Below are 1,153,433 nucleotides of genomic sequence, written 5' to 3'. Positions count from 1 at the left end.
GTCCCTGGAGAGGATCTATTTTCTATCTGAAGCAATATATGTTCTTTGGCTACAAGAATTGCTTTAGAGAATCTGGCTTTCCACAACTTAGAGACCATCCAAAAGGCTGGGATATATCCCAAAACATAGTTCTAGGAAGTATTATCATATTCATCTACTTACCATTATCAGATTTATCTTTAACCTTATTTTAGCCAAGACAGTTGAAGTCTGGTACAGTGCCAAAACATCTTGGTAATCCACAACTCCAACATGTCTGCTTTGCCAGAGTATGTGTGGGACAAATGCTTGGGCCAGTCTTAATCAAAATCAATAATAACATTTTTAATGTCTTTCACTCTGTTTTCCCATAGGCAAGGTTTGGATATTGTGCACAAAGCACTGGCACCCGGCTGCTTGCAGCTGCCTGCTTGAACCTGATACACCATTTTCACATCAAAAACCATATTGCTTATTGCTATTCTCTGTCCTGAATTAAAACAAAAGAGAACATAACAAAACAAACAAACAAAAGAACCCCAAGTTCTTAAGGATATGTTTGCTCTTCAGGTTCAATGGGTTAGATTATAGATAGATCTATACAGCCTATACATATTGATGGGTGTTAATACTACAGTGGCTGAAATGCAGTCTCCAAAATTAACTGAAAGACAAAATCTATCTTCTTATCTTGATTTTCCAGTACACTGGACTAATTATTTCCAGTTCTTAGTGTTAGCTTCCAAGAAGTGATTTTATATCTGTTTCTACCAAAGTAGTGTATGCTCTTTCCTAAGAGGTGTTGAAGGAGGCATCAAGCAGTTTAAGTTGCAGTAGGCTAACCCAAACCACTCCATGAATAAGAGAAAAAGCCCACCATTTCTGCAGTGGAAGTTAAGCAATGCTGGATTATGAGGTTTGTTTTTCCAGAGAAAAAAAGGATTTTATTTGAAAGAGAGGCAAAATAGGCACACAGAAGTTTTCAGATCAGACAAATGCTGCACATGTTCGCAATTTTTTTTTTCCTCTCATCTGTCTGCAAGAGAAATATTTAAAATCAAGTTAATTTTCCCAGAGCCATACAGATGAATGATAAACAGGAGACCTCTTAGGACATGCAGAGTTAGAGAAGGCATTTTCATTTTGATAACATTAATTTTGTCCTAGAGGCTGATGGTAAGGTCCCTCCATCTGCCAAGATCTCTGAGATGTACTCTAAATTAATTTTGAGCAGATTTTCCATCTCACTGAAGATAAGCATTAAAGGAATGTCATTAAGATTGTAAAATCAATTATGCAAAAGGCAGAAAATGCCAAAATCTTAAACTGCATATCCAGAAGTGTCTGGAATAAGGAACAACCTTAATCTAGTCCATTGTGCATTCCTAAATTTCCACTAGCCTTGATAAGGACAATAATAGTTTTGTATCTTTAAGAAACCTGAACTGAGAGAACTGAGTTCAGTATCAGATACCAGGATTCATATATCAATATGTAAAAAGCAAAAGAGATTTTGCCTACCACAGATTGTAATGACAGGATTGCTAAAGAAGGTTAAAGGATGCATCTTTTCTTCTTTCCCCACAGTTTTTGCTACACAACATCTCAAAGTCCTTCCCTGTTTTCTTTCATTCACATATTTTTGCTTTAAATTAGGGAGTTACTATATTTAAGTTTATTTCTTTCCCATGCACTGGCAAAAAAATGAAGCCAGCTAAGAGAAAAAGAAATACTCTGTTCAGACTTTTCTTCTGGTTATTACATTAAATTTAAAACTTTGCCTATGCCTGCTGTCATATTGACTGGGAGAGTTCCAAGATTATTTAATTTAAAAATATCCTCTCTCTGCACTTAATATTTCTAATTCATCTCAGGATTATATATGTTTAAAAGGTTAATTTAAGTTTTCTTTGCTGACCAGAACAGGTTCTGTTAGGCTTTTTTATCTTTTTATCTTTTTTTAAAATCAAGCAAATTATTAGAATATGTAACAATATACAAACTACTTGAGTAATCTCCTGAGAAACTACAGCGCAGGTGTATACACAACTTTGGCATACACATGAAAGCCTTTGGTTAAGTGCTTATATGTTAAATTCTCATACCAGTTAATCTATTATCAGGCTTTCCTTGGGTTATTCTTGGCTTTTCTCTTACTGCTCAGTTAGGTAGGAGCTATCCAGTACCTTTCTTATTTGGTAAATGAATGTACAGATGTGAATCCAACTCCTCTGGAAAGCGTGTGCAGGTACTCCAGGATCCATGAAATATGAGTCTTCAATAAAGCTATGCTGAATGTAAACCTAAGTATTGACCCTCAATGATTTCCTTCAATGATTTTGCTCAGTTATGGTATTCAGTGTTAAGTCATAGTGTATTTTCTCCTTATTTTCACTTGGAAGATCAGGAATACCCAGTTAGCCAGAGACAGTAGTATATGAAATCAGGAAGATTTCTGTTCTCTTTCTATGGATGCCAGTAAAAGTATAGAGCAGCCAACCCTGCATCTGCATATCTCAGAAAAATACCTACATTTACTATGAAATAATCAGTCCTCAATGTTATTATCAAAAAGTTTGTATCCTTTTTAAAGGAAAAAATCATATGGAACCTCATACCTATAAAATGTACTTTGATAATTGTTGTCTTCCAGTCCCTGGTGTGGGTTTCTGTTTGTTTTGTTTTGTTTTTCAAAAATTTATTGTATTAACCATATTTGGACTCTGTTTGCACTTTAATCTACTGCCAGAGCAGGGTCAAGGCATCCTTGGTTATAGATATCTGCCTGGAGTTTCACACCATTAACTAAAGTCGGTCTAACACACTGATACCAGGCATATTTTGTAGAGGTTCTATGCAAGGCAGTGATGTTCTGTTAAAAAAAAATCACCCAGGTGATTGGGAGCTACAAAGGTAGGGTGAGGCTGGGATGGGGCTACAGAATCAGATACCCAGTGCATGGGAGAAAGCTGTGCTGGAGGGGCCTCAAGACTGAGCACGGACAGTGTTCTCCCTGCTCTTTACAGAGGAGGTGAGAGATTAGAGCTCTGTGACTTTTACATCATCTACTGCACTGGAATGAACTGGGTCCATCATATTTCACGCTTAATATTCTGTAAATCTGATCCATGAAGCTAAATGTGAACAATCAGCTACAGGTAAACTACAGAAATTTGTATCTTGGACAGCAAAGATAAACCAGACGTAGTTTAGTAAGAATTAACTGAGATATTTAATTGACAGTGATTTGAAAAATCTGTTTTCATTTGACGGTATCAATTACTCATTTATTCTCCCTGAGAAGATCAAAGAAAAGTATCCTAATCACAGTTTATGTGATTGCAACACTTAGACAAGGTCAGAACAGCAGGGATTCCATCTTGTGCAATTTGGCAATTAGAGCTGTTTTGGGGAGGTGAGAAACCTGACTTGACTTTGCATCAATCAGAGTAGCAATTCAGACCTCACATTGTTCAGCATTATCCTAAACAGAAGGCCCTGATTCAAGGCTCTTTTCTCTTGCTTTTAGCACCCTGCTCATACTGACACAGAATAAATCTAACTTTTGAAATCTCAGAATATTTTGAAAAATTGAATTCTTTTTAATATCTTTTTTAAAAAGCCCATATTTTAATCTTCTTTCAGATTACAATTTATAAAATATGGAGTGAATATCAGAAACCAAAATTTTAATGCTGATTCAATTAAAAATGTAGTATCCCATCGATCAACATCAATGTTTGCCACATTAGTAACTAATGATGTGGCAGTAGTGCAGCTCTAGCTAGAACATTGTGTTACATACTGGAAGTGATTAATCAGAAAGATGGACACACTGGAATGAGTCTGGTGAACAGCAACCAAAATCATTATGGAGAAAAAAGGAGTGGCAAGAAAAGCCTAAAATTTTAGACAGCAGTCATCAAAATATAGACATTTCAAAACTTCAGATAATTAGCCACATTTTTAGTATCACATAATTTTAATTGTGACCACACTAGTTCAGTGCAATTGCAGATGATAACATTTTGTACATATCTGGAATAAAAAAAAAAATAGCAATGGAGTGAAAGTATTTAGTGAAATGTTAATTTTCCCTGATGTAAATATGATTTGTCTTCCTTTGGCTTATTATCTTTTTACCTATCTGCCTGAATTCCTGACTTTCTCTCATTTCTTTACTCTCTGTACCTAAGCAGTACTACAGAAACTGAAACGTGAAATTAATTCCTTTCCATTGTAGTGTTGCTAATGCAGATTTCCTGAGAGCTGCCTGGTGAAGTATAATCTTTGTCATATGAATGTTAAGGCTGGAAGAAACTTCTAGTCCAATCCCCTATTTTAAGAGAGAGCTTGTCAAGAGCTCTTCTTAAAATTTTCTACCAATGGAGATCCCGCATCCTTCTCAGCCAACCTTTCAGCTCAGCAATAAGACATCCAAAATATTATATTTAATTTTAGGAACTCAATTTTTCAATTTACTCTCAGTATAGTTTAAGTTTAATTTATCTTAGTTTCTATTTATAAACACAGATAACACAGTATTGATACTTTTATTTTAAGACTTTTTTCCAAAATTGTATGGTCTAAAAAAAGAGGAAAAGCACTTAATATACTAGCTGGCTAGAGGAATAAGAAGTAGTAACTAATGGATTTAATTTTTATTCAGTATGTCCTTCCTACCCAATGACTTTCAACTTTTATGGCTTTTTGGCTTGTTCTAGTTTAAATATATACTCACTTTCATCATGCTTATGAATTCATAGAAATACAGGTAAGTCAATCTTTCTTTTAGCTGCAAGTCTATTTTAGCCTCTGCCTGATTTTCGTTGTGCTGCTGGGCACTTGAACAAACTCTTACAACTTGCTGCAGGATAGCATGTACTTTTTGCAGTTTTGTATGTGGTATTTATATTTTAGTACAAATGACTGGCTAAAGCTGGTTTTGATGAAAAGTTCTGCGATCCTGGTCTTGATTGTCAGTCTCTTAATAACGAAAAATAAGGACAAAATGAGATGTCACAAAAATTGTACAGGAAGAGAAGTGCAGCTCAAATTTGGGTACTAGAGAAACTTTTGAAAAAGGAAGTTATTGAAAAATGTCAGTGTTTAACATGTAGAATGGGAGAAAAGCTGTGTGTCCTCCAATTTTGGAGAGCAACAAAATTGCGAAATTCTCTGTAGCTTATTTAGATATTATACATTTAGCACAACTATGAACTAAGCATGACATGGTACAAAACTGAGCTTGCACAGAGCCTAAACAAAGACTGAGAACCTTGACCATGACTATTTGGATATGTAAATATCATAAGAGGTGGGCAAACGAGATCAGGAGTACAGTAGGACAGTTGAGACCATTATTCTGGGTACAAGAAATGATGGTTAAGTGAAAATTTGATTCTTAATTTGCTTTGAATAAATTAAAATTGATAATTAAAAACCTATAAAATTAAACTTTTGATGCTGATTGTAAGTTATTACTTCCTGGTGCACGTAAGAAGAAAAAAAAAGATTTTTATGTAAAAAAGCATAGAAAAATACTAACAAACATACTCTTCATTGTCAAAAATAAGTTTTTCAGGAAACTGAAAATTTTTCCACTGATGGAAAAATTGCATTGAATTTTTTTGTGAAATAATAGACTTAAAAAATAAATATTTCATCCTTCTGTAGAAGGTATAGGATGTAAATTTGCACTTTTTTTCAAGATTTTAAATCTGTTTGTGCTAGAAAAGGTAAGTGTGTGAGATGCAGAAAAATCTTAGAGCATTTTGAAAAAAAAAATTGCCCTCAGGATGGCCTGAAGGTTGTTGAACTGGAAGATAACAGATGTCAGCTGTGAGGAAGGCATAACGAGTACAGATGCCCTGATTTAAAACAGCAACAACCTGGTGGACTATCTCTGTCAGACCCTTGATATTTCTTTCCCTTTCATATCTCTAGAATGCTAATTTTGTGGCAATTCCATTGCTTCAGGGACAAAAAAAAAAAAGATTATATACCCTTTAATATATACTTTATATGTCTTGCATATGTGTATGTTTTTATGAGCTATCCCTCCCCAAATTTTTTTCTTCTGCGTGCTGTTACTCTGTATGTGCTTGTTTGTGTAGATAAATTGTCTTTTTGTTTTAGACAAAGTAAAAAACCAAAATGGTACAAGAGATAAATAATTTCTTCTTGGATTTACCATATATCCATATATGTACAATTGCATTACTTCTATAACAGCAGGATGATGGACTTTTCAATGAAATATTGTTGGAGGACCCATTCCAGTGAAAAATATAAATCCTCAGCATGTATCACAGATCCTGAAATTGATAAAAACCCCAAAGTTAGAGGCTGTTACAGTTAAATGGTGAATCAAAAGAGAAAGAAGAAGAGTAATAATCTGAACAAAAATATATCAAAGAAAACTCTGTAGATGTTGAAGTGCAAAGTTCCACCTAGGAATTTGTCTGAATCCAGATGTGCACATTATAGCACAAGTAGTGAAATTATCCATTTCTATTGTCAGAGACTAATTATTTCAATGAAAATGAAAATCAGGGGATAGAACATTTGCAGTAACACTAGAAAAGGTTTGAAACTCTTAGAATTATCATTTCCCACTGGATATCTCAGTGAATTGAAGGGAAGGAGAAGAATATTAAGTCTCTGACTTTAATTTTAACGAGAGGCAAATTGAACATCTAACTCTTATCAGTAAGGGATGTGACAGAGATGAGGTCCTCCAGAACTTCCTTTCCATGCAATTTGACAAAAGATCAAAATTGTTTTCCTTTATTATATTTTAACTCTATGAATTCTCAATGATAAATACAATAGTTGAATATTACTTTTAATTAAATATTTTTGCTGCTTATATTGACAACAGATACTATATCTACAAAACATGTGGTAAATTATTAGTCTCATGTATAAATAAGGCAGAAAATAAAGGATTATATTAAAATCATATGAAACCAGAGACAGTATATAAAAACATATATAAATGACATTTTGTTTACCACTATACATTATCCTAAATGGCTGCATTTAAAGCCAGTAGTTAAGCTAAAAAACCCCCTCATTCAGCTCTTTCTATTTGACCAACAGAATTTAATTTGTCTTCCATATAAGAGTCAAGTTTAAAAAGCATCAGCAAATCTAAATGTGATTTAATATTAGGAAGCAATTTAAGAGTTTTGTTGCAGAAAAATATATCTCAGAATCTGAAAAAAGTCAGAAAGGAAAAAAAGACAAATACAAATGTCACAAACTAACAGAGAAGACTATGCCTACATTCATAAATATTTCACATTTAGTTATAGGAATCAATTTAAACTATTTACATCTTAAATTTTTTATCAATGTGTGATGTCAATTAATCACATATGTACATTTTGCATTTTCAGTTACAATACTAACAAAATATTTTAACTGGAAAGTTTATAATGAAAAATTTCTGTGAAGAATTGCACCCCAGACCAGGGAAATCCCTATTATTCACAAATGTTCCTGGTACTCCCTATTTCATAATGACAGCTTACCTTGGCTGGAGATAAAGAGTAAAATGTCAGGAAAGCCTAAAGAACTTTCAATACTCATTCACTAAAGTTCCCTGTGTCTCATCATATTCTTTTAGGTAAGAATAACTGAATCTGGGAATCATATTCTCTGGAAACTATCTTTAAAGTATGCAGAGTTGCTTGAAATCAGGCCTTTGGACATATAGAATATAATTTTCTTACCCTACATTTTCACAGCTGGAAGAATTAGTATCCAAGTACTGAAAAATATTTTCACAGTTCTGTTTCCCGAGAAAGAAACAGGAAAGTTAAGCCTTGGCTGCCAGGAGAGGTTTCAGACTAAAAGAGCTCTAAACATTTCGTTATGGCGTTTTCTGTGTGTGGTCCCATCTGAAAAATTCTATAGTTGCTTCCTGATCTGTGATTCAGTGGAAGCAGAATTTTGTTTCTCTTCTAATATTCAGTGAGCAGAAGCTTCTGGCAAAGACACCTCATGTAGCACTCTGCTTCTTTCAAGGTGATGCTCGTGCACAGTTACCAGGTCAGTCCTCAAGGTGCCTAAGAGCTCCCCCATGATTAAACCTGCAGTTCATATTCCCTTGGCAAGCTCTATGAGGAGCCTGAAGTGGTTCCTAACTTAGAAACATCTCCCTCTTTGCTACAAACTCCTAATATATTTAATTCTGTCAATACAGAATTCCTGAAATTGAGTCAAAGCTCTTCATATAATTGCCAAATAGAAATGCTTTTACCATTCCCACCACTGATTTTTTTTTCTTATGATATGCTGTTACAACAGGGAAAATACTAGTTAAGTCTATGCAAAATATCAAGGCAAATATTAGATATAAAATACTGAGCAGTGACCTCCAGTTGACCAAACCAGATTTACAAGAGATTGAACTACATACCCACTTCCATGGCATACTAACATGAAAATCCTTTCTAGTTTACTCGATCCTTGATTTTTCTTTTGTATCTAACAACTATGGACAAATTTGTAATTTTGATGCTATACCAGGAAGAAGATTTTGGAGAGGATTTACAGCTACTTTAGCACCTGTGAGCTAATCCAGGTGAGAGAATTATTTGTTTGCATCCATTATATTTAAATCATGTGCATTTCCTTATTTACAATGTTACAAATTACTCTTTTCAGGATCTGATCCTGCCACTGAGTGTTTTCACTGGCAAAAGTTATAATTTCTAGAGACAAAGAAGCAGATAATGACTGAAACTTCTAGACATAGCCTAGTCCAAGCCCCTGCTCAAAACAGTTACCTAGGGCAGGTTCTTCAGATACATGTTCTGGCCAGTGTTTTGAATACCTTCAAAGACGGAAATTCCACAGCTCTAGATAGCCTCATTCCAGTGTTTGACAACTTTCATTAAAAAGGAAAAAAAGGACCTATCAGTTATGCTTAATTGGAATTTTGTGTGTTTAGGCTTGTGCTCATTTCCTTGTTTCTTGTCATTGGGGACCACAGAGAAAAGTCTTGCTATCTGGCTCCATCTTCTTTGCATCTCTCCCTTTAGGCATTTATAAACCTTGATTCCCTGAACCTTTTTTCCTCCAGGCTGAACAGTCTCAGATCTCTCAGACTTTCCTCATACACTCCAGATGCTGCCCTGCCTTAGTGCACATACTGCAATGCATCCCTGTCTGTTTCTCACTGGAGAACTCAGCACTGTACAAAGCACTCCAGATGTGTCTCACCAGTGCTGAGCACAGAAGAATAACCTCCCTTGACCTGCTGGCAGTGTTCTGGGTATATACCAGGACTGTTGGAGACAGAATGAAGAGTGGTCTGAAATCTCTCTACGTATTTGAAAAGTGAATGTTTTATTAAGGAGTTCTATCATCAGAGTCTTGGCCCTTAATGGTGACAGCATTGACCATATACACAGACAATGCTCTGCATCCAACTTAACCTTTACAATGAACAATTTCCTATTATTTTCCTCAGCCAAAATTTACTTCACTTAGCCTGACAGTACTAATATATTAACACATTAGTTGTGGCACTCAAAATACACTAGGCTAAGCATAAATTGCTAAAAGATGCACTCATAAATAAGACACTTTAAACTCTTGTACTCTCAGTTTTTTCAGCTCTTCAATAAAGTAACAAATTGATGTGTGATTAATGCAACATGATTAGCCATTAATAATTTTACTGTTCAAATGTCTTCCACCTTTAAAAAATGCTGTATGAATACAACTAGAAATTTAATACTGGGTCAAGGATCATGAAATAAATCAGGCTAATCCTGGTTATCTTGGGATCATCTCATCAATATGTGGTCTAGTGAATGTTTTGAAAGCAGAACTAGGAAAATGAGAACAGAAAGTTAGCTGATAAGCCTTTGACTTTGATTCACGTGTTCTGTGATCCTCTAGGACTTTACATAATCTCAAAGAAACAGCAATAATGTATATAGGGAGGGAATAGGGGAAGAAGGCATAGTGAGACTGAGACCACAAGAATTGCCAGATGCAAAGTAGCTCCATGGAGGAGGGATGTTAACAATCAAAATCACCTCTTTTGAGAAGAGAACTTTTCCTTCTGTCACCATGTCCTCCTTTTTTTTTTTTTTTTTTTTTTTTTTTTGGTGGGGGTGGGGGTAGTGTTCATCGCACAGGTGAATGTAGTTCGAAAGCCTGGAATTACACTTGGTCATTACTCAATCATAGAGAAAAGTTTTTATCTTGTGCCCTGGAAAGGGCTACACAGTGCTTGGATAATTCTTCACTGTGTCAGTAATCCCACTGACACAAAGAGGAAGTAAAGGTAAAGAGGTAAAGGTGAAGTGACTATCAATACAATGGGTATTGCTATTTGAAATGAAGCATTAGAGAGCTTGTGTTTTTTGCTCACTTGTGTCCTCGATGGGCACTCTGTAGTTCCTTAACTATTATTTGCAACTACATAGAATTTTTGTGACTGAAACAATTTTGTAATGTGACTTTTTTTTACAGTAAGATAACCTATTCAGTTGCATATCTTCAAGATCACCTGACATGAGGAGTGTAGACATAATTCTTTGGTTCTGATCTTTTATCCTTCATTATTAGTTCTTGCCCTTGAATTGTCAAAGTATTGTTATGAACATATATATACCCACGTTTCCCTCTGTTTCCATGATTTTACTTTCTGAGTTCATAAAATTAAAGAATAAGGTAGGCTGAAAGGGATGTCTGGTCCTTGAATTCAATATGCTGGTCAAAGAAGGATCAGCTTTGAATTCAGGTCCAAATTTGAAGCTAGATCAGGTTGCTCATGAGTATATTATATGTACATTTCTTTTACAGGCAGGCTATCTATATGGCTTTACTTTCTTGCAAAGGACTAATCCATGATTTTATTTATTTGGATCAAATAATTGCTGTGCCATTTCAGTGGTGCTGTACTTTGTCTTTTGGCTTTACCAACAAATTATTGTTTAAGGTGCCATTAATGGACACCATAGAGCTTGAACAACATTTCTTTCTGCTCATCAGACTGTCATGTACTGACTTCTTTTCAAGTTTTATCAGTCTTTCTTAGGATAAAGCTCTGTAGTGACTGTTCCTGAGCAGTAACCAACATAACAACATATACTACAAATGTGTCTGAAGGATTAATCAACAGGAGTGTGAGGCTGTCATCATCCCTGAAAATCCAACATAATCTGTGCAAAAGTCCAATTATTTTAGGTTAAGCTTGTGAGAGAAATAGAATGCTCTGAATAAAATTCTTATTTTGTTTTGAATATTATTACAAAGAAATTATAGGTGTGGGGTTTTGTTATGAGAGCTGTCTTTGCCTTTGCATGCAATACAGAAATAACATCATGCAATAGTACTATCAATTCTAAGAGAAAATAATTCCCATTGTTAAAAGATATCTGTCCTACCAGGAGGCTACATAGGTGGTAGAATTACTGTGTCTCGAGCAATATCTATATGTACAAAAATAACATTTCCAAATCCTGCAATGTCTAAAAGGAATTCAATCCTGTACAGAAATGTGGGAAGCATTGGGCAAAAATCAGTCTTGGATTAAGTTTTTTCCTGTGCTGCAGTCCTAAACACCACAAAAGTAAAATATTTCACTGTTAATGTCCTAAATATTAGTTTGGCTAAATTATATCCACCTTTTTTACTGACACTGTTTGTAATAGTGTCTGAATTTTCACACCTGAAAATAAATGAGAAGAGGATAGACTGAAAAAAATAGATTCTAATAAAAAGTATATTTGGGTTTATTTTAGGATCATTCAGTAAACAATTTTGAAAATAAAAAGTGATATTCCTAAAGTGTGTTTGAAAAAAAGGGTTGCAGACTAGTTCAAGTTTGGTTTTAAAGCTGCAAATCCAGGGAAGCTATTAACGGTTTATAGTTTTACTGAAAAGAATCTATGGGACACCTTTAGTAAAACAGTGTTTGATTGATTATAAATATGTATCAGTCAATGTGATTTATTTTTACTTTTATTCACTTGTTTAATTTTCTGGGGTTTGTTTCATTTGAGCTATCAAAAGACCCCAGTGGTGCCACAGTTCCCCTATTTATTAATTCACTGGATTAATCCATACTGCTTTTTACTGGTTGAGTAGAATAAATTCCTTTAAAATTAGAAAATTAAAGATTTGCACTGTTCTTCTGACAGGCCTGAATAAGCAAGTAGGAAAAATAGTATTATTATAGGTGTAGGAATATATACATTTAAGATTAAATAAATTCTCTGTATGACACAGCATTAATGTCTAGTTACATTTTAAAGATAATTAATGAATTAATTATAATTAAATAATTTCACAGGAATAAGTAATTATAATGAAGTCATTATAAAAAATAGAATGTTGTTTATTTTTCTATGGATAGCTGGTATTTTAAGGAGTAAATTCTTTAAATAATATTTCTTTGAGAATTATGTATTTGAATTACAGTCAGATCAAAAGTGCTTATTGTTAATAAATTTTATATTTTATATCAAGAAATGAAATTTTTCATTCACAAGCTATGCAGTTTCTCAAGGCTTGAATGCAATCACCAAAAACTATGTTGCTGTATTAATTTCCAGAGATATGTGTTATGTATTCCGTTTCTAGTAAATTGAGTTAAATGTTCCATAATAGCTGTTTGCTCATTCTAACAATAATATTTAATTCACCAAATTCATTTCTTTTATCCATCTCTGTGAGGAAAGTAAACTAAATAAAATAAGGATAACATAATTATTTTCTACTGAGTATGTACAGGTTCAATTTAATTCAGAGTTAGGAAGTCAGTTTCTTCCCTTTATAAAATTAATAAAGATATATTTATTTCTTATTTCTTATTTCCTGATTTAACATCAAACAATGCCAATCCCTGGATAGCAAGCATTTAGTAGAGGAAAATAAAGATGAATCATGGAAAACAAACTTGTCTGTTTAATGCATCATTCTATACTTACTGAAGGAAATTTTGAGTGTTCAGAAAGGGATCTTCTGACCCCTGCATGTATTCATGAAATTATTTCTGAATGTGAAGGTGACACATAAACATTGAGCCATGTAACACAAAAGAACTGAAAAAGAGCAGCAGTTCTCCTTTCTGGGAAAACAGTAGTTGCAGGCATCTTAATTTAATTTCTTGTCAATTTGTTTTCTATTAGCTATAGCATTTTCTTAAAATTATTTAATTAGTTTAAAAAATCTCCCTAACTGAAATGGAAACTAAAATGATGTATCTGTTTTTATTACGGTAATCTTGAATTTAATAACTATTCTGTATATGGACCATTTATATTAAGCTTTAAACTACAGTACTTGTTGAATCAGATTTTTGAGCAAATTCTCAGAATTATATAGCCTCAATGATTTTGTCAAGAAATAATTTTTCAATTAACATTCTACACTCAGATTTATTGCCTCTTATGGGTCAAATTTGGCTTCATTGATTTTTACTCAGAAGCAGCAAAACAAAATCTTTAGGTTTTGACCAAAACTGATAAATTTTAGTAGGTTGTATTCAAGATCTTAAGCATCAAAGTGACTCTAAGATATTTCAGTTTTAAAACTCTCTTTTTTTTTGCTTTTCTGTTAACTTTCAAGCTACCCAGTTTCCACATATCTGTGTGTTCTTGGACCTGGCCATATTTTGATGGGCCATATAACTCAGCAGTCTGAGCATGCCCACATCAAATTTGGGCTCTGAAACCATTTTTAATCCACAATTAGGACTCTAGGATTCAATCCCGTGGCTGTTGTCCAATCTTGCTTAATACACTTCACAAAATACAGGCTGATCAGAGGTTGTTTTTTTAAAAGTCTGGATCATGAAGGAAGTTATGTATTTCCTTCTCATTGAACAGCTGATATTTATACGGTTTATCCAGAAAAAAGCAAATATGATTTTTTTTCTCATCCAAACTTTGATTTGAGTTTTTCTTTCTACCAGAGAACAAACCCCAGTTATTGCCCGTAGAAGTGTCAGCAAATTCCCTGCCTCGGCAGTTTACCACTAATAGATACTTCATCTGCATCAACATTCTAACATAGTCTATTTTTAAAGTTAATTAGATATTTTCTTAAAGGCCACCAGGAGAAACAGTAATTGAGAAATATGATTCAGAGCAGCAACACATATTTTACTGCTAGAACATCAAGTTTAAACATTTGTAAAAATGTGTTAAGTCACAAATTTCTTGTCTAAGTTTCTGTGAAAACTGATGTGTATAGTTAGACTACAACAGAGTCATTAGGCACAGGACATCAAGAAGCCTAAATTTAATCTTTTGGGCATGGTATTCTTATTTTTAAAGATCTTTGATCAGATGCACACAGGTATTATGCAAATAAATGTTCTTTACAATTCTTTTGAGCACTGGGTGTTACTTCCAGAAATCTGTTTTTGCCCAAACAGACCAATAAATCAAGTTTCTGACAGTTATGTTAAAACAATGAATATTTTAAGAAAGCATGGCAGAAAACTAATTTCACACGATAAACAGTTAATTCTTAGCAAGGTAAAACTATGTACTTTTCCCATCAGAGAAAATATTGTTTAGCTTTCAGGCTATTTATTCTGTATCTAACCAGATTGCTAACACTGAGAACTTGCAGTGAAATGCTTACAAAAAGCCCCCACGATACAAAAAGCCCCCAGGATTAAGAATATTTCTCTGGATTGGCTTCTTTACTGTGTACACCACAGACAGACTTAAGTAACACTACTGATCTGCCAGAGCTCGGCAGATACTTTCCTATACAGCCACCTGTAGACTGTTTTATAGCCAATCTGCCTGTAGCCTGAGCTATTAGTAGTATTTTACAGTTCTCAACCTGTAGAATTTGCTGTAGGAAGAAAAGAAGCAATGGCAAAAGTAATTGGAAGAAAAAAGTACCCTTTACATAACAGATTTTTATAAATAAACAAGCAAAAAAAATTTCTATTAGAAATTCATATTCCATCACTGTTTTCTGCAGCTTGAATTTATTTATAGCTTTTTTTTCCTCCTTATTTTTCTTTCTGACAGTGGAATGGTGATGGTGTCACACAAGATTGACCTGATCTAGCAAGAAGGATGATAGCTGTTGTGAAAACTCCCATGAGTTTGGATCAAGCTTAGAAAACAGAATCATTGCTTTCCACTGGCAGTATCAACTGAGCCAAAGCAACCTCTGGATTGATTACAGGGGAATTCCAGATCGCCGAAGAACAAAGTGAGTCACGATGCCCTAGCTTATCAGTCCCCTGAAAACTAAATGGTGCTGCTCAAATCAGTCTTTATGTGCTATAAGATGTGTCCAGGCATGATGCCTTTATTCTCCTATAAGGATTTTAACAGTGCCATCCACCCTGCCCTCTGTTCTTCAGGTTCCTGATCAGAATTTATATTTCTGCACAGCCAAACCAAGTTTAGAGACATTTCTGCTATGATATCAGAATATGGAAACCACACAACCAAGGATTTGTTCTTCTTAATGTTTGCTAGAGCAGAAGAACACAACCAGACCCTTGCAGCTATTCCATGTTATAGCAATGATTCCTGGTTTCCTCAGTATAACATATGTGAAACAAATAGGATGATGCATAAGTTAGTCACTGTTGTATTTTAGCATACCCATGACTCCAAAATTTACAAGGGGCTCTAATTCCTAAATAATGTGAACTGAGCAGGGAAACCACTTTGTACAGGAAGTGTGAAATGACACCATACTTTTCCCTGCTACACTGTTGCATTTGGACACAGAGCTTGGGAATAAACAATGGGGTTTCTCAGAAATTATTCTTAACAAAATAAAACCTGTGATTTGGAAATTATTGAATTTTGCGTAATTTGTCTAAGAAGTTAATTAGTGTTAAAATTTGTCATGAATATTGGCTGTAGCTGCCTAGATCAATTTTCATCCTGATTAAATACAGGTATCACACATGGCTGAAGACATTTCAGTTCTTCTTGGTGATCCTCAGCCACAGAATACACAAAATGCCTGGTCTGTGGATAAAGCTAATTGTGAACTAGATAATCTTCTGAAATGTTATTTTTGCTTTAGAAATTAGCAAGTTCAGCAAAAACTTCCTGCGAACTGGCTGCAAACAGAATGCAAACTTCCTTTTGTTTGAGTGTTAGTGTAAAGGTTCTGTTTCACAAGCGAGTTGGCATTAAAAATTTGTTCCACAAAAAGTTTACTTCGTTTTGGAAAGGCACAATCCCTCCTAACTGAATACAGGAATAAATTTAGTATCCTATACCAAGACAGCTTTTAAAAAAAAATCTGGTGAACCAACATCAACAATTTAAAAACAGACTAATAGTTTTCCCTTTTTTTCCCTGAGATATAATTGGTGATTGTTGGTGAAAGTTTGGCAGGAACTGAGCTGTTCTGCATTCTGTTCTATATTTTTTATGATCAGAATCTATCTGATACTAAGAAAAATCAAATGCCTTCATAGCAAGTTTGCTTATTTATTGATTATGCCTTTTCCAAACAAGATTCTTTGCTGACCTTTCTATAGTTATCAACATTTAAGGGCTGTTTTTCACTTTTGCTTTTATTTATAGAAAAGTTATTTTGGGGATAACTAGCAAAGTAGCCTAAATTGTTTTCCTGTCTGGTTTCTAAATTTTTTATTTTTTTCTTGTTTTATTGTTGGCAAATAGCTTCCCAAAAAGTTGCTCACTTAACAAATGACCTCTCATACCCAAAAAATATTTGGCCTTTCTTATGATAGAAGTGACAGCAACAATATCTTGGTTCTTGAATTTTTCAGAATCCTCTGGCAAAACAATCTTTGTGATTATATTACCTAATTACATAGTGCTTTAAGATAAAACTATAAAATATTTATTTATCTAGTTGGTATCAGAAACCATGAGCTGTTGATTTTATTTTAATTTCAGACCTACCTGTGGTTTATTCCTGGTTTCTTCCAGTTGTCTGTCAGTTGAGTTAAAGTTACCAGGCACAATGTGCTGCTACTGCTGCATTTCAAAGGATGCCGGGACAATGACTCCAAAATGCATTTATTTGTAGTACATTTCCCTGGACATTCCAGGTATTTTGCCATAACCCACAACTGAAAAATAGTCGGAAATCACAAACTGTTACACCTCTCTTTGTGAAAAGATATTATCATTATACAGCAAATAAGAAAATCTAGAGAGTAACAGTTCTTGAAATGCATTGTGAGAATGTCTCAGAAAAGCCATTTGTAAGAAGCACATTAAGATGACATTGTTTTTATTTTAGCCCCTTGAGCCAGCACGGTATTTGAGATGGTTGTTTTTGAAAAGTAAGAGAAAACTGAGAGCAGAGGGTTCCTCACCACAGTTGCTTTGAGCTCAGCCAAACAGAAGGGTGGGTGGTTTGGATACGTGTGCATTAATGGGGATGAGAGAAGCAGGGGAGAGGAGAAGGGTGATCAATTGTGTCTTTACTAGCTGTTATTCTTTTCCATTGTCCTTTCAGAGTGCTCTTTATTCCACTAGGAAAGACACTTAGATTGGGAAGAGTTGTGTAATATTTTTTTTTAATCACACAGAGTGTTTACAAAAAGTAATTAATATAGTTAGTGGATATATTGCTTTTTTTAATCATCTCAGTGGAGTATTAAGAATCCCTCATGTACAGACGGTAAACAGAATTAGAAAAGGCCATAAGTATATAATGGGACAGCTAAGTTATCTCTTAGGATGAAACTTTAGCATGGATTTTCAGGTTTCCACTAAAATTACTCCTTTTGTTTTATGGGATTCATTCAGCCTCCATGTCAATATTATTTATATTGCTCCAATATATTCCCTTACCATAAATACTGATTTGATGGGCTTGAGTTCAAAATATTTCTCTGATTGCATTTTGAATTGTGCCATTTTGTTTCTATCAGGTTGACTTTCTGAACAAATAAATGAATAACAATAATGAATTCTATGTTAATGTAGCTAAGTATAGGTAAATTTGCTGTCTACAGAGAAATGGATATTTGGTAGCACTGTGAAATCCTCGGATATATACTGCCACCATTGTACTACATTTTATCCAGTTCACTCATTAGACAAATATATTTGTGATAAAAGCAAGATCTAGAGAGACTAGTCTAGAAAATTATTTCTATAAATCTTTTATTTTCTTCTTCTCTCTCATATAATTTCCTATATTCCCAATAAGCATCTTTCTGCTTCCTTCATCCTTGGCTCTGTAATTTGTTAACTACTAGCATAACAAGGAAATGCTTAATTTCAAACACAATATGCATTGATTTCTTTTTAATTACCTAACAAAATTTTCCTAATATGTTTAGGAAGCCTCTGTCACAGGGTCTAATATTTTTCTTCAGAATTTACATCTTGTCTAAAACCAGATTTTTTTCTTTCCTTAGAACATTTATTGTTCTAAGTACAAGCAGTTTAAAAGACTATCTTTGATTTCCATGGCAAGGTTCTAGTAATGTGGGGGCTATGGGTGTGATTGCTGTGAGAAGCTGCTGTGCCCGACAGGGCCGACACCAGCCAGCTCCAAGATGGACCCACTGCTGGACAAGGCTGAGCCAAGCACAGAGGGTGGTAATGCCTCAGGGAAATAAATTCAAGAACAAAAAAACCCCATTATTGTCCAGAAGCAATTGTGGCCAGAGAAGAGAGGAATGAGAATGTGAGAGGAAAGCCCTGCAGCCACCAAGGTCAGTGAGGAAGGAGGGCAGGAGGTGCTGCAGGTGCTGCAGCAGAGATTCCTCTGCAGCCCCTGGTGCAGCCCATGGTGAGGCAGCTGTGCCCCTGCAGCCCATGGGGGATCACAGGGATGCAGAGATGTACCTGCAGCCCATGGGGGATCACAGGGATGCAGAGATCCACCTGCAGCCCATGGGGGATCACAGGGATGCAGAGATCCACCTGCAGCCCACGGGGGAGCACAGGGATGCAGAGATCCACCTGCAGCCCATGGGGGATCACAGGGATGCAGAGATCCACCTGCAGCCCACGGGGGAGCACAGGGATGCAGAGATCCACCTGCAGCCCATGGGGGATCACAGGGATGCAGAGATCCACCTGCAGCCCATGGAGGAGCCCATGCTGGAGCAGGTGGATGCCTGGAGTAGGCTGACCCCATAGGAAGCTTTTGTTGGAGCAGACTCCTGGCAAGGATCTGCAGACCTGTGGAGAGAGGAATTCACACAGCAGCAGGTTCACTGGGGGCCCATGTTGCAGCAGTCTTTTTCCTGAGAGAATGCGCCTTGTGAAATGGATCCACACTGAAGCTTGAGAACTGTAACCCATGGGAAGGTCCCACCTTGGAGAAGTTCATGGACTATCTCCTATGGGAGGTATCTCGTGCTGGAGTGGAAGAAGGGATCCTCTCCTGAGGAGGAAGCAGTGGGAGAAACAATCTGACCATAACCCCCCCATTCCCTGTCTTTCTGTGCTGCTGAGGGGGAGGAGGTACAGTCTGAGAAGGAGGAAGAGGTGAGGGAAAGGTAGTTTTAAGATAGTGTTACTTATTATCCTGCTTTGATTTCGATTGGTGAAAAAAATTAATTAATTTCCCCCAGTTGTCTGGTTTTCCCCTGACAGGAACTGATAAGTGTTCCCTGTCCTTGTGTCAAATCACGAACCTTTAGTTATATTTTTTCTCCCCTGTCCAGTTGCAGAGGGGAGTAATAGAGTAGCTTTGGAGGGTAGCTGACATCCAGCCAGGATTAGTCCACCACTTAGAACCCTTGATCAGGTGAAACTATGTTAATATATGCCCAACCAACCTGTGGCTCTCAGAACACTGAGCAGGGCATCTTACCAATCCTCTGGGTAACCTGTTCCAGTATTTCACTACCCTCATCACAGAAAACATCTTACTTATATCTAGTCTGAATCTACATTTTATATCTTTTGTCCTATCACAATGGGCCGTGCTGAAAAATCTGTCCCCATCTTTCTTGCAGCTCCCTTTAGGTACTAGAAAGTTGATAGTCTTCTGGGACCCTCCTTCTCTCCAAAACCTTTCTACCTGTCCTCATTGGAGATGCTTCAGCCCTCAAATCATGTTCATGGCACTTGTCTGGGCCTGCTCCAACAGGTACATGTCTTACCTGTGCTGAGGATCCAGAGGAGGATGCAGCACTGCAGGTGGGGTCTCACCAGAGCTGAGGTGAGGAACAGAATCACCTCCCTCCACCTGCTGCCCATCCTGCTTTTGATGCAGCCCAAGATACAACTGGCTTTCTGGGCTTCAAGCCTATTGCTGAATCATGTCTTGTGTTTAATCCACCCACACCCCAGGTCCTCCTTGGCAGAGCTGCTCTCTATGTGTTCATTCCCCAACTCCTTTTGATATCAGGGTTCACTCTGACCCAGGTACACAACCTTACACTTGGCCTTGCTGAACCTCATGAGACTGCCATGGACCACTTGTCCAGGTCCCTCTGGATGGCTTCCCATCCCTCAGTCATGTCAACCACACCACTCAACTTGGAGTCTTATTTCTTACTCTTAATACAAGCTGTGTAATTGTTTAGTGCCGTTGTTTGCCATATGAGAAATACATTTCTCTCTGTACATGTCTGATAGGAACTCTATTTGATTTACTGTTCTTTTATTAGATACTTAGTTTTATTTGACTCCTCCCTATCCAATATAAATTGCTTTCAAAATTCCCTAAAGGTGACACAGTGGTATTGAAATGCTAGTGGTTTTTAAAACATTTATATGTTTTATGTATTACTTTTAAGCTCACCATTAGATATTATAAAATTATCTTGAGAAGAAACATAGAAATATTATTTACCACAGGAAAAAAGTGACACAAGATAAATGAGCAGAGGGTTTGCTTTTGCTCTGCAAGGCTTCTACTTTCTTTAGTCACAGTATTAGTTTAAGGGAATTTCATCAGCATCCTTTTTTTAAACCTTCACTGCTGAGGAAGAAAGAGTGAAATGCCCAACCCTATTGAGGATATGCGAAGACCTAAAATTTCTACTATCCCTTTAGAAGTCTTGTCTTACTAGATGATGAATATAATTGCTCCTGTATTTTGGATAACCTTGTTCACAAGAAACTTCCATAACTGAGAGAAATGACTACACAAATGTTTAATGATTTTTTTTTCCTTTAAAAGCAGATACTGCTAAACAATAGGTCCATAAACAACATTAGGCTTTGCTGTCTTAATGATGCTGAGATGTTTAAACAGGCTTGTATCATTGCACGACTTCCTGTTATTTTTATAGCACTGCTGCACAGGCATTCTTCCAACAACCATCAGAGACAAAAAAGAGAGAAGGACTTGTTCCAAATAGGTCCTTCAGAAGAAAAAGATAACATTACCCCATTATCTGGAACATCAGCAGGAAATAATTTAACTTTTCCTCAAATATTTTTCATATTCCTCATACAAGTTTACATGTCCTCTAAAATAAGAGCAGTCTTGAAGGGCAAGAAACACCTCTTTATGTTAAAGCACTCTGTAAATGTTATGACACTCTTTTCTACATCTGACGCTCTTTTCTACATCGCTTTACTGTATTTCAAAGCACTCAGTACACTTGTTCTTCTACTGTGAATAATGTCATTAGAGCTTTAGCACTGGGTTTCAAAGATAAATTTGGAATTTGGTTGCTTTGGTTCCTTTACTGAATTAATGAAAATGTTTTATTTCCTTTTCTTTTTCTAGTATGGACAGTAAGCCTTGGGTCTTTGCTGCAATAACATAGTGCTGACTCATTTTCAACTTGTATTTTCTGTAAACATTAATCAAAAGCTGATAGCTAACCATACAAGCAGCAACTCTGTGAAGTACAATATGATGAACTTTGCATCCATCCTGCCTGCATTGGCCTTGAGATGGACCTTGGTCATGCAGAATTCACAGAAGTATGAGAGGCTCCCACATCATGCTGTCCTCCCCCAAGCACTTCTCTCACCAGGCACAGTCTTGTCTTTAAAAACTGGATCCTGTCTCTGCTCAGCAGGCCTCAGTTGTGTGGTGCCTCCTCCTATCTCTTCTTCTCTTTTATGGAGTTTTCCATGACTTATCATAAGGAAAGAGAACTTGGTATACTGAAAGTAAGCACAGCAGAATAATTAAGGTCCACTATTGTGCTGCATCATGCAAAGTAATCCAAAGGTGTGACTGTCATTCTGGATTAATAAAAATTATAGTTTAATTTAGGCTATCTATTTGCTGACATTAAACCTAGGACAAAATGTGTGGCTTGTGTGTGCTGACAGATCATCAGTTTTATATAGCAGCAATTTAAAAATTACCTATGCCTTGGTACTATACATCCATGCTAAATTCAATGACAGAAGATACACATTTGGGTGACAGCAGAACTGCAGTTTTGAGATTCTGAAGTGCTCAAATTCTGAGTGTAATCTTCCCCAACCCTGTTGCTTTGGTTTTATAATCTGTCTTAGCATGCTAAACTAATAAAATACACTATGTGAAGATTATGCCTGCAAATAAGATGTGATTATAATTAATAATCCTCCCATTTTAAAGAGCATTTTAAGAACTTTGAACTGCCAGTGTTTAAATTACACCAGTTACACTCTGTAAAGCTCCATAAAATTTACAGCTTTATAAGAGCAGCTTGAAGGGTTGATAGTGCTGACAGCTCTTCATAGTTTGATAGACATTCTAAAAATGTTAAGCAAAAAAAAAATCAAAAATAAAATTAATCTAATCTAATAGGAACAGGACCTTCTGTTTCCTTAAATGTTTCAGGCAAATTTGTAGAAGTGAGAAAATAATAAAATCCTCTTCTCTTTTTCACTTTCTCATTATACAGACACAGCTTAGTTTAAATGAAGGTAGAGAAATTAATCTTAAATTAAGAAGATAATTATTTGTAAGTAACTCATTGAAAGAAAAGCATCTAGAAAAGGGCAGAAAGGAGAGGATTTATGTAAAAAAAATTGTCATGAGCAAAAATCACTGCTATGTATGATAGACAGAGGAAAGTGAAATAAGGTCTAAAGCACTGGCCCCCAACTTGCAAATGGATCTATCTATTTCTTCCCAAAGCTCTGGAAAAAAGAAGGCAAATAAAAGATTTTGTCAGCATTGTCAATTACAAAAGTTTTTACTTAGGTCAACCTATAAATTAGAAGTCCTGAACTTTTTTTTTTTTTTGGTCATTTGAGGGGATTTTTATTCTTTGGTTATGCTAAAAAAATGACCATATTATGAGATTTCTCATTTCTTCTTTTTTTTTTTTTTTTTTTTTCATTTTAATTTTTTTTTTTTTTTTTTTTGGTCATTTGTGGGGATTTTTATTCTTTGGTTGGCTTTTCAATTTTCAGAATGTTCTTGAATTATTTCACTCAGATATTACACTGCAATTTGAGCTGCTTAATGAAAGCTGGGATTCTTACGGAATCTTAAGGCTGAATAGGTTGCATATGAAACTATAAAATATTTTCATAAAAATTCAGAAGGATGCTAGAACTGCATCTTGTTAATCCTTTTTTGGTAACTTATAAGTGTTCAAAATCATTAAGACCTAATAAGAAATGGGGAAAATTGATATCATACTTTTTTAAATTTCATTATGAATAAAATTTGTTTATGTGTAATATATTCATCAAGAATTTATCATAAGGGACTTTGGTTACTACAAAATCCTGGATGAGTGAAATCTTCCCCTGTTCCTCACCAGAACAGTACTAGAAAAAATATTATCATATTCTGTAACATAAGCAATCTTTCTGAATGTCTCTATTGTTTCCTAATCTTCTTCTACTATTAAGTATTGATTCTTCTTATCCAATATTAAAGTTAATCCTTCATCATTTATCCTATATGATTTTTTTTTCTCTGATAAGTTTTAGTATAAAACAGAATCATGCTCTGGAATGCTCTTTTTCATTTTTGTCCAAGAGGTTGGTTTAGATGACAAGGTTCCCTCACTGTTCCACAAGTTGAAAATGAAAGGCATACATATGCCTCTAACACAGGGTTAAACTGAACACTTGAAAAGAGGTTGTATGAACTGATACAACGACTGTGTTGCAGAACTCAGCACTGCCATGACACGGGCTGAGCACACTGCTCTGTTTATACTGGAGAAAATGGATATTGCAGAAGGAAGTCATGGCAGGCCCTGGGCCAGCTCCTGCTGGTGAAATTGGAGATTTCAGTGTCTAGAAAAAGCAGCACATAAATTCTGCCAGATAGTATGGTTCTGGGCTGATATTTGTAGGTATGTTAAATGGATTCAAATTTCTGGATAAATATTTCATGCAGCACTGTCCCAGAAGGTTTTTCAAATCTAGAGATGTAGACAGGATCCACACAAATTCATTCCAGTAATCATGCTAAGCAAATCTTTTCTTCAAAGGAAAATATTTTTTAATCTAAATTTGGTGACAATCCAGCTTCTGTTCTTTAAAAAGAGAATCAAAATTAATTTGAATTAGAAACTGTACTATTTATATTTCAAATAAAAGAAATACTGACAAATTCCCAATAAATTGTAAAAGAAAATATATTGCATATATAAAATAAAGACACTAAAACTTATATCCTTATAAGCCTTAAGTACAAAACTGTATGATAATATGAGCCAAGGCTGAATATAGATGAAATCCTGGTGGCTTTGTTTCTGTAGTTTTCATCAACATTTAAGTACAGTCATGGTAAGACACACTAAATCAGTCAGGTAAAATCCTTCGGTAGTCAATGAAGAGAAGTGAATCACTTTTCAGTAGAGTTTACTCCATCAAAAGACACATGTATGAAATGAGTGGATGACTTTCCTCATGAGTGTTTTTCCTTTCTCATTGATTATAAAATGGCAAAACAGATGTTAACTTTTAACTGGTTATAGTCAGATAACAATCACCTCACAACAAATCCCAGAGACTTTTAATCTTTTAATCGTGTCTATCTGATAGGATGCATGGGTTTTGTTTTGGTTTTTTTTGTGGGTTTTTTTTTTGTTGTTTGTTTGTTTGTTTGGTTTTTTTTGTTTTTTTACTATTTACTATTTCACAGTCATGGAGAAAATCTGGAGGTTGGTTTGGGCAAATTTAATATTTACTTCCATTTTCCAGATATTATCCTGCTCTAACAAGGCATGAAAAGCACTAAGGTCCAAGCCACACCTATTGGTACACCTTCTCTTGACATTTCTGACAGAAGTTGTGAAGTGCTTCTATTTTACCTTTGTTAAATGGAGATATATGAAGGTAGCGCTGAAATTTTTGTTGGGTCACTGTGGTCTTTCACTCTTGTGGGTTGATGTCCCTCTAGTGAAGCAGAGAAGGATGGCACGAAGTGTGCAACATGCTCAAGCAGGAGCTGCTAATGCCACTGAACACTGCTCACAGCCAGGTACAGAAGGGCCAGAACACCACAATGGGTAAATCTTTCGTGGCTAACAAAGGTTTTTCAGAGGTTTGAAACTGATTATTTACCTCTTATTCCCCTCTCTGAAATATTCTTTAACAGTTATACAGAAGTGAACTTCTATCGCAGGATTTTACTCGCTGAGGTCATTTATCCTCTATACAGATAATTATATTTGAAAAAGGCTTGAGGGAAAATGGAGTAAAGAGAGAAGGAAATGGCAGATATTGGACACACTCTACAAATGCATATTAGATTTGTGTTATCTTGGGAATGCAGACTTTAAGAAATTATTCGTTTTTTCCACTAATGCTTTGGTGAATAAAAAAAAAATAGGAATATCTGAATGATCTTACAAGTTTAAATAAGTAAAAAATGTAATTGTATTTCAAAAAATACAATTGTTTATACCAAGCATTTTTGTGTTAGGAAGAATATACTGATAAAAATAGACACAGAAATAACAAAATTCAGCCTATCGATTCTAATTAGTAATTTCCTTGTTTTATTGGAAGTTTTTTCAAAGGCTACAGAGGATGTCAGTAAGTCATCTGATGTAATGAAACACAAGATCTTCTCATGACCTGCATGAGAAAAAAAAGCATATGCAGCTTTTCAGAAGTGGGTTTTATTGAGACGAGATTTCCTGTTCCAAACGGAGTCTGTTAACTTACACATTTCTGCTTTATAATTATAAGTGTGCTCTGAAGGAGCTAAATCAAAAGCAATACTGCAGAGGACCTCTGGAAGGCAGAGAGGAATCAGAATAGTTGGATGACTCAGAGACAGAATAGCAAATATATTGAGAAATTATGAGAATAATTTCTGTCCTTAAAGATGACACAGCAATGAGATTTCAAATGTCAGCCTTCAAGTATGAGCTGTAATCACTCTATTAATCATACATAATGAACTCAAGTATTTCAAGCAGAGATGTAGTCTTTTTGTAATATATTGCAGGAACTACAGAATGACAACTATGACTACATTGTTAGCAATATACTGAAAATGTTGGCAGGTTAACATACATTTCTTTAATAATCAGACATTGTGGACTGGCATTTACTACGTTTTATAGCTCTCTATGTTGATGAGGAATACCAGTTCAAGGAACACAGAGAATAAAAAATAAATAAGGAGTGAATTACTAAATGAAACTTATTCCATGAGTGGAATAAGTTATTCCATCTACGTGGAATACATAACAAAAACTGCCTTCTAGAAGTCTTTGCTTATTTCCTGTAAGAATGGAAACAAAGGAAATGTTTTATTTCTGTGTAGAGAAAAACCACAAAAATGCAATCAGCATTGCAATTCCAAGGCTGATAAAACTTCAGCATTTTTTCCCACTATATAGATTTACACATCTAATGTTTGGGGTTTTTTAATACCCAAAAATATTGTGAAAGTAGAAACAAAATTAAAGTTTTTAAATCTTTACACATGCTTTTAGCATTTATGGTAGCTTTACACTGACTTTCCTCTAAAAAGCATATATGGATTTGAAAAAAAAAAAAGGAAAGAAAATTGATACCTCTATGCACTGTAATACAAATACAAAATATGAAAAATTTTGATTTACTGTAGTAATCCAAGGGAAATCTCAAATCATGTCAACTATCGTATTCTAAATAGTAGCTAACACCATTGGCCATAATGCAGACAAATCATCAAGAGGAATATGAAATCTTTGAGAAAAAACACAACATACTCATTGAACAAAACCAGTTATAGCCATTTACATAGAAATAGTTAGGTGGACCAGTAACCAGAACAAGCCAGACTCAGACACGAGGAAGGGACACACTTGCCTAAACAAAGGCACTTATGAACTTTTGTAATGTAAATATATTCCATTTGAAGAAGTAGGGTCTGGTTCTATTGATTTACCTTAGATTGCTACTCTGTATTGAAATAAGTATTTTAATTAACAATTTTACTCCACAGATTATGACAATACCTTTGTTTGACTTACAGACATACATTCGTGCAAGTTGAATTCCGCAGCAAATGTATCAGTGTAAGAATACAATGTTCTGGTTAGTGTACTGAAGATTGACTAATTAGCTTGCTGCACATGGCATCCTTTAACTTTTAGTGAATAAGGATAAATGATTCTCATTTATCAAGATTTAGAAAAGTTGGAGATAGAGAGCAGCCACAAAGGCTTTTGTATCTTAAAAAAAAATCGTTTTAGCTTGAATTTCAAATTGAAGTTTACTTTGGTTTAAGAAATTATCAATTTTAATCTAAGACAGAAAAGCAGGAATTTCAACAATTTCAAAATTCATTTTGCAATAGAAAAATTAAATTAAAATGCTTTTAAACACAAAAACCATACAGGTTTGAGTTTATGTTAAAGGATTAATTGAAAAGAATTCTTAACAACCTTAGTTGTAAGTATATATATTTTTAACAAAAGCTTTAAAATTGCTTTTTCCTAATCTCAGTCTAATTTATCCTGAAGCAGTCCTTCCTTAAGAAGTCTATTTCTTAGGTTAAGGACAAAGAAAACAAGTAAATAAAAAAAATCTAAACAAAATTCAAAATAATGTAAAAGCTAGACTCTATTCCATTCTTTTTTCTTTGCTAGTTTTAGATTTTTTTAAAGGAATATTATATTCATTTGTACATTTTAGAATATCTCTGGTAATACTTCATAATACTTCTATAGAGTTCTGATAGTGTAGTCTGATAAATCTTGGAGGATCTTCTTGTGACAGGTCAAAGTAATGGGTAGGTAAGATATTCTTAGAGGGATTCATTTGAATAGGGAAGTGAGGTGAAAACCTGTAGAAGCCAGAGAAAAAGTGAATGCAGTTGTCAAGCAGAAAGATGATCATTAGGTGCTAATATTAGGTTTTGGGGATGGAGAACAAAATAAGACCTCCTAATTTCTTTCCTTACTTTAATGCATAGCTTAGAAAATATTCTTACCTACCACAGTTTTATTCAGAAATTGCTTCACAAAGATGTCGCTAAAGCTCAAATGGACAAAGGTAAGATATAGGAGAATAAGTACCATGATGTGACATAATTACTAATGATGAGGCTTGGAAATACACTGGAAAACATTTATTCACTAATTTATCTAATGGACTGTAATTTATATTTTTAATGAGGGAAATAATTTTTTGAACAATATAATACCTATCAATGTAATATGAAAAATTATTTTTAATTTTCCCATCTTAAGAAAATCTGGAAATGTTTTGAAACATCTAATTAATCTGCCCTATTATTTGATGTGAAATCTACAGTGTATCCTAGAGTCATTGCCCATGCTAAAAATTATCTTGATGGTTAGAATGTGTCAGGTTAAATTGTCAAGAACAAATCCTTCCTCTTGAAAATGTCCTGCTCAGGGATCTATCCAGGATTTTTTTTACAGCTATGCAGCAATTTCCAATCCATCAGAATTCACCAATTTTAGAAGAACAACCTAAAGAGAGCGATAAAGTGTTTTCTGTTTTCCTTTTAATCTTTCATTTAAGTGCTATGAATTTTAAGGCAAATGAAGAGAGAAATTAGTATACACAGAGCACTGTTAAAAAGTTCATCTTTATTACCAGATTTATTTTTATGTCTCTGAGATACTTTTGATGCTGATGTGACATCCCATTAGTACTTACATAGCACAACATCCTGGTTTTTGCTACTCCTATATTTTGCTACAATAACGTTCCCAGTACTTTGGGAATAATTCTGTTCAAAATAAAAACACTTAAGTGCCTGTATAGCTGTTTAGAGATTGTGTACACTGCAGATACAGCAGATTAACCCATCAACATGATTTTTACTTTCTTGCTAAAGTAACTTTAAAGAAACATTTTTCAAAATGGGATGAAATGGAATAAAAAATTGATGCTCTGCATCTGTCTATATATGTGAGTACATATTTATATTTTATTCAGTGATATTTAAAAAAATTTAAAAAATATTTTGATTTCAGCTTTGTTAATTTTATAATTTCATATCACCCCTGAGATCAAGACTTTATCATGATACAAGGTACAAAAACTCTTCAGGAAGAGCATTTCTTGTCTCAGTAGTTCCCAGCTGAGTTTAATGAAGAGAGATGGCCTCATCTTGAAGTCGTGATGAATCTATTAAGACTAAGATTGCTTATAATGGAAGTCCAGGATATACTTTGGAATGAGTATGGATCTTGACTATCAGATGAAATTTTTTGTTTCTGTGAGAACAAGTGCAGCACTTGAGGTCTGAGTTATGAAGTCAGAAAGAATATGAAACATTTGTTCTGTGAAAACAGAATAAAAAGATGAAATTCAGTTTAATTATCAAGAGTTTTAAAAAAATTATATAAATTTTGTTGGTTTTTTGTAACAGTTTTCTAATAATAATAATGTCACTTGATATATCACCCAATACTCTAGTTATAAAGAGATCCCATATTCCCTGTGTCTAAAGTTTGCCTAAACTACACATTGTAGGGGGGTTTCTAGTACCATGATAGACCCATAATAGATGAGCTTCTCTATTTTATGTCGTTCTACTCACCCAGTACTTTGAAAAGATTTCTGTGAACTATCTGAACAACTACTGCCAACAGGTAAGTAAACTCATTCACAACTGGAAGATAAATGAAAATATGTATATAATATGCTGTTTAATTTCCTGCAATGATCTTCTTGAATCACAGATTTCTCCTTCACACCGCATTGTCTCAGAGTTAAAATCATCTTGCATATTCCCATAATAGCTAGAGCACTCATTCAGAAAACAAATTGTAGAGCTGAACTCTACAACTTAGTTAACCAAAAGAAATTCACAGCTCATGACTCCTGTGAGCCAGGTTGAGGAAGGACATATAGAGCCTTAAATACAGCAGGTAATTTTCAATGGAGTCTGGTAAATATTGATTACTTTGGCTAACATATCATGAATATCAAGTTATATAGAAAATTCCAATTTAGGTACACGTTTTGTCAAGCGTATCAGGTAGAGGTTAATCTACGTTAGGTCACAGCAACCATACCCATCTAAAGGTAACATGAGTTACAGTGTATTATGTCTTTACCAGGAGGAGCATAGTAAACCCACTGGTTTCTGTGGACAGAGGAATCAAAGTAATTTCTCACTGTTGGAGAATAACAACCAAGAGGAAGGGAAATAAAATGGATGGTGAAAAAAATCTTTAGCGATAAAAAAGAACTATTAGAACAATGTGGAAAGAAGAAAAGTATTCAGAAGGGAAACATTAACTAAACCATATAAATGATGACAGAAAATGCTAGTCATCTCTCCTTTATTTAAAAGAAAAATGTTTCTCTGATTTTCCATCTGATATGGTAAGAGATACATTTTGTGTGCCTTAAGCAACCAAGATTTAAAAATACAGTCTAAGATGGTCTTGCAAAATCCTTGTTACACACTGAAGGGAAATAAGCCCTTTTACCTAGTTTTTTCTTTACCTTTGCTGGGTTTTAACCCTGGCCCACAGCTAACCACCATTCAGCTGTTCATTCACTTCCCCCTGGTGGGATCGGGGAAAGAATTGGGAAGGTAAAAGTGGGAAAACTTGTGGGTTGGGATAAAGTCAGTCTAATAAGAAAAGGAAAAGTCACACACACACACAAAGGAAAACATACAAAGGATTCAGCCCTTCCTGCAGGCAGGAACGTACTCAACCTACTCCATCACATGTAAAAGCGACTTAAAAAGAAACATAATTTCAACTGTAATCCACTTCCTCCTGCTTCCCACAGCTTTATGTGCTGATCATGATGCTACATGATATAGATTTCCCTTGGGCCAGTTGGGATCAGCTGTCCCAGCTTTGTCCCCTCCCAAATACTTCAGTACCCCCAGCATCCGTGCTGGTGGGATGGGATGAGAAGCAGAAAAAGTGCTGTTAAGCACTTCTCATCAGTACCAGAAACACCCCTGCATTATCAGCATTGTTTCCAGCAGAAATTCAAAATATAACCCCATACCACTCTCCCCCTGCCAAAACCAGCACTAAATTTCTGACTGAGAGTTAGGAAAATAGGATGAGGTGATGGCCTGAAGCTGAATTCAGAGGAGGTTTAGGCTGGATATTAGAAAAAGGGTTTTCACCTCAGGGGTGGTTGGGCATGGGAACAGGCTCCCCAGGGAAGTGGTCACAGCACCAAACCTCAGACAGTTCAAGAAGGGCTTGGACAATGCTCTCAGACCACATGGTGTGACTCCTGGGGATGGTTCTGTGCAGGGCCAGGAGCTGAGCTCAGTGGTCCTTGTGTGTCCCTTCCAACTCAGCAGATTCTGTATTTCTGTGACTTTCTGCAGCTGTCATCAACAATGGGAAGGAAAAAAAATATAAAGGTAGCAGACCTTTTCCTTCAAACAGCATAAGTTAAGTGAGATGACTGCTACACACTGCTAATCACTTTGGTCATATAATTGATTATTCATAATTTTCATAAAAGAAACTAGAATAACTTGGTTCTTTCTAATATCCATTTCAAAGTAAGCCTTTAAATTTGATTTCTCAACACATTTGTTAAATAACATCTGAAGTACATATATACTTGATTGTTTTCTTCCAAATGGAGAAATTTAGTAACATTTTTGTGGGTTAATCTGAAGCTTCATCTCTGGATATTTAACAAGTGACACAACTCAGTTGCATTTAAAGGACAAAAAAATAAAATATTACATTACCATCTAACCAATAGAGATTGAAGTTTGTATTTCTGTATAACATCAAAAAGCATCTGCTTCATATTTAAGTAATTGTTTTTATGCACTAAGAGTGTGTCTCAGCCTCACATGCAGATTTTGGCCCCATATGCATCCTTGATTAGTGCGTCCTTTGGCTGAAAGGTCGTGTTATGCTCTCACAGTTTTTACTGGAGAAGAAAGAGAAATGAAGAAAAAGAAGGAGGGGAGACACAAAATTTGTCATATTTTTTCTTGAGCTTCTTGGACTATGGCATATTTTCCTTTCTCTGGTTACATTTCATGCTTCCCTGCCAGTGTTTCCTATTATAGAAACACTGATTTAAATAAAAGCATTAAAGTTTTTCAATAGTATTTAAAATTCTGGGCCTTTTCTAAGGTAAACAGTCCCTTATTCTGGTTGGAAGTTGGAAGGCAGCAAACTAATAAAAAAAGACCTTAAAACCATCAGCCAAATGTGAATAAATTTCAGCTTAAATTGTCAAATGAATGAAAATCAAAAAACCTAATTCCATACATGAGTTGCTGGGAAACAAACATGCTAAATATGATAGAGTGGCAAAAAAAGTACTGCCTTCCGTTGTAGAAAATAGTTTAATGCCTGGATCTGTGTTCATCTTTTCCTACTTATAACTCAAGTCCTAAAATGCATGCTAGAGTACAAACTAATATTCATTCTAATATTAACATGCATAATGTTAGAATAAAGAAAGGCAAGACTGTAATGGCAGAGAAGGAATTTCTTAAAATTACTTTGATATTAGCAAAAAAGAAAGTAGTTTCCACTGGAAAATCATCAAATCATCAAAAAAAGATCACATTGTCATTATTTGATAATGACTTCAGTACTGAAGAAATAAGTAAATGGATTTTTTCACTCAGGTTTCAACCAGCTTAACTTTATCTTGTATAATCTCACTATCACACTTAATTAGCTATTACAGTTGCTTTTGGGAAACAAAGAAATATCAGGAGACCACCTGGGATTAGTTTTCTTCAAAGTCGTCTTGATGTTAGCATCACCTTTTACAACAATATTTTACAGAAGCATGAATAACAACTGTTCACTCTGTTACTAGCACATAGTGAATGGGTAGAAATAACGTGTTTTTTCTTCAGTAGAATAGGAAAGAGGCCATTTTCTAAATTCCCTTAAGCTTTGAATCAGTAAAATTAAACACAGAATCAAACTTAATGTATTAAAAATATGCAAAGGCACGTTTGCCTAAGTCATACTCAGCTGAGCATAAAAACAGTAGGACAAAAACCAATACTTAATAGGGCCCACTACACTTTTAGCTCTTATGTTCATTGGATGGGTTTACCAGTTACATCTTGATGCTTTCACTCACCTGACTTCCATGTTACTATGCAAACCATTTTACTCATGAAGTTTTTAAAGAACATTTTTTTTCCTCTTGTTGTTGATACTATTCATAGAAACATTAAGATTGTAAATTACCTCTAAGATCATCAAGACCAACAGTCAGCCCAGCACCACCACCATTAAACCACATTCACCATTAAACTACATCTTCAAATATCATATCCACACATTCTTGGAACACTTCTGGGGAGGATGACTTCATCAGTTCAACCTGTTCCAATGCTCTACATTCTTTTCTGTAAATTTCTTTTCTTCTAGAACCCAAACCAAGCCTCCCCTGGTGCAACTTAAAGCAAACTTCTCCCATCCTGTCACTTGTTATCTGTGACAAGAGGCTGACACCCACCTCACCACAACCAGCTGTCAGGTAGCTGTAGAAAGTGATAAGTTCCTCCTTGAGCCTCCATTTTGCTGGCTAAATAACCCCAGCTCTCTGAGCTGCTCCTCGTGTGACAGGCTACATTCCTTCTGCTCCCTCTTAGCTGTCAGATTTTCATTCTCTCTGCATTTTGTTTCCTTCATTGACTCCTATTTCCCCAAACTGTCTTTCAGGCTTAGTCCTTGACTAGTTTTTGCACAGGTCTTTTTTGTTGTCTATGTAATTTTATTGGTTAAGCTGAATTGAAGTTAATAGAAATTAATGATAGACAAGAACTCTTTAGCTCTTTTATGTAAATCAGCCATACATGGTGGATATTTGGCAAATGTGTAACAGAATTTATTCAAACTTCTATGAATTTTGTTACTCAGAAATATTTAAAATAAATTGAGTTCTTTATACATCTACCTTATTTTCATGGATTATAGTCTGCCAAATTTTTGTCTATGTCATATTGACTAATGTTTTACTGACTGTAATACCAAGGTTCTCCTTTTCAATGCTGATAAATTTGGTTGGTGTATTCTTCTCTTATCCTTTTAACTTTTTAGTTTTGAATTTTCCTCCTATGTGTTATTTTTTCAGTATGTCACAATGAAAATATTTCATTTCATATCTAAAGCACCAAATTTGGTGGCTAAATTTCATACCTTGGGCATAAAACCTCAACAAAGTATTTTCAGCTTCTAACATTTTTAACAGAAGTGTGGAACTTTTCACTGGATATAAAATTAGAAGCAGTCTTGGTATACTGTAAACACAATAATAATACTGTATATAGTATACATATTATACATATAATATACATATAATATACATGTAATATATATTACTGTAAATAATATATATATTTATTATATAGAGTATATTTATTATATACAGTAATAAATACTGTGAATAATACACTGTAAAGGCATTTGTCTTCTATATACTCTTTTAAGCATTTTCTAATGACTAGAAAATACTTAAAAGACCTAGACCTTCAGTTTATACACTACTTCTGAAAAATAATTTTTCCCAGTTTATAAATATGAACTTCCAATTCATTCATATATCTTGGTATTTATAGTCATTGAAACTTATTCTAGGTGGATTTTCCTGTATGTCAGTTCAGGCTTCACGAAACAATGCACTACAGCTCATTTTCCGAGGCTAGATATCAGTGAGAAATGGAGATGGCAATGCCACTGCTGCCCAAAGCTCTATGTCGTGTAAGTACTTACTCTGTAGTGAGATATATTGAGGTATTGCTATGTTCAAGGCTTTTATGTTCCTTCCTGTGGCATTTCAGGAAGATACAAAAATCTGAGTTTGTCAGTATCTTTTTAACTCAGTTATTTCATGACTGAGTGCCCTGTTATCTGTTTAAAGTGATCACTTCAGTTGTTAAAATCTGAAACACCTCTGCCCTACTGGATTCTAGCAAAGTTAAACATGATGCTGTAATCCTGTGCCCCACAGTTAAGCATTATTGCCATTGATAGTAACGAGCCAAAGGCTTTGTACTCAGTTTGCAAAACTTCAAGTGTGAGGCTTTACAGACTTGTCTGGCTGAAATTTTTTCCACTCCAGTGGACTTTTAAAAAATAATTTATATAAGTAGACACGATTTGGTGGGGGAAGCTAGAGAATTCACCATATATGTAGCAAGAATAGAGCAGGAAGGGATGACTCCATGGTAAAAGTAAGTGAATGAGCAAGGTCTTTCCACAAAAAGGATTGATACAAGGGACATTTATCAGTAGCCTGCATTATTTTGTGCTTTCTCCTCTTGGTAAGAAGATCAACCATATGCTCAGAAATTTGGTACAAATCCTGTGTGTTGCTGTATATTTTCCCATGACATTTGTCATTTAAAGAAACATAAATTCAAAAGACTCCACCCACTCATTCAAGCAAACAACAGAAATTTCAGTAAGGTCTGGGGATGTCTATGAGACCCCTAGCAGGTTATGCAAAGTAAATGCTTAGGACAGGTGATTGAACCAAGAGCTTTGCCTTGCAGAGACACACTCAACACTGCCCTTATGCAGAAATGCTATCACCCTTAAGAAACAGAGGCAAAATCATAGAATTGCAGAATATCTTGTCTTCCTTTTTTTTTTTCCCCCAATATGTCTTCTGTTAGCCCAGATTCTTTCCCATGCTTTAACTGTGTTTATTTTTGAATGAGTGGACAAACATAATGGTGAAAGAAAAATCTACTAAAGTTTAGGGAAAAATTCTCATAATTCAAATATTCATTGCTGCAGGTGAAGCCAAACATCATCCATGCATTGATGATTAGGTATAAATCAAAAACTTAAGGCAGAAAAAGCTCTTGTTAAAATAATGCACATGTAACTGAATGAAAATAATTTTTGATATGAAATATACTGTGATCCTACATTCACATATGGCTAGAAACAACTTGGGACAGGTAGATACTGGAAAATATCCAGGAAAAGCTACATAATAAAACTAAATTTCTTCAATCTGTCTCCAAACTAAAATTAATATAGACAGTTCAGAACGATGAAAAAAGCCATCTGCTAACTAGTGAACACACTGTCCACAGAGTCAGTATTGTACTAAGGCACAGTCAATTAACTTTTATTTTAAACTCTGGTTCCCAAAGATATAAAAGTTTTTCTTCTGAAATAAATCTCAAAATGTAGAACAAATTCACAATATAGAAGCAAATTATTATACAGCAAAAAAAGTTATGTCTCTTTTATTTAAAAATCTCCCAGTAAGACTTCTCATCTTCTAGATAGTCCATGAACAAATAAATCCATATTCTCATCACTTTTTATATTTTTTATTATTAATTTAGAAATTCCTATTCAAGATTCTGGCAAAACCTTCTTTCTGGCAAGGCCATTTTTAACAGTCAAAATGAATTTTTCAGGAGTATAGACTCATAAATGTGTCTTGTTACATTAAAAAATCTCAATTTGCTGCTCCCTACCCCTAATTCTATTCTCTACTTGATGGAAATCCAAAAGAGTGGGGCTTTTTTTCTAATATAAAACTCCACTTATATGAAAAAATCTCCTTATTTTAGTTTTATCCAGCTGTTCTTTAATACGAGAGACAGAAAGAAATGCATTATTACCAATTTTACATAAAATGGCTAACTAAAACTCAGGGACATTTTTGGTTTTTTGAACTAGTTCCTTTTGAGCCAGCAAATATTATTAAGTAAAGTGTTCATATACAAAGCATATAAACATGTTATTTTTCTCCCATCAACAAAAAAATAAAACTGAAGCAGAAAACAGACTTGCTTACATCCCAGAGGTTGCTTAATGAGGTTCATTATGAATTTCATGTATATGAACAAATTCTGTACCGATGCAACTGTTGGGCTTATATTCAAAGACTACTCTTTATTCTCAGTACATTAGTGATTACATTTCTATGGGTCCCTGTTTTGAGTAAAATAAGCACCTGTTTAGAGTGCTAGCCTCTCTTTTTTTCATACAACACAGCCCAGGCAAGGTACTTTAATCCCAATGAGATTGAAACACATCAGTGCCAGCTGTGCTGCACTCATTCAGAGCTTCAGCCAGGCCAGGAGTGTTTCCAACTGACATGAAGGGTGTGACAAGCTTTATGGACTGGGGCATTCTAAGAGAAAATAGTAGATATTGATACTATTAAGGGTCTTGCTTGTCCTGCTGTAACTCACTTAACCCACTCAGTGAAAATGTTATAAGGTGTTAACCTGTCTTGATAGTAGTTCTCTTCTACAGATTCTACCCTTCTCAGTGTCAAAATCTCCTGTAAAAATCAGAAGGAATTTGCTGGAAAATCTGAAAAACTTGACGTGCTTGTCACATTATCTGATAGAAGAATATGGAAAGCACACAAAGGTCCTGAAATTTTGGGAGTCAATCCTCAGCCTCAAAAATTTTGGCAAAATGGCTGGATACTCTCTGTATGTGTGCAAAGATTCATATCAATATTTCTTGCAAAGCTGAATAGAAATAGTAACTGCAATAATATATAATACTTATATGTCTTTGTCTGCAGTACATAAAGATGCTTACAACCTTCTTCTAGGTAGTAAACCCACATCTCTTGCCTAATTTTACAATAGCAGGAGCCTTATGTTACGTTTAAATATTATCTGAAGTTGGGCTTTTTAAAACTACTTTGAAATTGTGACAAGAATTTATGTCAGAATATGTTTCTCTGATGAGGTGAAATGTGAAACATTTCTAGCACATCACTGTTGTTGTGGTTTAATCCCAGATGGTAACTAAGCACCAGGCAGCTGCTCACTGGTCACTCTCCCTCAATGTGATTAGGGAAAAACTTGGAAGGCTAAAGGTGGAAAAACCTGTGAATTGAGATAAAGGCAGTTTAATAGGAAAACCAAAAGCACAAGCAAAGCATAACAAAATAAGGAATTAATCACAATTTCCCACAGGTAGGCAGGTGTTCAGTCACCTCCAGGAGAGCAGGGCCCCATCAGGAGTAATGGTGACAGAAGAAAAATGCCATAAGAAATATGCCATTATCCCAGCTGAGAAGGGGCAGAGCCCAGAGCCATGTGGGCATGGCCAGATTTGCTATTCTGTACCACACAAATCATCACAGCTGGGCGTGGCTTTGGGGGGAAGGAAGAGTGAACATACCATGGAAGTGGTGACTTTTTGTTGTTTTCTTCCTTTTTTCCAGGGAAGTTGCTGGGACCACCCCTGCAGACCACTCTGTCCTTTTCCCACTGCCGCCCATCCCTTCCCATCCCTTGGAAAGAACACATCTTCAAGTGGCAAACACAGCTGAGCCTAACAGTCCAAGAGCGGGTGTCACAACATGGACAAACCAACTTTTTAGGTCTTTGTCCATCATTGTTTTCATTGTCTGGGGCTCAGGGATGGGGAACAGAAGCTGTGGGAATGTTTGCCATTTTGTCTTTGTCTTGGTGGCCGTGAGGAGCTGAGTTGAGATGGTGAGCACCTTTCATGTGTAAAGCACCTTCTCTTTTGTATACCTTTGTTATTAATATTTTGCTGTTATTGTGCTTTTCTTATTCCGTTGCTGTTTGTTTTCAGCAAATTCTTGTCCCAGTCTCTGCCTTTGTCTCTCTCCCCTCAGAGGTGGGGCAAGGTGAAGGGAACTAGCTCATTTCGAGTTAAATTTCCAGCTGGTTTTTAAATCATCACAACCATCCATAATTCAGAATTTCACCCCCTTCCTCCTTTTACCCCCAGCTTCATAAGGTGAACATGATGCCAAATGTTATGTAACTTGGCTGACTTGGGGTCAGCTGTCCTGGCCGGGGACCCTCCCAGTTCCTTGTGCATCCCAAGCCTCCTCACTGGTGGGGTGGAGTGAGGAACAGAAAAGGCCTTGACTGTTCAAGTACTGCTCAGCAATCATGAATAGTCCTTGAATTATCAACACTGTTTGCAGCAAAAAATCCAAAACATAGCCTCATATATAGCTACTGTGAAGAAAATTCAATTTACCATGGCCGAAATCATCACAACTTCAAATCAAATTATTGATTTGGCATCAAAATTAATCAGAAGACTTTAAAAAAAAATTACCACTACTAAAGTTTTTGTGGAGCTCTTAAAACCACACAAAAATCAGTAAGCTTTGACTCTGATGATCTGTACACTCTCTAGGAATAATTCTGAAGAAAATGTGGGTATTTCATTTTGCTTTGTTTGTTTAGGTTTGGTTTGTTCGTGAGGAAAACAGGCAATAATTGCATAAGGTTTGATTGCAGATTGTTCTTCCTTGTTTTATTCTCAACTCATTTCCTGCTTTAATAAACTTCAAAACAGTTGATACCATATTTGAACCACATCTTTTAGTTTTCAAAGACTGAAGCAAAATGCTCCTTTTGCACATCATGTCAGTCATTGATAGGTAACCATTTAAAAAAAAAAATCCCTCTCACTTCATATCTGTCTACAACATTTACAAAATAATATTACTTCTCCATTTAAGAGGAGGCTATTTCACTTGTATCAAGATTACTTGTGGTGTAGCAAACAAAATAGAAATTAAGCAATCAAATCTGGAGACAAACAGGTAAGAAATAATCACAAATTTCTATTTTCACATTAAGTTAACTTACTGTGGATTTGGGTTGGTTTCTTTTTTTTTTCTCTTGTTTTTGCTGCTTGTTTTTTGTTAGTGGTTTGGCGTTTTTTGTTGTTTTGTGGGGGTTTTTTGGGGTTTTTTGGGTTGTTTTTCTTTGTTGTTGTTGTTTTTTTTTAATATATATTTTCAGTCCTAGGGAACAGACTTCTCAGACATCACACATAACAAAAAAAGAATCATCACATTCTATAAAAAAAAAAGATGCTTGACCCTTACAGTGCAAGTACAGGGTATTTAGGCAAACAGGTGTTTAGTGGGTTGGAAAATGCTTTCAGGCTTACTTTAGTGTTCCATAGGAGTTAAATCTTTTTTTTTGCAGTTTCCCTTTAGGTTTCACACCGGGCCTGCTAAATTGCAGAATGTATTGCTGAGTGTCACAGAGCAATGAAATAAATAAGAAAGGGGAAGAGTGGGAAAGGGAAAGGGAAAGGGAAAGGGAAAGGGAAAGGGAAAGGGAAAGGGACGCTCAACACAAATGTAAGATGAGGAGGTGTACCATACTCCTGACGTGTTTTATTCAACACCTGTTCACAGAACACATCAAATCAGTTTTTGAAAGAAAAGAAAATACTTACACAGAAGTAGAATCTTATAACGCAGCTTGCTTCAAAGGTGTTTCACAGCCTTAATTTAGAAATATTTTAGCGATCATACAATTTTCTGCCAATTTTTAAAATGTTGTACATTGCTTGTTGGAGAGAGGCTTTTTTAGGTAAAAGAAAATAATTTTCTGAAAAAAACCTTTGGAGTACTTGTGAAAGTGTTGAAAAGCCAGTGTTATCCCTGCTTATATTTGAGACTAGCTTCACAGTTTTTTCACCCTGATTTCATTGATTTATCTGAAAAAAAAAAAATAAAAAAGAGAGAATGGATTTTCTCAGAGACTTTTCTATTAAAAAGAGATTTTGTTATTGATTTCAAACACAGACTGGAATAAATTTTATACATTTATGTGAAAAAAATTAATAGACTTACAGAGACTTTCTTAAAGAGTCACTAGTACCTCTTTTGTGTGTTGGCTCCTCAGTATTGGATGTTTAGGCCTGCACCTTTTGGTGTTTTCTGAGATACCTCCAATAAATATTTATCAATTCTGAAGTACAATCTGATGAAGAAAAAATTTTTCTGGGATTTACGTATCTGATACCTGGCTGCTGTAATATTTTTCTGGTTAGTATCACTGGAGAAAATGCCTTTGTAGCTGTCCAGTTTTAAGATTTATTTGGATTAAAGTATATTTTGAAAATAGGCTGTCAACATATTTCAATTATTCATTTAAATTCTAATCCATATCTTCAGAAAATCCTACCTTTGAAAGATTAAATTTAAAGAATGTTTGCTAAAACCCAGGAAAATTTGTGAGACAGTCTTAATAAAAGTTAAGGCAAGAGGAAAGAGTACCAAAAAAAGCAAAGGAAAATTATGAGAAAAGAGCAGTAAATGACAGTGAATAAAACCGGGATTATCTTTTTATATTTCATTTAGAAACATATTTTTATTTGTATATGCATACATATGTTCATAGGTATATACATAAAAAATACGTTGAACACATATAGCTATCTCAAGAAAGAGTCTGTTTAAGAAGATGAAAGCAGAAGGCAGAAATGGATTTAAAACAAAAAAAGTCAAGGGGAGAAGAAAAAATTTTAAAAAAGTGAAAAGATAATGAAAATGTAGTAGCCATCAGAAGACAATGAAATACAGCCAAATGAGACTTTACTAGGTTCAGTAGGATGGGTAGAATTTGGAAGCACAGCTGAGTGTCAGGGGAAATAAGAATTAATGGAAATTTATGCTGTAAGATGCAAAAAGAATAAGCAAGTTTTTTATAATAAATCTCGTACTTCTTGGCAACATCTATACTTGGCTAAGGTATCAGAGAAATGGTACATACAAATAACTACAAAGATTTAGAAAGGCTAGCCAAGTACTGAGCAAAAATTGGTACTGAAACTCAACTAATATATAAATCTATATAATAAATAGAGGCCTTTTTTATTAAAATAGTGTATATGATGGTTTACAGCAACTTGTATCTCTTTGTTTTTGCAGTTGTGCACATTGTCAAACTGGTAAAATAGCTTCACCAATTGTTTTTTTTAAATAGAAATTATCCCCTTTTTCTTGAGATTTTCTGGCTTTGTAAAGAAAGCAAGTACCTTCTTCATATATATTTCCTAAAGCTCCTTCTAACCTAATAGTGGAAATTAGCATTCTTCATTTTCTCATCCCCTTCAAAAATAATACCAGGCTTCCTCAATATATTTTCAAAAACCCATTTTAAATGATTTGCAAATTGCAATAGAACACAGAAAAAAATTTCTCCTTGGATTTTTACATGTACTGATTGTAACCATATTTTATACTGTAAAGCATTTTTCCCTTTCTTTGGATGGAAAAGGAAAAGTTAATTTAATGCTTATTTCTAAATTACTCTGTGTCCTTCACTTTCTAAGTGGTTCCTTGAATTTTGTTCAAGCCACTGAGAAATCAAAATACAGCTCTAGCTAATCTTTGAAACTCACGTGGAATGGTTGGTAATGACATCTGGATTTATTCTTTTGACTAGTGGGCTATTTTCACAAATTACCTTCAAGTTTCTTCACAAAGAGACAAACATTTAGAGTCTTATCTCTTTGACAAGCAGAGTGGCTCACTGACAAGATGGTATAAACCCCCCTTAAATTAATCTCTGCCCTTTCTGAGGCTGCTTGGAAGTGCTTGTTTAGGGAAGGAAAGCCCACAACCATGTGCTGTGTGAAACAGCAATTTAATGAAAAAATTAGTTGTGTTGAAGGCAGATGAGAGAAGTACCATTTTGTTAAGTTTCTTAATAAATAAATACAGAGAGCCTGAATAAAATAAGAAAAGTTTAACTTATTCAAGTTCTATATCTGCAAGATATCTACAGGGAAGAAGAAAAGGAAAATGAGTTTTGGGGTTTTTAGGAAAGGGTTTTCATGTCTTTATATTTTTTACATTTTCCAATGTGGTTTGAATTAAATATAAGGAAATTGAGTATTGCAGAAATTGAATACATTACAGGCTTCTAATGATATACATTATACAATCATGTGGTCCATGTTAGGTTTTCCAAAAGTTTGGATTTACTAGTAAAATATATGTAGGACTTTTTTTTCTTCTTAAGTGGAGGATAAATAGAAGGATAAATGGAGGCTTTGATAATGGTGAAACCATGTATTTAATTTATTTTCAGCTTGAAGTTTTCTTTCAACATAAGTGACTAGGCTTCAAATTCACAAGAATCTAATTGCAGTAATTTGTGCTTCCCTCTGCTTATAGCTATCCACTTTCTCAAATACCTTGGTGAAACCCAAAAGTTTGGGAAAGTCTTGGATCATGATTATAGCTGGTTGTGTAGCTCCATAATGGATGAATCTTCATAGAAATTGAGCTACTACCCAGTAGACCCCTACCCCACTACCACAAATATGGTCCATTGCACACAAGGATCTATTTCAGAAATACAATCAGTCTTAATGTGCAAGCTGTACCATCCTGCATAAAGTAAAACTTCTTCAAATATTATAAAAGGTATCTATGGCAATTATGTTCCTTACTGATATACTGGAAATGAGGCTGGATTGAAGATAGAGCTTTTAATACAAAGAAAATTTTCTTCATTTTGACAGAGTTTCAGAAGAAAAAAGGAGAAAGGAAAGTAAGAAATTAAAAACTACTTCTCCTTCATTCTGTCCTTGTAATATACAGGAAGCCTAGCTCTAGGAATTTGCAATATATAATTCTGTGGTTCAGATTTGTGTGCAATGGACCATATGATCTAATTTTAAGTCTGAGTGAATTTAAGCTCATTCATAATTTTTTGTTTGATTTTCTGTCTGTCCACAGACCAAATGCAATTTGATACATTGTTACACAAAACATAATTCCAAATTATAATATATTATATACTCCATTTAACAGTTTGGTTAATAAATGCTCAGCCTTTCTTATAATGGTGTGTAGGTGCATTGTGGTTTTCATTTTAAAAATTCACAAATAAGAGTGAGAGAAGAGTCAACATTCTGAAAAACTTACTACAAAAACCTCAGTATACTATTTAATTGTCAAACTCTCCCCTAAAAAAAACATAAAAAGTAGTCTTGCTTTGATATTGTGAAATTAATATAATTTAGGAAAAAAAACCCCATACCCTAAAATGTATAATATAATGTTCCTATTAAAAAGTTACAAAAGTGTCAACACTGCATTTTTGGAGAAAGTTTTTTTGGGATCAGATGTCTGACAGATTGTGAAGTTGTAGATTGCCTATGAATTGTCATGTAGCTCATGCCTATCATCCATATACAAGGGTAAATTCCTCAAGATACCTCCAGAGCCTGTTAAAGAGAGAGGTTTTAAGACTGAGATTTTAAGATTTGAGTTCTTTTAAGATTACTCTAAAATTACTATACAGTCTATTTCAAAACTAGTTTAAAATATGGTCCCTTCTACTTATGGAAAAATGTTATTTAATACAAGGAGAGTTTTAACTAATTACATTTTTAAGAACTTGGCCCAAAATTTACTTCATTTTGCTCTTTCCCTTTCATGGTTAAAGCAAAATTATGATCACTTCAGACCAGGCTATGAAAATACTTATAATTTAGTTAATTCGGGAACTAAAATGGAGCAATATGCAACATATATCTGTAACAGAAGCTTCATTTTGTAGGTGGTTCATATCTTCCAGGTACCATCTAGAAAAAATGTTTTTGCATACAAACCTCAATCTGTTTTGTCATACTTCTCAAAATTTTAATCAAACTTTGAAAAAAAAAGGGGTAATTTTTGCTGGTTAAATTCTAAAAATTTTATGAACAAAGAAACTTTTACTGAGTATATCTATACTCCCAGCAGATAAGTCTTATTCTTCTTTGGACATCTGACTACTACACTAACAATACTCTGATTTTCCTCCAGACCCCCAAGCTCCCCAGGAAAAATTAGTGGCTGAAATGAGATCTAGAAGAATAGAACAAAATTTGTGTATAGTCAAAGCATACATTCAGGGTATATAGAGTACAACGACCACATTAAAATCTTCGCTCCTTTGTACTGTGAATTAACAATTTTCTTTCATGCCTTAGGCAATATACATGCTTATGTCACCGTTGTTCATTTCTATTGCGTTTTCTAGGATGTGTTACTTTGTAACTCCTTTAGCCATTTATGCTACAAATTCTGCCTCTTAGGTAGTTTACTGAAGATTTATCTGTTTGATATGTGTCTTTATTTTGTTGACAGTGACAGAACAAATTCTTCTCTACCCATTAATTATCAAGAGTAATGACACTGCAAAAAAAGGGGAACTAAATAAATTAAAAAAAATCTGTGTTTTACAGCTTTTCCACTCAGTATCAGCAGTTCACAGACATCACCAAAGTGAATGAAAGAATGAACCTCATCTTAGACTAAAACCTCATCTTAGACTAAAACATAAACAGCATAAAATTATCAAATAATAATAATAAGGTGGAAAACAATCCAGCTCAATACTAGTGCCAGAAATCCAACCTTTCATTTAGCCAAATATAGAATTATGTGTTGTTTTATAATATGACTTGATCATCAAAGTATTCCATGGCTGATCAACTGCAAACTCTACAGTGGAACACTTGAGTCAAATTGCAATAAATTGTGTCCTAAATGGATATAATTTTTTGTCATTCTTTATTTCTTTACCCTGTTTTTTTCTTCTTGCCTATCTGTTTGATCCGAATTCATGCTGATACTGAACATTCTGGACATCAACAACACAGAAGTTTAACTGAAGAAATCTATCTATCTATCATCAAATGGAAAACAATGTGTTTTTGTGGATTCATTGTACAGTAAGAGAGGGAGTAAAAAATATAAGTGGTCAGTGTACAGCATACACATACTTTAATAACAATTGTTATGCTTGTTGAATTTTTGGCTTAGGGTGTTTCTAAAGCACCAGTGTATAAGGATTTCCTCTGGATCTTTAAATTTATAATTATTCTGGTGCTCTTTCATTACATGATGTTAGGCTACAGTTAGTTATACAAGCTAAAGTAATTATACAAGTCAAAATATTTTTAAGACTTTTCCACCAAAATCTGCTCCTGAAGTTTTGGAGTCATTGCTGTTTTCAGCTGACGGCAACTTATTTTTTTTTGCGAAATTACGTTGGTATCCCTTTGACTCTGTATATACCTCACCTCCTTTGTATCCAGTCTCTGCCTCTTACCTCCAAATTACTGTAATTATTTAGATCTTATTCTTCTATTCCTAAACACATAGTGTTGACCATAGTTGGAATAAAAAAATGGGGCCAGGGGACATTTTTCTGATTTTTCAGTCTGGCAGTTCTTACATAAGCAGAAAAGAAAATTTAAATGAACTTTAGCCAACAATATTTGCATGAAACTAGTGCAAGATTGTCCATATTCACCTCCTCTTGAGTAAAGTCTAAAAATTGTTCTCCTGTATGTGAAATAAATTCCTTCAAGTTGATGCTCTTCCCTACCTGTGCTTCAGCTGTAGTTCAGCCATTCTTGTGAAAGGCAAAGGCCTGGCCTTTCAGCTAGCTTCAGGTCATGGGCACTGAGGAAATATATTTAACAGGAAACCAGAAAAAATAGAGACTTAAATAAACAAACTGATCTGCATATATCATTTATGGAGGTGACTTGCACAAGCACTTTTGGTCTACTTCTATCACAGAATCACAGAATTTGATTTTGTGTATCTCCAGAGAAGGAGACTCCACAACTCTCTCAGTGGTGCAGTTCTTCCTCATGCTCAGGTAAAACTTCCTGTGCTCCTGTCAACTCTGTATCAAGTCATACTATTTGGTAATGTAGTTATTTCTCACTGTGAAAGGTGATGAATATGGGAGAATCCCTCATACCAGAAAGATCCACCTGGCTTCAGGCCACTGAATATTAAGGGAATTACAACCTGTTTCACTGAGTTCTGCTGCTGGGAGGTGCACAGAATCAAACCCAGGTGAAGAGGTCATATCAGGCTCTGCTTAGTATCTCTTATCACTACAACCAGGAGAGCCAGCATTGCAATGGCATGCAACACCTTTTATTATCAATAATAATTTACATACATCTTGCTTTACAGGGCACATTGGGGAATGAAGCCCTGGAGATTTTCTAAAAAGAGTCTTCATCTTTTCATGAACTCAATTAGTCATCTATGTTGCATATGGTTCTTACTTTAACAAGACACATCTCATGGTGTAACTGACCAACATATTAAAAAGTGGCTTAAGTGCCTAAATTACGTGAATTAAAAATTCCAAGCTGGGTTTCTCTCATGCAAACCCTTCATGAAATAAGTTGAGGATGATATTTAGAATTGAAAGACTTTTTTATATTTTAGATTCAATAGCAAATTATATTTCTTATTTCAGTTTATAACTTTCTTCTTTTTTATTTAATTTTTTATTTTAATGAAATGTGTAATCTTTCCAAACATAAAAAGCCTTTCAGGCTGCAGGCATCACATGTGAGCTACTGTGTAAATACTATAAATGGATAAACAGATAGATGATTTTCTCTCTGGGAAAACATACGGTGAAATCTAAAATGCATATCCTTTCAATTCAGTTTGACATTTAAAATATGAACAGATTTTAAATTACTTGAAAATCATGCTCTGTGTGTGGCAATTGCATTTTTTTTTTAATTTGCTGTTTGATGCTTGTTTACAGGTCTACTCATTAGTAATTTTAGCTCCTAGTTAATACAGCATAGATGTTCTAAGTCCCTGAGAGTTAGATTTGTGATGTAGGGAGATGAGCTAACCAGGATTTACAGCTGCAAAGCCAAACACGTATTCATGTCTGTCCCCCAGCTTTAACTAACATACTTTTGCCTCTGGCACTAGAAGTTTTCTTTGTGAAGCCAAAATACTTTGGCAGTCAGAAAAGTTCTGAGTGATAACTGAAGAAAGCTTTGAGCATTTCTTAAATTAGCTTTTTAAGCTCATAGCCAAAACAGAACTCACTAACTTTTAAAACAAAACAAAGTGTGTTTGATGTCCTCATAGGGTGTTATTTTGTAATGTTACTATTCAACCATTTTCTTCCATGACTACCATTATGAAATAGTTTATTACCAAACACATTTGCAATCAAATGGATTTGGTTCTTGTTCACATTTCAATTCTCTTAATGGACCAGATTTCTCTTGTTTTAATTTGTGTTCATTTTTCTATACATTAGAAATACTTTTCACTTTCATATATTAGGAAAGCTAGAATTACTTACAGATTCACATCAGATTTAAAAATAAATTTTACTTACGTTAAAAAGTCAACATTATTGCATATAGATAATAAACTTTTGAGATGAACAAGTGCATTTTCTCTTCTTGGGACAGAACACATACCATTTAAACTCAAAACAGCTTGTCAAAGTAATATGAATTACTGAGTGAGATTTAAAGAAAAAAAAGGAATAAACTCGGGGTATGGTTTCAATTTCCACATAAAATTAATGGCAATCATGTGCTTGACTCTTGTATGTCATCAAAAAACTTCAAGTCATAGACTAAGTCTTCATGGAAACAGAGAAAAAACCTCCACCAACAAACCAGAGCAAAAACCCTAAACAAAACAATTGGGAAGAGGTTAATAAAATAAAAATTGTGAAACATTAATCTTGCCTTAATTAAATGCCTTTATGCCCACTTAGGTGCAAAGTTGCATTTGCTATCTCTGCCCAAATGTGTCTGCTTCTTTCAGAGATGGACCAGTGCTGAGGGTCTGAAATTCAGCTCACAGCCAGCTCTCCTACCCATACAAACCCTCACTGCTGCAAGTCTCTAATGACACTTTTGTTCAGTAGCTTTATTAACATAATAAGCAGTAATTAAGAGCACCTGTGTCTAAACAGATTTTAGCTTGGATTTGCTGCTTCTTGTCAGATTTTGTTAATTTATTTTAAGCTCACAGTTTAGCCTAATAAAAGCAATTACCTTTTCCTACAAAATGTTTTCATGACCTCTATCAGCTTTCTGTTCCACAGGTCAAAGGATCCAGTAGTTCAATTGCCCTTCATGGAATATATTTTTAAAACTACCAAGGACTCATATTGTACCACTTAAAAAAAAAAAAAAAGCTGTCTTTCTTTCGTCACATGTTTAAATTTTTTATCTATGCTTTAGAATTTATATACTGAGAAAACAGGCATGTATTGTCATTATAGTCTATGGTATGTCTATTTTTGTTGGGATAATTTCCAGCATAGCTACAGCAATCAATTTAGCTATGCTTATATAACTTCCCCACACAGACAGTCAATCACTGAGTAAATCCAGCTGCCTTCCAGATTAATTACTTTACTTCTAAATAATAAAAACACTTTTTTGAAATAATTTTGACAGTGGGGAGTCATATTAGGATAGTTTAAAGTGGTCTAATTATTCTGCCAGTTTTATGCCTGAAAACGTCTCTGTGCAGACAAGCCCTTCAGTTGATGCAAGCTCCTTTGCACAGACAGCCCCACAATGGAGCACAGTGCTTCTCCTTCCACTAGAGAGATCTCTTTCCTGTGTGATAGGTGTCTGTGGACAGCATCTGTAAGAAGAGCTACCAGAAAGAATAACTGCAGCATGATCATGAAACGTTGCGTTTTGATTTCATGGTACTTGTTTTTTACTCTCACAACAGTTTCCCTGACTGATTTTCTTTCCCTTCTTGCTGCCTTATTTTTTTATTTTCAGTTTAATTTTCCCAATCACTTTAATTAAGGTCTCCCCAGTCTTGCACGCTTGCAAACTCTTATTTATTTATTTATTTTAAATTGAGCTGACTAACTAGCCAGAAATGTCCCAAACCTCTAAGCTCTCATTAAAATCTTCTGTCAAAGCCTTTCACTTTATTTTTAGTGGGACTAGGCAAAAAAGTAGGGGGAGAACAATTTACTCTGTATAAATAGAATAAACCCGTTATTACATAGAAATAGAAATTATAAAATCAGCTGAAAGGTACCCACACAGTTATTTAGATCACAGAAATAAGGAAGTCCCATTATTCACCAGTTAAAACTATCAAATCCTTCTTGGTGTTTTCACTCCATCCTTCCATAATCTAGAGTTTACACAGATAACTAGTCTCAGTTTCTACATAATTTCATAGTATCCTTCATAACTGATTGAAGTATTTAATACAAAATCACTGCATTTATCATTGTACTTAGTATGTAGGGCTTTCATATGACTTCCTTATTATGGTAAAAACACTTGAGTAAGTATAAAATTTTAAGCACAATCTATTTTAGCAAAAAGTATTACTCCAATTCTAACCAATAAGAACATTGTTGGAGACTTTTTCTTAGCTCTTCTCTCACAACTTTAAATTTTCTTGAAGAATCCACAGCTTCTCCTTCCATATTCTCCACCTAAGTTCAAGAAAAAAGTACTTAAGAATTTTCGTGGAATCATAAAATCAGAATAGTTTGTCTTGGAAAGGTTCTTTAGAGGTTGTCTGGTCCAATCCCCACGCAATGTGATCGAACATCAAATAAATTGGGTTGCTCAGAGCCATACCCAACCTGACATTGAATGTTTCCAGGGAGGGGGCATCCACCCTCTTTGGGCAACACATTCCAATCCTTCACTGCCCACACTGGAAAAAGTGTCTTCCACCATTTAGTCTAAATCTACTCTCTTTTTGTTTAAGCCATTGCCCCTTGTTCTACCATAACAGACCCTCCTAAAAGCTGCAAAAAGGTATTCCCAGAGCTTTCTCTTCTTCAGGCTGAACAGGCTTCTTCTCTAGGCTTTCTCTTCTTTCAGCCTGTCCTCATAGGAGGGGTGTTCCATCCTTCTAAATAATTTTTGTGTCTCCTCTGAACCAGCTCCTACAGGTCCATGTCTTTCCTGTGCTGAGGACCTCAAAACAAGATGCAGTGCTCCAGGTGAGGCCTTACCAGAGACGGGTACAGGGGCAGAATGCCCTTCCTTGACCTGCTGGTTACACCTCTTTTCAGGCAGCCCAGGGTGGGGTTGGCTTTCCACCAATGAAAGTCTGGAGAAAACCTTAAATCTGGAGAAAAGGAGGCTGAAGGTGGGGCCTTATTCTTATCTACAACTACCTGAAAGGTGGATATGGTGATGTGGGTGTCAATCTCTTTTCTCAAGCGTGAAGTGACAAGATGTGAGGAAATGGCTTCAAGTTGCACCAGCAGAGGTTTGCATCAGATATTATGGAAACTTTTTTCATAGAAATGGTTGTCAAGCATTGGAAAAGAGTTCCCAGAGAGTGGAGGAGTCACCATCCCTGGAAGTGTTCAAAAATATATGTGAATGTGGCACTCTGACATGGTTTAGTGGGGAACATGGTCATGGTGCTGGGTTGCTGGTTGGACTTGTTCTTAGAGGTCTTTTCCAGACTTAAGAATTCCATGCTTCTATGATCCTGGGCTGTGCATAGAGAACACTACTCAGTCATGTCCAGCATTTCATCCACCACTATCCCCAAATCCTTCTCATCTGGGCTCTCAATCCCTCTGCTCCCTGTTACCCAGTGATTATTATGACCCAGGTGCAGGACCTTGTACTTGGACTTGTTGAACCTGATGGGCCTGTTTGGCTGACTTATCAATCTTGTCAAGTCTGTATGGATGTTATTTATTCCCTCAACTACATAAAAAAATTTTAAGCAAATGTTATTTGCATCATCACACAATATAATAAAAGACATGAAAAAAAGAGGGAACTGATCTTATCAACCTCAGAAACCTCTCCACAGCAAAACTCAAATTATCATTATGCTTATTTGTTTATCATTTTACAATGATTATTGTCAATCTCTGTGGCAGAGTTCTTACACAAGACAACTTGAATTAATTTTCTGTGGTTTCACAACACAGCACATCAAAGGTTTCAGTAAAATCAAAATATATTACATCTGCTGTCTTCTCTGAAACTACTAATCCTGTAATTTTATCAAAAGCAACAGACTGGAATAAAAAGATTTAAACATCCTAATTTAAAACTCCTCATTGCTTGCTTTCCAGTTATTTCTGTCTGCAAATACATATTTACAGTTGCTTATGAATATGTGGATCCATTATAATTTTGTGTGATAGCTCAAGGGTCATCACAGGTAATGAAATCTAAATGAAGAGTAATCATAGCTTACATGGTTTGGTGCAACTATTTTTTTTCAAAAGGGATATCTCATGCCACTGTATTTATCACTTATTTTAGGAGCATAAAGTTTAGCCTTTATTGATTAATTGATAAGGGAAGTATGGGAACACCTTATTACTGAAAACAATATGTTTGGACAATATTGAGTCCTAATGAAAGAAGAAGACATATCTGTAGACAAAGAAGATATACTAAGCAAAGTGTCCCACCTGGTTCTTTTTTAATATAAAAAATTGTACATTGGGGGAAATAGACATTTTTATAATAAAATAATGCACACTTTAAAAATAAAATTAATAATGTCAGTTTTTCATGAGACAATCTTAATCAATTGATCATTATTTATGAGCACTTTTCCTATACCTGGAAGTTTCATCTAAAACCCGACCCCTAAAATGTTGTGGACAAACTCATCAGGTGACTGACTTTTGCATCATGTGAAACAACTTAGTTCCCAGATTCTTTCCAGACAGATAAAAGGTAAAAGTGCAGGAAGTGATATTAGTGATTTTTTTTATTAGTGAAAAAATTATATTTTTTATTAGTGAAAAAAAAATTGTTTTTTCCCTGCTCAGAGGTCATGTATTTTCCTCTGGTTCTTGACTATTATATCACCAGTGCTAAGTGACAAACACTGGTATCATTCCAGCCCGTTGACATATTTCCTTCTTTTTTTTGTTTTCCAACCGCAAAATATGGCAATATCAGCATGACTGTAAAGGTGTTTAATTCATAACAAGAGAATGCCTAGAAATCAGTAGAAGTCAGTTTGGATGTCCAGATTCATGCCACTGAAATAGATATACAGAGAAGAGGTTAGAAAATGTTTGGTTAAGAAAGATAAAAAGACATTTGAGTGAAATACACTGAACTATGCAGGAACTCAAAGGCGAGAATCATGGGAAACATCAGAAAAAATTCCATGATGATATGAAGTCGTCTGGTGGTAATAAAGTAAAAGGAAATGTAGCTTCTGTAAAAGTGACAGAAGGTGCTCTCTCTCAAATCTAATGTCAGGAAATTACAGAGAAAACCAGCAACCTGCGGCGATCAGAATTTTATCAACAGCTCAGAGAAGAGAACACCAGCATGACAAGAATGACCTCTTCTTTCCTTTCATATAATGACATTTTTTGCTAAGATAGTGAAAAATTCTCTCACTGCAAGTGTATTTCAGTGATATAACAGAGATAACAGAGAGACTTTCCCTTAGATCTTCTTAAACTCCATCACCTCCATGTGGCAGTAATGAACTTTTGAAACATATGAACAAATACCAGCCACTTTAGAACAGACTGTGTGCATCTATGAAAAAATTGCTGACAAAGTGCTGAGCAGCCAACAGCCTGTTCACCTTCAGAGAATAAAATTCTTATGAAAGTACTCCTGTGTCAAAAAATGAAAAATATGAAAAATTTCTCAGTAGATGAAAAATCAATGACTATGGTGCCTGTGTAACAAAATGTATTATTCACAACATCCCAGCCTTTCTCTGATTACCGCCTAAGTAATCTGTTAGAGACAGATTTCATGAGGGAAATGCAGCATTATCTAACAAAGGCACTGGGATTACCTGAAAGCAATTCTGTATGTTGAAGAGGATGGAATTTCTAAGCAGAAGTTTTCTGAGACATTATAAGTCAAATGACAAAAAAATAGAAATGGGAGAGGTAAAGATCTTTGGAAATGTCTTCATGTACATGTGTGTTTGTTCTAAAGTAAATATAGGTTAGGTTTGTATGATTAGTCTTATGCAATATATTTGTAAATCTGTTAGAAACTACCAGCAAATTAAACAGGGCTCCTGCAAACACAAAAGGTGAAAATACTGGGATAAGAAACATTTTCAGTAGGAACACAGGCCAAAAAAATCCTGACGAGAAACATCTGAAGTCAAAAATTGTGATACAGTTCAGGGCCCATACAGGGATGGAATGTTAAACAAATAGATTTTCAAAATGGTATAGATAATGTTGTTAACAATGATAATTTCCATGCATTTATAAAATGGAATATTGCTGTCAATGTTCTAAATGTACTCTGCAACAAAAGCTTTGATTTTTTTAAAGATCTTCATATTGCTAATGCTTAGCAAGCATTTTTAGGTGTCGTAGATTTTCTGAGTGCATGCATATTTTCTAGCCAAAACAAAAAGTGTGACAGAGCTTTAGTGGCCCTTTGAGTGAGTTTTCTTGCACTCCATCTAAAAAAAGTCATACCTTAAACAAACCCCACCTCATTAAAAGATAAAAGAAGCTAGCAAAATGAAATATTTTATAATATTTTATCAATATGTTTTGATGTAGGAAATTAGGGGGATAAATGTCTGCAAGTATATAACAACCTATGAAGATTGATTATTTTGGCAATAATTTTTACGTCTTTAAATACCGTCTTAAATTCTTCAGTATTGATAATTTGTCTTTGCTTTAGAAAACTGGCTGCAGGATATTAACTGCCTGCAGGGTATTATTTTAACTGTTCTGTCTCTGGTCATGCCTTCTAGCTCATCCTACATGGAGGCCTATGAAATTATGCAGAAAATGCATTTCTACCTACAGAAGTTACATACAGGTTCACTAAGTGAATTGAAACTAAATTTCAGTATTTCAGAAAGGAAGAGACCAACATCTTGAGTCATAGATTAGTGTTGCCACTCTGTAAATTATATTTCATATGTAAGGAAAAACTGATGGAATTTGACTTCTGACTTTAGAATCAACTGGCAAAAGAACGAAGAAACTAATTTCCATACTTTTTTTTTTTTCATTTCCAGAACAAGCAATTTTGTAAGGTTTTTTTCCCTCTGTAGTGTAGAGTATTTTGAAGTGCTGTGCATAGGTAAAGCTGTCCTCTGGAAGAGTGACTAAGTAAGCAAACTGTGGTTGTTCAAGCCACCTATTAAGAACCTTGAAAAGTGCTTATAGCATTTGTTTGGCCTGAATCATAAATCTAAAACTATACCTAGTGTTTTGACTGACATGATGTGAACAACAAAGGTGAAAAAATATTAGATAAGGATATTACTCCACTAGTCAGGCAAAATTATCTAGATTGTTACTCATCAGTACACATGGTGCTTTTAGATATAGTGTATAAAAACCTCTGACAACCAATATTACTTCTGAGTAACTCTACACTGGGGGAAGAAGGAAACATAATATTATAGTTTAAGGTGTTAAATGTTTTCTTGAATTCAACTATATTTAAAAAGAAACAAAAATTGTTTATTTAAAATTCCCATGCCTTTGCAGAGGACAGAGGCTTGGCAAGTACAGTAAGAGACAAAAAAACCTTGCCGTTATTAAGCTAAGGATAATACATGAGCTATGACAATCTTTGGAAACAGATCTGTGCTGGAGACAAAAAATTCCTACAGTTATTGGTTTGAAGATGATATTGGTCTCTTTTGGAATACAGATGAGGAACTAAATTTAGATTAGGAAAAAAATGTATGTAGTCTTGCACTTTTGAATAATGAAATAACTAATACATTGTATGTGTCTCCATGGTGCCAAGAATATTATGCCAAGAACATATTAATTAGCATTAATTACTGTCACAATATCATTAGCATCAAGGCTCAGATATTCACAGCTTTTTCATAACAATTCTATACACTGCAAGTATCAATGTATGTAAACATGAATACAAGTAGTGTGTGCCATGCTTGAAAATAAATAGAGGGACTGTACAAAATGCTTTCATTTCAATTAGCTCTGTGAAGGTCAGTAACTTTTCTTTCTTACCTCAACAGAATAATGTTACTCTTCCAATTATATACAGAGCTTATCAGATCTCTCATTACTTGCAGGAATGGAATTTAGAGAGAAAAGCTGGTGCTAGTTTCATCTAGACCTCAGGGAGGTTAAATGAATCACCATGCATGTTTATCTAACTCTTTATGAAATACCTTATCCCTTACTGTAGAGGGATCTAATTCTTAGACTTGATTTTTGAGCTTTTGATAAGATAAAGTTAAATAAACTTAATCCTACTATAAGTATATTGCTATTTTAAATAATCTGAGTTTCTAATAATCAACATGTTCGTCATTGGGCATTTCTGTTTACTAAACTAAAACTCATTATCCAGTATTAGTTTCATTATCTAGAAATTTTACCTCCTACGACCTGCATGCAACGCAATAGTCTCACAAGCTTCACAAAGCCAAAACAAATCACAATTGCACTTTGCAATACACAGATAGTGTGAATTATAAAGATTATAATTTCTATAAAGTAGACAAAAAAAGCGAGTATCAGTAACAGACAATTTGATATCTTTAAATGCTGGAAGCACTATTTTGTAATGCTTTCAGAGAAGGTAGTATCTCATAATGTTTTCAAAGAAGACATATTTAGAATAATGTAAAATTATTTTACAAAGTAAATAGAAATTAACAATAGAGAACTCGGAGAACCTAGCAGAGCAGCACAATGTCAGCAAAATTCCTGAACTCTCCATCATCTCTTAATATCAATTATTTGCATGGTTTGAGTTTTTTCATATTGAAGTGTAAAGTCATATATAGATTCTGCTTGTTTAAGTACTTTCAGCTGCTTGTCTTGACTCTAATATCTACTGGTTTTTTTGGTCAGCTTACTTTAAAAAATGTTTGTACAAAGGACATCTAGAAAAAGAGAGAGTGCCCAAAGTTACTTTTCTGTCTAAAAGTTGCAGAATTTACTGTTAAATTAGTTCCTTTTCCCAAAGGGATAACATTTCCCACCAAATGTACCAGCTTAAGACTTAGGAAACTGTTGTAAACTATACACATCTGTAACCTCTCTCTTTACCATAAAGTTGCCTGTGAATAAAAGAATAAATCAGACATTCAGCATTTACAACAAAAGCATCATATTTTCCTTATAGGCTTATAAATTCACCTAAATACAACCTTAGGTGACCAACTGAATCAAATGTGCCATGGCAACAAATGTTATCCATCTAATCAATCTATCTATCTATCTATCTATCTATCTATCTATCTATCTATCTATCTATCTATTTTGCTAGGTTTCTTCTACTTTTTTTCCCCCTGTAAAATTAAGAATCAAATATATTTAGTGATGAAAAAATATATTAAGACATTGAGAAAGCTTAGAAAACATATTAAACTAAATTTTGGCAATGAAATTCGTATCTCTGATATGTACTTGCAGTGTCAAATTCTCTGTTATTGAGATATTTTCAAGTCAACAAAGACATATCAGCAGGAAATTTGGCACACTGTATGACCATGTTCTACAGTCAAACTGCCTTTGGGTGGACTGCAGGCTCTCTGTGATAGTAAACATACCAGGGGGTGTTTTCTGGTCCTGCAATCACCTACCATTGGCCAGGCATAATTGATACACTACACTTCAGACTCCAAACCAGACTTTTACCTGCGTGGATGATTTCCTAGGTCATGTTGATCCCCCAACCATGCCTAAGTTGTGGTTCACATTTGTGTCAATTAAATTTTTTTCCAAGAATTTAATAACATAGACAATGATTTCTAGGAATGTTCTGAGGTCCTAAACCCTACTGAGCTGTTTTATAGTCAGAGGTAGATCACTTAAGCTTAGCTATTTTCCCCCAAGCCTTTGCTGTGGCTATCTATATGTATTATAATTTTGGTTTACACCTATGTTTAATGAAAAATGAAACAAAAATAACCTCATATAATTTGCTACTTCTTTTGAGAATATTGTATGTTCTGTCATTGTGTTTAAGACCTAAGCAACAGGAATTCCATCAATTAATGATTGTGTTTTATGTTTTTTGCATTTTTCCTGTCCCGTTTATTTCTTTACATTGCAATAATAATAGATATCTGAATAACAACAAAAATGAGATTAAGATTTCTAGGAAAAAATAGGATTTTAACCCCAAGTAGCAGCTAATTCCCATGCAACCCCTTGTTCACATATCCCCCAAATGGGATGGGGATAGAATTGAAAGCGTAAAAGTGAAAGAAATGCATGGGTTGAGATAAAAACAATTTAATTGGCAAATCAAAAGCCACACATACAAGCAAAGCAAAACAGGGAATTCATTCCCCACTTCCCATGGGCAGGCAGGGGTTCAGCCATCCCTCCAGGAAAGCAGGGCTGCATCCTACATAACAGTGATTTGGGAATACAAATGCCATCAAAATGAACATCTCCACCTATCTCCCCCAGATTTGTGTGCTGAGCATGATGCCTTATGGTCTGAGATATCCCTTGGATAAGTTTGGATCAGCTATCCTGTCTGTGTTCCCTCCCAATATCTTGTGCATCTGTATGTAAACCCTGCTCAGCAATAATGAAAATATCTCAATATTATCAACACTGTGTTTAGCACAAATCCAAAACACAACCCGCATAAGAGCTACTGTGAGGAAAATTAATGCTAGCCCATCCCAAACCAGCACAGACCTTAGTCTTGTGAACTCACCTTAGAACAGTAATAGTCAGTAATAAGGCAGTTTCAGCTACGTTTTTTGTGCAGTATTTTAAATTTTTCCTCACCTTCTTCCCCATATCAAGTAAATTAGGACTGCAGCTTTATACAGTCTAGAGCATAACTCAGTTTTCATTTGTATGACTTCCTAAGTGACAGCCCTTTAAAAAATGATCTTGACAGCCAAGGAGTGAACAAAGTAACTGATGCATAATATTGTATGTCATTGATGGACAGGTTCTCTTGACAGGTTGCAAGTATTTGGGAATAGCCATCAGAAAAAAAAAAAAAAAAGAAGTAGTCAGTCTCTATTTTAAAGAACATTAAGCATTCCTTACAATAATGTTATAGGTTGTATATTTAAGCTCAAAGCTGACACTAAAAATAATGAGATTCTAGGTGCAGGCTCTCAAACTCCAAGAGATTTTAGAGACAAATAATTCTCAAAAAGATGTTCTCAGCAGCTGTGTAAGTAGTTGTACATTATTCATCAGAACACTTAATGTTCTTTTAGAACTTTGATTCAAAAAAATGTTTAAACTTCTATCATTTTATTCTCAGCAGTCAGAAAAGAAATTGTTATGGAGAGCCCTGAAGGCTTATAGAAGTCAATGGAAATCTCCTGCTGATTTCAGTGTCCTTTGTATCAACCCATAAGTGTTCTCCAGACCCCTTACAATTATTTTCAATGGTTCTGAATTAAGCAAAAGTACTACTGAGTTTTAGTCATCAAGAAATTGAAGCAACCAAATTGAGTACAAACTGCTTTAAATACTGTCTTGATGCTAATCCATGTGTCCAGATGGCAAACAATGAGAATTTTGTGCACCTCTGCTTAAAAAAAAAAAAAGTACAAAGAAGTGCGTAACTTCACAAAGGTCACTTCAGCCTGATATGGCAGGTTACATACCTCTGAACAATAACTCAAACTGAATCCTATTAGTTTTAATGACAGCACCACTGACATGTTCCTTTTCTGATGGGAACAGCTTCAGAGTGGCTGGCCCATTGATCCAGTGACTTGGACATACTTTTTAACTTCGGCCAGCATTCTCTGCTTTTTTGCAACATTTGAAAAATGTAACTGCATTTTTTAAACTAATTACATTCTTGTAGTTATCAGAAATGCAGCCTGGATTACATATGCCATTCTGAAAAGCCAAGTCCAAACGAGAGAAAGAAATCTCACCTTGGTGTTTCCCACACCCTTACTATAATATCTAAATAGCAGAAAACAATTTTGCTTTCATTGACTATCCAATAAAATCCTTAGACTCTTGAAGTAATTTTTTGTTTTATTTTTTAAAGATTATGAAGATTATGCTGTGATTCAGTGTGACCCTTTTACCATTTCTGACCTGTGTTAGCAGGTAAACCTTCCTTTGGTTCAGATGCCTGAGGTCTGAGGCAGCTGAAATTTCTCTTTGGAAAGAATTTTACCCATTCCCACAGAATATACTTTTCTATCTCAGCAGAAAAGCCCTGGGCAGCAGATGGAAAACTGAGAAAAATTAGAATAAACCATTTAAAACATTAATTTAGTTTAAATATGCCAAATTCAGCTATTAGCCAATTATGAAAATTAGCAAAAACAGAGTGCAGAATTTTGCCCCTTACTGTTCATATGTGGGTATTCTGTCTACCTTCACATACAGCTGTTTTGCAAGTAAGCTGGATTTTGTGCTGGGCTGCAGCTGCTTAAACAAACAGTCGGACTTGTTTTCCAGGAAAAAAAAAATTCTTCTCCAAAAATTAGAAAAAAACCCCAAAACAGTAGGATTTGGTTTTGGAGAAAAAAGTTGCTACTTCCAACAGCAGTTATCAAACCACTTTCTCTGCCATGTATTCACCAGCTCAGTCCTCTTAAATAAGAAGCAGTGAAGCAAGGATAAACCCCCACAAACTGTATTGATACACATTATAATTCTGATAAGCTGTTTTTAAAAAAAGTGAAATATCACACTGCATATTGTATAGACTGCACACTGTTTTAACCCTCATGGATGTTCAGATAAGTTTGTATCCAGGAAACACATTTGTTTGCCACAATTAAATTCAAATTAATAAATAATTTCAAATATTCATGTGTGCTAAATCTACCTCAAGTATATTTTAAAGCATTATTTGCTACAAGTCTTACATTTTCTCCCTCCCCTCTTTTTTGTGATAAATAGATAGTATTAATTTAAATGCACTGTAATTTTGTGTGAAGATATTTGTCTCTGTAATATATGATAAGATTTAGCCACTGAGGAAAATATCTTTGCCTCTGAAGAGCTTATTTCCCGCAATTAATTTTTTTTAGTTTTCTGATAATAAAAATTAAACAACTGATGGCGTCTAAAAGACCTCATAACAAATATTAATATTCTGATATTTGGTTGTATCTTTTAAAAACTCATGCAATGACTCTGTTTACCCTGTGTCAAGAAGGGCTCTATCTAGAGTAGCAGCCATTGAAAACTGAGGGGAAAATGGTTAATTATCTAATTAGATCCATATTTCATTTATTAGTAATTTTAGTTTGAGAAACCTCTTACCTATTGATGTACATACAAGTCAAAGCACATGCAGATGAGCAAGCATGGTCATACCAACCCTAAGATGAATCTGAAGATGATTTTAAGCCATGTTGTCCTGTTGTCAAGGCAAAACCAGTAGTCATCTACTCATACCAGCATAAATATATATATACACAAAAGATACACATACAAAAGATACCCAGAGCTTCAGAAAGTTCATTTCTTTGCTTTGATAGCAAGGAAGAAAGGTAAAAAAAAATCCACCATACCCCATCCACCCTCCCTAAGAGCAGAGATCCAGAAACTCTATATGAAATGTTTCTGCTCCAGGGAAAACAATCTGGCTTCATGATGCCTAGCTGGAAACTGTTGTAACAACTTCCTTTTCTTTGAGACAATTTCCATAATCCAGCTATCAGTTATTCAGAGAAAGAAACAGACATTATGCTAGCATTTAAAACACCACATGTTTACTAATCTGACAGAATTCTTTTAAATGAGTCCTTGCCTACATTTACATTTCCCTTTAGTGTCACACTACAATAACACTGGAAACCCTGTAATTGCAGAAAACCATTTCATTTCTGCTTCTTTTTCTTAAAAATAATAAAAATACGTCATTCATTGTAAGTTTTGCTATGATTAAATGCATTTCAGAAGCTGGATCTCTCAATATGATCCTGCAAGATTAAATCCTTTCCCTTTGAGTACCCAAATTTTCACATTAATTACATCATTGAAGTATAAGCCTTATTGTCATAGATCTTGGAAATCCCATTTGCTGATTTAGTTGAAAAGTCAGTAGTATCTCAAAATAGTTCAATGCATGTCATTGTTTCTCAAAAAAGATAATTTCTGGATATCTGTGTTAGTAGAGAATCAAAAGTAATGTCATTTGGGATAAAGCATAATAATGCATCTTTACTAAGTTTAATGAATACAAATATGTGTAGCAAACCCCACAGACCACTATAGATCAGCATAAGATTTGTTATAACTGAATGAATTTCTGTTGTTTAGTAGGACGTCTTACATGGATAGCAAAAGCAGAAGCACATTCAGATTTAGTCATGCTGTGATTAATAAAAAGCCTTTGCTTACATAAAATTTGCAAGAATTTTTAACCAATATAATTCACAGTGTCCTGAAGATTCCTTGACCAAAAAAACCCACATATTCCAGAGTTTTAAAATCTATCTCTCCTTGTTTTTTAATGTCCTGCCTCTTATGGCCATACCTGACTGTCCTGAGCAGTACACATACTAACAGTAAAATAATTTTTCCCACTCCAGAGAATTTCAGATTTAAGTTCATACACTGGACCAGTTTTAAAAAGTGCAAGAAACAACCTGGATTTTGAAATAAAATACAGATTTTTTGTTATGAGAATCTAGTCATCTGCTAGGCTTGATGAGACAAAGCTATACTCAAATTCCTAGCTGTTTGCAAGGGCAGTTATTAAGTGTTCCTTAGTGACTTGCTTCATACCACCAAGTTAGAACTGATTCTCTACAGTGAAAATCCACATCAAAACCAGACAGTTTTTCTTATTACTGTTAGTTTCAATTAGATGCTTCTTGCAAGGTCAACTCCTTCTTGTCTGGAAATCAAAAAAAGCTACAAACGATGTCAAAGCCATTTCTACTGCGTTGCACAAGCATGCAACAATTTACAGGATTTAAAGGCCTTTTAGTGAAGAGTAATTGTCAAATTATCAATTAAGCCAGGACTTTTCCTCTATGATAAACTCTATGAGATAAATCCTAAATTAAGCTTTAGAGTTGGATGCCCAATATGCTAGAACACATTTGGGCTCCAGTCACCTCATATTTAAGTGGGGAAATAAAAAGTGGATGTAAATATGAGGGAGATCTGGAAAATACTGAGCCAGAGACAGGCTGTAGAAAACAAGAGACCTAATCAAGGTGAGAATGTATCTCACCTAAGACCATGGAATAAAATTCTTCAAAGGATTTTCGCAGCATTGAGGCTCTCTGCTTTAAAGACAAGTGTCTTGGCTACAGCTCTACCTCATCACTCATGTTTGAAAAATGTCTTCTCCTTAGTGTGAAATTTATCAATCTGATCTTCTCTATTTCCTTCATAGAGGTTTTTGTTGTTGTTGTTTTTTGTTTTTGGTTTTTTTTGTTGGTTTTTTTTTTACAGTGAAAACAATTAAGGACATTCATCCTTATCTTTTTTGTGTTTATGACCAAATATGTACCTATTGTTTCAGTCACTTAAATTCATGAAAATAGCTAATTAAAATTTTCATTGTTCCTTTCACATGCAAAATTCCACCCTGTGGGGTTATTTTACTATCTTTCCTTCTATAATAAGAATGTATTATAGCTTGGGCCAAGTTACCCTCAGGTCTGAAGAATCAAAACAAATTATTTCACCATTTTATTCAAACTACAATATTGTGGAATTCTAAATATTCTTGAAAATTATGTATTAGCCTTCAAAAAGAACAATCAAATTATGATTTCACTGACGTGCTAGGTTTCATGCCCATTGTTATGCATAAAATTCTGTATAAAGAAGGTCCTGCTTAAAGAAGAAACTCTATTTTCTCCCGTGTAGTGGTTTTGCATGGGAGGCATTTAGGGAAGTGAAATTGATGTTTCTGCCCAGTTTCAATCTCAAACTGCCGCATCATCTCCATTTGATTTGTTGTGTTAATATTGCTGAGTTGGTATAGAATATGTTCTCAGGGTTTTGGCGCCGTAGCTGTGTAGCAATTCAAAATAATCTTTTCTGGATTTCATATAAGTGTTCGTGTAAATAAAAATGAACATAATTAACATTCCTTGTAATATTGAAATATTGCTAGAACTTCTCTTTTCTGGATTGGACAACTAATTATTGTTCTTATAGAAAATAAAACTAATAAAAAATACTCGAGTGATTTTAGATGTCTTGTTTAAAATATTAGAAACTTAGTGTTCCATAAAAGTATTATTTTTTTATTATTTTAAAATTTTAAAAGACAGCTAGCAAAGTATTTAGTCTGTATTTGAACAGCAAAGAACTCCTTGTTTTTCTGCAAGTTGAAGTGTTTGCTGAAAAACTTAACAGCTTAAAACTTAACATTCACCCCAGCATCCATTATCTGATTGCTGTGGAAGATTATATATGTTTTTCTTTTTGATTCAAAAGTCAGAGGGTGGTTGAATTATTGCAGGAAGTTTTCTGTATAGCATTTCAGAAACTCCATAGCAACTGCATTCAAGTCATGGCACCTGCACAACATGAAACTCTTCAGAGCTCTACTTTGGGTTCAAGGAAGGTATCTTATAAAGTCGTGATGACATGCAGAGATTGTCAAAGGAAAACGTGTCCATTATGAAGAAAAAAAAAAGTGTATATAGAAGTATCTTGCAAGCCTACCTACATGGAAATGCTAAAACCATTCTTTTTCTGGAAATAACAATGAGCAGTGGCAATTCCTTTCATTATTTTCCCTGAACTGCAAGCATTGAAAAATCTTATTCAGTAATATGTTATTAGAAAAGAGGTGACATGTACTCCTGTACCCAACAGCATTTCCAAGAGATTTTTTTTAACTTTGTGAAAACTTATAAGTCTGTTATTGTTTTCCTGTAAGAAACAACAAAAATCATTTTGCTGACACATTTCTGCAAAACTTTGACATTGTGGTTACATTTACTATAATTTTCCTGACCAGCACTGGCTGCAACCAACAATTATTACAAGTGTAGTAAGCATTACTATTTACAGAGTTTTACAGCAGCATATGTATTTCAGAGCAAGGTGGGAATAATTTTGCACAAATTACTTCAGCTTTTTACTTCTTCCCCAATTTAAAAAGGAGACTAAAATTTCCTTTGTTCATTAAAATTATTTTTCCTGTTTTTATATGTTGCTTTATCTGGAATGAGAAATTTTCCCACATTTTCATTAAATCAAAAAGAAAGCAATTATTTTTAATGCACTGAAAAAAATTCTCAATAAATTACATTCTTTTATAACTGTTCAAACTTCTCACGTGCAGTGTCATCATACTTTCATTAGTTCTTCAGTTTTTGGCTTTTAAGTGATGTCAAATATAAAAATTATACAGGAATAGTAACAAAAATGACACAGTTTACGTCACCATTTTTCTTAACAAAGAAGTCAACAAAGTAAAATAGCTATTATGAGACTGGAAAAAGGGCATAGCAATTTTTAAACATGCCACTCTTGTCACTGCTTTTAGATTTGTGTTATCCAGGGCCCCAGCCAGGAACAAATCCAGTGGCAGCATTCTGAACTCTAACTACATTAAATGGTCTTCTAAGTGACCTATGATGAGGGGTTATAGGGCCCTTCAAGTACATATGGCACGCCTAAAATGTAGGTAAACTGCAAATACAAACCAGATAAAAACAAAACCTCACCTTCTCCAGTCTGTGATCTGGATAGGTTGGCTGGGCAGGGAAACAGCAGTGCATGTACTCCCTTGGGCAGTAGCCATGCAAGTGACACCCCCAGAGGAGGCACTGAGCCACATATTTTTGGTCATGCTCTAACAAATGAAGACACTTCTTGAAAAAAAAAATTAATTTAAAGGCCAATGAGTATGACTATTACTAGTATTAATACAAAAAAAAATATTGATACAAATAATTTTGTTTCATGAGCTCTCTGTGATGCTGTGGCACCTTTTTCTTATCTTAAAAATGGAATGATTAATTTCTTTAGTAAGTGCAGGTTTCAGCTGAGCTTCACTGACAATGTACTAATTAATATAAACTGTGAGAACTTAAAAACATTATATAAAATGAGTGAACATGCTAATCTTTAGTGTGATTTCTATGATATCATCTCTTCTTGATCTTCTTACTACTCAGTTATTCTCAGTGCCCAATGCAGGTATTAGAAACACAAAGTTCATTGATTAGTTAGTCACTGCACTTTTAATAATAACCTGGGTTGAAAGTATCTACCATTTCAGACTTGGATCTTTACTTAATAGCTTATTTCTACTAATGTATGAAACAATCAGACCAACTATACATAATGAAACAAGTGATATTTTATTACCACTCATTTGGAGTAATGAACAGAACTCCACTCTGTGCATGAGAAGAATTTCCAAAACCTGTTTTTCAAAGAATTTTAACCTTTACAAACTGATGTTATGTCAAATTCTGTCACTCCTGAAATTTTCCTTTCTTGCTCTGACAGATCTTGCCTGCTGATCCAGAGCACTAATGAATTATAATCAGGAGATCAGAGAAAAGGAACTGCAGAAATGGTGCTTTCAAAGAAAAGGTGATGCGAGGAACTTTGAGGTTTCATTTAATTGCTCAGTTAGAGCTTTTACTAAACAATGTTCTAGGCTAAGTCATATACCACCAAGTGATTCTTTTAGAAAATGAGAAAGTTTGGCATTACAGTACAGTTTAACACAAAGAAATGGAAATATTTTCTTGGAGAAAGACCCAATAACTCTATTTCTTGTTTTGCTTGTTCCAGACACAGGAGTGTTCTGCTGAATTCCAGTAATTTCTCTTCTCTATTACCTCTCCTTCAGTACAACACAGGTACTTTTCAGTTCTGATGTTATAAAGTGCTGAAAGGCCCCTTAAAATAAATTTGTTGTTAGCATTAAGCCATAGATCTTTGCATCAAGGTTCACATACGAAAGATCATCAACCAGATAGCAGAACTATATAGTCTGTAATACAAAGAACAAGTCCTAGTTTTTTTCAAAGTTCGGACTGGAGATAAATAATAGAAACATTTGTTTTCACTGATTTTAGCAGGGGATCCATTCAATGTTTACTGTGGCAGTCCTCTTCATGTTGGTTTCTGGATTCCCAAACAGAAACCAATATGAAGACGACTGCCACAGTAAACATTAACATTGTCACATAAAAAAGTGTTATCTGGATATCTTCATCTGGTATGTACTTAATGCATAATCTGTGGATTAAAATTATTCTCACATTCTTATACATTTTCCAAAGGAAAATATTGTCAAGTACTGCCACAAGAGACATAAAGCTTTTTTAATGTTTTAAAACCCAAAATATAGTTTCCTTAATCATTAATTACTTTCTTCTAGATTCTTGATGGCTTAACTGTGTAGTTATCTGCATTTCTTAATTATGTTTTTAGAAATTGCTTTCTTTCACATCCACAAATGCCTCAGACTGAGCCAGGCTGAGCCTAATTCATAGCAAGTCTTCTTTTTAGGTATCTGAAATGTGCAGTTCCTTCACATCTCACATGGAAGACATCCATGTCAGATAAAGTAGTAATATTTCTCTCTGAGAAGGATGGAAAAAGGAGGGTCCAGGATGCTGGGGGCAAGGGGATGGGCTGTCAGTGGGATTATGCCAGCTGATGAGGAAATGTGCAAGGGAAGAGGATCAGGAAGAAACAAAGCAGGTATAAAAGGGGCTGGTGGCATGAAATATGTGGATTGTCCTTTTGCCTGCCTGACCAAACCCTGCAGCTGATCAATGCAATCTGTTCTATCAATGCAATAGTTCTCAGTAATTATTTTCTCAGCTGTGTCTGCAAAATCTCACTCTCCATCCAATATATGTGAGTGCCTGAGTCCTTTTGCTGGCAAGTACCACGCTGGAGTAGTCAGGGAATGGGAGACTTGTGGGATGAGCAAGAAAGTCTGTGACACTGCCAGTGCAATTGTAAAATTGTGTGTGTGCTCACACTAGTGAGCTTCTCTCTCTGCCAGCCCAAGAAGAGGGGACTTGGCTCCCTGTATTTGTGCTAAAAGTGAGTCCAGGGTGTAGGTGCTGCTGAAAGCAGTGCTGTGGCAGTCTGTGTGACCCACCGTGTCAGTGTCCCCTGGCAAGTGCCTCTGGGCCACCAGCTCAGCTTTGCTCATGGGCGACCCTGAAAAGGGCAGAACAGCAACTGAATCCTCCAGCCTGGGTCTTCAGACACCTGGGCAGGAGGGTCCTGAGCTGAAGCTGCCAGAGGAGATAACTCTAAAGTCACATAGCAGAAATTATTCTGTCTTTTTAGATTTTGTGGTGCCTGAAATGCCTATATTTTCCCAGGCAGAGGAAACCTAAGGCGAGGTAGGCTCCCCAGGCAATTCGATATCAAAATGTCACCCAGAGATTTATGCTAGCAGAATTTGTTTTCTTTGTATTCTGAAAATGGTGTTAATTTTCAGATTGATCCTCTTTTATGTAAATGAAATGTTTCTTAGAACCCAAGAGGCTGCATTTTCTTGGCTCTTTTCCTACACTGTGCCAATCTTTGAAAAATAACAACATTTTTACAAAGAAAGTTTACTTGAAACTATTTTTATTTGACTTGAAATTAATTCAGATAACCTATTATAGGGATTGAGTTGTATGTGATGGTGCATTTCTCATAATTTAAGATGCTGCATTTTACTAAATGAGGAAAAATAACTAAATTTTTGCTGTTTATCTAAGAGAGAAGAAAAGTCTTATGCAGGCTTTTCACTCCTTTTCGCCCTCTAAGCATTAAACGGTCTCTCATTGTCATTTATTTTATGTATTTTTCTAATTAAAATGATACTTGAATTTAAATAACATGAAATTCACGTTCATTCAAAAGTGAAAGCAGGCTTTTTATTGATATTATGCTTTCATTAAAATTAAGATTGTGACAATGATTAACACCCCCTTTTACATTTACATGTAATTTTGGGCATCTTTGGGAAGATGACACTACCCTGTGTGAAAAATTATTGTGATGAGTTTTTAGCTCAGTTCAGTGCAGATCAGCTTTGTGTTTCCTCATGATTTGCCACCTCTTTTATATAAAGAAAGGTAGTAGAAAAAATCACCATGGAAATAATAATCATGGGAAGCACACTTTTTGTAGTTACAATAGAGAGTTTCAAAGAGTTACAATTTTCAAGTATTAAACAGATGACAGACATGACTTTGGTAACAAACTTTATACAATCTTAAAGGTATACATCAATTGAAAATCTTAGAGATACAAAAGACTTAGAGAGTAAAAACTGATTTAAGTATTTAGGATGTGGTAGAAAATGAGCAAAACTTAAAAACAGGAGGTGAAGGCTGACAGATGAAAACCAAGAGTTCTTCAGAAGAATAACTTTTGTACCCTGAGGCTTAAAACAGGTTCTCAGCCCTGCAGGCTACACTGCTGCTGAAGGTTTCTCTAGATACATTGTGTTGGTAGGTAAAACCTGTGAACTTTTTGTCTAGAACATCAAGCCCCGCTGGCCTCTGTGTGTGTGTTTGTGTGGGAGACAGAGAAAAAGAGAGAGAAAGAAACAGTTTATATTACAGGTAAAAGCAAAAGGCAAAATGTACAATAACATTGAAGAGAAATTACTGCACATGGGGAAAAACTATAAAAGATTAATTGCAGAAGAATTTGAGCTTCTTGTGGTTTTTGCAGACTTCTACCAAGCTTCTTTAGCTCTGGAGCTGAATTTGCATTTTAGTTTCTGTTAGCCATCTGCCTTACTTTGTAAATTAATTTCAACTTTTAACTGCAAAGATTATTTCTTTTTCTTTAGAGAAATAAAATATTTTATTGATTGTAATCTAGATCTTTCTGAGGTTAGTTTTTATTTACTGAAAATCATTCTTAAAAATGAATGAATCTACACATTGGAAGAATATATGTTTAAATTCATAAGCTTTGTTTCTAGAGACATGAAAAAGACATCACACATAATTGCAAGATTAACTGGATCATTGCATTCAGCAATTAGAAGTTATATAGTATTTGAACTACTCTTAGCAGTAATTTCCATTAAATTTTATGATGAGTTTGTTAACATAAAATCAACACATGATAAATAGCAAATATACTCTGTGAGTTTTCAATGAAATTGATGAAGTGCTCTATGGTCTGTGTCAGTATTAGGATACCTGCAAAGAATATATTATGCATGTTGTAATGTTCAGACATTCATAGAGTATCATATTCATAATGAAAGCTGAATCAGAGGACACAAAATCTATATATATGTTGTATTTATTTAGCAAAATTATTGGGGGTTTGACTCTGTGGATTGAAGCTTTATTATTCAAATAGAGGAGTATTTCTTATCTCTCCCACAAACTTGTGTGAAAAATGTTTAGAGAATAATAAAGTCACAAAGTTGAGAACACCAGAAAAAGGAATTTAAATAATTACACTACTTCTAGAAATAGGGCATATGTTGCATTATTTGTACCAACCTTTTTATGAACACAGCTATCAACTTGAGACCACAGAGTGCTGAATGTTTTCAGCAAAATCAGTCAAGGGATTTGTTAGTCTTCCAGTTTTATGTCTTAAGTATAAGTGACAGTACACCAGAGGAGCAAGATGGATAAAATAAGTACATAATTATACCATGTAAAGTGTGTCAGTGTGTAAATGCTGTCACAAAAAAGGATCAAATTAAGAGTGTACGTGTTTTTCAGCGCAGAGAATGAAAGAGATGAAAGTAGGATAGGAAAAAAACCCAAACAGCTTTTTTCAGAGGTTGTAGAAGCAAGAAAATTGTATTAATTTCTGAAATGTGGAAGCTTGGGAAAATCAAAAAATAGATACAAATTACATCCTTATCTGAATTTATCTCCTAGTTTTACCTGTTTACTTTTCAAATTTTTTTGACAATAAACACCAAAATTCCATAAAAAAACAGTTGAAGTAACTTATAAAAAATCTATTCAGACAGTTTTTGAAAATTATTGAGATATCTTTAAAATAATTTCAATTTAGGAAAAAAAAATCACAAAAAATCATAGAAAATGTATCTTTTTATTTTTAAAATTTGTTGACATGATTAAGAGTTGCCATGAAAAATATGGGCTTCTAAAACAGAATCTTCTTCCCAAAAAATGATGGAAATTACCATGGTTTCATTAGATATAAAAATCAAATTAACTTTGCAGTTGTGAACATTTGAAGTAAGAAACTGTAAAGGAAATTGAACTTCAGGGGTGTCTTTTGTCTAGATTTCAGTTCACACTTTACTGATTGTTTCCTCAATTCAAAGACATCAATTTATGTAGAAAAGCCTCTTAAATCTTTATAAGAATGTGGCTATTGCAAGTATAGGAATAACACAAGCAGCTCCTATGGTGCTGCTCAGCAGCCTCATTGAAGATTTCATCAGTGTTTCAGAAGGTGTTTTTATAATTTGTGTACTCTTGATCAGTAAGAAGTCTGACTGGTTCCCAAAGCTGTCCTTAATAAACAACAGTGAAGTCTCTGAACTCTAACTCAGGCGTCTGACAACAATCAGTTCTTTTACACAAATCAAATGATGCACTTCTGTCATTCATCTTTTCAAACCATTTGCCCTCAAAGAACAAACATGACTTCACGAAAACAAACATTAAATTCTTAAATGTCTTGTGTCATCACTGTCTTCTTGCACCTTCTACATATCCACCCAAAATCATCTTAACTTCGGTGTCTGGAAAGCTCTGTGATGGTCCTGAAATATTGTTGTTTCAAAATGAATAACTTCATTAATCTTTTATTTGTCCAAAATAGAACTAGAGCAGTGTGAATGAATCTGAAAAGCCTGCTTATCTGTCCTTATAGTCACTTGAGTTGTATTATGAAAATTCAGGGATATAATAAGAATTTAGTTAGTTTATTACAATTTTCCTCAATCTTATTGGGATAACTGCTGGAAAAATTAGGGTAAAAGTGATTTATTTTTCTTTTTATGTAGTTCATACAATACTATTTTTTTTTCCATTTTTCTCACTTCTGAGGACTTCTCAGAACAAGCTTTGACCCTTTCACAGCTGTGTTGATAAAAATGGGCTTAGTAATTTGTGATTCTGCACAATGTCTTGCTTGAAGGGAAAAGAAGTAAATACTGAATCTTTAGAACTTACATGCTTTGAAGTTAAAGCAGTCAGTAAATCTTTGTGAAAGTAGTCAGGACTTTGGATTTTCACTATATCGAGAATTGCCTAGCCCACAAGCTAGACAGCTCCAAAGGCATTTGACTCTTAGAAATCTATTTCTAACTTTGCAAAGTTAAAGTTGAAGCCAGAGTTACTTCTAAGTCAATAATTTTCAGTTGTCTGTAAACCACCAATGACACTTAATTCTCTGTTTCACTCAGAACATACCACGTAATCTAACATTACACACTTCTCTCATTGAAGGTCCATGACACACCTTCATAAAATACAGTTGGAACTCCTGTAACACTTCTGAGCTTTCCTGTAGATCTTTAGAAAAGTCTCGGGGGTTGTAAGAAAAATATGTTCAGGCTTAAGCTTTTAACAGGGCAAATGTATGCGGAGTGCCCAGATTATACCGCAGGTGGTGGTTTTATGAAGCTGTTAGGGTTACTGGGGAGTTGCCATCTTGTATAAGCAGGAACGCAGTACACACTGTGAAAAATAAAAAAAGAAACAACTTTGAAATTACTGGAGGGAAAAAAGAGAAAAAGATTTTTGTGAATGCTTCAGAAATCCTCAAGCTCTGATGATCAGGGCACACACCCAAACAGCAGCTTCTTGACAAACTGTGATAAGCACGAAACCTCTATTTACTGTGTATTGAACCTATTCATTTGAGATACTCACCTGTCAGTGTACAATGTGCAAGAAGGCAGAACAGAAATGAGTTCCAACAAAGAAAATCTTATGTTTAATTTTCTGTCAGGGAGATTCTCTAGTCTATTTCTTTTCTTCCTTTAGCCTAGCAACAGCATCATGTACTGCTGGGGAATTCCAGAAAATTTTCTGTGATTAATGCAGAAACAAGAAAAAGAACAGAGAAGTATGCATTTCTCTCATTTGATAGGATTATAACAAAAACACTTGTTTGTTTTCAGTATCATATATTCAAGATGGCTTTAATGTTATCAGTTTAAGCTGGGCAAAGTCCTTGATAAACAACGGTACAAAAGGCCCATTTTGTACTTAGAGGCAAAAATGAAAAGTAGAAATGGATTACATAAATTCCTGAAGGAATAGATACAACCAAGGAAGCCTCATTGATTAAAAAAGGGATGCAATCTTCATGTATCATGACTAGCACATAACATATCTAGGTACCTATATATTTATTTATTTATTATTTATAAAGTGAAGTAAGAGAAGAGAAAAGTTGCAAGAGGCCTGAAAAAGAGATGCTGTAAGAAAGAAAAGGTGTTTGGAGATAGATATTTACCTTTATATTGAAAAAAAAATCATTAAAATACTTTTTCATGCCTTCAGCATCAGTGACCTGAGAAAAGCCAGCTAAAAATGAGAGGGAAATCAGCAAATTTGATACACATCTGCTGAACAGGTTTGATCTTCCCAGATAAGTTATATATCTAATATTTTTAACAGCAACACCTTTAAATGATCCTAAAAAAATCAGGATGACTCACCATCTCCTTGGTAACAGCTTGAGCAATTCCCAGCCTATTTGCCTAAAGTATAACTCCTAAATGACCTGAAGTATAGACCTAAATTAACAATTTATTCCTATTTGCAAACTTGATGGTCAAGGAAAGACATGTTTTTTTAATTATATATTTTTCTGTCTCATGTAATTTGATAACAGCTTAGCATTAAGGCTGTGTGGAAATTTCAATATCAAATCCAAAGGAGAGAGGAGAGGTGAATCTATCCTCTTCCAGTGAGTGTGCAATTTGGTTCGAAGTGTTGAAGAAAATAGTATCCTAAAAGAAACAGCACTTTGAAGCAGCAATCATCTTTCTATTAGTAGGAAAACAAAATCAAAGTCATATCCTTGTTTTGAACCCTCAGAAACTTATATTTGGCATAATTCAATATTTTCAAATACAATCTACCAGAGAATATTTAAACAATGAGTTTTAATTTTATATCTGGGTTTTCTTGACTACCCATTGTAAAATTGCAATATAATCCCAAATGTCATGACAATAAATTTCCACTGAAGAAATATAGTTATTTTTCAAATGAAAAATTGAAATAAAAAGAGGTCCACTCAAATAATATAACTTACACATAATGACAATAAAAACCAAGAAAAAATTCGCTATTCAGTTCTAATGTCTACTATTAAAATATCCAGCTGAGCTACTGAGTGTCATTTAACTGATTTTTAAAATATTAGATGAATTGTATAGTTTTTCCTGCAAACTACTATTTAAATGACAACTGAAATTGCATTTGGTCATTTTCCCAAATGTTATGAAGTTTTACATTTAACACCCTCTTCTGAAGTAATAAAGTTACTTTAAAAATTATTCTATTAAAAAGACCTTTTAAAACCACAAAGTTAATGTTAAATCTGTTTCCAGTACTGCAATATGACTTTTCATAGGAGTGCTACTTAATATAAGATGCTTTCACATTCTCAAAAAACTTGAAGCTGTTTTTATTTTTCTAAATTACGTGTTTGGTGGACCAGAGCGGAGTCCTAGTAATTAGGGCATTTATTTGTGGTGTGGGAGGCTGAAAACAAACACCTTGTTCCAGTTTGCAAACAATTATTTATGCAAAGTGAATCTGGAGTAATACTTTAGCAGGAATAGCAAATACGTTGGTAGTGACATGGACATTGAGGAATGGTAGAACAATAAACTCAATCATTTTCTTTTTCATCCCAAAATTGGGAAAAAAATTATTTACACAATTTTCAATTCCGTAAAAATCTTGAGATTTTTTTCACATGCTTTTTCTATATTAATCCAAATTCTACCTCTGAGCCTACTAAATACAGTAAAGTATGTTGTTATAAGAAGTTTTAGTTCCTATTATAACATATAATATTATCCTTTGAAAAAAACCCTATATAACAGTTCCCAGGATTCAGAAGGTACCATTTTCCACTACAGCCTCAACAGAAATGAGAAAATACATCTCCACAAATGTAGAACTGTCCTTCTAGACTGGAACTATGGTACTTTGAGGTTTCCCTATTTTTCAAAAATGTCACGTGGATAGCCTTTGAGGATTATGTGGAACTTATCTAGGATTTGCAAATTTTTGGCTCCTCTTTAGGCTGGTATTAATCTGCTGCAGGTCATTCAATAGCCACAACTTTTCAAATCCCAGAAGTGTTCATATCTCCTTTTCAGGAAGTGACAATTCTAACATTTCCTGGAAAAATCCTTTAACTTAAACTAGATACACACTGTGTACACAGCCACTTTTCTACATGTCAATCACAGTAACTGTGATTGTGTGTACAGTAACTGTGTACATCTTATACACAACTTGTACATCTTAGTGGGTAACTTATGTACAGCAAATCTTGTCACAGCTCTGCCAAAAGTCAGGAAATAACAATTTCATTCTGACCAAGGTTTATAAGCCAAAGTAACTACCATATGATTTGTGTCACTCCAACATTTAACAGCATTTTAACTCTATTAATTATGTTCTTAGAAAATTCTCCCTTTTAGTTGGCATCTTCTGATGACTGAAACTGTTTAAGCTCTAGAGTATTCCTGAGTCTTTTAAGAGTGTGGAAAATATTTAAATATTAATAAGAGGTGTGAAGTAGTTAATTTTTGGTCAAAAACTGCTGAACTATCTTTTTTTTAAATTGTGGAAAAAGCCAAAAATTCCTTTCAAGATTTTATTGAGACTGAACTTGAGGTAGGACTTCTTTCCGTCTGTTTATACCAGATGCTTATTCTCTGTACAAAGGAATACATTTTTTGTGAAAATTATTTTTTACAATGCTTATTGTTTTGCTTTATTTTTCTCACAGCATCCAGCTGTGCTATTCACATACAGAATATTTTTCTCAAAGCATTATGCAGGTATAGAGCAAAAATAAGTCTGTAGACTTGAGGTCTTAATTTTTCAAATTTATAATTTTTTTAATTGAAAAAATATTCAATAAAATTATAAAAAGGCATGCAAGGAAAATGGGGACAAAATTGGTTTATAGAATAGGCTGTGGTAAAGGAAAAGTTCACAGAAGACCCTGGAAGAGAAAAATTGAGTACTTTGATGGATAGCTATCCAAGCCATGACAGAGAACAAAAAATACTGGTTTGAAAATACATTTTTGCATGGGATGATTACAGTTTGTATTATAGGTGGCCAGTTAATTGAGACAAGGAAAAAATTACCCGTGGGTTAGCCCGTGGGTTAAATCAACCTTTCTTCTCGGATCCAAAATCTTTGGAGTAAAACTTGCTGCTTTATAGACTATCAGTGTGGAAATACTTATTAGAATATTATGTATACAATAATTTTGGTGGTGTCAGAAACTGAAAGGAACCTCTTTTAACACAACATTTCCTTAATAAGATGTAAATTCCTACCAGCTATTTTTATGTAGACTTCTATCAACAGTGCATAGAGTGAGGAATAGTTTTCCACAGAGTAAGCCAGAAAATATGAGTTAGGAGCCAATTTACTTCATTTATTTACACAGAGGACCTAAAATAGGATGCTATATTCATGATGGACATCAGAAAGAGTGAGATTTTGAAGGAGATGGCAGTTATGCTATGTGAAGAATAAGAAAACTCCTAAATCATTGACCTGGAAGCCATATTTCCTGACATTCTGTCTGGTACTATAAATTCAACTCTATCTGATTAAAAAGAAGAAAGGCCCAAACTTACCTCTGGTCAAAATATTTGCTTTGATGGTGATCTGAAAAGGAAATATAAAAAGGAACAAACTCACTTATTTAGGGGCTAAGTTATTTCATACTATCTATTTTAATACTTGGGCTATCATTCATTTATTTTTATTATAAACTTCATGATAATGTTTGAGATAATAAAATACCTGCAATGCACTTTAGAAATATTCATTATATTCAGACTGCTTGTGTACAAAGAAGTTTGCTAATGCAGTAGAAAAATAGTTAATACAGGGAAGAATTAACAGATTGCTGATTGAGTTTTGCATGCATTTGCAGAAGAAATGCAAACACGTGTTCCCTTAATAAAGCATTAAGATTCTGATTTAAATAATCACACAGTGGGCTTCTTTGAGCATCACAAGTTATTGTCATTAATTCATAAATACACATTTAAATTTTCCTAATCTATATTATAAATTATGTGTAGGATAATAGATGGTATAGGAAGATGTGTTCAGTCAAATAATTATAAAATGGAATTAATGAAGTTGAATACTATAGCTGCCATTCGAGCTATTTTTATCCGAATGTATATGTGAATAATTTTTAATTTCAGATCCAGGCAGTGGTACAATGAGTTACTAGCAGAATCAGGATGTGAAGTTATACAGCTTATCCTCTGGGAGGAATTTTCAAAGGATTTAAGGAAACACTACAGCATCTAACTACATAGAAGGTGTCTTTGGTGGAGGAATACAAGCTTAAGCATCCCTATACAATGTTGATTGGTTTCAAGAATGTAAGTACAGCAAAGTAGTTTCAGTCTAATGAGTAGCAGATGAAAGTATGAACAGCTAGAGCATCTAAACCAGCATAGGGTACCTTAAAGAGGTAAAGTATGCCATTCTGGCATCTTATTTATTGAACAAGGCAGAAAAAACATAAGAAATAAAATTTTTTTATTGTCTTTATACTGGAGAAACTAAGGAGTAATTAGTAATTAACTGTCCATTATGTATGAGGAAGTGCATGACAGAGGATGGAACTAAAGCTGGATTGATTGTGTTCCAGTTTAGTGCATTAACCAGAGTTATTTCTACAGCAACTCTTCAAAACAATATCCTTCCTGAAAGTCTCCCTCATTTTATAAAGAGAAATCATAATTTAGGCCAATAAATACTTTCTTCTACCATTGAGTACAATTGAGCAGATACATACCAAAGCCATTGAAAATAGATGTCACTATAAAGCAAAATACATAACAGATCTCAATTCCTAGTGCACTGTTCATCTTCAGAACTCCAACAGTTGCTGCTGCTAAAACATCAATTAATGCTTTTCCAACTCAATAATTGGTTAAAAATATCCTTTAAAAAATTGATTTCTGTTTGGGCAGTTTGAGAATCGACATCTTCCAGAGGGACACACAGCAGGGCATAAGCTACCCAAGGGGAAGTGCAAAGTCACGTTCCTGGGGCAGAACATCCCCATTCACCAGGGCATGCTACAGGTGAACCAGGACAAGCAGCTTTGCAGAAAATGTCTTGAGGTCTTGTTGGACACCAAGTTACCTGTGAACCAGCAATTTGCCCTTGTAGCAAAGATTAAAACTATCCCAGGATGCATTAGGAGGAGTGTTGTCAGCAGAAAAAAGGGGGTGATCCTTTCCCTTCATTCAGCATTGGTGAGATCTGGAGCACCATGCCCAGTTCTGGGCTCCTCAGAACAACAGAGATGAGGACATACTGAAAAGAGTCCAGCCATGAAGGTCCAAACAGACTGACAAAAATTATAAAGAGGTGCAGACATCTGTCATAGAAGCAAAGGCTGAGGACAATTAACCTGGAGAAATGAAGGCTCAAAGGGGTAACTCATCACAGTATAAAATTATCTGAAGGGAAAATGAAAAGAGAGTTAGGTTTTTTTTCAGTGGTGTCCAGAAGAAGGAAAAGAAGCAAGATGAACAAACGGAAACACAGGACATTCCATATGAACATCAGGAGACACTTTTTTCTGCAAAGGGTGGCTGATAACTGGTGCAAGTTGCCCTGGAGACTGTGGGATGTCCTTTGTTAGTGATATTTAGAAGCCATCTGGACACAGTCCTGGGCAGCCTGCTGTACACAGCCCTGTAAGAGCAGGCACGTTGGACCAGATGACATCTGGTGATGTCTGTTTCCACCTGAACCGATCTGTCATTATGTGTTTTAGGTAAACTTCTGGCTTTTACTGTGGCTACGGTGAAAAATGCAAAACACATGTCAAAGTCCTATATTTTGTTAACATGGCAAAACACAGTTTACAGTAATAAATAGGAATATGAACATTTATAATCAAATATACTCCTCAAAAACAGACTAGGCACATTCTCACTCTTTATTTGTGGTTCTTAAGGATGCTGGAACAAAACCTGTTATTTTATATTTTCCAAGATGCCATGGAATTAACATTTTATATAAACCCAAGGAAGAGATACAACAAGGTCATGCAGACGCTCCTACCAGGAAGTTTACTACTGCTGTAATCAGCACTCATCAAAAACAGTCTGGGGAAGAGTTTTGCTATGACAGAGCACTCTCCATTCTTCCAGGTTCAGGCCTCCCTTGTCTGGAAAGAGTTCTGTGCTCAGCTAGAATCATATTTACCTCAGAAACTTAGGTACTAATTTGGCTTCAGACTCCTGCATATATACAAACTGCACCCCCAATATTCTTAAAAATAAATTCATAACTATTTCTTAGTTTCTTCTACTCTTGTGCCAGATACCACATGACAGAAATTCATTGAGTGTTCCAAGGAACCATTTCTATCTTTCTAAATTTATGTAAGGTAGCCTGTAGTATCCTATTCCATGCAATGATTTTTTGGGAATTTTTAACCTTACCTGAGACTTCAGGTGGTTGTTTATTTGCCTATCAGGAAATATCTTTTTTCATGTAATCTGGAAGCAGATTTTATCACAATAACTACAGGAACAACATCTAAAATAGGCCCTGAACATCACTGTCAATCTGATATTCTCTTATATCTACTTTCCTCTGCATGTAGGGGTTTTTTGTGTGCAAAAAGGACAATGGAAGATGGTATGAATGTTAATATCTTTTGAATGTATACATGTGTGCAACTAACTGGAATATTGAAAATGGTTTTAATCAACCTGAAAAAAAAAAGGACATATGCCGAATTCTGTTAGTTCATAATACTACATGCACAATTGATACAGAGAAAAGAAAGGACAGCAGAAAACATTCATGGAACCAAGTTGAGGTCCTCTTTAAAAAAACCTTTTGAAAGCAAATTTAGCTTGGTGGAGGACACAAAAAGAACGGAGAAGGGTATAATGAAGAAATCATATCCTGCCTCTGATCAAGGTATATATACAGATTGAATGTAGCCCTGTATGGAAACCACATAACGTAAAGAAGCAAGACTGTCACAAGAGGAATAAATTGCTTTACTGCATGTCAGCTCATTTTTAAAGAGAATGCCTCAGAAAAATGAGTAAAGTTTAAACTTTTTTTTTCTCATCCCCACATTCATGGGCATATCTGTTAAGAGAAAAGGAACGCTTTAACTTATGAACTTATATTTCATTATATAATGAACCTTTTTTTTTCTCATCCCCACATTCATGGGCATATCTGTTAAGAGAAAAGGAACACTTTAATTATATTTCATTCTTCCCAATGCTTCAGATCATAGTTGCATATGAATAAACTGTTTTGTACTCCAGTATGGTCACCAGTTCCAAATAAGGAGTTTAATATACTGCAAAGGAAGAAACCTGTATTCAAATAAAGTTGGAACTCTATATACCTCTTTTAGAGGGTGCTTTTCAGGTTTCCAGTCACATAGAAAAGACATCTCTTTAGGTTAAGCAACTTTCTATTTTTCCACTAGTACTCTGTGGACTAACATAGAAGTAAATCTGGCATACAAGCAAATAGGAAAGAAAAGCAGGAAATTCTCTGATGTTATTATCCCTCCATGTAAAAATCCCACTATGAAAACCACAAATCACTTAAAATTCATTGCTCACTGAGTGCCTCAGAGAGATTTGATCCTGGCCTTATAAATCCCATTCTTACAGCTTTGTATGCCTAATTCCTAAGCTATCCATATAATGAATGTGAGAGGAAGGGATAGTGTCACACTGAAAAACAGCTTTTCTCTGTTAGACAAGAACAGTTTCCTCCTCCCTATACCACACAGGTGATTTTCTTAACATAACCCATAAGAAGTATTTATACTTTCTGATGAATGTCTGAACTACTGCATTGCTGAAACCTTGGCTTTGCTTGTCAATCGCTGTTTGTAGTTATAGGGCAGATACTTCATCATGGACATGCAATGGTAGCAGCTACCACATATTTTGTCATCATTGTCAATTACAGATAATAATTTACACAGAAATAAAATCACTAGTTATTACTGCCAAACATATGTGCCCGTTTCAAGGTCCCTTATCACAGTATAAAAGACAACGAAGCAGTGGAGTAGTAGCAGGATCACTATCCTTTGCATAAAATGTACATGAATTTTCAGCTGAGTTCTTTTAATATTCATGCATATTTTGACCCTGAACCATGAAATCATTAAAATGAAAATCTTAAAAGCACAAGTCAGCTTATCCTCACAATGAACATTTTTTTTTTTTTAATTTGAAGCAGCAGTAAGAGAAGACTAAGCTGTATGTCTCTCTGATCCCTGCTGTTTTATGATTTCTAGAGCTTTACTAATGCAGAAAAATTTCAGACAATTGCTCTAATTGTGTGACTAGTAACCACAGTGCAGTTCCTTTGGATAAAACCTCCTCATTGCATTCTAGTCAGTATTTAACAAAAGCAAAGATTACAACTAATGGCTGCATAGTCACACATCTCTTTGCTTTAAAGTGATCCTCCCTGAATACAAACAACCTCTAATTTTCACCTCTAGATAAAATTTAAAGTCTCTCTCTTAGACCTTTCAAAGTAAGGTATTTTGCCAGTTTACAAAACTAATCAGTATAATAATCCTCTGTATTTATGTAGCATTCTTAATCTCAGTGTGCCCAAGTGTTAAAGAATATTCCTCATATTTTATAAAACACTCGTAAAGGATGTGGTTTCTGGGTCAAATTTGCCTGTGCAGCTACACAGCTCCTAGGACTTCATCCATCTTCACAAGCTGTGCAGTCACAGAAGCTGTCTGTAATTGGAGAGGCTGTGTCTAACTCACAGAAACAGGACACTCCTAGGCAGCTTCAGAACTTGATAATAGAAGAAAAATAATAAGAAAAATAAGAAATAAAACAAAAAACCACAAAGCAGTGTATAGTTTTAATTTCCCCTGATTATTACAGATAACCCAAGTCTCTCTCTATTCCTGTTAAAAATTTGAGGGATAATTTTACAAAGCATTAGCAGAGTGAAGTGTTCAGTTCAGAAATTACTTGTGTAAGCTACTTTTCTCACCTTAATCTTACTGAAATGTGCTTAATACAAACAGCATAAGAAGATGAGATTTGTGTAAGAGGAAAACAGAATAAACAGGGAAACAGAAAACAGAAAAAAATATTAGGCCCTCCTTCTTATTTCTTGTCACCTGTTTTCAGCATCCTTCTAGTTGTCCTTTTTTTTTTTTTTTTGGCAGTATTGATTTAATTTCTTATTGGCTTATTCAACAAGTGAATCCTGAATCTGCAAGAATATCTGAACATTTATTTTCTCATGTATTAAATCAGATTTATACATGAATATTTACTAGACTGGGAGTTAATCTTAGATGAATGTAAGAAGAATGAAAAATTAAGGTTTTGGAAAATTGTAAGTTCCTCAAGTAAACATATGAGATGAAAATACTTACTTCTATTGGCAGGAAAAAACTCTCCCTGTCACATTTAGCAGTTTCAATTTTCCAGCTCAGACTGGTAAAGCAAATAAGCTGTGCATTCTCATTGTCCATCTTTGCACTTCTTTAGTTCTTATGGATTGTGTTAATGTCATGTGCATAGGATGGGTACAAACATAGGGAAAGTATAGGGAAAAGACCTTTGCTTGATGATGACTCTTGAAGAGGAATGGAAAGGAATCTTTTAATATAGTCTGTAATAGGTAACATATTACACATTACATATTTTTATATATAGAATATATCTTATTGATTCATAAAATAATAAAATCATTTAGGTTGAAAAATACTTGTATGATCAAGTCCAGCTGCAAATGTAGTTCTGCCAAGTCCACAATTAAACCACATCATGCCTTATAAAGATCTCCAGGGGCTGTGATTCTACCACTTCCCTGGGAATAGTTTTCCAATGCCTGACAATCCTTTCAAGGCAGAAATTTTTTCCTAATAGTCAATCTAATCCTCCCCACAGGCCATTTCCTCCTGTCCTGTCACTTGTTACTTGGGAGGAGATAGCAACCCCCCCCTGACTAAAACCTTCTTTCAGTTAGTTGTAGAGTGGAAAGGTCTCACCTCAGCTTCCTTTTCTCCAGGATGCACAACCCCAGCTCCCTCATCCACTCTCATCAGCCAGGCACTGGCCTTGGCCACCTGAGCAAACGCTGGCTCATGCTCAGCCAGAGGCTGACCATCATCCCCAGGTTCTTTTCTTCTGGGCAACTTTCCAGCCACTCTTCTCCAAGCCTATCAAGATATCTTGAGTTCTCAAATGTAAAATTTGCTTCAGCCCTATGGAAATTGGAAATACAGGATATACTTCATTCCATAAGAATCTTCCAGTCCTACAGAGCATATTCAATCACCGAGCAGTTGGAAAGCATTTCTTCTGGCAATGCAGACTAAAGACTCAAGCGGCAAGTGTCAAGTGCCAATGAACAAAAGTAAAAGCAGCAGTACAACAGCCCAGAGCAGTGATTCTGCTTCTGGATGAACTCCAAGTGCCTTGTTGTGTGGAGCATCAGAAATGTTTTTCAAAGCAGACTTCCCCTCATGTTGTGGAGAATGCTTTACATTTGCATTCCTTGAAATTAGGGCTATTAATTTCTCAAAAGTTTTAATATTTTCTGTACCCTCTCTGTCAATTATCATGGTTTTGTTCTTCCTCACACACCCACATGATCTTTCTCTGTGATCCTACAATGAATTCATCATGTTGACATTTTGACAGTTCACTTATTTTCAAGTAGTAGATTACTATGTCATAAACATAGTGTTTTGATTTTGCTGAAGAATAAAAAATAACATTAAAGTGGAAATAGAAAGAACATTTTTATTCAAAAGCAAATGTCAACAATGGTGACAGAGGGAAAATAAAACCTTTCTGGCACAGAAAATTACTCAAAGAACCACTACCTTTTATCTTCCTAACTTTTGATATATTTTCCCACAGATAGAGATGTACAAACATTAGTGAAACTCCTTTATCACCATGTTCCATTTTTCTTGCTATCTTGCTGATTTTACTCAAAAATCCCCAATTTTTTAAAAAGTGCTTATTTTATTAAAAAATTCTATCAAATTTTCTTATATTTTTGACCATTTAGTATAAACTCTAAGACCAAACAGTAAAAAACAATATTCCTCTACCTTCACATCATGACACAGTTTCTAAGTTGCTTCTGTGACTATGATGCTCTCCATAGGCCTTCATCATTGCAGCCGTAGAAAATGTGGTAATTTTCAAAGTAATTTTGTAGATAACAAAAAACCCCTAAATTCATATTTCTTTCATGAAATATCTATGAAGAGAATTGTTGATACAATTTTTAACCTTAAAAATATATGTTAGTTTACTTTTTAAAGAGAAAAAGACCTTCTATCCTTGAATTGTAGAATGGTTTGGGTTGGAAGGAACCTCAAAGATCATCTAGTTCCAACTCCCCTGCCATGGGCAAGGATACCACCACTAAATCAGGTTGCTCAGAGCCCCACCCATCTTGGCTGTGAACATTAGACAGATGGAGCAATGACAACCTTTTGTGGGCAACCTATTCCTGTGCCTCAGTAATGAAGTTCTTAGTAAAATTTAATCTAAATCTATCCTCTCTCAGTTTGGAGGCATTCCCCTCTGTCCCATCACTCCATGTCCTTGTCAAAAGTCCCTGTCCAGCCCTCCTGCAGGCCCCTTTTAAGCTCTGGAATGTGCTATAAGATGTCCCCAGAGCATCCCTTTCTCCAGGCTGAACAACCCAACTGGATGTGCTCCAGCCCTTTGAGCATCTTCATGTCTCTCCTCTGGACTCATTGGAAAAGATTGATGTCCTTCCTGAGTTAGGCTTCCCCTTTTCCAATCAGTGGGAACTTCAGTGAACTGCCATGATTTCTAAAAAATGATTGATTGTGGAACAACCCCTTTCTACACCAGTTCCCTCAGGACCCATGGATGCATCTCATTAGGTCCCATGGATTTGTGCACCTTCAGATTCCTTAGATGGCCTTGAACCTGATTGTCTTCTACAGCCAGAGTCCTTTTTTCTCCCCTTGATTGCCCTGCCTTCTGCGACTGGAGAAGTGTGGCTGGAGTATTTGGTGGTGAAGGAAAAGGCAGAAAAGTTGATGAGTATCTCAGCCTGATTGATGTCCCATCCATCCTTAAGAGTAATCCAAAAAGAAATTAATTTTATGGGCTACCATTACAGGTTGTTGTTTTCAATAGAAGTGAACAAATTTCCTTTTTTTCCCCCTCATTATGTTCATGTTTTGGGTTTTATTCAGATATTTTTGTAATAAAACTATTTAACAATAATATTATTAATAATTTCATTTAATATGATTAATTAAAATATTTTATGTCTATATTCATCAATATTTAATAATATTTAGTATTTTGTGTTTAAGATTTTTAGTGTTTTCTTCACTGTTTTGATTCTTAGGAAAGCCATTTCTTCTTATAGTTACTTAATGCAAGATATGTAATATCAATATTCATAGATGATTGTAATGGAACAGGAAATTCACTAGATGTCAGGTGCCAACCATATCCTGCACCTCAACTCGAGTCCTGTGTGCATTTTTGGGCACAGCAATATAAGGAGGTTATAAAGCTATTACAGGACTTTCCAAAGGAGGGCAACAAAGACAGTGAAAGGTCTAGAGGAGAATTGACTGAGGTTGCTTGGTCTGTTCACCCTAGAGAAGAGGAGACTAGGAACACCTCATGGCAGTCTAGAGGTTTCTCAGGAGGGCAAGCAGAGGGGCAGACACTGTTCCGTTCAGTGACAGGAGCCGAGAGGAAGGCCTGACGTTGTGTCAGGAGAGGATGAGTTGGATATTAGAAAAAAGTACTTCACCCAGAGGGTGGCTGGGCACTGGACCAGGCTCCCCAGGGAAGTAGCCGCAGCACCAGCCTGATAGAGCTCAAGACAGAGAGTTTGGACAATGTTGCCAGGTGCATGGTGTAACTCTTGAAGTTTCCTGTGCAGGACCAGGAGGTGGACTTGGATGTTCATCATGGGTCCCTTCCAACTCAAGATATTCTAGGAGTCTTGGACTTTCAATCAGTTTCCCAGAGAGGTGGTGTGTAGAACTCAGTTCAGTACGAGTTGCAGTTTTAAATAAATTCCTGTGAATATTTGGGATTTTCAATGACTTAAAAAAAAAAATTATTTATAAAGGTTTATTCCCAGACTTATACCAGTTGCTAAAATTATTGGTATAACATATATAAAATAAACCAATGCAAAATGTAAGGGCATTTTTTCCATTAGATATAAAAAGGAAGGTGTTTTCCCATTTCAAATCTCTCTTCTGTTTATTTTCAAAGGGTATCTTTCCTGTGTCTAACCAACACTTTTACTTCTGTGGTAGACTATTTATGCGAGAACTTCTTCTAAACCCATGTTTATGACAGAAAGAGTCATAAACTCAAATGTAGATATTCTTTTTATAAATGAGATTCTGACTGAAGTATAAATACTAAAAGACAGCTCTAGAGAATTTTCAGAGATCTGAATATCTGAGATACCTGGAAAATATTTATCCTCCCATATCTATAAATCCTCACCAGTTTTACAGTCTAACTATCCCATTCTGGGTATTTTAATCATAGCAAGTAAAAGGGAGCTCAGTTAGTTCTGTAAAGTGTATTTCATGTTAAATGACTAGGTTGATTTTATATTTGAGACATCTGACTTGTTCTATTTAAATCAAATTCTCAGTGTGGTTTGTTTGCAGGAGGTGAATCCTAAATTTGAAATGATATGACAATGCCTTGTTTTCTTTTTTTTCCCTCAACAAGTAATGTTTTTAGACTCATAATCTTTGGACTTAATATTTAATATAAATTCTTTTTTACTTTTACTAGATTGCAAGGTACTACCATCACGGTAACTGCAATGATTAGCTAATGTGAAAAGCTTGTTGTATTTTTCTGTTTTAATCTGTACTTCAAGAAAATCTCATTTATTCAGAGTACCAGTTTAACTTGCTAGAGTTTAGTGGACTCTTAATCTGTGTAAATCTGAGAAGACTGTTTTCTCTTGCCGTTCAAAATTATATTTTGGAGGATCTCAATGTATTTAAATATCAAATTCTTAAGGTCTTATGTATATTATATTTCAGCATTCAGATCAACAAAAGTTTTGTCCCCAGTTGAGAATGTAACAAAAAACATAAAAATGTACCAAAACCCCCTGTACGAAAATAACCCAGATCCTTATCAAGATGAGATGTATTTTCAACAACCCCATTGCCCAAAGCAATGACACACCTCCAAAGTTTTGTGAACTACCTCTGGAATAAAATTTTTAAAAAAAGACAATAAACCAAAAAAGAGAAACAGCAACAACAGATAGCCTACAACCTTGATCCGATAAACCTTAATTTAAAAGTGGTTTCAGGCTATAATCAGCAGCATGACTCTAGTGAATAATGCGTGTCATATTTGAAGGACATATGACTAGGAATATATAGTAGCTTTCTTATGATGGAGCAGCTTAACTTGATTATCTCCCTGGCAAGTGCCTTTACAAAAATACATATAGACTTCACAGTGAAATCAACACAGATGGAATACTATAATCAAGATATTTTTAATTTCATTGAACAATTTGAGTTTTGTTTTGACTTGTTCTTTTTTTTTTTTTTTGGCTTGAATCCAAGGATATGTCTACCTTTTAGCCCTTCAAAAACCAAACAAATAAACAAAACTAAACAAAATATCCTGCTCCTACCCACTAAAGTACTCCCTCTCAGGTCAGTTGCTGTCATATGATGAAGCACAGGTCAATATTATAATTCATTCTGAAAAGATTCTTTGGAATTAATTGAAACTTAAGTTAGCATACCTTATTTTTTATAGCTTCATACTCTACATTGAAAATATTCTACCTATTTAAAAACAGGACTTCGGGTGAAAATTTATAAATGTTGTGAGATTCTGCTGATAATTGTCAGTCACACAAGAAATGTAAAACAAGCTAGGAAAAAATGCTGAATGTTCCACTTATATATCTACACAAGAGGGTCTTGAGTGGCAAGAGACTTTGAAAAAAGATAAAAAATTTTTTAGAAACCTGACTCAAATCAACAGTTCAGTGAACGGCCTTGGAATAGGCTGTACAGTAGCCTTCACAGTGAGGTTTTAATCTCTGAATAGTAATCATTGCAGTGTCAATAATCCTGTAAAATAACCATTTCTTTCCCTTTCAAAATATTAAGGAGGAATACATTTTCCCAGAAATTTTCCCACAGTTATTAATAGGTTTAATAGTTAATGAATAACTATGGATTCTCCAAATATCATCAAAATAAAACTCATATGTCTACAAGTTTTGCAGCATTTCATATCAAAGCTTTTATGCAGAACAGATGTACCTATCATAGTTTGAGGCTTAAAAAAAGAGAGAAATACATTCTAGTCAAAGTCTGTCAATACAGAGTAGTTGCATTGTCAGCTTATAGGGAAGGTTAGGTTTACAATTATATGGAAAAAAAAAAAACTTGAAGTGTTTGTCTAACACCATTAAAATTGTCACCATCCTCACATTAGCTGCATTTTTGTATTCACTGTCTTCCAAGATATTATTAAATATTCCCTTTAATGTTTTTTCATTCTTCAGAAAAGGACTTTGTTGATTCAAGAATAGAAATCATTGAGAAACATGGGATAATGCAACCCCTTTTCTTTATTAAACCTGATGTGTATACAAGCTCTTTCTTTAATCATAGACAAGAAAATGAAGGAGCTGTTATTGGAGGGACATAAGACAAGGTATAGTGACAAGTGAAAGATTTATTCTCCATTTACCTCAAGAATAAAACTACTGTTGAACAAGGACAGCTAAGAATTTCATCCATACTGAGGAGTGAAATTCAAATTCAGGGAGAGTTTAATTCAGACATGTCACTGCTTGTCTTGAATACCATACTAGGATCAATGACTTTTCCCAGGCTGAAAAGATTTTCTTCAGAATTTTTTTTATTTTATAAGATGGTTTTGGTAGTTGTGTCACAGGCTGATTGCTCAGGTTTAGACACTGGCTGTACAACAAACTGTCTCTATACTGTCAGTATTTCTCAGGCTGTTAATCAGCAAAAATTCTCCACCTGTCATCAAGGCAATTTACATTTTTCCTCCAGTTTGGACATAATGAGCTAATTCTGGGGACGAAAATGAAGGCCTAATGATTCTGGATTGTGGCTGAGTTCTTCTGTTAAATGGAGAACAAAAGAAGCTTGACCCACATACCTTTGCAAGCCTAAGTTTTGCACCCCTTTGCAGCCTTAGCATCTCTTCCTAAACCCCAGCTACCAAATCGGGCTCTGATCTGAGGTGAAACAGTTTCTTTGTGTCTCAGTTCCCTCTGCTGTGGTACAGAACAGCAGCACTTCTGCAGTTTATAGGGCTGATGTTAGAATCCCACAGTATCAGAAATCTTTCTATGCTAAAATATTGTGTTAGAGAAAGCCATGCATAAAAATTCCCTCAGCAAGACTGAGAACCTTAGGAGTCATAGACACTGCTGTGAGAGTGGATATTGGAGACTGGAGTAATTTCCACTTCTTTGGTTATCCTCAGGAACAGGAATTATTTATGAAACTTGGCAAGGATCTTTCTTTGACTCAGCAAGTCTGCTTCTTGAGATAGAAAAAAAGGCAAAGCTGAAAAAGAGACAAAAAAGCAAAAATATTATTTTCAGCCTTCAAAATGTTTGGTTGGTTGTTTCTTTTCATTTTGTTCACTATAACTGTCATGTCTGCTCTGATGGTCAAAGACAAAAGAATGTGGAACAAGTTCAAACCAGAGCTATATAAGAGTTTACTAACCAATCAACAATGAAACAAAATGGAATAAAAATGCTTAGCAAAGGAGTATGCATATTGCAACCCCAGTCTTGAATACCTTACATTCTGTCATGAACAATACACTTTTGTTTTGAAACTCTTCTTACCATCATTACCCCAAATACTTCCCAATAACTAGAACTGAGGTTAAACCTGTTAATATTTAGCAACTTGATTTGAACTGTTGTCATTCATTTGAACGCTAGGAATTATACAATTAGCTAATGAAGTTTGTGTGAATTTCTAAGTATATCTATAGATATATAGAGATATAAAAATATATATATTTTTCAAACATCTCGTTTTCAAATAACTAATACAAATTCTAACATCAAATCTTGAATTACTAAAATGCTGCCTCTGAATAAAGAATATGTCTCAAATGTGTGTGAACTGCTCTCAGAAAATCAAGGAATATACCATGTTGAGATTTGTTTGCTCAAGTCTACTAAAAAGCTACATGTAATATTCACCTTAGTGTAAGTTTTGGGCACCTGTTCTTGGTTTCTCTGGTGCCCCAGGAAAGTAATAGATAAATCACCAGAGATACCAGAGAAAACATTAAAGATTTTGTTCTTGAAAAATGGGTCTTAAATAAGCAAAGTCACTGCTTGGTCCCACCCCCTAAAACATCTAAACCAAATTATTCCAAACCTTTCATTTTTAATTTAATTTATGAGGGAGTTTTTACAGCCAAAATTAGATCACCTGTACTGGAAGTAAAAGTTGAAGGCTAACATGTGTAAAACTTTCTTTATCATTAAAAATTATTTTAATATGAGATTATGACTTATTTTTGCTTGTGGTGTTTCTAGCATTTTTTGAATGAGCACATATCTATTGAATCAAATTGCAAACACATTGCATTTGGAAGAAAAAATGGTGTGACTAGAGAGATACTGTCAATCAGAAATCTTATATGCATGCAGTTGGAAGAGCTTATCCATAGACTTTAGTCTATCACCTTACTCTGGGATGACACCTGGATTGTTTATGAAGCATTTGTTACAGTGTTTCCAGAAAACCTCTAGTAACAGGAATTCTACAACTCACTTGTTTCAGTGTTGGTTGTTTGTTTTTTTTGTTTTGTTGTTGTGGGTTTTTTATCTATAACACTTGGTTTAAATTTCCCTTTCTGCTCTTTGATTCTTGTGCTCCTTTGAGTAAACACTGAGTAGAAGACACTCTTAAACAAACACTGTTTTCATTTGGAGTGCTAACATTCTTCATATATTCTCATATTCTCCTCTTCAGCCTAAACAACTTCATCATTTTGGTTTTGCAGAAATCTTATTTTCAGATTTTTTTTACCCCTCTTGTAAGTCTGCTTGGCATCATAACCCAATTATCTGTCTTTTTCTTAAGCTAAGGCAGAAAACCCATCGATACCAAAGGCATTGAATATATATTCACAGACTCTTGCATGCAACACTTGTTTTAATATGTCCCAGGGAATTTATTTTCTGTAATTACTTCAATTTTAAAGCATATTTAATCCCTCTACCTACTATAGTAAAGATATTTTTCTGATCAATATCATTGCACAAAAATTTAATCTGCTTTTCATATTTGTTAACAATGTTTTTCAACTAAATCTTCACTGAATTGAATAATTCTGGGAGACCACATCCTGTTATGTTTCGTAATTTAAGAGAAATCTGTTACTCATTTTTGAGTAAATTTTAGGAACTGACTTGATAGAATATGTCTTTGAAGGTTTTATTTTATTCAATAATATCAACTGATATTTTGGAAGCAGGGCTCAAAAATGTTGTTATATAACTTAGGTTAATTTTCAAAAATTATTCATAGAAACTTAGTAATTTTGGTTGAGTTTCTCAGCCAATGCTCAGCTTATGCTGTTGTAGCCATTCTTGTAAAAAGACTTTGTTTTACTACTAGTAAAGGTAATGAGTCTATAGAAGTCACTGTCATGATAGGAACTTCAGTCTCCTCGTGGGTTTCTCTACAAAGAGAAAATTAAGTGATCACACAATTTAACTAATATATATTATTTTCAATCTAACAAGGAGATTCACAACAAATTCCTCCCAGTGGTTTCTGTTAGCTTACATGGGCTAATTTTGCCTGGAGAAATCTCTTTACCCTGAGCCAGGGACATGAGCTCCTGTTCCCTTGTCCCCTGGAGCTGTCCCTGGAAAGCATTATGAGCCCTGTGGGCTTGGTGACTCCCAGCACTGTGAGTCCACAGGGGCAGGGCACTCACTGTGCCAAGAAAGAGTGTTGTGGGACTGCACAGGATAATGAAATGTTTAGGAAAGGAGCAAAAAGTGGGGCAAGGGAGGGATCAAGGTGGTTAGAAAAGCAGGAAAATAGAAGGATAAGGAGATAAAATGGGATGGTCTTTTGTAAGAAGGGGATTATGCTTGTGGAACCTGGCCTGTTCCTGGTCAATGAGGTCACTTCTCTCATCCAGACAAACTGTCTTTTTATCTACTTTCCTGAGTGAGGACTCCATTTGGCATGCATGTGCACATGTGGGAGTCTGAGGGCAGCAGCTGGAGTGGTCAGAGGGTCCTTGTGTCTGTGGTGCCAGAAGCAGAAAAAACAGGAACACTGCATACTGCAGTGTGTGTGCATGTAGGTGCCTGCAATTTCCTAGAGAACTTCAGAGTGGACTAGATAGCAAGTGGAATAAAAAGGATGGGAATCAGATATCAGGAGTGCCATAAGTTTACTGACATACAGGAGAGTTCAGGGGTGTTAAATCTGACTACCTGAGTGACACTTGGCCTGATCTAGCTACTGAGACTTGGGGATCTCAGGGAGGGCTCTGAGCAAGGCCAAACCACCTACTTGTGAGTTCCACCATGCAGAGTGCATGTTTGGGCACAATGCGAATGGGGAAATGTGGGGACCCTTGAGACAGCTGCTAAATAGACTGTCTAAGGTTTGTTACTGGAGGAAATTAAGGGGTCTTGTGTCTCTGCATCCATGTGACCAGGGCTTTGTGTTTATGTCTGGGTATCAACAACTGGAGTGGGGCTGTGTGAATATTTAGGGGTTTCATGTGTTGATGTGCTGGCCATGCACTATCCCAGGATCCAGAGGCAACTGCTGCTTACATATGTGTATAATTTCCACTGACGTTTTTCCTTGATCAGCCAGGAGGTGAACAAGATCAGGCTATTCCTGCCTGTTGTATTTGAGTAAGTAGGGTGGGGTTTGTATCTGTATTGATCTATATATATTGATCCATGCAAATCTATACATATGGAGGGAGAGAGAGAGAGAGTACAGCTATTTAAAATACAGGCCTCACTGCTGACTGGACATAAGATTATCAAGTTGCAAAAACCTTGCCTCTCTTGTGCAAAACTTGGCAGTTTCTGAAAGACTTGCCTTTGGAGAGTGAGGTAAACAGGTGTAAAAACCTGCATGGACGAAATAGAGCTGATTACTCTCCAGCACAAAATGCATGTCAAAGTTGCAAAAACCTTGCCTCTCTTGTGCAAAACTTGGCAGTTTCTGAAAGACTTGCCTTTGGAGAGTGAGGTAAGCAGGTGTAAAAACCTGCATGGATGAAATAGAGCTGATTATTCACCAGCACAAAATGCATGTCCTCGGTACAAAAAGCTATCCTCAGCTTGTTTCAGATTTATACCAAAGAGTATAAATAAAATTTAAAAAAAATTAAAAAGGGTTTATTTCAGATTTGTGGTCTTGGATGCATGGGATTCTGAGCTGGACATTTCCAGTGCAAAATGCATAAGTCTGAGCTGCACTGGATACTAAGTTTTGGGATATTTTGTCTTTTCTGCTGGGTAGTTGTCTACATGGACATTGAACAGACATTTTCTGGAATATCTCAGGTGTAACAGGTTCAATAAGTAGAAATGCAAAAAGCAGAAAGGGCTATGTAGAAAATTTCATACAAAGATGACCCTAAATACTCCACAGGACTAGACACCAAAAAGAAGGAAGGTTACAAAATTATCAAAATATGCAGGTCATGAAGATTAAACTACACACAAAAAATGAAGCATTTAACTCCACCAATATAAAACCAAAACTCAGTCCAGACTTGTTAAAAAGGTCATGAACCATTGAACTGGACTTTTTGACTTAAAGTAAGCTTTTGAAAACTAAGCTTTTGAAAACTCCATTTCTTCACAGAAGACTAGTGAAAGAGGATTGCATTAGCTTTTGATATACTTTACTTTCTATCAGCAGGGATTCGGTAGTGTCTGAGGAGTTTTGCTTTGAATTTTCTCGTTTCTTTACATGCTTCCAAATGAATTTTAAAAACCCATTTTTCCTTTTCATAAAGATTTATCATGTTCTCTGGTAAATCTTGGATAATTGATATCAAAAGGTTTAATCTTTTCTAAGAGTTTACCACAGATAAACCCTTGGCACCACAAGCTCCAGCATCTGGCTGGTTCTTTCTGAAACAGCACAATGACAAAGCCAGTGTAAGAAAAAATGGAAGCAGAAGTCCATATTCTGTAAAACGCCCTGACTCCCACTCTCCCTTGCCTTATTGAAAAAGAAGCTGGACTGATATGTACCTTAGAAGAAGCTTGGAAAACGGAGTGAATCTCAAGATATCCCCTTTGTTCAGAGTATTAAAACATATAGGCAAGTTTGTTTGTGTTCTAGCTTGGATGAAAGAATTCTGTGTATAACAGGCAATGTGTGCAAATTTTGGAAAGATGGAGACATCATAACAACAAGACTATATAGCAATTATCTTCAGCTCATACATTTCAACAAAAGCTACAGCTGGAGCCACTCTTTAAAGAGTTGGTAACAATGCAATACCAAAACTAGGAAAAGAGCAAATGGAAGTAGGCAGAGGCAGTTTCAGCTGCCTCTAATAATGGTGAAAAAAATTAAATGGAAAGTTCATTAATTATAGAATGCTACAAATAATGTAATACACTCACATTTCAAATACAAACTGGAAACTTAACTTATCTGGAAAAAAATGGCAAATATAACAATAATTTCAATTTGAGTTGTATTTTAGATATATGTCTGGAATTCATCTGTGATGAATCAGCTGTCATATAGTGGAAAGATTACTTGAAGTGAATCCAAGAAAACACCAATTCCCTCAGCCAAGCTGAGTGTCATCTGTTTTCCTAAGTGGGAAACCTGATAAAATTACTTCAGTATTGCTAGTAACAAATGATGTGAGTGAGCATATTTGTAGTCCTTAGTGACATTTTACAACTTGGGTTTAACCCACAATGGAGAAATTAAAATCCATTTAGTTATGGCCTTTTTTCACTTAAAACTTAGAGAACTCAGAAAGTTCCATTCAAACATATCCCAGATATGCATTATTATTTGAAAAGGTTCCAGATTTATGTATTAATGTCTTAATTTTGCTTTTTAAAATAATCAAATTAAATATAATTAATTTTTGGTGTTGCTATATTTGTTGCTAAAATAGATATATTTATACAGTAGTAAAAAATGGAGGGAAAAAAGTAATTACATGACGTGCAAGAAAAAAAAAAATATATATATAATTCTGTGTACCCAGGCAGCCAAATGATGACAAGCCAGTCACTACAACACTAAAAAGTGCCACCCCCGCAAATCAGTCCACACCTGCCCACCTGAACCAGTGCCCACCTTACACACATGTAATTCTTGGATTGCTGTGCTGGACACAAATACCAGAGGAGTCTTTACAAGATTTGTGCTGAGAAAGGATTCTTCAGGAAAGCTGCTGAGCTCTCAAACAAGTTAGATCTGCTCTGAGTAAAATAATCATATGTGCAACACCTCTAAACCTGTTTTAGATCCCCTAAGATCTATAAAACTAATTTTTTACTGCCATTTCGAATGTAGGCCAGGAAATGGAGAAAAGAAGTCTTCTCATACGGTATATAACATAGATCTTGATTAAAGGAAATCATGAGTGAATTGTGTTGGGTGTGATTAGACTGAGACAAGTCTGTAAATTTAAATATTTTTTTGTTATTTTCAATCTCAAAAAGTCACTACTTTCAGAAATTGGCTTCCAAATTCACTGTCTTTATGTCAGGACTGGAGTTAAAAATGGTGGAGTATAAAACAGTTTCATGAATTTGAACACTTATGATCTTTCTGGAAAATTTCATGCTGGTTCTTTATGGTTATTCTGGAATATTCTTTGGAATGGATTCGAGATTTTTAGTTAGTGATCTTCTGCATCATGTCAAAGGTTGTCAGTGGTGTTTCAACCGTTTGTCCATTCGCATACACAGTGGGTATGCACACAGCACAAGACAGGAAACACTAATTCCCATTTTTGCTTTAGAAAAAGTCCTGAAAATGTATTAAGTGACAACTCTTTTACCTCATTTCTCATTCAGGAGCACATGTTTTCTCACTTTCCTTCCTCTGTGTCCAGGTTTCCGATTCCACTCCTCAAGATTTCCTTCACATATCATGACTATCTATACTTAATATTACAGAAGTTTCAGATGCCAAATTAGTTAAGTTTAACTCATTTAATTGAAAATGCTGATATTTGGAACCTTTCATATTCTCCTGTATACATAGGAAGTGCAGAAACAATTTTTTGAGTCAGAAACCATCAATACTGTCTAATGTCAAGTTATTAGAGGACTAAGTTTGGCTTTGTTTATATTCTGTGTTTTAAATGGCAGCATAATTTCAGTATTTTAAACAATTTTTGGGGCATACCTTGCTTCTTCTCCTGCCTCCTGTAAGTACACGTCTGATCTTACTGAACTTTTCTTTCCTCTCCTCTTAGAAATTATTATTTTCTAGTTAATTTAACATTTTGTGAATGGAAAAAAAAAGGCAAGACTGTAAGGTTGTATGTTAAAAGTGCATCACAAAGTACAATGAGCCAATTTAAATGAAATTATGTAATTTGAACATATAATCAAAATTTTGATATACAATTTAAATTTAATTCTAGAATGAAACATTTTGTTGTTGACTATGAATGTGGAAAAAACATATAATATCTACATCTTTAATATTTACATTCAATTTTAAAAATTATTATACTGAAATTGAAATAAATTTCAAAAAATGTATTTTATCTGCTATCACTGTTTACTATTTATTTCCAAAAATTTAATAAACATAATATTATTATTTTTTTTTAGAGTTTTCTCTTTAAGATAAAACAAAACCATGCCAGAGATGATGCCTAAAAATAGCTTACTTATATAAGCAGTTTTAATAGCTACTTCAGATAATTTTATACAATTTTTTTGCCAACTTCCTATTTATTAATTGCTTGCAGAATTTTAAGAAGTAGAAAATAATCTGATGGACATGAGATGGCTGTGTTGACAATAATAATTTTATGAATACATCTTGGGAAGGAAACACTTCCTCATGTAATTTTATTATCAGAATGCTCAAAAACAAAGTGCATCTGAAGACAACAATTTCTCAGAAAAGACCAGTCATAAAATTGATTTGACAGGTTTGTTTTTGGCTTGTTGCCCTCAGTCTCTTTAACATCTTAAATCAGCCTCCAGTTTTTCCTCTGACTAAAACCTTCAGATTGTTCCTCTTTTTTTCTTCTTTTTTCTCCTTTTTTCCCCCTGTTGGAAACTGTTTCTATTTTTTTGAGCTGTAATTAAAATATAGGCAGGTACACTCTTCAGACATGAACCCTAATTAAGATTAAAAGGTTTGCAGTTAATGTAATCTCAGTTCCACCAGAAACCTAGAGCTCGATCTGGCAGAAAGCTTCAATACCAAAAATAGAATGCAGGTAGAATTGAGTTGTCTATATTTAAACTTGCTATCTTAAAAGCTTGGCAACCTGCACCTTAGCCTACTAAAGGTGAAGGAATGAGGTGCACTTCTGTTTAACACCACTGTGGGGGCTGAGCTGCTCCTCAGCATTTCAGTACTGTGACAGACACCACATGGATGACAGCCTATTTTAGCAATACGGTGATGGTGTTGTAATCCTCTTTTTAAATAATTGTCACAGGTCTAAAACAAGTTTTCAAATCTGACATTGAGGATCAGCATCCTTCTCAGTTTAAAAGATTCTATGAAAACCACTAGAGATTTTTTTTATTTTCTGGAAGACTGATCTACTTAACAAGTAAATTTTAAATATGTGAAGCACGCAATTCCTGAAAAAATTGCGCAGGAAAGAAAGCAAATGATGTAAAATTGATCAAGCCCTTTACATTGTCAAAAGTGTAAATCCTAGGATATTTACCTCTGGAGATTGTGATCCCTGATAAAATCCTGCTTGTGTATCTCATTAAAAGGATACACATCACAGAAGAAATTCCTAAGCATGCGCAGGAGCCCAGAATATTTTCCTTCTACATAAGTGCAGAAGACATTAAGCTGAAAAATCACATACTGTCTGGTCTAGAGAAGAAAATATGAATTATCTAAAAATATCTGGATTCTTTATTGTATGGGGGGAAACCTACAAGGAGGGGAATAAAGAGTTGTCTGTACTTCTGAACTTAGTCAATTACTTTGAACATAGTCACTGAAGACATTAGATTTGGGTTACAATGTTCATTTTAGACATCTCAATTGATAACTTGCCTTCAGTCTAACTCCATTTGGATTCTAATTCTAAACCATGTACCTACTTCTATGTTTACTATGAGCACTGTAAGACTTATTTTGTTATAGATTCTTATTTCTTACAGTAATTGCCTCGGCTTACAAAGACACAAAATGGTATTAGTCAACTAATTTAAGAATTTTTTAGTGAATGTCTATTGAAAATGAAATGTTTATTATATGTACTTTGATTTAAAGTGCATGTTTTGCACTTCTGTTTGTACTTGCCCTCATCCATCTTATTTTAGAGACATCTATATGTAGGTCGTAGATACAAATTTTCTTAGAAATTAGTTTTAAATAACCTGATATAAGATTTGTCTTGTAACAAATAATTTCTGAATGCATTACTGATCATTCTGAAGCACATATAACTTCAGTTATTTTAAGACTTCTATTTACCTTAAAATAATTCTGAGAAGCCAGAACTATTCTCTGTGATCTAGTATTGAGAACACATGTAGTTATTATACAACAGAAAAGCCCCTCCATTGAGCAGTAAAATTGGGTTGAAAGCTATACTTACTCTCTTGATAGAGGAAGAAAACTTTTTAAAAATATCACATTTACTATAAGGTTCATTTAAAGCTCTTCTTTCTGTGCATCTATGCACACGTCTCAGCACACAGAGGTGGGAGCTCTCTATGTGCTGGTTTCCTTTGTATTGTTAGAAATGCAGTGCACAGCTCTGCTAGGAGAAAATGTGTTTGCAATATCTATTTTATCTTTCAGTGAGTACTACACTCCTAGTTTCACTATTCCTCTTTGTTGAAATAGAATTATGGCAGTATCAATAAAAAGTGAGTAAATGGCCAAGTAAAAGCATAATAAATAATGCAGTATCCCTGCCATAACCATGATGATGAAATAAATGCAAAGCAGTGATTGAAGGACAGTAACAAGGAAAGCAGCACGCACAACCTGTGATATTTTAAATTTATATGAGACATATCATATTTTGAATATTTTTCATATTGCTCTACTTTCAATTAGTAAATACAGCTGTGAAAGAAAAAAACTTTTCTGTGAGAATTCTACTGTGCATTTGCAAAGTAGTAAATAGAGTGCATGTACTCATGCATGAGAGACAAAGCAGGAGGTGGGCGAGGATATGAACAGTTATCAGCTCTATTGTTTACCAAATGTAATATATGAGGTGAGAGAGAAAAATAGTTACCATATTTATTGTTGTCATTATTTTTTGGTTGGACTTTAAAATTTGCCTACATTAATTCCATTGATTTGAAATTCAACTCTGAGCAGTCAGCTGAGTTTATATTGTTCTATCATATCATGATTTTACATTTCATGGGAGGAAAGACTAATGTTTCTGTAATCAAAACCTGGTATGACACCTACTGAAATGACCACACAAGTAGGAAGTTTTGCTATGAAGGACCCTTTTTTCTCTGTAAACGGAGATAGTGCTCAAACAATGAACATAGACCAGCAAATAGAGTACTGACAGACATTACATTGTGCTTTAAGACAACTTTTGGGTTGGTTTTTGTGGAGGATTTTTGTGCTTTGTGGTTGTTTTGTTTCTCTTGTGCTAAAGCAGCAGGATGTTTTTAAACTACAATATTGAGAGTTCACTTTTAATACCTGTGTTTCTCTCTGTGCTGGTTGGAGAGATAAGTTGCTCGATTATTTCTTTCCTCTCTACTGATGTCCATTATGTTCTCCTGAGTCTGACATGTTTTGAAGTTTTCAGTCAGCAGTATTCAAGAGTTTACAGACAATATTTAAGAATATATTCAATATGATCACATGCTAACATATAGCTCTTAGTCTTTATTTGTTCAAGTGAAGTATGAAGGATAATCATTGAAAATATGCATTTTTGTGTTTTGCATACAAAACTTTACTTTTAATGTGAAAACTTTGAGACACAGGTAAGTAAAAACCAATTTGCTTGAAATATGCCCTCTAGCTACAGCAGTTTTCCATATCAGGTATAGTGCTATTTCATTGTCATTGAAATAAAAGTTCACTTTTCATTGCCTAGACAGCTGAAAAATCCATTGTAACCTCAAGTACCCAGAGTTACACAAGCTGACATTTACATTTGCCATATCTTGGTTAATAAATTTCAGATTTTGACTTTCCTGACATTTTCTCATACAAAGTTACTTTCCTTACCTAGAAGTTCAGCAGGTGTGCATTCAAGTCTGAGAAACTGTGATGCCAAGTTTGTGGGGTGAAGTGTAGAAAAGACAGAGTGAAAAACAGGACAGATAGAAAAACTTATGGAACATAATAAAATGAGATGTGGATTGTCAGGGAGTTTATCTTTGAAGAAACACAGTTATGATTTGGACTTATTTTAAAAAAATGACAAAAAATGCAGAAAAAACTTTTTTGCAACTTTTTTTTTACTAAAACTATAAATCTGCCGATGAGATTTAAAGCTCTTGTGTTGTTTGTATTGATGTAATGACGAGTAGCCTAAGTCAAATGATGTGCTTTACAGTTTAATAAAGTTCAAAGCCACTTCTGAAGTTATTGTTAGTGTAGGGTCTAACTTGGGTTGTCATATTGATTATGCCTTTACTATGAAATATACCCACAAGCAATTTTATGTGTTTTAGCTGATGATTCACTTTTTAAACATGTGTTTTGCTGCATAAATATTCACTTTACTGCTTTGAGCTCACTTGCTTCATTTTAGGTCTTGTTGAAAAGAAGCAGCATGCATTTCAAATTCTGAAAACCACCTCTTTTGAGGGTCTTAGAGCAATAAGAAACTGTGTGACCACATTTAGTTTACCAGCATTAATTTTAAGATGCATAAAACAGATGCAGACCAAATATTTCCAAATTCGTTTGAATTCCCATATTAAATAAGTACTTGCCAAACATTAAGTTCAAAATGTGTCTTTGCTTCTATATGCAATGGTTTTCTCAATTCCACTAACAATTTCAGAATTCCTTTGTATCTGAATGCTAAAAAGATATCATCTGATTCTGATCTGACTTGCACCTCCATGGTTCTTTAACTTAAATATTACTATGTTTATGTCTACAAGTAGTTATGAAAATAAAGCCAAGTCTGATATACTGGACTATATTTCTGATAACATTAGTTACTGTAAAATGAAAGATTTTATTTTTAGTGCATTCTTTTATCTCATTGAAAACATTTTCTCTCTAGGTACAATTCTGTAGGCATGCTAGTGCTAACAGTGACTTCTAAATCTCATGGTTTCAACATGAGCTTTCACTCATCATATTACAAAAAATATATGGTTTATATACTGTGCCACAAATTTAATTGCTCTTTAAATATCCTGTGGGTAACTTTGGAAATGTCTGGGCAATGTCTGCTTCTTCTGAAGACACTTTCTGCCTCTCATAACAGATTTCCTGCCATCATCATCACCAGTTACCTTCATCTACCTGAGCTTTTTTGACGTTTCTATTGTGGCCTGCAATCAATTTTCAAGGTCCTGTGGCTCTGTAATGGAATATTAACACCCTGAGAGGAGGCTTGCCAGCAGGAGGTGTGTCAGAGCAATTTGACAAACAGTGCTTTGAAGGACTATGACCTTGGAAGCCTCTAGCAGGACAATCTATGAATTTGGAGTAGCTGTCAGATTGAATTGCAAGAGGGTGTGTATTAACACATGGGACTACAATGAAGACTCATTCATAAACATCGACATCCTGCCAAAGAATGGATCACACAAAAGTTTAATGAATATCTATTCCCTTATTATGAACACATAATCTCCCCAAATTGTCTATCTGCATTCTTTGAACATCACAATTGTACCATAGTTTTCAAGCCCTTATTTTTCACATTTAAACATTTTCCTTCTAACATGCTGAATCCTTCCCCAACTGTGCACTGGCACTGGGCCCACTGATATTAACAGAAGTAGACCTGCCTTCAAAAGATAGTCATAATGATGGTCATGCTAGCATGCATTTTTTTTAGGACACAGCTAAGCCTCTGAAATTAAATTTTTAATTCCTTATTGTTATTTCTACATAAATTTTGCTAGCTTTTCAAAGACTTTCAGTGGCCATGAATCAAAGGAAAGACCTAGGAGAATGAAAATTGGGTCATATTTATCTATAAGCCTTAATAAGGATTTAAAGCTTTAACTGCAGACATCCAGCTTTGGAAATATTGGCCTATGGTTGCAGCACAAATATCCTCCAGTATTTTCTGAGAATGATCAGACAATTATACAGTAAAGAACATGTGCAGCACTGTTGACTGTGGCATAATTCAAGAGAGACAATAAAGCACTGAGTGCTCAACTTAAAAAATATTGCAAAATTACATGTAACCACTGAGCAGATTGTTTTTAGATTCTGTTGGAAAAAAAAAATCTCTGAGAAGTAGAACTACAGAACTAAAATGTAAATTATAATTACTCAGCCTAAGTATACATTTGTGGGGAATTATTTTCAGTAATTTTGCATTTATGAACACAGTTTAAAAGGCAGATCCACGCAGCAGCAAATTCTCACTTACAAAAGGAATCTTCCTTTTGCAAATAGAAATGTGCTGCTGTTAGACAGAAGTACTTACATGCTTCATGCTTGACACTACTGTTTATCTCCTTATTAAATGTACAGAAAATGTGAAAATGCTAATCCTACCAGCTTGCACTGCTCTTCAGTGCAGCATAGTGAGAACTTAAGCATATATTGTCTCCTAGAGCCATCTAACATATGTGATTGGCATAAAGAGATATCTCCTTTCCACTGTGTCCCAGTTCAGCACAACAGGACCTGGCAGCACATGCAAGTCCCACAGTTCTGAAGCACAGCCGGTACTCACAGGCTGCAGCAATGACCATCCTATAGCTGATCCAAGGCTGACTGAAGTGAAAAGGAACTATCTTATTGCTTTCAGGGGCTTTTGGATCATGCAATCCTTGATAGATATACCCTTCACTGCACTCTGACATAATCCTCATATCACACAAGGTAGTTAGACACAAAAGGTACTACGACATCAGCAGGCATAAGATTTATTTCAAGAAAGGTGTTGAATGATATTCTTTGCATGTCAAGGTTGATCCCCAGACAGAAGTGTATTATAATAATAATAGCCTTCTTATTATTTGTCATGCATCCAGTTTTAGCAGAAAAATACAATTCCTTCTGAAGTAGAATGTTGTTTACTCCACTAATAATATCAGTCATTTTTAAAAAAATGTTTTTCACTCAGAGTTCATTTCACACCATTTTTTAAATGCTGGTGTACAACCACATAGAGGCAGAGGCAGGCAGTGCCAGATCACTTGACCTTCATGATTCTCTACTGGCAAAGTAAAGTTGTTTTCCTTTACTGCATTTTTTTCATCAGTCTCTCTCATTCTTTAAATTCCTATGCAGAACATATACAATTAATGATTTATTTTTTTTTGTGAAATCATGGTTCTATTCACTGACATGAAGAATTTGCTGCTACCCTCGGCTTTTCAACACAATAATAAAGGGCTATGTAGACAGTTCTGGGCTAGCATTAAAAAAAAAATCACTCAATAACTTAAAAAAGCAGAACCAAGATGCTTTTCTCTACCCACTGCACCAATTTGCATTCTTATAAACAACAGAAGCTATTTTTATTAGAGTATAATTCAATAAATGGCACACAATGCAAGTTAGGGAAGAACAATTTTCTAAATATATATAAGGATGTATAAACAAAAAAACCCAACATTTAACTCTTTTACTTATAGTCCTTAAATAAACCATATCACATTGAAAGAGACAAGAACAAGTGAAACAAAATAAAAAATGTTTCGTCTTTCAGTGGCCTTGAGTCATGTGTTCTGCAACAGATTAATGCTTCACTGCACCTTTAGTCCTTATACTGAGTTTTTATTTAAAAATAAAGCCAGAGACAACCCAAATAAGAAGTGGAAACAGAATTATAGTCAGAGGAGCTATTGAAATAGAAGGAACAGAAGGTTGTGGGGGATAAAGGGCAGTGAGGCAACAGAGAGGAGTGTGGAGGAGGTTGCATATTTTCCATCACACTGACTGGATATTCAGGTAGTTGGCACCAATCACTATGAACTCTAGCCATGTTCTTCTGCCTAACAAAATTTAATCTGAAGATTATGAACATGGAAATAGAGTAACTGACTATTTTTTGAAATAGAGCCAGGAATTCCACTCCCTGATTGCAATCAGCATTTCAAGTTATATTATTACTATATTTATTTTTTAAAAAGGGAAAATAAAGAAAATATTTTTATTTATATATATATATAATGGACAGTTTCAGTAGAGTTTCTCTTAATACAAAACTTCTTCCAATGTCTAGTTTAAATGTACTTCTTGTAACAGCATTGCACTTTGCATTATCAACCTTTTCTCCCTCACTGTTTGTAATTTCTCATTTCAGTCACTTTGGTGTGGAGAACAACCTGATACTTCTACAATGAAATGACTGACTTGCTAGATGAGCAGACAGCAGCCAATATTCTCTACCTTGACTTTGGTAAAGCTTTCAACACTCTCTCCCATAAGGTCCTTGCCGGGGTCAGCTGTTACTTGTCTCTGCCCCAGCACAGGAAAAAGTGGCTCTGGGCAGGCCGCGCTCTTGAAGAAGGAGTCTGGACTCTTGCTTTTCGGTCTTCAGTTGAGTTTATTGTTTCTTATCTACAAAGTTTTTCTGTCTGTCCAGCCGAGGTCTGATCAGCAAGACAGCCAAGGGCACTCCCTCCTGCCCACGGGGCGGTTGTCTCTTTTATAGTGAAACATATCAGGTTGGCAATTTGCTCTATGAATTAAGATCGAATTTCCAGGTGTCTTTGGCTTCCTGCCAGGGTCTCCGAGCCCCTGCCAGGGCTTTGAGACATCCAGGGCATCCAGAGATGTCCTGGGTCCCGACAGGTCCTCAGAAAAGCTGATGAGGTGTGGGGTGGATAGGCAGTCAAGGAGGTGGATTGAAAATTGGCTGAACGGCTGAGCCCAGAGTGGGATGATCTACAGCACCAAATCTAATTGGAGGCATCACCAGCATAAACTGACAGTCAATACTGGGTGTGGTCCTCTTCATTATCTTCTATACTGACCTGAATGGTGGGGAAGAGTGTAATCTCAACAAGTTTGCTCATGATGCAAGACTGACACACCAGTGAGTCATGCTGCAATACAGAGGAACTTCAACAGGCTGGAGAAAAGGGTGGACAGCAACCTTATCAAGTTCAACAAGGGGAGATACAAATTTCTGCACCAGGGTTTGCTGGGGACACCCAGCTGGAAATCAGCTTTGCAGAAAAGGACCTCAGTGTCCTGGTGGACCATTCAGAGGACTACAGAAACCTCTGCAGTGTGTGATGATGCCTGTTCAATAGTTCAACATACCTGAGTTACTCTTTTCCTGTATTGTCATGCACACAGCTTGACATAACTTCATGACTCTAAAACTGCTATTTGACTTATTGAAAAGTTATTGAAATCTCACTCTGCTCTAATTGATATGAAATAGGCACACATTCTTCTTTGATCATGAGTCTATTTGTATGTCTACAGGGGACAGACTAACCTTATGACACACATTTACTATTAACAACCTTTGGGAAACAACACATATTATGACATTGTCTCAGTTTGAAGCCAAAAATATCTACCAAATGCAATCAGACTTCTTTTTTTCCCCCTCATTTCTTTATTTTCTTCAGTATATTTTTGCAATCAGTCACATGTTCCTTAAACAAATCAGGATGCAGACTTTCTATTGAAACACATCTCTTGTGATCCTGTCAAGGTCAGCCTTACTTGTTTGGTGCATCTCATTGGGGATGCTGGAGAAGTTCAAGTCCTAGGAAAGCAAATGCAAGAAAGTAAGCTACCTTCCAGTTATCTAAAACTTAATAAGTAATTTGTTGCAAAATGCCAAATGCTTACATGAAGAAACATTCACTTCTGTTATCTAGTACCATGCTGCATGTACAGTCTAATGCTTTAAGTAATTCACTGCAACAATTTCCAAGTCATATCCAAGGCTGTCTCATGGTAACTCTCACTGATAGCCTGTATAAAACAGTAAGGTCATGCAGGCACCCTGCTGTCATTTTACCATAACTTGTTTGTCACAGGACATATGTACAAAGCATCAGGATCATAAAACTCTTAGAGTGTGCTTATTTGTATGTCCCATGAGGACAAAAAAAGCTTATTTTCTGAACAGCAGAAGTATCTTATAAAAATCAGGACATATAAAGAATGAGAAAACATTTATTTTTAAATAATAACATTAGGTTACTAAGTGAAGCTTATACTGAAAAATCTGTTAAGAAAAATAAGATAATTCCTCTGTGTATATCAGTGTATTACCTGTCTAATTTTTAGAATTGCTGAAGCACATCCTATTGCAAATGCAATTGCAACAGAACACTTGTGATAGCAGCCATTATAAATTTCCTATTGTAATTTTTTTTTCAGAATTTGTAATGACACACATTTCCACAATAGTATTTATGAGAATTACAGCACTTTGGCTTTCCAAAATAATTGTATTTTATGCATATGAGCCTCAGTGTACTTCCATGTTAGATAAAAAGAACTAAAGGCACGTTTTCTCTCTTATTCCTGGTGTACACACAGATACTATTTACAGCAAGCTGAATATAGTCCCCATCACAGCTTGACAATTGCAGTATTTCTGGGTAGAAATTAACAATTAGAAATTAAAATTTTAAGTACAATTGAGAACATAAAGATATGATTTTGTATTTTGATGAACATAATGTCTTCCATCAAAATAAGTTATGAGTACATTGATGCCAATTTGTTATTAATCAGTATTTTTTTCTTCTGGTTAGATTAATTAAGCTAAATCCATTTTGTAGACAGCACATGGGAGTGACAGGTGAGTGAAATCAAGCTTTAGTTAACTTTAGCTCTGTTTCTGGCACTGACATTACCATTCCAAGTGAGAGGAGAGAGATTCATAGGAGTGAAGGAGTGAAATGTCCTAAATAACTGAGGTTTTTGTCATATAAAAATATTAGAGGAATGTTTTATTTTAGCCTCTTTTCAACAACTCATAATCTTATTATTCCAGAATATGATAAATACCTATGTCTAAAACCAAATAAAAAATACGAGTGGGTCATCTCATTTCTAGTAGTATCAAAGTTTCTCAGTTCTCTCAATTGCATAACTATAAAAAAAAGCTACTTCTATATTTTTCTACAGTTGCACACGAAAGCCTGAAACAAATTCCATTTTGAGTTCTGATTTTCTGCAAATTGATAGCCCAAATATTTGTGGGAAATAAAGGAAAAAAAAACAATAGAAACTTATTGGGGTTTTTTTTTTCCCTGAGAGCTAACATAAAATCATGGATTTTAAGTCATGGAGGACAGATAAAAGAAATAATCTAACTATTTCCTTTATTCCTTTGATGATGCCTTCTCCTCTAGATCAAGCTTGAGAACTTCAAAATGGACTTTTAACAAGACTAAGTGGAATATCTATACAAAATATACATAAAAGTAAAAAGGAATTTTTTGCTTTGTTTTTAGAAACATTACAGCTCAAAAAACACCAAATAACATCTACCAAATACTAATGTTAAACACAAACTTTTTCACTTTGTGACTTGACTTCAAAGAAGCCTTGCACAGATATATCAAAGAATCACAGAATAAGCTAAGTTGAAAGGGACCCACAAGGATCCTTGAGTCTGGCTCCTGGCCCTGCACAGCAGCATCCCCAAGAGTCATCTCATGGCCTCAGAGTATTGTCCAAACACATCTCGAGCTCTCAGTGGTCAGGCTGGAGCTGTGACTACTTCCCAGGGGAACCTGTCCCAGTGCCAAACCACTCTGTGGGTGAAGAACTTTTTTCTCACATCCAACCTAAACTTTCCCTGACATAAGTTCAAGCCACGTCCTTGGGTCCTGTCACTGCTGACCACAGAGGAGAGAACAGTGCCTGCCCCTTCTCCTCTCCTCACAAGGAAGTTGTAACTGCGATGAAGTCTCTCCTCAGTCTCCTCTTCTCCAGCCAGAATAGAATCAGTGACCTCAGCCTCATATGGTTCCCCCTCAAGCCCCTTCACCATCCTCATGGCCCTCCTTTGGACACTCTCTTATATGGTTTCCCCTCAAGCCCCTTCACCATTCTCATGGCCCTCCTTTGGACACTCTCTTCATTTCTTTCCTGTGTTATGATGAACTAAACTGCTCACAGTGTTCCATGTGAGGCCACACAGTTACACTGCATATGTTCTGAAGGAGTTATTAGGCTAAATAACACCACTAACCTTTATAATGATTACATCCATGCTATATATTGATAGTAGCATAGCAGCTGCTGTTGATGTCTGTTCAATAAAATTGGGGTTTTGTTTGCTCATCATTTTAACGTGAAGCATTTTTCTGGGCATAATCCTGTCAAGGAGAACAAGTGGTCATTCCTGCATAATTTTCTTTGAATGGGAATAAAGGGAAAAAAATACGGCTAAGTCCTCTAAGGAAGAAAAATGGGGTTACTGAGATATATGTCTGGAAGAACTACAAAACAGGTTCCTTGGCAAGAGGTAATAGCTCTTTTGAAGAACCCATCACAGCCCAGATATTCCCACAGAAGGTTTAACTTAGTTTATGATTTTTGATGACCACAAAGTTTTGCTTATGCTCCCTTTTTCAATATTGTCTACAATGCAAGAATATTTATTCGTGATGCATATTTGTATATGTATATACATACATCCTTACATATGTATCTATAAATGTACATAGAGACAGTTTCTTTCTGTTACTTTATATTGAATTTTTAACACAAAAATAAGATTGTAAAAATTCTGTTAATATGAATCATTCATACCAAAAAGTCTGTAGGCAAATTTGTATATATTTTTAATCTTTTTTGTTGCACTTAAACATTGTCTACCAATCAGTACAGGACTCTGGTATCTGTGGCATTCTGGTCCTCTAATAATCTGTTATACTCTCAGAGCAATAGACGCTCTCTCTTATTTATAACCTTTTCACTGCATAACCACAGTCCTATTTCCAAGCTGTGTTTTGACATCCAAGGTTTTCTGCTAGCAGATATAATGCTTTTCCAGCCCTCTGCTTCTCACTTTGATTTTAGATATTCTTTCTAACACCTAACACACAATACAGAAATTTTGGATCCAAACTTTTGTTAATGTCTTTCTCTGAATAAATAGTAATAGCAAATAAATGCAGTACAGATCATACAGGTAAGCCTAGATCTGAATGAGAGTTTCTGTTTAGAATTTCCAAAAGACTATTGTTCCAAGAGGCATTAAAGACTACTTTAGCCCCAAGATGATATAGAAAATTTAACATAATTTGATATAATCACCTTGGTGGATAAATCCTAGTATTTGTTTTTTGAGAGTGTCCCATGGAAGTAATTGAAAGAGTGAGAACAGACTAATTCTGAAACAGGTTAAGTTGATTAATGATCTTAGATTCTTCTTCCTGATGAAATCACTGTAATTAAGTGATGCTAACCATTGTCACCTTGAAATACAGTCAAATATTGAAACATTTTAGAGAGGAAAATCTTAATTCAACCAAAGCTGGTGAATAATATTCAAAAGATTTGGACTTCTTTTTTTGGATACCACATTAATTAATTATTTTTAATTATATGGACAGAAATATTCAGCAAACCTACTGATTGGATTGTTTATATATCTTTTAATTCTGTGAAAAATTAGATGATCAGCCTGATGCTGGTTGTCACTGACCTTTGATTTTAGGCCTTGTTATTACGTTTTTAGAGCATTTATTCAGTAGAATCTTCAGTATCTTTGTTACTGCTATATAAGGAGAGATTACTTTTACAAATGACTGTTTCAACATTATAAATAGCTCCACTATGTTACAGTTTTCCCATGAGTATCCCCACTATTGAGTAAATTGACCTTACACAGGACAGTAAGTCATTCATGACTGGGAACCTTAAACTACAGAATAAATTTGGAATCACTCAGTTCCCAGCTAGACACTCTGTATTTAGCTTCAGCATAACTATAAAAATGCTGTATAAAGCATCCAGCTGAGATCCTAATATAATTAGTCTCCTAGTCAAATCTGTATTTCATATATTCTGCTAAACTGCACTTCCATAAATGAATTCTCAGTGTGGGAAAAAAAATACTGGTAGAAAACATGCTTTGAAGTGTAACCTTTGCTATGCAGAATCAAGTGGTAATTGTAAAGGATTCTTCACAATTTTAGTAATGAAACTTAAGTGCACAGAAAGATCATGTTCTAGTAACAGTGTAGTTAACAAATGGCAAAAAAATTAACATCCTTTATTTCATCTGCATTTTAAGAGGACAATGAAAATTAGGAAAAGAGTTCACTTCCCAAATTCCTTCTGTCATTTGTCTGGTGAGATTTCTAGTATGAACAGTAGCTACAGAGCAGCTTTGTGATATATGCTTGGCTTGAAAGTCCTAGTCTTGACAAGGAATTAAGTTGCTAACATGTTTTGAATCATGTTTTCTATCCTGAGAAAGGATAACTGTGGTGATGGAAAAGTGTAATTGAGCAGTTCCTAGACCTCAGAACATCAAAAAAAAGAAACCTTGCTTAGTGTTACTTTCTGACTATTCAGATTTAGAATTGATGTTGCTAAATAGAAAGATGAAAAAATAAGCAAATATTTTCAATAATATCTTATGTATAGCAAGTTCTCGGGTCCTCCTTTTCCCCCAGTATAGCACAACTAAATGAGGCTACTGCATATAATCCTGCATAAATAATTCATCCTTTAGACCCTTCTAGATTAGGCCATCTTTTTTCCTATATACCAACCCTTTTCTTAATATAAAAAAGGTGTAGTCACTGCAACAAAATAATCATGGTCCTTCCCATACTTTGACTTCTCTAATCCCAGGTCTTTTTATGTCTGTGGTCATAGATGACTCCAGCTTCTCTTGCAAACCCCCAGAAATCTCTTTCTTTATGAAGCACCAGCTGCAGCACAGACTAGAAGTGAAAAACAAGAAAGTATTCAGAAATATACCAGCCCCTAAGGAGATCTGACAATGTTGGAGGGGTCTAGATTCCTAAGCTGATGATGCTTGTGTCTAGACCCAATGAGTTCTCCTCATCTCATTTGGGGAAAAATCTATTAAATAGAAGCTTCCCTAAACCTGGTTTGTGCAGCAGAGTTTCAGATGAATTCTAATCCTTGGGTACACCTTTTCTGAGCAGGTTTTAAACTGCTCAAAGAAGGTCCCATTTTCTCCTTCAGTTCACCAAACACTGACTTAGCAAACAACCTATTCAAACTTAAATTACCCATATTTCCAGAAGAGACAATTAGGAGAAGAAAGAAAGAAAGAAAGAAAAGAAAGAAAGAAAAGAAAGAAAAGAAAGAAAAGAAAGAAAAGAAAGAAAGAAAGAAAGAAAGAAAGAAAGAAAGAAAGAAAGAAAGAAAGAAAGAAAGAAAGAAAGAAAGAAAGAAAGAAAGAAAGAAAGAAAGAAAAGGTATAGCTACTGCCTCTTTGACTCTGGTATGATCTCAGCTGCCATACAATCCAAGGACATTAGGGACACAGCATGTGGTTGCCTCATGCTTTGGCTTAAGGACCCTTTGGCTTTCCTGAGCCTTTCCTGCAGGTGGGCCTTCCAGCCTGGTGGCCACAGGGGAGCTGGGTTAGGAGCTCCAGGGGCAGGTGTGGAGTGTTGCCTGCTTTGTGTCAGTGCTTGGTGGCCACTGTGGGGCTGGGTTCTAGGGTGGGGTGGGGTGGGATGGGGTGTGTGAAGCAGGGCCTTGCCTCTCCAGGACAAGACTTGACCTGTCCCTTCACCCAAACACACACCTGAAATATTTTGAGCCAGCAGTCCTTCCAGTCTCTCACACTGGCTTCAAAAAAAGGAAAAGAGAGCGAGGATTGCCTGTATGCTTCTCATCCCTGAAGCTTCGCATTGTAAAAATGACCAGAATTTTGACAATACCTGAAATCAACAGCATACTAATGGCTCCAGAGAGAGTATAATATGACCTGCATCAGATGAAGTACAAAGTTAGACTGTAGGAAGTAATTTAAATCAAAACAAAATACCTCAGTGTTCTCAGAGAGACTCTGCTGTTCTACCTGTTCTCTATCGATGTACTACTAAATTAAACTAAGTAGTACATCAATACACAGTTTTAATTAGGATGCTAGGGCCTGAGGAGATGTCTGAAATTTTTTTTGATGGGACAAGAAAGTGTCAAGTCTAGCAAAGAAAAAACAGAGCTGAAGGAAAAATCAGTGTCAAGAGAATAATAAAAAAGTTAACAAAATCACCAGAGCTTGAACAAAGAAATAGAAGATAGTACAGGTGAAGATCAATGTCTCATGGCAAACAGAAGGGAGAAAATGGACTGGAGATATTGACAACATTAAAATTTTGTGCCTCTAGTTATTTTCTAGGGTAGTTGTAATTTCATATAATAAAATTGCAAATATAGGTTTAAAAAGAGAAAGAAAACATTGTTAGCTGAAAGAAATTTTTCCTCCTAAGTCTGTGTGACAAATTTTCCTTAGGATATGGTATTTGAAACCATTAGATATTTTTGGACTGTAACTTTTCCCGCACTGGTGAAGATGAGTGGGGTAAAAGTTGACAGAAATAAAAAATATCTCAAAGTAGATAGTTAGCTAATTTTTCATCCCAAGCGAGTTACTAAATTATCATTAAGACTTCCAAACTACATTTACTGATGATAAGAGTGCTCAAGGTTTATTTGTGTGTCACCGGAAGAATGCTTTGGATATTAACATTGCTTGTTGTACTTTGGAATGATATTCCAAGAGTAATGAATATATTTAATTTTTATGAATAAATAGAAGAGGCAGTTTTAATACACTAAGCACTGTAAAGTGTGTGTATGTATAGATTTCAAAACAAAGATTATTTTCAACAAGAAAATATTGAACATTTTCTGAAATTTATTTTTAAATTAGCAGAAACTACTATAGAATAACAACACATTAAATCAAGAGCTACAAGGATAAAAATTTACAAATCATGCAGTTTCAAGGACTTAAAAAAAATTGTTTCAATCAGACTGATTACTACAATTAAGTAGAATTAGAAAAGATTTTCAGTTTTCAGTCTTATGAAATGAAAACTATGGGAGAAACCCTTTTCTGTTGTTTTCTTTTACAACAATTCTATAACAAAAAGATAATTTCTTTTTGTTCTTTTCTGAGACTGTTAAAATTCTGCTGACTTCTGCCCTATTACTCTTGACTTATAACACATGATCAAATTCAAAGGTATTTAATTCCTGGAACTATTATGCAATGAAGCCAGTAGTCATTGAATATCTTAATGAAGATGAAATTCCTAGGACTTTTACTTGAGGAAAACAATGATAGCAATAAGAAACAACAAAAAAGGAATTGAAATTTAAAATTAATTCAGTTTTATCAAGATATAAAGTCCTTTTTTTAGAGTTGCTTCATAAAGGCATTAATTTTAAGTTATGCTTCTGAAGTTTAAATCATGATTTCAGAATATTTCAGAGAAGATATGAAATTATTAGACATTTCAAATTCCTGAGCAAATATATGATAGAGATATAAGAATAGAAAGACATATTTGAAAATCCATAGAGAAAAAAGAAAGCAAAAAGAAAGTATTTTAATTGTGAATTGAATGGAGAAAATACATATTAAAACATCAAGGTTGTGTTTTGCGACAGACTGTCACAAAAGGCATGAAAGAATTCTAGAGAAAGATAAATAATTTTGCTGAATGATAATCTCAGAATTATAATTTTTCATTCCTTGTTGAACATTAAAGCAAGATACCTTTCAAGGACCATTTCACTTGGAATGTGGGAGTCTTTCCAAATATTGACAATTTCTTATATATAGTGTAAGAGTTCTGTAAAACTAATGTTTAAGTCTCGTATTTGAATTTGTGGTATGAAGATCTTGAGATTATGCTCTTTTGGTGCCTCTGGGTATTTTGTTGTTGGTGCTAGTGTTTATTTATTTGTTTTTTTAATCATTACTATTTTTCCCCCTACCAGGTTCACTGTACACTTAATAAAAGATGCAAGGAAACATTTAAAAGTATTAATCACCTGCCTAGTTCTATTTTTATAGAAGTATTTAGTAAAGTACCTTCAGCTTCTTAAGGAACACTGGTCAAAGATTTATCTATTCTTTTAAAAGAGTTCTTCTTGGTATCTACAGTTTCTTTGCCAACACAAGAAAAAAAAGAAAATACAGTAGGAACAAAAAAAAAATCAGAATTAGAATAATAAGTAGACTGAATTGGGTTTTTTTGAAAAAAATCATGCTGTTATTGTTTAATAAATCTACAGTAATTGGAAAGATTAACAGATTTGTTACACAATGAATCAAATTACATGAAGAATTCTATTTCATCAAGCCTGGGTGAGTTTTCTATGTAATTTTGAAAAGTTTGTGAAATCTTTTTGCCAATGTCTCTTAACAAATGACAAATACCAAAAAAATACCCAAAATAAAATTAACAAAAAAACCCCCTACCATTATTATAATGTCTGTTGAAAAAGAAGCAGTGCTAATATAATCCATTAGTGTCTTTGATAATCTCAGTTTCTATTGTCATGAAGAAAATACAAGTACAGTACACAGGATGTATCACAGAATCACATCACTAGGTTGGAACAGACCTTCAAGATCATTGCGTTCAACCCAGCCCTAATACCTCAACTAGACCATGGCACCAAGTGCCACATCCGGTCTCTCTTTAAACACATCCAGGGATGGTGACTCCACCACCTCCCCGGGCAGACAGTTCCAGTACTTTATCACTATTTCCATGAAAAACCTTCTCCTAATATCCAATCTAAACTTCCCCTGGCACAGCTTAAGACTGTGTCCACTGGTTTTGTCAGTTTCTGCCTGGAGAAAGAGACCAAACTCCACCTGACTACGGCCACCTTTCAGGAAGTTGTAGAGAGTGAGAAGGTCACCCCTGAGTCTCCTTTCCTCCAGGCTAAACAACCCCAGCTCCCAGTCTCCAAACCAACCACAGCAAATACTTTACCTTACTCCTTTTATTTTCAAAATTCCCTTCAACAATTAATTGCTCACATGGTTAAAGACTTGAATACCAGCTGCTTTTAGGTGTTGTCACTATTGCATCAGCTGCAGTTGGTTGTTGGTTAAACTAGAGATGGATCCAATGATCTTCTAACACTCGGTTTAACAAGGTCATAAGAGCCAAGAATATGTTTTAGCTTTGTTTGAGCACCATCAAACAGTTTTAATTTGTCATTAAAGATTCATCCAGTCCAGATCTACTGCTGCAGCTGGTCTGTGGTTCATAATTAATGAGATTTGTATGCAACAATTTATCAATGGGATAAGGGGATAAAGAAATGCTATCCATAGCAGGGAGGTGGTGGTTTTATTCTGGGGGATGGTTTAAAACCTTTCTCTGTCACCCTCTAAATGTTTCTTTAGTGTTTTGTTCACAAGTTGCATTTACTTTCTAAGTATATGTCTGTATAATTTTTTGTTAATTATTTTCTCTTTTTTTTTTTCTAAGTTAAAATATTTACCATGCAGACAAGACTATCCTGTATTGCTGTGAGACTTCTAGTCAGAATAAGATGGTCTAAGTGCTCAGGTTTGGAGGAGGAGAAATGCAGTATGAAAGGCTGTGAGACTTCTACTCAGAATAAGATGGTCTAAGTGCTCAGGTTTGGAGGAGAAATGCAGTATGAAAACTAGAATAGGGCAAAAAAAGCTCCCAAAAATGTAAAAATGTAAAGAAGAATGAATAATAGCTATAGGTACGGTTTTATTTCAAGCCATATATAATAAATATATTGGTTTAGTTGCAATCAGACTAAGGAAAAAATAGCATCAAGTCTTTGAAGTTTCTCCCATTGAGTAAGACCTAAAAACAATTAATTCTCCACTCCATGTCCCTAAACCTTAAATGAATTAATATACTGAAATAGCAAACAAAATATCAGAAACTTACTTTTTCCCTTACATTAATGTTTACAGGAATCTGTCTCAAATCTATTCAACAAAGGGAAGCCTAACACTGCTGTAATCAGATTTTATACACATCTGCCCATGTTTTCCTGCATGTTTTCTATATTTGATTCTTACTCCAGGTTTTGGATGGAGAAGCAGAAAATCCTTAGCTTAGTGAAAGAGATCTTTTTCCTTTACTTTGTGGTTTTCCTCTTCTGGCTTGCTTTACTGAGTGTTCTGTAAAGCTATGTTTTGGATCTTACTTTTAAATGGCAACAAGTCCCACCACCTTTAAAACATTTAATGATTTCTGCAGGAAAACTGTTTGACAGGCTGACCATCCAAGAGAGAATTAGTGGCAATTAACTTCAAATTCTTTTCCTGATAGCATGTTTTGCTTCTTAGAATAGGAAAAATCAATTATAAATTAGTTGGCTACAATAACAGAAGGTCTTAGCCTGAACTGATCAGGAGATTGGGAGATATCTTTGCCCAGTAACATCTTTCTTCGCACCAAATTACCCTTTCTTTTTTGTCATTTTTACTGCAATCCATTACATTTATATATATATATATATATATACACATATGTATATATATATTTTTTTTTTTTAGCCAGGAAAACTATACTATTTATAGTAGTGGCTATTCTATTGACGTGAATTGCCTGAATTTTGGTACCTTGCATATCTACATGCAAGGCCGGGAGTTTGGATAAGATGAATAAGATAATAGGGTTGTATTTACTCAAATGAGTCCTCAATTATCTAATGATTTCCTCTTTTGTGTCTCCTCTCCAGGTCCATCAGAAACACCAGCAGGTATTTAGACCAGATATAGAAAGAATCTTTTCATGTTTATCAGTGCTGAAAGTATGAATATGTGGAATTTTAACCAAGGAAACCCAGTAATTAAATTGAGTTTCCTAAGAAGAAATTTTGACAGATTTTTTGTTTTAAAAAGTGGACATATTTATGAACAGACAAAAAATAATTAATTAAGTGTGAAATTTACTTATAAAATTGAGCTATATTATCTGGAAAAGATGCTATTTCTGTGACAAACAAGGTCTACAATTGTGAATTCTGTTGCTGTGAACAATGAGCAATGACTGAACCCTAAGCTCAAGTTTCATTACGATAGAAAAACATAGTTAAATGGACCATTGCTCTTTTGCCTGTTTTTCCTTTCAGCAAATGTCAGAAACAAAGCAAATATTTTTTTTTAATTAAAAACATGATTCTTAAGCCAAAATTAATCAAGCATGGCATCGTTTGAAAGATCCAAGTAGTATTCATGCCTGAAGTTGAGGAGTGTGTCTCTGGATTTTAGACAAGCCTCAGCCATGAGTGATGGAGAGCTGAGGGAGAAGCTGCGATTCAAGCTGAGGGTGACCCCACTCAGTCTGTGCCATCACCAGGGATGCACTGTGCTGTGGGGGATGAACTCAGGGAGGCCGAGACTTCGGCTGGCAGCAGCTGGGATCCCTCCAGCAGCCAAGCTGGGGGCAAAAGGAGAAGGGCACTGCAGAGGAGCCTGGAGCGTTTGTTCAAGATGTCCATCCAGGGGACAGGAGCAGCTACTCATAGTGGTGATGGGGCAGTGAGAGGGTGGGGCTGGAAAGGGCCAGGAAGCATTGGAAGTATCCTCAGGATGCTGAGAAATTTGACTGTGTGCATCTGTCATCATCATATTGCAGAATCAATCTTATCAGACTTTCAGGTATAACTTTGAGAAAGATAGTGTTTATGTGGAAGGTCTCTTTTCCTCAAACCTACACAGTTTTTCATTGGAACACTATAAAACAATCCCTAAGAGATGTTTAAAGTCAGGGCACATTGACTATATTTTGTGTTCTCTATTCCCTTGCTAGCTAATTGATTTGTATTCAATTAAAGATAAACCAGGGGGAAAAAAAAAGGCCAAACAGAACCAGAGTATTTCAGTTTTCAATGAACTCTTTGAAAGTACTGTAACAAAAATCTCTGGTACTTAAAAACACGTGCTTGTTAAAAGAATTAATAAAGAGAATTACTTAGTGAGGTGGCTTAATTACTATTCCTCTGAAAACAGAGACCTTCTATCATTTGCTTTATTTTTTCATAAATATAAAAGGCTGGCTCCAGTTTGCTGCTCCATTGGCATTAAAAGACCAGTTTTCAGGCTTGACTGCATACGATGCCATAAGCAAATCACTAAATTAATGTTCAGAATGGTATTTAGGTGACTAAATAATGATCTATTTCCACAATTTTTATACATGACTTCTTAAAATTAGGAAGGGTAAATAAATCCCTAGTTAAGACAGTTATTCATGCAGAAGTGGATTGATCTTCAAAGCTGAAAAAAAAACCCTAGTGGATGTCTCTGGAAAGGTACAGATAGGCGTGCACCTTGCAGGATTTGACCTTCAGAAGATCAAGAATGTCGCTTGAATTCGGCTTATAATCTTACCTTCCCTCAGACATTTTTTGAAAACAGTAACACAAAAGATATAAATGATGCAATATGGAAGTAATATGAGGTCGCTGTAATGCAATTATTTAAATTATTTTCTAATGACATGGAAGGATATGGATTCAGATTCACTTGTGTGTAGGGTTCTTTTCACTCAAACCTATGGATCCAAATGTAGGTCCCTCATTTGGAATTAGTTGCTTAGCTTCCCATTATAGATAACAGTGGTCTAATCAGCATATTCACTAGAGTTTAGCCTTAAGTCCATTGTCCAGATGTAGAAGTTCAATTTAGAAAGAAGTGAATTATACTTTAGTTTCCACACTGATCAATTATTTGCCAAAAGTGAGGGACCTCAGGTGGTTTTAACATTGCAGTCACCAACATTTAACCAGATTAACCCAATCAAATTAAAATACTTATAATTTAATGAAGTTATTCCTCAGTGACAATGGAATGAGGAAAGAAATTATAGTTCTTTGTGAGTGTATAATGCAATACTAGATCTTTTCCCCATTATTTTATAACAGCTTCTTCCAAATTAGCTAAAATAAAGTCCTAAAAAAAATCAGCTTAGGAATTATACTTTTTCATTTTTTACTTAAGTGTGCCCTCAACAAGTGCTGAGTATATTTGATTTTAAGAGGAACATGAAAAAAAATCAATAATAATTTGTTCAGATGTTTTTCCGATTTTTAACAGCTTTGTGATGTGGTCAGCATATGAGACAGAGGTAATTTTCTATTAATCAATGCACAGTTGTTTGAATGTTTGACCTTGCCATAGCAGGAATTAAGTACTAGATTCAGCCTTGAAAATTGCATTTATTTTTCCTGTATCCAATTATATAATGGGAAAATGGTGTGATGTATGGCAGTGATGACTGATATCTCTGACAGCAAAGCTTGCAATCATTTTTGCCTTGGTGTTTGATTTGCAGAGACAAAAACAGGTGACCTCTGGAGAGCATTTATGATATGAGCATTTGTTGATAGGTTAAACAACATAATCTAGTGCAAATTACTGGTTTTCTATGGACCAGTCTTCATTCTGCCTGGGCTGTTCATGTTGTCACACTGATATATTGTGTATTTTTTTCCTTAAATTTTTAAATAAATGTCACTATTTCTTTTCATATCTCAAGACATTGGATATGGACATACTTCCCAACCCGAGTCTCCATGATAACCTCAGAGCTTCCTTCTCTGCTGGCTACAGTGGCAATATTCCAACAGGACAAATGCTGGTGATTAGGATTTTCTGCTTCAAGAAACATGTTTTATTCCCTGGATGTCAAAGAACTTTCTGAAGGCAAAATCTAGAAGAAAACCACTGTGAGGAGCCTTGTTAACAAATCTAGGTCTTTCCAGATCTGGAAAGGTGTTTATGATGTTGACAACTGCTGCTGGAAGGGTATGTTTTCTCACAATCAGGCTTGCAGCCTGTTTATGTCAATACATGGAATATTTAATTGTCAAAGCACTCCCAAGGTTACCAGCCCAGTGCTAAACCCTGAGAGAGAAAAACATATTGAACAATATTATCTGTCAACAGCAGAGGGTATCTTGAATGACCTGAAAATCTCAATGCAAGATAAACAATGAGTGCTCATATACTATTTTAATTTTAGATTATGACAAATAAAAGATGACACAAGAAAAAAGCTCCTTGGATTTGTGGGTGTAAATGTTGTACAATTTCCACCTCATTCTTTTGTTACAAGCTGTCTGTAGAAGGTATCTTATTTGCAGTCAGAGGATTAAATTGCATCAGGTCATTACAAAGACTTTGACATGGAAGAAATGAATACACTTTTGTCCACATCTGTGAGACAAGTCAGATGACTGGGCTTATACTTATCTGCAATGATCTTATCATTCCAGGATGATTTAAATTAGAGTTGCACATAAGAAGCAGGGTGTTTTTGCATTGCAGTACTTATGCCTCAATTTAGACATCAGCAGCAAGATGAAAAGTATCTGACTGCAAATAGGCCTTTTTCTCTTCCTGGGCTAAGAAAAGAGTTTTGAAGACTGGCTCAGCTCTAGATATCTACAATGTAGAGATTGATCATAAAAAAATTCCTAGCAGAGGGTAGACCAGGCCACAGATTCTCTGATATGATGCACCTACCACAAGTCTATTTCCCACAGATGTCCATGTGTGGCTATTTCACTAAATCATTTCATGACTATTTTGTTTGCTACTGCATATCTTGAATGCAATAATAATAAAAAAGTAAAGGCAAAAAGACATTTGAAGTAGAGATCCAGGTTTCATTGCAGCACTATTCATGTGATTAATCTGGGCAAATGATGCTCCATTTATGTTTATGCCATATAAACCAGATTTTCAGAATTAAGAAATACATTAAAAAGCAGTGCATGGGATGTTTTACCTCTTCTACTACTACACATGTTTCTTTCTGACTTTTGACCAAGAACTAACCTGTTAAATGTGTACATTTTTTAAAAAGCCGTATCTTACTTGTAGTTATGTACCATAAGTTACTATTTTTAATCACTTATTTTATTTTTCCATGCCTAAAAGCTGAGAACTGCCTAGCAATAATAACCTAGATGAATCTGGGTATGTGGAACTGAGACTCAGAGCCCACAAGAGATGGGCACAGTGACTGCTCTTTGTGTTGATAGAAGTTTACAAAGAATTAGAGTACCCTCTAGGCTTCAAAGCTATGCATTGAATTTTACTTAACTGAAGGCTGGCATGGGTTTGAAGGGAACATGGGAAATGTCTCTGTTCCATCTTTGTAAACCACAATGGTTACAGCAGATCTTCTTTGAAGTCAATGCTTTAGCTCTGTGGTTCAAGGTGGCCATCTGTGGCATTCTCTAGGCTCCCGTTGAAGAGATAGGCAGCAGACCTTTCTCCAGGGTTTTTAATAAAAAGAATTGTGATTATTTAGACTTCCAAAGAGTACTAAATGCACAAAGATTGTTCTTATCAGTTTAGCTCCTTTGGGGCCTGAAGTCAGTGTCACTGGTTCTGTAAATCCTGAGCAACTGGAGGTTGGATGATGCCCTGAGCTGCTTGGTTCAGCTAAGATGACAGATCCTCTGAGTAAGTATATTGCCAAACTTTGGACATTAACTTTTTTTCTGGTACAATTTGGTTATCTGGAGGCTGTTAGGCACCTAAGTATTTAGGTGGGGATTGCTGACCAACTTTTTGGACTTTCATGTGGAGAGAAAAATTTACGTTTTTTCCTTTTTTTTTTTTTATTTATCCTTGAGCTGTTCAGAAGACAAGAAAATTGGATTAGTATAACCATTCACTAAAGTGGCATACTGCAAAGAAAAAAGTATTGTTTATTGTTAAAAAAACTCTCTGTGAGTGAACTGAATTGCATTGTCTGCATATTGCAGACATCTGTTTCATATAATTTTCTTTGAATATGCAATAAGTATCACTATCAAATTAAAACACTTGATCCTTTTTTTCCTCATTAATATATAAATATATTCATGTGAGTAATATGTACCTTTGTGATTTTCAATTTGTGAAACCAGCTTATAAACACTGCATTGGAAACTTCTCAAACACAAAAGCAATTAAAAAATCAACAGGCAAACATATTTTTAAAATTTTTATCCCAAGGGAAATCAGACACCTTCTTGAATTTCAAAAACTTGACAGTGCTAGTGATGGTTAGATAGTTTCAAGATATCTGACACTATAAGCCAATTCAATTATTCTATTTCTTTTGGATTATGCATTAAGAATTGCTGTGTAAGTGTTATTGGAAGAAAAGCTCTTAGAATTAATAAGATTTAATTCACTGATTCATATCCACTGCTGTTTTGTACTGATCATTAACAGGATAACTTATCTTGGCTGAACTGCATGTCCCAAAAGAAAATTGCTTGATCCTGCAGTGCTTTTTAGGGTAAAGAAAAAAAAGTTTCATAGAACTGATTAAATTTTTCAAGAATAAGCAGTGTTACTTTTAAATTTATATACTTTCAGGAACACTTGATTGCTAATTATATATCCAGTAGCCCAAGATTTCCCAAGTAAGGCACACCATTTAATACAAAAAACAACTAGACTGAGATGTTGCAAGAGGATTTTCTCTTTGTTAATGTCAAAGAATACACTAAATTATATCATAGGCATTAAATATGTGCAAACAGATATTAACCAATTTCTCCCACAGCAGAGAGGCTTGGAGTTTCAAATAAATTCATGGGCAGAGAATCTCCCATAAAATGTTTGAGCTGGATATCATTTCATACACTATGTGAACAACTTGCCATTGAACAGTGATTGATTAATGCAGAAAAAAAGCAAGATGGCAACTTACAGAAATGTCTGTCTATCTATGTATTTTTACAGACATTTTAACACCAGCACAAATTTCTTCACAGAGTCTTAAAAATGTGCTGTTGCAGATTCTAGACTGATGATGAAAGCTTGAGAAAAGCCAAAAATAATTGCTGGTTTAGATAGCATTGTAATGCTCACTGGAGATTTTTGTTTTAAAGTTGAGAGCCTTTTAAAGAGCTACTCATCCATTTTTCTGCAATCACTACCAACTAGAATGCTACCAACATGAAAGATAATGTGTTTTTAAAATCAGTATGTCCTTGCTAAATATTTATGTATTGACAGGGTTTATTTTACTTTATGTGAATCATATTTGAGAAAGTTAAATGATTCATTTGATTGTTCTGCTCCACACACTAATGATTGGCTCAACACACTTTTTTTGACTCTACAGATTTCTGTAATGATTATATGAATTACATACTATATATTTCAATTTCAGAAATTATTAGTCCATGAATTTCTGTTAGAGACCCACAACAACAGGTCTTTTAATGTTGAAATATGAAAACTTCTAAGCTGTTTTGTGTCTAATGGATAGTAATTAATCTTGACAGGAAATTATTTTCCCTTTATATGGCAAACTTTGAGACTTTTAATATAGTCACATTTTTAAATGGAACAAAAATAAATCAAAAAAAGTCTCTTTCATAAACAAAAAAAGAAGAACAAAAATATATTTATATATGTAATTGTGGATAATGCACAACACTGATTAAAATGCATTTTGCTAATTTTGTTATCAATTTCAAAGTCAGTACATATTTAAAAAAATCAAAAGCCTCATTAATTTTATTTTCTTCTTTTTATTTTATTTGGATATTGATAGAATTATTTCTGTGAAAATTTTAGATTAAAAAGTGATATATTTTTATGTTTCATTTATAATGAAACAATTTTAGTCAAAGGGGATATTATAATACAAGTAAAGATATAGGTACATATAGAATTAGGGGAAAATGCTCGAGTTTTCCTACTGAATACCATGGATAATGGAAACTTGATTTCCTATTTTATCTCTGATATAGACTTTTTGTACAGAATTATGTGAGTTACATAATATGTTAGCATTTAATTTACAAGAAATGCAGTGAGGATTAATGAGCTGCTATTTGCTAGGACTAGGAGGCTGAAAGGCATTAAAGAGCAGGGCCACATTTGGGTCTGGATAAAATCTCAATATGTTCTAATTTGTCCATGGCAGCAACTGGCCTAAAGATGTCTTTTGGATTTTGTTTACAAAAAGTGTATTCTAACCTCAGCCTGGGAGACTGTAAAATAATCAGAGGTTTATGAAAAGTTGTTGAGAACCAGAGCTGAATTCTGCTCAGTTCTTCCCTGTGGATCATGTGAGCCTAAGTTAATTTCTTTCTCTGTCAAAGCATCACAATTTTTAATCTGTGTGTGGTTTTTTTTTTTAATTCAAGACCTGCTAAGTGTGCCTTCCTTCCTTCCTTCCTTCCTTCCTTCCTTCCTTCCTTCCTTCCTTCCTTCCTTCCTTCCCCTCTATCACCAGGCCATGCACTTTCTGTATTTTAATAATGAGCAAATGTTGAGGCTTATTCTGTGTATGAGCAATAAATGAACTATAAAAGGGCAGAGGACTTAGACAGCCATGTTTTCTCTTTGTAGTTCATTCACACCTAGACAAAAAAGTGCTTCAAAGATTTAGGTTTCATATAAGATGAAAACCCACCATATGTTGTATTTTCACAAGTCTTTAAATAAGGATCAACAAAACATTCAAAGTGTTTGGATTTCTACTGGTGTAAATGAGAACTTTCATCAGTTTTCTGTGATCAGGTCTTTGAATACCAAATGTTTTAATACATGGCACTTTGGTGGAATACTGACAAACTTGATCAATGGTGAACTCTCCTCTTATCAAACTAGATTCAGAACTGGGATTTCATCTGTTTTCATTTTAGACTGTATAATTTTTTTTTAAAGTTTGTTTTATGTCAGAAAGTTAAACCTTTATGCATGGCCTGATTTACACAAACTACACCCATTAAAAGCAAATCAAGTCCAATTTCTAACATGGACATCTTCTGCAGCAAGCTATTTGGATGGAATGTTGGAGCCAATTAGCACAATTTGCAATTCAAAGCAGTCAAAGGAAATTTTGGCAGTTGTTGAAGGATTATCATATTGATTGATTACTTTACTTTGTTTTAAGACTATATAACTGCATCAAATCAAACAATGAAGAAAAGAGATGCCAAAGATGGTAAGCTGGATTTAACATTTCAGGTATTTGTAAACATTTCAGCATTATTTCTTAATATACAATATGATTTTGAAACAAATGCAGGAGCAATAAAGAGGGGGGGTGGGGAAAGTGAAGTAGTGAGAAGCAGCATGCAAAGATAATATTAAATTATCTTTAATATTATAAGCCAGTGTAAAAGTTCTCCATCTCTAATGAAAAACAAGAGTCTAAACAAGAATTCTTGGAGTGGTTACATGAGGAGGTCTATTAGCTACAGAAGTATTATTCGGAACACTGAGGATCACTGATCTTCATTGTGTTAGGTATTTTACAGATAATTGAGAAAACACAGTTCCTCTCTTAAGAACCTGACAAGTCACCTTTTATATTCAGCTAAAATTCTGCACAATTTGCAATGACATTGAATACAACAGAAAACAAATTTAATTTTAAGCCTTGGGTTGATTATTCTATCCTACTCTAACAGAAATTAGTGGAATTTTTGCAAATCTATCCAGGGTAAAGTATAATGAAAAATGGTCATATAAAGAAAAAGCCACATCTGTTTCTCAGAAAAATAAGAGACAAATAAACACTGACTACAACAGAAATCCAAAATGCTGCACAGTACTACCCAAATTTAAGCAGTGCTAGACAAAGTCTATTGTGCTCTGGTTTTGCTGGGATTATGATTCATTCTAAAAGGAAGTATGGAAGTGTCCCAGAGGGAAAAAGTAAGCTTTGCAAAGCTGTACTGTTTCATGTACTGGTGTCCATAGTTTCCTCCTGGACACATAAATATAAGGAAAATGCATTTTTGGACTTCAGCTGGATAGAAACAAATACTTCTGTCTCTTGCCAATGCAGTATCTTTCCTGCTCTGAAAATTCTCATGCCCATGTAGCTCATCTGCTAGTCAGTCTCCTGCATCTCACACTTTGTGCTGAAAAGATAGAGAAAAATTTCAGGATTGTAATGGGCATGTAGGAGCTGGCAGAAGCACAGCAAAGAGAAAACAGGTTAATGTCGACAGGAGACCTTGGCATAACAGGGCATCTAAGAACAGTTTCTGTCTTCATACCTCTATCAATCTTCTAGCCATGGAAGAAACCTCTTGGATCACAACTGTAGTGAACAACACTTTCATCATCAAAGAACATGCTGGCAGTAAAAGCTATTCATATTATGATATATTCTTCCTTGTTGCATGCAAATTTTCCATGGCAGAAAGCATGCTGTGGAGACACACATTTCTCAATTTTCCAAAGACATCTACTTCTCTCTTCCTCTGAACTCTGTTCACTTGGCAAGCTTGCCTTTAAACTAAGGAGCAAAAGGGAAAAATACCTATAGAACCCATTACAACAGTAATTTCTAATTCGAATTTATTTCTTTTTGGAATTTTACTACCTTCTAACTGGGCAAAGGTGTGTAGATATTTTTCACTTGTTACATAAGATATAGAAGAAAATTAGAAACAGCATGAGCAAACACATTGAACTAAAACACCTAAAACATTGTCTTGAGCCCAGGAGTCATGTACAGAACTATTATGATCTAGAAATACATTTTTGATGTTGGCATATCAAAGGGCATATGACTGGATTTTAGTGATGTTTAAGAATTCTTTTGAGTATTTTAGTCCCTAAAAATTTAGCTGCTAATACTGCAGCAGGCTTTCCCAGGACAAATCTATACTCACACATATGTTCCACTATTTTACAGAATATTGGCTTAATCTAGGTAAAGGTCATTGTTCAAATCAAGAAAACAGGACAGAACAAGAAAAGGTTTTCTGTATCTTGGGCTAGGAAGCATATAATTTTTCTTTTTCACTAGCTTTTAGTCTTAAGACTTTGAATAAAATGAGTGCAAATTCGCATTTATAATATATATAGCTATAGTCTTTTTCCCCTGTCTGAGAGAAACTGTGCTTGATTTTCCATTTCCAGAGAACTAGCACTATGAATTTTTTCATGCCTACATAGAATTTTTGGTTCATGTAAGAGAACATCAAAAGAGCTGTTATGCTCTTCCCCTTTAAATCTCTTTGCAAGACACTTGTGATATAGCCACAAAGCAAATGTCCATTGCTATGGATTCAATAAAACTGAGCATAAAACTTATATTGTAGATCTAATTGTATGATCCTGTCTTAGCAATTCATTCCTTGTTTTCTAAAGACTAGAGAATTAGTTGTTTTCTACAAGGGATATTTTTCTTATGGTTTTAAGTAATGTTTTGCTGCAAGAAAAAAGCAGCAATTTTTCTAGTACAACAGGATGGTGCACAGTCAGACTTTTATTATTTTTCCATTCCCAATTATAACCATTATGTCAATGATAATAAGTTCTAATTTTAATCAAAAATCTCTATACATAAAGACAAAAATATATTTGAAACAATTAGGTTTTGTTTCATTAGTTCACACAGGCTTAGCTACAGAGCTCTCAGAAAGACTGGCAAATGAAATCCTGCCATAGCAAAGATGAGAAGGGAAAAAAAAAGACGTTATTCTTGGGGATGGATAGTTATTGCTCTTGCTCCTCCTGCTGCTATGAATTCTATTCCCCTCATCTGGACCTAGCTTTCCTTCCAAAATCTTTATGCTCTTCACTCTTACAGAACAGCAATTCCTTTGAGGTACCATGCCAAATTGGTTGGAGACTGAACAACTCTGTAGCCCTGGCTTGGAGGAGAATTACCAAAGACTGCTTTATACAGGGTGCTGCTGGGACCTATGGCTAATGTGAAAATACTCCAAACCACAGAGCATGAAAATTTATGTAAATTGCAAAGGCATCAACTTGGATAGATATGACTTGTACTCTATACTGTCTTAAGTTGTACCAGGTCAACTTCATACTATACATTAGTAGGTTTCAACTGTAATTAAATAATTAATATGTGCATAAATGTATACATAAATATACACATATGTACAAGTATCTATGTTTATATATATATATATCTAATTGCAAAGAACTGTGAAAAATGCTTTATGTCTACTGTTCCAAGTAAAGACCAGATTCAATATTTTTCTTTTTCATAACACCTGATATGGAGATTTTAGAATTATATCCCTCAAAAAATAATTTTTCCAAGATTTCCAGAAAGATGAAAGTTTCAGTGATGGTGTAATATGGAGGTTCTACACAAAACAGACATGCATGCATATAAATATACAGTGTCTTAGAAAGGTTGCTTTTACTAAATAATTATGAAAAACAGATATTTTTTTCCAAGTGTTTGGTCTTAAGGATAAAAAAATATATCAAACATTGATTTTAGCAAGACCATCTTATAGTAATTGTTCAGCAACAGATAGCATCAGACACATATTTCAACTTATGTCTATAGTAAAGAGTTATCAGCTACTTCATACATAAGTAAATTATTCATGTTTCCCTATTTATAGGAAGCCATTGTACCAAGGTGGATGACCTCAGTGAATACCTGTATCTCAGCATCAGTTTTGCACTGGACTTCTCCATCAATGTGCCCTTGAAGCCTCCATGTTTCAGCTCTGTTTTCCAAGTGAGAAGCTTTGGTCTTGCATTGACGCAACCTTAATGTAGAGGCAAAAATTGCAGAAAAGGGAATAATTTTCACAGTATATAAATAATAATTGAATTTTTTTGTAAAAACATATTGGAAAAAAAACTTTAATATAAAATTGTGTTGAATGCATTATTTTCTCTTGCTTTCTTCTTTTGGTAAGTAATAATAAAATTTATTCCAGCTGCAGCATCTGGATTATTGGCACGGTTAGTTGGGCAATTTTGCATTTTCCACAGGTTATTCATACATTTGCAACCATTCCCATTTCCATTTGAATTCATTGTGCCAGATATTTTTTTCAGCAATGAAAAAAAGGCTCTCTCTAAAACCTGTTGAGTTCAGTGGAAAGTGCACTTCTGACTTCTGTATTGGAATCAAGGCCCATATACCTTACAAATTGCTCTTGCAGGCACCAGGACAACCTTCTAATTGAGTATACACATCAACTGGTGAACAGACATCCATTTGCCAATGGAATATACCAGCTGCACCTCACTATAGAGAGCAAGCAAGTGAGACAGGACAGTTTTAGAAAGTCAGAATAGCTGTAGACAGTGTCTACATATGGTATCTATAATCCAAAGCTGGTACAGTAATTCCTTGTTCAGTGTGAGAATATAGAAGTGTGTAAATGTTTTATAAATTGAAGGATATGTTTTCAGTGGGTTTTACTGCATGAGTTTTTATTTTTTAGATTTGAAAGTTTGGGAAACACTGGCTATCAGTATGTATTCCATATTAACTACAGCTGGCTAGATTACAGAAATGCTATGTCATGGAAAAATAATAAAATAAACTCAAACCCAAATTTCAGGTGTCACAGAAAATTGTTTATTTGTTTCAGTGACATACACAAAAACAAGCAAGCAAATGACACTGCTTCCTCCATTCCTCTTCTTCTCAGTCAACAGTTCTATGTTTTAGCCATTTTTTTGGCATAGGACAGAGCAAGTTGGAAGTTCCTTCAAAAGGAATGCTTCCACCAGAGTTGTCCACATCTGCAGTGGGGAGGATTGCACAGCTGTGTGTTCTGGAGTGAGTCCCAAGAAGCGAAGAGTAAATTGGCCCTGCATCCCCATCTGGACAATGGGAGAGTGGTGGGAGCTCAGTGCTGCAGCCAGAGGACTTCCCTGCATCATGGCCAGTGGGCTGAGGAATCTGAGCTGCCAGTGGTAACCAGGGCAGCACTCTAACATCCACACCCACATGAATGCATTCAGTTTAGCACCCATCATTAGCGTGCTTCTCGAGTAATGAGTCTTGTCTCCCCTTTCTGACTTCAGACCTGGGAACTATTGTAGTGAAATTTTCGTCAAAAGGGATCTATTGCTACTTAAAGTTACAGTTGATATATCATTGCTACTTAATGGAAAAACATTATTTTAAAAAATTCCTTTCTATTTTCACATCAAAGTATTTAGCTCGTAGAGGAAGTGGTGGGTGTAGAGGGACAGCAAACTCAGCAAATGCTCAGAGGAAAATCAGAAAAATTAGCTGGAAGCCCAAGAAAAATCATGAGAAAGTAAGGGAGGTTTTTCAAAAGTAAGCAATAGGAAGTCAATGTGACGTCTGCTCCTAAATCTTTCACTCTGCTTGATACTGCTGTCTTAAGTCTTTCTTCTGATCAGCTTTCTGTCCTTTGAATGTTTCCACTATTGATGATGATTTAATTTCACTGGGAAATATTATTCTGTTGCTAGGAAGTAAATGTGGTAACCAGGATGCTATAAAACAACAAGTTTATAATGGTTTTCTTAAAGCATGATATTCACATAAGTTAATAGTGTCTTCTCACATGGGAAGTCTGTGAATATTAGGTAAAAGAACAGCCTGAGACATTTGTCTCCAGAAATGAAAAATTGTAGTACTTTCTTGCAAAGCAATTACAGAAGAAGAAACATCTGAGACATTGGCAGGCACATTAATGTGCTGGCTCATACAGTAGGTGGAGAATGAAGTGGTTGATATACAGGAGAAACATTTGGAAATCAAAGAATAAAACTATAGAAATAAGGATTCTAGTTAAGGCACTCTCTTAAAAGTCTCAAAAAGTGGTACTGATTTAATATCCCTGTACAATTAGAAAGTGCATGGCAGACACAAACAATGTTTTCACACTTCTCTTTCTTACCCTTTGTCTCGTAATTATATGAATCAATAATAAAATATCCTTGACTTTGAATGATAACTTTTTCCCAACCACTCTGCAGAAATATCATCACCTTCATAGTACAAGGCAAGAAAACCATCACATGCAATTTCTGAATCTAACTTCTGTGGGAAAATTGTAATTGTTTCTGCCTAGTATCTTGCACAGTCCTAGGGGAGTGCCAAGGCTATTTATGTTTTAAGCTTTATTAGAATAATATGCAGGATAGTTATTTTCCTGGAAAAATCTTAGGATAGGACTTTGTGGTTGTTTGCCGTTAAGTGGAATGCCTAAATAAAAATATAGTGGTTAGACAGATATAATGGAATATGTGATTTGCCATATAAGCATTTCTTCTTTTCTATCTCCTTTTCAATTACATTGTAGCTAAATTTCCACTTCTGTGTTTGCATTTTCAAATCTGCAATTAATTGAGGGCTCATTTTATTGCACATTTGAGTCTAATTACTTCTTTGGTGGGCCCAATCTGGTACTTAGACATCTAAGTACTTGAGAAAAACCGCCAGTTATTTGCAAGTATAATTACTTGCAATCAAGAAGACAAGTGGAAAGGTGACATTTTCTTTAGAAATTAGTCCTTCTACATTATCTATTTATTTATATAATACACACAAGAGACCAATTCACTTTTGGAAAACAAAGTGGAATTCTTGGGAAATCCTAAATCACTTTTTCTCTTTCTTCAATGATGCTGTAAGAAGTAGTCAAATGATAATATTCAGAGTAGGCAATCCTTCAAAATGTTTGTGCATTACAAAAATAATCACTATACACATGAGTATTGAAGATATTTAGGTAGCTGATTCTTTTTCTGAATGTTAGACAAATAAGAAATTCTCTTAGAGAAAATAATATGGAGGAAAATTCAACTAAGGGGTTTTCCAGAACTAGCTACAAGGAAATAAACCATTTTGATGGATATTTCTTTAACTATGCCATAAACATAATACATAATTACATGTATACTTAAGTGTTTTTTCAGAGTTCAGCAATTGCCTCTGAAATTATTTTGTCATATATTGAACTTTATCCATTTCTTATTGTATTATGGAGAAGCTTTCCTATTTTATATATAATGACTTCCATTTAATCCAATTATTGGTAATTTGATCTGCTGTCCAAAGATCTGGGGCTGGATCATGAGAAAATAAATAACTATTTTTAACAGTGTTTGCTTTAAGCAAATGCATCTAGAAAATTTAAGAATCCTCGCTGAATTTTAAATTCTTTTTAAGGAAAGATTAGTTTTGAAATTAAAAGAAAAAGAGAAAATAGTATGACAGATGCAAAAGAAATTATTATTTAAAATAATATATTATGCAGAACCTTATCCAGAAGATTGTCCTTTAGATAACAAGCCATTTATTTCAGTTGAAAGAACAAGAGAAGACAATGTGAATAAGAGAGAAGGCATCCTAGAGATACATTATTGTTGTACTACTTCTGCAGAAATTACAATCAATTTCTAAGTTAATCAAACTTAGACAAATATTGCCATATATTATTCTTTAGTTTAGCAGAGAAATATAATATCCTGGCATATGACTATGTCACACATACAGGGGAAAACAGCAAATGAAATTGTCTCATAAGTATTTCAGAGGAATTAACAGGGGTTAAAGATGTGTAAATCTATCTGAAAGTTTTCAGAGTGCAGCAAAATCTTAGAGGGAATTAGTCCCATTGTGTACATCTTGAATACGCAGGTGACAACTAAGAATTCTTCATTTCCACTAGAGAAAAAAAAAAAATAGAGTTACATTTTCATAGGTTCTGAATATCTGGAGAGATGGACATTTGCACCATTTATACTTTTATCTGTCTCTGGTGTTATGGGCACACAGTTCCCTGTGAAGCAATTGGAAACTACCCAGGAGCATTTCACAGAACGACCATCCACTGCTTTCCATGCCAATTACACTTCAAATTCATAATAATCTGATATTTTAGTCCATCTATCTGAAGACAAGAAAATTTCCTTGTTTAGCTGTCATTGCTGTCTTCCAAAGATGGAAAGATAGTATTATCAAACATAAATTTGAATCATTGTAACCTGAATACTACATTTTTATAATTTTTACTAGTTATTTGACCACCTAAGCTATGGAAAAAAGGTCAATATGTAACTCCCATTCCCAACCCATTCCTTACTGGAAAGCAATTTAGTAAGAAAACCCAATAAGTAAGACCATATCAAAGTTCTCGCCAATATTAGTCTGACAGTCTCTGTCTTTGGTTAGAAAAAAACCCTAAGACTTGCTATTAGATGGGACAAATTTGAACTATATAGGCTGAAAAAAATCTTTAAATTCTTAAATTGTTTATCCAGTATATCCCTATAAGGTACACTGAATAATCTCTGAGGAATGTTGAGGAGACATAATTTTTCTGGCAGAATATATTACTGACTGGGTCAACACAAGTCCTGGAATGTGATAAGTGATCACCCCACAGACATGAATATGATCAAACTGCAGCTGGGATCTTAGGGCCCAACAAGAAACATGGGGAAATCCTATTCTGAAACCTTAAGTTCAACAGAAAATGGTTTTAAATAACCTTCTTCCACTTCTTAAGATGCTTTCAATTTGGAGTTATATTATTTTTGTCTACTTTGCTTGAACTTAAACTGACCAAAACAGGTGTAAAGGTGAGCTTAAAATATTTTGAACCACTTCTCTATCAGAGAAAATAAAGAAAAATAGGAACTGGATTAGACCAAGCTAGTACCTAGATTTAGGTACTAGCATTGTCTGGTTTTGAAACCCTTAACACCTCCTAAAGAATTTTCACATCATAGTCAGGTTTTTTTTTCCTATGTGAACCTAAAGTTACAGCACGATACTGGAGGTTTTACACTATTTCCTTGATATGCTGCTCACAGGAGTAGAAATGTGTTCTTACTGCATGTGGTTACCAAGTAAGCATATCACAGAAGATAAAATTTAACATTAAGTAATCAAGAATCATCTCTAAATTTGTTGGAATAAATTATTTTGACAAAAATAGCAATTGTTCAGTCCGTCATATCTCTAAGATATATTTAATGGAAGCTGAAATTAGACTAGGAACATAAAAAAATAGTAACATAAATATGTGATTGCCACAGTTTTCTTGGGTATGAAAATGCTTTTCCCAAACCATTACTGGCCCAAGAGATGTTATCAGCTAGTGAGTGTTTGCTCCCTAGAGCTGTGGTAACTAGTGCTGTATGATTTTAAAGGAGCAGAGATATCCAAAACAGTCATTAAGCATTCCTTTTAAGTAAAAAATTGGATACTTGTTTTAAAATAGGTACTCTGGGAATACTTTTGCTTGGCTGAAAAATGGGACCAAATGAACTGACAGATATAAGAATAAATTCGTTTTGTGGCTGACTCACATAGTATTCAGGTTTCACTTAAAATTCATTTTGAGAGCACAAAACATTTCAATTTCATCTTCTCTGCCTCCAGACCACACATTATTGCATGATATGAGACATCAGATTCAGATTTACATATTTTTAAAGTATGGGTGGAAATGCTTTAGCACATGATAACATCGTTTTAAATTTAATCTGGATAGCAGCAGAAATGCTAAGATTAGGCACAGCTGTTGTATATTTGTTAGATTTCCTAGGTTTGAGTGCCTAGCAGACAAAAATACATACTTTCCAATTTCATTATTCTAGTACACTGATTTTTTGCTTCCTTCCTTCTTCCTTCTTTTCTTCTAAGATTGTTTGTTCCCTCTCTGCATCCTTGAACAGCTCATAATTTAAAATTTCCAAAATAAAGAAGAATGGCTGCTTATCTTTTACAGCTGCTGAAACTGATTTTCTTTTCCAGTCCAGCCCAGGCTTTCTCCTTCGGTGGCCTGACTGCTTTAGTATGAACTTCCTTGAATAATTAGCTAAAGATTGCATTCTTCACATGAATGAACTGGCACATTGGATGTAATTTGATCAGGTTCATTCAAAACAGCTATTAGAATGGTATTTCTTCAAAAAATGCATGCTACATTTCTGAGGTCAGTTCTGCAGCCCGCCTCTAAGCTTAATACATTTTGTTGTATCATCTCTCACTGTCACTAACTTCCTACATCTTTTTGGTAATACAGAATGTGGGAAAGAAGTCTTAAATGGCAGCCTCATAAGACACAGACTTATATGACACAGAGAGGAGGAAGAAAGGAATTCCATCAGTTCTTTTACCTCTAGGAACTCTGCAGCTGGTCCCTTCTCTTCTTCTCTTGACTAAGTATGTGGAAAACTATTATCAAATCCTGACACAGTAGAGACAGACAAAGACACCTGTTTCTCTTGCATGAATCTTCTTCATGCTGAATCTTTATTGCACACAGCTCATATTTGTATGGTTATCAGAAGGCACCATGTTTAATTCCAATTGGTCAGCAACTTATTATAACCCAGTTCATTAGCTGGTAATGGCTAGTGTACATGTTCATCAAAACTTTTCTCTTTAACGATGTTTACATATTTGTCTCCTGGATAAAGAACAATTTCTCACAGGTGAGAGTCTTTCTCCTCACCTGTGCAGTAAGTTCCCACAGGAATAGATTGATATGCAAGCTGAGTCTCACTGTTACAATTCTTTTCTCATGGGAACTTATCAGGTTAGCTGTTAGCTATACTTAGAGAAGTAACAAGGCCTGAACCATGATTTTACAAGGCCTTTATTTTGTAAGATTTTACCTATATGTGAAAATGTCCAACTTTCCTTCTGGTGTTGTGTTAAAAAGATATGTCACAATTAGACATCAGAGAGTAAAAGATTGATCTAAATGGAATGAAGTCAGTTTCAAATCTTACATAGTTTGCATAGTGATGTTGGGATGATCTGCTGTCTTTGCCTAGTGCATCTACTAAGTTTGGCATGAACAATTGTGGACTAGGCAATATATGTACCATATTTTTTTTTTTTTAAATATATGTCACACCAGTGCACACAACGCCTGGAAGGTATTTGTTACCTTAGAACCAAGGAAAATGACTGAGCAAGGCAGTTAAGACACGTCAGTGGTGGATATTTTACCGTTTTCTCCTAAAACAGACAGTCCCAAAATTCTCCAACCAGTGTAATCTATTCAATATGCACAGGTGTCTGTGGTTGTTTCTTCTCATGTGCAGAACTTTGCATTTCTCCTTGCTAAACTTTATGTGATTCATCTCTCTCTTTTTGTGAAACCTAAGGAGCAGGTTGCTGCTCTATATGGCAGCACAACAACCTGGTGTGCCAGCCAGGTCCCTCAGTTCTGTATTTTTGAAATTGCTGAGGTCTCATCCCATCTCCTCCTCCAGCTCTCAACAAAAAGTTGCAACAGTACTGGTCCCAGTATTGACCCCCAATATATAGGACAATAGTGACACACCAGTGACAGGACTGAAACTGAACCCTTCACTGCTCAGCATAACTCTTCAGGCCTGGCTGTTCGGTGATTTCAGTTCACTGTCTCCTTATCTTTGTTAGCTTCTCTATGTGAAGTTTATTAGAAGTCGTGAAGAAAGTTTTGCTAAATTGAGGTTAAATATCATGAATTGCTGTCCCCTATCAAACCATCACCTCACTGAGGCTGTTGAAATAAGATTTTTCTTTCATATATCCATACTGACTACTCTTGACACTTCATGTTTTTGGAATTAGATTCCAGGTAGATTTTCTCCATCACATTCCCAAGGACTAAGCTTAAACTATCTCCTCTTAGGATTCAGAACACCATTTCCTGGCAACGCTAGACAAGGAGTACCCTTAATTTCACATCCTTGAGCAGTTCTTTCTTGTTCACAAGTGTCAGATCCAGCAGAGCACCCTTCTTTGCTGGTTCTTCAGTTACCTGGAATAGAAAGTTGTATTCAACACATCATAAAAGTCTTTCAAATTACCTGGGTCCTGCTGTATGTCTGTCTAGCATAGATTAGGGTGTTTGAACTCCACCATAAGAAGCAAGGTCTGTGAACATGAGGCCATATCTACTTCCTGATCAGGAGGTCTGTATTGGATTCTGACTACAAAAGCCACAGGTCTTGGGCTGCCCACTAGTCTACACCCATAAGTTCTTGACCAATTCCTGGACAAATCATAGAGACAGATCTTCATGCAATCAAGTGGTTTCCCATAAAGGGCAGATCCCTCTTCTCACCCTCCCAAGTCGTTCCTTCTAGAGAGCCTGTATCCCTCCATTTGAGCACTAAGACGTGTGTGCCTTTCCACACATTCATGTAATCTCAATGTATTGCAGTGACAGAGCTGTGAAGAGGAGGAAGATTGAAGGGAAATGGTTGCTTTTATGACAAGGAAGAAAACCAGCCCAGCTTAAGGCAATCTTTTGCTTTACTTCTTTATGTGATCAAAATAAGATTTTAAAAATGGAAACAGCTAGTGTCTGTTTTGTATTAGTATGACAGATTTAAGATGTAGGGAGTGCAAGACTGGCTAAAAACTGACTAGCTGATTAAATTTGATAGCCTTGTAATAGAATTTTATAAGACTTTGCAGACGTGTATGGTATAGAAATGTGACTGCATGCTGAATAGGCTTTTAGTCCTCATCTTTTTTTTAGTAACAACACTGTCCAAACCAGGTTCTGAAGTATATTCCTTAACTAAAAGATTTGCTATATTTAATTTATGCAGAGAAACAAGCCCTTGGGAAATATCATTTTTTGAGTTATTTAAGCCAAATTAACTAATAAAATGTGCACTTTACAGATTGTACAGGTTATTGTACCTTATCTTTTAAAAATTACTTAGAAGAGATATAGCTGAACTGCTTCTTGCTTACTTCTTTTTATCAGCAGCACTGTCTTATTCCTGTATTACCAAAACTCAAACAAGTTAACTTTTACCAACTGAAGTTGATTTAAAGCATATTTTGGCTCCAGAGCTACAAGACCAAACTGAATCTAATCCAATGACTTCTGAAAGTGATACATGACATTTACAAAATTATTTTCTGTAGGTATAAGACAACCCTTTTAATCTTTTTTTCCTGTTTTAAATCTATTATTTCTCCTCCATTTAAAACAGATTTTGCTATAGAGGACTACTGTGCTAACAAGAACTTGGTATTCAATAACACTTTTTTTCTGTATCAACACAGTGTGTTAATATATCAATTAATTAATATTAGTGTGACAATTAGGAAATGAAAGAGATACTTTGTGACTTGGGAATATATTCAAATGTAAACAAAATACAAAATACTGTAAACCAGAAACTCTATTCCTGATCAATATATGTTGCTGTGTGTTTTGCAATATTAGAAAATTTATGTTGCAAATAGAGTAATAACAGCAAGAAAAAATTAAATACTTTCTATTTAGATATATATTTCAACAAGGAAAATATTTTTGAAAAAACTTGCAAATGAAATTAATCTATCAAAATTACTATTAGGAACACTGTATTCCACAAAGAACAGAACATTTCATATTGAAAGATTTAATAGACAGAACCCTGACTGTTCTGGACATTTTTGTTTACACACATTCGTACAAAACGTATAATATGAAGGTACACATGTGTCAATATTTTTCTTAATGGTATAGCTCATTAAAAACAGGATAAATTTTTTTTTATATATGTAACCAAACACTTTTTTTTCACTTGAGCATTTTGCAAATGCTCACTGTACTATATATTTAGCCAAATTTGAAGAAAATGGGAAAACCCCTTTAACAAAAATGACAGAATCAAGTGGGAGTAACCCAAATTTAGAGAATATCTCAGGAATAGAGGATGGATATGTATCATGAAGAACGAAAATGCTGTTCCACAGCAAATGTTGTTCTCATGTGTGAAGTAATTTGTAGCTCTACAGGAACACCTGGTTTCCATTGTCTGTTTTGAGAGTCATGGCATAGGAAAATGGGCTGTGGACTGAAAATAGAAGCCATTACTTATAAATAGCATATTGATAGAAGTTTCGGGATATTACTGTAGCTCTGAACTTCTTTACTTTTTGGTAAAAAACAGAAAGAAAGATATTATGGGAAGGGCTGAATAAACTCAGGTGACAGTGAAAGCAATTTCTATTGAGTTTTCTCTTCTCAATGTTTAGATACTTGTATTGCTAGTTCTTAGTAGTGTAGAGGAATATGAGTTTTGCAATGAGAATCCATTTTTAAAGATATCACGTTTCATGGTCCTCAGTACTGTCGTGTTCCATGCATATAGAAAAGTTTATCACAAAACTAAGAACAAAAATCTTCTAGATACTCAATCACTAATCCAGAAAGAGTCAAAGTCATAATTAAAGACACTGAATAATAGAGCTGCAATAAAAAAAATTGAATCCCCATCAAAATAAACGATCCTGCTTCCTCTTCTTGGCCATCTACAAATAATTAATAACTGAACTTCAACAGAATACAGGTAATTTATTGTAAAAATGTGTTTCTGCTCCTCCCTGGAATTTTGCAAATGTGGAACATTTAATGTGAAGCCTGAAAATTTTGTGATGATTATTTGTCTTTCATATATATATAAGTCATATTTGTCAGAACTTTTGAAAGACTTGCTGACATGGTGCACCAGCTACCAAATGCCCACCCAGCTGGTCTCTCACTCATCTTTCTCAAGAGGATAAGGGGAGAAATAAGAATTAAAAGATCACGGGTTTCATGAATTAGACAGGTAGATTAAGAGGAATTATTTTCCTTGGCAAAACAGACATTATTTAGGGGAGTTAGGTAATTAATTGTCAATTAAAATATACATATATAGTGAAAAATAGAGACAAACTAAAACAATAGCTTACCCCTGCCTCCACTTTTTTATTAGTCTCCACATCATATTTTCCACTCACAACCCATCTGTGTCCTTCCTGTAGGTCAAGCAGTACAGAGGGCTGGGGATGCAGCCGGTTCATAACTGTTCCTCTCTGCTGCTCCTTCTTCTTCACGCTTTTGCCTGTTGCAATGTGAGTCCTTCCCATGTCCTTCAGGATAAAGTTTCTCTGCAGCGGGCTCTTCACCAGATGCAGTTCCTGTTGTAGCAACCTGCTTCCACAGGGTCATCTCTGCTTTGGTGCCTGAACACCTCCTTCCCCTTCTTCCCTGACCTTGGTGTTTTCACTGCTCTAACACTTCATTTCCTCTCTTCTCTCTGGTGTTTTGGGCATTTCTTTAAAGTGTTATCATTAGAGGAACCACCAGCATGGCTGCTGGACTCAGCCATGTCCCTGTGTCTGGCATAGGGTAACTCCTGGCCTCTCAGAGAGAGCACTGCATCCTCCACACAGTCAAAACCTGGACATAAACATCCCATACACACAGCAAAAATGTTTGCTGAAAGGACTTTAATCTACAACTTTCCACTTGCACTAGAATGGCTTCAATAATATCTTGAATGCTGAACAATTGGCGGTAAGACTGAAGGTATCTGGGTGGTTTAGACAGGTTATTTGAGACACTGTGATGGCAGAACATCAATGCACAGGAGTGAACCAGAATCTCCTGGTGTTTACTGCCCCCAGCCTGTGATTTCTGAGCTGTTGGGGTAAGGCAACAAAGTCCCCAAGTGTAAATACTGTTCCATTTTGTGACCTTCTGTCATGCTTTATCTATATCACCTAATAAGCTGTGCAGGCACTGGCTACTACTTATTAGGAATAAAACAACAACTAAATTTTTCAGAACATCTGAAAACATCTGCCAATAACTTTCAAAAATGTTGCTCAACAGATACAACATATACTACAAAGGGTTGTTTGCATGGGAGAAGTTTTTTTAGCAGTGGCTTTTATGATTATTTGCTCTTTTTATATTTCCTCCCCTAGCAAACCTGTTTCCCTGAAACCTTAAGCTAAATTTCATGTGCTTCATAAAATAATTCACTACCCTAACCTGTACCCCATAATTGCTCCTCTCTTTTCTGTAGGAGGACTCAGCTTTTCCATGAAGGTCACAGCTAAATTTTAGTTGCTGAAACCTTCAGCCTATCACTGGTTCATTGCTACTGCTCTCTTGACCTTGCAGATAGAGTGGAGGCAATGTGTAATTCCTTATCAGACAGGAAAAAGAAGTGTAAAGAGAAAAATAGTACAAATATAAAAGAAATTAAAGGTAAATGTCACACTGTCACGCATGTTCCATTGCTTTCTGGTACATACAATTAATTTCTAAGCAATTTTCTTTTTCTTACTCTAGGTTTTCATAATGATCTGATTAGGAGAGACTGGGGAGTCCCTGAATGTCAGTGACTATAAGAGGAGAAAAAGATGAAAAAAAAATTAAAATTCACAATTACTATGCTAATATGTTCAGAGGAGGGCCGTTTGGTTTTTTTCAAGGAAACAAGCAAAGACACAACAGGTTCAGAAGAAATCAAAATCTTTTGTGCTTTGTGCTCCATCATTGACACGATCCGTCCTAAGTACAGACCTGGATTTTCAGAACAGGATCTTTCCCTTTCCCCGGTGGTCTTGGCTTTCATGACGATCGAGAGGCAAAAAATGAGGGAAGTTTCGGACAGACTCTCACAATCATCAATCTGAAAACTTCAGAACATGACTTGAAACCAGACTTCCAGTTTTCTGACCAATGTCAGATAAGATGAAGTACTTCAGAAATTAAACTTAGAGCAGAGCATAGTGTTTAACATGGCTTTATAGCATGTAACATACCCAATAATTGTTTTCACAATAAATGTCATAGATGTTCTCCCAAACAGCAGCACCATTAAATATACTCTTCTTCTTTCTGTCTTTCCATTAGTTTTCCATATTTTTTTCTTTTTTCTGCATTTTTTTCTTCCTTCCTTCTTTTAAAAGTTTTGGATGAAAATCCTAAAAAAATATATCTTGAGTTTATCACATCAATCAAGAAAAAATTCTACATAAACCCCAAGTAAACATGACCAAAAATAAAGAAAACATGGAATTAATATCTTATAAAACTAAACTTGGAACCTTCCAGTCAAGCTGGTTTATTTTGATTCATTTCTGATTGCTGGGCTACTTTTTCCTTGGGAACAGTACAATCCATCCCTAGCACGACATTACAACCCTCTATGAAATCTTTCTTAATCTCATTTCCGTCCTGCACTAAGCAGAGAAAACTCAAATGCCAGCACCAAACTTGGCAGCACACACCCAAAGAGAAAGTACACACTGAACCAGGAAGGATATTGCCAGCTGAGATTTCCACCAGCTGGAAAGCAGGGGAGCTGTCACAGCACAGTCAGTACTGGAGGTTTAAACAAGTTTGTTGATCATTAGAGCAATTTTACTGCTATATCTCACATAAATTATGAGCAAAACATTGCATGAAAATCTACAAGCCTGAAAATGTGTTGTGCATATATACATGAACTTATTATGTAAATACTACAAATATGTTAAAAGATAATAAAATAATATATGCAATGTATTATATATGGAATGTGTCACAGAGTAATATACTTTATAGAAATATTCACTATAAATTTGCTGCACATTTATGTTTATGATTTTTATGAATATTATGTATTCATATATTCAATTCTAGAGAAAATAGAAATGTCTTCTGAAAGATATGGACTCTATAAGAGTTCACCAGCAGTTGGCATGGGTTGGATTTGCAGCAGCTGTAGGTCAGTTCTATTCAACTGGTTCATTTTAGTTTCTTTAATTCATATATTCTTAGCTAAGGATTTAGCTTTTTCTGTATGTTGCTCTTCTTTTTTACAATGGACCCAACAGTAAAAGTAAATTCCTGCATTTTTTTTTCTATGTGCATTCAGGTCAGTGACTGTTACTTTGTTTATTAGATAGATTCTGCCTGTGAGTAAAAAGACCAGACTGTTTTTTGTATTTCCCATTAACTTCCTGGCCTCTGCTCTATTTCATGAGAAATTCTGTTTTTTAAATTCCCAAGCTCTAATAAAAACTAGGTAAGAACTTACTCTTATAGTTACCATGTATTTCATTTCCTCTCTTTTATTCTGACATAAAGAGATAATGTTGTGGAAATTGGGTCCACTATGCAGCACTTTATGTACACTAGGAATAAAAAAAATCCTTCGTTCCCTATATAAGCCCATAATGTAACTACATGCTAAATAGCAAATGTAATTCTGATTATTCCATTTCCCAAGGTCACCCAAGGACAGAGAGACAATGGAACTGCAAAAGGCAAAGAGGGTAAAGTAGAGAACTGGAAGCATGGGATAAGTAAAGATTAAGATTAAATGGAGTAGCCTGAAAATAAAACAGATGAGTAAAAAGGAGATGTGATGCTGGTTTGCTAGATCAAGAACATTGTAAATAATTTGAATAAGTAACAATCAGTATTTTGTCAAATGCAAGAATCAGTATACACAATGAAATTTATAGGAGGAGAAATAAAGTAAAAAGGTTTTTTTTTCACATTTCATATATTTCATGTCTTTATAGTGTCTTAAGTCTAAAAAATATGAATGAAATTAAGAGGGAACTAATTGAGAAGAGGCATCCAGATTACTGAGCATGGTCATTGCTTCTTGGAAGAGTTTATAGGATACAGTAGAGCAGATATCCCTTTATATTTTTCCTTTAATATTTGCTGGTGCTCTTGGAGAAAGAAACAAGGTTGAATCTTTTGCCTGACTTGCTAGTTCTAGCCTTTCACATTCTTATGCAGAGCCATCACACATAGTTTTCATTAATTATTAAAGTGTTGATCAATGATGATGTAATTAGATAGCCTGAATAGCTCTGTAAGACTTTTTTTTAAATGGGAAATTTAAGCAAAAGATCATACTGAACTTGTATAAGACTGAAATTATTTTTGTTTGTTTGTTTTATGAGCACGTGTTATTCTGTAGTGTTATACGTATGCAAAGGTTTAAAATACCAATGGTATTTAGGAAAATGAAAGGAAACAGGGAAAAACCCAAACAAATATATAATTTTTAATGGGATATTGTTGTCAAGCTTGCTTTTCTGGAACACACAGAGTACAAATAGCCACTAACTACTGGTGAATCACTGGGAGAGCTGGACTTTCTTGACAATAGATCTCTAATCAGAGGTTACTTTTTTTTTTTCTGGACTTTTCTGGATAGTGTTCTAGAGCTCTTGTGTCCAAGAGTCATAGGCTTTTTAAATGTATTTATCATTTCCCTGAGGCATGCAAACAAAAGGAGAAAAGTATTTTTTAAACAGTTTGTATTTCAGCAAAAGCCATACAGGCGGGTGGCAATGCAGGTAACAATATTTGTTTTCTTTAAAAGGTTTTAAAATTGGCCTGGATTCAGAACTCCAGTGTTTGTGGCAGCTCACTCTGTTTTACCTACTATGCATTTTTTCTGATAAATGGCAGAATCAAGATAATTGGTCTGGTAGACATTAGGTCTGATACTATAGCTCCCAAATCTTTATTTATGTTAGGCTGAGCACATGGAAATTCCAGGCAGTAACAGTCGTGTTATTTGTCACTTTCAGTTAAGAAAGGCAGAATGTCTAAGCTTTATGGGATTCTTCCTGCATTCTCAGCAGAAATCCTAAGATGGAGAGAGAATGGAGACAGGCCCTGGTCTAAAATAAATTCTTTATGCTTCCCACTAGGCCTATGTGTGCAAGCACATATCTATTTCCCTCTAATTAAAATGTAAATAGATTAACTAAAAGTACTGGTGATTAAAATTTGATGTTAATCTGTAGGAGTGGAAAAATGAAGCTTCACATGTCTAGTAGCAATTGTGGCTACCCAATCTATCCTGCCAACACTTCTTAAAAAAAAAAAAATGCCCAAGTCCTAATTTAAACACTGATCAAGGCCTAAAACCCATTCATGCATGTCTGTGAATCTATAAAATTTACTTCCCCTAATCCTACCAGATCTCTCACTTCTTGTTCTGAGTTCTAAGTGGTAGGTCAGGTTTTTTCCACTTCCATGGATGCCTGTTCCTTGGTTAAGTAATTTTTCCTCCATAGGTCAGCATGTTGAGCAAATAGAGCATCTCTGATCATGCAGAAGAGATATGCAGATCTGTCTTAGGGGAAATGACAAAGTCATTGGAGAAGTGTTTTGACCTTAAATCAGAGCTGCATAAGGGCTGACAGAGATGCATTTCTAAGGACTTCAAATTATAGATTCAGATTACTGCATGTGAAATTGCAGTGAAATGTTTGAAGCTGACCTACAGACAGGATGTCTGCTCAAGTAAAACTCAGACACCTTATGGAACAAAAGCTGCTATAAGGATTATACCTATGCACACTACATCATCCTGTTCTCAGAAGTCATCTTGCTACCATCATTAAGCCCATATTGAACAGTTTTAGAAACATCACTGTCACATGCTTGCAACATTTCAAGTGTCAGCTCATTCTTCTTTAGGTCTGAGTAAAATATGACAAGTAGGGTGGTATTTATTATCATCCTAACCCTTGTATGGTGTTCTGCGTATTTAGAGGAAGATCCTGACCTCAAGGAAGTACATTTAAGTTTTGCCATTGAATAAAATTGATACAAGGATGTGCTCAGTCTGTTGCAGAAGACAAGGAAAATGCTCTTCAGAGGGAAGGTGATACTTGAAAACACCAGTAACATTTTAAAAGGCATGAGGAGGTCAGCTGCCCTCACTCAGGCTAAGCCAAGGAAACAATGGGTGGCTTTATACTCTTGTCATATTTTGAAAGAAGAAATTTCAACTTGAAAAAGGAAGCAGTAGTTCAAAGCTAAAGCCAGATAATAAAATATTTTTTTCCTAACTGGAATTACTAACACAAGAATATTCATCACAGTTATTTGCTTTGAAAGAAATAAAAGATAAAAAGAGGTAGGAAGGAAAAGTGATTCTGAAATGGAGTTCTTCAGGATAACAGAACTGCTAAAAGGCAGATGAGAGGTTGTGAGACAGCAAGGTGTATTCAGCACTTTGACAATTATCTCCTTTTACCAGGAAAGGCAGTGAAATTCCTAGGTACTGATTTCATAAAACTGAATGCCAATATTTCGATTTTTGTTCTTAGAGTAACTTTCTGCTACCTCCACCAAACACTCTCTGTGTTTCTTCTATAATGTTTCTGTTAGCGTACTTTTGCTATTTTCTCTTTTATGCAATAGTTGCCAAATACTGAGAAGCAGAGAAGTTCATACTTAAGGTATGACTATTGCCACCATTACTATGTATGTAAAATTGTCAAAATGCATATATATCTAGGTAACTGAAAGAGCAATGCAACAGTCTCTTGACTGAGTTAGAAAACACTGGACTCTTGTGAAATTTGCATCTGCATTCTGATCTGCAAAGCCCTCTTATTCTACTCTGCCTATGTGTTGCAAACACATTGATCCTTATCCATTATAATTACTCCATCAGAGTGAGCATATCAGATTATTAAGTACAAACATCCCAAGACAAAACAAACATGCAGTCACAAAAAAGTAATTAAAATGTAGGCATTATTTCCTGATGAGTGATAGAAAGAGTTCAGATAATCAGTCCTCAAAGTACATTTTAATTAGATTCAATTTTACATGTTAAATTGTGTAAAATTTTGTAGGATAAAAGGTTAAGTATTTTTTTGTGAAACAAAAGGCTTGATATGACTAATTTACAGACAAAAAAGGTTAAAGTAACTGAATGTGATGTCGGAGAGGAAAAAAAATAGAAGAGGAAGAGAAGAGAAGAGAAGAGAAGAGAAGAGAAGAGAAGAGAAGAGAAGAGAAGAGAAGAGAAGAGAAGAGAAGAGAAGAGAAGAGGAGTAGGATGAGAGGCCATGTAGGATGAAATAGCAAGGAAAAGGTAATTTGGAAAAGAAGAAACTTACAGGGATGCTATCTTTTGATTTATTGTCATACACAATAGAAGAACATGTAGGGTTAACTAAGGTTATGTAGCATTTGAAACCACAATACATCACACTACACCATTGTAAGCATATTTCTCAAACATTAAAAGGCCACAAATCTAAAACACATTGTGTGTGTGAAACTGAAACTGCTTCACAGTTTGCAATACACTAAAAACTGCATAATTGCAAATGACATTTGGACCAGCTGTCAACCAAAAAAACTCCTTATATCAGTTGCAGCATATTGGATCATCTTTTATTGTCTGCAGCCAGGATGATAAAGGGTTATAAGCAACAGAATTTAGAATATCTTATATTTCTTGACCAATTTGATGCCAGACAATATCCTGAGGGAGGTGATTAGAAGTTAGTGGTTTATATAAAGAATATTTTTTCAGAATTTGGCAGTTGCAGCTAAATCTATGTATATAGGTAATATAGCCATATCAGGTGCTTTAACTTGCTCAAGCTTCTTGGAAGTAAGGAAGCATTTCATGCTCTTTTTATGAAACATAGCATAACAACATTGCCTATTTAGTCACCACAAGTTAAAAATTACACTCAGACAGAAAAGAAATAAATTTATGCACCAATACTGCCACACCCACTGCAATCTAGTCTCTAATCACAGAACCTTCATTACATAAAACTACTGACACTGCAACGAGCTTTGTAGAGTTGTAAATGAACAATGCTGCTATCATAGAACTTTTCACAGAAATCTCATCATAAGGTCCCTTTTTACAGAGCTTTATTTACAAAAGTTTACAGAACTTAAATTTACTGACCTGAATTCTGGAAGACCAAAAAATCAGCTCTTTATCTAAAAGGTGTATCAGATATATTTTAGAAGAGACCACTTTAAAATTCTACATGTAGGAATGCGGCTTACACAGGAATATTTAAATAAGTGCTTTTCTTCTACTAAATGCATTCTATCATCATCATCATCATCATCATATTTTAAGAACTATTTTCACTAGCATTCAGAATAAAAAATCTGTCTTCTATGTATTTGTTTTCTAATTTATTTCAGATGTTTCCGCTACACTTAGGACCTGAAGTAGGTCTTAATGTTTCTTTAACTACTTTTTTTAGTGTTTTCTGTTTTCTGTGCCTACCAATGCCTATTTGTTAACTTATTTAGTTTTGTATCTAGCTCTTAGATTATAAGCTCTGTGAATGAAACTTCTTTCTGTTCTTTCTTGTTACTCCTTTTTAACACAGATTGAGCTAGTAGTGCACATAACTTTAATAAAGGTTCTGTATCCCAGTACTAATCCCCATTCTTCTCCCAATCCACTTTTATAAAGAGAGCTGCTGTTATTATAGTCATGCTGCAATTATGTGTGTCATAATTTATTGGTTTATGCTTACAGCATATTTGAAAGAGTGAATAGTACTTGGAAACAGATATAAGGAGAAAAAGTAAAGAAGTTAACTCCTATGCGATTAATAGTTCTTTTTCTGTTACATATATATTCTCCAAATATGACATCTAGGTTGTCCTAAATTTTTGTTAGTAGTACTGCATGTTAGACAGAATAAATGCCTTATCTGTGTGCCTGATTTATCTTGAACATTTCTATACCAATAATTTTCTACAGGGCTGAAAGGCTTTTATTACTTCCAATAAAATCAATGAACAAGCAAAACATTTTGATCATTTTTCCTTTATTCATTCTCAGGCACTATGCATATATGAATTATAAAGAGACTTAGGGTTTATTTAAAACAATCTTTTTGTTTGATAAATAAACCCAAAATGTTGTTTCTCAGTGTGTGGATGATTAAATTGAGTATCTGAACTTTTGAGACAATTTGGATTTAGGATAAAGCACATGAAGTTCAAGCTGTCTGTCACTACAACAGGACTGACACTAACATCAAGGGTAAATAAATGCTCAGAAAATTTGGAAGTGGTGATAGGTTTGTGGTCTGTGTCTGAAAGGTTGTCATGGGAAGAAGCTATGTGTATCCCCTTCCATTCCTTTCCTTTCGAGCCAGTTCAGTGTTTAAGTAAGATCTTACTGAGAGAGATCTTCAGGATCTGATCTTCAGTAATAAGAAGAGAATAATAATGGTATTTTTTCATGTTACTTTGTCTATACCTTAAAATAAACCTCTAGCTGAGTTTGAACATAACTGAATTTTTAAGGTTTCAGTTTCTTTTCTGATACTGCAAGATTGATGGAAGTAATTTCTTAGATCTAATGCTAGTCACTACTGTGGGCTAGTGGCTGTTGTTCAGACAGGTGTGTGAGTAGTGGCTAAACTTCCTGAGAGCATCTTTGCCCAAACTGATCCATTTAAAGGTGAAGTTGACTTTTAGATAGTTTAGAGTAATCTAGGCACTACACTGAGACTTTAGAAATTAAGAGTGATTGACCTGGAAAAGATATATAGAAATGGCATGAGAATGTGCAAAATTTTAAGTTGTAAAATTTGTGAGACATAGAAGTCTTTGCACTTTTGCAGTTTCCAAAATCCCTTTATACACTGCTAGGAATCTCCTGAAGACATCAGGACCTTTGTCTTGGCCAGCCAGACCCATAGGATGCCGTGACAATTTAAATCCACGGCTGAATACATGCTCACTGGGGAGCAGCACAGGTAAAGGTAAGGATGGAACACCCATATGTCCCACAGGAGGTGTGTGTGAGTGGGATATGCTCAGGAAAGGGGATGTTTGTGGCTGTAGTCCACACAGTCTATGAGAGAATGTTCATGCAGTTCTATACGTGCATGTGCACGTGTGTGAGGCTACAGCATTTTGGAATTGCCTATAAGGAGTGTTTCTTAAGCTCCTAACATGGAGTTTTTTTAAGATCCTAGTATGGAGATTTTTATATTGCACTATTGATATCAACCCTAAATGAATCACTGTTTGATGTCTAATTGTGAATAATTAATAAAGCAATAAATAATTTTGATCTTGATTTGGTTTCAACACACATGAACAAGCAGTTTTTCCTTATGAAAATTTTCATTAAGCTGGTTACATCCATGCTTCAATAATTTAATTGACTCTTACAATCATTAACAAAATGTGTATATATACATATTTACATATAGCATATTTCATCAGATATATGGATGATCCTTTGTGGAAAGATCAAAAGCTGTACAACAGTTGCCTCTTTGCTTTATATCTGCTTTACAAAAGGAATAAACATCTTAAAAAAACCACCAAGAAAATAAAAAAGAGCCATGGTGACAGTGATTTGTGTCCTAGTTTAACTGTTAGGGCCAGTGTTACCCTAAGAGCTGCAGGAAATACATTTCCTTATTAAATTTTCAAACTCTAAGACAGGAGTGTGGTCTTTTTCTTGGATTGAAGGTCTCATTCATTTGGATTTTTTTAGCTTGTTTGTAGGACACTGCCTAATATTCTAAGGGAAATGTTCCACAATTTTAGTCATTCTTACATTATAAATAAACAACAATAAAAATATTAATTCTAAAACAAATATATAGAGGGATAAGGTTTCATTCCAGATTTGACAACTTTCAAGTCAAAAGGTTAATTGAAGTCCAAATCTAATCAACCTAGGCAGTATTGATTTTGATGACACAAGTGAAAATTCTGAGTAGATAACAGAATTAATTTCTCGATTTGCTGTAAATGTTGATAAAGTTCACTGAGATCTTAAAATATTCTGGAGATAGCTGTAAATAAGAAGATAAAGCACTTAGCACTTTCCCTCAGATCACCAAGAATTAGAGTAACCATATACTTGTTCTATAGGACCTCTCAGACTGTCTACTTTATATATATGTGCCAGGAGGGGTAAAATGTGTCCTATCCTTGTCACAGGAAATCATAGGGTCATAAAATACCCTGAATTAGAGGCACTTTAGTTGTCAGCTAAAGACAACTCCTGGCCCTGCACAAGATACCTAAAGATTCACTCCGTGTGCCTGAGAACCTTCTCCAAGTGCCTCTTGAACCGTCGGGTTGGTGATTTCACCATTTTCCAGGGAAGATGGTTCCATTGTCTAAGAATCCCCAGGGGGTAGAAACTTTACATAATATCAAACTTAAACCTCCCCCAACTCAGATTCAGGCCTTAGATCCGTCACTGTTCATCAGAGAGAAGAGAGCTGCACCTGCCCCTCTGCTTCACTTCGCGAGGAAGCTGCGGACTACACCGTCTCCCCTCAGTGTCCTCTTTCCTAGGCTGAACAGACCAAGTGACCAAACATACAACTTTTATGACTTCCCTTCTGGACTCTTCATCATCTTCACTGCCCTCCTTTGGATGGTCTCTAACAGCCTCATGTCTTTTTTTATATTGTGGTGACCAAAACTGTCCCCAGCACTTGACGTGAGGCCACCCCAGTGCAGAGCAGAGCAGAGCAGAACAATTCCCTCCCTTGCCCGACTGGTGATGCTGTCCCTGATGTCCCCAGAGAGTTGGCCCTCCTGGCTGCCAGAGCACTGCTGGCTCATGTCCAGCTTGCTATGGACCAGGACCCCCAGGTCCCTTTTTGTGGTTCTGTTCTCCAGCATCTCTTTTCCAACTCTGTGCAACAAAAAACCTCAGCCCCCTCTTTCTGCCCCCACAAAAACACAACAAACAATGAAAAAACCAAACAGACAAACAAACAAAAACCAACAACAACAAAAAAAACAAAACCAAAAAAACCCCAAAAAGCCCAAAAAAACCCCACCCAAACCAAACCAACCAACCAACCAACCAAACAAAAACAAAAAAAAACCACCCCACAACCAAACAAAAAATCCCCAAGAAAATTGAGCTTCAAACAAAAAGCGATAGTCTCAAAGGACCAGAAAATTTAACCAAAATATGGGATCTTCAAAATGTCATATTGACCAGTAACAAGCATGTGAGAAAAATATGAAGGAAAATGCAGAAGACAAAATCAAATCATAAACTATAGATAAGTGATCCTATCCAAACCAATGTGGAAAAAGAAATCTTTAAAGATCTTTGGCTTACACAGAAATTACCCATACAAAAATATGCTCCTATCAGATAAGTGTCTCAAAAAAAAAATTGTTCATACTACCAGAAAGATTTATTTAGTTTTCATTTCCAGTCAAATGAGTTAGGCTAATAAAATCTCTCCTCTGCTTGAAGCATCCTTTTTCACTGATCCATTAAAATGTTTTCATCTTTCTTACTTCTCAACTCTTTTGAAAACTTTATTGAACTAAATCAACTGAAGTCCAGAGATTCTGTGTTTCTAAAATAATTATCTTTTGGTCTTTAGTGTAATGCAGTAATAAAAAACTCTATTTTTCACTTTTGTGCAAAAATGTGGAACTATAAACACAATACTTAACTTCCGTAATTACAGAGTTTTGCTTCATAGTTTGGTTTCTTCTTTACTTGCCTCTGTTCTATTTGCCTAAATATTTTTATGTATAGCAAATACACAGTATGTTGGGACAGAGGAGAAATATAATCATTAGTCTCTCTCAAACTTCCTGAGGAATAAGAGTTTCACATGTACAATGCAGCTTCATATTTCTGTACCTTTTTAGATAAATCGATAAGGCTTCAACACTTAACATCAGATATTTTGCTATCCATAAAATATGAATATAGTTTTGAGAAAACATTTTTTTTTGCAGACAGCTTGTCATATGACACAGCATACTGTAAACTTAATGTTACCTTTCTTGATATAGCACTTCCACTATAAAGGTATGTGAGAAGCTGTTGTAATTATCAAACCTGCTACAGAACAGTAATAGTTTGTGTTTTTCCAGGGTAGTCTACTAACACTTTTATAAAGATACTTATGAAGACACGTCAGGAACATAAACCAGGTTTCAGACTGACAACAGTGAAAATAGTCACAGAACAGCCTGCCATATTAAGAATTTGATTAATATTAATGTTGATTGTGATTTAGAGATTCTCTGTCTTAGAGACAGGATCAACAAAAATATCATTTTCAATCTGCTTGTAACTCATGTTTCTTTGTAAATATTTTGGAGTTATTGCATATGCAATATGGAAAACTTCTAGAGAGCTTGGCCTTTACTGAAAGTTTTAGCAGCTTCTCGCTTCTTGCTTCCCTTAAGATATGAAATAACTGATGAATCATTTGCTGATTTACACTAATGGCACTTTGAGGGTGCTTTTTTAAAATAGTACAATTTAAAAAAGCCTTGTACCTTACACATCACATTTGTTTTATATTTACGCATACCATGTCATTACTTTTATGTTAATCACTAACTTTTTAGTGGAAAATATAGGAGGAAAAAGGGAAGGAAAAAGGAAGAAAGGCAACAAATAATTCTGTCAGATGTTGACACTGAATATGCTATTTTCATAGATAAATGTTATATGCACATATTGGCATGATATATGAATACTCAATGTTTTATTGAGTATATTGGAAAATTTATTCAGTGTGGTGGTAGGAAAGTTGAATAAAAATAGGGGTAGAATTTTCTTAGAAAGTGAAAATATCACTTGCTTAAAAATGAGAAAATAGTTCACCTGAGAAGAGAGTTTCCAGCACTGGAAGATTGAGGCTGAATAGGACAAAACTATTGAGCCCTTAGAATAATTGAGTTTCTGGGGAAATTTAGACTGTATAACTCACTGGCCAAAGAAAATATCTGGACTCATTCATAAGAAGAAGCAGCTATTAAACAGGTACATTTATGCCTAGAGTCAAGACAAACACAGAGCCTTAGTAATTTCTTGCACAGGTACAAAATATTCCTACCCCAGTAGTGAAAAGGCTACAAGGCACAGTGTAGATAATTTGTTATGATTTCTTAAGCACAGCTGTGAATTTCATATAAACCTTATCAATCTCTTATTCATATATAGTAACATGATTTATTAAACTCTTACTCATAAATTCAATATAAATTCCTTATATTTGCCACTTGCTTTCTTCAGTTCAAAGGACATTTTATTTTATTTAATTTTTAAATAAGGAACTTCAGGTCCACTGCAGTATTCCTTCACAACACACTTGTTTTCTGCATATTGGATGACATGCTGGGTAATTCTCCTGGGTCAGTAAATGAATTCTGAATACACAAGCATTTAATTCTAAATTTCCTAACAGTTACAGGGTAGAAAAAACTTTATGAGAAAAATGAACCCTAGCAAGAATGTGTGGGAGGACTGATACACAATAAAGAGACCAGAAGATCACAGCTAATAGAGAGAGGCAAGTACTGTATTAGCATTAAGTGATTAATTTCCAGAAAATTAAAATTACTAACATGACATTAGCAAAGAAAACATTGTTCTGTCATTTATATTGAGTCAAAATGAGTTTGATGCCTCATAGGCAGTTCTTATAAAGAAAACTTAGTGACCTATGCCAGATATGGTCTTATTAGGATAAGTAATTAGCATAAGTTCCTCTCTAATTGTTTTTAATTGAGAAAGTGTGGAAAATGTGGAAGATGGTATCTTTCTAAAAAGTTACCTGAATTAAAGTTTTTGATCTTCCATTTCTGGCAGAGTTGTAAAAAGATCAGCTGTAATATTAAGAGATTTTGTAGAATCACTTGATATTTAAGAAAGGTTATGGGATAAAGTTTTGATAATATTAATTCATTGGGAACCTGTGGTGTAATTCATTGAGATAATGAGGATGACAAGATAGGAAAGCCAAAGAGATTGCTAATTTTTTTTTCTAAGTAATGACCTACATTGTCCTTATAATAATTTTGTATCACTGCTCTGAAAACGAGACAAGTCAAATTTCTTAAAGTAAAGCAGAATCCATCTTTTAATCATAAAAATTACTCAACACAGTGTCATTTCTATTTCTTGCGGTGAATTTCATACTGCCTTCTGGTACTATGTTTGCAATTGATATGAAAATGTTCTATGAATGAAATAGTAATGCTTTTGAGGGAGAAGACACTACTTAATATTTACTGGTATTTCTTTTTGTACTTTTATTTAAGTGTGGCATAGCAGTTTTTCATTCCTCAGCTTCTCTCTGACTCATATTTTCAATATGACAGGAAGTGAAAATAAGATGAAAAAGCATGTGGGTCAAGCTTATCAATTAGTGTTGTGGGCAAAAGCGATTTAACTTAGGGAAAATGAATGCAATTTATTGCAAAGTGCAATAGTATGGTGAGAAACAAGAGCAAAAACTAAACCACCTTTCCCCCACTCCCCTCTTTTCCCAGACTTAACTTCATTCTTCTATTCTGAGTCCTACTCTGACTGGCACTGAGAAGATCTGAGGAATGAGCACTGCAGTTAGAGGCAATTGGAAGGCCCTGGCATCCTGCCTGTCCCACAATTCTTTTTTGTGCAGATGATGATGAGAAGCAGTGGTGTAGTTGCATTCTGTATTCCAACATGTCAGTGAAGCAGGCTTTTAGAGTTGAAAAGCAGGTTCAGGAAATATGTTCAAAGTTCCTATGTATTCATGTATCTGTGAAGATTTTAAAGGCTATATTAAACTTACCTGGAGAATCTGTGGCATCTTGTATGGAGTGTGAAAAGATTCACACGAGCAAGTTACAAAATGTTTTAGAATTATTTTACCTTTTTTTCTTTTCTTTCCCAATACACAACTACTAAGTATTCTAAATAAATTCTTAATATATTAAATGAAGACAATTGTGAGTATTGTCTTGATGCTGAATAACTGATAATGATTTTTTAACAGGAGCTATTATTCTTTGAAACCTGTGTTTCATCAAATACACCTGTGTGCATTTACAAGTTCACTGCATGTCGTGGTGTGATCCTCCCCAGCTAAACATTTTTAGAGGCACCATCAGAAGCATTAGCAATAGTATTGTCTTTATCTGCTGAGGAAACAAATTTGCATGATACATAAAATTTGTATGATTCATAAATACTGTGGTTCACACCAAATGATGACTCTATACTAAAACTAACAAAAGATTGTCAGTACCCTGTATAATCAAAGGAGAAGAAATATAATTTATCATACTTCAGTCTATCATTGTGAAATTCTGCCAAGAGATAATATTTTGTGAGCAGCTGCAAGAACATTCAATATATGTGATAGTGATTAAGAGAATAACTGTGTGACCTGAATTTTCTCTAATACCATTGCACACCTAGTGCTGATATGCATTTGAGAAAACCCAGGATCAGTGATTAATAATATGAGAAGGAATTTATTTTAATTTCCTGCTAAGTTGAGGCTCTATAATTTTAAGAAGTGATTCCAATAACAGTTCTGTAACTCTGGTAGAAAAATGCACAGACCTCAAATCTGGATTCAGTAAATGCATATTAAGAAAATTCCAGTATATCCCTAGCAAAATTGTTTCATTTGTTAACAGCACTGATGTGAAGACCCTAAATCTCATGCTATGAATTCTCATGAGCAATATGGTTTTGTTTTTTGGGTTTTTTCTATATTTCTTCCACCCTAACTTCACTTTCCAGCTATTTTTAATTTTATTTTTTTTTATCAGAACATTAAAGACAATTTTTTTTTGTCATCTGTGCTGTATTGACTCCAGCTGGCAACTAAGCCCTCATCCAGTCTCTTGCTCACTATTCCCCTGTGTTGAGATAAAGTTGAGATAAGGATAGTGTAATAAGTGTAGGGAAAGAAAAAATGAGAAAAAAACCCAGAAGTTATGCAAAGGCAATCATTCACCACCTTTCATGGGCAAATTGATGCCCAGTCAGTCCCCAGGCAACAGCTACTTTGGGAAAAACCCCATCAACCTAAACTTGACACAGTTTTGTTGTTCATCATTATGTTGTGGAATATCTCTCTGGTTCGTTTGGGTCAGCTGCCCTCTCTGTGTCCCCTCCCAGCATCTTGCACATTCCCAGCCTACTCATTGTGGGGGCAGAGCAAGAAGCAGGTCAGAAATCTAAAATACACAGCCCCATATGGGCTGCTATGAAAAAAGTAGCTCCATCTGAGCCAGATATAATGCACTCCTCTCAAAATATATCTTTGCTAAACAGATTGAACTGACCATGTATGAGACTAAGAAAAATGGCGAGTTGGGCTGCTGAAGAAGGGAAACTGTAGCTCATTCTCCTGCTTCCATCCAGGTGCAGTTTTACTGAGCAGCCCCACTGGATCAACTTTATAAACCAATCTTTGATGTTCTTTGTAACATCACTAGGAATAACAATACTTCAAGTTTTCTTGCAGGAGGCTGCACTCATTATACTACTGGGTATGGAGATGTCCCTGTATGACTCATTAATTTGGTTAGTTGCTAGAGAAATAAAAAACACCCCATACCCAAACTTCTGCTTTTTCTAGGCTGCTCTAACTTCCCACTGAAGTTGCTTTGTAACTTGCTTAAATATAACTTACGAATATAACATTTAATAAATTATGCTTATATTTGTACATGTTCTACCTGAAAAGTGGCTCTTTAAATGAGCTTATTGGTTTACATATGCATGCATTTCTATATGCATAAATATGCATACTTATATATTAAAACATATATGCATATATATGTGTATATATATATAAACATATATGCATATACATATATATTTAATTATTACAGGACCCGTGTTCAAAACTATATTTAGGCTTTCCACATCATGTAATTGAAAAATGTTTGCAAATTAAGAGCAGAAAAATCAAAACAAGAAAATGAAAAATATTTTAAAATCAATTTACTAATCAGATCATAAAAGTTAAAATATTTTGTCAGTATTTGTGAACAGAAGAATAGCCATTTACAAACTTTTCTATTAGTGTTCAATGTTTGCAATGCATTACTTAGTCTTTAATATCTTTTTCGACTGTTTTTGGATTTATTTCAGTTGTTTTCTGCCTAAGCTGTTCCATGGTTGATAGATGGTCCTCTGATGAGCAATTTGAGAGTCTGCCAAATAAAGGCTTGACTTAGCCAATGTTATCTTTCATAAAATTATTTAACATATCATGGCTTTAATAAGATTAAGAAATTCAATATAGCTGATTTACATTTCCATATCCAGGTTTTATTTTTTTGCGAATGCTGTTTGAGAAAGAAGGAACAGATGAGAGAGAAAATGGAGACCAGAGGAAGTGAAAGCCTTTTTAAAAATTAATATTAATAATCATACCTGCATGTCATTGTAGAAAATGGTTTTTACAAGTAAATTAACATTAGTTATGCCTTTAATTATGTGGAAAAATCAAACTCTGGTATGCAGAAAATGTACTTGAGGCTTTCTGGTATTAAAGAGATTTTAAAAAATACTAAGAAAGAAGAAAACTGAACAAATGATAATTTATGCTTTATAGTTTTTTTTTAAGAGCAATTAAAATCTAAAAAATATCAACTTAGTTGACATTGATGAGGAGTTCTGGTAAATTGAAATGGTTGATATCAACAATAAACCTTTTAGTGTTTTTGAAAAATTTTGGTCATTAATTTGGAGATTTCATCTAGATGTATATTACTGAATTTTTTTTGCATGAATAGTTTAAAATAGTGCCTTTCCTGAGTGAAAACAAGATCTTACACACAGTTCTGTAACAAAGGTAGACTGCACTTTTTGTGTAGTCATTACAAAAAGAAAGGCATTCATGTGGTTGACTAGCATTTAAATATGCCAGCACCTCAGAGAGTTCACAAAAGTCTCATGACTGAGAGATCACACAGAGGAACAGAACCAGGATCACCTTTAATCTCTGTCATACGCTTCTTTACAGCCCTGAATGAGTCGCTCAAGGTACCTGTGCACTAAGCAGTGCCAAGTCATAGCAAAGCTACCTTGAAAAGCAGAATTGACACAGCTCTCAGGGTCACGTTGGTAATTAGCTGTACTAAGTGTTGCACAGCAAGGCAATGTTAGCTACATCTCTGTACAGAAATACTTTTTTCATGGGATTGCATCCAGCAGTGAATTCATCGTGACTGAGGTCATTCTCTGTATGTGTGCTCCTGTGCCACGCTTAGAGACGCAGTCACACTACTCCATGGCTCTCTTGTCTTTGTTTCTCCCATACTACTCATTTCAGTTTAAATAGCATAATTTCTCACCAGCTAATTTACCACTGCCTTTTGAATAACCCATCGCTGACAGAGAACTGTGCTGCAAGATGTAGACAGAATTAGTCACGCTGTTCCTTAACTGTAACAGTGGGAACACACAGACCTTCTTGTTCTTCTTTCTTTCTCTCCTATCTACCCTAATTATAAATTGATTGAACTGTAATTTCTACAAATTAGTTTTTATTATACAGACATCTTTGGATCTAACCTGCAGTGTAGCTGGTGTATTGTGTGACAATGAGGACTAGAAAGGACATGAACAGAAAGGAATATATAATGCCCAATGTAGAAAAAAAAATGTCAGGAGTTTTCTAGATGAGAAATAGCACTGGCATAATTTTCCTTGAAAGATTTGGTGTTGGATATGTACCCAAATAAATAATTTCATATTTTATTTTTTTCCCCAGAAGGTTTTTATATTCTTTTCAAATTAATTAAATCACCTCAGAATTACAGGTATGACACCATAAATCTAGATTTTGTCTTAGAATAGGAAATAATATTTATTTTTCAGATTTACTCTGAGGATTATGAGTATGTCTGAAACCTCTGTGTAGAGAATGGGAACAATTTTAGCAAAGATTAGCTGAACAAAGCATCTTAGACTATTCTTTGGCTTTTCCTACACCATCATATAGACAGTACTTGCTTAAACTAGATGTCTGCATTTCAGGAGGATAAGACTGGATGAGATTAATTTCATCCTGTGGTAGTGTATGTCAGACTAAGAATTACTGAAAGCTAAAAGTTAAAGAAAAATTAATCCCTTATTAGTTAAACAGGATGATATAAATTTATTTCATACGCCATCTCTGGAAAACCCATTTCTGTATGGGCATTTTCTATTAATCTCTTTATCTCCTACTCATTCTGACTCACATGAATTTTCCTTTCAGTCAATTTTTACTGTAATAATTTTTCAAGTTTTCTTTTCTTTTTAAAGAGGGCTCTTCCACTAGATCATGGTGCACTCACTCCAGTTTTGAGTGTACCACTGGCTGATTTTCTCTCTTCATTCTCACTCCAGACAGTAAACACTGGAGGGTTCCTTAGACCACTTTTTACTCTCCACCTCACCTCCTCTTTCTTCTCTAGCTCCCCTCATTCTTTTTCTTCTATTTGATTTTTTCTTTCTTTTCTTTTTTCCTACACATATTCTAGCTTTGCTACAGAGAAAATCCATCACCCTAGTTCTTAAAGCTCAGGGATGAATTCAACTACTTACTTAAAATGTAAAAAATAGTTTAATTAATAGGTTGTCTAGATAGTTAAAAAATATAAATAAAAATCTTCAGAAGGTTTTTTTTTCCAATATTAATTTTCTAAGTCTATAATAAATGGGTCAGTTCTTTTCAGATGCATTTGTCTGTTAGTAAAAGTCACCTAGGTCCTTAACTTTAAATATAGATGCCTTGATTTTTGACAGCTTCTTCTCTCATGACTCCCTGTCAGGCTGACAGATGAGCAACTTAATGACCCTTAAAGGAGAGTCACCCAATACAAGAACTCATCATTTCTTTTGATGGTATCCATGTATGCTCAGCTCTTGTTTGGGTTTTCCTGGCTCTGAGAATCCCCATCCACCTGAAGCTAGTGCTCAGACACAGAATTTACCACTGCTACAATCCAACTAGCCCAACTTTTAGTTCTGTATCATCTGAATGATATTTCAAATTCCGTGAGTATATGGAAATTAATCTTAATAACAATTACTGATAGAAGCATCAACTTAGTAGTTCAGAACATCCATGCCAATTATCTTATTACTATATTATTGTATTACTTTATTGTATTATTGTTTCAATTACTGAAATTATATTACTGAGCAGAGCTGATATTGTTCAGAGGAATTGAAAATAATTTAGTTTAACATAGCACCAGTTATCATTAGCACCTTATTAGGAAGTTTTATTTCAGAATTAAAACACACAGCTTTATATATGTGTCTGAAGAAAATAAATTTTTAAGCACTCTTTTTGATATTGTGATATTGTTTTTAGAATACATAGGTTAGAATGTTGATGGAGGGTTTATTGGAGGATTTGTTATTCATTCTAAACAGTGTCTAATGTTTATGACTCCTACTAATTTCTGGTAAAATATAGAGGTTTTGAGGACTGGCTTGTGGATATGCTTGGTACCCACACTCTTTTAGTTAACAGTAAAAGCCGGTGCTTTATGTCAGCTCCTGTAAGCCCAGAGTGGATATTTGCCTCTGAATTTAGTATCATCACTTTTGCTGTTCTCCAATGCTTCAGCTTCCCAGTGGTTTTGGTCACTGGAACTGAAGAAGATAAGAGAGACTGGTGTGTCCTCATTGTTTTGTACCAGTCAAAGACTAATTCAGGCTGGAGTACAATAAAAGAATGGTTACTAGAATGGTCAGTTAAATAGGTAATGTTTTTGGAAGACCACTAACAGAAATAGATATATCTTGGTTAGGAAAAGAAGATCACAAGTGAATACAACTGAATTCCTCATGAGTTCTGTAGGATGATAAACACAAAGATTAAGAAATCTGAAGAGATAACTATGTATAAAATTATCAGGTCAAAATTTAAGATGGAAGATATCTTACCACCAAGGTGGCAGTCTAGGACAGCATTCTACCAGGAACAGAATGAATGGAATTACTGCAGGATCAAGTCTGGTCAGCAAAAGAGATGATAGGCAAATGTTGGCTGTCACAGTAGAGAAATGAGCTTGGCACAATCTTCCATCTCTTGAATTCATTTTCTTCAGTTATGCCAGTGAGATATTTTCAATTTCAGTAAATTTGTTTCTTAATCATGGCAGTAAAAGTAAATTAATCCATAGTATTCTCTCATGATTGTACAAGCTCAAGGAAAGATGCTGACACCAGCAGTCCTTCATCTTCCAGCTTGATTACCCCAATATCCTTCCTTCCAGGATTCCTTTCACAAAAGTTTTAGAAATAATATATTTTTATGTCTTTACCTGACCATACACATAGAATACCTGGACTAGAAAAATAATGTACTACTGTAATTGCTGAAGAGTGAACAGGAAGTGATAACACTTCCCCTCTCACTTATGGATTAAAAAAAAATTCTAGAATTAAGGCAAAATTATATCACAAACCAAATATTTTCATAATTTTGTAAGATATAATTTTTTTATTGTGTAAAAGATAACTGTATGGCCTAACTTTTTTTCTTCTAGAGATGTTGGACTTTTGGGCAGAAGTTAGTCTTTTAGTTGATCTAAAATTTAGGACAATAATAACTGCTCAAGCCAGTGTGCTCACCTAGGTAGGTGTTTATTTTTCTTTAGCCAATGACGTTTGTAACTAAAGAAGCTTTGTAAACACTACAGTATACATATGAATTGACAAGAACATCATATTTTGGAGACAGAAACCCACAAGTTTCTTTTCCCATATTAAACTGAAATTGCATACAAACAAACAAGAAGAAATACAGCAGAAAAAAAAAACCAACCAAAAACAACCACCACAACAACGACAAAAAAACAACAAAACAAAACCAAAACAACCAACCAAAATCAACCAACCAAACCCAACATTCCCCCAAAAAACCTGAAAAAGATCAAGAACGGAAGAAAAAAAGGGAAAGGAGGAGGAGATAGAAAACTCCAAAATGTTAAGACTTTAAAGTCTTCCTTACAATATAAGTTTTTCAGAACTTGAGGTAAATTAAAGTTTGCTCAAAATCCTTTCTTTAATTGCAATCACATTTTTATTTAGCCTACAAAGTGCAGATGCATGTGGCCTGTAACCTGCAGTGGTCTGCGGTGTGTGATCCTGATTTACCGCCTCCAGTGACATGCTGAGTAAACGGGTATGTATGGATAACATGGGAGCTTGTAGCCAGCACAACTGCCTTTGAGTCTGCTTCCTGAAACAGAACAGTGGTAAAAAAGGGAAAGGAGGGAGATCATTCAGTTTTTGTGTTACACTAATGTGGAATGTCAGAGAGGAATGGATTGCATCATAACTCAACAGGGAATTTAAAGCCTGGGGATATGACATGAAGCAGAATCTGCTGGCCTGGTCCAACATGTCATTTAACCAGCTTTATCTGAATTCCTGCTGAACCATAAACGCCAACCTTTCAAACAATGCAAATTAGATCAGACACATTTATTATAGGCATACTTATTCACAGATTAATAGATTGAATAAATATGCCATTTATTTTATTTAGCTAAATCTAGAATTAGTTCTCAGTCAATCAAAAATGTTAGATTAATAATTATTTTCTAAATTTTTATTTGCTTTTCCCTTAAGATACAAATTGTCTTGACAAGCTTCCCTAAAACTTCACAAGAAACCAGTACTTCCTCTTTGAAGTCATCTTATTATCTTCTCCACAGTCAGTGTTTGGCCTTCTTGCAAAATCACAGAATCATAGAGTCATTTAGGTTGTAAAAGACCCTTAAGAACATGATTCACTCCTGGCAGGATTTCTCTGGGAAGGATAATTCGTGACTTGTATTTAAGAACAGTAGTTCTCTGGCAATAAGCACAGATTGCTCAGTGCTTCTCTACTTCTAGATTCACTTCTTGAAATCTCTGAGGTTTCCAGGATATAATGTGCCATGTCTAGAGAGTCAAGTAGTGAGGTACTAATATGGTACTATACTGAAAAACAGGCTGTAGCACAAAACAAATTAAACAGCTGCAATTTTCAAGGAGATATTGATTTTCCTCTGAACAGTTGATTTGCCTCTATATTTTTTTTGTATGGCTTCCTTTAGATAGTACATGTGAGTTATAGTCACCGGTGGGTGAAATTTCAGAGCAGATTGTATTTTATCCAAATCGTAAATATATCTTTTTACTAATAGTTTTCAAAAGAGGATATCTGATAGAAATGTAAGATTTGCAGACCTCTTAACACATACATTGAAAGACAAAATGACAATATTTTCCTTTAAAAATAAAATTTTAAAACAAACATTGGGTTTTTAAATTATTTGAACATGTATCAATGATAATAAACATAAACCTTTAAATCCAGCAGAATTTAAGCAAACTTTTAGGGTACATTTCAGGCTTAGTAAAGTCTATGTCCTTCCTTTAGGGTTATTTTAGCCACTCGGAAATATTTCACAGGAACAATAAATTTTTTAATTAGAAAAACCAAAGTATAAACTGCTTCTCTTTACTATCCTCGCTGAGAAAGACCATGTTGGATATAGAATGTATTACAAGAACTATGTCCCAAAGTATATTCTGCCTTATGAATATGAATTGCACGTTACTGGGTTTTTATTCTTTATAACTATTATGACACATCTTAAGGAAGCTTGTAAAAAAGTGGTTTTTTCCTTGTTGACTACACAGGGCAAGAAAAACATGACTCAGCTGGGGCGTGGCTCACAATATCAAAAGTTAAGTGGCAATTACTGTGGATGAGGGATTCAAACAGAGATTCTTAGAAAGAATCTCAAAAGGAAGAGGCATGAAATAAATCAGAGTAGCTGATAAAGCATATGATAAAATTCTTGGTTCCACTGATCATAGGACACACAAACAGCAATAACCTCTAAACACCAAATTCAGATTCAATTAAAAAAAGACATTTGGAAAGTATTTATGTTTGACATACAAGCAACATTAACAAGCTGCAAAATCACAAGCAACATTAACTGTTTGATATTTTGCCATAATTATTTACTTCTCATTTTGAAACAGGTTTTTGCTCCAGTGCCATCAATATTCAAGCAAGTATAACATGTCCTTATTCCTAGTTCTAAGCTAATTTTGGTGTACAACTCCTACAGCAAAATTAAATTGAATTTTCTTTTTGATGAAGAAACTGTCCATCAAGAAAGGCTGTTTTATCTAAAACTTCCTCTTTTGAGAGAATATGTCAAATTTTGACAACATGATTTACAGGAAAAAGATTATATTATATATAGCTTATAGAGTATATGAACAAAATCAAAATATTTTACTCCAATATTATTAGACCTTTTTATTGCAATTTATTTTCCAATTCTGATGACTTATGCTACACTGTAACAAAAGAAAGGCATTCGAGATTTTAAAACAACATTAAAATATATAATCTTTTCTGAAATAGCTAAAGTTTTTTTGCTGTGCTGCTACTGAAAGCAAAAGACAAAGCACAAAATAGTTTTCTGCAATGAAATTAAATTAAAAACTTCATTCAGAACATAAATGTTTTCCTCTTTTCATCTTCTCTTTCCTTGATTTGAGATGACTTTCAGTTGCTCAGTTATGAACCTTCTTTTCATGTGAAGGCCCTAATCAGACAACCATGCAATCATAAATTCAAAGAATGATTTGTACTGGAGTGGACCCTGAAGATCATTTAGTTCCAAGCCCCCTGTTGTGGGCAGGGATATCTTCCACTAGACAAGGTTTCTCAGAACCCCATCCAACATCCACATCCTTGAACAATTCCATGCACATGGACTCCATCATTTCTCTGTGAATCCTATTTCAGTGCCTCACCACCCTCACAGTAGGAAATTTCTTCCTGATATCTAAGCTAAACCCATTCTCTGCCAGTTTAAAGCCATGCCTCCTGTCCTATCATGAAAATCTCTTGCAAAAAGTCCCTTCCCAGCTTTCCTGTAGACCCCTTTAGGTACTGGAAGGCTGTTACAAGGTCTCCCTGGAGCCTTCTGTTTTTCAGGCTGAAGAGACTCAGCCTGTCTTCATAGGAGAAGTGCTCCAGCCCCCTGATCATGTCCCTCCTCTAGACTCACTCCTACAGGCACATCACCTTCCTATACTGGAGTCCCCAGAGCTGGATGAAGTACATCAGATAGGGTCTCAGAAGAGGAGACTAGAGGGGCAGAACCCTTCCTGGACATGCTGGCCATGTTTCTTTACATTACCAGCCCAGTACACAGTTGGCTTTCTGGAGTGCAAGGGCACAATGCTGGGTCACATTGAGTTTCTCATCCACCAACAGCCCCAAGTCACTCTCTCCATATCTGCTCTCAATCCATTCCTCTCCCAGCCTGTATTTTTCCTTTGGGTTGCCTCAACCAGGTACAGGACCTTACACTTGACCATGTTGAACTTCATGTGGTTTGCACAGGCCCATCTCTCAAACCTGGAAGATAACACTGTAAGGCAACATTTGATTCCATCTTCTATATCTTGAACATAACTTACTCTTCTTTTGCTTTTCATACTTTGTTTATTCTCCACCTTCCCCGTCATTTTCATAGACGTGTTGCTTTTTCGCTATTTGGTAATCATCCTCTAGCCCTCTTGCTATAGAAATTGTTAGTTTAGACAGCTTAATCTAACCCTGATTATCCCACTTCAACTGGGACTTTTTAGTATTTTGTACGTTTCATAGACGTGTTGCTTTTTCGCTATTTGGTAATCATCCTCTAGCCCTCTTGCTATAGAAATTGTTAGTTTAGACAGGTTAATCTAACCCTGATTATCCCACTTCAACTGGGACTTCTTAGTATTTTGATTACTATATGGGCTAACTGGTCTTTGATACAAGCTATACTACTGGTTTTGCTACAGGAAACATCAAAGGTAAGGTAGCTTTCTGAAACATGGCAGTGTGGATCTAAGCTAGTGAGAGCCCATGTGGCTGAAACTAAGTGGTTATTTTAAAAACGTTTTTGCCTCATAGATGCTGGATGATGGAACCCAAGGACTTCAGTTTCAGGAATGCAGTCAATAGAACTCTATTTACTTAAAATCAACAGCAAACAAACACAAACCATTCTAAGCGTGGAAAAATTATAGAAAGTAATGATTATATTAATTTCCCTATTTTTTCCTTTTTTGAAGTGATTAAGTTCAGTGGAGAAATATATACACCTCATACATACAATATATGTGAACATTTTAGATATTCAAGACTCAAAGAATAATTCTATCTATCTTAGAGCTGGGAATATGCATGATAGAAAAAAATATCAACTCTCTTATCAAAATTCAACTTATTTGATGACAAAACTCTATGAATCACGGAGGGCTAACAAATAAGCAAGGGCAGTCACAGATTATGGTGACCTTTGTTCCTTAGGCTTTAAGAGCCAAAATTGCTACCACATTTGGGGATTCATTTTTAATAATGTCTCTTCCAATGAAGCAACTGTGCTCTCCAGGCTATCTCAGTGTGAAGCACGGATATGACAGGGCTGAGCTGCCTCTTGTAATTTATTCATGACAGTAAAGATATGTAAGGTGGAGATATGCAGAACTTGCAGAGATAGATAATGATCTGTCAGTCAGCTGCAGGTTGTGGAGGTAATGAGGATATCATTGTTCCCTTGAACGTATGCACTGTGCTCTACAAGGATGTGGCCAGAGATGGAAGGAATATGGATCTATTGTCAGTCCCTCTGCAGAATGCTGAGAACTGCATACTCCTTGAGAACTCCCTGCTGAAGGTACAGTCTGAAGGAGAATGTCTCAAGCAACCCTTGGATTTAATAAAATGCTGTCACAGGCCTTAGAGAATGTAATGCAAGATTTTTTTTTTTACCCATGCAGCAAGAAGCAACCTGACTACCAAATAAAGTAAGAAGAATGTAGTCAGCTTCCAGATGTCTCCGCTTCAACCAGACTTTCCCAACTGTGCCTGTGGTTTGTGTAGTCATTCCCCGGTGTTGGTACCTTATCTATGCATCATGTGACTTTACTTTGTACTTACACTTTGAATTTGAATGTAACTTTTTTCTTCCTGTACTGTGTTTCCTGAAAGAATATTTTCATACCTCTTCTTTGTGATAAATGGATTATAGAAACAAATATGCATATAACCAATTATATGCATATAACCATGAGTACTTCTTCTGCCTTGAAAAATTTTAATATATCTCCTGTTTCAGCAGCAGTTAAAAACTAAGCATCCATTATTTTGCATACTACAATAAGTCTTCAGTAAGCTTAAGTGAAAATCCTTATTTATACTAGATTAGTGAAGTTATCCTAAATATTTACAATGGTTGCAAATATAATTAAACTTAAACACCAATATACATATTATTGAATCCTTGGTAGTTTGCAAAATATGCTAACAGTTTCTATAAATATGCAAACTTAGGAATGCTTTGTTGCAGACTCTTGCTACTTTGCTCACAATATCACAGATTCACAGTTTCATATTTTTATATAAAACGTATGAAATAAAGTCGGGAGATTATAAGTCATAGTGCTATTTTTAGTCTTACTGGCCTCACAATTTCACAGAGAACACAATATGCCCAGTGATAGCTGCAGAATACACAAATGAATTATTAGACTTCTACCCTGGATTTTTCCTGATGTCTTTACTTAAGTAAGATTTAAATATTTTGGAAATTTCAGCCTCATATTTTGATGGATGTAAAATGAATTTGATCAAGACAATGTTATGTTGGTACTCTGCAGGAAATTGGTATATATGACATAATAAATATTGATGCATTTTTGCATGGTGCATTTGTTATAATTTTGAGGACCAAAATCTATCTTTAGTTCAGTAAAGACTAGTAGGTGGTATCTCAATCCCTTCAGCTGCAAGAAAAGTTACAGACTATCAGGATAAGTAGATTTAAGAAATATAAGTAATTTGGACAGGAAATATTTTCTGTATCTGTGTAGACTAAACTAAGGGGACGTCTGTGGGGCCTTTATACTCACTAATGTGACCCTCCGAAGTTCTGCAGTGGGCTTGAAATGTGTGGATACAAGCCAGGCTCAGTCTGGAAGAAATATAGCTTCATTCACACAGTCCTGCACCAAAATAATAAATCTTTTCTCTCCAGACTGCAGTGGTTATGCAGCTATATTGGCTCTCATCTTCACAAGCCTTGGAAACTACACTGTGCTCCATTGTATGGTCTAAATTCACTCTCAGCATCTGACTGCAGGGCGACTGTAGACACCTTCCTTTTCAGCACACTTCAAAGTGTCATAGCACAGAAGCTATGTCTACACCATGTATTGTGTCAGGGGCATTTACTGGAAATGATAAAATTAGACACCAATACTTTCTGGATTTCATTGTGTTTGTTTTCAGAAACCTGCATTTTAATGAACCGAACTTTTGTGACACACTAAAAGATATCATCTAAAAACTATAATTCTGTGCTAATGAAGCACTGGTATTTTTCACTCCCAGTTAATTTCTTCAGGGATTTTTGTTTGATTTGGCTTTTATTGAATTGAGACATTTTTCTTGTGAGATGTTAGCTGTTTACATAGTTAATGTTATCAGCTGCATTGAAGTTGAGATACAGCTATAACTAGATTCTGCATGCAAAATGACTCAATATTTTCCCCTAACCTCAACACATGGGTATAAAAGGCTATGTTACACTTATGGTAGAAATGAATCAGCAATGCACTCCTGCTGCAAAGAAAAATGGTTACATCAGACTCAGTATTGCCAGTAGGTTGAGGGAAGATCATCTCCCCTTCTTCTCAGCACTGGTGAGACCACACTAAAAGTACTTTATCCAGATCTGAGATCTTTGTCACAAGAGACATAAGTCCACTAGAGACAGCCCAGAAAAAGGCCAGAAGAATGGTCCAGACAATCACTAGTTGTATGAAGTTTAACAAGGTGCTGGATCCTGCATCTGGAGGGCCAACCCTCTCCTGGGGGCATCAGGCCCAGCATCGCCAGCTACACAAGGCAGGGGATGGTCCTGTTCTGCTCTGTACCGGGGTGGCCTCACCTTGAGGATTGTATGTAGTGTTGGGTACCACAGTGTGAGACATTAAGCTATTAGAAAGTGTCCAAAGGAGGGTAACAAAGATGGTCTTGAGGGTAAGTGATTGAGATCACTTGGTTTGCTCAGCTTGGAGATGATGAGACTGAGGGAAGACCTCATTGTGATGTACAGGTTCCTTGTGAGGGGAAGAGGAAGGGCAGCCACTGATCTCTTCTCTGTGGTGGCCAGTGACAGGACCTGAGGGAATGGCCTGAATCTGTATTTAGGGAGATTTAGGTTTGTTACTATAAAAAGGTTCTACACTCAGAGGGTGGTTGGGCACCAGAACAGACTCCTCAGGGAAGTGGTCACAGCACCAAGCCTGATGGTTTAAGAAGTATTTAGAAAATGCTCTCAGGCACATGGTGTGAATCTTGGTGTGGTTTTGTGAGCCACCAGGAGCTGGAATTAGATTATCCTTGTGAGTCCCTTCCAACTCAGGGTATTCTATGATCCTATGATTAAGGACTTGGAGCATCTTTCCAATGAGGAAAGGCTGAAAAAGTGGGCACTGTTGAGCATGGGGGAGTGAAGGCTCAGGGGGAAATCTTGTTAATTAATGTGTGCAAATACCTGAGGGATGATGCAAAGATGACAGTGCTTTTCAGTGGTGCCCAGTGACATTACAAGATCCAATAGACACTCTCATAGCCAAACTGCAACACAGGATGTTACCTCTGAACATGAAGAGACACTTCACTGTCAGGGTGACTGAACATCAGCAGAGGCTGCCAAGGGAGATTATGGAGTCTCCGTCTTTGGAGATATCCAAAAGTTGCCTGGGCTTGGTCCTGGTTAACTGGCTCTATGTAGCTGTCCTTGAGCAGATAACCCTTAGATGTTCTGTCCTATCCCAATCCCATCCTGTGATTATATAAATTCACTCTTTCTATTTCTATTACTTATTGATAGAATGCAAAGAGGAAATTATAGCAATTATATTTGCTGTGATCCATTACTGTTGTGGTGTGATATCAGGGCTTGCCTCAGTTCCCTGGGTTTCTCCCTGAAAATATCCTTCCCAGGTGGGCTGTCAATCACCTCTCCTCTTCCCCACCCTTGACCCCTGCTGGGCACTGTCTATCAAACCAGAAATTCCAAGACAGCATCGACTGATTGATCCACAGGTGCCGCTATTTGGTCAGCAGCCGAGGCCAGACAGACCAAGGCAGTCCCGTCTGTAATATTGGTCAAACACAATACATTACCTCTCCGAGACTTCATTTCTACATTGTGTGTTTAGATGGAGTGGATCTTGTACCAGGTGGCTCTTCTGGGCATGCACAACCCATGCAGGGAGCCAGTTGCTGGAACACTTTGGGTCTGCTTTGCTTGGGGGTGCTCCAGAGCTGCACAAATGAGTGACTTTTGAACAGGACATCAAACACTTCACCAGCACTCCCGAGTGTGTACCACAAGATACTCAGACAAATTCACATAAAAAACCCCACATTACACTAATTTGTTAATGTGGAGCACAAAGACTCTAGTCTGTATCCAAAAATAACAGCAAGAATTATGATAAATTATGAATATGTCTTAAGACAGATCTGTTTATTTTTTTCCATTTCCCTCCTCCTGAAAATCAAACCATATTTGTAATTTTTTCCAGTTTACTCTAATTTTATTTATTTTATTTTTTCACCCAGAAAGTCAACATATTTAAAATTATACTAGTGTATGAAGAGTGCTCTTTGCTGTAGACACCCTTTCTGGCCTACAATCTTGTCAGAAAAAGGAGTATGTCACAAGTTAGCACAGGCTTTAGACACTACAGTATACCACAACACTTTCTTTTCTGAGCTTAACCTGGCTGGATTTCCTGCCTTTGCTGCAGCTGGACCTTTCCAGCAAGGCCTAAGTCTTATTCCCTGTGTTGCTCATCTACCCATAACCAGTTCCTCTACTCCTTGTGTGAATCACATCTCAGCTTTGTATTTGAACATCTAGACTTTTCAGATTTCAAATTACTTTGGACCTAGTTGCTGCCTTTTCAGAGACAGTTTCTCAGGCCGACTCCAAATGGTAGCCTTCTACAACCCCTGTGTGGCTTCAAGAATTTGGGAAAAGAAGAAAAGTCCTACGTCCTGGGGGTCCCTAGAACCCATGAGGATATCCAGCTCGTGTGACAAGAAGGACAAGCAGTTCAGCTGCATCCAGGAAGCCAATTTTCTCTCACAAGCCTGGTGGTGCTTACTTATACATTCTGAATATTTTCTTCAGTGACATGTTAAGAAATTTGCCAATGGAAAAATTAATGACAAGAACACACTGAGATAACTGTGTTGTGACAAGGACTTGTGGTCCAGTCAGTGACATGGACAGAATGCTGACCTTCAAAAGCACTGTGAATCCAGAGTCCTGTGTCAATTTGCCAATGGAAAAATTAATGACAAGAACACACTGAGATAACTGTGTTGTGACAAGGACTTGTGGTCCAGTCAGTGACATGGACAGAATGTACAGCATCAGTCACTGCTGACCTTCAGAAGCACTGTGAATCCAGAGTCCTGTGTCCAATGATCTGGTAGGATACTTAGTTTTATCTTACTTATGAAATATATCAAATTTCAATGAAATCCAAATAAAAAATTCTTTATTACTACAGTAGAGAACTCAGTAAGATTTTCAGCTTAATAAAACCATTCTAGAGAGATGAAGTTCTGAAATCACAGATCTGAAAAATATGACATAATCTGTACAAGATTGTGCATTCCCTGCATATATGAGCACAGGCATCCTGAGCACATGCATCCACTTATCACAGGACTCACAAGGTAGAGAGGAAAGATGGAGCCCCTACCACTGGAAAAATACAGGGAAAAAACCCAAATCTTTGCAGAGGACATCTATACCTTCCATACCTTCCAGTCTCTGTCTCTACATTCTTCACCCACATCTGAAGGAAGAAGCCTGTTCTGGAAGGAAATTGAATTGCAGGAAAAATATGTTCCTTGAATTCTTGAAGAGGAACAGGTTTAATTTATACCGTACACAGAAAAAGCTACTTCATGCCTCCTTAAGGTACCTAATATTTTCAAATGGTAGGAGTTTTGGTAGTTAAAATATACTCCTGGCAAATCAATCCCACCTTGCAAAGTGTAAAATCCACCTCATTTTTAAGACTACATGAGCATGCAGCAAGAGGTGTGCCTTGATTTTTTAAAGCTATAATTTTAAATTCCACTTTCTTAGAAAAATAATGCAGTGCAAAAGCCACTGGGTGCCTGATCTCAAACAGTGTCAGCCTAAGGTTTGAGAAAGAATTGACTGATCTGTAAAAAAACTGCTTATTTTTCTCTTTCTAAATTCCTGTATTTCAGGAACCTTTTACCTAGACTTAGCATATTGAATCTGTGCATTCTTAACTTCAAAAAAAAAAATCCAAACTAATATATGGGATTTTGAGCATAAGACAACCTTCACAATGAAAGTTCTGGGTCCTCACTGTGGGAGATTGATATGCCAGAAGGAGTGACAGAGAGGTGGAGCTAAGAAAACTGGCCCTTACGTCACAGGCTGTGCTCCTGCTCACCACTGGTATCCAGGAGCTTTTGTTTTTTTGCTTTATGAATCCCTCTAAAGGACAGCAAGGCAGCTTCTTGGCAAACCCAGTTGTGTTCCCAGCCTGGGCCTTTTTCAGAGGTGAAGGATCTGGTTAGAAAGTTTAATGATTTTTATTTTGTGGGTGGTTTTTTTTGGTTTTTTTTTGTTTGTTTGTTTGTTTTGGTGGAGTAGAAAAACTTACCTCATTTACCTGCATAAAAGACACAGAATTAACTTTTATGGGAAAATAGAGAATAATTTCTAGAGAAAATTTCCAGGGAAAATGTACCTGAAAATTGATCAATCTGATGGCTTCTTATTTTGTCTCTAGTCAGTGTTGTACTCTCCATCACAAATATTGTAAAGGTTGTAGGTATACTTGCTCAGATTGGGAGCTTACTCTACAAGCACTATGTAAGTATGGGCAGGAACTGGTCATTGGATAAAATGAATATACTTTGAAAAACTATTTTTTATCAATTAGGTCACAAACATCAGAAAATTCTAATAGAGTGATATGTTTGAGGGGCACAGGTGGGTTTCAACTAACAAATATTGTTGGCATGGGACACATCACATCTGAGAACTCATTGGTGTTATTATATCATCTACTGATTGTGCTGCTACTTCAGAAAACAATGCATGATAGCTGGCTAAATTGTTTTTGAAATATCATCTTGGAGACAGTTTTCCTCTTTTAAGACCCCAAGTGGCAAAAGCAATTGAAGAGAATATAACACAATCAAATAGATGTAATATAAAAGCAAATAGGCAGGAGAACTGATAGTTTTCTCTCCAAAACAGCAGGAGATAGTAAAAGATTGCAGGAAAGGAAGAAAAAGAAGTGAAACAGAAGTGTAACAAAAAATCTTGGATCCAGCAACATAACTTTTAATTGCAAATCATAGAGCATGGGATAAAATCAAGGAGCAATTTTCCAGAAACCAACAGATGAAACTGTTTTTTCTTTCATAAATATTTTGTAATTTTGAAATCTTCTTTTAAATAAGTAAAACATTACAAAAAAGTTTAATGGAGTTATATTTTTGAAGTTTATAATTTGTTTAGGACCATAGTTTCTGCTGAAAATTACAGTGACACATGCTACCAAACTGGTAAAAAAAGTTAGAAGTTCAAGTGGTTTTAATACTCCAGCATATGGGACATTTCTTACATACTGTTAATTTCTCCTCATATCTTATTTTCCTTTCACTCTTTTAAATTCCTTTTTTCACTTCTGTCCTCTTTTGAAGGTTTTGTTTTTCCTTCATTGAATTTATTTGAATATATTTAGTGAAAAAGTAAGAATATTTCTTTAAGGGTTTTTTTTAAAATGTCTGTTATTCTTTCAGGATAAAAATTTTGATGTTCAATGCAGATTTGGACATTCTGTGTGTCAGTTTCTTATGAAACCATTGACTACTATGACTAGCAGGCAGTGAGTGGAGGCTACATCCTTTGGAAAGAGTACAGATTTTATATGTAACATGTGGCACATAATTAAAAAAATAAGCTAACTGAATAAAAACTACTACTCTAAAATAAGAATGAGTAGTAAATTTAACAGCCAGAATGGTACAACATTCTATCCAATTCTTATTTGTAAAATATCATCATAAAATTTTGAAATTTGATCATAAAAAGCAGTATTTTCTAAAAAAACTTTGTTTCATCCACACTCATTCTAGCTGTTGCATTAATGAACTGAAGTCATGCTCTGTTTTTTCTGAAATCAGTGGAAAATTGATTTTAATGGGTAACAGAAAACCCCTCAGAATTCAGATGCTCTTCCAGTACTTAACTGAAAACTTTAACTGGGTAAACATCTGTTACAGGTAATAAAAATTAAATCAGAAGAAAACTCACACATTACCCTAAATGAGTACAAAAAATAAAATCTTTTGTATTGTAGGTAACAGCTGCTCTTACTCATTTATCTCAGGGCAAAATAGAAGAATATACTTGCATTAGCAAGTGTTCTGTATTATACTGATCCTTTCCATTTGCAGAGGAAGTGATTATTTGGGAGTTAACTCGTTCTACTTTCACCCAGACTTCTATATCATAACAGAGATATCAGCTCATAAGCAATGAGCATTGCTCATTGTTACCTAATTACATTCCAGGTTTTATTTTTCTGACTGTTCAAAGCACATTCTGGGGGTTTTGAGATGGTGCAACCACAGAGCAATAGCATTCTCTGCTTGCAGTGACATAAGTGCAAAGGGTTTAAGGGTAGAATGTTTAAACATGAAAATCAGTCATTTTTTTATTGCTGCCCTGCAATGTCAATACTTAATGACAAGAAGTATGCACTTATTGTCAATTTTGCTAAAAGAAATCAAGACAGAAAAGATAGCAGGCTGTGAAGTTAAGAATGCTAGAGACAAACGGTTCAGCTTTGGAGAACAATGTGACAAACACAAGGTCTGTGGAAAAATGACTTAGCCAGACTCTTTGCCAGATCACAACTCCTGCCCAGAGAAGCTTGAAAGTTACATTGCTAACTAGGCAAGAAATTGTACTGACCTTTTCACTGTATTACAAGCATAGTGTTATAACGTGATTGCTATTGAAATTGATTTTGGTAGCAGCACAGAAGACTCATTTTTGCTGTTCATTGTGTGTTTGTTTTTTAACAGTTTAAACTCCTGGTGCTGCATAACAATATACCTTTCTGCAGACTGAATAAACCAGATTGATTAATCATGACCTTAAATTCATGTACAGAAAACAAAAACCAAATCCCTCCTGATAATATTACATAAGGTACATGCCTCACTTTAAAATTCATAACGTGATTCTTTAAATATGACCATGGAGCAATTATTTAAGAACCAAATAAAAAAAAGGATTATGCTCTTAAAATCTTTTCAAACAATTCTAAATATAATGTTAACTGCAAATTATGCAGAGGTAACTTATCAGATCAGTAACTATTGAAAGAAGGCAATCTCCCTGTCCTGATGATAGTTTGGATTACATTAAATGTAATTGCTGTATGTAGTTCTCCTGTAATAAGTAATGTGGTAGCCTGGTAACATATTACTATACTCTATTTGTTACTATTTGTTTATTATAAAGATAACGAAGAAGAACTTCTTTATATTGTGAGTGGTTTGTATTTCTAATATAGCGATAAAGTACAAATAGTGATGAAATTTAATTCATCATCTGAATACATCTATGTTTTCATATTTTGTGAGTAACATAATTAATAAAATTTATAGTGATGAAACAACTCCTCAAAGGTTTCACGTTTTAAAGCCTTCTCATGAGAAAATTCATATCTTCAAGTGAAAAAGACCTCCCAGTCTCATTCCTCTAGCCACTCCTACCCTGATGGATCCTCAAAAATAGAAAAACTATTTAGTCTTTTTATCTTAAGAGCACCTACAGAAGTCTGGGGATGAAAACAAAGAAAGCATTAACTGCTTTTTTCATTATTAAGAGATAAGGTGTAATATGGTGCTGAAAGTGTATTTCTGAGACTCTTACTATTCACCTTAAGTTGTGCAGTGTAACTATACCAGATTATGACATATTCATGGTGGAGTCATCTATTATCATATATTTAATTTGTGGTGTTACAGTGAGGAAGAAAAATAATTCAGATTACAAATTTGAATACTGAAGCATAACAGTAGCTCAAGATAAAACTTACATATGGATTTTCCATTAGCACAAGAGATAAATTCTTATGCTATGAGGCTGGTGGGTTGGTTCTAGCAGTATACTAAATTAATAGCAGTACATGATAGCTAATAAGTTTTACAGAGCATTAAACTGCCCTAGGTGTGGATAAGACATTCACATATCAGGAGATACCTGGAGTACTTCCACAAAGGGAAATGTATCTGTCTATGCAATCACTGCCATGTGGAAAAACATAAAATGGTATTAATAGGGAAGAAGAAAGCAAATATTTTGTGACCTTGAAAAATTATACAATAATACTAATTTTTATCAATGGTTTTCACTCAGATCTTACTTGTTACAGTCCCTATAATTTTTTGATTTGACAAGGGAAGTCATCATCTTCCCAAATTACAATAACAGAAAGGGCATATTAGGCATTAGTGACAGAATAATTTATGAATCAGGTAAGAGCTTATAAGCAAATACTGCCAACACTATTTAATTTGCAGTGATGGAAACCAAGAGCTGGTGACAGCTACTGTCTCAGCTGTAGGGTGAAATTCCCTACAGCCTTCTTTTAGGAAGCACCAGGGGAAAAAAATGCATGAAAATGGAAAATAACAAAGAGTTTGATCCTCCTCTCCACTGGGAAAAAAAATCCTCTCAGTAATTGCAAAAGAAATCATAAACATGCTCTTCAGATAGCTGTTTTTTTTATGTTTTAACATAGGTAAAAATAAAATTCAGAATCTCAATTTATAAATATAATTTTATTAAGCAAAAAATAAATGGGAGTAATGCTGACTATATTAAGTCAAATGGCTGCAGGAAACCTAAACTGTATGACATGTAATTTAAATGTTTTATAGGTAACAAACACTTGGCTTATGTAAGGAAGTTTAATAATAATAATTGACACAACTCTCTACAGATGAAGGAAGGATATTTCAAAGTTCTCCTGTTGACAAAACATACCCAGAGAGAGGGCTTTGCTTATTCTGAGCATGCAAAGTTGAATATAGTAACTGCAACTCAATTTTGATAGCAATAGAGAAAATAAGAGAAACTATTTATCTTTTCTTCAAGCCTTAGCATTTGCAGGTAAAAAACTACAACTATATGGATTTACCAAAATAATAACTTGATTTTGAGGCAACTATATGTTCCTTACAATTGCCCATTGCTGTTTACAAATCATGAGCCTACAATGCCATTTGCTATCAGAAAAAACATTCAATGTCTTTCTGGATACACAACTATATTAATAATAAAAAATAGTCTTTATGTTGGAAACTTGAGGAAACCCTACAACCAGGTTTTCTTTTTCTTAACCTAGACAAAGCACACCAGATCATGCTGAAAGAAGGAGTCTCAGCCTGTATGGAGAAGCAAGTAGACGATGCATTTTAGAAGGCCATTGTAAAATTTATCAAACTTACTGGCTTCCTCTTGTAGGTTTTATTGGTTCTTTTGTAGTCAATGGGATTTCTACCTGTGCACTAAAATAACAAAGGGAAATGTTTGTATTACTCTGTAAATGATTTGAGTTGATAGAAAGTGAAAAAATGTGAAGATGCAATTTAAAAAAAAGACATTTTAAGCAATTATTCAGACAATAAATTAACTTTATTGCTGCAAGATATTATATAGGCTGCAATTTAATTTTTTTTTAATTGCTTGGTTTTGATTATGGTTTTGGTTTTCCCAGGCCCTCTGCCATAATATCCAAAACACCGTACCATTAGATTTGAAAATATTCTTCTAAAAAATTTAATTATTTACATTCCTATCCTAATCCAATCATAATTAACCAAGAATTCATAGTGATTTATTCGGTACCTGAATAAGGTTGTACTTAAATATAAATCAAAGTGACAACATATGTGCTGACCTTCACCATAAGCAGGTTGACTGGACTTCATTTTGAAATACTCAAAGAGAAGTTCTGTCTTCACAAGACACGTAGAAGGGAATTTAATATTGTTCTCCATGTATCTTTAAAGAGCAGAATTTTAACCCTCTTTAATCATATAATTTTGGGAGGGGGTTTCAGGTTTTTTTGTTCTCTAACTGATTGCAATCCTGAGAATTTTCTTGTTATGTTAAGACTTTTTTACCTTTTTTAATTCTTTGACAAAAAGAACTTTTTTTTTTCTCCAAGGAAATGAGTAAAAATACCCAAATTATTCTGATTCATTTGTGATAGAATAAAAGACTCAAATTCTGACAATTAAGTTGCATGTAACAGAAGTACGTGTGGTTTAGATTCTGTAAGAATGTTTTGTATTTTTCAATACAAAACAGTATTCAGTTCTGATGTAATTTGTATGCATTTCCTGATTATCAGGCTTACTAGAAATTTCTCTATTTCAGTTGTTCTTATAATCTCACTATTGCTTTATTGAAAGGTATAATCGAGTATAAAGATGTAAAAACTCCACCACCAACAACCAGATCCCAAAATAACGCTGAAAAACTAATTCAATTTATGCATGACTTAATGGGATACTTCAGTCCTAATTCCATACCTCATGTTCATCAGTCCTCAGTAGATTAGAAATTTATGAGAAATTTTGTTAATTTCTAATCCATTAGATTGAATTTAGGAATACTTTTTTTTTTTAAATGGATGACTATAATTAGCATTTCCTCCCCATCCAAAAAAACTCCAAACAAAATCAGCAGAAAAATAAGTTTCTCAGATCTTATACTCCTCTATTAATCAAAACAAACCCACAAAATATGATCATTATAAGCTGCAATACAACGGAGGAAGTGACAAAAGTTAGGAATACTTTTTTTTTTTAAATGGATGACTATAATTAGCATTTCCTCCCCATCCAAAAAAACTCCAAACAAAATCAGCAGAAAAATAAGTTTCTCAGATCTTATACTCCTCTATTAATCAAAACAAACCCACAAAATGATCATTATAACCTGCAATACAATGGAGGAAGTGACAAAAATCTATCTGATCATGTTGAGAGTGTTAGCCAAATTTGGCTATCCAAGCTACACTTTAACCATGACCCTACAGTAGGGATTAATTAAGTGCTCTGGTTTGTTTCTAAATTCATGAAAGTCTTGGGTGTATATAAGTCAGCTTTCATCTCAAAAAAATTTAGCAGTAGATAACAAAAGATTAAGTTGTTTCAGTATTTTGCTCTTCAGCTGATTAGAATTCTGGCTGCCAGGAAAAAAAATTCAAAAACCAGAATTCTCAGCTCTAGAGGACTTTTTTGTTGCTGTTCTAATCTCCTCTACTTCTTGAGCCAAAACTAAATATTTTTTTTTTTTAATTTAAAATCACAATGTGAAAATATTAATGGTTTTAAAATTAAAGCATTAATGTTTTTCAAAAAGATATCTGTCAATTTCAAATAAAATGTTACCTTGTATAAATTCAGATAGCAACTTTTTGTTCTTTCTAGGAAAACAGTGGTAGCAGAAAAGTAGTTTCATTAAAAGCAGAGTAAGAACACTGTGGTTTCCTCTTGATTCATCAGCTCAACGGTTTGCATCCATATTTAGGTTGTGGAAAACTTTTGTTTTTCTCTTGTGTCTGAAGTGATTACAAGGAATTTGTGCCATTTATTTAAAAAGTGTGGTGCATCTGCATATCACTCTTTTGAGAAATTATTCTCTCAATCCTTCTTTATAAAGTGTTTAATTTAGTCTGATGTATTTAAATATTCATGTAGTGAGCAAAAGTAAATAAACTGAAGACTCTGGTTAGTTTAGGGCTTTTAGAGACTGAAATGTTATGGTCAATGGCTTAAATATTATTAGGAAGGAGTTTTGCCCATTATGGCAAAACTGCATAGAGAAGCTGAGACCACCAGAGCCCACCCCTACCTGAATATGCCTGACTGGAACTTTGGACTGTGAGCTCAGACACCTGAGGGAACTTGAGATAAGATAAAGTTGAAACTATTGTCCAGTTATCTCAGGTCTAGGGAGAAATGAAGAAAGCTGAGGGAGAAAAATGCTTTCACATGAAAGCCAAACCCTGTTCTGAAAACCATCTATGCCTGGGTTTGGAGTGGGGGAGGCCAAAGTCCACAGATTCATCTGCTGAAGCCTGGTTTGAACACACTCCTCCCCATCCAAGGACAAAGGAGGAAGGTTTTGGGTTATGTGATGTAACCTCTGGTCAGCGGCAGTGAAGACCCATGCTGCCTTACCCAAACTGCCTCAGCTGCAAAACCCCCCTCCGGGAAGGCCACATCCATGGGATATTCACGTGAGAGGAATGGCACTTATGGCGCTTAGGAAGTGCCATAAACCATCAAAGACTCCCAAGGTACTCCCCTGGACTAATTCCTGAGGTTTTGCAGCAGAGCACTGCACATGATGCAAAGTGATGCAGCAGATTCAGAGTCTGTGAGACTCAGTCTGCAAGAGACAGTGACAAACTTCCCCCACACCCCCAGGGAGGTACCTGGGCATTCCCCCCTGGCCCAGGAAGACCAGATGGAGATTATCAATGGGATGCCCTTGGGATCCACAATGTGGTAATATTTTCTACTTAATCTGTCACTCTCTTTCTCTCTCTCATTTCCTGGTACATTACATCCATACTATTGACTTTGGCATATGGTATCATTTGCACCTTAATTCAGGCAGAGGCACCTCTCTAAACATTTTAATTAATTGCTCTTAACATTTGCTCCAGAGGAAAACTCAAATTGAAACATTCTAAAACCAATGATGGAAACCTATGATTTCTATACCTAGGTTAACACAAACAGTGAAACAGATTTAAATTTAGTGAAATCGAATATTCAGTTCTTTCCTTTTTCAGTATCTTTTTTTCAAGAAAATAAACTATGTTAGATACATTAAGAAAGAAAAGCTGCCTCTGAATTTGGACTAGGACTTCTAACATAGGAAGACACAGAAGACAATTGGTTACCAGTTTCCTCTTTTCTTTGCTCTTTTTGAACCAGTGAAAGACATTATATAGCTTTCAGCAGTAGAAAAAAAGACAGAAATTTATTGAACAAGCTCTCTGTCTGAGATGTATTTCCAACAATTACTGATTTTGATAATTTCATTATAAGAAGATAATTTCATATTAGAGTGTTGTCTGTGAATCTCAGATCAGCATAAAATTTGCATTATCTAATGGTTTACAATAAACAAAAAGTAAACAGCTGTTGAAGTACACAAATGCTTATCCACAAGAACTTTTCCTTCATCAATATCAAGTCAAATACTTCCTAAATAAGATGTAGGATCATCTTAGTGGTTAATAAAAGGTGACTAAGAGAAAAAAAGGCAAAAGAAGAGATTTTGGCTGAAGGCACATTTGGATAGAAAGCAGTACTGGTAAAACCTTGGGAAGAATTAACATACTGGAAAATGAGGTATGCTAAGAGGAGTATTTTGTTCTGAAGCTCTGACACAGCATTATACATTTCTTGTTCCTGCTTTGCAAGTACCTCTGCTGTGCAAGAGAAATCACATTTCATGATATAGGTCTAAAATATATTCCTGGTATATATTCCCCAGTACATGCTCCAATTACTTACTGACATTTCTTAGCACAGAAATGTAACAGAAAAGTGGTGCAGTAATGCAACAGGAATTTTATTAAACTCATTCAAATATGCATCTTCACTCATTGATGTACATGAGATTAATAAGCCCAGGCAGAAATAATCAGGCTCAGTACAATGTTAAATATTAACATTAAAAATGCATTTTTGTTGACATCCATAATTTTAAAACTAATTATGTTATTTTAAATTTTTCCCCATCCTGGTCAGAAAGTCTTCATTAAGCTAGAATTCATTGTAAGTGCATTTAAAGTAATTCAAGGCAGAATTTGAAAGCCAAAGTAGACAACAAGTGCCTGAAACTTAGGACATTTGAAAATCCCCATCACTTTTTGTTTCTGATAGACTGGTAAAGATGAATAGAAGTAGTCTTATTTTTGCAGGCTCTGGTCCTCATAAAATGGAGAAAATAACACTAAAATGAGATTTATTTTACAAATAAGTTAAACCAGATAAATCAAGGAGATCAATTAAAGTTCCATCAACATTTGAATACAGATTTGTGATGTCAGATAAATTTGATAGTACCTGACTGACTTTCAAATTCCACAGGTTTTAGATTTTCCAGAATCCACTCACCCAACAAGACAAGTGTTTTCTTCCTCAAGGAATTACCTTAGGCAATACCTTGGGTGACCTGAGCCATGGGGAGACTTCTCAGCTGCAGGCTCACTGCTCCAAGGAGGAACTGACTCAACTGATCTTTCTGCAAGACTTCTTTTATAGCCCATTCAAACCTCATCTTTGGGCAAATATGGGCTGGACTCTGACATCTCCAGAGCTCCCTTCCATACTCAGTGTTCAATGTTAGACCAATCCTCTGTTCTCTAACTAAACACCCTCTTCTATATTATTAGTAGATAAAAGCAGATATTACCATTGACAGAACATTGATGGCAAAAGAATAGAATAGAGAAAGATATCCTGTCTCTCCTGGGGAAAAGAAAAAAACAAAAGGCAGTATTGTCTTTTGTAGCCTGAAAATTTCTGGCTCACTGGTGCGAGAGACTGGCTAGATTGATGTCTTGAGACATTTTAGGAGGCGTATGTGTGCAGAAAGGGGCAGGTCTGGCCTTGCCCTTGCAAGGCAGTGCCCTGCCCCACACCCCCCACCCCTGGAGCCTGTATCCCAACCTGACAGAACTGCAGGCATGGCACACTGCAGGCAGTGCTCCACTTGCCCCTAACCCAGCTCCTGAGTGGCCAAATGACCAGAAGTCCCACCTGGGAGAAGGGCCCAGGAAGGCCAAGGGATATTTAAGGCCAAACACAAGACCATCACTACCTGGACCCTACCTCTTCTTGGATTTGTTGCTGTTCCGAATCCTGTAAGACTTTGCTTTTCATTCCCTTAGAAAGATATGTATATTTTCTTACCTGAAGGAGAGGTTTTAGAAGACAATGTCCAGCTGATCACCCACCATTATTCCGACACCCTTTGAAAATCTTCACATTCTGAAATGTGTCATAGCATTTGTAGTTAGATAAGTGCCTTATATATGTCCACAGAAATTTATTTATTTATTTTTTTTAATTTACAAATCTATGTCTTGTACCATGTTGGTGTCATGTTTACTACTTATCAATCCCCAGACACTGGACCATATGAATATTTTACCAGTGGTTCTAACATTTATGTAAAAGTAACAGCTAGAATCAAATGGAATTCTGGAATCCATCTAGGAATAACATTCAGTAAGTGATAATTCCCTACATAAAAATATTTTTGAGAATTAAAAAAATCTATCATTATTTTTGTATTGTTTTAGGGTTTTTTATATACGAATATACATATTTAATTTGGACATAATCCCGTTGCTGTATCAGTGCTGAAATATAAAATCATCTGCATCCATTTAAATCTGGACCAACTAGTGTTTAGTCAAAGCAACATGAAGACTTTCTTGTCTCCTTTATGATATATGATAATTATTGAAATAAATGGAAATAAATCTGTAACTTGTTTTGTCTATCTTGATAATGAATAAGGAGAAGAGAAACAATTCTACGTCTATCCTTGCACCCTTTTTTGTGTAAGCATAATTTGGCTTTCACCCATGTTTATAATATAAGTTGCAGGACCTTGGCATCAGTTCTTTCTTCTCATAAATGCAGCTTGACTGCACCACAACCTTCAGAAAAAAAAAATTCAATTTCTTAATTAAACCAACCAACAAACAAATCTTTCTATTTTCCTTCCTGACCTTGTGGCCCATCCAACTCTCACTTCCCTCAATCAGGGAAGTATATAATACTCTCATATAACTATTTAGGAGACAGAAAGTAACAAAATTAGAGTTTAAGATCATTCTTCAGTGTTGGTTTTGAGCTTCATAGTGATTCACTGTCTCTTAAAAGGTCCATGAACTTCTATATGTTAATCAGTTTACGTGTAGAAGCTTATTAGCAGGCATATTTTGGGTTTCTGTACAAGATGCAGACAGTGGAGCAGATGCTACAGGCAACCCTTGAGATCTAAAAAGTAAAAAGGTAGATTAAACAAAAGCAGAAGACAACATATACGCAGAAGTTAAGTTGAAGTCATTTAATTGTCAGTACATTTTATCATGAGTCTGCATATGTTCTGAAATACATGCAATGACCTCAGTCCGGTGCAGAACTTAGCCATCTGCTTAACTTGTAGCATTCTTTAGAATTTAAAGGAAACAGAGAAGTGCTAAAGCTTAAACAGAGACTTTTGGATATCTATATGGTCTTATTGGACATATTTAAGAACAGAGGATAGACATACAAATTTTTTTCAGATTTCAGAAAATTATTTGAGTTACCAGCATTCAGTAGGAAAAAAGATATGCAGCAAAATTTTAATTCAGGTTCAAATTAAGATATCTGGAACTGGTGAGTAGTCTTCCAGTGAAGGTCTATAACTTGCCTGTTGTCAGTAGAATTCAGTCAAAAGAACCAGGAAAACAATTTTGCTCAACCTCTTGTCCATCTAGTGAAAAAAAGCTCCAAGTGCTCTTGACTTTGTTGCCTAAAACAAAGGGTTTTTGGAAATCTGGCTCTCTTACAAACTTGAACATATTCACACATAAATTTAAGGTTCTTCACCTCCAACTGAGTATCACTGTTAAATTCTTTTTAGATGAACCCTAGTCTAAATCTCTCATTATAAACATAGAACTCAGTAATATGCTCTGCCCCCAGCAGTTTAAGAATTTACAGTCTAAAATAATGAAGCTGAGCAAATTCAGCTCAATAAAAGGAATTATAAATTTGAACTATGAGAGAATTAGCTACCAGACAGGCTTATAGAGAGTTCTACTTGTGCATCAGACAGAATATTAAAAATTAGATGGTTATTTCACTAGTTGACATTATCACTTGAGAATGCTAATCCTAGCTTTTACTGCAGGTCACATTTGATATCCTTTTTGGTATTATAATGTATGATATTTGATTTATCACAGGAGTCACAGATACCCCTCAGCACTGGTTTTTAATACCCAATCAGAACCTAGTTTGCAAAGAGTGCTGGTTTTATTTAAAAAAAAAAACAACAAAACAACCATTAGACTTACACTTTAAACGTTAAAATGCAAATTTACTGCCTTATGAAGAACAACCCATGGAAACTATAAATGTCAATTTCAAATAATACACCTGCTGCTCACTTGCAGCATTTGTGAGAGCAGGATTTTAATTTTAAGCATAGATAAGAGTCATTAGTGCAGTTGTGAGACAAGACAATGTCATTAGATGCGCAATCAGTTGTGCACGTTTCTAACATGAAAGGAATTATCATATTAATAAATCTGGGCAACAAAAAACAACTATTTCCCTACATATTTTTGTTTATCGGGTAGTAGTCTGTATTTAATTTTTTTTTTAAATTTCTGGTTTTCCAGATGATTGATGCTCTGAAGAAGGAGAATTGAGAAAGGCTATCAGACTGGCTGTCACTTTTTTCACCTTTACTCTTCTGATTCTTTCCCTGATCCCACTGGGGAGAGTGGGTGAGTGGCTGTGTGGGACTTAGTTACTGGCTGTGGTTAAACCACAACAGTTGAATACAACACCTTCCCTAGACACTCAGAATTTATTCTTTATGAATGTAGTTGTACAGGCTTTGTTCATAGTTTAGAGAAGGAGTTAAATACCAGAAAAATTAGTTTGCTTTGTGTCTTCTTTTTCCACCTGAAAACTCTTAGAGGAAAATAATATCTAATACTGACTACTGTTTTTATATTTAATGAACATAGTACTTCCCCTTCTCAAGATGTCTTGAAAACCAAATGTATGGGAACTTCTGTAATTTGGATATGTTCAGTAATTTTTCTAAAACAAAGGGAAAAGCAATTAAAGAGACAGAAAATTTTAAGAAATATTAAATTGCAGTAAAAGCTACTCTGTGTTGCCCATGCTTTGCCTATGCATTACCATTAATCTTTCTGTAGTAAACATTTAAAATTTTATCTGTAATGGAAGAAAATAAACTTTAAAATTACTCCTAGTCAGGAATGGGAGTGATGTCAATTTCATTGGCAATGAATATTAGCACAATGAAGAGAGATTTTAAAATTTGCACATTGTTAGAATTTGTCTGTTTAGTTTAAAGTAATCATTGTTTGTCAAAGTACTAAACTTTGTCTTGGACTTAGTCTGAATTCTCAAATCTCTGGAACAAAAATTTTATAGTCACTTAATGAAATTCGTCCAAAAGTAAAATTTAGGCCAAATGTTGTGTTATTCTTTTCTCAAAATGTTTATTATTTTTTATCCATCTGAAATTATCATTTCTACTTCAGTGTTACCAATGATTTGAAGGCCATAAATTTGGGGGAGGGGAGTGTCAGAAAGGAGAAATCAATTTCTTATTAAAAATTCTATTTTAAGATGTAGCATTTCCAATCAAGTTATTAGGGAAAGAAAGCCAAGACTCTACTACTAGCATGCATAATATAGGAAGCAGAACAGATTTTCTTGACAGTTATCAAAAGCTTTGAATATAGCCAAATCTGTGACTACCATCGCAGTAATACCTGTGGAATTAACATGAATTCACTTTTGTCCTGGGGTGAGAAGGAAGTGAGTTTTTTGGGAGGTTGTGGTCAAACCTATCAGTGCTTGGATTTGGACATTGGCTCCTGGTTTGGTAACTGAAGGCATGGACCGCCTCTGAGAACACAGGGGGTTAAAATCAGAGAACTCCCAGGAGAACTCTCTCTTGGTTCTGCTCCGTGAAGGAGGTCAGAGCTCCTCTGCCCAGCTGGGGCTGGGTGGGGAGGGAAGCCATGGGGCCGGGTGAGGTAGGCTGGAGCCTCGGGCAGAGGAGGGGGGTGAAGACCTTGCCAGATGGAAGGGTGGAGGAGCCCTGAGAAGCATCGGGCCCCCTCCCTACCCGCTGGGAGAGAGAGAGGGAGCCAGTGGCTGTGCTGCCTTGGAATTTGATATCATGGACTGGCAGCACAGTCAGCCAGAAGGAGAAGTGGAGGATGCGGCACCGAGCCGGCCTCCGTGGGAGTTCTGGGCAGACAGAGGCGAAGATTTTAACCCCTTTCCAGAATAATAGGAACCTTACAAACACTGATCCTCCTGAATCTGAGTGAGGAGAGAGAGAGAGAAATGAAGCAGGAGGAAATGAGCAAGTGTGGTGAAAGCTGGTACAAGTGAGAAATTTCAGAAGAGGTGAGAAGAATTCTAGGTAGGAGGAGATGATGGAGTGGCCTTGGGCTGGACTCTTTCTTGTATGGCCATGGACAGACCCATGTTTTTTCTGTGCCACAGAGACTGCATTTAGGGGGAGGCAATGCCTTGGAGCCGAGAGAGTGCAGTGAAGCAGTGGTGAGAACAGAGACGGCTGAGGAGGGTGTGGGATGCCCTCTGTCTTCAGTGGAGAGGAAGATCTCTGTTCACGAGGCCCCTCAGCCCCAGGGGGTAAATTTGGGGTGGACTGGTGTCCCAAAGTTGAGAGACTGCTGCTTTTGGAACTGGGTGGAGCATCCTTAAAAGGGGAACCCTAAAAGCAGTCCTGGCCCATGTGCAGTGGTGAGAGCACTGGACATGGAGGGAAGAAGTCACGAGGGCCGATGTTCTCTGGGCACTGCCACGAGTGACATGGAAACACAAAGGTTTCAATTGTATTTCCGGGGGAAGCCTATGGTGCAAGGGGAGACTCCTCTCTCCCTGATGGACTTGAGAGTTGATTATTTGAGGGGTGATGATGGACTCAAAGCTGATTATCTTAGAGATGGTGACAGGGTAAAAATCTAAGGTGTTATTTTATATTGTGGAGGAAATAGGGGGAGGAGGAGGAATGTATTTTGAGGGTTTTCATTCTTAGTTCGATGTCTGTTCCTTTTTAGATATTGTAGTTAATAAAGTTTTTTTTTTCCTTTATTCCTAAGTTGGAGCCTGCTTTGCTGTGTTCCTGATCACATCTCACAGCAGCTGCTGGGGAGAGTATATTTTCATGGGGGTACTGGCACTGTGCCAGCATCAAACCATGATGACTTTCCACCACAGTATCAGTCAAAGCTACCAAAACAATTGCATTCTACACTGAGAAACTGATTTTTACAAAAATACATGAAATTTCAAGAAAATAAAATATATTTTTGTATATATGGTTGGCCTATTTCTCCTAATCTTTGTCATACAACTTTAGATGTTATATGTGTTTACCTATGTTTATTATGGCATTCCCTGCATTTTGGTGGATTGAGGGACAATTCCGTTCTGGTTCATTCATATATTTAGTACATTTTTGCTTATATTAAGGTACTTCTAAAATATACTTACAATGCAGTGAGACACCAGATGAAGAATGATATTATGGAACAGTATTTCTGCAGACAGATTGAAATAATGAAAATAAACAAATAAATTTTTTAAAAGCTTCAATATAACTGCTATTTCCTTTTTAAAACATATTTTCTGACACAGGGCACCTACTCTGAAGAACTACTTTTTGAACAGAAAATGGTGATATTTAGCCCTTCATGGTTCATATTCCCTGCTTGCTATTTCTTGTTAGCATCTAATTTTTTCCTATGTTCCCACTCTTTATTTCTGTCCATCTTTTATTTTTCTTTTTCCTTTATTTTCTTTTTAACTTCTATTGTCATATTTTATGCCTAGGTGATCGACTTCAACTAAGAAAATTTTGAAAGTTCGCTGCATGAAAAGACAAGCTAAGCCTCTATTACTTTTTCTTTTACTTCCACTTATCTGAGATGAGGAGGAGAAGCTGGAGACAAACTGTTCCATAATAAAATCATAAACATGTGATCCAAAGCAAATTAAAAGCAACTTATCCATTCCTTTATATAATAATTTTCTGTTGGGAAACAAGGTAATAAACCATTCTTGAGTTAAAATGTCAAGCTGTGGTACTATTTGTGTGTGATGACTGAGGCACAAAGTACAGTATGTTTGGGAAAAGTCCCAAACAATAAAATAGTAATGAACTTAAAAATTGATTTCAATATAGGTCCCTGAGGCCTGAAGTGATGACTTTCCTGACATGCTACTTTGCTACTCATCCAGTGTGGAAGGGGTTTTGAGATTTGATTTCACCCTGCCGTGAAGAGGTAACTAGAACATACACTTTGAATTTTTCAGAACACACAGTAAATTACTGGAGGAAACTGTCTGGTGCAATTTACTTAACATTTCAATCTGTTAATTTTCTCATACAATTAATTTCATATTCTACTTCTGAGACAGAATTACTATGTTCTAACTTGGAGCTGACCAGACAGTTCTGATCTAATAAATTTTGTGTGGCTTTTCTAACTAAAAGAACCCCACACATTAGAAATCACGATATAATGAGAAGGGGTCAGATTTTCTTGGGTTTTGTTTGCTTGTTTTTCCTTTATCACAATCATAAACACTGTGGTCAGAAAGTCTGCTTTTTCCTCTTCTTGCTACAATCTTTGTCAGTGAAATGAAACATCAGAGAATTTTAATACCCAGTATAATCTCTGAAAGACAGTAATATACTGTGTAACTCTGACCTTTTCAGTGTTGTGTAATTTGATTGGCAGGAAGCCATTCTATTTCTCTGGTACATTTTTGGCAATCTAAATCTCAAAAGAGAGGCTGTATGACCAACCAGTCAAAATGTAAAGCATGTCAGATGCAGTGAGTAAGGTTCAGTAATATAATTTACAGATTACATTAGAGACCAGAGAGAAATGAGATTCTTGTCACCAGTCAATTATTGGATGATAATAGTTTTGATAAACAGCCAAGAAGAATGAAAAATTTCTAAAAAAGGGGTCAAAAGCATTTTTTTCCTTTGGCTACTCATGAGAAGAATAGTGTTACTAGGATCAAGAAGAGTGGAGAAATGCCCATACAGACAAAATACGTATATAGTACAATATAATCCTTAATATTTTATAAATACTTTTCCAAAGATCTCTGACTGCCATTTTAATCCTTCTTTGTTCTGGCATAAAAGGAAAATAAGAAAAAAAAAAAAAGAAAGGAAAGAGAATAAAAGAAAAAAGCTGTGTGAAAATTAAATGCAAAAGAAAGAAGAGTTGCTATTCTCTTGCTAATGATTATTACAGGAAACAAAGCATGTAAAGTCTAAAATCTAATGACTTTATCTTCTCTGACAGCACATCAAAGCTGGTATCCAGAACTTAAAAGATTGAATGGAAGCAGATAGAAACAGATAGAAAATAAGATGTCTAAAATCTTGGCATCTAAGACTGAACTAGTCACTCCTGGGTCTCTTTCTAATCAAGGCAACATCAAGGTAACATTTGCTTCAGCTCACGCTTGGACAGGTCAGATGTATTTCCTTCTAAAGGTGCCTACTTCCATCCACTGTTTACAGAGTGAAGCCCACTGAGAGGAGCAAGAGCTCAGATACTTAACTTTCAGCAAGGTGAGTTGACCTTGTCTTGATGCTATGTGCACATCCAGCTTCTTTTCTCAACTGCACGGGTTAAAATGAAAGAGTTTGTGGATCTATATAAAGATAAAGGGATCATTTATCAATTACCATCATCAGAGAATCAGATTTGATTTGGGGAAAATTAATTTCATTCATTGTCAAGTAAAACAAATTTGGATATTGAGAAATAAAGACAAAAATCAAAATACCTTTGACTCCTTTTTCCAGTCTTGATGCAATTCTTTCGTTCTTGACTCATCCATCTCCCCTCACTCTGAGCAGTGCACTGGGGATGGGAAGTAGGAGATTGCAATGAGTCCATTAAAACATCCTGACTCTCCTTCCTCCTCAAACTTTTCCCCAGCTCCAACATGATTCTTTCCCATGGGATACTTTTAAGAGCTGCTCTGGCCTTAGTCCTCTCCACAGGGTGCAGTCCTCTAGGATAAATCCAATCCAGAGTGTGCTTTCTACCAGCAGTAGTTCCTGTTGGAAGAACGTGCTCCAGCTGGGGCTCTCCATGACATGCAGATTTTGTCAGAAGTAGCCACCTACTCTGGCATGGTTGTCTCCATTGCCTGCAGGGAGATACCTGCTCTGCTGTGGTCTCCCCCTCAAGTTGAAGGGGCATCTCTGCTCTGGTACCTAAAGCACCACAGCCTCTCCTTGTACTCTCAATCCTGGTGTCTGCAGGGCTCTTTCTCATCCTTTTTTCTCTCCTTCTCACACTGTTCCACACTGTTTTGCCCTATATTTATTCACTGATGTGTTCAGCTTTGTCCTGTGCTGGGTCTGCTGCAGAGACAGCTGGAATTGTCTGGAACCAGCTGCATCCAGCATGGTTAGCAATGGTCCCACCTCACAGGTGACACCCTTGGAGTAACCCACTGCCAAAATATTAGCATGGATACCCAATGCAAAACAGATTATATACACTACCTCAGACTCCAGTGCGAAACAACCCTGAGTTCTGGATACAGAATTTATATCTCCATCTGTGGTTTAAAGCATAAATTGTGGTTTGTCCTTTTACCTGCAGGGCAACTTCAGGCTGTGAACATACTATGATACATTATCAAATAAAAATATTGCTTTTCAAATTCCACCTTACAGCATATGTGATTTCAATGCTATTTATCAATACTAATTTTGCTTTTCAGCTGTGGAAGAGTAACATTAATCTTTTATGCAAATACTTGTAGTTACAGTAAAGACAAAGGTCCTTCCAGATTTCTTAGATACAAAAAGCTGGAAGGCAGATTTGCTTTGCTCATGAAGAAATGTTAGAGGACAGCAAATATCCCCTTTCTACTTCTTTTCCCATTTCAATTATGTTTGTACCATGTTTCACTGAAGAGGGATAGTTCCTGTGTACAGCTACAAGTCACTTGCTCCAAAGGGCAATGATGAGTGAGGAGCCCAAGGCTCTATCCTTCTGTCTGACAAGCACAGATGCTGTACTTCCCTGAGCAGTATTAACGAGCATAGCCCCAGTGCCTACACGTCAACGTTTTATAGTAGTGCAAACTGACATTGGTAATAGTGGAGGAAGCTGAAAGCTGCAGGTCCTCTTGCCTTTGTTAAATGAGCAATGACTTATCTCACTGGTATCAGTGAATCTGCTTGTCAGCCTGCTTAAATGGAGGAAGCATTTAGAGCAAGATACAGGTGGAGAGCGGCTGAAAAAAAATTGAAGTCACTGTCCCAAACCAGAGTTCAATTAAACACCTGAGAAATTCAGAATAAGTTCCCTGGAGCTGTATAAAATATGTGGAGGCTCTAGCACTTGTATTTTACCTGTGTAATGGTCTATGCTTGTATGTGAAAGGATGCCAAAGGCAACAGGGAGTTAGAAGAAATGAAAGATTGATGGAAGCCAGAACAACTGTGCTAATGCTTGTATTAACTGAAAAGTCTGGTTAGAAAACAGAAAATGTGCAAATTGATTTCTCTGGCTTGATAAGGCCATTTGACTTGCTCATGAAAATGAGCAGAACTGAACATGAAATAACTAAGTATCATTAGCAATTTTTCTTAAAATGGAAACATCTCAAAGTATTGGCTAAATGCCCAAGAGAAAAAAAAAAAAAATTGAACCCACCCAAAAAAACCTGACAAACCAAAACCCCAGAAGTTTTTTAGGTTATTAAAAGAAGAAATAATATGCTATATCATTCCTCAAAATGATTTTGAAAATATGTTATGAAAATAAACTGTGTACTTGTCTCTAAGTGCTGTTTAGTCCATTGATAAGAATTTCTTGCTGTTGCAGTCATGGTTACATATTCCCTATTCTCTCCTCCAGCCCCAAAATTTGTCTGCTATAAGCAATGAAAAAAAATCTTTCACACATATCTTCAAAGAAAATTTGCCTTGGTGATAGTCTAGTAGGGGAAGACTGTTTCTAAACAAAAATAGCTCAAAATCTAAAATATTATAATTAATCTGACTTCAAAATTAACATTTTAATGATACTGACATAATCTGATTTGCATAAATTTCTTTTAACATTTCAGTCAGCTAGAAAACACTACTTATTCTTTCCAATATACTAAATAAAAAGCACAAATATTTCTGAGACATTGAGATTTGGTAGAGAGTCTGAAAAAAGATTCCTGTTGAGTCATAACAACAGCATAAGAATCATAGTCCTCATACAAAAGAAATCTTCCTCACTTCTTTTATTTATAAAATATTGTTAAATTGTGCATAATGAGATGTGGATGAAAGACCACAGTTCTGTAATTGTGTTTCCTTTACTACATTCTGTGAGCAGAAAATGCTCAATGGCTTAAACATTTCTAAAATCATCAGAGGACTTTTGCCCACTGTAGCAAACTGCAAAGTGACCACTGAAGTCCACCCCTCTCAAACAGGCCCATTAACTGGAATTTGGACTGTGACAGGAACTTAAGATAAACGGGATACTATTGTCCCATCATCCTAGGTCTGGGGAGCAGAATGTATCCGGAGGTGATACTGGAAGAGACTGGAACACTGATGGTTCAAACATTCAGGGGACAAGCTGTTGATGTGCAAAATACCCACCTGAGGCCACAGCTGGTGTTGACTGAGGTGCAAGAGAAACCCTGTGAGACCTGAGGCCAGTACGGTCTCTTTGTCCTTACCCTTCAGATGGACCTTGACAGGTTGGAGAGATGGGCAGAGAAAGAACCTACTGAAATTCAACACAGGAAAATGCAGGATCTTGCACCTGGCGAGGAACAGCCCCAAGGACCAGCACAGGCTGGGGTCTGACCTGCCAGGAAGCAGCTCTGTGGAGAAGAGCCCGGGGATCCTGGTGGAAATCAAACTGTCCATGAGCCAGCAGCATGGCCTTGAAGGTAAGTGTTGTCCTGGGGTGTACTAGGAAGAACATTGGCAGTAGGACAAGGGAGGTGATCCTGCTCCTCTACTGAGCCATAGTGAGGAACATCTGGAGTGCTGTGTCCAGTTCTGGGCTCTTCAGGAAGAGAGACAAGAGGGAACTCTTGGAACACATCCAGTGGAGGGTGACAAAGATGATTAAGGGACTGGAGCATCTCTCTTAAAAGGAGAGGCTGAGGGAGTTGGACCTGTTCAGCCCTGAGAAAGGACAACTGAGAGCCTTCATCAATATCTATAAGTATCTGAAGGGAGACTGTCAAGAGGATGGATCCAGGCTCTTCTTGGTGGTGCCAAGCAATACTACAAGAGGGTACAGGCAGAAACTAATGCACAGGAAGTTCCACCTGAACATGAGAAATAACTTCTTCACTATGCACCCTCACACAGTCGCTGCACACTAGCAGAGATTACCCAGGGAGACTATAGAGCCTCCTTCTCTGGATATATTCAAAAGCCATCTGGATACAATCCTCAGTAGTGTCCTTTAAGACAAGTCTAAATCAGTGAGGCTGGACTAGATAACCTCCAGTGGTCCCTTCCAATCTTACCCATTCTGTGGCTGTGTGTTTCTGCAACTCAGAAAATCGGAGTGGGGCGGGGGGAGGGAAAAATCTCCTTTTTTACTTCCTTAATAAAGGACAAAGTTTTTGAGACTGAAGCATGGGAAATGTCATGTTATATGAGGCCATTACATAACACCTTGCATTCATTTTTTGTTACTTAGTTAAATATTTCAGACTATTTCATTTTTTTCTCTCCTATTCCAATTACACAGAATACTCTTATTAGATTATCAGTTAAATAAACTTGTTAACTTTTTCACCTACAGCTGGTATATTTACACTTATGTAAAAGTTAATTACATTTCTTTTGTGTTATCTATGTTTCAATTCTGAGAGCTAGGAAAAATATTTTATGTCAGTTTCTAGAGGGAAAAACCTGAAAGAACATACTGCTGTAGGATACAATACAAGAATCTGAAAACATCTTTTATAATGGAGGTGTGGTGGTATGAATCGAGTTATTGTACATCTTCATGTTAGAACATCCGCACTTTTCACTGACCCAAAGACCTTTCCATTAGCTGAATGCCCTCTACCCACCTAATCCATCTGAATTCATTTTTTGACCCTTGAAAAAACTTTGTTTGAAATATTAATACTATTCAGGCTCTAAGAAAGTATCACAAACAAAACCTTTTGGGAAAAGAAGAAAACATTATGAAACCGAGTCTATGGTCAAAAATAAAATGGCCTATTTTCTTCGATTTTCTACAGACAAAATTAAGTAGTGAATATATATATATTTTAAGAGAAAGGGCCATTAGCAAAATTATAAGGGTTTAAGAAGATATTTGTAGTACAGCTATAACCTTCTTCAAATGGTTCAAATGGGAAAGCATTTTGTAGGATGAAAATCCCTTAATATTTTCAAATTCTTAATACATATATCAACAGATGTGAATCAGCAGTTGATTTGAAAAAGAAAAGAAAAATACTTCTGGGATAGATTCATACAGTGGTCTGTTACATTGTTTTGGGAAATTTGTATAATGAACCTCATCTCACCTCTGAGTATTTTAAGTTTAACCTCATGGGTTCATTTAGGCATAAGAAAGTCCATAAAAGTTAGACTTTTGTATCTTATCAAGGGTATTAGAACATATAATATTAGTAAAGAAATTTAATGTCAATATAAAGGTTGGCCAACCAAGCTATCTCTAAATGAAAAAACCTGAAAAAAGTCAGAGAGATAAAACAAATTTACAAAACAGGCCAAACAGAGCATATTTTAAACAATTTACACCTGTGAGGGAGTACCTCTTCTTAAGACACTGTGCCAAATACAGAAAATATTTTAGGAAATCAGGCTTTTACCTGTAATCAAACAGCTCATCATGGCACAATGATGTTGGCTTTTGGGGACATGAGTCATCTTCTGACTTCTCAAGGAACTTTATTCTCTCTTTTTGTACTTTTTTTTAGTCAACAACATTTCTACTTAGGTATTTTGCAATACAAGTTACAACTCAACTTTATGGAGAAATCAGTTTAATTAAAAAATAATTAAGGTATAAATAAACAAGACTAAGCTTGAAAATTATGGATGCTCTCTGCGATTGTTATCTTCCACAAAAACTGTCTTAGACTTGGAGGTACTGTCAAATGAAATGAAAAAGTAATAATAATATGTAGCCAAATACTCTAGCATTTTACAACTGTGAGGCTAACATATCCAGTTTTAAAATATGTGGCTTGTTATATAGTTTTCCATGTGTTTTGATAAGATTAAAATACTTTTAATCGTATAACTGGATGTGAGACAAAAAAGAATACTTAAAAATAAAGAAATAGAAAGAAAGGGAGAGGGTTAAAAATGGGCCAAAAAGCAGGATGTAAAATATTAAGGGTGAGAAAATTAGAAAGAGCGATGATTAACACTTTTTGGGACTGATTTTCATTTTCCTTAAGTCAGTCATAAACATAAGAATGAATATAACAGGAATCACATCAGAACCTTAATCTGTAATTGACTGGTTCTGAATTCACTGGGATTTTTTACTTCTCTACAGGCACTAACAGACTGCCACTCTTGGGCTGCAGAAATGCTCTAACTCCTCATGTTTCAAAAAAAATCCTCTAAAACTATTTACTACCCTCTGAGGATTTGACCTATTGTTTAGAAATTCCATAGTTACAGAATTAAAGATGATGAAAAACAAACAGAAAAACCAGAACCACTCTGAGTTTCCGCTGTGTCAGTGAACTGTCTCTTTGAAAATCCCAGGCAGACTGAGACAAACAAGCTTAGAAAAAGATCCCAGTGGAGCACTCTCCCTAGCAACAATAGTCATGTAAAATGAGTCTCTGCATCCTCTTCTTCTTCATGTAGCTATCCCTGGCTCAGAAACACTCAAAAGCTACAGTCAGTGTAATTTTTGAGTCAGTTGGTATGTGTAGAGATATAAATGAGGAAAAAAGAATTATACAGTACTGTGTTTTCTGATAGACCATACTTTAAGAAAAGAGTTTGTGTTACTCTGCACATAGAAATTTTCTCTATTTTAAATATTGTCATCATAATTTATATTATGGTACATAATTTATATTTTGGTACAAGTATTAAAGGCTAGAAAATTTATGTATTTTGATATGCTTACCTGGGGATGGTTTTCAGATCAAGTTTCTGACCAAAAGTCCCATTCATTTTTCTTACAGCTTACTTTTTTCCCATTATAATAAGTTCTTATGGCATTTGTTTCTTTCATTTTTGCCAACTCTAAGAAATAAATAAATACACTATCTGCTGTACAAAATTGTTGTACATTATTCTGAAATTTTCAAATCATGCAGTCAATGCATGTATGGCAAGGAGAGGCGGTTGCATCCAAAGTGGATGAAAGTGATTAATGACAACAGCTGAAAGGAAAAATATCAGAGATGGAAATGGTATGAAAATGAATCAATCCTGGACTAAAAGCTCCAGAATGCAGTAACTTGGAATTCACTTCCAGTAAAGGCTATTTTTCTTATTCAATGTCTTGATCTATTATTATCCAAAATATGCAGGGATAAAGTCTACAAAATGACATTGCACTACATGAAAAAAGGAAAACTTTTTTTTTTTTAACCTACTATTAAGTAATTCAACTCACTCCCTTAATTTCTTATAATAAAAAAGGATAATTCCCTACTTGCATCTGTATGTAATTCATTATTTTATATAGAGCACATTTTTCCAAGTTTAAATCTTATTTTGTCGTCTATGCTTCTGATCTCTTGCAGCCTACCCTAGAGTATTTTCTATTTCTACTGGTGCTTTATCTTCTTGAGCAAGTTCAATCAATAATGTTCAGGAACACTATGGATTCATGTATTGGCCTAATTACATTTTCTGGTTTGTTTTCATTTCCAGTCCTCCATTCCTAATATTTCCTAGCTTTTTTTTTTGCCTTTTTTTTAACATATTGATAGTTTCTTTATCCCCTTTTTGACAGAGCCATGTCATTTCTGCTACATGCAGGAAAGCGTGTATAATGCACAGAATAGCTTCCCAGAGTAGCACCTTGTTCTCACACCCTAACACCAAGTCCTTGTAACATCTGCTGTACACACCTGGGTGCACTTGGCTGTGGATTATTTTAGTGTCCTGGGATCTGGCTGCAGAAATATCCTATGCCCAAAGCTGAGGAAAGTAGAATTATTCCATTTTAGAGAATGCAACCAGGAGCTACTTTCCTGAATGTTATCTGTATTTGTTCCTATCTAGAAAATGCTGTAATATTTATTTTTCTAAATGCTGCTCCTCAAAGTTCTTAAAGACCAGCCCAGACTCATTTCATTATGGGCTATTGCACTGAGTTATAGCATTTCAGGATCAGTGACCCACATATACATTTCATTACTTCATTAAATATTGTTCCTAATTCCCAGTTATATCTGTATTTTTCTTTTTTTCTGCTACTTGAATATTCTGGGGCTTTTATGAATTTTTATACAGCAAATTGCTCTCCTCCTCTTTTCTCCCATGGCCTGGATATATTCTAATAGCCCTCAGTAAGTTAAGGGAGTTTTTATCAAATGATAGCTGAAGAATACAGCAGTAGGTCTTTCCAGCTTCAGTTTGAACTAAAATGCTTTCAGAAAATTTACTTAATGCAGTTATATCCACAAACCACTGTTAAGGCTTGCCTCTTCTTTAGCGTTTTTTAGTAAGAATATAATTTGTTACAATTATCTGTTATAATCCTTCAAAGCCTAGTTTACTTTATGTCACTATTCACTTACAGGCTCTGTTCATACCCAGAGCCCTTTGTACCCAACAATACTTGTCAAGAGGCATGTGAAACACTGCCAAGCTGCTCCAATGACACTGATACTTTGCATGTAAAAATACACACAGTCAGCAGTTTAATCTGGTAAATCATCTAGAGTGTCCTCAATAGCTGGCAAAGATTAGTCATTCTTTTTCCTTACTTTGTTGGGAGGTCTTGTAAAAATTAATCTGAACATTTTCTCATGGCACTGAATTTATGTTTTTATTTATGCCAGTTGGGGTTGGGATATTGAAGTTGGCATATTGAAGAAGTTGTGTGAGGTTGTATTTATTTGGTTTGTTTTTAGAGATTTTTCAGTTTGTTCCTTTTACATGACAAAATCTTAATTTTGCATATTACCAAATGTGTATTAATACTTACTTTTTTGCTATACTTTTATCTATAATCCCTAATGAATATTTTCCTTATTTCCCCATTCTGAGGGTAGCTTCAAATTATATTCTGGTCATATCTATACATAGCATTGTTTTGTTGCCCAGCAACTATATCTCAAACTGCAATGTCCTTGTGTGTGTTTCTTAATGGATATTTTACATTTACAAGATTTGTCCTTACTATTAGAGTCAGTATGAGATATCACAAACACTTTATCCATCATTTGGCTCAAACTGATATTGCTGGTTTTCAGCATTGATTGGACTTGAGGTATAACCAAATTAGTCACCAATACAACAGCCCAGATACAGAAGTGATATTTGAGTGGTTTTCACAATATGTGTTGACTAAGAATCTCAGGATATGCTCTTTATAGGCTATAATCTCTTCTCCAACAGAGCTCTGAAGCTATTCAGCCAATACCTGGACTGCAGGTGACTAAGTGACAATGGACACAATGAGACTCAGGTCATTAAATACCTTCTTTGCCTCAGTCTTCATCACTGGGGGCTCTAAGGCCCCTGTGTTCAGTGAAAAGGTTCAAGGTTGAGGTCTATCAGCCCTGAATAAGAGCTGAGTCAGGGATTACTTGAGAGGATGGAACCTGTACAACTACGAAGAAATAAAGGCTGTATCCAGTGATGCTGGGAGATCTGGCTGCTCTCACCTTTAACAGGTCAGCTTTAACAGCTCTATCAAGATAGAGGGAGTATTCCCAAAAACAGGAGCAAGGTGCATATTGTATGCATCTTCCAAAAACTCCAAAAGAACAGCCTGGGGAATTACAGATCAGTCATAGTTTGCTCTCTGTGAAAATCATAGAGTAAGGCATATTGGAACTGCTTTTTCTCAGACTGTTTTATGTACTTTTACACTGGACAAGGAAGCTCAAGGTCTTTGTCTTTTCTCTGGTTTTCTTTCGTCTAAACCTGCACAGAATGCTGCAGTGGTAACAACTGTTTAAGTAACAATTTTCAACAGATCATAATAATAATTCTTTTTATAGAATTATATTTAATATTATAATAATAAAAACATGTACAATTTTGCTGTCTTTACAAAGCGAATTACTTTCTATGTGACCTCTTCACATAATCTTTAGAGACTTTATACTACTTCAGTTTTTGCCCACAATCACACCTTCATGTTTAGTTTCACAGCTGTATCTCTATGTTCCATTAGCAGGTGTTCCATTTCTTCCCACTACCTTCTAAAATTATTCTTTTCCTTTCTGTGGATCCTGGTAGTCCCAGTACTATCACTATTTCACTGTTTCTCATTATTCATGAGAGATTCCATGATACATCTACAAGACATAAGTTAGCTCCAAATATTCAGCTGTGCCTGAAGTAACAGAGCAGCTGTGGAAGAGCTATTTCAGATTATCACTTATCCCCAGCCTGGTTTCTCAACAAGATTATTGATTACCCAGTTGATGTAAAGCACTGCACTGACTCAGCTGTAGCATACATAGTTATGGGACTAGCACATATGCAACAAATTTAAATGTATCTGAATAGTTGCTATGCTACTTGGAACAAATATTACCTACATTTCTAAAACTAAATAAGTTTTATATAAAACCAAAACAAATAGAAAAAAAAATTAAAGAGAGTGTAAACCATGCAAATAACATCCAAACCACAGTAGATACTCTATATAGATAGTTTTAGAAAAGTAGAGTAAGAAATAAAATAATTATACACTTTCAATCATTGTAAAGAAATATTAGCATTTCACTTGCAACCAATAAAAGTAAATCTATTTGTCTTTCTTTAGAAATATGGTTGTAATTCTTTAAAATCATATTACTGAATAATGAATTAAGATCTATTAAAATATATTACTATACAGTGAGAGAAACAGTTAACAATATATACCATTCTGTTTACTGTTCTATACATTCATTCCCATGTTAGACCCATTTTACTGTTTTCCAGTAAATTCACAAATCTTGAATTGAAGCAATAAGCAGAATAAAATATAAAAAATATAGAAATTTCTGTATAGAGTAGCTCAAAATGTCTAGCTCACAGTATGGGGCATCTGCTTTTTGTTTCTTCATGACTACAACCACTTCCCCGCCCCCCTTTTATATTTTTACTTATATGCAAATATAAGTAAAGTGTAACAGAATAGCAAGAGAATTTCCAAAATTTACAGTAATTAATTAAAAGCAGGCAAGCCCTGCAGCATTTAGGCTGGGAGTCAAGATGATTCCATGTTCTAGTTTCAACCATGGCAGTGACTGACTTTGGACAACTTTCCTGACTTTTTCTCCTTTCTCCTTATTCAGCTCAGCTGCACAACTGAGTAAAAAGCAAGTCACAGTGACAGCCAGCTGCTGTGCCTAACCCATACTCTCTGGGGAAATAAATTGAAAAGGAATAGGGAGGGAAGAGAACACACAAAATCACCTACTATCTCAAACCACATAATGGCAGGTACCAAAAAAGTGTCTATATAATGTGCATGGTCTGAAAGTCCTTACTAAGCATCACCAAGATTCTTCTCATTGAATAAGTTTTTAATTCCATGAAAAAAATACTCTTGCTGATGTTTTATTGTGAGGTGACAAACCACTGTTTAATATCTGGCACTTGCATTCTACCTTCTCTAAACCCTGGTTTCTGCTTATGATAATAAGACACATTTTATTTAAGTCTGTAGCAGGGCAACATTAAACACTGCTAGTGATTGGGAACCCATGAGTAGTCAATGAAGTATGAGCAGTAAAATTTTGTAACAATGTAAAGCCTTCCTAAATTTCCACTGTCTCTAATAAGACGTGGTTTAAACACTGCAAGTGAGAGCAGTTTCGGTGCTCCATCAGTGAGCAAAGTCAGGATGGAGATATACTGGCACAGCAGTGTGGAAAGCAGAGTAGTGCTGATATCCCTTTTATAGCAGACACCATTTCAGTTTCGATAACATATTCAGCATCACATTGGCCTTATGAATAGTGGCAACTTGTGAGTTTGCCAAAGGGCTAATGTCACCTATTTTGTGTTTTGTGCTTCCTTTTGAGAAGGAAGTGCAGTCTGCTGTTCAAAACTGTGTATATATCTGTGATTTCAAGAAAATAAATAAGTTTAGAGTTAGATGCCTAAAATTTGGCATCTGAATTACTAGTTAATAAATGCCTACAGATTGTGATGTATTTCTCCAAGAGAAGGTAAAACTCTTAAATATGTTACACCAAGCCAGAAATCTTTTACGTGTGCTTGTGTTTTACTTGGTACAGTTTATTTCTCAGTTCATGATGAGTCTATTTAGAAGAGAGAACAACCATAAGGTTCCTGTGAATGAAGGGCAATAGGCAGTCTCTCTCATAGTGTGCCCTGCAAATGTTCACTGATTTCATGCTCCTCTTAGTCTTTTGCATAGTCTCCAGTGACAGGTCACAACCATAACGACATCTGTACTTCAGCTTGGTCCCTAGATCAAGCCTCATTATTTTTATTTTTTTCCCACTGCTGTACATGCTAGTAGTGCAATTCTGGGGTTGAGCCCAACCACAAAATGTTTGTTTACAAGGTAGTTTTTGGAGTAACCAGAGGTAAGTAACACACTTGCCCTTTATCTCAACCTGCATTGTAGCACTATACATAACTGTGAGCAGTGTATTGCAGAATTATTAGTCCTGCTTAAGACAGCAGAAGACAACATACTGCTGTGAGGCATCTTGCCAGAGACTGGTGATTTAAATGCTGTGATGTCAAACCATTTTAAAGTGCACACTTTAAGTGCCATTGTTATCTAACCTTTATTTATATCTTATAACTGGCAATCACCGAGGTACAGAACAGAACTCTGCATGATACAGATACAGCTGAAAATATAACACAGCCTAAGTATTGTCATTTCTGAATGAGCTATAAACCTGATTTATTAAACATACTCTATCAATGCTACACCAGGAATGGAGTGGTTACAGAACCTTTTACATTGTAAGAATGTATAATTATGTATCCTCCTTAAGAAGAAAGAGGATTTTTTTTTTATTACATACTTAGTATTTTTCAATATGCTGGGCTGTGTAAAACTGATAATGAGTTGAAAATTAAGACTGTCAGCAGTACATTTTACAAAAGAGTACATAAGCCAGTCAAATCCGGAAGCTATAATGAACTTTTTGTTTGGGTTCTTCTGGGAAGGAGAAGGGCTGAGCTGGGTGATTTGGGTTTGGGGTTTTATTCCCTTGTTTGGGACGAGGACCAAAAAGGACAAGCTTTTGGGGAAAGGACATTGACCACCTTATTACAGCTTTACAAAACAACTGTAGAATTTCTATGACAGAAATAAAAATTTGTTTTGTCATTATCTTGCGATATAAACTACTATAATAAATATAAATATTCATTAAACAATACTCTAAAGCCCTTCATCAGCTCAAATTCCCCTTAATTTTGCATTTGAGGACATAATGTGGCATACACCTCTCTGAAAAGGGCCCACACAAGCTTTATGTAGAACTAAAATCTATCATATGTGTTGTTTTGGAGGCTTATGTCCAATTTAGATTATGTGACTTTTTTTAATCTCACCCAGAAACCTGCAAATTTTTTCTCAGAAATTATACTTATTTCACTCACTAAAGTACTCATCACCTTTTCATAGGTTTTTAGTTTGTGTTGAGTTATGGCACAACGTTTGTCTTCTTTACTGTGATAGCAGTCTCCTTAGACATATCTCCCTAATTTAACATTAAATCACTTGGGACTATGTTAATGTAAAACAGGTACAAGAACACTAATTTTAATAGGATAATTATATGAATGAACAGTGAAAGATTTCACCTATTCATTAATTAGGAATAATAAAATGAAAATCAGTTTTACAGAGATAACTGCAGCAAGGTAAATGTTCTTAGTATTAAGCACAGATATCCAACTACATTTTAAGAAAAAAGATCTTAAGTTTTGGTTTTAGATCCGTCTCCAAATGCAAATTATGTTAACAATAATTTTCATGATTTTCAGGTTTTGTCTACTCAAATATTTATCAAATATTTTCTTTAATAATTGGCAACATGTTCTACTGAAGTAATAATCTGTATCACTTATTCACAGTTACTGGATATAGTCTCTATGCATATTTTATTTGCATTGAGCTGGACATCTTGAGAAATAAGATGCTATTCAATGACATTAAGAAGATGTTAGAATATGTCTAAAAACTGCTCAGGTAAATTGGCATTTGGCCATGGTTCAGCAGAAAACATTTTCAGAGAGATGATAAATAATAATAATGCAACTTGCATTTTACACTATTATTTTTCTCAAATACAGAGCATTATTCTGAGTGAGGATGAGAGAATAGTAAGCAAAGGGAACTAACTATCTGAGGTAAGGAAAAAGAAATCAGTCCCCTACAAAGGATAAGAGTATTAGGCCTGGATTTTTGATTCAACCTGTAAATGACTAATAGATACTGTGAAGGAGATAAGTAGAAGAAATATGGTAACATGAACAGGAAATCTGAACTGCTCTGAACAGGACAGATGAATAAACCAAAAGCTTTTGATAGAAGTTGCATGTCAAGATTTTCTGTTTCAAAGATATGGAAAGAATCATGCAGATTATTGTGTGAGGGGGACAATTAAATAAAAATGTACAAAGAACACCATGAAAACAATGAAAGATTTGAAAATTCAGTCAATGTGACAGAGTCACTGTGAAGAGAATTACATGGAAAAGACTGTCAACAAGAAAATATTTGCACCAAAAAGTCAGGCAAAGTAGGTAGCAAGATCTTAACTGATGTACCACCCTATAATTAGGATATTAATATTTCAGTAGGAAAAAAACAAAATTAAGTGCACAATTTATCAGTGTGAGCATCTGAAAGATAAAATGTTCACTCTTATCTACTTAATAATTCTAAATGCCCAAACTAGAAAGACCTCCAGCTTACATAACAGAAGTATGAGTGCATGTGGGATTTAATACATTATGTTCACTGGAATCATCATCTTCCATCTCATAATAACCGTTTTAATCTGGTCTTATTTAGTACTTCAGCTGTCATTTATGTTTTAATCATAGTGGGAGAGAGACTCATGTAGTAACCAGCAATAAATAAGTTTGTTAAAATACATAGATGAGTTTCTTTTATATCAGTGTGAATATTTGTAGAAATGACAAATAAAAAGTTACATTAGAAACAATGATATTAGAACAAAGAAATCATCAACAGAACAGGAAAAAAAAACATTTGGAGAGAAGTCTAATACTTTCATAATTAAATACTGAAATGCATAAAAGTGATAATTGAATGTTAGATACTAGTGAGGTTCATATTATTTTGGTGAAAATATTATCTACTACTGTGCAGCTGAGAATGATGTTAATATTTTGGTTTCTAGTCCACCATAACTTTGTTAATCTATGAATGGTTCTGCAACAAGATGTATAATGAAATAATACTGAACTGATGATTAGGTAAGCACATATGACAAAACATATGGTTGGCGTAATATTAGTGTATCACACCAAAATTATTACTCTGTGGAAATATTAGACTCATTGCATTCAATAACCAAAATAATTTATGATACAACATTCTGTTCTTCATTCCAACAGAAGTGATATTTAATTTTTTTTTATTTGATACATTCTTAAATTTACATTGTAAAAGTATAGAGAATTCATAGAATGGAAATAATTGACAAAAAAATGTTACCAGCTTTCAAATGGAGCCTGTAGAAATAAGACCTATGATGGTGTTTACCAACAACTTCAAACATTTATTCTGAGGCAATCACCACAACAGAGTTCATAGTTGTGCAGAGATCACAATTTTCACCTGGACTTGGCCTCCACTGCTCAAAACTCTGAGCACTTGATATGACTGTCTTTCTGAAGTCAAAAGGAATTTGGGAACCTGGTATATTTCCAGCTTTTATTTCGACGTACTTAAGACGAGTTCTTTTGAGACTTTGCTTCTGAGTCCCTTAACTATGCATTTACAACATACCATGATTTAGAGGAGTTACAAATATGAAATAAAGCTGCTTATGGCATCAGTGTAAGTTAGCCTGTGAGTGTAAAAGACATTGGGACTTATGGTCTTTGGATCCTTTTTCAATTCAGTAGTTTATTTATTTACTTCTATGCACTCTTATTTTTATAACCTTGGATTAATAAATACATGTGCATACTAGTATGTGTGAAGCTTATTTGAAGCTTTTTGAAGCTTATTATTAATGGGATTTGTAGACGAGCATCTCTGTTAGTTGCTGTTAAAGGACAGGTTGCCTAAATTATATATCTTCCAAGGAGAGGATCCACATATAAATCCTTCCTTTTATTCATGTGCAGATGTTAGTAGTGAAAGAGATTTTCTACAGATGCATCTCATCACTATTAATCTTCTCTGTTACAGTATAAAATTATAAATAGTTATATTTATTTTATACAGATAGGGTTGGGTTTTTTTTTTTTTTTGTGGAAACCAAGACATCCAAGACAAACCAAGGCTCAAGTTTCAAACCACTTATGTTGAAGAAGCTTATCTTAGGATAAGCTTGTGACAAAACCTACAGACTTTAGGCTACAGCTATGGAATAGCAGCAGGTTTTTGGGATACCTCCACTGCCCTTGTTTACCTATTTCCTGTAGGATGAACTAGGAGCTCCCTACTTTGTCTGCACAGAAGAGCCAACAAAGTGGCCTGAGACAAAGGACTCATCTGCAACAGCCTGAGATTCAGGCAGTCATGAAGATTCCCCCAGCAGCTTCTGCTGCAGGTGCACTGGCTGACAGGTACTATTTGTGTGGTTCATTAACCTCCTGGATGGAGAATGTGGCCAGGGACAGCCGTGGGCCATTCCTAATATGAAACTGATGGAAATTGTACATAAACAAGGTTGTTGTAAATAGCCAGAAACTGTGCTTGCAGATGCAAAATGTTCACATAAGACAATCCTCCTTGAATAAATGAAATAGTTAAGAGATGTTTTGCACAAAGCTTAATACAAATAATAAAAACTAATCGTGCATGTGCTGAGGGGGTTGTGTGGGTCCACAGCCCAGATGGACACAAGAACAGAGCAGATCAGCAATTTGAGGAACCCCGTTCAATCCAGCTGGATGTCATTGCAAGGACTTGTGCAACAAAGACTCCCATCACCCTCTGGAGTGTGACCAACCATCCTGTCACAGAAAGTCAATTCCCATTACAGTATTCAAAAGATCCCAATAAATTTGCTTTTGTTTGTTTTCTGGTTTGGGTTTTTTTTGTTTGTTTGTTTAACAGGCATTCTGACCATGAGTGCAACAACGTTCAATTCAAGTCTGTAAAGAGTATAAAAAGAAGAACACTGATGCAATACATATACAAACAGCATTGACACGGAAATTCTTGTACAACCTTTTCTTATGCTAACACGTTTTTTGCTTCACTTCCTACCTGTGCTCAAAGGAGTAACTAGTGTTAAAGTAAATGGCAAACAGTGGCCAGCAGATTAAAAAAAATGTGAACTAAGGATCCACTATTCTTAAAGTAGAATATTTAGCATCATCATTAGAAAAAAGAATTGCGCTTCTCTTTTTATTCCTTTTGTGACGAAAAAGTAATGACCATCTGTGCATCTGAATTAGCAGAGTTTTTGCAGTGAACTTTATACAAATAGCTAGTGCTATCACAGGTCTTTGTGATGATTCTTTTAGAAAGTTAATGCAGATGAAAAATTCGGCAGGTGTGAAGGTGAGGTAATTGTCAGTCTTCTCTAAGAGCTATTTCAAACTCAAAATCAGTAAAATAACAAGCAGTAGTCCAGGAAAATAATATATACATTTCTGGAATAAGTTATGATTGATATTCAGGATCTAGTCACACTTCAAGGTAAAGTTGAAAAATCATATCACAGTATTATGCAGGAATAATACCTATTAGACTATAAGAAACTGTATGATCAAATCACTACATCACATAATTACCCACTTGCAAATTCATTGCATCTATTTCTTATTCTGTTTTTCCTTTGTAAAGACATAATTGTATATAAAAATGAATGAAAAGTGGTATTTGAGGATCCATATTTTTAATTTAATATTATACAATCGATTTTATCCAGTAATCCCAGTAAAACCAATGATTTGAATGGATCCAATAATTTCATATCATGGACTTATCTATCATAAGTTGTATTTTTAGATATGCAGTCCAAGAGCCATAAAATTTCTCTTTTCTTGTAGGAAGTTTTTCACCTGAAGAACAATCCAAAATAAAGCTTAGACTATTTTACTCTTGTGAAATAACTGGAATTTTTTGTTCCTGATGCAGCATATCTTACAGCTGTCAAGACTGTTTTCCTAAAATTTATGTGTTGAATTTGAAAAGCACTTTCCATTTTGTGAGTGCAAATGTGTGCAAAGAGAACCCAAAGCTCTCTTGTGGATTTTGCCTTTATATCAAGAAGAGAAAGTGAAAGAATGAAATTTATTAAGACTCAGACTGAATTAGTGATTTAAAAATGAGGTGTGGGGAATGAGGGTGTTCTAGTTCAATATACTCATCATAAAATGAAAGTGAACACTTCGGGGATGAAGTACGCTTGAACATACAGAGAAGTGACAAATATAAACTTACAGTCACATTCAGAATTAAAGTAATAATTTTCACCTGAATTCTTCATCTTCTATTTTGCTTTCGAAGAACCTGTCAATGGTCCAATGTGCTAATGAAAGGAGTTCATGGTTCCACATATACACAATTTGTTATCCAGCTCGTGTTGGTACCTAAGTCGTCCTCTACATGATATCTTGGTATGCAACACCTTGGTGTATTTTTCTATTACTCCATCAACGCAGTATCTTTTAAATTTTGCTTTTTCTATATGTCTATCTCATCACTAAATTGATTTATTTTACTGGCTGGGTGTAAGCATTTGGTACAATGTGTGGATTTTATAATTTCTTTACCTTATTCTGTCATTTAGTCCAGTTATTCTCTACTTATATTTTTCTATTAGAGATTTCATGTAGGCTAGTATCAGTGTGTTCCTTTCTTTCAGAATCTTATTTCCTAGTCTACAGGGTCTTTACTTAGACTTCTATTTTCTAACATATACAGGCAAATCTTCCTTTGTAATTCAGACTTGCAGACCTGGATCATTTTGTTTGCCCCCTTTCAATCTCAACAATGTATTTCTTATACTGAGAAGAATAAAATTGGATGTGATATTAAAAAAAAAAATCAATTCAATTTTTAAACCATTATCTGGGGAGCAACATAAAGTGCATTATTAGTAGTGTATTTTTTCTTTGAAATCAGAATCTGTTGTGAGATGAATTTAGGTCTCCCTGGCTACAATAAAAGTAAATGAATATAATGGGCCCAAGTGCTACACAGTACAAGCCTTTTCAAGTTAAATTTTTTCTCACTGTCAAGTGAGGCTGATATGTTATCACAGGCATTAGTGCATCTAAATTTATAGTAAATGCAAACTCTAATGGGAGATAAGGTGCCAAAGCAAAAGAATCTATGCAAAACTGAAGTAATTAATTTTATGTATCTACTGTAGTCACCAGCTGGAGCCTTGTGCCATCGCTAATAGTAAGTTTTAAAGGTATCACACATATGTAAGGTATTTCACAGAACAAATTAAGTTAGGAAAGTCTAATTTTTCTGATTCTTCTATGGCTTCATTTATATAGATCCCTGGAGCTGAAATTTATGTTGTTTATTAGAGTAGTGAAGCAACATCCAGAAATTTAGAGAAAGCTGTAATGTAAAAGAGAATAAAAAAGGATGATGAAGGAAAAGACAATGAGAGTATCCTACTACTGTTCTTATTTAATTTTCATTTAATTTCCATATTCAAGATGAATATTTAATATTAATTTTCTTATTGTTTCACTAAAATAGCAGAATTTAAGTTGATGAATAATTCATCCAATGAGAAAAAATATATAAAGATTGGATCACTGCTCTACTTGCTGAAAAAATTGATGGCTGCATTCCAACATGATGATGTAATTCATTTGTATCTCAAACTGAAATCTTCAACATGACCCACAACTGGGTTTTTTTCATCTGAGACAACAGTACCATTAGATGGCACTCTGGGTAAAGTTGAAAAATTACTTTCTAAGGCTTTGCAACTCAAGTGTTTAATGAAAGCATAATAAAAGAGAAAATAGAAAAATTTTCATCAAATGAAAATATATTCATATTCATTTTACTTTCAACAGTCTATTATTACATTTATATAGAATTATTTAGATATTATATTTGAAATCAACACTTTTAACAGCTTTTTTTGCTTTTAAATGATAGGTAGTGAATGCTTCCTAAAAGGAAGATATACTAACTTGCTTTTTTTTTAATCTTCTTTTCAGCTTTCTTTGGGAGATGTTAAAGGCAAAGGAAAGAATGTCAATATCTAATTATGTAAGACAAGTATCTCACGACATGAACGTTTCACAGTATTATCACAGTGATTGAAAAGTAAGTTACCTCTCAGATATGTTACTACCTCATACATCTTTTATCTGAAAGTGAAAGCCTGAAATTTTTTATTAATATCAAGTTTGGCTTTCCCTTACTTTGTATGTATAAGTATTAGAGTACAATAAAAACATGCTTTTGAAGAATGTTCTAATATGCTTTTTTTTTTGACAGAAGTCTCCATGTGAAAAAGGAGCAAGTAAAAATTCTGAAACTCAAAACAGTCAATTATTTAAGGGAAAAATTCTCCTGTAACTTGTAGACTAGTCTATCTTTTCATCTGTGTCTACCTGTATAGACGTCCTACAGCCTGGTAGAAACAAGCTCAATAGAATATTCAAGTGATGATACACTAAATAAATATTTTAAATACTGTCCTTTAACTCCAAAATTGCCATTATTTATACTCAGCAACTATGAATCCAGTGGAATCCCATGCAGTTCCAAAAGTACACTGATGCAGAACTCTGTGAAGACCTTAATAATTAAATTATTGTCTGTATTGTTTCTTATGAAATGTTAGATTGCCACAGTTGGAAGGTTTAGAGGTTTAATTTTTCTTTCAAGCTGTTCTTAATAACCTGTTTTCACCCAATATTCAAAAAAAATGTTTCAACAGCTGTAGATTTAATCTCAAGACACTTCTATCCCAATAATGCATCACACATATTTCCAACAAGTGCTGTGAATTTTAAACTAGACTTCTTATAATGAACACTAGCTAATATGCTGCAGTCTGCTCTGTATTGTGGAGAAGAGCAAATGGTATCTAAAGAGCTGGAAATGTCCTTCAATATGATTTTGGGGAGCAAAACAACCTCAATAGTCTTTAGAGCTTTAGCCATGTGAAGATAAGTTACTAGAAAAATCACATTCTGGAGGCTCTCCAAATTTTTTGAGTCAAGTTGTCAATTTATGCCATGGGGACTTCTAGGTGCTGAGAAGTTTATTGGGAAATTTTGAAAAATTGATGATGGAAGAGGGACACTGTCTCCTTAACATAAGATAAGGAAAAATTTGGAATGCATTAGTATTAGTAACCACTAATATCAGGCATTTAGCATTCGTGTCCACTCACAATATGTAACAACACCATTTAGTAGTACAGGAAGATTGACAGACATTTCAAAATTGATCCCTGCATTTTACACCTTCTTTCTATCCCCAGTTTTTGTAAACATTAGTTCCCGCTCCTTCCCATCCACTAGTTCATTTCCACAAGAAGTCCCATTCTCCAGTAATGATGGTCTCACTTGATATTCAGACAGAGGTGTGAAGCTGCCTTCCTTTCTGTGCGCAGCCTTCACAGATTAAGTTCTACTCCGGTACCTCTACAGGGAAAATATCACAATTCTGACACCAATAGGGCACTGTAGGCTAGATCTAAGCCTTCAGTCATTCCCAGATGATCCAGCTGAGCTCTGATGGTGTTGTTATTCACTTTGTAAGTCTGTATTAAGAAAGTTGGGTAGTACAGAATTTAATCTAAAAAATGAAAAAATATTTCAAGAGGAAAACTTTTAAAATTGGAGATTTTTCATTCACCACACGGAATAGTTTTCAACAATTTGGTGAAAATCTAGTAAAATATAATTTCTCAGAAACTTATTCTTTCTTCTTCCTTTGCAATAGTCCCTTTGATATCTTTTCTGTAGATACCTTTTCTTCTTTCCTTGCCCTTGAGTATTCTCGACACTGAAACATTTGCTTACAGGTAGTATTTTTCCAGCTATATGTTTCTTTTTCACTTTTTATTCAACCAGTCTATTAAGCTAAACAAATTTAGTCAATTCAGTAGATAGTTCAGCAACTGGATCCCTAAAAATATTTTGATTTCAATTTCTATAAGAATTTTCAGTGTTCCCTATACAATGGAAACTAGTCTCCAAATACATACAGTTATTTTCTTGATGCTTTGATTCCATCAATTCATTAATGAACTATTAGCAGTGTAAATCTCTCTATGCTATTTGGATGCAAATGTAAACCTTGTGGAATACCAGTATTTTTGGAAGATATAATAAAAAACAACAGCACAACAGGTTTTTCTTGTTTGGTTAGTTGGTTTGTTTCCAAACCCTCTTTTTGTAGTGCAGGAGACATGTGAAAACAAAATGGTATAGAGAAAATGGAGCAGAGAGTTTTTTATCTGTGTGTTAGGACACAAAATATCATCCTCTGTCTATTTTGAGACAGAAAATATGCAGTTATTTTCCACTGCAGTTCACCTAGAGGGATAATCGCTCTGTCACTCTGCAGACTAAAGAGGAAAGACCCACCACATCTGGAGAGAAGCTGGAGCTAAGGCAGCCTCACCTGCTCCCTCTATAGCAACCGTGGTAACTAAAAAAAGCAAGGAGACAGCAGCAGGTGACTCTTCTGAGAAGGAGGGAGGCATCCAGCTGCTGGTCTGCTGCACTCTTCTCTAGTGGTGAGCTCCTTCCCAGGACCTGCTTCTAGCAGGGCTCTTACCAGGACCTGTACAGACCACTGCTGTTTCATGGAGGTCCAGTGACACAGAAACAGCACGAGCAAGATCAAGGATTACAGAGTCCTGTGAACAGTGGTATGGGACTCAGAAGCACAGGTAGTTTCTTCATCACTACTCCTGATCCAAGGGAAGGTGGTTGAAAGAGACAGTCATATTTGGAGAATAAACAGTGGTTACAGGACTGATGGTACAGCAGGGTTAAGTGCTTTTACCATGGGGCTTGCTTTGAGAAACCTGTTCTGCTGAGGGCAGATGGAGCCCAGCTGTCAGTGAAGAGGAAAAACATCTTTGGTCACAGACTTGACAAGCTGGTTAAGAGGGCTTTAAGCAATAATTGGTGGATAAAGGGAACTTCAATCCATCTCACTCTTGTCAGTTTTATACCAGCATCAGAACGAGATGCCCAGAGCCTAGAGCAGGGTTACAGATCAGAAGGAGAGCACACAAAGAGAAGCACAAAGGAATTCCAGCCATTCCAGACAATAAGGCAGCTTCTATGGGGGCCCAACTTAAACATGTCTATGCAAATACACGCAGCATGAAGAATAAACAGGAGGAGCTAGTGACATGCACACACCTCCAGGGCTCTATGACTCCCGCGACTGGAGTGTCAGAATGGAAGGATATAGGCTCTTGCTAGGAAGAGGTGTTGCTCAGCATTATAGAGACTGGCAGAAATGTTGGAACCAGATGATTTTTAATGTTTCTTCCAACCCAAATTATTGTATGATAACACAGAAAGCTAGAACTATGAGCCAAATGTCTGCCAAAGATTCTAGGAGAAAGTGGTCGTGAGGAAGGCAGCTACACCACACATTTACATGCAAATATAACAGAAAGTGACATTGACTTTCACAGAATGTTCTGGCTATATAGTTATCATTAAGGTATCAGACAAAAACTTCCATAACTATGAAATTCTCCTAAAGTCTTTTATCTGGTGCCTACCTCTTTTATCTATCTCATACAGCTGCAGATCCCTCTGTCAGTCAAATAATACTGTGGTGTCTTTATGTTCATATCTTTCCCCTATCCTTGTCCTTTCACTCAGAGTAGACCATCAAGGCTATGCAGGAAGGCCTGGAAGACATGCAATAAAAAGTCTTCTCGTAACCTTTGACATCTGCGTCATCTCCAGCAACTCACTGAGCAGCACAGCAAACTTATCAGGAATGCTTTTCTACAAAACCACAAAGCTCTAAACTCATATTCATACAAAGTCCAATTAGAAGCTTTTATTACTTTGTAAAAATAAAAATGCAGAGATATTAGCTAAGACTGAATTAAGTAGAGCTTAAAATGGCCAGGAGGAACCAGATGGCATCTTGTCTTTGTATTCAGAATGGAATTTGTCTACAATGCAGCAATGTAGTTTGTAGCATATACATTTCTAACTCCTGAGTGATGGTTAAAAAATAAAATTCTGTCTTCAATTCAAACTTTTTTTTTTTCCTCCCAGGCTGGTAGAGTTGTTAAAGGAAGTAATCAATTTGCTAAATAATACCGTCTGGTATCTTCAAAAAAAGGGACAACATTTCATTGTGTCTAATCATATGGAGTGAATGGCAAACTGACAAATTCTCTGGGGTTGTCACAAGTCTTTACACCTACACTGCACAGGAATTCAAACACTGTACCTTTTTTACAATGAATTGCTCAAGTAAATATATTTCATTTTCTTTCTCATAATCTTCAATGAAACTATAAGCCAATCATCATGTTTTGATGGACCTTTACTGTTTAACATTTATTTCTTAGGTAGGTGGCAAAATCATAATTATTATTACTTATTCTTATTCTTATTCCATAGCCATTGGTATTTTTATTTAGTATTTCTATAGTATATATGACTAGACTTCCTCAGAAGCAAGAACTTTATTTCAAAATGTTAAGGTTTGGAATTAATTTTCATTTTTCATCAAGAAGAAAAATAAAGCCCATATGAAAACAACAGCAACAAAACCACCATAAATTAAAAACAACCAAATAAAAAACCCTTTACAAAAAAAAAAAAACAAAAAACAAAAAAAAAAACAAAAAACAAAAAAAAAAACAAAAAACAAAAAAAAAAACAAACCACCAAAAACACACGACAGCCTGGACTACAACTAGTGTTGCTTACTGTGTGAGACAGGTTCTCATCTAATTCCTGCAATGCACGTCGTCCCTTTCTTTTTTCTACATTGCCACAGACAAGGAAAAAGTTGTTGAGATTATAATAGTGACATAAGTTTATAATTGGAAAATATACAAATACTGCTTTCTACTGCTGCTACCTCTTCTCAGAATAGTTTCAATATGTTGATTATCCAACCAGCCGGGAATATTGATGATGTTTGGTTAGTCAAAGATTTACATAAACCCTGTCTGAATGACCAGCAGGAATACCTGAGTGGATGGAGTAGCTTAGAGGTCTGAGCTGCATCCAAGCTGCTGAACAGCTGAACAGCCCATACACATCTTAGCCATTAGTGGGCCCAGAAATGACTAATAGACTGTATCCATGTTATGTAACACAGAGACTGTTCCTCTATCTAATATGTGAATTGATGGAAAGAGATGTCAAAGGACTGGACAAAAGGAAGAGAGGGAGAAGAAAACAAAAACCTTAGGATATGTTTATATTAGAATTTAGTTTGGCCCTTGACTAAGAGATCTATACACCAAAACAGATGATGTTGAAGAACAATATTCAACATATGCTTTTCAGAGCTGTTGTCTGGTTCTAAAACATGAATGCCAAGAATGCATTAGGTGTTCTCCTGGGATGCATTTTCTTGTTTACTTTCATCTACAAGAATCTACTTTGTGAGTTCCAAGCCTGCACTATGATGCAATCTGAAATCCAATTGCTAAGAACAATAAGTAGATTTATTTTTCACTCTTAATCTAAAACAATTATAGACACACCCCTAGGCATTAGGAATTACTTCTTCATTTCTCTGGGTTTTGTCCAGTGTTTGTAGGCTCTATGTAAACAGTAGACTGATTGTCCATCCAGTATTTAAGACATTAGTAGTGACTAATGGATATGTTTTAATTCAAGGTAAATCCATTAGGATTTAGCTTAGTAATTGATTTTTCATCCTATGATTAAGAACCCTGTAATGATAACACTATTTATTGCTTTAAAGATCCAGGTTGTGAAATAGTGAATGAAATGTTCCCTGAACATCATCATCATTTGTTTCCTCATGATGCATGAAGAAACGTGAAGGATATGTCCATGTCCTCTAAACTTGCTGTATATTTTTAAGTGTGGCCTTTTTCACCCAGATAGAGTAACTTTTGCTGACTAGGTCTAAAATTCACAAAATGTGGTCAGCTTGTTGATGTTATCTAAAATAATCTGAAGAGTGTTCAACCACAGATTTCTTGAAATAGTATAACAGTTCAGAACTAAGGAAGTGACTGTGGAGAGAATTGGCAACCAAGGTTATTTTATAGTTGGAGAAACATGAATTTACTTTATCTTATTGACAGAAAACAAATTTATGTCAATGTGTTTGAAGTTTTTACTGAATTGCCCCTGACATGAATTTTAGAGCCAATTCCTGTGGGACTGTAACTCCTTGTAATATTTTGCAGGAGTGACAGAAAGGTCCAAGAGAATCTTCAAGTTCTTAAGCACAGGATTCACTATCAACCTCAGAGGTTTAGAAGATGAACAGTGAATGCTTCTCAAGTGTTAGGAAAAAATTTTTTCTTTTAACATGAGAGTATGCAGCTTCAGAAATTTTAACCAAACAATATTGAAAGCTGTTTAAAGCTAGTTGACAAAAAGATTTTAAAATTAGCAATGTGATATTTTTCAATGTTCAAAAAATCTTTCTGATCTAATGAGATGAATATCACCACTAACAGAGAATATACTCCCACGAGCATTTTGCTGAACAAATAAAAAGGGGCCATTATTCAAATGTTAATAGAGCAGGAGTATGCATGAAGTAGTGACTTCTTTATGAACAAAATAAGATAGAAACAGATCATATTTAATGTATTTAATATTTAAGTGTATTCTTACTCTGTTAGTTACATTATGCCTTTTGAAATTAAAAGGTTGAGTTGTACAAAATTAACAAAGCCACCAAAGCACCACCTAAGATTTGAGCCTTAACAAATGCAATATATCAAGGTTTTGAATTAACTTCATGCTAGAAAATTATCTTTCCCCCCACAAAAAAAAACCAAACCAAACCAAACCGAAACAAAACAAACAAAAAAAACCCCAACAAACAAACAAACAAAAAAAAAACAACCAACCAACCAAACAAACAAACAAAAAAACCAACAAAAAACAACAACAAAATACCCACCAAAAACTCATTAAAAGAGAATACAAGTTGACCAAATTGCAATCTGATATTTTCTAAATTTATTCATTTTGGGTATTAAAATGATCTTGGATGTTTAATTGAGCAATATGTTTCCAAAATACAATGCTAAACCATTCTGATTAATCCATCCCATCCAATGCTTAAGAAAGTCTTCTCCTTGCAAAGACAGTGAAATAACCAAATGAGGAATTTGTCTCAGGAACTTTCTCAGGAAAGTGTAGAAGGCAATGGAAATAATCTAAAAGAATGTGGAAAAAATGAGTTAAGGAGAGGGTTGGATTTCTAGCCTGAAAACATTTATACACTCTATTCAATATTTCAGTTTAAGAAATACAGTTCTCTACCCAAGACACATATAAGCAAAATATGTCACAGACAATAGCTTACAGCTGTTTGCAGTGCAGAATAGTATATTCAAAAAAGAAAGATAACTCTTTTAATGTAACCACAGTGATTTGCTCTTCTACCACATCAGAATGGAAGCTGGATTTTTGCCAAGAGACACACATATAGCTAATAATATTTTCAGGAGTGAATCAGGCAGAATAGAGAATACAAAGGATCAGCAGGAAAAAAGGAAAACAGAGGATACTATGCTGAGGTTGCAGATGGATTTTAAGTGAAGATCTTTGATAGCCATATCTCATATTTACCCTTCTCCAAATCTTTCCAGGCAAATGTGAGCTCCTAAATTTCCCTCCAAGTTTCAGTCTCCAGCACCAGCTCTACACACTCATTAAGGATGTTAACTTAACAAGATTATTATAAGAAAAATTATGCATGTTAAGTTAAATATACCTGAAATAACTGTAAATAAATAAACTTGGTAAAAGGATTACTCTGGATGTATCAGTGCAATAAGTGTAAATTGAGATGAGTAGCACAACAAAATAGGAATTATTTTCGTAAAATTCCAGGTTGATTGATTTTTCTTTAACCCTAGGATGTCTATATTACTCTGCAGATTCCAAATGAGGATAACACTGAGGTACTGGACACAAAGACACAAAACTTCTTTTCTTGCAAAGATGTCCAAGATCACTCACAGACAAGATTTAATTCTTGATATACATCTGTTAGTATCTGGTAGTGCACTTTCAGTACTGGTTATACAAAATTAGTAATCTACACATATATTGTAGACAAGACATGTGTCTTCAGTTTCAGTTTTTAAAGGAAGTTAAAATTCCAGTGAAATAATAAGAAGTAATCATTTCTAGGTAGTCACACAGAGATAAGTGGTGCTAAAACTCACTTGAATAGTTTCATTTTCCTTAATAGTTTTCATGAACAGTACAATACTTATATACATAGTTATGACAGCTTCCTTCTTCACACATGGTGTTATAAATCAAATTTCATTCAATATTCAGAGTGACTTGAATAAACATTAAAAGGTATTCAAATATTGTTTTGACTTTTGCATATTAGATGATAGTTGGGAAATAAAAGATCCAGAGGATGGAGGTACACCAGATTCTGCACCTGGAATGAGGCAACCCTAGGAGTGCGTACAGCCTGGGGAATAAAAGTTTGGAAGGCAGTGACATGGAAAGGGACCTGGGGGTTCTTTTCAATAGCACATTTAAGATGAGCCAGGAGTGCTCTGGTAGCCAAGAAGGTCAACCTTTTCCTGGGGGACATCAGACACAGCATCACCAGCTGGGCAAGGGAGGGGATTGTCCTGCTCTGCTCTGCACTGGGGCAGCCTCACTTCGAGTGCTGGGGGCAGTTTTGGATGGCACAATAGAGAAGACATTAAGCTATGAGAGAGTGTCCAAAGGAGGGCAACAAGGATGGTGAAGGAGGGAAGCCCTATGAGAAACAGCTTACGTCACTTGGTCTGTTCAGCCTGGAGAAGAGGAGACTGAGGGAAAACCTCATTGCAGTGTTCACCATTCTCACAAGGAGGGCAGATACAGATCTCTTCACTCTTGTGACTAGTGACAGGACTTGAGGAAATGGCATGATGCTGAATCTGGGAAGGTTTAGGCTGGATATCAGGAAAATGTTTTTAACCCAGAGGGTGGCTGGGCACTGGAACAAGCTCCCCAGAGAAGTGGTCACAGCAACGAGACTGTCCGAGTTCAAGAAATGTTTGGACAACAGACTCTGGTACTTGATGAGATTCTTGGGGCATCCTGTGCAAGGCCAGGATTTGGACTTGATGATCCTGAAGGGTCCCTTCCAACTCAGCATATTCTATGATTCTATGGTTCTACATAGAATTCCAAAGCTCTTATTTTTAGATTTAACGAACCAAAGGTCATGAGTCAGCTATTTCAGATAATTTCGGAACTCCCCATATATTCATCAAGGAAAAACTTGTATGCACAGTAAGATCTTCATTACCAGAAACCTGTATTATCTCATTTATATTTGTTAGGTAGTAACATCTAAGACTGATATAAGATGTCTTCTATGTATTAGATAACTAAGTAAAGTAAAGTTTAATTAAAATTCCTTTTATCAATAAGTTTATTGTTTATATTGTTAATTACTTCAAGAGTAGTATTCAGCAAAGATTTTCATTTAGGATACAATTATTAATAATACTAGAAATCTCTATATTAAAAAAATTATTTTGTTTTAGCCAGGCTATTTATATTGCATTTTTTAATTTAATTTTTTAAATTTCTAATTGTATGCTAATTTTAATTGGGATAAAAATTAATTTGGTAGGAATGCTTGAGGATTTTTACAATGTCATTTTTGTTCAACATACATAGATTTAGTATGAACAAAATTACCTTGAACTTGAGTGAGAGTGGAGAAAGCAGAAATTTTGTTTTCGAAGGCTTATGTCTCTGTTGTTTATATTTTGTTATTTAATAGCAGTAGTCACTGTAAAGGTTGCTGTCATGAGCAAAGTGAATTTGATTCAGCTGCTGCTAATCTTGTACAAACACAAACCTGCTAATTGAAAAGCTAATTATGATGATGGAGTGATGAGAAGTGCATTGGGCAGGATGACATAAAACCCATGAAACATCTATTATAAACCAGCTGGTATCCTTTGAAGCTAGAAATATTATAGATTGCCTTCTTGTGTTAAAGCAGGGATATTAATGTTATTCCTTGCACAGCTAGCCATTTTTTAAAATCTGGAACTCTCAATAACCACAGACTTTAAGCAGTCAAGAGTGGTCTATAATAATATGTACATCAGTCCTATCTGTGTTGACTTTAATGGAAATGTTTAATAAACAGGAAAATGGGAGGCATATGAAGTGCTGATAAATATGAAAAATGAGAAGTCATCAAGCACAAACTCTATTTTTGCTTCAGTCATTGAATTTTTGGCAAGATACTGATTAGTATTTGAACACTATTGAAGAGGAAGGTCGGATGAACAAGGATTTGAATCCTTTTCTATTCAGATGTTTGACAGTTTTTATTAGCTTACAGTGGAACTTTGTGCCAAAGAATAACCTAGCTGTAAATTTTCTTATTTGGTGTTGTAATTATTGGACCAGCCTTTTCCCCACATATGCCACAAAACTGTCTAACTCCATAGGGCTGTAAATCAGAGAAGAGTAGAAATGGAGATCAGGTTCTTTTTTAAAAAAATATTTTACAATAAAAGAGGCTTAATAATTGAGATTTTATAAATAAACTGCTGTAAATATGTATTTCACTATAGTTCAAATGATAAAAATTTTACAATAAAAGAGGCTTAATAATTGAGATTTTATAAATAAACTGCTGTAAATATGTATTTCATTATAGTTCAAATGATAATCTTTTAACTCAAATATTAGAGTTTAAAAAAATAAAGAATTCAAAAAACAAAGCTGCAAGAAGTAGCCATGCCAGACATTAACTTTTAGATATAAAATATGAACAGGAAATTAACACTTCTTATCCCATCTCTGTTGAATTTTCACCTGAAAATTCTTTGTACTGTCTAATCAGGGGGAAAAAATAATCATCTTGTTAAATCTTTTAACGACATCAAATAAGTATTTCTTTCTGAAAGGTCAGTAAGGTTAGTTACACCTACTCTGCCACAAGAAGAAATATATGACTGTTGTGGGTATTCTCATAGAGCCACAAATATTCTTCATTTTCAATATATTCTAGCTTTTTTTTTTTTTTTGAAAAAAAATTCCTTATGATTTTGACATGAAAATATTTGCCAGAAATTATTGTAATGTCATACAAAAAATTGTGACTAATGAACATCTGGACAGAAATTATAAATGCAATATAAATGCAATTAAAACAATTGTGGAAAGATTTTAGACTGAATACCAAAGCACATCTCATTTTCCTATGCAGACATAGATCCTGCTTAAATCAGCATAACCTGGTTGTGATTAAGTAGCAATTAGTAGGAACAAACTTAATGGAAATAAAAATATGTAATAGAAAGCATAAACTAAACCAGAATCTAATCTGAAATTCAGTGTTTTCTTTAGCTTTATACCATTTTTCTAATGCTTTATAATAATGTCTTTATAATAATTTTTCTAATGACTTAATGGAAATAAAAATATGTAATAGAAAGCATAAACTAAACCAGAATCTAATCTGAAATTCAGTGTTTTCTTTAGCTTTATACCATTTTATACCATGCTTTATAATACTGTCTTTATAATAATTTTTCTAATACTTTGTAATAATGTCTAGTAGTCTATCAGAACTTTAAATTATGGAGTCAGAGAACATATATCTGAGTTCATTCCAAATTTCGTCAATTCTTTCATCTCTGTGATTTTGTATTTAAGGTTCAAAATCTGTATCTCCAAATCACTGTGTGAACAATCCTATACAATACTATCCATTAAATATATTTTATAAAAAATTTGTGTGAATATGCTCTCACTTCTATCCACAGATTTTTGTGAGGAGGAACTCAAATTCAGATTTAGAGCTTGAATTCTTCCAATCTTCTTGATGTAGCTTATACGTTATAATTTTCTTGATGTAGCTTAGCTCATTATCCTGGTTTGGAGGAGTTAGATCATCTAAGTCAGAATCACTGAGAATTGTCTCCCACACCCAGCTTCCATAAAGATGGAAGTTTTCCAAGCATGAAGAAAAACTCCAGGGCTGATAGTTAATTTCCTATATCTATTTTGCACACATACAGAAAATATTTTTAAGAGAACAGAGGTAACACTGATCAGAACTACAAGCTAACTTCAGGAGCTTAAACTAATTCCCAAGGAAATAGAAAGTTGGATGGACAGATTTTTCTGGGAATAGTTCACTTAGGGCTTTTCAAAGAACAAATCTCCTTAATTTATGTACCAAAAATTTTAACAATTTTAATTTACAGTTATCTGAACCCTCCCTCTCTCCAAGATTAAATTAGTATTTAAATTCTGTGTTTAGCCAATATTTTGTTTTCTGTGAATGTTTGACAAAGGTACAAAGTTAAGAAAATGCATTGTGGATGTACATTTGTAAAAGAAATCAAATATTCACTTACTGATGAGAGACTATGACTATCCCATTTTTTAAGAAAGATTCTTTTTAGCATGTCAAATTTCATGAAATCACATGGGGCATACTAATATATTTAAAGTTAGACCTCTTGAACAGACTTTTTTCAAGTATATGTTGCTCTGCCCTTGATGCAGAACAAGAATGCCAGAGTCTAATGAAATTTGATTGAACTTTCATTAGGATAATTGCACAAGGCTTTGAAATGCTACCCTTGATAGAACTACTGGATCTATTATCTTCAGCAATGTCTAGACTAGTAAATATTTGTTCAAAGTAATTCCAAATCAAAAAGCAGAAAAGCAAAACTGTAGTCTCATCCTCTGGGAAAAAAAAAAAAAAAGTTGAATGAAGCAGTCTCTAAAGAAAATTACTTTGAAAACATTCATTTGGTAAGAGACAGATCTGCTAAACTCTGCTCAGTGACACCATAAGTCAAGATAATTGGTGAGAAAATGGGATTTATACTTTATATTTAAAAATATTCCATTATTTCTACAGAAATCAATGAATTAGTGCTATGATAATAAAGTCAGTTGGGTCACCTTACCAGTCTCCTTGCTATGTAATAAATCTTTTAATAAACAAGCGAATTTCATCACAGGTTTGTGCTATCTAAGCAGGTAATAAGGACCACATTGCACAGACAAAAATGCACGCCAAACGGCAAGAGTATCTTTAGACAGAAAAAAAGGAAAAGAGATTTCTAACCAGTGGCATTTTGTAATAACCTTTCAAAATAAAAGGACCGAAAGAAAGTCTGACTACTTTTAATACACAGATTTACCTATCTGCATAAAGAAATACTGGATCAGCCAAAGTCCCCCTTGTTCTACAGTTTTTATAGGTTTTTTTCAATATATTCTTGAAAAGCAAAGTCAACATATTCCCAGCAGTTAATAAATAGAATTTTACTGTACTCTGTTAGAGGCTGTTAAAAAATAGAAGAAAACTATTCTTTAATAGTGGCATGTCTACAGACATTTTTTTTGACATTGCAAAGACATAAACTACAAGATGAAATAAAAGGTGACCCACAATACTACATTACTCAGAAGAATTGTCACATTTCTGGTGTCTTTGTGCAAAATCTCCAGACTTTTACAGTTATCTGAACCCTCCCTCTCTCCAAACTTAATTTAGTATTTAAATTCTGTGTTTAGCCAAGTGCTAATAACTAATACCAACATAATACAATACTGTAACTGTCAAGTAAAAGCTGGATGGTGGGTGCCACATGAAATGTCCTTTGGAGGTTTTCTTTTATAGAATGATTGTTTATTTCACGTATGTAACATTCTCCAACTCTGCTTATGCTTCATCGCAGGGACTGGAGAATTCCTGCAATCTATTACTTCAGCAAAGGAGGTCTTTCTGTCTTCTTCAACTCCAAAGTAGGTCAATAATTGAGTAAGGCAGCACTTACACTGGAGGTTTCAAGTTGCCCTGCCACTTCTGAGGATGCATTTACTGTAAGCAATTACAGTCATCACAGATTACAATTTTCACTTTGCTTTTCACAGGTAGGTACAATATTGGTGTTTTGAGAAGGTGGTTTCTGAATATTGAATGAGAAATATTCCCAAAACAGCTTTTCTTTCAACAAGCCAGCAGTAAGCTGAAAGAAATACATATCACTGTCAATACCTAAGGCTTTGTTTTTACAACTTGACAGGAGTATACAATCCTTACAACAATTTCTCCAATGAATGAAGAACAGAAAGCAACATATAATACAGCTTATGATATGAGTTTTGCTACTCTGAATGCATGTTTTTCTGTTTCTGTGACAATGACAACAATATTAATGACAAAGAAAAAGTGAAAATTCAATTACAACTAAGATTATGAAATACATCTTGCTTTTTCATCTCATTTCTATTTTCCAGAATGAGTACTTTCTAGCTGTCATTATATTTGCACATTCCTATATGATATTCCTATATGATTTTATAATCCATAAAAAGATATAGTAACATCATTTTATATTGGTATATTTGGTAAGAGTGACTGAATTTGGGGGAAAAAATACCAACAAGTTCTTTTACAAATAAAGTAGCACTTATACTGTGTAAGGAATGGGAGATAATCAGTATTCCAGGCAAAATCTTATTATGTAATTAGACCAAAGTAGAAATGGTCACTGTTTCACAAGAAAAATTTCCTGATGTATTTGTGGTGAGAAACTTTAGCAAGAATCAAATAAAATTATGCACACATTTCACTCTCCTTATGCTGAAGTTTAATTCCTTTATTTTTGTAGCCTTGAAAGCCCCCTGACACATCTTACCTCCCAGGAAAAAAACCCACACAATTCCAAGTTCAAGTGGAACCTATGGAATAGCCCTCTGCTGATCTCAAGGCCCCATCAGGGGTAATGCTCAGAGGAAACAGTCTTTTTGGAACATGTATATTATATTTTTGAATCTGCCTTGCACTTCATGTGGCACCTGAAAAAAGGCTGTGTGAATTAGTAGGGGTTTTTCTGAAGAATTCAAGCTGTGTTATAGAATAAAATGAGAATCTGGAGGACACAAGAGTAAAGGAACCTTTACAGATGGTCCTACGAAAATTATTTATTTTTAAAATTTTGTTTAAAATATTACAGAATTTTAGAACTTTTTTTTTCCCCCTAACCTCCTGGTAATTATTTCTCTCTGTATATTTTTCTCACTGACACTCTCTTTTGGTATAATAAAAGACCTGCAGTACATCAGTCTCTGTACACTTGGAGCAAATGCATATATGTTCAAATTCTCTTGGTTTCCTTAACAACGGCGAGCAGTCTGTACAAGAAGGGGATTTCTAGTCAATTGCTGCAACATGGTGTTCCACTGTAAGAAGGTCTGGAAAAGGTGATTTACCAAGTTTAATTCTTTTTTTGTCTTCATTTTCTTTTCTGTGATGTTGTCAATGTTCATGATGATTCAGTTTGCAAAGTGCACTTGAGAAAAATTCAGTTCCAGTTAGGTTTGTGTGTATCAACTAGACAATACTATCTCAACCCACAAAGACAAATGAGAGAATTCTGTTGCTGCCTTCTTTTGTCACTGCCAAGAGCTGCCAAGGTGAGATCCCACACCCTGTTTGAGATTCATTAACCATGTCACCTTTGCTAACTATGGTACCAGAAACTAATTAGCCTTTGGTTTGACTGTGACTTCATACTTCTAACATCTTAAACATGCATCTAGGCCAATTTGAACACATCTTTTAACTAAAAATGCAGAGTGAGCAGTTGCTGCAGTTGCTACCTACTTATGCTAACAGGTTATTGCCCTCAGACCTTCAACAAGTGGCATCCTGTTTCCCTTCTTTTCTTTCTTTTCTTTCCAAGTGGTTAATATCCACTCAGACAAATGCTCATCAGTTTGATGGACACAAGAATGTGAGAAGGATGGGAGGATTTTAATTTACTACTCTGTGTTTGCAGTAGACTTAAAGATAGCTCTTCTTCCAAATTCAAATTCACTTTTATATATATATATATATGTATGTATATATATAGATAACTGCTTTCCACTATTAACTTCTACTTGTGTACCCTCAAGCATATGTCATTTGTCCTACCAAAATTTCTGATTATTATTGGAAATATATGAATCACTCATTACTGACTGTGATTCACACTACTTGCAAGTATTTGTCCAGTTCAAACTATACCTCTTTCTTTTTATTAAATCTCTGCAAAAATAATAAGAAGGAATGTCTCAACAGAAATATTTCTGATTAACAAAAGGTAGCTACAGGACAGACAAATACTAGAGGTTAATTGGGTTATTATTGTTTCAGTGAGTGAAAAGGTCTCCTAGTTTTTTTCAGATTCAGTCTGGGTGGTAGGACCGTATTTATTGTACCGGAAGGTTCTTTTCTTGTGAATTCATTTTATACTTGATAGTAGAACAAGGCTAGACTTGCTAAGATTGACACGTGACGTCTTTGTTAAAAGACATTTTAAAACAGACAGTGTAATGAAAGTCTAATATCATAAAGAAGTCTACAGAGAAGAGCAAATTCACAGTACAAATGATGAATGCAAATAAAATGAGCAGAGACAAAAGTGTCATTAAGAAAATGCAATGAAAAAATTGAAGGATTTTCTTTGAAATTTCTCTTAAAGTATATTCATGTTTATCATCATATGTCTCAATGAACAGAAGAATTTCCTATCTCAGACTTCATTCCTATAGTAGAAAATTTTACTTTTCTATTACTAGAAAAGAAAAAACCCTAAAACTACTAATCACCTGTAGAGAAAGTAGTTTAATTTCTACAATTTCAGTGAGAGAAACATAAGTAGCTTAAATCTGTCTCAGACACCAAGTCAATAAAAGTCCAAATGAAATATGATGTTATCATGGATAGCTATCGGGTTGATTTATAAAATATACAACATTAACGATTGTCACACTATCCAAATAAATATTTTTAGGAGCAATCACCTTGCAGTATTAAAATTATCAGTCTCTAAAAAACCCTTGAAATACCAGTTAGTGTCTTTAAAATTTGCACTTAAATATAATGCATTGTGCAAAGTGTAAAAGCTAAAATTTCCCATTGGGTTCAACCTACAAGTAACACATTAAAGCTAAAATTCAGGGACTGTAAAATGACATCAATAAAATCCTAGGAAGGTTGCAAATTTTCAAATGTGTCATGTGCAACATTTTTAGCTATTACTGGTGTTTTTAAAGGTGAATGATTATATTAGTTGAATTTGCAATGGGAAATACTATTGGATCAAACATTACTAATTAGGAAGAAGTCAAGATGAATCAGCCTGAAAAGAAGCTTTAAGATCAGATGATATTAGTGTACAGCTGTGATTATTACGATAAAGGATGACAGATTCTGCTCTCTCATGCTATGCAAATCTAGAATCACTGCAATTTTGGTAATGCAGACCTTTGTTTTTTCATCAGAATGGCTGAAAGAAGGAAACAGACAAAAAATAACTGAAAGAAAGAAGTAAATATGCCTCAAAGTGGGAATGGACAATATTAGAAGATACAGTGAAACAGTAACTGAGCAAAGAAATAGAAAAAATGATTCTTCAGATTCAATATCCAGAAAATAAAATAGACTATAGGGACTAACAAAATGAAAAGGCACAATTTGATAATTAGGTGTTTTAAAATACTCACCAGAAGAAAATGATATAAGGTGGGAACACTTAAAATCTTTCAAATATTAAATAAAAATAATACAGATAATACATGATGCAAATTATACAAACTATTATACTGTTCAAATGGTGCTTCAAATGATGATGAAGTGCCTCAGACCACACCCTAAAAGTTCTGATCATTTCTTCTCAAAGGGATGTCACAGAATAGGGAAGCCATAAGAAAAACAGTGTGAAATACACTACTAACTCAAAATATTAAAAAAAAACTGAGAAAACATGTGGTATTCATCTGCCCTCTGGACAGAGAGAGATTTATCTTTCTCAGGATTCTTCTGAGAAAAGCTGTGAGAAAAGCAGAGAAAAGACTCATCAAAACAATTCTTATCTCATTTGCTGCTCTTGTGTTTGTGCCCTGTGTTTGTGTGGAATGTGTTCTGGAGATTGTTTACCCGAGGTGATTGCTTGATTGGATTCTGGTGATGTTGTTTTGGGTTCATTGACCAGTTGGATCCATGTATGTGTGTCGGGACTCTCAGGCAGAGAGTCACAGGTTTTCTAGTTAGTTAGTTAGTGATAGCTCTTGTTAGAGTAATATAGTGTAATACAGTTAAGAGTACAATATAGTATAATAAAGTAATTAATTAGCCTTCTGATATAATGGAGTTCTGTGCATCATTCTTCCCGCCCATCAGGCATCTTAGCACCAATAAAAACAGGCTTTGTTAACCTTAAGAAGGCAGCTAAGCTGGGATATTACTGCAGACAGCTATCTAATTCTGGCTGTACTGGGCACATTATAGAGTCATGGAATGGTTTGGGTACAGTGAACCTTTATATATCACCTGTCCAACTACCCCTGCTGCGTGCAGGTGCAACTTCCCTAGATTATGCTGCTCAATGCCTCATCCAAACTTACTTTGAACACTCCCAAAGATTAAGGGACATCCATAACTTCTCTGGGCAACATATTCCAGTGTCTCATCAGTCTTATCATAAAAGACTTTTTCTTTATATCCAACTAAAAGCCTCTTTTAGTTTAAATGCATTGCTCCTTGTCACTATAGGCCGTGGTAGATGTCTTGCTCCGTATTTCTTTAAGTCCCTTTCAACTACTGAAAGGCCACATTGAAGTCTCCCTGGTGCCTCCTCCTCTCCAGTCTCAGCAATCTCAACTTTCTGAGCCTTCTCTTACAGAACAGGTGTTTCTGTGATAAGTTTCATGGCCTCCTTCTCAGCCCGCTGTAATCAGTCCCTTCATGGATATATACTGTGAAAGGATAAACCCCAAAACAAAAGCAACCAAAACAGATATTCAATTAGGGAAAAATTTTCACTGCTAAGTTTGTCAAAGCCTGTAGCAGGTTGTCCAGTGGAACTGTGGAATCCCCTTCTTTGAAGATACTCAAAATTGACTGGCCAAGGCCATGTGCAGCCTCCTCTGATTTGGTCCTGATGTGGGCAGAGGTGTGGATTAGATGAATCTCAGAGATCCCATTAGACCTGTCTTTTTCTACATTAAAAAATAGAAGTGATAAAAGAGCTTTTCAAAGTAAGTGATCAGTATCTTCTACAACAGTATTTCCTCATTTAATGACCACCCAAAAGTCATAAGAAACTTGGTAGAGTTCAAAATTTTCAGTGCTAAACTCTGAAATCCTTAGTTGCTTGTCAAACTAAAAATAATTATTAAAAATCTTACTGCTTATGTGGGAAAATTGCTACATCAAATACTTCTCATGATGACTTGAAAATATCTATATTAATCTTCTCAATCTGAGTACTATTTTCTTTATGATATTCACGAAATTAGCCAAGTTCAAATTTCTTTCTGCAAGAATGTAATTTTCTAAAGTAAAAGAAAAGCTTTTCGTATCTAAAGTAAAAGTTTTTCACATCAGAGTAACTTAAGAATTACACTTTTGCTGGAACTTTACAAAAAGAAATTCCATTGTTAGCATCACTAGTTTGAGGATAATAGAAGTTTATAATAACATACTTAATATCAATAGTACTTGACAACTAAACAAAAACAGCTACTGAGAAAGAATATGTTCTGGTGGATAGGGCTTTATCCCTGGTTTTCACATTATCCTGATGTGTAAATTGTCTTGCTTAGGTTTTTCTCTATGCACTTGATTTTTCACCTTTTGTTCATCTTTTCTTAGACAACTATACACTGCTCTGAACAGTAGCACTTCATTCTTGCTTGTTTGTAATAGCGCTTTTGTGGTTGGAACATCTAAATAATGCTGTACAGAATATTAGCAAATAATAGTAATGTCTCAGTCTCAGATATTTTACAAGACTGACAGAGATTCAGGCCATCAGGTAGATATAGCACAATAGAATCGTGTCCTGCAATAAGAGCTGCTGATTTATGTCACTGAACTAAACTTCTGAACTTCTCACTTATTTATGGCACTATCACCTGAACTCTTCAGCCAGACAAAGCAACTTTTTAAAATTGTCTTTTGCAACAGTTGTTAGTTCTCAATTTGTTTTATATACAATACAGGTGCAGAACAAGACTATATGCCTTACTAACAAGATCTCTAAACAGTTTGATGTCTAAGTGAATAAGGCAGATATTTTTTTTTAAAAGAAGGCAAAAGCAAAATTAGTAAATGATGAAAATTGGAAAAAGAACAACAAAAAAAAAAGTCAGATCTAGAGGACACTGTATTCAGTGATCCAATATCCTATGCAAAATAGATTTTGGATCAGATTTTTAATCAGTAGAGAAGAAAATCTGTCTCTCCCGCACCCGATTTGTTAACAAGTCTGTTTCCTTGGGAAACTAAAATAAATTGATAGCACACAACAGCAGTGAAATAATACAGTTTTATTCATAAATTGAAAACACAAGGAAAAATGCATATTTCTTAGAGGATTAAATAATACATGAATTTATGAGCAAGCATTCCTCAGTAAGCACAAGACCAAGTTGCTGGGAGGAAAGTGTTAAAAGTGGAAGAACAGCCAGGTAGATTCACTTGAGTGTCCTTACATGTGGGATGCTGAGGTCTGGAAAATAATAATGTGGGAAACCTCATTATATTATGCCTATGTCTGTTTATCCTCGCTCTGTTTTGAGATGTAAAATCTCTGTGTAGAGATAACATAGGTGTTTACAGAGATTTGGAGGCACTCTCGTGGACATGCTTGAACTCCTTGTCTTGGGAGAGCAAAGCTCAGAGATCAAAGAAAGCACAGAGGAGATCACTTTATGGTAGGAAACACTGCATGCTCAGGCCCTTGCTAAATTGGTGCAAACAGCAGCCCTGCCTTGCTCTGCCTGAGCCTAATGCTGCCAGAGTTCCCACCTGTGTATCTCTGTCCAGGCATTGCTTCAGGATCCTCCAGCTAGCAAGGCAATGAAATAAATTTACTCTTTGCATTTCAGCCATGGTTTCATGTTCTGGCCATATGACTGTGCCAATGACTCACACACAAATCCTTTGCAATGTCCCTTCCCACATTCCCAGTTTCCTCTACCCACTACTGAAATAAGCTGTCAGTCAAAGACTTTCAGGTTTCAGTGGATCGGTCACCAGTTATTCTATATATAATATTTTTGCAATGTTCTATATCTGCCAGCCAATATGAGAAACAGCAATTGCTCTAGAAGTCTGCATCTAAGTGTTTTGAAAGACTTACATGTCAGCATCAGTCTCTTCCTTTTTAGCAGAACTGAATTTCATAAAGGGATTTCTACAGCTTACAAGTTCTTTTGAAACTTCTCTTTACTGCATGGCATTTCCCCCCCCCCCAGCCCCCAGTGTTTAGGGGAATTTATGTCATCACTTTGAAAAGCAGTAAGTATTGGCTTAAGATGTAACATCATTCTCACTGTTCGTTACCACACCCACAACCCTGCCTAACCGATTTTAAGATCACCCTTAATCCCTTGGTACAAAGCATGTTTTTGCAGCTTTAGGATACAGTTCTGGTATATTTTCTTTGATGGATAAGCTCATGTTTGAATTCCTGGACCTCTGTCCTCCCAACTTTCCTTTCTAGTTTCATTCTGTAGTTCCTTATTTCTTCAGGTAGCCTGATTAAATTTGTGAAGGGCTTCTGAAAACCTTGTTGGTCATATATTTTGGGAAAAGTTTTCATAGTGATTGTGTGATGTCACATCTAGATTATTGTAATCTTTATTACATTATTTTTTTTCATTTATAGCTAAAATTGCTTGGTAACTTTTTTAAGCACTACTTATATTGCAATTTTGCTCTGAAAGTATATCTGCAAAAAGATGTATTGGGAGTTGAAAAGAGGCAATTTGAACAGATAACTTATAATGTTCTGTAAAACTATTAAAGAACCAATTTTCACTAATAATACAGCCAACTAATTTACTTGATCACTCCAAAAGGACATCTGAATGGATATAAGTGGTTTCCTGAAAACTCTTGCCTTACAGGAGCTCTCCTGTTACTCTCAATGTGCTCTGAGAGGTGGCTCTTAGATTATGTAGCAAATTAAGAAGGCCACTAATTTATATCTCTGTAGAAACTCAGTCACATTCTTCTACCCCAGAGGCTTAGGCAGTTAGAAATTTTTATTTCCATCATTGTGATCTGGGTTAAGACTTTAGTTTTATTATTTTATTTTATTATTTTATCCTTATTATATAAGACAATTATGTGGTTTTCAGCGAGCACATGATAGATTGAGGTATGGAAACAGTTACAGCAAAGGTGGAAAGCAGATAGTGGGATGCTAACAGCTGATGGTGTGAAAGGAGCAGAGAAGATGACAAGACCTGCAGTAAGTGGTGGAAGGACTGAGATGTTAAGTGCCTGAGGTCTAAAGGACATTGAAGGCCTGAAAGAATGTGAGGGATTTTATAAAGTCAGATTGAGGTGTTTGCAGACCTGGAGTACAAGTGACTCCAAAAATTCTGAGACATGAAGGAGTAAGGTCTCACCATGATCCTTTGCCCTTCCCTTTCCCAAAAAAATAGGCACTTAAAATATTTACTTTTCAGTGAACTAAACTATATATTAAATTATAGTGGATTGTTTTATGCCACTACAAATTTATAAACACACCACATACTTGGTCTCTGCATGCTCAAGTGGAGCTTACTCTTTGCTCCTTCTGCAGGAAGGGTAACTCAGCCCTTCCTGCAGAAGGAGCAACCACAATTTTATGTACAGATGAAAATGAATACATACATTATCCTACAATTTTTATCTATGTAAGACATTAGTAATTTGTTTGCCACCTTGGTCAGTTTTGTTGTGGTATTGCACAAAGTACTCTTCCCATTTAGTATGTACCAGAATGATAGTAAAACATGTGTTCACTTATCCACCAGGTAATTGAAATATTCTGTATACTATGGTAGTCTCACTGACATAACCCCATCTTAATCTTCTTATCTTTTACACAGACACGTATTAAAGACTCAATATAAATTTCAATATAAATGCTTTAAATGCATGTAAAACACTTTCATCTGAATATGTGTACACATGCATACAGGTAATAGAACACTTAGAATAAATGCATGAATGCTGTAACCACTTTCCTTTTCCTGACAAAAATTTCCACATTTGAATTTAAAAAAGAGAAAGTTAAAAACTGAATTAACTTTGCTTCCTATAAGACTAAACATTTCAAACTTTTATGATTTTTAAAATATTTTTTCCTCTTTTTTATCTGTAGAATGAAAGAAGAGGTCACTCAGGCTGTCAAATTTTGCATAAATCTTGTTGTTCAGTACATATTATAACCAGAAGTATATTATTATTATTTTTAATCTCCATAGTTACACTTTGATACTGATTCCCAGAAACTGTCACAGACTTTAATCCTAAACCAAAAATCTCAAGAAACACAAAACACTAGTGGGACAGTCTAGAATACATATTTACAGCTCCAGTGTCATGGCAGTAGCAGAGCATACCTTAGGTAAGAAGACCAAAACACCTGGAAGAAATATGCTATGGACGAAGATAATAAATTTACCAAAAAAATAGCATATCTTAGGAGCCCAGGAAAAGATACACAAATTTTATATTCTTATTCCAAATTAGATCATGTAAGCAACAAACAATTAGTCATAGGAATTATTTCCCAACAGTTTATAATGCATGACAGGTTTGTCTACTTCATCTCTTCCCTGCAACTATGGAACAAAAAATGTATATGACCTTGAAAAATAATTTAATATATTTTCAACTCAGTTTTCTATTAGGAATTAATTAGGAATCAAAATACTTCAGAAAAATTTCTCATGTTCCCAAGACAGATTAAATGAAATCCCCAAGGCTTTTTATTTCTTTTTCCAGTGAAAACATCCTCCTGGGTGCTGCACATAATCAGTTCAAGTAGGGAAGAATTGACTCAGAAACTGAACTTTTGTGTTGATATAGAATTCTGAAATCTTATTCATAAACTTTATAGATATAACAGTATCTATAATTTTCTTTATTTATTCTAATTAGCTATTTTTAAAGGTAAGTTTGATTTTCTGTAAAAAACAGCAGGAAAATATTGGCTTGTTACATCTGTTAACTTATTGTGTATTTCACAGCATTTCTGACATGAGCAAAAAGACGATTCATCATTCAGTTAAAATAAATAGATATTTGTTCAACAAAGGATATTCAGTAATCTGGCTATCTAAATCCACTACCTATGTGGCTGAGTAAATTGAATAAACTGAGTATGAATATTAAACTTGGTTTCACGTGAGGTTAATTTTAGCAATACACAGTTGCACTCAGATCACAAAATCACCAAATAGTTAAGTCTGGAAGGGACCACAGTGGGTCATCTCATCTAAATTCCCTGCATGGGACTGCATCCAGACAGTTCCTGACTATCTCCAGTGAGGGAGCCTCCACGCCCTCTCTGGGCAATCTGTTCCAGTGCTCAGCCACCTGCACAATAAGGAATTTCTTCTTCTTCACGTTCAAGTGGAACTTCCTGTGCATCAGTTTTGGCCTCTTGTTTGGCTTGGTGCCACCCAGAAGAGCCTGGCTCCATCCTCTGCCACTCTCCCTTCAGACACTGATAGACATTGATGAGATCCTCTCTCACTCAGCTCTTCTCAACAGGCCCAGCTCCCTCAGCCTGTCCTTTTAAGAGAGATGCTCCAATCCCTTAATCATCTTTATCTCTCTCCACTGGATTCACTCCAGGAGCTCAGATACTGAAGATAATCAGTATCTATTTGCTTTATTTATTAATTTTAATCATTTCATCCAATAAATAAATAAAATTAACTAAATCAATAACATATTTATTTACTTTGTAGTGCCTTCACAAACTTGTAATCAACTGAATTTTGATTCAGATGTGAAGGATATGTATGTTAATTTGAGAAAACAATTATTGAAAATGTAAGGAAATAACCCCCCTTCTGATGTATTGGCAAGATATTTAAATAGCAGGATATTTAGATAGCAAGATTGACACACACATGAGTTTCTTTCCTTGTTACAATCCTATATCTTGCCTATTAGCGTAATATCTAATTCTAATGATTTTAGTAGGAGGTAGTGTAATTTTAAAGATGTCAGGAGGTGCTAATCTATTATTATGCACAATTAAAAACCTTAAGTTAAATCTGTAAGCATATTTTAAAAGGTAGTATTAGAAAATGTAATTTTTTAAAGTTCTTGGCATAGGAATTAAGTATGATGTGTTTTGGATTCTGACCAAAGAAATTTACAGACCAGCTTTTTTGGTGAACTTTCCATCCTCAGTCATTTTCAACCTACCAACAAAATGTTGGCAGTAGCTAGTTTCTGAAAAGTGACTTTTTTTAGCTTGCTCATCACTCTACACAAACAAGTTTGTGTAACTAACTTATTTTAGTGACAGACAATTACCATTTTAATTAGTAAGCCTCTGTAACACTTCAATAAAAAAAAAAAAGAAAAAACAGAACAATTTTGTATTTCACTTGCGTATGTATGTATCTCAAAGGGATAAGACTGATATAAAAGTCTATCACAGACACAACATTTGGGAAATAAAAGTAATTTTATTGTTAATCTTTTCTTCTTCTCTCTTTTCCACTATGTAATAAACACACAGAAAATAATAAGTTTTCTTCTACCTATTTGGTACACATGCAACTACCTACTAATGACAGCAGTAAGAGTTGCACTCTAGAGCATAAGATAGAAGTCTGATAATCAAGACTTTTATTCATAAATATAAAATATAACTCAGGTTGCACTTAGTCTACTTTGGTCTTATTTGCACTTGAGAACATTTAGGAAAAAAAGATCTAGAAATATATTGGAAAATGGGAAAAAAAAAAACAAAAACAAAACCAAAAAAGAATGTGCTAATTATTCACATATATTCACATGCTCTGCAATAAAAATAAATATCAAGCAGCATCTAAACATAGCCATAGTAATTTTTTCCCTCAACTACAACTCAAGAAATCTCCACCCATTTGCAGTCCCTGTTTCAAATACATAGACACAGCAAGAGTTTTTGCACAGCTCTCTGCAGTCTCTTTGAACCCATCTGCTGATGTCTGAGTAGCCAGAAGATATGGATCTACAGGAGTATCAGAAAGGTCCAGCTCCACGTGTGCTATATATTTACTTATGTTGTTAGATAAGCTGGAAATAACCTGGTTTTATTTTCTGAGAATGTCTTTTTTATTATTTATTAGCTCATGACAGAAACAATTAAAGGAGTCTGCTTTTTTATGAATAGTTGGTGACTGAAATATTTGGTGTACATGTTATTCTTTGCTTAAATGTACATAAGTCATAAGTAAATTATGAGGCTTCAATTAACAAAGACAAATATAGCTATCAAGAAAAGGAAGTAAGAGGAGAGGAGAGGAGAGGAGGAGAGGAGAGGAGAGGAGAGGAGAGGCTGCTGGCTGGTTAATGGTGAACTTCTTGTCCACCAGCATCCCCAAGCTATTCTCCACTATGTTGCTTTCCAGATGATTCAACATAATATGTATGACAGCATGGGGCTATTCTTCCCAATTTCATGAGGTTCTTGTTAGGTCACTGTTCCAGCCCCTCTAAGTCCCTCGGAATGGCAGCACAAGCCTAAATCCTAAATGCACAAGTTGCTCTTCTCAGTTTTGTCTTATCTGTAAACTTTTTGAGGATCTGCTTGGTCATGTCATCAGTGTCATTAATAGTGATGTTAAGCAGTACTGCAAGTATTCATCTCTGGTACACCTCACCAGTGTTCAGGTTCTAGATAGACTTTGTGCTGCTGATCACAACCCTGTTCATGTTTGTTTTTCTGTATGCTGTCACTGAAACCCTAAAGTTTACAGAAGATTGGTGGGTTAAAGACAGGAGAAAATAAGGAAAAAAAGAACATGAGGTTTTTTTTATTTTGAAATTTTAGCTCATTTACATATTGAGGCAGAAAAAATGTGTCTAAATTTAGCTGCTCAAATCAAAACAAATAATTTTGAATTTTTAAATAAATTTCTTTTTTAATATTAGTGTGTCAATTATATGATAGCTTCTATTAATGCCAAAATGTTAGAATTTCCACAGAAGTAAATACTTATTTTCCTTTGAAGATAGAAAATAGTGGTGTTGAAGCATGCTTGCTTCCCTTCTTACCAGTATCTATCTTATTATAAAGATTTATGAAGAGAAATAATTTAGGAACTGAGATAATCTTCCTCTATAAAGTTTATCTTTTTAAATAATAATACTGGCCTTACAGTGACACATGCAGTTCTTGTTAAAGCTTGGAACTGAAAACAAGCACTCTGCAGAATGAGATCTTTTTAAAGTAAACAACTGAAACCAGGAAGCTTCATTACATTTAAATCCTGTTTTCTCATTAGGACTACAACTCCTTGCCAGCTGGAAGTGACAAGTATTTAAGAAGGGAATTTGCTCTGCTACTACTTTAATTTTTATTTGTCAGTTTGCCAAGGCTTACCTCTTGGTCAGAGCATGGTGGTAATAATGCCAAGATTGTGGGTTTGATCCCTGTACAGGCCAGTCACTTAAGAGTTGGACTCGATGATCCTTGTGGGTTCCTTCCAACTCAGAATATTCTGTGATCAGCATCAGCATCTTATTGCAGCCACAGACCTGAGAATAGATAGGACTTGGCACTGATTACTGTAGTAAAGAATGCCTCTTGTCAAGACTTCTTGAAAGAATTTAGTGCCAGAACAATTTGCCAGAGAGAAATCCATGCCCTTTTCTTTGTTTAAATTTCCTATTATTTTCATCTTAAGAAAATAATGAAGAAAATAAACCTTTCCAAAATATGATGAGAGGCAAGATCAAACAAAACAATCAACTTGAGAAACCTATCCAGTTGATCTGAGGATAAGAATCTTATTTCATAAACAATTCTGAAATATGTGTTTTTGTCTCTGGAATAAAGCAGAGACATTTATCTTTTTTTCACCAGGGAAAAAGAGAAAAAAAAAAAAAAACAAGGACCAAAGAGCACACAGAAGCAGAGCACACAACATTTCTCTAATGAGAAAACAGGACCTTAAACTCATACAGCAAGAAGTCCAGTTGTTCCTGCAGTTACATTTTGATGTATGAATTAATCTGTCATAGAGATTGGAATTTGGATCTCTCACCTCTCAGAGAAGTGCTTTTTGTTGGCCTTTTCTGAGAAGGAATATTGAAGAATGGAAGCACTGCCACAAGCTACCTCTGTCTCTCCCTGCAGAAGGGGATTTAAGCTGCAATCTCTGCTAGGTTCAGTTTCCTAATATAATTGATATGTCTTCTTCAGCTATATAAAAAGAAATACTGGGTCTGCTTTAGTTTTAGCTGCTTTAACAGTTTCTTCTGCCAAGACACAGGATGCATGAAAACAGATAAAAATGTGTGGCAAACACACTGTCAGATGAGGTCACACCCTACTGCCAGAATCGCCATTTGGTTTGGGAACACTTAGACACAGGATAGTACACCAGGAACTCAGTACCCATCTCTAAGCCAGGCAGTTCAGAAGCATAAAAAACCTAAACCTATTTTTGTGAACTGTTTGTCTGGCACATAGATTAGCCAGCACTGAGAAGCTAGCTTTTCTCTCCATAGGAAATTTATTTGTCCCAGCTTTGCTGGCAGTTTTTTCCTATTCCCTTGGCACGAACCTGCTGTTCACAATTTTATTCAGATCTTAAGGAACATATTATATGGAACACATTATTGTTCTTGTTGGTTAACATGCTATGACAGATAGTATCTTTGGAGTCCTAGCAGCTATAGTGAATAACAGCCTGAAGTCTTACAATCTTTTAGGATACTGCTTATAGTTAAGAGATTGTCCTCTCACATTCTTTCCCCTTGCCACTTCCAAGGATTTGCTTGTACTATGATAGTGTTCATTGCTGATCCAGAAAAAATGTGCACTGCAGAAGTGTGAGCTAACCAACATGGTGTTGACATGAAATGGGTACATGTTTTTCACCCATTCGTATCACCTAATTAGTGATTAAAGGCTCATAATAATAATAATAATAATTTAAAACACTCTCCCTTAACAGGTAATACTTAAAAAAATTATTATCTTTTGTTAATCCTTCTATCATAGGTAAATCATATAAAATTTAAAGCAAAAAATACTTTTCATTCTTAAAACATTAGCAAAATTGTCACTGTCATTACCACTAATGAAAGTGATTATACTGGAGTAAGGCCAAAGATAAGCTACCCCAAAACACAAAACTTTTCAGTTTTCCTGCATGACTGTCTAGACATTTCAATTTTTAGTTGGAATGCCTTGTATATTACAGATCCATACATCTCAGAGATGAGTTCTGACAGCTTTGATGGAAATATAACATACATCTTATTCCAAACATCTAGTATGTCATACATCAAATCTCCCTAAACAGGCAGTCAGCCGAACTGCTGTACAATGTCCAGCTTTGTGAGTTCTAAACTTGAAGGCAGAAGTCATTGGAGGCAGAGGGTGATGAAGAGACAAAGAAGTTTACCTAAGTATGTACTAAGAAGAGAATGGATTGTCCAGCAAGCTCTGGAAATGCACTTTGTAAAGACTTCTAATCTTCACTCTGGTTAGGACAACCAGGTGTTGTTTTTTACAAAGTAGATGTACCAATTGGGAGGACACACTTGAGAATTTGAGAGTGAAGGGTTACTTGGATGATGGTGACAATAAAATGAGCACATTAATGGAATTTAATACAGATGGAATTGTATTGAAATAATAATTTTTAACAGTCCAGTTATATACTTCAATACACTTAATGCATTTATTTGGAAATTTTTATAATGGATCAGTCTAAAAAAACAAATCTGGAATAAATTTTGAAAGCATAATAAAAAAACATTCAAACAAAAGATGAGTTCAGCATACGACTCACTCACAAAGATTAAAAACATGATTGCAAATGTTTACTACAATCTTGAGAAAAAAATCAAATGAACGACAAAGATGCAACAGTAACCAGAAGCCAATTAGTTGCAGGAGGGAAAGCTAGAATTGGGCTCATGTGCCACTCAGTGGAGAAGGAAAGCTATTGATAGTTAATACCAAAAATACGAACTAATTTTTCGCTTTTTTTTAAATTTAAAAGCTAACTAAACTCAGCTATAACAATTATTTTCAGCCACAGAAGGAGAAAACAAAAAAAAAATACAATAACAGCAATTTATAGGGGTTAGTTAGATAAATTCATTGTATTCAAGTTGACTGGCCATTACATTGTAGGACATTTAGGCATCTGGCTGATGAAAGGCATGGCCAGACTAAAGGAGGTCCAAAGAAGGACCACAAAGATGCTTGAACATCTGGAGAACATGCTCATTTAGGAATTACTAAAAGTGTTAGGTCTTTTCTTTCTGAAGAAGGGAAGCCTCTGGACAGACCTATTTACAGCATTCCAGTTCTCAAAGAGCAGCTCCAAAGAGGAGGCTCCCTCTTCCCCAGGTGGCACATGGAGATGAATGAGGACAACAGGTGAAATTTGCCATGGGAGCGGTTTCATCCCTACATTAAAAACTTATTTTTTATAATAAAAAAATGATTTGGTGAAAGGGCACAGAGTCTCTGTCACTGGAAGTTTCCAAGATGTGATTGAACAGGGTGTTGGGTAATCTCACTGGAGCTTCCACTCGCATGAAAGGTTTGACCAGATAATATTTTGAGGTTTCTTCCAACATGGTCTGTTCTATGATGCTACAATTCTTTGATTCTATGGTCTTGTGATCTCAGCTTTCTAGTGATTTATATTATAAACTTTTGAAGGACAGGCGAATTTTCAGAGGACTTGGAAAAAAACCATAAATTCTGTTTTTTTAAAAAGACCATATGGGATATTTAACAGAGTCCTGGTATTAATTTAAATTTTGAAAGAAACACTAGGTAACATTTTAAATTAGAAACAAACAAACAATTAAACAACAACAAATAAATTCACCCCACCTTTAAATATTTCGAATGTGACAAGGAACTAATGAAAAGAAAATAGAGATTTATTAAGAACAAGGCTGAACAAATCCTAATTCTTTTCCATGAGAGAGTAACAACATTATTTGGGAGGAAGCATGCAGAAGGGAAGAAATAAATGAAACCAAGACCAAACACAATGTTGCACATAGCAGGTTATGTTATTCAATGGAAAGAAAAATGCAAGATACCACATGTAGAAAGGAAGACTCTGAACAAACACAAGATGGGGAAAAATTAGCTAAGTAGAATCCAAAGCTTAGAGCAGATCAAATCTGTAAACAAGATGACAAATGAAATAATGTTGTTGAAAAACTGTGCTGGGCTTAGTAAACAACAGTACAGTATGCAGGAACATAAAGCAATCTTTCTGCTGGCTAAGACACAAATAAAGTAATATAGAAAGATGGGGATTTACTAAGAAAATTGCACAAGAGATTGATATAAATGATCAAAACACACTGTCTGAAAACTGTTTTCTTAAAGAAGAACAAAGAAGCCTATGATGACTGCTCTGAAGCATGTAAAAGGCTTCTGTTCTAGAAATGGTTAATTTTTTTCATATTTATAGTGAAAAATACAAAAAAGTATAATTTAAGCTACAGAAAAAATACCTATAAATTAAACATTAGAGGAAAAAAAGCTTTCTATTGCTAATGCTGGTGAGACTTAGAAAGGAATTGCTTGAGAAGTTGTAGAGTGCTCATTATGGGAGATCTTTAAGAAATCATTAAACAAACATTAGTCAGAAACAGCAGAGACATATTTGATCCTTTTCTGTGTTGGAGGCAAAGACTTTTTTGATGTCTTGAGTGACACTGAAACTCAAGAAGTTTTCCTAATCTTTCTGTTTAAGTACACCTGTAAATGGTGCTGAAAATGGAAAAGAACTGCACATTAATGTAATACTCTGATAGCTTCAAAGGATGATGTTCTTTGCTATACTGCATGCACTTACTTTATTGCTAGCTTGATAGATCTTTATAGGGAAAGGAAAGGACTAACATAAAACTGTAGTGTAAGACTGAACTGGTAATTTGGGAGTGAGAAAGTTCCTTCTTGAATTTATTTGAGTATGTTGCATTTAGCTTTCACAGAGCTACTGGAAATTGTGGTCACATGTTATACAATACATAATATGTGTTATAATACGAATTTCCTGCTGCACTTCCTAAATATGTAAAGATAGAAAGAGTAAGGGAACTTTATTAGGTGACCTGGTGTTCAGGGATTGAATATAACTCCCAACTCCAGAGAAAATCCAGTTGCTTATGATTGTTCATCAGACCTAAAAGAACTCTTCATATCAGCAAAAGAGCTGGTCACTTTGGAAAGACTGATTCTTTTCTGAGAAAGGGGAAAAAAATAACGATTAGAGAGGACTTAGGTATGACACTGAGTCATTTGGGGAATATTCCCTCATCTGGATGCCTTAGTATTTCTTTTTGTTCTTAGTGGTACTCAATTTATTTCCTATTTTTTATTTTATTTTCCTTCCTCAGCTCCCCAGAATGATAAGGCTGAGCTTCACGTGTATGAAGGGTAGGAAAGAGTTCAAAATCTCCAGGAGTTTTGAAGTATTCCTCACATTAACTACTCCACATGTCAAAAGTTTCTTTAGTGCCATAAATTGGTTTACCTCGATGTGATTTTCCATTATGTAACAACATATATAGGCTTTTCTATTTTATTTTTAGATATACTTTCCTCCACTTGCGAACATTAATGGTTGTTCAGACATGTATAATATGTAAACAAATTATTTTGTGTATGGAATAAAATATTTTCTGAACAATAAAAGCTTCTGGATGAAGTTTCGGAAAAGATTAACTGCCAAGGTTCAGCCTTCTGTAATTTAAGCCAATGGGAAAAAAAATCTTATTTATTTCACTCAACACACCAAGGATGGCATCAAACTTGCAATGGAAAAAAAAATCGAAAAACCTACTTACCCCTAAGATCACACATCCTAATTGCAGGAATGAAGACAAAGTGACACACATTAACTCTAATATTAATCTCTAGAAGCATATCAGGGCAGTGACTCCACATTTTAATAAAATACTGATTAAAAATTCACATCACATCAAAACATAGAACAATTCAAGCAGTTTAAAGTTCTATGTTAAACTTCTCTCAAAGCTCTAACTAAATAGCTTCCCTGCTGCCAAAGTAATTATGTGGAAAAAAAGTACTTCTGAACATTGTTTTCACTACTGAGTACTTTGAAGTCTGAACTATTCTGAAACACTGTACTTTATTAGGTGAGTTGGATGGTTGGGATTTGTGTCTGTGTGTGTTTTAGTTGTGTGTTTTATCTTTTTGGTACTGCTTTCCAATGCCTTCTACAAGTACTTTTCCTTCCACTACCCGAGGTTCAAATTTTACCTTCATTTTCCTTTTCTATCTGAAATACTGTTATAAAAAGAAAAAAGAAAAACCAAACCAAACAAACAAAAAAACCCAACAAAACAAACAAACAAAAAAAAAAGCAACAAACGAAACAAAGAAATAAAAAAAACCCCAACAAAACAAACAAACAAACAATAAAAAGCAACAAACCAAACAAAGAAATGAAAAGAAAAAACCCACACCCAAAAAAGCAAACCCCCACACACATTGGTTCTTGAACAAATAATCTTTTTCTGTCTGTTTTCAGTAGAATCTCAGGAAAGCTGGAAGATCCTTGAATTTCTCTATGTGATGTCTGTTGAATTGTATTTTTCGAGTGTCATGGTTTAGGAGTGGTTTTCTCTAATTTAGTCTTCCACATGACATTCTCCTCCCTGCTCCAGTGGGAGAAGCTGAAGATGACTGGCTGGGATATGAGCAATTTACAGAAAAAGCAATGAGATAAGAAAATGAACAGTAATGGCAATAATAGTAGTAACAAAAGGTATAAGACAAAGAAATTACTTACACAGAAACACTCCTGAACATAAACATACTGGACTTTCCACCTTCTCCACTGGGAGGAAAAGCCCATTCGTCCTGCCCTTGGCACTGACCTGATGTCATATCAGAAACAGTTCCGGCCACATGCCCTCAGCCACAACCCCCTTCCCAAAATCAGGACATAGATGTATACCTTGTAGATGCCCTCAGCCACAACCCCCTTCCCAAAATCAGGACATAGAGGTATCCCTTGTCCTGCACTGAACTTGCATTTTATGAAAAATGAACTATAAAATTCTATTCAGTAAAATCTCATCTACCATAAAGATTTTAATAATTTGTTCTCAGTCTGTGTGTGATTAAATTGCTACTGTAGATCTGAAGATACTGTCACTGCTCTCTGCCTTCAGGTATTTACAAAGGATAATGTGAACAATTTGATAATAAAGTCAAGCACATAAAAAGTTTTCCACCCATTAAAAAATTATTATCCAGCCAAAATATATAATATCCAGAGTTGTCTTTATGAAGCTGGATTAAAATTGATGATCACAAACATGCATATTATTTCAAACACTTGTGTCATGTATCTGGATTTTCTTCTATGTCAGCTGGATAATACTGCTATAACATGTGAACACGTACTTTCTTCTTACATTTATAAACCGTAAATTTACAAAGAATTTCAAAGCTTTATTGAACAGCATGAAAATTCAGTCCAAAACTGAGCTCCCTGCTGCAACAAAAATATATTTCTCAAGTAAACATTTAAATATGCATATTCCTCTGCCATCATTTTATGAGACTCTTTTCTAGGAGATTCCAAATGCTTTCTCCTTTAATCCAAGGAAGTGTGTGATGCAAAATTCAATATTGTGCTAATCCTTACATATAGGTAATGCTGACTGAAAGATGTAGAATAAGGTTTATATTTATGGGATTTGCTGCACTAAACTAAATCTCTGGTGCTTCAAAAGAGAATGTTCTCATTAAATTATTTTTCCGAGTGTCAAAGGTTGGAAGAGGGTATTGGAATATACTGGTAATGATGGACATTTAATCAATAATTAATACTTTTGTTGATATTAAGAACATTCCCAGCATCAAGAAATCACAAACTAAATTTGTTTTAAGGAGTTAAGTCTTTCAACACTTTCTATACTCCTTAGAGAGATTCCCTCAGAGAAAAACTCAAAGCCTCTGTATCAGTTTTGTATTTTTAATAACTCTTTTAAATAACAGATTATTTCTATCTGTATTGTGTAGCAGCTCAACTCTCTTAGGCTTAAAACAGTTTCTGGGAACACCATGATGACAGCTCTAGAAGCAAATTACTAAATTTTGCAACTGCTGACATAATTTTGCATGTACTTTTTTTCCTGATTTTTTTTACAAGATTTAACATCAAAAGTAGTCAAATAATTTCTTTTCCTTTCTCATCTCCATTTTCAAAAAAGTGCTTAGGAGGCAAAACTGGTACTTCTGTAAAATAATCTCTTCTTTCAGATTTTTATTCCTTCCATGTCATGTGGCTTAAGCTTGGACCCTAAGAATACAGACTGCATTATACGAACAGTTTGCAATACATTAAAATATTGCTGAATAGAAATGGCAGTGGTAAAACTCTCTACCCAGTGTTACTAAATATGTGTTTTGAACATTAATTTACCAACTAGTTTGCATTATATTTTTTCTCCTTTTAGTGTACTTTTTACATTGACCTTTTAATTTTTATTCTGTGTGTTAAACTGTTGATTTCCCCACATTATCTTAAAACTTCTTTTTCTCACTTGTTCTTTTTGTACTAAAATTAATTGTTACTCTTCTTTACTAGTATCCTGAGAATTTATTAGCAAATTTACAGGCTCTAACCTGAAGCTCTGAAGCTCTCTCTTGACCTTCAGAGAAAGATTTCTCAGCAGTTCCTGAAAAATAAGATAGCAAAAATAATTTAAAATAAATAAAAACAGGATATGTGTGTATTTAGCATGGTTCAGCCAAGGTAATTATTAACTTTTAAAAAGCTTGATATAAAAATCTTATCTGATTTATCCAGATGATTGAGTCTTCCACTATGTGAGGTGTGCTAAGCAAGATACACATCTTCCATTCTAAATACTTTGACTATCAGCAGAATCACCAGCAGTTGCAAATCTGTTCTCAGATTGCATAAAACCACTATTGAATGAATGTTTAGCTGCCACGCAATGAGTATAGATGTAAATACTCTATGTTCATGAAGTAATTAATGAACACAGGGAAATGATGTATCTTTATATTTGAATTTGCTACACCAGGTAACAAGACAGATATATTACTACCAATTCCAACTCCAATTGCTTCTCTTGGCTTGATCTTGAAAAGACAGCAGTTGAAAACTTTTGATCACAATACTATTTAATAACTGTAGTGTGCAAATCCTTTTGTACCTGTTACTGGTTTTCAGAAGCTATTTAGAATCATGCAGTTTGTGATTGGAAATTTCTCCATTACCCAACTTAGCAACACAGTCAGAAACAAAACCAAAAAATCCTCTGAGAAATGTTGAGGTCAACTGTCGTGAGCAACAGTTCCAGTTCAGTAAATTCAAGCTGTTATCAAAAACACTTAAGATTGATCCCTGAGTAAATAAGGCATAAAAATAACATAGCCTCTTATTTGAGGTATGAGAAACTTTCATCTGGAATTTTAGTAGGAAATAATTATTTTGGGCAACAATATTTTAAAATTGGAAAGATAACTGTAAATTTTCACAAAATTCAACAACAGACTAAGGGAAGATCAGGACATCATGTAACAAAGCAAAGTATTAGTAATCTTGGTTTTAATAGTTTCACATTAATGGTCAGAAATGAATTTTTAAAAAGGTATGGTCACCTAAGTAAAATAATTATGAAAGGCAGAGAGGAAATTGCTATTTCTTATAATTTCTAATATGTTTTAAAAAGCATATGAATGAGATCACATTTATGTACCACTTTTCATTCAAAAGATTCCTGAGGCTTTTATCCAATATTTTCAAAGAATAGCTAAAAATTGAGATTTTTGACTGAGTGTAGGTTGAAAGCTCAAAACATCTAACTCATAGTAACAACAATTCTTGGATAAAGAAGAAATCAGCACCATATAAAATGTCATCATACAAGGACTAACAGTCCATTTGTACCATAAATCCATAATAAGATTTGAAGGGGAGCAGTTCCCTGACAATGTCTTTTACTGCAATCTACTGAAAAACCTGGGGGTTTTCTAAGCCATCCTATCAGTATCCAAGTTTTTCCTGTAATTATGGTGTCTGTTAGAATTACAGCATCATGGACATCACTCTTTGTGCACACCATGCATTTCATTCCCTGAGTGGTTGAGGAACTCCTCATCCTGTCTCTGAATAGATGAGACATCAAACTGATTTGGGACAAGGGTCTCACCTGGGACAACATAATTACCTGAACTCCCAGCTGCCCTTTCAGCAATGCATTTGACTATCTAGTGGGCATTGGACATACATTTGATGAATCCTTTAACATTCTGCATGAATAATTTATCAGTACAAGGAATTTATTGCTTCTGCGGACCCTTTCCAATGAAAATTTTCTTTGTTTCTTGTTTTGATATTTCTCTATTTTTCCAAACTTTGAATAAAAAATTACAAGACCTATAATATCTCACAAAGTTTAGAGGCTTCTTAAAATACCTGTAAATATCTCACAGTATCAACACCTGCTTATAATAATATTGATATTAATAAACAGAAACACTTGTATTCTAATAGTAATTAAATTATATTAATAAAGAGGAAATTCAACTGCAATTATATTTATAATAAATAGTAGCATAATATTTATAATAACTAATACTGAAATGTAATATTAATTCACATAAACATTGGGATCTAGAGAATGCATTTTATTTTGGACCCATGGTGTCTAAATTTACAGTCCATTCTCTAGTGTAGTATGACTAGAATTAATCACCATTTTAGGTGATACTTAAATTTGAAATATGAACTATGAAAAATGATCTCTTGCTATCATTCTAAAATTTACAGACACATGAGGATTAAGAATAATGTATTTCAATGGAATATACAAGATGCTATTTATATGCTCCTTTCAGGTAATAGCTATGCTTTTTTGATTAATCTGAGGAGTTTTATAAAATGTTTTTGGTAAAGTAAGTTTCAAGTTTTTTGCTTTTTTGTATGGATTTTTTTTTTATTCAGGTTCCTTATACTTTCTTGACTTCACATTCTCTAGGGAAGTAAATTTTCCTGTATGAAATTACTGAGTATAATAGCCATATAATATAAAAGAATATTAGAAGAGTATTTTCTGGTTATTCGGTGGAAACTGCCATAACTAATAACAGTGTAATTAGATTTGATATATGTAATTTTGCTGCGCTTCTAGCAAATTATATCCCCAGACTGATCAAGTGTTTTTGATTCTCTGATGAGACAACTGCCTCAATGGAAGAGGAAAGTACTGTAGATATTACTTATTCTCATGTCAGAAAGGCTTTCCATTTAGTATCTCAGTGTATCCTTGCAGTCAAATTGCAGAGCTGTGATTTTGATAGTAAAACGAAACTGTACATCTTACCCAGTGAGACTGTGACCAGCAGCAGGAAGAAGAGCTGATGTCCACCTATCACTGGCACTGCTCAGGGTGCTGGTGCTGTTAAACACCTTCAACAGTGACCAGGGTGATGGGACAGAAGGCACCTTTTAAAACTCATAGCTGATACCAAACTGGGAAACATTTGATATGCTGGAGGCTAAGGCTGTGATCTTAACAGGTTGGAAAAGTCTCTGGCAAACTATCAATGAATTCCTGCAAAGAAAAATGCTAAAATCTGGGAAAAAACTATCTCATGTGACAATACCTGCTGAGAAATAACTGGTGAGGAAGGACTTTTGCATAAAATAAGCCCCAGAGTCCTGGTATTGAACATGAGTAGGCAGTAAGCCCTTGTGGCAATGGGAGACTACAGTAAATATAAGTTTTTTCATAGATGTGCCATACAGGACAAATATATAATCAGAAATATTGTTCCTCAAATATGTGTTGTGCTCTGTGTATTTAATTATAGGTAAAGATACCTGGAAAATAGATTCTACCCACAGATATGGATATCCAGGTATGTGTTCTGTCCTGGAACAAATGCTGAGAAAGCTGTTCAATAATTCTATGCTTCCATATTATTCAAAAAGGCAAGACAAGGCAAGATTGTTTGGATTTACTGGTTTTTATGGAGTGGTACTCATTCAGCATTATCAAACTGTTTCCTTGATACTTAAGTTTAAAAATTCCTGAGTAAAATAGTGTTTCTTCATTGTGGATAGAACAATCTGAATTCTTTATGATTCCTATCCAGAAATGGAAGAGAAGTAATCAGAATTGTCTGTTATGATTATATATGGCAAAGCAAAATAATTTTTACTAGCCCTTCTTGGAAACAGCTGAACTATTTTATCTGAAACATCTCCAGGAATAGTTAGCCTAATAGTTAGAGGGAAGCATACTCCATGTAAAACATCAGATTAGAGACTGGCAAAGATACAAGCATACTCCATGTAAAACATCAGATTAGAGACTGGCAAAGCTACAAGCAGATGTATGAATGGTCTAGATTTTAAAACAGACTGTTAAAAATAATGGAATGGGAAAAAATATCTAACTGTTTTTGAGAAGAGCTTGATATATGTGCTGTTATTGAATTATGATACAATTTCTTGAAAAAAGCAAAGCCGTGATTTGGAAAAACATTAGGGTTTAGTCAACTATTGAGTCACATTTCACATCGTAGTTATAGAAAATATTTGAAATCAATAGACACATGTAATAGACACAATTAGCAGCTTCCTTTGCAAACAGTGTAAAATATCAATTTTCTTCTTTGGCTATATGGACCTTTCAGGGGGTACTTAGAAGAAATTTGAAGAAAACCCCAAGAAAATCAAGACACACACAAACACAAAAACCAAAACAAAACCAAATTATGTCTTATGATTTAGAAACTAGAAGGTTATCACAAGTAGGATTCTGGCCTTTCACTTGATTGTGGAAAAGCATTAACCAGCAGCTAAAATTTTGCATGTTTTATATTGTTTTATAGACTTTGAAAAGTGATCAGTCTATGGATCATATAAAAAACCACTAAACACTTCAAACATCACAGCAACTCTTAAATATTTTAATTATTTTATTAGAATACACTGGAAAGTAAAGGTTTTTAAAGTTCTATCCAGAATGGCAGTAAAACAAAGTTTCTTCTAAGTCCTTCTGCACCACATGACAAAGTATCTAAGGGATTAATTGAAAATACAAGCATTTTTTTCATTTTTTCATCTCTCCACCTTTAGTCTGGTCCCAAGGGAAATAAATACGAAATATATAATATAAATTCTGTCACATTTCTACCAATGAAACAAAAGTAGGATTTGAACATAAAAGCAAATTGTGTATATATTCAAACTATATTCTAAACCGAAAGTGATGAAAATCGTATTTTTTCTTTCTCCAGTGAAAAAAGAATTAATCCCTTTAGCTAAATGCTTAGGAATTACAAGTAAATAATGTTGTCTATTTTAATTATTTCCTTTGGTTTATTAACCTGAGACATAATTAAAGAGAGTAGCTGAAAAGTTGGCACCACTGATCTTGTAAGGAACACATTAGCAATATTACTTCCCTTTTGCAATCAGCACAATTGCCATTGTATGTTGTCACAGCACTTTTAATGTATTTCCTTCCATTTTCCAAAAATACTTAGGAAGAATTTATTTTTTGTTGTACAATAGCTTTTCCTTTTTGTCTTTGTCAACAGATGCTGCTCTTTAAAGACTAGGCTTGAGAATCCAATTAGAAGTTTTTCAGAGAGCTCCAACTAATTGAGAACAAGATGCTTTACCTGATAACACTGCAATTACTGACCTGTAACACTCCTGGCCAGCATATAAGCAACATCAACATACAAGTCACTAAACTAGTCTTAAGAATCCAGTGCTAATTATAATTTGCTACTCTATATATAAATAAATAACAAAAAAAATTAAAATATTTCCTTATCCTTTTCAGCTAATAATGTCACACATATAATCTTATTACAAACTATTCTTCTGAGTATCATTTGCTTAATAAGGTATTTGAAATGTGACACATTGTTATGTGCACTAGGACAACTTATTTACAATAATTAACATGCAATAAATTATTACACTAGCAAAAGCTGGGTGCAGTTTTTCAAGGAAGATGATGTTTGAGGCACACTAGTTTTCATCTCTTACTCCTTCTTTCTCCACAAAAAACAGTAAGACTGCCAAAAGTACATGTGTAACATCAGGTAGAATTGTTTCTCCTCAGGGACTTAAAAAAGTATCTAATATTTCTATACTGATATTTTCTATTATAATTCCTCTTGTACTTTTCTACTATTGGTCCTTGTAATATATCATTCTTGCAATTAGCATTCTCCAGTAGTTCTGTTTGAATTTCCTTCCTTCCTATTTAATAGTATTTAGTTTTATATAACCAGCTATTAAACCAAGTATTCCCTCGACATAGGAAAATGCATCTTTGCACATGGTGGTTTGAGCAGCATTTTGAAAAGTAAAATTAAATATGGCATTTGGAATTTGGTTTTTGTTTTAGAGAAAACTAATGAATCAAAGATGATATTCTGGGAAAGGATCTTAGGCAATGGTGAAACACAAGCTACTTCAAGGTCTGGTTTTCAAACTACTGAGCAGAAGCTAATGGTATCCTACTTGTTATTTTTGTGTATGCAATGCTATCCGTGTAGAAGTCAAAGCCCTGAAGAGCTCTTAGGGCTTAAAAAAGCCACAAAAGAAAATTTCAGCTTTGAATCAAGGACCCTTTTATCAACAAAGTAAAAATTCTTGACAAATATATTATGCATTGAAAGACTGATCACCTTCTTAGACTCAATTTTCATCAAAAATTAGATCTACTTCATTAAAAGAATGTTATATTAAAAAGGCAAACTCAAACCATGGCATATTTGATGCTACAGGGTAGTGACAACTTTCTATAGAACTTGAATATTTCAAATACAAGTAAAGAATCTTCAATGAGAGTTCAGAAAAATTGAATTGCAGATACTCACAAAAAAACATCAGCTGCCTTAATGTTTAATCAGAACAGGTAGAAGTATGTTTTGTATTCTGATCTACAGCATAAAATAAACAAAACAGACAAAACAATAACATTCATTAATTCTTGCACTGTGACCCTAATTTCTGATACAGTTGTAGAATGGTAGTTAAGAACACAACTAATCTTCAACCAATTTCACTTCTAAAATTTCACTTAATGTAAAGTCCTCTAGCTGTCTAGATAAATTTCCAAAAGGTTAATTATACTGTTTGTTAAAGTATACACTGTGTTTCTTAACAGAATTAGTTTCTTTTCCATTTCTACTCACCTATCCTATTGTTTTTGTACTTACTCAAAAATACATTAATATTCAGTTTATTTCAAACAAAACTTCATGTTTTGTTTGAATTATATGTATGTACTCATGACTATATTCATGGAATCATCTGAAATACAGGGTGGAGAACATCTGCTTGGTTGCAGCAGCCAAGATAGCACATTTTTAATTAAGAACTAGTCTACCAACCTGGAGTACAAAGAATCATATTTTCTTATCCTAACAATCACAAAGTTAGAATAGAAGAAGATTAAATTATTCATCCTTTTTTGTACTTCTGTTAAAATAGGATATGGTTATCATAACAAAACATTTTCTCCCTTGTCTCTTCATAAGGTTATCAAATTCTATGATATAACCACCAAATAAAAATACTATGTAACAGGTCAGTGGATTCCCATCAGTTCCTAAACTAAAATGGTGGGTCTGAACTGTGGAATTTTTTTTTTTTTTTTTTTTTAATTTAAAAAGATAAAAGCTGGTAATAATCCTTCATTTTAAGATTAATCTTATGGCTAAGCTTGAATTTCTCTTAATTGAAAAGTACTGATTGCTTAGAAACCACCTAGAAATTGCCCTTCTATGAAAAAACTAACTTCTCTAACACATACTGAGAAAACGTCGTCATAGGAGAGGTGCTCCCTCTGATCATCTCTGTGTCCCCCTACCAGACTCATCTTTCTCATCATCTTTTGTGCTCACATTTCTTGTGCTGAGGACTCCAGGATGCAGAACTGGAGATGGGGTCTCATGAGGGCAGAGGAGAGAGGCAGACTCATCTCTTGACCTGCTGACTTTTTGGCCACTCCACCCCTTGACCTGCTGGCCACTCCTCTCTTGATGCAGACCAGAATGTGGTTGGCTTTCTGAGCTGCGAGCTCACACTGTTGACTCATGTTCAGCACTTTATCCACAAGAACCTCCAGGTACTTCACAGAACTGCTCTCACTGACTTCTCCCAGTCTGTACTCATTTCTGGGCTTGCCCTGACCCAGGTGTAGCACATTTCACTGTTAATCTTTGTGAAGTTCTTACAGGACCATTTTTATGTTTGTCCTGGTCCCTCTGCATATCATCCCTTTCTTCTACTGTGTCAGCTGAACTGCTCAGCTTTGTGTCATTGGCAGACTTGGAGAGGGTGCACTCCATCTCGCTCTCTGTGCCATTGATGAAGATATTGAACAGTACCCATCCCAAGACAGAGCCCTGAGGGACGTCCCTCGTCACCAGCTTTGTTCCATCTGGACATGGAACCATGACCACAAATCTCTCGCTGTGTCCATATAGCCAGTTCCTTATCCACTGAATAGTCAAAATCCATAAAACATAGCATGCTGGTTCAGAGACATATCCTCTTAAGGAAAATAGACCTGGACATGTTCCTGTGTAACCTGCTCCAGGTAAATCTGCCCTGGCAGGGGCTTGGCTAGATGATTTCCAAAGATCTCTCTGATGATCCACGTTTGAGGGGAAGGAAGCATTTCCCTTCCAACCCTAAATATTCTGTGATTTTGTGAGCTTGATGACATTATACCTTTGCATGTTGATGTTTAGCTTTGAAATACAAAATATTTTTGAGTTTTTGTTACAATAGACAACTTTAAAAAATATGTGAACAATTTTCAAACAGTTCCTCTTGGCCAGTGCCACGCTTTGGATAGTTCCAAGCTTAAAACACTTATTATTGAGTAAATAACACCCAAAATCAGTGCTCAGATTGGTGAGATTTTGGCTCTATGTACCCCAACTCATTCATATGTTCAGGTATTTTCTGGAAAACAAAGCATAGAAAATAGTTATGGGAAAGCCTTGTCAAAACATCTGAACTGTACATCTGATTTGCAGAGTTTTAGCTTTCATGAAAAGGAACCAATGAGGCATTCTAAAAAACCTTACATACTTAGAACACACTTATAGCAGGAAGCCACAAACTAAATATAATCCAGGTAACAACTAGCTGGTCTGAGGGTAATGTGGAGCAGCGAGGCCACTGACAAGGCCAAACTAAAATGAAAGGTAGCAAAAAATTTCCAGTTTTGTTCCCCTCCACCTTAGGGGGACACATTCAAAGCCATGCTAAAAGCTAAGTCCAGTGTAGAATCACCATATAAAAAGCCAGGCAGATCTTGTAGTGCCTCCCAGTACCTAAAGAAGGGCTAGTAGACAGCTGGAGAGGGAATGTTTACAAGGGCATGTAGTGGTAAGACAATGGGTTGTGGTTTTAATCTGAAAAAGGGTAGGTTTAAATCAGGTGTCAGGAAGACTTTTTTCACTGTGAGGGTGGTGAGGCACTGGCACAGGTTGCTCACAGAAGTTATGGATGCCCCATCCCCGGAAAATGGAAAATGAGCATTCCCATTCAAGGCAACATTGGATGGGATACTGAGCAATTTGGTCTAGTGGAAGATGTTCCTGCCCATGGCAGGGAGGTTGGAACTAGAAGATCTTTAAGGTGATCCAGTCCAAGCCATTATTTGATTAGGTATTACTCTTAGGTACCTTGCCATCTCTAGTGGAAGATGTTCCTGCCCATGGCAGGGAGGTTGGAACTAGAAGATCTTTAAGGTGATCCAGTCCAAGCCATTATTTGATTCTATGCACTCTTAGGTACCTTGCCAGCCACAGCAAGTGTCTTATTGCCTTCAATTCATAGTACTGGTCACTGTTGGACCAGAAGCCTCAACTGATGTGAGATTGCTCTGCACAGTGAGTGTGACTGTGACACACACGTGCACTTTTTGTAGACCAGAAATCAAAACCCACTTACTATACCTATCACATTCAGAAACTAAATTTTGAGGAATTTTTTTTGCTGTGCTCCTGTTTTTGAGATTTGCTGACTTCTAAACTCCACTGGAAACAAAAGGTATTAGTTATTTGCACCATTCAGTCAACAAATCAAAACAAAGTTTCTGAAGTGAGATTCTACATGCACAAATTTTTGCACACGTGATAGTACAAGAGAAGGTACACAGCTTTCTTTTGTGAAACTGTCCCATTCTCTGCCCCGTGCAGACATGCAATAACAGTTATAAGTTAATATGCTACTTTAAACATATAATGATTACTTTAGGATTGTTATCTGCATAATTTCAAGAAATGCATGAGTTCAATTATAAGTTATTTTCTGTGTTGAATGTAGGGTAGTAGGAACACAGCAGGGCTCTTCAACAACATACAAAAAAAGATTTAAATTTAAATGCTTGAGACACAATCAAATGATAAAATGTTCTCATCCAGCAGCAATAAAAGAGAGAGATTACTTCTCATTTTAAAGGGCAACCTAATTGTTAGGGAAATAAAAACATTACTTTTCATTGGGATGGGATTGGCTAAATTATTAAATACTTGGTTAAGTTGGAAAAAATTGTGTTTACTCCCAAATTAAAACAATCAGTGTTCCTATAAATAGTTCTTACTTTGACACATAGCAATGTGACTCTTCTAAGGATGCTGTAGCACTTGAATGATTAATGTGCCTTTTGCATTTTAAAAATGTAGTTATGCTTTGTGTAAATTATAAATTCCCATTCAAGTGCAAGTATGCCAAGGAAATTTTTTATAGTTTAATCTTCAGTTTCAAATTATTTATTTTAAGTATACAGTTAACAGGGTTCAAATATCTCTTCAGACTTATACAAATATCTGTTCTGAACTAGCAAAGTTGCTTGTGTCCTAAACCAAAAAAATTTTTTCCAGTGTTATATATTTGCTACCATGATTCTCTTCACACATTATTCATTTGAATTTTAAAATTCTCATTACCTTCCAAATGATAAATCACATTGTGTTCTTGGCCTTTCAAACAGATCTGCATTGGCATATATTGTTTCTCTTCTTCTCTTTATTTAGATTTGATTAAAGACAGTTTTGCATGAATAAGTTTATAGAGAAAGTGAGTACTCTCATGTGTATTTATGACTTTGAGGTATTGATCCCTCATATTAAAACTGATGTAACAAAGTGCAGAATTATGGTTTACTATTTTCACACGTCAGTAGAAATCACACCCAAATCAAGCCAAGATTGAAGGTTTCTTAGACATATAAATACCTTAAGACCACAAGAAACAAGTAAAAAGAAAAACAAATCAAAACCATAATGTCCACAAAAAGCCCCAAAACCCCCTTGAACCAAATATTTATTTATTTAAAGGAACATGATTTCAGGGCAGTCAATGATTATTGCTTTGAAAGTTAATTTAGTCATTAAGTTACTTATTTTCCAACCTTTTTTTTAGCAATGTCTTGGTAACTTTCCTACTTTGCCAAATAAATGAGTACTTGAAGAAAGATTACATTTTATCACATAATTGCCTTAATACAACAGGCACATCTGCAAGTAACTTTCTACTTTGGGCATCTATCATATTAGCATAAATCGTCCTAAAATATTATCTTAGCACAGAGTTAATTTAAGCTGAATCAGTTCCTTCTGTGTTCAAGACATATGTACTCAGATGCTTCTAAGTGCTGTGTAACAGAAACAAGTTACAAAAGAAATTCTGCTCTTTTTGTCCTTTGTATTAGAAAAATGTTATCAAATTGGAGAGAATATTAATAGCAAATCAAAAACCACGTTCTGTTACATGCATTTTAAAGAAAAAAAAATTATACTACATAAATGTTTACTGTATAATACTGAAGAAAAGTACTTAAAACCATCAAAAAATATCTTACATCTCTGATGTAGTGTTTAGAAATTTTACTTGCAAGGTATGCTAGAGATGTTAATAGAAAAGTTTTATTTGAGGCTTTAGAGGGAAAAGACTGCAAATGACAAATTTAAATTGTATTTCTTAACAACTGAAAGAATATTAAACAAATTTCATGCATGACTGAGTACTCAATAAAAAATATTCATGTATGTGAAAGAATATGCACATATGCTTCACTGTATCAGCATTTACCACTCAAAGTAGGAGTTTTAATAACGTAGAATATAAAAGTATGAACCAGAAAGATATGCCATAAAAATAATTTGTTCAGCCCATTAGTCATCAAAACTGCTGCAGGGCAAGTGAAATCTCATAGCTAAAATATTATGAACAGAAAGTGGCATAAATTGGCTTAGCTGAATGATTGAATTCAGCAAATATTTACTGATGAACATGGGTCAGTAAAGGAAAGTCTTGTGAAGTCCAGGAAAATGTTTCAAAGATGTAATTTCTGTAACTGAGGTAAATAGAGCCATCTTAAATATTTTGTTATTTCCAACCACTAGTCAGAAAATGCTTGTACAAATTCTTTTAAATATGGCAAAAGAGTAGGCTTTAATACCATAAAATGTTGTCTATTGTTTTTAAGAAAAAGTTTTCTACAGAAATGTTTTCTGTTAGTAATTGAGGCACAGAGAAGGGAAAGAAACTTACAGGATTTTGCAGCAACACAAAGGAAAACAAGGATAATAATTGACATTTTCTCGATTCCAGACTAACATTTATACTATTAAAATGATAAACCTGTACTACAACTAGAGTACACACAACTGAAAAACTTTGCCCATTTGTAAAACATCTTCCTGTAAAAGGATTTCTTTAAACTAGAATGAATAAGCCTATGTGATATTCCATAGACTGAGGCATTTCCTTTGCCTCAGTCTTCACTCTCAAGTCTGATTGTCCCCAGGATATCCAGCCCTCAGAGCTAGAATTTATGGACCAGGAGCTTATACAGCCCCTATAATCCTGGAAATAGTTAGTGACCTGCTATGCCAATCAGACACCCATAAGTTATGGGTCCTCTTGGAAGCCCCCCCAGAGTAATGAGGGAGGTGCCAAAAGAACATGCCAAACCACTCTCAATCACCTACCATCGGTCTTGGTTAACTGGAGAAGTTCTAGATTACTGGAAAGTAGAAAATCTAACACCTATCTACAAGAAGGATTGGAAGGATGATCCGGAGAAATACAGGCCTATCAGCCTAACCTCAGCTCTGGGCAAGGTTATGGAAAAGATCATGGTAGTGTGATTGAACAGCACATGCAGAACAACCAAGGAATCAATCCCAGCCAACATGGATTTACTAAAATCGGGTCTTGCTTGACCAACCTGGTCTTCTGTGCCAAAGAGACCTGCTAAGGAGATGAGGGAAAGACTAAGGATGTGGCCCATAGAGACTGCAGTAAAGCATTTGACACCATCTCCCACAGCATCTTCCTAGAAAAACTGCTTTTTCACAACCTGGATGGGAAGACTCTTTGGTGGGTAAAAAACTGGTTGGCTGGCCAGGAACAGAGAGTTGTGGCTAATGGAACTGAATCCAGTTGGTGTCTGGTCACTTGATGTGTTCCCAAGGCTAGTTTTGAGGCCAGTATAACATCTTTATTGATGATCTGGATGTAGGGATTGGGACCACCCTCAGTAAATTTGCAGATGACACCAAGCTGAGTGGGAGTGTTGATCTGCTCCAGGTGAGGAAGGATCTACAGAGAGACCTGGAAAGACTTGATCAGTGGGCTGAGGACAGCTGCAGGACGTTCAGTAAGTTTCAATGTTGCACTTGGGTTACAACAACCCCATGAGGCACTCTGGGCTGGGGAGGAGTGGCTAGAGGGCTCTTTGGCAGAAAAGGGGCTGGGTGCTGTTTGACAGCTGGCTCAGTAAGAGCCGGCAGTGTGCCCCCTTGGCCAAGAAGCTCAATGGCATCTTGACCTCTATAAGGAATAGCGCAGCCAGCAGGGCCAGAGAAGTGATCACCCTCTGTACTCACAACCCGTGGGGACAAGCATGGAATGCTGTGTTCAGTTCTGGGGCCCTCAATTTAAAAGGGACATTAGGGTGCTGGAGTGTGTCCAGAGAAGGGTGACTCACAAACGGATTAGAAAACATGTCATATGAGGAAAGGCTGAGGGAGGAGGGTTTGATTAGTCGTAAGAAGAGGAGGCTCAGGGAGGATATTGTCACTCTCGACAAGTACCTGGAAGGAGCTTGTAGTGATGTGGGGGCCAGTTTCTTCTGCCATGTCTGTAGTGAAAGGACCAGAGGAAATGGTTTTAAGCTGACACAGGGAAGATTCAGATTAGATATGAAGAAAAAAAAAAAGAAGAAATATTATTGTTATGATTATCAGGCACTGGAATAGGTTGCCCAGGGAGGTGCTGGAGTCACTTCCCCTGGAGGTGTTAATGAGGTGTCTGGATCTGGTGCTTGATGATCTGGTTTAGTAGTTTAGGGTTTAAAGTGGTAGTGCTGGGTTGGCAGTTGGAGTGGATGATTTTAAAGGTCTCTTCAAACCTTGATGATTCTATGATTCTATATCTACAGACTAGTGTAAGTCTAACTACACTCAAGTGTAGTTTAGACATGCTTATGTTTTGTTTCCCAGACAAATAAACATTATTTCTTTTAAATTATTTTTTTCTTTGCTACATTTGATTTTGCCTCTTCTGCCTCCTTATTCCTCAATACCTTTGGTAAACTTATAAAGAATAATATTAAGGATAGGGTCCTGCAGTTGAATGTTTCTTGCTCTGCAGCTGATGGAAACCCATAAGCATTCTGTATTGAAGTGGGACATACCAATTAAGCTAAACAGAAGAAATTCAAGCATAAAGCATTGAGCTCTGCTATAAGAAAAACATCCTTTACCACACTGGGATGTCAGTAATTGTATGGATAGATTTCACTGTCATCTCTTATTTTTCCCACTTTCTCCTTCTTTTTCAGGTTGTAGTGATCCTTCTACACCAGTTTGGGGAGTTGGACTTTTTTGAAAGTTAATTTAATTATTAATTTAGTTATTTTCCATCTTTTTCTTAGTAATTTCATATTAATATTTCTATATCTCTGGCAAATAAATGAGCACCTGAAGACGGTCTCTTTTATCATATGATTTAATATAAGAGGTTAGGCACATGCTGCAAGTAACTTTCTACTTCAGCCATATCTCATATTGGCATACTCTTCACTGTGGCCTAGTGAAGAACAAAAAGGATAAGCAATGAGTAGAGCTGTGATTATAGATACGGTTCTTCTCTCTTATCTCAAAAAATATTCTTTGATAACTTTGTATTAATAGCCACAAGAAGTAGAAATACTGTGTTAGAGCCTTCAAACCCTGAAAACATTTTTTCTATTCTCCAGTGAAGAATTTTAACCTCAGAATAATGATTTTAATTTTTCTTTGTCCTAACATTTAATTGTTGCATTGGCTGTAACAGTCCAATAAGGTATTTCTTATATGTAGGTGGAATGAACAGTGGACAGAAGTTACAGGAAACAAAGCCCACAATAAAATGCAATTCCTTCCCAGTTCTATAGTAGTTGCAGAATATTCATAATTCTTGTATAGTTGCAAGTTATACCATTATTTTACCAAAATGTTTGTTGCTGGGTTTGTTATTTATGGTCTGAAACTTACTTTCAGCTGATGCTGTAAATACTTCTAACATTGTTTTTGGGCCATGATTCACCCCAAGACACAGAGATGTATTCACATGAACATTGGTGAGAAGAGCACCGATTTAATTTGACAGCAGACCCTATGGAAACCTCACAATCTGCACTTCCATGTAGACATAGCTGTGAAAGTTTCCTCTTTTTTTCATTTTATAAGTTTAAAACCTTCTATAAAATACAGAAGGTATAAAAATGTTTCTTTAGGAAGGGTTTTTAGAGAGCACATAAGAATGCCACTATGGCAAAGCACTGTGTCAAAGACTTTTATTTGCCCAGTTCAGACTGATCTGGAATGAGAAGGTCTGCCCTAGATAAGTCAGGAAAGATACTGAAATAGGAGTATACAGTTTACAATTCTGGACCAGGAAGAGTGTCTCCAGGCCACTTACAATTTTCAAATCCAACAGCTCATGGTTCAGTCAATATTTTTCCATTTTTCTGAGAATACTGTTTTCAGGAAGGTTTTCTCATTGCTCTACTGTGGAAAAAAAAAATCCATACATTTCAAAGCCTAAAAACTTGCTTTAGGATGACATTAATTTGCCAGTTAATTCTGGCACCACTAGACTGTAGCATCAAATACAAGACTTCAAAAATTATAAATCAAGTTTCCAGAACCTATTGAATGTTTGCATGTCATCACATATTATTTCCTGAGTTGTGATTTTTCTGTTTTCTGGTTATTTTGTATATTGCATCATGTTTTTGAATCATAATTACTAGAAATTGAAGGAAAGATTTTAATCTTTAAAGGGAGGTTTTTACAGAGATGACATTATAATTTGGAAACTCTGCCTTACAGATTCATAGGCATTTTGGTAAAATCCTAAGTCCCATTAAGCTGCAAAAAGGCATCTCCAGAACAGGAAATGACCAAAAGTAAATGGTTTACTCCTGTAAACTGTGGATCAAGTATTTGCCACAAAAGTTTTCCACACACTGTGTCCTATTTCAATTGACAGAAGTTGAAGTTCATGGCACAGTTATTCATGAGGCATGTTTAACTCTGATCATGTAAGGTTGTATTTGATTTTAGACTCTAAGAGAAGGCATTTATAAGAGGTCTTAAAACTCCTCACCCCTTTGGATGTGTCAGTAAATATAACACAGGACAGAAGTTAATTAGCACATATGTAACCTCATAATTTTCTTTGGTGAAGCTTAGTAAGATTGGCTGTAGAAGCATGAATCAAAGCAATGAATGTGAAACTAAGCAATGAAATTTTAAAAACTGTAAATATATGATGAAAAAGTCTGGTTATGAAAATTTAATCTTTCATTTTTGATTGACTATATCTTATTATGTTTTCATGGCAAAATTATGTTATGACTGGCATATAAACCAGTTTCAACACTGGTTGATGCGTTTTTAAGAGTCATCTGTATCATGTGATTGATTCACAAATTAATGTAAGGCTTATTTTTCAATGGCTAAGCAGGTAAGACCCCACTTTGTATTTCGAGTTATCATGAAATTTTCATTTCATTTTTAAGAATATAAAGATGCACTCTTTCATTAGATTGAATTGTAAAAAAAAGGGGAAATAAGAAATGTTGATAATCAGTTTCGCAGATAGTGACAGGCAATAGAGATTAGATAATTTGCCACAACTGATAATACACAACTACAATAATTCTATAAAGTGTTCTTCTTCCCAGCTGACAGCCATGTAAATTAATATAAAGACATGGAACATAATTATAGACATAAGCCAACTGAAAGAGAGACTGTGGTTTCATTCATGAGTCTTGTCACACACACACAATCAAAGCAAGGCCAGATGCAGTTAGAATAACCCACAGAGGCTATACAAGGACAATATCATTGATCCAAGCAAGTGGAAGCACTGGAAACTTGTCCCACTTGAAAGACCTCCTGACCATCCAGGTAAATAATTTCCTAGCATACAAAAATTGAATGTATCACAAGCATATTTGAACTATCACATCCTCCTGAGGATCAGCCAGGAAAATGGTTATTCTACAATACAGCTTCAGGTATGAGAAAGGGCAGAATCCTTAATACACACACATGCCACATGCAGCAGTAGCTCTCCTGTGTGGCAGTGGGGATTTGAAGATATTTGGTCTCTCCCTGCCTGCAGCAGTGGGGGTTTGAAGAATATGTTTAGTCTATGTCTAAAGTTGTTTATCTTCTGTCTCACTGTGGCAGTTACGAGAATTCCAGATATTTCCCTCTCTATCCTCAAAAATCCTGCCTCTGTAGAATGTCTGTCATTGTCTGTCACCCCCCTTTATCTAGAGAATTCCCTGTCCATTGTGATTTTTCCTTTCTGCCGTTGGTCTGTGGCTTTCCCGCTCTAGGCTATGTTTACAGTTGTCACTCCTATCCAGCTATTGAATCGCTGGACGCTGTCCTGCCAGGATTCCACTCCCCCTCCATAAACCCACTGTTTTTCTCCATTTCCCTGCTCTTTTGTCACTGTCCCACTTCAAGCCACACCGCTCCCGCAAGGTGCTGTGTCACCTGTGCTGCTCCCACATGGCCCTGCGTCTGTCACTGGAAAGAATAAAGGCAGCTCAGGAGAAAACAAGCAAAGAGCCTTCCTTCTTGCTTCGCTTCCATTCTTAGATGTTGGGTCCATGTTTATTGGCTGCTCCTGGCAGTCTGGAACCCAACCAGTGGCTGAACGACGATTCCTGCCTGCCCGCAGCTGAGTCGGAATTTGGCCACCCCGGCGCGCACGAAAGCGAAAGGCGTTCCGAGTGCATGGGTGACCGGCGCCACCACTCCTTTCATGATTGGGGCTCAATGTCACTCCTGCACTCATGGAGGAAGCAATAAACATTCATTGCCTCCTCATCCACGATGACAGATCTGAACCCAACACATTCCCAATTTGTCACTCATCTATACATTGGGCTCCCACGCCCAATATCCTTATTCTAGTTCTATTGAAAATAACTCATCTCTTTGCCCACATACCTCTACATACATTACCAAAGCTCCCATTTGTCTTTGCTCACTAACAACACATCATCTGTTATCATAATTTGCCTTACATGTATCGGTACATTCTTAGAGGGGCAAGCAACATGTAGGAGACAGAATCAGTGAACCCATGTGGGGAGAGTGGAGGAAAATTATGCCCAGAGCCTACTCCAGAAAGATCCATCCTACAGCAATTGTATGCATATTCTTAATTCTTAATATTATGGGATTAAATTTATTCATGTCTCAGAAATTCTCTTATAATCTCTTATGTAACTGTCATTACAACTACACAGATATGAGATTCACTCAGCCAAATTCATAGACTGGCTCACAAAAGCAATTTGAAAAATCTGGATTCCTGCAGTTGAAGCACCAGGGAGTATAAGTGAGATTAAACTTGTGGTGTGTCCATATGAGTGTGAGAATGAGCTATGACAGAGTTTGAAAGGTCATTTGCATTTCTCTATCCTCTTGTACAGAGCAGAAAAACATTCTTTCCTTGGCAAATGTTTTGTAATGCAAAACTCAAACTTGTCAAACACAAGCTCCTGTGGAGCCACCAGCAATCCCCTTGAAATATTGAGCCCGAAATAACTGTTTTTATTTCCAGAGCAAGAGTTTTTGTTATTTTCTTATCTTTTATTTCCATCCAGTGGACTATGCAGTGTTCCCACTAGAAGAGATAGTGGGAATGGAGATAAACACAATGAATACAGCTATAACGTTTAGAATAGGGAAGATATTGTTGTACATGTGAGTCCGAGGGTATTCCTCCATTAAAAATGGGGGGATCAGAAGAAGTGAAGAAAAGTGATTTAGTGTATTATGAATCATATTTAATAACAACAATTTAAAAAGAACAGCTTTTAGCCCTAAGTTTTAGTTAACTGAAAAAATAAAAATTATAAAATATTAATAATAGCCATGTTTCTACTGTTAGAGGAGAAATTTACCACATAACCATGTAATTTCACATAGAAACTGTCAAAGATACTACCAGTACAAAAAATGAAGAGCTCAGAAAGTCAAGACTGATAACACTTGCACATATTATATGCTACCATCTGTGGAAAAAAGTTCAGTCACTCCATTTCAAGGACTATGGTAGAAAGATGTTACCTGAATGTGTTGGCTTTTGTCAACATACCTATCCATCCTGTTCTTAAACTAAGAATTTGATTAACAAGAATAATGTAAACAAGCTATGAGCTGGCAAAGCTTGTGTGAAAAACCAGCTAGACCTACTGCTGTTACTGCTATATTCTTCAATTATCCACATTAACGCTGACTTCACATATTCCTAAACAGTCCTTGTCACCTCTATGTAATCCAGTGGTTATTTCCCATCCAACTCAAATCACAGCCAATGAGTTGTGTTTCTTTTCCTTTTATGTATCCTTGATCCTAACTTGGTGAATATATCACTGCAGAATTTTCAGCAAGGCTCTGATGGAATTCCAGTGACTACATTCTGATCAAGTGTCTTCAACTCATCCAAAGAGCTGTGGTAAACCAATCAGGTGAGTGGGGGGCTGCCACAACCTGCACCACACCAAGCCTGGGAGAATTCCTTACTGAAGGGCTCTTAAAGAACAACCTACCTTGGTGAAACCTGTACATATTTGCCAACCAGGAAAAAAAATGTAAGGAGAAAGAGATGGTGAGAAAAGGGGAAGATAAAGGAAGGAGAAAGAAACAAAGGGAAGGTGAGAAGGAGGGAGAAAAAGCAAGGAGAGATGGAAAGAGAGGGATGAAAAATAAAGGTATGGGGCTTTTACATAAAATTACAGAAAAGAGAGAGGAAATAGGCTCCAACATGATACAGGGAATTGTCTAATGTGTGGATTTGAGATGCATGATATAACACTTAGCAAGTTTTTTTGTCTAATTTGTGCTCAGGTTGTTACTTTAACTAACCAGTTAGCCATACTCAAAGGAATTGAGCTCTATCTACACAGGACTGACTTATAACCTGTGGAAACTTAAAAGCAAAAAGCATTTTCCAAAAGGAAAGAAAGAAGACAGAGGCACAGTCAGAATCTGGAGACACAATCTGAGAGATCTTAAGCCTCAAAGCAAGAGCAGAGTTAACCCAATAGACATCAGAGAAAAGAGATTTGAACTTTTCAGAATTGTGGTTTCTGGAGGAAATAATGTCTTTTTGATCAGTAGACTCTTATTGCAGGTTTTCCCACTCTCTCTTTAAAGCCACTAGCAAAGGAACTTTCTTATTTTAAGCAGGTGGATATAAGTGGTAACCATATTTATCTTATGTGGGTTTTTTTTAAATTTTATTTTAGAAGTTAATAGAGAGACAAAAAAGCTTGTATTCAAGGAGTTACTGTAAATGAAGTAAAAAAATCTTCTTAACAATTAACAATAAAGAGAATATTCTTTCACCTTCTTTTCCATATTTTCATTTTGTGATATGGTTCTTGATCAGGAGCTACAGCAAAAAAAAAAAAACCAGGTGTGCTTTTGAAGGAACTGCCATCAAGGTAAACTCCATAAGGATTGCTGCTCACAGCACATGTGAAGACTACTTGACAAGATTGCACTATAGCACCACAGAATCATGGTTTGGAAGGACCTTAAAGATCACCTAATACCAACCCCTCCTCCCATAAGCAGAGCTAACGTCATGAGGGTGGATCCCAACAAGAGCCCTTGTTTACACAAGTGCTGCAGGAATCTTCAAAATCTTTTTCTTGTATTTGTGGGTAAATGTCACAGAATCACTGAATCACTTATGTTGGAGAAGACCTTTAAGACCATTGGTCCAACTTTTGACCCAGCACTGCCACTAAACTATATCCATAAACACATCTACACAATTTTTAAATTCCTCCATGGATGAAGACTCCAAGACTTCCCTGGACAGCCTGTTATAATGCTTGACAACCCTTTCAAGAAGGATTTTTTTTTCCTAATATCCAATTTAAGCCTCCCCAAGCACAATCTGAGACCTTTTCCTCTCACCCTGTCACTAGTTACACAGGAGAAGAGGCTGACTCCCACCTGGCTACAGCCTCCTTTCAGGGAGCTGTAGAGAGTGATAAGATCTTCCCTGGGCTGCTGCCTTTTCTCCAGGCAAAACACCCTCAGCTGCTCCTCATCTTGTGCTCCAGACCCTTCATTGTCTCTGTTGCTTTTCTCTAGCCCAGCCCCTCCAGCCCGTTGTAGAGAGGGGCCCAAAACTGAGCACAAAATTCAAGTTGCAGCCTCAGCTGTGCTGAGTCCAGGGGAATGATCACTATCTTAGTCCTGCTGGACACTAATAACTATTGATGAACAAGTAATAACTCTTGGCTGTACTTATCACCCACCTATAAGCAAAGTTTAAACAAAATCTGTGATTCATTCAATCTTTCTCATATAAAAAAATGGATTAGGGGGTATATTAAACTTTCCAATAAGAGAAGGAAAGAGTGAGTTTTCAGAGGAGTATTCAGAAGAATATATTATATTAGTAAAATAAAGTTGAGTAGTTTCCCATTTGAGAGAAAATTATATACGAGTCCTCTCCCAAATGTGTAATTGGTGGGAACAAGAAAGAACTAATGGAATATTGCTATTTTCTCTTCTTTTTAACCCCTTTAATAAATTACTTTATTCTCTGTACTTGTCCTCATGACAGCTAGGCAAACAATTTTTTGCAAAATTAAGTTTCAAAACTAGTAAAATAATGACTAGATCACATCAATATGCAAACTTCCTGCAAAAACTTTTCACTGAAAGGTAAATGACAGAATGAAATTTTAAAAGCAAACCTGTTAGGCTAGCTGCAGTGCAGAATTTCTGGGTTTCTGACCTCTATTTAAATATAATTCCAACTTTTTTGCCACTCTGTGAACATATGTTATTGTTTATGCTGTTTGCAGACAGATGGACTGTGCATTTGGCTACAGAAGTGGATATGTAATAAAAGAAGCAGCTCCTGAAACTTGTACAGATTCATGATTTCTTTTCAGAACTTTTTCTTACAACACCATCCAGAGCTAATAATCATGTTGCTGGGCTGAATTATGTACAAAATGTGGACAGAATATATTCTATGAACTGATCTATCTATTAATTTACACTACAATAATGATTATATTTTAAATATATATTTTTGCAAGTCTATCCATATAAATATATGAGCTGAAGAGAGTTCATAATATGTATGATGTAGCTAACTTCCTATATTGTGAATATAATAGCTCACACATTCATGAAAATACTGATGAATCACTGGACATGAAATTCAAACTTTCAGAATCTAATCCAAAATTCTCTAATATTCTGCAATATTGATTTATATGGTTTTCAGCACAAAATAATGAAATAAAATAGTCTACCAGACTGATTAATATTAATCAACTAAAAGTATGAAAATTTGCTTTGGATAAAACAGTACAAACAGGGTATGAAGTTCTGTTTAAGTGTCTTGTGTTTCCTGACTAGGGATAACTACATCTCTAGCAATGCAGCCTCCAGATACAAGTGCTGACAAGGCAGGAATCCGTCACTGTGTCCAGCCAATTCAGTAAGCCAGAATCACTAATGGTGGATGAACACTTATGTTATGCTCTTCTTAAAGCCAAGATTTCCAAAGCTAACTCCCTAAGGTTTTACTTAGATATCTGTTTTCAGCTTCTGTTTAACTCCATTCACAGTAAGCAGTTAGGAACTTAATTTTATGTATATTGTTTTTAAAATTTGAGTCTCTCTTTTCAGTTCCTTTGTGTGGGTTAACAAAGGAAAAATGTATGCTTTCCTCATGAAGAAATTGACTTAATTTTATGTATATTGTTTTTAAAATTTGAGTCTCTCTTTTCAGTTAACAAAGGAAAATTGTATGCTTTCCTTATAAAGAAATTTAAAGTTTTGCTTCTTGCAAAAAATAAGAATATTTTGAAAATTAACAGTTGTGTTTTTCCTACACATTTCTAACATGAACTTAATCTTCACAGCTATGTAAAAATTACTGTGTTTTATCTAACTAAAAGTAAAAATGCACATAAAGAAAACAAAAATGCATACATATGAAATAGCTGTAAACACAAGATTAGCTAGGAAAACTGGGTGAACTGCAATTCTGTTTGCAGTGTTCTGAATCCAGAATGGACTTGACAAATTCCCTATTTTTGCCCGGAGGGTCCAGATTTCCATCCCCACTTTCAGGCTTGCCAAGCCTCATTCATCTGGCAGCTCTGCCATGCATCCTTCTGCCCAGCCAAGGTATCACGTCCTGCTGATAAAACAGCCATTGCAGCCATTGCTTGCCAAGGGCCTCGGTGGCACCTGCTCAGCCTGCAGCCATCTGACCTCCTTTGCCACCATCCCCCAATCCCCTCTGCAACCCCACGCAGGCGCAGAGTGGGTTTAAATCTTCTGATCCCACTGATGCAACCCTGTTCCCAGGCAGCAGGTTCTGCATCAGTTAGCCAGCCTCGCAGCAGCCCTGTCAAGCCCTTTTTTGTCTTGCCAGCCCTGTGTTTTGTCCACAGCTTCCAGTTCACCTGACCCAAAGAATGTGCCTGCTGAAATAGCACTGCATACACAAGTTGCTCAGCCCTGCTGTCAGGTTCACATCAGTGACAAGTCTCATTCTTTGAAATCAGCCATACAACAGCTTCAGTTCCTAGTGGGTTGTCATCAGCAATTTGTCAGTCTGTTATTTTCCATTTGGATTGTAATGCTTCCAAACACAGAGCTTTTGCATTTACCTGACTTTTGATTTCCAGATGTCTAACCATGATTTCTCTGTTCTTATTTTAATTGGGATTTTCAGATAATATCCAATCCAAGCTACTTCATATTTAATAGCAGCAGAATTTTTTCAAAGAGAATTACATTTAAACTGTTTTCCATCATTTCTCCATGATGATAGAGAATTAAGAAGAAAAGTTTATTCCCAGTAACAAACAAAAAAAAAAAACCAAAAAAAAACCCCAAAAAACAAAACACCAACAACAATTTTTCCTACCTGAAACTGCAAGTTTTCTATTCCTTGTGAAAGAGATTGATTAGAGACACCTGGGCAACAACCATCTGCCTGCAGCTGTGTCATATGACGCAGAAGGACATGTATTATCCTGACTGAAGGATGGGGAATCCCTCTTGATAAATCTGAGTTTGACTGATGGTACCTTCAAGAATTCTGTATACAATCTGATGCTGGTGTACTGATCACTGCTACAAGTAGCTCTTATTATTGACCAGAGGAAGCGCTAAAATCCTTGATTCATCAACAGCTTCATTTACAGGTTTTCATTTGGCTTTATAGTAAATGAAGAATGGGAGAGGGTTAGGGACTAGTTTAAACCACCTTAATATTTCACATGTAAATAACTGTTAAGTAACCAAAGACCCATTAGGTAGCTAATAGTGGACAATTATTTTTATTGAAAATGTTCTCGCTACTTTGCAGTTTTGTCAAGGCATTCAGTACAGGCAACACGTTAAATCACCCTGCATTTTCCCAACAAGCTATTTGAAATCTGTGGCAGCCAGATTTGATTGATGCAGTGTACCAGAGAGCATAAGTATTGCAGAAAATGCCATTTCAGAGTTCAAAGCAGTAGAAAAATTGCTGTTTAATAATTCAGCAGTGAAATGAAAATAATGTAAAGAAGATTAGCCATGGTCTTTTATTGGGTGGTATTAATAGTAACATTCTCATTTCTAGGCCTTTTTTTTCCACCTTATATTTTTTAGTCAAATACTATTAATGAAAGCTTTGTTCTTTTTGTTGTGAGTAAGGTCAGAGGGGGGACATCTTCTAAAAGAACAAACTACCTTTTATTCAGCAATAATACATGAATAAAATTTATTCTGTGTATTATACATTTCTTTTGTTTCTGTCATAATGATACGCAAAAAATTCAGCCAAAGTCTTTGTCCTTCTAGAAGCGATTGTTTTCATTGTGTGAACTCTTCAAAGGCCTTTGTAAACATTCAGTTGCACCCTGTTTTAATATAGCCTAGATCAGAAATGGAGCTCTAGGCTAACTGTTATATTTCAGTGTTTCTCCCATGTCATCTTCTTCCTTTAAGATGAGCTGCTCAAGATGAGCTGCTTGGCCAGCAAATGGTCCATTTCCATTCCTACCCAGTCACACTTCTCCCAGAAATCCTGAAAAGCAGGAAACCCTGAAAATTTGAAATATATTAAATTCATGCTCTACAGCCCCCCCCCTCTTTTTTTTTTTTTGACACCTAAAGTAATAGGTTCCTGGGTCAATAACACTTCACACATTTCCAGGAAGATCTAAAAATTATGTAAATGTATGTTCTTTAAAAAGCAAAACAAAGTATTATCTCTTCACAGTTATTTTTTCTGCAACTGCATCCAGCAAAATAAATATTCAAAGTCAATTGAGCTTGCTTATCAGGCAGTTGGACAATCTGGTGAATTCTCAATTCTAGGAATTAAATTTCCACAGTTGTTCTGCAAATTGTTCAGTTTCAAATGTTGATCGATCTGTTTGAATATCCTGGCTATTGGAAATCCAGTTTTGAGTGGAATTTATTTGCTAAATCCTCTTTATGGTTGAGAATACAAACACAGGGTAAAATATATTTGGGAGAATTGCCTCATCCTGTATGTTTCCCAGCATACTTTACCTGAGCCTTTGCCTATCGAAATATAAAAGAACAAGTCGCATAAGAGCAATAATTCATGTCAGAGTGTTTCTAAATTTCAACTGGTGAAAGCATCCAGTAAATTAATTCATAAATTATTTTACTTGACAACAGGTTTATTAATGGAACTGATATGGACTGGAATTCCAGCAACAACAACCAACAGCTATAACAGTGGAGATTTTTTGCTGCAGTATATACCCCCTACTATGCAAAAATATCTCCTAAGATATTATAAGATTAAGGCAGCCTAGAGATGTTGTTTAAAGAAAACTGCCAGCAGTCACTGCTCTATTTCCCAGCCTAGAACAACTTCTATTCTATTCTAATACTCTGATGCTGCTCAGAGATTGAAAGGCTACATCACTCACCCTAGATATCTTTTGGTCATTGTGATCTCTGATTAGAAGATCATCCAATTTCTAAAAATCTTCAAATTTATAAATGCATTTTCAGCATATTTCAATAAAGTTGTAAAAAGAAGAAAAAATACTCATCCCCAAACATAAACTAGCAACATCTGTCATCTACTCTCTAAAGTATTTGGAAGAATGCAGATTTTGAGCTTTTTTCCCCCTGAGTTTCTAGTCTTCTGTCTTTCCACATTCTGCACACTTTGTGGTGTAAGAAAAAATTAAGAATACAATTTTATATATGTTATTTACAAATGGAAGGGTATAATTGAGGAACACAATTCTGTTTTCTGTTTTATGAGGAAATAGAAAAATAAATATTCTTTCCAGTCAAAATTCAAACAATTTAACATATAAATTGCAAAGCTATTTTCTCTGATCTGCAGGCAGCCCTGTATACAGGTAAAGCAGTGCATGTGCAACAGTCTGAAAACATCAAGCAGCAGGGCACCTCACAGGTTAATCTGACATAAAGTGAAATGAAGCAGCACACAGCAAATACTTGTTCATAACACAGATGCTATACCATAGCCTGCAGTTGCCAACAAATAACTTCTATTTTGTTTTAAAGAAATCAGTAGAAAACATGCTGACCTTTTAAAACAGACAATATAATCACTTTCTGCTGGGAATATTCACACATTTAAATTTACCCAGATGTTTAGTTGCTGTCCTGAAACCATGCCAGCATGTCCAGCTTCTTTCATTATCAGGTACATTGGAAACACTGCACAGCAATTATTTAAGTTTTGGTACACTGCCACAGCAATTATTTAAGTTTTCAACGTATATGGAAAAACAGCTCAAGGAATTCTAAATAGGGCTTGTTAAAGAACATGTTTCTTAGTCATGTATGACAAAACACTGAGAAACAAGAGCGGGGATCAGAAATTACTAATTTAAAAGAATTACTGATTTAAATTAACAAGAAATACTCTCTACAGTATTATCCACCTGCTATGATCCAGTTATTAAAATTATTAGAGTGATGCCTCTGCCTGAATTAAGGTGTAGACAAGATCATATGCCTAAGTCAATAGTATGGATTTTATTTAACAGTAAATGGGAGGTAGAAAACAATAGGGAAAAAAAAACAGAAAAAGAGGTGAGGGGGTAGATGAAAGACAATGGCAAAGACTAAGTAGAATAAGTAGAAAATATCACCACTCCATGGATCCCAACAGCATCCTGTTGATCTTTTTCTGGTCATATTGGTGGTGAGGGTCCCACAAAACATGGAGTTCGATGGATTAACATGTCCAGGTCAGGGTGAATGCCCAGGTACCCCACCTGGCAGAAGGGAAATTTGACACTGTCTCTTGCAACAGACTGGATCTATTAAATCTCTGCATCACTTGCTGTGCTGTAGTGCAAGGCCTAAGGAATTAGTCAGGAGAGAACTTGGGGGGGTCTTTGATGGTTTATGGCACCTCCTCAGCTGCTTCTCACAGGAATGCCTGGTGTGTCCATCTTCCTGGGGTTTCGGGCAGGTTTATAGCTGAGCCAGTAAGAACTCCCAGTGTCTGCCCAGAAGTTATGCCACACACCCTAGAACTCTTCTCTTTGCCCTTTGCTGCAGGAAAGTGTGTGCAAACCTGGCCTCAGCAGATGAGTCTGTGGGCTGTGTCCTCCCCCACACTGAAGCCAGCTGGGGATGATTTTCAGGATAGTTGCTGGATTTGGCTTCCTAGTGGATACATTTTCTCCCTTCGCCTTGTTTACTTCTCCCTAGACCTGAGATAATTGGACAATCGTGTCACTTTTCAAGTCACTTTACCTTAAGTTCCCTTGGGCAGCTTGACTCACAGTCCAAAGTTCCGGTGAGGTGGGGCATTCAGGGAGGGGTGGTCTTTGGTGGTCACAGCCTTTTTATACAGTTTTGCCATAATGTTCCACACTGTTCTTCATGACAATATTTAGGTGATTAACCATAACATTTCAATGTCTTACACCACCAAACAAAATTTTTCAAGATTTTAACTAGGAGTAGGCCTTATAAGAAATTAATCAGAGAGCATAAAACAGTTGTGCCTAGAGCATAATTTTTTTCATTTAATTTTTTAAAGAACGACATATTGGATTTCTTAACACCAATTCTTGAAATCCCAAAACAATAATAAAGTTCATTTTTTAAGAATTCCATTAATCATTTTCCTTATGTAAACTTTATAAAACATTCCCATAATGTGAACTGTTTCCTATTCAATGAATTTCTGTTTAAATAAAAAGAAATTGCTACTTTGGGATTTCAGAAGAAATATCAAAAATATTTATCTAGACAAATAAAGGTAACTGTAATATTCAGAAAGCAGATACAAAGCTTTTGATTCTGATTTTTATTAAGACAATGCCTCAAGGTTTTGTAAACCTGTGCTTACTGAATGGACATTCTGCAGCTAAGACTAGGTAATGCCACTGCACTGTGAATCAGCATGTGAATTTCATCTGTGCTGTGGCATCCGTGGGTGCACATTCTTCAGAAAGATATTTAAAATGCCTCAGCTTTTACATCTGCAGAAAGAAGTGCTGATTTACTAAATTACTGATAGTAGAGAAATATTCAGTTAATGGAAAAGGCAATAGAATTACAAAATAACTTTGAAATTACAGTGTCATTTTTGTTGAAAGTGAGAGCACCTAAACAACCAGCCTGCTCAGGAAGGGTCAGCTATAATACATTGCCTCAGACCATGTTTAGACAGGCTTTGAATATATCCACAATGGAGTTTCCACAAACATTCTGGTCAACCTGTGCCAGTATTTTACCAATCTCACAGTAAAAAAAGAAAAGAAAAAAAAAAGAGTTTTCTAGGATTTAGACTGAATCTGCCAATTTTTTTAACTTTTGGCCATTGTGTCTCCTATCACTGTCTACTGCTTAGAGGAGCCTGCCTATCACATCTTCAGTTCTCCCATCAGTTTATACACCTGGGTGCTGACCATTCAGAGCCCCACCTCTTTCAACTGGCTCACTCCAGCACCTTCATAATTTCTGTGGTACTACACTTGGTGATCTCCATAGAAGTCCATCTCTATCTTGTGCTGGGAGGTCCAGAAATTGCACAGCACTCTAGATGTGCTTCATCAGGGCTGAGCAGAGAAGAAGGATGACTATCCTCAATTGCTGGCAGCAGCCCAGGAGGTTGTCAGCCTTCTTTTCCTTATGGGGCATTTCTCGCTCAAGATCACCTTGCTGTCCACCAGGACCCCAAGTCTCATCTCTACAAATCTGATTTACGGGCACTGTAATGTGTCTGTTGGTGCATAGGGACATTGCTTCACAGGTGCAATATTGTGGCAGTTTCCAGCCGGGCTCTGCCCGGTGGGCTGCCTTGGCCGGGATAGCTCAGTGGAGCTCACCGCAGCATCCGAATTCCCAAGCAGCTCCCAGCTGCAGACAACCTAAGCAAGCTTAAGTGATTTCAGCATTAAGTGATTATCAGCTCTTTGTGATTTCAGCTCTTTAGCTTGCTGGTGCCGCAACAGCAGACACAGGGAGAGAGAGGAGAAAAAGCTGTATAAAGTTCCGAAGAATTCTTTATTGGTCCGTGAAGGTTCTCAGTAACAGCTCTTCTGCCAAACCAGGCAGAATTAGGGGTTTATACACCTTACAGGGGTTTTGGAAATTGTCCAATAGTAAGGGTCAGGGGAAGGTGACCTATAGGCTTACAGAGAGATAAGCAGGGTCCAAAAGGCAGAAGAGATGGGATTCTAAGGCCCAGTCATGATGACTTGGCATTTCCTAACTCAGGCTTCTGGCCTCCAAGGAGGCCTTGCAGGCCGTGGGCCTGCTACAGTGCAAGACTTTCCTTTCCCTTTGTTGAATTTCATTAAATTCCTGTTGGTCCATTTCAAGCCTGTCTAGGCCTCTGTGAATGGCAGCACAACTCTCTGGTGTCACCAGTCAAACAACTTATCTCACTTTTTACATCTCTGGAACTTAAGGGAGACATCTCTGAGGCATTATCATTTACCTAACTTGGAAGATAGTCAAGTTTTCTAGACACTGAATCCAAGGCAATAATCCATGTTACAGTGGTTAAAATTGTATTGTTTCCACTGTATTCAGTGTCCCTGTCTGTGTGCAGAAACTCTGAGCTCTCCCTAATTTAAACCAACAGTATTGAGCCCACCATGAAGCAGACCTTCAGGTGTGTTCAACTACATTGTGGGGGCAAGACCAAGCCTGACAAAGAAGAGCTGACTTTGGTATTAGTCTGGGAATTACAGTCATCACCCAGAAAAAGGGGAGGTCTTGTCTCTTGACCTTTTCAACCCAAAGTGATTTATAGCAGCATTTCTCCTTCTTCAGACAGTCTCATTTTTTTTCCAAAAAAACCCTGACCAAATAAAAAAACTACAAATCAGGAAAGAAACTTGGGAACAGAACTTAGGTTTGTCCTTTCTTGTTTTTTTCTTTAAACAGATTTCAGCCTCTGCCTGGATATTTCTCTTCTGTTTCCATGATAAATGAACTCTCAGTGGTTACTTGATAACCTATTATTTAGGGAACCCTCTAGAAAAATGGTTTGATTCCTTTTAAAAGGAGACAGGCCTATAACTAGTCTTCATTAAATGACATTTGAGTACTACAGAAGTGATACCTCCTGGAAACCTTAAAATCCTGCTCAATATATGCACTTGCAGAGAACTACTTCAGCAGTATGTTCCAAGGGGATGAGCATATTCATCCTGAAAGTGGCATAAACTTTCAAAGAAGCCAGCCTTTAAGTTCCAAAATTGGATTCAACAGTATTGATATAGATAGCCCTGCACTTGGCCTTTCCTATTGATTAATGCTAGGTCAGCCTTTTCACAGTATATTCATCTTTTTGGATTGCACTTCGGAAGCGACAGATGCTTCTAAATGATTGTGTGGGGAGCACAGAGGTCTAACCCTGCCTTTCTTGGAGCATTACTCAATGAGAATGTTGAATTAGTCTCTGTGGATCTCACCTGAAGGTTGCATTTATCAGATGCTGTTCATTCCTGCTTTTGGATATAGTCCATTGCCAATATTTAACATCACTTTAAAAGAAGAATAAAAACATAATCATTATATATATGAGAAGCCAAGCAAATGAGAAATGATCACAATACTAAAGTATTTTTTTCCTGATTCAGAACAACCTTGTAATATTTACATTCTTCTGTTACTATCATCACTACTATTTTTATAACTGGAACTTTCACTGTGCAAATTTCTTGGGGTTTTTTTCATGATGGATTTATTTTAAGTTCACTATTTGGTCAAAGCAACCAAAATGGAAAGGCACACCAATAAACATTGAGGGAGATAATAGGAAGTTTATATGACAGAAGTAAAATCTATAAATCTGTGACCTGAGTATGTCTAAGTAGCCAGATTTTCTCTTCATAAACCTGCACACTCAGGATTAAGTCCTGCAGCAGTAACACCACAAGTATATTAAAAATTAAATTCAATATGAAGTGTTGCAAGAATGTTTTTGATCTCTGGTTTATCACCATGATAAGTCTGTATTTATATGTGTTCACGCTTCTTGAAGAGCTACATGGCATGTTGTTGCTTTGGAAAGCTACCAAGGACTGAGAAAGCTCTGGATAATATGGTTTGGTGAAGGAGCATCCTTGCAGAGTCCTGAAGTCAACCTCTGAAATAATGGAAGATCTTCTTGCCAACCCATAGAGCCTTAACAGAATGTGCTGCTACTAAGAAAGATTATTAAAGCAGAAATTATTTAGTTATGGTAAACCCACCTGGAATGATAAGGTAGGAGGCAGGAGACATTGTGTGTTAACCCTTTGTTAACTTACAGCAGGAAAGTCAATAATTTATAAGTGCAAGCTTTAGCCATAAATTGTATTTCAGTCAATGTTCTTTGTTATCACTCATTTCTGATGGTTTGCATTTTTTTTCCCCAAAACAGACCCTTGTTAGAGCCAGAAGGTGAGGATAACTTAATTTCTTAATAGCTCTCTTGGGGTGAAGCAACACTGAATGATCAATGTTTGTAAATATATATAGGGTTTATTTTAGAATTGGTTGTGAAGGGAAATAGATACATATCCATTTTGGGTTTTATTTTCTATAGTAATATTGAAATAGATTAATACAAGAGTAACACTTAGGAAAACACATAAGGAAAAGACAGAGAAAATATAAACATTGAAAGATATATACAGTCACCACCCCTAGGATCCAGTGGCAAGTCTTGGTTATAGCAATTTCAATTTTCATTGGCCAAAGTGACTCTTGATCCATCAGCAGTAGAAAAATTCAACAATTTCATGAATTTTATACACTCAGGTTCAGGTGGAAACACCCAGTACTTCCTGCCCTGAGGTGAGAAGTTTTACTCTGAATGATGTAATGCTGTGAGTCTCAGGATACTCTTAGGAGTCTTTGATGGTCTAAGTCCCCAGAGCTGCCTGGTAGATCAGTGCAGTTGAGTCTATTATGGCCCATTATGGTCTGTCAGCAGAGATGAATACTGTCAAGCTATCTGTGAATGTCCCTGTTCCAGCAGGAGAGTTATCACAGCTGAGTTCACCTGTGTAAGGAGAAAAAGACAATACCAGCCTCACAGGATTTGCCTCTTTCCTTATCTCAGTCAACACCAGCTGTACCTGAGGTGGGGCTGTGCCACCAATGTTTAAGCCATTAACTATTTTAGTGTCTCACAACCAAGATACATGGAATGATTTGCCAGAACTAGGTTTGCCTAGGTCAAGAATCTCACATCTTTACCTGTGCTCCTTCCACTGCAATACTCACATAAAAGCTATAAAATTTTAATAATAAACCAGCTGAGTTTGGCTTATTATTTTATTTATAAATTAGTTTTTAAAAGTTTTGCACATAACTTATCAGTATAACTAAATACTAGTACTACAGTCACCATCATCTGCTCTTTTTCCTTCTTGGGTTCAAAGGGCATATTTTTCAAATTAGATGTTAATTCCTAATGGAAGCTTTCCTTCATGTGCAAAGGACTACTCTCTGAAAAAGTGATTTTTTTCTTTATTAAATACATTTATTTGAGGTCACAGACTTGCCAGTGAAGTAAATAGCTAAATGACATTAATGTCCTAGTGCTTCATGAGTTCACAGTTTCTAGTTCTATATAATTTCCCTCTATTTCCCCAGGACTGGAGGCAAAAAAATAACTGATGTGGGATAAATTATAAGATAAAGAACCCAACTTTATAAAAAAATTAGCATTAAAAACAGCTTAGAGTTCTAAATTTCAGCAGAGGCAAACAAAGAACAAGAGAAATAACTCATTATAATGAAAATATTTTGCAGCTTTCACTGCATCATAATGTTCACTTCCAGCTACATGGCTTCAAGAAGTCTTCATCTTCAAAGGGTGCTGTATAAACATAAGCTCTATTTTTTAAATGCCAAAGCAAGTGTTTCAGAATCAAAGAGTAAAAAAGAGATTACGGACGTATTTTTTTGTGTAATGGTCATTCAGTGCTGATTCCAGAAAAATATTCTAGATGCATTTACAGATAGTATCCACGCTGCCTGTTAGCAAAGACCTTGCTATGGCTTTAAAATTTAAAATTTTCATAAATACATTTTGTACTATATTTATTTATGATGTGTCAATGCTAAAACTGTTCATATAGTAAAGATCATTTTCATAACAGGGATTGATAACTTACTTTGGTTAAAGTCTCACAAGTATGTCTATAAACCCTGACCTTACAGGAGCCTCACTTTCCATTCCTTCTATCCTTCACAGGATGACACCACTTAAGACAATTTCCTGATAACTTTGTGTGTATTCTCCTCAAAGAGGCCAACCACTCTTTTTCCAAAATCTTACTCACCTCTGTCTATTTTCAAGTTGTCCTTCCTGTGAGATGAAAGTATTGCTTACTTGCACAGTAAAACAATATATACATAATTTGCAGCACTTTCTACACTACATTTCCAGTAATTTAGTTCACCTATAAACTCTTTTACCAAACCTTCCTAGATTTTTATGACTGTATAAATATATTCATACCCTAGCATCTATATAAGGAAGCTCTGCAGACAGGGATAAATCTTAAATTCTGATTCTGTCTGCATCTTGATGTCCACCTCAGCAGGTCTTGAAGGCAGTTGCCTGAGTAAGAGATCCATATGTCAGACTTTTCCCTGAAAGTAGTTGTTCTTGTTCAAGTCTAACTCATAATGTAGGATGCATTAGATTCACTGCTGATATGAAAATCAATTGCTGCTTGAACCCACTGCTTATGTGCTGATCTGCATGCACAGAACAGCCATTTACTCATCACTTGCAGAAATCAATAGTTTGTTACCTGAAAACAATAATTTAAAAAGGACGTCAGACTGCTAGTACAAGGAGAAAGGTTCGCAAATCTGTTTCTGAAAATGGGGCAGTTTCTTTCGTCTTTACCTCCCTCTCACTCCTTCTCCAATCTATCAGGTTCAAACTCAGAGCAGGCAATTAGGTTGAACATAATTGGATCAGCATTTTCTATGCCTAACAGAAATCAAAGTAATTCTTTTCTACAGAAGTGTTTGAACCATGTGTTATTCTAACTGACCAACAGAAAACTTCAATGATAACAAAAGTTTACCACATGCTCTGATGTAATTGTATGATATAAACAGACACATGCTAAATAACAATGAAATGGGAGTAAAACCTGTTTTTCTTCTATTTTTAGGACATAAGGAAATAAATAAGTATCTTATATGCCACATAGGGGCAGCCATCTCTGACATGACCATATCCTGTTAAACATTTGAATTTTCATATTTAAAGGTGTCAGGCAGACACAGGGTATGGAGACATGCTGCAGAAAGGCTGAATTTTCACAAAGAATCTTGGAAACAATTAGGTCTTGATTCATTGAGGTAGAAATTAAGTAAAATGACAGAATAGTTTTTTTATGTTAAAATGCTTGGGTGGATTTTTCAGTACATGTTACAGAGAAAAGAAATGTCTTGAAACATGAATATAGTAAAGCTTTACATAACTTGTAATGTCCGTGACAGCTGGAAGCCAAATAATTTCTTCTATGTTACCCACTTCCTAGCACACACATTTATTTATACATACATACATGGACACATATATACATGTAGATGTGTTTGTGTTTTTCTACAGTCTAAACACAGATAACATCCTTTTAGAGAAGATCTGTTTTTCACCAAATAAAGTTACAGAAATGTATCAACAGAGTAGATTTTAGTCTTATGATCAAATTCTTTGATCCTTACCAAACTGGTGCCCAATTAATTTGGGAGCACAGATCCCTTTTGTTTAACCCAAAATTCATAGAACTTCACAAAGAAACCACTGTCAGAAAGCAGAGATATGACTCAACTATCAATAGGAAAAAAATGAGTGAAAAGGATAGCTGCCTGGGGAGAAAAAAGAACGATGTAGAAAAGTTTAAAAAAAGTCAAATGAACAGGAAGTTTGTAGATAAGTGTTTCAAAAGTTCATTGAAGAGAAAACTAACCTTCCAAAAATAATTGTAATAATTCTTGCAATAATATCAACTGAAAATTTCAGAAAGGACAAATTTCAACATTTGAATACTTTGATTCTCTGAGTTGGCATGTATCTATTAATGATTTGTCATCCCCCCCACCCTCACACCCCGTCAAAAAATCTTTTGAGATATTTCAAAAAATATGCAAAAGTCTAATAAGTCTAGATATTTATGCAAGTCTTTGTCATACTTTTGCATTTGCTAGGTGAGTTACAGGGTTAGACTTCCACATAACATGTTTTAAATTTATTGCTGTTACAGTAAGTTCAATGAAAACAGATAAAAGAAACCTCTCCTATCTCTCCAGCCTAAAGGATGGAATATTTTTACATGCTGCACTTAGTATTCCAAATTTGTGTATCTTCTGATACATGGACTGACCAAATGTTACAGTGAATGACAAAGTTATTTTCTTAACTTTCATCTACTATCACAGCGGAATAGAAATACATGCAAATAGATAAAGTAAAAGTAATTCTTGCAAACACAAAAATTGTCTTTCTCTTTAAAGAAAGAGTGCTGAAATCAATATATCTTTTGTTCCTGTACTTCTCCATAGGTAGCTCTGAGCATTCAGCTCATTATAATACATGACTTTGGTTCAGATAAAGGGCAGATTGTGGTGTGTGATGGGTAACAATGTGTGACATAAGAGCACAGCGAACAGAGGTCAACAATTTATCTGTGGAACACTTACATTTGCAAATCAAAATATCTCACGGACTACTTTTAGAAGTAGAAAAAAAAAGAATTTCAAATCAGGCTTCCTGCCATGAATTCTTATCCAAAAAGCTTATTTTTAAAGCTCTTCCTAGTAATATATGAGAAGGATTGATGCCCCGAGCTTGAGATGCAGTGCTCGTAAACATCAGCACCAATTCTATAAATTTGGTCCTGAAAATCTCCAGTCACCCTTAGTCTGAGAAAAGTGGGATTTTTGTGTGCTGGTAATATAATGTTAATGCTTTTCATTTGCTTGTGAAAAAAAATCAGTTTATTCACACATTTGTCTACTACTATTGTTTATTTTTTAATTTTAAAAAATTGATAAAGTTGCAGAATATATATTTGACAAGTTTTTAGAATTGTCTCAAGCCTACATACAGGGCAGAGGTTTTCTCTAAAATAAAAACCATAGAGTAAACTTTTTTTCACTGTTCTTTTGAAACATTTGGGAGAAGTATTATCTCTAGTAACAACTGTATTGATCAAAAATATAAAGAGGTTCTTAGATGTCCATTTCTAGTTTTTGGTCCTATTTGCCTTTATCAGCTTAGAAGGATTCAGTCTTTCAGCTTCAAAGTAGAAAGAAAAACTACAGTCAAAGACACTATCTGGAAAACCATTCAATTTCCTGCTAATGCAGATAAAAGAAGTACTTCTGAATTATATTGGAGTAAAAGATAAAGTCTTCAGTAGAACATTACTGCTAAGGGTCAAGTCATGGCAGTTGGAATGTGTGTGTAGATCAAGATAATTAGCATAATGAAAAGCATATAAATGCATATATGTGTATACATATATGTATATTTTTCTTATCTATTTCTAGCTTACTAAAATGACATTTAATAAATTTTAGTTATAGAATGATTTATTTTATTTGATAATGTATTTATCATAGATTCTTATAATATGATGTGTCCTGTCTAATGCATAAAACAAACGACTGACTAGCCAAAAAAATCCCCAGCAAAAAAAACCAAAACAAACAAACAAACAAAAAAAAACCACCAAAAAAACAAAAACAGGAGTATCAAGACAGTAATTAGGAAAGGGGTGAATGGCATAAACCCACCAACCATTAAGAAGAAAGACTACTTCAGTTCTGATTTTTCTCATCAGAGCCCGACACACATGACCACCTTGACTGAAGACTAAGAGGCACCAAGGATTGCAGTCAAAAATGCTCAATAAATGGCATCAGCTGTGGGATGCCTTGTTAATACATCTAAAGTAGTATAGGACTCCTAAAGCGTAACACTTTTTTTTCCTACTGGTAGTGATGATGTTCAATAGAAGTATGAACTATGAAACTATGAAAGTGTGTTGCTTAGGAATTAATTAAATTAAATTTAGGTATAAACTTGTCTGATTTGTCAGTCTTCTAAACATTCCCATCCAAATTACCTTTAATTTCTCAACTGGAATACTGATAAATATGTATGTATGAAAACATGCATTTACTTGCAATAATGGGGAGGTAAATATTAATACAGAGGACCTTGATTAGTGAAAAACAGATTGACTCAGTTTATAAAATAATTTTTTTCATTTTACAATTCTTCTGTGGTGGTTTATATTCTTCGAATAGGTTCCTAAACAGATGCATACTGAACTCTCTTCCTACATCCTATTAAAAATTATTAAATAATACAAGCCAAAATCAACTGAATTAACTTCTGTAATATTTATTTTCTGGATATAGAAAAATAAAAGTTATACATGAAGAAAAACCAAAGAAACAATCAGAAAACAGATTATTTTGTGCAGATTCCCATTCACTACAACTAACAAGCTCATAAACCTTCATCTCTTGCTTTCTCACATTCTCACATTCAGCACACACTGAATGCTTGCAAATCCTCTACAATTGTGTATAAATGATGGTTGATTCTGCCATAGTATCTACTCCACTGTGAGAAAATATAAATCCAGTCTGATTTCTGGCCCTTTTCACCTGAGTTAGATTTATGTGTTCTATTATAGATAGCTGTGATCCTTTCTTATACCTGTGTGATGGAAAACTAAAAAATTCCTGAATCTATGTCATTGCCTATCATTTTCTAGATTGATATAGTTACCAGATTAGTATAGAAATATTAATTCTATAAAATGGTGAGGCTGAAAACTAAATGACTATATGCAAAGTATGTTTTTTTTACAGATATTTTAGATTAACAGTCTATTGTACAGAAATTCAGAAAGATTTTTTTACAGTACATTAAAATGTTCTGTTATCACTTTATCCTGAGTTTCCATTTTCTGTTCTTCTGATAAATTTTTACTTCTTTCTTGATTAAAATGGTATTTCTAGTAGAAATGTTCTCATCCAAAACCAAAATCTGCAGCTTCACGTGGCCTTTGCAACCTTATTAAACATGCCTTCAGTAAAACTAAATCAAGCCCTGTTCAAATCTATTCTTTATCAGTTCATCCCTCTTGGTGAAAAAGAAAAAAAAAAAGGAAAAAAAGAAAAATCTGAACCAGTTCACTATTTAATTGAAGGATGATGTCAAAAGCTGATCAAATAATTATAACAGCTGACTAACTTAGAAAATATTACTACATATGTTGGGTGTGCATGGCAAGGTTTAGGTAGCTGGGGAACAAAAGGTGAGAAGCTGCTAGAAGCCTGCCCTGTGTCCTACAGAGCCAACACCAGTCAGCTCCAAGAAACACTGGCCTAGGCTGAGTACATTAGCCACAGTGGTGGTAGAACCTCTGGGATGTATTTAAGAAGGGCAAGGAAAGGGGAACAAACAAACAAACACCATAACAAAAACAAACTTGCACAAAAGCACTTACAGCCCCCTGAGGAGTGTGAATATGTGAGGGAAATAATTCTGCAGACACCAATACCAGTGAAGAAGGAAAGGGAGAAGGTGCTCCAGGTCTCAGAGCAGAAATTCCCCTGCAGCCCATCATGAAGACTATGGTCTTGGAGGTTAACAATGGAGCAGATACCCATAGAGGAGGCCACAATGGAACAGATGGATATGTCCAAAGGAGGCTGTGACTCTCGGAGGCTCCTGGCAAGTTCTGCAGACCTGTGGAGAGAAGAGCTCACTCTGCAGCAAGTTCCTGGCAGGACTTGTGACCCCGTGGGGGAACCACATTGGAGCAGCCTGTTCCTGAAGAACTACACTATGTAGAAGGAACCCATGCTGAATCAGCTTGTGAAGAACTGCAGCCTGTGTCAAGGACTCATGCTGGAGAAGTTTGTAGAAGACTCTCTCCTGTGGGAAGGACCCTTTGCTGGAGCAGGGGAATAGCGTGAGGAGTCCTCCTGCTGAGGAGGAAGAAGTGGCAGACACAAAATATGATGAACTGACTGCAACCCCAGTCCTTGACCTCGTCTGCTGCTGGGCCAGAAGGATGTAGGAAACTTGAAAGTAAAGCCAAAGAAGAAGGGAGAGGTCAGAGGAAGGTGTTTGGCAACAAATAAAATTAATTTCCCCAAGCAAAGTCTGTTTTGCCTGTGACAGTAATCTCTCCTTGCCCTTATCTGGACCCCCAAGCCTTTCATTATATCTTCTCTCTCCCATCTAGTTGAGGAGAGGAGTGATAGAGTGGCTTTGGTGGATACCTGGCATTCAGCCAGTGTCAATCCTCCACACCAAAATTTCCAATTGCAAGCACAGTAAACCAGTGAGGAACTGATGTCTCATATTTTAGCTTCTGTGTAATTTCCAGCATAGGGTTAAAATGTAAAGCTAACCATAACAAGGTATTTTGGATCTGGAAGGAGATAAAAACACTCTTTCCATTTTGCTGCACCACAATTTTATATACTTTTCTCCTCTATGTCTATTACACATGCTAAGACACATGCTAACTCCACATTTCCACATTTAAAGCCCAGAAGCATGTAAATGCATTAAGAAAATTGAATTGCCAGAGAGGCCATATTGAATGGAAGATGCCTGAAGTAGCCAGAAAAATTGCTGAGGACCAAGGATCATGTTACATTTTGCTGCTCTTCAGAGTTTGTGCTACAGAAATATATATTTTCTCATTTTGTTTACATCTTTTTGGAACCAGGTGCAGAAGACCTTATTTTACAACAGACAGATGGCAAAACTGGCACTGTTTCCTTTGCTGTGCCCTTTTATTCAGTATCTGAACACTCACCCAAGACCTGGTTTCAGGTGCCAGCAATGATGAAATGAAAGTCACATCCACTGTTCAAGCCTGACCTAACTTCAGTGGTGTAGATGACCCCAGACTGCTTAAGATAATCCATTTTCTGTAATATAATGAAATAGCTACAGGAAAGTTGGACATTGGAGATGCTCTTTTCTCAATGAGTAACTGGTGGAGTTACCATCCCTGGAGGTGTTTAAGGAAATTTAGTGCCATGAGTTGTGGCATAAATGCATTTATTGCATTTAGTTGACATGGAGGTATTTGGTCACAAGTTGGACAAGTTGGATAATTAGATTATCTTGAGGTTTTTTCCAACTTAATTGATTCTGTGATTCAGTGTCTTGACCCTCAAATGGGCCAGAATCACTAATAATCTTTATGTCAATTTTTAATCATGAGAGTGAAAAGAAATGTCAAAGGTCCTTTGAAATAAGAGAGAGCTTGTTTGTTAGTTACAAAGTTCAAGTAGACCCTGGGCAGTGATTGACAGGTATATTTTGTAAATTGTAAAACATATTAAAAAATATAGATATGTTAAACTTGAGGAAGTGTTGTGAATATGATTTGTTATATAATTTATTCTTCATTAAAATTAAATATGATACAGATTTAAGAAAATTTACTGGAGATTTTTTTATTTATTAAGTCTGACTGAACCAATTAAAGGACAGGCTAATGGGTGATGCTGTGAGTTTTTACTACAAGTCAGCTGAGCAGGAAGAAGTCAATGAGGCCTTTTACAGACATCTGGATGTAGCCTCATGACCAGAGGCCCTAATTCTCATGGGACACTTCAACCACCCTGGTATCTGCTGGAAAGACATCATAGTTTAACACACATGGTCCAGAAGGTCCCTGTAGAACACTGATGACAGCTTGACTCATGTGGCAAAAGAGATAACAGCTAATATGTTGTTGGACCTTGGGAAGTGTTGTGAATATGATTTGTTATATAATTTATTCTTCATTAAAATTAAATATGATACAGATTTAAGAAAATTTACTGGAGATTTTTTTATTTATTAAGTCTGACTGAACCAATTAAAGGACAGGCTAATGGGTGATGCTGTGAGTTTTTACTACAAGTCAGCTGAGCAGGAAGAAGTCAATGAGGCCTTTTACAGACATCTGGATGTAGCCTCATGACCAGAGGCCCTAATTCTCATGGGACACTTCAACCACCCTGGTATCTGCTGGAAAGACATCATAGTTTAACACACATGGTCCAGAAGGTCCCTGTAGAACACTGATGACAGCTTGACTCATGTGGCAAAAGAGCTAACAGGAAGAAATATGTTGTTGGACCTTCTACTAACAAAGAAGGACTCATTGGGAATGTGAAGGTTGGAGGGCAGCCTTGGCTGCAGTGACCATGAGATAGTAGAGTTTAGGATCCTACATAGAGGAAGCAGGGCTGTTAGGTAGGACTGCAACCCTGGATTTCAAGACAGGTAACTTTGTCCTCTTCTGGGACCTATTTGGAGGAATCCCATGGAATAGGTCTCGAGAAGGCAGGGGAGTCCAAAAAAGCTGTTTAATGCTCAAGCATCACTTCCTCCAAGCTCAAGATCAGTGCATCCTTATCAGTAAGAAATCAAGCAAAAAGGGAAGAAGACCTGCATGGATAAGCAAAGAGCTTCTGACAAAACTCAAATAGAAGATAATGTATGGAATATGGGAAAAGTGACAGGCAACTTGGAAGGAATATAGAAAAACTGTCAGAGATTGCAGGGATGCAATGAGAAAGATGGATAAGGTCCATCACTTTTATGAGGAAGAGCTGATGGATCTGGGACTGTTTACCCCGGAGAATAAATTATTTTGAAGGGATCTTATCAATGCCTACAAATATTTTAAGGGTGGATGTGTCAGGAGGATGGGGCTTTTTTTCAGTGATGCACAGCAACAGGACAAGAGTCATCAAGCCCAAACTGAACGCAGGAAGTTCTATCTGAATGTGATGGAAAACTTGTTTGTTTTGAAGGTGACTGAACACCAGAACAGACTGTCCAGAGAGGCTATAAAGTCTCCTTCTCTGGAGGTATTGAAACCTGGATGTCATCCTGTGCAACCTGCTCTTGTGGACCATGCTTTTGATGCCTTAGGTTTTAGCTCTCATGTTTTTCAGATTCTATACTGCTTTAGTATATAGTTCTGACTTCATATTAAGGGATGATAAACTCTCTTCCCAGAGTAGCTAGACAAAACAATTCCTTTTCTAGCTGGGGACCAAGGACAACTGATCCAAATTGCAGGCCCAAGACCATAAACCATGTGGACTGAAGAGAGAAAAATAAGAAGGATGTGACTTCACAACCTAAAGCTATAACTGGACAATTAACTCCAATATTCAGATGGTCCAGAACTTATAAAATGTGAGACCTTGTGATCAGTTGTCCATTTTTGTGACCATTTTGGCTTCATCTGGGGTGTAGCCCTGGCTTGGTTCTTGTGCTGCCCAAGGTGTTTCCATTGAGGCCTTTCAATAAATACCTACTTTATTCTTTAGCTCCATCTAGCCTCTGTTCTAGGTCAGCCTTGACAAGGCATCACTTTAACAGCAGGGTTAGACTAGATGATCTCCAAAGATTTGCCAAAGACCAAAGACCAGCCATTCTGTGATTTTGTAGTTCTGTGGCTAATGGAAAGGAAAGAAAATAAAATGTTTATGGTCCAGTAACTATTTACTTGGTGAGGAAGAAAAGCAGATAGTAGATCCATATTTTATGCTACCTAGGTTATTTATGACAAATGGAAATTTCTTTCTTTAAGTCTTTGGAGGAGTAAGATGGACATCTTTCCTGTAGTTTCAGTAGAAAGTTTCCAGCACTATATTTGTACTGTGCTTTTTTTCTAATAGATAAAGTGCATTGTATGCTTAGAAGAATTCCAGAGAATTTTGTTCTTGATATTAAAAATTAAATCCAGAGTAACTCCTCAAAAGCTGATAATACTTGGCATCTGTGACTTACCGGACAAGTGGAGCAAGCCACAGTTTTATGAACATAAACAGTTAGTGGAACTTGGTATCAATATCACTGGGAGAAAGTGCAGTACACATGTTTTCACAAAACTGTATGCGGTCTTAGCAAGAAAATGCCTGACTAACTTTAACCACATTTTTAAAAGCGTTATTAAATTGGGGGAAAAGTCAGAATAAAAGTTCAGAATTAAAACACCATGTAGGAACTTATGTACAGAAGAAAAGTGATTATTTATTAAAGACAGACTTGAATAAGCAGCGGAATTAATTCAGACTGTAATACAATAAACATGTAGAAAATAGAGGTCACAGTTATAACAACTAGATTTTTGCAGTGTAAATGTCTAAAACTTGCTTATGTTCATCAGCTGGGTAAAATACAGAGTTTAATAACCAAAGTTTTCTATTTTATATTTCTGGTGTGATTGGGGTTTTTTTTACCCTTCAGGTAAAAGTTTGGAAAGGCACAAAACTGGTATAGTCAAGACCTCTAAGTTGTTCCTAAAATCTCTTTCCTTGTTTCTCCCTCCTACCCCGTAATCCTGAAAACAATGTAATATAAACTATTCAAGTTGATCTCAGAGAACTGATTGGATTTTGTGATTTGGCCATGTTTTAAACTTGTTACAGTTTAAAAAAATGTGTGTGGTTTTGTTTTTGCATGTGTGAAATTCAAACAGCAGTAAGTGATACAGGATTTTATATTCCTTGAGTTTTCTAGCTTCATAATTGTGATTATTACACATTATCACTATGAGCTGAGTGAGCAATTGCAGCATATGGTCAGCCCTTGATTCAGATCTCCTCTAGCTAATGTTCATGTTTTACAATTTCTGAATCAGTAAAAGTAAATAAAAGAAAATTCAAAAACCACAAAACCATAAAGTATCTTCTACTTAATTATTTTCACATTCACTCTCTGAAACCTTTCTAGAAAGTGAACTTTTTCAATTATTCACTCCCAAATGTAACATAAAACCAATGAGTACATTAACATCAAGTGAGTATTTTTCTCAGACGCATGGTAGACTGGTTTGCAATTGCGAAGGCTTAGCAAGCTCACCTAGCAAATGTGTTCTGTTCTTCTTTGGACAGTTAGAACATCTTAAGCTGTCCAAAATCACACACCAATGGAGAGATTAGCAATGTTTTTGTCTGTTATTTTCAAATACTCATTAAATATATTAAAGTTTTTCAGTCTTATTCACTGTGGAAATGTTGTTTGCTTTCCTCTAGATTATACAAACAATGTTCTGCCATACTAACTGGAACAAAATAAGATATTTGCTGTGTGAGTAACCTTCTACTGTAAAATTACAAAGACTCCTGGTCTTACTCAAGCACCAAAGTGTTGATAGAAAATGCCTGATGCACATCTGTCATTCATTCTGAAGTAGATGGACTGACTGATAATCAATTTTTAACCAATATAACATTTTGAGAAGTCAGAGTTCAATAGGATTTGGAAATATATTAAAACAGTCAAAATCCAAAAGAATTTTGTGGCAAAACCCTGTTTTTAACAAGTTATATTACTGTAGTGTCTGAATTTTGTTGATCTTTATTTTCCTCTTCCAAAATAATATAAAGGATATGAATTATAAATTTAAGGACCAATGAAATAGGTGACATATCAATATTGTGGAGAAAGTATTTATCACAAGATACAGTTTTAAAAAAGACATGATCATTGGGGGTGGCCACTTAAAATTTATGGAAGATAATGTTTTTTCTTCTTCATTACCTTGAGGTAATTACCAAATGACAATGAATGTAGAAGGTTAATATAAACAATTAAACAATAGTGTACAAGCTGACTGCATAAATTGAGTCTTGAGAAATAAGACAGTTCTTTATGCAAGTTGACCTGAATTATAAATCACTAGATACTTGAATTTTTCGCTGCAGCTGGAATTCAGCTTGGGCATTTAAGGTAATTTTGAAACATAGTTATATTCCCACCATGCTGTACAGAATAATGAAATCTCTTTCCAATGTAATATGTTGCCCATTATGTCTATCTAGTGTCATAGTCAGAAGTAGAGGACTAACAGTTGCTTGCACAGCCAATGCTTTACTCACCAATTTTCTTGAGTACCAAAGGTCAGAAGATGACCAGAGCTACCAAAGGTCATGATGCTATGAGGGTGCTGAAGCACTGATAGCAGTTCCCCAGAAAATCTGTGGTAGTCCCGTCCTTGCAAGTCTTCAAAGGCCAAGCTGAAGGGAGCTTTGAGAATGTTGGTCTAATGACAGATGTCCTTGACCACGGCAGAAGGATTGAATTTAAAATCCCATGGCATGATCTTTAATATCCTTTCCAACACAAATCATGGGGCTTGTTCAGCCTGGAAAAGAAAAGGCTTAAGGATCACTGGTTGTGGCCTTCCAATATCTGAAGGGAGCTTACAAAAATGATAAGAAAGCTTTTTACAAGAGTATATAGGGATAGGACAAGGGGGAAATATCTTCAAACTGAAAAATAGTAGGTTTAGATTAGATCATACTTAGAAATTCTTTACTGTGAGGGTGGTGAGGCACTGGACAGGTTGCCAAGAGACATTGTGCATACTCCATCCCTGGAAGTATTTAAGGCCAGATTGGATGGAGACCTGAGCAACCTGGTCTAGTGAAAGGTGTCTCTGTCCACATCAAAGGGGTTGGAACTAGATGGTCTTTAAGATAATTTCCAACTCAAACCATTCTCTGATTCTCTGATTCACTGATTCTATGCTGTGTAACTATCTAGAATTCTGTGAAAAATAGTAGCAAAGGGAAAAATGTATTCTCCACCTATTGTTCTTTTAATTTACACTATTTTTAAAAGTTCAGTAGTTAATGACATGAAACAAATAATTCAGCAATGAATTACTTGAGTTATTTGAATCAAACTAGTTTTCTACAAAAGCATATTAATGCTTTAGTCTACTTTGTCTCTTCCAAATAAGGAGTCTTATGAGCCTTAATGCTACCTATGTTTGTTATGCTGCTCCTAAAGATGTTCCTCAGTCAAAGCATTCACCAGTTTATATCATGAAGTATTTACTAAACCATACCCTGTTTGAGCAGATCCATGAACTTACTGGTTCATGGGTAAGCATTGGCTTTCCTAAGTTCATAGCCATCTCCTGCTGTCTAAACCTAAACTAATTATATAGTATCACATTAACTGGACATTAATTCCTACCATTTAATAACACTTCAAAAGTTCTTAGGGAAAAAACAATAGCCCTTAGACACAGCAGCCCAAGAGACTTGTTGGTTGCCTCATCTCCACCACTCCTGGCTGGGTAAGTGGTGAGCTGAAGGTGTGTTTCCAGAAGGTCTGTGCACACAGAGCCCAAGCAGGTACCACAGACACACCTATACACATGGCCACACTGGTAATCAACAGACACACAGATGCACAAATGCCTCATACTTCTTCCCTCTCTGGCTGAGGGGGTAGAGGTCCCCTACTGAGAATACGTAGAGTTATGCCCAGTTTGGACTCCTCCCAACCCAGCTGCTGACACCCAGGCCTCTGTTGCTGGGAGTCAGTTCCTGACAGCACAGCCACATGGGCCCCTATGACACACTGTACCTCTACAATTCCTGCTGCTTGCAATCTCTTCCTTCAGTCTCCCCACTGGCTGGCACTGCAAGCACAGGGACCCTCTGGCCCATGTCCTGATTCCAGTTGTCACACTCATGCCCCCATCCACACACATGCACACAGAATAGAAAGTCCTTCAGCCAGGAAGGAGTTAGAAGGTAATTCAATTGGAAGATGGGACTAACTGTGCAGATCAGGTATGGCTCATGGTCAGAGAAGTGTATTTACCACCAAATTATGTATGTCTGGCTTTTTTTACCCCCTTATCCTCTCTTTTCCCATATTATCCCTCCCCAAATCATCCAAATATATCCCTTCACTTGCCTTTGGCCCCTCCCTAAACATTCCCATAATAACACTTCAAAAGTGCTCTTCCCCTGCATCCTCTAATGTGTCTGGCATTGTCTCATCACGATGTCTTTCACACCCAGTCACTGGGGCTGAGGCAGTCCTGGGACTGTCCTGGCAGCCACTCAAACAGGGTGTCCTTTTCTCTGAGTCCTCAGAGTCCACTGGAATCCAGAGTTTTCTCTGCCATAGTGCCCTTGTGGTACTATGAATTTATGACGATAAGCCTTATTATCTTATAGGTTTATGGTTCCTGGTTTGGGCCTGGTAATAGTCTACCAGGGTGTTACTTGGGTTTCCCTGCTCCTCTGTGAATTTATAGATGAGCTTTTTGCACACAGCCTACATAAACAAAGTACAAGATGCAAGTAAAATATTTTAAAAGACAAACCCCTGGAAAAATTAATTTTGAGTCCTCATTTATTGCTGTTGATCATCTTTGCTTTGTTATTCAACAACTACTTTAATGGAATAATCCCTGCAATGGAACAATCATCTTCTTACAAAGAAATAGAGATATATAGAAATACTTCATATAAAGTTAGAAATACCTTATTGTCTGTGTAGGAGCTAGATATCATTTATTGGATAGTTTGTGATATTTGGAATAATTTCATATCATTTTAGTCAAATATGATGATAATATAACTAGATAGTCATCAGGAATAGACAGACACCTCTAAGACCAAATCATTCTGCACTTAGTGGAAGTTTTATGGATGAATGTGTTTATAGAATTCTGTGTCTCTGTAAGGGCTGCTGCTGAGGGAACCTGAGCAGGCAATTTAGCCTCGTGTCCTGGTTTCATCTTGGACAGACTTAAGTTTCTTCCTGGTAGCTGATACAGTCCTGACCTTTGGATTTAGGGTGAAAACATTGTTGATAACACACTGATGTTTCAGTTGTTGCTGAGCAGTGCTTACACTGTCAAGGTCTTTCCAACCAGCAAGGAAGCTGGGAGAGCACAAGTATCTTGGAGAGGACACAGCCAGGGCAGCTGACCACAGCTGGACAAAGGGATATTCCCTGCCATGTGTTATCATGCTCAGTTTATAAACTCTGGAAAAAGTTCGGCAGGAAACAGTGCTCAGAAAGTGGCTGTGCATCAATCAGTGAGTGGTGAGCAGTTGCATTTGGACAGCACTTATTTTGTATATTCTAGTATTAGTATTAGTATTAGTATTAGTATTAGTATTAGTATTAGTATTAGTATTGTTGGTGTTATTGTTATTATTCTTATTATTATTATTTACATTCCACTTCTTTTTCTGTCCAATTCAAAGGTCTTTATCTCAACCCAGAAATCTGAGATTTTTTTCCCAATTCTCTCCCCCATCCTAGTATAGGAGGGAGGTAGGATGGGTATGGCTGTGTGGTGTTTAGATGCATGACAGATTACACACACACCTGGAAACCTACCTTTTGGAAACTGGAGTTCGGGGAGTTTGTATCACAAATGCTGTTCCTGCCTATGTATTACACGCGGAGATCTTTAAAGGTAACTCCATATCTTTCTGAGAATTCCTCTTCCAATGTGAGTGCTATCTCTGGCTCAGGTTGGGGTGTGGGGAGAGGCAAATGCTCACCACTTTGGGGTAACAACAACAGTAAATTTCACACCTAATGATATTTGGAGGTTGCAAAATAAAACACCATCCCTGCCTGAAATAACACAGAATATTATTCTAGTTTAATGAAATGTGTTTTCTTGGACAATGTTTGAGACTTAAAGCTTCCATTTTTCCAGTGATTTACAGAAAAAGCATAGTTCACAAAAATAATGTGCTACTTTTCAAAGCAAAACATGCAAATTTGGCCTCCTGAAGATTCGGGCTGGCTTCTCTTCTACTTATTTCTTATCAATGACATTTCAATTCATGTCCTGCATTAATATCCATAACAGTGTTACCCTTTTTGTGTAGACTGTGCTTTTAGAGAAGACCTCTGAGATGTTATTTCTCTCAATATGTAGGGGTAGTGATGCACATGATGAACAAAATGCAGCAGACTGCAATTAACTTTCTTTTCTACTTTATTGGCAAAGATGTGGTAACAGTAAGTAGTAACACTAAAACTTATTTTCATTACTACAGTTAGTAACTATGATTCTGAAAAAAACAGAGGGCCAATCCTTTGATATAAAAAGTGTCACTTTAGGAGATTTTTTTAGAAAAAAAATTAGAATGAGAGGTACACTTTTAATATGTAAACTCTTAGAAGTGGTTATTTAAGGAATAATTACACAAAGACAAAAATTTATGGCATATAGATTATTTTTTTCAACTAATCTTCTAGTAAGCTGGTGAATTTTAACTATTTGGTAAATATTCAAGGAGTTGGTCAATTCTAAAAAATCTACACTTGCTTAAACATTTAATTAATATCTTTATTTTTACAAAATATATGACAGCTTTATCTTTTAAGTAGAAATGTGAGTTCAAATTAAGTAACTAAATTTATGTAAAACCATCACCCCATAGACTTCAGTCATCAATAACTGATGTTGCCAGATATACTGGTTTTATCCCAGATCCATACCAGCTAGGTAGGATTAGGATGAGATTTATACGGTTGTCACAATGAAGACAACAAAAATAATGCAAAATAACAAAGAATGGTTTGGGATATTTTTTCCTTTCACACTAAACTCTGTCACCTCTATCTAAATGAGATGGGATTTTCACCTGACACAAACATTTGAGCTCAGGCCAAAAGGCTTTTAATTTCACTTATAGTTAGGATCTATTAATAGAGAATGAGTTTAGTAATATATCTTATATAAGATATCTTCATATATCTTTTCCTTAAAGGTTAAAAATAGTTCATTCTTATTCAGCACCAAAGGTATGCTTCTTCAACATAAATATGTCTGTGTACGAACTATCATATTTTAATTGGCTTTAAGTCATAGCAAGAACTATGTTGCAAAACTCTGTTCTCCATATAACAGGTTCAAATTGAATGACAGATTTAGGGAGTATAAAGCTGTTGATTTACCAATGCAATGAAAGGCAGTGTTCAACTCTTAAAAATGGGGAAACAAAGTTATTGAGGATGAATTATTATGTGGCTGAGACATGCAGAGACTCAGTGCAATAGCACTTTGAAGGAATTCCACTAATCCACTGTGGAAATCTACAGCATCACCTTCTCAACTTAGCAATTACCATGGCACCAATTTATGGTCAAGGGGGAAGAATAGGCACTCACTGAAAAATAAGTCTTATCCAAAAATGACCATATGAAACCTTATGTAAGGATTCTTCCTTTGACTATCAATGTAACCTAGTGACTTTCTCATCTCTTGATATCTACATTGCAAATATCTAAAATTGTGTGACAAATTTAAAATTTAGAGTGGGATTAATTTTTCTAACTAGAGGTAACAGGTGACATTTGAGACATTTAAATCTTCTTTGTGAGCTTGGGAGGCTACACAATAACCTACCACCCCTGAGGGTCTTGGTGTCAGGCTGCTTGAGGTCAAGCAGTGTACATTACATACCCAGAATTACAACATCTGTATGTCTCTTTGCAGATAATAAAACCTCATCCCTGTTATCTTTTCATCTTCAGTGATTTAAAATAGAACAAGTGGGATTAATTTCTCATACATTTTACAGGAGATATTACATATTTGCAATTAACATCAGAGAATCTGGAGATGCTAATATTGTAATAAAAAGAAATTATTTGTGAGACGTTATAAATAGTTTAATGCTTTCTCAAGTATGTTAGCACTAAATGGCAAAATTCCATGAGTAAGACTCAAGATAAAATAGTTTAACTTAATGGATATTCTCATACAAACAAGTATTGATGTGCTTACTTTAGGTGGTAGAAGCTGTTACGTTTTGTCTTTTTGCCAGAAGTGGTTTGAATGTATTCATAAAACAAGTCTAAACTATCTTTCAAGTCTGAAAACTCAGCCAGCTACCGACATATCATTACAGATAAAATCATGACATTACTGATATTGATACTGATACACTCATACTCAATTAAAACATTCTTTTTTCCTGTCTGCTTTCTGCTTGTGAGAGAGAGCTCTGGAATTTTTCTGAGGACAAACTATCCCAGACTTTGACACCTGACTTCTTATGTTCGTATATTACCTAAGAAAACGATGACTATTTAGTGTTGCAGATGAAATTGAGCCCTAAATGAAAGGCAAAATTCTTTAAGGCACAAACACACAGGTGTATGTATGATGATAGAATAAAATTCTGGTTTGTATTAGGGCAAATAAAAAAGGTTATTTATCTCACTGCAAAAGATATGTACATACAAATTAAAAACTTCAAATTTAAAACTAAACTTCCATTATTTCAGTATCTTGTTCTGCCTGCTATTTAGAATTAGGCTTGCATCCAAATACAATTGGGGTTTTAAACATGAGATGTGAATTAGCTCTGGAGGTTAGAGGTGTAGGGCTGGGGATGTTCTGGCTGCCCCCCAACCCACCTCTCTCTGCTGGGCATGGCAGGACCGTCCTGGCTGCCAGACCCAGCCCCGCTGCCCCAGGGGAGCCCATCCCTCCTTCCCTCCCCAGATGCTGAGGACACCTGAGCCCATGTGCCCTGACACACCTGTACCTTGACATCTGCCTTGACTAAAGGCAGTATTTCACAGTTCAAACACCTAAATGCATATCAGTAGAGTATAAAATGTTTATTATTATTATTAATTTACATTGATCCCATAAATGTCATGTAAGCTTTATGGAACAGATAAAAAGACATGGTCCATGAAATGAAAAGCTCACCATCTAATTTTAGAGACGAGAGAGCCAGAGTAAGCAAATAAGTCATACTGCTGAAGAGAGTGATCAGGAAAGATTTCCAGCTCCAAAAAAAGGTAAGCTGGTGTGGAGCAGCACATGTAGGCTAGAAAAATGACAATGTGAATTTCCTTAAGCTGAAAAGGTATACTGCCTAAGGCTCAACAGGAATAAAAAAATATATATTTTCATGTGTTGGCACTGAAATCAAGCAAATGATTCTTTGTATGTGAATATCATGCATAAAAATAGGATTAAGGGAATACTGATTGCATCATTCTGACTTCATAAAAGTGCAAATTAAATAATGAAATGCAGCAATTTTATTTTAACAGAAAACACACTGTGAGAATACATGGAGTTCATTTCAGACAAATCCATTGGAGGAAATATGAAAATCTGACACTACTGGGTCTTGCTAGGCACCTACATAATGCCAGATTTTTCATATCACACATTAAATAGTTTTTGGCAGCTCATACTAGGCAGTGTTATTAATGAAAAACTGTTTTAAAAATTGGCAGCGCTGGTGTGAAAGTGAACTAATCATAATGGTGTGCTGTGGGAATTATTTCAAGACTGACAGAATTATATTTGTTTCATTAACAGAGAGTAATTTTAAAAGGTAAAAATACACAAGAAACATTTCTTGAAATAAACAGATCCAGTAACCAATTAGATGTGACAACTTCCTGTAAATTTGTAGTTTTATAGATAGTCCATACTGAGCAACCTATAAAAACATGACACGGACCAAAGCAGTTGGATGATTTCCAGTTACTATTCCAATTTTCCAGACACTTTTCTTAAGGTAGACAGTCCCTTACCCTTTTTCATACTGTCTTTGATTTCTTTTGTCCATCATATAAGCATCGAGCTCAGTTCATACTTCAGGATAGAGATCAAAGCTCTAATTCTTTGGAAAAATCTATGGACTTGCTTATATTTATGTACTGAGGGTAGGATGTCTCTGCTTTATAGGTAGTACTCAGTGAATGAGGAGCAGATTTAATGTTTACAGCAATGGTGCAAAACAAAGCAAAAACACCACCAAGGAGTACTGAAAGCAGAGATGTTGAAGACAGGAGGGGCCATCCAATCAGTCAATTTTTCACTGCATATTGCCCGCTCTTGCTATTTCTTATAGGTTTTCCTATTTTAACAGATAACTGTAGTTTTTCTTTCAGATCTTTATCAGATCAGATAATTTTCCAGTAAAAGAAATCATTATCTTCTTGAAGATTTGCCACTATTAACTTTTGCATTTGTATCTCCATAAAGTCCTCATTATACTTATCAGAGTATTCCTGATTATTGTCCACAGTATCACCCAACTCATGGATCCTTTTAGCCATATCTCAGCTGTGAAGTTCAGATTTGCCTTAAGCCCCAGACTAGAGAGTAGTCTTTTTCAAACTTATGGCTGCTGTGGACATTGAAAGTAGTGTTTTCCATCTCTTTTTGTTATGGGAATGTGTTGCAGTGGAATATCTTCTGCAGTCTCTTCCTGGGGGAGAGACCTGAAGTTAACCGTCCATGTGTGCTCCAAATGAAACTTTCTGCGCTTGAAGTTGCTCAGTTCCTCCTGTTAACTACCACGTCCCTGTTACCACATTACTGCCAGCCTGCCCGCAGCTGCAAGGGGAAGCAGAGCAGCTCCTTCTGTTGCTGATGCTACAGGAAACAACCTTCATTCAACATCTGCTTGCTGCTCTGCCCAGTAAACTGCAGCCACACCCTTCCCAAGTCCTGCCACACTGAGCTGCATGGAAGGCTTTGCTCTGTGTTTGATGGGTTAAGATTATATATATTTCACACACATTTTCTTCTGTGACTGAAGAGTCTTTATTACATCTTTGACTATACCTCATGATTTTTATGTTCCTTATGATATTTTGTGCTGTCCAGATGACTTGAATCCAGCATAGTTCTCATAAACAGCATTGAAGACCTACAGTATAAATCATGACTCCTGGTGATTTCCAGGAGATACTAAGTCCTATAAAGGCTATAAAGGGATATTTTAGGGCATGTCCCTTTGGCCATTTAATTTTTACTGAAACACAGGTTTTAAGAAGAAGACTGTACAAACAGTATATGTTTGTAAGAGGAGTTTTGTCCTTCTCTAATATGATAATATTTCAAGCTAAAATGGTATGAACTCCCGAAGAGTAGGCAGGTATATAAAAAGAGGGGTTTTATATACTGTGAGCACGTTAGTGTTTTCTTTTAAAAAGACATGCATCAAATTCTCAAACATCATTTTACCATTATGTTCTGGGCCTCTGGATAGACAGTGGAATTGCTGACAAACAGATTAGTTCTAACTGTATTGGTATAATGACTAGGTGTCTCTATCTTTAAATATCTTTGTAGCTATTTCTTAGAAATTTCAGGTTTTCACATTTCTAGTAAAAACTGAGGTGGACATATTAAATACCTAAATATTTTCCATTAGAGAGGCTAATACTATTTATTCATGAACACTTTTGTTGATTTATGATGTGATGATATTTTGTTGATTCATCATATGATGCAACAGAACTTATATTCTTTGGATAGTTTCAGAAAAAAATTAGTAGCTAAAGAACTTTACAGCATACCTTGAAAATGTGCATAAGCTTAATTGTAGAAATGAAACATTATCTCAATTACAACCTCAAGAATGAAGGATGAGACATTAATATTATACACGATATTCAGTAATATATTTGGTAGACTTTCCTTACTTTTTCAAGAACCAATATTTTGACAGTGCCCTTGTATTTTAACTTCTGTGGAGACAGACTCTCAAATAACATCCTTCTAAACTTATAAACCATGCTAGGAAATGGAACCACTCTGCCTACTACCCACCAACATGTAGGATCTTAAAGGTTATGTGGTGCCACTGTTACATTCTGTCTTAGAGATTCTAATAAGGGGAGCTAAATTCTGATTAGTTTTGGCTTCTCTGTGGTCTCACAGAGATTGCAGAAATGCAATTTCAGGTGAAAAAATAGCATGGTGAGATGTATCAAGGTTCATATGTGAAACACAATTCTACATTATGTGTATAAAAGAAAGATGGGAAAAATAAATAAAAAGCTATCTGATCTGAAACTACCACTGCCCAAGAGTAGCTGAAGGTTTATTGACACCTCCCTACAGGAGAACATCCTAGAGAAGCTCACATGCAGAGGACACTATATCACTCATGCCCTCATTTTTTTTTCCCAGCATACCAATAGAATTGCCAATTTATTGAGAACCAGCTATGGTCTAGGAATCTAATAGCATAAGACATGATTGTAAATCAAGGAATTAACTCACTAGCTTAAAAGTTAACTCTGTCAAATCTCATTTCACATAACACAGAGTCATAGAATTGTTTAAGTTGGAAAAGACCATTGAGTCAAACCTTTGACCTTGTCAACTAGACCATGACACTAAGTGCTACATCCAGTCATTTTTTTAAAGATTTCTGGTGATGGTGACTCCTCCACCTCCCTGGGAAGCCTGTTCCAATGCTTAAAAACACTTTCCATGAAGAAATTCTTCCTAATATCCAATTTAAACCTCCCCCGGCACACCTTGAGGCCATTTCTTCTTGTCTTATCACTTGTTGTGTGGGAGAAGAGACCAACCCCCACCTTGCTACAGCCTCCAGCCAGAGAACTACAGAGACCAGTAAAGTGACCTCCTGAGCCTCCATTTCTCCAGACTAAACAAACTCATCTCACTCAGCTGCTGTTCGTAGGACTTACTGTTATGATATGTGGGCATGATGTTCATTGTAAGTTCTCATCAGGCTGAACAAAGACACCAGACCACGTGTCAGCAAACTCTTGTGCTTTTATTGTGCAGTCACTTTACCTCTGGCAACTAGCCCACTATGTAGCCTCAAAGGTGTTGGCAAACAGGCCCTTAAATTCTCAATATCCTCTGTTAAAAGTGAAGGCTAACAAGCCCTTAGATTTTGTATAGTACATTTCTATAAGTTCTCAACTCCCACAACACCACTTCTCAAAGGTGTTGGATGACAAACCGCAACAAACCACCAAAGGTGATGGCTAAAAAACCACAACACACCAATACTCAAAGGGGTTGGCTAACAAGCCACAACACACTTTTACAAGCTCTCCACTTCCAGAATAAAATTCAATACAGAGTATCAGGTAGAATACAACAGCTGTGTTTTGGACAGTCAAAGCAACAGAAGAGAGAAATAAAGATAGAAAAAGGAGAGCGAGAACAAAGAATATCACCAGTCTTAGATACCACATTCATCTTGCTGTGAGCATGGTCCAGAGCTGAGGTGAAAGAGAGGGAAAAGAGAATGAGGCGTCCTAATCCTCTTCCTTTTATAGTTAAACTGGTGCATACCTATTACGTAAACTAGATTTTTTGTGCTTTTTCTCACATATGCACAATCAGCCCTCCTCCAGCAAGTGAGTTGGGGTAGGGAGACATGATTGAGCACAAGTCTCAAAGTAGAACAGGAAGATGGTTCAAAACAGCACTGCTCCACTTTGATGGGATCCTCTCCTCTGATCACACTTTTGCTGCTGTAACAGATAGAATGTTTGAAACAAAACATGCTTAGGTCTGGTCCTTCCCTCTTACCTTCCAGACTGGTCACCACTTTCATTGCCCTCTCTGGATATACTCCAGCACGTCAATGTCTTTTTTGAAATCAGAGCCCCAAAAACAGACACAGTACTCAAGGTGTGGCCTCACCGGTGACAAGTATGGGGGGACAATCCCTGCCCTGGTCCTGCTGGCCACACTGATTCTGATACAGGACAGCATGCCTTGGCTTCCTTGGCCACCTGGGCCCACTGCTGGCTCATGTTCACTCACTGTCAACCAGCAGCCCAGGTCCTTCTCGGCTGAGAAGCTTTCCTGCTACTCTTCGCCCAGCCTGTAGCTCTTCATGGTGTTGTTGTGACCCAAGTGCAGGACCCAGGACTTTACCTTGTGGAACCTCATACTGTTGACCTCAGCCAACTGATCCCATACCCTAAAGGGAGACATAGATGCACTGTGTATCAAAACAGGCTGGCCCTTCCACACAGACTCATTCACTCTTCTCCACTACCATAAGCATTCCACATGTTAACTATTACCAGGGTTAAAAATATGTCTGTATATCTATTTTTCATTTTTCTAATTTTAACCTTGGGCTCTTTCACTTGATTAAACTTTTTGAATTATTTTAATGTTGCTTATGTTATGGTTATTTCTGACAGAAAAATAGGCTTGTCTTTGCACAGTAACCTGAGAGAAAGAACAACTTACCCCTTGGAATTTCACTTTGAATTGAAATAGGGTAAAAAAAATAGATTTCAGTTCAATTTTTGTCAAGAGAGAGTTTTTTAGAATTCTGAAATCATATTCAAAACATTTCTTTTGTCATAATATGTAACTAAAGTTGTAAGCCTACATTCAGTTCTATCATATTTCTTTTTCTCTTATTCTATACTCTAAATGTCATTCATCTAAATGGAAGCTTCAGAAGAAGCTTAATAAAAATTTTATCAAAATGTAATACCCATTTTAGAAAAGTGATGGACTACATCTGTCAAGGAAGAGCATTCATCAGAAAGTTTTAAAATGCAAGGCAGGTTTCTAATATCTTTCAAAAATATAAAACAAAGGTTTTGTAAAAGGAAATGTATGCACATGAACACTTTTCTTTTAAAAATATACTCAAATTGTGAATATTTGAAATAAATATAAAACATGATACATAATATGGTAGAAATTTTCCCTTTAAAAAACATCTTTTTCACTTCACTGCAATATTTTGCACCAAAGAGAAAACTCATATATTGCCAGAAAGACATACAATGGCAGAGAGTTTACATGAGAAAACAAATAGCAGTGAATATGACAAATAATGGAATAAAATCTCTTACTACACTTCTCCAATAATTCTGCCAACACCACACATGTATTTTAAAGTTAACTGGAAGTGGCACAAACAAGGTATGTTCAGTATTAAAATATTGCATAAACCTATAGATTTATCTCTATTCTTCCACATCTGTACCTGAAGTTATCATTGTCTGATTGACTAGACATTTAATGATGGTTTGTGGTAATATGTTGCTCTAATGCAGATCTAGCACAGCAAATTTGATGTGATACCTCCTTCCTAAACCTCATCACCAAACTGCCTGTGGGCATCCAATAATGGAAAGTAACTGTACAACAGGGCACACAAGCACAGTGTGAAAAATATTTAATTACTTCTGGTGTTCACCTTTATGAACTAGAAATGTAAAGTAGAGGGTGATTTATGCAACAGAAATAATCAACAGCAAAGGAATTGCTATGAGATTTCTCTTTCTTATGATTTCTTTTAATAAAGATGAGTATGTAATTCAGCTACATGTTAGACACATGGGATAAGAAAGAAAAATGATGCAATAAAAGCCAAGGAGAACAGGAAGAAGAAAGAAAATTTGCAATTTCAGAAGACTCTCTTCTGATGTGAAGATACTTTGTAAGGGATGGTGATCATGGACTATATTCACTGCATTTATAAAGTTGTAAAGTCATTGCTTTTGGTTAAAATGCAAATCTTATAAAAAATTATTGATAGTAATTATCTAAATAAAGGAGAAGAGATTTTTAAAAAACATAGATCCAAATAACACTCTGACTACTCTAATTTGGACCAGTGAAAAGATCATCCCCAAAATTTCATTTTGAATTTTAAGGACAAGAAAAAAAGAAAGGACAGGATTGGGCAAGAGAGAAGAAGGGATAAGAATGGGCAAAAGGGAAGAATATAAAAACACAGACTTGTGAGTCTGGCTCAGCTTTCAAGACCTGTTTAATTCTTAGTAGAATCTATCTCAGAATTTGGCTTATTTACAAAATATGAGTTTTGATTCAAGGAAAGGTAAATGCAAAAACTGCATGCAGAAATACTGAAAAACCATCAGTAATTCCAGTGCAAAGCAAGAATGGAAAATATTTTATTTTTCTGTTATATGTTTAAGGTTTCAATAGGAGTATCATATAAATGTATGAGCTACAGGCTGTTTTACCATTTTGAAATATAAGTCTGATTATAAATAGTAGAAAATCTCATAGCAGTAACTTGCAACATTCTTTAAAAATGGATGTAAAGGTATCAAGTGCCACTGCACCTTGCTAATAAGTCATTCATACTCTAAGGCTAAGTGCAGGTATAGAATTCAAGCTCTTTTCCTGAATATTAAACAGTTGTTAAACAGACTTTTACAGACAAAGGAAATTCACCATGTGTTTCTGAATTGCCAAGCATTATATTAATATTCAATTGGTGATCTGCTGTGTAGAAAGAATGACTTGCTACAGGCTTAAAATGCTAAATGCATGTCTCAATTTACTGTAACTGCATACTAAAAGGACTTTTCTGTTATACATTAGAAAAAGAAGTTCAACAGCTGTTGTAATGTAGGAAAAGTCAAAATGCAAGGTACTTGGTTTGAGTTTTAGAATAAATTAAGTCACAAGCACACTAAAAGAAGGGGGAAAATCCTTTGCCTACATCAATATATAGTACTTTTCTTCTTTCAATTATAGCTCTTCTAGGCTTTTGTATTAATAAGTACTTTAAAGGATATCTGTTAGAGTTGAGTGAACTGTTCAGGTTGAATTAAAGCTGATTCAAACATTTTGCCATGACTTTCACTTTGTGAGCCATACATGGTAGGTACATATTGAAATATGCTTGGCCACAGACTTCTTTGTGTTCTACCTAGGGAAAACAGAAGAAAACTAGAGTCTTCCTAGTATGCTGAGTCCATCCAGGTCAATTCAAATAAGATCATATGCTCTCAAAAGATGCTCAGGGCAACCGTAAGCAAAGTTATCCCCTGTGATGCCAAAAGAGCACAACCATGAACTGGCATACCCAAATTTCATGCAGGTCATGTGCAAATCATAAGCAGAGTCTGATTAAATAATCAACATTATCCTTGCAGGTTGTCAGCATTCAGTATCCTAGTAATGTCAGTGACTATGTTATTACCATCCATGCCAGTCTAATTGATTCAGAAATTTACAGCAAACTCATCAGTGCATTGCACAATTCTATTCAAATATTAAGGAAGACTTTTAAAAAAATTATTTTTTTTCCAAGAAAAAAAGAATGCAAAAGCCTAAACAAAACTACTATTTTATTTCTTTAGAGGTGGCTTGTCTCTTTCTTTGCAGTTCCATTTAAAAAGAAGCATATAGCTACCTTGCCTCAGGAAGCATCAAGAAAAGATATTATTCTCTCACAGAGGCATGATTTCCTCCCTATTCTTTCATTACTCCCAGAGGTTAGCAATTTGTTACTAGCTCTGAACAATGCCAAATGCTGTCTCAGCAACACTGAACAACACATGGGACTTGGAGGGAAAGAGAGAGGAAAAATCATGGTTCCAGGTTTCCTTTTGTCCAGTTTCCTTACAGACACAGAGATTGAGCAAGTGCTAACTCTGCCCTTGCTCAGCTCAGATTAGTTGTTGCAGAAAAGAAACTGGAAAGACAGTTTGAAATTTTATATCTCAGCATAAAAATAATAGTCTGATATTCAGAATTATGTTTGTAGATTCAGAATTAATCATTCTCAATACATGTGAGATAAAGCCTATAGCATAGAATCCTTCTATCCTAATTCATATTACTTCTATATTTAATGAAATTTCTCTACTATAGAAAACTTTTTATTTGTAGTCAATTGTTTGGGGAATATAAGCGATTCATTCCCTCCCCTCCCCTCTTTTTCTTTTATTTGAGGTTGGGGTGTTTTTGTGAATTTGGGGGGTTTTTTATCTGTTTTTTTCCAGTTTTTTGTTGGGTTTGGGTTGGTTTTTTGTTTTGTCATGGGGTTCTTTTGTTTGTTTTTTCTTTGGTAGATGTGTGGCTTCGTCACTTTTGGAGGTAACATTTCAAAGAAATATTAGCTATGGTATCAAACTATATTTTAAATTTTATGGTTAAATTTTACAATCATTTGTTTTTATAATGATAGACCTGAAGAGGGACCAAGAATTTCAATTAAAGTAATTGTAAGTACAGAAAACTTCTTATGAATAATATATTGAATTCCTTTGGGGGGGGGGGGGAGACATGTNNNNTCTGTGGGGGGGGGGGGGGGAATGTGTTAAATGGGTTTCTGTTTATAGTCTTGGCTAAATAATAAAAATGGGAGGAGTGACCAATTCTCCAGAGTGCCCTGCTGCCATGCAGGAGGATCTCAACAGCCAAGAGAGACGGGCTGAGAGGAACATTTTGAAGCTGAACAAAGGCAATGTCAGGGCTCTGCACAGGTGGCAGTAGCTCCATGCACCAGTACAGGCTAGTGAACATCTGGGAAAAAGAACCTCAGGGTCCTGTTGGACAACACACTGTCCATGAGCCAGCAGTGCCCTTGTAGCTAAGAAGGCAATGGTATCCTGATCTGCATTAGGAAGAGCATTCCAGAAGGCTGATCCTGCACCTCTTTTTAGTCCTGGTTTTCCATACAAGGATTGGCCGAAATCACTTGGCTTGTTCAGCCTGGAGAAGACACTGAGTGGAAAACTCGTTGCAGTTACAACTTCCTCATGAAGGGAAGAAGTGGGGTGTTGTAGTGTGATGTCATGACTTGCCTCAGTTTCCCCTGGTTTCTCCCTGAAATTTCCTTCCCTAGGTGGGTGTCAATCACCTCTCCTTTTCCCCACCTTTGACCCCTGCTGGGCACTGTCTATCTAACCAGAAATTCCAAGGAGAGTGTTGAGAGATTGGCAGGTTCAAAGGATGCTCTCCACCCCCTGGGGGGCCATTGGCCCGCCCAGATGTCCCTCTCACCTGAGACCATCTCCCCCTGTGCTGGTTGGTGGTCCCTGTGTTCCCTCCCCTGCCCCTCTCCCCAGGTAAAAGGACAAGCAGACCACGAGGTAGGGGTTCTGTTGGAGAGTTCTGTTGGGAGAGTTCAGTGGAGTTGTTGCAAGATTCAGAGGCCGTGCCACCAAAATAAAACTCTGGATTAAAAACTCTCCATCAGGACCCACTCCTTTCTTCACCTTGCCTTAAAGGTTTCTCCAGCTCAGGAAGGCCTGAGGAGTGACCCCCTCAACAGCAAGCTCCAGCGGCAAGCACTGGAGCTCGGGGCATGCCCGGACTCATCTCCACGTGCCCAGCTTGACCACAGGTACTGAATAGTGTCTCTGGGGAGAAAACTCCACAGGTGCCACTATTTGGTCAGCAGCCGAGGCCAGACAGACCAAGGCAGTCCCGTCTGTAATATTGGTACACACCAGTAGAGGGGCAGGCACTGATCTCTGTGGTGACCAGTAACTGGACCTGAGAGAGCATCCTGACGCTGAGTGAGGGGAGATTTAGATTAGATATTCTGAAAAGGGTTTTCACCCAGAAAGTGGTTTGGCTCTAGAACAGACTCCCCAGGGAAGTGGTCACAGCACCAAGCACCAATCCTGACAGAATTCAAGAAGCATTTGGACAATGCTCTCTGGCACATAGTGTACTTCTTGATGTGGTGCTGTGGAGGGCCAGAAAATGAACTTCAATGATCCTTGTGGGTCCCTTCAAACTCAGGATATTCTATAATTCTATAATAAAATGGAGTGAAGCACAAATCACATGGAAAGTCTGTGCAAGCAGCAACAGACGTGGCCTGTGCAAAGCAATAGATCTAGCTAATACCTTTCAAAGATCTGAGTAATGAGTGTAAACTGGAGTTTGAAAGTCAAAATTAACTTTTTTTCCATTATTCTACCAACAATAAATACACCAGTAAACATTTAGTTGATTCCTGTTTATATGACCAGAATTGAATACATTCAGTTACCTACAGATATATTGACAACCACAATACCGACACAGCAAGAAGGATGTTGATGTTGGTCACTAAACCAGTAGATATGAACCTGGACACACAAGAGATTCAGGGAAACTTTGCTATTTATGCTTTTCCAATCAGCCTAGTTAATCCACTTTTTTCTTGTTTAGGAACAGATCCAAATAGTTACCACAGTAAGTTTTAGAAAGTGTGACTTTTAAGTACAATCTTCTCTTTATAAAAAAAGTGTGTGAAATCATTGGACTGTTCTAAGAACATAAGAACAGGGCTGTGTTCTAGGCCTTGGAAATGTTCCAGTGGAATAACACTGTCAATTTTCAGTCCAGGTTTTAGTGACAAGTGATTAAACTATGACAAAATAGCCTTCTTCTCAAACAGCACTGCCTGGAAATATATTATTTTTTATGATTAATGCAGTGAAGTGTGAGCTGTAAGAGGCCCAATTCAGTTATGTGCATTAAGAAAACTATCATTACTGTAATATATTAAGAGGCTTAAGCTGTGACTGAAGAATGGCTGTGAGTTACAGAGGAAAGGAGCTCTGAGAAGTCTTTTATACAAACAGGACAACCAAATGCTTTTTCTGAAAGACGTTCCTTTGAACCATACTGAACATAGGTCTGTGCATCAGGGTATATTGCACAGAAGTTTCACAGAGGAGCAGCTGTGGCAGCAGACTTCCGAGGAATTCAGTTTCCTTTTTCTTCGCAGCTGTAATGTCAAAGAGTTGTCAGCTTAAAAACTTTTCAGGTGCTACAAAATAACATAATACAAGTAATGAAAGAACATTTAGAAGGGTTTTTTTTTGTCCGTTTGCTGTTGCTGTACTATCATTGATATAGGCAAACCTATCAGGTTTCAAAGAGAATTATTTTAAAATAAGGAATTACAAACATTAATATTTCTTAGAATTCTCTGATATGAATCAGAGTATTTAGTTCCCACTTCTATAGTTGTAGGGGAAAACACATAAATCATAATTTATACTGACAGCCAGACAACAGCCTTTGAACAGGTTAGTTTTATAAAACCCTCAAAACATTGCTGGACTTCACTGTACATAGATCTCAACACTTTTACTTCCTAAAGGCTTAATTTTCTCAAAAGTCTAGTTTTTCTATAAGCAATTTTAGAAAGGTATAAAAAAATGAAACAAAACTTAATTTTTTAATTTATTCTGTGCCCTCAATGGCTCCTGTCACTTTTGTTATGTTTAAACAACACTCTTTAAACAGCAGTATGGTGTCTGGGATGGAGATAACTTTTTTTACAGCAACCAGTATGGTGCAATATTTTGGATTTGTGACTAAAACAGTGCAGCTAACACATCTGTTTTGTCACTATTACTGAGCATTATAATGTCAAGGTTTTCTCTGTTTTTCATCCTGCCTCTGTACAAAGCGAATAGGCCAGGAGTGAGCAAGAAAGTGTGGGAAGGGATACAGGAGGGACATCTCATCCTAAGAGCCAAAGGGATATTCCAGGCCATGTGATGTCATGCTCAGAAATTTAAAAAAAAAAAAAAAAAAAAAAAGCAGGGATCATTCAGTGTAGCTGCATTTCAGAGGCTGATTGTACATCAGTCTGCTAATGGCAGATGGCAGACAGTTACTTCTTTCAACCATGTTTGTATTTTGGTTTTGTTGGTGGGTTTTTGGTTTTTTTGAGGGGCTAGGGGTGATTTGTCTCTCTTCCTTTTGTTTACCAAACTGTCTTTACCTCAATCCATGAGTTTTCTTAGTTTTAGTCTTCCTATTCACTCCTCAATCCAGGAGAGGGGGAAAATGAGTGGCTGCGTGGGTGCTTAGCTGCTGTTCAGAGTCAGCCTACTGTAACTCTTGAAGTGTTTGTCAAGGTTGCAAGCATGAGACTGGACTGCTGACCTGACCTTGGGCTGAAGTTAACTGGATGTGATAAAGTACCAAAAAAGGTACTTTTTCAGTAAGCAGGATGTGATAAAGTACAAAAAAAAATCACCAGACATGACAAATAGCAGTCTGAGAAGCAGCCAGGTGTTAAAGACAGTGCCACAAAGCAGAGATGCAGCTCAGGAGTGTTTAAAGACAGAAACAGGAAGGGCCTGAGCCTCACAGATTCTTTCAGGGAGTACTGAGTTCTGCTGGGATTGTGTTTGCCCGAGGCCAGCACTGCCAGGATAACCAACAGTAATGCTGCACACCACTGTCACCCATGTGGTAATAGCAAAAACCCTAAATTTAATATGCATAGAGTGGTGCTGGGATTGAAAGAGAAAAAATATATAAGGGCAGATTATTTATCTGAGGATGTATGGGTGGTAAAAAAAGGGTCAAGAACCAGAAAAAATGATAATTTATGTAAATCATGTCATGGTGCTGTACAGAGAGGCAGCCCTGTGTTTGATGACACATGCTGTGATGGACTAAACCCTTAGGAATGTAATGTGATCCCTGTAATGGAAGAAGACCAGTGGAGACCCACAAGGGTGATATGCCCATGTGTCGCTTTGATTTTTGAAGATTTTCTAAGCCTTCTGATGTTTGCATTCTTGTGCCAAACTTTCTCACACACTTTCTGTAAGCAACTTATTGTTTTTCATTCTTTTATGGAGGAGGAAAAACTTAATTTTCTAAGCCTTCTGATGTTTGCATTCTTGTACCAAACTTTCTCACACACTTTCTGTAAACAACTTATTGTTTTTCATTCTTTTATGGAGAAGGAAAAGCTTGATAGACTGTTGGTTTGTCCAGTGTCCTTGGAGAGGTGGCGCTTTCACCCTCCAATCCACTGTCACCTTTGGAAATCTATAAATGTTGGAGTCAGAAAATAAACTTCCCTTTTTCCTGCCTTGAGAGCAACAGTGTGTCTGTGTTGTGTTATCTCATGTCCTATAGTGACACCCGTGAAGCTTAGAGAGTAACTCAGAGAAGATAAAGTTATCACAAAACACAGAGGGAGGTTGTTTTAGTAAATAGGTATCAAGATGAGTGTTTCAGCTGGTGTAAATGTTTCTCCTTGAGTTCATTAAATGAGTGTGAAGTGTGATGCTCCCTCACCAATATTGTGTAGAAAACTCTGTATCTCTTGACTGCAAAATCAAGTCAGTCACCTCTGTTCTCATCAGAACAGATTTGTTGTTCTGCTCCAGGCTTTGCCGGTCAGATCAGGGTTGCTCACCAGGGACCTCCAAACAGCCCTACTCACAGGCTTTACTTTACAGTTGGGGTTTTTTACTTTACTTTATAGTTGGGTATTTTTGTCCTATTTCTTCCCAATGGATAAACAATTTACCTCCATTTAAGTTTTTTTTACATTTACTCCAGTTTTATTGATTTTATATACTTGGCTGAATTTTGGTCTTAGAAACCAAACCCTTGGTGAGTCAGGAGCATCTGTTCCACTATCTTTTTGACTTCTATTCAGCTCCTAATACTACCACAACTTCTGTAGCTTCTGCCTTTCCTGTCTTAGTAGCTTAGGCCCTGGTTAGACAGGGCAGCCACTTTTCCCCTTATGTTTTCTGCAGAGTCCAGAAAATTCTTATCTTGAAATCCTAAGATGGAGCTCTGTGGAATTCCACTTGTGACAGGTCACCAGTCTAATGTCACCCCATTCACTGTAATCCATTGTGCCCAGCCCACGAGCCAGCTACCCACCCATCACATGAAGCATTTTTGCTATTGTGTGCTGGACATTTGAATATAAAGTGGACCAGTGAACTTCTAAGTGTGTTTTGTGTGACACTGGGAGGCACTATCAGACAGCATTTTTCATAGTTCTAGTACATTCCAAAAGTCCTCCATGTCTAGCTCCTTACTCAGTGATTTTTGACTGGATGACCTATTAAAGATTAAATGCCTGTTATCACATTGAAATTGTGTCCCATTGCTGTGAAACAACAATTCAGAGTATAAGGCAGTAAAGAAAAAGTACTGAAGGCTTTATGTTGTACAAGTTAAAATAAATTCTGTCAATTTGTATTTATAACAGTTACTAATTAAAACTTCAGATCAAAATTCCATTGCTAAATAAATAAATATAAATAATAATGCTACCTTACTTTTTCTGAATAGTGTTCCCCTTCAAAAATGACAAAAACATCATCTGTCATTCACCGACATCCTGGTTGGAAGGTGAAAAATTATTTGTTTAGTTTCTTTCTCTGCTATTTGTTTTTTTGTTGTGTCTTTTTACAGTTTTTTTTGTTTGTTTTCTTTACATAAATTTGCAAGGTGGATGAAACAATTAACCAGATAGGACAGAGGGTAATTTCTCTAAATTAATCCTGAGAGACTGCAGAACCCTGTAAAATCACCTATAAACTGAAAAATCAGCTCTCATGAGTTATGAGTGAGTTTTGAAAAATCACTGGAAATTAGTCCTGAAATAATATTAGCATAAAAGGACAATTAAAAAAAAAAAGGCAAGAAGTAAACTGAAACTCCAGAGAGAAGAACATTAATTTTTTCTTTAGTGGAGGTTACTTATGTGGGATATGATCAACTTTTTTGTTGTGAATTGCAGTTGTAAGGAAAAGCTGAGCTATTGCTCAGACAGCAATAGCTGTCTTGCAGCTGTAGTGATGACAGAGGGTAATTATTTCTTCTTAAAGAAACAGCTACAGAGAAGAGTTAGTGTAAAGCATAAATAGCTTCTCTGCATAGCCACTGAAATTAAAAAGGTAGGTAAAAGAGAATGTTAGTTGAGCAAATGATAGATGAGTTTTTTGTTAAAGAGCTCATTAGCACAGATAAAATACATCAAGGATATTACTCAAGAAGGCATATTAATAAACAAATATTAAGCTAAAATCTTTTTCGGAGTTGGATGAAATTTCTCCTTCTCTGCATCACAAATTGGAATAAAAATGTAAAATTTCAATTTTTTTTTTTTTAAAGTGCTATTGTATATGACATTTTGTCCTGACAAAACACTTTTGTTTGGTAAGGTCAAAAAATCTTGTCTAGATATCTTGAAAAAGTTTTACTTCAGTAGTATAATTTAGCATATACTATACAGTAGTATAAATACCAATACAAATATTACTGAGTCACAGAGTCAACATTGTGTCACATTACACACATATAAGCAGTGTGTCACATTAAAAACATAGATAAAAGAAACTTGTCTTAAAAAAATGCAAATTGAAGTAATTGATTGAAAAAATAAAAGTGAAATAAAGCAGTTAACTGTACCATCTCAACAGGCAACCGTGTAAGAATTTTTTTTCCTTCAAAAAGTAAGATTTTTTTCCATCAAAGATGCCTTAAATTGGTATTCCAGAGGTACATTGAGACTAGCTGTGCTCTCAGTTCTGCTGACTGACACACATACATTTGACAAGGCATTGATTCTAGTAATTCCTTTTCACCCCAGAGACAGTCACAGACAGATATCCTTGTACTTGGGAATGATGTTCCAGTCTAGGAATTCACCAGAAGATGTTGGTCTGACAGTGAGACCTGAGGCACATACTCTGTGAAGAAAGGGAGAGACATTTACAAAACAATTTATTCCCACTGAGTTTCTAAAATACAGGCTTTAAAAATTTAGAATTCTTTGTTGTTTTAGAAGCTAGCATTAAGGAGGAGGTGGCAGAAGTTTTGGCTAAAAGCACTGCCTGACTTGGAACCCAGTTACAGATGTACTAAAAGATCCTCTGTACTTTCTGTCCAGTATCTCCTTTTATATTTTGAGCTGGACAGCTCAAAACTGGAACAGTGCTTCTGATGCAGTCTCACCAGGGCAGAATGTGACATTGTGGCCACACTCTTCCTAGCTCACTCCAACACTCAGCCACAGAACTTCTTGCTGCTGTTAACGTCTGCCTCACTGACTGAGTTTGTTCTACTGAATTGCTTTTCTCTGTAATCATAAATGTCAGCTAAATTACTCTTCCTGATCATGTTGTCAATATGGTTGAGTTTTAAAAGGCTGATAGTTTAAAAAAATGTTCTTTGATTGATTAACTTTCATTTGAAAGGCACTATGTCGCCATCTTATTTTAAAAGCTCCATACCTTCTCGGTGATTTCTCATGGGCAGCTCCTCACAGTACTAACTTCTTCCTCCTCCCAGCACCGCTAACAAACTCCATCTAACCCCTGGACCAGCCAACCCACTCTTTTACAATACCCATCCTAACTGGATCTAGCTGTGGCCTAGCAGGCCTGTTCCTAATTCTTGATAATTAACACAGCTGTAACTCCTTAGGGGTGAAATAGATTACCTTCATCACTATCTCTATTTTCCTGCATTCCATCCGTCCCCAGCAATAGATGATATACCAGACTTCCAGTACCTAAAGGAAGTCCACAAGAAAGATGGAGAGGGACTTTTGACAGTGGCATGTAGAGATTGGCCAACAGGGGATGGATTCAAATGGAAAAAAAGAGCAAGTTTAGATTCAATGTTAGGAAGAAATTCTTTGCTGTGAGAGCAGCAAGGCATTGGAAGATATTTCTCAGAGAGGTTGTGGAGTCTCCTTTCCTGGAGACATCAAAAGTCTCCTGGAAAAAATCCTGAGTCGTGCACTCCAGGGGGCCCTAAATGAGTAGGTTCAGTGGTTCTATGACCATGGTTTTCAAACAGCAAACAATTCGATCAGTTTGCAACTAAAAGTATTGTTACTGTCTATTTATACATGTATTTTGAGAAAACAGCTTACCATTCAATCACTTTGTAATCAACATATTGAATCCAATCCATTCTCCAATCATTCTGCAGAAAGATGGGCAATTCACATATATATGTTAGGACTTAATACATTTAGGACATTGATTATAAATTTTCAAATTTTATAGGGATTTATTTCTATTTTGGTCGGTGAATTTCACTTCTACTAGGAAGAATGATGAGGGTTAAGAAAATCTTGTGGGTAGTTTGTGTCCAGCTCAATATAGTGACACAGAGGATGCAAACTTCTAACTCTATTAATCACTTCAAAAGAACAAATCCATCCACAAAGAGCAAGTATCATGTCTATAATTAACTTTAAAACAAATTCACATACTTTTTCATTACCCTTTGGTCATGTAAGCTACATTGTTGCAGCCAGAATTGCTGCTAGTAAAGTCTGGGGTGAGGAGGAAAAAAAAGGCCTTTGCATGGTATTCCCAGATGTTTCATTCAGCCGCCCGGTGAGATGTTTGGGATCCAAGGCACACACACGGATGGTCCAGGTTTCTTTCTCCCCAGTTAAAACAAATTCACATACTTTTTCATTACCCTTTGGTCATGTAAGCTACATTGTTGCAGCCAGAATTGCTGCTAGTAAAGTCTGGGGTGAGGAAGAAAAAGAAGGCCTTTGCATGGTATTCCCAGATGTTTCATTCAGCCGCCCGGTGAGATGTTTGGATGGTCCAGGTTTCTTTCTCCCCAAGGGCAGGGGGTGACCCTGGTCAGGGGCAGTACAAAGATCAGGGCCAATCAGGGAATAGGGAAGGAGTGGATCAGGGACATAGAAATAGACTTAGAAAGAGGGGAAGGAGCCAGTGGGGTCTTAACAGTTTTTTGAGGGAAGCTTCTTGTGTCACCCCAGCCCAGGGGATGATCCCCAGGGTCCCCATACTACATCTCTTGTAAACTCAAGCAATTTTCTTAAAGATTATACGAACTACCAATTAATGCAAAAGACTTCTATTGATATAACATTCCAGACAGCAATTCAAGTAATTTCCCTTTACAAGCAGAAACAACAAGCTCTCTCTCTTTGTTGCATTTTCAGCTACAATTGCACTTGAAAAATACCCCTAACTAACCAATGTGAATGGCAGTAATATTTTGAGACAAATATTTGTGGATGGCAATGAAAGGGCAACAGCCTTCTGGTTTTTGTCAGTGTGATTCAGCCTGAAGGCCCAAGTGAAATGTTAGCTTTATTTGTATAGGAGCATAGGCAAAAAAGGTGTGTCATGACTATAACAAAATACACATTGAATCTCTTTTTGTATTGCTACATATATCCTGTGTATGGGTGGATTTGCCTTACATCACACATGATTTTCATTTAAACCTTTGAATTTTATCACTGCTGTCACATAAAAAAGTATTTGTTCCTAAGAAAATCACCTGGAAGTAAACTTCAGATTTGTGTATCTTATGTTCTTGGCTGCATTCTGTTCTATTGCATGTCTACAAGAGGAGAAAAAAGAGAATATAAATGCCACAACCCGAGTCTGAGGCCAGGCTCTTGAGAGCTTCCTTAGTTTAGACATAGTGAATGTGGTCAGAGAAGAAAGCAGCCATGTACATTCAACATCACTGGGCTGTTTTATATCTGGAAGAGCTAGATTAGGGAAAAACATGTTCAGTGTCTGCATTTTCAGGTGTGGGGCAACTGGGTCACAGAAGACTGACGTTACTTCGCCAAAATCCTGTACAGAAATGTAAACTCCTCAGGAACTGACCAAACACAAATTTTGGAGTAGAAATAGCATCAAGTAGATGTTTAATCATCCCATGACCCTGCAAAAATATAGAAAGAGAGAGATAAAAAGAGAATAAGTGAAGTAAAGAGGGGAAAAAAGGAAAAGGGAATAAATTAAATAATGAAAAATATCAGACTTGTAGTCCCTAAATTTTTTGTTTCACTGCACAGGATGTGAATTTTGTTTTTTAAGGCAGAAATATCTATGCACTATAAATTTAAGTAACTCATTTTATAGTGGGTTGTTTGTTATCTGACCTGATGCAGATGTTAACTGAGAGTAAAAGACTCAATGAATTTGCACAGCTCTGAGCAAAAATGAGTTTTCTTTTTGACCCAGAGCTTCAGAAGCAAACACATATCATCATTTTATTTCTTTAGCACTGAGAAAAAAATACTACATTGAACATTCCTATTGTACCCAATGTACTTAAAATAAATTGTACATTTCAGAAAAACTATTACTTAATGAAAGTGAGAGTATAATGATCATTCTTTAATTTAGAACATGTAGTACTAGAATTCTCTCTGTAAACTTTAAAAAAAATATTCTAGGACAGTCACACTGCAAAGAAATTAAATATATTTAAACTCAAGTAATTAAATTCCTGTGAACTACTTATAACAGGAGTATCCAGCAAATTTCCCCTCATGATGAATATTTGTACATGCAAATAGAACCAGTAAGATATGTCTAGAATATCTGGAATTATTAAGCAGAGGGAGTTTTTTCTGACTAACTATTTCTCTAGGGTTCAGTGTGAGCCTTATTTTCTTCATTAAAATTAAGTTCTAGTTAAACAACTTTAAATTAACTTTCTTAAACACCCCCCATTTTTTTCTGAATTCTGGAAAGCAAATACCATGTTTATGCTAAAATATAATCTTGATGTGTTATTCAAATTTTTCCCCCAAAATGTCTGTTATACTAGATGTTGTATCCTACATCATTTAGAAAATAATTTCTGTGATGTACTGTATGATTTCCTGACTCAGAGTTTGAAATTCCTGCAAGCTGCAAATATTATGTTTACAAAACAAATTAATAACATTCCCCAGAACTATAATGAGAATCTCTTAGTAGCATATTGTATTACAGTTAGCTGTTTGTAATGAATCTGAAAGAATAAAAATTGCATGTTTAAATGAAACTAATCTGACCTATAAATGAAGTAGAAATAATTTTGAAGTTTAAGTAGCCATAACCAGACATGACAAGTTATTTATTCATCAGTTATTTGAATAAATATTTAAAAAATGTAAAACATATCACCCATTAAAGAATTAACTCTCATTGTCCAAAAATTTTAGCTCGGTTTTTACTTTAAATTCTATTTTTAGAGTGCTAATGATTTTAGTCAAAAAAATCATATTTACAAATGCAAATGTATGAAAACCCATCATCTGTACCTGTTAATCATATTCCTCTTATTTGTCTCCATATGAGTAATTCATTAATTGTAACACACATTCCTGTGGCAGTTTTGATTCCAATGGATCCTCATCTTTGCAATTTTTTTTTAAAATTCTTAACCTACTTGATCTCAATAGCACCATTCAAATTTACTGTTGTCAAATCATACTAAATCACAGTAGGCAAAGTCATAAGCATATTATGTCATCAGCTAATGTGTTTAATTTAAAATAGCTTCAGTTTGCAATTTGTCAGTTGAAGGTTTACAGGAGTTCTTTGTGGAGAAGGATTTTGACATTGAGTTATGCTTTTACATTGTGTAGTAATGTAAAATGTTCAGAGCATTTCTCTCCATTTCAGACAACTGCCCATGATCTATCTATTGACAGTGATGTTCTAATACAGCTCATTCCTGCCAGACATTTTAATCCTATCTGCCTGAATTGAAAAAAAAAACATTTAGGAAAAAGTATTCATCTTTATTCTGGCTCATACTACAATTATTACAAGGGTGAGAACTTGCAACAATGTGCTGCAGCCTGAGCATTATGTATTAGTCATCAGCTTTGATCAATGTTTTGGAGCTTCACTGCTGATGGAAGGGATAAAAAGCAATTATATAGCATTACCACTGAGGTGCTATTCCAACTTAATCATGGTTTTCATTCTTTTTCTTCTCTTGCTCTAGAAACTAGTAAGTTTTATGATATTTAATATCCTTCTACATTTTCCTCAATCTCTCTTTTCTCCTTCAGTTATAACTATCAATAACAGTGCCTTAGTTACTTAATGCATTATGTGAAATACATGTATCAGTTATAGAAGATAGGTACATGCTTCAAAATGGTGAGGACATTTTTACTTCTTTGTAAGGACACCCATATCCTTCTCCTCAGGACTGCTCTCAATCCATTCTCTGTCCAGCCTGTATTTTTGTTTTGGATTGTCCCAGCTCAGCTGCAGGATCTTGCACTTGGTCTTGTTGAACATCATAAGATTTGCACAGACCCATCTCTCAAGCCAGTCCAGACCTCTCTGGATGGCATCCCTTCCCTCCAGAGTGTTGACCACACCCTACAGCTTGGGGTTGTTGCTGAGGGTGCACTGGATCCCACAGTCCATGCCACTAACAAAGATGTTAAACAATGCTGACCCAATACCAACCCTTGAAGAATGCCCTCAGAGCATGCTTAAGTGTTCTTTGTTCTGCAGTTTTAGGTTGTGGTTATCTTGTCCTTATTGTTTTGATTACTCTTTTGTATGACATGTATCTATCATGGAGGGTTTTTAGTTTTCAGTGTATTCTGCAATCTGACATGGTTCCAAACATCATTTTCCCTTTTAAATTATTTCTTTTTCCAGAAATGTTGACAATCACACCATAGACTCTTTGTTAAGCACTGTGAGATTTGGTACTGTAAAATCCCTCTTTCCCATCCCACTCCTGCCCAAGAGTGAGTGAATAATGAACACAGAATGAAGTTCTGTGATGAACTTCACCTTATCAAGAGGAGAAATTAAATTTATAAATGTACTACAACAGATACATTATTGCTAGGTATCTAAGGCTGACCATTACTGAAGACTCTCAACATTGCTAAAAAGACATTTCAATTAGGAATACCCCGTTATCCTGACCATATCAAAATCAATAGATTCATTTCAGACCAACTCTTCAGACAATATGACAAATCACTCCAACTGTGTGTCAAAAATGAGTGCATATTTCTGAGAGACTTTTTTTTCTGCTTAGAATTAGATGTAGGGGTTTTCCTTGTAACCTAGATCCTCTGGATGTTCTCTGCGCTATGTCCCTCAGAGGTGAGAGATGTCTCATGGGAAAGAATCATAAAGAGACTTTAGGAGAAATTACTATTTTCAATATCCAAGCAGTCTTTATAACTCAACTCTACCATCATATATTTTATGTCCCCTAAGATGTAAGAAAGGCCAATCTATTGTGAAAAGAAAAATCTCAAGCTCAAACATTAAATTAGAACCTATATTCTGTAGCTGCTTTGAAAAGATTAACATGATTTACACATACACATCTCTTGGGTTCCATGTTTTCTTTATGAAGAAATATAGGATTCACAAGCAAGACTCAGAGGAGTTGAAGATTTCTTCTTCAAAGCTTATGTACATTTATAGTAAATCCAAGAAAAGAAAACAAATTGAAAAAGGGATTTTCTAATGCATTACTTGACATAAATACTTTGGAAAAAATGTAAAGAGAATCCATCCCAAAAATGGGATATACTATCTTTAAAATTAATCCACTCAGAATTGAAACCCATTATTTGCATAATTTCATAAATATTTCCTGGATTTGACTGTAGTAAAAATGAGGAATTTCTCCTCTATTTAAAGGAGATTTAGTTACTGACAGGAGTCAAGTACAAAAATGCAAGAATGCAGAGATCATGGAAATGATGTAACAGAAAAATTTAAATGTTCAGAAAACTGGTTTGTGTCGAGAACTTAGAATTAATTTTTAAAGAGGAGGTTAAGCAAATGAGAAAAAGATCAGATGGAACATCCTTTAAAATGGTAAATTTTTACTGTTAACATTCTCCATATCAAAAACAAGTGAGAGTAATGAAATCACATATGAAAAAAACAGTTTGAAATAACAATATATACAGTATTAAGATTATTATATAATTATATATTTAAAAAAAAAATAGGGATAGATTTCAAACAAGAGTACAGTTTTTTTCTGAAATGGAATCAATATTACTGAAAATATCACAAGAAACCAGCAGGTATACATGTATGTTTAAAAAGTACAACTTCACTCTAAGGATTCAATGTAAGCAGTGAAATTCAGTAGAGGACCATTGGAAGGAGCTAAGAAGATGAATTAAATTTCCAAAGTTCATGTGTGTTAACAGACACTATAAAAAAGGTTTAATTAACATTGTTAAGGTTTTTCTAATATATAAAAAATCTCCTTATGAGAGTTAGGATTTTTAAAAAATTTTAGTTGAGATATCAAGCCTAATAAATTTGTGTGAACATAAGAATAGCTATTACATTCCTATTTCATTTATATTAAAATGTAGGTTTTATACAACTTTCTTTGTATCCCTAAGTGTTGAATAGTTTTAAACATTAATTTAAATTACATTTTATTATTGATACAACAAGCAATGACTTTCCATCAAAAGTGCATTGTTAATACATCTCAGTATTTCTAATCTTACTTTCTGATAGGTCCACATTTACTAACCATAGTGAGTGAAAATGTCATCAATTTAAACAATTTTGTTCAAATGAAGAATGGTAGCTAGTAACTGCTAGAAGAAAACTACTATTTTAAAACTTGGGGTTTATTTTGGGGTATAATAATGGATAATAATGGTAAATAGTATCTGCATTAAGGAAGTTTGAATAAACATAACTACTCTTTTAAAACAAATTGATTTGTTTTTTAAGTTTTGCATGTTATGAAGCACATTTTTAAACTGTAAAGATAGAAACCACAATTTTTATTTTATTCCTAAACTCACGTTCTTTTAATACTTATTCCATAATGTCTATCTAAGTGAAGAATAGGAGAGCAAGAACTTGGAAAAAAGGCAACTGGATGCCTCTGGAAGGAAAATGCCAAATTATAAAAAACCTCTCCAAGTTCAACCAGCTGCTGCTACTTCATTGGGAATGCTCTTGTTCTAGGAAAAAGGTGTTGCCAGCCATATCTGGAAAAGGCTGAAGGAATAGAGAAACAACATTTTGTAGTAATTATTTGTTGCTAACCAGTATGTCATAATTTTATAATTTCTACTCTTTGAAATTCAAATAATAAAAGAAATAAATCTGTCATCCATGTATGCCAATACCATACATCAATGAAAACCTCCATTTTGTTACAACACAGTTGGGAAAGTGTTGTCATACAAGACCAGCTACCTAGTCTCCTAAGAGTAATTTCCTGTCAGGGTATAGATGAGATATTGTGAGTGATAAATTGCCGTCAACCCCTTAAACCAAACTGCAATTCTTATTCTATGGATAAATACCCAACCTTTGAGTTTATTATCTGACACTGCATATAGGAACATCTCAGACAACACTGCCAACAAATTTTTAATTGAAAGCCTCCAGAGGAATGAAATAAATTTATACAGGGAAACAACATAGTGGAAATCTACTAATTTCTTATTTCAGATCTCTTTACTGTTGAGTCTTAAGGCTTCATATTCCATAGCTGTTGGTAGAATTCTATATATATTGGTAGTCTAGTCAAATCAGCTTAATGAAAAGATATGTCCTATTAAAGAAACAGTTTCCATATATTTGTCTAAAAAATCTTTTTAGACTCCAACGGCATCTACCAACTTCTGCAGCTCATACAGTGAATATTAATAAAACTGAATACTCATATGTTTTTGTACAGGATTTACTGTGCAGGGGAGTTTCATTTGGGTCTACAAGTCTTTAGACAAAAGTGTCATCTTTTAATAACTTGTATTTCCATTGTTTGAATGGTATTTAAAAAGGATGTAAAGGTCCTTGAACAAGTCTAGATAAAGGCAGCCAAGCTGGTGAAAGGGCTCGTAGGCATATCCTGTCAGGAGCAGCTGAGGACTTTGGGCTTGTCTGGTTTGAAGAAAAGGAAGCTGAAGGATGAGCTCATCATTTGCTACAGCTTTCTGAGGAGGTAAAATGGAGAGGGAGAGGCTGACCTCTTTTCCCTGATATCCAGAGACAGATGTGTGGGAATGGTTCAAAGCTGCATCAGAGAAGGTTCAGTCTTGATGTGAGAACATCTTTCTTGACTGAGATGATCATCAAATACTGGGAAGGGCATCACAGAGAGGTGATCAGTGCCTGTTAGTTCTTAAAAGCCATTTGTACAGTATCCATAATAACATGCCTTAACTTTTGGTCAGTACTGAAATGGGCAGGTAGAAGGACTAGCAAATCATTGTGGTCACTACCAACTGAAATGATTCTATTCTATATTTGAGATAAATGTGCAGTTTTCTTAGATTCAGAAAAAGTCTTAAATGAATACTCACATATAAACTCAAAGTTTCAAACCCAGAGTCATGCAAAAAATCTGTTATCAATTCTTTCATTCAGGTATTCATTAAGACTTCATAAACTTAAATGCTTGACAAAATGTTTCAAATTTTGGCCTTGGCTAAACTTCCCTGTTAGAAGAGTGGACACATTATTTTCCTAAATTTTAGCTGGAGATTTTGGGCTGCGTCACAAGGTTCTGACACAAGTGTTAGAACAGCCTCAGTTTGTAAGTTATGCATCTTCTGACACATGGTAGGATCCACAAAGTGAAAAATGTGGTTTTATGGCAGCTACGAGTTGCCATAAACTCTCCTCAGACAATCTAAATTTTCTTTATGCAGTCAAATTATACAGTTTGTTATACAGCCAAATATTCTGCAAACATTTTTCCCATGTTGCTCTCTGGAATATTAGGGATGAAGGTTCATTAGATTACAATGGCCTTCCCTCCTTGACATTTGATCACTGGGCTTCATCACAGTCACTGCATTAATGCTTCCTCTCAAAAGGACTGTTTGCATTTTGTGAGATGTTGAGAAATTCTTTGTAGTGATAATCCTTTGTTCTTGATGCAGCTGTTGCAATAGGAATTATCTAAAGTACATTAGCTGCCTGATAAAATTTTATACTATCCTGGAAGCAATTATGACAGTTTGATTTTCTTTTTTTTTTATTAAAGACAAAACTTGCAGATTTAGAAAAACTCTTGAGTGAATAGTCCTGTATAATCTTATTTTATTCACCTACTCTGAACTGATTTTAAACAAAGGGTAGTGTTTTGTTTATGATTTGTATAGTGCTTTCATTTGTTTTTCTTTTTCTACCTCCCTATGTTTCTGCAGAGTTACAACCTTGATTTACAGCTGGTTTGCCTTGATTAAGTCTTTTTAATATTCTAGAATGTGTGGTCCCAGAGCTCAGACATCTTTTTACAGTAGTGAAATTTGCCAGCTCAAATTCTCCTTTTTTATTGCATTCTGCTTTTAAACACTTGCTTCTGGGAAATGCTTGGATGCTTTTAAGCAAACTTCATCATATAAAAGACATTTGTAGTAAAAAGAGTGACTTGTCTCAGCAGGAAATGCAATTTTCAAAGACATCAACCATAGGAGATGTCCACATTCAACTATGTATTATGACAAAGAATTTGGTTTCTAGCAGCAGGAGTATCTCTGAGCTATAAGAAATCACAATGCTCTTTGAAACTGGAGAATACGCAATCTGTCTTATGCTGAAGATATATTTAAGAAGTGATTAGGCTTCTTTGTATAAACGGGTAGCTGAAACAATGGCTGCCATCACATAAAAGGTGAAGATGTGAAGGTCATCAAAAACTAAGTATATGGAATAAAAACCGGTTTCAGTAAAATGTAATAAAAATAATGGCTGTGAATGTGTCTGAAAGTGGGAGCAATGCTAATAGCAGTAAGAGAAGAAAATACGAAAAAATGCACAGTGTACTGGGGGGAAATACATTTGGGTTGTAATCCAGGAAGATTATTTTGGTTTCCCTTATGTTCATATTCAGAAGAACTGAATTTTGTAGCATTTTATGTACATAACAAAAACTCTGCCAAACATATTTCATCACTAATTTCTTCCTTTCTTCAAATAGGCTTTAGAGCCAACATTCTCAGTAATTAATTCAGTTGATTAGAGCATGATGCTAATAAAGCCAGGACTGTGGGTTCAATCCCTGTGAAGGCCATTCTCTTAAGAATTGGACTCAATATTCTTGTGATCCCTTCCATCTCAGAATATTCCTTAATTTTACTGAGTTCAGCTGAGTGAGGTGCTGTACTAGCTCACAGACTGCTGAACTGCTCCTATGGTTTAATTGTTAGGGCTTCCCACTTGCATGATTTATCCCACACCAAACCCCAACCTCCCAGACAGTGCCTGAGTGTGGCTCAGGAGAATAATGGGCCAAAGCATAGGCAGCATGAATGAAGATACCTGGTTTTTACCCTGGAAGAGAATACAATCATATGGAGATATAATTTGTTCTCTATCAAGAAAAAGAGCCCTTTACTTACTGCAAGAGACATAACCTATGAGTCTTCGTATGAGTCACCTGAAATTGTACATTATGTTAGGTGCAAGGTTGATGTTGCACAATGCCAACCAGTTATAGCTTTAACACTTTCTTTTCCAGAAATGTTAATACTGTACATTTAATGTATATAAACATTTTTTAAAATGTCAAATAATAATTGGCTAATTACATAATGACAGAATCATGGAATATGCAAGTTGGAAGAGACTCACAAGGATTATCGAGTCCAACTCTTAACCCTGCACAGGACCCTTCCCAAGAGTTATACCATGTGCTTGAGAGCGCTTTCCAAATGTTTCTTGAACTCTGTCAGGCTTCATGGTCACTGTGGCTGAGGCAGCTGCCAATCTCCACTCATTCATGAGATCTACTATGTTCACCAGCAGCAAATCAAGGAGGGCCTATTTCCAAGCTGGCTCCTTTAGGATCATAAATAAGTGCATAATGTAAACAATAAATGGCTTCTGCTTAATCGCACAGGTTCGTTGTCCAGGAATCCTGAATTTCCCACACTCATTGACATTTCTACATGCATGTTTGCCCTGTGTTTGCTGCACAGAATTAAACCTCAACCAGTTCTACTGATCACATGAAGAACAAATGTAAAGTGCAATCATATCCTCACCAGAAGTAGAGGAGGCCTAATCAAATCAGCCTCTTGTCCAACCATTTATCCTCATTATCAGTTCACTTTTGTGTACAACTCTCTAGGTATTATATCCTGCTAGTCTTTCTGGTTATGTAAATTTTAAGTCAGATCCATGAAGTTGATGCAATTGATGAAAACAGTTAGAAATGGCTAGAAGGCAAATAAGATAGTTGAGGTACTGATTTATCTTTCTCATTCTTCATTAGATTACTACACAGCATCTAATCACAAAGAAGGCATAGAGTTATTATGAAGTTCCATGCAAGGTTTAAAATACATCATGTGTAACAGTGTTTCTTTCTTTTTTTTCCTCTGACAATGAAGTACAGAGAAATGACACATTTCTGACCCTGCAGGAATCCAGGAGATCAGGGAAGCAACTGAAGACAACATATAACATTGGCAAGATGAACTTTTAAGACAGAAGCTCTGTTGAATTGGAAGACAGTACTGTTTCTTTTAAGCATATTCTTAATTTAAACAGATATCCTTTAAATAATTGACACTCAACCTTTGAATTTGTATAATACGAAATACATACAAGCAGGCGGTATTGTGTTGGAAATTAATAGAAAATGTCATGCAGTTCAGCATCTTACACAGTACAAGTTATGACAAACTGAAAATTCTTGCAGTCTGCCACACAAACCAGGCAATAAGGAGAGATTCAAAATAATTACAGTTATTTTATGTTAAATATGACATCACTTTGTCTCTCTTGTCTAACAGCTAAGGTTCTGAGCCTCTGAAACAAGTCCATAGAATGTAGATCCCTAGAAAAGAGAATTCTAAATTTACATTAATATGTTAGCCAGAGGCATTTGGAGTTCAGTCAGCATTATCATTCCTGACCAGCAAGAGTTGCAAGCACCTTGGCTACTTTTATTTTTACATGGGGCTTTTTATTTAATTAATAGAGTCACTAAACATGTATGTGTTTCAATTCTGCTGTTACGTTCTGTCAGAGTCTACAGAGAATTTGAAATTCCCAAGAGGGCATTGATATTGTCTGGACCTACTTAAAATATATTGAATTCAACAAAAAAAGCAAATTAGGTATTGTTTCTTTCATTAACATTACAGGCTGGAGACGTTCTACTGCCTATATACAGCATTTAAAACACTGCAAAAATGTTTGGAGACTGGTCTTCAAATGTCATTCATTTGTTAAAGTGTCTCCCTTCCTTAATATATAGTAAGAGCATAGTTTTCATTTACATGAATCTTCTAAATATATAAGCCTTCTAAACATATAAGCCGTCCTTCCTTCCTTCTAGGCAAGGAATATTGAAGATATAAGCAAAAGAAAGACTGGCTCCTTAGCTCAATGACTACTCCTCAATTCCTTTTGGAGTGGTTTAGTATATAATCGGTTTAGTTTCTGACACTTCATTGACTAAAATGGATGTTTAGTTTTGGATTCAGGACCAGAATGTAAATATACATTTCTAGAAAGCTGTCATAAATATTATTATATTCTTCTGGGTTGGAACTTCTTTGCTATTCTGTTACACTTATTACCTCTGACTATCACATCTTTAGGTATTAACTGTCCCAAGCAAAATCCAACAGAGTTTTTTTTGTCATTCTTTTCTTTGTCATCACCTCTTGGGAAAAGCATTTTTTGGTGGGGTGAGAATTTCAGATGAATAGTAAATTATAGGTAGCATTTCTGCTGAGTAACTGGTGCAGTGCCACTAATCAGATTTCTGGAACACTGAATCACCTTTCTCTGCACCTCTCTCCATCCTTCAGCTGCTTTAATTATCTAAACAGCAAACACTGTGAATCACTCAGTCATAGGCTCCATTATTTTAGGAATGCCCATACTAGTATTCTCTATGTAGCAATTGTATTGACAATAATAGATTTATTTCAGACACAATCAAATATGTAAAAAAGACTGTATGGATATAGATGAGCATAACATTTCAAGAAAATGCAGAGTACCAAAGATCAAGATAGTATCAAAATCAGAATTGATATTTGAAGACTAAACTGAACTTGTCACATAAAGCAGTGACAGGCATCTTTAAAAGACCTGTGTTTAGATGCTAAGAATTCTGATCAGTTAAAATTTGGAAGAAGTTTCTGGTACAGCAACTCCAACACGAAAGAAACAAGAGCTGGAAGAGTTTGCAAAGAAATAATTAAGAGATATAATGTGAAGGAAATACACTAGGTGGAGAAATGTAAACATATACACACACACACACACTAATGTGCTCCATTAATCCTTATGAAGTCTTAGTGTAACATCAAATAGAATGAATGTTGTATATGAAGTATGAAGGGATTTCCAGGTCCAGTTTTCAAATATGGATTTTTAAATATAACTTCTTAACTGTATATTTAGGCATCAACCACATATGTTGGTCATAAATTAGTACTGACTAGCTAAAATAGCTAGCATATATTTGGATACCCAAAAAAACCTCCAAACCAAACACCTCCTCCCCACTTCCCAAGGAATATTTGAAAATCAACAATAGAGAATTATAGGAATTAAATTTAATATAAAATTAAAACAAAGTACGATGTGGATTTTATTACATTATGCTTAAAATAAAATACAGCTACTAGGAGCTTACAGTAGAAGGTGTAAGTAAAAGCATTGACTATCTCACCCATCCTCATTCCTTCTAATTATCTTAAGGTCACTTAAAAAAGAAAACAAAGAAAAAAGATGAACATAAAGGAACACTATGAATTTTAGACATTAATAGGATGTCTTATGCAAAAAGTATTTGTAAAAATACCTTAAAATGCTAATGTAATAATAAGGTTTTACAAAAATAGAAATCTTAATGCAAAAATAAATATGATAGCTGATCTGGCTTAAAACCCAGCAGAAAAACTGACCTCACTCAACCTGCACCTCTTCCCCTGCCTCTTTCCAATAACAGGGGAAATACTAGAATAAATCTTAAGCTGGATTCACAATTTTACTAACAAACTGACAATAAACACAAAAATGTTAATAAAAGAGGGTACAAAAGAGAGAGAGCTCTACTCACAACAGGGTATTCACCACCTAACAAACAAAACCACTTCTGAGAGAGAGGGGGAGGAGAGAGGAAGAGCCTGGCATTGTTTTCTAGACAAAGGCAAAATGCCTGTCCCCACTCTGCCCATCACCTGGTGCCCAGGAGAACAAGGGCAGCATGGCAGACAGGCTCTTCCTGCTCACCTTCCTCTCCCCAGTCCACAAACATGGGAAACCAGGGGCAGAACAGAAGCTGGACAGCTGGATCGGATAAGGAGTATTGCAAACACAGTGTGATAGATGAGTAATGCAATGATTGACTCTCACAATTAACAGACAAATATCATGTATATAAGTTAAGAAAAGTTTTATAGATTTATAGCTATGTTGTACCCCCTCGCATGGTTATCAAGGGACAGGTGGAGTTGGGACATCTGGGAGGGTTGGTTCGTCACTAGTGACATCTGACCTCCAATCAGGATTTGAGGAAGAGATGTCCACTACTGGACAGCGAAGAAGGGGTTGATGGACAGAACTTTGGGAGGGGTTAAAGGGTTAAAAAGGGAAAACCTCCCTTGTGAGGGGGCTGAGCACATGGCGGGAAAAATCTATTGCCCCCAGTGCCATAACCTTTTTTTCTTTATTCAGTCATCTGTTGTATTTTTGATGAAGTTTAATAAACCTTCCTAAACTATGAAAAGTGAGTAGCTATTTCTCACAACGGGAAACCAGGGGCAGAACAGAAGCTGGGCTGCTGGTTCAGATAAGGAGTTTGGGCTGCTCGCTCTGTGTTGCCCAGCCGGGCTCAGGTCCCAGGCTGGGACTGGGGCTGCTCCAGCCTGTGGTGGGTGGCTCCATCCCAGCACTGAGCAGCCAGGCAGTCCTGATCCTCGAATGCCACAGATCTCCCGCAAAAAGAGCCCAACAAATAGATGGAGGCTCTTCCAGCCACCCCCCGGCTCTTCCTGCTGAAACCACGGCCCCACTGCAACCTGCCAGTGATATAGAATTAGACAGGGCTAGAAATGCCACCCTTCTTTCCCTCTGTAACCAAGACAACTGCAATAGCCCTACACCTTTTGATATTATCAGATGGTTTTGCTGTATTGGTTTTACTTTAATTTTTCTCAAAGTCATAGATAATGTGACAAGCCTCTATTTTGTTGTCTTTGAGGAACTTCACTTGGCTGAGAAAATTGTTTCTCCAATGCAAAGGTTTCATCTCTGCATCTCTGCAAAAGTTTTTGAATTTATCTAGTACATGATCAATAAGACAAGAATTAAAAGACACCACAATTTCTAAACGGAATCAATTGTGTACTATAGCATTAAAGATTAGTATCAATCTCATCTTAAAATGTTCCATATATATCAATTTGGAGTATATTTAATTTTATAAATGTTGCTCTAATTATGGATATTAATTCCAGTGAAGCAGAATTGTAAGCACCTAGAAAGCTGTGTCAGCAAGGGCATCATGTGTTTGAAAAAACAATACGTGACACATCTGGCTGAGTGACAATACCAATATCACTTAAAAGATCTTGAAACAGTAGAGCATTCACACCATCTCAGCCCCAAAAGCATTAAGAGCTTCACCTGGGGCCCCTCAGCCACCCTTGCATACAAATTTAGGACATCATTTCATCTCAGCTTTGGGGCTATCACTGCTCCCCAAACAATACTGCAGAAGCACCAGTCTGCAGCCCAGTCCTGGTCGCCTGGATATAACCCCCAGCACTATGATTTGCCTTCCCTTGATTTCTTCTCCTTCTGCTCCCAGGTGAGATCTTGGAAGGACTCTGAACCTGGTTCATTGCTTGTCCTACTGATGGACCCTGTCCCCTGTACTCAGCTCTGCCCCTGTGGGGGAAAAGGCCTTGCAGGATTTTTCCCCACCATCAGCAGGGAAATGTCCTACGCAGAGCCAGCCTTGGCTCCCAGATTCCCATCCCTTCAAGTGTAGCTGTCCCTCCCTTCTCTGTGGCAATCCACTCTTAAAAAATCTTTACCTTCATGTAGTCTGAATTCCTCTAGTTTTAGCTTTTTGGTAAACAGTTTTCATTGTGCTGTAGCCAGTTAAGCCATCTTCTTTTCTGTTACAGGCAACTACAGATCCAATGTTTGTTTTTACTACTTCCCTTAAGCAATAATGCTGAGGTAGATAAATAAAAATTGGTCAGTTTTGTTCCCCTTATGTGTCTGTTTCTATTGAAAAAGCATGCCATGCTACAGACTTTGTGGTACAACCTGAAACAAAATGTTAGGAATGTTACTAAGAATTGAATTTTTCTTATGGCTATAGATTAGTGAGCAGGATTGTTTCAGGACTTTCCCACAAAAACTTCTGAAAACTATTGTTTTCCAATGACACTGTTAGGATGAAAACCATTGTTGGTTCTGCTACTGCTATAGACAAAGGGACACACAAATGTTACACTTTGGAATCTGTACTAAGCTAGAAACTAAAGTATGGTGCTAGAGGGCACAGACTTGCTAGAAACAACACATTTTTGCATGAAACATAGCAACATTTAATCAATGATTGTGAAAGTCTCAGCTTTGTGCAGACATGATCAGCATTAAAAAACCCTTTGGAAACCATTTACCTTCTTATATTGTAAATATCATTTTCCATCTTTTTGCTAGGTTTCTGAAATCCTGGAATATTTAGATGACATCTTTAAATAAGTGAATTTCTAATCTTACTTAAGACCATTAATTAAGAGTGCCTTACAACTCTCTCTCTCTGATGCTGAGCCCTTTGTTACAACCCAAAATAAGTCATGTATGTTCAGCACAGAGATAAGGAACCTCTCATAATTGAGCCATGCAGATGTAAAAGTTGTGCTGTGCATTCATGAGTATTTTCTCTGCACTGCAACAATACAAGCATGTTCCTCATGCAAATGAGGCCCCGAGTCCATACGTGAGTCTTTTATTTAATCAATTTTTTTTTTTTTTTCCTGTAGAAAAGGTTCTATTTCCCTGAAAGGACTGTGGACTTCCAAATATGGGACTGTGGGAAGACAGCAGATGAAAGCATGGAGAGCCTTGGCAGTGCCCAGTAGGCATGATACTGCACCTGGCAAAAACAGCACTGAAGGTTTTACAGTAGGGATGAACACTGAGATGGACCAATTTGTCATACTACAAATCATCTTAGGTGACAAATTTAAGAGGAAAGGAAGAGTGTCTTAGGAAAACCATGCTGGAGACCTGTCAGCAGATCAGACAGCACAGAAATGGTGACAGAATTAAAAAAGAAAAAAAAAAGTGTTGAGAAATAGTAGTTTCACATTAAGTTAAATAAATTGAAAGGAGATAAAATCAGCAAGTTTCACTGTCATTATCTGTAACTGAGCTTTCTGCTATGTATAATCATTAACATCATGAAGGTCATAATGGAAAAAGGCAGGAGAAAGGGATCAGTGAACTGATAGCAAAAAATATTGTAATAGCGTGCTAACAAATGGTCATCAGCCTTCCTGATTCTTTATATTGCATTATTAACATAATTTAAAATAATTTGGGGAAATTATTTTACAAAATAATTTCTAAAAATTTGCTTAAATATGTCCAGTAAGGACAGAGCTCTTCTCTATTTGGTAAGAAGAGGAAATGCTCTTTTTGTTTTAACCAGAGACACTGGTCAGATTCATACCTCTGTAAAGTCAATAGAAACACTTGTTATTTGGCATTATTTCTACTAAATCATCTGGCTTCATTGTTTGAAGTTGTCAGGAGAGGCCTCCTTGGTTTATTTTCAAAACATAAGTTGTATTTTAACTGACAGTTGATGTTAGTTTACAAAAAGCTACTATTTTTTGCTCTGAAAAATTTCCTATAACCTGGTAAAAATAGAGCAAATTTATCCTTTTTTCCATTCCTAACACTCTCCTTTATGTTGCAATTGCCAGTCATTTTTATCCTTACATTATCTAATCCATGAACGTAATTAAGTTAAATTTACCATAGTTTTGGCTTGAAATTTCCTCTTCTTTACTTTAGAGAAGTGGAAAGATTTGCTTGTTCAACCCTTATATTTCTTCTCTCTTTCTCCCTGAAAGCTATTTTATTTATATAGAAGTTATTACCTTCTGCAAACTCTCACTTTTATCTGTAGAAATTAATGGATTTTACAAAAGCCACATCTAAAATTAGAACACTTGATTACAACTACCTTCTGCAGATCAGATGAAAAAACACCAACAGTGGTTGGTAACCATTAGTACTGTCCTGCTGATCAAATCTTTGTGTATTTTTGCCTGCATTCATATGGTATCCTTTTAAAATAATAAAATTTTAAAAAATAAAGTTTTAAAATTTTTGGATTTTCAATATGATTCCACTTTGTTAATTATTTCCATGGAGAAAGAAAATATTTTAAGTAATAGAAAGATAGTGATGAGCCTGTATTAAAAATGCATGTTAGACATCCATTCTCCAATAAGTTTCTTGTATTATTTCTTAAGAAATACTGCAAGAATTCTTGCTCTACTGTTGATATTGTGAATGTTATGCATTTCTTGTAAATAATGTAATGATAAGCAAGAACTAGTTAGATCTACTAGCATGGCTTTACTTATTTTTCTTTTATTATTGACATAGTTTGCCTGTAATGATAGAAAACAACCAAAATTACCAGTTTAAATAAATAGGGAAAATTATGTAAAGATTCAAAATTATTAAACTAATGCAAATTTTTTAAAATCCATGAATTTCAGACATTTCAAAGGAGAAAATAAATAAGTACAAAATGTTATTTAGCCAAAAATTTTCAAAGGATTGTCACACTAACAGTGTGGAAAGCTCCATTAAACACATACAAAAAATTTGATTTCAAATACAAAATGCAAAGTTATTTAAATAGGAGGAGTGTCCTCTTTTAGTGTACTGAGTAGTGAATAGACTCCAGCAGAAGAAATTAATTGCTTTATTTAAGAGAAACAATATGTTATCAGTTAATGACATTTTGTGAAGTTGCATCGTAACATACAGGTTTTATGCGGATGGGGCTTCACACATAGAAATGTTTAACCATGGAGAACATTTATGTTAGGTGAGATTGTGGTACAGATGCACAGTATGTATTTTAACATAATAAATAAATCCTTTATCTGGATGCTTATCCTGCTGTTCTACTTTCGAGTATAAGTTTTACTGAAGAATTTCTTTCCCCATTTTTTTTTAATAGTTTAAAAACAATATAAACAACACCTACTTCAATGAAAATTGATGCCAAGGTTTATGTTCCTGAAGATCAAGCTGACCCCTTGGTGGCCAGTGCTGTGAACCTTGATGTCACAGTTTGCATCTTGGGATTTGGCTTTGGTTTTAACAGACTTGACATTTCTGACATCCAGTGACATTCAGCACAACTTCACTGAATTATGACAGAAACTAAACTATAACTGAAACTAAGAGTACATGCCAATAATTTACTGCCTTTTTTACAAGTTTACCTTTACATGGATTTTGACAGTAAAACAGCACTTGTTGAATGTGGCCACTGATGCAAACACCATTGCTTTGGGTGTGCAGGACAAGGTTTTGTTAGTCAGGCTACAGGGCAGGCTTCTGTGAAGGCTGCTGGAAGTTTCCCCTTGGCTTGACAGGGTTGATACCAGCTCTGCTGGCCAAGACTGAGCCTATCAGTGACACCTCAGGAATAACGTATTTAAGAAGGGAAAGAAAAAGCTGTGGAACAACAGGAGTGAGAATATGCAAGAAAAACAACTCTACACACACTGAGGTTAGTGACGAAGGAGGGGAAGGAGGTGGTCCAAGTGCCAGAGCAGAGATTCATTCCCCTGCAGCTCCTGAAGGATCCCACGCTAGAAGAGGTAGGTGTGCCCAAAGGGTGCTGTGACCCTGCGGGAAGCCCACCCTGGGAAGGCTCCAGGCAGGGATCTGCAGAATCATGGAGAGAGAAGCCCACACTGGAGCAAGTTTGCTGGCAGGAATTGTGACCCCGTGAGGGACCCATGCTTGAGCAGCCTGTTCCTGAAGAACTGCACCCTGTGGAAGGGGATCATGCTGGACCATTTTGTGAAGAAGTGTATCCCATGAGAGTGACACCACACTGGAGCAGGGGAAGAGCATGAGGAGTCCTCCCCTTGAGGAGGAAGGAGCATCAGGGAAAATGACTGATGACTTCAGCCCCCTGTTAGAGCCCAGCCTGACTTCAGATGTTTTCGAGGATGGGGAGTTTCCCTGGGAAACCGGGTCCACTGTCTCACCACCCTCACCATGAACAATGCCTCCTTGTGTCCAGTTTAAATCTACCCTTTCTGTTTAAATCTATTGTCTTTTTCCTGTTATAGAGGTCTTGGTATGAAGTCTCTCTCTGTCTTGCTTATACTCTTCCTTTATATATTAAAGTCCTCTTTATTCAAGACAGCGACAACATAAACATAAATACAAATAATATTTTGCTGTTTAGTCTAATCCGCAGTCCAGTTGATAATGATTCCACATCACAGTTTTACAGAGATCTGGTTCCAGGCTTATGGTTTTGATTCTTATTGTCTTCCATTATCCTCCAATTCCATGTATAGTACAGAAGATTTATGTGTCAGAAATTAATAGGTAAATAATTACCATGAGAAAAAAAAATGAGATTAGCATAGGAAAGATAGTCTTTAAGTTTTAAATTAAGAATATGTTTAGAGTTCTCCACAATGAACAGAAGGTGGATAGCTGAAACTCAATTAAACAAAAGACAGATTTTAATTTTTTTTTTTCCAGGAGAAAAGATGAGCGAGGAAGGACAAAATAACCAGAACATAACAGAAAAATATCTTTAAGCTTAGCACAGAATGTTTTCATGCTTACACTTTGTTTTAAGCTGATAGAATTTATGGATGAGAAGCTTGATTCCCAAGGACATTGTTTATAGAAGTAGTCTACAAGTTGAGTTTCAAGAAGTCCATTTGCCTTATTTGTTCTTAACATTGAAAACTATATAAGTGCTCAAATATAACTGTTTAGACCTTATACACAGCACTTATAAATAAATAAGGAGCTTAGAAAAGGTATATCTTGCCCCTAAAATTACTTTCATCTTAATTTATCTGGAAGAAAAATGAACAGCCAAAATAGCAAAACCAAAAGAGGTAGTCTACGGTGAAAATTCAGGAAGAATTGCACCAGTAAAAGAGTGAATAAATTAATTATAGAAATAGTATCTCTGTCATTTCTCAGAATATAACGCTATTAGTATCTGCGTTGTCCATGTACCTCCACGATTCATTACAATTTTAAATTTCCTAGCTAAATATTATTGCACGTAAAATTTTTGCAGAGATTGAGTAGGCTGACAAGTGTTACATAGCAGTGATAAGCATTTTAGAGATGCGGGGTAAGCATTGTGTTCAGCAGTTGGGTATCAAAACTAGAGTCTACAGAAGAGAGCTAATCCATCTTCTTGCACTAAATCCCACTGTTACTTCATTCCTCTCGGTGCCATGATTAATGCCTCTCCTGTTTATCACACACATCCAAATAATGATACAGACCTATAAACAAGTTATATGAGGGAACCTAGAAATGTCCTCTGCTCCATATAAATGTCTGTCTGTTTAGCTAATACATAATGGAGGACAGTTTACTCCTGAAATGAAGCTGCTACTGAGAGCTTACAAGTAATAATGCAGAACTCTGATGTATATTTATTAAATATACATGAATAAGTATGTTGTATATTTGTACATTTACTGACTGAGCTCATATCCATAGCACATCCTTCTAATTTAACATGGATTTTCTTATGTGTTCTATGTTACTATGTAATACATGTATGACTGTACAGAAATAAGAACAAAGTAATTTGGATCTAAAAGAACATGAATTGACATTTGGTAAAAAATTCAATCTAATCTGAGTTGCACAAGTCCTGCAAAAAGGCGGGTACCATTTTTATGTCTTTTATTTACCCATAAAAGCCTCTCATTTATGGTTCACTACCTTTGTACTTACCATCTAGGTTAAATTAATAGATTTAAATGCCCTTTCTACAGAGTTTGTTCTCATTGTTCTCTATGTTTGTTTGGGTTTTTTTGATTTGTAGTGATTATCTTTTTGGTATTGGAGAAGACCTTGCTATCTCTTTCATCTCTAAGAAATGTGTTTGATTCATATCCAATTCAGCATCCAGGAAGATAGAATTACATATAATAGATATATTTAAATGATAACAAATAGTTTACATACTAGAAATAATCTTCATGACTATGGAAAAAAGGGCTCCACTAAAAGTATTTTGTAAAATACATGTCCATGGCCTCATACAATCTGCAAATGCTGTCAAATGTTTGTCTGTAATCTGACAAGTGGAGTAGTACATCATATATGTATATAGATATATACATATATAAGCATAGATATAGATATAAATATTGATATAAATATATTGTAGTTGTTAACTGTTGAACAAAGGAATAGTAATATGGGAGAGTGAGGGGAGGGAAAAAAAATCACTTAGATATTAATTAAGAGAACAGATAAAGAAGAGAGAAGAAAAGGTAATGACATGCATGCAGAAAATCAAAGAAAGACTTTGGTGGTGTTTCAGACCTTTTAAATCTAACCAACACTTGTGGTTCCAACACCTTCCATTACTATTTTTTAAAATGTATGAATCAACATACATATGCTCCTTTTAGCACCCTGTTGCAAATTAACAAGACTTCCATGACAAAATGTATCTATGAGCAAAGTGACACTATTGTAATTAAAAAAAAGGTTGAGTCTGGTCTCTCTTGGACAAAACTGTTAGATGTCATTTATTCTCAAAAGTATATTTACCATTTTATATAAGATATTAAACTTTCATAGCATCTGGTGATAATATTTTAACAGAACCAGACTGCATAATTTACATCAGTTAACTACTGAATTCCATAAATTCTTTTCACCTTTATTCTCATTATGCTTCCTTCTCTCATATTTCATCCTGAAATTGTTGACATGGGTTTTATGGTACTGGGGAGTGACATTCATCTTTATTTTCTTTCCTCCCATCCTTTTCTTTCTTACATTTATTTTTTTACCTTCTAAATTTACCTTCCACTTTTCTGTTCATGTTGTGTGTGTCATTTATCAATTGCCAAATAATAACAAATGAATTACTGTATAAGTATAGAGATTTGTGTCCCAGACTTGCTGTTGTACAGGTTTATGTTTCCAGTTCCATCACAAAATAATATTCATGAAGATTTATATTTCTTACATATTACAAAAGATGTCTGAATTGGCTTACTGGTGATGTCAAGCTTAGTTACTGATGTCCTCTCACATAGCTTCCTCTTCATAGACATTATACATGTCTAATGATGCCTGCACTGTCCTGAATACCATGCTTAATCTCAGTTTAAAGCATACTTGACCTCAACTTTGCCTTAATTATAATTATATTACATTACATTTTATTCATTTATACAGCACTTTTAGTATCAAACACTGAGAATGTGTTTCATTTTCAAAGGCTGTCCTTGAATCATCAAGCTTCATTACTTTTTGTCTTGCCAATGGCTAGTAATTGCTTGATTAGTGATACTTTGCAACTGAGCTGTGAATTTTTGTCTTCAATTATTAAATATGCTATCACAAACCCTCTTCTAGGACCACCAGTATAAATTACTTCAATAAATACATGGAAATGGATGAATACTCATGTATAAATATAAATATTTAAAGTTATACAGTGAAATTCTGTTAACAACAAGTGATTGCATATATGAATAGATTTATATTTTTGTTTTGGCTGAGATAGAGTTTGTTTCTTCTCAGAAGTTAGTAATTTTGGACTCAGTATGAGAATAAGGTTGATAACACATCAATCTTTTGGTTACTGCTAGGTTGTGCTAATCCTAAATCAAGGACTTTTTAATGACTCATGCTCTGCCAGTGGTGGTATACAAAAAATGCTGTGAAGGAGCATGGCTAGGATAGGGGCCTGAAACTGGCCCAAAGGATATTCTGTACCACAGAACATCATGTCCAGTATATGAACTGGGCAAGTTATCTGGAAGGGGGACTGATCAGGATTTAGGACAGGGTCTGGCACTGGTCAGTGGATGATGAGCAATTTTATTGTGCATCACTTGTTTTTCCTTGGTTTGTTCAAGTTTTTTCATAATTATTATTTAATATTATCATTATTATTATATTTTACTTAGTTTCAATCATTAAAATGTTCTTATCTCAACCTACAAGTTTTACTTTTGATCCCCCTTCCCATTCCACTGGAGATGGGGGAGGGTGTGAGCAAGCAGGTGCATGGTGCTTAGCTGCCAGCTGGCTTTCAACTACAACAATCCTTTTTGGTGCCCACTGTGGGGCACAATGAGTTGAGAAGACAGATCTGATCATACTGTGTTAAATGAAAGTTGTAATAAACATTCATTGTATTGGTTCGATAGTTTTTGGTCATAATGGTGATTCATTTGCTCTCACGGTTGTGTTTTAGCCCAGGGTTTTGTGCTGTAATAGCAGCAGTATCTTACTTGCAGTATGTGTTCCCTGTGGTAATGTTTATTGCCCTTGGGGCCTGGGCTAAAATTATCATTGAGGGGTATTTTGTAGTATTGGCTTATGATATGCTAGTGTTGCTGGTTGGTAAACCAGTCTGGTGAATGTAGTCAGTATTGCAAACAACTCAGTACTTTGGGACTCATCTGCTGAGTGATCTACTGGGAATGATTAATAATCATACTTGTGGCCTTTTCTCCTCAGAAAGAGAGCTGGATATCCTTTAACTCATAGCTTTATATATTTTGTAATACAGAAGAGAAATAAACACCATATATTTGTTTACTCCACAACAATTAAAATTTATTATTGTCCTGGATAACCCAAAATGTTTTTGCATTCCATAACTATCTGTGCCCAAAAATTGTTAATGTCTCTTAAAAGCCCAGAGGTGTGATTAGAATCAGAACTGTGTGGCAGTCAGGAGGTGCCAGTGCCCTTAAAAGGCTGGGGGATCTGAGCTGATTCACCGTTTTGCCTTGCAGCCTGTGCTGAAGGCAGAGGCACTGCTTTGGAGGGGGTTGCTTCCCATGGGTTTCTGGGCTTGCAAGTAGAGCAAGTTGGAAAAACTACATTTCACAATTAGAAACTGTTCTCAGAGTGAACTTTGCAAACTCTATCAGCAGTGAAGCATGAGCCAGGCCCAGGCAGCCATTTCAACCCTGTGTGAGCACCAACAGAGCAGTTCTTTCCCCCTGACACAAGAACAGAGCAGGGGACATCATCACCAACACTGAGGAGTCTGACAGACAGCAGGAGGAAGGACCAGGCAGCGTTACTGACCCATGCACACTGGCAAGCCTTCATCTGCTACTAGAACTTCTCCATAAGTTCCTACAATCAAGGAAGGGTTTGCCACCATCTTGTCCCTTTGTTTCCCAGAGCAGTTGCCCATGTGTGTCCGGGATTGAAGATGGGTCTAAGGCCTGACATATTTGGTCCGCGATTGTGCGTGTCAACAAGATAATGTAGAAGAAGAACTTATTGTTAGCTGGTAGGACTGACCTTCAGAAATGAAATGATGTATTGATCACCTGGTAGGATTTATCCTGTGAAAGGGAAACAATATACCAAAACAATATACGGAAACAATAAAACCATTGTGATCATGGGCCATTGTGACCTCATCTAATGGGTGGCCCCATGTAAGATGATGTTGAAACTGGCCACTCCTGAGGCAGAGATATAAGGTCTGGTCCCAGGGTGGAGGGCTGAGGATGACATGAAGCACATAATTTTCATCCTGGGGACACACTGAAGGTGCACTGCCCTCCTGTCCCTCCTGCTCAGGAGCCATGCTCTATCTCCTCCTCCTGCTTGGCAGCTTCTCTGACATCCAGGGGTCAGTATGTATTTATTGCTTTGCTATTCTCACTGTGTCATGAGGTTTTTGCACAGAGATCTTCCCTAACCCATAACACTGTGGCAGGCTCCATCTTGAGAATGGTCTGATGCCATTTTCCCTTTGTCTCTGCACACCCAGGCAGAAGTGGGACCATCTTGGAAGGGGGCGGTTCCCTGCCATTTTGGGTGACCCTTTTCAAGGAGTTCATAAGATTTAGCAGTTTTGTATCTAGTAATTACTCACTGTTATTTTATGCCTATTGCTGTTTCACTTTTTACTGAACTGTTTGGTTTTTTTTCACTTACATTTTCTCACAGTAATTGCTTATTGCTGGAAAGGGATTGGTTGAAACTAAAGGGAGGTAAAGCATTTTAGAGTGTCCACCTCTTTAAATTGTCCTAAACCAAGGCAATGGTAGAATAAATTCTTTCATACTTACGTAATTATTGCTTTATTGAATTACACATACAAAATAAAAAAGGTATGTAAAAATGGAACAAAACGTATACAAAAAATTAACTTATTGTAAGAGGCTAGACCATAATTTAACACATAAATGGAACTACCATAAAGAGACTAATAAAGACTACCTAAATAAACTAATAAAAATTACTTCTCTTTTGGAATTGTGCAGCCCAATATTATTATTTTTTAATTAATTTATGTAGTTTTTCTTTAGTTCTCTGTTGATAGAAAAGATCTTCTCTAATTACTTTTAACTAATTTTCATGAGTCCTCAAACAAAATCTCACTCAGCAACTCAATTTCCTTCACAAAGCATTTCTCTTTTCCTTTTCTGAAAGCAATTTTAAAAATAATAACAGAAGTTTCTTTCTTTAAACTGTCAGGGAAATGTTCATGGTAACTGAAATCCTATTTTGAATTAAATAATAGTGCTTCTTATCATAATTCCAACATGAAGATTACAGTAGGAATTATATATAGGTCAATGTTTTATCTTTGCAAATTTAAAGACAGAAAACAGAGAAACTAAAAAATTAGTCACAGTAAAACAAAATCAGTCACTAGCCAAAAAGATAATAAAAGTCAAAATTTGAATGGGTATTAAAATGCAGTAAAACATTGTTTTCAAAAAAGAAAAATTTGTGCAGGTTCTTCTATGCAATTTTATCCAATCTGTTCATATGGATAGTACAATGTGTATGTCATTATTTGCATAACTGGCAAATTTAGTGTTATTTAAATATTCTCAAATACAGTGATAATTTACAAAATAGGTAAGTCCCAGTACTGTACCAATAGATAAACACCTTTCTATGTTCAGATAAATTTAAATCCTATGTAAGTATTCCCTATCAACTTTCTCGTAAACACTGTTCATTCATTTCTGAATACAGTCTCTTCTGTACAGTTAGGTGTGAGACTTTCTGATATGTTTATTTGTACAATATAGCTCACCGATTGGCTACTCTTATAGGCAACAAGTAAGCTAATTTTGAAAGCAATTTGGATATCTTTGTGTTTGGACTAAATAATATTATGATCTTTTGTTGGATCCAACTAAAATCCTTGAAAGGTTGAGTTCAAAGGGTATGGTAATCACCATGACAGCTAATAATTTTTGGTCACCTTAAAACTTGTTTTAATTCCCACTGTTCTTGTTATTTTATGACTAAGACTACTTAAAAAACCCTCAAGAATAATATTGACAAAAACCTAGAACACTAGCTAAGAACATCAGTACCTACAGCTTCAATATTTAGATATATAAGAATACAATTAAACATCTCATTCCTCAGAGCTTCATAAGCACACCCAGTTCATCACCATTACCCATTTCTTATCTTCATATTTCCTCCATGGTACCTTTGTGCTACACCCACATGTGTGTGTGAACAAGTTTCACAAAATGAATGGAACAAGGAGCTGACTTGAAAAATAACTCAGCAAAATACAATTAGTCTCTACAGAATTTCTCCAGCTTTTTAGTTTGTGCAATTTATAGTTAGTTCCATGCTATAAAGCTCAAGAATTCTCAAAATACCATATAATAAAGGCATTAGAGAACTTTTATGTGTAACATGAGCCCATGTTTCCTCAGATGAATAAAGGATTTGAGTTTATATCCTCCATGTTTCATCTAAATATTCTTTTCTTCCCTAGAGTAGGTGATTGGTACAAATTCTTCTCAGAAACATTTTACTAAATATTTTTTCTCTATCTGTTTGCTTTGGGTTTTACTAAACCCCTGACTCTTTAAAGGAGTCTACCTCTGGAGGAAAGAGAATAGGCTAACCCCAAAACAATCTCTTTTCCTAATAAAACAACAATGAAGACAACAGCAATCACAATCTATTTATTTCTCCTGAAAGCAATGTTTCCTTTTTTGCTTGTTTTGTTTTGGTAATTGTGATACGTATATAATATGTAGTCACATCAGAGAAATTTTTTGTCATAGTCTGGCCACAAGAATTGCTCTCTGATAAATATAAATATGTGCTGTACTTTTTCCAGTAGCTATCTTTACTGTTTAATTATTCTGAGTATTTTAGGGAAAGTATTGATTGCCAAAAATCTATACCACTATTAAGAGACTGCAATGAAAACTGAAACTTCTTACACTGAAATGTTTATTCTACTGAAGTGGTGTCTGTATAAAGTAAACAAGTTTTCATCCCCGCATTATTTTAAATAGTTTTATCACCATTGTAAGATAAGCCAGTCCAATCAGATATAAATAAACTGTTTTACCTCTGAGTGAATTAAAACAGCAATTATGCAAAAAAGCAAACAGGAAAAAAGTCAGAAAGATCAGCCAGACCATTATTTTGTTCCTCAAGGACACAAATATGTCAAGGACACAATATGCCCCTGGGGGGTATATCAAGTTTACATGGTTCACATGTGGTAGAAAAATACCCTTTTTCTTACCAGTATTACACATGAGACTGATTTGAAGATAATATTCCCATGTTGGAGGTTGCTGGATTGGGTAGCCTGATGAAGCTGCTGTGCTCCCTGTTCCAGAGTCCAGCTGGCAAAAAGGCTCATCACACAATCCCCAGTAGGAACACACTCACACCACACTCACAGCCTGCTACATGAACAGCCTGTCACCGTACACACGTCCAGCATGCACACAGCTGGCTGCACAGACAACACAGAGGGAAAACAGTGCCTTACCAGCACCTATGCAAATGTACAGCATTCACACAAATATGAGCAGCACAGATGGCTTGATCCTTTTCCTCCACAGGAGCAGGGTTAGGATAGTCTGTTGGTAGGATGATAGAAACCCAGAGAAGTCGTTGACTGGGAAAAGGCAACATGCCTTTACTAATGCCAGTCTCACCTCATCACCTTCTACAGCAAAATAGAATATTCTGTCAACATGAGCAGAGCACTTGCTTACTTGGACTTGAGCAAATCATTCAACACCATTTTCCACAGCCTTTTCCTGGACAAACTGCCAAGGCACAGCTTGGATAGGTGGTCTGTGATTTGGGCATAGAATTGTCTGACAGGCTGCACTCAGTAGCTGGTTGGTGATCAAAGGTTTTCTCTCAGGCTGGCAGCCTGTCTCCAGTGAGGTCCCCCAGGGATCAATTCTGGCCCCCATAATGTTGAATATCTTCATAAATTATCTGGATGATGGGATTGAAAGCAGCCTCACCAAGTTTGCTGCTGACACGAGACTGGTGGTGAGGCAGACATGTGAGAAGGAAGAGACATCTTAGAGAGAGACTGAACAGGCTGGAGGAAAGAACTGTCTGAGGTTAACAAAGACACCTGCAAAATTCTGCTCCTGGGATGACAGAACCAAAATTATATATTTGTTTTATGTTATTTTTCATATTTGAAATTTGATCATGTTTATTCATGTTAATTAGTATATATCACATCATGCTAGATTACATTTTAATATATTTATAAATTATTCTGATTTTAATCTATTTTGAGCAGGACAAAATGCTATGTATTAAAACTATTTTAGACTTCTGATGAAAGTGTTAGATACAAATTGGAATATATATATCTATGACTCTTCTAAGCACTTTGAATGGTACCATATATGTTGACATGTGAAGTAAATACTGTATCGACTTTTTGCTGAAATCACTTACTGCACAGGATTAATAAGTCATTGCTTTATAAAACTACTTTCTGAGAAATAACAAAAGCTACTTAATATTAAGGTACTACAAAAACAGAATCTTCCAGGATAATCTTTCCAAGCCATCAAAAGCTTCATTTGTTACTAATAAAACAAATGACAAATAAAATGTTTCCCAGATCTATAAAGAACTTTTAGTGAAATTAAAACTGAAACAGAACTGAGTGCTTGATATCTTGATACACCTATTTTCCTCAATGCTTTAGCCCAGTGGATTGTTAGGAAATTAAAAGATTGGGAAATATATTTAAGATGTGGAAAAAATAACAAAGCATTCAATAACCAAAAGTATTTTTATATGATTAGCTATCCAATTTAAGTCTAGGCACAAGAAAGGGATGGGAACATCCAGAGACCAGCCACCCTAGTAAGCCTCAATTTTTTTGAATAGTGTTTCCTTAGAATATCTCTGCTCCCCAGCCATGCCAGGGTCAGTCTAGGTTGTCCTCCCCCTGGAAATGTGAAAATGTGTATCTGGGTGTGTGGACAGTAAAGGAGCCAGCACACACCCTGAGGGGAGTGCAGGGGAACCAAGGCAGCCAGGCTCACAGGGTCAGTATTGACTCAGCTTCCTACCCACTGCAGGAAAAGGTTATGTCCCCAGTGGCAGCTCCCCTTCTAATAGTCAAAGCCCAATGGTTTCATTAAATATGAAATTTTCAGATAATCTTTTAGGTGAGCTGAATACCATCTTTATGCTAGGCCACTGCAAAAAGCTTGGGACAAGCTTTATTAGGAAACTGAGCTTTATGCAGATGCATTCTTGAGACGTCAGCTGTCCTCTGCAGTTGGCTGTCCTGAGTTTCTGGATCAATATGGTATCATGCCGGTGATATTCATCAAAAGATTTAGAACCTCTGAGGAAAGAAATTACCACATTTTACAGTCTTAACAGCTATTGCATATGTATAATGTAATATATTACTATTCTGGATTAATATACAGTATTGCAGAAAACTAGACTACCCAGCAAAAAGTAATAACAACAGATGCAGAGAATGAATTTAGTCATGAACTGCAGAACATGGGAATTTAAATCCAGCTTCAGCTGAAAGATCTCAAAAAACCTTAAGGACCTATTAACTATGGATTTAATACTTATGCCTACATATTTTTTCTTTCTAAGCAGGAAATTTTTTTCTCTCTGTAAACCATAACTTGATACTCATGGAACACGGTGGCTTTACACAACATGTGAAATTTTAATGACAAAAACATGATTCACAAATTAGACATCTATGCAGATGCACATGATTTATGCATTGAATTATTTCTGTGTTACACAGAAAGGACAAGCAGGTCCTTTTGACCCAAATTTGACTTTGATTTTGCTGTTTTAGCCATGACCTAATTTAGAGCTGTCTCAAGCATGTTTATAAAATACTCAGCATTTAGACCATATGGTGTAGTTAGAGGCACATTTGAACCTTTCCTAGAATTAGACTTCAAACTCTTTGTAGTGTTAACATTAAAACCTAACTTTTTTCTTTAGTAAATACTATACAACATAGATGTAATCCTAAATGCACAGAAATCCACCATTAAATCTTCAAATTCTCTGAAAAACAGTTCATCTCTTTCTGATGTCTATAAATAGAAAACATTCATGAAAACACAAGACTGATGCATCTTAATTTATGTCTGAGTAACTACACAAATAACTAAATATCTGATTCTGCTTTTGACCTAGGAATTGCCTGCAAGTACTAAATCACACATTGTCTTTAACCAACAATTAGATGTATTTGCAAAAACTCCAGAAATTAATGCATTTAACTGTAAATAATCCCATTGATGCTAAAACTGTTATCAGCATAAGCAAATAGACAAATATAACCTGTAGGCGAAAACATTCCCACCTATTCTCACATCAGTTTATATATGCTAAGAAAGAAGACACACAGGCAGGCATCTCAAGAGACTATCCAATCTTCCCAGCTGCCTCTGGCAGGACATTCTGTTCTATTATGTATAGACTATATAGATTTAAATTTGTGAGATGCTTTTTACTCCACTGTTGAAGATCCAGTGAGAAGAATCCAACTCATTCCTAAGCAAGATTTTCAGAGCTTTGTTTTATTTACTGATTCCTGCAAACCCCCATCTTATTTGGCAGTGAACTCAAGACTACAACAGACACAATTTGCTTGCCAGACTTGCTGGAATTCCACCCTCAAGCTTTTTCATTCAAACATTTTCTTTTTTCTCAGCTTTCTTATTACTATCATAAGACAGAATGTTAAAAGACTTTAAAAGCTAAGTTTAATGACTCTACTACTTCTGTCTGCGAGGGCTATTATCCTATTGCAGAAGTAAATTAGTGTTTTGAGGTGGTTTGTTACTGGTAAACTTTTTTTTGGCTATTGTTCTGCTCTTTCTTATTTTCAGGTACTTGAGGTTTGTTAGATTATTTTTTCTGGTTGCTATTTAGAAATTGATATTAAAAGATGCACAGTTCCAGAGCTCCTCCTTCTCTGTATTTTCTTTACATGTGGCACAGCAATTACCTTTTTGATCTGTAAATTGTCAAAATAACTACTATTTGAGGTGTGATTTCACCAGTCAGACCTTTATCTACATAGACTAAAAACCACGACACATACAATATGAAAACGTAACTTGTATAAGTAGTCTCTAGTCTAATCTTGATTTATTTAAGGCCGAAATCTTTCTTTGCTTATTTTAGCTACATTTATTTCTAGGCTACAGCTGATATTTTAGTCAAGAGTTCTAAAAAAAATAACTTAGCATGTTGAACTTCTTATCTTCATCTGCCAACAGTTTCCTACTCCCTTACCAGTGGACGCAATATCAGTAAACCAAATTTTTCATTCTCTTCATGCTTTCTTGTTATTGCAGTCAGTTAACAGTGAAGTCAGTGATCTATTACTATGTTTTTGGGGGGGATTAATTAATTTTATGACATGTATATGTCTATTATGACTTCACTTTGCTGTATAGGTAATGTAATGAATCAGATACTCTTAGAATGCAATTCAGCATATACTAAACTGCAGCAGACAGTGAGTAGCAGTTGTCTTCCACTGCCAGGAAGAGTGCTTAGAATTACCATCTCCCATGCAAAAATATTTACTGTGTGTATCTGTAGTTATGTGAGATTTCTCACAACAAGCCTAATTCATGTGATCTTTTAGATTTACTGATCTGTGGGAATTCCTATAATGTTAATGTTCCTTTTGTCCTGAATTACCCAGAACATTTCCAAGATCTTCATTTAGAGTTTCACTGTAAGAATTTTTTCTTTAAGTTAGAATGCTGAGTTAGTTCCTCTTCTGCTGCCTTTCTTTTCTAGCAAACCATACCCCTCTTTTGGGCACAGGGTCACACTCCTGGCTCATGGACAGCCTGTTGTCCACCAGAATCCCCAGGCCTTTCACAAAACTGCTTTCCAGCAAGTCTTCCAGTCTCCTTATCACCATTACTCTTCCAAAATGACCACAAGTGGCATAGCTACAGTGTCTGCCAGCTTTCAGAAAACTCATGGATGCACCCTGCTAAGGCCCATGAACTCAGGGCCCAAAGTTCGAAAATATAAGAATATAAAATTATAAAAATAAACTAACCCAGTAATGACTTTAACTCAACTCTGTATTGACAAGAATAGTTAGAAAATGCTCTACATCGTCTTTGCGAGTTTTGTACTTTTAATTCTTCACTGATAAATGTTTCTAAACAAGTATCCCTTCCACATTTTATTTACCCTAGCATTTTCCCTCTGATATTTTCATTCATGATTAATGAATGGTTACTGAATATTTAGTGTCATAAAATAGTTGTTGGTGGTTAATTGTCATAGAAATGAGAAATACATTTATGCATGAGAAATAAATTGGGTTTATCCCCAGCCTCTGTGAAAAACTCAACATGGGGAAAAAAAACCCAAGCTTTATTTTGTTGCCTCTCAAGAAATCAATATTTTAGTGATTTCTTGGCATCTGCACAAAATCTTACTAGTTTTCTTCCTAAATCTGCTTATAAAAAAAGATTTTTAAAAATTTATTAGGCCATATTTGTGTTACTTATGACTTTGAAGAAAAACTTCTATGATACCTTATTTGGATAATGGATAAAAATATTAATTTCTTTTTTTCCACTGGAAAAAAACCCACAAACAAATAGAGTGCTAAAGAAAGATCTTGGTAAAAATTAGCATGAGGTATCAAGAAAGAAAGAGTTTTAAATTCCTCTCAGTAGCCCGTATAGTTGCTTTCATAAGCGTTCAAGCAGCAAGGATGCATGACTGAAGTTTTGGTTATAATGAATTCATTATCCATGGTACGTTAAGTACCACATTTCCCTTTATTCAAATTACACAGATAATTTTATATGTTCCATACCTAAACCCTATGAATTCTAAGTGGCATAGATAATGTTTGCACTGTCACAAATGAATATTAACTATAGATCTTGTCCTTTTTCAGTCAACCCAAATTTCCACAGATTTTCTACCCTTCACTAATGTGTTAGAATTAAATATTCTAAACTAAGACTAAAGTTACATGAAATATCTGAGGTGACATATCTGAAAAGTAACTGAATGTAGAGTTCAAAATTCTGTGAAAAAATAAAAAACTTTTTTGTTTGTTTGTTTGCTTGATCCTGAACCCTCTTTATAACATAACTTCAAAGAACATTTGCAGGCACAATTTTTCCTTTTGAAATGACCTGTTGCTTACAACTCCCAATGAAAATCATCATTGCATACATTACTTCATTGCTGTCAGATACATGAACATATGCCTTTCTCTCTTTGTGTATTGTATTTGGTTGACTGTGTTGGATTTCTATAGGGAGATAAATGCTCATGTCTTGTTTCTAAAAATCTTTTAACACACTTTGGGAAATCTGCTAGTAATGTAAACCTAACAGGGCTCATGAGACTACTGCTGAAAATTTTATTAAATTTCAGACTGAAATGGTCATTAGGCACACATTTATTATGTTTATATGACAAAATTATACAAGAACCTTTACACAAGGACTTTCACAAAAATGTTTCAACTTTGGCAGCAGATTAATTTTTCTGATGAGAAATGAGATTTCTCACTGTATTTTATAACACTTTTGTATTATTTCAACATCTCACTAGAAAGGTGTTGTGACTCAGTAGCTCAGGGTATTGATGCATTGCAAATGTCAATGCTTATTAAAATTTTTTTGATAAATTTACTCTTCTCTGATGTGTAGAGCAGGTATATATACATACAGAGACCAAAGAATAGAAAAAAATGTTTAAATTATGCCGCAATTTACATAGACATTGACATTTTATAATACTTACAATTTTTTATGCACCTTGGTAACTGAGAATGAAGGAAAGAATGATGGGCAGAGATTACCTGAAAAGACTTTCACATTTTTTGATTTTCCCTTGGAAAATGTGGTATATGTGGTAGTAATGCATTTCCAGGGGGAGAGCAAGAAAAACTGAACCAAAATAAAATGCAAGATAACATTTCTCTTCTTGAAAGAAAAAAAAAATCAAGATGCTGAGTAGAATTAATATAGACAGAGTAGAATTAATATAGACAGAGTCATAGCAATGGAAAACAATAAAAATGCTTCTGCAAAGGAATGATTTAAAGTTGGGGAAGCCTTTGAATTCATATTAAACTGCCAGTCTTGAGAAGAAGGTAGTTTAGTGTGTGGTTAATTTTTCAGTAGCCGGGAGGGGGTATGACCAGGACCCAGAGGTTATTCTGTACCACCGCATATCATTGCCAAGGGCAGGGGGAAGGGAGTCTCTTATGATGAAAAGGGATTCCTTCTGGTCGAGTGAGAGTGGTAGATGGAGAGGTGCGTTGGTGGCCCTGGTTTCAGGCCAGAGGGAACTGGTGGGTAATGCTGGTTTCAAGCTGGAGTGAGTGTTGGGGTATTGCCTATTATCAGGGCCTTTTACAGTGGGCAATAACATTTTTTTCCTTGTATTCTCAGCCATTAATATTGTTGCTGTTGCTGTTCAGTTTTCTCTCATTGCTGTTTCCAGGAAAATGTTCTTGTCTCAATTTGTGATCTTTCCTTTGTATGCCTCCAATTCTCCTCTTCAGCCCACTGCAGGGAGGAAGGCAGTGGGGGGGCCAAATCAGTACTGCATAGTTCAGGAAGTGTCTGTGGGCATATTAACCTGGGGAGTATCATTCCTAAACCACAACACCTTACCAGGCACAACACAACAAAACACAATCAACACAATCAACAAAACTGTGGAGCAAATACTAAGCTACACTTCCATTTAATGGCAATAGTTACCCAGGCTGCAGTGCAATAAGAGGCAGGAGTAAAAAATCTGCAGATGAGTTTCTCAAGCATACTGTAAATCACCTATCTACTTTCTGCTGGAGTCTTCTGTAGTCTTCTAGAGAGCTTACAGGCAGCTCTGCCTACAATGTCGTATAGATTCCATATTAGGGTACAATGCAATTTTACATCAGTAAAAAGTAATTTTCAAAAATAGCCTAAGAGCCTCTTGAACTTTGAAAAACCCTGGTTTTGGGGTGGGAGAAGTCCAAGCAATGTCAGATGTGACTTTTACAGTCTTTATATAATTTGGTCACATCCATTCTCATTCCAAATATCTTAATAATTTTTTCTGACAACAACAGAGCCCAGTATATATATAATTTATATAACAACATATATAGTATAATAGTACAATAATGTGTATGGGAATCTTGTGATATTGCTGTGATATTGATATCTATTTAGTTTATGACCACATACTGATATGAGCAATTTAATTGCTTTCTGGATGAAACACTGTGCATATATCTTGCTGAAATAAATTCTTGTTCCACTAAGATTTAGAAGTAGTAACATACAATGATTAAAAAAAAAAAAAGTTATATGTCGTATGTAGTTACAGTGTCATACATGCAATTACTGGATACTCTGTGAAAAAGGACTTTTTTGTTACTTGTTACTGTTAGTCTCATGCATCCCCAGAGATGAAATATGTTTCTGTTTCCTTGGTACAAAAACATGCCTGTTCTTCTTTCAGGACTAGAGGACAGCTTCCCAGGCAAAATGTCAAACATTCTTGGAATAACATATATTAAGAAATTTGCTACCTCAATCCTAAATGTCTGCTCCAAACAAGCACTGCTAGACTCCTCCTGAAGGTTCTACCCAGGAGCAAAGAGTACAGAAGTGTTTTTCTTTGCTATTTTTCAAACCTGTTAAAGTCAAAGACTGAAACAAACATTAGCATGCTAATGTAGCTGCTAGTTTGGCAGTTAATTTTCGGCACCATCTTGCTACTCTTATTTCATTATCCCAACTGACATTTTATTCACTTAGTCACAATTACACAGCAGGAAAAGTATAACTGTGCTAACATAACTTGGAATGGAAAGACATAGATCATCATACATTTTCACCTATTAACAATCAACAGTTGTTGGCTTTTTCCACAATGTTAAATGCAAAATCTTTAATTCCTAAATTGTATAACATGCTTAGTCTTTGCAACATTTGCATATTGAAATGGATGGAAAATAAGAATAATGCACCATGCTGGGAAATCTGAATATAAAGAATAAGGAAAAAAAAATGTTTAAACTTCTTTATTCTTTTAGTCCTTTCAGGATGTAGCTTTTGCATAAAATGTTTTGATGGTGACAATATATTTAATTATGTAGGTTTTAGTAGACATTTAGACATGTTGAGATTAGACAACAAAAATTCTCCATTAGAATGCAAAACCTCAATTCATCCCATGATTATAATTTTTTGTCATTTTTGGAGATATATTTCCATTTAGCCCTTTCTCAGCTTTTTCAAGGTTCCTTTCTGCATAGTCTCCAATATAATTTTCAACTTTTAATTTCTATTTTTTTCTGCAAATTGATATCCAGTTTTCATTCAAAATGGTCTAGAAGCAATAGAGTACTGTTTCTCTCCTATTGATCCAAAACTAGAACTAAAGCAAACATAATGCCAGAAAGAAGAATGTGAATTTACAAAAAATCTACAACCAAACCAAAAAAAAACAAACCCCCCACAAGTTGAGGAGGGATTTTTTCCCAAGTAGAATATTCAGTCAGTTCATCCCAGTTCATTCAGCTTGCTATTACTTAAACCTTCTGGCAATTTGAAACTATGCCATCCATTGCACATTTTCTGTGCAACCCTTTAGACGACCTACTCGCAATCCATAAAACCATAATGACTCTAAAGAATGTGGACTCTTTTCTCCTCCTTGCATTAGATATGTACTTCTCAGAACCAAAACTGTATTTTCAACACTTCAGTAAATGACCTGTTTGCTGGGCTCCCACAGCTTCTACTGATGTCAAGGTTAGTTACCCTTTACATTGTCTTATTACTTTCTCCAATACATTTACATGGCAAAGCTACATCTTTATGATCATTAATAACAGTTACAACTATGCAAGCTAACATAATTACAATAAAATTGTATGCTTCAGGGCATAAACTGATAATCTGTGGGAGTCAGGAAAGGACTTTTCTTCTCTCATTATGACATTAAACAAGGGACAAGTGCTTTATGGTGGCTTTTGCTGTTATTTGAAGCATCAAGTACAAGCAGCTGCTTATGGAATCAGAATGCCAGAATAGTTTAATAAGTTAGTAATCCAACATTACCTCTTTTATAGTCTGATAAAATCTCACCTATTTTGTCTCTTACTGTAACAAATAACATTGATATTAGAATGAATATAGAGGTCATCTTTATTCTGTCATTCCTATGCCAAAAAATTATTCCTCAGTGTTTCCACTGGCAAGGTTGATATTTTCATGGGATTTTTTTTTGTTGTTAGTTTTTGTTGTTAGATTTGGGGGTTTTTTAAATGTTTTTGTTTTTTGGGTTTTTGTTTTGTTTTGGTTTTTTTAATTAGTAAATTCTAAGTGAATAGATTGTTAGATTTGGGGTTTTTTTTAATGTTTTTGTTTTTTGGGTTTTTGTTTTGGTTTGGTTTTTTTTAATAAGTAAATTCTAAGTGAATAGTTATGGAAGAAAATCTTAAAATGAAAGGTGAAGAGTTGCTGGGAGGCAATGAAAATAAGAATGTTGACTAAGTGTGCATGATAAGTCTGTCAAATTGACTCCCAAAAATGTGCTTCAAAGCCATGTTTCCCTTTATTCGATTTCCCTTAGAATATAGGAAGAGAGGAAGCAAGAAATAAAAGAAGGCAAACCTTAAAAAAAATATTGATTATAGAAACCAGGAAAAAATGAGAGTGTAATACAATAAACACACCCTTGATAAATTTATCCAGTTTTTTGGAGGATCTGTTTCCAGTGACAATTGATGATTTTGGACAACTGGGAAAATAAAAAAACCAGGAAAAAATGAGAGTGTAATACAATAAACACACCCTTGATAAATTTATCCAGTTTTTTGGAGGATCTGTTTCCAGTGACGATGATTTTGGACAACTGGGAAAATAAAGTTAAAACTTTTAGCAATTATAAAATTATTTCTTTTTATTTCTTCTACATTATTATCCTAAATATTACTTCACAGCTTTGATCAAATAGTCAGTGAAATAAAAAAATTAAGTTCAAATCAGTAGAGTTTCTTCTTAGAACTATCATTCTTAACTTGATATCCAGACAGAATTTTTCAAATCATTAACTACATCTTCCTGGTATCCTCAGTAGTGTACTGTCCCTTGGGATAAATGCCTAGCTGTCTTTATTAATGGCAGAGGAATCAGAGGGAGATTAAAATCACTAAGCTACAGTTAGCCTTTGGGGATATTTCAGTAGATTATTAGTTTTGTTGTTGAAATCAGGTGAAGTAAATTCTAGAAAAATTTATTATTAGAAAATAGAGCACGTTATTATTGCATGTGGATCCATAATAAAACGTTGTAGTCTTGGAGGGGGAGATGATCAGGAAACTGTTACCTTGGTTCCCCAGCAGCTTTATCTAGTAGAGAAACTATCCAGTACCAGACCATTTACCTCTCTTCCATCCAGAAAATTGTTCTCATATCAGTTTGATGTTTAGTTCCCAAATGAGGAATATATTCAGTCAGCTTCTCTCAGGTCTCTTCAGAGTGCCATCATCATTCTCTGTCTTCAACATGTTATAATTTCAATTTCAGGTAATGCTTGAAAGAAGAGATAAAATGAGAGTTTGCTTAATTTCACTGACCTATCTAAGCACCCAGATCTCAAATTTCTGTGATACATTAGCTTTATTATTACTATCAAGGTTATCTCTAACAGCCCTTTCCAATCCACTTTTTTTTCCACGTCAGGCTGCCTGCATGAAAAAATTCAAGCTTGCAAAAGGTATTAGTGCTTTTAAAAATGAGAGGAATTCCTGGTTAAAAACCTGCACAAATGAAGCCCTCTTGATAGCCCTATTTTATGCTCCTCTCACATAAAGAGAAGACGAGGGTTTCTTTCTCTCTAAAGCTCTGTACATCTGTGTTTCCGCTAAATTATGCTGGCAAACAAAACCCTCTTGGTCATTTCTCCAGTGGACCCACCAATGGGAATAGCTGTTTTTAAAACTTGAGAACAGAGATATGATTAATTCACAATCTCGCACACTCAAATATCTGTACTTTATATAGTCAAATCAAGAAATTGTTATGTTGCGTCTGTAATTGGTCATACCCAATCCACAGAACCCAAATCTGAATTGTATATTTATAAAATCCTGTTTACTATTATTCTGTGAAAAGAAAATCTACTTTTTTTATATATAGGTTTCAGAAAAAATCACAACATGCTCCAATACTGAACAAAGGAGAAGGATTAAATTACCAAAACATTTAAATGCACTTCCAAATTCTGGCCAGGGTGAAGGCGTTTACTTTTAGCAAGGTCTCATACAGATATTTTTAGGCTGCAATCTTCATGAAGAGTGTGCATATCTATGCATAAAAAAATAATATTCAGATTAATTTGGGGGTGTAGAATTTTTACTGCATCTAAATCTGTTCACTTGATCTTAATTTGCTCAGCTTGAAGTTGAGGCAGGATCCTGATTCAGTTTTCACAGCTAAATTACAAACATAAATCTGAACTCTGAATTCAGGACCAGACTTCATGGCTTAGGCATATTATTGCTTTAAAAAACAGCAGAAATCATTATCAGAACACAGAACATAGAAACACATTATCTATCTGAGTCAGTTATTCCTTGAAGGAATATTTTATATTAAAAAATCCCTTCAGAATAATATCTGAGGGATTGGGTGGAAGAAAACATAAGGATTCTCTTTTGCATGTTGCTTAATTACCCCTGCTTCACGCCAGAAAAATTAACTATTCCCTTTAGGATGTGATCTGCAATGCGAGCTATGCTAATCGTGAAGGCTACTGGTGCTGATCTTTAAGGCATAACTACAAACTTTTTTCTGAATTCAGAAAAGCTGAAATTGAAATCATGTGCATCTTGGATCTCTAAAGGTTTAATGATGAGTTTATTTGGTTAGAAGGCATTGCTACCAACTTTATATTTTCACTTCCTTTTTTTTAAGTCTGTATACCTTGCAAGTCCACCTTGAGGAGACTGCACAGCTGCCTTATCTATAAATTCACAAAGATGCTTATAGATTTGTCATATATATTTTTACAACAGTAATTGGTGTCCTGATTGTTTTCGGTCCCAGTGAACACTAACAGCACCTTACATCCGGTACTCTGATAAGTTTAAAGGTTAAATACCTTGCCAAAAAGCTTCCATCATTGCAAAGAAAAATGAGAAAAGGAACAATGCTGCAAGTAGCTGAGCTATAGCTCAGGTACAAACTACTCTCAATCTTCCCTTGCATTAAAAAGAACTTTCTTTGCCAAAGACAAGAGCTGGAAAACAGTGATTGTTAGAGAAATTAAAATACATATTATGCATTGGTAGTTTGATAGGAATACTTCAAGAAGAGCTAAAAACTGACTCTAAGGTACTCAAATCTTTGCAATAAGAAATTGTATTTGCCAGGAGAGTTTGTGGAGTCTCCCTCACTGGAGATAATCAGGAACCATCCAGACACAATCCTGTGCAGTGTGATCTGGAATGAGCCTGCTTGTGCAGGGAAGTTGGACCACATGACCCACTGTACTCCCTTCCAACTTTACACATTCTGTGATTCTGTGATCTTAGCAGGAAGTTTCTAATGCACAGATGTAAAGGCTTTTGAAATTTAGTGAGGAAAAACAATAAATAAAGTAAAAAAGTTTTAAGATACTGGCAGAATCATGCATGTATAAATAAAAACTATTCAGAAGAAAAAATATCCCATCCATTTGAAGGAAAAAAAAGGTAAATGCAATTTCCAACATAAAATGGATGCAGTAAAATATACAGCAAAAATTTTATTGAAAAATATTTTAAATTCTGCACATTTTTTTAATTTGCATATTGCAATCTATTGATAGTTGAAGATATTATGCCAGGGAACTGGCCCACTGAGGTTCCACACATTACTACAGTATAAGCAGAACAACCAAGTAGTGAAATGGAGTCTTCTGGAATTCACATAACAGGCTGGGGAATTATTCAGGGACCCAGCTGCCAGTGGAATATTAATCAACAACATTTTTCCTTCATTTTTACCATTCTGTATCCTGTAAAATAAAAACAACAAGAAAAAAAAACAATTGCAGCTTTTAAAATCTGTTCCTTTCTACTTCATAGAAGTCTTGTGAGCACATAATAAGCATCAGACATGCATTTATTGCTATTCTCTATTTCTTCGCAGAAAGAAATAATAGAAAAATAATGCTTCTCTTGTTCAGTGTAGTATCCTCTAAAATGGAAATAAATTCCTCAATGTTACTTCATTACAAATAATTTTTATTCTCAAGCAGTAGATGGACTTCGTATCAGATCTCTTTTTAAATTTATATCTTATGAATACAAAATATAATTAACATAGGGATTAAAGGTCTTTTAGCATCTGTCATTTAAATGTAATATAGACTGTTGCATTAAAATGTAATATAATTTCAGTATTTTTGTCGTATGAAAGGAAACCATTCACGAAATGTTCAAATCTGCACATTTTTACTTGATTTTCTATGAGTGTGCATTGATGCATTTTTGTGTCTTTATTCAAATAGTTGTATATCTTCTACAGATAAGGCTGATTCTATATTAACTAAAGGCTGATTCTATATTAACTACAAGAAGTAAAGACCTTTTACTAAGGAAATCTGTCCTATGGAAAATTATCAAATCTCCACATTGTTTTTTTATTTTGTATTTTAAAGAAATAAAAAATACAATAAATTTTTTTACAAAAGGATTGATTTCTTTCTCCTACAAAAATCTACAGAATGAGCAAGAGGAAATTAACACCCTACTCTCTTCTACTATTGAAAGTATATTCTAAAATAAAATATTCTACCTCTAGCACTGTATCATCGCCTTTCTGTAAGTGGGTATATTTAATAGATGCATTTAATTAATTTGAAGTCAATGAAAGTATTCTTATTTTCTTTAGTCATTTTGTGCAAGGCCCAAACCATTCGTTTCTACCATTTCACTTTTTTGTACATTCAACACATCCAGTTTACCTTTAGAACATAATTGATTGCAACTAATATTAGCCTTTTAAAGTGTTAGGAACTTAGGATGCCTCTGTGGTCAGTTAAGACCCCTGTCCAGGATATACATTTCAAAAACGTTAGATGTGCTTGTCTCTTGCTACTAAATACCAATACAGCCTAGATAGGTATTTGTCACCAGATTTGTGGCAAGTAAAAAGTTATTAAATGGATCCCAATTTGTTGATTTTAGGGTCTTCTGCATATTTAGAATTTACATATTCAGATCTCCTAAACATACAGCCCAAATTTCATATCTCCTTAGTAATTGTACATTGATGAAACATAGCACTGAACCATTGAATGGATAATCTGCTGTACATGCTAAAAAAAGTATCTTATTATTCCTAAAGATGGTCTTTTGATTAACATGCTAGACAGAGACTCAAGCAATCCTTACATTCACAGACAGCTTCACTGAACAGGAAGAGCCTTTTGTTGGTCTTTAAAGCAGTATTATAAAAGAATTTCCTTTCCCTCTTTCCATTTCTTTTAACACAGAGCTCCTTACAAACTCAAATCCTTTGGCTTGTGGCATTTTTATTAGTGCCTATTAACTTAGAACCAATCCCACTTGGTAATATATTATCATGCATAGTTCTATTGGCATGTTCTTTGTTTTTTCAGATATAATTTCAAAATTATGTTAGAATATCTACATTTATTCTTTAAAATTAGGATAGAAGTCATATTTTATACAACATATATTGTGTTATTAAAGCACACAGCTAATGCTCCTCAATTCTGTAATGATAATTTTTTTTTTTTATTCCCGTCATGGTAAAGATTAACAACCCTTTTTCCTGGAATCAGAATAGCAAGTGCAAATGATGTATGAAATTAAAAAAAAATTCCAGTCCAATGTGCAGACAGAATATGGACAATGTCAGACATTCTGAAACATTCTTAGACATCCACAAGGGGGAAAAAAAGTGTGGAGAGGAAAAAAAAAAAAGAATGTAATAAGCCAGAACACTTAAAGAGACAACTAAAATCCATTGTAGTCACAGAAAAAGACTCTTGTTAACCTCTATAGACTTTGGATGTAGTGAATCTAGATGACTTCTTTGAAAGGGGTATCTTTTTTTTATCCCTTCTGTCAGACTTCTTTCTTTGAATCTTTAAAGTTTCTTGCAGTCATACAGCTCTATCACCAATCTTCTTTTAAACCCTGTATTTCAAGTCACCTTCATCTGGAATATATACACAAGAAATTTCATATAAAAATGACATAATCATAGAAAAGTCCAGGTTAGAAGGGAGCTCTGGGATCAGATGTTCACCTTTCTGTTGAAAGGAAGCATTAAATTAGAGTATTCATGGCTCTGTCAAAAGTGTCTTGAATATTTCCAGAAAAGAAATTGAACCACTCCTCTGGGCAATTTATTGCAATATTTTGTTATTCCCACAGACATGATTATGTTTCTTATATTCAAATGGGATTTCCCCCTGAATGAACTCTTGCATGTACTCTTGCCACCATATATTCTTGCAAAGGAAGTATCCCCATCTTTACAGTAATGATGTTCTAGGTGTTGGAAGGCAGCGATTAGACTCACACATGTCCCTCAGCAACCTCCTCTCATAAGGAATGAAGCCACTTTCTTCAACATTTTCATGCATCAAGTTCTTCAGTCCTTTAATCATCAGAGTGGTGGGACCCCACTCAGCCCTTTCCAATATTACAGTTTTTCCTCTTATTTGAGCTGGGGAAAGCCACAGCTAGACATATTTTTTCCAGGTGTTGCCTATGATGTTCCAAGTAGAGTGGACTAACCACACACCTTTATCTGCTGGATCTTCTCTCAGAGATGCAGCACAGTTTGCCTTCATTGCTGCCCTTCCACACTGCTAATTAATGTTTATTTTACTGTCCAGAGAGGCACTTCAGCAGAACTATACCTCAACCTGTATTTCCTTTGGGGGCTGTTCTCCTGTGTAGTACTTCCCACATAACATTTTTAAACCTCATAAAATTATTTCTACCCCAATCTCCCAGCCCATTGTAGTGTCTCCATGCAGTGGTTTGTCTTTGCAGTGTATCTACCTTTTCTCACTATCTGATGATGCCTGCAGTCTTTTTTAGGAGGCATGGAGTCCTGTAATCCAGATATTTTACAAGGATTTTGAATAGCACTGGGCCCAGTATTGATCCTTTTATGGGGAAAAAAAGCTTTTCTGAAAATGCTGGTTTTTGCACAGCACGAGGATCAAAGAAAGCAGAAACCATTGTATTTGGATGGAATAATGGCTGAACACAAAATCCAGAGGTATGAATGGGTTCATCTGGTTAATGCATCTACATTACCCATCTGGCGTGTCACAGAGAGGTGTTTGGTGGCAATTTGCTTGTATCCATGCTCACAGGCCTGCACCACACACCCAAGGGCACCACTGATCTGCTCAGAGCAGTTTCACTGCAGCAGAACCAGCGCTGAAACCACAGAGCAGGGAGTCACTTAAAGCACCTCACCTGCCCCATGGATGCAAGGTTCTCCAGCTGCTTTTCCAGATGTGCGTGGCTTGTGTTAGGACCAAGATCTTATGAAAAAATTGTTGCTAATAACTGCTTGATGGTCCTGGAACCACAGCAGACCATGTTAAATCAAGTGTTTGACCTTCCTTCCCTGCACTGCACCTGACAATATTGTATATGCATCCACAAAGGACTATTGGATTCACTGTAATTTGATTGGGCTGAAAACACCTAGGGTAATCCTGACTAAAAATCAGGAAATCTTTATTTCTTCCAGACTGTCTTAGATTCTTCTGCATAAAATACCTACTATTTGCTCAGGTAGATTAATTATAAACCATTCAGAACTAATGTAGGCCTGAAAATATAATATTGCTGTCCACACTGTCCAACTCTTCAGGGCCTCAGGAGTAAAATTTCCCAAATGATCTTGGCCTGCCTAGAGGTAAAACTTGCTTGTTTCACCACAATAAACTAGGTTAAACACTACCTAACTCAATCTAGCTCTAGCTGGTTTTTCTGCTATTATTACACCTCTTCTTATATTTTTTTCAATTCTGTAACAAATAGATCTTCACAGCAAGTAGGTGGTTTGTTTTTTTTTATAACCCTAGAATAAAAATGAAATGCAGAAAATGAAAAATGTAAGATGTTAGCAGAGGCTTTGAAAATGGGGACATTGCCTGAGCCTTCAAGAATATAACATCCAAAGAATTATCAAATCCTGGTCAAAAATGTAATACAGTCCTCGAATAATTTTCTTCAAGAAACAGCTAAAAGACTTCACCCTGTGTGAAGGTACCTCACTACACCCATTAAATTAGCTCAGATCTCATATTCTCAATTTCTTAGATTTGCTCTGTGGCAGAGTACTCTAGAGATCCCGAAAGCACTTAAGGCTTTGGATCTTGAATAGTTTGAATCATAGAGCATTTGTGCTGGAAAAGACCTCTGGTGGTCATTTAATCCAATGCCCCTGCAATAACAAGGAACATCTCCCACTAGATCAGATTGCTCAGAGCCCCACCTACCCTGATATTGAATGTTGCCAAAGATGGCCATCTGCCACCTCCCTTGGGAAACTCTTCTCCTGTTTTACTGTACTCATGATAAAAAAATTTCTTAATTCTATCTTATCTTAATCTACCTTCTTTCAGTTGAAAACCATTATCACCTGTCATATGACAACAGGCCCTACTAAAAACTCTGTCCCCATCTTTCTTACAACCCCTCTTTAAGTACTGAAAAGAAAAAATATGCTTCCCTTCCCTTCCCTATTTTTTCAAGGCTGATCAGCACCATCTGTCTCAACCTTTCCTCACAGGAGAGCTGATCAGAATCCTCTTCGTGGTCCTCCTCTGGACCCACTCCAACAGGTCCATTCTTTCCTGTACTGATGAGTCCAGAGCTGGATGCAGCATTCCAGGTGGGGTCTCAGCCCAGCAGAGTAGAAGGGGCAGAATCCCCTCTCTAGACCTGCTGCCCACACTGCCTTGGATGCAGCCCAGGGCACGTTTGGCTTTCTGGCCTGTGAGTGCTCATTGCCAGCTCAGGTCCAGCCTCACATCCAGCAGCACCCCGAAGTCCTTCTGGGCAGGGCTGCTCTCCATCTGTATTGGCACCTGGAGCTGCCCTGTCCCAGGTGCAGCACCTTGGACTTGCCTTGTTGACCCTCATGGTTCACGTGGATCCACTTCTCCAGCTTGTAAAAACAGAAAGATATCAAGTGAAATCCAGTTCCAAATTAAAACATTTATTCTTTTGCTCTCTAAGTGTAGATTGGTTTATATCACAAATGACATTCAATGTTATATTGTTATACTATATATATGATAGTCAATATTAATATTATATATTATAAAAGCTGAAGATGTTACTGGTTTTTTATTAGTTACTTCATAAACCATGTACACATCTTCCAGACAGGTATTTTATGAATACCTTCTAATTGAATGGTGCAGTAATAAGAAGCAATCAGGTGATGGGAATATTTTTTCCATAAGACTACAAGTTAGAAATTAGGAGTAAGATGCCTCTTGACAATAAACAGGGACTCAGATAAAGAACTGATTGTTTATTGCATAAAACATTGTTTCATTTCTCTCCAACTATATTTTGGATATTTAAACATTTACAATACAATTTTAACAACTTTTAGCACATTGTGAATTCAAAACTATGTTATATAAAATAAAGATGTGGATCTGCTCTATATCACTAAGCACTTTAGTCTGACTTCTTTTTCTGTCAGGTTGAATTGTAACAACTTTTATTTTGTTAAGCAAACTTACTTGACAAAGGTACACAATAAACTTAGAATTCTGGGATTTTTGTCTTAAAAGAAAAATTGCATCAAATTTTATTGATGCATATTATGGCTTGCAGTCCTCCAAATCAGAAATATATGAAAAATCATCCTTCTAATTCTTATTACAGTCAGAGCTTGTATCTCCAGACTTCTCCAGAGGGCACCATACCTTTCTATAATTTATACTGTAAAAGAACAACATTGAAAATTTAGAAAAGAGGACTAAATCAACAAATGATAAAAAATCATAATGCAAATTTTTAATGAAGAAGTCATAATTTTTAAAAAAAATATTATTAAAGTCAAGTTCCTAAGTTTATGTTTTAGGGCAATTAAATCACAGGAAATTTCTAAGAGTTTTATTTTCAGGAGCCTTTGTCACTTCAACAGGTGTAAAAAATATGAATTTATACAGATTCTAAGGGGTTTTTTAAGTTGGTGAACATGTTAAAAGATCAATGCATAAAATGAGTAAATTTTTTATTTTTCCCCCATACATCTGTTGTGCAGGGTCTTTCATTTTTCAAAGTTAGTAGGTTAATTTAAAAAATTCAGAATATTATTTTTAAATTTTATTTTATTTATTATTTATAGCTACTTTTCCTATATTGGTTATAGAAAAGGCTGTGACTTGACATGGATTTCTCCTGGCTGTATTTCAAGAGGCAAGGAACCTCCAAATCCTGCACATCACCTTCCCTTTGTAGTACCAGCTATGTTGGTAGGAATTTTGGGGAACTCCAGAAATGCCAGGTGAAGGATTTGATCTGCATAAAAATAATTTTGAGAGAAAGAAAAAAATGAGGAAAAAAGTGAAGAAAAAAAAAAAGTATTTTTTCCCCCTAATCCTTCCCCAGGGATGTTTGTATCAGTGGAAACAACTGGGGCAGGGCAACTGGCAGCCATGGATCTAGGAAAAGAATCCACATCAAACCATCTCCTGACTGTAAATGGTTCAGCCCTTTGTGGAAGCCAGTTGATTGCTTTTTCCCCTTGATATTTCAAACTTCCAACAGAGGACTCTATACTATAAGCATTGCTTGGGCTAAGTAATAGCTATTAGTTCAACCTTTCATAGTGAAATGTCATTCAGGTTGGTGCCAGTAAATGCCACATGGGTGTATTAAGGATTGTGGCACTGGCCAGTCTTCTGTTTGTTCAGAAACCATTCAGTCAGCTGACATTTCTGACATATAAATTACTCTGAATCTCAGGAGTTTGATTTTCATTTACTAAACACATTCAAGTAGATATATCCAAGGAAAACAAAATTAAAAGTTAATGTGAAAAAGTCAGTGAGTCATTCACTTTACTGACTCAGCAGCACTTGAGATAGTAAACATTAGTATTAAAAGGGAATAGCCTTAGTAGTCCTCTAGTAGAATAAGACATCTATCCATTTATTTCAAATAATGCATTACCTTATCATGCTCCACTCAAAGAAGGGGAATGCTTGAAAAGTACTCCTCCAGAATCACAAGAAGAAAAGAAGACAATGTAGGGTTTACTCTGAAAAAGTTTTGAAGAATGAGACTTATTAAGATATGGATGGTAGAATCTTAAAAAATTCAAAAGTTTTTAATAGAAAAATGCAACTATTCCAATTTTCCTAATGTTTTTGATATTTTTGCCTCCATGGATAGAGAACATATGAATTTAAACAGGTAACTAACTTTCATTGACCTAACACTGAGAGGAAGTACTGAATGCTTACCTCTTGCAAGTACTGGTGATTTAATAAGAGCTTGGTGGAAGATTTCAAAGCACTTTCCATAACCAATAGCTTAGCTTTACTCTGCTGCCTCATAGAATTGATTACCTGTTTCACTTTATATAATTTCATCCAATAAAGGACAGCAAGGAGAACACAATTTTTTCAATGAGTCTTTGTTCCTCTCACAAGCTGCAGGAAAAAGAAAAATCCTGGCCCCACCTTTAAGGGCTGGACCATTCAGATTTACCTCTGCTGGATATTGTTGACAATTTATGGTGAATGAGCCATCATTAGAGGTATATTCCTGTAGGTTTAATCTGAATTGTGTTTCCTAAAGCCCCGATCAGTTATTAATCAGATTAATGTAATCTTGAAAAATGAATTTGTATGCATCAGAGCCACAAGGAGAGGAGGGTGAGAAGGACAAAAAAAGCAATTTGGCAAGCAAAAAAGGGCAAAGAAGAAGGAAGATGAAGAACTGTAATCATCTGGGAAATAAACACTAGCAATAAAAGGAAAATGCTGTAGCAGAAAAATATTATTAGAAATTTGCTATCAAATAAATTGTTTTTATTAATTTATTTAGATTATTATTTACCCTAGAAATTAAAAATTAGTGGAAATATTCCAGAAGTATCTCAGTGACAATGATGTAGTGAAAATATATAAATCAGAAGAAAGCAAGGAAGGATGAAGGGGATGTAAAAATTACTTTAATGATAAACTTCAATTTAATAATAGACTTCAACTTGTTGGTGAAATAACTTATATGACTGGGTTATCTGTCATAGCAGATGACTCAAGAAGCAGAAGGGTTTTCATAGTTAAATGCTCTAATCTGATGAATACAGAAGAGAGAGGACATAAAAAAAAAACAAAGGTCTTATGACCAGTTTTGAAACTTGTTCAAAAGTTATTAGGCAAGCAATCTCATTGTACCAGTACAAAAATGAAAATTAAAAGGTTAAATGACAGAGAGCATTGTTCTTTCTTTTCCTAAAATGACAATTTAAAAAAAAAAAAAAAGGCTAAATTACAGTTCAAGTTGTAAATGAGGAGAATTTATGCCTTTGAATAGGTTGAAGTAGGGGTACCTGGAAATTAACAAAGTTCCAAAATATTAGAAGGATAAATTACACTGAATTTTATAAGCTTTTCCCTAAGATGTTGAAACTACTTGTTTTTCTGGCACATTTGGCATAAGATTTATCATTTTATTTTTCTACCATCACAGAACGCAAAATACTCTTGTGCCATTATTAAATAGCATGGATTTCTATATCACTTGCAAAGCCCATATTTGTGGGCCTGGATCAAATGTACTTGCCGTTTAAAGCCTGAGTTGATGAGTTTGGGGACAAGGATATAAGATACACATATGTGTTGGCAACCCCTGTTGCACATTTCCTTATAGTTCTTTTGTTTCATTTCAATTTATACCTGCTTAACTTTGAAAAATGAATGGATTTTAAAAATTTTTATAATTTGAGGACAGTAAGAAGAGTCTGCTTATGATGTAAGTTACATCTTTCTCAGAAGCAGGGCCAATAGAATAAATTAAACTGCTGCATTCAATTTATTAGTTCAATTTATTAGCTTTCTTTTTCTAAGCAACAGATGCAAGGGACAGTTGAGTTTATAAGGAATCACTTACAGTGTCTCTTTGTCCTGGAACACAACTATGAGGCTGATCTTCTAACTTGAGTTAGAAGATCTAACTTCCAGCTCCTCTTGAGAAATGCACTGTTGCAGAATACAGCGAGAGGTGAGCTAAACCAGAGACATGAAAAACAGATTTGAAGGAGGCAGAAAACACAAATCTTATTAGTTTACAGAGGCACTAGTTAATTAAAGAAGTTCTAGGATTCCTCTGAAACCTTGCATGTAAACTAGAACAAGCTGAATCTTCAGCAAAGGAATCCTCCAGGGCAGACAGAGGGGAGGGAGTTTGATGTTCTCTAGTCTCATAGTATGTATTGCCTGTGGTGTCTCATGAAGTCCTCTTAGCAGTGCTCCTACTTAATTCTTCACTCATATGATATCTCTATCAGTTCTTTTCATTAGTGGATGCAAAGCATAGTCATCTATAATTCACTTATTTCCCTTTTATCACCCACAGTCTCATTTCTCAGGGAGTTTGCTACAGTGCCAGAGGCAAATCACTCCAAATCCAGTGCAGATCCTTTCTACTTACACATTTAGGCCTTATCCTGGATGAACACTAGTAAAAGCAGTAAAACATTTGCAAAAGTAAACCCCATCATAATCAAAAGTAAGTTATGATTCAGTCCATTTTTAGCTCTTCAAAAATTACCTCATAGAAGAAATTAAAAGACACACAAATTCAAAAAACAAAGATCAATACAGGAGACCTTTCTCTCTCTAAAGCACCATAAGAGAAACTGAGAGCTGAAGGGAAATACATTCTTATCAGTGGTCACTGGGGAAATCAAGACAAGGCTTCAGAAAAGGAAACAATATTTTTTTTTACCAGCCATAAATAAACTTCCTTAGAAAAAGTTTAAACCAGAGAATCCAAGTGACTTTAAGAGATATTTTAGTTGGTTTATGGGTAGTAAAGGATGAAATAGAAAATTATGATTACCACATCACTGAAAAAGTGATGTGAGACTTGTGTCTCAAGTCTGTTGATACAGATACCCTTTCTGATCTTTAAAGAGTTCTCTGTTAGAATACACTGCAGTAAAATTATGGAATTGATAAAATTATCTGCTTTATCCAAATGACTCATCACTTCACATTTTTTATTTTTTAATATTTTTCCTTTGCTTTTTAAGATGGATGATCTATTAAAATTTATTGATATATTTATTTTTATTAATGTATATAAATTTAACATCAAAGACCGTGTGAATTGATTAAGAAACAGTGCCATTTTCAGTATGGATTTTCTTGGTGTTTAACACCAGAGATCATGCTGTGATGGGAATGGAAGATAGGAAGCTCCTGGTGAGCTATAATACAATGATTGATTGTACTTTTCTAAAGTGAACACAATTTACCTGCCATGCTAAGATTATTTACTTTGTTATTTACTTAGTATTTTTTATTCATCAAAACTGCTGGCAGTAATTGCTGTCAATATACAAACCTATTGCTTAAATCTTGACACCTAAAAACTGTATTTCTGATCACAATTTTATCATCAGTGTGAGTTTTTCTGTACTGAATTTACGCTTTTGTCTCTACATTAATTTCCTTTTTGAAGAATGAAGTTCATTTCTGTGTGAAGAGTTTCAGAGATTCATAAATGATTCTTCCTTAGATTTCTAATTGGAACAATTGAGTAAATGAATAAGATGGATATTGATTCAGTATTAATCTCCTTGATCATATGCAAAGAAAAAAACCTATACAGCAACATAGGGCCTCAAGTTTTTATTTTGCTTCTTGTGTATGTCAGAAGTAATTAGTTACACAGCCCTGCAGTGGGTTTTGCATCCTAAGACTATTCAATTATTGAGGAACATGCTAGTGTTGTGTTTTAGAAAGTTACTAAAGTCTTAAAAACAAAAATACATTCATTCAAGAAAAACCAGTGAGAAGGAACCATAATCTGGTAAATAAAGAGAAAATTTATTATCTAGAAAATTCCAGTGATCTTCCTTTCTATATTTTCTTATTCCCAAACAGACAATTCTTCATACTTTATTTAATAGAATCATGGACTCATTAAGATTGGAAAAGACCACTAAGATCATCAAGTCTGATCTTTGGCTGAACCCCAGCATGCCAAATATTCCTTTAGATGCAGCTAACCAACAGGGTATTTCATCTTCCACAATATTCCATGTACCATCACAGCAGTGCTCTGTAGTGGGCAGCATCATGATATTCTGTTTGCAGACAAAGAGATCATTGTGGTTTTTCCCAGGTGGCAGCTCAGTTCCCCTGATGGAATGAGGGAGAGAAACAGAAAAGTAAAAGTGAGAAAACGCATCATTTGAGACAGAGAGAGTTAATAGGGGAACCAGAAGGTGCACATGTAAGCAAAGCAATACAGGAAATTCATTCACCACTTCCAATGGACAAGGAGAATCTCAGGAAAGTAGGGCTCCATCATGCATAATGGTGACCTGAAAGACAAACACCAATCACTCCAAAGGCCACCCTCACTCCTTATTCCCCAGTTCTATGTGTTGAGCACAATCCCATATGGTCTGGAATATCACTTAGATCAGGAGAAACCTGTTATCCTGGCTGTGTCCCCTCCCAGCACCTCGCTGGTGGGGTGCCTGAGAAGCAGAAAAGGTCTTAGTTCTGTGTAAGCACTGCTCAGCAAAAATGGAAACAACACTGTGGTAACAACACTGTTTTCAACACCAATTCAAAACACAGCCCCATACCAGGTATAATGGAGAAAATTAACTCTATCCCAGAAAAGAGATAAAAAGATAAGTGTTTAATTGCATGACAGAAAAGACAGCTATGATAATTAAGACTCTGAAATTTGCTATTCCAAATTCATTTGGAATACATTTCCATTTGGTAAGGCTTTATAAATTGGAAGCCTAACTTTCATCTGGTTGTCTAAAATGAAAATGTTTTTTCAATTCTGTATTGTTCTAGAAAAAAATAAATTATACCAATGCTCAATTTTCTTATCAATCTATGCATAAAGACTAGTATTTTAATTTTAAAGGAAGACTATGTCTTCTTTTCCTTTTCTTCAATGATAATAATAGTCATCATCATCATCAATGTCATCATAGTATTTTGTTCTGTTACTGATTGTATAGTTTTACTGGCTGCTAAAGGAGTTCCCCTGTAAATATTCCCCAATATTTTATGCCCTGTGAAATACGTAAAAAATCTCTTCACTTAAAACTGAAAAATAAGAATTCAACCTGCATTAAGAAAAAAGGAAAGGAAAAAAATGCTGCTGTATAGAGTAAAGCAAAATGATAAAAATATAAACTGTTTAAATTACAAAACACCTATCAAAAAGAAGAAAAGACTTCAAACTAGTAGATGTGAGAATGTAGACATTTTAAAAGAATTTCACTTGGTGGAATTTTGCTATTATGAAAACAAATATAAGATAAAAAATGAGTTTTATTTGCTTTCCTTTAGCATTGAATTACCATTGAAAAGCAGATCTGAAAATGCAATCTGAAAACCAAGTTATATACTAAACATCAAATAACCTTAGTGCCATCATCAAAAACTATAAAATCCTTGCAGATTAAAAGAAAAGAAACAAAGGTGTCAAGAGACAAGAATGAGAGATAAGATAGTCTGGAGATTTTGATAACAGAATAAACACTGCAGAACATAGAATTCATTCACCATTCCAGGAGCAAGATTCAAAGAAATAAAGGAGTATTTCCAAAAAAAAAGAGGGAAGGTTTGTATGTTTTGCACTACAACACGGATTATGAAATACATCAACAATAGCAGTATATAGTTGTATCAACAAGACTGAGTCCAGTTGTCCAGTTCCTTTTCCTCTTTTTTGTTTTAATTGTAAAAATAATAATTATTCAAAATCCGAGTTTTGTATGCTTGGCTGTTATAGATAAGTCATAGCTAAACTCAGACATGCAGACAGAACACCTTAATCAGCATTCAGACTGTTGTATGTTTTGTATCCTCTTTGGAGATAAGCAAACATGGAATTTGAAAGCTGTCTATCTGGAATTCAGCATGAAATCTGCACAGAGAAAAAAAAAAACACTAAAAAAGAACACACAATAAGAAACAACTAACATCCCCCCCCAATAAATAATTTTGAAAATAAAATACCATAATTTATTCTGCTCCTAAAAAAGCTCCCTGGTTACATAATTTTTTTTATAGCATTGTCTTAACATGGTGTTTAAATTATTTTCTGATTTTGGTATGACTGATTTTGGTATGACGTTTCGGAGTCTTCAAAGCTGCCATATTTTAGTCCTACTCCTTACAATTCTCTGATTTTCTTCATGGAGTAATTGCTTCTTTCTTCATCCATAAGGAAATAGATTCTTGAAAAGCTTGGATTTACCCCTTACTTAAATGCCTAAACAGGACATGTAATTAATTAATTAGTAGTCATTTCAATTATACTAAATACTGCTCACTGCATTAATCATATTGCTCATATTAGTCCTGACAGATTAGACAATAGAACTGGGAGGTATAGAAATTTGAGCAGGTTTCAAATCTCTCACAGAATGAATTTAGATACCAAGTAGAGGTGAAATCAGAGCCCCCAAACACAAAGGAAAAAAAAAAAAACAACTCATTAAATGAGTCCAGATTTTGACTTTTGTGCTGCTATGAGAATTTTTCATCTGTGTTCTTTGTTTTCTCCATATTATTCATTCACCAGGTCTCAGATGAGGAGCTAAGTCAACTTTTGAAAGGATACTTTCAGGAATTTTGTAGTATTAGTAGAGACTTTTCCCAATTACTTTTGTGATTATGTTTCTGCTTACAAAGGCAAATATGACAAAGTCAGTTGGTAAGAATGCTTTAAAAAGGTGTCATTTATGACTTTCACAACCTTCACAATAATGCAACACAGACCAGCTTTAGAATAAGGCAGAGCAAAAACATAAAGTGGAATGGGGAGATTAGTTAAGTTCTCTAGATGTTTGAATTCAAAGTATATAAAACTACATCCCAAAAGCTAATGAATACTAATACTTTCTTCATTGGAAAGTAGTAAATTAGGACTGAAGCTTTCTCCTTTTTGTAGATTTTAGAAAGACATTGATAAATCTTCTTGAGATATTGAGCACCGATAAAACACAGAATATTCACTTAAAAGGTCTAATAATTGATCAATGCTTTCTTTTCCTTGTTTGAAAAAAATGAGTGTTGCTTTAAAAATCTTGTTCTGGGCATGAAAAATACACATTTTATTTGAGAATCCAAGAAATTAGTAAATTAAAATAATATTAACTGTCTAGTCAAAATATGGCAAATATAAAAATAAAATCGAGCATCATAGCAAGCTTTCAGAGTGTAAAGGTGTCTTCCAGCAGCTTGGCTCTGTCAGCTGGGGTATTCCTGGTTTTCTTTGTGGTCTTTTGTTCACTGATTCCTGATTATTTAGGCTTTCTATGCCCCTTATTAACCTTAAAACAGATTTTATCTTGAACAATACCTGGTGTGATTTGTGATTTCTGTTTGTGAACTCCCATTTTTAGCTCTGTAGCTCAGTAAATATATGGTTGACATTGTTAGTTGACAGGCTGTGCAATGATTTAGTTGGGACCTCCAGAGTGACAAAGTTTACTTTGTCTGAATTTGCTTCATCCTACCTGGAAATTTGTTTTTATTTGATTTTTCTGTAACAGCAACTCTTCCAATCAGTGGGGCTATACCAAATTTGGTTTCTTTTCACTTATAGTTGTATAGTGCAATTTTCATATACAAAGAAGTAGAAGCATGGGGGTGGCAAAGAGACAGAACACAGGCTCCAGACCTCAGGGCTATAAAGTCAAATAAACGCAGACATAAGAGTTGGTTTTGGGGTTTGTTCATAAAGAGAACAAAGGAAACCTAAACTATATATATATAAAATGCACCGTATGTATGAAATGGTTGCAGACCACAGGAGAGAGATCAAACTGCAAAGTGAGTTTAACAAAAGCATAAAAATAGCCCTAAGTAAATCCAGGAGAGAGAAGGAGGAAGAAACCATTATAATTAACACCATACTCCTCCTTATGAAAAGACTTGGGATGCTGATGACTTGCAATATGCCAATTATATTGAAGCCATTTACTTCAGGATACAGAGAAACAGTGAAAGATAGTCAAAACTCAGAAAAAATGGCTTAGGCACCAGCATGTGTGCATAATAACTTCAACTAAAAGATTTTTTTAATAATGGCATTACTCCTTATTTTATTACTCTGCAATAACTGAATCTTATAAGAAATAAAATAAAATAAAATAAAATAAAATAAAATAAAATAAAATAAAATAAAATAAAATAAAATCTTGAATAGACTGTTAAGATTTCAACTGTATGAAAAGCAAATTTTTGGGTACATATATTAAGTGCTTGCCCATAATAAGATACCCATAATAAGATTTCAGTACTAGGAAGTAGACTCTGGTATCATTCTGTGTCCACTCATCCATATTTTATTCAGAGACAATTTAATCTACACAGAATGACTACATCTTCTCACTATAGGTTAAAACAAAATTTTTCAGTTACCTGATCATCAAACAACTGCTAATATATCTAAAAGAAGACAAGTACAATCATCCTGAGTCCCCAAAACCTGTGGCCCCTCTACCTGTAATGGAAATAACCTTATTTAGAGAAGATGATTGGATGAAGTGAAAAAAAACACAGGAGACCTGGATTAGAAAAGTAATTGATAAGGAGAAATAGAAGAAAAGGAGTAAAAATTGTGAGGGATAGATGTGCCCTGGGGGTGAGATGGAGAAGCAGTGAAGAGCCTTGTCAGTGGCTCTGATACCGAAGGGGCCAGTGTTAGTGCACTGCACCCCAGCACCATGGCAAATACCACTGCAAATGTCAGGGAAGGAAAAGGCATCATTCTTCTTTCTGGATTTACTATCATCACATGGGGTGTCACCAAGTGCTATATTCATAATTGTCACCTTTGCCACTTTAGGAACACTTACCATTAATTTGCCTACTTAGTTGTTTTAGATAAAAGGTCTTGTTACTTGTTTTAGATAAAAGATCTACTTGTCAAAAGAAGAGCTAGTCCCAACTAAAATTAGATTGGTGTTGCAGTGTGCTTTTTGTTTTATTAGTAGGCTTATTGTTTGATTTGTAATTTGGTAGTTTTCTTTATGCTGCTTCCTTTTTGTTCCTGCCTTTTCCCAGATTTTTTGTCACTTTTCTTGTTGCTAGTTGCTAGTTTCTATTTCCCCAAAATTTATCAGTTTACTGAAACTGTTCTCCTCCCTTGGAATTTTTATTGGTTCATACATTTTGGTTCCTGCCTGGTTTTTTACTCCCAACTCTCCTGATTTGTTAAAGATTGTACCCTTCCCTGAGACCTGCCCCCACATATAAGTTTCTGTCTGCCCCCCTGTTCCTGGTCCCAGGATGAAGAGGGAAAGTTTTCACCATCAAATAAAGTTCCCCTGGGACCCATATGCTGCTCTGTGTTTTACTGAGCCAACAGCTGGTGGCTGGGATTCACGGGGCTCGAGGGGGGATCTTCCACACCCTCCCTCTTGTCATCAGCTAGTTGGGAGGGGAGCGGCAGTTTGGGACTTTAATTATTTTACCCCCAAGTGTGTAAGGTTTCTTAGACCAATGTTTGGGTTAAAGTGTATTCCTTCCTCTCTCCAGAAGAATTGGAATCTTGATTAATGAACTGAAATAACTAAATGGCAAGGTGACCAGTTATTCCATAGTTATATGAAGCATGCTGATTCTCCAAAGGCTGTAGAAAATGTGTAGATTTATTCTAATACATATATTTAAAGGATAAAATATAACTAAATAAATTCTAGTAATTTCTGCACTTTTTAAGTGTAGCTGAATATACAGAAGAGCTCATAGTTAACAGTGGGAGCTGAGCCCCACTGGAATTCTTTTCAATTCCACTGAAGAGACATATAGTTCTTGGTAGTGATAAATAATTTCATATCTACTCGGAAGAACTTCACAACCTTTTCTAAATTAATTTTAAAAATCAATATAAAAAGCTAGCTGTAGGTCCAAATACTGGAATTGATGTGTCACCAGAAAAGAAAATTAATGAAGACAAGATACCACTAAAAGGATTCAAGGAGTTACCAACAAACATTTGAGGTTCTGGCCTGACATCATCCAGACTTACATCAGCTTTTTATCAGCTCAGGTTCTGACCATGAACTTAAAAGCAACCCAGGGCCAGATGACGCCTACCTACCAGAAGAAAGTGGTTTCCTGGCTCCAACAGGACCTCCTAATGAGGCAGCCAGACTCCTTCCACAGCTTTCCCAAAAAGGCCTTCTGGAGAAGTTACTTTTCTCCACCAACATATTTCTCTACCTGCATTTCCAAAGGCTGTATCAACTAACAGAACCAGGCAACTGAAAACATGAGTCACAGCAAAATAGTCTTTTAGGAATATTTTGTCAAGTATTTTTTTGATCAAACAAGACCAGTGGAACAAACATAACAATTCTTTCACAGAGCAATCCTGTAGTGATAGCACCTTAAGTACTGAAAGTAACAGAATTGAGATATTAAGTCTTTCCTGCCCTTAAGAGAGCAGCCTTAAACCCATAGCTCTGCTTTCTGAGAAAGTGTCTGAATTTGCAAACTGCAGAGCCTGGGGCTGGGCAGTTAGCCTTCCTGATAGAAAGGGAATACTTTTAGTTACCAGGAAAGTCATACAGAGAATAAACAAAAAGAAGTCTGATGGCTTCCATATAAGGCCTTTTCTGAGATTTAAGATTTTCCTTTTTTCTGACCAACATTCTCAAGGGTAATCACGCATTTTCTCCAATTAACTTTAAACATGAAGTTCATACACAATCTTTGACATAGAGTTCAGGCTCTCATTCCCTGCCACCTCCACACCCACCTTACTGAGTGACACAGTAAGAAATTCATGTTAGGAATTATGAAATCAGATAGAATAACATGATCAAGGGCAAATTAAGAGTTTCCCATTACAGGATTTGCTCCCAAGTGACATTGTCCAGTGACACTGGATTTGTCTCAAATTCACAAATTTCACTGCTTACCACTTTTTAAAAAAATATTAATCATATTGGTTAAACTCTTATTTTTCTTGACTGTAATAATAATATATCTGATTACAAATAAAAATTATATAGACGTTATGTCTTTTATTTGGAATTTAGCTTTTGTGGGGGTAAGGGTTTTTTATGGTAATGTTGATTGTTTATTTGGACTTTTTTTGCGGCATTCGCTATAAATTTAAGAACTTATTTTGGCATATATAAGTACATTTATAAAATGCGTATTTTGTATAAAGAAACATTATATTAAAGGTTAGATAACATTTCTTCATTATAATTATCAGTTAAAGAAGCTGCAGTATGCAGATGTATTTCAATGGGTGATATGCTTAGATTCCAAAAGTCTTCTCACAATATAAGATTTTAAACAAACTTTTCCATACTATACCATGCACTCTATGAATGATATACAATATATTTTCATCATATATATGTTTGTTCACATAACTGGAATATGCACAATGCATTATATTATTTTTTAATTCTTTGAACTTTTGCGCTTAAAGCCATGAATTTAATTACCATCTATCTCAGATATGAAAATTAATTGAACATCCTAAACTTATAGCACAGTTTAATGGAGGCTTTTGAGTCTGATTTCACATTTTTGACGTGGCCTCTTGGTTACATCACGGTAATTTAGTTCTGTTCCTATTAGAACTGGCTATACTTCTAAATCAGCATTGTCCTATAAAGCTGTAATCAGTTTCTGTAACTGTGACTTCATTCACAACCCTGGTTTGCCTGGTTTGAATAAAGAAACTCTCAAATCAATGTAGAAAATAGCTGGCATAATTTCAAATACTTGCTTTGCCCCATTCAGTTGAACAGGATATACCTAAACCCCATAACCCAGGCACATGTTATATCCTGTGAGCTATGGGTTTCTCTCCATCATCTAGTGATCACATTCCATTGATCAGGAAAAAAGACTGAGGAAAGCAAGACAAACCAGTCAAACAAAATCCAAAGGGTCAAAGCAAACAAAAGGTATTTTGTGAATAAGATTCCTTTAATGTGGGAAGACTTGATTGAATGTTTTCAGTTATGAAAACATATGAAGTTATTCCAAGATTTTATTCAGCTTCACTGTTTCATGATCTTGAATTTTTTTTTTGTTCGAAATTAAATATTTGTATTGGTTACATTTTGCATAAAATCAGTCTGCTTCTCTGGAGAGCTCTTGTCATGGCAAACTTGTATTGTCTAATAGAGTACATTTTGTTATTATACCACTGTCTGCTTATAATACTGGTGTCTACTAACTCTAATGATGAATGCACGCTTGCAAGCTTCTCAGAATTGTGAGTTTGAAGGGTCCTGAAGGAACAGAGCTGAAAAAAACCCATCTTTACAGTTAGAAACATAAACAAAGAATCCCTACTACAACCCTTTAAGACAACATAAAGGAAAAGAAAAAATATGCAAACTAATAGCTAATCTAAATTATTGTTTTATATGCAGTATGACAGTTATTCTTGGAACCCTGTTGTAATAGTGTCCAGCATTTCAAGACAATCTTATTAGACTGCATGATGGAATTCTGTGTGCAAATAGACTAAACTCTGATAATCTAACATGAATTCCCCATTTCAATGAAGAAGCTTTCAACATGTGTAAGAAAATGAAAGATTTATTTTTGTAAAGGCCCTCACAGCAAAATTATTCTGATTCCAGCTATATTCAACCCTAAATCCACTTCTTAAATTCAATTCATGGATTGAATATTCTAGGATTATATCCTAAAAACCAGATTAAATACTCAATGACTTTTACTTACTTTAGTATCTTTTTGCAAACTAATGTCTTTATTGACCTATATTTAATGCTGAGCAGCTCTTCTCATGGTGGTCTGCTAAAACAGATTGTTTCCTCTTCTAATTAGAGTTTCATTTGCATGAAGAGTATCTTTGATTAGAAGCATTTACATCTTATTTTTTACCATGGCCTTCTGTGAAATTATAATCATTTTCATAGCAATAATTTCAGATATCACAAACAGAAAATTATTAATTCAAGTAGAGACAATAAGCAGATAAGATCCGTTTTTCATTCAAGGTTGTTTGACATACGGAAAATAAGAAAATGGGTTACATAAAACTGCACAGCATCAGCAGATACTGCAGTGAGAGCTCTGAAGACTGATGTTTATCTGCAGAGCAGGTGCCACTACTTTTAGCCTCTCACACAGACATACTGGTAGGTGTTTCAGCCTTGTTTTGGAAGAAGCACATCCAAGAGTGTATGAAGGTTGTTGACTTACTTTGTTCAACAAGGAAGGGTGACACAGAAGCCAGTTATTGTGTGAGAATAGCAGCTTCTTCTGAAAAACATTTGATGAATCACTGCATAGCCTGAAAAAAGTAGAGATAATGTATTTTATTTTTTATTTTCAAATTCTAATTTGCAGGAACAAATGTACAGACACACTCTGTAGCACCCTCTAGACAACGCTTTATTGATGAACAATGTAAACATTCTTTAATTTCCTTTTTAAAAAACTTGTTACTTCATGCAGCGTTATTAAGCAGTGTAAGTGTAAATAGGATCTTTATTTTCTAACAGGTCATCTGTTCAGCCTGAATTTGTAATCATCTGCCTGTGGTAATACAAATAATTTGTTTAGCGTATAGTTTTGAATTCTTAAACATTTTGCACTGTTGGAAAATATTTTTATTTTAGTGCCTTGTAGTATTCTTGAAATTTAAGGCCTTTCTGATCAAACCTTTTCATTAATTTTGTTTACCCTTGAGGTCATCTGGTAACAGAAAGTTTGTTTTCTTGAAGTTCACAGGAGTAGACAGTGGATTTAAAATATAAATGATTTTATGATATATCTTAAAGTATCAAATTGTGTCAAATGCATGGCATTATTACCACCTATGAGTCATATGATTTTCACAAAAACTGATCCTGTAACTAATTTAATACAGACCTACATTCGTTTGTACTTAAGACTTATAAAATGGTAGAATTGCTTAGGTTGGAAAAGACCTCTAAGACCAATGTGTCCAGCCATTTACATAGACAAGTACTTCAAGTCCACTTCTAAACCATGTCCTTAAATACCACATCTACACATCTTTAAACTTCCAGGGGTGGTGGCTCAATCATTTCTCTGAGCTGTCTCTTCCTATGTTTTGACAATCCTTTCAGATGGGAAACTTTTCCTAATATCTGAATTAATCCTCCCCTGGTGCAACTTGAGGCCATTTCTTCTTGACTTGTTGCTTATTATTTTGGAAAAGAGACTGATCCCCACCTGGCTACAACCTTCTTTCAGGGAGTTGTAGAGAAGATCTCTCCTGTGTCTTCTTTTCTCCCAGTTCCATCAGCAGCTCCTCATCAGGCTGCTCCAGACCTTTCACCAGCTTTGTTGCCTTTCTTTGGACACACTTCGGTCCCTCAATGTCTTTCATGTAGTGAGGGGCTCAAAACTGATTTGTGTTCCTATTTTAAAACGTACTTATTCCCATCAGAATTACAGATCATCACATCTCTTAAAAATGGCCCCCCTCATAGTGGGCCAATCTGTAAAAGCTTTTAAGTATGGAGTATTTCCTGTTCCTTCCTATGGAAACATAGGGGCACAGAATCAAAAGCTAATGATTTACAGCAGCTTTACAAGCCACTGTTCATGAGGTGAGTTACAATAGCCCTTATGTGCACACTTAGCTCACCCTATCTTCTGAGGTAAAATGCATTAGTTTAAAGTAATTTCATGGAGGTATAAATTTTACCTTATCTTTTGGCAAGGTTAAGATGACACATAGCCCATTGCAGTGATATAGCATCTGTCTGCTGACTTGTTGGAAGGCTGTAACTCAGTCTGGATTGATCCAGACAAAGCTCTTAGACTATCAGCTTGACTTCTGTAAAAGGTAATTTTTATTGATCTCAGTGATTGCATAACGATAAATCATCTCTTTAAAAAGAAATCCAGTTTTATTCAAAGAGTCAGAAAGAGGGAGCTTTAACATTTGTGAGAGACTGGACAAAATTATTACTGGCTCTAAATAACTGAACTGTGGGGTCGGGAGGGTCAGTGCAAGTTCTGTGGAAGTAGGACATGCCGTGCCCCACACCCCATCTCCCTGGAGCCTCTAGCCCAGCCCAGAATGGTTGTCAGCTGCTGGCACACCTGGCACATGGGAAACAATGCCCCCACCTACCCCTGCAGCCCCAGCAGAGCTCCAGAGTGGCCACAGGTCCAGACACCCCACTTGGGTGCTTGAGGCCAGAGCAGATAAAACTTCTTGCCCTGAGACACACATGGTTGTATCTCTACTGAACTTGGATTTTATGGCATCTGAAACCACAGCAGGATCCAAGACACTAGCTGTATCTTGCTTTTCCCTCTTTGTTTCTCTGTCTTTCTCTTCCTTCCTATTCCTAATTCCCTCTTCTCGAAATATGGGTTATTTAAGGTTGGATGAGTAGAGTTTGCTAAGCCTGTTCTCAGTAAAATACTTTATTTTGATTGAATGAGGGTTTTTTTAAGTTTTGCCAAATTTTTGATCTTCTGAAGTTTCCCAGTAAAGTTTGGTTTTTTAACCTCCTGAGAATGTTGTTGCATTTCTCCCACACAACCACCTCAGAGACCTCAAGACCCCTTTAAACAAAGTTGCCAAGTGCGAACTGGGGTTCCACACCATTTTCTACTTGATTTAATTGCATTTCCTTTTATTAAAAAAATATACCTTTTATTTCTAATTCACTACATTTTATAATTTCAAGCTATGATTCCTTTTATACCTGTCTCTAGCAGGTTAAAAAAAACAAAACAAAAAAACCCACAAAAACCCACATAAAACCAAAAACTCACCAGAGTTTTCTGTACATTGAGATATTGATACATTATTTTCAGTTTCTTTGAAACTGTGATACATGTAATTTCTACAATAGCACCAGCTTCAGTGAAGGAAATTGCTTTCAGAAATGTTTTCAAATTCATTCTTCAAACCTGCATTTGTGATACTCATCTTCATTCATCATTGTCCAGGGGGATAGAAAAAAAAAAAAACAAAAAAACCAAAAACCCACAAAAAACCAAAAATTTTCTTTACCTTGAAATATTTATACATTATTTTCAGTTTCTTTGAAACTGTGATACATGTAATTTCTACAATAGCACCAGCTTCAGTGAAGGAAATCGCTTTCAGAAATGTTTTCAAATTCATTCTTCAAACCTGCATTTGTGATACTCATCTTCATTCATCATTGTCCAGGGGGATAGGAGGCAAAATTTAGCACTATGTGGGGGTGACCAAATTGAGTATTCTACACCCATCTACGTTACCTTAATGGACTGTCTCTTTGGGGCAGCAGGCACAAGCAGAATTCTTCAATGGCCAGGTTGAGGAGAGGTGGCTGCTGCTGGAACCACGCCGTGGTGTTGGGAGAGCCCTGCCCACACTGACACCCCGCTGCTGCAGCGACATTTTATAATTTCAAACTATGATCCCTTTTATACCTGTTTCTAGCAGGTTAAAAAAAAAAAAAACAAAAAAACCAAAAACCCACAAAAAACCAAAAATTTTCTTTACCTTGAAATATTTATACATTATTTTCAGTTTCTTTGAAACTGTGATGCATGTAATTTCTACAATAGCACCAGCTTCAGTGAAGGAAATCGCTTTCAGAAATGTTTTCAAATTCATTCTTCAAACCTGCATTTGTGATACTCATCTTCATTCATCATTGTCCAGGGGGATAGGAGGCAAAATTTAGCACTATGTGGGGGTGACCAAATTGAGTATTCTACACCCATCTACGTTACCTTAATGGACTGTCTCTTTGGGGCAACAGGCACAAGCAGAATTCTTCAATGGCCAGGTTGAGGAGAGGTGGCTGCTGCTGGAACCACGCCGTGGTGTTGGGAGAGCCCTGCCCACACTGACCCCCTGCTGCTGCAGCGATACCTGCACCTCTTCACTGGCCACTGCTGCAGCAATACCTGCACCTCTTCACTGGCCACTGCTGCACTGGGCCTTAGACCAGCACCTGGGCAGAGTAAATTCCTTCAGGCAGGATAGCCTTCTTTGGCCTCCCAGCCACATGGAAATTTTGGTTTTGCCTGAGAGGTGGGGTAAAAATGTGCCACTGCTGCACTGGGCCTTAGACCAGCACCTGGGCAGAGTAAATCCCTTCAGGCAGGATAGCTTTCTTTGGTCTCCCAGCCACATGGAAATTTTTGTTTTGCCTGAGATGTGGGGTAAAAATGTGGGTGTTAAAGTGGTAGGTGCTGCTGCCTATCCATGGTTCCCAAGAAGCCTCTCCTGCTTGGCTGAGTTAACATTCAGGCAACGCAGTCAAACCTCTACTCAACACTCACAGCTGACTCAGCAATAGAGGCAAGAAAGGCTCTTTTGCAAGGTTTTATTCCAGCAGAGTAACACCATCGCTGAAGGGCAAACGCGGGGAAAGAGTGAACTGCGTGGAGCAGTCAGCTTAGAAAGGGGAAGGGGTGGGGGGCAGAGTTAAGGGCTGGGCAGAGGGGCCTGGACTCCAGAGGTAGGGGGGTGGCCACCAGGGATGCCAAAGCAGTGACAGAGAAGGAGAAACCAGAGAAAGTTGTGACACCAAGTCCATGGGAGAGACTGTTTTTCCCTTTGGGAGGGCTAGCTCTATGGTAAGTAGCTAATGCTTCCAGGGCTGAGGGCTTGGGCGTTCACCAAGGAGAGTTCATGGGATGCTACAGCGGGGGACCAGATGGCCTTCTGCCTTTTGTAGGTAAAATGTTTTTCTCTACATTGTTTGTCAGTTTTGCTTCAGTAAAACCGTGACTCAACATTTTTAACCTCTCACAGTTTTGTTTTCTTTGGTTTTCCCCCATGGGTTGATTTTGAGCAGTCTCAACTTCTCTCCAGTGAGTTTTTAAATCCAGTAAAATCATCAATACATATTTATGAGTTGTTACTTACTACTTATGATAAACATCAGTCTAAACACAGCTTCCCAGTTCAATAGCAAAGATAGACAACTATAAATATTTTTCCAATATATTTGTAAAATGAGAGATTTTGAACAAGTACAGGAACATGACCACACAATTTACTTTTTTCCTGTCTTCATTTTGTCCTGGTTTCCTACTTTTGGAATTAACAGGATCTTGTTATATTCTGCTTAAAAGCATATTATGAATGCAGTTACTGGTGAAACTATATGGAAATATATCTTCCATTACTTTTATCAGTTGCATCTGGTAAATCCAATATAAACTTTCAGATTCCATAAAAATAAAAATAACACAGATATTTATCAGTCTAGGCACAACCATTAATTATTCATTTTGCCAGCTTTTTCTTAAAATTTTCTAGTCTACTTTTATTTTTAGTCCAGGATCTTACAATCATCAGAATAATCAGATTTTTATTCCTAAACTAAGGAGTGAGAATATGGACTTGTAAGCAATATTACATTGTTCCTGAATTGAAGTACCATCAAATTCCTTAAACTTGAATATCTTAATTTCTTTGTAAGATTCCATAGACTAAAATAGGAGTTTCTACAGTAAATGGAGAATGGTAAGAATGCACATAGCACATAAAAATATGGTTCTAATGATAATCAAGCCATGTATGAGTTCACAGAACTGCTTGTCTGAAGACTGTAATCAAAGAACAACTGTTGTTCTCTCCTACAGTCAGCTTTTCCAGGCAGTAAAAGGTCTTGTTAATCCTCACTTAATATCCTGTGCTTATTATGACTGTGTCTCCTCTCAGGTTGATAGCAATGGGCTGAGAATGCATTAATGCCATGTTACTTTTTTTCCCATTGTACAGTGAATAATTACATACAGCTCAGTAAATGTTCATCTACTTAATTAAAGTGTACTCTGGCACATATTGAAGAAAGCATGATGTGAGACATAAAACCTATGTTCCCACAGCAAAAGAACAAGTGTACAACATGTAAATAACAAGTTTTTCTTGCTGTGATGAGATGCAATGAAATCTAGCATCAATGTCTTCAAGATAAAGAGTTAACTAAATATAATTATGTTTTTCTGTTGCTCTGGACAATGACCAGTAAGAAAAATCTGTAGCATCAGAGTGCCACTTTATCAACTTGAGAGCTTTCAGAGCTCTATTGAATATTTAAAATTTAGATTATTTTATAATTTAGATACTGGATGTAGCCATGATTTGTTTTATAATAAAGTAAATTATTTAAAAGAAAGACTAGAGTTTTCAAAACAAATTGATGCTTTGGAAAATTGCCTTGCCTTCCAGTGTCAAGAGACTTATATAAAGACAAGTGTCACTAGAGAAAGGCTCTTATAAACCACTAGGGTTTTAAAAATTTTAAGTTTTTCAGGCATCCCACTGAATAAAGCAAGCAAAAAATGTTAGCTCTTCCCTTTATAAAATCCTGTAATATTTTCAAGAACTGTGACAAAATACATAATTGTGTGATTATATAAAACACCCACACCCCTAAATATTGTCATCACTTATCTTTACGTTAAATACTAAGATAGCAGACCTCTAAAGATTGTACAGAGAGATTGATGACCTACAAGTAAGTCACTAACTATGTGATATTAAAGGGATGTATTTTTGCAGAAATTGGGAACTGTGGGTTGAAATGATTTCTGAATAATTAGAAAGTAGTGAACTGTCTATCCCTAATGCCATTCAAATAAATTGATTTCATTGACATTCATGATATACACCAGTTTCAGCAGAAAGCTGAGCACATACTTATGTGTTCTATTGAGTTGAACAAGATTACTCAGCACAACACAACACAAACGCTACTTAGCAGATAACAGAATTCACCATTTTGTAAAGCAGAGAACAACTATAATATTGGAGCATTAGTAGCTCTGTTAAATGAAAACAATTTACAGGTACTCTGAAGAACAGGTTATGAAAGTTGTCTAAGAGATTTTACTTTGGGTTTCTCCAAAACATAGATGCCTCAATAAAAATAAAAAAACATCATGAAGTATAAATAGAATCTTTAGTACAATATATCTTGCATAAATATAAAGTTTTATTCTTGGAAGAAATTATTCAGTAATAAATTAAAATGAAACATAAAAGATAATATTTTCCAAACCAAAAAAAAAGCCATCTCAAATATTTTATCATTTTCTCTGTATTTAGAGGTCCTGTAATTTTTTAGTATTTCAAAAATTTTTCAGTTGAGAGGCTGTAGTAAAGAAAAAAATTCTAATATTAATATCTATAGGAATATGGTATTTAGTTCTTTTGCATTTTTATATGCTATATTATTTCTAAAAATTAATAACCTTCCTTAAAAGTTTCAGTAATTCACATAGTCCTTATACACATATCAAGTTGATTAGTCAAACTACCCAAAGATGAAGCAATAACGATGAAAAAGGAATAATTCATCAATAGCATGTGGAGTATGAATTTGTTTATCTGAACTGTTCAGCAGAAAGACAAAAGAAAAGACATTCAGTGAAATTAGGTTATTTAAGCAAATAATCCTCAAACACAGATTACGGGAGTGGTTTGGTGTTTTTTTTCTCTGCACATGACAATTTATTCTCTTTTACTTAGCAAACATTTTATAATATAACTATTAACCTTGGTAAAAATAAAATTATAGGCATATTTAAAAGTCTTTATACAGAGACTGTATATTGATTCAATTGACAGAAGAGCCTGCTAGCAAACAGACACTGCAAAGGTAGCTGGTTCCATGCTTAAATTTTTAATATCCTTAGAGCTTCTGGACCTCTAATTACAGTACTGCTCCCTGGATTTCTGAAAAAGTTACTTATTTAAATGTTGTCTCTACAATTAGACTGTGTTGCATCAGACTTATTAGTTGTATGGATCATATCCTCATGAACTAGAAGATCTTATTTTAATTTAAAGGTTATTGGCTAAAAGTTTTTTTAAAGTTTTTTAAAAAATAATTATTTATGATACTCTTTTTTATGTAGGTTGGTCTACTGATTCCATAAACTACTCTCCAAAATCTGGCTGAGCAATATTTCAAGAAAAGAAAAAGGAAGAATATTTTCACGGAGTCTTTAAGAGTGCTGTTGAATTAAACATGTTCCAGCAGAAAATAACTAGATAATATTATGGTTGAAGACATCCTTATTCAGGGAATTTCACGGTACTCCAGAAATAAAAATTAATGTTCCTTTTGATTTTTTATGAAGTAGATGCCTTCTTTCACTAGAATGCATGTGTGCATATACTTGTGTACAATTTAGTGTACCTGATCTCAAACAACACTTGACCTACGCAAATTACAGAGGCAAGAAGAAAAGTAAGCAATCAGTTGAGTAGTTTTACATGTTGATTGTGTGCAAGGAAATCACATATATCTCAGTTTCATCTAAAGGTTCAAAATATTTCAGTGAAATTTGTATCATATTCAGTAACTTTTGAAAAAAACGCAATGGATTACGTGGCAAACTTCTTTAGTCTAACAAAACTTAATAAAAAGAAACAACCATTTGATAAAAAGTTATATTAGCAGCTCTATGGTTTCTGTCTGATAACATTTAAGAATGCATCCTATGTACTCCTTACAAACATTCTGTCATGCTTCAGCTAACAGTACTATGAGCCCAGAGGATATCTTCATTAGGTATACATCTAGAATTATTTCCAGATAGAATGTATTGATCCGTCAAAGATATACTCCCAGAAAATACACAGTTGGCTGGGCTGCCCATACTCAGTATGGTAATTAATATTTTCTTTCCTCTGACTTTGTCAATCTCTGTGTTTGTATTCTCCAGAGAAAGAAAAGTCAGTTGGCAGTTTGAGTGAGAAAAATAAATCAAGTGGATGTCAAAAAAATTCAAAAAGCATCCTCAAACTATTTTAAAGGATAATTTTATATTCCAGATTTTTGATGAGTGATTCATATTTTTAAGTTGAGTAACAAAAATCCATCTTTGCAACAGGAATTCTTTGAGCTGCTAGATGAAATTTCTCATTGAAGAAATACTTTGCACTTAAAGGACTTGGGAACTTAGATGTTACTTCTTCTTAAACACTTTCCAAAGATGAAAGCATAGGCTTTGTAGCACCTAGTTATGTAAAAAAAAAAATCACATGAGAAACGTATCAAATCAAAGCAAGTATGTTGTCTTCCAAACAAAAATATTCTACATCTCCTGCATTTGTAAAGTCACAGGGTGCTACTAAAGATACAGACTATGTTTTCCAAAAGAAATACAATATTTTAGGGTTTAAATAAAATCCTAAAATCTTTAAGCATTATTGACATAATAATGTTCTTAGCTCAGAACTGGCAGTTTACTAAACAGATTTGGACTTGCAATTAACTTATTTCATGTGTATAACATGGGAAATTCCATTCTAAAAGGAAAGGGAATGTCGAGATTGTTCTGTACTATGAAATGGTTTTGTTTCCGTTTTTTGCTTTTTTTTAGTTTATTTCTGTTTTCATTCTCCAATATAATTTTCCTTTGTCTTTTCTCTTGACCCTTTTAACTAACCCTGAACAGCTCCATAACATCCTTACTTCTTTGTTGAGCTCTAGAAAGTTAAACAAAATCTTTATCGGCCTACAGATTGGTTAAGTGATTAGTTTCCTACAGTTTAGCAACCATTTTCTTGATTTATCTTCTCAAATTGCAGTCAGTTTTTTAAAAAATAAAACCAGGGAGTTTTCCCGGTCTGTTTTAAGACAAAGAACATTTGTATGATTTTGATGAGGCCTTTAGGTACAATTGTAAGATGAACAACAAAATTCACAATAACAGATAAGATATTAAAGCATATGACCTTAAATAATATTTGTGTATTTTTCTCTGCTTTCAGTTTATGAACTTCATATCCTGTGTCAAGCAAAATTCACTCTGTATTCTGCAAGACAAAGATAATTAATTTATTTACATGAGAAAGTTGATGACAAAGTAAACTACTCAAGTCATAACAATAGGTGATGAGAAAGGAGCTATTGCTCTGCATTTTAGATGGCTTGCTATGGTATGGGGTACTGTGTGTATTTTTTATAAAAGGGATATGTCTTCCACTCTTGTGGCTAAAATGAAGCAGGTACAAATAAATAAAATAAATAAAATTCTTGGACCTAAGTAGTAATTTATGATGAACGATCAAATAGATCTTGCATAAATATCTTCTTTCAGGTTCTCCTACAGCTATGTACTTATGTATGTACACACAGAACCTTAATAGGTTGACCTACACACCTGCTTGTGGAAGTAGCCATTTCACCATTACAGACCATAAAGTTTTGTAGGCATATTTCAATGAATTTGTGTAATTAGCTGTTAGATCTCATTAAAGAGTCCACATTGTTTTTCTGAAGGTTTCAGAATGGAATTCTGCTTGCATTCTAGCAATAACACTGGTCTGTTTAGTAAGTGATGTTTTCAGGAAAGGAGTAAGGATGATTCTTCCCTCAGGGTATTAATGATGAAAGAGCTCTAAAATGCCTAGTTATTATAATCACTTCAGCATCAGCAGGTACAATCTATCCCACATAGGGAAAAAAAGAAGAACAAAAAGTATTAATTTGATTATGTGGCTCTCTGAGATTCTCTGGGCAACTTTTTCAACATTGTTTCCTCTCCTTAAAGAAATTCACACATTTCATTAGATCATTGCTGTAACTGCAACCCATTGAAAAAGCTCAACTATTGCTGAGCTAATGACAGACATTTTACCTTTAGCTCAGTAATATTTTACCTTTAACCCCTGAATTATTTCTTTATTTTGAAAGAGTTAGGTCTCAGAACAAATATGTCTGTATTCTATTGCACCATTCCTCAGTTTAACTTTATAGAGACAATTATACATTTCCAATGCCTAGTGAGTAGGAGCCCCTTTAGTATTTTAGATTTTGTTCCTTAAACTCTTTGAAAGCTCTCACTCTGCTGGCATTCATTACCTGATATAATATTATGTTTATTTTTAATTAAAAGTCAGTAGAACCACAAACTACTCTGCCTTCTGAAAACTAGTCAATTTCTCTGAATTCTCAGTTATTACTAAAGGAACATATCAACCAATTTCTGTTCAAGGAAAGAGCAAAGATGTATCATTAAATATATACTTAAAGATAACTCTGTTGAACTCATTTTGCTTTTTACCACAGTTATGCTCTTCTGAAACATATTTGTTTATGCTCAATTAGCAATTACCCACAGCTACTATTCTTATGAATATATCAAATGTAGATATCTTGATATCTACATTTGATGTCTTATCTTAAGATATCAAATGTAGATAACATTTAAGTTCTTTCTCAGATCTTCTGAATTTAGATTGAAGGAAACTATAGTACAAAAAATATGTTTCATTGTCTACTTCATAACCTGGATTTCATGGCATCCATAAGACAAAAAAAGAAAGCTGTATCTCTACCTTTTGCAGTGGGAGCAAGCTCTGCACTTCCTTCAGCTCCATTTCCCAGGTGCTCTTACTCATGCAAAAGAGCCTGTGCTTGGATGGGCTCCAGTCTTGCTGCACAATCAGGAGCTGCCGCTGTCCAGCTCTCTCTGCAGGCAGTGCAAGCACAGGGCAGGCACGACAGCATTTATCATGTACCACTGGCCAAGACGCCCAGAGGAGCAAGTTTTTGAAGGCAAAAGTAGGCTTGTCACCAGTATGTGTCATACATTCAAAAACACCCCAGAGAACCACACATCTCCTCAGTCTCACAGTGGTCAGTCCTGTCATCATTATTCAAGTTTCCACTTTTTAGGAAACAGGACTGATTGGTCTTGTCTTGCCACTGCATTTTGCTGCTCTGTGACTTGCCTTTGTCAGACTGCAAGGGATATTTTTTCCAAGCAAAACTGAAGAATGAATCAGCCTGCTCTTAGCTACATCACCTTTTGCTAATGCTAATAAGCATTGGCTCTGAAACAGATTTAGAAAAATAAGATAAAAGAAATAAAAGAAAATAAAGTTTCCCCTTGTAATCTTTTTGATCTGTGTCCTTGAAAATGTTTTTGGAGCTGAAAAAACCCAGACAATAATTCAGACAATAATAGTCTCTTCATCATTTGATTCATGGTGAGCTCAGGGAATAGGATGGGATGGAATAACATAGAACAGAATAGAATTAAGCTATATAATGCCTATGGTAATACATGACAGTCTGGGCCCTAGGTATGAGGGGTCCACCCAGGAGCAAAGGTATTTGCAGTGCAGATCCCACCCAGGAGACAAAATCAGAGACAGGCACACATACAGCATACTTCCAGCAGGGACTGAAACATCCCTGTATTGTCAACACTGGTTTTAGCACAAATCCAAAACACAGCCCCGCACAAGCTACCATGAAGAAAATTAACACTATCCCAGACAAAACCAGCAAAATAGGGAGTGATTGCTGGTTTGTAATATCCCTTTGAAAATACAACTTAATGTTATTTTCACATTGTACTGAAAGTGTTCAGAATACTTCTAACTAATTGCATTTCTGCTAGCATTAACAATATTTAAAGTAAGAACACTATATGAACACAAATTGTATTTGTACTTGAGTTTTTCCTTCATCAATTTTTCAGTGTTTTGTCAAGCCATAATAAATCATGCTGAAATTCTGTTTTCTGTGACAGTCTCTGAGGACAAATCTAGTGAGAAACATACCTATCATCAAGCCAGAGGCAGCAGGTGAAACACACTTTTGACCATTTTATTTGAGTTCTAGTTCTGTCTTTGTGTAGTTGTGGAAAGAAAAATGCACATTCACTGTTCCCTGTGGAGCTCAATATATAGAAAAAGATTCAGCAACACTTGTTCTTTTTTTTGGCACATACTGTCTTTGTACAGGATGGATGTGTTAGATGGGAGATTTGAAAAAAAAAATCACACTCCACACCAGAGTGAAACAAAACTTTTATAATTCAAAAATGTCTAGGGCTATAAGAAACTACGGTATGACACGAACTTTTTGGCATCCAGTATTCCAGATTTTAAGAAGTTGGGATACACACAGGTTCAGAAGTCAACATAGCATGAAATAAAGTGCCATGATCTGGAGAGCCTGTTCTAGTGCCCAACTGCCCTTTGGGTGACCAACTTTTTTCTAATATCCAACCTAAACCTCCCCTGACACAGCATCATGCCATTTCCTGAGGTACTATCACTGCTCATCAGAGAGAAGAGATAGATCCTTACTCCTTTTCTTCCACTGGTGAGGAAGCTGCAGAATCCTCTGAGGTCTTGGTCTCCTCCAGGTTAACAGACCAAGTGACCCCAGCCACTGCTCATATGTCTTCTCTTCAAGGCTCTTCACCATCTTTGCTGTTCTCCTTTGGATGCTCTCTAACAGGTTAATATCTTTCTTATATACCAAAAACTGCAGACAATATTTGAGATGAGGCTGCCCCAGTGCAGAGCAGAGCAGGACAATCCCCTCCCTTGCCCAGCTGGTGATGCTGTCCCTGATGCCCCCAGGACAGGGCTGGCCCTCCTGGCTGCCAGGGCACTGCTGGCTCATGGACAAGTTGCCACTGACCAGGACTCCCAGGTCCCTCTCCATGGTGCTGTTCCCCAGCTACTCATTCCCCAGTCTGTCTGCACATCCAGGGATGCCCCATCCCAGTGAAGAATCCAGTACTTGCCCTTAGACTTCACATTGGTGCTGTTCCCCAGCTACTCATTCCCCAGTCTGTCTGTACATCCAGGGATGCCCCATCCCAGGTGAAGAATCTGAAGGCTCTGGTACCTTAGAATTGACAGGGCTGGTGATTGCCCAGTCCTCTAATTTATTGAGGTCTCTTGCCTTTGAGGGAGTAAACAGCTTCTCCTAATTTTGTATCATCCACAAACTTACTTATAGCAGAGTACGATTTATTTTGTCCTTTAAAATGCTTAGCACAAAACACATTTTTCAATTATTTTTGTTTAAAAATATGGTTAAATATATTATGAAAAAGACCAGCTAGTTAGGATCTACCTTCTTTGACTCTACTGGGAGCATATTGATTTATGCTAGTTATCTATATCTTAACCAAATTAGAATGATACCATCTTAAATTAAGAATGTACATTTCTTTGTATGCTTTGAAACCTTGCACTAAGTAGCAATTATGAGCTGAATATGAAGCATCCAGGTTTTTATAATCTCAATATGTGAATACTGCAGGACTTACATATGCTCCTATGTCAAAAGAAAGCTTATGAGTATGAACTCATATTGAAGTCTGTCATTTATGAAAGAAAATTAAAAAATAGCACTTTCTATTAATTATTAAAGAATAACTTTGTATAAGATAGTAATAGAATCCTTTATATAAAAGCTACTAGTTGTGCAACACATAGTGTAGAAATACTGTGATATCAAATAATTGTTTCTGTGGCTTTTATTTCTTAGACATATGCTCAGGTAAATTATTCCATAGTAGCCACCTCCTATTAAATCTACACTTAGGGATTGGAACGATTGGATAATTTGATTTTTTATTACATATAAATGTTTTTATTATTTTGCTGTTTTAGGAAAGTTTCCCTAATGAGCATCAGTCTCACACTTGAGGAAAAAAGATGTGTAACTCTAAGGTTTACAATGATGACTTCAGGCTTTTAAAGCAGAATGCTTTTTTTTCAGTCCCTTGTGAAAGCCCTTTTCTTTTTTTCCCTCTTTTTCTTTAAACCATTTGAAGATAATTTAGTGTTGATGAAAAGATATATTGTGATAGTAATGGAAAGTGGGTTTCTTCTACGCTTAGAGCAAGTATACAAAGACACTAAAAATAAAGTCAAATTTAAGGCAATTAATTTACCCAATGAACTAATTTAATATATCAGCATTTAATGATTTAAATGATGCTCATTTAAAGTTTCTCCTTTCTTCTTACTTTTTTTTTTCCCAAGTATGGAAGTAAAATATCTGTTGACAATTAGACTCCACAGGTCCTAGCATTTATGCATCTAACAACATCTACTTCAAATCCACTGAGGGGTTTATGATCCCTTTCAATTTAACATTACCTTTCAATTTCCTGCTAAACCAACCATCAGAATTGCTAGATTCACACCAGTAGAACCTTCAGAAACATATTACTGATAATGTTTGCAACCAGTTCAAAATGAATTGAAAATGTATGTCTTTGGTTTTTCTCCCCTGCTAACCCGGAACAGCAAATTCTGCACTTTTATTGCTGTGGTCTTCCTGCTTTTAACTGAGCATCACAATCAGACACAAAAGGCTTTGCATGGATTTACTAAAGGGCTAAAAGCTTTTCCAGCTTCAAACTGGAAGGCAAGAAATCATTGTGGAAAGATACAACAGCATGAAATTATCATTCTTCAATCTACAAAGTGATACAGAGCCATTCCATGATTACTATCTGTTGACCTAAAGTTGAAACAGAGAATAGATATACCCTACACAGCATCCCTAATATAACCTCTTCAATGCTGTCTCCATAATGATAGCAAAGTTAATTAATTCCTTGCTCAAAGGCAAAAAGGGGTCAAATCAAGAGAGGCAATAATTAACAAACCAAAACCCTCCACCAGAATTAAATCTCACCTTCAGTCTTTTCTAGAAAAAAAACATATATTAGCAGAAGACTATGTACTCCTTGGAGAGGACTGTAACAACTTCTTCTGCTATTCAGATCCCTTATTTTCCTCAATTAATTTATTAAACTATTTTCTTACCTTGTTTCTTGGTGTTCTCTCATCCTCTATCCTGTGTATCAATGCTGCATTCCACAGGAGTGGCTGTGAATTGACAAGGATATGTGGGTAACAATGTTCACAGATAAATGTTCCAGCAACTGGAGACACCTGACTGTGTTTATCAGTCCCCAGAGAATTTAATCCTGAACATGAGGGTGTGTCTGTGTGTGTGATTTCTTAGCAAATGTTTGAGTCCTTTGTGTATGTGTGAGTGTGTGAGAGTCCTTGTGCTGACACGTAGGCTCTGGTACCCAGGCTCAGCCTCACTAGCTGCCAGACCTGCAGGCAGGAAAGCAGCAGCCATGGAAGTGGGATGGAGAGACCCCTGGGTTCCTAGGCTGCATTTGAGAGGGCTTCAGCAGCTGCAAAGAAGAAACTCCAGCCCTGGAATCCACAGATTTTAACAACTCATAACTTGCTAAACATTTTCACTTTTACTACCTTTAAATTAGATATGCTAGTTTTGATTTGATTTGCTTTGAACAGCTTTTACACAGATCCATTAAAAATACAAAACAACATTATTTTCATCTGTTTGACTAATATCTTTTTCACAGGAACACAGCATCTGATGTAGAAGATCAGAGGTCCATTTAATCTAATTTTCAAACACTTTGTGCAGTGAGATGCTATGAAAGCTGTCATGTTCAATGGTTCTGCTAACAAACCCCTCATTTTAGAAATTATTAAATTATGGATCTAGGATTCTCTGTAGACTGGTAAGAATAGAAAACTCAGCACTAAGCATGGGACAAGTAGAGTGTCCTTCTGAGTAAGCAAGTATCCACAAGCTGAACAGCTGCTGCTTCAATGAATGTTACCAGCAAAAAAAGAATTTCTGGGTCCTTAGTGACAGCTTGGAAAAGAGGTGACAGCAGCAATGAAGAGTCTGGGTGAGAAAGCAAGAGGGGGCACAAACTGAGACCTGAGGGATCCTGCAGTGCAAACAATATCTGCAAAAGATGAGTTGGCTGAAAGACAAAACACAGTGCTTCTCCAACGGCCAGTGCTCCAGTGTTCAACTTTTAGATCATTGCAATTGAACATGTGTCTATATATGTATGTGCACATATACAATATATATATGTGTATCTATTTTTTAGTTAATTAAGAGAATGCTATACAGGGTTTAGAAGACTGACAAATCAGGTCAGTTTTAAGCTTTAAACCTAAATGTTACTAAATTTATTTATTATCAACACATTTTATGCTAATATTTAGTTTTTCCATATTACCAATTGCCACAATGTACAAAACTGTCAGTAACATTAATATGCATCCCATTAATATGTATATCATTTATTATGAGTATGCAACACCAAGGATTTCAGGATGACACTACTGGCTATGGTTGTTATCAGTTCACAGTTGCTGAGATTAAGATGATTAAGACCCAGAGACTTTGATGGGAGAATTTATAACTAAAGGGCATTAATTTTATTTCTTCTTTATATTTTCACTATGTCTAATATTTCTAGGCTATTTGGTTCTCCCAAGGGGAAGCAGGCTCTCAACTGCTTCTAAAACTGTTTATATTGGGGGCTTTTTTTCTCATTTTGTAAGTCATGCTTCTTGAGTATTCCCCAAATCATCCTCATGTATGCAATACATCTCTATCCCTTTGATGATCACAGTCCTCACACACTTTGTGAAGCGGTTATGCACAGTTCTGCCATCACAGCACTAACCAATACATAATATTAATGCTTTATTTTAGCCTATTTTAGCACTCTTAAACTTGACTTCAAGGCAAATTAATACAGATTACAGCATTTACAGTTTCTCATTGACATAGGTCTCTGCTTTGGCTACAAGGTATCTGGCACCAAGATAAGTTATTTAAACCCTAAGCTCAAAGTCTTTGCTCCAGGCAAAACACACAAAGAGACCTGGGCATTCAATAATCAGATGCACAACAGCCAGTCCTCTGACTACAGAGTTTCCAGAATTAGCAATTATAGAATGATGAAAAAATGCATCAAGAGTTTCCACACCTGATTCGCATCCAAAGGGAAATTATTTTATTATGAGGATTATCAGCCTAGAATTCTCTCATGGACCTTGGTTCCTAAACAATTTCTTTAAAAAACACAGATGAGTCATTTATTCCAGTGGATGCCTAAAAGGAATTCTGCTTAGCAAAAATCTCAGGAGTAGGCAGCTTGCCAGGATTTCAGAGTCAGACTGGATGCTCAGCATAGGAGACAGACTGCCTAGAAAGCATGGACACTGATCAAAGGAGAAAAACATGCTTTGTCCCCTTGAGAAAGGCTTGTGAATAAGTATTAGATTATTAATTCACTTAAGAGAACAGAAACATGTGTCTAGTCCTAGTAAGTATCACATAAAAATCTTACTAAATAGTCATTACAGAAAGTAAAATTTAGTAAGTTTCAACTTTTTCACTTTATTCAGAAATATTTTCTCATCTCTTATATTTTTCCATTCTATATTCACTCTATTTCCCTGAATTCTATATGTAATGTTGTGGGCTCACATGAGTCAGTGGCATCTCCCACTTTGGTATCATCAGCAAACTTTCATCTAAGAGTGTATTCAACTCCTGCACCTGGATCATTGATAAAAATATTTAACAGAACTGGCCCTAGATTTGAAGCCTGAGGAACACTTGGTAGAGCCAGATGTAGCCCCATTCACTGCAACCTGTTCAGCCAGTTCTTCATTCAGGTCAACATTGAACTTGCTCATCCTACAGGTGGACAAGTGCTTGAGAAAGATGTTGTGAGAGACAATATAAAAAAGCCTCACTGAAATCCAGAAAAACTATGTCCACTGCTTTCCCTTAATCCACTGTGGGTGACCTTAATCAGAAAGATACTAAATAAGGTAGGACTTTCCCTTTGTAAACCCAAGTTTACTGTGTCTGATGATTACATTGTTCTTTAAATGACTTTAAATACCACCCAGTATAATCTTCTCCATAATATTTCCAGGACCTGAGGTTAGACTTACATGTCTGCAGTTCCCTGGGTCTTCCCTCACATGCTTTTGTAGACTGGAGTAACTCTGGACAGCTTTCAGTCAGCAGGGACCTCGCTGAACTTCCAAGACTTTTGGTAGATGATCAAGAGGGGTCCTTCTATAACATCCACTCCTTCAGTACTCTGGGTCAAATCCCATCAGGCTCCTGCACTTACAGACATTCAACTGATACAACTGCTCCCTTAAAACTCCAGTGTCCTCCAATGGAAAGTCACTGTTTCTGTAGCTGTGCTCCTCCAACTCAGAGGACCAAGTAGCCCAAGAGCTTACCAGTATTATTAAAGACTGAGGCAAAAAGCCCCCAACACTGAATGCCTCCACCTTTTCTTCATCCTTATTTGTCAGGTGACAATCAAGTATCAATCAAACATTCTCCTTAGACCTCTCTTGCTATAAGTATATTTCAGAATGTCTCTTTTGTTTCTGGATATAAGACCGGCCAGTCTCAACTGTAACTGAGCTTTGCCCTTTTTTCTCCCTGCATCTGTGAACTACATCTCTGTAATCTCCCTGTGAAGCCTAACCTTGTTTACAGGGATCATACAATTTCTTTTTCCTCTTGATCTCCAAGAGTTCTCTGTTCAGGCAAGTTAGTCTTCCATACCACCCGCTTGCTTTATGATACAATCTATTAGTGATACTGAAAAATTATGAAGTTCCTATGGTATATTTTGTAGTGTGCTATTTATTTTCCATCTGACTCTAGGCATACTCCAACATTTTAATGTGATGAAAGCAAATTAATTGAGTAATCTTTCAAATATTCAACATTCTTTCCAAAATATTTTCTTGAAAAAACACTGAAATATTTGCAGTTAAATTTAACTTTCTCTATTTAATGATTGTAGAGGTACTGAAGATTATTTTACAGTCACCTGAGTTAATTGTCAATTTTTCAATATATTCAGTATCTAAGGATCTCATTATTTTCTTTACTTGTAGCCCTTCAATGTTTCTAGTGCAAATCTATTTTCTCATTTAGTATAAAACATTTGTACACCATTAATTGGATCTCTAAAATACTCCTGCCAGAGGATATTGGGATTTCAGACAAAAAACTACTTGCTTATAAATGAAACAATTTTCTTAAAAATATGAATAGACTGAGATGCATATAGTAATACATTCAGCAAGACAATACACTACACTCTTATTTTATTTTGTTTCTATAGTAATGGCAAACACACATATAGACAGACAATATGCCTGAAATAAAAAATGTAACTGATTACTCTTTCAGAACTGTAGCTAACACTCTAGTGGGAAACTGGAAATCCTAAAGCAGTTAAAATACATCAGTATGGAAAATAAAAATTAGTGCCTATATATATTAATACTATACTTTATTGAAGTACTTTATTTTTAATAACTTTAATTTTTAAGAACTGAATTTGGAGGACTTAAAACAATAGTTCATTCATGAGAATGAGTAATATAACAGATTCTATATTTTTACGTAAAAAAAAGTAATTACAGAATAGTTATAGAATCAAAACTAGTGCACATATCATGTCAAATTTTGCTACTAATGAAACCACAAATAAATAGATAAGAAACAGCATATTCAAGTGAATCAAACTACATAAACAAAAATACTATACATGTATAGGACGGAAAAGCATAGTCCACCACCTGAAACACAGACTAGGGTACCAACCAGCAAACTGTCAACAGGTTCCCTCTTCTCTCTCTGTTTTTGCACATTTTTTCCTGCCCAAACTGGCTTGATCCCTTCATCTATCCACCTTTGGATTCCCCTCCTAAATGTTCCACAGTAAGTCTTCCACCACTCCTGCATGCTCTTCCCCGTATCCCATAATGAGTTTTTTCCTGCCCAAACTGGCTTGATCCCTTCATCTATCCACCTTTGGTTCCCCTCCTAAATGTTCCATTGTAAGTCTTCCACCACCCCTGCATGCGCTTTCCCTGTATCCCATAATGAGCCCTGTCCCCCAGGGCAGGGACTCCTCAGCCCTGTGTTGTCCCCAGGGACTTGTGGTGCTTTATCTCATTGGGGCCGATGCTCTCCCAGGACAGTCCTGAGGAGCTCAGGGCAAGGACTCGTGACTTCACGCTCCACTGTGAGGGGGAAGGTAAGCTTTTCATCACATCCCTTACGGCAGGTCAGCTCACATCTGCATTTCAAGCTGCACAAAAAATTACAGCATCACCACATCAACACTCATTACTTTTAGCTCATCATTCTCCAAGTGACGTGATGCCCATATAGAGAACAAAGCAAGAGACAGAGCTGGTTGTGAAATGCTATTTAAAATCAGCACCGATATACTCTTCACTGTAATACTGCACTCAGCTAAAAAGGGGAAGGGATTGAAACATTATAAATCATTTTAGAATGGAGTACAGAGAGAAATAGATAGCAAAAGGGTCTAGCTATGTTCATGCATACCAAGTATCTAGCTGAAACAAAATAGCTTGATACTAGTCCAATATTCTTTCCCACACACTATCTTTGACCCTCCCTCAGCTTCTGATCAATGTCTAACATTAAATAATATGAAAAAAAGCCTGAAATATTTTACTAGGCTGCCTTGAACACTGTGATAAATTAATAATGCAGTTGCAAATCGAAATTAAATCTTAGCTGTTTATCAGATATCCTTAAGTTCTGGTTTTGCCTGTCTTTTCTTCAAGATTAGTAATAACAACAACTTGCTACCAGAATTTCCTAAGCTATCTGTAACTTTAAAATCTCAACATATGGCATCTAAAAGCCATCAGCATATGTTAGTTGTGTGTCTAGAAATATGTCTCTAAACCAGGTTATCAACTGCCTGTTATGTCAACAGACATTATATTCTTAAGTGTTTATTAAAGAATATATGGCAGGTAGAATGCCCGCCTTCTTTCTAGCTACAAATTAATTATAAATGTTCTTTATGTAATTTTTAGTCTGAAATTAGAGTCAGGGTTGCCAATATTTTATGGGCTTAGGTTATGTGCAGCTCCATGCACAGAATTCTGGTTCAAGCCAAGGATAATCCTTCACGAAGAACAACAGAGAAATAGAGGCCTACTAGATTTGTTCCTCTTCTCTGGCATATGCCAGAATATTTATATCCATAACTTCTGCAAGTATTATCAAGAATAATGAATCATTTTATAACTATAGTGCTTATCTTCCCTGAAACTTCAAGAAACATACAAGGACATTGAAAACATTACAAAAGATAATACTGGGAAACAAAAAAAACCCCAAAACCAGTCAAGAAATAATTAAAGCAAAACCTGGGATGCAATTTTTTTTTTTTTTGTATAAACAATTCTTTTCACCCCACCAGCTAACAAATAGAAGTTTACAGAGAAAATCTATGCTCACCAATGGAATGCATTTCAGATTTGATCAATGAAGAATGATTGTACATACACTGCATTTCATTATTACTCAATTGCAGTAAATAACTGACATGTTTAATACACCTTAACTATATCTCAATCCAATGCAAAAAGTGGAATTCAGAAGGACAATTTAACATCCTCCCACCAGCTCACCAACTTTATTACCTATAAAATCCACTAAATATTTTTTTTTCTTCCTGTTTCAGCACCGAACCACCCTTCCCTGATTTCTTTTCCTTTACATACTCCAGGAGTACTATTATGTCAGAAGTATAATATTTGATGCAATTCTGGATAATTCCCTTTTGCTTATTACATTAGTGACAAAGCATAGCAATTTCCTAGCACGCTTTTTTCCCTGCAATATTTACCTTTTCTTCTCTTTTGTTTTACTGACACTGTGTGCAGTAATTTCCTATTGTGGAAAACAACGGTATACAGAACTCAAGGTGATATTCTGTCTTGAAGTATATACTAAATAATTTTATTTGGTGCAATGATCATATTAAATGTATTTTCTAAACTTTCACCATTCAAGTGTCTCTTGGAAAGCTTCCACTGCACAATGCTGTACTGTATCACATTCATGTGGGAGCTATTACGTTATTATACTCTCTTTTACTTTGTATCTCCACAACAGCAGTGCATTGGGCAGAATAACATTGGCATTTTTTGTCACAGACTGCAAGTCCTAAATTACTGGAGCTAAGGGATGATACAGCTAGTGTTCAAATGGGTATCTGAACAGAAACTACTCCATTAGTAAAGACAGGGGGATCAAGATATAAATTCTGCCAAAGCTAATGGCATTGCAGATACTATATAAAAAGTCATTCTGCCTGTGTAAAGAATTCAGACATTTCTGCTTTTTACATACCCTATAGGATTACATTACAGTAGTGACAGCTTTTGCTGAGAATGCCCATTGTCTAAATCTCAGACAAACACAACTATGCACCAATATCATCCTGACTGATCATGACCGGTAAAGTACAATACAAAAAATTTAGTCATTAAAATAATAAAAATCTTGTAGCAGTAGAACAAAACTAATTCATTGGATTCCACTTGAGAACTAAGTGTTTTATGGTACAACATCTAAATCAGGAAACATTACCTAAAAGAGAATTGCATTCTCTTGTCTGCAAACAGATTTCACATGTGGCCTCTAGCAGAACACAAGGAACATTTAATAGGGAGTTAAAATCACAGCTAATTCTGATACTGAAACATATGAATCCCGTCTCCCTGTGCACAGTATATCTGAAGGAAATACTCCTATTTTTTAAGTCAGAATTGTAGTGGTATTCTTGAATATTGCTGCTATTTAGTTTTCTTGAACAGGGATATTTTGTGTTAGAGGTAGCTTAGAACCTTGCTTGGGGAAAACTTAAATAGTCAAGAAGAGGTCAGTAATGCTGCACTTTCCCCTCCAGCTTTCTCCATCACTATATTTACTTTAAAGCATCTTTTCATTGTTTGGTTGTATTATGCTTAATCTTCACACTATGACTGCATCCTGTTGTGTGAATATGAAGCAGTAACAGCAGCATATCACACTATCCCAATACTTGTGGAATGATCTCCACACACTCTTTTCTATTAAAAATTCATTATCTGTTTCATGCAGTAAAATTATTGTAGTCTGAGTGAAGTGGGGGTGGCACAATGGTGTCCTCCTCTTTGTGACCTCCCCTGGAGGACTCCAAAACATGTTCAAAAGCTTAAGTGAGGAAATGGAAGTTTACAGCATATTTGTAACACTCTCCTAGTGTTTTCAGTAATGTTAGGTCTCACTGATAAATATGCAGTCTGTGTTCTGGGTCAGAGTTCGGACCAACAATCATACCAGCATTTATAACCACATGGACTAAGTTATGGGAATACAGAATATTCTGCATTCAGTCAGAATTTTCAAAAGAATTATATGATATGAGTGAATGAATTTTGTATCCTAAGTCAAATACTCATTCTTAAATATCGCTGCCTATATGCTTTGCACGTGCCTATATATTCTGTCTGTGCTTGCAAGCACTGTGCACCGTATTATCCACAGCATTATTTGCCACAGAAGACCCCACTGCATTTTTTAAAGCAGAGCAATCAGTCTAGCCACAATTGGAGTGAAGTTACCTGGAAGCAAAATGTAGGAGCTATATAGCAAAATACAGCTACCTCACACAAAAGTATATGACAGTGAATGAAGAATAACAAATGCAGCTGAAAATGTAGGAGGAATTCGTAATGTAATTATCAAACTTAAATTTGATCTGCCTTGGCAAAGTGAGCAGGGAACTGTGAACACCAATAGTAACACGTTATTCTGTAGAACTATTTTGGTGTATTTCTTGGAGATTCAGAGGCAAGAGTGCCTGCTTACAGATAGTGTAACTAAGGCATCACAGCCTGTCAGGTCTGGGATACAAGTTTTCCACTAGCAGTGCTGATATTCATGTGCCTGACAGGTCAGACAGTTAAGTATCTGCCCATTTCTGATTTCAGCACATTTTAAAATTCTTGGGAGTACTTAATCATAGTGATTGACTTAATGGTCCTTGCCAAGTCACTTTCATCCTTGACTGATACCCAAATGATCAATAAGCTTGACCATGCCAAAAGTGAGAATGGAGAGAAGAGAAAAAAAAAGGGTGAGAAAGAAAAAGAATGAGGAAGAAAACATAAAATACAAAGGGAGGAAGAAAACAGAGTAAAGAAGCACAAGGAAACAGAGAAAGAAGGGAAGAAGGGATGGAAAGAAAGAAGAAATTCAGGGGAGAAAGGAAAAAAAGGAGGGGAGAGAGGGAAGGAAGACAGGAAGGAAAACTAAGACAGATGAAGAAGAGGACACATTATGAGTATGAAACATACAGCATAATCTACAACTTGAACCCAGTATCATACAAAAAGTTATGGGATATTAGTATTGAACAACAAATCAATCACAAGAAAAATGCAACATCACAATGTTGGAGGGTGAGGGGCGAATTACAAAGAAATTCCAGTCCATCTCTAGCATTAATACTACCAAATGTGCCTAACATTTGCCTTAGTAGCTGAAATGCTATTTTTAAAATGCATCTAAATTGAAAACCTAAAGGCCATTGAAAATTAGCAGGAATTTCACTACAAAAAAAAAATAATCTTTGGTTCCTTTTTTAACTGTAAGTAATTATTTGTTCATGTTGAACATCTAACTGATGAACCAAAACTTCTCATGTTCAGAAGTAATACAAATAACTTGCAGTGTAAATCTTTCTGGATGTCAAACAGATGTGACTTCTAATGACATTAAAGTAAGACCCCTAAATAAGTTAGCTATTGAAGCACTGAGCAATGCAATGCATGAATTAGAAATAACAAGTCTGTATCTTCAGTATCTATTTCTTATCCTCCACAGCTGATAGAGTATTTACTCCAAGGGATTTTGAATTTCAGAACCAGAAAGTGTTCTTGGGGGAATAAAGGCAGAATTTTATCCTGAGGACACACTCCCCAAAATACGAATACTTGAGGTATGGCCATCTATGCTGTTCTGAAAGCACAGGTCTCCAGTTCTGCATTTCTCTTGAAAAAATGAATTATAGTTACATGCATAAATGCAAATACATATATATAGTAAAGAGAGAGATTCCATAATTAATAAATACAGTTGACAGATTTAGAACAGAGTGATTTTCACCTATCCCACTTTAGCTAAAACAAGAAACCACTTGTTTAAAAAATTTCAAAAATTTTAAATGAAATTTTGTCATAACACTGATCCTACCATGGCACTGCTCTTAACACCAACACAAGGCTCACATCACTTGTGTGATCACATTATTGTGTCACTGCAGAGGAAGCAAACAAGCCTACCAAGTTTCATTTACAGCAGTCACACTTCAGGACTTATGTGTCAGCAAGAGAAGGCTGTGGATGGTACACAGGGCTGTGAAATATATACCTTGGCTTCTCCCCAGTCAACAAACATGTATGGATCCAGTGGGACTGGTTAGTGTCAGCACTTGTAGCTGAAGTATTCTTTCCTCATGCATTAGAGCTATAGAGGCGAGTACAGCCAGCCATATGCAGAGCCACATTCACATGAATCACTGCTGGCCTCGCTGAAAGAGGGTTTGGCTTTAAGTACAGGTGGAAGAAAGGCACATATTGCTCACCCTGACACCCACATGGGAGCAGAATTACAGCCATGCAAACCTCCTCTTTTACACTGGGCTTTGGAAGTAAAGGGTGAATCATTATCTTTCCAGATTTCTTCAATACTATTACCTATGGTGTTGTGGTACTATTACATATATAATGTGTATATAGAAATATGTCATCATGCAAATTCATACATGTATTTACACCTATATAGAAAGCCTCAGTTCACATTCAAAGTTCTTAACCAGGCTAGATCTTTCCAAAAATGCACTCCATGCATGTAAGACACACCCCCACACAGTTAAACACAGGGAGATGCAAACCCCTCTGTGGACACACCTGCAAAGATCCAGGCTTTGTTACTGGCTGCCAGAATTTCCCAGCTCACACACCCATGTCTATCTCCATCGGCACTTCAGATTGTGCATTTACACAGCTTATGCATGTGTTAACATGTGCATGTGCACACATGCACATCAATGCAACAACTTATACGCACAAACCTGCATGAATTAACAGTTGTGCGAACAAACCCGTGTGCACACACATGCAAGACAAAAGCACGTCAGAGGCACACATGCTGACATGTAAGAGCACATTCACACAAATACATGTGCACAAACACACACATACACAGGCACCGGAAAGAATCCATGCACACTCACACAAACACAGAAGTGTGCACATTTCCACAAAACCCGTGTGCGCACACACCCGCACTGAGCCACACGAGCACTTGCACACACACGCACACGGGGGCACACGCACAAACACACATCACACGTGTGCACAAGCACACTCACACTCAACACGTACAAACACACACAGACACTCACACGTGCGGCGCAAACACTCACGGGCACACGCGCACCCAAACACACACTCCGCCCCAAGAGAAACCTCCCACGCACGCACTGCGGGGCCCGACACACGCGCAGAAATGCACCCCCGCCACCCCCGCACACCTGGGACACCACCCCCGCACCCACCCACGTGCGCGCCTCCGCACCGCAGGCGGTGCCTGCCCGCCCCCTCCACAAGCTTCCCGCAGCGGAAGAACCGCGCATCTTGCGCGGTGCTTGGGCGGGCGAGGAGAGCAGCCCCAAGCGCGGGTTCGAGTCGCCCAGGCCGCCCGGCCCCGGCCCCCGCCCGCCGCGGCAAGGGGCCCCTCAGCTGCGCGCACGGGGAGCGGGGCTGTGCCCGCCGCTCCCCCGCGCCCGGCCTGTAATTAATGCCCCCGCGCAGAGCAATCAGCCCGCGCATCCCCGGGGGCCGCGCACGCTGCCGCGGGGTGTGTGCCCGAAGGCGCGGGCGAGCCGCTGTGTGCGAGCCGCTGTGGCGGTGGCAGCCCCGAGCCCCGCACGTGCGTGGTTAATAACGAGGCTGTGATTGCTGCCGCGAGCGGCGGCGGGATGGGCGAGCCCCGCCGCGCCGCCCGCCCCAGGCTCCGCCGGGCGCGGGGGGATCCCGCCACTCCGTTATCTCCCGAGCCGTTCTCCCAGGCAGAACTGATCCTCTTGAGGGAACAAGGGGGTGGAGGGAGAGTCTCAATTGCAAATACTGTTCGGAGTTTATTGGAGAGAGCGTCTGAGCGTTGAGGTGCTCTCCCGTGGCTCCCGGTGGATGCTGCGAGGAGGCAGGATTGTGGTGGGTTTCGGCTGTGCAGGGAGTTGGGGTAGCGGGGGGGTGGGGGAGGAAAAGACACGATCGAGAGTAGCTGAGACTTTGTGCCCCCGTTGGAGAGATGGTTGAGTCCTCGTCAAGGTTGCTGTGGTATCCCAGAAACACCATTCACTCCGAGCTGTGACCGCGCACCATCAACAGCAACAACTCCGCTGCGCCTGGCCGAGGAATAGGAATTAGGAGCTCTCAAGAATAATATGAAAGGGATCTGCAGAGGGGAAATCCGTGCAAAGGAATCGAAATTAGCAGACTTTTGGGAAAGGGGATGTACTAAATGTGGCCGGCTGGACTTCATCCTGGTGAAGAAAATGGAGATTAAAAGTGGATTTACATTTTGGAACCTCATCTTTTTATTGATGGTTTCGTGTGTGAAAGGTAGGGTAGTATTTGAGTGGTATATTTTTAGGGGTCCATTTGCTTTTTGTCAGGGCGTTGCAAGCTCTCGCCTTGTATCAAGGTGTATTTCAAAATATATTTATCTCCTATTTTATATTTTTGCCCTTGGTACTTTGCAATGGAAATATATAGACGATCGCTAAGGCGGGGAGGAAAGAAGGAGTTGATTCAGAGCTCTCTTCGGAGATAGGAAATGTATTTGCTTGCCAGAGCTGGCGTTCAATGCAGTGACTGAGCCGGGGCTCAATAAATATTCTTGCAGTATGCTCAAACGGAGACGTGAGTTGGTTCATATAGCCTCTAACTAGTGTATATTCAAACAAATCCCACTGGTTCACTTTTTTAAGGTGACGATGATGTGAGTGCGGGGTGTGTGGGGGAATTACCTACAATTCTGGTTTTCGGTCGAGCAGCGGGATCTTTGCGGGAATGCCTGTATCGATGCACTTATTAGTTTAACCCGTTGCGTGGGGAAAGTTACGGAGGAGCCCAGCGTACGCGTAGCCGTCTCACAGCCCGAAATGCGCTTCACGCTCAGCTGTCTGTACGCATGCAGGGCTCCCAGGCTGCCGGGAAGGTGCGTTAGTAATTCAGCCTTGGTCTGTCGCTGGGTGCAAAGATCGACACCTTTTCTATTCCCTCCCTTGGTCCCTTTTCTCTGATGTGTGTGAGGGAGTTTGGGTGGTGGTTTTTGTCTCTATTTTTTTTTTTCCCGAGGCAGAGGGCTATTTTGGTTTCTTCTTGCTTCTGTGTTCATGAAAGGAGGGCAAAAAGGAAATGTCTAGTTAGCGGCATAAATATCTTCACTAAGTCTGTGCTTGCAGGCAGTTAAGGGAAATGCTACACACAGAGAAAAGAAGAAATATGTGGCTTGAATAATGTGCACCTGCAGAATTACACAGGCATCGCTAAACAGTGAAGTGCCGATCCCATCACGCGTGCCTTCAGTAAAAGGATCTATTCTGCTGCTCCCCACAGTCGGCTGCCTACCCGAAATAATCTCCCCTTGTTTGTGGCCAGTGATTAATATCCGATTAATCACCCTTTTATCCCCCTCCTCATCCTCATCCCTCCTCCCCGCCACACTCATACACTCCCAGAATATTTAGTAGACATTATCGATCCTCTCCGAGTTTTTAGACTTGGTTATCGCCTACAGAGGTTGCCTGCACGGGTGGGAAGGAGGTGTCTTGTGGGGGTGGCATTCAAAGGCGTGCCTTCCTGAGCTGGCGCTGGCTTGGATGAAACAGTTTATTGTAGAGCTTTGCAGCTGCTTTTCCCCCACATTTGCATCGCGTTGAAAAAGACAATTCGCGTTTCACGGGGAGGGTCTGGAGGGCTTTTACCTCATCCCGCGTTATCCTGACGCGGGGTATCCAAGGGGCTTGCCTGCGACGTTTATGCTCATTGTAATTAAAGGCAGCCTTTCTCTGTTTGCATCTATTGAAGGGAGCCGCTCCCGGCGCTCTGCCCCGCTCTGGAGACGGTTTGCTGTCAGCACCGACCCGGGCCTTTTTGGGCATTTCTTTTCCCTGGGTCAGCCTTCTGCCATTAGCGCGTTCTCGGTGCCGGGTGCCAGGGCTGGCCAGCGCCGGGCTGGATGCCGGCCCGGCGCGCCGTGCGCTGCGCGGGGCCCCGCGGGCGCGGAGCGGCGGCGAGCGGGGGCTCCGGGGCGGCTCCGAGGCGCTGCGTGGTGAGCGCGAGTCGCGGGGCGGCAGCATCCGACCGAGGGACGCAGCCGAGCGGCTTCCCCGGCACCTGTTGAGAGCCGCCGCTTGCCCTTGGGGGTGGGGTAAGGAAAAAACGCCGGGCACAGAGGGCAAAAGCTGCGATGAAGCACCAGAAACAGCCCAAGAAACAGGGAAAAAATGGGCTGTGCAAAACTGGCCGTTTCTCCTTCTTCCCGTTGTTAGGGCCTATTCTTCCCCGGTACCGACCCTGGCAGTTTCCATAGACTTCCTTTCGAATGGGGTGGTTCACCCAGAAACTGCCGACCCAAGAGGTGAGATTTTACATTCTGGATATGGATTCCTTTAGGCAGCCAAGCCTTACAGATCTGGCTTACACTCACTGCAGCACTGCATCTATTCTGGACATTTATATTCATTCTCTCTCCACTCTCCGTGAATGAAAGCATTTTACTTCTATATACATTCCCATTGTGTCAACAGCTCCTGCCCGAAGAAAGCAGAGGCAAAGGATGAGTGAATACCTGCCCATATAAAACATTCCAGATGTTGGGAGCAAGATGACTCCCCAGATCCTACATCTGCTCTACCATTGCTTTGCAAGGCCTTTTTACCACACCCCATCTCAGCAAGCTCTAGCCCATACCCTTCCTTGTTTAAACGCTTCTACTGAACAGTCCAGCGCCACATCATAACACCCAAACTGTTGCTATCATTCCTGTCATCCCAACCATTTCCACAGCTTTGCTTGATATCTGCCTGTCAGGCTTTTCCAATTTTTGTCATTGTCCGGTCATCGTTTCCTCAGTCTTGATCCACAGCTCTCCCATCATTACAGATGTCAAACTATCCCAGGATGCTTAAGGAACCATGTTCACATCTGGATAATCAGGCTTTCCTTGGATATATTAATATGGATGAAACAAATCCTTCACATTTATCTATAAATTCATGATTCTTTGGAACCTTCAACAATACTTGAATGGGGTTAGAAAAGGGAGAATAAAGCAGGAAAAGGTGGAAGAAAGTAAATTGTCAGAACTGATGAGGAAGGAGTGATAGGAAGAGCTAAGTAAAGAGGAATTGTTCCTTTCTTCAATTAAAATCTTGCTTATACAATATCCCATTTATGCCATGGAACCATGTCCAACAAAAGCTTGCTTCAATAAGCATGGCGTAAAACAGCAAAGAAATGTCACCTGTGAAAACTGAGTGTCATGAAAGGCATTAAAACAAACAAAAATATCCATGATCCAGCCTTTAAAAAAGGCCAAGCAGAGTGATTCCTAATAAGTTACAGGGAGTGATGAATCCGGTGCTCTTTCCTTTAGATGAAAGAGGCACCCAGGAAAGCTCCCTCCCTTCACACCATGGAAGAAATGACAAGCACCATTGAGGCAAGGGAGATAGAAACCAAGTTTAGAGGAGTAGGGAATGGAAAACTCGACTGTCCAAATCCCTTACAGAAACTGGGGAAGACTGCATAAAAAAGTGGGAAAAAAATTAGGCAGCATCAGTGAGCTTTGCCTCCTAGGATTTAGGAGAGAGAGGACTTGCACGCCTTTGGTTTGGCACCTCCTTCCAAGCAAAAAAAAAACAAAAAACAAACAAACAAAAAAAAAACAACAAAAACTTGCCATCGCTACTCGAGGCAAATCTGAGAGAAAATCAAGCAAAATTGCTAAATTCTGCAAGATTCCTCCATGTCTTCTATTTGGCTGTCTCTCCAAGAGAGAGAGCACCAAGGTCGACTTTTGTCTGCCTGGCTAAAATGAAGCTTTGCCGCTGCTGTTGTTCCTCTGTTCCCCTCTTGCAGTTGTGACAAGCGGAACAAGGGCAGCTTTTAAAATGAAAGGGAGATGAAGCACTGAGATTTTAAACGGCTCATTGACAAGAGAAGTGATGAGAAAATGAAAAGCATTTCCATTTCCAGTGATGGGTACCTGGCATGTGGGAGTATTTAGCAGGGACAAAGCGTGCCCTGCTTCTTTTAACCACCTCTGCAATCTCCCTTTTCCCTCATTCCAACCTCAATCCCGCTCCCTTCATGCTCTGCCCCTCCCCACCACTTTCTTCCCAGTCACTTGATTTATGGAGTTACTGACGATGGATATGGGATTACTGGCGGATGGCTTTCCCCAGTGGGGCACGGCTGGGCGCAGTGAGATGCTGGCTCTGTCCCCGAGGCGGGAATGGTCGGGAGAGTAGCAGCAGGTTCAGGTTTCCTCATATCCAGATGGTCGATGCCGGTGCTGCATCTTTGTGTGCATATGTGTGTGTGTGTTGTGTTAGCTCGTATGTACTCATGCAGGGAGGCAGGGGCACATTGATTGGAGCAGGGACAGTGTCGTCCTTCCTTTCCAACTCCTCCACACCCGCTCACCTTCTCTAGGGAGCGATTTGCAGTAAGCTCCCGCAGGTGACACGGGGCTGGCTGCGCTCAGCGGGCTGCGCACCGCGACTTGCCGTATTTTCAAGCTACGCAGTTCTTCAGGGTTGCAAGCAAAGTTACCCTTTCTCACCCCCGCCTTTCTCAGGACTAAAACACGGCATGTCTGTGTCCCCGCTTAGCGCTCGCCTCCTCCGCCTCCCCTCCTGCGGGGCAGCAGTGAAGAAGCACACAACCCCTCCCAGCAGCGCCAGCAGGGACTGTTTCTCCTTTTCCTGCCGGTGCTCGCAAAGGGCACAGGAGAGCCTCACCTTCGCTTTCCTGTTTTTCCTTGTGAGAGGCAGCAGTCTCGAGGCGGAGCTGGCTCCGAGCGGAGCCGGCTCGGGGGGCGCCGCCGGTGAGGTGCCCGCACCTCCGGGCTCTCCGTCTGACGGAACTCCGTCCTTTGGCTTTGCTCACTTGATCTCGGTCACTCCTGCACGTCTTCGGCTGACAAGTCTAAGGCAGCTCTAGGGTGTTCGGCTGATTGGTTTTTTCGGCTGACACGCAGAAATAGCCCCTCGGTGCCTAAGCACAACCCGCCCGTTCCTCTGCAAGAGCCTAAGCACTTCAGGCAGCCATCCGGGATGGAGAGGGATAGGCTGTACCTTCAACTCCATTATCAGCATCTCAATTTGCAAGCACCCCGTGCATGAGACCTAAAGAATTATCTGGATGTGCTTCAAAATTCCTCCTTTTCCAAGATTCCTGTGCAGAAACAAAGCAGAAACTCGTAGCCTACCGGTGTTTTTTGCTTGTTTTTTTTGTGTTTGGGGCGGGGCGGGGTGAGGGGGAAGGATGCTTTTGAGCAACAAGTCTAGCAGGATAATTGCCCATCTAGCTTAGTGCCCTTTATCTCCAGCCATCACAATTAGCAGCAGGCTAGTGAAAGACTGGAGAAACACAGCAAAGTGGAGTGACTAGCACGTCCAGGATTTCAGCAGCCAACAGCTTTGGATCTCCTAAGATATAGGCTGCTTTTGGAACATCACATTTGGAAAAGCATGGACTGGCCTGTGTTCCTCTCATTTGTCCGTTGTCTTTCATTCTGCTGCCTTTTCCCCTTGCTTTGCCCTGCCTTGCCTTGCCTTCCTTCCCTGTTCCATACCATGGCATTCATATAAATCCTGCATTCTTTTTGCTCTTCATCTGGCTGAAAGCACTGGCTTGTATGAACATTTGTGATAAAATTTGTTGTCATTGATGTGATGTGAAGGTCTACCCACAAAATCTGAGGTTTGAAACCATTGAATGCACACGAATCTAGTAACAAGAAAGAAAATCACATAGTTGTTCAGAGAAATTTGAAAAAGTTTTAAAATATCCCATGGGGATGGTTCAATTTGCCTGATTGTAACAACTTTTCAGAGAAAATGTTCTGAAGAATAAGACAGCCTTGTGTTGTAGCTTTTTAAAAAAAAATACTGTCTTAGGCATTGTCTGATTTTCAGAGGTATTGAGCATTTACAATTTCAGGTGGCTCTCATGTCTGGGGGACGTGTTAGCACCTCTGAAGCAAGGCCAAGTGAGTCCAGCATTATGATACTGAGACACAGAGAAGCAGTATACGTAAAAAAAAAATAAAATAGTTGTTGGTTTGGGGTTTTTTCCCACTTATAGGAAACTTCAGTCTTAATTCCACGGGGTTTTGATATCTCAGCTTCAACTGCTTGCTGATGCGTATCATTCAGCTTGTATTTCTGACCATAATTGTTAAGGTTGGAAGGACAGAACAAAGCCTTTGAGGGAATTAACTTACCAGTTACTACAAAGCAATTTCCAGGAAAGAGCAGTCAGAAGAGAACAGACAGTTTGGTCTAAGCTGTTGGTTATTTTGTTAAACCCCTGTATTTCTAAGACTGTTCTTACTATGTGAGGTATTTGAAGAAGCAGTTTTTAAGTCACAAATCAGAGACACATCTGATAAAAGCAATTATTGCAAGGCTAGAAACCTTACATCATAGTTTTGTTTATGTAATTTCCATGCTAGAGTTCATTGCAAAAATCCAGAACTTTTACAAGATTTAGACACGTGCCTTTTAATCAACTTTACAGAAGAATATTTTCTTGTCAGTGAAATGGTGCCATTTCTTTACAAAAAAAGGATAACATTTGTCTTTATCTAAAATTCAAGGGACAATATTTGGCAATTATCTTAGTCCTGAATAGAACAGAGTGTGACATGTAATGTCACACTGTTTTAACGCTCCTTTAAAAAAAACCCCAACAAACTACTAGTAGAAAATGTTGAAGGTCTCCTTCCCAATAACCAGCTTATCTTCTAGGAAGTAGAATGGAGAAGGATATTGGACTCTAAGGAGGATTATTTAAAATACACATATTCACATAGACACACCATTTACATTTGTACTTGTTTATATCCAGTTGTTTACCTTTCCTGGGCAGATTTACAATCATTGTTGCATTGCTTTGTTCTCAGAGAATGTGTAAGATTTAGTATGGCTTCATCATTTCAGCATTACAGATGCTGAGTACTGTCGTAAATGTCAAAGATGGAAATAGTGGGAATTCATCATGTCCTTCCCAGGGTCTGAAATCTTAGTTGGGTAAGTTTATAGATTTAGGAATAGTGTTACTCATAAAGGGTGAGCCCCAGGGTATTGATAAATGGTAGACAAGGGATTCCAGCAGGGCTGCTGCTCTTACAGAACTCTTGTTGAAAAACAAGATGGGATGCAGCCAGCACAGACATAGAGAGATGGACTGCCCATTTTCCCTTGGATTCTACAAAATGCTTCATAGCGTCAGGTGTCATATTTGCATTGTATCATAGAAATAAGGAGAGTAACTGTAACTTAACCACAGAAGCATTCCTGGGGTGATGAATTCTCATCCCCCAAGGCTGTAAATAGCACAGACTGTCTTTGCAATAGAACTGAAAGAATTTGGAGGCTTGAGGCAGAAATGACCGAGTTGATTACTTGGATTGTACTGCTATTGAATCACTATTTCTGACCTTGAATTCTATTCTGTTTCCCCTATTTACATATCTTATTAGCCTTATGCATGTAACTTGTTTGATTTAATTATCATGGAATATGTATACATATATGTTTACACATGCAAATATAATATGCATGTGTAGAAATTATATCCACATATTTGATTATGTTATGAAGAATTTCAACAGAGTGTATTGTTACCTTACAAAGCCACAGGTAACAACTCTAAACTTATGTGCTTCCTAAGTTATCTATTACTTCTTAATTTATTGTGTATTCCCAATCTCAGAAGGAAGTTGCATTATAATACATCATTGATTTCACTAACAAAAGAAGAGTGATAGTAGTGATAGCTAGGAGCACTTGTTAGGAGGAAAGGTTGATGTAAAGAAAAAACACTAGTTACTAAAACCAGTAATTAAAAACTTAAATTAAGAATTGACTGTCATATTTATTCCTAGTGATTTAAGGTTTGGTTTTTTTTACCAAATATTGTTTCTATAAACTGTTTTTAGTAGATTGAAAACCTCTAATCACCTTTCAAGTATACAAAAAAATGAGCATTTCTCTGCTATTTTCTGGTTTATTTTAATACTGGTATTGTCATTTGAAGAGACTGACATATCCCAGAGGTGGCTGTATTTCAGTGGCAGTTAAAATGAACCCTCTGCCATTATTATCTCCTTAGAGCTGTTTTCAAACCCAGCAAGCAGATACCTGCAAGTGTAGTCTGGAGTCCTTAGTGAAAATGAACCACATAAATGCAAAGTACACATATTCTCATTGAACATAGTGTTGAGATGGAACTACTTAAATTACAAAACCTTTCCTCCACTATTTAATCTGACCCAGAACGAAAACTTCACAGTCTACTATAGTTACATTTCTTGGTTGCTGTGCAGTTTTTCTGGGAACTGAAGCTTAGTCTAATTAAAAGTATTCTTTTAAAAGCCTATACTAAAAGTTGCATTTTTGCTTCTTTGTATGAGCTTTGATCCTAAGGTAAATAGAAGTTATAAAACAGGATGTAAAAAGAACGTCTAAACTGTCTTTTGAGCCCATTGAAGGCAAAAGCAGAATGCAGAATAAGATCTCTGAGAGTAGATTTTCCTGTTTCTTTTTGTACTGAGTTTTGAATTACAATTCTCTGTACATATATTTTGTTTGACTCATAAATATCAATTATAAAAGAAGTAATACATTTCACAATATATGCTAGATATTTGAATTAGAAGTGGTCTTTGGAAAACTCTTATTGCATTGTAAACCTAAGGATTACACAAGTAAATTGTTTATGATTAAGGGAAAATAAATTATATATTTGGATGCAGTAGGAAAATGCTCTTTCCACATTTCATTGGTGGTCACATCAGTTCTCAGGATGAGTCCACTGCATTCAGTGTAATGATAGTATTCTAATACAATGTCAGGTGTAGTTCTTAGAACCCCAGAATTGTCCTTTTTGTCAGGACATATAGTGAATTACAGCAATGTTTTAACCTAGTTTCAAGATTTCATATTGATTTTTTTTTTCGTTTTCCAGTAAAGCATTTTGGAATTTGCACAATGCTGCTAATGGCTGCAGAGGAACTAGGAGGACTTAGGAAAATAGATAGCAGTTTAAAATGCTTCAAATTTAATTACAAATGCAATTTGGTTTTGCTTGTATCAGGTTATCATATATTCCAGTGTGAAGTTACATTTGAAAATGCTGAATTAGCTAGTAAAACCAAAGCACAAAAATCTGAAAGTTTCCATGTTAGTTTTATTGCATTTTTTTTCTAACACCTGCTTTGCACTTGCCACTGCCTTAGTTTAAAGACATCTAACATGCCGAGTCAAAAATCAAAATAACTGAAATAAAGTGGAAAACAAAAGTACAAATCCTGACTTTTGGGAAGCCGACGTGGTGAAACAAAGATCGGGGAAAGAAAAGAGTAGGTCTTTGGCCACCTGACATAATCATGACCATTGCCTTTGTGGTAATAGATGCTTTTTTCTTGCATCTCCAGGGGCATGCAGGAGCACAGACACATCAGCTGGTAGCATCTGTAACTGTGCCCTCTGTCAGGAGGAATTCTGCCTAATCCATGACTGTGCTCTCATCTTCTGTGATTTCCCTTGAATGCGTCTGTGCTGACACTTCAGTTATATGACTCCTGCTGACTTCAGCAGTGCTTGTTGGATAGCATGGCAGAATTGGGTGGGTTGGCAAGGACCTCAAAGACCACTGAGTCCAACTGTTAACCCAGCAGTGCTGAGTGATGAGTTCTGTGCATGACATGGCAGTTTTAATGGCCACAAGAGAAGAAATACATATATTTAATAACTCATAATAAAAGGGCAATCTTTGCATCAATATAGTGCTCACAAGAGTTCTCACCTGATTAGAGAGTTTTTATTGGTATAATATACTGAAGTAAATTTGCATTTGCATTGTCAGCAGAGTAAAGTTGCACCAATCAACCATATAACACACAGTCTTTTTGAAAAGGTACTGACAAACTTCTGATTTTCAAATATTTATCTGATTTAGAAATGAGCAACAGAATCATGTTTAATATAGAACAAGTTCAATGGCACTGCCGACCCCTGCATGCCTACCTCCATAACTTTTCTAGGGATATGTTTCAAAATTCCTAAATCTTTCTAGTACTACAACTGCAGTCCATTGAAACGTGTATGAGTTTCTACACTATTTTCAGCTACTTTTAAATTAGACTACCCATAAAAAACCCCCACCATTCTCCTAAGCTGTAGCCATATATTTTTACTACACTCAAATCTAGCTCATCAACTAGCTCCTGTAATTTTTCTGAATTTATTCAGCCTCCTCTGCACTTCTGGGCTCCCTTCCCAAATTCTCTTCCCACTCCACAAGTACTGCTGGAGAAGTCCCAATAACATAAAGCCTGCAGAAAAATATAGAAAGTTCTCTTCAATTTCCATGTAATTTGTAAAGTCCTTTTTTGGCCCAAAGTAATAGTCGTGTAAGGGTAATATGCTAGGAAATGAAATATCCTCCCAGCCTTGGAGTCATAGATTAGACTTACTAACTTTTTCAGGAAGTTCTTTGGATTTTATATAATCTCCAAGAAAGCAAGACTGGAGGAGTGGTTTTTCAGTTATATTTCTTTTCATTCTTCAGTATATTGTGCCTGTTTACCTGATTATTGTTTGGTAACCAAAATAATACCTATTCACCCCAAAGAAGAAAACTTTAAAGCACATTATGAAATAAATTCCCAAATTTGATAGTGAGTTCTTCTTACACTCACTTGTGTATAAATGAACAGTATAGTATCAGATAGTTAAAATGGAAACACTTGATATATTTTGGAAATCCAAGAGACATCTTTTTGGTTTTCCAAGCTCTAACGTGTACAGTTAAACTGTCCATGTGACATGGTAAGAGAAATTTTACAGATCTATTACTACTGTTAATCCTTTACTAACATCATCGTTTTGGGATGAGCACAACTGACTTGTTGGGACTCTGGATTCTACATAATATTGTAGAATAATGAAATAATTAGATAGAAAAGGAAAAAAAATCACATGCAGTAAAACAGGGCTAAATTTGTAGGGATGCTGCTACACACTTGTTCCCATTGACTTTGTGTACCCCAATGAAGTCAGAAGAGTTTGCTGTGTATCTGACTTGTGAAAGGTACTGTTCCAAATTGCTCCCTTTGGGGCCTCCTGTATTTGTCCCCTCTTTGAAATCCATCGACAGCTGAGTTAGCACAAATCTAAGAGTCAGAGTGTGCCACAGATACCAGATTAGGAGAGAATCTGCTCATCAGAACCACTGTAATTATTAAGGAAACACGAATTACCTCTTGGAATTTACAATAAATCTGAGGTAACTATAGGGAAAATGGATAGTTTATTTTAGAATATTATATGCAATACAATTTAATCACTTCTGAAAACATAACTGCATTACAATGTTGAGGTGTTTTCTGAAGAAAATTTTCTTCATTCTTACAAGTTTTAATATTTTGCATTATTAAGCTAGTAGACAGTGTCCTGTAGGTAAACATCCTCTAGCCAAACTGATATGGATATATTTATTTGATCATCTGTTTCTCCTCATCTGCTTTCTCCATGCTTCATGTGTACAAAATTTATTTCCACTATCTCTTTTGTATCACACCTTTTTCGTGCTTTTAATTCAGATTGCTCTGGGCAAGGTTTCTATTCTTTGTTTGGCACACTTGGATGATTGTGCACTTTTTAGAAGGTGTATATTTGATTTTTCCTATTTTACCATCTGTTATCAGTATTAAAAATATGTCCATTATCTATTTGAATGTACGTATTTTACAATCTTAGTGTCTTTTTTTTTTTCTATGTGACAATACTATTTTTTTATTTCTTTTCTATTGATGGCTCAATTAATGTTCATAACGGTGTTTCTATTTCACCTTGCTTGGTGGCTCTAAGTCTTCCCATTCAAAGCTTCTTACTTCTTATGTGAGAAGTGTACTTTTGAAAAGAGTGATCATCCATTCAATTATAACCTTATTGAAATATTTACCAGTAGATTATTTTAGAGCTTGTCCCCACTGAACTGAAGATTTGTCATTGACTTTTAGCAGAACAGAGCAGATTGATGCTAAAAAGCAAAATACTAATTTCAGTACAGAGGAGTTTATTTAGGATGTGACAGCTGTACAAAACTGTTTGTGTGGGACTGAACTGGTGAAACTGAAAAGCTGTAACAGTTGAACTCCACTAGATTCTTTTTGCCAGTACTCTAAAATGGTATCAGAGCTAGGTGGGTAAGTTATTAACACTCTCAAAAACCTTACAGGCTTTGGTCCATTTCTGTTCAGTGTCTTATGAGAGTAATTAAGTGGATCAACAAAAATAATGTTTCAGACTACAAGATTAATATCAGGTTTTATTATAGTTTTCAAATCCTATTTTAATTCATCATTCATTTATAAAGATGGCAGGAGTAAGGCTACAATTCGAGATGACCAAAAATCTAAAATTATTTTTAAAGTTTAAAGTAAATAATATCAAAATTTTAGAAGACAATGAGTCAACAGTTTATTAACCAATCACTTTTTCTTTTTCTTTTTTTTTTTAAACTGATTTGGTCTAGAATTTGGCAGAAACACATGAGGAGCCCTGAGAGTTTAAAGTTTCTGGCTGATCTCTAAATCTAAAACAGCTGAGCAGATTTAAATATTTTGTGTAAACAAATTTGCATCCAGGCTGCTAATCTGCATGCCAGCTTTCAGCTTGACATTTTCTGAAATGATGGAAAAATGCTAAGCCCTTAATACTAAATGGAGTTCATAATGGAAGTGCTGACAGACCCTTAATTACCTGTATTGTGATTCTGCTGAAAGCTTCTTTATCTGTCTAATCTGTCACAATGCAGTTAAATATATAAATTCTTGAAAGGAGGAAAAAAGGAAATTTATGTTGGAAATACTAAACTGTAGCAATGCTATATTGTCTTCCAGACATACACTTATGGAGGCAGCAGTGACAAAAAAATTATTTGAAGAAAAATATAGCATTATCTGTACAAATGTAAAAGCAGCCAGAGATGCTTAAAAGTTTAACTTAACCTCCAATTTTCAATCTTTTTGAGGCACCTTTCTGGCAAAGTATGATTAAACAGATACAATCAACTATTTTTAATATGATGAGGTATTATCATAGAAGAAATTTCTTATTGACTCGACAAGGCAAAATACCAAAAACATATCCAAATTATCATTCCACTGCCCTAATACTGTGTACTTATGCTTAACTCTTCTTCACTGAGTGGAGGAGGAAGCAGAGGATAATATGTGAGAAAGGCCATTGTCTGGACTCTAATTTACAAATTCTGTAATGCAGAAACTCCACTGTCTGCCAACTTTAGAATAGAGTCTTTAAGATTCTCTGGAAGATATTTTTTTCAATTTTTTTTCAATTTTATTCCCACCATGAAAATTTTCCTCAGTTCATCCATGTTATAACTACCTGAAAAACTAGACAGTATTTGATCTGCAGAGATTGCTTAGGGTGGGTGACTCAGACATCCCATCCTTGCTCCAGCTCCACACAGTCTCTGCCCCAGCCAGGGCACACAGCTGTGCCTGTAGAACAGCTTTCACACATGACAGTGGTCCTTCAAGGAAACACAATATCCTCTAGCATTTTTGCCTTTGTGGTTTGCTGGGCAAATGAAATCTATTTCTCCAAGGTTCCCACAGCAATAAATGACAAAGCTCAAAGAAAATATCCTGAATGAAAATGAGAAACATACCGTTCTGATACTTCTTTCCAGACTGCCACTTTCTCCAAAAAGACATCTAGAATTTTAGTTTTTCCTTATGAAGAAATTACTTCAGTTCCAAGGTCAGCTATTTGCCCATCTTTGTATCTTCTTTAATATAATTCTGTTTTTCTTGACATAAGGAGATTAGAACTCCAGGCAGTGCTCAAGATAGGTGTGCATCACCTTTTTCTGTAAGGGATAGATTTCACTTTCTTTTTCTTACTCTTCCTGTTTGTTGAAATGCCATGGAACATGAAGTCAATAATTTCAAAGAAATTTCAGTGATATGACTGAGGTCAAAACTACAAATTCCTCGTCATACAGGTATAATTTAGTTATATTTTTCTATATGAATATTAATCTCTAAAACTTGCCTACTTCTGTGCTTGCACACCTATGGATTTTGTGAGGACATTCTGGAGTACCTTGACATTGGTATATCATTTGATTATCCAAAAGATCTCAATATCTCCAGTCCAGCAAATTTCACTACATACTCCTTACTCTGTTGATAGAAATGTGAAGAAAACTGATCCCATCTCTAATCTGAAAGCGGCAACTCCACTTCTGATTCACCATGTAAGCCAGTGATCATCACCTATTCTGTGTCTTATATTTTAACACCTTTAAGTTCATAAAAGGATCTTTCCATCTGTCCTGTGGTAAATTATTTTTAATAGTTTTTGGTGATGAGCCTTGTCAAGAGATTTTTGCATGTTCACAGTGACTAAACTTAAAAAGATTAGTTTTTCTGATTAATGGGCCTATATCCAGAATTCCCTTCTCCAGTGTGACAGCTTTAATCAAAGACCAAAAACCACAGGAGAAGAGCTACCCGTATATGTTGTCTTCTCTACTACCTAGAAGAACCATAAATATTTTCTGAATCAGGGCACTTTTCATAGTATTTTTGAGGTACCATGAGACTGTTTAGTATTTTAAAGCTGACTTAAAATATATATTACTGGAGTTGCAGGAAATAGTGCTGTTTCTGTTGGAAGCATTTTCTAGAATTTGAGCTAAATTACTATTCCTAGCAAAATGTTAGAGACACTGAGCTCTTGCAGTTGTCATGTTTCAGATGAGATGTTGCTGGCATGTCTGGTCCTGAAAGATTGCATGGTATTTTTCACAGAAGATTGTTATTAGCCTTCATCTGCTGGCTGAATTCCAATTTGGATAATTACAGTCTGCTATCTAAATTCTCTAAGCAGAGTGTGTTAAATAACCTTCTACACTTCCTTTTCTAATCTTCTGAGGGGCATTTCTGAGAATTATTAAATAATAGATCTATTTAATCTAAAAGGCAGCTGCTTCTAAATGCAAGGGGAAAGTAACTGTTTTAGAAGGTGTGTTGACTACTCAGTGCTCAGTGATAAATTACACAGTGGCACTGCTGTAGGAAATGCTCCTTAGCACTATACAAGAAAATAAGGAAAGTGCCTCCTTAACAAGATTGCTGTAATTTAATTAAGAGTTCATGGAAACATTTTAGATAAACAATACAATATGCTCTTCCAAGACGAGAAGTACTAGCCTGGGGAAATCTACATAGAAAGTTTTGGAAAAGTTACAAGTTATTGAAGGTTGAAATAAAGATTTCTTATTCAAGATGAAGGATTAACACACACAGCTGTACTACACAGGAGAATATAGAAAAGTGCAAAGCTGTGCAAAGCTTTGAACTTCCTCAGATATGAAAAAAATCAAAGGGAGAAAATGGGGCAGTTGGACCAGTCATGAAGTCAAGTCCCAGATTTGAAATAAATGGATGAAAATGAAACATTGCAGATATAGTCGAGTACAACATTTTGCTGATTACATACTAGTTCAGCTGTTTGTTTCAATGTGAGAAAGGAAGGGAAAGGAATTCAGTATTGATCACAATTGCTTGATATGTTTTCAAGTATGTCTAAGTATTGGACTAGTTTAGGGATAATTTGTTAAGCATCAGCTTGTTGGTCCATCAGAAGTGGTGTTTGCTTCTCCCTCTTGGCCTGTTGGTAAGCAGCAGCATTCTGGAAAGTAAGAAAGAGATAGGAAGCAAAGAGATGCCACAGAAATGTCTTGACTCTAAAGGTGTTCTCATATTCACCGTCTCCATCTTTCCTTGGGGCCTGTTGACACAGATGTGTTAAACTACAAGAAACCCTCTCCTGTACAATTTCTTACAAACTTACCTTCCACAGAATGCCTTCTATCAAGCCCAAATATTTTTACTCTCCATGAAGAAAAGACAATGGTGTCAACATTTTTGCTCATGATTGTTCTACCCTGCATTTTGAAAACTCTGTACAGGTTCATGGTAAAACTTTTTTAGGGGGTTTTATAGAGAACAATACAACCACATAATAATTCCATGACTTCTGGTACTGTTTGGCTTTATTTTAGTTCAAGAAAAAAAAAACCCATACCCACTCATGTGCTTAAACTATGTCTAAGCTCAGCCCAATCTCTTTTAAAAAGCACAATAACAAGATCATTTTATGTAATGCTGTGTGCAAATTGGGTATTCGCCGGGTTGATGCGTGTCTGGATGGAATGGAAGCAGAGCTTGTTTATAGCCCTTTGAGAAACCATTTAAGTCTGGTTCTAAGAAAACTGTGTTATTACAGTGCAGGTGGTTGAGTTGATTGCAATCCTGAAGATTAAGGATATCTCCATTTCTCCGATGTTACAGAAACACAGAGAACTTCTTGGCCTAATTGTCACTATGACTTACTGTTGACAAAAACCGCATTAGCTGCTGTTTTGGAGCCTCCTCAGTACAGAAATTTCATTAGCTTAGTTTCTTGTATGAATTCAAAATTAGTAAATATGAGTGTAATACAATATGCACAGTTCCAAACCAAGTACAGCATTCTTAAGGTAATGATCAAGAGAAAAATAGAATGAGCTTATTTCTCTGTTAAATAGCTCCATTATCTGTTTGTTAGTGAAACTCCAGGTACTTTGGTGTGCAATTTAACACTACATTGCCAGAAAGATTCAGTATATATATTGCAGTTTGAGATGCACTTTGAAGTCTCTGTTCTTTATAGTTGTGTAAGAAATTGGCTTCAAGGGAATTGCTACTATCCTTTGCTAGAGAAAAACTAAAAATAAAATCTTGAAGTTAGTGGGTCAAATATCATCTGCTTTAATTACTTTAAACAGATGGAAACCATGAATAATTATTCAAAAAAGCCTTTTTGTATGCTTTTTCAAGGGGCATTATTGCAAGATTTTTTTCAGTTACATAAATAGCAAAATGAAAAAGAGCAAGTAATATCACCTCATATCTGCACATTAAGAAACAGCAATAAATGCTTTGTTTTTTAAGTGCTCTGAGAAGTTGATTGGGTCCAAATCCAGCGCAGACAGCACAAAAAAATTCTGATGTTTGAGTTCAAACTTGATTGAAGGATTAATTTCCAATCTTCTAATTATTTCTTAATTTTTACCATTGGGTTTCACTAATGCATGCTGTTAAGAGGGCAACTGGGTATTAGTTTGTAGGAATTAGATTTTCAGTAGGAGAAGAAAACATACCTGTTTTCTGATAAACTTTCAGACAATGCTTGATTTCTACCAAAGGAAACGGTGCAACATTTTCAAAATTCACAGAGTAAGAGTTCTTTCATACATGAAAGATTTTTTCCTGATGATTACCCTACTTTCATAAGTGTATTACATTTCAATTTGCATTTATATGTGTATTATTTCTGATTTTGTGCTCACTAACATACCATGTTTTTGCATCTAAAATCAAACATTTTCCTGCTGACTAGTGGAGTAAATATTCTTATATAAAATGCTGAAACATATAAAAAATCAAAGCCATGGTCAAACAACTGTATCACCATGGCTATTTAGCCCCATGCATTGCTCAGTTTCCCACCCTTCTGAGCTTGCTGACTATTTGTATCAGCTTCTGAAAATTTGTCCATGTCCATTCTCGCAATTTGGGGTATACCACAGTATAAAATAACTTACACAGTTACAAGTGCTGAAAGAATTTACTTCTTACAGTCCATCAGCACATTTCAGCTAAGAGGCAGCAGGTTTTTGAATTGCTGTTACACAACTACAAAATAGACATACGAGAGTGTTTCCTCTTGCACTTGCTTATGGCTGTGGACTCAGTCCTCTGAACAATGCACCTTTCTTTTTTTTTTTAATATATTTCTGTCAATTCCTAAAAAAAGAGTTTGAATTTCAGAAAATGGAAGAAAAAAGGGAGAATTTCTCAAGTGCATCTCATTCCACATTTCAAAGACTAAAATAAAAAATTGAGAAAAGAAGTTATATATTTGCAAAAATAATAAGCAAAAGTAATTAATGCTTGTTTCTGCACTTAATAAGAATGCACTGTACATTGCTAGTTAACTGCAAATAAATTACAAATTATGGTTTTTTCCTTTGATGTATTATTTTTCCTTCCCAAGACAATTCAACACCTGTTTATCAAAACTGCTTAGACAACCTCACCAAAATTAATTTTTTGTTGCTACTTGCATTATAAACATTGTGGCAGGTTTTCAGTTGATTGGTTGGTTGGTTGTTCTGCTCTTATTTGAGAAGGGGTCTAGGGGTTCTTTTTTGTCTGATCATTACAAGATTTCACAAACTTTCCCTGTTGGGAGTGAGAACTAAGGAAAAAAAGAGCCAAACAATCCTTGTGAGAGCATTCAGGGCAACATGTTCTGGCCTGACTCCACAGATGCTCATCTACAGAGACAGTTAAAGGACAATTTAAATTTCAGTTTGTTGTACAATTTGTGGTCCTTTGCATTAAAAATTGCCACTTCCATGTAAGCATTACCTCAATAGGAAGCCATACAATTATTTTAGGTACCTTCTTATTGTTTTCTCTGCCCAGATGGGAGGTTTATCTGCCTGTGTCAGATAAACCTGCCAGTGAGGCAGCCTAGCTGCTCACCTATACAGAGCAAGCAGATCTGCAGGGAGCACTGGATGCTCCTCCACAGAGCACAAAGCAGCCACGCAGAGTTTTTGGCTTTCTGTTCTAACTAGGCCGTTACCCAATGTATTATAATAATTTCACACCACATTATACTGTGAGTCTTAAATGATTGAATGTCTCCTTTGAACATTCAAAGGTTCCCTACTCTACTAGCTCACTGTTATCGCTTCCTACATTGCCTTGTGGCAAATTAGTTGAATATACTGTAAGAAAAGGGAGATCATCAGTATCTTATTTGCATACAAACACCATATTATTTTCAAATTATCTTCTTTAAGGTTCTCATTTTCCTAGGATGTTTTCTTCTGCTTGTATGAAGTTTGCTCATTCTATATGCATTCTTCTATTAGTGTTTTGTTGCATAACATTTCCTTTCCACCTTTATTCTCTCCCTGGATATAAGTGCTAAATTACACAATGGTAAGAACATCAGCAGTACTTCTACAATTAAGCTTTACCAATTTATACCAAGCTAGTCAGAAAAGTTAAGACAAAAATGATACAAAATTAAAAAATAAAATCAATTCTTCACTTTCTCACTGCATAAGAAATGCTTGGATGGCTTGAATATTCCTATCATTATCACTTTGCCTAAAACTTACAGAAAATTTCTCAGGCTCATAATGCCTTAGGCAGCAATCTCTATGCTTTCCCCTCCCACAGAAAAGAAGAAAAGGCTTGCTCACCCTACAGTCTTCATGGGTGTCTTTGGGTCATGCCAGTAGTTGTATTGTTTTTGTGTTGTATGAAACACTTGTACTTTGAGGGACACATACTTTGAGGGATAAGGGAAGGGGAGGTGATTTTTCTGGGAGGAACCTGCTGAAAACAAGTTAATCTATGTACAGTTACCAGTGCTTTCACTGCTGACAATGTCTGAACTGCAGACATGCTGAGATGTAATGGGGAATCACAGCTTCAGGGAGCCATCTGTGGATCTCAATGCAAAATCATTCAACCCAGCTAAGTTAAAGCAGATACAGATCTATTTGAATTTTTTTTTCTACAGCTGGGAAAAGACTTTCTAAGGAAGATTACAGGAGAACTGATAGATTTAAACTCTACTTTATTTCTTTGTCTTGACCAAACTCCTTTATGCAATGATCTGGTTTTCATTCAGTACATAATAATAACATTGTACCTCTCATTGAGAAAATGTTAATGTGATTCCTAAGAGACATTTTCATTGCAGCTTTTAAAAAATAGGGAAATATGTAATTATACCATTCCTTAACTTTTAAATTCTGGAGTTCACTACCTGAAAAATATCTCAGGTATTATTAGTATTGCTAAAGGGAAGTGTCAGAACCTTACTGTGTTAGGACTGAGAAAAAGCTAAAATGATCTTTGAAGCAGAATTCTGTCCATTGCTTCCTATCTCCACATGACAGATTAGCAAGGACCTCAAGCATGTACAGAATGAAATTAAATACTTATTTAATGACATTGTTATTTGCCTCATATTCTACATATGGTAAGAACATTAAAGTGATAAAAAATATAATTAAATAAAAGATTCCATGACAAGTATTTTTAAAAGTGTCTCACAAAGATTGCCATATATACCACGCTGTTTCTGGATTTCATGTAGCTCCTTTCACTGTCAAGTACTGAACCAAACATCACTATACTTAGCATTGCAAAGTTCATAGGGCCTGTCGCTGACTTCACAGACTTTCAGGTCCATAGCAAAACAGACATCACTGATATGAATAGTGAAACATATGTAAATCCATCACTAATTGCTTAGAACTATAAAAAGACAGAGATATTTCCCTTTCATTGCTAAAAAGGAATTACAATGTATGATCATATAATCATGGTTTGAGGTTCAAAATAAACCACAAGCATTCTATGTTTGAAGTCATGGAAAGGAAAATAGATGTGTAGGGAGAAAGTGGCACCCAGGCAGATTATCTGCCCTGTGATTTGGTTATTTTTATTCCAAAATACAAGTTCCCTCTCTTAGTGATTAGGAACAGCATGTTTAAAAGCTGCAGTTCATGTGGTGTCAGCTAAATATTGTCACTGTTTTGAGATGTGAGTAAGGAAACATTATCTTTCACAGAATACTGGTTTTCTAATAATCTCTGGCAGTTAACTTTTTCTTCAAGGATTTTAATAATGTTGCTTAGATACATAAAAACACGATACTCATTTCCAGTAAGTGAATGTTGAAGTATGTTTTAAAATTTTCAAGCTGGTTATGAGCATTTTAATTGCTCTTGTTTTTCCAGTCTCTATCAGTACATTAACTGTCACATAAATGTGTACTATTAGTGGGATGTAACATGCTTGGTGGTGTAATTATGGCTGTGGTCCGATTTTCTTAGTGATCTTTCCTCATTGTGTTCTCTATGTCAAAGTGATTTATTAAAACTGAGATTATTTTTTAGATTTGCCCTCTTTCCTAATAAGAGTTGCCTTACCTTACCCATTTCTAATAGAATTGTTTTACTCACATGCCAAAAGCAGATTTCTCCATCTCAGGATAACAGCCTTACTTTCAAATACTGACAAAGGAACAGTGACACAAAGATGCTGTTGTGAGAAATCCTGGTCCAAAAGACCTCTAAGATAATATGAAGTGTTAGTAAAATACAAATGCAATATATATGACCAGTAAGAACTGGTAAGAAGAAAAAACTAATATGAAAAGTATTTCCAGAAAACTTTCTAAAGGTAGCTGATCCAGAACAGATTGGTTAGGCATAGTCTGTCATGTCACAAGAGTATTTATTACTTTTTAAGCTCTCTCATGCATTACATTTTTTATTATCTTCTATCATGCAATTTATTAACAGTTGTTATTTTATCAGTACAATAATTCCATACAAAATCTTCAGTCACTAGCAGTGCCATACACTAAATTCACACCTGTTTCAATGGACATTTGAAGTGTTCTTTTGATCTGATCAGTAGTTATAGAGAAAAGAGGATGGCTAACTCAGGACAAACAAACAAACAAATAAACAAACCAGCAGAGACAAAGATAGGCTTTGAAATTGAACGCATACATATATTGGCTTTTAATGTAAAATACCTTTGTTACTACAGAATATCTGATAGAAAAATAGTGCATCAAAACAAAAGGAGAAATGGAAAACGCCTAGAGCTGAAGTGTTAGTCTAATGTGTGAATGCAAGTAAATTGGTACAAAGTACTGGTGATTAGAACAGCGAGCATACCAGATCATTTAAGATCTTGATTGGAAGTTTGGTTTCCTTTTTGTTTTTCAGTCTCTGAGATTCTTTAATCTCTTCTCAAGTTCTGTTCACACCTTTTTTTCAATGCACTTAATCCTTTTTGTCGCAGTCTTTAAAGCACCTTTAATTCTGCAGTGTCATCTCTGGTACAGGCTGGGCACTACTGTCTGCAGTTTTCTAGATACTACTGCATCATTAATATTATCTAATGACATTTTTTAATGATCTGTCTTACATAATGATATACCATCCCACTCTAATATGTAGCAGTGCTATAATCTTTAATGCATGTTTCCTTCTACCAATGTCATAAGGGAATACTATTGCCTGTTACCTTGCTTGCAGATAGAAAATCTTTCTGCTAGTCAGTTATGGGCCAGATTTGTTCAGGGTATTTAGGTACCTAATGATCCAGGCAAGTTCCTAGCGGAACTGACAGAAGCCTAAATGTATAAGACCCATTATTTCAATAGGTGTTAGGTACTACATTTTTCAATGTCATGCTGTGCCCTCTCTGGAAAATACCTTTTAAAAATCTTAACAAATTTTAAAAATGTCCCGAGTGACTTCCCAAAGTTACAGAAGTCTTTTGTCAAGTAGAAGGCTGAAGCCATATCTCCTGATTCCAGGACACTTCTGTTAACAGTGATCCATGAAAAAACCTCTCCTTTTCTGTGAATAAACATAAAATACTAACCATGTTGTTACTAGGTATAAAGGAACAATGTCCAAGGGGGTTTTTATATTATTGTAAATTGCTATATTATTCTAATAAGATGTTAGGTTTTATGCCACTTTGCAGTACTGATCTGCCTTACATATTAAATAATCAGCCCAGTGCAATAATTCATAAAATAGAAGTGACACAAGTCTTTAATTACTAGGCATTGCTTTCTCTCACAAACATTAAAATTTGAGTGGGCATATAAACTGATATACAGTCAAAGCCATTGGAAAGGGACACATATACAATGAATGCATATGAGAATTATTAGTGTTGATTAAAATATACAAATAACTGTACTTCCACAATATATGTGCAGGATCTGGTAAATGAGACTGGTAAAAAAAAAAAGAATTAATGTAGAGTTTTTTAACATGCACTAGGAATTATTTATTTTTGAGATCTTTGCTGCAATTTCTGCAAACCTGATACACGTCTGGCAGCTGGTGAACTGAAAGCACTGCATTTTATGGTGATTAGCACCATATCACTGCTTCCTTGTGCTCCCTAGTCTGCATGTTCTTGTGCTGTCTAGTCTGTGTCCACTTGGACTATCCTGCATTCTGTTTAGTCTGCAGTCTTCTCAAACTGAAGTTGGTGTCTTTCCTGTCTCAGTGCAGTGTGTAGCATAACATGCACCTTATATAGGTCAATATTTTGCAAATATTTTCACAAAATAATGGCTGAAACTATGCATATAGATGATTCAGTGGGTCTAATTTTTGACTGCTTATCACTTTTGAAAGGAAGCGTTGTTATGAAATGCAACAAAATCATAATTTTGCATTTCCAATGACAATAGCAATTTATGTCCATTTTTCAAAGACATTCATGGCAAAAGGACATTCACAGAGATGAAAGATCAAACCTCATCTCTGTGGGATTCTTGGCCTGTAAATAAACTGGACTTCAAAAGTTTTTAATCTCTTCAGCATGTTCCAGTAGACTGATTAATGATTAATCAAAATGCATGTAACAATAACCTAATTATCTTCAAAGCTGGTTTGGTTTTTGTTGGGATTTATTAATTATATTAAAGTCCAAAATAGAAAATATTTCTCTTGACTGTCACAAACAACTTCATACTTCAACTGGAACTTTTTCTTATTAAATCAATTATCAATTTTCAATGAAGAAAAATTTGGTGGTTTCTTGAAGGTTTTTATTTTTAAGCATTAATTTAGAAAAATGAATTGTCACATTATATACTAGATATGCAGTAAAAAATATGCCTACCAGTCTGTAAATATTGTGATTTCTCAAGTATGCATTGTGAAGGTCTGCATTCTTTTCCATATTCCATTTAATAAAAGTGGAACACATTTTTGCCAAACATTAATGATAATTTTGACATATACACACTGAACTTCCATCCCTTGATTGCAGAACAATGCAACTAGCCACACAATATGCTGAAACATGCAGAAATCTCAGGAAAGAAAAAAAGGGCCAAACTTTCTCTACCTCCTTGGTATCCATTCTAATATGTATGTAAAGAGGCCAACAAAAGAGCCAGCATGGAATTCACTCATGTAATAAAATACATACTAAAGTATTTATTATTAATATGCTTCTCCACTACATTGCTATTGTTTAGTTATGTGTGTAAGATGCTAATTATTTTTTTAGCTCCATCCTTACATTGCTCTTATAAAAATTTTACAGTGAGAAAAGGGGTTGCAGTGTTGTAGAAAATCAGATGCAAAGTGATGAAGACATAGGTTCTGGTATTTATATTGTACTTTTATTTAGTCTCAAGTGTTTGTGAATATTCTATCTGTATATCTATTCTAAATGTTCTATTTTGATATGTATTTTCTATATCCATTACAAGTTCATATAGTAGAAACTTTAAATTAAAAACTTTAAATAGAAACTTTAAATCTTTTTTCCCCTGAAGTTTGGAGGGGTTTGTCCATGTTTGCTATAGTTGTATTGGCCAACAGCTATTATTAATACTCAAGGCAGCGAATTCTACTTATGATTTAATAGCCATCTTTTGGTTTGGTGTGCAACTCATGAGACCAGAAAGAAAATTTATTTAAGTGATTAATAGTGCTTGAATCAAGGACATTTTCTGGCTTGTATTCTTGATCTTCCTTTTCTGTCCAAATGTATATTTCTTTTTTTTTTCTTTCCCCCGTACTTTTTTTGCCAAATCACAATAGAGTGACTACAAATGAAGGACTGGAGAATGTCCAAAAATCATAGTCTGGTGTTTAGGAAAATATAGAAGATGAGTGAATCGCTTCATGAAGAATCAACAATTTCTGAACCAGGAAGAATACTCTAGTTATAAGCTTCATTGTAGTGTTTCTACTTTTTTTTTTCTCTTTTTGAGGTTTTTTGAGACTAGGAGGTTTCAAACTGAAACTACCACAACTAGAAAGAAGAACACAGCATTACATTAAATTGAAGTATTTTGAGTAAAGTTGTGACTGTCTTAACATTTTCTAAAAATCACAGAATCACAGAATCATCAGGGTGGTAAAAGACCTTCAAGATCATCTAGTTCATCTATCCAGTCCACCTATCTAACCCCTAAGCCATATACATAAGTGACATACCCAGACCCCTCTTGAACATTTCCAGACTCCACCCCACCTCCCTGGGAAACTTGTTCCAGTGCCTAACTACTAATTCAGTGTTTGTTTTTTTTTTATAATAACTAATCTGAACCTCCCCTGGTACAACCTAAGGTCCTTTCCTCTCCCTCTTTTACTTGAGACATGCCAGAAGAGAACAAATCCCTACTGCAGTACAACCTCTTTTCAGGTTGTTGTACCAAGCAATGAGGTGTCCCAGCCTCCTATTCTCCAGACAAAACTATTCCAGTTCCCTCAGCCACTCCTGCTAAGATGTTTTCTATACCCTTCACCATCTTTGTTACCCTTTTTTGGACACAAAAGATCAGTACAGACTAGAGACCTTGTCTATTAGATGTATTTTGAGAATGCCTACTAGATGTTCTGAAGACAGGAGAAAAAGAATGGCCTTAGTCCAGGTTAAGTATCAGAGAACTTCTCTCAGTATCTCAACTCCATCATACTAAACCCCAAACTTTTAAGTTTATTCTGTCCTTGTTGTTGTGGGTTCTTTTAATGGTGGCCAAGCAGACTTTGAATGCTTCACATTCAAAATGCTCAAATCTTCAGAGTTACTTCAACTCCAGTTCAAATTGTGTCAGTTGCTTTGAAGTAACTTATTTAATTCCCAATTTATCACAGAAATTCTTCATGCTTAATACTTTCTAAAAATCCTGTACCCAAAAAGCATATTTGGATAACATCAACACTTATCTAGTAGAGAGAACAAATAATAAACATTATTTGCTACATATTGTTATGTGTGGATTCATCACTATCTGTTTGGGAGATCGGTAGGTAGAAAAAAAGATTGGAAAATATTTTATTAAGGTTTTTTACTAAGTCAAAATAGCATGTAGTAGTGATACATCTTAATAATTATGAAAAGTAGTTGAATTTAAATACATTGGCTTAAATGTCTTACACTGGATTTTTTTTTATAACAAGGATTAAACAACTATTGCCAAATTATACATAGTTTGTTGAAGGATCTGCATTTACTTATGACTTTTGTCTGTTGCTGCATGGGTACTTAAAGAACTGTGTGTATTTTGTCTTCCTGTGGATGTTTATTCCTTCCTTCCCTCTGGTTTTGTAAATTCCCAAAATATGAATGCATCAGAAGTAATTCACTGGCCATGCATGAAATGGTTACGTGTGAAAACACAGTAACTGCTCTGTTTCTCATAGCTGAGTTCAAGCCAATGCAACTCTTTGTGCTATTAGGGATTAAACCTTCTCTATTTTGTGCTACAATGTCTGCAGAAAAACTTGGCATGCACACGGACCTTGTTTGTCATCTATATTGCTGGGAAAGGGAACTGCTTTCATTTACTGTACATGGCTGCTGAAACTAAACCAGCTGGACCTCGTTTTTGGTGTGAGTTTGTTGTTTGGGATTTTTTGTTGGTTTGGTTGTTTGATTGTCTGTTTTTAAGAGCAAATGTTCACAGCAATAAAACTGAAATGTTTCAGCATTCAAGAAATAGTAGATATGGTTACTCCTCTGTTGTCAGTGCATTTCAATAATGGAAAGCCAGTCTCTCATCTCATTACTCTGCTGCTCTTGGCAGACTTCTGATATTATTTATCCTGCATTTGATAATTCATCCTCATAAAGCTGACGTTTCCAAAAATCCCTGTTTGTGGGTCTAAAATGTATGAGATAAATTCAGCATGTGAATTCCGAATTACATAAATGTCATCATATGTAAGCAAACTTTTTACTAGCAACACATAGATTTTCTTGTGTAAAGATTCTAATGCATAGTTTATAATAAATGCTCAAAACTTTATGTACATTTTAGGAATTTGTTCCTGAAGCTTCACTTTTTTTGAAAAATTTGCAAGCACAGAAAATTCCCTAAAAGTATATCATAGAGACCAAATAACATTTGCAAAGGATTCTATGATTATGAGCCAAAATGTTAGGGAAAAGATGACATATCCATTATGCAGCATAATACCTTGCTGTATGTTCTTACTTTTATGTCTGATCCTGCACACAAAAGTTTAATTTAATTTACAGTGAAATAATCCTACTCACTCTTTCCTGTTCTCTTCCTGTTGATCTAAATGGCAAAATTCCCACAGGACTTGAAGAACCAGACAAATTTCTTAATGTGAAAAGTTAATTGTGTGGCTAGATTCAATTACACAGTTATCATAGAACAAACAGCACTTACTTGCTCCCTTCTTGCTCCCTTACTACTGTTGCCTTTCCTCCTTCCCTTCCAGAGGCCATCTAAAAAAAGCATGTTGTAAGCTAGAACAGAGCTGTTCTACTCCTGTCTGTGTGTGACTTGTGTTTAACTTAGGTAAAAGCTTAGATTGCCTCAAGCCTTTTTTTTTTTTTTCCCAACAATTCAATGGTCTTTTCATCTGGATTTTATAGATTTCACAGAGATCACCTGGCAGTCTGTGCATCTACTTTTACCAAGCACTTAAAAAGCAGTAAAATGCACATGCATTGCATGCATATGTATAGGATTGGTTTTCTCTTCAGAAATTAATCAACATAATAAACAAAAGTGCTGACAGAAAGAAAAAAGCATTGAGTAAGAATATTTTTCATGTACCCATCAATTATACAATTATAAATCTGAAGTGATGTTTTAATTATTGTGCCATAGAACATTTCAATGTTTCATGCAAGAGCATATTTCCCAGAGACTATTTCCCAGACTATTTTAGAGCAAAAGCAATTCCATCTGAAAAAAAAATCCAATTTCTTTTCTTATTTTTTTAGAAGATGATTTTCAAAGCTTGTTAGGTAAAGTGGAGATATAAAAAGCCACTTGAAAGTACAAACAAATGAAAAGGGAGGAGAAAAGCAAAGGAAAGCAAGGAAAATCAGAGTAAACAATTATTAACCCTTTACAGCAATACCTTGCTCCCATTTGGCACCAGGAAATGTCTTCAATGCTTTTATGTTATTATAAAGATGAGTTTCATTAAAATACATAAGAGTTCAGCACATACTTGAAATTAGGCAATAATTTATGTACTTCCTTGAATTACAGGCATTTTTTCTATTTTTTCCAGAAGTTTCTCAGTTATAATCATATGAATCATCTCTGTGCAACAAACAGCTTTTTCTTCTCATGCAGTATTAAAAAAAGCCTGTGGTGGGTTCACCCCTGGTTGGACACCAGACACCCATTAAAGCTGCTCTATCACTCCTCTCTCTGACTGAGCAGTGGGGAGAAAATATGAAAAAAGGCTCATGGGTTGAGATCAAGGCAGGGAGAGGTCACTCACCAGTTACCATCATAGGCAAAACAGATTTGACTTAGGGAGGTTGAGGGATGGGGCCTGTGGTCAATTTATCACTTATCTCTGCCAATCCTTCATGCTCAAGAGGAGGACTCCTCACATTCTTGCCCTTCTTCTTTGTGGAATTCCTTCCATGGGAGACAGACCTCAAAAACTCCTGTGATGTATGTCACTTCCATGGGATGCAGTTCTTCACAAACTGCTTCAGTGGGAGTCCTCTCCAGAGTCACAAGTTCAGCCAGGAATCCTTCTCCAGTCTGGGCTCCTCTCTCCATGAGACCACAGGTCCTGCCCAGAACCTGCCTGAGTACCGTCTTCCCACAGAGTCACAGCATCCTTCAGGCACATCCTCCTATTCCAGCACTGGGTCTTCCATGGGCTGCAGGTGGTTATTTTCTCCACAATAGCCCTCCATGGGCTGCAGGGAGCAGCCTGTTTCATAGAATCTAAGAATCATAGAATAGTTTAGGTTGGTAGGGACCTTATATATCTGATAGAATCTAAGAATCATAGAATAGTTTGGGTTGGAAGGGACCTTATATATCTAGTTCCAAACCCCCTCTTCTATGGACAAGGACACTTTCCACTAGACCAGGTTGCTCAGAACCCCATTCAGACTGGCCTTGAACACCACCAGGTATGGGGTATCCATAACTTCTCCAGTGTCTCATCACTCTTACAGTGAAGAGGTATATTCCAGTGTCTCATCAGTCTTACAATGAAGAAATATCTAATCTAAACCTACTCTCTTTCTGTTTAAAGCCATACCCTGTTATCCTATCACCACATGTCCTTACAAGAAGTCACTGTTCAGGCTTCTTGTGAGTCCCCTGTCAGTACTGGGAGACTGCTTTAACATGACCTACAGGCAATGGAATCCCAATTCTCTCAGCCCCTCTTCATGGAAGAGGCATTCCAGCCCTCTGATCATCTCAGTGGTCATCCTCTGGACTCTCTTTTTGTGCTGGGGACCCCAGAGCTGGATGCAGTACTCCAGGTGAAGTCTCAAAAGAGCAGAGAAGAGGAGGAGAATTACCTCTGTGGATTTGCTAGTCATGCTCCTTTTGATGCAGGATACAGCTGGCTTTCTGCATTGCAGGTGCACATTGCCAGCTCATGTTGAGCTTCTCATCCACCAACACCCCCACATTTGGCTTCTCCTCAGGGCTCTTCTTAATACATTCTTTTCCCAGCCTGTATTTGTGCCTGGCATTGTCTTGATCCAGGGGCAAGACCTTGCCTGTGGTCTTGCTGAACTTCATGAGGTTCACAAGAACCCACCTCTCAAACCTGTCCAGGTTCTGCTGGATGGCATCCCTTCCCTCCAGAATGTTGACCACACCACACAGCTTGGTGTTGTCAGCAAACTTGCTGAGAGTGTATGAGATCTCATGCCCATGTTACTGACTAAGATGCTGAAGAGCAGCAGTCCAAATACTGACCCCTAAGGCCTAACACTCCACTTGGACAGTGAACCATTGACAAAGCGCTTTGAGTGTGACCATCTTCCCAATTCTTTATACACTGAGTGGTCCACCCACCAAATCTCTACCTCTTCAGTTCAGAGACAAGGAAATTGTGCAGGACAGTGTCAAATACTTTGTTCAAATACAGGGAGATGATGGCACTTGTTCTTCCCTTACCTATCAACACTATAGTCCTGTCATAGAAAGCCATCAATTTTTTTAGCACAATTTGCCCGTAGTGGAGCCATGTGGGATGTTAGTGGTCACCAATCATCTACTTATTTTCCTTAGCATGACTTCCAGCAGGTTGTGCTCTGATCTTGTCAAGCACAGGGGTGAGATTGACTGGCCTGTAGTTTCCTGGGCCTTCCTTATTGCCTTTTTTGGAAATGGGAGTTTTGTTCCCATTTTTCCAGTTAGTGGGAATCTCACTTTTCCACTATGCTGTATAGTGGTTTAGCAATTCAATCTGCCCATTCCCAGAGGACCTTCAGATGTATCTCATCATGTCCCAAGGACTTGTGCACATTCAGGTTCCTTATGTGGTTTTGCACTTGATCTTATGCACTGGACATTTATTTGTTCTCCCAGTCACTTTCTTTGCCTTGGAAGGTGTGTCTGGAGCCCTTGACACTGAAGACTGATACAGAAAAGTTGTTGAGTATTGAGTACTTCAACCTTCTCTGTACACTGGCTAACCAGGTCAGCTCTGTCCTTTCATAGAGGGCCCACATTTTCCCCAATCTTTCTTTCACTGCTAACATACCTGTAGAACATTTTCTTGTAGTCCTTGACATTCCTGGCCAGATTTCTGTCAAGACTGTAGCTTTCCTAACCTGATCATTTGCTGCTCAGACAGCTTCTCTGTATTCCCCTCAGGCTACCTGTCCTTGCTTCCATTCTGTACCTTTTTGTATTTCAGTTTGTCCAGGAGTTCCTTGTTCATCCTTGCAAGCCTCTGACTACCTCTTTGTTGGAATGCATCACTCCTGAGCTTGGAGGAGGTGATCCTTGAATATTAACCAATTTCCTTGGGCCATCTTGTCTCTAGGGCTTTATTCCATAGTACTCTACTGTGCAGATCCTGAAGAAGACACGGTTTTCTTCCTGAAGTCCAGGGGTAAGCTTGCTGCATGTCCTCCTCACTGCCCTAAGGATCAGAAACTCTAGTTTCAGACCCCAGCTCTAGTTGAAACTCTACAAACTCATGGTCTGTACAGCTGAGGCTTCACATTCCTTCACAACCTGGAGCTTCACATTGCCAACCAGGCCCTCCTTTTTGGTGAGAACAAGGTCAAGCGTAGCACCTCTCGTTGCTGGTTCCTCTGTCCCTTGAAGAAAGTAGTTACCATCAATGCATTCCAGGAACTTCCTGAACTGCTCATGCCCTGCTGTGTTGTCCCTTCAACAGGTATCTGTGGTTAAAGTCCTCCATGACAACCAGGACTTGTAAATGTAGGGCTGCTCCCATTTATCTCTAGAGGGCCTCATATACTTGGTCTTCCTGGTTGCACGGCCTGTAGCAGACCCCACGACTATGTCACCTGTCCTTGCCCTTCCTTTAATTCTGATGATCCATAGGCTCGTGGTCTGCTCCTTAATCATTCTGAAGCAGACCTCCATGGCTCCAGCTGGTCTTTGACAAAGAGGGCAACACCCCATCCTTGATTCCTCTACCTCTCCTTCCTGAAGATCTTGTATCCTTTCATTTCAACACTCCATTCAGAGGGGGCCATCCATCCCACCAGGTCTGCATGTCATGCAAATAAGATCACATCCCTGTAAGCATGTGCACATCTCTAACTCCCTCTGTTTATTCCCCATGCTGCTCGTGCACTCTGTTTATTCCCCATGCTGCTCGTGTTTGCATAGAGGCATCTGATTTGGAGCCCCAGTGAAGCTGCCCTGCAATCTGGAGTGGCTGGAATTCCTTTGTGCTGCTCTTCAGGTGTTCTCCTACTGACCTGTAGTCCCTCTCCAGGGTCTGTGGAGTGGCTGGAATTCCTTTGTGCTGCTCTTCAGGTGTTCTCCTGCTGACATGCAGTCCCTCTCCAGGCTCTAGGCATCTCTTGCTGGCACTGGCATCTAACTGGTAGAAATGGGATGGACTGAGGTTCCCTTTCCCCTGGCACCTTCCATTGTTCCAAATTCCATCGTCTAACTGACTAAATAGAGCAAAATCTAACAATTCATTTCACAGAAAACAGCCCAAAAAGGGTGTCTAAAGAAGGCAGGCTACTTGCTTATGTAAACAAGCTAGTTTATATAGCCTACAGATTTAGGCATTTTTTCCTAAAAAATGAAGAATTTTTTTTCTTTGTGGACACAATATCAATATGTAGATATTGTGCTGCCTCAAAGCCCTTAGTATTGACCTAATCTTGTTCTCATTTAATATACTTCTAGTGACTGTAAAATAAGGGATTTTGTCAGGCCTGAGTGCTACTGCAAATCCTATCCATTATTTTTAGGTGTACTTGTGCACTTGGTGTTGTTTTATGAATACAAAATATCACATAAAAAAAACTTAATGGAAAGATTTGTGATTTATGAGTTGGACATTTCATTAATGCCAACAGAGAGTGACAAGAAACTGCATCTTTAGGCAAACACTTCTGTAAAGTGCCACCTATCCATTTCAGTTAAAATTGCCTATACTGAATGAGGATAAATAAGTTGATACGGTTTTGAGAGGCTGACATGAAAGATCCTTGGTGCTTGATTGTCACAAAATATAGACCTACTTTAATAATTGTTTTTATAATCAGTAACTTCTGCAGATACAATTTTTTAGTCTAATATAATGTGATTTAATTTAAATTTTATTTTTTAATTAAACACTTTATAGTGTAATTTAAATGAGCTAGTAATTTTCAAGTAAATGTATAGAAATTTTAAATCTCTTAATCACACACAGGCTACCATATTTCTTTTGTGAATCCTTATGCTGTAACCTCTGCATCTGCATAATGAATGAATGCATTAAAAATTATATAATGCAATCTGAATTGAAAAAGTCTTCAACTGCATAAAAATATAACTGCTGTACCTATTAGAGGTTGTCTGGGTTTATTTCTCTAATTTAAATTTCATTCCACTGTCCACTGGTCTGTCAGTCAGATTTACTTCTCTTCCTTCTCTCAGTGAAAATACTTGAACAACATGAATGACACCTATCTTGGTCTTTCATAAAAAAGAACATTTAAATTATTACAAAAATTTGGGCATGGAGGGGCTCTAGATCAAATTTCTTTAGCATTTTCAACATTTTGAGATAGTTCAAAATCATAAACACCAGAGACCCTGAAAGTCCTGAGAGTTCAAGTATTCCGGGAATACTGAGAATGACAACAAATGCAGGGAGGGGGTAAAGATGGTGAGCTGCCTGTACATCCTACATTTGCAATTTTCCTGAAAATTGTAAGCAGGATTCTTAATGAAAAGGAGCCTTTTAGAATTAATTCCATCTTAGTGCTCTTCTTGTGCTTTTTGGTAGTGAATACGTACTTTATTGCAGCTTTTATTTTTGTTCCCATTTGTGTCATACTTTGGATAATCTAATAAAACATTGAGAGTACCCACTGTACTAAATTGATTCGCACAGCCAATATTGCTATTGCTGACAGGACTCATATAAGGAAGGATGGGCCTGGGAGCTGGCCACTTCAGGTCATATAATGTGGGTAGGATTGAGAAAGTTAAATTGCTGCTTTGTGTAGAGAAACAGAAATATGTAACTTCCAGAAAAGTCACTCTCTTCTAAGCTGTAGAACTCAGCCTGGGAGCTGGCCACTTCGGGTCATATAATGTGGGTAGGATTGAGAAAGTTAATTTGCTGCTTTTGTGTAGAGAAACAGAAGTATGTCACTTCCAGAAAAGTCAGTCTCTTCTAAGCTGTAGAACTCACTTTTAAATTATTCCTGGTTTTGTTTAATTCTCTGCTTCTGTGCTGTTTTCTCTTTGTGCTTCTCCTGATCCCCTTTTTCCCAATAGGTAGTTAGAGTTCCTCTCACCTTTCTTAGACATTTTCCATACACAGCAGACTGATTTATTTCAGAATTCCAAAGGTGAAAATACTTAGCTTTGTCTTAAATCTATGTTGTAGAAGTGAGTCTTCCAATGACTACTGTGGAGCAACTGCAAGCAGAATTCCTTGTTTGTGTCTGTGCCAGGGCAACTGTCAAGGGAAGAAAGGGAAAGCTGCAGGAATAGGAGGAGAATTAAAATGAAGCTTTCAGATTTGCTCTAGATAAGAAATCCTTACCTAATAATATTTTTTCTGTTTTTTTTTATTTATTTATATATTTATTCTTATTTGGAAATTGAATAAATAAGAAGAGAATACACTCACACTGTCATTTGAGTAGAATAATATATAAATCATTCTGATTATCAGTATCAACTTGGAAGTCTAGATAAAAAGAGTGAAAAACTAGGACTTTTCAAAATAATAGGTACATTTTTATTAGATAAAAATCAAAATAAAAATTAAAAAAACTCCATGTGCAAAATCCATGAGAGTTATGGTGCAATAACAAGGAAAGCTGGGGTAAGAAAAGGGAAACCAAGAATAGTGGGTGCCCTGCATTAAATTAATGCTTTCCCCCAGTGGAAATGGGTATTAATCTTTCTGTCTTGCAAATATAAACGTTCTTCACATTTCACCAATCCACCAGCTCTGCTTTATGACCCAGATATTTGTCCTGTTAGTTTGTCGTGTACGTAATGGTGCTGCAAGCAGTACACGTATCACTTGCTAAGGTCAATGACATTGCTAATTTATTCTTTCTTTAGGAATCCATCAATGACCAGCTTAATTTAGTGCAGGTTGGTTTCTGCTACTGAAATATACTAATTTGCAGTATGGAATTGTTGCATTGTTTCCAGGACCCACCAAATCTACAATTAAAAATCCATAACAATTTATGTGGCATTGATTAAGCACTTTATTTTAGCTGTCCCATTAAAAAAGTTTGCCTATGTCTAATTTTATTTTTAAAATTTTCAATGATTTAACTAAGTAATATGTTAAACACTAAAATTAATTTATTAAAATGGATGGTAAATCATTACATCTATAAAATTTACTTGTATTTATAATAATCTTTAGTGATATTTACTTGACAATAAGGTTTCAAATATAAGCCAAAAATATCCACTCATGTCTAGTTTTAGCTGTCTCTTTGTTTACCTATTCACTGTGATTTATTTACATGAAACTTTCTAGTATTTTTAAGACATAAAAGGAAACAAAGGGTCCTTTCAATGTTGGAATGATTTCATATTCCTGCAGGTAGCCTTTATGCTTTTGACTGCCAATGTATATTTTATCAGCACTAAAGTGACTATGTTGCTGTTGCTGCAACTTATTTCACCTCTATTATGGAAATTTATTAATGCCATTAAGAGAACATTGTTCTGGATTCAGTTAATCTTCAGCCTGGAAAAAATGCTGCAGTTTTACACATAGTGGTATCCTTGACACAGCTGCAGAGCTGATATAGGTTAATGTAATTGTTTGTGTGCAAGACCCTTGGTATTGACCTGAGAGACATCAAATTCTGCCTTTAGTAACACTCGTATAAATCAGGAGTAGGTCCATTGATTTCAATTACTCAGTATTTACAGTGAAATGAAACTGAGAACATAATTTACCCTATACATCTAAATTTAACCTTGACACAAACTTGCACATTCCCTATTTATTTGAATGAAGCAGTCAGAGAATTCCAGAACTGTATTGTAAGTGAAAAACTATATCCCAAATAGGTAAAAGCTAGAAAAAGTAGATGAACAGCCATTAAAATTTAGTGAAATCACAATTTTATCTTTCCTTCTGCCCACAAAAATATCATCTGCTTTTAATTTCATAATTTCTTACCAGATGTGGCTGTATTTACTGTACAGTCTGGATTAGTCTTAATTTTGTCTTCATGAGGAACTATTCTCTTATGTACTTTTGCATCCAGTTTCTGCTACTTAACTCCATGAAAACAGAAGAGGTAACCCTTTAGTCTCTTAGGAGAGATGGAAAATTCATCTAAAGCAGAAAGCAATTATTCTTAACATGGAGTTTTAGTATTTATAGCAAGCTGTGGTTAATCTAAGCCTTAAATATATATATATATATATAAAAACTGAGATTAGGATATGTTAAAATGCAGCTTCAGGTTTATACATGATGTGTAGGAAACAAAACTAATGCTATCTTTCACTCTGTTTTTGGAGACTAAAAATAAGTATTTATCAGGTTTTTATACCTAATAAAGCTATAATTACTAGTCCTATATAATATTAAGGTTTTTCAAAAAAAAAAAAATCCACATTCTTCCTTATGCCTGCAAAGAACCATGCAGATAACAGTGATTTATAAATTATGATATTGTATATTCCTTGTGCCTCAACTTTGACTGTTTCAGCTGACTAAAACTGAAAGTTTATTTTAAAGTCTACAGTATTCTCCATAGAATTTATTTTTATATCTTTTGTTTTCAAAATGTGTTTTATTCTGTGTTCCATAAATAAAAATTCCTCTTAATATGGATATAATGATGTTTGCTAACATTACGTATATGTGGTTAATATTTTCTCATTTTCTGTAGCTGTATTTAAACTGTATTCCCTGTCCAGAATATAACAAAAGATGATAGCGTGAAGTACCTATCTGGGTCATCACAATTAAATTGTATAGAAATAGATAAAAGAAAACTTTAAAGAAAATTAGTTCCTTTCCTCTGCAGAGACTTGTTCCTCCAGGGTTTCCTAAGGATGGGCATCTTTAATCTTTAAAACCAGACACTGTGCTGTATCTGTTTCAGAATAAAAATATTTTTGTACAGTAAATACATTTTGCAAAACTGAGTATTGTAGCTGTCATATTCATCAGGAAAATCTCAGCACAGAAAACTATTTCTCCGACTTTGAGCCTACACTTGCATTCACACACATCCTTCTGATTGGCAGATACAAACTTGTGCTGCTCAAGCTGGGTCAGGTTTTGGAGTTTTTTAGCCTCTCCCTCGTGGACACAGGAATAAACCTCATCTAATTTATTTTTTCATAAAAACTAGTATATTTTTTTCTATAATAATCCTCTTTAAAGTAAAAAACTGGAACTGTAAGATTTTAAAGACAGAGACGTGACAGAAAATATGGACATGCATCTAGTAATAATATAAATAGTGCTTAAATAATTAATTTACAGCTCCCTCTGCATCAACAGATGCCTAACCCTCAATTCAGAGGTCAATAAATTTTATGTAGACATAAAAATCAAGTGATAGAAAACCCATATTTAATTCTTAGTTTAAGGCTGAATGACCTGTTCTTTTATTCAGACATCATGATGTCAAAAATCATTGAGGTCTTTCTCTGATTTTTATCTTGTACTGATAAGCATTTGTGCTGGTATTAACATTGCAGTCCCTTTTACATGGCCACAGAAGTGCTTCCTCTTTAAGAGCCAGGTATTTAATCTTGAAGAAATATATTCTGTATATCCTGATGTTGTGATTTTGACCTTATAACATCATATCAAATTAAGATTAATTAAATTTGTACATTTATATCTACTCAGCCCCTTGAAGTATAAAATAATCCCTTCTACCTGCCTCAGATTTTACCATCTCGTCCTGTGGTGAGCAAATTGAACGAAGTTCCTAGCATTTTACAAGGCTTCTTGAATAAAGAGGGGCTGAAAAATCAGAACAAAAATTTGGTATAGGACTTCAAAGGATGCTAGGTTGCTTTCTCATATGAATAATTCTGATAGTAGGATGTTGTTTTCAGGACTGAATGAAGATAACAGAAGTACTTAATTGCTCTTCTAGTTTACAAGTGATGTGTAGATAACAGCTAACCTGTACCACATACATATATGTACAACCTCATAATAATTTATTTTGTAAATTTTACTAGCTAAACTTGCGGCTGAAATATGACACTGTTTTATAATGCATTGTTTTCACCCTCTGTGAAATAATGCAATATCAGAAATCTAAAGCCATCAATCCCTCCCAATGCAAATTATCAAGAAAATTAATTCCAGATGTTCTCACTCCTCAAAACTAGCTGTTGGGAAATGAAAATGAGCATATTAGAACTGAGTAGATTTTTGGCTTGCCACCAAACTTGGAATGTAACAAAACCCTGAGAGGAAAACTGAGAAACAATACTGGGGGAATGAATGGTTACAGTGGAAAAGTTTTCAGAGTTTCACAGCAAGGTTATAAGCTAAGGAGCATTTTTCATTATTCATCCACAAGGCCAATGATGAGGGATAAGTAGCCTTCACACTACTGCTCAGCCTGAAGATAATGTTGCAAAGAATTTTCTCATGAGCATCTACTATATATATGAGGGAAAGGTCTATTGCACACAAAGTCTTGAAGCAATCTACAAAGTAAGCATTTAATTACTAGAGAGTTAAAATAGATGGATGTGAATGCAGAAGGAATACATGGTCCAAAAAGCTACACTGCAAGATACTTTTGCTTGTTTTTCATAACCATAGAATTTGTTTTTCATCTACAGCAGTGTGATAACCACTCAGAACATAATCTACTGCTTCAGTATTTCCCTCACTGATTGCAGTGCCCACCCTCATCAAGCACTTACTATCATCATATGGAAGAATGAACTGGTTTATAAACTATGGAAAATAGTGTGTCCCTAATGTATGTACTCAGGGCCTGTGGGATAAATATGTTCTGCTGCTTAAACTACAGTGTCCTAACAGCATATGTTGGGTAAAGGCAAGGACAATTAATCTTAACTAGAGAAAGAGTTTAAAAATTCTTATATACTTACTGCCACCAACTTTGATTTGAAATCATTTGAGTCTTTAAAAAGCAGTCAGGAAATACAAATACAATATTATGTTATCATTTATGAAGGAAGTAGAGGGGAAAATATCTATGTAATTCATGTATCCATGAGCCCTCTTGATGTTTTTAGCATTTCTTCCTTGACCTTGTCTCCTTTACATCTTTTTTTGTGTTTCGTCTTGATTAGTTTCAATGAAACAGATATTTTCAATGCAAAGCAATGCTCTCATCCAAAATAATTTGGACTGTTAGAGAAAATAAATCAGAAAAAAGATAGCAAAATAGGAGCAAATTAGCACTTTTAAATAGTTTCACTTTATCATGTGTATAATTAAAAGAAATCTTATCAATTTAGCAGTAGCAAACAACAGAATTGTTTATTGTGGTGGTTTGATCTGGCTGGGTGCCAGGTACCCACCAAAAACACTTTATCACTCCCTTTGCAGGGGAGGGGTGAAAAAATACAATGAAAGACTGGTGAGTTGAGATAAGGGTTGGAGAGGTCACTTACTGATTACCATCACAGGCAAAACAGACTTGAATTAGGGAAATTAGTTGAATTTATTACCAAATAAAATCAGAGCAGGATAATGAGAATTAAAGCAAATCTTAAAAACACCTTCCTTCCAACCATCCCTATTTCCCAGCTCTGCCTCCTCCCTCTCACAGACAGGGATGGGGGTTACATTCAGTTCATCTCAGATTGTTCCTCCTCAGGGAAAGTCCTAAAGTCCTTGCCCTGCTCCAGCCTGAAGTCCCTCCCACAGGAGACAGTTCATGAACTTGTCAAAAATGAGTCATTCCCATGGGATGCAGTACTTCATGAACTGCTGGGCTGCAGTCTTTCAGGCACAGGCTGCTTCAACATAGTCCCCCACAGGGTCATAATTCCTACCAGCAGTTCTGCTCCAGTGTGGGCTTTTTTCTTCACGATTCTCCAGATCCCTGCCAGGAACCTGCTCCAGCATGGGCTTCCCACAGGGTCACAGCCTTTTTTGGGTGTATCCACCTGCTCCAGTGTAGGTTCTTCCAGGGGCTGCAGGCGGATCTCTGCTGCCCTGTGCCCTCCAAGGGCTGAAGGGACACAGCAGTCTCACCACAGGCTGCAGGAGAATCTCAGCTCCGGTGCCTAAATCACCTCCTCCCCCTCCTTCCTCACTGACCCTGTTTCTCTCATATACATTCGCTCTTTATCTGCGATTAAATCTGTGCAATAGTTTTTTATTTTTCCCCTTCTTAAATACCCTGCTCCAGAGGCATCACTGCCATCTGTGATGGGCTCAGCCTTGGCCCATGATGGGCTGTTCTTGGAGCCAGCTGGTGTTGGCTCTGTCAGACACGGAGAGCTTCCAGCAGCTTCCCACTGAAATCAGCCCTGCAGCCCCCAGCCTCCACCAAAAACTTTCCATGCAAACCCAACACACCTATTAGGGAAAGGAATTATGGTCATCCATGAAATGAATGGAAAGTATTTGTTTGCTTATACAGGAAGCTATTACTATGATACATAATATGTTTTGTTCTACTTTCCTTAAGAACTATGTTTTGGTTTGCTTTTAATCTCCCAACCTACACAGGTGCTTTCTGTTGACACATTTTTGAAACTTGTTTTTCATAGTATTAAAATCAGTGAGTTCATATACATCATATCTTTAGTGAATGCCTGCCTTATGTTTAAATTAGGTGTCCTTCCCTCTAAAACTATTGGGAAATAAAGTCCTTGAGAAATATTAAGCATAAAGGAACATGTCTTAAGTTCATAAATTTCCACGGAATTTGACTGCAGAATATGCTAAGGAAGTTTTACTGCATGCTACCTTGTTTCATACTCTTCTCCAAGAATTTAATTTACTGACTAATATATCATGTATATAGGCCAGTCTAAGTTTTACTGTGCTTCTTTTTTAGGGATGGAATAGCAATGTGAGGAAAATTACAGATTTTAACAAATGTATGATTTTCAAAAGCAAAAAACATGTATGTAATATTACTCATGCCCCAGGCTATATTCGTGGTGGCAAAGAAAGATTGTATTATTTTCCAAAGATAAAAAAAGCTGAGATAAGAACATAAATTACCATTTCCTAAGAAAATACTTACTGTAAAACCATAAATTGTTTTAAAGGAATCCATGCAAGGTCCATTAAAGGAATTGACTTTGTTTCCTGATATACACCTGAGAGGATGAATACATTTATGGGAACTTTTTATGCAAAATATTTGCTTTTGAACCATGTGTTGTTATTAAATCACTATTAGCAGAGGATTCATAAACCTAGGAAGGGTAGTTAGTAACCATTTTTTCTTCGGTACTGAAGCTGGTGAGAGTCTAATATTACTGCTTTCAGTCTTTGTTAGGTTATTTCCTTCAGTTTTTCAGGAAAGATTGTGATGTACAAGCACCCTCATAAAAAAAAAACAACAACAACAACAACAAAAAAAAGCACACCAAAAAAACCCCCCAAAAACTCTGTGTTTTCTTATATTTATTTGTGAGAAATTGTCAATGTAAGTGAGCTGATGTGCTGATTTTTCTCCTGTGTTCTCTGGTACCTGCTAGAGCTAATGGATGCATGATTTCATTCAACAGCTCTCCATGTGTTGGAGATTGTCTACCTCTTCCTGGTCTAGTTCTGCATTTTCATGCCTATGGAAATACTACATACATAGTGTTATGTTCTTTATTCTATTCGCAGTGTTTTGTTTTCTTCCTACACTGTCCTCTTCACAATTTTGGTATGTTATATAGGAAGAAAGATAACAAGTAGCACTCTGGTAGCATTTACTCTGATTTCATCCAATTTGCTGAGGGTATAATCTATACAATCATCCAGATAATTAATGAAGACGCTAAAGAGAATTGGGCTCAGAATTGACCCTGGGGTGCATCACCAGTTACTGTACTCTAAGTACAGTGCATGCCACTGATCACCACCCTCTGGGTCCAGCCATCACTCTCTGCTCATCTTACCCATACTTCATCAACAGCTCTGTGAGAGATCACTCTGGGGAAAAGAAATATTTCAGCAGAATCTTACGATGGAAAGATTGTCCTGCAGAAAATGCAGTCACTATATCTTAATTATTTTCCTAATGCATGAAGCAGAAAATAAGGAATAATGACTGTTATCACCCATCACCGAAAAAAATGGAAAAACATTAGAAACCTTTTATCTCTACTGGAGGTCTGCTTAAGAACTATAATGGGAAGTTTCTACATTCCACTAATTTCCAGATACACAGAGTTTTTTTACTAGTTACTTTTTGAAAATTGTTGCTAACTGTAGTCAAGTTATCCAAATTCCACAGTCTTTCAGGAAAGCGTTAAAAAATACTATTCAATGTATCAAAATAATAAAAACCTCTAAATTAAATTTAATTTTTTAGAATCTAAACTTATAAATTGTTTAACAAAAATTAAAATCTAAATCTATTATCTAAATAATAATGTATTTTTTAAGAACCACAGTCTGAATGGCATTGTGTATTTTGAGGGAAAGGTCTTTGACATTGCTTGTTCTTTCTTTGTACATTTATATTTCCTTCTAATGTTTCTGGAATTTGGTAATGAGTAGATAATAATAAAGCAATTTTAAGGTTTAATAGAAAGATAGTAAACATCTTGTAGTAAATATTAGCATCTTAAACCAAGTTGTGTGAGAGTATCTTTTTGCACTCCAGCACAATCCAGAAGTAGAAGCATGCTCTGTATTTTTTGGACTCCCTCTGCTAGTTTTATACCAAGAAACTAAACACGACAGATGCAAAACAGAGAAAAGATACCCAAGTCTGTATGAATGCAGTTAAAAATACCCAGACATCTTTAATTTATGGAATCCCAAGCAGATGGTAAAATATGTTTACTGAGCTCTTCTCTCTTTTTCTCTAAAGAACCAGAAGCTTTAAATATCACATCATGTTTCAGAATTTGGCAGTGAGGACATGAATTTTCTCTAGTTTTTATCTTTGTGTGTGGTTTTTTTGTTTGTTTGTTTGTTTGGTTTTTTTTGTTTTTTTTAAGTCGTAATAAGACGTTTTTAAATTTGGAGCACTGTTAAGATTTTTGATACCTACAAATCTGACTCAAATTATTTCTTTGAAATCTGTATGTGAAAAATTTACTTTTAAAATTGATACTAAAGAAAAAATATTTTCTTACTATTTTCAGTGTCTGTACTACAATTTGATTTAGGAATTATAATTTAACACTCAGAATTAGGCTGCTTTGAAGGCCAAAGTTGCAATTAAATTATATAGTTTTTATTCTTGCATAAAAGGATTAGAATAAGATAATTTCATTATTTTTGCACATAAGGGCAATGTGGTGTTTGTCTGAAACACATCTTCCAGATAGACATTCACTCCTGCACTGAGACAACAAAAGACTTGAGTCCTGCAGTCACTTATTGGTGATCATCTTAGAACATTCCTTTCTTTTTATTTCCTTCAGTCCAGTTCAGTCAAGATGGTTTACTTTTCATTCATTTTATTTTTTTTTTGTTTCTTTTCTTGTGTAGATTCTTAATCATAATTCAGTTTCAGACATTAAATAACATTCATTTAAGTGATTAAAGGAAGAGTAGTAGGAGAGGATCTGAACTATTGTTGCCTCAAATCAGTAAGTGATATCAGAAGACACATATTGGATGCTTTTTGTGCATCCATGTGGTTCCATGTTTAGGTTGTTGTTTCAGAAATGTTTGCTAATATTCCTGTCTGAGGACTCTACAATAGTAGTGCTCTACTTACCTAGATAATTTTTAATAATTACATTGAACTTTTGTGTCCCCCACAGGTAGTCGTGTACTTGTTTTGAATTATTCTGAGAATTATTTGATAATCAGGAGTTATTATCAATTATTTGATATTTGGAGTTCCAAGTTATTAAACATTTTTTATTTCCACAATCTTCAAGATAATGGTGAATGCACTGCTGGACTTCCATATGAGGTTGTTGGTGTTTGCAAAGTGATTAGATGCAATATGTGTGAAAAGTTGGATGTACAACCTGTGTGAATCTATTTGAAAAGGTAAAGTTACAGTCTAGATCTTCTGAATACTTCTTCACAAAAGCGACTGTGAGAGCTTCCTCAGAGGCCTGTCTAAGCCAGAACAGGAGAGACCAAGCTGTGTGGCTGGGCAATGTTCAGGCAGAAAACAGCAGGCACCTTCTCAGGAGACCATTCTTCAGGATTATTTCTCTGAATAAATTCCTGAAGCTCAGTTTCCAGATGAAAGAAGGAAAATGGATTTTTGCATGCTACATTTTAATGAGATTTTTAATGGATTCTGAAGGAACAGGCATCCTGCATGTGAAGCAGAAGCAGAGTACTGCTGTCATTACCTGTGTTTCCAGGACTCAAAGTGAAACTCCTGTCCTTTGTAGCTCACATTTCAAAAATTTTGTGGGTATTACTGAATTTAGATTTTTTCTTCCATCTCTGAAGATAGATAATATCATGAGAACCAACAACAAGAGAAAGTATTCTCATGCAAATAACTCTGTATTCTGAGTGTTCTGAATGAGAGCTATAGTACCAATTCAGAGATGACTAAGTTGGAGTAAGGAATGTGTGCATGTGCATATATGTGTATATATCCCATTTTACATATTGAAAAGTATAAGAAACTATATGAAAGTTGAATTTGATCTACCTCAATCTGCAGGTTTTGCATTCAGCAAGTATAATCTCAATAAAGAGGAAGAGTATGTTTAAATATGTAGTACCGTAGAATTAAATTTGACAGCAGAGAAGGAAACTGTGATTTGGGGAATTAGGTTACAATAATATGTAGAAGTAGGAAAATGCACTTTTTTGATGCAGACACATACATTTCAATATATGCTTTAATATATATGTTGTTGTGATCTGTTTAAAAACTTTATTTTATTTTTCTTATACCTTCCTAAAATTTGAATTTCTTTGATTCCACAATTTTTAATAATAATTTATTTGTTAATCATTATATTGATTCTTTAGAAAGTATTCTGACTTTCTAATGCTCTACAGTAACACCAGATATGTATAAACATAGGGTTATAAATAATATTTACATTATTGACATATGTAATTTAATTTACTCCTTTGAACAATGCCCTCTGAAATGCTGACATTCTAAGCTTCTGAAATACGAATGTTGCTCTGTGAAAACTTCTACATGATGGTTTTGGAGAAAATGAAGGTGTGAAGAATGAACATTTAAAAGGAAATTTGGAAACAGTTTGCCTGAAAAATTAGGTTGTGAGTATGGTATTAATTGTCTACTTGAACGTTCCATTAAGCATAAGGGTGAGAATTCACATCTTTTATTTGCTTTAAGCACTTTTACTACCCTTTTGTGATTGCTAGTTATAAGCATTTGAATTGCACACACAATTAAATATTTTTATAATTAGCTGTTCTGAAAGTGCAGTCTTTATTCTCAAAAATGTCTAGAACCAAATGTCAAGAACTTGACTAAAAAGAAAGGTAGGGATATGAGAGCTGGAGTTATGAAAAGTATGTCTTTAGCTGTGTCCACTTGTAACAAAGACATCAAAACCTAACTTCCTCCATTTCATCTAATGAATTAGTAAGAGAAATGAGCTTTTTATTAAGGCACTGACCTTACTGAAAGAGATAAACAAATACTTTGCAGCCTTGCAGGTATCACTGGCTTGGCGATTTTAGGATAGGGAAATGTTTTCATTAAGCCAGCTGCATCTTAATCTATGTGGAGAAACCAAAACACTTACATGTGGTTACGAATTACTTCATAGCAAGGCTCTGTTTTGGTATAATCAGGGTAGGGAAGTGAGCTGGTCAAATGCCTTGTCTCTGGCTTGCCTATAACTTGCATACAGGTTTTGACTGGAACTGCTGGAATTCCTTTTAAGTTAAAATTATAATAATTTTCTTTATGAACAGTTTACCTGTACAGTCAGATAAGTTATGGATTCTCTTATTTGTTTTTTGGATGCATCAGTTTGTAAATATGACATATCTATTCTAAGCACATCACCTTTCTGCTCTGAGAGTATAGAAGGTGGTCTTGTAATAGCTATCAGAAACATTTTCTAAAGCATTTTTCCCCTTCTTTAACGTGGTTTCTTAATTCACAAGTCTCCAACAAGCCAAGAAAAGGGATCTAGTCAGCTACTTATCTTCCTTACTTAAAGGTACTTGGTTGTCATTGAAAATAGTCACATAAGGGGAAAGGTAGGAAGCATCTTCTGCAACCTGATTATCTGAGAGATAACAAAATTTCACTTAAACATTTTCTGATTTTCCCATGAAAGAAGCGCTATCAAAATGGGACAAAATATCAAAGCAGTGGAAGCAAAACAGTGAAATGATGAAAATAGAACTCAGCTATGTCTAAATATATATGTGTGGACAATGATTAAAACTTGAACACTTGTAAACCTGTAGTGCACTTCAAGATCAAGATGGTAGATATTCTAAATCTCATCTGTGTAGGACAAAGTTCTTCCCAAATGCTGACTTTGTCTTTAAAACTCTATTTCTGTATCAGTTCCTAAATAATACCACTAATTAAATGTATTCCTTTTGCTTCTCTAACGATTTTTAAGAAAAAAAAACCCTAATTTCAAATCTACCTTGTAATTAAGTGTGTTAAGCATTGTTATACAGTATTTACGCTATATTAGGGGAATTGCAATTTGTTGGTTCCTATTTTATTTCTTTAAATTGTGATTATATCACAGCCTGCAATAAAGAACCTTTTCTTGATGAGGAAAATTCTCTCTATATAAATATGTATTCATGTTTATGTGACAATATAACCATAGCCTTCAGTTCAGATGTAGTTTGGATAGCAAGGGATGCAACATCAAATAATCATTATTTTCTGTGACATTAATTTAAATTCAGCAACTATATAACAAACTCTGGGTTTAAATTATCTGAGAGACTTTTGAGCGGAAGATGGAAAAAGGAGGTGATCAGGACTTCTAGAAGTCAGTCCAAAGTAATTTCAAAGAGGAAAAACATGATGTGCAGCTCAGCACAGAATCTGGGCAATAATTACCAGGGTTAAATCACACCTGACTGATCTGATTTTCTTCTATGATAAAATGACTAGGTATGCAGACGGGGAGAGAGCAGTGGGTGCCATTTACACTGACTACAGCAAAACCTGTAATACTCTTAGCCACATTAAACATTGTGGTCTGGATGGGTGGAAAATCAGAGGGGTAAAAAGTGTTTGGATGGCTGGACTCTGAGAACAGTGGTTAGTGGGTTGGACAGTGCAGAGGCTGATAACAAGGGCAGGGTCTTGGGCCTGTCTTATTTCCCACCTTTATCTATGACTGGAAGAAAGTTGTGGAGTTTCTAGGTGACACCAAACAGGGAGGAAAATAAATGTAAAAATCAATATTTAGTAAAACTTCCTTTAAAATGCTGTAATTCAGACCAAAAACTAAATAACTTGGGATATATTAGAAAGAATAAAGTGAATTAATCTGGATGAGAGGTTACTTCATCAATCTATTATAAAATACAGCAAATTCAGAAAGATACAGAATCTACAGAAAGATAAGCATAGTACAGCTACAAGTCATAGGTCATTCTCTGTGTTATTTCATCTAATTAGAATGTAGGAGGTATCTTTTTCTAGAACTCAATTTCAAATGATCAAATTTTGGAAATGTAAATAGGACCAAAATAAAACTGTTCCAAATACGTAGGTAATGATCTGAATATATGCCTTAAATTTCCATTTTGGGAACACTCAGAATTTCACACTGAATTTTTAGATAAACTTCTAAAAATGGCTCCTTTTTCTCTACTCTTTTTTTTAATAATTCTTTTAATATTTAGCATGTGAAACCCATGTCTGTCTTTTACACCTTTAACAGCACAGCTGCTGTAAATGCAGACCTTGTTTTAAAAATCTTATAAACTTTTATGAACCAAACCTGCTTCTAATTGGTCTCACTCAGTGCATAGTCTTTCAGTGGAACATTTTAGTATGAAAGCTTTTTTAATGGAGGAGAAAACTAAAGCAAGGGATGATATCACAGCAGATATGACACAATTAGTGATTATAGAGACTGCTAGATTTCAGGCTTAATCTATTATACTGTTATAACTAAGGTAACACAAAGTTAAATAGTTTTTGGGTTTTTTTTCTTGAATGCCAATGTTATGCATCTTAATGTTATGCATCTTAAGTAAATTTTGGGTTTTTTGATAAGTTTTATGCATAATATGGGCATAAAATTATATTTCTCCACTCTGATTTGTGTTTCTTTTCTATAAAACATTCAGGTTTAACTTCACATGGAGTTAGTAACTTTGGTGCCAGTTCTTGATAAAATCAGATGGTACCATATAATTTCCCATAAAGAATTTGGTTTCCAAGTAGGTTATATTATCATTACAAATGCAGGTGAACTGAAGTAGCTTAGAGACTGCACTCATTACTATAAAGTTAAGCTGCTTGTAAAATTGTCTGTAAAGACACTGAGAGAAGAAGGAATCTGCTAGTAGACTTCCCCAGGCACAATGGAAAGAAAAAGAACTTTCAGTTCATAATTTGGCACTTTTTTTTTTTGTAGAAACAGTGTGCTTTATTTCTATTTTAATTAGAAATGTAAAAGTCAATGAAATGGAAATTGAGGTGCCAGAGAAACAAATGAAAGCTCCTATTTTTCTTTTCCTTGTTTTCCTATCTTATTCTTGCTTTTATGTTCTTATTTTCAGCTCAGCTTCTTTTTCTCCAAATGAGAATATTATTGGAAATGTAGATTTTACAAGATGTTCAGGAAAAAAAAAATCTCTCCAGTTTTTTTAATAAGTCATTAAAAATCCAGTAAGGATTCAAGTGAACAAAGTGCTATTTGGTTATTGGTATAAATTAGTGACAGAGATTGTTTTTAAGACTATGTTGCCAATGGTTAAAGTTTCTTTTCTGTCTTTCAGTTTTATAGACCTTTTTACACAAATTCCCTTGACTGAATAGTAAGCTGAAAATGCTGCTAAAACCCCCAAAGCTGACAGCTCTTCTCCCCATTTTGTGCATGAAGTACAGGACAGAGACATTGGAGCTCGCGGGATGCCACAGAGGTTGCATAGCAACGGATGCGAGAGGCAGCGCATCTCTGCTGACTGTCAGACTCCCAGGACAGCAGAGGAAGTATTTCAGGGATTGCAACCTCAGATCTTCTAGGCTCTTTAACCTTTTGTGTTTAAAAGAAAGAACTATTTTTAAACAGTACTGAATAGGCCTACATAGATTTTTAGGTTCCAGCAAGACAAGGAAAATTAAACAGGAATGTTAATACAACTTTTCAAAAAAGCTTTTTACTCTTCCTTGTACTTTCAGAGAATAAAGCTACAGATGGGACAAAAATGTTAAAGAAAAATAACAAACTGTACTGTTCATTTGCAAAATGGTACTACAATTAATTTTTTGTAGAAAACCAATAATTTTTGCATTTTTCTGCATCAGTGGATCTTTTTTTTTGTGTAGTGAGAGCTGTAAGAGATGCATGATATGCATAGAATAATGAAAAGGTTGGAAAGGATCGACACTTAAACACAACAATAAAATGGTTGCATTTGGGACAAATAACACTGATCACTAGGTGGGTAGCACATAGATTTCTTAATATTTCTAATATTTTAGTTTCAGGATTTTCATGTTTTACAAAGTAGAAGTGGGACTTTGCAAGTTACTTTCATTTCTTTAGAAAGAAAATGTGAATCCAAGTAACATTTCACACATCTATAACAGTCCCTTTAGAAGATGATAAAGCCCCTCAACAACACGAAGCAACAAAGCTTTGTGACAAATTACTCCCTGATATGAACAGAAAACAAGTATGGCTCCACAGAGAAATAATTAGGACAAACTGGCACACTATTTAGATTGGAAATCATCATAGGATAAGATTGCTTTTTCAAGCCTCTAAAGAATTTGAAGTGATAAATTAATTTGTCAATGAAATGTAGACACCTCCTGTGTTAAGCTGAGTGAAGATTTTCAGGATCAGAAGTCTGGATTTAGGTGCCTAAAATCCCCATACATTTCCTGTGATCCAGAGTCCTTAGTGATAAGTGACTTAAAACAAAAACTTTAAAGGGATTCAATTGTTTTTGTCAGTAGCAGATCCAAGGTCCCAGAGGCTGAGTTTTCAGCAGCACTAAGACTTAAAGTTCCAATGGAAGCTGGCAGTACAAGTGCTTTTGAACTTGTATGAAGTTCATGAAATGTTACAGACTGCTAAGTAGTGTGAAAAACGAGATGACTTTAAATACAAGCCTTGTAATTATTTTTGGATTTAAAGTCTATGTGATTCAATCTCTCTCCTATAATCTAACATGGATATTTTTTGCTGAAGCCATGTTTACAGTTTTGGTAGCTAATACTTGTAGAAGAGTTGCACTATCTGAGGCACAGGCACAAGCACTGTATTTCAGTAGTGAAATTGTCTCTGCCATTTCACATGCACGCTTTTACTAATCTTCTCATATTGTTTTACTATCAGATTTAAAAAAATAATAATTCTGTATTTTCATGCCTGGTCTTTGCTTAAGAAGAATGGCATGCAATTGAAGATGTGGCCAATTTGTTATAATCCCTGTCAGCCAAAGGCTGGCCCAAGTGGGAATGGTATCTCCATGGCTGAAAATGATAGGTTTTGAACTGAGCAGACACAAGTAGGGTCCTCATCTCCCAAGATGAGAAAATTAATTTCCATGCCTGTAAGCAAAAGTTGTGCCAAGTATTGCAAGCTCCCAAGGTGCAAGGACTCCAAGGCATCCTTACACAGATAAACAAAGCCTGGGATACATTACGTTAACTGCTAAATAGATGGAGTGCAACACAATAGTAACAATCCTGCCCACGTAATGATATTATATATTTTTAGAGAACTGTATTAGATAACATACATATTGCAAATTAATTAATGCAAATTAAGAGAAGTGTCATCCACAAATGATTTTGAAGGAAATATTGTGATTTCAGAACCTGCGTCCATTTTGGAAAGGAACACAATATTGGAACCTTCAGTTTTTCATAAAATATACTCAATAAACTAAACTAACATTGCTAAATAATTTGTCTTGTTTAAAAAAATGCAAAGTAAAGTTCATATTGACCTATGATATTGAATATAAAAATAGCTATACTATTTTAAATATAAAAATTTTTGGCAAAGCTGACCATTTGATTGTTGTTGTTTATTGCCAATATGACTTACGATATAAAAAAAACCCCAAAACAACAAAAAAAAAAACCCAAAAAAACAAAAAAAAAGCCCACACAAAGCTCCCCAAAACAAAACAAAAAACCAACCAAAACCCACCCACCTTGATTCACATTAAAAAAGAAGTTAAGAGTTCTTAATATTTTAATGTGAATCTTGAAGATTATTGAATTTTTAGTATTAAAGTTGTGCTCACAAAAATTTATCCATAAAAATTAAGTTACTTACATGCTTATGGACATGGATTTTTTGAGGTTTACAATAGTATCTTTCCTAGCATCAGATAATTTAGCAGCAGTGACCTTTAATATTTGGTAGTAGTGCTTTTTCCCAAGCAGTACTAGGGGAAATGAAACATGAAAAATACTTAGTTTGTGCTTTGTGGAGCTAACAATTTCAATATCTAAGCCCGAGGGACAGATTTAAATGTAAATGGGATGCAGAGTCACAAAAAAATTTTTTAAGACCCCAACATTGTATAAAAAGTAAGGGAATAAGAACTGAGGGTAAACCTTAAAGAAATCTCAGTGATTTATTTGTTACTAAGTTTTTTCAGTCATAGAAAATTTCTCCTATACTCAGTGCTCTCCTTTTCTAATCCTTGTTTCTACTCATAGCACTTACCTTATTCTTGCCTTTCTTAACTTGTTTTCATACTTTTGCTTCCTCTCCACTTCTGCAATTGCTGAGAATTTTATAAAAGCACATTCACACAAACAGAAGTATGTGGTTAACATTTAAAGTGTACATGTAGCATGAATTATAAAACTAACTACTCACTTTTTGTAGCACTTAATGACAAGAATAATTGTGAACATAATATAGTATTTTTCTTCCATCTCTCTCTAATATTTTAAGTAGAAAGGACTAAAATGCAGTTTTTGTTTTCCTTTTGATTTTTCTCTTAAATTTATGTTTTACATATATATAAGAAATATTACTTGTTCTTAGAAACACCTGAAGTATTTGCATTCTGCCCATGTAAAGTCAAACCTCCAATGATTGCAGTGGAAGTACTCAATATGATTAGGAAAGGGAGAGTTATGGGTCCATACTGAACCCTTTTTATTTAATCCCTGTTTATTATTTTCTAGCATTTGCTGTATATAAGTAAATAAGTATGACAGCTTAGTTTATGTTATTTCAACATATCTAAGCCTGCAAATTAAAGAACCTATAGTATCAGAGCAGTTTTGAAACCTCTATGTGCATTTCCAGATAAAGTTTGGTTTTCAGTTTTAAAATTATGCCAGAGAAAGTAATATGCAGCACAGGATAGCTGCACACAATTTTCATAAATGGGATGTTAGTAATTATTTGAATTAAGTTCATGGTACTCTGCCTTCAAGGAAAAACCAGAACACTGATGTGTTCACTATTATGAAGTGCTAAAAATAAAACATATTATAGGCTTCTAGTTGAAATTGCACAGGCATTTTTCCAAGAATCTTTCTGTAAAATTAAGGCAAGAATCCAGTACAAATAGGTAGTGATGCTTGCAAGTGTGCAGTAACAACATCCTTCTCTATTGTTTAGCAGCCTCCTACCTCTGAAGTGCTCTTTTCCTCTTGTCCCTTCCTACATGACATGAAAGTTTGTCATTTGCTCTTGCCTAGAACTCAAAAGTAGAATCTTCATATAGAAACTTCTGTCTGGAGATATTTTGACCTTGGATGTAATAATGCAGATTTTTGCTTGGCTGACTAATGCAGCTCTTTATTTTTACCAAAGCTATTTATTCCCAGTGCTAGGTTTGAGGTCCTTCAATAACATAATTTTTCTTAGTAGATGTAAAAGAGAAGGAATGAGATGAAGGCTCTTATTAGTAGAAGGCTACGAGGAACACATGTTCCAAAACAATTTGTATTACACAGTATGGGTTATTGAAGTTTTACAGCCATAATAATTTATTAAATTAAATTCTGATCAGGAAATTTACTGTGATAGGAATTGGACAGAAGGGGAGCTAGAAATAATTATGGTATTTTAGACCCTGTTAACTTTTTCACATGACTGATTCAGATTTTTTGGAATTTCCATAATTCTGTGACAGAAATCCATAGTATTCTAACTTCTGGAACACTGAAGGATTTGCTCATTATGAGTGGCAACATCATTTGGTTAATATATGACCTTATGAATGCTAGTAGTTACGGATGTCCGCTGGTGTGCTTGTGACAAACATTAGTGGTGCTGCTGCCCGGTGTAGGCGTGCAGAGGAAAGGTTCTCCCGTGCAGAACGGCGGCAGCCAGCGCGGTTCTGCATCTGCGCCGCGCCCCCGGAGCCGCCAGGTGGAGCGTGTCACTTCCCGGGCAGCGCGGCTCAGCGCGGCTCCTCCCGGCTCCTCCAGCTCCGCAGTTACACCTCGCCTTCTGAGCAGAAAATGCTTAAAAGCATTCAAATGAGAAGCGACTGTGATACAAAACTTCTTACATTTCCGAATATTATTTCTATAATATTATTATTAAGTGTGAATGCATCAAGTATACTCTCTGTAGCTTCCCAAAATTTAAGCTGGTGTTAGCTGGTGTTATGCAAACAATCTAGTCCCTTGCAAAAATCTGTCTTTCTATTGTACTGCATCTTTTCTGGAAAGGACCTTCCCCCCTGCCATCCCCCCCCTCCCCTCCCTGCCAATTTACATCGTATTCATTGTGCTCTAGTGCCTTTTATACTCTAGATTATTTGAGGATAGATCTTCCATGTGCCATCTAGCAGAAATTATGGTTTATCTAATTTCTAGAGACTAAAATAGGCTTCACTTTTAATATAGAGCTAGGGTAAAACAGTACAATGAGTAAAATTCAATCTTAATTTCTCTATTGGTGCCATGTATAATTTTAAAACTAATTTGTACATTAAAATATGAGTCACACTGAATCCCCCAGTAGCTAGTCTAAGAAACGCAGACATCAAGGATCCAGCAACCCACTGCCACCCCTACCTCTCCTCCCCACTGCAAAGCAAACTCTCAATGCAGAGGAGCTTATGGGACCTTTAACTTGTTGGTCATAAACTCATATAAAAACAAAATTGTGATGCTACTCTGTCTTGATATGTGTTTGAATTCTTATGAAGAAACACCAGTTATAATCATTGTATTAAAAAATAAATCCTTCAGAAATGCAAAGGCTACCTTCTACTATTAAATCGAAAGTAAGCTTAAAAAAAAATTCGTATAGATGTGGGGTATTTGGTTTTGTTTGAGGGGTGGTGTTTTATTTCATTTGGGAGGAAAATTTAGGTTTTTAAAAATTAGCACCATAGGCTTCCCCCCAACCCCCCTTCCCACCATTTGGATTAATAGTTTCTGGGCCTGTTAAAACTTATGGACTTATCAGGAAACATACAAGTGCTTAATGGCATTAACCCCATAACACTCCACAAAGAAAACAAACCCCTTCCAAATATATAAAGTCTGAATCTTTTTAGAGTAGGCAGTTTACAAAGACTTCATTCTTAAAGTTTATAATGACAAAAGGAAGCATATTAATATAGAACTTTCCTTATCTGACTAATATTAATTTTATCTGGAGGAATCCTTCTGTGAATAAATCTTGTATGCAAAGCTAAACACAAAGATTTTTGCAATATGATTTTTATCATGCCAGATTTTTTTTCTCTAATAAATAATTTTCTACTGGCATTTTTTTATAACTTACTGCATTCCCCATTCTCGTGATTTGAATTCATAAAACTAAACCTCAGATGCTTTATCTCAAGATTTTTTTTAAAATTAACAGTGATAACAAAACAATGTTAAAAAAATGTAAAGCTTAACATCATTCAACTCTCTGAAAAGATTTGCACAATCAGTTCTGAATTAAAATGCTGTATCTTCTCTTGAGTAAAAATTAATCAAAAGAGTAATAGTATAAGAAAAATATATGGTGAATAAAAATGATATCTATTTTTTTTTGTAGGAAAATGTGAGTTCATGTCTTTTTCATGGTTAATTGGTGGAATTATTACTTGGAACAAAATTATAGAAACAAAACAAATGTTGCTATTCTGCAGGAGTTAGTATATAGTTGGTTTTTTCACTCTCTTTTAAACCAGAAAAGGAGTTGTAAAAAGGCAATGCTGACAACAGATTCACAAATAAGTTCAAAGCTATTCGTACAGAAAAGGTCAAAACTCGCCCAGATTTCAAGATAAATATTTTTGAAAAAAAGCATATTAGAACTCTTCAAGTTTTTATTGAAAGTGATAAAGTTGTTAAACCATTTTCTTTTCTCCCATATGTTTATGAGAATTTGGATGAAACCAGAGACACAAGTTTTCCTGTTATTTCAGCCAGTACAAGAAGTTTTTCCCCAATTCTTTATTTCCTTTGATGTTTTAGAGGCCATTAGTGAGAACCTCTACTGTTTGGTTGGGAGGACTGTATGGAATAGTAAGGAAAAGAAAAGGCAGCTCTTTGGGTATAGAATGAAATAATCTAAAAAAAAACTATAGCAGAATATTTACTAAGAAAAGAAAATATGAAAGAAGTGGACATGCAGACCTTAAAATGACAATGGCAGCCACCAAAATGAGTCTGTAATCTGGTGCAATGGTGTGGTATCGCACACACATAGAGAAGAAATATAGGATTGGCACATATAAATTGGTATTTTATTCCATTGTCTTTCATTGAATTAGCAATATACAGTGATTCAGAGACTTTGATATTGTCATAATAGTTGTGTTTCATTTATTATTTGGACTGTATAATTTCATACTCATTATCATTGTGTAGATGCAAAAGGAAAGAATAATTCATAGAAAGGTTTATTCTAGAGTGTTTTGTGGTGGATATACATCTACTAGTCTGACTGCAGCTCCAGTTAGGTTTTGTAGGATGCTCTAGGTTTAGGAAAGGAAGAGATTTCTGAAGAAAGAGCTTTGGTACATTTTTTAATCCAAGAAAAACTAGAGAAATCTTATAAAACTTGAGAAAATTCAGTGGCTGTAATTTTGTAATCACATAATGTAGTGATAGGCAATAGTATCTGGACCATGACTGCTTGTATGCCTATGTAATGTAATTGTGGGAACTATTTTCTTTCCATTGGGATAGCTTATCTTGCATTTTTACTAAATTCATGTGCTAGCTCTTTTCTTGCATGAACAACTTCTACAGAACACTGGTTAAACATAACTTTACAATGTATAATTATCTTCTTTTAATATTCAAGAATGAGGCAAAATAATAATTTCAGAGCATCTTATCTGAACTGCCTGACCTATCATTTAAGCACTCCATCATTTCATATACCCCATTTCTATTTATCTCTTTTAAATTGCCTCCTTTCATTCATTCTCACAGTATCTCTGCGCATTTTTTTTTTCTTATAATTTCTGTATTATTTCTAAAGAGAAATGAACGTAGTTGATCAGTTATCAGCTGTCTTATATCAGTGTACCTTTTTGGGCTTCAACAGATTTATTCCAATATGTATCAGAAGAGAGTGTGATTTAGAACTTCAGAGAAAGAATTTTCAGGTGCATTAATTCAAAATAAAAACATTAAATGATTTTTGTGTGTTCATATACAAATTTTTAATTAAAAATATTTTAGATTACTGTTTCAGTGTAATTTAGATTTTATTCAGATAATTAAAATTATGTCCAGTTCAACCAGTTAGTTTTTACTCAGAAGTGTGTTAAATTGTATGAAGCTATGTTCCTTTTCATCTTCTTTCATTTTCTCAAATACATTTTTGTGGTCCTTACAAGCATCCTCCTGACTTTTTCCATCCTCCACCTCTCGAATGATTTAATCTCTGTAAAATTCTGATATCTCTTCCTTTGCCCTTTTCAAAAGTCACTATCCATTTAAAGAAAAAAGAGCTCCAGTACAACATTATTTCTCTCCTCTATTACACTCCACACAACTTACAGCCTGATGCAAGTAGGTATTTCATACACCAACTTTTGAAGGTATCTGTATTCATACAAATTTAGAACAATGAAATTTGATTTTTGCTTTTTTCATAGATGGTATAAGCTCCTAAGAAGGGACAGGCAAAGGAAGATAGGCTGTGGTGTAGTGCTGTATGTTGAGAAGAGTTTCAGTTTTCTAGAGTTTGATGCTGCTGATGATAGGTTTGAGTGCTTCTAGTTAAGAATCAGAAGACCAAAAAAGCAGATAACATGGTGGGAGGTTGTTACAGACCAACATCAGGATGAAGGGATGGTGTCACAATAAGACACAAAATGAATGACATTCACACGCTGAGATGTCCAAGGCAAAAAAGGTGCATTTTTTCTGGACTTTGATATTTATAGAATTTTAAAAGTGACCATGGATTGGAGGATGAAACTGCCACTTCTCCAGATACACTGGACAAACCAACAGTCTATCAATTTTTTCCTCCTCCAGAAAGGAATGAAAAACAATCATTAATTACATGAAAATTTCATTGCTCCATTACAAACATGTAAATATCAGAAGGATTAGAAGAAACTTAGAAGAACCGGGCGACAGGATTGGTTAAATATTCTACCAGCAGATGGGAAAACTATCATGATTAGTATCTCTAGTGGGGGCTTCCACTTTCCAGAAGTCTTCTGGAAATAAAATACAGCAGAAAGAAAGCAGCCTAGGAGATTCCTCATATCTGTGGAAGATAACTTCCTGTCACAGCTGGTGAGGGAGACAGCTAGGAAAGGAACCTCTTTGAGAATGAAGAATTTGTGGGAGGTGTGATGGTTACAGACCGATTTGGACATAGTGATCATGAAATTATAGTTTATGGTTCCCAGAGAAGTAAGGAGCAAGCCTGATAGAACTGCTACCTTGTACTTCAGGAAGGCAGACTGTGGCCTGTTGGGAGCCCAGTTGACAGAGTCCTTTGGGGTGTAGCCCTGAAGGGCAAAGGAGTCCAGGAACACTTGACATTCTTCAATAAGGAAATCCTAATTATGGGAGCAGGCTGTCTCCATTCACTAAAAGACAAGCTGGCAGGCAAGACCATTCTATATGAAAAAAGAGCTTTTTTTAGAACTTGGGAATCAAAGGAGAGTTTATGACCTTTGGAAGAAGGGACAGACAACTCAGGAAGACTACAAGGATGTTGTGAGTTTATGCAGGGAGAAAATCAGAATGGCCAAAGCCCAACTAAAACTTAACCCAGCTGCTGTTGTAAAAGACAATAAACATGTTTCTAAAAAAACACAGTAGCAAAAAAATAAGGGCTAAGGAGAATCTCCATCCTCTTTTGGATCTGGAGAAAAGCCTAGTGACAAAGGATAAGGAAAAGACCAAGGTAGCTAATGATTTCTTTGCCTTGGTCTTTAACAGTAGGACCAGCTCTTCTCTGGTTCTCAGACATTGGAGCTGGAAGACAAGGATGGAGAGCAGAATGAAACCCCTGTAATCCAAGAGGAAATGATCAGTGACATGCTACACCACAGGGAAATAGGAAATCTATCTACAAGAAGGGTCAAAAGGAGGATTCAGAAAAGTATAGGCCTGTCAGCCTGACCTCTGAGACAGGGAAGGCCCTGGAGCAGATCATGTTCAGTATCATGACACAACATGTCAAGGGATGAGACCTAGTCAGTGGGGGTTTATGAAAGGCAGCTCCTCCTTGACAAACCTGATCTCCTTCTGTGACAGGATCACCTGCTTTGTGAATGAAATAAAGGTTCTGCACATGTCTACCTGGGCTTAAGTAAAAAGCATTTGACAATAGTTTCCCAGATAATTCTCCTGGAGAAACTGCTTGTTCATGGCTTGGATGGGTGCACTCTAAACAACTGTCTCTATGTCTAGGCCCAGAGGGTGGTGGTGAAAGGAGTTAAATCTAGCTGACGGGCAGTTGTACATGGTGTTCCCCAGGGCTCGTACTGGGGCCAGTTCTGTTTAGTATCTTAATGATTTGGTCAAGTGGATCAAGTGATCTTTCAGTCAGTTTGATGATGACGCCAAGTTAGGTGGGAGTGATGATGATAAAGAGGGTCAGAAGGCTCTGCAAGGGATCTGTATAAGCTCGGTCAGGGTCAACCTCAATTGTATCACATTAATCATGGCCAAGTGTCATATCCTGCGCTTGGGTCACAACAAACCCATTCAGTGCTACAGGTTTGGGACAGACCATCTTGACAGCTGCCCAGCAGTAAAGAATCTGGTACTGAACATGATCCACCATGTACCCCTGTGGCCAAGAAGGCCAACAGCACCGTGGCTTGTATGAGAAATAGTGTAGCTAAGACAGTGATGTCTAGTACTAAGTACTAAGTCTGGTGGCCAAGAAGGCCAACAGCACCCTGGCTTGTATGAGAAATAGTGTGGCTGTTGGTACTAAGACAGTGATGGTGCTTGGCACTTGTGAGGCTGCACCTACAATGCTGTGTCCAATTTTTGTCCCCTCACTACAAGAATGATATTGAGGTGCTGGAGTGTGTCCAAAGAGGGGGAACAGAGCTAAGGGAGCTGAGAGTGTTTAGTCTGGAGAAAAGGAGGGTCAGGGGTGACCTCATGACTCTTTACAACTACCTGAAAGGAGGATGTAGTGAGCTGGGTGTCAGTCTCTTCTTCCAAGTAACAATTAATAGGACAATACAAAATGGCCTTGACTTGTGTCAGGGGAGGTTTAGATGGAATATAAGGGAAACATTTTTTCCCCAAAAAGGTTGTCAAGCATTGGAAGAGGCTGCTCAGAGAATTTGTGGAGTCAACATACCAGAAGAAATATAAAAAAGATGTGTAGATATGGTGGTAGATGTGATATTTAAGGGCATGGTTTAGTGGTTGACTTGGCAGTGCTGGTTTCAATTCAGTGATCTGACAGGTCTTTTCCAATCTAAATAGTTCTATGATTCTAGATGCCACCACAATGATCAAACATGTATTTCTAGTCACCTCCTTACTAGCATCCGTATCAATGTATTATCTTTCAGTGTCATGTGCCAATTAATTTATGGTCTTTCAAAGCATTTGTAAAGGATTTTATCCTAAGCTCTTTGGGCATTCAGATAAGTCATACCTGCTCTTTCTCGTCTGTGACACTACTTTGAAGACTGCCATCTTCAAACACAATTTTTTTTTCCTTTTTACTGTCTGGATTGTGCTCTTCTGAATGTCATGACTTTAATTATTGTTGTTTTCAGTTTTCCAAAATCAAGTGTGTGAACAGCCCTTTAAATACCAGTTTTTCTTAGCAGTCTTGTTGAAATTACAGTACTATCTAATTAATGGCATTTTAAATATATTTTGAAAGTAATTTGGAAAAAAAAAATAGCAGAGATTTTTATACCACTCTTACTGCAAAAGAAATAAACTGAATAACATATGTTTTTTCTTGTCTTTTCCTGAAGGCAGAGGAGTGGAGTGAAGGGCATGAAAGTTACCCATTGAGCATTTTTTGAGCAGTTTTCTTCCAAATCTAATGTAAATATTCTACTTGCTAATCATGTCTCTATAGCCAGACTGTGTAAGACTGCAACACTTGCAGTTCTGCTGTCATGTTCTAACTATATTTTAGCATCAATAATAAAACAAATACAATGTATTTTGTAGTGTAATAAAGGAGGAAAAATAATAGTGGCAGGAAATAAAAGTACATCTAATTTGGAAGTGCTTTGTGATTTTGCAGGTAGGAATTTTTTTCCTTTCCTTTCTCTTGGAGAATATTTTTGTCTAGCAAGTCATTTACAGCTGTTTGAAGGGCAGTGAACTTTATAAATATCATTGTGCATAGCTGTAGTATCTTTTCTTCTCTGTTTTTGTATTTTTCCTAAGGCAAGGCAGCAATGATTATCTTAGTTCAAAGTCAATGTTGCTATGTCATACTGTTATCAGTTAGGTCTGATCTTTATGAATTAATGATAATGACCTATGAACTCCTTTATCTTAACTTTTTATATAAATGTTTTGCCTTATAGAATCCCAAAGAACATTAAGTTAGAGAAAATTAAAGAGAAAAGTGACCAGGAATGTCATAATTCTTGAACCCAGTAACAGCTCAGTGTAAATCTTTAAGAATTCTTTCATCTCTCTTGAGCTCATTAGCTGTAATAATCTTCCTTATTCTGGGTCAGTCATTGAAGTGTAAAACTCTCAGGGATATGATTATATTTACCTGTTGTTAAGACAATTTTTTTTTTGACATCTAAGGACTGATGAGAAGAGTAACTGTAGCTAATGCTCCTGCATTTTTCCTTAGGCATTTTGGAAATCTTGTAACTCAGCCAGATGGAATATTCTAGTATGTTTCTCGACATTATCCCAATGTCATCTTCCCCTGTAGCAGGTAATGCAAGCCACAGAAAGGTTACTAGCTTAAGTAGGCAATAAATTCCCATAAAATGAAATTTAAAAGGCAGATTAAGAGATGTTTTCTCTCATATGTTTTTAAAGAATTGCTGTTGACTATCATTAATGTTTTATATCTCATTCCTAAAACTACTTATCTCTACTTTTTTTCCTTCCTTTCCACATTAGCATACAAATTAGAGAAGTAGTATTTTAAAAAAATTGTACAAAAATACAGCATACAATTTATTACATTGAAGACTTGTTTGAGAAAAGAATTCATGCAGAAGCTAGAAGAAAATACTGAAAAAAAATGGAACAGCTGATTGCAACAAATATATGATGAAACAATATAAAGTAGTAAATATAAAAACATAGTGTTACCAAGATGTTAAAGTATTGTCCATCATACACTGATACAAATATAGCAATCTTTAAAATTTTTCCTTATATGGGAATTTTAGTATTTGGTGTCCAAAATTAAATTAACTATAAAACATAAGGATGTATATAAGCTGTCAATAAGTAACACAATTTCATTTAAATTTTTTCTTGTATTTTTCATAGTATAGTAAGGTAACTAGAAGACAATATTTGTACTTAAATGGTCATTGAAGAAATGCATTTCATGACTGGCACAAACTGGGTGCCGTGGTATTTCAAAAATTGAGATGAATTTAGTACAGGGCTTAACACTTAGAAGGAAATCAGTTAAACAGGCTGGAATTACCAGCCAAAATAACAAAAAAAAGGGTTTTTTTCCAAAGCAGGGGTTATGTATAATATTAGAGCCATCAATATTTATGGATTTTAAATTTTAAAAAAATCTATATCTTGTCTCTTTATAAAACCAGAATCTTTAATTGATTGTGACTTGTAAGAAACAAGTTGTTTTGATTTATTCCTGTTCACATGAAAAAAAATCAATTTAGAATTTCATAGAGGCATGAACAATTTTAAATAGATTATTTCAATTATTCTTGCTGTTTATTAGTCTGTGTGGGGTCATTAACCCTACGAACATTTAGGATTACATATTTACACAAGGAAAATATTAAACACATCTGGAGGCAAAGTAGACTAGAATGTCTCACTTTGAGAGTTTGCATAATTGTTTTGCTGAAAAGGACCATCTAGGAAGGTATTATTCATAATTATTGAAAAATTGTTTTTGACAAGGCATTGCTAATAAGAATAAACACAGATTTTTCCGTGGTGTTGATAAAGTACAAAGAGAGTGAGTTAAATCTTCAGATTTTCTTCATACTAAATATAATTTTGCAATATACCTCAGTGTTGTTAAACTGCATGTTTTATTAGATGGAGCAAATGTTTTATAAGATGGATTAATTGGAGTTAATTGCTTTAAAATTCCCACTGGACTATAGGGAGGTTTGACTGCAAGTGGAGAATTTTTGTGAACTTTTTTTTGTGAACAGAAACACAAAGTATCAAAAGGATCTAGACAACATCCCACACTTTCTAAAATGAAATCTAAAAGTATATTGACTTTTTAATGTAAATAAAAATTCTTTTTCTTATCAGGAACAGCCTTATTCTCAGCGTTTCAGAATATTTGGTATACACATTTTCAGTATATAATCTTCTAATTCAAATTAAAGGTAATGTTTGATTTTTTTTGTTTTGTTTGGTGGCTAATATGTTAAGACCAGTGGCACTTAAAAAAAATTAAATCACAATTAAAATTGATTTTGTTTTCTCTTTTTGTTCTTATAACATCTGTCAAACAAAGACAGATGCAATGCATTCTAGCATTATTCTTTTAATAGCTAACAACTTGGAGTGGTAATTTGTTTTGTTTCTTAAGTACTGAAAAGTCCTCTCTGAAGTTTCTTATTGCATATTTGAACTTTCAGAGAGCTTTAATGAACTTCTAAGCTTTGAAAAAAGTTGCAGAATCTGTGCATAGGAGATACCTGTTCTTTAAATGGAGACCCTCTCAGCTTTCTGGTGAGTTCTGAGTTACTCCATTAATCAATGCAAATCAGTGTTTAACCTTGATATAGCAGCTCATATTACATATTCAAAAAGACTTTCCAGTATTAATGATCACAGTGTCTTAGTAGAACACAATTTTTTTATAGCCTAGCAATCAGGATTTTTGAATGCACTGAGTAGCAATTGTATTCCCATCCCTGCAGTGTCAATCATACGCAGTTTGCCACCATAATTCAACAAAGTCAGTACATCCTTTACACCCAAGAAGTAAATGCTGTTTTTTAGAAGTTTTTGGGTTCACTGTGCATTGGCTCCAGCATATTACAGTGTGTTAATACCCTAGTCACATCCCTCAAATTACAACAAAGTAATTAAGAGAAGCATAAAAATATAATTATATTTTGTTTGAAAATTCTGTAATTTCCGTGCAGACTGGGTAAATTATTCATACTGGATGTGGATTTCATTTTTGCTTTATTGTACTGATAGCATAATCACATAGTCCTAATTATAGAGATAGTAAATAAGAGAGAAAAGAATATACCACCCATTACTCCTAAAGAAATTTCTGCTGGCACACTAAGGACTAATTAAAATTCATTATTGCATCACATTTTGTTACAAAAGTCCGTGTGGGAAGGAAGGAGTCAGAGGGTTACTGTTAGGATATTTTTCAGTGAGCATTTTTCTTTCTCTTCAGTACTTGTTCAAATGCTTCAGATTGTTCCCATAAAGCTGTTGCTGTTGGTCGCTGGTGTCATGTGGGCTGGGGCATTCTCCAGTGTGGAGCATTCATTTGCAACGCCTGCAGAGCTAATACAATTTTCAGTTTCTCTCGAAGAGCTGGATAAGCTGTATTGCTGTCACGCACTGTTTTCTTCACTGCCATGTCTCCATCAATTCTACCTTGCACACAGAAAGATCTGATTTAGGATTTGAGACAGAGGCAGAGAGAAGTTGAGCAGCCTACTTACCTTCTGCATTTTTTGGATCTGGGGGAGAAATTTCCATAGAGTTGAAACAAACCAATTTGATGGTCCTGCCATTACCGAGGTGCGATGACTTCAGTTATTACTGTCGGAACATGCTGACAGTTCCATAGAGTTGAAACAAACCAATTTGATGGTCTGCCATTACCGAGGTGTGATGGCTTCAGTTATTACTGTCAGAACATGCTGACACATTTTGCCTTGCTGTGCTGGCCATGTTGCATTCTTCTGCTCATCCTACAGTGGTGGCAGCAACCATGGCAACTCCATGTTGTAATGTGCAAGTTGGAAATGGAGACCAGACATTGAGCATGCACTGCTCAGGTACCTGGCCCTCATCTCTTTCAGAAAAGGCAGAGAAAAAGAAAACACTGTGAATCTTACAGGTAAAAATTACAAGTAAATACTGAGATTTAGAAACAACTGTTCATTTTTTAATTAATTTACTTCTGTCCTTGCCTTGCTAGAGAAAAAAACCTAAAATAATAATATAATAATTTAAAAGGACTAAAGTATTGGTGTATCTTTGGCAGGATTCTCTCACTTGATCTTAGGCACCTGAGGAACAAGTGTCTGCATTGACCTAGATATTTAAGTTTTTGTTATAGCCAACAGAATGGAGTCAGTTTATTTGATTGCAGTCTGATATACAGAACTAATCATCACTGAATCTATTGTCCTGAACTTGACTGACAATAACAGGAGCCTTCCTGTTAGGACATTGCAAACACCCACATTTAATCAAATTGTGCTCTTTATATCTCATTTATAAGCAGATGAGAGAAGAATAAATGTCAGTACTGGAACATAAAGATGACTTAAGCCCCTGGACTGCATTCAGTAGCTAGAGGACTCTGGATATACTGGCAGAAAAGTTACTGACATGCAGTTAAGGCTGAAAAATAAATCTGCTTTTACAGAAACACAATTTGCAAATTTGGATTCAATCCTAAGCAACAAATTTAATGAAAACTAAGACACTCTAGAAGACATGAGCATGAAGCCGACTTGCAATTAACCTGTGTCAAATACTCTGTGGGACACATAAATTGGGAGAACACAGAGACTGAGGACTTGAAATTGAGTTTAGTATAGCCCAGTAATTACTGTGAACAGCTAGCTATTACATGGGATGTCACTCTTAGTTAGACCAGAAGTTCATGTTGGCACTAAGAAACCTGAATGAAAATGTATTTGGATATACATTCAAAGAGGTTTTGATTGAACAGATTTTTATTATATGGAAGGGAAAAAAAGAGATAAATAGTTAGACCCAAACATGCCAATGAATTCTGTTTCCAACTGCACCAACCATCTTTGAAGAGAGTGCCACATAAGGTGATCTCATCTCCTCTGAAACAGGTACTGTGAAACAATCAAAGCTTTTTTACTGTGGGGGCAGCCTTTTACCATGCCCCGCTTCTCTGGTATTTTTTTACCAAAAATCAATCCAAATTCCACTCCTACACCATACATGGGGTGAAATTGATAATTTCCTTATCACAAGGATCATTTTGGGCTATTAAAATAAATATTTAAAGTAATATAGTTATGTGTGTTTTCTATCTTTCTCTTTCTTTCTTTCTTTCTTTCTTTCTTTCTTTCTTTCTTTCTTTCTTTCTTTCTTTTCTTTCTTTCTTTCTTTCTTTCTATATTCACACACATGCATATATATAGAAATCAAGTATTTTAAAAATATTTCCCATTAAAAAGGCTGGCTCTGTATTCATATGTACTTTCTTATAAACAAACATTTGCCTTTGCTAAGAAGAAGCAGAGAATCAGTAACTAATAACAACATCTCTTTGGTTTAGGGAAAAAAAGCAGCATAAAAAAGAGGTGAGGGTCCTAATATTTATACTAAAAGGAACCAAAGCTTATTTTTTAATGCCAAAATAAAAATCAAAGTAGAAAAAAATAGTGCTCCCTCCTGAAAATTTTGTTAGGTAAGACACTGCTATTATCTGATATTTAATAAAAAGAATATGACCTGAGAAAGACACAAAGGTTTCTCTCCTCATTGGTTTCAATTGAACAAGCTTAGTACTCTGTTGAGATTCTTTACTACTGGGGATATTTCAATGCAGTACAATTTGTTTCAAAGTAATAGCTTTCCTGCTAAAGCTAGTTTGTCATGTCAGAGGGGATGATTATTCATGATAAGCCACTGGCAATATTACCAGCAATTTTTAAAAAATGTAGGGTACTGATTAATTTCAGAAATATTAGCTACTGAAAGCAGACATCAGTACTGCAGAATGGATGAGACACTTGGAGTAACAGTTGCCAAAAGGTGAAATAAGCTAAAACTTGGGAACACATCAATTACAGATATAAAGTCACACAATGTAATACAAAATTATGTGTTTTGCTTACTTGATCAGAAAAAAAAACACTGGACCCTGCTGAGTATTAATGATAGGGAGGGAGGAACTGAATGTCTGAGACTTGGGCTATTGTACAACAAATTTTCATTAGGTCTCAAAAAATAATTAGCTGCTTTTTTTTGTTTGTTTGTTTTGGGGTTTTTTTGGCTGATACAAGCTGAAACCCAAGAAAAAAGACTCAGTCTAGACATCTGCATATTTCCCATGCATAAATTGTTGGCATAGGAGTAGTTATGATGTAATAGTATGTAAGAGGTATTAGTGAATACACAATACCTAGCACATTAATAATGTCAGAATTCCAATCAGCAGACACGGCAGAAAGTAAGTAATATGCCAGACTCCTTTGTCCCATACAAATGAATATGAAGACATTTTGCTAACAATATTTCAGTGTTTGCAATAATAATTTTTAAAATAAAATGGGGTAACTGTCCTCTAAATCAATTTTACATTCCAAGTATGCTATCCAAGTCAGAACTACTTACCTAAATATTTTTTCTTCCTGTTTCTGTTACTTCTGTGCTGCAATGTTTGACTTTATTCCTTTGGGGTATATTTTTCCATTCTTAAAGATTTATATAAACTCCTTTCTTGTGACTTTTCACATAACCTTTTTGTCTAACTTTGTTCTGCACTCCCAGTTCAGGTGATCCAGCATTTTTGGCCAGAAGATGTTGTTGGCAGGAATATGGAAAAAAAAATGGAACTGAAAATATGATCTTCAGTTCTGAAGATCAAATGGTTTTTTCTCTGATGCTAAGCTGGTGTGGTTGGGTTTTTGTTTGTTTCTCTGTTTGCAATTTTCAATGGAATGCAGGAAGAGAGAATGCCAATGATGCTATTAAATATTTACGCCTCTTTCCCATTTCTGCAAATGGTCACAGTGTAGCTTCAAGTTTTTTCAAAGCAGGCAGAGAGATAATTATTCTTTTCTTGATGGTGATGATTCTTCATGGGGATGTTTATCTCACATGGTAGGCTGGAAACTTCAGCTGGGGTGGATGAATCAGTTCAGGTTGTCTCTCTGTACCTCAGAGTCATAGTAAGGGCAGCTGGCCAGAGGTAATTCTCATCAGCTGATGTTTAAAACCTGGCTGTTCCCATCAGCTCCTAACATTTTGGCATAATATGCTGATTTCCTCTTCAGCCACTCAGGGTATGAAGTTCACCTGTCTGCCTCTACAGTGAAGCTGTACTTGTTACTCTCTGGAAAGGACCAGAATAAATATATGGAGTATTAGCAACAGCTTCACTAGTCCTGTGATTATTGGGACCAAAATAAAATCTGAAACAACACTCAATTGTGCTGCCAGGCTCTATAGCATTTTAGCATTCTTATCTCTACTAAATAGTGTAAAAAAAATCAAGAAGCTATCAGTTCCAGAGAGATGGACACATTTGTACACCTTTTGTTGTAAACAGTTTTAATACCTTTTATTGAAAGTTTTTCGAGACTTTGAAGTGCTTTCCATGGCATGGAGAAACAAATCTCGGGGTTTTTTTTTAGAAAATTATTTTATTTGTTAAATACCGCATATTTTAAAGTAAAATCCTCTGGTGATGATGTTTTCTTTCTAAATTGAAATAATTATGTATATATATAAAGATAAATTAGACATTATATAATATAATTATATAAACAATATTGATAATACTAAAGTTATTGTTTTCAAGATATCAATGAATTAAGTACCATTAAAAAATCTTACAAGCTCAGATATTACATTAACTAACAACAGTCTTTATCTTTTGATCTTTTATTAGCCTAAAATGTCTCAACAGACTACTGAAATTTATATTCTGGCTTATGATAATATATATATATATATATATATATATATGACACATAAAAGTACATTGTAAAGAAGTTTATCCTTTGATCTCCTGCAAATTCAGAAATATATAGCGTGAATAAATTCAAAGTTAAAAATTGAGCATAACTGACAATATCTGAAAAATTACTTTTGGATTCAGATACCTGAAATTATTGAAAAAAAAATCATAGCAGTCTGTAGATTTTTAGATTAGAAGAATTTTTTTTAATATATTAAAATCATATTTCAATCAAAAATTACCTTTCTTAGAAGTTTTAAATGTAAAAGACAGAATTAATTTCTGTTTATAAAAGGTGTTTAAATTTTTCCAAGATGTTTAAATTGTGCTCCCTTTATTTTTAACAACTGACAGAAACTGTACAATAATGTCAAATTCTTCATGAGAAGTTCTCCTGATCTCCCTGCATTCAGTTGACCCTTATAGAGTCTTTGTCTCTTTGAAGTGGTTTTGGGATTTTCTCCACTATTATGTGATCTGGAAAATGAAAAGCAGAAAACCCCTGGAGTATATCAAAGACTGTAGCTGGCTTTTCCTGCTGCTGCTTCCTTTAATTCTCAACACAACTTTAATTTTGCTGTCCTCAGATAGTTTAGGTACATGGAGTGCATTTGGTACAATGGTCCAAATCCTGCAGTAATGGCATTGCAGAGTAGCTATTGACATCAAGATTTATACATGCCTCACTGTGAAAGCTGACGTTTCACTGAAGAAGGCAATGTTTTAGAAGCATTAAACACTAGTTATGCAATTATTTCTTAAATTTATAGCAGAATATCAAAGGTCTGAATTTCCATATGACCTAAAGTAGGAATACCTTTATTTTATTTTGTAAATATTGTATTTTTTTAAGGTCATCTCTGTGAGTGAATGCAGAGAACTAGGTTGTTTATGTCTAAAGTAATCTGTGCAGCCACAGAAGTCTCTCTTTCACTTTTTGGAAAAAGGAAACCGGATACAGGAAGACTCTCTGTGGTAGTGTTTAGTAAACACTGTTCAATTTCTATTGGCAGAAACTTTAAACATAGCCTTAATTTTGTCCTGATTTTCCAATCCCCGTGTCTTCAGAATATTTTCTAGTCTTGCTGAAGTCACTTCAAACCAGCATTGTATTTATTTCATAGTGCTTATTTCCTACCTGAATGCTTACTAAAAATGTTATCCTTATTCTGACTTTTTTACCCCTTCTCCCCACTGACTTTTTGAGTTTGAGTGAATCTATGGTGTTTTAGAAGGTTTTTAGGAAATGTTTCTTTCTTTCTCTAAAGCTATATATGAATTTCAGCAGATTGCTTAGATTTACAATAATCTTTTCCATCACTTACCGGAAACTGCTGCAAGATTTCCAACACCAGAGGAAACATACTGTGGTTCCCTTCCCTTCCCTTCCCTTCCCCTCTCATTTCTTCTCTTCACTAGATTATGTCTCTCTGTAAATCTCTTTGCAGTGGTCCATATCCCAGATCTGAGATTTTAATGAACCAGCTATATAATGACAGAGGTTTACTGTGTATGCCAATGGGCTTTAAATTTAGGGAATTTGACCCAGCATTATATTGTCTGTTTTCCTGTCACATTAGAATTAATTTCAAAACTAATTAATGCTATGGGACATTTGAGCTGTAAAAGTGTAGTACTAAATCTATCTTAATTTCTTCAGAAGTTACTCTTGTTTCAAATATTATTTTGTAGAGGGTGTTTCCCTATATTCCACTATTGCCAAGAGCAAAGACTCTTCAAACACCTTATTTACTGTTTCCCTTGATTAAGAATTTTTTTATTTACCAATTTTACATTTGTGAAATTGTTCATATTGTTAATTAATTATTCTGATAGGGAAAACACAATTTACTCTTTGTATTTTTGCAAATAAAATTTCTCCAAACCCTGTTATCTATTCATGTCCCAGAGACCCAAAGACCTGTACTTTAAAGTAAAGTAAATTATAAACTGCTTTAGAAGTAGTTTGACCTGATACTGCAGTTGTTGTATCTTGCTGTTGTCTTCATGAGGTTCTGATGAAAAGAACTGGCTACTGTTCTATCTAAAGAACTGTGTTTTCTAAAAGAACATAACACTTCAAAATATGTTGCCAGTACATAGTATTCTGTGAGTGGTCTTCCCTGTCATTCTGACTTGCTGGGAGATGATTGTAAGCTAACTTTACAAATATCACGATTTAACTATGAAATTAACAGTTTCACAGGTCACACATATGATTTAAAAAAACCCAGCAAATAAAGAGCATTAAAATCTTTGGACATGTGGCTAGCTTTGCAGAGAAAGAAATAGTGAAAAGGATATGTAAAATAAATATAATTCTTTCAACAACTTATCTTTTCAATGGAATCTCTGTTCCTGTCTTTTCCACAGAATAAATTTGCTATGTAATCAATCACAAAATTTGCATGAATTCATTTTCAGATATGCCTTTGATATAGTGTTCTCTTTAGGGCTGCTGGGAAGATTCCTGATACAATTTCTGATTGCATGATGTTTACTTTCCATTTTTCAAGGAAGAACTGCAGGAAGAGCAGGTAGATGACGAAACAGTGTAAGCTCAGAATACTAATGAAGACACTTCACAATTCTCCTAAAATAAGGAAGCCATAGATCAAAACATTTATTCACAGGAGTGAGAAGCAGGATGGCCAAACGCCACCGAGATGAGAAATTCCATTATTTGAAATCAAAATTATCTTTAAAAAAACCCCTGAAAACTCTTAAATATCTACCTACACTCTCCACAAGCATAAAAAATGTGGTTGCCCCACAATCCTCTAGTGCTCATATGTATGAAGGGAATTAAATATGGCAGGATTTCAATCCCAGAGAGTATTTTTAATTTGTTCTGTGATGAGATTCCAAATGTCCTCTCTTGTTTTTATGTCTAGTTCTATTGCCCAGATGCTTGTCACATCTGAGAGATTACCCTTATCTGGCTGCATGAGCAAGGAGGCAGTTGTTTTGGAACAGATGATCCCTTGTCTACAAGGCACTGAGGTATTAGGTGAGGAATAGGAGAGAAGTATTGAAATGTCCTTAGAAGGAAAGTTAATTACATACTAGGGATAAAATCCGGGGTGTATTTCAGCTGACTTTGTTGAAACAAGACTTTCATCTGTGGTTCTGCTACCACTGCTTTTAGAATAGAAGCAGAAGACTATTCCATGTCTGAGAGTTATGTATAAACCAAAGTAATCAAATGCCTAAAGGTGAGTTAAAACCCCCTCTATTTTTTTGTGAAGCTGATAATCTTCTATTGAATGACTTAGAGATTTCTAGATTTATGTTTCACCTTTTTTTAAAATTCCTCAAAGACTGACAATACTATTGAAGCAAAGTCCTCTTTGTTTTCAATTATAGGAAATGACAGTTTTCTGTTGTAGAAAAAGAAATACAAACAATGGCAATAAATCTTTATTTCAATACATGTAATAAAAATGGTATGGCTACTTTTGTTACATGAGATCCAGTTTCTTATTTTGCTACCTTTCTAATTTAAGCCTCCTGCTGCTCAGAATGTATTCCATGTGAACGTCAATAGTCCTAATGTTTCTTAGACTTTATGTTTCTCCAAACATAAGTAATACACTCAAGGTTGACAGGAGAGAACAGAAACTTTTGTCCTTCTAGCAGTTTTCACAACTAAGACTAGTGGAAGACAAGACTAAAAAATATTTCTAAACCTCTTTCAGAAAATGTGTCTGTAAGAGAGATAAGAAATTATTCTCTGGAGGAAAAGCAATACCTCCAGAAAGTGTTTCAAACATGGTGATAATATACAGTGATTGTGTCTTTTTGACTAGTATTCTGTAGCAGTTCCACTGATTAAGTTATAGAGTTTCCAGTCAACCCTACCAAAAGATTGGAAAAGTCATTTTGGTACCTTGTTATAGCTTATACAAGGGCAAGACAATCTATCTTACTCAGTCATTTATCAAAAAATATAACCATCTTTTCTTATAGCCTTAAAATGATACAAATCACAGATAAGCTTCTTTTGAAAACTTCATAGTGTCTAAACTGCATAATGTCCCAATTTCCAGTAAGTTGTGCAGAGAATAAGCATCAGAATATGTTGTTTGAGAAAGCAAATGCTTTTACGAACAAATTGAAATAAAATGGCAATTTAGTTAAGAAATCCTCAATTACTTGGAATTCCTAAGAGGTGATTTTCAAAGAGGTTCTTCAAGGTTCTTTGTGCACTTCACAAACTGAACATTTTTTGTGGGTGTTATGTTTGTTTTTGTAATAAGGCTTTATTAAGCAGGTCTGAGATTTCCTTAGGCTAAAGAAAAGAGTCTTAAATCAAGGAAATTTGCATTATATGTCAAAAACCCCAAGAATTATTTACAAAAACAGAAAATAAAAAAACAACCCAAAAAGATAGACATTACCAAGACAGAAGAAGTTGTAACTGTGAGAGCTGGAGCAGTTTAGATTCCAGGGACACCTTACAGAAACCTTCCAGTACCTAAAGGAAGTCTACAAGAAAGCTCGAGCAGAATTTTTTAGAAGGATGTGTAGTAGAGAAATAGTTTTAAACTATTGGATATTAGGATTAGATATTAGGAAGAAATTTTTAACTGTAAGGATGGTGAGATATTGGAACGAGGTCCCCCAGCTTGTGGATTTTCCATCATTGTAGGCTGGGCAATCTGGTCTAAAGAAAGGTGTTCCTGCCCACAGCAAGGGTTTGGAAATATACAATCTTTATGGTCCCTACCAACCCAGACTATTTTATGGTTCCAGGTTTTTATTACTTTGGGAAATTGAAACATATGACAGTAACAATTATAGGCAGTCAGGAAAAATATTAAATGTAGACTTTTCTCAGCTGGTAGAGAGCTCATTATAAAAGCTGCTATTGGAGCTGAGATAGAAGTGAGAATTATTTGAAGTACAGAACATCAAGTTAAACAAACACAGAGATCTATAGGAATGCAAGATAGTGTTTTCTGAAATAGCAGGATCTCTAAGGCCTTGTGGCTGACATGGTGTCCTGGTTTGGAGTAAATTTGTGAGAGACCCTCCAAAAGGGTTTCTCTAAAAAGCAGATTCAAGCAGCCCCTCCCCAAACTGGTTCGGGAAAATATTTCTTTGAAGAAAAGTGGAAAAAACCTGTTTATTTAACAGGCAAAGCATTCACCAACACAAAAAAAATGAACAATATTAAACAATAAAACCTTTTGCTACTGGCTAAAAATCAGAAATTCCCCTTGGTGGGCTGTAGCTTGGCTCACTCAGTTTGTTATCAGTCCCTCCAGCGCCAGAAATGCCACAACCCAGGCCTGGCCTGGTGGCCATAGCTGTGAGCTGCCAGTGCTCTTCTGTGTATTGAGTCCAGAACAGGTTTAAACAGGTCCAAAGAAAAAGAAAAAACATAGTCCAGGGAACTTCTCTGCCTCAGCTAGCTAAAACTAACTAACAGCAAAGGAAAGATTTGTCCCGCTGTCCATCTGCAGACAACACTGTCCAGGAGCAGGAATGTGGAAGAGTGAGTGCAGTGTCTGCAAACAAACTCTGCTCTTCTCTCCCTGCCTACACTCTCAGAACCAACCTTAATGGTGCAAAACTTATTTGTGGGCTAAACAGACGGATGGGGATACGAGCATCATAAAGGCACCTGAGCACACGCGGATTCCTTCTCCACCGTGAGCTGCTGCCCAGGTGCAGTTGCTTCTGTCCTGGTGTGCTATGTGCAGGGCTGCTGCTTGCATGTACACCTCCCTGCCAGCACAGGGGAAACAGGAGAGCTGTGAAGGGAGAGGGGGCTGTAATGTTCTGGTAGGAAGGGACACCAGGGAGTGTCCTTAACAGTGTCTTAGGGTGTTTCAAACCGGGACAAGGAGTCAACAGTCTTTTCACATGAAAAAACACTAGAATAAGAAATAATCTTTCAAGCTGCTGGACAAATGGGGCAGGAAGACAAAAAGGTGGAGGGTAAGAAGGAACTAAGTCCAGCACATTAAAGGAGATGATTACCTTTCATATTTGTACTTGTGAGGAAAGTCAATAAAACTTTGTCTTATTGGAAGTTAAAATTAGTGAAAGGAGGCTTGTTTTTATGCAGAAAAGAGGCATAATGAGGATGGAAAAGAATAAATTAAGAAGAATTAAGACATGATGAAAAGTAATAGGAAGGTTAATTTTAAACACACTTAAAAGTAAAATACAATCATCACATCTGATGTGAGCATCCTATTTCAGTTTTATAAATGGGCTTAAAGATCTGGGAGTGAGGCATGTCAGGACAATCAAAGTTGAGATAGAAATAAATAATAGAATATAGAAATAAATATTGAGTATATATTTTACAAAACTGGATAAGATTGATAGCAGAAGAAAAGGATTCACAGCAGAAGGATGGGTTCACATCACTATGAAATCTATCTCTGTTGAATTCCAGTAGGTTCTTTGAAATGTTAACAAAAAGGATGAACATACAGGAACCATAAAAAAACTAACGTGATCATCATACAAGTGAACAGAAAGAGAATCCAGAAAAACAGAACAGAATTAGCAGAACAGTTTGTACTGATTTATGGTTAGCATGAACAAGAACGACTCTTTGCTGCCAAAACAGTCAGGTGATCAAAGACCACAAGCAGAAAACAGTGTTGCAGAAACATGTGATGAGCATGAAAGATAAGTGAATAAAGTATTCTGAATAGAACTACCATTTAGAGGGAGAAGAATAATTTTGCAAATAAAGGGACATGAACATGGATGACATGGCTAAGGAATACTTTAAGACACTTTAAGAATACTTTAAGAATGTTTTAAGATAGGTGCAAGTGAAAGAAATGAAAGGAGATCACGCTATCAGAAAAGATACTGAAGAAAAATGCAGTATATGAACAAATAATCTTCCATTTCCTTGGTTTTGTCTTAAAAGAAAGATAGTATTAAAAACTTAATTAAAAGCAAATACACAAGCAACTCAGAAATGTACAAGTGTGTTAATCAAGGCAGACTCAGTATAATTATCTTATGTTAATGACTATTATTAAAGAACACACTAAACAGGGAGATTAAATGAAAGGTGCAGAGTACTTGGAAGGTGAAAGTGTAGAAATATGTTATTAAACAGTATAATTGAATGGTCAGGAGGAAGAGAAAAAGCCAATAACAATATTGTTGAGTATTGAATGAGTGTAATTATGGGACATTCAAAGGCAAGGGGTATGGACATGATGTAAGAACTACTTGCTTTGTTAAAAGGCAATGAATGTTGAATAAATGGATTAAGAAGTGCTGTTACTGATGCTCCCAATAATCCAACAATGAATCAAAGGATGACAAATCAGGAAGAGGATCTGTGTTTTCTGATTTCAAGAAGTATTTATCCATGTAAAATTGATGAGAATTAAACATCTGAATTTTAAAATCTGGTAGAAAACAATGCAACAGAAACTTTGAATCATGCTATTTATTAAGAGAATCTCATGAGTGGTGTTGTTCATCTTCATATTTATTTCAACAAGAATTTTTCTTTTCTAGTCTAACTTCAAGCTTTTCAAAATTCTTTATTGTGTGCTTTGAATAAAATCATCCCTTTAATGAAAAACAGTTTGCTAGTAAAATCTGTATGGAATGCTGGTTCTGAAATCGAAATGAAAAAGATCACAGTATATGCTACCAGTTATTTCAGCATGAATTTTACCTCTTGAAAATAAATGTCATGTTTTCCACATTTGATCAGACCAGTCAGTTAATGTACGCTGTCTATTTTGATCATACCCAAGTTGGACTGCCAAGGTGAAGAGCATCACAGAATGAATTAACATATGAAAGCAGAGATTAAAGTGCATGTTGTGCACATGGATTGTGTAGGCATGATTTTTTATTTTACAGACTAAAAGAGTAGACCTATCAAAATCAAAATTCACTGTTGGTTCATTTGGGTTTTTTTTTCCATTCTTGGAATTAAAAGTGTATTTTCTGACACGTGCATAGCTGTGCTACATTGTGCTAGTCATCTCTGAGAAACATCCAAGGTATATCATCTTGCAGCATATGAATAATTCTCTTTTGTTACAGTTTGAATATGGAATAAAAGGAGTAATTGGAACTTGTATATATCATGGATGTTTACATTTCATATCTGTGTATGAATAGGACTAATTACTGGATTGAGTATGAAGCATTACAATTCTTAATAAGTAGCATGCTATCTCACAAGACTCTGTTCCTTCATAGTTGTGGCTCTGGGGTTTTTTGGTTGGTGTTTTTTCTTGGGATTTTTTTTTCTGTTTTTTTTGTTTTGTTTTGTGTTTTTTAAAAACATAATATTGGCAACAGTAGACCTATTGATGAGATTTTCTTTCTAGTTTTACTGAATTAACAGAATAGAGAATAGTCCATGTGTAATTGAAAGCTTTCATGAAATAGGTACAGCAACAAAGGTTCTGAATTATATAGCAGTATTATGATCTTGAGTCAAATTTATACTGTGTTTTTCATACTTGGTTGGGAGAGGTGGATGAAAAATTAACAGTGTATGCTATTTAATTTTCAAGTCTCTCTCTAAGTTTTTTTCTCTAACTCTATTGAAGTGGGCCTCAGCAAGAAGTTTCTAGGAAAAGCTAAATTAATAAATAGTGCACACAGCTATATAAAAAGGCTTATTATGGTGATTGTCTTTGGTAAGAAGTGTTAAAGTTCTAGGATATAGATCTTATGAGTAAATAGTTTGATTTTCCAAATGTCTTGTGCAAAACTGTATTCCAAAGTGCTAAATAAAACAGCTGAGCTTAAATAATAAATAATACACATAAAGAGGATTCAAAAATAGTTCAAGTATATGAGGGAGAGGCAGAAAGAGATAAATAAAACAAACTCCTAACAATGATGTTTGTGCAGGCACTGATATGAGAATGAATTCTCAAAGGCAACTTGCAGTAGAAGGTAAAATTTGCTGTACATGTCAGATGAGGTAAACAAAACCCTAATTACTTTCTAAGAGTATATTCCCTTCCTTTTTTGTCATATATATCTATGATACACTAATAATTTTATGAAAAAAGCAGTCATACTTCATAAGAAGCACCTTTTCTTACCATTGTAAATATATATGAAAAAGCTGGGATAAAAATATTGTACCTGCCATGCTTCTGTTGTCAAGAAAATACAAATAGCAATACAAAGTGTAAAATCTCAAGAGATTTTTGCTTAGTACTTCAGAGAAAGAGGCCTCTGTACATTTAAATGCTCAACGTGAAGACAAGCTTGTGAATATGCTGTGAAGATGATTTAACGAGCTCAAATATATACATGTGTGTATAATTTAAGAGTTGGCGTGTGGTTTGTTTGTTTGTAGTTTGTTATGAAATGTACATCATGTTGCTGTGAAAGAGCAACTCAGTGCTTTGTGCTTTCTCTCAGATGAAATCCCTCCACTAGAAGAGGAGGCTTGCTCTGAGCATTCTTGGGGAAGAGAAGATTCAAGGGTGCAAAAGGCAAAGCAGGAAAGCTGATCTAATATTTAAGGGATAAGAAAGCAGAAAGCCTGCAGAGGGGATATAGACCGATATTCAGACTACAAAGCTGGTGGAAAATAAAAAATATTCTAAAGTCCCAAAAGAGTTAAGAGCTGCCACAACTGAGCATTAGAATTTGAAACAAAAATAAGGAAAAGAACCTGCCCTGTCAGTACGCAGTGACTTGGGAAAGGCCTTTTTATAATTATTCTTGTTCTCTTATTTTTCTAAGGAAATGGATTTTATATATATAAAGGAAATTTGTTATAGTCCAACAAAAGTTAGGGTTTGAATGTAGGAGTAAATTCTGACATTTAAGAAGGTTCATTTTAAAAAGGATCTATCAGCAGAACAACTTTTCAGCTTTGATTCACTGTACTGAATTTGGCTGGGATAGTCTTAATTTTCTTTGTGGTAGATCCTATGGTCTTATGTTTTAGATTTGTGACCAAAACAATACTGAACATTTTATCAGTGCCTACACACCATCTAGGCTTCCTCTGCTTCTCATTCTTCTGGGAATGGGCAAGAAGTTGGGAGGGGACACAGAGGGGACATGTTGGGACATCCCCAACCAATAAAAGGGCTATTCTAGCACATACGGCAGCATGCTCAGTGGTGAAAGCTCAGTTAGAAGAAGGAGGAAGCGACCACAATAATGGAATGAAGGAGGAAGGGACCACATTCAGGGTTATGCTGTTTGTCTTCCCATGTAACCATTAGGCCTGATGTAGGCCTTGCTTTCCTGAGGTGACTGGACACCCTCCTGCCAAAGCAGCCAATGAATTCTTTCATCTGCTTTGCTTGCATGCACAGATTTTGCTGTACCTATTAAGCTGTCTCAACCCACGTTCCCATGTAACCATTAGGCCTGATGTAGGCCTTGCTTTCCTGAGGTGGCTGGACACCCTCCTGCCAAAGCAGCCAATGAATTCTTTCATCTGCTTTGCTTGCATGCACAGATTTTGCTGTACCTATTAAGCTGTCTTTGTCTCAACCCACAAATTTTCTCACTGTTACTCTTCTTTCTCTCTTCTATCCCACTGAGGGAATGGAAGGGGTGTGTGAATGTGTTGTGTGACGGAGCACCTCTGGGTCCCTACCTGGTCACTGCAGTGATCATCCACAACAACATCCACATAGGGTCAGCCAAAACATGTCAACTGTTAATATTTACATGAGATAACATAATGATGCAATAGATGGCTATTTCAGATTGAGCCCTTAAGTACAGAGTTTTCATAACCCAGAATTATTGATTAGGAAAAGCTTGTTCATAATAAATAGACTTTCAGTCTTTTCCAGAGCTAAAATACACGGAGAAAAAGCACAATGTTAATAGGTTTCACCTGTATCAGACCTGTATCCAAAGAGACCTATTTACTCTTCCATTTGACAAAAAAAGGGAATTTATATGAATGCTTTGCTTCATAGGCAAACAAATTTAGTCATAGATGTTGTTATATTTATTTTCAAAGATGCTACCATATGTCTTTAGATAAACAGTATGGAAAACACATTTGTTAGGTAGGTGGGATTGTTTTACATTAAATGGCCAGCATTTGTATAAAAAACATGGGCTGTACCTTTCTAAATGCAGTAGTTGCTAAAAAATATTTTGATTTTTTTTTCAGAAATCATGAATTCTAGTGGTGTATTCTATAAAAGGTTGATATAAAAATGGATTACTAACTTTTTCTTTTCCTTGATATTTTTTAGGATTTATTTATACCTGTGGTGGAACTTTAAAAGGACTCAATGGCACTATAGAAAGCCCTGGCTTCCCATATGGATATCCAAATGGTGCAAACTGTACCTGGGTTATAATAGCAGAAGAAAGAAACAGAATACAGATCGTCTTTCAGTCTTTTGCTCTAGAAGAAGAATATGATTATTTGTCATTATATGATGGGCATCCTCACCCTGCAAACTTTAGGACAAGGTAAAGAATAAATATTATTAAAATCTCACTTGTAGCAATAAATAAAAAAAAATCTGATAAAATAGTTAAAGCTAATGTTTTTAAATTATGGATTCTTTCTTAGTCTTTAAGGTGTGCTTATTCTAATTAATCAGGTGTCAAAATGTATATCGTGCTTTAATTCTGGTTAAAGTAATGGCTGAAATTAATCTAGCCCTCATAAAATTGGTCCCAAAGAAACATATTTAATTTAAAAGCATATGAACACGGATATATTTAATGTAAAGTGAATATGAGATTGTGGAGGTCTCAGTTTGCATGACCTAGTATCACTGAAACTTTTGTAGTCTTTGCAACAGGGAGCTTTTTATAGAGATCAGGAAAAATTTAATGAAGGTAGACTAGGTAATTTTTTTTGTGTGTGTGTTTGTATATTTACATCTTCTAACAAAAAGGGTTTACAGAAGTGAAAAAAACCCGTTTAAGATATCAAGAGTGCGATGTGCCACAGAACATATTCTGTCAGATCCTACTTCAGAGTCTTAGCCCAGATGTTCAGTTCTGGAAGGCTGCAGCTTACGGAATACATAACAATTCTACAATGCCAATAGATATATTACTAATACATTTGCTAGTTACCTTTAATATCATCTGCCTTGACTTCTGTAAGACAATTTGTCATTTACCTAGACTTCTGTAAGGCCTTTGGTATTACCAAACAATATCCTTGTTATTAAAGGGGAGAAATTTGTATTTAATTGAGTGGACTGTTTGATGAATAACACAGTGGCCATGTGGCCATTATCAAAACATTGCATTCAACAGCTTGAAGTACAATTAGAAATCAACAACAAGAGGTGTCCCTCGGGGGTCTGTATTCAGACAAATACTATTCAATATCTCTGTTAATGATGTGGACAGTGGAAATGAGTGCAGTCTCAGCAAGCTTGCAGATGGCACTGAGGTGAGCAGTGCAGCTGATTTGCTTGAGGGGAGGGATGCTATCCAGAGGGACATCAGCAGTCTGGAGGAGTGGGCCAATGAGGTGAGGCCAAGTGCAGCATCCTGGTCAGTTCTCAGTATCCATACTGACTAATAGATCAATGAGCTCAAAACAGTCTTGCAGAGAAAGACTTGGGGATATTTGTAGATGAAAAATTGGACATGAATCTGAAACACAGATAAGAACTGGAGCACCTCCCCTACAAAGGTAGGTGGGAAAGCTGGGGCTGTTCACCCTGGAAAAGGGAAGGTTTTGTGGAGACTTGCAACCTCCCAGTATCTGAAGGGGTCTACTGGGAAGTTGGAGAGGGACTCTTCCTCAGGAGCTGTAGTGATAGATCGAGGAAGAATGGGTGCTAATGGAAAGAAAGGAAATTCAGGTTAGCTATAACAAAGAAATTTTTTACTGTGAGAATATTTACACTGGAACAGGTTGTGGATGCTGCAGCCCTGGCAGTGTTCAAATACAGTTGGATAAGGCCTTGAGCAACCTGGATTACTGAGAGGTGTGCCTGGGAGGGTTGGAACTAAATGATCTTAAAGGTCCATTCCAACCTCTTGAAATTCTGTGAATCTATAATAAGGCTGGATATGAGGAAGAAATCCTGTATAAAGAATACAGTAAGATTCTGCAACAAGTTGCCCAAAAAAGCCTTGGCTTTGTGTAACATGAAAGATGTCCCTTCCCATGACAGTGGGGTTAGAACTAAGTGATCTTCCAAACCAAACCATTCCATGATTTTATCCTGTGATAAATAATGTAATACCTCTTCCTAATCAGGGAACATCTAGTTTCATTTTACTTTGCATAACACTGCTCAAAGAATAGCGATGTATTTTTATAATATTTTATGGTAAATGTTGATACACTGGTAATGTTTTTTTAAACTATTGCATAACAATCTGACATCTGATCACTAAAAGGAATATGTAACTTGATACTACAATGAAATTAAAAGAGTGAAATTTTACATCTCAAATTTGTGCAGGATATAAGTTCTCTTAAATGGTTAACAGTCAGCAGATGCAGAGAGGTGCATCTCTAATTAAATTGTTTTCCTTTGTACTTCTGTGTTTTCATTTCTGTTTCATGAGTGCTTGAATACAATTCTGATATCAGCTGCAGGAAAGCGGGAACCCATGGATAAAAGATTTGAGAGCTGTCTTCCACAAGTTTTTCTCTTTTCTATTCACTGCTCAAAAGATAAAACTGAGATTTTCTCAAATGTTGGAGCCTGAAAGGGCCCTCACTGTCAGTCAGAACTTTGGTTGGTAAATCTACTCTAAACTGCAATCTCAAGAAGTATATGAACAATGTTCTGCTCAAATGCAAAGAAAAAACTATGATTCCAGTTAGGAACCAATGGTCCTTACTAAGGTTCAGTTTAAATAAGCATCAGGGAAAATAGATGAAGATAGATAGTTTGCAGGCTAAAAGGAAGATGAAAATAATATCTTGTAAAGGCAGAACTATTTTTCATTATGTCTTGTTCAAGCTGCTGAAATTGTTTATATATATTTGTGTGAACACATACATTTATATATGTATAAACCTAAAAGGAAGATGAAAATAATATCTTGTAAAGGCGGAACTATTTCTCATTATGTCTTGTTCAAGATGCTTGTTTATATATATTTGTGTGAACACATATATTTATGTATGTATAAATACATAGATATATAAATAGTTATATATGCATTTATAGATATATGTGCACAAGATTCTTTTGAAATTAAACTAATTCTTTAATGCTGGAGCTTTAGAATATGTGGGGTTTTTTTAATATCTTAGAAGAAAGTCAAGGAAACCTGTCATGCTTAAATATTTCAGTACTGTATATTTAGGATGCCATTAGATTCTGGTGAAGAACAGTGTAAAAAGCTAGGTGGAAGAGAAAAGAATCAGTCAGCACTTAAAAAGGAAACGATGATTAAGGCTCAATATAGGGCTTGAAATAGACTACTTTTGCAAGACTTACAAGATCTTTCCAGAGTGTGGGTGTGGAAGAATAGTACACATTTGTGTGAGTGGAGAATTGGCTGTAAAGTTAGGAAAGAATGACAGTGAAATTACGCAAGCTTTACTAAATCTTTTATAGTGACATTTATTTTCTCATACTGCTGTAGTAATTAATAAGGTTATGTTTCCTTAAGTTTTGTTTTTTACAAATAATTGAAGTTTTACTGGGTACAGTTTCTTGTGGAAACTATCCTTCTAGCATGATAATGTATTTTGACATTTTACTTAGTGACATTAATGAAAGTATAATCAGATTACACTTTTCACCCTCCCTTTAATTTTGTAACAGGCAAAAATTTTCAGGGGACTACACATATGTATTTGAAAAAATATATAACTAGACAAGGCCGTTACTTCTGTTTTTTACCTTAATATTCTGGAATAACTGTCAATATGAATGAAATTATTTTGCAGTTCAACTATTTGTGAATCACATCACCTTTGACTCCCTCCTCATCCAGTTTTGTATTCATCCAATTGGTCTTCTCCGAATTAAATCGTATTGAAATTACATTACATGTCTTCAGCAAATGCTCAACAGCTTTTAACTGATTTACCTGGCGCTTAAATTGCAGTTAAACAATAATAAGTGGAAAAGAAGCATGTCATATATGACCACTATGGAAAGTGTAGTCAGTATTTCACTTGCATCTTTGTGTTACTGTATGCTTGATTTAGTTTATTTCACATTATAATCTTTGTTTCAAACTATAAATACAGAATAACCACAAACTCTGAACATTATGCATTTTTTTTCATAAATAATATTTGTAATCACCTAAAAAAAGTTTGTTTGCAGAAAGAAAGTGTTGCTTCCTGTATTTGAACCAACCTTTTGGCAAAATTTCATAGTTGGGAGTATTTCTGGGTCATGTCACTGTCTATTTTTAGAGCTTTCTTGTTGCCCATCCCAATGCATATTTGTGAACCCTTTCTTTCACATTTATACAGTTATTCCCCTCAAAATAAAAAAAAAAAATTAAAAAATCATGGCTTGATGTTCTGATTGCTTTTAAAAACATTGTTTAGATCTTATTTTGGTAAGTAGCTAATATTTCCAACTCCTGTTCTGGATAAAAGTGTTCCATTTCCAGATTAAAACTCCTCTTCCATTTTTTCCAATTTCCGTCTTTCTCATTTTATTTGTGTGCTACAAGAAGAATAATTTCAGCTAAGCTTATAATATGTACTCAATATTCTGAGTGCCCAGCTTGGGAAAAAAGGGTTTTGCTTGCACTAGTGATAAGAAATCCCATGCTTTAATGAAGTTAGCAGAAGGTATGCTTGAACCAATAAAACATCACATAAATCAACTGCTTTGCAAAGCCAGTAGGAGTCATCTGATGATATCTTTTGCATGTTCTGAAAATAGTCTTCAGTGCAACTTGTAAATAATTCATTGTACTAGCCTTATCCTAGGGAGTGGTGGGAGAAAAGCTGCACAAGGCAGGAGCTGGGGAGATCCAGCTCAGGCACAGCCCAGCAGGGGCTGAGCAGGGGGAGCAGAGCTGGGGCTCTGACAGGGTCCAGCACAGCCCCTGCACAGCCTGAGCCAGCTCCGGGGTCCCTCCAGACAGTGCAGCTGGGAGCAGGACACAGGACAGGGGAGAGTCGAGATGCTCAGGCAGGAGGCAGGGATGGGGACACAGCTGCAGCAGGATACCTCGGGAGGGTTGAAACAGAGGCCCAGGAACCATGGACAGTGGTGGGTGGCAGTGCCACCAGCTGAGGCTTGTCAGGGCCAGGAAGGGTTAATGGCTTTCTCTGAGTCCTGACCCTACAGAAAAGAATCCAGGAGAAAATTATTTAATACTTGGCTATAAAGCAAAAGGTATGGACTGAACTATATGAATTCTTCTTTGTGTACTTTTCTTGTCAGTCCTTGAAAAGTTACATGGAAACCATTCTTAGTTTTGAAGCACACGCTCTGTGGCAGTGATATGGTTGCATATGTAGGTGGATGACTGAATGACAATATGAACCCTGAGTATTCTTTGCAATTATTTTACTTTAGAACTTGGATAATATCTTGTTTTCTTCTTTCTTTAAAAGAAATTGCTGAGTGTAAGACATAATATATTGTCAGTAAATATCAAAAAAGCATGTTCATATTTTTCTTTTTTTTTAATGAAGGAGTTAGGTGCTTAGAATTAAATACTAATTTGAAAAGAAGTGTCATACTCAGCAGTAATCTAAAGCTCTTTTTTTTTCTATAATTAGCTACCCCAATTTGCAGTGTAATATTCAAAACAGCTTTAAATATTTGAATAATAATGTGACTATATACCCAAACTCTGTTTGCAGTTCCAAGGAAATATATTTCCAAATTTACTAGTACTTAACCAGTTAATTAATTTCACCAGTGAATTTATTTGTCTCTTAAATATTCATGCCAAAATTAACATTGCATTGAAATCAATGAAATAAATTCAAATCTATTTTAGACAGAGAAATGAAATGCATCCCTTCTGCAATTGTACTTGGCTAAGTTGAAGATTTATTCCAGTATATTTCTGTCTCTGTATGTTGGCTAAAATAATCTTTCATATGTTTATACTCAGAAAGCTATTTTTAGTAGCTGAAACTATATATTTTACAAAGTTAAAAATATAATTATTTAGAAAATTATTAGCCTACCATAATATTGTGGTAAAAATCATAATAAAATTCCATCATGTGTGTCTTCATAAGGACAGACATGGAACAGAAGTTTAGCAAGCTCTGCTGTTAGAAAAATTGTATCATCATTTTTGATTCATTTGTTTGCATAAGTGAAAAAAAACCCCTATGAATATGTTTATTTTAAAAAAATAATTATAAGTGAAGTTGTGATAAACTACCAAAAATGGAGTTTTTGATCACTGAATAAATATATATATTTTTTTCCCTTGTATTGAGAGCTGCAAGATCAGCATGTATCTGCAGAGATATTTTTAAATGTTGATAACATCACTGTGTCCAAAGATTTAATTATATTAAAATCTTTTCTCTTGTGACTAGTGGTTAATTTTCTCTTAGGATCTTTAATGGAAGGAATCTTTAAACATAGTGTTTAAAAGGGGAGTTAATACTCATAGTTTTTAATCTCTTGTATTTAAGCAAGATAAATCATCCTTTCATCTACACTCCCTGCTGAGGCCACAAAGAATTAAATGTACAGGTTACCTGATCAGTCCTGCTGAGCTGAATAGGAGAAATTAACTGAAATTACTGGAGACATCTGTTACCTTTCCTCTGCTGGTGAATTGCTTTCCTAAAACATCTGACTCCCTGATTATGCCTACATTTTTAACATTTACTCCCCTTTCAGAGAAAATATTTTCAGTAGATTAATAAGTAGATCTTTAAAATTTCAGCATTCTTCTAGTGTTAAATATAATTTGGTATTGGCTCCTCACTCAAGTAATTCCAAATGTTGGAATTTGGTACTTAACCAACAGACTCATATTGACTGTAAGATTAAGATTAGGAAATTAAGTTTAATTTCTTTGGTCCAACTTTGGTAAAAGCAAAGAAGAAAAATGACTGCAAAATATGTAAAATTACAATTAATTATTGATATTAATTAATATTAAATACTGTTACAATTGCAGGTAGATGAATTGTCTGTTTACTTGACTGTGGGGCAAGGCTATGGTAACTAAGAAGGGGATGGAAAACCATCAAAGATGCCAGAAGTCAAACTGGTTGTCTGACCATGCATAGGAGTTAATAGGAGTTAGACCTGTCCCAGTGCTCCACGGGACCACACACAGAGTAGGAGGGCTTTCCCCACCTGGGGAGGGACACCCATATGGGTGACCTGAGCATTCCACCAGTGCCTGCTCCTGGCCTGAAAACCTTCTCAGATATCTCTTTCTCCATAATGAATGTGCCAGGCATTACTGACAACATGAGCAAACACTGTGTTTAGCTCAAAAACAATCACAAATCTAAAGTATATTTCCTCTGAATAATTTACTACTTTATTATTATTATTCTTATTATTATTAATGATAATAATAATAGTATTTGAAATAATAGAATTATCCATCCTTTTCGCTACATCTAAATTTTAATTGAAAACCATTCAGGACATCGGATAAATAGAACCAAATCAAAACAAAATCACCAACAAAATTGAAAGTGAAATCAAGAATACTTTCCTAATTTCATGTTCTTACTTAAAAAATAAACAGCACTAAGTTAAATGCTTACAATGCTCAATTTTAAGAGGCAAAAAATATATTTTTGGAAGACTAAATTTTGCCTTCAAAACTTTATATTTTTAAAGTGAAAGAATTACAATTTACATCCTTATATGCTAAATTGTCAAATTTATCTTACAAAACTTTGATGAAGAAAGGCTAGTAAAACAATGTGTTGTCATTAGCAAAAGCTTCCAGTGTCCTAATTTAATAATTCTGCTTGCTTTTGCATTTCTTATTCTGACACATATGTGCTCCTCCTTTCAGTAAATATCAGTCTGTGTCAAGCAGGCAGCTATTAAATTATTCTGTTAACATTTTTCTGTCAACTGGTACCCCCCTGGTAGCTCCAGTAAGTGTTTTTTTCTGACCCTGACCCTTTCCTTCTCCTGGTCATTAGATATTTTTCCATATTTCTTTATGAACATTTATATGTATTTTCAATCCTTTACTATCTCCCAGCCAAACTCCTTACCTTATGATTTTTTTTGGAAATTATTAGGCTATTATGCATTTCTATATATTCACTATGTATTATTATTGGAGCAAATGTTCCATTCTTTCTCATACTGAATCTCATCAAAAGCAGAAGTCAAAAAAAGGCCCACATTTTTGCCTTGCTTTTGCCTCCTTCTTCCTCCATTTCTGTTATGTTAGGGTTTCCATTTCTAGAATTTCCTGACTTTAACACTTGTTTTACTAGCTCTGTCTTTTCCTACTTCTTCTCCCTTTAGGCGATCTACAGTACTACAAGATGTAGTGCAGGGTGCCCAGAGGTAGAGCCAATGTCTTGTCTGGGCCAAATACCATGAGAGTGTGTTGATTCTTTTTCCTGAATCCAAATTTTGTTGTATGCAGATCAATTTTAGTTCTTGTATGTGTATCCTTTTTTGTCTTATTTCTCATATAGCTTGTTCTAATATAAGTTGTTTCTCATATGAACAATTCCCTCTTAAACCCTTATGTAAAGACCCTTTCCAAGTATTTTATCAGTTCATTTAGATTATTGTAATTTTAAATAGCAGATGGAGGATATAACTCCAAGTTAATTCTGTACTTTACATCTACTAATATAACAGCTGCTCAAGTTAGCAGACTACTAATAAAATAAAGAAAAAATGTCAGCTCTGTGAGGTTCTGGATTAAATCTGTCAAAGACTAGCTCTCTTTGACTGTTTTGTTATTAGGGCTTTAAGACATGTCAGAGTGGAATATTTCCAGTCTTCATTCATCACTAACGTTGACAATTGAAATTTACAGAATTTTCTTTTTCACTCTCCTGTTTATGTTTTTTCAGATACTGATGAAGATCAGGACTTGTTGACAGGGAGACAATGAATCATTGTACCTCAAAAAGTTCCAGTTTTGTACTGTACCTCAAAAAGTTTCCATTATCAATCATAGTTCTGATTTTTTTTTCAACTCAGGCTTTTTATTATGCCCTAAGAAAACACATTTTTCTTCTTTCATCACAGTTTACTTCTGTCCAAATTTTCAACCAGAGAAGATACTGTCAGCTGATTAGGATCAAATTAGGGAATCTCTACTTTGGAAACAACTTCAAGTCTCTTATCACAGTGATTTTTATTTCAGCTGCTCTATGGTTCTTTAGATTTCTCCATTATTTTTCTGGAAAGAGAAGAGAGAAAGGAATTTCATTTGAGAATTTAGGAACTAGTGAACAAAACCAACTGGATTATACTCTCCTTTAACAAAGAAAGAGAAAATAAAAAAGGTGTAAATCCTAGACAAAGGCCAATGATTAGGTAAGGATACTGAAAGCAGAAGGAACAAATACTAAAGGAGTTGAAGGAGAGAACAAAGGACATTAAAAAAGGAAAGAAGGAACCAGCAACAAAAGTGGAAAACTATGAGATAGGTAACAAAACTAAATGACTCTTACTAGGAAAATTTTCACTGCACCAACAACCAACATAAATCCTGCAAAATAAATAAATACTGTGTGAAGAGAAGATATGTGGAATCTTGAACTGAAAATTGGTAGGGACACAACAATAAATACAGCAAAAATAGTAGATTAGAAAAACAGATAATTGAAAGAAATGTAACAGAATTAAATATCTGTATTGCTAAACAGATATTCAGCTCTGAGAAGGATTCTGAATAGACAAAACATTTAAACAGAGGAGTTTTTTTAATCTGAAAAGTTTGCTTTATGAAAAAATACATTGAAGCAATAAAATTTTTGGCACTGTACTTATAAATGCAAAGCTGAAAGAATGTATCAATTGTTCTATATTCTTAGGAATATTTTTATATGATGTTAAAATTCTAGACACTGATAGAGAGAGAAAGGTAGATAATTAAAATTGATACAAGAATGTGCTTGTCTGGACAACGTGCCACTTGTCACTTGAATTTACGCTTACGTTGCTGCAAAGAAGCCATGGTTTTTGCAGGTTTGGAAAAAATAGTTGGCTAGAAAGGAAATTTAAAGTTAAGTGGTAAGGATTTCAAAACCAAACCAAGCCAAACTAAATGAAACCCAAGCAACCAACTAAAACTTTGGCTATATTTGAAGGTGGAGGTAACTTTCTAGTAACTAACCTTAGAAGAGACTTTCCCATTATCAGCTTTCCATAAGATATCTTTGTCTGAACTGGATGGCCAGCTTTGAATGGGCTGATAGATATTGGACTAGATTGTTTACTTCTCATAGAATGCAAGAAAAACCTCTTTTACAGCCTCTGAGATTTATCTGTCTTCGGATAAACTGGTAGTTAATTTAAACTGCTAACCACCTATATATGAAAAGTGCACTTGCCAGTTTTATAGTGAGATGAGTATGGTAATTTCTGAGAAACAAAAATTTTACTTATTCACTTTTCTTTGTGTTGTTAAATTGCTTCATGGCATTTGAAAGAACCGAGGAAGAAAAGCTGACTTTTGTTGTGGAGGAAATTCATACATTGTAACACAGCGTGCCAGCGCTCCCTGTGGCCGTTAGTTTTTCATCTATGTTTCAGTTATAGAAAGGAAAAGAATGATCACAATAACAGTCTTGTCCCAGAAGTTATAGGGAACTAGGAAAGTATCATTCTATTACAGAGTTGTCTAACTGTTAGACCTGTTTACTTGACAGAAAGGTAACTCTTAAACCAGCTGTTAAATTCACCTTGTATTGTTGCAGTTAGCAGTATCAATAAATATACCTTATAAAGTTGATAATTGAATCAGAAAATATCTGGAGCAAATATATATTGTTACTAAACTAAACTCTGAACAATTGGTTCCTGTATGAATATACTATTTCTATTATCATTGAAGAAAGGCATGATCCTTCTCTTCTAACTGGTATGTCTGAAGAAAGCCAAAAGAATCCTTTGAGGTTTTGTGCAAATATGTTTGTATGTATTTACATATACACTAATTAGAAAGAACATCAGGCATATGGTTTTACCTGGAGTACTTTTCTCTCTGTCTCTGTAATACGTGCACATGTAATAGCAATATGCTGCTAGGCTTTCAGCTTTGGGTATATTGAAAGTTGGAATTGCATTCAACATGATTCGACAATTTTATGTAGATGTGTTAAACCTTTCCTCTTCCCCTATGTTTTGGGTGAAGTAGATTTAATCTTTCTGTATCTCAGGTTTTCTTGATGGTTGTCTAGGGAAATTAAGTCTTGTTTGTTTGGATTTTTTCCCAGTCTATTATTGGACATAGGATTTTTTCTAAACATTTTGTTGTATAGAACTGCACTAAGTTATTGATCGATATGTGTAACACCAGGTTTCATTATTATGCTAATGTGTTCCAGATATATGTGAAAGTGGCTCTTAACACTGTTTTATGAAGTGCAGCTGTAACAAATATTTTAGCTGATAGTAAGTTATGAAGAAGTCAAATCAAATACATGAGTTACTTTATAAAAAAATTATAAACTTCACAGCACAAACACATTTATCTATTGTGCTTTATGTTTGGTTGGGGCTCTTTAGTAAAAAATATGTTTTCTTAAAGTATCTTTTCAGATTGCTGTATCAGATTTCAGTATCTATTCAGATTGCTGTTTCAGATTTCAGTATCTATTCAGATTGCTGTTTTCTTAAAGTATCTTTTCAGATTGCTATTTAGAGTAGTGCTCAGTTATTCTTGATATTGAATTAAAGGGTAAAATTGCAAGAAATGTTCAAAGCAAGACCAACTTTGAATGTCCTAAAAACCCTATTCACTTTATTCCTTGTTAAATGGGTTGTTTAAAGGATAATTTTGAACTGATTTCTCACTTTGTATTCGGTGAAGCAGTGGTTTGAAGAAGTTATATTTAGAATTTTTATAAAGAATCCATAAAATGCAAGAAAAATGGAAAAGTTTTAAACTTTCTGTGTGTAGGCTTTTCATTGTCTTTGTCTGTCACAGTACTAAAAAGTAACAACTCTAACTATTTTGGTATGAAATGTGGGTAGCCAACTCATCTTCTTTTTTTGTGAGATATCCTGTTCGCAGTAACAATTGTTGCCTTTTTAAAGTCTTGTTTACTCCACTATCTGATTCTGTTAATGTCAGTAAACATGGCTCTGATATGGAACCAAGATAATACAGATAACCTGTCCTTTGAGGACTACAAAATAGATCAGCTAAGTGGACTCATATTTCTATTGTAACTTTCTTTTTATCTAAACCCATTTATTAAAAGGCAAATGCTCGTTGTAGACCTGTCAGTCCAATAACTATTTACAGATGTGCATTTTATATGCCTGTAGCTATTATACAATCCTAAATACAAAGATAAACACTAGTTGCATTTTCTTGTCCTATTTCAGCAAAAGTAACAGTCTTTTAAAATCTCTTCTGAAATCATTATGGTATTTCCTTGTTCATTTTGGAAGTATTTCTTCTGTGTTCAATCAGTTATTAGAAGATTATGAAAAATAGAGGTTAAAATAAGGTACCTGACACTGTTATATTTATTATGTTAATATATTAAAATATTCTGTTATATTTTTTATGTTCTCCAAGTCCAAATTTTAATTTATATTTTTGTCCCTTGGAAGTGGGAGCTTATCTTCTATTTTAAACTCAAGTATCCTTTTCTTAAAAAAATGTTTTTAATTTTCCTGCTAGAAGTTTTTCTATGGTATTTCATATGTAGTAACCAATATAGAATTAATAATTTACCTTCTATGAGACTGAAAATTGCATGATTTTTTCATTTATATTTATATAGAATATAAATTATACTTATAAAATAGATACTTTAAATCCTTTATTTCACTGCATTTGTAAAGATCATTATGGGGTCACATTTCTGGTTTGATGGGATAAAAAGCACCTGAAGTGCTATAACCATTTTTCTTAGATCTGTCTTTTCCAGAATTTTAGATGTGTAAATGTAAAATATTTGCCATTACTACCTCATTTTCTTTTCTTCTAATTTGTATGTAATTTGATTTTCGTCTGTTTTGTTGCTTTTTAACACACCCAAACCCCAAGGGCATTTCAGAGAAATTCAGAGTTTAATTTCTCACCGCATTGGTCAAAAAGAAAGTCTTTATTCATACTTATTTCCTCACTGCAGTGGATTCAGGCTCTGCCTTGAAGCACCATATGCTCCAGGTCTCTGAGTGTAAAGATAGACATACAGAGTGCTGGAGCAGAGACACCTTTACTCTAGCACCCTCTCTTCCCTTTCTTGCTCTTTCTGGCATACTCTCCTTATATGTTCTTCTTTAAAGTGAACAGGGTTCCTGTGAGAAAAGTAAGTTGTTTCTGACTCAGTGAAAGTTTTCTGGAAGAAAATGAATGAAATAAAATCCATGGAGCTTTTGGTTTGCTTGGTTGTTTTTTTTAGCTATCACAGATAATTTAGCTGATTGAATTGGTTGTTTTATTCTATTTGTTGTCATTACTTGGTTTTAAAAAGCTGAATTTTTCATATTAAAAGCATGAAATATAAATATATATGCATATAGTTGGTCCTCTTTTACATGGCCTGCTACTACAAATGTATCTCTATACTGGAACAGATATAAAGAGTGTGGTGATAATGTCACAAGCCTTTTGCTCATGGATAAATTCCAAAGTGATACAGAATATTTAGTATAAGCTGAAGCTGTTCTGGAAGTTTCTGGCACCTACAATGGTGAGAAGCAAAATATGGCATCTCTCCTTTCCATATTGTGCTATTTTCACACATTAAGGCAAAGTTACAAAAGATAGTCCAACTCATCTAAGAGCTTGTTGTCACTCACAGAAGCAAATCCATCTCCTCTGTTCCTCTGACTTTGGCTGTGTGATCCTTCTCTTTTTCCATTGGCTCTGGCACTCATCAGGCATACCACTTTGAGGATATACTTCCCTTTTCTAAATGAATTGACTCAGGTTTATTTTTAAAGCAATAGTTCTTCATCAGGGTGGTTAAATAAATTCAGAGAGAAGGGTGCAAATGACTAGAACCAGTGTTAAAATTCTGGGAAAATTGGAAGGAGCAAGTTCCTCTCCTTTGATGCTTTGAAAACTCCAAGATCTGCTAAAATGTACCATAGATCTTCACCCAACTTTAAGATGAGGACAGTAAACTATATTGTCACAATGTTCCGGATGCTCAATGTTAAAAATATGTACTGCTTGCTTAATTTTTTCTTCTTTAATTCTAGTTACATTAAGGACCTAGCATGCTTTCAAATTCTCAAAATTCTTGATGTGTTTTGTTCTTAACAGTATTTCTCTCCAAGAAGTCAGCAAGTCCACATCCTACAGATTTTTAAAGACTATTTGTATGGTACTGCAATATCTGATTCTTCTTACGTATCATTTGAAGCTATTCTTGTTAATTTTGTGTCTTAAAACAAATAGAATCCTTTAGAAAAGATAACAAATAGAATCCTTTAGAAAAGATAATTCTTTATAAAATATGTTTCATTTCTGACAATAGAAAAAAAGTGGAGAGCTGTATAATAAAAGTTTTACACTGATAACGGATGATGGCAGGTTTTAGAAACACGATTTGTACAGAATGTAATAATCATACCAGAACCTGATGAGTACTTTATTGTTTAGTTCAAAGCAGCTGTTCAATTAACAATGTTCAGCCTTGACCTATGATCATTATTTTAAAATAATAGATTGCATGAGCAGTTTTGCATTTTGACAGGGAAAAAATTATCATTTGACAAAAAGTAAATTAGTTCATAAATCATATGTCAATTTGTTAATGACTTGTTGAACAAAGCATATTTTTATTATTATTTTCAATGAGAGTAAAACTTGAATCTAGTTGACCACTTCTGCTCATTCAAGTTTGTTTTTCTTTATAGACTATTAAATTCTGTTTATTTTTTTAAACCAATTGAAAAGATGTATAAAAATTGTAGGAGTTACTCCTATTAATATTTTAATTGGAATACTCTTAAGGAAGTCTTTAAATTTCCTACTTTCTTTCTGATTCAATGGCTTAATAACTGTTTCTCTCGAAAGAAATTTGAAAGACCAAAGATAAGCTAAATTTTACCAGGATGTTGCGGTCCAATCTTGCAGTACTCTCAACTGGAACTCAACACCTTTATTAACTTCTCAACATATACACATGAATGCCCACAAGCACATCCAAAAACATAAACCCTAAAGGGAATTGAACTTAATTGTCTATTACTCAATAGATAAATGTTATCCTTTTCTAACACACTCCTGAGATTTAAAACATGTTTGTTCTGAATTGGTGCGTTAGAAAGAACATTAGAGGTTGTACTGGGTTGACTTTGGCTGGCCGCCAGATGCCCATGGGCCATTCCATCACTCCCCCTCAACAGCAGGACAGCAAGAGAAAATAAGATTAAAAAATTCCTGGGTCAAGACAGAGACTAGGATATCTTATCTTTATGCCATAACCCAATGTACACATGAAATTTACACATTACAGATCCTCAGTTTAATTCACTGCCTAAAAATTGATTGATTTCTTGAATTATGGGATTTTCATATCCCATGAATTGTTTTAGCAATTCTATCAGTGATATATTGCTGAACTCTGAATTTACTTATTAGTTATATGTCCAATCCCTTTCTGAATGCTTTTAAACCTTTGGATTAATTGAACAACTAGTTCAACAAAGTAATTGAATTTCATCTTACCACTTTTAGTTTGACAATTTTCAGTTTAATTAACAAGTCTGCCTATATAACAAGTGACTGGTTGATCACCATCATGGTGATTGTGTGATCCAAGTCATCAGAATTCTTTGGAGTTTATTTGATCCTCACTTCAATTAGCTACTAATATTTGCAGATTTTTGCCCTCTGTGATTCTTTGAACTTGCTATTAGGATATGGTCTTTTCTGCTCACAGCTCAAAAAGGCATGGTTGCATAGGTGGGTGCATAAAACATGGATGTGAGAAAAGGCCAATGCGTGGAAGAGCTAATGGGAGATTAGTTTTACTCTGGCACTTGGAATATTCATCAGAAAGATATAATCATGGAAATATTGTTGATGCTATCCATCACATTAGATACACAACTCTCAAATCTTCAGAAACTTAAATTCATATATAAGATGTAAACTGTTATTTTGCTTTAAGAAATATTGTGGTGTACTAATCTTAAAATATTGTCTTTTGAAAAAAATGTAAAACTTCTTTTCTTTTCATTCTACAAAAGCATTTTTTTCTATCTAGAAAAGGAAAAAAAAATTAGAAATAACTCAGAAAACCCACCCCAAACATATAGTATAAACTAGGGAAACTAGGATGCTTTTGTGTGCAAGTAGAATCATAGAATCATTGTGTTCCTTGGGTCCTGTCACTGGTCATACAGAGAGCGACCAGTGTCTGCCCCTCCTCTCCCTCTCATGAGGAAATTGTAGACTGTGAGGAGGTCTCCCCTTGGTCTCCTCTTCTCCAAGCTGAACAGACCGAGTGACCTCAGTCTCTCCCCATATGGCTTCTCTGCAAGGCCCTTCAATATCTTTGCTTCCCTCCTTTCTTCTATTGTGGTCCCCAAAACTGCACATGCTACTCCAGCTGAGGCCACACCAGTGCAGAATAATGTGCGACAATTGACTCCCTCAGCTGGCAATTAATGTAGTATGAGATGTACTTTGTACATCCATTTCATGTAGAAATACTCTTGCAAAATTTATATAATAAATAAATAGTGGTAGTACTAACAAAGATTTGAGGGTTTTTTTCTTCCCTCAGTTAGAGGTTCCAGAGATGCCTTATTGTGATCTTTCAGTACTCAATGGAGGCTTTTAGGAAAGACAGGAACACACTCTCAGTAGGGCCTGTGGTGAAAGGTTAATGGTTTCATACTAAAAGTGGTTAGATTCAGACTAGATATAATGAAGAAATTTTTTATAGTAGGGTGATGAAACAGTGGGCCAGATTGTCCAGAGAAGTGGTAGATGTCTCATCCCTGGAAATATTCAGGGTAATGTTGGATGGGGCTCTGAGCAGTATCCTCTAGTTGAATATGTCCATGGTTATCGCAAAGGTCTAGATGACCCTTGAAGGTGCCTTACAACCCAAAGGTTTCTATGCTCCTATGACTTTATTTATCATAAGGACTGTGAGAAATAACTCTCTACAGAGATTAGGGCTTTTAAAACAAGTCTGAATCCTGGTATCCAATTCATTGTACCTGTTCAATCACTGGAAGAGCAGCACTTTTGGACTTTGGTATGTGCCGTCAGACTAAGCTTGTTAGAATGTCAAGGTTCTCTCTCCTGTGGTATTTGTGATCACTTAGGTCTGTTACTTAGATCAGGGGACAGAGGCTATTATCACACAGAATAATTTGAATCTGATATAGTGTGTCTCTTGAACAGTTAAGGACTGGATCTGACTGCCCAGAAGGCTGAGACACCTCCTTCCTTGCAGATTTTCAGGACTTAACAGTATAAATCTTTGAACAACCTGTTTTGACCTCAGACCTACCCTTGCTTTGTTTGATATCCTCTTATCTACTACTGTGAAATTAATATTTTTTTATATCCAAGCAATCCTTTTACAGTAAGTTTCACATATATTTTTCATATTTTCAATATGAAACTTTTCTATTTATTTATTTGGGACGATTAATGTCATTTTGGTAATGTGCAAGGGAAACATAACAGGAATGAAAAAAATCTCCTTTCTTTTATGACATTCATGCTACTTTACAATGGATATGGAGACATTAAAAAAATGTTAAAATCATTAGAGCTGCATCTCAAGCCCTAGGCTGTGGAATTTGATATAGAAATCCAATAGAATGAGAAGTATTTCAAACTGAATTATCTGTATGCATTTGTGTATGGAATACGGATTTCTGAGAAGGAGGAGAAACACAGGTAAATATGTTAGGGACCACTTTAAAGGTTTTGTTCAAAAGCAAAGATATTTGCAGCTAACAGTGGTAGGTGACTTTAAAATAATTTATTTGGTTACTCTTTCATATACTTAAAAGCATTGTTGATATTTAAATAATATATTTAATGACATAGAAGATATTTTGTTTCATCATTTTTCAGTAGTGAAATACATAACTTAGTTTTTAAAAGCATGTTACGTGGCTTTTCTTAGCTTTTCTGTTGACTACCATTTTTGGATGACTGCTATTGCTCCTTAAATAGTTCTCAGAGCTTTTGAAACATTCTGCTGGTAGATGCTCAGTTTTCTGTTTAGAGATCAGAGATGCTGTTGTGGTTTAACCCCAGCTGGCAGCTAAGCACCACACAGATACTCTCTCACTCCCTTACCAGAGGAAGAGAAATGGAAGAGTAAAAGTGATAGAACTCATAGGGTAAGACAAAGGCAGTTTATTAGGGAATTCCAAAGCTACACACACAAGAGCAAAACAAGGAATTAATTCACCCCCAGGCAGGCAGGCATTCAGCCACCCCCGGGAGAGTGAAGAGTAAAAGTGATAGAACTCATAGGGTAAGACAAAGGCAGTTTATTAGGGAATTCCAAAGCCACACACGCAAGCAGAGCAAAGCAAGGAATTAATTCACACTTGGCAGGCAGGCATTCAGCCACCCCCAGGAGAGCGGGATCCCATGAGAAGTAATGGTGACTTGGGAAGAAAAATGCCATCATTCCAAGCATCTCTCCTTCCTTCTTCCCCAGCTTCATATGATGAGCAAGACACCATGTGGTATGGGATATCCCTCGGGTCGTTTGGGGTCAGCTATCCCGGCTGCGTTTCCTCCCACCTTCCCATTCACCCCCAGCCCGCTCGCCAGCGTGGCAGTGTGCAAAGGCACTGCCCAGCAGGAACAGAAACATCCCTGTACTATCACACTGTTTTCAGCACAAACACAAAACATAGCCCATGTTAATCAGTGTGAAGAGAATTAACTCTCCCCCAGTCAAAATCAGTACAGATGCTTACATGTCTGATGCATTATTATGGAAGTGACACAGAAAAAAAAAGATCACACAACAGACTGAAAGAGAAAGAGATGCTAGATTTTACATTCCTATGAATATAGGGCAACAAAAAAATTAACAACCAAAATATGGGATGTCAAATTTGATACATTCAACATTTTAAATCCATACTTTATTAAGTAATCATATATTTTCTTTAATATCTTGGTATTAAAATAAAAAAAAATGCCATGACGTAGAAATAAGGGGATATGGTCCTCAGAACCAAATACTTGATGAGTATTAGATGAAAACAAAATTGTATCTTGAAAAAAATACTGAAGAATGCTGTTATTTTAATTGAATAGATGCTGGCCACAGCAAAAGCAGCAACAAATTGGGTAAGAAGATCATGCTTCTATCTTAGAGAATGCAAATAAGCAAACCCTTCTGTTGAGGGCTTTCTTTCTTTTTCTATTTCTTTTTTTAATAATAATTAGAGCTAGTGGGAAAATGTTAAACAAGTATCTGGCAGGCAAAAGATCTCACTAAATTTGAAATTGAATCAGCGTAGCATCAGGCTAGTCAGATGTTAAATCTAATCATCTGCTACTTAGAAAATTAATAGAAGTTTGTATGAATACAAAATCACACAGACAGGACTCCAGCAGCTAATAATGGATTCATCAGTATGTGATCCAACAAAACCAAGCCCCAACAGTACCTAACTAAATTCAAGATGTGTTTATTTGCTAAGTATTGACTGGTACTGTCTGCATAAATAACTGATAGCAAGTTACTGGACATACCAGCAAATAAAATGACTGGTAGAAGGATTTTAGCTAGCTTAATGGGAAAAATCCACTGGTGGTGAAGCTTCAATTGTATATTTCTTGTGGATTTTAGAATAATATTTTCTGAAGATTATCAACTTAAATATGTATCATTAAGACCAAACCTTCTTAGTGGAAGAAAAAGTTTCATTCGTGTAAAAAAAAAAAAAAGAAATATTTTATCTGTTATTCGAAAATATTAGATATTTCAGAAAATGACTGGTAGAAGGATTTTAGCTAGCTTAATGGGAAAAATCCACTGGTGGTGAAGCTTCAATTGTATATTTCTTGTGGATTTTAGAATAATATTTTCTGAAGATTATCAACTTAAATATGTATCATTAAGACCAAACCTTCTTAGTGGAAGAAAAAGTTTCATTCGTGTAAAAAAAAAATAAATAAAAAAAAGAAATATTTTATCTGTTATTTGAAAATATTAGATATTTCAACTTCCTGTAACTGCTAAATATGGAATAAAATTTCTGTTGTCTTCAGAAAGTTTTCCTTTACTTGTGGGGAAGATTCTCAATGAAGTTACACAACAGTTTGTTTTACTTACTTTTCTTTTATACTTAAGACTTTGCTTATTATGCATATTCTTTTTCAGAATCAATCTTCTTTTTACAAGAATAAACAGTTATTTGGAAATCAAACTAACAGTGAGGATGTATAGGCTTTGACACTCTTTTTAATTTTACAGTCAAAGTTACAATAACTTGACATGTTAACATGTTTTATGTTTCTGCATTATTTTACATAAATTAGGAACAAACATTTCTTGCACCTTTCAGATTAGACTAAAACTCTTCCTGCTGTAAAATTTCTGTGACCTAATAAAAAATTTATTAAGTGAGGCTGCTATTCACTTAAAACTTTTGGGATGAATTTCTTTGGAACTATCCAATCTAAGCAGAAATATTCCTGAGGAACTGTATTTTCTTTGGAAATAACTAACACACTCTAGAAAAGCTAGAATCTTGTGAACTTGAAAAGAAAACAAAAACAATACAAAGAGTTGCTAAAATATATGTAAAAAATTTACCTATTTAAAAGCGTAATCAATGACAAACAGCAAATATCTGACACATAAGCAAAGAGGAAATACAGTCATCTTATTCGTCACATCACAGTCTCAAGTAAACAAATTATCTAGGAGCACTTTTCTGAGACTAATCAAGATTTCTTTCCATAATTTTAACTTTGCAATTATGAAGTGATTGCTCTATTTAGATTCTGAAGCTAGGAGCTGGTCTTCCTTGAAGGCTGATGAGTTTAAAGTTCAGCATGCAGCTTAAAGTGATATATGATTTAAGTTTTATCGCAAGGACCACAGTAAAAGCAGAAAACAAGTGATTGATCAAACTGCAGAAATTTCCAGACAGAACTCTAAAGTCTTGGAAACCATAAATCTGAAGTAATTTGTCATTTTAAAATTATGTTATACGTGATTGAGAAAAGATGGTGGGGGAGATTGAAATAGAGAGATTATAAATACACTTGGAGTGTTTCAAAAATATACTTAGAAATTAAAACAGACAGATTGAACTGTTTAATATAGGTACCTTCTTTTTTTTGCATCTATAGCATGTGACAGAATACAGTATGGGAGGAAGAAACATGGCAACACACTCTGTAAATGACATGTTTGAAAGAAAATAATTATGTCATTTTCAATAATTTACAATGCCAAAAAATATTACAAAAAATTTTCGTACAGATTCAAACATTATCATAACTTCCAGAATTTATTTATTGTATTTTAATTAATATAGAGAGAATATTTAGAAATTCCTGTGTACATAAGACAATGTTTTGTTTCAGACTCCATTTGACTTTTTCCATTACTGAAAAAATAAATGAGGATGGCGTTAGAAAACACATAAGACACAGATTCCTCAAAACTAGTTTCTCACCTGTAAAAAGGCATCCTTTAGCCACTTTATTTATACATCAAGAAATTGTGTGCACTTGCACCCCGAGGATATAGAGACATCTGAGCACTCAAATAAAATCTATCTTACTTCACCAAGAAGTGTTAACAAATTAAAATATAGCGGTGAATATAACAGCTATTGTTACTAATCTGCCCACAATATTACTAACACTCATACTCAAAACCACTAATTATTCACAAATATGCTGGTAAAATTGTACAGAATTCTAATAGAATCTTCCTCCTTTCTTTCTGGTGGTGGTCTGTGGTGCTTTTGATGTCTATTTAGATCCTAAGCCACTTTGGTTTTCCTTGGAAGGATAAAGATGGCACCATGGGTTAGTTATGGCAAAAAACCAGCAAGATTAATTATTTGTAAAAGAGTATGATGGTGATGATTTTCTTCTCAGTCTTGGATGCCTCCTTTCTTTCTGGTGGTGGTCTGTGGTGCTTTTGATGTCTATTTAGATCCTAAGCCACTTTGGTTTTCCTTGGAAGGATAAAGATGGCACCATGGGTTAGTTATGGCAAAAAACCATAGATTAGTTATTTGTAAAAGAGTATGATGGTGATGATTTTCTTCTCCTCAGTCTTGGATCTACATGGAGTAATTTAATCACATATCTCCTATGTTCTTTTCTCTGGTTCCAAGGCAGTCGGTGTTTCTGTTCTCCATTCTTATACTCTGAGATGATTGCAAAAATATTGCCAGATTGATGTTACTGAAACTACATAGCATTGTAGATTTGCATGCAAGTAATATATAAATTCTGAATACATATTTGTCTCCAAATAATATATTTAATTGCACCATATTTACTACTACTGGAATTTTAGAATTTCTATATGCAATAATTTTTTCAGGATGAGCATCTGGTCTTTCTGACATAGAAAAGTTGAATAAATAAAAATACCTCTTAACCTTTTCCTACGTTCCCAGAAACATCTGTTGCCTTGCACTACATACATAATGTGTCCATTTCCTTTGGGTGTTAGGTGCCTGGCAAGCTTGTTAGACACATCAGGAAGAAAAAAGCAAATATATTCATTCATATGCAGTGTATTCATTTACAAATTCGTATCACTGTTCTGTGTTTGACAACATTCTGTAGCTAAACTTCATCATCAAAATCAAATACTCAAGTAGAATGATGCAATATAAAATTCGGGTTTTCAAGAGCTGAAACAGAAAAAAATATGTTTTCTTAAACTTCTGTAGACATTGTCTTTTAGTTTACATGGTTTCCCATGGCTACCTGGTATCAGGTACTTATAGGATCTCTTAATGAGGTCAGAGAACACTTCCAAAATCAAAAAGAGAAAGAAGAAAAGGAACAGATAATCCCACCAAAAAAAGGGAAAAAAAAGAAGAAAAAAAAGAGAAGAGAAAGCACATCTGCCATATATATTTTTTTTCCTGCCAAAGTGGGAGATTATAAAGGAATAATTGAAGAGCCTACCAAAAGATGTAAGCATGTCCTGCCTGGCCTCCATTTCTCCAGAAGCACATGGATCTCAGAGTGGTGCAATGTCATATCTACCAATGCTGTGCTGATGTTTCAAATCTCTCACAGTATCTAAAACATCAATACAGAGTCACCTGAATAGCTCCATTAGGTATTTTAAATTTGAAAAAAGTTGATAAAAATGGAATGAGATATGCAAATGCAATGTAAGATGGAAAATTGTTGTAGATAAAAAAACTTCATCTACTAGAGGAAATTTAAATTTTAAATGTGTTTAATATGCACATGATATCTGCTTAATGAGGAGACTGCTTATTTTGCATAATTTTTTCACCTGAAGTTTCACTTTTACAGGAGTACTGAGTTAGACATTTAGCTGTCTAACATTTAGTTGGACATTGAGACTGATCTGAATAAGTGGCAATCAGATCTATGCACATACATTGTCTTACAGGTATTTTGCTGCTTACCTGCCGTCTGTCTCCTGCAGTTAGGATGTGCTTGTTATATTTCATTTTAAAAGGCAATGAAAACTATTCCGCTAAGACTTATGACAGTTTGTAGAGTTTAACATGCAAATAAGACTTAAGCTCCGAGGTCAATATAATTTTGTACCTAATGAATAATACTCAAGTATTAGGTTATTTCAATCTGAATTACATTACAGTTCTTTCTAAAAATCTGTAGTATTTTACTGAGTGATATTTGCATGTTGAATTTTTACTTACTAAAATGTTTGATTAATTTTGCATCCACTAAACCAAAGATATCACTTTTGAATTTCTTCATATCAATTTAAGTGTAGCAACCAAATTAAAGAAACAGGCTTATCCTTTTTGACTAAATGCAACATAATGATGGTTATAAAAGGCCCACTGCTGAAAGCTAAATGATATCCAACAGCTCTTATAATGATCTGTTTTGCATCAGGAGCTGTAATGTTTACTATGCTAATAACATATGTGTTCATTTTAAAAATCTACTACCCATCTAAACTGTGCCTATGTGCCACTCATAAAATTCAACATTTTGGGAAAACTGTGTATTTCTTTACTGCTGGGTATGTGTTTATATGAGAATTCTTTTAAATCATTGAGTACATAAATAGATACCAGCTAAACTTACTGTGAGTTTTATTCTAATTATTGGTTTGGTTTTATTTATTAGGCTAGCTGATTTATTTATTAGGCTAGCTGATTTTAAGTATTGATGCTAGCCAATGAATTAATTATATTTATATGTTGATGACCAATCTATTAGAAAAAATGCACTGATATTGACTTATTAAAACATTATGCATATGTCTGTTTGGGAAATGTAAGCATTTTATTTCCTTTTTTTATTAATAGAACAAAAATATACTCTCTTAATTAAATAAAAAAATGCATTTCCTAAATCATAAATATTATGTACATAATTCTCCATCTTTTCATATTAACATAATTTTTTTTGTCTTGTTTTCATGACATTATTCATAAAGATACCAATGACAAAACAAAGAACAGCTTTCTAAATACACCCTCTAAGGACCTGCTACATATTAATATGTGAATATATACCTCTATAGGCGCCTTTGCTTCTTTTGTTCATGTTTTTAATTTTTATGGTTATGTGATGTGAGTGTTATTATAATTTGACTTTCATGTCTGTCATGACTGTAACATGGCAAAAGTTGGCTCTTGTATTGAGGAGGGGTTATTTTTGTTGGTTTTGCTTTTGGAACAGCTTTCTAAATACACCCTCTAAGGACCTGCTACATATTAATATGTGAATATATACCTCTATAGGCACCTTTGCTTCTTTTGTTCATGTTTTTAATTTTTATGGTTATGTGATGTGAGTGTTATTATAATTTGACTTTCATGTCTGTCATGACTGTAACATGGCAAAAGTTGGCTCTTGTATTGAGGAGGGGTTATTTTTGTTGGGTTTGCTTTTTTTTTGTTGTTGTTGTTGTTTGTTTGTTTGTTTGGTTTGGTTTGGTTTTCCAAAGATTAATTAAGAAAAAACATCAATATAATACACATCAATTGGCAGTATCTGTTAAGGACACCAAGTACGTAGAGATCAAAGAAAAATATAAAACTTTTTATGATCCCCACAGCAAATAAACTTGATGGTGAATTACTGGTACACTATAGAACTCATCTAAAGGTATCTTAAAGCTAAAAATAAGTAAAACATTAAATAAATGCTAATATTGCAATTACAGCATTTTTTAGCAAATAATTTCCTGACCTTTTGAATTCTGGGCTTCTCATCACTCTGTATCCTTCCCTCAATGAGACTAGAAATGCTGATAATGGCAGGACATAGCTTATCAGTTAATTTGTGATTTCAGAAGACTGAGATTCAATTTCAGAATAAGCAGCAGTAAATGTATTAAAACGTCAATAAATGCCATTTGTGTTTGTTCCTATATCAAACAAAATCAAAAATATGTCATGTCTTCCAGCAAAATTATCAGAGTTTACATATTTCTTAAAGTGTGCTAAACACCAGCCTATGTAGCTGCACATATATAACTGCATTAAAAAAACCAAACCAAAACAAAATACCAAACACAAAGAACCCTAGCAAACGAAAAAGCACCAGGAATTTGTTCTAACAATGAAAAGGTAAAATGTAAATGTCGAGCAGCCTGGATTAACTGCGTTTTAACCCAAATTGAACAGTAGGTTGGACTATATAGCCTCTACAGGTCCCTTTTGACCTACATTTTTCTGTTGTTCTAAATTCAAACTAAAACATAAAATATGAGTTTATCTAAAACACATGAAAATAATTTTAATCTCAATCATTAATAAAGTATACCATCCCATCTGCTACCCAATTCACCACCCATGGCTAAGTGGGTTCCAAAGGTATGTCTAGATTTCACTGGTGTGTGTACACAGCTACGTTTTTCAACTACTTCTTTACACATTTTTGACAGTTAAATGTTACAGGCTTTGTTGGTTGATATGAACCCTGATGAAGTTATTCTCCCAAAACTGAGGAAGATAAGAGTTTTCATATGTACATCAAATAAATATGTAGAAATGAGTATCAGCATATCTGAGTACACAAAAATTTTTCTTTTATTTGTGTCCCAAATGCAGTGGTTTTAAGAGAACAAAACAAAACTAAACATACAAATGACAAAAACACAATGACCTGTAATTCCTTTCAAGAGTTTTTTTGATATGGATTTATCATTTTACAATGATGCTGCTCTTCAAGTTGAAATTAGAAATTTCTTCTCTGAGGCCAAAGTGCACAATTTGAATAATAATAAATTCCCTCATTAAAGTGAATCATGGTCCCTTTCTTTCATCTTATTACTGTGGAAAAATTCAGCTACTACGAATTTTAGCAGAAACCTCTATAAGACATATAGTGCAATACATTTTTAATATAAACCCAAAGAGTCTAAATTGTCTGGTGTATTGTGATTTCTTTGGTTGTTTTATTTTTTCAGCCACTTATAATCTGAATTGGTTTTAAGTCCAGTTTGTACATCTTACTATCATCTATACTAAGTATAGTGTCCATCAAATATAGCAAAATTTTCTCTTAATTTTTCATTTACTATATAAAATATTTTTTTCAAGTAATGCAGACTATGTCCTTTTAATACAGTTGTCCTTTCCATCATTAAATATTATTGGGAACAGCCATCTGTCACACACAGTTTTATTTTCCAAACAATTAACCATGAATTGTGCTTTTTTGTTTCTTAGGTTAACAGGATTTCATCTTCCTCCACCTGTGACAAGTACAAAATCTGTATTTTCACTGCGCTTGACAAGTGACTTTGCAGTTAGTGCTCATGGGTTTAAAGTTTACTATGAAGGTAAGACATTCTCCACAAAATAATCTGTTTTTTTTTTCCTCTGATCTCTATACATAAAAAACCCTAAACATCCCAAAGAAATATATAAAAATGCACATACATAAGCTTATCCAAGTTACTATATTTGCTTTTCATGTAATCATTCACAGATGCATAGTCGTATCTCAAACCAAAATATTTTAAACTTTACAATATATAATACATCACACAAATATTTTATGATCTCTAATAGAGGCAAGTTCTTTTAATTCTGAAAAATTTAATTGTTATTGAACAATTATTATTGTTCTGGTCCTTCATGACACATGCTTGTTCAAATTAATGTCAAGACATTGCTAGTTATTCTTGAATTTCACTGGATAGTGGCATCTGCAAATTTTATGGATGGAAGCCTTCTCATATGTTTGCACAGGAGAACTGCTGACTCAGATCTCTGAATTGACATAAATAGATTTCTCTGTTGCAGTTTTCACAATTGTCTATAATTTTCACACTGACACTGAAGTTAATGAGCTGGAACATGTGTTCCTGAAGTCCAGAAGTTCATAGTTATTGTGTATATATATTCCAGGAAGGATCTTGTTTATGATCAAGTTCAGTATAATAGTGTTTGAAGAGTTGGTTTATATCATGCATTCATTTTTCAAACCCATTTCTTGGTACCAGGGACTATGAACTCTAATGAGTTTTTATAAGATGTAATCAGAAACTGTTGTTTTTCTCTTTTTGTTTTCTATAGTGTTTTGTATTTTGGGTTTTTTTGGGGTTTTATTTTCTCTTTTTTTTTTTTGGTTTTTTTTTTTTCATTTTTGGATTCCCCTTCCCTCCCTTTTTTTAAGGACACTTAGTGTTAAGACACTTGATTTTTCTATTTCCATGAAGTGTCTCTGTCAGCAAAGCCAGAGCTATAGTAAACTGCCTGGAGAATCTGAGGCCATTGTTGTACCCTACTTGGTGCCATCTGCAAAATCAACTAATCTCTGAGAAACTAAATAGCTGAGGAACACTTTGATTGCCAGGAAACTATCCAAAAATTGGTAATGCAATGAAGGGCTGCTGTAGAAATACAGTCCAGAATCACTGTGTAGGAAAATAATTTACCTTTAGGCATGATAAATTCGAATTCTGTTTCATGTAGAAATTCTCTCCTATATACCAAGATATGAAAAGAAAAACAGAAAATAATTTTTAGGTCTTTATTGTTCCTTGAATTATTAGAGAAAATAGTTAAAATTATTACACACTATCTTTTTTTTTTTGGGGGGGGGAATGCACACAAAAGAGAAATTCAGGCTATATGTAAGTGGTTTTACCTAGATTACAGCTACTCTGCAGTCTGTTAATTTTTCAAGCATTTGGTAACTCTTCAGCAGCAGCATAATTAAAACTCATATTAAAATGCACAATGAAATTCCTATGGATTTTTAATTATGCAAAATATATGCTTCTCATGCATGAATTAAATTCATTATATATGGTATCATCTTTCCTTATAAGCAATTTACCGATAATTTTGCACTGCTAACAGTAACACACAACAAACTATGTGTATAAGTCATGACACAGAGAATAATTGAGGCTAAAATGGAAGGTCAGCTATAGACTTCAGCTTGCACATATGACTGATCCCTCATCTAGCTCCTTTCTAGAAAATAACATGCTGATGAGTAGAACTTGAGCTCCTAGGTTAGTATGAAATGTGAGGAAATCTTACCTTCAACCGCAGAAATCAGTATTTTAGAACAAAACATAAACTTTTTATCTTGATATTATTTTTTTTTGAAACTGATATTTTATTTTGTAAAATCAGGAATTTTCAAAAATGTTACACTGGATACCAGAGTTTTAGTTCAATGGAGTCTCCCTTACCACAGCCAGATCTACAGTTTTAAGATCTGAATCAAGGTAACTTCATTCAGTCAGAGAATTTTTCTTTCAATACGTTTTTTTTCTGACTTCATGTGAAGCTATCCTTTTTATACCCAGATAGCAAAGAAATGAAAACTCATTACATTACATTGCATTCATTTAATGCCTATTTCCTTGATGTGAGAGAATAGATGTATTTAAATGATAATCACATCAGGGAAATTTCCATTTCTGTTCTTGCACTCTGTGAACATGTATAACCCTGCAATCAACATTTTAAGATCTGGTTCTGCCTAGTATCCAGTTTTCAAAAATTTTGATTGCCCAGTAGCTCATTTTTAGCTTCTTGATGAAACATTTGCATACTTAGTACCTTTAAATATCAGGTCTCATAATTTAAAGCTTCATTATGGATATGTAATTTGAAATTTATGATAGAAATGATTAGCAGCCTGTCATTGCAATAAAGCAAAATGATGGAGGTGGCTTGAGAGGATAGGGTGAGAAGTAGTGACATATATTTGAATGGATTTGATCCAGTTGTAATTTGAAAAAGAAGGAACATACCTTTCATAATCAAAGATAATTTAAAACATTTTCTTTTGAGATGCTTTGAAATAGATTACATAGGTAGATGGTTGCATGGAATCAATTACTGTTCACTATTTGGAAAAAATAAAATAAAATAAACAAAGCCTCCAAACATCTATTTTAGTGACTTCTCATCCTCTTGAAAAATTTGCAGTTGAGCTGAAAGTTGACAAGAAATTCCAGAGTATCTGACAGAATCTATGGGAAATATGAATCTATGGTGGGCTTTCTTCATAACATATAGGAATATATTCATTTTCTGATCTCATGAGAATAAAAATGTTTATGAAAAGATACAAAAAATATATTATTAATAGAAATACTGTTCTGAGCCACCATATGTAAGCCACTGCAATTGCATTCAGTCAAACCAAGTGCACTTTAGACCACAAAATATCAATTCTGGCCCGCTAAACATCAATATCATAAGCCTCAGTCTGCAGTCAGTGTCCCTCCATTCTTCTCTCCTTCTTTCTCTTCTTCTCACGTCCTTTTTCTTTCCTCTATATCAAGTGGCATATTTGAGATATCTTTGGTACCATTACACACAAATGTCTTCATGTGCAGCTTCTTTATTATTCAGAAAAGAACATATCTGATAAACATACCTCTCTGTATGCCACAATACACCTGAAGAAAAATGACTTCATGAGAGAAAACTGGAACAGATTACTCAAATGTAATAGACTTCACTTACAGTGACAACAGAAAATGGTGAGGTGTATTAAAATTAAGGAGGGATTTTAAAAATAGCCTGGAGCTAATTTTATCACTGTCTAGTACCACAGCATTGCTGGTTGGAGTGAGAAATGGGGAAGTTCTAAGCCCGCTGATAATGTGCCTTTTGTTTTCGGTGGTGGTGGTGTTTTTTTTTCTGAAGCTTTATGAGGAGGTTTTTAGTAGCTTTCAGGCTCTCTACAACATGTATTAATATCTGGCGAAGGAATGCTATACTTAATTCCTATTTGATAATTTAGGCTAAGTACAGTGTAGATGTGCCCTTTTATTTTATATCTTGTGGGATAATTTGGTTTTAGAATAGAAGAGGTCGATGGACTTTTCCATTTCCTGTTGTCCTAAGATACATAAGCAGCTTTATTCATGGAGAGTACGGAGGGGAAATACAGCTGCTGAGAAAGAAAGCAGCGTAGCAGCTTGGCTACACAGCAAAGGGATTCAGTGGACCTAGTCCTGCTTTGAACAGTGCTTCCTTCTGTTCTCACTGTATATTTTACATCTTTTAAACAGGTAGCTGACATTGCTAAAATCATTGACTTCATTAAGAAATGGACTGCTAGAATTTATGGAAATCTTTATTCAAGTTAAATATGATAGACATTTTTGTGTTATCCTATTGGCCATAGCAAAGAAAAAAAATTAATATATAGATTACCCTTATAGTGAAAACTTTGAATGCCCATGAGGTGAATTGCAAATATTTATAGAAGTGGTATGAAATATAACTTTATCTGGTTTGTACTACTGCACATAATTTTAAAGCCGTATTATAAAACTGAATTAGACACTGTATAAGTAATGAAATTGTATTAATATTTGTACTGGAGTGCTGCTGTGGAGTTCAGAAAATCTGCTGAAATGTTTTTGAGAGGGATCTGAGTGCAATGTTAAAAATTTCAAGAATGATCACAGCTTTATCAATAATGGGAGGTGGGGAAGCAAAGAAAGGAGCAGATGGTGTTTATTAACAGAATAGGATTTCCATCTAGTGACTTCTGTGGACTTATCATGCATTTCTTTCAGAAATATTAAGAAAAACTGGTAGCTTATGTGCAGCATTATTGAAGCATGTAGATAAGAAATACTAGTAGGACTTAAATATGTCAGGATGTGAGTGCTAAAAATAATTTGGCAGTTGGTATAAAGTTAGAGAATGTGAAAAAGTAGGAGAAACAATTTTTAGCTCTTCTGCATATCAGAATTCAGAAATGTGGCTACACATAATCTAAATCTTGGATCCAGGTAAGGTTCATGAAGTCCTAGGTGTATAAAGCTAATAATACCACTGCTAGCTTAATATAAAATTTAAAGGAGTATTAATGAATTATTGTTTGATTTTGGAGTGCTCTGTACAAGAAATCCACTGAAAATTTTTTTGCCAGGTTGGCATTGTAAAAGACACCAAATTTAAGCTGTAAGTTTGTCATGAAGCTGGTACCTGATGAATACTATAGGCTCTTTGTTGTTGATGTTGACATTTTGCCATAACTGCTGTGGGCGTGGCTGACTTCTGTCATTATGTTGTTTCAACAGCCCCTTAATAAAAATTGAATTGAGGAGAGGAGAGGAGAGGAGAGGAGAGGAGAGGAGAGGAGAGGTTATTAATTACATAAGTAGACACATTTAGATGAAACATACTAAATCTAACAAAGCGACGTTAAAAAATCATGCTGGAGTTTCTGTATTTTGTCTGAATGTATATGACAAATTGTCTAGGAAGTCTCAGAAAATTATCTAACAAATCCTTTTTGTACTGCAATACTAGTTTGGATGGGAAATATCCCACTAATTCCTTTTCATAGGCTTGTACCTACTACAGACTTTTATGTCATTCCTAATACCAGATGCATAGTAAAGCTGTAGCATAGAATTCCTTATGAAATCCATACCAGGTTGCCATGGCACTTCTACCTATTTTACCTACATGCTGTACTGATGCCATCATTCTTGTATAAATCCAGAGGAACTAGAGAGAAAAATAGCTCTTTGGACTTCATCTGGTTAATTTTTATAGCATTTTACACTACCACAAGCACTGATTTGGCTAAAGAATAACTTCTGGAGACAAAGTTAACTCTCAAAGACATCAAGCTTTAAGAAAACTTTCTTTGATCCCACTGATCCCTCTGCCTCACTTAGAAGTAAGACTTGCTAATTCTGATTTTTGAACTTCCAGCTACTGGCTTTTGTTCTGCTTTTATCTGCTAAATTATAGAGCCCTTATTATTAGCATCTGTGAGTTCTTATGGAGGTTCTTAAGTACTGCAATAAAATTTTAGGTGTCAGAGTATTCTTTCTCTTTAATATAGGCTTTTGAAGCATTAACATTAATTTTCCAACTAATGAATTATTTTCTGTCATTCTTCTGCATTTTCATAATTTTGTTACAGCTGTGTGAAAAAGAGTTCTGATAAGTGCACTTGTCTGGCTGAGGCCTGCATCTGATCACCATAACCTGTCCTATCTTCTTATTAAATCTTTTTTTAACTTTCAGAGCAATCTCTCTCTGTCGTGCGGGTTAAAAGGGCAGAGTGCCAGCTACTGGAAGCAGGCTGGGGATGTAGGTAACCCTGGCCTGCTACCAGCTACTGGAGAGTCTGGGGTCTCGGTGCCAGCTGCTGGAGTGGGTGGGGATCTCAGCTGCCACTCACTGGGGCGGGAATGGTGTGTGTCCCAAAAATCAGCTCTCAGGAGGAAACTGCATGAGCAAAGCAAGGGAGGGGCTCCATGCCAGCGCTTGGAGGAAGCCATGTGACAGGTGCTGAGGCAGTGTGATGACAACTGTCTTCAGCTTCTGCACACTGGGTGTGCATGGGTCACTCACCTGCACACTTCCATCTGGACTAACCAGCGGGAAGGAGGTTCTGGACCTGGGGTGAGGTATCAAGAGGATGGGGAGTCCATGCTGGACAAGTATGCCAGTACTGCATGTTTGCTAATAAGCATCAGGCTGGAGCAGCCAGTGATGAGGGGACTCCCGGGGCCAGTAGGAGGGCCTGGAATCCAGGTGGGGTTGCCAGGCAGGCAGAGGGATCTGTGAATGTACATGTGCCCATGCAGTCAGGTAATTCTGTGTGTGCCTGCATGGATGGCCTTCTGTGTCTGCCAGACAAAGAGAGGGTTTGGCCACTGGTTCTCATGTTCAGGGGGTGCTGGCAAAGCAGTGTCCTGCCTGTGGCAGTCTGTAGCCCAATCTGTCGGTATTTCGTGTGTCTGTGTGTTTCTCTGGCATACTTGCTCGGCAGTGAAACTGGTTAAATCCACAAATGGGAAAGCAGCAAAAAAGTCCATTGGCTTGAGTCATGTCCCCAGGCCAGAAGCTGCCCCAGGTCTGGACTCCTGTGGCCAGGCAGGGAAATGACCAGATTTCAGAGCTGCGGGAAGCAGTGGCCATTGCTGCTGAAAGCAGTGGCCACTTATTACATCCTTTCAGATGCTTAAATGTTATTTGGGTTCACAAAGCATAGTTTGCCCTTGGTAAGTCTGTGCTAACTACTCCCAATAAGAGTCATTTTTTAGGTGATGGAAAATGGATTACAAAAATATGCTCTTAAGGCTACTTCCAGAAATTGAGGGAAGGATTATTTGTTTATAGTGTCTGTAGTGATTCCCTCTTGCTTTCATTAGGACAAGTGTATCACTAATCTGTCTAATCATGAAGGACTACCGCTGATTGCTATAATTTTCCATGGATTATAGATAGCAGCTTTTCAGTTAGGGTGGGACAGCTCTTCTGGTATCCTTGGGTGAATCTGTCAATTGAATATATCCAACTTTTCAATGAAACCCAGAACCAATTACCTCTCTCCTTCCAACTGGACTGATACATGAACAGGTTACTCCTTATGAAGAATGATGCACACAAGGCATGGAGTTCTTTGCCTTTTTCCATACTGAATATTATTGCCTTTGCCACCTGGTGAATATGTAATTTCCCCTGTCCTTTTTTTTTGCCATTAGCATACTTGTTGAGTCCCTTTGTATAATCTGTGAAACTCCTCCCTAATGTTAGTGTCCCCTTGGACTTTGACCTTGATTTTGCTCCTAAGTGCCATTTCTATACACCTTTCTTTCTGTTCACCCTTTCTTCCTTTTTTTTTTTTGTCTGTACTTTGCATTTTTATTCATTAAGAAGTTCCCTTGTTAGCCTCGTGAGTCATTTGCCAAAGTTCACTTCCCCTTAAAATAGTTGGGTTGTCATTTAGAAAAATCAGCCATCTCTCTGACTGCACATCTTCCCCATAATTGCTTCCCAGGAGATTCTCCCTAACAATTCCCCAAACAAATCCAAATATGATATCTTAAAGTCTAGTGTCCCAATTTTAGCACTTACTTCTCAGTCTTCCTTCTAAACCTGGGCTCAGTTTTTTTCAATCTGTGGTTAGGTCCCTTTCCCCTGAAGAGAGTGCTTACAAAGGCCCTCCTTCTGAGTTAAACCTGTCTACATATGATTATATTCTTATTTGTGTTGATCAGGCAGTTTCATTTCTTCCCAGCAGTTCTACTTTGCCTTCAGATGAGGTACTATGATTATGAAGCTCAAACCTGTGGAGACAACTGTTCAGCTAGGCATTGTTCTGCTGGATGCACTTGCAGCCAAAGCTTTTCTCCTAATCAGAAGGACTGAAAGGAATACCAACACCTTAAGGGATCACATGCATCCGTTCTTCTCCTCAGAATCCCATATCAACCTTAGATCAACTTAAGGTTTCCCTTGGCCATCTTTTTACCAGTCAGATGAGTGAATAGCATCAAGTAGCAGTTGTGAGGCTGAAAAAAGAGCAATTGCTCTGTAAAATTATGTTCCTGAGCTCCAGACAAGTACACAGTCCAAGACTAGAGGTCTGTCTTGCAGGGAGGGGACTGTGCCATGCAGGAGAGAGTATCTGACCACTAGAACCTCTCAAAAGCTCATTATAGATGGCTGTGTCACTTTGTTATCAGTACTCAAAACGTACAGTTAAAGATTATTTCTGCTGCCAAATATTTGTCATCCTATTTTTAGGAGGATATGTAATAAATTCATCTAAATAGACTTGTAATTCTCTTCCCTGTCCTTTTGTTTGAAAAATAACATATAATTTTTAGTCATGCACACGTGCTTGATTATAGATCTAGTGTTTTATTCCACCATAATTAGCAGTTGGACTCTAGTGGTTGTTGAGTGCTAAATTTTCTTTGATAAATCCTAAAAAAAAAAAAAAAAAAAAAGTTTATTGATTAGAGAGCCACAGAACATGCATAATATTGTTCCAGACAAAATGAATGGAAATATATTTATTTGTTTTAACTTTTGCAAAAAAAAGTCATTCTCTCAAAGTTAAAAACCAATGAATGACATATAATTTCTTCTGCCTTGAGAAAAACTTAATTATTGGGGAAAAAAAGATGTCTGTCCCTTAGTCTGGTAAAAATCCACTTACTATTTCAATGTTCTGTTTAATTTATTTCTTTCAGAATAATGTTGTTAAATAAGCCATATTTGTCAACTTATGGTACTGCAATTTATCATTTTGATACATTCCTCATATTGAAGCCTAACTAAGACAGTGATTAATTTGAAATCTTAATTATATGTCAGCCTTACTTTAGCAGCTTTTTTCTTATATTTTCAATGTCATTTTTCATTTAAAGAATAATTGAATATATACTGCAAGTCTTGAAAGAAATTTCCCAAGAGATTCCAAGGTTTCCTTGGTGAACTTACATTCTTCAGCTACTGGACTGTTAAGATAAGTACAGTACCTGACAAAAGCAGATCTTAAGGCAATCTAATTTAAGATTCACATTTTGATCCCATGTCTAGACAAGCAGTGATAACTGTAAACCAATACAGCTGAAACAGTGTTGTGCAGGAACCAGTATACACTGCTCATTAAAGTACCTAATTAAATGCAGTTCCATGTTTATAAGCAGGTTCTTCCTTCAAGTTTTAAGTTACAGCTCAATGAAATTTTGAAATAGTAATTCACAATAGCAGATTTTGAAATATCCATAGAATTCATAAAAATGAAATTGCTGCTAAGTACCACTTACAAATCTAGAACTGAATCCTTCAATCTGCATTTGGATTTTGATAGCATTTTGGCTTTGATTTGTGATAGCTTTGACAGAACTTCTGCAGCAATAATATCAAAATACAGAGATCTGCAAGAACAGGTTCAGTAAGCCAGCATGCAATCTTAAAAACTCTTTAAAACGTAGGAGCTCTGCAGATGGAGAAATTTATTTATGAAGAGAACATAATACAGAATAATACAGAACTGTAACCTAAAAGACTAATTTTGTCATCCTAGCAGATTTTCAAATTTGCAAGTTTTTTACATGAGTTAAATTTATATTTCATATTTGGACACTTAGATCTATAAAAGATAGTCATACTGTAGAGCACAAATTATATGAGATGTAAAATACTTGAAAATAGGTGAAATTTAAGCATCCAGTTATGTCAGTCACTAACATCATCCTGAACAATACCAGTATAATAATTTAGTGATGATTATGACAACAGTTTTATTTTAACGTTAAAAGAAAAGCAATTGCTTACTCAGCACTGGAATTCTCTGCCTATTAAAATAAAATGAAATTTGTTAGAAGAGTATTTTGAAAGATATTTACTTTTTTGATCAGCTCTTAGCAGAGAATTTCTCAACAGCCTATGAGGCCATCCAAGAAAAACTCAGTGCAAATGTAGAGAGCTTTGAGATGGATGGATAATAATACTGTGATGGTCAGTCAACTGCCTTATAATATGGAAAAAAAAGTTTAAATGATTGAAAGTAATTTATAATTCAATTATATTAATATATATTTATTAAATAATTAAATACAAGTAAATAAGCCTTTCTTCTTTGAAAGAGCCTTTCTTCTTTGAGCCCCTGAACACCATAAAGAAAAAGTCATTCCTTTGCCAGGTGACAATAGGCCACTAATGTTTCATGGACCACCAGTGGTATGTTACAGCTAAAAATTATTTAGCTAAAATAAATACTATAGATGTATTTGGAAAGATCACAACATTTCCAATTAAAAAAAAAAAATTAAAAGCTAACCTATTTATCTTAAACAGATGTTTATTCTAATAAAAAATTGTAATAAATTCTTGATTTTGGATAAATTGATGAATTCGTGATTAATTCTTGATAGATATTTATTTAAAATCCTAAAAGATTACATACTAAGAAAACATTAGTTCATTACATGTAGAATGTAACATGTAAAAAGAATTTTCTGAAAATAACACCAATGGAATAATTAAAAGAAGACCCATTAAAGTATCAGCTGAAGTTTTGGTGCAGAATCCTTATGCCTTCTTTTTTTTTGTTTTTAATTTTACATTCTACAGTTTCCCTGCTATAAAATAGCATCTGAAGTGTGTGTTGAGAAAATGAAGAAACCTGACATCCTGACATTCAAAATAATCCTTCTGCTTTCATATGTAAAAAATTAGAAGACTAGTAGACATCCTTATGTATTTATTGCATGTTTAAAGAATAAATAAAAATATTAGTATCACAAAAGATTTTTTAAAAATTTAATTTAGTATTAATGTTGTTTTACCCTTACTCTTCTGTCAGTGTGCTGCTAAGTAATGTGTTCTTAGCTATTTTAGGACCAGATATTGTTGCCACTTAAAGCATTCAATTCCCAGTCTCTCTTAAAGATATAATCAACACTGATGCACTTAGTGCCAGTTGTAGAGCTGATTTTGTGATGAAATATGCATCCTATGGGAAATTATTTGAAATCACAAGGTAAGAAAATGCTTCTAAATGATGGCTTCTCAACATGAAGTCCAGGTCTGAACTGATGATGTAGAAATAAAAGTCTGTGCTAAATGTTTATTCTTCTCAGCACCCTGTCACTCCCGATTACTAGTTAATAGTAAGTAGACAGATGACAAGAATAAGATGTTTATAGGCAAATATTGTTGTTAAATAAAAACGTACTGTGTCATCTTTAATTACAGTGCAGCATTGCTCAGTTCTGTACTTGTCACAGGAGCTCATACTGCAAGAAATAACAATGTGTTATTCTGGGCATGAGGCATCTTAATTTGGAAAAACTTTCTTCTTCCACCCACAATTCTGCTACTGTCACACCTAAAATATATTCCAGCTTCACATATCATTGAGAAACCATGAAATACAAATTCCTCCTCTAGTTCCGATCCCCAGGCATGGGCAGGGACACCTTCTACTAGACTAGGTTCATCAGAGCTGGATCCAGCCTGACCTTAAACACTTCTGGGAATGTGGCATTCACACCTTCTCTGGTCAGCCTCAGTGACTCACCACCCTCACAGCAAAGAATTTTTTACAGAATCTCACACTACTCTGGGTTGGAAAGGACTCACAAGGACTATTGAGTCCAACTCTTAAGCAAATGGCCCATACTAGGATCAAGCCAGTGACCTTGGCATTATTAGCACTATGCTCTTTTTCATAAAATCTAATCTAAACCCACAGTTTGAGTCACTTCTTCTTTATCATTTAAATACATTTATTTATTTGCTATTCATAAGATAAGTCCTAAGTGCAGCATAAAATAACATTTAATAAAACCAGGGAAAATTGCTCAAAACCAATGAGTTAGTTGGAAAAGAAATGAAAAGAAGAAATTCTTCAAAGATGAAAGTGCAAAAGGAGACAGAGCCTAAGCATTGACAAAACATTTAGTTCTAATTGCAAAGTGAAAGGAAGACTCTTACAACATGCATTACTTACATTATTGTTGGTGGGCAACACATTTCAGTTTTGACCAACAGACCAAGACAAATAAGCACAGTACTAGAGAAGTTTTCAGGGAGGTTACTTGGTGAGATTAAGCCAGAGCTACAGAGCAGGAAAAGGAATTGAAAAAGCAGTGAAGAGAAAAATATTTTAATTTGATTATTTAATGTCCCTATTACTTTTGAGATCCTACAGACTTCATCTCTTTCCTGTTGTCATGTTCCATTCTCCCTCTCTGCTCAGCACTCACCAGGCTATGTAGGGAGCAATCTCAGGGAAATCATATGGATGAAAACAAATTTTGTTACGTCTGTGTTATTCCCTCTTCCTTTTCTCTAGTCCAGCCTGCTGTATGGCTCAAAACCACCGTCAGGAACCCAAGCAACCAAAGTCATAAATGAGATACACACAGCTGATGCTGTGAGAAAACATAACTCTATTGGCAACAGCACTTTTACTTTAATTTCAAACATTTATCAAATTGTATTTTGATGCATCATGTGTAATGCAGAGTGACAATAGGAGGTTGTAACAGTCTTAGAGCTGTAAATTGACTCACTAATTATCTGCATTTCAGTGCTTAAAACCTGCTGACATTTACTCACAAAAAATGATGCCTGGTGCTTAGAAGAAAATGCATTTTCAGTATGTTGGATTCTCAAGATTGTTGTGAGTTGAAAAGGCTCGAAGAAGCAAGTTTGTCATATATGGTTTTGGGTCCTTCATGACAGGATTACACAGGGTGTCTGTTATATTCACTTTAATCCAGTTTAATCACTATGCAGACTTGAAATGATAGATTAAAAATGAAAAAAAAAAAAGTCCCAAAGATTAAATTCGTACAGATTTAAAATAGTTACAAAAGAGAAACTTAAGAATTTGAAATCTTAACATTTATTTTCCTTCTGTTTCAATCTCCCTTGAAATTGAGATTTCTTTTTTCCAAACTCTCATCTGGAACCCCTTTGATTTTAAATTTGGCTTTTCCATGCAAGATATTTGAGAATATACTTTCATTATTCACATCTATGGGATGGAGTTCTTTTGTTTTCTTTAGTCTCTATATTTTAGAACTTAAATCAACTTTGTTTATTTGATAGAATGTTCTGAACTGTCCATGAAATTCATGACATGCATCAGTCTTCATTGCAAGTATTACTTATAGCAAAAATGCAAAAGAAGGAAAAAAGGATACTGCCTTGTTTTTTTGGCATTGGTTCCCTTTCTTGGGAGGTTTTTTTAACTTTCATTTTAATGTCATTGTTTCTATAGCTCTCTCTAATCCCAGCAGGTGGCATTTAATCTTGTAGGTGGCATTTTTAAAGATTGCTACATCAGTTTATAACTCCTATCATGTTTGAGAGATTAGGTGGTCAGAATTCACTACACAAGTCTTCCAATACACATTACAGTGCTTATGTCAATATCCTGTACCATCATTGCAGACATTCTGTACTGTAGAGGGTAGAGGTAAACAATTCCAGAGCACTATTCTATTTTTTGTTCTTACTACTGGCTATAAAGTAAGCATAAATCAACAGGACTTGTCAGTGTATAGGTAAGTCATACCTGGCAAACCATTTTTAATCTTCATTGCCATGATCACACATATTTAGTATTAAATTTTTTCACCCCATTCCTGAGAAATGTTAAACAGTTTTACACTATTTTCACATAGGTGCATGTGATATGGTGAAAAACATAAGTACTTGTGACATTTTTGCTGTTCCTTACTTGGTCACAGGTGAGAATTGCAGTGACTCCTAGGGCAGCTAGGACTTTCAACTCATAGGAGTGCTGAAAGGCCACAGCAGTATTTCAATTAAATTCATCCTGTCCTCATCAGAACACTAAAGTCAGAAATACAACCATACCCTCAACCAACCTGTGTGATATGGTGAAAAACATAAGTACTTGTGACATTTTTGCTGTTCCTGACTTGGGGTCACAGATGACCATTGCAGTGACTCCTAGGGCAGCTGGGACTTTCAACTCGTAGGAGTGCTGAAAGGCAGCAGTATTTCAATAAAATTCATCCTATCCTCATCAGAGCACTAAAGTCAGAAATACAACCATACCCTCAACCAGCCTGTCTGATCATTTCATCTGTTATTTGCTGGTAGGTTTTTCCTATGATTTTTGTCTGTATGCAACAAAGGCAAGAGTAGCTTTCAGTCTCTTTCTGAATTTGTCTGCTTCTTTGAAAGTCTGAAGCTAGGAAACTCATTCACAGAATTTACTTGGATTTGCTCTCTATTTAATGTTATAGTCTACAGATCTGGCCTAAATATGTGCATCTTCATTCCTGATCAAAATTAGAACTTCATAACAGTTTGTCAGGTCTGTTGACTTTTTTGTCTTTGAGAATAACTCAATTTCATTTCATTGACCACAGAAACTGCACAGAATTCTAAGGATAGTTATCACCTGATTTTGCTTTAGGAACAAGAACAAGGAACTAATTAATTGTAACAGATAGGGCATCAACTCAAAGTCACTGATTTTGCTTTAGGAACAAGAACAAGGAACTAATTAGTTGTAACAGGACATCAACTCAAAGTCATCTGTTTTTTATTCTGCAGCAACAATTTGTTTGGTATACAAAACAAACATATGTATCCTTATACATACACGTGTTAAAGCTGTAGATTTGTTAAAAGGCAATACCATTACAGTTTTGAAACAAATGAAAGTCTTTATTTCAAAGCTTGAACTACAGACCCTTCTCTTTCCAGTAAATATTGTAAGATAAATCTAGTGCCGATTTTCATATTACAGAAAAGGTCAGCTTCAGGATAAAAAAAACCTCCAAACAATAACTTTTCTGTGATTCAGACTCCTGTGAATATTTTTCTTTCTTTAGACCCTCATAGATATGCTATACTCTTTTTAAAAAAGAAAATTAATATATCAGGAGCTCCTGTTCATGTTATTCATTTAGGCCTAAAATTATCTTTTCTGTTACTGGGTTGTTTTGGGAAAACATTAATAGAAAATTCTTTTCTTGTAACAGGATAAACATAGCTTTGACTATTTGTTACATGATTTTCAACAGTGCACCCAGGAAGCCATGGAAGTTAATAGCATACTGGGCTGCATCAATGCAAGTGCAGTCAGTAAACCAGGGAGAGCAAATTTTTCCACAGCTTTTAAATCTGGAATATGGCATTCATTGTTGGATCCTCAGTGCAAGAAAGATGCTGATACATTGCAGCAAGTTCAGGGAAGGGTCACCATGGAGCACTCACCCTTCAAGGATAGGTGAAGGGAGATGTGCTTCTTCAGGCTGGAGAAGAGTTTCTGGGGACAGGGAGGTGTCACAGCATTCTTTGAATACTTGTATGGAGCTTAGAGAGAAGGGTCTTCATCAAAGTGGATGGAAAGACAGACATACCAAAATTGTCTAGTGTGATTGTGGAATCTCCCCCTTGAGATCTAGCCTTCTAGTTGACCCTGATTTGAGCAGGAGGTTGGACTAGAGCTCTCCTGAACTTTCTCCAATCTGAATTATTTTGAGTTTATACTAAGTAACCCATAGAAAGTAACCAAGAGTAATAATTTTAACTTCATTTTTTAATATGAACATCGAATATACATTCCTGAAGGATTTATTTCCCTGCAAATACAGACAGATTTTGAAGTTGAAGCTTGGCATAGATCCAATTAAATGTAATTTTATTGTCAGAGAAAAGCAAAGACTTGACAAAGAATATGAAATTGAGGGTCACTGGGTCAGTTTCACACAGACTGTGCTCTCTTCAATGGGACACAGTCCCACAGGGGCTCAACACGGGTTGCAGAGCCAGGGGCTGGGTGAGGGCCACGCTGGAGATAAAGTACCAACAAGGAGCTGTAAGTCCTTGCAGAGCTAAGCCCACTACATCACAGGGCCAAGGCATCTGTGCAGCAGACATCTGGAGACTGGCTGGAGGGCATTGATGGATCCAGACTGGGATGAAGTGGGACTCCTTAGCCTATGGAAATGCACATCCCAGTAGATGCTGATCAAGTTCTCTCACTGCCTTCACTGCCTTGGCATTTAATCTGCCTCAGGTTATTGAAGGTATTTTTACTTTGTCTATATATATTTTCCTTTTTTTGAACTGTGATAGCTGCAAGTGTGCAGATCCTGCAGTTTTACGACATAATTTGAAATCTGTAAATAAGCAGACATGCTCTGTTAATCTACTACAATATTAATTCCTTATATTTCTGAATTGACAATTCAGAAATACCATAATGTAAAATTCCACAGGACAATAACTTTAACATTTGTAAGCAGATGACTTCTACCTTCAAAATAGCTCAGAAGGCATGATGAAAGTGTTTACAACTCTAAATTTAGTTTATCTCAGAGAATTATTTTTGGACTTAAAATCATCCTCTGAAAAGGATTTTTTTTTTCTATTGATTTTCTGGAAAATATTGTCTCTTAATTTTGAGAACCAAAATAGGAACCTAACACCATGAGGATCTTGATAGTAAGATCCTCAGAGGAATCTGGTCTGGATGGATGGGCTGAACCAGTTATATGAGGCTCCACACTGGGGACCTGCCCTTGGCTTAAAACAATTCCCTGCCCCACTAGAGGTTTGGGTCAGAATGTCCAGAAAATTACTGGGTGGAAAAGGACTTGGGGGTGTTGGTGGGTTGGTCTACAGCCAGCTGAACATGAGTCAGCATGTGCCCAGATGGCCCAAAAGTGCAGTGACATCCTGGCTTGTGTCAGGAGTGTTGTGGACAGCAGGACCAGGGCAGTGGATGTCTGATACTGAGCACAAACAAAACTAATAATTGATATTGATAGTGAATTTCCTTTCTTTTCAAAATATAATTGTACCACTTTGTTATCTGGTGAGATTAATTTAAGTGAATTATATTTTGGATATTTTAATAGTGTCATCAATTTACATGTTCTATTTGAAAATTGTGTAAAACACATTTCCTAACCTTGAAAGGTTTGCAAGTTGAATGTGTCAAAGGCCATACAATGGACAAGACAAAGGGCTGAGAGAGTATATTTCTATTGTAAGTTTATAAACTTAGATTAAATGTCTAAATTACACTGCCAATACAAAATACATTTGGAATGTTCATTACTCCTGGACCAGCATTAGAGAGTAAATTAATTAAATTCCATTAATTAAAGCTGCATAAACTCAATGCAGCAAATTATTTGCACACTTTTTGGCTAATTTTTCTGGCCAACAAGCAGCTTGGAAAAAATTTAACTGTGGTTAAGTGGTTATCACTATCAATAAGGACTTGTGCCTTTTTCTGTTTAAACACTATTATTGCTACCCTGTGGCACATTAGTACTTTAAAAAAGATGACTCATTCTTTTAGCTTTTCTAGAAGTGTTCATCTACTTCAACAAACCATTGAGAGCTTATTAGCAGAACTTATTTGTCTGTGACTTGTTTTGTAAACTGCAGTAATTAAAAAAGTAAAAAAAAAAAAGCAATAGTAGTATGTATTAACAATAGTCCTAAAATTAAAGATATTTTAACATTAACTTTTTTCTTTTCTCCTCTTTTTTGTTTGTTTGTTTGTTTCCTTTAGTAAGAGTCAGCTATTCTGTCATTTACTAGGAGCTGTCATCATTGACTTTTTTCAAGGGAAAAAAAAATCTCTGTAACTCATAGTACTATCATTAGAAATGTCACTGTAATATTAGACAGACCTAATTTGCAAGAGTATGGTTTCACAGCCAAACCAGAAAAGTAAAGAGGTTGTCAGAGAGATTGCAATATGACAAAAGGAAACAATCAATATCTGGCCTTATCAAAGAGCCTCAGCTAAGGAGACAATGAATTGTCATTGATCTGAGACTTCATGGAAAAACTGAACAGTTCAAGAAAGATAATTGGATTATCATAAACCTGAAAGTGTGTTGAAAAGATAATTGTAATGGAAGAAGTCTACAGATTGTAGGATAAAAAAATTCTTCAGTTGATTGGTTGAAATTTTAAAACAGAAAAGAGAAATTTAAATCTTAGATGAGTAATTAATTTTTCTAATAGGGCTCAATCTTACAGTAACACATGAAAAAGTCAAAATAATTTCTTATACAGAAGACCCAGATGAAGTAGATTAATAGCTTTGCAATCTGAAAAAGATACCTGTCAGCATGCTGGGAATTCCTTGCATAGATTAGAAAACCCCTTCTTAAAGAAAATTTCTAAATTTAAATTCCCACCTTGCTTGCAAATTCTGCTAAATTTGAAATGGGCACTTACTCAAGGTCTAGACTCTGTGAACCTGATAATTAACAGATAATCTGTAGTGGTTGTCTCAGTCCAGATGGTTGCAGCTGTTCCACTTGTATGGACAATTAGGTATTTCTTTCATCAGGGATTTCAGTCTCTTTTATTCCAGGTGATTATTTGAAGAAGCTCACTTTCTTTCTCAGCAAACTCACATAACCCAGTTAGATACTAGTTTTTGTATATTCTTTTTAAGCTTTATTTAAAATGAGGAAAGTTTTTTTTTTTCTTATTTAAAAATTTGGTATTAAGGATACTATTTTTGCACAATTTTTTGTGTCTGTTCTTCTGAGTTTGTTGTGAAGAACTCTAATAATTTAAAAAATATCTAGTTAAATGTCTGACAGAAAAGTATTAATGTATATGATCTGAGTAGTATTAAAACAGAATTAAACACTTCATATATTTCAAACATTTATATAACCTTAGTAAGAAAACACTCTTTGTTACACGGAAAATTTTTTGTAATGCAGTAAAAAACACAATTACATTGTAAAAAAATCTTCTTGCCCAACTTAAATATAATTCCTTAAAACAGAAACATTAAAAAATATGGCCCTATTGGGGATTATATTAACAAAGGAAAATGACCATGATGAATCATAGTAAGAGAGAGATGAAGATAAAGTAACAAAATTAAATATTTGCATTTCTAAATTGATTCTGTTGCATAGTATTATGATCTATTGATTATGGTTCTTTCCTGTATGAAACAACCATAACCAATAGGTATTGGTATGGTATGTTTCACATTACTGAAATGCTAGTCTTATACTATTATATATTTATATTAATGCATTTTTCCTTCATTCAAAAATCCAAGTACCACTTTAAATACCCTGGTTTCCCATAGCAAGGGCAAGGCAAGATTCAGAAGTTGTATGGAGTACCAGGCCTTCTAATGAAAAAAAGATCTGGGTTAGTAGACTTGTTCTTATTTCCCATACAGCCTTACTGGTATGATTTGTGAATAGGGGGAGGCCTGGTGGTGATTTCCAATACAGTTCCTGGCCTATTAAGGGGCAGCAAAACAGTCATGGATTTGAAGGCTTCTCTCATCCCCAGAACTCTACCAGCACATTACTAAAGCACTCTTTGTCATTACAAATGTCTCCTGATGTTTTCTTATTCTTTGCATAAAGGAGCTCTATATAATTTTATTGAAAAGTAAAAGAAAAAAAGATAAGGCACGGTCTAATTAACCATCATAAGATATTATGTGCAATTTGGAAGTAACATTAAACTAAACCAACCTTAGTGCCTCTTCCTTCAGACCAGTCCAGGGGCTCACAGAGTGTTAGTGGAGAATGTGGTTCAGTAGCAGCGTGGTGTGGGTTGAATCAGTGCTCATCACTGTTCAGGACTTAACTTTATCTTGAGAGTGCTAAAGTGCTACAGGCAAGGTAACAACTGCCAGCACTTCTACCCAGTGCACTGTAACCTTCTCCCCTACTTCTGTTGTGAACATGACACTGTTGTGATGTCTTTAGCCTGCAAACCAGGGAAAAACTCCTAAATGCTATTATATAATATGAAGTTATTTCAAGAACAATATTGCATTTTAATTCTGCTATAAATGCAGTATTTAGATGTTTTTAATCAAGAGCATAGTATTGTATTCAAGCAATTAATAGACCCATATTTCTATACATTTTAGTTTAAATAAAATAATCTTTTGTTCACAGAATTTCACTGTGGTGATAGAAATTGCTCTTTCATTGTCTTTGTACATATTCAATTAAGCTTTCAGTGTTGAAGCAGTTTTTAATCAGCTAATGAAAGTAAACTTTAATAAAACACCTTTTTTGAAATGAAATGCTTACTTCATTCTATGTTCTACTATATTCAATTCTTGCAAAATTCAATTAACCCTTCATATGTTCTCTTTAATGTATTTATCTATTTTAATTGAATTCTCCTCTCTTGCATTTTAGAAAATAAAAAGGAAAAGCAAAAGCAAACAAATTGCATTTGACTGTTCTGGGAAATGAAATGTTAAAAATGAGACAATTAAATAATCACTAAAGTCCATGTGGAAAGCTCACTATTGAGGATACAATTTGGTAAGATTAGGGAAAAAAAAGGACTCTATACAGTCACCCTCACCCCTATCCCAAGTCTTTAAAAGATCAGGAGAGATCCAGGACACCATAGGATTTCATTTTAGAAACAATGATATTCTAAAAATAATCTCTAAAGGGTCCATAACTGCAGCGTGTCTGTCATAGAAAATCTAGAGGATTCTAGGTCACTTCTCTGCTGTGAACTGTTGAACAAAAGCTTTGAATTAAAAATGCTATTCGTCAGCATTTCTGCTTCCTGCAACATAATAAGAGCAGCAAAATTTATAAAATACTTTTTAAATTGTGAAGGAGAAACCATTCAAGCCCTTTCAAGTTTCAAGTGTCAGGAATTCCAGGCTTTCAGCTCCAGGGAAGAAACTTGTACTTTTAATTCTATAATCTACTTGTGTGGATAGCAGATGATCTGTGATATCTGGGAGCATTTGCTCAAGATTACAAACACCAAAAGAAGTGGTCATGCAAAAGAGACAGGAGGGTGACCTAGGAGTAGTCTTTAAAATCTTCACTTTAACAGCTTCTTTTTTAATTACCATTTTTTCTCCAGCTTGCATTTGACATATGTACAAAAATAGAAAAAAAATCCTAGCATGTACAGTTAATAGCAACAGTACGCCTCTTGCCAGTTTGTTCTTGCCCAACTTCTATTTCTGTGAAAAGCAGGCTTTGAGCTGTATCTGTCCTTCCTGTCATTAACACTGGCAGAGTCTGCTTTACATCCCATGGAGGACTTGGAGTAGTGAATGAGATGCATCCATTAAAGTTTCCTAATATTGTAGCAAGGTAGAAATGTAAATATAGCTGTGTACAAAGCAATCTCCTTTTCTGGGTAAGTGGTTTATTTTGGATATGCATAGCTGGGAGAGCCTCTTTTTGAAGTGACTAGGAATTCTTATGATAATCAGTGACAAAGATGGACACTTTGATAGGACAGTATTAGTACAACCTTAGGCAAGATGGGGAAGTGGTATTTGATAGTTCAGTAGAAAAATATGTCAGATAAAGCTGAAACACGACATACTGCTTATATTCTGTTTGCTCTGCTTCTGGATTAAAGGAGTTTTAGCTATGTCTAGACACCATTAAAATTCAGACTGTGGGTGCCAACATAGTTTCCCACAAAGTCCACCTGAAGGCAAAGATAAAATCTAGCATTTAATTTGGAATAAATGACTGCAGTTAAGATGACCAAATTATATTTTTTTTGTACAGAAAATTCTGTCAGAACATTCAGCAGTCAGTATCATGGGAAGAAACCCTTTGCTTCTATAATTCAAAACTTCAGTGCTTTCACAGAATGCCAAAAGCAAGAAAATATCCCCTAATAAAAACTTGCAGTTTTACAATACTCCAAAGGGCCACAGAACTTCTTGTCCTTGGTTTATTTTTACAGCTCCCTATTGCATCAATGTGAATTGTATGGGTGAATTAAAGGCTTGGTTATAGCCTAATTATCCTGACATTTGCACAGTGTATAACTTTTGCTACACAGTAACCACACCAATGGAGTTATTTAAATGTACGTTAAAAATAATAAGTACATATATAAAGTAGAAACAGGTATTTTTCCATGTAATTCATCTCTTTACAGGAAAGGGGATGAAAAATAAGCTAAATCACATTTTTTGCTTCTTCCTGAATTCAGCTTTAATTTTTTGATCTTTATATATAACAGAAACAGAATATGCAAGGCAAATATTGCATTTTGTATGTTTCCACAGAAGTTGTCATGATTACTTTTATTATTCTATTCATAATTTTGTTGGTGTTTATTCATAGTGAATCAATGATTTCTATTTTTGTATATGTTAAAAATTCATTGCTTGTGCACTGAAATCAAAAGGGTTTTTCCAGCTTTATTAAAAGGCAGTTATGTCAAAGACCTGTATTTATTTTGGCCTCTGAAGTCCCTATTCATGTCATGATTCTGCATGTCTTGTGGTGTTTATATATCCATTAAATATATTCTTCTTTATAGACATCTAGTTCTGACCTCTCTGTCAAAAATTAAGAAGTTCAAAATGAATATTTATTCAGGGCAAATGCAGTCAACTTCCAACAGGTGTATCTGGTGAAGACAGAGACTGTATATTTCTACAGGACACAGTACAGCTGCTTTTAATTTATTGTAGATTAAACAAAAAATCCTATCTGCACTATCTGTGGTAGTTACTAGTAGTAGTATATCTGTACTAGTTATTCTCACAGATGGAATAATTTTGAGTGGAAGGTATCTAATCTATTCTGCTGTGTGTGTAGCTAGAGGAGTTTCTTTGACTTTACCTGTAAGCAATGTAAAACCTGCAGTATATGCAGAAAAACTAAAAGTTTTACATGTGGGAATAAAGAACAAAATAACATGGGCAAGACTTACTTTTTATATTCTCATTTAGGTAAATTATTTTAAAGACTGTTATTACAGAATTGCTTACAGGCTGGGTTAGTCTTCATTATTCACAGTCATTAACAATATTGATGTCTGAAGGTGAGCTAATCACTGTTCTTTTTCTATAAGTGACAGGAAATAAAGCATGAGCCACCCACCTTGGTATAACACTAATGCTATTCATTAAGTTGATTAACTGTTCTTTAAAGATGCTGCTTACAACTAATTATAAATTGAATGCAGATGAACAGTTCATAAGCAACTACACTATATATATCTGCATCTATTATAATCATCTGTTGTCCTGGAAAATCTATTTTTTGCATCCTCTTGCTGTATTTTTTTAGCTTTACTTTATTTTGCTTTCACACAAAAACAACATTTAGGCACTCCTATCACAAAACAATAATGACTGATGCATAGGACTATGGAGTAGGAGAAGCTTTTTCACCTGTTGTGCTGTGTCTGTCTGTTGAGCAGGACTACTATCAGCTTTATTAATCATGACTTGCAAACAAACTTGAATTAAAGAAAACTCTTGTTGCATGGTCACCTTTCACTATGCTGAAAGAATTGTATTTTCCAGCCTTTCTAAAGGGTTCTTCAGGGTTAGCCATGTTCCTCAAGTGACTTGTCATCTCTGTAACTCAGGTCATGCTGGCACAGTCAAGGTCCAGAAGTGTAAATTAAAAAAAAAATTCACAGTGAAAGAAATAAAAACTCTGAGCAGGGATTTCACTAAAAGTTCTTTAACATTTAAACTAGAGAAGATCTATTTGGATTACCATAACCATAGATCATAATTATAAATGGTTTAAGATTCTTCTGCAAATAATATGCATGTGTTAGTGTTCACTGCACTCTGAGTTTTTTCCAAACCTGGTGCATTCTTTAGTGTTTCTCCTCTCTCTGATACTTTGTGATACTTGAAAGGATGTGTAGAGTAGTACTTGGAGTTAAAAAAATAACAATTTGTTTATTTTAAATAAGTTGGTTTTGGTCATGGGTAATCTTATTGTATAACAGCTGTGTTGTTTTTATTTCTTGGTCTAATAAAATGGGTTTTGGAAGCATTCTGGGTAGTTTTAGATTTTAAAGTTCTGAATTTATATGTCAGTGAGTATAATAGTAAAAGAAATTTTAGATTTTTAGTTTTGATTGGTACAAATATTTCTTGGTTATGTCTTTTGTATTTTTTTTTATAACAGAGGATCTGGATATAAATGTTGATGTAATTTAGAAAATTAAAATTCAGCAAAGCATCTGGAATTTATATGTTGAATAAATAACTGGGGAAAAGCAATGTTTTAATTCAAACAAAAAAAAGCAAACAAACACCCAAACAAAAACCCAAACAAAAAAAACCACAAACAAAAAACTCAAAACAAATACCAACTCAGAAAATGTTATGTTTACTTAATCTGAGGAAAAAAAATGCCCAACTCCATACTTTTTCTGTATTTCAGTTGTCTGTAAAGTTGTGTGGAAACCAAAATGATCTGATTAGATTCTAATGAAACAGATAAATACCATGTGACCTAATTTAATGCATCTATGGTGTACATATGACCTAGACACCATATGCTTCTTTTTAAGTATGAGGAAAAAGAAGTATGCATCAAGAATGCAATTTATCCAGTCTCTGTACTCACCTACATTAGGAAGGCAAAATCCTCCCTCAGCATCTTTCATCAGCCCTAGCAGCAGTCTTGCTGCCACACAGGTTTTATTTCCCATCCAAATGGTGTCAGCACAAATAAATACAAGTATGTCTTCCCTCCATTTGGAGTGCTTACCGCAAAAAATTTCCATTATTCTTGAAATTTAATTTCAAATTTTTGCTATAGGGACCTTCCTTCTGCTTAACACTGCTATTAACTGTGATTCCCAGAGCCTCCTACATAGAGCTCTAGCTCAAGGAATGCATTTCCTTCATCCACATCACATCTGCCACTTGTGACTGCATCAAAGTTAAAGACAAAACAATGATCCCAGCTTGAGCTTTGTAAGAATAGTTCCATGGTTTTAATTAACAAGGAACCTGGTTAGAGCAGATGGAAAGACATTTATGCAGCACTGACAGAATCACTGCAGTTGAATAAACAGCGGTAAACCAAATTTCTATAGGATCAGTCTAGATCAACCCTAGTAGGTGATCATCTCTGCTTTTTAATTGTAACAATATGTATTCCCTAGCATTTTTTCCATTTCTATAATCTAGTGCCCTGATACAATTCAAAGACATAATGTAGGGGATTTCATGTATGGATGAGGTTATCATGGTTTGGGAAAATACTAGAACATAAGGATTTTCACCATGGAATTCCACTGGCTCTCAGGGGTAGAGAATGGTTGCTGACCTATTTCTTTACTAACATTTATGTATCCTCAACCGTCCACTTGACAAATGTATAAAAATAATTTACTTTGCATGGTTTTACCCGCTACCAAATTCTGTATATTCCCATGGTAAATACCTATATCTGGGAACTATCTTTCCTTGGTATTCACTTTTTCAGTGTATAAGACATGGAAATAAGACATGGAATGCAGCTTTTTAGTTTTTTGCCTTGTAAGATGGGAGTCTAAAATCTATATAAAGCAACAGAGAATTTGGCATATTTTTTACAATTAGATCATCATTGGATTTATTCTCAAAACCTTTACAAAAATAATTAGTTAAGGATTTCAAAATTATGGCAAGAAAAAGGGATAGTCACATTTATCATGGTTTGGTAGCACTGGAAAAAACAATCATTCCAAGGCACATATTCTTGGAGATGAAATAAAGTATCATTTATCTTAACATGAAGGTCTTTTATGAATTACTTTAATGATTTAGGAACAGTCCTTAAGCAGGTAGGAAAGCTGCATCTTTACACTGGAAAATGGGAGCAGGTACATGTCCAGCTAAAAAACAGTCATGTTAAAAAAGAAAAAAAAAGAAAAAAAATGTTTTAGGTGTATGGTAGCTTGGCTTCCTGATTGATGGTTTCAGTTAATTAATATGCTTCTAGGTCATTAGGAAACTTTGCTTTGTCTGTAAAGTTTCACATGTTATGCATCAAACATGAGAGAACAATTGCTGGTATAGTATCACAAATCAATTGAATGCTGCTTAACAATTTTTATTTCACGCAAATCCCCACTACTAGTAAATGAATTACGTTAAGATAACCATCATTGTTTAACAAATAAGGGCTTTAATTTCAAAATTTGTGTTGTTATGTATAAAGCTACCAGATGGCATCTTAAAATATATCTAAATCTGTTGATCTGAGGTTTAGAAACCCCAAGTTTTAGGATGTTCGTGACATGTCACTTCTAACCTTAGACTCTGATTTCTCAAGTCATTCAAGAGATGACTGTTCTGGCAGACATATAAAAAGAAATGAACTAAAAACCATAAAGAGGTAAATGAATGGGATGAGGGCAAATTATATGCTAACTGCAGAGAAATATCTGAATATTATATTAAGCTACTAGTTTCTTTTAGTCTATAAAATATATCAAGCTAAATATGGTTTAATTTGAAATTGATATAAATGCAAAACACTTGACAAGTTAGTGATGCTGTTGATATTAATTCAACTTATGCCTAGGGGCAATTGCCCCAGATTGAAATCAATGCATCTGCATAATTTCAAATTTATGGCAGCATTGATGAGATCTTTGCTTTGCTGTTCAACATTATGAATATTATGAATATTATGAAGCATATAGCAATCAACATCCTGAAATATATAAAGATCTGCATGATCACTAATACTGCAAATCCCTGGCATCGCAGAAACTGAAAAAAGAAAGAAAAAGGAAGTTTGCGCATCAGGACACCATCGCTCCACTACCAAAGATATATTTCATCATGAAAGCATCACAGAATATCAAAAAATATAGGCAACTTATAATAAATATAAGGAAATATAAGCAACTTCCTCTTCTTCTTGTGGTAAAGAATATATTGTCACTCCTTTCACTCCTACATTCACTGAAACTAGACCCTGACTGCCACTTTCCTGCCCGTGAGAGTACTTTACCAACTTTCTGTGTAGTAAAATTAATTGATAGTTTAAAACAAGGCCCAATGCTAATTAAAATCAAAGACAAAATACAGGAAGATAGACATAAAGGTTATAGTGATAAAGTAATTTTCAGTTCTGCTGCTCCTGTAACAGATCCTCTTCTGTTTTGTTCTATTTTGCATCCCATTTACCATGCTTGGAACATGGAAGTATGTGCATTTTAAATTTAAATAGTCCCTACATTAAAATTAAAAAAAAAAAAAACCCAAACATTTCGTGCCCTCAAAATCTCTTGCTGTCACCTGTAGAAGCTTCATGTCTGTGCAGCAGGACGGGTAGCAAGTTGCAATGAACAGCATGGCCTGATGATAATGAGAGAGCTACAGAAAGCCTTTGTATTTCTCAATTTATATGCAAAAATCTCTATATTCTCTAGATTGCTGCTCAAAGACCCATTTGCAACAGTTCTCCTCAGCTGTATTTTTGCCTGAGAGATAACACTAAATTATGGGATTGCTAAATTAGTGTTATAATCAGAAAAATAGTAGTAGAATACAAATTCCAAGGAAACCTTTAAAAATGTCATGATACCTCAGTGCCAATACCAATATTAAATCCTTTATCCCAGCCAATTACAGTATGAGTAATTAATTTTGCTGAACTATTTTGAAATGAAATATGTTTTCTAATCCAAGACACAATGACCTAATTATGTTCTTTATTTTAAGTACTATGTTTTATCTGGGATCTCAAGATATTACCCTGAGTAAAGACATTTTTTGGAAACAGACAAGAGAGGAAAAAACTACATTTATCAGCTTCATAAAAAATCATTTAGGTAATTACCTAATCCAAAACAGTACCAACAGCATAACCATATGCTATAATGTGTTTTCAAAAGAGAAATTGAATTGCATTTCCTGAATGACAAGGCAGTAGGTCTTTTACCAGGAAAGACTGCTGAAAGCAAGACTGTTGGAAGTGAAAACACAAATAGACTAAACCACGAGTAAACTCTGAATGGAGGAAAAAGTAACTGTGAATTCTAGAAAATGTACTATTAATACAAATACCAAAGCACCTTTAGCGAACTAAAAGCTAATTAATTTCACCAGGTAAACACTATTCAAATTAAAACCATCTCAAAACAGTGTGACTTCAATCAAAATAGTAATCTCTTTAAGAAATGGTCAAGGACAGATAAGAAGTACTTAATGCAATGAAAAACTTTGAGGTAATAATATATCAATGCCTGAAACATATAATGATAAAGTTCTTTAATAATACAGCTCTTATCTGAATATGTTTCACGCATATGAAATATTTAAAAGATTAAGTGAATTTGCTTGCCATGTTGTGCCATGTTTACAACACAACTTCATGGAATGCTCCTTCAGAACTGACTTTAAAAGTCAGTCTTTAAATTGTGTCCAGATTATTTATAGTTTCTACATGTAACATTTAGCTTGAGAAACAGCTTTCCTTTGAACTATAGCAGAGTGGATTACTTATCATTATGTAGATGTATTTAATAAAGGGGTGTCATATTTTCTGCTGTTTATAACGTTAAACTTTATGTTTAAAGTTAATTTTCCCCATTTTCTAAATTTCAATTTCTGGGAGGAAGTTTTTTCTTCCTGTCTGGAAATCTTGAAATACTTTGTAAGTTTTCTGCATTCAAGAAGATCTTGAAACTTTAACAGGGTAAACTTTGTGTGTCTTATTACCTAGTCTAAATATGGCCATCACACAGAAAAACTGTAGAGGCCAAGTTCGGTGGGACTGTGGGCAACCTCTCAGAGACTGTGGTTATGGAAGGGCCAGTTACTAGAAAGGACTATGTCTTTTCAAACCTTTGGAATGAAATTTTTTCACTTTAATGATAAAGGCTTCTCACTGCTTCCTCAAGCTCAGTTAGACCAAACACTGAGGGTGAGATGAGGGCCCTATTTCTCTCCTCTGATCCCAAGGATTCTGCTGCTGACACCAAGAACACGAGACACTTCAAGGCCTATGTCTGTTCTAAATGTTAGGAGGTACTTTTGGATTGAAGGAGGATGCAGTTGAAGAAACCCCTTGCTCTCATAAAAACTGGAAGATAACCAGCATAATAAGAAGGAATGAAATTATAAGCTTCTTTTAACAGATTTTTTTTAAGTACATTTTTTTCCAGGCAATCACAACCTCTTTGCTTATCTTAAAAATAATTTTGCGTTTCATATATTTTTTTCTTTGAAAATGATGAAATTCACGCCTAATGTCTAACATTTATAACTGAATACAAATTTCAGTTTTCTTCAAGCAATTGTGGTTTTCAGCTATAAAATCACTGGATTTTATAGCAGAGATTCAAAAGCATGTGGCTAATGTCTGTTATCTACTTATATGATCAACACTAAAAATCTTGACTAGTCATTAAATAAAGAGCATCATTCTTGAGCAACTAAAATATGAAAGGTCTTTTAGAAAAAAATCCACTATGTGAGCCTTCTAGACATTCTGGTAATTGTGCCACCGTCTTCTACTGTATATCTTGAAAACTGTTGACTCATATGATTTAAAATCCTCTAAAATGACCTGTGGTTTTGACACAGAAAACAGATAACCAAAAAGAATAATATGAGAGAGAGCTGATATGAACATATTGATTCATGGATTTACTTCATAAATTAGTGGGGATTTTATTGTTCTTCTTACAGACGTTATCTTTTCAAAATAAAATTCTAGATGGCTCATGTTCAAAAGGAAAGCTTGTGTTGTGAAGCATGTCCTATATATTTCACATTCTAGATACATTGTTGTTAAGGGTAGGGAGATATTTAAATGAGAACACTATTTCTTAAACTGGAAGCAATCAGGATGCCCTGAAATAAAGAATTTTACTGTGTATGAATTTGAAAAAGATATTAATTGCATTGTCAAGTGAATGTTATGTAATTATCAATAGGTCATTCAAATGGATCTGGTATTAGTTAGGACTACAACATATAGAATGGATCTACTACTGATCAGAAATGGATGACATTTAGGAAAGGATTTCACCAGAAAGTGAGGTGATGTCTTTTGATTTCTTGAATTCAATACACGGATTGATATGCCTTTGAGGTTGCCTTGATATCCGTTTCTAAACCCTTGTGAAAAAATTACCCTTTATTCCAATGCTGTGGTGAAAAAAGACACTTCAGTGTTGTGTAATGCTCTGACATGTACAAATTGAAAATAGTTGTAGTTATAAACCATAACTGGTATTTCTGGACACTGCTGATCCTTGGAACTTGAGTTTTGGCTATGAGCCAAAGGACTACAATGTTGAAAACAGCACTGATTTTGGAAGAGCAAGCAAGAAAATTTTATGTTGCAGTCAAACTCTTGAGGTCTTCTGGGGATTGTTTTCCTTTTATACCACCAGAAGCAGACTGATCTCAGTAAAGATTGAAGTAGGAAGCAGTGCAGAGAGATGAATGTACTTTTCCAAGGAAAGATATTATATTAGTTTGGCTTTGCATAACCAAAAGCACACATCTATTTTCAGAAAAAAATATGTCTGACACATTTTCTATTATCTCTACAATTTAAATAAATTTCTAAATACAAACCCAGTATATACATACATAGAAATAGAAAATAATAAAAATGTTTTATTTCTTTATTCAGCCATAATAATTTTCATCACCAAGCACAGTAATTCCTTATTCCACTGGAGCTTGATATCTAATCACATATTCAAGCTTTTATTCAAACACAGCTAAATAACAATTTTAATAGCTAAATAGTCCCATAAATTGTGATTTTGTGGAAAAATTACTTATATCAGCAATATAGAAATGCAGTGAAATAGCTGCTAAGGAAAGTTTGTAATTCCCAATTTTAATAAATAACTTTGTTTCCAAATATATTTATTCCACAAAAGCAAATGAAAAATTTTAAACAAATAAGAATTTTTATTCTTTATTCTCAATTTAATTTTTGATGTTACTGAACTAATGTACCAAAGTTACCAGTGAAGCTTTCTCAACTTTATTAAAAAAATGCTCCTTAAAACTATGAATGAGGGAAGATCACAGTATAAATTTGATGTGCTAATCTAAAATTTATCTCCAATTTGTAGATCTGATTAATTTAGGTATTGTTACTTTTTAAAACAGCACTGTTGACTACAACAGTAGTCAACTCTACCATAACTGTAGACTTTATACTTAAATCCTCTTGCAAATATAACATAGGAAAGCAGAAATACGCAGACTCATTGCAGTTGAGATTGAATGTTTTTGCTTATGTCTCCACATATTCCCAGTATCTTTTTGCAAAAGTTGCTAATGTAAGAGAACACAGAGCATTACATTAAAGAAGTGAGAGATTTAAAATGGAATAAACTACTGGAAAAAAAAAGTCACAAAAGTATAATCAAAAGTCTCAGCTTATATATACATACAGATCTATTATAATAAGAGTTAATAACTAAATTTTCTTAATATAAACTATATGTAGAGGAAGAAAATATAATGAAACCATGTTTGAGTTTCCTTGAAATAAAGTAGATACTCCAGAAATCACATCAACACTGTGGTCCTGTCTATGTAGTGTCATATGTCTTTTAGTAAATATTTGATTAATTGATAAAGAATAAATGTTTTTCAGGATTTCCAAATGCTATACCCAAATAGCAAACTTATTACAGCAGAACATTGGACTGAGTATTCAGGGTGCTGAGACACAAATAAGAAGTCTGGACATCTGTAAACTTCGTTGCACCTGTCTGAATATATATATATATATTTAATTATTTTTAATTTTCCTTATAGTTTACATTTGGTCAATACATCAATTCAGGTAACATCCCACAACCAAGTCAATGCTAATTGCAAAAGTGCTTTAATTGTTACAAATGTGTCTAATGAAAGGGTTTGTTTTTTTTTCCTGAATGAAAACGTGTCTTTCTAAACTTGTTGAGAAAAAATTTAAAAAGGGGTTTTTCTCCTAATTTTTCCCATCCACCTTTATTTTGCAGGGGGAAAAGGAGAAAAACCCTGAAATGTTCATCAGTTTGGTAGTGGGTGTCCAACAAAAATGGAAAATTAACCTGAAAATAGTGAGAATTTGTCTGTCAATTGACTCTGTCAATTTTTTGCTCTTTACACATTAATGTAGAACTCTGTATCATGTGATTGAGCATGTCAGATATAGACCAGAGGATAGATTTCTGCGTATTCCCTACCATTTCACACTGTGTTAACAGCCTACTTGTATAACATATATTTCTTTGACGCTGTTTAGCTCTTCTAACACACCAATCTGTCACTCTTACAGAAGTTTTGCAAAGATCTCTGTAAGATATATGATCTTTCAGTGAGTTAGCACCACAACGAACACTTCATAAGCTCTGTCAAACAGTGATTTGTGCAGTACTGCAGCAGGCTTTTCCTAGAACATTTTTCTTTTTCTCAATAAAATCAGAGAGTATTGAAAGTATTTAAAAGTAGAAGCTGACAGGGCATTGTTCAAGCCATTTTTTCAATACATAAATATCAGTAAGTTCAGAGACATGACTGTCACAGCTGTTTCAGTATTAACCTGTCATGTAGAGATAGCCAGAGAAATGGTGGCGTACACAGATGCTTAATGTGAAGTTAATGCAAATCTTGAGTTATTTTAATGATGATCCTTTCTTTCCTCTCAAGCTATGACCAGTTCTACTCAATCCAATAACAAATTAGTTAAGAGAGGAATGACCCACAGAAGGTAACATGAAGGGATAGGAATAAAAGCAGTTCCAATTCTGGTTGCCAATATGAAGGCTCTCTATGTTAATTCTAGTTTATATTATTTACAAAAGGAGACTTTGAAGAAATAAAGTTTACATGTTTACATCACATTAATTACTTGGCTGCTGCTCTCCATTACATCTATAAAATAAGATTAAATGCCTTTTATTACTTGTGTCTCAAACCAGTTATTTTAAAGAAAGAAAAGCAAAGCAAATTTTTTGATCCGTGTCCCTACAAGACTCAGACTAGAAAATGCAGATAGCACTTTTGATATTAAAGTGTCTGGGGAGAAAAAAAATGATACCTATTAATAATCCATAGCCTAGAATAAATAGTGTCCTTAATTGTTCACATTGATATGTTATTTACTTTTTCACTATTAAAAAGAGAAAAAAGTCTGGATTAACCACTTTTCCTTGAGACCCACAAAGTATAGCTTATATAAGTCAGTGTCCACAATGCCAGGTGATACTGTCTTATGGAAGAATGTTGGTACATCAATCAGCTTGAAAGTTTTTTCTTTCTTCAGACACTTGAAATCATTCCTGCATAACAAAATCATGTTTCATCAAACAATACACCACTTTGACTCTCCCATGCTCCAGAATCCTGAAAATGTTTTTCCAAATTTTCCAGGGAACTTGGGAAATTGCCTCCAGCATAAGGCAAAGCGCACAAATTTTGAGACTCGAGAGATGTTCTCTAAGAACTGTTCTTTAAGCCCATGCAACGAAGGTGATAATAGGATGCTGAAAACCAACATGAGGAAGAAATTTTTTACTGTGAGGGTGGTGAGATACTGGAGCAGGTTACCCAGAGAAGTGATGGATGACCCAGTCTTGGCAGAGCTCAGGGCCAGGTTGGATGGGGTTTTGAGCAACCTGGTCTACCGGAAGGTATCCCTCTCCATGTTAGGTGTGTTGGAACTCGATGATCTTTAAGGTCCAGACAAATCAGTCTCTGATTCTGTGATACTAATGTTAACTCTTGCAACAGGAAAATGACAGCATAATGCTGAAATAAAATAACAATTAGACTTGATTGTTTCTCGAGTGAAGGACATCTGGATATTCTTAGTATAAGTGAAAAGGAAATTTGGAATAGGTAGGAAAAGCAGATTTAAATTTTTCATGTTTGCAGTATAATGTGCCTTTTCTGCCATGGGGAAAGATGACTTTTGGAAGGTACAGTATTGTGGGTGCACATCTCAGCACTGATTCATAAAACAAAATTTTTATGGAATAAAAGTTATTCAAAGGTTTTGTGGTTGGTCTTGATGAGTGGTCTGTGGCAGATGTTTATTCACATTGTTATCCATTAATATGATCACACCATTTTTATTGGTTAAATAATCATCATGTAAGTAATTTGGACAAGATCAGTAATATTCTATTATTTCACCTTATGAAATGGAGTCAATAAGCCATAATGCATTTTAGTCCTGTAAAATTACCAGGGCAAGTACCATTAAAAGCATAATAATGCAACTATCCTTGATCTAGTATTTTTAAATGTTCTCTCATCCGGACATTTTTAATGAAAAATTCATATTACACCTGAGATGAGCATTAACCACAAAGACCTTGTCTAGTAAACAGGACCTCATTAGGTAGCCTTCTGTTTTAGACTTTGAATGTATGATTGTGTTAGAAAAATTACTCTGAGAATAGCACTTTATTATGCAAGGTTTTGGATATATTTCTGAGTTGTATCATAAGCACTTAAAAAATTATCAAAATAAAGGAGCTTTACTATTATTAGCTGTACACTTTATTATTATTATTAGCTGTACACTTTTAACCATAAATTTTCTCTTGCTGAATGTATCAACACTGTTTTCAGCTATATTCTGAATGCATTATCTTTTATACAATCTGATGTAAGTAAATGAGATTACAATTCCATCCTAATCTAGAGTGGAGATTTTATTTCAGTATTTTGATTAAAAATAATTTAATAAATAGTAAGATGCTGTATTTTAGGATGAAAAAAAATTAGCTCACAGTTTCTCTACATTACCATAAATTTGCATTCTTCAGAGTACGAATAAATAATAATAACAGATATAAAATGCATGTTCAACTGAATAAAATGTATGACAGCCATATAAAGCCTGAAATATATACTGGTGCACCATAAAGCATTCACAAAAATACTTTAAATGGAAGCTTGGAGTAAGGTTTTAAATGTCAATTGATGTTCTGAGACCTTGAGACATAAAAGGATAAAGAGTTTGTGTCTTTTAAAAAAAAAAGACTTGTTGTAAAAAAAGAACATTCAGAAAATTTATCTAGTATTGGCTCAACAAAGGCACTGCCCACCTACCATTTATCCTACCTACTGAGCAAAATTCTCAACCCACCAGCTGAGATGCACTATGGAATTTAAAAAAGACCACTGAAGACTTGGGTAATGTCCTTCTGACATTGCAGAAGGCTGATTATAACCCTTTGCCATCAAATATAATAAGGGCATTAATTCTATCAAGAAATGGTGTACTGCAAAAACAACTCTGATACAGATTTTGGAGAGAAAAATTATTTAATCTTCTAAAGGAAAACTCTAAACCACAGGACTTTCTAAATGAAAATTAAATTACAGAACTAAGGCCATCTTTGTTTTCTCAAATTTTATTCTTTTTCTTCTTCTTCTAAACCAGAAGCATTTAGAACATAAACACAGGAATGTAGGTCTAAATTTGTTAACATGTCTCCTGTAACCAATGTTGTCACAGGTTTTTCGTACCAAAAGTAATGATGGAAGCCAGGCTGAAATTTCACTGTAAGAGACAACATGGCCTTTGAGTAAAAGAAGCAGGTAGTAAATGAAGTGATCCAATTGCCCCAAATATTGGAACTTCTAATAGGGCACTACAGTGTCTGCTAATAGTAATTCTACACAAAAACAACAACAGATACATACAAAGCGTAGGGAATCAATATGAGAAGTTGAAATATTCTTACCTCTGAGATATATAGAAAAGGAAATGCTTGTTACTCTGCCAGATCATACAATAGCTCTGAATGTTTCAGATGCCATCTAGTGCCCAGTTCTCATGTGTCAAAGTTCCCTTCAGGAGAAAACTGGTTTTCTTTGTGCCCTTTTATGCCACTGTCCAACAACATGTCTATGACATTCCGTATCCACATCTTATGCTTTAAATTCCACTTTTAAACTGAGTGATTCACAGTAGTAGAAATAACTTTTTTTTTCTTTCTTTTTTTAAAATAAGTTGAAAAGTTCAATATACTATGAGTTCTGCCTTCATGTTAGGACACAATTTGTGAAGAAAGACTGTATCAAAGAAACATTGGCTAATAAATCAAACATGAAGCATGATTGAATAGCCACGTGGTTGTACCCTCAGACTACACACTGGTCCGTTCAGATGAGCTTGGCAAACAGGACAGTTGAAGAGAAGTTACATTCTTTTTAAGGTTAGCCAGTCTCTTAATTTACAATAATTTAAAATAGAAATCTTTCAGATTATCCTTTATAACCACTGAAGAGTCAATGCATTAAATAGAAATGTCTATCAGTGCTCACTGAAACTTCCATTTCTTTTTTTTTTCTTTAGAGGTCCCAGTACTTTTACATTAAATGTGCTATTTTATCCTGTTCTCTAAATTCAGAAATTCTATAATTTGGAATATAAAAACTATGCATCTTCCTAGTATTTTTGTTACACCTTGGAGCAAAAAATAGAACCCTAATTTCAGTAGGAAACTACATATGCTAGTACATCAAATATATAAAATTCATAACATTTGTTTGACATATGTATCTATTACTGTTTGTAAAATTTATGTGGAAATGCTGCCTATATAATGCCACACAACTTGTATGTGCTATGACATACTCCTTCTGACTAAAGTGATTTTTTCTAAATTCATTTGCTTTTTACATATTTGCTTACTCTAAATTCTCTCTTCTCGTAAGAACAGCCAGTGGGTAATAATGCAACATTTATATTACCTAACACAAGGTAAAATCAGATGAGGCTTTGAGGCTAAGGTGGAATGAAAAGAGGTAATACAATGAGTTAATTGTTGCCATAATATTTCAGAAATTGAAAATTAATTCTTTCGTATAACTGTAAAAGATCTAGAAATAAATATATATTGCAGAAGGATTATCAATAGAGTATAAATTTTAGGATTATTTTTACTTTAGGTTGTCCTGGCCTCTGAAATAATCTTTTCTTGATTATTTTCTTTTTCTTAATTTTTCTTAATTTCAACAGCCTCTTCCCAGCTGCATCCAGAATACAGCCATATTTTAAAAAACTACTCAGAAAACACTGCAGTCTAAACAGAACAATCCCATTTTGACACATACATAGGCATATCTACACAGCCTTTGCATGGTAGGCAGGGTGCATGTGTCTGGACTTCATCCACCTGAGAAGCAGAGCAACCATCACATGTGGCAGATACAGTATCTCAGGACTCAGGTTATACTGATTTGGTTGAATAGTTTCAAAACAGAGTGGATGCAGCAATCTCTGTGCTACTTGCATTGATACTTTACATCCAGGCCAAATCTTCATCTCGTTTCCAATGTCTTCCTCAGTCCTTGCACTATGTGCATCTACCTTCCAGCCATACCCAGGATTAAACTGGTGCCCTCAGCAGCTGTGCAGGAATTTACTGCAGCTAGAGCTCTATTCAAGTGCACTTTGGTAAAGGCAAGTAAGCGTGGCTGGTGCTGTGAACTGTAGAGCTTTGCTAACTATCTGGTATTTGCCTGCTTGTCATTTCCTTCAGGTAGCACTTCAGAATATGTCTGATGGGGAAGCATCAGATTTAACTATCTACCGAAGCATGTAGTCATCTTTCTGTTGGTTTCACTTGGTCCCAGGTTATGCTGCCCTGTGGTTAAATTAGTGACTGCCATTTTTTTTTTTTCCACCGTCCTTCAGCTCTAGTGCTGTTCTGCATCTGCAGCTGATTTAAGCAGATACCTGAACACTGCATTGCATGTAAAGGGAATATATTGCAAATCCTGGACATTTTTCATGCTCACTGTATTAATGTGACTACACTATTGTAATTATCCCTTGTTTCCCTCACATATCCTGAAGGTTTTTTTCTGTACTTCTTCTTGCTGTTCCCTTGCTTGTAGAAGAATTATGTTAATGCAGTTCTAACTTAATGCTGAAACAAGTTTGTCCCTATTAAAATAGCATATGACTTTATGCTATAAATAGAAACATTCTTGTCTTACTGGCAAGGAAGACAAATCCAGTGATTGTTTCAATGTACTTAGAAACAAAATCAAATTCAGTATAAAAAATCTGCATTGAAAGTTTCCTCATAGCAGGGTCCTCTGTCATTTTTTTGACATGAAAATAGTCTGAAAGGGAAGAAAAAGGCAAAACTATGTAATTCATTAAAAAATAGTTAGGAAACTGCAATGTAATTAGCTGTATTATCTTTAGTGAATGGTAGAGACCCTCAGTGAGGTTACTACTGTAGATACATTAATCAAGAAAGAGCAATTAGAACAGGAAAAGGAAAAAAAAAAGTTAATTTCCTTTGGGGAAGAAAAAACCCCAAAACCTCACAGTTTCTCTTGCTTGGCTATTTATAGTTAGGCACCAAAATATGACAGTCTCTTTTGACTGATCCACAAAAACTGCAGAAATTAAAATAAGAACTTCAGAGAAGATAGATTGTTAGACAAACAGTTCCTGTCACTGTTGTAAGCAAAAGTGAATTTCAGAATAGTTACTCTTCATTCTGCACTTGCACCTTAAGGTGACAGATTTGTTGGAATCAAGGGATAAAATTTTTTGTTGTTGAACTTCTACAAAAGAAAGACCTGGATTTTGGGAGAGGGAATTTTTAAAATTCAGTAACTGTTTAAATGTATCTGTGCTGGTTTTGATAGATTTTTCAAAGCATTCATTTATAATGTGTCCTTACACTCTGAATGTTACATTTTTATGCAGTTAAATTGACATTTCAATATTAAGTTTTTCATTTTTTTTCTTCACTGCTGTTATATTGCCTACTCCAAAATTTTTTGTGGTTTCCCTCACTCTGTAATCTCAAGTGAAACGTGTGCATATGTACATTTCAATATGTGTGTAGAAAGACAACAGTATTCCTATACCCATCAGTTAATTCTTCTAGTCCCTACTATATTTGAATCTAGACCATGCTTACTCATATATTCAGAGCAATGTGAATGAGGACAGAACAGAAAGTAAGCAAAATAAGCAAAATATTATGAGTTAAAAGCTATCTATCTAATTTACTTTTTTTAGTTTACAAAACCTTTGGAAAACAATGGTCAACTAAAATAAACTATTATAAGACCCAATATAGATGAAATTTTGGACAAGGTAATTTCAGGCTACTTCTTATTTTTATGAAGACAGCACCTGTCATAGCATTTGGGATCTTTAGAATGCTCTCCCTATAGCTCTCCCTATATCCACACATGTACTACACACAGCACTTCTGAAATCAGCTTTGAATCTTCAATACCAAAGTATTCTTGCTTGTCACTAAGCCAAAGTACATATTTCCAAGGGATGCCCATGTACAAACATTCTAGTGTTTCCAATACACCACCACGCCCTGTCCCAAATGACAGCTGGAGTGGTCCCTAGAATAACAGGTTCATACTCATGTTTGCATGGCAGAGCAAGTACTGTTTGGGATAGTAGACACAAGTGAACAATTTAGGACTGGTACCACTCCCATTGAGGAGATCTCAAACTGGGAGTGTAGGGATACCAGGAGCATTCAATTTCAAAAGTACTGCATGAAACAAGTATTAGCCTGTATTGGGGTATTACATACGTCTTTCAATAAGTGAGTACTCATGAAGATGTACGTGTTGATAGTATTTCTCATTTTATTTTGGGAAAAATGGGATCATAACGATTTGCAATAACTGCAAAAAAACCAAACAAACAATGAAAATATATGGATCAACCCTTTAAAAAAAGAAAAATTTATATTCCAGTTATTATAATAAAATAGTGTATGAAGGACATTAGTATTCATAATTAAGCTTAATAGAATGCAGTGCTATGACAAATGCCTTTATTACTGGAATATGTGAAAATACTTGTTTTGTATATTTAGACATTGATTATAAACTTCATGTTAAACATTTTAGGGAGAATAATGCTGCTCTTGATTTCATAAATGTCATAACAGAAAATACCCCAAATATTCCTGACTGAAAATCTAAAAAAAAAAAAAAAACAATTTGAAATTTCCATATCTGGTTCTGATTTGTTTCCCCCTGAATGAAGGCTGACAAAGAGAGTCTAAATTTCTGCTAGCCTTGTTTTTTGAAAAAAAAAAATAATCAGAAATAAATTATATTTAATGTTATTTAATGTAAATATCTTATTAATTGGTATCCATAAGGGACTGAATTTCTGCTAATTAAAGTCTTTAAGGGAATGGGTCCATTCCTGTTAAGCAGAACTCTCCAGATATATTTTTCCCACAGCTTTTTAAGAGAATTTACAGTGGCATTAATAAGAATTAATTCAACAGAAACATATTGAAGAGGTTGAAGGATATTTTAAGCTTCATGTTTTAACATTATGTAAAAAAAAAGGACAAATACGTTCATACATACCTTGTTTACAAAATTAAATCTAGGACAAAGAAAATTCCTGCTTGGAGACAGATTGAAACAACTGGGGCAGCATGCTTTGAAAAGGAAAAGAGAAATAATAAAATGAAAAAAAGCAGGAAGGTGTAAAAAAATCAATTATGCTAATTTTCAGACTACATGAACAAGGAGAAGTACAACCAAACTGCAAGATGGCAAATTTAAAAGGAAATACTTTTCCACCCTTCATATCATTAGTGATTATCAAAATGTCACTGAAGTCAAAAATCTGTGCAGAGCTGAATGAAAATTACAATCAAGTTTGGCAATTCCTGTGTTCCTGACAGATGACAATCTTAGGGTAACAATCCGTAGCTTTAAATGTCAGGGAGTTGGTAGTGCACTGTCACATTCAGTTTGAAAATAGATACTACCTATCAAAGAAGACAAATGCACTCACTCGGTAAATTATCTCCCTCTCATCCCCAAAAAAGGCACTTGTAGATGTTCAAAATGAAAATACAGAATAAATTAATGTGCTTAAAAGTGTACAATTTATTTTTTCTACTTTCTTATCTAGAATCACGAACAAAATGGCTGGAAGGGTTAGAAGTAGCAGCGTACTCCCAGGCCACTTTATCGTAAAGTTAAAAAGTTAATGAAAAATGCCAATAATTCCTTTTAGATGAGTCATATAGTATTGCAACTGGAAAATTAGGGTTTTTTTGGAAGGAGGGTGATTTTTAATTAGTGCTTTAAAATGTAATGTAATTTCACAAGAATAAATTGCCTTCTGTGGATAATTCTTGGTGAGACAGCAGTAAAAGTAGAGGAAGCAATTTTAGGTAGTGACATTGCTAACCTTTATATATTTTATTTCAAAGGACCGGGAATCTTTGAGTGACCTTTTTATAAAGCCCTAAGTGATACAGGATTCTGAAAAACTTATTCTGGGAGAAGTTGAAAATGAAAACACTGACTGTGTACAGGTTGAGTTTTCAAGTTAATATAATTTGATTCATAGGATAACTAAAACCCACAAGATGATATTCTTACTTTCATTTTGACATGCTGTGATGATAAATAACAAATTGAATGGCCTTGAAAACTGTTAGAGGATTTAAAAGAAATTCTTTTGGGCAAATATGCGGGAGATGCTGTATTATTGCATTTTTTGTAGAGCTTGCAAGCAGATTTGAGGGCAGGGGAGTGTTGTTTCAGCACAGAACACTTCAGTAAAAGAGTGATAAGAATATGAGTTCTTTAGGTGAGCTTTGAAGTACCTAAGGTGAGATAGGCTACTTTTTTACTTCTGTGTTGTGTCATTGTGCAAGGTAATGAAAGTCAAATCCAAACCCACAGTTTATTATGTAAGAGAAAGCAGGGAACAGCAGCAATGACATCAGCAGCTAATATGCATATTTAACATATTCACATCAGAACACGACTGGTAAATAAAATCTTGTAAATTAACTCATTGTTAGCATATATTTTATGTACAGTGTTTATATATGTATGGACATGTACAAAATGTATTTATGATTATAGTGTATTCTGTGTTTTAATAACTGTTACATAGTTTTGTTTCATGGCTGGTATCACAAATCTAGTAGCATTTCCTAGTTCTTGGTAGTTCTAAGTATTGAAGTTTGAGAATGTAATGAACGTTGAGAGACATACTGATTGTTTTAATAAGCATTTATATATCTTTTTTCTTTAATTGAAACCTATAACACCTTAGATATTTAAATATGTTGTGCACATACTCATGAGCAAATCAGAGCTACTGAAGAATGTTTTAGTCACATGGAGTTCAGGAAAAGAAATTAAAACAATACATACATATCCCTTTCTTCTTCCATCATTTTCCTTTAAATTAGGTGAATTTGGTATGAATCCAAATACAGGTTTACCTGATTTGCCTCTTCCCCATTAGCATTAGGCTGGTAAGTATACTTGGCACAAGCCTTGAAGAGCTCAGGATGAGACCATGAAACATCTTTTGTTCACACTTGCAAAAAAAATCTATGTTTTAATGTCCATTAACTAAAGGATGTTGGTAGTAAATGACTGAAAATGCTGTAATCAAGCTATTTATGATGCTGAAACACCAGTCAAAAGGTTATGCAGTCAAAAGAGTACCAGCTGCTGAAACTGAACTCTCATTAATGGCCTCAGACATTAGACTAAGAGTGGCCACGAGTCATTTTGGATTCTCAGTGGTTTAAAGCTCTGTATTATAGAAGTTACCACACCTGTGGTATTTCACATGATTAGATTAACTAATTCTTTGCTCAGAAATCAGTTACCCACAGTATCTCATCCATTTTCCTCATTATCTAAAATCTATTAAATCATTAAACAGACTCCTGATCATGCTCAGGCTTATGTTTGTTAAAATTTTCTTTTGTCTTGATTAATTTTATTTTTCTTCCAAATTTTGTTCAATTTGAATCTGACGTTCTTTTGTGTTTGTATTACAATGTTTGTTTTGCATTTTTATAACTTGAAAGTCAGAAATATACCAAGCTTCTTTGTTTCCAGTTTGTATGTAATTATATGTATTTCTATGGTATTCATATGTAATTGATACAAAGGAAATAATTCTTTTGTATCAATTAAAAAATTACATTAATATATCAGAGCTTAAGGAAATAAGAAAAAGGAAAGGAGCTGGAGCTTAAGGAAAACCTCGTGCTTATTTTCATGTGCCTTTGGATATGTGGGTACTTAAGCAAATGCTAAATACACTAAGTCAGCAATGGATTTTCAGTGTTGAGAGTTGTATAATGTCCATGAAAACACTATCAGTCCAAAGACGCCTTAATTTGTGTTCTATGTTCTTAAGCAAAATGAAATATTTATTTATAACAACATTTTAAGTATAAAAACATTTTAAGTCATAAATACCTATCTTTTCCAGAATTACAGAGTAGTTCCTGTGGCAACCCAGGAGTTCCGCCAAAGGGTATTTTGTATGGTCAAAGATTTGATGTTGGTGACAAAATCCGATACAGCTGTGTAACTGGATACATTTTGGATGGACACCCACAGCTTACTTGCATAGCCAGCTCTGTCAATACAGCATCGTGGGACTTCCCTGTTCCTATCTGTAGAGGTAAGACAAATCCTACAGTAAGGCTCTTGAATACATACATTAGTATTAACAAATTTTAATCTCTCTATTAATAATTAAGTTTTAAACTGTGATTAAAGAATCCCTCTTTTGAATATTTTGATCTCTTGCTCACATATATGATGTATGTTAGCATACATACCATACAATTTTTAGGTCAATATTCTACTAAAATTATAGTTATTTATTTTAAAACATGTGTTATGTAATAAGAACTAGAAACCTAGTAATAAGTAGAATATAAATGTTTGTGTACAACGTACTTGCAACTATGGAAATATAGATTTGGAATCTGTTAGTGCTTTCTAAGAACTGACTTTCTAGTAGTAACAGTAGTAACACTGTGTAACTGGATACATTTTGGATGGACACCCACAGCTTACTTGCATAGCCAGCTCTGTCAATACAGCATCGTGGGACTTCCCTGTTCCTATCTGTAGAGGTAAGACAAATCCTACAGTAAGGCTCTTGAATACATACATTAGTATTAACAAATTTTAATCTCTCTATTAATAATTAAGTTTTAAACTGTGATTAAAGAATCCCTCTTTTGAATATTTTGATCTCTTGCTCACATATATGATGTATGTTAGCATACATACCATACAATTTTTAGGTCAATATTCTACTAAAATTATAGTTATTTATTTTAAAACATGTGTTATGTAATAAGAACTAGAAACCTAGTAATAAGTAGAATATAAATGTTTGTGTACAACGTACTTGCAACTATGGAAATATAGATTTGGAATCTGTTAGTGCTTTCTAAGAACTGACTTTCTGTCTAGTAGTAACATGGATCAAACAGAAATGAATGGATCAAACATGAAACTACCAAAACAATTGAGTTACAGGGTCTTACCTCATTGTCAGCCAGATTTGATTATCTTAAGATTTTTATATAGGATGTCCCTTGTATTGTAACAAGTAATGTAGGTCAAATCCTTTTCCCTTGCTCTTATTAGAAATCTAGCTGAAGTAGGGAAGCCTGTATTACGGGTAAATCTTATTTTCTGAGAGAAATATTGTTAAAGATGAATAATGTTTGCAGAGCAGCAAAAGGAGGTTATGCTGATAAAATGAAGGCACTATCACTGCTATACACAACAAAAGACAATATGTCAGGTAACTTTGGGATCAGTTTCTAGATTCACAGGTTAATGTTACAAAATGCAGCCTTTATATTTGTCTAAAATATTGATGAAGTCTTGCAGAATCTACAAACACATACCAGCTGAGTTTACCATTCAAATAAATACAGATTGGTTAAAACATGGTTAACCACCACTGAAATAAATTAATTATATATGACAAAAGTGTGTAATTGGAAATACCGTACTTTCATTTCCTGTTCCTGGATTACAGCTATTTAATATATTTATTGATGATCTTGAAAAAATTACAAACTTATACTTAATAATACTATTTTCCAATAAAAATATTTATAACTTCTGAGTCTTCCGCTCCTACTTCCCAGAAAATTGCTAGCTAATAATGAAGGAGCTATAAAATCAAGGCATATATCCAAATTTTGTTTCTGGAGATGAGAATGCAAAAGATATGATGAGAATATGTTAACTTGCAAAAGACTTCCATTTGTAACAAAATCAAAGTCTAATGGACTGCATTGCTCAAGTTCTCAATCTGACGGTTTTGACATTAATGGCATAAAAATTTGTATTCCTCAATAAGTTACACATTCTTCTTTCTGACACTGCATTTTTTAGGAGATCTTTCTATATATTTTGGTTTTGCTCCTAGGGGAGATGAAAATATACTTGTAACTTTGAACTCATATGATAAACTCCCAAAGTAGCCCTGTAATTAGACATTACAGTTTGTAAGAAGAAGACTACAACATGAGAATATGAAAATCATTTTTTAAAACTCATAATTAGTGAACACTGTCATTTCTTAAGGCAAAATAAAGTTAACAAATTGGAAAGAATTCAGAAAAAGAGGAAACAGGTTCTGTTTAGTTTCAAAACTGTCATTTTGTCTAGAGATTGAAGGACACAAATTTTTCCATGTATGTGAAAGATTAAGACAACAGCTTGATTCACTACAGAAACTCATGCAGAAGGAAAACTTTTATTTTTTTTTTTTGAGAAGACAATTCTTTAATCAATAGCAGTGAGGAATTTAAAGGGCAAAAGTCTGATGAACAAAAATAAATAAATAAATAAATAAATAAACAGCAAAAAACCAAGGTACATATTTTAATAGTTGTGGTTACAAATTACTGAAACATAACCTTAGAATGTGGCAGATTCTTGATTTAAGTCTTAACATTATGGCTTAAAGCCTCAATGCACAAATTGCTGTTGAGGTATTTTTTTGCCATGTCAAATAAAAGAAAAATAACCAATTATTTCCAAGAATTCCTCTGGTGCTCAATGTTTTATATCAGAAACATCTAAGTTTACATATAAAATGGACCCTTGTGATTCCATTCAAATGAATCTCTCCTAATTTTGCCTAATACAATTATCCAATGCAGAATTCTGCAAAATGTTGCTAAAGATGATTACAGACTAATGAGCTTCTTATCTCTTTCTCACTGTTTGTCATGGAGACTCTGATTAAACACTCATCCTTAAAGATTTCCTGTGATAAATGTCTTATTGTTCCCTACCAATGGTCATTACATCTAACACAGAGGATTCTAACACAAGCAAGAAAAACCCTAAGAACAGAACAAAAGTATATTTTGTTCAGTATTAATTTGAGGGTTGTTTGCTTGTTTTTACACTTCAGAAAAAAACTGGATTTGACTCATCCTTAAAGATTTCCTGTGATAAATGTCTTATTGTTCCCTACCAATGGTCATTACATCTAACACAGAGGATTCTAACACAAGCAAGAAAAACCCTAAGAACAGAACAAAAGTATATTTTGTTCAGTATTAATTTGAGGGTTGTTTGTTTGCTTGTTTTTACATTTCAGAAAAAAACTGGATTTGGGGCACACTTAGAAGTCAGCAGACATAAGATCACAGATGTCTGTAGACCAGCTGTGCGTAAACATCATTCTCATCTGCCTCTTGTACTTCAGCACAAATAAATTTGAGGCGTTTTTTAAATTATTATTTTAGATTTTTCCTCTTATATTGCCTTCACTTTAAATGAAAAGATGAGGAAGAGGTCATGCTTATGTTTTAGCACTGTGATTATTATGGATTGATGTTTCAAAATGAGGAATTTCATTGAAAACAACAGTGTTTTGTAATGCCACAAGCATACATACAGGACGCTCTACTAAATGTTTTAATTTTTGAGTTGTTAAATTATACCAATATTTGCATTTTTTAAAGTTATATATTTTTGGGCCAAATTTTATTCATGAAGAAAAGAGTTATTCCTCAAATAGGTTCTTATTCCTTTACTTGTCTCCATGGATTATTATTGAAAACTCAGCAGACATATTTAATGATCGCTTTATTTCATATCCTCTTTTTAACTGAATATTGTTTGAATGATTTTCACCTGCATGTTTTGGTATTCATTAAAATATTGTTACTGTATTAGATTTATTAGAAGTGAAAAAAAAAAACCCCACCTAATTATAAAGAAGCTAAATTGTATTTATTTTTTCTGGTCAACTACGTGTGGAGTTGCTCTCTCTATGAAACAACACTTGAAATGTACTGACATCTGCTTTGGGGTAGATGATGAGCAAGTTGAGAGTTTATGGGCTCAGATCAAAGAGCAAATTAATAAAGGTGACGCTACTGTGGGTGCTTACTACTGGCTGCCTGCTCAAGGAAAGGAGGAGGATAAGGCTTTCTCCAGGAAGTTTGAAGCGGCCTCCAAGTCATAGGCACCGGTTCTTGTGAGTGACTCTATCTACCATGCCATCTGATGGAGAAGCAGCACAGCAAAGCACAAGTAGTCTATAGAGTTCCTTTGAAAACACTCATGACAATTTCCTGTCACTGGTATTAGAGGATCCCACAGGGAATAGTGAGCTGCTCAATCTCCTTTTTGGAGATGGGAAGGTTTGGGGCAGCCTTGGCTGCAGTGACCATGAAAATTTGGAGCTACATATCAGGAAAGGAGGAGCAAGTAAGACTACAACTATGGACTTCAGGAGAGCTGATTTTAGCCGCTTCAGGGATTTTCTTGGAAAAATCCCATTGAAAAAAGGGATTTTCCACAGGGAAATGGGGTCCAAGAGAGTTGGTTGATAGCCAAAGTCGACTTTCTGCAAAACCAATAATGCTGAATGTCAATGAGCAAGAAATCAGGCAAGGCAAAGAGGGAGAGAGACCTGCATGGATGAACAAGGAACTCCTGTCATTGCTCAAGCATAAGTAGGAAATGCACAGGAGTTAGAAGAAGCATCAAGTCATATGGAATGAATATAGATATTCTCAAAGTAGTAATGGGATCAGGAAGGCCAAAGCCCATCTGCAATTAAATCTGGCCAGGATGTCAAGAACAAGAAGGGCTTGTTAAAACACATCAATAACAGAAGAAAAACAAAAGGATAATGTGGGCCCATTAGTAAATGGAGGGGAACCCTGGTAACAGGGGACACAGAGAAGGCAGAGTTATCAAATGCCTTCTTTGCATCAATCTTCACTGACATGATCAACCCTCAGGGTCCTCAGGGTAAAGGAACATTGGAAAGAAGACTTTTCCTTGGAGAAGGAGGATTGGGTTAGATAACACTTAAGCAAACTTGACATGCGCAAGCCCATGAGCTCTGGCAGGATGTGTCCATGAGAGAGCTTCTGGACACTGTAGCAAAGTCACTCACAGTCATCTTTGCAAGGTCATGGCAATCAGGAGAGCTACCTGGAGACTGCAAAAAAGCAAATCTCACCCTGGTCTTCTAAAAGGGCAAGAAGAAGGACACAGGGAGAACCTCATTCTGAAATCTATGTGTATCCATATGGATCTGGATTCCATAAGAAGGCAAACAGAAGTATTTAACATGGATTCACTAACAGTAAATCAGGCTTGACCAAACATTGCCTTCTACAGTGAAACAACTACCAAAAAGCTAACAAAAGGAGTGAATATTGTCTACCTTGGCTTCAGTAAGGCTTTTGATGCTGTCTCTCACAAAATCCTAATAGACAAAATCAGGAACTGTTGACTGGATGAGTGGACAGAGGTCAGTTAAAATCTGAGTGAACAGCAGGGCTGTAATCAGTGGCATGGGGTCTAGTTTGAGGTTTGTCACTAGCAGTGTCCCACAAGGTTCCATACTGGGCCAGTATTGTTTAACTTACTCATCAATGACTTGAGCAAACTGGCTGATGCCTCCTCAGCAGGCTCACTGATGACTCAAAGTTGGGAGGAGTGGCCGATACCTGATGCTGTGAGACCTTCAGAAAGACCTTGACAAGCTGGAAAGATGGACAGGGAAGAGCTGCCTGAAATTCATGCAGTCCTGCACCTGGGAAAGAATAACCCATGGATCAGCACAGGCTGGGGGCTGATCTGGAAGCAGCTCTGTGGATAAATACTTGGGGATCCTGATGGATGCAATCCTGTGCCATGTGCTCTAGCTGACCCTGCCTGAGTAGCAAATTTGGACCAGATCACCCACAGCGTTGCCTTCCAAACTTAGCAGTTCTGGGATTCTTTGAATTATACTGTGCACAATCCATGACAAGTTTTTAAATAAAGCCTTCTCCCCTGAAAAATTAATTTTGATAAGGTTGTTTTTAATCATGAAATGTGACAGAAGCTTAATTATATCACCTATTCCTGAGCTAAGTTGCAGCTTGCAGTTTCTCCATAATGCAGTGAGCTAGAAACGATTTACTGAGGGTAATAAATAATGCTACATTTGAATTTAATATTTTCATTCTATAAAGATTATAAGAATTAGACACTTTCATAATCAAAGAAGTATTATGACTTTTATGTCTTCTAAAAAGTTCTTATTCATGCTAAAATGGGTGTTTTAAGATTCTCCATTCAAAAATTTATTTTTTTTTAGAATTCAGAAATTTTAAGTGCAGAATACGATTGTATTTGTATTCCTAGATGTTCTAATAAAATATTTTGACTATTGCCTGTACATATAGCTACAAAATATTTGTCAGTGTAAAAATTCTGTTTGTATTTTCAATGAGAGACTTTGTTTTTCTACTTGTCTAAGTGAACGTGCATTTTGATCAGAGAAGTGCACAACCCACTGACTAGCTTCATTTTTTTCCTTTGAAAAAATGCATTTCTGCTTTTTTTTTTTTTTACTATTTATCTGGGAGGATATTGAATTATTTCTTGCATATATTGTCATGACAGGTAGAAGGCTGATACTAAACTTTGTTTTTCTACTTGTCTAAGTGAACGTGCATTTTGATCAGAGAAGTGCACAACCCACTGACTAGCTTCATTTTTTTCCTTTGAAAAAATGCATTTCTGCTTTTTTTTTTTTTTTACTATTTATCTGGGAGGATATTGAATTATTTCTTGCATATATTGTCATGACAGGTAGAAGGCTGAAGAGGTTCATACTAAATTCCAAGTCTGGGAATTCTGTAACTCCCCTGCAATATATATGAATGTATGTAATTATAAAGATGTGTTTCTTTTTACCTATCTTCATAGACGTATACTTAATTTCTTCTTCTTCAGTGGATTTATTCCAAATGAACTGAATTGAGATACTTATAAGCTCTTATTTTTAAAAGTGATCTAACACATGTCAAAATTGAATTAGAATATTCAGCTTACTATTGAAATATTTTGCCATTTCCTCTATGCAGAACCCACTGACTGAAAAATTTGTTAATTGCAAGTCACTGGTACAATTGTGTAAGTACACAGATACATGACTATACATATTTAAACTCCCCGAGGTAAATTTTAGGTCAGATACAACAGAAAGTAGCTTCAAATTAAATTAAAGTGTCTTGTGGACCATCCAATACACTTATATTTAATGGCTGTATCTGTTTATATATGGCATAGAATAGTATGGAATTTTGAAAAGAAAACAACTGAAATTAAACTTGACATAATTACCAAGAAATAATCACAGCATTGTAAGCATTTCACTGACATATATATGGTTGCAGATGGATTTATGATTTTATGAAATCATGTCAAATAGAACCTAGTAATATAAACAGTAAAATAAGATGACTGCCTTTGCATCTTTGTTATAAGCTGTGTAAAGAACAAAGCACAATACAAAGTCCAAGTACTGCACTTGATACCATGTAATGCATTAACTATTGGAACTGACAATATACACAGAAGAAAATAGAGTGCACTCACTTGAAAGCAGGAATAAATTACATCTCACAGGGAACATCAGTTTTCTGCCTGAAGCGAGTTCTTATACACAAATAGTTATTCTTGATTATTCTTGGGAAAAGCCCCAGTATAGCTGTGTGAGTCTGGATAAGAACCATCTTGGATTATTCAAGAAAACTGAAAAGAAAGCAAAAAAACATTTTCTAGAACAATGTATTTATACATAAGCAATTATATATGAGCAGTTTTCCAGAGCTTTTCTGCAGATCCTTTTTTGGATATAAGTAATCAGTGGCTTAAAATGGCTAACAGTCTTTTGAGTGGTACTTAAAAAAATATTAATGCCAGTGCTGCTACCTAGAATCACTAACCAAGATTCTTTGGAGAGTGGAAATCCACTATTTTATTGAAATAGAAAAATAATGGTTGGGTGTTTTCAAGTACCATGCTGTGTGCTTTCAAGCAGGGCAGAGAAGATCTGCAAAATAATATCCAGAATGACATTTTGAATAACAAAATATACAATACCTTTTGTTGCTTTGATTTTTTGCAATAAAAGAGCTTTGTGAGTTCTTTATTTTAGACATCTTTAAAATGTGTAATTTTTTGTACCAATAGAATCAAACTTCTCCATTTATGAAAAGCATTGAAATTGCTCAGTACTCTACCCTACCACACTTATATTTTTCTCGTTATATTAGTGTTATTCCCAGAATATTCACTATTCTTACTGATATTCAATATCAGGGAAATAATGCACAGTCTGCTTGTGTGAAAAAAAATACCTGTGCCTGAAGAATAGCAAATCCTTATGTGAATTTGACTGTGTGACCAGAACCATGGATTTCTTATAATTGCAAATAGAGGTAAAACTTTGCTGAGTTATGTGAAGCTATTTCAAGATATTATTGATGTGTTGTAAATCAGGAAACTGGTGCAGAAATATAAATGCTTACGACATTAGAATTACCACATATTCCTAACACTAACGGTAAAATATTCTAGTTTTACTGTATTAATAATAAAAACAATATTAGTGTTAATGATACGTATAGTGTCTGTTAAATGCATTCCTAACTCATTGAAAATATACCAGCAATAATAATGATCTAACACTATACGTGCTCACTAAGCAGGCAACACTATTCACAAGAGTTCCAGCTGGGTTTAACACAATCAATTCTTGTCTAGACTCATAGCACCTAAGTGCTTCTTCACTTATGATAATAGTGGTCAAATAACGAAGTTCTTAGGATGGATGGAGAACTGCTGCCATGTGAAAATTTATGGCATGCAATGACGTGCTACTGTAATAGCAATGATACTTCAAAAAACATTAAAAATTTTCAGAATGAAATCTAACTATAGAAACTTTTCTAACAGAAAATAATTCATTTTTATTAGCTTCATTTTTTAATGAAGGATTTACATTTTCAAAGCTTTGAATATCTTAAAATGTTTTTCTTCCTTGTCCTTTCTTTGAAAATGTATACCTCCACATCAGAATATTAATCAGAACTTCAGAATCATACTTCCATTTGGTTATCATAGTTTGGCTTTGCACATCTTTATGTAATTTCAGTAATTCCTATCAGTAGTGAAGGTAGTTCTCCTAAGATCCATTAGAAACTGGTATTAGCAGTGGACTAACCCTCAGGTGGTGCGACACAGTCCAGAATGAAAAGGTATAAGCATCAAAGTAATTTAAATTCATCAGTGCAGTAACCATGTTAATTTGGAAAATAAACCTCTTACACTACATCTCCAAACAGTATACAGAAGACTGGGGAAAAAAGCAGAAATTAACCCTTTCTAAATAAATTAATTTCTGCTTAAAGAAGAAAGAAAGGAAATGGAATTATTCCAGGAAGAGAATGTTTGTGAAAAGTTGCATTTGACACCAAAGTAAGGAAAAGACAGACATAACAATGCCTTTTCTTGCTACTTTTCACAGAAAAAGCACCAATAAGATGAAACTTAATTACAAAAGATTGTTATAACAATTGATATAGACAATGAAGAGGAAAAAAGATCAGATTTTAAGTTCAAGAAATCTAACCCAATACTGAACACAAAATAACTTCTTGAATATCAAAGTCTTAATTCCCACCATTTTAAAGGTGAGAATTAGGACTTGCACAAGTGGGTGGAAGTTAGTTGGGTGGTTCAGGAAAAGCTTGAAACACTGCTTTCATCTCCTGTTTCCTTAAATTTTTTCTTAACAAAGGACAAAGGACATGGAAATTGTGCTAATTGTTAACGTTAACAATTCATATGCTATTGAAACTGAGTTGTGAAATTTTCACTGAGGACAATATAACAGTGAGAATTACACCTGAAACTGAAGGGGATAAGGATTACTCTGTGTAATCAAGATGAGTGAATGGGAAGAAGGAACCTGGTAAAGTAAAATATTGGTTTAGCATGATGTTTAGCATCAAAGCACCATACTAGAATTGTTATAACAAAGACTCAGTCTTTCACCTCTGATTTAAAATTAATATCTTTATTTGTTAGAAACACCTAAAGACTATTCTAAGAGAATGGGTGCTAAATGTATAACTACCTTAATCCCAATTTGGGCTAGTAAATTCTGCTTTTGCAAGGCAATTGTTTCCCTTTAACACCCTTCTGTTCTTCTACATTTCATTTTCTATATGTCATTCTTGGATAAAACCTTCATAGTTATCAGTTAGCAGAAACAATCTTTGGAAAATAATTTGAGATACTTTGAAAGTAATTACTGGGAAATCCCAGGTTTATTAAGTCAATTTACTAAACTGCTTTATCTAAAACCTTTGGCTGCCATAGGCTTCTAAACAGACTAGTATGTTTTCCTAACATTACTGAAATTCTGGCTTGATAAACTTTTTAATATATGTAAGTTTTTGCTTAAAATGAGAATTTACCTGGATATAAATAGAAATTGTGAGAATATTGTTTAGTATTTTGGTAACACTTTGCAAATCCTGATTTATAACTCAGTTGTAATTACATCTGGAAGGCAGAAGTTATAGCAATGAATTTCCTGGAGAATATTCAAAGTCCTTCAAATATTTCCTCAAGAGAATGACTGATAGCCAGTAGTGTTTTTTGCAGATGAAAGATTTCATTGCTAAAATTCTAGCATGACATTTTAGCATTCTTCAAGACTATATCTGTCTTAAGTCTGCATCTTTCTTAGCTTAAAGTTTGAGTCACCTATGGAGCATGAATCTTCATCTTAAGCATTGATTAATCTTTTTTCATAATTAGCAGAAATGTTGCTGGTTTATTTAAATATTAACATGTGACAAACACCCCATGTGTGGAGGGGTCTGGAGTCTGGACTCCATGTTTCAGAAGTCTGATTTATTATATTATGATACATATAATATTAAAATGATACATTAAAATTATACTAAAATAATAGAGAGAAAAAATTCATCAGAAGGCTAGAAAGAATAAGAACGGAATTAGCGCAACAAAATCTTGTGACTGCTCACAGCCTCTACTCAGGTGGCTGTGATTGATCATCAAGTGAAAACAATCAACATGGAGCAATCACAGATGCACCTGTTGCATTCCACAGCAGCAGATAGTTATTGTTTACATTTCTCTCCTGAGGCTCCTCAGCTTCCCAGGAGGGAAAAATCCTAGCAAAGGATTTTTCATAATATTTCATGGCTACATTAAGACATCACTCTTTGTGTCTCATGGGATAGTTTTCAAAACTATAGCTTGTTTTTAAGTTCCAATATTTACAATTGTATGCTGATGAAGGAGTCTAAAGATGATGCCATTGTGTTACTAAAATAAATTTGGAATTCCACAAAATTTATTAATGTTTTCATTCAGCTCCACAAATTCAGAGGCTAAAACCAATTTGCTTTAAATTATCTTGACTCTGGAAGGGCATTTAAATTTAATGAAGTTGTAGCATGTTTGCTACATGTGTATGAAAGATTCCATCAGCAAAGATTTAATTTCTCACAGAACTACTCTAATGAACACAGAGGTAAACAATCTGTTTTACTAATTCATTCATCTCATATGTTGGCCTTCTGAGTTTTGTTAAACAGGATTAAACCTGTGATGGTAGGTCTGTACAAGTGTAGCACATTAAATTTATTTTGCATTTCTGTTAACCGGTGGAGGTAACTTTATCTCAACTGCACAAAATAGTTCATGGGTAAAAGTTCTCTTTGCACTACATCATCAAAACAATTCTGTGTTCTTTTAAGGCAAACCGAGAGGAGGTCAAAACATTTAATTGTGAGAATTTAGGATCACTAGCTGCCACATCAGTTTAACCTTCCTAATCCAAATTGGCTGGTACTTTGCAGTTCAGGGAAAGAAACTTCCTTGTGTGCAGTTATGCATCAATTCTCTCCATGCCACAGTTCCCTCATCTTTCATTTTGAGGATATAATATCGTATCACAACATTATATAATTCACATAATCACAGCATCATCAAGGTTGGAACAGACCTTCAAGGTTTTCTAGTCCAACCATCCACCAAGCATCACCATAATCCATATCCCCAGGTGGCACATCCAGATGCCTCTTGAACACTTCCTGACATGGTGCCTCCATCACCTCCCAAGGAAATTTGTTCAAATGCCTAACTACTCTTTCGGCAAAGTTTTTTTTTTCCAAATATCTAATCTGAGCCTCCTCTGGCACAACTTGAGGCCATTTCCTCTTGAAACATGACAGAAGACACAGAACCCATATTTCACACTTTTTTCTGATATAATTTTAAGTATGTATATTTAAAATTTTTGTATACATCTTAGAACCTGTAAAAACTGTTTAAATAGTGAAAACACCTGCTAGTTCTTGTTTTGTCTTCTTTAGAGAACCATGAGAAAACCAGATTTTTTTCAGTATCAATACTTACATAATCAAGTTGAAAAGAAAATAATTTTAAACTAAGATCCATGCTAAACACATTTTGACCCACATTTAAGTCAGGTAGCAGTGGACAGGTGTCATAAACAAAGGATGTAGAATGATGGGCACGTGGGTGACATCAGAAATGGTAAGAAAAAGTGGAACCATACCTGCCTCAGGTCAGCCTGGGATGCAAGCAGGAGTCACAGAAGAGCAATGTTGTTGGAATAACAGAGATAGTAGGAGAGCTCATGTGGCTGGAGTGTAAAAAAATTATGTATGCAAACTTCTCAGAAGACAAACATGCAGAATGGGCTGGTTCAGGGTTTGTGGATCAGGATCAGAGAACACTAGAACAATCAAGGAACTCATATTGTCAGGATAAGGGTGAGGAAAGGTGTGAAGCGTTCTTTAACGAGCTCAAGGAAGTCTCTAATTCACACACTTTAGTTCTCATAAATTTTAACCGTCCTGTTTCTTGTTGAAAAGGCAATAGGGCAGGATGAAAACAGTAAAGATTTCAAAAGATCTTAAAGAATCCTGCATTCCACTGCAAGATTTATTCCCACTTGATAATGTTCAAATAGTTTTTAAAAACCTTACAATTTTCCAAAGGCAGTGGTTTTCTGTATTTTGTATTTAATATTATTAGAAAGAACTTTTATAATTTACTCCACATGTATTTTTTCCCACTAAAATTTAAACATACTATCTTCCACCTCCCCCTTCCCTCCCCACTATATACACTTTTGCACCAATGCATATTAGAAGCCTATTATTCTCTTCCTCTTTGCAATTTCCTTTTGCATATTTAGGGTTTTTTTAGTTTATTTTTAAATTTACATATTTAGTCTTTAACTACTATAATACTAGTCCTACCTCACTTCACAACTCATGAGACCACTACTAATGTTTGCTAATTTCTAATTTTCTCTTGATTTTTAAAATTTACGTATGCTTTCTTTTGAAGTATTGGGCTCTGATTAGCAAAGACTAGATAAGAAGTTTTGTGCTTCATGGATCACAGCTCATACAGTCTATAACAGTCTGTATAACTTTTTCTGGTCTCTGGATGTATCCAGTTATTCACCCAGTTAATCTGTGAGGGCAATTTCAATTCTTGTACCACTTTTTAAATAATGTCCTGGTTTTTAAATAACATTTTTAGTGAAAAATATTTAGATTTTACTTTTCTTGTTGCTTGGTTGGTTGGGTTTGTTTGTTTTTTGGGCTTTTTTCAAAACATTAATTGTTCTATTCCAGGTAGATAGGCAAGGCTTTTATCCTTCTGTTTTGTCCATGGAATAAAGCACTTTTGGTAAGACACAAATTAAAGGGCTTCAGTAGATAAATTTGGCCACAGTCCCAGAATAATATGGTGTTTATTTACTGCAATCTATAAATCTCTAGTCTGGCCAAAAATGTGGTGTCAAATTCCAATTTTCTAACTATCTGAATTAAAAAGCAAAGGGCATGCATCTGTAGGAAAAATGCTGTGCTTAACCCTTCATTTACTCTTATTTCGTTTAATACAAATACTGAAAAAAGAATATTTGGAGATTCAGTCCTCCTGCATCTTCGAACACCAAGTGAAAATGCTGAGGTAGTGGTTACTTTATATCAAACTGAAAGAATGATGAACATTATTTTCGACATTTGTTTATCTGAACACGACTTAAAAAGCAGAGGTTTATTAATAACAATAATGACTGTAACTTTATGAGCAAACATTCTGGAACTTTATTTTAATTTAAGATGAAAGCTCAAAGAGTTTCTGTCATTTGTCCATTGAAAGCTCAAAGAGTTTCTGTCATTTGTTTCTGTAATTTGTCATTTATTCAAGTCATGTGGATATTATCCATACACCAAGGATTTATAAAGTGTTCCGTTTCCACTAGGAACACCAAAGACTGAAGCTAAATTTTATAATCATTTACAAACACTAGGCTTCCATCACCTGAGTAATTCAAAATAAAGTGACTGATACTCTAGGGTAGGGTTTATCACCTATAAATGGTACAGCAAATGGATTAAGAGCACACCTTCAGTGAAGGGAGAAAGCAGAGGAATGGACAGCACAATAATCAATAGCTGGCTCTCTGGTTCTCAAGTACAATAATGACAGGTTTTTCTCTTTCCTAATTCCCTGACAGAGAAGTCAGTTCTTTCCAGATAACCTGCAGTTATGCATTAGTCATGGTATAAGATTAATAACTGCAGAAGAAGAAAAATAGCTGCATTTTAAATACAGCTAAGTCAGCAAAGTGACTTGCCAACCATTTGCGCTTTCTAAATGTTCTAGGCAGCCACAGTAGGACCAGTTATTCTTTGTGTCTAGGGGCATGATGACTCCATTATCCTCTTTTGCAGGTAACTGTAGCTGCTCAAGTAAGCGTGAATTGTGCAAGAAAAAGAAGTCTATATAACAGCCATAAGTGTGTCTCTGGAAAATTTCCTAGTCTTTAAAGAGACCTCTTAAAAGAGACTTTCGACTCTCATTTTGCAAATTTATGACTTGTTTTCTGAGTCTGTAAACTCTTGCCTTAAATTAAACGCAGCCTCATATGTCTCACACAGTTTGATGGCACTTTTGGGAACTGATTTTCCATGTTATTACAGGTTTAACATTTGATCACAGTCTTGAACAGTTTTTTGATTTTTCTGTTTTTTTCTTTTTTTTAATAAATAGGGATGTACTCAACTATAATCAGAAAATAAAATATAGATTCAATATATGGTAAATATGTTCATGGTTCCTTTCACTTATTTCTTCTTCTGACAATCCTATATCAGTAGAGTAAGGTTTTCCCCTTTTGATCTTCTTTCATCTGGAACTGTCTGGAAGAGTGGCTGGATATTCCAGTCATGTATAGTTGACACAGTAAGGCATGTTTCATTTCACTTTCTAATGCCCTTATAATTATCAGGTGAAAGATATAATAAATTAGATATTTTCATTAAATATGTGAGACACAACCTGATTACTATAATTTTGCTTTTTACTTCTGTAGGTACCAATTAAAAGGCATTTTTCCTTCTCTGTGCTAAGGATAATTCTCTTAAATTTAAGCCAAGAAGTCCCTCCCAAATTCCTTTACTGATGCAGCTGTTTGCACACAATATACTCAGTTCATTAGCAAAATAGAGAAAAACCACCAACCCTCTTAAAGACTTTTACATTATTTTTCTCCACTTCATTCCCAACACGTTTTTCTGTTTGTCCAAAAAGCCTTAGTAAACCAGGTGTTTATTTTCACATATGTAGTAATTTCCAACTTTTATTCTAAGAACTGTAGTTATCAAAGAGACCAAAGTACACTGTATACCATGTTCTTGGACATAGCATACCATGCTCCTTGGACTGAATTTCAAACACTTCAGGAAGACAATTTAACCATTCTTTTTGTGTAAGAATAAAGAAACTGCATCTAAGACTGAGATCTTCTACACTCTGAAAAGTTTATTGTAGTATTCAATGGCTCTTCTGTGGTGAACCTCTCCATTCATAATTTCCTAAAAGTACAGGTGCTGAAGACATTGTAATCAAGATATTTCTATTCATCAGTAAGAATTTTTCAATACACCACTGGTTATTTTTATTTGGAAATTAAACTACCATATTACACTTAAACTTTGTAGTGGTTAAGTGTATGAATTTAGATTTCCACAAAGTTCAACTATGCAAGTAGTCTCATTGGACAGACATTGAGTTTAGTATCTGTTCTAGTAGCATTAAAAAGCTAAAAAGAAACTAAGGAAATAGGTTTCATATATCTTAGAGTCTAATAACCATAGCAGGAATGTATTTTTTTAACCAAAACTTTTCTAGATTTTTATGGGTTTTTAAAATTTTTTTAAAGGAAGGTGATATCAAAAATCTTGAATACTCAGTGAATTCTTTTTCTCTCATTTCTAAAACAAGAAAAAAATGTAATTAGTTTAGTGATGTTGAAGGAATTTACATTGTAAAAATATATTCATGGACTTCTAGATTATAACTGCCATATTTTGGAGCATTTGCTGAAGCACATGAATTTTTTCAGGGGATTTGGAGGTTTCCACATTAGTCAGGCTAATCCACTGTTTACTAAGTTATGTTTAGCTAGTCTTTCAGTGCTCTGTTACTGTTAAAAACAACATTAGCATGTTCCAAACATATTTGACTTTTCCTCTGAATAGTGACGCTCCTTAAAGAAGTCATATATCTATGTAAAGTAATATTCATGTTCTTGCCATGCCAAGCTTCCTGCTGATTACCTTTAGTTTTGACTGTAAATTTTTTCTCCTAATTATTTACCAAGCATATTAAAAAGTACATAACTACCAGGACATTATGTAAAAACCTGCAGTTACATATCAGATAAAACCAGCATAAGGTGAAATTTCCATGCAACATGTATGTGTTGAGAGGGTAAGGAGAGATTATTCAGAACATCACTTTTCCTTGCCTCAACGCATTGACATAGTATTTGGAAGAGAGGTTTATCCTTCTGACCTATCCTGAAAGAAACTTCTACCAGTACCTAGGTATCATAAAGCCTTGCTGTCTGCACCCCTCTAGCACCTCCCTGGGAAGCTTATTCCAAAGCTTGACAACCATTCACGTGAAGAATTTTTTCCTAATTGCAAATCCAAACCTCTTCTGCTGTAACTTGAGACAATTTCATTTTGTCCTGTCTCTTGTTACCCAGGAGAAGAAACCAACAGCCACCTCTATTCAACTTCCTTTCAGGCAACTGTAGAGAGTGACAAGGTCTCCCTTGAGCCTCCTTTTCTCCAGGCTAAACAGCCCCAGTTGCTCCTCATCAGACTTGTGCTCCAGTCCCTTCATCAGCTCTTCTCAGGACACACTACACCCCCTCAATGTCATTATTGTAGTGGGTGGCCCAGAAGTTAACACAGGATTCAAGGAGTGGCCTCACCGAAGCTGAGTGCAGAGGTACAATCACTGCCTTGGTCCTGCTGACCACACAATCACTGACACAGGTCAGATGTCATTGACCTTCTTGGCCACCTGGACTCACTGCTAGATCATGTTCAGCCACTGTCCAACCAACGCCCCAGGTTCTTTTCCACCAGGAACCTTTACAGCCACTTCCCCAAGTTGCAGTGAACTGAATGGCAATGGTAAGGGGCAAAAAAAAAACAAAACGGAGGAAGTGGGAAAAATTAAGGGATTCAAAGGATTATGCTACAACTCAGATACTGTGCTACAGGGAAGGGTAATATATATGCTACTTTGGTAAACAAAGACTTTATTGGAAGTCCAAGGAAGTGGGAAAAATTAAGGGATTCAAAGGATTATGCTACAACTCAGATCTATTGTGCTACAGGTAAGGGTAATATATATGCTACTTTGGTAAAAAAAGACTTTATCTAGGAAGTCCACTACCTGACTTTCCTTTTTGTACAAATCTATATTAATTTTGGGCATGGGATCCATGATCCCTTTTTCCATCCTACTTTTTACAGAACTCCTAAGATGATTCTGGAAAAGAGTATATAAATCCAGGATGATATGCATCTGCACACAAATCTGTCTTTCAGAAGTGTAGTTTTCAAGCATTCATTCCATCACATTTCTGCCTCTCAACTCTGGAGGTATCCACAATGCAAGAAATTGCTTTAAATGCAAAAAATTGCTTTAATTATCATAAGCTAATGCTACTTTACAAACAATATTTCTTCAATAGCAGTAATCTAATTCTTAAGGTTTCAGATATAATTTCTAAGTTTGGTCAGTGAGGGAAATGAGTTAGCAGTTTTTCCAGGCTCTGTTTACTGGAAAAGCTACAAGGTAATCTGTTTTTTCAGTATCTTCTTCAGTCTGTGATAACACATTGTTGTTTACATGCCTTATTCCTCCATTATGAATACTACTTCTGCTCACCACCTACAACCTTAGATAAATTGTGTGACCAAAGGTTCATATGGGCATAGAAGAGCCAGTAATATGTGTCATGTATCATGAATTTCTAAGTCTGACACTGCATGTTAATTCTGTTTGTTTTGTGCTGTTGAATATAGCCTTACAACCATTCTAATTTCAAGTATCTTTGGATTATATTTGCTTGTATCTCATGTCTACCCTGCTATTTGTAAGACTACCTGCCATTTTGAACAAGGATGTTATAATGATCTTGCTATTAGCCAAATTATTTCCTCTCAGACATAAATTCTAATGCTGCATATTATCCGCTTTGTTCCAGCACTCTGGAAATGGTTTACAGACAATAGTGATTTTGTAGCCTTCTAGTCCAAGAATAAATTAATGTATAATCTGCACAATGTCAGCACAGGAGTTGGCAGGCTTAGTAGATTCTACTGCATTTCAGCCATTTTCTGGCTAGAGTAGTACATAGAAGGTCCAATTAAAAATGTGTACAAATTATTACACTAACAGCTCCCTTTTCCATCATCTCCAGTATTTAACTCTTCCAGTCTTTCTAAAGATCCAACTTTTTTATTAATTTTTGTACAGGAATTTGCTTGACAGTCTGAAAGATCTATGGTCCAAATCAAGAGGCTGCTGGCAAAGAGCTTTGCCATCAGTATTTAGATACAGTTGAAGAATAGCTTGAAATTTATAAGCAACACTAGCATGCTAAGAGAACACATTTATTTCTGGACACTGATCAGATATCTCTGTTTGGTAAAAGCTTTCAGTTTGTGTATAAATATTACACACATTTATAAAAAATATTTTAAAAGTGAAGATAAAAATATGAGCATTAAGATCCTACAAATGAACAAACTGCATGAAGTTAATGATGTCTCTCATATAACTTGTACATTTAGGAAAGAATGTGGAATTCTGGGACAAAAATGCATTTGTTCCTCTCCCTGTCATCTATTTAGGGAGTTCTGAAGATAAACTGTTCGTGTCTAATTATAATATTTGTCATAGCTACCTCCAAAGATTTAATGTTATTAAACTACCATTTCATCTTTGTATCAAAATCTAAAGCAAACCCAAATAGCAAATGAAGAAAAATGAACAAATTAAGGCACAGACACTTCTAGTAGGTATGTAAACAGTCAACACACAATTTTCAAGGTCTCATAACAGCCCGTGCCCAGAGGCTGCAAACCTCAGTGAAATTTATTTTGTAACTACAGATTAGAAACTCTGAAAAAAAAAGGACAGTATTTAATATGAATAAATATTTGACAAGCAAAATAGGCCTATGCAAACTGAAGCCTTACAGAGAATCTGAAAATGAGGAGCCTCTGAAGACTGTTTTGCAGAACTGGCTGATGAGGACAAGTATGAAAATTTAACTAAGAATAAGACAGATGCACAGGCTACCCCAAAGAAAGAAAGAAAGGAAATCAGGACAGCCCTGTTTCAAGGCATAGGCCTTAGACACCTATTTGCAAGTGCCTGGAGAGGTGGTATGTGCTGTGTTTTAAACTCAAATCCACTGACAGTGATTTTAAGTTCAGTGTGTACTATGCAGTGTTTTCCATATAGAAAGCAAACCTAAATTATTTACATGTATATGAGTATAGGCAGATTATTTCTCCTACTAAATACTCAGATGAAAGAGAGTATTCTCACTGAGGTTCTATTTAAAAATAAAAAAAGCTGCAGTTTTAGCATAGATTGTCTTGATACCAAATGTGTCAGATGGCTGGGTGCAATTCAGGTTGAATAGATTTAGGAGGTTTTTACAGGGTCATTTGGAACATTTTATATTCTATTGCTTCTTAAAAATTGGATTGCTTTATATCTATATTATTTAATTTCTTATTTTTTAATATACTTACATATATTTTAATGTATTTAAAATGTGAGAGACCAAGGTTGGTGTAAGTCAACAAAAACATAACCTTGTCCTTTTGTATAGTGTACTTTCACTTTCTATTGTTCTTCTTTTCATGAAATTTATCCTGTGTCCTTTGGCAATATATGTGTGGTATTAAGTGAAGATCTATACTTGAAAAATAAAACAAGTTGTTGCTAAACAATTAGGGAGCATTATGTGATCACCAGTTCCCTAGAGGAGTCTATCCAGCACACTGGCAGGGTTTCCATGGAAACAAGAACATTATTAAAGACTCCAAAAAGTACTGTCTTTCTCTGATTTGTCCCCTTTCCTCTTTTTTAGATAGTTTGTGTTGTGCATAAGCATTTCATTTCAAATTGTGCAACAAATGAAAGCATTTAATCCCCTCATTAAATGGAATATATTCCTTTCTATAATAAGCTCTGAAATTCTGTGAATCTTGAGCTGCTGTCCTAATTTTAGGCTGTTTTACATTAAGAGGATATGACTATTCATTTACTGAGAGTGAATCAGAAATGTGACCTAGACTGCTATTTTTCTGTCATGCTTATTTTTTCTTGTAGCTTTAAGAAACAAGAAAAGCTAGAGGAATGTGTCATGTGACTTACACCAGCCTAGTAACTTGCTTCCTCCATATTCGAATTTCCATAGCTCTTAAAGAATACCAGCACTTAGAGGGCAGGGTTTCTTTCTTGGACTGAAATGTTTGCATTTAAACATTTCCTCTGGGCTCTGAACTGTGTATGCAATTGAGATGTTCATTGGCAACTGCAGATAAATCACACTTGCAAAAATAGAATGTTTAGATCAGAAAACACTTTAATGAAAGATTCATTTAACAGCAGTAAATATGTTGTTAAATCGATCTTTGTAATGGAAATTAAACTGTGGTATCTTCTGGGATCTTTGAAAAATATGGCTTAAGGAAGACTGGTTTGGTTTGGTTTTTTTTCCATTTCTCCAGCGTCCCTTTCTGCTCATGATAATTCATTTTCATATTATACGACTACTTTACATTAAAACCACATAACATTTTAAATTAATTTTATGGCAGTTCTCAACATTTTTAGTATTTAGGAATACTGTTAGATGACCAAAAAGTTAATCAGTCTCCTGTCCTATCAACTTAAGTGAATTTACAAAGCAGAATGGTGTTTAGCTAGATTTGGAATAGACAGGATGAGAGGGATTTCTCCAAGCATCTTCAATATAGAAGTCTACATGTTCACTACATTTCTATAGTTTTAAGACCACAACAGAGAATAAACCATTTATGACCCATCTTATATTCTCTGCTAAAAGAAATAATAGATTTGTGATATCATGTAGGCTGGAAGGGGCCTCAGGAGGCCTTCCATCCAGTGTCCTAGCTCCAGTGTCTGATCTCAATCATGGAAAATTTCTTTTACCTTACATTGAAACTGAATTTCACATGTTTCAGTTTATGTTCATTCTCCCTTTCCTTTTCACTATTTAACTTTCAGAAGAAACTGTCTCCATGTTTTCAGTACCTTCCCATTAGTAAGTTGAAGACAACAGTAAGGTGCCCCATATATTTTCTCCAACCTGAACATACCTATTTTTTCCAGTTTCTCCTGAATCCCAAATCACTGTGGCAACCTTCAACTTGACTCAGTCCAGTATACCTTTATTTTTCCTGTTGTTTTGGGCTTACTTTGGATCTATCACTCTCCCTTCTCAGCTGGGCAAGTGAGAAGAAATCTAACAAAAAGCTGATGGATCCAGATAAGAACAGGGAGAGATCACTCAGGATTACTGTCACTGGCAAAACAGCCTCAGCTTGGGGAAATTAGTTTATTACCAATGAAATCTGAGTAGAATAATGAGAAAATAAAATCAAATATTAAAACAGTTTCCCCTCATCCATGCCTTCTTCCTGGGCCTAACTTTACTCAAGATCTCTTCTACCTCCTCCACCAAAACAGTGCAGGGATGACACAGAATGGGAGTCAATGCCAGTTCCTCACACATTGTCTCTGCCACTCCTTCCTCCTCATGGGCAGGACTCCTCAGACTCTTCGTCTGCTCCAGGGTGAGGTCCCTCCCATGGGAGTGAGTCCGCAAAAAACTTCTCCAGACTGAGTCAGTCACACAGGCTGAAGATCTTCATGAACTGCTCCACCACAGATCTCTTCCATGGGTTGCAGTTCTTCAGGAACAGACTGTTCCAGTGTGGGATATCCCATGGGGTCACAAGTCCTAACAGAAAATCTGCTCCAGTGCGGGCTTCTCCACAGGTTCTGCCAGGAGCCAACTTCAGCACAGTTCCCATGGGGCCAAGTCTCCTTCAGGTTCATCCACCTGCTGCAGTATGAGGTTCTCCAGAGGCTGCAGGTGAATATCTGCTCCATTGTGGACTTCCATGAGGTCCACCCTGCCTGATCATTGTCTTCACCACAGATTGCAGAGGAGCTCTGCTGTGATGTCTAAAGCACTTTCTTTCCTCCTTTTTTACTGACCTTGGGGTGTGCAGGGCCGTTTCCCTCATGGTCTCATACCTCTCTCCAGCTAAAATCGCAGTTTTTATGCCTTTCTTGAATACATGATCCCAAAGGTGCTATCACTGTCACTGATGGGCTTATGCTTGGCCAGTCATGGGTGTGTCTTGGAGCTAACAGGCACTGGCTCCAGGGGAAGCTTCCAGGAGCTTCCAGGAGCTTTTCACAGAAGCCACCCTTGTAGCCCATCTTGTTCTAAAACCTTGTCATTCAGACCCTTTACATTCATAGTGGTCTTTTAATATGATGTACTGTAGAAGCATCTATTTCTCATAAATGATCACGAAAGAGCCTAAGGTGACTGGCTCAAATACAGAAGCCTAGTGCTTATGTATATGAAAATTAGGTGAGATTTCCAGTTCTACATATTAAGTGGATCCTGCAAATACAAAGTGAAAGAAATTACTGGAAAAACCTATCCCGAAGTAACAGACTATGAGAGAACACAAGATACAGCAGGCAAGAAGATTCTGAGAAATGGAACAGGCAATTACAAAACTTTTAATAGAAAAAATATCACCACAATTCAAAGATGAGACAGAAGATAAAATAATAAGTAAGAACAATACAGTGATTATAGGGTATTGTTAAAGGACCAAATGAGAAGGTCAAATCTGGGGGAATGGAGAGGGTGCACAAAGGAATATAAATATATAGAACTGGAAACAAAGTTTTCCAGGGCAACAACAAGTTGTATGTTTCCTTGAATGCATATGAATCTGTTTTGAGAAATAAACAACTAAACTTTTGAATATGAACTAGTCTGTATCGTAATTTTTTTCTTTCCTTTTCAAACAACATATGATCATATCTTGAGGCTGCTGCTCTTCATTTATCAATAACCACTATACTGTATCCTGTCAAGATTTCAGTCTTTGCTGAACTGAGATAAAGATTTTTACCATGTCAGGAGGACAAACATAAACATTATCTTGACCGCAAATGAACAGATTTAATGGCAAGTAATCTAATTGCATCAAAGAGGCAAGGGAAAAATTCATTCATTATAGTATAGCACTTTCTCAAAAATAAACTTAAAAAAAGATAAACTTTGTAAATCTTCTGCATTTTAATGGATGTTATATATTTGCTAAAAAAGTCTAATTATAGTCTTATAAGTTTTTCATATGTGTACTTCAAATAATAAAGATATTAGTACTGAGTACATTTTTTGTACATATAAAAACACATTTACCAATAAAGTACATATATATTTATATAAACACTATAATGAAGTGACCTGCTATATATATCTATGGTCTTGTGATATTATTTTTCAGGTAATTTACTTTAATAATATTTTTGTAATTGTATACCACAGTCTGAGAACTGTATATTTGATTTTCTACAAGTTTTAATATTTCAAAAGTGTAATTTTATGATCTAAATTTTTAATAATTTCTGCAGAAGTATAGGGAATTTCTGCATTAGAGAGTAGAGTAGGAAGTAAATAGAACATGGTTTCAAAAATAGTAGTAATTTCTGTAGGCCCTCAATACCTAGAGGGAGAATACTAAAAGAAAGCTAGAGAGAGGCTTTCCACAAGGGAGTGTAGTGGCAGGACAATAGGGGATGGCATTAAGCTGAAGGAGGGTAGGCTTGGATGAGATTTTAGGAAGAAATTCTTTACCGTGAGAGTGGTGAGGCACTACAACAGGTTACCCAGAGAAGTTCTGGATGTCCCATCCCTGGAGGTGTATAAGCCCAGGTTGTAAGGTGTCCCTGCCTCTGGTAGGGGGTTTGGAACTAGATTATTTTTAATATCTCTTCAAACTCAAACACTCTATGATTCTGAGATTGATCCACATTTAGAAGAGATTATTGTAGATACAGAGAAATACAATCACTTGTAGAAACCACATCAGTTCAGAATATATGAAAAAAGTAATTAATAGAGTCACAAGTATCAAAGGTTTTTTTAACATTTAAAATCAAAAGCAAGAAAATTACTTAGTTATCTTCAGACTCTTATCTAACCCTTCAAAAACAAGCAAAGAAAAAAACAAGGTGAAAGTTTTTATTTTTTATGATGGTCAGCTGTAACAAAAATATTTTCTTTCTAGTCCTTTCCCTTCTCTGAATTTTCATTGTCTAATAATATGATTGCATTTGCTCTCCAGTGTGTGAATTCTGCAAAGGGATTAGTAATTTACATCTATCAAGTTACCTATTTTCATGAAAATTTTAGCAGTGTTTTTCAGAATGTGTCACTACAGCTAAATTTGCTAAAACCTCAGCTATAGATTCAAGAGGTGCTGGAGAAGGAAGAAGACAAACTGAAATACTTAGTGATTGTATAGTCAATTCTGCAACAACAGTGCAGCTTAGGGCTTCTTTTGCATTTTGCTATACAAGTAATCATATGCGCTGTGTTCTCCTAAGCATAATGTTTAATTTATATGACAATAATTTATGCTGTTGTTGAATTATTTAACTTTCAGGTAGTCTGTGCTATAATTTAAGGAATGTGTTTTTCTTTGATTCTAACTGTTACACTGTCATGATGAAAATAGCACGTTATGCATTTTATTATTGTATTATTACATTGTGTGCTTTGAGAATTGTCACTTGATGCAAATCATTTTGCAGCCAATTAATTGTATGCCAGTTTGTATTTTCTTGTTGATCTTCTTTGCTGTTACTTCATTGAAGGTGCCCTGACAGTTAAGCAGTATTTGCCTTGTGTCAGCATGACATTAAAAGCCAACTCATTTTAGAATTAATGTTTTAAAATTCTTTTGATGGAAATTTACTCTGCTGAATTCAGATTTTTTCCTTATTTAATCTCTAAATACCTTCCTTTACTGAGTAAAAATATTGCTTTAGTAAATGCTATGTAATGCCATTGGTCCAAATGGAATTGCAAATCAATGCATCAGTACACGTAACAGCGCTCCACCTTCATAAACAACGGGATCTACCAAGTATTGGATGAGAAGTGTTACAAGTGAATGCATATAAATATGTCCACATGCATTTATCAGGGTGTTGGGTCTTGAAAACATATCCTTGACAGCCATTCTCATATAATGGACAGGACAATAGATAGTTACTGGTGCTCATCCTACCTTGCAGGTTTTTCATAGGGATGTCTTCTATGAGCATCTACAAACATCCTTGTCCCTTTGGTAAATCACTCACATACTTCTCAAAGTCCCTTGTGTATTGTGTTTCTCTGTGGTGATAGAACATCATAAAAATGCTTAGGTACTACTGGTTATGCTGTTACATTGGCTACACCTTTCTAGTGCATGTAGTTTGGGGGTCAAGGTGAGCAAATAATTATATCTTGATTAGTGCACTTTAATTTATGCTCGTAATAGATATCAGCTCAAGTTACAGGAGTCAGAGTATGAAGTTGCTTATATTGAGATGAGATGTTCATTCTGATTCCTTTTTGATATTTATTTCATCTAGGCACTTAGATAGGAGGATTCCATTATTTCATTTTTCATTCTCAACATGCTACCAATAAATATTTATCACAAATAATATCAGGATACTGATTTTAATTGCCTTTATCAGGAGAGCAATTTGACAGCAACTATATGTATTCAGCTTTTTTTTCAAACCCTGGAAAAGTTTTCAACTTAATAAAATAAAGTGTACTTGACAAGAATTTATAAAACAAAATACTTCCATGTCTTGTATATTGGAGGTGTCCCTGCCAGTGGTGAAGAGGCTGCAAAAGATGATGATTAAGGCCTCTTCCAACTAAAACAATTACTTGATTCTATATCCTGCTAGAGGGTTAATAGGGGAATAAAGGATGAATAAAGAGAACCTTTTTCAGAATTCAAAATTCAGAATTCTGATTTCAGCAAGGTGGTCCACTACAAGGTCTGTCATCAGGCACCTTAGAGTTTTAATTGTGAGACTGCTGCCTCTCTAGATACCTGCTCTTCAACTCAGTTCTGTTTCATTTTGGAAGTGTCTGTAACAGCTGTAGGCATACAGAGTGCTGTACCAACAATATTGCAACATCCTTATTTGCAAACAGTACTAGAAAGATGCATGGGTTTTTTTAAATCTATGATTAGCCCAGTTCTGCTATCATTGTTTTTTGCATAAGGTCATTATTACAAGTTTTTGCATATATGTCCTGCCAATTGAATCTTTGAAGTTTTCAAAAGCTGAAACTAAGATAATGAAAATAGAAGATGAACATTTGGACCATTATTTGAATCACATTTTAAATCTGAAGTAGTAAAATGGACACCAACCTATTTTTTTAGATTTTAAGTTGACTATTAGACATGCATTATTCGTTTTTTGCACAAGGTCATTATTACAAGTTTTTGCATATATGTCCTGCCAATTGAATCTTTGAAGTTTTCAAAAGCTGAAACTAAGATAATGAAAATAGAAGATGAACATTTGGACCATTATTTGAATCACATTTTAAATCTGAATTAGTAAAATGGACACCAACCTATTTTTTAGGTTTTATGTTGACTATTAGACATGCATTATGATTTTCTAGGAAAAAAAATCTATAATGAATTCTAGCACACGTCTTCAATGCTTTGGATTTCTATCATAAACCAGAATGGCTGCAAAGATGCCAAGATACCTGTTGACTTAATGATGTGTGAGGAAAAGATATATATTTTAGGAATTAATGACTCTAAATGCAAGGCTTTTTAAAAGAAGTGTTCTGTATAACTTTTTTTATCAATGTTGAAGGGACAAAAAGCACAAATGTTTAAAAAAGTTTATGTGTATGTGTATATGTGTTTGTGTATATATTACTATGAAATTTGTCATGGGGGGAAAGGAATACCAAAAAATGTACTTGCCAGAGCTCAATAGTTTAGGTAGAAGATCAGAGGAAATAGATGTGTCAGGGTAAAGCTTTTATCTTACTCACACTGATGCACATTGTGATCACCATGCCAGGGTAGATGTTGGCTACATCCACAAAAGTCAGTGCTCCTTCCAGCCACTTCTCAGTGCTGGTGTTCATGCAGTGGCTGGGCTTCAACATGCAGCAGTTCCACTGTGGGCACTTTGCTTCTATGCAATTTTGTATGGGTGAATTAAAACATTTCTATCAATCTCTGCAGGTAAGGGTCTTTGTAGGAAATTAGATCAGTCCACAACCACCCGTGTTATGCACAGTTGTTGATCTGTGGCTAATGTCAAGACTCATGACACTCAAGTTGTGTTTACAGCATCCTGATTTCCATGGTTTTCTGCAATCTGCACTGTACTCAGTTATTGATCTAGGAGAGGGCACAATATTCCCATAATCACACAGACAGTATCTGAGGCTGGAAGGCACCTCTGAATATAATCTAGTTCAAGTCCCCCCACTGAGTGCCACGCCACCTGAAGTGGGGTCATCAGAGCCATGTCCAGTTGAGTTTTGAGTGTCTCAGGATAAAGACACCACAGCCTCCCTGAACAACTTGTTTGAATGTTCAATCAACCTTACAGTGGGGAAAAAATATGTTTGAACTGTATTACTTCTATTTCAATTTATGCCAAATTTTCTCATTATTTCTCATGGTACCATTGAGAAGAGTCTGTCTCCCATCTTCATTACTTCCCTGTCAAGTGTTTATAAGCACTGATGATTCCCCTTGAACCTTCTCTGCCCCAGGCTGAACATGCACTCTCAGATTCCCTGGTATGCCTGCAGTTCCAGACCCTGAATAATTTGTGACTCTTTGTGGGACTCTCTCTGTCCATGTCTCTCATACTGGGAGCCATCACGGAATTCAGTACTCCAGGTGTGAGAAAAATGGTCTCTGGATGGACTTCATGCTGCTTCTTGCACTTCACCACCCTTCACACATTTTACCTCCCAACTCTTCAGTCAGTTTTCAACACACACCATAGACTCATCATATATCCCATACTTTATCAGTTTGTCTATGAGAGTGTTACTGGCTAAAGTGAAGAAGATATATTCAACTTCTACTTGAAAAACTTTGTTCATCACTCAAGCAGAACACTGAAACTCCTATTTCTAAATGCTTCTGTGGTGTAAAAATCTTTTCCTTCCAGTTCTGATTTTAGTTTTCCAAATTTGAATGTCTCTGTGAACTTTTCAAATGCAGGCAGACTTAATTTAAGTTTGATAAATTTTGGCAAATAAGGTAACAGAGCTGCCAAAGCAGTCATAAATTGGCTGAGAAAATATCTTCAGAAGAGGTTAAGTCCTGCTTTTCTCTTCTGGTGAAGCAGTAGTCACAGTTCCCATTCAGGAGTGCTGAATTCTAAAGTCTGTATAATTAAGTAACTACAGAAATCTTGACTCTGGAATCTTGGAAATATTTTGCCATCATTAGGGTATTTTGGATGCAGTAAAACACAAATTCTTGTAGAAATGTAACTTTACAGAAGTAAAGAGATCACAAATATGCCACAGAAATTGTGTTTCTTATTTTGCACAGTGCTGAGTAAGAATACAGCCTGTTGTTTAGAGGTTTTACAAAAATGATCATATGGAATTGAACATTTTAGGAAGACATTTTGATGAACATTTTCTTCGGTTCATAAAAGTAAATTATTTTAAGCTCCTTGCTCCTTGTAATCCAGTTGCCATTATGCCAGAAGGTTCAAAGGACTAGACAATGATAGTTATGATAGCCTCTTATGCCTCTAAAGCCCTATACTGAATGTAGAACAGAAAGTTAGTATGAAATCTTGCATGATGGTTTAGACACTGAAGTGGTCTCATTCCAACATTTTTAAAGCTAAGATAAAAATAACTGAAGATGTATGCATTGAAATCCATTCTCCTTTGAATGGTGCAAAACTTAAAACAATGCACCTGTTCTGAGGGAAAAAAAAAATACAACTTTTAATCAGGTTAAGAGAGTTGAAAATAAAACAAAGGAATTATTCTTTTCCCCCCTGGTCTTGCTCTAGGTGTTCTACTAGATTAAGTGCAGGAAAAATTAAAAAATATTAAGTGAATTAAAAAATATTAAGTGAAAAAAAAATTAAAAAATATTAAGTGAATTCAAACAAGTTCTTCACTGTTTTAGTTTTTCAATTTGTTATTTCTCTATCTCGAAGCTATCATAGGAGAACTATATTGAATTATAGAACTTATTTGTGGACCTGTGGGATTCACATTCTCTGAACCTGAGAGAAGCAGTCAGAGAAGCAGAGAAGAGAATGATCAAAACAACTCATTTGCTGCTCCTGTGTTTGTGCACAAGTGGAATGCATTATGGAAGATTGTTTACCTGAAAGGATTTAGTAATTGGATTCTGGTCTGAGTGTTTTGTTTTCTTGACCAATCTCTGTAAACTGTGTCCTGATGGTCGGTCAGGAGACAGTCATGAGATTTTGTTCAGTTGAGTTCTTGTTCAGTTTCAGTTTAGACGTAGTGTAATATAGTGTAATATAGTATAATAAGGTAATTAATTAGCCTTCTGATATCATGGAGTCCTGCTTATCATTCTTACTGTCAATGAGGGCTCATCTGCTTTTGCAATAAGGACCACATCAAATCTAACAGACCTCTCAAGTCTGACTTTAAAGGCAGTTATATTTTCTCTGGGTCTTATGCAGCTCTTAAACGTTTTAACATTTCCAAGGCTGTAAGTTCCACAGCCTCTCCAGGCAAACATAAGCTCCCAGGACATAACCTGCATCACCATGGTCTTATCACCATGGTCTTCTTCATGAGCTACAGGGGAACTTCTGCACCTGTAGCCTATAATACCTTCTTCTTCTTCACTGGACTTGGTGTCTTCAGGTTTGCATCTCTCATTTTTCTTACACCTCCCTCTCTTCCGCTCTCTCTCTCCCTCTCTTGGTGGCTTTCACATCCTGCCTGCTACACTCTTCTCCTGACAAGGTCCTTCAACTGTCTGTCAGATGACACTGGGTTCTCTGGTTAGGATTCAGCCTTCTTCCTGGCCCTACCACCACAAGATTTTCACAGAACAGAAACAAACTTCTTTTATATAGTAAAACATCAGCTGATAAATAAAACAAATGCCACTTCAAATACTTAATTACTCATTTGGAGTGAGTGGATGTGTGGTGCTTTGTTGCCAGCAGGGTTAAAATACAACATTGCCATTATTTTATACATTTCCATAAATATTTGTTTTTAAATTACAATACTTTAATTATATTTTTTGTGGTTCAGAGGCAAAACTGCAAAACCAGGTGTAAAAATCAGCCACTGCCAAGATCATACTTTGATGCAGTTTCAAGAAATAAAAAAAACCCAACAAAATCCACGAGATTTCTAGTTCTAAAATCTCAAGTATTATGTTATTTATTATCTTTCACATTTTTCATGCTTGGTTGAAAGACATGACAAATTTTAAAGACAAAATGACATTTATAAATCGTAGTAAAAACCGTTCTTCCTTGTAGATATTAAAAATAATATGAAAAAATAGTTGAATTTCATGTTGATGAATTGATGTATTTACTCCTAGGTATTTTTTTTCCTTTTCTTTGTTGAAGCAATCAATTAAAGTAATTTCTGCTTTCCTCTGTATTCTATTTTTAATGAATTTATTCTTATGCCTTCTGCCCTTCAGCAACTCACACAGTAAACATCAGGGTTGAGAACCATGAAATCTAAATGAGTATCTTAACACTGCAGAGCTTCTAAGCTTTACTGTTTCACAAAACAGTTGGAGGAAACAGTTTGTTCATCAAGAAATCTTTACATATTTTTGTGTTGTGCTTATATTCATACAAGGCCTGTCCAAATATTTTAATTAAAATTATCTTGGTTTGTAAGCATTAAAAGCATTAATCCTTTCCCAAAGTTCATTTTTGTATGAGAAAAACCTGTAAAAATTTTTTTTTTTTTTGGAAGACAGCAGTAAAAGCATGGTTAACTGTTATACAGATGCCTTGTTTTTGTTAAAAATATCTTGTGAGTTAATCCATCAATTTCAAGTCCTGGCCTACTTAAACAGAAAATTAAAAAAAAAATCTAGGTACATTTTCAACCAAATGTATAGGGAAGAGTTCAGGACGCTGCGTTCTTTGCATTTTTTTTTGTTTTGTTTTGGGGTTGTTTGTTTTGGTTTGTTTTTTGTTTGTTTGTGTTTTGTTTTGTTTTTGTAAAAAACACAAACTATTGGCTTTATGTGCCAAGACTGTACTTGTTTTTAAATGTTTTCTTCCTTCTTTATAGAATAAACAACAAAAAATGACACCTCTGTGCACCATTTACTACAAAACAGTTACTTTTCTTAGCAGTGCAGAAGAGTCCAGCTCGCCTAAATCACATCCATAACACGACATTCCCTTGGAGAATAAAAGGGACAACTCTGAGGATATCACTGAACTTTAATTTACTGCCAAGTAACATAAACATTTAGTTACTGATTCAGAATTTAAAAAGACAAGATGTTAGAGCACTTAGAGAACAGATTTCCTCTGCTTTCACCTGGGCTCCATCTGTCCCTTCCCCTCCTCTGCCCGCATCTCACCTCCCTCCAGCCATCGACCGGGGGTGAAGGGACAGTGCCCACACCTCCCCTTTGTCCCTCATCCTTCGCTGTGTCCTCACCGAATCGTGTCCTCCCCTGCTGCCCTTGGTGCCTGCCCAGCCCCCCTGTGCCTCCCGTGCCACCTTTGGTGCCCTTGGTGACCCGCTCTGCCTCCCCTGCTGTCTTTCGTGCCTGCCCGGACCCCCTGTGCATCCCCCACTGCCCTTGGTGCCCTTGGTGCCCCAGTGTGCCTTCCCTGCTGCCCTTGGTGCCCAGCTGTGCCTCCCTTGCCACCCTTGGTGCCCTTGGTGACCCGCTGTGCCTCCCCTGCCGCCCCTGGTGCCGCTGCCCTTAGCCTGGCCAGGCCGCGGCGCCGATGGGGGTCACCCCGCGTTCCCCAATCCTGGCCTCCAGGCAGGCCCAGGCTGTGTGGGTATTGTAGTGTTTTCCTCTGGCATGGATAGTTTTTGTGGTGCTATCTCAGTGGTGGTGAGAAGGCAATTTATTCCGTTTAACCTATGTTCAAAGCACCACTTAAACTCCTCATCTCTTTCGCTACAGATGCGTTATTTGAAATTTTTTTTTATTTTTATCTTTTGCTGGCTGTCAAATCTGTATAAATTTTACTGGTATACAGCACAAAAGTGCAAGGTGAGAGATCTGAGGATGTGAATCATGTCAATTTATAGTCATCACTGGGTTTATTTGGAATTTAAAATTTGTGAGTTTTACAAATCAATACAGAAAATAAGACTTCCATTTGTCCTCAAAAACTGTGTTATGTCCCTCTACTCAAAAGCTGGATGAACTTTACACAAATCAAAGAGGAAAAATCTTCTGCAAAGCTATCCTGAAAGATTTTCAGTTGATGGAGGTTTTGCAATCTTTATATTTCAATTTCTGAAATCTGTTAGGTTATTCTTTGCCCATAAATTATGAGGAAAGGCTGAATTATTTTCATTACTATAGATTTATAGAAAAAGTCAACATATAAATGTTTCTCAGATATTATATATTTATATATCTATCCTGCATTATATTTTGGAGTTTCTAGAATATTATATACAGTAAATATTATATACATTATACTACAGACACTGATCTCTATACTGTACAGATCCATTCTTTTAATCTCTGACTCTAAACATTACATTATTGAGACTAAATTGAAGAGCTAGTTTTTATTTAGCAGAGCAAGATCTTGCTAACCTAATGAGAAGGTCTTTGGCCCAGGCCCACTGGGTTTTTGTGGTTGATTACCAAAGCTTGAAGGTTTATTGAGGAGCAGAGGGTCAGACAGAGTACACACAGAACAGACTGATGAGAGATTTTCTTGCACTCTTTTTGATGAAGTGGGGTGACCAGAAACAGCTCTCAAGTGTCTGTATGCAAACAAATGTGGCATGGGAAGCCCAAGAGTTGCGATTTTACATGCAATCAGAGATCAATGACATTATTAAAATCACAGAGCCACAGCAAAACAGTTGGCACTGCTGGAGTTCTGCGATAGACATATACAGACTCTCCAAGAAAAGTGGGCAGGAAACAAAAGCAGTAGGTGTTATTTGTGCAAAGGAGGAAGCAGAGGGAACTGCATTGTCTATAGAGCTTTCTAAAGATATTTTTGTGCCTATGTGATCTACTACTGTGCTTATTAGTGAGTTCCATAATCAGACTATAATACTACAGACTTTAAAACTGAGTTTAACTTTTTAAGGTGCTTCTCACTTTAACCTGCATAGTTTCTATTCTGCTGATTGTAGCACAGCCAATGAAGAAACAGAATAAGAAACTAAATCAAAGCTGGGGTTTTTTTGAAGGCAGTATAGGATGTGCGGAAAATGTAATTGTTTAGTTTACTATAAATATCTAGATAGATAAGATTATGTGATACATTGTGTACCAGATTAAAGCTTGACCTACCATGCAATCATTGAATTCTTAATGAAATCCACAAATTTGCACGTCGTATAAATCACTGATGACACTGCCTGTCTTTGATCATCCATTTTACTGAAATTTATAGTTCAATATTTATGTAATATTATTGTGAATATCACTGAACGCTACAAGAATAAGCAGAAAATTAAATAAGACATAACTAGAGAAATATATTTTCAAAAATATTTATGAAAAATTAACAATGAGCAACAAATCAGGAAGAAAAAAAAATTTTACAAAATGAGATTTCACTGGAGATTATTTGAGCTTGTACACATTTCACTTTTTTTTTCTTTTTTTTTTCTTCTTTTTAATGGACATTTAATGATAAGATTGTAAAAGGAAAAAAGAGAGATAAAAAAACCTGCCGGTATCTATAAACATAAATAGAAACAATCTATGCCCACAAAAAGAAAAACAGAAACCAAACCCCCAAAACATTACTTTCATAATCATCACTCATCATGATATCAGTGATACTCCCTCTGCACAAGAGCCCTTATGCATATTCAAACAGAGATCTTAATTTGAATTCATAATACCTTGAAAAGCTTTTTAATGCCAAGGCCCCTCTTGCATATCACATTGAAAAATCTTCCCTTTTCAGCATATGGTTACGATCAGAAAAAATATGTTAGGAAAAATGACATCTTGGCAGTAAGTGTAGGTTTTGCATTTATGCCTTCATATCACATTTCCAAGATTGTAATTGGATAAAATTTCTCAGTACATGTCCAATGCAATTTAATTTGAATGTATGGAATATGAATTTTAAAAGTAGATTTTGAAATAAAAAACCAAACAGTGTTAGCTATGTATTTGTGATTGAACAATGTCAGACTCTATCAAGTCTTAACTGAAGTGTTGTCTTCTTACAATTTCTGTGAATGTTTTTCTTCATATTTGGTAACTGGAAATTAAAAGGATAGGGATGCACACAATTTTTTCAAGGTATTTATGTGCTTTACTGGCGTTTAGCTACTACATTTTGACTGTAGTGATCGTAGGGTGTATTGGATATGGAAGCATGCAGCACATACACATACAACATAACTACATCTTCAAATCCTCTTGATAACCAACAGATAAATACATTCTCATTAGCTACTACCTTCCATCCTTTCACAGACAGGTATTGTGTTCCCATTTCATGGACTTCATCCTCCCCTCCAGATGTTCAAAAATAGGCCATGATTTGGGATCCATTCATCAGGGTGGGTGCCTGTGACAGGAGAAGCAGCACACTTGATGATTGGGCACCAATACCAGATCTAGGTCACTGCCACGCTGTCCTTGCTCCACACAAAATTCACTCTTCATTGGTTCATGTTATTCCTGCTGTTTTGTTCCTTGCCACATAGAACTTGCACAGATTATTTTTTCCCCAAGATTAAATGTCCCCGAGGCACATACTGGGTTTCCCCTTCCTGCTGCTTTAGCCACCAAGTATACTGTGGTAGTTAAGCAAAGACAATCCCATGAAAGGGCTTGTCTTTTCCCATGGAAAAAGGGGGCTAGGCACTTAAGTATCTTTTGAGGACTCCTACCTTGGTAGTTTCTTAGAGGTAATTCAGAAACTTACAGAAATGCAGGGAAAGAGATTATAGTGGGTCTGTAGCAAAATCACAGCAAAGCTTATCTTTCCTTTTTTCCTTGTTCACATCTCCTTACTGGGCATGTTGCACATTGATGAAGATCAGCCACTGTTACTCTTCCTAAATGTTCCCACACAGTTATTCTTTTATTTGCAACATTTCATAGCTGACATCTAAGAAATTATGCTGCTTCAATTGTGATAGAAATAGGGGTGCTAAAAGGAGGTTGCACAGAATACAATTACTACATTTTCTTTTATTTGTCAGGGTCTTGTGCACTATCAAGTTAGTGATAGAAATCCTGTCAACAGTGTTTGTCAATTTACTTGAAGATCAAATCTTTTTTTACACTGTTTTCACAACTTAAGGCAGCAAACATTTGCATGGGCATAATGCTTTTCAGTCTTCTCACAGATGGGAGCTTTTACCTGTGAGGATCTGATTGCAAGACTTGAACGAAGCAAATTATATTGTAGGTTGAGGAAAATAAAATCACAGTACAGTAATTCTGTTATTTATTGTTTTAATGCTTGCAATACACTAATATGAGAGTGCTTTTGGTTATATATGCAACACTTAAATGTAGATGATATTAATTGTATGTGTAGCAAATTTGCTGCATGAATCAGAATAAAAACCATGATGATTTGTATGGGCCATTTTGCTAATGGTAGCAAAATCACACTTTGGAAAAATTCTTAAACAGCTGTGGCTCAGAATAAACGTCACACTCATTGACATTGTTTATATTTTTAAACAGTGCCACACTCATTTTTTAGTTTTGGTATACTATAGCAACATTGTTAGTAAACAGTTTGTTATATTACTTGGAACTAAAATATCCTTCTCTATAATTCATTTGTGAACAGCAGAACATTAATTCTGCAATATAGTAGGAAAGTTTGCTACTGTAAACTAGCAATTTAAAATTTCAATTCTGAATGTCTGTAATACAGAAAAACATTATATTCTTATTTATGTATATATATTTATTATTCTCAGTTTTATTATATTGAGTGGATTCAAAGTGCTTTGCCTAATTATTAAGAATAAATTTAAGATATGCTTTTACTTTGTGGGGGTTTTTTGTGGTTTGTTTTTGTTGTTTGTTTGTTTGTTTTTTGTTTGTTTGTGGTTTTTTTGTTGTTTGTTTTTTCTTTTTAACCTGGCCATGGCATAATTTAGCAGAATTTTCAAAAGACAAAACCTGGCATTTTAAATTCGTAAACTGCTGGAAGAAAGAGTCATTATTTTTTTTTCTTTATGTTTGAAGTGAGCCATTATATGTGTCAGAATTCTTTAAATTTTTTGTTCTGTGATCCTATAATCCTTAAAGTTTGGTTTTTTATTCCAAATCCTTATAATTCAATTTACATCAGTATTGACTGGATTTTCAGACTGTGGGGCCAGTTTTATTCATACTAGCACTCTAATTGAGCAGAAACAATGCTTCAAACATTTAGGTAATACACTAAATAAGTAATGCAATATGGTGTTTCCATTTATGTTATTTGAAAGATATTTCCATTTTTGAGAGAAAAAAGCACTAAATTTACAATTAATTTTCTTAGCTCACAGAAATAATTTTAACATAAGATCATCAAAAGTAATTTTTCAGTTATTAGGCATATATATACTATTAATAAATAAGATACAGAACATCAATAATTTGAGAATTGTTTCATCATAGAATAGTTTCACAGGTCACAGTTTCATATGGCATGAAAAATGTATTCCTATGATAAAACTGTAAATTTTTGAGCTATTAAAACTTATTACACTGATGTAAACATCTTAATTGTGAAAGCATCTTGCATCTGACATTAAGAAATCACTCATGAATGGCTTTGCTTTGAAAATGGATCAGCTGTTTAAAAATGAGAAAATGGTTTCTCAAGAATAAACCTAATGACTAGATACTCACTAAAACAAAATATGGCAGTACAGTTATTATATAATGGGTGAGGTTCTCATGCTTCTTTTCTCAGTATAATGTGACTGCTGCACTTCACGTGTCAGGCTGTTTATGATAGGGAATAAATTTGAATTGATTCATGAAAAGATTTTTAGTTAAAGCAAAAGAAGAAATGGTGACATTTTTGCATGGTACTGTAAATTGACTGGAACAATGCTAATCAAGATTTATAATTATTAATAAACTGTAGATTGTAAAAATATGTGCTTGCACAAGTATAATCATCCTTAAGTAATTGGTAACTTGATGCAATTACTTTTTTAACACCTTACTTTTGGAGCAGCATTCCAAGTCAAACATGTTAAAAAGTTTTAAGCAGATGTTCACCTAAACAGTAATGATTTTTTATTCTAGCAAGAAAGTATACATTTTTAAGGAATTATTTTAATTTTTTTTTAATATATTTTACAGCTGAAGATGCTTGTGGAGGAACTATGAGAGGATCGAGTGGAATCATCTCGAGCCCCAACTTTCCTAATGAATATCATAATAATGCAGATTGCACATGGACAATTGTGGCAGAGCCTGGTGATACTATCTCACTCATATTTACAGATTTCCAAATGGAAGAAAAATATGATTATTTGGAAATAGAAGGTTCTGAACCACCTACAATAGGGTAAGTCAAATATTGCAATTTTAATGTCCTAAAAAGATAATGAAATGTGAAAATACAACTTTTTGTTACTTTTCCTTTTGTGAATATGTTGTTTTGCTAAAAAAAATCCCTTCACAGTAGTAATTGTGATCATGGCATAAGTGCTGATATTCCAATTGCAGCTGTACAGTGGTTTTTAAATATATTCTGAAGATGTAGTATCAGGATAAAGGGTACCGTAGACTCATTTACCTCGTTGTCTCTGTGTCTAACCATTTAACCATTATTACAGTAAAAATGCATATATTTAGAAACTGAATGGAATGGACTGTTGTACTGGTAAGGATTGGTGAAGCCTTCAGACAGATACATAAAGTCAGAAAGTGAATGGTGTGGAGGCTTTCAGCACAGAGCTAGGGGGCATTAGGGGTTTCTGTACAGACAACTGTATGCATGGTTTCTAAATAATGTGGGTGTGGTTGGTGATACACTTACCAAGAAATATCCATCCTGATCTATGAGATCAAACACCCTTTGCTGAGTAGTCACAGTACTTTTTGGCTCTGGTTTTACTTAAATATAGCACCTTTAAGAAGAGCTTATGACTGGGGGTTTTTTTGTTGACTTAGCAGTAGGAACAATATTTTTGCTTGTCTCACTTCTGCAATTCTTAATCTCAGTGTAGATGTGTTGTGTAGATGTTGCAATACAAGCACAAGAAATAAAATAGTAAATAACCTCTTTCAAGATCAGATTCAGTTAAATAGGAAAAATAAATTTTTTACATTAAATATACATTCTGTGGCTTTCTGGTCTGGTAGTTTTATGGTAACACAGCATCACACTACTCAAGAAACATGTCAATATGACAAATCCTTTTGTTTATTGATTTAAATATGCTGTTGATTCACAGAAAAGGAGTTGTATACAAACCCATAAATCACAGTTATGGTCTCCATTAAAATTGTGATCTCTTAACTGGCTCATAAAGCTTTATGGAGCCTCTGTATGACAGAGGTATGTGAACAACAGGTGATACAAGTGCTTGGCTAGATACATTAAGGTCAGTAGAGTCTTGTTTTCTTCATATCAGTATAAAATCCCTCCAAATGTAACAGGGACCAAATAAAACGACTTTGATTTTATAATAAGGAAAGATCAAAAATTAGATAATTATATTGTTTAAAAGCATCAGACTAGGTTTCTGTGTTGCATATAAGTAATATTTTTATAATATTTTAAAGTAATATTTTTAATACATTGCTCCAGTGTAATAAAAGCCTGAGATTTAGCAAATAGTGTTTTCTAATTTGAGTTAATTTATACTGCCACCTACATAGTTAATTACGTGTATTAGAATATTACTTAATTGCCATTGAATTTTTCAAGCACTTAAACTGAAATCTTTTGAACTAGCTGTCAGCTAAAATAAATTTTAAGTAATAATTTATAATAATTAGTGAGGTAACACCAATGGCATACAGACATTATGAATCACTTGAATAGATAAATGTGCATTAGATTTTTCTTTAATGTGTTTTATTTATTAATTTATGAGCTTCAAACAATGATTTTATGTTTTGTTCTATAAATACGAGACTGTATTCAAATGATATAATGAGATTACTTTATATATGGAAATTCCCATTATGTGTTTACAAAACATGAAAATTTACAATGCTAATTTAATAATTGCTCATGTAGAGAAACAGACTGAAAGCATATTATTTTTTAGCTTGTCATTTATATTCCCTAAATAGAACTGATGTGTTCAATTACAGAAAAGTATCCCCCCATATGTTGGGAAAAACAGCTTTGGAAATCTTAATTAACAGCAATTTGGTAATTAGATTTAGAGTGGTAATACTATATATGCCCTTAGACTACAGTTAATCAGAAACTAAACCCAGGTTCTTTATCTTTCATTCTGGAAAAAAATATTTACCTAATTTTCAAAATAACTAAAAACTTCCTCGTTCATCCGTTCATCTGGATAATGATTATTATAAAATAATGTCTTAGAAAATTTGGTGCTTTATATGACTACTACACCTACTGATTTAAAAAAAAAATCTCAAACTTTTCTTCTGAATGTCTGCTGTGCAAAAAAAGATCTCTACTTTTTATTTCTAACTGAAATAAGAGCTAGATTATGCATCAAGTGGATAGGCTGGTGTAATCCATAAAAAAGACTTGGAATTCTTTACGAAGTGCTAACTTTCTGTAGTTTTGCAGTCAGCTTTTATAATATTTCAGATATGGCAGTCTTTTCTGTCACGAAAATCTTGATAGGCCATTTTCATTTAAATGGCATTAAAAAGTTATGTAGATGCCCTACAGGGTTCTTGTTGTCATGTGGCTTATTCTAACATTTGCCAGCTTGAGTTGAATTATAGCATTTCTTAAATTTTGGAAGTGAAACTGAGGGAAAATTATTTGTTTGAGGAAATTATTTTCCACCTTTTTTTTCAATAAAACAAAAAACTGAAAGTAAATAAGATCTAGTGAAATGCTCCTTTTTGTCTACCAAAAACCAGGCTGTGTCCAACTCATACACAAGTTGACAGCTGTTCTTCCTCCATATTTAGAGGGCTTGGTTGTTAATTAGCATTTCCTGACTCTTAATCCCATTTTAGTAGTGCTATGAAAGAGCAAAATGATAAACAGAACCTGTAAGAAATATTAGTTAAGAATATACTAACTAGTGGTAATTAAAGTGAGGGTGAGCAGGCAGATAATATCTGTTATGGAAAAGGGTATTTTCTGGGGTTGTGGTTTCTTTTTGTGTGGAAAATGCAGTTATCCATGTTAGATGGTATATGGTCACTTTTATTGCCAGTTTGGTTGCAATAAAAATTAGCCTTTAGGAGATATTTAAAAATTAAGTGTACTGTCATGACAATTAATCTTCAACAGACACATGCATTAATAAAACAGATTCTCAATCAGATCTTTTTAACACAGTGGTTACTTTATTTATCCAGTGCATGAACAATTTAGATTTATTTTCAGTTAATGTACTTGATTAAATAATGCTCATATCAAAGGCTACAGAGGGAAATGTTTACCTGACATAAATGTGGCAGCACAGGGATGAAAATCACGCCTCAATAGTACAAGTACCAATTAAAGTAATAATATATTGAAGGAAAAAAAGCAAAACAGACAAGACAAGAAGAAGTAGTTCTCGTAATAAGAGATTAAAATAGGAGGAAAAAAAACCCACCTAAAGCCCAGCTTTTATTTTCTTGAAAAATAATTTCAAATTAGAAAGTAACAAGTATAACAATCTCTTTTTTAGCAATGAAGACTGTTGACATTGTATTAGATAATTATTACTGTTTTTTCACTAATACAAAATTTTTAAATCTGTGTTTAATGCTCAGAGGAAGGACTCAAGAAGGTTTATGAGTAATATGATTTTAATAAGTATGCTAAAAGCCCCAGATGAAAAAGTTTGTAATATGATAATGGTTGAATTTAAATTAAAATAATTGTAGCAAAATTGATACTGCTTATCATATGAAAAATTATTTCAGAAGAATGTTGTGGTTGTAGCCAAATAGGTAGAAAATTTTATTCAATTAATAGAGCAAGCAAAGTATAGTCATAAAAACCTCCTGTAATTATCAGTGTTTGTTTACTGATAGTGGATAGAATTAATTTTTACTGGATTTAATTGCAAAACCAAAACAAAACAAACCGACAAACAAAAAACACACATAAAAAACCAAACAAAAGAAAACCCAAAAAAACAATAAAAAAGTCACTGCAAAAATTAGCAAAGTTTTGGGGTGCCTAAATCCTTTTCTTCTTCTAAAACAGGGAACAGAAGGTAACAGAGATAAAGCTTAACTGTGGAACAGGGAGGGCAGAAAATCAGGAATAGGAGGAATGCTAAAAATATTATCTGGCTTGAGCCTTTGATAATCTGCCCATTGTGTGTTATCAATTTTATCTTTTTCTGTAGGACTGAGAACAAAAATGAAGTTCTTTGCTTTCTTGGAAACAAAAGCTTTCCATAGAAACCAAATATTTCTGTCCTTTACTGTTTTCTTCTGTGATTGAATTGTTTGCTTGGTGATTCAGCATTTCAACTGTGGCATTTCCATGAGGTCATTTGGAAACCTCCAAGAAGCACAATGCATTCTGTAATGTGTAGGGTTCAGGCACAATGAGTGTTTAGGAGGGGAATTTGTCACAGTGACTGTGTAGGTTAATGACGTGTTTTTCATTGTTCTACTGTGTGGTTCTATCTGGACAGGACCATCATCTGAAAAGGACTTTGAAACTGCCTTTACATCTGGTACTCTCAAATTCTTACTGAAACATGAGAAAGATTTGAATATAAGAGGAATAAGATATGAAATCATATGTTTAAGAGTAGAGGCGGAGGCTTTTCTTGTGTTATTTTCTACTATTTGTTCTCGTGTGTTTCTGAAGAAATAGAAGGCCCTTCCATAGTGAGTACCCTGTTTTGTTGGGGTTTTCTGCATTAATTTCTTAGGTTTCTGTTCAAAGTGCAGTGACAAACGTGCCTCAAACTTTGCAGGCAGAATAGACACATATAAACATGAGTTACATGATGAAAATCTGTCACTTAAGGGTGACAGAAGACCTTTGACCTTGAAGTCTCTGTCTCTTATAAAAGTTACTTTGTGGCATTTCGATTTAGTGCTTAGTAAAAGGAGAATGTGATTCATAGAAATTGTCATATCCATAGAAATAGAAATCAACCAAGGTATAAATCCAGAGTTTAATCCTGGAATTCAGTACGTTATGTATGTGTCCACATAACCGGGTTGTAAGAAAACAAGACAGAATGACAGAACCTTATAAGCAGGATAGTTCTGCATGGAAGGGAGCTCAAGAACTTATTTGTCCAATCTACTGCTGAAAGCAGACTGAGCTTTTAGGTGAGGCAGTTACTCAGGCCTTTATCCAAACATGCAGTATAAACAATCTATGTGGACAACCTTCTTAATTTCCTGACTGTCCTCATGGGATGAAAAGCTTTTGCATTTTTTCCTAATTTAGAAATAATTGTTTTCAGTAAAAATCAAGACACAAGAATTTATCATTACCAATTATCTGTTTGAGGTCCAAACACCTCCTGCATTCTCTTTCTTCCTTATGGATAGACAGTGGTATGACCTTTCTCCTGGGCAGGTTGGCTGATACGACCAATCTTAGCTTATGGGTTGAAGATCTTCCTTCATCAGGCTCAAGTTGTCCCATTCATCTTACAGGGATATGTACATGACCAGAGACATGATTTGTCCTGTCTTCCTCTAGAATACTAAATGCTAAAGCTTATCTGGCACATGTTATTTATAACTACACTGTAGAGTCAAGCCTCAGTGAGAAAGCTATCTGTAAAATTCCAGCATGTACTTGCATCAGACAAGTCAGGTTCAGGCACAGTGGCTTCTTGGCTCACTGTGGTACAAATGAACAATTTACATGGTCATTGTGATGCCGCTTTTGAAAAAAAAACAAACATGTTCCCACTTCTATTTCTGATTCATCCCCTACTTGTTGTTGGCTCAGGCATTTACCCAGTCACAAAGGGAACTGCACCAGGAAGTGATACAAGCTAAAACCAAGCTTTTTTTCCCCCCTGTGTTAGTGAGCAGGAAACACAAGAGTTGAAGACAACAGCGAGGCACATAGGGAGGGGAATATTGTTTCTTCAAGGAATAGAACAACTTTATTATCAAAATAAAGCCTGATCTGCTGCCTTCTCAGGTACTTATATGTTGAATAACATACCTAAGTATGTTATTAACCTTGTATGTTGAATAACTCGTATATTGAATAACAGTACCTAAGCAAAGGTCTACCTTTTTCCCCCTTTTGCAGTAGGTGCAGAAACTTCACAGAGTTATTTTACTTCCTTTATATTTTTGATATGGTATCCTTAATTTAATGCGTTCTTGTGATGGTATCAAATATTTTATTTTGATTAATGTACACAATGTCAGGAAGACAGTATTTGGTTGTTACTGTTGCAAAAGGTGGTTAAAAGCACTTCTTTTGAGGAAACTTCTGAAGCTGCTCCTAATTTCTTACTATGTTTAGGAGGACTGCAAAAGGAAACATTAGTAAGCCTTCTCTGAAGCCGCATGTTTTCATTATTCTGATAGTACTTTTTAATATGTATGAAGTTATTCTCATCTGGAGTCAGATATTCAGCAGTTATGAAATGAGCACTTCTACACTGGATGGGCTTTTTATGTATATTCTTAACAGAGATAGGATTATGTTATTTCACAAAGTCTTTTCAACATTCACAAACAAATTGAAAAACAGTTCTCATGAATCTTTATATGCAAGAACAGTACTCTGGTCTTCTCACATCTCTCTTAGACAAAGACTACTGCTTTTGTGCTTCCATGGGTCACTTTAATCCTCCTTTGATGAAACAGACAGTGCTTCCAGTGTGGCTTATTTGTAACTCTGCTTTGTAGAAACCAGGTAAATAATAGTCTAGATCTGGGTGATTTTGCTAATGAATACTTTAAAAGTGTAACAAAAAGAAAGAAAAGTAGGAAAGAAAATTGGAAGTCTCTTACAACAGATTTGGGGAATAAAACAGAGGCAGGAAGATGGCTTGATGATTTAACAGGGAGCACTTTCAGTGTGCTTACTACAGCGGAATACAACACTTGTTTTGATGTGGTCATTCACTATAGTCTCAGGATGGCAATTGCTGGAGTAGTAAGGGAGACATTGCTCTTGTCTTGACTGAAACATCAGTGACTGAACTCGTAAGTTTTATGCTGTGTGAGCTGTATGGTGGGGGAAAGTATATTAGGATAGCATAAATCTCAAAACAAGGCAGGCAAATACCATCACAACCAACCCAAACCCCAAAGAACAACTAAACTGCAAAATTTCATTCCAGAGTAATTAAAACTTTACATTCTCTTCTTATATGTTCTGAGTCTTTGCCACATTTACCCTATTCGGCAACTAAGTAGCATGTTGTGGGAGAACAGTGATTCCTAAAGAGATAATCCCAAATTGCTCTCATTTCTAGATTCTGAATTAAAATGTTTAGGATGTTTTGTACATTGAATAAACTACATGCATTCATAATTCCATCTTATATGTCTCAGGCTACAATAGCTAAAATTATATTTTGAATACATTAATGAAATCCTTTACATTAATTATTAAATTCTGACAAGATAAAACATTATTTATATGGGCCCTACAGGCTAGTCATAACTTCACAAACTGATGCTTCTTTTTGTGATTGTCCATCTGTTTTGCCTGTAAATATTGCATTAGGATATGTAGGGTGCAAATTCACTTGTAAAATGAAACAGTGACTAAAACAAACAAGCATCTTTTGAATCTGCTAATGCAATTCCATTACATTAAGGATTCACAGAACTAGTGTCAGAACAAATTTTTATAATTACGTGCCATCCAATATGCAGGTGACTAGTGACAATCCACAACTTTCTGGCCATGACCTACAAGTCAGTAAAAAATAAAAATAAACCAGTCATGTACATTTACTCTATGTTTATTTCTTCTGAATACAGTAGGTCATGCAAAATGTGACTCTTAGGGTGGTCAAGCATTGGAATAAGTTGTCCAGGGAGGAACTTAAACACCAAGGTGTTGTTTAAGAGATGCTTGGTCTGGCACTGGGTAATATAATTTAGTGGTTTAGGGATTAGAGTGGTAGTGCCAGGTTGATGGTTGCACTTGATGACCTTAAAAGTCTCCCAACCTTGATAATTCTCTGATTAAGAAATTTCACCTGACATTATCTAATGTTTAATCATAATAAATGATAAGATGTAAACTATACTTTCCATGGCAGCTTTATTTGGTTTCTTTGTGAGGCTTTTTCATAGTCAACTACTTTTCTATCCTCTACTAAAAAGCTTATTAATAAAGATCTATCCTGATTAAGTGAACTCCATTCTTCTTTCTTTGCTAAGTAGACTTTTTGGATATTTCTGTAAGAGTCCATAAGTAAGTTGCTGGCATCTTCACATCTCTCTATCAGCCTTTTCAGTATCCAGACTAGTGTCTTTGAACCTGCAGAAAAAGTACTTACTGCATAGTACATACCCTTTCTTCCTGAAGCATATAACACAGGTTTTGACATCTTTCATGTGAATATATTGCACTGCTGCAGAAATTCTTTTCCCCATTATTTTTTATGTCAGAGTACAAACTTAAACCATCATCTTTATTTTCTGAGCAAGAGTGTGCTGTCCTGAATGTCCTAAGGGAATTTAAATGTAAGGTTAAGGACTGTTTGTCTAAGGCTTATTTTCTGTTTAGTAACTGACACTATGCCTTTCAAAAAAAAGAATCAATACAATTCTGAACTGAAGCTTACAATTTTTTACCTAACTTTGCAATCCTAAATAATTTATAGAATATGAGATTCAATCCCAAAATGCATGAATCTTTGCTTCTTCGTATTTTGGTTATTTTTGAGGTACACGTTTTCCAGAGAGTTAATTATAAAAGGGGAATTCTGTAATAAGGTGATATTAAGGAATTGCCACAGTGTTGAATGCAATTTAAAGCAGAGATCAGCTCCTTTGGGAGAGAAATGAGAGATGATTATGACAGAGGCAAAGGCTAACAGTCCTTAGAGTATTATTTTTTCATTTAGATTTGAATTAAAATGAATCAAATAGCAAGACCTTCCACCAACTTTTAATGGATTTAACTAGGTAGCTGAAAGTTATGTTTAAACTGAAAATTTCACTATGAAGCCACAGTTTTACTAGACAGACTGGAAATTATTTTTATGTCTCTGCATCAGACATATAAAGATATAAACTGGAGTGTTACAGAAATGTTGCCATTCCATCCAGTTTTGGTAATTTTGAGCACAGGTTCCCCAAAACTGTGAAGAAGAGCAGTACATTTTATTATTCTGCTCTATAAAGATTCCATAGAAATCTTAAATTGTTAAACTTCTAATTTCAAGAGTATATAAAGATATAAACTGGAGTGTTACAGAAATGTTGCCATTCCATCCAGTTTTGGTAATTTTGAGCACAGGTTCCCCAAAACTGTGAAGAAGAGCAGTACATTTTATTATTCTGCTCTATAAAGATTCCATAGTTTAAATTGTTAAACTTCTAATTTCAAGTAAGTGTTGCTGTTTAAAAGTGATGCAATTTGGTTTAAACAAAAGTCTGGTCTATTTAATATGACTTTTCTTCTTAGTTTGTGTAAAGGTTGCTACCGATGCACAAAAAGTAAAATATGAACCTGGTGGTTTCAATTGCCTAGTTCAGTTTGCACAGTGGAGTCCAGTTTACTTTGTAAAATACCTTGTATTCCTGGTCTGTAGCAAGCTGAATTGCTGCTAGCACAGTCCAAGGTAAGGAAGCAAAAAGGACCTTTGCATAATATCCACAGATGTTTTATTCAGCTGCACGGTGAGATGTTCAAGTCCCAGACACACACACACACCTGGAGGGTCCAGTTTTCCCAGCCCCGGGTGCGAGGGGGCTGACAGTACAAGGATGAGGGCCAATCAGGGAATAGGGAGGTGTGGCTCAGGGACATAGGAAGAGGGGAAGGAGCCCATGTAACAGCTTTTTGAGGGAAGCTTCTTGTGTCTCCCTAGACCAGGGAATGCCCTGCATTCCCCACCCTCCCCTCCCCCTCCCCCCAGTCTCCACACTGGTCTCTGATTTTCCTTTGGGTTCACCTGGAAACCTGGGACATAGATTTAAACTTCAGTGGCTCAGAATTCATGGTAGGAGTATCTGTTGTGGTGTTCAAACTGAAAATCATTTGATACAACCAACTGGGTCATTCAAGAGAATACACACACACACACACACACACACATATATATATATATATATATGTATGTGTGTGTGTTTTCCAAAAAAACTTAGGGGCAAACACTGTGAACTTAAGTTTGCAACTAAACCTGAGAGAAATCAGAGTTTACAGTGAGATTCCATTGGGGAGAACAGTACTCAGCTGTGGTGGATACTTTGTGGGGTGCTCCCGGGATGAGTAGAGAGACCAGAATCTTGACTCCATGTTTCAGAAGGCTGTTTTTTTATAGTATGATATATATTATGTTAAAATTATATAGTAAAACCTTACTAAAAGAACAGAGAGAAAAGGTTCGTCAAAGGGCTAGAAAGAACAGAGCTAGAAAGACTCCTGACTCTCAGAGTCTGAGTCAGCTGCATCTGTGATTGGCCATTAATTAGAAACAACCAATATCCACCAATGACAGATGCACCTGTTGCATTCCACAGCAGCAGATAGTTATTGTTTACATTTCTTTCCTGAGGCTCCTCATCTCCTCCGGAGGAAAAAAATCCTAGCAAAGGATTTTTCATAAAATATCATGGTGACACTCAGCCAGATAAATAATTGGTATTTGTTTGGTGCTAAATCAAATTGACAAAAAGGAAGGTACTGTATAAAATATCCAGTATATATATTTGTCTGCACTGATCTAAGCAAAATAAAAGTGATATATTCTTTAGTATTATATTTTAATATATATCTGAATTAAAAAAAAAAAAAAGGAAAAGACTAGTGCTGCCAGCATTGAATGTTGAAGTAGAAGAGCAAGAAATTCTTTGTATTCTGAAAAACTGAAAAAAATAGCTACATGTAAAAGACTATTTGATGAAAAGGAGGATTTAATTTATCTAGAAATTGGTTGAAAGAGCAAAATGGCATTATATAGGCATACTAAGGTGTTTATTTTTTATGCAAAAAAAAAAAGTATTTGTCTAAAAATATGAAGGATTAAGGTAATTTGAATGGAATTTATTACTGTTTATGGGTAAATAGACATCAATACCAGGGAGAAGGATATCAGGCATTAAAAAACTTACCAAAAGAACTTCAAAAAAAAGAGGTTAATATAATCCACAGGAGATCTGGCAGTAAGTGGAAGTGAATATATCAAGTAGATAATAACAGGCTAACCTATTTCAAAAGAAAGATATATATCATAGTAAGAGACCTTTAAAGCTCCTGGTGCAGTCATAAAGATATACAGAGCAGAAAGAAATTTTGCAAAAGGTGAGAAAAGAACCACATGACTAATGAATAAAAGCATAAGATACTAAGAAGCTTTGAGAATACAGTAAGAAAGGCTATCACAGTTGCTGAATTACAATTACCAAAGGATATAAAAAACGATGATGGAGAGAGCTTGTAACTATATTACAAGCAAGGAGAAAACAAGAAAAATTGGTTCCTTAGTGAAACAAAAGCAACAGAGGCAAAGGAGAGGGACACCTGGGGAGTTGTAATAGAGTTTGTTGTGAACCCTGTAAAAATAACGTATTAAGTGATGAAAAATTACTGAATGAAAAAAAAAAAATTCCTTTTACTAACCAATTTTTATTACCAACTAGCAGAAAAAAAAGAGTCAGTGTTGTCTGAAAATATGTGGTGTACTTAATTGGGAAAAGGCATACAAAGAATATCTACTGTTTAGTCTCTGTACGTCATCTTGTGTTGCATCTTAAATGGATTAGATCTAGGCCTGGTAATGTTAAATATTTTTGCAATATCTCAGTGGAAGAGTAATTATACATAAATATCAATAATGTCAATTTGGAGAGTTACAGGCTTTTTAGAGAACAGCAATATACTTCAAAATAATGCTGATAAATCAAAATGAGCTTGAACATCTGAAATTTACTTCTGAGAAATACAAAATGCTGTAGGCTAAATAAAGAAAGCACAGAAGTAAATATCAAATAAGGACTAAATATGCAGTCAGAGGACTAATAGTGATTAAATAGATCAAGAAAACACAAAACAGTTTCAATTCATAAGAAAAATTATTGAACAGTGTCTCTTTGTGTGCACATGCTTTTATGTGTGCAAAAGTAAATTGTTTTTATAGTATATGCCCTGCATCTATACAAGCACACAACTTTCATAAGTTGCAGATACGATTAATAAAGATTCTGAAAAAGGTTGAATTATTTAGCTGCAAAAAAACCTGTGCATTGATGTTCATTTACAATTGCAAATGATACTTGATATTTGTACAGCCTTTAAAACTGGGTTAGCAGTTAACATAAATCTTTTCACGTTTTGTAATGGGGTATTTCCTAGTATATCTTAATAAAATAAACATTAAAAAACATTTGAAACAATATTAACTCATCAGGCGGTGGTGTAGCTCAGTAGGTCCAACATTTATTTGTGAGTCATGCTCGGATTGGTATTAAGGGATGGGACTAAAGAATACTGGCACAGTTGTGGAGCCAAAGCTTGCTTTCCACTGCCCATGTCTGGCTATCTTTCTAAAAATTACTTTCTTCTAAGTCAATACTTTAAAGGTCAGTCTTAATTTATAGCATGTGAAATAGTGACCAACTTTTTTTTATCAGTTATTAGATCTGAGTATTTGCAAACTTTTAAACTCATATTTTTCAGAAGAGTTGCTCAAGGTGTTCAGATAATATTATCTAATTACCACTAATATCAGTAAAAGCATCATATTTAATAGATAATAGAAACTGATACAAGATATTTTAAAACTGATATTGTCTTTTTACTGCATAATTTAGAATATATCACTTTTCAGTCAAATTTCATGAACAAAGGTTTATTTTGGCAACTTCAATTTTTGCAATAATGCTTTATGTGGTAAAGTAAATAAAAATCATTATTGTAAGGAACACACTTAAAATCTGCTCCAGTCTGTAAAATCTGCATATTGAGCTGGCTGTTCAACTAGGATATCAGAATTTCCTAGAGTAGTAAGGTATTTAATTCTAAAACCACAGAATATTGATAAATTTTATAAACTTTGTTTTTGTTCTCTAGCAAAGCTTTCATATTTATTAGTCAATATACTGAGTAATTCCATTAAATTTATTAAAAAATATTATAATATATATTTTGTGTTTCTTGTAAAAGCCAATGTTATTAAGCAGATCTACTTGGTTCATTTTTTGTGGCAGAAGGAGAGGCAAAGACGTGAGGGGTAGGAACAAGTTATATTTGCTTATAGGACAATGAAAACTTTGCATTTACTTTCTAAGGAACAAACATTTCTTTCTTTCTTGTTCTTCTTCTTCTTGTTCTTGGTTGTTGTTCTTGTTCTTGTTAAGCAGATCTACTTGGTTCATTTTTTGTGGCAGAAGGAGAGGCAAAGACGTGGGGGGTAGGAACAAGTGATATTTGCTTATAGGACAATAAAAACTTTGCATTTACTTTCTAATGAAGAAACCTTTCTTTCTTTCTTGTTCTTCTTCTTCTTGTTCTTGGTTGTTGTTTTTGTTGTTCTTGTTTGTTCTTGTTGTTGTTGTTGTTCTTCTTCTTCTTCTTGTTATTGTTATTTTTTAATGTCTCTTTCCGTTGTAAATTGAAGATTTTTGAATCCAAGGAGATTTTTTTTGAGTAACACAGATTGATATAGCAAAATCAATTTCATGTACTTCCAATTATCAATCACATTTTGTTTTTTATTAATAGTAATTGTCCCCAATTAAAAAAATAGACGATGGGATTTTGTAGTATTGTGGAGAATCTTCTTATTTCATAATTTCTTATTGTATCATATTTTTAGATATTTATTGCTCTTAAATCTTCAGTGCAGCCTCTGTTTATGGAGAGTGTGATGTCTTTTTTTTAAAAGTTAAATAAAAAATGTTCATATTAGATATATGGTGTAAAATCATGGAGAGATGAAAATGCTGTGTCATGGCTTGTTCACTGGCTGATTTACTGGAAAGAGCAGGTGGCTAGCAGTCAGACCCATGCAGTATCCCAAAACGTATTCTCATCTCTGAAAGCAGCATTTAGTTTAAAAAAAAAAAAGTATCAATTGTAATTTTGCACACACCTGTCAATTAAGAATTGACATAAATAATTTTTACACTTATACTTGCTTATGCTTTAACTTAAGAAGCAAAAATTACTGGTTTCATTTTCCATAAAATTTGAGACAAATATTGCTTTTTAAAATTCTTTGTATAATATTAGTTTTTCAGTGTGTTTAGTATCTTTTAGGAAAATAATGTCCTTGGTTTTTTCTGAATGTCTTAGCATATGGAAACTAAGTAATCAAGAGTATATCAATACTAAAGTTTGGTGAATGATTTTCAACACGATCTCTTGTGAATCAGTAGAGTTTGGCACAGACTTTCTTTACACGTACATCAGTTCATGTTTATCTACAGAGTTCAGTTTAGTGTCTTACCAGCCTAGGTCTAGAATTGGAAGCAGTACAGCTCTAACAATAAGGATCCTTGCTCACTGCAAATATTTGTGCTATTGAGTGCATGAATATCTGCATGAATATCTCTGAATGTTTTTTCAGTTTGAAACACAGGAGTGTTTTAACTCCAGCAAGTTAGTTATGTGGCACAAACGGGAAGGGCTCTGGTGCTCATTCATTTGGTATCTGATTCCACATTGTGTGCTCTCCAGTGGTTCAAACTGTAAAGCAGATGTGTGGTGTCTAGAAATCAGATTTAATGAAGTGCTTGGTGCTGACTTGAATATCTCAGAGGTGTTGCTCTTGATTATCTAGATATGCCGGTAATCTACAGAACATGCACAGAATAGAAGAGGTTGTGTGTTCTTAGAAAATAACAGATGAGAGAATTTCAGTCACTAGTGTCAGGGGTCAGTAAGAAAGGCATTGTTTTTGAATGAGAGAAGCAACTCTTCTAATTTTTAAGATTCAATATGTGTTTCATAGTTACAGGGTTTAGTGCAAGAAAGAATTAGTGGATAATCTAGTGCCCCCTCCAGTAAATGAGAGTCTTGTGCGTTTTATTTTCTTTTCTGTTCTAATTAAAAAAAAAAAAAAAAACAACAAACAACCCAAAAACCAAAAAACAAACCTGTATTTTTTGTTAAGTCCTAAGTGATTAAAATACTTAACTGTTACCTTTTTTTTTTTTTTAATCTGCTCTGATAGTTACTCACCATTGTTCCAGAAATATGGGAACAATACACTTTCTATGTCTTTATCATTGACTTCAGCTGCTGATATTTTCATATCTCTGTCAGGTTAGAGAAAGACATCTTCAGTGGTTTTTACACTAATTTCCTGAGGACAGGTTGCCTCCCCATTGTCATCACTCAAACTGCAGGGGAAGCTTCTTCAACACCCAGGGCAACAGCTCTCTCTCCTTCTTCAGTACCTTGGTGTCTGCAAAGCTTTTTTGCTCACATGTTCTCAGTCCTTCCATCCAACTGTGGTTGTGCAGCAGTTTTTCCCTCTTCTAAATATGGTAACCTAGAGGTGTTACCACTGCTGCTTCTGGGCTTATCCTTGGCCCTCAGTGGATCCATCTGGCAGCCAAATGGCACATATTCTGGTGGACACAGGACAAGCTCCTAGCACTTCTCACAGAAGCCACTCCTACCAAAACCTTGCCGCTCAAACTCAATACAATTCTCCAAGTTTCACAGTTTCTGTTGCGAAAGCCTCCTTTGACAAGATCCCCGAAGAGAATAAATTTAGATTACTAAATCTCACCTATGCATATAAATAGAAACTGATCATGTGTTCTTAATGGTTCATTTTGGAGGTTTTTTATTAGGAACCATCAAACTAGGAATGAGTCTAAAATCTTGTAAGGTATATAAGTAATTTCTGTCAAAATGAGGTGTTCTGCATGCATACTGATACTACTTGCCCAATCCCCTTCTTCCTTTTTAATTATTATCTAAGAGGACTGAATGTAAACTACCATGACCTTATTACTCAGATAATTTCAAAGCTTTGGTCCTTAAAGGAATTTAGTTGCTTATATGTCTATGAAGTAAAGGTGATGGAGGTGTATGATATCCACATTTAATTTTATCACAACATCTTAAAAATTCTCAATGCAGAAAAAAACTGAAAAATGTTTCCCTAAATATAGTCAGACAACTTTTGAATATGAAGGTTACAAATACAGTAAAGAGAGGTATGATCAAGTACACAGAATAACAGTAAATTCATAGTGTTGTTTAAAGATATAAATTGTCATAGAAAGCAGTTTTAAAGACCAGTTTAATTGGGAGATTTAAAATCTATTTCTATCTAGGAGCAACAGGAGCAAGGCAGGGATGACTGGAAGCCAAGGGGGACTCTACACAGACCACATCTGCTTTTCACTCACCTATGATATGCAGTCTTCCAGAGGCTGAACACAGGGTCTTAGAGTCAAGTAACAGCCTCCAATGCAGTAAGTGATAAACCAGGTCCAGAATCCCCCCAGGAGCCCAGTCAAACAGAGATAATGAAGGACAGAACTGAAGCAGTCTTAGGCTGAGCTAGAATGGCGTTCCAGGGTCCAAAACAGAGACTTAACATAATCCTCAGGCAGAACAAGGTCAAGAGGGTACCCTTATAGCCCAGGCAGTTTCTGATTTTTTTCTTAGATTTTTGTGGTGGAGAACAAAATATTGTCTATGTGTTGGAAATTTTAAATTATTATTATCACCATCATCATCACCTTCATTGTGTAAAGAATGGTATAGTTTCTTGGTATTTGTCCAACACTTTGAAATGAAAGTTGTGTAAAATAATTAAGAAATTTCTTATGTTATAGATATATTGAAGAAAGGGGAAAAGTCACGACAGATAAATGTGATAAATTTTAGAAAAATGTCTAATGTGATAAATCCAGTAGAATTAGAAGGAGACACAATGTTGGATATATAGAAGAAAGTTCTTTCACAATATATAGTGGAACAAAATATTAATCCACCTACCATAGAAGGTGAAAGCTAAGGTGAATGGTTCTGTGAGTAATCAGCATGGATTCCTTGACTACAATTATATTTAAACTATGCAGTAAAATGAGCCTTTCCTGGCAGATTTAGGTGTCTATCTTCATACATTTTCAAAGGGAAGAAACAGGAGAAAGAAAGGAGGAAGTGAAGTCTCAGAAAAAGATCACCTGTAGTTTGAAGTGAAATGTTTAATGTTTATCCTCTTACTTTGTATTGATGCGTTGTTCTTTAAAGGCATTTCAGGACTGTCTCACTATCACCCTTAAAAGATGAAATAATATAACTGACTCAGACTTAAAATGACAGCATTTCAAATTTTTATTCTAATGTTAAGGAACAACTCTTTTAAGGTACATTTGCATTTTGCATATCTAACTATGAGCAATTAGAGTGGCAGATACTCAGGAAAACTCAGTCTAGAAGTAACTTTTTCTTATAAGACCCATGGGGTTCTTAATTTTGCTGCAGAGTGGGAGTAATTTGACTTATATTTTAAGCTTTATCACCATCCAGAGTTGCATTCCAATTTCCCTTCACGCACTACAGAAAATACAATTAGAGTATTTTACCAATTTGACCACTGCATACCTATATGAAGTGTTCATTTTAACTACTTTTGTTACATGAAATACTAAGGATTATGAGAAGAAGTTAAATGAGAATTAGCTTCATAGATAAGTGATCTTTGCTTCCTATTTCTAGTGCCTCCAGATTTCTTTAATGTGCATCTGGCCATACTAATAGCAACTGATAAGTCAGCAAATATGACTTTTTCCTTGTTACTGGGAAGTGGCCACAGGCCTTGTATGGCCAAGTATTGATCTGCCAGCTGGGTTCTCTTAGGACTCTTCTGAAGTGTCTTGACCTGAACTGTTTTTATCTTTTCTTTGCTGCTGTTCAAGTGACTATATGACTATCATGTATACCAAAGCTTTGACAACCCTAAGCTGTTGCTGTGCAGCACATGTTGGGCCTCTCTGATAACTGGGTCTTGAGAAGGCTGGGAACCAATGAGAAAAAACAAAGATTCTCTTTAGGAAACATCAGATAGCCCAAGGATGACTCAAGACTGTGAATGAAGAGTAGTGTCATAATGATCTTAGGATACTGGTCATAGAAGCATGGATGAGTTGGAAGGAGCCTAAAGATGATCTAGTTCCAACCTCTCTGCTGTGGTCAGGGACACCATCCACTAGAGCAGGTTACTTGCAGCCCCATCCAGCCTGGCCATAAGCATTCCCAGGAATTGGGTATCCACAGCTTCTGGTAACATGGTCCTGTGCCTCACAAACCTTACAGTAAAAAAGTTCTTCCTAATATCTTTTCTAAACCCTGTCTCTTTTAGTTTAAAGCTGCTTTCCTTGTCCTATCACTACATGAGCTTGTCAAAATTCCTTTCAAGCTTTTTGATAGGCTCCCCTCAGGAACTGAAAGGTCACAGTTAAATCACGCAGGAGTCATCCCTTCTCCAAGCTGACAAATACCAATTCTCTCAGTCATTCCTCATTCATTTTCATGGACCCCCTCTGTACTACAACAGATTTATGTCCTTGTGGTGGGCACTCCAGAGCTGGATGCAGTATTCCAGATGAGGCCTCACCAGAGCACATTAGAGGGGCGGAATGACTCAATAAAAAATATTCCCTTCTATTTAGAAAAGAATGAAGTGCTGATCTCAGGTTGCAGAGGGACACTTAAAATGTGGATACAACACCTGAGAGAATAAATAGATATTAGAAAAAATTCTTTAAATAAATAATTTACTAATGGTATTAATGAGACTTCTCAATATTTAGTCTGTTAGTCTGTTAAAACATTAATTGGACTAATAATAATTTTGACATGGGGCTATTCTTTTCTATCCCAACAAGATGATGTGTGTAACAAATACTATTGCAGAACATCAAATTGTATGGCAGGTGTAATATCTTTGAGCATTTCATTTTGTTCATTTATTGACACTTACCAGAAAGACTCAAGAACAAGCTTCCTTCCCCTATTCAGTCAATACTTGTACATATAACAATTTGTTATATGAAATTGAAAAGAAAACAGCCACTTCAGAAATTGTATGGCATCATTTTAAGAGAGGTAAATTATACAGGCTTCTCACAGGTTATCCGAAGAAGTATTGAAAGAAGTATTGTCACATACAAGTTGTATTCAATTTAGGTTTATTTAGATTAGCTGTGAAATTTGGGGGAAGAAATGTGCTGGATTCCCTGAAAACAGTCAGATAATTGCATTCATCTTTATAGCTGTTCAGGGTTCTCCACTCTCCAGCCAAGGCCCTCAGATTTGGGATTCTTGAAACAGACAGTTTGATTTAGCATGTGCAGGAAAAAAACATCCTAGGACAGTTCTTGGCATCCACCTTATCAAAGCTTCTGGGCCAGCAGGATCAGTGCCTTGGTGGGAGGCCTAAGCTGCACAGCCTGCACCAGGTGGGCCTTTATCTAATCAGTGGTGCATCCAGACTTTTCTGCCTCTGCTCTTTATTGACTCTCCTGAGCTTGATCTCTCCAACTACACCAGCGAGCTGCTTGTGCAACTCATCACAGTTTGTGTGGTAGAAAGACCTATGTATTAACCACCATGTGCTGCACAGGTGAACTTAATATGTATTTATATTGTTTCTAAGATGTGCTCAGGGAAATTGAGTCGTGTGTGTAGGGTCACTTTGTATATCAGGTATTTGCATCACATTTGTGAAAAATGACTCCTTCTAAGACCCTGACATCTATATGAAATCAGCAGCTTGTACTAGGCCTGCAGGCAATCAGGACACACCACTGTCCATCAGTGTTATTTTCTTATGTCACAAAGACAAGATCACATGTATCGTGAGCTAACGGTTGTGTGTTTAGAAGGCTCCTTTCCTCATACTTTATTATTCTGTCAAGTCAAGAGATTAGTTGGAAAACTTTGACATAGAAACATCTGGCTTTACAGGATGCAATCAACTTCTGAATTTAAAAAGTATTTTTTAATCTTGACACTTTTCAATGTTTCATATCCACAGTACTATAAACTTTCATTAATCATCACTTGGACCTTTATTCAGTCCTTAATGATCATACACAGGCTTCTCATGGAGCTGCTTTATATATGACATTAACTTTATTCTAAAATTGAACTTTTTCCAGTATTGCAAAGGCACTGACATTTTTAAAACAAAGACCTTTTTTTTCGGTCTTTCAGACATCATAATGTATTTGACAAAAAGAGTCAAAGGGTCAAATATTTTTATCCATCTAGATGAATAACTCAATAACTCTAAAATTATTCAATAGATTATTAAAGTACTTTATGGAACAAGTATTTTTTTCAAGGTTAAATGATGTAGAACTTTTTTCCTCCTCCTCCCAAACACTCACTTAAATATTTAAGTTTTAATTTTTTTGTTTTATAAATCAGAAATAAGTGATAGCAGTGAAGTTTCAACCAAAACCCTTAGTTTAGTTCTAAATAGCTCATGAGTCTAAATTTGAAGAGTGGCAATTTACTGTTCTAAAAATAAAAACCTGCTTTTTGTCATTCATTTGGCTGCAGTTCTGAGATACGGAAACAACAATTAATATAATATCAAACTTGTGAGTGTCCTCAATCTCAGATACATAAAATACTCAGTCATGCTATAAATATCACAGGAACTGACCATAAGAATTCGGTCTTTTAATAACTTTGTAACCACTTAAAACTTGGGTAGTATATTGCCCTCAAAATTCTAGTAGAATGGTAGATTTTAGACTCTCTTCTTTTGGGCATTTTTCCTTTATTTTTCTAATGAATATTTCCCATTGAGAAGGAGCTTTTTTAGGAAGAGACTTTTTTTCTTTCCTCTTTAAAGACTGAATTATGACTGCTTAATTTCTTGATGGAGTGATGTGTTCTGTTGTTTGTTATGACTGGACATTGGACTATGGCAATGCAGAAGAATAACTTAATCCTCTTCTTTTGTTTTCTTTATGTATATGCTTGTTATATTTCCAAGTTAATCTTTCTCTTCCTTTGTTATTTTTGTTTTCATCATTTGAAGTCTTATCTGGTAAACTGCTTATTTTAATATTGTAATTACCTTTCAAATTAGTCTCTTTTCTGAAGCCAGTCTGTCTCACAAGATGGACAATTCCTTAATCATGCAGGGCATTAATGACTTGAGTGTTCTGACTGCACACACGAGAGCAGCCCTGATGCAACCCGCCAGCAGTTTGAGTTTCACACATACAATTAAATGAAACACTCAACTTACATTAAAGTTCTATAGCCTCTGTCACAGAGATGTCTCATTTAGTCTTTTTCTGAAATACAGATATACTAATATTATAAATGTTAGTACTGCATAAATGTAAGCTACAATTAAAATTCTAGGGAAACAACAGCTCTTAAAATACTTACATTATCTTGGGAATTCTTCACAGAAGCAAAATTTATAAGCAATTATCCATTTTGTTGACCTTTGTTGTTGTCCAAAGACAACAGAATATGCCTATTAACATTTAATATTTATGTGATATCTTCAAAAAGATTTAAATCCTGAGTTATCAGTCTAGACAGCAATAGAGCTTGTAAGAATCATAAGAAGTTGTTGGGACTTTCTTTGCTTTTTGACAATATATGTCAGAGCAGTGTCCTTGCTCTGAAATGATTTAATATAATTTTGATAGAATATTTCCAGGAAAAAAAAAAGGCCAGTAACCAAAGCTGTCATGCAGTGGACACTCACATCTATAATGGATGCCATTAAGACCCATTAAACTCATCAGTGAAATTGGAAACATAAAACAAAATTAATATGCCTAGTCCTACAAAATACCTACGGTTTCAGTGCTTGACCAAAGTGTTAAGTTAGGTTAGTATCTAAACTTCAGTGTAAACAGCATACAACCTGAGTTGGCACAACAGGAAGGATATGTTAACTTAATCATTAAATCCTTCAAGATCTTTCAGATGAAATAATGTATTAAATTTTGAGCTGGCATCAGCTTTGCTTCTCTAGTGTGTAACTGTTTGTTTTAAACAGATACGGATTTATTAAATGAGAGACGTGAGTTTTAGTCTTGTGCCCTTAAATCTGCATTGTGGGGTGGATCCTTTGCAAATGATTTTTATCATGAATCTTGCCATGTGAGTTGTTGCTCTATAGGGTCAAGTCAATCAAGAAGAACAAAAGAAGGGGTCCCAGAAGTTTTTGGTAAAGAGTATATGTTGTATACAAATACAGGAGTGTCCTGGGTTGACTGTATGATGCAAGGAGACACAATGAGCTGTAAGATGTTGCCACTTCAAATTTAAGTTTAATACAAGTACTGCCTAATTTAAGCATAATTTCACCAAACCAGATAGGTCATTGATCAGGTACTGTTCTGTTGAGTATGTCTTTCTTCTCCTTTCAAGAGACATGTGGCTACTCTCTCTTTTAGTGTTTTATGCTGTGTGTGTTAAGCCCCAATAGCACATATATGAACATACATAGGCCTTATCAAAATGTGTGATAATTTGCCCTTTTTAAATCAAAGCTTTATATACAGTAGTTTTATTTAAACATGCAAATAATATCAATAAGAAAAAATGCACCGAGCTGCAGTTTGCATCAAAACAAGCACTTAGAATTTTGTAGTGCATATATATGAGTAATGATATCTATGTAGGCGCTTACTCATGCTTAGATGTAAGTCTTTGTTAGCCAAAGGGTTTGGTAGAATTAAAAAGGGTTTCAGCACCGTTTACAAGTGTGGTATCAACCTCAATTTTTTTAAATTAATTCAATTTCTGGAATCTGGCATATGAGGAAATGTAGAAACTATATGCTTAAATAGGAAGTTTTGGGAAAAGTTTGCTGTATATTTTTTAAAGAAAAGCAAAACTTTTTTCTCTTTGGAATGTTTTTGGACATATTGAATGACTAAATTAAGGCCTGCATGACATCATAATAATCAGTGTATTGACAATTGTGACAATCAGTGACAATATGTTTGTAAGAACTGTCATTTTAGATGACTTTTAGAAATTAAAGCTAAAGTCTGGTACATGAGCAAGATGGGAATGTTTAAATTACTTGTCAAGATTAAAGCCATTTGACAGTGTAAATTTCAAATGTTAAAGTAAATGTATACTGTTCCTTTTCTGGAAGAAATAGAGGATGTGCCCTATGCTATTAAAAAAACAAAACACAACAACCCTGAATTCCATTTTACAATATAAGGTTGTAGCTATGGTATTTTATGAAAAATCCCTTCCTAGGATTTTTCCCTCTTGAGAGCTGAGGGTCTCAGGAAAGAAATGTAAATAATAACTCTCTGCTGCTGTGGAATGCAACAGGTGCATCTTCCATTGGTCCATGTGGATTGTTTTCACGCGATGACCAATCACAGCCACCTGTGCCAAGGCTGTGAGCAGTCACAGGATTTTGTTTTCTATTCTATTCTATTCTATTCTATTCTATTCTATTCTATTCTATTCTATTCTATTCTATTCTATTCTATTCTATTCTATTCTATTCTATTCTTGTTCTTTGTAGCCTTCTGATCCTTCTTTTCTCTCTGTTCTTTTAGTATAGTTTTCCTGTAGTATTTTAGTATAATATATAACATAATAAATCAGGCTTCTGAAAATGGTGTCAAGCCTCATGTCCTCACACACAGAGTGTCCACAACATAATTTGGGAATTATGTATTAGAATTCTGAGGGCAAATAAAGTACTAATTGACTTCACTGGATCACAATTAGCCTAAAACAGGTGATTTTTTTTTAATTGCTAGCCAGATAGTGTATAAAGGAAGGGAGTAGAGGCACATTGTTGTAATAAAGTGCAAGAAGAATGAAATTTTGATTCTCAAAAATGTTAGTCCCTTATTTCTTCTGTAATCTGTGATTTACACACAAATCAAGTGCACAGATGGGTACTTCACTGACATACCTACATGCACCCTTACACTTCTGTTAATCCCTTGGTTTACATCAAAGGTGCATTGTTTCAGAAAGCACTTCCTTTTTCAAATGCATTTTGCAGTAGGTAACAGTCAATGCTGTTGACTGCACATAGTGGTAAGATACTTTAAATCTCTGGTTCACAGCCAGGATTCTCCATGAACATTTCTAAGAGTTTATGAAAGACATCTGCAGAAGGGCAGCCTACTCTCTGTCGACTGAAATTTACTATGCAGGATTCTGTGCAGCTTGAGAGGGAGCTACATCTTTTGAATTATAAAATAACATGAGACAGCTGTGTTTTCTTTATGGAAGATATGGTGTTTTACTTTGAACTTTAGGAAAATATTGTAGATGATGCAGTATAACTAACGCTTAGAATAGCAACTGGCACAGAAGTAGGTTGGGCTGCCAATGCATTATTGTAGTGGTGAACAGCTTTATAATTTGCTGAGAAGATAAATTGACATGAGAAAAGGGACAGTTATATCAACAGAATCAATTTTGTCAGTTTGCAAATCTACTTTCTGGGAAGAATCCCATAGAACCCATGAACTGTAAAAACTAGATTGTAGGAACTGTGAATTTAATTAGAGGTCAGCATAGATGTAAGGACAGATATATTAATAAATACTGATTTGATAGGTAAGCTAGATTTTTAGCTATTTTAGAAACAAAATTAGTCTTTTACTGTGAACATATTTAAATATCTAGGGTAATATTTTCTCATGCCTTGTGCAATAAACTTACAATTTATTTTTCACATAGTTTTGTGATAATTGAAGAGAAACCTTCTTATAGGCAGAATATATATAAGTCAAAATACAGGTTAAGAAATGTTTTTTACAGACTTATTTTATTTCAATTATTTAGTAAGGCCTCTTCCAGTAACAGGGTTATTCTAAAATGTGCAAGCAGTGAAAGCCTCTATCTCTATACAGCCTAACAATTATTTATAGAGTGAGAATTTAAATAACTATTTCCTCTTGCATCATTAGGTAATATTATTATAGAGAGAAATAGCTGTACTATAAAGGATACCCTAACCTCTACCTTCCAAAAACAAGCCACAAATTAAAGTACACTTCTTACATCTGTAACAAGAAATTTGTAGCAACTAAAGCCACTTTATAGCTGTTAAAAAGTGTGCTTCATTCTAAAATTCACAAGGAAAATGCAGAAATATTTGATGTTTTCTAGTTGAAAGGTGTAGGTTTCAGCCTCTTACACTTTATATACGCTAGTGCATATGACTTTAATTGGTACAGAGCAATGTGCATTCACTGCATCCTGTTGCAATCTAATAGCACTATTTTTTCATTTGATTGGTTGGGTTTGGTTTTTTTTAGCTTCATCATCTGGATTTCTTGAATCTAAAATTTGAAGTCAATTTCATAAGCTTAAAAAACTTAGACTCTATGTGTTGTTCAGCTGAAATGAATTGTGTGAGCTAATATGTTTCCACACTATAAAAACATTCTTTTGCAAGTATGTGAAGGAATTTTAATAGCCTGTGGTGTCAGTCAATATATGTCATTTATATCAGTGCCTGAGGGAACAAGGGTACCACTCCAGTTTCAGAAATTTGGGAAGGTGTCTTAAACGTCTTTTGTTTTAAGGTAAAGTGAGTGGGAAAAGATGAAAAGAGCACTACCTCTAAACTGTTATTATTTCAAAAGTCTTCCTCACAGAATAGTACCTCTACAAACTTATTAGTTATTTATTTAAGCAAGGTTTGGGGTTTTATTTCACTCAAAAAAACCCCAAAACTTCAGAATTGATTTATTATAAATAGAGTTTTTTTTCTCAAAATAAAACAGGAATCCTTTATCTCTGAACATAAAATGACATACTTGCTGGCTAGTATTTTATTTTAACTATAGGAAGAGTTCTGTTTATAACTAACTGAAAGAGCATAGGTAAGTACATTGACATTCTGCAGATGTGACTTATCTTTCTGGTTTTGGTGCGAAATATATATTGAATTATTGGCAACAGGTGCATCTTTTTTTAAAATGGAAGAATTTTCTGTCTAAACTTCATTCACCTTCTTTATAACATGACATCTCATTTAAAATAAAATAACAACAACAACAACAACAAAACCCTGCTAAAACTCCCAAACAAAAAAGAAATTAAATTCAGACTTTCCTAATGAGCCAGTCAAGATGAACGCTACTATAATTGGAGCAATATCCTTATGCTAAAAAACAAACAGAAAACCAAAGCAATAAAAAAATCCAGGTCATTTTGTATACTGGGTCAAATGGCTCATAGTTAATTTTTTTCATAGAAGCCCATAAGGTGCTATGGTTTGGATTTATGGCTAAACCAGAGTTGATAGCACAAAAATGTAGTGGATACTTCTGAGCCATGCTCACTCATCAAGGCTTTCTCTGCCCCCTCCTCCTTTCCCATAGGGAGTAGACCTGGCATAGGCAGGATACTGGCAAGGGAAAAAAAATTAAACAGAGCCAAATTGACCAAAAGGATATTTCACATCATGTAACTTCATGGTCAGCAATAAAAAATTAGAGATGCTGAGAGACAGCTGCTAATCATTGGAGACCATTTTGATTGATCTATTTGTGGAATATGGTGAAGTATTGCTTTTGTATCACTTCCTTTTTTTCTCAGCTCTTCACTTACTAAACTGTCTTTTGAAGTATGTTTCTTGGTTTTGCTCTTCCTGTTCTCTCTCCTTACAATTTTTTAGGGCAGAGAAGGGAGGAAGTGAGCAGCTGTGTGGTGCTTGACTGCTAGCTGGGGTCAATGTACTAGAATTCCCTACTCTTCTTGTAAATCTAATAGCTAATTTTCAAATCCACACAAGTGATGGAATATTTATTTTATCTTTATACCATGAATATAGAAAATTACTTACTCTTGAAAAGTAGATTCCAGTTTTATCATTTTACATAGTGGTTTGCATAACCTAAGCTCTCTTCTTCCATATCTTGAAAGTGAAGTCACAAAGTACAAACCTTTCCCTGGTGCCCAGAGCAGTGTTCTGTCTAGCCCATTATCTGAACTGTGTAGACACAAATTCTTTCTAGCCTGAGTGCCATATACTTCCATCTTTACAGTGCTGTGCCTGACCAATAACATGGTTGTATAGTTTCTGGCTTAGCACTGATTTGTATCCCATCACTTGGTCGGGCATAGTGCACAATTTTGTCTGTTTTGTCTGCTTGTTAAAATGCTACTAACCAATGAATAAAAAGCCCCACAGAGGGCATGTCAGTGAATGCTAGTTTGAATATAAACATTTTCCTGATAATATTGAAATCCTTTATTAACTCTTTTTAATTTGTTTATTTTATTTCAGGCTTTCTGGAATGAATATACCTCCTCCAGTTATAAGCAACAAAAACTGGCTCAGACTACGTTTTGTAACAGACAGCAATCACCGATACCGTGGATTTAGTGCCCACTACCAAGGTACACTTAAACAAATAGATTTTAATTGCGGCTGTATTTGTTAGAAAAATAGTGCCTGAAGTTTTAGGAAATAGGAACAGTTACTTTAAAACAAAACAAAACAAAACAAAACAAAACAAAAAACACAAAACAAACAAACAAAAAAAACAAACAAAAAACCCAAAAAAACCCCCAAAAACCCCACCTCATAAAAGGTTTGTTTTTTAAACTGCTATATCAAATTACAATCTGTTAGAATATGGGTGGTGTGTTATATAATGTATCTAAATTCAGTTACCAAAAAATATTACAGGAGATCCCTGCTTTACTTTAACCTGTGTACTTAGCTTTTAAAATGGTCCTAATATTCTGAAAAAATACTGTGGAACAGTAACAGAGAGAATGTCTTTATTATTAAATTATGGGAATGACTCTATAGTTGTATAAGTCATATTTGTAAAGCAGTAAGTTTCTGTTTACAAAAGTAGCATTTAATCGCTTTTACTTTTTACTATGTTTTGAAATGCTTTGCATTATTAAAGGTTTAATTAACCAGAAAGATTCTTACCCACAGTTTTTATGAACAAGCATTTATTTTGAGTAAGAGTGAAAGCATCTGAAGCATAATTTTGGGAATGTCACTGTTTGAAACAAGGTCATTCTAATGAAGAAGTGCTAATGAAAACTAAATGTCAGTAGTGCAAGGTAATACTGTAAATAATATTTTTTAATAACCACAGTGTATCAATGGATCTTCGGGGAACAGTAACCCCTTTTCTTTGTGTTTTTTTGCTTTTTTCATTTATCTGATGAAAAACATCATGACATTCCTACCAAGATCTAGTTCAGGGATTTATTTTACAGTTTATTATAGAAAATATAGCATAGGAAGAAATTATTTATATAAAGTTTTGCAGAATCTGATAAAATTAGTCAATTAACACAAAAATTGCAATTATCAAAAGCCTATGACTGGGGTTTTGATCTTTGATAAGAGCAAGTTCTACAACTCTGTGTGATTGCCTCAGATTGCATATCCTAAAATAGAACAGAAAAAAATTTATTACTATTTTCAGCAGGTATTGTATATCTTTATTTGGACTTCCTGAGTTCATAGATGTTCTGGAGGAGTGTGTATTCTGAATGAATTTATATGAAAGAAGCTTTTTTAATGTAGCTTCAAGGCTGCTGTAATGATTTATGAAAACACTGACTCATTTTTTGCATTATATTTTTCATACCAAGTATGATAAACCACTTTCTACTAAGAAGTTGTTAGGTAATGGGACTGTAAAAAGACAGGAAGGAGGAATTCTCTAATAAATCTACCTCACAACTGAGAAACCATGTGATAACTATTTTGGTGGTTTAAATGAAGTGTTTTGGATTGTTGAGCTGTTTCTTTTGAGCTAGTGAGAAAAGAAGAGCAAGCAATGTCTCATGGTAAACATACATGTATTCCTGCCAAAAAATCGTGCTAATAGCTAATGAAAGAGAACAGGCTTATGTTAATTTTTTAAAATGTGTTTTATCCAAGACCCATAAAGCATGTGAGTTTATAGGTGTGGGAGATTTAAAAATTATGTGTGTCTTCTATTTCTCCTTACTGCCTAAGAATGTAGTGATTAAATTATAGTGTTTTTACTATTGTGGTTTACTCGTTTAATATATAATTCTGTATTTCTCAATGTATGTTAAGTGGACTAAATACCAAGTTGTCAAATGTTGCAACAGCCCACCATACTTAAAATGAAGAAAACGTCTTTTGCAACTCTAAAATAAATGTAGGCAGTAAAAAAATTCAGCATGTAAAGGAATTAAATGTGCATACTCAACCTATATGATCAATAAAAAATAACTTTGATAGTAGAGAATAGAAAAACACATGTGAATGTGTATTTTCTGGTAGGTTAATGATAGACTAAAGGGGAGAATGTAAGGAAATTAAATAAATGTCATAGAATCATAGAATGGTTTAGGTTGGAAGGGACCTTGAAGATCATCTAGTTCTAACCCCTGTGCTATGAGCAGGGAAACTTCCACTGGACCAGATTGCTCAAATTCTGCCATGAACACTTCTAGGGATGGGGTATATTAAAAAAACCTTCTATGTTTAGAAAATAAACATTAAATATATAACACAAAATATTTCTGACTAGAGTTTTCTGAAAATCAGATAACTGGTGAAAGTGTTAAAAGTATTGCAAAATGTCCCATAGTATAAGGGCTTGATTTATTTTCAAGAGTTTATTTCTGCATTATTTTTGAGAGGGAATATGCTAATTCTTTCAATAGCTTTTTTTGTCAGAGTGCTACACTGTAGTAACTGTGTTAAAAGCTAGGTCCTTCCCCTGCTTAATTGATGTTGATTGACTGCAACTTCTTTCTGAGTTCCTGAAACATAGTATTTGCTACATATTACCAATATAAACAGACTTACTAATTTCTTAGTACTTCCTCTAGTTTAATTTTCTTTAGCCTATTGTTACATATTTTTAAGGACCTGGACTTCAAATTCTGAACTTCAGAACACTGCATAATTTTAGTCTGTCACTGAGTGGCACTGCAGTATCCTTTTCAACTAATCACTGCCTTGGTTTACTGATTTGGTTTGCACTAGTGCACATTTTGTTAGTGTATTTGGGTCATGGTTTAACCCTAAGTAGCAATGAGGGCCTCTTACCATCACTCACTCACGCATCCTCAGAGTACAATGGGGCAGAAAATAGGAAGAACAAGAGTGAGAAGTTTCATGGTTGGAATGAAAATGTGGCAAATAACTCATCAACTACTGTCCTGGAAAAAATGGCCTTATTATAAAACCTTTAATGACTGTTTTGGGTGTTGGAAAACAAAGACAAATAGTAAAGAAATTATGAAAACCACCCATACTCTCCTCTTCTGAAAGCTTAACTTCATTCCAAACATTTCCTCTCCCTCTGTTCCACCACAGATTGTCTCTTTGGTGATGATAGCCAGTGCAGGAGGTTCGGGTCAAAGTTTAGGACTTCATTTCTGCTGTTCCTCATTTCTCAGTCTTTTCTTTTACCATTTCTTCCCTCTTACTCATTTTTTTCTGCCTTGATGTGCTTTATCATGGACCATTGCCTCTTAGGGGAAGAATCTGCTTCTGTGTGGGTTATCCATGGACTGCAAGCCCTTTGAGGGTATTACTAGCTCTGGAATGGAGCACGCATGCTCTGATCTTGTTCCTTTCCCTCAGTGTTTATTGCCTCTTAAATGCATCTTCATAGAAATGTCACAAATTCTACTGATGGACTCAGTTTTGTCCTGTGGTTGGTCCATTGTGGAGCCAGATGTGGCCAGTTGTGACCAGCATGGGACAGCTTAGTGCCTGCTGAAGGGAGAGATGATATGTTCAGTCCTATACCCCTCTTGTAACAAACCCCTGGCATTTATACTAATTATAGTCTTATTCCCTTCTATTCTCCTAAGTTTATGAAAACTGTTTTTAAAGATTCTTTCTCATAAGGCAGCCTCACTAAGCTGAGCTTCAGTGTAATACCTAAAGCTATTGTGGCCTAGACATTTGAAAAGAAGACTAAAAGTGATGCACTGTAAAGTCAAAATATAGTTACCTATGGGGGAAAAAAACAAACCCACAGAACAAAAAACTAGAATTCCTAGGGTATTGCATAATTTTTTTCTAAACGCACTTTTAATGTAATTAAATATATTTTTCCTCATTTTCTGTTTAAGACCTTGCAAATAGGCATGGCTTTAAGGCCCTTAAAGTTTGGTTTGGTTTTTTTTTTTAATTGACTTATATGTTAAATATATTTTCCTCATTTTCTGTTTAAGACCTTGCAAATAGTCACGGCTTTAAGGCCCTTAAAGTTTGTGTTTTTTTTTTTTTAATTGACTTATATAGAAAAAATAAAATCTGATGAGGTACATGAAACTGTGGGAAGCTCTCAGCTTCATTGAGGTAAACAGTCATGTGAGTTATGTGTATTACTTTCTTTTAATAAGCAATTATATTCATGAAAGGTATTCATTTATACAATATTTAAAATACATTGGTAAACAATAACCAATGTGATTAGAAAAGAAATTTCAGCAAGAAATTTTAATTAGAGGAGAGCAAAATATTTCCCTACCTAGATTGTGGTGTCATAATCACATATCCTTGGTTGTCTTGTCATCTGTGTTTCGGCACTTCTTTCTATTCACTGAGAGTTCCTTGCCTTGATGCTTTCTCTTATGTTGCCTTCTTAAAACTCCCTTTGAGTCAAAAACTGTTGGCTGAAGTAGAACAAAAGCTTCTTTGGATCTTCTAGAAGCAGCTGCTTCACTGTTTCTTGGCACTAGTAATCTTCTTTTGCTGTGTCTAAAATTGGTTGTGCTCTTTTACTCCTTCCATTTCCAGTTACTTTTGGTTGCTATTTTCTTTTGGTTACTTTTTGCACTCCATCATTTATGTATGAATCCATAATATTATCTAAGTGGACAGAAGGGATTAAATTAGCTTAAAATCTGGTCTTACTGACTGGCATACACAAACTTCAATCTTCTTTTGCTGTGTCTAAAATTGGTTGTGCTCTTTTACTCCTTCCATTTCCAGTTACTTTTGGTTGCTATTTTCTTTTGGTTACTTTTTGCACTCCATCATTTATGTATGAATCCATAATATTATCTAAGTGGACAGAAGGGATTAAATTAGCTTCACAGCATCTGGTCTTACTGACTGGCATAAACAAACTTCAATCTTCTTTATATCAAGCATACCCAAATTCAGAAAAAGCTTTCAGAAAAAAAAAATCTTCATTTTCAGACAGTTAGACATTACTTTAAGCATCTATAACTCTCCTATCTTTGTAGATGTAGTATCCTTTCCCTCTCACTCTCTACCTTCGTCCTCTCTTAAGCTCTGGAAGATTTCAACAGAAGCTCTACAATTGCTAATTATTTCACTTGTGAAATCCATTTCTTAACTGATTCCATCCCGTTTTTTACCTCCGCATTTAAGCAATGTGCAAACTCATGCTTCCACTTTGAGCAAATAGTATCAAATACATAAATTGAGTGCACAAACACATTTAGCATCCATTAAGAATATTTGCTTATAGGAAAATATAAATTAAGCTATGAAATATATCCATGAGCATTTCAGAATAGAATAAAATTTAGTTGTCTTGCTCATATTTAAAAGTATGCAAATGGTTACTCTCCTTCATACTTTACAGCCGGCTATGTGGAGCTGAGGTTGGATAAATGTGAGCACTTTAAGTGTGGGATGAAATATGAAGAAAAAGATGTTGAAAAGTTTCTTCTTGCTTTGCTTGATTTTCTATTGTTACTTTCTTTTTCTTTCTGTCATTTTGCTTATGAATAGAAATGTATCTTCATCAATAAATTATTTATGGAGTTAGCTTTTCTTATTTTTTTTTCTTGGTTTTGCTTTCAGAAAGAATGTAAAGCAATTGCCAATCAGGTAAAGAACAATAGTACTAAGCTGCCTTACATCATGGCTAGAGTTGCCAGAAGGGGAAAACTGTCTTTATCACTTTTTTCACAACATTAGGCAATTTAATCAGGATTTTGTCATTCATTTCTTATCTCAAAAGCTATTGCAACAAACACTACACTGTACTACTGCTGAAAGACTAGCAGCTGTAACAGAGACATAGGTAAGATTTTTGTTTAGACACCTATAGCTTTCTGCATTAAAGCTGGAGAGCTGTGAAGCACTGTGCCTGTATATATGTGCACTGATGCATCACAGAAATCCCCCAGATACCCAGTGTATTCCTTTGTCAGTGGCAGAAGTGCAGAAGTTCTTTGGGCAGACAAACCAAGGTGTTACTAAGGAGTATGTTATGAAATTTAAAAAGTACTCCAAATTATGTATGGGTAACTGAGCCTTCCCCATACCTTGCTAATCCTGCCAGTGTGGATTGCAGAGCGATTCAGCTGACCACATGGTAGATGTTGGGTAGAGGTGTTCTAGAGTAGAAGAGGCATCTCCGTGGTGCTGGCAAGTTTGAACTTACAGGAGATCACATGGTGTGTTTAGTATGTCAGACACCTAAACACTAAGCAGACATTTCCTCCCAGCGAGACAGTGGAGGGAGTCAGAAAAAAGGTAAAATTCATGGACTGAGATAAAGCCAATTTAACATGACAGAAAATAATGGAAAAGTAGTGGTTTCATTAGGAAATAGTGATAAAAGAATATACAAAACTAGTGATGCACAAAGCAACTCACTACCTGCCAACCAATTTCATTCCAGTCCCTAAGTAGTGGTTGTCACCTCCCAAACAAGTTGCCTCTTTCCCTGTTCAGCATGATGTCATGTGGTATAGAATATTCCTTCAACCAGTTGGGGTCAGCTCTCCCAGCTGTGTTCCTTTTCAGCTTCTTATGCACCCTCAGCCTCCTTGCTGGCAAAGCAGCATGAGAAGCTGAAAAGTCCTTGACTCACGGTGAGCACTGCTCAGCAAGAACTAAAACATTAGTGTGCTATTCTCATCCTAAAACGAAAAAATATGGCACTATAACAGCAACTAGGAAGAAAATTCACTCTATCGTAGCAAGAACCAAGACACCATGCCATTCTGGCAGTGAAACTGGAAGACAGGAAGGAAGAAACAGCATATAGGCATCTGTTATATCCTGTCTTAGATGTGTTTCTAAAATGAAATAAAACACTACATTCCAGAGAATACAATTACTAGATTTGCATTTATTCTAATAATTTGTAGGCCTAGTGCAACTATAGACACACTGACATGGGTTTTTAATCTCAGTTTGCATTTACTAATCACTTAATGAAATGTTTTGTTGTTTGTTTGTTGTTTTTTTTTTTTTAATACCAGAACATTCAAAGGCTTGAGATTCTGTAGGAGAAAGAAAGGTATTACATCGCTTGAGTCACATTTGTAGAAATCTACTACTTTGACAAGGTATCTTCTGTGTAGGCCAGTGCAAATAAGTTGCTGCTTTCATTGATAATACATTTGACAGAAATATTTGCTTTTTAAGACAGATACTTAGTTATCAAAATTGTGAATCTGTTACTTTTAAGGACTTTTAAAGCCTTGAAATTCTTTTGTCAACACAGCACAGATGGCTACCTCATTTTGCAATGAGTACAGGAGAAAGGAATCCTCTCTTCATAGACTGAAATTACCAGAGCCTCTCAGAAGTACTTTTTTTTTTCCCTCCAGGCATAACAAGTGCTTAAATTGCATACCTTGTCATACAAGTAAATGTTTTTAGTGGATTTTCATACTCCCAGGTCTTTCAGCTCCACTTCATCTCATAGTGAGTTATATTTTCTAAGCAGATTATTTTTCACCTTTGCACTCTATTTGCTTTTTAAGACAGATACTTAGTTATCAAAATTGTGAATCTGTTACTTTTAGGGACTTTTGAGATGTCTTTTATTCACAATTATATACCCACACAATTACAGTGCACAGAATGACATTGACTTTGTTCTAATCATGTTGTAGAGGAGAAAAAATATTACATTTTGTTGACCATCTCCAAACTTAAAGAACTTACTTTTAGAATTCCCCCAATGATAAGTTTTAATAACACACTATTGGCAGTTAGTTCTGATACTGTGTATGGACCCAGAGAGATCTAACTTTAAATTTTTAATTCAATGTTTTTTACTTCAAGTAACATCATATTTCATTTCAAAAAGTCAATAGAACTAACTTTAAATAATAAGACATGGTAGTCTGTCCTAATATTTAATTTGATAGATTCTAATTTACTTCTGGAATGAGCATTAAATGATGCAGTAAAGAGTTGTCCTTTCCATTTTTTAATTATTTAATGGACGCATCTTCTTAATTTCATATTTACCATTAAGAAAAAGCACTGACATTTTAGGGGCATTCAAAAATTTTAATATCTTTCTGTTTCATTTACTATTCTACATACATACTTTTCTTTATTGTTTAAAAAAGAGTAAATGATTATACTTTATATACTACTGACTGTAAGTAATTCCAACTCCTCTGCAAAAGATAAGACAAAAGTACTGAATTACTCTTTATTTCAATTTAGGTAATGCTTAGAAAGCATTTTCTTTATTTGGGACACGTTGGTTGAAAGCTCAGGAATTTAGAGATTGAAATTAAATACAAGATTTCAAACAAACAGAAAATCTAGGAAAATGTTACATTGAAACTATAAAATCCACAGGTAATAAGAAAAGTTCTGGTTTCAGGAAGGGTAAATAATTATTTAAACCACGGTGTGGTTTTTGTGATCCTATTTAAGTATATAGACATATATATACATATATATGCACACACACATATATATATATACATATATATATATACCTATATCAATATATGAAGAATTGTTTAAAATATATTAAATGTATATAATATATTTATATTTTAACCTATATTAATGTGCATCAGTATATATTTGTATATATATATGTATATGAATAATACACCTATTAAAATATTTCATCTAAGGAAATCCACTAAAATTCAAGGAAAATTAACTGGTAAAATAAATTTTATATGGCAGTTGAAAACTTCTGTTAATTGTAGATGAACTCTAGAGTGCATGGGACCTTCAAAATTCTTCATATTGATTAGGTCAAGATATTAATACATTAAGTTATACATGTGTATGCTTCATAGCCACCAAACAGTGTAAGGTATTGCACTGACAATCTGTTCATGTCAGGATGATAAAACAACTGAAAGAAAAATCTGGAATAAAAGACTTCTTTACATTCAGAATATTTAGTGGTGGGATTCAATGTTGGAACATTTGGTTTCCTCTTGGAAAATTTTTGACATGCAAATGTTCTCATAATATGCTTGGGATTTTTATTAAATTATTTATATTTTTCAGCGGTGAAAAATATTTATTATTAATTATTATTAATAATTGAATGCAAGAAGCCATTCAAGTTAGTTTATTAATAGTTTTCACGATTATAAGTTTACTGTACATTAAAGAAAATAAACCTGATATAATAAACCTTTCTAACTTTAGAAAGTAGATTTTAAATGCTAAAAATTGATAGTGTCACTGATATCAGATGCATTGGATTTATTTCTGCTGGAAGATTTACTCCCATTTACTTCTCTTCCTCTTCCCTCACTCAGCATTTTCAACATTTTTTAAGCTCTAGAAGGTAATTTTACATTTTGGAGGGGTGATTTTGTGCCATTAGGGGACACAAACACGAGGAAAGAAATAATTTTTATAAGAAAACAACAGGAAGATGAAGAGAACTGGATAATGAAGTAATTGAATATGGGGTTTTTATGTCTACCCTCACACTCAAATATTCCCATTTACCTTCTAATTAAATGACATAAATTATTATTCAGAAATATCTTTTTTTTGTCTCTCCTTCTTCTCTTAGCCTAAATTGGGTATTGTTTTTTATTTAGTTACTGAGAGTTCCTGTATTTATGAGAGAAAGCATATCCTCATGTCCTTGAGGTTATAAAGGTGGAGAAATTATGTAGTTTAAATTTTAATTTTAAATTAATGAATTGGTTAAGTTTATATATGGGAAATTTTGTTCTTTAAATGCTTATCCCTGGTGTAAAAACTAATCACACTATATGATGGATAACCTCCTGCCTAAAGATAGAAAAGTTATTATTTTAAAAATAATAAAAATTAAAATTCCAAAATTCTGCTTTGGGATATGAATATGGAAGTGACCTGTGCAAGATATTATGCCAGAAGTTATTTCTTAGATTATAAAATGTTATGATAATTTCTTAAATGATGTGCTATGGTTTTTTACTCATTCCCAATATAGATAAGGTGAGGACATTTTGTATTACTCTTCAGAATTCAGTCTAAGATTATCTAATTTGAGAAGTAAAAGTACCTTTTGCAAAGCACCCCCCAGTAAATAAGGAGTCAAGTCTATTTAATGAAAATTTAATCTTTTAATGAATGTTATTTTAAGTAAGAAAATAAATTTTCTGAACTATCTTTCAAATTCCCAGATACACTTTCTCCACTTTAGCTCCAGTCAATGGATCTCTTTATTCTCTAAAACATTGGCTGCTTTATTTGTGTACTGCATCAATAGCAGTATGAGAAAGCTGAAATAATTATTTTTTTTTCCCCATTCACAAGCACTAGAAAATTATTAAACATACATCTCTGTTCAACAAAGTGTTTTCACTTACATGTAGCTGAGGCAATAAACCTTGCACACTAGTGAATATTATTCTATGGAATTTGTTAATGTACACAATCACTAGCTAGTACCAAAAAGATTCTCAGTTATATAATTTCTTAGATTTCCATTATGTGAAATTTCAGTACCATTCATATTTAAAAGAAAAGTAAAAATCCCCTGAGAACCATGGTGGTCAAACCTTCTAAGTCTGTCTGAAAAATGTCAGAACAAATAGCAGTGTGAATACTAAAGTGTTTCTAGCACTGATGTTTGTTGTATTATCTATTTCTTTCTAATGCACTTGCTTAGTTTTATAGATACCAAATGGTATATTATTTTTGGTCTGGATCCTGGGTCAATGTGAACATTGTTAATACCTTTTCAGAAAATGAAATTTTCTGAGTATGTAGAAGAAAGACAGCCAAGTAAAGTGATTAGAGTGGAGAGTGAGGGATTGTGAAAGAAAGATTTAGGTGACAAGATGGGTAGTAATAAGGAGATTGAACCTGAAGGGATTCTGTTGAATAATTATGACTTCTTGTCATACATGACATACCCTGGTTGGAATCTACTCTGTGCTAGTTGGATTGAACAGTCAGCGAGGACAAATCTCTTTTCCTGGCTGAACAGGCTGAATTCTCTCAGCTTTTCTTCACAGGAGAGGTGCTTCATCTAGCTAATCCTCTCCATGGCTCTCCTCTGGACCTTCTGTAACAGGTCTATGTTCTTCCTGTGCTGAGGCCCCCAAATCTGAATGCAGCTCTCCAGACGGAATCTCACAAGGACAGAGTAGAGCGGCAAAACCCCTTCCCTAGCCCTGCTGCCCATGCTGCTTTTGATGCAGCCTTGGATACCACTGGCCTTGAGGGCTGCAAGTGCACATTGCTGGGTCCTGTCCAGCCTGTCATCCACCAGCAGCTCCAGCTCCTTAACAGGGCTGCTCTCGATCCATTCATCTTCCAGGCTGCGTTGATCCCTGGGTTTGCCCTGAGCCAGGTACAGCACCTTGCACTTGGCATTGGTCAATTTAATGAGGTTTTCATAGGCCATTTCTCAGACTTGTCCAGGTCTCTATGAATGACATCCCATCCCTCTGATATGTCAACCACAGCACTTGGCTTCTTGTAGCCTTCAAACTGGCTGAGGGTGCACTCAGTGCCTCAGTAGATATCTCTGATGAAGACACTAAATAAAACTGATCCCTATGTGGGCCCCCAAGGGAAACCACTTTTCTATCATGTCTGTCAGAACACTAAACTGTCGAGAACATTACCCTCTGGACACAACTGTCCAAGCAATTTGTCATCCATTAAGCAGTTCACCCATAGAATCCATTTCTCTTCACTTTAGACAGAAGGATGTTGTGGGGGACCATGTCCAAGGCTTTGCAGAAGTCCAAATGGATGACATATGTAGCTCTTTGTTGGATGATGTAGTTGGTCCATCATAGAAGGCCACTGGGTTGATTAGAGAGGACTTGCCCTTGGTGAAGCTGTGCTACTGTTCTGAATCACCTCTCTGTCCTCCAGGTGCCTCAGCACAGCTTCTAGGAGGATTCTGTTCCATGGTTTTCCCAGGCACAGAGGTGATGCTGACAAGTCAGTCATTCCAAGGATCCTGCTTTCTACCCTTTTTAAACATAGGTGAAATGTAACATAGGTGTAATTCTCTTCTCAGTTAATATTATACTTTCCCCTTTTTGAATCATCTGGGACTTTGCCTAGCTGCCATGACTCCTCAAGTATCATGGGCAGTGGCCAGGCAACTATATCAGCAAATTCCCTCAGGACTCTGGGGTGCAGCTCATCAGGTTCCAAAGATTTAGGTCTGTTCAGGTGGTCATGAACCTGAATTTCTCTGGCAGTGTAAAGAACTTTGGTCTTCCAGTCCCTGTCTTGAAGCCCATCCGCTCGAGAGGTGTGGGAAGAAGATTTGCCAAGGAAGATTGAGGCAAAAAAGTTTGAAAACAAAATGATGAGATTTGTTGATCATTACCATTGTCAGTAATACCAGCAAACTCTTATGCTCTAATTTAGTCAGGATACTGAGAGCACTCCATAGTCCTCAGGTCCATACTTAGAATGCTTAAAAAAGCACACCTTTAGTGCTTTTTGATCTAAATACTAGGAAAAGAGTAGAGGACAGAACAGAAAACATACTGCTGTGTAAATCAAACTTCACCTTGAATCCAATTGTTGCTCTGGCCTCTCTGCATTTCTGAAGAATATAGGAAAGCTAAAGAAAGTTCAGAGAAAGCAGATACCAAACATACAGGTAAGTTTTTGATTGAAAAATTATTCATCTACGTAGGACCCTGCAGCTTGGAAAATGAATATATTTGTGAAAGGAGGGGAGAAACACAGACCATAAAGTTATAAATCACATGGATATTTGAAATAGTTATTAGACTTCTTTTGGATGTCAAAATTGAGGCACATGCTTCATCATGACTTACACAAAATAATTAAGTTACCAATGGAATAGGGCACCAGGTCTTTTGAGTCCTAATCCAGGGTAGCCAGAAGCTAGGTAACACTTATCATTCCATTTTTCACAAAGCAGGCAGAATTGCTTGGATAATGCTGGTTTAGTTTATAGTACTGCCTTGGTACACTATGATATACAAAAATATTTATGAAGAGAATCCTTACCTTGAAGGGCATATATTCAAATTAAATCAGGCTGACTCAAATTTAAAAGGGAAAAGGTCTATTGACTTTGTGAAATAAACCAAACTGCTGCTTTTTCTATTTTTCTTCACCTGAGACTACTTTTCCTTCTCTTCTCAGTTAATATTAAACTTGGGATTAAAAGCCATACCTTTTAATTCCTAACATTCCTCATCACCTATTTTGCCCTCCACTGCACCCTCTCCAGTTGCTCCTTGTCTTTCTTGTACTGAGGAGCCCAGATCTGGACACAACACTCCACATGTAGCTGTACTAGGGCCAAGTAGAGGGGGAGGATCACATCTCTCAATCTGCTGATCACAGTCTTCCTGATGAATGGCAGCACAGCCTTCAGGCGTATCAGTCACTTCCCCCAGTTTCATATCATCAGGAAACTTGCTGAGGGTACATTCAGTCCCTCCATCCAGGTCATTGAAAAACAAGTTGAAGAAGATTGGACCCAGTATTGATCCCTGGGATTCATCACTGAGCACAGGCTTCCAAATGAATTCTACTCTGCTGATCATGACCTTCTGAGCTCTGCCATTCAGCCTATTCTCAGTCCATCCCACTGCCCATTCATCTAACACATGAATGTGTTAATTAGACATTAACATATTTCCTGAGTTTACCTGCTAGGATATTATGTAAGATAGTGTCAAATTACCATGTTTTTTGATTTGACAATATATGTTTTCCCTGTAGAAGTTGCTTTATGAGCATTTCTCTGTGCAACATAAAAGTGAAGAAATATACTTATAGTAACCAAGCTTTTATGGATATTAGGAACAACTTTGACTATTGAACAAGAACACTATAATTTTTATTATTGTATTGCGGTGCAAAATTGCCTGAAATGCTCACTAAGGCAATGCATATGTAATTCTTCTTAAAATGATCTTGAAATTTTAGTGTGTAAGCATTTACCTTAGGCCATCTTGAAATTGTTGTCTAATGTTTCACTGGGGTCCTTTCACAAGGAAGATTTTCCTCAGGCAAACCTCTTGTTTTGCACTGGATGCCACTTCTTAAATTAAAAGTTCACTTACTGCCCACTTGATGCTGACAGCACACAATGTTCTGCAGGAATAGCTTTATCTCTGTAAACTCTAAGTGGATTTTGAATCAGTTTTTATACTGAAGCAACTTTTTTCCTTGCCAGAGAATTGTTTTTATCTCACTTAGGACCTGACCTTTCTTTAAAAGTATTATTTTTTAGTCTATCCTGACCTTTTAGGTAAAACAAAAACATAAAAGACAATACAGTTTCATTTATAAATCATTCTACTTTGCTTTGTTTTATAATTAACATTTATTCTGCTTAGAGATGAAGTTTATTTGGAATGAGAAATAAGGGAAAAATAACACTTCTTGCTACATTTAATGTATTGCTTTGTTCATAGGTGTCTTTGTTTGGAAAGATAGGTGCCTGCTAAGAAAGGCAGGAGCCTCCCCTGAAATTCTGAAATGGAGAATGGTAAACCACTTCCCTCTGAATTGCTATAAATTTTAAATTAAGGGGCTCTCAGACAAAAAAAAAAAAAAAGTGCTGGTATTCCAGAATCTCCAAATTATATCTGGGTAGGAATGCTTGGCTCCTCCCTCTGGGCGGAGCATCTCCCAACGGGATGCCATAGTTCTTATCAGTCATGCAGTGATGTTAATTAGCCTGTTTAGCTAATTAGCTAATGTCACCCCGAGGGTGGGGTGGTTGTGGAAGAGATAAGGAAAACTGCCCACTTAACAGAAGACAGCTGCCATACAGATGGCAAATAGAATATGTCTTGCCTTGCAATCTAGGACAATAGGCATTGTATTTTTCACAGTGAATAAGAGACAAGCAAAGGTCAACAGCTCCCTGAAGGCTGGCGAGCTCAGGGATCAGGGTTGAGGCTGGCAGTGCGGGGCTTTTCAGCCAGTGTTGGCCCTCATCCAGGCAGTAGAGCAGGCTTTGAGCGTATCTGGAAGCAGACCAAACCCTGGGCATTGGACATCTCCATGGAAAAGAGGAAGGGCCAAGTCCAGGCAGGGACATTATCCCTATGGCTAGGTAGAGCAGGAATAGGGGAAGAGGGGGACAAGCATTTCTGTGGCATCACTGGAGCAGGGACTCATGGCTTCAGCCCTGGGGCCCTGGACCCATAGGCATTTGTGGAGAGAGGGCCCAGGAAGGCTGGCCAGTCTTGTTTAGGCTGACCAGAGCCCTCAGAGTCCTGACAATCATTGCAGAGTACTTCACTGGGGTAGGGTACATAGAAAAATAGTGTATGTTTTGTATACGGAACTTCAGACCAGAAGTTAGTTGGGTTGTAATGAACTTATGTAATATGTTAGCCAGAGAATCTTGTTATAGCCAAAGGAACACAATTTATTGTTATTCTAATTAGTGTTACAATGATCTGATCGTCTGAATTATCAAATATAGAAAAGCATAAATTATAATAATACACTCTAAAAAGTTAAGAACTGCCTTTACGCTTTCCCCTGTATTTCTTTTGTCTTATTTTTGCCCTTTTCTCTGTGGTCCTGGCTGGGGATTACAACCAATTGAGAGCATCCAAGGAGCTGTTAGGAGAAGTTTGACATTCCTGGACATGAAGAAGTGAGCTTCCTTTTCAGTCTTGGAGTTGAATTTTTTTTTTTTTTTTTTTTTTGGTATATTTTCTTAAAATAGTCTGCTTCTTTCTCCTTGTTCTTTGCTAAAATCTGAAAGTTGCACATTAGCCCCCCCAGCCTCTCTAAGTATGTTGCTTGCTATGGAAGACCTATGTAACTTTATCAAATCATTACTGTATGCAGTAGTATCAGAGCACAACATTTCTGAAATGCCACCAGCTCAAGAAATATTCACTTGACACCTATGAATTATCAAAAATAGTTAAAACAAACTCAGGCCAAGGCAAGCCTACATGATGTCAACATAAATTTGGTGGCCTTGTATTACTAATGGCAAAATTGTACTTATGAGGCTACAGTCTCTATTAATTTTGTGTGACATAGGTAAGTTAAGTAATGAAAAAAATATGCTTAAGTATTAAGATTTGTATTCAAGATATCTTTTCTGCAACATTTACCTTTTGCCAAGTAAATGAACAAACTTTCTAAGAACTTTATATCATTTCTAACAAGTACTAATTAGTTTGGAAACACACAATAGTTCAAAATATATTAACTATATTAACTATTAAAATAATCTTTTCTGTAATGAAGGTTACTATATTGGATAATTTATTATTTTAAATTAGTTTAGCAACCTTTAGTAATAAGTTTAAGTGAAATAGTTTCTTGATGCCTCATACTGGATTTAGAATAGAAAATGTGGGCATTAGCCTGCTTAGGGCAAATATTAGACACTCAAGAGCAATGGTACAAAGATTTTTGCTATTGAGAATAACTGAAAGAGATTATTACTGGGTTCAAGATTCATTATTTTCCCACATATCTGAACTTCATTGAAAATATTAAAACTATGACTCAGTGTCAGTCATATCAATATATAATTCAAGCTTTAGCAAGTATTGTTCTATCTGAAACTGTATATTTTATTTATAAATACCTCCTTGCTTGCTTGTAACAATGAATACTTATATCTTGGTTTGAAAACACAGGTATCTGCTAAGGAAGGCAGGAGTCTCCCTTGAAATGGAGAATGTAAAACCCCTCCCTCTGAATTATTATAATTTTGAAATTAAGAGACTCTCAGGAAAATATACGGGACTAGGAATAACAGTTCTTTATTAGGGAAAAAGTGAAAATAAAATAAAAATGCAGTAATACAAAACAAGTCAGAGTCAAATATCACCTGACACCCTGTGTGTCATGGTGTTGGTAGCAGTCCCGTTAAATGGTGGCTTTAGTCCTCCTGGAGTGACAGGTGTGGTTCTGCTGAAGCAGTGAACCTGTAAAATAAAATAAAAATGCAGTAATACAAAACAAGTCAGACAGAGTCAAATATCACCTGACACCCTGTTTGTCATGGTGTTGGTAGCAGTCCCATTAAATGGTGGCTTTAGTCATATGTCATGGTGTTGGTAGCAGTCCCGTTAAATGGTGGCTTTAGTCCTCCTGGAGTGACAGGTGTGGTTCTGCTGAAGCAGTGAACCTGTAGAAGGGTGGAGTTTTCCTCTGAAGGTCCAGTGGTGGTGTAGATGGGCCTGGTCTTCCACTGGGAATCCAGTGCAAAAGAAAGTTGTTCCTCTAGTCATCCAGAGGAGGAAAAGTCTGCCTGTGGTGTTCCAAATGTCAGATTATATCCAGGTAGGAATGCTTGGCTCCTCCCCCTGGACAGTGCATCTCACAGTGGGATGATGTAATTTTATTGGTCATGTAGTGACACTCAATGGCCCATTAACAGAAGATATTTCCTGGAGGGAGGATTGGTTGTGGAAGGGATAAAGAAAACTGCGCAATGAACAGAACATAACTGCCCCACCTCTAACAGATGGCAATAGAATACACATCCCCATTTGCAACTAAAGACAACGTATTAGGCAACTAACACTAATATTAAAAGGAAAGTGAGAATTTAATTTTGTTGAAAAGAAATGAGAGTACCACAATATCATGGTGTATCCATGGTGACACAAGAAACTGAATTAGAAGTCAGAACCTTTACATTTTATCTTTTTGCTAAGTGATTGCTGTATACATTTTCATGTATATAGTCTGTGTAGTAATTATTCTTTCAGATTTGCTTATTTGCTGTTATCCTATCCTTGAAAAAGGGAAATAACCTTCTTGCACTATGATTCACAGTCAAATTAGAAAGAAAATAAATATGTAAGGCAATATTCACAAGGCTTTATACTTGACAAATACAATAAAGCTGCTCTTTTTAAGGTCAATAGATGTGATAGCTTTCCATTCCCAGCATTATATTGCTCATTTCATTGATTCCTACAATATTATTGAGAGTCTTGAAAAATTTTTAAGTTGTATTGTTTGAGGGTTTTTTTGTATGATTATGTTTATTTATACAGATCTATGTTACATTGCATATCTCTTTTGAAAAGAAAGCTAAGTATGGCAGTATGAAAATTATTATTTTGAATTTTGAATAACTGCTTTCTCATTTACTAACATTCATTTATGTTAAGTTCTGGTTTTGTTTTTTTTTCCTTTTTCTTAAAAGTAACAGGCCTTTCAAAAAGTACTTTCTCACTATAAATAAAGCAACTGAAATAACATCCATATGCAGCCCTATGTTGGTCATTTTCATATTTCTTTCTATTCAACAAACATATATTGTTGTAATAATTTTTTTTGGCAGATATATATGTTAAAAAAATAGTAGCTCTGTCTATGTCCTGATTTTCTTAGAAAGGAAATAATGTTGGAGATGTCTGGCATTTTGTCTGAATTTTCAGATTTCCAAATATAATCAGTTTGATAAAATTAAGATGCAAAAATTTGTTATATTTTCAGTATCTGCTTAAAAAATGTAAAGTGATCTTGAATTCATTGAGGCATATGGAAGATCATTGAGACATGTATTTGTGTATACTGAATTATGACATATCTCCCGCATCTCTGAAAATTCCTGGGTGATGCTTGTCACTTTCAGAGTGTTTTGGTACATATCTTACTGTAGTAAGGAAACAAAAGGAAACAAAAGGATTTTTTTAAACTTCTGGCTAGGTAGCTTTTGGAGTTTTTGCTATTTGTATAAGTCATTGCCTAATTGAAGTAAAGTCTAGAAATTTTTTTGAACCCTATCTTTTTCATTCATGTATTTCTTTACAACCACAGTTTTATTGTATTTCTGGAAAACCACAGTTTCATTTATTTTCTGAACAGCTGTGAGGTGAAAATATATTTTTTCAGAAGAATATTTTATTGCAGCCATTAATACTGATTTTATGTTCTAAAATCTATGTTTATGTATCTGTTTCCTTTATTTTCTATGACAATTCGTTCCTAAGAACAGGTAAAGATACTAGAAATTTATGAAGAATAAAAGAAGTGATTTTTAAAAATATGTCTGGAATGACATATGTTAAAAGAGTCAAATAAGCTACTATATCTACATAAACTTTAAAATTCCTTTAACAGATCCAGAATATACTCTTCTTATTAGGTTTCCAACTTTACTGGAAATTTTTTGCAAGCATCAGATATTCAATGACAGAGAACATCAAAGAGAACAGTTAATTAAGATAGGGAAAAAAAGGATCTTCTTAATAGGATGCTGGGGTCACTCCAAAATTATTTAAGTATAGGAAGGTTTTAAGTGAGGAAGCTAAGTGAGCCTTAACTCAAAGTCCTTGAACATCTGAAAGAATGAAGATGGAATATAGTTATTACTCTTTTTAAAAATTCTGTTTATAATTGTAACTCTCCTTTTTCCTTTAATGAGGTATGAATTTACTTTTTTGCTTAAGACTGTTTACACTTTTTTCTCAATTACCCATTGCAAAATAACAGACTGGCCTTTTGATAATAAGCTGTGCAGGAAAAGTCCCAGGCTGACCTCATGCCAGTTACCTCATTAACACCTTCCTGTAGTCTAAGTCCCATTTAGGGTCATCTGCATTAAGGACCTTTAGCCTTATTTGGGAAGTCTGTGGCTGGATCATATGTGTCACAAGAACTAATAAAGTCCTGTACCTTTATTCATCCTGAATAAATAAAATAGTGAATATTCCGATTTGCTGTCACATTTTGAACTCAACATGGTTTTAGGAATTAATCTGCAAAATGAATTCTAATGAATTAGAATAGCTGTTGGTTGGTACCCTTAGGTCCCATTTGGTCTTATGAACAATTTGCATGTTTTTATCTGTTCTTCAACTACTGAACTTAAAAAAAATTAAATTTAGAAAATAGTCATAAATGGTCCAGACTTTCTACCTAGAGTCCAGTAAAAAGTGGAGTATGACAAGTGTCTGTTCTGGTACAAGTTCTCTTCAACATGTTTATCAATGAGCTTCAGTCAATGACAGAGAGCAGTCTCATTGGATTTGCAGACACCACAACGTCAGTCATTATAGTCAAGGACCAACAATCAGTATAGCTGAGGAGAGGGTTGCCACAGGGACACAGACAAGCTGAAGGAATGAGCCAACAGGAATCCTGTGACACTCAGCAAGGGTCAGTGTAAAGTTCTGTAGCTGGGTAGAAAGAACTCCTGGCAACAGGAGTGTCTGATAGCAAACCACTCTGCTGAATAGACCCTATGCATTGTGGCAGACAGCAAACTGAGCATGACAGCAGCGTGCCCTTGGGAGAAAGAAGGCCAACAACATCCTGAATTATGTTAATAAGAACGTGGTCAGTGGGTGGTCAGTAGATTCAAAGGGAAAGATTTTTGTCTTTACCTTAACTCTTCTGTGACCATAGCTGGAACAGTGCCTCAAGATTTGAGCTTCATGACAGGGAAGATGAGATTTTCACTGAAGCAAGTTCAGTGGAGGGTCACCAAGATGGTTGGGGGCTGGAGAACTTACCCTGTGAGGGAAGACTGAGCAACCAGAGCTTTTTCAACCTGGAGAATCGGAAAGCTTTCCAAAGTCAGAGTCCTCTAAAAGGAAAAATAAAAATATAATTTTCAACAAGCGCTTTCAACTCTGTTAGACACCATTTTCTCCCTTATTTTTGTTTCAGCTGAATGCTTCTCAGAGTGGGCAAAGGTATTTATTATCTCCCTGGATTATTCCCTCAGGAATACTCATAAAAAGTTAGACCACTAGATTAATTGTTAGTTGAACTTCCACTATGAGTTTATCTGGGGTAAATTTCCTTTGGTATCATGTTTACAACAGCAACCCTGTGTATACTTGTAGCATATTGCATATGCAAAGAGTGTGCATCGAGCACAGATTCATAATCTATTTTTGGAGCTTTGTTTCAGGCAAATGTCAAAGGCTCTTGCCTCTTTTCTTTACTAAAAATGATCCTGGAATCAAGAGCAACTTCCACTCCTATATAAATAGAAAGGCTTATGGGTCTCCCATATGTTTGCATTATCCTAAGTTTTAACAGTTGCAACACTTTTGAGTGGTGTCTTGTTAAGACTAGTTTTCTGAACTGAATTTCTCTGTAGATCATCAGCTTGATCTTTTTCTTTACTTCTACATAGATACAAGTTTTTAAGTGTAAATACCGCTTTGACTCTTTCCTTGTGTAAGCAGGCTCATTTGACATATTAAAGGTCCTCTGTTTTACTGACTTTCATCTGTTCTCGTTCCACAGAGACTTGCTTAGAGAAATGCTGGTCCAGTCCAGTAGGTCTCAGAGTGTTTTAGTGTGGGTTGGTCACGTTCTCTTTCTTTGTGACCCCATGCCCTAAACAGCCATTATACTTTCTTGACCCCATGTCCTTACTGCTTCCTCATATGATTCATCCTGGCAGTTCCTCAAACTTCACATCTTCTCAGTGGCTGATTTTGAATTCAAAGTGATGCTCTGCCTCTGAGTTGACGTCAGTTGACTGCAAAATTTTGGTTGAAGCTTTTCCCAAAAAGCAGAGCTCAGTCTTCTTTTCTTCCTTTTTGTGCCATTTATCATTAAAAGTTTTTCTTCTTTTATATTTTTTTTATTAGAGTATTAAAGTAAAATAATATAGAAGTATTTCTTTATCACATATAAAATACAATTTTAAAAATAATCTTTTTCACAAATTGAAATGTCAGATGTGATTGCAGAAGACTGAAGTGGAGAGTATGTTAAAATGCCCTTGCAACAAATGTGTTTCAATCGGTCTAAGACTGTTTTTATAAAATAAATATGCCAAAATTCATACTTTTGCAGATTACAAAAACTGTTTATAGAAACATTGATTGATCTACCCTGTGTAGTAGTTCATACTTACAAGATTGTTTATACATAACATTAATTTTCTCTCAAAAACCTCCATGTAAATCAAGCCATATTGTTTAACTTTACTGATCTTCATGAGTTCTTCAGTGTAAATGGATGTGGAAACCTAACCACTTTCTGTTTGAAAATTGCCTCTGTATCAAAGTAGTACTTTCCAGTGTGTAAGCTTTGTAGCTTTAAGTAAGTTTAATTTTTCTTGCTATTTTCTTTTAAGATGAACTTTCTTTTAAGTTGTTATCATTTAAAGTGCTGTGTCTAGTTAAATAGGATAGATCATGCCATTTGATGGAGATTTTGAATATAGTTTTGCTTTGACCTTGATATTGAAAGCAGGTGAATGCCTGTTCTTGTACATTTGCATGCATGATAAAGATATGTTCACATAGATTTTGTTTTAATAGCAGTGGTTATGTAACATACATAAGTTTTCTTTGTTTTAAACAACATTTTTCTGTTCCAAAATATCTCTTGGCCATGCATTTGTATTTTCTGTGTTTTAAACTTGGTACCAATCTGTCAAAATTTATTGTATACGGAATCATTAATCCAGACTTTTGATATTATGCATATTGTGACAATTTTCTTCTTTTATTATGAAATAAAGAATAAAACATGTCTAGATCTATTTTAGTTACTTATGCCACTGCAATTATAGGATAGCAAATAGTTTTTGATTTGGTCTCTGACACATCAACTTGGATTCTTACATGGTGCTTCCAAGGTCTTTTAGTTTTGCAGGTGAAACAACCACTGATTTAAAAGTGCTATACTACAGAAAAGATATTAAGACATTAAATGTCAGATAGCAAAAACAATATGCACCCACATCAGCTTTGTTTGTTGTCTTTATAAAGCTAACATATCCTCTTAGTATTTTTAATAGTATGATAAAATAAACTATTTTAGCCTAAAATTTCTTCAGTGAACAAAAGAGAATTTATTAGCAAGACTATTTCTAATATGAGGATCTCTTCCATTATTTTATACAGAACATTTGAGAATTCTGTTGAGAGATTTGATATACCTTGTGCCTTAAATATACTGTATAATGCTTAATTCCTCTGGGAGTCTTATTTCCATTTTCTAGTGGACAGATTTTTCTAAAAGCGTGAAAACTCTTGTAGCTTTCCATACTGACATCACCCACTACATTTAAAAGACAAGGCTCAAAGTATAAGAGGAGAGCACAGAACAAAAAAGAAAAGTATAGAATACTATTGTCTGATGACTGTTCAACGGCCCTTAATCATTATGATGGAAAAAAAAAAGGCCATGTTTTAAAGATACTAGTAAAAAATAGTACAGTTCATGCTACATCAGCTTTATTTATGCTAATTTTTATGGTGAATTTTGTTATTAATTGCCCAGTCATTTATTTGTTCCAGTCAAGATGGAGTTTCTACTGTGTTAAGGTGTTCTAAATGCTCACAGGTGAGAGACTTGGCTTCCAAACATTTGCAACCAAATATGGGGGATGGGGAAGGGTGAAAATGTTAATAAAATATTGAAAAAGTTTCTATGTATTTTAAATACTAGATAATTTTAAAGTGCAAATAGTGTTTCCACAGACAGGGCATGGGCATGGACAATTTTCTTAGCTTATCAAACATTTTCTGTGTGAGGATTTTTTAGTATAATAATCTGGTCTGTTACAGAAATCAGAGAGCAAAAAGAAAATTACATATGAAGCCTTTTTACCATCTTAAGTATAAATAATAATGCTGACAAGTTTTGTTAAAATGGGTACCTCTTATTATTCCTTTACACTTGGCCTTGTGTCAAGTCTAAATGTGCTTTTAGAGCCCTATCAAGCTTTGATGACGAGAATCAGCATATCTGGCAGCCTTATTAGTGGCTGGATTAGTAGCTTATGGCAGCTTTTTCTGCTGCTTAGGTTACTATGTAATGCTGCCATTTCACTCCTCAATAGGATGGTTACTACTTTTCAAAGTGTGGGGGCCCCCTATCAATAGTACAGCTGTATATTTTGATCTAGCCATGCTGATTCAGGATCGAACATGCAGGGATGGAAATCATGTGTTGTCATTATGACTGGTAAAAAAGTTTAAGTTTTGAGGACATCTAATACTTAACATGTATTATCACTATTATTACAAAATGTTCACTAGCATTAAACAATGTTCTGATTGCTTCAATTTTTAAATAAAGCCTGTTGACTTTCCTCTTTTCATGTCAGTTGTCTTTACTATGTTAAACAGAGGGAAATTTAATCTTTTAGATTGATCACAAAAACACAATTCTAAAGAAAAAGTTAGCATCCAGTACTACTGTGTGTCCCACAGGTTCTTCTTTCATCAAAACTGCCTCCACTGGTGAGTTAGAGGAGCATATTGCAGCCACTACTGGTGCCATTACTGTTGCTAGCACATCTGCTGATGTTGCTGTATCCAATGCAGTGACCACCTGTAGACAATCTGCTGAAGAACAACGAGTACAAGCTATGAATATAAGAAAATCAGTTCTGGAGTCGGCCACTTACAAGGAAACACTCTCTCTTCATCAAGCAAATTTACAAAGCACAAGACGACGACCAAGAAATGCTGAACAGATAGAAAGAACTAAAGAACTTGCAGTTGTTACTCATAGAGGTATTGGATATTATTTTACTTGTGCCCATGTAGTTATGAAACAATATTTTGTATTAATTAAAAATGAAAGTTCAGGTATCCATTTAGGAAATGTAATTGAACCAAATGAGAAAAAGGATTAAATTGAACCAAATGGGAAAAAGGATTAAATCTGTCTAACTTTGAGTTCTAGTAGGGCAGTCAGATGAAAAAAATGAAATTAGTAATAATATTGTCTTGGTTATTTAAATTGATTTGATTTATAAAAAGACAAAATGTACATATAAGGAGTTTTGTGACTTTATAGCTTGCATCATTATATTTCACAATAAAGCCTAATGTAAGAGATATCTGATGAAAGTTTAGAGAATTGAGATAGGACTATTAATCTATTCTGCATATGTGATTAGATATAATTAACCATAGCATTAAGAATGTACTTTATAAATAGCTGCTGTTCTAAACTAGTAGGTGATGCAGTTGTATTCATCTCCCATCTGTTTAAATCTTCAGCAAAATTTTGGTTTTTAAAACATCTCTACATATTCATTCTATCAAACATGAAATCAATGATCAAAGAAACATTTAGAACACTAGGATATTCAGCAAATATAAAAGTGTTAAAGCTAAAGATCTCATCTATTTTTACACTGAGATCATCTAATCTGCATGCTAAAGTATTCATAATGAACAACATTAGGAGAATAATACTAGCATTGTTTGCTGTGTTAAAAGTAAATGTCTATATCTGAAACATGAAGCTGACAAAAAGAAATGCTGGAATGTCTTAATTTAACCAGCAGATATTCAGAAAAAAATTGCATGTGGTGTGTTTTTAAACATGCACAATTTCAGGAAAGGCTCAGCTTAATTTTGCAGGATAACGTTGAATACAATTTATATTATGTTTTGAATTTTTATTATGTGCTTCATGTTAATCAATTGTACATGAAAAATTTATAAAAACAAATATATTGATAAGAAGCACTTTTTATAGCCCAAGGAAATTGTAGAAGTCATATTATATGATTGATATTTTGTAGACAGTTTTATTTGGAATCTGCCATGTTACTAGATAGTCACCTAGTGTAAGTTACTGTAGCTTCATTCACTAACACCTTTTGAAATAGGAGAGCTCTGCAGTTCTTCAACATTAAAAAATATATAATTAAATTGAATAAATGAAAAACAAACACTGTCTTTGGTTTACATATAAAATAGAAATCATGACATAAAGGTTTATATTTCATTTGTATTCATTTCAGTGGAGATCTGAAGTATTTTCTGGTTATTGACTGATATAAATTAATCAATAGTTTGGTTTGTACTAGTTGTGTGGCTGTGCACTCACTTCACAACATCTTTGCTCAAGTTCAGAAAAACAGGCTTATTTTCAGTTATGAGGGCACATACAAGGATCTGTAATAATATCTTCTGTTTTAAAGATGTAAGGATGTACTACTCTGGCAGTTAAATATGGCAGTAATTGTGATACACATATAGTTTTTTCCCATTTTCTCTTTAGAATCATTACACTGCAGTGTCCTCTCCACTGTTTTCTCAGTGTTCCTTTTTTCTCTGACCTATTCCTTAGCACAAGATATAGCTATGGCAAGTACTTCTAAATTTGTTTATTAAAATAAAGTGCTAAACATTAGATTATTAAAAAAGGAGAATAATTTAGACATCAAGATACTGTAAAATAATGGTATTGTGCTAATTTTTCACATATTAAAATAGTAGTATAGCTACCAAAAGATATGACAACCCACATACAACTGAAATCAGACTCTTTTCCACCTTAGTGGAGAAGAAAGGCCACACTTAGTTCCATGTGCTTTTTATTCACTCATGCAATGTTGGAAGTCTTGGTTTTGCTAGCATTCATTATACAAGAACTTTAAATTTTTTTACTGTGTCTCTTTCTCATGGAAGAGAATATGTGTGCATGCTGTTAAAGAATGTTCCTATACTGATTAAAATTTACCATTTTTACTCAGCAAACACCAATATTTGATAACTGCCATTGAAACATATCAAATGACCTTTAATAAATAACCTATAATTTTCTTCCATGAAATATTCCTTATTAAAAACACACAGACACATTCTGAAGGAATTTTTGTGAATGTGAGATAGTTGTTAATTGACTTGAAGGAATTTTTATCACAGAGGGGTGTTCCAGAGGTATTTCTATAGAATTTCCTGTAGGTTATTATTGAAGTGTTTTAATATTCTTTGGCAATACTTTGTGCATAGAAGTTTAAAAAATCTGCATATTAAATAACTATGGAATTAAGAATTCCTACTTAAGAAATTTATATTAATTACTTTAAAATTATTTCTCTATTTAATAGCTATGAAAAATTAGGTTTTGCTTTGGAAATTTTTTTGCTGTTTTTAATTTAAGAATTGCACTCCCAAGTTATGCAAATTAATTCATAATTGAGAAGACAAAATTTAATAGACTAGTTACTAAAACTTACTACATGCAAGTGTGGATATTTAAAATTGTAAAAATTTAGTGTATGTATAGACCTAACTGTAGGCTTTTTTGAGTATATTACTAGTAAGACCCAAACAGTACAGTTTTATGATATATTACCATAGATGCAAAATCATAACTGTAGAAAAAGAGTAGTATTGTTGGCCATCCATGGGATTGTTCTGTGAATAAAATGTTTCAGAGTGAGTACACAATAACAATGCTCTCTTGTTTTGTAAAACGTTTTTGGACGTTTATGCATGAACAAGATGTATAGAGAGAACTAGATGTTTATACATACCAAAAATTTGATTGCTAGCTGAAAATTGCTATACTATATATATATACTACCTGGTTCTCAATAATAATTTAAATTGTGTTAAAAGCTGACTGGTTACTATCTTCTCTAAGCATATTAGCTGGAAAAAGATGCATTAGGTGCATTTGGTGAAATACTTTCCTTAAAGTTAGGGAAGTACAAGAATTATTTTATAAGGCGATAGTGAGATCTCTTGAGGAATACTGTACATGATTATACTTTCTTCATCAACAAGAATTCACAATGAATCAGATAAATAAAGGTACTATAGTGGTGTTACATTTTCCTGATCATCCCACCTTACAAAATAAAATGTAAGACAGGATGAAAGCATACATTTTGAAGTGAATGTCAGTATGTAGAGAACTTAAGTAAGGACAAGTTAGTATATAATATCTAAATATTTTTTATTAGGGAGATGAGTAAGAAGAGTTCTTAATATTGGAACACTGAAACCTTGTAGAAGGAGGGAGTAAATGAAGGATGAAAGCTTTGAAGATGCACCTTGACAGGCTAATGAAAAATATATTTAGATAGAATAGATGGTAGTGAAAACCAGCACATTTTGGGTCCTTCGTTCTAATGAAACCAAGTGGTTAAATTGAGAAAAGTTTGTCTCCTTATTCTGGAGGAAGGGGGGAGAAAAAGGATATCCCTAACCCCTTTCATTCAGTTAAACCAAGGAACTTCAAATGCTGAGATTTAGTAGAAATTCTTTTTGATGCTATAATCACAGTTTCTAGTATGATCTGTATTTCTCAGATGTGAAAAAAAGAAGACAATGAAACATGATAGAAACATGATAGAAACATGGTATTTCCAAGGGGTTTTTTTGTTGTTGTTTTTTTTATGTGTGGATTTTTTTGTGGTTTGTTTTGTTTTGGTTTGGTTTTGTTTTTTTTTTTGTTTGTTTGTTTGTTTGTGGTTTTGTTTGGTTTGGTTTGATTTAGGTTTTGGGGGTTTTTTCCCTCTTTAAATATTTAAGAATTGTTGGCTTCATCATGACTAAAGTAACAGAGGATAATATGACACGGCTTTGTTTTCTACTATTTTTTTCATATAGTGAAGTCAGAGTTTAGTAATGTTTTAGTCCTATTGAATTGTTCTATAGTTTGTATCAACTACATACTTATTAAGGTTTTAGAATTTTTATTTGTGTATATACATAGATCATGAGAGATATTTTAGAATATTTTCTTGTGAGAACTTATATAGCATACTTCTACTGTCTAAAGATATGATAAAAGAGATATGGGCAAATCTTAAAAGGCATTTGTACAGTGTGCTTAATAATATGACTTAAATTTTAGTCAGCCCTGAAGAGGTCAGACAGTTGAGTATTGATTGTTGTTGGTCCCTTCCAAGTATCCTATCATTTCTATTCTATTCTATTCTATTCTATTCTATTCTATTCTATTCTATTCTATTCTATTCTATTCTATTCTATTCATCTCAACATTCATTTTAATATGGAAATACACATACATCATAACTAAATGCCCTTGAGAAACAAATGAGTACCATGTGCAAACAATGAAAAACACCTCTATTACTGCAAGTAATAAATTAAATTTAGAAAAAATAAACAGAAAAAGCGATACAGTAGTTGGAGGAAAAAAATTAGCAGACTCAGGTTCAAGTAGTGCTGGGAAATCTTAATTACTCTAGTCATCATCTAGCAGTTCACAAGTGTCTCTGAGCTTTTCTTAGTAAAATAATTTCAAGTGAACTCTGGATTCCAAAATATGTTATGACTCCAAATTTCTCTTATTAAAGAGTAGAAATGTCACTAAGCGCTCACAAAATTTTAACCATATATTCTCAGTTTGAGGAAATGTATATTTTGATAATTCTACTTAACAATTTTTACCATAATTTTATAATTTTATTAATATCTCTATTCTCTATCTTTCTCTATACTTTTTATTACTTTCTTGCAAGCCTTTTTAATTTTTCTGTCCTTTCCCCTTTCTTCTATAGGAGTACTTGCCTTATGCTTTTTGATATCTGGCTTTATTTAGTATCTTAGAAATGGCCAGGAAAAAATGAATCAAGGAGAAAAAAAAATCTTGCTACTGGGTATTCCCTATTAAATGAGCATTTTTTTTTCCTCCTGTCTTACAGGAGAATTCATGATAGAAGGCAAGATTTTAAGATTTGTTACGCAAAATTAAATCATATGCTAATGGAATTTTTGAAAACAAAAAGATGTTATGAGAAAATTATTTATATTATTTTTAAAAGTTCTGATAAAAGTGTATGGAAGATCATTACTTTGGGATTAGTCAATATAGGACTTCTAAGGATTTTTTAGAAAATATGTATTCACATATCCTATTTTTTTGAGGTCTACTAAGAAGCAGGAAGAAGAAAGGAGGAGTAAAGATGGAGAGGCTTTTTGAAGAGCTGTTTAATATTTTTAAGTCTAGTAGATAATCTATCTGCATATGTCCTCAGGGCCTTTGGTTTCTTTGTTTTTGTTAGTGAAACTACAAAGATGAAAGTCTGAAGAAAGTAAATGTATTTGGCAGTAAGATTTCTAAGATTTTTTGTATACAAAAAGATTTGTGTATAAGTAGCTTTCTTCTTAGAAAATGTTAAATGTTTCAAGAAATAAGCATAATACAAATGTAATCTAACATTTAACCACTGAATTGCATTTCTTTACTATTTCATTATACTTTTAGAAATAGCTATTTAATATGTATAACAAACCCACAGATTTGGTCTGTTTGGTGGATGAGCTTTATAATGGATGGTTTGTTAATGTAAAAATTTTTATTAGACAAAAAGTAATAATAACATCCTAAACTTCTTGATATGTTCCCACTTGGAAAGAGGAAAGGAGACATTTTTTTCATCCAACAGTCAAATCTGGTAGTGCTTAGAAGGAAAAAAGGGAAAAAAAAGAAAATCAGTCATACTGATTTTAATAAATGAGTTATGGTAATGTTTTGATTGAATTATTGCCTTTCGTATTTTCTTGTCAATTTTCTTCTCAGAACTAGTTTTTCCTATTCATGTTTTTTTGCACTTCCTGCAGTTCTTAATCGTTTTTCATTACACTATAAATGTTTATATCTATAATAGGTATTTGTCTGACGTATTGTGTCATTACTTTCCCTTGGTATTTCAAGTTTTCTTCTTTTGACCACGAATTGTTGGTATATATCAGACTTATTTTAGTTTGAATATTTTTAAAAAGTAGTGAAATTAGAATTTAATATTTAAAAACATATCAAATATATTTCCTTCTTTTTAAATTATTTTTTTCAATTTAGAGACATTTTACGTACATATAGAGTATAGTAGAAAAACTAATTTTTTGATCATTTTAAATTAGTAATACAGTGCAATAAGTCAGTGTAATAATGCAGTAGTTGTAGTAATTTGAAATATAAATCTTCTATACAATTTGATTTTACCAGGGTACTGTAGAGTTTAAATGGGAGAAGGGTGTGGGGAAATGGGTGAAGGGGGCAGGCAGTAAATAAAAAACTAAGATTATCTCATGTAAAAACAAAATTTTCTTAGTATGAAAAGTGGGTGTTTCACCACTTGGTTGTCTTTTCATCTTTGCATGGCTCTTCATATTTAGGAAATTGTTAACCTATGCTGTTCATGCTGTACTACCAAAACTGATGAAAATTCATGTTTTGTCATGCTGAATTTCAAGGTGCAGAAAGTTTCTAGAAGATAGTGCTACATTAGTTGGCATGTTGGGTTACAGTGAAGTTTATTTGGGTAATCACTAGGTTTAGAGATTTTTTAGTGGTGATTTCCTTAGAAATACCTGGATATTTAACACTTACATTGTTAGAATTTGGAAAATATGAATAGTTAGTCGTATCATATATGTACAGAATATTATGTAAATGAAAAAAAAAAACCAAACCAAAACAAAAGAAATAGCAACTGACCTTTTTATGAGTAGTGAGTACTAAGTTCAATGCATTTAGGCAGCAGATGTACTAGAGGAAATACAATGAATTAGACATATGCCAAACATGAACTGGAAGTATCATGCATGACGCATTTGGCATATCTGCACACACACAGCCAATGCTGGAAGTCCAAAGTATACAATACTCTTGTTTCTGACACTAGAAATTGTGTTGTTGTGAGTAAAATCTGCCATCACCACATATTGAAGATTTTAAATAATCATTGAATTAATGGTTCTGCACAAGTCAAAATCAGTTTTACTCTGTATTCTTAACAATTTTTTTTCTGCTACTTCAGAAAGCAGTTGAAAATTTAATTCCTTTTTATTTCCCATATTATTATGCTTCTGAACATTTAATTTAAATAGTGCTGTATATACAATCTTGAAATAATGGCTTTGATGTTACACATTTTTCTCCATGTGCATTAGCTGAGTGATAATGATGATAAAGAGTAGTTCTGGAGAGGGGAAGGGCTGTTTCCATTGTTCTGTATAGTTACTTGAAATAATGCAACCTGAGTGCCTACTTTTCATAGAACAATGATATTTTAGTACTCAGCATTTGAAATATTGTTTATATTTGATTTGAAAATTTACAAAATATAGAAAAGGATAAGCTGGACACTTCTGTTACATAAATGCTGTTGCATAACCAAAACAAAGATGTGAATTTGTGGGTTGTCAGTGTTTTAAATAAATATCATTCACATGGCTGTATTATCCTGATACTTCCATATTGTAGAAGCAAATTTTCCTTCTTTAATTTTTTCTCATTTGGCCCTGAGGACACACTTTTTCAATGAAGCCGGAACTTTGTCAACTGAACAATCTTCTTTCAAAATGATTTTTTTTCTAGTGCTTGAGAGCTTGCTGTACTTTAGATCGTTATTCAAATTTTACATCTAAGTGGGGGTTTTTTATGATATCTGTGCTTAAAACTTCTTTACTTGAGGCCCTTTTTAATGCACTGATTTCTTTAATGCAGTGCCTATCCTGAAGTATAAAATGCTGGAATTGTCACTTAGTCCTTTCTTACAAGTGCTTGTATGTAGCATGCCTGCATATATTGCATACATGCACATAAGAATTTGCACAAATATGCATAATTGCACAGCCTTTTTATTAAAGAAAATAAAAAAGACAATATTTTTGTCTTTGTGTGTGACTAAAATTTTGCCTGTAAATATTAGAATCTTCATTGTCTTACATGAGAGACCATTTTGGTCAAAAATTTCAAGAAAATATTTCTGAACACATTTCACTTTAAATTGGCTGCTTGAAAAGTGTGCATGTCTCTGGTATGTCTATTGACTGAATATTAGCTCACACATCTGTAATGAAAAATTCTTACCTTTATTACTGGGACTTCCCCCTTTATAAAGTATTCAGATACATTTTCCTTCTTTACAGAAAATATTGGGCTTTCTAACCTTAGAAAAAGTAACAGAGAAAGAGGGAGAGGAAGAGAAAGGTAGAGCTGTTCAGTCTGAAGAAGTGAGGGCTTTGTGGGGACTTTGGAGCACCTTCGATTTCCTAGTGAGGACCTACAAGAGAGCTCTAGAGGACTTTTATATGGGCATGTAGTAATAGGACAAGGTGAGTTGGCTTTAAGGTCAAGGAGGGTAGTTTTACATTAGATATTAAGTTCTTTACCTTGAGGGTGGTGAGGTACTAGAACAGGTACTTGGCAGTAGGTGATCCTTAGGTCCCTTCCAACCCAAACCATTCTATAATTCTATAACAATAATAATAATAATAATAATAATAATAATAATAATAATAATAATAATAATAATAATAATAATAATACTTCTGTATTTGTATTAAAGTGACTTGAACTAGGAAAAAAGCATGAGCTTGAGCTGAAATCCCAAGGTGGATGCCTAAATTATTTTCGGGGTTTTGACATAATCTCTGAATTGGTTTCACAGAGTTCTGATGCTACTCTTTATGCTTCATCCAGTCATGTGATCAAAAATAGATTCAGGATTATCAGAGATTTATTCTCATAGGAGATGTGCACCATTTCTTCTCCAAAAATAAACAATACAAATAAATGAACCTGCTGTCTTTATAAATTTTAAACCAACCAACCAACCAACCTAGAAGCCATATGTATTTAAAGTATGATTAAAAAAAATTAAGCCTCTCCTTATTTTATGACACTTGAAAGATGGTTATGTCATATAGGTTTTTGTAAATTTAGATTACTTTTAGAATATAATTTTGTCTTATCACTACATTCCTCTTATATTTGTATGTCTCCACAGGAGTATCCTACTTCATTGGTGTAGTCTATTTTCTTGGCTCTTGGCTGTTCAAATATATGAGAACATACTAATCTGACCGTATTTAAATATTTGTACTATTGTTACTTCTGAACACTTATTCTTGAGAGAAATGGGCATATAAACTCACTTCATGCAAAAATAGGTACTTTAAGATGAGATTAACCGATCTCTTGAAGTGTCTGTTTTTCTTTGTGGATGGGCCTAGATGTGTACAACTGAACAGTTTGTTTTCATGAATCCATCCTCTGAGACTTCTGAAAAGTGAAATCTACTTTCAGAACTTACTGTCATGTGTTTGACAAGCAAAAGAATCTTTATTTTTCCAAGTATAAAATAATCTATTTATTGGGTAGGAGATTTTTTGTGATGGTGGGGTTATTTTTATGTATGTTTATGCAATTGCAGCCCAACACATAATTAAAAGTCTGCATGTTTGCCATATAAATTTCTATAACTACTCTTGCACAGTGTATTCAGAAACCACTGTTCAGTGTATATACCTGCAAACCCCAGTTAGGAGTAAAATTCTTCTCTTGTAAAGGTGCTTTAGAGAGCTGAAATTGCTTGCCTTCTTAGTGATATTTAATAGTCTTGGCAAAGTGATGCAAATTATTATAGAAATCTTTGACTGATTTCACTGTGGTCAGCAAGACACTCTTTTAACTATTTTCAGTTCCACCTTAGATCTTCTGAACTCTTTTGAGTACATAAATTAGGGATATGCCATCTACATGTTTCAGAATGAGTAGAAACAAATGAAAAAAATACAGGACAGTCTTCCTTTGTTAGTGTGTTGTTTTGATGACTTCTGAAAATAAAGAACAAACATATCTCTAATGAGAACATTTAAACTCATTCCAGCAACTGAGCTCATGTATTCAAGACCACTCCCATCTTGCTTAAGTGCTGCAAGAACTACGTCTATCTTCTGATTCATGAGGAGTTATTTTAGACTGATCCTCACAGAAAGCCAAGAGGGTTAGAGCTATAGTCCAACATTCCTATTTACATAGAAATAACATTTTAGAAAGCTCAGACCATGACAAGAGAGCATTGCTGTTATTCCAGTGTTGCTCTGCTGTATGAAGGTAGAGTTCTTTGGTCTGTGATTTCCCCTGAGGATAGAATTGCTTATGGACTTCAATTAATTTGGAGAGGGGAAGGGGCTTCTCCTATCAAGAGTAAAAAAACCACCAAAATCCAGAACTTTGTGGTAACATATATGTTTTACTTCTGCAAATAATGTATTTCTCAAACCATTATCAATGTTTATATGTTACATTATAATAACATACAAGTAAATTTACATTTTGCCTTTCGAGACAATATGTTTTTGTATTTATAAGAAAATTTGGTCTCTTCAATCAGAAGTATAAAAAAATGAGGTACAGTGTATCTAGTTAGGTTAAGTTCTCCTAGACAGAATTCCTTTAATTTATGCTGTCTTCATTAGCAGAATTTGCTTGTGGCCGAGATAAAACATCTTCTATATAGTTTTTAAAAAATAGACAGTGTCTGTTGTGGCTATAAAACCATTTAAGTATTTTGTACATAAACTCAACTTAAAATTTAAAATTTTTAAGCAGGTCCATTTTAATGCATAATTCACTACTTACAGGCCAAGACTATTAGAGATCAGGCACTTAGTTTAATGACTGAAAAGGAAAGTTTCTTGTAGTGTATTTGCTTATTCTTGCTTACATTTTTATATATGTGAAGTTTTGGCTTTATTCACAGTTTTATTAGTTGTTTTCTTTCAAAGATATGTCAAGGCCACAAGGTTTTCCTGGATTAACTGTTTATATGATAAAGCCAGCCCACAAGAAGGACTTTCACAGAAACAGATGAGCTTTGTGCTTAATGGAGAGGTGGGAGATAGCTACCTTCCATATCGCATTTTGTAAATAACAGATTTTTCAAGATAGAAAGAAGACCAGCTGCAGAACCAACAGACAGCAGAATACCAGACTATTTTATTTTCTACATTCAAATACCTTTTTTCTTCCTTTTTTTTTTTCTCACCAGAGAAGAACAGCTATTTTTAGAGCAAACATATTTATGATTATTTTCATTTTCCAAGTTCCATAAATGTGTGACAATGTTTTACACAATTATGTGGTGCATGGAAATAAACACTTCTAGCCATATTTATTTTATTATTTATGCAGGAGAAAAATTAAGCTGCAAATACCATTTCTTTGCTTTGTCAGGTTTACAAATTGGTCTCAATATTTATTTTTCTAAATTGTTTCACACCAAAGGTATGAAATCTGAAGTTGTGAGGTAGACAGTACTCTAATTTGTATATACGTCCATGATAAAATTTGTCAAATGAAATATTTTAGATTGTATTGCCTGATACATGTTTTTGTTTTTGTTTTTAACTAGTGAAAAAGGCCATAGATTTTAAATCTAGAGGATTTAAATTGTTTCCAGGGAAAGACAACAGCAACAAGTTTTCTATCTGTGAGTGTACTCCTTTTTGTTACTTTTTCTAGTTCAAGAGTGAAGTTTGTGGTGTGCTGTTTGTGTGTAATTATTTATGTATTCTGATATTAGAACTGGTTTCTCCAGTCTGCATGGTGGATTTTTACGTATGGTTCTACTCCAAAGACAGCCTTTCTATAAATCTGGCATTGTATAAAGACACATTATTTTGTCAATATTTTGCAATAAATTTACAGTATTTGAAAGGAAACAAATAGCCTTCTAGGTGTCAGCTGTAAATTTAGCTGTGACTAAGAGATCAATTTTTTAAATTGAGCATTGGAAGTAGCATCAAATGCTGTGCGAATTATAGTGTGTCCTCATTTACAAGCACACAACCACACATAAGGTCACTTTCTGAAATTTTTTAAAACTCATTAAGTTTGACATTTTAGCTGATTAACTAGGTGTAGTTTTCAAAATTCTGAAGATGCTTCAATTTTAGTTACAGAAATTAGAAACTCAAAGTTCTTGACATCTCAGTGGACCAAGTCCTGATTATATCATAAGGAGTCAGGCAACTTTCTAGCACAAATTAAACAGGTGTGTCTCTAAATGTATTGAAAGGATACTTTTGAAAAAGAATGTGCCATTTTTATAGAGGCCTTTTTGGAATAGAACCACATTTTAAATATTTACAAGTAAATAAAATGGACTAAATATTTAGCGTATGTTGGATTGTTCTACATTTCATTACTCTTCACAGGACTGAAAGAATTTGCTTTTGAAGCTCCCTGGGTTGGACATGTTTGAATTAATTATTTGTTTAAAGTATTGGTGATGAATTCAGTTTCCAGAACTTAGCAGCGTTAGCATACATTTTTATTTTCAGTGTTAGATTTTAAACTGTCAAGATATTGGTTTTTAGACAAGATATCTCCAAGTACCACAACCCTTTAGCATTCACAAGTCAGAAAAATTAAGCAAAACACACTTCTGTTCAGTTTTTGTAATGTCATGTATTGCCATATTCAACTTCTCTGTAAACTGCATCACCTAAATAGTTTTGTAAGACATTTCTGGTTTACTTGAAAACCTTGTATCAAGATATTTAAAAACAAATATTCTTTTTATACCTATTGGGTGAATGGAAAACAGACTGATTATGCAGAAGAAGTAACAGTAAGATAATTACAGTAGCATTTATAAAGTACATCACTGAGGTCTCTGTCTAATGCCCCATTTGTGATTCTGTAGTTATGAATAATAATACAATCTTAATACAATGGCTGATAAAAGATGTTATTTTGCACTAATCATTACATTTTCTACTATATAAACTTTAATAGGAATTGTGTATTTATAATGAAGTACCAGATACTCATTATATCCAAAGCTCATTGCTATGAAATTAGTGATGAAATTTATCAACATATTTTTGAATGTCTTTAGATAATTTCATGTTATCATATTCTATATGAAGCTGGACACTTTATTTTTTTTGTTATTGATTATGCAGAATAGATTATATATATGAGTCAATAATAAGTGAAGGTGAAAACCTTGGTGATTTGTACCTTTAGTGACCATAATCTTGTAATAAATAGATAACTAAGGTTTTATATTATAGTTTAGCATTTGATTCTCTAGTCACTTCAATAGCTGAGAATGTTGAAGAAATAGTATTTCATAAGAAGCTTATGTATTTGGCTGTTGACAAGAAAATTTTCTCAGTATGGACTCAGCTGGGTCTAGTGTCATTGCATTACAGTGACAGATAGGGTACTTAAAGGAAAAAAATGACCAACCTTCAACTGTTAGTGAAAATAAGGATAAGTGAATATCTATTTTACATTATGACTTTTATTAGCAATGTCTTTAGAAATTTTTGTCTAGCATTCTCATCTGTATGTTCTTTCATTATTTTACATTTTTTTAATGTATCAGTCATATAACATTCAATAGTAATGCACAGGTGATTTGCACAGAGTAAAGTCAGAAGATATTTGATATGATGATACACTTTGAAACAAGTATGCACCAGCTTCAGTTTAGAAGTGTTGACACTGACAAATGAATTATTTCATTGATCTAATTCAATCTGAATTTGAACTGTGGACTTTCTTGATACCAGTTTCATGACCGGACCATGAATGAATGCTTTCCTTAGTTGCATTTAATTTACTACAGGAAATCCTTTAATTGCTTATTGTGCATAAGCATTTGAGGTGTAAAATAAAAATATATAGACAGATATCTATGGAATTACATAGGGCCATAGACTGAAAAGTCGGGCATTATGTCTATAAAAGTAACCTCAATACAAAAATGCTAAACTGTGAAATTACTTTTCATTAGGCACTTTACAGAAACCAGAATGGCTTTAAGATTGTTTAAATGTATTTTGGAATTGGGATCAAATTAGTAATCCATATCTGCCTATAAAATTTTCCTCTGTATTTTTAATGCAGTATATGTCTTAATTTTTAAACAAATTAATTATTTCATTGACTTTCTTTAACATAAGCCTTTATTTTTTTTGTTTATGAGTACTGACAATTCCATATATTATCATTTAAAATTATATCCTATAGAGTGTTTCTAGGAATTAAACTTTATACAGAAGGTGTCAAAAACCAATAGGATATTCAAGCTTCCATTTTTAGTAGAAATCAAAGTGTATAATAGTTCTTGTGTCTTGCAATCCAACAGAATATTTTTTTTATATGAATATTTGCTCTATTACCTGTGAATGGGGAAAAATTATGTACAAAAATAGAATAATTATGTAAAATATTAAAACATTAACTATAATGGAGATAATATTGTTTAAACACTATTTTTTACAGTAAAAATTTCTTCTGTGTGCATTGATATACAATGCATGGCCAAATGGCAGCATTATAATCTCGATAATATTATTATCAGACATCATTAATAATTTTTAACTATAGTTTTAATATATGTTTAATGTCAGAAAAGTTTGAATGTCTTCCATATATATGCAGGATACTTTTGATGACTGAGTTTCTCACGTCTCATAGTGAAGCACCCAGTATTTCAGGGAGAGCGTTAATTCTAAATGCTTATCCAACAAGATGGCTTTGACTGCTTTCTATGCAGTCTATGAAATTGTAGTTGTCAGAGAAATATATCTATTTCAACACTAGAAACTATAGGTTTCTGTAGCTAGTGTGCTTTCATCACATCTACATCTATTGGAGCAGGAAAAGACTGAAATCTGAATCCAGGATGGAAGACTCCTCCTGGCCCAAAAGTCCCCTGAACATAGAAACCCAGAGATTGTCTTGGAGTGTTTTTAGAGCAACCTTTGACATGTTATAGGTGTCTTGGGACAGAGGAGAGTAAATACTGTGGTTCCAGCTGACAAGCACTGAGCTTGACAGGTTTTTTGAGTAGTGTGCTGTGTTGAGATGTTTTCTGCTTAAGCCTGTACAACATTTGCCTTTGGCCTTTGGCTTCCTCAGGGGTACCAAACCAATTCTTCCCTTTCTGTGTGTGTAAGAAGACAAATATCAAGGAAGAGAAACCCCCAAGGGTTCTGAGTTGTATTTTTGTTCATTAAAAGCTGAAAGTTAATGAAAAACCTTTAAAAGCATAGTTAGAATATACTTTTTTTTTTAAAAATATCCAGTAGTATGATTGCCCTAATTATATGCAAACCTTTTCCTTAAAGGGAAGCAAAATTCTAATATTGCAAATCCATTGGTCTAGTTCATCAGTAATAAAGATGAATAAAGGTTAAAATATTTCTCTCCTTAATACAAATTACTTGGCCTCATGTCAACTTGTTTTTTTAAATAGTTTTTTGTCAAGCCATGAACTTATCAAGTAATAGCAGACTAACATCCTTTGCTACTTTTCTGCTTTTGTGAATAAGTGGTTGAATATGCTGAGATATGGTTAGATTGTTACATACAAATTTCTGGAAAAATACAGAGAATGGTTCACAGGAAGTTTCTTTCTGAAGATCTGTTTTAGTTTATTGTAAGCTAAATGCATGCAAATCAAACTGGCATTTTGAGTTTACCTTCAGATCACCATATTTTGGGTATATATCCATTTTCAATACTGATTAAGGACAATTCTCTCAGCAGGAGTTTACGCACTCAAGTTATATTACAATTGAAGGAGAAAAGGTCAGCTCTTAGTGGAGATGACATTTATTAATGTATGTTCAGAAAAAAATCTTACAGCCCTAAACCTGATGAACATTCCTTTAAATGTTAATGTTTCTAAAAAAATAATAATAAAATTTCCATATGGATTCAATATTACTGAAAGCAAACAAAATAGCTTATTAATACATCTAAAAAAACCTTGTGTTATTTATTTGGAAAAAAACCCCAGAAAATACATGCTTTGTTAATTATAGGGAAGAAAAACTTAGGTATTGAAATTAGAGTTTATATGGGTCATATTCTGTAGAAAATCTGTTTTAAAAGACCTAAAAGGAAAATAATATACCCTTGTATTTTTAAATTGTTTACCTCTGTATTTTCTCAAATTTTTCTTACTTTATCTATTTTTTGTTTATTTTATTTTGTTGTTGTTTGTTTTTGTTTTTGTTTTTTTTTTCCAGTAAATGAGGGAGGTATTAAACAGGCGTCCAATTTGTGTCCAGATCCTGGAGAACCAGAAAATGGAAAACGGATAGGCTCAGATTTTAGGTAAAATATAAATTCTATCTTTGTATCATTTCTCTAATACTGAACTTGGAAAATGAATATATTGAAAATATATTTGTGTTGCTGAGTACTTTTTCAAAACTGACCTTTTTAGTAAAAAAGTGCACTATAATTCTGTATAAAATTATGTAATGCAATATAGCATGTACCTAGTATGCAAATAGATAAAGTATCTGCCTATGAGAGATCATATATCTCTGAAAATCTGACAAAAATAGGATTGAAGGTAAGTTTATGTTATTTTCTCATGTAAATACTGTGTTAGATTTATACTACTGTACTGGAGGCTTTTGCAAAGGACAAATTAAAACTGAATATAACACAAGAAGAACAATAAAACCGCAGAGAAGAAATTTCAGATCTTACAAAATATTCATTCAGTCTTATAGATAAATTACAGTCCCTACAGTGTGTTTTTCAGGAACCCAGTAGTTTTATACATGCAGATGTATTTCCCTAGCAGTCCTCATATTCGCCTAGAATTCTTAATCCAGATAATTTTTTAATTAATTTTTTTTCTATTCACAACTGTCTTTCAAATTTCTTATCTTGTAAGAGAAAAAAGACTTCCAGTGCTCTTTCAAAATATTCTGTTGTTTTTTCAGTTAACTTGACTCTTAATTCTGATATCACCAATGGCTGATGAGTAGAGACACACATAATGAATTTTTGATAATGTTTTGGATTAATTTTAATATCTTTTTTGAGCTTCTGAATTTTTTCTTTTTCAGTTATTGAACATTTATTTAAAAGAGTTAGCATGCATATTATTTTATATTTGACATACAAAGACACTTCAGACTGTATAAAAAAAATTCAAATCTATGTTCTTGTTTCACATCATATGCTAATTTCACATTATGTTTGCAAAAAATGAAACACCTTAATGATGAAAGAAAAAAGACAGAAAGAAGTAGAAGCATGATAATTTTTAAATTAATTGGTTTTGATACATTCAAGTTTGTTTTCTATATATTTTGTATTGTACATATCACACAACACACTTCTAAGCATTTGAAGAGAATTCTTAGAGTAATCTGGATGTACAAAGATTTTACAAAATTATGATATTTCATTTTTTACATAACTTCTTGTACTTTTTTTGTGTCTTTGTCTTTTTTCCTTGTAATCAAGCAGAAGACAGGATTGAAAATTACATCCTAAGTAAATGTGCTAGCTATAAAACAATTATTACAACTTCTCAATTTTTCATGTCTCCCTATTTCTCTAGTTTTGGGAAAAGCAAAAGTTCAATGTGCATCTGAGAAAGCTTTTTAACTAATTTTATAAAAAAGCAATTTCTAATGTTAGCTTTCAAAATAAAAAGTTTTATTTACAGAGAAATAAAAAAAAGCTGTATTTAAATGTCATACTTTCTAGTATCATTACTTTGGATGGCATTTTGTATTTTAACTTCAAAAATATGGCTTGAGAGCAACAGCATTTGACAGACAACCTGCCAGTTCTTTTCAAGTGTTATCTCTGCAAGTGATCACGAAAAGACCTACTTACAAAGATTATTCTAGTCAAACTTATGTGAGGGCAGTACCTCGAAAAAGATATGCTGATGATTATGCCCTCATCTTTCTTTTTAGATCAAAATGTTAGGATTTCATTTGGCATTATTTTTAACTGTACACTGGGATGATGTATCAGCCTTTCCTATTTCAAATGCATTGATGAGAAAATGAAAGGAGAAGGCGTTCAAATTACTGAACAATAGTATAAAAGATACACAAGTACCAGTGTCAATATCTTTTCCAGTGTTTCTTTTCCCTAATTTCTCATTAATCTTGGTGACATTTTTTTCTCTTAGAAAAAAATCCCCCAATAATCTTTATGGAGTTATACTTGTAAAAAACAGCACTAGTGCATATTAGTAAAATATGTGCATTTAGCTATAATTGAAAACTTCATATATTGATGAAGTTCTTACAGGGAACAAAAGCAGACTAAAAAATTTCAGCAGACTAAATAAAATACCTGTTTAAATTTCAATTCCTGACATTATAATAATGGTGGTTTAATTGCTCCATAGGCTTCCAAAGTAAGAATGTTACAAATTATTATGTGTTACATTTAGTTAAAAACATCTAGTACCATGGAAAATCTTTTCCATTCTGGCCTATACCTGGCAAATAGAAAAATAACACACTTTCACCTTTTCCTTCGTGACGTCATTCTGTCTGTAATGAAGGAAATAGCTTTACTTTAAGCTTGCTTCTTTTTTCCTTTCTGAAAAGAAAGTACAATTCCAATTACAATGCCTTAATTTGAAAATACAGTATTTTGAAGAAGGGTTTCGTTCTGTCTCTACTAAGATCAATCATAATTTGATTTCTGTAAAATTTAATATATTTTAGAGAAGAGTGTGCTCTTGTCACTTCTCCTTAGATTTCTTCAATTATGAAGGGTTAGGTTTGGAAGCATTGTATTGCAGTTTTACTTCTGTTCTGATTACAAACACTACCTGCTCTCAGCACATTCATTTCCCCTTACATGGTTCTTACACAGATTTACAAAATCTGTAATTCAAACACTTAGACAAACTGGAGCATTCCATGACATTATTTGGGTCCTGTAATTCCATGTTTACCTTTTGGGTAACATTAAAATTCCCCATACCTGTATTTTGGAGTATTAAAGGTATTGTTTCTGATCTGGCTAGATGTATATTTGAGCATAAAAGGTTTTACAGGTTGAAATAAAGTCAAGAAGACTTACCTATTGCTGCCAGCTTTTCCTGTGCTGAAAAAAAACCATTCTACTTCAGAAAGAAAACTTCCCATCTCTAGGAATTTCTTAAAATTTCAGACACACTAATGATTATTCATCTGGAATTTGCAATTTTACTTTACGTGTCAACTACAAAATAAATATTTTTAAATCTAATAATAAAACTACAAAATAAATATTTTTAAATCTAATAATAAATCTTTCTCACATGTCCAGTTTTAGAATGAATGCCACTATGTATAAATATAAGATGTAATAAAACAAGAGAAAAAGTTTTCACGTGGCTTTGTTTCTATTTTTCTTTATTTCTAAGTGGAATAAACATATCCATATTCATATCTTGAATTATCCTTGAACAGGTGTTTTATTATGAGGCAACCATGTTCTTTCATCACCATCTCAAAATTCTGTCTTCATGACATGAATGAACAAGCCCATCTCTATCCCTCCCTCTACCTCTGTAGTGTGGTCACACTAGGATTTAAAGATGAGATTCTGATCAAACCCCTGTTGCAACAAAGCAGTGAATACTGTTGGACAAAAATGCTGACGTAGTCTTAAAAATATATATTCTACTGAGAGAAGGCAGAATATGAAGTTTATGATAAGGAGAGTTTGTTTTACCACAGGTTGACTTACAGTCTAACTCATGATAATATATTCTTTCATTTTATATAATAAATTAGTTTGTACTTATTTTCTTTGGAAAAATGAAATTGAGCATTAATTGACTAGATTGACCACAAGTTTCACATTTGATTTTTCCTTAAATCTACTCTGAATCACGGATCCTTCTCTGCAGATATGCAAAGTGAGCTTCTAGTCTTGGAAACTTGAAGCCAAACATCCTGAAAAATAAACCAAACTCAGTTTGCAGTGTGAGATATGAGGCTAGTTTATAGGGGATCTGTGCACCTATCACTTTTTAACAGTTAAGTGGATCCTTTGTCAAGGACAAGTGTCTGACAGTACAAGCTTTATGAGAAAAGATTACACTTTTTTTTTTTTGAAGATGGCTTACCAATGACCTCCATAGTGTCAGGAAATCGTCTGAAACTGAAATTTAGTCATCAGTGTAGTTTTTTCAGCACTCAGTAAGAATTTTTCTTGGTCAGAAATTTGGAATATTTAGATATTCTAACATTATATAATGGAATCCCAGCATTTTGCAGTAATATTTCTAAGTAATGTACAAACTGATCTGTGAAAATATTCCTATGGATGTTCTCTACACACATGCTGTGACTTAGCTTAGCTCTCATACTGTGACTCAAAGACCACAGTAGAACCTATCTGTAGCTTGCACATAAAAAAATTATGGATCAATAGTGTGTAAAAAGTTGCCAGGTTAAAAAAAAAAAAAAATCACTGTTCATAATCTTGAAAGCTTACATGTCTTTTCTTTCTTTTGCTGCAGGCAGAAGAAATAATATATGTGCTGATTGTTTCTTTATGCTAGGATTAAAATGTATGATATTGCTAAATTTACAATTTGATAGAGGTGGACTTTAAGAACTAATTGTTATTTCTGTCTGTACATTTTCTTCTATGGCTAAAAATGATGTCTCAAATTTGTTCAGTTACAGGCATGAACTGAACAGGTTAATACATAATAAAGATGGTTTTGATTCCTTGTATAATTGATTATTTTTAAACAATAATTTTTAAAAAAATATTAAATAATGGAGGAGAAGAACCTCAAATTAGGTAGTTTGCTACAGAAATGCCAACTATTAGAATAATACTATTCAGTATAAACGTCGTACGACGTTCAATATTTTAAACTTTTTCTTTCTCATCCTTTAGAGGTTCTGTAGTTCATTTTGAACTTCTTCCTGCTTTTACTTTTTGTTCTTTAAAGAGGAATCACAAAGTTGAGGCAAATGATGAAAATTTTAAAATCAGATAAAACTTAAAATTCTGTCAAATTTGTATACTAACTTCCTTATTTGATATCTGTTTTTTTTTCCTAATAACACATTTTTCCTAATAACACATATCCAAATTTTGGAGTTTTAATGAAAATGCAAACCTAATGGCAATAATCTTTTGTTCTATTAGAAACAGGAATTTGCAGATAAAGTTACTGAGAGACACTCAGGTCAAGCATTCATTTTTCAAGTTATGAACTGCTTTAACACATTGTGTTATATATGCAAAAATTTTGCATTTATTCAGGACAAATTAAGCAGTTTATGTGAGTCATAGAAATATTGATTGGAAGGATTCTTCAGAAGGCATACAGTCCATCCTCCTGCCCAATGTAGGACTAGTCAGATCTGCTCTGACTTTGTTTAGACAATCCTGAAAACTCCCAGGATTAAAGATTTCAGAAGAGTTTGTGTATGCTCCTCCAGCTCTGCCCTCCTTTGTTGAAGGAAAGTTCTTGTAAAGTAAAATTTGAATCTTCCAAATTGTCCCTTGTATATTATCTGGCACATTTAGAAAAGTTTGGTTTATTATCTTTGTAGTGGCTCCTGAAATTATGGTCTGCTATTAGATAGTACCTTAGCTTTCTCTTTGTCAGATTAATTAAGCCTAGCTGCCTTAACTTTTTATTGTAGATCATATACTTTAAGCCTCTGATTAATCTCCAAATACTTCAGTTTTTACCAATATCTCTCTTGAAGTGAGAGACAAAACGTTGGGCTTAATATTGCAGATACAGCTTCACCAGCTGAGATCTGCTGCCACCACTTCTAGTATTGATAAATATATAGTATATTTTATTCAGGATGAGAACATGTTCAATAGTGCAGAACACTGTATCTCTACTTTTTGAGTTTTATGAGGTTTCTGTTTTCCCAGTGCTGAACTTTGCCAGACTTCTGGATTGAAAGTCTGATCTTCAGTGTGTCAACTGCTTTTCCTACTTTAGTTTGATCCTTAAATATATGGATCCATAAATTCTGTCTCCCCACCAAGGCTGAGGATGAAAATATTAGATAACATCAGACCTTATGTTGATTTCCCAATGCTCAGATTATTACTGTCAACCAGCTGAATATGAAGCAATTGATTTCTACTCTTTAAGCACAACTTCCAGGCATATTTTGAATATGTATTGATTCAGTGTGTATTTTGTCAGCTCTCAAAACATACTGCTGCAAAAGGTGCTCTCAGAAACATTGCTGATGCTGAGCACTGTTACACTGAGCACTGCTACATCTACCACTGGGCTATGCAGCCAGTCATTTTGTCATAGATGACAAATTGATCAAATGTAACTCAACATTAGTAAATTTGTGTATGTGCTCTTGATTTCCAGTTCATGCTTTACTAGAGCACATGTTCTTTCCAGAGATCAGTGTAAGATTCTGAGGATCTCCTTGCCCTTTATAAAAGTTGATATAATGTTAGCTTTCTACGATCAGTCAGAACATCTCATCATAGTTTTTCATTGATGATACCTACCTTGCATGGACTCAGAGAGATTTCTCATCAGCCTTTGGAGAAAGCTATTTGGCCAGCTGCCCTTGAATACAGCTGCCTCCTTTTACCTGTTGTTTCGCAGTATTGGTTGTCCCTCTTCTTCAAAAATTATGTTGGTACATATAGATAACTAGGAGTACATCTGCTGTATAAATTGATGCTGAAAAGGCATTTAGTGTTTCTGCCATTTCCGTATTGGATTTCAGCACCACAAGACTGCTTCATCCATTTACAAATGAACCCACGTTGGATATGAACTTTCTTCTGTGACTACTATACCCAAAGAAGCATTTTTGCTTACCATTGTGCCTTACTAGTCTTAGCCTTAGCTAGGGTGTCATTCAAAAATCTAATTTAGTCACCCAGGGACTACCAAATTAGTAGATCCAGTTCAGAATGTTCATTAACCATAAATAACCAGAAGATGCACTGAACTATAAATGGTTCTTGTATTCTAAAGATTTTCTCTGAGCATTAACTTTTCATCATTTTCAGTGTTAGCATACTGAATTCAATGGCCATTGACTGCATTCACCAAAAAATATTTTTTATGAATATATTCTCATCCTGAAATGTTATGAGATTTTCTTTCTATCCTTAAGATTTTTCTTTTTTTTTTTTTGGTGATGTATATCTATATTGTATACCACAATGAACAGCTTAATAATTATGTCAGGCTTCAGTTCTCTTGATATTTACAAAGCAGAAATAGTCTAATTTTAGGGGGCTTCATCTGGTGAGCAGTTTGAACCAAATGTAAGTCAGGACATCAAACTGTCCTTATTTTTTTACACTATTTTTGGTTATTTGTTCCCACAATCTGTTTTTGGACTACTCTACCAGTTTTCTCTAAAATAATACCTGCCCACTATTCAGAGGTTCCCCTAAAATCAGTTTCCACAATCTGATTTTCTCCCTCCACAATTTTTAGTTCTCTAACATACCAGAAGGCTGAGATCAGTTCTCTCACATGTCCTCCTACAGTACCTCGGGATGTGTAATAGATGTCATCAATTTAATCCTATCAAGGTTCTGTCTTTGTCCTATAACACAATCCTTCCATCATCTGACATCCTGTCAAGAAAAATAAAATAGAAAATAAAAACATAAAACCCTACTGAAATTATTGCTATGCCACCACATCACATGAACCCTCATCAAACCCTTGGCCTATCTTTTATTTAATTTTGTCTTAGAGGTAATAATTTTTTCCTGGTAATTTGCAAGTCCTTTTTGAATCTTCATCATATTCACCTCATGGGCCTCATGCACCCGCCAATGGAGGGAAGTGACACTTTACACTTTTGTACTCAAATAATCAAACTGTTTTTAGAGAAAGACTAATTTCTAACTGAATAATTCTAGCTCACAGATTAAAGGTATTGGAAAAATAATATTGTCATCAGAAACAAGAAGAATCTCTCCTTCTATCACTGTGTGGGCCATTCACTCAAGAGTTGGACTCCCACTCCTTATGGGTGCCTTCCAACTCAGAATATTCTATGATTCTGTGATTCTCTGATACTAGAAAATTTGGAAAGAATTGAAAGAATTTCCATTTTTAAGAGTGTATAGATAATGACAGCAAAATATTAAAAAATGGTAATCTTGACTATGCTTTTAAGTTCCTGAGACACATTTTCTTAACATTTTCTGACAAGCTCTCTATTATTGTCTTTTTTTAGTTGATTTTTCATAGGATCTAATCTCCTGCTCTTCCATTTTCTTTCTTAGACTGGTACTTTATTGTCTGCTAATCTAATTGCCTTTAGTAGGTTTCACTCACACAGCATATATGTCACAAATTTTCTAAATTATCCAGTCCCACTCTAAGTCCAGTCATATGCTTTTAGTCATATACCATTAAATATCAGTTTAATATCAAAATTGATTTGGACAAGTAAAGTGGACTTCATATTATGAATGTTATTTACACTTTTGTAGGTGATAGAAATAATTATAATGTTCACACAGTCTTCATAATTATTCAGATCTCTGGGATTTTGCCTGTTACAGTTTGCTTTTTTTTACCAAGAGTTTAATTTTATTTGTAAATGGTGTACTTCCTGCTTGGAATTTCCTCTTTAAATCAGTCCATGGCTAGTTAAAGAAAATATATTTCCATGTTATTTTTCTTCAATTGTTCCTTTTTTTCCCTAATAATAAAGACTCTCAGATTTTCTCAACATGACTTTCTGAAGCAGATAATTATGAAAATCTAATCTTGAGAAAGATATTTTTGTCTTCCCAACTGCTGCCTTTTGAACTTTCCTAACCATATAGTCCCTGTAGCAGCTGTGCCTAAGTTTTTTTTTTTTAATTAGTAATAGACAATCTTTGTGTTTCACTGTTTTGAAATATCCTCCACCTCTATGATCTGCCTGGTGGGTCTTTTTCCTCAGTTGCCTATAAAAGCCTTTTATCCTTACATTGCAAGGGCCTTTAAATTATGTTTACTTTCTTTTTTTCAGTTTTTCACTTTTATACCTCCTTTTTTTGTGGATTCTGCAGCTGTTCTTTATCTCATTATTTCACAAACATCTTACTGAAAGAGGAACTGTTTTGGAATAGTTCATAGAGCTGTTACCCACTATCAAATCCTCCTTTTCTGAGATGTCTGTTCAGGTGACTGCATCATCTTTCATGTCCTAATTTTCTTAATATCTATGTCTCTGTAAAGCCAAGGTACTTCCCAGATTTCATCAACTATTTTGTGCTGACACTGTTCCTTTTCAAATAGCTAACATTTCTAACTCCCTTAAGTTAATTCTTGTTCTGATAAGTATCAATCTTCTTTAGTAGCTTTTTTCATCATAGATGCATTTGAATAGATTACCTAACAAAAGTTATTTTCTGTGATATGTGCTCAGCCTTTTTATTTTCTCTCTGCCTTTTTGAATTGAAGAATGGCAGCACTAAAATGGCTATCCATAAAGAAAGAAAAACAGGCCTTGTTCTTTGCAAGCCAAACCCTTCTGAGAAAAAATAATTTTAGTACGTCGTTTGGCAAAAATGAATGTCATACCTTGTGGGATCAAACCCAGATCTGAAGACTGGGTTAAGCAAAGTGTAAAGTAAATATTGACACTTTGCTTAGAGATATTTACAAACTTTTTTTTTTTTTTTTTTTTACCAGTATGTAACATACCAAAGACAGGGAAATGTCTTTCATCCAAGGAGGGTCAGATAACACCATCCATCCATCCATCCATCCATCCATCCATCCATCCATCCATGGCATACAGTGTTATACAGGAAGGCTGACATAACAAACTCTTGGGGAGTTACTGCACATTTAATCTTAAAATACCCAGAGAACTTCATTCAGAGTGTAGCCAAGATCTTCTAAGTCCCGTGTATGTATAAAACATTTTACACGTTGCAGCTGTGACAGACAAGCCTTTAAAAAAAGCAGGCTGAAATTATGAAGTGTGAGGTACTGATATCAGAGAAAGGCCTGATGTATTGGCTATTTTCATCTATAATCAGGATTTGAAACCATAATGATATTTAAAGGAAAAGACTCATCTCAATAATATACATTTACATATTGATTTATTCAACTTTTCCAGACTGAACCCCACTTTTCCCTCTTGTCTCCCAGCCCAAATCCTCCTCTCAGAAAAACTTAACAAATAACAGCAACAAAAAAAGCAAATAAAACCAACCAACCAACCAACCAAAAAAACCAAACAGAAAACCCAACCCAACAAATAAACAAACAACAAAACAAAACAAACAACAAAAAAAATTTTTCTGGAATTATTTCTTGTTTTGTCCTGAGCTGTTTCCAGCACCAGATGTCAGCTTCATATGAGAAACTAAAAAACCTTTTCAAGCCAGCATTATAACTTAATAAATAATCACAGTTAAACACCTACAAATATATTTTCAGAAATCTTTTATTTTCTTCCATTAATTTGAGAAACATATGCCAGTTAAATGAGCAAATCCTCACATTCTAGTAACGTTCATTTCTCGTAACTTTAGTAGTACATTCAAAATCTTGTTACTGGCAAGAGTACAGAGACCACTTTATGAAGTTAAGACTTCACTGCAAGCATAATTAAAATCTTAATATACTAATCAAAATATTAAACAAGTATTTCTACAATAATACAAATTAATATAGTATAATCTTATTATTAGTATAATTACTTTTTAAATACAAGAAACATTATCAATATCTATCCTTTTTTCTCTGTGATGGTGCTCCCCCTTCCAATGCCCTCTAGTTCTAAAGTCAAAAGCACCAGATCTCCTGAAGAACAATCAGAGGTGGGAAATATTCACAGAATATTTTTTTATATCCTGAGGCCTTCACTGGGAGAAATAAAATGTTTATAATAGGAATTTCTCTTTCAGTCTTGTAGTTGACCTTTTGACTTCTCTTCTGGGTGATTTTGTTATATTGCTTTCCCATTCTTTTCTAGCTTCAATTAACATAAATAACTACTTTTAGTTACTAAATGTCTAGATTTGTCAAATTTTAACTATACAGAGGTCTGCAGTTAGGTCAGAAAATAGTCACTTGACCTCCAAATGACTGTCAAAAGAGGTAAACCATCTCCAGCCACAGTAGGCCCAGAGAGGGCTGAACAGTGTGTGCTATCAGGCTAGTACGTAGTCTTCAGCCTTTTACTATTGAGTGCAGAAATTTCTCGATTACATATTTGTATTGTTTGTCAAGACCATCATGTCTAAAGGAATGGGAACAATAGACTGCTAGCTATGTTTTTAAAAATGCTTATTTTTTGTCATAATTTGATTTTAGCTTGGGAGCAACCGTTCAGTTCTCCTGTGATGAAGATTATGTGCTACAAGGTTCCAAAAGTATCACCTGTCAGAGGATAGCTGAAGTTTTTGCTGCATGGAGTGATCATAGACCTGTGTGTAAAGGTAAACAGAAATTTACCCTCACAGTGATTATTCCATTTGGCATCTATCCATTGTTTGATAGTCAATCCTATTACACTTTTTGTAAGTACCTGAAATTGTAATCCTAGTATCCCCACTTTCTTAATAAAAAAGGATTCTCCTATGCTGCTTTGTTTAACATAAATTTTGTATTTCAGCATGCTTGCTTCAGTAGGCAACTTACATTATAAATTTTGCTTTATAAGGAGCTGACACAAACCTATCACATGCTAATTATTAGAACTTATCAAGATGGATATCAAAATTGCAGTGTTTTATATAAAATCAGTAATTCATGAAGTTTACTCATTGCACATTTTATAAGCAGATAAGAAATTCTTGAATTTATAATAGGTAAGTAGTGGAGAAGTAAGTCTACATCTGGTTTTGACCCTGAGCAAATGGATAAATGGCAAAACACTCAGTGAAAGAAGAAAAGCACAAAGGAATTTTGTTGAAAGTATTTGATGACCTAATACAGCAGCAAGTAGTATGATGAATGTCTGAATCAATGAATGAAAATATTAGTGTGTAGGTACAGATGAGATATTAATATATAATGAAAATATTAATGTGCACAAACACATAGAAAGTGTTCTAATCACAAAGGGTTTTTTTTTTCTTTTTTTCTGGATTTCAAACTTAAAGTACTGGAAGCAAGTGCTTATTAGGAATATTTAAAAACAGTATAAATGATAGACATGGTGGGGGGAGTCAAAGACTTGGATTTCATTCCACTGAACAACATGGTTCCTTTGAGACTTTCACTATGAGGCTACACCAAGAAAAGACAGCAAACAGAGCTCTCTGCAGCACACAGGCAAAGGAGCTGTGCTTTACATCCCAACTCTGCCCCAAAGTATGGATTCACATATTCAGATGGAGCAGCAAATTGTCTAGAACACTCACTGCTTTTCCTTTCCTGACTTACTTCCCATATACAAGCTGCAAAGTGTCATACAATTTCTTATTAAATATATAGACAAAAATACTTGGCATTACTGTCACTCATGACCCTAATGTCTTCAGCTCTTGATCCTGAATGAGGAGTCTTCCTCTCACCTCTCTACCCTTTACTTCTTTCCAAACAGCCGGTGTGACTTTCAGCACACTCATCACCAGAATATTGTTTCTCTGAGGGTGGTGCAAAAGTGACATTCTTTCCAGAGAGTAATGCGAGTGAAGGAACAAGCCTTCATCCAGCAGCAGCTGAATCTTCCTGTGTTCAGTATTGATCAAACAAATATGCTTTGTGAAAGTGCAATGCAGCTCTAGGATTCACATACCTAAGTGTCAATATTTTTTATTTGATTATGCAAGATGTTCTATCAGAATACAGTGGAAGAAATAGTTCTTTAACTTTTGTAGTTTATGTGGTGTCATAAACTGGAGAATCACTGGAGAAATAGAATAGGCGCATGTTTAGTTGAGGTTGCTTGTCAGTTTTACATCTTCATACAGGAAAAGTTAACCAGTAGAGCATTCAGCAAAGATCTGAATATCAAGGAAAGAACAATAAAAGTGTTATTGACTTAAACAGACATAGGAATTTAGTGCCTTGAAAGTGCCACTTGAAAGCACAAAGGACACAGTTTATATCCTTTGTATTATTCACGACAGAGATGCAAGCTATGTAAATAATGTTTTTTTTTACTGACATGCTATTGTAAATAACCATACAGACTTTGAATTGAAAATAAATACCTTTTGTACTTTTTAGAATTAGATAACACTGTTTTTGTTAGTCTAACTTTTACAAGATACATTTAAACTTTTCAGTGCTTTGGCCATTGATTCAATGGGTTGTACAGGGGTTATAGGAGAAAAAAATGCTGACATGCCATACACCAACATATATGCACATATGGACAGTGATAAAGGTTTCTACTATTTAAATTTGTCTTTCAAGACATTAGTGAAGGTGGAATAAGTTACTCCTTAAAGAATTTTAAAAATATATAGAGCAGATTCTGTTTGTTACTGTATTTACTGTTTTTCCTCAAAATATTTTCAACACTATTTTAGATTATAAATTTAGACACAAGAGAAGGTCTGTTTTATTTTGTCAGAATAATTAAACATGAATGTCCTATTCTCTTGTAAGAAGTGGTTCTGGTTTTGTTCAGTGGTATTTTAATTCCTCATATTTTGATTAGAGTAAGTTAGAGATCAGTTTATGAATCTGCTACATGTATTTTCTATGTGAATTAAAAAGTGAACCTTCTTTTTGCAGTCAAAACTTGTGGATCCAATCTTCAGGGGCCTGGAGGCACTTTCGCATCACCCAATTTTCCATTTCAATATGACAGCAATGCTCAATGTGTGTGGGTCATCACAGCTATCAATACTAATAAGGTAAGTTTATATTCTGGCTTTTCTTTAAAAAAAACCAAACCCAAAACAAACAAATCTCTCCCTCCACCTCCCCAACTCTAAACCAACCAACCAAAAGCACACATAGACCATAACATTTTTCACTAATATGATTGATCTCTACAGTGCAGGTTTTGTACTGGGTGCATTTCAGATATTTTTTAAGAAAGTCTGACACCAAATGAGTATGGAGAGATGTTAAAACTCCCCTAAGATTGTTTTAGTTTTTGTATGCCAAGTAGATGCTCTCATGTTTTTTATGTCATTCTCTAACTTAATTCCCAGAAGCAGCTATTCAATGGTAGGAGGCAATTTCATGGGCCCACTAGTATTGTGTTATAAGCAGAAGAGCTTAATTTTGGGGATGTTTATATCATCGTTGGCCTTCAACAGTGTGAGAAATCACTGAAGTTCTTGAATTCACTTTCCCTTTGTGAGGAACTGTTCTGAAGATGTTCATTCTATTGTCTGAACACTGTATTAAAATCCCATGTACTTTATACCTACGCTTTAAAGCAAAAGTACTGAGAGTTCTGATAATGTCAAATGAGTCAAAGTAGAGCAATTAAGCTAAGTTATGACACCAGTTGTCTTTAATTTTAAGAACTAAACACCTGGAAGCAATGGCTATATTCTACTTCCAGGTGTATCATTTTGCGTGAACTGAGTGTAATGGACTTGTTTAGATGTAATAAAACATAAATTAGCTGTGCAGCTGAGGTATGTTTTATAAAAGGCTATCATCATCTGTGTTTACTGGTACAAGGATATATTTTACCTCTAAATTTTGTTTTATATTACCATCTGCATCGCACTCCATTAACTGCTCAGACAGGCCTATAAGGCTCAGTCCTTTGCACCTGAATTCACCAGAGGACTCAGTGAAAACCTGACTATTTTTAAAATTTCAAAAACCATTTAGCTACACTGGTGTATTTTTGACTCTAATTTTACAAAGTCCTGTGTGGAAGCCATCTTTATGTTCCACTTTGGTAAAAGAAAAAAGGATATTTATACAACTGATTAGAATTTGATAATGAAAATTATAAATGTGTTATAATTTTATAACACATTTTTATAAATGTGAGAAGGTCATTTGTTTGTTTCATCCTTGTTCCAAGGACTGCTAATCAAATTTATCCAATATATAGGTCATAAAAAAGTGTGAAGAGTTCCGGAAAAATTATTCAGTCTCTGTTCCACAAATAGGCAAAAAGTTCAAAAGTAATATTTAAGATTTCTCATCCCAAAGAATTTTCATATTTTTATTTTTTTAATTAAAAACTATTTGTGAGCAACATAAAATCTGTATACATGTCTAGAATTTCTGAAAGTTTTGTCAAATGTGCCAGCTGAGAGAATTTAGTGTCATACTATATGAGGAAATGAAACACAGCTACCACACTTTGTACAAGTTCTCTAAATAGCCTGAAAATTTCCAGTGAGCAGTTGAGTGAACTTAAGACCCATAAGGCCATATTTGCATAAAATGGTTTCCTTTCTTAAATGCACCAAGGGCATGTCTACATAAAAAAAAGAAAAAGCCAAATAAGATTTTAGACATTCTACCTTTGGTAGAAGCAAACCTTTGAGCTCACAAACTGGTACGTATTTACTGGCAAGTCATAGGTGACTGCAGGTTTAAGATATTAATGATTTGGAGATTGTTAAGGATTACACTCTGCTGTTGATATTCATGTCTTAATGCTGCCTTCTTTCTCCCTCCCTGCCAATTCATAAGATGGTGATGCAGTGTTAGCTCAAAACCTCAGGGCTTCCTTTTTACCAAAATTATTTTATGGGAATATTTAAAAGCATTATTACTCAGTCTTATTTTCATTTGAAATTTCTACTTTCTGCATTTATAGAACAGCAGAAAATTAATTGAATGGATGCTTTGTCTCTGGTTGTCAGTGTGGTTGACAGAGTTACAGAATGATTGAGATTGGAACAAACCTCTGGAAATCCTGTAGTTGAACTCCACTGCTCAAGCAGAGCCGCCTACAGGCAGCAGCCCAGACTTGCATATCTTAGAAGATGGTGATCCCATAACCTCTCTGGGCAACCAAAGCTAGTGCTTGCTCACCCCTTCAGGGAAAAAACTACTTCCTGATGTTCAGAAAGAATCTCCTGTGTTTTAGTCTGTGTCCATTTCCTCTAGTCCTGTCACTGGTCACCACTGGAAAGAGTGTGGTTTCATCTTCTTTACATCCTCCCACCAGGAGTTTATAGACATTGAGATTCAGTGATTCTCTTCTTCTTTAGGATAAGCAAGCCCAGCTGTCTCAACCTGATATGAAAGAAGTTCCTATCCCTTAATCTTTTTAGTGCCCCTTCACTGCATTCTCTCTAGTAGCTTCCTATTTTCCTTGTACTGGGCAGGTGCAATTGTTTTCCTTTCTCTCAAAACACTTGAAAAAACAAATTCTTCCACATATAAAAATTCCAATTCTAATGAAAATAAAATTGGCCTTCTCTTTAGTCAGAGATCATGCCTGCTGTTGTTCAAATAACATGTGCTTAAGTGTTATTCTACACTGATTTTTTTCTTCCTGAAACTGTAAATACTGCAGAATAGCATATGACTATATGAAAACTGTCCTAGTACCTGAATGATAACATCATATAAGAATACAGACAGTTTTAATATTTGGGGATGAATCAGAACTCTTAGGTTTAACGTCTGCTGGCACAGTAAAATACTTCAGTATATGCTTGCTTCAGTTTGATTTGATTAGTACATGCGTTTTGATTTTATTTACAAAACAGAGTTTCAGTAGCAGGGGTTGCTGTAGAAGTGACTTCTCTAGGAAGAGATCAGAAGTGGCCCCCATATCAGACTGAGACAGTTCTAGCTGGCTCCAAGACAGACCCACGACAGGACACAGCTGAGCAAATCAGGCAAGTTGGTGGTACCTCTGTGATAACTTATTTGAGTAAGGGCAAAAAAAGCTGTACAAAAACAGCTGAAGGAGATGAATGAGAATACCCAAGAGAAACAACCTCACAGAGACCACAGGCAGAGCAGAAGGAATGGAGAAGGCTCCATGTGATGGATCAGGGATTCCCCTGGAGTCTCTGAAGAGTGCCAGTGATGCAGATTGTCCCCTACAGCTCATAGGCGTCCATGGTGGAGCAGACATCCACCTGTGGTGTGTGCAGGACTTGTGCCTGAAGGAAGCTGTGACCCCGTGGAGAGGCCAAGGCAGAGCAGGTTTTTGGAAGGACCTGTGACCCCGTGGGATGAGCATACTGAAACAGATTTTGAAGAACTACAGCCTTGTGGGAGAGATCCATGTTGGAGAAGTGTGAGAAGAACTATTTTCTGTGGGAGTGCTCTGACTCTGGAGCAGGGAAAGAGCATGAGGAGGAAGGAGCAGCACAGATGAAGTGTTACAAACTGACTGCAGCCCCCATTTTATGTTCCCCTTTGCCACTTTGGGAGAGAGGAGGGGGCAGAAGAGTCAGGAACAAAAAAGTGAATTTGAGCCCATGAAGAAAGGGGTTGGGATGATGGTGGGTTTAGCTTTTTTTTCTTACTGATCACTTATTTATATTTTCTTATTTGTCACAAAAATTTGTCAATTTTTAATTGTCAGTAAATAAAACTAGTATTCCCTATATTGACTTTTTTTTTGCCCATGACACTAATTAGTGAGCAATCTCCCTGTCCTTAACTTGAGACACAGGCTTTTTCATCCAGTTTTCTCATTCTGTGCTGCTGAAGGGTGATGGAGTGACATGGTGAGCATCTGACAGCCAGCCAAAGTTAAATTAGCACACCTTGCATATTTATCTGTCCTCTCAAATATTTAAATACTCTGAAGATATAGCATGAAAACAGTAATTAAGAACAGGTCACTTATTTAAAATTAAATATGAACATTTAGATAAGGCCATAACAAGGAATACTTGTTTGTTGGTAGAACATTAGTATTATACCAGTAATAATGCAAAGAAGTAATGTTAGGTTAAGCAAGTAATTTTATTTCAAAGTATAAGTTGGACACTGTTTCTGAACATCTGTAATATACTACTGAAATTACTGTAGTCTGAGTTAAATTCATCATGGGCAGATTGTAGTGCTAGGAGCTACATTATAATAGCTTCAATATCACCCAGAAAATTTGTGTGGTATTAGTTGGACTAATTATAACTCTTTGATATTGCATGGAAATGCAGATACACAGGAATTAGGGAGGTTTTAAACTAAGGAACAGATAAAAGGTTTACAATATTATCTGGAACAGTGCCAGAATGGTGTCCAGCACTGATTAGAAGAACAGTACCTTGTTGAGGTTAAAAAAAAAATTAGATCTTTTTACAATTTAGATCAACTTATTTTTATGATATATTGAGGAACTTCTATGTATAAAGTCTTTGCTTATATAATCAATGGTTTAATATGTTTGGTTTTGTCTCATGCTAATGTTACCTTACTGTTCTGAACACAATATTGTTGGCCTTGTATGACTGCTAGAAGGCATACTAATTGGAAAAATAATGGGCAAAACAAGTATTAAACTGTGTTATGAAGTAGAATGATAGTGGAGAATTTGTATCATAATTGTACTGAAGGGCCCAGGGGTGAATTTTTTGTAATTTGTCCTTTTGTTCTGTGTTATGAAAATGTTATTTCTGGATTTGATGGCAGAAACTTTTTTTTTTAGTTTAGTAGGGTTTTCTTTTGTTGTTCTGAGTGAAGAATGTATGTTGAATGTGGATTTTAACGATGGTTTGTGCCTTGAAGTCAAAAACCTCATTGATGTATAAATGAAGATTTGTCATTAAGAGTTTTTAATAATGACTACAACAAATAATGTGATGGTATTCATTATAAAATGATAATATTTACAATATTCTACACCACAGCTGTGAGAACCAGGATGACTTCATGATCCTGGTACTTCAGGGCTGCTACTTGTTGCATCATTGTTCATATATCATTTGCAACAAAATAATTCAGAAACTAAGACTCTTTTGAGGGAGAACACACGAGATGAAAGACCCTGAAAGGCTCTTTACGTAAATGGCTTTATCCAGGACTAAATGTAGCTAATTTTCTCCCAAACTGATTTCAGAAATAAGTTTGATAACAGCACCCTATAACTGAATGAAATGTTTCCCCATTCACTTATCTGCATCCTTAGCTTTCTACTGCATTATAGTTGGTCTCTTGCCTCATGCAGTTAATTAGATGTATTGTTCATGCCCAAGCCTTGTTGACAGTGGAGTAGGGCCATAACTAAAATCCTCAAACATGGCCAGAGATGACAGTGAATTTACTATTGAAAAGCAGAATAAAAATTGTTTTTAAAAGGAAAGTCATGTGGAGTCAAAAAAATAAAAACTCTTGATGAAGGTGCACTGACACATCTGATGTTATCAGTGAGATCCCCATATTTTTATTGTTCTTATGCATGTTTTTCACATTCTTATTCTTATATTAGGACCCTGTTCTTAGGACCTGATCTGTTTAAGAGAAAACAACTATTTTTTCAATAATTAATATTATGATTAGTATATTTAAAATCTATGCTGTACAAAGCTCTGAATAATGATTCAGTGGAAAAAGGAAATATGGGAAATGGATACATAACTTTACAACAGTGAAATTTATATGTCTGTCTATATGGTATCACACCAACATATTCTTTAAACCTTCTTGATGCCTTCTACCTTGCTTTGTTGCCCTCTTAGGAGGGAAGGTTGAAATTCTCTGTGAAGATCAGTACCTGAATATATAAGGCTTCTCCAACAGTATATGATAGAGGAAATTATGGACAGTTTTCCCATTTCTGGATTGTCTTAACATGTTTTCCATATAGTGTTTTATATACAGCAGTGAAGTGATTGTTGCCACTTTTATCCATGGCTACTCTGGAATCAGCAAAAGCTTTGTTGATCAAAAATAGCAAAGCTATAATTACAGGCATCTAACCAAAAGAACATTAATGCAAATCATACCTTTATGTGGAACTCTGAAGAAGGAAAAAAATTTAAAATTCTTTACTTGTCTTCAGCTGTGCTGCACATATTATTAATCCTTGGTCCCTTGAAAAAGTTCTTGTGAATATCTGAACAGAAATGAGAACAAGAATTCCTCAGTTTGGAATCCATTTCATTACATCTCTCGCATCTAGTAAGGGAAACAATACCTGAATATCTTGTGGGATATTGCACAAACTCATCAGTTAGGTTCTGGACCTATGTATTGCCAGTAATTTATCCTGACATTAGGAAACGGGACAATTTTACATTTACATTTTGAGTAGCAAACCTTTGTATTTTAAAGAATTAATCCCCATCTCCTCCCCAGTGCATTTTTTGCACTTCTTTTCTCCTAAAAAATTAAAACTTATTTTCCTTTCATTGTTATATATTAAAAAAAAAAAAAAAGGAAAAAGAAAGGAAGGAAGGACTACAAAATTATGAATTTTAAACTTAATACCAGGCTAAAATACCAGTGAAATCTGAATTAGGGCTAAAGTTAACCAGAGTTCAAGTTTTATGGATTATACTTGCTGATTTTTTTCTAATCCAGAGTGGCAGAAACACTGTGGAAAATGTCAGTGCTGGAATGGCAGACTTTCTGACAGATCTCAACCACATTCACACCACATATCATTCATCACCAAACATCAAGGAGAAAAACAAGCAAAAGGGTTCCTTAAAAAAATCAAGGGCAGAAACACTGTGGAAAATGTCAGTGCTGGAATGGCAGACTTTCTGACAGATCTCAACCACATTCACACCACATATCATTCATCACCAAACATCAAGAAGGAGAAAAACAAGCAAAAGGGCTCCTTAAAAAAAATCAAGCTTTTTTTTTTTAGAATAAGAAGAAATTAAATATGGTGAGCTAACTGCTAAATTTAGATGGATCAGAAAACTAGGTCCTGGTTCTGTTAATTTTATATTACAGGACTTTTTTTAAAAAAAATTACTTGTATGTTATCTTTTGTCATCACCATGTTTTATCTTGAATGTATTTCAATCATAAAAATTTCCTTACTGCTTACATAAATACATTCTTTAAAATGTATTCTTTAGAATATAGGTTTTTGAAAGTTTGACAATGTTCACATTCTTGTCCTTTTATCTACTGAATTTTGAAATACTTTTGAAATTAAGAATGACATACTTGAGAGCTGACTTTTGATTTTGACTTTAGGGTTTTTTTAATTATTATGTTTGCTCAGGTTTTTTTAGTTTTTGGAGGTTTTTTTCATTTGGTTTGTTGGGTTTTTATGTGGATGTCACTTGTCTGTTAGGAAGTCTATAATCTGAATTTTGTTGAAATGGCAGAGCTTACTGAAAATTTATAACATCTGTTTCCAATTGCTGTAGTCCTTTTCTTTCTAAGAAACTGTTTAAATAATTCAAAGTATCTGAGAAATTCCACACATGATATTTTCTGCAAGTCTGGAGAATTATACTGAGGGAATATATTGCAACTATTACTCAAATAATATTAAATATGGTTGTCATTTAATCACTTTGTATTAAAATAGTATTTTTTAAAAATATGTTCTTACATTCAATTCTTCCCTTTCTCCTTCTTCATGTCATTAAGTTGCTGTTTTCTTCCTGCAAAAAAAAGAACCTTTCAATTTCTGAGCTTTTTTGCTTTTAGACCAAGCCAAAAATAAGCAAAAAAATATTCAGCAAAGCACTGAGTATTTACATTAAATTATTCACAGCCGTTTTATTTTGTTAACCATGTCAAAACTGTCAGTGGAACATTTCCTAAGCTTGCTGTTAAGCCTAAACCCAGTTGCCATCCATATTTAATCAGGTTAACAGCATAAATCTCAAGCAGGCAGGGTGCTTCAGCATGAATTCAAAGACCCATTTCATGAAGTTTTTTTTGGTCAGGTCTGTTGGAACAAAGCACACTGCATCTCTTTTTTGCACGCAAATGCCTCAAACTTGGCTTTTCCTAAGCCTAGTGTGAAGCTGTACTGTGGGTGTTACAGTCAGCAAAATGATTAAAAAAGTATGAATATACTTAAACTCGTTGTAAACTTATATTTTACTCATAATTGTGTTCTTCATCCATTCAGATTAAAAAGGCTGCTCTTTTATTTGTCTATATTAGAACATTTTTATCTTATATGAAACTAGAAAGTGTAAATATATTTTGGTTCTGTTCAGAACACAATAAATCTCTTTGTAGTGTTGCCTAAAATATTCTTCCATATTGCTCGTGTACATTTTGATCCAGTTAAAACATCTGAGTCACATATATTACAGTTAAAAAATCTTAGAAATATATGTGGATAGAGGGGAGATTCTCTCAGCAGAATAAGAGCACAGTAGGGAATCCAGTTATTCCTATGGCAGGAAGCTAACAGGTTTGGCTGTGAAGGAACAGACTAAGTTGTTAAATAAGAGAATTTGGAGTCAGGAAGTATGTGCAGTTGTGGAGGGATAAATGACTTGTCATTCCATCCTGAAAATTTGCTATAGGTCTTCATTATAAAAGGAGGACAGGTTCATTATCTTAATTATTGTAAACATTTTTTCCTGCCATGTCTGTGACTATAGGAGTGATGTTTCACACTGAAAATATGAGTGACCATATGGAGTGGGTGAGATTGTGCTTATTGCAATAGCTACAACAAAAGCAATTATTTCTCTTTGAATCATTAGCAATATTAGGTTTTAGCTGTTGCCTGTATTTACTATACCTGGAGCTATTAACTTTGCCTTTTGATAAAACTTTATGTAAAATTAAACATCAAATTTGAATTTTAATTCTGTTTGACTTTCTATAAGTTCCTAAATCTTACCTCAGTTACTACTCCCACCAATTCTAAATGCAAACATTTTTCTTACTTTTACTTATCATGGATGTCCACACCCAAGCTAGAACTTTTAAAAAGACATATGTATACAACTAAGAGACTTTGATAGCAAATTTCCAGTACTTGCACTGTGAAAATTTGAGATGTTTCAGTCTTTTTTGTTTGATGCATTTTTGGCACAGAACTTGTAGCTTTTTTCCATGGTTGAGTTCACTTGGTTGCTCTTGTGAGTGATATTTACAGGAAATTGTTCTGCTCAATATATACCTTTTTGTGATATTAGACTGGGAAATAGAGCTGATAGTAGTTTGTTTGTTTGTTTCTCTGTTTTCTATAACGGGAGCCCTTCAAAGGCTCATGGTGCCAGTCTCTGCTCCCAAAATCTTACCTTGTAAACCCAATACACATTCAGAGGGGAACCTGAAGGCTTGCACTGAGACGTAAGTCACAGTAAGATTCCCATTTTTCCATCGCTTTCAGGATGTGTGGCTGCCCGTCAGGTTAGGCTGACATCAGTTAGTGACCTCTCTGCTTTCTTTTGGAAAAGATGTCTTACCCTCTGTGGGATTAAGTGCAGATTTCTGGGTGCAAGGATATCCTTCTGAGTAACTACTGAAAGGAGCAACCAAAGCAGGGACAAATTAGTTTGAAATCATCAGGCCCTTCCTATGGCTACAATTATTTTTCTTTTTGAGAATAATAATTTCTTTTATTTTTGTAAACTCTGACACTGAGCTTAGTTTTTTGAGGGAAAGATGACTGTGATTTTTTCATTGTGGTTTTATAAATTAGTTTATTTTTCCTGCTTATACCTATTACTATCTCCTTATAATGGTCCAGGCTAGTCATACTTCCTTTCAGGCTATATAGAGCATCTTTATCTCCCTTTATCTCCATAGCTGTGAAAGTAAAAAGAAAAAAAAAAATGGCAGCATGACCCTCTGGCCTATGAACTGCTCATCCCTTCTCACTGTTGTGGCAAACTTGCTGAGAGTAGTCTGCCCCATCATCTAGATAACCTATAAAGATGTTAAAGAAGACTTGTCCCAGTATTCACCCCTGAGTTACAGCATGAGTTTTTGGCCCCTAACAAGACATTGTGTCACTGATAACCATCCTCTTGGCTCAGACTTTCATCCTGTTTTTAATCCACCTTGCTATCTGTTGAGCCTATGCATCAAAGGCTTGTCTGCTAGTACCTTGACAATGCCAAAAGCCTACCTGAAGCCCAGGTGGAAAATATCCACTGCTTTTCTTTTAGCCACCAGGCATGTTATTTAATTATAGAAGTCTATCAAGTTTGTCAAGCATGGCTTCCCCTTGGTAAAGCCACACTGACTACTCCTGATGATTTTCTTGTCCTTAATTTTCCAGGATTAGCTGCTCCATGGTAGCAGTAATATTAAATAAAATTACACCTAGTATAAATAATTTAAATAAAATTATAGCTAAGTCTTATAATAAATAGTGATCCAATATATTTTCCTTCTGAAACTATGCTTCTATAATCAAATGTATGATAACACAATTATTTTGATAGAGGGACCTGTGATTCTATGGAAAATTATGGTGATAAAGCTGATCAATCAGACAGCGATATTTCCTTGGCTTGTATCATCAGATATAAATGCCCATTATTTACTTACTGGGAAGTATTCAGACATCCTCAGCACAAAAGCAATTAACCATCCTAAGGGCATATGAGGACACTGAGATACAAACAGGATGTGTTTTCTTCTCCTTGCCTAATTTCGCTTCTACAAGTGACAAAGGCAGCCAGACATCATTAAGAGTCTTTAGGTAGCTTTTTTTCTTGCGAGAGTAATAGTGAAAAATGGAGAAAATAGGTATCTTGTGAATGATTTTCAGTGAGGTGAATTTCTTATGTTTTGTTCTTATAATATGCAATTGCAAAAGAAGCAATTAAACTATTATGTTTGGCAACAGTCTTAGATATGTTACATTCTTGGAAGGATGTTTTAATTAATATTTATTCCTTAATATTATCTAATATATAGCTAATTTAAGCTGTATCTTAGCTTAATACTTAACTACACTTGTAAGGAGAAAAGATTAATTTCATCTATAGAAATGTCATCTTTATTTACTGGTAGAATGTCCCATTTTATGGAGTGAAAATGTTACTATACATATGAAAGTATTTTTAGAGTTACATTTGAATTGGAAGACTCAGGATAACAGATGCACAAGTATATGCAACTTTGTATCCTTACTCTTCCCCTTTCGAAGCTGTTCTGAGGAACATACCATTCTGCCGTGGATGGTTTGAAATTTTTAAAAGTTGAGTGCTTCACCTGGAACACTATCTTCCTTGAAAAGTCTTGAGGGAGGTAATTTCATCAGGAACTAGATACACATATTGAACAACTGTCTGGAAAATCTGCTGTCTGGAACACATCCTTCTGAGCATGCTCTCTCTGAAAAGTTGTAGGAAGTTCTCAAAGTAATCATTAACTGTTCAATAAAACCTTTTCCCATTTTACTTCTGAGCTGGTGTTTTGCTCAAGGAGTGAGTTCTAAAGGATATATTCCAAGGAACAGAAAGAAGGTACACCTACAGAAATTTGTTAGAAATTAGATTTCTGCTCTCAATGATTCCTTTTAAAAATTTCTTACAAAATAATTGGAGACCAAAGTACATAATTACAATTTTCAGAAAATTATTTTTCAAATAGGACTTGACTTTTTCCCTGTAGAGACTGGATAATACTTATTAGTTTTACTGCCTCTTATTACTATTTCTGTCTAGGTTTATAACTTCAATTTAAATCAGGGATTCAAACTTGTTCATTATTTTTGGGTTTATAAATAGCAAGAGCAGCCCAGGATGTAGAGAGACTTTTGCCTTCTGTTTAGCTACTCTTTAATTTTTTATTTTATTTTTTTTTAGGTAATAATGCACAGGTGAGAATCTTTTATTTTTAATTAAAAAAAACAAAACACACACACACACACAAAAACAACCAAAAAAACATGTACAGTTTTTTTTATAAAGATAGCAAGAGCAGCCCAGGATGTAGAGAGACTTTTGCCTTCTGTTTAGCTACTCTTTAATTTTTTATTTTATTTTTTTTTAGGTAATAATGCACAGGTGAGAATCTTTTATTTTTAATTAAAAAAAACAAAACACACACACACACACAAAAACAACCAAAAAAACATGTACAGTTTTTTTATAAAATGTATATATGGAGGAAGAGAAAATGCAAAATTCCTTTCTCCTCATAATAGTATATAGGGATGTATTTAATAATATCCTTTGGAACAAAATTCAAGATATTATTAGACGGTATCAGAACAATTGTAGCAGTCTGATACCTGCTGAATTTTTCACAAATGCTATTATAAAGGCACAAAACTTTTAGGGACTACTGAGTATCTCTTTCTGAAAGAAGAAAATATAGTAATTGCTTAATTTTAAGATATTCTCAGTTCTGAAGCCATACAGATACATATCTGGTATCATTAGTTAACTCATTATGTGTGAAATGATAGCTCAAGACTGGTGGCAAACTGTCTGAGATAGAATCTCTGAAATTTTCTTTTTCTGCCTTCCAGAACCAACTTTTTGTAGTATAATCCTATTATCAAGAATCTTATAGCTTGGACATATCATTGATGAATATTTCATAATATTGTTTCCTGATGTTATACCTTGTTATTTGAAAATATTTTGTGGTCCCTCTTTTTTTTCTATTCAGCTTTGAGAGAGTCTGTGGGGCAGTGGATCAATGTTTGCATACATCAATAAAACAAAAACATCCAATAAATGGATCTTATTTCATTTATATTAATGCTTTAATCTTGCTCTGCGAAACTGGAAAAATAGACTTTACTGGAATGTATAGATCAAGAAAAATACTTGTCCCTCCACTTTTGATTGCTATGCATCTACTAACCAGATCAATAGCACACTTTAGTAATGCTAGTCTGATTAAAAAATATGTAGAATAAAGCAATAAATCATCAGTTTTCCCTGAAGTGTGTACTATTATGAACAACAGACTTAAAAGTAAAATAACTCTAATGTTTTACTCTAATATTAAACTGATTCAAGGTTACTACCCAACTTTGGTTTGCCATTTATAGATTTTTCTGAAAATTAGCAAAAGTACTGTTAGATAACTGGTAAAAGCAGACTTTTTGAAAATTTTATTAAAAAGTTTTAGTTTATTTACTCATCTTACCCAAATTTCAGTTTTTATTTTGAGAGGTTCCATCACAATCAACTTTAAATTCTTTTCAGTATTCTGAAGGGAATAGTCAATATTATAAGCACTGCAAGTCTGACTGACTTTAAGTGTTATCTAACTAAAGCTGACATGGTAAAAGAAGGACTCAGAAAACATACCCTTTAAACTACTTATTTTCTTGCTCGCTTGCATATTTGGAAGGATTTGAAGAACATTTTGTATTGTGTGTGCACTTTGCATGTCAAAGGATGAATTTCCAAGAAGTATACAGGGTTTCTTTTTACAGAAGGAACATGTAAAAGCTTGTACAGCACATGTGTATTAAATTAGTTTCCTGTTGGATATTGACAGATCTGCTGTTACTATACGTTACTTTTGCTCAATTTGTGCAAGTTCCCTTAAAACTAAATATCTTCAATATGAGCTGACAAGCACATTTGTTGAATAAATGGCAAGTTTACTTTACCAATTCCAGAGTTTGTGATGTAAATCATGTTAAACCCACTTGAAATGGGCTGTGTATAAACTGCCACATACAGCTTGTTTACCTTTTAACAACCTGGAGTTATTAAATACTTCACTGATACTATAGAATGTTTTAGAGTAGGCCTTAGCAACTGGTTTTAACCCTCTTCCAGCCGGGGTGTGCATGGTAAACAAAATAATTTACTGTCTCAGGGAATAATATTTTACTTTTTACTGCACATAAAATCTGCCTCTGTTTGGTGACTGCTGTTTTTGATTTTACTTTAGTAGTGTCAATTTAGAACAAAGATGAAGAATTTTATAATTCTCAGTTGAATCAGAAACTTTTAAGAAGAAATATGGTTAATAGACTCACAAAAATAAGATTATCAAATGTTAATATTTCAAATTATTTATAGTCAGTTCCTAAAACATATTTTTTATATATATTCTAACATTTTTAGACATCATTGCTTCTTATAGTCTTAAAAATGTGACTGTTTAACAGAATACGGTACAAGACAAATGTAGACTAAGGTATGCTCATGTGGCTTTATAGAACTACAGTTTTCAATGTCCTACCTATCCCATTATTAGTTTTAGGTGAGTTACAAAGAGAGTGAGACGAAAATCTTGTAATTAAACATCCTTATCTGAAAAATATTAATGGAGAAAAAATATATAAACTCTTAAAATATACATCTCTTTTGATTAAAAATAATTTTAAAAGCTGTCTTTATCATGGAAAATAATTTCAGATTGTAGAAAAGTGAGAGTTATATCAGAGCAGCCAGATAAGGACTGAGTCATCAATAATTTGGATATTCACTACAGACAAGTGGAAAGATTGAAGCTGAAGCCTTATAAAAAGGTTGAAGCTAAAACTATGCATTCAATGAAAAAATTTGTTTTGATTATTTTTTCATGTTCTGCAATATTCCTTAATGGGACAGATATTTTTCAGGGAGTTTTCTTACTTTTTTATTTGTGAGCATTGTTAAAAAAAATGACAAAGGTCTTACTTTTCTGCAGTGAAATAAAGAACACATTGGTTTTTTGTCATTCCTAATTTAAAAAAAACATATCTTCAAAATTATATTTTCCTTAACCTACATCTTTTCATCTGATGAAATACACATCCCAAGGAATAATGTTGATTGTGCTAAAGAAAATCTGTTTAAGCTTTCTGACACAACCTATGAAGACAAGTACTTCAATTACAAAGGAGCAGACGCCTTGTATCAATTTGGTGGTACTCAACTAATATAAAATATCTAGGATATTAATTAAAAAAAATTATCATTGCACTTAACCAAAAAAAAAAATCTGATAATGAAATTAGATTTCTTTATGTGTTTAATGGAAAACAGGATTAAAACTTCTGATCATGAATTCGTTATAAAATTTTTATACTATCTTCCTATGCATATAGTATTTTCTTCTTATGCATATAGTAGTGATGTTTTTTTCTGCAATATTATTTCAAAATATGTTTTACTGTTTGTAAGTGAAATATGCTTTCAAGTTGAATTCAATACGGACATTATTTTCCCATGTTTTATTGTGGAGTCTTCTGTTCTGATGTAACTCCACATCTAGTTGCACAGGATTTAAATGTGGACCAAAAATAATGGCTTTTTTGTTTTGTTGGTTTGGGGGTTTTTGGTTTTGGTTGGTTGTTTTTTTAAAGTACTGAGTGAAATATATGTCAGCCTTAAATGTAGTTATGGATTTCAGTTTAAATTCTTCTGTCTAGTGTTAAAAATTTTGTGGCTAGAGCAGCACAAAATATCCAGAATATTTTCTTAAACTAAGAAGCTTAAGAAGATTTATGTGTGGTTTTCTCCTCTTTACTCAATTAGAGCAAATCAGCTGCTTGCCTACACAATTTTCCACGTCCTTTCCATCTGTGCTCTCTTAACTCTCACTTCTTGGGGGTATGGCATGCATACATGTACACACATGTACATGCACACACAGGAATTTACATGTATGAATGTGAATGTGCCAAACTGGCTGCTTTTCAGTGTACTTAAATCACCACTTACACCTGTGGAAAGGAAAGTGTGTCTCTTCCCTTTGGAACAAATTGCAATCCTTGGAACACACATCAGTTTTCCAGCTTGCCTGTACTGGATCTCACTCATAGAAACACGTTCTTCTTCAATTACCAGAACTCCAGTGTAACAAAGGAATAGGAGCTTTCAAGGACATGATAATAATCCATCAGAATGGCATCCACATCTTTAAACACAAATGCTCTCAGTTCTCAATTATAACTGTAATAAAAGATTATTTATTACAGTATTAAAATTCCTACATATAAGTATTCTGTCAATTTTATCCACGTGAAATGTTGAGGAAATAAAGACAGAGTTACCATGATTAATACATGGGTGGAAACAATTTTCTTTTCTTTTCTTTTCTTTTCTTTTCTTTTCTTTTCTTTTCTTTTCTTTTCTTTTCTTTTCTTTTCTCTTCTTTTTTCTTTTATATTCTTCTTTTTTTCTTTTATTTTATTTTCTTATTATTTTCTTAATATTGTGCTGAAATATTTATCCTTTAACAGAAATATGCATAGAGCAATTAAATTTACAGGAAGTTAAAAATGGCCATGATTCTGATAGTTGTATTTTGCTCAATTTCATTAATTAAGAGAATTACTTTTACCTGTCATGTCTGTTTATCCTACTTGAGCCAGATTATACATGAGGTGTAAATTATATTCTTAACCTTCACTGCATTTACTCAATGATGTACAATTATTTAGTTGGTATTTGAAGACAGTGGTACTGCACATAATGCAATTAGTTATTTTGCCCTTTGAGTATATACTAATCAAAATGTAATGTGATTACCCACAACTGTAATAAGCATGTAACAACTGCATAAATAAGTGAAATCATGGTGCTTTGAGGAGGTCAGAAGAGTGATGATACCTAAAGGGTTATTATAATACACATTTCATGAATCAAAACCTTGGGCTTAATTGCACTAATTTATTGTAAATGTGGTAAACTTACATGCAATTATTAATTGGAAGATTACTTTTATTTACCCTGCTGAAAAGCTTAATTTAAAGATTCATCCCTCAAGTACCTTTATTTATTTCTAAAATATACTTACTTATTTTATTTTGTAGGTTATTCAGATAAATTTTGAAGAATTTGATCTGGAGATTGGCTATGACACACTGACAATTGGTGATGGAGGAGAAGTGGGTGATCCTAAAACTGTACTTCAAGTGTAAGTCTTTTGCATTTACAGTTTGTGTCCATTGAAGAATGTCATTAATGTGTTTTGATGAGACTAAATAATTTTTCCAATCAGATAAATCTGAACAAAAACTAAGTGAGCTTCTAAAATTACTAAAGGTGACTGTTTAAATATATTGCTATATGTTTACTGTTCTGAAGTCAAAAAGTGATGACCTAGACAAAATAAAAAGATGAACTCAAATTAGAAGTTTGAAAGGCATGGTGTGGACACTTACATTTAGATATGTAAATTTTTAGAACTATTTTGCTCTATTTTCTATGTTCTCAAATTAAAAGTGTATGAGAACATATATCTATAATTGAAAATAGATATATGGACAGCTTGTGCACAAATTTTACAGTCCCCTAGCAAGGTTAGCATGACAAAAGATGTACTGTAGTGTCTTGACCTTAATTTGCTTATAGACTATTATAGATAACTCAGAAGAGCAAGTTAACATAGTGAAGAAAATTACCACAGAGAAAGGCTGAATAGGGTGTTACCTAAACCACATTTTGCAAACCAGCATTGAGAATTGAATAGATTTTTATCATTCATAATTTTTCTAGGATGTGTGAGCCCAGATATATAGCTATATAATATTCTTAATAATCACAGGTTAACTTAAAATACATATTTCTCAAATACTTAGCTTGTGGCAATAATACTAACAATTGTCTCAAGAAGACAAATCCAGAGTTTTATTAGTTTATAAAATTTTCAAGACAGTGTTATAAGTCAGTGGTTCTGTTTGTTCCACAGTAACTTGCAAATATGCAGAACACTGTAATTAGGCCTTATAATGAATCATTTTATATAACTCTAGTTCTAGTCTGAATAAATCAGTAATGTAGGAGAAATTAATGTCTTTTGAAGTACACTGCATTTACTTTTTCAAATCTGACTCAATTTTATTAAAAAAAAAGTGATCTAATGCTTAAACACTATAATTTGCCTGTAAGGGATTATCTGCTATTTAGAAAATATTCTTTTTTAAGGTCAAATACTATTTAGCTGTTAATTTTAAACAAACTGATATTTCAACAAATACCTGATGTTATAATTAGTTCAAATGAGTTAATAATTGAAACACAGATAAGAATGTGATACAAGGTTAGAAAAAAAATATATTTAATAATAAAACAAAAGAATAACAAAATTAGGATTATTTAGAATGATATTCCCTTCAGTTTATTTATTGGAAATGTATTAAAAAATTTTACATATTTTAGTTTCCCATTTTTCACCGTAAGAATGTTATCAAGAATTAGTTTAATTTGAGTACACTAAACCCAAACTTTGCCTCTTTTTATGTCCTAATTTTACCTTATTCATATTAGTAAATTGCAAAACTTCAAACAGAACATACATTTTTACTAAGATTTACAGATTTTTCTAATGAATTCCCCTTTAGATTTATCTTCCAGAGGATAGATTATCTGGCCTTCTATTTTTAATTGTTTTTTAATCATTCTATCCTTTCAGTTTTGTTCTATTTTATTTAATATCTTTGTTAATGGTCTGGATAAGGGGTTTGAGTGCTCCCTTAGTCAATTTGCAGATGATACCATGCTAGACAGGAGTGTCCATCTGCTGGAGCTGAAGGTCATGGGTCTGTAGTTCTTGATCTTCCTTTCCCTCAGGAGTGACGTTCTCCTCCATCCTACCATGTATCTGTAGTTGCCTGGATCTTCCTTTCTCTCAGGAGTGATGTTTTCCTCCTCCTGTAACCACGTGACTGCCATGACTTTTCCAGCAATGGAAAGTGACCTGGCAACAACATCAGCTAGTTTCCTTGTGATCCTGGGATGTGTGTCATCAGGCCTCATATACTTATGACTTTTCAGTTTCATCAAGTGGTCTTGAACTTGCTCTGTGCTTACAGTGCTAGTGACCTCTCTCCCCCAAATCCCATGTAGAGGATGGAGGATTTGAGAGAAATGGGAAACCTGACAGCCAGTGAAGACTGAGGCAAAGAGCTCTCTGAAGTACCTCAGTGCCCTCCATATCTGTTGTCACCAGTTCTTCCCTCTCAATTATCAGGGGAAACACTCTCTTCAGTTTTGTTTTTTTTTTCCAGAAGGATTGGACATTGTTCCAATATCAAGTACTGGAAGAGACTATCCAAGGTGGTGTTGGAGTCAGCATCCCTGGAGGTGTTCAGATGTGTAGATGTGATATTTGAGGACATGGTTTAAGGGTGGACTTGGCAGTGTTGGTTTAACCATTGTACTTGATGATCTTACAGGTCTTTTCCAACCTAAGTATCTGATTCCAGGATTATTATTCATGAAAAGACCAGTATTTGGCCAGGTATCTATGGTGCAATTGTTTTAGGATAGCAATTGATTAATGGATTGCAGATAAGTTAATTGCTACCACTAATAACTTTGAGACATGTGGTAGTACTGTAATTTCTACTTTGTAAGCAGTACTAATCATAAAAAAAAATATTGCTGACAATGCTAGAATTCAATTTCAGCTATTCTTAAATTCCTAAGCTATATGGAATATTCTCTCATGTGGAAAGAACCCTTATTAAGCCCCAATTCATAAGTTGTTATTAAAGTTCAACTAAAATATTGTTACTAAATTACAGTAATGCATTAAGGCAAAGTGCAATAATATTTTAAATTTTGAGTAACATGGTAGAATAGTCTGCCCAGATGGTATTTCATTTAAGATGTTTGTATTTCATAAAAGTATTTCTGATGATGTGTCTTAGGTTGGGAGAAATGATGGAATTACACAATTAAAATTGTCACAAATATAAAGAATCCTGAGGTTTTTTTTTTTTAATTAGAAAAGTTAATTAGAATTGTGGAGTGTTAACATACATTAACTGTAACTAGATGGGTAAATAATTTTAAAGAATTATTACTATGAAGATCCTGGAAAAGCAAAAAAATACCCCATTAATTTATGGGAGTTTAATATTAAGTAACATTATACAATAAGCCACAAGTATTTTTTTTTGTTTATCCATAGAATCATTCTGTGATCATAAGTATCAATGGTGAAGTTATTAGGGTTAAAATGCATAAAAAATTACACAGAAGATGGAAGATAATTAAGTACTGTAAAAACCATGTACATCTTTTCTCCTGTGAGCCATGCAGACTTTGTCCGAGATACGATGCATAGCAAATAAATCAGCTGTTGTATCATTTAATTTTTGGGTTTTAAATTTTGAAATAATTATCTTTCCCCTGGAAAATTCCTAAAGAACATTGGTTTAAATATGTCTCGTTTATGTGTTAATAATCTGAAAACATTTATCTTCCAATTTGTCAGGGTTAATCAAGAAACTTATCCAAGTGTTTAATCTGCTAGTTTTACTGGGCACTGCTTGATAGGAAGGTTGAGAAGCAAAAACTGAAGTTAAATAGCATTTCAATAGAATTAGGCTTCCTAAATTGATAATTGCAGTCCTGATTATTCCTATTCTGCTGATGTTAATCACAGAAGGAGCTAGACTCCAAGGCCTTTTCAGTACTTGCCATTAAGTTTCCCTGGGTGCCTGTGATTCTGAGCCTGTACATCCCTGCACCCAGCAATGTGACAGTCTGCTCTGGCATGGTGAGCCTGGCACCCAAGTGAACTTAAACCCAATTGCTTTAATATTTTTAGTCTGTTTGAAAAGATGACTGATATGAAGGCTTTCCTATGAAACTAAAATGCAAGGTGGAGCAGTGTTATTAACAAGGCAAAGAGGGGAAGAAGGTAAATAAACAGTGATGCCATACATCAGTCACAGCACTTTTTCAGGACATTTGGAAGATTGCTTTCAGCAGTTTGGTCTGACAATTGCTGCAGGTGGCTTTTAATACAATGTCCATCTAGCCACTGGTTCCTGTAACATGGTTTTTGGAAATCCAGCACAAAAAACGTGAAATTCAATCTTTCAGTATGCTTGCTGTGTTGGGTGTGCATGTGTCCAATCTCGTATTGCAGGTTCTCTTCAGCAAATGGAGAGTGTCACAATCTTCTGAATGTTCTCAAACCCAGTCGTCAGTGTACTCTCTCAGGGGGAGAATATATGTCACTAGGATGTGGGAGGAGTAGTTCTGAAGTTGTAGAGGAAGAAGTGGAAATCACCCTGCTGAGTGTTGTAACTGTTAAGCTGTTTAATAAAAAGAGAGACATCATAATCATATACTTCCATTTCTACTGCTGTCAGTGTTCACTATTCAGCTCTTAAAAGTGAACAGGTACTTCCAGGAGAGGAATCTGGGTACTGATTCCAGGGTAGAGGAATCTACATAAACCCCCAGAAGGACAGAAAGGATAATTCTCCACTGCAAACTTTCATTATTTTCTTAAATAACTTCCTTCATATAATAATGGTTTTTCTGGATCTTATTGCTCTGTGGCCCATTCCTAAAGGTTTTCCAGGGACTTAAAAAAAGGACTTAAAAGATAGATCAACAAGTGATTTTTTTGTTCTCTTGATTTATTATTTTTTTTCATAAATGTATTTTCAAATGGTTTTTTTCCTCCTGTACTACTTAGTTGGAAAGTATTTCTTGTAAAACTATGGATGAAAAAAAAAAAGGATTTATAATTAATTTCAGAAAATGGAAATGCTGAACATTTTGATGAAGGTTTATCACAGAAATTATTCTGTCAGACACAGCAGAGAGATTAATATTCTCAATATCCTTAATATTCAAAATACATACTGTCAGTCACCAGTGACAATTGCAAAAGTCTGTTAGCCATTACATCAGTGTGGTTTCTCAGAAACATCCTGTTAATCTACTAATTTGGCAAAGACTGAACTCACTGAAGACATTTTCCCTTAGTGCAGGAATGAGCAGTTAATATGTTCTTTTGGCCAGGCATTTACTTGTTCAGTTCTGGCAAGAGTCTTTCTAGTAGCTCCATCTGTGAACACAGATGTGGGAAACAGACGTGGGTTTTTTTCCCACAGCACACTGTTTAATACAGAAGGAAGCTAAAAAAGACCAGAGGGAAGAACTAAAATTAACTGTGAAATGCATTTAAAATAGTCCATTTTAAGTTTCAGCTAGCTTTAAAGAATGGTTAGAACTTCAAAAAATGAACAGTTTTCACTGCTATACAGTATCATGCTTGTGATTCACTTTACAAGAATGAAAAATATCTGGAAACTTTTCAGCATTTGATGTCAGATAATAAACTATAACCAAATTTGAGACAAAATTTTGGGAAGAAAATGCATTATAACATAAAACTGCAGCTTTCACAACATTTCCTTATTGCTATCACACTGTTCAGTCAGCAAATAGAATTAACATTTAGAATTGCATTAATTTGCAAATTTTTTGCAAACAATATTGAAATTAAAAAAAAAAAAAGAAGAGAAAGAAAATCAAGTTTACTTCTTTCTATTAATCAGCACCCTGTAACAGTAGAAGGTTTTAAAGTTGTGACATTTGTTAGTTTTCTTGATGAAGGAATATACAACAGCTGATTCTTTTTAGGCTGTTCTTCCTTTGTTGTAGAAAAGGCGATGAGACAAAGTGAGAGAGTGCAGGGAACACATGAGCCTTCATAATAATGTTGCTACTTAAAAATTACAGCTTTCTTTTAAATATGGAAGGCATGTATTTCAAAGTGGGTAGTTGCATACTGGAAAAATCAAAGAATCACTCCAATGCCTCATTATGGGCTTCTAATGCCATTGATATGCCTTCATGTACCTGAGAAATGGACACTGAATTGTCATATTAGGTTAAGGATTAGAGAAGTTGTATTTCTTTCTGGAGCAGCAACTGAAAGTGAGATGAAATATTTCAATACAACATAAGTAGTAGTTGCACATGTTTATAGACTACCATAAAATTTCCAGTCATTGGAAATGTGAGAGGTGTCTTGGCGGGCCAGACAGTAAATAACTAATTTACTGTGAGCTGAATGCAATGAATTTAAAAGTAAATATTAAAAAAATGCTTGGCAGTTATTTAGATTTCTTACAAAAAGAAAAAAAAAATCTCCTTACTTAATGCTTTATGGCTTTACAGAAATTTTCTTCTATCTATAGGTTAACTGGGAGCTTTGTACCAGACTTAATTGTGAGCATGAGCAATCAGATGTGGTTGCACCTTCAAACGGATGAAAGTGTGGGCTCAATTGGTTTCAAGATTAACTACAAAGGTAATGGCATCATTGGAAGCAAATGTAATGGTGTACCAAAACTTAGACCAATATTGTGGAATGTTTTTCTTTCATATGAGTGAGTGGATGCATTCTATTTCCAGTTCTGTCAGTTTTAAAAAGAAGAAAAATATAAGCTGAACTATTAAAAAAAAAAAAAAGTTCTCTTAAAGGTGCTATGCTACATTATGTTACATGAAACTGCATGCATTTTGTTTGATGTGTTGTTACAGTGATTGAGTTTTGACATTTAACTTCACTCTTATTCTCTCTTATTTAATATGGAGAACTATTAAAATGAAATAATTATGTGGTTATTTAAAGATGAATGAGTAAAAAAAATGAATACTTCCTACATTCTTTTGAAAATGAATGCCTATCATAACATTAAAAAAAAACCACTGCAAGTGAACAACTTGAATTACTGCTAAGTTTTGAGCCAGGACCAAGAAAAACCTAATAATGTTATTCTTTATGGTCTTAAAGTGCATAATGCACTATATATACAATCTGCTGCTATTTGATACCTCTGGAAGAACATACAGTTTCAGAGTTCAGAGCATGAACATCAAAATCAAAAAAAGCTGAAGTACAACATATATACACACACACATGCATTTCTGTATTTTTAAAGAATTAGGTTTGGGGTTTTTTGTATATTACTTTTAACATAGAAGTATGTCTTTCTTACAAGAACTTTATTAATTGCATGGTTGCTGTCTAGTACCAAAACCAAATAATAGAAAGTATGATTATTCATCAGAAGATGAGAGAGACAAAAGTTAAACCAGTGACTGTGTCTATTAGAAATGGAGCTGATGTTGCTAAGAATAGGCACATGGAGTGAATGAGCATATTGGGAATAAACCTGCACAATGGTGACTTGCTGGGTTGTTGTTGGAGGTGGGTTTTTTGTTGTTTTTTTTTTTTTCCTTTTTGTCCATAATACACCTGTAGTTTAAAGTAAAGCTCCATAGTGATACAAGTGCAGTTGTGCGCTCTTGATATTAATATCTAGTGGTCTAAGATAGGAAGATTTTAGTACTTTGCTGCATGGTAATAATTAAGACCTAGGATTTCCACATTCTGGCTATTGAAAGGGGAAAGAGAATGATTAGTATAAACAAGTTTAATAATTTTCTAATACAGAAAAGCTAAAACCATGTTTTAGTGGAAAAGGATGAGCTTTAGATCTGAACTCCAACTTGCAGAGCTCAAGTTGTCGATTCTTTTATTTACATGATTCTTTCCTCATAAAATTAGTTTTACTTGCAATAGTTTTAGTTTGCAGAAGGCAGAGGATTATTGTCTATTCTTATATGCTATGTCTTCTTTTATTCATGAGTTACATTTATTCTTAGAAGCTATAGTTCTGCAAGAATAAAATTAATTGAATATGAATAGGTAGAAGGGTACAGAAAGGGTGAACATTCACAACAGCATCTCCATATAACCAACTTTGTGATTGTATGCTTAGGTATTGAATCCATTTCTCTCTTGCCCTACAAAGGTAATTTATGTTAGTTCACTAAACAGCATTTGAATGCAGCAAACACTCAATGAATATGTGCTCTGTGGTGGTGGTTGTGGGGTGGGAATTGCTTTTTTTTCTCCTTTTGTTTTAGTTTGGGTTTATTTTGTGGGATTCACCACCACCACCTCACTGCCAATCCAGAGTATAGGATAATTGTGTCATCTAAGTTGCCTTCATTTTGATCCCTGAGAGGATGTGTTCATTAGACATATCAGAAATTGGGTAATGGTCATAAAGTAAAATGGAAAGGGTGTCAAGAGCCACTCATGTCTTAAGGCATTGCTATTTCCGTTTCTTTTAAAACTGTTAAGTCCTTTCTGGTAACAATGGTAGGCACTGAAAACAGATGCATAAATGGATCAAAGTATTTTGGATTAGCAACTGTTCTGCAATTTAAGTTTTGAAATTTATGAATTGGAATTTGAGAGAAAGTCCAGTGAGGTAAACTGAGTATTTGTATTAGAACAGTGCATTCAGGGCTATGACATAACACGGAATTATTTACTAGAATCAAAAAATGGTAAAGAATTTTCCTTTTTCAGAGAGTTTTTAGAAATACTTACAAGAATGACGATTTCTAGAAGTCAGGGTCAAAGGAAAGTCCAGTTTAAGTTATTTCATGAATTCTTAAGAATGTATGCTTAACTTGCTTGTTCATCTCTTTACTAGATCAAGCGTATTACCCTAACTTGACTTCTTCCACCTCACAAATTTCACTCTCCACTTAGACAGACAGCTATGGCTGATACTGTATTTATTTTTACATGTATCTATTATGTGTTTAAGTCTTGTGAATTTCTGCTGACATGATAAGTGCAATTACATTAGCATTTTACATTAGATCCAGCTGTTTGGCTTTTGAACTGAATCTTCTCCTGATCAGTCCCACTGCCCCTGTTTTAGTTTTCATCATGGAGCAATCTTGAGAGGCACAAATCGCATTCATTTGAGGTAATTCATAGGTGCAATTGAATGGCATCACGAATAGCATTCCTTTTGTGCTTCAGCTGCTAATGGGCACTTCTCAGAACTTGTAAAGCTTTTTTCAAAGAAAAACCCCTAAAATACCATGAAATGTATAAGATGGGCACTGTATTGTTTCACTTTATTGATCTGCTTATGCTGGACTTAATTACTTGATATTGTACTTGATAACAGTACTTACTAACACTAAAATATTTTACTACTAAAAGGTTTTGATGCCTAAATATCATTACTTGATATTGTACTTGATAACAGTACTTACTAACACTAAAATATTTAGGCATCAAAACTAAAAGGTTTTGATGCCTAAATATTTGCTTCTGTGCTTCTCAGACTCAACTAACTAGATGTAGTGGAGATATCCATGCCTCATCCCATCAATATTCGTAAAGACATTCTTAAATCTAAGTGATATTTGCATCTGATTCTGCCAGGCATTTTGAAGATCATTCTAATTCCTACATGGAATATGAGGAACAAAAGACTATGGGATGTCATCACCCAGTGCCCTTTCCCCATTGCCCCCCAAAATGGTACTCTTCCTTACAGTGCAAGATAGAAGGACACCTCCTTTCTGACTGGAATAGAACTGAATATGCCACATTTTTAGTGATAGAAATAGACAAATTAATTTTTAAATACATTTGTATTTATCAGTTTTTAGCTGAATAATTCTTTTAAATTTATGTTATTACAAGAAATAACAGGTCATCCTCTTTTATGTATCTGCCATTTGAGAAAATCGAGGAAGATTTTGTGAAATTTTGTTTACTTCTACATTGAGGTGTTGCAGATGGGACTATTTTATAGTTTTTAATAGCTGGACAACATTATAAATATTTAAATATTAAAAATTAAATGTTTGTGAGAATATTTTAAAGTAAATAGATAATCATTGTTGTTTTAAAATCCCTTTTCCAGTATTCCATAAAATAACAGTATTTTAAATGTTGAATAATTAATATAGGGATTAGACAGGACAGAAATACAAGCACTGCCTCACTACAGTTAATATTTTATCTGTTATCCATTGTAGTATAAACTGGTTTCGGTCTGTTTCATGCTGCAAATGTATGTGTAGCATTATTAAGTAAAAAAACATGGAATATTTAGAAATTGTAAGTGAATTATTTTTACATCATAATTTTAGGGATTATTTGAAAACCTTTCTTTAGAAATGAGATCAGACTTTGGTGGTTGCTTAATTACCAATTAAAACAAATAAATAATGGATTATTTTCAAACTTCCCATATCATTACTATGAAAAGAAACCACAAATTAAGCATTTGGTGGTTGCTTAATTACCATTTAAAACAAATAAATAATGGATTATTTTCAGACTTCCCATATCATTACTATGTCGTTTTAAATGTTGGTGTGTTTCATGAATGCTTAGGATCATTCAATATTTCATGAAATGGTGGCCTATTGTCACATGCCACTTCTATTCTCAAAGCCATGGTGAAGAGGAAAGAATTATCTAGTTAAACAGTAGTAGCAGAGAAACTATCTCCAACATACTCAAACACTGGAACTGAATGGTATTCATCTATAATTGAGTAAAAAACAGCTGCACAAAATATGAGACAAACTTATGGCAGAGCCTTTGAAGAAACCCATCTTTCGGAGATAAGAATTGTGAATTTATTTTGATACACAAAAAACTTTTATAATCTAGCAATAGAATATTATAGTTCCTGGAAAATTATATATGAGAATATAAAGTGTAATAGTTTTCATACATACTTGTCTCCTTTCGTAACTTTGGACATGTATGGAAGATTAAATACAAGATATTCCTTATACAGTCTTTCAGCATAAACTGTATGACAAAAATTTTGGGATTAAAAAATAATGTAAATTGTAATGGTGTAAATTAGCAGGAAAAGATGCTGTAGGGAATGAAATCAGTAACATAAACATAGTAAAAATTAGCTTTATCAGCATCATGTGGGAAAGCTGAACTTCTCTTTAGGTCAGATTTGACTCTTCTGAAATGGACAAAAATAACCTCAGGGCAGTCTTTTTCTGTTAGGTCCTGATATCACACCCTCAGTTTCTGTGCTGTGGCCAGATCTGAGGGAAATTTTTCTCTTTTGTTGTATCTGTTTTATTTTTCTGTATTCTTTGAAAACTCTTAAATTGGCAGGTTCTCCTGATAGTTCCGCCTCATATTAGGACAAAAACTGTTTATTCATACATCAGACATACTCCAATCTAATTACATAAGAAAATAAAGTTGAAGAAGGTTACATTGACTAAAGTGCAATGACAGGTTTGAGTAGAGGGCTATTTAAGATGCCAATCTAAATAGCAATGTATGTAAAAAGTGAATTTGAAGCAAAGTGGACTTGCTTGTTCAATTTTCCATAATGATGATCGAACTTTAGCATATGGAACTTAAACCCTGACATTCAGTATTTCAGAAGATTTCTTTTTGCTTAAAGCATGACATTGATCTTGCTTCAAGCACTATGGCTTGTTCCTGAGTTCTTGGGATACTAGTGCAGCCTGGGGCAGCTCTCTGGAGTTTGTGATCCACATTTCATCCCATTTTCCTAGCAGTAAATACTGAGTTTCAGACACACCTGAGGTTTTTTGTCACAGATGGCACAGAGATATTTTTCCATGACAAACTGCCCAAGAGTGATTGCTTTTCTATTGGTGACAGAATACTGAATTATCTGAATCCATTGTTAGTCCTCCATGTCTAAAAACACAAATTTCAAACGTGTGAAATAAGAAACGTTTACCATAACACAGACTTCAGGAAGGTCTCATTTTGACAAACTGTGAAAGTAGCTTATCTGTGAAACATGTGCCTTCATGTTGATTCTACCAAGAGAAAAATATAGCCTTAATACTTGCTGTTCTTATTATTGGCTAATTAAAAAAAAAAAAAAACAACAACCAAAAAACCCAAAAAAACAACTAAATCTCAGTGAAACTATGGACAGTTTAATTGTGTAATTTTGGGTTTCACAAGACAGTTGATGTGTTTCCTTGGTTAAATACTATGTAATCCCACTTTTGTGAGGATGGGGAAAGTAAAGCTTTTCTGCTTTCTGCACATCAAAACCAAGAATTAAAACTATGACACATTTCTACTTTCTGAACTGTTCAACTTTATAAATTTCTGTGTATAGTCTCTTGGGGTATTTTCACTGTTCTGATGATTTCTGTTGTCTTTCTATCCACTCTTCTCTGTGCTTGTCATCATGTGCTTGTTCTCTTTGTGTGTTTTGTGGTGCATTAACTAGACAGGATCATATAAATCACTTATTTAATTGGATTCTAGCCCCAGTTCTATTCCTTGTGCATACGAACTTCGTTTTGCAGAAAGAATGACATGCAGAAATTCGCACTAATGGTGAAAATCCATGCAAATTATTTTAATTCATGTAAGTGTCATGATTAGTTCAAATTCTTAAATGTAAACATTGCTTTGTATTTTTTAAAAAAATAAACACTTATTTTTGAGCAACACTACTTACCAACAGTTTACTAATACAGGAAAAATTTCTCTGTATTGATTCCACGTCTGCTGAAAGTTGTTGCAAGTTTTATAATTCAAGATAATTTCTATTTCAGATGTTTGTTGAACATATTAAGCAAAAGTGCATCCATTTCAGAAACTTGGGGCAGTTCCCCTTGTTAATTTAATGGCAAAATAGTAATTGGTTTTGTATTTTACTCTTGTGTTCTTCCTGCTTTGTTGGCCACAATTACCACTGACGTTTTCTGACACTACTCAGTCAGCATTATCCAAATATGTTAACAATATTTTTATCTAACTTTCAAACAATGCATTCAACATAAAATTTCCTGTTTGTAATCCTAAATTATAAGAATATGAGAACAGTTGTAGAGAGGCATAACAAAGATTCATTTAACTGAGTACAACATAAGGAAAAACAAGCAAGCAATTCTATAGTGATACTTCTACAAAATGTTTTCTTACTCCCTAACAGTTTATGGCATATACACTTCCTAAATCCAGTGTATTTAGAGTAAGTAAAACTTGATGGACTTTTTCATTCATGATTTCTTCTGTTTTTCCTCTCAAGCTCACATATAGTATTCTAAATATTTTCTGGCAAGGACGTTTCAGTAAGAAGTATTTCCTTCTGTTCACTGTAGTTCTACTAGCTTCATCTGATGCCTTTTCATTTTTTCTCTTAGAAAATACAGTGTATTTAATCTTCCATTTTACTGCTTACTTGGTTTTGCAGAACTTTTATTTCTTCAGACGTAACTGTCCTCATTGCTGTTTTGTGTAAGCTATCATTAGCAAGCTTTGTCATTTCACTGCTTGCCTTGTTTTCCATCTTCTAATATATTGTCAGACAATAACTTTAACTACCCTGACATCTGCTGGACAAGCAACAAGGCAGAGCAGAAACAATCCGGGAGGCTCCTGGGAAGCACTGATATCAGCTTTCTGACACAGGTACTGGAGGACCCCACAAGTTGTACTCCTTGTCCTCATTCTAATAACTGGGAAGGCCTTTTTGGTGATATGAAGTTTGGGAGCAGCCTTGGCTGTAGTGACCATGAGATCTGAGTTCAATATTGGGTGAGGAGGAAGCAGGTCAGCAAGTAAAATTACAGTCATTGACCTCAGGAAAGATGACTTCAGTCTTTTTGGGGATGTTCCTTGAAGAATCCCATAGAAAAAGTCACCACAGGGAAATGGGGTCCAAGAGAGTTGATATCCAAGGATCACTTCCAACCCTGCACAAGAACGATGCATCCTAACAAGTAAGAAATCAGACAGCGGGGACAAGAGAATAAATGAAGAATGTGTGTGAATAAATGAAGAACTCCTGTCGTTACTCAAACAGGAAATACACAGGAAATGAAAGCAGGGATGGAAGTGGCCTCTTGGAATGAATATAGAGAGATTGTCAGAAGTAGAAATGAGAGCAGAAAGGCCAAGGCCTATCAGGAATTAAATCTGGCCAAGGATGTCCAGGACAACCAGAAGGGCTTCTTAAAATACATCAATGATAGAAGAAAAACAAAAGGATAATGTGGGCCCATTAGTAAATGGAGGGGAACCCTGGTAACAGGGGACACAGAGAAGGCAGAGTTATCAAATGCCTTCTTTGCATCAACCTTCACTGACATGATCAGCCCTCAGGGTTCTCTGACACAGCACAGAGTAAAGGAGTCTTGCAAAGAAGACTTTTCCTTGGAGAAGGAGGGTTGGGTTAGATAACACTTAAGTAAACTTGACATCCACAAGCCCATGAACTCTGGCAGGATGTGTCCATGAGAGAGCTTCTGAACACTGTAGCGAGGTCACTCACTGTCATGTTTGCAAGGTCATGGCAATCAGGAGAGGTGCCTGGAGACTGGAAGGAAGCAAATTTCACCCTGGTCTTCTAAAAGGGCAAGAAGAAGGACACAGTGAGCTATTGGCCAGTCAGCCTCTCTTCAACCCCTGGAAAGGTGATGGAGCACCTCATATCTGAAAGCCATCTGTATCCATATGGATGACAAGAAGTATTAGATTAGAAGTATTCAGCATGGGTTCACTAAAGGTAAATCAGGCTTGACCAAACAGATTGCCTTCTACAGTGAAACAGCTACCTGGAACAATGAAGGGAGAGCTGTGTCTACCTTGGCTTCAGCAAGGATTTTAATATTGTCTCTCACAAAATCCTGACAGACAAAATCAGGAATTATTGACTAGATGAGTGAGCAGTGAGATGGATTGAAAACTGATTGAATGGCAGATCCCAGAGGGTCATAATCAGTGACAACCTAGTTGAAGGTTTTTCACTAATGGTGTCCTCTAAAGTTCTATACTGGGGCCAGTATAATTTAACTCATTCATCAATGACTTGGATGAAGGAGCAGATGCCTCATTGGCAAGTTCATTGATGACACAAAGCTAGGAGGAGTGGTCAACACCCCAGAGGGCTGTCTAGGCCTTCAGAAGGACCTTAAGAGGTTGGAGAGATTTGCAGAGAAGAATTTGAAATTCAACAAAGGCAAGGGCAGGGTCCTGCACTTGGGGAAAAATAACCCCATGGACCAGTACCCATGAGGGTCCTGCTGGAAAACAAACTGACCACGAGCCCAGCAGTGTGCCTGTGTGGCCAAGAAGGCCAATGGTGTTCTGGAGTGCGTTAGGAAGAGCATTGTCACCAGGCCACCAGAGGTGATCCTGCCCCTTTACTCAGCCTTAGTGAGTGCTTTGTCCAGTTCTGGAATCCTCAGTGAAAAAGAGACATGGAGCTCCTGGAGCTAGTCCAGTGGAAGGCAAAATAGGTAATTAAGGGCCTGGACTATCTCTCTTATGAGGAAAGACTGAGGGAGCTGGGCTTCTTCAATCTTGAGAAAAGATCTTGGAGAGGGGATCTTATAAATATCTATAAGTATTTGAAGGGAGGGTATCAAAGAATGGATCCAGACTCTATTGGTGGTGCCAAGCAATAGGACAAGAGGCAATGAGAAAGAACTGGTGTACAAGAAGTTCCACCTGAACATGAGCAGGAACTTGTTTAATGTGCAGTGACCATGCACTGGAATCTCCCTCACTGGAAATATTCAAGAGCTGGAAATAGTTAATATCTGGACATTCTCCTGCGCGTTGTGTTCTGGGATGACCCTGCTTGAGCAGGGAGGTTGGACCAGATGACTCACTGTGCTCCCTTCCAGCCTTATCCATTTTGTGATTCTGTGAAACAGTTAGATACAGAAGAAGTCCATTAGTGACTTCTCTTCTCTGGCAGAACTGACCATTTACTTTTACCATCAACTAACTATATTTTAAGCAAACATGCAGAGAAAAAGCCTGTCATTTTATGAAAGAATTACTAATCTCTGTAAGAACTTTCCATTTGGGCTTCCTCAAATGCCCTTTAAGAACTGCAAATAGTATACCTAAACTGAATTTCTCTCATCTCCATGCCAGCTAATTTCTCTGGAAAGCATTAGTGCATTTATAATGCAAGACTGCTTAAAAAAACGAAACTTGGTGGTTTGTCATTTTTATACATGTGTCAGCTGAATTTAAGCTTAATTATAATTTCTACAGTCTTATTATATCTCAGGTTTACATCTCTGTACTTTTCAGATGTCCTTTGGAACTCTTTCTGAAAATAGATATTGTATTTGCATCCCTGTCCTACACTACTAAAGTCACCTTAAGAAATTGGACATTTCTTAAGGTTTTCAACCTGCACTTTGAGTCACAACCCAAGTTCTTCTAATAGAATCATGGCTACAGAAAAATTACTTAAGTTTTATACTATTGCTTTATGGCAGCTAGCCAAATTGGAAGGTTTTGTTCTTCTTTCTGATGGAGTACCTATGTTATTTGGTTACTAGTTGGTAGTTTTGGGGGTTATGAGAGGGCTGCTTACAAAGGACCATGTGTTGTTCTGTAGAAAATATGTTCTACCAAAACTTTGATGCATACCTTCAGTTTTTGTGGTGTGTTCTGGTATTTTTTTTGTTTGTTTGGGTTTTGTGGTTTTGTTTGTTTGGGTTTTGTGGTTTTGTTTGTTTGTTTTTGATTGTTGTTCTTTTTGCTTGTTTTGTTGTTGTTATTGCGATATTAGCTCTTAATTACTAATTTCCTCCAACTGTTTTTTAACATTTCAATCTTCAATAGTTCATCGTCATTATTAGAAAAATTCATGTTTGTTGTACAGCTGAAACAAGGAATTTCCTATCTTTATCAGGATATGTGTTTTGCATTTGGTTTGAATGAAAAGACTACTGCTGCTCTGCTAGCTATTTTCTAACCTTAATCACAAGACTGTGTACAATTTTTTTGTGTACATGTGTATTTAAACACACAGAAATGTACTTTCAATCCAACAAATAGTCAACTGTTACTATGTAATTTGTAATTTTGAAATATTCAAAATTATATATTTACTTCATAAAATGTGTAGGGATAAATATTGCATCAGATAGGATCTTTCATAAAACCTTAAGTGGTATTTCTGAGATCTTAAAAGGCTATACAGGTTACATTAAAAAGAAGGTCTTAAAAATATCATGTAGTAGAGGGTTAAAAAATTACAGCATTTTATGCAGCCACTGGAATTTAGCTTCTCAATAAATTTTTACTAGTACTTGTAACTCTGTAATCTTTCAAAGCAAATATATTGGTCTTAAGTCATTTAAAACTAACAATAAGCTGTGTCTCTAAAAGTTGTTACATCAGAATGTATTTTCATGTAGGGTTTTTTGGATGTCTTTTAAAATAATTTCTGGAAGATGTATCTTTTTGGTATTGAGAAACTTTCATTTTTCTGTTAACTTTCCCAGATTTGTGAAAACAGGTCTTCAGACCAAAAGCAAGTTCTTAGAAAATGGAATTGCATGCTTTTTCTCCATTTCACCTTTCTATGTCCCAAAATATTTATTTACTGCTGCTTTTTGCATATAAGCTTCTTTTTGAATGTGGACTTTTAAATCTGATTTGGCGATTGAGCCAGATTATCTCAGGCTGGACTAGGCCATCTTCAGAGGTACTCTTCCTTTCCTAACTATTCTGATTCTCCACATTAGTGTTGTTTAATATTATATTCTCCAAGTTGATTTTAAAATGAGATTATTTGGCTTCAACAAGTCAATTTGATATTCATAATTGTACTTAATTGTTTTGTTTGGTTAAAAGGAAGATGGCATATGACTTATGATCCTTTTCTACAATTCCCCTCTTGTCAGTGGAGAACTGGTCAGACAAGTTTTTATTTGAAGGTGACTCCCACAACTTTTTAATTTTGTTCAATAAAATTGTAGGTCATTCTTTCTGTTTTACAATATTTAATTAAAAGCATTTAGCAATCCAACCTTTTGTGATAGTGTTATCCATAAAGAATTGGAAGGATTTTCACTGCTCTGACCTTAGTCTGTTGGGCAATATGAATACATTACATGTGGAAAGGTCATCTTTTGCTATGTCCCTAAGTATTAGCAACTGCTTAAACCAGGACACTGGGCTAAGTGGCTGTTACTCTGATTTGTTCTCTGCAGTATTGCAGTGTGTTTTTAACTGTAAACAGTTTCGTTGTCTTCTCCATTAAGCATATATGTTATAAGAGAGTAACTGTTTATCTTTGATTTGGGAGTAAAAAATATATTCAAAACAGCTTAAGCTAAAATTTCATTACAATAACTTTGGAGCTTTATCTCTGTAACTGAAAGCAAAACCAAATATGCAAATAATACAGCAACTCATGCTTTTCAAAGATTCTCCTGGGCAAAGGATAGAATTTAAAAGCCCAACATGATAAAATAGCAGTTAGAATATCTTGACCTGAAGAGCTCTAAAAAGTGGCAGGAATATAGAGTCCTTTGTCCGTACTTAATACCTTTCTTATCTCTGAGTGAATCGACCTCCTTATTTGCAGTACATGGTTTTTGTGTTCTGCATCAACTGGCCGTGATTCGTGACTTCAAGCCTCTTTTCTCCACACATTTTACAACACTGAGAATTTGCTGTGCCTGGTTAGTCCATGCCTTTAACTACACTTGCATTTGAGTTGATGGAGGCTCCCCTCCTGGCTGTACTCCATCAATTTCCTTGCGGTGTTGAAGGTCTTTGTGCCTGGTTAGTCCATGCCTTTAACTACACTTGCATTTGAGTTGATGGAGGCTCCCCTCCTGGCTCCATCAATTTCCTTGCGGCGTTGAAGGTCTGTGTGTGGCAGTCTCTGGAGATGTCAGCTTTCAAAACACTAAATGCATTTCCTGCTACATCAGCCTGTGAAAGGGTGACAGAAGTAAGATTTCCATCTGTTTATCTACTGAAGTAACATCATGGCATAGTAGTTGCTTAATTTCTTCATCTGTTGGCATTGCATGGAACAGAGGGCTGAAAATACGTCTTGCTTGGGTGAAGTGTTTGTTTTGTATATTTCAGTATGTTAGGTAGCTACAAGCAGGTCAGCACTATATTTAGAATACAGTCAGAGCTTAAAGTATATGTATGTATAGATTTTTTTCAAAATTTTTCCAGATGAAACACAAAATAATAACTGATAACTCTCAAAATAATAACTGATTGAGATGTTACACTTTTCTAATTTGGACTTCTAGGTTTTCCATATTGCCAAGCATATGCCCAGAGAATATTATTTTTTACCCTACTTTTTCCTCCAAGTCAATAATTAATTTCTATGAGTGCTATTATGCTAGAAAACAACTACATCAGCAGGCCTTTTCATCATATATTTTCATAGTCTGAGAAATTTCTATTAATTACTTATATTGTATTAGAGTGTATCATGCATTTATTGCTGGCATTTATTTCAGTTTGCTGTTGCATGGCATTTTCTGTAACATATTTCCAGAGAAAATGCCTAAAAGCTGTAATGCTTTAATGCTATAATGATTTGCCTGTTTATATTTGACTATTGCAGTTAACCCCAGCAGGCACCTAAATTCCACATGGCCACATGCTCGCACCCCTTGCAGCAGGATGGGGGACAGAATCCAAAAGGAAAAAGTGAGAAAACTCATGGACTGAGACAGAGTTTCATAAGTAAATCAAAAGCTGCGCATGCAAGCAAAACTAAGCAAGGCACTAATTTTCCTTTTCCCACTGTCAGGCAGATGTTTGGCAGTGTTATTCGTAATGGTTACTTGGGAATGCAAACTCTGTATTTCTGACCCTGTCTCCCTCCTTCTCCTAGCTCTTATTGCTGAGCATGGCATCAAATGGTATGGGCTGTCCCTTGGGTCAGTTGGGATCAGCTGTCCTGACTGTGGCCCCTCCTGTTTGTGCCACCACAGCCTCCTCACTGTTAGGGTGGTGAGGAACACCCAAGGCCCAGATTCCGTGCAAGCACTGATCAGCAGCAGGTTAAACATCAGTGTCTCGTCAATGCTATTTTCATCTGAAACGGCACCATGAGCCTCTGGGAAGAAAACTGCCCCTTACCCCAGGCAAAACTATTACACAGGTTACTATATGTCCCTGCTTACTTCTAAAGATGGTGCACAGATAGTGCACTAATCATTAAATTACCTTGCATGAAACTCATTTATTATTTTTCTGAACTGATGAGCCTGTACTTTCACAGTAATTGGTGTTATTGCCAAACTTTAACTAAGTTTTCATCCTTTTTTTTGGTGCTGAAGCAACAGTTTACTAAAATCTAGTTTCTTTGCCACAGGGGACATTATGTGAATTTCTGCTTGATGTTCTTGGGGTTTTTTTGCTTTTATAGTTTTCTCTTTTTTTTAATTTTAGGGGTTTCTTAAATTGAGAAATATATGAAAGGCTATACAAAGAGAGATTTAAGTTAAAAGAAGCCTTGTTTATGCTGATAATTCATGCTGGTTATATAAAATGTACGCTGAACATCCCCTTTCATCATTATATTTAATGTAAGAAATGGAAATGAAATAAAAATCCATAATAATGCTTTTTTTCCCTTTCCTCTTCTTTTAGCCTTTTGTGGTGTATTTCTATGCGTAAAGTATTTCGTGACATATGAAAAATGCTAGAATAACACATTGTTGATTCCCATGGTGCAAATCTGTTATTAAAGTGAGATGTATAGTGTGAATTTGCATTCCTTAAAACCAAGGCAAAAATCCAATCTCTAATCTCAAGAGGATTTTTTTGTGATGTCACATCAAAAAATAGACAGTCATCTTTATCCTTGAATTATAAATCTTGGCTTTTAAAATTGTTTCTTTAATAAAAGGAAGAGGGTGGCATCTCTCTTTGACTTTTTAGCTTTAGCTTTTTGTTGTTTTTTTTTTATTTAACCACTAGCAGCATATGCAAAATGCTGAAAGATGCAATTGATGCAATTGCCTATTGAAAGTCTTGCAAATCATGTAAAAAGTGATCTGTTAAGCTGCAGTAATACAAGATGAGAGTAGCTGATCTGAAATTCCTTGTAACTTCATGAATATTCATGAAGTCTGATTGAACACCTAAGGAAGTGAGGGGCAGAGAAATCTTAGGAAGAGCCAAGGTGATATGCCTAAGCAATGTTACGGTTTTCCAGACAACATGCTATGGAGTTTAGTGCTTCTGATGCAGTCTTTTATTCACTCTAAAAATACAGTGAAGAATCTGAATTAATTTTATTTTTTAGAATTTCTAAGTTAAAGTGAAAGAAAAAGTAATGGGGAGGGTAAAAAAATTTTTACTTTGCTCTCCACATAGCTTCCTTCTATTACTCTATTTTTAACTTCAGGTATCACAAGCCTCAGGTTCAATAGAATTGTCAAAATTTATATACTATGTAATTCTGGAAATAATGTGAAAAACAAACTTTTTTTTCTACTTTTTTTTAAACAGGAAAAAAGAGGATTTTGAAATATAAACTTGCACTTTTTTTATGTCATTCCTCTAAAAATTATTTTTAGCTTTTTCTTGTTCTGAATTACTTATCATAATAGTGACAATAAAGACATTTTATATCAGCCCAGTGTCCCTTGGAGACAGTTTTCTGTGGTTTAGTTTTGTCATGTTGAGAACTACCAGAAAAAGACCTGTTCCTTTATGGTTTGTAACAATCAGAGTTCTATACTTTTCCTTTACCATGGGGAAAAAAATTGAACTCCCTCAAGTGGGAACAGATTTCAACATAAAAAAAAAATGCACGCAGAGTTTTGCAGTTGAACAATCTAATGTGTATGTGCAATTTCAATTATTTTACCTAGGTGAAAGTACAACTGTGTTGTGAAAGTTGTGAAAGAAACTGAACAAAGTTGTAATTCTATGGTGAAATCTTTAATAATGCTGATTAATAGGTGATGAAGACAGCTAATGAAAGAAAACCACAGCTGACTTCTAAACTAAACTGAGTTTTGGGATGCTGTTTTGAACTTCTTATAAGTGGGCTTAGGAGAGCAGCACTTATAAATACAATGTCTTGAAAATTTCAGGAAACTTCAGTGATACAGAAAGGCATTTAAGGTCTTTGTTTCAATTTCTGCAGATAATAGGGGTTTTTTCCTTTTTAAATGGAAATGGAGATGGTAGTGGATTTTTAAAAAATTATTAATATGGAAATACATATAAAGACATGGAGTATAATATAAATGAAATCTGCATCTTAAACTCATTGAGAAAATATAAAGATATGAGGATGTGCTTCTAAACTAACAAATCTTGATTACTGCTTTTGTTAGTCACTTAAGACTATTAAGTTGAACTGTTTAGATTGTTACAGAGACCCATTTGTGAAGAAAATGAACTTTACTAAATAGGTGTCATGACCAACAGTTTAATTAAATGGTAATTAAAGAGATATTATGACAACCTTCTCTGAGTATTAATGTAAATTATTGAACAAATACAGAAGTTAACCTGATGAAATTAATTAGATGACATGAAACAAATGAGTTCACAAGTCAGCCTTAGCAGGTGCATTTAGTAGGTGTTTAATAATAATGGAAATTTGCAGGTCTGTTAATGATGTTATTTAAAAGTCAACTGAATTCTTGGAAATAGGGAAACAAACTGATATTATTCCAAATTTAAAGAAGGGATTAAAAATTTTTTTACTTGGTGAAATTTGAGCACCTTGTCCCTAAAATTGTGGGGCTTGCAATTCTTCCTCTTTGAGGAGGGATTTCAGGGACATGATCTGAACATCATCTCATCTAAGATAGTGAGAGCTGTGTTATCCAGACAAAGGAAGGGATAAAAAGCAACTTGCACTTCAGTGGAGTGATACATCCAGTCTAAGCATGAGCAAAAGGGAACACAGGATAGAAAAACTAAGAATTTCTTCTTTGTCTAATTCACATTTTAAGTCTAGCATTCAGATTATCTATTTAACTCAGAGGAATTTTATTAACAGTACAGATAAGAGCACATAACTTTGCTAGTATCTGCTCCTGTTCCCTGGATTAAGTTCACTTTCATAATGGTTTTTTGTGCCCTAACATTAACATTTGCCTTCCACTTGCAGAGGGCAGTGGTGAGGAATGCACTACAATTTGTCATTATCCTGCCTTCAGTGTTTGGAGGAGTAGGATGATCCTAGTGGGATTCCCTTCTCCTTTGGGTCTCCTTAAGCAGCTATCCTTACATAGTACTTGAAACAGTCAGCTTGTTTGTGATTAGGTTTTTTGTGTTGTTGGTTTATTTTTTTATTCCAAGTTAGTGTTTTGCATTTGCAGAATCCACTCCCCCACCTTGCACCCCTACTCCCACAACCGCCAAGGGTTGTGGAATATTGTACAGTGTCTACCTCCATTAGTCAGAACTTCCCTGCACATTGACTGGCACAAAAGCTCAGACAGGATAAGTAATAGGTCACACCATTACCAAACAACTTCTGTTTTGCTCAAACCAGTTTAAAAGCAGCTCTGGCCAAGGCAAACCCAGCCAAACACTGAATCCTGCCATGGCAGGTCATTGCAATGCTTGTGGCAATTTAATGTTAATGGGATAGCAACCACACTATATAACCTTCCTAAAAAGAAAGTTTAAATGCTTCTAAGACTTGGCCTTCAGAATCCAGAGTTCTCTGCAGTCTATTGTCTATGCGTTGCTAACAAGTAGACAACATATAATTATTGTATATATATAATAGCTATATATTAAAAATTGTGAAACATATAGGTGTCTGAATTAGTTCTACGGAGAAAAATTATGTCAAATGCATTCTTTCTTCAGTCTAAGACGATAAAAAAGTAATCAACATCTCACATATGATGAGTTAGGGATAAAGGAAAAGCCAGACAAGCAGTAAAGTTCACTATAATTAAAGAAATTACTGCTTTTATAGATCAGATTTACAGTAAATACATATAGGTGCATAGAGAAAATGGTTGCCTTAAAAAATAGGAATTTCAAAAGAGGGAAGAAATTGTGCTTTCTGAAAAGTAGTGAATTATATAAAAATTTAAACTTTTTGGTAGTAGCATTGTCAGTAATAATGAAGGGGGAAAAGAAGGACCTTTCAGTTTGAAATTTTGGCTAAATTGAGGGGAAAACAAAATGTGATGGTCTTGATTGTGAGTGACAAAAATGAAATGTGCTGCTGGATACAGTCACTTTCTTGTTGGAAAGACCTAGAGGCTGTCACCAATTTATTATTTATTACATACAACTATCAATTTTTTAGAATTCTGTCTTGCAATTACTTAAAACAGATATGAATGTAATAGCTGTAGGTTATGCACATAGCTTCAATAATAAATCTTATCATAAGCCTAACTGTCATGGTTTGACACTGGCACAATGCAAATGCCCCCATGAAAATATATTCTCCCCAGTGGCTGCTGTGAGATGTGACCAGAAATAGAGCAAAGCAGGCTCCAGTTTAGGAATAAAGGGAAAAAACCTCCAAAACTTTACTATCTTACAATATGTCTTACAAAAGGAACACACACACAAAACTCAGAATGAAAACCTTCCAAAATACTCCTCCTCCTCCCCCCAGTTTTCACCACAGCATGATATAAAACCTTAGATTCTCAATCCAGTTACCACCCCTCAGATAATCAACTCTCAGTTCATCAGGGAGATAGGAGTGCCTTTGGGACTACAGGCTTCCCCAGGAAACACAATTGAAACCTCTTGTGTTTCCATGTCACTCATGGCACCACCTGGAGATCATTTGCCCTTGTGACTTCTTCCTTCCATGTCCAGTGCTCTCACCACTGTGCATGGATCAGAACTGCTCCTAGGGTTCCCCTTTTAAGGATGCTTTGCCCACTTCCAAAAAAGCAACAATCTCACTTTTGTGACACCAGTCCCCCATGAAGACAGAGGGCATCACCACACCCTCCTTATCCATCTCTGTTCACACACTCCTTCACATAACATCACTGCACTGTCTTGGCTCCAAGCCATTGTATCCCCCTAAATGCAGTGTCTGTGTTACAAGGGAAAAAAATGGGTCTGTCCATGGCTATACAAAAAAAGAGTCCAGCTGAAGGCCACTCCATCATGTCCTCTGACCTAGGATTCTTCTCAGCTTTCTCTGACATCTTTCACTTGCACAGTTTCGTCACACTTGCTGATTTTTTTCTCTTTCATCTCTATCGCTTTTCTCATTCAGATTCAGGAAGATCAGTATTTGCAAGGTTTCCATTATCCAAGAAAAGGGTTAAAATCTTGGGCTCTGCCTGCCCAAACCTCTCATGGCGGCTGGGCACCTTCTCGCTGCACCCCTCCCCTTCAAGGTGGCACAAGCACAGGCACAGGCTCTCTCCGTTAAAATCTTGGGCTCTGCCTGCCCAAACCTCTCATGGCGGCTGGGCACCTTCTCACTGCACCCCTCCCCTTCTCCTTTGGCAGTGCTGCCAGCACAAGATACCAAATTTCAAGGTGGCACAAGCACAGGCACAGGCTCTCTCCCTCTCTCTCTCTTTTTGGAGTGGGGAGGGTGCTGCCCGATGCCTCTCAGTGTTCCTCCACCCTTCCATCCTGCAGGGGTCTTCACCCGCCTCCTCTGCCCAAGGCTTGAGCTTACCCCACCCAGGCCGCATGGCTTCCCCTCCCCACCCAGCCCACGAAGGGGAGGCCAAACCTCTTTCATGGACTGGAACCAAGCTGCAAGGTTTCCATTATCCAAGAAAAGGGCTAAAATCTTGGGCTCTGCCTGCCCAAACCTCTCATGGCGGCTGGGCACCTTCTCGCTGCACCCCTCCCCTTCAAGGTGGCACAAGCACAGGCACAGGCTCTCTCCCTCTCTCTCTCTTTTTGGAGTGGGGAGGGTGCTGCCCGATGCCTCTCAGTGTTCCTCCACCCTTCCATCCTGCAGGGGTCTTCACCCGCCTCCTCTGCCCAAGGCTTGAGCTTACCCCACCCAGGCCGCATGGCTTCCCCTCCCCACCCAGCCCACGCAGGGGAGGCCAAACCTCTTTCACGGACTGGAACCAAGAGAGTTCCCCTGGGACTTCTCTGCTTTTAACCCCCTGTGTTCTCAGAGGCATATCCATGTCTTCAATGGCCACACCAGGTGCCAATGTTCAAATCTGAACACTGATTGGTTTGACCACAACCTCCCAAAAAACTCACTTCCTTATCAACCTAGGACAAAGAAGTATGAAAAAAAACCCCTTAGAGTATAAGTGTTATGGTTGCTTTCTACATGATATTTGTAGAGCATATTTAGGTTAAAAAATAACTTCATATCTGATGATAGAAACCATTGAGCACTACAGCTATCTAAAGATACTGCACTGCAATTTGTTTATTCGAGTGTACTGTGCTAATATTATTTTCCCTTCAAATTTGTTATTTTTCTCCCTAAGCTTAACCACTTAAATGTATAGTAAGAAATAGATAAATTAAATCAAAAATAGTCCTGAAAATGTACATTGTGTTAGTGTACTTATAATCTGGGAAAATGCCTTATACTTGTACAGTAGTGAATACACTATGTGTTCAGTTAACATGGCAATTACTACTGTTAACTTTTTATTTCAACTTAAAGGACACCTGTAATCTGACAGTCTAGCCACAGGCTTCCTAAAATGAGAGCACAGACACAGTGTAATAAATAACATTTGGCATAGCGGTATGGTGCATTATTTCCTACTTCAGCATTGCATTTAAAAAGACTAAAAGCTGCACATGACAGAATTTAAGCCCTGGGCACAGTTTTTTCTCAAAATAAAAAAGTGTCTCTAAAATATTACAACCAAGAAATAAGAATAATCTAAAAGCTTCAAGGCACTTTTTCTACAACTTTGTAGAAACCAAATCACTTCATCTAGTGTGACATATGTACTGTAATATATGGTGTGCCAAGTCAATTAAATCGTTAATTGTCTGTTTTTAAGAAAAACAGATGGTGGGTCAAATTTTATTCACTTTCAACAATTTTAGGTTCTACACCTATCGGTGATATGCTCATATTACCCAGCAGGGAGTTGAAAAGAGATTGTCAATGCCTTTTTCAAACTGTTTGCTTTTCCTCTCCACTTCCACCCTTGTTTTAAGGAGTACTGAAAACTGATTTTATTTTGTGGGTTTTTCTACAATATCGTGGTTTGTTTGTTTGAGTTTTTTTCCTGTTTATCTATCCAAAATGAAGCTGTAGGTTAGAAATAATCATATAAAGATATAGACTAGTGATTGGAAGTTTTCTAGTTTTGATCTAGTCAAGCGGTTATTAAGGATTACAAACTTAATTTGTTTTAACATGGCCTTATTACACAGCTGACTGGTCCTGGAAATCTTCTCTCCATGATTTCTATAGTTTATTTTTAAGTATCTTTTTGCAATAATTTTACAATGGCTATATTTAGGCTATCTGGCTAGACATGTGAACCATAATTAAAATCATTACATTTGTGCCATGTTCTCAATTGTTAACAGTTTTGTTCTCTCTGTTCTCTAAGTAGTAACTAGTTATTACCTTCCATGCCAGGACAAAATTTCCTTAGAATAGAATCATCAAGGTTGGAAGAGACATTCAAGATTACCCAATCCAACTGTTGACTCAGCACTACCATTTCAAACACTAAACTACCAAACCAGATCATACAGCGCCTGATCCAGACACCTCTCAAACATCCCCAGGGATGATGACTCCACCACCTCCCTTGGCAGCCTACTCCAATACCTGCCAACCCAAACAGTGAATTTTTTTATTCTAATAGCTACTCCGAATTTCCCCTATCTCAGTTTAAGACCATTTTCTCTGGTCTTGTCATGGCAGACACAGCAGAAGAGACCAGCCCTCCCTTCTTTCGGATACTTGTAGAGAGTGATGAGGTCTGAGCATCCTCAGAGATTAAACAAAACAGTTGCCTCAGCTATTCCTGCTAAGACATATTTCCTGGACCTTACAAGTGCCCTGTTGCCTTTTTGTGGGCACACTCCAGCACCTCATTGTCCTTTTCAAAGTGAGTGGCCCAGAACTGAATGCAGTACTTGCAGTGAGGCCTCACCAATGCTGAGTACAGTTCTTCCTGCAGATGCCCTCTTTTTCCATAGGTATGTCTGCTAAAGCAGAACATTTACTCCAGAATTTATCTGTTAGATAAATTCTGGAGTAAATACTTTCATTTAAATATTAGTCTAATAAGACTTGGAAGTGGAAAAATATTATATTCTGTCAGTGTGAAGCTTTGTGCAGGTAATGTATGGATGGCAGCACAAAACTAGCTAATTCCTTTTGTCTCTATGTTTAGCAAGAACTAACCTGACCAAATGGATCACGATTGCAGACTTCCTCAGTGACTGTAAGCTTCCTCTTTCCAGTGAGACCAATGTTACTGAAAAAATTTAACAACTCATCTTTATTTTAAAATATGAGATTTATCTATACCTTTCATTCACCAAGTGGAAAAGGGTGGGGGGGGCAAGCCCAGACTTAGATAGCAATTCAAAAAGAAAGAGAAACCTAAAAATTTAGGTTTTGCCGAAATTGAGCTATTCCTAAGACATTTGGGGATACACAATAAGATAATTACCTAAGATAATTTTGTTCCAATTGAATTCTGGCTGGCTTTATGCCCATGGATGATTTGGTCATAAAGTCAGCACTGCTATCTCTAGTTTTCAACTGTTAACACAGTCAAAATTAATGTCTTTAAATCTACTATTTCTGTGCTAAAGAAGGTACTTATTGTCATCTATGATGTGCATGTGTTTGCAAAAACTTTCATTTTCCCATTTTTTCTACTAGTTATGATCTTTCTGAAAAGCCACATTTATTGTAAATAGGGAAGATTTCTTTTTGTTTGCTGACACATTAGTTATTTTATTTTTCTGGAGCATTTCGACTAGCATTCTTGCCAGATTCAAATGCTCCTTTTATAAACTTGTCAAAATTCTACAGTATTGTTGATCCCTAGACTGATTTATTGGGGGGAGGTAAAGAAGATCAAGAAGATTTTGATACTGTGTTGTGACCCAAGCTGATAGTGAACATGAATCATAGCAACATGACGTGATCTGGGCCCAGTACAGCTGCAATTTCACATTACTCCTGTACCTCTTCCTCCATAACTAAACTACCAGTAATATACTTGAAGTACTTAAGAAATGAATGTGGTTTGATAATGTTAGGTTTTGTTGCCACAGAAACCTCTTTTAATGAGCAGATCGCTTTAGTGTATTTCAAGTATGAATTTACTTTGTATCAAATTCTCTTTTGTTCAGCGAAATGCATGTATACATACAGTTTCCATATCAGATAAGTGCTTCAATCACTTGACCAAAGGATAAAATGAGGTAGCTATTTTGCTGGATTTTTCTTAGCTCCTTTTCTGCTTTTTACGGCAACTTGTCTTCAGAATTTTTCTGTGAAAGGAAATATATAATGGCAGATATTAAGTTTTAGAGAAATAATGAACATTTGACTTAAAACCTAATTTCAAATTCCTGTAATTTCATTAAAACTATTGGTAGAAAGTAAGGGTAAGGTGAAGGAAAGCTAACTTCTCCTAAAGTAGTGGAGTTGGTATGAACAATCAAATTTAGATCTTGAGCAGTTTCATAGAACTGTCTATTGAGAAGCAGGGGTGGCACACCAGAGTAAAACACAACCTCTCAAAATCATAATGTGGCTATGGAATAGCCACAGGGCTATTTGCTGACAAGGTGAATTCTCAGTAGAAGGCAGATCAAAAGCATTTTGTGCAAATAAGTGTTCTATGTCCAGCTATCTTGCGGAACTGAAAATTACTGGGTGTTTTAATGAAACAATTAAATGTGGGTTACAAGCCATTAGATCTCTTCTGAAAGGATCCAAGAATAAATGTCACTCTTTAGATTTCTAATTTTTCATGATTTCTAGTGTTATTTAATTTTTACTACTTTCCTACACTTAAGCACCACTTACACCACTACTTTCAGTAGTAGCAGTGAGCTGATTATTGATGAAGTGAACATTTTTTTTCTTGCTAAGGGGTTCCTAATCTTGTTGGACATTCCATTGTCATTTACATTATTCAGACCTTTAAAGTGAAAGTTTGGCCTGTTCAATACTGCCATCATGAGTTTGCATTTTCGAAATCAAATAAATGTGTAAGAATATGGTTTTTTTCAGCTAGACTTGCTGAACCTGCTTTTGAGAAACTGGCATCTGCTAGAATGTATCTCACTTGTACTTTTTCTCTAGTACTTGTCAGTCTTCAAATAGGCAAAACAATTTCCAGCTGTAGAACACGAAGAGTCCCAAATTTGATTCCTTTCTCTCCATAGAGGTTCCCTTCAACAAAGGACATTTCTTATTTCTTTTGCCAGCTTCATTAAAACACTTGTCTTCACAAAGGGACTAGAATTATGTCTTGCAGAATTTGTAAGTGACATTGAGGCTAGCTTATGATAATATTATGTATTTCCTTCTCTCACTCTTTCATTTTCTATTTCTTTAGTTAATTTTCAGGCTTCCATTGGATAACACTGGACATATCCATGGTATATTTTTAGTCCCTAAACCCAGGGAAAACCCAGTTTACACTCTGCCTCCTAGGCCAGTGTATGTAATTCAATGAGACTTAGGAATCCCCAATTAACTTCTATATCTAGAATTTATAGGGAGCTGTCAGTAATAAAACTAACTGTAATATAATGTTATAAAGTGTAACTTAAATGCAATACTCAGCACTTGATGCTTTCTGGCTGCTTTTAAATATGTTATTTGTGTGCATGAGTTTCAAATCACTAGAAAGAGTAAAGGCAGTTAAAGGAATTCCAAGGGATGGAAGGAAGTCTAAATTATCTGAATTTAAATATCTTTCTTTGTGGTCATGAGGGGAGTAGTTTTGTTTGCTGAAGAGGAGCACATGCTATTTGTTGCAACTCATTGTTTTATATGCTTTTCCCTACTTTGTCTTTGAGGTCATTGTCTGCTTTTAATTTCCTTGTCATGACTCCGTGACTGTCACAAATGTTAATGATCGTGAAGTTGCAGGAATGATGTAGAGATAATTATGTCAAACTCCTTTTCCCTCCATTCTTACTGTAGGTGCAAATGAGTTCATGTTCTGTGGCAGCTCAAAGATTAGGCACACAATTTTCATTTAGTTTTTGTTTCGAAAAATGCATAATCCATGATTTTGCAGTTCTAACAAATGAAGCAGATTTGTAGGCTGCATAATTTCCAAAGTAGCTCACATATCCTTCTTATAAAGTGATCTACTTAATCTACTTAACTTCCATGGAAACATGGAAAAGTTAAAAACTGTAGTGGCTCTCTGACAGGTCTTAGTCATGGTAACAGTCTTGCCTGCCAACCTTTATTGCAAAATTGGGATTCTCTGAAAAAAAATTAACAACTGAATTCTGCCTATCATTGAAAATCAACAGTTACTTTTCATTTTTAGTCAGTATGATATGTTCAAATGGTGGCCCATGAGGGAAATTTTGTCCTATCATAGTGAACCTTTTATACATGACTGAAGAGACTGTCTATAGTACATAAGACACATCAATAAAGATCACATGCACTTAAAAAATCCTGACAGCACAAGTTAAAGTTAAAACAAATATTCTGGCAGTAGTTTTGGTATCTACTTTCTCCCCTAAAATATTGTGATTGAAATTAGAGAGAGAGATGCCTCTGCCCAAACTGAGGTGCAAATGAGACCAAATGCCGAAGTCAAAAATAAAGAAAATAGTTACCATATTCAGCAGCATCCTTTCTTCACCCTGGGCTTCTTGGTGGTGGGGTTCCCAGAGATGTTCTTCTGGGGGTACCATGTCCAAGTTCCAGGTATACCCTAAGATTAGCTTACTTGGTGCTAATAATGCCAAGGTTGTGGATTTAATCCCTGTACGTGCCATCCACTGTAGAGTTGGAGTCTATGATCCTCGTGGCCTCTTTCAGCCCAGGATATTTTGTGACTCTCTGTATGAGCTGTTATTTCTTTCCCACCATTTGCCACAGTGGGAACTTTTGCCTTGATACATTAACCAGGATGTACTAACCAGACTGTACCCCTGTCAGGCCTGGAATCAGCATCTTCCTGTTGCAAATTTCTCCCTTCTTTTTTTTATTTATTTTTATTGCAAGTTCCTGCTGTGGTGGCTTATTTTATGGCAGGTTCCTTTTGTGGCCTTCACAGTGTTTTGAGAGAAGCAACTGTGCTCTTTAGGTCCTTAGAACTATTAAAAAGAGCAATATCTTAATTGGTAATATCCTACCACATAACAAAAAACATGACTACAAAATCTAAGCAGACCTTATCTGATAACTGCTCATCTTTTTGTGATATTTACAATCTTTAAGGTTTAGTTTTGATAGAAATATTTGAATTGGTTTGACCATAAAAAAATCATAAAAAAGATGATTTTATCTAAACGTTGTTCATTTGCAGGCCTTAACTAGATGAGTGACTGATACCTAATATAAGCATGCACAAACCTAATTGAATAACTGTTTTGAAAGCAAGACCATTTTTTCATTAGATAACTGTCACAAAAAATTTCTATTTTTAAACCTAAGTAAGATTGGCTGTCTGCTCCTTCTCTTAAAATTCAGACATTCTAGATTTGTTTCTGATACATAATTATCTCTTTTGTGATTTAAAAATAATCCTATTTCTATTTAGAAAATTAAGCTCAAATGTAATTAATATTTTAAATTCTGACAGAGTCCATAATTATAGATTTGAGGTATTTAAAGTGACCTCTTCATTTTAGAAAGAGGTAATTCATATACCCAGTACTATTTTATAAATCAGAGCTGTTTCTGTGGAAAGAAAAGCATGAATCTTAAACCTGTTTATTCTCTCAAGATTTCTATGTTATTTTGACACCTGAATGGATGATGTTTGGGTGATGCACCAGCACAGGTCACAATGATCCTTTTCCACTGTGCTGGAATTAGGATTTCTACACAACCTGTTTGTCATTAGAATTCTGACTCAGTCAGTGCTGCATTAGTTTATTTTCAAAAACTACTAGTGAAACATAGGGTATAGAGGTGAAAAGTCTATTTAAACTATACATGACATTTCTGTCTTACCTACCTATGGAGTGGATTGAATTAAAAAAGCAGTGGCTGGGTTTTATAGAGGGTAGTCCTTTTGCAAAGTTGATTTTTCAAAAATTAAGAATTGTCAGTATGTAAGTTACTTATGAAATCTTAATTCGGTCTCTGCGCACAAATTCATTAGCATAGTCTTTAATTACACAGTCACACAGTATTTCCCTTAGGCTCCCTGCCTCCTTCATTGCATTGGATGAATGGTGTCTTGAGTATATGGCAGCTGTTTAATATTTTTAAGTTCATCATTCAAGTGTTGGCCTTTGCCTTATTTACTGCACACTCTTTTGAAGCCTGAAATAAGTACACAATTATTCTCTATCAGTTTTAACATATATATGATCCTACTTTTTAGTTATAACAACAATTATAATAATTGTGATTGTAAAAATTGTAATACTTTCTTCACCACTTAAATAGAAAAAAACAAATTATTATCCTAGTGTTATATGTAGAGAAAATGGGATAAGAATAAATCAGAATAAGTGACAAAACTACTGTTATAACCTCTTATTGCATGATGCACAACTCAGCTTTATTGATGCTAACCAAACTGCAATATTAGGTGATGCCTTTTATCTCTCATGTACTTTTCTGAAATTTTTTATTCCTCAGGCACCAGGATCTCAACATAGACACTCCAAAAATTAAAAACACATGAGAGATGACTTCATGTTAAAATTGTGGTTTTTCATTCTTTCCAGGCTTATACATTAATTATTATTATCCATTTAATGGCATTAACATTTACATCACATCACATCTTAGTCAGTCATCACCTTTTTAACTGCAACAGTTTGCTCTTGTCTCCAGGTGTGTAGAAGGACATTTTACAAGTTAGTTTCTCTTCCCTGTAGAAAATATCTCAAAAAATTTTCATCTCAAGCTGATTTAAAAGCACAGTCTAACTTTTTGAAGAAGAGTAATTGTCATAAATAAAACTGTACTTATCCATAAAACTAGTGTTTAAGTAACTGCTATAAATAAATTTATTCCATCCACATTTTCCCCACAATAATTCTTTATGACTTTTTTTTGTTGTTGTTATATAGATTTAATGCCTAACTGTCAGTATACTGATCTGCCTGCTGAGCAGTAACCCTTAGGGCCAAAGGAATTCTGCTTTCTTTGTATTGTAGTGCCTGTTAGTTTGCCTATATGCTTATTTCTCAGACAAAGCTTACAGTTACATTATCAAGGGGTAACACATTGTCCTAATAGCTCCTGATAGCTCCTCCCAAATTAGGAGCTGTCCTTCAGGTGTTTTTCAATAACTCCCAGAACAGTCTTCTCCATAGTTTTACCAGGCACTGAGGTGAGACTGACAGTAGCTTCCAGAGTCTTCCTTCTTGCCGTTCTTGAAAAGCGGGATGCATTAGCCAGCTCCCAGTAACTGGTACTTCTCCAGATTCCTAAGAAGATTCAAAAATCACTTGGAGAGGTTTCCCCATGACATCAGTCAGTTCTTTGAGTGTCCTCAGATGAATCTGACTGGGATCTAGATGGAGCAGCAGATCCCACACAAGTTTGGAGTTTGCTGGGAGTTTATCACACTCGCAGTCAAGTTCCTCCAGCTCAGGGCAATGGGAAACCCATAGCCCATAATCAATGTTTATGGCTGAAGCAAAGAAAACATTGACCATCCCTGTCTTGTCTATATTCCTGTTTTTCAGGTGATCCTCTTGCTGCAACAGGATGATGTTATTTTTCACTGCCTTTTGCTATCAATGAATTTTAAAAAGCTCAACTGTCCCACATAGTTCTGACTAGATTCGGCTCTAATTGAGCTCTGGCAACATGAATTTTCTCCCTGCAATGGAGTGTAGCCTTTCTGTATTCCTCCTATGTCACTTGACCTTGCTTTCACAGGCAATACACTTTATTTTTTTCTGAACCCCAGAAGATCCCAGTTCAACCAAGTCAGCCTTCTTCCTTGCCTGCTTGTCATTTTGGAATTGCCTGCTCCTGTGCACTAAGGAGGTGGCATTTAAAAAGTGCCCAGCACTGATGAGTCTCACTCAGCAGCTTCAAAAGCATCTGCTCTTCTTATGTCCAGTGGATGCTGGACAGCTGTCCTCCTGTCACTGTAGTTTATAAACCCAACTGCTTTATTGTTTCTAGAGCAAATATGGTCATCAATCACAACTTGACCCATGAGCCTGATATGATCCTACTTCTGACCCCAAAATAATATTAGGGTAAGATTATTAAGAGATGCCTCTGCCCAAATTAAAGTGCAAACAAGACCGTGTGCCAAAGTCAATAGTATGGATTTTAACAGTAAATGTGAGATAGCAGTATAGATAGGAAGAGAAGAAAGGAGAGAGAGGAGGGAAAGGAAAGAGTAGGGGGAAGAGAAGGGGAGTGGAGGACAGAGTAGTGGGGAGGGAGGGAAGGAGGAGAGAAGGGGAGAAGAGAGGTAGAGAATGTATAAACAAAAGATACCACTACTGGGTTCCTGCAGCATCTCATCAACCCTTCTTATTCTGGTCTTGTCATTGGGGAGGGGAGGAAGGAGGGAGAGGCACTTTTATACAGTCTGAGTCCCAGGTATCCACAGAGTGTAAATGCTGTTCTCACAGCTTGGGCTGATGTGTGTAAGGACTTGCTTACTTTCTCACAGTTTGCCATGGTGGGAATTTTTGTCCAGACAGGTTACTCAGATCTGCCTCACCAGGTCTGGCATCTTCTTGTTGTTGCCATCTGTGCTTTTGCCACAGTCTGCACAGTAGAATTTTGTCCTGTGTGCTAATTCCAAACCTTGACCTGTTAGGTCTGGTATTAACACCTTCCTGTTTGCCATCTGTGCTTAAATTCCTGTATGGCGGCTTATCTTATGGAAATGTCCTTCTTTGACAATACTTGAGACAGTTTATCTTTAAATCTTTACAGAGCCCCTCTCTATTAACAAGCAACAAATCAAAGACAACACTTTTCCTAGTCATCTCCTTTAGTACCTGTATCAAGAAGTTATCAACCAGAGTTCCAGGAATCTTCTGGACCTGTTTCTATCAGCTGTGTAGTGTTCACAGTTAACATCTGGCAAGTTGAAGTCCCCAACTTCAGTTTGGTTGGAGAGATAGCCTTGATGCAGTATCAGGACCTCATAGCAGTACCCAAACACTGGTGTGTCATCAGCATGTTCTAGCTACCAATACAAAGCAGAGCCCTATGAGATCTGCTGTGGGAAAAGGTGACTCCATTCCAGCCGTACCCAATACACTTTACACTGCTTACTGTTGGTGTAGAAAGTCTGTCTTGCACTTTTTTCTCCTGAGATTTTTTCCATGTCAAAACTGAGATTAGTTTATTCTGCTGCACCAGAAAAGAGCTTGTCCTCAAGTTACATTCTTAGACAATTCTCTTTGGAGTATGTGCACCAAAGTGATAGCTAAGAGAAGATTTAATTCCTTCCTGGAAGAGAAGTATACAGGAAAAAATTGCATTGTTCTGAAAAGCATGAACTCATAGGGGAAGTAAATAATTTTCTGATTCTTGCCTCACATAATAAAAACCAAGCCATACTGCTACTGATTATTAATCACTGCAGATGAAATAATGTAATTTTTTTTTTTTATTCTGGAAAAAAAAAGAGTTTTAAAATACTCTTTTGTAGTACTTGGTGAATATTACAGAAGCCTAGCCTAAAACTTGCTGAACAACCTTTGTATTACTTTAGGATATACGACTATGTTTATTTTACATTGTGTTGTGGGCATCTCCATATTTTATCATGACATGCACACCTTTAATTTTAGTTTAGTGTTAGCAATCTTTTACTGCTTTACCTAATGTCACTGTACTGACCTTTAGCAGCCTAACTCCATTGTAACTCAAGTTTTAAGGCTGGAAATAAATATTTACATTTATTAATTATTAGGTATGTTTTCAAAACAAGTTCTAACGTAACAATATTTGTTGACATACTAATTTTTTTCTAGTGGAGGAAGAAATTCCTATGTGTAATTTAACAAGAAGCCTATGACACTATAGAACACCAACTTGTAGTGAATGTGTTTCAAGACATTTTCTCTGAGTTTTTGTTTTGCAAGCATTTTTTCAATGTCTTGTGATGTTTTCAGTCTCTGCGTTAGTTTAAAAGTAGCATAGTGACATTTTTGCAGGAACAACTCTTATTTTCAGGAAACTGTCCAGTATTAAGGAGGTGATCTTTGAATCATTGAAATTATGGGCTCTTTTGAATATAATACATGGAAGAGTGGAACTATAGCATGGCAGATGATGGTAGTGACAGAAGTACTACTTCTGACCATTTATGGCAGCTCAATAATGAAGTGTTTCTTGATAAAATTTTCCTATAATGTTAGTTAAAAACTTTCCCTAAATATGATAGTGTAAAGGACCACATTGTAAAGGCAGTGCAAGCTATAGGTCTTGCATGAGATTGGAAAGTAAACAGCAATTTTTATCAGCTTCAGGTTGAACATCAAGTTCTAACAATGAGAATAATTGCTGCATAATTGCTGTTTTGTTCTAAGAGTTTGTTGATTTGCTGAGGCCCAGGTGTATTTTTTTTGCTGGCATATCACTCAGAATAATAAATCTATAATTATCTCCATCTACTTTGTGGGGAAAACTCATGCTGTAGTCATAGTGTTACAGCAGAAGTGGCCCAAGGTGTTTGAGACTGTTAAACTACCTTGCCAGGAAATCATGTTCTTTGAGTCAGAAACAGTAAACAAGAAGCTATGGTTGCTCTCTTGATTCATAATATTTATCACTGCTTCAAAATCAATTAAGCTTCTGAGAAAGATAACAGATTTCTAAGTGCTGTTTAGCTTCACTTTTTTCACTTCATTATCTGTATTTTATTTTCGTAAATAAATGAAAATGGTAGTAGGCAGCCTAAATAAACTTTATGGCCCTGAGGCTATTCCAGTTGTCATTTGCTTGAATCCTTTCAACTCAGCTATCAAGTGATATATGCACAATTCAAATAAAAATTATTGTATCTTCAAGTGCTTTGACATAAGTCCTTTAAATGCAATTTTTTTTTTAGTAACATAGAATGGTTTATCTTGATATTTCCTGAATTACATGAATTGTATTTTCTCTTTCTTATCAGATTTAATGGAAATGCCATTAATAGAGACTATGAAAAATTAGTTCATTAGACCTAAACCAAATATATTGTATTGTGTATCAAGGAAAATGAAAATGTTAATGAACTATTATAACTGAATATGCTTTGAATCAGTCTGAATCAGTCCTTTGTTTTCTGTGATCCTAATTCATCTTATATTTCTGTTTCAATAAATAATATTGCTATTTATATTCCAAGTTGTATAAGCTGTCAGTAAGGTTCAGTACAGTAAGGGGGTGGACATGAGAAAGAAAAAACAACAGGAAAAAGAAATGAGGTGCTTCTATATTTTTTTACATTGTTAAGTTCTATGTCCTGTAGTTGATCTAAAGTTTATAGTTTAGAAAAGCATTAAACCATCCATTAAGTATCTTTATAATTTAGAAGCCACACTTTTCATTTCAGTCATTATTGATTTTTATCTTTAAAAATTCGATATTAAATTGGATGTGCATGCAATTTGGAATGCTACACTTTCCTCTCATGCTCTTTAGATATTTCTTAGATGTTTATTTCGTGTGCAAATATGCACTTAAAGTAGATCATGTGCAACTTATAGATAAATTTATTTCAATATGTGGACTGAAAGATCTACTCTCATCATCACATTGACATTTTTCTATTATTTTAATATTACAGATTGGATACACAATCAGAGTAGTAATCTTCCTGGTGTAGAGGGGAAGTTCCTGTCTAAATTTTAGTTATTCTTCTCCTATCCATATGCAAATAAACTTTTTTCTCCAATTTATATATTTTAACCATAATATAAAGTGAAAAAATAAAACATATTGTTGGCAAAACCAATTCATTACTTTGAGGTTGAATCATAATTTCCCAAGTAAGATAAGAACTAACTTAATTATTCTTTACAGTTTAGAAACTCTGAACTTTAACTGTTCTTTTAGGCTGAGGTTATCTGTCCTCAGTGGCTATCTCACTTGAAGTGCTTATGAGTAAAGCAAAACACTTAGTGGCTTTAAATACCATGATTTCAGGAAAATGCATTCCATTGTGACCAGTAACAAAACAAAACAAAAAACAAAACAAAAAAACCAAAAACCCAAAACCAAAAACAAAACAAAACAAAACAAACAAACAAAGAAAAAAACCAAAAAAAACCCAAACCAAAAACAAAAAAAGAAAAAAAAAAAAACAAACAAAAAAACAACCCACCAAAAACAAAAACAACCCCCGATGGCCTTTTTTGATAAGTTCTAACTTTCTTCACATTGAATCGGTGACCTGAAATTAGGCAAGGGGATATCTAACTAGATTCAGTTTGTAAAATTATGATTTGCATAGGCTTACTCACTTGTTTAAGAGGCTTTAGCTTACAGAAATGGAAATCCCCAAGAGCTTAGTCTGAGCTGCAGTCTTATCAGAGCTCCTAGTGAGGTTTCTCTCTCTTATTATTACTTTATTTTTTGGGGGTAGAGGGTGTGAGAGCATCCATTTCTAACTTGGAAAAAGTCTACATTTGACAGCTGCATTTAGAAGAAATTTATATGCATCTCTGTGCTGGATAACCTTGGTTGACTGCAATGTGTCCACAAAGCTGCTCCCACCCCCCCTCCTCAGCAGAACAAGGGAAGAAAATAAGATGAAAAAACTCATGGGTTGAAATGAGAATGGGAGATAACTTACCAGTTATTGTCATAGATAAACAGACTCAACTAAAAGAAGTTTAATTTTATTTATTGCCAAATAAAAACAAAGTAGGATAGTGCAAAGTGAAAACAAAACACAAAAATTTCCTCTACCTCCTCTTTTTCCTGGACTCCACTGCTTTATTCCCACATCTTCTAACTTTACCTGGGCAGTAAGGGTAGATGGAGAATGGGATTTGTGGCCAGTTCATAACATTTGGTCTTTGCCACTCCTTCCTCTCATGCTCTTCCCCTGATTTAGTGTGGAGTCCTTCACATAGTCTGTAGTTCTTTTAGAGCTGCTCTAGCATGTGTCCTTTCCATAGGGTGTGGTCCTTCCAGAATGGACTGCTCCACTAGTTGCAGATCCTTTCAGGGCTTATCCATTGCTGCAATGTGGGGTCATCTACAGGCTCCAGCAGAGACCTCCATGTGGTGCAGGCAGCCAGCCTGCTTCCCTGGGACCTTCACCATGGGCTGCAGGGGAATGTCTGCTCTGACACCTGGAGCACCTCTTCTGCTTCCTTCTCTGACCTTCATGTTTGCAGGGCTGTTTCTCACATATTTTTATTGATCTTCTGTCACAGTTACTTTGCAGAATTTTTTTACCCTTTCTTAAATATGTTATTACAAGGGCACCACCATTGTTTCTGGTGGGATCAACTTTGACCAGAAGTAGCTCCTTCTTGGAGCTAGCTCTGTTCAATTTGGGAGCAGCCTCTTCTCACAGAGGTCACTTCTGCAGACCCCTGACTACCAAAACCTTGTTGTCTAAGCCTAGTACAAATGTATTAAATTACTTTTGGAGCAAACTCTGCTTTGTGTTCACAGAGTTGATCTGGGAACTATTTTGTGTGTGTGTGTGTGTGTGTTTGCTAGAGAACAGTATTTGTTCTGTGTTTTGGGATTGGGGTTTTTTGTGTGTTTGGTTTTAGTCTGTTGTAGCCTCCTTTTGGAAAGATATAGTTGCCTGGTCTCAGAAGGGAATAACTGATTGAACTAGAAAGAAGTAGGCTGAAGGTTCATGGGACCAGAAGCTTGGGAAAGAAAACAAGACACATAAATAAGACTTGGTAACTGTTTCTCTAGAGACTTTCCTTTTTTGCTCTGTTCTATGACCTTCTGAAAAAAGGCAGAAGCAAGGTGGAATTAACAGTCTTACATCCTGACTAGATGTTTAGCTCAGCAAAACTGAAAAAGTTTAAGTGACAATAAAGTTGCTACCAAATTAAAACCTTGGTAGTGATCTATAGTCACGTGTATATTCAGAACATGGAACCATTATGAAAGGTATCAGAAGACAAATTTATTGATTGCCATTAAAGAAGAGTTGCAGAGCTGGTGCAGGTTGCCTTGATCAATAGATTTGAAAGGGTCAGCAGATAATATACTAGCTGCAAATGAATTCACTGTTGTCACAGACCAACTCTGCATGTATCATAGACACATCCTTGATATTAGCTTCGACAGTCTTGGGTTTGTACTTCTATCTGCACACATTTGCCATTAAAGATGAAAAAGAAGAGCACTATTTATAGCAAAAGGATCAAAATTATCTGTACAATGCTGACTCCCATATTGCCAGAAAAATATCCCTTGAATTAGTTCATTTTCATTTATATATTCCTCGAAAGCATACTGACAGTTGGACAGGAAGCTATTCAGTCCAGTGAAACACTTTATTTTCCTAAAGATTTTCTAAAGTGGAGTGAAAGGCCTTAGTCAAATCATCAATGACACAAATGAGATTCCTGTTACGCATATTATTAAAGCAGGGTATTGCATGTTGTTATCATAACCTAAAATACTTTCTAAACATCAAAGGACCACATTCGCTACAGCTCAATTTCTTTAGGATGATTAACAGCATGCTTATATTTTATTTAGTCTATGGAAGAAAAACAGTCTTATTTTGAAATAAGAAAGGCCCCACCACTGAAATAAAGATAATTTAAGTACAGAAATTTTAGGATTTGTGTAACTGCTAATAAATGGATTTTAGTCTTAATGCTACCTTGAAAATTATTTCAGACATTTCTGCATATGGTGACTACCCATTCACATTGTTTTTTCCTTTTGACAGGTCAAGCAATAACTTCTGGTCTAAGTGATATTCCGTGTATTCACATTGAAACTGTTTATGTAAAGGATTGCAGACTTAGATAAATTTCCCTACTATTATTTTTCCATTTATTCTTCCTTGAGCGTGCCTAGTGTCTATACTTCCATAAGAAAAGCTAATAATGTAGTTGTCTGCTACTAAAAGTTATACTAAGGGAGAACTGCTGAAATTCATAGATATTTTCTCTCTTTAACAAAACTACTTCATTTTTTGTGGTATAACTATATGATATAGCACGCCAGAATGTCAAACTGCATTTTAAGTTTTAAATGTAAAATATTACGTGAAAAGTTCTCCAAATTATGCAGTGATGCATCTTTGGTCCAGCTAAAGTCATGTACATTGACAAAAAGTCATCCTGAATTAATTAACTATTCCCCAATGTAGTTTCTCCAGATTGAAGTAGATGCATAATGAAAGAAAATATAATATGCCTCCTTCCATCCCATTGTCTAGGTTCTTAGTAGAGGGAGATTAGCTGAAGAAGAAAGGTGTGATTGATTAAAAGCTATAGTGTTTTGGAAGCAAAGGGGATTGAATAGACAGAGAGGAATGTAAAGATACATAGACACACTGCAGTTTCAGAAGAACACAATGTCTCTCTTGACATGCGTCTTCACATCAAAATTATACTGAAACTAAGCAAGTATTACTTCAATATGACTGAAGGAGAAAGACCATATTGACAGGGTTTGGGACAATATAGTAATGAAGGCAACAAAAATCTCTTGAGGCAGCATAGATGAAATACAAATATTGTATTCTCACAACTTGAAAAATTTTTAAGTGACAAAATACCAGCTGTTTTTGCATGCAAATATGGAATTAACAAGATACTGTGATTTAGCAGTATTTTAACAGAATTTTAGGAAATACCCCAGGTTTTGTTCATTTTTTAATATAAATGGGAAGTCTCATGGTGCGATTAAATTGTATGTATGGGTAAACTTCTACATAACAGTTTATTTTCTAAACCTAAATTAAGAGAATAACTTATTTTATTTGAGATGTGGTTATTATTTAACCCCCCCCCCCCCCCCCCCCCCCCCCCCGTCTCCTTCCTCTCCCCTCCCTTTTCTTCATATTTTTTTTTTACCCCCCCCCCCCCCCGCCCCAGGGCTCATTCATTAGCCAGGCCATCTTATTTCTGGCTGACTAGTAAATAACTCAGCTTTAGATATGGATCATAGTCCTGCATAGGAGGAGAAGGAATATGTATATCCATAAAGTCTATAAGTACCTAAAATATATAACACAATGTAGTTATAAAATATATTATGCTAGAAGTAGAAAACTTTAATGGAATAAAAGTTGGAATGGATGGAATAAATGCATGGAATAAAAATCATGTTGATATATCTCCTGTCCCTCTGTAAAATCTATTGTCATGAAGAATGACTGTAACTTTTTTTCTTTACACTAGAAATGCTGAGTGTTTGTAATATACATAAAATATTACTTTTAATTGTGTCTGCCATTGTTTTCTTACTTCATTCTCAGAGGATCTTCATCTGACTTTCCTATGAGTGTTATTAGAAAAATTATCCTCCTTTAATTAATTATCCCGGTTTTTTTCTTTGTGAAACGTTCACATTTTGGCTCATCAATTTATATGATCAGGAAAAGAGAAGTACCCTGACAACTGGCACAATTCAGCAAGGACAAAGGAAGTTATCACCACCTACATAGTAGGGAAAGAATAACTCTATTTTTATAGATTTCTTTTCTCCCTGTAGCATTTGAGCAGAATAGAACTGACCCTGTACCATTGAATGGCTGTTTTGTATAACACATTATAGATTAAACATCTTATGAATTCATATAGGGAAAAGACTGTATGATTAAATCCTCCTCATCATCTCTTTTCCTCCCTTTCCATACCTGTTTCTTCTGTAGAAGGACCCAGGAGCACAGAGAAGGTGCTGGAACACCTTAATGGGTGTCTCACCTGGAGCAGTCAGGCACAGATGGAGTTTTCTCATAGTTTGGCTACAGGCATCATTCCATTCTGTTGTATTTAAAAACAATGCAAGATTCATTCCTTATCTTTACACTTAACAATTGCTAAAAAAATAGCCCCACTACATATTAGACAAGATCCTTTTTTTCCTATCTTTTAGGTAAACAAAGAAGGAAAAAAGAAAATAAATATAAAATAAATATAAAACCTATTCTTATCAGAATTGAGGGTGAGAAAATCACACTAGTTGTTCGGGGTAAAAAATAGTGTTTAAGGTAAAACCAAATTGTTTACAGATCTGAATTTCCCAAGACATTGAATCTGTAAATAAAAGTCTGTTCATTAGAAGGAAATAAGGGTATTGATAACCTTTAAAATACAACTGAAAATCACATGGAAATAGACATTTTATTCTCTCACAAATGAGCTTCCATCCTTTGTTTATAAAAATACTCACACTTTAACAGTAATAGGTAACACACAAAACTATTTCTTTTATTTGAAATACATACAAATATTATAATATTTAGGAGAAGGACTGTTAGGTGATTCAAATTTCTGTTTTTTTACAGATACCTAAACCCTATTACAAATAAATGTAACAATCTCCAATCTATTACTATGTAAATTGGTAAGAATCATCTAAGACTGCTGAAAATCCAAAGCTGTTTGTCTGCTATGTATCTTTAAGATTATGTTTTTTGAGTATACATACTATGAAGACACATGGTGTAATTTACATTATTTATTATTCTGGTTTACACTGAGAAATGTATATGTTCTTCATTCATAAGTTATTAGTTTTTATTTTCCCAATTTCTGCTTTTTCTGTGCCTTTTCTCCTTAATATTTAAGATAGAATGTTCAGGATAAAATAGATGATATGTTGGATTGATTCCAGCTGAATGCCAGGTGCCCACCAAAGTGGCTCTATCACTCCACTCCTCAGCAGGATGGGGAGGTTAAACATAACAAAAGGTTTATGGGTCCAGATAAGACCAGAGTTACCAGTCATCATGGGATGCAAAACAGTCTTGGCTTGGGAAAATTAATTTAATTTGCTGCCAATCAAAATCAGAGTAGTATAAAGAGAAATAATCCCTTGCAATGGCACAGGAGGACAGGGAATGGGGACTGGTCAGTTCATCACATGCTGTCTCTGCTGTTGCTTCCTCCTCGTGGGGAAGGACTTCTCACACTTCTCCTCTTCTCCAGCATGAGGTCCCTCCCATGGGGGCAGTCTTCCACAAACTTGTGGGCTCCTCCCACAGGGTGCAGTTCTGTTCACTGTGATCCACCATGGGTCCCTTTCGTGAGCACAGTCCTTCCACTATCAAAACCTTGGCATGCAAATCTAAAGATGATTATACAAACACTGGCTCCTTGGCCTTTGCAAGCAAAATTACAAAAATTGCCTCCCTTATTTGAGATATGCAAGAACTGTCTGGACACAATCCTGGGCAACATGTCTGAGATGACCCTGCTTGAGCAGGGAGGTTGGACCAAATGACCCACTGTGCTCCCTTCCAGCCTTACCTACTCTGTGATTCTGTGAAATATATGATGGTATTGTTTCTAAATTTTTGAATAAGAAAATCCTGCATTGGGAACATAAGCACAACAATTGCATAACTAAGTTAGATATATGTATTCAGTAATGTGTATATAAATTGTACATACCATAGTATTTCAAAATGGGATTACATAAATTTTTAACGCATTATCTTGCAAAATGTCAGTGTGTCAATATATGGTGGTGAATGCTTGTAGCTTTTGCATAAAAAATTCAAATATCAAACAGCAAGTTTTATCTTTTTGAATTACATAGTTGAACTTTCTTTTCAAATACTAGTATTTAGTTTATCCAGTATTCTTTGCTTCAAAAAATACTATGCAATGTATTCAAATGCTCTTTTACAAATGACTAATCAAATCTAGTTTTGTGTCATATTTTCCTTTGATGCAGTCAGTAAAACAAATAATGAACATTTTTCTGAGTTGTTGTTAAAGTAAAGAATGTTTGGTCTTGCTTGGTGTTTCCTTGAAGGACTACAAATTTTGAATCTCTGCTGAAGTGATAACAAGTCTTCAGTATTGCACTTTTCCAGTGTGCACCAGTGATCTCTTTTCTTTCAAAATTGTTTTCCTTATAGGAATTCCATTCTTATCTTTTATTCACTCTTGAGTTACAGAAATGGAAAGATAGACAAGCTACCTCTTCAAACCCTAACTCCAGTGCATTTCTGTCAAAATGCATTTGTGTAGTAAGTGACCATTTCTTTTCCCCAAGGCCCCTTTTAGTCACCTCCAAAATGGGCTTGTCCTTCACACAGAGAAGGGTAAGAAAAAAACACAGAGAAGGGTAAGAAAAAAACCCATTCCTATCTGGCTATACAAGGGGCTATTGTAGCCTGGGGTTCTCCCTTCAGTATATCACTGGTTAGAAATCTGCAAAATATTTTAGTGAGATATACAAAATAGTGTAAGGATAATTTAAAATTAATGCAGATGGTTATCTTAATTTGCTTTATATTATTCTTTTACTTTTCCCTTAACCTGATATGTTTTCTAGACATTTCTTGTTAGAATACTTTGTCAATTATTAACTTAATTCAGTGCTGTGAAACTGCTAAGTGTATAGATTTTTTCAGGATTATTGCTTTTTTCAAACTGTATCCTAAAAAGTTTCAACAGGAGTTCATCTTTTAAAAATAGATGGCTTTCTAACATCACCAGAAATCATCCCTCCTTTTACTTTTAATGTCTTTATTTGTGAAATAATTTCTGAAAAGAAAAAAGGATTTTATTTTCTATCTCAAAAAACTTATACCATAAAAGAATATGCCTGATTCATTGTTAACACATTTAACAATTTTTATTTATTGGTAGAGGTTATTTTCCCTTTTTATAAGGCTACAAAGGAAACAAGGATTATTTACTAGAAATAATATTCTCATACGTTGTTTGTTTTTTTTTTTTCCTTAGGCACAAATAGCAATACTTATCTTTTGTATCACAGTGGTAGTGATCACAGGAAAACAAATATCCATCCTATCCACCTCATTGTAGCTAACAATCTGCAAATCTCAAAAAACAGAATGAATCACAAAAAACAACAAAAACCAATATGTAACACTACAAAGTAACCAAAATGTAAAATAAAATACACAAATGTGTGTAACTAACAAATTTACTTTTGACTTTTCAAGGTAGTTGATATATATAATAAACTTATTCCAAATACTTACACTGACACACTATAGAAATAATGTTTCTAAACTAAAATATACTCTATAACAATTTCTGCTCTGAATGTCCCCCTTTTCTTTATATATCTGCATTACATGTAAGGGGGCATTATAATTAATAATATTTTAGTCCAACAAATACACTAAGCAGTAGACTTTTACATGCAGTTTTATCGACAGGCATTCAAGTTATATTCCAGAATAGCCCATATACCTTCTCTTTCTCTTCACATTTGGTGCCTCACACTGAAATTTCCAGCTTTATAGTTGCGAGGTTTTGTATGTTTTAATAATAGCATTAATAAGATGTCTGAAAACTTACTGGTTTTCTGCTTATCATAAAACAATAGTAAATTATTTCTATTGATCATGAATGAATTATTTACAATGAGGGACTAGTATGAGTTTTTCAGGAAGAGAGGCTCTGTCAGGATCTGAACCTAACTGCTAAGGAATTTTTGAAACAAAATACATAGTGCAGGGAAGCGGAAACACAAGTGGTAGATCTAGTAGTAAAAAATGTGATTTTAATTTACTCCTTAGTGAATTAAAATAAGTATGAATTCAAATAAATATTAATATACTTTTCTAAAATCATGCTATTTAAAATGTGAATATGTGACAAAAGCCCAGGAAGCAGCTTGGTTGTTTCCTCTGTGGTTTAAAGAAAGTTTATTGACATTCTCTAGAGAAATCTAAGAAGTATTTGCACTTCTATTAAAAACAAGACAAAACAAAATAAAACAAAACAAAACAAAACAAAACAAAACAAAACAAACCAAAACAAAACAAAACAAAACCCACCAAACAAGTAAACAGCAACAAAACCCCAAACAAAACAGAAAATCAAACCAAATCATTTCTGCTCCTGTGGAAAACTAAGTAACGATAGAAATAGTCTGTTTCAAATTCAGAGATGAACTGATGCTAATACAAAATTTAGAAAGTGTATAAAAGCATTGCAAGCAATGCATGCAGCAAAGTTTTAAAAGCAATGAAGGAAATATTTGCTATAAATTTAAATTAATACAAATGGGGTTTAGGGATGGTTTAATTAATTTAAATCCATTATTCATACAACATTTTTTCCCACTTGATTTTGTTTAAGAAAGCAAATTCAGCATAAGGCTATGGATGTAATCTCTCAATCACATTGAATTTTTTTTCCAACTAGCTCCTGTAAATGATTTTACTCTGCCTAATAGTTTTTTGAATGCAGAACAGTTCCTTTAAGTCCTGAAAGGGATAGTTTTGGTCAGCTATGTATCTTTTAAAATTTGAGAAAAAAGCATGGAATCTCTTGCCCAGCTACATCTGAATAGAAACCTCAAAAGAGAGTAAATTGAAGTGGATATAAATACATTTACTGCCTAGGATATATTGTTTGAGAAAACTATGCTAACTTACATGATGTAGTCACTTGCTGGAGAACTAGTTTATAGAATACATTTGTTTATAGAATGTATTTGTTTCCAAATGAAATATGAACTGACTTAGACCCTTAGCCTAGGAAAACTTTATATTTCTTTGGCTGTTAAAAACTGAGCAGTTTTATAGGTTTGACATTAACAGTCCCACAAAAAATTGAAGACAGGAGAGTGAGTTTGTGTGTACTCTGGGATAGTTTATGTTGTTTCTTCAGGAAAGTGGTAATTTTATTATTTTTTTTGAGTTTTCTTTACCCAAACAGAATAATAAAGCCTTTTAAAACTCTGTGGAGTATTTTTTTTAGATAATATTAAACTCTTTTTCAGTTTCTTATTAAAATTGAATGTTCTTTATTTGCTTCATGCCACACTGTATTTAGAACCTTAATATCTGAAAGCTTTGAGAAATCAAAATATTACCCTAGAAAAATTGTTTGAGTAAAAATCAAAACACTTGCTATTCTGTTTTTACCTTGTATTCAAACTATCATATATGGAAATGTGAGAAAAAGAGAAAAGGCTTCAAGATCTTCAAAGAGAAAACCTTAAACTATGGTACAGCGATGTTTGTTGCTGCCATTACATGTACATTTTTAGAAGATTCTTCCATGCCCGTAACCACTGAAAATTAAAACAGGATACAGCTTGAGAGAATGTCATAGCTCTAATATTTGTTGAATTTATAATAATTCAGATTCCTTGCCGTTGAGACTACTGAGGTAAAATGTTATTTGACTACAGAGAAATTATTTTTTTCATATGTTTACATAATGTATATGCATATAAATTTGTATATATAATTATGTCTAGCCTCCTTTTTTACTGTGGGGAATTGTTTTGATGCCACCACTCCCTTATATGCCATGTCATTAGTACATCAGTTTGAACTGTATTGCCACGTGGACAGTGTTTACACATTGGGGAACTGGTCTCTGTTTCTTCTTTTAAGAGTTCATGTTCTACTAGCAGTATTTTACTTAATGATATTATTGTTTAAAATTTTATGAAATAAAATAGGGCAAAAATACTTTTCCTCATATCTTTAATTTTCAAGTATTTTATAAACACAAAGTATTTTGATTTTACTAATCTCTTGTAGTGGTTTAACTGTAGCAAACAACTAAGCCAAACACGACCACTCACTCATTCCCCCTGGTGGGATTCCTTATGCAGAATTTCCTCCCTAAGAACCTGGGGTATAGAATCAAACTCAGTGGTGCATTTTGACAGCTGTTCTTATATAGATAATTTTAATTTGCTTAGAATTTTCTACATGTCAGCATGTACATGCAGCAAGTTTGTTTTATTCTTCTATAAATAAATTCCTTATTTATTTCAACAGAAATTGAAAAAGAAAGCTGTGGGGATCCTGGAACACCATTGTATGGTATTAGAGAAGGGGACGGATTTTCTAATCGTGATGTTTTAAGGTTTGAGTGTCAGTTTGGATTTGAGTTAATTGGAGAGAAATCTATCATTTGCCAAGAAAACAACCAGTGGTCTGCAAACATACCAATCTGTATTTGTATGTACCACATATTTTCTTATTATTATTTTTAAGGCATTGTGATAAGCTTTACTTAGGGGTAATAATTATGGGTAATTATTTGTGTGATTGATTTCAGAGTTAGTAAAATGTTATTAACTCTCCTGACAGGATGAATTTACTTTTTCTCAGCAGGTTTGCCTAATGTACATGCCCAAGGGACAGGTTCTAAAACTGCTAAAACATTTTTTTTTTCTCTTATACCAAGTCTTAAAGCAATTCCCTATATGTGCTTTGATACAGTGGTTTATTATTGGCTTTTTTTGGGTAGAATTCTGTTGATTTTATGATGTAAATTATGTATGATACAATTTTGATAGCCAGTCTTAAAAATTATTATATTTCCTCAGATTAGAAGTTGCTGAATTGAAATCAAAAATTTAAATTATTTACATTTCCCCCATGTATTTTATATACATACCTATTAGCACTTAAATTATCTTTAGTATTTATAGCTCTGTTCCAGTAGCATTATATAGCATAAGGAAAACATTTGCACTGTATAGCATAAGTTGTATTATATAGCATAGGTATATACAATGTTGTGATACTTATTTGTGGCAGCACCTTTCTTAACTTTTCCACTAAGTAGTATGGATCAAATATATTCAGGGTGCAATCAGTTGTTTTCATCTCTGCAACTCAATTTAATATGGCTCAGCTGAATTTATTGAATATAATATGTTATCCTGATAACAACAAAACATCTCGTCTCTTTGAGGCTTCTTAATTTCTTGTGCCTCTGTGTGAACAACAAATGATAAGGGCGCTATTGACTTTCTGCCCCTTTAATGTGCTCAGTGGGAGGTCTGCTCATCTAAGCAGTTCCCTACAAGAGAAAATAAGTGGTGCCAAGTGATTGTTATCAAGGGTAAATTGTAAGGACTGCCATGGATTTCCAATGCAGCAAATATGTTCTTTATTTCTTGTGGGCTCTGCTTGAGAGGTGGTTTTATTGAGAGGAGGGAAATATGAATATTGGAAAAACAACATTCTTTCCAGATTCACATATCACCACAAATAATGGATTGTTCAGTTGAGGTACTCAGCAAGTTTTAAGATTTCTTGCAAAAACTTAGCCCTAAAACAGTCTTTATTGAAGTGTTCTATTCAGTTATCTAATTTATTTCTCCCTTTTTTGGCAGTTCCTTGTCTTTCCAATTTCACTGCACCGATGGGAACAGTTCTTTCACCTGATTATCCAGAGGGATATGGGAATAATTTAAACTGTATCTGGACAATAATTTCAGACCCTGGGAGTCGAATTCATCTCTCCTTTAATGACTTTGACTTGGAATCTCAGTTTGACTTCCTTGCAGTTAAAGATGGTGATTCTGTAGATTCCCCCATAATTGGAACATTTACTGGTGCTGAAGTTCCTTCCCATCTTACCAGTAATGGTCACATTTTGCGTCTGGAATTTCAAGCTGACCATTCAATGTCAGGACGTGGATTTAACATCACTTATAACAGTGAGTAATCCTATTTTTGTGTGTGTGTGTGGTTTTGTTTTCAACATACAGTCTAGGTGACAGCTTAAGTATTTAAAAAGGATGCTATGGTAATGCAGCTTCAAGTAAATCCTATATACCTAAAAATTCCTAATATAAATGTTTGGATCATTGCTCAAATACTGTGCCAGGGCTGCAAATACACGTATTGTTCTCATTTATAGCTTTAGAAATCATTGTGATAGGAGTGTTTGGCAGACTGACAAATCAGGCCAATCCCAAATTGTATAATAGAACTTTACTAAATTTGCTGACAATGCAATGCCACATAATATTAATCACCACCAGTACCTGTACAAAACTGTTCTTGAAAACTCATATGTTCAGCTGTGAACATATGTGACATCCTGGAGCTGATGGCTGCAGTCTTTGCTATCTCCTAGTCATTGCAGTTTAGTGAGCAGCCATAGGAGCTCTTTGATCAGTCAAACCACAATAGACTTGTTTTTTGCTGCCAAAACTGTTACATTTCTTCTGAAACACATATGAAGAGCTGCCTACCTTGCACTGTTACCAAGTAATTTGGTATTTATTCCATACTAAAATCCAGACAGGATATATTCCCAGCTAGTGCAGACATGGTGGTGCAAGGCCATAGCATGAATAATTACTAGATGCACTGTGAAACTTCCTGGGAGTGTATGCAAAATTAAATTTTGCCACTCCAGCATGATCCTGAAGTATTAGACTTGCTGCTATGGGTAGACTGTGATAGGAATAAGAGAGCATCTAGTAGGGGGTTCATTGCTACCCTTCAACCAGAGCTTCTCCACCTCATCAATCCCCCCACATCTGGAAATTTTGAGTTTGCTTTTTCTTTCTTTCTGATGGTAGGGGTAGCAGAGTTTTCCATACTAGCAGACAGAAAAAAAAAAAGGAAAATAAAATAAATATTTTTATATTACCAAAATGTGATTTCATGTGTAATTAGTCCCATTTCTGTCTTTCTCCCTAACATCTGAGAGTATATATAATTCCAGAGGCTTGCTTGAGATTTAAGAGAATATACAACAGCATGATTTGAAGGAGAGTACATCTCTCCCTCCCTGTGTGACATGCTGGACTGTATGAAAAAAAACTTTGTTGTTTAGGTTTTTTACTCTTAAAAACCTAAACTAACCCTCTAAATCAAAAAAGAAATGAGAGATTAAGAGACGCTGGTAATTGAGAGACCCAGACTTCACATTTTTCTCAACGAATGTTAACAGTTAATATTATTTTCATAAAATCTCAAGGACTGAATTCCCCTGTAGCTGCTTGCTTTTCTTGCATAATCTTTCACCTCTCTATGTTTATTTTTTCTCTCTTAATTTTTGTTTTGATTTAGGTTGTCAGTCTTTCAGAGAATTGTTTATTAAGATGTACATTAAACATTGCTGTCTGAATAAGAAAGAGATAAACTGACACTTGATTATTCTGTAAACATTATTTTTGTGATATTGTTTTATATTTCTGCTCTCAGCCCTCTGATTCATCCTCAGATCATTTGTAACAAATCACAAATATAGAATGTAAGCATGAAGAACGTGTGGTATCTTCTAACTGGTTTTTATATGTAGCAGTCATAATTCCAAACTAACCTTTGGTAGCTACATATCTCAGTACCGTAACTAAATATTGGAAAGTCAGGGCTTATTCAGAGCTACTGAAATATGAAATCAGGCATAATGAAAATGAGATATTGAATCCATGTTTCTTTACAGAAGTTTTAACATTTTCTCTTTATTTTCTTTTACCTCATGTCCTTTCAACATTTACAACAGTTCTCTTTACTTTAAAGTTTCATTGTGGTGTGCTCAATGCTGTCAAACCTAAATCTAGTGATGATAAAACCAAAACCAGTTATTGGAGGATCTAAGGTAGTCTTCTAGGATAAAAATTAGGGCTGTGTATAAATGGATTTTCTCAAGTTACCCCATTTTGCACAACTAGAACTAAATATATAAGTTAATGTAGAATTTATAGTGAAAATGAAAGATGGAGAAGATGAGCATGGAATGCTCCTTGTATTTAGTTTATATTTTGAACTACATAGAAATACACTTATCAGATAAATTCTGCTTCTTTAAAAAATTTGCAGATTTCTTTGTGCATGTAGTAGTTTGATCATGTCATTTAAATTATGCAACATTAGTATCAAGTGATACAATTTTAATAAGAAGCAACAATCCAATATTAACTTTACCTGTTATATAATGAAACAAATTAATTTTGAAAAGAATTTAAAATGTTATTCAGCAGTTTAACACATTTATATTTTTATTGCTTTTCTTCGGTGTGTTTGTGCATGTGTTTGTTAAACTCTGTAGCTAAAATCTGCTCACAAAAACAACAATATCTCCAAATAATGTCTACTATTTCTTCAGTAAAGACTTCTTCAATCTGATAAATTACAGAAGTAATCTTTCCATATTAAATAAGGTCCAAAAGAGATGATAAAAAAGGAGTGAATAGAATTTCACTCTGTCTTAGCATTTGGAAAACCAAAGTTAATTAAAAATATCTGTTTTCTGCTAACTCTCCAGTTGATATATTCCAAAGCTATCAGTCTCTTCTTGCCCCTTTCAAGAGTAGAAAAAGTATATCACAGAAACAGTATGTCTTGATCAATCTTTTCTAATAAGAATGTAGGCTAGTAATGTAAATACTAAAATAAACCCAACAACTTCATTGATGTTTTTGAGGTGTAGAATGGAGAAGACAAAACTGAGTTACTATTACATAATCTGATTATTTAATGGTATTTCTCAGAAAATATTTCAATGCCATATTTATTTTTATTACAGAAACATGTTTGGTCTCAGATAATTACTCATCTTCCAGTAAAATTGAACATAAATCTAACTTTTATTGGAATTAAACAAAAAATTAAATTTCAGGTGTGTCATCTTTGAGTTATTACACTAAGTCTAACAAAGATTTCCTATTTAGTTAAATTTTGGGACTATATCATAGAAATACGTGACTTGAAAATGGATGATACAGAGAATGTTCTAATAAGCAAAGGAATACGAACTGAAAAACTGTGATTTTCTGCTTGGAAAAGGAGGCAAAAAAATGTTTCACTATGTGCAGCAGAACACAGGGACATAGCAACCTAAAACTGCACTGGTTTAAGTTGCTATGGAAATGCATATTTACACCTGATTCCTTGTTTCCCCTTTATATCCCAAACCCAAAAGCTGTTAATGATATTTCTGGTGCCTGTGAAGATATTTACAAAGTCAGTCATCCCCAATCCTGCCTGTAGTAAGTTATATGTATTAAACTACTCAGTTCAAGGAAAGTATGAGCCTTTTATCATATTCGTGACTCCTTTATGAATGCTTCCCACTTTATCTTTGTTTAATTATGGAGAACAGAGCTAGACATAGTATTGAATATAGTCACATAAATTACAAGAAATAAATTTATATAGCCTCTTTGCTTCAGTGTAGATTTCCCACTTAGGTTAGAACAGATGAAATGCACACTTCAAATTCAGTGTGACAGCTGAAGCCATCTGACAGAGAATGCACATTTACTTCCTGTGACAAAGGAGTTAATGCAGAGGAAACTCAGAAGTTACTAGGTCCTCCGTGGGCAGGCATTCCACAAACCAGATTCATGATAACTTTCCTTTGGGCTGAGGTGGATGAGTATTTTGAGCTGGAAAGCATCTTCCAGATTGCTTGATTTATGCTTGCTGTGGACTTTGAGCTGTTCCTCATTCATTGGGGTATAGTTCTGGGCAAATATCTTTGAATAAGCTTGAATGACCTGCTGTTTCTTATTATGTTGATATTTTTTGTTCCTGTTTTTATTACAGCTGCTTAATTGTGCTAGCATAAACCTTATGAATTACATAGCAGCCTGAAAAAGGTCAAACTATGGGCCTCTGACATCAGCCTCATTACTCCAGTAATTTCAGCTCAGTGGACCAAGACTAGGACAATCCCAGATGATGTGTTTATATCTAAGAACTGATTTACTGTGGTTTACTGCTGTGTTAGTGTATGTTCATAACAACACATTTTTCCTGCCACTTGCTCCTGTTAAGACTTTTTCAGTCTCAGTACTTCTCAACCTAGAACTCTTAAGAATGTAGTGTACTAGAAAGAAGTAGGAGTTAACATGTGATGGTACTGTATGATGGTACTGTGTGATGGTATAGCTGCCACTTGTTTACATGGCTTTAAATAGTCTTTCACGATAGTTTTTAGTATGAAATATATTGCTATTATTTTATGTTCCCTTAACTTTTGTTCTTCTCTGATATTTTCTTCTGAAAGTACTATCTTTACTTAAAGCTGTTGCTGTACTTAGCAGCTAAAACTCTTGGTAGGGCAATCCCCCAAAACAATTAACTGTGCCAGTGGGTCGTTCCTTTCTAGTCCTACTTGAAAGGACGTTTCAAAGCTGGCTTTAGATGGCATGAGTTGTGATTAGCTAGATACCTGCCTTCCTATCTCATGAGATCTCTGTAATTCCTTCCCTTTTTTTTGTTGTTGTTGTTGCTGTTTCTTAATGCAAAATGCATATTTTAATATCCTTCTGAGTTAATAGCAGAATATCACTATTGTTCTGATCTGTGATATTTCCTGACATTTTTCCAGACATTGCCTTATACACTTGTACAGTCATGATAGTTGATGAAGATATATGCCAGGAAAACTGTATCTCCTCTTTACGTGTAATAGTTAACAAGGAACGTTTCTTGATTTGTGGTTTCTTAATTTGTCGATAACAAGTAAAATATTAATTAATCATATACCCATATGCTCTTTTTCTTTTCAGCCTAAGGCTAGTATTTAATATTCCAGCACCACCATGAAGCTTTTTAGAAGTATCAGCAGATGGAATTTGGCTCATTCAATAATATCACTGTAGCTAGGCTAAGCTACAAGTGACTGCTGTTGGTGGGACAGATTGTCTTTCACTATCTTGCCTCTCAAAGTCATTCTATGCAGTAAAATTGATCACATAAGAGCAGCAGTGGCAGCATTTCCTGAGCTGAAATATAGAGCAATGAATTGATTTTTCAACCTTAATAAACTGGTGTCACACACAAGCAAGCTAAACATGGACTCAACATTTATCTACATTTATAGATAACAATATTGAAAATCTATCTCTGGGTTGTCTGAAAGTAGTAAGAAAAACAGACAATCAATGCCTTCCTTAAAAGTGATGACTGTGAACAAAGAATTGGAAAAGTTTTTGTAACTCCTCTGAAAAAGTATGGGATTGCATCACTTTTAATGCAATCTTTAAATGGTAGACAATTATTCAATGAAAGCACTATTTTCCTTCCCAATATATATGGCATTGCCCAAGTCAAAATGTCGATAAATAAATGCTTTCCCTTATCCATTATTATGATTTAAAATACCTCTGTAATGGAACATCTGAGAAATCTTTCTAGTAACTTATTGAGATATTACTTTAAAAAAAAATCACTAGGGGATTTGTACATATTTTGTCTAGCAGACACATTAGTAAAACTACAGAGGAAAAAAGTGAAAATCATCTTTTTAAGGACTTAGTAGTTTCTGATGTCTCCACATGTAAACATGTTTAGGAAGATACAATTCTCAGTCATCATACATAAGGAAGGTGGATATTTGTTCTTATTGAAAATCAACATTTAAAAAAATATGCATTTGCAGTATTCTTCATCAATAAAACAACAAAATGCAATAACTAACTGCTACATATCATATAATGATAATGCTATAAATATGACTTTGCTAATTTATGTTAGGAAGATGGTATTTTTTATCCAAAAGTAAGGTATATTCTGCAGTAATAGACATGAACAGTCTTTGTCATAGTATCTGCAAGTATACAGGGAAATGATTTTTTTTCAATTTATCCAGACCTAAACTTGAAATTATCAAAGTTTCAAGTTTTCTTTCTTCAGCCAACATTACCTTTTTTTCACTGTTCACCAGTTCTAAATACAGGAAACAAAATTAACTATGGTAGGATCAAGCCCTTGAAGGTCAGTATGGCTCAAATGGTGTGATGGTGATGTACAAAAGATGAGTAAAATTTTTGTATCATACATAAATGATTGCCCTGCCCTTCTGAAAGAACATTCTGTCCCATTTTAATATTAAATAGGATGAGTGTTGCTGGAAAAGTAGAATTTAGCCATGATTGAAATCTGCCAGCAACAAGCTCTCCAAGCTGAGTTCCAAGCTGGTTTAACTTCATATTTAAGCAACTATTGATACTGTTTTCATTTTCTGCTGTTGAGCAAGTTCTTGTTTCTTATTTTTCCCTTCAATTTCCTAATATAAATTGTTTGCTCTTACTAATGAAAAAAATCTTTAAAATGTCATCTTCCTTGAAGAGTTCTATGTCTTCTACCACTTTGTTTTTTTCTCTTAAAAAGCATTTGGACATAATGAGTGCCCAGATCCTGGAGTACCAATCAATGCTCGGCGTTTTGGTGATAACTTTCAGCTGGGGAGCTCAATTTCCGTTATATGTGAAGAAGGATTTATTAAAACACAAGGAACTGAAACAATTACTTGTATGCTAGTGGATGGAAAAGTAATGTGGAGTGGACCTATTCCTAAGTGTGGAGGTACGTATAATATTTTTTTCTAAATCAGGAGAACTTGATATAATGCATTTCAGATTGCCACCAAATGAAGTTGAGATTTTTGCAAATGAATAGCACAAAGCTTCTGTTATTGCTGATACAGTATTACATTACAATGAAAATACTGATCTCTTCTGGGTCTTTGGCTATGGTATTTAAAACTGTTTAAGATGTTTTAGCTCTCTGTTGCAGTACTTGTGTTTCTTCTATCCCCAGTGATTCTAGGCTGGGGAAGACTCTCTTAGCAATTGATTTTTTTTTCCTAGAACTTAAATACTTCCATACATAGCAACATAAAATCACACTGTTATACATATTTCCTTTGACTTATTTATATTAATTGACTGTAAAATATAATCTTTGCTTCATTACTTGTTTATATTCTAGGATCTTTGTACCTAAAGGGGAAAATTAATTCAGCTGTTTGTAATGATTGAAAAAAAAATCAATGATAATATTATCTCTGGTTTGTTAGCTTTTACAGTAAACAACAGTTTAGTTCTTATTTTCATTATGTAACTGTCTTCCTGACAAAATTTGAACAATTTTAATACATTAGTACAACTGCTTATAATATGCTTTGCATCCATATTTATTTTCTATGATGAATGATTATTGTTTCATAGATATAAGGTGTGTCAGTTTCATTGGACAGGATAGGCCATAATGCCTTTTCTTTATTATAAGGTTCATGTATCTGTATAACATTGCTAACAAAATATAATAAATAAAAATATTAAAAATTTTCAATGTTACATTATATTCTTAAATTACTTGAGAATATTTTTAAGTGCCAGTCCATGCACAATGACAATATGATTCACCGGTGGTCTGAGACTCTGAGTGGAAAATATATTGGAATCCTAAAGTTTGAGACAAAGGTATATTTGAATTAGATGGTTTTTATCAGATGTAGAATTAGATATAGTCTTAAAATTATAATTAAATTCGAAGGAAAATTAAAGTATTTTTAATTGACAATTTAATTTGGTCTGTTAGGGTGTTCAGAAGTTTTATTGACAGTGTACACATTTGTCTGTAAAACAGACAAATATTTGATATAAACTGATATAAACTCAACATATACGTCATAATTTCATTGTCATATATATCAAGTCAAAGGATAAGCTCCACATACTTACTAGGAATGTGATTGCTGTGAAGTTTTCCTTACAGTTCAGAACTGTTAGAAATTACAGTGTACCAGAGGGAGCTATTTAATAATCTGGTGCAGATTAACAGGGTCAACATACTAGTTTTTCAGGGTAATCCTGGCTAGCCTCTGCTGGGACTTCCTCCCAGACCTGCTCACAGCCCAGGATTCTTTTTCAGCTCAGATAGTCACTTGGTTGCCACCAAACCCCTTTCCTGTAACCAATCCAGTCCTGTTCACCTTTCTCAGGTGGAACTGGATATGTCTGTGAAGGAACTAACTCTGTGTGTGTGTGTATGTGCATGTGCACATCCCTGGTTCCTGGCTTCTTTTCTTTAGTAGAGGGGTCCTGCTTTTGCTGTTCCCTGATGATTTTGAGTTTGGGATTCCTGTCCTCATGCCTTTCATCTTTCCTGTGTGAGGGTTATATGGAGGATTTTCCCATAAACTGTTAAAATATTGTGCTGTTGTACCCATGCTGATGCTCTAACCTTGGTCTCCCTGCATAACTCTTGTAAGGCTTAATATCCTGCCATTCTGTAGCATTAGTGATAAGGTCTTAAAAAAACAATTCTAAAACTATGAATCTACAAGATGTTTAGTGTTTCTGTGAATAGCCTGTTATCCTAAAGGCTTTTGCCTGGTCACACAGGAAAATTTCCTGTTTCAACCCATGTACCTTGCTATACAAAGAAATAAATACAAATGAATTTGTGAGAATTCTTGGATCAGACTGAGATTGTCCTTTACTATTTGACACAGTCTTGTGTTTGATAAAGAGATTTTGCTTGATGACTACCTCTAGTTGTGTTATATTTCTAGAGTTTCATTTTGAACATAGGAACACTGGGTATGAATCTGTCAGACAACCATCAAAAAGGACTATAAGAATGAAGAGGGGATTAAAATCAGTGTAAAAAAGGTTAGGGAAACAATCATTTGGCACGATGACTGGAGAGTTTTATTTTCTAAAAAACAAGGCTTTTTAAGATAAGCACAGCAGCTCAGCTATTCTGAAGGGAAGTACTCCTGGGTTTAGGAAATCAGCATGTGATGGTGAAAGTCAAACAAAAAAAATCCGTTTGATATTTATCTGCAAGAGCCAAAATCAGAGGACAGATAAGAAACATTTTCTTTAAGGAAAACCAGCAGCAAAACTCTCCTAAATAAAATAGAGAAGTCATTCCAAATTTAGGCAATCTTACAGTGTGCATTATTTTTAATGCGCTATTCATAGGAATATTTTTTGTAATAGAGGTTTGGAGCTTTTTGTATTCTAAATGCAATCTGTGTCATGAAAATTCGGTGAGAATATGGAACTTTGTACATATTTAATAATACTGTATTGTAACTATGGAGTGTACTGGCTCAGAATAAGGCCATCTGGTTCCTATTCTTGTCAATATATTTTGTAGTTTCAAGGCTCTATACGTATTATGAATATTTCAAAGTGCTTATATACAATAAAGTATAGAAATTATGAATGCTCTAGAGTTAACCTTATGGTTGTTGAGTTAAATATGAGTTTAAATAATTTATTGTTTGGCTGGTACTGTTTACTGTAGGTAGTACGAAAAAACGACTCTAAGATAAAAGGTGAGAAACACCCACTTTAAATCCATCGGTGAATAAAAATAGAGGTATGCATCTGCATATTTAGAAGTGTTTGCAACATAATGAATTCTGAACTCTATAACTTCTAGAAACTCTTTCTTTTCCCTACACAGGAGAGAAAGATGGAGCATTATGTCCTAAAAAAAAAAAAAAGAAACCAAAACAAATTTACAACCATTCGTCATTTTAGTATAGGGTCTTGGTATTCTCCTGAGAAGAATGAAGATCAGACAAATGTGTAATAATTCTTGGTCTTCAACTTGGAAGTTATGTCAAAGAGCACAAAATTAATCTATTTTTTTGTAATTGAGACGTTCAGAATAATATAGACAATGATATGTACTGTTGTACTTTGTTAAAATGAACAACCGAAATGTTTTGCAAGCTCTGCTAGGTGAAATAACCACAAACAGAAATTTAATAAATAGCCATATTTTTGTCAGAAAATGCTGTATATTTTACACTATTTTTAGTAGAGACACTAGCTTGTCAATGGTGCAGTAAGACCTTTCCAATTTCTTTGCAATATACAGTGATATGCGTAGTTAACTGTGACATAGTTGGGTGTTTTTATTGTTTGTTTGGTTGGTTGTTTTTGGGTTTTTTTTGAGCAGCCTTGTATGCACAAAGGCCACTGGAACCATGGTGTTTTTAAACTCTATAGCGCAGCCTTCTCTTCTTGCAAAGTAACATGCTTCTGCTCTCTGTCTAAATGGAAAAGGCTCTGGGTGTCCTCATGGACACCAAGTTAAACATGTGTCCTTGATGCAAAGAAGGTCAGTGGTATCCTGGGATGGATAAGGCAAACGGTTGAACAGGCTGAAGCAGGTGATCTTTCCCCTCTACATGAGTACTGCTTGCAGAAATATATATTGTAATATTTATATATATATTCCAATTAAAAATATCACCTAATCTTGTAAGAATGGTAAGTATTTCTTTTTCATGAATGAGGGATTTGAGCTGCTAACATGGCAAGCAAAATGTATGTGGTATGACAGTGGATTCCGTGATGTCAAACTTAAAATAACAGTTCACTGATTTATAGCTTTAAACTCAGCTGGAACTTAGCAAGTTTTTCAAGTCTCTCTGCCCACAATTAAAAGCAAAAATAATGATACTTTGTAGATATTGTGTTTTGTTTATATTATTTAATGCGGAAAATATATTACACACATAAGAACACAGTAGGGAAAAAACCTTTTTCAGAATTATTGAACAGTTTATTTCATCTTTTAAAGGTTTTAATTCAGTTATCTCCATCTAGTTCTGAACACCACAGGCCTGTCAGTTTTGAAGCTACTTCATCTTCCTGCAACTGGATTTTCAATATTTTTTCTTTCTAATTGTCCTATATTGAAATTGATAAATATGAATTGCACCTAATAAATCTGTGCTATTTACCTTTCTCTTTGTTTCATTTTTAGCTCCATGTGGTGGGCATTTTTCGTCTCCAAGTGGAGTAATCCTCTCTCCAGGCTGGCCAGGGTATTATAAAGATTCCTTGAATTGTGAGTGGGTGATAGAAGCTGAACCTGGACACTCTATCAAAATTACATTTGAAAGGTCTTGACTAATGTTTTTCTTACTTGTTTTCCAGTTTTTACTAGGAAAGAGGAGTTATTAGTTTTATAATAACATTAATTTGCATTATCTCTAAAAAAAAGCAATTTTATTATCACATAGGACTTTTGGAAACTCCTTCAGAGGGAAGATATTATCTTCAGTGTAATTTCTACTTTGATGTGCTGAAAAAATTTTGAAATTTCTACCCTCTTACCCATATTTAAGCCTGTCTAGGCCAGTAAAAAATTTTGTCTGTTTTTAAATATTAGCATGTTTCACTTGCTTTTACTATATTGGTATGATGAATTATAATTGTTTAGTTCTTTTTTTTCTCTCAAAATCACATAATCTTCAACTCTGAAAAACTGAATCAGCTGTGAAAACTAAATTAAATGCAGTCATAATTTTCCCCACTCTGAATATTCAATTATCATATCAGCTGAACTATTGTTGTGAAAAGACTATGTCCTCTCAGGATGGAGTTCCAGTGTCCCCAAATTACTGCAGCATTCCACTTTTCCTAGACTGATGTCTGTTACTAAGGTGCCTTCCTTATTCAAAGGATTTAAACACGCTGAAGCACCTTACATTTCTCATGGTAGCAAGATGTTGGCATTTAATTTGAACTCTTTATCAGAAAACAAGACAAAATACAATAAAAAATGCTATTCTTATGTTTTAGATTATTTTAATTGTAAATATTAAAACAAATTAGATGACAATCCAGTAAAAAAGTGACATGACATGAGGATTAGAATTATAGTATAAAAATATCATACAAGTACCTTTCAGTTGATATTTATGCAGCATGTTTTGACTAGGCCTGCTCACACTTGACTTAAAGAAGGTATTTCTTCATTTTTAATGCAATTCAAAAGCTTTCTTAGCAAGAGATAAAATTCATATTCTCTTTGCAAAATTTGTCATTGTGATAAGATTTTTAAAACATTTTTTTTAAGTACTATAAGTTACTAATAAAGTGTTCATGGGACAATATAAACAACCAAAGGACAGGTAATATGTACACTTCACTTATTTTCTCTCCTTACCATCACATGAAATCTAGTCTTGCAAAATCACTAGTATATCACTTAAAATAATGTTTTATCAAATTTTTTCCATATAAAATACAATAAAAAATTGAATAATTCCTTCCTGCTGAAACTTCTGTTAAGTTTTTGAAAAGAAAATTATAACTTCAAGTACTTGATTTTTAATTCAGCAATTCATTTAGATGACATATTTGATGTGGACAGACATTTCAAAGTAAAAGGCATTTGCCTTTATATTTGCAAAATATAATGCCAGCTGCATTTTCTTTCTTTGCACCTGAGTTTTATTAAATCTCTTTTAATAAAAAGATACTCTCTTGCATTCTTTCTTTGCACCTGAGTTTTATTAAATCTGATACTCTCTTGCATACAGTTTTTGTTTGTAATACATTAATGCCTTGTCATAAAATTGCACAACCTCCATTACTCTTGTGAGAAAGATCAAAAAAGAACAAGATGTGGTCTCTTTGGATCACAGAGAAAGTTTCTATCCTCTTTATCACACTTTTTTTTTCCCATTGCTGCTCATTTTTGACACTCTTGTCACTTGTCAGAATTGGTCTGGTACACATATTGCTCAGATGCAGCAATCCAGAGAGGCCCTACTTGCAGATAAATGTGTGCTCTTATGTATCTCTGTGCAGAAGTACACTTAAAAATACATCTATGTATGTTCACACAGATGCACGTAGATATATATAGTTATGTGTCTGGATGCAAAGAAAATGTTATTCTATAAATTAAATTATGGAATAAAACTTTATAGTGCAATGAAACAAAACATTTTGTAAACTACTGTTATGTTATTTACGTAGACATTATTTTTCACGTAGTTTAAATTCGCCTTCTGAGTAATTTATGCATTAGCTTTTCAAAGGCTCATTCTAGTCCTGGCAACCCTTGTTCTACTGCTTCTGCTTGCAAATTTTCAGCTGCACTTTCCTAAAAGAAAAGGTTAATTTTGCTGAAATACACAGTTTTAAAACTATAGCCAAACGACTTTCCTATATGATTAAAAAAAACCCCAACTCATATTTTGCCCATTTCTTTGGCTTTTAACTTTGTCCTGAGAAACACACATACTCTTTATAGCCCTTATTAGTGCAAACACCAAAACTTCCACAATATGTGTGGTTGTTTGAAAGATTTTGAATTTCTTGGTCAGGGACAAATATTTAAAGCACATGTCTATAACTTTTAAATATTTTTTGACTTTTACTAGTTTCCCACTTGCAGAGTAGTTTCCTTTTAATCTTCCTACCTTCCTATATCTTCTCTCTTACCACATTGGATAGGAGCGAGGTACTGCATTCCATGACTGCATGCTAAAGAATTCCTGTACCAAGGAGACAGAGACATGAGAAAACAAGGAGAGTTACAGACAATTCAAATAAAAATAACTATTAACTTTTGTGATTTTGGCATGCAAAAAATAACTTTTTCCTATATTGTTACATGATTATGCATGAATTTTTTAAAATGTTTATTCCTGTTCTGCAAGCATAGCTAAGATAGATAAACTGTTGATATTTTGTTATAAATCAGTCTCTTTTTAGGCTCAATTGAAATGACAGAAGTGAGAAATGGCAATGCCATTCTTGATTGTAATGAAGTGTTTATCATGAAGCCTAATTATGAGTATTTAAATGTGAGAGATGCTGATAGCAAACTACTGATTGGAGTACTAGTCACGTTTGTCTATTGAGCATTTACTGTGCAGCAGGAAATCCTGACATGGCAATGACTTGATAAGGGTGTCTCTTGGAAACAAAGTGTGTGTTATAAATATTCAGGCACCTTTATCTATTCAAATAAGGCCTCCTAAAAAAGTGTATGTGGCATGTCCTGTGTTAAAAGTTTTTTCACTCATGTCTGCTTGTGAGTCCTTCATAAGATTAGATGTGACATAGCAATTAAGACATCCAGGTTAATTTAACAATAATGATCAATTAAGTAGGAAAGAACATTGGAAGGGTCTTGCATAAGCACAGGGTTTTTTATTCAGTTTCCTAAAAGCCCCTATTGTTTTCTTACAGCAGAGGGAAATATTCATGTAAATACAGCAGACATGTTGAGCATCAAGGGAAAAGATATCGATGGGAAAACTGATATAAGCATGAGATTTATAAATGAAATTTAAATTGACCAGTTTTTAAGCTAAATGACTAAGCAAAAGCATTGAACATAATGCCCTCTTCAAATTTGTTTCAATTCATCTCACTTAAAAATAGTTCTTACATTTTCTTTCATGGGTGATTATTAATTTTTTTCATCTTCATATTTTTCTGATATTTGTGGTGCTATAGCCTAAGTAGTTTTGAGAGGATTTCCTTTATGTCTTTGGAGATTCAACTTAATTTCAACTTGACTTGAATGGCCTGTTAGTTGCATTACATTTATAAGATCCACAGCTTTTTACACCTTCTGTCTCAAGTATGCTTTTGATATAGGAGCTAAGAAAGTTGAGCAATACTAAATTATCTATTTCCAAGATTTCTCCTGTATTGTATGGATTGCTGTAAAAAAATAAAAAAAAAATAAAATAGGAAAGAGCAAGTTATTGCTTAGTAGCTTTTCAGCAGGATGTCATTATGAGTTACTGGGGGAGCGAACAAAACCCAAAAATTTCAGTCTTCCTGCTTCTAGGATTATCCCACTTCATTTCTGTAACTCCTTATCACTTGAATTCCATGCTCTTTTATACGTTATTAGTGGGAGCAGAACAGCAATAAAAGAAAATACATGTTGTGTAGGTTTAATTTGTCTTGTCTTTTGCCAGACTCCTTTAGATCTTTAGACTCAGACTCATGGGACATAAATACTGAAATATTGAATTCCTCAGTACATTGGCTTTACTCACACAGTTCTTTGAATGGATTTTACAAAGCTGAATTAGGCGTCTAAGTAAATCAAAGCAAGAATTAAGACTATCTAAGGGTCATTGTAAGATCCTGCTGTTAATTGTTGCTTTTTAATTCTGGAAAGGTTTTTCAGTAATCCGTCAGAGTCCATTATAAAGCATTATGATTGATCTAAAGTCTGTCATAGCAAGAAAGAGATAAACCACTGTCAAAATACCTAACAGGTGTTTGGAATTGCTGATGCCATCTAAAAGAAGACAAGCAAGGAGATATCTAGCAGCACTATCACACTCAGCTTTTCCTTGACAGGGAGAGCACACATACTATACTGTATTTAGTGCTTTCTAAAAATAATTTTTAGTTGTGGGTTTTTCTTCAAATAACTTCTGTCACTACCTTGGACTGAGTCTCAGTTGGCAGAAAGCCACTGGAGTCAAGGGTCAAGTAATTCTATCCCTCCTTATAGATGATTGTAAGGTAGGAACTCAAAAGCATGAGCCATTGATGATAGAAATTACCTTGATATTTTTGGCAAATGCATCAACATGCCCTCCATATAATTTAATTAATTACTCTAAAAGGAAAAACAATGTTATTATGAAATAGCATATGCAAGTAATATTTATTAACAAACTGTTTATAGTTTTGTTTCCTGCCATACAAACCAGTTCAAGGAGTTTAAATTTATTTCTTATCTCTCTAAGGAACTAAATTGAAATTTTATTATTGTATAAATTACATAGGATAATTAATATTACTCCAATGATATTGAAAAATAGATATGTGGAGAAAAAATATTTTCAGGAAAGATGCATAGTTTAAAAAATATGGGTTTATTGAATTTATTTTAACTGGATCTTACCTTTGTGCCTCTGTGTGTTTCCACAATTCCAGATTTCAGACTGAACTGAATTATGATGTTTTGGAAGTTCATGATGGACCAAACCTATTATCTCCACTTCTGGGTTCTTACAATGGTACACAGGTCCCACAGTTTCTGTTTAGCAGTAGCAATTTCATGTATCTTCTCTTTACAACTGATAACAGTCGTTCTAACAATGGATTCAAAATTCACTATGAAAGTAAGTACCTCTGTGTAGTATTATTTGGTCTCCCCTCCCCCTCAATGCTTACCCTAGTTATGTACAGATGTCATCTTGGCTAAATTCCTGTTATTTCTCAATCTAAGAAAGATTTAGTAATGTTAAACTGCAAAAGAGATAACCACTATTTTTATTTATATTTAATGTCATTGAGGTATTGCTCTGTGCTTTAAGAATCAAAATATGAGAATGAGAAGCAAATGCCTTTCTTCTGGAGGCTGCTTTTATGTCTTAATATTCTTATATTTTATACAATGTATTTTTGTGCCTGTAAAATGGTATGAGACCCAGAAGATTATGAAAAACTAAGAAAAAAACTGAATTTGTGTTCTGGTTGATGTATCTGCAGCCCTAACTGAAGGTAGAGGAAAATGCAGTTTTCATAATGACGTGAAAATCAAGAAATGGAATTGGTTGATTATGTATTTTTAGGATTCTAAAAACTTGCCTATATGATTTTTTGTTGACATAGAAATATTGTTTTGTCCTTATTATAGTCATATAAACTGTGTTGCAGAAAGTATCTGTAAGATTTCATACTTCATGAATTATTAAAATTCCTATGTTGAAATTCAATTTACATTTTGTCTTTCTAAATGTAACTTCTGTTCTAATAATTCTTACTTATATGAGAAATAATATTTTTACTGTAATCACTATCTTGTTTGCTTAGGAAAGGTCATTGACATGCTGCTTGTACTTCTACTTGTTGGAATTATGACCAAAAAATTTCCAGTTCTTAATTTTTAACATTATTTTTTTTGCAATTTTCATTATTCCTGGCTACAATAGAGGTACTAAAACTAATATGCATAGGGGAGATATTGCCAGATAAAATTTGGATTGATTTGAATTCCAGTGAATGTTAAATTCAGGCTGTTTATTGGAAAAAAGAAGTCCCTTATAATACTAAAATTATTACCTGTCCTAGCATTCATCCACAAATGTCTATTTTTATAGTCTTCTGTATTATGAAAAAGTGATGATTTTGTTAGGTTTTCATCCATTCTGAAGTTTGAAGGAAGGGTATCCTAACACATCAAGAACACTAGATTAAGATTGCCAACAAAGACACTAAATTCCTAGAAGGACTGAATAATCTTAAATGGTAGAAATTATACTTTGGGAATGTGAACAGCAAAAAGAGGAAATCTGCCCTTATTACAAATAATAAACAATTTCAATTAAATTAAATTGGAAAGGAAACCTAAAATTTCTTAATAAATAAATTCTTGAATTTCATTATAAAATCCTATTTTTTGTAAAACTGATCCACACCCCACTGTTCTCTACGCTAGTGGAGGAAAAAAAGCTAAATTTATACTATCAGAGAGCATGGAAAATATATATTCTTACCACTTGTACACAAAATAAACAATGTTCAGTATTTTCTGTTTAATAGCCCCTGTTTATACACAGAAGTGTATATGATTTTATTTTTGCTTAATTCTTACTGGTTTCTCATCTTGCATTTTCCAGCACAATCCAGTTCTGTTTTCCTTTTTGGGAACACAAATAATAGTGACCAGTGGTCTCCTATTCATCATTTCTTCTCCCTTCAAATATTGTATTGAAAGCTAAGATCTTTTATATGTTTGTAAATTTTATGCTAGTTATATCTTTCCACAATAGAAATTACTTTGTAATGAAGGATTTTTTATTACTTCTATGTGGGAATAAAAGTAATAACACCCATTAAAATCTCGCACTGAATACTTCTAGTAATTTACTAACTTCAGTACTATCTGTAGAGGGTTGAGGTTTTTTCAGCATTATTTTATAATGAACATCTTTGTATGAGCTTTATATAAGAACATCTCACTGGAAATGATCTAAAAGATATAATTTTTTAGCACACATTGAAATGCCTTTATAAAGTCAACTTCTCTTTATTCTTTTCTGCTAGTCTTTATCTTCTCAATGTCTCATATATCAAAAAACACTAGGTATGAGTATAATTTATGTAAATAGTTGATCTATGTAAATATTTAAAATATAAATACCAGAAGAAATAGAAACAATTTCAGCTATGCTGGTAAATTTTGATTAGTAAAAAAATAAAGGCTGAAAATCAGAATTTTAAGTGACCATCAAAGCTTTTTAGTATCAGAATCAGGTACAAAATCATTTAATGTTACTAAGATAGGATCAAACTAAATATCCTGTAAATTATGGGATCTTTTTTTTTTTTTCTCTGCAAAAATGGCAGGATTCAAACTGTGATCCATAATATCTCTTCATGGTAACACGGAAAAGAATAGTGGAAAGATAATTCATTGTAAATGTGAGATAATGAAGCCTTTACCTCACAACCATCACAACCAAATTACTTAATTTAAAAAAAAAAATCTATAGGTCCTTTGTTTAATTCTTTTCTTTCTTTTTTATTTTATTTTTTTTAATCTAGGTGTAACTGTTAATACTTATTCTTGCTTGGATCCTGGCATACCAGTGCATGGACGTCGTTATGGACATGACTTTTCTATAGGTTCCACAGTCTCATTTAGTTGTGATCCAGGTTATAGGCTCAGTCATGAGGAGCCTTTACTATGTGAAAAAAATCACTGGTGGAGTCACCCACTCCCAACTTGTGATGGTAAGCATGAAGAGATTTAATACAGAGTACTTTAAGATATACAAGTTTTGCCAAACTATTATTAGTCAAAATGAGTTAAATGCCAGAGCCCATGGCATTATGGTAAAACCTATGTTTTTAGGGAAGAAAAAGAATAATTAGAGGAAATAAATGCCATATATCTCTGTAATGAGACATATGAGACAGAGAATGATATATAGCTATTTAATCCTGCAGATTACTGAAGGTATGTCCATCTGAATTTATGAAACTGTGAGGTAACTGATTGCAAACTTTGTGTATATATGGTTGTAAAGCATTTATTACAGCTTAAAAATATTTGTGCTTGGGTATCCATCTATGGACACAGATTGCTGACATAAAAACCATGAAATTAGGTTCATCTGCACCTGACTGAAAAACATCATTTTCTCCTGTTTCATGCTGATCACTCTGTTTATAGCTTGTTAACAGAACTTCACACCCTTCAATCACTGTAGAAATTTATTATGACCACATTATATCTGGTGATTACTAAACCAGACAAAAGTGGTCTCCACCATATCATTAAATCTAAACAATTATCTAACATTTTTAGTAATATCTTGTAATCTGAATTGGTCATTTTAATGCTTTCCCAGTTGGGGTAATATCATTTATATGTACTATTAAGAAAGTAGATTGTAATGTTCATTAAGTTACATTATTTGAGATATTTACTTTAAACAGTTTCCCTCCTTGAAGCATGGTGCATGTTTTTGATGTTAAAAATGTTTTCAGGAATAATATAACCATTTAATTCTAAGTTACTATTTAACCAGAGAAAGTCTCCTGAGCTTATACAAGCTACAGAATGTACATGATACTGTATTTTTTCTAATACAGTTCTTAGTGTCTCAGGACACTAATTCTTAAAGAGAAAGATCTGAATGAAGACTGATGAAGAAGCTCATTGAATCATGTGTGAATTGCCATATGGAAGAGTATTCATTCCCACTGCATGACTCTTTAGAAAATGGTAGAGACTTCTTTGGCCTTCAGATTGCTTAGTTAAGAATGCTTTGGGATTTTATGTTCAGGAAGTTGAAAATGTCAGTATAAGATAATACTCAAAATGTGTGGTAGTAGAAAGGGACGTGAATAATCACTTTGCTGAAAATAGCCCTCTTTAGTTCTGCAAGCCCACTTTCTAAAAGACTCTACATCTCAGTCAGGTTCTTGCAATGAAGAATTGCAGGGTTCCCACAATTTGCAGTCAAGGGGACTATATTTTGCTGCACAGACCACAAAACTAGGATGTGTTTTCTAGTGGTGATAGGCACTAGATGCTAACCATGTAAAACAAACAAATAAGCACGCTCCCTATGAATACTGTGCTCTGTTGTGAAATAAACTTACATATTATGATCAATTTCTTTCTAAAGATGCTGAACTAGTATGCAATTCATTAGGTAAATGAGGTTTCTTTTTCTCCAGAGCACGTTGCTAAATGGTGATTTTCCATTCAATAAATATGTTGTAAAGTTAGGATTGAGTACATTTATTCTACTAAATGTAATCAGCTTATGGTTGATGTAATTTCCATTTCATTCCTGAATTTCTTCTCTGTTAAAACAATCTGGAGTCCTTGCACCCCAAGCAAAAAAGGGCATTTGCTAAATAGGCTGTTCTTTGCATAAATTACAAGTATGGGTTTGTATTAATCACACCACTAATAAACACATCAGTCACTATTACTGTGCATTCAAAATGTTACTCTGATGGTTTCTGAAGAGACAAGTTATTTTTTGATTGTTCTTTTGATAACTGCATCTCTTTTTTTTTATAATTACATCATGTAATGCTGTGGAGACAGACAATGGTAATTGTGCAGATAGGTCAGGGCAGCTCACGAGTGGGGCTGGTTTGGAGAAATGACTATAAGACAGAAAATTTTAGAATGCTTAAAGCAATTTCTTCCTCAAAGTAGAATATGGTGTTGACTGAAATTCTATTACTTTAAGGAGTGTAAACTAAATATTTCATTATGTGTTTGATGTTGCACAGATAAAGAAAGAGCTAAAATAGATGGTAATGAGGTTTGCTGAGAAAACACTGTTTGTATTGCATCTCTACCATTCCCATGTACCAACTACATATGATTCAATTTTACCTATGTTTCTGGAAAGCCTAGAATTTCTTAACTGTAGCACCCAGTTAAGAATGTAGAAAAAGACCAAATTATATTTTAAAATGTCCTTTCTATATGAATACTATAAGAGAATTTTGCTTTTAAGCTTTGAATATATGTGAGGAACACTATTCTACTCAGTATATTAATTACTGTAGTAATCCCATCAAAAATTACAGGAAAAAGAATGTAAAAGTTAGGTATCTACTTAAGAGTATAAAGTGGTCTCTATTCCCTTCATCATAACATTAAATTGAATGCTAATAGATAATTCTTATTCATTATTTGAATTAAAAATATTGTCATTCCTTCTGATCTTAATTTACCTAGGAAAATAAATAAATAGAATGAAAATATAGCAAGCAAGAAAAAAAATCTTTAATGTTTATATTGGAAACCCCTGGATGTCCAAGTGAATTAGCAAATGTGACTTATACAGTATATGAGGAATGTATTCAGGGAATAATGCAGAGGTGTTATGTCCTTTCTGTTGACATCTCTAAAATAAAAATAATAATTCCATTAAAACACAGCTGTTAACAAAACTGCTTCAAATCCTCACTGAAGTAGAGGCCAGAATTGCAAATGGAGACCATGTCTGGTCTATTTTAGATTTAAATGAGAAGGTCAAAATGCAAGTCTGTATTGTGAGTAATCTAGGCTACATTAGTTTATATTAAATTAATCTCTTGTGTAATATAACTCAAGTCCAAGGTTTATTTCTGGAAGCTGAGTATGCTAATTTGATGTTTGTATCCTTATTTATTTACCCCTACTGAACTACATCCCATTTTAAGATACATTACATTTTCTGTAATTAGGGAAGACAAATGCTGAAGTTACTTGGTCTGTGAAGCACAGTATATAAGATTCAAACTCTAATTCACTGTTTCAATAATTTTAAAGTCTATTTTATATGCCACTTTTATTATCCAATTGCACAATAAATGAAAATCATCTCAGAACTACATTTTTATTTTGAAGTTAGAGTCAATTAAACAAATGAATGTAATGAGGCCTCTGTGCACACATATATTTCTATTTAGACTTATATATACAAAAACATATTTCCATATAAATAGGTTTTTCTTTTTTTTTTCTCTGCAGTCCTTTCTAAACTAGCATATGTTATTAGTCTTCTTTGATGATGCTTCAAATCTAAAGCTCATTGTTATTACTAATCAATTATAATTGTGTGTTTTCTCTTCCCATTACTTCTGAAAACCAAATAGTTTTCACTTATGTACTTACAACAAACTGAACTTCTGGAAAAAAGTTGGGGTTTTTTTCTGAAAACTTTTCTTCTTCTCAAAAGTATTTTATATTTCCTGAGAAAATTGACACTAACGTTTTATGTTAGTGTCTGAGTTGCGGGTGGTGATTTATGGCTAGTCTCTTGAAAAATCTTTACATAAGAAAATATTAGGTGATACCATTTGAAAATGTGAAAAATGCTAATTTCACAGATGTCACCATCATCAATCAGGCTAAAAAAGTAAAATGCTTTGGGTTGTTTTTTTTAAAGTGAATTACTAGTGAACACTCTATGTTGAAATACATAAAAAACCCCATTTATATATATCTGTATCTATCCATATGTATTATTTTCTCTTGATTTACTAAATATCTCATACATTTTCTTCATACATTGTGTACTTTTTTGGATATGGGGTCTGTTATGATCCGATTTAAACCCAGAGGAGCAAAGAAAGTGAAGTCTCTCTGTATAAACCGTAAAGAACTTAGAGGGTTCAAAACATACCCGAAAATGAGATTAAAACCAAATGAGGTTAGGGGCTGGTGCCAAAAAATTGATATGTTTTATTTAATAGTAAAAGAGGGAGGGAGGGAGGGAGGGAGGGAGGGAGGGATAGGGGTCATGTGGAAGCATATCACCCAGCCAAGGGTCCCAAATACATCTTGTTTCTTACCTCCATGTCATCTTCTTCGTGGTCAGGCTCCCCCATGGCTGCCACACACTGTGCCATGCTGAAGAGTGCAGCATTCTGTGGGTTAATCCATGCTTTGGGCAGGTGGGAACACCCTGTGCCTCTCTTGCAGGGGGCCAGTTGGAGACTGTCCCTTGCAACACTGAGGGTCTGTTGCATCATCATCTCTGGTGTTCTAGTGCAGAGTCTGGGGACCCCTTTGGGGGCCCTTTGGTGGGCCATGCCTTGGTTTAGTTGAGATGTTAGGGGATGGGTTGGACTTGGTGATCTTTAAGGTCTCTTCCAACCTAGTCATTCTGTGAATTCTGTGAACCCCCTCTGATGCGGATAAGCTTTTCCTGGATGAAGGGCCCCTCAGCCAGGCTCCTCTGCACAGCAGAGGGTGGGCAGTCACTGCCTCTGACCAGAGGCCTTTCCAACACACACCCAAAGCCTCTCTCCCCAACCCTTAGGTGTGAAGGGTCTGTGTGAGCCTGGCAGCTGATATCCCTGGGGCTGTGGTCTCCACCCTGAAAGTATCAGGCTTGTGCTTTGTGGATGTCCCCAGCCAGCCCTGAGCTGTAACTTCAGCTTGTCTTCATCAGCGAATGGTGTGGGGTCTCTCAGAGCCCCCCTCAGGGTGTGGTGATCTTCTCTGCGGCTTTTGTAAAACAGTTTTAAAAGTCCTTCGTGAAAATATTTAAATCATAAACTATAATATTTCAGTCATAAACTATAGTATTTCATTCTCTGACAGGGACTCCCTTCCTCTCATATCCAGATTTCTAGACATTTCATATCACTATACTCTTCTTAAATCTGAGACTGAACTTGTATCACATTAAAACAAACTAGTTTTAAATAGATAGTAAATTGTATTTGTAGATCTCAGGTGACAGCAAACATAATTAGTGGTTGTTTTAGTTTTCCTGGTGGTTATAAAAATAAGAGAGTTTTCTTTGAATAAGTGTTAAGCTAGCTATACAGGATGACCCCTGTGCAGGAAGAGAATATACAAACTGACTTCTACAGTAAAATATAAACATGCTAAAACCAGAACAGTGGGCATGTGAGAATAAAATGGAAAACACAAACAAACAAATACGAAAAAACATGTCACTATCTAATGTGAAGTGTCCTAGAAATATGTTTCTGTGGAATAGCTGCCGTGACAAGACAGCTAAGTACTTGCAGTTGTTAATGCAGGGTTGTAGAGATGGAAAACATATCTTATTGAAGAAGATTAAAAAAAAACCCCTGTCTCATTACTGATCCCAAATCATAGATTCTTATGTGGTTTGCTAGCCTTCCCAAGTGAGACCCCAAGAGGGAATACAACATAATGACAGTTTAGCAGAAGATCAAATGGGTGAAAATAGGCTATGAATAAATTTAGGTTGAAAATTATAAGGCTGTTTCTAGTATTGCAAGATTGATTTTCTATAACTGTTTTATAGTAGCATGAAATATGATCTGAAGTGGAACTTTGCTATGAATGACAAAAGTCAAGTGCTTTTGTTACAATAATTAATGTATTTTTGGGATGAAACATGGCCTGCATGTCTCCCACTGAGACACGAGTAGCCTGACTAAAGGTTCTGAAATTATTTAGTCCAAAAATTATTTTCAAAATATATATTTTCTAAGCTAGGCTTGCTTGTTATCTTTTTTTTTTTTTTTTGTGATTGATCATGTTACTGATCAAAATGAATGCAGTTGCAACAAAAGAAAGTGTAAGTAATCAACCCAATATTGTAAGAATTTATTTCAGTGGAACATCTGAAGTCCATTATTAAATTGGAATACTCATTCATAGCTATCCAAAACTTGCTTCTTAAATTGTTACATCATTTCTGATCACCACAGTGTATACTTCCACGTACTGATCTGTATTTCTTGCAGCCACTTTTATATTTTGTTCTCTTTATTTTTGGTCTTTTATTCTCATTGTAGTTGTTTTGTGTTTTTTTAAAATTTTCTTTTTATTTTGATTCTCACTATTTGGAAAAATGCAGGTATGTCTTGATTTAACATCTCTGATTGCATTAAAAAATTTCATTAGCGTGTTAACATAATGTTCCATTTTCCACATTAGAAATCAAAAGTGGTACTTCAGTTGTTTCTTTAAGTATTTATTCTACTTATACTCTTTCTTAGCTTCCATCTTGGTATAAACAGATAAAGTGAAAGAAAGGCAGAATTTGGAAATATGTGTGTTTATCCTTTGCTGTTCTTATTTTTGTGTGCTCCTGTTTTCCTCTGCACTCTGAAAAACAGTCAGATACTAGTAGTGATATTACATGCTTGGGCTGTTAGCCATCTTATCAGGGCCAGTTGCACATCTACAATTTCAGATTTGTCAGCTTGGCTTTATTTTCTAAAAGGCTGCTCCCTTGATGCTTTTTCTGCCATCTGCTAGCCTTCATAGACTTACACTGAAGGCCTGATGGCATGCCATAGATGTTTTGTCACGATTTGCATTCCTGAAATGTTTTCCAAACACCCCCTGCAAAATATATTATTTGGTCTATAGCCCACGATTATAAAAACTGACTGTATTTTTTATTTAATGGATGAAGTAGATAGTTACCATCAGGAGCTCCAATAATATGCTGTCACAGCCCTGGCTGTATTTTGCTAATGCCTAAATATAGCAAGATCAGATGATAAGGTGGCAGTATTTGCCTTCACTGTCTCTTCATCAGAGAAATGAGGAGGAAAATTAATATGGAAGGAGGTTATTTGCCTGTGGCAACACTGAAGAGATTGGGCAAACATGGTCCTAGAATGTCTTATTTCAGCCTGTGGTACTGGATTTGCAAATTTCCATCTTACAATTAGACCAACAAAGGCTAGAAAGTTGGCATGAGGAATAGCACATACAAAGAAATCATGAGGCTGTCCAGACAAGTAAGCATGTTTAAAACATAAATACAGTTAGAATGACCAAACAAATTTTAGCTAGGCAAGATAGGGCAGTCTCCATCCTAGTATATAGGACGAAATTCCATTTCTGATTTATAAAATAAGACTTATTAAATGTATACTTCTTTTAGTGCCCTGAACACAATGATGATATGCAGTGCCATAACCTCATTATGAAAAATAATTTATCTTTGTAAAAAATTCCACAGTGCTACTAAAATGTCAGGAAAATGCATATATTTCATTGACACAAATGTCTGCTTAGGTACAGGGTGAGATTGAAGGTACATTCTGGATAGTCTCTTGATTCCCTGTTTGCTGTGTCCTCAAATCAGTTATGAATTTACATCTACAAGCAGAAGATTGTGACATCTCCTTATATTCATTCTCAAATGTATAACATTAACAGCAAAGGCATAATGAATATAACTTCATCATTTACTCCATCAAAGTGTAGCAGAATTGCCATAAGCAGCATAAATATCAAGATATAGCAGAAGTAACAGCATGATGCAGCAAATTGCTCGCTGCACCTTACTCCTGAAGTATGAAATGGTTGAGCACGTACTGAAAGGCCAAACTTCTCCCCCCTTTATGAGTCACGCTGTTGAGTGCCCTGTTAGGAGTTGCTACTGATGTTACAGGAGGGGTAGGAGCAGGTTAAACCAGCTAGGGCATCTCTTAGAAAGGGGTATTGCTCCTCCAGCCTTTGACAGGCTCCTTCACTCACCCTCATGGCTGTGGCAGCAAGATGGGAAGCACAGACATGAGCAAGAAATAGTTGAGTGACCGCTTATAGAACAAGAAGAGAACTTGCTATTTGTATCAACTGGAGTTACAGACAAATAGCTGCCATTTACATCTCTCCAAAAGTGCCTTTGAAGACCTTTAACACCACCTAAAGATAAGGGAAGAATTTGTGTTAATTACTTTGGAAGGACTGCTCTTATGGAGAGATGCAATCAACTGCTGGAATAGTCTACATTATTTGACCTGAAATGGGTGACCATAGTTCACTGTTTTTATTCTAAAATATTTCTGTAAAATAATTTTGGTAATGCATATAATTAGGGTAAAGAAAATAAGAGGAATAGATGCTTTTAACCTTGAGAAAAAAAAATAGAACTACTCATTTGTTTTATAATGCATGCCCTTCTGAGATAATCTATATTCAGAGAACTCTGATGTAATAACTTGGTACTGAATTTTAATAACTGTTATTGATATATGATAATTCTAAAATGCAAGACTCTTCCTTACTAAAAATTACTTGATTAATGTTGTATTTCAAAAACCCTGGAACAGAAAATCATTGAGCTGTACATTTTTGCCAGTGTTGTAATGACTACATTTTTGTATTTTGCATTAATTCAAGCTGTAATTTAATTTTTGTATTGCTCAATTACTGATTACTTTTATAAAGTTGCTAATGAAATTATAGGAATGCTTATTCTTATATTGGAATCTGTCATTAGCACTAACATCATCGATATAAACACATAACCAATAATTATAATTGTATTCACAAAATCATGTCAACCTTCCCTGCACAAATATTTTAAGTACATAATTCTTCAATAGCCAAGATCCACCATTTTGACTCACCAGCCTTGGCTTCTGTTTAAGTGATATTGTTTGGCTCTCTATCACCCGCTTTAATCTCTCTGCTGAACTTAACGATTTTCATAGAGGCTCCAGAAACATGAAAAAAACAGCTAATGAAACTTGATTTTGATTTTCTTATGCATATTAAACACAAATTAATTAATAATTGATTGTGTTTCTTTTCTCCTCTATAAAAATGGCCTGTAATTATATCTGAAATTGCTAAATCATTTGAGTAACTACTTTAAAGTAATTTTAAAGGCAGAAATTTTTTGGTTTGTTTTCTCACATTTTCTCTTATATGTTTTCTATTATTATTATTATTGCTATTGTTATTATTTTCTTTGTTTCTAGCTTTATGTGGTGGAGATGTTAGAGGTCCTAGTGGAACAATTTTATCCCCAGGTTATCCTGATCTATATCCAAATTCACTGAATTGCACTTGGACTGTGGATGTTACCCATGGAAAAGGTAAATAAATACTTTTCTCTTTTTCCACTTTTTTTTTTTTTTTTTTTTTTTGTGTATAAGTCCAGTATCCTCTACTCTAGAAGGAGACCTATGTTAGCACCAAATCACTTGGATTTGCATTGCTGATTTTTGGGATTGTTTAATTTTCTTGTAGTAACTCCTAGAGTTCCCGAAGTGGACTAGGCCCTTATACTTCCTGCAGCATGAAAAGTCATTTAGAAAGAATTATATAATGGCTGATCACAGAAGCTGAAGGACAGAAGGAAAAGGAAAAGGTGGTTATTTCTTGAAGTGAGATTTCAGGAAAAAAGATGTAATAGTGATTTTAGATCTTCTCTGAGAGGTTAAATAATGCTTAGGACACAAATGGAAGCTGGTGTTTCCAGGTAGCAAAGTTTCCTACAAATAATGTGTTCTACTTGCTTTCAAAGGGTTTACTTGATGAAATGGATCATCATCATTTAGGTTTTTGTTGGTATTTTATATTAAATATGGGATTGACTCTTGTACTATGGGTGGAAAGAGCTAGAGAGGTATAAGATTGAGGGGAAGGAGACAAATATATATCATAAGAGAAATTTAATACAAAGAGAGTCAACTGGTAAGAACACAAAAAGTAGAATTATATGGTAACACTGGAAAGAATACAGAAAAAGAAATTAAAGGGAGAAGAAGGAAGGCAAGTTCAATTCTGAATTTCATCAAGGTTCTCTGTGAGGACATGAAAAATGTGACAAAGTATGCTGATGATGTAATCCTCTAAGAAAGAGTTATTGATAACATAAAAATAAGACTTCAGATGAAGAGAACTGTGCTGATCTGTGATCCCCTTATTCTATTTTGTGCAAGTAGTGTGATAGTTTCTCATCTAGATGTTAAATCACTCTGACTGGTTGTCCCATTTAAAACTCCTTAAAGCATTAAAGTGGTGAAGTGTGTCTCTCAAAATTATTGCTCCAGCTTTTCCGTAGTCTCTATTATTACTAAGTGATGCCTTTGTGTCAGTGTAATTTGATTCTAAATATCCACAGTGAAAAAGCCTCCTGAACTTACTGATGCTACATCACATGCTACATTTGCCTTTGTTACCTCTAGGTATGATACATAGCTTTTAGATTTGTGGGAATATAAGGGACCATGTATCTTTTGTTCTTCTGAAAAAAGCAAAAAAGTCTAAAAGAATCTGTAAAGAAACTGTTAGACCTGTAGTCATTTATCTTGCACTCTGTCTGAGAAGTCACTGGATAACAGCACAAGCCTTATAATCTGAGAATTGAAAGCAAGTAGCAGAGATGGAAAAGAGTTTAGCTTCATGGAGTAATACATGACAGAAAATGATGTGACTTCTACAGTAAAAATGAGGTCAGATTAAGCTGCATTTTTCAGGATTCTTGAAAGACATTTTATTAACTCTTTCATTTCTCTTAAATTAAAAATAGGATTATGAAGAAAAGTACTTGGGAAATTTTGGGGGTTTCTTTAATTTTCTTTTCCTTTTTAGAAAATGAAGCAGCTTTGTTGTGATTTATAATTTTTTCTTAAAACCTCAGCTAGAGAAGTACTTATAGTTGGGACAAATAAAAGCTGAAATTCTTGACGTTCTAATCTTTTACATGAGCCTGTTGAGAAAATCCACCCTATATAATGAGACTCTTGAGAAAACAAATTTGCTGAAATAAAATATAGAGAGGAAGACATAATAGTATAAATATGGATATTTATAAGCACATATACGCTGATGCATGTATGTACACATATTTATAGACTCATATTCTTGTTTGATTCAATGCCATGTAATGTTACAGTCTTGGGGCAGAGTAGCTGGAAAGCTGCTCAGTGGAAAAAGACCTGAGGGTGCTGGTTGACAGCAACTGAACATGATACAGCAATGAGCCCAGGTGGCCAAGAAGGCCAGTGGCATCCTGGCCTGGATCAGAGATGGTGTGGCCAGCAGGACCAGGGCAGGGATCGTGTCTCTGTACTCAGCACTGGTGGTCCTGTGTCTAGTTCTGGGCTCTTCAGTACAAGAAAGACATCAAGGTGCTGGAGCATGTCCAAAGATTGGACATTAGGAGAAAATTTCTTCATAGGAGGAGTTATCAGTCATTGAAACAGGCTGCCCAGGGAAGTGTCATCTCTGCAGCTATTTAAAAAACATGTTGATGTGGCACTTAAGGACATGGATTAGTGGTTGGACTCAATAATCTTAGAGGTCTTATCCAAACTAAATGACCTATGATTCTATAATTTTTATATTTTTGTATGGAAATTTTATTAAGGAAAACCATTAAGCATGTATGCAATGTCACAATTTGACTTGGACATTTTAATTCATGCTACTCAAAGAGCTGCTGAAAAAAATGGTAGGGCGGGTATTTGCTCTGAGTAGGAAATAGTGTGTGAAATCTTCATATGTGTTGGCAAAAGGCTATTAATTCTTTAAGCTCTTCCTGCTATACTGCATGAGGAAGATAGCTGTCCTTTTATGATAATAAGTCACAGGCTTACTTAATTTAACTTTCTAACAGTTAAGTTCTATGTCACAGTGAACTAGTCAAATAGGACACTTTGTATTTAATGGAAAAATGCATATATCTTCAGGATATGAGTCACTGCACCCTGAAAAAGCAGATGGAATGAACTATCCTTTGAAGGTACCTGTTCACCTCCATCCATCATGGAATGTCCCGTGGGTTAATGTAGTCCCCAGATGACGTGTCTATGGGGAGACTGAGTGACTAAGTTTTACATAGTTACCATTTAGAAAAATTAATCCCATACATATAAATGGGTTATTTTAATGAGAGGGAGAAATAAACTTTGTTCTGGATATCTCATTTTCTGCTCTATTTCATGGCTAGTATAATTTCAACTTCAGAAACCCAAGGAGTATCTTCTACTAGCTACTAACTAGTGAAATGATTTCTACTTTAGACTATTAGGTTTGGTTTGTTTTTTTTTTTTTTTCCTACAAAGTTTTGTAGTTTCATGTCAGACTGCCAAGAAAAAGTATGTAACTTGTAGCTCCAGAATGCTGTGAGATACTTTCTTATACATACATCTTTATGTTACAACTTCATCCTGCTATTACATAACAGGTACTTAAATGCATAGATTTAGTTATTATGTATATTTTATATCTGTATATGTTGAATTGCTAGGAAAAACAGTTTCTGTGTTTGTATATCCTATTTTAAATAACAATATTGCAATATAAATATATGTGGTTTTAATTTTACTTTTCAAGTGTATTGGAAGTTTTAAAATTAATTTTTCATTTGTGTTCTTGTGAACCAGCATTATGACTCTTGAATGTCTATTAAAACCTGATATAATTTTCTTTCATTTAAAAAAAATTTATTAACTACAGAATTGAACATTTATCTTAAATATAGTTAATATGTCTATTAATTACTGTTATGAAAAGGAAACACCTATTGACAATAATTATTGCATTTGTCTGTGATTAGAAAGAAATTTAAATATATGATTAAATGAAATTTGTGGAGTATCAGTGGTATGTTTTAAAAGATCTATTATGAGATCAGTTAATTAACCTGTCCCCCAACAGTCTGGATTGTAACATAGGGAAGTGACATTTCACAGTGTTATGTCTTCCTATCTTCATTTCAGATTTTAAATATTCCCCTTATAAAGAAAGGCGCATGTGAAGCAGAATGAGAAGGAATCTACCTGAACATATCTTTTAAAATTCTTCCCTGGAGAAGATACAATCTGTCACACAGCACTTATTAATGTGATTAGAATATTTTCTGAAAAAAACCAAGTTGTACAGCTACTGCTGTAATATACCTTGGGGTTTTGCTAAGAAATGTCATGGCAATCTGAAAAACTGATTGAAACATTCCCTTGAGTTAAACCTTGAGTGTGATGTTTGAACAATACTAAGTGAAGCTCAACTGTGATTCACAGGAATTTCATTATTTTGGGTTACTACCATAAAATTTTCTTCAGCATTTTGTTTTTTAAGTATACATGCATACATAAAAAGGGCCAAAATTAATTTGAAATGCAGTAAATGCAAAAAATATGAGCTGAAATTCAGTCTTATTCTGTATATATATCACATCGGGTTTTTTAAGAGCTCTTCTCATGTGAAATCAATACTACATCCTATATGAACTAAGCTTAAAAAAACGCAGACATTTAAGAATTTATTAATTCCAAAACTATATTTATATACACTAGTTCAAAAGATATGGAACCCAATCTCAATTCCAGAATTCTGTGTGTCATTTTTGCCGATTTATTTTCACAAAAGCTGGGAGAATAAATAGAATGATCAAAATAGATGAATGGCTTTGCTCATGTAATTAGTAAATTAAGAACTTTTAAAAGCCCAAATAAATCTTTCGGACTATTTATTTTTACCATAAGCATAAAATAAAATCTTATCCACTAATTCCTATATCAGTGCTACTAAGTAAGAATGTGTTTTTCTGGATTCAAAGGGAGTATGGGATGTGCGTGGAGTTTTAAGAAGAGAAGGAGTTATCTACTTCAAAAACCTGAATGGTTCTCCAGTCTCTTAAAAGGGAAGTAAAAGATTGAGGTCTCCAAGATCCAAGGTTTTTCTCTGATTGCTCCTATCTGTATGTCCAGCTGATGGCAAAACTAAGCATGTATTCCAAAGATGCCAATATGTACGGCTGTTCACACAGATTAACAAGGGTGGAGGCAAATGTCTTATTGGCCCACATAGAAACACCAGCAGCACTGAAACAGACATGAACACCACAGGCAACCAAATCCTATTTCTCCATCCAGGCTGAGGGGAAAAGGAGTCTGTTAGAAGTGACACTCACACATGCAGATGCATGTGCTCCCCCAACCTTCCATATTCTGACCCAGGAGCTGGACTCCAGGTTCTGCTCCTACTGGGTTCTGCCTGGTCTGTGATCAATGACTCTTTTTCCAGTTGTTCCCTGATCTCATTCAGCTCCCCAGACAGTCCATACTAATGTTCACTAGTGGGTCACTCATGTGATCACTCTCTGGACAGAAGAGAAATTTGTACACTGGTCAGGAATAGAGTTTTAGAATAATAGAGGACAGGTTGCACTGGTTAGGTGCAGGGATTAGAGAGCCTTAACCCTCTCTCTTTTCCAACACTTTCTTCACTCTTACCTAGCATGATCCTTTCCTTTATCTTCCTTTGGCCCAAACCATGTCACCAAAAGTTTTATGGTCTCCAACTACCATTTAAAGAAAATCTCATCTTCAGTTTTACTTAATCTCACAAATTCCCTCAAGTACTCCAGTGTAAATGTCTAATTTTCATGAGACCGAAGATAAAATTATTTCCCCCATTATCATCAATTACTAAGATGTAACTGCTTTAAGTTTACAGTAATACATTTAATTTGCCATTAGACAGGAAGATAAGAATTCTGGTCTTTGTCACTACCTCTGCTTAATCCTACTCATTGAAGCTTATGTGTGTGTGTATACCATTGATTTCTTCTCTCATTTCCCGTCTTTGTTTCCTGTACTGAAACATCCTTTACCAGGCTCATAAACCAAGTGTCCTTGCATTCCAGATACCCATACAAGCTGTATCTCTTAGGTGCGATTGAGTTGCATTAACATAAATGTTTAATGCTATTCAGGCAACCTCAGAAACATTATAAAAAAACAAATGAACAAACAAACAAAAAAAGAATAACGGACAATTGTACTGAGAGCTTCTAAAGCTGCCTGTGAGGTCTAGAAAAGGTAACCTATAACATCTGAAGAGACACTATATATTTTTTTATTTTGACAGGTTAGTCAAGCAGAGTATATCTGGCTTGGATTTTATTATCCTATTTGGGAAATTTGGGGCTGGTGGTGGCAGGGGTAGGGCAAGTGGTGCAGTGTTGGTCTGTAGGAAGGGGAACTATTTCTTTGCTTTTTGATTAAATTATGGTTACTATTAAAAGTCCATTGGCCATGGGAGTACCTGAAGATCAGTACTATTCACCTGCTATGTTAATCTGCAATCACATGAGTGGATCATCCTAAGTATTGCATCATCAGATATATTTGAAGAGACTGAATCATATAACATGATATTGGTATACTATATTGGCTTATACACATGATAAACCTGAAAATAGTATTAAATTAGAGGTATCCATAATCACTTAAGCTAGCTAAGGGATTCTTCTGTTTATTTTTCTTGGCTTTTCAGTGCATTCTACCAAAAGATCATGCTCTAACCCTTAGTTAAAAATGCAGAAGGGATTTAATTATCTGTCTTGATCTTTAAGTCTTTTTTTTGCCATTGTGTTCCAGGAGATATCTTACTTTCTTGATGTGTGATTTACATATGATGATTGGCAAAAAAAATTGTACTGTTGACATATGTCACATCTTATTAGGAGACCTCCCCTTTTTTGGGAGGAATTGGTGATGCTATTTATTTGTCATTAGAATTTAATATCATATATTTTATAATCTTTTCTTTCACTCATGCTACTCAAGGATACTGGTGATTGTAAGAAATAAGGCTTACCTTTTTTAGTCTGCCATTAACTGTTTGTAGTTTTGAACATACATAGTGTATCACTGGATGTTACACAGAAGTGGAAGCATCTGCCTTTAAATTCTATAAATCAGATGTCCATATTTTGCAGCTAAAAGTTAAATATGGTGTCAAAACAAAACCTACTGCAAAGATATTTTAATTCCAAAATCAAGATAGATATTAATTTTTAGAAAAATTGGATTATTTTCATTTTCCAGATGATGATTCATAATGTGATGCATGAATTTTAACCTTGGCTTAGTTACATGGATGTTAATAGGGTGACATGTAAATCTAATTCTACTTTTTCTAACAGGTGTGCAATTCACCTTCTACACGTTTCATTTGGAGGATCATCATGACTACTTACTAATAACAGAGAATGGCAGTTTCACACAGCCACTGGCCCGTCTGACTGGCTCAGAGCTTCCTTCACCAATCAATGCTGGTCTCTATGGAAATTTCAGAGCTCAGTTGCGGTTTATTTCAGATTTTTCGATATCATATGAAGGATTTAATATTTCTTTCTCAGGTAAGGAAGTACCTGTAATATCTGACTTTTGAAAAAGTTGATATTTTGGGGTTTTTTTCTGTATGCTATATAAAGAAAAGAAGAATTGAAATTATTTTGATAAATATATATACTGACAAATTTATTATATCATTTTTTTCCTAAGCACAATAATTTAAAAGCCAGTGAACCTCTCTGCCACATGATAAATAAGATGGCAGTAAACTGTAAGACACATTATCAAGTGAGGGGAGAAAACATACCTAGTCTACTTTCAATTACTGAAATCCAGATCAGCTGAAGTGTCAACTATTTAATTTTTGTTGTGCCATTTTTAAAATTTGTTTTATTTACTGGAGTTATTTAAGGCTCTTACAAGAATGATAAATCATGTTGTGTCATGCATGTTTAAAACATTGTGAATGTATTCATTTGCCTTGCTTTAAACATAATCTGATTATCAATTTTACCTTCACACAATTCTTTTGTTTTAAAATCTGATGCCTGTATTGATATTCAGGTGAAAACATACAGAAATTACTACACTGCAAGATTACATATATAACTGGTAGAGAATGTGTTCTCATAAAAGCTGACTTTCTCTTGTTTGCAGAGTATAATCTTGAACCTTGTGAAGATCCTGGGATCCCACAGTTTGGTAGCAGAATAGGATTTAATTTTGGTGTTGGAGATATTCTGACATTCTCCTGTTCATCTGGATATCGTTTAGAAGGAGCTTCAGAGGTTATTTGTCTCGGTGGTGGACGACGAGTATGGAGTGCACCTCTGCCAAGGTGTGTGGGTACGTGGTCAGCTGCTTTCATTTGCTTGTATGTGTAGTCATTGTCCATGGACTTGCAGATTTATAGCATGGAAAAGCATGGTAATACACCTCTTTTTATGTACTCTCATATCCTCCATATCTCCTTAGTAAATATTTTTAACCTTTTTAAAAATATATTTGGTATTATAACTGTAAGTGGACTTCACAGTCTATACTTGAAAGCAATTCAAATTGAGGGCACAATGCTTACTCATCTTATTTGGATTAATAGGTTAGGAAAACTGGGTATAAATTTAAATCAGCATTTAACTGTTCAGATGTCAGGTAATAGGAAAACTGGGTATAAATTTAAATCAGCATTTACCTGTTCAGATGTCAGGTCATTTTTTTTTTTTTTTTGTCAATGCAAACTTCCAAGTGATACCTGTATTATAAAATTGTAGTTAGATCACTTAGACCAGATTTGTTTCATAAAATTAGGTCCATTTATAGGAATACAGTCAACCTGGACATCCCATGTAGGAACCATATTCTCAGAATATCCCTAGAACAGCTATTCTGGTTTTAAAATGATAGCTAAGATAATTCAGAAGAATCACTTTCTGATGATTCCTACCGAACACTCTCCACTCACTGTAGCCTATATATGTAGATTTGACTAGAAATTTAGCTTTAAATGGTTAAGAATATTGATTGAGCTGAATGCTTCCTAAATTATTTGGTTTTCAGTCCTGTTGAGAACTGTTAAAACAATAAGGTCTCTAAAAAGTAGGATAATTGCTAAAGTGTCTGCATTATTTTTATTTAATGGTATATATTGCTGAAAATTATTTACTATATAGCAAATTTACACATGACAACATCTGTATCAGTGTGCAAAATATTTTTTCATAATAAATTGTCTGTTAGTTAAACATAAATGTCTTTCAGATGTTGATTGCATAGTAAGTATTGATTGCTTATGTGTTTCCTCTTATTTGTTGTTACTTACTGTATCAACATTTTTAGGTTCAAACCACTCCTACATCTACCTTAATATAAGGAAAATAATGAATTTAGCTTATGCATTGGCAACATTTATTTTTGTACCTATAGAAGAGATGGTTTAGATGCTGAGTCAGAGCAATGGATGAATGAAAGCTCCTTTTGTGTTGGGGTTGATGAATTTCTAACAATAATAACGAATGTGTGCACAGTCAAGAAGATTGGTTAAAATTCAGTAATAAATTTCAGGAGGGGTTAATAAAAAATGAATTAGTAAATTATCATCAAAAAGAATCTTTCACAGCAGCATAAATGTGAAAAAAATCCTATATAGCTTTCAGGACAGAAAAATAATGTTTATGTTTGTTTGTTGGGGGAAAAGAGAAAAGCTGTAATAGAAGGAATAAATTATTTTCTAGTCAACATATTCTCTCCTTACTTTAAAGTAAATAAAAGATAGCCTCAACTAGAATGGCTTAATTAGGCATTGCATTTCTTAAGTATCCAGTCTTAAGTTATGTGTCATAATTATGAAATTCAAACAAGATGAGTAGAAATTCCTGTTGACCACTTATATTGGACTCAAAATTTATGTGTTGGTACTGTTGCTCACGTTTGGTATTTTTTGTCAAAATGATTAGTGAGAGAATGCTTCTGATACAACGTGCACTTTCACATACACGCAACTTCAGTTGAGAAGTAACCACTGCTCATAATATTTGTGTTCAGACTGTCAACACAAGAATAAAATACAAGGAAGATAGATAAAGTACAAGTTTGGTGGAAGGCCAAGCATCCCTGTCTGGATACAACAAAAGCTAATGTGTTGCATTTTGAAACAGAGTAGTCAGTCATAATCAATTCTAAACCAAATCATTTGCCAGAAAATTAGAAGCTGTCTTTCCTTTTCTTATTTAGAAGATGGATAAATATTTGTAATTTATTAATTAATGTTATTATTCAATCTGTAGAAATAGTCTTTAAAAAAATTTACTTATGACTTAAGAAATGAAATTTTGAAATTTGGAATTATTAAAATACGAATTAGTAAATTACTATTAAATTATTAAATTTTGAAAGTATGATGATTATTATTAAATTGTTGATAATCATTAAATAATGTAATTATTATTAATTATGCTGGTATTAGAAATTACTAAATTATTAAGAAATAATTTTGACATTAGAAATTATTTAATTATTGTAAAATTATTGTTCATTTAATTATTTAATTATTAGGAAATTCTGGGAATTATTACTTGAACATTAATTATTATTAATGTTTAAATAGCAAAAAAAAAATTCTACTTAATTTTTAAGGCTGAATTTTTCAAATGATGTTATTATCTCAATTCAGTGGGGCTTGATGTTGTGCTGGAACAATTTTTATGTAAGATTTTTCTTAAAAAAAGCATAAAGGTTTTCCATTTTTCTGTTCACCATATCATGTAGTATATCTTGGGGTGCCTGTAGTCACTCATGGGGCAGGCATAATTCAATGGTAGTTGAAACTTTGGTGTGTTGTGTACTCTGTGTTGGCCAACAAAACTAAAACACAGTCTGCATGAGTTACTACAAAGTAACTATCACACAGCCAACTTCACAAGTGGTTAATAAATGGGTGTATCTAATGATGACAGAAAAAAGTCCATAATCTTTAAATTGCTTTCTTTGAATTTTTCCATGGACAGTGAAAAAAGTCTCCTTTTGAGTCTGAGTAATAAATTTGTAAAAAAAAAAAATATCCTACAGTAAGTATGAATGCCTGTAAATTGCTTTCTTTGAATTTTTCCATGGACAGTGAAAAAAGTCTCCTTTTTAGTCTAAGTAATAAATTAATAAAAAAAAAAAAATCCTACAGTAAGTATGAATGCCTATTCACTTTTGACTTTATAAAAAGCAAAATCTAAGCTCTGGATGGACCTAAGGAATCAACATTTTCCTCAATATGCTGGAGGTTTGTCTCCAGCTTGCAATACAGAGCAGAGAAATAGTCTTAAGTTTGTGAATATGGAGCTGCTTTCACAGGGTTGTAGTTCCTCTGAAATGTTCTGATGCATTTGGAACTCAGACATCTTTGCCTAGTTCTCTTTATAATTTTCAATGCCATAGATAGCTTACAAGAATTTTCCTGTAACTGTGTTACAGATAGGAACAAACAAGAACAATTATTATTGATTTAAAGAGAAAAATAATGACATAGATAAAATTAAACTTTTCTTATCATCAGTAATGGAATGAGGATGATTAAAGATCTTTTAGAACACTGTCATTCCTTAGTTTCATGATTTATTTTTATGCTATACTCAAGTGATAACTAAATGGAGTGTTCCTATTCAGCACACATATTTCTTGCTTAGAATTGCTTTTCTTTTCGGTAAAATGTGGAAAGTTGTTTGTATTATACCAGGATTTCTTATTATTTTTTTTTCTTTCACCTCCCCTTTTCCAGTTTGTTTTTTCCATTCTTTATAAGGCTGTTGAATAGCCAAGTTGTATTACCCTTCATTATAACTGTCATGTTTGAATTTATATCTCGGGTTCCCTAACGTTGGGATGACCCCGAGCCAGCCCGATGGTCGAAGAAAGAGTCGGAGTTCTTAGTTTGTGGTTCTCAAGGTTGTTTATTGTTGCTTATCTAAGATGTTTTTTCTCCAGTCCTCCACAGGCCTGTCTGGAAGGTCGGTTCGAGGCACACTAAACGCCTCCCGGGCTCGTGCTATCTTTTATACTAAAAACTACGTATATTATGTTTACAGTTATTTTCCAATACCTATCACCTATGTTAGACGGTGACTTTCTACTCTAAACCAATCTGTGAGTGCCAACATCATCCTGAACATGGATGCCAGGGAAAAGAAGGAAGGACAGGGCACGCTCAAATCCCTCCATCTTGGGTCCCCTGACCCCCATGTAGAGAATCCCAAACCCCCCTGTACAAGGTTCCAAACCCCCCTGTACATGGTTCCAAAATTTTCCCTTCACCCTGTGCTTACTACTACTATGCTACTTAAACTTTTGTGATCTGTGATTCTTCATACATGGCTGGTAATTTCTCCCACTGGCTAAAATCAAATCCCCAAGTGTTTTTGGCCTTCTGTCAGGGCTTGTCAGCCCCCTGCCAGGGGCTCAAACCGTCCAGGTCACCTGAAGGCCTGTCTTGGGTTCCGACATTTATAGACTCTAATTGTTTCTATGTTTGTGTAAAATAATCTGTGTCTTCATAGCTTCCCAACTGTATCAAGTCTTTTCCTCTGGCTTTCTTAGGACTATACAGTTTCTTTCCAGACTGCTAAACCTTTACTGGAAGACAGTGACGCTAAAACTTTTTTCTTCTGGGCTACTTTCACTTTTTCTGTTCATTCTTCTCATTAGGTCCTAACAGTCTCTAATTCTGGACTTGGAGATTTCTAAGGATCTATGTCCCTTGAAATTATAAAAAACAGACAAAAAGACATGAAATATCTACAGACAAACTGATTAATTTCTATCAGGTTGCATACTTTTCAGATAATATTTTACATTATTTTTTTCCATCTGAGATTTTTTGCCAAGGTGCTCAGTCATGTAGCTTTTTGCCCAGCTTTACTTAAAGTGCTTTTCAAAGAACACTGAGAACAGGCATTTCAGAAATGTCTGAAAGGTTATATTGTATGAAAGAAAAAATAAATTCAGCATTGACTGGATGTGCATAAATATGGAACCAAGGAAGGGAAGGTGCTACCACACATACATCTGTAGTAACTTCCCTCATTAGCAGGAGAACCATTAGTTACCCTCAGTATATCTTATTCTATATCCCATTAATCTTACTCCATCTACATAGCTCTATCCATTTCTATGCAAACCAAACGTACAGGATAAAGATTGCTTTTAATATGTTTTCCTTCAAAAAAATGTTCTTTTGCTAGTTTTGAGATTTCTTTTGATATGTGAAATGTTTGGGCAGCATGAATTCTGAGTTTAAGGATTGTGATATCCACTTGTAAATGTCATTGATCATCTCAGAACAAATGAATCCTAAACTTTCTTATGTTCATCAGAAGTGATTTTATTCCCTTAGATATTTTTTCTGTTGAGTGTGAAAATGTTGTATGTCTATTATTTTCTTCAGGGATAGGATTCCTGTAAAAAGCAAAACACAGTCATTGAGGTCTCACCAAATGTTAGTATAACAGCATTATGATGTGATAAGACATTTTTTAATATTTCTTATGTCTTTTTAGATTTTGCATCAACTTTTAACTGTTCCCGTTCCCCATGTGAAAATTTTTACTAAGTTCCAGCAGTTCCAGCACTTCCTGTGTTATTTTGTGGAGGGCTTTTTATGGTTGTTCATGTTTTTAGTGTTGGGATTTTTTATCAGAATATTAAATTAGTTTAAAGGAAAATCATGCACACTGGTAGTTTAAATTCTTCTAATATACAGTGTGGGTTTTTTTAATACAATTTGCCTTGTTAACATAAATTGAAAAGCTCATTTGTCATGATGTTTCTTCATCATCCTTTGATTGATTGCAATGCAGGAGCATATTATTTAATGTATATGGGACTCCTACCCATTCTTGTCAGCTGGAGAGATGAGTTATGAAAAATAACATTAATAATGTAAGTAATTCTTTCTAAGAAAGTTTTCTTTTGTTTTTGGTCATTGGCCATTGATGTAGAAATATCTTTTTCTAAAATTATTTTTGGGTGATAAATACAGGATCTTCCCAGACCTGGAAATACTACCTTTCATTACAAGATAAATAATGTAGTCATAAACCAGCCAAAATATATTGAAAATAAGTTTAATACACAAACAGCCGCATTAATATTTTGATGTTCAGATCAAATAGGAAGTAGATAACCTCTACTGCAGATACATAATAGGACATTTCTGTTAATAATTTTTGTCTATATGAAAGGAAGTCTTGTATTTTGGAACAATGTAAAATAGAAGGAAACCCCATAATTCTTACTGATTGAAGAAGACAATGTTCTTTTTACTTTTTTTCATCAGCATAGGGTTCCCTGTATTTAACCTGTCAGAATATAAAAACTGCCTGGAAAACTTGTGATAACCTTATGACTCATGCTATTCACAGAAAGAATGCTTTGGCAACAACTTAATCCTTTCAGAATTTTTGTGCTATCATCTGTTTTGCTGCTATGTTTTGACAAGAAACTATTTTCTGGTTTCTGTGAGCCTTCAGTTGAAGAGGTAGAACATCAGAAGACAAACGGCTTTATAAGAAACCCTTTGTTGAGCACTGAATTTAGATACAGTTTGTGAAGTAACTGTTTATTTACAGTGGTATAAAGATAAAATCCTTTTTGGAACGCTGCTGTTTACTTGCCCAGTCTGGCTGCTGCAATAGACAGTCTCCTAACCAAGAGATACCATCTTTTCAAACCACTGGACTCCTAGATGTAGCTCTTATCGTTTGATTCTAAAGGATTGTATTGAAGAAGACAATTTCCCTCTGTCTGAATTTTGATCTGTAGGAGGATATAATGTGGTTTTGATTAATAATTTTTGATTAATAATTATTTATGGCAAGAATTTAATCAGCTAAATTGTGACAAATATTGCAATATTCTCTTTTTTTTTTTAAGCCTTTCAATTAATTGAAGAATTGAGTTCAAATGGTTAAGTTGCCCAAATAGATGCATTTCATTCCTGGATTACAATCACAACGACATTTCACTTGCTTACAAAATTTAAATGCACTAATAAACAACAGTTAAAATTCATCTGTTTTATTATGGAAAGGTGCAATAAACACACATTTATAACCAAAAGCATCACAGTCTGTTACTGTAATTATCTTGTTATAGAAGTTTTTACTTGATTTTTCTTTTGATTTTTAGTTTTCCTTTCTAATACTGAAATGAATCTATTATTTCTGTCACAGTCTGGAAACAGTAATTGACTTCAGTAATTTACTTACTGTTACATCCTTCTACTTTACGTTAGGTTGAATTAAAGTCTTTGTGAAAATCTATCTGGATGTTTTTCCTATTTTTTTAATAGAAGAAAAGTGTGTAGGGCAGTTTCTAAGTTTCAGCTGAAACAAGTAGAATTTTTTTAAAAACCCAAAACCTTATTAATAAGGCAGCCTGATTTTTATCTCTGTTGAACAGAGAATATTACTAAAATGAAACATAACTACAGTAACAGAAATAACAGAAGTTATAGAAGTAACAAAATATTTGTAAGTTCTGATAACAGCTCTATGTATGATTTAAAGACTCTCTGATCCACTGTAATTTTTTCTTTACTTCGGAAGTACTGTTTGTTATATCTTTTCTATGTTTCCCTGTTTACACATATTCCCTTAACTTCATCCTGGTTTTCCTCTTCAGTTTCTTTTTATCTTTCACTCACTGTAATGCCTGTTAAAATTATTTTCCAAACACGCTGAAAAAATTGCATGTGTTTAATATTTGGGTTTACTTTAAACTTAAGAACTCTATTTACATTACTTTTTCTGGACACTTTTTTACTCAACACTTAAATGCAAATAGAAATATTACGGTCTCTTTTTATCTTTGCTCTAGTATTAACATCAGAGAATAGAAAGAAACTGAGTCCCATGAAGCTCCATGTGATTTTAAACAATATGTTTAAAATATTGCCTGCTCATATTTGTAGATAGGAGTGGAGATTCTCAGATAGAACTATCCATGCTGCACTTTGGAGCAGCTTGCAGTATTAATTGTGGACCTTCCCAGCTTGATTTAGTACTTGTTCCAACATATAATCCTAACTCCCATTTTTGTCTGAGCATGTTTGATGCTTTGTGGTTACTTGTTCTGTTGTGGTTTTTTAAGCCATAATTTGCACTGACAGGTGGCAAGGATAGAAGCCAGGAACTAACTGTTGATTTTGCCAGAATTCTGCCAAGTGTACAAAAGAAGCAACTGGAGGACTCTGGGCCTCCATGGAACTGTGATGATGCTACGGGAGAAATTCTATTATACTGTGTTTTTTGGCACTGCATTTATTAAATTGGCTTTCTTGTCTGCTTACACAAGATGCAAAGAATCACAGAATGGTTTGGGTTGCAAGAAACCTTTGAAGATCATATGGTACATCCATTTGCCATAGGCAGGAACATTTTTTAATCAATCATGTTGTTCAAGCCCCATTCAACCTGACTTTGGACACTTCCAGGGATGGGACATCCACAATTTGGAACAAAATATTCCCTCTTTAAATTCAGAAAACCATATTGAAAAATATGATAACATGAAACACAATGACATGACTGTATCCTTCTTCTTAACAGAAAACTTAGCATGATTGTAAAACACTAGTTAAAATTGTCTTTAACTGTTGGATTACTGCTGTGTTCAGATTTTTAAAAATTGCTTTGAATTGCAGTTCTGACATAGCCCAGAGTTGTTGGATCACCTTAATACCATAATTACATTGTGCCTTTTGGCTTTTATATCCCTCTGGATTGGGAAAAGAGATCTCACAATCCTGAAATTACAATCATCTTACTACTTTCTGTTGTAATTCAATGTGACCTATGCATCTTTGAAATAGCAAATACCCATTTATTTGAGAGTGCAATAAAAGGATAACTGTGATCATGTGGAATAGAAGGTTTTCCACTTCTTCCTAGACTGTGTGTATCCAGCTGTTCCAGGACAAAATAATGTCACCTCAATTATTTGGGTACTTGTTCTATATTGTTGAATTAGATGTAGTCATCAAGCTTTTGTTCTTTGATCTGTGCCTGATTTGGCTTTCTGTGCAATGTCTGCTTTAGATGCATACAGAAAGAGTAGTTTATCAAGTTGGGAGTTTTTTTGTCACTGCTGTCTTTTAATTTCATGTACAAAATATATATTTCAATATCCTGAATGTTACTCAAACAAGTCTGCAGTGGAAATTATTAAAATGTTAAAAACAAAGTTATTATTTTGTTAATAACAAAATAAAAGATTTTAAAATAAACACCTTAGTTAGCCTAAGTATATTTTAGAACATTAAGATTTCCACATAGTTATGCACAACAACATTACTTAATCTGTGAAATTATAAATTAGTTAAATTCCCAGGTTAAAATAAATGAGATGCCTTGTCATGAGGGTAAAATAAGTGGCAAGAATATTGAAATAATCCCGAAAACAAACATGAACCTAGAAAATTTAGTGTTACAGTTAATTTCAAAATTAATCTAAATCTGTTAAAAAGACAGGAAATACTCCTGTACTTGCACTATAATCGCCACATATCAAGATTAAATAAAAAGGAAATAAAATAATTGTAATAGTTCTTCAGTGTCTGTTTAAAATATGTGGTAAATAAATGCTAAAAATTACTTAATTAAAATGATGTATATAGTCCAATATATGATAAGAAATGAAAGTTAATTTATAATGCCTAATGAAGCATTGGCACAAGTGTTTATGTTTCTAGGTTTTCTTGGGTGATTAAATGAATTGCCAAAATCTTTGATTATAAGGTTTACTACTTGAAATAATGACCGTATTGCTTGAAAATAATTAAATTAATTTTTTTTTTTCCCCTGGAAGTTATGTTTATCTTCTTCTCAATCTTTGATTATGAGGTTTACTACTTGAAATAATGACCGTATTGCTTGAAAATAATTAATTTTTTTTCCCCTGGAAGTTATGTTTATTTTCTTCTCTTGTTATTGAATTTTTTTCTTCTATATTTATCTGGTAGCTATAACATAATATTTTACATCATTGACTATGTTGATTAGCTTGATAAAAAAATACCAGAGAGAAAAAAAAATCATTAATCTATGTGAAAATTTATGTACCTACACATATATATATTTATTCATATGTGTGTATACATAAATAAATACTCATATAAATTCATAGAATTCTTCTACTTTCATTTAATTTGCACATCTTTATGATTTTTGGCATTGGAGAAAATAAAACAAATACAACAAAATTCAAGGAAGACCTTAGAAAACAATCATTATGGAATGTGGCATTTATATGATTTTAACTCTCAGTGCTTTTTGACATACTTTTACTGAAGTATTGCAATTTAGAAATATTCTTGTAGCCACCAATCACCATCATGATCGTGTACTTAAAACTGGATTTAGGTATTAATAAACATTATCAATGTTGAGCTAGGTTACATTAACATTACCATTATCACCATTACTAAAATATTTATGTGTTCTATTAAAACGTGCCTTAATTTTTTATTTTTTTTTTTAATTGCAGCTGAATGTGGAGCCTCCACAACAAATAATGAAGGAATCTTACTGTCCCCCAATTATCCTCTTAACTATGAAAACAACCATGAATGTATTTATAGCATTCAGGTACAAGCAGGGAAAGGAATCAATATTTCCGCCAGAACATTTCATTTAGCCCAAGGAGATGTTCTTAAGGTACGTAATCATGTAGCTTATTTCTCAACTTCTGGTATCTCTCATCATTGAGGTTCATCTGCAATAGTACAGTACCAGGTAAGTGGATATAAAGCATCTCTTACAAAATATATTTATAAACTGGTTCCATTTTTAAGAAGCTAAACATTAGACACCCTATAATCTGTTTCTTAACACATGTTTTTCTGACCAGAGATAATTAAAAAAGAGGTTGCAATAATGAAACAAATGTTGCCTTAATGGTAATTTGTATTGTAATTTTAGTGTTAAATATTCATCAGTTACATCTTTGGACTTGTTTACTTCCACAGTATCTTCACAACTTGACCTGTGATCTAAACATCATAAAACATAACACACATAACTTTAATTTAACACAGTCTAAATACTGCCTTTTGTACATAAGTTTTACACTTTAAATTGTTTTAATCTAGTGTGCATGGAAAAAAGAAACAACAAAAAAGAAAGAAGAATACTACAACCTACCAAAGTTTTATACAGTGACTTCCCCATCTTTGATTTGTTCATAGATTTTATTATTGTACTCCAAAAAGTATAGATCCAGATACGTGTATTACTTAGCCATCTACACATGTAAAACTGGTGTTGATCAGGGTGTCTTTTCACATATGCCATCTGCAATAGCACACCAATGCAATAAGACATCTCTGATTAAATAATTGTCCAATTGTTCAGAATATGTAATTTAATTAAATTTGCCTCAGTGAAATCAAAGGAAGAAGAGGTACCATGCCAATCATGTTTGATTTTAAAAGTTTTTCTACCATATTCTTATTACTTATGTAATAAGTATCCCGTACTTATTAAATAAGAAGGACCATGAAAATATGTATTCCTAAGAAACAACTCTGATTCATACTGGGGTTTATCTTATCTAACTGTAACCATCTGTGCATTAGGGTGGGATTTCTGTCCTTGGTTGTCAGATACAAGCATTTCCAAAATGGGCTAATTATACCTAAAATACAAGTAGACATATACCACTAATGTAAAATGACATTTGGCTTCAAAAAGAAAAAGGAAATAAAATAGTTTAAAAAAATATTATGCTCTTCTTAAAGCAGAACAGAAGCAAAGAAAAATGAACCAAAAGGTAGGTGCTAGATACCCAGAATGCACAGGTGTGTTGTTTATTTTATATTAAAATTGTTGCTTATTTGAGACCCAAGTGGATGCCCTTTAGGTGTTACATTAATTAATTTTGAAAGATTTCATTTGAAAGCTGTTTAGTATTTATTAAAATGTAAGTAGTATGGAAAAAACTTCAAACCTACCAATGAACTAACCAAACCAGTTGTTCAAGTATCTGTTAGCCAATAAAAGCATATGGATGGATTTTTCTCAAGATTTTTTAGGTTGAAACTATTCAAGTCTACTATCTTAATTTAAAATACAGACCACTGTGGGAATAGAGATACAGTTATATACAGTCAGATAAATATAAATGAATATAAAAATAAAACAATTCAACTTTTTTCTTCTTTTTCTGATCTAGTAATTTATGACTTTTCAAGGGCCATTTGAACCATATGCACTTCAGATGTTTAACTAGACAATCTTAACTCAGAGACTTAGAGAAGAAAATTCTGCTTTAATACTGCTACTCAATTAATGTGAAATAAAGAGCAATGGAAAATTAATTATAAATAGATGAAGGCCAGCACTCAGCTGTAAATGCCAGTGGCAGAAATATTTGCTGTATATTGCAGGTGTATTTTTTAAATGAAACTAGTGTTGTGTAATTAGTGTTTGCTTTTCAAGTCAGCAGCCTTGAATTACAATGAGCCGAAGTTCTGCCCTATTAAAAAAATCCAAAACAAACTCTAACAGGTATTCTTGATTGTGACTGTCACTTTTTTTCAGTCTATCTGACATTATAGCATGACAGAGGCACTCAGCCTTTATGATTGTGGCAAGAAATATCTGTGGAACCCATCATGTCTTTTCCTGCCTCCTTTCTTAGATGAAATTCTCACAAACTGTCTTAATTCTATCACACTCTTTTTTCATGTGTTCATGTGATAAAGAAAAATTCTTCAAGAAACACATTAGCAGTCACACTTTCCAAACCTTTTTTCCCAGAATCAGTTCTTCTGATTTCCCAGAATCAGTCTGTTGATCCCTTTCTGTGATCCTATTCTACTCTGAAAAAGGAAATATTTGACTGTTTTGCTGATTGTGGAGAATAACCTTTTGGCTACAGGAATAGCACATTAGGGTTATATTTTAGTTTTAAATGACCATTAATAGACAAAAAATATTTTTAACTTAATATGTATCACTACTGTGTAACTGGAAGGAACTTAACGTTAAAAAAAAATTAAGAAAATTCATCCTGTCTTCAAAAGAGCAAAGGGACATATAGTCAATACAGAGTTCCCTGTTGGCTGTCAACAAGGGAGGGTATAGTAGTCACCATTTTAAAATCAAGATACTAAAACACCAGCTTCTAGAGAGATCTTCCTTCCCCCAAACAGAAATGAAGCAAGTCCATAGTATTTCATGGTTAAAACTCAGATTTTTAATGATGAGCTTTGCTTGGATAATCCATCTCTTTTCATCAGAAGCTAGAGATAAAAATACTGTCAGGGAAGTTAGTAATGTACTTTGTATTACTTTTTCTTGCATCTAGGATTTTTAGATCACTAGCGGTATGCAGCTAAAATTCCAATCAAAGTCTGAATAGACTGAGTAGTTTAATAAAATTTTGACAAGTTCTTTAATGAAGCCATGAGGACTGCTGCTTGCCATTTGAGTTAACTGACCAGGGATGATGTTTATATCTGACAAGTGTTGTGATTGAAACAATGAAACAGCTGTACTGGAAATGCAGCCTTACAGTGAAACAGCATATTTAACACAAGTAAATCACCACCCTTACTATTACTTCAGGGTCAGAGAAGGAGGAGTTCCCTTCTATCAGTTCTGAACTGGTATGAAACAGAGGTTTCAGAGCATATAATTTGTTTTTCATTTGCTTCATTTAGTATTCAATTCTCTTGTTCTCCTTTCAATGTAACTGCCCTGGATACTTACATTAATGGTGTAGTTCTGTTTGGGTTTTATTAGAAACTGTAAGAAATATATAAATATCTCTGCTTTTTGTGTGTGTGTGTAGGGATATAACGTGCTCTTGAAAGTGCCATATATTCTAATATTTATGAAAGTTCTATAAAGACATATGAAGAATTTAGGATCTGTACAATCACTACATGCCAATTCATTTAATATTAATCTCAGAAACTCTGTAACACTTGTCTCCTTTTTTGCAATTGTACAGATAATTGAGTTTGTGCACTATATTTCAATAGTAATTCAATATTTTTAGAGTAAACTACCTATGTGGGAGGCAAAGATAAATAATGCATTTTTTCTAAAGTGTGAAAATTTTTCTACCTGTTTTTCTTTTCTGCTTTTATCTCCATCCACCAATTTTGCTCATAAACTCTCTAGTCTCTGCTAGCTGTAAGCAAGTCCTTGAGATATACACAGAGAGAACAGAGTTATCATTGTTCTGCTTCCCTGAATAGTCCATTGATAGTAGTGAACGTGTTATTTGTGTTGAAATCTGTTGAGTGTAGAAAATATTCTTTTATATCAAGGATATTTTAACATCCTTTTTAATTTACAGGGAAAAAAAAGGACCTTTATTAAAATTGAAACTTGGACATGGTTAATATAATGGTTTTCTTTATTTTCAGTAGATTTCAGCATAAATAAAAATGTACCTGCATGTGGTACTAATTAATGAGTAGTTTTATGGTAATGTTTAAATATAAAAAAACCAAAAAAAAACCCCCAAAATCAAAACACCTCCAAAAATTCTGCAGACAGATTTCATTAAGTAACCTAAAACAAAAGAGAGAGGAACACTGACTATGAAAAGGAACTTCTTCCTCTTTTGTAGCAGACTATGAGCTTGGCTTTATATAGCGTGAGAAATGATGTGGTAGGTGATATTACGTCTATGTGTAAAAAATTGATTTAAGAATTATTTTTAATAACGTTACAAAGCAATCTTTCTTTCTCCTTTTACTAAAGCACACAATGCAGCAACAGGCAGGTAACAGCGTGTCAGCAAGCCAAACTGGCACTCAGGGTTCTCTTTGGCTGTGCTTGGCTCAGCACTGATTGTGCTCCTGCCAAATACAGAGGATCCAGTGTTACTGCATTTGTTCATTGTCTCCTCTGTGGGCCAGATTTTAAATGTGTGCACATGATTCAGTTTTTGAGGGGTTTGGGCAAAGACTTTGAAGGGATGTCATATTTGGATCTTTTTGCTAATTTGTTTCTTAAGAGTCTTCATGTTTATAATAATAATACTTTTAGCAATATCATCCTGAATGTGACTGAGAAAAAGGTAATAAGTGTTGGGGACAAACCCCCCACCCCCTCACCCCCCTAAACATATGGACCCTTTTCTGTCTTTATATTAGTGCTTCTATTCACATGTGATATACATTTGACAGGGCGTTGACAGCCTCAGTTCTGTGCTGCTGATTTTATGTTATTTCTTCTCTTTATAAAGGAACAGATCTTCATATCCATATGCCTTTTATGTTTCAATGGAAAAATCTCAAAAATAGCTTGATTAAAATGCACAAATTTTATACATTCACTTATGATTCTCCCTTGCTAAGACTGTATATAGTTAAATAAATTAGCAGAAAAAAAGGGCATTAATTTCCATTTAAAATTTGTTGATAATGGAGTCACTTAAGAGACTAGCAAGTTCTATTTGCCCTCTAATTGAAATGTAAACAACACTTCCTTCAAAAATTGAATATAACATCTATTAGTTCAAATATTTAGCTACAATGTTTGCTGTTAGCATCCTTCCCTATAACATTTCAACATATTATTGTGGTATGAAGAACATTAACACAATTTTCTGTGCCTTTTTTTCTTCCTTTATGAATTAATAATTTAAAAGATTGTTCTGTTTAATACCTAAAAAAGGTTAACCTCTGTTTTCTGAATAGTTTGTTACTGGCATATCAAGCATTATCCAGTCATGAATAGATTATCTTTGAATTAATGTTTCAGGATGACTTTAAGAAAAATATATCCAAGTGAATTATATTTTTATAATGAATATTCTTGGACTTATCTTTAGCACCCAACTGACTTAAATCTAGATGTGCTGGCAAGGTCTATAAGAAAGCATATTAATACATTAAAAATAAGCTAATCGTGCTGCCTTAATTCACATGTAAAATTGCCTTCCAAAAGAATTATGAAGCTGAATTCCTAACTCTTTCAAAATATTTAGTTCCCACCTAGTTTAACAAGGTTAGAAAGAAAACACTGGTTCTGCAAATTTCAGAAGTGTCTGCTACCACTTTATTTGCAAGCTAAATGGTATAATTTAAATGATTCTATAAATTTCCATTTTTTTCCCTATTAACTCAAATGCAGCAGAGAAATGAAAATTTGATCTAAATTGAGAGTTACACTACAAAACATGCATTCTCCTAAGGGAGACCCCAGTGTCTTAGGAAGAGGGGTAATTTGAATTTCTGAAAGACAGCAACAAAAAGAAAAAAGTAATTCAATTTATTGTTCAGATGAATCAGTCTTGCCTCAGCCAAATGCAGTTCTCCTACTCAAATGAATCAGTTTCAGAAGTGCTGGATACTTTGAATTCTGTTCCTTCATAGAAATTATATAGGTTTGAAATATTATACAGTGTGACAGCTGGTTAGCCCATGAAATAGAATGAATATTAACTAATGAGAGATGTCAGTGGACTAATGTGCAAGATTTAATATGGTAGGACATCTAACAAAATTGGCAATAAAGTGTGTGTGGGGAAATACGAACATGAAGAAAATTGGTATCATGACACAGCTTATTCGAAGTTTGTGTGAGACTTTGAAAATAGTTGGTATAACTTCTTACCAGCCTCCTTTGGTTAAGTATTAGTGATACACAGATAGTAGGAAATGGTTGACTCTTATATAGCTTTTAAAAATAAAATAAATCCTGAATCCTGGGTAGGATTATTACTTAATTATAAATAGGTTCAAGCTGGGTTTTGTTTAAGTCTGTCATGATGTAAATATCTCGGCAGGATAGCAGTAATTCTACTGAAATGGGCATTTTCCTTTCAGCTGCTCAAACAAAACTAAGTGCATTTCAGAATTAATTTTCTGGGTTGGGTAAGTTTTTTTGTTTGCTTTAGGTTTGGTTTGGTTTGGTTTTTCTTGTTTTGGGGTTAGTTTTGGTTTTTTGTGTTTTTTTTTTTTCTTTTTCTGGCTTGACTACTGGTCTCAGTATAGCTTAAATAAGTTTCTTAAATAGATAAGATCTATTTTAATACTGCTTTATAGATATAGAAATTATTTTTTGGTTGATATGCATTAATTGCAATTTTTTCTTCCTTTCTGATTTCAAACTTTTAGTCCATATGAGGACATTCGCTTTTAAATTTAAGTTTGTTTGGAATTCTTTTGCTTGTGTCACTAAAACCCAAGGAATTATGTCATGTTGTGCATCTTAAACTCCTGTACAATTATTTACTCATTACACATAGCTACAAATCACTTATTTCTTTTATTTCAGCATTTCATTAAATGTAAAGTCTTTGTTATTATTAGAGACATGAGGATTTCTGGAAAATAGGAATTAGGTGTGTAACTCATTTGTAATTACAGATAGGAAACAGCCATCATAATACTTCACATTTACTTTGTTTTCTTACTTCTATTTCTGGTGTATTTGTTATGATTTCATTCTGCTGATGATGCCTGTCTAAAAATGCAAATGTTGTTTGTAATTAATAGAATTAAAATAGAATTTAGAACTGCAGACAATTCAGTATCTTTTAATAAGGCTTTACAATTTCCCCATATTGCAATTTGAAAATTATTCACAGGTCAATTTACTCATTTGCAAGTGAAATTTTTCATAAAACACATCAATCAATGTTTTATTTATTATAGAAGTTCCTAAAAAATGCTACAGGAAATAATGTTTGGGCGAGCAATTATAGTTAAATTATAGGAAGCTTTTTTAGGAATTACAGGAATACAACAACCTGTGTTCTTTTAAAGCAACCAGATTTGTAGGGAAATTTCGTGAGAATTATTAGAAGATTGTTCTATATATTTAGTATTCTGATAGATGGAAAATAACAACACTTGAAGAAAAATAAACAATAAAAATGCAGTACTATGATTTACATATAGATTACAATACTCTTTCATCTTATAGAAGCAATGGTTAAATTTATTTCCTAGTCTCCTTTTACTTCACAGTTATATTTTAACCTGTCTTCACAGGATAAAAAGCCACCTCAGGTTTATTTAAGAGGCCAGAGTTGGGAATATGAGAGATTTTCTGTTGTGCCACCTCAGACTAGAGGCAGATACAGGGCTGTTTGCTGATATGTAGTGATCAGCATGACAATACTGACAGTAAAAGAGAAAACACAATGATCTAAACAACCTGAGCTGATATAGCACCTCTGCCCCCTTCTATTGTCATGTAAAAAAGGAATTGACATATTTTAAACTGCATTTGAAAATTCACCACACCTAAGTCAGCTTAAATCAAGAGAAGCAAATAGTATATCTAAATAGTATTTCAAGTTGACTGGCAATAGATCTCCCTTGACAGAGATTTACTTCTTAATGCAGATGTACAGAAATGTTTTGTAAGTAAAAGATATCTTTTCTTTCTTCGTAACTGTTAAACGCACATTTTTTTACAGATCTATGATGGCAAAGACAACACTGCTCACCTGCTGGGAGCATATACTGGGGCATCATTAAGAGGCCTGACACTAAGTAGCACTTCAAATCATTTATGGTTGGAATTTAACTCGGACATGGAGGGCACTGATGAAGGTTTTCAGCTTGTGTATACCAGTAAGTATTTGAGAAAACAGCAGGAGTAGATTTATGCTTTTAAAGGAATGAAATTTTTTCACTCATAAGATTAAAATGCAGTTAAATGGCTATTGTGGAAGAAATTAACAGCAAATTACTTATCAAAATATATACTTTCATTGCTGTACCTCAAAAAAACCCAAAACACATAGAATAATGAAACCTGGCTTTGAAATTTAATCTGGTACATAAATCACTGTGCTTTTCTAGAAGGGTATTTTTCAATTTTGGAGAGCATAACAAAAAACAGGGTAAAGTTTAAGTTAATTGTTTTAGCACATAAAAATATTGAAGTACGCGAGTAGTTTAAAAGATGCAACCAAAAAGCATTGCTTCATGAAGATAAGTTCATAAGTAAGGAAATTCTCCTTCTTAAAACTAATCTCTGATATTTACTTTGCTTTTGTTTCTGAGCCTGGATTATTGTTTAGAACCAAAATGATAAAGAAAAGTTCCTAACAAAAACCTATATATAGACTTCAACTATGAAGATGAGAAGAGGAAAAAATATTTCTAATATCTGGCTTCGAGGATATATGGAAGAAGCTATATACATCTAATTTACTAAGTGTCAGTTCCTAAAAAATTTAGCATATGACTATTGGCATGTAGTGGATATGACTTTTTTAGTGTATAATTTTTTGCCATCACTGAATTATTATGTAGAACTAATTTTTATCAAGCAGGACAGTGTTATAAGGTAATTCTGCAATGCAGCTATCAACATATTTTCTTTGTTCTGGTGCTCAAATCATTCATTTTTCACTTCTTCAAAAGTTGTTCATTTAGAAGCTCAACATAATGGTTTTAAAACTAATTCTAATAAAAAATAGCATAATTCTGCAGTATGAAAGGAAAATACTTCAAGATAATAACAGAGTATGTAATTATTTTTCAGATGAAAGTTGAATAATTATATTCTGTAATAACATGTGATAGAACAGGACTCTATCCCGTGATTAAAGATAGGATGTTCAGTGCTGTGTTACCATATAAGTGTCAAGGAATTTAATTTTTTTTATATTTTTATAGGTAGAACCAAACCCAGCACTTGAACCTTATAAATAGTCAGTGCTGTGTTACCATATAAGTGTCAAGGAATTTAATTTTTTTATACTTTTATAGGTAGAACCAAACCTAGCACTTGAACCTTATAAATAACATTTCCTGTCTTTTGAGACATTCATATTAGAGTACATTTTCCTAGCCTGAAGAATTCTTAGCCTGAAGAGTTATGAATCTTCTTTTGTTGATATTAGTAGAATCTGAAGAAAAACATTAAGTCCAGAAGAAGGTAACAGAGGTGATCAGAGGCCTGGAGCAACTCTCCTATGAAGAAAAGCTGAGAAATTTGGGGCTGTTCAGCCTGGAAAAAAGAAGGCTCCGAGGAGACCTTTTAGGACCTTCCAGTGCCTACAGAGAGCCTACAAGACACATGGAGAGGGACTCTTTAAAAGGACATGTGATAACAGGATGAGGGGTACTGGCTTTAAATGGAAAGAGGGCACATTTAGATTGAATACAAGGAAGAGCTCAATCTCAGCTCCATCTGGGTGGATCCATAAACCAGGAGAGATGGTGCAGACCTCTCAGTTAGAGCTGCAGCCTGTGCTCTGAGGAGTGCCCACCATTCTGCCTTGACGGCAGGTTGGATGAGCACCCTTGAGCTGTGCAATGCTCAAAAACCAGGGCCCCTTTGCTGAGTTTTGAGGAGTTCAAGCCTCTCTACTGGGCCCGTTTCACCCTTCAAAGAGGCGTTCTCCCTCTGTGCTGTCCCACACAAACTGCCCCACCATGCCCTGGCTGAGGAACCGTGCCCTCTGCCAGCTCTGGTCACACGCAGTTAAGGCAGCAAAAATGCTGCTAGTTCCCATGGTTAGGCAATCGAGTTACATGTTCACCCTCGAAAGGGTGATCAGTTAAAAAGTTGACTTTGGTTCTGTGTCTGTAAGAAGGCTGTCCAGAAATGTGGACGTATCAGGGATCAAAGCACATTTGAACTTCTTTTCACAGTGCGGTCAGAACGTTTCTTAGAAGACACGTAATTCTAACTGGTCAATAAGTGTCCAGACAGCATTATCAAAAATGGTTCTTCATCTGGGACTCACTTTAATGTCTCTCAGAGCTTCTGCACTGCACACTGTACTAAGAAACAATAGTTCAGGAATGCAGAAAGTTCAGCTCAGAGGTTGTGGAGGCTGAGACATGTTCAGTCACACATGAAATGAGCTGAAGGAAGAACCACCAAGATAAAGCATTTTATATACTTTTTTTTTCCTTTTTTGCTGAACAGCCTTATCCAACATTTAGAATACATTTACAAATAAAGGAGTTTTTTTTCAATAAAAAATAGTAATGCAGCATTTGAGGAGAGATTGTGAAGAGCTACCAACTGTTGACCAGATGGACAGATAATGTATGAATGATTTGGTGAACAAAGTAGACATAAAAATGCCTTTATTTCCTCCCATATTACCTATGTATAGAAATGGCAATATGATACAAAGGCGCTTTTTTTTTTTTTTTTTTTTTGCCTATACACATTCTAAGCCACATGATATTGGTAAAATTATTTGGTTTGGAACAAAGTGAGATTTCAAGTTGCTTCTCAGTTAATAACAGAAAACTTGATTTGGAATAGAGAAATTTTCTCCCAAATTGCAGTTTATGTTTCCCCATAAGTTAGTATACTTCCCTGTTTCCATGAAATGCATTGTTATTTTGTTTTCCTCTTGCTTCACATCTCTTAAGTCTCAAAAATGTCCAAGTTGTTTGGCTTGAGTTCTCTCTATCATAATTTTCATTGATTCCTGCATGTAGTTCTTAAATTTACGAACTACTGAACAAAAAATTAGGGTAGGGATTGATGAAAGTAGAAGTTTTTCTTTGATGCCACAAGTCGTATTGTGCCGTTGTTGTTACAATGCAAAATAATGATAAATCTGCTGTTGTTTTGTTTATGAACCTTTAAATGTCTATTCACAAGTAAGTGGACAGTACCTTTAGCTTCCAGTTTATAATTTATCATAAAATTAAAAAACTTGTTGATATTGGTAATGGATTTTTTCTGTCTTTAACAGAACTCTAATTTATTACACCGCTTGGTCATGCTCTGGGAAAGGTGTTTAGGCAGTTATCCTACTTAGACTGCTTAATAACAGAGAAAAAATCCTAAAGATGTTGTGATATGTAGTTTGAAAATTATTGATTTCCACTGAAAACCAGAAAATCTGAATTTCTTTAATGTATTTATCTGTTTGATTTTGTAAACATACAAAACATACAATACAACATTTTATTCCTCACACAGGTTTTGAGCTGTCACATTGTGAGGACCCTGGTGTGCCACAGTTTGGATATAAAATCAGTGACCAAGGTCATTTTGCTGGAAGTACAATCATTTATGGATGCAATCCAGGTTACACACTCCATGGAAGTAGCCTTCTGAAGTGTATGACTGGGGAAAGAAGGGCATGGGACTATCCTCTACCATCATGCATTGGTATTACACTCTTCTAATTTTTTTTTTTAAATTTTATTTTTTACTTATTTTTTGAATGTAAGAAAAAAAATTAAGGATTTTTAGATCTATGTAGAATCTGATGTGTATGATCTGAAATGATCTATGTAGAGATCTATTTACACAGGCACTTATAGTTCTGTCTAAATATATCTCATCTAAGTCTATCTAAGTGGTATTGCCTTTTAAGGTTAAAAATAGATAGCAGTTCTTAAACATTTGTGCATGTTGAAAGTCCTAATACATGCAAATCTAGTTAATGTCAGAAAATAATCAACATAAAAAGTTTTAATTGGAAAGACATTGTAAAACTAGTATTTTTTTACTTATATATAAATATCAATAAGCTAGAAAAATCTCTTATATTTATGTGAAATAGATTAAATAAAATAAAACAATTAAGATATTATGAAATAGAAAGTTATTTTGTATTTTTGCAATTCCTGTTTCTTTACAATATTACTACAACTTCATAAGTCTTGCAGCTACCTACAGGCTCAATTATTCCCATAGGAGAGTGATAAGAAGACAAGAGTTAAATATTATTGTAGCTTTCTTTTTTATCTTCATTTAGAGGAAATTAGGATTGAGTAAGTAGGTGAAGCAAGGAGTGAAAAGCTTATATGCAAGTCCTTATATGCTGTTTTTAAATATTATGGCATATGGTCAGTTTAATTGTGTAACCTGTTCAACAAAAGAGTAGATATATAAATTGGTTGCTTGGATGATTAGATGTAAGTTCATTCCATAATGTTGTTTTTTTATTAGCTGAATGTGGAGGACGGTTTAAAGGAGAGTCATCAGGAAGAATCTTGTCTCCTGGCTATCCTTTTCCCTATGACAACAATCTGCGTTGCATGTGGGTGATTGAAGTAGACCCAGGAAATATTGTCAGGTGCTGAAAATTATTCTTACAATTTTAACAATTTTTCTTTTTTTATTTTTTTTTTTTTTTTACTACAATAACCAAATCTAGAGTGGAGGAAAAAAAGAGCATTTTTGGGTCTTAAAACTTAAGGTGCAGATCACAGGTTTTAGCATTTTAGGTTTGTGTTGAAACTGTTGATTTTTTAATAAGCATAATCCAAAGAAGACTGAGCTTTAAAAATGGTTATAATTTTGTGAAATTCCGGAGGCAGCAGAACTCTTTAGTGAAAGACTACATTTAAAAAAATACAAAACAACAAAACAACACAACCTGCATTTTCACAGTTCTTTTTAGTTAATTTGTTTTGATGGGAATATGGTATATAATATTGTTTTAGAAAAACTGAAACGCTTTTCTGAAAAGATTGTATAGATAATTATAGATTATTTGAATTGCTAAAATAATACATTACTTTATGGTGGACAAATTCAAATATTCAAAGGTATTTTTCATTCAAATTAATTTCTGTATTAGGTTGTCATGCCTTTAAAGATAAATGTGTGAAACATTATAAAAAACTGCCTTTTGGAGTTAAATTTTGTTTGCTTTTTTCTGTTGCTTGTTTAGTTTTGTTGTTAAAGTTAGGTTGTTAAGTAATATTAAAATTGACAATAAAATCATTATGTTCTTTCAGCCTCCAATTTCTTGCTTTTGATACTGAGGCATCCCATGATATTCTTCGAGTTTGGGATGGTCCACCTGAGAATGAGATGTTGCTCAAAGAAATTAGTGGCTCCCTTATTCCTGAAGGCATTCACAGTACACTCAACATAGTAACCATCCAGTTTGACACAGATTTTTATATCAGTAAATCTGGATTTGCCATACAGTTTTCAAGTAAGTTGCTTAATTTAATTTTTTTAAATTTATTTTGTAAGATAATTCACTCACAGATAATTGTCATGCTGGAAACACTTGAAATCAGTGACATTTCTGATGTTTTAAGGGAAAGAATTGGCACAGACTTAAAAGATTTGTTGTAAAGCTATATTTTTATCTTAATGAAACAAACAAACAAAACCAATAAAATATCATGTTCTTTGCTAGTTTTGGTTTTCAAGCGCAGCTGGGGCAATGCGAGAATGCTTATAACTATGATTAGTGTTTTTCAGACAGGAGGTAGTGTAGGCATGTTAAAATCTCCATCCTTTCTAATTAGTAAGAGTTTCTGCTTTCAGAGACATCTGTGGGGAGTTTTCATTTCTTTTGTGATTGTATGGGATGAAACAGGAAGGAACTCCACAGGAACAGCAATGCCCTTCTCCCTTTTGCCTTCTTGTGCCATATCATCTTATTAGAGGCAGCAGGATGACAAATCTCAACAGTTGCCTAACTGTTGTTAAATCCCTTTAGACATTTTATTGCTGAAACAGAAGAAATCATTGAGCCAGGTCCATTTTGACCTTCTTTTCCCTCTGGTCAGTGAAATTTATATATATTTTTTCAAGATTAGCAAGATCTAGTCTAATGTAATTTTGTGTAGTGGTAGCAACATTTCTAACATGGGTTGACACAGAGACTCAATGTTAACATTATTTACCTCATTGTGCTTCCTGTGCTTGGTAGTTGTATTAGCCCTTGCTTTCCCCTACCCTTATTCTTTCTATGTGTATGACAAATACATGCATGTGCATACAGTAATTTAAAGGAAGAATGAATTTTGTAAATGAGAGTACAAAGTGAAAAATATTTTATTTGTAGTGATAGTATGCTTCTGCTCCATCAGCTTGTTTTTGAAGATGTGAATAGAGGTTTTAATCTCTTGGCTCCAAGGGGGTTTTTTTGCCATTTTACAACCTTACCCCCTTCCAGAGCCTGTTTGAGAGATTCTCACATGTGTGTTTCCATTCTCAGACATGCTTTTATATTAATGTTGAAGCCAGAGAGGGAGACCATTATGCCACTGGATTTATTTAGGCAGTCATTAAAGCTGAGTGGAAAAATAGATTGATGCAGAATAAGAACGGATTTGCAAGGCAAAATGAATAGTACATGGGAGTAAAGTTATAAACCAGCTACTGATGCAGTTGCAGTGATTTATGTGAAAAGAGTGTTTAGAAATTTATCTGATAGGCTTTTTGTCTGTTTCTCCATGCTTTTGCAGTTTGTTGAGTTCTAATGACACTAAAGAACACGTGAAATTTTACTGCCTCAGCATTTCTCTTTGTCTTTAGCCCAGATTCTGAAAATCAGAGTGACCCTTCTCAAACTGTTGATGTGGCACAGTTTGGGTGTATATTCTCCGTAGAATAACAGCGATTTTTTTTTCTTTCCCTAAGTAAAGATTTTAAAAGTAGTATACAAATAGCTACACAACCTGAATAACACTATTGCTCTATGACATATTGTCTCACTAACCAATAAAGAAAAATATTTGAGGAGATGGAGGAAAGAGAAGGACAATTCTTTGTAACTTTGTTCCAAGTATTCATGTACTTTCTTTGAGTATGAAATGTTGTCTGAGTGAAACAGATGGTGTCTTCATACTCTAGCTGCACTGTAATTAACCAACAGAAAGCTCACACAAGGGAGGTATCTACTTTTACTTTCCTCTTGCCATTTCGTGAAGTAAGAGTATTTAAGTGGATTATCGGCACTTTTACCTCAAGAGGAATGTTATTCAATGACAACAGACATTTTATGTTCAAACCTTTTAAGACTTTGAATGCTTATTTTCTTCTCTATTATATTCTTACCCTTTAAACAAAAAATGTGTTTCCAAAAATGGTTTAAACCTTTCTATTAGTGCTTTACAGTTTTTTATTTCATTTTATCAATTGTTCTTACACAGTTTGGCATCTGTCATTTAATGAGCAAAAATTTTCACAACTGATAATGTGGTATAATTTATATTTGACTCCTCTATAACCCATCCAATATAACCAGAAAAACAATTTTTGTCTAGAGATACAAAAGGCAGGTGAGATAGCACCCTTCACCACATTAAAGAGGTAGATGGAAAAACCTAAAGAAAATGAAATGCTATATCAAAAGTAGAAAGAAAGTTATATTTAATTAATATTATGTATTATAGCAAGTAATATTAGAATTGTTTCTCTTTAGGGCTGCCCAAATCAATCCTTTAAAAGTCATGCAAGTTGTTATTAATTTTGTAAAATTTAGAGGATCCAAAGGGAAAAAGTTTCACAATGAGATTTTTCTTGCCCATTGTCAATTAGTCTATTTTGTTTCTTTTTGTTAGCTTGCCTTTTGTGGAGGAAAAAAACCCAAAACCAAGAGGTTATTTGTATCTGAAATAGTAGAACTAGTTTGATGGTTTAAACATTCATAATCTCTTTCTGTAAGAAAACAACCACAGAATCATCGAATGGTCTGTGTTGGAAGGGACCTTAAAGACCAGTTCCGACCCTCCAACCCTCTTGCCATGGGCTGGGACGCCTTTTCCTAGAACAGTTTGCTGTGAGCTCCATCCAGCCTGGCCTTGAACACTGCCAGTTATGGAACACCCACAACTTCTCTGGGCAGCCTGTTCCAGTGCCTCACCATGCTCACAGTAAAGAATTTCTTCCTAACATGTAATGTAAACCTACTCTGTTTCAGTTTGACCCTGGTCCTGCCACTCCATGCCCTTTTCAAGTCTCTCTCTGTTTCATGTAGGCTTCTTTCATGTACTGGAATTCCACAACTACAACTCCCTGTAGCCTTCTCTTTTCCAGACAGAACAATCCCAATTCTCTCAGCCTTTCCTCACAGGGGCAGTGTCTTAGCATCTTGGTGGCCTCCTCTGGACTCACTCCAACAGGCTCATGCCCTTTCTGTGCTGGGGACCATGATGCTGGATGCAATACTCCAGCTGGGGTCTCACAAGATCAGAGTAGAGAGGCAAGAAATTATTTATTTTATGCTGAACTAAGGAATACTGGTTCAGCAGTAGTTTTTGGTTTTTATGGTTGACAAGCATAATTTTTTTTAATTTAACAAAATTGTGCATTACTCTCAGATGAAGAAATATAAGTGATGAATTTCAGATTAAATAAGGAAACTCAGCCTCATTGTTCTTCACTACTTTCCACCAATTATCCAGGGCTAGTGAAAGTACAGCTTCTTTTATACATCTAATGTAAACAAAGAAATAAATGACATCACATGTCATCACTAGGCAGAGCAGAATTTTGGTCTAATATTTTTTAATGTGTCTTTATGTCTTTCATTTTTGTACTGGACCTCTGCAAATGACCACGACAGTATCTTTTAATTTAAACATTACAACTTTTACGTTTCTGCAGTCTTCTTTGAGACATCAATGAAGTAACCTGATAGAAAACAGAGCCCACAAATCCTGAAAGTCCAAGTAGCAAAAGATGAATAATAAAGCAGAATATTTCCAAAATTTTGTATATATGTGTAAAAGGAAAATAAGAACCTCTGGTGATTCAACATTAAGACAAAAATATGAAGATTTTGGAACATCTCTGAATGGCATGTATATAATGTAGCCACAGAACAGATGCCAGAGGCCTACCCTTAAAGAAGTGTGAAAAGTTGACAAAAGGCCAGAAGCAATATGCAAACAGGAAATACCTGTTACGCCATAATTTCTCTCAACTGACAGAGACAGAGCATGAAGAGCCCAGTATATACTGGAAAAACACCAATTAAATCAGCAGTAATTTTTTTTGAACGGTAAATTCTGCACAAAATAGAAAACTATACCTTCAAGAAAAGTGAAGGAGAAAGTGAAGGGAACAATAATGTATTTGCCAGAGACATGAGCTGTATTTCTTAGGGTCAGACCAAAGTATTAGGGACAGTGAAACATTTTCCTCAGCTGATATCACTTCATGTCACAAAGATGAAAGTAGTAGATGTGAAAAAAAAGACAGAAAGCTGGAAGTAGTTGAGTAAGAACACTAAAATGTAAAACATTTGCTGATAATAATTGTGTGCATGTTTAAAATAATATTTTTAATCACTTTAATGTGTCTGAAGTATGTAATTTTAGATCAAATCCCGATGAAGTTAACCACATCCTTTCCACAGATTTCAATGGCCTTTGATTGTGGTATTATAGGAAAGGTTTGTCTCTGCTAACTTTTAACATTTCAGGTGACATTTAGCTTTCATTTGTGAAAGGAAGGATCTGTATTCATCTTTAGTAGGCCATTATTTCACCACCAATATCTGCACGACTGAATCACTCAGCATTACAAAATACATTCTGCTCAGATCTCAGAGTACAGTCACATTTCTGACTAATTAAACATCACACAGGAGAGAGCATTTTTTGAACTTTATAGGGCAGTCAGTGCAAAACTCAACTGTAAATATTTTTTGTGTATTGGGAAGGTTTTGTAAATAGAAGCTCTATCAGTATTTCTTATATAACTGGATATGCCTTAAAATGCTTGGATTTACTGTCAAACTGCAGCTAGCTGTTCCTCCGTATTTTAAGACTGGATGAAAAACCCTTTGGAGTTACTTTCCTCTATATACTATAGAAAAATCCTAGAACACTTGAGGCAGATACCTGCTTGCATGGCTTAAGTCTGACAATATCAATTTCCAGTCTAGAATTATAATGCATCATATTGCAAAAATTGATTACTGCAACAATTAAATGCTTGCAAGTCAACTTTCTAGATTCATGATTTATAGCCACAATGTCTTCTTAATGTTTTGTGTTCAATTGTTTTCTTTTTTTTTTCTTTTGTGGGGTTTTTTTTTGTTTTTTTGTGGGTTTTTTTGTTTTGTTTTGGGTTTTTTTGTTTGTTTGTTTGTTTTTTTGTTCTGGTTGTTTTCTTCTTGCTTTTTGGTGTTTGTTTTTTGTGGGTTTTTTTGTTTTGTTTTGTTTTAGGTTTTTTTGTTTGTTTGTTTGTTTGTTTGTTCTGGTTGTTTTCTTCTTGCTGGGATTTATTTTGTTCAAAGACAGACCTATTAGCCACAGTCACATTTAGGAGGATTCTTTTGATGATGAACACCTTCCTGTATTTCTATTTTTTTCTTTTCTTCAGCTTTCCAATAACAAAGATCTCTACTTCTGACATATTTACACTGAAGGTGATTTGCAAATGCATATGGGGAATTTTACAGGTTTCTTTCTCAGAATGCTGTTTACTACCACTGCTGGTATAGGGGTCACTTCCTGAAACAGCTTCTTCACTTTTCTGAAGTCACTAGCGAAGGGTTTATTCTTCCTTGTGTCTATTATATAGCAAAAAGAAATTTTAATCTAAAATATTTTCATACTCTGGCTTGCTGATTTCTTTCAACTTTGAGCAGAATCTGTTGGATTTATAGATTTCAGGAGCACTACTTTCCTATTGGAAATATCTGTGGATGTCCACACTTGTAAATTTAGCTCAGTGGTTTTGTTTTAGGTTCATAGGGGGTGGTATTGGTATGTGTTTTCTTGTTTAGTTTGGGGATTTTTTTTTGTTTGATTTTGGGGGTGTGAGTGGGTTTGCTTTGTTTTTAGCATCAAGAGGCTTAAAAACAAAGAAACCATTTGATAGATTTGTTTTCATCTGTCGGCTGTTACCTTTCTTTTAAGAAGCAGATATTAGTAAAAGGAGTGACCATTTATGTCTTTCAATGACAAAAATGTCATTCCTGTCACAAGTTTGTAAATGACAATAACTTAGTAGCTGTCATGTCTTACTTCAGTATCATAGAGGACATGTGCATTTTATACAGGCAAATACTATGAGTTAATGCTTCCACGTAAAATGTCTTGGTAATGACTTGTAGCTAGAGAGACCTGGAGTTGTAGTATTAATAAGTGAATGGTGAAAGGAAATATCAAAAGAAATTGGTGACATTATAAGTAATTTTAACATTATAAATAAATAAATCCTCCTCTCTGCCATGTCACCATAAAAGTAACTTCTTTTAATTATGTTTGAGATTTAAATTCCTGATTTTTAAACCCTATGCAATATAGCCTGTCCAAACCCTTTTGACTCATATGAACAGAAAGTCTGCTCATCTGTCCTAAATTTACATATATAAAGTTGACTTTGCCTGACTTGTGACATGGCATTTCAGAGAGATCAAGCTGATATGGTTCCAAATTTCAAATGTTGTGTGTCTCAGACTAATATTTTAATTTCATATTTCAATTTCATATGTGGGAAAGCTCTTCTTTGAATCTGAAAAATCTAAAGCCATGTTTTCTGTTAAAGAATAATAAAATTGAACACTCTGCTTTAAGTTTCTCAGATAAAATTTTAAGTTTCAATGTGTTATTTTAATTGCAGAAAAAGTCCATTACAAATATTTATAATTGTCTATACAACAAAGTAAATTTGGAAGTGCAAGACTTTACTTGTGTGGTTCTTAATATTATAAATAACATCTTTTTTCTATTTCAGAAAAGGTTCTCTAACTTCCTTATATTTTTTCCTTTGGGTAATCCAAGGTCTTTCATTGAAATCTAAGTCAACTATTGATCAAAATAGAGCACCAGACAGCAAAATGCTTATGTAATTATATAAATCCTTGAAATTATTTCAACTAAGACACTTTGAAGATTTAATTAATAACATGCATTTTATTTTCTGTTTTGTATTAGTCACTAAAAATTGGTCAGAAGTATACAGGTTATGCTATTTTGTATACCAGGTAATTTCCTAATATTTAGGTGTGACACCAACAGAAAAGCATTACAATTTGGTCTGTATCCACATACACAAGTGTATGATTTTATTCAAAGTATCAAATCATAGAATGAGGATAGATGATCCTCATTACATGAAGACTGATGATCAAATAACCTATGCTTAATAATATAGTTTGCCTCTTTATGCTCCTTTTGGACCAAAATTATGTGACTCCATTGACTGGATAAGGAGTATAATCTCAATTAAGCCTTCCTTCTTTTGTACTTCTTTCGCTACCAATAAGTGAACAAAACTGCAAGGGACCAAGCCTTATCATGTTTTGTCTTCTACATACAAAGAAACATAACCCAAACCCTTTATCTTGTGAAGATTTCACCATGAAAATTAGTCTCTGCATTCATATGCGAGATTGATTATTCATCAGTCCATATTTGCAATCTTATATAGAACATCAAGCAAAATACTGTGGGACTGAGGAATCCATCATTTGAGGCTTATGTGATTTATTTTTACGAAACCTCACACAGCTGACATGCTACACATCTTTAAATGTACATGGAGTTCAACTTTTTGCAAAAGTTCTGTACCTAGAAAAATAGTATATTAAGCTGCTTTTGCAGAATTATCCAAAATGGTATCTTGCTAAGTATTTGATATAAAACACCGAAAAAAAAGTGGAATTGACATTCAACCACATGACTGGGGAAGCCACTTCCCAGTGGGGGATATATTAGATGCCATAGTTATTCTGCTCTCTGTTGTCACTGTGAAATTCTGGTTTTCATTCATTCTGGTTAATGCTACTTTGCAGACAGATATTCTGTTCATAATTTTCAGTATTGTTCGTTTCCTTTGTTTATAATTCATGCGCCATCCTTTATAGGTACATCCACATGCACATGTGGTGGGATCTTTCCTGCAACTTCAGGACTGTTACCTTGTTTCTGCATTCAAATTACAGTAGAGTTCACAAATGTATGGGAGGGACAACTATTTTGAGACTTATCTTTTGTTTCTCTAAGGTCTTCCTCTCAGTTGAAAATCTTTAATGTTTTAGCTAATGAGTGTAAAAAAAGTGCATATTCTATTGTATACAATCCTCACCAAAGGAAAGGAAGGAGTTTCGGAGGTTTTATTGCAAGCTTGTAATTGGCTGGACATCAGAGAGATATACCTAGAGAGAAGTAATAATTTTAGAGAATGGCGTTTATATATATATATATATATATATATATATATGTAATAGAATCATTAATGTTGGAAAAGACTTTTAAGATCATCAAGTTCAACCATCAGTGTAACATAAACACTGTCCTACAATAAAGTTGACTTAATATCTATTCCTGCTTTCCCTTTTACCCCATTTCTGGCCAGAGATAGCCATTTTGTAACATGGTAATATGTAGTACCCCATCAACTCTCCTGCCTCCACCAATTCCTGAGCCCTCCGCCCTGGAAATGCAGTAACTACTTACCACAGAGTAGGTGCTTTTGTGGTGGGGAAAGAGCAGACTCCCAAACAGACTTTTCTGTGGCAACTTCCTCTGGCTTCTCCTTCCCCTGTCCCCTGACTGGCTTGGCATCGCTGGTGGCCACTCCCCTTCCCCTGGTGGCCAGTCCCCTCTGCCCAGCCCTTAGCTCCATCCCCAGCTCTTCCCCTTAAGATGCCTGCTCCGTGTGGTTGTCCTCTCTTTCTCTCTGGGTTTCCCTTAACCTAACAGAATAAAACCTTGCAAAAGAGCCTTTCTTTCCTCTGTCACTGAGCCAGTTGCAGTGAGTGTTGAGTGGAGGTTTAACTGCCTTGCCTGAATGTTAACTCAACTTGCTTTTCAACAGGAGAGGTTTGTTGGGAACAGATAATAGGCAGCAGCACCCACTGTTCTAACACCTGTATTTTTAGTAATATAAAAGGGAGATTTTGCTGATATTTTTTTGTCAAGGAAATTTTATTTTTTCTTAACAGCATTCCAGTAATCTGCCTGATCTCATAACTGACAGACAGAGAAAAGTCTCTTGACTGATGAATGCTTGTTTTTTGGTCCTATGTGTATGAATGTGGAAAAAGTTATTTGTGGGCTGGGGTCTTCAATTATAGGGTGGACATAGTCTGACATGCAGTCTGAGATATAATTCATTTACATAGATTAATTTTAAAATATTGCCAAAAATAGACATATAAAATCTTTTGTTGTTTTGGTAAGATGTAATCTATATAATGCTAAAAAACCAGAAGCTATTCTTTGACAGTGTTCTTCAAATTTTTCAAGTGACTATAGTATAATACTTTCTTCAATAGAAAAAAAATCATTGTCTTAGCAAAGAGCAAGGTAATGATGGTAATGATATTCAAGTGTAAGGACAGAATATCACCAATTTATGAGGCCAATTCTGCATCAATGTCAAACTTATCTATTATAGTATGACATTGTGTCCCGATCGTGGGAGAGACAATCAGCACACATGCCAGGAGTGGCCACGCCCAGCCTCATCCGCCAGCAGGCAGGATCGCGCTTTGGCCACTGGCTGGGTTCCTGGACCACCAGGAACGGCCGATGAATGCAGACGCACATTGAAGGATCAGAGTAAAGGAAAAAGGAAGGACTCTTTGCTTGCTTCTTCGAGCTGCTTTATTTCTTTCCTGTGCAGGAGTGGCGCTGAAGCGAGGCAGGTGACACGACACCACATGGGTGTGACAGTGCCGTGTGGGCAGCGGCAGCACATGTGGGTGTTCTTTCCCATGGCAGAGAATGGCACGAATGGGCAGCTGATGACGCACCACGTGCGGTGTTCTTCTTTCTCATGGTGGAGGATGGCGCCAAGGCTGCAAACCACAGCACCACATGGGTGTGGGTGGGACACAGAAGCTGCATGGCTCGAAGAGGGGGCAGTGACAAAGTATGGGAAACAGAGAAAAATAGCGGTTTTTATGGAGGGGCAGTGGGTTCCCAGGAGGAGATCATCTAACGAATCAGTGGCTGGATAGGAGGGGTCTGGGGGGACAAATGTAAATATAACATGGAGCGGGAAAGTTACATACCAACGGCAGAAAGGAAATATCATAACTGACAGCAAATTTTCTGGATAAATGGGTGTAACAAATTATGACAGACAAGATGCAGGGGCAGGATTTTTGAGGATATACAGGGAAAAATCTGGAATGATCATAACTGCTATGGAGAAAAGGCAGGTAGACAGGTGGTAAACAACTTTAGTCAGGGACTAAATATACAATCTTCAAACCCCCATTGTCACAGTGAGGGAGAGACTAAACGTCAAACCCCCACGGCTGCAATAGTACACCCTCCCCGCCACAGCCCAACCAAAGCAAACAAATTAAAAGAATTATTGGAAAAATTTAACAAAAGTAAAAAATTTAGACAGATTAAAGATTTGGCCATATCTTTGAGAAATATCAAAATATTTGTGGTGTTTTGAAACTTTAAATCTATGATGCATATATACAATTTGTGAAACTAAAAGACAAAAAATTTTACTTTAAACGTAGGATCATTATCTCCCTCTCTTCAGAAGATTTCAGTTAAAAGAGAAGGCAAACCAGAAGTGTTGTTCTCTGTTGTATAACCATATTTTTAACAGTTGCAACAAAACAGGTTGCACACTATTCTGCAGACCAACAAATGAAACACATGCATTTTATGTCAAACCATCTGAATATTTTCAATAGAAATGCTATTGAGAACTGAATTACCATTGGTAAGATTTTTCACTGCATGAGCAGCCCTTGTGTGTAGTCCCAGGTACTCATAATTTCTTCTTTTTGAGAAGCTATTTCTATCTCACTGTATTCACATTTATACATAAAGGAATATATGGTCTGGCATAGTAAAAAAATCTTAAAAGAATCAAAAGGTTCCAAAAAACCCCAAGCCCTAAACATACAATCTAAATGGAATTAAGATTTTCAAAATACTTCTTCCCAGATGGAATGCATTGCCAGCATGATTAGATATTGTCACAGTATCCATTTTCTACTGAGTTTCAGAAATTATCTGCAATCATATGTCAATTTATTTATTTGGGCCTGAGGTTCATACTCATTGCCAAAGCTCTGAGCAAATACTTAAGAAATAATACCTGTTCCAAACTGGGGAGTTCATATGAATAGAAAAAAGATTATTACTTATGAACTGGAGATATATAGCTCTTAAAGTTTCCAATAAGACATGGTAAGGGAAGTGTAGTGCTTTGGATGGTTTTAACTAGTATATATTGACCAAAACCAAAACAATAAGAAAAAGTAAAACTATGTTGTCACATTAAACCGATGTCAGTTATCTCCCTAAGAACGAATCTAGTAGCATGATCCATAACCTATCAATTCTGATAGCCTATCTATAATCCTAACCTATTTGATAGTAAAATCAGATAAGGACTCTTAAGGGAAACCTTCATGACCTCTGTTGCCCTCTTTCCCCATTTACCATCCCCACCCACTCCCTCAAAACAGAGACTATACCAGGTTACAGTGTAAACAAGAGTTTTAAAACAAGTTCAGTTGCTGTCTGAGATGGGGTCAAGCTGGTGAGGAAACTAGTTCTAGCCATGAGTGTGGGGTGGGTTAGCTGTGAAGGAGTCTTGTTCCAAGCTTTGGTTGTGCAAGTGTGACTGCCAGAATTAGTCAGGATGGTTGGATGAAGAAGTTTCCTTAACACAGAGACCTGCCTATATAACTGAGAAAACCCTGGTTATGCAAGATGTTAAACTTCTTTGTTGAAGGGATATGTTGTCCCAAATGGAATTCCGATTCTTTGATTTACTCCTAATATTTTCCCATTTTAATCTTCAAACAATAACTGACAAACTTAGATAGAATCCATGAAGTCATGCAAAATCAACAAATGGAGTCTGTGGTTAGAATTTACTTAAGAATTACAATGACCATGCTTCTAAATCTCTGTTAGATCAATAGCAGAAAGAAAAGTTAAAAATAGATTAAAGAAATGCTATCAGCACTGCTTCTGTTGGTAGAAGTGCATGGAAATGCTGTAGATACTTTATTCTTTCATTTTCAAGAAAAGTTATGTGGAAGGTTGGATTTAAAATAGCAAATACCAGGTTTACCTGGTTCTCAAACTGCATTAGAGAGTCAGGGAGACTGCAGTGTCCATATGGTTAAAGCTATTATGTGGGTCCTGGGACAGTTTGAATTTTGAAGGTGCAGTCAGGCTTGCTTCAGGCTGATGTGTGTTTAAAAGACCAGCAATACTAGAAAGCCTTTATTTAAAGGGATAAGAGTTTGGAAGAATATGTTGGTTTAAATAAGTTTTTAATAATATTTTGGACATGATTTGTGTTATGAATGGTTTGAAATTTGGAAGGCTTGATGCTGCTGACATGACTGTGGGCTCTGGTAAAAGAAAAAAAATAAAAGAGAAAAAAAGAAAAAGAAAACAAGATTTATTTTTCCTTAATTCTCCAGGCTTGGGATTCAGACTCTTTAATTATATTTGACTTGGCATGCATTAAGATGTCAAATTTAGAAATCACTGTTAACACCAAAAAATCTCGAGACATTTATTATATTGTTTCCAGAGTCAGTGGACTCTCTTAAAACCTTGTCCAACTTTTAATGCTATGTTTCAAGATATCTTTCCTCCATGAAATTAGAGCTGTGCTTTTAGAACATTTCAGTCACCTGTTAAATTGCCTGGGCTTATGTACTATCAAAAACTTTTTGACCATGGTAGTAACTTACTGCTTTTGAAGCAGGAATAATCCATTTAGAATAATTAATTATCTGATTTATTGATTAAATATTCAAAATATTTTATTTTTTTCCTTATTATTAAAAAGATGGATTTAATTTTTTTTTAATATACCCCACATAAAATACTCTTGTAGATAGATCTGTGTTTACATCTTTTCTGGGTATGATTGAATGCTGATTTAATGGTTTCTGTGGCTCTGTAGGAGCATTTGCACAGTATTGTACAGCTCATAAAGAGATGATTTAGGATCATCTCCCTCATCTCCACTGCTCAAAACATATGAATCTGTTTCTGTGAATGCTCTTAGGAAATATTCAAACAAGTTTTGAGTGGAAGGGAAATGAATTTTTTGCATGGCTTAGCTGCCAAGATTCTAAACAAGATTCTGCCCCACTTCATTCAAGTCACCTAGCAGGAACTGTGTAAGATAAACAACTTTCCAGAGTAAATACTTCTGCCTACGCAATGGCATTTGTTTTCTGGAGGATTGGTGGTCTCATATTCAAAGTCTGAATTAGAAAATATGGTTATATGGCTATCTGAGATATTAAGTCTCTCTTGTGGGCCCTTCAGTTATTTCTGTTAGCACACCACACAGAAGAACTAAGAGGAGCTGATACATGGATTGAAACAGCTGGTAATGAGCCACTGCTGGCAACACTGTTTTGAGATATTCTTAGTTCAGACTCGTTCTAGCATGGCTCAGTAGTGTATCTTCAAATTTAGCTTCATCCAAATGAAAACAACTCATCTCCTTCAAAACCATGCCCCATTGCAAAGCAAAACACAATCTGGAGTTTTATTTTTCAGACATACTAAGCTCAGAAGTGTATCATAATTATGTTGAAACACTTTCTGTGACTCTGACCATGTAGAGAGACATACAAGCTCTGTGTATCCATTATGTTCACTAATCTCACCTACTGAACAGTTTGAGCATGAACTACATTAATCCCCATCCTGGAATTTGTGATCAAGAATTGTCTTTTAATTCTTTATCTAGCCCAAACTGTTTGACTGATTGCATGTGATTACTCTGAAATAGCAGTGCCAAGAGAAAAAATAAAATAGGTTTCTGAATTTCTCTCTCTTCGTTAGGGAAAAAAGCTCTCAGATGATCACTCACAGGTTTGTATTACACACAGAGTCATTCTTGCACCTGTTATGCTGCATAAATTAGGTAACAGACACATCTGAGGTTTGTCCATTTCCCATAAAAAATGTTTTTAATAGGAATTTAATGGATTAGATTTACAAATCACAGATTATTAGTTATTCAAGACAATATTTTCTAAACTCTGAATTTCCAGTTATTGTAAAATAATAAAACATGAGGTATTCTTTTCTTACTTTATCAACTCTAATGCATCACAAAGAACTTTAGTGCTTATACATGAATTTATGGGGAATTCTGGTAGCCCACTCTTTATTTTGCAGAATGCCTTCAAGATTGCATTGCAGGTAAACTATTAAAGGCATCATTCCCAGAATTTTTGCTTACTCCACCAATTTTTCATGGGGAATGATGAGATAATCTCAGTGATTGAGCTGCCTGAATATATAACAGAAAAAAAACCCCACTTCTTGTACTGGAATATACAGTTCATAAATAGTATTGGCACAAAAAAAAAGAGAAAAAAATAGGCTGAAGGTATGTAATGAAAAGAAATACTAAAAAATAAACTGATTAAAGAGTCAAACAGAGTTGAAAATGGAGGGCAGAACACACAGATAGCCTCTCTGAAATAAAAAAAAAATCTGCAAATGTACACAGCTTTTAACAGCAGTAATGATGGGCTAGCGTCAGGTGCATGAAAAACCCTTATGGCTACAGCAGACATGACAGAAAACTGTGATTAAGAAATTCAGTTTCAATATATGGGGAATATATGTTAACTCTCCAGAAATGCATTAATTCTATAATTGCCAACAGTATGAGATATTCTTTCTCCAGTCTCCTTCTTACATAACTATTTTTAATTTCCACCCCCCCCAAAAAAAAAGATATTTATGTGTTTAAGAATTATCCTTCTGACAAATGTAGTTATAAAAAAAAATTCCACCTCCTCTTTGAGGTAAATATATGACAACAAGCAAGTAAAAATAGAATTTACCAACAGATTTAGTCTTAAAATAGAGACTACTCATTTAAGATAAATTATGAATACAGCTTTCTATCTCAGCTGAAAAAAATTCATGTGTTTCCCTCCATTCCAGTGGATGAGAATGTTAAGTGTTGATCTTAAGTAAATGTTTCTCCTTTGTGATACTGATTGTAAAGGGAATCTGGGGAACAAGCTTATTAATAAGACACCTGACTTTTGCATGGCCAAGATTGAGTTAAATTAATCCCACTCCTAATTAAGCAAGTTGATTTAGTTGTGTGCTTACAAAGCAAGATATATGGTGTTCAGAAATAGCATGAAGGAATAATTTATTTGTGTTTTAATCTCACTGTAGTTGTGGAACTCTGGACACCTTCTCCTGGTTTATTCTCTTTAAAATGAATTAGACAGGGAAAAAAAAAGAAGATTAAGGAAACAGTCATTTTTAGGAATTCTGTAATGCTCACTTGTTTCCAGCACAAAGTATGGTGACATGCAAGAAAAACAAATAAACTAACGTGTGTGTATATATATATATATATATATATATATGCATATATATTAAATTCTACCATAAATTATACACATAGGCCTTTACCACCATTTAAAATTACCATAAAAATAAAATAATAGCTGAAATTCGGTATCTAAATCTCTCAGTTCTAGTTTTTGAGATGCTCCATGGAGGTATGTGTATACATTGAAATGGAGGTGAAGGACACAAAATACTGGACTTCTTCTTTTCAAGTAAAAAAAAAGCAGATTGTTATATAGATACAAATTAAAAAATTAGAGCAAATGATGTTTCAAAACCTTGTATATATATTTGAATTGTCCAGTATGCATATCTAAGGCTATTACCTATTTTTATCCTACCACCCTACCACATTATGAAAAATTGTACTAAGTGCTCCAAGTTAGTCACTTTATAGCTCTACAGTGTGCTTTCACTAAGAACTCGGCACTGTTTTAGTATCCTGATGATGATATTTACGATAATGTCATGCAACTACATGAATAAATAAATCACATATCAGGTAGTAGCTGTATTATGAAGGTTATTTTTCTCTCTTTCTTTAGGTAGCACTTTAAAGAGAAGATAGAAGCAAAATTTCCCACAGATTTTATGCAAATCTAGACTAATAAATGATTATTTATTTATGATATATCAAAGTATATTCAGTACTTTTAATGGCATGCTGCATTCTTTCCCTTTCTTACATCCTGTTCATTCAGAATAAAATTTTTATCAGCCTGTTGAGAAGCTCACCTGGTCTATCAAACCAGTTCATAAACCCTTCAGTTAGATTTCATACTTTTAATAGAGCCTTTCAGAATGCTGAGCAAACTCTGAAAAAAATGAGAATTACACTTGTAGACATTATCTCCTAAAAAAATCTGAAACCCAGATGATGACATAGTGGGAGCAGAGAAGCTCTCTTTTGCATTCTAGTGTTCTAATGCAAAAACCAGTCTTAAAGCAGTGGTTTTATTTTTAAATTAGATCTGTGTGTATTTAGTGTGAATTTGCAAAGTTTAAAAATATTGATAAAATAGTAAATTTGGAAAGTACCTCTGAAGACCTCTAGTCCAATTGCCTGGTCACGAAAGAGTCAAACAGATAACAACCCCTCTGCAAAAAAAAAAAAAAAAAAAAAAAAATGTTTGATCACACTTGAAGCGAAACAGGGTTTTCCTTAAAAAAACACCCCCCTCAAAAAAAAAAAAAAAAAAAAAAATAGAATGTTTGATCACACTTGAAGCGAAACAGTGTTTTCCTTTATACATCTGGAGTTTTGCTTATTGCATCTTCTGATTGCTATCTTTGTACTTTTGCTGCACTCATGCTTCCTATAAGAGGTTTTGTCTTCTCTATTCCTTTTCCGTAGTGCTGCTTTTTGGTAAATTGTTTCTTGGGATTCATTTATCCCTTATGAATTTCCATTTTAGAACCTCCTGAAGTTTGTCTTAGGCTTTTTCTCCAGCCTACTGAGACCTCCCTAAATAACATCCCTGCACTAGAGCATATCAACTGATCAGCCAGTGACTGGAAACTTGCCAAAAGCTAACTTTGTCTCATTGTTCCCATCTTTAATGAATATCAAAGTCAACAACCACTCCTGAGGGACACTGCTGCTAATCAGCTCCTGCCTAGGTTTTGGATCATGGGCACTCTTTGAACCTGGCACACCAGCCTGTTTTCCATTCATTTCATACTCCACTTATCCAATCCATGCTTAATCCATTTGGCTACGAAGCCAAAAGACCAGGAGGTGGGTTGAGCAGGCATGCAAGATGACTGCTATATAAGGCAAATAAGGGTTAAGGTGATAAGTTTGGCACACAGATCTCATCTTATAAAATTAAATTTCATAAATATTAATAAGTGATTAAAATACCCAAAGAGATTGTATGAGAAATTCCTTTGTGGCCCCTTCATGTCTTTTTCAGCCATATCAAATTTTTTTACACAATGATGCAATGTAGTAAGAGCAATATGATTAAAAGAGATAACAAGTTTCATGCCAACATTCTCTCTTTGGCCCTTCAAGACTGATTGCAAATTCTGAGTAAGAATCAGCCCCCATTCTTCTGGAATTGCATTTTAGATAAAACAGAGAACTGTTTTTCTTGTTTATGGCAAAATTCAAGGCAGATAATATTAGAGTGGGCAAAACACAGTGAATTTAGTAATTTAATATTTCAGTAATATTTTTTTTCTAAGTTTAAACCCAGCAACATATTTAAAGATACAAACAGGATTCATGGTAGTGTCTAAAGCAGAAGTTTTCAAAAATTGCATGACCCTATAAAAAAAACAACTATATTCATTTATTATGAAATATTTAAAAGAAATATGTATTTAGTATTTGAGGACTAAGAAGGAAAATTTTCCCCCTCCTTCTGTTCATGCTTGATTTTTTTGTGAGAATTTATTTTTGGGGATTTTTTTCCCTGTAGTCAATACTTCCTATGATTAAAAAGAACCCCATAAAAATCCCAATAACTGTATAGCACCAATTATATTTTTATTAAGTACGTCTTGGAAAGGAAGGTCCCTGGAGGTTTTTTTTTTTTTAGAGAAATACAGTTTAAGCCAAAATGTGCTCTTAAAAATATTGTAAATACAAAACCCAGACACCTTTTGGATTAATAGATTGCTGTCTGCTGGTATTACCTTCCCAGAAAGAGGGCAACTGAATTAAATCTCAGTACTGCCACTTTGTGTTTATGTTACACAGGTTGCTGAGCTCAGTGGGACTAGTTCCACAGGCAAGTCTGACATTTGGTATTTATTTGTAATAGATATAACATGTTTCAGTTCCATAATGCTAGTAGGAAATAATATTTACTGAAATAATATTGATGTACTTACTTTTTGCTTAAGCTTACATGTTTTTGTGCATAATATATTTTATTATGTGATAAAGAGGAAAATATCTTTAATTTTTTATACTTTTTATAATCATTTTGATTGTATTTTATCTTAATAATAATCCATACTCATGTATTGTATATATCTGTACATTGTCTCAGACTAAATCCATGTGTATTTTTTGTAGTGATTTCTTTATTATTACTACAAAAGTCTAGTGTTGTAGATAGGTCATGTGCAAGGGTATAGATATGGGTGATCAGTAAAATTTCCTTCCAAGATCACAGCTAAATGTTACACCATAGATATATTTATGAACTATAGAATTGTGGAGATTGGAAGATGTATACAAGCATACCTTAATCAGAAAATCTGAAGACCTTAATCTGCTTTTAATTTTATTAATATTAAAAATTGCTCTAAGTTAAAAGTACTAAGTGTCCAAGGTAATAAGAAATCTCCTCCTTTCCTTTTTGCATACTGCAGTGCTTCAAAGAATTAAAAAAAATAACTAAAAGAAAAATTAGACACTCTTAATAAGTAAAGGAGATAGAAAAAATCAATAGTAGAAAAGCAGCAGATTGTTAGATTGTTGGATGATTTCTCAATATTTTAAATTATTAAGAAAATTTTGAATTTGCAGAGATTCCTGATTAGAAAAATGTAACAAAATGGAAAAAAATTACTTTTTTTTCAAAAATGTATTTATATTTTTTCACTGTGCTGCTAGGTTCTGTAGCGACTGCCTGTCGTGATCCTGGTGTCCCCATGAATGGAACTAGAAATGGTGATGGAAGAGAACCTGGAGACACTGTCATTTTTCAGTGTGACCCTGGCTATGAACTTCAAGGAGATGAGAGAATAACCTGCATTCAGGTCGAAAATCGGTATTTCTGGCAGCCAAACCCACCAGTCTGTATAGGTATGCATAAAAAAAATTAAATAATTCTTTCCTAAAGGTGGAAATCTCTGTGTAATGAATTACAATGTTCTAGGAATTTATTTAAAGAAAATACATGTACTGCAAATCTTAAAATTATTTTACATCAACCTCTGGTAGTCATAGCCAAAATCTTTTCTCTGTCATTGTTAGTATAATAGTTCTCATGCTGTCCCTCTCAGGGCCATCTCATTTATAATTTGATGATCTGAGACAGAAAAGACAAGTCATTGTCAATGACTGTTATCCTTAGTAGTGTATTCTTGGACAAACATTGCAGGGAGGAACTTGCCTGAGATTAAGACTGCAAGGAGCACCATACAGCTTTCAAACACTCTTTCATTTAATAGACTTAACTTGACCTTAGCTGTTACAAATAAAATCTGCATTCTATTTGCATAGCCTCTGCATGCACACTGTCTGCCTTGTTCATGAATACCTGCAGACAGGTGTTTGTAAACACTACAGTCCTGACTTGGTGTCTTGGCTATTCTACTTAATGTGTTAAAAGTATTTTCTCTCTTCTTACTCTCCTTACTATGCCTTCCTGTGTCATGTTTATGGGCTTGAAGACAAGAGTCTAGACTATTTTCTGGAAGACTGCAGTAAAGAAACATTTTATTGCTCATCTCTTATAATTCTTAGATGTGAAAATATGCATTTTATAGTAATGGTAACTGAACATCTATAGATATCTAAGTAAAAAGTAAAAGGAATTCTAGGGGTCTGGGCCCTAAAGTTAAAATATTTTTCTATCATGCTGACCTTATTTGATATTGTTGTTTTAAAATATATATCTCAACTGAAAAATAATTATCCTATTATAAAGCAGTACTAGCAGTTTTAATCACTATCAATAGTGCATTGATGATATTACAAAATAGATTAAATGTAGGTGTTGCTTAGCTGATGTTCTGTCCATAGCACATAATAAATATGCATACACTCATTTTTCAGTTGCATGCATCCATTTATCTAATACTGGTAAGTTCTACACTTCATGCAAAACACCTGCTGTACACAGAGTAGCAAGAATGCTTATTATGATGATTTATTTGTCCAAATGTCAAGCATGAAGTTATTCTCTATTGATTTCCTATAATAATACATTCTTGGAGAATATGAACTGCTAATAGACTAGAGTGTGCAAACCTTACCTTGGAGCTAAGTGATTTCAAAACTGTGTTGTAGCTCAGTACACCCTGAAGTTCATTGATTTTTTTTTCTCGTAACTTGTAATATATTCATTAATGTTGCTTCCATTCCTGTAAATCCAAACTAGGCAATACTTACCCCACACATAACTTCAACATCATCATCATTTATCAAAGTTTTAGAAAAAAAACAAACATAATTTTAATGAAATAAGAGGCTGGAAGGATAATAAGAATAAGAGGCAGGAATAATTCCAAAGGTGTATAGTTGTGCCATGTTCCAGATCTGTTTTATTAGTTCTTTACACACCAAATTGTCTTTTCAAACCTCTTAATTATTAATACTCAAAACTAGGTAAATGTACTTTTTAATTATTCTTATCTGTGGAAGTGCCTTGTTTTTTTTAATTCTCTTAGTCTTGCCTTGCAAAATTTTAACATCTTCCTTTTAAAGGTACTAGCAATGGGAAAATAACAAAGAATTAAATAATGATTCATGTATTTGAATGAAAGATAGTAATTAGAAATTCTTCTATACTGAAGAGAACTTATAGTTTCTGAGAAACTATAAATTTGAGAGCATGTTTCTGCCAAAAGATAGTCCTTTGGTTTGTGCCTGTGCTGCACAAAATAGCTCCACGTTTTCCATTCTAATGATTTTCTGGATCCAATCCTGCTTAGGTACCAGAATCTTAAATGACTGTATCTACTTAGTTTTCTCGGGGATTACATTAAAAATTCTGGTATGCAAAAACAGATTTTAGGTTTCAGGTTAACTATACATTTACAGGAAGTATAGACTGTCTCCCAGAGGATTCAGACTTTCTTCAGAAATTCATAGGTCAATTTTTTTTTTTTTCTCGTGGCTTGATTTTGCTTGTTTCTACTGTTTTGTTTCAGGCAAGGTCTTGTTTTTCATATTTACATCTATAAAAAAGGTTTTAATTTAAACACTTAATTCCAGTGGTACTTTCCATTCAAAATCAAATGATATGATGATTCTTTAATATGTTGGGTAGTTTGTTTTTTTAAAACAAAATTAAAAGTAAATTACATACATTCTGTTTCATTCTTTAAGAATAATTCAATAAAATAAATAATAAATAAATAAAAGCCAGAAAGCTGTGGAATAAGATTTTTTTGCCTCCTAGAGAAAATAAATAGATTGTAAATAAAAACCACCCCAACCTATACTTCCTTATATAGAAATAATGAGTGCTGAGATCATCACAGACAGTAAGGCTCAGTGCTTGCTTACCACAGTGTCTACACAGAGGTTTATAAAGATAGGCTCACATAATCTACATCTAGTTTTTACTGTGTACCACATAAAAAATATATATTTCTCATAGTGTTTTGACATTTGCCTTTCCTTCTAGATGAACTGTTATATTTGTTCACTCTTACCTCATGTCTAATACTGTAAAAGGTGTTCTTTAAACTTTGTTTTCAGAGCTGGTCTGTCCTCAGCTAAAAATAAGGTCATAGCAATAATAACTTTCTATACATTAAATTCAGAAAATTATGGATTCTGAAACACATAAGAATTTAATTAAAACACACAGAGACAGAAAGTCTATGACTAAGTTTAGAGACAATAGTAAACTGGAAAAGGAAACAAAAGCTAATAACATTTTTCACTAGATTATGTTAAAATTCTCAATTTACTATCCAGTGAAGTGACAATTAAAATAATCTGAAACCATTCTATCTGAAGAAAATTCTATAGAAATTCATAGGTCAATGGTTGAAGATTATTTTTTATTTTTTATTTTATTTTATTTTATTTTTTATTTTATTTTTATTTTTATTTTATTATTTCTTTACTGCTGTTAAAGACATGACTTGAAATAAAATATATTGTGGCTGGCTGTCTAGCTGAGTGTACTTTCCATTTATTCCCTTTCTGATTATCAACAGGCCTTGGGAAGAATTAAATGGAAACACTGTAAACAGAACTTCTGATGTGTGTAAAGAATAAGTATATAAGAAAGAAGTTACTCATATGAAAAATATTCTATCAATGAACTACCAGGGAACTGAACTAAAACAAGACCTCAGGAAAGTAGCATTAATGCAGACATTGGCAGAATTTAGTCTGGTACAAGGACATAGCATTTAACTTCCTTGTATGATTATATGCCAGTTCAGAGTACTTCAAAAATATCATCAGACTCATACAGTTTAGTGGTCATTTCAGTGAAGTCTGGTTGCAATCAATAACCTAAATATCCTCTTTGGTATTCTTCACATTTTCATTCCTAGGATATGCAGAGAGTACAACCATTAAAGAAGCTGAAAACGAGAAATGTACAGGGTTATACTGAAGAACATTAGTTCCAGCTGATGAGCAGCCTTTACACTCCATACAATCCCACAGTTCCTTTTTTACTGGAACTTTTACTTCAACAAGGTTGCAGAAAGTTACACTGAACTATTTTGCAATTAATAGATGTGTATTGTTTTGTAATAATTTAGTTTTACTCATTTTGAAATTGTGACAAAAGAACATTCAATGGCATATGCTTTTAATTAGAAACAATGCAAATTTTAATTTTTTGAAGATAGAAAATTTGCAATTATTATCCTTATTGTAAAACTAAGTAGATGTTTCACACTAAATGAAATTTCTCCCATCTGTTTCTTTGTAGCTAATGGAACTTTACCTGTAAACTGAAAGCATCTGGGAAAATGTTATTGTGATAAAAATTGTATTTGGCGGTTGTCAAAAAAACAAAACAAATTGTGCTAGGTCTGGAATATGTATTTCATGCATTTGCTAGTACTCTTACTTTGTGATATTATTGTTTTCCTAAAGCCATCCTAATGTCTGTTGTTTCCACTTCTAACTGGTTTTACACAAAATGATGATTTTATGATTCATCCCCAGTTTTAATGTAAACAGAGATTCTAATTTTTTGGTGGGTTTCTTTTTTTTTCATTTTGAGTTAATTTTGCTATTCATTACTCCCTTTAAGTATAAACAGATATTTAAAATGTAGAAAGACTATACTCATATATACTGTGACTGAGGATATGTTAATCTACTTAAGTATTCTACTTGCTTTACTTGAATTTGTAAATGACCTATGATGTAATTAATAGAATCATAGATTTGCAGAGTGGTTTGAGTTGGACCATCTAATTCCCACCCTCCTGCTGTGTCAGGGACACTTTCCATTAGACCATATTACTCAAAGCCCCATCCAGTCTTATCTTGAACAGTTCCAGGGATAGGCATCCAAAAATTCCATGGACAACCTGCTCCAATTCTCACCACTCTCCCAGTAAAGAATTTCATCCTAAAACCTGATCTAAACCTACCTTTAACTTTAAAACACTTCCCCCTTGTCCTGCTACTGAACGACCTTGTGAAAAATCCTCTTCCAGCTCTCTTGTAGACTCTCTTTAGTCACTGAAAGGCACCATAAGTTCTCCTGGAGCCTTGTCTTCTCCAGGCAGAGCAATCCCAATGCTCTCAGATTGTTTTTGTAAGAGAAGTGTTCCATCTCCCTGACTCTGGACTCTCTCCAAAGCGTCAATGTCTTTCCTGTGTTGGAAGCATTATTTCTCATGATATTAGGAAATACACTGTATATTTCCCAGTAGGTTGAATTATACCTGTACATATAATCTTCATCTGTACAAATCCTCTGGAGTGCAATCACACAGCGCATACAGAACAACCAGAGGATCAGGCCCAGACAACATTGGTTTATGAAAGGTATGTTCAGGTTGCTCATCAGGTAATGAGCAACCTGATCTCCTTGTATGACAAGGACACCTGCTCAGGGCATGTTAACTATCCAGAATTTGGTTAAGTGTTTGGCACTATTTCCCACATCATTCTCATGGAGAAACTGACTGTTCATAGGTTGGACAGGTGAGCTCTTCACTGGGTCACTACTGACTGGATGGTTGGCCTCAGAGAGTCAGGGTGGATGGAGTTACATCCAGCTGGTGTCCAGTCACCTGTGGTGTTCCCCCAGTACTCTGGGGCCAGTCCTGTTTAATGTTTTATTGATGATCTGGGTGAGGCAATTGAGCGCACTCTCAGTTTTCCGGTGTCACTAAGTTGTGCTGGAGTGTTGATCTGCTGGATGGCAGGAAGGCTCTGCAGCAGGATCTGCAGAGGCTGGATCAATAGGCCAAGGCCACTGCTACAAGGTTCAGTAAGGTGAAATGATGAGTCCTGTGCCACACCATGTAGGACTCCAGTCTTGGGGGATGAATGGCTGGAAACTGCCCAGTGCAAAATGACCTGGGAGTGTTGATTGACAGGCTGCCAAACATGAGCCAGTGTGTGCCCAGAGGCCAAAAGAATCCAATGGTGTCCTGGCTTATATCAGCAAGATGTGGCCAGCATGACCAGGGCAGCGATCATCTCCCTGTACTTGGTGCTGGTGACATTGAGATAATAGAGTGAGTCCAGAGAAGGGCAACACAGCTAGTGAAGGGTCCAGATAACAGCATTAGGAAGATCACCTGAGGAAGCTGACATAGTGTAGCCTAGAGGAAAGGAGGCTCAGGGAAGATACTCTTGCTCTCTACAACTACCTGAAATGAGGTTGTATTGAGGGTGGTGTTCATTTCTTCACCCAAGTAACAAATGACAGGATGGGAAAAATGGCCTGAATTTGCACCATGGGAGGTTTAGATGGGCTAGGAGGACAGATTTCTTTACCAGCAGTAGGGTTACCAAACATTGGTAAAGGCTGACCAGGGAAGTGGCTTAGTTCCCAACCCTGGAGGTATTTAAAACACGGGTATATGTGTCACTTAGGGATAGGGTTTGGTGGTGGACTTGGCAGTGTTACGTTAATGGTTGCACTCAGTGATCTATATATGATTCTATAAGAGATTCAAATAACCATAGAGCTCACAGAATCTCTGTTACAGAAGACCTGAGTAATCAATGGAATGCTGAAGAACAAGATTTCATTATACATTCCTTCTTTCTTACTATTTATTTTTCTGCTTACTATTTATTTTTCTGGACTGAAACCCCACAACATTTGGGAACCTCAAAATCACATAGAAAAATGTGTCTGTTTTATTCTGATTGTGCTTAAAGCTATTTTATTTATCTCTTGATTTTGAAAAGTGCAATTACTTGAATATTTTTTTAAATTTAATTTATATTATAGCCATCTTGATCTGAAGTACTAATCACTGTTATCTGGTGAAAAGGCAGATAATTGCATTATCAATGTAAGTATCATGTTTCATAGCCTAAGGAGGTTCTTTTAGAACACCTTTAATAATAAGAAGAGAGCAGAAAACTTACCCAGTCAAGTCTTTTTATGTGTGTAGCCAGAGCATTTTTCAAGTTCACAGTATATTCAGAAAAACCTTGAAATGATGCTATGCAAGCAAAAGGACAGATTTCAAAACCAAGAGTTTCACATAGTAGTATTAGTATTTGTCTAATGCAAAATGTGAATATGTTTGTTTCTATTAAAACTTTGTAAATACCTCACTTGTTTAACTTTTGGAGGACACTAAATGTCAGTGAACAGATTGCTGCTACTTGCTTCTTTGTTTCTTACCTTCTTTCCTCAAGTTCAGTCTATTTTTATTCACAGCTCCCTGTGGAGGAAACCTGACTGGCTCATCAGGTTTTATACTTTCACCAAACTTCCCTCATCCTTATCCCCACAGCAGAGATTGTGACTGGACTATCAATGTTAATAGTGATTATGTTATATCATTAGCATTTATCAGGTAAGCTGATTTTTAAGTCATGTTTATAACTTTATTATTGGCTTCATTATTATAATTTTATTATAATTTTATTATTGTTTAGATCTCTGTAGGGTAATATATGTGTACGTAAAGAACTATTAAAGGGGTTAGTAATCATTATCTTTGTTAAAAATTACAAGAAATATATCAGAGTCATCATACACATCCAGGTGGAGCTTGGAAACTCCTTGCTGTTTCCTTAAAAGCATTCTGTTTACACTGGCTAATGTTGAGGTAGGTGGTGCTTAATATAACTAAGATTCAGTTCCTGAGAAGGTGGCATGGAGTAACTCACTGAAATGTCTGCAAACCAGGATGGTCTTTTATGATGAAAACTATTGATGATTCATCTATTTGTATGTGACAGCTGCTATTTAGGCAAAATTTCAAAAGTAGTCTTTAAATTTAGTTTTATTAGTCCAAATAATTTCAGGACACTCAAGATATTTCCTGATGTTCTGGCTATTAAATGGAATAGTTCTAGACTTTTATTACAATAGAAGACTAAATTGAGCTTAATAGAATTCACAAAGGAACCTTTGCTGTCTGTGCTGTTTGTAACCATGATGTAAATTAATATATCTGTTATGTGTGAAAATTACGCATCCCAACTAGGAAATATGTCACAGAAAAGGTCAAAATGGAACTTATGTTGTCCTATCAAGTTTAAGTTCTTCTTACGCTGGGTGGTCTATAATAGTGTCTATATTGTTCTGACCAGTGCTAATGTGATGACTTCTTTAGAGAGGTAGGTCATATAGTTGTCTGTTCTTGGTGTTCAATAACATAGCATGTGTTTTTGTGAATCCATCCTAAGGAAATTATTCACATATTTATATTTACATAATTAACACTATAATTATTTTGTTGGTGATCCAGAATGTTGTGAGTTGGTGAGGAAACTTTCTATTGTGTACCAGCACTTCTTTTGTTAGTTTGGCTTAATATCATGAGCACAATATATTTAAGAATATTCTGCTTTTTATATTCTGCATTTAGATATGAGATCCTCCATCTTAGAATAAGAAAAATACTTTGCAATGTGAATCCAAATACTATTAGCAGTTTATAGATCCCAAATACCAAGTTAAAAAATTCTCAAAATATGGACTGTTGCTGTGAATCTTTAATAGAAAATCAGAAGCTTGGTCTTGGCCAAAGTAGATTGTATCTTTATTGAGAATTGCCTCATTTGTGACTCACAGACTGATCTAGAGTGAGAAACACTGAACACTCTACTAAGTACTGTTAAATAATCTTTTGAGTGGAATTTACTCCAGCAAATCTTTTTAAACTCAAGATGAATTATGACACTTTAATAATCAAAGCTGTTAACTTTTTACTTTCGCATTTATTTTATAAGGAAATATTTTTGAAATAATCCAGAAGTTAAAAGGGGAGCTCTATCAGATCTTCAATGCCTACATTTATTTCAGTGAGGGGCTACTGTCAAGTAGAGACATAATAGTTTGCATTTTCATTCTCTTACTACCTTTTTAGAAAACTTTCTTTTTGTATGGGGACAATCTTACAAGTAAAATTGGTTAACTCTCTGCCCTTAACTAAAATTAAGTTTGAATTTAACTAAGATAGTTAACAAATGTAGTTAATGTAGTTAACATTAGAACTACATTAACAAATGTAATTCAGGAGAAAATGGGAGGTTTCAATACTTCATATTTTTTTTAAACTGATCATAGGCAAAATGCTTCTTGCTCTAAGAGATATGGGAAGATCATCCTCTGGCTGTCTGAAAGTCTGGCTGGAAGCTGAGTGCATTATATCATAAAGCATTTCTGCCAAGGGTTCCAATAGATCTAGGTTATTTATTTTTCTAAATCTTTGGAAATATGTTACTATTTTTTATCTATTTAAAAAGCTTTCCTTTTTCTGGCTAGCAGGAAATTATTGTTTCTAAGGTGTGAACCAAAAGATATAGTATTTCTGTGTTTGCTAATAAAACACTTTTTCTGACAGTGGAGGCAACTTTTTTCCTTTTAGTAAAACAGTGATAGTAAATTTCAAATTTATGGTCATAAGAGTGAAAATGTTAGGCAAAGCATATTCCATCTGACATTTCTCTTTTTTGTTTTCTAGCTTCAGTATAGAACCAAATTATGATTTTCTTTATATCTATGATGGGCCAGACAGTAATAGCCCACTGATTGGAAGCTTTCAAGATAGCAAACTGCCAGAGAGGATAGAGAGCAGTTCCAATACCATGCATCTGGCTTTTCGGAGTGATGGATCTGTTAGTTTTACTGGATTCCACCTGGAATACAAAGGTAAATAAAATTGTTTTTCTCTATATTTACAGAGTTCAATGCATGAGTGCAAATTTTGGTTTAATTTCTTAGAATTTTTTGCCTGGTACTGTTTTTGTTTTGCCTGACAATATGATAATGTGAATACTTTATTCATACAAGTACAATGTCATAATATTGCTAACTTAAAGTTTCTAGTATGACTTAATTTGTCTGTAATGTTGAATGTATGATTCCTCTTTCAGTGTTTGAAGCAGGCTTACAAGAAGGCTGGGCAGGCACTTTTCATGAGGGCATGTAGTTATAGGACAAGGGGGAATAGCCTTAAGCTGAGGGATGGCAGATTTAAATTAGATATTAAGAAGAAATTCTTTATTGTGAGGGTGGTGAGGCACTGGAACAAGGTGCCCAGAGAGATTGTTGACTCCCAGTGCCTGGAGGTTTTAAAACCAGGATGGATGCAGCTCTGAGCAACCTGGTCTAGTGGAGGCTCTGAGAAACCTGGTCTTCCTTGTTCATGGCAGGAGCATTTGGAGCTAGATGATCTTTAAGGACCCTTGCAGCATAAATCATTCTATGCGTCTGTGATTCTATGAGAAAATAGGAGACAGAAGTTTACAAAGTTTCAAAATAGGAGACAGAAGTTTCAAAAAAAATGTTGCAGTGGCATAACTTAACAGCATATATATATATATATATGGAGAGAGAGAGAGAGAGAGAGAGAGAGAGTAGAAACATAACATAAAAATATATATATATATATAGATAGAGAGAGAGAGAGAGAGAGAGAGAGAGAGAGAGAGAGAGAGGGTATGTTTTATCCAGATTTTTTTTTTTTATTTTACACAGAAGGTCAGGTTGATTTAGATGCATTTAAGGTCCTGTCAAATGAAATGACATGCTAGAATGTAGGAGTCCACTATTGGAAATAAAACACTATTTTGTTATGTGACTGTTATATGATGGACCACAGCAGAGCTGCCCACCTGTCTCAGCTCTGCCTGAGGTTACAGCACAGTAAACAAGAAAATGTAGACTTGCAAAATATATAATCAATATGAACTTTCATAACTGCCTCTGCATGGCTTGAGAAAGAGAAATATTTGCTATTAAATTAATATGAAAATATTCTGTAAAGACAATCAGAAAGAAAATAGGGGTGATATAGACCTCCTTAGTCTTATTTTCTTCTCCATTTGTTCTGAGAGCAGTTAGTAAGTGCAAAGGTATAGAAGGGAAATAATAATGTATTTATTGCTTCGTAAAGCCCATGAAGCCTCCTTATACTTTCCTACAGTCATTGGATCCTGCAGATGTCAAGGAAATTTTCTCCACAGCATGAGCTAGTCCTGAAAAGTTAAAAGTAGCTCTCAACCATGTTGATGGTAAGCCCAGATGTATGAAGTGTTTCATTTCACTTACATGTATTTCTTCAACTAAATTGAAAAATAATAAATGCCGATGGAAGTGCTATAGGGAGATCACAGAACTTCTGAAGAACAAGAAAATAAATTATTTTTAAAGAGGCTGATCTTTTTCTTCTATGCTGTTGAATGAAGTCTTGTGTCATGGAATCAAAGTGTTTCTCCTTTACACCAATCCAAGTGTGAAGGATATTTATTAGGGAGACAGTCTCTTCTCATGCTGCTTTGCTGGTGAGAGTCTGGGGAAGCAGAAGAAGCTGGGAGGGAACACAGCCACAACAGCTGACCCCATCTTTCCAATTATGATATTCTGGTCTGGGAGAGCCTACTTAGGTGCTAGCTGGGCATCAGTCATTTGGTCATAAGCAATTGTTTTTCATTTACATAACTTGTTTTTCTGGGGTTTTATGTCTGTCTCTTTGTTTATGTTTTCCTTCCATTAAAATTTATTATTGTTTCTATTACTGTTATTATTATTACATTTTATTTAAATTATTAAACCATTCTTATTTCAATCTACAAATTATCTCAATTTAACCTTTGCAGTTCTCTCCCCATACCACTGTGGATTCCACTGAATGAGCAGTTGCATGGTCTTTACTTGCTGACTGGGGCTAAAACTCAACAGTCCTTCTTGGCAGGCTGACTACAGGTCTGACCAGAGTGTGTTTAAGCAAATTTGTTTTAATCATCCATTATGTTAATTAAATAGTCACTAGTCACAATGTTGATTTATTTGGAATCACAGTTGTTGTGCTTGCTCTGAGAATTGGGTTATGCAACATATTTATATGTTCTTTTGCTATCTCTGGGAACTGAATTAAGGATATATAATATATATATTTTGATATATAATATACAATATATAATATATATTGTATATTTTTTGATCTATAATATATAATTTTGATGGACTGTGTAACACTAGCTCAAGATATGATAAAATAATTCCTGTTTGTGAGACTAATCTTGTATTTTTGCTCAGTATGATTGCCATACAGGTACTTTTAGGGTACCACCTCTTGAAAACTATTAACAATCACAGCCTTTATCTTTTCTCATCAGAGACCCAATCTGTGGGGCAGAGGAGGAGTAACACTTGCCCCACTCCTTCACCTTTTCTTTCACTTTCACTTTTTCATTCTCCTCCAGGCTAATTGTGATGGCTCTGGAGAATTTCAAATATCCTTGAGATGTTCAAACCAGCATATTAATATTGCTATGTCTCGTGCATGTGTTTCAGGTTTTGCTTGAGGTTAAACAATTATTTAGGGATACTTCCCAAAGATCTGCCCTGAAGTTGGATCATTACAAGTTACAGAGTCCATGGGAAAAGCTGGGCAAGTACCAAGGACAGTGTCTACCTCCAATGTTTTGGTAGTTCAGCCCTGAACAAATGTAGAATGCTCAAAATCTACTAAAATATTTGAGGAAAGTATCTTGTCACACTAGCAATTCCAGAGAGACATAAATCATTGCAATGTCCTGGGACCTGGCCTGGGTCTGCCAAGCGCTATTCAAGATAATTGACTGTCCTCAAGTGGAAGAGGTCTCTGGATCTCACAATAAAACAACGGGAGCTCTGGTTACTCCAGCTGCTGTGATAGGCCTTGCAACTGAACCAGAGGAACAACCCATGCTGGTATCAGTCACCCCTACACACAAACAGAAATAGTGGATGAAAACATCAGCTTGTTTCATAAAGAAAGAAACTCCTAGTGAGAAGGACAAGGAGGAGGTGGGTAAAGAGGGCTACTCTGAAGGGCCATCATAAGAGGAGGATGAAGAGGAAGAACTCATAAACAAGTCAGTGACCATACAATCAGCAGTCAGTTTGGCTGCACCAATGCTGGGTTAACACAGTCAGTAATCTGGAATTAGAGGGAAAAGTCCAGCACCTAGGATCCCTTTTCTAGGGAAGGGAGCATTGTCAAACTGATTGAAAATGGGGCGCAGCCTCTGAAAGTGATACCTTCCAGGCATGAGGAAAAGGTATTCCTTATAAGATGATTTATAATCCATTCAGACAAATGGGCCCCCATGAGGAGAGGTATTCAGTACCTCAAGGAATTTGCTATGCTGCAGGAGATTTATGATGACCTTGCAGTTATCCAAAGATCCAGAGATCCAAAAGTCCTGTGTAAATGATCCACATGCTGTAACTTCTTACAGAGCACATCAAATGTCACCTCACTAGCAGTAAAGATCTTGGAAGACAGGGAGGGACAATCAGTGGATAAACTGGACATGGAGAGAACATGAGAAAGTGAGATACAATGTCAACCTCAATCTTAGGGACATAGGAATGTGAATTGCAAGGAAAAAATCACAAAAGGGTGTTTTTCCTGGAAAATGGCCACTTCAGTTTCCAGCACGATGGAGGAAATAATAAGAAGAGTAAAAGTGAGAAAACTCATGGATTGAATAAAGGCAGTTCAATATAGAAGGCAAGAGCCATGCAAAATAAGGAATTCATTCCCATGGGCAGGAAGATGTTCAGCCATCTCCAGTAAAGCAGGGCTCCATCACACATAATGATGACTAGGAAAGACAAATGCATGACTTCAAATGTCCCTCCCTTCCTTCTTCTTCCCCAAAATTTATATCCTGGGCATAGCATCATATGGATACCATACCATATGATAGGATCCAACTTTGGCTGGATAATTTGGCATCAGCTGTCCCAGCTGGGTTTGCTCCAGCTACCTAAGGAGGGAGTGCAGCAAGGGCATGTTAAAAAGGCAGAGCCAAAGTCTTCTCAGATGCTCATAGTGATAAGCTGAGAGCTAATGCACTGACAAATTGACATAACAGAAATTTCATTTACATATTAAAAAAATTAATTACTCTGACAGTCAAGCATTGGAACTGCTTGCCCTTAGATGATGGCATCGGAATCCTTCAAAATCATGACTGGACTGTACAAAGGCCTAAGTAACCTAATCAAATTTGCCCTAATTTGTATGGGAGTTGTACTCTATCTCTTTCAACCTAAATTTTTCTAATTTGATGGACATAAATTTTTCATACAAATTGTAACGGGTGCAGTTGTGCCCTATATGTACACTAATCCTATTTTAAGTGACACTGTACTCAAATTATACTTCATTGGTGGACCCTATTTTTCAGATTCAAATCTCAGACTGACCCATATCCCAGATCTGATCTGTAACTACAGGGTTGAGTTTTATTCCCATTCTCTCTCCCTCACTTAATTTCTATGTTATAATGGAGGAAAAGTGTATTAGTTCTATTAAGTACTCTGGAGAATACGCTTGCTATAGTTTGGTATGTGTGTAATGTTATCTCCAAGAAGTTTATTATGGCTTTATTCTCTTTGAAAAGTAGGGATGTCATGGTAAGTCATCACCTTCTGGACAAAGCACTTGCTTCTTTTGGCTTTCAATACCGTTCTCCAAGCACTGAGATACTAGTTTTCAGGAGGATTTTGGCATCATTACACTATGTTATCAAACAGAGACTTCCTTGTTGCACTTGCGATTGAAACAGCATGTGTCACTGTTTTCAGCCTGTATTTCAGAGCCTTACTTGATCCAGTGGTGTGACAATGTTACCAGAGAAGTAAATGCTGATTTCTTTGAAGCTTGTTACAAAATTTTATTATATACAGAAGGAATTGGCACCTGGTATGAACAGCCAAGAGTTTAATGTTACTGTAACCCAAATCTGAACTGCCCAATGAAAAAAGTTATTTCCTGCCTACTTATTACAGAAAATAATTTTTAAAATGCTCCTACTGAAAAAGAATATTTGTAATAGTACAGCATTTTCTCTGATGTTCTGCTACATCTGTCACTGCTCTAACATGTTTTTAACTTGATGATACTAATATTATTAGGAAAAAAGGGAAAGGGCTACACAATGTCTTGTGTTCCTCAGTTGGAGCAACATGATATCAGTGGTGAAGAACTTTCCCTCCTGTGTCCTGGGAGCACTTAAATTTGCTGAAACAGTTTTCTTACTTGGTCTTTTTTTCACTGGTTCTCAGCCCGATCTGAAGAATTATTTTGCTCAATTTGATTTGTTCTTCATATATTGTAGCACATTCTGCTTATTTTTTCTACAAGTTCACTTAGCAGTTCCTTCAGATTTGCAGAAGTAGTTTTAAGGTACTTAGTATTTCAGGCTTTATTTTTCAGAATTGGTATTAAGAAACTGTATTTCTACAGTGACATTGTTACTGTTTAGTCAGCAATTTCAGGAGCCTGTCACAACTATAATTTTGGGGAAAAGAAAATTACAGGGCTGTATTTTTTCTCTGGAGGTAATTTCTGCTGTGACAGATCATTCTTTTTTCAATTTTTGATTTATGCACCAAACATAATAGATTACTTTATTTTTTTTCATCTAGTACTAATATCTGTTTTATCTGTGTACCTTTTAAAGTACCTTTGAAACATTTTGAATTATTTTTGTCATAAACTCAAGAATGATGATCTCACAATAGCAATTATGAATCAATACAGTTATATCAATATGGGTTCATAACAGGAAAAAATATTATTGCATTAGTTTTCTAAAGTATTCGTTATAATCCTAAATGAATTTATCCTTTTTTTCCTTTTTTCCACTAAGTTTGATAATTTAGACTTGAAAGAGTTTTAAATTTGCCCTAAGACCTGCCAGACTTCTCAAATGAATGTGTGGATGTCTTACTCAATAATTATTAATATCTGTGTGATATCTTATAGAAATTCTAGTAAATTACATATTTTTATTTTTCATTGTCCATCCAAATTTTTGAATGGGTGTTAAGTAAGTTTTAAACTACACAGTACCACTACATATATGAATAAATGTGAATACCTAATCCTGTTCTTAATGATTAAATATGTATTGTAATTATTATTTGTCACTGTGTTGTTTTTCATATCAGAACCATGCTCTGTAGATTATATATGCAAATCATAGTAAATTTTGAACACATTAGGAGATCTTGACTTTTTTTTGAAAGTTGTGAAATTGAAAATTCAAAAGAATTATTCGATGTTTCATCTTCAAATGTAACCACAATGTATTTATCTCCTCTCAGAAATACTACATAAAAGTGGCCTTAAGGGATGGACTTAGTTCATTAGCTTGGCTCTAGTAGTGACCAATAGTTTATGTGTGGCCAAACTATATAAAAGTCAAATAAATAATAATTGTTCCTGCTTATCTATAATTTCTCAGAAACTTCAGTTTAGGTACTGACAGGATCAGATAAAGTGTCTTTTTTATATAAAACTCTTAAAAAGTCTTCCAGGAAGTTCAAAGCTCTCATAATCTTTTGGCAACCATACCTTCCTGTAGCAGAAAGTTCCACAGTGCAAATAGGCCTGGTAAATAAACATTTTTTTGATGTATTTGAAAGCTGTCACTGGTCTTCTAGAAAACAAGAAAGTGTTCCCTATTGATTTTCTTCACAACTCCCTTAAATGTTAAAGAAAGTCTGAAATTTCCATCTTCTGCTTGATAAAATATATTATTGCAGACTCCATCCTGCACAGCATAAAATAATCTGCTTTACCCCAGCTTCTACATAATACATTTACTCTTTTTTCCTTAAAGGAAGTTACAATTTTTCCAAAAATGTTTTACTTTTCTCACCTTCTGCATAATAATGATGTTAATTAGAAGTGTTGAATGTTAATTTTTGTTCAATATGTTACTGGACATTGGTATTCACATTATAGAAGTAAAAGGGAAGTATTTATAAAAATGTATGAATATGTTTGAATTTTTTCAATAATATGAAGCAAATAGCTATAAATGATGAAAAATTAGATGTGTTTAGGGAATAACTTTATATTATTTTGTCCACTGAGGGATAAATATGTATATGAAAATATGCCATCATATCATATACATGCAGAAACTCGTTTGAGGTCTATTAATTTTGAAGACATTCTTGTTTGCAGACTTCTTATTTTGCAACAAATTGTTCATATTAATTTCCTCCATTCACCAGTTTTACACCACAGATTTTAAAACTAGGATGTACCTTATCTACTGGAAAAATATCCATATATCTAACTTAATCAAACTACCTAAATTTATCATTGATCAAAATGAATTCTGACAAAAAAATGGAGCACTATAGGAATTATCTTTATAAACGTACAGAAGACATAGTTTCTGTCATTATAGAGTAATTTGAATAGTTGTTAAAATGAAGTAGAGAAGACTTTTGATGGAAAGTCTTCTTAAAAAAAACCCCAGGTTCTACAGGGTGCTCAAAGAAGGCCTCAAGAGAACTCCAGGAAATATTTAGATTATATTTATTTTTATTTATCGTTATTATTTATTAATTTTGGATTATATTTAGAATTATAGTCACACTTGTTTCCTCTACAGCAAAACTTCGTGAGTCTTGTTTTGATCCTGGAAATATAATGAATGGAACCAGACTTGGAATGGATTATAAACTGGGTTCCACTGTTACATATTACTGCGATGCAGGATATGTTCTTCAGGGATACTCTACACTAACTTGTATCATGGGAGATGATGGAAGACCTGGATGGAACAGAGCCCTGCCCAGCTGCCATGGTAAGAGCAGTCTTTAATTTCTTTCAGTTGCCATTGTCATTACTCTTTGTAATAGGGAAGAAACAAGTGAAAATTTTGAGGTGATTTTAATAATATTCTCTTACAGAAAAAACCCCTTCCCAATGATATATGTAATAAAATGTATATGTGACAACTCAAGAAACTGTTGATTCCAGTTTTTATTAGTATTAGATAAATAGTCTTATTATTCTGAATAGAGCTTAGTAGTAATGTCATTCTCCATATCAACATGTGTTCTTGAATTAACGTACAGCAGAGTATTGAAATGTGTACCATATATATGTATTTAAATTCAACACTCAGTATACTTTGGATATCATCATATATGTTTGTTTCTTTCTGCTATTACTGGCTTTGAAAACATCAGATGAAATATTTTGTATATACCACATTACAAGATTTAAATTCTTGGGTGTGTGGTCGGTGGAAAAGTTAAGCCTTGAAATGCAGGAAATATCCAATTATTCAAACTTCTACAGATATGAAGTTTGCTCATTTCAAGATTCTTCTGACTTTAGTTGTATGAGCATTGACAATCTCAAGCATAAGAATTTTCATATTTAAATTTTAACAAAAGATTAAAGTTTTATTTTATTCATATCTTACCAGGAAGTGATAGTCACTTGCAATTTTAATTTTGTGAAAAATCAAATATTATGTAAGATTGAGCACAAAACCTTTCCCATGTATGCAGATGTTAATATGAGAAAACTAGCTTTTTCTTCTTAAGTTAAAATAAAATCCAATTATTATGTTACTTTCCATTCCTTTTTACAATTTGAAGACAAAATACCTGTTTAATCCATTTCCAATTTAAACAAACATATATTTTAAGTAAAATATGGATTGTTTTGTACTTAAATTTCTATTGCGAAGTGGGTGGTAGTGTACCAGCAAAACCAACAAAATATATTCTCAAATCTAAAGAATATCTAATATTATAATAATTTGAAGAAGTTCAATATTTTCATTATCTACCAAAACCATCATAGCATTGCATTCCAAAACTCAGTGGCATCAAACTGGGACACTGGTCCTTGCAAATGCTTGGAAGTGTGTTCAAACTTCTAAAATCTCTGCATTAGAAGTCAAATATTTTTGCTCATTTTAAAATGAGGGATGAATGTTGTTTTTTAGAGAGGAGATGGTGAGGAAGGTGTTGTGTGCAATAGGGGAAACATTCCCTTGCTTTGGAAGGTGTTTTTGGTAGGTAATGAAAGTTTAAAAATACTTTATTGATGCAAAAATTGTGTCTATTAGTGTCACTTATAATCTATTTAGCAATCTCCCAGTGCTGTCTGTTGTAACTTTCAGTGAAGGGAGATTATTTTGCTTGGGAGTACTGCCATTGTAATAAATGGAAAAAAATAAATTTTGTTGTAAAAGAAGTAGTGAATGTCTGTCACTGATTCCAACTAGACCATCCTCTTTCCTGGATGAACAAGGCCTTATTGCAAACATAACAAACCCCTACTTCTTTAGGATATGATGACAGAATAGATGTTTTCACTTGTTTTTCTTTTATAGCTTTTTCCTCCAGTTAAGAGTCAATGGAGTTTTGTAGTTGTGATATATTATATTTTGTTATATTTTGACCACGTTATCAATGTTTTCCACTTTTGTGTGATTTATCTCAAGAAAAACAGAACTTTTTTATAGAACTTTTTTATAAGAAAGATCATATAACTTATTAGCTATCAGTTACTGAGCCGGATTTATCTCAAGAAAAACAGAACTTTTTTATAGATCATAAGAAAGATCATATAACTCATTAGCTATCAGTTACTGAGCCAGCAGAAACAATTTGAGAGCTGAATTTAGCTCCTGAAAACTAGTCTCACCTACACAATAAAATTTGCATAGTAAAAATCAGGTTTCTCCATTCTTCAGTTGGTATTTTTGCAGTTTCCTTGAAACTGATAGAGTTACAATAAGATACAGTATAAAATACCACCTCAGTGTACATGGGGGATTTATTTAGTTAGTTAATTAGTTAATAGAAAAAAAATGAACAGATGCTAAGATCATCTAGGCTAATGTGCTAAGCTATTTGGTATTTCACTATGGATGTTAAGAATGGGATGTAATGAACATATGCAGATGCAGTATTGGTATGACAGAGATTAATGATTTCTCTCAGCTTCAGCAGCTATAGGTAATTTTAAGATTTTGGCAGCAACAGTTGTTTACAGAATTGCAAAAAGACCAGTAATAGGAAATCATATTCATAACTGAATGTGAAAACCTTGTTTCTACCAGAAGAAGTAATTTATTGATCACTAAAACATTTTACTACATTTCATTACAGTTGAATCCTTGGAAATATTTGAATCCAGGCTTCAAAATAACTCCATCTGTAAGATGTATTTAACAATATCCAATATTTTTTTAACTGCCTATGAGAATATGCCTAGGCTTGTGATTTATACTCTTTTTTATTTGAGTATTATCGGAGTATTATTTCAGTTTCTTTTGATCTGATGTCTATTTGAGGCAGATCAGATCAGGTTTATATCTGAAAACTTTTAGGATAGAAAACACATATGCACAGAATTGCATAAACTTACTGCTTACTGTTTTGTAATATATGAAACACTGATAACTTTTTTATAAATCATTCACCATTATTTACTTAATCAGAGGCTTTATAGCTCATATTTTTATGCACTTTTTACATACTGACCATACAAAGAGCTGTTATTTAAATCTATTTCAAAATTTGAATGAGGAATGAGTTGGGCAACTGCACAAGCGAGAATATTCATGCAGTTAATGAAGCTGAATGTTACTGTTAATGAGATGCTCTGTGTCTCTGTGTTTTATAGTTCCAAAGTAATGGTCAATTTAACCACTTAAGAAGCATACTTTACTTAAAATCATCATATGTTGACTATTTACAAAGCACTTTTCACTTTCTTTTTGTCCAGAACATCATGTTTGTTTTGTAGAATCATATAAACAATGACCTGAGTACATAGAAGTAGAATTGAAATCAGGATTTTGCTTTGAATGCAAAAATGCTATTTAAATTCTGAATACTCTGAAATGTTAATTCTTAATAGCCAAACTTGAAAAATCAATTCAAGGTATTTTGGAAAAAATATGAAGGATTTTATTTTATTGTTATTGAACTATCTTCTGAATTTTTGTTCCCAAGCTTCCACTTCCAATTTTTTACAAATTTATGTACACTGCTTTACCATTCCAAGGTTTTCTTCCATATAGTCAGTGAAGAGAGACAGGCTTCTTACAAGGTCATCAGGGGGGATTCAAAGAACTGGTTAAGAAGGTATATTTTTCCATTTGCATCTGGACTGCATTAACAGGATTTAATCTGCTTGCATGCTCAACAGAATATGATTTAGAACAGCAACACAGGAAATATTACATTTAGTGAAATATCTGAATATACTGTGTGGAAGCAGTACTGTTTGCACTAAAAGCACACAACCAACTCTGTTTTGGAGGGATGTATGTGTAAAATTTTAGCATCTAGATTTCTGAGTAAAGAAAGAAGTACGCATCTGAGTGTACTTTAACCTATAAACCTCATGCTGCAGATCCTTTTCTGTATCAGCACACTCATTATTCCTCATCCATGCAAAGGGAACCATTATACACTAAGAACTATCAAGTCAAAAAGCTAAAATGAGAAAATCGAGTATCCGCTTAGTGGAATTTGCAGTAATTGACTAGGGATTTAGTCGTCAGTATATACTTCTTGGAGACAGTGGTCTCATTTTTCTCAAGATATGTGACTGATTCTTTACTATAAAATACACAAATACTTTTTTAAATAGGAAATAAAACTAATATCTTTCCTTATTTATATTTTTTACCATGTAGATAGCTGGTATTTTGCTGAAAACCCCACAGGTTTTTTTTTAAATGTGACTAAGTTAAAAGCTCAGCTTTTCTTACAGATGTTCTCTTCATATCAGAAAAAGTTTGAAAATTTTACTGGAATTCACTATAAGTATTAATAATTCTGGAAAGATCAGAAAACAAAAATCAATACAGACAACATGCTTATATTCATAGCAAGAACTACTGTGTCTGACCTTTTGCATATACATTTGGAATTCATATTATGGCTCTACAAAGTCCATTGAATAATAAATGTTGTGTGTAATTATTCCAGGCTTTCATTTAAGAAATAATAATATCATAAAACGGTGAGTAACATATTAGAAATTATGAAAGTTGTTAATTACAATGATCTTATTAAAATCAGCTGCCAGAGAATCCTAATTCCCAATGAATTTAAAGGATTAGTTAAGTGGAGTGCATCATAAAACCAGGCACTTCCTCTTCTGTTGAACTAAATCTGCAGCCAAATTTTGGGAACAGGGTTTAATGAAGGAAATGTTAAAAGAAGGAGAAATATTTTAAGCAATATAAAATTGGGGGTTTTTTCAGCGTTAATTTTTTACTTTCTTTGCTATAAAATACAGGATTTGAAATCAAACATATCTGTTCAAGACATAATTTTAAATGTTTGCTTGTAGACAACTGTTAGTTGAACATGAATTAACAGGGAAAATGTAACAGCAACTTTAATATTTTTGAAAGTAACGTGTTAGTTATAAAATATGTAAATTAATTAACAGAGTTTCTAATTTGTTTGGCAATAAAAGAATACAGAAAGTACCAATGAAAATACAGAATAAATTATTTGATTTTTTTTAAGCTTTAGAATATTAAAAACTGACACTTCTTTGTGTTTTGAATATGTAAATTTTCCAGTAGAACTTTGAAAAAACACTACCAAAAAAAAAATAAATCTTTCATCATGTATTTTGAGGTGCAGAGAAAAACTGTTTTTAGCAGTAGTTTACATAAATATATACTTTTTCCTGTATTTAGTGTTAGAACCATAGATGCATATTTTTATTTGAAGATTTTTTCAAACAGACAAGTGACTTCAGGGTATTCTGTTCTTAGAAGGAAAATATATCTCTACGATTTAGTCACACAGAGAAGCAAATATTTATTTTCCAAAGTCTGAAAGACACTGAGTTGGGACAGGATTATGTAGTATCAGTTAATAGTCATGGTAAATTAATTAATTAATGACTGGAATTAAAAAAACTGATCCAGTCATCTGCACTGGCTGTTGCTGACATGAACATTTCCAACCTAACGTAAGGCAGCAGTCAGAACATCCTCGCTCTTGTCTAATAAGACTTCAGTAATGTACTGGAAGAAGATTTATTATGTGGAATATGCTGGTGGTTACATCTAAAAGACTCATATTTCATTGTTTGCACAAGTTTTGTCATCTCCACTTTGTCTGTCAAAGTGGAGACTGGGGGATGGATGGGTCTGGGCAACAGAAGAAACCTGCAATTAAGAGAAGAGATGCATTGTTTTAAAATTGAATTCTATTTTGTTTTCCTTCTTGACTGGGCTACATGAAGCATTTTGCCAACATACTATAGGAATGTAGGCATGGATATTGTCCAGCATAAAGAGCATAGCTGCCTTTTGTAGACTCCTTGTCTCTTGACATTTAACTCAGAAGCTGCTTGTATTACAGCTTTTTTTTTTCTGATGTTACACTCTTATGAAGCAAAAGTATCTTTCACAACAAAACTTTGCTCTTAGTTTTGAGGTTTTTGCTTGAATCTTCCTGTGATATATTTCTCTTTTACACTATAAAGAATTGTTTTTTAAGAAGTTAATATAAAGCATCACAGCACCATGCAATATACAGTTGTGTATTCCATCTATTGCAGAAATTGTTTTGGTGCTCTAAATTTCAAAGGTTACAATTTTTTCCCTGTTGTACTGCACATTTTATGTTTCTATTATTTTGTTAATCCATTACTGACTTAGATGGCAGTTTAAACCTTTAGTTAAGTGACATGCTAGGAAATACACTGTTTTAGTTTGTGGCTGAAGTTTTAAAAAATAATATTTTTAGACATTAAGCTATATTTATATTTACAATTGAGAGCAAATATAAGTAATAGAAGTCCAGAGAACATTAATTTCAGTGATATTTTAATTATTTTCAGTTCAAATGCTGGTGATTCAGTTGACATCTTCTATTTCAGTGTAAGAAAAAAGTATGGAATGAATAGAGAAACAGCTGGCCTAAAGCAGAGCAGATTTTCTCAATGGGAGTAAATGTGTCAATAATATGCTCAAAATGTATCTGGAGTGTCTATAATGCATTGAAATTGGTCACCCTGGGAAGAAAGAAAGAGGAAAATTATTTTTTTTTACTTTGTATGGGGAATAATATCAAACTAGGGAAAGTTGTTGAAATAGATTTGAAGACAGCAGCAAAAAGCTAAATATTCACTGTTGACCTGAAACCATGTAAAAACACCATCTTAGCATATTGGCAATCAGAATCAAAATTTAAATGGATCACTAAAAGAAGTGATGAAACAACACAGTCAAGGGAGCTAATAGATATTAGAATATATATTCCCGGAAAATGAAATCCTGTTTAAAAGAAGGTAGCAGAAACTGTAGCCAACAGGGTTTTGAGAAAAAAAAAAACAACCCTAATTTAAGCACTTGTACAGTTTTGTAAATATTAAAAAAGTAGAAACTTACTAAAGAGTCAACAATAGTTCAAGGCCAAAAATGTATTCAAATACAATGTTATTGAGGTGAAGGAAAAAAAATAAATTCTTTATATATTATGTTATATTCCTTATAGTACTCTACTAAGGTAACAGGGTAAGTAGTGCATTGGAACCATTTCTTTGGCTTAAAGGAATCAAGTCAAAATAAGGAAAATCAATAAACAGAAGCCTAACAAGTTGCTAGGATAAGACAGTCTTTTCTGTGTAGTTCTGAAAGAGATAGATATGAAGCGTTTGAAGTACAAATGTTGAACTTGAGGTTAAGTTAGCCTTTCTGTTGAAGCAGTGGGAGGTGATGAACCTGTCAGAAATCTTCCTTGATGAGCAGCTGGCCAATTTCTACAGTTAGAAAATTGGTAGAGATTAGTTTAAAAAAAAAAAAAAAGTAGAACTAGGAGACACATTATTCAACAAGCTGAAGAAAAATCAATATCACTTTTGAAGAGGAATGTGAATCTTTTTGGGATGTCTTAGAGCTCATGTATATGGGTGAAATTAAAAATAGTTGTTACCATGTAATTGAATTTATAAAGATGTTTGGCAGTGTTCCATGAAAAAATATGATCTTTTAAGGGAAAGTGATGCAATGCATTAGGATAATATTTGATTACAAGGTAAGAATTGAAAGTTCTTGATGTGATGTCCAGTTATAAGTTATCTAGAAGAAAATCAATAAAGGAAGGCTACCACAAAGATCTCATGCATATTTTTCCTATGAATTGTGCAATCTTTGTATTGTTCCAATAAAAAATCACATAAAATTAAGATGACGAAGTTCACATTATCACAAAATTATATGGTATAATCATATCTAGAGTCCAATGCACAGAGTAAAAGGTACAACAATTTTGCTTCTGTTAGTGCAGATAAAATGCTTATATAGGAAATAACCCTAAGTATAAGCATGTGATGATCAGATTTTGGTCATGAAGTATCACAATATCACAGAATGGGTAAGGCTGGAGGGAATCACAGTGGGTCACCTAGTCCAACCTCCCTGCTCAAGCAGGTTCATCTCTAGACGGTTCTTGAATATCTCCAATGAACAAGACTCTGCAAGCTCTCTGGGCAGTGACCTAAAAGTCAGATATTCTTCCTCATGTTCAGGTGGAACTTCCTTTGCATTAGTTTCTGCCCATTGTCTCTTGTCTTATTCCTTGGTACCACCAAGAAGGGCCTGAATCTATCCTCTGTCACCCTGCCTTCAGGTACTGATAGACACTCATGTGGTCCTCTCTCAGTCATCTCTTCTCAAGACTGCATAAGCCCAGTTCCTTCAGCTTGTCCTTGTAAGAGAGATGCTCCAGTCCAAAATAAATTACCTTGAAATCATTATTACTAGTCTTTTTCAGATTAGAAAAATTCTATCAGAATTATATTTAAGGATTTTTTTTTCCTCACAGAGCATCCTAGCCCATAAGATATACTCTGATGAGGCAGTGTTAACAATAAATAAACAAATACAACATGAAAGTCATATTTACTTATTGACTGCAGATATAGGAGAGTCATTACATTGAGAAATATAATTAAAAATCCTTCCAATACTGAGAAATAGATCTGTACATTATACACTCTTTAAGTTGCTGATTTGAAATGTAATAAGTAATATTCTCTGAGTTGCTGATCCCTAGAGATCCCAGCGACCTGTATGAAAGTTTCCCAGATACAAAAGTTTCATGGGTGTTTGTCTTTCTTTGTCTCCTGCATGTTCTAAATGTCAATTCTATATTTTTTAATTTTTTATTTTCAATTGGTATTTGTGCTCATAGCTGTTCATATACCACTTATTTTGACTATTGTTCCATTTTGTAGTTCTTTCTGACCCTGCTTTACCTTCCTGTGTTTCAGGAGTTCCTGTTCCTAACTTTCTTGATTAGTTTTATTGTCTTCTAATCTGAATATGTCTTTAATGATGGATGGTGTATTGTTTCAGTCTTTTTTCCTTCCTTCTTTTTCATTTTCTTTAGTTCATTTTGCTTTAGTGAGTTTGAAAAGTGGGAATTTCTGTCTTTTTAAAGTTAATTTAAAAGTCTGTGTGGCAAACCTAAACAGCAGTGATGGAAAGGAAAGCTGAGATTGAGAGGATTACAATGACCTTAGTTAATTTATCATTAACTGTCAGATCTCAAATCTAAAATTACAATCATTAACTGTTCCTGCAGTTTCCTTTTAAACTGCTGATGCACGCACACTCAAAATATTTAAAATCACTTGGAAAAGAAGTGATCATTATTTGGAAGACTAAAGTGTCATTCTAGTATTGTAATATTATTTGAGATGATTCAAGAAAAAGCTGATTTTTTTGTTCCAGCTGTGATTCACTGCTAGTTCTTAAAAACTCATTTGGCTAAAAGAACATTTTAGAGACATGCAACTAGGCAGTATACAACAACATAAAGGCGTTTTGAATGGGCAATATACTCATTGCAGAATCACAAGGTTGGAAGAGACCTTCAAGGTCATCAAGTCCAACCCAGCCCTAACATCTCAACTAAACCATGGCATCAACTCCCACACCCAGTCTTTTTTTAAACACATCCACGAATGGTGACTCCACCACCTCCCCGGGCAATGCATTCCAATACTTTTTCACCCTTTCTGTAAAAAAAATTTTTTGTAATATCCAACCTATATTTCTCCTGGTGCAACTTAAGACTGTCCTCTAGTTCTGTCAGTTGTTGCCTGGAGAAGGAAACCAACCCCCACCTGACTACAATCACCTTTCAGGGAGTTTTAGACTGTGATAAGGTCATGCCTGTCTCCTTTTCTCCAGGCTAAGCAACCCCAGCTCCCTCAGTCGTTCCTCACAGGGCTTGTGTTCCCAGCGTCTCACCAGCCTCGTTGCCTCCTCTGGACACGCTCAAGGAGCGTCTCAATGTGCTTCCCAAACTGAGGGGCCAGAACTGGACACAGCACTCAAGGTGTGGCCTCACCAGTGCTGAGTACAGGGGAAGAATGACCTCCGTGCTCCTATTGGCCACACTATTCCTGACACAGGCCAGGAGGCCAGGGCACACTGCTGGCTCATGGTCAGCCAGCTGTCAGTACCCCCAGGTTCCTTTCTCTCTGGGCACTGTCCAGCCACACCATCCCCAGCCTATAACACTGCAGGGGGTTATTGTGGCCCAAATGCAGGACTCGGCATTTGGACTTATTAAACTTCATCTTATTGGACTCTGCCCATCCATCCAGCCATTCCAGGTCTCTCTGCAGAGCCCTCCTACCTTCTGACAGATTGACACATGCTTCAGGTTTAGTGCTGTCTGCAAATTTACTAATGAAAGACTCAATACCCTCATCCATGTCATCAATAAAAATATTGAACAGAACTGGCCCCAGCACAGATCCCCATGACCTAGCCCTCCTAAACCCCTGCTGGCTGGGTGTGATACCCTGCCCATCCTGTAAGTTCTATGTGATGACACTCAGGATAAACTATTCCATTGCCTTACCACTAACTGGCCTGTAATTACCAGGATCCTCCTTCCCACCCTTTTTGTGAATGGTTGTCATATTGGCCAGCTTTCAGTCATCTGGAACCTCACCAGTGAGCCAGAAGTTTCTCATTGGAAGGGGTGATTATTTCTTGTGAAGAGATCTGTAAATCCTTACACATTTTTTATTCATATTTTCTGATGCATCAATCTCTCAATTCTGCTATTGTAGATAAAATGTGTTAAGCTTTGTTAATCTCTGATTTATTTTTACTTCTACACATCTGTCATATAATGCTCTTTTCCTCTTGCTATCTTAATATATTTTAAAGACTCTGAAATGGTCTTCCCCAGAAGACCGCCAATTTTCTTTTCTTTTTTATTCATTTAGTATGTTGGCAGTTAAATTGTTTTAATATCATTGTTCGTTTTCCCTCAGAAGTTCCTTAAATATCATTTCAAGTCTCCTACAGGCAGTTGACTTGAAAAGCATGTTCAAACTCTTATTTAGTTCTTTTTTTTTCAGCTGTGGAAATTATAACACTGGTGTGCTCTTTCAAAGGAATGAAGCTGTGCTGAGGCATAGGCTGACTGCAGAGACCTATTCCACCTCCATTTATTATAAGCAGAGAGTGTTTCACTGCAAAGATCTTTATTCTAGCATAAAAGATGTTAGAAAATGTTTTCTCCTATTTGATGGCTCCATTCTCAGAGCCTGCTACTTTAATTCAATTTTATTGGTAAAATAAAACAAAACATTAAATGAAAGAGCACATTATTAAGTGGGTGTTTATGCAGTGAGAGACTCCTGGAAAAATATTACACAACATTCTAGTGGTTTTATCAATTGGAGCAGTGAGAAACAAGAACAAGAGGAGCTCCAGCTCCCATGGGAACAGCAAGACAGGGAGAACTCAGATCCCACCCCTCGTTCTAGAGGCAAGCAATGTAAGAAGAAGTTTTCATCATCTGCACACAATTCCTTCAGAACAAAAATATTAATGCATTAAACATCACTTGAGATTCTAGAAGACTGTATTGCACTGGAAATTAATTCAATCCACTACTCCCTTTTGAAGAAAGCTTTCTTTCAGGAAGCATATTTCTTGCAGTATTAGTAGAAAAATGAAGAATTAAGAATAATAATTGTCTGCAATTTAGCTATTTTAAATTCAAAATTTACTAATGAATCAGTTAAACAGGGATTTAAAATGTCTTGTAATTTAGGATTAAATTTAATCTGGTTATTTTTAGTTTTATTTATTAACTATTAATATATTAAACATGCTTATTTGGTTACTTATTTGATACCTGATTATGCTGTGGAATATTTTGACAGTTACATGCCACAAGCTTGATAATAAATAATTCATGATGTGTAGCTCTACCCTGACATTTAAAAATGAAATAATTATATAGAATTCGATTTTGGGTTATAAAATTGGAAATCTGACTCTCCAAATTTCCTTTAATATTTCTCTAGGGCTTTGACAATTGATATAGGAGCACAGAATTTTTTATTTGTATTTGTTCACTTTATTGCTCATCTAAAATGGACTTGAATTTAGTCAGATAGGGCAGAAACAGAAATGTGTCAAATTTGTAGCTAGTTGCATTTGTTCAGAAAAATATAGAAAAAATAAATACAGAAGAAATAATTTTGCAAACTGATAATACTTTGGATTTATGAATAGCAGTGAATATTATAAAAGAATTATCAGATGTGAACACATTCTACAACACAAAACAATGTAGGATTTTGAACTTCTGCCACACCTCCGTTTCTATTTAAAAAAAAATAATTTCACACTTTTCTTACACTTGGCTGAAATGAATAAAATTAGGAAATTACTTTTAAGCAAAACATGATTTTAGCACTTGAGAAAACTATATGGAATTTTTGAAAAGTCTATGCACCGCAGTTTTTTAAGGACAAACTGCATAGAAGTGATATTTATAATTAATCATTAAATTGAGACCAAACATTATTTCTAAAGTTAGGTTTCCCCTGAATATAATCTCATAATCAGCTGTATAAAATTGGCTTTTTGTATCTTCAGAAAAACATCTAGTTTTGTTTAAAAGATTTCAAGAAACTGAAACTTAATATACAAAGTTATTTGGCTTATTTGGCTTTGGTGGTAAAAGTTGATGAACCGTTAAATAAATTTACATAGAAATAATTTTATAGTGTGTTTAATTGCATTTTATGTATTTATATAAACTTTATGTATTAACATCAAAAGCACTATTAAATTTTCTCCTGCTACTCTTTATTTAAAAGACAGAGGCAGTTTCCTCTTGAAATGTACTTCTTAAAGTGTATCTAATTGTGTTTCTCTGCTAATTACCTGCTACACAGATTCTAATCTCTTTGATTTCCTCCTTACAAGACATATTTTACTGATTGTACATCTTTTAGAAAACTTCAAAAATAGGTGTAGGTTCTTGGGTATTTTGGGTTTTGGGTTTTTTTAGGGTTTTTTTTAGGAATTGCTGTTAGGTGTTCTCCCATTTTGTATTTTTTATTCATAATCTTTTTTCTTTATGAGTTCCTCTTCAAGAAAAATATTAAACAACCCATCATGCTATAGCAGTTGATTTGTGGGTGTAGCACTGCCAGCACCAAAAATATCAGACAAACTTCCTTGTCATCTTAGAATCAATTAATGTGGATAGATCCATAACCAATTACAATAAATACTGTCTCTTGTCTACTTTGATATCCTTAACCCATTGTAACAGATATTTATATCTCTCTTTCTTCCAGGAATCACACAGAAATTTAATAACTTCCCAAAAGTATTTATGAGAATATCTAAAATTATTTTATTATACTAGAATTGTTGGCAATTATTTCTCTAATCTTTACCTAAATCTGCCACATCTTCAAAAAGTGACAAGACTGCCCATGTCTCATTCTTCTCTTTTGGAGACTGAACCCCCTCCCAGTATTTCAAAACTTTGTGCTAATATGAAAATAAAATGGTTTTTGGTTTTTATTTTGTTTTTAATGGCAAAAAAATCGTTGTGATGTTTTTACTGAAACTTCACTGCTCTTAAATGGAACCAAAATGTTACCTTCTATGTCTATATTAAAGCCTAGCTTAGATATACCTTTCTCTACATTAATGTTTAATTGAAACTCAAAATCTATCTTTGATCTTTTAAGTTTTTCTGCATCAGTTGCTAACTGCTTTTGATCTTGCATTTTTCCAATTAGTAATACTTTTTTTAAGTTGCTACTTAAAATTTCTCTGTTTGGGGGGTTTTTTGTTTGGGTTTGGTTTTTCTTTTTCGTTATTTTTTTGTTTTGGGGGTTTTGTTTGTTTGCTTTTAAATAATGCCATGATTTCTCTATTTTCTGTTAATGATTCAGGGCCTGCTTTAGTAAATTTCTAAATTGCCAGCTTCTGCTGGCCTTTTTTAACTAATTACATTCAAATATTTTTACATATATTAGCCTCAGTTTCTCTCTCATTTTTTACATCAGTTTTGATTGTTAAATTCTGTTGTGAAAACTGAAGAGACTACAGTATGGAAATCTATATTCTTCATTATGTTTTCTTCTTTCATACTGCTTTTCAGCATTATGATGTTACACTGTCTCACCCTCTGTATTTTTTTAGTGTCCTTTTATTTCTAATATATTTCTGCTTTTCCAAGTATCAACTAAAACATACATTTCTTTATCAGATTGTCTCTTACATGTTCATTGTGCTATCAAAGCAGCTTTAGGTTCTTAATCAGCTTCACATTTACAGTGAATATATTTATTGTAATTTAGAACTTTAGAAAAAATATCTACCATTTTTATATGTTACAATGTCCTTTGCATTAAAATTATTTTGTATATATAAGGTGATATATCAGTCACTGTATTTGTTTTCTTTTTACTTATTACCACTTATAATCATTACAATTGAAAATCTCATAATTGGACTACAAAGGATAAATAGAATGATATTGTGTTACATAAGACTAGGAAAAAGACCATCCAATTATTTAATATATGTGGACTTTTGGGCTAATATGCAGTTCATTTTCTTCACAGTAGCTACTAGGACCTGGATTTTTGCTGGTTTGATAATACCAGTGGGTTTTCATTACTGCTGAGCAGTGTTTACACAGAATCAAAGCCTTTGGTACTCCTCATGCCATCCCACCAGTGAACAGCCTGGAGAGGCACGAGAAGCTGGGAGGCAGCACAGCTGAAACACCTGATCCCAAATGCCCAAAGGGACAGTCTGTACCTTATGGCATCGCGTTCAGCAATAATAGAGGGGAAAGGTTAGCCTGGGGCCACTGATGAGTAAACAGCAAGGTATTGGTTGCTTGATGGTGAGCAAATGTTTTCATGGGCATTATTTGTCTTTTCATGGGTTACATTCCTCTTCTACTTTCCTTTTCTTTATAATTTCCACTTTCACCCTTTCAATTCTCTCACTCCAGCACAAGGGGAAATGAACAAGCAGGACTGTGTGGTATTTAGTTTACAGCTAGGGTTAGACCACAATAATATATTAAATTTTATAAACATAAATCATGTCACTAAAATTTTTTCTGAACCTACTTATTTAGATTAATTGAATACTAGGTATCTTAGACTGGATTTTGATACAGTGACCCATTAGATAAAACCTCAGTGTCCCATTACCAGTTCTTCAATGCATGTTTTCCCTCCTTTTCCAGACTGCATGCACAGTTATTCTTATGTTTTTATTCTATTTGTAGCTATGTAATCAAATTTATCTCCATGACATAAAGCATATTGTGCCATTCATTTTTAAGCAGTGCTCCCCATTGATTCAATTGAGAACTGCTGCTTACAAATGGATGGTGCAACATGGCATTTAAATCTGCAAATACAATTAAATTATATTAGATGTTAGCTGTAGGAACTAGAAAGTAGGTGGTCTGAAAGCAAGAGTAGGAATTAAAAACAAGCTGCATTCAAAAAAAAAAAACCCTTGCTAGCAAAAATATTAATTTTTAAAGAAAATTTGGAATTGATTCTTATGCTTAGATAGTCCATTCTTCACTTTTTTCTTACTAAACTTTCATCTTGTTCATTCTTTCTTTTGGTTAAACTGCAAAGGCCTGATGAAAAACATAGGAGCAATACACACATGACTGTCACTTCTAACGCTATTGTTTAGCTGGAGGCACAGAAAATTTGACTTTATAGCAGTAGTTAGGCAAAGATTATGAGAACCTATTGTTCTGCTGGGTGATTTTCCCTCTGTAGTTTTCAACTACATTTCTTTTGCAACTACTGAAATTTGAGAAAAGATGTCACTCTGATGGTAATGCATTTTGTATTGCATTCTCTATTTACTAATGCACTGCCATAATGAGGTAGAATGTAGTTCTTTCACAAAGGTAAATGAATACTAATGATCAAGGTGGGTAATCTTCCAGATAAAATGCTTGCCAATTTCCATACAGAATGGGTGATACTCTATTGTTTTTGTGATAGGGTTTGTCAAGGGCTACAGGGGATGCTATTTTACAAGGCAAGATTACATTAGGTTCAGCACACACAGGAATTTTTGCCATTAATGCTAAAAATGTTTCAAGGAAACAGTGAGCAATGCATCAACACACTGATCTTTATCACATTCTTAACAGAGTCAAGTCCCTTGCTCTCCCACTAGTGCTCCATTGCTGACCCTGTAAAGCAGGACAAGGACAGCATACTGCTTAACATTTTGGTGAATAAACTAGAATAAGCTAGAGCATAAATAAATACATGAGGGAATACAGTGTTTCAGAGTCTAAGCAAACATTATTAAAAAATAATGAAATACTATTGGAGAACTACATTAGAAAATATCATTGGAAAATATCAGTTTTTTTTTTTTTTTTTTTTTTTCTGTTTGTTCATTCGGGTTATTTTATTCTGCAGGATGTTTTACATTCCCAGGGGAATGGTTCTCAGCATTTGTTGCATATTTTCTTTGTTTGTTTTAACAATTTATATTTGTGAGTGTGAGGGGTTATCCAGATTTTTATTATAGGTAGACATTTCAATGCAGAGCATAATAATTAGATGAGTTGATTTTCACTTCAAAGTCTATGACTTTCTATTCATAAGGAAACTAAATCAATTCTTGCGCTATAAAGCTGAAACAAAGACAATAAGACCTACTTAGCTGAATTAAGCATAAATGAAAGTCAGTGGATAGGATGGTACTAGTGGAACTTTTACATCTATCCAAACAACTCAAAGATAGCTGTTTTCTGGAGGGAAAAATATATGTTTGTATCAAGGTAATGTTTTCAATTCACTGAAGCTATGATTTCATGTCCATCTTTGATTTCTGAGCATTAATGTTTAGTGTCAGTCAGGGTAAAATCTCTTCTTCTTGAAACTTTTTGGCATTTTAAATCAAACATTTCTCAAAATGTAAGGAAGGAAATGCAGTCAGTGAGCTCTCTAAGTTTACTAAAATACCAAGCAAATCTCTTCCTCCTCCCTGACACATTCAGAAATGTCTTGGAGGGCTGTCCAGCTGCTATAAGAGTTAAATTATTCACTACCTAATGATTTACAAAATTTAACATTTTCTCAGCTTGTAAAGGCCAACTGAATGCTTATGCCATGAACCCACTTCTCTATATACTGGTTGTTTTTGAAATCTAGGAATGTGAATTCTTGTGAAGATAAGAGTAAAAAGCAGTTGGAAAATAAGGGACATAATAAGGGGAAAAGTAAACTCAGAAAGGGCTGAGTGAAAAAAATCCAGAATGAGAAGACCAAGGAAAGAAATTCAAGGAAAAAAAATACTTAACACAAGTATTAGGTTCTTACTGCTGATTATACAATCAGCATGTGTTGCATATGCCAGTCATGTCTAACTCCAGTCTGTACTGAGTACATTGTAGCAAAGGCTGCAGACAACTCTTGTTGAAAGACCTTGTACCTGAAAGATCCTCACTGGAAATCCTGCTTCAGACTCATAGAGTGTTCTCCCCTTGTGTGAACAGATATATGCCAGCTTCTCTTTTGTGAACATATATATCCCCATTTAAATCCAGTGCAGATGCATGTTACTTTCATGGAACTCAGTGTGTGGGAAAAATGTTTAGATGTTTCATACAAATGTCATATAAACATTTTAATTATCAGCTGTAAAAGAAAATGGTATTATTTTCACCTTTTAGAGACTTGGAAGTCATCTTAACCATAGTTCAGTATTAATGGGAACTCTCAGATTTTTAAAGTTGCAAAAATTTCTGGGTTTAATGACTTCTAGATATCTATAAGCACTTTTCAATAAATATATTGACTTTTTAAATAAATCTAGTGACTTTTTTTGTATCAGCTGTCACAATACTATCTTGCAAGTGTCATTATATATTTTGTCTAGATCTGAACATAGTTAAATATATTTTACTCTGATTTAAGCATACTAGTGTAAGAACTCTTTTACAATTAAGATAAAACCTTTACTAATTTCATAACCTGTTAGAATAGAAATGAAACAGGGTATATAAAAATCTTTATTTTTTTTTATAAGTAATGGTCCACTATATGCTGAGGACCATATTTAGGTCTTTATTTTAAGTACTGCTTCTGTATACAAAGGCTTCAAGTTTCATTAATGGTGAAATTATGTTCCTTTTGTGTCAATGCCATTGATTTTAGTGGAATTGTAGTCTTACCCTAAATTTGCACATTATTTCTGCTGATTAGGAAGGTGTAATTATGATGTGAATGCTAGTGTGGGACACGGGTATTGGATTGTAGCTTAATTGTTCAACTGGCAAACAGTAAAGAGGGAAATGGAGTTAGGGATAAATTTTTTGACAATCTTATTTCTCTTATTTTAATGCTTTTGTTGCTTATATTCTTCCATATTCACTTCTGTTTAACCAAAAATCTGGAATAGAAAATCTTGAGTACTTACAAGCCGGTAAGAAGATCTGTTTTTATCACAAATATTTGCCACATTTATGTAGTGAAGGTTTTTTACTTTGTGTTTTCCCAGTAACTCATGGCAAATAAGTCTTTGCAAATGAGGCACAGCCAAGACACTTACTGCTTCTTGGAAAAAGTCCCAGCAGTTCCGTTATCTAAATATGTTTTCACAAAAGATCATGAATTTCTGATATTCCACATGGTGGTGGATTGAGGGAAGGCACTGAGATTACTCTTTTAGCCACAGAGGGCAATATTCCATGTACATGTGGGAGTCAGTGCTTACTCTGTGTGTCAGGGCGTGTGTCCATCCTCTGACCTGAGCCTCACCAAGAGCTCATCCTGGTCTGGGTCCTGATGGATTTGCTAAGCTCCAGTATATCTTACTGGATAAGTATAAGATATACTTAGCTCCAGTATATCTGGAGCATATGCATGTGCCACATCTGCCACATGCATACACATCTGCACAAGCAAAAGTCATGACCCTTCTGTTGACATATTTCAAATACCGTGACTTTCACAGCAGTCCATTAAATAATTTCCAAGCAGTGTATGCAGACTGGAGCAATAGGTGCCATCTGCTCCTGTTTCAGGTACTCAGCCTGCCAAACTCTGAAGTTACACCATACTGAAAAGAATCCATGCTAATGCAAATTGCATAAACCTGTTCTCAAAGTCTTGGGGTATTAACTTGCTACATTTTAAAGATGTGTTCTTTGCATGATACACTCCACCAAACATTTTGTGTGAATTAAGTAAAAGTAGTGTTAAAATAGATAATTTGTAGCGACACTAATAAATGTCTTGAATTTAGTATGACAAGTACTGAGATAAAGTCTGGAATAGTAATAAGAAAACCATCTTTTTCTTAAATAATGCAACTATTTTGAGCGAATGCCACAAAAACCCTCCAGATGTGTTTAGCAAATGAAACATTGAGTACTATTAATTTATAAATTCATATCTTAACAGGAAGTAAATTTGTAAAATAGGTAAGTTAACACTAAACTCATTAAAAATGTTTTATAGTCCAAAAGAGAAAAATTATTCTAAAGAGATGCCGTATTCTTTAAAATAGATTAAGGTTAAATCTAAATTAAAACCCTAAATTACGAAGTCTCTGTGACAAGCAGGTAATAGACATAGGAAACCACTGACATTGAGTAATGTTTCATATATATGCACCTGTATATCTGATGAAATAAAAAGAAATAACACTGTTTCTTGCTTGACATTTTTGAGTAATGCCAAATACTAAGTTTTGTTATATGCCTTAGAAAAATGCATTGTTGTGGTAAAAAGCATTCGTATCTATCTTCCATTTGATCAAGTATTATGGCTGTGGTAGCATAAACATGATGTTTCTGTTATAAAGAAAAGTATATGCTCATAACTTTTTATATATAAAGTTATAAATAATTGAGATATAAGTAAGTGGTACATCATGTTCAGTCAAGAAAACTTGACTTTCTTATATCAGTAGTTGTAGACATTATTTTGCATAATGAGTGTGTTGGCATGAGTGTACAGAAGGGCTGTATAATCTATGCTCTTAACATAGTATAAAGCATCATAGGAATGAATAATAGTTTTGTATGCTGTAAATAATAGCATACTGAATATAAACCACATCATTGCTTTTATTAAGAAGGTTTATAAATCTTAAAGAAAAAATAATTGATCTGGAAAACTGCAGAATGCCATCAATTCTCATATGATATATGAGAAAACTGCTCATACTTCGTATGTCACAGGATGTACAAATTTAATCCAGTGTAGAAGTGTAATAAAATTTCCCATAATACCATATTCTAACATAGAACAAATACACCTGCCTGGGGACTCTGCATCACTCTGCTTTGTAACACAATTTAAACTGATTTTTTAATTATATTACATTTTTTAAAACCAATTATCTTCACTTTCTAGCACCCTGTGGAAGCCGATCAACAAGTTCTGAAGGGACTGTATTATCACCAAACTACCCCAAGAATTATAGTGTTGGGCACAACTGTATTTACTCTATCACTGTTCCTAAGGAATTTGGTAAGTAGGTCTGGTCTCATTAATATCTTTATGTTGCTTGTATACTTTCAACAATTCTGGATTATTTGTATGGTTGCTTTTATATAAAATTATTAATGTGAATAAGCTGTTTTAAGCTGATACTTATATTAACACTTTTATAATTGTACAGTGCATTGTTTTCTCAAAACACTTATGTTGGCCTTTATCTTTTGAAATTAGTGTTCAATATTTTTGTCTCACTGGGATAACTAGCATGTAACTCAGAATACTACTGTGATGCTAACAAAATATATTAGTGATACCACTTCAGGTTTCTCTTCATCCAGTGTCTTCTACACTCTAGAAAGTGAAGCATAGCTCCAGTAAGTCCATGTAAGCAGGGGAAGCAAGAGGCATAGTCTTTATTGACAAACAATGGCATAGTGTTTATGACAAATGAAATTAGAGCAGCAGATGTCTGCTTGGCTTTCGTAGATTCTCTGATCCTCCATGAAAACTCCACTTCCATGCTAACATTTTTTCCCTTGATGAGACAAATATTTTAATGGTGTCTTCTGTCCCATACAAAGACAGTTTACCACCCTGGATTTATGAATTATTCTATCTCACTTTATTATTAAATGTCTATGATACCAGCTGATGGGTATTTTGTTCACTATCACTTCTTGGTAAGCAGTATGCCACATACCGAGTATCATTTAAGCTTTAAATATCCATGCTGTAGCTTTATGCTTGGATAAGAAGGACTTCGTTATGACCCCAGCTCACATTTCAGTTTGTCAAAAAACTGAATCTTCCTTCATGCTGATTCTGCAAACATCTTAGCCAAATTAAAGACAGTGCTTCAGCTGCTGTGTGTCCATCTGCCATATCTCATGATATCTGAGCTCCCTGAATATCCAATTAGCTTGTTCTTGAGTATGGTGTAGAGGTGCATAGACTACTACGAAATAAATAGATTTTTAAAAGTATTGTCTCCTAAGTCATGCCAATTTCTCCTTATTCCAAAATGTTTTGTTTATTTCTAGCTATTATAAGCATGGACTTCTGACACAGCTAATAATTTTTAGATAAACTGTAAAGTTTATATCCTCCCATTTTCATCAAATCTGAAGTTACTCAATATCATTGTAGCGGTACTTTTTGAAACAGATGTCAACATGTAAAGCCTTAAAATTACTACAATAATGGATACAAATATGTAGTTTTGTGATTTCCAGAAATAAAGCCAGATTTCCCAAAACGGCACATGGAAATGGGGAAAAATCCCACTGCTCTCCATAGTTATTTGGAATTATTTGGGAAATACTGGTTTTCTTACAAACTAAGCATGATATTGACAGTATTAATGAATTCTGTTTAACTGTTTCACAGTGATTAGAGAAAAAATGCTGATGCAAAAAAAAAGTTTAAATATGCTTAACCTTAGCATATAAAGATTCATTGATATATTGTGGAATATGAATATAGAATACCTAAACTTTTTGCCTGTCCTACCTTGGATAGACCTTTCCTTTTTTTCTTGTATTTAAATAGTGTATTTTGACAATTAGTTCAGGGACCTGTAGAATATATGATGGGTGATATTTGATCCACTTTTGTGAATGCAGAAGACAAAAGTCTGTTGAAAGAGAAAGGTAAAAAAGGTATCTGGTAGTAACCACTCAAAATGAGGATGACATGACACATTGAAACAAGTGCCAAAAAAGATATTTCTCTTTTAGCTGTTTTTTTCCAATGATACTCATATGGAATAGGAAGCAGAATTTGTCACACCCAAAAGCTCACATTTTAAAATCTGAATCTTTCTTTGAATTGTATACTGATGTTCAATTTTTCTTTGTAAATTATTAATATAGATTTTTTTCCTGACCTGGGCTCTTTCTGTAATCTGTCTTTACTAAAATTATTCCAGTAAAAGCCATAAAGAAAGACAAAGTAATTTTGACAATTGATTTAACTGAAGTTTTTTACATTCAATGTAATTATTTGTCTCAGTCTGAAATTTTGTGAGTAATGAGTATGAGTAATGAATGTGTTTTATCTAATAGCTTTTACCTCTCACTCATCAAAATATATTTAAGTTCAGTTTCACAGGAGAACAGCCATAAAATTGCAATGCTGAGGTCTTTCAGATCAATTTTAGTAAGTAGAATGTTTGTTCCTGTAATTTGTTTTGGGTCCTGATAGAAGATACTGCATTAAGAGTCTTCACTTGCAATTCTTGGTATGTAGGGATCACTCACTGACAAATAGTCACAAAATCTCTGGCCTTTGTGAAAAAAGATACCAGATTTCATATTTAATTCACTTGGTAATATGCATCATATCATGTAGATTTGACAGAGATTACTCACAACGAAAAAAGAGTCAAAATAACCTTTTTGAGAATGAAGGGGTGTGGGAAACCAGGATTCCTGTGCGAATAACCAATACGATTGGGCAGAAGCTGTTTATTGTTTACATTATGCACATATTTATAAATTCCACAACTACTGCACACGCTGATCACACTTTTCTTGATTGCTGCTGCTATCCTGTCCACGCGTCCTGCACGCGATCTTCAGAGCATGTGACTGGTTACAGTCCAGGTGCCCCACAGCTCTCTGTTATCAATTCTTGCGGTTTTGATTCTGTTTCTCAGCCTCTTCTTTCTTATTTTAGAACAGTTTATGTCTTTGTAACCCTGATGCATTCCAGAGGGCTCTGATAAGAAGAACTACAAGCGGTATGGCTTGCATACAATGTAGTCTTAGTTGGTCAGGTGCATTGCTACAAAGGGGTACTCCAGCAAAGATGCTGACATATGATAATTTAATTTTCCTAAAGGAAACAACAACAAATCTGTCATCTTCTCTGTGGCTCCAACTTTCAATGTGAAATACAGCAATCAAATATTTGCTGAATGGAAAGAACTGTTTTGGCATCCAATACAGTATATGAGAACTTAAAGAACAGTTAGTAGGAAAAAAAAAAAAGTGAAAACCTAGTCAATAGAGACAAAACCCACAAACAATGTAATAACATATTCGGTGTGTAGAAGGGAACTCTACACACTGGATTAGTTTTTGATGGACTGAAAAGAAAACCTATTTCATCTGCAGCTTCTTGGGTTCTCAAGTCAAAAATTCTGTGGAAAAGTCATTTCAATGTGGACTTTTTCCCAGTGTTTCATTATTCTGTCATGCAGAATCACAGTTGCAATATTTCATACCATGACAGGTTTAAGCTACAAGATAAATGATTCACAAAAGCACACAGTGTGCCACAGGAAAAATCTTCTGTAAACATGGAAGACTCAGCTTCTTATCTGACACTCTCCCACTGATATTTTAAAGCGGTGTAATGATTGTTAATTGTTCAATCCTGAAATACAGGTTTGGTTACAATTAAAATGCAGATGTTTGAGATTTTATTTATTTTATCTAATGGACGTGACCTAATTTGTATGCTTTGCTCTGTATAATGGTGTCACCTATACTTCTTTTTAAATTAATATTTTTAACAGTAAAATAGATTTTATATCAGCTGGCCTCAGCAAATGGCTTTCCTTTTTGTTAGAGCAAAAAGATAGATTGAACATACACAGTAAGGTATTTAAGTGTGGCTTTGAGCTATGCTATCACAAAATAAATATATTTTCTTAATACCATCAAAATTTATGAAATTTAAAGCAGAACTATATTTTCCTGGCTAGAAGCTAAAACATTAATTGGGAAAATGTCTACTTTCCATGGAAACATTTGCTTTACATCTACAAGAATATATAATTTAAAAATTGCAAGAATTTTATTGATGAGAATGATATTTTGGGACAAGACTTCTTATGGCAATGAAGGTAGATCAAGTTTGCTTACGGTAAACAGGGAAATTTAATTCCAATATTCTCTTCAATTCCTGAATAACAGGCTTATATTCACAGACACATTTATGCCATTTTCAGCTTTTTCTTATGTCTTGTCTTAAATTTCTAGGAGATAGACCTGAGTTATTAGCAACACAGGAAAGAAAGAAGTAGAATCAAACAGCTGAACTTTGGGATTATTGTTATTATTATTAATAGTGTCCTTGAAAGAATAATTTTTTACCAATTACTGGAAGATAAACCTACAGATTTTATTCTGCCAGTGAAAATACACACTGATCAAACAATGGTGTCAACATATGTTTTCTGTTAGACAGCTCACTGCATCTACAACTGTTAGACCCCTTAACAGTCATGTCACAGTAAAGTAATTTCAGTACTGTTTGATTTGATTACAAACTCAGATTATATTTGGAAAGAAAAAGACAGGCAAGGACAGATTATAAGGAGCAGAATGTGCCAAATCACATCCTCACATCAAGAGGGAATGAGAACCAAAATCGTTTTAATGATAATACCTAGCTGAATTACAGTAAAACATCTGTACATCTACAGACGTAGATCTACAGTAAAGACATTTTAGTAACTGGAATCCATCATCACTGCTGTGTACATCTTAATATAATTTAAGAAATGTGGCAGATGCATACGGACTGACATTTTTAAAATGTGGAGGGTTTAACTCTCCATCTTAAGTAAAAATGGATGGAAATGTCTGGCTAAATAGCTCGCATCAATATTTTTAAACATAAACTAAACAATTATTGAATTAAGCAGTACTTTGCTGAAAGGGAGATAGAAATGAAAGAATATGATTTAAAATATGAAAATGCTGCTATAGCCAGCAGCTCCTGATTCTGCTCCTACCCTCTTTTATACAAGCAAACACTTCAAAGCTGTGAGACGGCACTGTTCAAACAATGATTACTTGTCAACAAGATGGAGCAAAGCCACAAAGACTGCCCCAAAAGCTTGAGTGTCCAACTGTATAAAGGTTCAAGACACTAATTTCAGAAGAAAGAGACATCCAGCTTGCACCCTATGTTTTATAAAAAGCAAGTCAGCCCACCTTTCCTTCCCAAAAAGAAAATTACTTCAACTCAAATGACTTCCAAGAAAAGGGACCATTTATTTATTGATGCTTTTTATGTAAACATAAAACTACTTTTTAAAGAAAAAAAATCATGTATATTTTTGTATTTGTTCACAAAATTCTTGCATAAAAACATAAAAATTGACTATCACAGAGCACTTCATATAAAAACTAAAAATATTTTAAAAACATGATCATTTAATCCCGAAATTTAATGAAATCAAATTTAGTTGAGTAATTCAGTTTTCTGGTTTGTTTTCTCAGTTTTCTAAAGTATAGAGTGATCATCACGGAATGCTGAGGTTCAATAAATAAAAATATTTATTGTGGACAATAGGAAGAAGTACCTGCTGTATAAGTAATACCAATAATTGACAGAAAATCTACACCTCATCCTTTTTTCTTGGTATTCTTTTAACTTTGTTGCGATGTTTTTATATCTCAGCACCATTCTGTTACTGCAATATTTTCAAAGGATTTTGTACTAGTTAGATTATAATGATTCTTGGTAAATTCTTGAAACTAAACTGTAAGATCTCAGCTTTAAAAAAATTTATGGCAGTCCTTTTCTTCAATTTTCTCCAGTCAGCTAATTAAGCTTGATTCAAAAGTATATTAGCAGGAGTTTCATCTATGATAGACTTTAGAAACCCTGCCAGAACTGAGAAATCATTGTGCAGAGGACATCAGGCAGACACAGAAGTTCTTTTCATTCCAGACATAAAACGCTTAATAAAGGTAATATTTATATGTAATATTTAATTACAATTGCTGAAGTAATTCTTTTTAATGAATGAATGAAAATGAGTGTTTCAGTGGAAAAATACACAACATTGGTGTAAATGTTGCTTTATGTTAATTCAGCTCATTGTCAGAATATTGTTTGAATTTGAAAATTCTCTGAGTGGACTTAACATGACAGGTATAGGTCTTTTCATTTGGCTCTTTTTCAAATTTAATTTTGAGAGTTAATGAAGAGAACTGAAGGGGGTTAAGCATGGAGTCAGGTTGCTTAGGGCCAGAAAAATATGTAGATTGTGTTCATTGTGCTTGAAACAAATTAATGCACCCTCCTACCACAATAGAAATGGAATATTCTCAATGTTCATTCAATGTGCATTGAATGACTGAGTACAAATTTATTTTCCACTCTTATTTTTATTAAATATGATAAACGGATACTTTTTCTGAAATTTAGAATGCATAAAATTAACCATACAAAGGCATGGTTCATTTCTTCCTTAAAGTAAGAAGATTGTATAGCTATATAATGAAAAAAAAAAAATTGGTAGAATCTGACGCATTGTATTCTGCGCAATTTAGCAAGAAAAGGATGTACTGGTGTTGAGCCAGAAATAAAAAGCTTAGAAGTATATCTTCTATATACCAAATGGACATGAAAATCTTAATGAAAAAAAAGTCTTCATCCATAAATGTAAATTTGGGACTTTTGGAGTTAGCTACAGTGACAGGATTTGTGTTTTAATCTGTATAATCCAAGTGGGGATGATCTAAATCTGTGAATGTCTTGAAGTGCTACCCTTAAATACTGCAGATTTATGTGTACATAGATTTTAGGCTTGCAGGCAAAGCAAATAGATGTGTATACATGTAATAATTGAATCCTATGCTGGAATACATTTCCTCTTGTTTTAGTTATACACCTAATTAAATAGATATCTAATCTAAGCCATTCAGATCCTTGCTCCAATGAACAGAGATACATATTCCTATGGTGCAATTCAACCCATCTAAATTATCTATCTGCAATTTTTGAAAGAACATAATTTATTTGTAATTTAAAAGAAACAGCACAGCCTTATTTTGTCATATTTGTTCTGGCAGCTACAAAGGGTTAAATGAATTACAGAACATTGCATATGTGATATCCATCCATCCTGCAGTCACATTGCATGCACATAACTTCATGATTTTATCTTATGCATATGTGGTAAAGCTGGCTATTTCTGATACGTTTCAGTGAGCAATCATTTAGTGCCTTGGGATTGGTTGATTCAAATTTAAGCTGTACTTATTCCTTACCCTCAAATGTTTTAAACCTAATGGTGGAGGTGAACAAAATGTCTTATTATTAAGTGTATATTTGACAGTAATATCTCTCCTTTTTAGAGTGTTGTTGGACACAAGAAGAATTTCAGGTGAAGGACTGCAGTATGTTAGTCTTTCTACAGGTAGAGGAAGCCATGCCCTCTAGCCTGTCTTCAGAATGAATACCTAATGGATTTATGTTTCCACCTGACAAAGGAAAATGAAAGACAGAATTGATTATATGCTGGAAATAATTTTAGTTGAAGTTTAGGGAGGGAGTTTAGTGAGTATTAAGTTTTCTCTTCTCCAGAATATACAATATATGTACCTAAAAGCGCTATTTAAAATATGAGTATTTTCATAATTTGGTATAAAAATAGTTATAGTACAAGAATTTAAGTTCAATATACAAACTGTGAAATTATTTATTCTTTAATGTAGGACTTTATTCCTTTTGAAGAATATTTTGTTACTTTTAACAAGGTTGTGCAAAATATTTTTATTTTTCATTGTATTTCAAACACAGAACAATAACACTGACTACTTTTATTTAAATAGGAATAGTCCAGTGGCAAAATACTGTCTATCAAACATACCTGATAGATAGTGAATATGTTTTCTATCATAATTTCAAGTAGACATGGATTACTGTGCTGCAGGCTTTCCATAGAATAGCTGGAGCTTACAGTCTAAGATTTTTTTTTTTTTAAGAAAAGAGGTAAGCATTAGTTGTATGACTATTAACTTCTGGTTTGCTTTACTAATTCAAGGACAAGATTGTGTCATTGAGATGCTAACAATATAAATTACAGAAGTACCAGAAGGTCATTTTGCATCACTTTCCACTTAACTATGAATCTCCTAGATTCTGAGAGGAAGAACTAGATGGTTTTATATACTCAAACTCACAGCTGGGGAGTACTTCATTCATTGGTTCAGTGCTTAACATGCTTGCCAAGTGAGCAGATGCCAATAAAAAGTTACCATAGGGTGACATTTAAAGGACCTCAAACTATTCAACATATTTTTGAAATGAAATTTAAAGAATTTAGTTGCTTCATATGATCTAAAGTCACTTTTTTCAGTGCTGTTTTTAGATTTTTTTCAATAAAAATGATTAGTTTTGGCTCAAATATTAATGATGTATTTGAATATAATAATGACCAATTAAATACAGACGACAAAATAGCTTAAGCTATTGAGTTTGACTATAAACATATGGCACCAGTAGAGCTGCCTTTTTAATGCCCTAAACCCAAAGTCGAATAAGACCACATCTGTGGTCTTCAAAGAAATTCACAGTTCCCCAATAAGTAAAACAATTTTACTGTAATGTGATTGAATTAATGAAAGATTTCTAAAGACTTTTTCTTGGTTTGTTATTTTTTTTTTTTAATTTTCTAAGCAGTATGACTCCAGCTGTTCCAAATATTTAATCATCAAATCTTGTTCACAGAAAAGGCTGCTATTAAAATAGCTGAAATTAGTCTGGGTTTCTGGTTATTCCAAATATTGGAGGAAAGACTACATTACAATCATGGCTTAAAGCTTTTCAACACATGTTACCGTCCCAAGGAGGAAACTGGATGGTGACACACATTCTGAACAGTTCTGTTTTCTGTTTGTTTTACTTCTTAGGACAAGATTTCAGTACTTTGGAAGGACAATAGCAAAATCTTGAATCTCCATTTGTTAGGACATCTTATCATAAAGTTATATTAATAATGGAGATGTCATTTTTACTGTTAATCTCTGCCTGAGTAAAAAAGCTGCTTTCTCAGTCTTCAAGCCTGGCCAGTTGCAGAGATCAGGTCTTTCTTTCTCTTGGGGTTTGTGGTTTTTTGGTTTTAGAAGTTTGGGTTTTTTTGCTATGCTTCTCCCCCTCCATTGCATTTTCCTATTTTGTAGCTCCAAACAGCAATAGGAAAATCATCCTAACAGAACAGCTGCAGAAATGCCTCGTCCCTGATACATTTTTCGCTTGTTGGCAGTAAGAGACAGAGACACCTGGAAAGAGATACCATGAAAATTTAGTGTGACCATGGCCAAGTTTCCATCCTGAAATATTCTGATATATTTCAGGGAAGGAGCTCATTAGGATCAGACTAGCATCAAGGAACTGCAAAACTTAATTTTACAAAACATCTTCTGCTTATAAAATGATTCACTGTTAGGCCCTGTTGACATACTTGTAACCCATATTTCTTACTTTTCCTCTTCATTATATTCCTTTGGATATAAGCCAATTCTCTCTCAATTAAGAGTACCTGTATTGACTCAAAAATTTGTGTTCACCACTGTGTACACAGATACAAAGTTCAAAGATACTGGATTTCTCTCAGTGATTTCTATTTAATTTCATTTGTTTAGAAAACAAATAAAAATGTCTTTGCAGTCTCCACTATATTTTGCTTTATGTTTCTTCAATATATATTCCTGACTGCAGAACTGGCTGATTATTCCACTTGCTTAGAAAGAGAATCCCTGAACAATCTGTTTTACTGAAAAAAGGGGAGGGAGAGTGTTAGCCACTTGCTGTTTGTATCCAGTTGTTTATTTATAGTAATTTTAAAAGAAATTTTCTAGATGAATTTTAGATAGAGATGAATTGCATCTGTTCTGATAACATGAGTAAATTTCAGGAAAATGTGAATAAATTCTCTAAGAGGGAAAAAAACAAATTTGGAAGTTGGTAGTTACACATATTTTGAGACAAAAAAACCCCCCATCTTATTATAAGAGTTTAGAACTTGAATTGTATTTTGGGAAGTCATTGAAAGACTGTCAAAATACAGCTATTTGGTGAGACAAAACTACTTTGCGTTATTCCTTAGTGAAGATGTTGAATTTCTGGTTTTGGAGGCCATCATGGAAGCAACTGTAGGATGACAGTCCTATTGTTTCTGAGAGGTGGCATCTAGGGGATGTCAGTAAGGCAGAAAACTAGAGGAAGACCATAAAATTTGATGATTACAAGGGATGAATGGCAAAAGAAGGAATGGGAAGAGTAGGAAAAGTTTTGTGTGTGTGTGTGTATATATATATATATATATATATATGGATACATACACATGTACATATACCTACATTGTGTAAAAGGGTAAAGCCTCCCTGAAACCAACACTTGGCTATTGAAACTTTCTCAGCTCTAACTGATTATATGAGAGTTGCATGAGAAGAAAAAGGCAAATATAAACTTTGTTATTTACATGGGGTGAGACTGTGCAAGAGCACTGGTCTGATAAAGCCCCTGTACCACATCTGTCCAGGTTTGTAAATGTTTGGGATGATGTCAGAGTAATGTGTTTCTCTTATTGTGACTATCACACCTCAAGTTCCACTCTCACAGTGTATGTATGAAATGTAATTTTGGATGGAATACTCTGTTTTTTGCTTTAATACTTGAGGTCTGGAGAGACCTGTCATTTTAAAATTCATGTAATGTTAAACACCCACTTGCACTGTTTAGAAGTTGTAATAGACAATTAGAAATAGGCTTCTAGAAAGCCTGTGTTGTGTAAGGTTTCTCATTATTGAACCACCAAGTCAAACTTTCGTTTCTCCAAGCCATCTGTTCCTCCTATTCTCATCCTCCTTTCTCCCATTCCCTTATTCTATAAAGGACTGTAGATCCTGAAATGACAAGCTGATTGTTATGCAAGATTTGCTTTCTCCAAAACCACAAAAAGTTTCTCATTTAGGTCTTGAAATCTTCCCTAGGTTTTGTCTTCACATTTCATTTATAGACTCAGGCAGACTAGCAACACATCTGTGGCAGTCTGATCTGCCACATCAGACTGGCAACTGATAAGTGGTTCTATTTGCTATAAGGATCATATTGATGAAGTCCTGTTTCTTGTATTTACTGCCATCAAATGGCTGGAATATTTTCACTTTTTCCATTCACATGTTTCCTTTATATAATTTTTGATGATTTTGACTATGAAAGATTATTTCAATGTTTTCTCTCTTTGTTTATGTGGTGGGGTTTTTTTGCTTGTTTTTTTTGTTTTGTTTTGTTTTGTTTTGTTTTTTTTGTTTTGTTTTGTTTTGTTTTGTTTTTCTTTTTTTTTTTGTGTTCCACTGGGAGTTATTTTGGGTTTGCCTACTAATGAAAGGAAAAATAATTACTCAAATATTAATTTCATCCATATGATTCAGTAAACTGAAGTGGTAATTTGTTTCAGATGAATGAAGTGATTAATCATCTGATCAAAACATTAACATTTACTAGTAGGATGATAAAGAAAATTATTTTATGTAGAAAGCTGTTGTACTTCTAATTAGTAGCTCTAAATTAGCTGAGAGGTGACTGAAGAAACAAAGCTTTTTCAAAGTGACTTTGTCAATAAATCTAGAACCTTTATTACATAATTAATAGTATGGTTTGAATTAAACCTCCTATCTTAATAAAGTTCTTTTTTATTTTAGCATAATAGTCTTCTATTATTGTATTATTCTTATTATTACTAAATAGTATGGTTTGAATTAAACCTCCTATCTTAATAAAGTTCTTTTTATTTTGGCATAATAGTCTTCTATTATTGTATTCTTCTTATTATTACTGTTGTTACTCCAGTATTGAAATTGTTTATTCCTTCTACTATGTATATTACTTAATAGATTAGTCTCCCTGTGGTCCCTCCATAAGCATTAGAAAGAGGCTTAAAAACACATTTATCAAAGGAAGAACAGCCTTCAAATTTGGGCACCTTACTTAAATACCTTATTAGCCCACTTCATGGTCCCTTGATACATTTTTTTATAATTTTCTTACATTAAAAAAGTCAGTTCTTCCCAGAAGTATAATGAAGGGGTTTGAAAAATTCAATTAATTTGAACTTAATGTAATTTGTGTTTATATAGATAATCATTTTATGAATGATTTTGTTATTACCATCACAAGAGTCATCAACAAAACCAATTTTTCTAGATCTGTTGTCTCTTTGGATATCCCTTTTGTTGTACAAAGGCTACTGTTAAGATCTACAGAAAAAACAACAAAAGTTGCAGGTGTTTCCTTTCTCCATCAGTTCAGAGACTGTAATAGAAAAATTAACAATAAACAAAATTTAGTTGTTTTACTTCTACCATTTTTTTTCTTGTCAGAAAATCTTACTTAGATAGTCAGATGCTATGAAAGTGTGATTGTGATTTTGTTTTCTCAAAGCATGTAAGCAGTTGTGCAAGAACGCAATGAAGCAGGATTGGAAAATACTGCCCATGTTCAAGATTACTGAGCTCTTCACATTTCTGTGGTTCAGAACACTTTTGTAGCAGCAAGGTGATGGCCTCCTACTTACTGTGTGCATTGTCTAACCTCTTCCACTCATTTTTCTCAATAAAATGGACCAATGAAGTGATGGATCATGCAATGTGCACAACTGGTCTCAGAACGTTATTATCTGAGTAGTAACTTCTTCAGGATAAAGTACATGTCACTAGTTGTTAGCTGTACAGTCTTGGATTCTTTCCCTGTTCACACACTATTTTGTAAGAAACTAAAGAAAAAAACTGTTCAGGTTACAATTACTGGGCTCAAGTGAAAAGCATTCCACCTAATTTTCTTGTCCCTTTCAGAGAATCCTGAGTACTTGCACATCATAACAGTGTTTTATTTAGAAGAAGAAAAAGAATATAATTAATTGTATTTTCTTTTTTTTCCTCACTACTCTGTTGCTTACTGATGTACTTTCAGAGTAGTGAACACATAATTTTGTCTCCCTTGCTATTCCCCTCAGAGTAGATTTGAAATCAGAAGTTTAAACTGTACAAAAAAAGTTAATTTCAAATTAAAGCTAAATCTGCAGCTTTGACAATTGCCTTGGTAAAATAATCTCAGAAAACACAGCCTGTGCAAAGTAGATGTGAAACAATTATTTCATTCTTCTGCTTTTATTTAGATATATAGCTTTAATCACTGATCAACCTATTAGGCGTTATCATAGATTTAAAATGTGTTGTGTTATATACCACACAAATACCTAATTAAAAAACATTACTTGTGACCAAAGACCTACTTTAGTTTTTAAGAAAGATTACGTATAGGACTGACATAATGCAGGAAAATGTCTACACACCTTCATTAAAGTGTTTCAGTAAGATGGTTTGAAACTAGTGTACTTTTATATCAAACAATATATTGCCTTATTTATTAGTAGGCTTTTTCCATGCAGTTTTTATTCAAATTAAATTTCTAATTCTCACTCTAGTCAGTGCTCCAGGTCTGCTAACTCATTCTCAGTCTATTAAATAAAATATAATTACTGCCTAGGGCCAGCTGTATTTTTTTTTTTCAAACTGTTCTACTTCAGCTGCATTACTGCATTCACTTCAACCCTCTTTCCCTAGTTTAGAAATGACGTTGGCAACATATGAGAGGTTTTTGAGACTCACATTCTTTCAAAAATTAAAAAAAAAAAAGAAAAGAAAATAGTAAGTCAAGCAAGTTTCACAGTGTCATGATTTGGGAAATTTGGTCCAATTTAGTGCTCTCACTAAAACTGCCACTTGCTACACCAAGCAAGTGGGTGGCTGGAGATTAGAACTGGAGGCTCAAAAGATCATGGTTTGAGATAGAACAATTTACTGTAAACAGCAATGAGATAAGAATAAGATCAGTAACAGAAACAGTATTAATGACAGAGGGCATAAGAAAAGAAACCATTCACATGGAAAAGAAGCCAGATGATAATAGACAGTACCAGATGGCTCTCTCTGCCAGGCTTGCAGGATCTGAAGGAACCCCTTCTCCTCAAAGAACCTTCCTTCCCCCCAGCCACTGACAATAACATGAGGTGGTAAAGAAAAACCTCCTGTCCTGGCCATGCCCCTCCTGGCTACTGCAAAATGTAACCCTGTCCTGGCTGAAACCAGAACACATATGAACAGAGGCCTTTTTTCTTTGAAAATATCATGTTACATTTCCTTCCACTCACCAAAAATATTAAATAAGGCACAAAAAACCATATATTTTTTAGGTAGGTAAAGCAAAATGAGATACATTCAACATCTCAGATATAAAATAATAAATCTGAACAGTATGAAAGGAGTTAAAATTATAAGATACTCTTTTTTCTTTGTCTATAGGGATAAATAAATCTATGCTACCTGTTTAAACAAATGATAATAATAGGTGTTTGAATTTCAGTTGAGTAAAATCAAAACAAATCAATATAGAGAAAAGAAAGTTGTGTGGTTTGATGCTTCCTTCAGGTTTATGTGATAGCAGATGTACACAATAGTAATTTTTAAATTATTGCAAATAATATATTCTGTAATTAACAATATAATATAAAATGACATTATCTAACTAGCAATAAATTTTTAAAAATACTGTTTAAATTGTTTTCTCTCTACTGTGGTGTTGTTGCAGAAAGCCTGCAAGAGTTTTACATGTATGCATGATAATTCAGGCCAGGAGAGAGGGATGTGAGTTGCAGAAAGGGAGAGGAAGAGAGGGAAGCAGAGGTTTGAAGCCAGAGGAGAATGATAGTTAATGTAGTGTAATAAGTTCTGCTGATTTTAGAAGAAAGCAGGAAATGTGCTAATTAGGAGAGTTCAGTCCTCTTCCAGCTCCAGGAAAAGTCCTAAATCTCACATTTTGTGTGGAATTGCACTCATTTGTGGGGAAATATGCATGTAAGCTTTTTTTCTGTGCAGTTTAACATCACTTCCTCATGCTGAGTTTCTAGTGTTAATAACTGCCCCATTTTCTTTGTCTAAATATATTCTTATTGTCTTTTTATACATTCAGATAAATTTTTCCTTTTCTCAAACATGGAAATCAGCAGATCCCATCTCTTTCTTCCTCTCCAAGTCTGAGAATGCAGGAATACACTAACAAGAGAAAGGACAAATCATCATCTTTCTGTTCAACACTTCCTTTGTAGAATTAAAAAAAAAAGGAAGTACAGCAGAGGATGGCTTGCAGCTCACTCTAGATCTGTGTGCACTGTTTTTTTGAGATCACAGAATGGAACACCATTTTCTTCACCTTTGTCTGTGGAAGGAAAATGGCACGTGTGAGCTTTAAGAACCAGAACTCTTTCTTGTCCTTCCTTACCTCTTCCTTGTTTGCAGAGAGAATCATTTATTCTGCCTTTTCCTCCCTAATCATCTGGATATCATGCCAGGAAATGTAGGATTCCATTTGCCATCTCCAACTGAGGCTACCAAAGGAACACCAATAACTCTTGATGAAAAGCAGATGATTCAGTAAAGTTTTGGTTTTTTTTTTCCACAGACTTTAAGGAGAGTCTCCACAAAGATTAAGGACTAGACAGTAGTGTAAGTCACAAACATTGGGAAGAGCTAGTATAAATTCCAATTAATTCACCCTATTCAAGTACAGTTAACTGGCACACCTTTATGTGGTTTGGAAAACCTCCATGACTTTTATGTTAATCACTCATAATAATTTACAAATACCAGTAAATTTGTGCTAAACATATGATGTTGAAATAGAATTTTGTTATATTTGGGGACTTTTTTAGGTTTGTCTTGTATAGTCATGCTTCTTTACATTGGGAAACTTGTGTAAAGTTTCTGTAGCTTATCTACAGTTCAGTCAGTTCAGTTGTTATAGCCAATGTGTGTGTGTATATATATATATGTGGGGGTGGTTCCTTTTACCTATTGGCAGCTTTAGCAACTTTTCAGTTATAGAATTTTTTGCTTTATTTTTATATCTGATTATGTTTAGTAACATTAATATATATACTCCATTTAGTTTCATTGCTCAGTCAGCACCTCTCTGCGCTTAACTCATGCCAGTAAGAATATCCCTTTCAATGGTTTACCCCTAAACCCCTCTCTAGCCTTATTTTGATATCTAGTCTCTAGTGCACCCAAGAGGCTCATACAGGTGGAATTAATTTTTACTTCTTCCAAGGTCAGGAGCACTAGACAACTGTTTTATTCTGTTGCTTTTAAATGAATCAGGATTTACAGAAGATACTATTAGCAGAGACTCTAGTTTGTATTCACAAACAATTAATAATTTTTCTGTTACAGCACATGATAAGAAGTGTCAACCACTACAGAGAAATGCAACTGATATCACTAAAAATCACTGTTACTGACACAGCCCAGACTGAATGTGTTAGCAGTAACTGGCAGACAACCAAATGTTTGGAAATGTAAGAGGAAAAACATTTTTTTTTTTAAATGAGATCTCAGCTACTATTTTCATTTAGAAATTATAGTAGCAGTGCTAACTCAGACATAGTCAGTGTTATGTCAAACTAATGTATTACACTGAACAGTAAAAGATCAGATCTAAATCTTTTATATGAGCTGGTCAAAATTAATTTAGATTTCCTTACTGAGAGCAATACTCCTATCCATGGATTCTGTAAGATCATCTCTTTTCCCTTCAAAAACTTTCTCAGAGATTACTGAACTGCTTTTCTTCAAAAAGCCCAACAAACACTCAAATTATCTTGCAGCTTTACTGGACATTTTTCTCAGCAGAAGTGGGCAAATATCTGTTTATTTGGTGTCTCCATGACTAGAAGTTACTTTTCAAATACTGATTCAATCTGTCATTTGTGTTTCTAGTTCAATGCATCACAATGTATTGCTGATTCACCCTAAATACAAAGGAAAAATTAATAATTTGTTTCTTATCTGCTGTTTGTTACAAAGCTAAATACTTAAATGAAAGGAACCATTTAAAGAGAAAGGCTGTGTTCCTGTAGGAAGGGCAGATATAAATTCCAGCAGTACATAGTCTTACTTTTTTAACATTACAGTAAAAGTAATTTTTCTTCTTTTGTCATAGATTAAGACAACAAAGGGTCATAATAAGCCTTTGTACCAGATCATATCTGAGTTTATTATATATAATTTCCATTATTAAGGTATGTTATGCAAAACTCTTGGCTTGCAAAGCTACTTCATATAAATAATATATGCACCTTAACTTTAAAATATTTCTAGATGCAGATATTCTGATATTCATTTATGCATTTATTTTTTCAAGGCTACTCCATGGCTTGAGATGTCTTGAAAGTGAAATCCAAAGGAAATTGTGGAAGTGAAAACGCAAATAATGTCCCATTTCCCAAAAAATGCACCTTAACTTTAAAATATTTCTAGATGCAGATATTCTGATATTCATTTATGCATTTATTTTTTTCAAGGCTACTCCATGGCTGGTTTGAGATGTCTTGAAAGTGACATCCAAAGGAAATTGTGGAAGTGAAAATGCAAATAATGTCCCATTTCCCAAAACAACAAACCAAAAAACCAAAAGAAAAAGAACCCCATGCTTTCCTCTCCTCCTCTTCCTTACAAAAATTTGAAAAATCTGTAACTCCTGCAAATAAAATTGGTTGAAAGTGATTGTCATTATACTACGGTAGTCAAATCTTAATGCAGGTGTCTATTTTGTGAAGAATTCCCCTTTTTCTTATGAGAATGGGCAGAAGGTTTTTCCTGTCAGTTGATCATTTGATTGATGGCACTAACATGATCAACTGTAAGGACTTGCTGAGTCTTTCTCGTTGAGAGAAAACACCACACAATAGTTTCCTGCTTCCTGAAGTTATGCCTGAATCCTGTTTATTTAAAGCATAGCTTTTCTCCATTGTCATTTATCATTTGTCTGACTGACCATGAACCACCACTTAGCACAGTGAATGGGGTTTCCAGACTTGGGAGCTAAGATCCATGAGAAATTTGCATTGCTTCTTTCTTGGTGCACACTTGTTATCCTTAATCACTGTAGATACTATTTCTCTAGTGAGAGACAAGTTTCTCAAAAATGTGGACTTGTTCCTCTTTTTTATTCTCTTTCCCAAAAAATAATTAAATATGGTATTGTAATTTCTTTATAGGAGTTCATAAGAAAAAAAAATTAAGCTAAATCATAAGCAAAGAGAGTGTATCATCAGTGGACCAGACATAGAAACAGATTTTTATGGGGTTTTTTCACTGTGCAATAAATTTGTTATATTTTATTTGTTCATGTTGTGAACAAAACTCTCTTTTGGAAATATTATTTAGACTGATAACAGAAATTTTTTTGAACTATGAAAAGTTAACTTCTACAGAGTAACCTCAAATTCTGAGAAAGATCTGTAACTATAAAATTCGACCTGTTTTATACCAAAAGGGGTAGACACCTTAACACCTTATTTTTTCATTCACAGTTAGACAAAAACTGTTTTAAATATATAAGAAGAAATTATCTGAACTACTATTTTAAAGCACAATTTAAAATTCTCATTCACAAATAAGTTGATTTATCTGGGCCTTTTGTTTGTCAGGATTTTTCTCAGTTCTTCCAACTGATTTGGTGCTAGAGAAACAGTGAAGTTACTGTAGAAAATAATGGCCATTATATAGTCCGTATATGTCTTTTCCAGACTGAAACAGATTTTGATTGGAGACATATATATGCATTAAGAACTGTAAAAGTAATTTGGCTTCTATTATAGTCAATAGAGCTGATGTTCATATTTCTTTGTCAGTTACTAAGACCTATCATTATAAATGCTGATATAGCCTTTAAACAAATGCCTGAAGTCTCACCAGCAGGCTTATATGAATTGCACATTTCAGTTTCTGTAATAACAATGCTTAAACCATGTTAGTCCTTCTGGTGTTTTTTTAAAGGGAATTGAATTACAACAGTAGTGGACTTGATTTTACACTAAAGCTTACTGATTTCAGTAAATCAGTAGGCACACAAAATATTCATAAGAAGGGGAAATCCTGGGTGAAGAATTATATTATCATCTTATTCCATTGTTATCCATGTAAGTTGTTAAGAATATTTCTTTAGCTCAAATAGCTGGCATAATATATAAAATAAATATATTTTATCCAGGTAATTACTGCTTTATCAGTACTAGCATTAATAACAATTCCATGCTACTTGTTTGAATTTTGAGTTAGGATTAACTCTTTACTTGGTCAGTGTTGCAGGTTGACCTTGGCTGGATGTTGGATACCACCAAGCCACTATATAAGCCCTTTCCCAGCAGACCAATGGAGAGAGAATAAGATGGAAAACAACTAGCAGGTTTAAAGCAAAAAAAAAGTCAAGAAAAACGTTGCTTGTGCATAAACAAAGGGAACAGTTAATCTCTACTTCCTATCAGAGAGCAATGTTCAGACACATCCCAGGAAGCAGGACCTCAGCACACATAGCAGTCACTCCAGAAGGCAAACACTGTAGAATAAAAAGTACCCCTCAATCCTCCTCTCTCCCTTATCTTTTATATGTGTGCTGCCATCATAAAGTATGTAATAGCTCTTTGGTTAATTTGGGTCAGCTGTTCTGGTTCTGTCCCCTCCCCCAGATTTTGCCACTCCCAGCCCTTGTTAACACTGGTGTGTTATCAACACCTTTCCAGCTACCAATGCAAAGTGCAACACTGAGTGCTGCTAAAGAAAAGTGAACTCTATCTCAGTCAGACCCAGTACAGTCAGATATGTGAGCAATTCAGGAGTCTCTTTTGGAAGACTCTGATTGTACATGGCCCTGGAGAGATGAGAAGTCCAAAAAGTAAATTTAATTTTCAGGGGTCACTACTTTAAGAAAGTAATGACCCATGCTAATAATCAGACTATCAAACAAAGGTAGCAAGGACCCTGCACAAATGAACAAGGAGCTACTGATAAAACTTGAACATAAAAAAAAAAGAAAAATTCAAGAGGCTGAAGCAAGGTCAGATGTTTGAGGACTACAAACACTTGAAATACACTGAAAAGATGAGGTTAGGAAAGTCAAAGTCAATGTAGAATTGAATCTGGGATTAAGTCTCTGAAGAAAAATAAATTCAGAGAAACATGAATCAATAAATTTCTTCTTAACTACAGTCTTTACCAGTAAAACAATCCCGGAACCCTGAGACCAGATGAAAAGTCTAGAGTAAGGGTGACTTAGAGGAGGACTAGGCGAAAGAGCACTTAGACAAACTGGGCAAACCCACGGGACTTGATGGAGTTCATGGGAGGTCAGTTACCCTTGGAAGGTTGTGACAGCTGAGGGAGGTTCCCAAGGGCTGGAAAAAGACAACAACATTCCTATCTTTAAGAAGAGCAAGGAGAAGGGTTGGGGGAACTGTAAGCCAGTTGGTCTCACCTCTGTACCTGGGAAGGTGACAGAAAAAATAGTTCTGGTCACCTTCTGCAAATATTTGAGATGACCAAGATGACTAAAAGTAGAGAGTTGGCACTGTTCAACCAAGACAAAGAAAGGCAAGGCAAGGCATGACATAAAAACTGTAAGGGAGGCAGGATGCTGGGTCAGGTTGCTCAAAGAGGTTGTGTGTTCTCCATCCCCATAGAAATTCTAACCCTGATTATACATGGGCCAGAGCGATCTGGCCATCCTGTCTGCAAAAGGACTGTACTAGATAATTGGCAAAGGCTTCTAGTCTTAATTATTTTCTAATTTTGAGATAGGAATTATACTGAGGATACTGTTCATAATCTAACACTATTTAAATTATACCAGTATTTTTTTAAACAGGCAGATGTAAATTCTATACATATTTATTTCTTACTCTAAAAATGAAACTAAAGTTTCTTTGATGAAATTTTTAACTAGCAAACTATTTTTGGCCAATTCCATCTGTTGTTAGATGCTTTCCAAACTCATTGAAAGTGTCCAGATGTTACAGAAATGAAGGCCATAGAAATATCTAGATATTTAGAGGCATAGAAAGTCTGCTTATATATCTCTTGCCTGTTTAAAAGGGAGCTTTCTTGTGTGACATAATTTTAATTAATGGATTTCCTCACTGTCCTAAATTATTGCCAGTATTAACATTACAGTTTACCTGGAATTTTCAAATTTAAAAAAAAAAATCACACAAATGGAAAACCCCTTAAAAATGTATTTTGTTTATTTTTTGAAGAAATGCATAAATCAGTAACTATCAAAATTTCAAGAGAAAGTGTTTTTTGAAAAATCTTGCATTGTTTATCTTGTAAAATAAAAGACATCTAAATGTGTAAGTAAAATATTAAACCACAAAACACAGGGGAAAATGTATTTTATTTTTAAATAGTATTGCTGCAAAACATTGAAGGCCAAGATGAGCATAAACTCAGAAGTAATTTACTCAGCTTTAGACATCAAAAGTCTATAGGACATCATTGGACAGATGACTTTCAGTTGACAGGGTATAGCAGATGATTAAGTCATTATTCAGAGAATGCTTATCCATCCATCATTAGAAAAAAAAAATCATATCCAAATTCTTCAGCTAAAGTGACTTGATCTTTATTTGAGCTGGATAATAGTTTTGAATTATTTGTTTCCCAAGGGCAGACTGTACTGGATACTTACATAATATTTTATTAACATTTGCTAATTTAAAAGGGGGTTTGTACTGGCTACAAATATGTTGGTTATTATTTAATTTTAAGAAAACTATTTTTAAACACTAGAAAATAAAAGAATGAACACATACCAAATGAAGTAGACAATAATGAGCCCCAGAAAACACAGGAATAACGAACTGTTCTTTTTCTAATAATCTGAATTTTCTTTCTCGTGACATTATGTCAACTAGTCAGGTATCAGTCACTATACATTTCAACATTTTGCAGTTTAATTAATAAAATAAAGTGTCCTGACACATAAAAAGGAAGGAACAGGATCTAGATTATTTCTTCCCTAGTGGCTGCAGCATATTCCTGCTTAATTTGAGAAAGCAGCTTGACTCATGTAAATTGCTTATAAAGGGCTCAAAACCCCTTACTTGAGCTTTCTACTGTTCCATGTTAACCCCATTCTGGCAGTAATTCCTCTTTGTCCCTTCTGTCACTTTTGATGTTTCAGCCACCTCAAATCTCTTTTAAATCTATTTTATCTCAAGTCAATGAAAACTTTTGGTTATGTTCTTATATTTTTGTCTGTATTTTATTAAGAAATGCACAATTGATAATTAAAAAAACCCCAACCAGTTACTAAAATTTATATGTGGACCTTTCTCTTTCCAAAGTGGCTGATTTTAGGTCATGTATTAGTTCACTGTCTTCATTGTTGTACTTTTAGATCAAAGGGCTCACAGGACAAATCTAGAGGCAAAACCAATATTGAAATACTAGCAAAACATACAAAAGACCTTGAAATTTGACTCCAAATGGTAACTCGATTTGACTCCAAACGGTTTACTCTATATGGTAAAATTGTGGGTAAATATTTTATTTCTTTATTTTATAACACATTAAAATACAAATATAGCTTAACAATTACATTTTTTTTCAGTTTTCCCAGTATACAGCTCTTGATAACAGCTATATGTGCTTGTTACAGGAGCCTCAGCTCTTGCCTGAATTTTCTAGTTTGAAATTTAATTCAAAATGGGAAATAGCAGTGGAAATCACAAGGAACTTTTCTTGTCTCAATGGCAAAAGGAAATTCATTGAATATGAAAAAAGATTTTATAAAAGTCAAAATGTGACAGAAAAAATTAACTGGATTAAAAGCTTCTTTGTTATATTTAGTAACACCAAGAGAAAACTGGAATCCAGACAAATATAACTTTGAAAATAAGCAGAACTATTAAAAACATCAGTTATTAATTTTCTGGAAATTGAAGGAGAAATTATGAAGATAATTCAGCTTCTCTCTTATAATTCCTATTAAAATATGGGCAAGAATCTTTAGAAGTGTCTCAGAAAAAACTTTTGTTTCAAATTTTTATAAATATATCATCCAGTATTTTTCTTCAAAAAGAGGCTTTTAAAAACTGAAATGATATATGATAAGATCATGAGTAAGGAATATGAAACTGCCTTTTTTGAAAAAAAATTAGTAAAAAAAAGTCAACAATTTAAAGAAAATGCAGTTTTAATAGACAATTTTTTAAGCTTAAGGCTGTATAAATAATTGAAATAATTGGAGGTGAGAGCTTCATCTTCTGAAAGTAAAACTACCAAATGAAGATACTGTAGAATTTTCAGCAGACAAATAGAACCTAGTAGGAACACATTGGAATATTTATTCCAAAATGTCTAAGCTGGATAATGAACAAGAACTGCTTCAGTTTCTCTTTTTAGGTGTTCCAGTACCTAAAAATATCTGACTGCTTCCACCTTTATACATGTATGGTTCCTAAGTAATTTTCCCCTCCACTGCTTATAGTGTTGGAAATAAATGTTTTTTAGATACTAGGGTCAGAACTAACCCAATTTTTTTTTCTCTTTTTTTTTACTGATTACTTGTATTGAAAGGTACAACACCTGTAATTCAAATGGGCTGTGCAAACCTTTGAACTTAAGTGCATAAAGAAGCCTTGCATTGAGTTTCTCTACTAGCATGACTTTAAAAATAAAGATTATAGTGATTCAGTAGATGTATTCTGGAAAGTGTTTGTTGCCTTCAATCAGTTTTTAATTTATTTCAAAAAAGCAAAGATATATGGAATGTTACTATTCTTAAAAAAAGGGAAACATTCTAAGGTAAGTAAAAGATAGAGGGTTATCAAAAACATTGATTAATAAAGCACAGTCTATAATAATATGCCTGGAATTTTAAAGGAGAAAATTGCACTGAGAACTTAGGTGTGTGGTGGAGGACACAGAATTTGAAAGTAGAAAATAATTCATCAGCAGAAAAATTGTTTTGTTCCATAATTACTAGAATCTTTTAATGATTATATGTATGTGTATGCCTTCTGTACCTTCATTGTCTGTTTTGGATGTATTTTCATCCTTTTACTGCTGTAATGGTGTGAAAAATAACCTACATTCAGCACCAGGACAGGTGATGTAGTTATTTTGAAAACCATGCATTAATATACATTTTGTTCTCTCTCTTCCCCCCCTCCCCCCCTCCCCTCCCACCTTGCTATTCTATTCCATGTGTTTGACTTTGGTTTTGTTTTTGTCTTGGCTACTGGTGCCTCTTCCTTCTTTTCCTTTCTATTTGGTCAGTTGTTTTTGGCCAGTTTGTGTTTTTCCAGACATCACTCCATGATGTTGTTGAAGTATATGACGGCCCAGCTCTACAGTCATCTTTGTTATCCTCTCTCTCAGGATCTCATTCAGGTATCATTTAATAGAACTCTCATATTATTGTTATTTACATTTTTTATGAATCTAGAAAGAAAATGTAGTCAAAAAAAGAGAGAGAAAAAGGATTGTCATATTTGCTTAAATTCATCTCAGGCAAATATATGAAATCCACATTTTGAACTAAACACTTCAAAGTCTTTGCACTGATGAATGAAATGAAGTAAAATCACTTTTTTTGCCTTTTTATGAGTTTCTTTTGATATTTAGCTAATATTGTGGGTATTTAGGACTTCTTGCTCTGTGCCTCTATGGCTTTATCTAGTGAGTAATTTGAAATAGGTAGTACATATTTTAAAGGGAAAGCAAGGCATATTTGTACCAAAGTAAAATGAAATAGATTAGTTACATGTTGAGTCTATTTAAAGAGGTAAGGGGCTTGGGATTTTTTGTTTGTTTCTTTGTTTTTTCCATTTTGGTTTAGGCTTTCTGTGTTGTTTTTTGGGGGGGTGTTGTGGTGTGGGTATTTATTGTTGTTTTCATTGTCGTTGGTTTGTTGGTTTGGGTTTTTTTGAGGGGGGTTGTTTGCTTGGTTTTGGTAAAGGAAAAAGGCAATATTCTTAGTAACTAAGATGAGTTTTAACTCCCCTTTCCTAGAATGACATAATACTGTCAACATAAAATATTAAAAGTGCATATATCTTGCAAAGTTTACTGAAGCAGAACGGGGTTTGGAGAGTATTATTTCTAGCTGCAAAGATGTTGACAGGTGTTTTCTTTAGTAAAAAGTAGCTATGATAACTTTGTCTTTTCATTGTTTGAGTAGGTGAATCCCTTCCCTTGAGCTCGGGGAACCAGATCACAGTCAGATTTACCTCAGTTGGACCAGTAACAGCTAAAGGATTTCATTTTGTTTATCAAGGTGAGACAACCTTGTGCACATTTATTCTATTCATCATAGTTTGTAAATCATCAGAGAGGAACAGACTGAGAATGAAGAGGAAACTAATAGCCTTTCAACAATAGAAGATTGTCACTATTTCTACATGTTTTGAAAAATGTTTGAAACTATTATTTTATCTGTATTTTAAAGCTGAGATCAAATACTTAAGAAACATAAGAGGGGTTCCAAATTTAAGAAGACAGTTATACAGACCTGCTGTTTCTGTTTGCTAATCTGACTGACAAATGTTTGATCCATCTGGGTGCTCTAACTGGTTTATCTCCCAATTTAAATATGAATAGCTGTAAATGTTATTACCTGTGGGTTTAAAATGCTCTTACTATTATTAAGGTATTTTTCTTGGTTTACATTATTTGCCATTTTATTCCCAAATGGGAAATTTTATATACCAATGCTTGCAACTGCAATTCACTCTTTCATTACATATAAATCCTCACCTGACAGCCAGAACACACATTTAGACATCCACATGAATAAATGTAAATATCTGACACAAAATTTTATTTTGAAACCCAGTGTTAGTTGAGTATCTCATGGCAATATTTCTTATAAGTGTCATTTTAGAAAGGTTTCCGTGTGGATTTTATGTATTACTTCCAATCTTGGCAGGGATATCAGTGCTATGCTCTCCTAAATAGTAACTCAGACATCAAAAGTGAGCAATCTCTATTGTGAAGATTCATTTGGGGATTATGGAAATGTTCTCAGTTGGGAAATATCTGAAAGTTTCCTCCAGACATTTTAAATATTTGTGATTCAATGTCTGTATTCCCTCACCAAATCAAAAATTAAGAATCCACAATTGTTTGTATGTTCACAGCTGTTCCAAGAACAAGTGCAACACAGTGTAGCTCTGTGCCTGAACCAAGATTTGGAAAAAGGATTGGAAATGAATTTGCAGTTGGTTCCCTGGTTCTTTTTGAGTGCAATCCAGGCTATATCCTCCATGGGTCAACAGCAATTAGATGTGATACAGTACCAAATGCATTGGCACAATGGAATGATTCACTCCCAACATGTATTGGTGAGTTTCTAAGGCTTTTTCATATAAATAATTATTGCTTAAAGTGTAGACTATTCTCCTGTTCAATATGTTTATTCTTTTTCTTTGGTATAGTGTTTTATTCTTGTTTACTTTAATTTACTTTCTTTTTTATTCAAGGTTAAGTTTTACTCTCCTTTCTATTTTAACCTTTCTATTCTATTTCTATTCTAACCTTGCTGTGAACTTTCACAAGTTTAATGAACATGCTCTGCTGCCATAATTTATGTGATAGCTTCTCTTACATTAACATCCCTGGAAGTTGCTGGATATCCCTCTTTAATCAAGAATCAGAAATATTAGTTTGTGCCCTGACTTCTTGCAAGGCTAAGATGCTTTTACACTGCAGATATCTTTAAGATATTGCAAGCTATTAGGAAGAACACTACTATATTAAAGATTTAGAAATAGTTGCATTAACATTTTGTTACTTGTTGGGAAAAGGTCAGTAGCTTTTCAGATCAGAAAACACACTTTTTCTGGTTCTACTCACTTTGAGATTAAATTCTCAAAATTAAATTCTTAAAATGAAGTGCATCCATTGATATTTATAAACTGACTTGGACCAACTGGAAATCTAGTAAATGTAATGAAATTCCCCACTTTACTTTTCCTGATAGGAAACAGATTTCTTTAAATAAAAAACATCATAAGCCATTGTAAAAATGGTATTATGATACTGACTCTAACAGAGTACATTAACAGAGGTTTAGGTGAATAGATGAAAAGAAAACAAATAATGTATTTTCATTAGGCTGATGTTTCATCTGCCATGCTAACCAGCTGATGGTGTCTAGTAGGTTTTTAGTAAATTATAAGATAATCTCCAAAATGCTAAAATCCTGATAGAGATAAATGCTAAGTATCAGTGGTATACTATTGAGTTTTATAGATTACAGTTTAAGCAGTAGAATTGTACTTATTTTCCCCTTGAATTATATTCCCTTTGATTTTTTCAGATATAACAACTTGACAAAGTATTGAAGTCATACTTTTGGACATTGATCACAATATATTATTGCTATTTTAATACATGATTTAGTCTATGAAGAAAAAGCTATCTCTCTCTAGACAAGCTAAATTGAGGAAGGGTTACAGGCCACCTTCTATGTGAAAATTCCTTTGTCAATAAAGGTGATAAAATACCTATGAGATGAAAATTGCATTAAACTAAACCAGTTTAATAATTGAAGTGGTAGACGTGACCATATTAAATTCCTTAATTCTAGTAAATGTTTTAATATTACATATTCAGATCGTAGACATATAGTCATTGAATCATATAGCCATTAAGGTCAGAAAAGACATCCAAGATCATAAAGTTCAACCTTTGATCAAACCTCATTGTGTCATCTACAGCACAGCACAAAGTGCCACCTCCACTCTTTTCTTGGGCACTTACAGGGATGGTGACTCCACCTCTTCCCTTGGCAGCACATTTTAATGCTTAACCACCCCTCCTGTGAAGAACTGTGCCTGATGTCCAATCTGAGCCTCCCCTGGCACAGCCTGAGGCAATGTCCTCCTCCTTACTTGCCTGGGTGAAGAGCCCAACCCCCACCTGACTACAACATCCTTTCGGGTTGTAGAGTGATAAAATCTCCCTGAGCCTTCTTTACTCCAGGCTGAACACCCCACCTAGTCAACTTTGCCAGCTTTGTTGCCCTCTCTGGACTTACTGCAGCACCTCAATGTCTTTCTTGTAGTGCGGGGCCCAAAATTAATGCAGCACTCAAGGTGCAGCCCGGCTTCAACCATCCTGTCTGGTCATCCTTTTATGAGTAATTATTTAAACACTTTAAGTCACACTAGCTTTTAATTTATCCATGTCGTTCCAAATAGATCCTATTCATTTTATGCCATGCAATATGTAGCTACAATATTTATTATTAAGATAAGTTGTGTTCTATCTATTTGCTAAATCCTCATATTTGCAGCTCCTGAATTCCCTTCAGAATTTAGTGATGTTGCATAGAAGTGATACATTAGCTTTTAATGGACTTGATAAACCATCTCATCAATCTTTTCCTTCAACTTCAAAAATACCAACAGAATATTCGTATGCAGATTAAGATGGAATATTATTCGTCTCTGTTAGCGCCACTAATAATATAGACAAGATGCATTCAATTTGAACATTCAAAGAGAAACTTGGTGGTACTTAATGTGTCTGTCCTGTTTCATGCATAACACTTTTATTAATCTGTGAACTGATGTGATGAACGTAGTCTTGCAAGGATCTTGTAAATTCTTTACTGATACAATAGTTGCAGAGTCTGTGATGGAATAACTCACACAAGCACAGAACAGTCAAGGAGTTGAGACTGGTGTTATTTAGAGGAGCAATATTAGAAAGAATGAATGAAAGAATATTAGAAAGAAAGAAAGAAGAATGTTACTTTACGTTGTGACGCTTTTTAACTTTTATAGTAGCACAATACATGCCTTTTCATACTTCAATCTAAGCCATAAAAAATGCTTTATTTTTGTAAGATTACCAGGACACAATAGAATGGATTTCACTCTGTAAAGGTCACATAAACATGGGGAATATTAGCATGATTCTGTCATGTAGGAAACTGACATAATTCTAATTTTCTTCTACTCCCTTTTTAGTCATTTAAAAGAAGAGTTTTGAGATATAAAATTTTATTTTCCTGAGGCATATATGCATTTTTTAATGTAGCATCAATTTAAATGCTTTCACCCATGGTATAAGCTTTTACAGTAAGTCTTCTCACTTCTGAAGCTTCATACTTCTTTTCTTCCCATATGCATTTCCTCTCAGTGCCCTGTGGTGGTATTTTAACAAAGCGCAAAGGGACCATTTTATCTCCTGGTTATCCTGAGCCTTATGACAACAATCTGAATTGTGTGTGGAAGATCACAGTACCAGAGGGAGCTGGGATTCAAGTAAGTTTGCTTGCTATTTGCTTGCTATCATCATATTTGAAACTGTTTTTCCTGATGCAAAAGATGAAAAGATCATTTATCTGTACATTTTTACTATCTCATTAATGATTCTAAAAGTTGACTTTATTGCACATATTTTTAATTATGCAGTGATTGAAAGTTATAAGATTTAAAAAAATCTTAAAAGATGCACTTTTACTTAGAAGAATATCATAATAACTTCCAAACGTATTTTGATAGATCAGTGACTCCTTATAAGCCAAGGGAAATAGAGAACCTTCCTAGGAATTCTTTTTTGCTCTCCACAAATTTATATATCTCCTTTAACACAGAGAAATTAAGTGAGTTGCTTTCAAGGACAAGTTATATATGTTCTCACAGAAACTCTGCTATTTACTCTATATTTATGGAAGTTCACAGTGATGTAAAGATGCTTCATTATGTTTGAACATGAGATGGGAATTTATTCTTTTAAATAGTTTCAGAGTTATTGCTTACTCACATAGATTAAGAACCTCATAGAACACACAGTAGGAAAGTATCCTTAAGCTTAGTCATGCATGTCTCTAGAGTTCACTAAAGAAACTGACAGAAATCTGGTTATTGCACAGGCAGTTGAATTTAGTAAATTAGAACTTCTAAGCATCATCTGAACAAATTCCTAGCAAAATACACATCAAGAATTCATGATATTAAGTTTTCTAGGTCTATCCTAGTTAAAAATATAGAAAATTAATAAAGAGCTGCTGTAGAAAATGAATAAAGAGCTCAGTTTATATAGGTAAACAATAAAGAAAATCAGAAAAAATCTTGGCTGTGCTTTAAAGCTTTTTAATGAATTTCATTACAGAGCTTTCAATAATATTTAATAGCTTAAATCAGATTTGAGATTGATTTTGAAGAACACTACTTGATTTAAAAGTTGACTAGGACAGCTGACAGGATACTTTGTTCTGTGCATTTCTTATACCAGGAAGATAGTTCAGAAGATTTAAATTAGGCAGTAACTCTCCTCCTAACTTAAGCCGTCACTGTTGCTTTTTGAAAGTGCTTATCTCTTATCACAGGCTGCATTTTTCAGAATCATTAATGAGGTGATTAAATTACTAACTTTGATTTAAATTTAGGTCTTTAATCTTCGTGATACTCTTTTGCCCCAGAGTTGTAATAAACAAAAAGATATATTTACTGTCTCCGAGTATCTGAAGCATGCTAACTGTGGGGGCGTCTTCATGCTTCACTTAAGAAAAAGAAATCTGTTGGCTATAGTGTGTGACCATTCCTACAAAAATAAGTACAGTATTTGAGGTCCCCAGCCAACAAATAGGTAGCCAAACAGAACATTTATTTTATGGAGAACAAGGACCAAGTCCATATATTTCACATAGAAAAATTACTTCATTGCTTGGTTTTACTGGAACTGGTGTTTATTTCTTCTGCTGAAACTATTCCATTCTGGGGAAAAAAATTGAGGCAAAAGAAGCATTATTCTCTAACTTAATGACCAAGGCACCCCTTTTGACGGTGATTGGGGTTTCATCATGCCTCTGTCTTTTTTAAAGCTTTTCAGTAAAGAGTTAAAACAAACACAAAGCTAACACCATAAACTATCCCCTACTAATCAGAAACAAGAATCTGATATTTCTCTACTTTGTAAGGTGTTATTTCACTATATGAGAACAGGTATAGCCTCCCTCTTGCAGTTTATCTCCTTACCACTTTGCATCTCTAAAAATGGGAGAGTTGGATGGTGGGTGCTGTTGGCTAAGGGAAAAGAGTTCATGGGAACACATCTCCATATGAGTGGAAGAATATTTTCACCTCTGGGAAAAAGGAAGTGACTATTCTGCCTTTTGTTTGCAGCATGGTAGTGACTGCTCCTCCTCAGGAGATGAGTTGATGATGAAGGTAATCAAACACAGCAGTTTTCTCTTACCTGGAGGCAGAATTTAAAATGGCAAAATAAATGAAGCATTATGCATCCCTGTGGGACTAGTTTAGTCCTGGAGAAAATAGAGAGAAAAAACCTTCATGTATTGAAAATACCATGTTTCATCTTCTCCTCAATGTCCTCCAAACAAGAGAATCATATTCTATACCCATCTGATTTTCATGGCTGTGTGACTCTTGACAGAGGTAACATGTGGTTGTCACTAAGGGTTACAGGATTTATCGTTTGAATTGGCAATCAAATAAAAAAAGAGTTGCCATTTTATTCACTTAATGATGATTTTCCATTCTCTTTGACAAGGGGAGCAAGACAACTTTTCATGGCTGAGAGCAACAGAGGCTACAATTTAGAGTCATCTTTGAGCTTGAATAAAGAGGGGAAGAAGTTTATGTTCTTTGCCTCACATTTTTCTTCATAGGTGCAAGTGGTGAGTTTTGCCACAGAACACAACTGGGATTCCTTAGACTTTTATGATGGTGCTGACAACAATGCTCCAAGGCTTGGAAGTTATTCAGGTGACTAAGGAGATTTTACAATAAATGATTCACAAATTCAACTCTTTACAGTAAACACACAGCTCTTTCTATGTGTGTAAGCATGCTTGTGCATGGTATGTGTGTTTGTTTCTCCTATAATTAGCAACAGGTAGTATTAGTTCTGTTTTAATCAGTCATCACCTAGCAGACTTTCATAAACCTGTATGTTTTAAAATGTTAGAAATGAAATAACACTCAGAGGCTTCCAAACTAGACCTCTCTAAATCCAGTTCTTTTCTCACACTTGTAGCAGGGTCTAGAAGTACAGACCTCAAAAATAGGTCTGTCTTGATATTGTACATGAAAAAAGGATGCATTCTTTATCCTTATTTTAGACAAAGAAGACACTTCTTTTTGCCTTACTTTTTCTTGTTTTGTGTTTTCTTTCATTATACCAAATACATGTGTGTGCTAAGAGATCAGAGGCAATCATGTTTGACTTGTGCCGAAACACAAATAAATAATAGTCCATCACATTTCTAAGAACAGTCCAGCAGCACATTTTCAGAGCTGCTTGATATATATGACTGTTACGTCTAGAATCATTCTGGTGACAGGATTTGCTCTTGCTTCTAAAATACCCTAGTGAATATTTCTCCTTTTCTGGGTAAAAGCAAGTAATATAAATTTTTGTTAGCTTTTCCTTGTCTATTGTTCATGTCTCTGATATTGTGGTGCACTGAAAATGTATTAAAACTTTTATAGGGACAGGTATTTGGTAGCATCCATGATGACAGAATATTATGGAATTGTTTATGCTACCTATCTCCTGCTCCCACCCTCTCCGCTCCTCCCTCTTTGTTTCTCCTTAACTCTGTTTATACATACACACAGACAGCATTTATGTCACTTCCTGTGTGTTTAAATAATATTTTGAAATCTCTTTTCAGGAACAACCATACCTCCACTTCTAAACAGCACATCAAATAATCTGTACCTCAATTTTCAGTCTGATATCAGTGTTTCAGCTGCTGGATTTCACCTTGAGTATACAGGTAATTCAGAAATGTTCAATTAATAAAGAGCACTTCCTGGTTCCAGACATCAATTCTGCCTAATCTGTAGAGGAATGTTTAGTCCTATCACACATAATGAGCTACATACTGTAACTTCAAAGTCATTAGTAAAATCCTCATTTAAATCCAAGTATGCAAATTCAGGCCTGAAAACTGTGCTATAACGACTGTGAAATTTAGTTTGTCTTGTTTTCATCCTTAAATTATTTTTGCTCTCTGAAATAATTTCTGAACCTACATCAGACAGAAATAAATGCAGATATGCTCATGCAGTCATCCTAATCCATTGTGTCCAGTGCAGCCCTGGTCTCTTCCCACAGATGCCACCCTGCAGCTCCACACCCCAGCACTCCTTGCCAAAATCTACAAATTATGCTCAATACAATAACATATGTACTATAGAGTATGTATGTGTAGGATACAAATACTAGTTACCCTTGGCAAAGAAGAAAGAAGGAATAATCTGAAATTAGCAGTTGTGCATCTTAACTGAGAAATGCCTCCAGGTTGGTGAGAGCACTGAATTATTTCAAATGTTTTTTATTATTGCTGAGTACACCACCAGTGGAAAAGGCTGTAGTTATAAACATGCTTTCTATCTGAATGGCTTTGTCTCAGATGACTGACAGGAATTCTGGCAATCACCAGCTGTGTGGTTCCCTCTGCTTATATTGGTTCTGGTGTCTGATCTGCATAATTGTGTCGCAGTTATTTCTTGTCAGTTTTACCATATGCAAATCCCATGCTCTGGTTGTCTGATTAGCCAGTTGGAGAACACAGCCATACAAAATTACTGCCTGATCGCTTGTCTATAACTAAACATTAATTATAGGTAGAATTATCCTACCATTTCCTTGAAATGTAGATAGTCTCTCAGCTGCTTACAACTTCAGATGAGAAAAAACATCAGGAAGTTATGAAAATGAAATGAAATTAGACTGAATCCAGGGAAAGTGAAAATGCGCCTTTGCATTCCCACATGTCCAAATAATATGTGTAATATACTGCCCATGTAAAACTTGCACTTAAAAAAAAAAAAAGAAAATATTAACAGTACACTATTTAAAGCATTGGTCCATGTCAAGAACAATAACCAAATATGTGTGTATGGATTTATACAGGGATGTATGTGTGAATCTGAACAAAAGGAATGTTTTCTGTGTAAGTGTATAAACCCAAAGTATATGTTGAAAATTTGTGATTCAGGAAATAATACGGATGTCTCTCAGTAGATATCCAGTTAACCAGTGGCTCAGTGAAATATGCTGCTTTGCAAGATAAATGATTAATATACTTTTCATGTGTAAGTGATAAAGATATGTGATTAAAACATAATTCAGTCTCTTGTGATTTAATCCAGACAGCAACTAAGCACCATTCACTTCCCTCCCCCTGCTCCCAAGTAGGATGGGGAACAGATTTAGAAAAAAACCAGATTTGTGGTTTGAGATAAAAACAGTTTAATAGAACAAAAAAGGAAGGGGAAATAATAATAACAACATGCAAATAAAACAAGTAGTCATAATAAAATATACAAAACACCCCTGCTCCCAAGTAGGATGGGGAACAGATTTAGAAAAAAGCCAGATTTGTGGGTTGAGATAAAAACAGTTTAAAAGAACAAAAAAAGGAAGGGGAAATAATAATAATATGCAAATAAAACAAATAGTAATAATAAAATATACAAAACGGATGATGCACAATGCAGTTGTTCACCACCCACTGATTGATACCCAGCCAGTTCACAAGCAGCAGTCCCTTCCCGTAGTTTATATGCTGAGCATGGGGGTCATATGGTATGGAATTTGTTCAGTTGGGATCAGCTGTCCTGAAACCTTATAGTTAGTTGCTTAGTGCGGATTTCAAGTCCTAGGCACCAGCTGTTTCACTCCTTGAATCCATGACTCTTACTCCTCCACTATTCTCCAAGAAAGACATAGTTTCTATTAACAAAAGAGTGTGAAAGTGTTATGATTTTTTTTTTCCATCAGTTGTTCAATTATTTTTCAAGAAGACACTATGGAAAATTCTGCATTAAGCTGAATCACGAATTTGATATGGGAAGTTAAGCTAAGGGACAACACTTTGTCATCATTTCTAGGAAGAACGACAACAGAAACTGTGCCTTGTGTATCTGGTGTTTTTTTCTCTCTTGTATTTTCTACAACAAATAGGATGTTTGCTTGCAATTCCAGAACTCACAAAATTGTTGTATTTATGAAGAAATTTCTCCAGAATGAAGGAGATGCAGAGTTGCTCTCTTCAATTGTCCTGATCATATCTGACTCTCAGACAGCAGATCCTGCTCTAAAAGCTGTGATTTTGTCTATAAAGTTAGTTAGTAAATGGAAAGTAATGCCCAAATTTTAATGCCAGTGTTTCATAAATTTATTTCATTTCGTTGGAGCACATGCTGGCCAAGGACATCATGAGTAGTCAGCTAAATTAAAGTCTTGGTCTTTGAAATATTAGGGCATGGTTCTCATGCAGAATCACATCAGAGTTGAAGATTTATATTAAGCATTTTTCAAGTAAACTTGCCATAAAGATTGGTTTTGTCCAATTTGTAGTGCATCTTCCAAGTCTATTTCACCTGTTCTAGGAGGAACAAGTCTGAAGGGAAAGAATGCTCCATTTGCTAAAATGATTACTTTTTTTCATTTCAGCGCCAGATTTCTCTAAGAAGGTTTCATTCTGTTTCATTTCCAATATCTCTTTTCATCCCTCATGAATAGTTTTTTGTCCTGTCTGCTAGGGATTATCTTCTGACCTTCTAAAAAATCCAAATGTGAATATAAAAGTAAAAGAAAACAAAAGGAACTTTATTTGTTGAAGAAATATTTTAACACAAGTAAATGATACTTTGACATAAAGAATTAAGTGTTCATGTTCTGAACCTGAATAGTGTTCTTATCTATAATATTTTTTGTATCCCATTTTTACTTCTCTTGAATCTTTAATTTTGTATTTTATCCATAACATTCATTTTTCTGTATTCCATTGGACATCTTAAATACAAAAATACACTGCATTGAAAATACATTATGTCACCTGAACATTTCTGACAAAAAATGCCACAAAATGGTTTGTTAAACACTTTCATAATGTTTACATGATTTTACACCACTATAAAAATTTTGATTTATTACTTATTTTCTCTAACTGAAGTTTTGTATTCTTGAAAATTTCATTGATAAGTTTTTGTATTGAGCATCACAGGAGTTGCTGGAGAAGGGCAAGACAGCATCAAATAACTTCTTTTTCTTTATACACAGTTCTTCTTATCTGAAAATTAGAAGATACTGAAAGTGTGTTTTCAATGAATGGCTATGTTAAAATCTCATTTTATTGCCATTGGCTATGAAAGTTCAATAATTTAACACATTTTACTGTGAGAGTAGTATAAGGTAGTTCAAGAAAGTATTCATGCACCAAAAATAAATCAATAATGAACAGACTGCAGTTTATTAATATATTTAGGAGCACAGTTATGACCTGAATAAATATCATGACACTCCTAAGACACAAGTTCTGAACTAGTCCTCAGCTGGGAAGATGTCAAAATTTGTTTCAGTTTCTTGAAAGGTATTATGGGTGTTCAGACTGTATTTTTTTTCCCAAATATTATTTTGTTAATTGAAGTGAGAGACAATGGGATGAATACCTGTGAATGTGGTTTGGGCTGCAAAGGTAGCATGAGAAAGGCATTTACATGAAGTTGTTTGCCTTTGCGTGGCCTGACTATTCACCTATAATTAGGTTACTCATTTCAACTGAGTTTGAAATGAGTTTACTCATTTCAGTTATTAAGTGAGAGACAATAGGATGAATACCTGTGAATGTGGTTTGGGCTGCAAAGGTAGCATGAGAAAGGCATTTACATGAAGTTGTTTGCCTTTGCGTGGCCTGACTATTCACCTATAATTAGGTTACTCATTTCAACTGAAGGTTCAGTTATTGGAAGCTAAAATGTGCTAATTTTTAGTTTAACTGTTCAAAACAGCTCATGAGCAATCATCTGTGTAAGCCAAGCACACTTGTTATTTTGTATTTCTACTCTGCACATTAGTCGGATCACACTCTAGATGTCTGAAGTGTAAAAAGTGGATCTAGGTCCATCAGTCACTTTCAAAACTGGTTCTTTGCTCTTCACAAAATGCTCTTCTTCTTTGCTCTTCTTCTTTTAGTTTGAGAACAGAAAATAGAATTTGAAAATGAAAAATTTTTGCTAGCTTTCATCTTTCATATTGTATAAAAATGCACTCTTTTAAGGTGGTAGATTGTACTTAGTGAGTATCTTACATGAAGTGATCAGTTACTTTAGTAAGTTTTAACATGCAGATTCTGATAGTGTTCTGAGGTAGGAGGTGGCCATAATTGAATCCCAAAATGTTTCTCTATTATCCTGTATACTGATGACCAGTTGTGTAATAGTCCTGACTTCACAACTAGGCTGTAATTCTTACAGTAGGCAAAGAACTCAGTTGATTATACTTTCTTACATTCCTGGACCTTCCTGGGTAGATGCAAGGAAAAAAAATATTGTCTTTTTGATGACCGTGAAAAAAAGCATGTGGTATCTTGGCAAACAAGCTTCCATTGCAATCAGAATTCAAAATATAGTGTTATAGCTCTGCAGGTGCTTCATTAAGCATAGCAGATTAGATGAAGTCTGATGCAAATATTTATTGTGTGTGTGTGTGTGTGTGTGTGTGTGTGTGTGTGTGTGTGTGCGTGTGTGTGTGTAAATGAATGAAGGAGTTGAGTCAGACTTGTGGAGGATGGAATGCTGGAGAGCACTTTTACTTTACACTGTTCCTCCAGTGTTTTGCAGTTGGTGTAGTGTTGGCCAGCCTTCCCTAGAACACATGCTGGTAAAGCATAGCAAAGATGTTGCCAGTCTGAATGATGAAGGCTGTAATTACGGGTGAGACTGGAGGTAGAAATGAGTAAGTCTGTGCCAGGAGATAGTGAAATTTTAGAACCGAGAGTGCAGGTTGGGAAGTGTTTGCCTCTACACTGATCCTTTTCCTTTACTCAGGAAAGAAAATTTTTTTCTCCTTATACACAGTTGTTCCGAAATAATATGCTACTTGTCCACAGACAACTGCTGATTCCCCAGAGCACCCTAAAGCTTATCAACACAGTGTGCCTGTGTACACTGTACACAGTCCTATGCAAATCTAAAAACCAATTTTATGTTCATTAGAATGACTAAACTTCTCTATTTCTCTCAGCTATAGGGTTGGACTCTTGTCCTGAGCCGCAGACCCCAAGTAATGGGATCAAAATTGGAGACAGATACATGGTTGGAGACGTGGTGTCTTTTCAGTGTGACCAGGGTTATTCTCTGCAGGTAAGCTAAGTTTCCTGTTTCAAATGGTGCCTTTCAGTTCTTTAACATGGTTGTGTTTGGATCTGTCAGTGCAAAATGGATTCTGAACTCTTCAGGAATTGCGTACATATGATAAGTTTACAGGACTGTTTGCTTTTCTACCAGAAAGTGAATTAGAAACTATCCAAATATTCCATCAGAAGTGATATGGCTTGGTGCTTTCTCTGCATTAGTAATTTTATGTTGTCATCTATTATTGATAGTGTCTTTGATAATTATAGCTGAACCATTATGGCAAAATTAAGTTAAAATCACTTGATGAACAATTAACAGTATTTCTCTAAGCATAGGAGGAACAAGAAAGTAAGTAAAGAGGGGGACTAAGAATAATAAAAGGAAATAAATAATTGCTTTTCTTAGTGAATCAGATAGGGTCGGTTGTTTTCTTTCAGCAATTTCTTGGGGTTTTTTCCTCCAAAATGTTTCTCAAATAGGGGTGTATTTTTGCCAAGTAAATTTGCAATGCCCTTGCACTAGCAAAAAGTATATCCAGGGGAAATGTAGTGATTGCAAATCACCAGAAAGAACCTGTCTGCCTGTAGGAAAGAAGTGGAAAATATTTTCAAAAACTTTTACAGTTCTTCCATAGAATCAGATTTAAAACAAAATACTGTTTTCATTTGAGACTCCCCACAAAGAGTTTGCAGATCCTACAGTCTTTCCTTATCTAGCTCTTTGAGGGTCAAAAGGACAGAAAATGATGACTTTACCCAAGCACTGCAAAAAGCAAAGTGTTATAGGGAGAAAATAATTGCTATATAACAGCGTATTATGAACTGCTAATGGAGTTGTGGATACTTTTGGAGCAAAATAGGAAAATATGCCAGAATGAGCAAAATTCGATTAATATCAGTCTCACCTATGACGTGTTGATGTCAGACTAACTAAATGAAGTTTCAAAAATGCTAATGATTTCAAATATTTATTTTACATAATTCTGTGAAAACCTGGATACTGGGTTTATGTGTGCTGCATCAAAAATAGAGATTGAATTATATTCTTTGACCAAAAAAAAAAAAAAAGAAATAAAAAAGCCTAGTTTATGTATAGTGATCAAAACAAAGTAGTCTTGTCTGATTCCAGATTTCAGTTGCTGTTTGGATTTGGGACCTGTATCCCAATTTCTCCTTTAAGATAGAATTACTAATCATGTCTGCAGATTTCTAGCATTTCAAGGATAGGTGAAACACATGTTCTGCGATTGCAGCTCTGAGAATGACTATTGAAGTTGTCTTCTTATGTTGCCTGGTTTTAACTGGACATTCTTGGAAACAGCCTGAGAAATGTTTTTTTTTGTTTCTTAGCTTTAATTCCAACCTTAAATACAAGGGAGTGTGAACAGATAAGCCACAGTAAATGGCTGAAATAAAGAAAAAAACCCAAAAAACCAGAAAATAAAGAATTTAGGAGCATAGACTTTGCAAATACACATGTAAAATTTCTTCTCACCACACAGCTTTTCTGACTTATACAGTCTAACTAGATGATTTTGGAAGATATCCCAAGTACAGTTTTCTCTTAAGATTTTCCATTTTTGTTTGTTTTCTCTGGAAGACAATTAGAATTACATGAGGCTGATGAACAGCACAGAGGCTGTGTCTATGATGAGTTTAAGATGTAAACTCACTACTTACATAATTATATAACGTGTAGTTTCATCACATTCAACAAATGATGAACATCCATACTCTGCAAACATTGCTTCAGTTAGACCTGTAGTTTCCAGACCCGTGGTTTATATTGAAACAAGCATAAGATTCAGCTGGATTCCATAATACTGTAAGAAATAATATTAATGGCATAAACATCATCAAGTTCTGAGCTAACAGTCACAGTCTTCTCTGCTGTATTGAAGGCATGATACAATTCACAGTCTACAGTGTAAATACTATACATTTTTGGTTTTGTGTATTTTGATGATGTTTTAAATTATACATTCCTTTTGTTGAAATACTAATGTGCTGTGTACTGTGTATTTTTTATATGGATTAACAAATATTGTGTAATTTTAGGGACATTCACATATCACTTGTATGCCTGGACCAGTAAGAAGATGGAATTATCCTATTCCAATATGTTTAGGTATGTTCAGCTTACATAATTTTTCTTAAATATGCCAGAACGAGAAAACCAGAAAACTCAGAAATAATAGACAAATGTAGTGGAAAGAATTGGGAGAACTGGAGGAATTTAATTAAATGTGAAAATGGTCAAATTAAATTAGAGATTTTCAAAGGCTGCTGCACACAAATATTGGCAAATCTTTTCTGAAATGTCCAAGCAGTAAAAGGACAACACATTGTCCCTTTCAACCCAAACTATTCTATGTGTTTTAGTCAGATATGTCATCAATTCATTATCAGGAATGAGACCTCCAGAGACCCTTGCAACACAAGTTATTTATTTAGGATTCATTTCCTCAGAAGAGTAATGGCAATTGTTGAAGATACTAAAATATGAATAACATTACATTTTTCACCTCTAATGAGTTCAACACAAGCATGTCTACCCAATTTCAGAAGAGACAATATTTTTCAAGTTAAATTATACATATGTCCATAATATTATTGGGAAAAGCACTGAAAACCTGTCAGAAACCAAAATAAAACCTGTGAAGTGTGTTTAAATATACTCTTTTTATATGATGAATAAATGTGAGGAATGTAAATCTCTTTCTAGTTGTAATCTCTTTCACTGCATAGAAATGCCTTTTTTTCTGGGTTCTCTAACACTAAAAGATATCAGGATTTGTAATCTTAAATGCATGGAAAACAGGATGCTGTGGATCACATTAAAGATTTTTTTGCTTTGCTTTTCTTCAAGTTAATATACATCCTCTTGAGATGCCTCACATAATCCTGTTCTTAATCCTGTGGGATGTTAAAAACTTCCTGTGAGGTACTGAGCTCCCTCAGCTTATAATTTATAAATATTCAAAAAGGTTGAGATATTTGTAAGAATTTTTTCAGGAGTTTTCAGTTTTTGTCATTATGCATTAAGAGATGGTTAGGAAGTCTGATATTATAATTGCACTGCTCTTGGTAAATTCTGAAAATAAAGATGCTGTGCTGAAATTTTAGAGATTTTTTTCATATATTTTTCCCTTTTTTTTTGCAAGTAATGATTTTTACTTGTGTTTTAAATACTGTACCAAATTTTATTTGGACAACACTTCTAAACAAAATTCTCTTTATCATAATTACCACCTTTAAATGTAATATGGATATCTAAGGAATTTTATTTACTATTGTCATGCCTGAAGACAAAAATAAAATTAAGATATGAATTTAGCTTAATTTCTGGAAGTGTGCGTATGTTTCCTTTTCTAAGTTTGTTTGTTTTATCTCATTTTTAGAACAAAAGGATACAAACACAGTTTGTAAAAGGCCTCTTGAATAGCTTTTAGTACTGTCTTTTTATAATACATTATCTTATATTATTCAGATGCTCCTTTATGAACATGCACAATTATCTCAGCACTGCTATAAGCTGGTGTGTGCTGCTTGGCTGTCACGAGGGCAGTTCTAGTAGACAAATTGCAGAGCAAGCATTAGGGAAATGATGCTGGTGGAAGCACAAGTCTGATGAGCAGTTGAGGGAGCTGAGGGTGTTTAGCCTGGAGAAAAGGCAGTTCTTGGAAACCTTATCAGTTTCTACAGCTCCCTGAAAGGAGGCTGTAGCCATGTGGGGTTGGTCTCTTCTCCCAGGCAGCCACTGACAGGATGAGAGTGCAGAGCCTCAAGATGCACCTGGGAAGTTCAGGTTGGACATCAGGAAGAATCTCTTTATGGGAAGGGTGGTCAGGAACTTTGGATCATGTCTTCACTGAATGGGCTGGCCAGGGATATGGTGGAGTCACCATTCCTGTGGGTGTTCAGGAAATGGCTGGATGTGCAATTTAGTGATATAATCTAATGGGCAAAGTGATGATCAGTCAGAAGTTGGACTCTGTAATACTGGAGGTCTTTTCCAACCTAAATGATTCTTCAGTTCTGTAATCTCTTCTATTTTGGGTGCATGAATCCCCCAAGTTAAAATCTATTCAATTCAGAGCTGATACAAGGCTGCAAGGTACCTAATTGTAAATTAATTAATTAATTTCTAACAGATATTTAATGGTTAAAGCACGTTTGTGTATTTGTCTAAATATAAACCTAGATATTTTTATATTATTAATGCTCTAATGATCTTCAATGTTATGGATTAATTTTTTACTCATTTCACTCCTCTGAAAAATATTTTTGGTTTTGTTTTTGTTTTTTTTAGCACAATGTGGTGGCGGCATGTCAGACTTCAGTGGAGTGATTCTCAGTCCAGGGTTTCCTGGCAACTATCCTAGCAGTCTGGATTGCACATGGACAATAAAACTGCCTATTGGGTTTGGTATGTGTTGTTTTATGGATTCAAAATTGCCTTTTTATGGGTGCGAAACACTGAACATAGATTTTAAAATACTGTTAATCTTTATGCCAGCAAAAAAACCACAAGTAATTATAATTCATTTGAAAAATTTAACAGAATCTTAAAAGAAAGATGTAAAATAGAAAAACTACAAGGTTCTTGGTTTTTTTTTTAGTATATGCCAAAATTTTCTGATAAAGACAAAATTGTTTAATTACAATTCGGCACAATTTTCTAACTTTACAAGATTGATTTCTCTTTTGTGAAATAATAAAAAAATACCTATAATGAATATTTCCCACCAAGTCAATTTAGAAGTTAAAGCTACATTTTAATTAATTATTTTATCATTAAGCTTCTTTGCATATCCTAGGTGAAAGTAATAGCAGCAGAGAAATGTAGAAGCCTCCCACTTAAAGTTGTCAAACTTCCCACTCAAAGTAGAATTGTCAGAAACACTGGATCAAGCCCACGACTGGTGGAACTGTCTCACAGGGGCTGCTCCTCACTCCCCAGCCTGTAACAGATAAGGATGTTGTACTCCAGATCTAGAATTTGCACCTCTCCTTGTGCAAACCTTTAAGAAGCATTTATTTGCTTTGTCCTTAAGATTTTTAGTGTTCTTGAGACAAAAATTGTGTCATTTAATATATCGTCCCTAACCCCTAGTTTAGTATCCTCCACACATTTGTTGAGGATGCATTCTCATTTTCCAAGTCTCTTCTGATGACATAAACCAGTGTAAGCTTCCATAGCAACCCACAGATTGTGCTTGTTACTGGCTGCCAACCATTGAATGGCTGATTATCACCCTTGGAGCCTCAAAGTTATGTTAATTTTTAACTGACTTCCTTTCCATTCATCAAGCTCATGTATGTTCAGCTTTCAGATGAGAATGTTATAGACGAGTCAAAAGCCATAGCAGGGCGAAAGTATATTATATATACTTTTCTCCCTTTGTCAATTTAATAATAGAAGGATATAATGGTTGATTAACTGTTATTTTCTGTTATGAAATCCATGATGAATGCCTAAGTGTCTTTTTGTCTCTTATATGTTTGGAAATTTTGTCGAAATAATAGAAGGATATAATGGTTGATTAACTGTTATTTTCTGTTATGAAATCCATGATGAATGCCTAAGTATCTTTTTGTCTCTTATATGTTTGGAAATGTCGTCCAAAAAACAAGTTCCATAATTTTTCCAAGGACTGCAGCAAACCTGTAGTTGCCATTTTCCAGGTCCTTTTTGTTGTCTTAAAGGTGAATATGTATTCAGACTTTTTCAAGTCACTAGAACTTCTCTTATTTCACTATGGCTTTGTATATCTACTATCAGCATTTTAATTACATTGGCTAACACCTTGAGCAGCTTTGGGTGGATCCTGCGCATATTTTATTGTGAAGTCTTTATTTGAAGCTAGCCAGTAGAGTTGTCTTATCTAATTTTTTAACACACTTTTGACACTTTGATGCTTTTTGAGGAGCATGTGCACTTGATTTTTTTTCTTTATATGCTAGTTTAATGGTGTGCTGGTTTTCTTAGACAGGCCTTTTGTTTTCTATTTTGTACTTGCCATCTTCTGCCATATTTTTTAATTGACAATATAGAATTTCTGGGTCTTCCAGAGTGAGTGTGACATCCCAAATAGCGTTCTCTTCTGCATAGGTTCAGTTTCTTTCTATCCTCTTTTTAAAATCAATTCTGTGGGTTTTTTGATTGGAAATCCCATGAGCCTAGTTCACTTAGGATTTATATGAAAGCCAGTTGTTCTGCATGGATTGTTTATATTGAAAAACACTCAGTGTTCTGTAATACTGACTTAACCAAATCTATCTGGGAGAAATACATTATATTGAAATGGGGATTTCTATATAGAACAATTTGTTTGTTTGTATTTTGTTCAAACACACAAGACTACAGTCGATAATTGATTTTTTTTTGTCTTAGCATTTCATAGAAATAACATTGACACTTTAACTCTGCCACTACCTGAATTTTTAGATAGCCTGATGGGACAATTTGTAGTGCTTCATTATGAGTCATAGTACTGTCTAGAATCACAAATAGATTTCTGCTTGTTAAGTTATCAAAAAAATGTATATTATAGCAGTAGTAGGTGCATTATTTCTGGATCAAATCCACAGAAGAAATGAATATTCAGAGCTATAAGGGAACAGGATATTTTGACAGATGATTCCAAAGATATTTGCTAATAAAGAAGAGATAATAAAAATCTGAAATACTGCTTAAATTTCAAGTTTAATAAAATGGTATGTTCAACTGCATCCAGAACCTGCTGTCTTTTTATGCCAAATACCTTGCCATCTGCATCTTCCTTCACTTTACTGCTGTCCTGTCTCTCTTCCCATACTGACTCCTTACTCATTTTCTTTGCTTGCATTCTGCCAGACTTATGTGTCCAATAATTCTAACTAAACTCTTCAGACTGCTACTTACACTCTACATTGTTAACATACCATTTAGTTTGACTTCCATTAGGCAGGAGATTCAGCTGCTGATGTTTTGGAAACAGTTTCCTGGATAAGTAAGTTTAACCACCAAAGTCAATAGTTCTGAACTGCTTTGTACCAACTGAAGTTTATTCACTGGATTTATGAACTGATTTCCAATTCATGTATAGGAAAATTAAATTATTCATTCTCTAGCAGAAAGCTGAAGCTGAAACATTGAAACATGCTTGATATTTTTTACCTTTTTTATGTGTGATATGTTTGAAACTAAATTGAATATTAAAATAAAATTTCACTGTAAAAAGAAGAAAATTATGGCTTTTGAAGAAGTGGTGGCTAAAACTGGTTTTAGTGATGCTGTGACTTTGATCTAGTGGAGACACATCCAACTCTTCTGTGTGGTAAATAGAAAAACTCAAAAACACCACTGTGAGAACCTCCTATAGACTTTCACTTGTTTAACTCTTTTTAGAAATACTTTCTCCCAATTGTAAGTTACAGATCATAAGCTTCTCCACTGTATATTAGCTAATGGTGTAATGTTTTTACCAAGGACACTGAGTTTATTGACATGTATAAATACATTAACTACTTTTTCAAGCAGGATGTCCAAACTGCAAAAGGGCATAGAAAAAAAAATCACTCTAATGAGCTGAAGTCTCAGAAAACAGTGGGAGGTGCTACTGGCAGAGCAAGAGATGAATACTTTTGAAGATTGATATGGTTCAGAAACTCAGAGAGAAAGACAGTGCAATACACAGAGCAGGATGATTTGCAAAAATATATTTCTACTTTTTGTAACAAAGAAAGTTGGTGAAAGAGGCAAAAACTGACAGCAAGGTCACCTGAGTTGGCAATTATTAATGACAGCTTAACCTTTGGAAAAATGTATGGTTCACAGGATCAAATGAAAGACCAAAGTATTGTGATAGAGAAAGAGCAAAGATTGAATAATAGCTTGATTCTCTATGTAGGAAATATTTGGAAGTCTGACAAAGTCAAAGAATGACACTTAAAAAGCTTTCTTATCACTTGTAGACTGTCTTCAGATAAAGCAAGACAGAAATTATCAGAGTAATAGTAATTTAATTATGCACCTAACTTGCATATAAAATGTTTCTTACTTCAGAAAATCATGCATAAACTTTATGTGGTATCTAGGGGGAAAATTCTAAAAGACAGTGATAAACACTATTTAGGTATTACAGTTCAGGAGTTACAAAAGGATTCATGACTTTCAATAATTTATCTGACATTATAACTTTTACTTTCAGTTTTATATGAAATTGTGTTGATTGTCTTTGCCAGAAACACCAGTAGGACTCAATCATCTTTCTAAAGAAACTACTGCATTATTATGCCATAGTTGCAAAATATAATTTTTTTTTGGTTTTTACTTATATAGAAATATGTTATAAACAGGAAAATGTTTAAGAGCCCTATAACTATTCAGTGCATAGAATTTTTTTCTCATGCTGCGTAATTTTTGTAATACATCACCAGATTAGGAGAGATAGCTTGCTAATAGATAGTAAGCTGCCTTCTTGTTCCTTACTGAACCAAATAATCAGAAATTTCTATCACCAAAGACATCATATACCACAGTGTGTGTGAGGAGCACTCACATGTGTTCCTCATGCACTCTCCTTTCACAAATCCTTGGGGTACCAGTGGAGTCTCTGCCTGCTTGATACCCTGAGCTGGACCTGAGGCCTTTCTGCTCACTATCTAGTCCAATTTAAAGGTTAATGGAAGATGATAGATGTGCAGCCCCACACACAGCAGAACTGTGAAATACACAGATGCTTTCCAGGTAGCACATAGATTTCCTCCTGGTTATTTTCTGTGATTATCAGAACACACTTTCTTTTCCTTCCTGGTTTGGTACTGGTGGTGTTTATTCACTGGCAATGTTTTTCAGGTGTCCATTTGCAATTTTTGAATTTCTCAACGGAGACCATACACGATTACTTAGAGGTTAGGAGTGGATCTACAGAAACTAGCACTGTTATTGGGAGACTAAGTGGTCCTCAGCTACCAGCCTCGCTGTTCAGCACAACTCATGAAACCAGCCTGTACTTTCACAGTGATTACTCGCAGAACAAACAAGGATTTCATATTGTATATCAAGGTGAGATTTGGACATTCTTATGAGAGACCAAGGTGGCTATTATAGATTTTATGGGGTTTGGGGGATTCCTAAAAATAAATATGAAAGATTTTATGTGTTTCAGTGCCAAGCTTTAAACATTGAGACAAAAGAGAAGAATGAAGAATGTTTAGATGAAAAAAACAATTAATTGCATATTTTTTCTTTAAAATTAGGTCAAATGTCAGCAAACAGATAATTGCCCATATCTGAAGCTGATTGGCATATTAATTTACATTGCATGCCTTTACAAAAAAAACATCTCTATTCAATGTTTGGAAGCATACTGGAATTTTAATTTTGTGTAATGGGTTCTGGAAGGTATACATCTAAATACTGTTTTGTATTACTGGATAGATGTAGGTTTTTGGAAATTAATGCTAACCCAAAAATCTCCAAATCCATTTTATTTCCTAGTTCACCATTTCCCTGAAGGTTCTTGTTCTTTTGTACCCAAGTAGGTCATGCTGAGCTGGTGAAGATCACGAGATCATAGTTCTATTTATAGAATTGCATTTTCATTTAAAAGGGATTAGATCACCACTGTTCATGAAAAAAGGTCAAATGTGTATTTTAAAGTAGACCTGTTTTCATTACACGAATAACACCTAAGAGTGATTTAAAGAGATTTTACTTTAGAGAAGTCTCCCATTTCTCTTTTAATAGTAACAAGTCCAAATTGATTTGAACTCTGTGTAACATTCTGGAAGTGAGCCACTGTAAAAAGAATTAGCTTTTAAAGAAAAAGTCAATTTGTGGCCTAAAGTGCTAAAGATGGTAAAAACCTAACACCATATACTATTAATAGTAACAGTAATAATTTTGGAGATTCTGTCATTAGTCAAACCACTGGTAAGTTCTTTTCTGTGTTTTAACCATGTAAGACAGAACTGATTCTTTCAAACCTATACGACAAGGTATTCTTATATTTCAGGCTGCACACAGTTTATTTGTTCTCACATTGGTAATAAGAAGAAAATGCTTCCGATCTTCTAGGAAAAAATCACCAAGATGTGTGAGAAAAGCTTGTTCTCAGATTGTACTTGTTCACTATAAAGTCTTTGATATTCCACTTCATTGCAGAGCCTTTTAATTCTTCTGGGAAAAAAAACAAATAAAAGTATAGACACGATTATGTATTTTTTTCCCTAAACAGAAGAATGTAAAATCTGACAATTCCTGTTGGATCAGAAAAGCACTTCATCTATCTCACAATAGTATCTTAAAACAGCAAAAATAAATGTTATTTAGCAGCACAGAAGCATAGCTGATTTCACTGTACTTCTCCAGGTGTAAAATCAATTATTTGATCATCAGCATCATGGAACTTTGGTTCCCATCATGTAGGCTGCCCATGGCTTTTATTTTTATTCAAATTAAAAGCTCTTATTTTTGAGATAATCAGAATTTTTAGTTTACTGATTTTCCACTATTATTATTAATTATTTCAGCCTATCAGCTACAAAGCTGTCCTGATCCTCGACCATTTCGTAATGGTTTTGTTATTGGAAATGACTTTACTGTGGGACAGACTATTTCATTTGAGTGTTTCCCTGGCTACACGTTGATTGGGAATGCAGCTCTAACTTGTCTTCATGGCATCAGCCGCAATTGGAATCATCCTCTCCCCAGATGCGAAGGTACGTTCCAGGTGACCTATAAACCCTTTTTCATTTGAAAGTCTTCCTAAGACTGTTAACTGAACTAATTTCAGTTTTTTGATTTACAGAGGCCTGTATATTTGCACTGTAGTCATTGAAAAGGAAGTATTCAATTTTGCACATTAAAATTTTAGCAGAGAAGCTGAACTTTTTTGGAATATGAAATCTCTAAAAACTTATCTGAGATAATTTGTTTGCTTTTGGAATGTTAAGCCTAAAGTCTGGAGTATGGAGACTCATGCTTCTTTTAATCTAGGTGAGGCAATGCAGTAAAATCTCTGCACTAAATAAGGAAAAAAAAGCTTCAAAAATTGAATTTGCCAATTCTGGCCATTTATATTCTTTTTTATCAGTTAGAAAGAAATTTTAAAGGTGGTCTTGAGTGACCCTGTCCTCCAGCCAGTGCTGTGTGAAATCATTTGCACATATGTTTTCTTCTGATTTTTTTTAAATTATGTTTTTTAACCTTTTAAATTTTGGTTTTTTTCACTTGTGCTTGAAACAAAAATGAAAGTTCCAGGAACTGTGACTTGCACACAGCTATAATTTTAAGGCGACAGAATGACTGTGATGGTTCTGTAGAAGTGTTTATCTCTTCCCTAGCTATGCTGAAAGGAACCTGTTTCTAAGCAGAAGGTGAAAGAAGGTCAGTCCTCCACTTAAAGGTTTAGCTTCCCTCTATACTGAATGGTGAAACAGCACTGACAATGGGATCCTCGCTATCATGTAGGACAGAAATGCCCAAATAAAATCTCCCAACAACAACAAAACAGCACCCCACCCCCAAAAAATCTCCAAAGCCAAATACAACCACCCAAATAGAAAATAAAAAGCTCCCCCATTTTCTGGATTTTTTTTCATTATATTTTGCACCATGTACCCAAATTTAGGTACTTAAATGAGAAGCCTCATTATTCAAAATTCCTGCTGGACTCATGTGGGCCTTAGGAATTTCGGGGGTTGTGGTAGCTGAATTAGGACCTAACTGGTACTGAATTCAGAAGGGGAAGCCTTATAATATAAAAGACAGATGACACCTACACTGTCTTTTTTTTGAAAGGGGAAGAAGTTAATTCATTATAATTAAGTTCCACCACCCATTTTCTGGATCTTGTGGAATAGTAACACCATCATAGTTCATGTCTCAACTGCTAAACACTTAGCTTTTCCTGTTAGTTAGTTCTAGCTGTATTTTCTGTGCCTCACAATCAAAACAATTTATTGAATTAAGGGATTCTGTTTCTTTGAAATACCTTACTGGAACCAATATTTTAATTAGTAAATTCTAAGATGACCAAAGCGTGTTGTTTCTCTGAGTATCAGTTTTGATGAAGTTCTGAAGAGTAGCTGGTGTTCTTTGTTTCTGCTTAATTTGATATGGAAGATGAAGATTTAAAAAATCCACCAACTTGATAATAGAGATCTAAGATGCATGTTTGCTGTGTGATTACAGACTGTAACAGTACTCAGCTGCTAGAAAAAATTCTTAAATTACATGGGGTTTTGTGCTGATACTTATTGTGGTATTTTTATTAAAGGGTTGTGACATTTTTATATGCTACAGATATTTTTGAGGGTTTTTTCGTTTCATTTTCTTTTGTTTTATTGTTGAAGGAAATGGATAATGAGTTATCTCCTACTTTCACTTGGTTTGATTTAAAATAAAGGCTTTGTGTTCAAAAGCATTAAATACACAGCATGTCTTAAATTTCTATTTACTTTAATGTCTTTATTGTAAGACAAGATATACCAAGGCTTTTTTAATTCCTCAGACTTCTTGAAGCAGACAATCTGAATTAGATATGACTAAACTTTCTTCTGTTTAAACAGTTTTGTTCTCTTCTTGCATCTCAGTGCACCTAATATTCCTTTAACATGCTGATTCCTTCAGCATCATCTAACTCTCTCTGACCCTTCTTAACTCATCTCCCTTGCTTGCAAACCTGTTTGGATTCCGTTTTCTCTCCTTTTCCTTGTCCTGTTCCCTGACAGTCAACAGACCATGTTTTCACTCCTCTAAGAGCTGGCTGCAAAACCATTTCTGTCTGTACTGCTCAAACCCCCTTGAGCCTTTAAGGTTAAAGCTAAAGAAAAGTGGTGCCCAAGCTGTTGAGTCTGAATGATTGAAGTGTCACTGTGTATCTCTTCTTACCCTACAGTTCAGCACCAAAGTTTATAAACATAAACCCTAACATATGTTTTTTGCTAAATACAAATTATATATAATTCTCATATGTCAAACATATATGTCAAAACTGCTCTGGTTGAAGATTTTTAAACATATTTTAGAAAATCTGTGTTGCCATACCATGCACTTTGTGGGGTGGAGTGGGCAAAGTAAAGGTATGAAAAATAAAGCAAATTATACAATTTTAAACTTTGCTTACTTTTCCAGAGCTAGGCTTGTATAACATTTCTCTTCTGTAAGAACTGGGTGGTGTCATATTCAACATACATCTGAAATCTGTATGGCGAAAATAATCTAGTTTGGACTAACAGTTTTCCAGAGATGCAGTTATGAAAGTCCAGAATCTCTATGGTCACTCTTACACTGTATGATGTCTAAAATTAACAATCTTTGACATGAATTACAGAGAGGACTCTTACTTTATCTACCAGAATTTTTATTAATAAATGCAAAATTACTATTCATACTGTTGGACACAATGTTTTAATTTTGAAGTTGCTCTCTAATCTTCACCCACCCCTCAACCTTGTATGTGCCTTCTTTCTTGTGTTAATTTTGGTTGGCTATATTCTTGTGTCCATACATGAAAACAATTAGTGTGATTTGTTGCTAATTTGTAGCTGGAATTTACACAAAGCCCTAACAAAGTAATATTCAGTTGTGCAGGGAGTTTCCCCCTATATGTATATATATATTTCTTTAATTCCACTTCTCACAGTATTTGCTGCATCAAATTTTTTTTTTTACTTTTATATTTGATAAACACTGTCAAAATAGACTTCTGACTCTGCACAAAGCTGAACAAAATCTGTTTTCTTTGCACAGGAATGGTCATATGCAATGAAGTTAAGCGTACCAAATGTGCTCAAAACTAGAGCTTTTGTATAGTCTAAGTAGAATGCAAAAAGCATTTTTTGGCTATTTTTTAAAAGTGTCTTTTTTGTAGCTCTGTGTGGAGGAAACATAACTGCAATGAATGGCACCATATACTCTCCAGGATACCCTGATGAGTATCCAAACTTTCAAGACTGCTTCTGGCTTGTGAGAGTACCACCTGGGAATGGAATCTACATCAATTTCACAGTCCTCCAAACAGAGCCAATATATGATTTCATAACTGTCTGGTAAGAAAATACTTTTGGCATTTATCTAATCTTCATGTGACACTATGTAAGCAAATATGAATTTAAAAGAATATATTTATGAGTTTCCCCTTGAAACTGGTGTTCTCTCTAGGAGAAATGACTGAGTTGCACCAGTCCATGTTTTCCAATGGACCATTCTCTCTAGATGTCACTGGACAAGAAATCAAAAACAGTAATAATGTTTCTCAGTTTGTCAACAAAGAAAAGCATACAGAGGTATGCTATAACAGCTCATGAACAATCAAGAGAAACAACACTTAAGAAAGGAGTGATAAAAAGTTTCAGATGTATGTGTTAGTGTTTTAGAAAACGACTACTAAAAACTAAAGTAGGACAACACTTCATTCGTTTCTTCCAAGTTAGCTTCTTTTATTCTTAAGAGTACATAAAATGAAAGGCTCTTTTTGTATTTGGCTGTGACAAAGCGAATTGAGCTAACAATAACTGTAAACAAATTATATTCTCTGTGTACTTGAATCCATGTCTGTCATGGCTCTGCATGATGACTCTCAGCAGTAGCCTATCACATTAATCTCTCCAATACATATTTGAAGACATTTAATGGCTTTAGTCCTCATTTGTACACATGTGTAAAAATTGTATTATATACATGATGGCTGTTTAATTATGTGGCCTATACCATTTCTGGGATAATTTTTGTATATAGTGCAGATCAAAAATTTTATAGGTGTTTCCAATGCAAAAAAACAACCATTTTTTTTGCAATTCAAATGCTTCAAAGCATACAATTTCCCTGCTAAAACAGAAGGGAAAATGTCAATGGGTCATAATTTGGACAAACATATTACTACAAAATTTCAAAATAAAATATATCCATATTTTTATTTTGGTTTTTTTTTAATATACTATGCTAATAACTATTGAAAAAAAACCTTTAAATTTATTCATCTATTGGTTACTATTTAACAGTTCTAATCTGGAGGAAAGCAAATATGAACATTCAGTACTCTTGTACCATTATGCTGTCGTCTGTACAATTCCACTGTTGTTTAATACTAACTTCAATTTAATTTTTCTATTGAAATTAGTGTTTCATTTCTCCATACGGTAGAAATGATCTTTTGAGCAGTACATGTATTGTCTAAATCATAATAAATAGTACAAAATAATAAGAGTACATTCATATGAAGAAGGATTCAAGAAATTAATCAGCTGCGTATCATACTCAGTTTGATTAAAGCTACCAATAATTGTATTAATACCTACATGAAGTGGTAAACCATGACACTGCTTGAGTCAAAAAGACATGACCATTTATATAAAGTTCATAACAGAGCAACACATTGATTGAGAAAACTCTGAATCACCCATAAAAATAAACTTCAAATAAATTCTTATATATCTATATAGACTATAAACTATAAATAATAAACTTAAAGCTATTATATGGGGGGGGGAAGCTCGGTTAAAATATGCTGAAAATATTGCACATCCAAAAGTAACTTAGAATAAGCATTGAAAATAAAATGTGCATTTATTAATGTCAACATACAGTTTTCAAGGGGAATCTTGTATTCAGTAGTCTGTAAGCATTTGGGGTTTATTTTTGCCAAGACCAATATTAATTCTTGTTTTTTTAATTTATTCTATTAATTAATTATAGCAACACTATTTATATCTTAATTTCCCTAGAAATTATCATATTCAAAATACTGGAGGACATGATCTGTTATTGTTTTATTTATTTTCTGATAGCCACATTTGAACGTATAGATACCAAAATGTGATCAGAGATTATGGCAAGTAGGTGAAGTACAATCACAAATTCATAGTAATTTTGAGTTGGCTTAAATTTTTATTAGAAACTAAGAATTTAACTTTCAAAAAGTGGTTGAATTAGTATTCAGTCCACATACAGGATATGAGAAGGTCTTCAGCCCTTGTTGTCTGGTTTACCTTATTTTAGCTGTCTCATGTCTTTCAGTATAATCTAGGGAAAATTTACTGCATTCACTTAAAATTTGGAGAAATCATATAAACCTTTTGGACCAAAGAAAGAAAAAAAATATTCTGTTTGTTTTTCTTAGGGATGGACCAGACCAAACTTCCCCTCAAATTGGACAATTTAGTGGCAACACTGCACTAGAATCAGTCTACAGCACTTCCAATCAGATTCTGATAAAGTTTCACAGTGACTTTACTACCAGTGGCTTCTTTGTACTTAGTTATCATGGTAAGTGTGACAAATTAAACTTTTTCACTGTTTTTACTGGTCACTGGAGGAAGACAAGGAATAAAAAAAAAAATCAGTTGCTTTCCCTAAGAAGAGTTGCTAATATTAATATGATTGACCACTACTAGGGTAATGTAAACATATGAAAGACTAACATGAATGATGAAAATAATTTATTTTCTTAACCGGATATTAAATTTACTATTAGTCAAGCAAAAATAAAAAGTCTGCACTATGATAAGACATGAACAAATAAGGCAGCATCAAACCCTAAAGTTCAAGATGCACATTCTTTTACTTTTTACAATGCTTTTAAAATTCCTTTGCAACTTGAATGTTTTTGGTGGGCATTAAATTTCTTTTTGAAATTTGGATATTTTGATCTAAGTGTTTTTTTTACAGAGATACCAGTGGTAGTGAACCATACCTATGATGTACTGTTTACTACGTCATATAGTTCAATATAGTGAACTACATAGTTTAGTTAAAGTTAATTAACTTGAATTAAATACTGACTGAATGAAAATGTGCATTAATTAATTCACTGAATTCTACCTCTTTTTGTAGTCATCCAGACCCTCTGTGGTCAAGTTTCTTGTACATTGCTGTAATTACAAGGAAACAGATTGAGAAGTGAGGGTGGGTTTAGGTGCTTTGTGAATGCCCATTGGATTGAACATCTTAGGAAACACAAATAGACTACATCCTGTTTTCTGGATCCTGGTCAAATTTTGTGACTAGAAGATTTTCTTTTTGTCTTATTAAAGACAGTGCTGAATACAGATAGACAGAATTTATGGGCTTAAAGGAACTTTAAGCTAAGCAAAATAAACCAGAGAAATACATAATACCTACAATGAAAAAAACCAAACCCACAAGCAATTGATTATGGAGTAGAGACTCCAGCAGGGCTAGGCAGAGAAGGATCAGAATTTCCATTCCAAATCTTGGAATCTATATTGCATGTGTCAAATTGCAAAGGACAAAATTACATTTTGCATTCATTCATGAGTCCATATGTATTGACATCTACAAATATATCAATATATGGCCAAACATATGCTAAAATGCTCATGGAATCATAGAATTATTCAGACTGGAAAAGACCTTTTAGATCATCAAGTCCAACTATAAACCCAACACTGCCAATTCTGCCACTAAAACATGTTGATAAATAGCACATTATGTGTCTTGTAAAATACCTCCAGGGACGGTAGCTCCACCTCTTCCCTGGGCAGCCTGTTCCAATGCTTGGCAACCTCTTTGGTTAGTACATCTTTAATAATATCCAATCTCATGTGGAGTAACTTGAAGCTATTTCTTCTGGTCTAGTAATTTGCTAGTATTAAAGTGTCTCTAAAGATATCCTTTTCCTTTTTTTCTTTTGTTGTGAAAATTTTCATACCACAGGTGTGGGCTCTAATGTGCAATAAAGATGCAAACTGAGCAGCACAAAGATTACTTATTAAGAAACTTAAAACTATTTTTGTACTAATGTTGTCAAGATAAATAAATCCCTCTGTGTCTTGGAGTCTATGATCCTTCATATCAGCTGAACAAAAATTATAGTAATAAAGGAAAGGCAGTCAAGAGATCAAATAAAGGAAGGAATCAAATTTATTTAAAATAAATAATTTTGGGATTAAAATTAATGACATTCCTGTTACCCTAAAATGAGAGACATTTGAGATAAATGGTAGGACTTCTCTATTGAATAAATTTTTAATTATGTTCAGGATTTTTATTATTATTTTTCTTAAGATGCAAACAGCACAACTGTTTCATGTTTAATTGGTGTGTTTTATTGGTTTGGCTTTCTGACTCACTGCTTTAAGTAGATCTTCATTACCTGAATGAAGAAAAGATGTATTAGGAAGATATCAAATAAGGGTGACTCATTATTAACAAAAGGTCTTATGGTATAAATTTTGTGATTTTCAAAAGTTTGACTAATTAGAGTACTAAAGGATCTAATCACACGAAGCAACCAAGAATGTGTATTACTGAAGCTGAACTGTCATCTGCTATAAATAGATGGTACTTTGTGCTGAAAAGAAATTCTATAAACCAATGCTGTATGAAAATGTAATATTAATGAAAGCCAAGCACACTTCATCCTGAACATACACTTTAACACAGGAAAGACTCCACTGTAGGTAAAAATATGTCAAAGTGATTTCTTTTTCCAGATTTTTGTCCTAATTGTATTAAGATCAGACTGTATTTTGTCTGTGTCCAAACATGGGCCCATTTTCATTGGATCTCTAGGAAAAAAATCAGTCTGTACCACTTCTGCATACACTTCCTACTTATTTTTTATTTATTTGACATGGTTTTCTTGACTGGCTCTTGCATCATGTGCTAAATCTCAGAACATTATTTTGTGTGAAACTTCAAATGAGAATTTTGAAAGCAGGATTATTCTCTGACACTATCTGCAGGTTACATGTACTCCACAACTGTTTATTTGTTAGGAAATTTCACATTCAAGATGCTTCTGTCCATTAGTTATGCTGCCTCCATGTAGAATTTTTGGGATTCCAAAACTTGTATTTATTGCAAGGTTTCAAAAGTGAAAAAGTTGATAAATAAAATTGAGTAATGAAAAAAAAACCAAAATCGAACCAAAAAAACCCCAAAACCAACCAAACAAACAAAACAAAAAAAACCAAAAGAAAACAAACAAACAAACAAACAAGAAAAAAAAACAAACAAAAAAACCAAGCTAAAGAGTAATTGAAAGGTCCAAAAATATTTTCTTTTTGACTGGAATTGCTCAAATGAGAAAATTGGCAACTACTTCTAAACTTCCTATTTATGAAGAGGATTTCACAACTAAAACTAAATAACTAATTGAGAATGCAGACACAACATGCAATGTTTTCATTTCCTTTATTTTGATTATTTTGAAAATTTCAATATAAATTGAGTTTTTATGTTGATCCTCCTAATGTGGATATTAAATCTGTTATTGCATGGCTATGATAACTGTGTTTGAGAATGTCAACTGTGCTTTCCTGTTTGTAGCCTATCAGCTCCGTGTCTGCCAGCCTCCAGCAAATGTACCAAATGCTGAAATTCTAGCTGAGGATGACGAATTTGAAATAGGTAATATTAAAACAAAATAAAATAAAATCACAAAATTTGTTTATGAAATAAGCTTGCTGTGCACAGGGTGGTTTTCAGAATGGAAATCATACTTGTAATATTTTAGATTTTTATTTGAAAATAGACTTTTTAAAGAAATCATTCCTCTTCCTTATGCATCCTGAATCCCATCCATGTTTCAGAGATAACATATAAGTAATACAATAACTCTTTGTTATTGACTTAATTTTAAAATACATTTTTCGTAGTATTTAATATAAAACATTATATTACACTGAAACTAGCAAACAAAACCAATAAGAAAACATGTAGACAATGGTATATTCTGTGCCAGAATTACGGTTCCATGACCTAAAATGTAAAGTCAAATTTGTAAAAGTTATGAGGATTAGAGAAGGGAATGGTATTCTGGCTTTCTGAGATATGTCAATAATATTACTTAGCCACTTATATTTCAAAGAAATATGATTTATGATCTGATTTCAGATGTCTGGTGAGCTAGTTTTGCTCATGTTATGGCAAAGAAAATATTTTTTTTAGTATATGCACCAATATATGATTAGTTATATAGGTCACACAGAGAAATTACTTTTTTTTTCCTTTTCTGTCTGTAATATGGACCAAAGGGATCTTCTGGGATGTGCAGGTTTTTACTTTTATTGGTACATAAAACTATATGAATTTTTCCTTTCTTAATTAAAAATGAAAATTTCTTATTCTCCTAGTGCCAGATGTAGATAGCATCAACAAATCCATTTGCTATTTAATTTTTTCCCTCAGGATTGTGTGAATTACTGACTTGATCTTAGACCTTTATTTAGTTCCATAATGTTTATCCTGTAAATTATATTGCTTAAAGCTCTGTGGACATTTGGTTCACATAGCATCAGTCAAACCCAGACAACTTAGTAAACTATCTAATAAATAATGTGGTGGAAAGGAGTGATAGATGCAGCACAGTGTGCAACACAAAGCTCATTTGCCACATTTCTTAGAGTAATCAAAGTTGTTTATGCCAGAGGTCATTTAGCCCATTGTATAATATAGTGGTAAGAAACTTCATTAATCAATAATGTTTTGAAAGCTAAAAGTCCCAGTTAATTGCTGTTTAATGCTTATTTTGTTTGTATGTTTTGCCTTGTGTTGTTTTTCTGAACAGGAGACATAATAAGGTACCAGTGTCAACCAGGCTTTACGCTGGTTGGTAATGAGATTCTGACATGCCGACTCGGGGAAAGACTGCAGATGGACGGAGCACCACCTACTTGCCAAGGTTTTTTTTCCTTTTTATTTTCCTGCTGCCAAACCAGTTCAGTGGTGATTCCTTAAATAACTTCTACATCTCTTTATATAAGACAGCATACTGAAACTATTTCAGACTTTTGATGATTTATCCCAATATTTCACTCTTTGGTTTGTTTCATGTATGTCAGATATGCAAAATAATTAGTTATATTTTAATGAACTTCACAAGTTGAAAGGGCTGCTACTCTACTTTGTGAAAATAATTTTACAATTTTTTTTTTTTTCCTGGAGTCTGGTAAATAATGCTACTCATTTTCTCTACAACATAATAGTATGAAAATTTATATGGGAATTTTCAAAAAACATTAAATTAACATAGCATGGATTTGGGTGAACAAGCTTACAAAATAATTTTTCATTGCAGTTTAAAGTACTTGCATTTTTTTATTCAGTGCATTCTAAAAAACAGGTTTTCTGCATGTGTGTGCGTCTGTGTGTGTGGTCACCTCATTGTTAAGGTCAAAATAATTACAGTCCTGCCAGGCACTAACATCACACTTTAAACCAGTCTTTATTAAAGTGAATTTTGATGTGTTATGGTAGAATATAATTTTTCTGTAATTAAAAAAAAAAGGGAGATCTTTCTTACATCCCAAACTGATTAGGGAACAAATGAAGATTGGCTTTTCACAAACTTCATTTAAAAAAATGGAATCTCTTGGCAGTTAAAGCAACGGGCATGAGTTTATGTTTTCCTACTAATTCTTTCATTTATATCTGGAAGGATAAATAAGAACCTAGAGAAATAAACATGTATGATAAAGCTTTTTCAAGAAAAAAATACCAAACCAAAACACCACAGCCTTATAAAAGTATAAGTTATGTAAACAAAAGCCGTTTTGAATTCTGCTAGTTTCTGTGATATACTTTGTGATCCAACTGTTCCTGAGCTTAATATTCTAACATCTCCATCAGGATTAAAATACTTTCCCAAATCAGTCACAATAAGTGCATTTGATTTAAATTCCTGTTATATGAAAAATATTGCCATCTGTTTTTTTCTGCCACTCTGACGTTTTGGTGTGTCCTCCTAAAGTAATTTTAATTCATTAACATATCCATAAAACACTGATAATGAAAGATTTATTGGGCAATAGTAAATTATTTGTGAATAAATCTACTAAATTTACAAGTAAAACTTGGATATTTTACTGTTTCTAAGCATTTTCTAAAATTATGAAATGGTGCACAATATAGATGTTAAGAAATTAAACATGAGTATATGAATTTTTAGGACTTCATTATTACTGTAATATTCACCTAAGCTTTCAGCTGAGAATTAAAAAAAAAATCTTGTATAAATATACTCTTTTCCTCTATTCCTGGAAAGCTGGAAGGGTCTACTCTTATAACTGAATAAGCTGTTTTCCTCTGATTTTATGAAAAAAACTATGCAGAAGTCAAAATCATTCACAGCACTGAGTGTAGTTCTTAAAAATGCAAAGTGAAATTGAAATGCAAGCTTCATAAGAACTTTTACACTGATAATTTCTGGAAATCTAGACGTTTAGTTAGATACAAATGTGTCTAGGAATAGCTTCCAACATCCCAATTTAAGTTTAAATCCTAACTTGGTAGACGTATAGCATTTAATAAGTGAAAAACCATAGTAACCTCCAGGCATTGCTTTAAATGTTAAAACAATGTAATATTAGATAGGGCAAATAGAGACATATGTGCTGATCCTGAAGCATTCTCTCAGTGCATGTTGCTGAAGGCATATTTGTATTCAATGCAAGACCCAAGACAAAAACTCAGGAATGATGACTTCATTTACCGTAGCTAATCTTTCATCTGTCAGATATGAATAATAAATATTGGTTCCAATGCTAAATTTTAAATTGATACTCTTAAAATTTCAGTTTAAAGCAGAATGAAATTAACATGGTCTTCAGAGTTAGACTGAGAAAATTAAAAAGAAAATCGCAAAAGAATTTGTCAAATAGTGTTAAAAATGACCAGTCCTACCAGCAACCTAGAAAAAAAGCAGCATATTTTCTTTTATCTTTATTTATCTGATGTCTAAGTTTGAAGATCACAGTACATAAATTACATTTCAGTTATGAAAGATGAATAGAGAACTTTGTGGAATCTAAAGGCAGCAAAAATACATGCCAAAAATTTCTGTCTTTCATGAATCTATTATATTGCATTGGTCTCTGGTAAGCTACCACATTTCACTGTGCAAAGTACAACACACTACATAAGAGTCACTTTCAAGGAAAAGTCTCCATTCTTCCATTGGTTCACATTAGCATTAGTCTACTAATTACTTTCACTGGGTAGAGCATATTTTCTTTTAAACTTAATACTGTTAATTTCTAATGCTTTAGCCTTGTGCATATCTTATGTGCTTTAGCCAGTATAGTGGCATTCAATTGAATTTTTCTTTAATTTTTGACTTGAAATACATCGATATCTACATTCAAAATTAATCCAGAAATAAATCTGAAGAATGCTGCTGAGCAAAATTTAAGTAACATAAGACTAACATTAGTATTGAATCTAATACATTGCAGTAAAGATATACTAGACAAATGAGAAATTCCTAAAAAAATTTGATGAAAACTACATTTAACATATATTTGGTAATTTTAATTATTATAGGTTAGTTTACATCACATTTAATACTGTTTTAAACTATGTCACTTTTTTCCTCCATTTTTCTCTTGTGTGTATCACTTGGATGAGCATTTCTTAAAATTCTTGCAGATTTCCCTTAGGTGTAAAAAATAGTCACTAAATTCCACAATTTTAGCCAATTTCTATCATCTTATTAAAAAGATGATAGAAAAAAAATTATTTAAAATCTTATTTCTATCATCTTGTTAAAATAGAGTATTGTCCAAACAAAGCATGCAACTTTGCCCTTAATTTTCTTTTAAATTAGCTTCTACTTTCCGGATAAAATGAAAATTTCAGAGTAAGAAGATTCAGACTGTATTTTGCGTCATAATAAGGGGACCCTGAGAAAATTCTTTAATGGTGTCTCTTAACTATATCTCAGATAAATGTTCTCTGATTCACATTAAACTTAGCTATCCAATTCCCAAGGGAATCTGGTTAACAGAAACAAGCCTTTAAATTCTCTATAAAATTCTGAGGGATGTTTAGCTGAAAATCCTGAAATTAAGGACAGTTTGTAAGGCAAAACCAGCTGCAAATAAATGAGTGTATCCAGATTACTGTTATGCTGTCCCTGACACATATTTTTATATAAATATATATCTATACGTACATCTAAAGATGAGAGGACTACTTTGTTCATTTTCTGGAGATATGTGTCACAAGTGGCACAGCAATGCAGTTTGAAAGCCAGATTCCAGCCATATGAGTTTTGTTAAGTGGGGTGGAGGTGCTGTGTTCAATCTCTTCTTGAGTAATTGAAACAAACACAGGACATGATAAGCAACTTTTAGCAACTAGATGCTAATTTGCAACTGAGATACAAGATTTTTTTTTTAATATATGGGCAGATACAGTTTTTCAAGTTCAGTTTGAAGGCATTTGCAAAGGGTTGCACTAGATGATCTTCAAAGGTCACTTACAAACCAAGTAATATTATATGATTCTTGCAAAGTTTTTGTATGAAGATAAATACTCCTTTTCTCTCCCTTTCTCTGTTTTCCTGTCTTCTTTATCTCTCTTTACAATCCAATAACTTTTTTAACATAAAACCTGATTTTCTATAATTAACGAGACAATGTTATTTCCAGTGTTCCTGAGAAAACTAAGATCCTATTGTTTTTCTTTTGTAACTCAGTATTAACTCATTTTCATGTAGGAGTTAGTTGTCAGTGTAAAAGGATTTCAAAGCTCCTGTTTAGCAGTGTTAGGTTCTGAATATACTGAAGGCATTTGTTCATATATCATGAGACAAACATATTTTTTGAAAAAACTTCCAATAACATGGTAATGTCAACCATTTCTATTTAATGAGATGGTTATTCTTGTAGACCTAGTGAATCCAGATAAATTCAAAATTAAATGACTTCATTATATTTTAAATCACCATGTTGCTCAATTTGAGGAAATAGAATAAATAATGCAGTTCTTTAAAGCTCCAGAAAATCTCATCGATCACATGAAATAGAAATAATGAGCTTTACATTTTTTTGCCAATTTTTGTTTCACAGTGCTCTGTCCAGCCAATGAAATGCGTCTGGATTCAACAGGTGTAATACTGAGCCCTGGATATCCTGACAGTTACCCAAACCTCCAGATGTGTGCGTGGACCATTACTGTGGAAAAGGGTTATAATATCAGCATGTTCTTTGAATTCTTCCAGACAGAAAAGGAATTTGATATACTTGAGGTTTTTGATGGTAACTATAGGATACCTAACTTTGGATGATGCCTTGTCTATATAATTGTTTTTTTATATTGCTTCTGTCTAATTTTTCAGTATTAAAAAATCTTAGGCACTGATTTTGATTTGTTATAATAAAAAAGAACTTTTGGATTACTTTATTTTAAAATTTTACTGCATTTTATACTTAGAAATAATTTTTCTTTTGAGCAAATATATCATTCCAGTTATAACATATTTCAATTTTTTAATTAAAATTAATTTGCCATTTGCTTGAAGGATGATTTGCATGTATGTTAATTGTGTGCATATGTTTTATTGTATGTTATTTTAAACTTTTTAACTCCTTTTTTCCTTCTTTTTTTTCCCATCCTTTTGTACCAAGGACCAAATAGTCATAGCCCATTGCTCATATCTCTCAGTGGGGACTATTCGTCTTCTCTAAATATAACCAGCAATGGCCATGAAGTATTTCTCCGGTGGTCAGCAGATCATGGCACCAATAAAAAAGGTTTCAGGATAAGATATATAGGTATGCAAATGTGACTTTTTATAATGTGCATAAAATTTCATTGTGGAACATTTGTTTATGTGGAAGGGTAATATAAGCTATGTTTGGTATCCTTAATTAACCAAAGTGAAAGGAAATCTAATCTGTTCTATATATGTGAATCTAATGACCCTCATCTTGTGAGGAAAAAAAAAACCCCGCACATATGCTCCATAGAGAATTAATAAAAGACAGGGCATTAAAATGGCATAAGCCAGTACTAAAGATAAAAGAAGCAGCTTCCCCCTTCTCCATCCCACTTATTTGCACTCGTGTGCTTCTTCATACTGGGATGTTTTCCTAACAAGATCTTTATGCAATTCATCATTAAGAATTTTGATTGGACAAGGGAAAGCATTGCAGCAAGGCAGGAGTGAACAGCTATAAAGTGGAAAAGTATGAGACTCTGAAGGGTTGAACTCTTAATTTAAGGTTCAACAGAATCAGCAACCAACATTAAAAGAGATAAATTAGTATGAAAAAAACCAAGTATTTTATGTGCTATTAATTCAAATTAGCATATTTATGAATAGTGTATGGAAATGGTACCTGACAAAGTTAGATTTTAGTAAAACTGCTTTTAGTGAATTATTACATAATATTTATTTTATTGGAAAATATTTTAATTAGTCAAGCTAAAGTAGATTTATTACAATTTACAGCAATTGCACAAAATCTATATTTGAATTATTTTTATGATGACCAAAGATATGAAATACACACAAAGAAGAGTACTGGGGTTAGTGTCTATAGATATTAGAGAAACTATTGGCATAAAAGCTTTTTCATTTCACAAGGTGGATAAAGAAATAAAAAATAAGTATAAAATTCTTTCTGCTGAGTTTTTTTGGTTTTCCTCAATTTTGGGCTACATTACAATTAGAGAAAAATAATTATGATCATATATACTGCAAATATGTCAGTTCCATCTTTGCCTTTAGGAATGGACAATTTTCTTTGACTTAAAATGTTTGTTGTTCATTCAGTAAAATTCATTCTGTGCTAGGCATAAAATAATATTTTTCTTTGACTTAAAATGTTTGTTGTTCATTCAGTAAAATTCATTCTGTACTAGGCATAAAATGTCAAAATGCTATCAATTTTCATTTCCTGTAGTCAGTTTTGGATCTGTTAAAAGAGAAAGAAGAGAAAATTCTTCATTTTCCTTTCAGGCATTGAGAGAACTCAGGCAGACAGGAAATATTTTCTAGTGGTCTATTTCACACAGAAAATACTGGTATGTCTCTGTATCTTTGGCTCTTTCAAAAAAAGTGTAAGTCAGAAGACATTTAGTATAAGGAAGAAAATACTTTCATAGTATGTGGTCTGAAAGATATAGCAGTAGTTCTGATTCTGCTCTTTGCTTTAGTATGTTTATTAAATATTTGTTGTAAACAAACAGCCGTATGACTCCATTCAGTCAGAGGAAGCTTTCATGTGAGAAAAACATTGACTTGAAGTAAGTAATGAGACGTGGAAAAGTTTAAAGAGCAAGTGAAGCAGCAGTTGTCTATTTCCTTGAGAAAATAAATATCAAGTTATCAACATGTCTTCAAAGTATAAAGGAAGCCCTTGTAAACAAATTTCCAGCACAGTTTTCTTTCCTACAAAAAGGGAAAACAGCCTTTTTGGCTAGCAGGTATTAATCAAATTAATCATAGACCAAGTTAAACTTTTACACACACAAAATTAATCTTAAAGTGGTTACCAGGTTATGAGAGCCTTCTTGTCCACTCCAATGAGAAGATAGCCAAACCTAAATTACTTGGTACTCAATAAACAAGGGACGTAAAGGAAACATAGTAAGTAACCAGTATTTTATGTCAGAGTTGTTAAGTACATAAATAATGTCAGATTATAAGAACTGTAACTCTTAGAGATATTTTTTGCTCTCATATTGAGTTATGATTTTTTTCATAGTCTCTAGATAAGACTTCTGTAAAACTTAATGTGTTCTAAATAAATCAACAACTAAAACCAGATTCGGGATTTTTGCCATGGATTTATGGTGATAGTCATAAATATCATTAAAATATATTTTTAATGTTTTACTTCAGTTCAGTGTATTACAGAATTAAAATGAAATAACTTATTTAGGACGAGGACTATTTAAAAAGAGTTCTGTTCGGGATGTACTAGTTGTTTCCCTCTTTCAAAAATGCGTATACTACTGAAATGCATACAATTGCAATAAATTTCAACACAAACTAAAGTTCAGTGGCTTATTTAATTTAAAAAGAATATGGTAAAAAAATCCCAAACCTCAAAGCTATAGCAAATTATGAAAGTGAGCTATCACTCTATTTTTTTTGGAGTTTACTGAAAACTGAATCTTGTAAATAGCTTATAAAGCTCTCTTTTTACTACCTTTATATTTTTTGAAATTGGTCAATGAAGGCATTATCATACATAAAATACAACTTTTAGCAATGGTTTCTCAGTGTTCGATCAGATGTCCACTGGATGCAACAAGAATTTCTCAAGTATTGCTAGGTGAATTCTGAACACATACTTTATTCCTTTAATATTTCTGTTTAAAGCTCTCTACTGCAGCACCCCAGAGTCGCCCCCGCACGGTTTCATTGTCAGTCAGACAGGCGGACAGCTCAACAGTATGGTCCGCTGGGCTTGCGACCGTGGCTTTCGGCTCATTGGGAAAAGCACTGCCGTCTGCAGGAAGTCTCCATATGGGTATTACTCGTGGGATGTTCCAGTCCCAGCTTGTCAAGGTACATTCTTTTGTTAAAAAAAAACAAACTCTAAGAAACTTCCTTTTTCTTTTTTTTTGACTCAAAATGAATGGAAGGGAAATGTTTCGCAGTCATACATCTGTGCCAGAATTTTTCTACCTCATACAAAGAAATGCACTTTTAAGAAACAGTATTTCAAGAGGAGCTAATAAGACTGACATACAAAAAATGATGCTTTAACATTCAGTGAAGAATATTTAAGAACTTCTTTTTGGTCCAATCATAATTTCTGAAAATTCACATAAGTCTTCAAAATGCTGATGTTCTTTGACAACTAATATGACTAAGGTTTTCCAAGGACTGTGTATATTTTTAATGCACATCTTTGGAACTGCAACTATGTTCCAAAATTTGTGAAAAAGGAATAGGTTTTAATGTTTCAGTTTGATTAACAATGTTGCCCAAGCTGACATATAGTGACCAAACATTTCTGTGATAGGTCTATTTTTAGGGAATTTTGGATATTTCCTATTTGTCATTTTTTCATGTCAAAGTATCTGATATGGCAGTAACTTTTCCTGATTGTTTTTACATTTTCCCCTAACTAAAAGGAAATTTTCATAGAATTGTATAAGGGTTTACTTGGAAGGGACCTTAAAGATATAGTTCCAGTCCCTCTGGGATGGACAGAAACACTATTCACTCAACTGGATTGCTTAATGCCCATTCAACCTGGCCTTGAAAACTTCCAGGGATAGGACACCCACAACTTCTCTGGGCAACTTTTCTGTGAAGGTTTCCACAGATGTGAAATTCAGATCAAAACTGCTGTAAACTCAAACGTCATTGGATGACCTTTTGGAGATCTGTTATTTATATAAAAGTCTGTTATCAAGCCTCGCTGATTTGCATCTTGTTTCTTAAAAATTTAGGGTTAAGGGACAGATATATTTTACTTGTGTCACAAGATTGACTCTTAACATGGATAATATGACTCAAAATTTATCAAGCCACTAACGAAGATTTTTGAATACTGAAGGAGTAATTAATCTCAATGGTAGATATAGAACATCTCAGTTTGCAGCTAGAATGTATCTGATACATTTTACTGACTGGTAAAAGAGACATGGTGTGAATTATGTGAATAGGCAATATTGTAGAATTTGTTGGTGCTTAGGATTGTAATCAATGCTGTTTACATGTAACGATTATTTTGCAAGAGGATATTAATTTTATGCACTGCTGAATGCTGGTCCTGATGTAACAAAACAGACATTGTTCGGACAACTCTTGTAATTGTCTCAAAGCTCTTATTATCATTAACATGCTTCTGAAGGAAGAGCTTAATCTAGGCCAGTTATGCAGTAAAGAGTGTCACTTTTACAAGCATATAGTTATCATCTTGGAATGGGTAGATTTACCTAATTTGCAATCATGTCTAATGAGGAATAAACAAGTAAGAAGTAAAAAACATGGTCACATATTTTCATTTTAGTGTCATAGAAGTGTTTCTTTCTTTGGTGATGGCAAGTGAAATAGTAGTTTTATCAGATGTTCAGTAAAAGATGGAAGGAGAACATTCTCATTTAATTAACTTGTCACTTTTATCTCTCTGGGGTCATGTCCTCATACTCTCTAGAATTCAATTATAGTTTCTTGGAGTCTTCGATTTCTTAATCACAGTTTTCTTATTTTTTTCTAAATGTGTGTTTGTCTCTACTTGCCAATAGATACTGTGACAGTGATTAGGTGTATTTTCTTATGGTTGCCAAGACAGGGTGATAGCAAATTAGAAATATTTTTCTGTGATCTTTTCAGCAGAATATGTCTGTACTGTGGTTTTAGATTTTTTTTTTTTTCTTAAATTTCCATGAAATATGCAAGGGGTTTTTTATGGCAATGCAAGAATATATTAATATTGATTCTTACACCTCTGTTCTGCAAGTTATTATAGGATTGATGCTTTACTTGTGTCTTAGCTGTGATTATTAGCTTTGGTACTGTGCCACACAGTTGTTATATTGCTTATAAAGCAAATCAGTTTTATGCCAGATCAGCTCCCAGTAGGGGCAAAAATAGATTGCACTCTTTTTTTTCCCCAAGTATTTATACATAGTCTGAGAGGATTAACCTTCCTGTGTCGGCATGATAGGTACTTTATTAGGGCTCAAGATTTGACTTCAAAGTAATGTACTTCAGACTTAAATGCCTAAACCCCTTTTTTTTCACCTTTTTTTTTTTATCTGACCTACATTAGATATATGGTTTCAGAATGTGGAAAAGGGTTAGTTTTTATTTTTAGTCCCAAAACAGACAGAGAATTATTTAGAACCAAATCTTCTCTTGGTACATTATTTTTGTTAAAGAAAAGGAAATAGTAGCTTATACTTTTATCTGCAGTTTTCAACTTTCTTCTCTAAGAGATAGAGGAGCCAGCAAGGGGAGATGCTATGCTGGATCTGCAACAAGCAGGGGCTGATGAGGAAGCTGAAGGGTGCAGTGTCTGTGAAATTCTAGGGTAGAAAATCCTTAGAGCAGTGAGAAGAATGGATGCTAGCTAGCCTCCACTTCTGAAGAGCAGAATTTGGCCACTCAATGAATTTGCTTGGTAGAGTACCATGGAATAAAGCCTTAGATTTAAGGCTTTATAGACAAAGATAACTGATTAATAGTCAAAGGATCACTTCTTCCAAGCTCAGAACTGTTGCATCCTCAGAAATGTTGTCAAAAAGAAAGTTGGGTAGAAATTTCAGGACACCTGCCTGGATGAGCAAGGAGCTCCTAGACAAGAAAATGCAAAAACGAAGGCTAGAGAGGGTGGAAATGGGGACAGGCATCCTGGGAGGAATACAGACAAGTTGTCCAAGCAACTGTGGATCAGGTTAGAAAAGCTAGGGCCTTGATAAACTAAATCTGTCCATGGTTGTCAAAGGCAACAAAAAGAGCTTCTAAAGATATATTGCTGATAAAATGAAGACTAGGCAAATTATTGGCCCTGTCCAGAAGGATACAGGAGACCTGGTTACCTCGGACACAGAGACAGCTGAGGTACTCAGCAGTATTTTTGACTCAGTCTTTGCTGACAAGTGCTTCAGTCCCTCTTCATAAACCACAGATTGCAAAGACAAGGGCTAAAAGAAGCCTACAGGAAACCTGGAAAGGGACTTCCTTCAAGGGTATGCAGTGATAGGATAGTGGGAATGGCTTTAAAATAAAAAAGGATCAATTCAAATTGCACATCAGGGGAGAATTCATTACTGGCTGCCCAGAGGAGCTGTATATGCCCCATGCCTGGAAATGTTCAAGTCCAGGCTGGACTGGACTTCAAGCAACCTGGTGTAGTAAACAATGCTCCTGCCCATTGCAGGGATTGGAACTAGATCTTTAAGACCCCTTTAAGACCCCTTTCACCCGAGGCCATTTTGTGATTCTATGATTCAATATTTTCAAAAGGGTATTTTCCTTCTGCTTTCCAGGTGAAAAATACAGAATGATGAAAGGTAATTTTAGTGATATGCCAGAGGTCACAAAGTACAACTCATGGAAGAAATCTGAACATAAATCATATGACACAGAAACATAGAAAGTGTGTTTCTCAGACTGCTGTCTTACTGATTCAATCATGCTAGTCATATTTTTTCCAGATATCTTCTATTCCCTTTTCTTTATTATCATCTGCATATTGAAATCTTAGCTGCAGTTTTGAACCATTATTCTTATTTTTTACTTTCTCCATCAAAATGAAAAAGCTTAATTGGATTCAATTCCCTAAAATTTTAAGAAAATGTATTCCCATTCTTAAAACACACATAAATGAGTTATTTTTTTTTAATGAATTTAAGACTAGTGATTTTGCAATGCATAATTTGTCTGAGGTCAGTGGAAACTTATGTTGAAGACATAAAAAACTTTGTCTTTCTCACTACTCAGCAATATCTTGTGGAATTCCTAAAGCTCCACTAAATGGTGGGATATTAACTACAGATTACTTGGTTGGCACCCGTGTTACTTATTTTTGCAATGATGGATACAGGCTGTCAGCCAAAGAGCTTACTACTGCAGTCTGCCAGCCCGATGGTACCTGGAGCAATCACAATAAAACACCTCGCTGTGTAGGTGAGTAACATGTAAGAAGTCTCTGGTGAGTAAAAGCCTGTCTGTACATTTTGTTTATTTATCCATGGCACAAATCTTCAAAAGACTTCAACTTTCATCTTCATGTTACTTTAATCTATGAATTATTTGTTAGTATTCAATTATTATGAAATACATATATGAAGTATATGTAACTAAGACATACTGAAACTTAACAGCATAAGCAGAGTAAACATGCTAGAGCTTATAGAATACAATCAAGCTAATAATTAATTTACAGTTAAATCAAAGTTAATGGTTGCAGAGGTTTTCTACAAAAGTAATCTCTTCAGTGATAGCTGCATAATTCATGTACTGTTAGAAAACCCCTTTTTACTATTCAGAATTGCAAAACCTGTGGTAATTGTTTGAAACTGCTGCTTATTATGTATATTCATCCTGTCATTATAGTCCCACACCATCTAAACTTGGGGGAACATCACTACAGGGAAAATGCATTTAACTCCCAAAATGAAATGGATATCAGCCTTTACAAATAGGATATGAAAACCCAGGTGATTGCAAGAGTGATACAGGGATGTCAGTGTCTCATGCACATTAGGATTTGGATTATCTCATCCAATGAATGAAAGCTAATTAAGACTGGAGTATTTTCCAAGGATTTCCCTTTTCTTCTTTTTTTTCTTCTTGTTCTTGAAAATTTTCTTCTGCCATGAATTTTTCTCTTTCTAAAGAACAACTGAAAATAGAGAAAAACAAAGTGGGAAAAATTGTTATGCTTTTTATACTATTTTTTATTCTATTAGTGTTGTAGAATGTTATTGTTCCATTTTTGAGGAAGAAGACTTAGAATTAAGAAATGAGACAAAAATATATAGCTGTTGAAAAAACAACCTGTATACAGATATTATTTTTTCGGTCCCCAATGTACAGCCTTTCAAAGAAGTCTTCCATATCTCATAGAGTTTACCTGGGTAGAAAAATAATTTCTCCATCTAAATGTACTTAAAATTTTAGTAAAGATCTGGTGGCTGATGTAAAATATCATGGAAGGTCCACCTATAGTGAATTCAACCGTGGTATAGCTGCTATCTACACCAACTGCATCACTCTGCATACACAATATCTTCTCTTTCTGGGTAATTATTAATTAAATGAGGAAACTCATGCCTTCTAACCACAGCCAATTTCAAGTACAGCTTTAGTTTTCAAAGATTATGTCACTGTGTTTAAAATATTTTTTTTTATTAATAATGGTACAGGTTTTCCCAATTTGCCTATGCTAAGCCACCAATAACTATGTCTTTTTGTTATTTTGGAAGTTGTTACATGTCCAAGCATCAATTCTTTTACCCTGGAGCATGGAAGATGGAGAATAGTGAATGGTTCACACTATGAGTATAAAACAAAAGTAGTTTTCAGCTGTGATCCTGGGTATTATGGTTTGGGACCAGCGTCTATCGAGTGTCTTGCTAATGGCACCTGGAGTTGGAGAAATGAGCGGCCTTACTGCCAAAGTGAGTACATCTTTTATCTGCATCTGCTGTGCAGATTTCAGGAAAAAAAAATTATTTGGTGAACTAGAAATGAACTAATTTAGTATTCAAAACCGTAAATTAGAAAAAGTGTTTCTTGGCTGGAATTCCTGGGTATCCTAAAGGTTGTTATTTACAAATATAATACATTTGATTTAGTGACAAGGACGTATCTGTAGGTACACTTCTAGAGTTTAAAGGTCCCTAAATTCATAAAGGTACAAAGGAAATATTTTCCTATATGTTCATTTTAGATCAGGAATGCTCTGAAGTCTTGAAAAATGCAAAACCTTTGTATCCTGTCTTGATAAGTAAAATAATCTCTCCTTTCAGGCAGTTGCCATGTAGTGTGCATTTGCACATTTCTACATCATTCCTACCATTAGCTGGTATGCTGGTAACCTGCAATAGTTAAATTTAAAAAAAAATTAATATCCAGATATTTAAACCAACTAAAGGTGTATCTATAATTGTGCTTCCTTACTGCTGTGAAAAGCACATTTCTTTATAAATTTACATTTAGACATCTCTTTTTCAAAACTGTGGGGTTTTGGTTACACTTTGAAGCTGCAAAACTCTTTTTCTTTATGGAACATGATGAACCCTCTGAGAGAGTGGGATACAATTGTGCTCTTGGTTCCTGCATCAAAAATATGTGTATCCACATGTTTATGTATGAATACAATAGTATCTAAAAAAGCCTGTAGATAAGCCAGACAACTGTGGCTAAAAATACATTTATAATTTATTGACGATATATATGAAAAAAGAGGTTTAAAAATACATTTTCAAACACTGAATAATTATACTGGAAATTTTCCTTGATTTTGAGTTCTTTATAACTGGAAATTTAATATATAATTTTGAGAATTTTTGAAAGTTAATTGAAATATTTCATCTCTGCCTGTGTTAAAAATACTGTGTATTTGTCTGTATCTATATCTCTGTGTATATATATTCTACATACTAAATTTACATTTGTATCTCTTTTTACTTTAAAAGGCAAACAACTTTTAGCTATGTTTTGAGAAGCTTTGTTTGAAATATTATGACTTATTTTCTTCTAGGCATAAAGTGTGCTACCTAATTTCAGCCTCTTATTTACTACTAATAAATTGGCTTTTTTAATTATTAAAAGAAAATTGACTAAGAAAAATAGTATTTTGGTTGAAAATAGTCTTTCAATTGTAAATAAATAGCCATAAATTCCAATATCATTCACTCTTTATGAAACTGTAATGTGCGAATGCTAGGGAAGGCATTTCATTATGATCTAGAAACCAAAATGGCCCCTTCCCAAGGAAGCGTAACTAAATCTGATAGCAATTGTGATGTTCCAGTATGCAGAATGTACTTGATAAAGCCAAGGTAATTAAACAGCATTCAATAATGTTCTGAATGCCTTTTTTAACTTCGCAGAAATTATTTCAATTGTCCTTCCCCCCCTCTTAAGTACAATTTCTGGGGAAAGAATAGTTTTTGTTTGCAGATTTTTAATCTATGATTTCTACAGATTTCTCCAAAATACTTCATGGTCTGAAATTTATTTATCTCATTGATTGGTTGATAAGTATTGTTTGTTAATAGAAATTATTGTATGGGTGTTTGTGATTCTCAGCTGTACACTTATGTTTTGTTTTTGTTTTGTCATGAAGTTATTTCCTGTGGAGAACTTCCTACTCCGCCAAATGGGAATAAGATTGGAACTCAAATCACATATGGATCTACAGCTATATTTACTTGTGATTCAGGGTACATGCTGGTTGGCTCTGCAGTGAGGGAATGTCTGTCATCTGGACTCTGGAGAGGAATTGAGACCAGATGTTTAGGTATGATACTACTGTCATGACTTGTCCATTTTCTTTCTCTCTAGGAGACAAAAGTAAGCAAAATTATCTGCTTGTCCTTTTCTTTTAGCAGACACATTGAAGAGAGCTCTGCATGTGTGTGGCTGGGCTACATTGTTTTTCGCATCAAATTAGAACTATGTTTATATTTTCAAAAATTCCATTATCTTCACAACTTGCAAAATCTGTGTTACTGTATTTTTGTATATGTCTTTAAAGTAGAACTATACATAAGCAGCGTGGCAGATTGATTCCATATATGTCAGCTCTAATTCATATCCTCAGTAAAATATCTGCATAGTAGATCTGAACTAAGTGGTTGTGTCATAGAATTAAACTGTATTCTTGAAAAGATACAGAAGGAGGAAAAAAAATTGTGTAAACTTTGCCAGGACCAGTGCAACCTTATTTCTGAGAGAAAGCCACTATCCAGATGCTTTTTACAGAATTTGAGACCCTTTACTTGTACAAGGATAGGCATCTTCTCTTATTTAATATACTCAGACACTGTTGCCTGAATTATTTATGAATAAAATGAACACATAAAACAATTTCAGGGCTTCTTTCTGATTCATTTTCATGTGTACCTTGAGCTGGGTTATTATATTTACTCTAGAGACATAGTTTTTAACTCTATATTTAATCAAGATTTTAATTTCAGTTGAAATAAAAAGTATTCTGATTTAGACTGAAATATATGTCGTATTGTATCTTGTTTTGTAGAGGCATGAACATATAACAGAGTATCCATAAACTGATACTCTCAGAAAACTGAACTAGCATGTACATTAAATATAGGGGTTTGTTGCAATATATATTTGTACAGATTGCCATTCACTTTTTAAAACTACTTTTAATTCCAAATATTTTTTCTTCTGTCAAACAGCATTATTTGCTAACATTCACATAAGTGAACAACTCATGAATGACCAAAAGAGTTGCTTATCAGGCTACAAGTCTGCAGCTGGAATGTTCCCTGACATGCAGCAGAGAGGGATAGAGACTTTGTTTATGTTTCACTTTAACTTGATATTCTTCATCTTCTAACTTCCCAGCAATTACAAGATGTTCTAAATCTAAATTTTTGAAGCACCATACTATGTGCGTAATCAAAATGTTCTGCTCTTTCTTCTTGTTTGCTTTTTTGTTTGTTTTTATTTTTACTGATTTTTCTGCAGAAGTTACAGCTGCTGAAGTTTGGAGAAATGTAAAAAAATTTATTCAGAGACTAGTAACATAAAAATAGATAAATTGGATGCTATTTGTGAATAGCACCTTGGAAAAATACTTGCATTTAAGAATTTTGCCAAAATAACTTCATGCCAATGAAGATCAGCACAGAATGAATTGAATTTCTCTCTACATTTGCATGTAGAAATAAATTGTAATATAATTTAATAATAGTAACAGATTACATAATCTTTACTTGCAACTTAAAAGAGGACCCCTACTTCTTGGAAGATATTCATTGTTATTCAGTTCATACATTATAATGTCCAGTAACAATAAAAAGTTAAGAAAACAACTATGTAACTAGAGGACAAAAACCAGTAATCTAAACCAAGCCTATTGTATCAGACTAATAGGCCTACAGTAAATCTTATAATGCATATCTTTGAAGGTTTATTATGGCAAATTGTTGAAGACAGAATGAAAACAAGTATTACTTAGAAAAATTAGAATATACATCATATAGAGCGCACAAAAAATGTACACCTTGCTTAAAAAAAGAAAAAAAGAAAAGAAAAGCTAGTGACAGAGCAAATTTATAAAAGGGAGAGAGTCATGGCTTGCAACAACACTACCTACTGTGTTACATCACTGTGCAGGAATGAGTGCCCTGCCGACACAGAATAACTCAGTTTAATTCTTGTTTCTTCCATAAGAAATTTGAGTCTTAAGAGGGATGAGATCATCTAATGACAAATCAGAAATAAGAAATATTTTAAAGAAGGTTGTTGTCAGAAAGTACAGGAAGTGGAGGAAAGTAAAGAAATATTAGAATGTGAGAGAAAAGATCAGGAACAGCAGGAAGACCTAGAGTGGGTATTTTAATGGTGGGCATTTAAAAGAATTAACTTTTGTGCAACTTATCAATAATATTCACTATCTACTTCTGATGTTTTCGTGCTTTCAGTTGTAAACATTTTTTACAACTGAGCCTTTCAGATTGCAACACCTTTCCACTTTTACTTTCTGAAAAATGTAGTTGTTGTGAAGTGATTACCAATGTATTTCTGTATTAAGTTTTGAAGATGCCCTTAGGAATACACTTTGATGACATACATGAAATCCTACAGGATAAAATAATACCCTTTTCAAGTATTTTGTTTAAAAATGCACTTATTTTTTTGAAAGAGCTACTTAAATAATTACATTTAATTGTTGTATTAGATAGCCTGATCTTAATTCCAGGTATGTGTAATTAAAAAAATTTATGAAAAGTGGAACAAAAAAGAATCTAAGTATCTGCAGTAGAACTTCAAAGTAGTTTGTGGTGAATCTAATGAGGTATAGATGAGAATTAGAACTGAGGTAAGCTTTAAATCACCAAAACTATTGACTAAAATACAAGTTATGTTATTCCTTGACATTGTGAACAGTAGTGCAAGGTTTGATGACAGCCATAATAGTGTGAGAATAGGATCATAGGTTTCACAGCTCTTTTTTGTCATTCTGACTTATTTTACTAAAAGATGGATAATGTATGGATAATGAATCTGTGGCAAAAACCAGAACACTTAACACAACTGCCTTCCTTTCTCAATCCCCCTTTTTTTTTTCTTTAAATAATACCTAAATGACAAAGTAGTACTTCATGAGTAATCACATTATTATAATAGTAAGAAATTGATTTCTTTGTCCTTATTCTCCAAAGCTGATGAGAAGAAACAATGTTCAAATTGAAAAAAACAAATGAAACAAAACAGAATAGAGCTTCTGAAGTAATTCTGTTGTCAAAGTTTAAAAAAATTAAATGTTTCAGGACATTTTATTGTGAGAAAATCACATTAGTATTTTAGAATAAAATAACTAGCAAAGACTAAAATCATGACAGTTGTGTCTCCTAGGTTACAAACTGTCTCTCAAATTTATTATGCTTGAACTTTTCTGTACTGGTTAACACTGAAGCTGTCTATGTAATAAATGCTGAGAAACATTCAGAACCATGGAATAGATTTTTACTGAATATTCTATTTATAAAAACCTGTGATTTTGTTACATATTTTCCTCTTGGAAAAATGTTTAAATATTCAACAAGAAATTTATTATTCTTTTGTCTGTTTACATTAAAACTTTGTATATTTACAGTATTTACAAATTACATATTTACAGTTTTATATTTTGCATTATTTCCTTTACTTATGGCATTAATTTTGTTTGCTTTAATTTAATGTCAGAAATAACACTGATCATAAAAACATATGCTATCGTACTTTAAGGTTTTGTGGGTTTTTTTAGTGTATTTATTTTAATGCCTGTAATCAAATATTTAGTAAACTGGGCATTTCCTAGAGTAGAAGTAAATTGGGTCTACTTTAATCACTCTGTAGTACTTTCAGATACACTTTAGAATTAACTAATATATGAACGGTGAAAAACATTTCCTAACATTTCTCGAATGCAGATTTTCTTCCCCCTTTTTTTTCAGAACATTACTGTGTATTTTTTGCCTTTTAAAATGTTTTATATATTGTTTTGGTAAATATTTTCGACAGCTTAGTCAAAAACACTTAAAGTAAAACTAACAAAGAAAAGTATAGCATGCTTTGAAAAGTCTTTCTGTTAGAAACAGTTCTTATATATAATAGAGCAGCTTTTTTCTTAGATTATTAAAAATAATTCTGCTGCCTTTCTAAGACCTTACTCATTGTTAATGTAATGTACAATTTTTTTTATTTCTCTTTAGGGGTTATCTAACTGAGCTTCTCTCACTTGTGCTAGTTACATGACTGATAATAATTTAAATGTTGTTTAGACATCTTGATAATGAAAACTGCATGTAAAGACAGCAAAAAATATTATTTTCAACCAATACTTAAACTCAGAGGAAAGATATGCACTTTTTTTTTTTTTGCTGATTGGTGAGCTAACTCCAGGTTTTCACATTTCTTGAGCTCATGACTCTATCCTCTTCATCGTAGCTGAAGCATAACTCTCTCATCTTCAACACCTAACACTTATTTCTTAATTCCTTCTTCTTTCTCAATACCTCATGACATCTAAACATCCTGATAAAACAGATCTGTTGGTATTCTATCCCTTATTTACTGAAAGTCACCACTGTTATTTCATACAGGATAGACTCAGCAACTTCTGGAACAATAGTTTTGTTCAGTTTTGCATATTAGTATTAAATCTCAAATAAAGAGGTTTTATAAAGTGTCCCTATGAATTAAATGCAAAAATGAAGACTGAAGCTTATTTGATTAATAAGGCATAAGGTAGTGTGCTTCCTATACATGGTTAAAGTTAGAGGAGCTTTGTAAAGGCAGATGGATAGAAGAAAAGAGCTTTTTAGTTAAGTGTGTACATTAAATGTCAAAATTTGCACTTCCTAAACATTAACATTAAGAATACCATTTGTCTCTCCTCCTAAGAGAAAGGGTGCACTTCACATACTGTGTCTTTGTCTGAATTAAAAAAATAATCCATCAGACTGAGCAGATCATGAAACAAATAATTGATTTAGAGTTATCTACATTTGCATTACATATGGTTCAGAGAATTTTCCTTGGACCATATCTAGTCTAGTCCTCTGGGCTAAATGCCATCATTACTTACATGGTTTAAAGTTGTCAACAAGTCAATAATTTTGACTACTTTTTCTCCAAAAGGAGATGAAACACGTTTTGTGCACCTAGTTGAGCTTCTCAGTGTGCTTCCTCTGAAAGGAAGCTAATTTTTTTGTGATAAAATCACTCAGCACATTTAAGAGAAGGAAGATCTGAACCAAAATTCTAATGTGAACACAACCTTTGATGTGTTAGCTGGGGAATATTTTTCCCAGTTTTACTGAACGCTTTTTTCATACAAAAATACTGCTTTAAAATGCTAATGAGTCATTTACTGTTACTCGTAAAGGAAAAATCAGTTATCCATCAACTTTGAGAACAATTCTGTCCGTGGAGTCAAAACAATAGCAGACATACCATCTGGGGAAAGCAACCATGTAAGCTAACAGAAAAGAATGTTCAGTGCATTAATCTGTCAGTAGTATTTTATATATTTTCTCAATCAGCTTTCAGCTACTGAAAGCTTTCCATGTCTATGTAACCTCTCTGCCACTATTTTCATACTTGAAACTTCTAGAAAAATATATAAGCAACTACCTACTTCACTGTTTTTAAATCTCTTTCTAAAACTCTTGGTATTTCTGTTATGGGGGATTCTCTATCTCCAGTGTTACTGAATTAATATATCTGGAGTTAGCCATATGCTACTCTTTGTTCTTCAGTACTACTGTATAATAGTAACTAGACTTTCAAATTAGGTATATGATGTTTCATCTATAAAGAATTATTCAGCTGTTTCAAGGAATTCAGCAGAGAACTTCCCTCTGTGGGCCATAGATTAAAAAAGATTTGAAATAACTTTACCATTCATCCTGAACAGTTTTAGTACAGCTTGAACAGCTGTCAAAATGAGACTCTTCTGAAAATAGCAAGAGAAATGCCCCAAGCCCTGTTTTGTCCAGAGCTGTGCCTTCTTATATCTTTTTATGAAATGCAAGCCCTGTAAAGAAAAAAAAAAAAAAAAAGCCAGGATAGAATTCTTCCCTTTTTAGCGGAGGTCATCTTGACAGGTTAATTAACTTTGTTGAATAATAAATAACATAAATCTTTGTTTTCAATAATACATTGGTATGTAAATTTGTTTCACCACTGTGCTCATTTTTGACACTACTGACAACTAAAGTAAGTACAGGCATGTTTTTTGCCATTTAATGTAAAGATTCTGTATTCATTTATTCCTGTTCTCATAGAACAACCTGCAGAAAAGAAATCTCATTTATGGCTATGGCTTCAAAGGTTCTGACACTAAGTTATTATGCTCATTCTTCATTGCTAGAACAGGATTTCACATCAAATTAGGTAATTTATTTGGTGGTCACAGGTTATTAATATCCTTCATTCCCAATCTTTGACTAATTCTGTTTTTTAATAATATTTCAAGCAATTATTCTTCTCAAGTTTTGCTAGACTGGAAATTGAGACTATTATATTTCTTATTTCTTCTCTCAAATCTGCTACTCAGTAAAACCTTCACATTTAGTCTCTTTTAATACTTTTTTTTTGCAATTTTCACTTGTCTTTACAAAAATGGTATCTTTTGATTCAGTATTACAAGTTACAGGTTACATTAAGACCCACGGGTCTCATCTGGATTCATAGAACTGCTACAAAAATCTTCTACATCTATGTCATAGAAAAAATGGAACTACAACTGGTCGTACAGTACACCACAAAAATGAGATATTGGCAATGGACAAAGAGGTCATGAAAACAAGTCTAGAATATCTTAGCCTAATGTAGTCTAGAATCCTAACCTAGTGGGAAGTCAGCTATTTGCTACCAGGGTATTAGAATATACTTATTTGTCAAAAAGCCCTTATAATAAGAGTTAATTTAAATTCCTGAGAAACAATTGCCATCAGAATTGATAACAAAAAATACCAGAATATATAGCAATAAATATGAGGATATCTTTAATCAATAATTAACATCTTGGAATTATTATTTTCTTAGATAGCTTAATAGAAAAATGTTAAAGGCAAGAATTCTACTAAAATTCATGATAAAAATAAATAAACACATTACATTTAGAAGAAATGCAAAAACAAAATAAACCCCAGAATACAATTGAAGTTAAGTAATAATTGCTCTTCCAAATACAGGTGTTGATAGCGATAGAGGTTTTTGGATGGTTTGAGACGTGTTTTGTTTTTTCTTCCTCTATGCTTTTTTTTTCCCCCTCTTGATTGTGGAGAAGTAATGGTAGCAGCTACTATAAGTTGAGGTCTTAATTTCCTCTGGCAGAGAACATCTCTATGGCTGTGTAAAATAGAGTGGGAAAATAAAGCCAAGAATAAAAGTTTTGTTAAATATTAATGATTCTCTAACTTTTTGAACCTTATGGAATTTACTTATTTGCATGAATCAGTGGAAATTCCAGTAAAGTTCTCCAATATTCTTTAGTCAGGAACTATGTACACCATTATTTAGACTTTTCATAGGAAACATAGTGAACTGCTTACGACATGCACCTACATGACAGTTGTCACTGTTTTTAAAAAAGAAAAAAATAATAATGTCGAACTCAAAATTTTGGGGTGTTGGATTGTTGTGATTTTGGGGGGTTTTCCCCTCTTTTTTTTTTTTGTTTGGTTTGGTTTTAATATCTTTTTGTATATCGCTCAGTCACAGTAAACTTCCTCTGGAAAGCAGAGTAAAAACTAGCAAAAAATCCTGCAAATCCCCAAGGTTTTGTTTGTTTGTTTATTTGTTTGAATCTCTTGTTTTGATTTGAGATAAAAAATGTGTCACAAGTCTGGTGTATCCTGGTTTTAAATGATACTTTCTTCCTTAGCACTTTCACTGATTGATTTAGAATTCTGTTATGACAGAACTACAGTTTTATAATACAGCATTATAATATTCTTCATGAATTCAGTTTAGAAATCTGACATAGGGATAGAGCTGTTTTAAAAATATGTTTTATTACTAGTAGTGGGAAGCTCACAATTGGTCATGCAATATAGTTAGTGCTCCAAAGATATATCTGTTATACAGAGTGGGAGGAAATAATCAAGACAGAGGGATTTGAAGTGGGAGGAAATAATCAAGACAGAGGGATTTGAAGTAAGGGACTCATAGAACAGCCAAAACTAGAAAGGAATTTTAAAAAATCATCTGATCCAACATTTCATGGCAAGGGGAGCTGAGATGGGATTACCTAGCAACCTGTTTAGTCCCATTTTGAAAATATCCGGTGGTGTAGACTCCCATCACATGTCTGAATAGATTGTTCCGGGTAATGCTTGTTCTTACTGTCAAAAGAATTCTTTCTTATGCCATGATGAAACCTTTTCCAGAGCAGCTTGCACCTACTGCTTTTCATCCTCTCCATGAGACTCCATATGAAGCGAGAGCCTCCATTATTTCTATAGCCACCCGCTAAGTACTGTAACACTGTCATGAGCTGCACCCTGCCTGAGCTTTTTCTTCTTCAGGAACTAATGCCTTCAGCCTTTCCTTGTAGGAGAGGTTTCTCAGCCTTTGATTATTTTCATGACCTGCCTTTGCAGTCTGTCTCAATCTTTCTGCATCTTTCATGTGCAGTCTGGCAGGCACTGAGTAGAGTGGGGTGATCATATCTCCACTACTGCTAATAACATTTCTGCAGATGCAGCCCAAGATCCATTTTGCTTTCACTGTTGCAGCCACACACTGCTAACTCACAGTCAGCATCTTGTCCACCAAGACCCTCAGGTGCCTTTCAGTGACCCTGCTCCCCAGCCACACAGATTGTGTCCTGTTCTGGGCTTCTTGGTTCTGTCATCCCAGGGGCCTTTCAGTGACTCTGCTCCCCAGCCACACAGATTGTGGCCTGTTCTGGGCTCTTTGTTTCTGTCATCCCAGGCGCAGAATCTTGCTGGTGTTTTTGTTAACCTCAGACAGTTCTTTCCTCCAGCCTGTTCAGTCTCTCTCTAAGATGTCTTTTCCTTCTCATGTCTGCCTCACCACCAGTCTGGTGTCATCAGCAAACTTGGTGAGGCTGCTTTCAATCCCATCATCCAGATAATTTATGAATATATTCAATGTCATGGGGCCCATTACTGATTCTTAGGGAACCCTGCTGTGATAGGTTTCCAGCCTGAGTGCAAACCATTGATCACCACCCTTTTAGTGCAGCCTGTTAATCCATTCCCTACCCATCCTGAAGACCACCCACCCAATCTGTATCTTGCCCTTTTGTGAAGGAAAAGGCTGTGGGAAATGGTATTGAATACTTTGCTGAATTTCAGGTAAGCAACATCCACTACTCCTCTTCTTGTATATAATAGATGTTGAAGAAAGTCAAAAGAAAAGAAGAAAATAAAGAAAAAAAGAAACTCAAAAGTCAAAAGAAGTCAAAACTAGGGTCTGACAGGTTTATGAAAATGAAAGGAAGTAGATTAAGAGGATGGGATTTTTAAATTACTTTAAATTTTCTGGAGTGAGACTGGGACATTACTGCAAGATATAAAGATGATTTGTAATGAATTTTCACCTGTTGAAGTTGTATGGGTTTTGTAAAGTCCATGCACAGTTGCAGAAACTGCACTGTGATGTCAGTTACCTCACAGGTTGAATTACTTCAGTTTTATTCTCTCTGCACGGGAAACAAAGATTGACCTTTCTAGTGAAGTATTCTGCTTCCACTACCATAAAGCAACACTAAATTCTTAATTAGGAATCAGGCCATATATTTTAATTCAATGCAGCTAAAAAAATATTTCCTTGAGCATGACCTGAATCACTGCAGACTGCCTGGTTGCATTTTGATAGAAACTAATCTTTTACAGCTCAGTTTTTATTCCTCATCTGGTTAGTCCTGTTTATAGTCAGAAATATGATAGGATAGGGAAATTAGTTCCTTTGGAGCATGTTCAAAAAAGTCTACTACATTCTGAATGGATTATGAATTTCTTGGAAAATCACGAAGTACTCTGGCAAAAATTCTTGAAACATGCTATGCCATCTTATCCTAGAAAACATAAATTTCATGTATTCCTGTTTTTTACATAAGACTGAGAGAAACAGGGAGGGAACAAAGAAGGGATAATATATCCTTGAACAGTACCAGATTTGGACTCCTGATAAGTACACAGAAGTTAAATTGCAGTCATCAATCTAATATATGTGGATGTTCATAGACTACTAATACTGAATTGGTAAATTAGTAAATTCTGATCATTTTATCATGATTCATATAATGAAACACAATACAAAACTCAAGTTGTAAGAAAATATAAGTTTTCATTTTTTAAAAAATTTCTATCCTCAAATAAATGAGGCAAAATGCAGAAAAATACATCAGGGTATTAGAAGCATTTAAAATTTCAGAGGAAAATACATTCCAAACAATATTGGTTCTATATGTCTTTTCTTATTAGCAATCCCATGCTTTGGAGATTTGTTTGTGGGGGTATTTGAGGAAAATTAGAAGACAAAAGGAGCGGGGAGGAGTTCGGGTGGCTGGTATTTATTTTCTCCCTAAAAAGTACAACCTGAAACACTGCTTTTTTTTTTTTTTTCTTTTTTTGCTTTTCTTGCTTTTCTTTTTTTTCTTGTCTTACTTTTCTTTTCGCAGTGAATTCTGTACCAAATGTCACAGTCTTCATGAAGTCAACCAACCATTATTTGAGGACTTTACCAAATTTTTTGCTGAATCATTTTCCAGAATTCATTATGAAAAATAGCAACTGCACAGTTTGTTGTTTTTTTCCCAGCCTCTCTGTAGACCAAATGTCTCTTTATGACTTTCATAGTGAAAATACAATATTTGTCATATTTTGATAACAGAGTAAAAAATTACGCCTAGGCATAGCCAGATTTTTGGTTGCCATTTGGTTGCTGTAAGATTTGGCAGCTGTTGTGCTGACTGCCTTCAACCAAAGGATATTAATCTCTTTGGGATTCCACTGGGAAGGAGAGAAAGAATGGACAACATTTCAGTCAAATTCCAGCAATAAAATGTTCAAGTTAATTTTTTTGTATTGTACAAAGGCTATATTTATAATGTCCACATGGATTGATATCTATAATATTTGTATTATTTTTATTTATGTGAAAATTTTTATTTATGTAAATGTATGATGTTTTAATGTTGCTTTGTTCATTTAATCATAACCAAAATAAAACTAAGGTAAATAATACATATATTCATGACTGCAGTTTTCACCAAGCTAATAAAAATAAAGCTTTGAATTAGGTCAATAAAAAAACCTTGAGAGTATTCAGTGTATCTTTGTTTAAGTTAAGAAGGTTTATTTAAAACCTCTATGGCATATTTACTGATTTTTATTTATTTTATTTTTTTTTTACTGTAATCTAGCTGGTCACTGTGGTATCCCAGATCTTATAGTCAATGGACAAGTAATAGGAGAAAATTATGGATATAGAGACACAGTTGTTTACCAGTGCAGTCCTGGTTTTCGGTTGATTGGCTCTTCTGTAAGAATATGTCAACAGGATCACAACTGGTCTGGCCAACTTCCATCCTGTGTGCGTAAGTAAGCATGGCAGCAAATATGGATGTTACACGAATATCTGTGTCAAACTAGATGAGGATTTAATGGTCCTCAAAAGTATGGGGCCAAATAAAATCTGTGATTCTTCTATCAGGTGAAGTTAAGTGTTGGCAACTAAAATTTCCACCGCATCTTTTAGTGACTGAATACCTGCTGTTTTGGATATGGAAATTCTTCAGAAAGTGATAGGACTTATAAATGCCACTACTCAAATTTGAAAATGGCTTTATGACCTGTAGTGGCTTTTGGAAATATTTAATATATATTTACTTTCACTGTTTCAGTTAGATACGTAAATACTGCTGAAGTAAACTGTCAACACTGCAGATTCAAATGTTTCCTTTACCAATTTTTTTTCTTCTTTTTTCTCACAGAGATGCTGTTACATTGATTTGTGGTTTTGGTGTTCTTTTGAGTGAATATTGTGCTTTGTTAATGAGGTTTCTCTTGCATAATAAGTATGTCAAGCCATCACTTGAAAGACCTTTAAATAATAACATAAAATGATGTATTTAATTTAGGAAAATTTGAGATATCTCTAAGCACTTTAAAGTAAATTACCACTATTTTACAGGTTCAGTAATATTAGTGTATTGAAACGGTATTAATCTGTCTCCAAATATCCTATAGCTCTGACTTTGAAACAGAAATTCTCTTAATACGAAGTCATAGCACACAATTTAATTCATTTATTCTGTCATGTTTTAATATTTATTTTTAATTAATGATTAAACTTTTTTTAACCAATAGTTTGTTACAAAATAGCAGAAAATGTTTGCTAAGTGTTTTTGCATAATTTTGTGAATATTAATTTGTGTCCAATTTTCCTTACTTTTGTCTGGATTTTGTAGGCACAGAAAGTAAACTTTACCTTCTTTATATAGATTTTTTATAAACATTTCACTGTGCCAATAGTTCTGGGTTGGTTTTTTTTTCAAAAAATAGTCATAAATTTATAGCTTCACTAGGCATTTAGGCCACAAAGATAAAATATTGAGTTGATAATAAGACAAATTTGTAAGAAACAATACCTGAGGAACTAAGTGAAATATTTCCTTTCAATTTCAGAGTATACATAATGAAAATCTAGTGCTTGATTTTCTCCTGCTTCTTTAGAAGAGTTTTCTTCATTTGCTTTCATTACCTTATGTCAAATTCTGTTCAATTTATTAAAAAATTTAAGTAATTCTTGAACATGAATATATCATGGAAAATATGCAGTATGGTATAATATCAAAACTTGAAAATACTATTATATAATTATTATCTATTATATAATAAAAAATGAAAAGTGATAACATCTTGTTCTGTTTTGGTTGGTTTTTTTTTGGCTGGTGCTATGCTAGCTGTCAGCTGTGGTCACCCTGGTAGTCCTATCTATGGGAGAACAAGTGGAAATGGTTTCAACTTCAATGATGTTGTGACATTTTCATGTAATACTGGATATGTTATGCAAGGACCAACCAAAGCTCAGTGCCAAGCTAATAGGCAGTGGAGTCACTCACCTCCAATATGTAAAGGTAAGAAAGCAGCATTTACAGGCTTCAAACTAAATGTTGTAAAATTAAGGCAAAAAAATAAACAGAGAGTAAAGGAACACGAGACAAAGTGATTCCTTTCTCACCAACAAAGAGACGGATTAACTAACATAATAATCTTCTTATTAAAGACTTTTGTGATGCTATGATTTTTTACAATCAGGTTGCCAGGATAGAGTTGCAGAGAACCTTTCGTATGTGTCTGTAGACTGTATTGCTTTATAAAAAAATTGTTTCTACAAGTTACTGAAGCAAAATTATCGAGAGATAATTAAGACCTTAAAGCCTGAAATAATTTTCTCTGAATTTTTAGCCAATATAGTTCTACCAGACACATAAGAAAAGCTACTTTTCTTCCATTTACGTTTCCATTGGTGCTTCACTGAGCATTTTGACTATGAAAATTGCTATTCTATGTTATTAACATTGATCATTTGTGTTCATTCTCAATGCTTCCAGATATTATATGTAAAATTCTTTCACTTAGAAAAATAATAGTATGATATTAGTCATATTTAATTTTCCATCAACAGTTTCAGGAAAATTTTGTCACCCATGTGACATGTCTTTTTAAAATCTCTATGTGCTTTTAAAATAATTGGTTTTATTTAGAAAAATGTACTTTTTGCTGTAACCTACATGCACATATGTGGAAATTGTAATTATTATTTTTCAGTGTCTTCCCTGCAGCTTTCATGGATTTTGATCTGTGCATAAACTAAATCATGCATTTTTACAGAAGTTTTATTGACTGTATTTTCTTCTTAACAGATGTTCTCTACTTTCATTTGACCACTTTCTCCTAAGAGATACTGACAAATAGTTTGCAGAACTTAAATTTCCAAGGAACTCTTTGTTGATGAGAATACATTATTTTCTAAATTTACAGTACTAAACATGTACTGTGTGTTTAGGGTACCTGCTTAATCTCATTTTCAATCCAGTTGCTATCAGTCACCTTGGAATTCTCATATTGCAGAGTAATGTGCCAAAGTGCTGACAACTTATTGGCATGTAGGGATTGGTAAATAAGTTCATCAGATTACTCAGGTTGATAAGGTTACTCTTTGAAACTACACAGTCCTGAAATTGTATGTTGGTTTTAGGAGAGTTTAAAAACAATAAGTACTAATCTTGTGTTGGGTATCATTAATCATGTCAGCAATGTGCAGCAAAATCCATTCTAATATGATTTTGTTTTATTTGCTTTGAAGTTACATAATAATAAACTGTTACCTTGAATATTTGTAAACTACCAAAATTTTGTTTTATTTGCTTTGAAGTTACATAATAATAAACTGTTACCTTGAATATTTGTAAACTACCAAAATTTTGTTTTATTTGCTTTGAAGTTACATAATAATAAACTGTTACCTTGAATATTTGTAAACTACCAAAATTTTGTTTTATTTGCTTTGAAGTTACATAATAATAAACTGTTACCTTGAATATTTGTAAACTACCAAAAGTGCAATAATATAGAAAAGGCTGCAGATTGTTATGAAGTCTTTACTTTTGTCCCATGAATTTTTCATATAAATTCAGGGCACTTGCTGTTATACTATTTACAACTTTGTTAAATGTCTAGCTTCTTAGCCAACCATAATAATTGTGAAAAACTATTAAAATGGCTTGTATTTTGTTTCAAGTTCTCACTAATCCCGAATAATGAATAAATTATTTTAATTACTTTAAATATATGCTTAGTAACATGAACTTGGACAACATTCTCAAGCACATGGTGTGATTCTTAGGGCTATCCTGTGCAGGATCAGGAGCTGAACTTCAATGATCCTTGCAGGGGGAAAAACAGAAAAAAAAAAAAAAAAGAGAAATGTAGTTCAGGCTTTCCTCTAGGAAAAGAAAAAAATTCAATATTGACCATCAATGTAGCTAACAAATCTTTCTGTCCTTTACTGTTAAAGAAGTCAAATACAAGCAGAAAGCTATTTCTGTCCTTGGAAAAGGTGTGTTCTCTAGGCTTGTAATGTCAATATTTGAGACCTGCTAGAAGAAGCACACAAGCAGACTATAACATTTAGAAAAGTGGCTAGAGAGGACATGAGTCATAAAATTAGTACATTAAGTGGTTTAGTTAGGAAAAATTATCTTGAATTGCATCTGGCAATACCATTTTTCCTTTGCAGATTACAGAGCTTTTCAGCGCGTTTTAATAATTTCATATACAGAAATCCATACATATTTATCTCTGAAATTCAAAAAATGTGAATGCAGGGTCCTGCACCTGGGGAAGGAAGGGTAACCCCAGTAACCCCATGCACCAATACAGGCTGGGGGTGGAGAGCAGCTCTGCAGAGAAGGACCTGGGGGTCCTAATGGACAACAAACTGTCCACAAGCCCAGCAGTGCCCGGGTGGCCATGAAGGCCAGTGCTGTCCTGGGGTGCATTAGGAAGACAATTGCCAGCAGGTCAAGGGAGGTGATCCCACCCCTCTACTGAGCCCCAGTGACAAACATCTGGAGAACCTGGAGTGTGTCTAGTGGAGTGCTACAAAGACTATTAGGGACTGGAGCATCTCTCTTACAAGGACCAGCTGAGGTAGCTGGGCCTGTTCAGTCTTGAGAAGTGGTGACTAAGAGGGGACTTCATCACTGTCAGTAACTGAAGGGTGGGGTGTTGTATTGCACTAAATAGTTATTTAGTAGTTTGCACAGGGTGTTTAGTAATTTGCTCTGTTCACATAATTTGTATCCTATGACCACATGTTCCTCCCCTTTTTTCCCACCTCTAAGTGTCAGTGTTGGTGGTCTCGCCCTGGTCAGACCCTCCCCTCGCCCCTCCTCACTGGTATCCCATTGGCTGTGATCCTCTTCTTCCGCCCCCATTCCCCAGGTGTAAAAGTCTCCCGCCATCAGGCAATGCCCTCTTTTCTCCATGTGTTTTCCCATCTGGTGCATCTTCTGGGAGTAGAGAGAGAACATTACCATGTGGAAGAGAGCGCTTCTGGTCTTTTGCCTTTCATCCATGTAAGATCGTGTGGGCTGGGATCCATAGCTAGCCGGATTGGACCCAGACAGCCCATCCAGTCATACATTCTTGCAGTGGGTGTCAAGAGGATGGAGCCAGGCTCCTCTTGGAGCCAGGTAAAAGGATGAGAGGCAGCGGGTAGGAACTGATGCATAGGAAATTCCACCTGAATACACATGCAGATATATGGATTTGCACACAAGTGTGTGCAAATGCATGTATATAAACATGCAATTGATTATAGGGATCTAGGGATAGTAATTTTTATGGGAACTTGGGTTTTTAGAATTTTTTTTTAATTCACTTTGAATAAGTGATGATGTGTTTCCTTGACCAGAGGAAAACATATTAAAACTGTTAAAACAGTCTTTATGACTCCCAAAATAAGTATTACACTGAACTCACAGATAGCTGTAAGACACAAAAAAAGAAGAAAAAAAAATCCATATTCAGAAATTTTCAAAAATATAACTTTTAAAGTCCTAAGGACTCAAAAAAGTCATCAGTATTCTTAATCATTAAAGTTAACCTCTATTTTTAAAAGCTCCTGCCCACTTGTTGGGATATGTTCTTATTCTGTCAGGTTCACCACAGTCTTACCTAACTGACCTTGTGTACTTTAGCTCAAAACATCTGTCTTAAAGGTGATCCATTATCAAAATGTTGCTATAGGAACATAAGTATGCATTTCTGTGTTTGTTAGACCAAAACCACATCTAGCCCCAGAATATGTGTCTATTTGTGGACAGTAGTGTGTGTCAAGACAGGAATGTAAATTCATTTTATTGGTATGTTCAGTAACTTTCAGTGGCCAATAATTTTACAGTATTATCACACTGTAAAGAAGCATTTTCTTTTATTTGCTCTGGGTTTAACATCTTTTGGCTGTAGTGACTCACCATTTCAGTTCTTCCTAATTCACTACCATTATATAAAAAGTTAGGGTATATAAAACCAGCAACACATTGGATATTTCTTATACAAAGATTAGAAGACTATTTTAGGTGACTGTATTGGTATGGCTCTCAAGTCTGTGCTCTTTTTTGTTTTAGTGGTCAATTGTTCTGATCCTGGAATTCCTGCAAATTCTATAAGAGAAAGTAAAATCGAGCATGGAAATTTCACGTATGGCACAGTGGTGTTTTATGACTGCAATCCTGGATATTTTTTGTTTGGCTCTTCAGTTTTAATTTGTCAACCAAATGGCCACTGGGACAAACCTCTACCTGAATGCATTAGTAAGTAGATAATGAGTTTGTTTCTACAAAGAATGTGGACTAGACGAGGTATTATTTTACACAACATTTTCATCAGTCTCATGACAGCAATTATAATACTCATATTTATATAGATTTGTGTGTGTGCAGTACTGCTGAAGAGTCTCAGTAGCTCATGAAATAGCAGTTATATTATTCTTGTATGTAGAAAATAACATAGAATACTTGTGGAATGCAATAGCCAAAAAACATCTCTGAATGCTCCAGCATAATAATCTCTGATAGCAGAGATGCAAGGTCAAAACCTGTCCATTGACTTCACCAGTAATAGCACTGTAGAACACCTAAGATGTCCTCTGGACGGTGTCCTCAGTTTACCACACTAATAGATGTACCGGAACATCATACTCATACACAACCTATTCACTAAGGCAAGTGGATCAACACAGGTAGGTTATTTTTATTCTGGTTTGTCATGACCAGCTTTCTAACTGTGATGCAGATATAGACAGAGATGTTTTTTAGACTTTTAATTGGCTGGTCTCTATTAGTCTGTGAAAAGGCTTTCATTTAGGATCAACATTTTTCACTGAGAAAAGGTTCCTTATTCGGGAATCATAGACTGATATTTGCAATACTGTAGCTATTTGTCTCAGGAGGCTTCACTAGTTCCAGTATTACCTCTCAAAAAATAAGAAAATAATAAACTTTTTTTATTAATAGTAATAAAAATTTCAGTTATGGAACTTGTCCCTTTCTTTGATGGGATAAGTAACTTGATTTCAAGTCACAGTGAAAATTAAAACAAGGCGTCTGTTGGTTACACGTTAAATTTAAAGGCAACATTACCATTACCATTGCCAAAGACAAATATTCCTTCATAGTAAAATATCTCCAAAGAGAAATTAATTTAAAGGTAAAGTAGCAAAGATTTCTTCTTTGTACATTTGTATTTTAGTCTCTTAGTAATTTCTTATCTGAATTGTAACAAGTAATTTAACAATACAGCTTTTATTCTTTTTTTTAAAGAGCTTTGGGAGAAAAAGTGATACATATACTTTTGTAAGGGCATCTTCTGCTTTATTTGTGTCATTTTTATAGAGGGGTCAATGAATTCTACCTAAGTGGTATCCAAGATATTTTGTAATTGTAAGCTTACCAAAAGTTTTTAAGAGCCTTTTTTTAAGAGCTTCTGGAGTGTTTTGCAAATTATTGCTGGAATGGGACTTTTTACAATGGTCTGCATTGATAGCACAAGGAATAATGGTTTAAACTAAAAAGAGTTTGTTTAGATGAGATATAGAGTTGTTCTGTTTTGTTTTGGTTTTTTTATGAGGGTGGTAAAATAGAAAGGAAGAAATTAGTATTAGAAAAAAAAATTCAATCAACTTCTCATATGAAATCCCAGCCTGAAAGCATTAATATCAAATTAAATTTTGTAGAATGCATAATCATATTAAGGGTAATATTAAGGGTGCTATAATTTTTAAGTAAATTATTAGGGATCCAAAACTTCTAGATATAAATGTAAACAGAAAAGTATGTACAGGAAACCCCAAAGTTGGAAACTGGAAGGTACCAGTATGAAATTAACTGTATCCTGTATGACATCTGAATAGGGAAAAAGAATCAATCAAGAATACTACAGATAACAAAATATTCTGAAAAACTGTGAATGTTCTTCACAAGATAAAGGTCTCATTTTGTTGAAGCCTGCATGATCAACATGCCTTTTTCTTGATGATGTTCTAAGTTTTCATTTTCAGCAATTATCCATATCTGATAGTATATTTTAGTTAGAAACAATTTATTAAAAAAATAACACTCTGACAACAAGTGCTTTTTATGTGAAGTTGACTATTTTGGCTGTTTTACTCAAAGTCCTCAAAGCAGAACAGTCACGGGTCAGCAACACTAGGTAGGAATCAAAGCTGGTCAATAGATCTTTTGCGATCCTGTCAGGAAGGTTCTGCACCATGAAGATTGGACCTTTGGGAGAACATGTCATTAAATGCAAATACACTATACACATAAATTAAAACTCTAAGACCGTAATCATGATTTAAGAAAGAAAAATTGCTATATATGATTTTGGTCTTATGCTGTTTTGTACAATCATGGTACTGTTACATGTATCTGAAATGCCATGGAATTGAACACATCCTTGACCAGGCTTCTGATCTGCATTTTTCTTCAGTAAAAAAATCCTGCTGAAAACAGAATTTATTGCAATGAAATTTTGATAAAAAACTGCAATTGTATGATTTAGCAGCTGGTTCTACTATGCTAATATTTGCAGCTCTATTTTTTGGGTTTCATGGTACATGAATACAAATATATCTGGCAAAGATAATCTACATACCATGGACAGATGCAAGATAAGAAATCAAACATCAGGCCTAGATTCATTTTGTGTACATAGTGGATTGGTTTATGAAATTTTGGATTAACTCTTTTCCCTGAACTATTAAAAGAGAGATGAAGTTCTGCATATTCTCTACCACAGCAGTGACTTTGGCAGATATTGTGTTCCTGTAATTTTTCTCTGAAGAGTACTAGGTGTGTGTATGTGTTCATGACATAAGAATCAACTTAGTGAATGAGTGGTTTTGAACGTTAATATATGTATCTAAAATATCTTTTTTTGATACCTCCAAACATTTCTTTCACAGCTTTTGGTCTGAAGCATATCTTGCATTCTAATCCCATGATCTACCCCCTTCCCCCAAACCCTGAAAATGTTAAACCCTTCACAAAGTTTATGTGTGCAGTTATGAAAATGAAAGCTAAAAATTGTATGATCAGTGATAATAACCTTCTTTTATCTCCAATAATTATGCATTGTAGTGATTGACTGTGGACATCCTGGAGTTCCTCCTAACGCCGTGCTGTCTGGAGATAAATATACCTTTGGTTCTACTGTTCATTATACCTGCACAGGGAGACGATCGCTGTTAGGGCAGTCATCTCGCACATGTCAGTTAAATGGACACTGGAGTGGATCTCTTCCTCACTGCTCAGGTAATATATTTCAATTAATGACTGTACCTGAAGTTGTTTTGAATATATTTTGATTTCTTCAGAAGAACATTTAAAAATCTGTAAAATCATTTATAAAGCTGAATTACCACCTTAGTAGGGAAAAAAAAAAGCAAAACCAAAGTAAGCATAAAGTATTAGCAGGAAAATAATCCAGAAGAAGTAGACTTTCTTGGTGGCACTTAATATGAACAAGAAATTTCACATTCAGTTGACTGTTAACAAGACGAGTTTGCTTTGAAAATATTTTTTATGTGATTTCTGGCAAGAACGTTAATTTCCACAGTGAAATCTTGTAATATTTTCTCTTCAAGATGATGGGTCAATTTTCTTATATTTTTTCTTTTAACTTGCAAAATGTCTACTAGCTTGATGACACCTCAAATATAACTTGATTGTGTAATACATCCATCTGTATAAAGCCAGGTAGGCTCCACATAATTTCAACAGGGTGCTCAGTTTTTGAGGGAACACCGTCTAATCCTTGTAATAGTTTAGCCGTCACTGAAATCAAGATATGTTTTCTGAAAAACTTATTGCTTAGGAATATTGTATTTCACAACTTCAACTTGATTCACTTTAAGAGCAGTGATCAAGTGAAAAACAGAATCCCAAGGAATGCACTATTTGGGATTTGATTAAATCCCTTTTGTTATTGCAGACTATGTAAACAAAGAGTGTGATGAAGGTTAACCATGTTATCAGTTTTAATTCTTAGTAAATACTGGTGGAAGTTCTTTCTTGTCCTGCATATGTTTCATAATTTAATTGATGAAATCAGAGGAGTTTTGAATCATATTTAAACCAATGTAATTCAGAGAATTTAGATATGTTTAATGGCAGAAAATAATAAGAAAATAAGTGACATGTTTTTCTTAGATTACATCTATGCCAAAACTAGAAGCAAAAAATAACAGATGTGCAAGACTGACTATGCTCTACCAGTTTCACATTCAAAATCCAAGGTTATTTAGAGTATTAGTAAATAATAGCATTATAGAATGGTGGAAGTCAAAAGGACCTTTACAAATCATCTAGTCCAACCTCTGGTTATAGGTAAGGACATACTCCACTAGCATCATAGAATGGTTTGTGCTGGAGGGGACCTCTAAGGATGATCTTGTCCTCCCTTACTGCAATGAGAAGAGATGTGTTCAGCTAGATCAGGTTACTCAAAGTCCTGTTCAAACTGACCTTGAACACTCCCAGGGGTGTTGCATCTGCAAGTTTTCTGGGCAGCCTGTTCCAGCAACTCACTGCACACATTGTAAGAAATGTCTGCTTCATGCTCAATCTAAACTGAGCCTCTTTCAGTTTAAAATTTCCCCTCTTCTCCTGTCACTACAGACCTTGATAAAAAGCCACTGTGCATCTTTCTTTTATATTTTATGTATTGAAGGGCCACAATGGGGTCTTCCGGAAGCCTTCCTTTCTTCAGGTTGAACAGCCCAAATTCTCTCAGCATTGTTGCACAGCAGAGGTGTCCCAGCCTTCTGATCATATTTACAGAATTTCTCTGGACCTGCTTTAACAGGTCTTTGTTTTTGTTGTATTGGAAACTTCAGAAATGGATACAGTAGTCCAGGTGGAGGTCTCACATATTTGAAACCTTTTTGGTTTTTTTTCCTCTCCTGCCCGTATTTTTTCAGTGTAATCAGTTATAAACTGTTTCAGGACACAGAATTTTACAGCCCAAGGCACAGACATATTTGAAAATTAATATTAAACATAATAATAATTAATATTAAATTTTAAAATAGAACTTCTTGATTAAAATATTGCATTAAATTCTACAGTATTGGAAGAATTTTTCAGTATCTGAACCTTCTCCTGCAAACTCTCAAGATCTTAAGAGTGTGACAAAACCTAGAAAAATGTATACCTAATTTAATCCTTAAACTTTCTATTTAACAAAGTGAAAGGAAATTTAAGCAAAGATCAAGTTCGTATAATCTTTAATTTTTAAAGGTATGCACTAGAAATCAAACTTTGATGTAAAATAATCTTATTTAATAAATAATGGTATATTAATGTATTAGCAAATTTGAACTATTTTAATAAAAAGTGGTTTTACAGCTAGAGTGAATCCATATTCGTTTGGGGGAAAAATCCTCTTTAGATAAAATCTAAGGCTACTTATTATAATTTTTCATAGTGTTAATAAGAGAAAACAGTGTAAAAATCTAAATTGTGCAAAAATATTTTAAGAAACAGACAAAAGGAATACAACCTAAAAATACACATGAAAATGTCAAAGCAGCCCTACTGGAAATAGAACTATTCTATAGTTTTTCTCTTATTAAATTAAATGAGTGTTGAAATATCTTGGGATATTATGAGGGATGTACATGATTTTTTTTCTAATTATTGTTTTTCTACCTACACATAGGAAACTCTAATCAGATCTAAATATTTTTTCTTAATACATGAAGACAAAAATTCCATGACATAGGAACATTTAAATTTCAATCATAATGAATCAAATTGTACAAAATAAAAGTCTAATTTTCCTTAAGTGTACTGTACTAAACTATAACTCTTACTAAAATATTGAGACTTATTGAGAATTATGAAATAATTTCAGTTCACGACACAGAATTTCTATATTTTGCATCTAAAATATGTTAAATCATTATCTTTCATTATTAGCCTTTAAATTGGTTTCTTCATTTTAATGCATATTAAAACATTAAAATTTCCTTGATTGTTGATCTATTCATAATATATATAATATATTTAACTGAATAACAAGTGAATATTTAACTGAAAAAAGATACAGCATATTTGTCCTTCTAGTATATGAAAAAGAATTAAAAAAGAAAACCCTGGATCAATGAACATAAGGTAACTAAATTTTGTAACATCATACTTATGACAGTTTCTTGTCACATGACATTGAGCTAGAAGGAGTTTTCATGTCCCATTGATATATACTGGCATTCAGAAACAGTTTTCAATCACCATATGCATATCAGATGGAGTCAGAAATTTTTTGCAATGTAGAATTCCTCATAAGTGCAGCAAGGGTTGTAAATAGTCTAAAAATCCTCCATTTCATCAAGATTAAATGTCAACTGAGAATTTGTTACACATGTGAGTGAAAGATGGCTCATAACTAACTGTAAAAGCAATTTAGTTGAGTCTGCATGAGATAATAAAAATATGTTCTCTTAGACTTCATCACAGTCTACAACTTCCTCATGAGGAGAAGAGGAGGGGCAGACACTGATCTCTCTCTGTGGTGACAGTGACAGGACCCGAGGGAATGGCCTGAAGTTGTGTCAGGGGAGGTTTAGGTTGGATATTAGGAAAAGGTTCTTCACCCAGAGAGTGGTTGGGCAGTGGAACAGGATCCCCAGAGAAGTGGTGACAGCACCAGCCTGACAGAGCTCAAGAAGAGTTTGGACAATGCTCTGAGGCACATGGTGTGACTCTTGGGGATGTGCTGTGCAGGGCCAGAAGACGGGCTCTGTGATCCTTGTGGGTCACTTCCAACTCGGCTTATTTTGTGATTCTTTGATTCCATCCCATCTGATGTGATTAGTCATTTAGTAAAATTATTTCTGTAACTTTCAATCAAAAGAGCTGGTTCTTAACCTTCCTAAAATAAAAAGTCTAATAATCCATAGTAATAATTAGGCATTACAAAACAACATGTGATTTCACTTAGAAGAAGAATATGTGATTTCTATTTGGCATAGCAAATAACCTATTTTCATTTTTTCATCATAAATTCTTTTAGGCATAATGTTAAATAACCTGCCAAAAACTGAGCTGTTATTGTGGAGACTTTGCAAGTGTAGAATGATGAGTAGGCCCTGTTCCAGTTTTGTCATAGTCTAACTAAATACTACTAGAAAATGTAAGATGCAGATTCCCAAAACAACAAAAAACACCCTTAACCTAGGAATTTATTTTTAATTATTTCAAAAATATGAAGCAGACTTTTTTCAAACTAGAGGGTTGTTAAGTCACCTAAGTACCTTGGACATAAATTATTTTGAAAGCTTATAAATTTTTATTGCTATAATTTGGAACTATTTGCAATTTCTTTTTAACAGGGCTGGCAATCTGCTTTACTGATCTGTGTCACATAATGAAATGGGTAAACAGAGAGCAGCCTAACTTCTCAGTCTGTGATTTTGAAGCAGACAACTATCCCTTTTACTTACTTGAGTGTATTTGTTATTTATGAAATAATTTAAATACATAGTACCATGTACTTCTTAGACATAATGGAATAAACCAAGTATTTGCTCATGCACTATAGTTTTCAAAGCAAAGGTACTAGTTCTATTCTTCTGCCTTCACTATTCAGTTCTGTACATGTTTTTGTCAGTAGAGAGCTGTGTCCAACCCTTCACTCCCAACAGCAGTTTTTACACATATATAGTTTAGACATATACAGTGCCAAATAAGGCAGCAGAACACTTGTTTTTCTCTGCATGTGAGACTCCAGGTGCTAACTTCCCACAGAGCACCTCTATAGTGAGTTTGTCACTTTTGGTGTTTTGTATATTTCAAGTTTGCAAATCTGTTTACTATTTCTTTGTAAAAATTGCTCTTATTACTTCTATTTAAGCTTAGGCAGACCCCAGAAAATCTACATTACAGATTATATACATAGTAGGATTAATTCTTTTTACCTGAATCTTGAAATATTTCATCTTTATTTAAAATAGTGAAACTAATAAAAGGAATGCAAATTTTCACTCAGAAATATTGGTATGTTTGACATATTTTTGTTCTGGAAGGTATTAATTTATTTGCAAGTTGTTAGAAAAACAGATGGGCTATGGGGAAGAAACCAGAACAGTGGAGGTCCAAGATTTCTAGAATACAGTTCTTCAGGATTGAAACTCAGGAATGTAATACACCTTCATCACTTTTTACATAGAGAACTATCTTAAAGTTCTCTTGAAAAATAAAGTAGATGATGCTAAGTAAATATTAAAATATTCTAACAAATGAGCTGCTGTTCATATCATATGTTACCTAGAACTTCCTAAAAGTTCTTACATAGTTAGACTTAGCTGTATAATCTTAGATGTTATTATTACTTTTTATTGTTATCATTATTACTGTGTTGATTATTCTAACATTTATATACAACAGATAGGATTTAACATTATGAAAATATTTACCATTAACCCTCTATCTGAGAATTTTCTGAAACATTTATACCTGCGGGAGATTTTACCTATCAGGCAGTTTTGAAGTGATGTTTCAACATTTCTAGAATTCAGGAAAATACTTCATCTCTGTTCCAACTCTGGTGATATCATAAAACTAAGAAATATTTTATGAACACTAATTATACACAAGAAAATTGTCTTTGCAATCAGGACCTTGGTTTTCCTCAGAATTCCTTATTTTAAAATGAAAAATTGCCAAGGTTTTGTGCTTACATTTTGCCCCCATTTTATTTGATAATTCTGTTATCAAAATTTTAGCATGGTATTAGGAGAATTTGAGAAAATTGTAATTTTGCTTCTGCATTTCTATAAAATAAGTACAAAAAAATTAGTGGAGGATCAAGTAATTTTGCAATTATAGGGACTCATACCTACTGATATATATAGGGTTTAAAAAAAAAATTATATATATTTATAAATTTATTTATAAAAACATAGAGACATGCTTTATAAATGCAGAATCATAATAATATTTCATAATTATTCTCATCTTTGTACTCTAAAACCTAGGTGATACAGCTGGTTCTTGTGGTGATCCAGGTATCCCAGGCCATGGGTCTAGGGAAGAAAGCAATTTTAAAATTAAAAGCACGATACATTTCAGCTGTGATATTGGATACATCCTGCATGGCTCTGAAGAAAGAACATGTTTGGCAAATGGAAGCTGGACAGGAAGGCAACCTGAGTGCAAAGGTACATCAAAGATCCACTCTATTTTTAAACTGTGTTTTTAATATCGTTGATCAGAAAAGCAATTTTACATTGCCACCTTTCTGTTGGGAACAGGTGCAGTCATTTTGGACTGAAAAATTGTTTTGAAATAAGTTTTTGCACTATACCAGTGGCTTGGCATCAGGTGACAAATTTGAAACCAGTTCCTGGCACCCATGAAACTGTATGTTTACAGATTCTGAGGAAAAAAATAGACAAGCCTTTAGAACTCAATTTTTTGATTAATATTTTTTCACTTAAAAAATCTGAGCATAACCTGACATTTAATAACAATTTTGTCTGAATTTCAGACAAAAACCACAGTTTTAGGAAAATGTCAGTGTCAAGATTTCTTTAGATTTATTCATCTATGTATAAATGGTTGACTTAAAATTTCATTTAATAATACTGTTGACGTTATTTTTTTTCAATAGAAAACAAAATGCTGAAGTGAGTTTATTTGTAAAATAAAATTCTGGAAATTTCAAGGTAGACAAATTGTCATAAAAGAAAGCTATAAGAGGATATTTCTGAATAATCATTTATTGTCTAAATTACCTTGCTTCAGAATAGGAAATAATTGCCAACAGATTCTTTTGCAAAACAAAGTGTCTTGAAAAGAAGAAAATAGTTTGGGAACCTGTACTCTTATTTTCTACTTTATTGCTGTTGACTGTGTTATCTGTATGAATGAATTTAATTTTAAAAACTTGTTTCAGGAACTGGTTTTGTAATATTCTTTCTGCTGAATGATTATCAACTTTACACTGCATTAAAAATATAGTATATATATGTGTGTGTGTGTGTGTATACATACATACATATTTATTTATTTATTTATTTATTTATTTATTTGTGGTGGTATTGAAAGGGATATGCTTTGCCTAACTGTACCATTTGCTATTTCCCTTTGACCTTATCTATTACAGAAATAAATCAGCCCTTATAAATTTTAAGATAGATTTGGTGATAGTTCCTTCTTGAAATCATAAATATAGTTCACAGATAAATGTAGGTGTTGGTAATGCATGCGCAGGTATATTGTTGTAGTTTAGGTCATATAGATTAGATGATATATATCTAATCACATAAGAAGGACACATTCAAATTCCCAAGCTGAACATTAAAGAACTGGGATACATCAGGATTCCACCTGCCTGTGGACTTGACTCCAGTCCATGCTTTGAATTAGGAAGAATGTTTTGTTGCTAGAAATGCATGATTCAAATTAAATTACAAATATAATTGTAGATCAGAGCTTTTTTTAATAATTGGAAGGGGTTTTCTTTGTAGCTAAACTGTCTTTTCACTAATGCAGATTATGATGCTAAATTTGTAGGTTTTGTTTCTCTGCAAACCAAAGGGGAAAAAATAGTAATTCATGCACTTACTGTACAATGTGCCTTATCAGTAGGTGGTGAAACTTACATTTTTAAGGACAACAAAATGGATTTCTACCAAGTAACACTGCTGGAAGGAGTGTTCCTTCTCCAATTTTTCCCATTTCAGAAATAATCTTTACTACATTTTGAAAATATTCCATATTTTCCTTTATAGCTGTGCAGTGTGGTAATCCAGGAACAACTGCTAATGGAAAAGTACTTCGTATTGATGGGACTACATTCTCTAATTCAGTCATTTATTCATGCATGGAAGGATACATACTTTCTGGATCATCTGTAAGACAATGCACTGCCAATGGAACATGGTCTGGATCCTTGCCAAACTGCACAAGTAAGACACATTTCGAATGAATAGTCTTTGTTTTTCCTCTCCTCTGAATGTAATAAATAAAGTAAAATATAGAAGTATCATGCCAATAAATGTTCAGCTTTTTCTTGCACTACTTCAGCCATAATTTTGTATGCTAAATACTTCTTAAAAATATAATGCTGTGCAAATATGAAGAATATGTTTTTTAAAGTCAGGGTATAGAAAAATGTGTAGACTGCTGTTTCAGTTTAAGGGAATTGTATGGTTATATGATCTACCTACTTTAATTCTTTAATTAATACTTTAATTCTTTACTAGTATCTATGTTAAATCTTGTTTATGTTTTGTGATATGACTTATCCAGACATTTTTTATTTTAATTGCTTTACTTCATTTTGAAAAATTAGCAGTATAATATTATGTTCTTCCAGAGACTAGAAAATAAAAACCTTGTCATGACGACTTGAGGATTCTTTTCTTAGTGGCTCTAAGCTCAAAACTGTTGTCCCATATTGACATATCATCTTCTGTTTGGCCTCTTCATTAACCTTAAAACTCCTTTGGCTACACAACTAACAGAAGCTATTACAGCGTCTCTAACATTTGTAATGAGCATTTTGCAACACTTTATTTTCAAGCCCATCTGTTCGTTCTTTATTACATGTCCTAGTTCATCTTTTAGCAGCAATTATGAAAATTTTACATTTATGTGATGCATGAGACTGCCTATCATTTTCAAGAAACATATCCTCATCAGAAGTATAGCAAACTGTTTTTTTAAATTTTGAACACACTTAGAGCAACCCATATAGAAGCCAAAATCTAGATCATGAAACTTCTTGGTTTTTTTAAATCTATTTTTAATGAATTTTTGCAGTCATAAAGCCTGAGAGCGAGGCCAGTATTTTTGTTTATATATTATTTTACAAATTAGAATGAGAACCAGATTACTTGTACCAAAGATAAAGTCAACTGCATCTATATTTTTTCTTGTATTTTAGAATAGCATTTTACTGAAATACATGCCAAAACACCCTTCTCAAGACACATTACTCATGTAGAAACAAGAGATTTTAGCTTAAAATATGTTGACAGAGGAAGTATCATAGAAAAAGAAAGAGAGTGAGATTCAGGATATACCACTTTTGTTTAGTCAAGGTGTTATCAAAGTTTAGGAGTGCAGAGCTGACACTGTAAGAAGAGAATAGCGTAGATAATTGTATGCTCCTTTACAGCTGGGAGCCCTGGGCAGTGTACCATCAAACAGGACTGACCCATGTGCAACATCACACAGACCTAGACCATAACAAGCTATTATAGGATTTTCTTGGAAAGAAACAATGCAACCATTTCTGCATCCAAACAGAAACAACGTTCTCGTGAGAGCTTCTTGTAGCACTGCTCGATGAACAGCGAGGCTGTGCAGCCAGCGAGGTGCAACCACTGAGTGCCTGCAGCATCTGCTTCTGGGAGCTGGCTGAGGCTGTGCCCAGCAGCAGATCTGTGTGGCACAGCACACAGAAGGCCAGGTGGCCTCTGAAGGCCACCCTGGCTATGCAGCACAGGCTTGGGGCTCCCACCTCCACCCTACTGGGATTCACTGGCTCTCAACAGGAAATGCTCTTCTGGTCAACATCCCTGCAACAGTTTAAGATGTTTATCCGTAAAATAATGACTTGAGTGAAGGTGATCCAACTGAAATGAAACTAAGATTAGAGGAAAAAAGGATAAAGGCATTAGCTCTATATTATAATTCAGTCAAAACAATAGTATATCTCTAAAAATATTGAGGATTATTTTAGTAAAATTTGCACATTAAGGATAGTAAATAGAATATTTCAAATAAAGTTTCAGATTATTTGAATATATGTGTGTAAATAAGATAAACAGTTCTGTCTTTCCCAGTTCTGTTATTTGAAAAGTGACCAAGAAAAATCTCTGCTTTTTTAGTTTTTAAAAAATTTGAAATTACTGTGTTAACCAGGCAAACTAAAATAGGCTGATCTCCAGTTTTATTTATCAGTACATTATCTGCCTCTTTTCTTTATCAGTACATTAGCTACCTTACAGTAATCCAGATAACCCTGTGGTATGTCTTCTAGTCTCTTCTGTATCCATACAGTGATTGCATGGGACATGTTAAGATTTTATATATGCTGTGCAATTAGTATGTGCTCACTCAGACCATGGTAAACTGTAGAGAAATTATACTATATATATCTTGGATTCCCAGGTCCCAAATTATTAGGTCAAGAGAGATATGCCACAAATACGTAGTCATGGATTTTTGGGATTTTGGACATCCAGATCTAGGAAGGGTGACATTCATATCAGCCATGCTTTGGCATTGAGTTAGAAGTGTCCAGGATGTGTACTCTGCTCAGGAAACTGCTTCTCACACTTTTCTAGAAGAAGTAGAAATGCTGGAGGGTGATTTTCATTTAGTAAACTAAAATTTTCATTTTAGTTTACTATAAAATGAACCATAAAACACATGAGAAGGTATATTTTGTATGAAATAGATTTTTCCTCTTTTCACTATCTTAGGATTGCCACTCATGTTCTCTAGATTTCCTACTCTAAAAACTGTTCCAGAAATTGATAGATCCAGTTGACCAGATCTGAGGGAAACTTGCCTGTTTTAACACTATTCTCAGATTACAATGATATAAAACTTTTTATTAACTCCTTATGAGTATTTTATTTCCTTAGGAAATTAAATTATCTCCTGACATTAGAAGTCATAAAAGGTTTTACTACCACTCCCACACATTAAAGTACTATAGACCTAGTTTTTATGTAAGCCATACCCCATGTTTGGGGGTCACCTGAATATTCTCACCTCTTTATGTACATAGCAACTATGTGAGCATTTATAAAGGGGGAGGCTTTTGCAGGCATATATTTTAATTTTTCCAGATTTTGTTTCCTTTCAGGATACCATAGAAAAGTAAAGTAAATAATGGTCATCTGCTTTTTAAATAATGAAACTGAATTGATAGGAAAACTTTAGCATATCCAAGGGTGGTAGTGGGGTTGTGACATATGTATTATTTCTTGCCCTTTTTCATTTTTTTCATTTTATTATCTTGAAATTTTGTCAGTCAAAATTGTACAGTCCTTTAATACTACTGTTGAACTAAAGTATTTACGTTCTCCAAATATAACTGTTATATAGCTCCACATATGTTTGACAGCTAATTACGATGGCATATCTTTATCTTCTCTTGGTGGACATAAGATTTATGCTACTTTTTTCTTCTCCTATTTTTCCCCCAATTAATGCCTAGTTTTGTCATGTTGTTTTTTGGCTTTTTCATTTTCCCCTCACATATAGATAAATCTCACTTAGATTTTAAAGTATGTTCCTCAACTATTTACTTGCAGTTATCAGTTGTGGAGATCCAGGAGTCCCAGCCAATGGCATGAGATATGGTGATGATTATGTTGTTGGACAAAATGTTACTTACATGTGCCAGCCTGGTTATACAATGGAAGCAAATAGCTCCTTAATTCGCACTTGTACTAGCAACGGCACATGGAGTGGAGCAATCCCAACATGCAAAGGTACAACATTTATTTTGCTTGTCAGCTGTTTCTTCTATGAAATTTACCTACACTGTTTATTGCAAATTGTTAATTTATTGTGTATTTACACAGAAATCAAAACTTACTTTTAGTATGAATACATTGAATTGATTTCTTTGGCTGCAGAAAGAATCGCTTCATCTTTTGCTTCTTTTCTCTTTTATATTCCTACAAACACAGTATATTGAACAATTTTTTATAGTTCTGTAGAATACTTTATTACTGTGCTGAGGGCTTTAGATTTGTTACTTGCAGTTATCATGTCATAAGAAAGTAGCCATGTATATGTCCCTGTTTTACAAACAGAACACTCGAACATGTAAAAGACACCTCAGGGAAAGATCTAAATATATACAAATGAACTTTGTCAAGGGCAAATTAATCTGAATTACTCTGTCTATAATGCTAAGATATTTTTGCTGATCCCTCCTGTATTGATGTGCACCTTTAAGTATCACCTTGCTACAAAAAGACAAAATCCTTCTTGCAAATTTCCCAATAAAGATTTTTCTGCTTCATGTTATTTTCTCTACAGTGGAATTCAAAACGATTAATCTCAAGATATTCCTTCTTTCTCTTCTTCAAATTGCATACCTGATTTTTATGGGGTTTTTTGTTTGTTGGTTTTTTTTTTTGTTGTTGATGTAGTTGGGTTTGGGGTTTTTTTATGCACCCTGTTAAAATTTTAACTGCAAAAAATCTAACAGAACTGCAAGACAAACTTATCTGTCTCATCAAAAATATTTTCTCTGAGAAACCCATATGCTGAGTGCTAAAACAAGTTCCCTCTAGAGTAATTTTTCTATCTCCCTAATACTATATCTTTAGAAAAGCAGCACTACCATTTGGTGTATTCTTTCTGAGTTCACACTAATTACATCTGATCTCTATTCTTTCAAAACTTAGTAAGCTACCTTTGACTTTTTTTATCCATCTTCTTTCTGTTTCATTTTAAGGAAGCAAAGTAATATACCTGCTAAGCAGTGCTCATTTTCCTCCCATGAATTAATTTGTCAAACTAGATCAAAAGCTCCACCATATTTGCAATTAGTCTTCTTGCTGAGCAGTTTTCCCAGTATCTTCCCAAGTCCAGTTTAATTCTAATTCACCTTTGACAGTATCAATTTTTAAGTTATTTTCCTGACACATTCCTAAAGATGTCAAACACTGAAATCCTCTTGACATTTCACTTTTTTTTCCTATTTTATTGTGCTCATAGATAGCCTCAGTTTCAATTAAAAAATTATTTTAAGAACTGAAGAATGAACAAAGTGGTCATATTGACCAAGAGTCTGTCTGTCTCCAAGAGTGGCTGTAAGTCAACAGCTAGAAGATCATGAGACAGAACAACTATTTTTTATAAAGTCTCTCAGCCTTAAATTCATATAGTCTAGAGGATGCTAAACTGGGACCCTGAGATCTAACTCTGATTTGACTCAAGCAGAATCATACAAAGAAAGAATTTTTCTGTCAATTTTAACTTCGAATTTTTCAGTCTTTTGGTTTTGGATCCTACATATTTAAGGCTTGTATAAATGCTAATTAATAATCCTGTGAAGAATCTCTAGTGTTCTCAGAATTTAATTCTACTTTACATTAGTTTGTGTAAGTACACTAGGCAAGTTAATAGTGTAATTAAAATAATATATAATATGCAGTAGTGTAAATATATCACAATTAGTTTTTACTGTCAGAATGAAGTGCCAGGGTCCTTTGGTACTATTTAGTTTAAATAATTGGAAAATGAACTGGGCAGAAAACACATGCATAATTGTCACTGTGCCATTGAAAGAGAAGATATAAATACTGCTTTGCTATGCCAGGTTGGAAAAGGATGAATGTTCATCTGCAACTAAATATTCAAATATTCTAACATTGTCTTTTTTGCAGACTTGCATTTGTAATACACTTTTAGTTCTTAAACTGAGAATGTCGTGGTGCATATTTATGTCTAAGTCTCTGACCAAAATAGAGAAGCATTCTGGCTTGTTGCTAGGTATTGTTTTGTTTTCCTTTTCTCACCCTAAATTTCTGATGTTACATCTATTTTCTTCTACTTCTTCTGTCCTTTCCCAAGTATTCACCAATATTTCCTCCTGTATAAGTCAGCTCAGAATTTAAAATCTACAGACCCTTTTAAAAGGACTATTTGTGAAGCTCTTGGAGAATGAAGACAGAATTCTGCTGCTTAGAGAACTTATTTTGAATTTCTTTTTTAAAAACAACACAGAAGTGTGGCAAAAGCTATCATGTCCTTTTCTGGAACAAAACTAAGGTCCCAAAATCTAGATTTGATTTACTGGCTGGCAAAGGGTTATTTGACTCCTTTAGTATTCTCAAACAGCCATGAATGCTGGTGTAAAGTATATTTATGGTCTACATAACTGAGATTCTCTCACTGAAGAGAATAATAAGAATGTAAAAATGGTACATAGTGAACCCTCTGCAGGTTGCATTCAAATACATATTACTCATCACCTAGTACCTCTGAATTCTTTTAAGCCTGCAAGATGACAGCTGTTCTAAACTTCTAAACATTAGTTTAAAGATTATGGGTGCAGCATTTAACTTCTTCTGTTGTTGTGACTTGTGTGTTCTCTGCTCTATTTTTAATCACCACACCTTCTCATTTATCCCAACTGGCTTTACCAGATTAAATTGTATTAGATTTTTTTTGCTTTCTTTCTCTTTTGCTAGCAGTTTGCCCTTTTGTCTATCTCATTCATTCTATCAACTTGGTCTAAATTTCATCCTTGCCCTTTTTGGTTCAGGTTTTCTTTCATTTAATTGCCTTAATACTTTTTCCCTTAAGCTTTCAATTAGTGATTGTCTGTTACTGTACCACTATCCAGTGAATAACACTTTTCTCTTCATCACAACAGTTGTATCTCTTTATTTCTACTGCCTTCCTGTACTGTTTTTGAGTCCTCTTGCCTACAACAAAAGAGAAGACGTTTCTATTTTTCCCTAGCAGGCCTGGCAATTACAAAATATACTGAAATACTTCTTGTTGGCCTTCTTAGAGGTAGCAGTACTAACAGTTTCAAGGAATTGCAAATCCTTACATTTTCTCCCTATTGCTAGCAACTAGATGATTTTGGTGAACTACTCACAAAACAAATAGTAATCAAACTGTGCTACTTAGAAACGGGCTTTCAAGTAATATTTTGGAACAGTTGGCCTGGAATTTCATCCCTACACATTAAATCTAGCAAATGCCTAAGCTGGTCTACAAGAAGAAAATATTTTATTATTGTCACACTAATAAAATATGGTTGTACTCTATGTTGCCTTAACAGAGAAAAAAATTTGTAGCAGATTACCAGACATATCTTAAATGTCCCACACGTCATAGTTTCCATGTGGATTTTTAGGTAGTCTTCCTGTTTGGTTTGATGCAGCATCCTGGTTTATTTAAGACACTTCATCAATCATCCCCTGCCTCCTAAATGAAAGAAACCAGACATACTAACTTCAGGAAATGTGGCAAGAATACAGTGAGAAAGATAGCGTGCCCTGACTGTATTGTCCTCTAAAAAAAGGTGAAATTAGCCCATATGGTTCTTCTAGTAATTGTGTACACCAGGGATATTTACAGCAGCTGGCCCTAATTATTTTGAATATTATTGCAGCTGTTACCTGCCCAACTCCTCCGCAGATCTCTAATGGAAGGTTGGAAGGAACAAACTTGGACTGGGGATTTAGCATTAGCTATGTCTGCTCTCCAGGATATGAACTCTCTTTTCCGGCTGTTTTGACTTGTGTTGGGAATGGAACATGGAGTGGTGAAGTACCTCAGTGCTTACGTATGTATTCACATCATAGTCTGTATTTTGCTGTATTATGGTTTTTTCCTCTTTGAAGTTTTCACCTTTTTTTCCCTCCCTCCTTTGCTCTCACGTGGCTCAATTAATTTCAAACCTGGGATAATTACAATCCTAAAAATTCCTAAAATTTTCCAAAATTTTAATGTTACTAGTAGATTGGGAGGGTCATGGGAATATCTTTGAACCCTATGTGAGCATATATGAGTCTTTAGACACAGACACAAAAAAAAAATATTACGGGCAATGTGTACAGCATAATCCAGGGCAATTCAAGATTAAAAGGTTCTGTCTTGTTTTCAGATCCAGCTACATATGTGATAGGATAACTTTCATTATAATCCCTATTATTTCCTCATACTCATCCTGAACTTCCTGTGATGTCACAGAGAAATTTTTCTGGCTGTAATGTTGACTAGGCACTGGATGATTCTGTGAACATTTTACCTATTTTTCACCCTGCAGTAAATTAACCAATATATTTTATGCAGTAAATTTTATTAATCTGAAAGTTATAAATAACATTGATGGATTCTTATATTGCTAAAATTTCATTACAGTATCCAGTCCCATTCATTACAAGTGATTGTGATTCTTCTGAGAGATATTCAATTGATTGCACTGAAGAAGGAGGTTTTGTAGTTATTTGCAGAATAATTATACCACTCTGTAATGGTCTTCAAAAAGGAGTCTAATTGGAAGAAGATCATATCTTATTCATGGCTTTGCAGTCTCTGAAATTTAATTTGAACTTGCCAAGTAGCTGTGCTTGCCAGGTGGCTTGCTAAATGTTGCAAAATGCACTTCTCTGTTCTTTTACTATTTTTTTTCATTTTTCATCTCTCCCTGTCAAAAATTTTCTCTATTTTGGCTATATCCCAGTACCATGAAAGCATATGTAGATCATCTTTTCTTTTCCTTTTTTCAATTATATTCCATTATATTATATATCATCAACAATTTCTAACTGCTGCTGAAACTTTGTATTCCAGAGGTGGAACATGATGAAAGGCATTTTTTCTGAAAGAAGAAGAGCAAGACCACTATTAAATTCTCTATGTAGAGCTCTTATAGAGTCCACTATACTGTGAATATCAGAGACTATGAAAAATTATTTTGATGATTTGGTCTTGATTGAAAAATGGTGTCCTCCATTCATTTTTGGATGCCACAAGCTATTTATGGTTTTTAAAGTTGGAATAATAAATACTGTAACATACTCTGAAAAGAGAGCTCTACCTTTACACTTTTTTAAAGGTGTATTTAGCACAGAATGCAGCTGCCTGGGAGTTAAAGGCCATTTCGTGCAGATTACATGAAATGAATGTTGTTGATGTGCAATGGTGATCCATTGGCCTGCAAGAGAAAACAATTGGCAGCCAGTGCTTGTTGAAGAGCTTAAGCTAGTTGCCATCTGGCAGAAATGAGGGGGAGCTGGTGAAAGTCATTCTCAATAAGCAGTTCTTGACATCAGAAATTTATTTCCTAGCTTGATTCCATAGAGCCTATAGCTGAAGATATGCAAGGTACAGTTGTGACATAGAATAATTATTCAGAATGGAATATGACCATGTCCTCAGTTAAGTATTTGTCATCTATGACCCAGTAAATTTGTTTGCTTAATTACTCATGCAGTGATCTCAGTACTGCTGGTTTTATAAGATTGGCAATAGATGGCAAAAATGTAGACCTATGCCAAAAACTCATAGCTGTAGATATAACTTTGAATCATAGAATTATCACAGAATATAATGAATTGGAAGAGACCCATAAAGGTTGTTGAAGTCCAGCTGCTGGCCCAGCACAGAACACCCCATAGAGTTGTACCCATGTGCCTGAGATCATTGTCCAAAGATTTCTCAAAACCTGTCAGGCTCAGTGCTGTGACCATTTCCCTGAGCCTGTTCCAGTGTCCAACCATGCTCTGGTTGAAAAATCTTTTCTTGATGTACAACATAAACCTCCCTGTCACTCACATCATTTCCTTGGGTCTTGTCACTAGTTTTCACACAGAAGAGATCAGTGCCTGTAATTTTGCTTCATCTCATGAAGAGGCTGAAGATCTCAATAAGATCTTGCCACAGTCTCTTCTCCTCTAGGCTGAACAAATCAAGTGACCTCAGACACTCCTCATGTGGCTTCCTCTCAAGGCCCTTATTGTATTTGTTGCCCTCTTTTGCATACTCTGTAATAGCTTTATATCCTGATATTGTGTCACCCAAAACTTCACACAGCATTCAAGGCAAGGCTGCCCCAGTGCAGAGCAGAGTGGGACAATCCCATCCCTTGCCCAGCTGGTGATGCAGGGCCTGATGCCCCTGGGATATCGTTGGCTCTCCTGGCTGCCAGGGCACTGCTGGCTCATATTCAACTGGTTACCAAGCAGGACCTCCACTTCTCTTTCTGCAGTGCTGCTCTCCAGTAGTGATTTCATATTCTGGATGTACATCCAGGGTTGTCCCATCCCAGGTGCATTGTTCTTGTTAAACTTCATATCATTGGTGATTGTCCAGTCCTCTGATCTGTCTGGGTTTTCTCATAGGGCACAGATGCCTTCAAATGAGTCAACAGGTTCTCCCAATTTAGTGTCATCAGCAAACACACTTAGTATACCTTTGAGTCCAGGTGTTTTAGGATTCTTCTGTTTATACCAGCTGTGTGGTATTCACAGTTAGCATCTGGCAGGTTGAAGTCCCCCAAAACGACAACAGAAGTTGATTTAGAGGTTTCCCTTAGTTCATTAAAGAATAATTTTCCAGTGTCAACATCCTGGCTGTGTGTCCTGTAGTAAACCCCAATAATACTTCTCCTGTGTTTGTGTGTGGGTCCCTTAATCTTTACTATAGGCTCTTAACGATAATGTCCTGGTTTGGGCCAGGACAGGGTTAATTTTTGCAGTAGCTGGGAGGGGGCAGGGCTAAATCCCAGGTGTTATTCTACAACAGCTCACATCACTGCCAGGTGTGGGGGCAGGGACTTCTTGTTCTGAGGAGAAAGGTGGTCCTTCCAGTCAGAAAAGCATGACTCTGGTCAGGTCAGATTGGGTTCTGCAGTAAAGATTTTGCAAGTAAATCAGCCTCTCTATTGTACACTTTCTAATTAATATTGTTGCTGTTTCTGTTTATTTTCTTGTCTCATTGCTGTTGCCAGTAAATTGTTCTTATCTCAACCCATGATCTCTTTCTTTTGTCCCTGTAATCCTCAACCCCAGCCACAGAGACCAGAGGAGTGAAAGAGAGCAGCAGAGTGCTTTTGGGGGATCACAGTGTGGGCCCTGAATTTGGAATTACCCTTCCTAAACCAGGACACATAACAAACAGCAAGCTCTGACACCCCTCTCATCCCCCACCTCACTTGCCCTGCCTATCCCTCCTGAGGAGTGTGTAACCCTCCATACTGGCACACCACTGACAGGACTGATCCCACCAGCTTTTGCTTGTGCCAAAGATGTCATATTTCATAGGCTGAGTCAAGGCTTGCAGATCCTCATGGAGAAGACTGAAGGATCTCACTAGTACTAAAGCTCTGGCATGCCTTCCCATTGCTTTTTACAGATGAACCTGATTTGGTCCCTTTCCCTCTTCCAGTGTAGTTTAAAACTCCACTGGTCAGCCCTTCTAAATCCTGCACAAAAACCATTTTTCTCCTCTGAGAGGAGAGTCTTCTGACTGCCATTGAATAGCAGTTGATCTGATGTTGTATAGACCATAATATGATCAAAACCCCCAAAGTTCCTCTGATGACACCATCCTCAAAGCCATCTGTTGATCAGCTGGGTCTGCCTGTTCCTTCCAGTGTTCTTCCCTGCCACTGAAAGGATTGAGGAAACACTAGATGTCCTCCTGATCCTTCAAACAATTGCACTAAGGCCTGAAGTCTCCTTTGGTTACCCTTGGACTTCCCTTTGCTACCTCATTGCAGTGGCCATAAAGAACAGCAGATAATAATCAGAGGGTTGTACTGGACTAAGAGTTTTCTAGTAATGTCTCAGTCTCCAGAGAGGCAGCAGGCTTCTCTCTGAGTAAGGTCCAGTTGGCATATTGGGTCCTCAGATTTCCTCAGAGGGGTTCACCTATGAAAATCACCATTCTTTTTATTTGACAGAGGTGATCATGATGCAGGGGACAGGTTATTTTGCCCTTCAATTCCAGAAGGACCTTAATCTGCATCTTAAGTTGTCAGTCCATCTAGTTACCAGGCCCCATACCCATTGTATTAGGGCACCTGGGAAGATGAGGCAGGCTGGGAAGGGATTTGCCTGTCCCTGCAAGTAGTAACCTACCTCTGTTTCCCCTCCTCTCAGATCCCCTTCTTCTGCCTGGTGGTGAAAGGGTAGGGGATCCTTTGTTTCTTGTGTCATGGTTGGCTGGTATATTCATCTCAGGAATGGTAGAATATGATACCACAGGTCAGTGTCCTTGTTAGATGCACCTCAGCCCAAATGCCTTCTCAAGAAGCTCAGTCACCAGGCTGAGCATCTCTTCTACCTGGGCACATCTCAGACAGGTGTGCTCACTGCTGCCGTCAGACGTTGACAAGAAGTGTGCTGCTAATCAGTTACATTTCTTCTAAGAATGAAACTAGCCTCACAGTCTCAGTGCTCTGAGTCCTTAGGAAAATATTTCCATTGAGTGGAAACATTCATAAAACTTCCAGTTCACTGCAACTTCAGTTTGTTCTGTAGTCACCTGTTCTAGTATCAGAAGGAAACTACTGTGTTTTACCATGATGCCTGGCTTCCATACTTACTGATACTAGAGGAAGATATTCAGTAGATATTAAATGACTAGGTCAGCTTGACTGACAACTAAGTGGTAGAGTTTACTTAGTTTTAGGAAAAAAGAATAAATTTACCAAAACCTCATTTTTGAATGTGAGAATTGTTTTCCCTTCAGAATTGTTGTTACTTTGTTGGTGCAAAGAACTGTTAGGAGACAATTTCAAGTCCCTGTGTTAAAAATTTGCAAGTGTTTCATGTATGCTCAAATTAAGACACATAATTTTCTAGTGAAAGGATAACAACCATGATCTATCATTCACAAATGAAGTACACTGTGTGTAAACTATGTGGCCCTATCCCCAATCCATAGATCTTTTCAGAACTTGGCCCATAATTCTGCACACAGTCCCCTGTCACCTAAAGCGATGAAATTGCATATATTTCTGATATGTTATAGATTTAGCTCTTTTTCGTCACCAGTGTGGGTGGGCATGGATTTCCCATACAGTCAGTGTCTGAGGAAAGAAGCAGAGAACAGGAACATTTAATGGGAGCAGGTCCTTTCGAAAGCTTAAAATATGGGTGACAAAGATAGAATCACTACAAATGTATTTTGAAGATTGTTGTTTGAAAGATGTAATTTAAATTATGTTTGTGGATGAGAAAGAGCACAAAATTCCACTGTCTGTACAGCATATCTATTTAGAAACATTATTGAACATGTACAGGTTAGGGGGTTTTATTATTACTATTATTACACCATTTTCTGTCTGATGTAAAATTAAACTACACAATTCTGGAATTCATGGTGTGTCAAGGAATAAATAGTCTGATGACATAGGGTTTGCCATAGCTGATTTAATTTCCTGGGTCAGTTATGCAAAATCCAGCTTCTGACATTATTCAATGCTTTATACTACAGAAGAAGGCCAGTAAATTTGCTAACAGTATATTTACTCAGTAATGACATGCTATAGACATAAGGAATCATTACGTGATAGGAATAAGATAAAAATATCCATTTAGGCAAAAGATTTTTATGAGTGAAATCTATCTAATAACAGTTTATTAGTATCTGACTTTTAGATTGCTACAGAACTTTCTCTATTATGGGTTTTTTCTAGTGTTTCATTATTGTTAACTGTTCTAACTTTCAAGTATTGTACTTCCATACATACCAAATCTTGCCTTTCAGTGAAGGATGAGGAAGCAGGACTTTATGACTCCTAAAATCTATCTGCTAAATCCTTTAATCATACAAAATGTTGAGCACTGGGTAGGTGTCAAGAAAGCAGGAGAGGAGGGAAGATTGACATGAAAGTTTGATAGACTTTTTGATTGCTCTCTAAAGATTTTCAGACTGATGTGGTTTGGGGCACGGAGGAATTGCAAATATTTGGACTTTAATAAAACAAGTTGTCAATTTGATTTATTAAGTGTGAGGTACTGATGAAGTACACTATGTACTCATTTTGAACAACTATCTGAACTAGTACAATCTAGCAGACTAAATAATATATTTCTAGTCTCTCGTTATTCCTATTAAATGTTTCCATATTTGACCTGGGTTTAATAAAATAAATACAAAATTTGGAGTTATTTCTTCACTTACTTCAGCTGTTATTTTTTTTTAAATAAATGCCACATTCCATTTCTATCATGTCTTTTTTCGCAGCAAAGTTTTGTGGTGACCCTGGAGTACCTGCTCAAGGGAAAAGAGAAGGCAAAAGCTTCATCTATCAGTCAGAAGTGTCTTTCAGCTGCAACCCTCCTTTTATTTTGGTTGGCTCTAGCACCAGGATTTGCCAAGCAGATGGAACATGGAGTGGTTCTTCTCCTCGATGCATAGGTATGATTATGCCCATGAATTGAAATTTCTTTTAATGCTTATTATTCCTCTTCTTGCTAAGTCAATCTGTGGTTTTTCCATAACTTTGAATTATCTTGGTGTTATTCTATAATCTCTAAGAATCAAATAATTTTATTTATGTCTTTGTGATTGGCTTATTGCATGTTGCTGAGCAAGCTTAATTTTCTCATACAATCATGTATTTAATTAAAATACTGTAATTTCTTTTGTCTTTAATATATTGCTTTTTTTTTTAGAACCTACTCGCACAGCATGTGAAAATCCAGGAGTCCCAAGGCATGGGTCACAAAATAACACATTTGGCTATCAGGTAGAGTATAATTTTTATTAACTTGCAAAAATATTTAAATATTTGTACTACCTCAAAGTCTAGAAACATCTGATTAGAGGTTTAGAGACTGCTTCTGTAAAAGTTGTTTGCTGCTGTGTTGCTCTGTTTCCTTATTTCTGGCTGTTGGATTACACTAACCCTGTGTCGCCATCAGCAATTCACTGCACGAAAAACTTGTGATCAAGTTCTGCTTGATTTCACTTTGAAGACTTTCAGTATCTTCCACCAATATCTAAGTGCTTTCTACAATGCATTAAATAGGCTTTTTTCTCCTCAAAAGTGTATATACTGTGTATCAAAATGCTAGTATAGACATACTCCAAAAACAGGCTTTTTCCCTGAGAGAAAATCTGTTTAAAATGACAAATTAATTTCAGAGTCCCAGATCTGTTAGGAGAACTTCTAGTCCAAATCCCTTCTCAAAACAGGGTCAACTAGAACAGGTTTATGAGGGCTGTCTCCAGGTGTTTTTGAATATTTGCAGGGATGGAGACTCAACAGTGCCTCTGGGCATCCTGTTGCAAACTGATCACCCATACAGTGAAAATGAACACTTTTTTTCTTAGTTTTAAAGAAAATTTCATATGTTTCAATTTATACCTATTTCTTCTTGTTGTGACCTGGCACCACTGAAGAAAATCTGCTTCTGTGGTTTGTCCTTCCCCCAGGGTTTTTTTTTGCAGGCTGGATAACCCCAGGTCTTTCAGCTGCTCCTTGTATTTCAGATGCTATACTCCTTTAATCAATTTTGTGGCCCATCACTGTACCCAATATAGTATTGTCCCTGTCTCTCTAGCACTGGTGAGCCCAGCACTGGACCCAGCATTCACTTGTGACTCACTGGGGCTAGCAGAGGAGAAGAAGCACCTTCCTTGACCTGTTTTTACTGCTCTGCCTAATGCTTTCCTGGAGACTGACACATTTTATACAAGGCTGTGTTGCGGCAAATGGTGCTTACATATGTTTCTCTTGGATAAAGAATTGTGAAACTGAAAGTGATTTTGAAATGCTGATTTTCTGATTCACACAAAACACTTATGTCAGTGAGATGTTTTCAGGAGTGAATGGTTTAGAGATGCAAAAATATACCTTATAATTTGCTAGGTATCTTGTGAACAAAGACAGTGCCTAATCTATCCTCTGACATCTGTGTTTGATGTCAGGGCTGAAAGCTCCAGGCACATGAAGAGGATGAACAGAAGAGTACCTAGCAGCTCCACAGCTGTATGAGGTCTTTGTCTAGTAGGAGGAGAATAAAAAACTGCAGTTTTCTGGAAATGGAAGAAAGGACTGGGTGAAATATGAACAAATTTACAAAATTAAATTAGTTTTTTAAAAACAAATTGTCGGTAAAGACTTTTAAAAGTTTCATGGCCAAACATTTCTTTGGTTTGTCCTTTTGGTGGTCCTTATGCAGTACTACTCTGGCTTGGTTTTTAGGACTATTTGGATTTTCAGATTGTGCTAGATCACAATCATATGCGAGTGATAGTAAAATTGTCAAAGTTTTCTCTAGAAACTGAAAATGCTGCTTTGTGTCAAGGTAGGATATGTAGGGACAGACCTTAGGCTAACTTTGTTTGGTTATAATAGAATATTATCCTAGAGGACAACTCTTTATTCAACTATGTATCAAAGAAATAATTTATTAAGCATTTTCTATAATTTTATTATCACCGTTTCACATATTAATGAGCTTTCATTGAAGAAGGTAAGGCACTCTCACATTTGTGCTGTAGTTGTTGTGAGTAAAATATCACTCACAGACAACATGGAACTGTAAAAGTATCAAACAAAATATCAATTAACAAATAATTCGTAAAATAAGTATAAATACTGGAAGAGCATTTACAACCCTGTAAATTCTAAAAAAAAAAAAAATAAAAATTTTAAACAGTTATAAGATTAGTGCTCAGTATTTAAGGTATATGTGCTATAGTCTCCTTACCCAGCCAGCAACTTATTCTCATGTTCACACAGTGAATTTGATTTTATGTAGTAACTAAATGTGCAACTTCTGGTTACTCTAAGTATGACTGCTTAGTTAATATATAACTGGATAGAAGTATCAGTCATACAGATGAAGCTGAGCTAAGCTCTTGATTGGGTGGAAACAATTATGAAAATGATTAGTTCTAGACAAGTTTTTGTCTGTAGATCCCAGAAAGCAATTTTGCATTATCATATATTGCATAATATTATGACTCCTTTAAAACCACAAAAATATTGTTAATTACTGTATATTATCTATAATTAGCTTCCTGTGTGAATGGGATGGGGATTTTTGCTTCTATCCATAGCAGGAAGGCAAAGAATAATTATAAATTGTTCCAAAATACAGATGTGGGTTTTTTGTTTTGTTTTATTTGGGTCTTGTTTGTTTTGTTTTAACTCTCTTAAATACTTTATATTTAAACTAATATTAGGTAAGGTAACTTAATTAACTTTATCAATTAAGTTACCTTACTAATAATAAGGTTAATAAACCTTTATCAAGGTTTAAATTTATGTCACTGTCTCCTAAAAAATACCAAGCTGTAGCCTTACATTTAGAATTCACGCTTTCATTTTTGGAATCCTGTTTTAAGTGCTTGGCATTACTTCTTTTATCTGAAAAACAGCACTCAGTGGCACTTTCTTTTCCCAACACTGATGTCAAGTTATGAGCTTCCACAATACCATTGCTTTGTTCCTGTTTTTTTCTCCTACTCTTGATTATCTGTTTTCCTATCTCATTGATTAGACTTCAAGTTCAGGCAAACACAAGATAATTCTAGCCTTGACTAAAAGGCGTGTCTAAACCTGACTGACCTCCTGGAACCTACACTGACAAAAGCACCAGTGTCACCACATCACATTTGAATGCTGTTTCAATTATTAAAAAAGAGCTTTGTAGAAAATGAGGCAACAGAATTTTGAAATTACTTTATTGTTCAGGCAGAAGCAGATCAGTTTCTTATGTGTTCAAGTAACATCAAAATACCAGTTTAGTCCTACTTGGATATCTGGCATGGCATGGAAATGAATAGCATCATCTGCTTTAATTTGTATGAATACATATGTCTAGGTTGTTTACCTTTCATCTGAGCTATTTTTATTTGACAGATCTACCTTAGCAGTGTGTTACAATGGAGACAAAATAACTTTTGAACTTAGTGAATACTGACTTCATCTATAATCTGGAAAATAAATCACTCCTTGGAAAGAAACTGTGGGGTTTGAAATACTTCTTCAGCTATATTGCTAGAAACAGAAAAGTGCTTATAGCACTTTCACCGTAAGCTATTGTAACACAAGGTACTATTCAATTGAAGAAACAGTTTAGAACTACTTAGATCAGTCAGTCATATATATAAGATTTACTACTTCTCATACTTTTCCAACATGTTTTGTAAAAACTCAGCTGTCTTCCCTTATATTGAGGCCTAAACTGAGCCAAAGAGCACTCTTAATTTAAAAAGGAAAATAGACACAATGCAGTAGTGATAGCCCTCTGCTAGCTCTTGGGTTCTATTTTATGAAATTCTATATGAAACTTGATCTGCAGATGTTGAGCAGCCTTACAAATAATCTTCTTCTGTGAATGTAATGCTTATAAAAACTTCCATGTTGATTAAATTGTAAGATGAAGTTCCAAGTGCTCTACTACCACAATATAGCTCTCTCCATCAGTACAGTTGGCACCACCACTGCATCAATGAAAATGTGATTTAAGCCATATCAGAGACCATGTATTTTCTGGCTTCTCATTGTCCTGAGGTCTCCGGTGTCAGTGTGTCAGTGTCACAGTCTGGAGTGCTTCACTGGCACGAATATGATTTGTCTTTTTCTTTTTTTTTTTTTTTAAGTCTCTGTCATTTATGTTTCACCTGAGGTTATTTGTGATGCTTCTAACACACTTTTACACCACTCACACTATAGCTCATTATTATACACATATATTTCAATCTATACTCTAAGGTACATTTCACCTATGTTAGATGATCTTTTTTACCTCTGAAATCTGATCCTGTTTAGGCCTGTATGTCTTTAAGGGTGAGTTGATCATAGCAACAGGATCTCCAGTGCTAAGACTGTGTTACATGTTTTATCATAGTCACACTGTAGTCTTCCTCAGAGCATCCTGCTGCGTGCATTTCTCAGGGGCTTTGCTGTAATTCCAGCACCAGGCCTGTATTTCTCTGTACTGCATTAATGGGAAATAGCTCATTCTGCACATACTAGATTCTTTTTTTCTGCTATGGATATAATCTGTGGTTGTACCATACAACGATAAAGAAAGGCATCAAACCTGGTCATAGTTAGCTGATCACAGGAAATTTAAATTTTACAACTAAAGCATGTTTAGAAACAAAACAAATCAAAACTGAAACAAATACAAAACTCCAGGCAGCTCAAGACTCTTTCAGACAAAGGAAGGCTGTCAAGCTTCTGCCCAGCAGTCTTGCAAACTCAAAACCCTGTTATAAGGGCAATAATGTATTAGTGGGTTACCAAACTACAGATATAGTGAAGACTTAATGAGCCATGTTTTCATTCACTTAAAATGTTACTAAAGTAACTGAATGTTACTAAAAGTTACTGAAGATAAATAACTGGCATTCCCTTAGCTTCTCAATTCCTCAGCACAAATTACTGGGGATAGAGAAATTTGTTGGAGTATCTTCATGTTCTTTGGTGAACTGAAATCTAAGAAAAAAAAATAGAGACTGTAGAGTAACTCATAAGAGTTTAGCAGTATCTTCCAATCTTACAAAAAATATAAGAAATAAGAAGGATAATAGCTTATTAGTTTGTTAATTGTTATACATTATTTTCATCTTATTTGGTGAAAAAAAATATCTAGAGTACGTTATAAATGGATAGTGGTTGATATTTATGCATTTTCTTCTCAGATTGTCTTGTTAGAGAATAACAAATATACACTCGTGGGGGTTTAGCAAAAAAAAAAAAAAAAAAAAAAAAAAAAAAAGAGAAAAGTTAATTATTATTTAATTTTGGGAATATCCAAGCTGTAACTGACACTATAGAAAAGGCAGGTATAGAACAGACATCATGCACTACTTTTTTTATTGGATGCAAACACTGTTGCCCAGAGTACTAATGCTTCTACTTGAGCTACAGATTAAAACTTAGAGCAAACCTGAACATCTCAGGACTGGGAAATTTTTCAGCACAGAATACTGTATTGTAGCGCCATCTGGTGCCTCTGACACAAGAAAATTGCCAAGTAGTCCACAAAACTTTTAAAAATTACTTTTATTTATTTAATAATTACTAGACATATCCTATATAATTAATTAATAGAATACCGTATTACATATTAATTTTAATATTATTTTCATTTATTTGTGATCTTGAAGAGCATGGAAGCACTTCTTAAACATCTTCATCCCTTGGGCTGCTGTTGCATTTTTGATGCTGCTTTGGTGCTTAGGTATATAAAGCTTATGTTTCTCATGAAACCATAAAGTCATGGCATGGTTTGGGTTGAAAGGGACCTTCAAGATAATCTAGTTTCATCCCCGTGCCATGGATAGAGGCACCTTCCAGAAGACCAGGTTGCTTAGAGCTCCATCCAGCCTGGCCTTGAACAGAGCCAGATATGAGGCATCAACAGTTTCTCTGGGCAACTTGTCCTAGTCTCTCGCCACTAGGAACTTCCTCCTAGTATCTAGTCTAAACCTACTCTCTTCTGAATCTATTCCCTCTCATCCTATCACTACATGTGTTTGTAAACAGTCCCTCTCCAGTTTTCTTTTGGGCCCCCTTCAGTTACTGGAAGGCCACAATTAGGTCAGAATGAACCCTCCTTTTTTCCAGGCTTAACTAACAAACACAGTTCTCTCAGCCTTTCCTCATAGGAGAATCCCTCAGAACATTTTGGTGGCTCTCCTGTGGATTTCCTCCAACAAGTCCATGGTTTTCTTGTGCTGAGACACTCAAAGTGGGACACAGGACCCTGGGTGAGGTCTCACCACTACAGAGTAGAGGGACAGAATCACTTCCCTCAGCCTGTTTCCCCAAACTGCTTTTGGTGCCAACCTGGATGCAACTGGCATTTTGGGCTGCAAGTGCGCATTGCTGTCTCATGTCCAGCCTTTCATCCACCAGCGCCTCCAAGTCCTTCTCAATCTGCTCAAATCCCAGCACACCCCTACTACAAGGTGTAGTGCAGCACCTTGAACTTGGTTACTAAACCTCAGGATGGTCTCATGGGCCACTTCTCAAGCTTGTCCTGGTTCCTCTGGATGAATCTCATCCTTCAGATGTGTCACACACACCACTCAGCTTGGTGTAATTTGTGAATGCGCTGAAGGTGCACTCAATCCCTTCACCTGTGTTGTTAAGGAAGATATTAAATATTACTGGTTCCAGCACTGAACCCTGAGTGACACCATGTGTCTTTGATGTCCACTGGGATTCTGAGACATTGACCACTACCCTCTTTCTTATCCATCTAATAGTCCACTGATCTAATCAATCTTTGTTCAGTTTAGAGAGAAGGGTGTTTTGGGGGATTCTTGTGAAAGGCTTTACAGAAGTAGAGAAAAATGATATCTGTAGTGCTTCCCTTGTCCACTGATGTAGTCATATGAACACATCTTTCTTAAGGCTAGTATTTTTTTAAAGTAATATATTGATAGTGATTGTTTTAACTAAGATCTTTACCACAAAATTAAAAAAAAAAGCTCCTATAGCTACTTGGTGCAATTTCTAAAACTTGTAGTACTTTAGTACTTTGTGCTTAATCATGCAAGAGATTTAGTGTATTTCCTTCAAAATGTTTTAAAAGTAATTACATAGTCCAGTGAACACAGAAAAGAGCAAAATAAAGGGAGATGAATTTTAAATCACATCCTGTGTTGATGAGCTACTATCTGTAGTTCATGGGTTATTATTAAATTTCATTCTAATGAGAAACTTGAGCTGAAATAGAATAGTACTATAAAGTTCAAATGAATACTTGTAGCAGTGAAATGCTGTTTCCCAGCACTAAACTATCAAGAAATAATCCACATTTTACCTTTGAGCATCAGTCTGAATCAAGTGTTATGCATTTAAACAAAATAATTAAAAAATCATATCCAAACCAGAACTATAAATGTGCTGTCACAGATAGTTTAACATTCTCAACTTCTTGTTTAAACATGAGTTGATAAATATATTAATACAGGTCACTACAGAACAGTAGATATGATCTATGCACCTTAATATTTGAGTTAAGTACCCACACTATGTAATACAATACTCTCTGAATGACATAATTCTAATTTAATTTCCTCGCTTTTGATGGAAACTAAGAATTATTTGCATTTTCATCAATTTCACCAGGACTGGACATGCTGAACAAGTTAATCCATTTTATGTTTGTGCAGAAAGTGTAAGAATTCTATTTTCCTTTTAATGCAACATGTACCCATAATAAGGATAATAATTAAAAGCTAATCTCAGATGAATTGCTATTGTAAATTGTAATGTCACTGTCTTCCAGTTTCTATTATCAAAGTGGTATGAAGAGCTGTTATTCTTTACCTCCTCTCATCAAAAAACAAAATTAAAATATCATAGGAACATTCTGAATCATGAGACAGTGTTGTTGACCAGCCCCTTCTATTCTAATCAAATATTTCTCATTATAACCTGTGAATATATCCAGCATTCCCCAAAGGGGGCTCTAGTTCAGCAAAAGTCCAGCAGAATCTAATACCCATTTCAGTTCTGTGACTTCCCTTGTTTGTGGCAATTTTGCCCAACTGGCTCTCCTTTGGCCCAGAGTGAGGAAGGCACCATAAGCTTTGTTTCCAAACTCACAGTTCATCAACTGTTCCAGGCCCAAAGCAACACACTAGAGAGACCACAGAAGATGAGGATTCGATTTTCTTCCATGGCGTATCTAATTTTGGGGGGAGAGTAATTCTACTGAGAATGAAGCAGTGTTTTATTTCATATCAAATTGTTCTGTAAAATTAATTTACTTTCCAGAGAAAGGGAATCACAACTTATCAAGTCTGTATTATGTGAAGGAGTGATCAAATTTAGGAAAAAAAATCCCAGCTTGATAGTTGCTCATAACAATATTACTGTGTTTTCTACTTTTCAACAGGTGGGAAATGTTGTTCAATTTCAGTGTAAAAAAGGACACCTGCTCCATGGGTCAACAACACGAACTTGCCTTCCTGATCTTACATGGAGTGGCATCCAGCCAGAATGTATACGTAAGAAATTCTAAATTTTTTTCTTTCCTCAATTTTTTAATCTAGATTATTTAGCTGCAGTGACATTGTCATAAAGTTAATCTATATGAATTTATTAATTGAAAGTTAACAGAAATCTGCATTACTAGTTTACAGTAGCTAGAAATGTGATTCTCAGTGAATTTTTGTATAATAGCAATAGAACTAAAAAAAAAAAAAAGAGAGAAATAAAATAGGCAGATCTTCATCCAAAGTCAAATCCTATCTACCCTTCCAACTCAGAGAGGAGGTGGTGAGAATAGGACATATCAGAAGGCCGTATTCTAAAATAGGGAGGAGAGCATATAATTCAAATCAGTTCTAGTAAAGAGTTTGAACTGTTTCCCAGCCAAGGAGTCACAGTATTTTATGATGGGAAAAAAAGTGTTTGCAGTTGAAAATTTTTGAATCTGAAATAGAGAGAATCTTCTTTGAGTATAGACAGCAGCACTTCATTTCACAGGTCTTTTACACTTTGGTAAATAATGATATAATGATAATTTACTGAAGACATAAGGTCATGGTTAATCTTTCTAGTTCAGCGAGTCAGCTGTATTTTTTCTGGAAATAGTCTTACCTTGTAAGGTCTGACCCTATAGAATCACTACAGTGAATGGAGAACATATCCACAGAAGGAAACAGCATCACTATTATTTCAGCTGGTGCTAGTGTTAATCTTAAGCAAACAGCAAATCAGTAGCTCAGTGTGAAAGGTGAACTCTGCTCTTGGATGTATGCTGTCTTTGAGATAACACATAAATCCCACATTCTGGTGATTGCTAAATATATAAGACTCTTCATGTGACATTAGAAATGATAACTTAATTTTTCTGATATTTGCAACTCACCTTAAATTTTTCCTTGACCGTTCATAGTATTTTCCAAGTGACCATTTACTTACTGTTATACAATGCAACGTAGATATCATGAGTGGTGTAAGTCACAAGCCCTGATTGCTTTTAAGTCTGGTATGGTGTGTGCTGTTTCTGTTCTCATTCTGTTCATGCAAGTGCATTTCAGTCTGTTCTTGGTCCCTTGGAATTGAAAGGTGCATGTTAAAGGTGTATTTACTGACTCGTGGAGATATTTTATAGACTATATAGTAATTTATAATGTGAATTTAAATATATTAATATATAATTTCTATTGATTTTTTTACTTTGCTTGTTAACTGTCAGAATGGGCATATATTATCTTTTCAGAAATATGTTCACCACTTTGACAGAAGGGTATTTTGTCTTTTCTTTGTAGCTCACAGCTGTAAACAACCAGAAACACCAAGTCATGCTAATGTTGCAGGAATGGATCTTCCATCACTTGGTTATACATTGATTTACACTTGTCAGCCAGGCTTCTTCTTGGCAGGAGGATCAGAGCACAGAGCCTGTAGGTCTGATGGCACATGGACTGGGAAGGTTCCAGTTTGTGAAGGTAAGCTCTTCTGTTTCCCATTGCATCTGCCATCTGTCATATTTCAGGGCTTTTCTTTACTTGCAGTTGGCACATGCATGCCAGCAATTTGATTTGGCCCAGCCAGCATGTTTTTATGAAAGGCAGGTCCTGCTTAGTCAACCAAATCTTCTTCTATAACAAACTGATCTGCTTAGTGGTCACTGCTTGATGACCCAAATCTTCTTCTATAACAAACTGACCTGCTTAGAGGTCACTCAGTACTTGGCACTGGTGAGATCACACCTTGAATAGTGTGTGCAGTTTTGGACCCCTCACTCCAAGAAAGATATTGAGGTACTGGACTGCTCCTAAAGAAGAGGAATGAAGCTACTGTAAGGTTTGCAGCAGAAGGATTATGAGAAGAGGCTGGGAAAGCTGAGGGTCTTTATCCTGGAGAAAAGGATGCTGAGGGGAGACCTTGTTGCTCTCTATCAGAACCTGAAAACAGGTTGTAGCAAGGTGAATGCTCATCTGTTCTTCAAATTTTCAAGTGATGAGAGAAAATGGCCTAAAGCTGTGCCAGGTGAGGCTTAGGTGTTGGACATTATGAGAAATTTTTAGAAAAATTAGGAAGAATTGTCAAGAATTGGAACAGGCTGCCTGGGGAAGTGGTGGAGCTAGATGTGTAGATGTGGCATTTAGAGTCATAATGTAGTGGAGGACTTGGTAGTGTTAGGTTAGCTATTGGACTCTAAGATCGTAGAGGTCTTTTCCAACCTAAATGATTGAATGATTTTGTAGTAATTTTTGAAAAGGATGCCTAAACTCCAAGATGTCTGAATCACTGTGTGAAATTAATCCAAAAGAGTTACTCACTATTTTATATTTTTATGTAAGGAACTGTATACTACTACAAAATAAAGTGTATCTACTTTGTCCTTGCTGTTCCCACCTTTGTTTCTGATTTTTACTATCCACTTTTTTATGATAGGACATTGAAAACACCATAGCCAAGTCATGGTGAGGAAGGTGGCTTCATGTGTTTCAAATGTATATTCAAGGAACTGTTTGGAATTTTATTTCCTGAATAATTAAAGGCCTTTTCAGATTACTGTTACCTAATGTTTCAGAAGTGGTTATCCCCAGGGCTCTTGCAGAGGCATTCAAAGGCTTTATAGCCAAACAGTGTAACTTGGAAGCAAAATAGGAAATGAATAGTTTGTATTACTAAAAAACAGGTGTCATGGAATTGCATGCCAGGCAAGTGCTGGGGGAAAATGAAACAGAGCTTTGTGAAAGTGCTAGAAAGCTAGCAGCCAGGAAGCTTATGACCTGTTCAATAATTGGAAAGTATTATGGCAGGCCAAATGTGATTCATAGATTGTATTTTGATTCAAGAATTTGCTGCTGCTGCTGGAAGAAGTTGTTCACTTCATTGTGAACTTCACAAAAAAACTTGGAAATAGATGAAAAGGAATAAAATGTCTGGAGCTGAGAGGTCTAAAAGGATGTGTAGGGGAATTAAACTAGAATTTGATGCTATAAATACAAAATTGAAATCTTGAGAGTCTAACTCAAGGAGATGGACTTAGAAACTTAACCTTCATAGTTAACTAGTTTTAGTTTTGGATTTTTATCTAACATTTGTATTTAGGTTTTATTTTGGCTTTCAAATTTCAGTTGTGGACTTGACTAGAAATTTTTCAAATTGAGAAGGCAAATGGACTCATCTTTTTATGCTAAAGCCCAGCTGGAAAGTGTGATCCAGATGTTTCTAATGTAAACTTAGTGTAGTCAGAAAGCATATGCTATTGAACCATGCCCTCCAGGTCAATAATGTACAGTGAAGCTCAGTAAGTTTCTTTCGAAGAAGAGAGGAAATAAAGGTTAATAAATCAGTAGTAACAATCCATGAGAACCTTAGGTTGCATTTCAACCCCTGCCCTTGCTTCTTCACAGTTTATTTTTAATATACATGACAAGAAAACGTCTTTTAAAATTGCTAAAATTTATTCTCAATAAGAATATTCTGAGTCCTTCTTGCAAAAATTTCCTTTTCATGCAGAAAAATTCAGCTTAGGAGCAAGGCCGAGACTCAAACTACAAAACAATGAAATCACAGTTGGAGCAAGCAATTGAGTCTACTGCTACATGTTAATATTTTACATTAGGAGACAGAATTATTGGTGTTCTTTATTTAAAAAAAAATAGCTTAATCTCTAGGAAATTATAAAGTCCTAGTGCATTTAGTTCATCATCTTCAGTGGTGGGAGAGTTTCTGCTCTAAGCAGAGAAGAAATTATATTCTTCAACTTCCAGTTCTCATATCACCTGAGCAGTTGGAGATACTCTGGACAGCCTCTTTTGTTTCTTTCTGTTGCTATCCTTTAAAGAATCAGGAACCTTCTCCTTCAATATTAAGAGATTAAAGAAGTAGCTATGGCTTTTAATTCTTGAACACAAGATGTCTCAGTCAGTACTGTTGAAGATAGTTAAGTCCTGGAGAGAAATGATTGCAAGCTCCCTTTGTTATGTGTCTCTTCCCGTTTTGGTTTTACATTGCAGTCAATGCACTGCTCACTGTTCCTAATCCAAGTGACATAGCCAGGATTAGATGCTATATTAAAAGGCATCTCACATGTTAGGTGCATAGTCCAGGACTGTAAATTCTGAAACATGGATTCTGAATTGAAACCCTGCACTGTTTGACAGCTGAAAATTACTTAATAGCATGTAGGTGCCTGATTTAGGAGCATATGGGGGAACAGAAGAAATTTGTGTGCCAGTGCTCCTGTGGTACTAAGGTTTGAAACCAACTGAAATCTCACTCATATTTGAGTTTTAAACATTGTCCTATATGCTTTTAAACAAATAAATTCCATGATGGAAATGATTTTATTGTTTCTGAGTAACATCTTGTTACTGATTTGTCTTTTTATCTTTTATTCTTTCTAACAGCTGGTTCTAAAATATTAGTGAAGGATCCCAGACCAGCATTGGGAACACCAAGTCCCAAACTAAGTGGTAAGTACTCCAAGGTTTGTATAGCTATAAACCATTTCTGTAGAAAAAACAATGAGGATCAGTTTAGTGAGGTTACACTGAGTGGTTTAGAATGTGTAAAGGATATTAGATGAGGCACTGGATTAACAAGGGGGGAAAGATAATTGAATTATTCCCTAATTTTGAAGTTCATCTGTCATATAGTATAATTTATATCTATATACAATTTCTGTTATGTAATGAGAGTTTTATTGGCTTCACTGAAATCACTGTGCTCTGTGTAAGATTCTATGCAATTTATCTATTTAGAAACTGTACTACTCACCTTGAAATAATTTAAAGATGTTTTGCAGTTTTTCTTCAGTCCTGCACTTTTTTACATATTTCTAATTTAAATTGCTTTACCTAAATACCTAGTATTAGCCTTGAATTTAGCCTTTAGAAAAAAAGCTAATTTTAGCTGAGACAAGGTAATCTCTCCAATTCTGGCTCAAGTCTCCAGTTTTAACAGATTAGCTGAAGACCATATTTGGATGTCCTGACAAGAGAAGCTCTCTATCCTCTGAAGAGAATTTTTGAAAAGATCAGTCTCCTTAACTAAAATTAACCTTTGTCTATAATAAATCAATTGCATTTCTACTGATAATGAATAAGATTCAAAAGTTGTACTTTAACATACTGGGATTTGGGGACTTTTTTTTTTTAACATTTTGTGCACTAATTCAAAACAGTGTTTTTCAATTATGTTCTGCTGAATGGTAGACGTCAAGTTCTTCACTCAGAAAATTTTCATTCATTTTGTGTAATCCTAGTTAACTGCCAATATAGCACATGGAGATCAGTTTTCCTAAAAGTAGGAAAATATGTTTCAGGTAGACTGCAAATCAACAGCATCAGAGCATTTCCACCATGCAATTTCCTTGCTTACAGGTCCAGTAGTTACAAAAAAACCTAGGAAAGTTCCTTTACCCTTCATGGAGAAGACCTGTATTTGTATTGCATAAAATAAATGATGAAGGAAAACTGTCAGTATTCCAGTGTGCCCCAGTCTTGGATTTAGGGGTATCCTGAGTGAGAAAAGGGCAAATATTCTTCTCTGTTTATCTGACATGAGTTGCCAATGCACACATGAACACAGAGCGTTAAGTTTGGTGTGAAATACTTCAAGTTTAGTGTGAAATACTTAAAATAATGTGAAAGTGCTGATTTTAAACAGTGATTATTAAAGGGATAACTCTGATACATTACTTTGGAAAGTGTAGTAAGCCTAAATCACTTTTAGTTTAATTGCTTGAAAGGTATCTCAGGTTAAGATTTTAAAGATTTGCATGTATCTGTTTTTACATCGCAGGTAGGTGTGTGTTGTTTTGGTGGGGTTATTTTCTTGCTGAAATAGCATTACTTAAAGTAATAATTTTCCACTTCACTAATGATAAGTATTAAATGTGAGGGTATAAATCTAGCATATTTTTCCCCCGGCAGACTATGATCTGTTTTAAATTTTAAATTAGAGAATTATTTTTTGTCTGCTGATGAAGCTCATAGTGTTTTTAAGGATTTGAAGGCATGACAAAACTTACATATTTTTTAATTAGAAAAGTTGACTAGTTAATAGAGAAAATTATTATAATATTTCATGCCATTTAAAGAAATTGCTTATGAAAATTTTTTATATCTAAGTAGATACTAATTTCTGCAAAATTTAATGCTATCCATAAGTTCCTAGCTATCTGTGCTGGCATAGAAAAGACTCTACAGTGAGCGGAATATGCTCTTCTGGCTAAAGCTTTTAGAATTTGTGAAACTGGTTAACTCTGGGACAGGTCCATATTTTAGGAAAAAGGCAAATGAAGATGTAGTTGTCATTGTGTTCTTCAGTGCAAATACATTTCTTTAATAAAAATTTATGCCACGTTTCTATGTTTTATATCTGAAAATTATGCCTAGTAGATTTATAAAGAGTAAAGGAAAGAAAATGCTAATACTTATCAAACATTTTGTTGGTTATTTGACTTTTTAAGTACTAAATATCACCAAATTTTTTGTTTTCATTGATGTAGTTCCTGATGATGTATTTGCCCAAAATTATATATGGAAAGGATCTTACAATTACAAAAGCAAGAAGCAACCCATGACTTTGACAGTTACCAGTTTCAATGCAACTTCAGGAAGAGTAAATGCAACACTTACAAACAGCAATATGGAATTGCTGCTATCAGGTATGAGCTAAGGAAAACTAATTTCCTTTTATTTTAATTTTTATTTTTCTGTCTTACATACACTGGTTTACTGTAACTTTCTGCATGACTTAAATTTTATTATCTTATCAAACGAATTTTCATTGCATTTCAGTTCCTTTCCAAAGGTAGGGATTTTTCCAGTTCTCTCCTTCCCCTTGTAAATTTGGGTTTGGTTTTTTTTTTTTACTTTTCAAGGTTTTACTATATCTGGAATTAATAGTCAATAAGGAGTGAATGAATCATAATAACTATCATTTTTCTCTTTTAAACATTTTAAATAAACTTCAACTACTGTTAGTGAGATTTTCTTATTTCTTAATTATAAAATTTCCCCAAATTAGCCTAATGACTAATAATAAATATGATGATATTGATATATGTTGACCTAGAAAGTCAGAGATCCTAATGAACATGGAAAGAAACTAGAGCTGACACTTGTTAGATTTTCTAAGAAAGAAAAAAAAAGTTAGAATCCTAGAATTGTTTAGGTCTAAAAAGACTTCTAAGATAACCAAGTTAACCTAATACTGCAAATTCCACCACTGAGCCATGTCTCTGGAAGTGTCATATGTGCACATCTTTTAAATACCTCCAGGGATGGTGACTCCACCACTTCCCTGGACAGCCTGTTCCAATGCCAGATAACCCTTTCACCTTTCTGTGATGAATTTTTTCATAAGATCCAATCTAAACTGCTGGCACAACTTGAAGCTATTTCCTTTCATCCAACCACTTGCTGCTTGAGAAAAGCACCAGAATGCACCTTGCTTCAATTTCTTTTCAGTAGCTGAAGAGAGGATGTAGTCTCCCTTCAATCTCCTTTTTTTCCAGACTAAAGAACCCAAATTTCCTCAGACTCTCCTCGTAAGACTTGTGCTCCAGACCCTTCTCCTGCTCCATTGCCGTTCTCTGGACATGCTCCAGCACTTCCATGTCTCTCTTGTAATGAGGGGCCCAAAACTGAATGCAGGATTTAAGGTGTGGCCTCACCAGTGCCAAATATGGGGGAGCTGATCACTGCCCTGGACTGCTGACCACCTTATTTATTATACAAGCCAGGATGCCATTGGCCTTCTTGGCCACCTGAGCACACTGAAGGATCGTGTTCAGTCATGAGAAGCACCCCAGGGCTTCCCAAGCCTGTAGAGTTGCCTGGGGTTGTTGTGACCCAGGTGCAGGCCCATTGATACAAACTGTCCAGATCCTCCTGCAGAGCCTTCCTACCCTCCAGCACATCTGCATTCCTGCCCAACTTGGTTTCATCTGCAAACTGACTGAGGGTACCTTATCCAGATTGTTGATAAAGATATTAGACAGGACTGGCCACAGCACTGAGCTCTGGGGAACAGCAGTTGTGACTGGCCACCAAGTGAATATAACACAAATCAACAAAAGTGTCTGAGCTCATCCAGCCTGTCAGCTTGTTACTCAGTGAAGAGTCCACCTGCCCAGCCCATGAACAGTCAGTTTCTCCAGGAGGATTCTGTTGGAAATAGTGTCAAAGGCTTTACTAAAGTTCAGTGAGATAACATCCACAGTCTTTCTTTCATCCACTGAGTCACCTTACCATAGAAGGAGCCCAGAGCAGTCAAGCGAGATCTGCCTTTCATAAGCCTATTTGACTGGGCCTGATCTCCTGGTAGCCGAGAGGGGTGATCTACAGGAATTGAGTAGAATGATGAATTTTTATCCCTAGGTTTGTCTTTCAAAATTATTTTGTAGGTGTCCTCTGAAGAATCATGCTTGAGAGTGGACTGAATGTTTTCTGACTGATAACCATGTTTCTCTTGGCTGTGTGTGATTTTTTTCTGTTGTATTAATTTCATCCATGTAGTTTCTGTGGTGATATTAGGAACAACAGATGCAGCATTTTGTATTTTTACAATTAGAAAAGTAAACCACTGTGTTTTCTCACTCAAAACACTCATCCTCCAAATAAAAGGTTCCTTCAACTAGACACAAATGTGATTCCAAATGCCCTTTTCCACTCTATGTACAGGCATTACACATGTCATCAGGTAATTAATTTTTTTTTTATTTCCCTGCTCTAAAGGGAGAGATCTTATAAGCTGAAAGGGTATCATAGGAACAGGGAAGTAGGGATGGATCAAAAAATACATTTACATGGTAGGAAGCTGAATTCACCTATACTCAGTTTGTAATTTTCTCAAATGAAAAGTAGTTCCCTCTTCCTCCATAATTTACTGTTTTGCATTCCATCATTTGATGCAACTATCTTTACTTCTTTTTATTTTGACACCTGTGCTTGCTGTAATTATACATAGAATAAACACATCTTGCCAAGGCTCATTCATCTGAGCTCAGTGCAGTGTTTACATGAACGTAAGTTTTCTCATTAGCTCAGAGATTATTTATATGTAATGATACCTCCTATAGAGCAGTGACCGATCCTTAGTGTGGAGAAGACTTTTGTTTTTTCAATTTAGGCATATACACAAGAGACAAGAATTAGGAATGTAACTAACAAAATCAATAAACATATTGTGGTATTTTATTTTCATTTTGAAATTCACAAGTAATGATATTTGGGTTCTAAATTATTATTCTTCAGGAACAAAAATGAGTCAATAATTATGTCTACAAAGTAAATATGCTGGCATACCAGTCTTCCATTATATGGAAGAAACTGGTTTGTAACTGACTGTACTAACTCATGAAGAGCAATCCAATTGTAAAAAATATTTTCAATTCAATTTTTTAAAAAATTTAACAGCAGCTTTTGGAGTCGAATTTGTGTGTGGATGTTCCTGTTACCACGTTTTCTATGTAATGACTAAATTATATATTTGAAATTAGGGATGTGAGGTTTAAATACACTCTTCCTGATTCACAACAATATTTTCAATTTCAAATCAGATTGCTGTCAATGTTCTGCCTAGGGCTTGAAGTAACAGCTGTGTGTATGGAGTTTCCCTTCTCTCCTCTCTATAGCCAAAAAATCTATTTCTATTGAAATCTTATGATTATTAAAATAATTTCAAAATAGAGAGCATCTTTTTAAACAAACAATGTTGAAAATTGATACGTATTCTTCCTGCTTTTCCTCTTAAGGACAAGAGATTATGTGTTTATTCTCAAAGATGGCATTTTTCTAGTCAACACAAATGTGAATTTTTAAAACTATATTTTACAGGAGTGTATAAAAGCCAGGAAGCTCGGCTAATGCTCCACATATATCTCATTAAAGCACCTTCCCATACATCTGCAAGCAAGTTGAAAGAGGAAAAATGGGCTATGGATGGTTTTGTGAGTATATTTCTGCTACAAAAGAGGGGAGGTTTTTTTTTGTATGATTGAAATCATGCTGGTTTTTACATCCAAAAAATCCTCAAACATATGAAATGGAATCTGTTTAGCAAGGCTGATTCAATAAATTACATGAAAATTTTTGTGTAAAATGCAGGAGACCAGTCCAAGGGAAAATATGGGAACAGTCATAGAGTGTAGGCAAAATTAAATACATGTTAGTACAAAAGCCTTTCTTGTAGGTCTATTTATTCCAATATATTTAGAAATTTTATAATAATTAAACATAAACCCATTTCATGATAATAGTATATTCTATTAATAAAATAAAAATTATGATCATTATATTAGGATACATGTTTTACTTTTTAATGATTTTTTAAAAATACCTTGAAAAAGATGAACTGTCACATGTATATGGAAAAGAAAATAGGTTACTCCAATTTAGCATTAGGCACCTTGGGGTTCTGGATCTGAGTTTATTCTTTAAAACATAGAGGAAGAGAACACATAACTGAGAAGAGGAGAGGGAAAGGAGAGGGTTAAATAGCCCAGGTTTCTGAGATGTGGTTAAACCATGAAAAGGAAATGCCTTCCAAAAATAGAGACAAAAGAGGAATTTTTAGATTAAAAAAGAACCTAACATTATTTGGATGAGGATAAACACTCATCTATCCTTACTATACCATCTGACTTTTTGAGGAATTTTTCTGTTTTCTCATGATTCACTTATCGGTTAAGCACTACAGGGACACCGATATGTTTGCACATGCCATGTGCACATTGAATTTTACACACAAATTTATATTTTTATAAAAAGTGGCACTGGTTGAACAATATTTTTTTCCAAAGGTGCAGAGTAAAAACCTTAAACAAAACTCATTAAGCAAGAAATGAACTAGTAAAAAGGCTTAACTCTCTTGGTACAAACTTAAGGCCTCACAAACATTCTCCTGAGGTAACAAAAGCAAAGAATTTACTTTCAGACTTATAAATATACAAAAATAGACAGTATATTCCCTGCATTCCATATGCTATTTACATACTGTTCCTACTTGACCTTTTTTTTCCATTGAGTCTTCAAATAGCACAAAGAGACTGCTTTAGCCCAAAGTAAAAAATTCAGCTAAAGAAGCACCCGGTCTTCAGTGAAAACATAGCTTCAGGTCACTGCTGAAGACATACTGTGTCTTGAGAAAGGGAAGCTTAAGGGAAAAGCTTGAATGAACATACCTAGAAAACACTGGATTTAAACCTAATAGCTATTCTTAGAAGCAAGTATCTGTCGAGTTGTATACAGTACACGACTTTAGACTGTACTTACTGTAATAAGAGAGATGATCATGGGATCACAAGCATCCCTGCCCTCCCACAGGCCTTTTAGTTTATACTAGCATATTTTGCCCTTGTACCAAAGATTTATTCAATATTCTTCGGATCCATGGCTATATAATTAATTGCTCTTTGGGACAGGCACTGAGAAAATCAAAATAACTTTCAATTAATTTGAGGGTTTTTTTAATTTAGTTTAAAAGTAGCTATTAAAATCTCAATACTTTCAGCCTTAGGATTATATGCAATATAACTTCTTCAATCTACTTCCCAAACAAAACAGAAAACTATGAAGTATAATACTGACATTTGAACTACCAGAAACTTTAGGTCTTAGTGGTTTCAAAAAAAAAATACAGTTAAAGGTAGTATAAGGTGTCATATGTGATCATCAACCACCATGCCTAAGTTGTGCCTATAACGGTCCTGTCTTTTCCTTTGAACTTTATGTATATATTTCCTATAAAAACAGGGTGTTTATAATGAGGAATAACAGCTACCAGTCAAACATATTAGTATATACAATATAATAGCTCCCTATCAAACAGATACATGCAATTTGCAACAAAGTTTTCTCCACTTAATTCAAAGTATTTTTTTGTTTACAGGTTTCTGCTGAACCTGATGGAGCAACATATGTTTTTCAAGGTTTCATCCAGGGTAAAGATTATGGACAATTTGGGCTTCAAAGAATAGGTATTCAAAAAATTCTAATTCTTTGCTAGTTCATTGTTCCATATTCAGTTTTCTTATATCCAGTAGTATGAGGGTGTCTACAGGACTTTAAAGAATTGACATTTCATAGACTAATATCTTTAAACTGTCATTTAAGTAGTACAACTTACAAATAAGTTATAAGGAGTTATAGTTGACTTGCAACCTACTGCTTAGTATCCATATTCATTTGTAATATTTTGAGCAAATTATATATCCAATTATGTGTAAAATGCATTTAGTTTCATATCTTAACAGCTATCTAGAAAACACATGTTGTAGAATGCTTTGATAAACTGATTTAATTCTTATGGTGCTGAAACACCATTTAACCCAAACATTTGTTAGAAGAGGGAAACTGCAAAATATTTGCAGGTAAATACTTATATTACTTTTAAGAAGAAAGAAGTCTTACTTGATAAGTGTTCATTTCATAAAAATTAACTTCTTGTTTCTATACTAATGGAGCTTCTGTAACAGAGCTCAGGTGAAAACATTCTCTTGTGCTATTTAAGAAAATGATTTAATTTTCTTTTCTAATGTTAAGAACTGTGATATTTCTCCTTACATAAGAATTTGAATTCAGTTTATTCTGAATTTTAAATTATGAAATACTGTTGGGAATGCCTTAGAAGAGGACTTCCTTTTTTACTAATATAATGGCTGTTTAGATAAAGTTCTTACCTTCAGGTAAAATTCCTATATGTGGATGAAAAATTATGTTCTTTCAGACACAAAGTATTGTTTCTTGTTATTTTTTTTCAGTAAAATCAGGAAATACTTTAATTCTTGAATGTGTTGGAAAGAAGAAATCTAAAATAAAATTTTTCTCTTTCTAAGAGACAGTTCTAAGTCACATTAAAATATACTGATCTTTTTTTTATTGTGATTTCATATGCAAATTACTTTGCCAGAATTTTTAGAAACTTCTTTATCAAGAAATGTTTTCTTTAGATAAATACAATAAGTTACTTCCTTTTATATATTTATTTACATATTTTTAAAGTTATTTTCTTTATATATTTTAAAGTCATCTAAGAAAAATTAAATGTAAGACTTCCTTGGCAAATTGTTTTGATTACTATTACAAAAAATACATTTCTTAATTTGATTTTTGGATTATAAGTTTGAGATTCTTTTCTGTAATATATTGAAGCTCATTTTTATGGAAGTATAACTTGAAGGAAAGGGAATGATTAAAAGTAAAATTCTATACATTCTTTTAGCTTGTCTTGCAGCTAATATAATCAATAATATCACTATAAAGAGTTTCACAATCTTTGAACAGATTTTGTTTAGCGTGCTTACCATTTCATTATTTCATGCACACAAACTAAAAATGTGCTTCTCTGAAATAAAAATTTTTGTCTGCTATTCTCACACAATTTTCCTCACATGATTGATTGTTTGAGGTCTCAAACATGGATGGGTTTTGGGGCCTTTTCGTGTTTTGTTCATTTTTTTTTTTAAATTTCTGTGTATTGTCTCATATGGTCAAGAAATTCAGAAAATATTATGACCTAAGCAATTCATAAACAATCCAGTTAAAATCTTGAAAATTAGCTTTGAAGATGCTTTAGAGGGTCACAGAATCAACTAGTTTGGAAAAGACCTTGGAGACTATGAAGTCCAACCCTCTGACCTGCCATCACCTTATCGACTAAGCACGACACTGAGTGCCACAACCCATCTCTCTTTAAACACCTGGTCAGTGACTCCACCACTTTGGAGCTGCCCAAGGTGATTCCACCTTGGCCATCCCATTCAATGCCCAAAGACTTTTTCTGTAAAGAATTTGTTTTTTGTCTGGATCATTGTTACAACCTTTCTTCACATTTAAAAGAGGAATAGCTTGTCTATATATATAATGTATTCTTCAGCCATGAAGGAGGACATATTTCTATTTTTTATCAATATTTGGCTTATACTATTCAAAATTGTTGCTATCTCTTTCACTCTGTGTATCAACAGCAGCACCTAAGGAAGCAATGAGTTTTCAATTTGTCTTTACAGGTTGTTGACCTTTTCCTTGGTAGTATGTTTGGGTTTTATATATGTAGTATTTATTAATTACTGAAATATACAAATAAAACCAGTAATATAATCAATCTAACATATGCATTATTATAAATTTGACTTTTTGTATCACAGTAATGTATTTTCCTCACATACAAAAGTTGAATCCCATGCAGAATTATGCTGTAAGATATTTGCTGTACCAGAGTACGTGTACTGCTCTGGCAATATGGGGCATCCACGTATTGATCAGAATATGGTATATACTCAAATTCCAGGTGGCCTCTGCATACATACAGCTGTATGTATGCAGTAGAGCATATGATGATAACCTAGTAACAAGGTGTTATTGAATTCCAAAGATTATGCAGTCGTATGTGCTGCTGATAACAGACATGTATACAATATTGCTTGTCTTTTCTTCTTTTTTTTTTTTTTTAGGTCTTAACATGTCTGAGGGTTCAAATTCTTCTAATCAACCACATGGTACAAATAGTAGTTCAGTGGCCATTGCTATCCTTGTGCCTTTCTTTGCCCTTATATTTGCTGGTTTTGGCTTTTATCTTTATAAACAAAGGTGAGTACAAATTATACATGCAGAATTCCTTTATTCGTCTAAGTGTTGGTGATTTTTTTTGTCTTCAGTTTTTGCTAGTATAAATAAAGTTTTCTGTGAAACAACAAAAGGCTTTTCAAAATATGGATGCAGACAGTTCTTCCTACATCTCTTAATATCTGGTGTAATAACTAAGAGACGAGTTTATTATATGGTGATGTACTTTCATTTCTACCTATATAAAATCTTATAAATTTATCTCTGTGATAAAACAGATGCTGTAAATTATTGGCATATGCTGAATAATATAATTGGGGCTTTTTTTGTCTATGATTCTGTCACATGAAGAAAAGAATAAATTGCCTTTATTCCTTTCTTCATATGACAGAATCGAGTCATATCCTGAGTAATTTATCTTAATGCCTGACCAGTTTATTTGCATGCAAGCATATATGCAAACATTATGTCATTAAGAGATTTCATTGTGAAGCTTTCTGCATCTGAAATCATTAGTTCATATGCAATTATGTTAAATAGCCACCAGCCTTTTCCGTTCCATCAGTCTAAATTCATCAGTTTTTTTATGTTACTGAGACCAGTGTTAATTATTGGGATGCAGTATGCTTCTCCTGCAGCTTTAAAGCATTTGATGGCTAAAGAAACCTTAATTCCTTTAATGCCAAGACAATTCATTGCATAATAACTGCTAAAATGGTGATTTACATCTGATAGTCTGACAATACTACTAGTAATATATGTTACAGGATAACATTAGTTTAAACCATTTTTAATTAGCACTACTTGTTTTCAACTGCTCCAGCATATGAAAAATTGCCTATGTGATTTTTTATGTATTTGCTATTAACTGTATGCTGTAAAGCACTTATCTTGGCTTTTTATACTGCTGAATAGTTTAAACCATTTTTAATTAGCACTACTTGTTTTCAACTGCTCCAGCATATGAAAAATTGCCTATGTCATTTTTTATGTATTTGCTGTTAACTGTATGCTGTAAGCACTTGTCTTGGCTTTTTATACTGCTGACTTACAATATAGTCTGCATTTTGTATAGCAATATAGATCAAGCACTTTTAAGGGTGTTTTGAGCTATTTAGTGAAAAAGAGGGCATTTCATCTATAAACTTATTCTTGGTAAAATTGCTGAGTCTCCAAAGAGAAAGGAAAGCTCATCCGAGGAATTATTGTGTTTTTACAAGATTTTGTGGTACTCTTTATAATCTGGTTATCTAAGTAGAATGGATAACAATTTGGATAATGGATAATGGATACAATAACAATGGATAGCGTCTTCTAAGGTTGTTAAACTAAGTTTCTGAGTGAATGCCATTTCCAAGGAATCATAAAGCCCTTAAACTTCAATAAAGACAGTACTAATTCTTAAGATAAATATTGTAAAAAAATCAAGATGTCTTATTTATCTTCTGTAATTGTAATTGTGAGCTAAACTCTGTTCTGATTCTTAAACCATATTAAGGAAAACTGCAGTTTCAAATGTTCTGTCTTTCTTCTACAGGACTGCTCCTAAAACACAGTACACAGGATGCTCTGTACATGAAAATAATAATGGACAAGCTGCTTTTGAAAACCCCATGTATGACACAAATGCAAAGTCAGTGGAAGGGAAAGCAGTACGATTTGACCCCAACTTGAACACTGTTTGCACAATGGTATAATGTGGTAATGATTTGTCTTCAAAGTCTGGGAATTGATACACAACACAGTGCACACACAGTTCACTGCTAGAAAAAAAAAAAAAGGAAATGAAAAAAAAATTAAAGCACACTTTTCAGGATCTATTGGGTCACCTTTTCCTGAGGATGATAGGCAAGTCTGGGTTGTAGTTATTTTGTTTTGATTTTGTTTTTCATAAACTGGATCAGAATTCTTCTTTGTGTATGCCACGGAGAGTTTTAAAAAATTTTGCTGCACTCCATGAGTGCTACTCACACTTTATTTGCTTTTTTAAAAAAGGAGGTTATTCTAAAACATAAAACATATTTGCATATATTGGAGGAGCATCCACTATCAGTATTCTGTGCTTTATAAAAATTATAATAGAGGGAGTGGGTTTAAAAAAAAAAGATATAGGTAGAAAATAAGAGCTATACTTACAGGAGACAATAGGTCACTGATTTCTCTTTAACAGTCATATGCTACATCTTTCTCATGAGTTTGTATGTATTTTCCTTTTTCAGCCCATTAAGTATTTTATTTTTCTCAGAACAGTCAAATTTCTGAGTCCTTTTATTTTTTTCAGAACAGTTGAATTTCTGAGTCCAGGATGTAGTATTTAGAAATCAGCAAGTATAACTTACTCTTTTCATATCACAGAAAAAAAATTAAATTTTTGTGTCCTTATAAAATGAATTTCCTTTCCTGCTTTACCTCTTGCTTCATTTTCATGTTCCAGGTCAATCTTATTTTCTCTGTTTCTATTAACAATATCCACAAGTTGTAATGTTTTTATGTTTCTGTCGTCAATCATATATTCTAGAAAAATTTTACAATGAAGAATCTAATATGAATTGAGTTTTATATGTGACTATCTTCCTTTATTGTTGAAGAATGTTCAGGAATGACCATCTTACATTTGTTTCAAAAGCTAAAACATTATTTAATATTTCCTATTAAAAAAGTGCAGTTTACAGTAATATTGATAATGAAATCCCTATATCAAAAATAGGAGTCCATTTTTCATTCCATGTTACTTAAAACTAGGCTATATCCTACCTGTTTGTTTCTTCAGCATTTTGGCAAAATGTATGCATAAAGCATGATGTGATCCCTTTGAAACTGATGGATTCTAAGGGACTTCAATGAACTTTGAATCCTATCTACAAGGCAACAGGAAGTTAGAATTTGGAAATACTGTGTTTTCAAATCTATTTTACCTATATATTCCATACTCTGTGGAAGCAAATCCTTACAGTTCATTTAAAATTGAATATATTACCATAGTGCAATGAAAAAAAAAATCAATATATATATATATACATATATATATATAAAGCCATGGTTTTATTAGGGACAATCCATTCATTTTAGGGACAATTCAGATTCCGCAGCCCTCAAATAAGAGTTTTAGACATTCCAGAACCACTTTTAAGGAAATGCAGTTTTTAATTTTAAAGTTATTTCATATCAGAATTATTCAGCAGGAATTCAGTAATTTATTTTGTGTAGGTCATTGTCTTCCATTCTTAGCATGACTCCCAAATGCTGTGTGTTAGCCAGTGTGAATTATCTGTTATTGTCCCTTACAGACATTAATAATTCTGTGAAAATAACCTTTTTATTACCGTAATAGAGAGTGCCTACCAAAAATCATTGTACCCAGGATTGCTGCTTGGATTTCTATAATGTTTGATGAATTTCTTATAAATCATTTTACAACACTTTGTTTTGAATATTCATACAACTCTGTCAAACTGTATTCTACTAAAAGGATGCTGTTTTATATTTTATACCATCGGTTGTTATTTATTCTTGTTTATTCAAATGACTGCAATAACTATTATTCATTCATTAATGTTAAGGTTAATACATTTGAGATCGTTTAAAATGTTTCTTCTGCAACTGGCTACTCCTCTTATATTAATGCATACACTTTTGTAAAGAAGTATATTTTTATGAAAAAGGATTTGTAAAAGTATGATGTAAATTTTCAGTGCAATGTAAACAAAATAAAACCGGACAATTGCTTTTTTTAACCATGTCTCTTCTTTGGAAGATGAGCTTTAAACTTATTTAAGTTGGGAAGATGAGAAAATAATGAAATTAAGAATTCAAATGTGGTATTCTTGTGGGTCTTAAAATCATGTTAATTTTTCTGAATCTTTCTGCAAATTTCAGGTGAAGTTGTGAGATTCAGATTACTTTCAAAAATAATTGATGAGCACAATGTTTAAAGCTATTTATTTTCTAAAATTGATTTTGGGTTTTACTTGAAGAAGCAGTTTTACAGAAAAATAGGCCTATCATTGTCAACCCAGGTGAAAGCACAGGAAAAAAAATAAAAAAGTAATGTAGAAACTTTACCATTTCTCAAGACTGTAGACAGCCTTTCCATACTATTTTGCTACCTTTTCTCAGAAATATGCAGGACAGTACCAGGGTATACAATATTTTCTGGCATTAAAATCCGGCAGTGATTCTTTTAGTGAATTTGAACTGGAAGGAGGGATGTTAATTAATATTGGAAACGTCTTTTAATGACCCCTTTCACTTATAAGCATGGAAAGCGGATGGCGAATCTTGATCTGAAATGCTAGTTGTAGAATGGGGACATGGGGCAGTAGTCTAAAATTAATTTGGGAGTTTGATGCTCTATATAAATAAAAAATGTCAGTTCAGGTTTATGCTGAAATTTCTGAAAATTGTCTTGTTAAATACATTAGAGAATCATGGATTCAGGTAAAAAGCTTGAGGATTATGTTTTTGAGGGGAAGGAGGTGGTGTTCTAGAGCAAATTGGTTCACTCTGCAAAACAAAAAAAATCCTGTTTCACAGTAGCCAAATGAGAATATGAAGTTAAGCTCTTTGATTTTTGTTTATGCATTATATGTTTCAATATATAAAAGTAAATAAACTTATATCAAATTAGTTCCACATTTATGTTAATTAGCTTAGCTAATATACGCAGTTTGCACTTTTCAAGGGTTGTACTGACTTCATTGTTATAGAAAATGCCCTATGCATAATAGAATGAATTTGGGGTTTGGTTGGTTTGTTTGCTTTTGTTTTAGATCTGTTTGTTTGTTTGTTTTAATATTTTTCCTTTTTTTTTTTTTTTTTTTTTTTTTTGGGTGAGGGTGGGAGGGAGATTGTTTCTTGGGGTGGGTTTTTGTTCCTGTAGTTCCTGACATGTTTGACTCATAAGTTATGTGTGAAGTGTTTGATTTTCTGGTAGCAGAGTAGTCAATTTTCACTCTGGCAGATGGAATTCCAAGTTTTGGATGCTTCATTGGAGGTTGTTAGCACAGTCTACTCACTGTCTTTTGTTTTTCTTGGGAATGTAGTGAATAGAAGATACCACTTTGGCTGCCTTATTCAAGCAAAGTGAGTACACAGAGAAAATGTTAATGAATAGAAATTGTCATGCAACTTTGTGAGTCTTTTCAAGATTAAGACAGCTTGTGCAATATTATGGACTGAGGTTTAAAATTTTTTTTATGATTATATAACATTGAGCCTTTTATTTCTATATTATCTGCATGTCAAGACCCATCTTGTCCAGTACATGCCATTAAATCTCACCATGATCTGGTTTGTTACAGGAATCCAGAAACCACACAATTTGAACTACACTCACCAAAACAGCAGTTCTAGTGGAAATTCTCAGAAGCATCATAAAATTGAGCTTAAATTCTCACATTTTACTTTGGTTTGTAAAACAGAACTGCCATTGATATGAAGACATCTTAATGTGAAGGAATTCTCTGACAAAAGTAGAACAATCTATTCTTGTCAAGGAAATGGTTTAATGGCTACAAATCTTATAGCTTCCTATGGAGAGCTAATGGAAAATAAAGTGAGTCTGTAGCCAAGTCATTAAGTTATTAAGTCCATATGTGTTGCAGCATCTTTATTTATAGGATGATCAGAGTTGGAGAAAAATATGCCTTATATCATTTGTTAATTTAAAGCTCCACATTTTTTGTTAGATAAATTTATAAGAATATTTTATAATTTCAGATTTTCAGTGGGGATTGATATAGGTACATGAAGAGTCTGGATAGCTTCTTAAGCAATGGGAAATTCAGCCACCAAGTTTCAGAGCTCCTGTTACACGTGTTGCTTGTAGTCTTACTAGCCTTTCATGATACATCAGAAAATCTACATAGCATCCCTCAAAATCCCTAACTTTCATTTCTATGTGTTTCTCTGATTTCATTTTGATTTGGTTGCCAAAAGTTCAGTTAAACATGATGAATAAAGATGCACTAGGTTGATTTTCTGGTAAATTGTATTCATGGTTAGCAAATAAACATATTTACCTCTTTTTCTATCTTGCTCTGTGAAATAATTTATTCTTACAGAGGAGATTGTTCACATGAGGCAAGCATGATACAAGGTTTAGGAATGAAATTAGGATTTAAGATTCCTGTTTTGTATATTTATTTTTCTGTAATCTTTTTGTGATCCCAGATGTTAAACAAATGAAGGCCTGTCATTTCTGCACTTAGTTTCAGACTGTCTCCCATTGCCTGATCATTTTCTCCATCATCTATGTACTCATGTCTTAAGTGACAGGAAAATCAAAAAAAGGACAATGTTAGAACAATGAAAAATGTTTCATCTTTAATTTCCTTATGTGTTAAATAAATGAAATAACTAATAGCTCAGTAAAATAATTTTGAATAATTTTAATGTCATATATTATGCAGAACCTATATTAAATTAGCTTTTGATTACACAAAAAATATTTCAGTGGAGTAGCTGTGTTCCCATTAGTTATCTTCTTGTTTCTGAAACAAAGACAACATAATATACTGATTTGCTGAACTAGGAGGAAGTTTAGTAATAGTTCTGAAATATAGGTCCCATCACTTTATGAAAAACCGTGGTTTAAGACAGATATCACAGTAATTATCCAGTGAATATATTTAAGTGTTCCATAGTTTCCTGCATGCCAATTCATACTAAAGCAGCCAGCTTAAGCTTATCAGGTCAAAACACATTTTGTCTAAAGATCACACTTGTAGAAAATGACCTAGTGGCAAAACAGCTGAAGAGAAGTCAACTTCCAACAAAGGAGCTAAACATGCATTTTAAGGTAAAAACCACATTAACTAGTGTCCAGAATTTTGTGGTTTAGTTGCATGTTCATATTTCTAAGTATAGAATTGCATATCTTCTCTGTATGCTGAAGCCATGTCAATGTGATACAGATTATCTCTAACCATATCTAAAAAAGGCTAGTTGTGCCCCATCAGTCATGCCTGTATTTAACATAAAATGATGGTGGATTTTGTCATTAGTAAAAAGTTAAATTAGTATAATTGGTTACGTGTACAGAGCTTCCCAGAGATTTTATCAATAAAGAAATAGATACCACATGTGAATGAGCTAAGATAAATTGTCAATTTCTCACTGAGAAAGAGATTAAGTAGCACAAGTAAAATTCATGAGAACAGGCAACTGTCCTCACCATAGCCATGGGCTCCTGAGAATCATGTGAAGTGACAAAAGCAATTAAAGAAAATAAAGAGTTGATAGTTGAGGAGCCAGTCAAGGTGAAGGTCTCATATAAGGATCCAGAAGACACTGGCAAGTATATATTTATATATGCTGGATGTATATTTGTGTGTACACAGAATATAGTATCTATACAGTAAATAATAAACAAGTATATAAATATGCACACATCTAATTTGAAATCAAGCCAGCTGTGGTGAAATTTTCTTAATCTTTTTTAATGGAAAGACAAAATATATACAATATAGAATATAGACTATATAAATATATCATTTATAACTGGTATACTACTCTACCCAGCATAGGAATCATATGCAATATGTAGGCTATATATATATTGCATATAGCCTAATAAATATATATACAAAATGTACATTTTTATACATACTCATATTTTTTAGTTATGTGGCTAAGTTAATTTTGCAAGTGCAGGATCCCCATAAAACATTTATTGTTTCAAATTCTAGTATATTTGCATTATATTTATCCATAACAGTAATGAAAGTATCCAATGTCTGAAGTAACATATGTTTCATGTTACAATAATAGAAAAAGGTACTGTAGCAACTGCCATAACTTTAATAGACATCAACAAAATCTGTATACCAGAAATAATTTGTAGCTTCATTTTTGGTAGACTTCTTTTGTAAAATATTTATGTTTGGACAGAGCAACAAATTCTGGGGAGGAAGAAAATGGTCTTGTGAAAATGGTCTCTCTTGAGAAGATGAGCTTATATAACTCATGTTAACTATAGAAACAAAATTGTAAGTTCTCAGAACTAAAATATACATATAAAGCTCAGTATTTCTTTCTAGTCAGTTTTTAAAACTTCAAGTTAAGACTTTTCTTAACTATTGTGCAATAATGGAAAACTGCAGTTATAATAGCCAGGAATACAACAGCTGGGTAGGAAAAAATTTCAAACTATTGAAATAATTCATTCTTCATCATAAAATCATAGAATTATATTATCATAGAGTAATTGGGGATGGAAGGAACCTCAGGAGCTTAATCTGAACTTTCTCAGGTAACCATCCATTTGGGTCTTATAAACCTCAATAATTGGATGCTGTACAACTTTTCTTTTAACCTTTTTTACTTCCTAACTGTCATCATTGGGGGAAAGTTTATTTGTCGGTAAAGGTGGAGTCACTCATTAATTTTGGCTGTTATTTCTTGTCTGACATGTATTGCTGCAAAAATTTTGAATCTGTCTTCTTGATGCCATTTTTGCAGGATTTTGGATGACTACCATGACTGCAATTTTTTCTTTTTTCTAGGCTAAATGAATTCAGGTTTCTGAAGCCTCACAAAACAAATTTTGCAGCTCTCAAATTCATTGGTGGCCAAGCCAATTTATCAACATCTTTCTTGCTTTGGAAGTCTCTAAACTGGCTGTAGCATTCCAGGTGTTGAGTAAAAAGGAAATCCCTCATTCCACTTTCTGTACTGTCATTAACTCAGGTCAGGATTCCTTTCCTGGAATGAAAATGTGGGACACACTGATGGCTCATAATCAGCTTGCTGCTTGCTGCAACTCCCTGAGGAAGCAAGTTTCAGGAGAACTTGCTTCCCCTGCTGCTAGCTCCAGCTTGTACTGTAGCCAGAGAAATGCCTTTTCCAGGTGCAAGGTATCCTCTTTGTTCTTGTCGAATTTCATAAAGTTTCTGTAATTGTGTATCAGGTCCTTTTGGATGGCAGCACTGCCCTCAGCAGTATTGGCAACATTCTCTCACATGTTGTCATTTGCAAATTTGCTGAGAGTTCAGTCTGTCAGCTGCTCTGGATCACTGATATGGATATTAAACAGGACAGGTTCCTGAATGGACCTACGAGGAACACCACCACACCCCATGGTTAGGTTAAACATTCTCCTTTGATCCTGACCTCTTAAACAGAGTTTTTATGCAAATAGTTATCCACCCATTCAAAGTATAATCTTAAAACAGATACAGCAGTATTTTGGGTCACTTTAAAGACTTACTAAAGTTAAGATAAATGACATTAGTACTGTTCCCTCATCCACTACAAATATAATCAAGTTTTATTAAGAAAAGGCAATCCATTTATTTGGGCAATATTTTTACTACAGGGGTGATCAAATACACTTAAGGGCTGCCCACAGAGGTTGTAGAATCTCCTTCTGTCTCTGGAGATAATTCAGAAATCAAATGGCCCATCCATAAGCAGCTTGGTTCAACTGGCCTTAGTTTATATGTGTTAGTCTAGGTGACTTCCAAATGAGCCTTCCAACTATTTTTTTTTGTTATTTCAGTAGAAGTCACAGGGAAATGGTAGGGCATTCAAGTAGAGAAGTCAGGGAAAATGTTGCTGAGTGCAGTCACAGAGTTTGTTTACTAGAAATGAAGAAACAAATCTTTTGTGCTGGATTAGACAATCTTCTGTTCAGAAGAATTCTCTGTTCAGAAAGAATGCTCTGTTCATTCTTTCTCATTCACACTTCATTATTAATATGACAATTTAATAGTTGTCTCCCTTGTCATGCCTTTTTAAGTTACTTCTTCATCTGTAAATGTGCCCCTCTCCTTCCACCTTGAAAAAGTGGAGCAATGAGGTAATGAAAAGAGAGTAAATTAAGGGCTGAAGGCATGTAAGTTGCTTTCCACTTTGTTTGACCATTTCCTAGAAAGAACCCAAGGAAAGGCAACTGCGCAGGAATGGAAAGATGTCATAAGACTACGCAGGGAGAAAATTATAAAGGCCAAAGAATTAGATTTTAATCTGACTACTATTGCAAGAATTAAATATTTCTGTAAATAAATTAACAACAAAAAGAGCTAAGGAGAATGTCTGTGCTTTATTAGATGTACAGGGAAACCCAGTGACAAAAGTTGAGGAAAATGCTGAGGTATTTGATATCATCTTTGACTCAGTCTCTCATAACAAGACTAGCTATTCTTGGAGTACCTGGCTTCCTGATCTGAAAGATAGAAATGGAGATCAGAATGAAGCCCCCATAATCCAAGGGGAAATGGTCACTGATCTGCTACACCACTTAGAGACACACAAGGCTGTGGGGCTGAATGAAATTCACCCACAGGTGCTGGTACTGAGAGAGTACCCAGAGAGCTGGTAATGAGCTGAAGTGCTTAGTGAGCCCCTTTCAATCATTTGCCAGCAGTCGTATCTAACTAGGAAGGTCCCAGTTGACTGAAGGTTAAAAAATGTTGCAGCCATCTGTTACAAACCAGTTTAAACACAGAAGAGCAAAGAAAATGAAGTCTCTATGAATAAGTCTCTATGAATAAAATGGAAAATTTAGAAGGTACAAAATATTCCCAAAAAACAAGATAAAAACCAAATGTGATTAAATATTGATGCCAAAAATGGATATATTTTTATTTAATAGTAAAAGAGGAAAAGAGAAATAAAAGGTAGAAAAAAGTTAGAAAAAGCTATTGTTACTTTAAAAAGCACTGGAGAGGTCATTACCACAGTGTGCTACCTTTGTTGCTGCTGAGACCTGGGTGCACCATCCTGTGGCACATACAAGAAAATCATGTGTGCTGGGTTGACCTTGGATGATGTCAGGCTCCCACAAAAACCACTGTATTACTCCACTCCTCACCTGTGCAGGGGAGAGAAAATAAAACAAAAAGCTTGTGGGTCGAGATAAGGACATGGAGAGATCATTGTACAAATACCAAGAAAAGTTACAAAACAGACTTGACTCAGAGAAAATTAATTTAGTGTATTAAGAAATATTAAGAGTTGAATAATGAAAAATAAAAACTTAGTCATAAAGCTTAAACATTTGATTCCTTCTACTTTCCCACCTTGTAATTATAAGCTATCATTAGTAAATATACTTGGAAATTATAAAAATATTCATTTTTGTTTTTTCAGCCAGGCAAAATAATAGCCTTCAGTGTTATCCATCAGGCTTGTTTATTTGAGGCATGCAACATTAAGCTTTAGGGGAATCTGCAGAAGTAGGTAAGAGAAAAAAGCTGAAGAAAAAAAAACAAAACAAAAACAATCAGACAAAAAAACACACACACACAAGGAAAAAAAAGAACAAACCACAAGATAAAAAAAACACAAACGAAAAAAGTAGACAAAAACAAACCATGGCAGACTGACAATTTTTTCCATGAATTTACTGTTGTTACCATAGTGTACCTCTGTCTATTTCCATCACCCAGGTTCTTATTTTGCTCTTGAGTTGCATGTGAAAACTGAATAACATTATATAAAATCAAGTACGTAAGCTGGGCAGAGAAGATGGAACTAGATGATCTTCAAAGTTCCTTCTAACCATAACTATTCTATAAGTCCTTGTCTCTATAATTCTCTTAAGACAGAAAGTATTAGGGTTCAACTGTCACAGTAAAAAAAGTCTGAAGAAGATGTTCTTGTCTCATTTAACTTCAGCACTATATGTAGCCAATGTCTTCTTATAACGTCTTTTTTAACTGGGGGATTGCATTTAGGTACACACAGATTTGTATGGTTGATGTGAGTGCAGGTGAAATGCGGTTGAAATATAAATTTCCTTTCTGCTGTCATCAGGAAGATAAACCAGAGTGAACCATTTTCCCACATTTTACTCCCTATAAATTAGCAAAGAGTATTGATAAAATATATTTAAACAGTAAGTTTTTTACCAGGAGTAATTACATCTCATCAAATTAGAAGCAAAATAGATGCAGTTAAACTATCTCATGAAGCATTTATAGGTCTAAGAGTCAAAATCCCCCACATATTTTTGATTGGAAATGTTCCTTTTTCCTGTTTTCTCTTTGGATTATCTTGCAGCTGAGTTCCTTGTCTCCCTGAAAAAAAAAAAAAAAGACATTTCACCAATTGCTGTTAAACTAGCAGCCTACATATATACCACTTCAGAAAACACACAGGCTGGTTTGAATGGCAGTTTCAGTGCTTGATTTTCCCCTAGCCAAATGCACCTCTTGGCAGATCTCATCGCTGAAGAACAGCTGAAGAGTCATCAGGTAGAAACCATGAGTCACTGGCATTCCTCAGTAGGGAAATCCCACGCGTGCCTTTCTTGCCATATGTGTGGAATACATCTATCAGCTCTGGCAGTTAAACCCCATGGCCCACTCAGCAGATGGCACAATGGCAAAGCCTTTCCTGGAAAGACTCCATAAATGTGCAGCAAAGGCTGATGTGGTGCACGGAATTATGGAAGTGTCTGCAGTGCTCTTTGCTAATGGTGTCTAAGTAGTGAACTGACCAAAGGACACACATGTCAAGAATACATTGACTTTTGTCCAATATTGTACTTTAAGATTTTTATTTAACACCAGGAGGATTGCAACTTTTTGTTTGTTTGTTTGGTGTTTTTTTTTGGTTTTTTTGCCTGTGCTAAGAAAGAAAATAAACAAAAGACATGCCTGCTGTGGAAAATCAAGAAGAAGAAATCTCTAGTTGCATGAACAAATGCCCCACCCTAGTTAACAGAACTGTACTTCCTCACTGATTTGGCATATTCTGCCTCCATTTCTGGATTACATCTGGAAAACTAGCCTGCTGGAGACAATAGAGGGAAAACCAATGAAGGGAATTCATTGAACAGGATAGGTACTTCAGGCAAAAAGTTGGGCATTATGGGATATCAAAGGTGTCCACTAAATTCTGTCCAAGAGCAAGATTAATTTACTTATTATAGTAAAAAATACGATAAGAAAAATATCTGTCTTGACAGGGCTACAGATATGAATTTTTTTAAACTATGAAACTTTATAAGTTAATACATGTCCTCATAGCAAAACAGTTGCTGTACAAAATAGTAAATAAAATTGCACATAGAGAATTAATTTCTACTGACTATATAAAGAAATATATTTTATTTCAATAAGTATGGATATTTAAAACAAATAGTTTAGTATTGATGTGGAGAAAAAATATCAGAGAAAAGGTAATCAGAGAAAAATTAATTACAAGCAGCTCATGGCTTTGCTGATCAAATCCCTTGCAGAGAGGTATCTACACAGTTTCATAATTTAAGATATCAGGAAAATATTCTGTGACTGTGAAAATGGAATGCGTCATTTGGGGTCAACTTCATCCTTTTGACTGAGAACATTGAAAGAAAATAAAGTGATTAGAAGTTTTACTGCAAAATTTTTGAACATTTGTGAAACCCAAGAATGTATTAACCAGGAGTCCTTTAAATACAGTAAAGATTTGCATTGAGATATCTGGGCAATATTTCTTCATTAATTATCAATTATGTTGATTAGAAAGTAGCATAGTTCTAAGCATTCTTTCATTTCCTATGGAATAGATATCAAAACATCACAATAGTGTTTATAGAGACATTGGAAGATCTTTAAAAGAACATATCTTAAAAACAACCTTTTAAAATTTCTATTTTAATTTTAGGGTTACTTTTTCTTATTATAATTTCTGGGTTTTTTTCTGGCCTTCATAAGCAAGTTATAAAACCACTGATCATACTAAAAAAAAAAGTTCAGTGAGTTAATTTAGGTTAATTTTATTCTTTACTGCTGAACTCAGACCCTAGTTGTACATAATCTGAAGTAACAATTTGGTGTTGCACAATATAGATTACAATTTCGTAGGAACATTTTTGTCTTTCATCATAAAGAATCTCCTAATATTATGGAGAATTAAGGTTTCGTCTATAATTTTTGAGATTTATCCACAGGATCCTGTGCTTTACTGAAGCAATTTGCAGAAGTAGAGAATTAACAATCCAAACTAAAATAGATTTTGATCAGGCACTGTGTAATATTTAATTTGCTAATTAAATATGTTAGACATCAATATGTTAAATATAGAACAAAGGCCCCTATGTCACAAAAATTGCTTTGGTAATAAATGTGACAGGGTGCTAACAAAGTTATAAAAACTTATTATTTACTTATTATTAAAAAAACATTTTCTCTGGAGAGTGGAAAACATTATTGTGCACAGTGGTGAGTTGGAATTAGATGAAACAGTCGTATGCAGATTTCTAGTGACTTGAGACTGAACAAGAAAAAGTGATTTTTTTATGTACTCCAACTACTCAAGTCTGGTTTGAACAAATGACTTCATGAGTGAAAAACCTGCAAAGCTCACAAAAGTTTAATGTATGACTAAGGCTTGCAAATCTATTAAATAGCATTGTTCTTTATAAATAATCTCGGTACAACTTGTTCAGTAGGTGAGCAGATCTGTATGACTGAGGGTGTCAAACCAGTACATCAGAAACTTTTTTCAAACTTGTCATGACACTAAACTGAGCAAAATAAATTTCTCTGCCATAACAAAATGATTCTTCATTTTTTGAGAGCAGATAAACATGTTTCTTTAAGTACATTTTGTACTGCATATTTTATGGGAAAACATACCCTGAATGTTTTAAGAAACAAATTAAAAGGAAAATAATTTACCTTGCAGCAACATGACCAGTCATTAGCCTTGTCTTGCTTTGTGTAGTAATGTACAATGGTCTTGGAATCTTACTCTTCTGTACTCGCATATAATGAAAAAATCAACTAGTAATAGCTCTACTAGTTGCTACGTACTTCACTAAAAACACAGATCGGTGAGACAGAAAATTTATTAACAACTAAATAAAGCCAATATTTCCAAAAGAATTTAACATTTAGTGAAATAGCTAATTAAATTTATTTTAAAATGTTGATACAAATAAGTGATTTTTTAAAAAAAGACAAAAAACAACAATTTAAAAATCTCAGATGGATGTCAATTTTCAATTTCAAAAATTTTTAGGAAAATTGTATACAACTATTACACTACAAGTGAAATGCCTAATTTTTCTAAGTTTCCAGTACCTGGAAATTGTATTTCCAGGAAAACAGTTATCCTGGGTACTGTTAGATAAATAAAATGATACAGATCTTTCTGAAAAGTAAGATTCTCATCAACTTTTGAAGATAAATAATGAAGAGGATTAATATAAAAACTGTACAGATTATATTATACTGTGCCACAAACCTGTGGTATATTCTTCTGCAATGGAGCTAAATTCAAAACTGGCACTCAAAATACTGAGGATTCTGTATTCAGACTTCTCATATACATTTCCATAACCCAAATTACCTTTGATGAAACATTTACATAAAGTATTTGTAGAATCAAGATTTTTCACCCTGTGCTAGATTTTGTTATTCAAAGCTCAAAAGCCCTGATAAATTTCTGGTAAAGGTCTGATAAATTTCTCATCATGGCACTATTCTGCATGCTGCCTAACAGTTTTTATGTTTGTTAACCTTTATTTTGTATGCAGGAGAACTTGATATTGATTATAAATACCTTTTGATTTAAAATGGTGTAATTGTCTTGACTTCAGTTAAGTTTTTTCAGTAGGGATCTATACTGTTGCGTGAAAGAGGTGACCTTGTCCCTAAATATAATTCAACAGTTTGAGTCATTGTTGATATACACAGAAAAGAGCAGGATGTTACAGGTTTCTATTATTGCAACCTTCGATTTGCAGCTTTGTTTCATTTTAGAGAACTCCTGTAAAATTCTAATTTCAGACGGAAAAGGTAAAACATGCTGTCCATGAAGATAAGTAATAAGAGCCTTACACTTAAGTTCATATCGAATGCTGATATTCTCCAACATTGTCCTTTTTTCAAAAGTCTGAATATAAATGCAATAAAACCTTTTTGAGGTGTGAATACCTTATTGAGAAACTTCAGAAATATATCATGTTAGCATTTTTCAAGGTCTTTAAGAAAGTCTACTCTAATTTTAACCTTACAACAGAAAAAGAAATGAGAAAATAGAACTTATCATCACTATTGAAAATCAGTGTTTCTGCAAATATGGGAAAAAAATCTTGAGAAGTGGCATTTTAATAAAAATTTCCCGTTGTTTAGCTAGAAGCTGTGCTAAGGGACATGGAAGACAGGGAGGTGATTTGAGACAGCCAGCAGGGTTTCACCAAGGGCAGGTTCTGACTGACCAACCTAGTGGATTTCTATGATGGAGTGACTGCATCAGTGGACAAGGGAAGCATTGCAGATGTCAGTTTTCTGGACTTCTGTAAAGCCTTTACCATGATCCCCCACAACATTCCTCTCTGTAAACTGGAGAAAGATGGATTAAATGAGGGGACTGTTAGATGGATAAGAAATTTATTGGACAGTTGCACCCAGAGGGTAGTGGTCAATAGCTCTGAGTCCCAGTGGATATCAGTGACAGCTGCTGTCCCTCAGGGGTCTATACTGCGACCAGTGTTATTTAATGTCTTCATTAATTACATGGACAAGGGATCAAGTGCACCCTCAGGAAATTTGCAGAAGACACCAAGATGAGTGGTGCTGTTAACACACCTGGAGGATGGAATCCATCAAGAGGGACCTGGACAAGATCAAGAAGTGGGTCCATGAATCTCATGAAGTTTAAGAAAACCAAGTACAAGGTGCTCTGTGTGAGCTGGGGAAATCCTGAGTATCCATGCAGACTGAGGGATGAACAGATCAACAACAGCCCTGTCGAGGAGGGCTTGGGAGTGCTGCTGCATGAGAGCCTGGACATGAGACAGCAATGTGCACTTGCAGCCTAGAAAGCCAAAATGTCCTGCAGAGCTGCATCAAAAGCAGCATGGACAGGAGGTAGAGGAAGGTGAATCTGCCCCTCTAATCCATTCTGATGTAGTCTCCACCTCAAGTACCATGCCCAGCTCTGGGATCCTCAGAAAGACATGGACCTGTTGGAATGAGTCTAGAGGGGGCCACTGGGGTGATTACAAGGTGGGAGCAACTCTCATAGAAGGAAAGACTGAGAGAATTGGATTTGTTCAGTCTCTGGAAAAGAGAATGCTCCAGGGTTGATCTAATTGGAGCCTTTCAGTACCTTAAGGGAGCCTGCACAAAGTTGGAGACTATTTACAAGGACAAGTAGGACAAAAGGGAATGGCTTCAAACTAAAAGAGAGTAAGTTTACAGTAGATATTAGGAAAAAATTCTTTACTGTAGAGAGGATTGAGGCACTGGAACTGGTTTTCTAGAGAAGCTCTGGATGCTCCATCCCTGTAAGTGTTCAAGATCAGGCTGGATGGAGCTGTGAGCACCCATGGATAGTGACAGGAGTCCCTACCCATAGGAAGGATGATCTTAAAGATCCCAGTCTATGATTCTCTGATTCTGTATTAATAGTTTGCAGAGAAAATTATATGTACACTCATAAAAACAACACCATATTTCAAATTACTTTTAATAGATATTTGATTAGGCCATTGTAGTTCAGAAAGAAGAAGATTTTAGGAGACACTACAGTGAATGTAAGACTGTTTCTTTCCCAGACAACAGACAGAGTTTAAAATTCAGTCACCTAAAGAGCATGAAAAATTACACAAAACTTGAAAAAAACATTAAGCCCTTTAGTTGGCTGAAAGTAGGGAAAAGTAGGGAGAAAGTAGGGAAAAAGTAGGGAAGGTCTATATTAATGAGAAATAATACTAAAACATTTAGGAAAACTTTCAAAGCTTTCCTTTAATAAAATAATTTCACCTCCACTCGCACTCACTCTCTTATTTTTGTCAAACCTAACACTACCTTTTCTGCTAACCTTTAGAAAACACCTAACTATTGCCCAGAGGAAAATGCAGTTGAAGAACATTTCTCTTCTGCTACACAAAGGTGACTGCTGGAGTCTCGTGTGCAGAAGTCTGTTAATGGAGACTATAGCAACAGCATACATCAACTCCAATGCAAAAAAAAAATCCCCTAAGGCCCACAAAATTAATAGAGAGAAGGGGAGAGAGACAGGGAGACAGAGGAAACTGAAAAAGGGATAACTCTTCCCAGGTGCCCTTCTTGAGATAGGAGAAACCTGCTCCCACATGAGCATTCCCCACTATAAGCTCTCACCAGTGCAGCAAGTGATGAAAAAGATTGTGAAGATTATGATATTTTGTAGATGTTGTGCTTTAGCTCAGGTTCAATAGACTTTCCATACAAAGCAGCGTAAATGTGTTATTGGTTATGACTATGATTTTGTTAGCATTGATTAATAATAAGCTTCTATTATTAGATAAAATTTGTCAAGTATTGAAATTACTATTATTTTCTCAGTTGAGAATTGTGTTTTAGTTTCTTTAAAAGAAGCCAAAGAACACAAACAAGATGTAAAGGAAACAGGGACAAGGTGACTCAAAGACAACAGTTATGTACTTCGCATGCATCATATTAAACAACACAATATAAATGCGTGGGTGTGTGAGAATGAGGAAAAGCATATGAGACTAACAGCATAGGCACTCTAAAGCAAAAGTGTTGCTGTGCTGAAGAATGCTGTCCAAATAAATAAAAAAGTCACAGAATATCACAGGATAAAGAGAAGCTTTCTCTTTCTCTAAACCCTAACTTGAACCCTGATCTGTCCCTGGTGCTTTAGTCAAAGCCCCAGCCATGGTTCCAGGGAAAAACCTCACACAGCCAGGGCTCTTTGGAAGCCTGCTGCTCCCATTTGTAGTGCCATGTCAGCTCTGTTTTGCCAAAGTAGCTCTGTTTTTTCCTGAACCCAGACGCTAACCCTATGTTCAGGTTGAGCCCAAGGCACTGCTTCTGTTGTAGTAGGGCTAGATGTAACAGAATTTTTCCAGTAGTTGTACTGTATGTCTTCTAGAAATAATATTTAAAGATTAAAAAAAAATTAAACCAGACACTCTATATGTAATGCATATTTTTTCCTCAAGATATTTAACTTTGTAAATGTTTGTATTATTATGTTTCCATTTTTTAAATTCGTGGACCCGAAGAGGCAGATGGCTAAATGGTTTGCAGATGGTTGAAAATGATAAATGGTGATGACAAGGTTAGTAATAGTACTTTTGTTCACTGTATTAGTGCAATCTGTTTCTGCCTAGGAAGAAACCTGAACTATTAAGTGGACTTAATATAATAGAGTATTTTCCTCTGCTTTTTGCTCTGATATTTTATGGTTTTGTTTTCGATATAATTCATATTTATCTGTACTGAGTGCCATTTTAATAATATTGTAGTTTTACAGCTATTAGCTGTGTCTTGGGTGACACTTGCTATTTTATCTGTGTATATTATCTAAACTTTTTTCAGACATATTTACAGGTTTTTGAGTTCATGGCATGTTACTAATGAAGAAAGAAAATCCATATGGTCTCACAGATGCATTCTGTAACTATCCTGTAGAACTGGTGGAGGGAAGTGCGTTGTATTTGCTTTTATTCCCTTGAATTAATATGTCAGCTGTGATAATTTGGAATGGCAAGGTTACTAATAAAAAGAAAAGGTATTATGTATTTTTATTTTTTGTACATTTATAAATTATTTTCCCTTTCCCAATTTGCTGGACTGACAGTGAAGAAAGTAGCAGGAGATGATAAAGGATAAGTAGGTAGCCAAAACATTGGTAAAGGAAGGAAAAAAATATTATATGAATATGAGAATGGAGGTTTACTTTGATTCAAACCAATGGCTTGTCAGGTCAGGCCTCTTATACATGATGGTATACAGCACCATTTATTTTCAGATTAAGGTAGAGGAAAAACAGTGACATTCCCTCTAATTCAATGTGGTCTTAATTTCATCTCCATTCTATTGCTGGGCAATGGAATTTTTTTACTGGAAAAATTTCTCAATAATCTCTACATTAAAACAAAACAAAAAAATTGTAAGCTTACAACAAACAGATTTTCCAGACACTGTTGTATTTTGCAAGGTTTTTTTGCTAGAAAAATTTATGACTGACCTTGCCATTTTTAGCTGGGAATTTTATCTGTCACTGTCCATATGTGGCAGGATGTCTACTCCCCTTGCTCTCCTCCTCTCTACCACAGATAGTTGGTGCATAAGAGATAATCCGGGCTGAAAAGTCCAGCAAGGTGTCATCTCTGCTGCCAAAAGAGCTCAGGCCTCAGCTAAAAATCAACATCTTAGTCTGGAGAGCAGATGTGGGAAGAGATAAAAGAATTATTCTTGACTGAGATACACTATTTTACAAACTATAAAAGACACAAGAGTTATCTCAGAAGCAGAAGCCTCTTACACCCTGAAACATTCAAGATTTCTCCATGGAGTTTGGGTGCAGATTCCATGGTTGCTTTCCTGGGGACTGAGGGAAAGGATCTTGATGTGTGCCCCACCAACCATTGCATGGCAAGATACATTGAATCCTAAGTTATATTATTTCTTCTCTAGCTGTAAAATTAATAGGTGCCTTTAACCTCATGCTGTATATACCTATTAGTAGGGGTTTTTTTGTCTTTATTCTTGCGTAGTGTTAGTTTAAGTCTTAAATCTGTTCATTTTATATCTATTAAATAAATAATTCATTCTATAACAGACTGAATCAGATATTACAAAAGAACTTGTGAATGAGAGTGAGTTTATTGGCCACCTCAATAAAGCTTCTGCCTGCTGCCAGAGGCTGGGCAAAGGCAAGGATTTGTCTAAACCCCCACATGTACTCATAACATCATATCAGAAATTTTATTAAGTTCTTCAAAGCTCTTGACTATCCTTTCAAATTTTGCTAAGAATTTTTACAAAAATATTTCTAACATCAATTCTATTCTGGACCCACCATTATAAACATATCACAGTGGTGCAGTTAAAGCAACCACTTTGATTAATATTCTTTCTCCTCTTTTCGAATTCCAATCAAATCCTCTTAGTCTCATGTCCTTTGCAATAAAAAGGTGTTTGTCAGAGTTTATGACTAGTGTTTTAGGTATATTAAATATCTGGCTCATATATTTATGTGACTTCTTTTGACAAATTTATGGCTTTCTCGTTTGCTAGTCTGTGATCACTGATGACATACTCACCATGCAGTTATCAGGTTCATTCTGTCAACTCCTTTTGAATATAATCTTAATTTTTCATTCATCTGGTACTTTCATACATTCTTAAAAATAATTTCCCGTGAATAAAAGATATTGCCAGAAAGTTCTCAAAATACTGATACAGCTCTTCCAACCTTTCAGACTTTAAATATTTCTCCTGTATTCATTAAATGTACTCTTTACTTGCTGAAACTAGAGAAGTCTCTCAAAGCCATGTAGACATAACCCTGCTTCCATCTTAATACAGAATAGAAGTAGTTAGCAGATAGTTCCATCTTTCAGCAATACATCTGAGCAACCCTATGGCATTTGGCTAGATTTAGATATACTGGAATTTGGTAGCTTATTCACAATCTCAGTTTTGTCTATCATAATAGTCTTACATGGTACTGGGATATGGCCACATTAATAAAATAGTCTTAAATAGATTAACCCACAGCAATTACACAGCTTAGTGCATCCCTTTAAAGCCAGATATTTTCAGAATACAGCTAAGTGGAAGAAGTCCAGGAAGGATTGACTGAAGTCATGTAGACCAGGAACTGGTTTTTGTGAAGAGAAACTCTAGATAGGGCTGCCCTATGGAAGAATTGAGACTTCAAAGGAGCAACAAAATTTTAAAAGAACAAACAAACTACCAATGGATTATATAAACACAACACAGAGTTGCAATTCTGCTTTGGAAAATGAGGAGAGCTAGTTTGAGATACAATGTCAGAGTCAAAATCTGAGAACCTGTAATTCCAAGAGATTCAGCTAGTAAAAACTGAAAGTAATAGTATTTCTGGTAAATATCAGGATCCTTAAAACTTTAGTGTTGAATGACAGACAGGGAAGAATATAATCAATATTTAGTTCCTAAATGCAATCGTTTAATTTACATTAAACACTTTAAATAATTTTAATTTAAGACAAGAGTTTCTAGTGATCATATAATCTGGAGATGGCTAATAGAATAAGTAACTCCCCTTCCAGGGACAACTTTTCTCTTGTAGAGTTACACTCCCCTTATTCACACATACATAAATACTTTCAGGGCCTCTTAACAATACATAAATTTGAACTTGGTTATGCATCATCCACCCTATTCTTCAAAAAAAAAGTAACAAGAAATAAAAATCCAAATTGAATCTGCAAAATTTATTGAAAGGCAGACTTACCAATGTAAAATCCAATCTGCTCAATTTTGAGCAGATCCCACCACCCAAATTTCCAGTCTGTGGGAATATTTCCATTATCATAGCCAAGAGCTGACTGCTGCCCTGAAACTCTGAAGGTAATTACTTTTAAAAGCCTTTGACCCCAGGATACTGGTCATGTACAGGTGCATTTGCTTGTCCATCCTTGTTCCCCACATTTTCTCCACAGACAGAGCATTCTATTTACATGGACATTGCAAAAACAACTTTTTATGAATTTAGCATAATTTAGCAAAGCTGTCTGCTTACTTGTACCATTCCCCCTCTCAAGCTTAGTGAAGGATGAATATTACAGTAATGCACACATATCCATAGGCAATATTGCAGGCTAAATCTCACAGGGCTGTTATTATTCACAACTTTTAAATGAGTCCTTAATAGCCATTCACATATATAAATAACTATCATATAGTTGGTCAAATTGTCATTTAACTGCAGAACAATGATGAAAAAAATATGAAGAAATTAGTCTGAAGTACTTTGTTTTGACATGTAATAGTGAAAAATAAGAAAACAGCCAGAAATACATATTTGATGTGGAGCCATCAAACTGTATCTTATACATTAGCTTTTTCTATTCTATTGCATCTTACTACCCCATTACAATGTATGTACATTGCTGCAGACCAATCAAGAATGCAGCTGTCTAAATCCAGAGATCAGGCTTAAAACTGTTGCAATGTACCAGTGTTAGTGTTCATCATGACCTCAGTAAGAAAGGCATTCAACTGTATTCATTTCAACACCATTTATTAAACCAAATACTATAAAGAAAAAGAGGATAGGTAATCCTAGGTAGCATCATAAAATGTTTAGGGTTGGAAGGGACACTCATTCCACCCCCTGTGCCCTTGGCCTTCCACTAGACCAGATTACTCAGAGGCCCATCCAGCCTGGCCTTGCCACACTCAGGGTTGGGACATCCACAACTTCCCTGGGCAGCCTGTTCCAGTGCCCCAGACTCACAGTAAAGATTTTTTTTTCTAACATTTAACCGAAACTTACCCTCTGTTTAAAGCCACTACCCCTTGTCCAGTCATTACTTGTCCTTGTAAAAGACCCTCTCCAGCTCTCTTGTGGGCCCCTTTTTTGTACTGGAAAGCTGTTATGAAGTCTTCCTTTACTTCAGATTAAACAACCCTAATTCTTTCAGCATATTTTTATAGGAGAGATATTCCAGCTCTTTGCTCCTCTTCACATTCCTTCTCAGGACTCGCTCCAACATGTCCAACTCCTTTATATGTTAGGGGGTCCCAGAGCTGCACAAAGAATTCAAAGGCGAGTCTCACAAGAGCAGAGTAGAGGAGAAGAGCTGCTGACCTGCTGGCCACACTGTGTTCACTGGGGGTGCAGTCAATTCCACTGTCCATATCACCAACAAAGACTTCAAACAGCAGCAGATCTTAAGGAATACCTGTCATCACTGGTCTCCACCTGGACATTGAGCCACTGAGTGACACCATCCAGACAATTCCTTTTACCACCAAGTGATCCATTTGTCAAACCCATGTGTCTCCAGCTTAGAGACAAGAATGCCACATGTAAAAATGTCAAATGCCCTTCACAAGACTGGGTAGATGACGTCTGTTGCTCTTGCCTTATCCACCATCACTCTAAGGATCTCTCCATCATAGGAGATTACCAAATTTGTCAGGCATGATTTTCTCTTACTGAAGACATGATGGTGGTCACCAAACACCTACTAATTTTCTATGTACCTTTGCATGGAGGATCCAGGAGGATCTGCTTCATGATCTTGCTGGGCATAGAAGCAAGGCTGACTGACCTATAATTCCCTGTATCATAATTTTTCCCTTTTGAAAAATGAGTGCTATATTTCTTCTTCTCCAGCGAGCTGAAACTTCACCAACCTGCCACAACTTCTTCAATAAGAGGGATAATAGCTTAATAATCTATTTATTTAAAAGTAAATCTGTTATGAATGGTATTTTGTAGCTTGTTTCTTTACATGTTATGGGTGTGAATTTCAATAAGATAGCAAACTCTCTAGAAGCTCACAAATAAAACTTCACACCTGTGGAAACTTTTCTAGTGAACAAAATTATAGCCTACACAGATTTTATCCTCAAAGTGCTGTAAATAATTTACAAACATAGAGATAGAAGGGCCTAGAAACATGAAAAATTCCAGTCTGCTGCCTCACTTGTACATACTAATCATAATCATATGCATTCTTCCTTGAATTCACAGTCAAATCTTTATCAGCAGTATTAATTGCTCTTGAAAATTTAATGCTGTATCTAATATAACAAGTCGGGGTTTCATAGACTCTTCTGAGATTCAGAGGCAAACTAAGATTTCTATTCACTTGTGTATATATTTTTGTGTATACATCCTTCTCTTGGGTTAAAAAGAAAAGGAAGCAAAAATCCTAAGCACTTCATCATCCTAAAATGATGAAGGTACTAGAGGATGTCTCATATGTTAAAAAGCTGAGAGATCTGGGGCTGTTCAGCCTGGAGAAGAGAAGTCTCTGGAGATCTTATCAATGTATATAAACCCTTTCAGTGATTCCATAAAAACAACAGAGTAAGGCTCTTCTCTTGCTGTCCAATGAGAATCAAGACTAACAAATTGAAACAAAAGAGGTTCCATCTGATCATGAAGATGGAAAGATTTTGAGAATGACTGAGCAGATTGCTCAATGAGGCTGTAGTATCTCCTTGAAGATATTCCAAAGCCATTTTGATGGGCGACCTGCTCTAGATGTGTCTGCCTGAGCAGAGAGACTGAACAGGATGCTCTTTTGAAGTGTCTTCCAAACTCAGCTATTTTTTACTTCTATGAAAAAGAGGTATTATAGCTCCACTGCACATCTCTTGGCAAAAAAAAAATGGTGGGATCCTGCTACTCTAATGCTAAAGGCAAACTTTTGCCTTAATGAGGAACAAGCTATATTTTCTAAGAGTCATAGATCTATCTTTGTAGGTTGGTTTGAGGTACCAATTTATTTTTGTTTAAAAACTTCATAGAATTAGCTGTACATTTGGCATTGTCTTGAGATCACTTTAAATACTTAGGCAGTCTTCAAATAATAGTAAGCTACCTTCTGACAAAACAGAGGACATTCTCCCTTATAGAATCAGGACCACAAACACTCTTGTTCCTTCCACCTTGTCTACTTCCCAATGAAGAAAACATTAAGTAAGACTAAAATTAATTTCTTATTTTGTGCTTGATTTAGAATTTCTCAAAACATTCTCTTAGCTGTGGTAGATAATGGTCATCAAGCATACATAATCTTCAAAGCTGGACTCTGCCATGCATTTCCTTATCATCTGAAATTATTCTGCAAAATGCTTACTATTTAACTTTCATCTCGCTAATCAATTTGGGGAAATAAATTTTATTAGATTATTTTATTGGCATAAAATAAGTATTATATTTCAGAATATAAGTAAAGCACAGCTCAGGCTTATGTAGGGATGGAATTTATGTAACTACATTAACCATGCTGATTTCCTGTCTAGAAAAGGTATCACAATCCCTTAACTCTAATTTTTAAAAATTTATATTTGCACTATTTTTACAATCAAGTGTGCAGTGGATGCATAGATTGGATATAAAATCCTATGGATGATAACTATAGTTCATGTTTATACAGTTACATGCCAAATCTTTTTTGCTGTAAGGAAAAAAATTAAAATCTTTAGGAAAGGCAAAATATTCTTTCAATGAACCCAAACACTTCAGTGGTGGCTGTGAGACTGCTCTGCTTTGCACAGTGCAAGCTCAAAATGCTGCACATCCTGGCTTTCATTCCCTGGTCTCTTAGTCCTAGTTATACAGTACAACTACATTTGGACTATCTAAATACTTTTAACTTGCATTACTAAGTGTGTGGATCCTTCTGCCATTGCAGGGAACATAGCACAGGTCGCTGTGGGGTGAGGCTGTATAAGCAAAGAGGCAGGATACCTGAGAAATTCGAGCAGCAAAATGACCTTCAGACTGGGGAGAAGGAAATGGAGAACATGAAATATCTGAGGGGATTATGGCATGAAGCCAAGACAGTGAAAGAAACATAATGTAAGTACCTGTCTACTTTAGTAAATGAAGTCAAAATAACATACTTTCTGTTTTCATTATTATACAGTTTGTTGCTTTTTTTCCTCCCATGTACATTTTGAAGATTTTATTGATTTTTAAATTAAATCGAGAGGAACAAAATGATACTACTTTGATTATATCATTCTGACTTATGAAATTTTACTCTTCTATCTGTAAAATTGAATGTGCAATCATAAAAAAGAACAGCTTCATGCAAAGAAAGGTGGGACGATCTGTAACTGTGTAAATTTGTATTCGATATCCAAACCAGGGCAATTATAAGCTATATAACTATATATAGTTATCAGAACATCTGCTGCATTAAACCAATAATGGTTTTAACTTTCCATTTAAAATAATTTGATGCCTTTTTATATTTTACTAGGTGGTACTTCCTGGTGTATCAAATCGCAATATAATTACTTATTTTAAAATCATTAAATTCAATTTAATTATCTTAATTTAAATAATTAAATTAACTTCTAACTGAACATTTGAAAACATTTATTAGCAATAAATCTTTTTTTTGGTAATGATATTCCTACTGTGGGAATTCAGTTAAATGGTGTTTTTTTAAGACACTGACTAAGGTCTTGCCCATCTTGGAAAGTTGCTGTGCAGCCCAAATATTGCATAGCACTTCTTCCTCAAGTTAGCAACAATTTATTTCCTATGTGACATATTTTAGTCCTTGGCTCTTATGGTTCCACTTGGAGTGATCAAAAAATAAAACTTTAACTGCTTTGCTACTGCCCTGTACTGGAAGCTCCCCAGTTCTTGATTCTGCCATATCAAAGGAAAATACAAGAACTTAATCTACTTCAAAAAAAATAGTCATTTTGCCTAAAAAAAATCCTTTAAAGCTTCAACAGTTTGAAAGAGTAGAAGGAGGTTATCATTGCAACATCTGTTAGACAAGAATGTCTCTTCTTTCGTTGCTGAGTAGTTTACTCTCAAGTTCTGCCTACTTAGTCCCATAGAGTAAGGGATAGTAAGTAGTAGTTTTTTAGGAATTTAAACAGAGCAAACTGCAAAAATGAAAACAGATAATATAATATTTTTTGGTAGCAACTTTACTTATTATTTTATTGAGAAAATAGTATAAGCAGAAAAAAAATCAGTAAAAAGTGTATAAAAGGGTCAGGATCATCCCTTTTTATTTAAGATACCATGTGATGTACACGTAAAGAAGGTTTGTGTGCAAAGAAGATAAAGGAAAGGAGTAAAACCAGAAAACTAATCACTGATTTTAACAAAAAGCATCTGTGATGCTAACTTGGAAACACATACAACCGAATTCAGATTATTAAAATGTCACATGTTGACTAGACTGAAATAATCCTCGCATTTGTGATCAGGGAGTGAAGAAGATGCCCATACTTGAACAGGATGCCAATCCTCCATGAGCAGAAACATTACAAAGCCAGATAAAAAAGAGTGCCTTGCTGGCTTTAAGCACAGTAAGAAACATACCTAGATTTTTTTCAGCTAGAACTCAATGTTTTGTATTTCACTTACATTGCATTTGGTGGTCTTCATACTCAGATGAGAACCAGCACAGCAATAACTTCAAACAGCTAGATTTAAATGCACATAATACAATTGTAAAGTATTTTCTATATAAATTTATAATTTCCTCCTGTCAATTGATGTGACATTAAAAGAGAGTAACATTTTTCTGAGTCTTGGTCTACTGTCATAAGAGAAGTACCGAAGGAGAGTCCTGTGTGACTTTATATGAATCTTCAGAAATTTTTTTTCTCTAGTCAAAGTCCTCTTTACTCTGCCTTCAAAAAGGTCAAAAGCCTATCTCTACATCTTTATTTAGACTTTGAGGGGGCTCCTATTTGAGGCATTTCTGGGTAGTAAAATCACTTGTCAAAAGAAAGAAACATTTCTCCAAAGTTCTGAAGAAACTTGATGATTTTTCTTTTCCGTGTGTAGAGACAATCTCTGGATGCTGAGGACATTAAAAGAATTTCAAATTATTTAACATTATGGATCCTGAATAATAAGCATAAAAGTTGCTGCATTTTTTCTCCTTTGCTTTAGGCATTTTTTCCTTGAAGAGAGCAAATTTCAGTGAAGAGAGATTAAGATAATAAATTCAAATGTCATCCTTTGTTTCTCTTTGCGTATGTATCAGAACATTCAGTGATTCCTTTCTTACACTAAGAAATGAAAGACCCATTTTCCTGAAAACGTTTGGTCTCTTCAGCGCCATTCCAAACTTCATGGACAGCTAAAAAAACCTTTCATTGTTTTAAAAAATCTATAAAAATGAGTGAATAAATTCTAAATTTACTATTCTTATTTATACTATTGAACCCTATTAAAAAACTTATGTTTGGCTGGCAGGTTAATTATTTAATATGGTGTGCTCAAAGTCAGTCTCAAATTACTGTCCTTGACACATCCAAGTGTAGCAGGTGTAGAGCAGAACCATGCTGTCACAGACACAGCACAAACAAGCCTATGTTTACTCTGGTTTTTTCTTATATTCTATCCACTATTTGGACCCCCATGTGAGTACTGTATACTGGTTTCCTTATTGCCATAAAAATTTGAGTTATTTATTTCAGTTATCGTCCTTTGTTGTATTTGATTGAAATATAAACCATTCTATATTCAAAGAAAAATATGCTTCAAATTCATCAAGAATCTTTCAAATTAAAACATTAACAGCTGGGTAGGATAAATAAAGAAAGATAGTAGAGTTAAACACTGGATTTCTTACTCAATCATTAGAAAATTATAATGCATATTTGATGGAAGATTTTTAAATGTGCAAAAGAGCAATTTCATTAATTCTGCCTTTTTCCTTGTACATCTGATTGCAAGGTAACAGAGGTAATTATGAGAAAAGACGTGAAGGTAGCTATTCATATAACATAGGCTATTTGAATTAACTAAACCTTATCTCTGTTCCGCACTACTTATAAAGCTTCTCTGAATTTGAAGTGAGAGTTCATCATATCCACTGAAGAAGCTAGAAATCACTGGTAATGTATTTGAAATTATACTTTACTTCTGCTGTTCTGTAGCCCATGAAAATCATGTTAAAAGGCAATACATAAGGAAACTGTACATTTTACCTACAAAATAACTCAGGTTGGGATTGAAGGTCCTGGTCTGGGTTAACACAAGGGAATTCTGTGTGAGGCTGTTTCAGGGCACTTAAGGTTTCATACTTAACTGCTTTGAGAGTACTTTTATGTAGCAAATAAGACTATATAAGGCTACCATAGAAATAGATATATTTCAATATCTATGGAAATATAGAGGATCATGCAATAATTTGGAGTGACATAGACCATGGGAGGCTGTTAATTCCACCTCTAGCTCAAAGCAGGGTCAGCCATAAAGCCAAACAAGGATGGTCAGGGCTGGAGACTGCAGACTCTCTAGACAAGCTGTACTAATTCATGACTGTGCTCATTACTTGCCTGTGATCATTATGTAGAAGTTTTTATATAGTCTGACCCTTTGCTCTTTTAACTTATGCCAATTGTCTCTGTCCCATTAGGAACCCCTGCAGAGATTCTTTCCTATCTTGATGACCTCACTATAGACATTTAATGGCTTCTATGATGTCTCCCCATAGTCATCCCTTCTCCACACTGAATCAGCCTCTCCTCACAAGGAGAGTGTGAGTGGCCTTGGCCAGCATAGTGGCTTTCCACTATACACTCCCTAGATCATTGATTTCTTTCTGTTTGCAATGAAAAATTAGAGATAGGATTCTAGATGCAGTCTAATGAGAGCTGACTAAAGAAAAACAATAATTTCCCTTGATGTACTGGCTGCACTTCTGTTAATGCAGCACAGGAGGCCTTTGGCTCTCTTTGCTGCCAGTGCACACTGCTGGGTGATGATCAGCTTGCTGTCTGGCAGGATGCCCAGGGCCTTTTGAATAGAGCTGCTTTCCAGGACATCAGACCCTACCCTGTAATGCTGTCAGGGATTCTATCTTGCCAGGCACAGGATGTCCTACTGTGGACAACCTGTGGCTCCTGTCCCCTCATCCAGCCTGCCTAGATCTCCTAGATCTCCTGCCTAGATCTCCTGTCCTAGAGTGCAGTCATGAGTCCACCTACCAGTTTGGTGCCATCTGCAAACTTGATAAGGGCCCATTGATAGTTCTCTCAGTCTTTTATAAAGACATTAAATGGGATCAGTCCCAGGACAGACCTCTTGGCACTGCTCTTGTTACCAGCATCTATGTAGAGTATCACCCATTACTGTGAGTCCAATAGTTCAATTTTTTTTTTTTTTTCCTTTTTCCTTTTCCTAACTGTCCATCCATGCATCCAAGCAACATCCTTACCTGGACACAAAGAGTTGTTGGGACAGAGTGACAAAAGGCATCCTAAAGACTAAAATAATTGCATCTAATGCCCCTCTCTTATCTAGAAATCCAGGCATACCATAGAAAGCAATTGAGTTGGTCAGGAGTGATTTGTTCTTGGTAAGTTCATGATGGCTATTCCTTACCAGATTTTTCTTTTCCAAGTGTCCAGAAATTTAAAAATGATCCATTCCTAGATTTTCTCAGGGACTGTGGTGAGGCTTACCACAGTGAGTTCTCTAAATTGTCTCCGAAGTTTTTAGTAGATGGGTGAAACATTTGCATTCTCCAACTAACTGGAGAATCCCCTGATAAAAATAACTTTTCAAAATGCTAGTTGCCTTGCAATGACAAAGGCCAGCTCTCATCACCCTTGGATATAAGGTGTCCAGCTCAAGAATTACATGGCTCAAGTTCTCTGAAGTGATCCTTGACTCATACCTTATTCTTTGCCAACAGATCTCTTCCTTGAGTCCTGCCTTTTAACACAAGGGCCAAGGACACCTTGAGGAAGTTTTTCCTTTGCAGCCCTTTGTTGAGCCAAAGAACACATTTGGTACCTCAGTGTCATCTGTCCCCAGTTTTAATCTATTCCTCCAATATAGTCCAGAAAATGCTTCCTTCGACACTTTGAGTTTTTGGTAAAGTATCAAACCTTCAACAAAACTTTTAAAAAATTAATTTTAATAATTTTAAAGTGAAAGGGATTTACTCTCAGTTTTCTGTAATACCCTACTGGCATACTAATTTTAAAAACTGGGGCATTACACAGATGTTGTAAAAATGTACAACCTAATGAAACTTAGGAAGATTTCCAAAAGTATTGGTGTTCATAAATCATACTTGAAGTAAAATGTCGTTGTGGTTTTGGAAAGCCTACACTTAATAAATCATTGCTCAGCAAAAGATTTTCTCCATGCATGAAAGAGAGGATAGTGGGTAGACTTCATATAATTGTAATTTTTCCTTCCGAGGGAAGAGGGGGACAGAAGGGTTGTAAACCATACCCTTTTAAAAAGATATGCATTTAAAAGAATACTGAAAGTAATAAGCCTATTTCATGATTATTAGATGAAGTTACTCCACTGTAAAAATTTGTCAGTTGTTAGTGCTCTTGGTAAAAATATATAATGTGTATCTTGATTTAATGATCACTTCAGTGATCACTTTTGACTTTACCAGTTCTGTTCATTTCAAAAGCATGTTCACTTACATGGGAAGTACATGACTGGATATACTCAAAGTTTTCTTTCAGCAAATTTCTGTCCTGTTGTTTTGTAAATATAATAAACTACAAATATTTTTCTATAGATTTACTAAATATTTAATTGCATAGACGTTCTTTTATCTGTCTTATGAATATTAATACTCAAGAATTATTTCTTGTGCCATTTACAACTTATAAACTGTTTTGTCATGTGGCAAAATATGATTTCTTTGCACATTGTAGTACTGTTGCTCACTGACTCAACATAATGGTGCTTTTTGATAAAGAAAATTACTTCAGAACCAAAGTGGTGTAATTGAGGCAAGCAGCTATTAGGGCTTAGCTGATGCATGATAATTAATTAAACCATAGTAATTCAATAGCTTTTGCTCATATGATAATAAACTATATGCCCTCCATTTTATCAATGCAAATTAAAAATCAGTGGCTAATTCTTTGCACTTCTACCACAATCTTGTTCAGTATTTTTTTTGATAGTAAGAAGCATATTTTCTCAATTTTTTTTAAAAATAAAGAAGTAATCTAAGTGTTAGGCTAGAAATATATTCAAATTTTGGTAAAAATCAACCTCATTCACAGCTTCAGAATAATTCTATGGGTGTAAATAGAAATTTTTCAGTAACTACTGTAGGTTAATACTTCTGCTGGAATTATGGTGCTATACACCTTAGGATAACTATGTCCCGCCAGCATTATTTTTAGTAGTACAAGAGTGAAATTAATGGCATGCAATACTGTGTCTTTCCATTACTTCTTTCCTTTAAAAAAAAGTATTGATCTAGTTAATGAAATATCCATAGCTGGCAGTAATAAATTGAATTCAATGCTATTTGAGGTACATTTGATGCTCTATTAATGTGATATCTCAAGAGGAAAGAAATTAACTGTTTTTAAACACTTTTTTCAAAAAATGCTTATGAGAAAAGCTTATGATTTAAATGTTTTTCAAAGATGGATAAATGTGCAATCTAATATAAATTCTTGAATAAAAGATATTGAAAGTTAGAATATTCTTGCATGTAAGATCTTTATAACTTCAAGAGCAAGGCATCAAAGCTATAAACATGTTAGCATCATGTTCTTAAATATTTTTTTCCTCATTTTTTTCCTCTGCATACCTTTCTACAAGGGAAAAGACAACCTGCTATAATAAATTGTCTATTTACTCCATTATCAACAGATACCCAGCTATTTATAGTAAAAGACTAGCTTGCTGCTGCAGAGTATACTTTAAAGGGTTGTGCAAAAAAGCACCAGATAATTTTATTTCATCTTTTTAATCCTTTCCCTTCATGTTTTTGCTTAATCTCTCTGTTGTCATTTGTAAATTAAGAATTAATATTGGAAAATATCCTTGAAATTACAGAGTCCAACAAATGACCTCCTGCAATTGCTAGTAAGGAGAGTTTAAATTCTATTTTCCTTCTATAACATTAGCACAAAAAAAAAATCACAGGACCTCACTTTGTAAGACAGTGTTCACAGTAGGTAGATCATTAAAGGTTTGCATTTTTCCCAGCTGAAAGAACACAAGACTTGAGAGACCAAATTTGGTTTCAGATGTGGTTTTACTAAAACAATTTTAAACAACAACTTATTTATTGTTGTTGTTACTGCTGCTACTGTTGCTGCTGTTGTTGACACTGACACAAGCTGCCCAGAGAGCTTGTGGCTGCTCCATCACAGGAATTGGTTAAGTCCAGGTTGGATGGCACCCTGAGTAACTCATCTAGTAGTGGTATCCCTGCCCACGGTGCAGGTCTTGGAACTATATAATCTTTAATGTCCCCTCCAACCCAAACTGTTCTATGATTCTAGTGCAAGGACAGGTAATAGCAATGGTAGTAGTTGGAATAAAGAATACATCAAAAAACAAATTTTACCAAGCGAAGAATTTTGTGTTTGATTCTTTGCTGCTGGTATAAAATAATTCAGTAGAAAACAAGAAAAGAGAGGATAAAAAAGTTTCCCCTTTAAATGGAAATTTTCCAATTTATTTTCTTTTAACATTAGGTATTATTATTCTCCTTTTGTAAAATTGTGGTTTTCTTCCTAAAATTCAGTTGCACACTATCTGTGTGCCTATTGTACCATTTTCTGAACAAACTGCTATTACTAACGTTCCTGTAATTGCTTCTAAAATACATCAATTAGGAAGTGCTACTACCATCCAAATATCAGACTAAGTGTAATGTTCTCCATATTAGCCAACAGACAGGGAACAGAGAGCAAATAAAGGAAGACTTTGATATATTATCTCTAATAGGAAATCAGTAACAGATCATTTGCAAAAATAATGAGGAAAAGTGATAGTAAATTACATTAAATTCTTCTGAGATACACATTTGAAACTAACTTAAAATGTTAGTTGTTCATAACATTAATTATTTTTATGGGAATTTTGCATCCCTAGGAATTACAAGTTCATGTGTGGCTTTCTAAATTTATTAGAAGGAAGACGAGTATACTGAGAAATAGTAGAAAAAACGTATTTAAGGAAAATACCAGGGAATAATGTTTACTGTTTATAAAATGTAAACATGACAACTTACAGCTTGAAACATGCACTTCAGGTATAGTTGGAGGTTGAAATAAATTTTGAAGAAACATTAATAATGAAAATTATGAGAAAGACAGTAAAAGTTACAAAGGAACTGTTGGTGGGTAAGACAAGCTTGTGGAAAAGAACCCAATTAGACAGTGACAACAGTAGAGGAGAAAAAAAATAAATTATTTTACTGAGAACAAACTTTGCTAAATTCACTTATTTATCTTGTCCAGTTGCTTACATTCAGAGTTATATAATCAACATATTTCAGAAATGTTTAATGATCTATTAGTTTTTGCACATATGCACCAAAATCTACTGTTGAAAATTCATTTATTATACTGTTATATAATACTACTTATTACACCACATCAAGTCATAAATCCTTGATGTCTGCTCCCAAAATATGTGTATTTATAGGCAAAAAAGATGTGTCTCTCAAAGCAAAATTATGCATTTCAAAACAAATATACAGACCAGGCACAAAGTAATAATCAAAAGTACTTTAAAATGTTATTTTATTATTTATTAAATAAAAAATAAAGAGGAACCTGTTACTCTTCAAGAGTTAATTAGGCAACAGTGTTGCATCACACACACTAAGGTGTTTTAACAAAAAAAAAAACAAACCCAAAAACCAAAAAAAGCCTCAAAAAACCTAAGGAAGATAGGTAGCTTCCAATTTAGGCTGCTTTTCACTATTTCTTAAACTGAAATATTTGCTTATTTCATACTTCTCCCTCCACTCTGCATTGATGCAGCCTCACCTTGAGTCCTTGAGGACAGTTTTGGGCACCATAAGATAAGACGGATATAAAGCTATTAGAGAGTACCCCAAGGTGGGGCCCTGTGAAGATGGTGAAGGACCTTGAGGGGAAGTTGCATAAACGACTTGAGGTTTTTTTCAGATTTTCAAAGGATCACTTGTTTTTGTCATCTGGAAGACAAGGAGACAAAGGAAAGACCTCATTGGGGTCTGTAGCTTCCTTGTAAGGGGAAGTGGAAGAGCAGGCACAGACCCCTTCTGTCAGGCGACCTCTGGTAGGACATAAGAGAATGGCTTAAAGCTGTGTCAGGGGAAGTATAAGTTGGATTTTAGAAAAAGGTTCTTCCCCCAGAGGGTGGTTGGGCACTGGAATAGGATCCCCAGGGAAGTGGCCACAGCATTAGCCTGGCAGATCTCAAGAATAGTTCAGATGATGCTCTCTGGTACATGGTGTGACTTTTGGGGGTGGTGCTGTGCAGGGCCAGAAGGTGGATTGTAGTAATTCTGGTGGTGCCTTCCTGCTCAAGAATAGTCCATGATTCTATAGCTCTATGATTAATCATGAATTCCAAAGTATGTTTTTACTCAACTTTAACTCATTCTTATAGAGATAGGAATAAATTTCAAGTGTGCAAATATTTGTAGTATCAGCGAGTTTTGGACTTCCATTATGATGATCTTTGTAGTGGATTATTGTATCAACAGATTGCTACAGTTAGATTACATGTTATTTTCATTTCATCTCAAACTTCCCAAATGCCCACACATTTGAGTAGCTATTATTTTATTGCCTTTTTTTTCATTTTTGTGTACTTTAATTATAGAATCACATAAGAAAATATGTTACAGAGTCTTTGCTGTAGTTATGACTCAGATTGTGTTTGTGAATCATTGATGCTTAAGTAAAAAAGACAATTCACATTATCTGTGAAAGAAAAATTTGTTGAGAATTGTTGAAAACTTAGAAATATTAAATTTCAAATTTATTGAGTGATTTAGGATGTGCTTGGGGGAGATACAAAGAGTGCTTACATTGTTCTTATACACCAGGTATCTACTTTTTTTGCTGCTTTTAGAGACAGGACACAAAGCATGGTGGGTATTTGATTTAAATCCATAAGTTTTCTTTATGATAGTCTTACTTATTTCTGATTCCTTCTATTCTTTTTGTTTTGTTTTGTTGCTGTCATTACTACAGGCATTCAGTGCTGAAATCACAAACACCTATAGTGATAACTATATTTTGTTATAATATTATCCTTCAGATATAATCCATTTAAGGAGATACTTTTCCTATGATTTGTACTTATATTTGAGTAATCTTTTAAAGATGAAAAGCATGGGTGCCTGTTAGTAATGGAATTATTAAGACTATTATTAAAAAGGTGTACACATAGCAGAAAAAGTGGTGCTTTAACTTCTCTTAAAATTCACCCCCCTTAAAGAATTTATTAAGATTTCCATTCTTATGCTGATTCACACAAGAATTAAACTTTAAACCTTGCAGAAATGTGTAATCATTGATTTTTTACCATGACTGATTATAAAGATGTCATCCTGTGTAAAGCAATTAGCTAATTAATAAATTAATACATTGAACAAATGAGGGTTTTAACAGAAGGGCACAGTAACCCAGACAAATTATAAACATAATGATATGAGAGATGTACAGGCAGTGCAGATGACATCAATGCAACAGCCTGAAGTGTCTGCCAATGAACCAAATGCTGCTGTGGAGAAAATACATTTCTCAGATGCATTTGGGGTAGTGTTTGTCATCTGAAAGTGAAAATTACTTATGTTTGTAATGTGATAGGGCAAATAGCATCTATTCCATAACTATACAGTCATCTTTATTTTCTTTGGAAATCCATTCTGTATGTGGATTTTACATTTCATATTTCACTAGTGGCAGGAGTACCTCATGTAAGAAATCATGGGAAAAGTATTTGATTTAATTAGTCAAATTATAAATAGTAAATAATAGCACAGACAAATGCATTTTCCATTTTATCCTTAAGAAAAACTGGACTCTTCCTTTTCTCTTTGTAGTTCAATGAATAATGTTTCAGACTGTACAAGAGTAATAATTTTCTTACTTTTAAGACTGGACAAAGATGAAGTTAAAGTAGTGTCAATAACATTGAGATTCAGGGCCATTTTTCCTAGTTGAAAAATTCAGAAGCAGAAACTTCACAGTTTTTTGGGTTATTTTTTCTCTCTCTATATATATCTATCTACATCTACACAAATACAAATACAGATATATAGATTTACATAAATTTACAGAGAATCTCAACTCTCTTCTTACTCTGTATGAAAGAAAAATCAGACTTCATCATTCAACTGTTCTCCCACTAAAAAGCCTTCAAAACAGAATTATTGATGACCAAGTGGCACTCTACCTCTGAAATTATGACAGATGTGGAATTCTTTGGACTGTAGCAGAGTCTTCATAGCTTGGCAAGGAATTATGAAAATAAAAAGGCCAAAAGTGTGTCTTAATGATAAAGAAAATTTCTATAAGAGTTATATATATTTTAATATCATCACAAACAAATTCAAGGTGTCACTCTGTGCTCCTTCACTGTAAAGAGATTCTTTGATAAATTACAAGCCAAATAAATAATTCATTGGACAAAGTGAAATAGCTCTTCTTCCTGCTGGATTAAGTGTGACAAGTGAGCACAGCACAGACTTAATTTTTAAAAAAATACTAATGTTTTTTTTACAGCTAAGAAGCTTTATAAAAGTCACTGCATAGTGCAAGACTGACCATGAGTTTGGTTTTTTGCAGTATCTCATATCCTCAGCCAGATTGCATCACCTCTGTGTGAGTATGTTTGTATGTTTTAGCTGTACTGTAAGTGAACATACATTTGTATTTCCCTAAAACTGAGTTTCTGTGGAGTCCTGAAAAAACTAGAGTATTCTGTTTAGCAGTGGAGAGTCTGGAACTGAAATAAACTATTTAATTGATTGGCATTGCAAATAACTTGACTAAATGACAGTGGTCAGAGCAAGACCATTTATGTTAGATACAGAATCAGAGAAGAATATAGGAGACATAAAACTGGGACTGCCCATTATTAGACAAACTTCCAGTGGTTTTAGGGATTTTCTGATCTTGAAAAATTATTACAGGATAGAACCAAACCCACAAACATAGAAGGCCAAATCTAAATTCCTTAAGGCAACTGTCATAAAATATTTTCTTCCCATTTTGAAAACATATAGACACTAATTTTACCATCTGAGAGATTCATCACAGTAGATCTATATTTTACCATGCTAATAGTGAATGTAAGAAAAATTTTACCTTCCAGAATTACATGCAGTAGGTATGAAGCACAATTAATTTTGCACTAGATCATAGAATCATAAAATAATCCTTGAATGATCAACTGGTCCAACATGTCGAGGGAAAGGGAGTCTAGATGAGAGTATCCAACACCCTCATGAACAGTCGTGACTTCAACACATGGTGACTTCACCCCATCCCTGGGGAAGTTCTTCCAATAATTAATTGTTCTCACTGTAAAAAAATCCTTCTTTTATCACTATGAAACTATGCAGTACAACTTGCACTCATTGCCACTTGTCCTACCCAAATAACAGTCAGATATAGCAGATTAGCACAAGTTTGTTGAAGTACTTGGAAATGCACCATTTGAAGGTTTCCAGCAGCCCTGTTAACCTTTGTATTCACTCTAGTCTCCATTTTACAATTACATCAAGATCCAGATCTGTTCTTTAAAGTCCTATAAAAATGTCTTTTGGCTTACTGACAAAATTCAAATAGTACATTCATTTTTATATCAGAAGTTGACTCCAGTGAGGATTTCCACTTAAAATCTGGTGCTGTGATATATTCTAAAATTATTTGGTAGAGTTCAGTCTGTTGACAAGAAACCACCCATGGAATAGCGCTTGTATGGTTCTGTGGCTGTAAATAAGGTCCTGATAGAGTACTTTCTTATGGGGATCTCAAAGTCATTTGCAAACAGAGGATTTTATGTTAAAATTTAAGGAAAACCAAAATACACGAGCCAATGAATATTTCAAGAAAAATAATACTGTCATTTACTTGTTGTGAGTTTTGCTGTTTGTCTTGTCCCTCATACAGCTAACTTACAATAGATGGAGGAGGAAAAAAGAAATCAATAATTCTGATTCATAAAACATTTCCAAGGCTATGTATTTCACCCATTATTCCAGTTTCTATGTGAAAAAAATTAATTCTTTCATTGGTCTACTGTGTAAGTCCATTCTTGCAAAACATCAGCTTTTCATAAGCAAGGATTTTGTTTGTCTGCATATTAGAAAACCTCTTCCCACTTATACTGTAATATGAAAATAATAAATTATATTTTTTACAACAGTTACAAATGTTGGCAATGCTTGTTTTACAACATTTTCTGATAAATTAAATGGCTATGTAGCATAACTGTTTCCACAGGTACCAGGAGATTTCAAGGATAAAACAAGATAATCTCAGTTTAACCACCTGGAATAATTTAATAAAGTTAAAACAATTTCAGTGAACTTGTGTTTTTCAAGTTTGATGAGGGCAGAGCTCCACTTAGAACACTGCTTTGTGAAGTTAGTAACTTGGAAAGGAATTTGTCAGCTGTGTTCAGGGCCTGATAAAATATGGGTTCATTGAAAACTTTCCAACTGACAAGGATTCTACTTTAAAAAAAAAAAAATTACTCTAAGTGGATCGGTTCCATTAGAACATTTGATTGCTCTAGTGTGTTATCAAAAAACACACCAGAAATTTCCAGACTAGACTGCTCAGAATAATGGAAGCCTGTAAATAGTTTATCTTGTAAATAATTTAAGAATAATAACAAATTGTTCATGCAGTATTTCCAGAAGTATAATACAGTATTCCAACTGGTTTGCATCAGGAACCCACTAATTTGCCACTAAAATCTGCTTTTAAAATTCTTTCTAAAGACTTTTTAAAAAAGAATCAATTAAATGTTCACATTATTCTAAATGAAATATAAATCCCATTAATTGAAATTAATAATGATAAATTTCCTTGTTTGCATAAAATGAAAATGCATAGTCAGAGAAAAAATAAAGTCAAACAAATTAATTTGTTTAAAAAATTAGAGATGGTGGGTATGTCAAACAGATGCAGGTAAACAAATTTTTGAATGAGTTGTGAATTATCAATTTTTGTCGAGGCTCTTCTGCAACAGGCACAACCATCTTTTTCAGGTCCATAGGTAATCATTAAAATTTTAAACCAAGCATTAAATTAATGGGTTGTTTTTTAAGGAAAAATGAATATAGAAATGAACCTGACAGAATATCTGATTTGTAAAATCCAATTCAGTCCTACCTTTTCAACTTTATTTATTAAACTCTTGAGAAAACAAATTAAAATGAGAAAAGTATTGATTAAATGTCTCCCTTTTTTCCAGTTTTTCTTTAAAAGACGGTGGTAAAATTTCAAAATTTCGGCTGCTTATTTCTGAAAAACCATACATCATTATTTCACAAAGTAGTTGTAATGCAGACTGAAATGCCTGCTTGTATGTTTCTTCTATTTTCTGATAAGCTGACTTTGTAATAATGAACTCACTGGGAAATTTGATTATCATAATCAAAATACAATATTCCAAATTGCTTTCTGCAAATACAGGACACAAGAACTTAAAATGTCCATGAACACTCCACTCTTTCTAATAATGGCTGCTATACGTAGCAAGTCATAATTTGTCACCAATAACAATATTTTCTCACTGCATAACCTCATTATCCTTTGGCTTTATGTATTTTTCTTCCACTTATTCTGAATCCTCAAAAAAATTTATCAATTCCAGCACTGCATGACATTTGGGGAATGCTCGACACTTCATATTGCATGAGGGATACTCTTTGCTGCTGCCATAACACAAACAGGAAATAATGAGTTTAAAATTCTATTCAGTTCCTAGGAGTACTTGACACAGTGATAAATATGAGAGAATATGACTTTATTTATTTATTTACAGGTGATTGAGAATGATGCTCTACTGCCCTAGGCACTGTACAAATAAGTGAAATCTGATGAAGCAGTGGTGTGGATGGAGGTGTGTGACCACCTTTCTGTCATAAACAAGAGGAAATGATGTGTCAGGAATGGCAGTAAGCAGAAGCAGGACTGCTGGCTGCTCTCTGGCCAAGAATGCAATGCAACAAAAGAAAATCTTTACCAGTCTTGTGACCTGAACCATTGGTAGAAATTGCCTTCTGAGAGTTTCTGTACTATTGGCTACACCAGGTTGTGGTTTGTCTGCCTCATTGTCTGTACTTCATGTTCCCAAAGACACAAGTATGCTTAAAGCACATTTGCAAATACTGACTATGTTTATGGGATGGGGAATTGAAAGATCACTTTGAGGTCTTTTTTCAGGTATTTCTTGGTCTTTGATTCTTTAATTTCCTGTAAGGAAACAATCCAGACACATTTTCAAACAGAGACAGTGGAAACAAAAATCTATATAACTATAACTATTTTGTTCTTACAGAACAAAATCAGCTCAGATTATCCAGTAGCATTTTGTAACAGCAGTGCCAGGACATTTTCCATAATGTAATTGTACCCATGGATGATTTTAAAGAAACTGTTCATGTGTCTTTAAGTAAAACTTGATTTTCTGCAAAAAACAACAAGAATTAAAACCATGTATCTCTTTTTAAAACTTATTGCTTAGCAAATTATGTTTATTCTAAGTAGAAGTTCGTTGAAATATACACCATTGAAATCTTAGAGTTATGAAAAATTAAAAACCAAACCAAACCAAAAACTGGCAGGGCTTAAGCTAAGCAGGTAACTCAGCATCATGCAGTCACTTTCTTGTTCCCCCCAGTGGTATGTAGGACAGAACTGGAAGGTAAAGTGCAATCAAAAAGCCTTTTGTACCTTATTTATCAAAATATGATATTTATTAGAGTTAAATTTATCAAGGATTTTTTTTTTACTCAAACGTGGGTGGTTTGATTTGGTAGAAAATCAAGGATTTTAAAAGAAAAGATGAGTCACATTGTTCAGATATAAACTGACTTTCATTTATTTAAAATACGTTTATCACTCAGATATAAATCACTCGGAAAACACTTAAATTATAACCAAAAAATCCTTGATATGATGCTTTGAATCCTAATTCCTTCTATCTGCTCTTTGCAAAAATAGGGAAAATTACTTGAACAAGAAATTCTTTGTGAGGAAAAAAAATTTTAACTGGGATCAATAGTGGCCCAATAGAGTCAATACAGTCTGACTGAGCAACTGTCTGAGCTGGGGCTGTTTGCTACAACACAGGAAAAAAAAAGGAATATGTTTATAGTCCTGGCAAGAAAGTAGAATACCCCAGAGCATGAATAAAAATTACAATAATCATGTATATGAGAAAAATTCATAGAAAATATATCATATTTACTTAATCCTGTCACCGCAGGCTTGCAAATGTAAAGAAAGTGCTTAGTGCTAAGTGATTTTTGTTATTCAGTGCTGTACTGTAGTCAAATGGTTGATATTTGACAGACATTGAAAGACAGCATCATTAAACTTGTCCCTTCATCCCAGATTATGCAAAACAATTAATCTTTCTGCTTCATTAGGTGCATAAATCTACTACTTTGGCACCTGTGACATCTTTCAAGTTATCTTTTAGTTATCGCTAACTCAATAGGTACCCACCTGTTTGGTGGATGTGAACCAAATTATTGAAGATAACAAGATGATAGAAATTTCAGCTGAGACCTCTCTGGAGGGAAAATCTTAAGTGCTCCCAGGTCTTAGCCTCAGAAAAGATCCTTCTATCTACAACTATATAACATGTGTTTGGCTGTTTGAGGAGATATTAAAAATCTACATTTCTCTGTGAGCTGAAGCCTAACACAGATTTCCAGGATGATTATTAGGTTGTCAGATATCTGTTCTGAGATATCTTGGCATATGCCTCTGGCAGATATGTTCTGCTCTATAATCAAAGGAATAAAGGAATTATGACTATAAAGGAATTGTTCATATTTTTTGTAAAAATTGTCTTTCATATTCCTTTGGAAGGATGGTATCTCAAGATAAAGAGTATTCAGGGATAAAGTGTTGACTGGTCTTTCAAAGATATGACAGATAGAAACCTAAAAGCTGTGTAATAACAGTTTAGGAGTAGAGGACCATCATCATCCTTGGCCTTTCTAATAAGTCTTCAATTTTCCAGGTACATTTTGGCCAGGATCCATTATCAAAAACAGTTTTCTTTTGCTATTTTTTAATATAAAAAAAAGAAGCACCTTATATATAGACACAGGAATTTATTATTATTATCATTAAAATTATAACAGATTGATCATTCCTAGTCTTGCACTTGCCCCTACACACACATTTCTCAGAATCCTTCTCTTATGGGTGGCCTGGAAAAGCTCATTCATCATGGAATTACAACTTGCTAATGAGATAGGCATTTCTTTCATTACTTCAGTAAATTCCTTTAAGATCAGAGCCTATGTGACTTTCCTGTCTGCTAGCTTCCTCTGAAGCTTGGGATGAAATTTTTTTGTCATCCCAGGCTTTGTTTCACTTCAGCCTGGTGCAAGCTTAATCATCAGTTCTGTTGTGTTCTTAATACGTGGGCAGAGTTGGAGCTGAGATAGGCATTTCTTTCATTACTTCAGTAAATTCCTTTAAGATCAGAGCCTATGTGACTTTCCTGTCTGCTAGCTTCCTCTGAAGCTTGGGATGAAATTTTTTTGTCATCCCAGGCTTTGTTTCACTTCTTCAGCCTGGTGCAAGCTTAGTCATCAGTTGTGTTGTGTTCTCAATACGTGGGCAGAGTTGGAGAACTATAGAGGTGAGGCTGGCAGCCAGGAGGAGCCAGGAGAATCTGAAGCTGCTGACAAGGACTCCCTAGTCTGGCTCTACCTTCCATCATACTTGCAGGTTGCAAGTGTGATAATCACATAGCATGTTCATGAACTCAGTCCAATAACTACATGTCATGGAAGGCAGTGGGGTGTCATACAATGCAAGGCAATAACACCAGTCACAGCGGTGGCTGAGACAGGAGCCAAGCTCACAGGGAGCTCTGCATGTTCTCAGACTTTCTATGAATGTGATTTTTTGTTTGTTTTTCACGTTTCTACATTTCTGTAGAAAGCTATTGATGTACACTACATGTGTGCATCATTTTAGATTATCTAAGACCTCATTATTGATCTTCCAGACCCTGAAATAAAACATTTCCAGTATCGAAACTGCTATCTGTATGAACAGATTTAAATATAGTAACAACATAGTATGTTGTTACAACAATATATGACAACATAGTAAGGAGCTGCATGTATTTTGAGACCATAAGTGTGTAAGTTCAACATTTAGGGAATCTTGAGTTGTCAAGATTCTACAGGGAAAAAACATTTAGTTTGATTTCTGGTGCACTCTGCGTTGCAATCCTTTGTGAACATGAACAATCTTCATTTCTGTGCATGAGCTCTGCTCAGCTCCCATTTCCTGTACCCTGTAGATGCCTGCATTTGTAAGTTTTTTTAATTGTGCTTCAGTAATTGGAGTGTGGGATTATATGCTACACCTACTGAGCTACTGCTGAGATTTTATTTATTCATGGAATTTTGCTTTCTGACAGACCCTGTTATTACCTGGCCTGCATTCTGTGTGTTGATATGTTGGCCACAGGGTGTCCTTCTGCAAAAAGGACATATGACCATGCACAGTCTTCCTTCAGAAGAGAGATATGTCCTTGTGAATCCCTTATGTGCATTTACCTAAATGGCTTACTAGATCAGATGTTCTTCACCAAAGATAAAAAAGTAAGCAAGAAACATCCTTTGCACTGTCTAGCATGCAGGAAACGATGCTGGATACTTCTTAAATCTCAGCCAAAGGAAAGCACAACTGTTCATATACTTTTTCTGTCTACCCTTTGCTTTTCTATATGACAGAAAATGTAGCCTTATTGCAAATGAGTTTGTCACTTTAGTGTACATTTAGAATGTAATCTTTAAAGATACTGTAGGCCTTTTGGTAGCAGTAGTGAATTTCCAATAACATTTAACAATCTAAAGATCAAGTTCTCATGAAAAATATTATAGTCATGAATACTAATACATTTTAAACTCTATTCCTATTTCTAAGCAATACTGAAGCATGGAGGAATGAGGAATTAAGACACATTGAAGAAGTTTCAATGAATCAATAGCTAAAGAAGAAAATTTTCAAGTCCAATTATATTGGAAGTTTAAAACAGAAGGCAGCTAGGAAAGTATTGCTACTTCCTACAGTTTACAAACCAGGTACTAGAATGAGGAAGATATGAAGAGAAGAAAAGTAAGTACCCTGTGTTCTTTCTTATTAAAATCAGATTATGAAATGTATCAGGAGAACTGTTCAAATACCCCAATTTGTCAGTCATCAAATTTGCAAACCAGGGTTAAATAGCTACATGTAGAAATGTGCTGACATTTGGATACAAGCATAATTACGGGTTTTTTAAAACATACTTCATATAATTCTTGTTTGACATGCCACACAACAGACCCTTCAAGAATCAGCTCCTCCTTAAGTGAGAAAGAGAGAGAATTTTTTCATGTGCGTTTCTGTAGCACTTCAGACATGAACTGAATGGTGCTATCATCTTTTGGGTTTTCTAATCTGTGAATAGTGATAAACTTATACAGAACATCTGAGACTCCAGACATTTGGAGGAGTATAAAATGTCAGTTAGGTCTTTATTTACTATCATTAGCTTATGATCCAGTAACCCTTCATCAGAGACACTGTTTTGGGTTTGTTTTTCCCCCAACAGCTACAACACCTGGTCTCTCTTGGCAGTAACTTCTATGTGTTATACAGCAATCACTTCTGATATATAAAAAGCTTCCCTGAGATCTGGAGTGACAAACTAACTCATGGAGTCTTTTCACAGTCACTAGAATTATAAATTTCACTGACTATTTTACATAATTTCCAAAAAAGTTTTGATGAATGCAGCACCTTTAAATTGTAACTTCCCATCTATTTGGAATTCTTGACAGGTTATGAGATACTCAACCACACCTAGATAGGAGAAGAAAAACTCAAGTCTGGGACCTTATACTTTGCACTGACTATTAGAATTAATTTCAGTAAAATAAGCTGACAAAATATTCCTGTAGTATATTTTTGGTGTGTTTTATATTTTTGGTTGGTTGTTTTGTATTTTAGACTTGTTCTCAGAAGAATGGAAGAGAAAGTTGCTGAAAATTTAAAAAGATATGCTTGACAACAGAACAAAAAATACTAATTTTTCATAAGCAGCTTTCTTTTACTATATTAAAATATTATTGGAATTCTATGTGTGTACCATTTCTGTATTGTATTATTAGGTACTGATAGTTGGATGATGATGTTGTGCTTAATGTAGCAGTTCCTCCACTACTTTTATGAAAAATCCCTTTTAATTGTGAAGACCTGCAGTTTCAATTAGCTGTCAGGGAATGAGATGCAGGGCTAGAGGGCAAGAACAGTATCACAGGGGATCTCAATGATCGCATGGAGGAGTATAGCAGAGTTAGAAATGACATAGTGTGTATCAGTCTGAATAGAGAATAGGCAGAAAAATAGAAAGTAAGTGTAAAAAGCCAAGGGGATATAATATCAAAGTCAAGTCTAAGGATACCTCTTGGTCAAGAATTAACCTCAGGTAGCTTACACTACTTTTAAAGAAAAAGATTCAAACTATTTTGCTGAGGTACTAGAATCTCATAATTTATTTGCTTAATTTATGTTATAATGTTACTAATTAACCACAGAAGTGAAATCTGGACATTATATTAAAAGGATTGGAACACACCAATAACTGTGTCAGAGCTGAAATTCCAGGACTCTCAGGATTTCTTCCTTCTTCTGCAATGGTGTCCTAGCATTAGGACATTTTGTTATTTCTTCCTTTTTGGTCAATGCCTAAATTGTGAAATCAGAAAATCTCTCCTTTGCGTCTGTAAAACCCTTTTACAGATGCAAAGGGCATATGGCATATGCACTACATAGGTGCTGCTAATTTGCTGACATCCTGTCATCATATAGAACTGTGTGGTGATGTAATAGAGCTATCTTCTTGGAATTTAGATGTTGGAAACAGCACTTTAATGTTTTAAATTTGGCAAGGTTTATTCTTTAAATGGATTGACAGTTTTGTCTCTAGGCATAGACAAAATTGGCAATATGACACCCTGTGACAACAGATTGACTGATTTATGATTTATTTAAGCTAGACTAGTTATTCACTGCTTGATGGGAAAATTCAAATTGTAAGTTCTCAACACTGGTAAATTGTGACACTAAAATAATCTGGAATGGAGGGTGAGAAGGCCCACATACAGAAGGGTTTAAATTGGCTGGAAGCAGGAATTCCATAGCCAGAGGTATGGACTCCATTGAAGAGACGAGAAACAGACATTTACATATACAGCATTTACCTGTCCTGTAGTCATCCTACTATGTGAGCCCACCAGAGCTGCATTTGGGCAGCAGAGCAACCTGGAGTTTGGACTGAAGTCTGGACTAGGTACCCCACATCAGCATTCACAGGACTGGTGCTAATGCAAGCAGATATAAGGAATCAGCTCAGCGTAGGACTCTGCTGGGTTAGAAATAGTGTAAATTTTTACACAGAAATTACTTGAGTCCATTAGGGCTTCCCTCTTGCTTTCCTAAGAATATATCAATAGTAAAATATTTATTAATGATAATAAAATTACCTTATAAACAGTGAAGAAGAAAATGCTAATTATGCCATAGCTTCAAGTAGAAAAATGAGGTCTCTGAAAGCAATGAACGTTAAATATTCTTGGAAGTTACATACAGGTATTTGTTACAAGGATAGTTCCAGAGTAGGGAATTCCAAAGATAATGTGCCATAAAAGCTTGAATCCTGTCTTCATTTTTCACATATTGATGGCGAAGCAGTTCATAATTTAAAATGGGTCTCAAGAGAGGTACAGGTTCTGGAGTGCAACTTAGTCTATCTTACATCAAAGGACCTCAAATATCATTAGCACACAGAAACCATCTCTCCAAGGTATAGTAATGTATTCTATATGTCAGCCTATTGCCCACAATGAATGCATATTGTTCCATTTAACACTTGTTGTATTATTTAGGGTCTTAAAATCAAATGAAAATAGATATACTACTCCTTCCCTGGTTTCTCAGTAAAGTTATTGTAGAATTACTTTTTATTTAAAACAAATAGATAAAACCAAGCCAGATAGCCAGCTTCTGGGATGGCTTATATTAACATCTTCAAAAAAAGGTCACAAAACTATAAAATAAATGTATTTTATTAAAAATAATAATTCATTTTTATCACAATTGCAATTGGTCATTTTCACCAGTGCAGCTAAATTGTTATTGGCTTATAGCTATGAAAAGCAAGGACAAAGTATTGATACTATCACCACTATGACCCACAGCTGCCAATAAACTTGTCTGACTGTCTAAAAGCTTGATCATGGGCATATTGTATGAATTGAACAGTATGAAGGCCCGAAAGCAGAAGCCACCTGGCTATATCTTCCTTGCAAGGAAATAACTCTCACTATTGTGTTCAACAGCACTATGTCTGCTTTGAGCTGTTGAATGTCCCAGGATAGTGAGCTCTAAGCTAGCATTATGTCTCCAACTGGTAATACATGGTTTTTGTTTTGTGGGACTGTTGTTATGAGGTCATACCACAGAATCACAGAATTACAGAATGGGTAAGGTGGGAAGTGTCCACAATGGTCCAACTCCCCTTCTCAAGCAGGGTAACGCCAGAGCACACGGCACAGAATTGCACCCAGATGGTTCTTAAATATTTCCAGTGAGGGAGACTTTACACCTTCTCTGGATAATCTTTTCCAGTGCATGGTCATTGCACATTAAAGAAGTTCTTCCTCATGTTCAGGTGGAACTTCCTGTGTATCAGTTTCTGCCCATTGTCTCTTGTCCTATTGCTTGGCACCACCAAGAGGAGCTTGGCTCCGTTCTCTTGACACCTTCCCTTCAGATACTTATAGACATTGAAGAGTTCCCCTCTCAATCATCTCTTCTAGGCTGAATAGGCCCAGCTACCTCAGCCTGTCCTTGAAAGGAAGGTGCTCCAGTCCCTTAACCATCTTTGTCACCCTCCTCTGGACCCTCTGTGGGATCTCCAGGTTCCTTTTGTACCAGGGAGTCCAGAACTGGACAAAACACTCCAAATGTGCCTCACTAGGGCTGAGGAGAAGGGCAGGATCAGCTCTGCTGACCTGGTGGCAATGCTTTTCCTAATGCACTCCAGAACATAATTTGCCTTCTTGGCCACACAGGCACACTGCTGGGCTCGTGGTCAGTTTGTTTTCCAGAAGGACTCCCAGGTTCTTCTCCACAGAGTTGCTTCCTAGCAGGTCATCCCGCAGCCTGTACTGGTGCATATGTATTGCAACTCCAAAATACTTACGTTACTTCCAACCCTTAGAATTACTATAGACTATTTTTGGATGGGAAAGAGAAGAAATTAAATTATAATGATATCAAAAATTGAAAAGTAATGCATATGTATAAAAGCTGGTTAGAATTTAGATAATAAATTTAGATTTGGATGAAAATTGGTAATTGCATTTATTCGTATGCAAAGTAGATTTTCATATGCCAATCTGCCAGCTGAATAGCTAGCTTTAGTATGTCCACTAATCTGAAATTCAAATAAATCAGTATTTGAATAAGACAAAGTAAGCAAACAGATAATTTTAAAATGCAGCACAAATTTACAGGAACTATTAATCTGATGTCTTGGATCCTTTTTTTTTTTTTTAAATAAACTAAGTTTCTGAAAACCTCAGTATAAGGTTGTTCCAGATTCTTAACACTGTTTTGTCAAAAATGATGGTGTAATCCCATATAATGCAAAATAAATGCAAAAATAAGTTCACAAATGGATTTACAAATATTATGAATGTGGTATGCAAATCATTCTATGATTCTGTAGTAGATAACAGAAAAAATCTGAACATTTCAGCATTTATCAGGAGCATGTATTACAGATGTCAGACTAGATTTTTTATCCTCTATTGCTTCAGAGGATGATATCACATTTTTAAAATTAACCATATAATGTTAAGTAGTGTCAGTTTTCTGGGATGTGTGAAGCAATGAATGTGCCAGCCATTTGAGAAACTCTGTAATGTTAAATTGAAGATAGATTCACTCATCATTGGAGACATAAGTGTGCCTTTTTTAATCAAGTGTGTCAAGGGTATCTACTAAACTTGTGATCATATTTTCCAAAAACTAGTGCAATCGTCAGCCCCAGTAAATTTCTCCTATTCTTTGTACAGAATAGAGATAATAGTTAGGGAAGCAGAATCTCATCTGGAATTCTTTCTAAAAATGAACATTATCCGTTAAGTACAGACAGCCTGAACTATCTAAGAAGATTCAGCTTCTTCTAGACATTTATTAAAAATAGTTGTGCCCTTATAGTTAGATAGGAAGATGGGTTACAATTTAAATTGCATTTGAAATTCAAAAGGTCATTTTATAGTTGACTTTGCTACACATGCTTTCTATGGTGATTTTTGTCATTTCAGTGAGAAACACAATACTCAGTGAGTAGGCGTTTCAGTGAGAAACCCCTACTTCTGACTGCAGACATTGTAAATGCACCTGAAATGGTTTTGAAATTTGCAATTTTCTACTCCTAAAATATTTTTTCCATCCTTCAATAATTGGATATATTTTTCATATACCTGACTTCCTCTTTTGAAGATTTTATATCTGTGTCTAAACATTCAAACTAAAATTTTTTATCCAGAATCTGTGCCTGAAAAATCATTAAACTTTCATGTCAAATAATTAAGTTGCTTCTTCTGGTTCTAGAAAGTTTTACCTTTTATATATTTGAATTGCAGCAGCATAGCTGCACATTTGGGATAGAAATTTTAATGCCTTTATCTCAAATACACCTTTTGAGGTCTTCTTGGAACCTGCTATCGTCTTACGGAACTTACTAGCAGTTTAGAAATGTAATTTTTTCCTCAGAAGAATGGCTTACGGTTTTGCTGCTGTTTCTAAGCATTCTTATAACTATTCTGATCTCCAAAGCTCTATAAATACCATTCCTTGTTCCAGCATCACACAGTTCCTTCAAAAGTGTCAGTCCACCAAGAAGGTGGTAAGACGTAGGGACAGTGGTCAGACAGGGAAGCTGGAAACCCAGCTAAAGGCAACTGTAGGAGTTCCTGTAACCCAGCAAGAGTAAAAAAATGGGAAACATGACCTAATTGTGGATGTTTGTCTCATCTCTTTCACTAGATACTAAAAATTTGCACCTCAGTCCTACATAGGTGTAGTCCATGAAAAAAAAAGTCTCTATGTCCTGACCTTGATGGAGACAAGTTTTTCTTCTCAGAGAGAAGTAGAGACTTCTCAGGATATGCACTTTGGATAGCTGATGGAGATGAGCAAAGACGAAGTTAAGGTACCTGAGCACTAAAAAAAAAAAAAAAAAAAAATTAGGCTTTTCCCTGTTGGTTATCCTTGGCTGTATTAATTTATGATGGATACCTCTGTGGAATTTGTCCGTAAGGGATTCCTCAAACACATGCCCAGGCAATCTGTATATACCCAGTAGCTTAAACAAAGCCAAAGTTGTTATAATCCTTACAGTTGCAATTTTAAGAGTTTTAGCATACTAGTTCATACCAAATTGTTGCAGAAAAAGAAAGGATAATAACATGGTTCAAATTATTACATATACCCTTTCTACCCCTTTCCTTTTACTGTGTTCACCCTTGCCCTTCTCTGGATTCTGATTGGTGGTTTCATTCTGATCATAGTGGTGTTGGGGTATTACAGACAATGGTCAGCTCCTGGACACCTTTAACACTCAGTGGAATATAATGTGCAAGTTGATGGCTTCTTTCTTTTTTTAAATATTTTCTAATTTCTAACCAGTTTTATATTTTATAATTTCTAATCAGTTTTACACTTACACTCTTTTTTCATTGGTTTGCATTTCTATATTTGTTCAAATTTACTTATTTGAAGCTTTTACCTATGCTGGATTAATTTTTCTCCTTGTTCCTCCTCTTTTTTCATTGGTTTGCATTTCTATATTTGTTCAAATTTACTTATTATAGCAGTTTTTACCTATGCTGAATTAATTTTTCTCCTTGTTCCTTTTGAGAAGATAACATTTATTTTCTCATATTTTCCATCTGGCTTCACAGGAATACAAGTTGATACTAACAAAAAAAATGTGCATCCATTTTAGCATTATCCACCTGTGCAATGAGATCGTGCAATTCAGTTTCATTTCTACTGTCCAAATTCCAAGTTACTTACAGGCATTTTAGGAGGACCATCCACGTTTTTTAACACAGCTTTTACTATGTATTAGTATCACATTATCTGTTAGCTTGCTTTTGGCTTACTAGCTGAGGCAATCTGTTTCAATTTTACTGTCAATATTTGAGCACCTGATACTGTGGGGATAACAACATTTTAAGTCTAATAACACTAACGTTGAGAGTTATGTCCAGCTGAATAAGGACATAAGGATGATATAAAACGACTGTGTCACGTACTTACTTGCATCCTTTTATTGGATGGAAATGGAGTACTATTACCTCAACAAAAAAAATTGTCTACATATTTCTCCTCTTTCCTGTGTTCTCCCATGCCTGCAGGATTTTTTTATATTTCAATCTTCTTCAAAGGTTTAATAATTTTGCAGATTCATTTTACCTTCTTTGTTTAAAATAAAGATTTTGCACACAAATAACATTTTAAAAAGGTCTGCAGAAATTCCAAAGTCTACTAACTAAAATTTGTGTTAGAACCTGACTATTAGTCATGATCATTTTCTTTTACATACATATTTTTACATGCTTTTTTTTCTTGCAGGAAAGAGTAGTCTTTATTCAAATGATTTATTACAAATAAAAAATATTGCAAATATAGGCACAAAGTCTCTCTTTTGTAAACACTTATTTTCAGAAGTTGGCCTCTTTGAAGAGAAAAAACAAGAGACAAAAACAAATAGAAAATGCAAAATATTTGAAAAAAGAAAGACAATTTTTTGACAATTGCAAGATGAGAGCTGACAACATTTCAAGCAAGCACCCTCTAGGCAAGTAATTAAGATGGATCAGGATTAAAAAAAAGGTAGCATATTTGAAGTGAACTTTTCCTCAGATATCCATCTGCTCCCTGATGGTGGGAAAGTCAGATTTTGAAGAGGCTCCACCAGTACAGCTGCTGCAGAAGAGCTCCCCCTTGCAGCCCTGGATACAAAACTCATCTAACAGAGGTTAGCAACTGAAAGTCTGCAAGCATTCACTCTAAGCTAAACAAAACTTCTATTTATTTTCACTCTAGCTGATGGGTTGTTTTTTTTTTTGCTTACTTGTTATTTTAATTAATATGCATCTCTGTACACTCCCACAAAAAAAAAATTAACGCTGATAAAAAATATATTCAATATTCATTTCAATGTTTATACTAGAGTTTTTTCCCAAATATTATGGGGTGAAATACTTTATTATGAAAATAATAATATGCTAAAAAAAACCCACATCAGTAGATTAAAAAAAGTAAAATTATGGTGTCAAAAATAGGAACAGGAAATTCCCAGAAGAGGAACAAAAAAGTAGAAAAAAAGAAAACAGCTGAAGGAACAGAACAGTTTAAAGTATTAAAATAAATCAATAGTGTATTGGAAAACTTCATGCATTGTTATAGGAATAAATGAAATAATAACAATGAACTCTATATATTTTCATTGTGAAATTTCAAGCTTCCTTTTTTTTCCTCAATATTGCATTTTACATGTCCCTTTAACATTACCTATTAAAATCCTGAAATCAAGAAGCCTGATATGAGTACATAACCAGCTTTCACAGAATTAGAGATTAAAGCACAGCCCACAGACTGAGAAAAGTGATTATCCTCCATTATTCAGCACTTATTAGACCACATCTGGAATACTGTGTCCAGTTTTGGTCTCCCAGCATAGAAGAGACACGTATAAACTTGAATTCATGGTGAGGCCACAAGGCTGGCTGAGACCGAAGCATTCGTGCTGTGAGCAGAATCTCATGGACTTGATCAGCCTGCAGCAGGACCAGTTTTGAGTGGGTGGAGGACTGGTTGAAGATGGGATTTGACAAGAACAGTGCTTGGCAGGTGGATCAGCAATGATCATAAGCTGAATGTTTCCCCCAGTACAGGAGAGTCTGCTGAGACAGTCTGAGTAGTCCCACCCCTGGGATTTTTCAGATCTGATTAAGCCAACTGGATAAACCCCTGAGCAACATAAACTGATTTTACACCTGACCTTGATGAACTGGAGACCTCCTGATTTCTCTTCCAGCCTAAATTATTCTACCTATGTTATCTTTAATCATTGTATAAGTTAAAAGTAATATTCTGAAGCACCAGCCAGGTTTTTTCTGCTTATTCCAATATCACCTTCCAGCTGTTAATTTTGTACTCAGCACTTTTCATTTTAATGTGTATTAACTGGCATGAAGTCAGTGTCATCGTTTCCATGACCCAGAAACTCTCTTCAGTCCAGTAAGAAATCTCTGGCTTCCAGCAGTCCACTGCAATGAATGGCCAGCTAAAAGCAAAAGGATTCAGTAATAAACCATGACTTCTAACATTTTCCACACTGTTTTTATTAAAGATACATAAATGATATGGCTAAAAGACACACCACTGGAGTGACACATAATGTTTCATCCTCTGCCTCTAGTATGCATGTTAATTTAGATTATCATTCTTAAATATTTATCATATTTTTTTTTTAAATTTGTCTTTTATTTGTTTGTTTTTGGTTTGTTGTTTTGTTTGGGTTTTTTTTCTTTTTTTTGAGTGTATGGGAATGAATAATCTGCTGGTATCATGAGGTAAATATAGATACAATAATTTATGGAAAAAATTGACCTAATTTCTTAATTTATTCCAGAGTTCTAAAGATGTAGTCATCCATTTGAAATTAAATGTATTGAAACAGTGGGAAAAAAGTATTGATGGACAAGTATAATTAAGTGTACTGAATGATGTGGTGTCCCACACTTAAGGGGAAGGGGTGATTTTCTTGGGGGAAACCCAAGATTCATAAAATTTAGGACAAGACTGTATATGTAAATTAAGCAGTACTGTGGGGTGTTTTCTAGTACTCTTTCAATTAGTAGTGAAGTAATAGCTTTAATATGTTGAATGACAGGCTGCCCTTTTCAAAGATTTTCCTCTGATGTAACTCTGTGCACCTGACATGCAACTATATTCAGGTTTAGAGAATTCAGGTGGAATATATGAGGTAAATGAAGATGCAGAAGATGAAAATACACTGTCATTACATAGATAGTAGGAGAAAATGCCAACAGGGTGTTCATCAGATGAAGAAAAATAAAAGCAGATGATATTTCTTTTGTATGTGAAACTCAACATCTCTGATGTCATGTCATATGAAGGGTAAAATGAGACATTTTAGAAAAATAGTATGGGTTTCCTACCAGATAAACCAAACTCTTTTCTGCTTATACTTAGTTTTTATATACTTTGAGAGCTTAAGTTCATCTTTTCTCTCTTCAAGAAGCTTCCTACTCACCTCCTAAAAGGACATCTTGTTTTTTAACAGATAGTGTCCTGGAGAAAAATTATGTGAATCATGCACAATTTCTGAAGCTAGTTAATGGGTTCCATTGAACTGGCAAAGCTTTGGAAACACATCTGTAAAATGCCAATTAAAAAAATATAATTAGGCTGATATGAATTACTACATTATTACACTTTTTTTTCAATTAAAAAGAGAATAATGAAAAAAAGTGCAGAGGGTGTATTTGTTTCTCCCTATGAGAAAAACACAGAAATGAAATAATATGGTTTACTAGCTATACTTCATCTACTTCAAGGCAAAATAAGGTCATAAACACTGCAATATTTTAAACAGATCATATGAGAGAAAAAGTTTCATATTAGCAACATGGGCTGATTTTATTTGCCTCAAATATTTGCCATCATATGGTGTGGAATTTTGGGTTTAACTCTTGGGCACTATTTATCCTAACTACTTCACAAAAGTTTTCCAAAAATATTGTCCAATTTATCTGTATTTTATTGAAGAGTATTTTTAATTTTTGAAACCATTTTCTACCATTTTTGTATATATAAAATGTTAATAATGGCAATTTTAAGGCAATTTTTCAGAAATGAAACTCTGTATTTGCTAGTGATCAGGTATGTCCTCAATGATTTTTCATCTTCAGTTTCAACCTGATGAGAGAAGATGTAAGTCAAGTATTTGGAAGTGGAGATAATAGCAGTGCATGAGTGAAGCTGTAGTACATTTCGTATGATTATCCAAAGATTCCAGATGTCTCTCACAATCTTCAGGTAGTCATAGCTCCATTCTTACACCAGTTGTGTGTAATTTCAGTGTCATGCTATGCTCTTCTACTTATGAAATGGGGAAGCACACATATATTAATATTTACGAACAATTTTTTTTTTTGGTGGTAGTATTTGTTTTGTTTGGTTTTTTTTTCCTTTCACCCAGCTTGATAAACGTAGCAAGAAACCATCTGGGGTTAATCTCCACTCTGATTGATACAATAATTCAGCATCTAGGCAAACCTACTATTAAAATAAATACAAGCAAACCAACACAAATTAACCTGGCATGCCATAATGCAAACAAAAGTATTCCAAATGTAGGTGTTTGGGTTTTTTTAATGAAATGAATGAAAATTTTAGAATTTTGATAAAACTTTAGGACCAAACTCCCCTCCTGGAGTCGCCAGAATAATTCACGAGTCATTGAACATATTACAACAAAAACAGTATCATTATTTGGCCTTAAGGAAAGGCTTATGATCCTACGGGTCAGCAAGATTCTGGAATGGGAAATGAGAATTTATTTCTAATCCTGCTTCTTCAAGTGTTATTAAAAGGGTAGAATTAACTAGATTATGCAGTTAAAATACAGAACCTGTGTTTTATAAATGTGCAATTTCCATTTGTATTTAGTGTTATTTTTTTCTTCAGTCATAGCAAAAATCTTTTCTAACTTTCTTGTATTAATTGTGATGTGTCAAACTAATTTTAAAGTAATAACAGTAATTTTAAGACAAACATTGAAATTGTTATTCTGAAGGATTAAAATTAATTCATCATCTCTGCCTGTTAAAATCTTCAGATTTGAAGATAACAAAATATAACATAATTTTTCTCATTTTTAAAGCATGGAGTTTTGGTTAATTGCTTTTTTTTTTGCTTGTCTGTCTTTTATCTTTTGATTTCTAAGCTGTCAGGGTAAACAAACAAGGGCATATTTTCAAAACTGTACAACTTATGTATTTAGCAAATATTTTGGAAATATTTGTAATCAATGTTGAAAGAAAAAACAAACAAGTTATTGAAAAGAGTGCAATGAAGAAAATACAGAAGAGGAAAAAATTTACATTGTACTTGATTTAAAAAATTGCGTCAATATCATGAAAGATTAGCTAATGAGGTCATTTCAGAAATACTAAATATATAGCTATATATCTATATATTTATATATATATCTGTATATTTAGCATACAAATATACACTGGTGTTGTAAATCCAGTTTAGTTATCAGCTGCAATAAATAGCTAGGCTACTTTTTTGCTTTATTTTGTCTCCCAAGGGTAAATATTACTGGTTTATTTTTCTGGAACAGAAATCTGCAACACTTTTACTAAATATACAAAATATCTTTTATGTTTTTTAGTATTTCATGGATAAGATGCATCTGTTTAATGTCACCTGTAATGATAATGCTTGAACTCACACAGTCTGAATCAATCTATAGATGCATCTTTATAAATTTAATTTTAACATATGCATAAGTCAAATTGATTCTGATGAAACAGAAATATACACAAATTATTAACAGTTTTTCTGAATTGTCCCACAAAGAAGAATATCTGCTTCTTTGCCTGAATTTTTGCTTATTTCAACATTTAAATCTTTACTTCAATTTTCTCTGTTTGGGCTATCCATCACTGATTGTAGACACGTCTTAGAGGACTGTATTATTAGGTGAATTTGTTGACTATAAAATTTCATGTGTTTATGTAAATTCAGAGGATATTGGAGTGAGCTTTGTTGTTCTTTTTTTTTTTTTCCCTCTACTGTTCCTGGAATCTAGCCCAGAATTCTTCAAAGGGCATGTATTTGGCTTGGAAAATATTCACAACATCTTGAAAGTCACTGAGGTACAGCACTGGAGAAAAGGCAAAGTACATGGTGCTCAGACATGCAGCATGTTAGAATCCAAAATCTCTAGATAGATACGATGGTGTTTGCTATGAAATAAAGTAGGCTTTGGATCATTCACTGAACTTGAGAGTAGGAGCCTTGTAGTCATTTAGCTAAACTCTGACCCTGCTTCAGCCAGGGATCTGTCACTCATCCTGCCTCATTGGAACAAACCCTGGAGTACAAAGTCCCCAGACATCATCTGGAAGCGCACTTGTTGATAAATGCCAAAAACATTTCTGGAAGCATTTTGAAGTGGTGTTTAAAACATGCATCCATGTCTATTAATTCAGAAATAGACCCTTCATACAGCATATGCTGAGAATGGATCCATAAAAGCCAGACATAAAATTGAGCACTATTTAATTGAATGTTCCTAGTCAAGAGGAAACACCAAGGAAAAGGGTTCTGTGGCTAACTGTGGTTAATTAGTCTCTGCTACCACAGTGCATACCTCACTCTGAAATTAAAAAAAGCATCTTCCTGGAATGAGAATCAAGAGATTCACAATGCCATGAGTCCATGGACCTTGTGACTGCAAAGACAAAGTGCCATGGCATACCTCACTCTGAAATTAAAAGAAGAATCTTCCTGGAATGAGAATCAAGAGGTTCACAATGCCATGAGTCCATGGACCTTGTGACTGCAAAGACAAAGTGCCATGGCACTTATTCATAAGATCAAGAGGCTATTGCAAGTTTCCTTCTTGTATGAAAGAAATTAACCCACAATTGGGTACAACAAGTTAAGAAGTATAAACTAGTGTTATGTTTATTTTTGTCATACCAATAATATTTAAATAGTTGCAAATTAGTTATTTCTGTAAAAAACATTAATAAACATTTGTAGGGTGACTGCAGTGGCCAAGAATGATACCTATTTTTTTTTAACTACAAAAATATATGGCTAAGGAGTAAATTTTTACATAGTATTTAGAACCCCTGTAAAAGAGAGACAATAAAAAAGAAGTCATGCACATCAATAACATACCACACAATCACTTCAAACCTTACTTAATATATATTTCCTCATTAAAAATTTCCAATTACAAAGTAAGATTTAATTCTAGTGAGGTAGAGGATGAACCAAAAAAAAGAAGAAAAATATTAACATCTCTGATAAAGCTGTGATTTATTCTTTTTGAAGAAAATTTTTAATTAGGACTTTGTGTGTACACAAAACTTACACTGAACTCTTAAGTATCAAACCACAGTCTGTTGATATATTTTAGTAGGCCACCTGTCTCTGAATTTTGACAAAAATCATGGTCTTTCTTTGTAAACCCTTGTTTTAACTTCAAGATATCAAGTTTTGCAGTCTTATACAGCTCTCTACTGTTCTGAAATAAAGCCATTTTGTCCTTGAACATCATCTTTTGAGGGTGGATGGCTATCCCCATCCCTACTGTTCTTTAGCTATGCTCCATCTGGGCTATTAGGTGACTCTGTCCACACTCAGTGGGAATCCACTGTGGTACTCTTCTACTCTTCCAACAGTGTTTTTCTCCTGAATATACTGTAAAAGATATTTTGCCATCCATTCTGCCCTCTGGTAACAACTGTCCTGCCTCACTATTCACAACAAAGACTCAGTGTGTCTTCATTATAGTTTTAATCGCTATCCCATTTTTTTCCTCTGCTCAAAATGATTTCATTTCTTTCCCCTTTTATCCTTTTCATCTTTAACTACTTCACTGAGCTCTCATGTTCACCATTTATTTCCCTTTGACTCTGTAGGGAATAAAGTTTCACCCATTGTCCAGTAGTGAGTTGGGATTGCACCATGAGGCTAAAATATCTCTGCAAGTCTGACATTGAAGTATATGTCCAGATGTTTTTATAGTGGGTCATAAAATGGATATTTATGAAACTGCTAGCATCTTCCAGCAGGTCCCTGCTTTTGGTTGTGTTTTTGGTTGGTTGGTTTGTTGGTTGGGGTTTTTTTGTATTTTTGTTTGGTTGGTTTTTTTGTGTGGTTTTTTTTTTTTTGGTTTTTTTTTTGGTTTTTGTTTTTTTTTTTTTTTTTTTCTTTTGTTTTGGTTTTTGTTTTAAGTTTTTTTTTTTTTTTTTTTCTTTTGTTTTGGTTTTTGTTTTAAGTTTTTTTTTTTTTTTTTTTCTTTTGTTTTGGTTTTTGTTTTAAGTTTTTTTTTTTTTTTTTTTTACTTCCTATGGAAGTCATCAGTTCTTCGAGGATTTTCTTACTGAGAAACAGTCATCAGGACAACAGTTTTGTAAGACATTGTGTATGTCCTCATAAAGACTAATCTGAGTTACAAGACTTAAATTTTAATTTAGTTTTAAAAATATTACAGAAATATCTACCTCATTTTGAATGGCCTCTGGTGGCAAATTGTTTAGGTAGCTCTTTTTCTATTTATAAGAGTTGACTTGTGCCACGATATCTTTCAAGACACAATTCAAAAAGAATGAAACTCCAAGAATTTTTTTTTCACTTGAATGACAGTTACACATAATAGTCTGTCCTGAAATATCAACAATTAAGGAACTGCTTTGAGGAATGCTTAGGTTAAGAGAAGGTAATATCATCAATATGGTCACTGTAAACTTCACGTGGATAAAAAAAGTAACTTTTTTTTATCTTGGATATTCTGTAAGTATAGGGGTTTGAAAAAAGAGCAAGAAGAAGGTGAACAGAGACATACCAAGGAAATCATTAGAAAGTACCAGAGACATGACAGATGTGTGTTTAAGAGCATATCTCAGCTGTCAGGTTAGTTATTTTTATCACAGTTTATAGACTCCTGAAATGGAATTCTCTGAAGGGAGTGTTAACCTAGACACAACACCATGCTCAGAAGGCTACTGGGCATTTGGGTCAGAGCTAGTTCTATTTTGTCAATTTAGAGCTCAGTCAGGGCAAGCTCAGCTGAGGTGCATGAACAAGTAGTTATGACTTTGAGTGATTTAGATGAATCAGCCTTATCAGCCAGGCAGTTCATGGGCTAGTTAATTGTATATTTTGATTGAAATTGCATTTTATATCAGTAGTTACTTTTAAGCTGTTAAAACATTCTAAAATGGCTACCTTAATACACAGTAATTTAGAAAGTTAATATCTCTGTCTTTAGAAATTGCAGACAATGGTAATGCCTTATCTGTATGTCTTTATCCTAGAATTACCCGTCCCCATTGTTTGCCTTGATATGAAAAGAACTTGGGTTATGTGCACTGCATCTTCCCTAGGCCTTAAATATGAACATTGTATTCAGATAAAAGGAAGGGAGAAATGAAGTTTAAATGGATATTTTCTTAGCATGTGTGAAATGGATGTGAAAGTTTTCTTTTTATTTTATTTAAAAATAGTTACTATCACAGATGTTTAATGTCTTCTATTCTTTAAGTTCTCATTATTTCATAGCTTATTTTTTGTTAAGAAAATGTTGCTTACATATATACTCAAGAAAGGTATTTAGTGCAAAAACAAAAATTTTAGCTAATTTAATCCATTGAATTATCACATCATCTGATATACCTGTGAAAGATACAATTACAGATTGATTTACATTTGTAAAGCAGCATATGAAAGGGGTTGGAAGTTTAGTGGTAAATTCAGAGAGAACAGATTACACACTAGTGATTAGAAGTGATTAGGTCACTGTGCAGTGGCATTGTTGTAACCTCAGGCATTTTAAGGTCAAAAGAATCATACTGGTTTTACTGAGCTGTTTATATTAACTCTGTTGTACAATTATTTTGGTAATCTCAACAATAAAATGAAATGTGGATTACGCTAAGGTTTTTGGCTTGTTTGGGAGGTGGGAATGTAATTTTTGATTTAGCTATTCATGATTAACATAGTGTTAAGAATGTGAAGCTTATATCAAGTAATAATTCTCTAATCACTGGTAATTGGATTTTGTTTTGCTTTTTTCTACTAAATGGAGTAACTAAATTATTCAATAGTATGTCATAGGATTGGGATGAAGTTGCTTCTGTCTTAATTGCAAGAAATTATATAGTGATTTCCTTACACATCTTATTAAGAAGCACACTAATCAGACCACAAAATACTCTAGAGACAGAATTTTCAGATACTTATTAAACATTTTGTTATCCCTGTGGTAATGTTGCTTTTCATCTATCCTGTTCCCTCTCTCCAGTACTTTACAGTGTCACAACTTGAAAATGTCTTAGCATTGTGACAAAGGACTGGAGAGAATTTTATATTTCATACAGTGTGAATGTAGTTAACTGTGATATTCTGTCTTCTCTAAATTTCAGTTACACAGCAAATTAAATTACAAAACCCTTGCCTCAGTAACCCTGTTTATTCACTATGTTTTTGAAAGCCTAATTCTGTCCACTTTTCAAGTACTTGTCAATACCATCAGTAGATATTACCCTTCTTCATCAATGAATATTGTCCTATTTTTTGACCTTTAGAAAGTTTCACCTTCATACAGAAAGATGTAGTTCTACAGTCAAGTATATAATGATGCCGCTTCCCACAAAAATGTCGAGCTTATAACTTTTGCTCCAGTTCCATGGCAACTTAACATTTCTTTCCCAGTTATGTGTAGACTGGTAGCTGGAAAGTCAGCAGAAATAAAAGCAAAGGATTTTGGAAAGTGTTCTTTGATTTCTGATCCTCTGAAATTTCTTTCTAAGCATTATTTTCATGTGTTTTGGACAACTCACAGAGAAATAGTAACAAGACTTTTCTCAGCTGGATTCAAAGGCAAGTCTGAATTCAAAGGATTTCAATAAATGAAATAAAATACTGTAGCATAACTTAGATGATCGATCCAAAAACGCCTGTGATAAAAAGAAGCCCTTCCCAAGCTTTAATAGCTTGCAATCAAACTTTAGTCTGGGAATATCCTCAAATGGGAAGAAATTAAAAGAATATTTAATGCTTCCTTCTCAGATGTGCTAAACTTTCTTATTTCCTTGCTGGATTCAGCCAACTAGACAACTTTGTTTTTCCTTTTTTCCCTTCCCCATAGCTAGGAAGTTCATCAGGTGTACTGCAATCTGTGTACATCTTATCTTATTCTGTATTTATCTCTCTGAATCTAGAAGAAAAAATGCCACCTTTCTCTCCATACACACAGGAAAAAAAACCCAAACAACAACAACTACAAAATAAAAAAAACAAAACAGCTATGGAGTTTAGGTTGAATAATTTGTCTTTCTCTAAAATATAGAACAGATTTGATTATGCCTTGTAACTCTTCTATGTATTTGATTTTCACTTAATGTGAGTAATGTAATCATGTTTTGACAGTGAATTACATTAAAATGTACTGTTATGTTCAAATTCTAATCTTTTTTTATTAAAAATGTTCTCATCCAGAAAATAGTATTACACAAAATCTAGGATTGATTTATTTATATGTGGAGTTATCTGAATTATTTATTGTGAATGAAAATAATTTTCTTTATCTAGTATGCAGGTTTGGTTAAAACCGCAATCTGTTAATGACACTGGTGACAGCTTCAATAAGAGATCACTCTTCAGTGTAAACCAGCGATGAGGAAAACATGAAATTCTGGTAGGTTGTTTACTCCCTCACTCACCAATGAAGAATTGTTGGATGCTTTATATTGTCAAGTATTTTGACCAATACAATTTTAAATTGGTTACCCAATACTGACACATAATTAAGCAGTATATTCCAGGCATGGCTTTATTTATTTCTTTGTATTTCTGTCATTGTTCCTTGTTTTACCTCTCTGAAACAATCATTAGACTCTTGTGCTGTGTTTCAACCTACTTTATATTTGCCTGATTTTTTTACATGAGGTATTGTCCTTCTGCCTTGCATTCTTCAGGTAAACAGAATAAAACAGTGCAAAGCAGTCATATCAGCTCAGCAAGAGTGGAGAGAAATATGACATTCATACCTTCAGAGTGATGAAAAGTATCAACTATTCTGTGTATATGGCTGTGGTGAGTTTTCATGGTCAATTTTTGGTAATTGGACGGATACAGAAGCGGCTTCAGGGAGAAGCTGCTGGAAGCTTCCTTCCCTTATGTATGACAGATCCAATGCCAGCTGACTCTGAGATGGAGTCACTGCAGGCCAAGGATGAGCCCATCAGAGAGGATGGTTAATCTCTGGCATGATTTTATTTAGGAAGCAGAAAAGAACCTTTGCAATAGCAAACACAGCTGAAGAGAGGAGTTAGAGTATATGGTAGAAGCAACTCTGCAGATTCCAAGGTCAGTGAGGATGAAGGGTCAGAAGATGCTATAGGTACCAGAGAAGAGCTTCCTTTGCAGCCTGTGGTGAAGACCATGGTGAAGCAGCTGTGCCCCTTTGTCACTATAGGACACGAAAAAACACGACATGAACAGGCTGCTGTTCTCAAGAGAAAAAAGGGGAATCTTAGAAAATCTTAAAAAATCAAGACAACACCCCTTCAGCCCATGAAGGTTCATGGGTGTTCAGAGATCCACTTGTAATTCCTGGAGAAGCCCCCACTGGAACAGGTGGATGCACCAAAAGAGGCCCGTGGAAGCACGGGAAGCCTGTGCTGGAACAGAGCACTGGCAGGACTTGTGGACCCTTGGAAGAGCCCTACATTGGAGCACGCTGCTGCTGAAGAGCTGCACATCTGCACTCTGTGATGAACTGCAGCACACATGAAGGATTCACGTTGAGAAGTTGATGGAGAACTCTCTCTTGTGGGACAAACTCCACAATGGAACAGGGAAAAAGTGGGAGGAGACTTCCCCCTCAGAAGGGTGGACCAGCAGAAACAAAATGAGACTGCAGCTCACATTTTCTGTTCCCATCTGCCACTATGGCAGAGGGGGAGGAGATATAGAAAATTGAGTGTGAAGTGGATCCAAAAAAGAAGGGAAGGGTGGAGTGAAATTTTTATATTATTTTTTTTTTCACATTGCCTTTGATTTGATTGTGAGTAGATTAAATTAATTTCCTTGAGTCTGTTTTGTCCGTGATGGTAATTGGTGAGGGAGATGTCCCTGTCCTGTCTTGATCCATAACCCTTTCATTGTATTTGTCATCCCCTGCCCAGCTGAGAAGAAGTGATGGAGCACTTGTGGATACCTGGTGTCCAGACAAGGCCAAGCCCACCACAACGACCATATAAAATCAGATATTTCAGGTCTTCATAAGTATTAACTCTTGACTTCTATACCCAGATCACCTTCATGACATTCACATTTCTTGCTAACCAAACTAGCACAACTTAATTCCGATATTACTTCAGTATATACTATTTATTCTGAAAATTATCATTATCCTGATAGGAGCAGGAACTTGGACTCAATGATCCTTAAGCATATTTGAGATGTCCTCTTTTCACATGATACTGTTATATAACTATACTAGTATATGTATACTTATTTGGTTTTGCTAAGAAACTACTTTAAAATTAATTTAATTTAATTTAATAATATTAAAAAACAAACATAAACATAAATAAAAATTTATCTGTAAGTGCTAGAGCTAGAATAAAAAGATTTTGAAATACTAGTAGTTTACATGAATAACATGTGTAGCTACAAAATAATCAGTAAGTCGTATTCATAACAAAGCCCTGAACTCTTGAGAAAACAATTGGCATAACATAAGCATAGATTTTACTAAAATAGAAAACCAGATTTGAGGTGTCGGGAACTCATGAAAACTCGATGACCTGCACACCCTTCTCTGTGTTCTGACTCTAGTAAAACAAAATATTGAAAGGGGAAAGAAGGCTTGAATGTTAAAAAAAGCAGGAACATGATGCTTAAATTTACAGAAAATATGTATTTTTTAAATCCAGTTCTTTTTTTTTTCTCCAAGTTTTAAAAAAGCAGTTATAAGTAATATGTTTAAAATTTAATAATATTTGTGATAACATTGGAAGATATGGGAGAAAAAAAACCCCTCTGAATACTGAAAATGATTGTTTATTTGGTCTGGTGAAAAAACACACACTAAAGAAGAGAAATAACAACAAGAATTTTATGGTTAATGATGGGCATATTGCACTACTATTGTGCTTCATGGAATAACAATCTGAAAGGAGGGAGTAGACAGCCTGTAACTGAAAATCACAGATTATCTCAGAAGAAAAAAAAGAGCCAATAGACAGAACATCAAGACTGTTAAAAATTGGATAAGAAAAAAAGCAAAATGTCCCTTTTTGTATGTAAAAGGGTATACAGAAGCACTTGATATTTCTCTCATAATTTCACTGGCTTTGGTTTTCCAAAATATAAAAGGGAATATTGAAATTTCAGTCTCTAGAGAGATGAAACAAACTGTGTTTCAAAATATATGTCCTCCTGACCTTGAACTTGCTGACAGTTCCACTTGCTCTCACCAGCTCTGTTTATCAGTCCATCAGTAAGTGTTTCAATAAACAGGAAGTTTTTCTAGAACTTCAAGACTTGAGAGGAAATAGAAAATAAAGTAGCAGAGGGGGGCCAATGGAGGGATCCAAAACTTGTAGGTATAGTGGGGCACTTTCATGCCTGGTAAGTTCTTTTGAAACCATATCACAAGGTATGCTTTGACCCTTGGGTTTGGGAAGATACAATACCAAGAGAGTAAGTAGTGGAAATGAGTGTCAGAGGGTGAGCTGGCAATACCAAATTAAATAAAATTGTTAAACTGTGTTTGGCTGAAACAAGTCCAAGTGACTTCATAGCAGTAGCACAGGCACAGACCTGAAGCTGTATGATGGTACTGTCTTGAACAATGTGGTAAGACTGAAAATTAGATTACTTTGACAGAAGTTTGTCTTTCTCTCAGTGCCATGTGCTTTCACTTTCTGTAAAAGTTATCCAATAAATGCCCTACATCATCAAGAACAGAACATTCCTTATCATCATATGGAAAAGATTGTTCCCTGAATGCTTTCCCTCCTCTGACATATTGGAAAGGTGACATACTGCGTATTCCATGGTGGGCTCTACTTGCCTTCCATTCCATTTCTTCTATTTATTTTTTGTCTCACTGATATAACTCATTGGCTAATTGAGATACTTTAACAAAGTGTTTTTCCTGAAACACTATAAGCATAATACTCAATTACTACAAAATGAGTCTCAGTCTGAAAATATTGGAAGAAGAAATCTGAATTAACCATGGACAAGAACTGTCCTTCACCATGGCTGATTAGGATATAACTATGATTTACAATGTTTGGCAGTAGGATTTATATGCCAAGCTGCCATTAAAATCTTATGGTGTAAGTCCCAGGAGTCAGAGCATAAGTCTTACTAATGTTATAACTTTGATAAGCACCAAATAAAAGCAAGTTTTTGAAGTTCAAGTAGAAGATATTTAAAACTGAAACTCAATAATAGTAATTAAAAAAGGACACAGACTAATTTTTCCTGAAAGTTTTCTTTATAATTGGAAAAAATCTATTTATCTTAACATATATAACCTTTTGGCCTTAACCACTTTTTATGGACTACAGATGAACTACAAACTAATCTAGAAATACTTTTGAGTTTATATTCCTGGATAATTCAGAGTTAAAATGCATTACTTAGACATTTTTGTGGATTTTTCTGCATCTCCATAATGGTTATTGTTTGGTTCTTGCTGTAGTCCTTGGAAGACAATCAAAACTAAGCAGTAAGCAGAAAAGCAGATATTAAAAAGCAGGAGAAGAATTAACAATGCATTCATAATGTGTTTTGTGTATGCAGGAGGTACAGGTAAGGAGAAGAGGTAACAACACAGAAAAAGAACCATAATGAAAACAAACCCCCTACATTGACAGTATGAATGGAGTCCACAAATAAAAAGAAGTCTACTTCCTTATGACCAAAAAAAAAGCAAGAAAATACATTTATTACTGCTAGAGACAAAGCCAATTGGCAAAATGGAGCCAATTTTGAAACAGTAAAGTTTATAATGAAGTCAATTCAATGTGACTCAGGAAGTACAGCAGGAGCACAGCAACAAAAGCTAATTGTGGCATGGCTCCTTCACTTAGCCTGAAGGATTTTTTTGCCTGGATTAATTTTGCACTTGTTTAAAAAACTGCCCATAGTTTTTAAAAGTCTAGGCACAACTCTGAAAGGAGTCTCACATATACATTTCAATGGAACTATTCACCCAGCTAGTGAATTATAGCTTATAACTAGTTTCAAGTATTTGCTCATACCTGGTTGTATTTGGTTCACATGAAATAATAGAAAAGCATGCAGAGAGGAGGAAATATATTTGAAAAGGTCATGAGACCTCAAGCAAAAGTGATGTTAAGCTCTGTCCTGAAAAATGTTAAGTTATTAAAAAATCAAGTGGTCTGTAAAACTTCCAAGAAAATTCCAGGTTTTGTATGTATGTATGACCAATACAGAATATTGAAAATGAAGCTTTGGTATGCAAAGGAGATTCAAAGTATCAAAAGCTGCAGTCAAAATATAGTTCAAACACCAACTGTACTGAGTTATTGAATAAAAAACATAATCTTATAGATGTATTTAACATAAATTCAGTGTGAGTACTGTTTCTTCATTTAAACAGTGCAATGTCATCATTAACCATTAACACCATAAACAATCTTACAGTGCCTCAAAAATTCAATCCCAAATTTGGAATGCCCTTTATGTCATAACCAATAATCAGCATCAGGCTATTTAACCATAACATGGCTAGAACAATAAAATTTCAGAAGCCAGAGCAGATTTGAGCACAGACTGGTTTATGGATCTTCAAAAAGCTCAGTAAATCATCTTGAATAGTGTTGAGACACCCTTCTTCAAATGTATAAACAATGTTTCTCCTAATGATACTTATAATGAATTTCTATGCTGATTGACAATTGTATGTCATAACAACAACAACAGCAAGAGCTGTAGCCTATAGGCTGCATTTTCAAATGAAAAGTGTTCTTGACAACACTCTTGCTGTTATTTTTTACTATTAATGCATTATCTTCCGTGACACACTTTTGTGTATAATACATTTAACCTAAGGATCATGAATAGTTTTAACATTTCTGTTTAAATAGTAATTAAAATTATTTTCTCAATTGTCATTTTGCCATATTTATGCTGAATCATTTTAATTCTCATTTAGTATTTTTCAAGGGAGTCTAACATTTGGTAGAACCTCTATTTGGCCACTAAAACAAGGGACGTAGTCATACACCCCAAAAATTTCAGTTAATATTTCTCTGCTGTAAAATATGAGGTAGAACCCTTTTCTCTCTCAGGTTTGATGCATTATTTTCATTGTGACTAAGAATCTACAGCTATTTATCAAGGAATTAAATGAGGCATAAAAACATATCCAAAAGAAGTCTTGATTTCTTTCTACACAGGAAATAATCAGGCCTGTAAGGTGCCTCCAAGGATGTGTGTGTGCTTCCATGAGAAATGAGAGGATGGGCATTTTTGGCAAAGTGCAAAGATGTCACATGTTATTTAACTTACACAATGAGCAAAGACACATTATCACCCAGGAGGTGCTCAGATGCAATATAGGATTCATAGACTTTAGCCATGTAGCTTTATTGTCACATTGCATTATTTAGAATTACATGTTCTGCTTTGGGTTGGTTTCTTGGTTTGTGGGGTGTGTGGTTTTTATGTTGAAGAATCATAAAATAAACTTGTTTATTTAAATCTTGTTCGAGGAAAAGAAAAACATTGAAAAAGCATTTTTATGAAATAAAAAATTGTATAAAAATATTTTTGTGTGTACTTGGGTTGGTTTCTTGGTTTGTGGGGTGTGTGGTTTTTATGTTGAAGAATCAGAAAATAAACTTGTTTATTTTAAATCTTGTTTGAGGAAAAGAAAAACTTTGAAAAAGCATTTCTATGAAATAAAGAATTGTATAAAAATATTTTTGTGTGTATGATACTTTTGTACTTCCATACATTAATGTATGTGCTATGTTTCAGCACTGTATAATTTGTTGGTTCTTTTTTTTTTCTTTTATCTCATGCTTCTCATAAAAGCCAGATATAACACACAGTTGTAACACAACACTGTCTCTGGGCAGAAGAAATAATCTGTTTGCTCTGAGTTTCAGTTACATGTTTCTCACTGCTTCATGGAAATATTTTGATGGATTTTTAAATTTAAAATTTCAGGACAGCCTATACAACAGTGAAGAAAACCCCAGCAAAGCAAGCCCAACTTCTTCTAAGTAATCAGCAAAATGTAAAACATATTCCTCCAGGCTGTTATTTTTTTGGAAACATGCAGAACAACAACAACAAAAAAATGACTGAAAAAAAAAAGGATTGTAGAATCACTACTTTCTGAAAACTGGCTTCTCACACAGCTGTAACCTAGCACCCATTAGTCTGATGCTTATAGAGAGACTGCTGTCTTTTGCTGTGAATTAATAAACATATTTCTGTTTCTATTACTTTGTTTAACTGAATATCTGTCTTCAAACAGTGCTATATTTTTTCTTTTTTCTGTCCTCAAAAAAAGGACAACAATAAAGACTCGATTTTTATTTTATTTTTAGGTTTTCTCAGGCATAAATAATAAAATCAGAACATTCAGAAATTTTTATCTGGAATTTTCTTGTACTTTATGTTCATATAACTTCACATAATCCTTTCCAATATGGTTATTCACACAAAACCAACACATTATAATAAAGTAGATTTTCAAAAGTAGATCAGGTGAATTTTTATATCCTTATTCTGAGAAACATGTTCTCATTTCTGATACAACAGATACACATACATTGATTTTTTGGAAACAGGACTAATGAGGTCAGAACAGTTGCAAGGAGCAGGGCAGGCTTCCTAAGGCAGCCTCAGCCAAGGCATAAGGCACCTGCCTGGGGACAAGGCAGGTTGAGGCCAATTCTGGAGTCCAAATCAAGTCCAATGAGAGTGGAATTGGGGTCAGACACAAACCCGGGACAACTGGGCAGCTGAGGTGATGGGCTGAAACCAGGCCAGGATGGCAGCATGTGCGTGAGGAGCAGGATCAGACAGTCTGGGCTGTCCACCGTGTCTGGGTGGGATAAGACTGCAGCATGGCAGGAGCTGTATTTCAGTTCCAAGCACCTGGAACCCTGGCCAGGACCTTGGCAGGACACATGCTGTAGAAGGCAAAGCCCCCCACCTACTCCACCAGGCTAGTGACAAGTGCCTTCCACTTTCTAAAGCTTTGCTAAACAAGTACTAAATGTTTCTTCTAATGCCTGAGGCATTGCCCACACCCAGTCATGCTGTGACCTGGATTAGAGTGACCTAACAGAAAAAGATCAGGAAAACAGATGCCAAAATCAGGACACATAATTATCTTCTTATCAAGTTAGCTTTAACAGCATAGGGGGATTGTGCATGAACCCTTTGAATGACTGCATTTACCATCTGCTGTTCTCTTGCAAGACGTTGTGCTTCTGCTCAGCACTGCTCAGTGCACGCAAGGAGCACCCAGCTACTTTCAACCACGCACAGAAATTGTGTGGGCTATTCTTCTACAAAATAAGTGCTCTTTGGAAATATAGCATGAGATAGTCATGAGCAGTTTTTGTTAAAATTGGTAAAAAACATCTATTCTGACTATAGTTTTCAGTGTACAAAAAATCACTGGGTTTTTGTGAACAAGATATCCTTGTTTGTACATTTAAACTGGTGAGGGTAATGACATCTGTCAATTATTGTAATTCTAGCCATCCTTTGGAATATTATTTGTTGGACTTTTCAAATAGGTGTTAGTCTGCTTTAGGTGTCTGATCTGACAGCCTTTATAAATGAAGAAACCTAAAGTTTGAAGACTCTGTGTTGATCTGAAGACTGAAAAATGAAAAAGAAGCCACTGTTCTCCCTTGACAAGACATACACTTGGATGGGATTGGTTTATTGAAGCACAGATCAACATTCTGACTTTTCAGAATGTGTTAAAAAGGAATCAAACCTCAGGCAATTATAAGCATGCAACAGTAGCTCCCTGCTGCCTTTCAAACTAATTTTTCCCTGTCAAGAAAAAAAGAAAAACATAAATAACCTACATAGAACATTTTTTGGTACTTCTAAAGATGTTTTGTAATACGGAGAATTATTTTTTAAACAAAAATTATTCAATAGCTTTCTAATGTTCTTCTTATACACTACTCAAGCTTCATATAATATATATCATCATGTATGACTTAAAAATAAAGTTTGCATTTGAAAATATATAAAACGTGTTTTTATGCATTTTTTTCTCCATAGGACTGATTTCTTAATCTGTTTTTTCTCCTCCCAGAAATGTTGCTTGCATATTCAGATGTTAAAAATAACTTCATAGCAACTGACTTGTCTTTACATTCTGTGCAAGACCACTCTGGAAAACATCACTGTCAGCATTCCGGCAGTCTAGTCAACAGCTACCTGCTCTCAGTTGCTGATGAAGCCATCTAGAGCAGCTCAGTTATTAGAGTATGCATGTAATAATGTTAACGTTGTGGATTTTTAGAAATTAAAATAAAAATCTACAAGGTAGAAGCCAAATAATATTTTCAAGATATGGTTACATTTAATGTAGAGGAGAAACTAGCAAGCTCTAAAATAGTATTTTCAATTTTTTTCTTTTTCCAGAGCAGAATGATACCACAACTTATTATTTAGTTTTGAAAGACAAGAAATAAACTTTTGGAGTAGGTTAAGCAAAATTTTCTTGGCAGTTTTTCCTGAGTCAAACAGCAAAAATATATAAGCTTCCAAATGTTTTGTAATACAGCTATTCTGTGAACACAAATATATTAATGCTACTTTTTTAATTGTTAATAAAAATAATAACAATAACAGGAAAAGTAAACATATTTTGGGATATAATTTTTCAATAAGTTCTTTACCTTTTTGGTGGAAGATGTCATTTAAGATATGACTCTAGTAGGTTTCCTCTAAAGTTTAGAATCCCCACTTTACAAAATTTAAATATACAGTAATCTTTTTAAGACAAATTGCCTTCATGTTTTTGTACTGTTCAACACTCTTCAACTGATTTGCAGCTACATTTTAATGGTAGAGTCTAGATGTTAATGAGGAATTTAATAGTATTCAATTATTATTAAATAAATGGAGCAAATATACTCTTAATTTAAACAGAATCAAATTAACAATGTTTTTCTCAACCATTGATGACATGGCATTTTGATACAATTTTTTGAGGAGTTTGTGTATTCATGTTGTTAAGCCAAAAAGTTATCTTCTATCATATAGACTGTAAATCACCTTGAGTTGAGTTCTTGTTTCACTTATTTTTCTGAAGTCTGCATTTGGAATACTAGCAGAAATATGGTTTTTTGCATGTAATGTATTTGCTACAAACTAAATTTGCCTTCAAATCCAGATGTGCAGTTTTATAAGAAATGTGGATTCATAAAAAAGAATGAGGATCTTTAAAATTCTGGTAGTTCCACCAGGTCAAAACTCATTAATTACTTTTTACTATTCTAGAAGTTGTAAACTCATTCTGTCCCTCCCATTGCTAAATACTTGCACTGCTTCCACATTTTTTCTCATTAAAAAAAACAAACAAACACACAACTTTTTTTTTTCCTTGCAAATTATATTTTAAGTGATGCAGATGTGCACAACTTTTTTTTCCCTTCCTAGGGTAGAATTCCCTAGAAATTATAGAAAACTTAAGCTCTGAGTCTGCTGAATAATTGAGCACATAGTCAGCAAAAAAAGTTAGTTTTGTGACTTCGGTTATGCAGACTATGCAGCTTTCAATGGAAGATGAAATGTAATTCAAAATAATCTTTCCACCTTACACCTTTTCACTTTAAAAAGTGACTGCTGTAAATTTCTACTTGCATGATGGAATGGGAAATTTACTTTTTCTACTAATTCTTGAAACTGAAGTTAGAACTTAACAGAGGTTTTCCTGAGTGACCAATTCAGTGGCTAGTGGACAGGCTTTATTATTAAAAATACATCTTTACAATTAAACCCATGGTTCTGAATATTTTCATATCGCCTTGGTTCCTTAGAGTTATTATTTGAATCTGGCATAGATTCAAGTAATTCTTAATATACCTGCAGGAAATATACAGATGGAAACTAATATCTGATCTAATAATGTCTGTGGTTAATTTGTCATGGATAAACTGGCAGAGTTTCACAGCTATTACATCATTAGGGGAAAAAACTGCTCAGACTAGGATGTAGCCTGTCCGCAGAAATACTGAATTACCAAAATGGGATATGAAAATTATTCTGCATTGAGATATGTGACTGTATTGTTTCCAGTGGAAGATAACTAACCAAAACATAGCTATAATGACGCTTTAGGATTCAGCACAGTGTCAGCCTGATTTAAAATGAATGTGTGTTTGAAATTTAGGTGTCTATTAATAATGCCATGTGGTAAATCTGAACTAATAAACCTAGTTTCTCAGTCAGGGGAGGATTTTGTGCAAGAAGATAAATCTAGTAATTAATCTACTGGCCTCTACTAGTTGTGGCAGTTGGCTCAGTTTTGAAAAGAAGATACAAAGAGTCTATAAATAGACTCAGTGGATTCAGTATTTTGCTTTGCAGTTATGCTGAGTTTTCAACATGCTACTGGGTCTATTTCTAATATAATTTTGGAGTACTTTCCTACACCTGAATAATGTACAGCATTACAGTCATTTTACTATTAAAATTCAGGTTATCATGTCTATTTAGACTTCATAACAAAAATGGGAAACCTTATATGTGTTATTTTGACCAAATTATCATAAGGAATATCCAAAGTTTCAATTTATTTCTAGATAAAAGGAGTGACAACACAGCTGTGGAGATAATAATATATATTATTGGTCTACCTAAAGTGTAGAGAGTTAAATCAAAAGATAAAAAAGTAAGAAAAAGGCAGGTGATTTCCAGTTACAACATTCCGTTTGAATGAACTTACGAAAAACATCTTCAATAACAGAGTTAAAATTTTCAACCAAAAAAAAATAGAGAAAAAACCCCTAAAATCTAGCCCAAACAAATGAAAAAATCTATTTAGTTTAATCCCCTTTTTCCTTGTATTGCTTTCATTTATCCAGTGTCTTTCTGAATCCCTATGTCAATGTGTTTAAAAAAAAAAAGATGAGCAGTTAAAACCAGGTTAAAATATCTCAGAATAAGACAAATTCAGAGTTCCTGCAACCCAGTGTGGGTGGGTTAGTACAATGTCTGCAGCTTTTTCTAAGCTGACAAAAAATCACATTTAGTGGATATGTTGGGAAATATCTGTGGAGTCTTTTCTTCTCAACAGGATAAACTGATGATAAAGTGAAATTTTAGATGAGATCCAAAGAGGGACCAGGGAAGTGTATTAGTGTCACAATAATAAGCAGACGGGACTCAGTTTCTTCATGCAGAAAAGCCCAATCTTTATTGCATAGCTCATATATTACACGATTATCAGAAGGGCACTGTGTTAGATTTAATTGGCTAACAATATACTGACACTCAATTCATTGGTCAGTAAATGGCATTTTGCATATCCACTAAACCTCTCTATTTTTGATTAGCTTGCATATTTTCTTCACTGATTCTCATGGGACAGGTGGGAATAGTTGTCTTACCAGAACAGATTCTTGCGCTAACTGGCTTTCATTCTTAGGATTTTTTCACATGGAAAGGTACAAGCTCATTGCTAGTTGCATTCAACCAAAGGAGTAGGTTTAAGTCTGTATTTTATAAGGCTTTTCTTTTGTCAGGTATTACCTATATGGAACTTATTAGTCTTTCAGTAGGAATATGGCATACCAGTATTTATTTCACAATTCAGTTAAAATGTAAATATAAATTTAGTCTTGGCTTCATTTGGCTCTTCTATACAATTTTAGCCAGGACTGGCAAAATGCACATCTTTCCCCAAGCTCCAAATCATTCATTTGTACACGTTATCTTGATAACGTGAGACTCAAGATCTACATCTTTCACAAAAATGTAAAAGTGCTTCTGGAAACTCTAACATATTTTTACAAGTTTGAACTGATATCACATATGTCAAGTAAATGTCTGTGTGTGCATATATATGTTCTTGTTCTTGATGTAGCAACTGGCATTGATACCACTGTTTGCCAGTTGCAAACCTAAGATAACTGCAGTCTTGAGCTGAACGTATTTTGATATGACGATGGTTCTTAATGGATTTATCACGTGCCCAATAGAATATATTCTTCCTCACTGACATCTGCATGCATATGTAAAATCTATTTGCATTTTGTCTATTCAGGTAATTTTTTTTTTTTCTGGCTTATGAAAATTAGCTATTGTCCAGAAGTGATGCGCCTGAAATAACGAGGCAATGAAGTCTCAAAGAAGAGAGCTTCTTCAGGTAAGAGGGAAGGTTTTCAAATATTTTGCACATTACCCATCTACATGCACTGTGTATTGGGACATATCTTGCATGAAATTAAAAAAAAAAAATCTTTCACAGTCACTTTGCCTCTGGAAAGATGGACAAAAATGTGACTAGACAAAAGATGAACTACAAGTGTACTGTAGGTTTGTTCAAGGTAGAACAGTCTTTCCAGACCTTCACTGATATCCCTGAGGATATTGCTTTTATGAAGGACAATATGCTATGTCTAATCAAGCTTCTGAATGCACTGTATTTATTATTGCCAAATAAAAAATCACCACCAGTGTTGCACACAGTACTTCTGGCTCTGTCAAGATATCTTTGTTTCTGAGTCAGGTTATATGCTGTGGTGTAAAGCTGTCATTTAAGAGATTTTACCTTAATGTTACATAAATAGCCATGGAGTTCCTTGAGATTAATAACTCATTCTCATATATTACAGTGCAGATTATAAAAGAATTATTATAAAATTATAAAAAATGAGAAACCTTTTCTACCTGTGATTTCCTTATCCACATTGAGGAATTAAAACTGAGCAAATGAAAAATAACAATTTCTGTCACAAACCAGCTTATTGTCAAAGTGTAGTTAACCAAGGATAGTTACATAATTTTCAGAAACAACATATCAGTGTGAGCAGAGAAAGATCATGTGGTAAATGGCATGCTCACAGTTCAACTTTGGAAGAACAAAGGATTATAAAAGAATTATTATAAAATTATAAAAAATGAGAAACCTTTTCTACCTGTGATTTCCTTATCCACATTGAGGAATTAAAACTGAGCAAATGAAAAATAACAATTTCTGTCACAAACCAGCTTATTGTCAAAGTGTAGTTAACCAAGGATAGTTACATAATTTTCAGAAACAACATATCAGTGTGAGCAGAGAAAGATCATGTGGTAAATGGCATGCTCACAGTTCAGCTTTGGAAGAACAAAGTTTCCCCAGGATGTGGTTTGAAAAGGCACTGAAAGGTGATGAAGAAAGAATGAAAGAAAAATCATTTTCTGACTTAGAAGAAAAATGGATGCATTAAATTTATCTTAGTAATTTTTTCAGTGTGTTTAGAGGTCTCTGTTTAGTAAGTTGCTGTGCTCCATTTTAATTTTTAATTTTTTTGCATTATATTAAGCATGGTGCTAAACATATGACTGGGAAATTTATTAAGCTTCTTTTTTCATTAGATGTGTGTATGTGATATGTTTGTGGTGGGAGGGGGAAATTTTCATTTCAAGATCTAAAGGTCATGTCATGAGGCCTTCATCATTTAGGATTGTAGAGAAACATTAATTTTATGTAAAATTCCATTTTTTGCAATAAGTCTTTGATCAAAATTAGATAAAATTCATTACAAATAATTTCTGTGGGCAAGATATTTCCTAGTGGCTGCTTAGTAAAACTGACTTTATTATCAATATTTTTGCTGCTAGAAGCATTTGGAGATCTGAAGGGGATACTGATTTTATTTAGCTTTTTAGAAAGTTCTAACACGAACGGTTAATTCTGTAAATTTAAAAGAAGCCACAGAGTTTGATCTGAAATGAGAGGCTTAGTAAATTTGGCAGTGGTAGATCCAGATGGGTTTTCCTCAGAGATTCAGAGATGAGCTAAACTCCAAACAGAACATGAATTTTCAGGGTTTTCAGATGCTAAACATCAAAGGAAACAGCTTAGGTTACAGATATTCAGGCTTACAAGCAGTCAGTGGTGTAGAAGTTTAAGAAAGTTTTTGCAACATTTTGAAATATGATGAAAAGAATACATTGCCCTAAATACCAGAAGAATATACTCTTCAAATATTAAAAACTGTTTTTATGAGATAATAGAACATTCTGACTACAGACAGTCTTTTTTTTTTGGCTATATATCCAAAGTTGCTAAAAGCCTTAAACTCTATTAGATATAGTTTTTATTACAGACCTAACATAGGGATCATCATTTTAGCACACTTCAGAATTTGAAAAAAGATTCTGGGTTTTGCTTTAGGACAGATCCAAAATGTGGCACAAAGAAACTAATTGATGTAGCATGTTAGCTTTCAAAGTAGTTATTTTCTTATCAAAATGTTTGAGATTTATCTCTAATGTGTTCTCTTAGAATAGAAAGAACAGTAAGTTAAGTTTTTACTTGCCTCAGAAGCAAAATGTCCACTGATGTCTTTCTTATTTAATCTGAGCATTTTCTAAGGACTTGAACGTCTGCAGAAAAATAGATACATAGCACTTGGTATGCTGTAGTATGACCTGAACTCAGTTCTAGATATGTCTGATTACTTTTTTCTTATTTCTGAGATGTGGCTAATCCACAAAGCATATTCAAAGCATACCTGAAGAGAGTTAGACCTCTTTCAATTTGTCTCCAAATACTTATTCGGTGCAATTATTAGCTGATAAAGCCATTGAAACAATGCTGGAACTGTGACCACCAAACACTCCCCTCTGCTGCCCAGTGTCATAGACCCTGCTGGTTTGGCTCCGACTCACAGAAGATGTGTAGGGACAGCCCAAGGACTCACTGTGGCAGCAATGCATGAAGCCTGGAGGGTCTCAGTGGTACAGAGCAGTGGAGTTTGCACGTGCCCTTCCTGTGCACAGCCCTTGGCCAGTTCTTGGTGGCATACCAATGCTTAGGACAGTAGAAAGCCTTGACACATCAGGGCATATTAGATACCAGGGGTTATAGCAGGTGGGAATTGCTGAGAAAGAATGGATTACATAGAGAATGGTAGTAATAACCCACATTTATTTTCAGGGTTGGAGATTGTCTGGGGGTTTTGTGTCATGTTTTTTTTTGTTGTTGGTTTGGGGGTTGTTCGGTGGGTTGGTTCTTGTAGTGGATTTTTCTTTTACATTGTCCTTCACTTTAAATGACCATGTGGAAGTTTTCTAAAATTTCAAACTTCATAGAATCTTCCAGCAGAACTGTAATTTAAATACTGCAGAAAATTATTTTCTTTTCCTGTCATGTGTAAATTCACTACATTTAACACGCATAACCTTTCTTTATAGAATAATAATTTACTTTAAAAAGTCCCCAAACATATAACTGAGAAAATATAATTTCCTTTTTTCCCTATTGGTGAAATATGCTAGATGACACAGAAAAAAAGAAATCCAGACAAAATTTTGCACTTCCCAGTTGAATCTGAATTCAATTTACAGGGACACACAAGCAATGCCCTTTGAAGGGAGAAGGAGAGAAAAATTTATTTTCACCTAATTAGCCCACCTAAAAGTAAATTGTCGAAATGAATTCCTTTCAAATTAGTTTCAAGCTTTTATGGACACATTTCACATTAAAGTATGTCAACAGAAAAAATGAATTAAATACCCAGGACCGCAGACAAGATAAATCCTGCTGTCTTTATTAGCTTGTTCGTACACAATAGAATCTTGGTAAATCAGCACAAGTTCTCATGGGTTCCATCATGTACCATTTCATTTAAATTTGCTAACCTTCAGTAGTGCCTTTACAGTCTGCAGTTCCCCCTTCATTTATCAAACAGGACATATATCCAGCACCCTAAATTAAGAATTAAAGTAAATTATCTGTGTGCTAGAGACTCTTCTTGTCAAGACTAATTGTCAAGACTAAAATATTTGTATGCAATAAAACATGTTTAGTGAATAACAAACTATTTGGAGATTCTAAAAAGGTTATTAATTATATTATTGTAGATAAAGAATACAAATATTGTTATATAGAATCCTATAATTTTCATTGTCTTTGTGAGTGATTCAGAAAAATGAGGAGAAAAACTATATTAAACTACCTTTTTGGACTTCTTTTTCTGGGATCATGCAACAAATTTCTTGATAGATAAAGAATTTTTAAACATTTTCTCAATTTTTTTTTTACAACTGTATTTCAGGAAAGAGTTCATTAAGGTGATTCCTGAAGCTGTATTCTGAAGATCTTGTTCCATCTTTGAATATGGAGCAGGATGTGACTGTGTCTTGAATCTTCTTTTTGCCTGAAAATTCACTCTCACTCTCAACAGATTTTCGTTTTGCTTTGTTTTGTTTCTTTTAAGACATTTTTAATTTTCAAAGAATGCAAAAGACTTTTTTTGAAAATAGAAATACAGATTTTTTTCATGTCAAAGACGGATAATAATATTTTGGAATTGATTTTAAACATTTTCATAGTGGCAAAATACCAAATGGGAAAATTTTATGGAGTGCAGAGATAATGATACAATTACTACTGAAGAAAACTCTGCAATCAAAATATGGATGGAAATGTTCTTTGACATATCTGCCAATGGCATTTCAGTTGTTTGTCTTTAGAGAAAGCCCCATACACTCCATATTTAAAAAAGCTTTTTGTAGGTCATTGACATTTAAGCACAGCAGTGCAGGGCACTTCTACATCTAAACTAAACTTAATTCATTGAAGTTTTTTTCACATTGAGAAAAGGTCTAGCTTTATTTCTTCTGTAAGATATTTCAGTAAGAAATGAGTGGGGAAAAATTGCTAGTCTTACTTTTACTTCACTTTTATGATTGAATGCAAAGCATCTACAACCTCAAAAACAATTTTTTTTTTGGAAGTCTCTCCTCCCAAAAATGCAGTGGAATTGGAGTTAGATTGTGCTGATACCCATGCTGAACATTATAAGAGAAAAAGCTGAATAATCAATGCTACATTTGTTGTGGCATGGATCATTGGATTTTTCATGCATGATTGATGATAACAGTGGATGAAAAAGAGGTGGTGCAATAAATTCTCAGGTAACTGATAAGCATAGACAGCTTAATGATCTGAAAACTTTTAAAGAAAAGTTCTTCTTCCCTTGTTTTCCTTGCAAAAATTGCAAGTAAATGTGAAAACTGTTCTTTTTATCAACAATTTTTGCCAATTTCATTAATTATAATATCACATTTCGCAAAAATACATAACATCATGTTATAGAGTATATGAAAAATGCAAAAGAAAAGCTGTAGTCTTGTGACTACTGTTCAGTGATTCCAGCTAAAACACAAATTTGTAAATTCTTTATGCTATCAAGTCTTTTTAAGTATTTAAAGCAACCGGAAATTCAAAATGCCTCCAGACACTTTTCATCAGCATTAGGTATGTCTAAGTTATTTAAATTTTCTAGTTAAAAGAGATGAACAATTTACTTATCTGTACTTATCTTACATGTCCGTATCTAAGGATGATATGCAGGATGTTGAAATTTTACAGTATGCTTTATATAACAGTATTTTATCCATTTGTTACAGTGAATCCCTCTAAGTTTAGTTTCATAATATGACTAATGGGGTCTTGTTTGTCCCTTCTTTTTTGTCAGTGAAACAAACCATGAATAAATAAAAAGCAAGTTATTGTATTAGAATTTCTTTTGATGATAAAGGCGCCTACTGGGATTTTCTGTGACATTTTCAGTGCTTGTTTGTCTCTCAGAAGTCATGACTTATTTTCAGTTCCTGAGTGAAAGTGCCTGAGTAACCTGGTTATTTTATTTATTTATTTTAATACATGAACCAAAATAGCAAAGGGAGAATACAGTGGAAGTTAATTATTGCAAATAAATTTCAAACCCAGACTGCAGCTATCTAGTGCTACTGGGATAAAAGAGTTTTCCGAACTGCATGATACCGAGTCCTTTAATGCTTTGTGTATGTTTACAGCAAAGGGGAAAAAGTGTGATTAAGTTCATGGTTTTATTTTCAAATCTGGTAAACAACTCTACTCCAGGAACTAGACTATGATGGATCAACTCATTTCGTGTGGGTCAGGAGATAGCTATCAGTCATAATTTTAGCAGTTTAGTTAAAAGGAAAATGCTGCCAGTTTTTAGAAGTCCAACCCCACTTACAACACAAATGTGTCCAGTTTGATACAGAGAGCGTCTATGCATGTCTAGTCTCCTGAGGAATTTCTGGTCTTGTGCAGCAGATGTAAATTCTGGCAAGAGGTATGGCCAATTCCGTGTCTTGCTACACTAGTTATATTTTATGCTGTTTTTCATAATCCTGTGCTTCATTTCTTATTTTTATTCTCTTAGAAACAACCTTGAGTTTATCCACTGTCAGTCTGTATTACTTTGTTGTCTTCATTTTATTTTATCTCTTTCTATTTGCATCTCTAGTTTAATCAAAGAAAGAAACCTACATTTCTTTTCAACTTTAAATAAGGAATAGTTTTTAGACTTATTTTTCTTTTTCCTAAAAAACCTTTCTTTACCCTGCACTTTTTAACAAGCTTTTCCTTCATTTTTCTAGCTCAAATATATGTTTCTTAAATATTGGCTAAACAGCAGACCATACTACATAGATGACTTGTAATATTTTGTACATTGACAGCAACATTACCTCATATCTAAATTGTGTTTACTGTATCCAGACATTACAATTGTTTACTTTCATAGCTTCATCATGTTGGTAATTTGCAACCACCTTATTATCAGTTCATAAATCCTGGTCCTATTTCTCCTCTGCTTCAGTCCAAAAAGTCCCCTGTTCTTATTAGTATCAATAAAAGAACTAGGCATTTTTCCACAGAATTTCATTCTTCTTCTTTCATCCCTAAAGATTATCCATCCCTTCAGGAATAATATTCCAATTCTCTCAAATCTTGTTTATTCCTTTTAATTTTATGTTATAAATTAAGTACATTATCATTCTTCTTCCATCAATAATGCGAACAAAAATTTTATATAATATGAGTAGTCCCAAGACAGATTCTTTAGGAGTTCACCACATTGGTAGTTCCCCAGGGTTATAACACCATGACTAAATAAATAGATTTATTGTCACCTCCTTCTAAAAGTCTCAGTAGCTTTGTAATACATTTATTTTAGTGCTGTGGGAGGGATGTTACTTTGTCTAAAACACAGTCCAACATAGCACAGTTCCATTGCAAGTATAGTCCCATTTCCATTAGCTTTTCTACTTTTGCTTTGTGTTGGAAATGATCTTCTCTTCTGAAACCTGAATGAAGAATTTACGTAATTTTTAGGCAACACCTAGATTATCTGCATCTCAGTGCTGTCTCTGTGAAATAATTACATACATCTCTCATTGCATTTAAGGTTTGATAAACCACAATTAAACTTTGTAAGACATATGTTGAAAGACTTTATGAAACTCTTAAATAACAGTCTCATTTTCTGCATTGTTTGATAAAATGTGAAGTCAATAATTTTTTTAAGTAAAGAAACTCATCTAGATTTAAGTCTCACAGTGAAATTCTATATCAAGCTCAAGCTGACTCTGCTATGTCTGTTTCCTTGATTCTTGTTTGTTACATACATATTGGAAGACTCCAGTATGCCTTTTATGGATGTGAATATGAAAAACAATTAACTGGGCTGTAGAACACAGTAGTGTTATGTTCTCTGTATGGTACTTTGACATTTGAAGTGGGATATGTTAAATTCTATTATAAACACATTAATTTCCTCAATTCAAGGAATTCAAAATAATGTTCCAAGATTGTAACAAGTCATAAATAGCTTTTCTATACATTCTAATATAGGAAAAAAACAAAATGCAGTGTTAAACATCCAATTTAAGCACAACTCCTAATCTCCATTAATTAGCTCATTTCTGACTATATTTTTAAAAAATGTGTCTAAACCTATAAGAAATGAGTAAAGTGAAATAAATCTTTTGTGGAAAACAAACAGAACTCAAACCTCCAGCACTTCATTAGTTATACAAAGAATAAAAAAATTACTTAATGTTATTGTTATTTTTATAAATGCTTAATGCTTAATGTTACTTTTGCTTAATGTTAATATTATTTTTATAAATTAGCCAGTAAATTGATTGTCATGTTAATACATAAGATTATCAGATCTTACTATTTTTTTTTCATTTTGCGGTTATCTGGGTCAGAAAACTGTCAGCGAAGTGGTTGTTATTGTCTCCATGTGTGATTGATGGCTCATTTTAAATAAGATAGCAGCATGATTCTACTAGCAGTGACACAAGATATATCAGAATATTTTAATAATATACACTCTGGTATTTTTGCTCTTTCAAAAAAAAAAGTTAATTTTATTTTTAGCATGGATTTGAACACAATTAGGATTTCTTCATTAGGCTATGCCATTAGTATCTTTAATTTACCTAAAATGTTAGTAAATAGCAATGTATACAAACAGACAACTGAACCTCATGCATAAAGTATGTGATTTAAACTTGAAATGAGAAAATCTCTTCCTGTAGGTTAAATAAATACAGATGATTGACCAAAGTTAAATTTCCCAGCAAAAAAAGAGAAGATTCAGGACTATTTAATCTTGCTATATTCTTACAGATTACATATTGATGAATATTTTAAGAACCTACTATATTATGGATTTTTTAAAAACCTCAAACATTTAAAACCCATGAAGCACATAGATATGGAAAAAAACCCCCAAACCCTAACTTCTTAGTCCATCCTAATGAAATTTATATAACTTATATTATCCAGCAGTGCTGCTTTGTAATCTAGCTGCTGCTTTCTGAAACCCTCTCGAATACTTGAAGCAAAAGGGCTTTCTTATGTATGTGGTTTATTTTATGCTTGACTGTAGTATAATTTTAAAATATTAGTTATGAAGCATTATGTAGCATTCAGCTAGAAATTCCAAGGAAGGGATTTGACCCATTTCTTTCAGTTTTCCAGGAAGGTAGTAAAAGATACACAGAACCTGAAGCCTGTTGGTTGTTTACTGAAGGTTTTTGAAGAAGTTTTCATGTTTCAAATGGTGCTAAACACCCTTCATAAAGATTTTAACTTCCTTGTCCTCTTTAGCTAGCTTAAATGCAAGACTATTTCTTCTCATTTGCTTGTTATTACCTCCTTCCTTCATATTTCACTGCATATTTCACTAAGCTAGGAGAAGTCCTGGAGACAATGCTTTTTTTAGAAATACATCTGCAACGTGTTCAGTCATGAGTCCCCAGTCATGAAGAACATGACATTTATGCTTTGGCTTTCTTCCTCATCAGACTTGGGCCACTTGGGTCCATTTTTATTCTTGCTGAATGCTGTCTGTTCGAGTAATCTCTCTTGTCTTTGTTTCCTAAATACTGAATTTTTCTGTTCTCTGTTATCAATGAAACTGTGTTTATCTGGTGCACAAAATTGCAAAAATTTCTGTTCACTGCTGCAGTAACCAGAAACTGAGCATAGTTTGTGAGACCATCTAATACCTGTGGTATCATCTCCTTTCGCTGCTTTTTTGTTGCGGGGTCACAGATAGTTCATTCTACAGAGAATAACTACTCTTCCTATAAACTCAACCAAACTAAAAACAATTAAGTCAGAAATTTCCTATTTGCAACATAGTTTTTAACTCAGCTAAAACAAATCCAGATTGGCTTAAATTCACAACAATCTCATGCCTGGTATTGTCAATATAAAATCTGTGGCCCTGAACTAGCAAAAACACTGGGCTGCAACTGATGAGTTTTTGAGTCAATTGGAAAGTAGTTTTCATGCCCTACTGGCTATGTTATATTCATATCTCAAAGACTTTCTCATGAGAAATTTTGAAATATTTTGGTACACTGGCCATCTGCTACTTCATTTAATGCAGTAAATGAGATCCAATTTTCCTCTTTAAGTTGAAGTATATCAAAAAGGTTATTTTGTCGATCTGTTTCACAGCTGCTATCTGAAATGGAATAACAGTGAGGTGCAAGGTTTTTGGGTGTCAAAATTTTAGTTTTTGGGTATTGTAAGTTGATCATTCTTTTCATCACCATCATAAGAATTTATCTCCTTGTCTTCCTCATGACTGCTGTTCAACATCCTTTATCAATACCTATTCAGATCATCTTGTCCTTCTTTCCTTTTGACTTAATCCTATGAGCTAGTCATGCAAAATGTCAACCCTGATAAGACAGAAGGAAAACACATAAATATTACTGCAGCAACTTCTTTTTTATTACCAAGACCAGATATATTTGCCTGCACACTGTTCCTTCAGTATTCATTTGGTTATATTCTTTCTTGCTGTGCTAGTGATTAGGAATTCATCTTTGGTTCTGTCAGGCAGTGTTTATGATTTGGGCTTTTCATCAAAATTGCCCTTGCTACTTTCAGTCAATTCTAGATTTTGATGTACTGCCACTTCTCTGATCTTGAAGTAATTAAATAGATAATAGCATTTTCCAATTATAGATATCTGCAATATAAAATTAATAGAATATTTAGAATTAAATATGTACAACAACCAATAATTTTCCTTTGATTCATCATATCCTAGACACCATTTCTGCTTTTTAAATATTCTTGAAGAATATCATCACCTTGGGAGTAACTTCTATTTGTACTAGATTATAATATGTATCGAAAATTCTACTTCTCCTCAGACTTTTACTGGAATATTGTCTAATGTTTTATTATCCAAAAGCCAGTTTACAAAATTCTTACGAACACTTAATGGAAAACTCAGAATTCATAATCCATAGCATCCAGACCTTTCATACTGATCAAGCATAAGCAAAGTCTTTGGTATTTGTCTGTTTAATTACCTTTACAAGTTTTTCAGTAACTCTTCAACCTATAAGAGTTTTAGCAAATGGACTTCTGAATAAGTGTTTATGATGGTTCTAACATGAGAACTGAAATTTCCCATCATTTAATTGGAACTGTAAAATGAGTAACTTTACCTACAGGATATTATTTCTTTTGCTGTGCATAGTCTTTATGGAAATGTCTGTGAAAACACCCCTTGTTATCAGGGACAAAATTTTGAACTCAAAACATCTATAATGTGAGATAAGACAGCTGGAGTATTCAAGATGGGCATTTTGCCATGAGAACGCATTATTTGGTTTTAATTTTTCTTTATTCAACTAAAAATAAAATTTTAGTTTCTGAATGCCATTCAGGGAATTACAGATGTTAGTGGAAAATAAAACTATCACTGGAGACCGAAGGACTTTTTCAGACATCATCCTTTTTAATACACATTCTTCAAATTTTAATGTCCTAGCATAAAAAAATATTTCTTTAATTTGTCCTATTTTTTAAGTACTCCTGATTAATGCTGCTAAAATCTGCATTTCTGGTAGTTATTTGAAGTTTTGTACGGTAATCTTGCCTATGAAGGGTTAATTTAAATGTGTGTGTAAGACAGAAAAAAAAATAAAAAAAGAAACGTTGAAGAAAATGTCAAAGAGATTGAAAGATGAAATTTCCAACAGTGCAGAGGAATCAGCAACTAGACCAGATGATATTGTGTCTTCTTTTATGAAAAACAAAGAAACTAACATGAAATTAACAGTGATGTTTGACAGGTTATGGGCTGAATTCACCAAGATGAATATAGGCAATTTAGTCTATTTTGTGCAGCGCTATATACTTGCTTGTGATTCCTCATGTCTCAGCTGGGAAACATGGAAAATAAGACTGGTTTATCTTTCCTTCCACTCATCTGCTGCTGACAGCAAGTACCACTGGTCAAGCAATTTCTGCAGTTACCCTTCAAGACTTGAAGCAGCCCTTACTATAGAAACAATTAAATGAGGCTCTTTGGAGAGCAACTAATATCATCCACAGCCTTCAGTGGGAGCTTTTCAACATTTCTAAAATTCTAACATGCCATGTAGTAAATAAACATAAAAGTAAAGAAAACTCCAATTAGATAGAAAAGGTGACTATAGAAATCACCTGAAGAAAATATATCAGCATCTTAAAAGATTGAAATTAAGGATTTAAATAACCAAAATTTGTAGGTATTGCAAAGAAACAGCAGAAACTTAGGAGAAAAATATTTAACAGGCACAAATCTATGCAAGTTTGCCCCAGGAGCATCATATCTCGTTATGTAACATACTAAAAAGACCAAAAAGTTCCACATACTTCTGCAGTGTTAATTTTGCCTGAGGTTACAGCTACAGGCAGAGATTGGTTAGGGCTTTCTGTCTCCAAAAAAATCCCAAAATCTTCAAATGATACCATAAGCAGTGGAATCACTAAAATATCAGGAAACATAAAAAATAATTGAATGCATTAAATGAGTGAAAAATTTCTCAATATATTTGCTATATATTGAGATGAAAATACTGCAGATTAGTTATTGTGGTACAAGAAAGATACTTTTGCAATGATTATACATGAAATACGACATCAATTAACCAATCCTAAGAAGATATTATTTCATTCTTATAAATGAGAGCAGGACCAGATCTGCCTCTTGTGACTATTCAGCACAAATACTTGAGGGTATTTCTTTTACCATTCTTTTTTTAATATTTCGGTGCTTTGGCTTCATCACATTACATTGTCCCTTTTTCATGCAATTGGTCATTTGCTATTTCAAAAGACTTCAAATAGAGCAATTTAAAGTATTAAAATGTAGTGTTGTGTATCCTCAGTAAAACCCCAACTCTCCTACAAAATTTGTCCAGATGATAAAAATAAGATCAACATGATGATAAAAATAAGCTCAATATTTCAGAGACAGTAACGATGCTACAGATCTATACTAACTCCATTTTTCTACCAGCCAGATCCTGAGTACAGTCTGCTTTGGGGGTTTTACAATGCTACTATGGTTCTTAATGTGCCATTAAGGAACTATCTGTCCATAAATATCCCTTAGACTAAGGACCAAGGATTTAGACTGCAAAGACAGACAACTTTTTATTAAAATGCATATATTTTATTTAGAAAATACCAAAACATATGGCCTGACAGGAAAATATCAAATCTGAATCTCTTGTAAATAAACCTAACAGACGGAACATGCAAAGTGTAATTTTTGTTGACACAAGCCCTGAGTGTGGCATAAATGAAAACCAAAGGAAATTCCTTCCCATATCAGATGTAAGGTGTCTCTGGCTGACCTGATCTAGAAAGGTTTTCTATTTGCCAAGGCTCAGACTAAGGGCAATCTAGTCTGCCAGTCCTTATCCAGACCTCAGACCATCACGCTCTGCTCGTCTTCCTTGTAGGTGCTGACACTGCAATGGGAAAACCTGGAGAGTATCAAGCTTGCTTGCATGTCTCTAGAGGTGACAGCAAAGAGTGTAGTGGGATCAGGTGTTTTTCTTCTCAATCCTGTTGGTGAAGGGAAATATCTTGGGTTGCAACAGGGTTCTGCGGGTCAAAAGCTGCTTGCACACTTGGTGTTGACCAGAGTGTAAGGATATAAGAAATGTCAAAAGATCTGGGTTTTTTTCACTTATCTACTTAAGGACTATTCAGTACAATACAAAAGCAAATAAAAAGGAAAGTGATTAATTAGGCCCACAGACCCACAGAGTCCCAAAAACATTAAGTATCGTGTGGCAACAGGGAGACAGAGAAGATCAGAACCTATCAGACACTGAGGGGAGAAGCTCAGGCACTTTCTTGAAGAGGGTTGGCCTAAATTTATCACTCATACAAAGGGGAAAACAAAAGTTACATGAGTATTTTGGTATATTTGCTGTTACTTCTGGAACTTCATAAAACTTACTGTTGGATATTTGAGGGAATTTGTGGAATATTCAGGTGAAAAACAAGTGTGGTAAAAGGGGTACAAGGACCCTAAAAGGGCTAATTTTTTTTTAGGCCTGCAGTCAGCCAATCAAGCTGTCTGACAGAGCCCTACACCTGAGGGCAGCAGTCTGTCCTATCTTATGAACCAATACTATTTCTAAATGTTTTTCTTTGTAATCCCATTCTACCCTACATGTAAGAGCTGCAAAGTGTGTGAATGGTAGGAACTGGAAGAGAGGCCTCAAGTTATGTGTCTTGTTGATCTGTCTAGTATTGAGCTTAGAAGGCAGCAGTTAGTGATCCATACAATGGCTAATCCAGGATCATATATCTGGGTGATGGATAGCATCTGACCGCTACTTAATCAAGGTATATTCAATCAATAGTATAAGTGACTTTTGTATGCATCATTACTACACAATTAGTCAATGTATATACAATGTGCATTTAACATAACTGTATGCATAGACCATTGTATTTTCCACTTGAAATATTGCAAGAATTTGTTCATGAGCTAATATTTTATAAGAACAGTCAAGTGTATTGTCCAAGAGAATGCTCAACATTGTGCCCACATTGCAGATTTGTCTGATGTCTGTGACTGATGGATCTGTTTTGTGAGCAAGGACCCATCAGAATACTAGTGAGTTTAATGAACAAACCACATCACAGATAGAATCTGTGCAGCATGTTAAGCCCTGACCAGAGGTCAAGATTTTATCTTCTTGGGGTTCTAAGCATCAGAATCTACAGTCAAATCTTTATAATTTATGTTCCCTGCATCAGAAGTGATGTAAGACTTTATGCCTACCTGTCATACTTTCTGGGCTACTATCAATAAATATCAATATTTATCTGTAAATAGTATGTGTAGATATTTATCTCATAAATAGTTATTTGCTTTGCAAGATGCTATGCCTTTTTTATTGACATCCAAAAAGAATCAGCACTTCCCCAGTGGGTAACAGCCTTGGTGTCAACAAATGGAGGGACTGGGGTGTCGATATATATGTAATACAAAATCTGTTAAGAGGTATGAGCGCGGGCAGCTGGAGACACTATGAACTGCAGAACCCACAGGCTTGTATGCCAGCACTGAAGGGACCAGGGTGTGTGTGCAAGCATGAGAGATCTAAATGCCAAGAGTTAGGATTGTCAGAAGTATATGTATGTTTCCTCAGTGTATTCAATCCTGCATGTGTGTTTAATCCACTAGCACACATCAAGAAGGACTAACTGAAGAGTGAGAGAAAAGCTGTACCTGAGCTCAGTCTCTGAGAACGGATATTAGGCAGACCAAGACCCTGTACAAATATGTGATTACAAAAGTGCTTCTGAGATGACTGTGCAGCATCAAGCTGGACTCTTCAGATAGTAGAAGACCTGTGTTCTGGGTAAGAAAGCCCAGCATGTAGGCATAGATATTAGCTGAAATTGCTGTGAAATATGAGCAAGATCATTCCCCTGTCCTATGAATGTAGCAAACTTATTTAGTCTTTAAAGCACAGATGTGTGACACTAAGTCCTCTAAGAACAAAAAGTTATTATAGTTAAAATATAGAAGTAAACTGACAATTTTAAAATTAAATCAAATAGAGGATTGTTCTTCCTTGTATTTCTTGAGAAGTATATTTCTAGGGCTTATTCTGAGCAATTCTTAAATGGTTTATTAGAACAGGAGTAAATGTTTGATGTACTACTTTTATGCTTAATAGAGCTATCAACAACAGTGGCACACAAGTGTTATCAATCTGCACATAAAACAGCAAGTAGGCCAGCTATTTTAAAATCAGATACTTTTTTAAGATTATTAAGTAAACTATTGCTTAAATGTAAGGTTACTATTCTACATATTCTAATTTAATTATGAGCACTTGTAGCAGTTTGATGCATTTATGTTTTTGTAATTTGGTTTCAAAAGAAATATTTTCTACAAATCTGAGACAGTAAAAAATAGGTGTGTTGAAGTTTCATATTCTTCACAGTATCTGCTATGGGGCTGTGGGCTATGGTTTGGATTTGGGCTGAAGATAGTATTAATAATTATTACTGAGTGATGTTTTCACATCATCGAGGTGTTTTCTGCTTCTCACCCCAGTCCACCAGTGAGGGACTGGGGATGCACAAGAAATTGTGAGGGGACACAGCCAGGAGAGCTGACCACAACTGGCCACAGGGACATCCCATAGCATTTGGCATCATGCTCAGTATATATATCTGTGGGAAGAAGGCAGAAAAGGAGGGACCTTTGGAGTGGAGGCATTTGTCTTCCCAAGTAACTGTTCTGTGTGATGAGAACTTTCCTGGAAATGGCTGAATACCTGCCTTCCCCACTGGAAGCAGTGAATTAATTCCTTGTTTTGTTTTGCTTATGTGGACACTTCTTACATTACTTATTTAAATCTTCATCTCAGTCCATGGTTTTCTCACTTCTACCCTTCTGATTTTCTCCCCACCAGAAATTTCCATAGTTCCCAACATATTAAATTCCAGAAAATTCCTGTAGTCATACAGATGCTCAGAAACAGATCAATATTGTCTGTGGTGAATAATTTTTTGTTCTTTCTAAAGCTGTTTTTACTATTGTTCATACTTTATGTAAACTGAAAGAGCTTGTATGGAGACTTGAATATAGAGTGTGTACTTATTTCTAGTGATTTTACAGTCATTTATATGTTGATAATATCACCTGTAAAATATTAAGTTATGAGCTGTCATCTCTCTCAATCATTAGAGATTTTTGAAAAGAATCATTCATGATAAGTCCTTTCATATTCACAAGAACAACTATAGAGTTGTTCTTGACATTATAATGAAAATCATATCCTGATCATCTTCTGAATAGTACTGTCTTTAATTCTGACAATAATTATCTGTAATATCAAGTTCCAGAGCCATTGATTTTAAAATGCAGCTTTTAAAAATTTTAACCATTTGTTCCCTCTTTTCTTTGGCTATATTTGAGACATGCTATAATTAATCAGTCTTTACTGTAATTTCTTCATGTTTAAGTAGTGCTAACTGCAAATACTATAGAACATCAAGAAAAAAAAATCTGAGAACAGAAACTGAATATGTAATTCTTTCTGCATAAAATAAATCACATGTATTATTGTAAAATAAATTTTTACATGTTATTTTTACTCTACATAATATATCAACAGTTTAATTAAAAAATCTAATCAGTTATAATGGTGCTAACACTCACAGTCTGAATTACTTAATTACTATGAAATGCTTCTCTTAAACACTGTTCAGTAAAAAGTTTACTGTCCTGGTATCTCTTATGTTTCCTTTCTGCTGCATTCACAGTTGGACTGCTCCTGTGTACTGATAAAAGACTGTGGAGCATGGCTATAATAAGCCATGTTTGTGAGCTTCCTGGTGTCTTTCCCAGAATGCAAGCATTGTCATGGTAAGAATTTCTTCTTTCTCTTTGTCTGGATGGCCATGATGTCAATGATTATAATTTGTTCTTCTTTCCCTGCTTAAGTCCATTGTTAACCTCTCTTCAGAAATATTGGTTTTTCTCCAGTACTTTGCAGCTCTCTGTTATTTTCAACTTTACTGTATACGTGGCTTTTAATATGTATTAGATGCTTATCTTTTTATTGCTCCTAAAAATGAGGTTTTCTCACCTTCTGAGTTAACTTTTTTGCCAGTAACTTACCATGCATGAGCTCCTGATAGTTCCAGAGCCTTTTTTCATCTCTGGTATCATCTGGCCCATAGCTTTAAGGTTTCTTTTGTCAAGCCAGTCTTGTATTCCTTCATATACATCATAACCTGTGTAGAGGATAGTGGAAAGGCCATGGATGTTGCTTACCTGAACTTTAGTTAAGTCTTTGACACTGCTTCCCATAACATTTATCCATGGCTGCTTGTGGTTTACACAGGTGCATTGTTTGCTGGGTGAACAACTGGCTGAATGGCAGACAGTGGCAGAGAATGGGCTTAAATTGAGTTGGCTGGTCAACGTGAATGAGTTCTCAAGGTCTCTTTACTGTGGCCAGTCCACTTTAATACCTTTATCAATGATCTGCATGAGGGAATTGAAAACACCCTCATTATATTCGAAGATCAAAGGAAGTTGTGTAGGAGTGTTGATGTGCTGGAGGGCAGGAGGCCTCTACAGAAGTATGTGAAGAAGCAGGACTGATGGCTGAAGGCCAACTGTAAGACACTCAAGACCTAGTTGAGCAAGATCCCACACTCAGGTACAGCAAATCTATGCAGTGCTGATACAGGTTGGGGGCAGACGATATAGAAAGTGGCCCAGCAGGAAAAGACCTGGGAGTACTGGACAGCTGGCTGAACATGAGCCAGCCTGTGCTGAGTGACCAAGAAGGTCAATGACATTCTGGCCTGTGTCACAAAAAGTGTGGCCAGCAGGACCAGAGTAGTGATTGTTCCCCTGTACTCACCATTGGTGAGGCAGCATCTCAAATACTGTGTTCGATTTTGGGCCCTTCTCTTCAAAAACCATATGGAGGTGCTGCAGCAGGTCCAGAGAAGACCAAAGACACTGATAGAATGGTCTGAAACACAAATCTTAAGCAGCAGAAGGAACTGGAGTTGTTTAGGCTGGAGAAAAGGAGGCTAAGGAGAGATCTTCCTGCTATCTACCTGAAAGAAAGTTGCAGTGAGTGTCTCCAAACTAACATGTGATAGGACAAGAGCAAATGGCCTAAAGTTGTGCCAGGGGAAGTTTAGGTTGGATATTATAAAAAAATTATTTACAGAAAAGCTATCAAGCTCATTAGAATGAGCTGCTTAGGAAAGTGGTGTCTCCATCCTTGGACATATCTAAAGGAAATATAGATGTGGCACGTGGGATGGGGTTTAGTGGTGGAATTGGCAGTGTGAACAGTTCTACTCTGCTGTTAAGATTCTTTTCATACTCTATGGCTCTATAATTCTGTTACTCTAGGTCCGTAGACAGTTCTTTCAACACAGTGTAGCCAATTGTTATGTATATCACAGATTAAAAATAGACATAAAATACACAATTACAGAAAGGTATAAAAAACACTGCTGTCATCAAAAAATGCAGACTTGAGCCCCTGTTGAAATTCTTGACCTTTTGTAATTATCTTCTATTTTTCTCTTTTCCCATCAATCACAATACTAAGGCATTTTTCACCAAACGCATTGCAAAATTAACTTGTCAGTACAGCCATCTGAAAGAAATGAAGGCTCATTAATACCCTGTTTGACCTCAAAGATTTGCAGCAGAACACATTGCAGGACAATTTGACTCTCTCTGATTGACTTTGGCTGACCTTGTGTAAATAACAAGAAATTAAAATACTAAAAAAATCCATACAAAAGAAAACACCCCACAGTGCAATTCTTTCACTACTTTGCACATCATGTGTGTCTGATTAAGTCAAAACTTTTTTGTCTGTAATGCAAGATAACAGCAGTTTTTTTTTAAAACTGACCTAAGAAACATTTAATATGGCAGTTGAATCTGATAGAGACAAGCACTCAAAAATATCTGAACATGGTTTAGATCCAAAGAGAAAAAATTATATCATTTTACTGGAAATGGGAAAGTAGAAGATAGATATAAATCAGTGCAAGAAACTGTCTTGAAATACAACATAGAGGAAGTCTGGATAAAGAAATGAGGCAAGATATCTTGCGAATAACAATCCTACAGGCATTATTCCTTTATTTTTTTCTAGTCTGTATATATTTATTTACTCTGTATTGAGACCAAACCTGTCCATCATAGCTTAGAATCACAAACTTTTATTCCAAATGTTCTGTATGAAGGATCTTCTAATATTACTTTCATAATAACATAGTTCTTTGTCCTACAGAGTTTAATTAGATCAATGTCATTTATTGTTTTCATTCTGCTTCAAAAAATAAATGTTTCAATTTTTTTAAAGTCCTCCATTATAGTAATTGAATTGTACTAAACTATTTTCCTGTCTGCATATCCAATCTTCCCTTAAAAAACAAAAAAAAACCAAAAAAAACCCCACAAACAAACAAACAAACAAACAAAAAAGAAACAAAAGAAAATACATTCTTTCCTCACTCTTTTCTGAACACTTAAGATGATAATAAGCTTTGTGCCCAGCTGAGTTGCAGAGAAACTGCTACTTTCATATGTTCATAAAATATTCCAGGACTTAATAGGCTATCCCTGAAACTTTTCATGAAATTAAGCTATTAATTTTTTAAATATTTAATGTTTTCAGGTATTTTGTGGTAAGGACATTTATTGTAAAATCTGTTAATCACAAAGATACATGTATTGGGTTTGCATGGACTGTTTTTTGGTGGCATGCGGGGGCTACAAGGCTCTTGTTAGAATCTGATAGAAGCTCTCTTAGTGTCCAGGAGAGACAATCCCTGGTGACACCAGAGATGGACATGCTGCTGGCCAAGGCTGGGCCAATTTGAAATTATAACAATACCTCTGTGATAACAGATTTAAGAAGAAATTAAAACAAAAAGTGGTAGCACAGTTTCAATTTCAGACAAAGAGCAGAGTGAGATGATGTGAGAAGAGCAGCTCTGCAGACACCAAGATCAGTGCAGAAGAAGGGGCAGGAGGTGCTCCATGTGCTGCAGCTGAGATTTCCCTGCAGCCTGTGGTACAGACCTTGGTGAGGCAACTGTGCCCTTGCAGCCCATGGAGGACCATGGAGATCCACCTGCACCCCGTGGAGGAGCCCCACACCAGAGCAAAAACGATGAACAGAACAGTTAAAAAGTCATGGTTAGAGTATTAATAAAAAGAAAACTAGCAGGAATATATAAGGAGAATGAGCTACTGGTCAAAACAAACAACCTTCTTAAGAGAAACACCTGAGGATGAAATGTTGAAGAGTGGAATAGAAGAGTATGATCAAGAATCACACAATAAAATATAGACAAGGAAAAATGGACTACAGGGACATTTGTCATATAAATATGAATGTGAAAATCACCATCAATGTGGATGGAAGATTAGAGTCTCCACTCTCGTGCTTCCTCTCAAAGTCCTACCATATCCAACTTGGTTGGATGAACCAAGTTCCTGCAAATCTTTGGCAACCTAAGCAAACTTTGTAAGTGTAGGATTTTGCAGGTGATTAGGAAGTATATGTACATTCAGAGTCCAAAAATGAAGCTGATTTAGGACAATTAGTTCAAAATGTGCCTGCATTTAAGATAGCTAAGTTCAAGTGTAGTAAAGAAGAAATTTAAGGTCCAACTACTCAATAAAACACACATATGCAGGTAACCATATTCATGAACTCAGAGACAGGTTTGACAAATATCAAATTAAGGAACATGGATATACAGGAATATATATTTTGTTATACGGTTTCTTGAAATATTGCTGATAAGCTGGTGTTTCAGAAAAAACAAAAAAACACCCATATATTTTGTTAGTCCTTTGTAAACCTGGCAACTATTAATTTCATCAAAGTGGAAATAATTCCAAAATTTCACTGACCAATGGGCCTCCTAGAATCTGGAAGATAATCCAATTGCAAAATAAAAAAAAAATATAGCAAAGATGATTGACTACAAGTCTCTGAAATTATTAGGAAAAGAGATGGAAAGAGAACTTCACTTTCTGATGTGAGAAAAATGAGGAGAATTGTATCTGTCCCTCAGTGTTATGCTAAGTGGGAATTTCTCTCTTTCTCTTCTTTGATTTATCTCTCTCCCTCCTCACTCTTCAAGTGTCAGTCCCATACTTACATGAAAGACTTTATATTCAATAAAATGTGCTCTTAATGTAGATACACTATTTTGAGAGCTAGAAACAGAAAATTAAAAATTGGTTCTAATCCTGGCCTGAGAAAAGGCAGTGACAAGCAGTTTCTTTTCCTGGGAATAAAGAAGGATTTCCAGAGAATGACTACTTTGAAAATCTCATACATGCCAGGATTAACAGAAGCTAGCAGCTCCTTATGAGCCAACAGCTGTTCCTAACTCTGTCTGGGGCACTAGGAGCTGTCCACACGAGGAAACTCTGTTATCAAGGCTGAACAGAAAACTGCTTGATCATGCATCCCATCCTATGTCCATCAAAGCTATTGTGAACACTGAACTAGCTGAGGAGGCTGTCCAATTGATTCACAAGCATTTGAGATTTACTGCTGATTCTTTATACTAATTTATACATTTCTTTATGCTAATAGCTCCCATGCAACTCATCCTTGAGCATGGATGGAATAACCTTGTTTTTTAATGCTTACCGCTTCAGATCTGAACCTACTTCAGACACAGTTTCTGCAAGTCAGTGGATTTCTTGGGCATAAGCAGGGAGCTCACCTTAACACATTCAGTCATGATTCCATTGCTGAAAGTAAAAATTGTTTCCATTCAGAAGTGTATAGAATCAATGTAAGAAAGGACATACCAGAGGCCTTTGAAAGCAAGATCCATAATTTATATAATTTTCCTATAACAGATTTTCTAGAGCTAATAAAAACTGTTGATTTCTCCAGTATCCAACATATTGCCCATACAAACCAGGTATGGGCAATATGTTGGATATTGTGTCATTAAGCTTAGTAAATTGTTCAAACAAATTCTAAGATTATATAGAATGGAGGAATAGGAAATGTTCTGAAACACTGCCATCTTAAGATATGGAAAAGAAGAAAAAGCCAAGATTTTGATGTTCTACATATGCAAAAAAGAATTAATGTTTTATAATCTTCTTCCTAATGTATGCTTTTTGATTCTTGTTAAGTTTCTGAATGCTGCTGTCAGCAAAATTAACGTAATTTTCTTTTGAAGTAATTTACTACCATACTTAATGGCTGAAATATATTTTGGCATTTCTTGAGAAACTTTCAGAAGGTAACTATTTTTTCTTTAAGATTACAATTGTTGAAGTTGTATGCAGTTTTGACACAATTTGAATTTGTTCCTTAAGAAAATATTTTTTTACTTTCTGTTTTTCTTCTAATCATTTGTAGAGAAAGACACGAATTTTTATAGTTTTACTTATTGTTTTTTTCACCAATAAAACAAACAAAAAAATTTCTTACCATGAAACGCAGCTTGTCTCACAGTAAATCACAAAATGAAGTATCTCACCTTCAAGATATTTAGACCCTTTGGGTTGTTAGTCTGTACCAGCACTTGGAAATGCAAAATATGGTCTATCACCCTACTTAAAATAGTGAAAATGCCAGTAATTTACATCACAATGGAAATACTATTTCACTCTGTTTCAATAATTCCAATAATTGAAAAAATGCTCAATTTCCTACTAATAATGTTAACATTCAGCTGGCATTTGCAGTTTAAACTGCTTACCAATTTTCTACTAAATATACTTTGATGACATTTACTACCTTGTTCAAATCATAATGTACAGATGTACCAGGATTGTTCTTTTCACTGGCTGAGATATAACAACTTTGGCTTGGAATTAGTGTCTATTTTAAGCATTCTGTCTAAGAAATTTGATTAGTTCAGGGACATGAAGACATTTATTATAAGGAAGTACAGGGAAAAAAAAAAGTCATGTCATCTATAAAGTTTAAATAAAAGGTATATCAGGATATTTCTTTTGTCAGAATCTGATCAGAAGAAGTAACTAAATGTAATATGAAACCTTCATCAGTAAACTTGAAACAGACATCCCAAGAATAAATGACAATTATAACAAATCTTCCCTTATGTGGCATATTCTAGATGTCAGTATGAGATGAAGCTATGCACAAATTTCATCTTACAGACAAGACCTCAGTGTCATTAGCAGCTCATGAAAAAGTGCAGAAGCTCACTTTAAACTCTCACTGCCAAATAGGTTTTGCTACTTCCATGTTCTTTTGCAGTCTTTCAAGTTAATATCTTGATTACTTCTACTCTAGCAATTCCAAAAGGTCTGCACTGACTCATTCTATTACACAAAATAATCACAAACATGAATATTATTCTAGAGGAGTCTTTTAGATGTCTGAAGTTGTTACATATATCCAAACAATACCTTTCCTTTTAAGAAGATGAATAGGTATAAAAAAGAATGCAGAACAAATAGTCAGCTATTGGCACCGTGTTAACTTTCTTTTCCACACTAATAAAATATACATCAATATACTTCAAAAATATTAATTGGTTCTTTTTTGTCAGAACCCAAGACATCCCTCTGGATGCCCTGGATGGCTCAAAATCCTGGCAGGGGCTCGGAGACCCTGGCAGGAAGCCAAAGACACATGGGATTTTGATCTTAACCCATGGAGCAAATTACCAACTCTATATGAAGAATCACAAGTCACAAAAGTTTAAGTAGCATAACAGTAGTTGTCACAGGGTGAAAGGTAGAATTTTAAAGAATTTGACTATGGGGGTCTAGGGGGACAAGACGGAGGAATTTGGGCATTGTCGTGTCCTTCTTCCTTCTTCTTCCTAGCCTCCATCTTCTTGGTGATGGTGGCACTCTGGGATTGGTGTAGAGTAGAAAGTCACTGTCTAACATAGGTGATGGGTATTGGGAAATAACTGTAAATATTAATACATAATTTGTAGCATAGAAGACAACACCAGCTCAAGGGCAGGCAGTGTGCCTCAGTCCGACCTGCAGAACAGACCTTGGCAGGCCAGACAGAAAATGTTTTAGATAAGAAATAATAAACAACCTTGAGAACGACAGCCGAAGACTTCTGATTTCTTCTCAGAGAGATGGGTTGGGGAAAAAAAGAATTTTAACACACTTCAGGTTCATCTCGACTGAAGAAAACTCAGAGACTTTTTCCCCCAGACAGTTCATAATTCTTACATGCACTTTGCTTTCTAGAAAATTTGTGCATATTGAAGGGGAAACTGAGGTCACAGTAGTCTGAATAAACATGAAGACAAAATTATCCTTTAGACTTCTTTGTCAGTTGTACCTCTAAACAGATAGGATGTACACATTTTTTTTATACATTTAATCACTTGGGTACTCACATTTATATAAAAATTAACTGGACGAAAAAGAAAAAAACAGGCCTTTAATGTTCATATAACTGAACTGCAAAGGAAGCTTAATATAAAAATATAAGACCTACAGCTTTTCACTGGAGAAATCAACATGTAAGCATTTTCTCACTGAATTCAGTATCTCATGTGGGTGTCAATCTAGCCAGAAAACCTTTCATTTCTGTATTACACTACTTCCAGCAAGCCTCTGATGTGGAGAAAAGCCATCTGAATCAGCACAAATCTTAAACCCCTGTGGAATTTCACTCCCTAAAGTAGATAAATAAAAATTTAATGTGTTTCAGAATCAATATTGTGGCAAACTGTAAGCCACCTAGATGTGTTTAGGAAAAGTTCTTTTTTCTTTTCAGTCCTTTATGATAGAAACTCCCAAGATACTGCTAGAAGTTCAATTCCCAATCTTCCAGCAGGTCCCATGTGAAACACATCCTGCATTGCAGCTCAAAATCAGATTTTCCACAAGACTGTTGCCCTTTTCATTTATCACAGAAGAAGTCAAAACTTCAAAGGTGGCAGAAGCAGCATGTAGTTAAGAGCACTTCCATGACTTAGCTGGCTGAAGTAAGTTGCTTCCAAATATTTCTTAACAAATGTAATTTTGCCTGTTGTTTGAAGAAAAAAAAAATTGTTTCAGTTTATGACATAGGACTATTAACTACACCATTAATAAGGGTAAGTTTAAATATTTTCTTTTTGAAATGATCAGTGAGGTTGAGTATTCTTTGTACCAACAGACAGTAATAGCTTATTTGAGAGATTTTAGCAGTTATACAAAAGCTGAAGCTTTTTATGTCTCTTACTTTTGCCACAAAGATTTAAATTAACCTTTTTTGTTATTTTAGGATAACAAAGGAATTTCAATATAATAATTTTTATTATGTCACCCTGATAAGCCTGTGTTTATGCATTAGATACAGTACATAGGTGTAGATCCAGCCTCTGACCTCGAGTTTCCTTTCTTTTCTTTAAGTCAGTATCAAGTATTTTAAGTGCCATAGTAACTTTGAAAATCAGTCCAATACAAGCAATTCAAGTCATAAATCCAAAATCTGACACACCTTTTATATTACTTCATTTTTAGCATGCTATAGGTGAAATACCAGGGAATCACATATATAGCAATATGGAATATACCATGTCCTAGATTTTAGGAAGTTTGGAAGGAAATTTGGATAAATTCAACAGGTACCAGAAATACTGCAGGTATTATTTGTGCAGCTATGGTTACAGTTACACTGACTACAGTTGCATCTATAGATGATCCACTTGCATAATTTAGATTCAGCTATAATTAAAGGTTATACAGGTGTGGGAAAGTGATAAATAATGGTGTGTCTGGTGGTGCTCATTGAAATTCTGACTGGAGGAAATTATAAGGTAAATTAAGGATATCTGGTGCTATATAATAAAACTTGCAGAGAAGTATTTGTGAAAGCGAATTAATTTCCATTATACTCTTTACTGATTTTTCATTATAAAAGATCTTTTTTCCAGAAAAAAAATGCATAAAGTGAAAATCTTAAGAAACCCCATAAGAATGTGAGTAAATGGAGAGAAACTTAATTACTGAGTATTTGGTGGGTCCCATGTGAGTGTAGGAAGGTATTTGTTTTCCTTTTAAACTTAGGAAAGTTTCACTATACGTCTAACTGTAAAAAAAGTGTAACTATTCAAAACTAAGACCATGAACATCAGAAGAGTCAAAGACAATGTCAAGAGGACAGACAACTCATGAAATAAGGGCACATTCATTCAGAAAATGAACTCCCAATCTGATTTTGGAGATGAGGGCTTCCAGTGAATCTATTTCTAAGATTTAAAAGAAACAATTCTGAAGACAGGAATAATATATTATTTTAGAAGCTTTTAAATAGAAGTTTTAGAAAATTTTAAATATTTCTAACAAATTATTTGAAAAGGGTAATGTTTCAATTGTAAATTCATATATATATGATTGCTATTAAAAAAGATAGACCAGTATACTAGCATTGTTCACTATTGAACAGAGTCTGTAGCTGGAAATATTAGTTTCACTTTGTTTTTGCAAAATACTATCAAATACTATCAAATACTATCATATTTGTGGCTTTTTTCATACTTAAAACTTTTTTCTTTTAAAGTAATTTGGAAATATATGTTCAATTATATCTTTATTTTGAAAGATCTCAATTTATGAACTTCAAAGAAAAGTAGAGAACCAAACTTTAATTGTGCTGAGTATGAGACAACTGAAAATTTTGAAAAGCACTGAATGTGTAATCAGTATCACATTCAAAATGCCTGGCTGACTTGAGACCAAATGAAAAAAAAATGCAAAGGACAATAAAAGTTTCTTGTAATCAGCATGGTAAATATAAGGCTGAAATTAAATAAACACATGTCACGGGAATGGAATGTACCCCATGCATTCCAGTAATGAACTTGAGCTAGATTTCAGATTTTATAAAAGGAGGATCCTAGATTCATCTGTTAGGAGAGACTTGACAGATGAGGAACAGTCAAAAGCAAAACAAAGAGAAAAAAAATGCAGGGAAGTCAGGAAATGCATGAGACATGCCAGCAGGGAAAATTCACAAGAATTGTAAATAGACTTTAGATGGCACTTGTGGGCTATGAGACTACAACTGACTGCAAGAGGGTAGCAACTCTTGTTAATAAAATAGCATCAAAAAGACTGTTTAAATTGTCAAAAAGTATGAAAAATATATCATGAATATAAAACAACTTGTGCTTTCTGTTAACTGTCTTTAAAATCAGACCTGTATTAGGAAAAAAAAACAAGAGAACATACCTCCTCCTTCAAATCGTGAAAAAACACCTCCCCCCTATGTTTTTATGGAAGACAAAAATTTTAAGCAGAAGGATAAATTCTTATAAATCCTTTAATGCTTTAATGCTGGACTTGCATCAAAACAGATTGTTGAAAAAACATAATTCTTTTTCATGTGCTGCAGCTGAATGAATCCTGGCAAAATATAGAGCAGAGATGAGATAAAATAAGCAACGTTAATTGGCCAAAAAGGAAATGGAGAGAAATCAAATAAAAATAAAATAAATAAATAATAATTAAAAGATCCAACTTTTCTGCTGCCACAGATCAGGTATAATTTAAAGAACTTTAAAAGATGGGAGCAGATTTGAAAGATCTAATAACAAGAAAAGAGCAAGTCAGACAGAGGCTAATAAAGTCATCACCACTAGTGCCAGAAAAATTGAGGTCATAAGTACTACTGTTAAAACCAGTTGCAGCCATATGTGATGACAACAGTAGAAATTGCTGAACCTTCTACCTCTAAGCAACCAATTCTTTTTTTCTAACCATTCATCTGAGGTGTCAGTGCTATAGTCTCTACTTCTATTCTTAGAACTTTGAATTCAGTCTGTCTGTCATGCTAACATATCTACCATTTCCATGCAAAACTAGAGCTCTCATCAGAGGCTAATTATTTTAAAGCATCTGATCAAAAACAACATATCTTTCACCTGCTCTAAAGTCCAAAAGTAAGTGGGACTTAATCCCAAAGTCATCTTGGGAGTTCTTGGAATTTTAGATATTTGGGATAATGCTTCCTATCCAGACAGATCCTGCATATCCTCACCTTTTCTCTTCTTGCTGTTTGTTCAGATGCTGCAGTGACTGACGCTCAGTGACAATCCCTTAAAGCCCAAAATGAGATGTCTCAGCTCACCTTCTGGTGTGTGACAAGAAATAAAATCTTGGGACAGAACTAAGGCCAGCTATTTCAGTGAACAGTTAGGTGGTGACACCAAGCAAATACAAAATGATTCTGCGAAAGGTTTTAATGAAATTTTCCGCAAGATAGAAAAGGAGGCATACATACAGAAAAGCAGGAAGGAAAAAATATGCATGACAAGGACATAAATAATTTTTCTGAAGTGAAATTACACATACCCACACTTCAGATTATGAGGCAAGAGAAAATTGACCTGTGAAATGACTGACTCAGTAAGTCAAAATCTTGACAGAAATTATGACATGTTCCTTGTAGTGCTGATCAAAATTATTTCTAAGTATTTAGAACATCTGTATAAAGTAAAGAGACAACATTATGGCTTCAAAAATTAAATATTAATTACTTCAGAAAGACAAAGAGTTTCTGGGAAGCCCAAAATAATATGGAAAAATTATGTTTTCTTTTGCTTCCTCCTTCACAATAGATAAAAAAATTCCAGTGCACAAAAGCAAAAAAGAAGAAAGCAGTCTAGAAATTTTGTTATGTCTGACCCCCATTTTGTGCTTTTCATAAAGTTAATTCCATCCAGTTTTAAATTAAATTGGTGTCCTAATTAGAATTGTTGTGCTTTTAATTCATCTTCCTTCAATCTTGAAATAAATCATACCTATATAAGATTCCACTTCTTACATACAGGATGTAATTTTACACTTTACATCTAATACAAATAAAACACAAAATGGTTGTGATTGTGTGTAACTTTTAGCTCTTTGGTAGAATGTAATTTGCATTGAAATATATGTCTTTCATAAGCATCTAGAAATAGTCATGTTCTTAATTTGTATGATTGATACTAATAAAAAGATAACTTGGCCCTTAAAATGCCAATAATTTTTTCACAGGTTTTTAATAATTCCTGCAGTTATATTGTTAGTGAAGCCTAATAGATCAATAGAGGTAGTTAATACAAAATTTTCTCTGAGTACAAGTTCCATTCCATTCTTCCATTATACATTATTCTTACCAAAAAGAAATGTCATTTGATAAGACAAATTGTGTGTGTTTTTAGTTTTTCCCCACATACATATAATAATCTTCTTGAATATATGAGCAAACTGTCAGTGCAACTCTTAAACATTATATATGTGATAAGATTGTCTCACAATCTGCTCCAAAACATCTAAAAGTATTTAAGATGTACTTATATATTCAAACATGCACACAGAATTCAGTGGGGTTTAAATATTGTACTATTTTTTAAACAGATTAGTCCACAGAACCACAGAAGTGTTAAGGGACCTTAAAGATCATGTAGGTCTTACCCTCCTGCCATGGGCAGGGATCCTTTCACTGTGTGTATCCCACCAGGGACCACAGACAAATTGTATACGCATTTCACATCAGTGTTGTCTGATCTGGTGCTCTTCACCCAGTGTATATCTTTGCTCCAGCCTTTTCCCTTTGTTGATCTTGGTTTCTTGAAGGACAGTCTTGCAAGCAAAGGCTGAGGCAAAGAAAATCTTTTATACCCAAACCTTTTCCAGGTCCCCATCTTGTTGAGCAATGGGTTTACATTTCCCCCAGTCTGTCTTCAGTCACCTATGTGCTTATACAAATTCTTGTTTACTTTGACATCTCTGGCCAGATGCAATTCCATTTGGCATTTAGATTTCCTAATTTCATCTGTGGGTGTTCTCACAATGTTTCTGGATTCCTCTCATGTTATCACACCCTGCTTGCTTCCTACCCCTGGACGATCCCCTTTACCTGCTTGAGATTGATGAGGAGCTCCTTGTTAATCCACACATGCCACCTGCTTCTTGTCTAACTTCATATTTATTAGAATTATTGGACATAATTTAGTATCAATTAGTATAAGCTTGCAAGCTGAATGTGTGTTTTTTCTTTTTTTCCTTCTGGACAACATTTTGTTCATCTGAAACCTTTAGAAACCTCTTTTCCAAAATTCAAATTTGTGAAGGCGAGTTGCATTTTTTTTTTTATAAGATATTTCTGGCACAAGGAGGAGGCTGCTCTTGGTAATTTATTCATACTTCCTTCAGGTGTGATTAATCTGTTACAGAATCAAATGTAGTTTGTGTTAGGTGTACAATGACTCAGAACCCTGCATAAATTAGAGTCTATTGTGCTGTGTGTTGTCACAGGAGGAAAAGCAGCAGTGAGCTTTTAGGTGCTTTTAAACATTGTTTGTTCAGCATGAAAGAACTGATCTAAAATGCAGTGGTTACAGTGTTTCTTGTATATTTTTGTCTTTCGGAAAAGATAGCTGTATCCAATTATAACCTTGCCATGATGTTCATCTTCACACAAGGCATGAAAACATGTAACCACAGCAGCATCAGTGACAGAGTGAGTAGTTTAACCTCGGTATGTGTTTTCCAACACCCACATCTCAGAGCAACCTGCAGTCACAATATAGATATAATACAGAAGAAGTTGAGCAACAGCATCTTCAGTTAAAAGAAAAAACAAACTCTCAAGACTTTTGGCATCTCTCTATTTAAGGCATTGTGTTACAAGGAGATTTGAAAGAGACTGACTCCTTTTTTGCCCCTCATGCATTAATAAGTCTCGTGAAAAAAAGTAATTCCAGTTCAGTAGATGTATTTTTTTTTTCCTTTTCCATTGTGCTTACATCTCTTGTAGAGAATAAAGATGTTAAACTATTAAAAGTATTTACATTTTTTGACATATTGTTCTACCTACTGCTAGAATCCTCCATATAATTTGCTTGGAAATCTTTAACAGGAAAAAAAATGAGCCATTTGAATCAGATTTTAAAATTACTAGACAAAATAATTTTTAAATTTTAATTTTAACTATGTATGCATGACAATAGTTTTGGTCAGAATCCAAATCTGAAGTAAAAGTTCCACCTTCTCTTTTGAAAATGTATGTCCTAATGACATCAGCTAAGAGATATAATATAAAGTTAGCATTCTTCAGAACAGGTGCTTTTGTCTGGGCTGCAACACAGAGTCAATAGGCAACACAGGCAATAAAAGATGACATCACCTTGAGAAATTTTATATATAAATACCCTGGCTAATAAGATCCTCTCCTGGGAGTTAGAAGACATTCATTAGCACGAGGTTGATAGGATCAGCCCCTTTTCTCTCATTTGAAATGTTTAATAGAGACACAACTCCTGTTGTCCTAATGTTTGTGTTGGAGCGATCCTAAATATATGATTCAATGCCAATGGCTATTTTCCAGCATGGGGAAAGCACTCTGGGGGGAAGGAGCTGCATATCCAACCAGCTGTAGATATATTTCCCTTCTAACTCTTGCAGAAGTGGACTGATCACTAATACAAAGCCAGTGGCATTTGAATGTAATGTAAAGCCATGTGTTTTTCTGAGACATGTTTTTCATGTGCATTTTAGAGTTCAAAGCACTTAGCATAATGAAAGGATGATGCCTTTAATTAGAGGGCAATAACACCATGCGTTGCCTTAGGGCACAGTGTGAGGGTAAGGGTGATGTGACTGAAGCTCTTTTCAGACCTTAGTAGAGGTCCATGGCAGGTGGAAGAAATCATGCACGATACATTCACAGTATGTTCTTGACACAGATTGCGGAAGTTATTCTGCCAGTTCTGCCATGATTTTGTTTTGGAAGGAAATTTTTGGGTCAGTCCAGGGGGTAACCAAGGGCAAACAAGCATGTGCTCCTAGGGGTAGGAACCCAAGGGACCAGGACCCTAAAGAGAAAAGGGGAGAAGGGCGAGCAGGCAGGAAGAAAATATAGACCATATCTATATCACTAAGTTATACATACCACATTTATGTACCATTACATCATATTATCAAGTTCTCTGAACAAATGCCCCACTTAAGTAGATTATACTACGAAGAAAACTAACTCCACCCAGGACTGACAGAATGTGAGACAGGTTTATTTTATATAAGTAAGGAAAAAAAAAAGCAAACAAAATTGGAACAATTGAGAACCCCCCTCTCTAAATCCTACAATGTTCTACATGAAAAATAAGTTAAATAGTTGGTGCATATTTTAATTACAGTGATAAAATGTACTTCAAAGAGGGATCTCCTCTAACTACATTTGAATTGAAAATTTTCTGCTCCATAGGCAAGAAATTATGGTTTCTCTGTTGTCATTGTGCATCTTAAGCAAATGAAAAAATCCATTTTGTGTTTTCTAACAAGACTATTTATTGCGAACCTTTTCCTACTTGAACAGATGTACCAATAGCATTTGTGTTTTCTAAAAGAGATTGAAAAATAAATGTTACTAACTGATTACAGATTTATAGTAATTTTAAAACAATGACTGTCTGAGACAGAGTGTAATATATCTGAAATTTTCAGTGTTTGAGGGCCGTTTAAAAGTAAAATCATTTAAAAAGTGATGCTATAGGCTAAATTTTCACCTAGGCACTGGGTCACAAAGTTGTGGTCCAAGAAATAAGAATGCTTCAGTCTTTTGTCCAGTGTAATTGTGAATAAAATACTTTGTAGGTGTCTTTCATAGGATCAAATTACTGACTTTTCCCCAGGCTTTAGTAGTCAAGTATTGATAAATAATATAATGCTGGTTCCTTTCTTGCCACTGATCAGTTTACCTGTGGTGTGAAGGCTCACAGCATATGTACAAATACAAAAACAAAACAAAATCACAAGAGACCAAACAAATACAAACAAACAAAACCTAAATCGCACTTATTTGAGCAACTTACCTGTAAGCATAAAAAATTTAGTTTTCAATAATTTGGAAAATGAAACAAGGAAACAGAAAACCAAGACTACAAAATTTTGACATTTCAAAAGTCACTGTAGATCATCTGCAAGTCTCCTAAATGTAGGCCAATGTGTCTCTGAATTTACCTGAACTTTGGGTAAAAATTGTGTGTAGAGCTGTCAGTAAACATTTTGACATAAATATATGCTTGAGATAAAATTCATCAATTTAGGAATAATTAGGTTTAAGTCCCATCTTAGAAGTGCTTTGTTAATTAGAAATAGAAGTTATAAGACTAACAGAAAAGACATCTTCAGAGCTGATTCTTTTCTTTATAAAGAAGGTCAGGTAGTGCTGCCACATGCTATTGATTTTCAAGAGAAACTATTGCATACTTCAGGATTTAGATTGTCTGTTTAGTCCTATATTCCTTTACAAATATATGAGGTTTTAGGCAAGTATTTTTAATAATGTCTTTTTTACATATTTTCTTGAAATCATAATCTCAAATATAAACTTTTTTGTGAAAAATTTTAGTATTTTAAATTTCATTTACAATTTGGAAATATTTTAATTCCTCTGAAACTTGCATTAAGTACTATGAGTTGTCATGGAATGCTCTCATGCCTTTCTTTTGTTGTTTATTTTAACACTATACAGATTTCCTAATATCTATAGAAAATTGAAAATTAGCAAAATGTATAAACTACAGTAAAACTAATAGTATCAGAAAAGGGATAAGAAGACTATAGTTCAAGTTTAGAGAAGAAAAAACCCACATTTATTATTATAAGGTTGTCATAATCTTTTCTCTCTACATAGAGTGGGTGATGGCTACATCTTGCATCCCTGTGTGTGAGGGTCCAAAAAGTGACACTAAATGCAAAATACTGTCAAACAACTGATGTTATAGTTAAAAACATTTATAAGATTTAAGCTAAATGAACAAGCCAAAATTTAATGCCTTCCTTCTTCTTACTTTTATCTGCGATTATGTCAGAAGAGAGGATGACCAACAGTTGCATTCTCAAAATATACTGTCACCCTTTTCTCCTATGTCTTTAATATTATTTTCTTTTTTTTTTTTTTCCTTAAAATTAAACAATAGTTTGGGTTGGAAGGTAAATTTGAAATCTAGCACAAATCTCTCCTTTTCTCCTATGTCTTTAATATTATTTTCTTTTTTTTTCCTTAAAATTAAATAATAGTTTGGGTTGGAAGGTAAATTTGAACATCATCTAGCACAAATCTCTGCAATGAGCAGTGGCATCTCCAACTAAATCAGGAGACTCTTGAAGAAAGATCAAATATTCTCTGACTGCAGAAAGAACAACTTAGACTTCACGATGGTAGTTTCATATAACCTCAATTAAGTTGTCTTAACTAGCACACTGATTCAGCAGCTGTACAAACAGAATACTTATAAGAATACTTGGTTTTTTATACTTCTAATTTTTTTCCTAATTTTTTTCCATCCCCATTTCAACAGAATGTTCATTTCATCTACTTCTTTATTGATTGCTTTCTGGATTGCTTCCATTCCTTGGGATATTGGCCTAAAAGGTCCTATATTTTAATGGTCATGGTTTGGTAGAATAGTATGAGAGCTCCTTTTACCTTCCTAAATTATGTCTGGCATCCTATAGAATTTGCATCTTGCAGTCCATTGCTTGTTCCTACCATTGCTGAGCACAAATTACAAAAAAATCTTTAGGTACTTCTGCAGTTCTAAATCCACCATTTTGTTTCAGTCTCACAATTGCTATTGCTACTGCTACTGGCAATAAGAGTAAATCAGCATATTCTCTGTGATTTGTATTCACACTATGAAGTCCAGGTGTTAGACTCTTTTTAACGGCCTCCATTCTATGTCAGATGACGTGGGACAAAAGGTAAAGATAATTAAAATAATTAGAAAAGTTCAAGTATGAGATTTGTGTTAAATATCACAGAAAATCCCAGTCTGCAGTAGGATATTGATATGTTAATTAGTTTGCACTTTCACTAAAAGGAAATGTTAAATAAGGTCTCCACACACTTTATAAGCAGAACAGCTTGAACAATGCTTATCCTTAATCTAAGAAATACTTTCATGAAATAATTCTTTGGGCTTATTACCTCATTTTTCTAGCAATATGGTCTTATATTTGACAAAGGTAAGTAACATTATTATTACATTTAATATTTGAACAGAAATATTTCTTTTTAGTTTTATAGCATGTTCATCATAGTGCTTTGGCTGAAAAAGGGAGATAAGAATTTGAAAATATTTTAGACATGAGTCTGGAAATATCACACCCTTGCTTATTGAACTTAAGATGCAAACCAAGTTTCAAGGACTAACTTTTTGACCTGCCGCTTAGTGCTGATCTTCCATATTAGACATTTGTCTACAATTCTACAATTGAGATAATAGATAAATTTATAGTGCAATCAGTTTTGTTATTGTAAAGTCCATTCTCATTCATTTAAAGAGGAATTTAGAATGTCTGTTTTCTGGAACTTCAGAAGGAGATAGTGCTAAAAATCTATGTACACAGCTCCTGTTCCATTTTGGAAACAAAGTTCCAAAATTATCCCATGTTCTATTAGTTACATTTCTCTTATTTATTTTGTGTCTTTAATGTCTTTGTTTTTGCTTGGCTCTTTCACGTAAAAGAATATGTCACCAAACAATATTCAATAAAATATCTAAGACTAAATATGGCTCATGGATTTATCTTGTTTATTGATTTGAGATATGCTTGAAGATCCTCTTTAATATCAGTAGCCTCTGTATCAGGTTACCTGGTATGTAAAAAAATCAGATATGTTTTTACAATTAATTAAATAAAAGGGTGCTTAATTATCCCACATTCACACCAGCTCTTATTTATTAGAAAATGTGATCTGCATCTTAGATTGCACAGGACCATGTGAATGGAGCCTAACAGCCTTGGGAAGCAGTAGGCATTTGGCTGGAAGAACAGGGTCCTTTCACCACTGCAGCAGCTGCCACATGTACAGCAACCAGAACACTCATATCCTTGAACATACACCTTTATGCCTTTACTCTGTGACTGTGCCATTTTCCTCTAAGAAAATACATAATCTGTGTCTGAACATCTCCTCTGTGTGCATCCCGTTTGGTAGGGGGTGACAAAACTAAACAAATTCCAACAGCTTTGATTTAGTTTTTCTTTTATGTATTTATAAATTATCCACTGATAACTGCAGTATCTGTGGACTCATCTAACTCTGAAGTAAAGTGGCAGCCACTCTTGATTCTAGGAAACAATGTGTTTTGAAATATTATGATATTATTATATCCCAATATCCAAGTAATTTTGTCCAAAGCTCGGCTGGACTTAATTGATAAAGCTTTTTTCTTTTAACATGGCTGTTACCATATCTCTTTCAAAAGATACCACTAGGTTTTCTGCATTTCTGAAGTTTCTCAGGCCAAAATGTTACATGGTATATACAAAAAGATGCTTGAACAAATCTATAAATCAGATTAGAGTAGTTTGCATTGTGATAAATGAAAAATAAATGCTTTAAAAGTAGGAGTACTGTAGAGTTTAAACAATATAAATAATTACATTTCCAATGGGGAAAAAAAGTTAACTTTCAAAGCTAAGTTTTAAAATTAAAACCTTGCTTATTTGCACTACACCCAGACATTCTGCTTTTTAGAAAAAAAGTTAATTGGTCATTATTGTAGCAGTATCAGTAAACTGGTTTCTAGAAGAGAAAAAAAAAAAACAAAAAAAACCAAAAAAAACCACATTGTACTATAAATTGCGCTTCTAACAGACAATTTTCTTCAGACTTTATTTCTTAACACAGCAACATTTCTTCATATTGGTCTTTAAAAAAAAATCTTAATTTCTTGCATTGCCTTCAAACATAGTACAAAATTCAGAGGATTAAGTATACATATCTACATACACTCAGAAATAAGATACTGTTATCTCTTTTTAAAATTTGTTATTAATATCTGATGGCTCATTACTATCAGGAGGGCAGCTGCTGGTAATTAACTCATTCTGAAAATAAACAAAAATGGGAGATACTTCTATAGTGCCTTAAGGCGATCTTTAGGTCTCATTCTAATTCTTGTGATCTGCAAAATCTGCCATATGAGAACACCATAGACATTTGTCAGCTATGAAGAACTAGCAGTCACATGAATAACTGCTGTAATATTGCAGATTATTTGAATTCTTAGTGTATAAAAGTGCTTTAAATTTTATGCAAATCAACACTTAGCAAGAGTGCTTGAACAATATTACATCTGTGAGCATCTCAGTTCAGTCTCAGAAGCATTGGCCAAGACAACACATTGGAACAATTTTGACTATATTTTGTTTATTATTCTAATGAAAGTCAAAAAAATATCCCTGCTCAATCCAATAAGATTCAAAATAGACCATGAAAACTTCATAAAACACCCACTGTGTATGTGGCATCATAACTTATATTTCTTTCATGTCACAGTTTTTATCTGAGTGACAGTTAATTTTGGAATTGCATTTGCTTTTGCTTATCATAAACCAAGTCCTACAAAGAGGTGTCTTCAACTTATGTTGACCTCAAGGGAATAATTCCTTACAGTTTGCTATGGTTTCTTAGAAACACAAAGATGATTCCTGTTTTTTCACTCTGTTTTCCAAACATGCTGCTAGCTTTAGGACTTAGAATCTTTTGGTAGAATTTTATGTCTAGGACTTAATGACTCTGATCCTTTTTCTATTTTTAAATTTTTTTTTTAAATTTGCAATTCCGAAAGTGAGGCTGAGACATATTTGAGGGAGGAGAAACTGATATTTATTTATGCATGCAAGTGGAGGTCTTGAGAAATTATGTTCAGGATCAAACAAGATAATGGTTTCTGTGTTGCCGTGGTTAAATAAATTCTGTGGGCATGCAAGGCTGGCATTACATTAGAAGAAGGACAATGGTAAACAGGGATAAATTTAGATTAAGTGGAGAAGATAACTATTGAAAAGATTTCTATAGAGACACAAGTGAAGATGGATTGTTCAGTGCCGTAGGAAAAGTTGCAAAGTTTTCTGTGAAAGAATAGAATGGAAAAACATCAATTTTAGTCTAAACATTAAGCTTTTCATAACAGTCTTTAAAGAATGGAGGTTTTATATTAAGTTGCTTTAAACTTAACTCATTAAAAACAGTTCAGAATCTGGTGTAAATTTATGCTTTCTCTCTAGTAAATATATCAGTTGATTGGATTCTATATTGTGAGCTTTATTATTATTTTGTAATTATATGTTTAGAAAAAAATACCTTTGAAGTACCTTTTCGTGTATTTCTGGAACAAAAATAAAATTAATGGGTTAATTTTGTCCAACACTATGAGTGAAAAGGAAAATTCAGATGAAAACTTTATGTAAATATAATTGTGCTAAAAACAAAACATGTAGAACAGGTGACATAATTTTAGAGTGATATTTTAATCACGTAGACAGAAAATAACCTTTCTATGCAGAAATCTGACTTGTCTTCTTGATCACATCATAATTAGGTCACAGTTTTTTTGCTTTCACTTAACTTTTTTTGCTCTTAATCAACCCATAACTTCCCATGGGTGAGTCTACTATCTGCAAATCTTTGCTTTAAATTTTTAGATGCCAAGGGGATGTTGCTTAGTTTCCTTTAAGGCAGATTTTTTTTAAATCCAAAAGCTCTCAGGACTGTTAGGTCTTCTAATCACAGGAAGTAAATTAATTACAATTTTCCTTTTTATCATGGTAACTATCTGCAATATTCAGGTTCAATGCAGTATTGTTTCTTTCTAGACAAGGAATAATATGGATTACACTCTGGAATGAAGAACTGCGAGTGTATGGGGGATCTGTTTGTGGACCCCATACAGGGAGAACAGATTGGTAACTCTATGGTCTATCAGAGGTGTGAAACAAACCAGACTTCTCTGCAGACTATGTGACACTATTTTGTCACCATGATATGTTGATCTGTAAAAGATAGACTTGATTCAAATAAAGGGGAATACTGCACTGTGACCGAGGGTATATGAGAAGGACTAAATAATCTGCATGTTTCAAATTTCATCAATTCATTGACACTGATAAATTTTGTGTCATATTTTTTTCTTAAAGAGAATAAAAAAATCCCATAGCATGCATAATGACTTGACTCTTACAAGTCTGGAATTAGTTTCAAGATGCTTTCTGTTTCAACAGCTCTGATAAAGACATTCTTATTAGTCATAATAATATTTTGGCAAATGGCAGGGGCACCTTATGGGCTATTCATGTCATATTATCCCGTCTATGTGTATGTTATCCCTGAAATTAAAACAATGCAAAACAAAACAAAATTGGGAAAAAATGACTTAAAGTGAAAAGAATAAAAAACATATAACAGTGAAAATAAAAGGTGAAATTCATATTTATTGGGCATGCTATGTAAAAAGTTTTTGATTACTGAGGGTCCTGTTCTGTCATAGTCTCTAAATATAGCATTTATGTACAGTGCATTGGTCAGTTTACAGACAGTTCTCATTTAGAGAAGGAGAAAAACTGTAACATATAAAAAAACTTGAGCTTTTCCATGCAACTTTTATATCTAGCCTTGCATCCTGTTTACAGTAATAGCTATGTAAGTCACTTTCCAGGGAAATGTATCACTTTAGAACAGTTAGAAGGGACACATTCCACAGGAACAGATTGGTCAGAACCTCATCCAACCTGACCTTGAATGATTCCAGGGATGCAAGCCACTTCTAGACATGTTTCAGTGTCTCACCACCTCTAAAGGGTTTCTTCCTAATATCTAATCTAAACCTACTTCTTTTCAGTTTAAAGCCATTCCCTCTTGTCCTATCTAATTGTACTCTTCCTAATATCTAATCTAAACCTACTTCTTTTCAGTTTAAAGCCATTCCCTCTCGTCCTATCTAATTGTACTGTATTAAAAAGGGCCCCATTACTCTAACCCATTTCAGGTATTGGAAAACCGATCTAAGGTCTCCCTCCTCTTCACTTCTCCAGGCTCCATCTGTCTCAGCTCCATCTCTCTCAGCCTCTCTTCAGAGGAGATCTGCTTGCTCCAGCCTCTGATCATATCATGGCCCTCTTCTAGACATATTTCAACAGGTCCACATGTTTCTTGTGTTGGGGGCTCTAGAGCTGGATGAAGAACTCCAGGTGTGGGTCTCATGTGAGGAGCAGCAGGGGGAGAATTGCATTCTCCCAGCCTGTTGGCCAAACTGCTTTTGATGCAACCCAGGATGTGGTTGGCTTAGCAGGCTTGTTTCAGTTTTTTATTCACCAATATCCTTAAGTTTTTCTGCTCAAGGTTGCTCTCAATCTACTTTTTGCCCAATGTTAATCCATGTTTGAGATTGTCAAGAGTCAGATACAGGACTTGGCCTTCTTGCCTTCAGAAACTATCTGAGGTTCACACAGGCCCAGCACTCAAGCCTGTCAAAATCACTCAGGATAGCATCCCTTTCCTCTAGAGTATAAATCCAGCACTCAACTTGGTGTCATCCCTTTTTCCAGTAAGTGGAAACTTCACCAGTCTGTCACAATTGTCCAAACATGAAGGAGAGTGGCTTAGCATTTGACTGGTTCCTCGGGATCCCTGGATACATCTTACCAGATCCTATGGACTTGTGCTGTTTCCAGTATTTTATTCTCCCAGTCCCTGCCTTTTAAATTTGTGAATTGGGTAGGGTGGCTGGAGCACTTGCTGGTGAAGACTGAGGCAATAGAGTTATGGAATATTAAAACTTCATAAACATTTCAACTAAAATATGCAATCTTACTACTAAATATTGATTTTTTTGACATGTTGGGTGACTTTTTAAATTACTAATAGCTTTTAGAAAATACAATGTCAATAATATGATCATCAATACTCAGAAGAATACCAGTTATAATATTTTCCTGTACCTTAAAGACAAATTGTTTCTTTATAATAAATTTGTGCCTATTATGTTACAGTTACCCAAGTCAAAATTTTGAAAACAAGTTAAAAAAATACTTTTTACATTGTTATGTCCTCCAAATGCAACCATTAGAGATCCATTAAACTCCATAGCTATTTTAAATGTCATGACTGTGAACTGCTGTTACCAGACAAGTACAACACTCTTATGGAAGAGATGAACTGTTTAATGATTTATCTGACTCTTTTTGCTGGTTATCTTGTGTGAACTGAGTGAGCTAAAATGGCAGCTCTGACCCTGGTGTGACACAGACCCTGCATGACATCAAGTCTTACCATAAAATGAAAACCAGGCAAATTTATAACAAAAGATTTTATGCTAAGGAACATATCTTGGACATTCAGAATCTAAAGAAATACAAATGTTCACCTATATACAGTCCACCAAAAAATATGTTATGAAACACTGACCAGTAAATATTTTTCATGAGTACTGACTATATTCAATTTTCAGAAATATATCAGAAAGATTAAAATGACATTCCAAAAGAAAGCCCTTCAAGAATAATTATTTAACTTTAATGAGCTGATCAATTCTTTCAAACTTTTAAAAATCAATTGGTGGTAATAGAATTTTGAACAGAGATAAAAACACAACACGCATTCGCAAAAAAAAAGACATAAAGTGAAAGATGCATAAAAAAATAGCAGCATACCAGAGTAATTCATAAAATGAGTGGTGTTGCCAAGTTTGTAGCTAAAGATAATTACACTTAGACTTGTGCATTCAGCTATGAAGTCATTAAAATTGTCTCAATTCCCACCCTGCTGCAGCAGCTATCACCTTAGCCACACTGCCATCCGATGACATTAATCCCTTTGAGGAGCTCGGAACTCTCAGCAGATAGCACGCTTCCCCTGAAAATAGGACACTTGGATGCAAACTATGTTTCTTCTCTCCCATGAGAGGTACTTTAAACCTCAGGTCATAGCACAGACTGAGCTGTAAACTCTAAAACCCTCTTGTTTACCTTCCGACATTGTTTGGAAAGAAATACCTATTCATGGATTCAATATGTGCCAAACAATGGCTTTAATGACTTGGTAAAGAAATTTGTTTGGGAACATGAATGGCTTGACCCTGACCTGAAAGACATTTCTGAATCTTATCCATTAACTCTTACAGCAAAAGGGTCATCACAAGTTTTGTAAATTCAAAATGTAGATGGCAAGACTCACTGTGGAAAGAGCTGATCCTCTAGATAATTATGGTAGATAATTTAGTGATACACTAGTGAATTTGGGTTCTGAGGGTGTCAGATTGTGTCAGTCTTCTGGAGCCTAAGTGAATTAGATAGAAGTCAGATATCAAGCTCCTGGGAGTATGGAAGTAGTTGAAAATGTAGATACAACCACTGAGGATTTCCAAGTCAAAATGGAAGGTGTCTTTTAGACTTTGGAATATTATGACTAGGTGTCAGCTGTCCTTTTCATTTTTACTTTATTGATGCACTAATACAGCTTTTGAAATCATAATTATTCTATTAAAAATACATAATGTAAAGAAATTAACTGGATGCAACATAAAGTATAAATAATGACCAAATACACAGATGTATGTTTTGTCCAAAATCAAATTAAATATGCAGGTTCTGAACAGAAATCTGTTACAGGGAAACAAAAATAACTGAACAATAATGATAAATACTATGTGTGATATTGCAAAAATTGAAAATGTTAAATTAATGCAGCTAATCTCCTAAAGTACGTCACATATGTGCATATATATATGTGTATAAAGTAGATGCAGCTATAATGGATGGATCCACACAGCCTAGTTGTTGCTGTGGTAAACCATTTCATGTAAACTACAAGACCAAACTAAGCCAGAAAATGAAGGGTATAAATAATTTTTCCACAAATAAATCAAGATGTGAAAAAAAGAAGACATGGATGGGGCATCTAGAAATTAATATGAATATAATTACAGTTTCATTTAGGGTAGTACAAAGATTTACTTTTCTTTTCTTTGAGTATGTTCATTTGCAATTACAGAACACAAGCATTTGAAAAAAGTTGCTACAAAAATGTATAAATATTGATTTTAAAAGAAACATTAAATTAGACTTGCTTTATATTTTGATAGTTTTGGTTCAGCTGTCTTGGGAGTAGAAGATGAAAAGAGGATATAATTGTTTCACAATGTAGTTTGATTTCAAAGCATTTAGGGGCAATTTTTTCTTCCTAATTTGACACTAACTTCAATTAATTGTTTTTGTTTGTTTTGTTTTATTTTGTTTCCCCTTCTATCTTTTTATCTCAATGGCCTTTAATTACACGGAAAGTTGTGATCAGGTTTTACAGAAAGATAACAGACAATCACAATGCAATCAACATCAACTCCTGCTTCCTAATGGAATCTTCTCTAACTTTGATGAGGATTCTCTACTGCTTTCAGAATATAATTTTGAAAAGACATTTCTTAACTCCCTATTAGACTTTCATTATGTGAACACTGCATAACAGCAGTGGGATACTGATATCAAAATGATTAAAATTAGCCATTATTTCACACTTTTAGTGTTTGCAGAAAGACACGCAGTGGTGCGATAAAGATACAGACTCTATGATTTCAACAATCATATTATTTTGTCTTCTGGAGAAAAATTAACAACTTAAAACTACATCCTATTAGAAGAATTTTGGGCTGCAGTAATTTAATTATACAATTAATCACTTTCATATAAGTATTGAGAGAAAAAATCTACTGGAGTGGAATTCATATGCTAGGTTAGTATATAACCATGCCCTCCAGGCATTAATTTTGTTTTCTTTTAGCAGTTTTTAATTTCACTTGCAGTGAAGCTATTTGAAAGAACATATGATATACAATGGTGGTCAACTTTTCATAAATGTAGGATCTGGCATGCTTATTACCTTGCCATCTAAGCATATACAAAATTAAGGAAATATTTTTGCCAACATTTTACAGATTTCTTTAAAAACACAGCCTTAGCTAAACAAAGTGGCACTTCTCAAATTTACTTCACTTGTTCTATAATAGTCATGGATAGATGGTTTTGCTGTATATAATGTGTACCACAGAAGGCATGTCTTAAGAAAGAAAAAGTTTGGAACTCTGATCGGACATTGGACGGGGAAGTGTCACAGTGAACTACAAAGGTTAGGATTAGAGCTGCTTCAAAGTATTAAAAATGGCAGTGTAAATTGTCAGTAGGAATTTATCTTGGAAAAGGTGATTAAATCACCCAAAATATTGTTAGAAAGTCAGAAATTAACCTTACAGATCTTTAGCTTATAAATATGATATAAATTCTGACAAACTTTATTGCATCTATCATCTCAGACAAAAATTACTTGATTTTTCTCTAGATATTAGTAGTTTGGATTTTTTTCTGCAAAAATTCTAGATGGTGTACAACTTGATATATTACTAATTTTTAACCACACTGTGAAGAACACTGTAAAAATTTCAACCATTACCTGCGCTTTTTCTGTTTAACTGATTGCATAGCCAGACAGGTCTTCAGGAAAAAAAAAAATCGTCTCATAATTTCTACTGACAATATTTTAAACCATTTTATATATTCTGTGTTTGCAAGGTACCCAGGCCAAGAAGATAGAGTGAAACCTCTTGGAACAATACAAGCAGGTTACACCAGCTTTCTGTTGTACCAGGTAATGACCATTAGATCGTTTGGTTTTTTGGGGTACTTTAGTTACATTTTACAAGCAGTAATTGAGGTGAACTACTTAATGGAGTTTAACTGCACACTATAAATAATTAAGAAATGTTTCCCTTCCAGGGGGTAGAGTTTTAGTGTGGTTTTTATGTCTGCTGCACATGGCCCTGGGCACATTTTAGAACATGTGTTTCATCAACTGATCAAACCAGCACCAAGAAAGTGAAAATTATAATTCTGAAATAGCTGACTTGAGCTCCTTTTTTTTGTTTAGTTTTCTTGGTATTGCGGTCACTTTCAGTAACAGATATTTCTTTTCACTTCTGATTATAAACTGTTCTTCCTTCCAGGATGTTTACAACTTTAACAGGAATCAGAATAACAAAACAGTCAATCCTTTCTGAATGAAGCCTACTGACAGATGAAGCTGGCAACCCTCAGTGCTTAGATGAATGTTTCACCAGCATCCTAAATACAAGCAGATGGCAACTTCCAGGAGAATGTGCACATTCCCCGGGGGAGAGGAGAAACGTTACAGCACTCCACCACTGCACTGAAGCAGATAATTAGGCAATTAGATCTATTAAAAGCTGACAAAAGGAAAAGTATAGATGAACCTTCTCCTTAGGCTTCAATATGGTAGCACTTGTAATAACCTAGACAAATTCACAGTGAACACGATGTATGAATTTTAAGACTGATTTATTGCAAATTACATATGTATAATCCAATGCACACTAAATATATACTAGGTGAATTTTTCATATACCCATAAATGTTTATACATATAATACAGATGTGATTACAAATAATTTTCTTTTTTCACACTATGGTGAATTTGTTAAAATTCTGAAGCAAATGTAGTTTATGCTCTAATTTCCCCCATTGGACTTGATTCCACACAGATCTGTTTCAGGATGCGAAAACGTGAAGACTGGGAAGTATTCTGCTCCTCATGGAAGGTAGTTGTCTTTTCCAGTGCATATGGGAGAGACTAATGTTTGCAGTGTAATGAGTGGAGAGAGAGCTTCTCCATTTCTCAAACAATAATTTTGCTAGGAAATGAACACATCTTCAGCATGGACTCTGTGTGTGTCTGCACACATCCTTCAGCAATAGTCAGATAAACCCAGCTTAAACACTCACATCACAGAAAGAAAGATTGTGGAAGCAAAGATTTAGTAAGAATTATAAGTTTTGGGATGTGGCATAAAGCTACTTAAAAACCTGTGAAAATAAGTAGATTTTAGGAAAGGGGTTCCTTGTCAGTGTAATGTCAGAAAAATTCCACAAATAAGATCTGATCTATGACAGTTATGTCAGCAATTTCCTATTCATATGATTTTGAAAGATAAAAAGATTTTTTATATATAAAAAGATTGGTGGAACTGAAACTAATTTAACTCTCATATTTGTTCGGTTAAATGCTAACACTATAAAAGGTGAAAAATTATCGTGTCAGTCAGACCTGCTTATTTTTGGTGTATGAGTACAAGTAATAGATTTCACAATTTGTTTCTCATGTGTTCCTTCTGGTACAAGGAAAAAGTCAGATTTAAAGGCCCATTCCAGTTTTCTCTTTTATTAGCTGAAAAATGAAGATTCAACTATACATTTTTATGTTTCTTTCCATATATTCACATATACATAGGCAATTTATTAAAATATATTGTTAATTAAATAATAATATACTCTCTATATATTAACTGTATTATTTATTAATAATATGTTATTAATATTATAATTTTTATGCTATGCCATGGCTCAGGAATCAGTCATTCTGACAGGCAATATACAAACACAAGTGAAAACAAATGTGGATTAATGCACACTTCAAAAAATCCATACTACATAGTATTATAAGACACACACAGTTATAGGAACATAAATAATAAATTAATTACAGACAATACAATAGAGTAAATTCACATCAAATAAATTAGAAAGATCCTGATTATAAGGAAAGTGAAGGAACCCAAAGTTAAAAACATCAAGCAGAATATACCTTGTGGTTTCTGATGCAATGTGGCACAGAATGAAGAAATGAAAATACAAGAAAAAAGACAAAGCCTTAGAAGAATAAAACAATAAAAAGACCAAGCAATGCTAGAGGAAGAGATAGCAAACAGTCTCTATGAGACAAAGCCATAAATAGGTAATAACATCAACTTCTTGAGACATTTCAAAACTAAGTTAATTTAAAAAACCTAAGAGGCCTGTATCTTTTATGTTGCTTGAGTACTTGGTTTATTCTACATCAATATTCTCCCTCTTGAGTTGTTCCTTTGCAACAATAGGGAAAAGTTCCTAAAGTTGTTTCTCAGCAAACAGGGAAATCTTTTTTTCTAAATTACCTCACAGTTTTACGTACTTTTTAAAATATGGCATCCTTGAACTATTCCTACCTCATTCTGTACATTAGTGGCAATTTTGCATTCTCCTCCAATAATTTCTGGATAGTTTCCCATTTCTATGACTTCTTTGTGAGGCCGAGAATATAAATGTTCTCTCATCACTGCATTGTAATTCTAATGCCCAACCTTTTGCAGGTTTCAGAGAGATAGTTCACATGCATGAGCATAAGACTGGGTTTTATATATATCTGGTTGTCATTGAGGAAGGAAACTAGGAAGGTGTCATTGTCCTCCTTGTCCCTCTCCCTTCTTCAATGAAAACTGTTCATTGCATTGGCAAATGCCGTTTTAATGCAGGAAATCTAATGTCTCTGTAGTCCCTCAGAGTGCCTTTTGAGAGTTTGATTTCTTTTCAAGCAAGGAGACTAAATCGACTTTCATCAGATCAAGCTAGCATCTTTGAAGTATCCTTATATGACTTTTTATTGGAAAAAACAAAAGCGATAAAAACTCTGAGACTTTACAAATAATTGGGCTTTATACAGATTATCTAAGAAAACAATAAAAAGTAGTTCAGGCCACAAAACCCAATGATTTCTTCCGGTATTTAATTCGATGTACCTATGACTTATTATTTTGCTATTTCTCCCTTCTGCTTAAGCATTACAAATATATTACTAAACAATTGAAAAGGCACAAATGGAGTGAAAAGTCTGTGTAAAAAGCAACTAGCTTATATGTTGCTTTAGTATAACTAACACTATAACACTGTGTTATCTATAACATAGTTCTCTGAACTTGTACCAAGACATAAAAGTTGTTATTATATGGATATAAACGTTATTATTATATGATATAAAAGTTGTCTATTATATGGAGGCCAATGAAATTTTGGATGAAAGGATGTTATATTTGAGATTCTGTAAGAGACATAATGGATTTTAATGCCAAGAAATCAAGATAAAGATATTTTCAAGCAGGTTGAAATAATGTGGTACTCATTGTAAAGTCTAAAGTTGAAATTATAATTATTTATAGAATGTCATGCAGTTTTAAGTTAGAGAGTAACACGAGTAGCTTAAAGTACTGTAAGCAATTAAAGAAAGACTTTTCTATCCGATTTGAATTTAATGTTTTTGAATGAGATTTCATGTTATTTTTGTCAACTGCTACTCAGATTAAAAAGTTGCATAAAATGAATAAATAAATTTATTCAATTCATTTTTCAAATACTACTGCTATGATCATATAGAAGCTGGTTCTGAACAGTTGTTTAATGCTACTAGAATATTTCTGTGTCTATTGTTTTTATTCAGTTCATTGCATGTTGTGATTGGAATGGAGATCATGAAGGTATCTAATTCAGTTTCTGCTTAAGTAATTTTTGACAGATGTTCTTTTTATTCTGTTTTAAACAGTGGTGGTGGAGCTTCCAAAGCCTTGCCAATGTAGTTCAGAACTTTTCTATCCATACCACCAGATGTCTCATCTGTTTAATTTCTTGGCTATGATTATTGTTCATGTTTCACATGCAAATACAGAAAGAAGGAAAACTGGAAAACATAGTTGGTTTGATTTCTTGTTCCTAATAATTTTCAAGGAACATTTATAAGCCAAGTATATCTATATCTAATTCCGCTTTTCTGATTTTATAAAAATAGGGACCACAGAGCTTTATCCAGTCTTCCAAAATCTCAACAAGTATCCCTGAATTCTAAAGAGATATACTTAAAATCTGAGACTTCATTACCCAAAAGCCAAGTGTCTTTTATATGAAATTAACCTATAAAATGAAAATGTGTGAATTAACCTGAGCACTTTTAAAGTTTTCTTGCTTATTCCTGACTAAGATTTTATCTTTTTCATTGTAATTGCCATCTGTTCTGTGTTCATCAAGTTAGTATAATGTGATTTACTTCATTTTTCTGGCATTAGTATAAATTTCAAAGTTTCCATGTTGCTGTTAACATACTTGCAAAATAACTGCTTGTGTAACTTCGTACCTTAGTATATTTAATTTGTCAAATGGCTTTCCTGATTTTGTTCGGGTCAGCTTATGCTTAGTACCTTGTCCTAGACTTCAGTTTTTCTATGTAATCTCTTCTGTGTTTGAGGTTCATTAAGAAATATCCATATATAGAAAATATGTGTTTTTAAAAAAATATGCCCAAGATTTTTGCAGTAGGACTGTTTATATGTGTATTTTCAATCCAATCATTTTAAAAAAGCAATATTGTAAAACTTCTTTAGTACTTTATGACATATTTCTTAGGATGTTTTACAGTCTTTCAGAGTTTCTGAGTTCAACCAGTAAAATTATGTAACATTAAAGTACAAAATATTTACATTTCCATAGTTCTAATAAAATAATGCAATGGAAACAAAAATATTTAAGTCCTTCATACACTACATTTTTTAATTTTAGTGTTCTCCTTAGCCCAAGAATATTCTCAATATTCCAAGTTTTTGAATTATATGTAGGACAATCTGCCCTGCAGGTGTTACGTATAATGATGTATTAAAAGAATTTTGCTGGGATTCAGTTTACAAAGCATTACATCTTTGTCAATAGCTGCTACAGCTTCACCAGTCATCTAGGTTATATTTATCTGTAAATATATGTCTGTAAAGAAATGAAAAAGACAATTTTAATGTTGTGAATTATATGATTGAATATTTTTTTTTCCCTCAGAGCCAGTTCAGCTGATAAGCAATAACCACTCATGCACCCAGAATTGTTAAGGCAAAATCCTACTGTACATGTCATGCTGTCCTACCTCACACAGTACCCTACTAAAAGTATCCCAACACCTATAATGCCAACCCTCCACATGATTCTGACAGTTTGTCAAACAAAGCTGCACCTCCCCACCCTTCTACACTTGCCAGTGAAATCTTGCTATACAGTAATTTATTAATTTTCTTCTCAAATATCTATTGTTCTATATTTTACATTCCATGACCTGTATTTAGCCTCAACACACAAGGCAAAAAATAGTTGTCTATGAAGTCATCAAGGTCCATCATGGCCCAGAAATGGACCTCTTCATCTCCACTATTTTTGGTGAATTTTTTTGTATTTCCTTAGGCTTTTGTTAACACTATTTTGCTATTTACATATAAGAAAAAGTATAATTCTACTCTGTGTTTCCATCATTATTTTATAGGAATGCTGATTATCTGCCTCCTCCTCTCATATGAGCGATTATATCTGTCATCTCCACCATAATTTCTTCTGTATCGTATTTCCTCATCTTAAAGTCCTTTTCATCTTACTTTCATGACAACAGCTTTCTTCTATTTTTCTTAGCTTTCACAAAGCCAAAAGGTTTAAAAATATAATGTCTGAATGCTCTAGTACCTGACTGCATCTCTTATTTTGTGTTTAATATATAGGCATAAACATATAAAGCTTAAAGTATTTTATCACTTCATATATATAATATTATTTTGTAATTTTTATATGTGTGTAAATATATATATATAATTCACACATGCATTCACACATGCATACACACATGCTTCTGGCCTTCCTTGGCTTTTATTTCTTGTTTTTTAAAAATTTAATATCCTATTCATTCATTCTTTCACTTAAAATTTGGATTTCATGAACAAGCCACACTATGCCTCTTTTAGACAGTGAAAAGACTAAGAGTGAATTAGAAATTCACATTGCTTTTCCCATAAACCTGTTTACTGTTAAATACTCCAGATTAAAAACTAATTTATTAATTCAATATTTTAATGCACCTTTGAAATAAAATGTAGGGTGGTTTCAGGAAACGCCCAATAATTCAGAAATAAGCCTCCATACTAAGGCAATGATTCACTTCATGGTAAAAGTAGAATTTTTGTTTGATCCCACTTATGACATTAATATTTGTTCTTGTTCAGAAGTTTTCAGAGGTGCTAATTTAAATGGAAAAGTCAGACATGAGAATTTTTCTTACTTTAAGTATAATTCTTTTATTTTCAAGTTAAAACTGAAGCTGTTAAAGTGATCTTAAATCATGACTTAAGCTGTGCCCTCCAGGATCTTTTGACAAAAGTTTACCAGGTATTCTCTGAAGATCTCACTCTCTAATCTAAAACTCAACATGTTGAAAGCATTTTCACAAATTACTCATAAAAAACCCCCAAGACAAAGGTCTCTCTTTTACAAATATCGATTCACTTTTAACAATATTTTTTAAACAAATATAAGTTACTTTCCTGAAAAATGGGAACTATCTCAATTTTTAGGGCTTTCATTATTTTTACTTTTTTTTCTGCCAATTGGTTTTTATAACTGTTCATTTCCTAGAAAAAAAATTGATTCTCTCAGTTAAGTGTGTGTCCTAATCCCTCATCACAGATGCCTTACCAAACTGCTATAGAAAAGGACAATGTTAAACAGAATGCAAAGCAGATTCTAATAGCTCTTGTGTACTGGCTTCCAAACACGAATGAGGCACATGATAAAAGCTTCATATTGGCATGTTCTACAAATGCTTATTTTTCAGCTTTACAGCAGGTAGCACTTTCATTGATATAGCATGAAAATGCTTCATTTTCCCCCAACTTGTCTCAGTACATTAATCGACTCAATTATCGTTTGCTGGCCTCATTTGCCAGTTCCTGGCATTTAAACTGAGAATTTTTAGCAGTGAATACTGTATTAAACTAGAACTTTTTTACTGTATAACCTAATATTTGGATTTAATGATGTAAGTGAATTATTTATCTAAATATATACATCAATTCCCTTGATCAAAAGATATTATTCACTTAAATCTGAAAATATAACATCAGCCAATGCACATATAATTATGATGACTTAAACATTAAAATTCTATTCTTTACATTCCTAACTTTATACAATAAGCCCTCAAAACTTAGAAAATGAAAAAAGTGCTGTTATTATTTTAACTTTTTCATTTATTTCTTTAATTTGCTTACATATATTTTTTGTAATGTCATTTTAATGAGACTATAAATGTCATGTTCTCTACAAGATGTCTGTCTTTTTGCCTGCAAAAATAGAATTGCTTAGTATGTTAATCTTGATAGTACTTACTTATTATTTGGAAGAACACAGTGTCCCTTTGTTACTGAATCTTAAATTGAGATTTTCTGGTTAGAGCCAGGAAATTATGGTACTATAAACTAAGTTTTATAGTTAGTCGAATATTATTTTGAAACTCTATATTAAACTTGAGTTTGAGACGCATTTAGCACATAATACTGGACAAAGCAGCCACAAAAAACTTTATATTTGTGTCTGGAATTTTATGAATAAGTTTTTGAAAACCTATAAAAGAAGATAGCCAAGATATTTGTTGATATGCTATATTCACATCTTGCTCTGAAGTCTAGAAAACTGTCTACATTTCTAGGAATATGATAAATTAAACATATTAACATAAAATTGTTACAGCTGGAAGAGATCCCCAAGATCATCAAGTCATACCAGTGAAATACCACTGCCACCTTCACCAATAAACAATTTCCCCAAGTGCCACATCTAGAGATATTTTGAACACTTCCAGGGATGGTGATTCTACCATATAACTGAGCATCTTTCTCCAATGCCTGACCACCCTTTTGGTGAAGAAATTTTACCAAATGTCCAGTCTAAATTTCCCCTGAAGGAACTTGACACCATTTCTTCTCATCCTATTGCTTGTTACTTGGGAGAAGAGACTGACACCCACCAAGACTGAGCTTCCTTTCAGGCACTGAAAGAGAGTGAAGGCTGTCCCAACCCTGCTTTACTCCAGGATAAACAACCCCAGCTCTCTCAGGTGATCTTTATGAAATCTGTGCTCCAGTCCCTTCACAAGCGTTCACTGACATTCTCTGGACACTCCAGCCCCCCAGGCACAGGGGGATGATCTCTGCCTTCTTACTGCTGGCCACGCTGAAGGCCAGGATACCACTGGCCTTCTTGGCCACCTGGGCCCACACTGGCTCATGTTGAGCCACTGTTGACCAGCACTCCAAGGTCCTTCTCTGCTGGCAGCTTTCCAGACATTCTTCCCTCAGCCTGTCCAAATGCACAATCCAGCACTTTGCCTTGTTGAACTTTAGAAAATTGCCTTTAGCCATTAGGCTTTGGCCTATAAATCCAGCTTCTCCAGGTTAGAGCCTTTCTACTCTCCAGCTGATTGATTCCCACTCAACTTGGTGTAATTCGCAAACTTACTGGAGATGCATTTAGTCCTCTCATCCAGGAATAGATATATTAAACAGGACTTGTCCCAGTACTAAGCCCTGGGAAACTTGTGACCAGCCACTAAATGCATTTAGCTCCATTCACCACCACTTTCTGGGCCCCATCATCCAGGCAGTTTTTTACAAAATGGACATTGTGCCTGTCCTAGCCATGAGCAGCCACACTCTCCAGAAGAATGCTGTGGGAGACACTGTCAAAGACTTTAATAAAATCTAGGCTGCCAACATCCACAGCCTTTCTGTCACTGATGAAGTGGATCACTTTTTCATAGAAGTAGATCAGGCAGATTGAGCAGGACCTGTCATTTATAAACCTATACTCTCTGGGCCTGATCTCCTGGTTGTCTTGTATGTCTTACATGATGGCACTCAAGATGATCTGCTCCATGATCTTCTCTGGCACCAAGGTCAGTCTGACAGTCCTGTAATTCCCCAGATCCTCCTGCATGACTATCTTGCAGATGCAGTATAATATTTAATAATGTACAGTCAGGTGGGACCTCCTCAGTAATCCAGGGTTGCTGGTAAATGATTGAAAGTGGCCCAGTGCACACTTCCATCAGCTCTCTCAGTACACTGGGGAGAAGGTCAGATGGCCTCATAGGCTTTTGTGTATCTAAGAGGTGTAGCAGATCTCAGATTGTTTCCTCCTTGTTCTATGGCCATTTCATTCTGCTCCTGGTATTTCACCTCATGGGGCTGGGCAACCTAAAGACAACTAGCTGTGCTATTAAACACTGAGGCAAAGAAAGTGCTAGAAGAAGAAAGCTCACACTTTTTCTCATCCTGTGTTATCGTGATTCCACTCCCCCAACCTGCCAAGCTTGGAGATTTTCCTTAGCATTAATTTTTTTTGCTGATTTATTTATAAAAACATTTTGGTTTTCACGGCTTTAGCCATATTAAGTTCTAGGTGGGTTTTCACCCTTCAAATTTTTTCCCTGCATAATCTCATGACACCCTTCTGAGTCCTGACTCAAGACAGTCCTCCTGAGTTGCCTGTCTGTTCTTCCAAAGGTGACAAAATAATGAACACAAAAAATATTTCCAGACACGTGAACTTGGTGTCTTTAAGTTGGGAGAATTGTCCCACTTATAGTAAAGACTAGATACTCACACTTTAACTTTCATATGAATTTGCAAAACCTTCCTTAGATAAACTCCAAGTGAGGCTTATAGGTTACTACTGCTTAGAGATAATTTCCAAAAGGCAGTTTTGACATGATAAAATGTTATTCAGAGAAATAAGATGAGGTAATTTAGACAATGGATGTTCTCAGTGAAAGAGAATAGTCTAAGGTGAATGCAATTTTCTGTTGTAGATACAACATTTAGGGCCTTTGTATTTCTTGTTATATAAGAAGCAGTCCAAAGAATATTTCAGGTTGAAAGATATTTTTGGCTATGAGACAAAATGAATACTTATAGTAACTATAATACTTATAGTTTTTTGGGTTGGGTTTTTGGTTTTGGTTTTGGTTTTGTTTTTTTGGGTTTTTTTAAATCTAAACAGGAATTAGTTTTTTCATTCTTCTGGGTATGATAAGAATAAGATAAAATTCTCTACAGAAAGGCCTCCTAAAAAAGACTCAGTTTTTATGGTCTGGTCCAGCTGCTTGACAGAATGTTCATTATCAGTATCAATATTGTCCTGCTGTTTTTATCTCACTTGTGCCCAAGAGTAAAAAGATGAGAGGCTCATAGCAAAGTTAAGAATATGACAGTACAATGGAAAAGAAAACCATTTCAGAGTAGCCAGTCTCACAGTCAGAAACTAATGTCAGGTACATTGAATTTATAAATATGGATATAGATACATTCTGTTGAGTAATGCAAAATACTTTCCCCCAGCTCTGGGTCTTCAAGCCTTCAGACCATAAAAGGTATTTTTAATGTTAGTCCCTAAGTGCACATATACAGAAAAGGACTTGTTCAGGCCTCAAATAAAATAAAAGCTGATCATTCCCTCTGCTCACTAGGTCCATGCCCTGAAATTACCTAAATATGCTATTGTTCCCCGCTTCTAGCAATCTGGTCTTCTTCAGCAAATACATATCTCAGTCTGAGTTTCAAAAAATGTAATAAACAGCTAAACAGAGAAAAATGGCATATTCTCAGGCGCCCAATTTTTTGAGATTGATTAGAAGAAATATACAGCATGCCAGAAGATTCAAAACATTTCAGCAATTAATTCCATTCTGTATTTGCTTGTAAATGCAACTTATTGTAGAGGACGAAAAAGAGACACTTTTTATGATGTCCCAGTGACCTAGTGTTTAGACCTTCTCTTCAAAAATTAGGATAGAAAATTTAGTGCTCTTCCTGGCTTCAGATATGTCCAGATTTTGAAGCAGTGTTACAAGGACAAGTGCTTGATTCTGCACCTGGAATAGGACAACCCTAGTTCTGTGTATAGACTGGGGAACCAGAGGCTGAAGAGCAGTGCTGCAGAAGGGCACCTGGGGGTCCTCATCGATGGCACATTTAACAGGAGGCAGCAGTGTCCTGGCAGCCAAGAGGGCCAGTCTTGTCCTGGGGGATATCAGGCACAGCATCACCATCTGGGCAAGGGAGGGGATTGTCCTGCTCTGCTCTGCACTGGGGCAGCCTCACCTCCAGTGCTGGGGGCAGTTTGGGTGCCACAATGTATGAAAGACATGAATCTATTACAGAGTATCCAAAACTGAACAGTGGAGATGGTGAAGGGTCTGGAGAGGAAGGTGTGTGAGGAGCAGCTGAGGTCACTTAGTCTGTTCAGCCTGGAGGAAACTGAGGGAAGACTTTATTGAGGTCTTCAACACACTCATGGGGGGTACTGACCTCTTCACTCTTGAGAACTGTGATTGGACTCAAGTAAATGCCATGAGGCTGAATCAGAGGAGGTTTATGCCAGATATCAGGAAAATGTTTTTCACCCAAAGAGTTCTTGAGTACTGGCTCAGGCTCCCCAAGGAAGTAGTCATAGCACCAAGCCTATCTGAGTTCAATAAGCATTTTGACAATGCTCTTGAGCACATTATGTGATTTTTGGGTTTTCTGGCACTGGGCTAGGAGTTTGACTTGATGATCCTGGTAGGTCCCTTCCAACTCAGCATATTCTATGATTCTGTGGTTCCATGCTTGTTGTATTTCTAACTTTAAAGCCTTTTAATTCAAAATCAACAGCAACCAGGGCATTGGAAGCTGTTAATATTTGTCTTCTCTGAACATTTGAATACCCTGACTCCTCCTACATTAGAGAGTCGTATTTTTGCTTGCTAATATTTCAGCCCATGAATGCTTTCTGGTTTGTTTTTTGGGTTTTTCTGGGGATTTTTTTTTTGTTGTTATTTTGGTTTTTGTTTTTCTTCTGTAATAGCACAGCTTTTTAAAGGCATGGAAGAAGAATTAAGTAGTGACAAACAAAAACAGGCAAATATTTAAAGTCTCTTTGAATATCTAACTTTTTATTCGTCTTAGTCTCAAGTTCTCATGGAATTTCCTCCCATTCCTGAGATTTAATTTTACTGTTTCCGTCCTACTTTCTTGCATACAGCTGTTTTTCTATGCCTAGTCATTAATGTTGACTGAGGAATGCTTGCTACTTTCCCCTACTAGAGATATTTATTTTTATTGTTAGAATTTGATCCACCATCACATAATGAGAGGACATCCTACACTTTATTTATTTACAATGTGGCAATTTCAGCCCATACTAAAGTTAAGTTTTTCATATCTGCCTTTATACTTAGACCTGCTTCTCTATTCACATTACAGTGGTTCATGCTTTAGTGTTTGTCCAGCACCAGAAGGTCAATTCTATACACCCAACAGCTTCAAAAGTGGAAACAACCATTTATCATAGGATTTTATTTCAGATCTCTGTTTTAAATCCATCAGAATAGTTAGTGACAAAGCTAATAAACTTTGGCTTGACTATTAATTTCTATTTTCTTTCCTTTCTAATTACCTTTATCCCTGAGAAGGTCTACCAGGATTAGCCTCATTGTTGAAACCACTGAGACAGTATCTCATTTTTAAATGCTGCTTTAGGTCTCCCAGGACATTGACATGAACATGGGCTTTTTGGTAGACTGCAAGATATTCCTAAATTATGTATAAGTACTTCAGCAGGACTTAGATGGAACTAAATGGTGAAATTCCTAAAAAGGTAGTGAACTGTAGGTAAAATTTCACAAGTTTCCAACTTAAGCATCTGAAAATATTTAAAAATATGAATTGAGGAAATAAGGGATTCTTGAAAGCATAGCTTTTAAATTTTAATTTAATCACTTTAATATTTTTTTCATATATTAAACTGAAAAATTAATCCCTGCAAAATTTACTAATGCTAATTTTGGACCAGAAGTCACAGACGTCTCAGGATATGGAACAAACCTGTTCAGGGCCACTTCCACCTGACAGGTTGGAATCTTTATTCATACCTCATTGGACAATATTTGTTGCATCAGAACTGTGACCAGCAGGTTGAGGAGGTGATTTTTCACCTCTGCACTACTCTTGTGAAACCTCACCTAGAGTAATGCATCCTGTTCTGGAGCCACCAACATAAGAAACACATGGACCTGTTCGAACAGGTCCCGACAAAAACAACAAAGATGATCAGAGGGCCATAGCACCTCTTCTATGAAGATGAATTTAGAATTCAGCCTGAAGAAGAGAAAGTTTGAGGGAGAACTTATCATTGCATAAAGCCCTCCAAGAGACCTGGAGAAGGACTTTTTGTGGGGGCCTGTAGTGACAGGACAAGGTTTAATGGCTGTGAACTGCAAGAGGGTTGGTGTAAGTCAGATATTAGGAAGCAATTCTTTACTGTGAGAGTGGTGAGACACCAGAACAAGTAGCCTAGGAAGGTTGTGGATATCCCAACCCTAGCAGTGTGCAAGGCCAGGCTAAACAAGGCTCTGAGCAACCTGATCTAGTGGATGGCATCCCCACCCATGGCAGAGGGACAGGGACTAGAGGATCTTTATTGTCCCTTCCAACACTTAACATTCTATAATTCTATGATTCATAAGCTTCACGCAGGCCCACTTGTCAGGGTTGTCCAGGTCCCTCTGGAAGTCTTCCCTTCACTTCAACATGTTGACAGCACCATAGTGTCTCCAGATTTGCATGGTGTCTCTTAGATTTGCTAAGGGTGCATTCAAGTCCACTGCTCATGTTGCTGACAAAGGTGGGAAGCAGTCTTAGATTTGCTAAGGGTGCATTCAAGTCAGTGGGAAGCACACCCAGTCCTAAAGCCAACCCTTGAGAAACATCAACCATCACTGGTTTCTACTTGGACATTGTGTTGTCAGTCGCAGCTATAAACCAAAGAAGCATGTAGAATGCAATATCATGTAAAATGTTATTTATTTAAACTTAGTTGGAACACAAAATCCTCTTTATTTGTAGTTCTAAGCAACATCATGCTTTGATATTAAGCATTGGCATCATCAGCTGAGGTGGTCCTCTCCCCATCCCACCAGAGAACATTGATGGTACTGGATGCTGCGAAAAAATGTGAATGTGGCAGCTGTAAAATTTTGCAGTGTACATACAGAGGATGCAATTTCTTCAGTTTTAAATCTAGGCAAGAAAAATTCCATCTTCTGTAGCACTGTTTGAAGCACATCACAGACCCTTTCCCTTGGTTAAATTCTATTTCTATACATGAAAGTCATCTCATATATTTTAACACCAAAAAAGCAGTTGTAAAATGATGTAAGACTTATATAAATTATATATTTATATATAATTTATTGTATATAAATTACCTAAATTCATTGTATATAAATTACCTAAAGAAAGACGAAGTCTCTGCCTCTTACTCCTGTGACGCTCTGGACAACCTACTGGAGCACCAGATATTCTCTGCCTCTCTTTTTTTAATTATTACATGGAAATGTAACTGCTTCCATGTTAACGAGATGATAGAAGAGTGCTTTATAACATTACAATGAGTAAAGAATCCATGAGGAGATATTAAAACTGGTTCAGAGTTCCTGCAGGGGCAGGGGCAAACAAAATACTTACTGCCTGTCTAACTGCTCTGTAAAATGCATTTTGCAGTACCTTGAAGAAAAAGAGAGTAATTATTTCAAAAATTTGGTGCAGGTGTATGCAATTAGGAGAAGGACTGAAATATGAACATGGGAGTATATGGCTAAGATGCTGATGTGTTTAACTCTTCCCTCTAAACTGTTTAGGTTGCTACCCTGTAGTTTTAAAGCCAAATAAGGACATTGGATTCTGGCAAAATCACGTTTTTACAGTTCCAGCTTAGTTTTCTTTTACTTTTAAAAATCATCTGCATAAGACTTTGTTTATAGAAGCTGTTGTAAATAATTAAAATAATTATGGTTTCATTGCATATCCAAAAGATGCAAGAGAACTTATCCACTATCAAACTATTGAAAATATCAGGTTAATAATTAATTGCTTTCTCCTTGAGGCAGAACGATTGATTTGCAATACTTAATATCAAATTTGAAAAGTTGCTTAATATACCAGCACACATGTGTAACTATATGATCAGGAGTATTAATCATGCTGATTGATGATTTTAATGAATATTCATATTTCATGGCATGAGTTGGTGAAATTTTTTCAGGACTAAAAGACTGAATCTGAAATTTATACTGTGAAAAATCTAAGAAGCTAAAGAGTTAGTTGATTTCCATTGTGTTTTTAACCCTACCTTGTTTCACCTGATAATTTGTCCTAATGCAGTAGGCAGTCAGCAAAGAGCAGAGTAGGAGAAATGGCATGAATTAGAAGAACAGATACAGAGAAAAACAGATGTCATATCTTAGCTCTTTATAAAGAATTTTCATTACCTACAGATATTTTAGAAGCTGCATTTCTTTCAGTATGTTATTTACAGTTCTTCACCTGTGTTTTGGGCTGAGGCCAATAATCTTTCTTTCATGTAATGTTCTTTACATGAGAATGATAAGTTAAAAATAAATATTAAAAGGGTAATCTTTAATAAAAAGCAAATAATGGAATAAAAATATGAGTATCTTGTTTTGTAAGGTGATACAAACACATCAAATTAAATAATATATCAGCTGCTGATGTCATTCCAGAAAAACAAAATATAAGCCACTGGAATAACTGCAAGTTCTGTGTTAGTCTATACCCTAATCATACAGTACAGTATTGCTAGAAGCAGTCTATGAACTGCTATACCAAGACTGCAAGAATAAGGACTGTGGTTGGCCAGGCTTGCTCTAAGTGAATCCAACAGTATCTGCAAAGTCTTCCTTCACAGGGCTGCTCTCAACATATTCACTACCCAGTCTATACTGATAGTGGGGATTTATTTCCCTGACCCAGGTGTTGCACCTGGCCTTTTTGAACTTCATGAGGTCCACATTTCCCACTCCTCAAGCCTGTTCAGGTCCAGCTAGATGCTATCCTTTTGCTCAAGAATATTGACTCCCACCCAGCTTGCTGTCATCTGCAAACCTTGCTGAGCACGTACTTAATCCCATCATCTGTGTAATCAACTAAGACATTAAATAGTATTGGACCCAGTGTGGACACTTAAAGAACACCACTAGTTTTCTATTTGGGCATTGAGCCATTGACTGCAACTTTGGTTGCATCCATACAGCCAACTCCTTCAACAAATAATTCGTTCTTCAAATACATATCTCTCCACTGTAGGTGTAAGAATGTCGTGGACCACCATTATTGAGACAGAAGACACCAGATGCTCTTCCATTGTCTTCTGATACTATTCATTCCACTGTAGAAGTGATGTAGGGTAGAGTAATGCAGGCCTGATTAGAAAACAGAGTCCTTGAAGAGTGCGAAAATGGGATGCAGCATAGAGGAGTATAGGCATAGGACATAAGCTTTTCACTAGACAGCCCTTGGCTATAAACAACTTACTCATGAGCAGTTATAGAAACTGATTCTGAGTGCAACAAAGAAAACAGGCAACATGTAGTAGCATACTAGCACGTATAGTCAACTTGGAGGTAGTCTGGAGAGGCAAGCCACTGAAAAAAGGTCATACTACTAAACATTATAATGGCTCCTTGGGAAATGTAGAGAAAAAACTGTGTAGAATAAGCTATTAGCATGAATATCATATCTTTCTGTCTGGGCAATGTAGCTCAGATATTAAAAATTCCCAATAACACTCCATCACACACACCAACACTAGAAAGAAACCTAGGACATAAGAGCAGGGAGCGGGTAAACACCAGGAGAAGTAGTAATAGCTGAGAAATGTGTATTTAACAATTTTAAGTGCATTAGTACATTTCTTATTCTGCAATAATTATCTGGCCAACAATTACTAGATTTAAGTTGTAACAACTTTGTTAAATTTGTTAAATGAACAAAAAGTTATCTTTTTCTTTGCCCATAAAAAAAAAATTAATAACCCATGCATTTCTCATCCTGGTGTTAAAATTCTTGGGGATATTTTTAGAGAACTTTTTCATCACACCTATTCCTTAAAAGGCACACAAACATAGTAGAAACTCTGGGGGTGCAAGAATGACTGGATGAGTCAGGAATACAGGAAAGAGTAGCTTTGTTGTTTACAGAAGAAAGAACCAACACACATGCTGCAGAGGTCTTGGATAGCTATATAAGGGATAATTTGACACATACCTCTGTGCCAGAAAAGACTGTTTAGCGGGTTCACAGCATTTATTCAGTGAGTTTCTTTCTGAACTGAGTTTAGCCTCATAATATAACACTCCAGTGACTGGACTGGAGTTACTCTTGATTTGCACTCTGGTAACTGTGATTACAATGTGCTCCACTGCTTGAAACAAACATTCAAGAGCTGATCATGCAGGAAAAGATTCAAGTGACATCCAAAATATCCATGTCATGCAACTGGAAAAAGCAACAGTTAACAAGCCCAGTGAAGCAATAATAAACTGGGACTTGACATTCCTCCCTTGTCTCCAGGCTGTTGGCTTGTGCAGTAAAAAGCACTAACTGTCCATTCACTGAATTTTGTCACTCTGATTATCTTTTTTTACCTGCAGGGACTATCCACTGTAACAAGGACTTAGAAAAAGATCATCGTTCTTTTAGCGTTTTAAAGTAATTGAAGAGACAACTTCTAGATGGTTTAACCCCAGTGCCCTTTTACAAGATGAATTAGTGGATGCCAGTGGGTCTCTGGAGCTTGTTGCTCTTTTATTCTCTAGTTATATTATATCTCAAAGACTAAGCCCTCTGTAAAATCATTACTCCATTTTATTTTTTGACAGTAATTTTAGTGTTCCTATTATTCTCTTCAGTATTCATTTCTCTCTACACAATATGGAAAGTATAAACATGTAACAACACTTCCCAGTTATCATCTAGTATGGAACATTTATATTTGTTAAATTACACAGGTATTGTCTGTACCCTGCAATAATACTCTGAAATCTAGACTGTAGACCAGCTTGATCATAAATATCTCAACCAATAAAGTATTTGCCTAAAGGCCATATTAGAATGGCCTTATCAATTTCCAGTTAACAGTGATTCATCCAGAATTCCCCATAAGACATAGCTTTACTCTAACTTTGTCTCAGTGAAGATCTAGTTAACAAGTAGTATCTCCCTTGAAGCTTATGAAGTAATTTAATTACTTCTATTTTTAGGCTGTTTCTTTCCAGGAGCTTGGCTTCTTGAGTTCCTTGCCAACATTTCCCCTTATCTTATTTTTCTGTTGATAACTTGTTTGTTGTTAAGCTGAAGATGCTCAACAAAAAGAAATAGAGCAGTTAAAACGCAATAGACTCCCTGGTTGTTTTTTTTTTTATTTTCATATGTCTGCACCTATAGGACTGTCATCTGTCCTATAGGTGGTTTCTAAAGAACTATCACATTTCATAGCACAATAAGGTAGTTAGAATGAATATCAGAAAGTCTGAGGCTATGCTGTCAGTTCTTTCTTAGCCTTTCCATTGCTTTCAACAGTGCTGCAGTAAGTATTCATTGGGAAGGAAATTGTAGGTTTATAATAATTTTATATCCTGTTCTTTTCAAATAATTTATCATGTGCTTTATTAATTTATATTGAAAACTAAGTTGATGTTTACATGAATAATACAATAATAGATAGCTATTATATCCCCAAGGTTTCCCTTCTCATTACTAATGATAACATGATTTAAATACATATATTGATTATTTGACTCATAAACACAGAATTGAAGAATAATGGTATTATACAACATTTTGGATTGGAAGGGACCTTTCTCATAAGCCCCCTTTCTGGACCCACTACCCCTGTAGGGATTTAATCTGAGAGTGAGTAGGAGCATCACCTCCTGGCCACACTGCTTTTGATACAGCCCAGGATACATTTGGCTTTCTATATTGCCAGTTCTTACCCAGTTTCTCATCCACAGTATTCACCTATCTGAGTCGTGATCAGAGACATTAATGTCTCCTCTGAGTGATAAATCTGATTTATCTTTGCCCAGACTCTGAATGGCAAATTTAAAAATTTTTGAGCTTGCTAAACATATATGAATGAACTGTGCCAACTTTGTCTTGTTACCTTTTGCATCAGAAAAAAATCTTTCATAATCCTTAGCAATCAAAGTTGTGTCACTTTAGTGTCCTTTGCAGATCATCCAGAATAGCATTCAAATAATATAATTTTAGGAAAACAATGCTGAATGTCTTTTGGCATTCAAAAAAAATGAAAAAGTGACTGACCATATAACAATCACTTTCACAGAAAACACTGAAATTTTACAGGTAATTTCACTAGGTGAAGATGTGAGCATGTGCCTTCAAGGTGTCACAAGAGTCTTGTATATCATATTATTTCACAATGGCTGACAGACCAGGTAAGCTCTGGTCAGGGACTCTGCAAGATAGGTGTGCCTCAGCAATATTTCCAATTTGTGATTTTCTCTACATTGACCTCTTCCCCTTAAACACAAATGCTGAAAAAATCTATTGCAGGATTGTATCTATATAAAATGCATAATCCATCAAATAATTCATCCATATTCCCAAGTTTTTTTTTAACAATTTAGTGACTGCAGTATTTTATAGTCCTGCTATATTGTCAAGAATCTGAATAAATACTTATTTCATAATCACTCTCACACTAGACACATTTATTTCTCCTTGCCTGGAGTCAGTAGTCTGGACTCAGCTCAGAATAAACTATAAGCATAAAATTAATTGGTGGAAAAATGTGTATTAGTTTTAACATAATTTTATCTCTTCCAAACAAGCAAGACTGAACTGAATATGAAGGAATGCAAATTTAAAAAAACACTTAAAATTTATATATTTTTAGCCTATTGAAATGTAAAATTTACATTCTAAGCTAGATTTGTTTAAAAGTGTTCAGCGTGTTACCCACATGTAAATATACTCATTCAATGAGCAAATATCTAAAAAATCTTATATAGATTTTAAATTTTAAATACAATGACCATATAGAAGTTTATTGATTACTGATATTCTTCTTAGGAGACTATAATTCAGAACTTTAGGACCTCCACCAATTTCATAGCTCTGACAGTATTTTAATAAATTATCTAATTGTCCAAGATGTTAATCCATTTCCTGTGACTCACAATCATCCTCTCCCTCCTTTCTCAATGGTAATTAATTTTTTTTACATGACAACCTGATATTTGGCAATTTTTAATACTGTAAATACTTAAAGAATATTGTTGCCTCTCTCAGAACACTGCCAAGGCCACAGAAGGAAATTGCCGTAAGATAAACCACCACAGCAGGAACTTGAGACAAATGCAGCCAGGAGAAATTTACAATAGAAAGGTACTTCATTTCAAGCCTGGTGAGGCAGATCTGGTTAGCACATCATGGTTAATGAATCCAGACAAAAATTCCCATTGTGGCAAACTGAGAAAGGAGGTGACTGCTTATACATATATCACCAGTCACATGGAGATCACCCCAAGTTATGGGCACAGCCTCTACAGATAACTGGAACAGCCTGAGAACAGCCTCAATGGATACCTGGAACTTGGACTGTATAAAAGTTGTACCCTTATAAGAACTCTGGCACCTCCCTCACCACCTAGAAGCCCAATGTGAAGGAAGACCAAAGGGATGCCATTGGATCCATGGGTGCCTATTATCATCTGCTTCTCTCTCTCTCATTCTCTCTCACATTTTCTTGATGCCTCTATTTTCCATTTATTTTTATCTTTCTACCTCACATTTACTTTTAAATAGAATCCACACTACTGACTTCAGCATGTGAAAGGGTCCTTCATAATCCTTCACAATCTAAGTTGTGCCACTCGGGTATCCTTTTGCAGATCATTTTGGAAGCATTCAAATCATATAGTTCCAGGAAAATGTTGATTGCCCTTTAGTATTTTAAGTGTGAAAAAGGCCTTTCTTTCAGTAATCAATGATTACAACAACAACAACAGACCTCAAAAACAAACAAACAAACAACAAAAAGATAAAGAAAAAAGAAAAAAAAAAGAGTACTATCACATATTTTTACTTTATTTTTTTTAACTTGTTGATACATTTTTTTGTAATTTCAAGTAGGTACTGAAATAACTTTGGATTTAGACAGTTCAACAAATTTTGAAATACCTTTTGCTAATATAACTAGAAAATGCAATCATAGACTACTTAGCAATAATTGAATAAAAATCTATATTGCTAAAAGGTCAGATATAACATCCTTTTATTATAATACACTGTGATATTCTTTACATTCATACAAACACAATAAGTGTTTTGCAGTGAGGTTAGATAGGAACCTAGCTGTCAGTTTGCATGCACATTATATAATTTTTCTTTCCATTACCACTGAATGCATGGGACAATGAATAGTCCATATGCAGTATGATGTTGTACGTGCTATTTTCACTGACACTAGTTTATCATTTGAAGCAAGAAGCTATGATGCAAAACTGGGTATTATCTACTACAGAGCAAGAAACTGGCATTTACATTTTTATATAGTGTGTGAAAGTCTCTTAACACTGAAATGCTGCACTGGCTGCATCTGTCTTCTCAGCAAGACAAGCAATTATTTTCTAGGATTCAGTATATTGAGCATGATAGCATTCACTTAACATCCTTCATTGTCTTTAATTTTGAAGTTTCAATGAAATTGGATTGGCTTCTTTAAGAAGACAAGACTGATATGCTAAATTAAATAAGTTCTGGAAACTAAAGCTTTCTTTTTTCATGATTTTCTTTGTGAGTATTGCACACGCTTTGTAAGCAGAGAGCTTTTTCTAGTTTAGATTATACTGTAGATTCTTATTCAAGTTTTGTCACATATTTCTTACATCTATTTTGAAATCATATAAAAGTTTTCCTTTTTATTTTTACTAAGAAGACTTTTTTCCATCCTCCTTGAGTTTTTGAGATTTTTTATTTTGCATCCAGAAAATAAGTCAGAAAGATTACAAGAAATAGTCCAGAAGCCATTAGAGTATGACATATCAGTGATGAAGATATTTATGGGGAAAGTAACATAAAAAAATTATTTATTTTCTGCTTCATGCTAATGATTTGCATATCAGTGTTTTATCTTACAGAAGCATACTAGGTGTTGATAAAGAATGATGTGGAACAGGAATGGCCATTTCCTTTGTAACAGAGGAAACACCAATTATTTTGTTACTTCCTTATCACTTTCCTACAGTAATGTACTGTTTAGACTTTCTCAAAGAAATAGAGGCGAATCAGAGTCCTTTTAAAACCTGTGTAACAGCTTCTGTATAAACTTTTATGTTTCTTTTTTTTGATGCCATCAAAAATAAAAACTAGTCACTTCTCTCAATACCTATAGAAATGTTGAAGCCACATAGGAACTCAGAATAAATCTGTAGAAAGACATAGATATATTCTTTCCTAATTTTTGGTATATTGTGGTTTTGTAGTGATTTATATTAGGAGGTTTTAATTTATTTAAAATTAATATGTTTTACTTAGAAATGCATTTAAACATTTTGAGATTACTCATAAGATTAGAGTAATAGATTAACTTTACAAAAGGATTTAATTTGTTAAAATATGGTACACAAGTTTTGAAGAATTTTCCTTTGGAAAATAGTCATTTTCCGGGTCTGTGTTCCTCCTCAGGAGGGATTTTGGTGGTCTGGGTTGATGGCCACCACAGAACTGCAAATGCAGCTTTGTGATGCTCAGCAGAGTTCAGTGCATCTTCTGCTTGGGACTTGCTTTAAAATTCAAGATCTCTGACCAGCTTGGCAGTTTTGCTTTGAAAGCAGTCTGATATCTCTAACCTGCCCACCAGGCAGGTTCCTTTTTGTTGAGGCTGAACCTGCCATGCACAGAGGGTGTGTAGGTGAAACTGGACCCTTGTCTGCCCCAGCTGCTGCCTCCGGAGCTGCCCTGCTCAACCTGTTCAGCTGCGCAGGACAGAGCCTGGCTGGCCTCGAGCCTCCCTCGGTCCTGCAGTGAATCCCACTCCTCGGTCTCCTGGGTTTGCAGAGCCACTTTGCTCTGCTGCTCCTTGGTGGAGCTGTGCAGAAGCAGAAACAAGCATGTGAGTTTGACAAGGCCATATTTCTAGATTTTTCTCTGGCCACTTATAAAACCTTTGTGTAGATAGAGCATGTCCATAGCATCTAACTGTGTGAGGAGGGAAGAAGGTACAGGCAAAATTGCTATTTTGTAAAATACTGCTTCAATACATGTACATTGTTTGTCAGCACTGGATGTTAAGACAATTTACAAGCATTAATAATCTGGACACTAGCAAGATAACACTTCATCAATGATATAGTTTAGAATTAGAACTCTATTGATACAGCTTATTCCCGTTACTGTTTGTTTCCTAACATGTATTTCTCCTAAGAGTTGTGTGCACTGCAATTAGTTGTAAAACGTGCAGTTACACTTTTTTGAAACAATAATGAAGGTTATGAAAATGAAATAAGCATTTGCTTCTAATCAGTCATGTAACTGGTGTACAATACAAAAATTACAGTCTTGATGAATTTGATTTTTTATTCCCATTTCTGTTAGCAGGTCTGTTCTCTGTTGAATATTTTTTCAAGACTTTGTTATTTTTTACATAATTCCAGCTTGCTTAACTAAATTTTAAGCAGCTTTATTTCGAAAATTGAAATATGTTTTTAGTATTTTCTGGTTTAGGATAATCATAAGCATAAATTTTTAACTAACAAAAAAACTGACATCTTCTGTGAAAGATGCATCAGATAGGAGCTGGTTTACTTCCACTACAATTTTTATACATAAAGACTAAAGAGCTACCTGTAGTCCCAGTCTTCTCATGAAATTAGCCTGAAGATTTATTAATTTTAAGGTTTGTTGCAGGATTTTTTAAGCATAAAGTCAAGAAAGGAGGTCAACCTATGTTTATATTTTAATTTTGAGTAATCTATTTAGTTTAAAATCCAAGTGTATTTACTTGAAATTTATACTTGTTTAATTAAAAATATTAATTCAAGAAAATAATCTAACATATAGTTACTATCAGCCCTATAAGAATAATCAACATTTAACACCATTCCACATGTTGCTGGTTTATTCTGAATTTGATTATTGTAATATAAATAGCCATTTGTATTTTTAGATAAAGATTACTAAGCTTGTTTTGTAATTAGTCCAATTAGTCACCGTGGCACAAAAGCTGGTAGTGAGTGATGAAATCTGCTGACAGCACTAAGCCGAGACCTTATCAATACAGAGAAACAGGATATCACAGAAGAGGAAAAACTAAAAATGAAAATTTACAATCCTAGATTCTATTAAAAATGCTATAAGTTATTTCATTATTTGGAAACAATTGAATTGTGGGTAGGCTTTTTGATGAAAGGGGGTTACACAGCCAGAACACTCCAAGACAGATACATCAGGAACTGACAAGTACTACCTTTCTTGTAAATGGAACCACTGAGAATTCATTCGAAATTCTGTATGCAGCTCTGGTTCTTTGTTGTAATGAAGATGAGCTGAACTGGAACAAGTGAAGAGAAAGACAGGCAGGATGACTAGGAAAAACAAAAACCCATCTTATGAGATAACACTGCCAAAAATAGTCTAAGAAGGCACAGAATGTATATAATATATAATCATTCATTACCTTATTAAGGTAGGAACAAATTTTATGGCTTAAAATCCATATTAGAAATCTCAGGGAGTGATTTAAAAAATCCTCTATTTCAAACACTGTCTGCATGCGATTACAGCTTAGGTAGGTATTCTACATTTTTTTTCTATTCTACATTTTTTTTCTATTCTACATAGCCATCCATAATGTCATATGGTAGTAATGTTGCTAAAATACACTCAGTCTCTTAAGCCATTTTTACAATCTTGTTTGTAAAATAAAAAGAGGTAAAATTATCTGAATCCAAGCTTGAGGATATTATTTATGATTTGCTGTAACTGATGGTCTAAGACCGCTATTATGAGAAAATAAACATGGGTAAAAGCTCTATCTGCTTCAACACATGAAATGAGTTATTCAGGTACAAATCTTCTACATTTGAAGCTTTAAAGTGTCATTGTCCCTTGTTTTAAAGACATGGAATGAAATAAAGTTTTCTAAAGGCAGCCAGATCAAAAACCAAACCAAGGGCAGTCAGTGGTTCCAAGTCAATTTTTTCACTAGACATTACTGTAAATTAGTAGTATAGCCCTGACTTAAAACTTTCAATAACTCCCAAAAATGGGATTAAATTTCTTTATGTTTTTCAGGAATGGAAAGTGTAATCCCATTAATATTTTACCTTTTTTTTTTTAATAAGTAATGTACTTATTAGTGTTGTTAACGTCACACCAAATCTGGGACCTAGGGAGGCTCTCATCCCCAGTCGTTTGCTGATGTTCCTCTTTATATGACCCCATGGCAGCAAGAGGAACACATCCAAAAATATAGATACATATGCACACAGTGAAGAAGTTCTTCTGTATGGATGGTCATAGAGCAATGATCCTCCTAGCACCCACTTAAACCCCATCAATACTCCCAGCTGTGAACAACTCAGGCAGATCTTTCTTTTCTCCACTTTATTGAGACAAGAGTTCCCCCATTATCACTTCCCCCATCCCCAACTCTTCCTTGAGCAACTAACACATGCACATCAGCTGATCTCTCAAAGCCTGAAAAGCCTTTGCCAATCATATCTTCCCAGAGTCCCAGACCATGTCTTGGGCTCTGGTTGTCCAGCCTTCACTTCTGACATCAGCTTTTTCAGATTCTGAATAGCATTGACTTGCTGTGCAATTCAGTTTGAGGAAAAAAAGAGAATCCCAGACACAAACAGATTCCACATATGCAAACAAATACACTCACACAGAACAGAGCTGTTTGAACCTTTTCATGCCAGTGCTGTATCATTTCTTTAAAGTCACAATTGTTAGTGACCTAAGCTCTAGGGTTTGTTATTTTCTTTAAAATGCACTTTACATCATGGTTTATATATCAGGGCTTTTAAAATTTATTGAGTTTGCCTTTACTGTGAATAACTCTCACCAAGATATCCTTATAAACCATACTCTTACAAATATATTGACAGGTACATAATTTGTCTTGAAAGTGCTCATCATAATGAAATAAGTTTCAGGATGAATTTAGACAGCAATGCTATATAAAACACTCAGGATGCAGTGACAAGTTTTTATCTACTGAAAAAAAAAAGGTGGAAACAGAAATGTGGAATCTAAAAGGCTACTAGAGAGGATAATTTTCTGTATATCTGAGGTCTGGCTAAAGTCATTACTTGTTTTAAAAAAGTAAACCTTGTCAGCAGCTGTTTGCTAGAGATCCAATTTAAGAGCCTTACACAATAATTAAAATATAAGCTTCACCAGGAGTTTTTGGACATCTTGTCCTTGTTGGTAATTGTACAAGAAAGGACTGCAGATAGTGAAAATCATACAGAAAAATCTCATAGGCTAATAGTTTGTTAAGAGGTTGATCTTATTTGTTTCCCAGAAAGAGATTTTGAATTTACTGCATAAAGAGAATCTTTTGCTTCAGTCTAAAATAATTTTCTAACTTACAAAATCACTAAGTACTTATATATCTTATGCTAGAGCACATGCTTACACTACAGTGAAATTTTTATATTCGCCTCCTGAAGGGGGGAAAATTTTCTGGAAAAATAGAAAAGCAGTTTAGTTTTTTTCAGTGTATCAAGTACTGAGTTTGTAAATTCTTGTTTTGGTTGAAGACTAGAGGGCACTTAGACAATCTGCTGGTTACTTATGCATGTAAAGCTACTCTGTGTAGTGACACCAATCTTCTCCCTGAATTTTATAGAAATAGTCACAAGCAAATTTTTTCAAGTCAACCTGATAGGTTTTTTTTCTTTGATGCTAACAGTGGCAGAATTTCACTCAGGAATCATTACTTGTTTTATAATGATCTTGAGTTTTGAGATTTGATATTTTTTCCACCCTTGGTCCTATAAACTGATATCTGTGCCATTTACCTTTGATATTTTTAAGCTGGTCAGTTATTGTGCACAGGGCACAATAAATGACAAGTTCTTTGTGATTCATTAGGCACAAAGTATATTTCATAATTGAAGCAGCCACATAAATGACAAATACCAATGAATAGGTATGGGAGGGAAATATCAACTGAGAACTATACTCTGGGGTTTTATCAGACATAACACTGATTGAAGCTTCCTTGTGTTTAGAGAATGATAAAACTCTCCAGTGAGCTAGTTACTTTGCCTAGTAGAAATGAACTTTATACAGAAAAAAAAAAATCAGTGAGAATACCAATAGAGTTTCTGAACAAGAAGGCACATCATAATTTTTTGCATTCTAAAGAATTGCTGGTTGAAGTCTACTTGCATTTTTTTTAAGTTTGCATGAACATGAGAACCAGAATTTGAATGCTATCAAGCTTAACTGACATCAAAAGAAGCAAAGCAAAAAAACTGGTTGAAGTCTACTTGCATTTTTTTTAAGTTTGCATGAACATGAGAACCAGAATTTGAACGCTATCAAGTTTAACTGACATCAAAAGAAGCAAAACAAAAAATGAGTAGGAGGTGAAAGAACCTGTAGGACAAAAAAAAAAAAACAAAACCAACAACAACAAAAAAAACCTGCAAACCCCTCCCCACCACAAAAAACCCAAAACAAAACAAAACAAAAAACCAACAAACAAACAAAAAACCCCCAAAAACAAGGAAAGAAAGAAAAAGATGGAATAAGCTGAATGGGATGAAGGGATGTACATGCTTCTGTAATGGGTGGGGAACTAAAATTACCAAATAGGATACTTATGAGAGACATTCAGTAGTATCACTGCCAGAAAATATGCGACTATTGCGGGAAAAATTTACAGTTTTCAAAAATTTTCAACACTTTTGTCTATTAGTAAGAGGATTGATCAGACAATTTCTTTCCCTCTGGTTCCAGTGAGAGCTGCTAACCATGCAACATTTTCTATATTTTCATCTCTATGTCTCTGTATGATCTTTTTATTTTTCCAAATTTTTTTCAGTAAATATAGGTAAGATATTTGTAGTTTCAGGATCATCTATCAATCTTTAATAGCTCCTTACTAAAATGAATCAGTTAGTGTAGAATTTAGATCTAAATTTTACACTAAAATTGTGCAGGTCAGAGTTTTCCAGTGAACTCTTTAATAACTCAGTTTATAACCTAATTTTTATAAGTTATTTTAAGTTATAGGGATGGAAAAATTGCACAATTCCAAGACATTTTGTCTAGCCGTAATTTCAGTAATATCCTTACCTAAAAGTTCTTGTTCTCTGACCAACAAACAAATGCCTGAATCCGATTGGAGGCCTGATCAGCCCAATTCTTTTCCAAAATAATGTAACAGAAAGAGTCCCTCAGCCTTACCTCCTATTTGGAAATGTTCTGATTCTCAATTAATTTACTTTCATGTCTAAAAAAGTTCTATATATGCTAAAAACACCAAAACCATTAAAAATATAAAAATAATAACAGAAAAAAGTAACATATATATTAACCAGCATTATAGTATGACTGTAATTTGAGAGTAATACTTTGTACATTAAAAGTTGTAGAGAGACTAATAAACACCTTTGGCCTAAAAATTTATGGTCAGGACTATGGTTATTGCCTCGTAAACAAGAAAAACCCCCCAAATTACCATAATCAACTCTGCCACTTACCATGAGTAGAATGCTAAAATCTCTACACTGGTTTAATGTAAAATGAAGCATAAATTCATTCCTTTTGTGGTTTGGGTTGAGCGTTTTTTGTATATCTAAAGAGAGAAATCTGTGTACCAACCACCAATTTATTGGAGCATTGCTAATTTGCATATCTAATTTCAAGCTGTACTAATTGCCTTTGAAAATGCCAAGCTTGTTTATTAGCCATTTCTTATTTTCCTGAAGGAAGAGTCTATTTACACAGAAGCATTCTCCATAACTGGAAAGTCATTATCCTGGGACCTAAGGAAAAAATAAACCAACAATTCAAATGTTTCAAATGTATCATAGCTAGGTACAGTTCTTTTGTCTTATATAATGAAATTGTACAATTAAGTTAGCAGATGCCTTCAGGCATTTCAGTGGGGGCATTATTTCTATTAAGTGTTTCATCTGCTTTAAGTATCATAAATTTGAATATTTCAATTGCTTTGCAAGCAGCACATAAATATTTTGGGTTTTTTATATGTGTCTCATTTAATGGTATAGTCCAGACAAAAAGCATTATGAAGTTTAATTCATGTGTGCTTATTCCTTAAAAAATAAATTGCATAATTACTAAGAACTCTCAGTCCCAAAATAAATTTCCATAGCTGCCCTTTCTGGCTTAACAGAATTCCTTTAGTTGTTTGCTTCTAAAAAGCCCAACCATAATAAAGTCAGTTTTACTATGGCTCAAATAGAAATAATTACATGTTTAACATTCAACATTTTTTTCTGTGATAAGATATAAACTGCTAAATTTAGTACTGTTGTTACTATACTAGAGATTAATATGTAAATAGAAGAAACTGTGGTAATAGGAAAGTAAAACATTTAATAGACAACATAATTCTTTCTAATCTAATTTGAGTAAGCATAATACCAATATTTTAGAAGAAAGCTTTATCATACACTATGCCTCTGGAAGGAAAAATTGAAAATTCACTTTCTAATTGTTATAAGACTATAAACCAGGAAATTTTGTGCATGTTTTTAAAACTGTGAAATACTAGAAGCAAAATGAGAACAGTTTTTGTAGAGAATGTTGATATTTAACTTAACATAAAATTCAGAACAGATACAGATGCCCATCCTTATTCACCAGTTCTCACTAATTTAACACAAGATAAATTAACAAAGTGATAGTAGCAACTGGATTTAGTTGGGTTTTTATTCCTTGTCTGGGAAGGAAGGAAGGAAGGAAGGAAGGAAGGAAGGAAGGAAGGGGAGCATTTTTTTTCAAATTTTAAAAAAGTTAGTTTTTATGGAATCATAGAAGTGTAGAATCATTAATGCTGGAAAACACTTCTAAGACCACCAAGTCAAACCATCAATTTACCACCACCACTGTTCACCACTAAACCATGTCCTCAACTGCAATATCCACATGTCAGTATACATTCAGACATACAACTGATGGTTGAGGTAAGTGCAACAATAAAAAGAAACATAGCAGAGACAGCCCTTATCAAAACACAAATATATAATTGTCCTGATATGGAAATACTAGCAACCTTGAAATTTGATTGAAACATATTACATTTTAATGGATTATGTATATAAAGTCTAGCATAAAAATCACATTATCCATAATCTATTGTGATTGTGATCTCAATCCTTTGCTCTGCAATATCAGAATCACAAGAATTTGTGGAGATATGTGAGTTTATGAAATGTAACCTTTTAATAGGATCCAGTTATTTTTTTCTTTAAAACCATACAAATTGATGATCCAAGAGATCAAAAATACCCTTAGAATGACTGAAACATATTGTAATTTGCCACTTAAAGTTTATAATTTGAAATTTCATCTGTATATGTACTAAATTAAGGATTTGCAGTTTGGAGTCATAGTTAATCTGTGATCATGGACTCGACACGTAAAAATATCGGCAGCACTTGTCAGGTTAATTAAATTTTAATAACTTACAGTAATAATGAACTGTAAGAAGAATAATAAATAAATTGGGGTAGGGGTGGAGGGGAAAAGAAAACAAATATAAAATGAAAATATAACTGAGTGCTTGCCTCTGAGTCAGTGCTATAGCATAGGAAGCATTTGTAGTCAATATGGCTAAAGAAATACCTGACTCAAATGAACGTAGCTCTGTTGTCATAAGCTCACTTGTGGCTTTTTCTTTTCCCAAATCTGAGCTGCAAATCTCAGGACAGTAGATCTTTACCCAATCTTCTATTGCATCACAGCCATGGAAGGTATTATATATGTGTCATATCTATTGTTGACACACTTTGTTCACAACAGTCTAGATAAATTAAATGCTTGTGGAATGAGTATATTGTTTAAACGCATTTAATAACACCATGATAATCACAATAACATATAGCAACATATCACATTTGTTATAAGGATCTTCTGAACTTTCCTGAGGAAAATTTAACATTTTGCCATAAGACCCACCCTTGGTTCCTTTTTAAGAAAAATACTTGGTCTTTTTTTTATTTTTCTATTATTATTTTATTTGATGTCATTTGTCAGGAATAGCTTTGGTTCAGTAATAACTGGTTGTGTCTTTTTTCCATTTCTATGATAGAAAATGCTTACAGCTGTTTCACACATTTTTGAATTAGTGATTTGAACCAGTTGAGAGATGCTCAAGTTTTTTCAAATCTGTGAAGAAAAAAATAGTTTATTTGAGTAAAATATTATTGGAAATGTGGAATTTCTTGCCAAGAATTGACAAGATAACAACTTTTTAAAGAAATAAAATAAATATTTTTGAGTAACCTTAAGATCTGAAGATATTTCTGCTGAAAATGTGATTGGACCCTGCACTCATTAGTAAACAAAATTCTGTTTAGAATATTTTTTTTCTTTCCCAGAATCATAGAACCATTTAAATGGGAAAAGATCTTAAAAGCAGTGAGTCTAACATAAATCTAACACTGTGAAGTCACTAATAAAACATGTCCCTAAGCGCCACATCTACATATCTTTTCAATACCTCCAGGAATGGTGACTTAGCCACTTCTCTGAGCATCTTTTTCCAATACCTCAAAAGTTTTTCAGTGAAAGAATTTTTCCTAGCATGCAGTCTAAACCATCTCTGGGGCAGCTTGAGGCCATTTCTTCTTGCCCTGTCACCCACCATGGGAGAAGGGGCCGACCCCCACCTGGCTACAAGCTCCTTTCGGGTACTTACAGACCATGATGTGTTCTCTCCTGAACTTCCTTTATTCCAGGCTAAATAACCCAGGATCCTTCAGCTGTTCCCCATAAATCTTGTGCTCCAGGCCTCTAGTCATCGTTGTTGCCCTTCTTTGGTATGTTCCAGTCAATTTCTCTCTTGTAGTGAGAGGCCCAAAATTAAACATAGGATTTGACAGATTTCATTCATTCCAATGTATCTTCACATGTTGTTTATTCATCTGTTTTTTAAAGATTGTGTTAATTAAGTGCTACTGAGGGCATTTCTTAATATATTACCCAAGAAAATTTGTTGCTTTAATGAGTACACAATTTGATATTTTAATCTTTATTGCCTGACTGAATGCAAGACATTCTAGAAAAGAGTCGTTCATAGAAAAGATATTACTACGACTAAAACTTTGTATTTCATGCTGCACAACAAAGACATAGCTTGCTTGCAGTTAAAAAAAAAAGACAAAAAGAAAAAGAACAATGCCTTCTTCTTGCCAAAAAGAGCTTAAGTAAATTCTAGTTAATTGTGAGACTCTTCAGGAATGAGGCAGCTTTTCAATTGTTTTTTTATGAGTTTTAACATCTTTAAAGAGATGTTTTGAAGAAAGAAAATTACACAGAGTAACAAAATTCAAGGCAGAGAGATGCACAATGTTAACTGTATTAATATTTTATCTTGTTTACGTTCATCAATTTTATTTTATCTTGACATTTTTTGCCATATTTTACAATATTCAGAATGGACTATATTTCAGAAATATTAAGTGTTAAATTCCAATGTATAATAACTATCTTTGTAGAATAAAACTTAAAATAAAAATAGAATAGAATAGAATAGAATAGAATAGAATAGAATAGAATAGAATCTTGAGAGTTCACATATTTATGTGATTCAATTTATTCTGGAATCTTTCAGTGCAGCAGAAATGGGTGGACCATGTCTGTTACTTCAAGAAATACTATCACATTCTTATTATTTGCTGTCATACCAACGTAGTGCTGATGAGAAGCATGTTCCTGTAAGGTAAGGTTATGAACAATGAAAGAACAATGAACATTATTTCTGTTACCTTCTGAAATTGTTTCAGTTACAAAATAATTATTAATAGTCATTATTTGACTACATGTGCTGGTTTTGGCTCAGGTAGTGTTAATTTTCTTCACAGTGGCTGGTATGGGGCTGTGTTATGGATTTGTGCTGAACACAGGGTTGATAATTAGAGATGTTTTTGTTATTGCTGAGCAGTGCTTCTACAGAGGCAAGGACTTTTCTGCTTTTTGTACCGTCACATTTGGTAGAAGACTGAGGGTGCATGAGAAATTGAGAGGAGGCACAACCATGACAAGTGACCCAAAGTGAACAAAGGAATATTCCAGACAATATGAAATCATGCTCAGGATATAAAGTGGGGAAAAGAAGGAGGAATAAGGGGATATTTGGAGTGATGGGGTTTGTTTTCCCAAGTCACCATAATTCATGATGGAGCCCTGCTCTCCTGCAGATGGTTGAACACCTGCCTGCCCATGGGAAGGGGTGAATTAATTTTATTGCTTTGCCTTGCTTGCATGCACAGCTTTTGCTTTTCCTAATAGTTGTCTTTACCTCAATTCATGATTTTTTTATCTTTTATCCTTCTGATTTTGTCCCCAGTCCTGTTGGAGGAGGAGTGAGCTAGCAGCGGCATGGTGCTTGAAAGCTGGCAGGAGTTAAACCATGACAGTATGTCAACGATGGTTCAAAGTTTCATAAATAACAGGTTATTATTCTTTTTGCCTTTGTGAACTGGTCTGGTACCACATTTGTCTCTCACTTATAACAAGGCTTGCATATGTGTGCACCTTGAAAATAGCAACTGTTCTGAAGAGTTGACAGAACTACAGAGTTGATTGTGTCCTCTGGCCAATAGAGACTCCAATATACAACACTATTCAACAGTATTAGCTGAGTTAGAGGAAGTTTTAATCTCATTAGGTAAGGTATCTGTGTTTCAAGAAGTGAAGCTTGAAAGTACCATTCCAGATGCTACCTAAAGGTGATTGCTTATATTGTTTCTTTGTCTGAAACTGTGAATTCTTTAAAATATATAATGTCTTTGACATTTTTGTGGTATCCTTGAGAAGCAAATGTTGAGGCAATTATGATATTTCAATTATTCTATTACAATTATTCTATTGTCTATTATAATAATTAATTGAGTCTTAAAAAGGGAATAAATTGCTTATTCTGAGATCTTGGCAAATTATAATCTTAGCATTTGGCAGTGGCATACATGTGCCCTAGGAATGCTGTAGACGGACAGTAAAATAAAACTGATTCATTTGTTGTAAAAACAACAGTCATTTAAACATAAATGTAGTAATTTATGTGATTTTAGGTTTTTTTACTTCCTATTAAGCATAAATATATTCATGCTTAGTTTAACTTACATTGTAGTGAAACCTGAAGAGACCTATTTTTCATTGTAATGTTGTCTATTAGAAAAATTGTCTTTAGTTAAAAATGTGATAACTATTCTGAATGAGACTGTCTGTTTTCATAATGCAACAAAAAATAAAGATATGTGCAAAATTCACTTTGGTTAAGCTACTTGCTTGAGTCTTCATTCTGTAGGTAGATATTAAAATTTTAAGAAATTTATATTATGTGGGTTTTTTTACTAAAAATGAAAAATATCCTTCAAAAAAAAACCTCTCAAGCCTATCACATTAAATTGGCATAATATATTAGCTTTGAGACCATATCATGCACATTAAGTGAATCTTATGTATCAGTTTTTCCCACATGTCTGCTGTGCTGCTTAGAGGAGCATCCTAGAGTAACAGGTTAGAATAATTAATAACATTTCAAAGTAATGAGGATTCTAAAATGTCTCAATCTATATGCATCATTCAAGAGACAATTTAACAAGGGGCTAATATTCTGAAAAGGATTGTGCCATACTTCCTTTATTCATCACTTCTGAGTATCTTGACCTTCATTTATTTGTCCCTATTTTTTTACTGTATAACCTGCTTCAAAATTTCCCTTTCTCAAAATTTTCTTACAAAATAAATTCATTATCTCTGCAATCTGTTTTCTAAAGCATGGTGCAAGATACATTATCACATGGAGTAATGCAGAGAGATAGGAGTTGAAAACGGAAAATTGATTGAGAAGCAAAGGAATAAGAGTTGTTTTCACTCAAAGGTGACCTGACAGCCGGAAGACGCTAAGAATATTTGGAGTGGGAATTTTCACGCGTTGTGGTTACCTTGCATTTTTCTGTCTATCTTAAGGAGTTGAATTTCTCCAGAAGACAACAAGATGCTGTAAAATAACCTAAAAAGCATTATTTGCAGGCCTAGGCTTTCCAGTGGGGAGGGCGAAGAGACATACAAAGCTTGGAGATGGTAAAAGCACAGTCTTGTGAAGGAATACATATGTGGGGACCCCCATGATGTGTTAAAGTAGAAAATTAACATGCACTTTTTGCCCTTGCTAAGAGGTAATGAGCTTAATATGTGTCCCCATTTTACCCATGTGATGATGGAATAAATCTACTCTTGAAGCACTTCATCTGTGGATTTTGGCCATGTTGATTACCTGCATATATTTGATTCTAACTCTTCATGTTATCAGAATAAAACCTATCTGAAGAAAAACATGCTGTCTCCTACAAATATTCCTTTATTACAAACACCATTTACTGTAAAGTGTATTTCTTTCTTCCAAGTTTATCTTTCAAATGTTGTTGCAATGTGTATTTGAGACCATCATTGCAATAATTGCAAGTGACCATTTTCCCAAGATTTACACAACAAAAATTCAAAGGAAGAAAGTCTTTAAGTTGGATTTCTCACTCCAAATGTCTAAACGTCACAGACTACCATGTGAAACTATTAAATCTCATGTTTATTAATAAAAAACAGATTACATTTAAGAAGAAAGAAGGGGAGAATAGGCTATATATCTCTATTAAGTATAACATTTCTGATGGTTTACCTTTTTGTCCTCCTCAAAATATAGTCAGCAATGGTAATGTTTCATTACGTATTGCCTTACTCTTGGGATAAGTTAGACTCTGAGCTCTTGTACATAATACAC

General features: G+C 34.7%; 1 protein-coding gene across 1 annotated transcript; it reads left to right on the top strand.

Moving 5' to 3' along the window:
* Positions 1 to 406,721: 406,721 nt before the first annotated feature.
* CSMD3 (CUB and Sushi multiple domains 3) lies at positions 406,722 to 1,000,062 on the top strand. Its single transcript, XM_039715519.1, has 70 exons — positions 406,722 to 407,041; positions 486,318 to 486,540; positions 512,994 to 513,106; positions 556,064 to 556,258; positions 594,030 to 594,237; positions 621,206 to 621,318; positions 656,958 to 657,035; positions 661,600 to 661,687; positions 672,648 to 672,772; positions 675,024 to 675,145; positions 691,798 to 691,901; positions 697,939 to 698,051; positions 741,323 to 741,505; positions 742,672 to 742,998; positions 749,417 to 749,611; positions 753,824 to 753,962; positions 758,770 to 758,957; positions 761,386 to 761,574; positions 770,536 to 770,652; positions 777,498 to 777,713; positions 778,306 to 778,494; positions 788,674 to 788,843; positions 796,579 to 796,735; positions 800,067 to 800,258; positions 801,045 to 801,171; positions 801,839 to 802,041; positions 820,725 to 820,916; positions 827,674 to 827,812; positions 829,931 to 830,118; positions 837,879 to 838,073; positions 857,990 to 858,106; positions 881,998 to 882,111; positions 882,902 to 882,997; positions 883,860 to 884,063; positions 886,870 to 886,994; positions 889,364 to 889,460; positions 890,372 to 890,476; positions 895,735 to 895,853; positions 897,905 to 897,974; positions 900,159 to 900,275; positions 904,689 to 904,898; positions 906,368 to 906,556; positions 909,712 to 909,889; positions 911,959 to 912,104; positions 915,132 to 915,212; positions 916,372 to 916,485; positions 920,654 to 920,842; positions 921,212 to 921,358; positions 923,917 to 924,105; positions 927,997 to 928,182; positions 929,484 to 929,678; positions 931,352 to 931,525; positions 942,644 to 942,817; positions 944,186 to 944,359; positions 948,419 to 948,604; positions 951,431 to 951,604; positions 957,328 to 957,510; positions 959,086 to 959,262; positions 962,629 to 962,808; positions 966,462 to 966,635; positions 973,049 to 973,222; positions 973,480 to 973,553; positions 981,682 to 981,793; positions 983,063 to 983,242; positions 986,162 to 986,227; positions 988,267 to 988,425; positions 991,601 to 991,713; positions 993,654 to 993,741; positions 996,217 to 996,352; positions 997,866 to 1,000,062. Exons 1-70 carry the CDS (start codon positions 406,864 to 406,866, stop codon positions 998,023 to 998,025), a joined length of 10,812 nt encoding a protein of 3,603 aa, XP_039571453.1. The 5' UTR covers positions 406,722 to 406,863; the 3' UTR covers positions 998,026 to 1,000,062.
* The last annotated feature ends 153,371 nt before the right edge of the window (positions 1,000,063 to 1,153,433 follow it).

The sequence above is a fragment of the Passer montanus genome, unplaced genomic scaffold, assembly GCF_014805655.1.
Source record: "Passer montanus isolate IOZ18808 unplaced genomic scaffold, ASM1480565v1 scaffold33, whole genome shotgun sequence".
NCBI lineage: Eukaryota > Metazoa > Chordata > Aves > Passeriformes > Passeridae > Passer > Passer montanus.
This window is presented reverse-complemented; position numbering and strand designations above follow the sequence as displayed.

What these genes read in the sequence shown, in the direction of transcription:
- CSMD3 (XM_039715519.1), top strand. Translation starts at nt 406,864, where the DNA reads ATGAAAGGGATCTGCAGAGGGGAAATCCGTGCAAAGGAATCGAAATTA. An exon ending in ACCTCTGCCAAGGTGTGTGG is followed by an intron (nt 778,495 to 788,673) that starts GTACGTGGTCAG and finishes TTTTAATTGCAG; the next exon opens with CTGAATGTGGAGCCTCCACA. An exon ending in CTCACCTCCAATATGTAAAG is followed by an intron (nt 944,360 to 948,418) that starts GTAAGAAAGCAG and finishes TTTTTGTTTTAG; the next exon opens with TGGTCAATTGTTCTGATCCT.